At 42.9% G+C, this 1031691-nt stretch overlaps 3 protein-coding genes and 2 pseudogenes across 4 annotated transcripts; 2 read left to right on the top strand and 3 right to left on the bottom strand.

Moving 5' to 3' along the window:
• Positions 1-58427: 58427 nt before the first annotated feature.
• LOC126237208 (allergen Cr-PI-like) lies at positions 58428-208196 on the bottom strand. The gene is made up of 10 exons (XM_049947087.1): positions 207999-208196; positions 178014-178138; positions 177761-177919; positions 157592-157769; positions 141686-141987; positions 130594-130743; positions 108929-109093; positions 108722-108847; positions 93380-93680; positions 58428-58932 (listed from the first exon to the last, which is right to left on the bottom strand). The coding sequence occupies exons 1-10, from the start codon at positions 208081-208083 to the stop codon at positions 58508-58510; spliced, it is 2016 nt and encodes a 671-aa protein (XP_049803044.1). The 5' UTR covers positions 208084-208196; the 3' UTR covers positions 58428-58507.
• LOC126237209 (uncharacterized) lies at positions 77768-85617 on the bottom strand. Its single transcript, XM_049947088.1, has 2 exons — positions 85199-85617; positions 77768-78596 (listed from the first exon to the last, which is right to left on the bottom strand). Exons 1-2 carry the CDS (start codon positions 85374-85376, stop codon positions 78082-78084), a joined length of 693 nt encoding a protein of 230 aa, XP_049803045.1. The 5' UTR covers positions 85377-85617; the 3' UTR covers positions 77768-78081.
• A 65096-nt stretch (positions 208197-273292) lies between the features above and the next one.
• On the top strand, positions 273293-784820 carry LOC126234697 (chromosome transmission fidelity protein 18 homolog). Of its 2 annotated transcripts, none has more exons than XM_049943438.1 (20): positions 273293-273645; positions 298064-298206; positions 320068-320197; positions 320296-320428; positions 320542-320668; positions 321557-321640; positions 341343-341522; positions 344687-344804; positions 348833-348979; positions 360756-360907; positions 366726-366916; positions 371621-371869; positions 371961-372059; positions 375169-375286; positions 376022-376192; positions 459376-459525; positions 469714-469844; positions 495023-495296; positions 755573-755630; positions 784566-784820. In XM_049943438.1, the coding sequence occupies exons 1-20, from the start codon at positions 273567-273569 to the stop codon at positions 784667-784669; spliced, it is 2838 nt and encodes a 945-aa protein (XP_049799395.1). In that variant the 5' UTR covers positions 273293-273566; the 3' UTR covers positions 784670-784820. The 2 variants fall into 2 exon arrangements, with proteins under 2 accessions (XP_049799395.1, XP_049799394.1); XM_049943437.1 differs by having other exon boundaries at positions 320065-320197.
• A 59260-nt stretch (positions 784821-844080) lies between these two features.
• Positions 844081-844198, bottom strand: LOC126237809 (5S ribosomal RNA; annotated as a pseudogene).
• Positions 844199-876560: 32362 nt separating this feature from the next.
• Positions 876561-876678, top strand: LOC126237559 (5S ribosomal RNA; annotated as a pseudogene).
• Positions 876679-1031691: the final 155013 nt, after the last annotated feature.

Raw genomic sequence — 1031691 nt, 5'->3', positions numbered from 1 at the left:
AATACAGTCACATCCACAACAAATTCCCTACAAGCTGGTCGTAATTTCAAGTATCTAAGAAATCGTAACAGTGGGCTTATTATTTAAGTCAAAGATTCTACACAAGCGCCGAGCGCTACAGTCAAATATTATCGCTGCGCGTAATTATTACTCGGGAGTTTCATGTCAATAATTTGATGGAATTTTAAATCACAAATGCACGACTTGGCACGAGAGGGTGCTTTATTGTACAATATCAGTCACTTCTTAACCGAGCCTTGAGAAGAAAAATTTCCCAGGTTTTGGGGGGATTTAAATTTATGCTTCGGACCTATCACTGAAGTTCCATAAACCACTGGCTATTATGAATAAAAAGTGTCTATCAGTGTTCGTTGCCTAAATCACTGTCTAAGTAATGTTTAGTTCAATTATCTAGTTAAAAGTTCACTTTATTCTAGTAGGTAAAAGTCCTCCGTTCGAATTCTAATGCCGTGATATTTGAAGTCAGAAGATCGTATTACTGCGTCATAATAGATCGCAATTATTCAATCTCAAAAACAATCTAAGCGCGCCTACATGTACGAGCATTCAAATATATGACCTGCTTCGGCTAACTCTCGTAACGTAGTGACAATGCATTGAATTATACTTAGTCATTACTCACGATTCCCAAAGAGTACTCACACGGAGTATTCTTTGGGATCGTTGGTTCTACTTTGCGAATGTTAATTTATGCTAATTTTGCGATTTATTATGATTTTGATTTTAATTTTACTGAAATTTAATCTTTCTTTCGTAGATTGCTAAATTGTCAAGTCTTAGATTCCTAATTTAATTACTTGTTATTGTCCTAACAATAGTGATAAATGGTACTTCGTTCGCTTATTCACTTTTCTGGGAATTTGGGACTTGGGGGGAAATCTTTGGGTTATTGGGAGCTAATTTTTGATTTTTATTTCTCGTCCGCCCCCTCAGGAGACACCGCCTTAACGAAACACTGTCCGCGTGGGCGAGGGGGTTTGTGTGATCCAATGAAGTGGAGGGCTATGCCGGCGGTGGTGTAACTACCGGCAGGGCCTCCCAAGCCGGACAGGTCTCCATAGAGGATCCAGACAAAGTGTGTCTCACAACGTCCCGTCTAGTGTCCTGTCCTATCCTATTCTGTTCTGTCCCATCCTATACATTCCCTTCAGTTCCTTTTCCTCCTTGTGATTGTGTGGCAGCAGACACAGTCTCCTAATGTGGACAGCGGAAGATCCTTGGAAACCAGAACAACGTTGATGCACATAGGCCTTACTGCGAAGGGATGGATAGCGTTCTGTAGTCGTGGTGAAGACAGGCTATCTAAGGGGTAAGGCCCTGAAATAAAACCTTGGCAGGTGTCAAGGCCATGAGGTGGCAGCCCCACCAGGACACTCGGGGGCTGTGGGCTGATAACCCGCACCACCAAAAAACACATATCACAGTAACTAAAAGGAGAAACAGCCGGATGGATCTTAAGGATATGACCTTTGGCCTGAAAAGGAAAACCCGTATCGGTTTTTGGAATGTAAGGACGTTGAGAGAGGCAGGGGGGCTAAGACAAGTTGAAAAAGAGATGGAGAACTATCGACTAGATATATTGGGACTAAGTGAAGTAAGGTGGCCAGAATCTGGGGAATTCCAAACACAAAATGGTGGGGTGTTGCTGTATGCGGGTCAGACAGGTGAGGACGCGATGCACAAGAATGGTGTAGGGCTCTTACTATCTAAAAGCAGCAAGAAGAGCTTACTGGAGTGGAAACCAGTCTCAGAACGGATAATAACCGCACGCTTTAAAACAAATGTGCGATATGTCACTGTAATTCAATGCTATGCACCTACTGAAATAGCTAAAGGAGAATTAAAAGATGCATTTTATACAGAGCTTAACGGAGTTCTTAGACAGATAAATTCTAGGGACATAAAAATTTTAATGGGTGACTTGAACGCAAAAGTTGGTTCAGAAAATGAAGGGCTTGAACATATCATGGGCGTGCATGGCATGGGGATCAGGAATGTAAATGGTGAACTGTTGATAGATACATGCGCTGAACATGACCTAGTCATTGGAGGCACATTGTTTCCACATCGTAACTGCCATAAGATAACATGGGTTTCTCCAGACCACGTTACCGAAAATCAAATAGACCACATAGTCATAAGCCGCAAGTTCCGACACTTTCTGTTAGATGTCAGAAACAGAAGAGGGGCAGACGTTGGAAGTGACCACCACCTAGTTTTGGCGGAATTCAGACTGAAGATAGTGGCAAATAGAACCAAGCTCAATCATAGGTGCAAGAAAACAGAGGTGGCAAGATTAAAAGACCAACAGATCAAAGAAACATTTGCCCTTGAACTACAAAACAGATTCCAGGTCCTCTCTGAAGAAAACTTTATGGAAGAGGGAATTGAAACATGCTGGCAAAAAATCAAGAACAGTTATTTAGATGTGGGAGAAAAAATCCTAGGATTTAAGGCACATCAAAGGAAGGAATGGATCTCCGATGCTACGTGGAATGAAATCAGCCACAGGAAAGAACTAAAACTTAAATTAAATTTTTGTAAGACAAGAGCGAAGCGCATAAAGAATACATGGAGGCAAACAAAAAAGTGAAAACATTGCTACGTCGAGATAAAAGGAAATGGATAGATGAGCAAGCAAAATTAGCAGAAGAGGCAGCAAGACAAGGAAATATGAAAGACCTCTACAACATTACCAAACGGTTGTCAATGAAGAACTTCAGACATGAAGGACCAGTTAAGAACAAGAATGGTGTGATGCTTACAACTCAACAGTCACAGCTACAGAGATGGGAGGAGCACTTCAGGGAACTGTTAAATTGTGAAGACAACCAAGAGAAACAAGTAAGAGATGTTCCAGAGGAAGTCGAAGAAGACCAAAATATAAATTTGCAGTGCCCCACAATGGACGAAATTAGGATTGCCTTGAAAACACTAAAAAATACAAAGGCTCCAGGCCAAGACAACATAGCACCGGAGCTCTTAAAAGCCGATACTGAAAGTACTGTTAAAATGCTCCATCCTTTGCTGAAGCATATTTGGCTTGAAGAGAAATCTCCAAAGGAGTGGAAAAATGGCTTGGTGGTAAAGCTCCCAAAAAAGGGAAATTTGTCAGACTGTAACAACTGGCGTGGTATTACATTGTTGTCAGTGCCCAGTAAGGTCCTCACCAGAATTATTTTAAACAGAATTAAAGAATCCCTTGAAAAGCGACTGCGTAAAGAACAGGCCGGTTTTAGGGCACAGCGCAGCTGTGTTGATCTTATTAACACTCTTAGGATCATCTTAGAGCAAAGCAAAGAATTCCAAGCAACCATGTACCTGGCATTCATTGATTTTCAAAAGGCCTTCGATTCCGTGAAACATAAAGTGCTCTGGCAGATGTTGCGGAAGTATGGCATACCACAGAAGATCTTAAACATCATAAAAGATCTATATGATAGCTACGAATGCTGCATACTCCACAAGGGAAATATGACAGAGCCCATAAAAGTAACAACTGGACTCCGGCAGGGTTGCATTTTGTCACCAACACTTTTTCTACTCATTCTAGACTCTGTTATGAGAAGAGGCACAGCAGGCAGGAGACGAGGAATCCAGTGGGGGATCCACGAACGTCTGGAGGATTTGGATTTTGCAGACGACATAGTTTTATTAGCTCCAAGGCTGACTGATATGCAAGCTAAATTAAGCTTGCTGAAAGAAGAAGCAGAGACTGCTGGCCTCAAGATAAATACAGGCAAAACAAAGGAAATGAGAGTAAATTCAGGTAACATGGAGGTGCCCCTGTTAATAGGTGAGCAGCGAGTGGAGACTGTCAACTCATTCCTGTATCTGGGTAGTATAGTGGCGGAAGATGGTGGAGCTGGAGATGACGTGAAAAACCGCATTAAAAAGGCAAATGCTGCCTTCATACAATTGTATCCAATATGGAAAAATAGAAATATCACATATAAAACAAAAATCCGTATTTTTAATACAAATGTGAAGGCTGTCTTTCTGTACGCCAGTGAAAGCTGGAAAATGGATAAAAAGATAACAACCCAGTTACAAAGCTTCATAAATAGATGTCTTCGACGCATCATGAATATCTGGTGGCCAGAAAAAATATGTAATGAGGAGCTCTGGCGAATAACAAACCAGATACCTATAGAAGACCAGATACGAGAGAGAAAGTGGGGCTGGTTGGGGCACACCTTGAGAAAACCAGATGGAGCCATCGAGAAAAAAGCATTGGAATGGAATTCCCAGGGAACAAGGAAGAGAGGAAGACCAAGGGGCACATGGAAGAGGACAGTGGAAGGGGAAGCAAAAAGAGTTGGTAAGATCTGGGCAGAATTGAGGCAAATGGCAAAAGACAGAGACGGATGGCGAGTTCTCCTGGATGCCCTATGCTCCCATAGGGGCCAAAGGAATTAAGTCAAGTCAAGTAAGTCATTTCTCGTCCGAGGAAGTGGCATTTCAAGTCGTTCATTTGACCACTACGCTTTTCGATGGTTCGCACCAATTTAGAACTGTTTATTTACATAGTTGGTGTTGGTAAGTTATGTTGATTCTTTAGCTAATGATAAAATTATTTACTCAGAAAACAAATTTCTGACAGTGAATTGTACTTGCAGGACGACAGAGTCTTAAAAAGTCTGCATACTGCTGCCTGTTGCATATTGTCCTCTCCACTGTATACTGTACACTGGCGCTTCAAAGATGATGTACATGTTACTGGATATATAGATAAAGAATTAAATGGTTTATACATAAATATGTCTTTATTTAAAAAAATATATGAAGGGGTGCACCAGAATATGGACATGTGCATAAAATCAGTTTTTGCATTGGATAATTTCATATACATAAATATGTTCTTCTTGTATTTTTGAAAAATATGAATAGGCTGCAGCAGTGGATACAAAAACAAAAGTTTAAGTGTTTAAGTACATAAACATGTTTTCCTTTTATTTAAAAAATATGAATGGGTTGCACCAGAATACGGGCAAGTGCACGATTCAATTATTATATTAATTTTTTGTATATTATAACAGGTCATACATATATCCTATAGGTCGAACTTATTGAGAAATGAATGGAAGTGCAACCCGTTTATTTTTTTAAAGAAAAACATATTTATGTAGAAACTATTTAATATTTATGTTTGTATCCAGTGCAAGCAAGCATATTTGCAACATTACATTTTTGATGTGACAGTGGAGAGGATATGCAACGGGCAGCAGTATGCAGACTTTTTACGACTCTACCGCGCCTGTAAGTACAATTCACTACAGGAAAATGATGTTTTGTGACCTCAAAAGTGTCTTTTACAAATAAACAATTTTGTTACCGTACCATCTATCTGCAAATCGTGGCGCATGCGTGATTTCCGCGTCTGCGCGTTCTTCGCACGGGTGATCTGTATTCAGGGTGTCGACGGGCGGATACCGTCAGTCGTACCTAACCACTAGCAAGGTTGAACTGCCTCAAGATGTCGGAAGTTGCTCCGAGGAAATGTTGTGGAATTTGCACAACGTCATCCGGTGGCAAACCCGTGAAGACTATTTACAATTTTATTATTAGCAAAAGATGCAACATATCTACACTATCCTTGGTATCCTCGATCTGAAGATGGTGTGAACCATCGACAGCGTATAGGTAAAATACACAGGTAACCCACACAGAAAACTGTTCTATTTGTGTTTATCAACAGTCGCAACCCTCATAATACCGTCCTTTACGGACGAAATATTCATAACAGGTTCCTACATTGGACCCGAAATCCACCGTGCTCCAAGTCGGTCATGTCCTGACTTGAAAAAAAAAAAAAAAAGACGTTAAGAGGCCGCAATCATAACTGCACTGGGCAGTACAATACCTCCACTAACATTTCCGTTTGTACTGCATAAATTTAACAGTTTTCAACTTCAAGCCACCTTCAGACTCTGTCAGATAAAAGCCTCAAACGAGAAGTAGTTATCTTACAGAGCACAAAATGTTACCTACACATACAGGGTATTTCAGATGAGATATTTTGCTCTGTAACTTACAAAATATTAAATGAAACGAATACATCTTCCTATACGGTACGTAAACGCAAGAAACGGTATTCTTTCTGCGAATTTATAATCTTGATTTATTCAGTTTTTTTCCGAAGAGTTACAGCGATGAGTTATAATTTTTTAATAGAACATTATTTTTCCTGTCTTGTCGCTGATATGAAACTAAAACGATATAAAATAAATACAAGTGACTCAGTACCTGCCGATAACGAAAATAAGGAATCTACCTGTAGCGGAAAAAGTCCATACCCTGACTGTCAAGATTTGGAAAGAAGAGACAATTGCAGAATAACAGAAAGATGTTTTAATTCACCCAGTATATATAAAAAAGAGATCCATCTATCTGCAACAACTACAAGGGAATATCATTACTCAATTCTGCGTACAAAATACTTAGGCATATAATGTTATCAAGACTACAACAATATCTCGAAGAAATTATTGATGATGTACAAGCTGGTTTTGGAAGAAATAAATCAACAGTGGATAATATTTTCACGTTACGAATCCTATTTGAAAAAGAAAATTGATATGCCCAGAACGTACAAATGCTTTTTATAGACTAAGAAAGCATTCGGTAGTATTAACAGAAAATACCTATGGACGTCTATGAAATAATTTGGAATCCCAGCCAAATTAATTCGACTGCTAAAAACATGCAGTCCACATTCAAATTGTTGAGTTGAAGTGCGAAACGGTCACTTGAAAATGCTTCAAGTTACTTCTGAAGTCAAAAAAGGAGACACTCTGTCACCTCCAGTTTGCAACGTCTTACGGAGCAGATCATCAGAAAGCTAAAACCATTGCATCTTGGAACAAAACTGGAGCACAGTCATATGCAGACGACATCATAATCTTGGGAGAAAACTAACAACAAAATGATTCTCCCACCACAGTATTCTTTAACAGTTTACTTGGAACGGGACTAGAAATTAATATCAGTTAAACCAAACACTTCATTCACAACAAATGAATTCGCAAATGCGAATAAAGACTACCATCAGTTATAGAATGGAATGAAGACAATGAAAATCTGTGCCGGACCGGGACGAGAACCCGGATTTCCCACTTATCGCAAGCGGTCTCCTTACCATTTTTTAAGTTTATTTATTTTTTATTCTTTGTTCATCTCAATTTTTTTTATTACAGAGGGTAGCTAACCCTCTGACCGAACACGCTGAGTCACGACGCCGGCGTCATTCGGCTATCCATGCCGACTCAGTGCCAGACCCATGTCATGAACCATGCGTCTACGACCTGAACTCGTACATCCATTATGTATATCCCATACATGCATGCATGTCTAAAGGAACTTTGAATCGTAATCAAAATAACATAGGCACTGCAATATTGTAAATACTTCATCGTCTCACAGATGACTAAGCCCGGTATTACACTATCAAATTTCTTTGTCAAAGAAATTTGATGGTGTAATAGAGAACTTTGGCAAAAATCGTCTGTCGTCAAATAAATTTGATCAAATCTAGGGCCTCGCTGTAGATTTGATTAAAGAAGTCGCTTGACTTCTGTTCACTGAAATGTGATGTGTTACCACATGGAGCGCTAGCATCGCTGAAGCGTTCTGTCATCTGTAGTGTTTTTATAAACATTGCCGATAAATACAGTTGGTGTGTACCGACAGCTACAAAATTAATAGAGTTGTGTGAAGCTGATGAGGCGCTTTACAACATGAGGCACCTTGAATACAAAAATAGATTAAGAAGATTGGAGACCTGACCTAACCTAACCTAACTCTCTCCTGTAGCAAGGAGTCGGAGTGTTACAGTGAGCCTGTCTTCTGCAGACAAAGCAGTTCTTAAGTGAGTATAACTGCAGACAACGGCGTCAAAGAAGAAATAGATAATAAAATACAAAAAGCTAGTAAATGTTATTTCGTATTACTAGACATATTAAAAAGAAAACATTTCAAGAAAGTCGAAGATTTCCAAATAAAAAAATTATCGTATCTGTTCTGAAATTTGCTTGTGCGACAGACGAACAGTAAAAAAATCTGGAGCGCTAATTGGACAGACTTTGGAACGATATCCCTCAGTAGGGCATGCAACATTCTATCAATCGATGCTTGCATAAGGGCCAGAGGTGGATCAACGCGTTATTTATTTGCTGAATTTTTGAAGCTCTTTCTCTTGAATAAATCATCCAACTTAGCGGAAATTGTAACCTTTTGTTTGTCTGTACATGTACACCACATCTACCGATTTCCGTCCAATTCTGATAATTCCCTCGTGGTGCGCCATTTTATTTTTTTAATGTACATAGATTGAGGCGAGATATAGGTTGGAGTTTTTTGATAAGCTGAACAGTGTTTTCAAAACCATGCTTTGAGTGTCTGAGCATGGAAGTTTACTGTGAGTACTAGCATAGCACTTTTAACTTACAGTTCGGACGAAAATCAGTCAAAAACCGTTTTGCATAGCGATCAATAGAGAGATGCGTGTTGGGTAGTACTAGAGTGACAAGAAAAGAAATAGGTCACGTAACAGATTGGAGTGGAGGACGTGAAAATGGCGTTGAAGAAAAAAAAAGTTAGGTTAGTGGGAGAACTATCAAGGCGAAAGTATGATAACCAGCAAATGGATGATCGTCGTGATGATTATGATGACGACTACGTAGAGACACAGCTGAATCCTTATTTAGGCCTCAGACAGACAATGGGCAGTCAGCTAGTATACGAAAATACTAATTCATTTTACTAAGGTTTGAAGTTCCTCTTTTCTTTCTTCCGTGTTTGCGATTTAAAAACTGGGTGGTTGTGGAAATTAGCCGTATGCAAACACAATTAGTTTATTTTTTATATTTACCCAGACATGCGAAATGTGATCTGCACAGACACTTCTGACAACACACTTCGCCACATTTTGCGTAAGTGTATGTGAGGTGAAGTAGTGAGCGGAAATTTATGATAAACTGAGGGAAAGCAATGCACTAAACAGCAGCTGATTGAGGCACCGACCAGGGACACGAAACGGGACGGAAAATTTTGCGGATGACATGCTGTCAAAAAAATCGACGAAAACGAGCACTAAAATTGATATATAATAATACAGTTCATTTAGCGATGTAATTTTAATTAATAAAATTTGACCCGCAGAAGATGACACATTGGTGTCAAAACATGTCTGGGTAAATATAAAAAATAAACTAATCGTGTTTGCGTAAGGCTGATTTCCAAAACCACCCAGTGTTTGAAAATACTAACGGCTGACAGTAAAAGATTCCTCTACTACTCCCGTCTCCATATCCTCTTCCCCCACCACCGTCCGACTGTACTCGAGTGAAGGTGGTGTTCCGACTAGAGGAAGGACATCCGGCGACGATTATGTAAATTAGCTTATTATCATTATGAACTATGTCTGCAGCTGCGGGAACATACGTAAATGGAGAAAAGCTGTGTCGATTTTCCGCAATCTACTCGTATGTTCTTTCGACAAGACGCAACAAATTATCGCAACTCAGGCAATACTCGTCCCTGCCGTCTGTAGCCAATCAGGTTAAACTTTCTAGCGGGAAACTTACCCGAACGATGTCCCGTTAGATTGATATTCAGCTAAGCTGTTTGTTGCAGATATTTCTTGAGCGTTTAAGATACTATAATCTTGTTTTCGCCTCATTAATTCTAGAAATTTCAGCACTAAATTACTTATAATATCTCTTCATATACGTACTAATTACAGATATATCCGGTGCAAATTCCGCTTTTCAAATGGAATTTTAGCAATTGCTGCTGCTAGACCCATTGTCCTAAAAAGAGAAGAATTTAATGGAATTTCACTCTTGAGAATCTGACTACTAGCTTCGTACAAAATACAATAGTTGGAACTTAGGGTTTATTTATTTTGAAACCGATTGCAGTCTTGTAAGAAAGTTCGTGGTGTCACTTGTCGACCACAACATTATTGCACCTGGCAGTGTGAGCGCTTCCGTCGGCTTATCGTGAGTTTTGTCGTGTATTTCACGAGGACACGCTGACCACTGTCTTGAAATTATTCACAATGCGATGCGTTTATTTTAGTCACTACTGTACTTGTTTACCGTAACGCCACCGCTCGTTTCCGATAACGCGTAGTATAACGGAAATGTCACAGCAGGCTTATGGAGCATTCCAACAGGATGCATTTGAGAGATCTATATACAAAAGCGGAACAGTGCAGAACATTTTCTTGCAATACATGTTTTGCAGTATCTGATGGAAGAACGTTTGGACGGAGTGAAGGGATCCCTTCGCAATCATTGCACGTGTTGCAACAACGCCATGTTTTAACCCCACGTGTGTCGTCTGACCTTGGACACGGATTTCATCTTTAGAGTTTACCCCAGAGAAGAAGTACAGAGGCGTCAAATCAGGCAACTGTGCAGGCCAACTGATAACGCCTCCACATTCTTTCCAGCGATGAGGAAAGAGGTGAGTGAGTGCTTTATCAGCTCCAAGTGAGTGGCGAGCCAGGGACCCACAGTGCCTGGACATACATCTGCGTGTTTCAGGTGGTACCGGGTGGTTGTAGTTAAATTGCAGCTACTCACAGAGGTCCATAATGTAATTATCGCATGACAGCAAAACTTGATAGATACGCTAATGCGTTAATACGGAACCGATTTACGCTGAAAAAAAAAAGTTCTAATTTCGGCCAGCAGGTGCAAATCTAACGCTGTGACTGCAAGAAACACACACAGAAATCTTTCCGTATGCTATGGATTAGGAATGGGACATGGGCAGAGAAGGGCACACAAATGAGAAAGGCATAATGTTGGTTTTATTATTAACCATCTTGGATGTAAACAGTGGTTTCCACACAGCTGCGCTCATACAAATCAGATATCACACGCTGTACGAGGAGGTCCCGATAACGTGCAGCCCTCACGGTACACCTGAAAAGCACTCTGCGTGTAATCTCTTTAAAGAAGAACGGACCGAGAATGAAGCTGCTTATGAATCCACTCCACACATTCACACATGGGGAGTGCAATGACCCTTCGTGTACAGCTCGCTGTTTGACGGTACCCCGTATTCGGCATTTCTGGGTATCCCCTGCACCCTGTAGTGTAAAATGTGTCTCGCCATTTCGTACAGTATTGCCCGGCCGCATATCACCAACTTCAACCCGTGCCAGAAATTCAGAACGTTGTTGCAGACTATGAGGTTTCAGTTGCTGCATCGTCTGGATCTTGTACGGGTACCAGTGTAGTATAGATCACAAAACTTCCCACACTGTCGACTAAAAGATGGACAATTCTCTTGATATTGAGCGAGCACCCAGGGCCCGTGTTGCATGGTTTGTTACAGCAACAGCAATCTCGTTAATAACTGTCACCAGGCTGGGACATCTTCCTCTTCGAGGTGTCACACCAAGCTGTGTATCATCTTCTTTACACCATTTAATGACATAGGGCCTCTCCTCTGACCTTTCAGATGGCGGAATACTCTCAGTGCAGTATTGTAAGTGCTGCCGTTCACACGGTCTCTCTTCTGGATAGCCATTCTGTTCACTCACGTTATGGCTTGTCAAATGACAACGTGGACGTCATACCGTCATACAAACTGTGTACAGCGCCAGATTTGCGCCTGTGGCCAAAACTGGAACTAATTTTTTTCCAGCGTAAATCGGTTCCGCATAACGCATTAGCATATCTATCAAGTTTCGCTGCCATACGACGGCTACAGACAGCACTGGACCTCAGTTTGCAGCTATAAAGCCTAGTTTACACGACGACACTAGCTTGTAGGCAACTGCGCTACCGGTCACTGCGCATGCGTGCCACGCGTTTGCGCAACTCGTCGGTGAAACTAAACACTTTCGGCGCGTTCCAAGTTTGCTGACACTAGTTGCATGAGTTTTGAGGTTATGTTTGTTCGCAGAGTGTAAACAAACTGAAATATGAAGTGGGGAACTGAGAATAATGTTCGCTTTTTGGATATCTATGCTTTGAATAGGTATTTGTCGGATTTCAGTGATGCTGATTACAAAAATAAGCAACATATTGCTGCCGATGAGACCGTCATGTGCGATCATAACCTAGATGGTCTGACAGTATCTCAGCTGCAGGGCAAAATTTATTGAGTCAGGAGCACATATACAACTGAATTAAGGAAAATACTGAGCTGCAGGGCAAAATTTATTGAGTCAGGAGCACATATACAACTGAATTAAGGAAAATACAAGCAAGTCTAATTCTAACTGTGGCAAAGCTCTCGTCTACAAGACTAAAATTCTATCGTTCGAGTTGGCCAACTCTTTGTTAAGGAATATTGTTGACAGGAGGAAGACTATGCAAAATCAAGAAGCTGCATTCTTTATGCAATATTCATCTATTTAAAACGTCGCTGCAGTGCTCCCCATACACATATGTTAGAATTTTGAAATATTGCCACTGTACAGATCTGTCTTCAATAGAGTAGTTTGCAAACCATTCTCCTCGTAATGCGGACTGCTTCGAATAATTATAGTTCCTAATGTTAATAATTATTACTGTTAATGTTACTAATTACTGGTGTTAACGAAATAGCGTCTTCACTAAATAAAACCATATCTTATAGCATACTAAGTGTTCTCAAATGGTTCAAATGGCTCTGACTACTATGAGACTCAACTGCTGAGGTCATAAGTCCCCTAGAACTTAGAACTAGTTAAACCTAAGTAACCTAAGGACATCACACACATCCCTGCCCGAGGCAGGATTCGAACCTGCGACCGTAGCGGTCGCGCGGTTCCAGACTGTAGCGCCTAGAACCGCTCGGCTACTCCGGCCGGCCGAGTGCTCTCAATTGTAATGGACGCAATATATGTAATTTTAGTTCTGGCGACAGTGCTTCATGCATTACAATACCTTTATTCCTTATCGCATACCGAGCGAGGTGGCGCAGTGGTTAGCACACTGGACTCGCATTCAGGAGGACGACGGTTCAATCCCGTCTCCAGCCATCCTGATTTAGGTTTTCCGTGATTTCCCTAAATCGCTTCAGGCAAATGCCGGGATGGTTCCTTTGAAAGGGCACGGCCGATTTCCTTCCCAATCCTTCCCTAACCCGAGCATGAGATCCGTCTCTAATGACGTCGTTGTTAACGGGACGTTAAACACTAACCACCACCACCACCACCTTATCGCATAATTAACTCTATTTACAAGAAACGAGAACAGTTCTGGTGACATTCTAAGAGTATTAAAAGAACTTCTTGGATCTTTCGTTATAAATAATTTCAGCAAGGATGCTGAGCAACCGAGTTGACGTCTTTTCTTCATCCAGGCACGAATCGAAACACGTTTCTTATTTTTTTCTTATGGAGCGATTCCACGCAACTAGCTTTAACTACATCACAACTCGTGCGACGTGGAGCTGATAAAACGTTCATTTCAGACACGAGTCAGGGACCCACAAAACGACGAAACGGAAGTGTGTTCTGGTATCGTTGTGTCTAAGTCATATATGAAACCACTTCGTGCAACTCATTCCACGCAACGAGTGGCGCAACCCAATGTCTTCGTGTAAACTAGGCTCAACAACCTGATACTTGCACTAGGAGAACTGGTAGCAATCCGGTAAGAAAGTGTACGTATCTTTTGTCCGTCAAGATGTCTTCACTGACGTAAGAACCAGTCACATAGTGTCCAATAACGCCGAAACAAACTTTCTCACTCCACTGCCTACAATTTTCATTGAGACCAAAGAAATTCGCCGATATGCATGCCGCCCGCTCACCAGGGCCGCACCACAGAAGAGCAACATTTCAAAGGCAGACAGGGCGGCCATCCGCGACGTACGTGACGATCCAGATTTGATCGTTCTTCCTGCTGACAAAGGGAACACCACAGTGTTGCTCTAGAGCTCAGAACATGAACAGAAAATTTACTGATTTATCGATGACGGAGCAACTTCGATGCGAGCACTGTCAAGAAATTTCGACCACGAGCTGCTGCTTTTCCATGACTGTATGAGCTTCCAAAGAGGGCATCCCACTGTGGCCCATAGTCAGAAGCATAAGGGCAGCAACATTCGTCTTGGCCAAACACGTGACTGCGCTGCTGAATACGTCTGTGAGGTGCGGCAGTTTGAGCTTGTGGAAACGTTGTACTGCAAATCCAAACCAGACACTGTCCACCTCGGAAACCCCAATTTGATCCTCGACATGCTATGACCCACGCGACTTGCACATATTATAATCATTCCACATTCAGGGCCGATTGACTAGCGATCTGCTGTCGTATGCACTACTCACCTTCCTGTGACTGACAGCTCGGATATTGTGTCTACGAAAACTGTGTAATCAAGTGAAAAATACGTGCAGCTATAAGAAACGGTGCTATAGGTCCAAGATACTAGCTGCAATTATTCATTACGGAACTCTGATGAGGGTAACCAGTTCTTCGTTTCTACGCTGCGCCTCTTTGTAGAGAGCTACAGGTATGGAGCAAATTGTACTAGTTTGGCGTTCCCTGCATTTCACTTCATCCATCATTACTATGAGGGACGACAGGGCGACAGCCGGTATACACTCCTGGAAATTGAAATAAGAACACCGTGAATTCATTGTCCCAGGAAGGGGAAACTTTATTGACACATTCCTGGGGTCAGATAGATCACATGATCACACTGACAGAACCACAGGCACATAGACACAGGCAACAGAGCATGCACAATGTCGGCACTAGTACAGTGTATATCCACCTTTCGCAGCAATGCAGGCTGCTATTCTCCCATGGAGACGATCGTAGAGATGCTGGATGTAGTCCTGTGGAACGGCTTGCCATGCCATTTCCACCTGGCGCCTCAGTTGGACCAGCGTTCGTGCCGGACGTGCAGACCGCGTGAGACGACGCTTCATCCAGTCCCAAACATGCTCAATGGGGGACAGATCCGGAGATCTTGCTGGCCAGGGTAGTTGACTTACACCTTCTAGAGCACGTTGGGTGGCACGGGATACATGCGGACGTGCATTGTCCTGTTGGAACAGCAAGTTCCCTTGCCGGTCTAGGAATGGTAGAACGATGGGTTCGATGACAGTTTGGATGTACCGTGCACTATTCAGTGTCCCCTCGACGATCACCAGTGGTGTACGGCCAGTGTAGGAGATCGCTCCCCACACCATGATGCCGGGTGTTGGCCCTGTGTGCCTCGGTCGTATGCAGTCCTGATTGTGGCGCTCACCTGCACGGTGCCAAACACGCATACGACCATCATTGGCACCAAGGCAGAAGCGACTCTCATCGCTGAAGACGACACGTCTCCATTCGTCCCTCCATTCACGCCTGTCGCGACACCACTGGAGGCGGGCTGCACGATGTTGGGGCGTGAGCGGAAGACGGCCTAACGGTGTGCGGGACCGTAGCCCAGCTTTATGGAGACGGTTGCGAATGGTCCTCGCCGATACCCCAGGAGCAACAGTGTCCCTAATTTGCTGGGAAGTGGCGGTGCGGTCCCCTGTAGGATCCTACGGTCTTGGCGTGCATCCGTGCGTCGCTGCGGTCCGGTCCCAGGTCGACGGGCACGTGCACCTTCCGCCGACCACTGGCGACAACATCGATGTACTGTGGAGACCTCACGCCCCACGTGTTGAGCAATTCGGCGGTACGTCCACCCGGCCTCCCGCATGCCCACTGTACGCCCTCGCTCAAAGTCCGTCAACTGCACATACGGTTCACGTCCACGCTGTCGCGGCATGCTACCAGTGTTAAAGACTGCGATGGAGCTCCGTATGCCACGGCAAACTGGCTGACACTGACGGCGGCGGTGCACAAATGCTGCGCAGCTAGCGCCATTCGACGGCCAACACCGCGGTTCCTGGTGTGTCCGCTGTGCCGTGCGTGTGATCATTGCTTGTACAGCCCTCTCGCAGTGTCCGGAGCAAGTATGGTGGGTCTGACACACCGGTGTCAATGTGTTCTTTTTTCCATTTCCAGGAGTGTAGATATATCCAGCAGTAAATAAACCAACATCAATATCTTCATCGGTCCCGGCGAGGTTCGAGTCCTTCCTCGGGCATGGGTGTGTGTGTTTGTCCTTAGGGTAATTGAGGTTAAGTAGTGTGTATGCTTAGGGACTGATGACCTTAGCAGTTAAGTCCCATAAGATTTCACACACATTTGAACAAAATTTCCATCTCTGATTTATTCCAGAGGCAACCGATTTGGGGATTTCATTATGTCATCATCAGGCCCTCTGTGGTAACGAAGTGGCTTAGCTTGTATTACAAGACAAAATATTATGAAAAAGTTGTACACTCGTAAACAATCTGAGCACAAATCATACGCTGGTGCGGATACTGGTTCGCTTTTGCTTGATACTTTGTCTGGCAGTTCAGGCTCAACCACTATGTTACCGTAGAGGGCCTGATGATGGCGTAATGGAATGCCGAAACCGGTAGCCTCTGTAATGAATTACACATGAAAATACAACTGCTGATTTGATTATTTCTGGTTATTTTCTCGATTCGTTGTATCTTCCAGTGGCATGCCGCTCCCTTTCCTTCAAATAAATTGCTTTTTTGACAGAGACACACTGCTTCTACAACTGCGCCACAACAAACTAATGAAAAGCATTCATTACAACAGCTTCATGCAAGAAAAACCTGTATCTATGTGTCAAGGAAATGCTTTAATTCGTGGGTAGAAAGAATGGTATTGACAGAATCCCATGCTATGTTTGTATTCAATGCCCTCATTCAGAATTAGTCTTGTCACATTTTTGCAATTTCTATAAACCTTGATTTTGGCCATCGTGGTTACTCTGACCATCCGCTCTCTACTGGCTCTCTGTTGGGTGTTTAGTCTGTTTGGTGGTAAAGTTCCATCAATATATACTAGATGGCACCGTGTAGTGCCTATTTTATTGCCAATAATTGGAGAACCTGTTGCGAGTTATAATTGTATACGAAAAAGTTTGTTTGAATCTAGTTCTGCAAAATCCAACGATATCATTTAACTGGAAAGCCTACATGTGTTTTCTACTGTATCAAGTATGTTGCTTGATTAATTCTGATAACAGATCACTCATTAGGTTTGAGTTCACAAGCATATATCTGGGACAGTATATTAAGATTTCTGAGGCAATGTGCATGATTTCTCTGTTTTGGGGTAACTTTGACCACTGGTTATTGTTGGGCCAGTATTACAGCTGCGCAATAAATTTGTTAAACAATGTTTATGCCAATGACAGTGTAGAATTTAGAAATACAAACATTAATCATCAGTGTATAGATGAAGGCTCATTTGTAACTGGTAATGTAATTATAACTAAGAAAAACATATGTAAGTCAAATATTGCTCAAACTGCAAGTTGTCGTGGTTCATGCAGTGATCCAGCTATGTCAAATACCTCTGGAAACAGGGAGTAAAGTTTGTTTGACCACAGGTGCTGGATATTGACTAAATAAATGAAGAACAGATGATCTTAGTTGTAACTGCACTGGATGTTTTGAAGCGAGGATATAGGTTAAAGATGGATGAAATTGAAGGTATTATGCTCAACTAAATTTCAAGCTAGGTGTGTGATACTCCATCCTAGAACATTTCATTATATTTATAATGTTGGTTATGGATCACACAGTTTGATTTATATACCATACTACTTTTATCTTTTAGGAGGCTTAATAAAGCACATAAAGAAGCTTCAGATCATTGTATTTAGTTCTGGATGGTCAAAGTTTCATTGTATTTTTGAAATATTGACCACTAACAGTTGTGTGGGAAGTATGGGCCGGTCAATGCGTCCCAAAATCCATGCTAAACTTGGCCAACTACAGTTTTTTTTATTACTTCCTCTACATTGTAGATAATGCATTAATTAGCATGTTATCAGTTCATGGTGGTGGTGGTGGTGGTTAGTGTTTAACGTCTCGTCGACAACGAGGTCATTAGAGACGGAGCGCAAGCTCGGGTTAGGGAAGTATTGGGAAGGAAATCGGCCGTGCCCTTTCAAAGGAACCATCCCGGCATTTGCCTGTAACGATTTAGGGAAATCACGGAAAACCTAAATCAGGTTGGCCGGAGACGGGATTGAACCGCCGTCCTCCCGAATGCGAGTCCAGTGTGCTAACCACTGCGCCACCTCGCTCGGTATATCAGTTCATAAAATCCCCTGTGTTCACTAACATAAATATCACAGAAGTTGAAAACAATAATGATAATCACATTTTAAACTGAAAATCAGTCAGAGTATACTGGTTTACAGTTATTCGAGTTCCGAAAAATTCCTCTTTTGCTACTCCAGTACTAAATCAGCTGATCACAGATGCTGCTCCATTCCTATAGCAAAATATGTTGTTCTTCATTACTAAATCTTACTGTCTGTTTCATTCGTAACACATTTTTGTAGAACCTTGTTTAATTTCTGCCAGTTGCTCTATGTCTGGTTTTACAGCAGACGCCCATTTTAATTCAATACCGTTAATTGTAAAATAACTATAAAAGCAGTTTAAGATATGCAATAAACAATACTGAAGTGATGAAGCTGCACGGCAAACAACTAAAGACCATGTAAAGCTCGTCAGTCGCCACTACAGCCTCGGTGCAGTGGTATTCACTCCTGTCCTGTTATCACCTTCCTCCGTTCATTGACAGCCCGGTTTTTTACGTCCAGACACATTAGGTCGCTGCAGTCGCCACAGGACAAGCATCGCCAACAGGCTGTCCGTAGAGCCGTCCACGAACCGCGCCTTATCTAGGATCAAAGAGCGAGGTCTAGCTGATAGGGCAATCTCCGCTCCTGTGTCAGCTACGGTGACGACGGCCGTAAAGGAACGGAGCGTGCTGGGGCAATCGGAACGGTTTATTACCACTCAGTTTTCAAGTCGTGCAGTATTTTTCTAGCGCTGCAGCACTTATGTCACTGGTAGTTTTACGGTGAGACACCTACTGCAACGCCTATCGTCTACACGAAGGACTTGTTTTTGTACAACGCTTGGCGAAACTTGCTATCTCAGAACATAATAACTGGCGGAGAATGAACCTGTAGCCCCAGTGAATATAAGACAACAGGTTTCTATAATCCGTAATCCGTAAGGCACCATAGGGTGTGTAGCGGAGGGTACTATGTGTGCCACAGTCACTATTCGCCCTCCTTTTTCCAATCGTGAATGGTTCGCGGAAAGAACGAGTGTCGCGAGGGTGGTTTGATGAGTCCGGTGAAGAAGCAAGAAAATAGGTTTGTTTCGTAAACAGCTCGCCTTTGTTCTCGACGTAGTCTCCTCTGAGTGATATACACTTGGTCCAGCGATCCTCCAGCTTTATCATCCCATGGGAAAAATAGGTCTGTCAGACTCTGCAAAACACTCGTTGACCTCAACTCTCACTTTTCATTTCATGAAAATTTTTCCCAGGAAGCCAAAGTTTCAAGCTAGGCGAACAGGAAGAAGTCATTTGGGGCTAATCTGGTGAACAGGATGGATGAGGAACCAGTGTAAAGCCCAGTTTATGCGATTTCCCATTGTTATCGCTGATTTGTGGGATTTTGCTTGATCCTAGTGAAAGAGAACTTTTCCGCGTGCCAACCTTGCCCTTTTTTCAGCCAACGCACGTTTCAAAAGGTTCGGCAACTAAGCATAATAGGGTCCAGCTACGATTCTGTCTTTTTCCAAGTAATCTATGAGGGCTATTCCTTGGGGATACCAAAAACAGCTGACAAAGTAGTCTCTATCTTCTTCGGTGCGCTTTCATCAGCCTTTGTCCACTGTTATGACTGCAGTTTTGAGTCTAGTGTGTAAGGATGGATCCAGGTTTCATCAACAAACTGGAGCAAAAAGTCTTTTGGATTGCGACTAAACATCGCCAGACATTGTTTTGAAATGTTGTGCCGGATGCGGTTTTGGTCGACTGTGGGAAGTCGCAGCACTCACCTTTCACACAGCTTCTTCGTAGCCATCTCTCCGTGCAGGATGTTATGCACTTGAAGTGCCTACAGTCTCAGCATCTAACAAATTTTTACACCACGTGTTGCATTACCATATCGTAAATTTTGTCAATGTTTTCCTTTGTGGCCGCCGGAGCGCCTTTTGTCTTCAGTGCTTGTCTAACCACGTTTAAATTCATTAATCCAAAAGTAAATGGTCTTCAGTGATGGTGTGGAGTCCACGTGAACTTCATCCAGTTCTGTTTTGATCTGTGCGTCACTCCAGCCCCGCAAATGAAAATGTTTATTTGCAGCACACACAATCAGTTTCCTCTTTTTCAATCGCAGACTGACCCATTTAGACGGCTGTCAAAATGAACTGTATGTTGTGTGTTGTTCACATTCCTTGGAATAATCAAGCTTACCAACCGCGAAGGCGCAACAAATATTTTCCATTCTGTCATGGAAATTTACCAGACACACCACACCACCCTCGTATGCAGGAGAAAGGATTACATCGATTACTGTTCTAGGAAGGCACGCTCTCGGAATTTTAATAGTAAACCGCACCATGGCGCAGAACGCCTGTGTTGTAGCGCCGGGCACTAAAATTGGATTAGCATATTCATGACGCATCGCGCGTACTCAGTTGAGCCTGTAACGAAAAACGCTGCTCTTCTCTAGATGTTCCAAATTTCCTCTGTCTGTCCTGTCTGGTACGAATACCAAACTGACGAGGTTCGCGAGCGTTTGGTGAGCTACCTCCTTTGTGGACGGGATTTTCCAATGAATTTCAGTCTGGCATTTGCCTTAGCTGCGATTTGTTTTTCGTGGTCGTTCCAGTTTAGATCGCTCCTAGATATTTTATGGAAGTAACTGCTTCCAGTGATTGTTCTGCAGTCGTGTAGTCATACAATACTGGATCCCTCTAACTGTGTGCCGGCCGCGGTGGTCTCGCAGTTCTAGGCGCGCAGTCCGGAACCGTGCGACTGCTACGGTCACAGGTTCGAATCCTGCCTCGGGCATGGATGTGTGTGATGTCCTTAGGTTAGTTAGGTTTAAGTAGTTCTAAGTTCTAGGGGACTAATGACCACAGCAGTTGAGTCCCATAGTGCTCAGAGCCATTTGAACCATTTGAAGCCGACCGCGGTGGTCTCGTGGTTCTAGGCGCGCAGTCCGGAACCGTGCGACTGCTACGGTCGCAGGTTCGAATCCTGCCTCGGGCATGGGTGTGTGTGATGTCCTTAGGTTAGTTAGGTTTAAGTAGTTCTAAGTTCTAGGGGACTAATGACCACAGCAGTTGAGTCCCATAGTGCTCAGAGCCATTTGAACCATTTTTGAACCATTTGAACCTCTAACTGTGTACACGCAGTATGCTACATTTGTTATGTTGACGGTTAAATGCCACTTCCTGCACCAAGCGCCGATCTTCTGCAGGTTCAAATGGTTCAAATGGTTCTGACCACTATGACACTTAACATCTGAGGTCATCAGTCCCCTAGACTTAGAACTACTTACACCTAACTAACCTAAGAACATTAAACACATCCATGCTCGAGGCAGGATTCGAACCTGCGACCGTATCGGTCGCGCGGTTCCAGACTGAAACGCCTAGAACCGCTTGGCCACAACGGCCGGCGTCTGCAGGTCTTCTGGCACTACGCAACAATTTTCTAGCGCTGCGACTTCTCTGTATACTGCAGCATCAACCGCGAAAAGTCTCAAGAAACTTCAGAAATTAACTACTAGGTAATTTATGTACATTCTGACAAAATAATGGTCGTACAACCCTTATTTGGAGTACGCCAAATATTACTTTTATGTCTGAAGATTTCTCTCCGTTGAGAATAGCGTACTGTGTTCTGTTTTCTAGCTACTCTTCAACCATTTCACATAGCGGATGTGATATGCTGTAGCCGGTATTTCGTCCATTAGGAAGCAGTACGAAACTGTACCGTAGTATGTGTCGAAATTAATGAGACTCAGCCGACGTTCAGAATGTATGTCACGTTATAAGTAAAACGTGTGCACACATAAATTCTATGTCGATACCCAGAAACCTTTTCAAACGCACAAATTAGATGTGTCAGTTTGGTGTAGAGCATGGTGCGTGAGTGCCGTCTGTGATTTTCACAAACCAGCAAAACTGCGACGTTTGACGTTGTTGACGATTGCGTCTATAACCTCCGTGCGAAGGGAATTTTGTTCTTGAAGAGATCCTCTCATTACCGCAAGGGTGTCGGTAAGAGATCTTCCGGTGGTATGATACTCTAGAAATCATCCCAGTAGAAGTAAGGACAGTAGATCAAATTGGCCATTCAAGTCGCTAAATCTAATCGTATGAAGATGGTATCTGTTCTTTCGGACATGTCCGGAAGAACAGATACCCTGACCTTCTTCTGTGCGGATGCGCACGTATTTCCCGAACTCTTACGGGACTCGGTAAGATTGTCTGCCGCCGCGAGTTATGAGTGTAATGAGCAGGGGCACTACGAATGTAGTGTGTGGACATTAACTTGGGAATGTGGGTCTCAGGGGGAGGGTGCGAGGGATACGTCCCTGCAGTCGCACTATCCTCTGTGCCCTCGGTGGCTCAGATGGATAGAGCGTCTGCCATGTAACCAGGAGGTCCTGGGTTCGAGTCCCGGTTTGGGCACACATTTTCAACTCTCCCTGTTGATGTATATCAACGCCTGTCGGCAGCGTAGGGTCTTGATTTAATTATCATTTCAAATCTAATCGTGTTGAACCTCTTAGCCCTCGAAATGACATATACGAAATCAACAGTAGTCGTCGTGTAGGATGAAATCATCGTCTCTTGTAAGGGAATTTCATCAGTACCTACGTAGTCATTTCTGTAGACTTGTGAATCAGAATACTTCTAGGACAGATATTAAGTACATTCGAACCATCCAAGATGCAGACAGTACGTTGCTCGTAGGCGGATCTTTGGTGTTTGTTAATAGGTTCCGATTGGTCGCCAAATCAATGCACATGTGGTGTTACTTGTCAGACTGAACTCCACTTAATCCGCGAAGTGAACGATGCTGAACTCCAGTGATGAAAGTAGCGCTTTTATTCAAGGGACATTTTTGTTCACTTTTTCTTTGCGTAAACTGAACTATTGAGGTAATAAATCTTTTTAATTTTCGAAGTTGCTGAGAACCCACAAGAAATATAATTTCAGTTTGCTTAGTCTAATACAAGTAGAAAGAACGGACAGTGATTCGGTTATTATTAGTTTCTAAGTGATCATTTGTCATTCTGGTAAGTATTCAGTAAACTTAGATATTTCCGTAGTTTTTCAACTTTTAGCATTGCACGGAATGAGAGTACAAGTGAAAAGGACAAATGAAAACAAGAAACGGACAGCACTTGAATAAGAAAAAGGACTCAGATGAATGAATACCGACATATTTTGACTGTAGAGAGGAGTGCACGAAATCAAGCAGAGCTTTAGTGAGTGACAAGTGTAGTCCAATATACACTACTGGCCATTAAAATTGCTACACCAAGAAGAAATGCAGATGATAAACGGGTATTCATGGGACAAATATATTATACGAGAACTGACATGTGATTACATTTTCACGCAATTTGGGTGCATAGATCCTGAGAAATCAGTACCCAGAACAACCACTTCTGGCCATAATAACGGCCTTGATACGGCTGGGCATTGAGTCAAACAGAGCTTGGATGGCATGTACAGGTACAACTGCCCATGCAGCTTCAACACGATACCACAGTTCATCAAGAGTAGTGACTGGCGTATTGTGACGAGCCAGTTGCTCGGCCACCATTGACCAGACGTTTTCAATTGGTGAGAGATCTGGAGAATGTGTTGTCCAGGGCAGCAGTCGAACATTTTCTGTATCCAGAAAGGCCCGTACAGGACCTGCAACATGCGTTCGTGCATTATCCTGCTGAAATGTAGGGTTTCGCAGGTATCAAATGAAGGGTAGAGCCACGGGTCGTAACACATCTGAAATGTAACGTCCACTGTTTAAACTGCCGTCAATGCGAACAAGAGGTGACCGAGACTTGTAACCAATGGCACCGCATACCATCACGCCGGATGGTACGCCAGTATGGCGATGACGAATACACGCTTCCAGTGTGCGTTCACCGCGATGTCGCCAAACACGGATGCGACCATCATGATGCTGTAAACAGAACCTGGATTCATCCGAAAAATGACGTTTTGCCATTCGTGCACCCAGGTTCGCCGTTGAGTACACCATCGCAGGCACTCCTGTCTGTGATGCAGCATCAAGGGTAACCGCAGACACGGTCTCCGAGCTGATAGTCCATGCTGCTGCAAACGTCGTCGAGCTGTTCGTGCAGATGGTTGTTGTCTTGCAAACGTCCTCATCTGTTGACTCAGGGATCGAGACGTGGCTGCACGATCCGTTACAGCCATGGTGATAAGATGCCTGTCATCTAGACTGCTAGTGATACGAGGCCGTTGGAATCCAGCACGGCGTTCCGTATTACCCTCCTGCACCCACAGATTCCATATTCTGCTAGCGGTCATTGGACCTCGACCAACGCGAGCAGCAATGTCGCGATACGATATACCGCAATCGCGATAGGCTACAATCCGACCTTTATCAAAGTCGGAAACGTGATGGTACGCATTTCTCCTCCTTACACGAAGCATCACAACAACGTTTCACCGGGCAATGCCGGTCAACTGCTGTTTGTGTATGAGAAATCGATTGGAAACTTTCCTAATGTCAGCATGTTGTAGGTGTCGCCACCGGCGCAACCTTATGTGAATGCTGTGAAAAGCTAATCACTTGCATATCACAGCATCTTCTTCCTGCTGGTTAAATTTCGCGTCTGTAGCACGTCATCTTCGTGGTGTAGCAATTTTAATGGCCAGTAGTGTATGTTGCTTATCGTGGCTCTCTTGGTGGAAACTTTATTAGTACGTGATTGTGGTTCATTGTGTAATTATTGTGTTGTCATATATGTGTGCATGTTTTTCGTAAGTATAGTTTGTAAATTTGTGACGACGATTCACTGTTCGTTTAAGACTTGTCGAATTTTACTTGGTTCAATCGTGTAATATCAAACTGAGGGAGCTAGAAAATGTTCATGGTTTTCTCGCGAAGTGAGTGGAAGAATAAAGGCAAGAACGAGAAAAGCAAAGACAGGAGAGAGAAAACGAAGGTTGTGAAGATAAACAAGGAAATAAAGACCGCGAGAACTTGAAAATGCACATCAAATAAATAATTACTTGAAAATTTTGAGAAACATTTGGTGGTTTAGAAAGGATATGAATGATAGTGTTAACCAACACCTAACGGAATGGATAATAAAATGGTAACATTAAATGCTTCAGTCACACAACTACTTGTCAAAGAACAAGAGGAAACAACACAACGACATTGGAAAATTATAGTAAGCTACAGAAACATTTCTTCAAGAAAGAGGTACAAACTGGGTATTAAAACAATGAGAGATTTTGATTTTCCAGTGGAGAATTTAAGTACCATGAATGTTTAGTACTGCAGCGCTATGAAAACACGGGGAGGTTACAGTGTACACCTATGAAACCCCACCACCATGTAGCGTTCGGGAATGTGGAATGAGATTAATGGGAGAATGTAGAGATGCTGGAGAGAATACAGGACTCAGTCAGGAAGGATATGGAGGTAGTGCTGATCCGGGAAGTGTGAATTTAAATGGGACTGATGGGGGGAATTTCGCTTTGAAACAAAAAAAATGTATCACACAGACATTTCCTGCTTTCTGTCCCTATCCAGTATCGTTCTTGATAAATTTTGAAGGTACTTCACCTACCTTAAGGTCTTGTAAAAGGGAAATAGGGTATGTAACTGAGCATTCACAAGCAAGCGTTTTCCAATGAAAATTATTGCATGTGGATAGATTCTGAAATGTGCGAATAATATGAGAGCGCGTGTAAAGCAAAATTTTGGCCATCAGGAACTGAGAAGCGTTTAAGGAGACCACTATTATGACTAGGGGATTGTAATGAATCGTGGAGGGTCGTTATCGAAATTTTGTAGAGTGCTAAACTGGGTAGAGGCACCAGCTTAAACATACAGAGGTTAGAGATGTGGAAGACCAGATGGTCAGTATGTTAGAAACGAGAGCGAAGGATATGTGGAATGTAGACACTGTTCGTCAGGGCTCAAGAATGATGTATAAAAATGGAAGTACGATAAATTCGAGAGAACCGGTTGCTCATATTTTCAGTACTGTCTAAAATCAAGTAAACAATATTATACCCAGGGAGAGAAAAGAAACAGTTTACCAATCTGCGTCAGGAGAGAGAAGGACGGCTATTAATTGATAGCATACTGGAGAAAAGGGCGATAGAGAATAAAACTGAATCGTGACCTGTGACCTATTGTCGAAGGGAAAACTGGCGACGAACCGGGGATTTTGTTAGTTGATTCTGCGTATGACGTATGTTTAATAGACAGAACTTGGTGAAAAAAAGCAAAAGACTGGAAGTTAAAGGAGTCCAATGACGAGAGATAGCTGTAAACAGGAGAAAAAAAGACAGAAGAAGAAGCTATCGTGAAATTTTTCATGGAAGATATGGATTTTCAACATCCAATGTATGCAATGCTCAATCTACGAGTACGAATTTTGTCAATCCTAGATTAGTTGAAAAGACACAATTCAGTCTGTTAATTATACCAACATTTCGTTGGATAATGTGGAAATTGTCTGCGAGTTAGTGGCAGAAAATCAAATTTCATAACAATTGTTTCTGGAACAACCGGAGGCTCAAAAATGGTTCATATGGGACTTAACTTCTGAGGTCATCAGTCACCTAGAACTTAGAACTACTTAAACCCAACTAACCCAAGGATATCACACACATCCATGCCCGAGGCAGGATTCGAACATGCGCCCGTAGCGGTCGCGCGGGTCCAGACTGTAGCGCCTAGAAACCGCTAACTGGCCCACTGGAGGCAACTGTGAAAATATCGGAGGCGAATCTCTTAGTAACGTACATACTGTAGCCATGTCACGTATGGCAAAATAAAGTGGCCATTTAAGTGCAAGGTGAAGATACAAGTGAATCATTATGAGCGAAGAAAACACAGTTTACTGAACCAGATGTTTGTGAAAGTAAAACACAAAGAAAAGTAGTAGCATCAGGTGAAACAACATTGGAGGGTAAAAGTTGTAACCATTTAACGTGTGATGAAACTTTCGACGATCTCGTGGAGAGTTGGCTTGGAAATGAAACTTTGATTTCAACACAGTTACTTTCTGGCCAGACGCAAGAGGTATAGTAGTAAGTCATTTAGAGGCAGAAGTTGTACTTCGCCCTACAGAGCGTCCATAATTGAAGTCCCAGTTTCAAAACGCTGTAGAAAGAGAAACACTGCTCAGAATGTCGTCAAATTTCAACAATATAGTATTGACGCAGGGGGAAACGACGTAAAAAAAAAAAACTGAAAAATCCTCAGTTTGCGTCCGAGACGCCCAACATGACTCAGTCCATGTGGGATCGCGCAGTGCTGGTAAAGCTCTTTTACGAGCACAGTGACTGTGCGCCAGTAGCTTCTCAGAAGTTCCGGACACTCAGAGGTATGAAAAAAGGCATTGGTCCGATGTCTGCTAAGGGTCTGGAGTAAAGTAGTACAAAATTCAAAAAGACAGGTTCTCTTGTAGTCCAATGCGGCAAAGGAAGAAAGCAGTTGATCCGACGTCTGTCGAAGATATGGCCACGGCATTGCATGAGGGGGTGAGAGGTGGTGTGCGACCATGCAGCGCAAAGGGAACTGCCCGAACTTTGGACAAGCCTGTTAGCGCAGTGCATAAAATTCTACGAAACATCCTGCATTGCTATCCATGCAAACTACCCTGTGTTCAGGAGTTCTTTCCCGCTGACCTGCCATAAAGACAAACTTTCGTTGTGCAATTTCTTGCTCGCGTGGAAGTGGACAATGAATGGCCATGGGACATTCTGAGGACAGACAAAGCCCATTTCCACCACCAACGACACGTCAATACTCAGAACTGTAGAATATAGGGAACGGAAAATCCGCAAGAACATAATCGGTACTTTATTCTGCAAAGGTGACTGTGTGGTGTGAAGTCTGCAGGCTTTCGTATTTGTTTTACCAACGAGATGTCTCAGTTTGCCAGATAAATGACGTGCTAAAAAATAAGTCGACGAGTTAATCCCACTGACTATAGGCCTCAAAGGAACCGATTCTTTATGTATTTTTCGGCAGTCCGTACATTCTGGGTGAGACAGGCATTCGAGGTGTTAGATTCTTTGTAATAGAGCTGTCCGGTCTGGAGTCTGATATCAGGTTTTTCACTTTCCGAACGATTCTGTTTGTCGGATCGCTTTTTAACTTGCGGTACGCAGGATCATCTAGTAGTTGTTCCATCTTCCTGTGATAATCGCCGGCCGAAGTGGCCGTGCGGTTAAAGGCGCTGCAGTCTGGAACCGCAAGACCGCTACGGTCGCAGGTTCGAATCCTGCCTCGGGCATGGATGTTTGTGATGTCCTTAGGTTAGTTAGGTTTAACTAGTTCTAAGTTCTAGGGGACTAATGACCTCAGAAGTTGAGTCCCATAGTGCTCAGAGCCATTTGAACCATTTTTTTGTGATAATCCACAGCGTCCAAAACAACAGTAGCATTCCCCTTATCAGATTTTGTTACAACGATGCTATCGTTTCTCATGAGTTCAATACGAGTTGAGGTTACCGTTCGTTTCTGGCGTCAGTGACCGTATAAGCAGAATTTTAAAGAAAAATGGTATTCAGACAGCTTTGTTTAGTCAAAACAAAATAAAAGACTTTTTACGACGTAAAACGGATGCACCTGATTACCTCCACAATGCAGGCGTCTATCAAGTGTCATGCGGCTGCGGCAAAGTGTATATAGGCGAAACGGGAAGAACTGTTAAAGAACGCACTAAGGAACACGAACGGCACTTACGGCTAAAACAAAGTTCAAAATCGGCAGTAGCGGAACATCAAGAGAACTGTGGCTCTGACATCGATTTTAATAACGTACGTGTACTGGCTAAAGAAACAAACATTCATAGAAGAAAGGTCCGAGAAGCGGTTGAAATTTCTAAGAATGCATCTAATTTCAATAGAGAGGACGGATATAGGCTTCCGGCATCGTGGCTCCCCGCCATCAAGGAAGTAAATACGCGGACGCGGTATGTAAGCGGCATAAACAACGCGCTGCAAGTCACCTCGGCGGACAATAATATTTTGGGTAAACATTCCCTCTCTCTTGCTCTGTCCGTTTCGAATCTAGCCACTGATGACGACCAACCAACAGTGGTAGCAGGCATTTCAACCAATAACCCTCCTCCAGAATAAGTGTGGAATAGTGCCTTTCCAGCCAATGACGATGACCGCCAATGGCATCCACAGGAGATGAGCTACGAACGCCCCTTCTTCTGTATTAGCCTATGACTATGGCCCACCAATGGTAGCCATATGAATTTTAACCAATATCATCACATTTCCAGCACGAACGCCAAAAAATTCCCCCTTTATAAGTGGACGCGACACTCGTCTCTGACAGTGTTCTAGCAGTAGTGGACACCAAAAGATCCTGAGGAAGATCCCAGCAGAGGGGTCGAAACGTCGAACATTTTAGAAGAAACATGACGCGGCCTAATAACCCAGAAGATTTTAACTTCTGTGTGGTGTGTGTGAACAGCATCGTCTATCGAAGGAAGGGATTTTTTCGAGGAGATGAGTCCTGCGTGTTTTGTTGCCTGTACCGCCACTAGAAAACGCTGAAGAGACTTTTGTACACCAACGTCATTCCAAGCGGTCAACACCGTGGATGTGTATTTAGGAATATTTTCGCATGATGGTGCTTATCCGCACATTGTACAGCGAGTGAAGCGGCTTCTGCAGAGGCATTATGGAAACGCTAGAATTGTCAGCCTCCATTTCCCTACAGCCTAGCCGTCCAGATCACCAGATCTTAATCCGCGCTACTTCTGGATGTGGGATTATCTGAACACTATTGTGTTCAGTGTTCCACTTACGAACATAGATGAACTAAAGGCACGCACTGAGCAACGCATTCTGAACTTCACCCCCAAGACACTCCGGTCTGTAGTGGAACATGCTGTGTCTCGTTTTCAACTTGTGGCAGAAAACAGTTAACTGCATACTGAACATGTCTTCCGTCAGTTCACGACAAGTAGAAACAAATGTCACTGTACATTTTATGTGGTTTTTGCCGCAGGACAATTAAAAACCCATGATTTTTCAATTTTTATGCTGTATTTGGCACCAGGGCAATTAAAAACCATGTCATCATACGACGAAATTGCAAAAAACCGATTTTTCCCCTCCGATGTGGTGCGACCTTGCCGTGGTGGATGCGCTTGTCTAACTAACAGTGCTACCACTGTTCACTGCCGAACTTGTGCAGTCATGCACATTGGAAATATGTAAGGTGTATCGTGCAGCTAAACCATAGCCATCATATTGCGATTCATGTCATTTGTAACCGATCCATTTTACGTTAAGCCGCTTAGAGCGCCATCTACTGGTAAAATTATAGTCCTTTCTTTTTTTTTTTTTTTTAAATTTGCTGTTGAAATTTGACGTCATTCTGAACAGTTGTTCTATATCTACAGTGTTTTGAAACTGGATTTTAGTTATGAACACCCTGTATAATCGAGGAAAGAAGGAGCAGTATGGAAACTAACGTAATGCTGGCATCGGTTATTATTTGCTCTATAATTCAAGAGAAAGTCTGGAACAGTATTGGGGGACAAAATGGACTGTTTCATCCAGTAATGGACTTCCATATACGAGGAGTGGATGGGAGGAGTAGTACTTTATATACGAAAGTGGCATTCATTTATTTCAGTTTTAATGAAATGCTTTTCAATCAGTTAAAGTTGCTGTTACCAAAATGAATAGGAGTATCTTATTAGGTTTATATGGGCTACTCAGTCAAGAGAAGAGTTAAACTTTGCTGAATGAAGACTGGAGATACTATATGTAGAAACTGAATAGGAAGCATTCTTCTGTGGTATGACTATCACTGAAACAAATAGTATATAAATAGAGGAAATGACGGAGGTCAGTGAGAGAAAATAATAGAAGAGAGCTGCTTTTCTATGATAAGAAATAAAAAGTTACTTTTTATTTACTGGAAATAAAATTATAGTAGGTTCATAGCAAAAATAAGGGACAACTCTGCTTCTGTTTTTAGAGCTGCGGTTTTAATCTATCTGGAAGTTTGGAATTATATAGGATAATAAAGCACTCCGTCTTCAGGCCACAAGTGGCCCATCGGGACCATCCGACCGCCGTGTCATCCTCAGTTGAGGATGCGGATAGGAGGGGCATGTGGTCAGCACACCGCTCTTCCGGTCGTTTTGATGGTATTCTTGACCGAAGCCGCTACTATTCGGTCGAGTAGCTCCTCAATTGGCATCACGAGGCTGAGTGCACCCCGATATAGGATAATGGTATAACAAAATTAAGCAGGCGAACATACAAAACTAGATATCGTAGAATAATAGAGTATAAGGTTATTCCGAAAAACTTAGTTAATAATGATACAGAACTTGTTAAGGAGAGGAAAGAGAATATGAAAATTAAGAATTAACTTGTAGATAGTATTGCTCTGGGGATGAGAGTCCATGCATTTAAAATGTTTTATTAATTAAACAGGAATTACTTTACATTTTTAAGAGGAATATTCAGGTAAAAAGCGGTCAGCAGTTAATTATATCTTGTATTAAAGATTCAGGGAGGAAAGAGCCTGCCGCTGTGGCCGAGCGGTTATAGGCTTTTCAGTCCGGAACCACGCGGCTTCTACGGTCGCAGGTTCGAATCCTGCCTCTAGCATGGATGTGTGTGATGTCCTTAGGTTAGTTAGGTTTAAGTAGTTCTAAGTCTAGGGGACTGATCACCTCAGATGTTAAGTCCCATAGTGCTCAGAGTCATTTGAACTATTTTGAACCATTTCGTGCTACGTTGCCTAGTATGTTTGATGGTAACTGGAAAAGGAGGATTCATTTAGCTTTTGATGTAATGACTTATGTATCTATGTACGTATATTAGGTTAACGAAAGTACATACATTCTGTAAAGAGTCGCGTTATCGTCTCGCGTGAAATGGATGTTTATTTCAACATTTTCGGTGACAAAGTATCCCCCTTTGTATACACTCTAAGAAAAAAAAAAAAAACGACGCACCACGAAAGAGGTATGCATTTGGTCAGAAACTGATATCCATACAGATATCGACGGAAAATGGAAAATTGTAAGCTTTGGGGGCCGATGGACGAATGTGTCGCGCTGCAGCGCAATTTGACCGCGCAGCTGGCAAGGATAGTAAACAGGGGACGTGACGGTACCAGGGCAAAAAATCTTTCCGAATTTCATTCAGTGTACTCAGTCGGACAGAAACTATGCCTCGCAGACAGGCGCCTGAACAGCATACGCAGATGTCAGCATTTGAGAGAGCGCGTGTAGCTGGGCTCAAGAAGCCGGCTGGAATAATCGGCGAGTCGCTCGACATTTGAATAGGATCGATGCCACTAATCGACGATGTTGGCAGGAATGGGCGAACCATAGCCGAACACAGTGTCAGGAAGGAAGTGGTCGTCTTAGAGAGACGACAGAACGAGAGAATGCAGCAACCGTCATAGACGCACTCAGTCCACCGGATGCATCATTATCATCGATCTGACGTGCAACTGGCGTTTCAGTGAACACAGGGACCATTAATAGGCGGCTCACAAACGGGGGGCCGAGCTGACGGCGCCCCTTACGCCGACTACCATTGAAGAGTGATTTCAGGTGTGCCACAGGGGAGTCTCGTAGGACCGTTGCTGTTCACAATATACAGGGTGATTCAAAAAGAATACCACAACTTTAAAAATGTGTATTTAATGAAAGAAACATAATATAACCTTCTGTAATACATCATTACAAAGAGTATTTAAAAAGGTTTTTTTTCACTCAAAGACAAGTTCAGAGATGTTCAATATGGCCCCCTCCAGACACTCGAGCAATATCAACCCGATACTCCAACTCGTTCCACACTCTCTGTAGCATATTAGGCGTAACAGTTTGGATAGCTGCTGTTATTTCTCGTTTCAAATCATCAATGGTGGCTGGGAGAGGTGGCCGAAACACCATATCCTTAACATACCCCCATAAGAAAAAATCGCAGGGGGTAAGATCAGGGCTTCTTGGAGGCCAGTGATGAAGTGCTCTGTCACGGGCTGCCTGGCGGCCGATCCATCGCCTCGGGTAGTTGACGTTCAGGTAGTTACGGACAGATAAGTGCCAATGTGGTGGCGCTCCATCCTGCTGAAATATGAATTGTTGTGCTTCTTGTTCGAGCTGAGGGAACAGCCAATTCTCTAACATCTCCAGATACTGTAGTCCAGTTACAGTAGCACCTTCGAAGAAAACGGGACCAAAAACATTATTGGCTGAAATGGCACAGAAAACGTTCACCTTAGGCGAGTCACGTTCATACTGAGTTCTTTCCCGCGGATTCTCAGTGCCCCATATACAGACATTGTGACGGTTGACTTTCCCGTTAGTGTGGAAAGTTGCTTCATCACTAAACACAATCTTTGAAACGAAAGATTCACCTGTTTCCATTTGAGCAAGGATAAAATCACAGAAATCGATTCTTTTAATCTTATCAGCTGCAGACAGTGCTTGAACCAATTTCAGACGATAAGGTTTCATAACTAACCTTTTTCGTAGGACTCTCCATACAGTTGATTGTGGAATTTGCAGCTCTCTGCTAGCTCTGTGAGTCGATTTTCCTGGGCTGCGAACAAATGTTTGCTGGATGCGTGCTACATTTTCATCACTCGTTCTCGGCCGTTCAGAACTTTTCCCTTTGCACAAACACCCATTCTCTGTAAACTGTTTATACCAACGTTTAATACACCACCTATCAGGAGGTTTAACACCATACTTCGTTCGAAATGCACGCTGAACAACTGTCGTCGATTCACTTCTGCCGTACTCAATAACACAAAAAGCTTTCTGTTGAGCGGTCGCCATCTTAGCATCAACTGACGCTGACGCCTAGTCAACAGCGCCTCAAGCGAACAAATGTACAACTAAATGAAACTTTATAGCTCCCTTAATTCGCCGACAGATAGTGCTTAGCTCTGCCTTTTGTCGTTTCAGGGTTTTAAATTCCTAAAGTTGTGGTATTCTTTTTGAATCACCCTGTATATAAATGACCTTGTGGATATCATCGGAGGTTCACTGAGGCTTTTTGCGGACGATGCTGTAGTATATCGTGAGGTTGTAACAATGGAAATTGTACTGAAATGCAGGAGGATCTGCAACGAATTGACGCATGGTGCAAGGGAATGGCAATTGAATCTCAATGTAGACAAGTGTAATGTGCTGCGAATACATAGAAAGATCCTTTATCAATTAGCTACAATATAGCAGGCCAGCAACTGGAAGCAGTTAATTCCATAAATTATGTGGGAGTACGCATTAGGAGTGATTTAAAATGGAATGCACTCCGTCTTCGGGCCACGAGTGGCCTACCGGGACCATCCGACCGCCGCGTCATCCTCGGTGGACGATGCGGATAGGAGGGGCGTGGGGGTCAGCATACCACTCTCCCTGTCGTAAGATGGTATTCTTGACCGGAGCCGCTACTATTCGGTCGAGTAGCTCCTCAATTGGCATCACGAGGCTGAGTGCACCCCGAAAAATGGCAACAGCGTATGGTGGCCTGGATGGTCACCCATCAAAGTGCCGACCACGCCCGACAGCTCTTAGCTTCGGTGATCTCACGGGAACAGGTGTATCCACTGCTGCAAGGCCGTTGCCTTAAAATGGAATGACCATATAAAATTAACTGTCGGTAAAGCAGATGCCAGACTGAGATTCAATGGAAGAATCCTAAGGAAATGCAATCCGAAAACAAAGGAAGTAGATTACACTACACTTGTTCGCCCACTACTTGAATACTGCTCACAGTGTGGGATCCGTACCAGACAGGGTTGATAGAAGGGATAGAGAAAATCCAACGGAGAGCAGCGCTCATTTAGTAATCGTGGAAGCGTTACTGAGATGATAGATAAACTCCAGTGGAAGACTCTCCAAGAGAGACGCTCAGTAGCTCGGTACGGGCTTTTGTTGAAGTTTCGTGAACATACCTTCACCGAGGAGTCAAGCAGTATATTGCTCCCTCCTACGTGTATCTCGCGAAGAAATCATGAGGATAAAATGAGAGAGATTAGAGCCCAGACAGAGGCATACCGACAATCTTTCTTTCCACTAACAATACGAGACTGCAACAGAAGGGAGAACCGATAGAGGTACTCAAAGTACCCTCCGCCACACACCGTCAGGTGGCTTGCGGAGTATGGATGTAGATGTAGACCTCTGTACACCAACAAGCCTGTTTGCAGTGATGACGGGCACATTCGGCCTGGAATATAATTCACTGGAGTAGAATTGTCTTCAGTGATGAGTCCCACTTCGGACTGGCCTCCCGTGACCATTGAAGACGTGTTTGGAGACGCCCTGAACAGCGATGGGATACCACCTGACTGTCGCCCGCCATACGGCCCGACAACCAACAGTGATGGTCTGGGGTCTCATTTCTTTTCGTGGCAGTACATCGTTGGTTTCCACGGCACCTTTACAGTACAGCGTGCGTCGACGATATTCTACGCCCCGTTTTGTTGCCCTTCATGGCCAGCCGTCCTGGGCTTGCATTTCAGCAAGATAATGCTCGTCCGCACGCGGCGAGAGTTTCTGCTGCTCGTCTTTGTGCGTGCTAAACCCTACCTTGGCCAGAAACGTCGCCGGATCTCTCTCCAATCGAGAACGTTTGAGGAGTTGTTTGTAGTCCCCTCCAACCAGCTCGTGACTTTGGCGATCTAACGCGCCAATTGAACAGAATTCTGCACGATATTCCTGTATATCTCTATACTGCAAGCCGAATAATTGCTTTCGTAAGTTAACCAAAGCGTTTTTGACTTGATCAATTTGTGAAGCTCTTTCTCTTGGACAAATCATACAATTTTCCTGAAACTGTACCGATAGTTTTTTTTTTTTTTTTTTTTTCTTGCCTTAGATTGTATCTTCCTGACGAGATGGATAACCCCGTCTTCCGATTTGACAACAGTCGTGTTCCCTGTCGCTGCAAACATGCGTTTCTGGTTTGACGAGCGCTCAGCACCTCGACTAGCTCGCTACAACTCCGGATCATAAAGCCGTAGAAAATGTCTATGACTATATGGAACAGTGGGTGAAACGTAGCAGCCAATTTCCCCATAATTTGATAGCTCTTTAGGATCTAGTCATCAGTGAGTGTTTTCAGCTAGGTACGGTTCACCTGAGGAAACTTGTGGACACTATTCCTCGCCGAAATAAGCTCATTATGAAGAAAGGCTAGAGACGGTGTTTTGCGATATTAGCTTCATGTCTCCAAGCGTGCCTCATTTTTTGTCCGGTGTGGTTATATTCACATCTTCACCGCTTCCAGTACATCAGCCCGCTTAACCAAGAGCGCAGAACAGTAAGTAGGAAGCTACCGGCAGAAACTGGACTCTTTCCTGCAGACAAACTTACCTAACGGAAGTTTTGCAGTTGCTGTACTTAATTGCCGCAAAGATAAAGTGGCCTTCTTTAATTGGCGGAACTATAGCGTCACGGAATAGATAGAGATGGGACAGAAAGATGAAACTGTACCATGACAACCCGTACACACGCAGTGATCTACGAACAGTACACTTCTCCAACTGCAGAATAATGACGGACACTCCTATCAAAATGTATGTGATGGCATATTACTGAACTCGTTGCTCTTTTCATAAAGCCTAAATAGATTCTGACCAATCGATCAATTCCAGATAGAATTTGCTTTAGTTCTTGTAGATCCATCACACGGACGTAGATACGGGACTCGGTTTATCAATAACTCGTAGAAAAAGCATACTAACAGCCATAATTCTTCCTAAACATATTTATTATTTAAGCAACCAGTTTCGATGCTTCATTGGCGTGAACTTCAGTCCCTTATGCGAAAAAATAGTGGAGGCATCCAAACACTGGCGAAAACAGAATGGGTACCATATTCACCAAACTGGACTTCCGTTTATTCGAAGTGCACACGTTTTTATGTTTGTAAATGTATAAAAAAATTAATCGAGATTTAATACAAGAATTTATGTGTTCTTATTTGTTACCTTACCAGGCATGGTTTGGTTTCTTTGGCATCCAGTCATGTTGCAGATCCCTCACACAGCTACAAAGTGCTTGCAGGAGCACCTCTTCTTCTCCCTCCAAATGTCTTCCCGGGAAAACTTATGTAATCACACTACGACAACTACCGACGTAAGCCCTTATATACACTAAAACACATGGATTGTGGTGGAGGCGGAGTTCGTTACGTTGTTAGTTGGCTCATCATAGGTGAGTTTGCTGACTTTAACTATCTTAAGATGATTCTTACAAAATCTCGCTCCATGACCGTCTAACAAAGGTGACACCCATTTTACTTTCTCATATATGTTCATAACACAAAATACTGAGCAACTGTTGCTGCCAGTATTGCAAAGATCCAAGATGTATGTAACAGATGAAAATAAAGTTCCAGGAACCGGATTGTTCAGTTGCAAACGTCTATGATAACTGCACTGTTTTAAATATATGTATGCATGTGTATGTTTCGTGGCTGCTACTGGATACTTCCCGCAGGTAACGTGTGTGAATCCAGCTCTGAACCCTACCAGGAGAACTGGTGGACGCACCTCTGAACCTGTTACCCACACACCTGTTGGCCTAAATACAAGCTCACTCGTATTATGTTAGGACACACTAGTTCAGCCAATGAGATATTTATTTAATGACTTTAAATGTGGCAATGGCTAACAGCTTACGCATATAGACGAGGGACAGTCCTAAATTCTTTTCGACCTTGGCTAACCAATATCCAATGAACTGACTCTCTTTCCAAGGTAAATATAGTGGATAAGCCAGCAAGTTTAATAAGGTGTGGGATCGTGAACATTTCTGAGAGATTCCACAAAAGATTTATTAAACAATAATAGAATGGGTAACGCCTCCCATAAAGCATAGTACATATTAGCAGAAGCTAAATTGTTCCCCACGTGGAATAAAATAATCAGTTGTTCAGTAACATTCAGAGCTTGAACCTCCCAGTTTTACATACTTACTCCGAGCACAGCGCAGTATCAGGGACCTTAGGGTAGGTACTGTTGCTGACAGAATTAGAGCGACCCCTTGCCTGCTCATTATGCTCAACTGCAAAGCTAGGAAACACAATGCTACCAACGTACTGTCAATGTGTAACTAGTGTGTTTTACACGAAACGAAAGCTGAGAGGAAAACACTTATCTACGAGCATCACAGTTAGTAGTAACAAATTGCCCCCTTTTTTCTGCGACATGACGTGGATGTCGCAAATGGATTTTCAAAGTACTTTGCATTTTCTTTCCCACAGTATTTTAAGCTATTCACGACTAAAACATTATTTTCTAAATACCTTTTATCGTAGTATCAGTGAACGAAGACACCAATAATAATTGAAATTGGTTTGGTAACATTATGAAGATGTTTCTGGCACATTATAAAGGAAAATGTGCTTACATAAGATAAAATTCCGTGAATCAGATGACGGGAAACAAATTATCGACAGTAGCTAGTACGTAACGTAACTTTGATCATACCAGATCGAGTCGGCAGACCTTTGGTGGATGTTACACCGACACATGTACAGGACCCACGCAACAATATGTATTTGTTGAAAGGCCAGAAAAAAGGGGTCCTATCCTACACCCTTTGCTACGGATTGGTGGAACGCGATGTTCGAACAGCCCGTGTGACGGTTTCTGCTCACTGGATCCGTCAGCCGCTAGAAAGGCGACAACTATCTGGCGAGGCGAATCGCTAGTGGTTTTCTTGAGACTTCATTGTAACTGGCGTCTCCACTGGTTTTAACATTTTCTGTTGACGTTGCAACTCAAATGTTAATGCAAATTTAAACAGATACTGTCTTTGTAACCACTAATGACAGTTCCTTAAATGTATACGTTACTAATATAATACGCTTCCGGGTGTCGTGAATCGATCTTAGAATAAGAGTTCCAACGGCATCCCCCCCCCCCCCCCTAAAAAAAACAAAGAAAGAAAGAAAGGAACCATCGAGTTTCACGGTGCAGTGGTTATTACTTGTATTAATAGCTTGTAAGTGCACACGTAATCGAGAAACGAATCCTGTAATTTCCTCAAATAAAAGTGGGAAACTTAAGGCCATTTCTTGTTTAATAGACAAAACTAAAAATGTTGACAATCGATTGTGAATCTTCACAGCTAACTGATCCAAAGTCTGCATCTTACCAAAATAATTAGTGATAAGCATTGGATAGCTTACTGGTGTCTAAAGCTAACACATACGATTGTTTGATACGAAAACTCAGGGAAAAGAACTTTGTTAAAGGATATGCTTAGTTATTAAGTCTCACTAGCTGACATGCCACTGGTCAGAAAACGACGGCTCGAGTACTGTCTTTTTCACAATGTTCTTGAATGTTTACACATTTCTCATTAAGTTTTTCTTGTCACAGAAACAATCACATACAAAATTTCAGTAACAATGAGTGTCAAAAACAGTGTAGTAAAATTATTGTTCTCATTCAGAGTCTCGTTCCATAACCTGGTAACAAAATGGACATTAAGGAAGAAAACTTGTACAACAGAGAACTGTGTGTACCAATCGAATTTCTGGAAGTCATCGCATGCAGACAGGTAATGATGTTTTTATTTCTTACTGTTCAATAATGACACAAAAACTACATTTTGTGAGTAAACAGCATATTGAATTTCAAGTGGCTGCGACATCCGCCTATGCTATGGTCTAATCTAATCCTATTCTACTCCAGTCAGTAGTGTGAGCGCATCAGGTGTGACGAGAATTCCAAATAACGGAGGGCTCGGGATTCTTCACTTGGTATTGCCAGAAGTGAAGGAGGTCCTTTGGTGCGAGTGTAGGTTTTTGTCGTGGGTGAGCATCGGACACAAGACCTTTCACATACTAAGCAAAAACCAACACGCCGGACCATCCGCACGCAACATTGCATTGGGCAGAATGCAGACTTCTCGACTTTCGTCTTATACTGAACTCGGACATCTTTTCCAAGAAGGTGGCATTGATTTGATGCTGTGAACAGGGAACCAAAGATGTTGAGCAACTTGTGAAAAGTAAAATTTCGTACCTAAGATTCGAATTTTTCCCTATCTTCTTCACAGCAGCCGTAGTACCGTGTGAAAAGAACAAAACCGAAAAAAAAGTCATAGAGTTAAATGCTTCGTATGCTGAGCTCTTCAATTTAGCATCCGAGCTTTTTCTGGTACGGACTCGGTGGTGGGTCTCAATTTGCACACAGAAATCAAAACCACCGTTCCTCGTCAGTAATCAGTGGGTGAGTTGTTTCCGGATGGCGTCAGTCACTTTTGCAGTAACAGTATGTTCCTAGAGAAGATCAAAAGTAGGAACGCTAAGTTATATGTCATTCTTCCCGTAGAAGAGGGGATGAAATTTCTCTCGCCCGTTCAATGCCTCACTACCTAGACTTAAAACAGACTGAAGCACAAAATTCCATTTTGGGCCAATCTCAAGAAAATCGTATTGAAAAACTATCGATGCTCTTCGTAATACGTAATATGTTCATATTATATATGGGGATTCGTGGCTCAGGAATAAACGTATTGACGCATAAAACTAGATCCTAGGATCAAGACCATTTTCCAACAGGTTGATCTTTTAATGTGCATTCGTTTGCGTAAGTAAAAAATTTACAGCCCATATAATTGATATTCAGAAATACGCGTCCATTAACCAAGGGAATATAATATCTGGACTGTCGATTCAACCTGTTTATGCCACATTTTAAGGGAAAATAACTTGTAAAAATTTGGTCAACTCAATCCTTTCATTGATGACTCGCGTAATCGCTATGAGAGCTATTGGATGATTAACGAAAAAGGAATGTTTAGTCGACAGATGAGTTTGCGTTCTTACTTCACTCCCCGTTACCAATGGAAAGTCGATTAGCTTGCAGATGTACCTCAGTAGCCGGAAATTATGTTGCTTCAATGACGTGCTGTTTCTTTCGCCAAGTGATGCAACTGCAGTAAAGGCAAGCGCGGCATCGCTACAGCTATGCAAGAATTTGGCAAAGGATAGTTTCGAGTACAGAATGGCATGCAATAGCTTAAACATTTCATGTTATGTAATACTACCGACATGCCCTAGCTTCGCACAGGTAACGCCAACTATCTACGGTGGAACGCCTTGTCTGGCTGTGCAGAAATTTTGTTTATGGGTCTCTGTGTAGAGATACGATTAAAATTCAGAGAACAATATTAGGTATCTGAATATCATTAATTTCATAGAACTTAAACTATTTAAGCAATGCATGCCAGGAAAGTTCGATGAAGGCATGAACGTTATCTGTTCCATATTTAATTGGCATTACGGCAAGTTGAAAATGAGGGAAAGGGAAAGAGGGAGATATATACGTGTGTATGATAAACCCCTTCCCTCAAAAATTTCTCTCCTTCACACCTCCTCTGAATTACCACAGATGACTTGTCACTGATCTCAGTTGTACTAAGATTGCAGTACACGCGAAATGCCTGTTTGCTTCCACCACCCTGAGTGGAATGCATAAGTTCTAATTAATGTTCACCAACCTGTAATCTTCTATAGTTGTTTTCCCTTGCATAGAAAACAGCACGTAGGTTGTGAATCCGTTATCTTGAGGCTGTAATAAAATCTTAGCGAGGACTGATATTTTATAAAAATTAAATTTCCAATGAGTTTGTGTATATGGGATGCCACTCGCTTTCTATTAGCAGAATACGAGAAACTGCACAACTACATTCCACTTTATGAATCACAAATAATCTTCAATCTTCACACTCTCATAAAAACAAGACAAAGAACTGCGTATTTGCGAAATTACTACCAAACTGTTCTCAGTTACATATACACATAAGCAGTAATTGCTAATAAAGTCTTAACTGACACCGACCGTGACAGGCAAGTCTGTCCTCCAAGACTGTCGAACCACCTCATCTTACGGTCCAACCACTTCGCCCGCCATCCAAGTTAGGCGCGACTGAAGATCTCCAAAGTGCTGCCTTTTCATTTACCAATTGTTTATTATTCTTCTAGTAACTAAGACTTTTGAGAGATGCTTTAATATGAAATGCAGATATATTCGCTGTTTAGTTTTTCTAATATTGATACCAGAAGGCTATAATTTTGGTGCGCAACTTCCGAACGCAGCAGCCAATCACGGAGGACCACAATTTAGGCAGTCTCACCATACCCGTACCGAATAAACCATCTGTCTCCGGCACCATATTGCGTCATCCTGCCATTGCTGTTTTCTGAGCTACTCTAAGAAGAGCTTCTTGTACCTGAATATGATGGCTGCAAAGCTAAAAATATTACAGCACTGCCGCGCGGTCTATGGCGTCTTGGCACGTTCCGTGCGCGGCTCCCCCCCCCCCCCCCCTCCTCCCCACCGACCGTTGGAGGTTTGTTGGGTGGGTGTGTGTCGTCCTTCTTAGAGTATGTTAGTTTAAGTGAGATTTAGTAGTGTGTAAGCTTAGGGACCGATGACCTGAGCAGTTTGGTCCCATAAGACTTTACCACAAATTTCCAATTTTATTACAGCACTTCTAGTGAGATCTCACGGCAGTGATTGGAGCTAGGAATACCGCTCTTTCTTGTCCCCCTGCAGCTCCGTTTCAGTGTAGACGACTGCCATTTGTTGGCGCTGGAAAGGTCAGTGCTATCTCTGCCGGAGTACTGGCTATTCTTCGAGTTTTCCTGACCCTGTCAATACGTATTGATTAAATGAACGTCGCAAGACACTAATTAGGGTTCGCTCTATCGAATGGTCACGTAAAACACCGCTTTAAAAACTTTTTGTTTTTAATGGGTGTAGCGTCGATAGTTACGATGCCACAATGTAGGTGCACGCTCTCGTAAGTTGGCACTACGAGAGAAGACTAACTACGCCGACCACAGCGCCTTCTGGCCGACGCTGTGGAGCTCAGCGAGTGCCTTCTTGATATCGGCCCCATTACATCAAGAGCAGACGGCCTGGAAATATCGCTTCTACTACCGAATGGTCTAGCTTGCTATTCTATTAGTTACGTTCAATTAAAGTTTGGACAGCAAAGAGTATTTGTTAGTTTTGAGATTATACAGAACAGTCATCCTAACTTCACAGGAGTAGACATGGACTACTGCTTCATACATACAGGGTGTTTCAAAAATGACAGGTATATTTGAAACGGCAATAAAAACTAAACGAGCAGCGATAGAAATACACCGTTTGTTGCAATATGCTTGGGACAATAGTACATTTTCAGGCAGACAAACTTTCGAAATTACAGTAGTTACAATTTTCAACAACAGATGGCGCTGCGGTCTGGGAAACTCTATAGTACGATATTTTCCACATATCCACCATGCGTAGCAATAATATGGCGTAGTCTCTGAATGAAATTACCCGAAACCTTTGACAACGTGTCTGGTGGAATGGCTTCACATGCAGATGAGATGTACTGCTTCAGCTGTTCAATTGTTTCTGGATTCTGGCGGTACACCTGGTCTTTCAAGTGTCCCCACAGAAAGAAGTCACAGGGGTTCATGTCTGGTGAATAGGGAGGCCAATCCACGCCGCCTCCTGTATGTTTCGGATAGCCCAAAGCAATCACACGATCATCGAAATATTCATTCAGGAAATTAAAGACGTCGGCCGTGCGATGTGGCCGGGCACCATCTTGCACAAACCACGAGGTGTTCGCAGTGTCGTCTAAGGCAGTTTGTACCGCAACAAATTCACGAAGAATGTCCAGATAGCGTGATGCAGTAATCGTTTCGGATCTGAAAAATGGGCCAATGATTCCTTTGGAAGAAATGGCGGCCCAGACCAGTACTTTTTGAGGATGCAGGGACGATGGGACTGCAACACGGGGCTTTTCGGTTCCCCATATGCGCCAGTTCTGTTTATTGACGAAGCCGTCCAGGTAAAAATAAGCTTCGTCAGTAAACCAAATGCTGCCCACATGCATATCGCCGTCATCAATCCTGTGCACTATATCGTTAGCGAATGTCTCTCGTGCAGCAATGGTAGCGGCGCTGAGGGGTTGCCGCGTTTGAATTTTGTATGGATAGAGGTGTAAACTCTGGCGCATGAGACGATACGTGGACGTTGGCGTCATTTGGACCGCAGCTGCAACATGGCGAACGGAAACCCGAGGCCGCTGTTGGATCACCTGCTGCACTAGCTGCGCGTTGCCCTCTGTGGTTCCCGTACGCGGTCGCCCTACCTTTCCAGCACGTTCATCCGTCACGTTCCCAGTCCGTTGAAATTTTTCAAACAGATCCTTTATTGTATCGCTTTTCGGTCCTTTGGTTACATTAAACCTCGGTTGAAAACTTCGTCTTGTTGCAACAAAACTGTGTTCTAGGCGGTGGAATTCCAACACCAGACAAATCCTCTGTTCTAAGGAATAAACCATGTTGTCTACAGCACACTTGCACGTTGTGAACAGCACACGCTTACAGCAGAAAGACGAGGTACAGAATGGCGCACCCACAGACTGCGTTGTCTTCTATATCTTTCACATCACTTGCAGCGCCATCTGTTTTTGAAAATGGTAACTACTGTAATTTCGAAAGTTTGTCCGCCTGAAAATGTACTGTTGTCCCAAGCATATTGCAACAAACGGTGTATTTCTATCGCTGCTCGTTTAGTTTTTATTGCCGTTTCAAATATACCGGTCATTTTTGAAACACCCTGTACGTGTTCATCCTAGCCAAAGTTATGTATGCATTTGATATTTACTTGTGTTTTTGACTCTATTAAAAATGTAAAAGCTACATGCAGTACCGAAGTGCTTCTCCTGTCCTGCTCCTACTCGCTTCCTTCACTCTCAGCCTATATTACAAAAGCAGTTCACAGAAGCAGACCCACGCACCGCCTATCCAGGCGGGACACAAAAATGGGAAACAAACTGATGCTTTCAGTCGACAACGGGCGTCGCACAACAGACATGACCGGTACTTATTTGAGGTGACTCCAGCTACACATAGCAAAAACGAAATTGTAGGTACCCCCCGAAAATCAACAAAATGCACCTGACGACTCCTAGAAGGGACTCCTATATACTGTATCAAGGACTATGGGCCTTCTCAAGTCAACGGTTGGGTAGGCAGATTGGAGAAAAGAAAGAGGGCGGTAATCTGAGCAAATGGCCTCAATCTATAGCTAAACACAAAATAATAGCAGCTCAGTGTCGGCAGGTATACAGTTCCTGGGTAAACTATCCATTCTTCAATGTACGAGAAATTCAGCCAGCTTTCAGCCTCGCTTTTAGCAGCGGGTCTTCCATTCGTCGTCTAAGGCAAAAATGGACTGAGCGTAAGAACTTCTGCTGGAGACGAGTGGTTTTCACTGACGAAGATCTTTTCATTATAGCATCGACAAAAAAGTAATTGTTTACCGGCAAAGAGGTGCTAAAATAATCCAGAATATATATATATATATATATATATATATATATATATATATATATATATATATATATATATATATAACGTTGTGGGCATGGATATCGTCCGACGGAGTAAGCTCCTGTGGTAAGTGGAAATAAAACTTGAGGTGCGCAAGTACAATACAGATTTGGAGAACGTGAAGTGTTACGTTCTGTTAGATTTCGCGATGATCAGGCTATTTTTCAACATGAAAAATGGCTCTGAGCACTATGGGACTTAACTTCTGAGGTCATCGGTCCCCTAGAACTTAGAACTACTTAAACCTAACTAACCTAAGGACAACACACACGTCCATGCCCTAGGCAGGATTCGAACTTACAACCTTTCCTTGATTGCTCACTGACGTCTTTGGATACTGTGTTTCTTATACTGACAGTTTGCCTTATGAGGACTGGTTTTTCTGCTAACGGTATAAAAACGGACTCTACTCCTAGTCTTTATTATTGTGCAGTGGACCTTTTGCATCGAATTAAACCGTTAGTGACCATGTTTCGGGATAATGCTTTCTTTCGTTGCTAAACGACAAGTTTAGAATACCTCTACAACTTCGTAACATCAGTAACAAGTTCTGATGCTTTGAAAATGTTGTGTATGGCGCACTAAAATTGAGTTCTGTCGAATGTGTAGCACATTAAACTTGGAAGCTGCGACTAGCCGCAAGTTTTAAATACAAGATTATGCAGGGTTATTCTAAATGATGGACCCATTTTCAAAAATGAGTATGTATTCAAGTACATGTCCAAAATGAAGCCGGCCGTGGTGGCCGAGCGGTTCTAGGCGCTTCACTCCGGAAACGCGCGACTGCTACGGTCGCAGGTTCGAATCCTGCCTCGGGCATGGATGTGAGTGATGTCCTTAGGTTAGTTAGGTTTAAGTAGTTCTCAGTTCTAGGGGACTGCTGATCTCAGAATTTAAGTCCCATAGCGCTCAGAGCCATTTGAACCAAAATGAACAAGCTTCATACCAATGAAAAGAGGAAGTTTCAAAGTTTTTGGCGGCCGGCGGACGGTGAGGGTTTCAGAAGCGGCCGGTAGAGTTCGCGAGGCAACAGGGCCTCATTCCATTTCATTCTCAGTTTTGAGTCGGATGGCGACTGTGGAGCACAAGGTTTTCTGCGTTCTTCAGTTCGAGAAAAGTGAGTCGCAAATTCCAGCGCAGCGGGCATTTCGTACCAAATTCAGTGTTTAACCACCAACTCGCAAAAGAATTAGCCGTTGGTTTAAGCAGTTTAAACAGACTGGGAGTGTGTGCAAAGAATAAGCACAGGCCGACCGCGTGTGTCGGCAGGAAGGGCTTCCGGCCACCCCTTTAACTAACATTGCCACATCCGATTAACCATGCCGACATTGCGTATCCGCGACAAAAAAAAAAAAAAAAAAAAAAAAAAAAAAAAAAAAAAAAAAAAAAAAAAAACCACTTATTATATGTCTGTTACATACTGGTCTGAAAGAAGGAAGGAAGATTAGGGTTTAACGTTCCTTTGCGAGCGAGGGCATTAGAGACAGAGCACAGCCTAGGACTGTGTCAAGGAAGCGGAAGGAAATTCTCGGTGCTCTCTGAAAGGAACCATCCCAGTGGATCAGAATGAGATGGAGCACAGGCTAGGGCAGTGTCAAGGAAGAGGAAGGAAATTGTCGGTGCTCTCTGAAAGGAACCATCCCAATGGATCAGGATGACTGGGCATGGATCTGAACCATAGTCCTCCACCTAACCACTGCGCCATATTTATTTGAACGTCACGGACACTTGCTCCTTTTACTATTTTTTGCTTCATTAGTTATAGTTGTACATAAACAACGTAATAGCGTAAAAGCAAGTATTGAAACAAAGGGTCATGTTATACTGATATTAATTGCAATAAGCTTCTAACTACTTGTCACTGAGTCGCTGTTTATCTGGTAAGTGGTTCACAGGTAAGTGATGCAGACGACTTCAAACAGAATATGATGGTAACGTCGTAAAAGCGCGATGATAACACGACCGGAGTTTCCGACGATTACCGTTTAATACGTCACTATACCGAAAATGTTATAGCTATACGTCAGTGCAAAGGGATTTACAGCCAGTTCCAAGAAAACATTCTTTCAAAAATTCAGAACATTCCAGTCGATACACACCGCGTTGTGGGTGATAAATAGTAGGACAGTCGATTGACTGTGGGACTGGATATATTGCGTTTGTTTGTAAAGTATCTATTCATTCAAATCACCATCGAACCAGAATAATGAAAATATATTTAACGAAGGCCATTGACAGAAATTCAGTTACCTGTTTTATGCTTTCAACCGAAAATCGGTAATTCCCTAGGTTTATAATAAAGATCTATTAAGATCTATTAAATTACCGAGAAATTATTTATGAGTACTGTCAGTACCCAAAATTTCATTTAGGTGCGATCAGCATTTTGAAGACATTTCATACATTTCTCAAAAAGAGGAAAAATGAAATTATTGAAAAATTAAGAAACGACAACTACTGCATTTAGTTGTCATGTCAAGGAACTACCGTTATAAAAATTTCATTAAATTCGAGTTTGGCCAAAAGATGATAGTCACAAATAATTCATGGTAGTTGAAAATCAAAAATCAAAATATAAATTCTGACATACTTTTTCGGAGTAGTAATAGTCGTATGGCAAGACTGTTCTCCCTCAAGAGAGGTGTTCAGCTGTCTGGTACAAGTCTTTCAATTAGAAGCATTTTCGGCGAACTGTGTGTCTACAACCCATCCTAATAATCCTACCAGGGAAATGGAACCTACAGTTTAATGTTGAATATGTGTCGTTTCTCGCAAAAACTTCACATCATTGAAATGTGGTGCCCTGGTCCGTACCGGCCAGAAGCAGAGACGCAGGCTGGGCGGGTTGAAACCAGCACGGTGCAATATTATAGTCTTAATGTCATCAGTGAGAATATAATTTAAGATAGTGCGAATACATTCCTGATCTATGTACTGTGTTTTAAAATTCTGCACTGTCACATAAACCGCACAGTTTGTTATATCCTTTACACACAATAAGGTATCAGCTTCATTTCTAGGACTGACAAAAATTTCACAAAGACTCGGAATTAAAGAAAAGTGAAATATCAGTTATGGCTTATCACCATTAACGATAGTTCTTACAGACCTTTTAAATTTTTTATGACTTTTATCATCCTTTACAGAACATCATGTTATTTTGTATAATACCTTCTTCAGTTGTACTATGACTTCTTCGGATTTTGTTCAAAATGTAAATTGCTGAACAGTGTATTCCCTGAATTAGAAATGTTCATTTATTCCTCATTTCATGTAACTTGATATTAACTGATAAAAAACACACAATAATAATATGAAATCACAGAACAGCATGTCACAAACACAAATAGAATGACAGTGGGAACGGTTTAAATCGAGTAAACTAAAAATCATGTCTTTTCTTGTGAACAACTCGTGTCATTTCAAGAGAAGTTCGGCATCTCTCAAGAAGCTTGATATGTTTCGTGTTTTGCCTATGGCGGAAAAACTATGAGTTTAATGAAACAGCATTGCTTAGCCGTTACAAATTAAACCCTCGGAAAAACAAAGGAAACATCTTCGCTAACGCTGTGCGGAATCGCCTTTGCCTTCCATGATTGCCCGAGGTCTTTTGGACGTTGAACTCACAACTCTAGCCATGTGCCTTGGACATTCAAGCACCTTTTCCAAGCGTCACGAATTTCATCAGAACGCATGCGGCAAGTAGACAGTCAGTGTCCTTCTTTCCTTATTATTCTATCAGTTTCAACCAAAATATACTCGATCGTATTTATGTCAGCTCCTACAGGTTACCATTCCAATCAGTAACATTCCTGTGTGGTCGTTGACTCACCTCTTAATCACATCTGATTAACGAATAGACGAGCGGTCATGTTGAAAAAGCCGGCCGGGGTGGCCGAGCGGTTCTAGCCGCTACAGTCTGGAACCGCGCGACCGCTACGGTCGCAGGTTCGAATCCTGCCTCGGGCATGGATGTGTGTGATGTCCTTAGGTTAGTTAGGCTTAAGTAATTCTATGTTCTAGGGGACTGATGACCACAGCAGTTAAGTCCCACAGTGCTCAGAGCCATTTGAACCATTTTGAACATTGGTGTCTTCAGCGAAAGTGAGGAATAATTACAGGATCTGTTAAATGGAAGAAACTGCATAATGAACATACGCTACGGACTGAGAGTACACCAGAGAAAGACTTTATCCTTTTCATAATGATTGACATCTGACTTTGAGGTCATTTTCTGGTCACATTGCATTATGAACTTCGTAATGTTATGCGTTGCCGGAGTCTTGGAAATGTCTACTTTTATTTAGTGTATGAACAGTACATCTAAGATGAAATGGGGGCTACATACGTAGTGATATTTAAGAGAAACCGTGATTTTTCTAGTCTTTTTCGGCGAATGTCAACTTCAAGGACGCATAAAAATCAGATTGTAATTAGGAGAAAAATTTCCTTGGCATAGTTTAAGGATACAATTATACTCAATTTCCAAACAAATTGTCGTTGCATTCTAACTAGTCGTTTTGTCCAAATAATGGTGGGCGTAAATTGTTGCAAATCTATTGGTGATACATGTAAACAAGACGAAAAGTGTTGCTGCCTTTCACAGTTGTTATGTTTTATGCACGTAAATCTACATAAAGCACTAATGTCACATATTTAATTTACTTGCTTTTGCGTTTCTATGCGTCGTGTGGTTGCATGTGCTATGTTTTCCGGATCTCTGAAATGTATGTCCATTTCATTGTTCAGTGTTTACATCGCGGCTTCCCGTCAGATAGGAAACAATCGTGCTCCCATTCGTTGTTGTGTATTCGTGTGAGACAGTGCTCTTAACATAATTAGTTGCCTCAGCCCCGGATCTACGATATTTCCAAACCAGGGTCAAATCTTGATAGCTGCGTAACTCCCTCCCCCCCCCCCCCCCCCCCCCCGTTCGAGCTTTTGAGACAGTTGAACGTCAGAAGTTACAAAAAAAATCGATTTTTCAAAAATATGTTAATTTTGTAGTGCACATCTTTGTGATGCAGTTTGAATTACAGAACATATATGTTCGAGGAAATATAAGACATTATTTGGTCTGAACTGTGCCAAAGTGCAGTGCCACGCCTCTCTACACACCATTTCTATCTCACGTCACTATACTTCACTCTGTGGAATTCAAACGTGTGTATTTTGTAATGGAAGCTATCAAACCTATGATCTGAACAGTGGAAATTAGAATGTCCTGTGGTGCCTCTCGTGCTTCCAGTCGCCTAGTATAAGAACTCACCAGAATATTTGCACTCTTTGTTGACTATTAGCTAATAACTTTCTCTTTCGTGTGACGTAAAAGTAAATGTAGGAAGCATAAAAGCAGTAAGGACAACAGACAAGCAAGACAGTACCCACTTCTTCAACCCTTAGGTCGCAGCATTTCTTTCTCTCTAATCTTGCTACAGCTTTATTCGGCGTGCTTTCCTTTCTGTGAAAGAATCTGTTATTCGTCAAAAGTTTCGCTACATGAAAAATCAAAATGTCGTTGTCTAATACTGTTGTTAATACGATTAGTATCAAGAGTGGCGTGGCTTCTCGATTTGATTACGTCTGTTTTGTCACTGTCTGCTAGATAAAACGAAATAGGCCTTTCTAATACTGCACGCCAAGTAAGCGAGACTGTTTTGGCACAAATGGTCATTTTTATCAACATCATTTCCATAAATAACACGACAGAATGTAATTCACGAACTACCAACATCAAATTCCTATTAGGCCTACTAAAAGCAAAAAGTTTTATGTTAGGAAATAGTTTCAGATTTCATTCATATGCTCCATTTTCGCAGGCTTGAGATCGAAAAGTGGTAGTACGAAATTTTTATATAAATTTGGAATCATCATATTCTTCCATATAATCTGTGTGATGTCCGCATTTCTTCTCCTTCCTCGTTCTAACAAACAATCTTGCCATCACTAGTCTGTAACTATTCCTGCCATTGTCGAAACTTATTGTCCGATTAACTTCACTAGCCCTTCCAGAATTACCGGTTCAGTTACCACGCGTTTAGTCTACTGTTAGAAGTTATTAAGCGTTAGTACAGAGCGTATTCCCCGCTATTCCAAGAATAGATCTTAAGCAGCTGCCAACCGGGGACTGTACAACTGGCTCTTAGTAGTGTAGCCTTCTGGCAAAAATTTTCTCTCAAAATCTAATTTTCTTGGATACACCAAAAAGGTAATAATTATGTATTCTTTCTTAGCTGTTATCCCTGTTAGTCATTTGTTTCCACTCTGGTAGTCTGAATCTATGTATTTCGCAAATAATTATAACAACGATGATGATTCGCATACCCGATCAACCACGTAAACAAACAGCGATTGGCATTAACCTGTTCTGGTTTATTCGGCTCAGCTCGTGTAGTCCCGTCCCCCATTTGTCTGCAGCAAACACATCACGTACACTATGCACGCATTCAAAAATCAACTTATGATTCGTTCAGAAATCTACTTAGAATGTGTTCAGAAATGTTCAAAAACAAACTGGGGTGCGTTTCAAAATCATATGAATAATTTATAGACCAATGTGGGCAGAAGCAGCGCGGGATTAGCCAAGCGGTCTAAGGCGCTGCAGTCATGGACTGTGCGGGTGGTCCCGGCGGAGGTTCGAGTCCTCCCTCGGGCATGGGTGTGTGTGTTTGTCCTTAGGATAATTTAGGCTAAGTAGTGTGTAAGCTTAGGGACTGATGACCTTAGCAGTTAAGTCCCATAAGTTATCACACACATTTGAACATTTGTGGGCAGAATGCTAGCTTGAAGAATATGAATTTTGCCGCCCGGGGCAGACACCTCTGGTTCGCCCCCCCCCCCCCCCCCCACCCTCCCACCCCAGTCCGGGCCTGAGTTGCTTTGTACTTGTGTGTAAGCATGCATCATTGCATCATTTACGGAGTTGTGAAAAGCCTATGGTAATCAGTGCGCGTGCTTACCCTGAGGCCGAAAAAGAACAGAGCGCGAGCAGTTCTGTATCATAACCAGTAAGAGAACTACTGAATGTCTCGGTATTGGTGAAAGTACAATGAAGAGATTTCGAGAGAATATAGGGAAACTGTATGTCATGTATCACCAAAAAAGAGTTCTCGCAGGAGACAGAAGTTTATATTGGACAGGGAGTCATAAGAAGAAAAGTCCACGACTTCTATGTGGAAAAGGAGTGTCCAACAGTGGCAGCCGTGTTGGAAGAGTTGAACAATGAAGTGGAAGATTTTCATGATATGAGTGCAACAGCGCTTTGGCGTGCTATTCGAAAATTGGGCTTCAGATACAAAAAGTTTAACAAAATCCTGTGCTGAAGAAAAATACCCAAGTAGTAGGAAAAATAGACGAGTTCTTGCGAGAAATAAGACACTCGCACAATACTGGATAGACTTTTTATTACACTGATGAGAGTCGGTGTGGTGTAAATCATTCCATAAAGTTTGGTTGGCAGGAACAAATAATGCCTCATTCATCAGAAAGTGTATACGATTATCACAGAGGAACTGTTCAAGAGTAGAATGGCAGGGAAGGAGGAACTCAAACACCGTACGGTTCTGGAAAAAGGGTTGTAATGTGCCACATTGGGAACGAAGATGGGTTGTTGCAAAAAGCTGGTTTATGTCTTATTTGGCAAAAATGATACGCAGAGTATCATTCTGAATGAATGCCAGAAACTACGAAGAGTGGTTTGGGAGTGGTCTCGAAAAATTACCAAACAGATGTGCGATTGTTTTAGATCAGACTCCACATCACATGATGGTAAATCCAGTGTCAGAAATCCATCTACGAAATGGAGCAAGGATTATATTATAGAATAGATGGAAAGCAATAATGTAGAGCTTCCATCTAACGCCACATCATATGAGGAATGTACGAAAGCTGGCATACTGGAACACGCGCGATCGCACTACAGGGAGCAGGATCATCTTTTTGAAAGTGTATTGCGATCAGTGGGCAAGGCAATTAAACTTCTGTGGTTTCCTGTAGTGCACTGCGAATTAAAGCCATTGAATTTATTTTGAATTTTTGTCAAGAACAATGTAGTGAAAGAGAACAAGAATTTTCAAATAAATGATACTTTGCAGTTGTGTCACTCCGCTCTGGAAAGTGTCTGGAGGAATTCAGTGAGTCACGTATACAAACTTGAGAGCAGTTATGCACAAACAGCCCACTGTCTTGACACAGCAACAGAACCGTTGCTGTTGTCAAGAACACGACTGCAATTGCAACAGCGAGACCTCAGCCAGTAGCGAAATCGATTAAGGCATGTGTTATTTCAATCATCATTCTTTACTGCAAAATTTATTCGAGCCAATCGACGTTTCCATTTGCTGTTGAAATGTGCTATACAAATGTTCACTTATTGTGCGCTGCTTGCTTAAGGAGCATTTATTTGCAAATGGTTCAAATGGCTCTGAGCACTATGGGACTCAACTGCTGAGGTCATTAGTCCCCTAGAACTTAGAACTAGTTAAACCTAACTAACCTAAGGACATCACAAACATCCATGCCCGAGGCAGGATTCGAACCTGCGACCGTAGCGGTCTTGCGGTTCCAGACTGCAGCGCCTTTAACCGCACGGCCACTTCGGCCGGCATTTATTTGCAATTGGCCATATTATTTTCCTTTACTCGCAATGAAAACTGAACGCGGCAGTGCTGTACTGGGGTGCGACTGCGAAGCTGCCGTTCTTCGCAGATGAATAGGCGCTTATGGCGCATTACAACAGTGGTGGCGCGGTGGTGTGCCAACTACGCTCCACCACAGCCATGCGTATATTACAGCTACAAACACAATCGCTTTACAAATTACTAACTAACAAACATGAAGAGTATTCATTAGAAAAGACATACGATGTAACCAACAAAAGTTGTGTCTTCTCCGTCGCAGTAGCTACAAAAGTAAGCTCAATCACAGCGTCTTGCGTTTGACATTACGAGGTGTGGCTAGAAAAAAACCGGACTAGTACTGGTGAAACAATAAAACGAATGCAATAAGGCTGAAAGTCGCGTGGCCTGTCACGTGACTCTCGCTCCGCCTACTGCTCGAGTTTCATCTGCCTCCTGCACTCAGTCTGCCCGTGGCGTCTGTTTTAAGTAGCTGACGTTTTGTCTGTGCATCGGAAAATGTTGAGTGTACAGAAAGAACAGCGTGTTAACATCAACATCGACAAGATCGCCGTTTAACAATCAGAGCAGTGTCTGAGTTAACAGAAGTTAACAAGGAAAGTGTCGAACAAGTTTACCGATTTTTTCAATGTTTGCATCAGTTTTTGCTGACAATGGTCTGACAGTGCGAGTGTCATCACTGGTGTCTTCGCGGCCATCTTTAAATCGTTTAAACCACTCAAACACTTGTGTTCGCGATAAACAATCATCGCCGTACACTTGTTGTAACATTACAAGCGTTTCACTTGCAGATTTTCCTAGTTTGAAACAAAATTTGATGTTAACACGCTGTTCTTTCTGTACACTCAACATTTTCCGACGCACAGACAAAACGTCAACTACTTAAAACAGACGCCACGGGCAGACTGAGTGCAGGAGGCAGATGAAACTCGAGCAGTAGGCGGAGCGAGAGTCACGTGACAGGCCACGCGACTTTCAGCCTTATTGCATTCGTTTTATTGTTTCACCAGTACTAGTCCGGTTTTTTTCTGGCCACACCTCGCATAGCGATGAAACGAGTAATCAGAAAATAACGAAAATCCGCCTGTAAATAGAACAAGGTTGTGTCTTTAAACTATGCAAAGGGAATTTTTCTCCTAAAGCGATCTTATTTTTACGTGTACTTTAAGTTGACACTCGCCGAAAAAACTAGAAAAAGCGCGAGTTCTGTTAAGTATTACGACCTATGTTGCTCCATTTCAGCTAAGATGTAATATTCATACACTAAATAAAAGTAGACATTTCCACGATTCCGGTAAGGTGTAACATAACACTGCTCGTAATGCAATGTGACCAGAATATGAACTCAAAGTCAGGGGCAATCACTATGAAATGGATTAATAGTAATAAAGCAGTAGCAGAAATGAGATTAGCGATAAAGAAGGGAAACGAAACGTTTGAGATGGTAACATGCTCCAAATTGTCTTCAACAGAATGGGTATAGGTTAGGAACTGGATTCCTCGTGGAGAGGGGATGGGTTGTGTCACGCTCCCGACCCTAACCTCACCTGCAAGTCACAAATGAAAAATATATCAGTAGTACAGCAGAATACAAGAATATGACAGCTAACATCTGGTGACTGTTATAAAGGAAAATCTTGAACTCCCTAAGGATGCGTTTAGAAGGCTGGAACCGACAAAAATAACAAGGCAGTGAAGGACTTTGCGATGTCGCTGTTCGGGACTGCTCTTCTGTCCACGTACTTTACCCTGGAAGGAACACACATCAAGGATTTACTGAATGATTAATTTGTGTGTGGGAAATGATGATGAGGAACCTCAGGCTGCATAAGAAGAAAATGTGCATGCTAAACTGCCACCAGTTGAAGATGACAGTGGAGGTGCTAAATGTGTGCTACTGCTAAAGACTGCGTATCATTCCTCATTCTTTGAATGCTGTAATTTATGACTGCAATTATCTGCCACCTTATTTATGTCATTTCATGGTAAGCTAGCCATTTTTGTTACTGTTTTTGTGGAATAATAAAAAAGTTAAAGAAAAGATGTGATGCTGTAAAAAGACGTTGAAAATTACATCTTCTATTAAGAGAAGATAAGACATGAACTGGCGACGAAAGGAATATGTAGAAAACACTGATAGGAACGAAGGACAGTAATATTGGGTTTGTGCTAAGAGATTAAGATATCAGGGAATAAATTCCAGGGTCCTTACAGAACTGTGGGGGTGGGGGGAGGGGGTAAAAATTTTGGCTACGGTAAGCCGCCTGCTTCAGGGTGCAGCGGTGGCGGAGAATCTGGCGCGTCGAATGGGACACTCGCATATTCGCCCCGTAAATCAACATGTGGCCGTTCCTTCAGCAGGTTCCGAGCAAACAGATGTGGCCGGGGGTTTGCTAGTTATCGGGAAGAGGAAGAGGAGGAAGAGATTAGTGTTTAACGTCCCGTCGCCAACGAGATCATTAGAAACTGATCACAAGCTCGGGTCAGGGAAAGATGGGGAAGGAAGGCGACCGTGCCCTTTCCAAGGAATATCCCGGCATTTGCCTGAAGCGATTTAGGGATATCACGGAAAACCTAAAGCAGGATGGCCGGACGCGGGTTTGAACCGTTGTACTCCTGAATACAAGTCCAGAGTGCTATCCACTGCGTCACCTCGCTTGCTGCTAGTTATCGGGACCTCCAGTCCTCTTACAATCTTACCGGTACTGGAATGGGAAGACACTTAAGATGTGGCGAAATGAAAAGCAACCACTGCCATATTTCCAATACTGGCCATTAAAATTGCTACACCAAGAAGAAATTCAGATGATAAACGGGTATTCATTGGACTAATATATTATACTAGAACTGACATGTGATTACATTTTCACGCAATTTGAGTGCATAGATCCTGAGAAAACAGTACCCAGAAAAACCACCTCTTGCCGTAATAACGGCCTTGATACGCCTGGGCATTGAGTCAAACAGAGCATGGATGGCGTGTACAGGCACAGCTGCCCATGCAGCTTCAACACGATACCACAGTTCATCAAGAGCAGTGACTGGCATACTGTGACGAGCCAGTTGCGCGACCACCATTGATCAGACGTTTTCAATTGGTGAGAGATCCGGAGAATGTGCTGGCCAGGGCTTTAGTCGAACATTTTCTGTATCCAGAAAGGCCCGTACAGGCCTGCAACATGCGGTCGTGCATTATCCTGCTGAAATGTAGGGTTTCACGGGGATCGAATGAAGGGTATAGCCACGGGTCGTAACACATCTGAAATGTAAGGTCCACTGTTCCACGTGCCGTCAATGCGAACAAGAGGTGACCGAGACGTGTAACCAATAGCACCCCATACCATCACGCCGGGTGATACGCCAGTATGGCGATGGCGAATACACGCTTCCAATGTCAGTTCACCGCGATGTTGCCAAAGACGGATGCGACCATCATGATGCTGTAAACAGAACCTGGATTCATCCGAAAAAATGACGTTTTGCCATTAGTGCACCCAGCTTCGTCGTTGAGTACACCATCGCAGGCGCTCCTGTCTGCGATGCAGCGTCAAGGGTAACCGCAGCCATCGGCTCCGAGCTGATAGTCCATGCTGCTGCAAACGTCGTCGAACTGTTCGTGCAGATGGTTGTCGTCTTGCAAACGTCCCCATCTGTTGACTGAGGGATCGAGACGTGGCTGCACGATCCGTTACAGCCATGGTGATAAGATGCCTGTCATTTCGACTGCTAGTGATACGAGGCCGTTGGAATCCAGCACGGCGTTCCGTATTACCCTCCTGAACCCACCGATTCCATATGCTGCTAACAGCCATTGGATCTCGACCAACACGAGCAGCAATTTCGCGATACGATAAACCGCAATCGCGATAGGCTACAATCCGACCTTTACCAAAGTCGGAAACGTGATGGTACGCATTTCTCTTTCTTACACAAGGCTTCACAACAACGTTTCACCAGGCAACGCCGGTCAACTGCTGTTTGTGTTTGAGAAATCGGTTGGAAACTTCTCTCATGTCAGCACGTTGTAAGTGTTGCCACAGGTGCCAACCTTGTGTGAATGCTCTGAAAAGCTAACCATTTGCATATCACAGCATCTTCTTCCTGTCGGTTAAATTTCGCGTCTGTAGCACGTCATCTTCGTGATATAGCAATTTTAATGGCCAATAGTGTATACTGTTATGCTGGTAATTATAATTGTACAGATGGAAGATAAAGAACAAGTCAGATTCGCTGATGGTAACATAAAAATCGAAAGCAGCGTTTAGAAATTGGGGAAAGTCTTTTATTTGTGGTGTGTTTCTTTGGCGTACAAGGATGTAAGCACAGTGCTGTTGGAACGGCTACCCCCTATGCACAATGGTGACATCTGCGAAGCGTACATTCGGCAGATCGAACTCGCCTTCATGGGCGATAGGTCTGTCGAGAGGGAAACCCACAGGTCGTCCATCTCTGGGCGGGAAAGAGACTGCAGTTACGGTCGTATTGCTGCTGCTGTTGGCGGTAGTAGCAACAGAGGTTGTGTTGGGAGCAGAGCTGATGACGACGAACAGCGACAGAGGCAGTCCAGCCGGAGCGCGGCGACCGCGCGGCAGTGCGAGGCGCTCCACGCCGCCTAGCGGCCGCGCCAGGTCGTCCACGTACAGCCGCCAGCCGCTAGACAGCGCCGCCCTAGCCCGGCGACGTAGCGCGGACAGCGCCAGCGGTGGCCGCCCGTAGAAGCGCAGGTCCTTGTAAGTGCGGCGCAGTGTCGTCACACCGGGAGACACTGCACAGACGCACACATCAGTTTATTAAGATAGGAAATAAAGTACGTAAATGAGTCTGCCAAATTTGTGAATTTTTACGAGTACAGCCATCTCCATCACGTAATATCTTTTCGTCTATTATAATGCTTCGGCTACTGCCATCAACAAATCAAGATTTAGAACTCGTAAAACATGGTTCGGTGTCAGTTACAAGTTTTTTTTTCTTTATATATATAAAACTGAAACTGAATTTTGTTTTACTTCTTCTAAGTTTTGATCTCATAATGCAGTACTCAAACTATTGTAATAAATGAATATATGTTAATCGATGTAGACGGTTTTATTAGCAAAAACGTGCTATAGTTCCTTTGACCCCATTTTAATTGTTCCAAATGGCTCTGAGCACTATGGGACTTCACATCTATGGTCATCAGTCCCCTAGAACTTAGAACTACTTAAACCTAACTAACCTAAGGACATCACACAACACCCAGTCATCACGAGGCAAAGAAAATCCCTGACCCCGCCGGGAATCGAACCCGGGACCCCGTGCTCGGGAAGCGAGAACGCTACCGCGACACCACGAGCTGCGGACCCCATTTTAATTCAAATTATACTGTACGTCATAACCTTTTCTCGCTTGCTGCAAAAGTTTTTACTGTTACAGGAAGACATAAGCACTACAACAACAAGACGGAAATTTCACTCTTTTTCTGCTCTAGTCACAGTCTTATTTCGCCAAACTCCAGCAATACCAAGGCATTTTACATAAAGCGCATTACCAAGGGTGGCGGTACTTTATAACCACCGCAAAAAAAATAAAAAAACAAAATTTCTTTAATTGTTGCAGAAAGAACTTACTTTTCAAAGAGGTGCCGATGTGTCAATAGGATCCAGAGCTTTCAGTAACGTGTACTCTCGGCTTTATGACCATCACAGGAAATTGAGAAACTGCAAATATCGTTCATTTGTAGTTGACTTTTACTCTTACCACACTTTTTAAAGAAATATTCATGTATAAGTAAGGATCTGAACTTGGAAATACCGATACGACATTCATTGGAATAGTGACGTCTACTACTGAGACTTAAACTTTCGGGTTAATTTAAAACATATATGGAATCTGCTAGAAGAATTCATTAAAAACAATAAATATTTTTTTCAGGATTTCAAAATATAAAGTAGCCACTGACTAGGTTACAATATTTCGAAAGGTGGACACAAAAGTACCACCCTCACCCTTTGTATTGGGTTAATCGTGTGGCTGGAAACGTATATGCAACTCGCTACCGTCTGCATGTGTCGGTTATACTATGAATTCTTTATTTTTTGTAGTACTCTCTCCTTTAAAATGCAATATTTATGCTTGGTATGTCAGTTAGGTCGCCTCTGAATTGATTATACACACTATAAACGACAGAGTAAGAATGACGGCGTGCTGCCAAATCGTGTCTTGCCAAACTGATAATGGAAATAAAAAAAAGTGACTGAAGTAGTAATCGTGTGAAATTTAGCGAGGCTGTTGCAGACCTTAGCCAGTTCTACCCTAATATGGACATACATAGGATTAAAGACAAGTTCCAACTAGTGTGACAGGAGCATCGTGTTTCAGCAGAAAAAGAATCACTTCGAATAAGAACGAGAAAAATGTGAAACAGGACATTCGCTTATCGTACCATAGCTGTTAAATGTACGTCACTGGCTGTTAGCACATTATTAACTGGAAGGCCTCGTCATGAATTTTAACTTATCACATCGAAAAAATAGTTACATAATTAATTTTTATTTATTTTTAAGTGCACGTATGCATTGGAACATTCGCGCCATCGCCATTTTTTGATAACAATTGGTTTCAGAATCATGAAAGAAGGTTGTATACTTGGAATAGACCTGAAGAAACCAGAAGGTTTCAGATAAGATTACCTGACAACAAAACAGAGATTTCGAAAAAAAAATATTTTGAACAGCAAAACATTTGCAGGAGTAGATGTACACTCTGACCATCATTTATTGGTTATGAACTGCAGATCGAAACTCAAGAAATTTCAGAAAGGTAGGAAATTGAGGATATACTACCTGAATAAATTAAAAGACTGTTGAGAGTTTCAAAGATAGAATTAAGTAACAATTGGCTGAAACAAAAGAATGGAATACATATATGGTACAAATGGCTCTGAGCACTATGGGACTTAACTTCTGAGGTCATCAGTCCCCTAGAACTTAGAACTACTTAAACCTAACTAACCTAAGGACACCACACACATCCATGCCCGAGGCAGGATTCAAACGTGCAACCGTAGCGGTCGCGCGGTTCCAGACTGTAGCACCTAGAACCGCTCGGCCACTCCAGCCGGCCGAATACAATATAAGACGAATGAATAGCTTTAAGGGATGAAATACTGAAGGCAGTATATGATCAAATAGTCACAAAGACGAGGGCCGGCAGGAATCCTTGGATAACTCACGAGATACTGAATACAAACCTCTAAAAAATGAGATTGACTGGACGTGCAAAATGCAAAGCAGAAATGGCTAGAGGACAAATGCAAAGCTGCACAAGCGTACGTGACTATGGGAAAAGACAGATGCCACCAGTATGGTTATTAAAGAAACCACGGTAGAAAAGAGAAGCAGCTCTGTGAATACAAAGATTTCAGATGAAAAGACAGTACTAAGCAAAGGAAATAAGGCTGGAAGGTGGAGGTAATTTACAGAAAGACTATAGAAAGTAAAAAATCTGAGACAATATGATAGAAACGGAAGAGGAGATAGATGAAGACTAGATACGTCATATGATACTGCCAGAAGAATATGACAGAGCTCTGAAAGACTTAAGTTGAAAGAAAGCCCTCAGAATTATTAAGACCTTTGGAAGAACTAAGTATGACAAAACTACTTCGTCTGGTACGCAACAAATGTGAGACAGACAAAATTCCCTCAGACTTCAAGAAGAACATAATGACTCCAACCCGAGGAAGGTAAGTACTGGCAGGCATAAATGTAACTGAAGCAGCAGTTTAATAAGTCATTGCTCATAATACTAACAGAAAATATTTGCAGGAGAATGAAAAGATTGGATGATGCCAAGGTCAGAGAAAGCCATTTGGATTTCGGAGAAATGTTGGAAAATGAGAGACAATATGGACCCTATGACTATTGTAGAAGATATGCTGAAAAAAGGTAAACCTACGTTTATAGCATTTTGTTTGACAATGCTGACGGGAATAACCTCTTTCAAAATTCTGGGATAACGATTTAAAATACAGGAAGCAAAAGCTGCCTGCAAGTTTGCAACTTGTACAGGAATAATAGTGCACTTATCAGAGTCGAAGAATATGAAAGGGAGGTAGTAGGTGAGCAGAGACTACGAGTTGTAACGTTTCTTTCAAGTAATTCAATCCGTAGACTGCACAAGCAATAAAGTAAACCAAGGAGAAATTTGGAAACGGAACTGAAATTCCAGATGAAGAATTAAAAACTATCATGTTTGCTCATGACAGTGTAATTCTATCAGAGATGGCAAAGGGCTTAGATCACTTGAACTGAATGGACAATGTCTTGAGAAGATGTTGTAATATTAACATAAAGAAAATTAAGAGAAGTGTAATAGAATGCTGTCGAATTAAATCAGGTAATGATAAGGAAATAAGATTAGTAAATGAGACATTAACAGTATTAGATGAGATGCGCTATTTGGGTAGCAAAATAACTGACAGTAGCCCAAGTAGTGAGGATATAAAATAGAACGTGGCAATAGGATGGAAAGTATTTCTCAAAGACAGAAATTTCTTAACATTTAACACGAATTTAAGTCTTTTCTGAAAATAATTGTGTGACGTGTGAATTGTGGATGACAGATGTTACAGACAAGAGAGTAGTATTTTTTCCAACGTGATACCACAGAAGAATGCTGAAGATTAGATGAGATGATCAGGTAACGGTGGTACTGTTCTGCGGACTCTGGAACACCTTGTTTACAAAGGACATTCTGCGGCACTTTCTTTATATCATGTGAGTGAGGTCATAGACCTAGTGACATAGCCAATGTCATCATAACACTTATCAGCGATGCCATCATCCTCATCTACATCTACATCTACATTTATACTCCGCAAGCCACCCAACGGTGTGTGGGTGGCGGAGGGCACTTTACGTGCCACTGTCATTACCTCCCTTTCCTGTTCCAGTACGTATGGTTCGCGGGAAGAACGACTGCCGGAAAGCCTCCGTGCGCGCTCGAATCCCTCTAATTTTACATTCGTGATCTCCTCGGGAGGTATAAGTAGGGAGAAGCAATATATTCGATACCTCATCCAGAAACGCACCCTCTCGAAACCTGGACAGCAAGCTACACCGCGATGCAGAGCGCCTCTCTTGCAGAGTCTGCCACTTGAGTTTGATAAACATCTCCGTAACACTATTACGCTTACCAAATAACCCTGTGGCGAAACGCGCCGCTCTTCTTTGGATCTTCTCTATGTCCTGCGTCAACCCGACCTGGTACGGATCCCACACTGATGAGCAATATTCAAATATAGGTCGAACGAGTGTTGATGGACTACATTTTCTAAGGACTCTCCCAACGAATCTCAACCTGGCACCCGCCTTACCAACAATTAATTTTATATGATCATTCCACTTCAAATCGTTCCTTACCATTCCACTTCAAATCGTTCCTCACGAATAGTCCCACATTTTTTACAGAAGTAACTGCTACCAGTGTTTATTCTGCTGTCATATAATCATACAATAAAGGATCCTTCTATGTATTCTCAATACATTACATTTGTCTATGTTAAGGGGCAGTTTCCACTCCCTGCACCAAGTGCCTATCCGCTGCAGATCTTCCTGCATTTCGCTACAATTTTCTAATGCTGCAACTTCTCTGTATACTACAGCATCATCCGCGAAAACCTGCATGGAACTTCCGACACTATCTACTAGGTCATTTATATATATTGTGAAAAGCAATGGTCCCATAACACTCCCCTGTGGCACGCCAGAGGTTACTTTAAAGTCTGTAGACGTCTCTCCATTGAGAACAACATGCTGTGTTCTGTTTGCTAAAAACTCTTCAATCCAGCCACACAGCTAGTCTGATATTCCGTAGGCTCTTACTTTGTTAGTCAGGCGACAGTGTGGAACAGTATCGAACGCCTTCCGGAAGTCAGGGAAAATGGCATCTACCTGGGAGCCTGTATCTAGTATTTTCTAGGTCTCATGAACAAATAAAGCAAGTTGGGTCTCACATGATCGCTGTTTCCGGAATCCGGATTCCTACAGAGGAGATTCTGGGTTTCCAGAAATGACATGATACGCGAGCAAAAAGCATGTTCTAGAATTCTACAACAGATCGATGTCAGAGATATAGGCCTATAGTTTTGCGCATCTGCTCGACGACCCTTCTTGAAAACTGGGACTACTGTGCTCTTTTCCAATCATTTGGAACCTTCCGTTCCTCTAGAGACTTGCGGTACACGGCTGATAGAAGGGGGTCAAGTTCTTTCGCGTACACTGTGTGGAATCGAATTGGTATCCCGTCAGGTCCAGTGGACTTTCCTCTGTTGAGTGATTCCAGTTGCTTTTCTATTCCTTGGACACTTATTTCGATGTCAGCCATTTTTTCGTTTGTGCGAGGATTTAGAGAAGGAACTGCAGTGCGGTCTTCCTCTGTGAAACAGCTTTGGAAAAAGGTGTTTAGTATTTCAGCTTTACGCGTGTCATCCTCTGTTTCAATGCCATCATCATCCCAGAGTGCCTGGATATGCTGTTTCGATCCACTTACTGATTTTACGTAAGACCAGAACTTCCTAGGATTTTCTGTCTCATCACCGACGTCGACACTCCTTTCATCTCCTATCCCTCCCTACCTCCAGAAAATTGCAGCGAAGTATGAAAAGATTGAAAGAGTCAAACAAAAATCCATGATTTAGCGTATAGTCCAGTTGTGCTAATAGGAAAGTAAAAATACTCAGCTCATACTCCTCACCCCTATTTATCTCCAGTCAGTAGCAGTGTAGTTTTAAAAAGACATGAAAAATCTAAGTTGCAGAAATAGTTTAGTTTTACTTTAAGGCCCATTCCCCTCCTCTTTCAAGCCAGTCACAGTAAAGTATTGAAAATGAAACAGCTAATCAGAAGCCAAAGATGGAATATCTCAATCGTGCTTTATACGAGTACCATAATCCCCTCCTCTCTCCAAACGTTCAAAGTGTTGTATTAAAGTGATATGTTAAAATGGTACCAGAAATGAAGTAAAAAATTACATAACCCTCAGTTTAGAGTCAAAGATATGCAATATTTCTGTGAAAGTCACACACCACCGACGTAATATTAAAGTGATCCCAAGGTCGAAGTTATGCATTATTCACACACAAAACATACCTCTGGCGTAATATTCAAAAGTCTCGATGTCAAAGGTATGTGTTATACATGGTGTTCGGAAATTTTAGACTTACAGGACTTGTAGAGCGGAATGAGTACATTTTATTTTGAATAGAAAACCATGTCCATAAATGTACCGTTTCCGTTCTACGACGGTTTCAGTTCAGTTGTGTAATGCGGCCACGTCTGCTGAGGGAAACAGAAAAATCTCAGAGTTGCTTGTTCTGATATGCATTAAGGTAGACAGGATGACGTGTACTACTTCTTGCAGGGTCGTATGCCAAGTTTAATTTACGAGACTCGTGTAGAGACAGAGGCAGATGTGCTGGTACGACTGCTGGCCGCTGCACTAAAGACTGAAGAGACACCAGGTGGGGTGAAGAGTGAGTATCAGAACGTTCTTCGTAGGTATAATGTCTGTAACTACGTTGGTGGTCGCCACATCGAGCCGCTGTCGTAATACATCAGTACTGTTCTGTACGAACAGCGCCGGCCGCGGTGGTCTAGCGGTTGTAGGCGCTCAGTCCGGAACCGCGCGACTGCTACGGTCGCAGGTTCGAATCCTGCCTCGGGCATGGATGTATGTGATGTCCTTAGGTTAGTTAGGTTTAACTAGTTCTAAGTTCAAGGGGACTAATGACCTCAGAAGTTGAGTCCCATAGTGCTCAGAGCCATTTGAACCATTTTTTTGTAAGAACAGTATGGTGAGTTCGTTTCATTTTGAAATAATGTAAACACACCGTGTTGAAGTGCTAATACGAACGAATATGCCTAAGTGATAAATGGATGTTTCGTTATGTTTCCTTCAGAATTGTTACCTAATAATTGTACTATGTCACGCCCAATTCAATTCCCCAAGCAGAAGTGGATGAGAATGGAAACGGTAAGTTACCGGACATGGTTTGTAACGGGAATTTCCGAACAGCCTATATACATAAAATAGCATGCACCATACACACACACACACACACACACACACACACACACACGTATTTCATATGTCAAATTCTGCAATCTATTTAATTCAGACTAATCATTTCCCCCTGTCTTTCTGCTCTCTCTCTCTCTCTCTCTCTCTCTCTCTCTCTCGGCACATTTGGCTTATCATTATAATATATTGCTAGCGGTACGAAAGGAAAAGTAAACAATGTATTAAGAAATTATTACAAAATAATTTTCACAGAGAACTTTCACAATTTATACTGTCACACGTAGTGAAAATCTAATAATTTAATATACGTTCTACGTCATCTTCCACAACTTTTAGAAGCTCATCTATTCCAAACAGCAGTAGCTGAAATTGATCTGGCGTTAGAATTCTAGTGTAGATCCAGTAATACCTAACGCCTAATTCTTAACTCCTGAAGCTGTGAGGGGTGGTGTAAATTGTACGTTTGCTTCTAATCGTTTGGACAGAAGGGTAGTCTCAAGAGACAGGTGTCGAAATCTCGAGGAAATATGCGCAGGAAACTGGCATTGGCGCAAAAAAGACGAGCTGGAGCTCCTGTCTCTGTAATGGAAAATGTGTTAAAACACATTTCTCAACCGAGAGATTGGGATGGCTGTTCTAAAAGAAGACAAACCAACATGAAGTCAATGAAAACAATGTATTTTATTAAAGCAGAAGGCAGAGATATTGGAGAAGAAGAAGAAGATGATGAAAATGATGTGGAAGATGGTGACGGACATGAAGAAGAGACAGAGGGTCAAATGGCAGCATTTTTTTTTTTTGTTTAACTAACAGAGAAAACCTGTGAAACAGTATACGGCATTACATTTGGAGCAACATCAAGGGTGAGGATGACTGGTTATTCACCGGTAGATGTTGATGGTGATGATTTAATAATTCATAATGTAAGGCATCTGGAGACGACAGGATTATATTATCTATTCTTTAAAATTAAACCCCCATAAAAGGGTTACACAACATGAGATCTTCAAAATTATGGTAAAATTCTCAAAGCTACAAATGTTCATTAGCACAGCTGTCTCTGTTAAGGCTGCATTAGATAAAATTGGTGGATCGTTATTAAAAGGCGATGATAAAGATATTAGCATGGGAGGGAACGCAATTTCAAACCCTAATCGAGCTGTGCCTAATGATAGATACAAATTATCTCACTAGGTTTTGACAGAGAAGAAGAAGAAGATGCAATCCAACAACCATACACTTCAAATATCCATCAGACTATTTCTCAGAGATTGGGACAGCTATTCAGAAAGGAGACAGACGAAACTGAAGATGTTAAAAACGATATATTTATGAAAGCAGAAGGCGGAGGAGGAGAAGAAGAAGTAGAAGAAGATGATTATGATGAGGAAGATGATGATTAAATAGAAGAAGAGAAAGAAGAGGATGACATCCACAATTGGCAGATACCGAGCCAAATAAATTGGTGGAGCGATTAGAATTCTTGCTAACTCGAAAAGCAGCAGACAATAATTCACACGATAATGAAATAATATCTATTGAAGAAGAACTTCGCGAAGCATCGATTATCGTCTGAGGTTGTGGAAAATAAAATGGAAGATTGGGATTTTGCATATGAGAGCATTCCACTGGTTGGGGGATACCCCCAGAAATGTTGGTTCAGAAACAGTCCACATAATTATTGATTTGAATTTTACAGCATGCTTTAAGATTATGGACATCTGCAGAATAATTGGAAATAATGGAGCCAGGTCACCTCCGAAAGCTTGGAGCGAGGAAGACAAAGCTCACCCACGGTGACAGTCTGCGAGATATAATGCCGCTGCCTTATCTCTCTCCAGGCCGTGGCGAATGTTGAGAGGGTTTGTACCACCGTGGCTTGGAAGACATGCAGTGCTGCTTCGAGTTGACACATGTGTGTATTAAAAGATTTTTTCCCGCATTTTTAAACGTAAAATTGCAGAGCAGAGTTGCGAGTTCTGCTTAGTCTGTTTTCATCCAAGAGATTCAATACACGCACATCCGCAAAGAGATAGTGTTTCTGGGAGTATCTCGTGGTGGGAAAGATTCTCTTCCTTGGTATACATGTATTGTTAACAACAAGATATGAAAAAAACTTGCGCACTAATGCTTATTAACGACAGCAGTGACGGCGTAAAGGCAGGAAGATTTGTAAAAAGCTTTCAGACAAAGCTGAACCATCAGAGAGACAACACACTGTTGTCGTCATCACAGTCGCTGTCTTCAGAAATAAATTTAATGTGAGGTAACGGGCGAGTTTTGTCATTGGAACAAAGTGGACAGTTTAACATTTAGATCTATGGAGATTAGTGCAGAAGTGTCTTCCAATAGGCAGAAGGAGAAGTTTGATCGTCTACAAGAGGGTCGACAGGAAACACCGATTCCAAACAATTCCCAAACGGTTATTAATTTATCAAAAAAGAATTGTCTAAGGAAGAACTTTCTGTTCTGTCTAAAGGAGGGAATTTTGCAATAACTCCATCCAAGATTCCTATGGAGGACATTATTGCTAATATAGAGGCAGGAATTCGTCAGTTACCATCATATTCTGCTGACGAAATTAGAATGGAAACCTCCAGGATATTACGCAAAGCTAAGCCACCCAGCAGCAATCTGTCTCAAGGGGAAAGGAAGGCATTGCGAGATATCAATGCCGACAAGAATGTTATTATAGTTGCCGCTGACAAGGGAAATGCTACTGTTTTAATGAATACTGAGGATTATCACAAGAAGATCAGTGATCACCTGGAATCCAGCACATACAAGAAGTTTAAAAAGGATCCCACAACGAATGTGCTGAACGCCACCAATCGTCTGATAAAACAGTCTTCCATTCTTACAGAAGTTAAAAAGTATCTTTGTAAAACGGAGGCTTATCCTCCGAGATTATATGGATTACCAAAGATACATAAGCCTGATGTTCCTTTGAGACCAATAGTCAGCGCAATTGGAGCCCCTACCCAAGAACTAGCCAGACACCTTGCCTCTTTGTTACAACCTTACATAGGCAAAACTGAAAGTCATATTAAAAACTCTCTACACTTCATTGAGAAATTGAGGGAAATTACTGTCGGTCCTAATGACATCCTTGTCAGTTTTGATATAGTGTCTTTGTTCACGATGGTTCCAGTTGATGAAGCTCTCTCCCATATAGCCGATATGTTCCCTACTGATGTAGTAGCCTTGTTCCAACACTGTCTATCCTCGACCTATTTTCAGTACAATGGTGAATTTTATTAACAGATCGATGGGGTAGCCATGGGAAGCCCCCTAAGTCCCGCAATTGCGAATTTATTCATGGAGTATTTTGAACATCAAGCACTGCAGTCGGCCGAAAAAAAGCCCCTCGATGTGGTATCGGTATTGGATGATACCTTTGTAATATGGAATCATGAGGAAGAAGACTTGAATGATTTCCTGGTACACTTAAATAGCATCAACCCAAAGATTAAATTTACTATGGAGAAGGAGAAGAACGGACAACTTAACTTCTTGGATGTATCATTTATCAAACAGGCGGATGGGACCTTAGGCCATAAGGTCTACAGGAAAGGTACACATACTGATCGCTACCTCCATAAGAACTCAAACCACCACCCTAGGCAAAAGAGGGGCGTCATAAAAACATTAGTGGATAGGGCCAATAATATTTGTGAACCAGGCTACTTACAAGAAGAACTAAATCATTTACGAATGGCCTTTGCGAAAAATGGTTATACGAAAAACGAGATTAACCGAGCACTTCACCCAAATAGAAAAATGCCTAAAAATAGGAGACAGCAACAACCATCAGCTGGAAAAGTATTTCTTCCGTTCATCCATAATATCACGGATCGCATTGGGAAAGTACTAGCCAAGTTTCACGTAGAGACCATTTTCAGACCTACTAAGAAAATTAGTGAATACCTAAGATCAACAAAAGATGCTCGTCACCCCCTAGCCACCCCAGGGGTATATAAAATTCCGTGCAGTTGTGGCAGGGTTTACATAGGAACTACAAAAAGAAGCATCAATACACGGTTGACGGAGCACAAAAGAAACTGTCGCTTGGGACATATCGACAAATCGGCAGTAGCGGAACATGTTTTTAAGGATGGAGATCACGAAATAAAATTTGGTGAAACAAGCGTGCTAGCGAGGACGTCGCATTATTATACACACATGTATAGAGAGGCAATTGAAATCCACAAAGGTCAATACAATTTTAATCGTAAAGAAGAAGGATTAAAATTGGATAAGATATGGCGGTCGACGTTGCATCAATCACGTGACAATCGATTGCCTGCAATCGAGAGAACAGACGATAGCCAGAGATAGCTGCACATCGACGCCACGTGACGTGCGGTGGCGCCCTCTACGATATCCATATAAGCGGCGGCCCCAGCTCCTAGCAGCCAGTCGTTGACTCACCTCCGAAGATGTTCTCCGTAGTTGAGAACGAAACGTCAGGGAGAAGAAGGTCTACTGATCGACCACGGCAACTTAGCCCGGAAGTGTTTATTGATGATTGTTTTGTGTTTAGTCTTGTGTTCTGTATGGCAGACAAGGACATATTCAGCAAAACTGTAAGTAAAAATAGCACTGAGTTTATTTAAACATACAACTCACTTAAGGTGCACACACAGCAAGATCATTCGTTCTCAACAAGGATAAGTTGCAGCGCATAATCCCATTGCCACACTCGGCAAATAAACATCATCTCATTCCACAGGAATCTGTATGGCCACCCACCAGATAATCGATGTTTTTGGAGGTTAGCCTCGATATAGCATCAGGCTGGAATGTCTGTGACGGATGGCCGGCCGCGAGAGCTCAGGAAAGTTGACAGAAAAAGGAGATTTTAAGTCAGGCTGCGCGGGCTGACTGGAGGCAGCTGGAGTTGGATCATGGTTACGCTGTGAGTGTTAACAGCTGCGGCGGCATGTGACCTCTAGTGCAGTACCGTGGCAGTGGATGTTTATATACTGACGGGAAAAAATCCCGACACCAATAAGGAAGTTGTGCAGCATAAGCGAAAGGTGGTAGGATTGTTTCTCTATCTGAAAGACGGTATCTGTTCCAATTTCGCACTAGTCGCATAGGAGTGGAGCTAATAGCGTCACTATGAGGATGCAAATCTTCTTCTCTCCGTCCGAACAGGCCTCGTAAGGTCTAACGGTACCGACCGGCCGCCGTGTCATCGTCATCCCACAGGCGTCACGGATGCGGATATGGAGGAGCATGTGGTTAGCACACCGCTCTCCCGGCCGTTGTCAGGTTTCATGACCGGAGCCGTTACTTCTGTCAGTTAGCTCCTCAATTCGCCTCACAATGTGTGAGGGCACCCAGCTAGCCAGCAGCGGTCGGCAGACACGGATGGTGATCCATCCAAGTGCTAGCCTAGCCCGACAGCGCTTAACTTCTGTGATCCGATCGCAACCGGTGTTACCACTGTGGCATGGACTTGGTCAGCATACAGTTTAGGTTTGCTTTAAATACACGGTCAAACGGTCATGAGCGTTATATACGCTACTGGTCATTAAAATTGCTACACCAATAAGAAATGCAGATGATAAACGGGTATTCATTGGACAAATATATTATACTAGAACTGACATCTGATTACATTTTGACGCAATTTGGGTGCATAGACCCTGAGAAATCAGTACCCAGAACAACCACCTCTGGCCGTAATAACGGCCTTGATACGCCTGGGCATTGAGTCAAACAGAGCTTAGATCGCGTATACAGGTACAGCTGCCCATGCAGCTTCAACACGATACCACAGTTCATCAAGAGTAGTGACTGGCGTATTGTGACGAGTCAGTTGCTTGGCCACCATTGACCAGACTTTTCAATTGGTGAGAGATCCGGAGAATGTGCTGGCCAGGGCAGCATTCGAACATTTTCAGTATCCAGAAAGGCCCGTACAGGACCTGCAACATGCGGTCGTGCATTATCTTGCTGAAATGTAGGGTTTCGCAGGGATCGAATGAAGCTTAGAGCCACGGGTCGTAACACATCACTGAGACATGTAACCAATGGCACCCCATACCATGGCGATGACGAATACACGCTTCCAATGTGCGTTCACCACGATGCCGCCAAACTCGGATGCGACCATCAAGATGCTGTAAACAGAACCTGGATTCATCCGAAAAAATGACGTTTTGCCATTCGTGCACCGAGGTTCGCCGTTGAGTATACCATCGCAGGCGCTCCTGTCTGTAATGCAGCGTCAAGGGTAACCGCAGCCATGGTCTCGAAGCTGATAGTCCATGCTGTTGCAAACGTAGTCGAATTGTTCGTGCAGATGGTTGTTGTCTTGCAAAGGTGCCCATCTGTTGACTCAGGAATCGAGACGTGGCTGCACAATCTGTTACAGCCATGGTGATAAGATGCCTGTCATCTCGACTGCTAGTGATACGAGTCCGTTGGGATCCAGCACGGAGTTCCGTATTGCCCTCCTGAACCCACAGATTCCATATTGTACTAACAGTCATTGAATCTCGATCAACGCGAGCAGCAATGTCGCGATACGGTAAACCGCAATCGCGATAGGCTACAATCCGACCTTTATCAAAGTCGGAAACGTGATGGTACGCATTTCTCCTCCTTACAAGAGGCATCACAACAACGTTTCACCAGGCGACACCGGTCAGCTGCTGTTTGTATATGAGAAATCGGTTGGAAACTTTCCTCGTGTCAGTACGTTGTACGTGTCGCCACCGGCGCCAGCCTTGTGCGAATGCTCTGAAAAGCTAATCATTTGCATATCACAGCATCTTCTTCCTGTTGGTTAAATTTCGCGTCTGTAGCACGTCATCTTCGTGGTGTAGCAATTTAATGGCCAGTAGTGTACTTTTTATACTGGATGTGGTGAGTTGATGTTAGTGAATAATGCCTGTAAGGCGACAAAGACGCCATTATAACATCTCACAGAGTTTGAACGAGGTCGTATAATAGCTCTACGAGAAGCTAGATGTTCCTTCTGCGATACTGCAGAAAGTCTCGGCACGAATATAGCCACTGTACATGACTGCTGCCAGCAGTGGTCTCTAGAAGACCGGGCACCGGACTGTCACCTGACGGATGACCATCGCGTTCAGCATTATGGTATGCACATCGTACTGCATCTGCAGCATCAGTTTGAGCAGCAGTTGGCATCACAATGAAGCAACGAAGTGTTACAAATCGCTTACTTCAAGGACAGCTGCGAGCCAGACGGCATGTAGCGTGCATTCCACCGACCGACCCCATGTTGGCTTCAGTGGTGTTAAGCGAGAGCTTATTGGAGAGCATGGTGGAGGTCTGTTGTGTTTCCAATGACAGCTGGTTCTGCCTCTGTGTCAGGATGGCTGTGTGTTGGTTAGAAGGCGGCCAGTTGAGGGCCTGCAACCAACCTGTCTGTGTGCTAGACACACAAGACTTATTCCGGGAGTTATGATTCCGAGTGTGATTTCGTGTGACTGCTGGAGCATTCACGCACCATGACTGCAAAATTGTAGGTCTTTCTGGTGATTCGATTTGTCGTGTTTCCATTCATGAACAGGACCCCAGGAGGTGTTTCCGAACTGGATAACGCTCGCCCACATACCGCTGTTGTAACCCAACATGCCCAACAGATGTCGACATGTTGCCTTGGCCTTCTACACTCATGCTCATAAATTAAGGATAATCCTGAGGCCGGCCGAAGTGGCCGTGCGGTTAAAAGGCGCTGCAGTCTGGAACCGCAAGACCGCTACGGTCGCAGGTTCGAATCCTGCCTCGGGCATGGATGTTTGTGATGTCCTTAGGTTAGTTAGGTTTAACTAGTTCTAAGTTCTAGGGGACTAATGACCTCAGCAGTTGAGTCCCATAGTGCTCAGAGCCATTTGAACCATTTTGATAATCCTGATACATGGTGAAACAATGCTCTGCTGGGCGGTTTGCGGGTTTAAATCACCTCGGGGTATGACCATGCTGTATATTTGACCTGCAGTCGTCGCACGGTGGCGCTGGGAGCAGTCCACATACGCAGAGGTGTGTTGGTACATGTCAGAGTACGATGCAGAGAGTAAGTGGGCAGACGTTTTCAGACGTGCTAATGGTGACTGTGTGTTGAAAATGGCTCAAAGAACACATATTGATGACGTTATGAGCGGTAGAATACTAGGGCGACTGGAGGCAGGTCAAACACGACGGGTCGTAGCACGGGCCCTCCGTGTGCCACAAAGTGTGATCTCAAGATTATGGCAACGATTCCAGCAGACAGGAAACTTGTCCAGACGCTACAGTACAGGATGTCCACAGTGTACGACACCACAAGAAGACCGATATCTCACCATCAGTGTCCGCAGACGGCCACGGAGAACTGCAGGTAGCCTTGCTCGGGGCCTTACCGCCGCTACTGCAACAGTTGTCTCCAGACACACAGTCTACAGACGACTGAACAGACATGGTTTATTCGCCTGGAGACCTGCAAGGTGCATTCCACTGACCCCTGGTCACAGGAGAGCTCGTAAAGCCTGGTGTCAAGAACACAGTACATGGTCATTGGAACAGTGGTCCCAGGTTATGTTCACGGACGAGTCCAGGTATAGTCTGAACAGTGATTCTCGCCGGGTTTTCATCTGGCGTGAACAAAGAACCAGACACCAACCACTTGATGTCCCTGAAAGCGACCTGTAAGGAGGTCGTGGTTTGATGGTATGGCATGGGATTATGATTGGTGCTGGTACACCCCTGCATGTCTTTGACAGAGGAACTGTAACAGGTCAGTTGTATCGGGATGTCATTTTGCACCAGTATGTCCACCTTTTCGGGGGTGCAGTGGGTCCCACCTTACTCCTGATGGATGATAACGGTAGGCCCCACCGAGCTGCCATTGAGGAGGAGTACCTTGAAACGGAAGACATCAGCCGAATGGAGTGGCTTGCCTGTTCTCCAGACCTAAACCTTATCGAGCACGTCTGGGATGCTCTCGGTCGACGTATCGCTGCACGTCTTCAAACCCCTACGACACTTCAGGAGTTCGACAGGCACTGGTGCAAGAATGGGAGGCTATACCCCAGCAGCTGCTCGACGACCTGATCCAACAGTATGCCAACCAGATGAGCGGCCTGTGTACGCGTGCATGGTGATTATATCCCATATTGATGTCGGGGTACATGCGCAGGAAACAGTGGCGTTTTGTAGCACATGTGTTTCGGGACGGTTTTCTCAACTTATCACCATTACCGTGGACTTACAGATTTGTGTCGTGTGTGTTCCCTATGCGCCTATGCTATTAGCGCCGGTTTTGTGTAGTGCCACGTTGTGTGGCACCACATTCTGCAATTATCCTTAATTTATGAGCATGTGTGTAGATCATCACACCTGTCTCCAGTTGAACACTATGGGACATCATCGCACAACAACTCCAGCGTCGTCCACATCCAGCATTAACCGTACCTCTACTGACCGATCAAGTGCCACAGGCATGGAACTCCATCCCACAAACTGACATCTGACAGCTCTACAACAGAATGCACGCACGTTTGCATGGCGCACGGTTGCGCCGGTTAGTAATATACCAACATTTTACATTTCCAGTGGATTATCTCGCACTTACATTAACTTATGCTCTTGCAATTTTAGTCACATTAGTATCTTACGGAGAGAAATGTATTCCCAAAACTTCATTGCTGTAGATGAATTATTTTTTAGTGTTGCGATTTTTTCCCGTCAGTGCACATTCGGCTGAGCAGTCCCGATGACGGAAACCGAGATTCGGAATCATGCAGCCTATTGTGGTTCTCAAGTTTGTATTAAGGTCCGTTGAGCGGATGCACCATGGATTCGTTCACGACTGCACTTCCTGGTGAGTGACAGTCCTGTGGATTTAGCCGGTTTCTAATGATTCAACGTTCTGTTTACCGGGTATCGTTATTATGTACCTTGAATACAGAAGATGCCTAGCCCTTAATGGCATTTCGTTTTAAACTGTCTTGCTGTTATAATCTGGTCCTAGTTGTGGCGAGCGATTATCTTGTGTGCATGTGTGTGTGGCGATTATACCGTTTGGGACAATCAGTTGCCAGTAGTTTTGTGTTGCTTCTTTCGTGTGCGTAATTCGTCTCGTAAGTTTCAGGCATCAAAGCCTCAACTGGCACAATTTTTACGTAGACAACTGCATTTAAAATTTTCTGTAGAGATTTTAAACGAGTGGTCTCCCTGATTGTACGTTTGCGGCTATTTGTATGTCGTGGCTGCCGCTATCTCAAAAGATGAATATTTTTGTATCATTTAGTATTATTATTAAATGTGTTTGTTGTCAACGACATTACTTGCTTGCATTTGTTTTCCTGCACCTGACTCGTTCAGATATTGTTGTGCCCTTTTCTTTTCAAAGATTGTGGACAGGAAATAAAACCTCAAATTTCTTGATTTGTGATGGCGTGGTTATCTAAAGAATTCTCACTGAGCGCGTCATTAGCAGTAATCTATTACTTTCTGGCTGTAACCCATCTTTTTCTTGCTTACGATTTTGGGTCACTTGCGTTTCTCAAATTTCAAACTGGTAGTTGGCCGTTACTGTGAAAAAAAGGGATTACGTGAACTGTTACTTGTGAGGCCTGGGCGTTGTAACAGTTAACCGTTGCCGACCGCTGTGGCCGAGCGCTTCTAGGCGCTTCAGTCTGGAACCGCGCGACCGCCACAGTCGCAGATTCGAATCCTGCCTCCGGTTAGTTAGATTTAAGTAGTTCTGAGTTCTAGGGGACTGATGATCTCCGATGTTAAGTCCCATAGTGCTCAGAGCCATTTGAACCATTTTTAGTTAACCGTTACGTGTGAGGGTTGTCTGGAATCTGACTACCTCTTAACTGAATTACTTATTTTATTATTGTATTTTATTACTGTGATATATTTGATGTACGCCGTGTCAGCAACGGTGTAGCTGTGTTTTGTCGACATTTTTTTTTCTGGCTTGTATATGAATATGAGTACTCGCCGTTGTATTGTATTTAAAACTTGTTAAAGGTCAGTCAGTTTAGAGACATAGTTGTCTGACCGTGAATTTTGGAAAAAAATGTTTCTTGAATTTGTACCTTAACATTGTAATTAACCTTTTGGCTAATTAGTTGTACAATAATTCCTTCCGAGGTTTCAATACTGATACAGGCTATATATTTATTGTTTTAAATTTTCGACCTTGATTAACCCTGAACTGTTTTGTGTCAAGTGTACTCTAATCAGTGGTGTAATAATGGGTGTTAAATTATGTTTTTTGGATTTGATGTGCCCAGCACCTTACTACTCCCGCCACCGGCTTCTTACCTGATTACTATAATCAAAATATAATGAAAACGTAAAGCACCTGATGATGGCAACAGGCTGCCGTAATGCGTCATGGCAACTGATATAGGTAAGTAGTGGATGAAGCAGAAAAATTATTTCATAAGTTCCATTAATTATTCGTTAGAATATATTATAACACAAGAAAAATTAATCATATCTTTAAACTCTGTTTTTGGGATTTTAATATTATCATTCAGGATATTTTCAAACTTTCACTAAAGACAAAGTACAGAATCATGGAAGTATACAAGCAGAACAATAAATTACTCTATTTTCCATTTACGCAAAATTAAATCACAATTATGCTAATAAATGGCTATTCCCACGAGAAATGGCCTAAAATTCGATAAATCCAGTTCCAAAATCGAGCTACTTGCGGTAGTTGATGGTGGTGTAGATGGCCGCGTCAATTCAGCTTCTGGGCTTATCAGCTCTGATAAATTCATGCCGGTAAGTAATTTGTGTATAAGTGAACTAACCTGGATTTTGCCACTCTCTGCAGTTCCTAAGTTGCATAAACTGCAACGGTAAATTTTTAACTAGTTTCACTTCTTTTTCTCTTGATGTTTTGTAACACGCTTAAAACTTCAGACTGAAATTTCAAAGTTTCAGAGTCGTCAAGTAAGGACAAGGATGGCAGAAGACTGTTGAAGAACGCCATATGCCGGCAGCCACAGTGTTCTCTACACGGCTCATTGTCCGAAAACGTCATTTGCACATCAGACTCCATCTTAATATCACTCTTTCTTTTCCTTTGTGTAGCATAATTATTTATCATTTCAGGTTTTGGAATATATTCACAAATTTTTTCGTATTGTGCAGTTTTGCTTGCTTCATTCGTCACATTTGTTGGTGTAGATTCTTGCGGAAAATAGCTGTCTTGAGAGACGGATGTCTCAATAACCTTGTTCAAAAACAACATCTGCTCGTGGTACAAATAAAGCCTCGACGGCCTGCCGGGAAATGTCGATGATTTTTGTTCATGACGTTTCTTAACAGATTTCATCCACGAGTCTCTGGTTTGTGACCATTTCTTCAAAGCCAGTTTGCCTGTAATAGAAAGTAAAGAGTTTTTCACAACATTGCTGGTCTTTAGCATCCAAAATTTCTCTAAATTTCTGTCAAATATCAAGTTTATACCTCAACTATTAGAAACTTTGAAATAGAAGGAACACGAAATGGTTCTAGGGAGTAATGTGCCTATAGATTTCATTCGTTTGCCAAATTCACTTGAGGAATAGGAGAAGATATTTGATTCGTTTTGGACAACAACAAATTTTTCCAGTTGTGTAGTGGCAGTACAGAGTAAGTACGTGCGAGTAAGAGAACCCGTGAACAGAGGCTCTATGTACTTTAACTATAGGGAGTACTCAGAATACTGCATCATATATGTATGTGTCTATTCTTAAGGGAATCGAGTGTGATTCTTCAGAGTTCAAAGCTACACTGTACTGGAAGAGTAAACAGACCGATAGGATCACACTTTTACATGTATATATAAGACTAGGCTGTTCCCTTTGCGCTTGTAGGCGATGAAATTTTACACTAACGCTACACTATCTGTTGAGCACGACTGGTAGAGCTCACAGACAAAAGTGAACAAGTATTCAGTTACGATCTCACAACAGAGGGGAGGCACGTACAGAGGGCATTTAATATTTTAGCAAACGAACAGAGTTTTTTTGTCGGAGGGCAATTTGGATCGTAAAAGCTTGTACCATACCGGATAATGTAGTCAGTTTAAAATCCATTTTCAGTATTGGGAACACTCGCCCAGATATAATATCCAATAATATGCCAAGGTAACCGTCAGGTGACGAACCATATTCGTAGTTGCAAACTGCTCGAAAAAGTCTTCCGATGACTATTTCACACCCAAAAGCGGTTTAGTTGCTTGAAAAGATGAAGACCTAGCACATTGTTTATTGCACGAAGGACTTATTATAGAAACACATGGCATGATTTTGAAACAATTGAAAATTCAAGTGTGCTTTAACCTTTTCAGGTTGCAGTGAAAGACACGTTTCGTGGATCACTATTAAATGCAAAGACAAAATCGACGCTCACGGCCTGAATGCTGGTTTGAACATCACTGTGATTTGGTAGTAACGGTCCTATTGGAGGTGATACGCTTGTGCAATCCTCCGACTTTTTAACTGATTTACCCAGACAGCTTAAGGTGGACTCTGAAGTACAACCCTGCTTATCATTTTCCACATTAAGAAAACTATGCAAGAGCTGAAATAGACAACAATCGAGAGAAATAAAACCTCTGACTGGCCGAAGAGTGCGCCTAGTAATTTCCTCTTTGTAGTCTGACACCTGCTTAGCTACCAAATGAGTAATGAACGAAACGAAACGAATGTACTTACAACAATGAGCCAAACATTATGAACACTTGTTTAATAGCTTGTTTGTCCGTCTTTGGAACGAATTACATCACTGATTCTGCGTGTCAGGGTTCAGCCAGTGTGTTGGTAGGTTTGTGGAGGTATATGGCATTAGATATCTCCGCTCAGGTGGTGTAATTCGTGTAAATAATGGGCCGCTGATTGGCGTACGCGATATTGGCGCCCTGTAGCAGCCTAGATGGATTCCATAGGACCTACATCAGGCGAATTTGGTCGCCGAGATATCAACGTGAGTTCCCTATAATGTTCCTTAAGGAGAGATTTACTATCTCTTGGTTCAAAAAATCGATTTTTTAAATTGCGTTTTTGGATCCAAAAAAGTGTTTAGAATCCACCCCTGAAACGGTTCTTCAGAATACGGAACGGAAATGTTTGTTATTCGAGGTTGAACAAAAAAATGCACCTGCCTTTTTCACGCACCAGTTTTTTTCTTTCGGAGGACGAGTTATTGTTCCGGTGCTTGGGAGGAAACAGACAAAATTGAAATGAAAGTTTGAACGCGTGTGTTTGGAAACTAGCCCCCAAGCATTTGCATTCTGGTGCGAAGACTGTGGAGATTGCGACTTTCCTGGCAGTGAGCAGCTTCAACGAAAGGTATTCAGAAATTCTGCAGACCATGACAACGATGGACGTCACCCTGGGATACTATTCGACGCAGCTCGCCAAGCATTCAGACGACCACCGGATTCAAGAGGCCGAAAAGCGCTTGTCACCGGCCGTACGAGCGGCTCTGGAGCAGCGCAGGATGGCCCAGATCGAGCAGAACGCCCTCTATGAGGATGAGGAATGACTAGTTGTTGGACCCGGAATAGCAAATTGAACGTAAGTTGCATAACATTGCATTTATATGTAGTCAAAACTTCAGACGAGTTTTTCTCGAAATGACTTTCTTTTATCGCGCGGTATGGTAACATCAAATCTACTGAACCGATTGGCATGATTCTTTGGTTACGACGAAGCTAACTAAATTGTCTAGGAGTTGTACCACTATTATTCCGATCCATCAACTATAAATATTTTTACTTGGGCGACGAAGTCGAAAAATCGATGGAAAAACCCCAGTTTTTTCAAATAGCCGCCGTTTTGTTTCCTATGGTCCAAATAACTTAAGCGAGGTTTAACTCCTAAATAACCTTATATACTTCGCTAACGTCAACTCAATTTTGACTTCAGACGAGCCGGCTGACCTGTGACATACCGCGCGTGCAGGTCTACATCGAAATTTTGTTTTGTTCCGACGGCACTTCCGCCTTTGCTCTTCGACATTTCCGGTCGAAAAAATTCCAGTTTGTAGATGAAATATTAATAAACATTTTGACCGAATTTGACACTGATATCTATAACATCCCGAGAAAATATTCTCAAAGAGCATGCTTTTTTCGGGCTGAAGATAGTGAACCCCCCCTTAATGCTCCTCAAACCACTGTTGCACGGTTCTGGCTCCGAGACACGGATAATTATACTGCTGAAAGATGACATCGCTGTCGGGGAAGACGTCAAGCATGAAGGTATGCACGTTGTTCGTAGCTGTCAGCACGTCTTCGATTACTACCGCAGGTCCCATGCAAGCGCAGCAACTGCTCCCAACAACCTATGTCCGTGGCGCGCTGCACGTTTCGAGCCGCCACTGACCTCGATGACGGCGTTTGTGGAGACGATCATCGACCTAACGTAGCAAAAATGTGATTCATCCGAAGAGCCGACACGTTTCCATTCATCGACGGTCAAATCCCGATGGTGCCATGCCCAGTGCAATCGTGGGTCAACATGTGAACATTCAGGGGTGGTCTGCTGCGGAGCTCCATGTTCAACAATGTACGATGATCGGTGTGCTCCGAAACACTAGCTCTTTCGGCAGAGATGCCATAGATCACCATCTATCCTAAATTTTCATAATAGACAAGCCTCCTAGCCCCATGTTCTGTGAAGAGCCGTACACGTCCAACCATTCAGCGCCTATTGGTAGTTCACTGTCATTCTACCTTTCTCTACACCTACATCTACATCTACAAACATACTCCGCAGTCCACCATACGGTGCGTGGCGGAGGGTACCTCGTACCACAACTAGCATCATCTCTCCCTGTTCCACTACCGCCCGCATCTCGTGGTCGTGCGGTAGCGTTCTCGCTTCCCACGCCCGGGTTCCCGGGTTCGATTCCCGGCGGGTTCAGGGATTTTCTCTGCCTCGTGATGGCTGGGTGTTGTGTGCTGTCCTTAGGTTAGTTAGGTTTAAGTAGTTCTAAGTTCTAGGGGACTTATGACCACAGCAGTTGAGTCCCATAGTGCTCAGAGCCATTTGAACCATTTTTGTTCCACTACCAAACAGAACGAGGGAAAAATAACTGCCTATATGCCTCTGTACGATCCCTAATCTCTCTTATCTTATCTTTGTGGTCTTTCCGCGAAATATAAGTTGGCGGCAGTAAAATTGTACTGCAGTCAGCCTTAAATGCTGGTTCTCTAAATTTCCTCAGTAGCGATTTACGAAAAGAACGCCTCCTTTCCTCCAGAGACCCCCACCCGAGTTCCTGAAGCATTTCCGTAACACTCGCGTGATGATCAAACCTACCAGTAACAAATCTAGCAGACCGCCTCTGAATTGCTTCTATGTCCTCCCTCAATCCGACCTGATAGGGATCCCAAACTCTCGAACAGTGCTCAAGAACAGGTCGTACTAGTGTTTTATAAGCGGTCTCCTTTACAGATGAACCACATCTTCCCAAAATTCTACCAATGAACCGAAGACGACTATCCGCCTTCCCCACAACTGCCACTACATGCTTGTCCCACTTCATATCGCTCTGCAATGTTACGCCCAAATATTTAATCGACGTGACTGAGTCAAGCGCTACATTACTAATGGAGTATTCAAACATTACGGGATTCGTTTTCCTATTCATCTGCATTACTTTACATTTATCCATATTTAGAATTAGCTGCCTTTCTTTACAAAAATGGCCCTGAGCACTATGGGACTTAACTTCTGAGGTCATCAGTCCCCTAGAGCTTAGAACTACTTAAACCTAACTAACCTAAGGACATCACACACATCCATGCCCAAGGCAGGATTCGAACCTGCGACCGTAGCGGTCACGCGGTTCCAGACTGAAGCGCCTAGAACCGCACGGCCACACCGGCCGGCTTCCCCCATTTGCAGCTCATATCTTCGCTAGGGTGATCCGAGTCTGTGTCGGCTCCGCTTACATACTTTTGTTACGGCGTGACTGGCCCGCAAAGCCACCAGGCGGCATCCGACGTCGCAATGGGCAGTGTTTATAATATTTTGGCTGAGTGGCGCATGTTGACATATTGATCGGTGGCAAAGTGTCAGGCTCTCGAAACAAAGTGCTCTGTACATTCTCGCGATTTTCATTTGTCACATAGTATGTCACTCTTTCAATTCGGGCAGTGGTTGTTAACTTAAAGAATGCTGGGTTGCGTCATTGTACGGCGTCAACGTTAGGCTGTTGGTCACCCTATAGCTGGCTGGGTAAAACAGTTAAAACGGTCAGAGGAACAACACAGACATACATATACGATGCAATGTAGTGCCAAGAAAATTAAGGATCTGTTATATGACGCACAGTTTGGCTGTAGGAAAGGTAAAGACAACATAGAGACAATTTGAATTTGCAGCTGATAATGGAAGCAAGACTTAAGAAAAATCAAGACACGCTCATAGGATATCTTTCCGGCCGCGGTGGCCGTGCGGTTCTAGGCACATCAGTCCGGTACCGTGTGACTGCTACGGTCGCAGGTTCGAATCCTGCCTCGGGCATGGATGTGTGTGATGTCCTTAGGTTAGTTAGGTTTAAGTAGTCCTAAGTTCTAGGGGACTGATGACCTCAGATGTTGAGTCCCATAGTGCTCAGAGCCATTTGAACCATAGAATCTCTTGACCTAGATACAACGTTCGACAAAGTAAAAGGGTGTAAGATATTCGAAATACTCAGGAAGATAGAAGTAAGCATAAGGAAAGATGTATAACGTGCAATATGTACAAGAATCAAGAGGGAACAATAATAATGAAAGACCAACATCGAAGTGGTCGGATTAAAAAGGTTATAAGACAGGGAAATAATCTTTCGACCTTACTAAAAAATGGCTCAAATGGCTCTGAGCACTATGGGACTTAACATCTTAGGTCATCAGTCCCCTAGAACGTAGAACTACTTAAACCTAACTAACCTAAGGACATCAGACACATCCATGCCCGAAGCAGGATTCGAACCTGCGACTGTAGCAGTCATGCTGTTCGGGACTGCAGCGCCTAGAACCGCACGGCTACCGCGGCCGGCTTTCGACCTTACTGTTCGATCAAAGGAGCAATGACGGAAATAAAAGGAAAGTTCGGCAATGGGATCAAAATTCAGTGTGAAAGGATATCAATGATAAGATTCACTGATGACATTTCTGTCCTCAATGAAAATGAAGAAGGATTACAGGATTTGTTGAATGGACTGAGCATTCTAATGAACACGCAAAATGGATTGAGAGTAAACAAAAGAGAGATGAACGTAACGAGAAGTAGAATAAATGCAATTAGCGTAAAACTTTGTATCAGAACCGGCAACCACGAAGAAAATGAACCGAAGGAATTCTGCTGCCTTTAATCAGAGTAACATTGGCGGACGAAACAAGGAGAACATAAGAAGCTCACTAGTACAGACAAAGGAAGACTCAAGTACTCTACTGGTTCAAAAATTGGCCTTACTGTATGGAATACATTTCTGAAAATGTACGTTTGGAGCACAGCAGTGTATGGTAGTGAAACATGGACTGTAGGAAAGCCGGAAAAGGGGAAAATCGCAGTGTTTGTGATGTAGTGCTGCAGAAGAATGTTGAAAATTAGGTGGACTGATAAGATGAGAAATGAGGAGGTTCTCCGCAGAATCGGTAAACGCTGACTAGAAGAAGTGAGAGGAGTACAGGACATTTCTTCAGACATCAAGGTGTAACTTCCACGGTACTCGATGGAGCTGTACAGGCAAAAACTTGTAGAATACAGAGATTGGAACATATCCAACAAATAATTAAGGATGTAAGTGCTACCCCGAGATAAAGAGGTAGACACAGAAGAGGAATTCGTAGCAGAGCTGCATCAAACCGTTCACAAGGCTGATGACTCGTAACAAATAAAATAAAGTAGTGCTATGGCTTCTGGTTGATGATAGATCCGAGATACAAATTTCACAACGTAGATGGCTGTCTAATGTCACAGGACATAAAATGGACTTACCGAATTCCTGCCGCTGCTTCTGTCCAAGCTGCTCAAAATCCTCCCTCAGAGCGGCACATACTTCCCTCCACGCCGCTTCCTTCAGCTTCCGGTCCTTGTAAGCGTAGAGAGTCTTGTCCCATATGACGGGCCTCTGCTCCACGAGCGCTATTAGCTGCTGCGTGTTTATTTCGTCCATGTCCTCCCGCTGCACACACCACTGCAGACAGACGCCGTCTCGGTCGTCATACGGCGGTAAAGCCGAGTGGAGCTGCGCCGCCTGCAAACGCTGCCTAGCAACCAACGGCGGCGCCGCCGGCGCCTGGCACGGCGATTTCGCCGGCTCGCTGCCGCCTGTACTGCGTCACGACCGTGGAGGTATAACAAGGGGCGCGGGCACTAACTACACTGTACGTTGCCTTGACGCCGGAGCCGCCTTGTGAAACTCACCAAAACAGTACCGGACTACTGTTTACGATTTATTCTTGTGCACGCAACAGAAAATATAACAGAGCTTTCGTGGCAACACAGCGTCAGAAAGGCATTTTCAGACATTTTTCTGGTCTGAAATGTGTATTTGACTCAATTCGTTTCGTTAATGTAACTTCCTATTTGTTATACGTTTCGAATAACCAAGTGGGGAAGTACCAGGTGATCAAAAAGTCAGTATAAATTTGAAAACTGGATAAATCACGGAATAATGTAGATAGAGAGGTACAAATTGACGCACATGCTTGGAATGACATGGGGTGTTATTAGAACCAAAAAAATACAAACGTTCGAAAAATGTCCGACAGATGGCGCCTCATCTGATCAGAATAGCAATAATTAACATAACAAAGTAAGACAAAGCAAAGATGATGTTCTTTACAGGAAATGCTCAATATGCCCACCATCATTCCTTAACAATATCTGTAGTCGAGGAATAATGTTGTGAACAGCACTGTAAAGCATGTCCGGAGTTATGGTGAGGCATTGGCGTCGGATGTTGTCTTGCAGCATCCGTAGAGATGTCGGTCGTTCACGATACACTTGCGACTTCAGGTAACCCCAAAGCCAATGATCACACGGACTGAGGTCTGGGGGCTTGGGAGGCCAAGCATGACGAAAGTGGCGGCTGAGCACACGATCATCACGAAACAACGCGCGCAAGAGATCTTTCACGCGTCTAGCAATATGGGGTGTTTTATTTTTTGGTTCTAATAAAATCCCATGTCGCGCCAAGCATGTGTGTCAATTTTTACCTCTCTATCTTCATTGTTCCGTGGCTTATTAAGTTTTCAAATTTATACTGACTTTTTGATCACCCGGTACATAACATGAAAGGCTGTTTTCGTAATCCAACATCATATATATCATTTTCAGTAGTGTTTTCTTGCCGGTACGCCACATCCCCCGTATTACTTAAGCAAAATTAATGATTGAGACATCTTTTGCCAGATTTTGTTCACCATCAATGACAAAAAACTTTATTTTGAATACATTTTTATAAAATCAAAGCAGAAGGTACTATCTATTGGTTCAAATGGCTCTGAGCACTATGGGACTTAACATCTGAGGTCATCAGTCCCCTAGAACTTAGAACTACTTAAACCTAACTAACCTAAGGACATCACACACTTCCATGCTCGAGGCAGGATTCGAACCTGCGACCATAGCGGTCGCGCGGTTCCAGACTGAAGCGCCTAGAACTGCTCTGCCAGTCCGGCCGGCGTACCATCTATTAACAATCTGTTTAACTTACATGCACGACAGCTGTTGCAGCTGTTTTTATTCTTTACGCAAATGTATGTAGTCTAACACGCGATTTCGATCATACATGTCGACGTAGAGAATTTAGAAGGCGCCTTCTACCGACAATCTAATTTTACTGTTATACACGACAGCGATTGGAGTTGTTTACTTTCTTTAAGCAATCTTTGTGCACTGCGCGAATAAACTAAATTACATCAACGTTCATCATCACAGGTAAGTGCCGTTCACTTCTATAACTTGAGGTGAGTGCATCAGCACAGCTAAATTCGTTGACTCCGATAAAACTGTGCTCGTACCCCATATTAACCTTCGGATCCAGCCTTGCCTTTCAAAATGAGAAGAAAACAATTCCCAATAAAAGTAGCCTTCGCTATGACCATTAATAAAGCGCGAGGTCTGACACTTCAAAGGGCAGGATCGAATTTACCAGAACCTTTTTTCCCATGGACAATCATACGTGTATTTTTCACGAGTTCACACATTCAGTGATATTTATTTATCCTAAAGACATATATAGCCAAAAAGTAAATGATGGTCACATTATAACTGCTAAGATAGTTTTAAAAGAAGTTTTGTAAAGTAAAGAAGTTTTAAAAAATATTTTTTTTCTGACAAAGACAGTGTCTGCTTTTTGTATGTTTTACAATTAACCATGTTGTATATAATTATGTCGATTCTTTTTTACTGTGAGACTGATATTTTATGTGAAGTGAAGCTGGAGGGGGGAGAAACGAAATGAAAGGGAAGGAACTAACAGTGTCCGTTGAACTGGGACTTTATGCTGAAGCACCGACGAGGAGTGAAAATACATGCAAGACGGGGACTCGAACCCGTGACCTGCTTGCTAGGCTGTTCCGTTAAGCACTGCGCCACGCAGACTGTCTAAGCACGCTATCCATCCGACCCACAAACCCATCCAGCGCCACCTATCCACAGGCCCAATCCACATCCTCCATGCTGGCTAATTTTAGATTCCTGCTGGAGACTGAACGGTAACGTGCATCCGCACTGAGGACTGTGGATTCATTGCCCGGCGAGGAGGATCAGTTATATGAATACGTGGTGTCTGTTCCTTAGGACATATCTGAAAGAACAGACGCCATGCATTCGTACAAAAGACAAATATTTGTTACTACCATTCAAAATATAATACCATTTATTAATAAATACTTCTATTTACTTATTTCTCCATTACTATTTGCCTAACGGTAATAGGGTGAATTATTTTCACGAGTCAGCTCCTGTTCCTTAGTTCTACAACGAATATACAGAGTACCGGAAGCCCTTCATGGTCTTTAAATGTTCCTGTAATTCTTGATTTGATTTCAGAGTCCCTTGCAGCATTCTTCCGACTACCCTTTGGCATCCCTCTTATCAAACCTGAGTCAAATTGTTTTTCGGGCTTCTTTGCATAATTCGGAATGTTTGAGAAAACCCCATTAAAGCATATACAGTGCTTCAGAAGACGCCTTACAATTGATTACACTTTGCATAATTCGGAATGTTTGAGAAAACCCCATTAAAGCATATACAGTGCTTCAGAAGACGCCTTACAATTGATTACACATGTTCTCTATTTCTTACTAACTTCTACATTTGTTTAGAAGCAGTAATTAATTCAACAATAACTGTAGTAGGGGCAGAGGTGCTAGCCTATTAGCAGGAGCAGCAGTAGTAGTAGCAACAGTCTTAATATAAGACAGTGCTTAATTTCTAAGATTTTAGGTGGCGGAACGCATCTCTTCATCCATGCAAGTTTCAATTTTTGAAAACTTGTGATAAAACTAACAATGAGAAATCATGTCTTACAAGATACTGTGCCGAAATTCAGGTTTTTAAAACATACTTTCTTATAATCAAAACAATGAAACCTCAAGATTTCATATAAACATCATGTGATACCGTGTCTGTTTCCATAGCAGTGTCACTTTGCTCAAATGGTTCAAATGGCTCTGACCACTATGGGACTTAACATCTGAGGTCATCAGTCCCCTAGACTTAGAACTACTTAAACCTAACTAACCTAAGGACATCACACACATCCACGTCCGAGGCAGGATTCGAACCTGCGACTGTAGCAGCAGCGCGGTTCCGGACTGAAGCGCCTAGAACCGCTCGGCCACAACTGTCGGCGCACTTTGCTCCTCAGTTCTGCTCGACACACATTGGTACAACTCTATAGTCATGTTTTCAACTGCTGCCAGCCGCAATGAGTGTCCAGTATTAACGCACTTTGCGATGAATGACGATGAAGATATTTGTGGCCCATCGGGTTCACGTTCAATTCCGACTTCCCAAAGAGTTACGAAAAACAAAACACGATGTAACATGAGACACTGAGTTAGATGTTTAGTAAATAGTATGAATGCAGTGCTCTGTTGCGTTGGTGGATGAATGTTTTGGACATGGGTTTCCATCTGCAGCTTATTTTTCTCCTGTGTATCGAAAAACAATGTAGATTTTAGAGGGTTCCAAGCGAAAAACGAACTGTGTATTGAAACCTGTGCCTGAAACCGTCATCAGCCGAAGCAGACAAAGCTTCGCATACATAGCAGACAAGGCCTTTTTATACAGCAGCCAGCTCCATCTTCCCCACTGACGATCGCGGCCATCAGCCCCATCACTGGATAACAAACAACATTGCGAGGAGTTACACATACAATCCGACGGCGTACAAAGTCACGTTTGCTGCAAGGGGTGGCCTACTGGCAGGCACCGGTGCCTGTAACTTGGACGCTCTGTAGCGTCGTCGGATGACGTTTCTGGACAAGGGTTCCTTTTTTCGATTTGTTGCTCAAGACACCCCCAACAACCCTCGAAATTTGTCGCACAATTTTGATACGCACAGTAATCGGCTATTGGGGTAGCATTAAGAAAGGAATCCATAGAGATGAGGATCCACGAGCATTTGGTCAATAGGAAATAAGGTTACCAACTTACTTCGGCATGGAATCCCGCGCAACGGCTATATGACATGAGCGCGCCCAGCACTTCACAGCACGTAAGATGCATCCGGAATTCCCCAGCTAGGGTAAACACTGAACGACTTGTCGTATTCGCTTGGGCATTTAATATACAAAATATAGACAGAAAAGAACCTGCTATTAAATGACTATGTAAATATGACAACTCACTGTTTACTTTGATTATCCTGCAGATAACATCCCAACAGGTGGTCACGTAACCCATTCCTATCCTAAAATTACATTTACACAACTCTTACAGCCGGCCGGAGTGGTCGTGCGGTTCTAGGCGCTACAGTCTGGAACCGCGAGACCGCTACGGTCGCAGGTTCGAATCCTGCCTCGGGCATGGATGTGGTGATGTCCTTAGGTTAGTTAGGTTTAAGTAGTTCTAAGTTCTAGGGGACTGATGACCTCAGAATTTAAGTCCCATAGTGCTCAGAGCCATTTGAACCATTTTGAACCAACTCTTACACACACACACACACACACACACACACACACACACACACACACACACACACGCCATACACACACACACAATCACAAATACTTTCAACCAATTTTCCACAAAAGGGAAAACTGCATAAAACTGTATTACCTTCAAGTAATAATTAGACGTCTAACTGTAAGTACCTTCCCAGTTTACTATAAAATAGTTAAGTGAACTATTTTTACTCTAAAAACCAAAATCTGAAATACAAATTCAAGTAATATATTTCAGGACAACCACGGAGAATGTCTAGTTATAAAGGCAAAACTGTTCTCGGTGTATGAATATAAATTCGCGTGCAGCATGCAAACACTCGTTTTCTTGCTCACTGTTCCAATTTATATTTGGGGTGATTCAGCTACTTCTACCGATGTTGTTTTATGCAAGCTGCAATGTTATATCTGTCGTTCAAAAACCAAGCGTGAGAGTTTCATATGCTATGGGCAAACTATTAGTCCTATAGAAAAAATTAACAGGACCTTTTCCTAGAAAATTTAATGTAGTTATATTTTGTACTGGGATACGTTTCCACTGGAATCAACGATTTTCGAATTATTCAAGAAAAACGTACGAAAGTGTTCTTCAAATGCACCTCCACCTCCACATTCATAACCCGCCAATCAGGATTTCTAGTATGTTGTTCGTGGCATTCCCTCCTACCTCTGTACAAAAATTTGCGATTAAACGAACTATTCCCGATATTCGGCCTTTCCTGATACCTATTAAATGGGCTGTTATGCCACAGAATCGACTATTTCGTTAGCATTACTAATTTAAAAGTGCCATTGAGGGTAATGAAAGAGAAAGACTTGTAAATTTTATGCAAAAACTAATTACGTTTACAGTTCTATCCAAACTTAATCCTTACAAGCACACTAGTTTCGTAGGCTGAAGGACTGGCGAATACAACGATGTAATTGTTTATTTTAGCTGTTGAAGTTCAAAAAATTGTTAGGTAAAAGTTACACAGACGTCAATTTTACAAATTACAAGTGCTCGAGTAAGTCGGTGGCTTAATAAGGCCGTCAATGAAGACCAAAAAAGGTCATATGTGGGAAATGATTCGTGCAGTCACAAATTTTCGTGCAGTGGTAGGAGGGAGTGCCATGAATAACATATTAGAGATTACGACCGGTGGGGGGTGGGGTTGCGTATGGAGGTCACTTTTACACGTTTTTTTGAATAAATCGAAAACTACGGCCTCTAGTGAAACCGTATCCCAGTACGCAGTTTAACTACATTAAATTTCCTACAAAAAGGTCCTGTGCATTTTTTTCAGTAGGTCTAATAATTTGCGCGTAGCCAGCGAAAGAAAGTGAAAATCCCGCGTGGTTTCTGAAGGCCATATATAATATTGTGATTTGCATAAAACGACAGTGGTAGGGGCAGCCGACTCACCATGTATAGCTGCTACGAAAGATGGCCAACACAAGAAACGTATTAATCGCTTTGAGCCTGTTTCGATATTCATGTGTAAGCGTATAACATGAAATTAGAAAACCAGAAAGAAAGGTAAAGGAAAATTGAATGAATGAACTGAGATATTGGCTGTGGTTTCCTCGTAGCCTTTCGTGCTGTCTCCGAAAGACATCACGACACCAGTGTTTACTGATGTGGGCCCTTACTATAATATACACCGAGGTGTCAAAAAGTCATGAGATAGTGATATGACGATATACAGATGGCGGTAGTGTCGAGTACATAAGATGTAAAAGGGCAGTGCATTGGCAGATCTACCAGTTACATTCAGGTGATTCATGTGATAAGGTTTCCGATGTGATTATGGCCGCACGACGGAAATTAATAGACTTTGAACGCGGAATGGTATTGGGGTAGACGCCTGCTACATTCCGTTTCGAGATCCACAATGTCAAGAGTGTGCTGAGAATACCAAATTTCAGGCATTACCTCTCACCACGGCAACACAGTGGCCGAGGACCTTCACTTAACAACCGAGAAGAACGGCGTTTGCGCAGAGTTGCCAGTGCCAACGGACAAGGAACACTGCGTGACATAACCACGGAAATCAATGTGAGGCTCACGACGTACGTATCCGTTAGGACAGTGTGGTGAAGCTTGGAGTTAATGGGCTATGGCAGCAGACGACCGACGCGAATGCCTCTGCTATTGGCATGACATCGCCTGCAGCACCTCTTCTTTGCTCTCTAGACGACTGGAAAATCGTAGCCTTGTCAGATGAGCCCTGTTTCAGCTGATGGTAGGGTTCGAGTGGACGCAGACCCAGGTTGTCAACAAGCCACTGTGCAAGCTGGGTGATGGCTCTATGATGATGTGGGCTGTGTTTACATGCCCTGGTCCAACTGAACCTATCACTAATTGGAAATGGCTACGCTCGACTACTTTGAGACCATTTGCAGTCATTCATGTTCCCAAACAACGATGCGCCATTTCACCGGGCCACAATTGTTCGCGCTTAGTTTGAAGACAATTCGAGGGAAAGATTTGCCCACCCAGATCGCCCGCCATAAATCTCAACGAACATTTATGTGATATAATCGAGGGGTCAGTTCGTGCGCAGATTCCTGAAGCGGCAACACTTTTGCAATTGTGGACGGTTACAGAGGCAACATGGCTTAATATTTTTGCTCGGGACTTCCAACGAATTGTTGAGTCCATGTCATGTCGAGTTGCGGCACTTCGTCAGGCAAAAACAGGTCTGACACTGTATGAGGACGCATCACATGACTTGTCACCTCAGTGTGGTACACACATGTTAAAAACATACTGTTCATGCACAATGACGAACGAATCACTTTCTTACTAAGTGACTCGTCTGCATTGCTCGCAGTCCATGATACATGGCGTTGCTGCACTACGCCGAGCGAAAATAGGTCCGACAAGACATTAGGAGGTATCCCATGACTTTTGTCATCTCAGTGTAAGGCTACACGAGGCAATGCGTGCGCCCGGATGCCGTAGCAGTGACTCAGTGACATGTGTAGGAATAAGCAATGAAGCGGCAGTGCTTACACGACGCCCGGAAGGCGTCGAACAGGACGAAGCGGTGCCTGTCGTGGTCGAGCTGGCCGGGCCGGCGGCGGGGCCCCAGGTAGACACGCAACAGGGCGTCGACGTCACTGTCGTGCTGGCTGGCGACGGCCAGCTGGTACTGGAAGGGGCGCGCCGTCAGGCGACGCTGGCGCGCCAGCAACCGAGGCCGCGACGAGTTGAGCGCCGGCAGCGCGTTATCCAGCTCAAACTCGAACTGCTCCAGGTGCGTCGACAGCGGCTTCACCAACACGCTCTCCACTCTGACGCCGGGGAACTCCAGCTGGCGAGAACCCACAAAAGAACACACGAGATAGGGATTTTTATGACGTCTTTCTTTTCAGGGCTACTGCAATGACTACTCAAAGACAGAGTGAGAGGCATGCGCATTCACAGAGGAGGATTAAAACCTGTCTACAGCTTCGTCATAATACACCTTTATAATTCTCACCCTGTCTTCTACTCATGAGCCGGCCGGAGTGGCCGTGCGGTTCTAGGCGCTACAGTCTGGAATCGCGCGACCGCTACGGTCGCAGGTTCGAATCCTGCCTCGGGCATGGATGTGTGTGATGTCCTTAGGTAAGTTAGGTTTAATTAGTTCTAAGTTCTAGGGGACTGATGACCTCAGAAGTTGAGTCCCATAGTGCTCAGAGGCATTTGAACCATTTTTCTACACATGCACGCTTACAGTTGCTACCGGGTGGTTGTAACTAAAATGTAACTATTCAAGGAGGCCCAGTGTGGGCTGTAATTATAGTATGGAAGCGAAACTTGTTAGATATGCTAATAAGTAAATGAGGTCACGATTTGCGCTGGAAAAAATTAGTTCCAATTTTAGACACAAGGCGCAAATCTGGCGCTGTATACTGTTTCTATGACGCTACGACAGCAACCCCGTCATTTGACAAGCCATAACGTGAGTGAACAGTGTGGCTATCGAGAACAGAGACTGTTAGTGAAATACACTCCTGGAAATTGAAATAAGAACACCGTGAATTCATTGTCCCAGGAAGGGGAAACTTTATTGACACATTCCTGGGGTCAGATACATCACATGATCACACTGACAGAACCACAGGCACATAGACACAGGCAACAGAGCATGCACAATGTCGGCACTAGTACAGTGTATGTCCACCTTTCGCAGCAATGCAGGCTGCTATTCTCCCATGGAGACGATCGTAGAGATGCTGGATGTAGTCCTGTGGAACGGCTTGCCATGCCATTTCCACCTGGCGCCTCAGTTGGACCAGCGTTCGCGCTGGACGTGCAGACAGCGTGAGACGACGCTTCATCCAGTCCCAAACATGCTCAGTGGGGGACAGATCCGGAGATCTTGCTGGCCAGGGTAGTTGACTTACACCTTCTAGAGCACGTTGGGTGGCACGGGATACATGCGGACGTGCATTGTCCTGTTGGAACAGCAAGTTCCCTTGCCGGTCTAGGAATGGTAGAACGATGGGTTCGATGACGGTTTGGATGTACCGTGCACTATTCAGTGTCCCCTCGACGATCACCAGTGGTGTACGGCCAGTGTAGGAGATCGCTCCCCACACCATGATGCCGGGTGTTGGCCCTGTGTGCCTCGGTCGTATGCAGTCCTGATTGTGGCGCTCACCTGCACGGCGCCAAACACGCATACGACCATCATTGGCACCAAGGCAGAAGCGACTCTCATCGCTGAAGACGACACGTCTCCATTCGTCCCTCCATTCACGCCTGTCGCGACACCACTGGAGGCGGGCTGCACGATGTTGGGGCGTGAGCGGAAGACGGCCTAACGGTGTGTGGGACCGTAGCCCAGCTTCATGGAGACGGTTGCGAATGGTCCTCGCCGATACCCCAGGAGCAACAGTGTCCCTAATTTGCTGGGAAGTGGCGGTGCGGTCCCCTACGGCACTGCGTAGGATCCTACGGTCTTGGCGTGCATCCGTGCGTCGCTGCGGTCCGGTCCCAGGTCGACGGGCACGTGCACCTTCCGCCGACCACTGGCGACAACATCGATGTACTGTGGAGACCTCACGCCCCACGTGTTGAGCAATTCGGCGGTACGTCCACCCGGCCTCCCGCATGCCCACTATACGCCCTCGCTCAAAGTCCGTCAACTGCACATACGGTTCACGTCCACGCTGTCGCGGCATGCTACCAGTGTTAAAGACTGCGATGGAGCTCCGTATGCCACGGCAAACTGGCTGACACTGACGGCGGCGGTGCACAAATGCTGCGCAGCTAGCGCCATTCGACGGCCAACACCGCGGTTCCTGGTGTGTCCGCTGTGCCGAGCGTGTGATCATTGCTTGTACAGCCCTCTCGCAGTGTCCGGAGCAAGTATGGTGGGTCTGACACACCGGTGTCAATGTGTTCTTTTTTCCATTTCCAGGAGTGTATTTTCTGTGGGTTGCAGCAATTACAGCACTGCATTCAGAGAGTAGCGCTGACTGAAAGGTCTGAGGAGAGCCCCGATGTCATTAACTGCTTTAAAGAATATGATAATGAAATTCGAAAACACGTGTGTTTCACACCTGGGACAGGAAGGCGTCCTATCCATTGGAAGTTACTGACGAGTTTGTTGTTGCTATGACTGACCATACAACACGTGAGCCGGCCGCGGTGACCGAGCGGCTCTAGGCGCTTCAGTCCGGAACCGCGCGACTGCTACGGTCGCAGGTTCGAATCCTGCCTCGGGCATGGATGTGTGTGATGTCCTTAGGTAAGTTAGGTTTAATTAGTTCTAAGTTCTAGGGGACTGATGACCTCGGAAGTTAAGTCCCATAGTGCTCAGAGCCATTTGAACTATTTTTTGAATAACACGTGACCAGGGTAGGGCTAATGCTCGTGCAGTGTCACGACAATTGCCCATCTCATGGTCAACAGTATTGAAAGTTTTGCGGTCTGTACACTGGTACCTGCGCAAGATGCAGGTGGTGGAGCAACTGAAACCTCATGGTCTGCAGCAACGTTCTGAATTTGCTCTTCGATTTCTGGCACGGATCGAAGTTGATGTATGTAGCCGGGAAATGTTCTATGAACTGATGAGGCACATTTTCCATTTCAGGATGCAGTGAATACACAGAACTGCCGAATTTGGGGTAATGTTAGAAAACAAGTTCTGCACGAAGAAGCATTGCACTACCGCATGTGACTGTGTGGTATAGATTCACAAGCAGTTTTATTCTCGGTCCGTTCTTCTTTGAAGAGAGTACGCCCAGAGGGGCTGTCAGGTGCACTGTAACGTCTGCACGCTATCGAGGCATCCTTACATAGCATATGATTCCTGATTTGGAAGAGCTCAGCTGTGTGGAAACCACTGTTTTCAAGCAAGATGTGGCAACAGCTCATGTCGCTCGCACAGTGAAACATACGCTTAATGCAACCTTAGAGGAACGTGTTATCTCGAGAAGTTTTCCCGATACCTGGCCTGCAAGATCACCTGTACTGAATCCGCGTTACTTTTGGCTCTGGAGATCTCTAAAGGAATGCGTTTACCAGGGACACGTTCAGTCTCTACTTGATGTGAAGGCCACTATATATGAGCACGTTGCTAACATTCCACTGGAACTGCAGCGAGGAACTGTTGATCACGTCGTTTTGCAGATTCAGCATTTCATCGATGTCTTCAGTGCTCGTACTGAAGGAACAGTGTAAGTTGCGCTTAGTAACAAAATTATGCCTTTCTCACGTATTTGAATTTTTTTGACGACGTTCCGTTCATAATCCATTACATATGGAAACATTTCTATACATCTTTGGTTGCATTCACAGCGCCAGATTTGCAACTGGTGGCCACAACTAGAACTAATAGTTTTTCAGCTTAAATCGGTTCCGCACTAACGCCTTTTAAATATCTACCAAGTTCCGTTGCCGTACAATAATCACAGCTCACAATGAATATCTCTGAGTAGCTGCACTGGTACCACTATAGTCATGTACACTCCATTCCACCACGGCCAATTCAGTTGCGTTCTATCAATGACAGTGTAAATATGTCCGCTCCTATACTAGCTTGCGTCAAGGAGGAACAGCGGCAGTGATTAGAGTTCTTTGGTCGGAAGGAATCAAAGAGGCTGAAATTATTCGTCGATATTCAGCATAATAGAGGGACAGTGCCGTGTCACCTAAAATTTTTTATCTGTGGATCGAGATATTTAAAAGTGGCTGGACAAGTGTGACTCATGAAGAGCGAGCAAGACCGTCGTCAATATTCACCACACTCCAAGAGATTCAGCAAGCTCAAGAGATGGTTTCAGCGGGTAGGTGAGTACACATCGATACGCTAGCTTCTTCTTAGGACGTCAGTTATTGTTCTTCCTATCAAGCTATCCACGATGAACGCGGCATCCATAAAGTTTCTGAGCGGTGGATACCACAATAGCTTACTGAAAAACTCAACGTGAAACAAGTTGACATCTGGCGACGCTTGCTAGACTGTTTCAAAAGGGAAGGCGACTCATTTTTGACCAGGATAGTCACCGGTGATGAAACATAGGTTCTCCACTGGCAACCAGGATCAAAATGCCAGAGTACAGAGTGGAAACACCCTAGATCACCAAAGGCAAAGAAGTAGGTAATAAATAATCGAAGAGTCTGACACCGGCGGGAGAGGTTGTGCTAACAATTTTCTCGGACGCAAATGGACCTGAATTCGAATAGTACACTGCAAAGGGAACAACCATAAACGAATAGTCTTATAGAGAACTGTTGGAAAACAAGCTAAGGCTAACAATTCGCAGCAGACGACGAGCTCTGTTGTCAAAGAAAGTGTTGCTGTTGCATGACAACGCACGCCCGCACACAACTCACCACGATGTTGAAACCACTAAGAAAGTTGGTTTTGGAAAAACCCATCCTATAGGTCACCGTCTTGTGACCTACAACTTTCATTGTTTGCGCCGCTCAAGACTGCTTTCCGAGGTCGTCGATTTTCCTCATATGTGGAGGTGCAGAAAGTAGGGCAAAAGTGAAAAACTTCTTCTTGGCAGAAATACACAAGCTTGCGGACCGATTGACCAAATACATTCAAAAGGATGGCGAATATGTTGAAAATAATGTACTTGCCGAACCACCACCTTTTGTAAATACTGATACATTGTAGCACTGGCTTAACAAACAGTATCCTTTTCACCTTTGCATAATTTTCTTATCACTTCATGTGACCAGTGTGACACAGACCTATTGGTGCTTAGTGCTAATTTAACTCTTGCAGCAGCCTATAATGGACCAATATTTTCGATTTGCAACTGTGGGACATCGTAGTTTCCCTAATAGAATTTGTAACTGTGAGAAATTGATAGTGTTCCCAATAAGTGACTACAAAATAGCTAAAGCGGAGCGAAGAGTCTTCATTCACTATGAATCTCATTAATTCATAAAACATTTTTAGCAAAAAACGGTTTGAAAATTATTAGATATTAATAACAACGAAAACTGTAGATAATTTTTTCTCTCCCTCCATCTACATGACTACTCAGAAATTGACTGTTAAGTGGCTGGCAGATGGTGCTTCGAACCACGTTCAGGCAATTTCTCTACCGCCCCCACGGTCTGACAGTGCGTGGGGAAAATGGACCATTACATTTTTCCTACGACGCCTTATTTCAGTTATTTTGTTACGATGATCATTTCTTCCCATGTAGGTTGGGGACATTAAAATATTTTCGCATTCAGAAAAGAAAGTGTCTGATTAAAATTTCGTGAAAAGATCTCGCCGCAACCGAAAACAACTTTGTTTTAATGATTACCATCCCAACTTATACATCAATCCATGACACTCTCTCATTTATTTCGCGATAATACAAAACGAGCTTACCCTTCTTTGGAGTTTTTCGATGTTCTCCGCCAGTCCTTCTGGTAAGTATCACATACCACATGGCAATAGGCCTACTCTATCAGAGGACGGACAAGCATAGTGTAGGCAGTCTCTTTCGTAGACCTGTTGCATCTTCTATGTGTTCTGCCTATTAAACGCTGTCTTTGATTTACCTTCCCGATAGCATTATCTATGTGATCGTTCGAATTAACTCTTCCGTAACTGTAATTCCTTGGTGTATTGACAACCTTTAGATTCATGTGATTTATCGTGTTGACGAAATTTAACAGATTTCTTATAGTACTCATGTGGATAACCTCATACTTTTCCTTTTTCAGAGAAAATTAACCGCTTTTCGCACCACGCGGATGTTTAAATTATTTTACAATTGGTTTTGATTTCTGTACACTCAACTAGACGGTAAAAGACAGGATCATCTGCAAACAATCTAATACAAGTGGCACACATTAACCATTCGTTAGTTATATAATCATTTAAATGTTTTGCACTTCGTTTCTAGTACACATTTTTACTGCACAGAAAGCGTACAGTTTTTCTTCTGTCCTTTTTACACTTGCCATGCATGTATTAAGTTCCAGGTTTTCTTATTTTCTTGCCTTGCGCCTGCAGCTGGTGTAACAGGTGTAGAAGTCCTTGGCAAGTACTTTAAGTTAGATCGTTATTTTTCCTTCGCACCAAGAGCAAGACTTTTATTTTTTTTTTTTTTAAATGTATCTTTTATCTCATTAGTATGGCCATTGCATTTGCATTTGATATTTATTTTTATTTTGTCGTATCAATACAAGATGTCTGCAGAAAGGTGAAAATTACCACCGTCACGTGATTCTGAAGGTTGTGCAGAATGATCACAACTTGGCTATCGGGTGTAACATTTCTTTTGGTACTTCCTTAATGTCTTCAGCACACAAAATTTCATGTGACCTGTCCAATAATTTATTTTTCTCTAAAGGCACACTTTATGGGATAAATATACGATATCAGCTGTTGTTGTGGTCTTCAGTCCGGAGACTGGTTTGACGCAGCTTTCCACGCTACTGTATCCTGAGCGAGCCTCTATATCTCCGAATAACTACTGCAAATTACATACTTCCGGATTATCTTTCTGTACTCATCTCTTAGTCTCCTTCTAAGATTTTTATCGCCGTAGACTTCCTTCTATTGCCAAATTAACAGTTCCTTTACACCTAAGAATGTGTCCTGTCAACCGATCCCTTCATTTAGTCAAGTTATCTCATACATTTCTTTTCTCCCCATTTAAATTCAGTGCCTCTTAATCCGTTATCCAATATACACAGTTAATCTTCGGTATTTTCTATAGCGCTACATTTCAAAAGCTTTTGATCGCTCATATTTCACTTCCACACAAGGCTACACTCTATACAAATTCTATCAGGGAAGAGCTCCTAATATTTATATTTGATTCTAACACATTTCTCTTTTTCAGAAACTCTTTTCTTGCTGTTGCTAGTCTGCGTGTTGCAACCTCAGCACTTCGGGCATTATCATACGTTTTTGTTCAAATAGCTAAACTCTTCTACTACTTTCAGAGCCTTATTTAGTAATCTAAGTCCCTGAGCACCGCCTGCTTTGATCTGCCATATTCCATTAACCTGGTTTTACTTTTCTTCATGTTCATCTTATAATCTCTTTTCATCAGACTAATCCATTTCGTTCAACTTATCTTTGTAGATTTTTGCCGACTATGACAGAACTGTAACGTCACTGTCAAACCTCAAAGCTTTTATTTCTTCTTCCTGCTCCATAAACCCGGTTATAAATTTTTCCTTGCTTTTCTCTGCTGCTTGTTCAATGTGCAGTTTGGATAATATTGGGGATAAGCTATATACCTATCTTATTCCCTTTTCAATTATATTCACTGTACACGTGCGATAACATATGCAAAATAAGAGAAACAGCTTACGCGAATGTTCTATGGTTAGCTTTGGTGATTTCTGTTTTGCAGTGTTTACCACAAATCCTTCCATCGTCGATTCTACAAAGAAGTTCCTCATCTCACAGCAATCCACTCCGTTTTCAGCATCTTTCTGTAACACCACAAAAATGGTTCAAATGGCTCTGAGCACTATGGGACTTAACATCTATGGCTATCAGTCCCCTAGAACTTAGAGCTACTTAAACCTAACTAAGCTAAGGACATCACACAACACCCAGTCATCACGAGGCAGAGAATATCCCTGACCCCGCCGGGGATCGAACCCGGAAACCCGTGCGCGGGAAGCGAGAACGCTACCGCACGACCACCCAACAGCACATTTCAAAACTTTTCGCTTTGCCGGTGGTAGTCTGCTTCTTATGTCCTCCTTGCATCGCCCTTTATGCGTTATTTTGCGTCCAAGGCGGCAGTATTCATTGGCTCCGTGGACTACGTGATTCGCAAATTTCATGTTACGGTCACTGCTAACGTCATTTCCAATTATTCTCACTTTCTTTGGTCTTCTGTCGATCCACATCTGTGCTCATTAGACGGTCAACGTGCGGCCCTGCGTTATATTGTTGAACGATAACGTTTCGCCGGCAGCTGTGGCCGAGGGGTTCTAGGCTCTTCAGTCCGGAACCGTGCTGCTGCTACGGTCGCAGGTACGAATCCTGTCTCGGGCATGGATGTGTGTGATGTCCTGAGGTTAGTTAGGTTTAAGTAGTTCTAAGTCTAGGGGACTGATCACCTCAGATGTTAAGTCCCACAGTGCTTAGAGCCATTTGAATTTTGATAACGTTACGGAGAACTCGAAGACAGGGCACGGCCATCTGCTATCGTCTCGGACGCTAGGCAAGTGGGACTGTTGAGATCCTGCGTGGTATTGAGTATGGCTGTTCTGAAGGGGCCGATTCCGCATTCGTATGGCAGTCGTGGAACACTACCCAACAACAGCATCATCGAAGAAACCACAATCTCAATACGAAATTTCAGCGCGTCTACTGTTAATAAGTACGATGCAATGCACCTTCGGACATTCATGCATGCATCGTACTTCTTCACAGGACAGTAATTTTATATGTATTGGCCGTTACCAGGCCTGCGACTTACAAATAAAATGTCTTCCCTCTCAGGGAATAACACTGATAGGTTGAACCATGAACCATGGACCTTGCCGTTGGTGGGGAGGCTTGCGTGCCTCAGCGATACAGATGGCCGTACCGTAGGTGCAACCACAACGGAGGGGTATCTGTTGACAGGCCAGACAAACATGTGGTTCCTGAAGAGGGGCAGCAGCCTTTTCAGTAGTTGCAGGGGCAACAGTCTGGATGATTGACTGATCTGGCCTTGTAACATTAACCAAAACGGCCTTGCTGTGCTGGTACTGCGAACGGCTGAAAGCAAGGGGAAACTACAGCCGTAATTTTTCCCGAGGATATGCAGCTTTACTGTATGATTAAATGACGATGAATAGTCCCCCATTCGGATCTCCGGGCGGGGACTACTCAAGAGGACGTCGTTATCAGGAGTTTAGCAGATTCAGAAGGATGTAGGCTGCAGTAGGTACTGGGAGATGAAGAAGCTTGCACAGGATAGAGTAGCACAGAGAGCTGCATCAAACCAGTCTCAGGACTGAAGACCACAACAACAACAGGTTGTATGAATCAGGTACGACACATGGACAACAAGATATGGATGTGTGTGTCTAGTTGTGGGTCGTGCACGTATAGCCGACGCAACCACTTGCATAAAGCGGGAAATCAGGGTTCGAGTCCCTGTCTAGCACAAATTTTCATTGAAACTTCCTGGCAGGTTAAAACTGAGTGCCGGACCGAGACTCGAACTCGGGACCTTTGCCATTCGCGGGCAAGTGCTCTACCATCTGAGCTACCCAAGCACGACTCACGCCCCGTCCTCAGAGCTTCACTTCTGCTAGTACCTCGCCTCCTACCTTCCAAACTTTACAGAAGCTCTCCTGCGAACCTTGCAGAACCGAGTTGGAGTCTCGGTCCGGCATACAGTTTTAATCTGCCAGGAAGTTTCATATCAGCGCACACTCCGCTGCAGAGTGAAAATTTCATTCTGGAAACATTCCCCTGGCTGTGGCTAAGCCATGTCTCCGCAATATCCTTTCTTTCAGGAGTGCTAGTTCTACAAGGTTCGCAGGAGAGCTTCTGTGAAGTTTGGAAGGTAGGAGGCGAGGTACTGGCAGAAGTGAAGCTGTGAGGACGGGGCGTGAGTCGTGCTTGGGTAGCTCAGATGGTAGGGCTCTTGCCCGCGAAAGGCAAAGGTCCCGAGTTCGAGTCTCGGTCCGGCACACAGTTTTAATCTGCCAGGAAATTTTAATTGCATCCAGTTATACAGCACATTTCAAACCAATATGATGTTTTGTTTGCATGTGGCATTCATGGTGGTGTAATTCTGTTGGCCATCAGTGTTATTTGTGTTCAGGGATACCATTCTGTTCCTGTGTGTTTACCGTGATTAATGTACTGAATAGTTGAAAAAACTACACTATCCAGTCACATTAATGTGACCGCCTTCTGTAATCGACGTCGACGTGCAATAACTGCTCACAGACAGCAAAAAAATGGTTCAGATGGCTCTGAGCACTATGGGACTTAACATCTGAGGTCATCAGTCCCCTAGACTTAGAACTACTTTAACCTAACTGACCTAAGGACATCACACACATCCGTGCCCGAGGTAGGATTCGAACCTGCGACCGTAGCAGCAGCGCGGTTCCGGACTGAAGCGAAAAGAACCGCTCGGCCACAACGGCCGGCTCACAGACAGCAGGCGGCAGCTCTAGCAGTGAACGATATTTAAAGCGTGTCGGTGGACACGAAAAATGTGGAGTCGTTGTCGTAATGCGGAAACGCAGTAATTTATCTGAGTTCAAAAGGATATGATTATTGGCTTTCGGGCCAAGAGTGGAAGCATTTCCGAAACGGCTAAGTTTGTAAATTGTTCGCGTGTCGCCACGGTTAAAGTATACCGTGCAAGACAAAATGGCGCTGAGGCAACTGTGGTCCACCACGTTCGTAGACGTCAGGGTTGAACAGCGACTTCGGAGATGAGTATGGGCGAGTAGACGTGCGACTGTTGAGCAACTGACCAAATGGCTCAAATGGCTCTGAGCACTATGGGACTTAACATCTAAGGTCATCAGTCCCCTAGAACTTAGAACTACTTAAACCTAACTAACCTAAGGTCATCACACAACACCCAGCCATCACGAGGCAGAGAAAATCCCTGACCCCTCCGGGAATCGAACCCGGGAACCCGGGCGTGGGAAGCGTGAACGCTACCGCACGACCACGAGATGCGGGCGAGCAACTGACCACCCAAATGAGCCAACACTGTCTCCTCAATGACCGTTCTGCGAACATTGATTTACATGGACCTCCGCAGCAGGCGCTTGATTCATCCACCCATACTGACTGCCATTCATTGACGACGGACGCTGGAATTTGCACGCCAATACCGCCACTAGACGTCCAATGAATGGTGAACGGTGACCTTATCAGATGAAACACGTTTCAGGTTCCATCAAACAGAGAGCCGTTGGCATGTACGGATTGAAACGTCTGAAAGCAGGCACCCTGCAACCAGGAAGGAGCGTTTTGGTGTGGGGAATGTTTTCGTGGCGTTTCCTAGGTGATCGAGCCATTTTGGAAGACACGACAGATCAACACACAATTATGCATCTATCCTTGAGGACCATGTCCGCGCCCACGCGCAGTGTATTTCTCCTCGGAATGGTGGCACCTAGTAGCAGAACAATGCGACGCTTTACACAGCTCGCAGTGTACGTGCGTGGTTTGAAGGCCACCACCATGAGTTTACCGTACTCCCTTGGCCGCAACCTTCCCATGTTAATACCCAATCTAGAATCTAGGAACCACCTCAGTCAGGCCTTTCACGTCATGGATCCTCAACGGAGAAACCTAGCGCACTGCAGACGGCATGGCTCCACATTCCGGAACATTATTGGCTCACTTCATGTACATCTCGTTCTGTAAATGGTGATTATGCATGTTAATTAATGTGACTGGACAAACTCAGGCAAGCCAAGTAGATAACTCAACCTCACGACGTATATTCACGACCTTTCTCCATATAAGAAGTGGAACAAGGTTTACACTCCCTTCAGAATGGAAAAGCAGCAGGATTAGACCGGATTTATCCGGAACTACTAAAGAAATGTGGCCCTGCTACAAAACAATGGTTGGCTTTTTTTTTTTTTTTTTTTTTTTTTTTTTTAGCATTTTGGAATCAGGGAAGTTACCCGCAATATTCAAGAAGATCAAAATCATTGCTATCTTGAAGCCAGGAAAAGATCCAAACTTACCTCAAAGTTATCGACCAATAGACTTGCTTTCTGTCACGTACAAGCTTTTGGAAAGGCTGATATTGAATAGAACAGCACCAGCAATCGAAGAGTTAATTCCAGTTGAACAAGCGGGATTCCGCCCCGGTCGTGTTTGCAGTGATCAAGTCCTTTCACTGACCGCTTTTGTGGGAGCTGGTTTTGAGAAGAAGTTGAAGAGCGTCTCTGTCTTCCTTGACCTCACGGCAGCTTACGACACCACTTGGAAGGAAGGTCTTTTATTAAAACTGATCAAGGTGGTCCCATGTGTGGAGGTATCAACTTTAATCTAAAATATGCCAAGTAACAGACTAATTCAAGTTTACTCAGAAAACAGCAGAAGCCGATTCCCGAAATTGAGTAATGGTCTACCACAAGGTTCGCTCCTCTCTCCAGCACTTTTAAATTTATATTCTCATGATCTGCCTAACGCACTCTCCCGCAAATTCATATATGCGGATGATATCAACCTCAATGTTGAACGCACTAATTCTGCAGAAGCAGAGAATGTCCTCAACCAAGACCTTGTCTCCTGGATGAATACTTTAAGAAATGGAGTTTGAAACCGAACCCTCACAAAAGTGAGGTATCTACTTTTCACCTAGACAATAGGCTCTCAAATTACCAACCAAGAGTCAATTTTAGAGGGGAAGCATTACGGTTTAAGCCCGCATCTCGTGGTCGTGCGGTAGCGTTCTCGCTTCCCACGCCCGGGTTCCCGGGTTCGATTCCCGGCGGGGTCAAGGATTTTCTCTGCCTCGTGATGGCTGGGTGTTGTGTACTGTCCTTAGGTTAGTTAGGTTTAAGTAGTTCTAAGTTCTAGGGGACTGATGACCATAGATGTTAAGTCCCATAGTGCTCAGAGCCATTTGAACCATTACGGTTTAATGGCATGCTTACATATCTGGGTATGACTTTGGAAAGGATCCTAACATATAAAGCCCAATTACGTAAATCTGTTGCAAAACTGAAGAGCCGTAATAGCCTTCTTCAGCGTCTAGCTGGTACATCATGGGGAGCTGACGCCAAACATTGAGAACATCTACTCCAGCACTCGTCTATTCCTCAGCAGAGTGCTGCTCTGCAGTATGGCTTAATAGCTGCCACACTCACCTTGTGGACATTCAACTTCGTCACACTATGCATATATCTGGAACATTACTTGCTACTCCAGTTCAATGGCTGCCGGCGTTGTGTAACATACCACCTTCTCACATCAGAAGACAAAAGCATCTTGGTCGTCTGTTGTCAAGAATACTGAATAGCTCGTCACTCGCAATTCACGAAGATGTGAGACAACTAGAATCATCCAGGTTGAAGTCCCGTAAACCGGCATGTAAAACAGCCATGGAATTGTTAAGGAGCCATTTCGACCCCAAAGACAGCTGGCGGAAAGAATGGACATCTTCTTCTCCACAGGGCATCTTGAAAGTTGAAGATCCAACAGTAAGGCTCAATGGTTTCAGCTTGCCAAGACACACTTGGAGCAGGTTTAACCGTTTCAGATGTGGTGTGGGAAGATGTTCTTCGATTCTTCATAAATGGGGTTGGGTGGACACCCCATACTGTGACTGTGCTGACGTTCCACAAACAATGAAGCATATAGCAGTGGACTGCCCCTCCGTGCCTTCCCTGGAAATCCAGTGGATTCGAATCTGGTTACTTCCGAAATGGTGGATTGGATCAATGGCTTCGATATAAAGATCTAAACTGTATTTTAATGTGTCTGTGGTACTGTATTTTATGTGTTTTTGTGATTGTTATGTATCATACGCTAAATAAAATAAACTGGACAATGTAGTTCTAAGATAAAAGAAAGTGTTTCTGGATCAAGGTCCATATAACGTAGTTTCTCTGCGTGACAGGGATGTGACCCGAAACTTTGGGTCTACCTATTTGTTACATCCTGGATTTCCCGCCGACAGTAATTCTGTATAGCATGTTGCAAATAGTTCACATTGTGTGACGTTATTTGAAATTAAAAAAATGTTTGTTACTAACGCAAACAAGGTGGCATGGGGATAAATTAACATGTCTTTTACATAGATCCGAATACAGTAGAAATATTTTGTATCAAGTTTCTATATACTTAGGGACATCAGAAAATAAGTTACACCTATTGTCCCACGCGGATCATTGCGCAACAAGAGTGGCTCATTGTCAGAGGTGGATACATGTTCCGGGTTTCCTGTACACAAAGTGCAGAGGCATTGCAATACGGATTGAAATGGCACAGCAACAGCCAACGTACTCCGAAGTGGAAGTAGGCGGTGCAGTATGATTCTTGTGGGCAAAACGTCTGAATCGTACACAGATTCACAGTGAAATTCTGGAGATATATGGACCAAATGCAATGTTGCGACCTGCCCTAGTGAAATGGTGCCAACAATTTGACCAACGCCACATAGACGTGGATGATGGTGACCGGGAATTGCAGATCTTTCATCATGCGATTTCCATGTTTTCGGCAAGCTGAAAGAACATGTGTGGGGGGGGGGGGAGGAGGGGGTGCGGAATGGAAGAGATTTTTACAGTTACGAGGAAAATCACTGGTTCTCGAATGGCTCTGTGACCAAGGAGCATACCTCTATCGTCGAGGCATTAAATTATTGGTGGAACATTACGACCGTTGTTCACAGAGACTTTGTGACTACGTTGAAAACTAGTGTCATGTATCTATGTCACTTTGAAGTGTAGTGCTGCATTCAGTAAAAGTTACTTGGTCTACCGTTATAATGTTTAACTTTGTTTTTGAAGTCCCTTCGTGCATTCCATTTCACTAACATAACCCAATAACAAATGGTATCCCCTAGCCTTTCCTTGAAAGTGCATATCTTCTCTTCTCATAATTTTTTTTTTTTTTTTTTTTTTTTTTTTTTTTTTTTTTTTTTTTTTTTGCTTGTGTGTTTCTGTTTGTATGTGTGTGTGTTGGTTGATTTGTGGGAGGTGACCAAACAGCGTGGTCATCGGTCCCATGTGATGAGAGAAGGATGGTGAGGGAAGTCGGCCGTGCCCTTTCAAAGGAATATGTGTGTGTGTGTGTGTGTGCGCGCGCGCGCGCGCGCATGAGTGCGTGAGTGCATGAAACTGTGCTGCAACGATATGCTTTTAGTTTTGTAATAAATAAACAGTGCATCCATCATAAGATTGTGACAAAAATCAATGTGACAAAAAAAAAGATCCACTCACCTCTTCTCTTTTATATGGTCCCAGGCGATCTTGAAAACGGTTGAAAACCCCCAGCAATTTCTTAACTGCTCTGTAGAATAATGGATCCCTCAGAGCTGTAGCAGGATTTTCCATGAAGGTGGGAACCTGTGTGAGCATTAATTCGTTAAAACCCTGTTTACAAATGTTCTTTGACTCCGTTGAAAGCAAAAAGAATGGCGCACTTACTTGCTTTGCTGGAAATGCGTCTTCACTTCGACTGAAAGACGTTAACAGACCACGGTAAAGCGATCCATAGAAATTCTCGTTTAAGGAATCAGCGTTGCCTTCGACTATGTTTCCGAGGATTTCAATGGCCTCTGGCCTCCTCAGGGGGTGTTCTGTGTAGTTTTTCTGAAATATAAACAGTGACTGCTTAGTATAAATCTGACACTGCTTCCAAATTTTAAATTGAAATCATTGTGGATGTAGATCTGCTCACATTAGTCGTCATCGATGTTACTATTCATGTATGCGTCTGTCGTCTAGGGAACCATACGACACACGATCTTTAGAGTTGATTGTAGTGTATCTATGTCATGGAAGCACACGATAACTGGGCCTGTGTTCATGTATAAAGCTGTATCTTTTGACTCAACTTCCACTAGTTCTAGAAGTATGTAAGAGTAACTGCGAAACATACTATAGAAATAGACAGAACCAATACGAAATCTGCTCTAGGAAGTAGTTGTCCTGGGTAATTCCCGAGCCAAGTTAATCGCATTGTGGTCACTTGGTTTCGGGGAGACATTCCACCTTCATGTGTTTAGCCGAGTTGCAAAGCATACAAGTGTGCGACTTGCACACTGTCTTGTAGCCGTGATTATTTTGCTGTCATCAAAAGTATCTTACTTGTTACACCAGGCAACTGACGCCACAAAGAAATTATTGACCAATGTTTGAGACCACGTGATCGTTTGCACGTGGCACTAATGTTAGGTTACCTCTTGCTTTCAACTGATGTGGAACCAGCGGGGCAGACTACGCCATGATTGACTGCTGGGGTACGGTTGTACGGCTTGTGTGCCAATTCTATAACATCAATACCATTTTATTAATTCAATAAGACGTCAAATAACTATTTGCAAATGAGTAAAAAGTCACTGTTCAATGAGCTCATTAGGACGTACTTTTTTTTTCTTTCGAATAACCCATTTGGAGGGTACGATGAATCAACTTTGGCTACTCTTCATTGTATTAGATTTCTTCAGTTTCCAAATTTCCTTCATCCTTTTAGAGTGTTGTTCCCTTTCTTCTTGAGTCCACTTTCGTCTAGTTATTTTCTTTCTCTCCTGAAATTCTGCCTTTTGAACTGCCTTTCTGAAATGTGTTCTGTTTTCTATTGTGTCTATTGTAACTCCAGCATTTTCAATGTCCTTTTCAGTCTCTATGAACCATGCTGGCTTGGATTTGTAGCTATTGAGTAATGTGAATATCCGCTTGGTTAGTCTGTTGTTATCCATTCTGAATATATGTCCAAAAAACTGTAGTCTCCTCTTCCTCATTTCATCAGTTAGTTTCTCCGTTTTCAGATATAGCTCTCTGTTTGGTCTTAACCTGTATTCAGCATTATCGTTTCTTTTAGCTCCCAGTATTTTCCTTAAAATTCTTCTTTCGACCTTCTCTAGTTTCTCAAGATCTCCATTTCTTGTTAGTTTAAGTGTTTCTGCCGCATAGAGAGTTTCAGGTCTGGCCACTGTTTGGTAGTGTCTTAATTTCGCGTTCCAGGACAAGGATTTTTTATTATAAACGTTTTTGGTCATATGAAACACTCTTTCCATTTTGTGCACTGTAGTACTTTACGAAATAATCTGACTATTACATTCGCAATATAAGAAAGGTTATGAACAGCCCAAGTTATTTCGTGCTTATTTAGAATGTCACGAACAATGTCCGAGAAAGTGGGGGTGCGCTCCTCCCGGCAGCAGTGAGACCGCGTGTTGAGGGGAATCTGCGACCAATGCAGACAAGTCCTTAGTAAGAAAGTGATTCGTTGCTCATTGTGCATTAATAGTATGTTTTTAACATGTGTGGATTACACTGAGGTGACAAATCATGTGATACGTCCTAATACTGTGTCAGACCTCTTTTTGCCTGACGTAATGCCGCACAAAAATGGTCCAAATGGCTCTGAGCACTATGGGACTTAACTTCTGTGGTCATCAGTCCCCTAGTACTTAGGACTACTTAAACCTAACTAACCTAAGGACATCACAAACATCCATGCCCGAGGCAGGATTCGAATCTGTGATCGCAGCGGTCGCGCGGTTCCAGACTGTAGCGCCTAAAACCGCTCGGCCACTCCGGCCGGCTCGTAATGCCGCAACTCGACATGACATGGACTCAACAAGTCGTTGGAAGTCCCGAAACACTGAGCCTTGCTGTCTCTATAGCCGTCCATAATTGCGAAAGTATTGATGGTTCAGGATTTTCTGCACAAACTGACCTCTCGATTATTTCTCACAAATGTGTGATGGGATTCATGTCGGGCGGTCTGGGTGGCAAAATTATCCAGAATGTTCTTCAAACCAATCGCGAACAATTATGGCCGGTGACATGGAGCATTGTCATCCATAAAAATTCCTTCATTGTTTGGGAACATGAATGGCTGCAAATGGTCTCCAAAAAGCGGGACATAACCATTTCCGGTCAGTGATCGGTTGAATTGGAACAGAGGATCCAGTGCATTCCATGTAAACACAGCCCACACCATCATGGGGCCACTACCAGCTTCCACAGTGCCTTGATGACAACTTCAGTCCAGGCTTCATGGGGTCTGTGACACACTCGAACCCTACCATCAGCTCTTACCAAGTGAAATCGGAAAGAGAGGCGCTGCAGGTTATGTCGTGCTGTTAGCAAAGACACTCGGTCGTCTGCTGCCATAGCCCATTAACACCAGATCTTCCACACTCTCCTAACGGAAGCGTTCGCCGTACGTCCTACTTTGATTGCTGCCGTTATTTCACGCAGTTTTGCTTGTCTATTAGCACTGACAACTCTGCGCAAACGCCTCTGCTCTCTGTCGGTAAGTGAAGGCCTAGAACGCTGCGTTGTCCGTGATGGGAGGTAATGCCTGAAATTTGGTATCTTGGCACACTCTTGACACTGTGGATCCGAAATGGAATGTCCTATGGGTCTAGATCCAACTACGATTCCGCGTTCAGAGTCTGTTAATTCTCGTCGTTCAGCCATAATCACGTCGGAAACCTGTTCACATGAATCACGAAGTGCAAATGACAGCTTTGCCAATGGTTCAAATGGTTCTAAGCACTACGGGACTTAACAACTGAGGTCATCAGTCCCCTAGACTTAGAAATACTTAAACCTAACTGACCGAAGGACAGCACACACATCCATACCCGAGGCAGGATTCGAACCTGCGACCGTAGCAGCAGCGCGGCTCCGGACTGAAACGACTAGAACTGCTCGACCACAGCGGCCGGCGCTCTGAAATAGCACTGCTTTTTTATACCTTGTGTACGGGATACGACCGCCATCTGTATGTGTGTGTTCCGTCACCTCAGTGTATTTTGCCTGTGGACTGTACTTCGTTGATTGTTTAAGCACTTGACACCGTGATTTTGGTTTTGTTGTTTTAACCAATGCCAATGTCGTAAATAAAATAACTGGCATTCCTTGTCAAATTTGACCACGTGACTTAATACACTGCTTGACAATTGCTAAGGAACAGGCACAAAGTCGGACAGGATTAATCACAGGCAGTGATGGACCACTTGAAATTCAGTACATACTTAATACAGATGGAGTGGTAGAATGAGATTTTCACCCTGCAACGGTGTGTGCTCTGATATGAAACTTCCTGGCAGATTAAAACTGTGTGCCGGACCGAGACTCGAACTCGGGACCTTTGCCATTCGCGGACAAGTGCTAGGAGTGCTAGTTCTACAAGGTTCGCAGGAGAGCTTCTGTGAAATTTAGAAATTAGGAGGCGAGGTACTGGCGAAAGTAAAGCTGTGAGGACGGGGCGTGTGTCGTGCTTGGGTAGCTCAGATGGTGGAGCACTTGCCCGCGAAAGGCGAAGGTCCCGAGTTCGAGACTCGATCCGGCACACAATCTGCCAGGAAGTTTCAGATGGAATGGTATATTTATGGTATATTTAATATAATGTACAGGTTTCGCCATATGGGAAAGCAGGATAACAGACATAAATAACGTGAATGTTTGACAGAGGTGAGACTCCAAACATTAAGCTCGATATCTGACTCTCAATTAGGAATATGCCCCCTCTCGGTCACTAATAGATATTGTTGTTGATACTAGCTACCAAACTGTTGCGGAACCCGTCCCGTTTCACGGCAGTTTTCAGTTTTTGCATGTTTCGGAGAGGAGGTGTTCGTTGAGAAAAACGTCCGCCTAAAGCATTCCATGCAGGCTCTATAGGGTTTAGATCCGGGGAGTATGTAGGCCACTCCATACTTTCCTGGGGAGTATACAGGCGAACTCATACGTTCAGTATCTTCACATTCCAATGTGTGCGGCACCTCATCGGTCCTGTGTAGGTGGGCATCCTCGTCCGTGAACAGAAAGGCGGGACCTACGGCGCCTCTAAACAGACTGACATGATTCAGAATAGTCTCCCTACAATACCGCTGTGCTGTAACGGTACCTCTCACAAAGATACGCAGCGGTGTTTCGCCATTGTGCATAATGCTTGCCCATATCGTAATGCCTACGCCATACCAATGATGTTCACCTCTCTTTCTCCACACTCTCTGGTGGCCAGAATCTCTTACCACAGTGAAGCGGGATTTGTCGGAGAACATCACTATTACCCCAATCAACATGCTCACTACACCAACGAACTCTTTGTCGATGATGATGTGGATGAAATGGGATGTACTTAACAGGCTTCCGAGCATGAAACCCAGACTGATTTAACTCCTGTGAAATGGTACTGGCAGAGACACGTGCACCGGTAGCGGTTGCAAGATCTGCAGCTAGATGCCTAGGAGTGAGATGTCTGTTCCTTTTTTGCCGCTAGGGCATCGTATTGATCCTCTTGCGGTTTGGTGATCCGTCTGTGACGACCGGTATGCTTTCGCATAGCATTTCCACCTTCAGCGGCCTTTCTGACTCTCGAGATGTCAGTTTTGAACACGTCCATTTCAGTGGCCGCAGTTTCGACACTTTTACCGGCTTCGAGCTGTCTAACTCTGCTCGTCCACGATCGTAATCACTCAAATGGCTACCGAATGGTACCTGTAGGAAGATACCCTGTACCACTACTAATCATTTCCTTTTCTGTTCCACTGGCAAACAGAGCGAGGGTAAAACGATTGCCTTAAGCATTTTAATATATTTTGTATGGGATCTAAAATTTAAAAACCTCTCTCACACCGGCCTGATTTAGCTTCACTGATCAGGATAGTAAAAACATGCGTATATTAAGGGAATTTTCATTGACAAAGCAGGCTTATCACATTCACACAATTCAATACTGTTCTATCCTGATTAAATTAAGCTTAACTTAAATTCCATAAGGCAGTGAAGATATTTCGAAGTCTCGGTGCGACGAAAATTGTCAGTCGATCTCCTGGAAACATTTGTAATAATTATTAACTTTCGGTGATCACGTGGGGAAGACCGGAGATCTGCTGGTAAGACCGTGTTAGCCTATTTATTTGAAGTAACTGGATATCTTGAGCATGCAAAACGGCAGGTTCGTCCAGTGTAAATCAGACGTTCCCCACTGATCCCGTGCAACACAGCGTAGTAAGCAGACACTGTCAATAATAATAATCCGTTAAATAATACGCGAACACACTTACTTTAGTTTAGTTCATGTATTAAATTCCTTCTCATACAGAATCTCATCAAGATGGCGACTAGCTCAACAATACATACATATACATCCTTCTTTCACGACTCATCGGCAAGAAGTCCTCTATTCTTTTTTCCAAGAGAAAACATAGATAGCAGAGAAGCTATTCCATGGAGTAAATGGACGCTCCAAGGAATAATTGGGCTTGAAACTACTTTGCCTTGATAATCGGTAAGATAAGAAGAGATATTTCGAGATATGTACTGAGTTATATGATTTATAAAATTTCTGTAAATATCGCGGAGAGACCGCTGCAAGAGACATTACAGCATTCACACGAGCCCTAATCTCTCTGATCTTATCTTTATGGTCCTACGCGAAACGTATGTTGGCGGCTGTAGAATAGCTCTGCAGTCAGCCTCAAATGCTGGTTCTCTAAATTTTCTCAATAGTGCTCCTCGAAAAGAACGCCGCCTTCCCTTCAAAGATTTCCATTTGAGTTCACAAAGCGTCTGCGTAATACTTGGGTGTTGTTCGAACCTACCGGTATCAAATCTATCAGCCCGCCTCTGGATTCCCTCGATGATTTCCTTTAATCCGACCTAATGTGGAGTCCAAACTCTCGAACAGTACTGAACAAGGGGTCATACTAGTGTTCTATATGCGATTCCATTACAAATGAACCAAGCTTTCCAAAATTCGCTTAATAAATCGAAGTTGACCATTCGACTTCCCTAATACAGTCCTTACATGGTAATTCCATTTCATTTTGGTTTGCGACGTTGTCCCTACATATTTGATCGACATGGCTGTGTCAAGCGGACCATTACTAATTAGTTATCCGAATATTATGGGCTTGTTTTTCCTAGTCCTCTGCATTAACTTACATTTTTCTACATTTAGAGCTAGCTGCCGTTCAGCACACAAACTAGAAATTTTGTCTAAGTCATCTTATATCCCCTGACAGTCACTCAACGATGATATCTTTCCATACACCACTGCGTTATCAAATGGTTCAAATGTCTCTGAGCACTATGGGACTTAACATCTTAGGTCATCAGTCCCCTAGACTTAGAAATACTTAAACCTAACCAACCTAAGGACAGCACACACATCCATGCCCGAAGCAGGATTCGAACCTGCGACCGTAGCAGCAGTGCAGTTCCGGACTGAAGCGCCTAGAACCGCACGTCCACACCGGCCGGCACTGCGTTATCAGCAAACAGCTGCAGACTGCTGTTTACCCTGTCCGGCAGATCAGTTATATGTGTAGGAATTAACAGCGGGCCCATCATACTTCCCTGGAGAACTCCTGACGAGACTCCTGTCTCTGATGAACACTCGCCGTGGAGGACAACGTACTGGGTTCTGTTACTTAAGAAGTCTTCGAGCCACTCACATACCTGGGAACCTAATCTGTATGCTTGTACTTTCATTAAGAGTCGTCAACGGAGCACCGACGGAAGTCAAGGAATATGGAATCCACTTGTTACCTTTCATCCATAGTTCGCAGGAGTTCATGTGAGAAAAGAGCAAGCTGAGTTTCACACGAGCGATGCTTTCTAAAACCGCGCTGATTTGTGGACACAGGCTTTTCCCTCTCAAGGAAATTTATTAAATTCGAATTGAGAATATGTTGAAGGATTCTGCAGCAAACTCATATTAAAGATATTGGCCTGTAATCTTGCAGGTCCGTTCTTATACTCATATACATGATTCACTTGTGTTTTTTTCCGGTCAGTTGGGACTTTGCGCTGGGCGAGAGATTCGCGATAAATGTTCCATAACAAACTTCGTCAAACATCGTTCTTCATGAAGTGTCGAATGCGTACAGAGCGTTCGTACACAGGCTCCGCTGCAGCTAACACGCCCCGCCCTCTACATTTCCATTTATTGTCATTGGTCGGGTGCTCTGTCCCAATTGTCGGTTGTTTCTTAGTTGTTGTCAGTTTTCCCTTAGCAAGTGTCAGTTGTTCCTTAGGAACTGTCAATCAGTGTGGTTTGGCTAAGCATGAGCGTTCAAGTGACGTACAGTAACAGTCAAAAAAATGGTTCGAATGGCTCTGAGCACTATGGGACTCAACAGCCGAGGTCATCAGTCGCCTAGAACTTAGAACTAATTAAACCTAACTAACCTAAGGACATCACACACATCCATGCCCGAGACAGGATTCGAACCTGCGACCGTAGTGGTCGCTCGGCTCCAGACTGTAGCGCCTAGAACCGCACCGCCACTCCGGCCGACCACCGATAATTAGCTCAGCAATGTTCTTACATGTAGAGGATAGATGTGCATTCCTGGAAAGAGTATAATTGAATTTTGTAGACTTCCTTATCCAAGAGTTTGACTCTGTCTGCCGTTCACGCATTTCTTAGACTGAACGCATGCAAAAGGTGATTTTGCACTATTTTGTGTCTTCTAAAGTGCAGGGTGTCCGGGTTAACATAAAATAACATAAAATTTAATAACTTGAGAAGTAACTGAGATATTTATTGATGGTATGAATCTACAAGTACAGTAAATCAATATGTCTTTTTACACACCCAGTTCAAGTCGATACGAGTGCCAATACACTCCTGGAAATGGAAAAAAGAACACATTGACACCGGTGTGTCAGACCCACCATACTTGCTCCGGACACTGCGAGAGGGTTGTACAAGCAATGATCACACGCACGGCACAGCGGACACACCAGGAACAGCGGTGTTGGCCGTCGAATGGCGCTAGCTGCGCAGCATTTGTGCACCGCCGCCGTCAGTGTCAGCCAGTTTGCCGTGGCATACGGAGCTCCATCGCAGTCTTTAACACTGGTAGCATGCCGCGACAGCGTGGACGTGAACCGTATGTGCAGTTGACGGACTTTGAGCGAGGGCGTATAGTGGGCATGCGGGAGGCCGGGTGGACGTACCGCCGAATTGCTCAACACGTGGGGCGTGAGGTCTCCACAGTACATCGATGTTGTCGCCAGTGGTCGGCGGAAGGTGCACGTGCCCGTCGACCTGGGACCGGACCGCAGCGACGCACGGATGCACGCCAAGACCGTAGGATCCTACGCAGTGCCGTAGGGGACCTCACCGCCACTTCCCAGCAAATTAGGGACACTGTTGCTTCTGGGGTATCGGCGAGGACCATTCGCAACTGTCTCCATGAAGCTGGGCTACGGTCCCGCACACCGTTAGGCCGTCTTCCGCTCACGCCCCAACATCGTGCAGCCCGCCTCCAGTGGTGTCGCGACAGGCGTGAATGGAGGGACGAATGGAGACGTGTCGTCTTCAGCGATGAGAGTCGCTTCTGCCTTGGTGCCAATGATGGTCGTATGCGTGTTTGGCGCCGTGCAGGTGAGCGCCACAATCAGGACTGCATACGACCGAGGCACACAGGGCCAACACCCGGCATCATGGTGTGGGGAGCGATCTCCTACACTGGCCGTACACCACTGGTGATCGTCGAGGGGACACTGAATAGTGCACGGTACATCCAAACCGTCATCGAACCCATCGTTCTACCATTCCTAGACCGGCAAGGGAACTTGCTGTTCCAACAGGACAATGCACGTCCGCATGTATCCCGTGCCACCCAACGTGCTCTAGAAGGTGTAAGTCAACTACCCTGGCCAGCAAGATCTCCGGATCTATCCCCCATTGAGCATGTTTGGGACTGGATGAAGCGTCGTCTCACGCGGTCTGCACGTCCAGCACGAACGCTGGTCCAACTGAGGTGCCAGGTGGAAATGGCATGGCAAGCCGTTCCACAGGACTACATCCAGCATCTCTACGATCGTCTCCATGGGAGAATAGCAGCCTGCATTGCTGCGAAAGGTGGATATACACTGTACTAGTGCCGACATTGTGCATGCTCTGTTGCCTGTGTCTATGTGCCTGTGGTTCTGTCAGTGTGATCATGTGATGTATCTGACCCCAGGAATGTGTCAATAAAGTTTCCCCTTCCTGGGACAATGAATTCACGGTGTTCTTATTTCAATTTCCAGGAGTGTAGTTGCGCGACAGACAAGTAATCTGTAATCCACTTCCCGCCAAGATTTTTGCAACATTGCAGGCGTAACATTTAGGATAGCTGCGCAAATGCGATGTTGTAGATCTGGCAGATCGCGAACTGGTGTCTGGACAACTTGTTTCTTGATAAACCCCCACAGAAAAGAAATCAAGCGACGTAATATCTGGGTTTCTAGGGGGTCAAGCAGTCGATCGACTACGTGTTGAGAGAGCACATCATGAGGAAGTTATGGCACAGCATACAGCTCTAATATGCCTACGTACATCGTTGGATTAACTGTAGTGTCCGCGAAGAAGAATGGCTTATAACCCTGTCCTTCAGCAATACATGCCATATTTTGAGTTACCACACTTGTAGAAGCAAACCGCCAATAAATACACTACTGGCCATTAAAATTGCTACACGAAGAAGAAATGCGATTGATAAAAGGGTATTTATTGGACAAATATATTATACTAGAACTGACATGTGATTACATTTTCACGCAATTTGGGTGCACAGATCCTGAGAAATCAGTACCCAGAACAACCACCTCTGGCCGTAATAACGGCCTTGATACGCCTGGGCATTGAGTCAAAGAGAGCTTGGATGGCGTGTACAGGTACAGCTGCCCATGCAGCTTCAACACGATATTACAGTTCATCAAGAGTAGTGACTGGCGTATTGTGACGAGCCAGTTTCTCGGCCACCATTAACCAGACGTTTTCAATTGGTGAGAGATCTGGAGAATATGCTGGCCAGGGCAGCAGTCGAACATTTTCTGTTTCCAGAAAGGCCCGTACAGGACCTGCAACATGCGGTCGTGTATTATCCTGCTGAAATGTAGGGTTTCGCAGGGATCGGATGAAGTGTACAGCCACGGGTCGTAACACAGCTGAAATGTAACGTGAATGCGAACAAGAGGTGACTGAGACGTGTAACCAATGGCACCCCATACCATCGCGCCGGGTGATACGCTAGTATGGCGATGACGAATACACGCTTCCAATGTCCGTTCACCGTGATGTCGCCAAACACGGATGCGATCATCATCATGCTGTAAACAGAACCTGGATTCATCCGGGAAAATGACGGTCTGCCATTCGTGCACCCACGTTCGTCGTTGAGTACACCATCGCATGCGCTCCTGTCTGTGATGCAGCGTCAACGGTAACCGCAGCCATGGTCTCCGAGCTGATAGTCCATGCTGCTGCAAACGTCGTCGAACTGTTCGTGCAGAAGGTTGTTGTCTTGCAACGTCCCCATCTGTTGACTCAGGGATCGAGGCGTGGCTGCACGATCCGTTACAGCCATGCGGATAAGATGCCTGTCATCTCGACTGCTAGTGATACGAAGCCGTTGGGATCCAGCACGGCGTTCCATATTACCCTCCTGAACCCATCGATTCCATATTCTGCTAACAGTCATTGGGTCTCAACCAACGCGAGCAGCAATGTCGCGATACGATAAACCGCAATCGCGATAGGCTACGATCCGACCTTTATCAAAGTCGGAAACATAATAGTACGCATTTCTGCTCCTTACACGAGTCATCACAACAACGTTTCACCAGGCAACGCCGGTCAACTGCTGTTTGGGTATGAGAAATCGCTTGGAAACTTTCCGCATGTCAGCACGTTGTAGGTGTCGCCACCGGCGCCAACCTTGTGTGAATGTTCTGAAAAGCCAATCATTTGCATATCACAGCATCTTCTTCCTGTTGGTTAAATTTCGCGTCTGTAGCACGTCATCTTCGTGGTGTAGCAATTTTAATGGCCAGTAGTGTATCTCAATTACTTCTTAAGTTAATACATTTTATATTATATGTTTAACGTAATTGCTAGAGGGGGTTGCAGGGAGAAAAGGAAGCATACCCGACCCCCATATAGACTACAATAGTTTGAGGAACCATGCGGAGGGAACAAGCCCCACCTGGCTCCTGCAGTGCAGGCACCTTAACCTGTGCTTCATCTACATCTACATCTACATCTACATCTATACTCCGTAAGCCACCTTACGGTGTTTAGTGGAGGGTACTTTTTGCTCCATTGGCACTTCCCCCTTCCCTGTACTAATCACGTACGGTTCAAGGGAAGACCTATTATTGGTACGTGTTCATGTGGGCTCGAGTCTGTCTAGTTTTATCTTCGTGGTCCTTTCGCGAGATATACGTAGGACGAAGCAATATACTGGTTGTCTCTTATAGGAATGTACCCTCCGGAACTTTAACAGTAGATCATAACGTGATGCAGGGCGCCTCTCTTGCAGTGTCTGCCTGTGGAGATGGGTGAGCAACTTTTTGCTACCTTGCAGACAGAATTCCAGCACGCAGGTGTAAAATGGAATAAATATTGTTCATAATCCAAACTGAAGTCATTGTATGTACTGACATGTTTAACAAAAATCCTAACTGAAACTTTCACAAGGAGAGGAAACCCGACTAAACAGAGTGAAGTACAAAACAGTAACACATAAAAAGTGGCTACCTTGCACCTTGGCTGCAACCAAACATAAATAATTACCGGCCGAAGCCTTCCAACTACCACCACTTCAGGCACAGAGAGCCAATCGGTCAACTTACAGTTAACATACTGCAGCTGAGCTCGTGGCCGTCGCAGTGACCTGCATTTGGTTGATGATCATTAGCCAGCACAGGTGAATAGCAAACTTCTTCCAGCAGCAATTAGGAATTAGTGCCATCTCTTACCCTCTGCAGGATGCAGTTCACTCCAATCACTTTTCTGCGATGTATGGGCCCACATAGGACATCACACAAATACATCTGCACGCGACCAGATCCAGAAACAGAATGAGCCATCGAGCTACACAACCAGCAAGAGTGTTTCACTCTGTTCATGTCTGAAAGTGGCCATTATACACAAGTCCCGGATTACGCATGATATTTATGGACTTTTGAACAAGGTCGTTGAAATTTTCCTTACACTGCAGGACAAGTGGTAATTGCGGACAAAATATTGCTCATTCCCTCAGAAGAGCATAACAGTTTCTCTGGAGCGCTATAGATTGTATCAGACTGGTACCAAATGGTGAAGATACATTCCACTGGAGATATAAGTCATGACAAAGAAGTCACGTGTGTGTACCAAATGGGTGCATGGAAACAGAGTCGATGCGAAGATACAATGGAATGGCAAGAAAGCGCTATCGTGTACAGATGTGTCCATGACCACAGTGCGAATAAAGTTGCCCAGTTGATTTGTGTATCGACGCGGACTGACCAACGTGTCTTCAAGGAAAGGTGTGCCTCTCGCAACCATGTAAAATTGGGTAAGAACCATTGTAAAAATATGATAACCGACGGGAAGCGGAAGCAAGTGTTAATATTTGTTTTAAACTCGAGGTCAATAAAACGATTCTTAGTCCTCATAGATTACGCCACAAATCCAACTTTGGGATTTCATAACATCTGGTCGCAGATTCGCTAGTGCTGGCACTGTGTTCCATGTAACAGAGTCAAAACATGTCTCCATAAATAACATTTACTATGTAAACTCACCTCACGTGCAAAGTCACAATCAACAGAGCTCGGCCTAACTTGAGTAGGCAATCATAAAAATACGGAGAGGTCCAACGACCTACCTCAACATCAAATCCCACAGAACTCCTTGAGGCGCCGCTTAAAAATCTGTATATGCGAATGCCTCTCTCTACCATCTTAAGGGATGTCAGGTCACAAAACCAACGTAGTAGGATTAAGCTGTACTACTTTAATTTACATTAGTTTTTAAACAGAGTTTGTCCTTTGCACGTTACAGTAATCATAATGTATATTAATGTTGTAGCAGCAATATCTGAGTCGACTATTGCTTCCACCTTTCATTCTGCCGTCTTAGCAAAATAGACTAACTGTAATTCATACGAAATATAAAATTACAGTGAAACGATGTGTAATATGTCTTATTTTACAGGAACTTTTGTGCTGCTTCCAAAACTGGTCTTCGATTCTGTGCGTGAGTTATTTTTCCTAATTTGCTATACCTTATAATGAACACATTGATTGAAGGGTGACATGGTTACCTTGAAGATAACCGCGATCGATTATTTAACAATATGTGAGAATCAAGGTAGTACATGATCTCAGATATTTGTTTTATTTGATCTTTATGCTCATCATCAGGTTGAACTAAGAAATAGTGTGCATATCAGTAAAAGTATTACGATAACAACAGTATCAATAATAGCGTCGATTCACATTATCTGAGAAACGTCTGACAGTCAGTATACCTGATTACATGCTAGTTCTCAAATATGTGTCTGCACCGAAGAGGCAACTATTGAATCTTTTGCAAGAAACGGAGATCTATGGGAACAAGAAACACCACCCAACAACACTTGTTAATGAGCAAAACGAATTTGCAGCGGACGCCTATTTTTTCGAAGTATACGGGCGGTTGTGCACTGAAGCGCCAAAGAAACAGGTATAGGCATGCATATTCAAATAAAACAGAGATGTACAAACAAGCAGAACCCGGCGCTGTGGTCAGTAACACCTACATAAGACAACAAGGGTCTGGCGCAGTTGTTAGATCGGTTTCCGCTGCTACAATGGCAGGTTATCAAGATTTAAGTGAGTTTGAACGTGTTGTTATAGTCGGCGCATAAGCGATGGGACACAGCATCTCTGAGGCAGCGATGAAAAAAATGGTTCAAATGGCTCTGAGCACTATGGGACTTAACATCTATGGTCATCAGTCCCCTAGAACTTAGAACTACTTAAACCTAACTAACCTAATGACGGCACACAACACCCAGTCATCACGAGGCAGAGAAAATCCCTGACCCCGCCGGGAATCGAACCCGGGAACCCGGGCGTGGGAAGCGAGAACGCTACCGCACGACCACGAGCTGCGGACAACAACGATGAAGTGGGCATTTTCCCGTATGACCATTTCACGAGTGCACTGTGAATATCAGAAATCCGGTAAAACATCAAATACCCGACATCGCTGCGGTCGGAAAAATATCCTGCAAGAACGGGACCAACGACGACTTAAGAGAATCGTTCAACGTCACAGAAGCGCAACCCGTTCGCAAATTGTTGCAGATTTCAATGATGGGCCATCAACAAGTGTCAGCGAACGAATCATTCAACGAAACATCATCGATATGGGCCGACCGGAGTGGCCAAGCGGTTCTAGGCGCTTCAGTTTGGAACCACGCGATCGCTACGGTCGCAGGTTCGAATCCTGCCTCGGGCATGGATGTGTGTGATGTCCTTAGGTTAGTTAGGTTTGAGTGGTTGTAAGTTCTAGGGGTCAGAGCATCCTCCTCTCAAAGGCGGGATACGATGCCGACCAAAGACCCAAAACGGCAAGAGCATCCTGTGGTAGCGGCAGATAAAGCTGTATATCAACCACTGCAAGAAAATACAATAACATGCTCCACTGCAAATTCCGTCATCCAAGACACCCCGGTAGTTAGGTTGCCACCTGTCGATCCGGTAAGGGTGTACCCGAATCTCGAGTACACCATGCAGCTGGCTAGGCTGGAGCAGCCGACTACCCTGACCACTGCCTTACGACATGTGGTCCGCGTAGGACATGAGAACGGACGAAGGGTAACCTTCTCGGTGATGGAGGCTGTAGACAGAATACAGCTAAAGTCGGTGAACCTCCCCACTGACTTCGGAGCACTGCGAGACCTACTTAAAAAAGTTTTCGAAAGACGAGGTGAGAAATTTGATCTAATGGAAATCTACCAACAATCAGTTATGGCAAATGGACGACTTACATATGACTGGAATAAATCCTGGCCGAATGACCATATACACACCTATTTTCCATGACGACCAAAATAACAATAGGACAACTCAATACTCATAACAGTCGACTGGTGATGCAGGAGTTTCGTAAGAAAGTGGCGGAGAGGAGACTGGATATACTCTGTTTGCAGGAGCCGTACTCTCTGGCTGGAAAAGTTGCGTTTACTGCCGCAACATAGCAAACCGTCAGCAGTGGGGATACCCCAAAAGCGGCTATTCTAGTAACCAACACCGCACTGCGTGTAACACCCTTATCACAACACTCCAACAGTCACTGCAACGTCGTCGAGATACAATCCCCTGCTGGAATCGTAATCCTCATCAATATGTACTTCCAATATGGAGACAGTATTGAGCAGCACCTAGATCATCTAACGAGAGTGGCCACGGCGTTGGGGGGACGCAAAATCATCATAACTGCTGACATAAATGCAAAATCCTCCCCTGTGATACAGTGGCACAAGGGACGAAAATGGCGGTAAAATGGTGGTAAATAGACCGGGCAATCCTCCCACCTATGTGGCGGGAGGGGGACAGGGAACAAACATTGACGTGACGCCGGTCACGCCGAATGCGGCTAACATGTTCCAAGACTGGAAAGTGATAGACAATGCCACCATTAGTGATCACAATCTAATCACTTTCATCCGAGGAGACAGAGAGTGCCACTGGGCCATGGGTTCGGAGGTGCAAATGAATTTCAGAAAAACAGATTGGGAGCGCCTAGCCAGAGAGTGCGACATTCATCCATTACCAGAAGGTGACGCACGACAAGACTTTAACGTAGACGACAGGGCTGAGGAGCTGGTGCGTGCAGTAACAAGGGCGATCAAAGCGGCCGTACCAACCAGGAGGAGGCCCATGGCAGCCTCACCGTCACCATGGTCAGCCGAGCTACAGGAATTGCGTCAGTCTGTCAGGAGACTGAGGAAGCACTACCAGCGCAGTGTCGTCTGGTGGGAGAAGCAAAGATGGCTATTGTTATACCGGGAGGCAAAAGAAAACTTTCAAAAAGAGCTACAAAAGACCAGGACGAAAAGCTGGGAAACATTCGTAACGAATCAGCTGGCCCTTTACCCTTGGGGAGTGCCCTATAAATTAGTAAGGGAAAAGATCCGTTCCGCAATGATGTTATCAACGATCAGGCACGGGGGCGGGATGACGGAATCCTGGCAGGAAACTGCTGAGGTCCTCCTCCGGTCCCTGCTGCCTGATGATGATAGGAATGACGATACTGAAGGACAGCAAGAACTACGGAATGAAGATCTTGTTAGATACGAAAATGATGGAGCGGTCCTCCCCTTCCCTGAGGAGGAGGTTGCCGCTCTCATCAAGTCACTAAAGAGAGGGAAAGCCCCCGGGCCAGACGGCATTGTGGCGGAGGTGGTGCAGTTCTTAGCCCCACGGCTAGTTGCGCCACTTACACACCTTTTCAATGAATGCCTCAGGAAGGGCAGATTTCCGAAGATCTGGAAAGTTGCTAATGTAGTGATTATTCAGAAAAGCCCTGAGAAGGACCCTGCCGAGGTCAAATCCTACAGACCCATCTATCTGTTGGATGGCTTTGGCAAACTTCTGGAGAAACTACTAGCTGACAGACGGACCGCTCACCGCATGCTGCATGGGATGAGCAACAGGCAATTCGGTTTCAGGCCTGGGCGATCGGCATCTGATGCAATCGCCTTGGCGGCCGAGGTCTGCGGCTCAGCCCCGTGTAAGTATGTTGTTGGCATCATGGTGGAGATCAGTGGAGCCTTCGACAACCTGTGGTGGCCTTCGCTTTTCTCCTGCCTCCGGGAGAAAGAGTGTCCAGGGCTGCTATATGGCTGTCTGAGGAGCTATTGTGAGGATCGGGGGGTATGGCTATCATCCCCTAGCGGAAAAGTCGGGAAAACTATCACCAAGGGATGCCCCCAGGGCTCCGTGTTGGGTCCCCTTTTCTGGGACATCCACATGGAGCCTTTCCTAGACAGTTTGCAACAGAACGAAGAGGTGCTAGAGGTGATGGCCTACGCTGATGACCTCCTCCTGTTGGTCGGCGGCCGAAGTCGCGAGGATATAGAACCTAAGATAGAGAGAGCAATAGACAAATTACAACTATGGTGCCGTAATACTAAGATGACCATTTCACCTACTAAATCGACTTATCTCTTACTTAAAGGACAGCTGGTTAGAAACCCAACCGTGAGAATTGAGGGCACGCCAGTTCTTCGGAGACGGGAGACACGTTACTTGGGAATCATCATCGACGAATGGTGGAACTTCGCAAAGCACATTGAAACCGTAACCCAGAAAGCATTACAACTATTAAATAACCTCATTTCCATTGGACATAAAAGATTTCATCTTCCGCCTCATCTGATAAAACTATATCATAATAGTATATTGACGTCAATAGTGGGTTACGGCTCGGGAGTCTGGGCTCACAGGCTCACGAGGGTGATGCCCGCTATGACAGTGAGAAGCGTACAAAGGAACATGCTACTAAGATCTGTGGGGGCTTATAGAACATCCCCAGGGGGAGCCCTGTTAGTCATAATGGGGCTCTGTCCTCTGGATACAAAAATAAGAGAGCAGGCTGCATGGTACTGGGCCAAGAAAGACAACATTACAAAAGTAGAAGAAATTATGGGAGCACCTGTTCGGGATAAGGGTGAGATAAGGAGGAGGGGTGAAGATTTATGGCAGGAGTTATGGGAGACAGGTGAAACTGGTAGAAGGAGTTTTCAGTTCCTACCAAATGTAAGGGAAAGAATGGGAATGAAATATTTTGAGCCAACTCGGGGATTGTTCCACTTCCTTACTGGTCATGGCCCCTATCCGACATATCTATGTCGGTTTGGGAAAAGGGCGACGCCTACATGTGACTGTGGCGTATCAGAGGGTACTCCTGACCATGTGGTTTACGAGTGCCCCCTTTTCGATGGTGTAGCAGCCGCACTACAACAACTGCCGAGTAACAATACTTACGACCTACTGAGACAAGAAGAAATCTTTCAAACACTGAACACGCTCGCCAACGAGGTATCACTAAAAGTACTAACAATATTCTTGAGAGACCTTCGTGACTACTTGGTAATCACCAATCGCGTCCAGCAATCCAGTTCCGTACCGCCTGTTCGTGGATAGGTCGACTATACAGCTGGAATCCGCCACGTGCAGGACTAGGGGCACTGGGGTGATCTACTTCACGGACTTGACAAATGCACCGATTATGACGTAGATTAGGTAGTAGTTTTAGTAAAATAGAATAGGACAGTAGATTAGGAACCTGCAGCGACAATTAACTTCTTGCCTGCCCTGTGCCAGGGGCATGCTCATAGGGTTTAGCTCTATGAGCCAGGCACCCAAGTATGTTTATATTAACATTAGCACATATGTAACGCTGCAGGCAGTTAACACTAATCACCTGTAGTTATTAGAAAGTATGCTAACACTAGAAGTAGTCTGCCCACTCACCCAGGTACTACTGTCTGTAGTAACGCAAATTAAATATGTATTAGCTGCTATTATAATAACATTATAGAATATTAAAAAATTCTAGGGGACTGATGACCTCAGACGTTAAGTCCCATAGTGCTCAGAGCCATTAGCCATCATCGACATGGGCTTTCGGAGCCGAGGTCTACTCGTGTACCCTTGTTGACTGCACGATACAAAGCTTTATGCCTCGCCTGCGTCTGTCTACACCGACATTCGACTATTGATAACTGGAAACATGTTGCCTGGTCGGACGAGTCTCGTGTCAAATTGTATCGAATGGATGGACGTGTACTGGTATGGAGACAACCTCATGAATCCAAGGACCCTGCACTTCAGCAGCCGACTGTTCAAGCCTGTTCTGAGTTTAAACACTTCCGCTGGCCGCCAAACTCCCGAGACATGAACATTATTGAGCATATATGAATTGCTTTGCAACTTGCTGTTCAGAAGAGGTCCTCACCCCCTCGTACTCTTACGTATTTATGGACAGCCCTGCAGGATTCATGGTTTCAGTTCCCTCCAGCACTATCTCAGGTATTAGTCGAGTCCATGCCACGTGGTGTTGCGGCACTTCTGCGTGCTCGCGGGAGAGTTTCTTTGGCTCTTCAGTGTAGTTCTTTGATATTCTGATATTCTCTGTACAGTAGTTTTATTCTCTGTACTGTAGTTTTTCTTTCCCTGGCCTTGGCCACCCACGGTTTTTTGGCTCTGTTTCCGCGAGTCCGTTGTGCCCCTGGCTCCTTTCGTGTTTCCAAATTCTGCTTCAATTAACTTCATTGTGTGACTGTATACGTTAAAGCCACCTATTTAAAAACTATCATTTATAATTTTAACTAACATTTTACTGTGAACCCATGTTTAAACTCTAGCTTTCTTTTTAATCCATCCTATTTTGTTTCGTATAAAATGTTAAACATCAATCTCTGGCCTCGTAACACTCCATTGTAAATAGTGCTTTCGGTCAGCTGCACCTCGACATCTAGTAGCCAAGTTACCTCAGCTGTTTGTGCTGCAGCCCTAAGCACTGTTTATTACAATTTTATCATGTTTGTACTCTAAGTGATGATGCCTTTCGTGGCTATAAATTTTATTTGGCTCTCTGATTAATTTCAAGGAGAGAAGTATGTTGTTCTTTTACCTGATTCTCAGATAATGTGAATCAACGCAACTCCTTATGGCGTTGTTAGCGTAATGCTCCTGCTAATTATTATACACACTCTTTTTAGATCAATCTGATGATGATCGTACTAATCGAACCTAGTCATTGAATAAAACAATCATGTACGACCATAGTCTGAGTCGGCTGTCGCATGTAATGGATACATGCCAGTTCTGCATTTATATGTGCATCACAAATCCGCAAAGGCAACTCATCTCTATGACAGCAAACAAAGCCAACTAAACTCCAAAAAGATTCTCACAATCTGCTACAGACAGCCCTCAGGCATGAAACTCTAAATACTACTCGTAGACACCAGAAAACTACAGACAACGGATTTTCCTACCTACTGACATGCAGAATTAACAGATAGACGACGAATACAACAGACTGCTTTCTTTATTCAGTGATGACTGTCTCTTAATACAACAGCCTCACAAGAAGTAATGATCACGAATCCGTCATCCTTGCCCTATCTCCTTCTCTTTCGACTCTCTCTCTCTCTCTCTCTCTCTCTCTCTCTCCCTCTCTCTTCAGGACCCTCCCTCCCTCCCACTAATCCTCATAAAGAACTCACTGTTACATGGCTGTAGGTTGCTCCGTTTGGTGTATACATAGACTAAAATTCATAAATTAAAATAAACTGATGATAGTCACCCTGTATTTTAATAAGCATGTGAAATTTCGTCTTGAATATGTAAGAATGTAAAACAAAAATTGTTAACTGTGATTCTTCTAAGTAATTTATTTATTTCATTTCGTCAATCTGTACGATCAGGAACAACAAAAAATTCAATACTTCATGACATCACTGTGACATAAACTAAATATGCGTCATTTGAGTCAGGTAGTACTGTTATGAAAATGCTGCATCGTTCAAAATGTAAGCACAAAAGTGAAAGTTTTTCACCAGTGCAAAAGACTAATGTTATGTGGCGATATGCAGGTAGTGTAATGGAAATTAATCCCTCCTGACACAGTTTTCTCCTTAAATCCAATAACTGTGTCGTTCTGTTACTGCGAGATTTAATGCCCTTTACGTACACTGTATACAGTCCTTGAAAACGGAACTGTAGCTCAGAAATACGTTGGACAATAACTCGAAAATAAAAATAGAGTAAATGAAAACAGAATATTATTAATTAATGTATTCCTAACGTAGAGGTTACAGTCAGGGATAGCTCACGACCTAATGTCTATTAATAATATTGTTACTATTTGATGAAGTTCCACACACGTTATGTTGTTGAACTCCTCTTCGAATGCTTTTTCAACTGCCACAGAAAAAAGTACATCCACTGTGTACATCAGAAAATTCACAATATTCTTAGCGATCTCCTAGCGAAAACCGCTCCTTGATGTACTTCCTCGTTCTGAACGTTTTTGGATGATGGTTTACCTTAGTTGCCTGACCCTGTGCACAGACATCGCACTTACGTTTGGTGGTGGGACCGGTCAGGATGAAAGGAGTGTTGTAACTGTTACACCATCTTATCCTTTTAAAAACATATAACTAAAATTACTACAGTTCTAAGTTACAGATAGGTTTACTTCTTTTTCTGTTTTACAGGAGATTTGGATTGCCTTGCAACGCCACGTAAGTATATGGAAACATTATAAAATGAAAATGTCACCTTTTCTTGGTACGTACATCAACTGCGTATCCGACATCAATAGCGTCACATATTCTCTCCTCGAATATCTTGAGCGCCCATACGTGAGTGGTGTCTGGTAGGAACGCTTCGCCTTCTGGAGCACACCTTAATTCACTGGCAACTCTTTCATCTGAGTGATAAGTTTCCTGAAATATAGAAATCATCAGCTGAGACTTAATCAGAAGTTGTTTATATGTGGCTAACACAGGGTAATGAGCTCTTTACTGCAAAATGAAATAGTCATTTAAAATAATATACGACAAAATAAAGGAGATGCTAGAAAATTTCAGGTGGTACAGTGTTTAAATGAGAAAGTTTTGTTTACATTCATAAGAATCTCTCGCTTGACGTTTACGCTATAATCTTTGTGCTTTGCATATCAGTGATCACTTGATTAAGTCCCTCAGTTGAGGATTCCTGTCATTGAACCTATTATCACTCACTTGCTACAGAACGCAGCTTCTTTAGCACAGTCGATCATAATTTTCTTGGGTTGGTGGGATCTCAAGGTACTTTATTTATTTTATTTATTTATTTATTTTACGTATGTCCTACCATCCTGTTCCTTCTTCTTGTAAATGTTTTTCCTATGTTCTTCCCTTCGCTGATTTTGTAGAGAACTTTCCCATTCCTTATCTTATCAGTTCATCTAATTTTCAACATCCTTTCATAGCACCACATCTCAGATGTTTCAGTTCCCTTCTGTTCCTGTTTTCCGTCAATCCATGATTCGCTACCGTACAATGCAGCGCCCCCAACGCACATTAGCAGCAATTTTTTCTCAAATAAACCTTATATTTAATACCAGAAGCGTTTTAGCCAGAAAAGCCCTCTTTCTCTATGTTAGTCTGCATTTGATGTCCTTCTTGCTTCTTCCGTCATATGTTATTTTGCTTACAAGGTAGCAGGACTAGTTTCCTTCGTATACATCGTGGCCACAATATAATTTCCCTTGTTACCTGCTATTTCGTCTTTCTTTGGTTTACTCATTAGACCATTCCCTTCAACAGATCCTGTAATTATTCCTCATTTCCACTGAGTATAGCAATGCCATCAGCGAATCATGTAACTGATATCCCCTCATTCTCAATTAATCCCATTTTATTGTTATTTTACTTCTGTCAGTACTGCTTCGATGTATAGATTGAACAGTTGAAGGGAAAGACTGCATCTCTGTCTTACATCCTTATTAATCCATGCATTTCGTTTTTGGTCTTCCAGTCTTGTAACTGTCTCTTGGTTCTTGAGCATATTGTATGTTATCCATCTTTCCCTTGGCTTACACCTATTTCTCTCACAGTTTCAAACATATTGCACTATATTAAATTGTCTAATGCTTCTTCTAAGTCGAATAATCTTTCTTAGGTCTTATTTCGATTATCAAGCGCAACGTCAGAACTGTCACTCTGGTACCTTCACCCAAAGTGATCGTTACCTCACGAATCATTTGGTCTGTAATAAAAAAAAAAAAATGTCGCACTGACCTCACCATTGGCAAAAGATTCTAGATTAGTCCCCCATCCCTCGATCTCCAAAGGGAAGACCTGCCGTGGAGGAGATGACCGTGACAAAAAGCTTGAATGACGAAAGAAAGGATAACATTCTACTAGATGCAGAGTGAAATGTCAGAAGGTTGAACGTGTTAGGGAAGCTAGAAAATCTGAAAATGGAAATTCAAAGTGTCAATCTAGGCATAGTAGGGATCAGTGAAGTGAAATGGAAAGAAGTTAACGATTTATGATCAAATCCATATGGACCAATAATTACAGCAGCAGAAATTGGTATGGCGGATTGGAACGCGCTTGTAGGGGAAGGAATATAAGACAGGGTTACGAGAGAATATAGACTTGGCAGTAAGAATGAGAGAAGATAAAGATTAATTGAGTTCTTCAATAAATTTCAGATGATAATAACGAATACTCTGTTCACAAATTTCAGGAGGGGGACGTATAATTAGGAAAGACCCAGATACAGAGAAGATTCCAGCTAGATTACATATGGTGAGACATAGATCCCAAAATCAGATACTGGATTGAAAGATGTATCCAGGAGCCGCTATAAACTCAGATCACAATTTAGCAATGATAAAGAGTAGAGTTCAAAAGAATAGTCAGGAAGAATCGACGTGGAAAGAAGTGAGATACTGAAGTACGTTTGAATTTGAATAATGCTGCAGTAACTGCGATAATGATTACACCGCAACAGTTCAACTGAAGAGGTCCCGACAGTCACAGAGGGCGGGCCTATTAGTTATAGGGAGCTCCAACGTTAGGCGGGTTATGGAGCCCCTCAGGAAAATAGCGGGTAGGTCGGGGAAGAATGCCAGTGTGCACTCGGTGTGCTTGCCGGGGGGTCTCGTCCGTAATGTGGAGGAGGCCCTTCCGGCAGCTATTGAACGCACTGGGTGTGACCGGCTGCAGATAGTAGCACATGTCGGAACGAATGACGCCTGCCGCTTGGGTTCTGAGGCCATCCTTGGTTCCTTCCGGCGGCTGGCTGATTTGGTGAAGACAACCAGCATCGCACGCGGAGTGCAAGCTGAGCTTAATATCTGCAGCATAGTGCCCAGAGTCGATCGCGGTCCTCTGGTTTGGAGCCGTGTGGAGGGTCTAAACCAGAGGCTCAGACGACTCTGCGACTATAATGGTTGCAAATTCATCGACCTCCGTTATTGGGTGGAGAACTGTAGGGCCCCCCTAGACAGGTCAGGCGTGCACTACACACCGGAAGCAGCTACTAGGGTAGCAGAGTACGTGTGGCGTGCACACGGGGGTTTTTTAGGTTAGAGGGACCCCCCCTTGGGCGAAACGATAAAATACCTGACGGCTTACCAGAGAGAACATTATCATCGTTGATAAAGAACGTCCGTCCTCAGAGACCAAAAACAGGAAAAGTTAACGTAATATTGGTAAACTGCAGGAGTATCCAGGGCAAGGTTCCTGAATTAGTATCTCTTATTGAAGGAAATAGTGCGCATATAGTATTAGGAACGGAAAGTTGGTTAAAACCGGAAGTGAACAGTAACGAAATCCTAAACACAGAATGGAATATATACCGCAAGGATAGGATAAACGCCAATGGTGGAGGAGTATTTATAGCAGTAAAGAATTCAATAATATCCAGTGAAGTTATTAGCGAATGCGAATGTGAAATAATCTGGGTTAAGTTAAGTATCAAAGGTGGGTCAGATATGATAGTCGGATGCTTCTATAGGCCACCTGCATCAGCAACCGTAGTAGTTGAGCGCCTCAGAGAGAACCTGCAGAACGTCGTGAAGAAGTTTCGTGATCATACTATTGTAATAGGGGGAGACTTCAATCTACCAGGTATAGAATGGGATAGTCACACAATCAGAACTGGAGCCAGGGACAGAGACTCTTGTGACATTATCCTGACTGCCTTGTCCGAGAATTACTTCGAGCAGATAGTTAGAGAACCAACTCGTGAAGCTAACGTTTTAGACCTCATAGCAACAAATAGACCGGAACTTTTCGACTCCGTGAATGTAGAAGAGGGTATCAGTGATCATAAGTCAGTGGTTGCATCAATGACTACAAGTGTAATAAGAAATTCCAAGAAAGGAAGGAAAATCTATTTGCTTAACAAGAGTGATAGGGCACAAATCGCAGAATATCTGAGTGACCACCATCAAACGTTCATTTCTGAGGAAGAGGATGTGGAACAAAAATGGAAAAAATTCAGAAACATCGTCCAGTACGCCTTAGATAAGTTCGTACCGACTAAGGTCCAAAGCGAGGGGAAAGATCCACCGTGGTATAACAATCATGTACGAAAGGTACTACGGAAACAAAGAAAGCTTCACCATAGGTTTAAGAGTAGTCGAATCATAGCTGATAAGGAAAAGCTGAACGAAGCGAAAAAGAGCGTAAAGAGAGCAATGAGAGAAGCATTCAACGAATTCGAACATAAAACATTGGCAAACAATCTAAACAAGAACCCTAAAAAGTTTTGGTCATATGTAAAATCGGTAAGCGGATCTAAATCCCCTATTCAGTCACTCGTTGACCACGATGGCACCGAAACAGAGGACGACCGAAGAAAGGCAGAAATACTGAATTCAGTGTTCCGAAACTGTTTCACTGCGGAAAATCGTAACACGGTCCCTGACTTCAGCCGTCGCACGGACGCCAAAATGGAAAATATTGAAATAAACGATATCGGAATTGAAAAACAACTGCTATCACTTAGTAGCGGAAAAGCATCCGGACCAGACGAGATACCCTTAAGATTCTACAGTGATTATGCTAAAGAACTTGCCCCCTTTCTATCAGCAATTTATCGTAGATCTCTGGAAGAACGTAAAGTACCTAGCGACTGGAAGAAAGCACAGGTCGTTCCCATTTTCAAGAAGGGTCATAAATCAGATGCGAATAATTATAGGCCTATTTCACTTACGTCAATCTGTTGTAGAATAATGGAACATGTTTTGTGTTCTCGTATTATGACGTTCTTAGATAATACAAATCTCCTTCATCATAACCAACATGGATTCCGCAAACAGAGATCATGTGAAACCCAGCTCGCCCTATTTGCCCAAGAAATTCACAGTGCCGTAGACACTGGCGAGCAGATTGATGCCGTATTCCTGGACTTCAGGAAGGCATTTGATACGGTTCCGCACTTACGTTTAGTGAAAAAAATACGTGCTTACGGAATATCGGACCAGGTTTGTGATTGGATTCAGGATTTCCTAGAAGAAAGAACACAACATGTCATTCTTAACGGTTCAAAATCTGCAGATGTAGAGGTAATTTCGGGAGTACCGCAAGGAAGCGTGATAGGACCTTTATTGTTTACAATATACATAAATGACTTAGTTGACAACATCGGTAGCTCCGTGAGGCTATTTGCAGATGACACGGTTGTCTACAAGAAAGTAGCAACATCAGAAGACTCGTACGTACTCCAGGAAGACCTGCAGAGGATTAATGAATGGTGCGACAGCTGGCAGCTTTCCCTAAACGTAGATAAATGTAATATAATGCGCATACATAGGGGCAGAAATCCATTCCAGTACGATTATGCCATAGGTGGTAAATCATTGGAAGCGGTAACGACCGTAAAATACTTAGGAGTTACTATCCGGAGCGATCTGAAGTGGAATGATCACATAAAACAAATAGTGGGAAAAGCAGGCGCCAGGTTGAGATTCATAGGAAGAATTCTAAGAAAATGTGACTCATCGACGAAAGAAGTAGCTTACAAAACGCTTGTTCGTCCGATTCTTGAGTATTGCTCATCAGTATGGGACCCTTACCAGGTTGGATTAATAGAAGAGATAGACATGATCCAGCGAAAAGCAGCGCGATTCGTCATGGGGACATTTAGTCAGAGCGAGAGCGTTACGGAGATGCTGAACAAGCTCCAGTGGCGGACACTTCAAGAAAGGCGTTACGCAATACGGAGAGGTTTATTATCGAAATTACGAGAGAGCACATTCCGGGAAGAGATGGGCAACATATTACTACCGCCCACATATATCTCGCGTAATGATCACAACGAAAAGATCCGAGAAATTAGAGCAAATACGGAGACTTACAAGCAGTCGTTCTTCCCACGCACAATTCGTGAATGGAACAGGGAAGGGGGGATCAGATAGTGGTACAATAAGTACCCTCCGCCACACACCGTAAGGTGGCTCGCGGAGTATAGATGTAGATGTAGATGTAGAATGAACAGCTCTGAAAAAAGCGGTCACAGAAGTTGGGTAGACAGATGTAGCTGCAAAGAATGGAATGTCGAAGAGCCCTTGGGTAACAGAAGAGATACTTCAGTTGATCGACGGAGGAAGGAAGTGACAAAACGCACTGGAAACGACGTGAATACAACAATGTATGTCACTTAGGCATAAAATAAATAGGGAGTGCAGGGCAGCTAAGACGAAACGGATGCTGGAAAATTTGAAGAAATAGAAGTGGTAGTCGGAAAGACAGATTCAGCATGTATAGAATTAAAAAAAAAAACTTTCGATGAAATTAAAAAAAAGTAAAGGGGTCAACATTAAGAGTGCAAGGGGAATCAAATTATTAAACGCAGAGGAGAGAGCGGATAGGGAAGTCGATGTGGATGACCTAGGTGATCCATTATTACAGTCAGATTTTAAGAGATCTTTAGAAGACTGAATACCTAGCATCGGACTTCCGACAAACATCATCCACACATTTGCGCGAGAAACTTCACTTCAGAGTTGGTGATCACGAAATAGGCGAAGTGAAAGCTTTCTAATACCTTGGAAGCGAAATGATCCATGTTGGACAAAGAAAAGAGGACATAAGAAAGCAGATTAAAAGAGGCAAAGAGGGCATTCCTGGAAGAAAGAAGTCTACTAGTCCACACATTGGTCTTAGGTTGACGAAGAAATTTCTTAGAATGTACTTCTGGAGGACAGCATAGTATGGGAGTGAATCATGTGTTTTGGGCGAAGAACAAGAGATTGCCGAGTGTGAGATGTGGTGCGACAGAAGGATGGTGAAAGTGGACTGATAAGGTATGTGGAGATCCTGCGCAGAATCGGCGTGGATAGAAATATGTGGAAAACATTGACAAAAAGAAGGGACAAGACGATAGGATATGTGTTAAGACATGAGAGAATGACTTCCATGGTGGTAGAGAGAGCTGTAGACGGTAAAAACCATAGGAGAAGACCAGGATTGGAATATATTTAACAAATAATTGAGGACATTAGTAGTGAGCGATACTCTGGAATGAAGAAGTTGCCAAAGGCATAGAAGTCGTGGCAGGACGCACCAAACGACGATTCAAAAAAAAAAAAATAAATAAATAAATAAATAAATAAATAAATAAATAAATAAAAATGCAGTGTTTTCCACCGCTTTCTGCTTTCTCCTACCGTTGGTCATTGCTGAATCTTACGCCTTTTAGGGCAGTTTCCCAGTCCAAGGACAAGAGCTGCCGTGAAACTCAGTTCGCTGCTCTGCCCCATTTGACAAGTCTGTTGGCAAATTGAGAATGACTCCTTGTACTGGGAGCTTTCAGTCGGCATTAGAGCTGACTTTTGCTCCAAACTTAAGCAATGGCTGGGTTCAAAGACGGAACTCAGGAGGTTTTGATTACCAGTCAAAGCCGCTACCGGTAGACCGCTGATAGTGGGGACAATATGACACGAAAAAAAATTCGGAATATGTGCGAGTCATAAAGTTTTATTTTGGCCTCAAAAAAAAATCCAACTGCGACCATAACATTTAGTGATAGTATTGATACTTGTCTACGTTTTCACCCTTCAGTGCGACACTTTTTTGCCAGCGGTGGATGACGTAATGGACACCATGGACGTAGAAGCTACTTTTTGGCTGTTCAGGATTCGTTTCACTTCAAAAGTCAACTTGCCGTCTTTCTGATAATACGTGCCACACACTGGTTTCATCATCCCAGAAAGAGGAAGAAGCAACTTGATGCCTCTCCAGAAAATACACTGTAAGGGGCGAGGGTAGCTTGATAGCCGCCGGCCGGTGTGGCCGTGCGGTTCTAGGCGCTTCAGTCTGGAACCGCGTGACCGCTACGGTCGCAGGTTCGAATCCTGCCTCGGGCATGGATGTGTGTGATGTCCTTAGGTTAGTTAGGTTTAAGTTGTTCTAAGTTCTAGGGGACTGATGACCACAGGAGTTAAGTCCCATAGTGCTCAGAGCCATTTTTTGTAGCTTGATAGCCCAAAGAAGCCGCACATGTGACTACGCCCTTTGCAGTAGGAACCGGGGCGTTGTGTGGAGTGGAACTCAAGGGGCAGCGAAGTTTGCCGTGTTCCAAATGTCATGTAAGATGTTGGAAATGTATCCATAACTGATTTTCGCTCTTTCCACTACAGTTCCGATTGTGGTACGTCAGTCTTCGAGCACCACAGCATCCACTTCTTATCGGCGGTTTTTCACAGAGAAATGGTCTGCCGCGTCGTTCTTCGTCATTCAGACCTGTGTGAGGGTTGGGTTGGGTTGTTCGGAGGAAGAGACCAAACATCGAGGTCATCGGTCTCATCGGATTAGGGAAGGACGGGGAAGGAAGTCGGCCGTGCCCTTTCAGAGGAACCATCCCGGCATTTGCCTGGAGCGATTTAGGGAAATCACGGAAAACCTAAATCAGGATGGCCGGACGCGGGATTGAACCGTCGTCCTCCCGAATGCGAGTCCAGTGTGCTAACCACTGCGCCACCTCGCTCGGTAGACCTGTGAACCACACTGTAATTGTGCGCTCCACCTCACCTCCGTGTCTTGTCACGGTGCATTGTTGCCGTACAGTTCCACCAACTAAGAATGGATATTTTTCAGGGTGCTATCCTTCAAATGCGCAAATGCAATATGACCACGCGATACACCACTTTACCAACGGCCTACGCTATTCGGTTTTGCCTGTTCTGGCGGAGTGCTACGGTAATGTGGCGCGTGAACCAGAGTGAGTACCAGAGCTGCAAACATGTAGGCCTACAAGCAAATGTACAAAAAATTATTTAACTTTATTATCTCGAGGTGGTAGTGAAAACTTCATATATGCCTCTCATATGTGGAAAAGAATTGACTGGTGGGACGCAGCTGTTGCGTACAGGATTTCACCCTAGGCAGAGAAGTGTCGAATGTAGTCTTGATTTCGGTAAGGTAGACTACAGCTGAGATAGTGGATAGATCTCAGGTCTGATTTCGCGGACTAGGAGAGGGGGTAATTGACATTGGTCTGTGGAAGCTTGTGGTGGGTTTGGAGGTCGAGGGAAGGTAGGACGTATGTTTCAAATGTGGTATCAGGCCAGTGTTCTGAAAGATGGGGAATATGATGGGGTGTTGGCATTTATCTTTGAGGAATATAGGCCCGGTGGAGATGTTACAGTTATTGGAGCTTTATGAGCGGATGCAGGATAAACAGGGGGAGATTAAGTGGACATGGAAGCTGATATAATTTGAGGAATAGAGAGCATTGCGTAATTGCCTCAGGTGGGGACTGGAGCTCGTTTGGTCCTTTTCATGTGCATGATGATCATGTGATTCAGTCCTCCTGCTTTGGGGGTTATTGGAAAATTGGAAAGTTGTGGTAATGTCTTACGGGACCAAAATGCTGAGGTCATCAGTACCTAAGCTTACACACTATTTAATCTAACTTAAAGTGACTTACGCTAAGGACGACACACACATACACGCCCGAGGGAGGCCTCGAACCTCCGACGGGTGGGGGTTATTTCCTAGTGTAAGTTTAAATTTATCCACAATACAGGATGTTACAAAAAGGTAGGGCCAAACTTTCAGGAAACATTCCTCACACACAAAGAAAGAAAATATGTTATGTGCACATGTGTCTGGAAACGCTTACTTTCCATGTTAGAGCTCATTTTATTACTTCTCTTCAAATCACATTAATCATGGAATGGAAACACACAGCAACAGAACGTACCAGCGTGACTTCAAACACTTTGTTACAGAAAATGTTGAAAATGTCCTCCGTTAGCGAGGATACATGCATCCACCCTCCGTCGCATGGAATCCCTGATGTACTGATGCAGCCCTGGAGAATGGCGTATTTTATCACAGCCGTCCACAATACGAACACGAAGAGTCTGTACATTTGGTACCGGGGTTACGTAGACAAGAGCTTTCAAATGCCCCCATAAATGAAAGTTAAGAGGGTTGAGGTCAGGAGAGCGTGGAGGCCATGGAATTGGTCCGCCTCTACCAATCCATCGGTCACCGAATCTGTTGTTGAGAAGCGTACGAACACTTCGACTGAAATGTGCAGGAGCTCCATCGTGCATGAACCACATGTTGTGTCGTACTTGTAAAGGCACATGTTCTAGCAGCACAGGTAGAGTATCCCGTATGAAATCATGATAACGTGCTCCATTGAGCGTAGGTGGAAGAAACTAAAATGAGCCCTAACATGGAAACTAAGCGTTTCCGGACACATGTCCACACAACATATTTTCTTTATTTGTGTGTGAGGAATGTTTCCTGAAAGTTTGGCCGTACCTTTTTGTAACACCCTGTGTATGGAATTGTTTGAAGTCTGTGACTGTATTATAAGTTTATGAAATAATTTTTGCTGCTTCAGTCATTTTTTCGAATATTTATTAGCACTTCGCGTTTCGGCGGCATGTTACTATCATGAGGTGCATTAGAGTTACATGTACATTACAAAATGGCTCTGAGCACTATGCGACTTAACTTCTGAGGTCATCAGTCGCCTAGAACTTAGAACTAATTAAACCTAACTAACCTAAGGACATCACACACATCCATGCCCGAGGCAGGATTCGAACCTGCGACCATAGCGGTCGCTCGGCTCCAGACTGTAGCGCCTAGAACCGCCTGGCCACTCCGGCCGGCTGTACATTACATTAACTTGAAGTATGATGAGGATTATTTGCTGCGTGTGCCAGTGAGCTTATATATCGAAATTCTACCCTGCACAGAAAGATATATGTATCTTTCTGTGCAGGGCTAAATTTCGATTCATAAGCTCTCTGGCACCCTCAGCAAGTTATTCTTAACAAACTTCAAATTAATGTAACTCTAACGCAACTGATAATGGGAACATACTGCTGAAACGTGTCGTGCTAATAAATATTAGTGAAAAGAGATTGAAGCAGTAAAAATTATTTAATAAAGTTTCAGTGTAGCGTAGAATTTTTTTTATGGTGGTTACTAGGTAATGATTCGATGTTAGTGTTTGACTGAAAGTTACTGATTGGTTCTTTTATGCTACATTTAGCAGGAATGGAAGATTTTGATTGTCGACTAGACGACAAGAACGTGGGAATCTTGTGTGATTTTTCCCATTGTTATGGGTTGATCGTGATCTGACACTAGTGGGTGAAATTGTTAATGTGGAGAGAAGGTTGGTGCAAACGGAGGATGGAACGTACTGTGAGGAAGACAGCGTACTGGTGTAGCTATATGGAAGGGCACAGGTTTTAAATGTCAGCTAGTTTGAGAGGATAAGAGTGATGACACGATAGATCCTTGAGGCATGCCCGCATTATGGTGAAAAATGCATTAGTGAATGTCTTTTTATACACTTTGGCTTCAGCCCACATTGCACATACTAAATGTAGACACGGCAGACGTGGCACCTCACCTGGTAGACGGTGGGGTACTGGAGGGGCTGGACTGGCTCCAGCCCTGCGGACAGCCTCTCCAGGTCGTAGCGCGCCGCCAGCTGCCGCAGCGCGAAGTAGAAGAGCTCTCCCCTGCGATCACAGCTGGACGCCGAAACTGCCCCAGAAAGCCAGAAGGGGCAGCGGAAATGCTTCATGGCCCAGTGTCCGTTCAGGCCGACATCCTCCCTGAAGTACGACAGCAGATCCTCTGGACAGCCCGAATGCCGCTGGTTGCTGCTGGCCAATACTGTCTGCGGCTTTGACCCATCTGCTGCTGCACCTGCCCGCAGAGGCTCTATGTGGCTTAAGACATCAATACAGAGGCTACATATCCAGTCATTCAATGATCGCCTAACCTTTCTCGACACGAATCCTTTACCAAACTTAGTGCAATTCTGTTTTGTGTAGCCAGAGAGCTTCAGGGCTCAATCTTCTACGACTTTCTTATGTAAAGGAACAAGTGTTTCTGGCCTGTCCCATTTAGCGATTGTAGCGCGGTATTAGTGAATAGAAGTGGTAGTCTATCAACAGATAGAGCTCAGACAAAATACACTACTGGCCATTAAATTTGCTACACCACGAAGATGACGTACTACAGACGCGAAATTTAACCGACAGGAAGAAGATGCTGTGATATGCAAATGATTAACTTTTCAGAGAATTCACACAAGGTTGGCGCCGGTGGCGACACCTACAACGTGCTGACACGAGGAAAGTTTCCAACCGATTTCTCATACACAAACAGCAGTTGACCAGCGTTGCCTGGTGAAACGTTGTTGTGATGCCTCGTGTAAGGAGCAGAAATGCGTAACATAACGTTTCCGACTTTGATAAAGGTCGGATTGTAGCCTATCGTGATTGCAGTTTATCGTATCGCGACATTGCTGCTCGCGTTGGTCGAGATCCAGTGACTGTTAGCGGAATATGGAATCGGTGGGTTCAGGAGGGTAACACGGAACGACGTACTGCATCCCAACGGCCTCGTATCACTAGCAGTCGAGATGACAGGCATCTTATCCGCATGGCTGTAACGGATCGTGCAGCCACGTCTCGATCCCTGAGTCAACAGATGGGGACGTTTGCAAGACAACAACCATCTGCACGAACAGTTCGACGACGTTTGCAACAGCATGGACTATCAGCTCGGAGACCATGGCTGCGGTTACCCTTGACGCTGCATCACAGACAGGAGCGCCTGCGATAGTGTACTCAACGACGAACCTGGGTGCACGAATGGCAAAACGTCATTTTTTCGGATGAATCCAGGTTCTGTTTACAGCATCATGATGGTCGCATCCGTGTTTGGCGACATAGCGGTGAACGCACATTGGAAGCGTGTAATCGTCATCGCCATACTGGCGTATCACCCGGCCTGATGGTATGGGATGCCATTGGTTACACGTCTCGGTCACCTCTTGTTCGCATTCACGGCACTTTGAACAGTGGACGTTACATTTCAGATGTGTTACGACCCGTGGCTCTACCCTTCATTCGATCCCTGCGAAAACCCTACATTTCAGCAGGATAAGGCACGACCGGATGTTGCAGGTCCTGTACGGGCCTTTCTGGAAACAGAAAATGTTCGACTGCTGCCCTGGCCAGCACATTCTCCAGATCCATCACCAACTGAAAACGTCTGAGAAGTGGTGGCCGAGCAACTGGCTCGTCACAATACGCCAGGCACTACTCTTGATGAACTGTGGTATCGTGTTGAAGCTGCATGGGCAGCTGTACCTATACACGCCATCCAAGCCCTGTTTGACTCAATGCCCAGGCGTATCAAGGCCGTTATTACGGCCAGAGGTGGTTGTTCTGGGCACTGATTTCTTAGGACCTATGCACCCAAATTGCGTGAAAATGTAATCACATATTAGTTCTAGTATAATATATTTGTCCAATGAATACTCGTTTATCATTTCTTCTTGGTGTAGCAATTTTAATGGCTAGTAGTGTAATTTGGCTCCAGTGCAAAAATGCATTCTTGTTCTCAGTGCTGAATGAATCTACCCTTTATTCCGAAGAGGTGGTCACTTCAGTTTACTGTCACCTCCTGAACGGTGTTCTTGTCTGTTAGAAGCGGCCATATCACTTGTCTGTGTGCTCCTTATCATGCTCGGTACTCTAGCCACGGGCTACTGACGTGTCCAATTATTGGTCATAGTGGCATAAACTGTTAAAATGATAGCTTCCCGACTAGTTAACTGTAGCGTAGAGGTTCCGCCTGTGAACGGGCTTCTGTTGTTGAACCGCAGCTCCCCTGCTATGATGTGGCCCCACCACTACCGTTGTGCCCTCCGCTAAGGTGCTATCTGCACATTTACGGGCCATGTTATTTTGTACGTGTTCTACAGTTGCAGGAAGTGTAGCGTTTGGATTACAAGCTGTGACTGTGTTACTTTAGCACTGCCAACAAATGTTGGCAATAAACTGTTGCAGACTTCTCCCCAGTCATCATTGCGTGTTATGTGTCGCATGCCAAACCTCACACCTTCTATCCCATGAAGAGTGCCTTTCCTTTGCAAAGCTACAGTCTGCGTGGGGACAATCAACCACTCGGTCTATGTCGAAATTTAACAGTGCTTTATTACTATGAATTATGGCCTCCTTTTTCGTTTCAAAAACTTCTTTTCCTTGAAACAGCTCTCGATACCAGGTTTGTGCCACTAGACCGAGTGGTACGATTGGGTTGAGCTGTGAGTGATTTTTGCCCCTTGCTAAAAATGTTTGTTGTTTAATGAAGCTTTAAAAAATTATTTGCCCATACATACAGTAAATTTAAATAAATTTTAAGGCAGTTACACATGCCAGAAAGAGAACCAGTTCCCCATTAAATAACAAGTAATTTTGTAGCATATTAACAGAAAAATCTACCAAAACAACCAGACACCGGCCAAATAGTTTGAAAACTTTACAATAGACGATATATGAAGTACCGACGGCGTTTCAACATTAAAATCAATCAAAATTAAATATGCAGTAACAAATAACTAATTCATTTCAAGCTTGGCAAAATAATTTTCTAAAGACAATACAAGAGCCACAGCTGAATCTGTCTGTGCAATGAATTTACAAAAGAATACCAACACAATAGCACAAGCTTAACCAAATATGGAACGGTTAAATATTTCGTAATGGTTCAAATGGCTCTGAGCACTATGGGACGTAACATCCAGGTCATCAGTCCCCTAGACTTAGAACTACTTAAACCTAACTAACCTAAGCACATCACACACTTCCATGCCCGAGGCAGGATTCGAAACTGCGACCGTAGAAGCAGTGCGGTTCCGGACTGAAGCGCCTAGAACCGCTCGGCCACAACTTGCCCACAAATGTGTCAGTAATTTTCATCAGACACGAGAACAATTGGGCTAGGAACAAATTCTACTTAAAATTTTAAAATTCAATAAACTGACATCTTAAAAGGAATGACACAATAATCTAGATAAACAACACCTGCTCACACAGGAAAATATCAAATAGACGCCCGCCAGAAACGCTGAAGCGGTCTGAACGTTTATTAATATAGACGCTGCGCTAGAAAACCTAGAAAAAAATTCAGGTGAAGCCTGGCAGTTAAAGAGCGGGTTGTTTACAAAAAGCATTAGTGAAAGCTCAAATGACATCAAAATTGAAAGTGGACCAAACGAACTGGCGACTGAGGAACTTGGATATTGCGTCTGAAAGCTCAGATACGCGGACACAAATCAAACAGCGAATTCTGTTAATATAATGTGTGCTGATCAGGCCGAATTACACACACACACACACACAGGCAAATTCGCTGTCTCCTTGTTCTGTTTACGCTATATATTCAAATGGTTCAAATGGCTCTGAGCACTATGGGACTTAACATCTGTGGTTATCAGTCCCCTAGAACTTAGAACTACTTAAACCTAACTAACCTAAGGACATCACACACATCCATGCCTGAGGCAGGATTCGAACCTGCGACCGTAGCAGTCGCGCGGTTCCGGACTGAAGCGCCTAGAGCCGCTCGGTCACTGCGGCCGGCTACGCTATAGACCAATCAGCTAACTCTGAAGCAGACTGCGCCCAGTCCCGACATCTGGTAAGTATTCGGCCGCTCCCTTCACCTTGTTTCAGCTGTTCCGCCACGGCTTGCAGTCAAATCCAGCGGCCGGTTCGTCCTAGCGCCATGGTTTGCTCCTCCATCACTGCCGCGCCGCTTGAGCGGATTTGAAACAGTCGCGGCTGCGAAACGTCTTACGTCGGCGCAAGGTTAATTATTGAACTTCAGCTGTGACAGTTTAAAGTTAGTTCTAGTTCATCTGAATGGGCACTCTTACTTTCGAAAATTCGTGAAAATAACGCCGAAATCCAACCTAGCGCCACAAAAGTCGCTAGCTTCAGCTGCGGAACGTGTTATAGTAATGATAGTGGCAATGAAATAATTTTGGTAGTTAATCAGTCGCTGCGATTCCACGGACTCTAAGCTCAAAGTTATTAAATGTGTTTCACTTTTCGATCGATTACGTAAAGCCTAGCAACAATGAAAGTTTGTCATTCCACGTACTTTAGTCTTACTCCTTACTAGAAGAGGTTTACACTGCCTTTTGGCTCCCAGCTCCTCAGATAAAAATTCGTGGTTGTTCCTTCAGTGGACTGAATTTCAGCTGACTTCTTCCGTAGTATGTACCGACCATGAGAGAATGTCTATTCGTAGCAAATTCTCCTCCACATTTCATGTTTTGTTTAGTGATTACAAGGTCGTCACCGCAGTTGAAACATTGAGTACGTTCAAGAAGAGGTTGCACATTTGTATCGAAGTTAAACGCTTGCTTCACGGAAGCTATGTTTGTTTCCTCCATATTATTCTCTGACCTTGGAATTCTACAAAGAAGATGCAATCTTGATAGAGATTAATGATATTGCGGGTTAAGGAATATTTTTTGTGGGGTTGGGGGTTGTAGACTTTGAATCAGTAAATAAGGTGGTTCATTGTACCATAAGCTGCTGTACTGTGGTTTCTTTCATACTCGTCTTCTATATTTAGGATCAACGTGATAGTTTGAGATATGCAGTTCTCTCCTCTTTTCATTGCTGCACTGAATAACTCTGTTAGTTTCAAAATTAGTATTGTAGGCTTAATTTTCAACACAGATGACATTTCATGGCTCAACTCTGTAATATGTGTCTACAAAAAAGCAATGTACACAAAAGTTTCACAGTAATATGAAGGAGATAAGAAGAAACACTTGGCCGCAAGGGGTAGCCGTGCGGTCTAGGGAACCTTGTCACAGTTCGCGCGGCTCCTCCAGCCGGAGGTTCGAGTCCTCCCTTGGGCACGGGTGTGTGTATGTTGTCCTAAGCGTAAGTTAGTTGGATTAAGTAGTGTGTAAGCCTAGGGACCGATGACCTCTGCAGTTTGGTCCCATAGAACTTAACCACAAATATCCAAGAAACACTGTGTTTGTTTGACGAAAATGTCACAGATGCACCCGCTATGGGCCCATGAAGGCTTCGACACTAGCGATGTTCAGAAGTGGTATTCAGACTGCCATCTGATGAATATTGTTTTAGAGATGTTGCCGACTTAGTCATGGATTTCTTTTTTTGAGGCTAGGTGAAGTCTTTGCTGCATGAGACTCCGACAGGCACTCCAGAAAAACAGGTTGCCCATTTAACTGAAACACCAACCAGTATTCATGAAACATTTCGCTGTGTTGAACGTCGCACACGATCATTAGCACGCAGCTGCCAGTTGTGCATTAACGTAAACGGACGGCGTTTTCAGCAGCGTCTCTAAAACAATATCCATCACACGGCAGTTTGAACATCGTCTCTGAACATCACTAGCGTCAAAACCTTCATGGCCTGCTAGCTGGGAACACACAAGCTCTCAGATACGTATTTAATGAATGTGACTGCTTCAAGTGATTGTTCGGTAATCGTACAATCATATACAGTAACGGGTCTTTCCACCTATCTACGTCCAATACATTACGTTTATTTACGTTGAACGTCAACTTTCAGCCCTTGTACCAAGAATCGATCCTCTGCAGATCTGCCTGCTTTTCGCTACAATTTTCGAGTTTTGTGTCTTCTCTACAAAGGGTAATTCAGCTGCCCCTACCGATGTCGTTTTATGCAGCCCGCAATATTACATCCAGCTTTCAAAAACCACGCGTGAGATTTTCATATTCTCTCGCCAGTTACGCGCCAACTATTAGTCCTACAGAAAAATGAACAGTACAGTTTTGTAGGAAATTTAATGTAGTTAAATGTCTCTCTGGGATACGTTTTCGCTGGAGATCACAGTTTTCGAATTACTCAAGAAAAATACAAAAGTGACCTCCAAACGCACCTCTACACTCACACTCTTTCCTCACTAGTCAGAATTTCTAGCATGTTATTCGTTGCACTCCCTCCTACCGTTGTATAAAAATTTCCGACTACACGAACTAATACCTGTAATCGACCTCTTTTTGTCTCTATAGGTTGGGCTATTACGCCACCAGCAATGTCGGGTATTTCGTTAACACTATTCATTTAAACGCGCCCTTGAGGGCAATGAAAGAAAAACGAATTTTGTAAACGTTACGTTAAAATGAATTACGTTGACAGTTCGATCCAAACTTACCCGTTACAAGCACAGTAGTTTGCAGCCAGAAGGCCTGACAAATACTACGGCGTAATTGTTTATTTACCGCTGTTAAAATTCACAAAAAGTTAAGTAAAACGTACACAAACGTCAATTCTACAATTAGTAACTCCTCGACTAAGCCGGTGGCGTAATAAAGCCAGTCAAGAAAGACAAAAAAAGGTCGAATGTGGGAAAAATTTCTGTACAGCCGTAGGAGGGAGTGTCATGAGCAACATACTAGAGATCCTACAAAAAAGTCCTGTTCACTTTTTCTATACGACCGATAGTTGGCGCGTAGTGAGCAAGATAATACAAAAATTTCGCCATGGCTTTTGAAGACCAAATACACCATTGCGGGTTGTATGAAACGACATCGATAGGGGCAACTGCATCACCTGGTATGCATCATCCCCTAATAGCCTTGTGCAGTTTCGGACGTTATCTACTAGATCACCTGTATACATTGTGCTTCTGCAACACCATGCCCGTCTAAAGATTTACCTCTGTTAAGAACGACGTGGTGTGTTCTACTGGCTGCCAACTGTTCAATCAAGTCTCAAAACTGATACGAAATAACCGTACACTTGTATTTTGTTCATTAGGCGACAGTGCGGAACAGATGCAAAGGCCTTCCAGAAGACAAGATGTAACGATTCCACCACAGATGCAGTTATGCATATTTATTTCGCAAAGATAGAATAAGATAATGAGATTTATCGTTTCTTATGCGTTTTGGATGGAGAGCACTTTTAATCAAAGTAATCAGTGTTCATGATGTTATTATACACTCCTGGAAATTGAAATAAGAACACCGTGAATTCATTGTCCCAGGAAGGGGAAACTTTATTGACACATTCCTGGGGTCAGATACATCACATGATCACACTGACAGAACCACAGGCACATAGACACAGGCAACAGAGCATGCACAATGTCGGCACTAGTACAGTGTATATCCACCTTTCGCAGCAATGCAGGCTGCTATTCTCCCATGGAGACGATCGTAGAGATGCTGGATGTAGTCCTGTGGAACGGCTTGCCATGCCATTTCCACCTGGCGCCTCAGTTGGACCAGCGTTCGTGCTGGACGTGCAGACCGCGTGAGACGACGCTTCATCCAGTCCCAAACATGCTCAATGGGGGACAGATCCGGAGATCTTGCTGGCCAGGGTAGTTGACTTACACCTTCTAGAGCACGTTGGGTGGCACGGGAGACATGCGGACGTGCATTGTCCTGTTGGAACAGCAAGTTCCCTTGCCGGTCTAGGAATGGTAGAACGATGGGTTCGATGACGATTTGGATGTACCGTGCACTATTCAGTGTCCCCTCGACGATCACGAGTGGTGTACGGCCAGTGTAGGAGATCGCTCCCCACACCATGATGCCGGGTGTTGGCCCTGTGTGCCTCGGTCGTATGCAGTCCTGATTGTGGCGCTCACCTGCACGGCGCCAAACACGCATACGACCATCATTGGCACCAAGGCAGAAGCGACTCTCATCGCTGAAGACGACACGTCTCCATTCGTCCCTCCATTCACGCCTGTCGCGACACCACTGGAGGCGGGCTGCACGATGTTGGGGCGTGAGCGGAAGACGGCCTAACGGTGTGCGGGACCGTAGCCCAGCTTCATGGAGACGGTTGCGAATGGTCCTCGCCGATACCCCAGGAGCAACAGTGTCCCTAATTTGCTGGGAAGTGGCGGTGCGGTCCCCTACGGCACTGCGTAGGATCCTACGGTCTTGGCGTGCATCCGTGCGTCGCTGCGGTCCGGTCCCAGGTCGACGGGCACGTGCACTTTCCGCCGACCACTGGCGACAACATCGATGTACTGTGGAGACCTCACGCCCCACGTGTTGAGCAATTCGGCGGTACGTCCACCCGGCCTCGCGCATGCCCACTATACGCCCTCGCTCAAAGTCCGTCAACTGCACATACGGTTCACGTCCACGCTGTCGCGGCATGCTACCAGTGTTAAAGGTTGCGATGGAGCTCCGTATGCCACTGCAAACTGGCTGACACTGACGGCGGCGGTGCACAAATGCTGCGCAGCTAGCGCCATTCGACGGCCAACACCGCGGGTCCTGGTGTGTCCGCTGTGCCGTGCGTGTGATCATTGCTTGTACAGCCCTCTCGCAGTGTCCGGAGCAAGTATGGTGGGTCTGACACACCGGTGTCAATGTGTTCTTTTTTCCATTTCCAGGAGTGTATTTGTGTAGCTGTATGCGTCGCTAGCACAAGGTTTGAGCCGTGGGGCGTACTCTTAAACGGCGAACTTCACTTGCATGCATTCACGAGGCGAGATTTAACAGCATGCATGTTTCTCGCAAGTGTGGCACTGGTGGGCTGGAGTGAGGTGAGAAGGAAAGTCTGACAACTTATGGTACTGCACATTATTGATGATTGGTTGTTTTATGGAGCAGTATTGCACTATTGTCGCCAAACTCTCCACGAAATTTCGACTTTCGATGACACAAGTGTCACGAGACTTAAAATCGATGCTTACAGTGATTAGTAATTTAAACCGTAAATGCAAGTGTCTCTTTTGAAAACATTTCCTCTATTATACGAGGTGACAAAAGTCATGGGACGCCTCCCAGTATCGAGTCGGACCTCCTTTTGCCCGACGTAGTGCGGCAACTCGACTTGGCACGGACTCAATACGTCGCTGGAAGTCCGCTGCAGAAATACTGCGCCATGCTGCTCTTATAGGCGTCCGTAATCGCGAAAGTGTTGCAGGTGCGGGATTCTATGCACGAACTGACCTCTCGATTATGTCCCATAAATGTACGATGGGATTCATGAAGGGCGATCTGGGTGGCAAAGTCATTCGCTCAAATTGTCCAGAATGTTCTTCAAACCAACTGCGAACAGTTGTGGCCCACTGGCATGGAGCATTGTTTTTTGCGAACATTAAGTCCACGAATGACTGCAAATGGTCTTCAAGTAGCCGAACACAACCATTTCCGGTCAATCTACATCTACATCTACATACATACCCCGCAATCCACCATACGGTACGTGGCGGAGGGTACCTCGTACCACAACTAGCATCTTCTCTCCCTGTTCCAATCCCAAACAAAACGAGGGAAAAATGACTGCCTATATGTCTCTGTACGAGCCCTAATCTCTGATCGGTTCAGTTGCACCAGAGGACCCAGTTCATACCATGTAAACACAACCCACACCATTATCAAGCCACCGCCGACTTGCACAGTGTCTTGTTGACTAATGGAGTCCATAGCTTCGTGGGGCGTGCGCCTCTCTCTAACCCCACCATCAATTCTCACCAACGGATGACGGGACTCATCTGACCAGGTGTAACCGCCCATTAGAGAGTGGTTACACAGAAACGAGTAATAGATTAAATTCTGTGATAAGAAATGGCCTAAGAGCCAAAAAACGGTAGTAGTATTTCGAAGAAATAGTTAGTTAAAATTTTACAAAGAGTAGATATTCGAAATAGAGCAACGCAAAGCAGTACAGAGGGAATCCAAGAAAGACATAACAGAGCTGAGTTTTGTTTTGAATGAAATATACGAGTATAAACCAATGCTCAGTATTGTTAGGTCTCTTGAGTTTTTGTTTTCAGCGGTGGCGAGTGGGTTCGGAGTTCTTCTGTGGTAGTCGGAATTTTGGGATCAGAAGCCTAATTAAATTGCATTCTTAGGACTGGATTAGACATTGGAGTGGTGGAGAATAGATTATTTTATGATAAATTCAGAGACGGAGTCAATTAGAGGTGATTAGGTGTACAAACATTGATATCCAAGTGAATGGTGATGTACCTGTTAAACGAAAAGCTACGATCGTATACTTACGATTGTGAAGAGATTTATTGACAATACGGAAACTGTTATGTTGAATTAGGACTTAATTCGCTGTATGCGAATTATTAAAGAGTATTGGGACCTAAAATAGTTTGGACGTTATTACACTAGTATCTTTGCCGCTCGTCGTGAAGGTGATTCCGCTAATAAAAGAGAAGTGAAAAATAGTGCCCGTTAAAAGATTAAACTTGTGCTGAACAGACATTGAAAGGATTCGAATCCATAATTAATATCGTGTCGTGAGAATTGAGAAATTTAGACATTTTAAGGCCCAGAGACATATTTATAATTTATCGGACATTAATGGCAAAGGACAGAGTCATGCTAAAGCATATCGTTTGTGATAGATACACGAAGGAATGTAGTACTGACTGACTGTTATCATACCAAAACAATACACACTAGGATCAACTCTCCTTTCATTGATCCCCCAGGGCCATCTCTCATTAATTTAAGAACTTTTCAGACATTCCCAGTGTTTACTAAATTCCACAATCAGCTAGTACATAGACAATTATATCTGTGAACATCCAAGGGTTATTGAAGGAAGCTGATAAACGTTTTTACAAACAGATTTAGTAGGATTCAACAAATGCATACAGACTGCTAAGGTAACTAAATCAAATTACTCAGGGAGACAAATTAGTAAAAATACACTGGAGCTCAATTGATATCTTACTCCAGAGTAATAAAAATAAAAACAAAACTGTCTTTGGACCCGTCGTGGTTGAAAGTGTATGAAATATCTTTGGAAAAACGCGATCAATTTTCAACTGCTAGTTCACACGAATAGATTCACAACGTGATTCAGACATGATTCATGCCCGACCCACACGGCAGGGAATTGTTCTTAACTAGCCGGGACAATATATACACAAACTTTTGAGACAAACACAAACTAGCCGGAGGGGGGGAGGGGCGGGAGGGGGGGGGACGGCGAAGCGATATCTGTGCAGTCTCGACGACGGTGAGTGTGCGGGCATACAGGCCACCATTTACAAGTCGTCTAAGGTCCATTCGATATGGTCCCGAGTCCAGGAGAGGCGCTGCAGGCGATGTCGTGCTGTCAGCAAAGGCACTGCCTAACGGATACGTTCATCCTACGTCCCACACTGATTTCTGCGTTTATTCCACCCATTGTTGCTTGTAGAATCGACAACTCTACGCAAATGCCACTGCTCTCAATAATTAAGTGCAGACCATCGGCCACTGCGATGACCGCAGTGAGAGGTAATGCCTGAAATTTGGTATTCTCGGCACACTCTTTGATGTGTCGGCAGCTGGGCCAACACCTTGTAGATAGAGGTGGCTTAAAGGGCACGCGAGACTAACGCAGACGGGCGTGAAGTACTGGAACAGGATACGTAATTAATGCTATGAAGAAAAGAACGGAGTTTCTCATATACTTATCTTTAATTTCTTCTTGTACATCTCTATGGTGAACACAAGTGAGACTCTAATTACAATCACTGTAAGGCTAATGGCGCCTTGCTAGTTCGTAGCCATTAGCTTAGCTGAAGGCTATTCTGTCTCTCGGCTAATGAGAGAGAAAGGCTTCGTACGTCTAGTCGCTAGCTCTGTCGTCCGTACAACTGGGTTGAGTTCGAGTCAGTCTCTCGAGACCTGCCTTGTGGTGGCGCTAGGTTTGCAATCACACAGTGGCGGCACGCGGGTCCGACATGTACTACAGGACCGCGGCCGATTTAAGCTACCACCTAGGACGTGTGGTGTCTGGCTGTGACACCACACTCTTGACATTGTGAATCTGGGAATATTGAATTCCCTAACGATGTTCCAAGTGTCTAGCTCCAACTACCATTCCGCGTTCAAAGTCTGTTAATTCCCATCGTTGCGGCCATAATCACGTCGGAAACCTTTTCACATGTATCGTCTGAATACAAATGCCAGCTCAACCAATGCACTGCCCTTTTATGCGTTGTGTGCGCGATATCACCAAAATCCATACATGTGTATATCACTGTCCCATAACTTCTGTCACCTCAGTGTAATGTTATTTAGATGTAATGTTGCGTAGACTGTGTTTTGCAGACTACATTATTGACCTGTTTGACGGCCGCTGGTTGCCGAGCGGTTCTAGGCGCTTCAGTCTGGAACCGCGTGACCGCTACGGTCGCCGGTTCGAATCCTGCCTCGGGCATGGATGTGTCTGATGTCCTTAGGTTATTTAGGTTTAAGTAGTTCTAAGTTCTAGGTGACTAATGACCTGAGATGTTAAGTCCCATAGTGCTCAGAGCCATTTGAACCATTTTATTGACCTGTTTCATTATTAGCTGGGATGGATTCCTCATTGCAAGGTTCCTATATCCATGACTGAGTATCATAAATACCTAAGATAATGTAATCGGATTACGTCTAATGTTATTCCTTTGAGAAGTTCACGAGTAAACTTAAACCAACTAACAGCGAGTTTGCGTAGAAAGAGGTTCAGTCTAACGATGTTAGATCTGAATATTATTATTTAACTTAAACTGAATTCTAGCACTAAGCAAGTTAAGTATTATAATATATTTCCTTTTGCTTCAATATTGTTGTTCTCTGATCGTTTGGTGTACAGTATTGTAGCATTGTTTCACAGTTTATATTTCGTAATGAGTTTCAGCGGCTTGAAACTTTATGTTTGTGCTGTGACCAATTCATCTAAAAATAAATTTCGTAAGGTAGGTATTAGTGTCCGGCGAGATCAATGCGTTGTCCTGTTCAAGTTCATGTCAAAGTTAAATTGACCAGACTTACACCGAAATTCTAAATTCAGTAATCGCAGAGAAAGCTGGCGTCAGTAGGTACAATACAGAATTATATAATGTACTTGTAAACAAAATTTTAGGCTACATAAGCCACTGCTATAATCAACTGCAGTTGAGTGTGTCCATTTGGACTGGGGGCCGTATTATTTCAAAATTACCAAAGTTCGTTTGAAGCAACTAAACCGTACACGCAGTGGAAGTATTTATTTCTGAAAAAGACGGTACCAACTTTAATCACTTTAGTCGTTAAAACACAGTCAGACAAAAAAAAATGGATCACCCAGAAGACGTGGAGGAAACGAAATGGAATTTCACGAGTTGAGAGGATATGTTATTTCAGTAATTACGAAAGCGAGAAGCGACTCAAATTTACAAGGAACTTGGCAGTATGAGCGCTATTATCAATACGACGTTGCATCCCCTGGGCTGGATTCATCGAATGATTCGTTTGGGAAGTGTATTATAAGCCACTGTATCCTCTCCTGAGACAATCTGGCCCACAACGTTACTGGTCCGTGATATAATGGATGCTGGCAGTGGTGTGGAGTCGACGTGCGAGCTGATCCGACACATGTTGTATCGGGAACAGATTTGGGAATGTTACTAGTCACATAAGTACGTGAGCACAACACAGGCAGTTCATAGATACATGTGTCATGCCTGGAAGAGTTGTGACCTAGTGAAAGAGACACCACAATATGGTCGCTTGAGAGGTAACGCATGAGGACGCAGGATGTCCATGACCTGTCGTGTCATCAGAGTTGATCTGAGGTCATACTCGATGGTCCGCTCACCATAACACCAGGAGTAACACCGCGCCGGCTGCTGTGGCCGAACGGTTCTAGGCGCTTCAGTCCGGAACAGCGCTGCTGCTACGGCCGCAGGTTCGAATCCTGCCTCGGGCATGGATGTGTGTGATGTGCTTAGTTCGGTTTAAGTAGTTCTAAATCTAGGGGACTGATGACCTCAGATGTTAAGTCCCATAGTGCTTAGAGCCATTTGAACCCAGTAACACCGCTGTGCCTCTGGCAAAACATTGGAAGAATCGGATCTCCTCCCAGGTCTCCGGAATACTCGTCGACGACAGTCATCCGGTGTAGTGCAAAACCGCGAATCTTCGCTAAACCTAGTGCGACACTATTCATCAGCAGCACGGCACCACTCCAAACGCGGTGTTAACGGCAGGCTAGTGAAGGGACTGTGATTTCCTAGTCTGGCTGCTGCTAGTCATCGACCAGTGTGGGATGATGCAGAATGTTGCAGGGAGTCCACTACTTGTTCTCGGGTGGTAGGAGCAGATATGAAAGGGTTAGGAAGTGTCTGGTGCACAGTACGATGGTCCTCCCCTGTGGTTGTCAGCCATGGTTGACCAGAAACTTGACGACGAGTACGCCTGCCCTCACGCTTCCATGCAATCCATCATCGGACCACTGTTGTGGTATCATCCAAAGATAGCAGTGCCACACCAAAGTCAGCAAAGCGCATCGACACCACAGATATCAGCGATGTCTCGCTGCAGTCCGCAGCGGCAAATGGGAGGCGCTCATGAAGACATGCCCCCTCTCTCTCAGCACCGCAGCGCCATAGCAGAGAGGTCGATATACAGCCGAGCGTCGACTCACTCTTCTCCAATCCGTGATCACCGATGAAGCAGTCAGGAGCATCTAGTTAGGACACTTGTGCTATTCAAGTCTCAGATGGAACTGTACTTTTGTGAATGTTGTACTTCAAGTGAAGAGTTTGTAATTGTGTGCATGAAGTGATGCTTTACTGTTCAAAGACAGTTGTAAATATTCGGCACACTCCTGCGGCAATGGATTGTGTATAATTAAGTACATCTTTGTAGCACTCTTCTAATAAAGTGAACTAATGTTTTGTATATTGTAGTTCAAACCAGCCATCTCCCAGAGCAATCAAAGAACCTGTAGTTGTGACTGGACAATTGTAGTTTCGTCAGGTCATAACAATTGTTAAATCCAAGTTCCTCACAGATCTGGGCCGCTGATTACCTCACCTTTAAGCGCCCATAGGCTCCAAACACACACACACAAATGTGAGTATTGCACAGTTCGGCCAGACAGCCATATTAAGACCCACAGTTAGGTCCCTTTCAGACTCTGTCACGTGCTGACAGCGTTGTCTCACACTACTACACAACATCCCTGTATCCTTCACAGAGACCACTCAACGTCTGACGCTATTCACGTTGCTCAGATATCCTACCAGGTCTGGTAATAACACTAAGCACTAACTACACTGATGCTCTCTAGTGGTCGTTCTATCACAGAGAATTGGAGCTCTAACTATTTACATACCCATCGATGATTTGTATCTGTGAAGTAACATTACAGCTGACCTTGCCTTCTGATTGTTTTACTTATTTTTGAGGTAGTGTAATTTAAAAATATTGTTTAGTTGAGTGAGCTGTCACTGCCATTCTTGGTGGTAAGCTGTATACGTTTCCCTATATCGATTGGGCAGTATCCGGAACCAGTGGCCTTGCTTTAGAGATTCTTAGGTACGGGACTACACTATAAAGTTGGAGGATCGAAGTGTGGGAACGTCAGAAAGGAACACGGTATATTCATTAATGAGCATTAGTTCGCTGTTTCAGAGTACTCCGCTTACGACACCGTACGCTCTGTATAAGGTTGGATGGCCTGTTGCAGCAGAACACGATACTTACCGCGCAGGCGAGCGTCGTAGGCCCGCCGCAAGACGTCAGGACCGACGAAGTACCGGGGCCACAGCTCGTAGGGCGCCGGCAGCACAACGTCGCTGGTGTCGTTTCGGCGCAGCACCGCCACCGTGAACGCGTACGAGAACAACGCCTCGCTCAGCCGCTGCTTGGCCCACGTGGCGGCCTGACAAACACGACGAGGAAACCAAGCTGCACTTAGCGGCCAACAGTAGCAACAGCGTGCCTCGATCAAACGCTTACAATTGATCCAGATCCTGATTGTTTAAGAGCCTCTTTTTTGTTTTTCTTTTTTTTTATTGAGGATTAAAAATCCTCCAAATCAAGATTATATAGGGTGGTCCATTGATAGTGACCGGGCCAAATATCTCACGAAATAAGCATCAAACGAAAAAACTACAAATAACGAAACTCGTCTAGCTTGAAGGGGCAAACCGGATGGCGCTATGGTTGGCCCGCTAGATGGCGCTGCCATAGGTCAAACGGATCTCAACTGCGTTTTTTTAAATAGGAACCCCCAATTTTATTACATATTCGTGTAGTACGTAAAGAAATTAGAATGTTTTATTTGGACCACTTTTTTCGCTTTGTGACAGATGGCGCTGTAATAGTCACAAATGTATAAGTACGTGGTATCCCGTAACATTCCGCCAGTGCGGACGGTATTTGCTTCGTGATACATTACCTGTGTCAAAATGGACGTTTACCAATTGCGGAAAATGTCGATATCGTGTTGATGTATGGCTATTGTGACCAAAATGCCCAACGGGCGTGTGCTATTTATGCTGCTCGGTATCCTGGACGATATCATCCAAGTGTCCGGAGCGTTCTCCGGATAGTTACGTTATTTAAGGAAACAGGAAGTGTTCACCCACATGTGAAACGTCAACCACGATCTGCAACAAATGATGATGCCCAAGTAAATGTTTTAGCTGCTGTCGTGGCTAATCCGCACATTAGTAGCAGACAAATTGCGCGAGAATCGGGAATCTCAAAAACGTCGGTGTTGAGAATGCTACATCAACATCGATTGCACCCTACCATATTTCTATGCACCAGGTGTGGTGTCACCGCCAGACACCACACTTGCTAGGTGGTAGCCTTTAAATCGGCCGCGGTCCGTTAGTATACGTCGGACCCGCGTGTCGCCACTATCAGTGATTGCAGACCGAGCGCCGCCACACGGCAGGACTAGAGACACTTCCTAGCACTCGCCCCAGTTGTACAGCCGACTTTGCTAGCGATGGTTCACTGACAAATTACGCTCTCATTTGCGAGACGATAGTTAGCATAGCCTTCAGCTACGTCATTTGCTACGACCTAGCAAGGCGCCATTATCATTTGCTATTTATCTTGTGATGCATGTACCGTCATACCGATGTTTACCAATTATGGATTAAAGTTAAGTATTCCCGTAGCTACGTACTTTTTTTACTAGACTCAACTCCTTTAACTGTTCCAGACCTCACGCCAGCCTGCGTGAGCTTAAACGCGTGCCTTTCGGCTATCTCCTAGTGGCTTGGCTGTCTTGCCAAGTCATAACACCAGGAATTGAACGTCGTGTACAGTTCTGCCACTGGGCACAAGAGAAATTACGGGACGATGACAGTCTTTTTGCACGCGTTCTATTTAGCGACGAAGCGTCATTCACCAACAGCGGTAACGTAAACCGGCATAATGTGCACTATTGGGCAACGGAAAATCCACGATGGCTGTGACAAGTGGAACATCAGCGACCTTGGCGGGTTAATGTATGGTGCGGCATTATGGCAGGAAGGATAATTGGCCCCCATTTTATGGATGGCAATCTAAATGGTGCAATGCATGCTGATTTCCTACGTACTGTTCTACCGATGTTACTACAAGATGTTTCACTGCATGACAGTATGGCGATGTACTTCCAACATGATGGATGTCCGGCACATAGCTCGCGTGCGGTTGAAGCGGTATTGAATGGCATATTTCATTACAGGTGGATTGGCCCGCACTTTCACCTGGTCTGACGTCCCCGGATTTCTTTCTGTGGGGAAAGTTGAAGGATATTTGCTATCGTGATCCACCGACAACGCCTGATAACATGCGTCAGCGCATTGTCAATGCATGTGCGTACATTACGGAAGGCGAACTACTCGCTGTTGAGAGGAATGTCGTTACACGTATTCCCAAATGCACTGAGGTTGACGGACTTCATTTTGAACATTTATTCCATTAATGTGGTATTTACAGGTAATCACGCTCTAACAGCATGCGTTCTCAGAAATGTTAAGTTCACAAAGGTACATGTATCACATTGGAACAACCGAAATAAAATGTTCAAACGTACCTACGTTCTGTATTTTAATTTAAAAAACCTCCCTGTTACCTACTGTTCGTCTAAAATTGTAAGGCATATGTTTGTGACTATTACAGCCCCATCTATCACAAAGCGAAAAATGTGGTCCAACGAAATGATTCATATTTCTTTACGTGCTACACGAATATGTAATAAAAATGGGGGTTCCTATTTTTAAAGACGCAGTTGATATCCGTTTGACCTATGGCAGCACCATCTACCGGGCCAATCATAGCGCCATCTGGTTTCCCCCTTCAAGCTAGACAAGTTTCGTTCTTTGTAGTTTTTTCGTTTGACGCTTATTTCGTGAGATATTTGGCCCGTTCCCGATCAATGGACCACTCTGCATATTACTTGTTTTCTATATTGATCGTCTACTGCAATACTACCTTCATATACCACGTTGCAATAACATAATGCTGTGAGACAACACAAATACTAATTAAATGAGTCAGTTACTAACCTTTAACGATATGATATCCTTGTTTTATGACCTTCGTTCCAGTTGATTGTATGTGAACGATATGCCAAATTATTCCACTTATACATTCTGTGTGAATGTTGTCACTCAAAATTTTAGGACTATGTGTTACGCCGTTATAGCAGTTACACTATTCAAGAATGTTTTTTATGCTCTGAAGATGGCTCGTGTGTAGCTGAAACTAATAATCACAATAACATTTGTTTGGATTCGTCGAGAATTTTTAACGCTAAATATATAGGATGTTCATTTTGACTGAAGACAATGAAATATCTCGGATCAAGAAAAGTTATAATTCCAATTTGTTTGGCTCGGAGGGGATATCCAAAGATAGCGCGCTCGACACTCTACCCTACCCGATGCGTGCGTGACGGGAGTCAACTTAGAAATCTTCAGTGGGAACCCCCGTTTTTTTTTTTTATTGCAGATTACGACTCTGACCGGAGTTCGAGGCGGACGCTGCTCTACTTTTCCAGTTAGAGTAAACGTTCAAACGTAGTACCGCCAACTTCCATACATATAGTGACACTATTTTCAAATGACCGTGTACAGGACAGAAGCATATATGTGACAATGCTAGAACAGCCGTTTCTGCTGGTACACCTTATCTTTTAAATATCCCCACAGATAAAATCCGGCGACCTAGCGGGCCAATTAATAGGGTCACCTCTGCCGATCCACTGACCAGTGCAAAGACGATCTAATACCTCCAGTGCCTCAGTTGCGTAATGTACTGCGCAACCGTCATGCTGAAACCACATACGTTGTGGAATGTCCATGACAACCTCTCGCTGTAGTACCGATAGTTCCTCTTCCAAAAATGTTCGATATTTACCTCCATTCATCGTGCCGTCGATAAAATACAGAACAATGAGTTTGTTCCCCATGATGCCACATCCATACGTTAACCGACCAAGGACGTTGATAGCCAACTTGACGTAACCAGTGGGAATTGTCTACCCTCCAGTAATGCATGTTATATCGGGTAACGCTACTAAGGTTTGTGAATGTAGACTCATCGGGAAATAGTACCTCGACGAAGAACCTGGGGGTCTTATTTGTTGGCGTGCTCGTTCACAAAACACTATCAGGTTATGTAAATCGGCGCCATGAAGTTCTTGATGCAGTGACACGTGGTATTGATGATACTTATGACGATGAAGTATTGTGATAATTGTACCTACGGACATAGCAGAATCGCGATGTTATTGCCGGGCGCTTATCTTTGAGTTCCGGTGCACTGTCGCTTCTGTAACACGTTTGCTTCGTTTCCTTTTGCCGGTCTGTACGCAGCCATGAGGCGTTCACAACCTTGTAAAAGAACGAACGAGAGCGATCTTTCTCTCGAAAACACTCGGCATACAAGCCAACAGCAGCTTCAGCATTTCTCCTACATTCTCCGTAAATTTTCGGTTTTTTTCTTCTGTGGTTGCAACATTCATCGTCCACTCGCACGCCTGTTCTCCAAATGATAGGTACGTATGCAAGCAATAAACACTGTGGAAGTACTGTAACGTTTAGAGCCGTTATATGTTCTACGTCTGCACGTCGCGTGAGCTCCCGTCACAGCGCTCGTAGTACTTCATTACACTGCCACGGTGGGGCGTGGAGTAGTCCCCTGTTCGATATGTCGGAGTAATACAACAATGCGAATTGGGTTTCCAATTACAAGTCATGAAATACTGGCCTGTCCTGTCCTCGCAGCATGGAGGTAGGGTTGCATGTCCCATTGGATATTCAAGGGCCTTTGAGGAGCATGTCGTTAATTACGATTGAATACCCATTTCTATTCCTCCGATTACAGCACCAGTTGTGGTGAAATGAAGAAAATGCTTCATACAAAACATATGTAGATTTTGCCATAGAATCGTAATGTGATGAGTCTAGTGTGGTATCGTTAGATGTCCCCCTCCGCGACAGACAAATTGGAATTATAACTTCTTTTGATCCGATGTGTAGTTTTCAATATATTTCAATGTCTTCAGTTAAAATGAACGTAGTATAAGAGCTACTAGTCTGTCAGTATGATATGAGACGAAGAAGTGTAAATTTCTATTCTGCAGCCAGTTAACGTCTGATATTACCGTAGGTGAACACACCTATCGTTTTCAAGGCACAATTAAAACTAGGGCTGGGCAACCATACCCGCATTCTAACTAGCTCGAGATTTCGCGATTCACCGCAGAGCTCGATATGGTATTGTTCGGACCATCATGTAACATTTGGCTTGAGTACCGTAAGTGCAAGCGATCACTAGAGACTAGGAACTAGCTCTGGTATCGTCCAGAGATAGCAGTTCCGCACCAAAATCGGCAACACATATCGATACCACACACGTTAATGAGATCTCGCTGTAATCTGCAACGACTCATGGGAGGCGCTTCGGAAGAACACGCCTTCCCTATCAGCAGTGTCCTCTCACTGCAGGTCAGTATAGAGTCGAGCGTGGAAAGCGCTCTGCCCAGTTCGAGACCTCAGTTACGGCAGTCAACATCATCATGTAAAACAGTAACAGTAAAAAGTTTCTGATGAACTTGTACTTTCACAAAGGTTGAACATTGTCTCTCAAGAGGTGAGTTTGTTAATCTGTACATCAAGTGATGTTTTCACAGTAAACGATAGTTGTAAATTATCACGCAATCCTGTGGCAAAGAACTGTGCCAAAGCTAGGTAACTCTATTCATTTATGTAGTAAAGTGAAATAATATTTGATGTGTTCTAGTTTTATGAGCCTTCTCCCAGAGCAATCAAAGAACCCACATTTATGGCGATACGAATGTAGTTCCGTCTGGTCACAACACTAAGCACAAGAACAAGCTCTAACTCTTTTTGTATTCACTGCAGCCTCTATGAAGTTGATGAATGAAGTTTATTCCAAAAATAAACAAAACGAATCGAAGTGAATTAATAGACAATATTGTACTTGACCAAACGCAAACTCGAGAGAAGCACAAATACATTATCTTACCTTATTAGAGACAATTATTGGATAAACTCCAACGTGTCCTAAAAAAATGCTAAAACTCGGATTCAGGTCGCAGAACACAATATGTCCTTCATTAGAACAATTCACAAAATTTTCTCGATCAGCAGTTTATAAACTAATATGTAAAAATTGTGAAAATATCCATATAATATCCAAAATGAGCAAACAGACCTAAGAAGCAGGAATTTTATCTAATTTTTGCAGGTATCCTCGTTCAGAGATAAAATGACCTCCTAAACTAAAAATAGCAGATATTATACAATTATATTTTTATATCTATTATTAATGAACGAAACAAAGTAATTAAATATGTCGGTTAAATCAGAGTAAACAATATACATGAACCGTTATCTCTGACGGCAAAATACAACGCTGGTATTTTAAAGCAAGTTAGCACATAACATAACGAGGACATGCTGAAAACCAGCTAAAAATAGGTAAAATCTCCAAAAACATATACAGAAATTATATGAAGGCAAAATAATAAATTATACGTTAGTAATGGGTAACTTAACGCACAACTGCCACAAGTGCAAAAGCATATAGTGTTATATTATCAGGTATCTTTTGCAGAACCGCTGAAATTGAGCGTGTAGCCCGATACCGTTTCGTCCAGAATAGAAATAAATGAGCAGCCAAACTCCTGTGGTATTTGAATAAATTTGCAATAAGAGTGCTCATGCATTGTGTGTAGTTATATGAACGGCTATGGTGAATTTTTAAGTAAAGCTAACGAAGACGGAAATGTCCTCCAAAACCATTACTCGACTCTGAACCCAATACAATATTTTATTTGTTTGTTGGAGATTATGATGATTTACCCAGTGAGTTGAAAGTGCACATTTATATTCCCGTTCACATATTAGAATAACACTTTGAAAGGTTACCAGAGGTTAATCAGCTTGAAAAGAAGGTGGTAACATCCAAATTTAGTTGCAACAGGGCCCACATCCGTAATAAACTTCTTGATAGAGATAAGTTTCTTCTAACGGTAGTTATTTACTTCCATTTTACGTTCTACGAAGTTTCAGCTGTGTTGTCATTCTCAAGTAACTGCATACATGCCACAAAACCGTAAGCAAACTGCCAGTTACAAAGCAACCATTGGTTAGAGCCACCAGAACAAAATCATATTAAAAACAGAAAAAAGTGCTCTTAACAATGTTTCACCCTTTGACTACATACGTTTTAGCTACAGGCATTTTCATTATATTCCGCTGCTGATCAGACATGGAGTAAAATAAATAAAATCAAACACTGTGCAAGCACAAGCAAAACAATAATAAGTAAGCAATAGTTGAAAATGTTATACAAAAAAAGGGTTTATCACATCATCGGGCTTGAAGACTGTAGCCAAAATAATCGTTACAGTACAAACAAAAGAACACAACATTATCCATGAAAGACGTATGTACGAAAGACGTATGCGTCGTCAGCGATGGGCGAGGCATGGCAGAGTCTCTGACCAGAGTTGTTGCTTGTCGCGAGTCGGCGTCAGTCGGCTTTAGTCTTCTGTCCGTGCTAGTAAGCAGTAGTCGGCGCGTGCGTGCGCGTGTCGGAAGTCTGCTCGGGACTCTGGTCAGGACTCTGGAGGATGAGTATTGTTGTAGAAGGTAAAGAAGCAGCCTTGCGCATATCTAATAATGTATGTTAATTGTCATTTTTAATTTGTTCAAAAAAATGCCCCAATAATAATTTTTACAATATACAGTAACCTTTTAAAGAAAAGCATTCATTTCAATTTAAAGAATATTTCCAATGCATGATCATTCCTTCTAAGAATCGGAAAAAATATACGCCAGCGTTGCACGAAGCTGTGTCGAAAAATTTCTACATAAGAGCAGATATATTTGCAGTTTCTATTGAGATAAGAATTTTTTGCTTTTTTATTCAGAATACAGGGCCGAAGGGCAGCGCTGCTGTCCTCATAAAATTCCCCAGGTTACTAATTTTTTTCTGAGGTTACAATATTAACAAATTCATTTAATTATTATTTTTGTGGGGAGTTTACGCTTGGTTCATGGTTCTTGGTCTATTTTCATTATTATACTTCTGTGGGGAGGTTACACTTGGCTCATCATTTATTTTATATTTCTGTGGGGAGGTTACACATGGCGACCCTGCCAGGATCGTATTTCTTTGTGAATCTTCTGATAAGTAGTCATATACCTGCTCTTATTTACTTAAATGTAGTTTGCATCTGGCGCAACGCATTTACTAATTTGTCACTCTTTCTTTCACAGATCATCGGCAATTTGTTGCTCTTTCTTGTAATTGTGTTTGTTGCATTGTGCATTGTCCTTGTTTCATTTTTGTGCTTAATTGTGATTTGTAAAAAATGCCGCAAAAAACTGTTAACAGTACATCGCGATGTGTAATGAGCGAAATAGCCGACTCTAATAATTTGACCGATAATGCTTCAGTTTTTGACAACGTTCCTGGTACTATGTCCGGTTTTATGTATGAATTTCAAGTTAAACAGCATGACACATTTAAAGCCAAACATTATCCCATTCCGTATATTCACAGAGAACAAGTTAAGAAAGAATTGCAAGCTATGCTTGACCAAGGAATTACTGAACCGGCAGTTAGTCCGTACATAAACCCGCTCCATATTGTTAAGAAAAAGGATGGTTCACTTCGCCTCGTACTTGATTCGCGTCACATCGATGACATTATTATTAATGAAACAGATCGCTCACAGACACTACAAGAACTTCTACAGAAATTTCATGGTACTGCTATTTATTCCACATTAGATTTGAAATCGGGATTTTGGCAAATTCAACTCCATCCGAACTGCTGAAAGTACACGGCTTTTCTCTGTTTTGGTGACTGTTATCAATTTTGTAAATTACCATTCGGTTTAACTATTTCTTCAGCAGCTTTTATTCGCGGTTTGAATACAATACTTCCGACAGAACTTAAAGACATAATCACAACGTACGTAGACGACATTCTTATTGCAGAAGCTAACTGGTCTGAACACAATCTGATTCTTGAACAACTGTTGCAAACTTTTCGTGCACAAGGACTCACAGTTAATCTCAGTAAATCGCACTTTGGTAAAACTTCTATAAAATATCTTGGACATATAATTTCAGCAGAGGGCATTACGCCTGACCCGGAAAAACTTCAAGCTTTACGTGACATAACTGTTCCTACGACGAAGAAACAACTACGCAGTTTTTTTGGGTTTAATTAACTTTTTTCGTAAATTTATTCATTACTCTGCTTTAGACACCCCTAGATTATGTCAATTGACAGGTAAAAACACTATTTGGTCCTGGGATAGGCAAGCACATTCTGAATTTGTGAACCTGAAAGAAGCCTTGTTGAATGCACCACTTTTATCGCACCCAGATCTTACCAGAAATTTTTCCATTGCCACCGACAGTTCTAACACCGCTTTAGGCGTACATATTTTTCAGGAAATTGAAGAAGATGGTTGTACAGTAATTAAAAACATCGCTTTTGCAAGTCGCATTCTGTCACCTGCTGAACGCAATTATTCTGTCACAGAACTTGAAACATTATGTGTTGTATGGGCATTTACCAGATTTAGGCATTTTCTTTACGGAAGACATACTACCGTTTACACAGACCATAGAGCGATACAGTTTTTACTTTCGGCTAAATTTACACACGACAGATTAAGCAGATGGAAACTTTATTTACAAGAATTTAATTTTACAATTGTTCACATTCCCGGTACACAAAATATTGTAGAAGACGCACTATCCCGCTCTCTTAGTAACAATCAGCAAGACATCGCAACCAACTTCTGCAAAGCAAATTTCAGCGTCATGTACATTCAACAAGTTGCATTTGAAAATTTCATTTCGTCGTCATTACAAGACATAGCACAAGGGCAGAGTAAAGACAACGTGTGGAAAGAAATTAAACACCTTTGGCAAGATAGGAATAATTTTACCATTAGAAACCATTACACTGTACGCAATAATGTTCTGTTTCGCCGCTCTCACCCTGACAGCAACAACTGGTTATTATGCATTCCTGACGAACTTGTTAACAAATTAATCTGGTATACTCATTTAAGTTACGCACATTACGGAGCCAGAAAATGTTTTCTTATACTGAGACAGAACTGTTATTTTACCAACATGGAGAAACGTATACGACGAGTTTTAGCGTCACGTAAAATCTGCCAGAAAGCTAAATCAGACACGACTTCACATATTCCTCCGTTACATCCTATTGTACCGATTAAATTGAGACATATGGCCGCTGTAGACATTTTTGGTCCGATTCCCAGAACTAATAGAGGTTTTTGCTACATCTTTGTCGCTGTTGAACTCACTTCAAAATTTGTTACCTTCACTCCGTTACGCAAAGCTACTGCTAAAACTGTTTCGAAAGCATTAGTAAAACATTTTTTATTTCATGTAGGGCATGTGTTGAAAGTAATTTCCGACAATGGATCACAGTTTCGATCTGCTATATGGACACGTATGTTGCGAGCTAGAAACATTTCTCCGATCTATATATATCCAGGTACCATGCTTCTTCGAACCCTTGTGAACGATTAATGAAAGAAATTGGTAAACTGTGTAGAATATACTGCCATAAAAAACATATTGATTGGGACACATACATACTCTCATTCCAGGATGTAATTAATTCCATACCAAATGAATCTACAATGCTATCTCCGTCTGTTATACTGAAAAATGTTGAACCACCTAACAAAATTAAAGAATTAGTAACCTTTCCTACATCTCGTCGACTACGACACCATGAAATAATTGACATTGCGCTGAACAACATCAAACGTGCCGCAGAGTGCCGGAGAAGACAGCAAAAACAGGTTTGTATACGCCGTGACTTTCACATTGGACAGAAAATATTAGTACGTACACACTATTTATCCAACAGAGGAAAGAGTAGATGCAGTAAATTTGAGCTTCTATACGCAGGTCCATATCGAATTCGCAGCATTCCTCACCCCAATGTAGTACACGTCGAAACTTTGAGAACCAGAAAAACCGAAGGGAACGACCACGTCTCCAACGTCAAACCTTTTATTGAATGAACATACTTTATGATTTATCACACTGTAATGCCATTTCCTAATTTTTTTATGACCACTTATGCAATTATATTCACATGAACACTTACTGATGATTATCGTATTTTTTCTTGGCAAGTGCCCGGCAAGGTAAGGTTAGCAGGTCGCTCTTCTTGTCGTTACACATCAGACCGTGCACATTTTTTCCAGATAAACTTACGTATCTTATGAATAATTATGCAATTCTATCTAGTGACATACTAATTTTATTAAATTCTCTCTCCATTAAAGTCTACAATTCTCGCCTCTATTAACTACACAACATACAAGCTGAAAACAAAGACGGTCACTTTTCTTGTCGTTATATATCAGACCGTGTACATTTTCCATTTTTATGTATGTATGATTGTTTTACTGTTTTGTTTGTATGCACTATGAAATATTTAAGATATAACAAACACCAGTTGACTTTGACATTTTTGCCTTATGATATCTCAACATCGTGACTATTTTACACTTTTTTTTGCTGCTACATTGTGATACTCTGTGTACATTTTTGCACCTGCACACTGTGTATGTTTTTGACATATTACGTTCTTTTGTAATGCTATGCTGTATTCTCAATTATGTTACTATAAATCAGTTTTTATTTAGTGGGTATATGATTTAAATGCAAGACATTAATCTTTGTTCATCATTTTCAGAAAGAAATAACGTGTAAAGAAATAAATTAAACAGAAATGGGAATTTCACCTTCGGAATGAACGAAAGAAGATGAAATACCTCGTGACGAAGAGTAAATGGACCAGAATTAACAAGCATTAACAAGAATATACTATACACATCGTAGAATAGCAGTCTTAACTAATTTTTTTCTTTCAGAATGCGAGGCGATTGATGCAGGCTGTCAGACAGAACTACACATCTTAGTTTTAGTGATGAAATATGCTAGAAATAAGGAATAGTTGTATAATGAACAATGAAGTGACTTTTTGCAGATGATAATGAATGGTGATGAATAATGATGAAGAATATGCTACTATGGATAATGAAGTTTTTCTTTACAGGTGATGATAATAATGGAGTTATAGTGATATGAATTATGAAGTTTTTCTTTGCAGATGAAAATAATGATGAAGTTTATATATTTACTGTTAGTTAAGAAATGCTATGTAGTTATTTAAGTATTTGTTGCAGTTCGTTTTGACAGTATGTCTTATGTCGCATGGTATGGTGACTGAAGGTTTTGGAAAGGACAGCTACAGAAAATATATATTTTATACACATTTCACTACCTGTTAATTCGAAGTACACTACTTTTCAGAATAATATGCGTTTCTTCTTTCAGTTTAATAATCCATTTTGTGTTTTTTGCAGGAGAAATTATTCATGAAATTAATGTGCTATAAGCAGTTGGTCATTAAACCTGTGTCATTCATAAATGTGATCACATATGCTCTACTTGTTTCATAACCTTGCTACAGCTGACTCATAACGAATGACGTTACACATCTTCATTTGCAGCAATAACTCAAAAGCAAATATTGTTATGCCCCAGTAATTAATTATCGATCTCAACGCAATGCATTGCTAGCACAAAAGAAAGAGAGAGAGTTCTGAGTAATGTTTTCTAGTCACAGACCTTGAATAATAGTTACAGTATGTTGCATTTTCAATATGTCCTATGTCACTGGGCATGATTAGTTCTGAGTAATACTGAATGATGCTTTGTAATAATGCATAAATACTATGCCCATAATTTCTGTAAATAATATTTTGTTATACTCTATAAATGCTATGCCAATAACTGACTCTCATTTTGAATGATAACTTTTGGATAATACTGAATAAGGTTTTATAAAAATATAAGAATACTTTGTAACTGGTCAATGAGTGCCAATAATTATTTTAAATATGTCGCATGTCACTTGAATGATGAAAAATGTTTTGTACTATTCAATACTTGCTATATGTTTTGTAACTGGCCAATGAGTGCCAATGATTACTATAACTAAGTGAATTATGTTAATACTATGCCATTCATTAGCTCCTGTTTTGAATGATGACTTCTGATGGTTTGTAACTGGCCAATAAGTGCCAATGTTCTCTGTACATAGATTACTTATGAACATTATTCTGTAATACTTCATACATGGTACAGAAATGTTCAGTAACTGGGCGATGAGTGCCACCAATTACTCAAATCAGTTGTTAGACTAGTGTAATTCTCAATGAAGACTAGTATGTGACTTAATGTCCTTCACCTTCCGACCTAATTACCAGAAATTACTGCAATATCCGTTTGTCCTGTCTATCCTCATGATCATGGAGCACTATATTTGGTTTCTGCACTAATTCTACGTTAGTGTACTTTACAAGAACGTGGTGTTGACACGACATGCTGTCCACCACCTTGAGCGATGGAGATGTTATTATGGTCCCACTGTTTGGTGTACCTCATGTACTACCAAAATGATAACATGGAATATTATTACGACATTTCAGTGTCTTAGCTACACTGATTAATACTTCAAGGAAAAGAACTCCAGATTGTCTCACTTGGTGTTGTGCTTCTGTAGAAAGATATGGACTTTCAGTGCAGCTGCGTGCAACCTAAAGTGCTACAACCATGATGCAATCCTTCCGTTTCCTAATTCGTGTAAAATGATAAAGACATATACAGTGCGTGTGCACTTCATTTCATTTGTTAACAAGATCAGTTGTCCTAAATATGCTATAGACTTTTACAGTGCATGTGCACTTTATTTCACTCCATGATATGTTATGTAAAAATGCTAAAGACTTCTACAGTGCGTGTGCACTTTATGTCATTTGTTAATATGATTTGTACTCATTACCTATACATTTTGTGATTTCCTGATATGTTCTGTACTACAGTGCGTGTGCACTTTATGTCATTTGTTAATATGATTTCTACTCATTTCCTATACTTTTGTGATTTGCTAATATGTTCTGAACTACAGTGCGTGTGCACTTTATGTCATTTGTTAACATGATTTGTACTCATTCCGTATACATTTTGTGATTTGCTGATATGTTCTGAACTACAGTGCGTGTGCACTTTTGTCATTTGTTAATATGTTTTGTACTCATTGCGTATACATTGTGTCTTTGCTTGATGTGTTCTGTACTGAGTGCATGTGCACTATATTTTATCTCATGTTCTGCATATATACACACACACACACACATATATATATATATATATATATATATATATATATATATATAGTGATTGTAAACTTATTAATTAAGAAAAATTTGTTGCTCATGGCAAGTCCAATTGACTCACCATCGCTGCCAAATTTTTGCCCCCCCAGTGGGGGGTTATGAAAGACGTATGTATGAAAGACGTATGCGTCGCCGACGATGGGCGAGGCATGGCAGAGTCTCTGACCAGAGTTGTTGCTTGTCGCGAGTGGGCGTCAGTCGGCTTTAGTCTTCTGTCCGTGCTAGTAAGCAGTAGTCGGCGCGTGCTTGCGCGTGTCGGAAGTCTGCTCGGGACTCTGGTCAGGGCCCTGGAGGATGAGTATTGTTGTAGAAGGTAAAGAAGCAGCCTTGCGCATATCTAATAATGTATGTTAATTGTCATTTTTAATTTGTTCAAAAAAAATGCCCCAATAATAATTTTTACAATATACAGTAACCTTTTAAAGAAAAGCATTCATTTCAATTTAAAGAATATTTCCAATGCATGATCATTCCTTCTAAGAATCAGAAAAAAATATACGCCAGCATTGCACGAAGCTGTGTTGAAAAATTTCTACATAAGAGCAGATATATTTGCTGTTTTTATTGAGGTAAGAATTTTTTGCTTTTTTATTCAGAATACAGGGCCGAAGGGCAGCGCTGCTGTCCTCATAAAATTCCCCAGGTTACTAATTTTGTTCTGAGGTTACAGTATTAACAAATTCATTTAATTATTATTTTTGTGGGGAGTTTACGCTTGGTTCATGGTTCTTGGTCTATTTTCATTATTATACTTCTGTGGGGAGGTTACACTTGGCTCATGATTTATTTTATATTTCTGTGGGGAGGTGACATCCATTAAAATAAAAAAAAATGTTCAAATGGCTCTGAGCACTATGGGACTTAACTGCTGAGGTCATCAGTTCCCTAGAACTTAGAACTACTTAAACCTAACTAACCTAAGGACATCACACACATCCATGCCCGAGGCAGGATTCGAACCTGCGACCGTAGCAGTCGCGCGGTTCCAGATTGTAGCGCCTAGAACCGCTCGGCCACTCCGGCCGGCCCATTTCAATTGTCAGATAGCACTGAACTGTGTGCAGCGACACTTGATGGTAAACAAGTCAAAGACAAACCTATGTGGATAGGTACACTCTACGTGTTCTTTATGCTACCTAAGAAATTAAAATAAGTGTTAAGAGGGGAAGTAGGAAACAATTATTTTCTCTTTTCAAACGACGAAACGGCAACCGCTGCGAATTTCATCATTCGAAACGTATCACCACAGCTGTAGTTGCCCATCTACATCTACATCCATACGTATACTCTGTAAATCACTGTGGCCCCCCTGCGGGTCCGGGGGTTAGAATAGGCCCGAGGTATTCCTGCCTGTCGTAGGAGGCGACTAATAGGAGTGTCACACGTTTCGGCCTTTGTGTGATGGTCCCCTGAACTGTTTGACCTCCATTTTTCAAAAATTTCCCGAAGAGCGATCCAACTCGGGAAGGGCACCTTACATGGTACAACATGTCCATTGTGCATTGAGATCTTTAGCCCACTTTCTCGTCGTCGCTTTGCAGTCCCACCCATTCCCCATCTCCGGGCGAGGACACCTTCCTGGGTGCGTTTTCCACCATGCACTATTCAGTGTCACTTTGTGCCGACGATGACCATGGACTTCTTTGCACCTCATATCCAGTACAGTATCCAGTCGATTGTGGTGGGGCCGCCATGTACCCTGATGGTTGTAGCCCCTTGACAACACAGGGGTCGCTCTGCTGATGCCTGCGCCGTTAACTCCCCACGTATGCGTTTGCTGCGGCTAGTTGGCGCCCGTGGCGAGGGCCCCTGGTCGGAGTGGGTGGCATCAGGGCGGATGACACGCCATGAAGCGTAGTACGTCATCTCTTGCTGGTGGTCTGCCGCCAGCAGTCTCTAAGTGGGCAAAGTCTAACTCCAATGCTAAGAAATATGACCCCAAGTCATTCCCTTCCCTGGCCACACCATTGGAGGAACGCCAGCCTAAGGATGGCAGTGAAGCTTATTCGCCATGGTACCTGGTATGTACTAGAGTTGATGGGGAATCTTTTATGTCCATGAAGCCTCAGTTTTTTGCGGAGCATTTGGAGGACAAGTTTGGGAAGGTGGAGGGCTTGTCCAAAATGCGCTCTGGGTCAGTTTTGATAAAAACAGCATCCTCTGCCCAGTCATGGGATTACTTGATTGTGGCAAGTTGGGGGATGTTTCTGTTCCCATCATGCCTCATAAGAGTTTAAATATGATCCAGGGTGTTATATCCCACAGAGACCTTCTTTTGCAGTCTGACGATGAGCTCCGCGCCAATTTAGAGCGGGCGAGGTGCTTATTTCGTCCGGCGCTTCCATCAGGATCCAAGGGATAACCAGGTTGCCATCGGTGCCTTCATCTTGGCCTTCGAGGGTGGCACATTGCCCGAGATGGTCAAGTTGATGGTCTTAACGATGTGATGTCAAGCCATATACCCCTCCCCTGATGCAGTGCTTTAAGTGCTGGAAGTTCGGCCATATGTCTTCCCACTGTATCGTATGACCATATGGACCAGGTGCCTCCCACCGTGATAGTGCACAGTGAACTTATGGTTACTACGCCGTCCCCCGCCGTAGAACAGTCTGCACTTCCGAGTTTCCAGTCGTTGTTGCCGGTCGGGTGCGCCGACCCGGTGGAGGTCGGCCATTGCGTTTCTCCCATAGTTGTAGAAGCTCAGACACCTCATGCACCCTGGAGTAGGTTTCCAGGCGTTTCCTGTCTCCCCTCGGTCCGAATGGCAGGGTGCTGGTGGGCATGCCTCGGCTGCAGTCAGTCAGCATTGGGTCCTCCACCCGGCTGTCGTAAGCCATATTCAACGGCCGTTCGCAGATTTACGGGGGAGGAATGTGGTATCAATGTTCGATACAACACTTGTTAGGGGCGGCAGTTATCGACCGCGGTCCGTACTAGTATCGCTGGACCCGCGAGTCGAGACTAGCGCCGCTTCGCGGCTTGCAAGTCTCTAGCGTGCGCTCGGCCACTCTCGCTCGGGACGTCAAGTAGGAAAGTAGTATAGCCTTCAGCTGATAGGAAGCAACTTCTAAAAAGGCGCTTAGTTAAAGTATGGCCTCTATAGCTCTCTGATTGTAATTATATTCCTGCTGACTATGAAGACTCCTGTAGCACCAGTTAAGTACAATATATTATTTTTTACCAACGACTTCTAATTATTTGAGTCGTTGTAGACCCAGACCATGCAGCCAGCTCCTTATCGACTTCACTGATAAACCTGCTGCATATGGAAAGTAGAGATTTGTATGTTTCTATTTAGCACTGGCCATCAGTCATTCACATTGGCGACGATTCGTTCGTCCTCATAACAGAAACATCGTGAGTTGTCGCAGTCCATACTCATGCCGAAAACGACGTTGTACCAATGTAACAGACCTTAGCTCCACGGGAGGAAGCGCACAGATCACCTTCTGCTGTGGAGTCCACGTTACTGATGCACGTTTACGTGAACAAAGCAGTTTTGCGCATGCGCACGCAATACCAACTGCTGCAGGCAAACATAGAAAACATTTTGAGTTATCATATTTGTAGTAGCACCCCGCCGACAAATATCTCAATTACATCTCAAGTTATTACATTTTATATTATATGTTTAGCCCGGACACCCTGTATATTCTTATATCCCTCACTTCATACCGTTTGTTGAAATTCTGTAAGTAGGCTTTCGCGGAGCAGTCAGCATCAGTCGTCAATGTTATATAAAGCACAAATGTACATCGCAGCTGATGCTATAGTATGAAATACTATTTTTGTGGTAGTCATTGTTCGAAAATACATAATATATCCTGACACATACACAGGTTTAGATACAATCAACAACAAAAAAACCACGTTTAGATTTAGCATAAAACGTTAAAATCTAAAATTTCGAAGCCAACGTGTCTGACATACATGATCTCACGGATTCACAAATAAAATGCCAGGATAAATCTTATATCGTAAAGAACGTGCCAACCGTAAAGAATTCGCACTTAGCTGGTTTCGTGGAAGGGTCTAGCTCAGCGTGCCAAAGGTGAATACTGTATTACCAGTTTAGCTCACCAAAAATATAGCGAAAACCATGCAACACAACAGAGATTGTCTTCAGCCTGACGATGTGATCTCGAGCATCATCCTCAGGGGCAAGATTAAGAAAGGAGTCGTTCGAAGAACACAAATAATACACATACTTGAGGGAATTACTAGAATGAAACAGCAATCAGCTGGCCATTTAGTGAGGTAAGATCTCAACACATGAATCAGTATTTCATTGGAGACCTTGTGGACGTAAAAGAGTTCCTGGGAAACCTCAGAAAATATGGCACAATAGTATCGTGAAGACCCCTGGAACACGGTGGTACCTGATGGCAGAGAAACGAGTGAGGTGGAAGAATATGGGTCCAGTTTTCTGGTGGATGTATTCATAATTGACTTCAGTAATTTTCTGTCACATAGAATTTCGTCATAATGCAACGGCATTATAAACTAGGAAAGCAGTAAAACAGATGTAACTGGAGAATAATTTTTCAACATGAACAAAGGTTTCATTGGATTGTAAGCATGAAAGCACGTTTTTATTACTTAGGAATTATGTGTCCACCCACTGTCTTACACCCCGTTTCTCTCTTCTCCTTACAGCAACTGATATAGTTTTTTCCTCATATGAATTGCCTGTTGTTCACCTTGGTGAAACGACCAACAGTAGTCTCCAATAACATTTTTATTCTACCGGTCTTTCCATTACATTAGTGTCTTGATAAAAGTACTCACCTTGTTGCTCCATCACTGAAATTGTCAGGGAAAACTCTGCTTGACTGTTCAAAAAGTGAATCTTGAGGCTCATCAAACAACCTAACTTCCTGAATTTTTGCAGCATGTTTGCTACAGCGAAAATGTTATGTGGATCCTTCTTATTGCCTAAGAACTATCCTTCAATGGGATACAAGTCTCTATCTCATTCATAGTCATTCAAAAGTAGAAATGAACATCGTTTTTCGAATTTATGTCCAACAAACACTCATTCTTTCAATTTCGCTTCTGCCAGATGAAGGAACTTCTCTCAGAGATACCGGAAATATTCTAATCTAGAAGTACCTTAATGAGTAGATATGGTAATAGAACTTTTTTCTGTCATCAAGGTTCTTGAGAACAAAAAAGAACAGCCTGTGCACTTATCATAGCAGTTAGGTTACACACAATGTGCAAATTGTAGGTTTGCTAATTTAACCGAGGAGGCTGCAGGGAATGAGGTAAGCAAGCCCTGCCCCCACATGGACCACTGCAAGGTAGCAGCCATGCCTGAAACAGCCCTGCCCCTCTCGCAGTGCTGGCACTTCAAGTTGTACTTCATGCTTCCGTGAAAGTAGAAATCACGCACGGAGTGTAAAAATTACTTAAATGTTGTTCGCAATTGAAACTCAATTTGTATTATGTATTGACATATTTAATAAATACCATAACTTCAACAATTGTATGGTTACAAAACAATAATACAGCAAACACAATGGCAGCCTCACTCAATACTGTCAGCTAGGTAACGCTGGCTCTGACTACAAACGAATGACTATCAACGGAAACCTTCTGAGTCTACCTGTCCAGGTCTAGGGAGCCGATTGGTCAACTTACAGTTAACACACTGCACTAACTAGTCAAACCACTGCCACCAGGATATCAACTTCACATTATTACTAATTGAAGATTATGTGAAATATATCGCATTATATAGCTAAAAATATATTTTTTAAATAATGAGAGCCAATTGTACAAAATGATATATATTTTTTGCAATCACTTTAGGAGTCAGCACACTAAAAACCACAAGAATGAGCTACATGCATCAAAAAAGTGTTGTAATCGTTGGCTTTTGTGATAGCTGAACAGTTATCAGTTTCACATCCTATAATACGATTAATTCCGTCAAAACTTGAGGGATAGCTTAAATTTTAACTGTGGCCAATTTTTGTGCTGTTAAGTCCTTCTCTTAACCATCACTGATCTAAACTGATAAACAAACTACTGACCCACTGGTTGGCCCTGGAAGTGATCGTCACCTTACTTACCGAATAGAAGGTGTCGAAGTCCTGTGCGCTAAGCAGTAGTTCCACCGCGGCCCTCGCCAGCTCAATATCGCCTTGATGGTGTATGGAGAAGGCCTGCCCGCGACCCGCGAGGAAGCCTCGAGAATGCATGGCAGCCAACCGCTGCGCCAGCGCCGGTTCCTAAACTGGCAGACAAACAATCTGAGACGCCAGCGCTACCAGCGGCACTCTGAGGAAGCGCATCACTGCAGGGAAGGGCGGGATGGCTTAGTACCTGGAACCTGTGTGCGTTCTCCTCCAGGCTGAAGGTTACCGTCAGATTGTCACCCTGGTCGGACTGGCCCACGTGCAACAGGAGATCCAGAACCTTCGTCTGCTTTGACAGGAACTCCCTGTCCGCTGGAAAATGACGGAGATCGATATTAATTTCTGTGCAGCCAGAGAAGGTCTACAGTTTAGCGCTGAGTTTGGTAACTGACCCTAACCGTAGACAAATGTGCTACGTTTTCTTCTTCTTCTGGAATCCCCTCTGTCCCACAATTACACTGAGGTGACAAACGTCATGAGAAATCTAATACCCTGTCGGACCTGCTATTGTTCAGCGTGTTGCACCAGCTTGGTGTTGCTGGGACTCAACAAGTTGTAAGTCCCCTGGAGAAACACTGATCCATGCTGCCTCTATAACCACTCACAATTGCGAAAGTGTTGCCGGTGCAGGATATTGCGCACAAGGTGACCTCTTGATTATGTCCCACAAATGTTCGATGAGATTCGTGTCAGGTGATCTGAGTGGCCAAATCATTCGCTCTAAGTGTCCAGAATGTTCTTCAAACCATTCGAAAATAACTGTGGCCTGATGACATAGCGCATCGTCATCATAGAAATACTATAGTTGTTTGGGAACATGAAGTCCATTAATGGCTGCAGTTGGTCTCCTAGTGGCCAAACAGAATGATTTCGAGTCAACGATCGATTCAGTTGGACCAGAGGATCCAGTTCATTCCACGTAAATACAGCGCACACTATTATGGAGTCACCACCAACTTGGATAGTGCCTTGCTGACAATTTGGGACCATGGATTCATGGGCACGGCACATTCGAACCCCTACGATCAACTCTTACCAACCGAAATCGGGATTCATCCGACGATTTTTCAGTCGTCTAGGGTCCAGCTGATATGGTGACGAGAACAGGAGAGGCGCTGCAGGCGATGTTCTGCTGTTGACAAAGGCACTCGCGCCGGTCGTCTGCTGCCATAGCCCATTAACGCCAAATTTCGTCTCACTGTCCGAAAAGATACATTCGTCATACGTCCAACATTGATTTCCGCTGTTATTTTGACGCAGTCTTGCTTGTCCGTTAGCACTGGAAACTCTACAAAAACGCCTCTACTCGCTGTCATTAAGTGAAGGCCGTCGGTCACTGCATTGACCGTGGTGAGAAGTAATGCCTGACATTTGGTATTCTCGGCACACTCTTGACACTGTGGATCCCGCAGTGTCGAATTTCCTGCCGATATACGAAATGGAGTGTGCCATGCGCCTAGCTCAAACTATCATTCCGCGTTCAAAGCCTCTTAATTCTCGACTAGCGGCCATAATCACGTCGGAAACGTTATCGCGTGAATCACTTGAGTTCAAATGATTGCTCCACCAAAGCACTGGCCTTAAGCGGTGCTACCACAATCCTTATATTTGCGTATTGCTATCGCGTAACTTTTGTGATCTGTGTATGGATCAACTATCTCTGAGGGATCGATAAATCGTCCGATATCAGTCCTGACTATATATTTTCGAAATGTCGGATTAGAGATTCATACACTGATAGGAATGCCAAGAGGTGCACCATGAACAGCTTCAGTCAAAGTTACCAATCTGATATTCTGGTATTTCCTTGCCTGTTGGATATGTTGATGAAAATTTTCTCCTTGTGTAAGTCTACTTTTAGTACACAAGGGACACATGTCTACAGATGAAGAACAGTATTAGTATTTAAAATTTTTGAAAACATTTTCAGCGATCTTTAAAATTAAAATTTAAAGATTAAAAACAGTCTTGATCGCAACTTTTTATTTTTATGGGAGTGACCAAGCCTATTTAATAACCGTTCTCTCCTTGTCGGATTAGCAGTTATTCCAGCGTCGAGAGTCGGCGCAACTTGCACCACGGAATCCACCCACTGTTCTGGGTACATTTATTTATTGGTTCTATATTTTGTTATATATACTAACTATTATAACGATCCCTCTATCTGGTAATATGTTTTTTTCAGAGGCTGAAGATGGTACTTAAATAGAATCGAAACCGGTCACTCCAATAAAAATAAAAAGTTGCGATCAAGACTGTTTTTAATCTTTTAAAAAGTATTAGTATTGACTGCTACTGGGTGCACGTAGCATTGCTGGAACTATTCAGGTATAGATTGCAACACAGCATGCACAGAGGGCGTGCATGTGCAACTTATCACCATCCGATGGACTTTGAAGAAGTTCAAACAGTGGCATGAGGGATATTGCAGATTCATAGTGCATAGCAAATAAGCAATTGGCTATAACAACATGACTACAGAAAGAGGTTTGAGGATATGGACTCAGGACAACAATATTGCAAGGAGAGTAGGCACCGGTATTTCAAGAAGGACTATATCGCGGAGATCGTAGGATTGTTCAACTGTATCTGTGGGCTAGACAGATAACAGGATCTCAGAAGCTATAAGAGATGCGTGATGCTGAGCGGCATTTTAATGTGACAGCCTGGTGACGGATATTAGTATAGAAGTATGGATTAAACACGTTGACAATTTATGAGCGTTGTGTAGAACAAGTCAGATAATAACAGCATAACCGGTCCTGTGGCCGAGCGGTTCTAGGCGCTTCAGTCCGGAACCACGCGGCTGTTAAGGCCGCAGGTTCGAATCCTGCCTCGGGTATGGATGTGTGTGATGTCCTTAGGTTAGTCAGGTTTAGGTAGTTCTAAGTGTAGCGGACTGATGACCTCAGATATTAAATCCCATAGTGCTTAGAGCCATTTGGCCCACTGAATAACAGCGTTTTCACAAATGTGATAAAGGTCAAAAGTAAGAAATGTGTAAATAGCTTATTCAAAGAAAAGTTAATGTTTCATGTTTCGCGTAATAATCTTTAAATCAATGTACATACAAAATATAAATGCGAAAGTATCTCTGTCTGTTACGCTTTCACGACCAACCTGCTGAACCGTTTTTGATTAAATTTGCTATGGAGGTACCTTAAATGCTGTAGAAGAACATAGGCAACTTTAGGAAGTGTGTCATACAAGATATTTATTGATTTGAGGAATATAGCGCGAAATATGGAACAATAATTATTCTTTAAAAAACCTGTTTACTCTTTGACTTTTGACCTTTACTTATTTGTGAAAATGCTGTTAATATTTGACATTTTCTACATAATACGATTCAGCGTAATAAATATAATGCTCATACAATTCTCGATGTGTTTAATCCGTACTACTATACTAATATCAATCACCAGGCTGATGCATTAAAATGCCGCTCAGCATCATGCATCTATTACAGCTTCTGAGACGCTTGAGAACACAACAGCAACATTTAAAGGTTGTACGAATTTTCTTCATTCGGGACTGGGTGTGTGTGTTTAGTCCTCACCCTCATTTTATCATCACCGACGCGAAGTCGCTGAAATGGCGTCAAATAAAAATACTTGCACCAAGAGGCTGAACACCCCGAACAGTGTCTCCAAACTTATAAAGCCATATGCACCTATCATTTCATTTTACAGCTGTGGTTAACAGCTAGAACACAGGGTGGTCCATTGATAGTGACCGGGCCAAATATCTCACGAAATAAGCGTCAAACGAAAAAACTAAAAAGAACGAAACTCGTCTAGCTTGAAGTGGGAAACCAGATGGCGCTATGGTTGGCCCGCTAGATGGCGCTGCCATAGGTCAAACGGATCACATCTGCGTTTTTTTAAATAGGAACCCCCATTTTTTATTACATATTCGTGTAGTACGTAAAGAAATTGCAATGTTTTATTTGGACCACTGTTTTCGCTTTGTGACAGATGGCGCTGTAATAGTCACAAATGTATAAGTACGTGGTATCCCGTAACATTCCACCAGTGCGGACGGTATTTGCTTCGTGATACATTACTTGTGTCAAAATGGACGTTTACCAATTGCGGAAAATGTTAATATCGTGTTGATGTATGGCTATTGTGATCAAAATGCGCAACGGGAGTGTGCTATTTATGCTGCTCGGTATCCTGGACGATATCATCCAAGTGTCCGGACCGTTCGCCGGATAGTTACGTTATTTAAGGAAACAGGAAGTGTTCAGCCACATGTGAAACGTCAACCACGATCTGCAACAAATGATGATGCCCAAGTAAATGTTTTAGCTGCTGTCGTGGCTAATCCGCACAATAGTAGCAGACAAATTGCGCGAGAATCGGGAATCTCAAAAACGTCGGTGTTGAGAATGCTACATCAACATCGATTGCACCCTACCATATTTCTATGCACCAGGAATTCAACGTCGTGTACAGTTCTGCCACTGGGCACAAGAGAAATTACGGGAGGATGACAGTCTTTTTGCACGCGTTCTATTTAGCGACGAAGCATCATTCACCAACAGTGGTAACGTAAACCGGCATAATATGTACTATTGGGCAACGGAAAATCCATGATGGCTGCGACAAGTGGACCATCAGCTACCTTGGCGGGTTAATGTATGGTGCGGCATTATGGGAGGAAGGATAATTGGCCCCCATTTTATCGATGGCAATCTAAATGGTGCAATGTATGCTGATTTTCTACGTAATGTTCTACCGATGTTATTGCGAGATGTTTCACTGCATGACAGAATGGCGATGTACTTCCAACATGATGGATGTCCGGCACATACCTCGCGTACGGTTGAAGAGGTATTTAATAGCATATTTCATGACAGGCGGATTGGTCGTCGAAGCACCATACCATGGCCCGCACGTTCACCGGATCTGACGTCCCCGGAATTCTTTTTGTGGGGAAAGTTGAAGGATATTTGCTATCGTGCTCCACCGACAACGCCTGATAACATGCGTCAGCGCATTGTCAATGCATGTGCGAACATTACGGAAGGCGAACTACTCGCTGTTGAGAGGAATGTCGTTACACGCATTGCAAAATGCATTGAGGTTGATGGACATCGTTTTTTTGAGCATTTATTGCATTAACGTGCTATTTACAGGTAATCACGCTCTAACAGCATGCGTTCTCAGAAATGATAAGTTCACAAAGGTACATGTATCACATTGGAACAACCGAAATAAAATGTTCAAACGTACCTACGTTCTGTATTTTAATTTTAAAAACCTACCTGTTACCAACTGTTCGTCTAAAATTGTGAGCCATATTTTTGTGTCTATTACAGCGCCATCTATCACAAAGCGAGAAAAGTGGTCCAAATAAAACATTCATATTTCTTTACGTACTACACGAATATCTAATAAAAATGGAGGAGCCTATTTTTAAAAAAAGCAGTTGATATCCGTTTGACCTATGGCAGCGCCATCTAGCGGGCCAACCATAGCGTCATCTGGTTTCCCCCTTCAAGCTAGACGAGTTTCGTTCTTTGTAGTTTTTTCGTTTGACGCTTATGTCGTGAGATATTTGGCCCGGTCACGATCAATGGGCCACCCTATATATAGAAATTGAATTATGCTCATCTACTAACCTGTAATTTATTCCAATAGTGGCAATAAGAGAGCTACATATAATTTAATGTTATATGGACAATTTAGATGTTTAAATATTTAATTTTAAATTCTCTTGTGCTTGCAAAATGTGATACAAGTCAACTTTGATCTTTAACAAGTGCTGCTCAACCTATAAATTTTATCAGTAGTAGTGCCAGTTGTAAGCAATGTTTATTTAAAAAAAATGTTATAGAATAATTTCAATATGATGGTAATGCCCATGTGTTTTGTGCTTGAAGTCTTCCATACTTTGCTGAAATGTTGAATTTTTGTTTGTGATCAAAAACTGTGTACTTGCGTATTATAATAAGAAATCTTCATGTGCGTACGCGTTTGACATATTTTTAGCAGATAACATCCAGAACACCAGATCTTTGGGAGGAGAGGAGGAGATATAAGACCTTCCCATGTCCTAACCAATTATCATATTTGAATTTCAGGACCCCTTCACCTATAAGACGATCGTAAGTGCTGCTCAAGACCTGAAGCTCCCTTGTATTTATGGCACTGTGGGCAGCTGCATGCTGAGATCAATGTTAAGATGTTGATCACTATTTTTAACTCTATACCAAAAGCCTCATCCTTGACCAAGTTTGGTATATCTATTATTCGCTGGCAAATTCTCCACCTCACAAGAACGGCAACCCCTCCGCTGCATTGGTGACAGAGAGGCAGGTCCATTCTGTGGACAGACTAGTTGTGCACTAGTTGTGCGGTCAATGACAGATGCTTCTCTGTAATGCAGGTGACATCTATAACTTTGCCAGTCTAGTAAGGATTGCTGCTGTTCTGTCTTATCATTAATTACGTTAGCATTCTAATTAAATAATCAGATGCTTCTATGCCTAAAGGCTATTATCAAAGAATGATATGACCTTTTCGACTAGGGTCATCACTTTTGTGAGCTTACCTGACATACCTCGCACCACTACCATTGCTTCTTTGCTATTTTTTGCTAAGGTTAATCCCAGAAAACATAAATCTAAGTTCTTCTAGTTTATCAGGCTACTTAGATCGCTGCCTGATCTGCTGGGGTGTTACTACTGTAGCCTGTGAACGCCAAACATGGTGGGGTTGCAGCCCCATAAACAGCAGCTGTAGGAGACTGGCAGTTTGTCAAGCACGATCCCTCCTTGATGGTAATCGCTCCAGGGGAGCCTGCTCACATCCACTATCATGCCCAGTTCAGGCCAGATATTCTAGATATTTTCCTGACAAATTGTCTACTGTGTAAGACTGCGATCACAGTTCATTGTGAACTGGATTCAGACCGCATCCCACTCGTCTATGGTATGTGCCAGTGTCGAAGACACAAACAGGAGAATGGCGACATAACATATTCTGATAACTGGGAACAATATAACACCCTAGTGGGACATCACCTGGAGCACATACTGTAAATGCAAAATGGAAGCGAGGTGGACTCAGTAATTGAATCACCAGCCAGACCACCGAACCTGGTGCTAGGGGTTTGTCCTCTGGCATGTGGGACCTGGTAGTCACTAAGTGGCGCAAGAGGAGGGGTTGGAAACGTTACCGCAATCCTGCCGATCGTTGTCTGCTTGAACGGCTGGAAGGACAGATGAAAAAGAAATTACAGGAGCTCTGGTGGAATGAAAGAGTCCGAGAAGTGGAGCAGGACATGAACCAAGGATAGATGATCATGAAAGTGTAGGAGACTACTTCCAAGGTAGACAGACCACTTCCAGAGGAAAATAGATTCGTCTGCGATGACGAGGAGAAAGAAGAGGTACTGGCGACATCAATGAAGTCTCTGTTCTGAACTCACATCATTGCAGATGATGAAAGGCAGGAGGGAGATATAGTCAGACAAGTGACTCAGTTGAAAGATATTAGGCCAGAAAGAGAGATTCAACCGGTTTCCGACAGCCTTGTGTGTGGCTACAGGGGACAGCTAGGGACTAGAAAATCCCCCAGACTCGGCAAGGTCCGTGTATCCCATCTCAAGCACCAGCCTCCTTCAGAAATCACATGCCTCACCACTATCTACAACCAATGACTTTCCCTGATCTCCTTCCCAACAATTTGGAAAACTGCTCAGATCATGTTGTTGTTGTGGTCTTCAGTCCTGAGACTGGTTTGATGCAGCTCTCCATGCTACTCTATCCTGTGCAGGCTTCTTCATCTCCCAGTACCTACTGCAACCTACATCCTTCTGAATCTGTTTAGTGTATTCATCTCTTGGTCTCCCTCTACGATTTTTACCCTCCACGCTGCCCTCCAATACTAAATTGGTGATCCCTTGATGCCTCAGAACATGTCCTACCAACCGATCCCTTCTTCTAGTCAAGTTGTGCCACAAACTTCTCTTCTCCCCAACCCTATACAAAACCTCCTCATTAGTTATGTGATCTACACATCTAATCTTCAGCATTCTTCTGTAGAACCACATTTCGAAAGCTTCTATTCTCTTCTTGTCCAAACTATTTATCGTCCATGTTTCATTTCCATACATGGCTACGCTACATACAAATACTTCCAGAAACGACTTCCTGACACTTAAATCTATACTCGATGTTAACAAATCGCTCTTCTTCAGAAACGCTTTCCTTGCCATTGTCAGTCTACATTTGATATCCTCTCTACTTCGACCAGTTATTTTGCTCCCCAAATAGCAAAACTCCTCTACTACTTTAAGTGTCTCATTTCCTAATCTAATTCCCTCAGCACCACCCGACTTAATTCGCCTACATTCCATTATCCTCGTTTTGCTTCTGTTGATGTTCATCTTATACCCTCCTTTCAAGACACTGTCCATTCCGTTCAACTGCTCTTCCAGTTCCTTTGCTATCTCTGACAGAATTACAATGTCATCGGCTAACCGCAAAGTTTTTATTTCTTCTCCATGGATTTTAATACCTACTCCGAATTTTTCTTTTGTTTCCTTCACTGCTTGCTGAATATACAGATTGAATAACATCGGGGAGTGGCTACAACCCTGTCTCACTCCCTTCCCAACCACTGCTTCCGTTTCATGTCCCTCGACTCTTATAACTGCCATCTGGTTTCTGTACAAATTGTAAATAGCCTTTCGCTCCCTGTATTTTACCCCTGCCACCTTCAGAATTTGAAAGAGAGTATTCCAGTCAACATTGTCAAAAGCTTTCTCTAAGTCTACAAATGCTAGAAACGTAGGTTTGCCTTTCCTTAATCTATTTTCTAAGATAAGTCGTAGGGTCAGTATTGCCTCACGTGTTCCAATATTTCTACGGAATCCAACCTGATCTCCCCGAGGTCGGCTTCTACCAGTTTTTCCATTCGTCTGTAAAGAATTCGCCTTAATATTTTGCATCCGTGACTTATTAAACTGATAGTTTGGTAATTTTCACATCTGTCAGCACCTGCTTTCTTTGGGATTGGAATTATTATATTCTTCTTGAACTCTGAGGGTATTTCGCCTGTGTCATACTTCTTATCATGGCCGGCTGTCTTCTTCTTCTCTTTCTATGACATTGTCCTCTTTGCTTCCCTGGTGTAGACCCTCTATATATTCCTGCCACCTTTCAGCTTTCCCCTCTTTTCTTAGAAGTGATTTGCCGGCTGAGCTCCTGATATCCATACAGCTGCTTTTCTTTTCTTCAAAGGTCTCTAATTTTCCTATAGGTGGCATCTATCTTTCCCCTACTTGTGCATGCTTTTATTTTGAATTTGTCCTCTAGCTGGTCCTGCTTAACCATTTTGCAGATTCTGTCAGTCTCATTTTTTAGACATCTGTATTCCCTTTCGCCTTCATCATCTGGTGCAAATGAAATATATTAACCTACTCATTTTCTGCTCTTCGAGCTTGCGACGACACTAAGTTCGAAGGTTCCAGAGCTCAGTTATTTAAAAAGCTCTAAAACAAGTTTCGTTCCAACTTGAATTCTTATGAATAGGTGCAGCCACAAATATTGAAGTCTCCTTTTTACTCATAAACCCTTGCCAGTACTTTGAATTTATCATTGATGCAGTAAGATCAAAGAGCAAAGTTGAGAATTCTGAATTCTTTGTGTATGAAGAGAGAGATCTTCAGCCGAAAATCGGCCAATAATCCTTTTAAAAACTTTTATACCATTTTCTCTGTTGCTGTACATCCGCATGGATTGATGACAATACAATGGACCAAAGACTGAACAACGTGTACCTAGTCTAATTATTTTCCCGGTCACAAATATCTCCTTTACCTGCATTTGCATTACGCAACACCGTATGTTTTTTAACAGCCAGTGCCTTAACTACATCGACACCACACTTGATTCGATATAGAAGTGCGCGCGAAATTATTTTACCCATGAAGAGTCCATGGATGAAATAGTAAGGGAGACATATTGTGATGACACTCTTCTTCTTATAGCAAATTGTGATTTGTGTGTAGAACTTCATTGAGGTCGGTCACGTGCACCAGACGCGTATTCCTTATTCTGGATGGGAGTAGGTTGACGTTGGACTGAACTGAACGTCTGCGGGACGGTTATACACATGCGCTTCGTCCTTTCGCTTTTACGCTCATCTTACACTGTGATGAGTGTAATATTTCTTGTTGCTGCTGACGAAAACCGGAACATTTCAGATTTTACTGTATCGCCTTAAAAATTAGTAAATGTCAGTGTGCAAATATACTTATCAGTTGTGAACATTGTGGTTGGTCAGTTCACGGTGACGTAATCTGTGATACTACTGAGGATCTCAGGGCTCTGTTGCACTAAGGTCATCGTCGAGAGTTTTGAGAAGGATGATTGATAATATCCCTGCGAGACTGCTTTCTTGGCTCCGGCCTCCGGAAAAATAGTAATTTTTACCAGATAGCCGCTGATAACTTCCCCAGCGAAGCTCGAGTGTGCCAACTTAAGTACAAAACTGTGTCTGTAATAATAATTGTAAATTGCCGCTGCTGTGAGAAAACCCGATAAAATGTCTGGTGCGGTTACTTGACAACGCCTCACTTGTCACAGCAAAGTTAAATATAAACTGAAGTGACAAAAATCATGAATAGCGATTTGCAATTACTCGTGTATAGTTTGCAGTAGTATCGCGTACATGAGGTATAAAAGGTCAGTGCACTGACGGAGCTGCCATTTATACTCAGGTGATTCATGTGAAAAGGTTTCCCACGTGACTATGGGCGCAATACGGGAATTAACAAACTTTGAAAGCGCAATGGTAGTCGGAGATGGACTCACGGGACATTCCATTTCGGAAATCGTTTGCGAATTCAATATTCCGAGATCCAGTGTCAAGAGTGTGTCAAGAATACCAAATATCAAGCCTTACCCCTCACCACGGACAACGCAGTGGCCGACGGCCTTCACTCAACGACCGAGAGCAGTGGACTTCGCGTAGAGTTGTCAGTGCTAACAGACAAGCAACACTGTGTCAAATAACGACAGAAATCAATGTGGCACGTACGACTAACATATCCGTTCAGACAGTGCAGCGAAATTTGGCGTTACTGGCCTATGGCAACAGACGACCGACGCGAGTGTCTTCGCTGACAGCACGACATCGCCTGCAGCGCCTCTCGTGGTCTCGTGACCGAACCAGTTGCACCCTAGACGACTTGAAAACCGTGGCATGGTCAAATGATTCCCGAGTTCAGTTGGGAAGGGAAGGGTTCAAGTGTGGCGCACGCCCCACGAAGCACCCAAGGTGTCAAAAGGGCACTGTGCAAGCTGGTGTGGGCTGTGTTTACATGGAATGGTCTGGCTTCTCTGGTCCAACTGAACCGACCATTGACTGGAAATTGTTGTGTTCGGCCACGTGGAGAACATTTGTAGCCATTCATGGACCTCTTGTCCCCAAACAACGAAAGTATTTTTATGGATCACAATACGCCATATCACTGGGCCACAATTGTTCACGATTGGTTTAAAGAGCATTCCGGACAGTTCGAGCAAATCATTTGGCCATCCATATCGCCGACTTGAATCCCGTAGCACATTTATGGATGTAATTGAGAGGTCAGTTCGTGTAAGAAATCTAGCACCGTCAACACTTTCGTAATTAAGGGCGGCAAACCCACGCCCGGGTTCCCGGGTTCGATTCCCGGCGGGGTCAGGGATTTTCTCTGCCTCGTGATGGCTGGGTGTTGTGTGCTGTCCTTAGGTTAGTTAAGTTTAAGTAGTTCTAAGTTCTAGGGGACTGATGACCATAGATGTTAAGTCCCATAGTGCTCAGAGCCATTTGAACCATTTGAAGGGCGGCAAAAGGAGATTCGATATGATAATATCCCATGACTTTTGTCACCTTAGTGTGTGCATAGCCAGTCGCGTTCCAATGGTTCTTGGCTTCCGCATATCACATCTTCCATGAGGCCCTGTGCACATAATACATCGCATTTATTATGATCTTCTTTCCTTATACTACACAAGGATTGTGAAATGTCGTTTGCCTAAACGGCACGTAACACTTCATACACAGGAAAATGGACTATTTCAGGACAGAGTTCTAGCTCCACTTTAACATACAAGCCAATGCCCAACCACTAACTCCACATACAAGAAGCTTATTATGTGTGCATAATGTAGCCCTTACTGCATCCTCCAACTGTTTTGACACTGTGGAGAGAAATATGACTCCTGTCCTCAGAAATCTATCAGGGTACAGCAATCAAAACCAACAAAGGTCATACCCATCTAAAAGCAAGACGGTGCTTTCTATCTACAGAGTAGTTCTTCATGGCCTACAAGAGTTCTTCAGTAAACAATTATCACAATTTTTTATAACATACTTTTACTAATACTCAAATTTGATGGTCTTTCTCCAAATAGTCTCCTTTGAAGGAGTTGCACTTGTCCCAGCGTTTCTGTCGGTCTGCTAAGACATGTCGGCCGTTGTGACCGAGCGGTTCTAGGCGCGTCCGTCCGGATCCGCGCTGCTGCTACAGTCGCAGGTTCGAATCTTACCTCGGGCATGGATGTGTGTGATGTCCTTAGGTTAGTTATGTTTAAGTAGTTCTAAGTCTAGGGGACTGATGACCTCAGATGTTAAGCCCTATAGTGCTTAAAGCCATTTGAACCATTTTGCTACAACATGCTGGAAACCATTTTTGAAAAGTTCTTCAGAATCTCCTCTGCAGCCTTCACTACTACTTCTGATGCTAGAAAAAGCCTTCAGCGAAGTTATTTCTTCAGGGTAGTGAATAGAAAAAAGACACACGGGGCTAAAGCCAGACTATAGGGAGTGTGAGGGGTGCACTTCGTACAGATTTTTGCAAGATATTCAATAACAACATTTCCAATATGCAGCCGCGAATTACCGTGGTGCTTCATCCAATCTGTTAATGTATATGTGGTCTTTCACGCCTGATATGGACTTGCAAATTTTGGGGTAATATTATCCAGTTTCGATATCTGTACAGGTACAACATGTTGAAAAACCATATCATGAATATCAAAAAATGAGATAAGTGTAACTTTCCCAGCGGAAGCAACAACTTTTGCTTTTTGGAGGTAGGTGATGAAGGAGATTTCTACACCGAGCTTCTCTGTTTGCCCTCAGAATCCAAATAATGTAGCCAAGTTTCGTCAGCAGGGATTACCTTTGAAACAAACTGTCGATAATCCTCTAACAATAACTTCAACTGTATTCAGACCTGCAAACGAATATCATTTTGTTCACGAATCAGCAGTATTGGAACCCACCGCGCACAAACAACTCCGTCATGCGTAAATTGTTTGTCATCAACTCAGGACCCAACCGGCGCAATATTTCGGCAAATGACCATGGTTGCATCGTCAGATTTGCTGACGAACTGATTGCCTAGCGTATGGATGTCTGTATATCATTCCTTAGAAGCACATCAGGGATTTGCCCGTCTGACTCCTAGCACAGCTTTGATTATGATTGAAAATGGCCGGTTTCTATGGCTCTGAATGAACGTGTTTATGTGTGATTGTTCTCTGTAATCCGTTATGTCCTGAATTGCCTGGTGAGTGCGGACATAGGTCTTTTATCTGAAGCGTCGGCGTGTTGTGTACCTAAATGATGAATGATCTGGTGAGTCGAAGTGGAAGCCTTCTGAAAGAACTTTTCTGACTTCCTTTTAAAGTAGGTGTAGATAGCTGGTTGGCCTAAGAGGTTCTCAATGTGCGTGTTTGACGTCTACCTGTCAGCGTCGATTAAGGTGCGGGGGATTCTGCGCTGTAATGATTGTAACTTGTTCAGAAGTGTTCTGCCGTCATGGATAACACCTCTGACCCACACGGCATACCTGGAAGACTCACTGTCTATAGATGCCATCCCCCCTCCACCCTTTAGGAGAGGGTTCAACTGACAGATTGGTCTTGTGAAGGTTAAGTGACTTCAGTATTTGTGGCTGCACCTATTGATAAGAATTCAAGTTGGAACGAAACTTGTTTTAGAGCTTTTTAAATAACTGAGCTCTGGAACCTTCGAACTTCGTGTCATCGCAAGCTCGAAGAGCAGAAAATGAGTAGGTTAATATATTTCATTTGCGCCAGATGATGAAGGCGAAAGGGAATACAGATGTCTAAAAAATGAGACTGACAGAATCTGCAAATTGGCTAAGCAGGACTAGCTAGAGGAAAAATTCAAAATAAAAGTATGCACAAGTAGGGGAAAGATAGATGCCACCTATAGGAAAATTAAAGAGACCTTTGAAGAAAAGAAAAGCAGCCGTATGGATATCAGGAGCTCAGCCGGCAAATCACTTCTAAGAAAAGAGGGGAAAGCTGAAAGGTGGCAGGAATATATAGAGTGTCTACACCAGGAAAGCAAAGAGGACAATGTCATAAAAAGAGAAGAAGAAGACAGCCGGCCATGATAAGAAGTATGAGACAGGCGAAACACCCTCAGACTTCAGGATGAAAGTAATAATCCCAGTTCTAAAGGAAGCAGGTGGTGTTAGGTATGAATATTACCGGACTAACTTACTCCCGAACAGGCCTCGGAAGACCCAACGGTACCGACCGACCGCCGTGTCATTCCCAGCCGACTAACGACATGTGATGCAAATACGAAAGGGCGTGGTGTAAGCACACCGCTCTCCTGGCCGTTGCCAGTTTTCGAGACCAGGAGCCGCTACTATTCGCTCAAGCAGCTCCTCAGTTGGCATCACGAGGCTGAGTGCACCCAGGTAGGCCAACAGCGCTCGGTGCACCGAACGGTCAACCATCCAAGTTCCAACCACGCCGAATGGTGCTTGTCTTCGGTGATCGGACGAAAACCAGTGTACTCACTGCGGCACGACCGTCGACGAATACTACCGAACTAATAAGTCACAGCTGCAGAATCTTGACACAAATTATTTACAGACGAATGGTTCAAACGGCTCTGAGCACTATGGGACTTGACATCTGAGGTCATCAGTCCCCTAGAACTGAGAACTACTTAAATCTAACTAACCTAAGGACATCACACACATCCATGCACGAGGCAGGATTCGAACCTGCGACCGTAGCAGCCGCGCGGTTCCGGACTGAAGCGCCTAGAACCACTCGGCCATCGCGGCCGGTCAGACGAATGAAAAAGCTAGTAGAAGCCGACCTTGGAGAAGAACATTTTAGATTCTGGAAAAATGTTGGAACATGGGAGGCTACACTACTTACCCTAGAAGACAGATTGAAGAAAGGAAAACCTGTGTTTATAGCGTTTCTAGATTTAGAGGAAGCTTTTGACAGTGTTGGTTGGACTACCTTCTTTGAAATTCTGAAGCTAGCAGGGATAAAATACAGGGTGGGAAAGGTTGTCTACAACTTGTATGTAAACCAGACTTCAGGTGTAAGAGTCAAAGGACATAAAAAGGAAGGGAGTGTGTTGGGGCTGTAGCCTATTCCCGCGTTATTCAGTCTGTACACTGGTCAAGCAGCATAAGAAACCTCGGAGAAATTTGAAAATTGAATTAAACTTCATGGAGAAAAAAATTCTTTATGGTACACCAATGACACTGTAATTTCCGGCCGCGATGGTCTAGCGGTTCTAGGCGCTCAGTCCGGAACCGCGCGACTGCTACGGTCGCAGGTTCGAATCCTGCCTCGGGCATGGATGTGTGTGATGTCCTTAGGTTAGTTAGGTTTAAGTAGTTCTAGGGGACTGATGACCACAGATGTTAAGTCCCATAGTGCTCAGAGCCATTTGAACCATTTGACACTGTAATTCTGTCTGAGTAGAAAATTACCAACCTCCTACTGCTGTATACTCAGCGCGTTTCCGCGGCGTCAAGTGTAGGCAGTCTTTCAATGACTCTACCAATGATGTCTTTGAAAATGCGGTCGTTAGAAATAACGAATTTTTGTCCTGAGTCCATCGACCGCATCTTGGTTCGCAGCCAGTTTCAGTTCGTATCTCGTTAGACTTATTGCATTTGTTTGTCGCTATGAGCGCTTCTCGTTCTGAAGAGTATAATCTGTCACTCTTAAATATGTTCCACGTGTTGTCGAAAATGTCTACACCCTCTACTTCAGGTTTCAACCATCTATCGGGTCATCCCTGTGGGCGCCCAGACCGTGACTGAGGGAAGACACGGCCTGCTGGCTCTGTCTCGTTATCAGCATGAGGCACCGACTCAGACCTCTTCGCTAGTGGTACGGCGCTAGTCTTTCTGCCTCTAGCCACGTACAGCTTCCTTGGTCCCTTTACCTTTCCTAAATGATACTGCTAGCCTGCACTACACATCCTCTGTCATACACAGTACGATGCCTCATGAGCAACAAATGTAAAGGCATAGCATACAGAATCTCACTTCGGAGATTCTGTCTACTCAGAAGAATGAAAAAGAATAGAAGATCGGAAAATAAAATTGAGGATCCGTTAGATGACGATCAGTTCGGCTTAGGAAAGAGGCTGCGCTTGATAATGAAAGCAAATCTTAAGAAAAATCAAGAGATGTTTACGAAACTTGTCGACCTAGGAAAAAACATTCGACAAAGGAAAATGGCGCAAAACGTACGAATTTCCGAGAAAAATTGGATTAAGCTATACAGGAAGACGGGTAGTATACATACATACAATCTCCTCTCTCTCTCTCTCTCTCTCTCTCTCTCTATATATATATATATATATATATATATATATATATATATATATATATATATATATATGGCCCTATCCGAGCCTCAGGTACAGGGCGGGTCGCAGGTGGCGGATAGCGAACGATCCATTAGATATGGTGGACAGCTGCGAATAAGGGGAAACCCAAATAAGCAGTCCCGGACCGAGGCGGCAGCATCACGAGGGTGTGGGAGGGTGACTTTTGGCAAGGGTCACACTCATTCAAAAACCACAGAACTCGAAGACGTTGCTGTGTCATGGCGAGTAAGTGCCGCCATTACAATAAGCACCGTCAACACCCAAATCCAGGACGCGTCTGAAGTGGGAACCATCGGCATCCTGGTCAGCGTCTGTTCACACAATGTGCGGCTGGTCATAATGCTCCAGGAACTAACAATCCCTGGTTCTAAACACCCAGTGGAAACACTGGACCAACTTGATTACAAGCAAGTATGACTCGTGCAAGTAATAACAACATTACCCCAGGTGGTAACCAATCCACCCATCAACAGATGGCAACCAGGAATTCGGATTCTGGGGAACCTGGACTTACACGATTACATCAGAGAAAGTCGGAGCTCTCTGGCAAACTTCCACTTAAAACACCTACATACATTGGAACCTTTAACATAAATACATTAATCCAACCAGGAAAGCTTCTAAACCTTACAACAGAACTTGAAAAGCAAAAGATAGTAATACTAGCTTTACAGGAGACACGTTTTACAGATGAAGAAACATCAGATTATGGCAACTATCGCATCTTTAAGAGCAAGACGGATAAACGAATCGGAAGAGGAGCCCCCCATCTCGGGATGGCGTTTATCATACACAAGAGCGTGCTCAGCTCCATCAAGGAAGTTACTCCCGTAAATAATAGGATAATGACGATGCGCTTACAATGTGCCAACAAAACATACACAATGGTTAATGTTCATGCTCCCACAAACGGAGACAACAAGAAAAACCCCATAGAAACAGAAAAGTTCTGGGAAAATTTGGAGAATATAATGGCCAAGATTCCAAAAGATGATACAAAAGTTCTACTCGGCGATTTTAATGCCCAAATTGGTAGAGAGAAAATCCACCAAAAAACCGTAGGCAAATATCCTGCACATAAATTTACCAATAAAAATGGTACAAGGCTCGTCGAACTATGTAAGCAGAATAACCTGAAGATAATGTCAACATCTCTAAGAAAATGTCCAAGAAAACAAAAGACATGGAGATCTCCTATACAAGAAATTGGCGAGTTTCAAATAGATCATGTGGCGATTTCATACCCAGTACAAAAAGAAATTTACGACGTCCAAGTACGCAGAGGAGCAAACATTGATTCAGACCATTACCTAACTAGAATTAAAATCAAGTTTACAGCACGAAGAAGTCATCAGAAGAAAACAGAAATACAGAAATATGACACCGACAAGATTAAAGAATCTAAAGTAAAAGAAGAATGGGAGAAGGAAAAGGCAAACACATGGGAAGAATTTCATTCTAAAATCACGCGAATAGCTAAGGAAACTATTCCCTTGAAAAAGATATTCAAACACCCTTGGTGGGATTCAGACTGTGAAAATGCATTGGAAAGGAGAAAAAAGGCATTTCAAGAATATAACAGTAAAAAATCACAAGAAAGTCTACATTTATTTAACGAGGTTAGAAAACAGGTTTCAAAATCTATTAGGCAAGCAAAAAGGAAGTACACAAAGGCACAACTGGATGCCATAGAAGAAAATTTCCAAAACTATAATACAAGAGACTTCTACAGAACTTTCGCAGATAAAATACGAGGATATATCCCTCAAAATTTATGTTTCAGAAAACCGGATGGTAAATTAGCCCTAACAAACCAGGAAAACTGTCAAGTATTGGCTCAATATTTTTCTAACCTACTAAATTGCCCAGAACCTAGTTTAAGGTTTCCCAAAGAAATCTGTGCCAACGCTCAACCGGATTCATTACCACCAACACAGGAAGAAATCAAATGTCACATTAAAAACTTAAAAAATAATAGAACATCTGGCGAAGATGGCATTGTTGCAGAGCTATTAAAGAGCCTAGGACCAAAGACGTTGCAAGAGCTCACAAAAATAATAACAAAAATATGGGAAACAGAAAAATTACCAGAGGAGTGGAAATGTGCCCTTATTCACCCATTACATAAAAAAGGAGACAGAACAAATGTCAATAACTACAGGGGAATCTCACTTTTACAAGTCACCTACAAAATTCTCTCAACATGCCTGCTGAAAAGAACACAAGAGCAGCTGGAATGCCAAATTGGTGACTATCAAGCAGGCTTCCGCCCCGGTCGCTCATGCATAGAACAAATATTTAATTTAAAGACAATATTAAAACACAAAGCAATTAGAAATGCCCCCATAATTTGTACATTTGTAGATTTTAAGAAAGCCTATGACTCAATTGACCGGCAATCTTTGTTTAACATTTTAGAGGAACTTGGACTTGACTCCAAAACACTAAGGCTTATCAAAGAATCACTGACAGACACTGTATCTAAAGTTAAATTCAGGGGAGAAATCTCTGAACCTTTTCTCATAAAAACTGGAGTACGTCAAGGTGACGGGCTATCTCCACTTTTGTTTAATATAGTCCTGGATAAAGTCATTAAGGAATGGGAAAAAGAATTAAAAAATCAATCCTACTGGAAACCAATCCATCTTGGTAGAACCAAAGACAACGTGGAGATATCTTGTTTAGCATTCGCGGACGACTTGGCCATACTTGCAGATGATGAAGAAATCGCCACCAAACAAATAGAGATCCTTAAGGAATGCGCGGATAAAGTAGGCTTACAAATTTCGTTTCAAAAGACAGAATTTTTCTGTACGAAATTCCATATACACAGTTTGAACACAAAATATGGAAAAATAAATAGAGTAAAACATTTTAAATACCTAGGTGAAATTTTGGAGCCAACCGGAGGAGAGAAAGTTGCACAGAAGATCAGACAACAGAAAATGAAGAGAGCATATGGTATGACACATGAAATATACAATAAAAAATGCATCTCCTCGAACACAAAAATCAGACACTACTGCGCAGTAATTAAGCCAGCAGCACTATATGCTAGTGAAACGCTCACACTCCACACAAAATGTGATTTAGAAAAAATACTAAAAGAAGAACTCAAAATTATGAGAAAGATTTTAGGTCCAAAATTAACAGAAGAAGGATACCGGATACAATCAAGAAGAACCACAGAAACTATATCAAACCTGGCAGCAGACATAAGAAGGCGAAGATTAAAATTTTATGGACATGTCACTAGACTTCCCCCCACACGACTCACCAACAGAATTCTCACTTACATAGAAAAAGTCAAATCAACAACACCTTGGATTAGCCAAGTAAAATTAGATTTACAAAAAGCAAATATTGAACTTAAAGATGTCAAAGATAGAAAAACTTTTAGAAATAAGGTGGAAAAGTGGAATGTATTGTCGGAGAAGGAAGCACTAAAGAGACCAGGAACAAAATGGACAGAAGAAAGAAAAAGAAAACATGGAGAACGAATGAAAGAAGTATGGAAGAAACGACGTCAGAAAGCTTTGCGTGATCCTTCTGGGTCCATTCGCGATAAGTAAGTAAGTAGTATATATATATATGGTGTTACAAAAAGGTACGGCCAAATTTTCAGGAAACATTCCTCACACACAAAGAAAGAAAATATGTTATGTGGACATGTGTCCGAAAACGCTTACTTTCCATGTTAGAGCTCATTTTATTACTTCTCTTCAAATCACATTAATCATGGAATGGAAACACACAGCAACAGAACATACCAGCGTGACTTCAAACACTTTGTTACAGGAAATGTTCAAAATGTCCTTCTTTAGCGAGGATACATGCATCCACCCTCCGTCGCATGGAATCCCTGATGCGCTGATGCAGCCCTGGAGAATGGCGTATTGTATCACAGTCGTCCACAATACGAGCACGAAGAGTCTCTACATTTTGTACCGGGGTTGCGTAGACAAGAGCTTTCAAATGCTCCCATAAATGAAAGTCAAGACTGCTGAGGTCAGGAGAGCGTGGAGGTCATGGAATTGGTCCGTCTCTACCAATCCATCGGTCAAGTCCCATAGTGCTCAGAGCCATTTGAACTTCGACTGAAATGTGCAGGAGCTCCATCGTGCATGAACCACCTGTTGTGTCATACTTGTAAAGGGACATGTTCTAGCAGCACAGATAGAGCATCCCGTATGAAATCATGATAACGTGCTCCATTGAGCGTAGGTGGAAGAACATGGGGCCCAATCAAGACATCACCAACAATGCCTGCCCAAACGTTCACAGAAAATCTGTGTTGATGACGTGATTACACAATTTCGTGCGGATTCTCGTCAGCCCACACATGTTGATTGTGAAAATTTACAATTTGATCACGTTGGAATGAAGCCTCATCCGTAAAGAGAACATTTGCACTGAAATGAGGATTGTCACATTGCTGGATGAACCATTCGCAGAAGTGTAGCCGTGGAGGCCATTCAGCTGCTGATAGTGCCTGCACACGCTGTACATGGTACGGAAACAACTGGTTCTCCCGTAGCACTCTCCATACAGTGACGTGGTCAACGTTACCTTGTACAGCAGCAACTTCTCTGACGCTGACATTAGGGTTATCGTCAACTGCACGAAGAATTGCCTCGTCCATTGCAGGTGTCCTCGTCGTTCTAGGTCTTCCCCAGTCGCGAGTCATAGGCTGGAATGTTCCGTGCACCCTAAGACGCCGATCAATTGCTTCGAACGTCTTCCTGTCGGGACACCTTCGTTCTGGAAATCTGTCTCGATACAAACGTACCGCGGCACGGCCATTGGCCCGTGCTAATCCATAGATCAAATGGGCATCTGCCAACTCCGCATTTGTAAACATTGCACTGACTGCAAAACCACGTCCGTGATGAACACTAACCTGTTGATGCTACGTACTGATGTGCTTGATGCTAGTACTGTAGAGCAATGAGTCGCATTTTCAAATAACTTCCGGGAATTCAGCCAGGTAACACTTTCAGCGACCGCCGATATTTCGGCGGGAGAACACCCCACCATTTTCAAGGCAAACTGCAACGGACAGGCGGCGTACATGCAAATTTAATACCTCGGTTCTCCGACAGAAGCAGGAAAGATAACACACACACACACACTGAACACTAGTGCCACCAAAGATGACCAAAGTCAGAGCTATCGATAGTGAGACTATGAATTCGCAGGTGAGGCAGCATTGACTCTGTTCCTCTGTTTTTTGACAAGGGAGATAGCCGGATTCCAAACAGAGTTTAAACAGAAACCTCCATCCCTGTTAACGAGGTTGCTCGCTAATTTAATCTCAACTGCCTCCCTAATGACACTGTCCCAATAGCTGGACGTGCATGCCAGTATCTCGGTGTTATTATATAACATGGGGTGACCAGTATCCAAGCAATGTTCGGCAATTGCAGATCTATTTGGCTGCTGTAATCGTGTGTGCCGTTTATGCTCAGTACATTTGTCCTCCACGGTCCTGATAGTTTGACCAATATATGCCATGCCGCAGCTACAAGGAATACGATATACACCCGCCTTACGCAGTCCAAGATCATCCTTAACGGAACTCAAAAGTGCTCTAATTTTAGATGGAGGTCGGAAAACACATTTCACATCGTATTTCCGTAAAATACGACCGATCTTATTGGACGTGTTTCCTACGTAAGGCAAAAAGGCAGTAGACTTAGGTGTTGACTCAGAATTATCATCAATCACCCGATGTACAGTTGGTCGATAGCGCAACGCACGTTCAATCTGTCTATCACTATAACCATTTTGACGAAATGTAACTTCAAGATGGGACAGCTCAGCTGGCAAAGTCTCAGCGTCAGAAACGACATGTGCCCTGTGTACCAAGGTACGAAGTACCCCTTCACGCTGAGCCGAATGGTGACAACTATTAGCTTGTAAGTACAAGTCGGTGTGAGTACGTTTCCTGTAGACTGCATGTCCCAATGATCCATCATCCTTCCTCCTAACCAACACGTCGAGAAAGGGAAGGCAACCATCCTCTTCCACCTCCATCGTAAAACGAATGTTAGGGTGGATCGAGTTCAGATGTTCTAGAAAGACATTCAAATTCTCCCTACCGTGAGGCCAAACAACGAAGGTATCGTCAACGTATCTAAAGAAACAGGCGGGTTTTAAAGGCGCCGACTCCAATGCACGTTCCTCGAAGCCTTCCATAAATAAATTTGCGATCACAGGAGACAACGGACTACCCATCGCAACTCCATCTGTCTTCTCGTAATACTGGTCATTAAATAAAAAGTAAGTGGATGTCAACACATGCCTAAAGAGATTAGTTAAATCAGCAGCAAACCTGGCTTCAATTAACCGCAACGAATCAGACAGAGGAACACGAGTGAAGAGAGAGACCACATCGAAACTCACTAAAATATCAGAGTCATTCAGCCTCAGTCCCTCCAAACGACGTAAAAAATCAGCTGAGTTCCTGATATGATGTTCACACCGTCCTACTTGTGGACTCAACAGAGAAGCAAGATGCTTGGATACACGATATGTAGGAGCGCCGATGTTACTCACTATAGGACGGAAAGGAACCCCTTCCTTATGAACCTTTGGAAGGCCGTATAACCTAGGGGGAACGGCACTATAGGTGTTAAGCCTCTTGATTGTGTCCTGCGACAAACCACTTTTCTTCAGGAGGCTATTGGTCTTTCTCTCAACACTTTTCGTGGAGTCAGCATCGATTCTGCGATACGCTGAATCAGATAGTAAACGTTGCATCTTTTGTACATAATCATGTTTATTTAAAACAACGGTGGCATTGCCCTTGTCTGCAGGTAAAATAACAATACTGGGATCAACTTTGAGAGAGCGTAAAGAAGCCCTCTCTGCTGCTGTTACATTACTCTTGGGTGGACGAGCCCTAGTCAAAACACGGCAAGCCTCCCTCCTAACTTCCTCTGCAGCGTCAGGAGGTAGTTTGCAAACTGCCTGTTCAATTGAACTAATAAAATCAACTACCGGCAAATTCTTCGGAGCGGGTGCAAAATTTAAACCCTTCCCTAGCACGGATAAGGTTGCGTCGTCAAAAGATTTCTCTGTGAGATTTATCACAGAACGTCGAGATATAACATCCGACTCCGCGCGATGAAAACGTTCAAACTTTGCCAAATGCCGGGCAGTAACGGAGTTGTACTCCCAGTGAGCTTGGGTCCATGAGGCACCGTCCAACCAATCCCAAGTGAAATCAGACACTTCAGATGCAACCATTAAATGAAAACGATACAATTCTTTGGAAACAGAATCCAAACGTCGACGAGTAAAACGAATCCTTTCGCGAACAAGAGCCAAGCCAGCACGTTGCTTGATACGATTGGCGGCAGGAGAATTAATATGGTGCACAACCTTAGCAAATGTTGGGACATGATTTTCATCACGACACCTCAATAAAAACGACAAAGCACATTGCAGTCTAACTCGACAGCTACTAAGTTTATCCAACTTACGTAAACACCGATACATTTCCTCCCCGTAGAGGTAAACAATGTGAGACCTGAGTTTCTCCTGGCGTATACAACTTTCAAATAACTTCCGGGAGCCGGCCGCGGTGGCTTTGCGGTTCTAGGCGCTACAGTCCGGAGCCGCGCTGCTGCTACGGTCGCAGGTTCGAATCCTGCCTCGGGCATGGGTGTGTGTGATGTTCTTAGGTTAGTTAGGTTTAAGTAGTTCTAAGTTCTAGGGGACTGATGACCACAGCAGTTGAGTCCCATAGTGCTCAGAGCCATTTGAACCATTTTTGAACTTCCGGGAATTCAGCCAGGTAACACTTTCAGCGACCGCCGATATGTGTGTTATCTTTCCTGCTTCTGTCGGAGAACCGAGGTATTAAATTTGCATGTACGCCGCCTGTCCGTTGCAGTTTGCCTTGAAAATGGCGGGGTATTCTCCCGCCGAAATATCGGCGGTCGCTGAAAGTGTTACCTGGCTGAATTCCCGGAAGTTATTTGAAAGTTGTATACGCCAGGAGAAACTCAGGTCTCACAATGAGTCGCATGTCAACACAAGCACCGAAGTCAATATTACCTTCCTTCAATTGGGCCAACTGGCGGTGAATCGAGGAAGTACAGTACATACTGACGAAACTAAAATGAGCTCTAACATGGAAATTAAGCATTTCCGGACACATGTATATATATATATATATATATATATATATATATATATATATATATATATATATATATATATATATATATGTGTGTGCGTGTGTGTGTAGGCTAATATCAGGAAACGCTGTAGGGATGGTTCAAATGGCTCTGAGCACTATGGGACTTAACATCTGTGGTCATCAGTCCCCTAGAACTTAGAACTACTTAAACCTAACTAACCTAAGGACATCACACACATCCATGCCCGAGGTAGGATTCGAACCTGTGACCGTAGCGGTCACGCGGTTCCAGACTGAAGCGCCTAGAACTGCACGGCCACACCGGCCGGCCGCTGTAGGGATTTTTATCCGGTTTTCACTAATACATACACTGATTTACGAGGGAGATTTTTGTATATAATTTATAAACATTTCGTACAAATTGTCTACCACTTAGCTAACCCGAGAGAGCAGCAATAACATGAGGTAACAGTAAGCATAATCACATTCGCGTCTTGTGAGATTGTCTCGTGCTGGAGTATTTGGCTGGAAAACGAAAGGTTGTATGGTCGAATTCGGACTAGGTCACTTTTGTTTTAGTCTGGTTTTTAACTTAGCTCTCATATTTCAATGACGTGGGGTTTCACCGGAAAAGAAGAGTAGCTCAGATTCCACGTTACACTGTAGCTCCCGTTTTCCCAGTTGGGTAAATGGTCAGGGACATGCAAGTCACCAAAGCGTAATCCAGTTGATTGAAATCGTTCCAGAACGGCTGCGTAGCCAAAAAATGTGAGTCCGAAACCTTTGGTCTTCAGTAATTTATGTATAGAGTAAGACGCAGCGTGGGATGCAGGTTTACTTCCTTTGTACGAAGAAAGTTTTGCAGCAGCTCAGCAGAAGGCTCAACTTTCAGCTCTCTGCTTTCCTTCAGTCAAGCGTTTGAGTCTTTACGTGATGGGGCGTAAGATACTACTTGTTTTAACACTTTCAAATTTTATAGAAGACTGGTGAAAGAATTTGCACTGGCGAGAAAGAGATTGAGGCCTTTTAAAGATCATGAAATACGGGCGCCATGTTCCTGAATGGGATTCAGAAATTTCTTTCGGATGAATGCATAAGATTTCGAAATAATTCTACAGATAGCTGAGGGACGCATTTAAAAATATGACGATAATTTCAGACTGCCGATTCCTGCTTCCCTCAGACTACCAGTTGCAACTCGCAGTTTTAATTCACTGCAAATTCTTCTAACAATGGACAGTCAGTTACTCAGCTTTGAAGTATCGGAATATATATGACCAATAACGAAAGATAACCACCTCATCATCAGGTTGTGATGTGTGACTTATAATTTTGAAATAATCAAAAATTTTTAACCAACAGTTTCCTTGCAGTTGTTTGAGAATAGCTGCACAGAGAAAAAAACACACGGATGCAAAATAAGTCGAGTTTTATTTTTTATGTTTCAGATGAAACATTTTCCAAAAAAATACTTCAGCAACTTTGCTTCGTTTACATACAGTACGTTCTTCCAGCAGATGACTCAACTTTCAGCTTTCTGCTTCCCGTGGACCAAAACTGCATGGGACACGATTATTTGCGTGGCACGGCGAAGAAATCTGCTATAAGAGACCACGACAAAAAATTGCGGAAATGAGTGCATCACAGTGCGTACTAAGTTTCACCACAGGAGTGCTGTAACCTGAATTAAACCTATAGATCATACGAGGGTTTTTTAAAAAAATTTCTTTTAGTTGTGCCACCTTAGCCAGCTCCGATACATACCGAATAATCACACGCCCATACCCCATGATTATTATACAGTACTTACATTGGTTATAAACATATTACTTACATCACCACGCTCTCCCACCAGTGCCGTGAAATGTTACTCCAAACGCTAATTCTATTTGAACACATAACTTTCATGCCTCCACACAACGTTCCTGGCGTACGCTTACTTCTCTGAATTTAATTAGTGGGCCCCAAATGAAATACGTTACGTCAGTCGAGTGGTTTGCGTGCTGATGCTTAATGCTACCTGCGAAGCCGGACTGGGTTTGCTTGTATATTATAAATTCAAGTCCTCCGCCGCGTCTTTATGTACATATTTTTGTGTTGATTTCAGGAACTATTGTACGTATTTCGATACAGTTTCACTAGTAGACAGACTGATTCACGAGGAAGATTTGTGTACATAGCTTATTGTTTAATTATGAGTGTGTGATACAGGTATTTTTATCTGTTCCATATTTAATTGGTGTTTGGTTCAAATGGCTCTGAGCACTATGGGACTTGACATCTGAGGTCATCAGTCCCCTACAACTTAGAACTACTTAAACCTAACTAACCCATGGACATCATACACATCCATGCCCGAGAGAGGATTCGAACCTGCGACCGTAGCGGTCGTGTGGTTCTAGACTGAAGCGCCTAGAACCGCTCGACCACGGCGGTGGGCTGGTGTTTGGTGTGACATGTCGTGATAATGAAAGGTAACTAGAGAAGAGGCGGTATCCAGTGGCAAAGGTAGTAAAGTAACAGCCACTGAGATTCCAGAGAGCAGCGGAACTTGACTAGAATCTATACATCTTATAAACTAAAGTCTCCTATCGCGAATTTCTGTCTGTATGTGAAGGCTAATCTCAGGAACTATCGTAGTGATTTTGAATCGGGTTTCACTAATCGACAAATTGGTTCATGAGGAAGGTTTGTGTATTTCACTGCATATTATAAACAAGTCGTCTGGCCGCAGACACATAGGACTACCGTGCGGCGCCGGAGGGTGTTGCTAGTACTGGGTTGATTTATGTGAAAAATTTTCCGAGGTGATTATGGCCGCACCACTGAAATTAGCAGACTCTGAACGCGGAATGAGAGTTGGACGCACTGGGCTTCTGCTTTCGGAAATCGTTAGGGAATTCAATATACTGCTATCCACGGTGTCAAGAGTGTGGTCAAAATACCAAAACTTCAGGCATTACCTCTCACCATGGTCAATGCAGTGGCCGACGGCCTTCACTTGACGACCGAGAGCAGCGGCGTTTGTGTAGAGCTGTCAGTGCTAACAGACAAGCAACACTTCGTGGAATAACCGCAGAAATCAATGTGTATACGTTAGGCCAGTGCGGTTGAATTTGGCTTTAATGGTCTACGGCAGCAGACGACCGACGCAAGTGCCTTTGCTAACAGTACGACATTGCCTGCAGTACCACTCCCGGCCGCTCTTGGCGATGTCGATTGGACCCTAGACAAGTGAGAAACCGTGGGCTGGTCAGATGAGTCCCGATTTCGGTTAGTGAGAGGTGAGGGCAAGCTTCGAGTGTGGTGCAGACCCCACGAAGTCATGGACCCAAGTTGTCGACAAGCAAACTGGCGATAGCTCCATAATGATGTGTGCTGTGTTTGCATGGAATAGACTGGGCTGTCTGAATGTTCGGCTGGTTGGAAACCATTTACAGCCATTCATGGACGTCGTGTTCCCAAACAACGAAAGATTTTTTATGAGTGACAATGTTACTGGGTCACAGTTGTTCGCGATTGGTTTGAAGAACATTTTGGACAATACGAGCGTATGGTTTGGCTACACAGGCCGCCCTCATGAATCCCAACAAACATTAGTGGGTCATAATCGAGAGGTCAGTTCATGCAAAAAATCCTGCACCGGTATCTTTTTCGCAGTTATGAATGGCTATAGAGCCAGCACGGCTCAATATTTCTCCGGGTAACGCCCAATGACTTGTTGAGTCCATATCATGTCGACTTGCGCCACTACTTCGGGCAAAAGGAGGTCTGAGACGATATTAGGAGGTATCTCGGTATCCCATGACTTTTGTCACCTGCGTATACAAGAAACAAGAAAAAAATGGCTCTGAGCACTATGGGACTCAACTGCTGAGGTCATAAGTCCCCTAGAACTTAGAACTACTTAAACCTAACTAACCTAAGGACAGCACACACATCCATGCCCGTGGCAGGATTCGAACCTGCGACCGTAGCGGTCGCGCGGTTCCAGACTGTAGCGCCTAGAAACGCTCTGCCACCAGCGGCCGGCAAAGAAGAAACAAGAAGGACGAATTAGAATGAAATACCAAGAATGAAGTGCTAAGAAGGATGCAATCTTTCGCCTATACAGTTCAATGTATACACCGAAGAAGTAATGTTGGAAGTAAAAACGACCAAGACTAGGATTAAAATTCAGGATGAAAGGATATCAATTATAAGATTTAACGATGATATTGATATCTCCAGTGTAAGTGAAGAAAAATTACAGGATTTGTTGAAAGGAATGAACAATTAGTACAGAATATGGGTTGACAGTCAACTGAATATGTCGAAAGTAATGAGCAGCAGCAGAAATTAAGTAAGCGATTGACTTAACACCAAAATTGGTGACCACAAAGTGAAAGAAATGAAGGAATTCTGAATTCTGTTACCTTGCAAGCAAAATAACACGTGACGGATGTTGCAAGGATGAAATAAAAAGCAGACTGGCACAGACGAAAAGGGCATTCCAGGTCAAGAGAAGTCTACTAGGTTCAAACTTCGGCCTTAATTATAAGATGAAATTTTCGAGGTGGTACGTTTTGAGCGTCGTATTGTATAGAAGTGAATCACAGCCTGTGACAAAATCGTAAAAGGAGAGAATCGGTGCCTTTCAGATATGGTGCTACAAAAGGATATTGAAAATTAGGATGACCGATAAGACACGAGGAGGTTGGTCACAGAATCTGCGAGGAAAACAAGAGAACCTAAAAGAAGGGGCAGGATGACAGGATGTGAGCTAAGACATCAGGGAATAACTGTAATGGTACTGGAGGGAGCTGTAGGGGGTGAAAACTGTAGGGAAGACAGAGATCTAAACGTGTCCAACAAGTGATTGACGATTTCAAGTACTACTCTGAGATGAAGAGGTTAGCGCCTGACAGGAAGTTGTGGCGGGCTGAATGAAATCAATCAGAAGGTGTTTGGGGAAAAAAGAGAGAGAGACAAAACTGTATATTCATGGGACAAGCGTTGGACAATGAGCAACGACCTAAAAAGGACTATCCTAAAAATGTTTCACTTTATCCTCGGGTGAATCGAGCCATAATATGTAATTGCAAAACAAAAAATGGTTCAAATGGCTCTGAGCACTATGGGATTTAACGTCTTAGGTCATCAGTCCCCTAGAACTACTTAAACCTAACTAACCTAAGGACATCACACACATCCATGCCCGAAGCAGGATTCGAACTACGACCGTAGCGTATGTAATTGAAGATATGGTGATTTTGACGGAAGCCGTGGAATACTGTGGGCGTGTAGCTCTAGGAATACTGGCTTAATGGTTGTTTTAAGCGCTTACCGAGTCGGTGCGGGGGTGTGGAGAAACCAGCATCAGCCAGGCCGAACAAAAAGCAGAACGCACAGAAGGTGGCTGACAGTCCCATGGCGGCGACGCGATGCCCCAGCAACCACTGCAGCCGCAGAGGACGGACGACTATCTGCAGGGCTGCGCCTGGATCGCCGACCGCGAGGTTATCTGCTCGCCGGTCCGCACCGGTCGCTCTGCTACTTGTTACTACAACTCGCCTCCCTATCCCCTCTCCGCATTACCCCTTTCCTTTTACCCCCCCCCCCCCCCGCCCCACATCGCCCCCTTTACTTTTGTTCCTCCCTTCCTCCATCCATACTCCTTATGGTCTTAGAACCCGAATATCCTATAAAAACATAAAGCTCCTACAACTACACCTAAATCTGAAATGTGCAAAACACATTACGGTGTGTGGTGGAGGCTGATTTTTGTACCGGAAGGACGCATATGGCAGCCTTCCTTATGAGATAGAATCTTTCTAAATTTACCCAAATGTTTTATCGCTACAGACATGATGAAGGAAGAGCCATAGTGATGGGTAAACATCACAATAGCAAGAAGGAGTTGTGCGACATAAATGAAAGTTGGTAGGCGTGTTTGTATACAGGGTGGTCCATTGATCGTGACCGGGCCAAATATCTCACGAAATAGGTGTCAAACGAAAAAACTACAAAGAACGAAACTTGACTAGCTTGAAGGGGGAAACAAGATGGCGCTATGATTGGCCCGCTAGATGGCGTTGCCATAGGTCAAACGGATATCAACTGCTTTTTTTAAAAATAGGAACCTCCATTTTTATTAGATATTCGTGTAGTACGAAAAGAAATATGAATGTTTTAGTTGGACCATTTTTCTCGCTTTGTGATAGATGGCGCTGTAAAAGTCACAAAAATATGGCTCACAATTTTAGACGAACAGTTGGTAACAAGTAGGTTTTTTAAATTAAAATACAGAACGTAGGTACGTTTGAACATTTTATTTCGGTTGTTTCAATGTGATACATGTACCTTTGTGAACTTATAATTTCTGAGGACGCATGCTGTTCCAGCGTGATTTCCTGTAAATAGCACGTTAATGCAATAAATGCTCAAAAAACGATGTCCATCAACCTCAATGCATTTGACAATACGTGTAACGACATTCCTCTCAACAGCGAGTAGTTCGCCTTCCGTAATGTTCGCACATGCATTGACAATGCGCTGACGCATGTTATCAGGCGTTGTCGGTGGATCACGATAGCAAATGTCCTTCAACATTCCCCACAGAAAGAAATCCGGGGACGTCAGATCCGGTGAACGTGCGGGCCAATCCGCCTGTCATGAAATATGCTATTTAGTACCGCTTCAACCGTACGCGAGGTATGTGCCGGACATCCATCATGTTGGAAGTACATCGTCATTCTGTCATGCAGTGAAACACCTTGCAGTAACATCGGCAGAACATTACGTAGGAAATCAGCATACATTGCACCATTTAGATTGCCACCGATAAAATGGGGGCCAATTATCCTTCCTCCCATAATGCCGCACCATTCATTAACCTGCCAAGGTCGCTGATGTTCCACTTCTCGCAGCCATCGTGGATTTTCCGTTGCCCAATAGTGCATATTATGCCGGTTTACGTTACCGTTGTTGGTGAATGACGCTTCGTCCCGTAATTTCTCTTGTGCCCAGTGGCAGAACTGTACACGACGTTCAAAGTCGTCGCCATGCAATTCCTGGTGCATAGAAACATGGTACGGGTGCAATCGATGTTGATGTAGCATTCTCAACACCGACGCTTTTGAGATTCTCGATTATCGCGCAATTTGTCTGCTACTAATGTGCGGATTAGCCGCGACAGCAGCTAAAACACCTACTTAGGCTTCATTATTTGTTGCAGGTCGTGGTTGACGTTTCACATGTGGCTGAACGCTTCCTGTTTTCTTAAATAACGTAACTATCCGGCGAACGGTCCGGACACTTGGATGATGTCGCCCAGGATACCGAGCAGCATAAATAGCACACGCCCGTTGGGCATTTTGATCACAATAGCCATACATCAACAAGATATCGACCTTTTCCGCAATTGGTAAACGGTCCATTTTAACACGGGTAATGTATTACAAAGCAAATGCCGTCCGCACTGGCGGAATTTTACGTGATACCACGTACTTATATGTTTGTGACTATTACAGCACAATCCATCACAAAGCGAAAAAAGTGGTCCAACTAAAACATTCATGTTTCTTTACGTACTACACGAATATGTAATAAAAATGGTGGTTCCTATTTTAAAAAACGCAGTTGATATCCGTTTGACCTATGGCAGCGCCATCTAGCGGGTCAACCATAGCGCCATCTGGTTTCCCCCTTCAAGCTAGACGAGTTTCGTCCTTTGTAAATGTTTTCGTTTGATGCTTATTTTGTGAGATATTTGGCCCGGTCATTATCAATGGACCACCCTGTATATGAAAGATGATGTCTATTCAGATTTCGTACCAGCACGTAGGAAGGCGCTAATAGCTCCACTACGAGGATGACCAGGTTGCTTTAAACACACGCTGTAACAGTCGTGAGCGTTACTTACCTTTGAGATTGGGCGTGGTGAACTGATGTTAGTCAAGAATGCCTTTAAGGCGGCAAAGACGCCATTATGAACACCTCACTGAGTTTGAACGAGGTGATGTAATACGGCTACTAGAAGCTGTATGTACCATCTGTGATGATGCAGAAAGTCTTTGCAGGAATGTCGCCATTGTACGTGATTGCTGGCAGCGGTGGCCACGAGAATGTACCGTCGCAAGATGACCGGGTTCCGGACGGGCACGTGGCTCTGCGGAAGGGGAACACCATCGTGTTTGACGTATGGTTTATGGCGCATCGTACTGCATCTGCAGCAGCACTTTGAGCAGCAGTTAGCATCACAGTGATCTAACGAACTGTTGCAAATCCGTTACTTCAAGGACGGCTCCGAGCCAGACGCCCTGTAGCGTGCTTCCACTGACCTCAAACCACCGCCAGTTGCGACTTCAGTGGTGTCAAGCGAGAGCTCGTTGGAGGGCAGGGTGGAGGTCTGTCGTGTTTTCTGATGAAAGCTGGTTCTGCATCGGTGCCAGTGAATGACGTGTGTTGATTAGGACCTGTCTACGGCTAGACACACTGAAATTACACTTGGAGTTACGGACTGGGGTGCGATTTCGTATGACAATAGGAGTTCTCTCGTTGTTATACCACGCACCCTGATTGCATATTTGTACGTCAATCTGGTGACTCGACCTGTTGTGCCGCCATTCACGAATAGCATTCGTGGCCAAGCGGTTCTAGGCGCTACAGTCTGGAACCGCGCGACCACTACGGTCGCAGGTTCGAATCCTGCCTCGGGCATGGATGTGTGTGATGTCCTTAGCTTAGTTAGGTTTAAGTATTTCTAAGTTCTAGGGGACTGATGACCTCAGAAGTTAAGTCGCATAGTCCTCAGAGCCATTTGAACCAATCATCCGTCAGTCGCACCTGATGCGGATCCCATACCGCACAGCAATACTCCAGAATAGGGCGGACAAGCGTGGTGTAAGCAGTCTCTTTAGTAGACCTGTTGCACCTTCTAAGTGTTCTGCCAATGAATCGTAGTCTTTGGTTTGCTCTATCCACAATATTATCTATGTGATCGTTCCAATTTAGGTTATTTGTAATTGTAATCCCTAAGTATTTAATTGATTTTACAGCCTTCAGATTTGTGTGACTTACCGCGTAATTGAAATTTAGCTGATTTCTTTTAGTACTCATGTGAATAACTTCACACTTTTCTTTATTCAGAGTCAATTGCCACTGATACTGACTGATTCCTCTAGGAATGTACGCTTCCGGATTTTCAACAGTAAACAACTCCGTGATGCAATATGCCTCTCGTGTAGCGTCTATCACTGGAATTGAATGAACATCACCATTGCACTTTCGCTCATACTGAACGTACCTGCGACGAAACGCGTTGCTCTTCTTTGGGTCTGCTCTATTTCCTCTATCAGCCCCCCTACCTGCCACAGGTCCCAGACTGATGAACAGTATTTTAAGTATCGATGGAACGTGGGGGGGGGGGGGGTGTTGTAAGCTCCTTCATGTGTGGATTACGTTTCTTGACGATTCTTCCAATGAATCTCTGTCTGGTATCTACCTTTCCGGGAATTGGTCTTATCTGGTCGTTACCAACGCTGCGACAGGGAAGTGCACTTTCGCCTTTATTGTTTATTATTGTTATGGATGAAATCCTACAGCAAGTATCAGATGCAATTGGAGATCATAAAATGAAAGCAGTGCTTTTTGCCGATGACCTGATGTTATGGGGAAATTGCGAGAAGGAGGTGCAAGAGCAGTTAGATGCATGGGAGGCAACGGCAGCACAATATGGAATGCATTTCTCTGCAAAGAAAAGTGAAATAATTGTCACAACAAGGAAGAAGAATAGGCCAAATGTGGATATAACTTGTGGAGGGGAAAAACTACAAGTGGTAGAGAACTTCAAGTACCTGGGAAGCGTGATTGAAAGTAAGGGGGGAAACGCAATGGAAATAAATGAAAGGTGCAGAAAAGCAGGGCAGTTCTACAAATGCATTAGGGGGCTTATTTGGAGCAAGGAGGTGCCACAGAAATCCAAGGGAATTATATACCGAACCTACTTTGTTCCCATATTGGCATACGGAAGTGAGACATGGGTAATGCACAAAAGCGACAAAAGTAGAATACAGGCTAGTGAAATTAAGTTCCAGAGGAGCAGGTTGGGTGTAACAAGGCGAGACAGATTGCGAAATGTGTATGTGAGGGAAAGACTAAAGGAGGAACCAGTACAGGACAGGATAGAAAAATCAAGACTGCAGTGGTATGGACACATGAAGAGAATGGATGAGGGAAGAATTCCAAAGAGGATGTTTGATCTGCAACTGGAGGGGAAGAGGCCCAGAGGAAGACCAAGAGATAGATGGGTGAAGGGAGTGAAGGAATGTGTGATGAGAAGAGGAGAGAACTGGACGAAGGTGGAAGAGGGGGAATGGTGGAAAGACAGAACACGATGGAGAGGCTTGTGTTCCCGACAGACCCAGCCAGTGGCTGGAAACTGTCCAAGATGATGGTCGTTACCAACGAGTTGAAATTTCATAGAGTGGCTAATACACAAATTACAGCGCTCCATGCGGCAACCAGAGTTAACTCTGCCACAGTTTTGACGGTGGTCAGAACACTGAGAGGAGTCAGTATGGAAAGTGGACTGCTTTATTTGGTGAATCGTATTTGCAGTTCGTTTAGCGAAATAAAAATTAAACGTGCCTAAATTGCATTTAGCGTTAAACTGCGCGAATCGAAGCGACAGGAGCTAATGCAGAGATGGGCAGCAATACGAGATGGGACAACTCGTTTCGAACTACAATGAGCTACATCTTCTCAAATCAATTTGAAGAGAAATATATGTACGACACTAATGATTAGCGGCGCCTTGTGTCCAAGGCAATCCCAACTGTCTTTAATTTTCCACAAGATTTACCAAAAGAAAAATGAAATAGCACAACCGGGGCCATAAAGCGATATGTGGACAATTTGGTCAATAATAATACCCTTAATGAGCCGTCAGTAGCACACAGAAAGTCTGTAATTTAATAATTCTATTGCTTTTACATACTATAAAAATACCGTTTCTATTTGCTAACCACAACGCATTTCGAAGTTTACTCGATAATCTTCAGGTGGTAACTCCTCATTTTGCATTGATTTAAGTTCATTTTGCGAGCAACAAGAATTTGTTATGGGTTGATGAAAATGTTTTGTGTCGTCTTGCAATTATATTTGCATCGACAAGTTTATCGATATTTTGACTAAATCTTCCCTTGTTGCTACATTGTACACAAAAATCAGCGCTGTTTACTGTTTCAGAAAAAATAAAGCTAGTATGAACGATTTGAAGTTAGTCAGAATCTGTTTCAAGGGGAGTGACACAGGAAACGACGCCCTTGACTACAGATAAAATGGGTATTCAGTTTGCTACAAACATGGTGGACCTATAGCCACTCTATGAAATTTAAACTCATTAATCGTTCCACTTTAAATCCCTCCATACGCAACTCCCACATATTTAATGGATGTGACTGTTTACAGTGACTGTTAGGCAATCGTGTAATTATACAACAACCGGGATCTCCGCCTACGTAGGTGCAGTATGCTACATACACTCTGTGATCAAAAGTATCCGGACATTTGGCTGAAAATGACTTACAAGTTCGTGGCGCCCTCCATCTTTAATGCTGGAATTCAATATGGTGTTGGCCCACCCTTAGCTCTGATGACAGCTTCCACTCTCGCAGGTATACGTTCAATCAGGTGCTGGAAGGTTTCTTGGGGAATGGCATCTCATTCTTCTGCATTGAGGAGAGGTATCGATGTCGGTCGGTGAGGCTTTGCACGAAGTCGGCGTTCCAAAACGCCTCAGAGGTGTTCTGTAGGATTCAGGTCAGAACTCTGTGCATGCCAGTCCATTACAGGGATGTTATTGTCGTGGAAACACTCCGCCAAAGGCCATGCATTATGAACAAGTGCTCGATCGTGTTGAAAGATGTGATTGCCGTCCTCGAATTGCTCTTCAAGATGGTACTTAAAACATCAATGTAGGCCTGTGCTGTGATAGTGTAGCGCAAAACAACAAGGGGTTCCAGCCCCCTCCATGAAAAACATGACCACATCATAACACCACCGCCTCTGAATTTAACTGTCGGCGCTACAGACGCTGGCAGATGACGTTCACCGGTCATTCGTCATACCCACTCCCTGCCATCGGATCGCCACATTATGTACCGTGATTCGTCACTCCACACAATGTTTTCCCACTGATCAATCGTCCAATGTTCACGCTCCTTACACCAAGCGAGGCGTCGTTTGGCATTTACCGGCGTGATGTGTGGCTTATGAGCAGCCGTTCGACCATGAAATCCGAGTTTTCTCACCTCCCGCCTAACTGTCATAGTACTTGCAGTGGATCCTGATGCAGTTTGGCATTCCTGTGTGATGGTCTGAATAGATGTCTGCCTGTTACACATTGCGTCCGTCTTCAACTGTCGGCGGTCTCTGTCAGTCAACAGACGAGGTCAGCCTGTACGCTATTGTGCTGTACGTGTCACATCTCATTTCCACTTCACTATCACATCGGAAACAGTGGAGATAGGGATGTTTAGGAGTGTGCAAATCTCGCGTACAGACGTATGTCACAAGCGACACCCAACCACCTGACCACGTTCGAAATCCGTGAGTTCCGCGGAGCGCCTCATTCTGCTCTCTCGCGATGTCTAATGACTACTGAGGTCGCTGATACGGAGTACGTGGCAGTAGGTGGCAGCACCATCCACCTAATATGAAAAACGTATGTCTGTACATTACTTAGAAAATTTTATATAAAAGTTGTGAAAGTCGAATGATGGGTCCTCTTAGACCGATTTCTCAATCTTTAATGCTATCATCTTGGACAGACCCCAGTTAGAATGTGCAACCTGGTGAACTGGACGTTGAAATGGAAGCTTTACCTGCCACCCTTATGCTGGAAGCTGGTCGTCATTGAAGGAGTACACCCTGAGCGCGATGGAATGGTGCGAGTGCCTTCTATTCGCACACCGAAAGTGGTTTTAAGAGATGAATATGCAAGCTAGATCTTTTACCGAGTGAAGTAACACAAAAGTGAACAGTCCATTCGTGTTTTTTTTTTAATCTTGTATGTTTTCTTTTCTTCATCCTGTGTCTACCTTGCAACACTCAGTGCAATTTGTCATTTCTGTGTTTCTCTGTACACTACTGGCATTAAAATTGCTACACCAAGAAGAAATGCAGATGATAAACGGGTGCCGGCCGAAGTGGCCGCGCGGTTCTGGCGCTGCAGTCTGGAACCGCGAGACCGCTACGGTCGCAGGTTCGAATCCTGCCTCGGGCATGGATGTGTGTGATGTCCTTAGGTTAGTTAGGTTTAACTAGTTCTAAGTTCTAGGGGACTAATGACCTCAGCAGTTGAGTCCCATAGTGCTCAGAGCCATTTTTGATAAACGGGTATTCATTGGACAAAAATATTATACTAGAACTGACATGTGATTATATGTTCACGCAATTTGGGTGCACAGATCCTGAGGAATCAGTACCCAGAACAACCACCTCTGGCCGTAATAACGCCCTTGATGCGCCTGGGCATTGAGTCAAACAGTGTACAGGCATTGAGTGTACAGGTACAGCTGCCCATGCAGCTTCAACACGATATCACAGTTCATCACGAGTAGTGATTGGCGTATTGTGACGAGCCAGTTGCTCGGCCACCATTGACCAGACGTTTTCAGTTGGTGAGAGATCTGGAGAATGTGCTGGCCAGGGCAGCAGTCGAACATTTATTGTATCCAGAAAGGCCCGTACAGGACCTGCAACATGCGGTCGTGCATTATCCTGCTGAAATGTAGGGTTTCGCAGGGATCTAATGAAGGGTAGAGCCACGGGTCGTAACAAATCTGAAATGTAACGTCCACTGTTTAAAGTGCCGTCAATGCGAACAAGAGGTGACCGAAACGTGTAACCAATGGCACCCCATACCATCACGCCGGGTGATACCCCAGAATGGCGATGACGAATACACGCTTCCAATGTGTGTTCATCGCGATGTCGCCAAACACGGATGCGACCATCATGATGCTGTAAACAGAACCTGCATTCATCCGAAAAAATGACGTTTTGCCATTCGTGCACCCAGGTTCGTCGTTGAGTACACCATCGCAGGCGCTCCTGTCTGTGATGCAGTGTCAAGGATAACCGCTGCCATGGTCTCTGAGCTGATAGTCCATGCTGTTGCAAACGTCGTCGAACTGTTCGTGCAGATGGTTGTTGTCTTGCAAACGTCCCCATCTGTTGACTCAGGGATCGAGACGTGGCTGCACGATCCGTTATAGCCATGCGGATAAGATGCCTGTCATCTCGACTGCTAGTGATTAGAGGCCGTTGTGATCCAGCACGGCGTTCCGTATGACCCTCCTGAACCCACCGATTCCATATTCTGCTAATAGTCATAGGATCTCGACCAACGCGAGTAGTAATGTCGCGATACGATAAGCCGCAATCGCGATAGGCTACAATCCGACTTTTATCAAAGTCGGAAACGTGATGGTACGTATTTCTCCTCCTTGCACGAGGCAACACAACAACGTTTCACCAGGTAACGCCGGTCAACTGCTGTTTGTGTATGAGAAATCGGTTGGAAACTTTCCTCATGTCAGCGCGTCGTAGGTGTCGCCACCGGCGCCAACCTTTTATGAATGCTCTGAAAAGCTAATCATTTGCATATCACAGCATCTTCTTCCTGTCGGTTAAATTTCGCGTCTGTAGCACGTCAACTTCGTGGTGTAGCAATTTTAATGGCCAGTAGTGTATCCTTTTTTTGTTTTTGTTTTGTTTATGTGATCGTGATTTCCACGCACCAGTTACAAATTCTATGGACAGAATACCTGATTGAAAACCGCAATAATATGTGCGTTTACTTGTGATCTTTTCCATGATTTTGCAAGATTTGTGTCACTTGTATTATTTTGGAAAGAAATTAATATTTCTTTGGCGGCCAATATGTTCGGTTACTGATGTCACTTGAGAGTGCTGTCCTCTCTGGCAGCATTTGTACCTCAGGGACAATGGTGAGGAGGCCATCCCACCGAGGACACATAACAGTACACTCGCTGTGCCGAGGTAGAGAAGAAAAGTGGTGAATGCTCTCGGTTCGTTGGTTGTCCTCAACTCATGGCCGCATACCATGTAAAACGGCAAATATGGATATTAACCAAATTGTGATTCATAAGTTATTATCTCAACTGTCGTCATTCATTACAAACCAAACGGATTCGAACCATTATGCAGTCTTCCTAAGTTCGTAGTCCTCCGGTATACAGGATTATTCTAAATGATGGACCCATTTTCAAAAATTCGTATGTATTCAAGAACAAATCAAAAATCAGCTAGCTTTATACCAACGAAAAGAGGAAGTTTCAAAGTTTTCGGCGGGCGGTAATGGATTCAGAAGCGGCCGGTAGAGTTCGCGCGGCAGTAGGCCTTGATTCCGTTTCGTTGCCAGTTGTGGGTGAGATGGCGACTGTGGAGCACAAGGTTTTCTGTGTTCTTGAATTCGCGAAAAGTGAGTCGCAAATTGCAGTGCAGTGGGCATTTCGTACCAAATTCAATGTTCAACCACAAACTCGCAAAACCATTATCCGTTGGTTTAAACAGTTTAAACAGATTGGATGAGTGTGCAAAGGAAAAATCACAGGCCGATCGCATGTGTCAGAGTATGATGTCCGACGGATTCACGAAAGTTTTGTGCGCAGTCCCGGTAAGTCTACTAACAGAGCGAGTCGAGAACTTGAAATACCCCAACCAACTGTATGGAAAATTCTGAGACGCCGTTTGCTGTACAAGCCCTACCAATTACAACTTGTGTTGGCTCTCAACCCCAATGACAAAGAGAAGCGTCTCGTATTTTGTGGTTGTGTGCTAGCAAAGATGGAAGATGTCGCATTTCTGCAGCATAAAATTTTTAACAAAAAAAATTGTAAATTTGCGGTAAGATCTTGTGGGACCAAACTGCTTAGGTCATCAGTCCCTAAGCTTACACACTACTTAATCTAACTTGAACTAACTTACGCTATGGAAAACACACACACCCATCCCCGAGGGAAGACTCGAACCTCCGAGGGGGGATTGGGGGGGGGGGGGGCAGCCGCGCGGACCGTGACAGGACGCCATAGACCGCTCGGCTTAATTTTTAGCGATGAAGCGACGTTCCTCATTAGTGGAAAAATCAACAGACTTAATGTTCACATATGGGGTTTGGAAAATCCATATTCACCATTGCAATGCGAAAGACTCACCGAAGGTCAACATGCCCTATGCCGTATCCAGTAAAAAGGTTTATGGACCAATTTTCTTTGCGGAAAGAACTGTAATGGGAATCACGCCCCTGGACATGTTGGAACAATGGTTGTTCCCTCAAGTCATGGAAGATTCCCAGGACTTCATTTTCCAACAGGATGGAGCTCCACTCCATTGACACCGTGATGTATAAGGTTTTTTGAATGACACACTTCCTCAGCGCTGGATCGGTCACCGGGGACTTGAGGACCTGCCTCTGCACTTCTGGCCACCGAGATCACCTGATCTCACACCTGCAACTATTTCTTATGGGTTTATGTGAAGGAAACTGTTTACGTCCCGCCTCTACCAACCACTCTGAATGATATGCGGGACCACATCACTGCTGCCGTGCACTCAGTAACAGCATGTACACTTCCGCATTTGTGGGACGAGTTTGGCTACCGTGTCGATGTTTGCTGTGCAGCGAACGGTGGCCACATTGAACATTTATCACAATTTTAATTATTAAGTAATTATTAAAACAAATTAATTGCAAATTATTAAAAATTATTAAATTTATTAAATAGATATCAAAAATTATGAAAAAACTTTGAAACTTCCTCTTTTCGTTGGTATAAACCTGGTTCATTTTGGATTTGTGGCTGCGCGGTTTGAGGCGTCATGTCGTGGATTGCGCGGCCCCTCCCACTGTAGGTTCGAGTCCTCCTCGGGCATGGGTATGTGTGTGTTGTTCTTAGCATAGGTTAGTTTAAGTAGTGTGTAAGTCTAGGGACCGATGACCTAAGCAGTTTGGTCCCTTAGGAATTGACACACATTTGAACATTTTTCTGATTTGTACTTGAATAAATAGGAAGATTTGAAAATGAGTCCAACATAGAATAAACCCAAATTTGCACTTTACATTTCCGTCTGCGGATACTAACATCAGTTTTCCTATTTGATGGGAAATCCAAAATCGTGGAAATTGGTTTGCTTCAGATTTATTATGCCAGAATCCAAGATGGCTGCCAGATGATGATATGATGATCTAAAATGGTGCGCTTGGAGATACTGGCACAGTCTGCCTGGTTGTCACGTTTCATGAATTTTCCCCATACCTCTGATGTCAGAATCCAAGATGGTGGACTTGGTGGATACTTGCACAGCCTTTGTGGTTCCCATATGACTTGTGCTAAGTGTAGAGTCAAAGATGATGGTCCTATTGGATACTGGTGCAGCCTGCGTGACTGCTAAGTCACCTGTGCAAAGAATATAACCCTTTCCTAAATGTAAACAGGTAGAAATCCGCTTGTGCTGTTTGTCATTTGCCATCCTAAGCTTAGAACTCAAGAGCTGATTTGCCATAAGTTTAAAAGGTGTACTGTCTAGACAGTTGCCACTCGTGGTGGGATAGATTAGGTGTGTATATGTCTTTATTTAAACAAATGTGAGAGGCTCCTTCTGCATCCACAAAGCTTGTGAGTGTGACGTTGTACCTGCTCATGCATTCCATGCAGTGATAAGCCACTTAAACCTCCTTGATAACTGGGCAAAGAGCCACCACCCTAAGCTTTGCTGTTGTGTCCCCACATGAGTATGCTGGAAGCCTAGTCACAGCTCGCAGCTGCTGTCACTGTCGCCACTGCTGTCACCAGCCACCTCACTACACTGACTGTCTGCTGAGGTAGTCAAGACACTAATGACTGTGGGAGGAGGAGTAGGCTGGACTCGTTGACTACACAATCGACAATGCCAATGTTATATACCTCACCTCAGCCTCTTGCCCTGCCGCTACTCCCCCCCCCCCCGCACCGCCCCCTACACTGCCACTGTACTTGCCAATGGTGGGTGCGCTCCCTCTTACCACAACAGTCCATGACTAGCACATGCAAAGCGATGCACCTCGTTGATATCCATGTGCACTAGCTAGCAAGCTAGGCCCTGCAAGTTTGCAGTTTTTTTCTGTTGGGACTTGTAGGTTGTTTGTGGTTTTGCCCTACACTATTTGTAGCTAACAAAGGATCCCACATAGGTGACACAAACATGTTTTTCTCCTATAACCTTAACCATCTGGCTGAAACATGTGCAGATGGTCGGAACATATTTCTCACTCAGCGAGAGTGAAATACAGGAAATCACTTAGATATGTTCAAATATGCTATTTATGCTCTACTTTCCCCTTTCTATTTACAGCTGACACATTTTCCCTAATACTATTCAACACAAAAATTCAGTCACTAGGAATGTGATGAGCGTTTGGGTTCACACACGATTGAAAAATACAGTTCCTTTAAATATTGGTGTAGCTACAAAATCTACAGTATGAAAACGTGCTATAAAGGTTCATAAAGATTAATGATCAGTATGATGCATTTCGTAAGGTAGTAGTAGTTGTAATAGTATAATTAGAGCAAGGTTCAAGCCATAGATCATCCCCCTAACTAGATGTACCACATTGATCATACACTTTTTTCCTATAAAAATCCATGTACACTAATACTCTTGAGTCATGAGTAGGTGGACGAAACACCCTCTTCAGAAGACTTCATTATAACTGATTGGTCTGAGAATACCGCAGAAAAACGGAGTAAGAAAATGGCTCACTACTGCCAGCGCTGAATGATCGATACTTGTACGTCCATCAGATAGTGACAAGACAAATTTTCTCACATCCATGCTAATGAATGCAGATGGAATTCGCTTCGAAAATGTATATGTATTTTCAAAAACATTGTTACGTCCATATAACAGCTATTTGGAGGACATACTTTCAGCATGGATGGTACTGCATACAAGACTTTCATGGAAAGAGGTAATGTTCCACCACATGGAGATACTTGTTTCGGATGTCATATGCAAGTTGACGTCTTCTACCTGAGTCATACATATTCTAAGATCTCAAAACAGCGTTTAAGGTATACTGAAAACCCTTTAGTGCTATCAAACAAGATAATTTGATTTTAAAACATATGTGTCAGGCACTTGGAGAAACCGACATGACATTCGACGAATTTGTAACTTTATGTGGAGATTTCTGGAATCATTCACAATACGGGATTTTTGGTTATCGATAAAACAATGAAATGAGTGACAGCTGATACCGACAGAACTTTCAGGCGGTCTTTAAAAGATGATGACATTTATATATAGTGAAACAACGAGAAAATTATGTTATTACACCTCGCACTATGGACAATCTGAAGCTCATCCATCCACAGCCAGCCTGACAGAGGAAGGCAGAACGTTCTTCTGTACGTTGATGAAAAATTTAGACGTGTGGCGATAGAGTCAAACACCATACTATGAGAGTTGAGGCACTCAACAACAGTATCATGAAAGCAAATACTTATTCTCAGACCACTTTGAGGTTGATCAGGGAATTGAATGCAAGGATTGATGTAACTGAAAAGTAAACAAATGAGAGAGCACATACATTGTATACTACCTCAAAGTCTGCTTTGTGTATAAATACATTAATTCGTTGAAGCTTACAGTTGCTAAGATTAGGGCATCTGGAAACTGACCAATCACTCAGAGGAGTTTTTCGATCCTTTACAGAATCTATCAAACTAATCTCAATGGTAAATGCCTCTGAAGAAGAAGGTCCTATTGTAGATATCATTAATCATCAAACTGATAGTAGCAGATAGAATATATGGAGCAGGCAGGGAAAGTCTGTATAAATTCGGTATTCAACCCATAAATTTAGCAAAGAATGCAGTACTGAAAGAATATCTAGTTTACTGTGTCTGCTACTTTTAAAAACTCGACAGATGTTCATCAAAAAATAGGAAGATCTACAGTCAGACATTACGTGTGAATGAAGCGTATAAGAAAGCCAATGGAATAGGAACACGAACACAAAACATCTAATATAACGATCCCAGCAAAATAGATGAACGAGTATGAATGTTCACAGCACTGGCCGCAGCTGCGAATAGAGCTCACTCCAATGAAATCACATTAGTAATTCAGAGCTTTGAGAAAGACATATTATTGAATAATGAAGACAGTATTTCAAGAGATCCTTAAACCAGCACACAAGACATTCCTGCGTAGGTGTGTAATATTCGAGGTTTGGATGACTTGTGGTAAACGGGTCTTGTAGGTATTAGACAATGTTCACGGGAGAAAAAAAGGTTTCAAAAATATTTTAATGGCAATTCATACAGTCTCAAAATTTGCCTGGACCTTATCTTTGAAAACAGAGACGGGGTAAGCAGTTGCACAGGTGATTCATCAGTTGGTACAAATGGGAACCATTCGCATCCCAGAGAACCTACAAACAGGCCATGCGGCGAGTTTTATAATAGATATTTCAACACAATAATGGAGCGGTATGAAAAACGCCACTGCTCAACATTCTCTCGCGTGAGTGCAAGTGTGATTGAACTTTTAAGAGTGATACAGTCACATATATGGATGGATTTTAATCTTCATAGATATCATAAATTTTCCTGCCACTCACTGACCAGTGTAACCGAACTGTGTACAAGTGTTCCGACAATTATGAAAGCTGTGCCAATATCCACCAGTCCCTGATCTTAGATTATCACATCATAGGGGAGGAGAAAACCGAGAAAACCTGACAGACATGCAGGCTTTGCCAGTATCTCAAGGCCTGCCTTCTCGGATCACAATCTAGGATTCTATATTTGGCACCAGTAACCTGGCAACCATATAGGCTGTACCAGTACCTAAAGACCGTCCACCTTGGATCGACATCTTGGACTGTGTATGATAGGGCCATGCCAGTAACTCCAGGTCAGCCATATTGGATTCTGATGTCATATTGCTGGGGAAAACCCAGAAGATTATTTGGTCATCTAGGATTTTATATTTCAGCAGAAGTGACCTCGTTGCACCATCTAGGATTTCTCACCAATACCACAATTTCCCGTCTTGGATTTTTGAATTTCCTACCAATTTATACTTTGGACAATTGGGCTAAGTCCACCACATTGGATTTTTTTTAAAAATTTCCCACCAGTTTTTGTATTTCTTGCCATTTTAATCGTAGAGCAATAGAACTGTGACTTCAGAGGGATGAGGAGAGAGGAAATTCTTACAGGTACGCTACTACTGTGGCGTGGGGATAGTAGATACTTTATCAAACAATTGGAAATACTGTGTAATGTCGTGGACTACGTAACTTACAGCTTGTTTTTCATGACTCAACAAAATGGCGCAACCTGTCTTCAGTTTTTCAATAGGCAGAGCCATTTTGTTTTGACTCCTCGACTAACGTGCGGCAGTAAACCTACTGGTTACCGTGGCATAGGGATCTCATTGCGCACTGGGACTGCAGACATGCACTTGCAAATAAAACAAGAAATAAATTAAGTAACTGTATTTTGTTGAGGTCATAACGAACACTTTATGACTACTGATTGTAATGTATCACTACCAGCTTTTAATATGCTGTACTCTTGCTTAAAAAATACTCTCGTAAGTGTACGACTATCTCTCAATCTGATTCGAAGGATGGATATCAGCACGGTCTAATGTCCTTTATTCATTTTGACCATTGCGAAATCGCAAAAATAACCAACGTATACACCTGGCACAACTGGAACTCTGCAAAGCTTTTTCAAAAGTTATTTTGAACAGGGGCTGGAGACCATACTATTTCAGAAGCATATGCTCGATATCCAGACCATCTGTAAAGTAGAGGGTGGTGTTCGCTGCCCAGAAGGATCTCAAAAGTCATTATACGAGGTGCGGCTAGAAAAAAAACCGGACTGATGCTGGAAAAAACATTTATTTACAATTATTTACAATTTCATGTTATCTCCTTCAATGTACTCTCCTCCTCGGTCTCTACACCGCTCCATACGAATTTTCCACTGTTCATAGCAATGCTGCAGATCATTTTCGGTAAGTCCATACATTACTTCCGTCGCTTTTTCTTTTACTGCTTCAACAGTCTCAAATCTAGTTCCTTTCAAAGCTGACTTGACTTTAGGAAAAAGAAAAAAGTCACAGGGGGCCAAATCAGGTGAGTAGGGTGGATGATCTAAGATGGGAATGTTGTGTTTTGCCAAAAACGTCTTCACTGACAACGCACTGTGAGCTGGGGCATTGTCTTGGTGAAGGATCCATGACTTTTTTCTCCACAAATCGTTCCGTTTTCTCCGTACTCGCTCACGTAGGGTAGCCAGGACGCTAATGTAGTAATGCTGATTCACTGTTTGTCCCTCTGGTACCCAATCAATGTGCACAATCCCTTTGATTTAAAAAAAAACAATCATCATTGCCTTGAATTTCGATTTTGACATTCGTGCTTTTTTTTGTCGTGGAGAACCAGGAGTTTTCCAATGCATCGATTGGCGTTTAGTTTCGGGATCGTAAGTAAAAAACCACGATTCATCGCAAGTAATAACATTTTGTAAGAAGGTGGGATCACTTTCAATGTTTTCCAGGATGTCAGAACAAATCATTCTTCGGCGTTCCTTCTGTTCAATTGTGAGACACTTTGGAACCATTTTTGAACACACTTTGTTCATGTTGAAACTTTCATGAAGAATCTGCCTAACACTTTCCTTGTCAACTCCTGTTAACTCAGACACTGCTCTGATTGTTAAACGGCGATCTTGTCGAACAAGTTTACCGATTTTTTCAATGTTTGCATCAGTTTTTGCTGACAATGGTCTGCCAGCGCGAGTGTCATCACTGGTGTCTTCGCGGCCATCTCTAAATCGTTTAAACCACTCAAACACTTGTGTTCGCGATAAACAATCATCGCCGTACACTTGTTGTAACATTACAAACGTTTCACTTGCAGATATTCCTAGTTTGAAACAAAATTTGATGTTAACACGCTGTTCTTTCTGTACACTCAACATTTTCCGACGCACAGACAAAACGTCAACTACTTAAAACAGACGCCACGGGCAGACTGAGTGCAGGAGGCAGTTGAAACTCGAGCAGTAGGCGGAGCGAGAGTCACGTGACAGGCCACGCGACTTTCAGCCTTATTGCATTCGTTTTATTGTTTCACCAGTACTAGTCCGGTTTTTTTCTAGCCACACCTCGTAGTGAGCCAGCGACTTGTTTCCCTTACATCATCGGAAGGCAAAGAGTTCCCAGGAGCTTGACCAGCGAACATTTCTGCATGGCTGAAATGGTGTCATGTCACCAGAGAGCTATATTATGCAAAAATACCCACATCCATGATAAAGGGGAAATCTGTACATTTGTCATCTGCCTAGTGACTCTGTACCGGTCAGATTATTGGGCAGCAACACTAGAACATGAACAAACACTGCATGGAACGGAAATGAAAATCTTCATGCCTGTGTCAAGGATGGACTGCGTGAAAAACGGTACTTGAACGAGAACGGATAGATGTGATAGCAGTAACTAACAAATTAAGAGAAACATGAAATAGGCATCAGTAACGACAACAGCTCCATGGAAAAAACCGCCCTCCAGTATAACTTACGAGGAAATCTCCCCATGGCTGTCCCAAGAAGCAATAAGGACATTCAAGTGACAGACGTCAAAGTGGTTGATCAGTTCGACAGAAAATTGTGTCGGAAAGTAACCAAGCAAGTGGACCCTGCATCAATATAGCTTACACACTGGGAAAAAAAAGATTTACAAAGACTCAATTCCTCTGTGTATAATTTATATTACGTTCCGTACAGATAATTTTGTGGTAGATAGACAGCAGATCTTCAGAACCTGTCTTTGCCTTCACAGTGATTTAAAACGAAATATATGAACCATTTAAAGGACATAGAAAGACGGTACCGAATTGGTGCGTTCAAAAACCAAGCTTTCCTAAATCAGTATGCAAAACTCATACCAATGACTTATTTTGGATCAAGGACAAGATTACAGCTAGCAATTTCCTAAGAAACCACTATATGATTTTATAGTTAAAAACCATTTTCGTCTTTATAGACACATGTTTACTGGTTACTCTTCGTACCACTAACAGAGAATAAGTTACCGCAAATTTGAAAACTATTTTTCTTCCCTGTTCTTCAAGGAAGTTAAACTGAGAATTTAGGAAAATTTTGTTTCATCTGTTTAAACTGATATGAGCGAATGTCTAGCGAAGTAGTTATGTAAGTGCAAGTGATACATTACTTCCTACAGAAAATCTGTTTCCACAAGGCTTGTTGTGTTTCCACCTTCTGAATTTCAAATTAGAAACTGACGTCTATGCAAGTATGAGTGGTAGTCAGATCTCCTTAATCATGTTTTAGCATATAGCATTATACTTCGAAATTTCCAGTAATTTGGTTGCAGTAGTCCCCGCACTGAATGATAAATACGTGAAACGTTTCCTCCTGTAGGATGAACGTTCCACAAAGGCTCACCTCATAATGAAACACCGAGCGAGGTGGCGCAGTGGTTAGACACTGGACTCGCATTCGGGAGGACGACGGTTCAATCCCGCGTCCGGCCATCCTGATTTAGGTTTTCCGTGATTTCCCTAAATCACTCCAGGCAAATGCCGGGATGGTTCCTCTGAAAGGGCACGGCCGACTTCCTTCCCTAATCCGATGAGACCGATGACCACGCTGTCTGGTCTCCTTCCCCAAACAACCAACCAACCAACCATAATGAAACAACTTTCCGGTTTATTTTAGTTATTTACTTCTCCTTTTATAATATTTGCGACAACTGTGAAAAACGTACGTATAATACACTGAAGCGCCAAAGAAACTAGAATAGGCATGCATATTCAAATACAGAGATATGTAAACAGGCAGAATACGGTCGGCAGCAACAAGTGTTTGTTAGATTGGTTACTGCTGCTACAATGGCAGATTATCAACATTTACGTGAGATATAATGTGCTGTTATAGTCGGTGCACGAGCGATGGGACACAGAATATATGAAGTGAGGATTTTCCCGTACGACCATTTCACGAGTGAATATCAGGAATCTGGTGAAACATCAGATCTTCCACATCGCTGTGAACGGAGAAAGATCCTTCAAGAACGGGACCAACAACGAATGAAGAGAAACGTTCAACGTGACCGATGTGCAACCCTTCCGCAAATTGCTGCAGATTTCAGTGCTGGGCTGTCAAAAAGTGTCACGTGCGAATCATTCAATGAAACATCATCGATATGGGCTTTCGGAGCTGAAGTCCCACTGTGTATCCTTGATGACTGCACGACACAAAGCTTTAGGCATTGCCTTGGCCCGTCAACACCGACACATTAATGACTGGAAACATGTTGCGTGGTTGGACGAATCTCGTTTCAGATTGTGTCGAGCGGATGGACGTGTACGGGTATGGAAACAACCTCATGAATATATGGACCCTGGATGTCAGCAGAGGACTGTTCAAGCTGCTGGGGGCTCTATAATGGTGTGCGGCGCGTGCAGTTGGAGTGATACGGGACCCCTGATACGTCTAGATATGACTCTAATAGGTGACACGTACGTAAGCATCCTGTCTGATCACCTGCATCCATGTCCATTGTGCATTCCGGCCGACTTGAGCAATTCCAGCAGGACAATGCGACACCCCACAAGTCCAGAATTGCTACAGAGTGATTCGAGGAACACTCTTCTGAGTTTAAACACTTCTGCTGGCCACCAAACTCCCCATACAGGAACATTATTGAGCGTAACGGAGATGCCTTGCAACGTGCTCTTTGTAAGGGATCTCCACCCCCTATTACTCTTACGGATTTATGGACAGTCATGGTTTCAGTTCCCTCCAGCACTGCTTCAGGGATTAGTCGAGTCCATACCAGGTCGTGTTGCGTCAGTTGTGCGTGCTCGCGGGGGATGTACATGATATTAGGTAGGTGTACCATTTTCTTTGGCTCTTCAGAGTACATCAGTAGGTTAGAAATAAGATACATTTTGTCTAGGACAATATGGTTACGTGCTAATAATTACATAAGTGGATTTTTACTTTAAGTCTTCATCTATAACAACATCTTATAACTGCAAACCAACCACACAAAATCTTATTTATTCATAAGTTAATTGTGAAGAAAAAGGTATTGTCAGTCAGAAATTATTTCAATTTGGATCAAAAACTTTTTATTTTGTCTGCATCTTAATGCACAGGGATTTATTTTTGTGGTTGCGTACTTTGTTCCTTTCTGTGCAGAAGTAAGGTCAATTTGTGGGCAGCAGAGACAATTCTTTTTTCTAGTATTATGTAATGAATGCTACTATCATGTTCAAATTGACCCTATTTCTTCGCAAAAAAACTGTAACATAGCAAATGTATTTCGAGGCTGTATTTTGTATGCCTACTTTATTAAAGATCGTATGTACAACATATATTATATTTCTATCGTTTGGAAGGCAACAACAGAAAAGACACGAGTTAAGCAACACTTCAACAACGCCACTGGGTCCAATGAAGTCTATAGGATGGTCACCGCATGTAGTCTAAGAACAGAAAAAGTAAGACGCACCACGAAGGAATTATCCGAATGGGACAGAAATCGGTAGATGTGATGTACATATACAGAAAGATAAATGATAATTAATTGAAACCCTCAGCTGCCTACTGGTGTTGTTGATATACCTCGATGGGGACAGCTGAAAATGTGTGCCCCGACCGGTACTCGAACCCGGAATCTCCTGCTTGCATGGCAGACGTTTAACCCATTTTTTTTTATCGTTGTGGACGTCACGTGATATCCGTTCAAGTTCGATTGTTGATCCTTCCATTCAGTTTTTTTTTTTATTACAGAGGCCAACCAGCTCTCTGACCGAACATTCTGAGCTACCATGCCGGCATGAAATTACAGTTAAATCAATACCATTAGCTCCTGATGGGAGTTGATATGCATCAACGGGGACAGTTGAAAAATGTGTGCCCCGACTGGGACTCGTGCCCGGGATCTCCTGCTTGCATGGCAGACGCTCTATCCGTCTGAGCCGCCGAGGTCACTGAGCCACCGAGGACACAGACGAATAGCGAGATTGCAGGGACTTTTATCCCTTGCATGCTTCCAGTGCAATTATAAATTATCATTTATTCTAAAGAAACTGCACGGTCATCAATGGTATCTGTTCTTTCGAGAACAGTTACTGTCTTCATATATATAGAAAGATAAATGATTGTAATTTCAGAAAAATTGAATGATTTATTCAAGAGAGCGAGCTTTGCAAATTGAGCAAGTCAATAAAGAGTTGGCCTGGAAACTCATTGAATGATGTAGAATTGTCTTCAGTGATTATTCCCGCTTCGAATTGAGCCGCGACGACCAGTAATGACGTGTCTGTAGACGCCCCAGAGAGCAGTAGGATATCAACGGGACTGTCGCCCCCATACTGCCCTACAACCAGGACTGATGATCGGGGATGCCGCTTCTTTTCATAGCAGGACCCCTTTCCTTGTCATCCGCAGCACTCTTACAGCACAGCGGTACGTCGACGATATTCTACCCCCCGTTTTGTTGCCCTTCATGGCAAGCCATCCTGGGCTTACATTTCAACAAGATAACGCCCGCCCGCACACGGCGAGAGATTCTACTGCTAGTCTTCGCGCTTGCCAAACCATACCTTGGCCAGTAAGGTCGCCGGATTTCTTCCTACTGAGAACGTTTGGAGCATTATGAGTAAGGATTCTGAAGATCTAACGCGCCAATTGGACAGAATTTGGTGCGATGTCCCTGAGGAGAACATCCAAAAACTCTATCAATCAGGACCAAGCCGAATAGCTGCTTGCATAAATGCAACAGGTAGACTAACGCGTTATTGCTTTACTCAATTTGTGAGGCTCTTTCTCTTGAATAAATCATCCATTTTTCTGAAATTGTAGTAACTTGTTTGTAAATGTACATCACATCTGCCTATTTCCGTTTCATCTGATAGTTCCTTCAAAGTAAGTCTTTTTTTTGTCTTAGAATGTATTATCCTTCGTCCCTTTACAAGGCTTGTTTATAGGAGTCTATTAATCCCAGCACGCCGTCCGAAAAGAACCAGAAGAATACTAAGATGAAGGTTGCAGGCATTTGTAAATACATTATTCATATAACTTAAGTTTACCGTAAGAAATTTAGTACACCTTTGACACCCTCCAAAAATAAATTAATTGCACTGTTAGTATTTTCATTGAGTTACACTACTGGCCATTAAAATTGCTACACCACGAAGATGACGTGCTACAGAAGCGAAATTTAACCGACAGGAAGAAGATGCTGTGATATGCAAATGATTAGCTTTTCAGAGCATTAACACAAGTTTGGCGCCGGTGGCGACACCTACAACGTGCTGACATGAGAAATGTTTCCAACCGATATCTCATACACAAACATCAGTTGACCGGCGTTGCCTGGTGAAACGTTGTTGTGACACCTCGTGCAAGGAGGAGAAATACGTACCATCACGTTTCCGACTTTTAAGGTCGCCTATCGCGATTGCGGTTCATCGTATCGCGACATTGTGGCTCGCGTTCGTCGAGATCCAATGACTGTTAGCAGAATATGGAATAGGTGGGTTCAGGAGGGTAATACGGAACGCCGTGCTCGATCCCAACGGCCTCGTATCACTAGCAGTCGAGATGACAGGCATCTTATCCGCATGGCTGTAACGGATCGTGCAGCCACGTCTCGATCCCTGAGTCAACAGATGGGGACGTTTGCAAGACAACAACCATCTGCACGAACAGCTCGACGACGTTTGCATCAGCATGGACTATCAGCTCGGAGACCATTGCTGCGGTTACCCTTGACGCTACATCACAGACAGCAGCGCCTGCGATGGTGTACTCAACGACGAACCTGAGTGCACGAATGGCAAAACGTCATTTTTTCGGATGAATCCAGGTTCTGTTTACAGCATCATGATGGTCGCATCCGTGTTTGGCGACATCGCGATGAACGCACATTGGATGCGTGTATTCGTCATCGCCATACTGGCGTATCTATCACCCGGCGTGATGGTATGGGGTGCCATTGGTTACACGTCTCAGTCACCTCTTGTTCTCATTGATTGCACTTTGAACAGTGAAACCTTACATTTCAGCAGGATAATGCACGACCGCATGTTGCAGGTCCTGTACGGGCCTTTCTGAATACAGAAAATGTTCGACTGCTGCCCTGGCCAGCACATTCTCCAGATCTCTCACCAACTGAAAACGTCTGGTCAATGGTGGCCGAGCAACTGGCTCGTCACAATACGCCAGTCACTACTCTTGATGAACTGTGGTATCGTGATGAAGCTGCATGGGCAGCTGTACATGTACACGCCATCCAAGCTCTGTTTGACTCAATGCCCAGGCGTATCAAGGCCGTTCTTACGGCCAGAGGTGGTTGTTCTGGGTACTGATTTCTCAGGATCTATGCCCCCATATTGTGTGAAAATGGAATCACATGTCAGTTCTAGTATAATATATTTGTCCAATGAATACCTGTTTATTATCTGCATTTCTTCTTGGTGTAGCCGGCCGGAGTGGCCGAGCGGTTCTAGGCGCTACAGTCCTGCCTCGGGCATGGATGTGTGTGATGTAGTTAGGTTTAAGTAGTACTAAGTTCTAGGGGATTGATGACCTCAGAAGTTAAGTCCCATAGTGCCGAGAGCCATTTGAACCAATCTTCTTGGTGTAGCAATTTTAATGGCCAGTGGTGTATATTCACGTGGCCAACGGCCTTGCCGTAGTGGTAACACCGGTTTGCCGTCAGATCACCTAAGCTAAGCGCTGTTGGGCTGGGCTAGCACTTGGATGGGTGACCATCCAGTCTGCTGAGGCTGTTGGCTAGCGTGGTGCGCTCAGCCCTTGTGAGGCAAACTGAGGAGCTACTCGACTGAGAAGTTCCGGCTCCGGTCGAGGAAACTGACATACGGCCGGGAGAGCGGTGTGCTGACCACATGCCCCTCCATATCCGCATACGGTGACGTCTATGGGCTGAGGATGACACGGCAACCGGTCGGATCCCGATGGTCCTTCATGGCCTGGTCGGAAGGAGTACCAATATTGACAAGTAATATTCCCGATCGTTGCACGCTGGAAACGAAACAACGTATTTCCAAAATTTTGCGCTCACTTTCTCTTTGCCGTTGTTAATCTTGCTTTCAGGAGCACCTATGTGTAATTGCTCACTCAGGAGTTGACAGTTTTCTGTCACTGCATGCCACTTCTCTCCCCGCTCCTTTCTCTTATGAATTTTATAATGAATAACCAGTCACAAGTAGAAATAATAGCAGCATTCATAAATATAACTCTAGAAATTAAACATAGCATCCATTACCGAAAACCTGACGTTCTCGTTTGCTCACAGAGGATCGAAGTATGCAGCTCCAAAAATATTTTGTTGCCTCTCTAGGGAATTAAACGTGCTAGCAGACAAAGAAAACAGTTTTGAAACCATGCAGAAACGATTTCTACTTGATATCTCCTTCTTCTCCACAGATGAATTTCTGAATACATTATATCTGTGCATAGTTGGTTTAGTTTATAAAATTTTAAGGTGGATGAAGATTAATGTAAAAAAAACAGTTATGTAAATGGCCACATTTTTAAGATTAATGTAAAAAAACAGTTATGTAAAAGGCCACATTTTTGCACAGAAAATGTATCTTTGTGGTAACTTACTGATGCATTCTACGTTATTGACAATAGTAAAAATACAATGCATGAAATATGCAAATAACCAACAGCTCATTCGGTGTAAGTTAATAGTGGCAATTGCGGTGGGCAGAGCGCTGCAGTTTCGTGCGCGTACCTCAACCAATAACGTAAAGCGATTTTTGTAAAAGCCTCTGTGGCAGCATCTCATTGTAGTCAAAGCTGTGTAGAGGCTACTTTTGTTGTCTGCACCTGTTAGTGCCTGGTAGTTGGAAGCTGGCAACAACGCTGTGAGTTTTCAGTGATCTTCCTACACCGTCTCAAGTACAACACATGTTTGCTTTGAACGGATTCTACATTACTGACTATAGTAAAAAATATAACCTGTGGAATATGCTAACAACCAAAAAGCTAACCAAGCCATCTTCTAACCTAAAGCAAATGAAAAGCCATATTGGCCGTCTGAATTAAGTAATTATGGTTTTGTGTTTCTTTTTACCAATATATTTTTATTTTTATGATTTTTATTTCTAAGATGCAGATCGGAAATGTATGTTGAGGTTGTTGTTGTTGTTGTTGTGTTCAGTCCGAAGAACCGTTTGATGCAGCTGTCCACGCTACTGTCTCTTGTGCAAGACTTTAAATCACTACTAACTATCACAGCCTACATCTAATTTAAACTTTTTTACTGCATTGAAGCCTTGGTATCCCCCTAAATTTTCACTCCTACACTTCCTTCTATGACTAAACTGGCAATTCCTTTATACCTCATAATGCATCCTATCGACTGATCCCTTGTATTAGTAAAGTTGTGCCATTGATTTATTTTTTCACCAGTTTCATTCAGTACCTCCCATTTAGTTCACAACATTCTTTTGTAGCAACAAATTTCAAAAGCTTCTATTCTCTTCTTGTCTTATCTTCTTGTCGTCTACGTTTCACTTGCGTACAGGGCTACACTCCAAATAAAAACTTTCAAAGAACACTTCCTTACACTTCAATTTACATTTGGTGCTAACAAATTTCTCAGTTCCAGTAACGCTTTACTTGATATTGCCGGTCTGCATTTTATATTTTCTCTATTTCGAGCATCGTCAGTTATTTTGTTGCCCAAATCGCATAACTTATCAACTACTTTTAGTGTCTCATTTGCCTATATAATTCTGTCAGCAAAATTTGATTTAAATCTATTACATTCCATTACCTTGTATTGCTTTGTCGATGTTCATCTTATGTCCTCCTTTCAAGGCACTGGCCATTCCGTTCATCTGCTCCTCCAAGTCCTTCGCTGTCTCTGACAGAATTACAATGTCATAGCCAAACCGAAAAGTTTTCAATTAGTTTCTCAGAATTTTAATTGGGTCTCCAAACTCCTCCTTGATTTCCTTTACTGCTTGCTCAACGTACAGATTGAATAACATCGGGGATGGGCTACAACCATGGCTCACTTCCTTTTCAACTACTGCTTCTCGTTCATTCCTTTTCTACTCGTATAGGTGCAGTCTGGCTTCTTACTAGTTGTAGGTAATCTCTCACTCCCTACATTTTACCTCTGGTACCTTCACAGATTCAAAGCGTTTAGTCCAGTCAACACTGTCAAAATATTTCTGTAGATCTGCAAATGCTAAAAACATAAGTTTACCTTTCTTTAACTCATCTTCTAGTATAAGTTACAGGGGCACTGTCCCCCACATTTCTCTTGAGCCCAAACCGATCTTCCTCAAAGCCAGCCTCTGCCAGTTTTTGCACTCTTCTCTACACACACTGATCGGCCAGAACATTACGACCACCGACCTACTATCGATATAAACCGTCCAGGCGATAGCAGCGTCACCTGGCGAAGAATGACTGCTAAAGTGCGCGTCATTTATGACGGCGGCCGAGTTTAGGTTCGTTCTGCGCATCTGACGTCACAAAACACAGTCAGCCAATGAACAGAGAACGACGTTGCCAGAGCTCGACTGCAGTGCAGAGCACGGACGAGTGCTTTCAGTTTTAGAAACTTTCAGTCATAAATAAAGTGACTGAACAAAAGCAGTGTCTTGATAGCAGACTTTCTTTTATATAACGTTTCGAAAAAGCATTCTTTATACCAATTGCTTCATATTCTATTAATTAATTAAACCGAACAAGCAATAAGCCTCCTAATTCAGGTGATAGCAAGGAAAGGTGTTTGTACCATTCTCACTAACCACTTTTTCGCAATAAAGAACAGCGGTAATTGTTGATCTCCTATTGTACTTCGACGAAACGTGAGTAATTCATAGTCATACCAACAGTGCTTGTCGGTGTTTTGCGTGAACTGTTAAAGTCCTCCGGCAGGCAAATTGAATCGTGAGCTGCTGTTAGCATAATGGTTATAGTGTAGGGGTGCTAAGTGAAAGGTCCTGAGTTCAAGCCTTGTTCACTGCTTAATATTTTCTTTATTTGAAAACAATATCGAATTGTCTTACTTCATAAATTTTATTCGTTTGAATGTAATTTTTTGAAATTTCTAATGGCAACTAAAATCGACCATATGGAAAGTATACGCTATGGACTTTCGCCTCTGCAAATTCTGCAATGATTTACTACATCTAATGCTGCACAATAACTGCATTCAACTTCGAAACAAAATTAAGTCATTTATGGGGGGGAAGGTATCAATCAAGAAGATGTGTAAAAATAAAATTTTTGGGCCAAATAGTTTTTGTGAAATCGAATGATACGTGTGTCAAAGCAGTCGAAACACCGTGTCTGTACAGGCTAACAGTGCAATGATGATAAAATCGCGCACATCGCGGAATGCGGGGAGCACGTCTCTGTAGCAGCGAAAGGGTTAATGTGGCCTTGGTGGCTTTACTTCATAAACTACGCGCTCCCTCCTAAACGTAAGTTTGCGAACTATACTATACTATGGCGCTGCTTCTCTTGCGGCGTACAACTGGCAACGCAGCAATCTCCCGCGTCAGGACGGGCATGCGCGAACCGCCAAGATAAAAGAATTAAACTATAGTCAGACACATGCACGGTACGTGTAATATCAGTGAGCGTGCCGTCCGTGTGTAGAATGGGGAAGGTGCGCGATCTATCTGAGTTTGACCGAGGGCAAATTGTGATGGCCTGAAGGCTTGGCACGAGCATTTTGAAAACTGCAGGACTTGTCGGGTGTTGGAGGAGTGCTGTGGTGTATGTCTGCAGCACGTGGTGAAACCAAGGTGAAATCACATGCAGACGTCGTGGGGTTGGGCGGCCACCCCCCAATACAGGTGTCAGATGTCGTAGGCTGGGCGGACTGGTAAAAGAGGACAGGCGGCGAACTGTGATGGAACTAGCATCAGATTTTAATGATGGGCAGAGTACAAGTGTGTCTGAATAAACAATGCACCGGACACTCCTAAAGATGGACCTCCACAGCCATCGACCCATGCTTGTGCCAATGTTAAAGCCACATCAGCAACTACTGAAATGGGCACGTGACCATCGGCACTGGACGTTGGCGTAGTGGAATAGCGTTGCGTGGTCTGAATAGTTCCGATACCTTCTTCGTCATGCCGATGGGAGGGCGCGAATCCGTCGTCTTCTGGGGGAAGAGTTTCTTGGCACCTGTACTGCGGGACGGAGACAAGCTGGTGGCGGCTGCATTATGCTCTGGGGAACATTCAGGTGGGCATCCATCGATACAGTAGAGCTCGTGCAAGGCAACCATGACTGCTAAGGAGTGTCGTACACTAGTTGCAGACCATGTACACCCCTTCATGACTATCGTGTTTCCTGACGGCAGGGGCATTTTTCAACAAGATAATGCGCCATGTCACAAGACCAGAAGTGTGATGGAGCGGTTTGAGGAAGACAGTGGCATGTTTCAATTTATGTGCTGCCCCCCCCCCCCCCATCTCGCCAGATCTGAACCCGATCAAAAACATCTGAGATGTGATCGAACATGGCGTCAGAGTGCAAGATCCTCTCCCCGGAATTTACAGGAATTGAGTGATTTGTGTGTGCAGATCTGGTGCCAACTCCCTCCAGCGCCCTACCAAGGCCTCACTGCTCCCATGCCACGACGAGTCGCCGCTGTTATCCGTGGTCATAATATTCTTCCAGAATGAGATTTTCACTCTGCAGAGGAGTGTGCGATGATATGAAACTTCCTGTCAGTGCTCTACCGGTGGAGCACTTGCCCGCAAAAGGCAAAGGTCCCGAGTTCGAGTCTCGGTCTGGCACACAGTTTTAATCTGACAGGAAGTTTCAAAATGGTTCAAATGGCTCTGAGCACTATGGGACTTAACATCTATGGTCATCAGTCCTCTAGAACTTAGAACTACTTAAACCTAACTAACCTAAGGACAGCACACAACACCCAGACAGGAAGTTTCATAATATTCTTGTTGATCAGCGTAATTCGTGTTAGTATTTTGCAACCATGACTTATTAAACTTTTAGGTCTATAGTATTAACACCTATCAGCATCTCCCCCTTTTGGAAATGGATTCTTCTTGAAGTCTGAGGGTATTGTGCCTTTCCCTTGTATCTTGCACATCATATGGAGTAGTTTCGTCACGACTAGCTCTCCCGAATTTCGGCTACATCAAGCGTCTTCTTTCGATTTAGGTCTACCAAAGCTCTGTCAAATGTTTTTCGTAACATATAGATGTAGATACATATCTCCCATCTCATCTTCATCTACGAGGGAATGCTGAAAAATAATGCCTACGAATTTTTATGTCAAAACTCTTAAATCTTCATAAAAAAAGTTATTAAAGGTCAACATCTTTATTCTACATGTCTACATATTTATTTCTCAAAATAGTCACCCTGGCGAGAGACCAGTTTGTTGACACCGTCACTGTAGAGTGTTTGACTTTGTTGACAAAGCCACAACCTCACCTCCGCTTGCAGTGCATCATCACTATCAAACAAAGGTCCTCGAAAGCATTCTCTAAGTTTCGGAAAGAGCTTAATATCGGATGGGGCCAAATCGAGACTATAAAACATGATCGATGACAGTGAATCCGCGGTTCTAGGCGCTTCAGTCCGGAACCACGCGGCTGCTACGGTCACAGGTTCGAATCCTGCCTCGGGCATGGATGTGTGTGATGTCGTTAGGTTGGTTATGTTTAAGTAGTTCTAAGTTTAGGGGACTGATGACCTCAGCTGTTAAGTCCCATAGTGCTTAGAGCCATTTGAACCATTTGAACAGTGAATCCAAGATGTCGGACTGGAGCACATGTCGCAGCGTTAGAGTGTGGTCTGGCATTATCATGCTGCAGAAAAGAGCGTTCCATGTAAGAAAGAACTCTTCGAAATCGAAACTCGATTACAGCACACTGTTTCTCACGCATCATATTACACGCTACAGTTCGGAGCTTCCTAGCGGCTAAGGACTGCAAATACGTAGACACGAAGAATTCAGATGTAGACTGTAAATAAACTTCGTTTTATTTAAAATTTAAGAATCTCCGAGAGTTTTCACATAAAAATTCGGAGGTGGTACTTTTCAGAACGCCCTCGTACTTTATCTTGTCTTTCTTCAAGCACGTTTCTATTGCGTTGTCCATCTATATCGTTTCAGATTTCCCTCCTGTGCATACTATTATCTTTCCAACTGAGCGGCTTGGTAGTTATACAACTGCTTCTCTTTTCTCCAAAGGCCTCTTTAATTTCGCATTAGGCGGCATCTGTTTTTCTTATAGTCATGTACTCTTCTACAGCCTTATATTTCTCACCTATTCATATCTGCTTTACAACTTTGCATTTCCTGTCAGTTTCATTTCTTAGAAGTCAACATTGCTTTTCGGCTGCTACATTTGCTGTATTTTTAGTTTCACCTTTCGGCAGTTAGTTTCAGTATGGGATGCATTGTCCAAGAACTGTTGTCTTTCTGCTTATTTTATCCTCTGTTGTCTTGACTGTTTCGTCTCTCAAGGCTACCCATTCATCTTCTATTGTGTTTGTCATCTTGCTTCAGTCAATCATTTCCTAATGCTTCCGTTGAAATTCTCAGCAATCTCTGGTACTTTCAGGTTATTCAGGTCACGTCGCCGTACTTTGCTACATTTTCTGAAATTTCTTCACTTTTAATCTGCAGTCCATATCTATCACCTAAAAATGTTTTATTGTTCAATTGTTTAAAATCTGATGATATATTTGAAACCTTGAGATGTCTCCAGATCTCCTACACGTAAACAACCAGTTTTCAAGATTCGTAAACCAAGTATTAGTCATGATTAAATTGTGCTGGCTGCTAAATTATACAGGCGGCTTCACCTTTTTTTCCTCTCCTCTAGTCCATGTTCCCCTACTAGTTCCGCTTCTCTTCCTTTTCCTACTATCAAATTAGAGTCCCCAATCTCCCTTAGTTATTTGAATAAAACATTTCATCTCATCATTCATTCTTTCAATTTCTTCATCATCAGCGAGGCTTTTTCTTTGAGTGATCAGTCTTCTGATTGGTCTGATGCAGCCCGCCACGAATTCTTCTCCTGTGCCAACTTTTTCATCTCACAGTAACAATTGGAACCTACATCCTCAATTATTCGATTCATGTATTCCACTTTCTGTCTTCGTCCACAGTTTTTGTACTCTACAGCTACCTCTAGTACCTTGGAAGATAATCCCTGATGTCTTAACAGACGTCCTATCATCCTGTCCCTTCTACCCCTCAGTGTTTTCCATATATTCTTTTCCTTGCTGATTCTGCGAAGAGCCTTCTCAGTCCATACCTTATGAGTCCACCTAACTTTCAGCATTCGTCTTTAGCACCAGGTTTCAAATTCTTCTGTTATCTCGACTATTTTCTATTCCGGTTTTCACACAGGCCATGTTTCACTACCATAAAACACTGTGCTCCAAGCGTACATTCTCAGAAACTTCTTCCTCAAGTTAAGGCCGATATTTGATACAAGTAGACTTCACATGACCAGGAATCCCCTTTTTGCAGTGCTAGCTTGCTTTTTATGTACTCCCAGCTCCGTCCATTATGGGTTATTTTGCTGCCTTTGCAGCAGAATTCCTTTATTTCGTCTACTTTGTGATCTCCAGTACTGATGTTAAGTTTCTCGGTGTTCTCATTTCTGCTATCCCTCTTTCTTCGATTTATCCTCAGTCTTATTCTGTACCCATTAGACTGTTGTTTCCACTCAGTAAATCCTGTAATTCTTCTTCACTTTCACTGAGGATAGCAATGTCATCAGCAAATATTATTATTGATATCCTTTCACCTTGAATTTTAACTCCACTATTGAACCTTTGCTTTATTTCCGTCATTGCTTTTCCGATGTATAGATTGAACAGTAGAGGCGAAAGACTACATCCGTCTATTGCACCCATTTTAATTCGAGTATTTCGTTGTTGGTCTTCCAGCCTCATAGCATATAGTACATTACCCGCCTTTTCCTATAGCTTACTCTTATTTTTCTCAGAATTTCGAACATCCTGCACCATTTGACTTTGTCGAACACTTTTTCCAGCCCGACAGATCCTATTAAAGTGTCTTGATTTTTCTTCAGTCTTCCGTTAATTATCAACCAAACATTAGAACTGCCTCCCTTCTGTCTTTACTTTTCCTAAAGCCAAACTTATCGTCATCTAACAGATCCTCAGTTTTTTCGACTCTTCTGAATATTATTCTTATCAGCAACTTGGTTGCATGAAGCTAGTGGGCATATAAACTTGAATTACTGTGTCGCGTATTGGTTTTGTACACTACATTCCATTAAAATTGCTACACCACGAATATGACTTGCTACAGACGCGAAATTTAACCGACAGCAAGAAGATGCTGTGATATGCAAATGATTAGCTTCTCAGAGCATTCACTCAAGGTTGGCGCCGGTGGCGACACCTACAACGTGCTGACATGAGGAAAGTTTCCAACCGATTTCTCATACACAAACAGCAGTTGACCGGCGTTGCCTGGTGAAACGTTGTTGTGATGACTCGTGTAAGGAGGAGAAATGCGTACCATCACGTTCCCGACTTTGATAAAGGTCAGATTGTAGACTATCGCGATTGCGGTTTATCGTATCGCGACATTGCTGCTCGCTTTTGGCGAGATCCAATGACTGTTAGCAGAATATGGAATCGGTGGGTTCAGGAGGGTAATACGTTAACGCCGTGCTGGATCCCAACGGCCTCGTATCACTAGCAGTCGAGATGACAGGCATCTTATCCGCATGGCTATAACGGATCGTGCAGCCACGTCTCGCTCCCTGAGTCAACAGATGGGGACGTTTGCAAGACAACAACCATCTGCACGAACAGTTCGACGACGTTTGCAGCAGCATGGACTATCAGCTCAGAGACCATTGCTGCGGTTACCCTTGACGCTGCATCACAGACAGGAGCGCCTGCGATGGTGTACTCACCGACGAACCTGGGTGCACGAATGGCAGGACTACATTTTGTCGAATGAATCCATGTCTGTTTACAGCATCATGATGGTCGCATCCGTGTTTTGCGACATCGCGGTGAACGCACACTGGAAGCGTGTATTCGTCATCGCCATACTAGCGTATCACCCGGCGTGATGGTATGGGGTGCCATTGGTTACACGTCTCTGTCACCTCTTGTTTGCATTGACCTCACTTTGAACAGTGGACGTTACATTTCAGAAGTGTTACGACCAGTGGCTCTACCCTTCATTCGATCCCTGCGATATCCTACATTTCAGCAGGATAATGCACGACCGCATGTTGCAGGTCCTGTACGGGCCTTTCTGGATACAGAAAATGTTCGACTGATGCCCTGACCAGCACATTCTCCAGATCTCGCACCAATTGAAAACGTCTGGTCAATGGCGGCCGAGCAACTGGCTCGTCACAATACGCCAGTCATTACTCTTGATGACTGTGTTATCGTGTTGAAGCTGCATGGGCAGCTGTACATGTATACCCCATCCAAGCTCTGTTTGACTCACTGCCCAGGAGTATCAAGGCCGTTATTACGGCCAGAGGTGGTAGTTCTGGGTACTGATTTCTCAGGATCTTTGCACCCAAATTGCGTGAAAATATTATCACATGTCAGTTCTAGTGTAATATACACTCCTGGAAATGGAAAAAAGAACACATTGACACCGGTGTGTCAGACCCACCATACTTGCTCCGGACACTGCGAGAGGGCTGTACAAGCAATGATCACACGCACGGCACAGCGGACACACCAGGAACCGCGGTGTTGGCCGTCGAATGGCGCTAGCTGCGCAGCATTTGTGCACCGCCGCCGTCAGTGTCAGCCAGTTTGCCGTGGCATACGGAGCTCCATCGCAGTCTTTAACACTGGTAGCATGCCGCGACAGCGTGGACGTGAACCGTATGTGCAGTTGACGGACTTTGAGCGAGGGCGTATAGTGGGCATGCGGGAGGCCCGGTGGACGTACCGCCGAATTGCTCAACACGTGGGGCGTGAGGTCTCCACAGTACATCGATGTTGTCGCCAGTGGTCGGCGGAAGGTGCACGTGCCCGTCGACCTGGGACCGGACCGCAGCGACGCACGGATGCACGCCAAGACCGTAGGATCCTACGCAGTGCCGTAGGGGACCGCACCGCCACTTCCCAGCAAATTAGGGACACTGTTGCTCCTGGGGTATCGGCGAGGACCATTCGCAACCGTCTCCATGAAGCTGGGCTACGGTCCCGCACACCGTTAGGCCGTCTTCCGCTCACGCCCCAACATCGTGCAGCCCGCCTCCAGTGGTGTCGCGACAGGCGTGAATGGAGGGACGAATGGAGACGTGTCGTCTTCAGCGATGAGAGTCGCTTCTGCCTTGGTGCCAATGATGGTCGTATGCGTGTTTGGCGCCGTGCAGGTGAGCGCCACAATCAGGACTGCATACGACCGAGGCACACAGGGCCAACACCCGGCATCATGGTGTGGGGAGCGATCTCCTACACTGGCCGTACACCACTGGTGATCGTCGAGGGGACACTGAATAGTGCACGGTACATCCAAACCGTCATCGAACCCATCGTTCTACCATTCCTAGACCGGCAAGGGAACTTGCTGTTCCAACAGGACAATGCACGTCCGCATGTATCCCGTGCCACCCAACGTGCTCTAGAAGGTGTAAGTCAACTACCCTGGCCAGCAAGATCTCCGGATCTGTCCCTCATTGAGCATGTTTGGGACTGGATGAAGAGTCGCCTCACGCGGTCTGCACGTCCAGCACGAACGCTGGTCCAACTGAGGCGCCAGGTGGAAATGGCATGGCAAGCCGTTCCACAGGACTACATCCAGCATCTCTACGATCGTCTCCATGGGAGAATAGCAGCCTGCATTGCTGCGAAAGGTGGATATACACTGTACTAGTGCCGACATTGTGCATGCTCTGTTGCCTGTGTCTATGTGCCTGTGGTTCTGTCAGTGTGATCATGTGATGTATCTGACCCCAGGAATGTGTCAATAGAGTTTCCCCTTCCTGGGACAATGAATTCACGGTGTTCTTATTTCAATTTCCAGGAGTGTATTTGTCCAATGGATACCCGTTTATCATCTGCATTTCTTCTTTGTGTAGCAATTTTAATGGCCAGTAGTGTATTATCTCGACTAGTATAATGCTTTCTCTATGCTGTTCATGCTAGCTTACACATTCCTATTTTGTTATTTATTAATTATTAGACCTACTCCGACACTACTACTGTTTGATTTATCTTGATAATCCTGTATTCGCGTGACGAGAAGTCCTGTTCTGCCACTGCGCTTCATTTTTTAACACTTAATCTAACTTCGGTTCATCCATTTTCTTTTTTACCTGATCAGTGAATCTGACATCGACGCTCCGTACAATGCGTTTTGTTTCTCGTGACGACGAGGCTGACTAAGTCAGGCGACTTTAACGTCACTGACTGTCCTGTGCACTCGAGGTCGTATGCTGCAGGCGAACGGACGCACCAGCGCTCGTGAAGCCGTTGACACTGGCCGCCGGATTATCGCACTAGAGCGGGTCACGAGATACAGCGAGATGCAGCTGTCCGCCTGGTAACCGACGGCTCGGGGCTCTAAAGACTGCGGGCAGATGAACCCGACGTACACACGATAAACGGCTGCCAGTATCTCTGCAGATAACCTCACACTAACTGTACAAGGAAAATGGGTGGCTTTTTTCGCCGCTGAATTCAAACGCCCGGTTTTTTCCTGGCTTTACTCGCCTCCGTGGCTGTGAAGTGACGTGTCGCTCTAAGGTAGCAGGATCAAATCCTGTTGGTGGAAGAAATTTTCACCAGCAGATATTTGCTCTGGAAGGGGCGGCGGCTGCTTGAAGTTCCCGATCACCAGAGTTCCCGCTAATGTTCAGCATTAAATTACAAACCTCTCCGCAGTACCTCATGAAGTAAGGGCTTGTGATACTTCCCTTGAATGTCACTTCCTTCCCTTCTCGCAGATATTTAATTTCTTAATTCCACAGTTATTCTCCTCTCACCATAACCGTCGCAGCGTCAAATTCTTGTCTTAATGCAGACGTTTCTGTCGAAAAGTTTTGGAGGTTGGAGTAATAAAAATCAGATAAAAGCTAAGAGGCGGTTTTAATGCTTCTGGTGTTCTACATAGGTCACCCCCACCCCCCTCACTTGAATACAGCTTACAGAAAGTTCATGCAACCAAGAGAATGTCCTTCTCTCGGATGTTGTTGAAACCGCGCGTGCAGTTTGCTTGAACGTTGGTTACGTCGTCAAAGCGTTGACCTTTCAAGTGAATTTCTGCACTTCGTCGTTTTGTGACGAGTTCGTATCGATAACATCAAGTCTCGCCACCCGTGATGATTTTACCCAGAAAAGAATTGTCCGCGATTTGTATTTCAATCAAGTGGTATCAGGTAAGCACGCCTCGTTGTTTCTGTTTGGGAGTTAAGGCGTGTGGCACCAGCTTTGTACACATTTTTCTCTTCTTCAAAACATTCTGGAACATCTGTTGAACACTTGATTTAGAGGTGTTGCTTCATTGAGTTTTGTGACACAACAACGTTCGCGCACTATGGCCACACATCCACTATTTAACACTGCCTGCTCACAACTGAATCATTGAATGCGCATGTTGTTTACATTGTTTACTGTTGGTAGTTCAAGCTTCCACCATAGTTAGTATATTCACATCGCAAAGATTCCGGGTGTCTGTTGTATACTGGAACAGCCAGCGGGCGATAAATAGCGTACAGCTCTGAACACCAGACAGACATACTGGTATCACCTTAACTCACAGCGCGTGTGTCATGTGACGACCGCATGCGTCGCACCGGCGCTTTTACCTCTGCCGAACGCATGAGTTCCCTGGAGTCAGCTGTCCATTGCATCAGACGGCTTGCGATGTTTCCATTTTGACGCGTGTCACCGTGTATAGTGCTTGACGCATAGTCAAAGCTGGAAAGATACTCTTACGAGATTTGGCAGATGTGTACTTAATATACGGTGTCGTAAGACTTGGTGGTGGTAAGTTCCTACGGGACCAAACTGCTGAGGTCATCGGTCCCTAGGCTTACACATTACTTAATCTAGCTTAAACTAAATTTTATAAGGGCAACCCATACACACATGCCCGAGGGAGGACTCGATCCTCCGTAAGACTTCATGTGCCGGTGCCATTGTAAGTAGGCTGTTTAGGTTTTTTTATTGGTAACGCCACCTCTGTATGAAAATCACTGGCTGTGCTGTGTGCAGTCTGTGGCTGCTTTGCATTGTTGTAATACTCGCCATTGTAGTGTTAGGCAGCTGGCTGTGAACAGCGCGTAGCGTTGCGCAGTTGGAGGTGAGCCGCCAGCAGTGGTGGATGTGGAGAGAGAGATGGCGGAGTTTTGAAATTTGTCATGAACTGCTATATATATTATGACTATTCAGGTAAATACATTGGTTGTTCTCTATTAAAATCTTTCATTTGCTAACTATGCCTATCAGTAGTTAGTGCCTTCAGTACTTTGAATCTTTTATTTAGCTGGCAGTAGTGGCGCTCGCTGTATTGCAGTAGCTTGAGTAGCGAAGATTTTTGTGAGGTAAGTGATTTGTGAAAGGTATAGTTTAATGTTAGTCAGGGCCATTTTTTGTAGGGATTTTTTTTGAAAGTCAGATTGCGTTGCGCTAAAAAATACTGTGTGTCAGTTTAAGCACAGTCCTGTATAATTGTTCAAAAAGGGGACGTTTCATATGTTGACCCTTAGCCTAGGATACCTCACTGGAATCTTCTGATTTTTTTCTTGTAGTTTGTGTAATTAGTGTAGCTATTGTTTATTGCTAGCCCGTAATCATAGAGGGAATTTCCTCTGTAGTTGTAGTTTTTCATTGTTGTACAGTAAAACAGTTGTGGCATGCATGTAGATTTGCACCAAGTATTTCGCAGCTGCAATTAACTAGATATTATTTTCAGTGTTATGTTAATGTGTTCTCTTATTTTTGCTCTTCAAATTGTGCTTTTCTGTGTTGTCATGTGAAATATTGTGACAATAATGGCGTGTGAAAAACGTAATACTAGGCTCCAAAGTAAACTGAGAAATGACACTGAGGACGAAAGCAGTGTGTTAGCGCCACCGAGTAATGAATTAACTGATGTTCAAAGTAGTAATTTGGTAATTGTGCATAGGGAAATGGAGCGGGCGTCAAATAATGGTGTAGACAGTGAAACAGGTAGTGAACAGGGAAGCATTATCGATCGATCGGTCGGCAACAGCTCGCCTCAGGAATCGGGAATGACACAGCACAATATTGCAAATACTGTAGACTCAGGTTTTGGGTTCTCACCGTTTTCTCAAATGAGTCAAGACACATTTTCTGCTTGTCAAAATGTGAATGTTGTCGGAGCAACTTCACTGCCTAAAAGCACTGAGGAACATGTTTCAGACACCAGTGCATTGTTATTACAATTAATGCAACAAATGGGACAAAGGCTACAAAAGTTAGACACAACGCTTGAACAAAATCAGAAACGAATGGGACAAAATCTTCAAAAGTTAGACACAGTGGAACAAAATCTTCAAAAGTTAGACACAATGGAACAAAATCAGAGACAAACACAGCAACAGTTAGACACGATGGAACAAAATCAGAGACAAACACAGCAACAGCTTCAAAAGTTAGACTCATTGGAACAAACTCTTGAACAAACACGTGAAGATTTAACTACTGAGTTACATAACATTGAATCGAAATGTCAAAAAGTCTGTAATGACGTAAAAACTCAAATTTGTGAGCACTTTCAACCTATTTTTTCGCGGCATGAAAATGCATTACAGAATCACGAAGCAGCCATAAAAGAAGTGCAAACTATTGTTCATGAAAATCATGAGACCTTGCAAGCTAAAATTGACTCAGTTGCATCTACCGATTCGGTTACGCAACTTGCAAAAACTCAGGAAAACTTAAAGGACACAGTAGATACTCTGAAACTTGGTTCAGAAAAACACACTGAGGAAATAAGTACACTATCGGATAAAGTAGCCGAACTTTCAGATCAGTTCACTAACTTATCTACAAAGGTAGATGATGATCTGAATGACACAACACCTGTAGCCTTCACTGACACTGAAGAGTATGAAGAAATTAGAAAATTCAAACAAAATCAAATCAATACACAGTACAAAAGAGAAATCCGGGAAGTGCAAGATCAGTTGGCACAAGTAGTACAAGAATTACGTATTTCAGAGGACACTCGCGCCCCAATACGGGAAGAGGGACATAGAAATACGGAACAGTCACAAAATAATAACACAGCGCATTTCGGAAATTATGAAAGAAATTGGCAATGTGCACCGAATTTTGAGATTGAACCGCCGACACGACGTAACAATGACCGACATGCGACTCGCCGACACGATGATTTTGACTATAAGCTGTTCATTACTACACGTAAATTCAAAACGTTTAAGAATTCTGGCAACGACATTCATCCACAAGCGTGGCTCCATCAATTCTCTCATTGTTTTCCTCCCAAATGGTCATTGCAGCACAGATTAGAATTTATGTATGGCTACTTGGAGAATGAACCAGCTGTAAGAATGCGATCGGTCATTCACGATTGTCACAGTGAAGGAGAATTTTATCATGCCTTCCTCTCAGCATATTGGTCTCAAGCTACACAAGACCGAGTAAAACATAGCATCATAATGATGAATCATTTCCAACAATCTGAATTTTCCAGTCTTGTGAAATATTTTGAAGACATGTTGCACAAGAATCAGTACCTGTCAAACCCATACAGCCCCTCAGAACTCATCCGCATTTGCTTAATCAAATTACCTGAACATTTACGGCATATTATTTTAGCAGGACGTTGCAAAGACGACATTGAAGCTTTTCAGGGACTGTTACAAGAACTGGAAATTGACACTGACAATCGCGGAACGCGAGAACAGGAGCACTACAATTACAGATCACATCCGTCACAATTCCGCGATGACAGAAATAATATACGAAAAGGCTATTCTTTCAACGTAAATTGTGACCGGAACAGACACCACCCATATGACAACCGTTGGCAGAGTAGTAATAATTACAGGGAAAGATCACCTCTCCGCGGTAATGACTATCACAGAGACAATCAGAGAAACAGGCAATATGGGAACCAAAATAATTATTATCAAGGGAGACAGAATAACTTTAGACGCAACGGTCCAGCGCGCAGTTACGATTCAGGGAGAAATTCTCCACCACGTGACCGACAAGAAAGAAACTATGGAATCTACCGACATGACGACACACGATATGATCATAACGACAGACCTGAATTGCATCAGAACTGGCGGGATTCAAACAGAACAGGGCCCTCTCGACAAGGCGAATTTGTAGACGTTAGGTCTCCAAATCCCAATAACGACGCGCGCCAACAAAGAGACAATAGGCAATGACTCATACCGCTGGCAGCTACAAAACGTACGTATGATACTGACGACGCAGCTGCCGTAGCTAGTAATTACGTAAAAATGGAAGACATTAGGGACATCTTACTCCAGGAACACGACGTAAAACATAACAACATTGCTTATCCTGTGATTCACATTACAGTAAATGACGTAAAATTTACGGCAGTACTTGACTCTGGCAGTCCCATTTCAGTAATTAGTGAAACAGCCTTTAGCAAATGTAACAAATCGAACGATTGCCCCACACTTCCGTTACGTAAGATTAAATTACAAGGTGCAATCTTTGGAAAAAGTGTAGATGTACGCCAACAAACCAATTTAGAATTCTTTTGTCAAAGCCACAGCTTCTCTATGAACTTTCTTATTGTTCCATTATTGTCGACGGAAATTATACTGGGAGTAGACTTTTTGAATGAATACAAAGCAATCTTAACCTTTCACGATGCTGAAATAAGTTTAGAAAAAGAAGGTAAGTCAGTAGCTTTGAAATTTGAAGACTGGCTCTCAAACCATGACGATGAAATTAATCGGCTTTACCTCCTGTTAGACAACAGTTCGGAATTTTCGATGGAACTTGACACTAACAATCACTCTGCAAGTACTGACAGGGGTGATATCGACGGCGCATTTGATACTAATGAGTTAATTCAGAATAAAATTCAAACAATTGAGAATTGTAATGACAATGATAGGCAAGACCTTTTTGAGATTTTACAAGCACATTCCACAGTTTTTACTCACAAAACAGGAACAATCAAGGGATTTCAATACCAATTTCGTGTACGTGAGCATACTAAATTTTGTGTTAGACCATACGTAATTCCGGCGCATTATAGGGACCGTGTTAGAACAGAAGTACAATCTATGCTTGACGAGGGCATTATTGAGCCTGCAGTAAGCTCATACAACAATCCATTACATGTTGTTGAGAAGAAAAATGGATCGATCAGACTTGTCTTAGATTCGAGACAAATCAATACTATCATTATTCCTGAAACAGACAGGCCGCAAACGTTGGAAGAACTTCTTCAAAATTTTAATGGTGTAAAAGTGTTGTCTTCCATTGATCTCAGATCCAGCTTTTATCAGATCGAACTTCATCCAGAATGTAGAAAATACACAGCTTTCCTTTGTTTCGGCGTTTGTTATCAGTTTCGGAAACTTCCCTTTGGTTTCAACATTTCTTCAGCAGCATTCATTCGCGGGCTAAATTCCATATTACCTGAGTTCTTAAAACGTCACATCACCTTATATGTGGACGATATTCTAATAGCAGAAGCTTCATGGGAACAACATAATCGCATCCTCAACAGTTTGTTACGTATTTTTGCAGAATCTGGAATTACAGTTAACATGGAAAAGTCTGAATTCGGTAGGTCAAAGGTGAGGTTTTTGGGACATATTATTTCTTCTGAAGGCATTCAGCCGGATCCTGAAAAGTTAGAAGCAATCAGAGCCATTCCAGTTCCATCCACAAAAAGACAAGTCCGCAGTTTTCTGGGTCTCGTAAATTTTTACCGTCGTTTTCTGAATATGCAAATTCTTGTTACACCAAAACTTTCTTCTCTCACTGGAAAAAACACTATTTGGAACTGGGATGAACAAGCACAGTTGGAATTCAATTCTTTGAAAGAATCGCTACTTAATGCGCCAATACTAGCTCATCCAGATCTGTCACAAGATTTCTGCCTTAGCACGGATTCTTCTAAAGTCGGACTTGGTGCCCATTTATTTCAAGAAGCCATAGAAAATGACACTACTGTTCAGAAAACCATTGCTTTTGCTAGCCGAGTGCTAACAAAATCTGAAAAAAATTATTCCGTTACTGAATTAGAAGCTTTAGCTATCGTTTGGGCATTTAACAAATTCCCTTTCTTTCTTTCTGGTAAGCACGTAAAAGTATACAGTGATCATCGTGCATTACAATTTCTTATGTCTTCAAAATTAAATCATGACAGGTTAAAACGTTGGGCATTGTTTCTGCAAGAATTCCGCTTCGCAATAATCTACATTCCCGGCAAGGAGAACATTGTTGCGGACGCACTGTCACGCGCACCAGCTGGGCTTGAGAAAAGTAACACGAAGGTAACCTCGAGAAAAATTTCAGTATTCTTTACATTCAGAAAGTCGCCTTTGAAAACTTCATCACCACATCTTTAAAGGACATTGCTCATGAACAAGATAAAGATCCGATTTGGAAAGACATCAAAAGCAAATGGCATGAAAAGACACACACACAGATTCGGCATTATTATCTGGTTAGAAACAACATACTGTTCAAACGCTGCACTTTTGATGACAAGCTATGGGTACTTTGCATTCCTGACGATTTTGTTAATAAGCTCATTTGGTACATTCATTTAAGCTACGCACATTTTGGTCCACGAAAATGTTATCATATTCTTCGAACGACTTGTTATTTTAACAATATGGAAAAGAGAATTCGAAGAGTCCTGTCTATTTGTAAACTTTGTCAAAAGGCGAAACCATCTACTATCTCACATCGTGCTCCGTTGTTTCCTATCATTCCTTCTAAATTAAAAGAATTTGCTGCAGTTGATCTATTGGGACCCCTTGTCAGAACATCGAATGGATTTTCGTACGTTCTAGTTGCTGTTGAACTTACTTCAAAATTTGTTTCTTTCACACCATTACGTAAAGCCACTGGACGGTCTGTATCCAACGCCTTTGTTAAAAATTTCTTACGTGAAGTTGGACACGTTAGTAAAGTCATTTCAGATAACGGACCGCAATTCAGATCTGCTGTTTGGTCACGCATGCTTCACAATCATAAAATCAAACCTGTTTTTATTTCATTGTACTCACCACATTGTAACCCATCTGAAGGGATTATGAAAGAAATCAATAAGCTTTGCAGACTTTATTGTCACAGAAAGCATCAGCATTGGGACAGATATTTACACTTATTTCAAAACGTGCTGAATGAAATGCCTCATGACTCCACTGCTTTACCACCTACTCTTGTACTGAAGAATGAAAAACCACCGAACAGAATCAGAGAGCTTGTACCTTTCCCGAATACACGTAAACTTCGACACAAAGACATAATTGATTTGGCTATTAAAAATATAAAATCTGCAGCAGACAAAAGGAGAAAACTACACGGTAAAGCAAATGCAAAGAAATTATGTATTGGTCAGAAAGTTCTCATTAAAGCTCATTCATTGTCACATAAGAAGAAACACTTGAGTCACAAATTCTTTCTAGTTTACAATGGACCTTACAGAATCCGACGTATACCACATGATAATTGCGTTGAAGTTGAAACTCTGCGTACTAGGAAGAGTAAAGGTTTACACCACATTTCACATGTAAAACCGTTTATTGAAAAATAATCTGCTTTTTAACTTTGTCTTTGCCATATAACTTTTCACTTTACATTACTAGTATGCTTTGTAAGACTTAAGAAACTGTGAACATGCAACAATGTTTGAAGTTAAATATCCAGTCAAGAACCAAGAGAACTTATTTAAACAGAAATTACGAATGCATTGTTATAGTGAACAGACGTCACAGTGTCATTGTGTGTGTATATTCTTGCGTGTTAGTTGCATGATTACGTAACGACTATAAGGCTTACATACTTAGAACATTTACCAGTACTGCTAATGAGATTTTAATGCAACATTTTGGTTTACTTGAAAATACATTCTGGATTTAAAGTACTTTCTGTGAGATACCAGATGACACAGAGGTTAGTTTATGTGACAGCTACACGATTTTATCATGACACTACTAATGAGTGACAATTTACAATGTTGCTTTTGCGGTGTATCTGTTTTATATCTGCACAGTTTTTCTGTATTATTCTGGAAAGTAAAACATGTTTTAGTAGTAACTTTTGTGGTATAGCTACAATGAGACTGCCTTTTCCGTAGCACAACAATACGTCACAGCACATTACTTTCTTCATCACGGCAATAAGCGTAATAACTAAGATATCTATACGCAAAGCATTTCACTTTTGTTTATCATGAGGTAAGTACATTGACTTCAGCAGAACTTTGCTTACAGAGGACGATAACTACGACAGTTCCACAGAATTATCTTACAGCAAGACGCACATTTAGCGCTACAGGACACGCATTTGAGTGATTAATTTTGTACTTAAAACATTTATTTTTAAAGATATTTGAAGTACAATGATACAAAGGTTTTCCGTGATACATTTCATTCCGTTGCTGTAATCTGTAACACCTGAGGGTATAATTACATTAATCCTCAGGGGGGGTACACGCTTACTTTGTGTACCATGTGTTTGGCAAGCACAAGGAGCCCTAGCTAATATGGTATTTGCTTATGCAACTTTACACATCGGTACCATATTTCTGTAACACACAAATTACACAGCTATCTTAACATTTAACTGAGAGATACAAACATTTTTTTTTACTACATCAGTGACACATGTTTACGCAATTTCACAGTTGGGTAACTTCACACTTATGAAATTGTATTTTGTCTGTACTTTGTGAACTGTTCATATTTTTTCGGAACCATTGTGATACTATGAGAGCTTTGAATGATGTATTTGGTAAGAGAGCATGATTTTAAAGTACGTTTGAGGCAGACGACACTTTTGACATGAACAGAGAATTTTTTTTAGGTTTTGACATTATTGCAGAAAGCTACGACGTTTTTGAGATTTGACTGAGGTGTTATGATGTTATTTTTACGACGACGATGTGTATTATGCTGTTGCGGTATGTTTATGATCAATAAGCTGATGCTGTATGAGTTATTTGATTATGCTAAGTATCTGTGATGATCAAATATTGAAGAAGTGTCGACGATTAAGGTAAGAAATAATGAGTAGTGGTTAGGGACGCTGATTTGTGAAAAAGGTTGTTGGAAACCAAGAATCGTACTTTAAGAGTTATGAAATGTGTGTAAATGCGTGACTGTATCACAATGCTGACGAATATTTTTTTTGGACACTTATATTTATAGGATTTTGTTTCTACAGTTTTGCAACGCTAATTCTTGACCTGTGAAATATGTTTTTATGAGACTGTAGCGGAAACTGCTGTCGTAAATATTTCCGTAAGAAAGTTAAGTGACCACCTGCACGTAATGCGTCGTGGGCACCCAGATGGGCGACAGTCGCCTGGAAAGAAGTCATTAGTGTGTGCCAGAGGTGCAGGTGGAGAAGAAAAAAAAAGGGAGGCCATTATCCTCGCTATTGACGTTCCTTTGTAGAGAGCATCGCAAAAACGACACGGTCGAACTTGAAAACATGTGATTACACTGTGGAGCACTTAATTTATGATATTTACTAAAATGCCTAATGAAACGATGAGAAACATTTCACGGCTATTGTCTTGCTAATTGAGAGAAATGCCATATGGCTTGCTTTATGTATTTATTAACTCATTTTGTTTAATATCTAGTTCCTAGCTGCACTGCAGCATTGGTAAAAATAAAATTTTATAGATGTATTAATATAAATATTTTCTGTCTACAGATCGAGTAAATAATAATTTTTTTCAAAAAAATGAGGGAGCACAAAAAGACATTTACCTTCACAGGAACTGCATTCATAATTTTCTTTTCAAGTACTTGGTAATTTCTTTTCTAGAATAAATTGTGATGTATCACTCTAGTGTTAAGATGTGACATAGGTATTAGACATGGCCATTTTTAGTGTAATACTTTTTCTGCGTGAACTTTGTCATGTTTAGGTATAAGTTATGCTGTTTGCCAGGCATAGTGCTACTGAATTTTGATTTGTGTTACTCTTCTAAGCCAGTTTACTACTGATTTATTTTTCTTGCTTGCTGCACATTGCCTTATATTAGTTGTAATATTGCAATTGCTTTGCTAATTTCTATAATGCTTCTTGCTTCGCAAATCTGCATTTTTTTATTGCTGTTTGCGTTAATTGTTTTGTGCTGCTGCATTGCCTCGTCCCTTAGTTTAGCATCTGAGCTCAGTAGATTTAAGTTAGCTTAAGAGGGGGTAGACTATAGAAGAGAATGAGTTGCGATGAATTGGAAGAAATGCATTGAGAAGTTATACGAAAAAAAGTACAGAAAGCAGGTATAGGTAGGATTTTCTTGGAAATAAATAATGAGGTAAGAAATATGTGAAATAAATACAGAAAGCATGCTTGGATAGGATTTTTTTGGTGGCAGCAAAGGTTGAAATAAGACGAAAGATCTATGGAATGAAGTTTTGGGTTGGACTGCAGTACCAAATGTTACACTGGAAACAAAACAAAAAAACCCTGTCCTTTCCTTTTATCTTATCCCACTATGTGTTTGTGTACCCTTGTGTATTTGTTTTCTTCCTGTCTCTGTGTAGTTTCATAGAATTTTTTCTTCTTCTAATACTAAGCTACATTCACTATGATGAGGAATACTGTTATCCTCAAATATAATGGGCATTAATAATATGTTATTTACCTTGTAAATATGCTTAGACATTATTTATTCTGTTTTGTTTTAATGCTCATGTGTAAAGTTGATGTTTCAAAAGTTATTCTGATCTTTTATGTATGTACTTAAGTCATTATTTTTGTAACACTGATGTATATGTTTATTTCTATTCTTTTGTAAAGCCTGTACTACAAATGTTATCTGTATTGTTATGTTCATTAATGATGCATTTTGTACCTTTGTAATTGTATTCTTATGTTATAAAATTGTAATTGACACCAGTTCATCAAATTAAGTAACTTGTAAGTTCTATTTCACTGCACACGTTTCTGTTGGTCATAGTTTCTGTTGGTAATAGTATATGGACAATATGTGAGAAGTAGGGACTGTTAGTGTTTGCACGTGTGTTAATAATTCAGCAAGGGACTGGATAACAGCATTGCTGGTTCTAAGGACATTTCAAAAAAAAAAAATTGTGAGTGCACAAGTGGTGGTTTATGGACTTGCTATATTATCCGCAAGACTCTTCAATGGTGACTGTGCACCTGCACAGTCACAACAGATGGCTGCTGGCCATCTCTACAAGGACTACAGTGGGTCTGCATCTTTGATGACCCACCAGTACCATCATCTCTACAAGGACTACAGTGGGTCTGCACCTCTGGTGGCCCACCAATACCGTAATCTCTACCAGGACTACAGTGGGTCCGCTCTGTGATGACCTACCTACCAATACTCTTCAAAATTTCGACTGACTCTGCTGTGGGTTTGCTCTGTTGTGGCCCATGACCTGTCTGCATGTCGAGAGTCAGCACTGTCTTTCCGTTGGAAGGACAACGCTACTTCTTCAAGACTGCATGGAAATCCACTACTTCCGTGTGCATTTTCTTTTACTGCTCAGACTTTGAGAAAAACACGGCAATTTTAGTGTGATCAATGATCAGGACTGTCTTTATGGACTGTGAGAAAATTTTAGCTTTTGACCAACATTGTATCAATAAGTGTGTGCATTTGATTTCTTTGTTATTGTAATTGTGAAAAAAATTTTTAACAAATATGTATTGGCCAGTGCCCAAAAAAATTTGTAAACTTTTTTGTGGGTAGCATGGGGGCTATGTAAGTAGGCTGTTTAGGTTTTTTTATTGGTAACGCCACCTCTGTATGAAAATCACTGGCTGTGCTGTGTGCAGTCTGTGGCTGCTTTGCATTGTTGTAATACTCGCCATTGTAGTGTTAGGCAGCTGGCTGTGAACAGCGCGTAGTGTTGCGCAGTTGGAGGTGAGCCGCCAGCAGTGGTGGATGTGGGGAGAGAGATGGCGGAGTTTTGAAATTTGTCATGAACTGCTATATATATTATGACTATTCAGGTAAATACATTGGTTGTTCTCTATCAAAATCTTTCGTTTGCTAACTTTGCCTATCAGTAGTTAGTGCCTTCAGTACTTTGAATCTTTTATTTAGCTGGCAGTAGTGGCGCTCGCTGTATTGCAGTAGCTTGAGTAGCGAAGATTTTTGTGAGGTAAGTGATTTGTGAAAGGTATAGTTTAATGTTAGTCAGGGCCATTTTTTTGTAGGGATTTTTTTTGAAAGTCAGATTGCGTTGCGCTAAAAAATACTGTGTGTCAGTTTAAGCACAGTCCTGTATAATTGTTCAAAAAGGGGACGTTTCACCATGCATACAGTGAGACTAGCAGTCGTCACTTTGAACATCACTATGAGCTACTTCTTTGTTTTGCGGTGTGCGCTGTGTATGCCCGTAACACAATAAATTCGCATTTCCGACCACTGGTTCCTTATCCCAATTTAATCGGTTGTGTCATCTGTTTCACTTTGACCCATACGGTTTGAGACACCCATTGTAGGAAAGCTGCAACGCCAGAAGAATTTACTGAAGTACAAAAAGGACTGCAGAATATCGACGGTGCAGCTACTGGCAGTCAACAATGAATGTATATAAACGCAACGTATTGTGCATAAGTAGGAATAGATATCCATTGCTATTCGATTACGTTACTGATGACAAATCACTGGAAACAGTAACAATCGTAAAATAACTAGGAGTAACTATCCGGAGCGAGCTAAAGTGGAATGACCACATAAAACAAATACACTGATGGGAAAAAATCGCATCTCCAAAAAATAATTAATTTAGAGTAATGAAATTTCAAGAATACATTTGTCTAGTAACATATTTAAGTAATTAACATAGCAAGATCATACGTGAGTGTAGGCTAAGCGCGAGATACGCTGTTGCAAATGTGAAATGCTGGTACATTAGTGTAACAGCCAGAATGTTGAATGGAAGCACGCCGCGCGGAGTGCTGCGCAGTTTGAGGCGCCATGCACGGATTGTGCGGCCCCTCCCGCCAAGGTTCAAGTCCTCCTCAGGCATGGGTATTTGAGTTGTTGTTCTTAGCTTAAGTTAGTTTAAGTGGTGTGTAAGTCCAGGGACCGATGACCTCAGCAGTTTGAACCCTTAGGAATTCACACACATTTGAATTTATTTTTGATTTGAATGCAAGCATGCAATCGTGCATGCATTGTGTCGTATATGTGCTGGATGTCAGTTTGTGGGATGGAGTCCATTGCCTGTGGCACTTGGTAGGTTAATACAGGGACGGTTAATACTGTATGTCGATAACGCTGAGGTTATCGTCTGATGATGTTCAACATGTGCTCAATTGGAGACTGATGTGGTGATCGAGCAGGCCCAGGCAACATGTCGGCACTCTGTTGGGCATGTTGAATTACAACAGTGGTATGCAGGTGAGCCTTACCCTGCTAGGAAACATCCCTTGGAATGCTGTTCATGAATGGCAGCGGAATAGGTCGAATCAGAAGAGTGATGTACAAATTTTCAGTCAGGGTGCATAGGATAGCCACGAGAGTGCTCCTGTTTTCAGACGAAATCGCACCCCAGACCATAACGGATCGTGCAGCCACGTCTCGATCCCTGAATCAACAGATGGGGACGTTTGCAAAACAACAACCATCTGCACGAACAGTTCGACGACGTTTGCAGCAGCATGGACTATCAGCTCGGAGACCATGACTGCGGTTACCCTTGACGCTGCATCACAGACAGGAGCGCCTGCGATGGTGTACTCAACGACTAACCTGGGTGCACATAGGCAAAACGTCATTTTTTCGGATGAATCCAGGTTCTGTTTACAGCATTATGATGGTCGCATCCGTGTTTGGCGACACTGCGGTGAACGCACATTGGAAGCGTGTATTCGTGATCGCCATACTGGAGTAGCACCCGGCGTGATGGTATTGGGTGCCATTGGTTACACGTCTCGGTCACCTCTTGTCCGCATTGACGGCACTTTGAACAGTGGACGTTACATTTCAGATGTGTTACGACCCGTGGCTCTACCCTCCACTCGATCCCTGTGAAACCCTACATTTCAGCAGGATAATGCACGACCGCATGTTGCAGGTCCTGTACGGGCCTTTCTGGATACAGAAAATGTTCGACTGCTGCCCTCGCCAGCACATTCTCCAGATCTCTTACCAATTGAAAACGTCTGGTCAATGGTGGCCGAGCAACTGGCTCGTCACAATACGCCAGTCACTACTCTTGATGAACTGTGGTATTGTGTTGAAGCTGCATGGGCAGCTGTACCTGTACACACCATCCAAGCTCTGTTGGACTCAATGCCCAGGCATATCAAGGCCGTTATTACGGCCAGAGGTGGTTGTTCTGGGTACTGATTTCTCAGGATCTATGCACCCAAATTGCGTGAAAATGTAATCACATTTCAGTTCTAGTATAATATATTTGTCCAATGAATACCCGTTTATGATCTGCATTTCTTCTTGGTGTAGCAATTTTAATGGCGAGCAGCGTAGTTTTCATTACAAATAAGAAGATGCCAATACTTAACTTTGAATTTACAATGATGTCGCAAGCGATGGGTGACATGCAAACAATCAAAGTCCTTTGCTATGTACAATGTCCCCGTAAGCAAAGGATTTGGATCACACGTCACTGCTATCGTACTGCTCTCCGAGTACTGTGTGAATACTGTGCTTGTCTCCTAGTCTCCGTCTAGTACTGTGCAGCCGACGCCGGCAGCAGCGGCGCTTATATTCTATTCGCCTAGCGCTCCTGCCGTGTGGCGGTCCTTGTCAGCGGGCTATTGGCTGACGTTGTCTCAGTGCCTTCTCTGCTCTTGCTTTCTTCGTCTTCGTGCCGGTACTTGTGCCGGAACAGATACATCAACACGTTCCTGAGAAAAACGGTTTTTAACAATCAGTCAGACAGATAGACGGATAAGGGTTCCGTTTTTATCGATTGAGGTATGGAACCATATAAAGTAGATAAACTGTTTATTATTTCAAAAGTAATAGTCATAACTATTAATACATTTATCTTGCTATGAGACAAGATGGTCAATACCTCCATGCAAAAAACTTTGCGGCCGTGCACCTCTTCAACTGAAGGAAATCAACGGTCAGGAATGTAATGTCTTGCTTCAAGGCTTCAAAAATATGGAAATTGCATTGTGAGAGATCAAGATTATATGGATGATGTGTAAGAGAGTTTCCAGCGCAGCTTCTGTAGCGTTCTCGAAATAACTTTGGCAACATGTGGGCATGCCTGAAGAAAGATTCGTGGCTATCGATTTGCTTCAGACAAAGAGGTGCACTCCTGGCACAATAATGGTTCTAGTCTAATCTTGCTCCAACTGCAGTTCTGGCTACAATACTTCTCGTTACAAGAGATTCATCGTAGTATTTTTGCAGTGGAATACTTAGCTTTGAACCGTCGAATCTTCTCCACCAATAAACTCCGTTAGGAGAGGTATATTGCAGATTTGCCTGGATTTCGGACATGATGAAAACTTGGATGTTAAAATAATATTTTCCAACACACTGATGAATCATTTTAACAGCAGATGCGTTTTCTGTAACCATTTACAAAGATGTTCACACACAAACTGTTTTCTACCAACATGACTGACAAAACTGCAACTGTTACAAACTTTGTGTGTCATTACATTGGCTAAACTGCGACTGACTTAAAGTGCTTTGCACCGCTCAGTAATATACACTATCCTAACAATGTATGTTCTTTGGCCTCTTGTCAAAAACAATACTACATTCACCGATTTATAATGAGAAGTTAATGATTTACAACATATTGCTAGTATGGTTTTAAAGACAATAAATGACGATTCATTCTGAATGCACTTCTAAATATTGTTCTTCTGACTTTTGTGTGGAAATTTGGTTATGAAGTTACAATAACAATACCTATCGAAAAACCATTAATTACTTCTTGATTTCATGATATATTTTATTCCTCACATTAACTAATGTACAGCACAAAATGTCAAAATGGAAATGCAGGATAAAGTTTGGTATGATAATTTCGTAGTATCAAAATGACTGAATATCAATAGTGTGTCCGCAGCTCGTGGTCGTGTGGTAGCGTTCTCGCTTCCCGCGCCCGGGTTCCCGGGTTCGATTCCCGGCGGGGTCAGGGATTTTCTCTCTCTCGTGATGACTGGGTGTTGTGTGATGTCCTTAGGTTAGTTAGGTTTAAGTAGTTCTAAGTTCTAGGTGACTGATGACCATAGATGTTAAGTCCCATAGTACTCAGCGCCAATATCAATAATGTTTACATCAGAATGTCCGAGAATCGTTAATGAACAAGCTAGTTACAACTGATCTACTTGGTTTTTCGTTATAGGTGTGATACATGAAGTTCACAAGTCACGTTAAATACATCAGATCAGTGATAAATATTCCAAAATCAACAGAACGAAAAACCAGTCCAAGTTACAAATATTTTATTTTTCATTCAATGACTAGTATCAGGTCGAGATCCATTTTCAGATCAACATAAATGAATTCGAAAATGGCGTTTCCAAATATGTCAAACAATGTATATTCACAGTGCATGCAGTTATCTGTATGCATTGTGAATGACATCTTTGGAAATACGATTTTCGACTTTATGTTGATTTGAAAATCGGTATCAGCTAGAACTACAAATCAAATGAAAAATAAAATGTTTGCAACTTGGACTGGTCTCTCTTTCTATTGATTAACAGAAGCTGCTGACCCAAGTCACTCCAACATGCTGGAAGTTTGTAAGTGTTCCAGAAGTCTGTTTTTTTAGGTAAGTTGAACTTCACGAATTTTGCTAATTAGATATTGGTTCAAATGGCTCTGAGCACTATGGGACTTAACTTCTGAGGTCATCAGTCCCCTAGAACCTAGAAATACTTAAACCTAACTAACCTAAGGACATCACACACATCCATGCCCGAGGCAGGATACGAACCTGCGACCATAGCTGTCGCGCAGTTCCAGACTGTAGTGCCTAGAACCGCTCAGCCACTCTGGCCAGCATTAGATATTGGTTTACTTACAACATAAATATTTCTCCTAACATTTCTATGGGAATGTAATAATGCAATCACGAGAATGTAATTATAAATTTTGACGAAATTTATGACAGATTTTAATTCACAACATAAGGTTTTCTAACTAATTAGAATGCTCTGTTAATTACTATTAAATGATCTGAAATAATGTTAATGATGTTGATTCGATATATAAGTGAACCATACAATTTTAACCTAGTGATAGAAATTAAGAATAACCATACTTTCTAACTTTTATCCATTACATATTGTACTTCAGGTAATATACAATATGCTAAACTTTTAGTGGTATCAAAGCATTCATTAACCGTACTGTAACTAGTGCTATTACAGTAGGTAACTGGAAACATTTTCCATGAAAGCATTGACTGCCCTTTCTCACAGTAGGATAAATGTATGTTCAGTTTGGCTATTACTGTTGATATAACAAACAATTTACTTACTTTTTTCCCGACTGTCTCGTTTCCGTTTCACTGCACTTATATGTTAGCTATGTCATATATGTCCCCATGTCTCAAATACTGTGAGTCTAGACTACAAAACATTGTCAGAATCGTAGTCTTCAAGACCTCTCTCCCTACACACACACACACACACACACACACACACACACACACACACACATACACACACACTTTTTACAGACGCGCTAACGTAAGTGGCTTCGTAGTGGCATTTCACAAAAATGCGTTTGATGCACTTGATATTGGGTGCATAAATTAACATTTCTTTCTTAAAACCTTGTACAGTAATTCATACAGACTATATGATACTTAATAGCAAAAACTGACAACGGTAAAAATATAAGATACACAAGTAGAAACATTCCAGGAAAAGTGGATGCACACATGCGCCGTTTGTGAGATATTTTTGAATGTGTGTTTACGAGGCACTGCGGACTTCAGTATCAAATGCTGTCCTAGTTATGCACGCATTTTAAATCTAAACTTTTCGATTAAGTAACCATTTAGTTGGGTTCAAATTTCACCCATGGCCTACCTTAACAAGAAGTACGATACTGCCTTAGAAAATTACACGATACAATTTACTGTACACTAGTGTCAGTCAAAGGAAAGGTTCCTGTAACTATACAGTGGTGGTAGCATCACATACCCAAGGTATATATATATATTAATATATATATATATATTAATATTTAATCTCTATTCTGAGAATGTCTAACAATTATTTTGACATAGAAACACTTGACACATTACTGAGTCAGACTCCCTTTACACCCCAAACCAACCAACCAACCGAGTTTGACGACAGTAATAGTAAACAGGACACAATGATGAAGTGCATTCTCTAAATGGAGATTGATTGTGAAAATACATTTACAGCAGCTTCCGAAAAAATTATGGGAATGAATGATAAGCTACACAACTCGCCAACAGCCTTTAAACACAAGTTGCCATGATACTTCCTGGCAGATTAAAACTGTGTGCCAGACCAAGACTCGAACTCAGGGCCATAGGTTCGCAGGAGAGCTTCTATGAAGTTAGAAAGGTAGGAGGATATATATATATATATATATATACACTCCTGGAAATTGAAATAAGAACACCGTGAATTCATTGTCCCAGGAAGGGGAAACTTTATTGACACATTCCTGGGGTCAGATACATCACATGACCACACTGACAGAACCACAGGCACATAGACACAGGCAACAGAGCATGCACAATGTCGGCACTAGTACAGTGTATATCCACCTTTCGCAGCAATGCAGGCTGCTATTCTCCCATGGAGACGATCGTAGAGATGCTGGATGTAGTCCTGTGGAACGGCTTGCCATGCCATTTCCACCTGGCGCCTCAGTTGGACCAGCGTTCGTGCTGGACGTGCAGACCGCGTGAGACGACGCTTCATCCAGTCCCAAACATGCTCAATGGGGGACAGATCCGGAGATCTTGCTGGCCAGGGTAGTTGACTTACACCTTCTAGAGCACGTTGGGTGGCACGGGATACATGCGGACGTGCATTGTCCTGTTGGAACAGCAAGTTCCCTTGCCGGGCTAGGAATGGTAGAACGATGGGTTCGATGATGGTTTGGATGTACCGTGCACTATTCAGTGTCCCCTCGACGATCACCAGTGGTGTACGGCCAGTGTAGGAGATCGCTCCCCACACCATGATGCCGGGTGTCGGCCCTGTGTGCCTCAGTCATATGCAGTCCTGATTGTGGCGCTCACCTGCACGGCGCCAAACACGCATACGACCATCATTGGCACCAAGGTAGAAGCGACTCTCATCGCTGAAGACGACACGTCTCCATTCGTCCCTCCATTCACGCCTGTCGCGACACCACTGGAGGTGGGCTGCACGATGTTGGGGCGTGAGCGGAAGACGGCCTAACGGTGTGCGGGACCGTAGCCCAGCTTCATGGAGACGGTTGCGAATGGTCCTCGCCGATACCCCAGGAGCAACAGTGTCCCTAATTTGCTGCGAAGTGGCGGTGCGGTCCCCTACGGCACTGCGTAGGATCCTACGGTCTTGGCGTGCATCCGTGCGTCGCTGCGGTCCGGTCCCAGGTCGACGGGCACGTGCACCTTCCGCCGACCACTGGCGACAACATCGATGTACTGTGGAGACCTCACGCCCCACGTGTTGAGCAATTCGGCGGTACGTCCACCCGGCCTCCCGCATGCCCACTATACGCCCTCGCTCAAAGTCCGTCAACTGCACATACGGTTCACGTCCACGCTGTCGCGGCATGCTACCAGTGTTAAAGACTGCGATGGAGCTCCGTATGCCACGGCAAACTGGCTGACACTGACGGCGGCGGTGCACAAATGCTGCGCAGCTAGCGCCATTCGACGGCCAACACCGCGGTTCCTGGTGTGTCCGCTGTGCCGTGCGTGTGATCATTGCTTGTACAGCCCTCTCGCAGTGTCCGGAGCAAGTATGGTGGGTCTGACACACCGGTGTCAATGTGTTCTTTTTTCCATTTCCAGGAGTGTATATATATATATATATATATATATATATATATATATATATATATACTGCCAAACAATCAGTCATTGTACTCGTATATATTAGTGGTCATGTCCAATTGTTGTTAATGTAGCAGCAATACCTTAAGTCCCCAGTTATGACAGTCTATTTGTACTTGTCAACATTCAAGCAACTAGTGTAGAATGATAAATGTTTTCGTAATCTTTTGGCTATTTATGAAAGTTCTCTCGAAACTTTCACATCAATATTGCTAAGTTCTTTAAAAAAATCGTATCTGTTTCGGAGATTTTGTGAACTATATCTCTGAATATTTGTTCCAGTATGCTTTTAAATTCTTCTGGGACATTGCTTGCACTTGTTTTGGGTTGTTCCCTTTGTGCTGGATCAACCTGACTTAGGCCTGCTTGCTTATAAACCTGGTTGATCGACTCTTACTGTTTCTGAGGCTACTCACTCTGATTCTGCATCATCCTTCTCCTGTTTCCTGTTTAATGCATGCTAATGCCACTGGTTAATATATCATATTGAAGTATTTTACTGACACCACTTGCAAAATTTCCAATGTAAATGTTTCCTGTCTTGAACACTGTTCTATGTATTCACACAGCACAGCACTTAATATAAAATTGTGTTACAGCTGTACTAGCTTGTGTTACTCGAAACAGATGTTCAGAGTTCAGGATTTTGTTTCTCACCAACAAACTTTCAAAAGAGTCCATTTGAGTTTGATGCCTACATTAGTTATGTGTACAGCCATCATTGTCCCTGTTGACAACAAAGAGTTTCAAACAAAACAAATCGGCAACAGACAACAGATTCTATTACAGTCTCCACGTAAAAATCCGGCGACATGCTACCAACTGAAACCACTGTTCAGTTTCATGTTTGATGTCAGTATCATGTCAGATTTGCACTATGTACTCCATTGGTGCAAGGTTGGCTAAATGGCTCAAGCTGAAATTTTTGTTCTTGTTTTCTTTGCATTAATCTCCTTCAATTTGATAATGTGTTGTGCTTTTTCTCAAGTCATGTGAGGCTTTGTGAAGTATATATTTAACATCTTCTGTTGTCTCTCAAATACAAACAAAGGTAATAAAATTTGTTGTCTCTCTCTCTATTTATTTATTGGTAGACTAATATCTACCCAGTGCAATACAACCGAGCGAGGTGGCGCAGTGGTTAAACACTGGACTCGCATTCGGGGGGACAACGGTTCAATCCCGCGTCCGGCCATCCTGATTTACGTTTTCTGTGATTTCCCTAAAATCACTCCAGGCAGATGCCAGGATGGTTCCCTTCAAAGGGCACGGCCGACTTCCTTCCCCGTCCTTCCCTAATCCGATGAGACCGATGACCTCGCTGTCTGGTCTCCTTCCCCAAAACAACCCAACCCCAAACACAGTTTTTTCTTCCTTTCTATCCGTACATGATCGGGTGAGTGCAATACACTGCACAACCTTCAGCAGTGTTGTGCAATAACTGACAATAAACAGCAATTTACAAACATTTTTTTTCATTGGGAAATCCTTTGTACAGGTGACTTTCACCTCAGGAGTGTCCAAGGCCTTTTACAAACTTCCAGTAACAATATAACTACTAGAACATAACTTTCTTACACTAGTCTTTATTAGAAGAAAACCATTCTTGTTTAAATTGGAACAGATGTTAACTAATTCTTTTGAATAACCTGTATGTAGTTGTATCAAAGATTAATTGTGAATATATGTCTTTACAGTTTCAGTCATTAATATAATGGGTAATTAAGCTAGTTAGAGAACTAGATGCATTCTCAACAACAGTATATTTTAAATTTGCTTTTCTTAGCGATGTAACTTTTTCAATGTAACAATATAAATAATATTTTAGTCTTAACATTGATACAGATCAGTTGTGTTTCAAAGCTGTAAATTAAGATGCAGTTTAAATCTTATCTATTTTAATAAAACCTTTAATCCAGCAAGGTAGACAAAATTTGGAATGTTTTCCGAATTCTCCATCGCCAAAGCTTTTAGTGAGATATAAATTTGTGACACAAAATTTAGTAAATTACTTACTTCATGAATTTCAGTGTTGCTTTCATTGTGTGATATTTTTGAAGAGTATTTAAGAACTTTGTTCAGTAACAGACTAGACTGAGAATCACTGTGTTTTAAACTGCCTCACCATTTGCTAATATTGTTTTATTGTTTTATTTTAACCACGGTTGTAATTTTGGGTTGTAAACAAACATTGCTAATCAGAAGAACATAATTCGATTTTTAAGCTATTAAGTACATGACTTTTTGAAAGATAGCACTTTTGGATTTGGAGCTCAACAAGAGCGAAGTTAATTGACTGATATTGTGCATAAAATGTACAAAGTGACAACCTGTCAACTTCATACCTGTTATTTTCTAATGTATTACGAAAATTACTTGACAAGGAGCTTCGCCAATGTTAAATAAATGTCCTGGTTCTGTGAAAAGTCTTCTAATTTTCACGAAAAATTACAATTAAACTTCTTTCTTTACACTTGAAAATAATAGAAACAACGAGATAAAACACCACCAGTTCCAAAACATATTACACCTTCATGTGTACTTTAGTTGAAGACATCCTTGTCTGGAAAATAAGTCTCCTAAAAAATTAGCTTGTTAATTTTCTTATATACTTCATAGTTAGCTGACACTACAACACCTAGTAATTCTTTTTCACATGTGTCAGTTTCTTCTATGTTTTTTTTTTAAATTTGAAGTGGTAGTTTGTCTAACCATATAATTAACATGTTTTGAATATTTACTCTCATATCCACATTTCATGCATAACTTGTAAACTATTGCCAGTGACAACAAACTTTGAAAGAATGCTTCTTATATGATATAATATGCAATGCTATGTAACATACTTCTATTAAATTAGTAAGAGAGGTGCCAGCATCTCTTAGAAAGGCGAAGGTGAATAAAATTGCTTTTGCAGATGGCAGGATACAAAAAAGAACTTTCAATTTCATAATCCCACGTCTGTAATCACTACACAGCAGCGATTATGCACAAATTGTGACTTTGTCCTGTATCATAGATGACCTGCAAGCTTTAAACATTGATAAGACATTACCTGACAACAAATTGTCCTAATACAGACGCCTTTTTGAGAGATCCCCAATGTGAAAGCGTTTTTAAACAGTATGTATTCATAGGACATAAGTTACAATATAAAACACACCAACTGAAATCGATGTAATACAATACGCATTTCCCAAGTTCTTCAGTCAAAGTATATCTTTGAAAGGAGCGGAGCCACCCTACCATTTGTAACATATGTATAAATATACACACATATTCCCAGTTACATAACATACATGTGAAATGTAAAAGATTCCATTTTCGGCAGTAGCACTGTTTCGTCCTGCCAGCTTTTAGCATATCTTTTCCTGTCGAGTACTGCGTCTGTCTGATAGGGAAAATTTAAGTGTTTTGGCTCATTGCCATTAGGTAGATGTGGAAGACTCCGCTTATAGGCTTTCAGGTTCAAAATGGTTCAAATGGATCTAAGCGCTATGGGACTAACATCTGAGGTCATCAGTCCCCTAGACTTAGAAATAATTAAACCCAACTAACCTAAGGACATCAAACACATCCATGGCCAAGGCAGGATTCGAACCTGCGACCGTACCAGCAGCGTGGTTCCGGACTGAAGCGCCTAGAACCGCATGGCCACAGCAGCCGGCGGTGTTAAGGTGATCGCACCAAAAATGCTAACCCTACTTCAAGACAGTTTCAATGGCGTGTCATATCTTAACATCGATTGTTTCTACTGCGCACACATTTTCGAATTTATTCTCGGTAGAATTTACTGGTTTATTCAATACTACATGGCAAACCTAACGTTGCCTAGTTATTCATTTTGCCAATTTTCTATTAGAAACGAAAACAAGAAATGAAATGAGTTTGTAGTGTAATATCGAAAAAATTTCATTTCCATGTGTTCGTGAAAACATTTTTGAAATTATGAGACATTTATACAAAGAAATATGCATTATGTACAAATGTTTGAATTGCGTATCCAATTTAAGAAATGTAGTAAGCAAAACACAAACTCCCTGTAACATTTATTTAACTTAGAACTTGATTATGAACAGCAAATGTAGTTTCATGTCGGGGAGCTGCTATGAATAAAATTACAAAGAAGTAATAAATTCAAACGTCATGCATGATGCTGCAATTTTTCACGCATCTCATTTTTATGGCGTCCGAACAATGATAGATAAGCTTTTCTTTCCCCCAAAGAGACAATTGCCAGGCAGTAATGGGTATGTACACCAAGTTTGATTGAGATCGGTTCAGTGGTTTAGGAGAAGATATGGAACATACAATATACACACATTCATTTTTATGATATGTGTGGATTACCGTACCGACTAAGTCTGATTCACAATGGACATCTACAGAATTGATGAGAACGAAAGATGACATCACTGTCAAATCTTGGTGTATTCACATTAGACGAATGTTAACATTATGTCACTTTATTTATTCTTGTACCAATAACCGAAACTGAGATTATTAGACACAATCTGTGATGCAAAAAATCGGAATGTAGAATCAGAATTAAGGGAATAGCAGTGATAAAGTTTATTAATAGCCAAATAACGGCAAGAAGCTGAAAAGTGGAACAAAAGAAAAAAGTCGTTAAAACATCACCATTTTTTTTCTTCAGAAAATATGTGCATAGCATAATCACATCCAACAACATTTAAAAAACAGTACGCTATGTATTAGTACCAAATAACGTCAGATACTACACTCAGCTACACGTGTAGCGGAGGCTGTGTGGCGTGGACTGGGCGGTTTTTTAGGTTAGAAGGCCTCGGGAAAGTACAGGGTGGGCTGCAATCTCAAAGGGTGCATAGCAAATACAGAACGTGCTTGGATCAAGGAACAGTCGGAATTGTGGTTGTAAATTGTTGTAGTTTTGCTGGGAAGGTCCCTAAACTTCAAGCGCTAATAGAAAGCAGAGAAGCTGAAATCGTTATAGGTACAGAAAGCTGGCTAAAGCCTGAAATAAGTTCTGCAGTAATTTTTACGAAGTCTCAGACGGTGTTCAGGAAAGATAGATTAGGCAGAATTGGTGGTAGAGTGTTTGTGTCTGTCAGTAGTGGTTTATCTTGTAGTGAAGTCGAAGTAGATACTCTGTGCGAATTGGTATGGGTGGCGGTTATACTTAACAGCCGAACTAAGTTAATAATTGGCTCCTTCTACCGACCCCCAGACTCCGATGATATAGTTGCTGAACAGTTCAGAGAAAATTTGTGTCTCGTAACAAATAAATACCCCACTCATATGGTTATAGTTGGTGGGGACTTCCACCTTCCCTCAATATGTTGGCAAAAATACTTGTTCAATACCGGTGGTAGGCAGAAAACATCTTCCGAGATTGACCTAAATGCTTTCTCGGAAAATTATTTCGAGTAGTTAGTCCACAAACCCACGCGAATTGTAAATGGTTGCGAAAACACACTTGACCTCTTAGCCACAAACAATCCAGAGATGATAGAGAACATCATGACTGATACAGGGATTAGTGATCACAAGGTCGTTGTAGCTAGGCTCAATACCGATTCTTCCCAATCCACCAGAAACAAACGCAAAATAATTTTATTAAAAAAAAAAAACGGATAAAGTGTCACTAGAAGCCTTCCTAAGAGACAATCTCCATTCCTTCCGAACTGACTATGCAAATGTAGACGAGATGTGGCTCAAATTCAAAGATATAGTAGCAATAGCAATTGAGAGATTCATACCTCATAAATTGGTAAGAGATGGAACTGATCCCCCATGGTACACAAAACAGGTCAGAACGCTGTTACAGAGGCAACGGAAAAAGCATGCGAAGTTCAGATGAACGCGAAATCCCGAAGATTGGCTAAAATTTACAGACGCGCGAAATTTGGCACGGACTTCAATGCGAGATGCCTTTAATAGGTTCCACAACGAAACATTGTCTCGAAATTTGGTAGAAAATCCGAAGAAATTCTGGTCGTATGTAAAGTACACAAGCGGCAAGACGCAGTCAATACCTTCGCTGCACAGTGCCGATGGTACTGTTACCGACGACTGTGCCGCTAAAGCGGAGTCATTGAACGCAGTTTTCCGAAATTCCTTCACCAGGGAAGACGAATGGAATATTCCAGAATTTGAAACACGAACAGCTGCCAGCATGAGTTTCTTGGAAGTAGATACCTTACGGGTTGCGAAGCAACTCAAATCGCTTGATACGGGCAGGTCTTCAGGTCCAGATTGTATACCGATTAGGTTCCTTTCAGATTACGCTGATACAATAGCTCCCTACTTAGCAGTCATATACAACAGCTCGCTCACCGATAGATCTGTACCTACAGATTGGAAAATTGCTCAGGCCGCACCAGTGTTTAAGAAGGGTAGTAGGAGTAACCCATCGAACTACAGACCTATATTATTGACGTCGGTTTGCAGTAGGGTTTTGGAGCATATACTGTATTCAAACATTATGAATCACCTCGAAGGGAACGATCTATTGATACGTAATCAGCATGGTTTCAGAAAACATTGTTCTTGTGCAACGCAGCTAGCTCTTTATTCGCACGAAGTAATGGCCGCTATCGACAGGGGATCTCAAGTTGATTCTGTATTTCTAGATTTCAGGAAAGCTTTTGACACCGTTCCTCACAAGCGACTTCTAACCAAGCTGTGGGCCTATGGGGTATCGTCTCAGTTGTGTGACTGGATTCGTGATTTCCTGTCAGGAAGGTCGCAGTTCGTAGTAATAGACGGCAAATCATCGAGTAAAACTGAAGTGATATCAGGTGTTCCCCAGGGAAGCGTCCTGGGACCTCTGCTCTTCCTGATCTATATAAATGACCTGGGTGACAATCTGAGCAGTTCTCTTAGGTTGTTCGCAAATGATGCTGTAATTTACCGTCTAGTAAGGTCATCCGAAGACCAGTATCAGTTGCAAAGCGATTTAGAAAAGATTGCTGTATGGTGTGGCAGGTGGCAGTTGACGCTAAATAACGAAAAGTGTGAGGTGATCCACATGAGTTCCAAAAGAAATCCGTTGGAATTCGATTACTCGATAAATAGTACAATTCTAAAGAATGTCAATTCAAATAAGTACCTGGGTGTTAAAATTACGAACAACTTCAGTTGGAAAGACCACATAGATAATATTGTGGGGGAGGCGAGCCAAAGGTTGCGTTTCATTGGCAGCACACTTAGCAGATGCAACAAGTCTACTAAAGAGACAGCTTACACTACACTCGTTCGTCCTCTGTTAGAATATTGCTGCGCGGTGTGGGATCCTTACCAGGTGGGATTGACAGAGGACATCGAAAGGGTGCAAAATAGGGCAGCTCGTTTTGTATTATCACGTAATAAGGGAGAGAGTGTGGCAGATATGATACGCGAGTTGGGATGGAAGTCATTAAAGCAAAGACGTTTTTCGTCGCGGCGAGATCTATTTACGAAGTTTCAGTTACCAACTTTCTCTTCCGAATGCGAAAATTGGTAGGAATGATCATCAAAATAAAATAAGAGAAATCAGAGCTCGAACAGAAAGGTTTAGATGTTCGTTTTTCCCGCGCGCTGTTCGGGAGTGGAATGGTAGAGAGATAGTATGACCAGACTGTGGTGTGACTGTGGTTCGATGAACCCTGTGCGAAGCACTTAAATGTGAATTGCAGAGTAGACATGTAGATGTAGACGACTGTACTGTTCGCCACAATACAGCTGACTTTTTCGTTGTTAAGGAAGATTATTTAATGAAAACTATTTGATATATTTATGCACACTGTAGGCTTTTTATTTGTCTAGATGATGCAAAGCCAAGAACCATTTTCGCTTTCAGACACATGGGCTCTTTTGTGGACGGCCACTCTAGGAAAAACATGCAGATCCTAAAATTAAGGGTAAAGAGACACATAAGGACGAAATTCAGTACTTTACGCGAGTAGCGCGGCTAGCGGGCTAGAATAATTTAACTACCAATGTTAGCAGACGATGCAGTCAGAGTCTAACGTATGTTAGAATGTGATGCAGTCGTCACTACGCCAACAACAACGTCAAAACTTTGTTTCCGCGAGACCTTAAAGTTGACTTCCCGTTCCTTTGACGAGCTTTGTAAATGCCGTCACTTGAAATTAACTGCACGATATATTGATGTTCTTTTAAATGAACTTAATACCTTAAAATTCAAAGTTGTGTTCCCTAGTTCCTGACACAGAGACATTAGTTATGAGAATCAACAAATGAAGATCAGCCGGGCCAAAGCTAATATTGCAAGTAGTCTTTTGGCGCGAAAATAGAGTGTGTGTATACTGTGTTATGATTCGATGACGAAAGGAAATAAATATGTTTACAGTTCTGCATGAAGAGAAAAACAGCTGATAGTAGTGAAGAACAAATGTGTTTTATCTGAAGCAAAGACCGTGTGATGTGTGTTTAATTCTTGTGTTACTGAAATATCCCGAAATCGCGTGTTTTACTTATGGTGGTAGTGTCAGCTGTTTAGGTGTCATGTAAAGTCCGACGTTTGTTAGTACCACAAGACACTACAAAAGAGAACATTGCTGTGCCTGTTGCCCGCCACCCACAAAAATGGAGTATCCCTATGATGAAGACGAGGAATATAATATGGCTTATGCCGATGAAATGGAACTTATGATGGAAATGGAAGGTAATTACGGTAGTTGTCGTCTGCAGGCTGTGTGTTCGGATTGTGATTTACTTGGATGCTCCACTGGGAACTGAAATATTTGTCATTGTTTCTTTCCTTGATTATTGCATGATAAGTCGAACTTCGTGATTCTTGAGAAGAAATGATGGCATTTTCTTAAAATTTGTATCCTCTTAAAAATACGCGCTATTACGTCAGTTAGTTTGGTAGTTTTATGTTCCATGGATCATTTGCACAACGAATCATAATAATATGGGACAAGTCTCAGATTATTTCGTAAATACTCCTACATGCTTGTCATTGACAAGACTTCAGTAATACCTACCCGCCACCTTTTATACATTACAGTAACAGAAGTTTTTCCATGGAGTAGGAGTAGCTGTCAAGAAGAAATTTTTGAAGTTCATTTTCATATTTTACCTTGCTGCCTGTCGGATATTGTAAATCACTGAGTAAGTGATTAAATATTTTTGTTGCAGCCTTATGCACTCCTTTTGTGCTAAAACAACTTTAATTTGGTGTAATGAATGCCATTTTTTTTCCTCTGGTACGGTATTGTAACTATGTGCATCATTGTTTCTTTTGAACTGCTGTGTGGGCACCACATATTATTGTTACAGCACGTTTTCGAACTATGAAAACTTTCTTTCTTACAGATGAGCTACTCCAGGACACTCTCCCATATGACATTATTGGAAGAAAATACACCAAAAAGTCAACTTATTTACTTGTCCCTCCCCAAAATTTGTAATCATTCTAAGTGAAAATGTGTGTGTGGGGGGGGGGGGGGTATAAGTTGTTTTAGCAGTTCCAAAATATGTTTTTTCAAATTTAAATTCTCTTTAGCATGCACTCGTGAGAGTTTTGAAGTTTTCACCCTATTTGTCATTTCCTCCACAAGTGTTACGCATGTCATTGGCATGGTACATCTGTTGAAAAAAAAAATAATAAAATTGAGACCATTCATTGAAAACCAGCCAGTTATACTTTTAAGTTCATTTTTTAGCATTTCTTCACTACTTTGGGCATTTTTGGACTGATTACAATACTAGTGCCATCTGCAAGAACAACAAAGTCTGCTTGTTGTGTATTAGATGAAAGATCGTTGCATATGTGACGAACAATAGCAGACTGTAGACTGAGGCATGCGGAACGCCATATGTGGTTTCTCCCCAATCAGAAAATATACATGGACTACATTGATATAAGTCTTGAGTTCAACTTTCTGCTCTCTTTTGTATAGCTATAATATCATCCATTGGTTGGTTGTAACATCAATCACATAAAACCTAATAATGTGATGCACACAATGAGTGGCTTAGCTAGGACATAGAAAACATCAGCTGGCACTGTTTTATTATTTAATGCTTGTAAAATTTGATGAGTGAACTTGTTAATGGCGTTCTCAGTAGGGCAACTCTTCTGAAATTTAAACTGTGATTTACTGAGAGTATTATTGTTGCTGAGTTGAGATGCTTCTCTAGAATACAACGCCTTCTCAGAAATTTGGGAAAATGATGTCAGTAGTGAAACAGATCTGTGATTATATATTGACATCTCTCTCTATTTTAGTCTTTCTGGAAAAATGCCTTAAGTTAGTTATGCATTAAGTATGTTACATACTATGGGGCTTATTATGTGGGAACAAATCTTTAGTAATGTATTGGAAACACCATCAAATATAGATGAGCTTATATTTTTCAGAGGATATATAATTTTCTTAATTTCAGGGGAAGTCTATGATACATTCATATTCAATTGAATTTTATGAGAGTTACTTTTTCAACATACTGCTGTGAGTTTTCTCTTGAACTGGTTGTTCTTATACTTTCTATTACATTTAAAAATGATAATGAATCTGTATATTGAGCAAGCAGTAAAGGAAACAAAAGAAAATTTCAGAGTAGTAATTAAAATCCATGGAGAAGAAATAAAAACTTCGAGGTTCGCCGATGACATTGTAATTCTGTAAGAGACAGCAAAGGACCTGGAAGAGCAGCTGAACGGAATGGACAGTGTCTTGAAAGGAGGATATAAGATGAACACCAACAGAAGCAAAACGAGGATAATGGAATGTAGTCGAATTAAGTCGGGTGATGCTGAGGGAATTAGATTAGGAAATGAGACACTTAAAGTAGTAAAGGGGTTCTGCTATTTGGGGAGCAAAATAACTGATGATGGTCGAAGTAGAGAGGATATAAAATGTAGACTGGTAATGGCAAGGAAAGCGTTTCTGAAGAAGAGAAATTTGTTAACATCGAGTATAGATTTAAGTGTCAGGAAGTCGTTTCTGAAAGTATTTGTACATTAGAGATTAGATTAGTACTTGTTCCATAGATCATGAATATGACACTTTGTAATGATGTGGAACGTGTCAGGTTAGTAAAAGGTGTCTATACAGGATATTACATTACACAAAATATTATATGACACTTAATATTTTAATTTTTTTGTTTTTGTTTTTTGTTTTGTGGGGGTTGGGGAAATTACCCACTTACTACATCCAAAAATTCATCTAATGAGTAGAAGGAGTTGCCATTAAGAAATTCTTTTAATTTCCTTTTAAATGCTATATGGCCATCTGTCAGACTTTTGATGCCATTAGGTAAGTGGCCAAAGACTTTTATGGCAGCATAATTTACTCCCTTCTGAGCCAAAGTTAAATTTAACCTTGAGTAGTGAAGATCATCCTTTCTCCTAGTGTTGTAGCCATGTACACTGCTATTACTTTTGAATTCGTTCAGATTGTTAATAACAAATTTCATAAGTGAATATATATATTGTGAGGCTACAGTGCAGATTTCTAGCTCTTTAAATAAGTGTCTACAGGATGATCTTGGATGAGCTCCAGCAATTATTCTGATTACACGCCTTTGTGCAATCATCACACTTTTACTCAATGATGAGTTACCCCAAAATATGATGCCATACGAAAGCAGAGAATGAAAATAGGCGTGGTAAGCTAATTTACTCAGATGTATATCACCAAAATTTGCAATGACCCAAATAGCATAAGTAGCTGAACTCAGACGTTTCAGCAGATCTTCAGTGTGTTTTTTCCAGTTCAACCCCTCATCAATGCATACTCCTAGAAATTTTGAATATTCTACCTTAGCTACCGATTTCTGATTGAAGTCTATATTAATTAATGGTGTCATTCCATTTACTGTGTGGAATTGTATATACTGTGTTTTGTCAAAGTTTAATGAGAGCCCATTTGCGGAGAACCACTTAATGATTTTCTGAAAAACATTGTTTACAGTTTCACCAGTTAATTCTTGTCTGTTGGGTGTGATAGCTATACTTGTATCATCGGCAAAAAGTACCAGCTTTGCATCTTTGTGAATATAGAATGGCAAGTCATTAATATATATTAAGAACAGCAGAGGCCCCAAGACCGAACCTTGCGGCACCCCATTCATGGTTGTTCCCCAGTTTGGGAAATCACCAGTTTATTGCATATTATGTGAACCGCTTATTTCAACTTTCTGCACTCTTCCAGTTAGGTATGATTTAAACCATTTGAGCACTGTCCCATTCATACCACAGTACTTGAGCTTATCTAGAAGTATTCCATGATTTACACAATCAAAATCCTTTGATAGATCACAAAAAATCCCAACGGGTGACTTCCGGTTACTCAGAGCATTTAATATTTCATTAGTGAAAGTATATATAGCATTTTCCGTTGAAAAACCCTTATGGAAACCAAACTGATATTTTGTTAAAACTTTATTTTTCCAAAGGTCTGAAGCTACTCTACAATACATAACTTTTTCAAAAATTTTGGATAAGGCAGTCAGAAGAGAGATTGGGCTGTAGTTGTTGACATCAGACGTATCTCCTTTTTTATGCAGTGGTATATCAATGGCATACTTCAGTCTATCTGAGAAAATACCCTGCTTCAGAGAGCTATTACATATGTGGCTAAGAATCCCACTTATTTCTTGGGAACAAGCTTTTATTATCCTGCTGGAAATGCCATCAGTTCCATGTGAGCTTTTATTCTTGAGAGAGTTTATTATCTTCCTAATTTCAGATGGAGACGTGGGTGGAATATCAGTTGTATCAAATGTCGTGGGTAAGGCCTCTTCCATTAAGTGCCTTGCTTCTTCTAATGAACCTTTAGATCCTATTTTCTCTACAACATTTAAAAAATGATTATTCAAAATGTTTTCGACTTCCGGCTTGTTGTTTATCAAGTTTCCATTCGCTTTGATGGTGATGCCATCATCCTGTACTCTTGGTTGTCCTGTCTCCCTTGTAATAGTATTCCAAATTGTTTTGATTTTGTTATCAGAGGTATTAATCTCAGACATGATACACATGCTTCTGGACTTTTTAATAACCTTTCTTAATGTAGCACAGTAGTTTTTATAATATTTGGCTGTTTCTGGGTCATTACTCTTTCTTGTTGTTAGATACAGTTCCCTTTTGTGGTTACAAGATATTTTTATTCCTTTAGTAAGCCAAGGTTTTTTGCATAGTTTCTTATAATTAGATTTAACTACTTTCTTGGGGAAACAGTTTTCAAATTCTCTTACAAGTGTATTATGAAATAAGTTATAGTTTAAATTAGCATCGGGTTCCTTGTACACCTCATCCCAGTCTAACTGCTGAAGATTTTCTCTGAAATTTCTAATTGTTGAGTCATTAATTGAACGCACAACTTTGGAGGGTAGTTTTGAATTACTGAATGGAGCTATGTCATATACTGTAACTAGCTGAGCATCATGATCAGAAAGCCCATTCTCAACAGGACAAGAATTTATGTTTTTAAACCTATCTTGGTCTATAAAAGTGTTATCTATCTATGTTCTGCTGTCCTTTACTACCCGAGTAGGAAAATTAATGACAGATGTCAAATCGAAAGAACCGAGCAAGACTTCCAGGTCATTCTTCCTATTACAGTCTTTCAGTGAGTCAACATTGAAGTCTCCACAACTAAGGCAAAGAGAGGTGGGAAGTGGCAACAGGTAGCAGAAGGAACAGGCCTAGAACTAAGTCTGACAGTTTTGTGGTGAATGTCAAAAATAAGTTTGACCTGTTGCTTCAGTTAGAAACTGATGAGCCTCAAGCAGAGGTAGGTGTAGACAGGACACAACAAACTTTCAATAGGAAATTGAAAAAGAATGTAGGAAAGTCATCGAAAAGGAAGAACGTTTTGTTGTTAGGCAGTTCTCATGCCAGAGGTGTAGGCCAACTTCTGCAGGCGGAATTAGGACCAGAATACCAGGTCACAAATTTTTTCAAACCAAGTGCTAGTCTGGATCAGGTGACAGAGGATTTAGGTTCACTCTGTAAAGGATTTACCAGGGAAGACACCGTGGTTATTGTGGGAGGGCCAGGGAACAGCATCGACAGAGATCCTGGGTACAGTATAGAGTGTGACCTGGTAAAGATTGCGTCGGCATCGAGACACACCAGTGTTGAGTTTGTATCTGTCCTGAGACGCCATGACTGGCCTCATTTGAACTCTTATGTTGGGAGAGTTAATTTGGAGTTGGAACGGCTGCTTGGGTCGGGTGCGGGGGCTCATATTGGTGTGGTTCCTGTTGATTATCTCAGTAGGTGGGACTATACCAGACACGGCCTACATCTCAACAGGAAAGGGAAGGGGAAACTGGCTGGGGTAATAGCAGGAAATTTAAGGGGGGGAGGCACTGCCATGAATGGTAAAATACCAGTGGTTACAGGTGTTGGAGCAGCACCTTTTTTAGGATAGGTAAGACAGAAAGATGTCAAGTTCTACGAGAGGTCAGGATTGAAACAAATCTTCAGTTTAGGAAAGAAATTAAACAGCACAATTCTAGCACATTGGATCACCAATCACAGCTATCAATTATAAATTTTCACCAATCACCAGAAATTTTATCTCCACCAAGTTGTATCTCAGTCCTAGGTAATTGCATTGATGAATTAAAGTCACCCAACCCAGTTGACATAATCTGCCTCTCTGAACACCGTGTGACCACTGGTATAGGAACTAGGCCTAAGCACAATGAGAAACTCAGACGGGAGAGTACTGCAAATGTTAGAATAAGGAAAGGTTCTCATAAAAGTATAATTAAAAATAATGTAAGTATATTTCATCAAAATATTGGGAGTTTAAAGAATAAAGTAGATGAGCTTCTGGTTTGTTTAGAAGATTTAGAAGCTGAGAATGAAATAGATATACTATGCCTGTCTGAGCATCACATTGTTACTGATATGGATAAGGTAAATGTAAGTGGATATAAGCTCTCTGCACATGTAATGAGAGAAAATGTGGAGAAAGGAGGAGTTTCCATATATGTCAAAAGTTATCATTGTGCAAAAAGTATAGAAACAAAAAAGTTTTGTGTAGAGAAACATATAGAAGCATGTGCCTGTGAGCTTAAATTAAATAAAGGCACATTTATAATTGTAACTGTATATAGGTCCCCATCAGGAAATTTTCATCTATTTCTGAAAAATTTGGACTCCTTGTTGTGATATCTGTCAGACGGGGGAAGCAAATTATTATTTGTGGGGACTTCAATGTAGATTCTCTGAAAGAGGGTAATAGGAAAAATGACCTTGAAGTATTACTCGGTTCTTTCAATTTGACACCCGTTATTGATTTTCCTACTCGGGTGGTAAAGGATAGCAGCTCACTGATAGATAACTTCTTTATAGACCAAGATAAGTTTAACCAGATAAATGCTCAGCCTGTTGAGAATGGTGTTTCTGATCATGGTGCACAGCTAGTTACAATAAATGACATAGCTCCATTCAGCAATACTAAACAGTCCTCCAAAGTAGTACGTTCAGTCAACGATTTAACAATTGCAAATTTCAGGGAAAGCCTACAGCAGTTAGACTGGGATGAGGTGTACCGTGAACCTGATGCCAATTTAAAATATAATTTATTTCATAACATTTTTGTAAATGCATTTGAAAACTGCTTCCCCAAGAAAATAGTTAAATATACTCGTAAGAAACCTTGTAACAAACCATGGCTTACTAAGGGTATAAAAATATCTTGTAACCGGAAAAGGGAAATGTATCTGACAGCAAGAAAGAGTAGTGACCCAGAAACTATCAAAAATTATAAAAAACTACTGTGTTATATTAAGAAAAGTTATTAAAAAATCCAGGAGTATGTGTATCATGTCTGAAATCAGCAACTCTGATAATAAAATTAAAACAATTTGGAATATTATTAAAAGAGAAACAGGTCAACCAAGAGCAGAGGAAGACAGTATTACCATCAAATTGAATGAAAACTTTACGAACAAAAAGTCAGAAGTTGAAAATATTTTTAATAATCATTTTCTAAATGTTGTGGATATAGTAGGATCCAGGTGTTCATTAGAAGATGCTAGGCTGTTAATGGAAGAGGCCATACCTATGCAATTTGATACAATTGAAATCTCACCCACTTCTCCCTCTGAAATTAGGAAAATAATAAACTTGCTTAAAAGCAAAAACTCACATGGAATTGATGGCATTTCCAGCAAAATACTAAAAGCTTGTTCTCAACAGATAAGTAAGATTCTCAGCCACCTGTGTAATAGCTCTCTGGAACAGGGCATTTTCCCTGATAGACTGAAATATGCTATTGTTATACCTTTGCATAAAAAGGAGGATAGATCTGATGTCAACAATTACCGCCCAATCTCCCTTCTAACAGCTTTATCCAAAATTTTTGAGAAAGTAATGTATTCAAGAGTAGCTTCACATATCTGTAAAAATGAAGTACTAACAAAATGTCAGTTTGGTTTCCAGAAAGGTTTTTCAACAGAAAATGCCATATATGCTTTCACCAGTCAAATTTTGAATGATCTGAATAACCGAACACCACCCATTGGGATTTTTTGTGATCTCTCAAAGGCTTTTGATTGTGTAAATCATGAAATTCTGCTAGACAAGCTCAAGTATTGTGGCATGAGTGGGACAGTGCACAAATGGTTTAATTCGTACCTAACTGGAAGAGTGCAGAAAGTAGAAATAAGTAGTTCTCGTAACATGCAAAGATGAGCACATTCCTCAAACTGGGGAACTATCAAGAATGGGATTCCACAAGGGTCAGTCTTGGGTCCTTTGTTGTTCTTATTATATATTAATGACTTGCCATTCTATATTCATGAAGAGGCAAAGTTAGTTCTCTTTGCTGATGATACAAGTATAGTAATCACACCTGACAAACAAGAATTAACTGATGAAATTGTCAATACTGTCTTTCAGAAAATTACTAAGTGGTTCCTTGTAAACGGACTCTCACTGAATTTTGATAAGACACAGTACATACAGTTCCGTACAGTGAATGGTATGACGCCATTAATTAATATAGACCTTAATCAGAAGCATATAGCTAAGGTAGAATATTGCAAATTTTTAGGTGTGTCCATTGATGAGAGATTAAATTGGAAGAAACACATTGATGATCTGCTGAAACATTTGAGTTCAGCTACTTATGCAATAAGGGTCATTGCAAATTTTGGTGATAAACATCTTAGTAAATTAGCTTACTACGCCTATTTTCACTCATTGCTTTCATATGGCATCATATTTTGGGGTAATTCATCACTGAGGAATAAAGTATTTATTGCACAAAAGCGTTAATCAGAATAATAGCTGGAGTCCACCCAAGATCATCCTGCAGACATTTATTTAAGGATCTAGGGATATTCACAATAGATTCTCAGTATATATACTCTCTTATGAAATTTGTTATTAACAACCAAACCCAATTCAAAAGTAATAGCAGTGTGCATAACTACAATACTAGGAGAAAGGATGATCTTCACTATTCAAGATTAAATCTAACTTTGGCACAGAAAGGGGTGAATTATACTGGCACTAAAGTCTTTGGTCACTTACCAAATAGTATCAAAAGTCTGACAGATAACCAACAAGTATTTAAGAAGAAATTAAAAGAATTTCTGAATGACAACTCCTTCTACTCCATAGAGGAATTTTTAGATATAAATTAAGGAAAAAAAAATTTAAAAAAATAAAAATAAAAAATAAAGAAAAACAAAAAAACACAATAAAATAAAGTTGTTATATTAACTTAAGTATGTTGTTAAATTAACCTAATTATGTCATGTATTGGAAAATTCGACTCGTTCCACATCATTACGAAATATCGTATTCATGATCCATGGAACTAGTATTAATCTAATCTAATCTAATCTAATCTAATAATTTGCTTTCCCCTGTCTGACAGATAGCACAACAAGGCATCCAGGTTTTCCAGGAATAAATGAAAGTTTCCTGAAGGGACCTATATACTGTTACAATTATAAAAGAGCCCTCCTTCAGTTAAAGTTGACAGGCACATGCTTCTATATGTTGCTCTAGACAAAACTTTTTTTGTATCTAAGCCTTCTACACAGTGATAACTTTTGACATAAGTGGCAACTCCTCCTCCCAACTTATTCTCTCTACTCATATGTGCCATGTATGGAAGTGAAACGTGGATGATAAATAGTTTGGACAAGAAGAGAATAGAAGCTTTCGAAACATGGTGCTACAGAAGAATACTGAAGATTAGATGGGTAGCTCACATAATGAATGACAAGGTATTGAATAGAATTGAAGAGCAGCGAAATTTGTGGCACAACTTGACTAGAAGAAGGGATCGGTTGGTAGGGCATATTCTGAGGCATCAAGGGATCACCAATTTAGTATTGGAGGGCAGCGTGGAGGGTAAAATTCGTAGAGGGAGACCAAGAGATGAATACACTAAACAGATTCAGAAGGATGTAGGTTGCAGTAGTTACTGGAATATGAAGCAGCTTGCACAGGATAGAGTAGCATGGAGAGCTGCATCAAACCAGTCTCTGGATTGAAGACCACAACAACAACAACAACAACAGTGAAATATATTTGCTACCTATGACTTATCGTTTGTAGTTCTTCCATTGCATTCAATAGTGATGTTATCTTGTTTAGTGGCAGGTTGTCCTGTCTCTCATTTCACTGCATTCCATATAGCATTAAGTCTGTTGTTGTAATTACTGATTTCTGATATAATATGCATGTTCCTTGATTTTTAATAACTTTTCTTTGTAATTTGGAGTAGTTTCACAGTGAGCCACTACTGCAGGATTTCTACTTATTCTTGCCAGTAGATACATTACACTTTTCTATTTCAAGGTACTTTAACCTCTCTAGTTATTCATATTTTTTTTAATTGACTGTTTAATGTCCTTTCTGATTAGTTATGCGGAATGCTGTATAAAAAAAAAATGATATTAATTCATCGTGGAGTAGAGTAAATTTTGTGTTGCAGTTTGGTTCATTGTAAATTTCATCCCGGGTTATCTCATGTTAACTATTGTTGAAAATGTATGTTCTGGAGTTATAATTATTCAAACTGATTTCCTTGAGGAGTATCAATACCATTAGCTGTTATCTTACTTATCCTCACTAAGTGTGCATCATGACCAGAAAGAGCATTTCTTACTGGATATACAGTTATGGTATGTTCTTGCTTTGAGCTTCAGGAGACAAAACAATATCCATTATTGCCCTACTGTCTTTATCCACCCGTGTTGGAAAGTTAATAACTAGGATCAAGTTGTAGGATACAAATAAGGTTTCCAGCTCATTTTCCCTGTCAGAATCCTTTAGAAAATTGGTGGCCGAGCGGTTCTAGGCGCTACAGTCTGGGACCGCGAGACCGCTATGGTTGCAGGTTCGAATCCTCCCTGGGGCATGCATGTGTGTGATGTCCTTAGGTTAGTTAGGTTTAAGTAGTTCTAAGTTCTAGGGGAATGATGACCTCAGACGTTAAGTCCCAAAGTGCTCAGAGCCATTTGAACCCTTTAGAAAATCGACTTTGAAGTCACCACAGACTATTAACTGCTTGCTGTTTTCTGACAGCATAATAAAGACTCCAGATTCCTCATAAGCATTTCAAAATTTCCCAATGGGGATCTATATACAGTTATAATTAAAAGTGAACTATTTTTCAATATCAGTTCACAACCAAACACTTCAATTTGCTGATCGCTACAAAATAAATAACTTTTGTAGCTATTGATCATGATATAGTTTTACAAGTGCTTCGATTACTTACCATTTTTTAACTGTATTTTTATTTTATCCTTCTGTATATTTTTGTCATGTACATCTTGTGCAGATACAGGACAAGTCAATACAGAATGAAACATGACATATGTTTTTGTTGTGGTCTTGAATCCAAAGACTGCTGTACTGTATTCATCTTATGTCTTGGTCCACATTTATGACATTGATGAAGGAACGCTCAGAGTATTTGCATGAAATGATTTAGGAAAAGCACAGTAAATCTAAATTGAGATGGTAGACAAGAGCACACTCAATTCTCCCAAAAATGAGGTTAATGTCTTAATAACTGCACTGACTCCTTCAGTTGGCCCCTACAGTACAAAGTTCTTTGATATACCACAATTTGTTTTAGATAACTAGTAATATAAACATAATGTTGCTGTTCGTGGCTGTATAGTTTAAGGACTCCTGCTTGTTACTTCTGAACCTTGAACTGTTTGCTACTAGTAAACTTTTTTTGGCCAGGAATGTCCTCTTTTCTTAGCTACTCTGCTTTTTATGTTGTTAGTACCACAAGATACTACAAAACAGAACATTGCTGTGCCTCTTGCCCTCCATCATGCATTATTTAGCTTCCAAGGTAGCAGAATTCCTTAACTTTGTCAACTTCGTGGTCACCAATTTTAATGTTATGTTTATTGCTAATCTCATTTCTACTACTGTCAATTAATTTCGCCTTTCTTTGGTTTGCTCTCATTCCATACATTTACCTCTACCTGTACATCTATACCCTACAAACCATTCAGAAGTGCTTTCAGAGGATACATCCCATTGCATCAGTTAGTTATTAGGATTTATTCCCATTCCATTCATGGTGATTGCCAACTAATCTTGTCCTCAAAATCCCTATGTGAGGGATTGTTGGAGTTGTAGTATATTCCTAGAATCATAATTGAAATCTGGTTCTTGGAACTGTGTAAGTAGGATAGTTTACATCTATTTTCTGGAGTCTGCCGGTTCAGTTTCTTCAGTGTCTCTGTAACACTCTTCCATGAGTCAGACAAATCTGTGACCATTCTTTAGTGGTATTTGGTACAGCAATGAGCATTATTCCAGAATGGGTCACATGAGTGATTTGTAAGCAATCCTCTTTGAAGACTGATTGCATTTTCTCAGTATTACAGCAACAAACTGAAGTCTACCACTTGCTTTATCCACAAATGAGCCTATGCGATCATTCCATTTCCTAACCCTATAAAGTGTTACACACAGTTATTTGTAGCAGTTGGTTGATTCCAGCTTTGACTTACTGATATTATAGTCATGGTATACTATGTTTTTTATGAAGTGGACAATTTTATATTTCTAAACATTTAAAGCAAGTTGCCAATCTTTGAAGCACTTTAAAATCTCTTCAAGATCTGACTGAATATTTATGTGCAGTTTCTTTCAAACAGTGCTTTATTTGAGATAACTGCATCATCTGCAAAATGTCTGAGGTTGCTATTACTATTGTCCACAGGGACATTAATACACAACATGAACAACAAGGGTTCCAACACACTTCCCTTGGGGAACACTCAAAGTTACTTTTACATCTTTTGATGACTCTCCACCCAAGATAACACGCAGCATCCTCCCTACGAAAAAATCTTCTACCCAGTCACAAATTTTGCTTAATACCCCATATGATTGTACTTTTGACAATAATTGTAGATGTCGTACTGAGCCAAACACTTTTCTGAAAGCAAGAAATACTGCATCTACGTGACTGCCTTGATCCAAAGCTTTCAGTATATCATGAGAGAGGAGTGTGAGTTGGGTTTCACTTGATTGATGTTTCCAGAACCCATGCTGATTGACATGGAGCAGGTCATTCTGTTAGAGATATCTGATTATGTTTAAGCTCAGAATATGTCCCAAGACTGTACAACAAATCGATCTGAAGGGTCTTGGATGGAAGTTTTGCAAATTGCCTCTACCGCCCTTCTTGGAAACATGTGTGACCTGTGCTTCCTTCAAATTACTGTACACGGTTTTTTGTTTGAGGGAGCTATGATAGATTACATTTATAAGAGGTGCCAACTCAACTGCAAGTTCAGTGTAGAATCAGAAAGGGATTCCATTTTTTTAAAGGGAGTGTATAATCCATCTGGAATCTTCTCATGTCTTCGGCCGTTTCCAAGTACACCTCTTCCTCTTGTGATTTTACAACAATGTATTCACTATTACTAGCTGAAATTAATTGCAGAACTCTTATTAGCATTTCTCCCCTCATATTCCTACTACCAAGCCCGTATTCTCTCGCAGCTCTGTTTTCTGTGTCTTTCTCCAGTGCAGCATTCCAATCACCCAGGATGAATATTAAATTTCCTTCTCCCTTTACATATTGAGTTACCTATCGAATGTGTGCATGTGCTTTCTCTATCTCTTCATCTTCTCCTTGTGAGATTTTCATATATGCCGAGCTATTGAATTCAGTTAGATTGTGTCCGCAGCTTGTGGTCTAGTGGCTAGCATTGCTGCATGGGGTCCCGGGTTCGATTCATCATCACCATTTGTGACAGTGGCTAAATTGGACTGAGTAAAGAAACTGGACTGTGTGAAAAATTGGGACTTCGTACGGGCGCTGATGACCGCGCAGTTGAGCGCCCAATGAAACCAATCATCATCATCAGTTAGATTGCTGTCAATTCTGAGAATAACCCTTCCACTGAATTATTCACAGTAACTAACTCTATGCCTTACCTTCCCATTCATAACAAATTCTACTCCCATTAGACATTTTGTGCTGTTGTCGATTTTACCCTTTATTTAATTGACCAGAAATCCTTATCTTCTACTCATGGTATGCCTTTAGGATTTTCATTGACCATCACTATGTCTAGTCCGAGACTTTACGTACCCCTTTTCAGATTATCTAGCTTCCCTACCACATTCAGACTTCTGAAATGTCATGCTCTGACGTATATAATATGGCCTTTTTCTGTGTTATTCAGTCTTTTTTTCGCATGACCACTTTTCTCTTGGCAATCCCCTCCCAGAGATCCAATCCAATTAGGTAACAACTTAAAATGGTGTAAACACATAGCTAAACTAATAAAGCAGCTCAGTTCAGCATATTTTTCTCTTAGAAGTTTCTCTCGTTGTGATGACTTGAGGATAAACGTTTTGGCTTATTTGGCATATTTTCAGTTCCTGTTTTATGGAAATATCATCTGGGATAGTGCAGCTTAAAAAAAATTAAAAGCATTCATTTGGCAGAAGAGGGCAGTAACAATATTATGTGAATTAGATAAAGCCTAATTGCGCTTTTTTTAATTAATGTTTTTTCAAATTTTCATACTCAGTTGCAGGAACGTTTAGGCCTGCTTTGTAATGGTTTTTCTTGCTGATAATAGAAATAAGTTTCAGCTGAACTCCGCCCAGTCACACCACAAAGCTAAAAAATATTTTTCATGTGGACTTAACCGTGTAGAAAGGTACCCAACAGTTGCCCATCCTACATAAAACAAGAAACTGGGAATTATAATTAATTCAAAACAAAATTAAACATATCACAAGATACTCACTCGACAATTTATATTTGATTATTTATATTAAAAGGTTGAAGAATCCTTTAACCTAACTGGCAAGTAGCAGTTTCCATGGTATTAATATATCAGTTTATTTGTCGAAGGGTCATTTTACAATGATGCAGTATCTGTAAGTTCTATACAAGAAAAACATAAGTAAATGTATAGACACATGAATATATGCACATCTTTAGTGAGTAGAGGACTGGTGTTCGGTCTTGGCTTTGGTGGAGGAACCATTATAGAATTTGCCTGAAATGATTTAGGAAAAACAAAAGAAAACCTGAATCAAGCTGACTGGACAGAGAATTGGCCTTCATCCTCCTGAATATGAGGTCTGTGTCCTAAGAAATGCACTTCTCATTTGGTTATACCTAATGCACAGTTTTCTTACATTTGTACATACTAGTAATAAGTTAGTTTAATAATATGAAAAATAATTATGCAGTGTTTATTTACTGATGGATAACTTCTCAGATTTCCAGCTGGATCATAGTGTTGTGATATATCATTTCAACAAATGGTCATACTAGCCAACCCTTGGTGAAGTGTGGAACTATAGTGCATGTTCCTATATTTATGAGGGAGGTAGCCATTCCCTCCACCTGGTTGTGAGTGGGTAGTGTACACTGGAAGAGCATATGTTGACACATTGTCAGTTTAATATCTCCACAATTCTCATGGCGCACACTACACATACTTGAAGATTACTTTTTAGGACCATGACTAGGTGTGAACCGTGCCTCTGTTAAATCTTTATGTCTTACATTCAGTCTGCCTTTACAACAGAGTCATCATCCCCTAATAATGAGTGAAGTGTTGGACTCTTTATACATTGTATAAGAGGTACATTCTTGACTGCCTTTTTATGCAAATGTGTTTTAGTTGGTGCTTCATCTCCTTGGGCAAATTTTGATACAGTTTAAGTATATGATAGAAAATACTATTTAGATCTGCTTATTTATTTTACTTGCTAGTTCTTGTGCTACAATTGTGTATAGAACTTTTTGTGACATACTTAACATTTGGAAGGAGAAACAGCATTGGTTGTATTTTTTTGTTTTACTATCCGCAAAATGTTTATGTGACTGCTCTAAGCTTGTTGATACCAGTGCCTACCAATTTTAATTGTATATTACAGCACTGAGGATGGTCACTAAGTGACTGAAAATCGATTTTGCGGATAATAAAACAAAAAAATACGACCAATGCTGTTTCTCCTTCCAATTATATCCATTGTCTGGTTGTGGTGCTCCATGGAGTCGCCAATCAATACTTAGCATTGTTCCTGATGTGCACAACAGATTGCTAGGTGAACTCACTTTTCGCAGAAATGATACACAATTTTTCTTAAATATTTCCTTATTATGAGCTTGAGCACTACTTTTAATTAGTATTCTTATGGCCCTTTTCCACTGATGAAAAATCTTCTCCGTACTTGGTCATTTGATCCCCTGAAAAGAAACCTGTAGCGTAGGATTGATCATACATAGGAATAGTATGTCCCACAAGGTGGTAGCTTTTCCACACTGATGAGAGGATTGTAAAGGCGTAGTGTGTTGATGACGTTCTCTTTGCCAGTATCTTTATGTGATCATTTTAAGTCTATTGACAATTCCTAAAAAGTATGATTTTGCTACATAGTCTATGCATTTTAAAGCTGCTTGAGGAGTGTTGGATATTCTGAACCAACTACATTTGCTACTAATGTAGATCACTATTTTCTTTCAAAAATTCTAATGTAATCAAGTAAATATTAAACTACTAATATCAGATGAACTTCAAATATTTAATACAACTGAAGGAACAGCAGCTGTTTACATAGTAGTGGCTTTGTCTCTAATTTAATAAGTTTCATTTAGCTGGAGCAATCACAAATGATATATTTCGACAGTCTTTGGACTGGTTTGATGCAGCCCATCAAAAATTTCTCTCTTGAGCCAACCACCTCATTTCAAGAGTAGCTCTTACACTCTACATCTTCAATTATTTGTTGGATGTATTTCAGTCTCTGTCTTCCTCTACAATTTTTACCCTCTACAGCTCCCTCTAGTATGACAGAAGTTATTCCCTTATCTTAACCCATGTTGTATCACCTTTTCTGTGGTGACTCTGTTCATTTTTTAGCTTATCAATCAATCTAATTTTCAATATTCTTCTGTGAGGTCACATCTCAAGTGCTTGAGTTCTCTTCATTTCGGGTTGTGCTCCATATGTAAATTCTTAGAAATTTGCTCCCAAATTAAGGCCTGTATTTGATACCAGTAGACTTCTTTTATCCAAGAATGCCCTCTTAGCTTGTACTAGTCTACTTTTCGTATCGTCTTGCTTCAGGCAATGTGTGTTATTTAACTTCTGAGGTTTAACCTATTTGTGATATTACTGAATCAATAATTGAAATAGTTCAGCAGCTATCAGTGATGAGCACTGGTTTGTCTGCGTAAGACATTATACAAAGGGTAGATGAAATATAGTGATGTCGCAAAATAACACTGTTTTAACAAGTACAAGTTATGCAGATTGGCTCTTCAGTTAGTTGTATCGAATATCTTTTTATTTGCTCAGTGTCGGGTTCAGTGAGTCCTGTTTTAAGAGGAGAGAACCAGATTTTTCCAGTTTTTGTATTAACATTCAAATGAGTAGTTTATGAGCTTTTTTTGTCATCATGATTTTCATTATTTGTTGCTTTAGTTAAAAGAACTTGAGTAATAGGTTACGAACTATCCTGTAAAGACAACTCATATGATTCATACGTTGGACTACCTGTTTTATAGATGTTTTCAAATAATCATCAAAGAACTGTAGTAGTAGTAGTAGTAGTAATAATAATAATAATAATAATAATAATAATTTTGGATGTCTTTTCAGAATGTATAAACATGTTTAACACAGCTTTTTAGCATTGTAATTTTCATTTTGGAATAGTTACTTTTTGCACATTTCTGTAATTGCATACATATACGTGGTGGGTTGACTGAAAAGTACTGCCTCCACCTCCGTATCTCCTCAACAGTTGGCAGCATTGGTATGCGGCAGGTACTGGCTTGTTCCGTAGCCTCTCTCTACAGCTCCAGTTGGCGGGAAGCCTTAGCATTGAACGGTTGTGTTGTTACAGAGTAAGGTATGTAACCCTGCGCCGACGGTCGGTCAATGTGATTTAAGCAACGTGCAGTCATTGAATTCTTGGAAACAGAAGGTGTCACCCCAAAGGAGATTCACCAGAGAATGAAAGAAGTTTATGGTGATTGTGATGATGAGAGTACTGTATGTTGTTGGGCGAGTGAGTTTAAAGATGTTGAGGCAGGAACATATGACCTGCATGAGAAACAAAGAGTTGGACGTCCTATGACATCATCCACTGAGTTTAACAAGCAAAATGTTGACAGATTGATTCAGGACAATCATCGTATTACTCAGAGAGAAATTGCAAGCACAATCGGCATTTCGCAAGAATGTATGGGTCACATTATTGCTTTGCCCCGGATGCTGACTCGTGAAATGAAAGCACACAGACTTGAAACTAGGCAGGAACTCCTCTCGCATTACGAGAACGAAGGTGACGACTTTCTCCATTCAATTGTGACAGGAGATGAAACGTGGGTACACCATTATGACCCGGAGATGAAATGTCAGTCTATGGAATATCGACACAAAGACTGGCCCCAGAAAAAGAAATTCAAGATGCAGCCCTCAGCTGGAAAAATCATGGCCACAGTGTTCTGAGGTGCAGGTGGTGTTATCCATGTTGATTTCCTTGATTGTGGAACAACAATAAATTCAGAGTGTTGCATCACAATGCTGCGAACTCTGAAACGACAGCTAACAAGGGTCTGAAAGGAGAAGGGAAATGTTTTCCTGCAGTATGACAGTGCCAAACCACACACTTCATGTGCCACCACAGCAGAACAGAGAGACTGAATCTCACCGCCGTACAGCATCCTCCATAGCACTGTCTGACTTCCATCTGTTCCCGATATTGAAAGACGATTTGCGGGGACATCATTATGCTTCTGATGAGGACATTGGTTGCAGAAACCGAGTGTCAACTTCTTCTGTGATGGCTTTTGAAAACTTGTTCATCATTGGCAGAAATGTATGCAATTGGCTGGTGATTATGTGGAAAAATGATGTTGGTAATTAAAGATCTCCAGGGACTGTAAAGACAAGATTAAAGTAGTTATGGCATACGTAAAGGCATTTCAGCAGTCCTTCTTTATGTGCTCCACACACAATTGGAATTCGAAGTAATCCTAACATGTGGCACCAGGCTATACCTTTTTCCTTGCACTGCACAGCAGTTTGCAGAGTGTGTATGTAGATGTAGATGGGATAAATCAAACACAATGAATAATTGAATTATGGTGCATGTATCTTAGTTGCTCCTGCATCTTTTATAATGTCATATACTAACCTTTGATTAGGTCATTGTCTCAGTTCTTTTGTGTGTTTCAGAATCTATCAAAGAACTACCTTACCAAAGAACTTCCTTGGTCCATCTCCTGTATTCCTCCCATCTACATTTCATGTTAAATAGTGTCATAATGACATCTTCCATCTTCCACATCTGCCACTTCCTTGGCCCTTTCCCCCTTCTAGTTATTCCCAATGTGTATCTCTCTATTACCTCAGTTAATGGTGTGCTTTTGGGTGTTCTGCCTAGTTGTTGTTTCAGCAGACACCTCCCCCTCTCCCCCTCCCCCCCCCCCCCCCCTTACATTGAAATTCCATGTCTCATTCTAGTAAGTCAAAAACTGGTTAATCATACTGGCAGTAAATTTTCCATTTCAGGCACATCATAAGTTTAATGATATATGTTGCATTGTTTTCTCTCGTTTATCATTTTCTGTTTCTCATGCAGACACTCACACGAGATCATATAATTTGAGTAGAAATGTGGGAAAATAGAGCCTAAAGAGGCTGTCCATCACATTACCAGTACACCCACTGCTGAAACCAGGAGGAGTGTACAGTAATTACATGCTGACTTAGTGGGACAAGGACTGGAGGAGAGAATCAGGCAGCTTCTTGCTGAATGGCTTGTTGTGACCTTCACCTGAAATGTGTTAGAGGCATCAGGATGGCTGGATGTTGATTTTGAATCTGCTCCTTGCCTCTAACTCAATCCTGCTCTCTCTCTCTCTCTCTCTCTCTCTCTCTCTCTCTCTCTCTCTCTCTCTCTCTCCCTTTTTTTTTCCAGGAGAGAAAAGCAATGCAAGGGAAAATGGAAATTCTCATTACATAATGAAAAATAAATACCTAGATGAGTATAGATCATGGTTCACAAAAGTTTTGTATATTGTGTAGCACACACTTTATTATATCAGTAAACAGGGTATAATCAAGATGAATTCATAGATTCCAGAATGCTCTTCACTGAATATGCCATCTGTCATTTCACCTAACAGATTTTTTTTTATCTAAGGCATTGAACTATCGAAACACTCAACATTCATTCAGAGAAACTTAGTTTATGGTTTTTGCAGTACAGTGGGTAAAAGGTTCAGTTCATATTTAACTGATCTAAAGCAGAACATCATATAAGAAAGCTCATGCAGCTCTCATGATGAATTTTCTTCCGAGATAGGAAAAATGACTAGTCCTGTTCAGTTCTGGGACCACTCCTGTTTTTGCTATATATAAATGACCTAGCTTACTGTGATAATGCAGAAATAGTTCTCTTTGCTGATGCAAGCATCACAGTCAAGCTCAACAGACCTAAAACAACAGAAAGAGCAATAAAGTGAAATATTCAAAAGTATTATTGATTATTTATAAAACTATTGTAATATTGTACTTATAACTCCTGCATATAATTTTGTTTATATTTTGTAATTTGATGTTGTCTATTGCTTCTGTAAGCTTAATGACAATAAAATATTATTATTATTATTATTATTATTATCATTATTGGTTCATGGTAAATGGTCTGTCACTTAATTTAGGAAAAACATAGTTCATTCAATTCTGTACAAGACGAGATACATCATTATCAATAACAATACAGCATGGGAGGAAGGAAATTTGTGGAACTAACTGGAAATTAGCTTATTTCTTGTACTCCATTTTACTGTTGAAGTCTGTTAAGACAATTCCACACACACACACACACACACACACACACACACAAAGCATTAATTGCAGAGAAATGTGCTGTAAGGATATCTGATATCTATTCTCAAACTTTATGTAGGCAACTGTTCAAAAAAATGTGCATACTGACAACATCCTGATAATACATTTATTCTCTCACTTTCATAATGAATTAAAGTTGCTGACAGATAATGGAAGTTTTAAAAACAAATTAAAATCATTTCTACTCGACATATCCTTCTGTTCCAAAGATGAATTTCTGAATCGATAATATCTGTATCTTGTTAAGTGACATTTATCAATTTTTTTTTCATTAAGAGTTAAAAATCGAGTTATGTAATTAGACCATGTTTTGTCATGTTTTCTGAGAGAAAATGTATGTGAATCTAGAAAAACTAAGCTGACAGCCAAAACCAACTCACCGGATTCAGTGAGACATACAAGTCTCTTAGAGTTCATTATGAGCCCAAGTGCTGTGCATAATGTTGTCCTCAACTGGATAATCACCAGTGCCAGTTACATCTAAATATTGTGTTCATTGAAGACTGCAGATTTCCTTCAAGTTACTTGGCAGTAATAAGCAACACAGTCGAGAGAAAGCAACAAAGAAGTGACAATATGAAAGGAAAGTTGCTACTCATCATATAGTGGAGATGCTGAGTCACAGATAGGCACAACAAAAAGACTATCACGATATAAGCTTTCAGCCAACGTGGTCTTTGTCAAAAATAGACGTGCATGCACACACGCATGTGCATGCACATGAGTGCACGCGCGCGACACACACACACACACACACACACACACACACACACACACACACACACACACACAGCATTCCATCCTGGATTTTCCGTTATTCAACAAAGAATTGAAATGGATGTGGTACTTGGTACTGGTGGCCTCTTTTATTGGAGTTGTAGATCATGGATATTTGGACTAGTTTTTTGTGTTCAAAACTGAGTACACTGGAGCTATGGCATCTATACTATGCATGTAATGTCTGCTACTGATGATCAGTCAGTCTCAGTCTCAACTGCTGGCTAAGATGGTGGATAAGTCGAAGCACTGAACAGAAGACAGGCAGTTTAAACAGATTATTCTCAGCTTATACAGAGGACTTGCTACCGGTTTTGTGTTCTGGATAAAGTTTTCCTTAAGAGAGATGAATCATTTATTTGCTGCTTAATATTCCATGTATTCAATGAGAAGTTAGTGATGAGACTGTGATCAAAATCTGGTTCACACTTGAGAGCAGTTGTGTTGATATCTTGATCTAACAATTTTTGAATAGACTCTGAATGGTATATCTAAATCATAGAGATAAAATACTCCCAGTGATTTGTTTGGCAGTTTCCCTTCAGATGGGTTGTTAAGGTGTTAATTGACAACCTAAGAGAAAATAAATACCATTTTCCATTTGAAAAAAAAAATCTTTTTTTTCCTCATTACTTCCCTCCTATCTCCCCCCTTTCAGTCGCTTGTTCCATAATTGCATTTATGTTGATTTGGTGCACTAGCAATATATATAGACTGCGTTGACAGTATAAAATTTTCATGTCAGTTACAACAAAAGTGTGAGTAGTTTTGAATAGTATGTAGCATGGCCTCTGTTTTAGTTCATCTGCCTCTGAATTAAAGGGGCTTTGGTATTCTGTAAGTTGATGGTCATTGTCACACTTCATTTACATTTTTTGTTTTAGTGAATGCATTCGAGCACACAGACAAACACTAAGTATATATTTAAATAAAAATTTGTATGAATTTAATCACCAGGCTGTTTTTGTGCTCAGATAATTATTAGTACCCACCTTGAATATTTATTTAGTTGTATATAAACAATTGTACACTTATTAAAAGGAAGGTCTCACATGAGAAACTATGCTAACATGTAAGTGACAAGTATAACAGATCCTAATGATTAGATATTAAAGCAATGGTAGCACTCCTTCAACCACTGCAAATACCAATCAAGGACCATTTCTTCAGTAATGCACATTGGTTGCAGTTAAATTTTATTATTTTACGTTGTTAATAACATATCATTTCAAGTAATTACAGGTTGCCAATAGAAATGCTCATTACTTCATTGAACTCTGTCACCAACTCTAGGTGTTTAGTGTAACTTTTTATGCTTTTATTTCAGATCTATATGTTGTCAAATTATGATACATAAAATGTGTTCAGGAAAGACAACTACTTGGAGCTGAGGTATAAAATGTCATTCATAGAATGAGATGTTCCACATCCTTGACATCCATTGGTCAACAAAATATGTTCGTGGGTTATGGTAGTTAGTAAGTAGGAAGAACCCCACTTTTGGGAGGTTTTTTGATTGATTTGTGCAGATCGGGATTGTACTGATTGTGTGCTGCCGACGTCCGCTGCAGACTGTGCTGCTGACGTTGTCCGCTGCGGACTGGCAGTTCTACTTGCTGGGTGGAGTTCTTTGACCTGTGGGGTTGTGAGGGGAGGTATGGAGTGCACATGATCTCCATGACACCACAGAAATCATCTCAGCATTGATGTTCATGTTTTATTGTACTGTTGTTCCGAGTCTCATTTGAGATGGGCATATTAGAACATCTAGCTGGGCTGTAACACATGTGTAGTTCATTCATTAAGAGAAGTTGGAGTTGTACATTATAGGGAATACATTGATTTCAACTCCTCTGGGTGTGTTTTCAAATGGAGCAAGAAAAGTCTCTTTCCATATCTTTGACATAACAGATCAAACTCCACAGGGGGGAAGGTGTGTTACATTTCAGGGATACTGAATAACAGGACCCCTGCAGCATTGGTATTGTGTGGTGACTGCAGGAAAAAGTAAGAGAAGCAAGAAAACTAGCAAGATATGGAAGTTACTACTGGGCTGTTTCAGTGTCCTATTCCAAACACCACCGTTAGGGATATAAAGACCAAAGACATTCCAGAGTCACTGTGACCAGAAACACTTTGGATTAGTGTACATCATATTTCTGTCCTGCCACCCACATTTAGGTCTTATGTGTTTTCTCTAAATTAATGCAGCTGAACACCAGGATGGTTCCTTTTGAAAGACCACAGCTGATTTCCTTCTTCATCTTTGCGTAATTCAAGCCTGTATTGATCTTATCATCAGTGACACATTAAGTTCCAATGTTCCTTTCTTCATATGATGCTAAGTCCATCCTCATTATTAAAACAGAATAAATGTAAAACTGTTTGCTGTTATGCAGCGAGAGAATCAGTAGTTGACTGAACACACATTTCTGTAATTTTGTGCACTTAGAAAGCACTTGGAAACAATGTGACCCTCTTATAAATGAATATATTGACCTCTCTAGTTAAAAATGAAAAAATATTCCACCCGTAAGTCACACTAGGTGATTAGGAATATAATACTTATTGACCATCATACTATGGGGCTGCTTACATTATTTCTTTTAAATTTTTAATACCTTTATCAGTATGTGGACTGCAATCTGAGGGGGCTTTCTCTGAACTGAACATACACAGTGCAGGCATCTAGTCCAGTCGATATGGGCTTTCAATGTAAGGCATGTGTCTAAGTCTGTATTGTTATCCTGGACATATGTTTAACCCATCACAAATATCCGTTTAATTTATGTAACTTTAGATTTACATTTGTTTGAAATTAAAATTGTTGTTTGAAAAGTCTCTGCTGTCATTCCTTATCTGTAGTACTTAGCATAAAAAAAAGTGAGATGTGTATTTAAAAAATAATAATTTATCTGTATTACATTTTACAGAAGAATGTGCGGCATCTGACCTAGGGCAAAGACCAAAATCCAAACGTAGCCTTGATTTCTCCAGTCCACCACTGAAACCTGTTCAGAAAAATGTTTCAACAGAAGTGCCAATTCTTTCGACAGCCCCGACAAATGGCGACACGGTATGTACTTACTAATTTATCGTCTGATAGAGGCACCAAAAATTGGTTCATTGAAAATAATTGTTTTGTTAAATTTTTTTGCCTATGTTGGTATTTGATATTATTATTCTGAGGTGCCCAAAACTGTGTATGAATAGTATGAGCCCTTCTCACATGCCAGTATTGACCTGGAAACCTTGAAGAAATAGTCCAAATTCTCCTTTTCTTTTCTGTAAGTGGTCACGTATGATGATAAATAAAATTATGGTTCTCACCAGGCAGAAAAGACAGTGTATTCAGATTAAGGAGGAACACTCATGACTCCAGTGCTCAGTGACTTTTTTCCCCTTCTTTCTTTCTTCCTTTGCGGAATACAGTCAGAGATGGATGGACAGAAATATAATGTGATCTTCCAGAAACTTGTCGTCCCAATACAGCAAGAGTTGCCTGTATTTTATAATGAAATAAAACCCTGTTTTATAAAAAACTACCAATTGATTAATTTTGCCAACTAGTTACACAAAAATCAGCTAAAAGCATTGGACACTGACACTTGTGTGTTCAGTTGAACTATTTGATACACTTGTATTAGATGGTACACATTTTCTGCTCAGTATCATTTTGCAATAATTTGTTCTTTTTAATAATTTGTCCCACCAAATCTATGAGTCCTTAAATGTTTGGAGACATAGAACTGTGTAGAAACTATGATGATATTGCAGTTCACTTACAATTACTTTTTATTATTATTTCTTTCCTTTCTCAGACATTATGTCTGGTTAAAAATGGAAAGTGATGCGGACTTTGATCAAGCGTGACTTCCTTTTAACTGTACGGTATATGTTACATTGCATTTAGGAACTTTCGGGTAATTGAACATGTATCAATAATTACAGATTTCTGTAGTTGTATATATACGTTTGGATGTAGTTGTATTGTGTTGATGTACTGGTGGATGTTGTGTGGTATGATTCCTGTAGTTGACAGTATAATTGGTATAATGTCAACTTTATCCTAATGCCACATGTCCTTTACTTCCTCAGCCAGTTGGATGTATTTTTCAATTTTTTTCTCCTGTTTTCTTCTGTATATTTGTTGTATTGGGTATGGATATTTCGATTAGTTGTGTTAATTTCTTCTTTTTATTGGTGAGTATGATGTCAGGTTTGTTATGTGGTGGTGTTTTATCTGTTATAATGGTTCTGTTCCAGTATAATTTGTATTTATCACTCTCCAGTACATTTTGTGGTGCATACTTGGATGTGGGAACGTGTTGTTTTATTAGTTTATGTTGTATGGCAAGTTGTTAATGTATTATTTTTGCTACTTTGTCATGTCTTTTGGGGTATTCTGTATTTGCTAGTATTGTACATCCGCTTGTGATGTGATTTACTGTTTCTATTTGTTGTTTGCAAAGTCTGCATTTATCTGTTGTGGTATTGGTATCTTTAATAATATGCTTACTGTAATATCTGGTGTTTATTGTTTGATCCTGTATTGCAATCATGAATCCTTCCGTCTCACTGTATACATTGCCTTTTGTTAGCCTTGTGTTGGATGCGTCTTGATCGATGTGTGGCTGTGTTAGATGATACGGGTGCTTGCCATGTAGTGTTTTCTTTTTCCAATTTACTTTCTTCGTATCTGTTGATGTTATGTGATCTAAAGGGTTGTAGAAGTGGTTTGAAATTGCAATGGGGTAGCCGATGTATTTATATGAGTGATTGCTTTGTGTATTTTGCTAGTTTCTGCTTGTTCTATAAAGAATTTTCTTAAATTGTCTACCTGTCCATAATGTAGGTGCTGGCAGGTTGATAGACACACAAACAAACACAAACATACACACAAAATTCGAGCTTTCGCAACCTAAGGTTGCTTCATCAGGAAAGAGGGAAGGAGAGGCACGAACACACTGAAACATCAGTGAGTCTGCATGGCATTGCCTCATCTCACTGAGATGATGGGACAGATCCAGCACAGCATAGAGTTCATGATATCTGTTCTTGGCTATGCTGCATGCAGTTACAACACAGCAAGAACCTCATTTTTCAAATCACATTTCTATTAAATATACTGGCGGGACTAGGTTTTGCTAGATCACTTTTGTCTTGAACTGGATGAGGAATCGCTTGTCAACTGCCAAAGCAATCACTTTACAAATGTCTGCTTGTGTCCGTGTATGTGCGGATGGATATGTGTGTGTGTGTGTGTGTGTGTGTGTGTGTGTGTGTGTGTGTGTGTGTGTGTGTGTGTGCGAGTGTATACCTGTCCTTTTTTCCCCCCTAAGGTAAGTCTGTCTGCTCCCGGGATTGGAATGACTCCTTACCCTCTCCCTTAAAACCCACATCCTTTCGTCTTTCCCTCTCCTTCCCTCTTTCCTGATGAAGTAACCTTAGGTTGCGATAGCTCAAATTTTGTGTGTGTGTTTGTTTGTGTTTGTTTGTGTGTCTATCAACCTGCCAGCGCTTTCGTTTGGTAAGTCACATCATCTTTGTTTTTAGATATATTTTTCCCACGTGGAATGTTTCCCACTATTATGTCCATAATTTAGGTTTTTTATGTCGATAAATCCCCTTCCTCCTTCCTTTCTGCTTAATGTGAATCTTTCTGTTGCTGAATTTATGTGATGTATTCTATATTTGTGGCATTGTGACTGTATTATTATTATTATTATTATTATTATTATTATTATTATTCTGTGACTACATATACAAGGTGGAGAAAAAATGCCACACTTGGCAGTTGGCAAGCGATTCCTCATCCAGTTCAAGACAAAAGTGATCTAGCAAAACCTAGTCCCGCCAGTATATTTAATAGAAATGTGATTTGAAAAATGAGGTTCTTGCTGTGTTGTAACTGCATGCAGCATAGCCAAGAACAGATATCATGAACTCTATGCTGTGCTGGATCTGTCCCATCATCTCAGTGAGATGAGGCAATGCCATGCAGACTCACTGATGTTTGAGTGTGTTCGTGCCAAATTTTTTTTTTCCTTTCAATTAAAGTATCAAATTATATCCAATTTACACGTCCACAATGGAGTATCTTGTGTATTTCTCTCTGTTACTGTCACCTTTATTTAAACATTAAGACATCACATGAACTTCTTACAGATGTAAACGACTAATTGGTTTTGTCCATGACACAAATAAAGCCATTAGAAAATAGTAATGGATACAGTAACATCGTCTGTTTCTAATGAGGTACAAGAAAAGCACAGGCAGGGTACACTAGATTGCACATTACGCTATGCACAATAATTCCATTCTATATATTTGATGGTCAGGATTATTGTCACAGAACCGGTACGTATACAAGCAAGCAACTTTCAGTCATGTTCAGAGCGACAACTTTGCATTTGCGAACACTTCGCCACTTACAGGATCACGTCCACCATTGCCGAAGTGGCACTCATGTGTGATATTAGATTGTGTACATCCATGGGTGGAGCTCTATAAATTAGTTTCTTTAACCCACAAATAAAAATGTAGTGGATTAAGGCCCTGGGAACATGAAGGCCAGAAGATAGGACCTCCATGACCAGTTCAAAACCTAGGGATGCACCATTTAAATAGTTACACATATTCATGCGCCACCATGGTGAAATTGTTGCCATTGTCGAACATCAAGTAGAATGTTTTCTAATACATGAGGCAAGGTCTTGCAAAGATATTTATGATACAGAGATGCATTCAACTTTTCCTGCAATAGATAAGGGCACAAAAGCATTCCTCCCATAATTTCAGCCCACAGGTTTATGCCAAAGCATGCGTGAAAGCCACATTCGTGGGTAACATGTGGACTGTGTTCCGACCAATAATGCCTGTTGTGGAGGTTCAAAACACCTTCACGAGTGAAGCTAAATTTGTCAGTCCATATTACATTATTCCTGAAATGTTCATTACCTTCTATGTGGTTCAAAAGCCATTTACAAAATTGTACTCACTGAATGTGGTCTACTGGCTGTTGGTTTTGGGTTAAGTGTAACGATATGATTGCAGTTCTTCATGGTGTGACACTTCAATAGCCACTGTTTGAGATATCTGGAACTGCTTTGCAACACCATGGGTACTTCACTGAAGTGAAGTGACTGGTGAACAACTGTTTCAAGAATCACACCACAGTTTGTGGAGTATGTGTAGACCTTGGACAACATCTGTCCATTATTTGTGGATAAAGATTACTTATTTCCCTTAGGTGTTGCTTGAGGCAATGAAAAACATTATTTTCAGGATAACGCCTTTGCACGTATCATGCAGCATACAAACCAGTACCAGCAGCAGCAACAGCTTGGCTATCAGGTGCACCCAGCACCAAAAGCATATTGACATATTCATCATTTGTGTACTTCATTGGGAAGCCGCGCTACATGAGCTTGATAGGACCAGCTATGATTGGGGACTGCGTGGATAGTAGACACATGCATGCATCTTTCAAATAACTTCCGGGAATTCAGCCAGGTAACACTTTCAGCAACCGCCGATATTTCGGCGGGAGAACACCCCGCCATTTTCAAGGCAAACTGCAACGGACAGGCGGCGTACATGCAAATTTAATACCTCGGTTCTCCGACAGAAGCAGGAAAGATAACACACACACACACACACACACACACACACACACACACACACACACACACACACACACACACACACACACACACACACACACACACACACTCTGAACACTAGTGCCACCAAAGATGACCAAAGTCAGAGCTATCGATAGTGAGACTATGAATTCGCAGGTGAGGCAGCATTGACTCTGTTCCTCTGTTTTTTGACAAGGGAGAGAGCCGGATTCCAAACAGAGTTTAAACAGAAACCTCCATCCCTGTTAACGAGGTTGCTCGCTAATTTAATCTCAACTGCCTCCCTAATGACACTATCCCAATAGCTGGACGTGCATGCCAATATCTCGGTGTTATTATATAACATGGGGTGACCAGTATCCAAGCAATGTTCGGCAATAGCAGATCTATTTGGCTGCTGTAATCGTGTGTGCCGTTTATGCTCAGTACATCTGTCCTCCACGGTCCTGATAGTTTGACCAATATATGCCATGCCGCAGCTACAAGGAATACGATATACACCCGCCTTACGCAGTCCAAGATCATCCTCAACGGAACTCAAGTGCTCTAATTTTAGATGGAGGTCGGAAAACACATTTCATATCGTATTTCCATAAAATACGACCGATCTTATTGGACGTGTTTCCTACGTAAAGCAAAAAGGCAGTAGACTTAGGTGTTGACTCAGAATTATCATCAATCACCCGATGTACAGTTGGTCGATAGCGCAACGCACGTTCAATCTGTCTATCACTATAACCATTTTGACGAAATGTAACTTCAAGATGGGACAGCTCAGCTGGCAAAGTCTCAGCATCAGAAACGACATGTGCCCTGTGTACCAAGGTACGAAGTACCCCTTCACGCTGAGCCGAATGGTGACAACTATTAGCTTGTAATCTGCTATTGCCGAACATTGCTTGGATACTGGTCACCCCATGTTATATAATAACACCGAGATATTGGCATGCACGTCCAGCTATTGGGACAGTGTCATTAGGGAGGCAGTTGAGATTAAATTAGCGAGCAACCTCGTTAACAGGGATGGAGGTTTCTGTTTAAACTCGGTTTGGAATCCGGCTCTCTCCCTTGTCAAAAAAACAGAGGAACAGAGTCAATGCTGCCTCACCTGCGAATTCATAGTCTCACTATCGATAGCTCTGACTTTGGTCATCTTTGCTTCTGTCGGAAGAACCGAGGTATTAAATTTGCATGTACGCCGCCTGTCCGTTGCAGTTTGCCTTGAAAATGGCGGGGTGTTCTCCCGCCGAAATATCGGCGGTTGCTGAAAGTGTTACCTGGCTGAATTCCCGGAAGTTATTTGAAAGTTGTATACGCCAGGAGAAACTCAGGTCTCACATGCATGCATGCTTATAAATGATGATAACTAGGGAACAGAAGTCTAAAAAATTAAAAAAAAAATTAAAAAAGGAACCTGGCGAGAATTCATACTATGGCTTCATGGTGGGTGTAGGTTTGATGTCTCAGCAGTCTATTCACTGAGCTACTACTTCTAGTATGGTAGTGTGGTATGATACATGTTCCTCTGTACATACCGACATGTTACACAATGTGATAGCATTGCCAGCTCCTTGTTGTTATTCATTTGTTTTCAAAATGCACCTGATCCGATTTTGTTAGATGAGCTTTTGTCTTGAATCTGGATGAGGGATCGCATGCTGACCTCCAAGTATGGCATTTTTCTTCACCCGTATATTGTGCCGCTTGATGGATCAATGGGTAAGTAAAGAACTCCATGTTATATTATTATGAAATTTGAAAATAAAACTTGGAAGTGCAAACGTGGCTTAAAAAACGAAGTAGACATGGAAAAAGTACCTCAGTCTAAATGCCATTAAAATGTATAAGATTTCTAGAAAGTTGTATTTGTTATTGTATTTATTTAGTAAATTATGTCTGCTCAACCTTAGTGTAAGCTTGTGACAAATGTAACATCAGATATATCATAAGTATTCATTAACTGTGTTAGTCTATATGTAGTCTTACAATTGTTAAATGACCCTTAGATTGCTATCTGTAGCGAGTGAAATGAGACGTAAGGGTGGCAGTAGATTTGTCCAACTAATTTCTTTTTTCAGGCCCTCAGCCATAGTACGAGGGTAATCCCCAAAGTAAGGCCTCCTATTTTTTTGTAAGTACATAGACCTGTTTATTTCTACAATGGTTTACATCAGTTTACAGCTTGAACATTTAGCTATTTTTTGACATAATCACCATTTCTGTTGAAGCATTTTTGTAGACACTGTGGCAGTTTTTGTATGCCCATGTCATACCAGCTCGCTGCCATGCTTCTTTCACTTTGTTGTCGGAGCTGAATCACTTTTTGGCCAAATGTTCTTTTAACCTAGGGAACAGGTGATAGTCACGGGGCGCCAAGTCAGGACTATAGGGTGGGAGGGTGATTATGTTCCACTGAAACTGTTGCAGGAGAGCAACGGTTTGCTGAGCAAAGTGTGGGCGAGCGTTTTCATGGGGAACGTGTATGCTCTTGCTCAACATTCTTCTTCTCCGGTTCTGAATTGCCCGTTTGATTTCAGAGTCTCACAGTACCTGTCAGCGTTAATTGAGGTCCCAGCGATTCAGCTCTGATGACGAGGTGAAAGAAGAGGTTCATAACTTTCTGAACAGCATGGCGGCGAGTTGATATGACACGGGCATACAAAAACTGCCACAGTGCCTACAAAAATACATCAACAGAAATGGTGATTATGTCGAAAAATAGCTAAATGTTCAAGCTGTAAATTGACATTAACCATTATAGAAATAAAGAGGTCTATGTACTTATAAAAAATAGGAGACCTTACTTTTGGGATTACCCTCGTACATCAGGAACAGCTTGGTGGAAGTGTCCAGTTGCTTCTCATACAAAACCATAGACATCCAGCATTGCTGACAGCGAAAAAGTGGTGGGGCCACATGTGGCGTCACTCGAATGCTGCTGCCAGCGATGTATCTGGCTGCGATCATGAGGACAGCATGGCGGCACAGTTGATGATGGCTGTGAACCTACTCCAGCGAAACCCCCAGGGGCTCAGCTTTCATTTGCTGAGTACGAGCTTGGCGACCCCGGGGTCCTGAGCTGGGGACTGGTCGGCGCCGCCGGTCTCCTGTCACCGTAAGCCCCGGACATGCTTCAGCGACCACCGTATGGCGCGGCGGTGGAATGTTGTGTGCTGCGGGAAATGGTAATCTTGGCTTGACTGCCTGGATTGCGAGGAAGGCCAACCTCTATAAAAACCCCTCAATCTTCCGGTGTGCTCCGCGCCTATGAGATGCATGGCTGTTGAGGTGGAACAGTCGCCAGCGGGCAACCTCTGGGGCACCTGCCACACCCCAGTTGTATAAGGCTTATCCAGGCATGCGGGGCTCTGTCTGGATGGACATCAGTTTCCCTAGCTGCTCATGGGACGACCATGGATACCACGAATTCTTCCTCTTTTCCTCCTTCTAATTTTTCGCTGGCCAGTGGGATGGGTGGACCGCTGGTAGGCACTACCGCCCAATCCAACAAGAGGGCTCAGTTAGCCAGTCCTCCTGACTCAGGCGTCAGCAAACGTACAGCAGTTCAGAGTAACAGAGCACATACTGACAATCAGAATGTGTTTTTAATAATAAAAAGGAAAGAGGGTTCCTTTGAAAAGGTTTCTCCATTCTATATCCAAAAGGGTCTAGAAGGAATAGCAGGCACTTTAAAATCAGTGAAGCGTTTACGGAATGGGACACTGCTTGTTGAAACATCAACCGCTCAGCAAGCAGTTAACCTTCAAACAGCTAAAAGCTTGGGGGAATACACGATCGATACAGAGCTTCACAGCACCCTGAACTCCAGTAAGGGTGTTGTTACCTGTAGGGATCTTGTTGACATTCCTGTAGAAGAATTAAAGAGTGAGTGGGCTCAGGAGGGAATTGTTGACGTTCAGAACATCATGAAAAGGGTGGATGGGAACCTGGTGAAATCTGACTCCTTCATTCTTACTTTCAATACCCCCAAACTCCCAGAACACGTCAAGGCAGGATTTCTTCGACTAAACGTCCGGTCGTATGTCCCAAACCCAATGCGCTGTTTTAAGTGCCAGCGTTTTGGGCATACAACTCTAGGGTGTAAAGGAGAAGCGATGTGTGGCAACTGCAGTAAGGCTGCCCATGACGGAATTAACTGTTCGTCGCCTGTCAGATGTATAAACTGTTCTGAAAGCCACCCTGTTTGGAGTAGGGACTGTAGAATCTTCCTAGAGGAACGTAAAATACAAGAAATAAAAACAACTAAGCATATCCCCTACAGTGAAGCCAAGAAGATCTTTAAGGCCATGCAGCCACCCACATTCGTTACGTCTTTTGCTTCCATTGTTCAGAAGCCGCCTCCAAAAGTCGATGCATCTACACAGACTGAGGTTGTTAGTGTTGGCACGAACACCTGCACGTGTCAGTGCACTTGCATGGCAGCAAGTGTATCAGAGCCTGTAGCCCCTCCTCGAACAGCAGAGAAAGGTACAGTAGCTAACATTGAAGAGCCCCAGGCATCTCCGATTGCTGAGGCTGTTCCAAAGCCCAGCGTGGTCATAAACACCCCTGCTCCAGTTCTAGCAAAGCCGCCTAAACAAAGGAAAGCACACATCAAGCAGCACCAACAGATTAAATCGGTTGGTAAACCCTCGGATCATGTTAATGTGGTCCCACTAGACGCTTCATCAGACTCTTCCCCAGAGCTGATGGAGTCTGAGAATATGGGGCAATCATCTCGCCCCAAGACTGAGCCTCCACCTGCTGCAGTCTCCCCACCTCGGCGGAAAGAGAGGCAGAAAATACAACCACCGTGATGGCTCCCATATTGCAATGGAACCTGCAAGGGTTCAGGACACATGTGGAGGAACTACGTCTATTGATTCAGGATAGACCTATGTGTGTATGTCTGCAAGAGACAAATTTCAGTGAAACATACACCCCTGAGCTACGTGGTTATCTCCTCCACAAAAAGGACAACCTGAGTGGACAGAGAGCTCGAGGAGGAGTAGGTATCTTTGTCAACACCGACTACCACTCCTCGCCTCTCTCCCTCACGACGAACTTACAGGCAGTTGCAATATTAGTACATGTGCGTCATATGCTAACAGTATGTTCGCTTTACCTGCCCCCACATGATGTGCTCGACGAAGAGGCTCTCAGTGATCTTCTTACACAGCTCCCCCACCCCTTCATCCTCTGTGGTGATTTTAATGCACACAATGTGCTTTGGGGCTCTGTGAGTACTTGCCCCAGGGGTAGAGCAATCGAGAGGCTTCTTCTGTCTTCCAGTGCCTATTTGCTAAATACAGGTCAAAGCACGCATTTTTGCATTGCAACTGGGTCGTTCTCTGCCATTGATCTATCGCTTTGCTCTCCAGCCATCGCCCACACTGCTGCATGGGAGGTGGTTGATGACTTACACGGCAGCGATCACTTCCCCATCTGGATTCACCTGCCACATGCAGTGGCACCGGAAAGGAAACCGCCTCGATGGGTGCTCCGTAGAGCCAACTGGGCACTGTATAGTCAACTAGCCCAGTTTGAACATCGGGTCAGTGTCCAGGAATGGGTGGATCATATTACTGAAGTGATCCACTGCGCCAGTGAAGCGTCCATCCCACAGTCCATGGGACAACCGAAGCGGCAGCCTGTCCCGTGGTGGAGCGACGAATGCCGCTCTGCAGTCAGGGCTAGGCGGGCAGCTCTGCGTAGGTTCAAATGCCGGCCAACTGTAGAGAACCTTGCAGCCTTTCGGGTGGCGAGGGCAAAGTGTCGTCGGGTTATACGAGAGAGCAAGAAGAGGTCATGGCAGCAGTTCCTGAACACCATTAATCGTTCTACACGAAGTTCCATTGTATGGGAGACCATAAGGAGGATTTCTGGGAGAGGTGGGAGGTGCCCTATGGCTGCTATAATGTGGAATAGTACTCTCCAAATGACCCCAAAAGATATTGCCCAGTCTATGGCAGCTCATTTTGCAGCTATTACTGCAACCGCCAGTCAGAATCCAGCTTTCCAGCCCCACAGAGTGGCTGCTGAGAGGAGCAGTTTTGACTTCCGCTCACCCAATACAGAAGAGTACAACTGCCCATTTTCCATGTGGGAACTGGATTCTGCATTGTGTGGGGCTCGTGATACATCCCCTGGTCAGGATAGAATCCACTATAGCATGCTGCGGCACCTCACAGGGAGAAATAAAGAAATCCTCTTCCGACTTTTTAATCTAGTTTGGATGTCTGGTCACTTCCCCGACTCGTGGCGTGAAGCAATTTTAATTCCTCTTTTAAAACCTGGGAAAGACCGCACGTGCCCGGGTAGTTACCGTAGTGTTGCCCTCACTAGCTGCGTGGGGAAGACCTTGGAGCGGATGGTCAACCGCTGCCTTGTCTGGATGTTAGAATCCAGACAACTCCTTAGTCACTTTCAGTGTGGGTTCAGGAGGTATCGCTCCACCTTTGATAACCTGGCCCTCCTGGAGGCGGCTATACAACAGGCTTTCCTGCGCCAGCATCACCTGTTGGGAATATTTTTTGACATTGAAAAGGCATACGACACTACTTGGAGGCATCTTATCATCAGGCAGCTCCACGAATGGGGTTTTCGTGGATGTCTTCCCAATTTTATTCGGTCCTTCCTGTCGCCACGTTATTTTCGGTACCGAGTCGGAGACGTACTGTCTAGTCGCTTTGAACAAGAGAACGGTGTCCCTCAAGGTAGTGTTTTAAGTGTGACGGTCTTTGGTATTGCTATTAACAGTATTACGTCTGTTGTGAAAAGTCCTGTGCAGTGTTCCGTGTTTATGGACGATTTCTCTGTATTTTGCTCTTCTTCAAGCCTTGCAACGACGACTCGTCAATTGCAACTCACTCTGCGACGTTTGGATGAATGGGCACAGAAGAGTGGTTTTAAGTTTTCAACTGATAAGTCGGTGTGTGTTCTTTTTAACTGTTCTCGTTCCATTTTTGACTTGCCTGAGTTGAGGATGAGGGACACCGTTCTGAATTTTAAAGACACGGTGAAGTTTCTGGGCCTCACTTTTGATTAAGGAACTAAAAAAACGGTCTCTTAAGGCGCTTTCTATTTTAAAATGTCTTCGTCACCACACATGGGGAGCAGACAGGACTTGTCTGCTCCGGTTTTACAGAGCCTTCGTGCGGTCCCGGCTTGATTATGGATGCACGGTGTATGGGTCTGCAAGATCCACTTATTTGAAGCTGTTGGATGTGGTGCACCATGAGGGGATTCGGTTGGCCACTGGGGCGTTCAGAACCAGCCCCATACCGAGCCTCTGTGCAGAGGCAGGTGAACCGCCACTTCACCTCTGGCGGCGTCTACTAATGGTGCGCCAGGCCTATCAAACATTATCTACACCATACACACCTGCATACCACACTGTTGCTCGGCCTCCACTGGAAAGGCTTTTTTCGCAACCGGCAACGAGCAACAAGGCCCTATGGGATTCGTGCAAAGGATTGCCTTTTAGAGATGGGTGTGGCCGGTTTTAATGTTTCACGTCGAGGTTGGAGCAGATATCCACCTTGGCTCCTCCAGAGACCCACACTGATTTTAGATTTGGCAAATTTTAAGAAAGACAGTACATCAGATTTTACTTTCAAATCTTTGTTTTTTCACATTTTAGACAGGCATCATGATTTTACAGTAGTCTACACTGATGGGTCCCAACAGGGGGATCTTCTTGGCTGCTCAGTCGTGTTCCCCGACCGTGTCATCAGGATTCGCCTTCCCCAGGAATACACTGTTTTTTCCGCAGAACTTCACGCGGTCCTGAAGGCATTGCAGCAGATACGGTTTACTCAGGGCGAACACTTCCTAATTTGCTCTGACTCACTGAGCGCATTACAGTCACTGCAGAACCTGTACCCAGCGGAGAAGTTGGAACAGCTGATTTACGACCAACTGTACATCCTCCAACGACAGGGCAAGCAAGTGTCCTTTAGCTGGGTGCCAGGGCATGTGGGCATACGGGGAAATGAACAAGCTGACAGAGCTGCCAAGGACGCCTGCAGGTTACCGGATGTGACACAATGTTCTATTCCTTTGCAAGGTGTCTTTTCTGTGCTGCGGCAGAAGTATATGCAATTGTGGGAGGAGGAATGGCTGGCGATGAGGGAAAATAAGCTGCGGTTGGTGAAACCCACCATCCAGCCTTGGTGTTCCTCCTGCCGGTCACCTAGGCGTGACGAAGTGACCCTTACACGTCTTCGCATAGGGCACTGTCCTCTTACGCATGCCTTCTTACTACGGCGAGAGGAACCCCCTCTGTGTGATGCCTGTGGCGTACGAATCACTGTACGCCACATTTTAGTTGAGTGTGATTTATATCGTTTTGTCAGGGCGGAAGTTAATATCAGTGGGGATCTGCCCTCGATTTTAGCCGATGACGAGGCGAGTGTCAAGAAAGTTTTAAGGTACTGTGATGTTTCTGGGCTTCAGCCAAAAATTTTAGGTTGGAATTTTTAGTGTGTTACCGAGTGGCTTACCACTCCTTTTTTATTCTTGTAATAGGCCAGTTCCGAAAATGCGCTATGTCTTTCATTTTACCCCTTCCCCTCTGTTCTCTTGCAGTTCTCCTCATTATGTGCTGCTTTCCTCTTTGCTACTGTTGACGTGCAAACTGCCTCTGTAGACTTTCACCTATAATTTTAATCCTATTTCTGCACTTGCTGCATTTTAGTGACACTCGTCCGTCGTTGTTTCCGTTCGGGCGCTAAAGACTACACTGTTGAGCGCCCATAACACCATTTCCATCCACTACTCCAGCGAATGGGCATCTCCCTTGTAACTCAGGACGTGCTGCCCTGTCTCGTGGTCAAACAACTGAGCTCTGACTCCATTCTGGGATATTGCTCCAGGTGTCACAGGCTCATGGTGTAGACTGTGATACAGAGATGTGAATCATTTAGCATACGAATGGCTGAGTACTTATAAGTTCCAGATAATGTTCGTTTAGGGCTTGAGGCATGTACTCTAAAGACTTCCATGGTAGCAAGTGAGGAAAAGCTTCTGTCCTTCTGCTAGCATATTGCGGCGTCGGCTGTTGGTATTGGGTGCCCAGCTAGCTCCACTTTGCAATGCCAGTCAGCTGTGTTTTGCTTTGCAATGCATAACACTCTCGCACACCTGCAGCTGCCTCTTTTCCCTCTCTGGTGTATTTTTTGACTGAATATGATTGATAAACTGCACTGCCCTCCTTTTCATCAAGACCTGGTTCCTCGGGTCAACAAAACTAGATTACCGTTCACACTAAAGTTCCTGGCTGCTGGACCTTCTGGCCCTGTTTCACCCCGTGAGAATTATTCTAACAGTTGGTTCCCTTAACCGCATGACTTAATCTTACACACTTCCACAGGACCCCTTCCCAGCTTCTTAACTCAAAACACCATGGAATGTGTTTCATGACTAGTCTTCTTGCACAATCACTTCTAACTCTCGGTTCCCAAATTACAAGCTAAAATGAATCAATTATTCTTAATATTATCCCCTTGTGCATTCAGCTTTCTTCTGCTGCTTTTATGCTTGGGTTATCCAATCCACTGGAATCTGAACAACAGCTGGGGCTGAGCTCAGCCTTGTGCTTCGTCTTCTATGTACCAAAACAACAAGTGATGCTACAGTGGCTAGTATGTCTATAGTCAATGTTGTCTGTTCCCAGTACTGATTTTCCTGATTTGAATTTACATGTTGCAATAAGGTTTTCAGGGAGACCCGTCCCTTCTGCTGGTTCAGAAGTGTGTTTTTAGACTGCTTTAATTCTGCCCATAGAGTTTGATTTAAGCAGGTTAGATCTGCAGTAAGTAGCACTTCCTTAGGCTCCTCTGGCCGATATAAATGAGGCTGCAAAATATTCAGGTGAGTTATTACTGAAATTGCAGCGGACAGATGGAAAGTAGACCTGATTATCTCACACATTCTTCCATTTAATAACAAACCACTCCCGTTTAATTCTATTTGCTAATGTAAGCTTCCCCTGCTCGAAACAACTAGCCTCTATTACCATCTTGTCAAAGCTAGAGTACAACCGATGCAACTTGATTTTCTGAAAGTACAATTATGGCTCAATCACTTCCCAATTGCATTTTATTACCTCTTTTTGTCCCATTAGCAATTTCACTGCACAGGAATCTTGCCCCTCTCTTATTACCGTATTCGGACAGTCTGTGATTTCCCCTCAGTGGCATTTTTGTAACATTGTTTCCTCTTTTTGTACATACCTCCCTTGCCCTTTGCAATTAATAGCAGTTGCAGTGTTTTTACTCTTACAAACTTCTTCAGTATACCCCACTTGACAGGATATGCATGAACTATGTAGCACTCATAATGTACTTGTTTCCCAGCTACAGGTATAGAAATGTAAATGTAAACTTTCGTTCCATCATTCTCACTGATACTATGGCTACCTTGAGGTAAAAGGGTAAGATTTTGTGCTTTTGTTTTAAAACCAACCTCAAAAACATAGTAATTCCTTCTATACTTTCCTTAGGCTCTCTAACTACTGCTCTGGTGACAACAAGTTTACCCCTAGCTGATCTCTTACAGCCTGCTACATAGCCTCTTGCAGCTCTGTTACTTTCCCTTGTGCTTCCTAAACATTATCTTCTACAGACTGCAACCATTGTGTCATTACTATTTCCATATCTATGACTTCATAGTTCCCTGATATTCTGATTAACGGCCTCTTCTGTGGCTGTGTCATATCACATTACTTCTCCACTCAGTTGTTATAGTAGTTGTGTGTTATTCAATGTGTCCTTCTCTAAACCTCAACTATGGGCAAGAATACCTATTACTTTCCTCCACCTTAATTCACTACTGCTCTGCAGCTGCTTATACTAATTACACCAAATCTATATCTAACCTAAAAAAATATTACATGACTATCTCCTAGGCCTTAATCCATACTGGTTCCTTGTTACTGTTTCATTCACAACCTCTTGTTTATCTCCCAATAACTTTCTCCTCACTTTCCCTTTCCGGTCTGCATCTCCTATTCCCGGAGTAACTTCCGGACTCCCTTGAAAAGGTTTCAGCTGTCCTACATGCATAATTATTGTTCTCATCGGCAATTGAATCTTGACATTTACTGACGATGTAGCCACTACCACTTGGTATAGCTGCCGATACTTTGCAAGAAACTTCTTTGTCTTTCCCTTTGGTGTATACAAAGTTGGTTGCATCATTCACTGACCAACCTGATACTGTGGCATTCTTGTCATATGGCTACTGCTTCTTCCTGTTTCTCCAGTGCTTGTGTATTTTCTCTGCATACACTCTTCCATAGTTCCCTAATCATGCTGGTAAATTCCTTAACATGCTCTTCAGTTTTCCCTTTCTTTGCTTTCTACATGTCGAATGGTGACAGCATCTTACAAATATATACTACTTCATATGGTGATAATCCTGTATTCATATGCTGCTTTGAGTTCTAGGCAGGTATGATGTACTTCAAATAGACATCCCAGTTGGTGTGATGTGAGGCAGCATAGGATCCAAGCATCTACCCGATTGTCGTATGCACTCCTTCAGTTCTTCCATTGGCTTGTCCCCAACTTCTCCACATTCAGTAACTTACAAAATTCCTTGAAGACATATGACATGAAGTTGGTTCCCTGGTCTGTTGTTATTGTTTCAGACACTCCAAACTTCAATATCCAGTTATTCACAAGTGCTTATGCCACTGTTTCTTCCTGCTGTTTTGGCATTGTGACCATTTTTACATATCATGAAAAATGATTTATGATTGTGAGTACATGCTTATTCTCTACAGGTGTTTTATTGAATGGACATAAAACATTGAACCCCAGAAATTCCAGCGGTACTAATGCTTCAGATAACCTCTCCAATGGTACTCTTGTTTGACACAAATCTGCTCTCTGTATGCATTGTACGCAGTTCCGCACATACTGGTATATGTCTGTCTGCCGCCAATACCTTTCTGCTACTCTTGTGTTGGTAGATCTGTGACCTCCATGACCTGCTAATATGTGATCATGAACTTCTTGTAGCACTCTACTTTTTAACTTCGCTGGTACCACTACTTGCATTCCCAACTTGGTTTCTCTGCACAGCAACCCATCCTGCACACAAAACTGTGACTGTTTACAATACTGCTTACATTCATCATCTGCTCCTTGTGGAGCTTTCCATTCCTTTTGCTCATTACCCACAATATGTAATACTCCTACTTAAATTATCCACACTTCTGTGCTTCTTCCCTGGTTTATGTGTGGCTTTGAAATCAAATTCACTTAGTTTTACTGCCCATCATATCAACCTACTGGAAGGATCCTTTAACCCAATCAGCCATTTTAATGCTGCATGATCTGTTTTTACTCTAAACTTTTTACCATGTAGGTAACATCTTAAATATGTGATTCCATAAAGAAGGCTTAACATCTCTTTTCCCATTGAGGAATTTCTTTCTGCCTTGATGTGTAAGTACCAGATGTTTTGCGCCTTCTACCTCTTGTGACAGCACACAGCCAAGAGCATGGTCTGATGCATCACATGATAAAACATATCCTGTATTAAAATCTGGAAATACAAATGTATGACTCAATGTTAAAGCTCTTTTTAGCTCCTCAAAAACCTGCTGGCACTGTTCTGACCACACAAATGTATTACCCTTTCTTAACGATTATGTCAATGGTCTGGCAATATCTGCAAAGCCTTTTACGAACCGGCAGTAACAGTTCTCGAGTCCCAAGAACTATTGCAATTCGATTACAGATTCTGGTACGGGAAATTCACATACAGCTCTAATTAATTTTGGGTCTGTCTTAACCCCATCTTTACTTATGATGTGACCTAGGTATACTACCTCTTCCATCACAAAATTACACTTTTCTGTACTCAGTGATAATTTCGCTGCTTTTAACCTTAGGAATATTTCCCTTAATCGCTGAATATGCTGGTCCATATTGCTCCCATTGGCAAATATATCTTTGAGATACACTTAGCATTGGTTTCGTTCCAAGCCTGTGAGCACTCCATCCAACAATGTGTGAAACATTGCATGTGCATTTTTTGATCGGAATGGCATTCTTATGAATTGGTAGTGTCTCCAGGGTGCCGAAAATGGTTTGTTGTGTCGTTCCTGCCATGCAACCTCTGTCTGGTGATAACCATACTCCAAATCCATTGTTTGACAATATTTGCATTGTTTGAAATGATCCATGGTTTCTGTGATGTTTGGAAAAGGGTAGGCATCTGTTATGGTTTACACATCACAACAAAACCTGCTATTCCTGTCTCTCCTACCCCCCCCCCCCCACCCTCCCTCCCTTCCTTCCTTCCCCCTGTGGAATATTGCAAATATTACTTTCTTCAATAATTTCATCTTTCAGGTGTTGATCGACAAATTCCTCCAAAATTTGGTGCAAGTATCTTGGTATTCTGTATGGTCTCCTTTTAATTAATGATTTATTTCCCAGCTGGTAATGGCCCTTTTGGAAAAAAATAAACCCTTAAATTCCAAAGGTAATTTTTCCATCTGTTCCCTATCGTTTCCCTCTAACTGCTTCACTTTTTCTCGTAATGCAGTTTCAGTGGCATCCAGCCATTGTCTATGGCTGACACCCCTCATGTGCCACCCTGTGTTGCCGAAGATCGATTATGGCAAAATGCTGATATAAGGAATCTAATCCCAGACTCATGTCATAGTCTTCACTCATGTGTGGCACAGTCTCTACACATTGTTTACATTGCACTGTATTCAGACAAAAATCTACGTCCACCAATCCTAATGATGTGACATCTTTATCCCCCTCTCCATGCTGTTTGTACTGTGGTGGGTCCCGTTGCTTATGTTTCACCAGACAGCTACTGGTGACCGATACATGTGCCCCTTTTCCAGTAATATCTTGCAACCTTTTTTTCCTTCTATTCCTCTCTCACAATCCACCTCTGCATACAATTTCATAGCATCCAACCTTACTGGGAAGGACCTTAGGTGGATCTGACATTCACATTGGTGTTAAATACCTTATTCCTCCCTGGTCCTGTACTAATAAAACTATTATTTCCTCTTATATTATTTCCTCTTATTTTATTCACTTGACTCTGAGGCTGGCGACAATGCCTCCTTACCTGCCCCATTCATCCACAACGGAAACATTTTATATTAGCTGCAAAAACTGTTTGTTTACCCCGCATTCCAGTTGACAAATCAATCTCCTCAGACTCTATAGCTAACCACATTGCTGTGTGTAAATCCGTCGGATCACCTGTTTGCACACGTCTTGAAATTTCTGCATATAACCCCCTTAAAAAGGTATCGAGTGCTCTCTGCTCAGCTCCTTGCAAAATAATTTTATTGACTGCAGCATCCTGTCCTAATTCATAGGTTCATCCATGAATTTTCCTTATCCTATCTGCAAATTGTTCCACGATTTCTGTATTTTTGTTAATTATTTCCCTATAGTGTCTGGTACTATTTTGTTTCATGTATCTCTGAATTAACCATTCTTTAAATTTTTGACATGTTGTGGCTCCCTTAAGAGCTTCTGTGTACCCCACATTAGTTTCCCCTTCTCATGTTAGTCTCAGTTTTGTGATGCTCAATAATTCCTTATCAGACCAACCTTCCATCTGAGCCAGATTTTCAAGGTCTCCCACAAAGGCCTGCACATTAAACTTGCGACTAACAAATCTACACCCTGTTGTGATGATCATGATTCTACCAACTCTCACAGAAGTGTATCATCTGCTGTTAATTGTGCTACCTTTTCTAACAATATGAACACTGCTTCTGGCTCTTTGACAGCATTCATTTTGGGAACTAGCATACACAAGACAAGAAAACAAAATACATTAACTTAATTCTTATGTCTAATGATGAGCCAGCTCGACTCCCGACATTGCCTAGTTCTATGCCCCAAATGATTACATGTATAACATTTTAACGGAGCTGATTTCGTACATGGCACTGAGTGACTCTCAAGGTTACACTGTGCACATCCAACAGGTGGTAACCAATCGTGACTTTCATTACCTCTGAAACTAGACAAATCCATTGGTTCTCTATTTGCAACCATAGGCTGTAGGTTCAGACGTTGCTGTAAGAAGACAATAACAGTTTTCTAGCACCAGCATTAAATGATCCTTAGATTATCACCAGTGAAGAGTGAAATGAGATGTCAGGATGGCATTAGATTTGTTCAGTTAATTTCATTACTCTGATCCTCGTCCGTACTACATCAGGAACAGATTGGTGGAGGCGTCCAATTGCCTCTCATGCAAAACAATAGACATCCGGGATTGGTGACAATTCAAAGAGCGGGGTTGTACATGACATCACTCAAATGCCACTACCAGGGACATCTCTGCAACCGTGATAACAGTGCAGCGGTGCAGCTGGCAATGGCCATGAACCTCCTCCAGCAAGCAGGCAGCTCCCTTATGACTTACAACAGGCTGCCCTGTCCCATGGTCAAACAGCGGACTCTATACTGAAGTCTGGGATGTCATGCCGGGTGTCACAGACTCATGGTGTAGGCTGTGACACTGAGATGAGAATAATTTAGTACATAAATGGCCGAATACGTACACACTTCAGACTGTGTTTGTTTAGGGCTTAAGGCACATACTCTAAACACTTCCATGGCAGCAAGAAAGGAAAGGCTTGCATCCTTCTGCTAGCTTACTGCAGCATCAGCAGTTGCTGTGCTCTGCCCAGCTAGCTCCACTACGCAACACCAGTCAGCTGTGTTTTGCTTTGCAACACACAACACTCATGCCCACCTGCGGCTGGCAACGCTAGTCAACTATGTTTTGCTTTGCAACACACAACACTCGTGCCCACCTGCAGCTGGCTCTGTTGCATCTGACTTCCACGTAGTTTTTGGCCGAATACAGTTGATACACTATGCAGTTGACAAATCTTCCATCTCACAATTTTTGATTGTATGAGATGTGTAATGCAACAATTTGATTGTATAACAGGCAGGTAATAGTCTTTCACTGATCAGGTGATTCTAGACAGCATCAAGTATAATGTGAAACATGGAAAAGTTTGCTTATCGTACAAAAGAAAACTGTAAATCTAGTACCTTCTGCCGTGGAAGTCGAACACGCGCCAGAACAAATGGACGTGGTCAACCCATAGAGGGCTCTGCCTCCGTGGCGGCTATTCTGTGCAGCGGCTCTCGCGCAGCGAGGGCGCAACCGCTACGCCACGTGCAGACAGCAGCCAATAGCCACTCCCTCCGGTTTCGTATATAGGGACCCGCTCTGCCCTAGTCCAGTCAATCTGGTACTCGCTCTGGATTTAGTTTCTATCTCGGCGGTACTGCGTTCTGGTTGTTGCTCGTTGTTGACATTTGCCTGGCTCTGGTTCTGAGTGGATTTACCATTGATGTTTGGTGTTGTGGTTTCCACAAGCCTCTCTTCCTTGTTGTGTCGGTCATAGTCGGTTGTTGTCAGTTGTCGTTGGTCTGTCGCCCGACTCGTCCTGTGTTTACCCGGTGGTGCGTGCTCCACTGCCGACGGCTTCCCCGCCTGGCGGCTCCGATCCGCAGCCCAAGGCGTTCCTGCAGTTGGTTTTGGTTACTACAGTAAGTAATCTTGTTTTTCAAGTCCAATGATATGCAAGTTACAGGATTCTCACATGAAAGATAACATCTCCAAAGTGGCCACGACACCAACTTCCATGGAATAGTTACAAAGTTTCCAGAATGAAGTTTCACTTTACAGCGGAATTCACTGTTTCCAATCTTCCTGGCAGATTAAAACTGTTAATTACAAAGCAGGTTTTAAGAAGCCGCTATTCTAATCAGCCTTGAAGATCAAATCAGTATCAGTCGTACATATTCCATATGTGAGAGAATGGGGAAACATTGTTTAAGAATTTGAGTGAGGATCATGTGAAAACTGTGGCATGTGAAGAATAAATTATCCAAGGTGTGTGGGGTATGGACACACAAGATGAAAATGGAATCAATGTGGTGTAGAAATTGAATAGTTACAAGATGCAAACATATCTAGAACAAATTTTTATCAATTTATGTTATTACCACTGTACGTAAAAAGCTTGCATTACTTAATGAGAGCTGTTGCATATGACAAAGAAATTGCATAAAAATGAATAATACAACTTAAAAATTAATGTATGAGAGTATATGAACAAAATTGTGACTAAATGGTGAGCCAGATAAGTTTATTTTGATGCTCAAGTTAGCGCACCTCGTAGGATAATATATTCCATGTGCATCATACTTCACATATGAAATATTACTAAATTTTAAGTAAAAGTAGTTTTATTTTTCCAGGAGGAAAGTCGGACTCTGTCAATGGAAGTTGAGGCTCAGCATTTTGAGGGACCTGACCGGAAAAGGAAAGTGGAAGAGCTCTTTGGTGATATTGATGACATTGAGGATGATGATTTGTGCAGCACTTTGAATCGTAGTTACTTGTTTTTTATAGTATACTTACCTTTTCTCTTACATCTTTTAAAATGTATTTTGGAACTGATTTGTGCTTTTTTGTTTCTCAATTTTCAGTTAAGAAAACTAAGCAGACTGAATTAAGTAATTCTGAGGAAATGATTATAGAAAAGATAACAGCTGGTAGACAAAAAGCCCAAAATGAACGTAAGACTTGCAAAATTTTGGGTAGCACTCAGAAAAGTTTATGGTGAGTATTTCAGTGCTGGATGATACTGAAATGCTGAATATTTGTTTCACATCATAATTTCTTTTGCATTTTGGTGATTATTGTTTTGTATAAATGTGGACGGTTTGTTCTAGTTCAGATGAAGTGAAACAGCCTTCAATATCAAGAAGTGTTCCAAGATGGGCATTTATAACTGTAACTACAAGTGATTCAGATCGTTTCTATGTTCGACTGAAGTCTGAAGATGCTTATAGTAAGGAGGTAAGCATTAAAGTGAAGTCCAACAATTACCATATCTGATTAGTTTGTTTGTCGTACTAAATGCTGATTGGAAAAAGAGCAAATGGTTCACGAGACACTCATTATTTTACAAATACATCATTAGTAAATACTACATGTGGTATATTATTATTTATTGAATGTGGAAAGTCTCTGGAACTTTTAGTACAATGCATATAGCTCTTGTTCTTTCATTATCATTAATTTTGACATGTAATTGATAAATGAGCAATGGTATATAAACAGTATTATCGAAGTCTAACTTAGAAAGCAACAGCTCTTTGAAATTAGCTGTTTTCTTGCAAATTTAATATGTTTATTTTAGCCTATGCAAGCACAAACAGAATGTATCAGTTTAGGAATAGTTAACTGTTAATATTTGGAGAAAATTTGTTTCCTACCACAGATTTTACCTAGATCCATTTTCCTTCATGATGGGATCTTTTTAAAACAATGAATGAACTAATCAGTGCAGTAGAATAGTTTCTGTATGTTTACGGTCTGCTTGATGAAGAATATCCTGCCCCCTTCCACTCTCCCCCCTACTTTGCCATTATTAATCCATCCCTCTTCCTCTCCCTGGTTCCCAATCCTTCCTTTCAATCCACTCACCTTTCTTAAACTAAAACAACCACTCTTTCTGCACATCTCATTATAATGTTTTAATGCCAGACCTGATATTGTTGAAGAAACAACTACTGTAGTACACCAGTATTTGTGGTTCACATATATTCATTGTGTGCCAATGCCTCTATGAACATTTAAATTCAGTTGATTCCTCAATGGGTAAGTGTTCTGTTTCTGACATAGAATAATTTGTTGATTTGCTGTACAAATATTGAGGTCTAATATGATTCACATCCTTTACAGATAGAGAGCATTGGTTGCAAAGGGCGAACTATAGGACTTCTCTCTGTGTCATTTGAGACAGTTAGGGAGCAGGCACGTCTTTATGTAAGTAATAAGTAAGCATGTTGTAAAATGATGCTGTAATTTCACATTAGTTTCCTATGCAACAATATCACTTCATTTATCGGAATTCAGTTAGCTGCTGTAGAAGTATTGTTATGAAATTCTTCTTGAAAGATAATACCAAATCAGTAATGCTACTAGATGCATTAAATCACTTCAAGACAATAATAGAATGGTGTAGCAATTAAAGCACTGTTTATTGCCTATTGTCTAGGATGCTAGACTGAATGACATAGAGATTAAAAATACTATTATTTTAGGTTAATACATATTAGAATGCACTTGTATAATAAGAGTAAGATTTACTCTATCATCTATTTGATGCTTGTTCTGTTGCCTTAGTACTGGTGTAACCTTCTTCACTCAGTCCTGTCACAGATGTTATGGTTTGTATCAGAATGGTTGTAGTAAGAGGGTACTTGCACACCTAATTACCAGAAGCAACCAGTCCGATCAAAGTAGTACTCGTCATAGCAGTGTCCAACTTATCCCAGTGATTTCGAATATGTTCCTTAGTGCAGTGTGGAAAAGCAGGAATGACTAGAATAGAATTACTTAGCTTTAGGCTATAAGAAGGGTAGATACTGTTCACAGAAAAATTAAGTAAACATTTGAAGAAAACAGAAGATGATGTATGAATAGCAAGAGCTCAGATGGCAAGTGTCGTGCTCCTACTCATAATGTAGATAAGAATGAAATCGAAGTCGGAGCTCAAAAATATTAATCATTTACTGTATCCCTATCATAATATTGTGGATCTTGCAGCAGGAAAACAATATGTAAATACTTAGTTACTTACTTGGTTAAATCAGATGTGCTGGAGACTGTTGGTTAGATTTAAATATTGTTTAAGTTTCCTGCAGTAGTTGTGAGATGAATCTTTCGATTTTTGTGTACATTCTCATCTGGTTGCGAGGTTTTAGCTTAGTGAAAAGTCTTGAAACAACTCATTTCCCTTTTTAAAGATCTTCATTTATTCACACAAACAAAGCTGAACTCAACAGCACCCTTACTGTCTGACTCACTCACTTCCTGCATTTGCAGAAGCTATCCCCTTTTAAAATTAATATGATTACAGTGATGGTTTTTTAATAAATTGTTTCCTTTTTTGATGACGAGAGTTTTCACATATAACATAATTCAATGCTTTTTCATATTTACTTTGGGTTTTCACACTCACCCACAAGAACCAGAATAACAATTAGTGTTTACATTTCTCAAATAAGCAATTTTCAAAATCACTGTCTCTTTATGAAGATCATATGAATTATGTAATGCTCAACACTTCAGTGTCTTGTATATCCATATCACTGATTCACCTGGTCAATTATTTCATCTATAGAATAATAACTGGAAGAATGGAATGGTAGAAACCAATCTAGGGGATATCACTTTGGTTTTCAGATAAATAGCTCAGAAAGTAGGTTGAAGGAAAGCAAATTGACATTTATAACATTTGTGTAGGAGAAAGCCTCTGATAATATTGACTGGAGTACACATTTTGTCATTCCAAAGTGTCAGAGATAAAAGTCTGGAGGGACATATTGTACAGCTATACTATACAGAATTACCTCCTCCATGCAAATCAGAACTGATTCCAAAACATTGATTGAAAACCAACTCACATTCTTCTCACATCCTGAAAGCCATAGACCAAGGAAGTCAAGTGGGTGCAGTACTTCTTGACTTCGGAAAAATGTTTTTGACTCAATACCACACCCATGCTTATTATTGGAAGTATGATCACATGTGGTATCAAATTAAGTTTTTGTTAGGGATGATGCAGCATGTTACTGTACATGAAATAGAATGACCACATAGACTGAGTTGTAAGTAAAGCAGGTGGCACACTTGGCACCTTTGGGAGAATACTAGGGAAATGCAATAAGTCTACAAAAGAGATTGTGTCCAGAATACTCATGGGATCCATACCAGAATTTTTCTCAAGTGCATTGGATCTATACTAAATAGGATACAAAAAGTATACAAAGAATGGCACCAACAATTGTGATAGGTTTGTTCGACTGCTGGGAGAGTATCACAGAGATGATAAAAAAGCTGAATGAGCAGATGCTTGAAGATATGTCTATAAAAGTTACCGGTTAACGCTTATACAGATATTGTTTATTGGCTAAATCAATTTCAAAATATATTCCTGAAATTCAACCTAACTGTAATTACTATAGATAGTTTGGATGAGATTTGTGCATCCACAGTGAAACAAACATTGGGAAGTGATTACTCTCTTTTTCCGAAATAATGTCTGACAGAGCTCAACTACTCAGATATATACACATCTATACCTATTACAGTTAAGTTAGATTTCAGGAATAAATTTCGATATTTGAAATTGTAGTTCATCATCATCATCATCATCATCATCATCATCATCATCATCATCATCAGCGAATTCAATCATTAGATGATGTGGCCTCTTCGAGTTGTGGATTCAGGTAGGCTTTCAGAAGTCTTCTCCAAGTGGGACGGTCTTGGGCAGTTCTCTGCCAGGTGTTACCAGCGATCTTCTTGATGTCTTTGTCCCATCTGTCTGGTGGTCTTCCTCTAGGCCTCCGGTGCTCTCTCGGACTCCACTCCAGTACTAGCTTCGTCCATCTGTTGTCTTTTCTTCTTGCAACGTGGCCAGCCCACTGCCATTTCAAGGAACCTACTCTCTCTAAGATGTCATTAACCTTCGTCCCAGACCGGATGTCATCTGCCCTTTTCCTGTCCTTTCTTGTATAGCCCAGCATTGGTCTCTCCATGGCTCTCTGCGCTGTCCTAAGTTTCCCTTTTGTGAATGAGTTCAGTGTCCATGTCTCGCAGCCATACATCATCACAGGAAGAATGCATTGATCAAATACTGCTTTCTTCAGATTTACTGGCGTTTTTGATCTGAATACTTTTGAATTCTTCCCAAATGCTTGCCAGCCAAGCTTGATGCATCGATAGATTTCTGGCCGTATGTCTCCCTTCATATTTATAATCTGGCCAAGGTAGACATATTCACTGACCTCTTCTAGTAGACTGTCCTTGACTTTTGTAGTTAATCATTAAATATAAATATAGATAATGAAATTGATGCACATACTGTAAATACATATTAATGTCAACTACTCATGACAAATGAAAATTTGTGCGGGCTGGGACTAGAACCCAGATTTCCGCTTGTCGTGAGTGGTCGCCTTAAACATTTTGTTTATCCAAGTATGCCCACAGTGCTGTCAAAACCTCTATATGTCATGAAGTCACCATCCAAATATCTGCACCTTCATGAAACTAACCACAGGAAGACTGTAGTTATTTTTCTATTGCCATGCATGATTATATCATTAATGGAAACAGCATCTGTGTTTATGCAGCAACTGCGTTTGTGGCAATACAGTGTCGTCGGACATTTATGGTTGTCTGAAGGACATTGTGTTGTAATAAATGTAGTAATGCATAAACGTAAACATTATTGCCATTAATTAAAAATATATATAAGGCAAAACATTAAAAGAATTGTCTATGACTGCCCATTGTCTTGATACTAAAAACCTAAATAGGAATGATGATTTGTGCTGGTGTGGGTAAATGAACTGATAATCTATGAGAAGATGATGACTCACAGAAGGCAGAAGTGCTGCATCACTAATAGTACACAAACAAAAGATACAGAGCTTTGCTAGCTTTTGGAATGAACTTTTTTCCAAGCTTGTAGGAGAAATGTGTACACACACATACACATGCAAACACGTGTTTCTCCCTACATTGTGCCCAGTCAACTGCCAGCACTTTTCTGGCCCACAGTGATTGTACTGGGATGTGCCAGGGCTGCAGAATGAGTTGGGGTGAGGGCTGGAGAGAGTTGGGAGGCGGTGAGGGGGTTGGGGGGAAGCATCTAGTGGCTGGCTCATGAGAGAGAGGGGAGCCACCTGTGGGCTAGCTGGAGATAGAGAGGGCAGCTGGGCACATGATTTCACAGACTAGGGCATGAGATAATAGCACACAACTATCCGACATGAGTGGGGGGGGGGGGGGGGAGGTGGTTACTGGGGATGGGATGATGAGAACACACACACACACACACACACACACACACACACACACACACACACACACACACATAAAATTGAGTGGGGGTTGGGGAACAGTGAGTTACCTTAGGTATAGGCCAGGGAGGTTACAGGAGCCAAGGATATGCTGTAAGGATAGCTTCCATCTGTACAGCTCAGAAAAGCTGGTGGTGCTGGGGAGGATCCAGATGGCACAGATTGTGAAGCAGCCATTGAAATCTCGCATGTTGACTCTGCTGCATCTTGTATCACTAGAGGGTCCACCTTGTTTTTGGCAACAGTTTGGTGGTGGCAATTCATTCTAGTTGACAGCTGGTTGGTTGTCATACCAATGTAAAACACTATGCAGTGGTTGCAGCAAAGCAGGTATATAACAAGGTTGCTTTCACAGGTGGCCCAGCCTCTGATGGCCTTGCCGCAATTGAACACTACTTATTCCAATGCCCTGCAGATTCCAAACCCACCATTTTGTTCCTTGTACACTCACCCAACTACATCCTGACCCATAACTGCTTCAAGGGAAGTTATGCAAACAAATTTGTGGCACAGCCATGGGCACCAGTATGGCACCCTTCTGTGCCAACCTCTTCATGGGCCAAGTAAAGGAACGTTCTTAGCTTCCCAAGATCCCAAACTCCTGGTCAGGTTTTGGTTTATTGCTAATATCTTTATATTCTGGACCCAAGGCCAGGACACCTTATCCTCATCTCTCCGCAACCCCAACATCTTCTCTCCCATCCACTTCACCTGGCCCTCCTCTACCCATCGTACACCTTCGCAGATGTCAATCTCCTCCTCTCAGATGGCTGGCTCCATCCACCCACACCTCGGTCCACATCAAACCCTCCAGACCTAATTCACAAACAGATCTCATATTTAAAGAAATATGTCTGCTTGTGTCTGTATATGTGTGGATGGATATGTGTGTGTGTGCGAGTGTATACCTGTCATTTTTCCCCCTAAGGTAAGTCTTTCCGCTCCCGGGATTGGAATGACTCCTTACCCTCTCCCTTAAAACCCACATCCTTTCGTCTTTCCCTCTCCTTCCCTCTTTCCTGATGAGGCAACAGTTTGTTGCGAAAGCTTGAATTTTGTGTGTATGTTTGTGTTTGTTTGTGTGTCTATCGACGTGCCAGCGCTTTCGTTTGGTAAGTCACATCATCTTTGTTTTTAGATATATTTTTCCCACGTGGAATGTTTCCCTCTCTCTCTCTATATATATATATATATATATATATATATATGATTATAATACAGAGAAACATTCCACGTAGGAAAAATATATCCAAAAACAAATATGATGTGACTTACCAAATGAAAGTGCTGGCAGGTCGACAGACACACAAACAAACACAAACATACACACAAAATTCATCAGGAAAGAGGGAAGGAGAGGGAAAGATGAAAGGATGTGGGTTTTAAGGGAGAGGGTAAGGAGTCATTCCAATCCCGGGAGCGGAAAGACTTACCTTAGGGGCAAAAAAGGACGGGTATACACTCGCACACACACACATATCCATCCACACATATACAGACACAAGCAGACATATTTAAAGACAAAGAGTTTGGACAGGGATGTCAGCTCTCCAGCAGGGATACGACTTCCTCAAATCCTGCCCTGAAATGAGATCCATCCTTCATGAAATCCTCCCCACTCCACCAAGAGTGTCTTTCCGCCGTCCACCTAACCTTCGTAACCTGTTAGTTCATCCCTATGAAATCCCCAGAGATGTCAGCTCTCCAGCAGGGATACGACTTCCTCAAATCCTGCCCTGAAATGAGATCAAGAGTGTCTTTCCGCCGTCCACCTAACCTTCGTAACCTGTTAATTCATCCCTATGAAATCCCCAAACCACCTTCCCTACCCTCTGGCTCCTATCCTTGTAACCGCCCCCGGTGTAAAACCTGTCCCATGCACCCTCCCACCACCACCTACTCCAGTCCTGTAACCCGGAAGGTGTACACGATCAAAGGCAGAGCCACGTGTGAAAGCACCCATGTGATTTACCAACTGACCTGCCTACACTGTGATGCATTCTATGTGGGAATGACCAGCAACAAACTGTCCATTCGCATGAATGGACACAGGCAGACAGTGTTTGTTGGTATGAGGATCACCCTGTGGCTAAACATACCTTGGTTCACGGCCAGCACATCTTGGCACAGTGTTACACCGTCCGGATTATCTGTATACTTCCCACCAACACCAACCTATCCAAACTCCGGAGATGGAAACTTGCTCTTCAATATATCCTCTCTTCCCGTTACCCACCAGGCTTCAATCTCCGCTAATTTCAAGTTGCCGACTGACATCTCTGTCCAAACTCTTTGTCTTTAAATATGTCTGCTTGTGTCTGTATATGTGTGTGTGTGCGAGTGTATACCTGTCCCTTTTTCCCCCTAAGGTAAGTCTTTCCGCTCCCGGGATTGGAATGACTCCTTACCCTCTCCCTTAAAATCCACATCCTTTTGTCTTTCCCTCTCCTTCCCCTCTTTCCTGATGAGGCAACAGTTTGTTGCGATAGCTTGAATTTTGTGTGTGTGTTTGTGTTCGTTTGTGTGTCTATCGACCTGCCAGCGCTTTCGTTCGTTAAGTCACATCATCTTTGTTTTTAGATATATTTTTCCCACGTGGAATGTTTCCCTCTGTTATATTGATATCAGTAATTTGAACCCAACAATTACGTTTGTTATTGTCACTGTTGCATTTCGAAATCTTTTCTGTCGTCTTATTTTCTCTTTCTGTTTTTGCCAGTAGTTTCACTTTGTATTCACCTTCTCCTTTTTACCGTAATCTGCTATACAATTTTATCCCGCCTATATATACTTAATAATACGTAACCCACTTCCAAACCATAACCAAAAAAATTTTTTTTACCGCTTTCAACACTACTGCCGCTATAAAATCCACCATTTCTAGTTCACAAACAGTTCCTTTCACCTATTAAAGAACCATTTCGGCTAGTTCTAATAACTTTTGCTTTATTTCCATTTCCGTTTTTCCCACATCACTGATAATTTTTATCCACTTCACACAGGTTTTAACGTCATTATTTCTTCGTCAGACAATTTTTAGCCTCATTTTCATAATCTGCCACCACAAAACCACTCCTTTTAATATATCACACGCAGTTTTTTCGAAATTTTCCCGAATTTCTCCGTCCTTTAACGTGTTTTGCCGGCAACACAACCACCTAACCTTTGTGCACATCGTTGTCTACCAACCCAAGTCCAACATAGCCCAGCTGTAACCCACACCTTCTCACCTTTTTTCACACCAGATCTCCAGTTACTTTCCAGTCCACCTTTATCTCTCCCCATATATTTTTATTTTCATTTTCATTTCAGCCTCATGTTACACTTTCCACCTTCTAATACCATGTCACCCTCACAACACCCCCACAACGACCCCATTAAGTTTTATTTACATTCCCTCCCCACACATGCCTTCGCCCTAGCCAGATTACGCTCCCATATTCTATTTTCTCAGGCTTGTCTGACATTTGGCATTACCCCCAAAGGCCTCACACTTAAAGTTCCCATCTCTGGCTGCAACCCTTCTTTCCATCAGTCCCTATACCAGTTCCAAACTGAACAATCCATTGCCCTCACCCACCTAATCCTTCACCTACACATCAACTCAGCCAATGAACACACCCGTCAACTCCTATCCTTAATAAAAGTCCTCAATCTTTCCTCTCCCACATCCACACTGGCTGTTCAGAGCATCCTCCTACAGGCCAACCGTAAATTAGAACAGCATGCCACCCTCCACCTCAAAAAACTATCCAATCTCCTGGTTTCCCACCTCCGGAAAGGCAACTCACTCACCCTTCACAACCTTTCCAGCAAACCTCAACCTTCTCTCATTGCACACCAACCCAGTCTCTCCCATCTACTCAATCTCCCACTTCCAGCTCCACTCCCTCCAAAACCTCAAAATTCCAATCAACACAACCTGGAACCACAACACCCTAATTCAGTAGTTAACCTTTCCTCCAAACCTCTGTCCTATCCAAAGGCCTCACCTTCAGCCCCACTCCCAGATTCAACCAAACAGCCCTCGTCAAAGATTTACTGTCCTACACTCGTATTCTCTGCTGGAAATATCACTTTGCCACGAAGAAAAATGATCCTAATCCTACTCCTAATGATCCAACTCCCCAAGACACCATCCAAATTGAACCCTGCCTGGAACTGTTCTGTCCTCCGTCGCAGCGGGACCCACCTCCTCTTCCTCAAAATCACCCTCTCCAAACCTTCCAGGAATTTCTGACTTCCAGCCTTGCATCTCAATCCTTCTTAAAAAACCTTAATCCTACTCCCAACATCACCACTGCTGAAGCCCAGGCTATCCGTGATCTGAAGGCTGACCGATCCATCGTCATTCTTCCGGCGGACAAGGGTTCCACGACCGTGGTACTTGATCGTCGGGAGTATGTGGCTGAGGGACTGCGTCAGCTTTCAGACAACACCACATGCAAAGTTTGCCAAGGTAACCCCATTCCCGATGTCCAGGCGGAGCTTCAAGGAATCCTCAGAACCTTAGGCCCCCTGCAAAACCTTTCACCTGACTCCATCAACCTCCTGACCCCACCGACACCCCGCACCCCTACCTTCTACCTTCTTCCTAAAATCCACAACCCAATCATCCCGGCCGCCCCATTGTAGCTGGTTACCAAGCCCACACAGAACGGATCCCTGCCTACGTAGATCAACACCTTCAACCCATTACATGAAGTCTCCCATCCTTCATCAAAGACACCAACCACTTTCTCGAACGCCTGGAATCCTTATCCAATCTGTTACCCCCGGAAACCATCCTTGTAACCATTGATGCCACTTCCTTATACACAAATATTCCGCACGTCCAGGGCCTCGCTGCGATGGAGCACTTCCTTTCACGCCGATCACCTGCCACCCTACCTAAAACCTCTTTCCTCATCACCTTAGCCAGCTTCATCCTGACCACAACTTCTTCACTTTTGAAGGCCAGACATACCAACAATTAAAGGGAACAGCCGTGGGTACCAGGATGGCCCCCTCGTACGCCAACCTATTCATGGGTCACTTAGAGGAAGCCTTCTTGGTTACCCAGGCCTGCCAACCCAAAGTTTGGTACAGATTTATTGATGACATCTTCATGATCTGGACTCACAGTGAAGAAGAACTTCAGAATTTCCTCTCCAACCTCAACTCCTTTGGTTCCATCAGATTCACCTGGTCCTACTCCAAATCCCATGCCACTTTCCTTGACGTTGACCTCCACCTGTCCAATGGCCAGCTTCACACGTCCGTCCACATCAAACCCACCAACAAGCAACAGTACCTGCATTATGACAGCTGCCACCCATTCCACATCAAACGGTCCCTTCCCTACAGCCTAGGTCTTCGTGGCAAACGAATCTGCTCCAGTCCGGAATCCCTGAACCATTACACCAACAACCTGACAACAGCTTTCGCATCTCGCAACTACCCTCCCGACCTGGTACAGAAGCAAATAACCAGAGCCACTTCCTCATCCCCTTGAACCCAGAATCCCCCACAGAAGAACCACAAAAGTGCCCCACTTGTGACAGGATACTTTCCGGGACTGGACCAGACTCTGAATGTGGCTCTCCAGCAGGGATACGACTTCCTCAAATCCTGCCCTGAAATGAGATCCATCCTTCATGAAATCCTCCCCACTCCACCAAGAGTGTCTTTCCGCCATCCACCTAACCTTCGTAACCTGTTAGTTCATCCCTATGAAATCCCCAAACCACCTTCCCTACCCTCTGGCTCCTATCCTTGTAACCGCCCCCGGTGTAAAACCTGTCCCATGCACCCTCCCACCACCATCTACTCCAGTCCTGTAACCCGTAAGGTGTACACGATCAAAGGCAGGGCCACATATGAAAGCACCCACATGATCTACCAACTGACCTGCCTACACTGTAATGCATTCTTTGTGGGAATGACCAGCAACAAACTGTCCATTCACATGAATGGACACAGGCAGACAGTGTTTGTTGGTAATGAGGATCACCCTGTGGCTAAACATGCCTTGGTGCACGGCCAGCACATCTTGGCACAGTGTTACACCGTCCGGATTATCTGGATACTTCCCACCAACACCAACCTATCCGAACTCCGGAGATGGGAACTTGCTCTTCAATATATCCTCTCTTCCCGTTACCCACCAGGCCTCAATCTCCGCTAATTTCAAGTTGCCGCCACTCATACCTCACCTGTCATTCAACATCATCTTTGCCTCTTCACTTCCGCCTTGACTGACATCTCTGCCCAAACTCTTTGTCTTTAAATATGTCTGCTTGTGTCTGTATATGTGTGGATGGATATGTGTGTGTGTGTGCGAGTGTATACCTGTCCTTTTTTCCCCCTAAGGTAAGTCTTTCCGCTCCCGGGATTGGAATGACTCCTTACCCTCTCCCTTAAAACCCACATCCTTTCGTCTTTCCCTCTCCTTCCCCTCTTTCCTGATGAGGCAACAGTTTGTTGCGAAAACTTGAATTTTGTGTGTGTGTTTGTGTTTGTTTGTGTGTCTATCGACCTGCCAGCGCTTTCGTTCGGTAAGTCACATCATCTTTGTATATATATATATATATATATATATATATATATATATATATATATATATATATATATATATATATATATATATATATATATATATACGCGCACACACACACTATATATATATATATATAGTGTGTGTGTGTGTGCGCGTGTGCGTGTGTGAGCATATGCATGTTTCTCCTACAAGCTTGAAAAAGGAGGCTAGCAAAGCTCTATACCTTTTGTTTGTGTACTTATCGACAACACAACACTTCTGCCTTTCAGTGAACCATCTCCTTTATTCCTAAATAATTCGTAAATCTCAACCAGAACTTTCTGTACATTATTAATCTATTAGAAGAAATAGACAGGTGTGTGACATGTGGTTGTTTGGGTTGCTTGGGTAACGTATGTGGTATGCCGACTACTTGCGATAAACGGAAAATCCAGTTTCGAATCCCAGCCAGGCACAAATTTTCAACAAATTTTAATGTGTCGCTTTATGTAGTGCATGCATACCTATTATAGTTAAGCTGAATTTCACTAATAAAATTCAATATTTGAAACTGTAGTTTCTCATCCATTCTATTCAACTCATCTTGCAAGCCTCTGCTGTATACAACAGAATTGCAATGTCATCAGAAAACCTTAAAGGTTGTGTTCTCTTTCAGTTTCTTCCTCATCCTCTAAATTTTAATAGCTTTCACAAATATCTCCTTGATTTGCTTTACTGCTTGGTCTAAGTACAGACTGCATAACGTGGGAGACAATAATACAATCTTATTTAATTCCTTTCTCACATGCCGCCTGCCTTTGATATTCATCACGTCCTAGAATTGCAGTCTCTTTTCTACATCTACATCCATATTCTGCAAGCCACCATGAAATGTGTGGCTGAGGGTACTTCCCACTGTACCATTTATTAGGACTTATTTCATGTTTTTTGCGAAGGAATAATGATGGCTTAAATGCCTCTGTGCTGTAACTAGTCTGAGTACATCTTCGCAATCCCTATGAGAGCAATATGTATAGGACTGTAGTATTTTCCTGAAGTCTTCACTTAAAGCTGTTTCTTGACTTTAGGAACAGGATTTCATGGGATGTGCGGTTTCTATCTTCATGCTTCATATTTGCCATGTTTTTGTGATATCACTTTTAATTTATTTAAGTTTTTATTTATTTTGATAATGTAGTGGCTTCAAGTGTATTTTTTGCTTGTTCCATAAGACAACTGAAAATGACTAAAGTATTGAAATTGGTTTATTTTGTATTTGATGATGAACTGCAGTTTCAAATATTGAAATTCATTCCTGAAAATCAACTTTATCTGTATTAGGTATAGACTATTTCCTAAAACCAGGACTCAAACACAGATTTCCCAGTTATTGCACATGGTCACCTTGCCACAAAGGAGATCTAAGCTTCGCACCCTCCTCCCCCCCCCCCCATGAGGTCCTTTGCCATCCCCACTCCGACACCCCTCCTGCCCAAGGTCTTTCTGTGCCGATTCTGAGCAGCAAATGTTTTTGTCAGCCACTCATAAGAAAACTGCCCGATTTCAATGCTGTGCATAGTGGTTCTAACCTCCATCAGAGAGGTGTTAAAAATAAGGGGCATTACATTTGGATAAGATGGGCTGTGAGGACCTTCCCATCATGTGACACATCTATAGTGGCACTGGACTAAATTGTGGAGAAGCTTGGTGTCAATGTGACATCATTAACCCACCTTCCACATCACATGAACTTCAGAGCTGTGGCCCTTTTTTTTCTTTGTGTATTGACATCTTACTCCTCGAAGCATCACAAAGCACAAGGGTGATGTCACAGGGTGCCATGCTTTTGCATTATCACAGAGCGAGGTTATATACAACTTTGAGACCAATTTCAAATTTAAGTGTTGCAATGGGTGGGAATTATTGGGTTTCAAAAACCTGTTCCCTTAATTCTGTTATGCAGTGCACTTCTTTTCATAGGTTATTAATTTAACTACCCACACTTGCACAACTTGTGATTCCCATGATGGTTTTTAGAATCAAAACAGTGAGAAGTTATAGAATATTGTCATTTTCATCACAGGCCCATCTTCACCTTATACATATTTATATTTGATGAGAAACTACAGTTTCTCATGACTTTCAGTTTTGTATTCAGTTATTTTGCTATGCTTGCATATATTACTGTAGTACTGTTCGGAGTTACTGTTTAGTGTTTTGTGTAATAAATGTGTGTATTTACAATTACTGTAGTGCCAGCCGTTGTGGCCGAGCAGTTCTGGGCACTTCAGTCCAGAACTGCGCGACTGCTACGGTTGCAGGTTTGAATCCTGCCTCGGGCATGGATGTGTGTGATGTCCTTAGGTTAGTTAGGTTTAAGTAGTTCTAAGTTCTAGGTGACTGATGACCTTGGATGTTAAGTTCCACAGTGCTCAGAGCCATTGGAACCATGTGAATTACTGTAGTATTCAGAGTTACTGTTTAGTGTTTTGTGCTAAAAAACGGCTGTATTTACACATTGGTATTTCAGGAATTACTGTTAGCCTGGCCACTAACCAGATAACATATTATGTAGCAATGAGAATTCAAAGAATTGTGAAGACAATCCAGAATGGCAACAACAGAACTCGTGGAGCTTATCAAAATGTCGGCACTCCAACAGTGGCAGCTTATGGAACAGCAACAAGAAACATAAAAAGAACACTGCTGAAACTGCTGCCAAAATGCAGTGCTACATCACTGGATCAAAAATAAAATCCACCAGTGTTTCCTGCACTCAACAGAATGAAGGAACAATGGAGCACATATCTGTGACTCAGATAGACATTCTGAGGCACACCTGATAACAGACAACAACCAGAAACGTGTATTTCCTATCATGGATTGGCACTGACACTGATGAAGCTCTTTGGATAGGAGGAGTCAATAAGGAAAAATATTCTGAGCAACTATTTGTCAATTTTAAAGTAAAAACATATTTACCAGTGGCCTCTTATGAGTCCCATGCACAAAAGAAGCAGCATGGGCAGACATTATCAGAATGGGTGGCTGATATACGTAATATCACAAGGGATTGCAATCTCATATACAAACATGACAACCAAAAGATTGCTTATATTGATGGATTGATCAGAGGTGTCATTATACTGCATCCATCATGATACCATATGGAATTCAGCCATACAATGCAGCAATCCTTCACTGGATGAAGTTTTAAAGATTGCTGAAGCAATGAGGCTTCTCAAAGAATGATTAAAACAAGGAAGAATGAAAATACAGGAGATTCATCTGAAATTTTTCAAATGACCATCCACCACAAATCAAAACAGCCACATTCAAGAAGTCCATCAAAAGAAAGGAACCCTAAGCAGGAAAAATCTAAATCTTACCTCATTGAATGCAAGTTCAGAAATGCAATGTGCAATATCTGCTGGAAGACTGGCCACACATCCTCCATCTGCCTGCAGAGAAATAAAAATATTTTCACTACCAAGAAGCATCAGTATTCAATCTCATCATCAGGAAAATACAGAGTGAAGCAAATGAAGTTGCATAGGCTGAAAAAATCAGCAGCGGAGAAGATGCAGGAAAAATCTGCATACCACTGGAAATCAATGAATGTCTGCACAAAGAAATTGCTGGATACTGATGCAACTTGCTCACTAACAAATCTGAATGCTTGTGAATTGTTGGTATAATCAAAATACTTCATTTCATATTCATCACTGAAAACATTCAATGGAGCCCAGATTAAACTAAAGGGAAAAAACAATGGCAATGATCAAATATAAAAAACAACCAAAGAGCTTCTGTTACTGGCTGTCAACTTGTGAAAAACAATTAATCTCTTTGGCATGAACTTGTTCAATGCCTTCAATTTAAATATTAGTTAAAATAAGTCACATATTGCAAACATGGTGGTTCATAATAGCTTTAAAGAAGCTGAGAAGAAATTATGCCAGGATCATGAATCTTTTTCCAGCAGCAAAATATACAAAGCAGTTCAGAATTTGAAGACGGGAGCAACACCAAAATTTTTCATCCACATACAAGTGCTGTTTGCTATGATGGATAAAGTTAAAGAAGGAATTGAAAGACTGGCCTAAGACTGGAAGCCAATGAAGACCAGTCAGTGGGCTACACTAATTGTGGCTGTATCAAAGCCAAATTGATCAGTAAGAATCTATGGAGATTTAAAAGTGATTGTAAATCCACCAATCGGAAATACACCAGTATCCAATACCAAGACCTAAGGAACTCTTTAAATAATCAGAAATGGCAAATATCTTACAATAATAGCTTTATCAGATGCATATCTCCAGTTGGAACTGGATGAAGAATCAAAAAAGATGACAGTTGGCAATACTCAACTTGGGCTCTTCGAATATCAGAGTTTACCTTTTGGCATAGCAAGTGCTCCTGCAATATGACAGTGATTTATTTAACAAATCACAAATACCCTACCTGGATGTTCCAGTTATTTGGATAGTGTAATTGTCACAGGCACAAATGTGAATGAGCACGTGAACAATTTGCACATGCTTTTCACATGACTGGAAGAAAATGGCGTCAGGTGCGATAGAAAAAAACGTGAATTGTAGGCCACATCACGGATGTGGGTGGAAGCTGACATTCCGAAGCTGTAGTCTGTAACATATAGTCTGTTACATTCCATCCTGGATTTTCCATTGTTCGAAGCTATAGTCTGTGAGATGAGTGAATGGTATTGAAAATTCAGGCGGGCAGACGACAATGTTACCTAACATGGCTTGAAGTGCATTCCGCACCCGGTCTCTACTTGTATGCATTCTCTAGCAGCAGAAACAAAAGAGTCGATAACATGCAGGTCATATTTGTACGCATAAATTTATTTACTGTTGCTGTTTGTAATATATGTATAATCTCAAAAAAATTGAAAAGAGCTACTTAGTATCTACTATGCTGAAATGTAAAATTATTTGTCAAACTTCACCATATAAATGAAAACTATTTTTTTTTTCATCCTTGAACATACACAGTTTTTGATTCCATTGATGAATATTAGCAATATCAATTAGTTCTACAGTGAGTGACTGAATAATTTGTGAGTATATTAACAGTTATGATCTGAAGATGGTACTCACAGTAAGATGATAGGTCGCTGGCATGCTCACTCCTTACATTCCTTGAGTGTTTTGTAGCTATGCTAATGGAAAAACACCACTCTCATTACTGTAAGATAGTCGTCCGCCCCCGGTAGCTGAGTGGTCAGCGTGACAAACTGTCAATCCTAAGGGCCCGGGTTCGATTCCCGGCTGGGTCGGAGATTTTCTCCGCTCAGGGACTGGGTGTTGTGTTGTCCTAATCATCATCATTTCATCCCCATCGACGCGCAGGTCGCCGAAGTGGCGTCAAATCGGAAGACCTGCACCAGGCGAACGGTCTACCCGACGGGAGGCCCTAGCCACACGACATTTCATTTCATTTCACTGTAAGATAGTCTTCTTTAGCGCTGCTTGAACTATCACAGCTCTCTCCCAGTTGTATAATTAAATTTACTACACATTCTTCCACAACACCTTTGTTTTTGGGTGCCTTTCTGATGATACTTGTTGTACTATTCAGTTGTACTATTCACAGTACTGGTGGACTTGTCAGATTCATCATAAGTGATGTTTTGAACCACTTTTGAAAAACCAAGCTGTTCATCTCTTTGAGGTAGTCACCTGACTTTTTTGAATGAAACATTAATAAGCAATATGGTACAAAACCAGCCAATGTACTTGCATATAAAACAGTAATTCATCCTCCTTTTCCAACAAGCACTGTCATGGTCCCCTGGGGTGTTCCATCACTCCAGCTTCCGTGCAAGGAATGACTGGCATTAACCCACATTTCATCCAGCCACACTATATTTTTGAATCTCACACCTATTACTGTGAATAGAAATCTGCACCACCATGTGACTGCCTTTGTCCTTTCCATTAGTATTGTCAAGGACACTTTTAGGGGAGGGAGGGGGGGACCAACTGAGATGGAGAGAACAAGCAAGATGCTACAATAACTGGACATCTCACTCTCTGAAATACTTCACAGCTGTCTCAGCCAAGGATCACATTGTCATTGATCAGTTCATCAAAGGAGGAAGAAAAGCCAAAGAAGGATTCAAACTTTCAGGTTGGTGATCAAGTGTATGCCAAAAATTTCTTAAACAATTTGTCAAGTGGATCTCCATGGATCATTGAAAGTGTAATCAAACAGATGGAAAATAAATACATAATAAAAGTACCTTATGGAACTCTCAAAAGGCTCCAAAACCAACCCAAAAAATGCAGCACCTTGAAGAATAATGGGCAGCACAGATCTGAAAAGGAATGGGACCTAATTCAACTGCCTCCTGAAGAAGCAGTATAACAAGATGAAACTGGAGCACTGCCTCCTGAACCAGCAATAAAACAGGGTGAAAATGAACACCAGGTTACTTCAGAGATTGAACCTGAAAACACACATATTGAGGGGACATCTACCAAACAGATGAGATCAACAAGGCTTTGTCAAATGTGGTCTGTTACAGACTATCCTCAAATTAATTGGAGAGGAAATGTTTTATTTGAACCATTACAAATTTTCATAAAATTTCTATCCATATACATAAGTGCTACGAATTTCAGTTTTGCATTCAGTTGTTGTTATTTTGCTATGCTCACTTTGGTTACAGTATTATTGTGCAGAATTGCTGCTTTGTGTATCATCAATAAATGTATGTATTTACATACCATCTACTTCAAGAATTACAATTAGCTTGGCTGCTAGCGAAATGGCATGTTAGATAATGTAGAGTAGTTGAATTAAGTAAGATGATGCCAATGGAATCACATTAGGAAATCAGAAACTAAATGTGGTAGATGAGTTTTGCTATTTGGGCAGCAAAATGACTGATGGTTCCTGAAGAAAAAAGAATGTAAAATGCCATCAGTCATGGCAAGAAAACTTTTCTTAAAAAAGAAAAGTATTGTAACACTATGAACAATATCAGCCCTTTGGCAGGTGAGTCATGCAAGTTTCATGCTTTCATAAAAGTAAGTTGTTTAGATTATGTTAATAGTTAGTTTACTACAGATTACTCTGTAAATATATCTATTACTATGTGTTTTGATTTAATATTAAAGGCTCCCCTTTTCTTTATGTATTACTCCAGAAAATCCGAAATTATTGTAAAATCAGACTATAGTTGTAGTTTTGTTTACAGCTACAATAGCTTAAGAATTATCCTATGCACCTCAGAGTTTCATAAATATGCTTGTTTTGTGACAAGTTTTTTGTTACTTTTTAATGAAAATGTGTTTAAGATTTTTTTGACATGTTACAAATCGATGAGATCATTTTGCTATTTGACTACAATAAGCAGCTTCTGTTGGTTGTAAGTTGCAGTCTCGCAGATTTGGAGAGTTCCTGCAAAAGAGAGGCTAGCATGTAGATCACATCAAATCACTGTAACAATAATAGAGAAAAAAGAAAAAAAAACAGCTCCGAGGAAAAGAATAAACCTCCCATGACAAAACCACACTTCTTGCTTAGAGAGGGTTGCAAGAGTATTGGTTCCAATGTGTGAAAACTCTTTCATATTAAAAAGTTCAAAATCATCCGTCTCTAACATCATTTACCCTTACTGTGTACTTCCCAATGAAAACAGATAAGACTGTGGATTGCTCCAATGTGAGTCAGTATGGGACTAAGCAGTGTTGACATTATTGGAGGCTGTGGGGAAGTCAACTTTCCTTGCAGCTTAGCCTGCAGAAGTGGCCTCTCCTGCACTACCTAATGTTAATATTGTCACACTTTCTCAGAAAAGTTGCTAGTCATTATTCATTGGGAAATGCTTTTGTGCTCATTTCAGAAAATGAATATGTTCGTATTCAATGAGGGCACTAATAACCATGACATTGAACACACTAAAATGCCGATGACGACTATGACCACCACCACCACCACCACCACCACCACATTACTACTTTTTTCTAAAGTGTTTCATTTTTGAACAAATATCATCCTTGTAGCATTTTTCTATTGGCGTACATCCTCAAAATGAGCGATGCAAGTTGAAACAGATGACATTCATATACAAATTTAAAGATGAGAGCTGTATTCGAATAAAATAGTTTGTAAATAACCAATTACAGTTTAGATCTTCAGATATTACACTGGTGTCCAAAATTAAAGCAACAAAACAAAATTTTTCATGGTTGCATTTATTTTGCCACAAAATATTATAATCAGGGGATAGAAAAGTAGAAACAATATAAAGAATACAGAACGTAAACAACTGCAACATGCATAATGGCAGACAAAAATTTTCTCTGTTTTTTCTGGCTTAACGGATTTACAAACCCATTCTGAAAACTGGTTAATGCGCTCAATGTGGGATGTGACCACCTCTGGCACCAACACAGGCCTGACAAATGACAGGGCGTGCTGTGAATGATGTCATCAATCTCAAGTTGAGAAAATAATGCTCATTCCTTGTGTGGTGCTGCTCACAAGTCTTGGAGAGTGGTTGGTGGATGCTGACGTGATGCAACAAGTGTCCATAGTGGATCCGAGATTAAGTCTATGGTCAAATCAAGAGAGCAAGCAGGCCACGCCATGTGTGCAATAGCTTCCATTTCCAGGAAAACATCAACTACCCGTACTCTGTGAGGTCAAGCATTCTTGTCCAGCAATAAGATGTCTGGGCCCACAGCACTTCGCAACAACTGCACATGAGGTCCCAAGATCTTGTCACAATACCTGACAGCAGTTAAACCTTTCCAATTTAACCATACAGTTTCGTGAAGAGGTATTCGAATGGATTAGACACAAGGTGGGGAAATAGTGGTTTGTTGCTTTAATTTTGGACACCAATGTATAAGTGCAAGTGTCATTGTTCACTTTAAAAAAATACATTTTTCAAGTAAGTAGTTATAACATTATTCTGCTGCCAAATTTTCATACTGATACTGAAGCCTTGGGGAGGACTTTGTATTGTTCAGTGCTCTGTAACACAACTCTTGAGGAATAATTGCATAGCAGTAATGCAAATCATTTCTCTTGCACTTAGATTCAGAAAAAATTAGACCAAGAAGAAGCAAATGAATTTGAAAGGAAGATCCGTGCTCTAGAAGATTCAGGAATGGATTCTGGTGTGGAACTAACCAGTGAAGATGAGAAAGAAGACTCTGCAGACCTGTGGGTTGAGAGGTATAAACCCAAAACCTACATTGAGCTACTGAGTGATGAGGTAAGTGCTCTCTCTCTCTCTCTCTCTCTCTCTCTCTGGGTGAAATGCTGTACCCACATTCACGAGGAAGGCGGTCTCGCTGTTTTACCATCCAGATCTAGGTTTTCTGTGCTTTCTGTAAATCACTTTAGGGAAATGACACTTTAATTCCTTTGAAAAGGACACTGACCATTCTGCCTAATATGAGCTTGTGCTTTGTCTAAAGACCTTATCATCAGTGGGGGTTGAATACTAAACTTTCTTCCTTTAATCCTTAGAGCTGAAGATGCTAATGATCCTGTACTCCAACTTTGGTTTCCTTTATATCAAAAGGCTAACATTCTGCCCAAGCTTGCCAATTACAGACTTACTTCCTTGTTCCTAAAAATACTGTCTGTATTAGTTCCAGATTATAGTTGAAGTTTGCTTGAGGGGCATAAACTTCAATTCTCTGTTACTGTTTCATCCTGTACTGTGAGTAACATAAAATATTTTTCTGGTGAGGGTTTACTTTTATTTTATTTTATTTTTTCATAAATTTGATCAGTGCCAATTCAACAGCCAAAACAGTTTTAGTTCACTATTACTATTACAGTAGTAGAGGAAATACCTTCGTATGCAGAGGGAATGAAACGTAATAATGGTTTTAATATCAGTCTCAAGCTGAAAGGAAACACACAGACAGAAAAAAAATGCAGCAGCAAAAAATAGTTAGTGTAGGGTAATGAAATTTTGGAAATACATTTGTCTTGGTAAGATATTTAAGTGATTAACGTTGCAAGATCACAGGTTAATGTAAACACAAGATAAGCCATTGCAAGTGTGAAATGCTCATACATTAATGATCTATGTTACCACAGAATGTTGAATGCAGGCATGCAAACATGCATGCATTATGTTATATGGGTGTCATATGTCAGTCTGTGGGATGGAGTTCCATGCCCGTTGCACTTGGTTGGTCAATACAGGAATGATTAATGCTGTTTGTGGATGAAACTGGAGTTGTCATATGATAATGCCCCATATGTGCTTGATTGGAGACAGATCTCTTGATCAAGCAAGCCAAGGCAACATGTCGACACACTGTAGAGCCAGATGGATTACAGTAGCAGTATGTGGGCGAGTGTTGTCCTGTTGGAAAACACCCCCTGAAATGCTATTCAGGAGTGGCTGCACGACAGGTTGAATCACCAGATTGATGTACAAATCTGCAATCAGGGTGGATGGGATAACCCCTGGAGTGCTCATGCTGTCATACGTAATCACTCTCCTGGACTGTAACTCCAGACCCAGATCCAGTATGTCTAGCATGTAGACAGGTTGCTTGCAGGCTCTCAACAGTCCTCCTACTAACCAACATGTGACAATCACTGGCAGTGAGGCAGAACCAGCTTTCATCAGAAACCAAACAGACTTCCACACTGTCCTCGAATGAGCTCTCACTTGACACCGCTAAAGTCGCAAATGGTAATGGTTTCGGGTCAGTGGAATGCATGTTACATGGCATCTGGTTCAGGGCTATCCTTGAAGTAACCATTTTGTAACAGTTCGTTGCGTCATTGTGGTGCCAGCTGCTCCTCAAATTGCTGCTACAGATGCAGTACAATCCACTAGAGCCATATGCTGAACATGTCGGCCTTCCCTTGCAGTAGTGCCACATGGCCATCTGGAGCCTGGTGTTCTTATGACTGTATATTCTCATGACCAGTGCTGCCAGCAATCATGAACTTGGTTACATTTCCTCCTAGTTTTCTTTCAATATAGCAGAAGGAACATCAAGCTTCTCATAGCTCAATTACACAAACTTAGCTAGGTGTTGATAGTGGCATCTTCGTCACCTTAAAGGCTGTCTTGACTAAGATTAGCTCACCATGTCCAATCTCGAAGGTAACTAGTGCTCACGACTGTCACAGCGTGTATTTAAAACAATTTTGATCCTTGTAGCAGCAGTGCTAGTGCCACTCTTATGTGACTGGTGCGAAATTGGAATAGACTTCATTGTTCTGAAGTAGAAACATGCCTGCCATCTTTCATTTATGTCATAACTCCTTCATGTTGTGATTTTTTTTCTATCAGTATATTTACTTAGTATATCCAGTTCTGCTTGCCAAAAGGTGAAGGAACAGAAAAGATAAGAAGTTAAAAGTACCTATGTATAAGTTATCTCTGAATTTGTGATCACATAGTCCACAGACAAAATAATATAGAGAGTGATGCATAGAATTGTAGTTGTGAATTGGTTTGTTTTACCCTGTTCCTTGGAATGTGCAGTATTGAAGAATTATTGTGTTATAGTGATAATCTAAACTGATATATTTTGTAACTAACGTATTTTGGATTTTAACGGTGACAGTTATGGGATACCTTCTTTTACTTGACAAAATGTACTGAAGATCCCAGCAGTAGCAGGAAGTACCCTTGTCACTTGGCTAGATAGAGACACTCCAGTTCAGAGTAGTGGTAGTTAAAAGTGCAACAATGGAAAGTGATCATCGAAAAAGTCTTTGTGGGCAGCAGCAGCAGCAGCTTTCTGGAAACAAAATGAGATTCATAACAGTGAGGAGGAAAAAGCAGGGAAGTGTAGACAGAGAAGGTATAAGAATTACAGTTGCCAGTGGTTTATTTAGACAAAATTTGGGTTAATACATATTATCCTCTGACTAAGTGCTGCCAAAGAGATAGTGTCCATGGAGTATTGTGTATCAAAAGTGCTGGTCTTCATTTAATTGTTGTGCCATGAACTACATTGTAGTACAGACATGTTGCATATCACAGTGCCCCTCTTGTAAGAATACCATAGTGTACACTGCTACTGTCTCTCCTCATTGCATCTCAAGTGTAAACATGAAAGTGCTTCAACCCACTCCACTGCAGTTTCTTTTACTGGGTAATAAGTATCAGATATGTACCAGACCACAGCCTATTTTAGATTCTGTCTGTAAAATTTCTTTTGTATCATATTCAAAATGCTGCAATAGTTTGTGACTCTGTGTTTAAGTATATGTGCAATTAGTATGGAACCAGTAAAATAATGCAAAAACATTATTTAATGTAAGCTTTTCTTAAGTCCTCTAGGATTTATAGCAAATACTTGTGGCAACTTTATGACATAGCTTCACTGAATTGTATTTGGAATGCCAACATTCACTTACTGAATATCTGTGTAAGGTTAATTATGTTTACAGAGCACCAACAGAACACTTCTTCATTGGTTGAAGTTATGGGATAAAGTTGTATTTAATCGTGAAACAAAAATAAAACGAAAACATAAAGAGGAAAATAAAACTAAGAAGCCTGTTTCTGGTAAGTGAAGATTTATTTATATACAAATTCTTCTTCATGATTATTGTATCAGAGATTTGTATCTAGTAAATATTATGAAGTTGGAGGTGCATAGTATTTTTTCAAATGTATTAACATGTGTGTTTTTCAAATGTATTAACATGGTCCTATTTTAAAATTGTAGAACTGCCAATATGAATTAATTCTGTCATTTTATCTTCAGCCAAACAGTAGTTTTAACATTTCAGAAACTTTCTGACAGGCTGAAAGTATGGTATTTACTATGCAAAATTTGTTGAATATGTAATTTGTAAAACACGTTTTATCTTGTTCAAATAACTTAGGGTGACATCATTGACAATCGCCTGTATTTCAACATAAAATGATTGCCAAGAACACTGCTCTTCTGTCTGTGTTTTAGAAGAAAACCTAAGGATTGTCAGGCTCCATTGATACGCTGCTGCAGAACTGCACCCGCAGGGCGTGCTGAAGCATCTGAAAAGATGAAAAGATCACTAAGGAGGCTCTTACAAATGATGTGTGAACAGTGCACCCCTTCCCCCCGTGAAGTTCACATGGCATACTTCGAATGTTCTTCTGTAATTGGTTATTATACATGAGAAATGTGGAACCATGCACTGCAATGCCAGCTAGGACTACATGGAGTAACACCTGGATTTCAACAGCACAAGTTGTAAAGTGACGATATGGGTTTATCACACCTAGGTATTAACGGAGTCTTCACACTGTCATTGACACTGGATACTCCCTCAGGATGGCAACACATTTTGGAGATCGGTGAAGATGATGCAACCAACACATCTTCACTATAGGTGGAACAGAAGTTTAGGCCTACTCAATAAACCTTTGGAAAATTTGTGCAGCGTTGCACAGCCCATAAAACACTTGAATTTCCTACAACTGTTTGTAATGGTGTTGTGATAGGTATTTTGTGTATGTCCTCTGGGGCCACTGGGATCTGGGTGTAGGCCTCAATAAGGTCCAGTTTGGATACTACTGTACAACTGCAACACACAGTCTCGAACCAACTGGCTACCTTGCCACCAAGTGCAGTGGCAGAGCTTATGTGCTTTCCAATGGTTGTGATGTGCATGCATGAACTATTGCATTGAGTTTCACATTGATGATCCGAAGTTCGTCAGAACCAAAATACCATAGTCAAGAGAAGACAATATTCAATAAATTATACGCTGTTGAGTGGCATGGGCAGTTGGGTACATCTACTGGACACAAGATTTGTGGAAATTCTGTTAATAGATGTAACAGTGGAGACAGTCCTGTGACAGAATGCACAGTTAAATCACTGCACTCAATTAGGTGGCTGGCAAATCTTACTGAAGTTGTTTGGTGCCGGATGCAACTATGTCTTACATCAAGTACAAGGTCATAAAAGAACAGAAAACCTAGATCTATAATTGGGTGGGTGACAACATTGACAATCAAGTTACACACGAAAGTTCTTCACAAGCCAAAGTTCCAATTTAATGTCATCCAGCTGTAAGTTAGTATGGGAGAAACATTTGCTGCAATAAGACTGAAATTATTGTATAGTCTCCCCTGCCACAAGATTGCCTTTGAGAACACACATATGTCTGAGCGTGTGTCAACAGAAAACTGCAGTTTGGTGGTTCTGTATGTCACCACTATGTGTTGTGATTGTTGGCTGAGATTTTGCAGACAGGCTCGCCCTTTGGCCACAGGAAGCTGACGTGTCCTACATACAGAGCATCTCTGGTGGAAATGTTCATCCTAGTCTGGTGTGGAAGGTGTGTGTTCACTTTTCCTGTGCGCTATGTTTGGCTTCTCCATCCTTTATGTGCTCCAAGAGCTACAACCTGGTGCTTGTGCTTATGTTAAATTTGCCACAGAGTGATTATATGACACACTTCACATGTGGAGTTGGAACGTCTGAAATTTTGTTTGCAGTTTCTGCAAACTTATTCAGCTCCTGTTCCTGTATCATTGACAGTATAAAGTGTGGCATGTTTCTCACAAGTGTGACAACCATACAGAGAGCAGGAATTTGCCGAGCACTTAAAAATGTGCCAGCAAACAGCCCTTGCAGGAACTGGGATGATTTTCTACCTACCAGCTCCTTGATGTATAGCAGCAATAGCATGTGTGTGAGTGATGGTCACCATACTATCTCTTCCTTCAGCTGCTTGCTTCGGTCTTTCACTGATCACACCACTCACTTTGAGGGCTGTTTGACTTCTTAACAGTGCCACAAATGCTGCCTTTGTTATGCTAACAGCAGCAGAACAGCTCTTGACATGACTGAACCATAATGCTGGGCTGCTTATCCAGAGCGGTGGTGCTCCAAAAGCTGCACAATGCACTTCTGCCCCAGGGTTCCACAAACAGGGCAGCTGCGGCTGAGTGGTATTATCGCTGCAGAAAGGAATCAGCTGACTAGAGGTTCATATTTACTGCAACTGGTGATATCTGTTTCTGCTCTTAGCATTTATTTTGTAATGCAGCTGCGTTCTCCTGGTTGAGATGCTCTTGATCCCACCGGAATTCTTGCTGCTGGTGCAGCAATTGCTGCTGCTCATGTAGATTGTGATTCTGTAGATGATACTGATGATGCAATCATTATAGCTGCACCCTCAGATGTTCCAACGCCACATCTGATGATGGCAGACCATCGACATTCAGGTCTTGTTGATCGATACTCATGTCTCGCATACTGTTGGCACTCAGACCTTGTGTGGTTTTGGTATTTGCACCCTCACAAAGCTCCAGTTCTTGAGTTAGGATCACCACTTATGGGATAAAAATATGTTTGGGTTATGAATAGTAGCAAAATATGTTTGGGTTATGAATAGTAGCGCAGAGATTTATTTGTGCAACTTTGTATGTAACATTGCTTACAAGTTACAACTAGTATCAAGTCAGATCACCGCAGAGGTACAGACTGTCCTTCCCACCACATGTAGTCTCCAATAGTACTTGGGAAATACCTGTCCTGATCTTGCTGGTTCCATGGTGTGGAAGTGAAAAGTGCTGAGCTGCCACATCTATGCTAATAGAATATGATACTAATCTGAATGTCTTGGGTTTGATCTTTTGTCAGTCACTTTTCACTTCTTTTACCTCTGGTGATGTTTTTTGAAGAGAAAAATTCTGTGTTGCACTGTGGTTTGGAATCCATATTAAACTGTAGGTCCTTCTACAACTGATTGGGTAAGTCAGTTCAGAGGACAGAGGGAGGCAATGTCATACCATCTCCAACATGTGCATGCCTTGTAAAGCACTATGGTTTACAAAACAATATTCGATTTTGATGACTATTTTTCTTAGTTATGTAGTATGGAAAGAAGTGTATGTAGAATTTTTTATATGGTCAACTAGTGGTGAAGCCCAGCATTCCCCAGGTATTTATTTATGTGCAACCACAACCTTATCACACGGCATCTGGTCTTGTGCTTAATGTCTGTGACCTCACGACCCCTAACTGTGTGTCCTGCAATGATATAATTTTACACTTACATTCAGTGGTATATGTGCATACTGTCTTTAAAATGGGTCACAAATACACTTAGTAATAAAGAAGAAATAAATTTTAATGTCATGTCTCATACTGTACTTTTACTTTGTGAACAGCTGAAAAGTAGTAAGTGATAAATAATTTTCCTTCCATCATGTTATAGGTGTTAACAGTGACAAAAAAAAAAAAAAAATTATTGCTTTGAAATTACGTTTAATGTTTGTTACAAGTCGCTAAATGCTCTTAGCCACAAATGCTGAGCAGATAAAGTCTGGAAATTCACGTGTCGTGGGTGACGCTTCTTTTTTATCCCCACCTTCACTCCTTTGATAGCTGGATGGTTCTTACTCCCGCAGCAGTTTTCACCTCACAGTAAGTTATGTGTGTACCACATTTGGTTGAAACTGGTCCAGCGGTGAGATTAGACAGGATAAAAAATGAGGGCGGTAATTAATATCTGAAAATCATGAGTTGATAAAAAGGAACTTAATTTGAATTATTTTGTCAAGATATATGTATATCTTTTTCTTCTTTTCAGAAAACAGGTTCCAGAAGAAAATAGTTCAAGAAAAAAGTTTTGATGATCTGGATGAAAATGGCTGCCCACAGTATAAAATGGCATTATTGTGTGGCCCACCAGGTCTGGGAAAAACTACACTTGCTCATATGGTAGCACGACATGCAGGTATTTAATATTTTGATAATGTAGCTTGTGGTACTATCTCAGTCATTTTATACATACTTTTTGCATTAATAATTTTTGTGGTGTTAAGGAACTTTTGACAGTATCTCCTGTTTGTATAATTTTAACTTCAAAATCATTTTATAACAAAGATAATCTTTAGATAACAGAATATGTGGTGATACTTATAATGAAAAAGAGAGACCTTTAAATGTGAACATTTTGAGTTAGGATTTACAGTGACTGTTACTGATAGTAACTGAAATTTAAGTTTACTGTTACTAGTTAATTTTTTTTTAATTGCCTCTGTGTGTTTTAGAGGTTTAAACCCCAATCATCAGTTAGATCTGTGAGAATCAATAAGATGTGTGTGTTGTGCCACCCCAAAGTCATACGCACAACACGTGTATCTTATTAATTCCTGTAAATCCACCTGGTGATGGTGGTTTAAACCTCTGAAACACTTGTTGTTGTTGTGGTCTTCAGTCCTGAGACTGGTTTGATGCAGCTCTCCATGCTACTCTATCCTGTGCAAGCTTCTTGATCTCCCAGTACCTACTGCAGCCTATATCCTTCTGAATCTGCTTAGTGTATTCATCTCTTGGTCTCCCTCTATGATTTTTACCCTCCACGCTGCCCTCCAATACTAAATTGGTGATCCCTTGATGCGTCAGGACATGTCCTACCAACCGATCCCTTCTTCTAGTCAAGTTGTGCCACAAGCTCCTCTTCTCCCCAATTCTATTCAATACCTCCTCATTAGTTATGTGATCTACCCATCTAATCTTCAGCATTATTCTGTAGCACCACATTTCGAAAGCTTATATTCTCTTATTGTCCAAACTATTTATCGTCCACGTTTCACTTCCATACATGGCTACACTCCATACAAATACTTTCAGACATGACTTCCTGACATTTAAATCTATACTCGATGTTAACAAATTTTTCTTCAGAAACGCTTTCCTTGCCATTGCCAGTCTACATTTTATATCCTCTCTACTTCGACCATCATCAGTTTTTTGCTCCCCAAATAGCAAAACTCCTTTGTACTTTAAGTGTCTCATTTCCTAATCTAATTCCCTCAGCACCACCCGACTTAATTCGACTACATTCCATTATCCTCGTTTTGCTTTTGTTGATGTTCATCTTATACCCTCTTTTCAAGGCACTGTCCATTCCGTTCAACTGCTCTTCCAAGTCCCTTGCTGTCTCTGACAGAATTACAATGTCATCAGCGAACCTCAAAGTTTTTATTTCTTCTCCATGGATTTTAATACCTACTCTGAACTTTTCTTTTGTTTCCTTTATTGCTTGCTCAATATACAGATTGAATAACATCGGGGTGAGGCTACAACCCTGTCTCACTCCCTTCCCAACCACTGCTTCCCTTTCATGCCCCTCGACTCTTATAAGTGCCATCTGGTTTCTGTACAAATTGTAAATAGCCTTTCGCTCCCTGTATTTTACCCCTGCCACCTTCAGAATTTGAAAGAGAGTATTCCAATCAACATTGTCAAAAGCTTTCTCTAAGTTTACAAATGCTAGAAACGCAGGTTTGCCATTCCTTAATCTTACTACTAAGATAAGTCATAGGGTCAGTATTGCCTCACGTGTTCCAACATTTCTATGGAATCCAAACTGATCTTCCCCGAGGTCGGCTTCTACCAGTTTTTCCATTCGTCTGTAAATAATTCGCGTTAGTATTTTGCAGCTGTGACTAATTAAACTGATAGTTCGGTAATTTTCTCATCTGTCAACACCTGCTTTATTTGGGATTGGAATTATTATATTCTTCTTGAAGTCTGAGGGTATTTTGCCTGTCTCGTACATCTTGCTCACCAGACGGTAGAGTTTTGTCAGGACTGGCTCTCCCAAGGCTATCAGTAGTTCTAATGGAATGTTGTCTACTCTGGGGGCCTTGTTTCGACTCAGGTCTTTCAGTGCTCTGTCAAACTCTTCACGCAGTATCATATCTTCCATTTCATCTTCATCTACCTCCTCTTCCATTTCCATAATATTGTCCTCAAGAACATCGGCCCTGTATAGACCCTCTATATACTCCTTCCACCTTTCTGCTTTCCCTTCTTTGCTTCGAACTGGGTTTCCATCTGAGCTCTTGATATTCATACAAGTGGTTCTCTTTTCTCCAAAAGTCTCTTTAATTTTCCTGTAGGCAGTATCTATCTTACCCCTAGTGAGATAAGCCTCTACATCCTTACATTTGTCCTCTAGCCATCCCTGCTTAGCCATTTTGCACTTCCTGTCAATATCATTTTTGAGACGTTTGTATTCCTTTTCGCCTGCTTCATTTAATTCATTTTTATATTTTCTCCTTTCATCAATTAATCAAAATAATAATAATTTATGACCGGTAACATTAAACTTGTAGTCTCAATTAAAAGAGACACTTCATGTATGGACAAAAGGAAACAAATGATCAGTTGACATGCATAGTGAAGAGAAAAGAAAATAATTAAAAGAAAAGGGCTTTATTCAAGCTGTGGCAGTGGTGAACTGATGTTCAGTCTGAATTCAGCAATTACACTGTTGGAAGATTGAAAGTCTTTTACATATTGATGTTGCTGTGAAATACTTCGTGAACACAGGCCAGAAAAGAGTTTGTAAAAATGGAAAATCCAGAGTAAAACATGCATAAATGCATTAATGAGACCATTTGCTGTTTATTTACTTTAGTAAAAACCTCTTTAATCTTTTAATTTGCAAATTTTTATGCAAAAATTGTACCAAAAATGGCAATTTTGCAATATGATGCTCCACATTGGTAGAAGGTTAATGATTATGAGAAAGGGAAGTGGTACAGCATGAGCTGCATTTACATCGAAATTTAAACAAGTATATCTTTGTCTCGCTTGTATTCGAAATCTCCAGTCCTTTTAATTCTGCGATCTGCTCTCTACATTTAGTTTCTGCTTTCTGTTTGAGCTTAAACATATGTGGGATTAACAACGGTTGCTCTTGAAGTTATGCAAGCTACACAAAAATTTTTATCAACACCCCTTTATGTTGAGCAATATCAGATATAAAATGCAAGTATGCATAATGGCTTGCATCTACTGACTACGACTGCTACCAGAAGAAGAAGAAGAAGAAGAAGAAGAAGAACTAATAACTTTCTATCTTTTTTCTCTTTTTCCCTTCCAGTCAGTGACAAATGAAAATGAGTCAGCAGCAGAGACATGGTTGCTAAAGTGAATGACTATCAAAAGAAATATGAATGAAGAAATAATAAATTAATATTGCATTACAACCATGATACGAAATGATCTGTGGTAAGTTGCAACTGCAGGAAGTGTGGCATACAACAAGTTGGATGTTAAGAAAGTGTGGAAGTAAGGAACACTACAGAGTTAGGTCTTCCATTCATTGCAACAAAATGGGTAAGGGAAAACTATCTTTATGCAGATGACAGGATTGGGGCTGCTTCCATTCTGGTGGTGTAGGCACACAGTTGACCCACCTGACTGAACTACAGGGCAGAATTTCTGTGGCAAAAGCTTTGTGCTTGCATGAAACAGTTGCAAAATGGACTCTGACAGAGATCTTTTGCATTTTGCTTTGTTACGGAAAAGAAAATACTGGCACCATTGATGTCTATGGAAGTATTGCATTTATCCAATGCTAGCAACTCATGAAAATCCTGGTTTATTATTATTATTATGAGGAATTAAATGAAAAATCATCAATTTGTTAACTACTTCAGAATTTTACTGTCATCTTTTGACAATGTATGTGTTACTTTTGTCATAGTTTCTCCCAAGCATTACATTTGATGACTTTATTTCTGTAATCCATATTTTCTGAATCCTGAACAGTAGGAAAATATTCTATATCAGCAGTAAAAACTTCTGCATAGAAAATCGTTTAGCTGTACAAAAGTACAAACTTCATAAAACAGCATAGTGAACAAATGAGATGAACTCTCAGCCCTGCAACAAAAATAAATGCAGAGCTGCATAGCAAGGCAGCAGTGTGCTTAACCCCACCCTGACGTAGCTATGTGCCTGACTTGCTTGCTCTTTATGGTCAAAAGCAGCTGAACAGCTATGGTCAGTTTCAGGGATGGGCAGATGCAAAGCTGGCCATGCTGCTAAACCACCAGTGTATAAGGAATTATGGGAACTGCTTGTTAACTGAAGAAAGTGTTTCAGCAGAGTGACCAGACTGTCAGTTCGATAGCACCCTATGATTTGGAAAGTGAACTGGGAGGTGGAAAGGCTAGCAAGGGTGCAAATAGTGCAACAGATAATACATCAAGAGTAAACAAAGGATAGGACAAATAATAAGTACATAAACTGGAATCAGAGGTAAATTAGGAAACTGAAATATTGTAATAAGTGACAGTTTGGTAGGCATGAGTATCAAAGTGTTAGAAGTGGGAGATGCAAAAAGGGGTATGGCAACCATCTTCTTCTCCCCCTTGTAATGCACAATACCACTTTTCATTCATTTCAGAAATTTCATACACCTCTAGACTGTCTGTTTTACATGGGAGATGGTTGGGCGGGTCCCCAAAGAACACTACCATATTGTATAGTAGGTCTGCTTGTTTCGGTTGCAGCAAAGCATTTGTGCCAAATGAAAGGCAAACTGTGTGTTCTGAAACAGTAATACCCATGTTTTCATCAAACTCACAGTCCATAGTATGTGTACTATTGTTCATTTTGTTTGAAAGTTTAAATTTTTCTAAATTTTCAGAGAAATATGTTGATTAAAATGTCATATAAATATTGTATTACAATTTTATAGACAGTTTTTGCTTCTTTAAAGAGCATAATAAGTTTTTTTATGTTTTATCCAACCATTTATATAGGCTGATGAATGCCAGGATGGACCCTGGGATAGATCTCATCATGACCTCTGACTTAACTGCAGAAAGTACCCAACATGTCTTTGTTAATATTTTTTGAAGAATTGAAACAATAATTTGGCCAAGAGAAGCTCTACTTTGCCATTAGAACGTAACAATAGTATACGTGCATTTTAAGAGGACTCTCGACAAGGTGACCAACTAATGTCACTGTGGCAATCGAAATCAAATGCCGGTAATTTGTATTTACTGCTTTCCAATTACTACCAACTTTAAATAGCAGACAAAACTGTGTATGATGCATCTAACATGTCAGTAAATAAGATGATTCCAAAATCAATTGCATGTAACACTTCAGGTCGTTAACTCAGTGCATTACTTCTACTCTCATATATGTAGATGCGTTAAACATACTGTCTGCTACTTCACCTTAAGAGTGATCAAAAATCAGTTAATACTAGTTGATGTCATTTGGTTTTTATAGATTCAAGCAGATCCATCAGCCACTTCACAAGAATAATCTTGTAGTGCACATTGAGTACTTGCACAGCAGACAACTTACTCTTAGGAAAGCATCTAGAACAGAGGGTGTACGCCATATTACTTAATGATTTAATGATGTCCAGTATGGGGAATTTGATTAACCCAACTGTTGGTCTATGCTTTGTAAATCAGCTTGACCATAATATGTCAATGAAGCCACAAAAAGGTAGGTTTTCCCCCCCACCATCTTTTGGTGCGTGGTAAAGCATTGAGTTCAAAAAGATAGAAGGGAGATTGACTCACAAAGGAATGAAATCCTCTCTCCATAATTGAATGGCTTGGTTTACCCTTTTTCACAACTTTGTAACTGAGAAGATGGTATTATATATATCATGAACTGAAACTTTTATAAATTAATCTTGCTTTTCTTACATTCACATTAAAAAATAGTCTATTGAAAGAATGCTGCCTTGGAATCGTGGTGCAATCTAAGCCCCATCTATGTCTACATATATGTACATACTCTGAAAACCACTCTGAAGTGCATGGCAAAGGGTACTTAACGTGGTACCACCTGCTAGGCATTCTTTCTGTTGCAGTAACATATGGAGTGTGGGAAGGATGACTGCTTAAATGCTTGTGTGAATTTTGTGGTGTAATAAGTCTAATCTTGTCTTTGTGGTGCTAGTGGGATCACTGTGTAGAAGGCTGAGGAATATCTCTAGATTCTTCACTTAATACTGATTTTTGAAATTTTGTAAGTAGACTTTCACAAGATAATTTGTGTCTATCTTCAAGAGTCCAACAGTTTAGGTTTCCAACATTTCTGTGATGCTCTCCTGTGAGTCAAACAAGCCTGTGTCCATTTTTGCCACCCTTGTTTTGTATACATACAATATTCTCTGGGACATAATAAATATTTACTGTAAAGTTGGCACATTAAGTTGCAGACAGCCACAACCAAAATGCACTTACCCTTACGCTTTCAGCCACAGCCTTCCTTGGAAATGGAAACACATGTTTAATCATGTAAGCAGGTGCACACCACCATCTTTGGAAGGTCAAACTCGAAAGCATTAGTCACATAGAGCGGAAGGAGCACCCTGGAGGGGGATGGGAAGGCAAGGGATAGCAGTGTATGGATGGGGGGAGAGAATCTTGGTGTTTGGCAGAGTGTGCAGGAACTAGACTGCCAACAGACATACAGCTTTGGGAGGTTGTGGGGCAGGGAGGTGGGAGGGGGGGAAGATGGGCCTGTGCATTGTAAGAGAGTCACACACAAAGAGGGTGGAGATGAAATTGGTGAGGAAGTTATGGAGCAGAGGAGGGGGGGCGGTGAAAACTGGGTGGAGGGTGTGGGGACAGTATATTACTGTAGGCTGAGGCCGGTATAAGATCAGGAGTAGAAAATGAAGCATAAGGGTTATTCCAATCTGCGCTATTTAGAAAAACTGATGATGGAGGGGAGGATCCAGATTGGCCGGGTAGTGAAGCAGCCATTGAAATCAAGCATGGTATGTTCAGCGGCATATTGTGTCACAGGGTGATTTACTTTGTCTTGGCCACAATTGTTGGTGGCCATTCCTTGTTGTGGACTGCTGGTTGGTAGTTATACCAATATACAAAACCATGCAGTGATTACAGCAGAGCTGGTATCATGGCTACTTTCACAGATGGCCTGGCCTCTGATGGGGTTGAATAACAGGAATGGAATAGGAAGTGTTGGGTGAGTGGATTGGGCAGGTCTTTCATCTGGATCTTCCACAGGCATATGATCCCTATGGCAGGCAGTTGGGATTGGGAGTGGCATAGGGATGGACTAATATGTTTGGAAGTTGGTTGGGCAATGGAAAATCACTTTAAGAGGGGGTGGGAAAGATGTTGGGTAGGATGTCTCTCATTTCAGGGCATGATGATAGGTAATCAAAGTCCTGGTGAACAATGTGATTCAGTTGTTCTTGTCTGGTTCATATTGTGTACGTAGATACGTAAAACGTGCAAGAGGGAAACCAATATGTGCTTATGAGAGTTGATGGCAGCAGACCGTATTATTCGTTTCGGACCTCTTGATAAGTATGGAGGTGTGATTACACATGTCAATCACATCGCGATTACGGGCAGCATGGGGTTCACGCCTGAGCCTCAGGACGTGCGCTAGCAGCGCATGTCGGGTGTTTCAAGCGTCAACTATGCGTCTTAATATCTCAGGATGTAATGGGAATATTGCGATGCAATCAACGCCATTGTGTATGTGCTTTGTCATGCTATGGATTGCTGAAGAAAAAATATAGGAGGTCCATTTAAAAAAAACATAAGTTTGTGTTAAAAAAACACATATGCTTTCGTTTTAGAATGTTTCCAAATATGTACATTCATGGGCCCCAGCCCTACATTGATACCGGTGAAAGTCGTTTTCCAATAGCTGTTATTGTTCCAGAGATATTTTGGGTGGACAAGATAGCTGGGACACCCTGTATATACTTGCTTACAAATATAACCAAATAATAGTTAGACATTCATATATACATTCGTGATCTTCACATATCGTAAGTCACCATTATTGTCTATAGCAAGGCTCATATCTCTCTCCGGTGTTCGGCACGCTTCACTGTGGCGTCATTGGCCAACCACAGGTTTTGGAAAGTGCATGGGCCAGCAAGGATGGATTGGTCGACATTTGTGTCACCATTTGTTTTCCTCCACATTGGCAGGGCTCTTCTTCGGCATATCTGCACTTGAACAGGTTATCCTTTGATCTTCCCATTTGACACCTAAGTCTATTTAGGCTCTTCTAGACTTGCCATTCCAATTGTGATCCAGCAGGAAGTTTTTCTTTAATGTTCCAATTTTCAGGCTGTCTTTATCCAATTTCTGTTTCCACATTGATTCTCTGGTTGTAGATTGACTTTCGTTTAGTGGACGTTCAACTTTTATAAAATCTTCCCTAGATTTAAGTCTTGCCACCACTGGCTGATGTGCGTACAGGGAATGTCTTCTATCTTCACACTGCCTACTTTGTTCGGCCATCACCAACATTTGCCATCTGATCTGTGTGTGTGGTGGTGGTGGTGGTGGTGGTGGTGGGGATTCCAGAACACACATAAAGAAGATCATGGTTTGTAGGCTTCAGGCATCCCGTAATTAATCAACATGAGTAATTCAGTGCTGCATCTAGCTTCTGGACATGTGTCGATCTTCTCCGTATGGGGCATGCATATTCAGCTGGAGCAAAGTTCAATGCCAAGGATGATGCACGTATAATTTCAGGATTTGCTCCCCAGTGTGAGTTGGTAAGTTTGCGGATTATACCATTCCATGTGTTGACTTTCACTCTAGTTTTTTCTACATGTTTCTAGTAAGACAATGTTCGATCTAATGTGATACCATAATAAACTGGGTTTGGGCAGTGTGTAAGTTTAACTGAGTTCCATTCCAGTTGTAATTCCCTGTTTACTTCCTTATTGTTCAGATGAAAAAAACAAGTCTGTGTCTTTGGATTTGGTCAAAGCTGGTTCCTGTTGTAATATTCAGCTAGTACTTCTAAGGCATCTATTAGGTTTCTCTCAATCTGTTTGATTGATCTGAATTGGTAGGCAATGGCTATATCATCAGCATAGATAAAACTTCTTGTCATTGGTCCAACTGGTTGGTCATTGGTATACAGATTGAAAGGTAGAGGGGACAAAAAAATACCTTGTGGAGCCCATTCTTCTGGTTCCATCAGTGACTTCTTTGCTCATGAAATTCCACATTGTATCTTCTGTTGGAGATCAGTGATCTCACAACTTCAGTTTCCCATAATTTTGAAAATTTTTCCCAGGAGGATTTTGTGCTTTATTGTGTCGTATGCTGCTGATAAGTCGACAAACACCACACCAGTTTTTTCTCCCTTCTCAAAACCGTCCTCTATGTGCTGTGTTAGGCAGAGGACCTGGCCGGTGCAAGACGTACCACGTCTGAATCCTACTTGTTGTGGAATGACTTGGCTTTCTAGTTGAGGTCCTATTTTATTCAAAATAAGACATTCATATACTTTGAAAGGGCAACACAGCAGTGGTGTTGGACAATAGTTCTTGGCATCATCTCTTGATTTACCTGGCTTTGCGGTAGCTACTACCTTGGCCTTCAGTCGTAGCTTAGGTACTGTCTTGTTACACCATCAGAAAATAGAGTTGTAATATCTGTTCATTAGCTATGGGCCCTATGCTCTGTACAAATTCATTAATGACGCAATCGGGACCTGCGGCCTTCCTGGGTTTCAAGAACTGATAGCAACTTCCAATTCTGTTGAAGTGAAATATGGCTCAGGTGGTATTTCAGCCACTTGTGGCCTCTTATATGAGGTGGCAATCTTGCTGTTCCTGGTTGGTTTACAATTCAAAAGGAGCTGATGTGCGATTTGATTAGCTGTCACGGAAACCTGATCCTTGGGGGCTGCCGAGTCACTAGACAATCGTTTTATGAGGTTCCAAGCTCTTCTGCTACTATACTTCATGTCAAGACTCTCCAACATATGTTTCCAGGTCTCTTGTCGGTCTTTGCTTATAGTTTCAATCAGCTGACCCCCAAGTTTTATTGTTTCTTCACTGAAAGGGTCCTGGCTGTACTGCTCCAGGTATTTGTTACATATTTGTTTCATGTTGTTGGAAACTCCAGGAATGTTAGAGTGTTCTATAGCCTCTGGGTGTGCCGAGTCTTGCTGATCTTTTAACAGTTTGGACGAACTTTCTGTAGTTTTCAGTGTTTGATGGTAAATTTACGATTTCCATATATAGGGTGTCCGCAAATTTTTTCCAGTTAGCCATTTTGAAGTTAAAACTTCTTTTGAAGGGTACTTTTTGTGGCACTATTATTGGTCTAAAATTTAGCACTATTGGTCTGCGTTGGGTCTTTGGGACAGGGTTGAGAACAAATTTATTGCATGACCCAAATAAGGTTTTCAAAACAAGTATACCCTCTCTTCCGTCTTGCACTGTTTGAATGATGCAGGCTATTTCTGATCATGGATGAGATTCAGCTTGTGTTCTTCTGCCCAGCTTTCCAATAATTCTCTGGTCTCATTTATGTCTTAGTAGCCCCACACTCAACTGTGACAGTTAAAGTCTCCCATTATTAGCTGTGGGTGACAGATATGTTGGATGAAAGCAAACCTTTCCCATGGTGGTTTATATATCGATGACACTGTAATGCTTCCGATAGTAACAGAAATTATATCCATGTTGTTAACGGTGTTAACTTGTATACTGGATACTTAGATTACAGGCCAAATAAATAGAGCACTTCCATATTAGTCGTGAGGGCACTCTTTCACCAAGGTCATCCCAGGAATATTTGGACGGCATTGTGATGGCCCTCTATGTCTCTCCTGGAGGCACAGGACGTCGCAGGAATGAAGCTTACATATGTTGGATATAAGTTCTTCTTTTCCCTCAATATTGAGGTATAACAACAACACCTGTCAGCAGCTGAGGTTGTCAGTTAGTCATCATCTACATATATACTCCACTTGCCACCAAGCAGTGTGTAGCAGAGGGCACAATTTGCACCAAAGTCATATTTCTCCCCCTCTGTTCCACTCGCGGATCGCGCGAGGGAAAAACGACTGTCTGAATGCTTCAGTACAAGCTCTAATTTCCATTATCTTTTAATGGTGATCATTGTGTGATTTGAAAGTTGATGGTAATAATATATGCTCTACATCATTCGTGAAGATCATATTTCAGAATTTAGTGAGCAGCCCCTTCCGTTTAGCGCGCCGTCTATCTGCAAGTGTGTCCCGCTTCAAACTTACTTTCTATGAGATTTGTAACGCTCTCACGATGGCTAAATGTACCAGTCACGAATCTTGCCACTCTTCTTTGGACCTTCTCAATCTCTTGAATCAGACCCAACTGGTACAGTGAGAAAAACTAAAAGACAATAGGAAATCCTTGCAACAGCAGTGTCTGTTGCTAAAAGTACTGCAAGGTTTTGATTTATTACATTCAGTTTGAGTCTGATTCCATTTATCACAGAAACAGATTGGAAACAGACCTATGAGAAGATCATATATACAATTTTTTGTCATTGTAAGGGAATGAGAAACAATTTTTCAGACATCAGAAAACTGAAACTTCCAGGCAGTTTAACACTGTGTACTGGATTGAGACTCAAACTCGGGACCTTTGCCCTTTGTTGGCAAGTGTTCTACTGACAGCTACCCTAGCATGATTCGTGACCCATCCTCAAAGCTTTACTTCTACCAGTCCCTCATCCTACATTCCACCAGTACCTCATATCCTACTTTCCAAACTTCAGTTCTGAATTTCATTCTTGAGCCAGCATAAAATTTTAATCCACCAGGAAATTTCATATCAGCGTACACTCTGCTTCAGAGTGAAGATAGCATTCTACATAAGAAAACTGTTTGTGTGTATTAAATGATTGGCTGATACTTAGTGTGTAAATTCTTATGACTTTATGTAGGTTACAAGGTGGTTGAGATGAATGCGAGTGACGATCGAAGTCCAGATATATTCCGAAATCAGTTGGAAGCTGCCACACAAATGCGGGCTGTCATGGGTGAAGAGCCACGTCCAAACTGCCTTGTGCTGGATGAAATAGATGGAGCGCCAGCCGTAAGCCACTCTTTTTTTTTTTTTTTGGTCATCTTTTCCTCTTTAACCTACATTGTTGTGAAGTTTGTACAGAGTATGTCTTTCTTGATGTCTTCTTGAGCTGTATTTCAACTGACAAAATTTTGAAAATTTTGGTACAGCTATGTGAAGGTTCGCCAAAAGTCACAATACCTTTGATTTTTGTTTCAGTACACTAATTATGTTCAATGTTTTCGGAACATATTCAAGCCTTTGGGCTGATATGATTTCTTCATCCATGGAAAACTGGTGTATGTGTGTGGGGGGGGGGTGGGGGAGGGGGGGGCAGGAGTCTGATATGATCTCATCATTCAATATGAATTAGCTTCCACAAAGAAATATCTTGAATTTTATGAATAGATAGCAGTTACAAGACATCATATGTATGCCATTGAGTAGATGACACAGTAGTTTGTAGCATAGTTTACCAATTTTAGTCATGATACAGTAGTGGAAGATTGGTGAGAAAGAAAATCTTCTTCGCAAAATAGGGTAACTTTCCACCAATTCTTTGTTAAATTTTTTCCAATGAAGTTCAGTAATATGCAGCTATGAATTTCGTTTAGTTTAAAAATACGTTTCATACTTACTTTTACAGCTTGTTAAATGTTTTTTGTGTTGAAAGTGAAATCTTCATGATTAGGCCATGTCACATCCCTCTTCAGCCTCTTCTGCAAACTTGATGTATCAGTCCACCTGGTGGGATCATTCTCAGCAGTCTTTCATACCTTTGTCTGTACTCTGCAATCTTGAAGCTGTGTAATTAGGCTTTTACAGGATGGTTTTGAGCCTATCTTCAGGCACTGCCATATCTGTTTTTTCAGCACCTCCAAGACACTTCCCCATTGGTCAAATAAACCTGTGACAATTCATGCTGTTATTTTCTGTATACATTCAATTTCTCTGGTGGCTGAACATTCCCAAGAAAGTTCTTAGCAGATCAGGTGAAACATAAAGTTTCAAGAAGTTGAAAAAGTGTGTGACATGGCCTAATCACCCAGAAGATGTTTACCTCTGATGACTATGTCCATGAAAGCCTGCAGCATTTTATGTTATTTGGAGCATGTTGAAGTAGGAAGTTCTGTGCTTTAATTGGTTCTTGCTCTCTGACTGAAAACAATTTGACTGAATTCCATCAACTACAAAACAGTGGTTTGAAATTTTACTTGCATTATGACTCAATATGTTCAACCACTCGTGGGGAAAGACTGTGTGAATTGCATAACTTTTACTTTCGGTAAACTCTGAGCAATTGTGTTATCCATCTTGTTAGGAGCTTACTCATAGCTAAAAGTTTGTGCATAATGTTTGCATAGTTTGTGGTATATCAGTCTTCTGCATTCCAACTTAGTTTCATGTGGTCTATCATGTGCAACCTTCAATGATGTAGCTTTCAAGGTTCAAGGGTCAGTTAAGAGCAGAAGTGCCAAACAGATCTTGTTGCTATTTTGTTCCTGTGCCATGAAGATTATGTTAATCGAAGGGGAAGTAAAAGCTCCAGTAGTACTACTACTATTTGCTATTCATAAATTATGTTGTCTACACTATTTTGCTTTTTTAGTGTGTAACATATTTTTGACAGAGTGATAACACTGAACATGTAAGTTAAGTTTGTGTTGATGTAAAACATTTGGGAACATGCAGGAAAGAGAAACAGTGAATGGGATAGGAGCTACTAAGTTAAAGGTTGAGAAAATAGTATGGGGCAAGCTGGAAGGGTCAAGACTAAGAGTAAGAGAAAGAGGTAAGGAAAGTTTGAGACAGGTGAGGTAATATGGAGGAGAAAGTAACTGAGAAACTGTAAAGTTGGCATGGGGACTGAAGAGTGGAATGGGGTGGCAACAGGACTTGTCTTAAAGGCCAGTATATGATAAGGCTCAGGAGAGACTGAGCTTAATGGGACTGTGGAATCAAATGAAAAGCTACCGGCATACTTCTCACTTACAGAATTAAGAAAAGCTGTTACTAGTGGGGTATCCAGATGGTGCAACTCATGATGCAGCTGTTGTAATAAACCACGCCATGTTGAATTGCATGCTCCACAACTGGATAGGGAAGTTAATAGATAGATTGCTTGGAATCATAACTATGTAGAAGTCTGTGCATAGGCAGCAGTGAAGTTAAAAACCAATGTGGCTGCTTACACAATTAACTGTATGTTTAATGTGGTATTAATACTGGGGCAAGGGATAAAACTGGAAAAAAAAATATTTGAGGACTGAGAAATAAAATTAATGAATTAATTATCTGCACAGATGATTTAGAGTCCTCAAACCCTGCTGACATAATCTGCCTCTCTGAACATCATGTGACCACTGTTATAGAACTTTTAACTGTTACAGGATTTAGGTTAGTGTCTCACTTTTGTAGAGCAGAAATGGAGAAAGGAGGAGTTGTCACATTCATCAGGAACTGTCATTAATTTAAGAACATAGACATTCATAAATTTTGCCCAGAACCGCATATGGAAGCATGTGCAACAGAAGTAGGATATCATAAAAGATCCTTCATAATATTAAGTGTATACCGAGCACCTGCAGGTAACTTTAATCTGTTCGTAAACCACCTTGAAGCTGTACTGGCCCATTTAACAACCAAAAACAAAGAAATAGTGATTGCAGGTGACTTCAGTGTAGATTTCCTAAAAGATTCTCCCAATAAGAACTTATTTGAGTTAGTAACACTAACATTCAACTTAATTCCCACTGTAAAGTTCCCCTTTAGGGTAGCCAATTGCTCACAAACAGCCATTGATAATATCTTTATAGAAAAGTCCAATGAACAAAATTATATTACAAAACCAATAGTCAATGACCTCTCAGACCATGACATCCAGTTCCTTCTGTTAAATGTTAATAATGAATAGTATATAAAATCTTTTAAATTTGAACTCAAGAGGGTAATCAAAAGCCAAAAATTGATTATTTTAGAACACCCCACAGAGACATTCACTGGAGTGATGTTTACAGTGATCATGGCATGAATGAAAAATATAACACTTTTGCTAATAAAGTGCTTACCTTTTTTGGACACTGCTTTCCCCCAAAACTAACCATGGTTAAAGCAAAGTCTACAAAGAAGCCATGGATTACTCGAGGAATAGAGGTATCGTGTAAAACAAAAAGAAAATTGTGTCTGTCAATCTGAAACAGTTGTGATGTTGATGCTATAGCACATTACAAGAAATACTGCAAAATATTAAGGCATGTAATATGGACATCAAAGCAGATTTATTACAAGGAAAAGATAGTCATATCAGATAACAAAATAAAGACAATATGGGGCGTGGTGAGGGAGGAGACCAGTAGAACCAGAGATGTGTATAGCGTTGCAGAACTTTTTAACAAACATTTTATAACTGTTGCTGAAAATATAGGGTTGTCAGGTTCTGTAGATGCTGCTGTGGAATACCTCAGGCCAGATATTTCAAGTAACTTCCATAATATGAATTTGACCCTCACTACCCCAGCAGAAGTAATGTCCATCATAAAATCTTTAAAATCAGAAACATCTAGTGGGTATGATGAAATATCAACAAAGTTAATTAAAGAATGTGATTCTGAGTTAAGTAGCATATTAAGCTATCTGTGTAACCAGTCGTTTATCAGTGGAATATTTCCTGAATGGTTGAAATATGCTGAAATTAAGCCAGTGTTTAAGAAGGGAGATAAAGAAATAGCATCAAACTTCTGTTCAGTTTCACTTTTGCCAGCATTCTCAAAAACTTTAGAAAAGGGAATGTTTATCCGGCTTTATCACCACCTTATCACAAATAACATACTGTCAAAGTCGCAGTTCGGATTTCTAAAGAGTTCTGATATTGAGAGGGCTATCTACATTACAGTGAAAATGTACTTAATTCGTTTGACAAAAAATCGCCGGCAACTGGTATATTTTATGATATGTCAAAGGTATTTGACTATGTAAATCACAATATCCTTTTAAGTAAATTAGAATATTATGGTGTAACAGGAAATGCTGCAAAATGGTTCAAATCTTATATCTCTGGCAGATAACAAAGGGTGTTATTAGGAAAGAGACATGTATTAAGCTATTAGGCATCATCCAACTGGGAACTAATTACATGTGGGGTCCCACAAGGTTCCATCTTAGGACCCTTACCTTTTCTTTTGTATATCAATGATCTTTCATCAGTAACATTACCAGATGACAAGTTTTTTTTTGTTTGCAGATGATACAAACATTGCAATAAATAGCAAATCAAGTGTAGTTTTATAAAGATCGGCTAATAAAATATTTGTGGACATTTATCACTGGTTCCTAGCCAATTCTTTGTCACTAAACTTTGAAAAAACACACTACATGCAGTTCAGGACTTATAAGGAGTGTCCCATGAGTATGTGCATAACAGACAATGACAAGAAGATAGAAGAAGTGGACAGTGTTAAATTCTTGGGACACAGCTTGATAATAAATCCAACTGGGAGGAGCACACCACGGAACTGCTGAAGCATCTAACAAATCTCTATTTGCTATGCAAATTGTGTCAGACATATGGGATATAAAAATGAAAAAGCTGGCATATTATGCTTACTTTCATACCATAATGTCATATGGGATGTTTTTGGGGGTAATTCATCAAGCCAAGCTAAAGTTTTCCGGGTACAAAAATGTGCAATAAGAGTTATATGTGGTGTGAACTCAAGAACATCCTGCAGAAACCTGTTTATGTAACTAGGGATACAAACTTCTGCTTCCCAATATATTTATTCATTAATGAATTTTGTCATTAAAAATATATCACTTTTTCAAACCAACAGCTCAATTCATAGAATCAATACTAGAAATAAGAATAATCTTCACAAGGACTTAAAGTCACTTACTCTTGTACAAAAAGGTGTGCATTATTCAGGAACACACATTTTCGATAATTGCCAGTAGCCATAAAAAGCTTAACAATCAATGAAATTCACTTTAAGAGAAGCCTAAAGGATTTATTGGTGGCCAACTCCTCCTACTCCATTGATGAATTTCTCAGTAGAATCAAGTGATTTTCCTGCACCATTTCAGTGCAGTAATGTGTTCATTGTAAATAAGTATTGTAGTAGTTCTACTATATGTTTATTACCTTATAAATACAAAGAAAACTTTTTTTAAAATTTTAAATTCAGTGCATTAATGCGATCTTAATAAATGTGTGTTTGTAAAATTATTATTCCATATAGTGTCCATATAAAAAAAAAAAATAATAATAAAAATAAAAAAAAGACGATAATTCCACTTGGGACCTGTGGAAGGTACATTAGCTTATTTGTTTCAGTTTTAAATATTTGTCATGTATTATTGTTGATCCTCACTACGGATCAATTGGAATGAAGGTAAATCTAATCTCTAATCTGCAAGGTGACTTGGGATGTGCTTCTGGGAAGGGCCTTGCACCTGTTTCTTTGATAGCAATGTGTGGGATGAGACAAGTAGTGGTGTAGGAACAGAAAAGGGTACTTTACATAAATTGAATGGCTGATAGAACACCATTTTTAGGGGAAGATATTCCACATTTCAAGACACAATGAGAAGCTCAAGTGTGTGTGTGTGTGGGGGGGGGGGGGGGAGGGAGAAAGAGAGAGAGAGATTCTAGTAAAAATGTACACTCAAGTTATTGAAACATTGTACTGTGCATGTATCACCTGTGATACATAGGAGTTCTGTCTTGTATTAAACTAGTATTTACTTCTGTGAACCTACCCCCTTTTGTATGATTTACTGCCATTGATACTGCATTACATATCTTTTTTTGGTTGCTTTGGGTAATATTCTTGCTTTCTTATATGACTTTAAGGCATCAATTGAAGTTTTGGTGAAATTCGCCACGGGAAAGGATGTTGGAAAGAAACGTGCAAAGAAGAAAGCTACACCAACATTTCTGAAACGCCCAATTATCTGCATATGCAATGATGTTTATGTACCAGCATTACGTCCACTCCGGCAATTAGCATTTGTTATACACTTCCCTCCAACTGCCTCTGCACGGTTTGTACTAAGAAATTTATAATTCTGTTTAAGTTTGACATTTTGTTGTGTTTTTTTTTTATATTTTCCTTCCTTTCTTTGAAGGAGTCTTCCAATTTAAATCCTGTAAGGATTCAAATATCTCAGTTTTGAAAGCCAAGAGCCTAAAATTTTTGGAAAATTATTAAATTTTCTAAATAGGTGAACATCCTGTAATTTTGCATGTCTGCATTTAGATGGTCATAAAATGCTGACCACTAACCTAGATGGGATTCATAATGTGCATTTCTGCTTTCATTTGTTTTTTACTGTTGTCTGACCAGAAATTTGTTTTATGCAGCTTTCCTCATGTCTGTCAAGTCTCCGAAATTGTGCATGTGACCTATATGTAGGGTGTAGCAGAAACAATGACATATTTATCAAGCACAGGCCTTTTTTGGAACACTATCTTCTATAGAGTTTACATTGGTACCAGTACATAGTGCAATTAAAAGCATTACTAATCAGTATGAGTCATTGGTCACATGAACATAATGTATTCACTGTTGGAATGTTTTTCAGATGTGGTGGTAGTGTCATATGAGTGCAGCATTTGTTTCAGTAACATTTTGACACTGGTTGTATTCAGAAAGTTATGGCCCAATAGTAGATTATGAGATGGGTTCAGTGGTTCAGAGCAACAGCACCTGCAGTGTATAAGTTGCCATCTAGCATACCTCAAATGGTTGGTATCCTGAACAACATTGCAATAGTGACAGTTACTTTTCTGTCCAGTGCAATCAGTTCATCAACATTCACAAGTCCTTAACATTTTGGACAGAAATGTGCAATGGATGTTGCATCTGAATATTCACTTCCATCCCTAAAAACTCCAGGTGGCACTACAGTTATTAGCCAGAGATCAGTAAGCATGTCACAAGCTCTGTACAGAGCTTCTGGATATGGTCGACACTCAATCCTTTTCTCAACAGTTTTATGCCATCTGACAAGGCCCATTTTCCGTAATTGACAGCGTGAACAAACAAAACTGTAGGTGCTGGGTGCCTACCAGTCCCAATCAAATGCATGAAAAACTACTTCAGGTGCAAAGGTTACTGTGTGGTGTGGCATGTCTGCATAAGGTGTTATTTGTTCATACTTTTTTTGAGAATGATGCAGGTGTCACTGTCATAGTGACATCAGATAGACATGTTGTTATGTTGCAACAGTCTGTAATGTAGGAAGTCCATCATAAGAATAACTATATGCAGTCACAGTGGTTCCAGCAGGATGGTGGAACTACTCACACAACCAGAATGATCATGACAGCCGTGTAAAAGATGTTTCCAGAGCATATTGATTCCCACTTTGGTGATGTCAGTTGTCCACCCCATTCGGCAGATTTTTTGCCTTGTGCCTTTTTTCTGTGGGGATTTCTGAAGTCCAAAGTGTATGCTAACAGGCCAATATCTACTAAGGACTTGAAAAACAACATTCCTGTCACAATTGAGGCAATAACAAGTTACACACTTGACTAGGTTATGGAGAGTATGCGTGTTCATGCCAAGAATTGTATCACCATCGGTGGTGGACACACAAAGGACATAATTTATAAAAAGTGACTTATCTGATAAAATAGTATAAAGTGTTCTCTTGAATGGACAATGTCCATTAATAATATATAGCTGTGTATCTTCAGGGTCAGAAAAAAATGTTTAAAATGTGAGTGCGTCAATGTTTCTGCTGCACCCTGTAGAAACATACCCCTTCTTTTAGTCAAATTGTGTCATAAAGCTCTTTTCTTCCAATTCAGTTCGGTACCTCTTCATTACTTATCCAGTCTACTTACCTAATCATCATCATTCTTCTGTAATGCCATATTTCAAGAGCTTTCTACAACTTATTGTAATTGTTTATGTTAGTAGTCTTTAAAACTGTACCTTACTTTGTTCGTGTCCTGTGTAGAGGAGGAAATTCTTGCCTCATATTCATAAAAGTCTGATGAATTTGTTTAGTGTAATATTATGTAAAAAAATTACTGCACTGAGTATTTTCATGGGGTTACTTTTGAGGAGTAAAAGTAAGAGTTGTAGCTTCACTCTTTCTGTAAACAATACAGGTTAAACAAGTGCCGGCTGGAGTGGCTGTGTAGTTCTAGGCGCTACAGTCTGGAGCCGAGCGACCGTTCCGGTCGCAGGTTCGAATCCTGTCTCGGGCATGGATGTGTGTTATGTCCTTAGGTTAGTTAGGTTTAATTAGTTCTACGTTCTAGGCGACTGATGACCTCAGAAGTTAAATCACATAGTGCTCAGAGCCATTTGTTAAACAAGTATCAGTTAAAATTGTTACTTTTTTCACATTGAAGCAATCATTCTTCTTACTGAAACAAAAGAATTACCTGCAGAAGTATGATATTGCAACATCTTCGGAAATGTGGTTCTTGATATTCTGAATTCTTTCATTAAGACTTGTAGTACATTCTCACTACTTTCTTCAGATTCTTTCAAAATATTTAGAAAGATACATAAGAAGTAATGGCAGAGATTGAAGGAGAGGAGGAAAAAGAAATACAAGTAGAGATTAACACTACTGATGGAATCACTGTGGAAAGAGAATATCTTGCAAAACTTCCAACCATTTTATACTAATACTGTATCTAGATTTATTCTACAAATCTAAGAACGTGGATTGATATCATAATTTTACTTCAAAAAATCACCGGTATTGTAGCTTTGAACTAAGATACACATAAAATTGTATTTACTGCTTGGTTACTCCAAAAATGCTTTGTATCCTACTAGTTAGTTCACTGATTCAAATCTATCATCCATCCATTCATTCATATCTTGCACTATCTTGTTGCATTAGGACCATATTTAAAGAAAACCTCCAGGAATGTAGAAAAAGTCAAGGCCTACATTAAAGAAGGAAGAGCAGCTGGCAGCTTGAATTAATTGTATTGATCCATTCTAGCCATCTTTATTTATTCTCCATCATTTCTCTTTCCACAGTGATTCCATCAGTATTTTTAATCTCTAATTGTATTTCTTTTTCCTTCTCTCCTACAATCTCTGCCATTACTCCTTATGTATCTTTGTCAGTCATTCTTATTTTTGCTTCTTTCCCTTCACCTTTTTCTTAATTCTCATTGCTTTCGTTATTGGATTAGCACCAGTGAGGAAAAGAAGCACATACATGAAAATAACATGTATCATAGCTTTTTTGATAGTATAATAGTTTCAAAGTTTTGTTTGTATTGTCATCCTTATCAATGTTTATTCACAGAATTTATGCAAAGTTTCCAGGCAAGTTTCTAACAAGGGAACCTCCCCATCGCACCCCCCTCAGATTTAGTTATAAGTTGGCACAGTGGATAGTCCTTGAAAAACTGAACACAGATCAATCGAGAAAACAGGAAGAAGTTGTGTGGAACTATGAAAAAACTAAGCAAAATATACAAACTGAGTAGTCCATGTGCAAGATAGGCAACATCAAGGACAGTGTGAACTAATGGAGCCGTGGTCCCGTGGTTAGCGTGAGCAACTGTGGAATGAGAGGTGCCTGGTTCAAATCTTCCCTAGAGTGAAAAATTTACTTTCTTTATTTTTGCAAAGTTATGATCTGTCCGTTCGTTCATTGACGTCTCTGTTCAGTGTAAAAAGTTTAGTGTCTGTGTTTTGCGACCGCACCGCAAAACCGTGCGATTAGTAGCCCAAAGGACGTGCCTGTCCAATGGAAACTGAAAACATTTGATTGCAAGGTCATAGGTCAACCGATTCCTCCACAGGAAAACACGTCTGATATATTCTCTATGACATTGGTGACGGCATGTGCGTCACATGACAGGAATATGTTGTCGACCCACCTAACTTGTACACTTGATGAATGGGTAAAAAGATTCTTCTACCTTGCCCAATTTAGGTTTTCTTGTGGATGTGATAATCACCCCCAAAAAAGTGATGAAAACATAAGAGTTTGTCACATAAACGGCAACAAATGAATGCAAGTTTCACAGTCGCACAGTTTTCCCTGTGCTCTGTCAAAACATACGTTTTTAACGTTTTCAAGTTTTTCCGTGTGTAGACTGTCAAATCCTGCATGTGTCCAAGCAAATCTGAACATGTCCTGGAATTTTGGAGAGCGAAGTTGATGTCTGAGTGCATGAACTTTGATAATTGTCTGAAAATAAAAAATTAAAATTTTCTCCCGACGTAAGACTTGAACCGAGGACCTATCTTTCCGCAGCTGCACACGCTAACCACGGGACCACAGCGCTCATGGGTTTACACCCACCTAATTGTCACCTATCTTACACATGGACTATCAGTTTGTATATTTTGCTTATTTTTTCATAGTTCCACACAACTTCTTCCTGTTTTTTCGATTGATCTGTGTTCAGTTTTTCAAGGCCTATCCACTGTACCAACTTATAACTAATTCTGAGGGGGGTGCGATGGGGAGGTTCCCTTGTAAGTATGCAAGTTTTAAAGTACAGTTTCAAGAACAGAGGTGAAAAATGTTTAATGACATGTGAGTTTTTGCTATTATATTGTGAATAGTAAAACTGCGGTTATCGTTTCATACAGTTGTGAACTTATTTGAGCCAAAGCAAATAATTGTAAATATAAAATAAAGAAATTGAGGTATTGTGAGGTAGAATTTGCTAAAGACTTGGATATAAATATGACACAACAATCCAAAATTAAATTTAGTCTTTTAATGAATACTTTGTTACTTTTTTGACAGACTAGCTCAAAGATTGCTAGAAATCTGCCGGAAGCAACGAATCAAAACAAATATGGGAGCATTAACTGCTCTTGCTGAGAAAACTAGGAATGATGTAAGGGCTTCTCTGTCTTTCCTGCACTTTTTTAAGATGGAAAAGAAAGAAATCAGACTTTCAGATGTGCAGAAATCTAATGTTGGCCTCAAGGATATGCAGAAAGGTTTATTTACTGTGTGGCAAGAAATATTTCAGATCCAGCGACCAAAAAGGTAAGCATTTAATACATTACATGCAGAGTTTCATATTACGTTTCTAATCTGTACTGCAGCTTTTAATAATCATATTTGTTGGTTGTAACAGAAAGTTTGTTGAGACTAATAAAGATGATTACAAACTGGAACCAATGCCTGAACTTACTTCACCAGAAATGAAATTTGGAGAAACCTCAAAAGCATCAAGGTAACCTTAAACTCTAAGTTCTTTTGTTGTCATCTGCTTCATCCATGTGTTTGCTTCTGCATATTGATGTTTGACATGTGCTTTCAAGGGTATTGAAACTGAAGAAAGGCTACATCAGTGTTATTCTTTGCTTAATTAGGTATAATTATTGTAAGTAACCATTATATATTTGAAGATGTTATCATCATCTTAGTAAAACTTCAGAAAAAAGTAGTGAGTCTTGGAGATAAAGTGATTGACTAACATTCTTCTATTTTCATATTTTTTGATATGATCACATGAGGATTTCACAATGCCGGTACAGTTTTGACCTGCCAGTGTCATATAAAGACTGTCAGTAGTTAAAAAGGGATAGAAAGGATCATTATCTGGATAATTAATTGGCAAATTTAACAGATTCTATAATGATTCTTTGTGTCATCGATCTACCTATTGACAGACTGAAGATGACCACTGGGTGATCAAAACCAGTAACGGCATTGTGAAATTCTCATGTGATTGTGTCGAAAAATATAAAAATAAAAGTTGGTAAAATGTATATAATGTCTTTAATGCAAAATCCTATGTATAGAAGTACCATTGTTGCCATTATCAGACAACAGTTGTATGTAGATCGATGACAAAAAAGCAAATTAGTGCCTCGTAAACAAATCTTTTGGCAAGTAAGAAACTTGTTGAAATGTGATTACTCATCTACCAGTGTACTCTGTTGATATCATGATGTGAACTTTTCAGTGAACTTTGTCAAGAAAGCCTACACTTACAAAAAGCACTTCATTACTTAAATAACTTCTGTTATATGTAATACAAAGCGAACAAAATGGTGTTGTATGGTATAATACTGTATAGAATATACATGTAAATCATTCGAGGTAGTGTGATTAATAGGATTACAAAGACAGTTATTATTCTTCCCATTTGGTGAAGGTATTGCCAGTTTAGAATCTTTATCACCTTTTACTTACCTCCTTTATTGAGGCTTCTAAATAGCATATTAGGATCGTCAGCCATTATGAGCGCTCAGAAGTTTTTTTCTCATTGGGTATTGGGAAAACTAACAACAGTCTATGTGGTGTAGGACTTTTCAGTACCATAACTAAGTAATTGTAACCTAACAGTCTGAGCTAATTCCCATTTATCTTCACAGGTTCTGTAAAGAAAGTTCATACTGTATTTTTGACAATGGCTGCTATGCGACCGAACCACCGAATCCTTCTGTCAGTAAATGGGGTATGTTCTCAACTGACTCGGTTGTTTTAATCCCCTCCCCTGACGGAATGACCCGCTTCCTAATTCCGTATGTATATCACCAATACGGACTTGTAGCTGTCACGCCTTTGCGCTTACTGCTATGTATTTAAACAGTAAATAGCTCAATCCTAATGGTAAGAGGTAGTAGTGAATTCAAGTTGTTAATATTTGAATACAGCACAGCTGCCACACACTCAGTTCACTTTTACTCCGCTACTACCCTCGCCATTGCACAACATTAACTATGCGCTACTTGGACCTTGCTAAGCTATTAAATTCACTTGCGTGTACATTTTGACCATTACTTGCCAGTATTTACCTAATGATTAAAGCACACTCCTAACCGGACTATGTCAAACTTGTACTTCACAATGCTTAATCTTACACAGATTTTCTTAATAAGTATTTTCTTAGTCACCACAAACAACTGAATATTAACGGGATTCTGGTATGTTAAATATAATGACACAGCTAGTACTACTTAGCATTCAAAAACTATTTCTGGTCCTATTTGCCACTATATTTTCAGAATCATAAGAAACTAATACAGTTGTGTCTTGCTACACTTGTAACAGGAAGGAAAGTAAAAGTGAAATTGATGATATGGCTCTTTTCTGCCCTTTGTCCCAATCTCATTTACACTGTGGTGGTAGTACACCACTGAATTATACATTGAAATACAAATAATTTGTTTTCATGTAGTAAGTAATTTTGAAGCATTTGCTGTTGGTAAACTGCACAGTAGCAAAAGGCTGTCAATACATGTAATCCTGTGCTTTGCGTGTTATCTGTTATGTCTTCCTTTGCACACACAGTGGTTCTTTAGTGGATGCAGGAGCAAGGAACAGACGTTGTTCATTAATAGAGAATTCAGATATTAATTTACTCTACATCTAATATCAAATAGTAAAAACAATAAATAACTTTGTTGCTGTAACAGCAGTGCCTTTTCAATGGTGGGCTCCATGTGGTTCCCAAGTCATGCAGCAACTGTAAACCATAAAATTACCAAATAAGCAGCAACCAGTCACAAAATCATGTTTTATTTATTCACTTTTGCAAATCGATTTCAACTGATTAACAGCCATCATCGGTGCTTTCAACCAATATGTGCCCTGAGTACTACTCAACTAATCAGTTGAAATCAATTTGCAAAAGTGAATAAATAAAACATGATTTTGCGACTGGTTGCTGCATATTTGGCAATTTTAACAATGCCTTTATCAACAGTAGATCTGAATGTAGAAATATATGGTATACTGTCAATCTTCAACACAATGCCTGTTGCGAAGGTGTCGAAACCTGGTCACTACGAAAGTCTGTAAACTTTATTCAGCTGGCAAACACACAAAATGGGATCAGTGCATGAATGTTTGAACGTAAGTACACCCATCGCTGGAACTCCAAGAGGGGATGTTTGCACCTCATTAGTGGCGGCATAATCGTTCATGGCAGCACCCTGTGCTGCAGTGGCGGATGTAAGAAACATGGTTGTGTAACTGGCAGCTTGCGTATTTGAAAGTGCAACTGCCTGGATTGCGGCTGATGCCGCTGTATCAGCCAAATTGAAAAGAAAAAAAGTAGACTGTGATGAGCTAAATGTTGATGACCAAATCCATGAAAGTTTGTTGAAAAAGTGACATGTAGAAATCATTCTTAATTTGATATTAGGTTTAAATTAGTAATGGCTATTGCATCAGCATACCTAAAGCCTACATGAACATTTATCGAAATGTTTTGTTCTACTGTATCTAAATATCAATATAGACTAGAATTTGATCATTGAATAATGCCCCCTGTTTCTCCATTTTTTCATGTTTGGCCTACATAAACTTTATTACCATTTTCATTTCTATAGGATGAGGAGTATTTTGCAGACTGTGCAGAGCCATGGTGATTATGAGAGACTTGCACAAGGTGTATTTGAAAATTACCTTAATATGAATTTAAAAGAAGGATATGCTCAATTGAAACAGGTAAGCAATTATCTTTCATGGAAGAAAATTCAAAGTGTCAATTTTTTCAATGTTATAAAAATTGTCTACAATTAACATTAAGGTTGAACACTAGCAACAGGTAGCATACTGTTGGTAACGTGCTCTGCATCTCATCAGCATTGACTTCAGTGTTTATTTCACTGTCTGCATTAATTACACCCGCACTGCAGTTGTTTGTCAAAACTGGTTCTTCAGCTGGTACTTTTCTCGTGCATACTGTTGTCAAGTGTGTGTAGTCTTCAGTCTTCGGCTGTACATTCATTTTCTTTGCATCTCATTCCTCTGTTTATTTTACCAGACATACCACGTCCCTCTCCTTATACCTCTAGTTAAATCTTATTTCTTTTAATGTGTTACTAGCTCATAGTTGAATTGATTTGTTTCCATATTGTAGTCTTAGCGTCCTGTATTTTTTTGTGTTAACTGTAATGCTTCTTGATCTTTTAAGGAAGAGATCTTTAATATTGAATCCCTCTTTATTTTATTTTTTTATTTTGTTAATACTCTTGTGACACTAGTTTTGCATTTAAGTAGTGCAACTCCTTTTACTGATACATCTTGGAGTGCTATAAATTGGAAATAGCTTTCATTTACATTAGCTCTTTCTCTGCTAAGCAGACATTATATATTAATTCCAGTTATTCCAATGTATCTGAAAGATTTTCTTTTGCTCTTAGAACTTAAATTATGGCTGAGTAACCTTTATTTTTTCAGATTACTGATAGCTTGGAGTGGTTCTGCACATTAGATGTTTTCAGTCACCACATCCATGCCACACAGAATTATGTTTTGATGAGCTATCTTCCATATGCATTTGCATTTTGGCATTTCACATTTGCATTGTCTTCATGGCCAAAGATTACGTATCCCAATGCAGGGTATGAGGTAAGAAAAAAATCTTTATACGTTATAGACGTTAATGTAATTGCATAGTTTTTAATAAGAGTAATTTGGCATCTTCAGAGTTTGCTGACAGAAGTTTATAATTTGGTAAGTGTGTAAACCTGTTTCACATACAATTATGGTGTGGGAAGTTCTGGCAGATTGTAATTAATTGAGAAGTAAAGATAATAACTCATGGAATAGTAGAGACAGTGAATTGCCACCAACAGCCACTTAAACAGAACTGAAAATGTTGCTAGCTTTCAGATGAATCCTTTTTCAAGCTAGAGTGTAAAAACGACACACACACACACACACACACACACACACACACACACACACACACACACACACACACACACACACCTGCTGTACAACTACGTTGTGCCAGATGAATACACACTGCCAAGTTTGCAGTTCTGCAGTTTGTGTCGTGGGTGGGATGAGTGGGCAAGGGAAGAAAGGAGGCAGGAACTGGAGGGGGAGGGTGGCTCTGATGGAGGCAGCAGGTATGTGGGATAGAAATGAAATACATGACCAGTGGCACTAGTGAGTTTGTTTCACGTATTTCATATATAATTGTAATCCAATTATGCTTTGCAAGAAACGGTTCCCTGTAAGCTATAAAAATGTCGAGTAACAGTGTTGGAGACAGACAGAGCATCTAAATCATGTTGTTACACTACTTTTTTCTGTTCTGAAATAAGAGTATCAAGTAATTTGCACTGTAGTGATTGCATTCTTGTGTATTAGTGCTGTGAGATCACCCACCATGTGAGTCATCTGGACACCTCTCTAACAGCAATGACACTAGCTGTATTCATGTGATGTATGTCCAAATAATGTTGTGATATAGTCAACAACAAAATATGGAGTACAATATTTAGGTGTTATTGTAGGTGGGGGAGATATCAAATGACTGGCCATACGCTACCATGAATTTTAAAATAGAATAAAGGTTTGATTAATTTGGAAGTCTCTCTTGAACATGTATACTATGTCCTTGAAATCGTTCCTGTAATGGACAAGAATGACAGTAAGCTGCATTATAATGTTGAGACATGTTCCATTTTTTGAAACATGCAAGATTATTAACTGCACTGTGTTTGCAAGAAGAATGCTATCATTATAGATACTATCCTTGGCAATGTAAGTCAGAGCCATACTGATGTGATCCTGTATCGTTATCAGAACTGCCAAAGCTGTGGATCCCGCCCCCCTCCCTCTACTCCCCCCTCTTGTAAAACTATCTTCCCGGAATTTTTTTCTACTCAGATTTAGAAAATTTTATAACTTTATAAGAACTTTTCAAAAAAATGAAGCATTATTGAAAAAGATATGACTTAAATTAACTATATTTGTGAAAAATATTGCACACAAATTTAATGTATGATTGCAGTAAATAGTTTACAAGTTGGGTACAAACTTCTGAAAAGAATTGAAACTCAAACAAAATAAGTATTGTTTTCTGCATGGCAGCTACTGCACATTGGTTTTAGTACAATCTGTAGTAAAGAATAGCTTTCTGTTTTGTCCGCACTATAACACAACAAATATTCCATGATAACCAAATTTATTTGACCTTCTGTCACTCAAACAAAACTTAAGTTCGACTACACAACACTTCGCTGCCTGTAGCGCCAAGGAGAAATCAGAGTCACTAGTAGAGAATACAAGTCCAAACCACTGCCAACCGGTCGATACCGATGCGTCGCAAGTTTCCAGCCAGGGAGGCCACAGTACGGTTCGGTTGTCGTTAATCTAGGAGCCGGGTAGTAACACAGTCATCGGCGAAGATTGAACTGGTTAAACGGACTCAGGGAGCTCGCTTAAATCCACAGGTCCGGCCAATGAGAGTGTTGGTAGATGGCGCCCTTATACGGTTTCTCACTCTGGTGGTAAGGGCAGCGCCGCCAGGGTAATTCGTATGGATAGTGGTGTGTACGCTGCCACTAACCCCGCGACAGTGCGTTCACTTACACCAGTTGTTGACATCGTGTGCGGCGCCAGCGGTACTCGTTGTGTAACTTCTGAAATTTTCCTGGAATATTTCTTCTTCTAATAATTTTAGGTGTGCAGCCAGATGACGTCAATATTCTGCTATGATATTTTGGCTCAACGACGACCGGCCATCTTCAGGTGAGTAGGCAGCTACTGAAGAGCCCAGATGCATTCATGGTATTTATGCCAAATCTTGCGCATGCGAAACGTGCTGGCATCTTTCGGAAAATGCATCAGGTGATGACGTATGGGGCAGATGACTTGTGTGTGCTGCCCTCAGTGGTGGAAGTGAGAAATGATTTAATCATTGAGTGTCGAATGACCCCATCAATTCTGTTGTGACTGGATGATTTTAGTTATAACAATATTGTGAAGACAGAATACAACACAAAGCTGCCAGAGATTGTGGTCATGCGTGTGTGAGTTGTTGTTGTTAGTGTGTATGTGTGTGTGTGTGTGTGTGTGTGTGTGTGTGTTGGTTGAATATTTTCAGTGAAAGCCTCTTTGTCTGTAAGCTCACTTTCTGACAGTCTTTCTGTGTATCTCCATTATATGGTGAGTAGCAACTATCCTCTTCATAATATTGTTACACTCCTTACTGGATTTTCCATTGTTTAATTTTAATTATAGGATTCCAGTTTTTATTGAGCTGAAAGCCATTGTCAAGATTTATAAGATTATCGGCAAGAAGTATTTCCTCCGATTCTTTGATTACTGAATTCCAAACACTAGAAACTCGAGCTAAAATTTTTGTTCTATTTTATTCCATTGAGTGTTCCATGGAAATAGAGTCTTGTTCTACTGCTGATTGTAAGGGTTGCCAAAGATGAGGGTATCTTTCATGTTCTGTACAACACTCCTGAACAGTTCATGTAATCTGACATATATATGCCGCACCACACTCACAGGGAATTTTGTAAGTGCCCACCTTTTCAGTTGTAAGTCATCTTTAACAGAGTCAACCAGGGCCAAGCTCTTCACTGGTGGATGGAAAGTTACCTTGATTTTATTTTTCCTAAGCAAGCTGCGTGCAGCATTCTCAGCATATGGAAGGAACACAGTTGATATATAGTCATCATCAATATCCTCAGTGCATTGCTTATTGTTATAGCTGTGCATGGCTTTCCTTATTTGGCATGAAGTGTAGCCATTTTCTTTAAAAACCTTCTCCAAATGTTCTAATTCTGCATGGGGGTTTTCACTATCCGATATTACTTGCACGTGGCGTATTAAGGTACTGGTGGTTTGTGAGGGGTTATGGCAGCCAAACGCCTGGAGATATAGGTCTGTGTGTGGGTTTTCTGTACACAGATTGTCCCAATGATTCATCATTCTTACAGTGTACTAGCATGTCTAGAAATGGTGAAGTCCTATTTTTCTCAATCTCCTTCATAAACTTGATGTTCTCATGTAAACAGTTTAAGTGAAAAAGGAATTTCTCCAGTTTTTTTGTGCCACAAAGGTGTACAACAAAAGTATCATCTACATAATGCCAGAAAACCGTGGGCTTTAAAACAGCAGATTAGAGTGCTTTCTCCTCAAAGTCTTCCGTAAGAAGATCAGCCACCTCAGGGGGCAAAGGACTCCTCGTGGTGACGCCTTCTGTTTGTTCAAAGGATTCATTATTAAATAAGAAGTAGATTTAGGAACGAGTATGTTCAAACAAGGCTATCAGGTCAGCTCTGAATAAGTTACCAATAAGACGTAACAAGTCCATTAAAGGCACTTTGGTAAAAAGCGAGACCACATCAAAGCTAACTACTAAATCTGAACAGCTAAGCTCAACTGTACTCAAGCGACTGATAACTGATTGAGAAAGATGAACTTCACCCTTTCTCAGCATGCTAGTATGTCGCTAGAATGATGGGTCATTGGGTCATTCTGTGTACAGAAAACGGATGCACACAGATATATATCTCCAGGCATCCAGCTGTCTTCACCATGCACAAACTGCCAGTGTTCTTAGTAGCTTGATGCATCAGGCACACATAATATCGGACAATGAAAACCTCCACGCAGAATTAGAACACTTGGAGAAGGTTTTTAAAGAGAATGGCTACACTTCATGCCGAATAAGGAAAGCCCTGCACAGTTATAATAGCAAGAAGCAATGCACTGAGGGTACTGATGCTGACAATAAATCAACTGCATTCCTTCCATATGCCAGGAGTGTGTCGTTTAAGACAGGCAGATTGCTTAGGAAAAATAAAATCAAGATTATTTTTCATTCACCAGTGAAGAATGTAGCCCTGCTTGGATCCATTAAAGGCAACTTACAACTGAAAAAAAGAGGGTATTTACAAAATTCCCTGTGAGTGTGTTGCTGCATACAGAAGCCAGATGACATGAACTGTCCAGGAGCATTGTACAGAACACAAAACATGCACCAAACCTTGGCAGCTGTTAAAATCAGCAGTAGCAGAACACTATATTCCCATGGAACGCTCAATGGAATGCAATAGAACAAAAATTTTAGCTCCGGTTTCCAGTTTTTGAATTCAGTAGTCAATGGAGGAAATATGCTTTGCTGATAATCTTATAAATTGCGACAGTGGCTATCAACTGGATAAAAATTGGAACCCTATAATTAAAATTTTTCAGTCAAAACGGAATCGATGGATTCATTCGATACTCAATGATTAGATCATCTCTCACTTCCACCACCGAGGGCAGCACACACAACTCAGCTGGCCTGTGCGTTTCATCACCTGGTGCATGCGCCAAAAGACGCCAGCACATTTTGCTTGTGTAAGACTTGGCATAAAAATCGTGAATGCACCTGGGCTCTTGAGCAGTTGCCTACTTAACTGAAGATGGCCGAACATCTCTGGGCTGAATTGTGCAGAATGTCAATGGGCTTCGGTTGCACATATGAAAATTATTAGAAGCTGTGTCATATTCTATCAATAAGATAGCTAAATTGGTCAATCTGCTTTTTGCCAATAATCAATGTTACAAAGTTTTTTGTCATCTTTAATTTCAACTGTTTGAACCAATTGTGCTGTTGCTGTGTAAACCGCATTAGCGATAGACATGTCTTTGGTAGTAGTCATTTCCTGCTGTCACTGCTTGGACAAAATAATACTGTAGAATTGGTAAGTGTGTGTTAACAGTCTTGTAGTGAAATATTATCAAGTCTGAAATGGTGTGTGCTTAGATTATGAGCACTGCTAGTCTAAAATTATGAACTGCTGCTTCTTGATTAAACATTCAGATAAACCAAAAAATTTCTCCTTGATGTGGACTCCTGCACCATTTCAACAGTTCCTGTGTTGGAGTCTGAAAGCTTTTATCTGTCTTCAACCTCTACTAAATAACAGAAAGCACTTTTTGTGAAATACATTTATATTCCTCCTTCAGCTACAGTATGGCAACACTTCATAAGATGTTTGTGTTCATACATGTGCAAAGATATTACGTACTTTGTGTATGACGTTTATGACAGATCTTGTAGATCTGACGCCTAACAAATCGTGGTGTGTCTTCCATGATGTCGGCACTTTATTCAATGGCACATCCCATTCTCTGGGTTGGGACACCAAAAGCACAGAATTACTGCCAACCCAGCGGGTACTGCAACATGTAGCAGAACTGCCATCATAGTCCCACCTTGAAGATGCACATTACCTATTTCCACCAGTGTACTTGCAAGAACGGTTAAAAATTTCCAAACGGTTTGCGAATCTAAACTAATGCGCAAATAAAAATACTTTCACTGTGCTGATCATCTCCCGTCGACTAGGTGGACATTGGGTAACACATCACTTTACCAAAGTTGTATGTTACACCACAGTAGACACAAGACAGGAAGACAAGGGCTAGGAGAACTCAGATGCCTTTCCCAAATACTTATGAATATGTCTGAAAGAACAGATGCTGTTGACTAACAACAGGTCTGTGAAATATTTTTGAAATTAATTTGCTGACTGTGAATTCCTTGACATTGGCTGTATTAGGTATAGGTCTGTTATCCAGAGACAGCGCGTGAAAGAATTACATGACATGTGGAAGTCTGGCTTTTTCCAGGGAGTGTGTATGGGTAGCCAAAGCGGTTAATGCAACCATTTGCGATAAGTGGGAAATCTGGGTTTGAGTCCCAGTGTGGTGCAGATTTTCATGTGTCATTATTGGGTAGCAGATCAGTATCTAATACAGTTGATGTCAAGGAATTTGGAGTCATCAAATGGATTTTTAAAAATATCTCTTCCTGTTAGTTCTTAAATCATCTTACTAACTTGACATTCTTTCCTCATCAGTTTAGCACCCCCTGTGTGCATGTGCCCTTGGCGGGGAGCTGGTACAGCCCAGATGTTAGCTATCATGTTGGACACTGCACGATATGTATGGAATGGTGTAAAAACAGCACATATTTTCCTGTTGCCAACCATGCAATAGGCGTTAATGTTACCACATCAGCTTACTATGAGAAATAAGTAGTTCAGTACTCCTTTCCTGGCAACACAAGTGTAAATGAGTGATGTGTGATAATCTGAGATTTGTTGTTAGGTCAGTCACTTTCGTATCAGCTGTTGCGCAGTGCTGCTTCTGTTGGTAGTACCAGTTCTAATATAGAATTTGTCTCAATTGTCACTCCATGTTCTGCACAACTTCCAGCTCATCATCTTGGTACACTTCAGTCATTCCAAATAATAAACACTAAGCAAAAACAGTGGGCCTTGTTGGTCTGCTTTCAATGTTCTTATAAATCCTACCTTTTCTTGCCGTGTTCAAACCCTCACTACTTACTGACTTACATACTGAGGGATTGCATGATGGTTGATTGCAAACATATATAGCCAGCTGGTAGGAGTTACAGACATGATAATAAAAAGTCACTTGCTAGACTGCAAGATATGTAAGTGTATCAAACCTGGACCTGATGATGTGTGTGTGATGAGTTACTGTTGTTTGGGTGCACCATCATGGCTAATACATGGATAAGTCCATATTGTACACTGAAAATCTATAGACTTGATATTATTATTTTATTAATATTGTACTGGGATACAAAAAATGGTATTGGGTTAATGAAGGTAAAATAAACCAGTTTCATCAACAGTGAAGATGTTTTTTGCATCTCATTCAAGTACTACAGCCAATGTAGACTGTAACCAGTCTGGACTCATAGTCAATGAAACTTCTCTAATTTCACTGCACAATTTTTTTAAACACATACTGCTTTTCTTAAAATATTTCAGCGAGCATGGATTTGAGAAAATTCAATACCCGTTAAGATCATCAGCTCGTGCCAGTAATAAAGGTCCTTATATATGGGAGCTTTCTGAGACCTACCTTGTTTAAGCCAAACAAGCAACATATTGTCTACATCTTTGTGTTTAGTGATTATTATCTTTTTCTCTCTGACTCAAACATATTGCACTCAAAAATCGTTAATATGATCTTGGTTTTGACTGTGTCAACAGTGCTGAGTTAGCAGTGCCCAACTCCTTAGAGATTTCCATTTTCAATATCACTTTGTCGTCAACTGCCTTAAGCAGCTGCACCTTCATTTCAAGGGCTTAGTATCGTCACCAGTGAACCTTGTAATGAAAGCAGATGAGCTTGCATAGATAGAACAGTGGAAGAGTTTAGAAACTACCCATAGAGTACACATATGTGACGTCATATGAGCAGATCTGCTGATGGAAGTGTTTATTTGCAAGCAGCAGTAAATGGAGCAGGCTAGTGCTCCTCCAGAAGTAAACTGCTGTGGGCCTAGCCTTGTGCTTTGTGCCTAGAGTTGTTGTGTAGTCAGTCATTAGTTGCCCGTGCCAGCCATGCACTGAGCATATGGCATGAGCTTATCTACATGTGTTCTGATGCTTCGCTTCCCGTAGTTCAATTTGCATGACGAGCTTGTCCCACTCATGAGACTGTGTTCCCTGACTGTTACCAAGTCACCATTGGTCTGTGAAGTAACCACACTGACCATGTTGAGTAGTGGCATTGTTATGCCTTCTGTAGAAACTAAAAAGGGAATTAGCAATTTGTCCCAATTTCTCTGCTATTGCATGAAAAAAAATTTACATAAAAAAAGCAATGTTAACCAGCTTTGATGCAAATTTCACTGATTCCAAAACACAATTCACCAGATTTGACACCCCCATCACTGAATTCGAAAACTGACTGAAGTGCTTCAACAGTGGCACTATCTAAGGATAAGGAGTAAAGTAGCAACAGAAGAATGTGTCTTTAACTTCCTTGGGACTCGCAAAAAAAAAAGTGAGACAGTGAATCTGAGAGACATAGCGAAAGCAGGAGTAAGGTATATTTTTTTCATCCAAGAAGAAATTTTTTTTTGCATTATAGAATTTTAGTTCATATTAAAAGAAAATGGATATGATGTTACAAAGTATCATTTCATGTTACCCAAATTTTCAAGTTCATGTTTTTCCCAATATTAACTTCATGAATACTTCCAGCAGAGTTCTGAGATACAGATACCTAACTGTCAGAAATTATTAAACAGAATTTGTGGCCAGTAATTAACTTCAAGAGGCAATATTTTTAATCCTACAGATGAATGCTAAAAATTTCTTCTCTTTTAGGTGATAATGAACAGTAGTCCTGTCTCATTACTTCGTGTTTTTCCAAAGATAATTTTCCTTTTCATACAGTTAACGAACTGGTATTTCGTAAGACCATGAGGTACATAGCCTTGGCCCTCCACAATCGCTCGACTGCCACTCACTCCTTATGGATATTAGTCAGAGCTGATACCAAGGCAGGCACTGGTCAGATCATCAGGATGGTTGAGGGCCAGTGTATTGAGGATACTCTGTGCAAATCTGCTCCTGCAGAACATTGACGTGGCATCAGTCATCCTTTGGAATACAATAGTAGAGAGATTCTTGTGTGCTTTTCCAGCTATTGGGATTTTGTTACTAAGGAAAAACTTGAGATTAAATTAGCAAGTGCCATTACAAAAAAAGATGGATACTTCTTTGTAAATACTGCTTGGAATCCTGCTGTCTCCCAGGGCATATAACATTATATATACAAGAGAGAGAGAGAGAGAGAGAGAGAGAGAGAGAGAGAGAGAGAGAGAGTGTGTGTGTGTGTGTGTGTGTGTGTGTGTGTGTGTGTGTGTGTGTGTGCATGTATGTGCATGTATGTGCGTACGTGGCCGCGTGCACGTGCGTGCTTGTCCGTGCGCTCGCGTCTGTTTTCCGCATTTGCCTTATTATGGCTCTTAGTCAGCGTAGCCCCACCTACTGGGATTTTAAATTCCCTTGTACAGCAATCTCTCTTTGCATTTGTAGTTTGAAAAAGACCAGATGTGCACCTGTCAAAATATCAGTGGTTGTCGAAGACATCACCCAACTACATTCCTGTCAGTAGTGAAATGTTCCCCGAACAATTCTGGAGCAATGTGGGAGTGATGGGATGTTGCATGTTTTGCTGATTCACATTTGCAGAATTGTGCAGAGGAGGGCCATTAATAACAACACAATGCAGAGCAGCGAGATTTGCCTGTTGTTACTCCAGGAAGCGAGGGCTTTGAGAGTATGTTGCTCACACTAGGAGATAAGCCATGCAGCCCCATACAGTGTATGATTGAATGCAGCATGTGGTTCACAGCTAGCCCAAGCTCAATCTGTCAGAAATAATGTTATCATAAAAGAAAGGCAGCAGTTGCAGTTTAATTTGTAATGAAAAAGTAAATCATCTTATAACCAATTTGAGGTACCAAAACATAAAGAAAATTGTCAGAAATACTGGCCAAGCATGGTCAGCATTTAGTGAAGCTGATAATTGTGAATTTAATTACAACTAGGTTATAAAATAAAAAAATAATTGCAAATAAAAAAGTGACTCAAAATAACTGCAATGGCAAACAAAATGGTGAAGCTGACCAATGATCACTATATCCATGAAAATGCTACCAGACATTGGAAAACCAAAATGCAATGAAAACCAATGAAATCAGTGCAGAATTGTTTTCTATTATTTCATTGCTTGTATGCTTTTCTTTGTGTTAGAATGTCAGTGTTGGGTATCAGTTGCTGGTACATTTTCTCCATTGCTCTTTAAACACAGTCTTTAATGAATTTGCCTTCAGAAAATGGTTTGAAATTGACAGACACTGAGTGAGGAACAGTGTAGCTGATTCTCAGAGGATGGTCTTTTCGTGGACAATTTGCATCCTGCCTTAAAGTTTTTTTTTTCTTCCAAATATGGCTTATAAGTTGCAAACTGTGACAAAATTAAAGTCAAAATTGCTCTTGAAGTGAAAATAGGTTCATCATTCTATGGTTGTTCTGGATAATATGACTGTTCCATAGCCGGCCGGTGTGGCAAAGTGGTTCTAGGCGCTTCAGTCTGGAGCCGCGTGACCGCTATGGTTGCAGGTTCGAATCCTGCCTTGGGCATGGATGTGTGTGATGTCCTTAGGTTAGTTAGGTTTAAGTAGTTCTAAGTTCTAGGGGACTGATGACCTCAGATGTTAAGCCCCATAGTGCTCAGAGCCATTTGAAATATTTTTGAACAGTTCCATAGTTGTTGTCCAGCACTGAAATTAGTGACTGCACTGCGACCAGTCAAACTACCATTACGATCTGCAATAGTTTCAGCAACTGATTCCATTGACGTATTGATATGTTGCTCCACATTAGGGACAGAGTATTGAATGAGAAGTAATATCATAAGAAAAATATAGTAGTAATCTTTTATAAGAGGTTATAATAGATACTACTGGCTCCAATCTCTTCATCTATGGTTTTAAAAAACTTTCTACAATAGGGAGAGGGGGGAGAGAGAGAGAGAGAGAGAGAGAGAGAGAGAGAGAGAGAATCAACTTTTCATAAGTTTTGAATAGAATGATGCAAGCTTTAACTTGAGTAATATTTTTGATCTTCAGTACAGATTACAATGTAATTTTTAAAAATTGTTACTTGAAGTATGAAATTACAGAACAGAGTACCAGAAAAACAGCTGTATTGTAACAAAAAGTAAATAAATTAATTCTTACCTAAATTTCATTATCATCCAGTTTATCAAAACACTACCAAGTCTCAGTTTCGGTAGCTGCCATTCTGTGTGCTGATACATTAATTCTTGCTCTTGAACTGTTTTAAAGAACAATACAAAACCAAACCAGTATGCCAAACCATGAAAACAAGGGGATTCCCAGTGAATGAAATATGAACAAAACAGTGCCAAGATTGGCAAAGTGTCCCAAATGCTCAATCACTTACATGCACACTAGTCATTTGCTGACTTGCTGGTGCTTACACATTCTGTTATTGGAAGGGTTTTAACGGAGTGATACAGCCAAAATTTTTAGAAAATGATAAAAATGTAATAAATGATTACTGTACTAGGATCGTTTGATACTATACCTACTATAAAGTACTGATACAGGGCGAGGCATAAAGGATGAACGGTTTTCAAATGAACAATACATCGTTAGGAGTACTTAAAAAAATTTTAATTACAGATTAACACTCAAATAATATTGCCATTTAACAAAATTAATGCTTGAAAAGAAAATCACCCAGGTGACAGCCGTTTTCAGTGATGCACTTCTCAAGGCGCTCTCAGAAGTTGGCTTCAACTCTCTGCAACATGCCTCTGTCTATTTGGATGATTTTCACACGAACAGCTTCCTTCAATTCTTCAAGTGTACGTCGTTTATGCACATATACACATGATTTATGGACATACATACATGATTTATGGACATACATACATGATTTGTGGACATACCCACCAGATTTGAGGTAACCTCACAAAAAGTGAGGTCAGTGGAACGAGGAGGCCAATGAATGTCCCTGAACCAGCAAATAACTCTACCACGAAAAACAGTCTTAATTGCTTCCATAGTCAATCTTGCCATGTGTGCTGCAGCTCCATCCTGCTGAAACCACACTCGCCGGATAGGAATACGTTTTCTTCTTAATTCAAGTAGGAAGAATTCAGTGATAATCTTTCTATATTGTTCAGAGGTTATGGTTGCAGTGTCCCTGTTCTCATCTTGGAAAAAAGTATGGACCAATACCATCTATACCTGTCACAGCACACCAAACAGTCACCTTGAGACTATGTAATGGTTTCTCATGCAGTAGTTTTGGGTTTTCACTGTCCCAGTATTGGCAGTTCTGCTGATTTACCATTCCATTCAAATGGAAATGAGCATCACCACTCATAAGCAAAATAATGTTGTCATTTTGCTCAAATATGGCCTCCATTTCTCGGGCAAAATTTAGCCGCTGTTCATAATCTCTTGGGTTTAATTTTTGCACAATGACCATTTTGTGGGGATGAAATTTTAGATTAGTATGCAAAATACACCTTACCGAGTAATTACTGAGGCACAGCCCAGCCGAGTGTCTTCTAGCAGATTGACCAGGACTATGGAGTATGGCTTGCTGAACTCTTTCCACATTTTCTTGTGTGTGAACTGCGTGAGGAGCTACTGGTGGTATTTTGTTCATAACTGTTCCTCGTGCTCGACATGATTCTACACCACGTAAAATGGTGTTACGAGTGGGAACACTATCATGTCTAACAAGATTGAAATGGCGAGGAAATTCATGCTGCACTGCAATGATAGACTCACTATTGCGCACAAAACTATCATAGCTAAACACATGGTGTTGCACAGTCCACAGCTCCATGACCTTTACTAAACAAAATGGCAGGAGCTACCGATCACGTTACCACATCACTCCCCCCACTCCGACCGCCTGAGCCTAAATACTAGCTGTTCTAAAAATGCCCGTCCTTACTGCCTCACCCTGTATGAGTAAAACAATCAGTATAAAAGTGTCGAGTGATTAAGTGGTGATACAGAGATGAAGGTACTCGATACCCAGTAGCATCAGTATTATTTACATGCAACTATGCCAGATCAAGATATTCACCATACATTGTTGATATGGTGGCATGTGAAAAGTCCAGTGTCTGTATGACCTTGACAGTGAAGTATGGCATTTGTCACTGTGGTCTCATGTGGAGTGAAAGCTGGATTAATTATTGTGAAACATTTTGCTATGAAGCCATTTCCTTTCTGGAGAAATGTTTCGACCTCTACATTGATGTGTCGTTGTTGCAGGCTTCAGTCTGAAGACTGGTTTGAGAGCAGCTCTCCATGCTGCTCTATCCTATGCAAGCCTCTTCATTTCAGAATGATCTATGTACAGATAATACATTTTGGAAGTATCAATTTGGTTTTCCTCCAATTCTGAATTTTCTTGTGCAAGGTTTGAAGGTTCATAATCTCCTTAAACTTAGGCGCGTGCTTCATTATTATTGCTTTCTTTTCCTTGGTGTCAATTCTTCACTGATGATTGAGATGTTGTGGTGGTTGAAGGTTGAAATGATCTACATAAAATTTTTTGTCATACGTTGCACATGATATGGAATGCCTGTCTCACTCACCAATGCCGACAGCCGCTTCTCGTGTCATTCGCTACTCACAGTTCGGCTGTCAGGTCATCTGCACCACCTGCACATGCTGAGTGCTGTGCTCCACGTATCTCTACAATGCTAGCCACATTTCCCGTAGGTTAGTTCAGGTCATGTGATATAGTGCATGCACTCCCAACAGGCAAAGATTAACATAAGCATTTATATTTTTACTGTATCAATTTACAAGTTTCTTAGATAATTTTTGGAAAATAAAATTGCGTGAAAACATAGGAAAGAATTCTAGAAAATTACAAACTGTGTGCAACAAAGGACACTTTCCAGTTGCTCTCTTGAGGGCTAGCACATAAGGCTGCACTTGCAGCTGACTGGCTGCAGAGAGCATTCCAACCAGTTAAAGAGCACATTCACAGATTGACCATACATGCTGCTAACAACAAATCAGACACAGCGTATGAGTCCACAGGTAAACTCACAAAGCACATGAAGTTGATTGAGACAAAACAGAAAGAGGAAGGCTCCCCACTAACAACAAAATAACAGAGAGACTGATATTCATCACTGTTGGTAGAAAAGACTGAAAGAAACAGAATTCCTCTCTGTTTAACACTTGTATAGCCGTAGTCTGTAGACCTGTGTTCACAGTTGTAATGATGAAGCATATAGAACACATGGTTGGATGTCAATGTAACTTTGTGCCCATGCACACTGTCAGCATATATGAAAATAATTAGAGTTGCAATTCTCTGTGGCAAGTCGAACAGCCACTAGAGTGCATTGGTGTTTAGTGTTCTTATCAGGCTGGTATGGTGTACAAAGAGGCATGAACAATGTCGGATTTTGATGATCACTTTGACGAATATGGAGGTACTGTGTACTCAAGTGAGACAGTTTTATTTGCAGCTGACAAAGTTTGAAAAGGTCCTCGTTGTGGGTCTCCATTTGGCCAGCTGCTTGAATCATGAAATATTCAGATTTGTGGAGCATTCAAATGTGGCAGTGACCCAGCATTGCACTTAATAATGAGAAAAGGCATACTCCTTATCAAGGTTCTGGTTGATTACGTCTGACCATCAAAAGAGAGGAATACAGTGTTATGGACCAAGCACATTGTAAACCTATTACATCTGTCCATGGGTGGTTTGAAAACATTTTTTTAAACTTATCAATTTCATCCCCCCCTCCACCCCCCACCCCCCCACCCCCTCACCCCCTCCTCTCTCTCACGTGACACACTTTCCCTCATACACTTTCACCTGTGTCTGTTTTTGCTACTGATATGCAGTGTTTACTAATATTGCACTTTTGTGCCCCTGTTAAAACTCTTCCTAATCAGCTGCTAGTAATTGTGATATGTCATGTATAGAAATCTTACAGTTGTATTGCTCCAGGTACCCTCCACAGCTTGGTGTCCAAAACGGTGGCTTGTGTTGCTTGGGACTTAAACTGGCCCTGCATCTTTCCTTCCATCCAAGAACAAGCAGTGGTCTCCCTGCAACATTCTATGTCATCCTGCACAGTTGGTTGGAAACTAGCAGCAGCAGCAGCGGCGGCGGCAGTGGCAGCAGCAGGACTAGGGAGTTACTGTTCCAGCCCTAGGCTGCCATTAACACATCAACACAAATGGTTACATTCGGAATGGTACCATGGCCAGGAAGCATAAACTGCTAACTGTTGGTGTCACACTGTGTTCAGCAATGTGTCATTGTTGGCACGTATTCCAACATGCGTAGAGGACCCATTCTTCCAATGTTTTGGAGAGGCATGGCAGTGTTATTACTGGTGTGATGGTTTGGTGAGCCATTGGCTATGACTTCAGATCATGAGTGGTAGTGACGATGGGAACTCTGATGTAATAATAGTACAACACATTCATCCTGTACCCTCATTTGTTACCTCTGAAGTGATATTATTGTGGTGCCATCTTCCAGCAGGGCAGTGCTGGTCCACACATGGAATATTTCTCTATGGACCATTGTGTGATGTTGAGGTGCTCCCTTGGCCAGCAAGAGCCATAGAGCTGTTGTTGATAGAATGTGGGTTCGACCAGCTTGACATTAGTGTCAGTACCTAGGATATCAAAGACTAGTTTCAATAATTGTGGACCAGCTTACCTGAGGAGAGGATACAGCAGCTTTATGGCACCCTTCCCAACCAATGCAGTGCATACATCCAGGTCAGTTAGGGCGCAGTGTCATACTGATACTTGGGTTCATACTGCCAAGTTCTTTGTGAATTTGTCTCAATATTGTAATCGCCGAAGTAACATCACATACCTGTTCAACCCGTGAAGTTATTAGGTCTACAACTTTGCTTCTCCCGTTTTGCAATAGATGGCAGTAGCAGCAAGTGTGGTTCTGGCAGTTGGTCATAGGTGCAATACAATAAGCTTAGGCATCTGTAAACATAATGCCATAAAAATATTAGTCGATTTGTGATTACATCATATGGTTATTTTTGATGAAGTACGTCAACTTACGTACCCTTTTCTCGCCATATGCGGGAAGTTTTAATTTTATGCTTTAACTTGAAGAAATCTGTGGCTGTGGCTCTTAAAATGATGGGTAAGACCAAAGGTGGGGGATTAGTGGAAGAACGTGCAGAGAATGTTTTCAACGCCTTAAGAACAGTGATTTTGATGTCGAAGACCGGCATGGCGGTGGAAGACAGAATGTTTTTGTAGGTACTGAAACAGATGAAGACAGTCACAGGACGTCATTACCGAAAGCAGTTGATGCATTCGAGCCCAGCACTGAAACACAAGTGACCAGAATACAGCGGTAGACATGTAAAGGTAATTTTGCAGCAGGTCAGTGCTCGACCCCATGTCGCAAAACCCATCAAAATATACAAGGAAACGTTGACACGATAAGTCCTGTCCCTCCTGCTGTATTCTTCATACGTTGCTCCCTCTGACTACCACCTTTTTCGATCAGTGGCATACAGTCTGGCTGACAAGCACTTCCGATCATATGAACAAGTGCAAAATTGAATCAATCCGTGGATCCCCTCAAAAGTTGCCCAGTTCTTCTGCCATGGGATTTGTACGCTATCCGAAAAACAGGAGAATGTAGTGGCCAGTGATGGGCAATACTATCAATCATAATTTTTTTGTAAGTTTTTCACAATAAAGCACTGAACTTTGAGAAGGAAAAAAAAAAAAAAAAAACGGCGGAAGCAAAGTTGTAGACCAAGTACATTTTGTTTTCTCTGCCCATTCTGGTTGCTTCACTTTTTTTGTCAGGCAGGGTACATTGTTATCCTTTAAGCTATGCCAAAGCAATACACTAAGCACTGTTTAAGCAAATAATAAAAACAATTATATCAAACATTTTATAAACAAGGAGCTGACCAGCTGTAGTACAGGAGCATAAAAGCAATTACCACTTGTCAGCCTAGAACACAAGCATTTTTTCCTTGCTCTGGGCTATTTATCCACCATGAGATGGAGAGATACTTTGATGAGCCAAAACATTATGACCATCAGCAAAATAGCATGTTTTTCCACCTTTGGAAATCATTAAGCTGCAGTTCAGCATGGCATGGGTTAACAAGCGCTTGGTAGGTTTCCATTGGTATGTGGCACCAGATGTTTCACACACAGGTTGCACAACTCTTGCAAATTAGGAGACGGTGGTTTTTGAGTTCAGAGTTGTCTCCTGTCACCACCCCTGTTGTGTTCTATCATGTTCAGATCTGGTGAATTTCATGGCAGAGACATCAACACGAGTTCATTATCTTGCTCCTCAAACCAGTTTCCACCTTGTTAAATGTGAAGTTATCATACTGGGAAATGTTTGTCATTGGGTAAAGCATGAAGCATAAAAGAATGTAATTGGTCTGCAATACAATGTTCTAATAGTTCACAGCTGTCACAGCCTTTGATTACTACCTCAGTTTCTATGGAAGCCCAGGTTAATTCCCCTCACCACCACCCCCAATAGCATAATACTGATGCCACTGGCCTGTGTCTGTAAAGGGATCCATGTTTCAAGCAGCCATTTGCCTGTATGTCATTCTAGTTTTAGCTGCAGTGTTCCTCCATTTTTTTATCCACAAAACGTCCATTGGAGTTGAAGTTGGATTCTGCTCAATGTATTGAAGGGCGATGTCAAAAGCGTTTTTTGCGTCGTTGTGTGAAATCCGGGTGGGGGGGTTCGTCTTCACCGTCCGAGCCCTCATTCACAGTTTCCTGGCTAACAGCGGCAACAATCTGGTCGTCATTGAGCTCTTCAAAAGTGTCATAGTCTTTGTCACATTCGTTGATCTACTCTTCAACTTTATTGGCAGGGACGTTCGGCTCCAGAGTTTGTAGATCTTTAACGATTTCCAGTCCGTCGTTGTATTGATAATCTTCGGTATGCTCATTTTCAGTCATAACTTGTGGCCAAAGCTAACGCCACGATTTCCGCAGTGTGCCAGGTTTCAGTTCATCCCATGCTGCAGCGATTGTGTAGGTAGCATCTTTGATGTTCAGGGATTTAATTGCCTCAAATATGTTATGACCTCCTTCAGATTTTTGCAAGATTTAGCTGATATACTTTCTGCAATATCGCCTTTTTAACCATTCGATAACACCCTGATCCATTGGTTGGATGAGGTCACATTAGGAGGCAGAAAGAGAGCTTTTATGTCCCCTTTCACCAAATGTTCGTCAGATGGATGTGATGGTGCGTTATCCAACAGCAGTAGAGCACGAACAGGCAGATTTTTTTGGATCAAGTCTTTTTCGACCGATGGCACAAACTCGTCGAAAAACCAGGATTTAAAAAGGTTGCAGTCCATCCAAGCAGATTTTTGATTGCGGTAATAAACCGGCAAGGAAGATGAGTTTATATTTTTGAATGCCCTTGGCTTCTTAGATTTGCGAATGACGAACAAGATGAGCTCGTGGATACCATCTTCGTTGCCATAAGGAATGACTGTTATTCTATCTTTTATAAGTTTCGTTCCTACCACGGATTCATTTGAAGCTGTGAGCGTTTTTGTTGGCAACATTTTAAAGTTCAGCCGTCTCGTCGATGTTATACACTTGGCAGGGTAACAGTTCATTTTCTTCTACAATTTCTTAAAACTTAACAGAAAACTCCGTAGCAGCTGCGGCATCGGCCGATAGTTTTTCACCGGAAATAGAAACAAATTGGACACCATGACGAGTTTTCCAACAATCAATCCAGCCTTCACTGGCAGCAAATTTACTTTCTGCTTCCAGTTTTTTGTGCAGAACTATCGCTTTTTCTTTGAGAATTGGCTCGGATATTGGAGTTCCTTTCCTTGACAAAACCACATCCACAATGCGTTATCAAGCAGTTCAAGTTTAGGCGTTTTTAATGTTCGCGATTCTTCAGAGTGTGTTCACCATCAATCGTAACTGTATAGGATTCAATGTCTTTCCGATTCTTCCTCCAATCCTTAATTGTCGTAACACCTACATTCAGTTCCTTTGCAATTTTTTGGAGCGATTTTCCTTCGTCCAGTCTTTGTAGGACTGCTAATTTTTCATTTAGTGAAAGAGTTATGTGTATACGTTTGAATTCAGACATGTTGAAAATCAGACAACTGTACACACAATGAATCGACAGTAATAAGTACTGTAGAGAACACGGAATAAAGTAAACAACGACGTTTTTTAATCCCAACAAAGGGTAAAACTGCACAATAACATACAGTATAACAATATGCACAGCGATAGACACCGCAGCAATGGCCCGACAGGCGTCCACTCACACGGGGAGGCCGCCAATTGTGAAATTCAGATTCGATTCAAACTGCGCATAATAAAAGCTCATGGCCAGAGGTGTAATGTGGCAAAGCACCAAGATGCACTTCTCAGCCGTTGTCGAGAAAATCGACAGTTAAAAGAAACCGCTGCGGTGAAATACTCTCTACGATTAATAATTTTCTACAGCGTCGTAGCGCAGCGGTAAGCGCTGGGGTTCGTAATCGGAAAGTCGCCGGATCGAATCTCGCGCCATGCAACCTTTTTTTTAGTATTTGTTTTTTGTAATTCAAATATATATATATATATATATATATATATATATATATATATATATATATATATATATCTCTCCCGGCAATCTGTTGCAAGAATTATGCATATAATAAGTTGTTGAAAGTCGTTTGTCGTGAAAAACTGGCGACTTCGAACACATTACGTTATCCGCAAAGTTGTATTTCATAAATGTTATTAGTTGTCCTCATAATGTTAACCACGTATAGTTAACGGAAGACGTAAAAACGATATTCCGAAACGAATACGTATAGCGTAAGTCAAACGTTCGAATTAGAATAGAGACCTCACGAACACAAATTTGCTGTTGCAGGTATGAAATATAAACTCCGTTACTCGCTCGTTCCACTTGAAGGACAGATATTGAATGGGACGAAACGAGCCGCCGCATAACAGCGTAGTTGCCTGCTAATTTCGAAAGAAGGTAGATGCGGTCCATAGCGCAACTTATAACATCGTCGAAAATCGGTGTGGACGTGAGAGCTTTGGTACACCCTGTTAAACAAACGGAAAAATGGAGGCGGTACAATTGGAGAGCGATCCCCCTTCACCAACATGCATAAGCAATTCATTAATAGTTATATATATATATATATATATATATATATATATATATATATATATATATATATATATATATATATATATATTTGAATTACAAAAAACTAATAATAAAAAAATTGCATGGCACGAGATTCGATCCGGCGACCTTCGGATTACGAACCCGAGCGCTTACCGCTGCGCCACGACGCTGTAGAAAATTATTAATCGTAGAGAGTATATCACCGCAGCGGTTTCTTTTAACTGTCGATTTTCTCGACAACGGCTGAGAAGTGCATCTTGGTGCTTTGCCACATTACACCTCTGGCCATGAGCTTTTATTATGCGCAGTATGAATCGAATCTGAATTTCACAATTGGCGGCCTCCCCTTATCAGTGACAAGTCAGCACAGGCTCGCGAGTCTGAGCATGATCGGACTAACCGGAGTGACGGACCAGCCAAGGTCGGATTAGAGGGGTTCTACTGTACGTGTGAGAATGTGCGATGAATTTTTGAAAATCGCGGAGCGTATGACTCATTAAAAACTTAAGACTTTTAGGACCAGCCAGTTAGAAAAATTTTGGACCCAGAAGACCAGCCATTTATGCCGTTATTTAAAAATTTTACGGGCGCATTCGTGTTTGATATATCTTGGAGGTAACACCTCCTAAAAAAGCTTAGCTTTTCTTGTAACTCTAGTGTATGTATATTAATTTAAAGAATTAACTTTACCTATTTGCGTGTTCACGCTACTGAACACTGATGTGGCTATGGCTGAGTGCATGACGTGTCCTGTGCTCTGAACATCATCTGTCATTGGCTGACGAGATCCGGTAACGAGAGCTCTGATTGGCAGACAAAAGCGCACTACAGCGATCGTGCTGTATTTGTCGGAATTCGTATTTATATTTTCGTAATACGAACATATGCTGTGTGCATGTTTCCGTGCATCAAAGATCGTTTTAAAACGCGTTGTTTTCTGCTGGGTTCCTTTTCCTAAACTGCCGGGAAGTTTAATGATGGGGTGTAAAACCTTTACTATTCAAGGGACTGATAGTTTGTACAGTTCTGAGGAATAGTATATTGTCGCTTAAAACGAAAGAAAAGCTCTTTCACGCGGGGGTATAATGTATTTTCATCCTAGAAAAAGTGAATTTTCGCCTGAGAAAAAGTATTTTTTAGCCGGACGATATTTGGGAATTTTTTTCTTGTCCGTATATACACATTGTGTAAAGCATATTCACCTGACACTTTCCCTGATAAGTGATGACCTTTGATCCACAACTACATCCCGGGAGTTTCAGATAAGAGTTTTTCTATCCAACTTACAAAATAAGTAAAAGGAATATTGTTTTATATAGATAAACGTAAGAAACGTGATGCTTTGTATGGGATTATGAATATAGTTAGTCTTTCACCAGACTTTTGCAGAAACATTTTTTAAATAGAACATTACTTTTTCTTTTATGTGGCTGGTGTATGTAAAGCAGCTACGTGCAAATCAATTTAAATAAAATATCTTTCATTCTTAGTTTGGGTGCAAGGCACGTTCAGTCGCAGAAGCGTATGCAACATGCTGTGCGTAACTGATTGTCTTCAGACTGATGTTTTGGTGGAGGAATGTTCATAAAAGTAAGGTGTTCAAACGAGTGACCTTTTTCCTGAACGCACATCTCAAAGTCACCCTAAACGACCTGCAGAAGCGATCTGAAATTCCGGGTGTCACTTACCGACAAACTTTCTCGCCGTATCGTCTGAAGTCACTTGGGATTGCGCCCGCAAGGTCGCTCCACGTAACACCATTAAATTTTATTTTGTGGGAAGATCTAAAGAATCGTGTTTGTCACGGAATCTATAACCCCAGATTACTTCAAACAGCACAAGTAGAAAGCCTGTCGTTCCGTGATACCAAAATTTTACATCTCGTCCGCAGGTATTTCAGAAGTAGCATGGAGTTCTGAGTCAGGAAAATGGGCCACTCGTTTGAACACAGCAGTTAAATGAACATTCCGCCACCAGAACGTCCATCTGAACACAGTTATGTGCATAAGGCTGCATACAACCGTAAGTTTCGAACTTCTCCAGTTCATTATCTAAAATCATAGATAATTGATTTTAATTGGTTTGTACACATTTTAAATACATCGTATACATAATAGCAAAAATGTCATATTTAAAAATTATAACCCGTTGCTGTAACTATCTGGAGAATGACGGAGTAAATTATGTTCACAACTTCACAGAGTGTGTAATGTTGCTTACGTTTACCTATCTGAAGAAGTATTCGTTTCACTTACTATTTTGTCAGTTACAGAGAAAATCACTTTATCTGAAACAGCTTATATAAAGCGTGCAGAAAAAATAAAAACCTGCCAGTAATACTGAGTCAGGTTAAGCGATTTCATTGTGAAATAGCCACGTATCGCTGTTTTAGTGCCAATTCCTATTCTGTCAGCATTTACTTACGACTTTCCAATGACGGAACTTTCTTGTGGACAATAGTATCATCGTTAAACAATCTGATAATGCTGCTGATAAACTTTTTATCAATGAAAATGGCCAAACATGAATAGTCTAGAAATACTGTTATCATTAATACGTTGGTGTCCAAAATTAAAGCAACAAACGGAAATTTTGCAAGGTTGCGTTTATTTTGCTACAAAAGAATGTAAAGAGGTGATAGTAAAGTATAAACAGTGTAAAGAACAGAGAACGAAAACAACTGCAACATGCATAAAGGTAGATGAAAATGATTTGCACACAGCTTCCGACAACTGGTTAATGTGCTCTGTATTGGGTGTGATCACCTCTAGCAGCAATACAGGCCTGTGGCAACACGGGGCGTACTGTGAGCGATGTCATCAGCCTCATGTTGAGGCAATAATGCCCATTCTTCCTACAGAGTTGCTCGCAAGTCTTGGAGAGTGGTTGGTGGAAGCTGACGTGATGCAACCTGTCTCCCTAGCGCATCCCAGACATGCTCTATGGTATTCAAATCGGCCGAGTGAGCAAGCCACCCTATGATGCAGTATCTTCCGTTTCCAGGAAACGGTACAGGATTATCGTCCATCAGTACGAAGTCTGGGTCCACGCCACCTCGAGACGTGCCCTTCCGTAAAGATGCGTCAGAGATACGCGTACAGAACGTGGTCGGGCCCTACCCTGGTCTTCGGGATACTGTTTCGGTCTCTATAAATGGTCGTCATATCCGAGGACCAACGGAACGATTCACATTAAACCTTCGGGACCACATCAGTTTTCGGGGTCCAGCTTCCATTCTTCTTACGGCCATCCACCTGAGAGAGTCTGGTTGGCGTCTTCTTCGTGCCATACTGCACCATCTGTGACTGTGTACACAGCGACTGTAGATGTGGGACTACTCAGCAAACACTACCCCTTTTGATAGGTGCCCTGTCGTCACCGCTGGCGTGGTTGCCCATTGACCGGCATGCCATTTTCGGTGCAGAACACGATTGTTCTGTTGATATTTTGTATGATTATACCGTGAATTAGACGCAGCACGGGGAAATAGCGATTTGTTGCTTTAATTTTGGACACCAGTGTATAAGGGGCTACGAAGTGAATACGAGACAGATGAAAAATGTAAGTAAACTGCTTATTGATGAAATTTTCTCTCTGAAGCGAAGTGTGCGCCGATAAGAAACTTCCTGGCAGATTGAAACTGTGTGCTGGACCAAAACTCGAACTCGGTACTTTTGCCTTTCGTGCACAAGTGCTCTACCGACTGAGCTACCCGAGCACTATTCACGACCCGTCCTCACTGCTGTACTTCCGCCAGTAACTCGTCGGAAGTTCTCCTGCGAACCTTCCAAGACTAGAATTGCTGGAAGAAAGTATATTGCGGAGACGTGACTTAGCCACAGGCTGATGTTTCCAGAATGAAATTTTCTTTCTTTTAGATGTGCTAGTCTTCCAAGGTTCGCAGGAGAACTTCTGTGAAGTTTGGGTGATAGGAGACGAGGTATTGTGGGAGTAAAGGTGTGAGGAGGGATCGTGAGTCGTGCTCGGGTAGCTGAGTCGGTAGAGCACGTGTCCGTGAAAGGCATAGGTAGCGAGTTCGAGCCTCGGTTCGCCACACAACTTTAATCTGCCAGAAAGTTTCAAACTATTTGTCATTTCAAAAGTAATCGCTATAAGCATTAATTCAGTTATCCAGCTGCGGGCCCACCTACATGTTGCTAAGGTTGTTTCGAGTACGCTACAAAAGTTTTCTTCGGGAGGCTCTCACGCATCCCCAATACAGCCCCGGTCTCTCCCGATGAGATTTCCATATTTTTGGAAAGATCTTGGAAAATAGAAAACCGCTTTAGCTGCATGAAAGTCCTTTTTATTGGACTCGAGACCAGTTTCGTGCCATTACAACCACATCTTCAGGTGATCCTATACCTTAGGTCATAAGTTGAGCAACACTGGAGTCGTATGGAAGACTCAAGATTCGCCGTCTATTTAAAGTGAATAAAAAGAAAGGAAAAGAAAGCCTAAAGAGGCGGTATGTCAAAAATAAAAACTTTACATAACGATCCTGTCCCTGATTAATTAGTAAAACCGAAAGATTATCTGATGGTATCACCGTCAGTTAGTTCAGAAGATAAATAGAGGATTCACAGCTGTGGTTGCCCTGACGATATTGCAATTTGCCTGTTGAAAGACAGTCGTGGTCGTCGATTTGCTTCGGGTGAAGAGGTGAACGCCTTGGTACAATCATGATTTGTAGGTAAGTGCAAACGCTTTTCCATGAAAGCACAGTGGCATAAATCTATTAACAGCTAAGGCGATTACTTTTGAAATAATAAACAGTTTAATTACTTCTTTTCCACCTGTCTCATATTCATGTGACTGCTCGTTATAAATGTGTAATTCTTCTACCAAGCAGCGACGGAAAGGTGCATTCTAAACTGACTTCAATATTCTTTGGGCTTTACAGGAATAAACACAATAAAAATAAAAGTAAAACAGTGTCATATGAACGAAGAAAATTAAAGGAAATAATTGATAACAATAAAAAATTAAATTTCTGTAGTCGTGCCTAAATTACGACAACCATACAATTTGTCTCAGCTAGTGTTTATATTATTGTACGAGTGTGAGTCAAATGAAAACCTTAAATATTTTTTAAAATATTATTTATTGGGCAGAAGTGGTACAAAGCTGTATAACTTTTCAACATAATCTCCCCCACCCTCAATGCAAGTCCTCCAGCGCTTACAAAGTGCATAAATTCCTGTAGAAGAAATTCTATTGGTAGTCCGCGCAACCACTCATGCACCGCGTGGCGTACTTCATCATAACGGAACATCTTTCCTCCCATTGCGTTTTTGAGTGGTCCAAACATATGGAAATCACTTGGGGCAAGGTCTGGTGAGTAGGTGGATGAGGAAGACACTTAAAATGCAGGTCTGTGATTGTTGCAACTGTTGTACGGGCAGTGTGGGGCCTTGCATTCTCATGTTGCAAAAGGACACCTGCTGACAGCAATCCACGTCGCTTTGATTTGATTGTAAGCCGCAGATGATTTTTTTAAGAGATCTGTGTATGATGCACTGGTGACAGTGGTTCCTCTAGGCATGTAATGCTCCAAAATGACGCCTTTTTCGTCCCAAAAGAGAGTGAGCATAACCTTCCCTGCTGATGCTTCTGTTCGAAACTTCTTTGGTTTTGGTGATGAGGAATGGCGCCATTTCTTGCTCGCTATCTTCGTTTCCGGTTGGTGGAAGTGAACCCAGGTTTCGTCCCCAGTAACGATTCTTGCAAGGAAGCCATCACCTTCTCGTTCAAAGCGCCGAAGAAGTTCTTTACAAGCATCAACACGTCGTTCTCGCATTTCAGGAGTCAGCTGCCATGGCACCCATATTGCAGACACTTTGTGAAACTGGAGCACATCATGCACGATGTTGTGTGCTGACCCATGACTAATCTGTAAACATGCTGCAATGTCATTCAGTGTCACTATGGCTTCAACTGCTGCAATGTTCTGTGGAATCACAACTCGTTGTGCCTGACCTGGACGAGGAGCATCTTCCACGACACCATTTGCGAGCGTCCTACTCCATTCGTAGACTCGCTGCTGTGACAAACATGCATCACCGTACTGAACCTTCATTCGTCGATGAATTTCAATAGGTTTCACACCTTCACTAAGCAAAAACCGAATAACAGAACGCTGTTCTTCCCTAGTGCAAGTCGCAAGTGGGGCGGCCATCTTTATACTGATACTGCGACGGTATGTGTGCATCTGCACTATGCTGCCACCTACAGGCCATTCTGCACACTGTTTGTAGCACGCTTACCAACTTACAGGATATCGACGCGAAATTTCGATTTCTTATTACAAATTTAAGGTTTTCATTTGACTCAGCCTCTTAGTAAGAACAAGTTAGGACGCTTGCTTAACACTATTTTACTTTTCTTTTACTCGGTCCAGTCTCATTAAAGTGAGTACCAGCTGTGTTCGGCGTCAACGTGCAATAACTACTTAGAGACTGCAGGTGGCAGGACTAGCATGTAGGGTATGTAAAGCGTGTCGGGTGGACGCGAAAAACAGTGCAGTCGTTGTCGTAATGCTGAAACGGAGATACTTATTTGATGTCCAAAACGGCATGATCACTAGCTTTCGGGCCAAGGGTGGAGGCATTTGGGAATCGGCTAAGTTTGAAACTTCTCAGGATTCCGTGCACGACAAAATGCACGACCCAAAACCGCAGTCAAGGCAGCCGTGGTGCACCACAGGTCATAGGTGTCAGAGGTGGATGACAGCTGCGAAGATGTGTACGGGCGAATAGACTTGCAGCTGTTTAACAAGTGCATGCCCAGATGAACCAAGGGGCTACCAATAGTCTCTCCTCAACGACCATTCAGCGAACGTTGTTGCGTATGGGCCTCCGCAGTAGACACCTGGTTCATGCACCCGTGTGAACCGCTGTTCACCAGCGACAAAAAAATGGCTCTGAGCACTATGGGACTTAACATCTGAGGTCATCAGTCCCCTAGAACTTAGAACTACTTAAACCTAACTAACCTAAGGACATCACACACATCCATGCCCGAGGCAGGATTCGAACCTGCGACCGTAGCAGTCGCGCGGTTCCGGACTGCGCGCCTAGAGCCGCTAGACCACCGCGGCCGGCACCAGCGACAAAGGCTGGAATTTGCACGCCAGTGCTGCAACTGAACGTCCACTGAGCGGCGAAAGGTGATCTTTTCAGATAATCACGTTTTATGCTCCATCGGGCAGATAGCCGTTGGTGGGTACGGCGTGAAATGTCGAAGGCAAACACCCTACAACAATCGCTGTAAAGGTCCGTGCCAGAGGAGGGTGCGTTATGATCTGGAGAATGTTTTCGTGGCATACCCTAGGTGATCTCATCATTGTGGGAGGCACAATGGATCGATAGAAGTATGCATCTACCCTTGGGCACACGTCCACCCCTACATGCACTTCCGTTTTTCCTCTCCTCGATAGCATCTACCAGCAGGATAACACAATGTGTCACACAGCTCGTTGTGTACGTGCGTGGTTCGAAGAGCATCAGTATGAGTTTACCATGCTCCCCTGGTCACCAAACTCCCCGATTTTAAATCCAATCGGGAACCCGTGTAACCACCTCGATCGGGCTGTTCGCATCATGGGTTCTCAACCGAGAAACCTAGCGGAGCTGGCCACAGCACTGGAGTCGGCATAGCTCCACATTCCTATCCGTACCATCCAGAACGTCACTGACACTGCTCCTAGCACGTCTAACCGCGGTCCGCGCTGCTAAAAGTGGTTATTTTGGTTGTTTGGGCTTCTGACAGGCTATCACATTAATGTGGCTGGACAGTGTATTTTTATTGTGTTTATTGCTGTAAAACCTAAATGGATATTTAGCTCAATTTTTAATGTGAACTCAAGTGTTTTTTTAAACAGTTGCTTATTTTAAAAGTGTAGTATTTAGTATATCAGGTAGTATAAAGTACACCATCAGTTTTAGTTGTGTTTAATTATATAGAGGTGCCAATACCATCCATCTGCAGTATTTTTGAATTGTGACTTGTACGTGGTGTTGTGTGCGATTTCGTACACAGTGGTAAGGAGAGATGGGCTAGTAAATAGTGCGGCAACTGTCGTCGTAGGACAGCTGGACAGGACCAGAAATGATTAGTGAACAAGTAACACAGCAATTTTTATTTCTCCAAACGTACCAAGACTCGGTACAAATGATGCGACAAGAAATAGAGTCCAGTTCTCAGTGTCCACAAGGAAGACTCTCTCTGTAATAAATCACGAACGATGAAGACAGAACTGCGACCAGGCGGCTTCTGCGTAGCGCCTCAAGCGAAGCGGCTCCAAACGTGAGTGGGGTGAGTCGCTGCCGTTGGCGGTCCTGTATTGCGACAGCAGAGGGTACTCGTAGCACAGAGCCGTTGGAGGTGTAGACCAGCGGGCTTGCTGCTTTGGGTCTGACGGATGCCGCACGGCCGCTTTCGGCTTTGGACGAAAACTTGCAATTCCGTGGCCAGTTGTGATGGTATCGATACGTGATACCACATATGGTCTACAGAAAAACTCGAGATAAGATAGATTTTGCTGTGGGGAAGATTCGAATGTTTGCACATTATACCTGCATTAGTCTTAGAGGCTGTGCGAGTGTGAATGGTAGAGTACTACGTTATTTGTGATGCAGTCCCTAATTGTAGTTTTTCTTGTATACACACATCAAAAAGCGTTTTGCATCACCCTGGTTCCCAGAGCTCCTGAAGACAGACACAGTCCCTTTGACTGTTGAGAGATATCACAAAGATGTAAACAACCATGCATGAGTAGCGCCTATTAAACGGACGGGGTGCAACAGCCGATCAGTTCCATTCATTCCACCAGGAAGGAGGTACACGACTCTTGTTGCCTGTAGTTCAACCATGCCTAGACGGTCATTACCGCGGTCCGATCGCGTCTGCATTGTTACTTTGCGCCAGGATGGGCTCTCAACAAGGGAAGTGTCCAGGCATCTCAGACTGAACCAAAGCGACGTTGTTCGGACATGGAGGAGATACAGAGAGACAGGAATTGTCGATGACATACCTCGCTCAGGCCACCCAAGGGCTACTACTGTAGTGGATGACCGCTACTTTCGGATTACGGCTCGGAGCAACACTGACAGCAACGTCACCATGTTGAATAATGCTTTTCGTGCCGCCACAGGACCTCGTTTTACGATTCAAACTGTGCGCAACAGGCTGCATGATGCGCAATTTCACTCCCGACGCCCATAGCGAGGTTCATCTTTGTAACTACGACACCATACAGCGTGGTACAGATGGGCCCAATAGCATGCCGAATGGACCGCCCAGGATTGGCATTACGTTCTCTTCACGTCGGAGACGTTGTTTAGACGCAACGCAGTCACGCTGAATCCCTTAGACACACTGTCCAGCGAGTGCAGCAATTTTGGAGGTCCCCTGCTGTTTTGGGGTGGCATTATGTGGGGCCGATGTACGCCGCTGGTGGTCACGGAAGGCGCCGCAATGGCTGTACGATACGTGAATACCATCCACCGACCGATAGTACAACCATATCGGCAGCATATTGGCGAGGCATTCGTCTTCATGGACGACAATTCGCGCCCCCATCGTGGGCATCTTGTGAATGACTTCCTTCAGGATAACGACATCGCTCGACTAGAGTGACCAGCATGTTCTCCAGATATGAACCCTGTCAAAATGCCTGGGATAGATTGAGCTCGTGGTCTTGCGGTAGCGGGGTTCCGGGTTCGATTCCCGGCGGGGTCAGGGATTTTACCTGCCTCGAGATGACTGGGTGTTGTTGTGTCGTCTTCATCATCATCATTCATCCCCTTACGGTCGGAGGAAGGCAATGGCAAACCACTTCCGCTAGGACCTTGCCTAATCGGCGGTGCGGGTCTCCCGCATCGTTCCCTACGCTGCTCGGAGTATGGGACCTCATCATCATCATCATCAGATTGAAAAGGACTGTTTATGGACGCTGTGATCCCGCTGAATCGCCGTTGAGGAGTGGGACAGTTTGGACCAACAGTGCCTTGATGAACTTGTGGATGGTATGCCACGACAAATACAGGTATGCATCAATGCAAGAGGACGTGCTACTGGGTATTAGAGGTACCGGTGTGTGTAGCAATCTGGTCTCTGAAGGTCTCGCTGTATGGTGGTAAACCATGCAGTGTGTGGTTTTTATGCGCAGTAAAACGGGCGGAAATGATGTTTATGTTGATCTCTATTCCAGTTTTCTGTACAGGCTCCGGAACTCTCGGAACCGAGGTGATGCAAAACTTTTTTTGATGTGTGTATTTACTGTAACAAATCTGAAATCGGCTATCGCTGAAACCCATAGTCGTAATAATTTGCGTTTGCGATGAATGTCTGAAAATAATTGCGGTAAAATATCCATTAATATTGCTGATAACATTTTCATGCGTACCGAGACCATTCCTTTGCTCTCAATGCTTCAATTCTTTCGTGCACAGGAATATGAGACAAAGTTCGATCCTTATTGCACTATACTTCTATTTGCCGAACAATTTTATAAAAACCCGGGTGAAATGTTATACAATTTCATTAGAATAATAAAATTAATCGACATGATGACGTTTTTCAAAAGATTTCTTCGAAAACAGTGTTGGTACGTGATGTGTAGTACCCACCACTTTTCACACTACATAGCAGTATTGGGTGCAGGATTTGATCGTGTAATAATAGAGGAACCTGCCATGTGTAACGCTTTAAGCAATGTGACAGGCTTGGAACCAAGGCTTGTTTTTCTTTTTCTAAGCAGAGAGATGCCTGGCACGCGCTATACATACATACATACATACATACATACAGTTCTTATCTGATTTTCCTTGGTACTGCAATTTGCACATCTTCCCCGTGCAGTTCATTTTACTAATCTACGCTGGGTTTCTGAGGCGTCAGCCTTTCTTCTTTGAAGGAGCCAGTTTAGTGTTCACAAGACTTCTGGACACTTCGTTGTTATTTCTTCAAGCTTCAGTTCCTTGTGAAACACGGAAGTATTAAAAAAAAAAAAAGATTGATCAAATGGCTCTGAGCACTATGGGACTTAACATCTGAGGTCATCAGTCCCCTAGAACTTAGAACTACTGAAACCTAACTAACCTAAGGACATCACACACATCCAAGCCCGAGGCAGGATTCGAACCTGCGACCGTAGCGATCCCGCGGTTCCAGACTGAAGCGCCTAGAACCGCTCGGCCACTCCGGCCGGCTATCAGTACGTGCCTACAGCGATTCATTATAAATTGAAATGGAAGATAACGCCTCGAATTACATCTATGGAGTTCATTTAACCTCCAATGCAATTTGACTGCACGAAATGCACAGCACTACTCAATGGAAAAGCACAGCACTACTGAATGTTCCACGCAGTATCTGACGTATTAGAGGAACGTGGATGCCTGGTGGTCCATATTTTGAACTCTGAGTTATTCATGAAATAGTCGTCCTCGTAGAATATACATAAGGACCGTAAATTCTACAGTGATGCCGGCTGTATACAAGTCATTACCTTACCTGTAATAAAGACGAATCTACAATATATCACATAAAGACGGAAACAGTTTAGCACTCGGTCGCAGTGCAGTGAAAAAAAAAATACAGCATTTTCCACGCGATGGGAAAGAACAATCGCAACAGACGCACCACATGAAGCACTGCAGCTTCTGGTCTCTCTCGGTCATAGTGGGAACTACCTCATTATTTACAACGGGTGGTTCAGGAAACATACTGTCACGCTCGACGCGTCGGGACTTTGCAATTAAGTGGTACGTTTTTCGCACCACCATACATTTAAGCAAAAACTAATTGTTGTACACATGTTGTACCAGGTACCCTGAAAGTGTTAAAAGTATTTGCAGCAGACAGTGGACACTTGATATTTGGCTGGTATCCGCGACCCAGTCGTGTGAGGGGTTGAAGCTTGGTACCCTCCGCGTTCGCCTACCGCTGTGCCGCTGCGCTGTGGAGGCGAGGCCCGCTTAATGAGCGGCCATGCATATTTGACGCGCGCCGCTGGTATCAGCTGCTGAAGATGCGCCGTTATGGCGGCTAAAGCAATTACCGCCTCCCTACAGTCGCTTGCCGAACCGCCGCGCCGGATCCGTGTGCTGCGTGTCGGGACAGCCTACTTTCCCAGGGGCTCTCACTGTGCGTCGGCGAGGCCAGTACTACACGCTGGTTTATCAACACGTAATATTTGCTAAGCAACAGCCGACGCTGAGTGACTTAAATATTTTTGTACATTTCGAGCATCACTGCTGTTATGCAGCGTGCAAATGACGCAATTATTGCCACGGCGTCTGCTGTTACCAAGTTTTTGTTCCGCTAATTAGAAGCGGTGAACAGGTGAATCGAGCTCTCTCGTTACTAGTGACCTAGAAAAGCTGCTCGCGAGTGAGGTGGCGACAGACTTGTGCTCTGAGTACAAGTTTTCATGAATGAGGCGACTCCGCCATACTCGTAGCGGAAGAAAAACCAGAAAAGCTTAATAATGAATTGACCTGCAATGAAAACTGCACGCGTGACACGTATACGTTCAGTGAATACATTATTTCACCATCATAATATTTTCATCCTACGATTTTCTTGCCCTCATGCTTACAAGTGTTATAGTATATAGTTTGTTGAGGATCTGCCCAGAAGCAAAATTTTCGACTGCTTTAGTCATACTCAGTTTATGAAAGTGTTTCAAGACTGTTCAGCGGAAGAAATTACGTTCTTTAAGATCTGATGTACATGTAACGCTTCAAGTTGTTCTCTTTGGTACTCGACGTAAAAAATTAAGAATAGTATTATTGAACATTCGTTCTATCGAATACATCTCCCAATCTCGTCCTCTTAACACCTCAGAATAATGAAGCAAATTTTTCGAAACAAGAGGGCAAGGGAAAAGCAAAGACGAAAATATTATGCTGATTATTCCCGTAAAGGTCAAAAACAAACTTGGACAGTTCCTTCGGTAAAAAAGAAATATTTTTCAAATTTTCGATGACATCAAAGGAAAGCTTTTTTCGTTTCGGCTTCAGTTTTAATTTTTCTTCACGCGACATTTGGTGAGATTCGCGGACCTTCGTCCGTGATTGAGATTTTCAGTCGTCTTATGGAATCGAGATAGTTTAAATACGGTACTGAGTGAAAGAAATGTATCAGTTTTTATAATTTTAGCATGTCGCTGTTCAAACTAGAAAAGGTGTAAAATAAACTTTGGCACTTTCATTTCAAATCGTTGTAAGAGTGAACAAGGGAAACTTATGAATACCCTTATAACATTGGCTTTCGGACCTCGTTAATCTGGCGTTAAACGGCGCAAATCTGTATAAACATAAATGTGAATGTAACTTCCTCCCAGATAAAAACTGCGTGCCGGACCGAGCCTCGAAGTTTCATATCAGCGCACACTCCACAGCAGAGTCAAAATCTCACTCTATAAATGTGAATGTTCGTTTGTTCAAAATCATAAATCTACGTAAATTCTTCACCGATTCGTTTGAAATTTTGACACAACGTTGCATTCGAATAGTATTTTTACATACCTACTAAAGCGCCAAATGGTGTAATACAATAAATAAAAATGTAATATTGGTGATCGAAAGAGGGGAGGAGGAGGAGGAGGTGGTGGTGGTGGTGGTGGACGGCTAGAGACCGGGAGGGTGGGAGAGGGGGCTAGCTGGAAGAGAGTGAAGAGGGGGCAGGAGAAGAGGGACATACAGGGTGGCGCACGAAATGTGTTACCAATTGTTTCTTTTACAATTTACGACGCACATTAGATATCCCGCTGGGATCTCTACAGCAGTACCAGCAGAGCTTGGAAAAACAAATGCGTTACGAAATGACGTGTAATTCACGATACTGCCGCTAGGAGACTAGTAAGCAGCAATGGCTGACAGTGGAAGACTGACGACACAGCAACGATCGGCAATTGTGTTACTTTTTCATAAAAAGAAAAGCCTTGTTGTGACTCAAGAGGCGTTTTCGACAACAGTTTAACACACGACGGGTCCCTTGCATGAAGACCATCCAAAGGTTGTACGATAAATTTGTACAGGAAGGAACAGTATTGGAAGCGAAGCGACCTCGGCGTAAGCCTGTTTGTTCGCCGGAGAATATTGAAGCGGTACGTGTTGCTGTGCAGAGAAGTCCAGGGAAATCGTGTAGAAAGGCAGCAGTGCAACTGGGAATATCCAGACGCTCCGTTCAATGCATTCTTCAAAGTGACCTCCATATGTACCCATACAAGATGACCTGTGCACAGAAGCTCACTGAAGAACACAAGCAGCAGAGACTACTGTTTGCTCAGTGGGCGGAGGATGGGGAAGAAACTCCCAACAACGTTTGGTTTTCAGACGAGGCGCATTTTCATTTAGATGGTGTGGTTAACAAACAAAATGTACGCTTTTGGGCCACTGAAAACCCACAAGTGCTTCATGAACGACAACATTATGCTCCGAGGATTACAGCGTGGGTAGCAATTTCCAGTCACGGACTTATTGGACACTTTTTCTTTGAAGAAACTGTGAACAGCGAGCGTTATTTGAGCATCCTGCGCAATAGCTTCATTCCACAGCTTATTGCTACTGCCTTTCCCTTCAACATGCAGTGGTTCATGCAAGATGGAGCAAGGCCACATACTGCAAACACTGTGTTGGAGTTTTTACACGAGCATTTCGACATGCGGATCATTTCACTCAGGATTCCAGGTCGCTTCAATGACGGACAAAATTGCCTCCCCCCCCCCCCCCAAATAGTCCAGACCTCAATCCATGTGACTTTTTTCTTTGGGGGTACCTAAAGAAAAAAAATTTCCCGAAACGTCCACGTGATTTAATGGAGCTCAGAAGACTTATTCTTCAAGCTTGCAGTGTACGGAAGACATGTGCCGTAGGGTAATTACTAACTTCAGTGTTCGTTTGATGGAAGTTAGGAAACGAAATGGTGGACATCTTGAGTATGTGCTGAGTTAGAACAAATTTCCATGGACGGCTCTTCATTGTAGTATACGTTCCTTTAAGATTGTACTGACAATAAAGTTTATATTCAAAAACAAAATGGTAACACATTTCGTGCGCCCCCCCTTTAGATGGGGGGGGGGGGAGGAAGTGAAGGACAGACTGAGTAGGAAAGAGAGGGGGAAGGAGGAGGAGATTGAGAAAGAGAGGTGGGGGAAGAAGATAGACACAGAGACAGTAAGGAGCAAGAGATCACGATTTGTATCCAATTCCCTTACATATTAGGAACGGGTACGTTCTATTTTCTTTCTTTCAGTTTCGCCAGATGAGCGAGGAGAAAACGGCAAGCGCCATAACCCGATTTCCCTGAAACTTCGATCAGTGGAAGAGGGGTCTAAAAAGCGAACACGTGTCTCGGCTTATCCGTAGATACTCGACCCTTTCTGAGAAGACGACGGCCAAAGTTTTCGAGGAATTTTATGTGCCTTTTAGCGTGTAAATACCGCAACCGATGTGGTGGCACTGTGGGCTTCAAGCTATTGAGCCCTGTGTTTGTAACCCGACTGTTAGTTTTATTTTTGTTTTTCGTTTTTCTACCCGAGTCTGTAGAAGATTACACGAATGTTGTCCGTTGTATGTTTAAATAATGTTCACCTTGTTTGTCAACTAACTGTATGTCTGCTGAATGAATTAAAAAAAACAATACACGATGAGAAAACTATTTCAAATTGATTTCGGTGAAATTCCTATAGTGTATCTTGATTCAGAATCAGTTGCAAGTGCCAGTTTTCGGTAAAGTGATCCGTTATGCGTGGATTGCCACGGAATTATTGGCAACGCCTGAAATTTTCAGCACTGTTCACGTTTCTTTCTCGTGTGAGAGTCCTTCGAAGAAAAGTCGCTGTGACAAACCTGCCTTCGCGCGATGTCCGTGGTGTTGGGGATCCTATATTCCGAATGCTTCTGTGGTAGGTATTACCCAAGGATATACGAATTAATTTAAGAATTGATATAAGAAGACGGTCGCAGGTTCGAATCCTGCCTCGGGCATGGTTGTGTGTGATGTCCTTAGGTTAGTTAGGTTTAAGTAGTTCTAAGTTCTAGGGGACTGATGACCACAGATGTTAAGTCCCATAGTGCTCAGAGCCATTTTTTTTTATATAAGAAGGAAATATAGGGAAATGAGAATTTGAAAAGATTGTAACTGATATATATCCCATAACTCGATAAGAAACATTCTATAGTAACCTCCTTCGGAAATGAGCAGATAAAGCATAAATAAAAACAATAATCGGGTTTCGAACGCGGGACGCTAACCACAGTGCCACCATTTCGGGTGAGGCTATCGCGCTAAAAGACATCTAAATTACGTCGAAAACTTTGACCGTCGTTTTCTCAGAAACAGTCGAATATGTACTAATAAGCCGAGACATTTGTTCGCTTATGTTGATTCCTCTTTGGCTGAGCGAGCGAAGTTTCTGGGAAATCGCATTATGGGAATTGCCGTGTTCTCCTCGTAAGCCACAGCTACGTGTGTCCGGGAACAGCTACTTTCTAATAAAATTAAACAACTAGCAGCTTGAAATTATCCCAACTGGAATTACCCCGAGTCTGTGTCTTCATAGAATATAATCTTCGTCGTCATAGCACAGTGATACGCAGCACTCGATTGCTGGAAGTAAAGACAATGTGGGAACTCGCAGGATCGCAATGTCATACGGCTATTACCGAATGCTGGCCCCATTGCAGCACTAGAATGCGACACTGCGACCACGAGCTGAAGTGACCGGCTCTACAGTTTGTACACTGCTGACAGTGAAAACTGCAATACCAGGAAAGACAGAAGATAACAAGATTTTGCTTCATTGTGCCTGTACTGTCCCGTAGGAAGAAGACATGTACTAAGTATGCGGATATCGAAAATTAGTACTCAGAGCTGCCACCACTAGTAGTTACAAGGGCTCTTATCCTGGGTATCGAGTCCTACAGAACTTGGATGATAGGTACGGAGCTACGTCATTCCACGCTGCTTCAGCTCTTATGCCAGAGTCCGTCAATCGTAGCGGCTGTCGAGTGACAGTGTGACAGACTGTCACATGTTTTCAGTGGATGAGGGGCCTGGAGAATGTGCTGACTAAGGCAACAGTCGAACATCCTCTGTCTCAAGATAGGTCAGGACAGTAGTTGAGAAGTGAGACAGGATTGTAACCAATTCTTCGATATTATTCAATCGGTACATTGAGCAAGTACTAAAGAAAACCGAGGAGAAATTTAAGAAGGGAATTAAAATTCACGGAGAAGAAGAAAAATTTTTGAAGTTTGCCGATGACATTGTAATTATGTGAGAGGCGACGAAGGACTTGCAAGAGCAGTTATGCGGAATGGTTAGTACCTTGGAAAGATCTGGTAAGAGGAACACCGACAAAAGTAAACAAGGATAATGGAATTTAGCTGAATTAAATCAAGTCATGCTAAGGAAACTACACTGAAGCTTCAAAGAAACTGGTATAGGCATGCACATTGAAATACAGAGATAAGTAAACACACAGAATACGGCGCTGCGATCGCCAACGCCTATATAAGGCAACAAGTGTCTGGCGCAGTTGTTAGATCGTTAATGCTACTACAATGGTAGGTTGTTGTTGTTGTTGTGGTCTTCAGTCCTGAGACTGGTTTGATGCAGCTCTCCATGCTACTCTATCCTGTGCAAGCTTCTTCATCTCCCAGTACCTACTGCAACCTACATCCTTCTGAATCTGCTTAGTATATTCATCTCTTGGTGTCCCTCTACGATTTTTACCCTCCACGGTGCCCACCAATGCTAAATTTGTGATCCCTCGATGCCTCAAAACATGTCCTATCAACCGATCCCTTCTTCTAGTCAAGTTGTGCCACAAACTTCTCTTCTCCCCAATCCTATTCAATACCTCCTCATTAGTTACGTGATCTACCCACCTTATCTTCAGCATTCTTCTGTAGCACCACATTTCGAAAGCTTCTGTTCTCTTCTTGTCCACACTAGTTATCGTCCATGTTTCACTTCCATACATGGCTACACTCCATACAAATACTTTCAGAAACGACTTCCTGACACTTCAATCTATACTCGATGTTAACAATGATAGGTTATCAAGATTTAAGTGAGTTTGAACGTGGTGTTATAGTCGGCGCACGAGCGATGGGACGCAGCATCTCCGAGGTAGCGATGAAGTGGAGATTTTCCCCTATGACCATTTCACCAGTATACCGTGAATATCAGGAATCCTGTAAAACATCAAATCTCCGACATCTCTGCGGCTGGAAAAAGATCCTGCAGGAACGGGCTCAACGACGGCTGAAGAGAATCTTTCAACGTGACAGAAGTGCAATCATTCGACAAATTGTTGCAGATTTCAGCGCTGGGCCTCCAACAAGTGTCAGCGTGCGAACCATTCAACGAAGCATCATCGATATGGGGTTTCGGAGCCAAGGGCCCACTCGTGTACTCTTGATGACTGCACGACACAAAGCTGTGCGCCTCGCCTGGGCCCGTCAGCACCGATATTGGGCTGTTGATGACTGGAAGCATGTTGCCTGGTCGGACGAGTTTCCTTTCATATTGTATCGAGCTGATGGAGATGTACGGGTATGAAGACAATCTCTTGAATCCATGGACCCTGCATGTCAGGAGGGGATTGTTCAAGCTGTGGAGGCTCTGGAATGGCGTGGGGCGTGTGCAGCTGTAGTGATATGGGACCCCTGATATTCCAGATACGACTCAGACAGGTGACACGTATGTTAGCATCCTGTCTGATCACCTGCACCCATTCATGTCCATTGTGCATTCCGACGGACTTGGGCAATCCCAGCAGGACAGTGCGACACCCCACATGTCAAGAATTGCTACAGAGTGGCTCCAGGAACAATCTTCTGATTATAAAATACTTCCGCTGGCCACCAAACTCCCCAGATATAAACATTATTGAGCATATCTGGGATGCTGTTCAGAAGAGATCTCTGCCCCCTCGTACTTCTACGGAATTATGGACAGCCCTGCAGGATTCATCGTGCCAATTCACTTCAGCACTACCTCAGACTTTAGTCGAGTCCACGTCGTGTTGCGTCACTTCTGCGTGCTGGCGGGGGCCCTGAACGACATTAGGCCGGTGTATCAGATTATTCGGCTCTACAGTGTAGATTAGGAAGTGAGGCACTAAAAGTAATAGAGTTTCGCGACTTGGGCAATAAAATAATTGGTGGCTGTCGAAGTACAGAAGATATGAAATGCAGACTGCATACGGCTAAAAAAGTGCTTATGATAAAGACATATGTGACAAATTTAAATTTTAGGAAGTATTCTCTCAAAGTATTTGCGCGGAATGTACCCTTGTCTGGAAGTGAAACACGGATAATGAGTTCAGACATGAAGAGGGTAGAACCTTTTGAAATTCGGTGCTACAAAAAAATATTGAATATCAGATGAGTAGACCAAATAAATAATTAAGCGGTATTGAATTAAATTGAAGAAAGAAATTTGATGGCACAATACGTCTAAAAGAAGAGTCGGTTTGTATTACACAATTTGAGACGTAAAGGAATAGTCAGTTCAGTAATGGAAGAAAGTTACGAAGCCAAAAATATTTGGAGGAAGAGCAAGGCTTGACTACGGTAGGCAGGTTCGCATGGATGTCGTAGATCAAGAGCTTACCGCAGGACAGCAAACGTGAAGACCAGCATTAAACCAGTCTTCTAACTGAAGGCCACAGTAGCCTTGTCCTGAGTAGTAAACTTTTTTCAGCTGACTCAATCATAATACCGAAGTTAAAAGTTTGAAACACTGCCTACAGAGGCCGTATATATATTAAACCTGACCAAGTGGTGAGTATGCTCTTATTCTTCTTTCCAATCACCACGTTAACCGTTATTCCAGGCTTTTCCCATGGCTCGAAGTACCGGGTAGCAGACTGACAGCTGCCTGCCGCTGCAGGCGCTGATTTACACAGTTGTCTCGAAACTCATTACAAATAATTACAGCCCACATTAAAAAGTTAAATCCGTCGTATTACATACTTATTAAGTTTGCATTGTAGTGTATGTTAACCGGGAGCCTAGAAAAGACGGAGAGGCTCCGTCCCCGCCGCAGCCGCAGTGGTCCACAAGCGCACGACGACTACCGCAGTCCACTTCACCCCTCCGCCGCCCCACACCGAAACCAGTGTTATTGTGCGGTTCGACCCCCCGGTTGACTTCCCCCCCCCCTCCCCCCCCCCCCCCCGAGGGAACGTCTCACACAAGGCGAGTGTAACCCCAATGTTTGCGTGGTAGAGTAATGGTGGTGTACGCGTACGTGGAGAACTTGTTTGCGCAGCAATCGCCGTCATAGTGTAGCTGAGGCGGAATAAGGGGAACCAGCCCACATTCGCCGTGGCAGATGGAAAACCGCCTAAAAACCATCCACAGACTGGCCGGCTCACCGGACCTCGACACAAGTCCGTCGGGCAGACTCGTGTCGGGGACCAGGCACTCCTTCCCGCCAGGAAAGCCGTGCGTAAGACCGCACGGTCAACCAGGCGGGCACTAAGTTTAGAGATCTGGAGAGAACAAAATTACGCGACACATTTCACACGATTAAGGCACACAGTAAAATTCCGCGACATACCGGTTAGGAAAGTTTGATCTTAGCTGTGCCTATAATCCGATCCACGATCGATGGCTGTCCGCGCAGATGGAGACACGGACGGGGATTGCATTGTTGCCGGTTCCAAGCGACAGTCGAGTACTCGAATACACATGCTTTGCGCTTGAGGAAAGCATGTATCCTGCAAATCGTGTCTCTCACTTGCTCGTGTAGAGTTTTTCGCTTACGACCTCGGTCACCCATGACAACTCGCAACAAATGGAATAAAGAGTCACTAAATAACTCACTTCGATCACGTTTAATGCTTGCGTTGGCTACAACATTCACACCAGGACGCTGACAACACTAGTGATTGCCCATTGGCTGTTGGAGAAAGCGTGAATTAGGTGCGCAGAACAAGCCTAAACTCGACCGCATTTGGTCGTGACTCCAACTATAGTGAAATTAGAATTAAATTAATACCGTCAGCTGCTCACGGGCGTTGATATAGATCGACGGGGACAGGTGAAAATGTGTGCCCCGACTGGGACTCGAACCCGGGATCTCCTGCTTACATGGCAGACGCTCTATCCATCTGAGCCACGGCACAGATGATAGTGCGACTGCAGGGACTATCTCGCGCACGCCTCCCGCGAGACCCACATTCTCACCTTGTATGTCCACACACTACATTCGTAGTGTCCCACCCCAGCACACTCGTTACTTGTGGAAGACATTCTTCCAAGTCCCGTAAGAGTTCGGGGAATATGTGTGTATCCGCACAGAAGAAGAAGTTCATGGCCGGTATCGCCAGAACTATATTCTTATATGGATATGGTGTCTGTTCTTTCGAACATATCCAACTATAGTGGTGAACATTGGAAATCTGACAGTGAAACATTCGACGGGAGAGAATGTTCACCTCGAAATACCTGAATGAGTTAAACATGATAGCTTTACAAACGTGGTTGAAAAACATATTGTACACTGCGAGCAAATCTAAAATTAGTAAAAGCAACTTAAAACAGGGTTGCAAAAACTAGATTATCATTAACTTAAATTTAGGTGAATACCTGTCAGACTTGGATAATGCATCCCCCTCCCACCCCCCTTTTTCCTTGACTTTTTTTTTTCTTCAAACAGAATTCGCATCCTGCTCACCCAAACACGTAGACGATCGTCTTACCATAAGTTTGAAGCGTTGAAGGCTTTCATGACTGTTTGCCTGTGTTGCTTCTGAATATTCCAGGTTGTACCGTCGTGGTCCAAGTGACCTTTTCGTTCGTAACGTGTCTTCCAGAACAGCATTGGAAATATTCAGAGGCGCTCCTGATTCCGATAAGTCGGCAAGATTAATCGAAACTGTGGTGTCACCGCCAGACACCACACTTGCAAGGTGGTAGCCTTTAAATCGGCCGCGGTCCGTTAGTATACGTCGGACCCGCGTGTCGCCACTATCAGTGATTGCAGACCGAGCGCCGCCACACGGCAGGTATAGATAGAATCCCTAGCACTCGCCCCATTTGTACAGCCGACTTTGCTAGCGATGGTTCACTGTCTACATACGCTCTCATTTGCCGAGACGACAGTTTAGCATAGCCTTCAGCTACGTCATTTGCTACGACCTAGCAAGGCGCCATGTTCAATTACTGTTCTGAACAGATAATATTGTGATTCATGTACCGTCAAGAGCGACGATCCTCATTAATGGTTTAAAGTTAAGTATCAAACTAATTATGTCCGCTTTTTGAACTCTCATTCCTTGTCATGTTCCAGACCTCACGTCAGTATAGTTCTTCCCTCCTCACGCCAGCCTGCGTGAGCTAAAACGCGTGCATTTCGGCCTCCAGTTGTAACACGGTGTTGGCTCTTCTGCCAACACAACAGAAACCAGTAATACTTCCGAAGAGGTCCAAAGCAGCTCTTTACGAAACGTCAGCATCAGAAGGTTTCATAGACCATGGCCATACAACCCGGAGGATTCACCATCAATTATGTTTGAAGAAAGCAAGACTTTTTTTTTATTATTCCAGTCTTTGATCACAATATCAATGACCGGTTTCACTCAGTAATGACCATCCTCAGATATTTTTCTACACCATGTCCTAAAGTGATAAGGCCGTGGACGATGTGGCCTATTCTACACCTTATTTTAGATTTAGGTGACGATGCTGCTCTGAATATATTTATATGTTTTGACGATGTCATTACGACCTTATCACTTTAGGATATGGTGTAGTAAAAGATCTAAGGATGGTCATTACTGACTGAAACCGGTCGTCGTCAAAAGAATTGATATTGTGATCAAAGACTGGAATAAAAAAACATTTGTCAGTATTGGATCACTGATCATATACGCGACTATGTCGCAGCTGGTGAGAAAGCAAGATCATGTAATACGTCTTGATTAGTCTAGTCTACCGAGGCCATTTGTCGTGAATATGAAAACCATTTTGTCGTTCACTGCAAAAACATCATTTGCCCATTCGATCATTTTGGTATAGACTTACTTTAGTTGCTTTGATGCTAGGATGGTTTCTTTACTAACGGAACCACTTCCAGTTCCTTCATAAGGATAGGCCAAAGACCGCAGTGTGAAGCATCGTAAATTGTCACAAGTATCGATTTATCCACAATATCCTTCACCATTAAGAAGATAAACTTCTTTGCCAAGATCACTTTATTCTCGATAACTGATTTCGGTAGACAATGTTACTATATTCAGATCTCAGCGGACAGATTATTACATTAAAATAGCAATAAAAGTACTCTTTTTCATTAATTGACAGGTACGTAATAGACCAGAAGACTGATGTGTCGGCATGCCAAAATTAAGCATTAGTCTTATAGTCTGTTACGTACCTACCTATTCACGAGAAAGAGTACTTTTAATGCTGTTTTAAGAAATACGCAGTAACCTATCCGTTGAGATCTGAAGATAGTAACACTGATTATCAAAACCGGTTATGGAGAGTACTGGCAAAGCAGCTTATTTTATCTAAAATATTATCACAGATCGCTCCCTTGCGGCTCAAAATGAGTGAATTAAAAGATATCCTTCTCCCTTCAGAATTGCCGTTGCCTTTATTGATCGCGAACGTTAAATGAAAACATTAATTATTTCAACAATGAAGACGGATATTGGGAAAAAGAGTATTACAGTTCATTCTTATTCATTCATCGTGCCGCATTTGCACGAGAGATATGTCATTGTACTGTTCCCCGTCCTGTTTTGAAAGCTGCCACCTCAACGACGTCATCTTTCATCTTCACCACCTGCTTCCACCGTTGCCTTTACACGTCCCGAGGCGCTCGAACGTACTCGCACCAACCTTTTATTACATTACGAATTCATAAACCGTTTCGAGTAACCGAGTTTGCCTATGTCCCGGTAAGCAAATTTGCCGCCCACACTCTCGCTTTTTAGCGTAGCATGCCTGCACGTGCGTGCCGGCCCTCCAAAAACTTGAGGCAGAAATGACGTATATTAATGAATTGCCTCCATTATTGGCGCCCGCGTGGGAGGGGCACCAGTGGCCGAGTTGAACCTAGCCTCCGCTGCGGCGCTCTCTTTTGTTGTCCTCTTTCTGGCTGTTTATTCGGTTACCTGGGGGACGGGTGAGGTGTGAGGTGTCGCGCTGGCAAGGAAATGGACGGCTAACGCGGTTAGCGGCCGGCTGCTGGCCCGCGAGAGCTCCCAACACCTGCGGCCCGGCGGCGCGACGGTGGCGCCGCCGGCGGAGGAGGCGGCGGCCGCCGGCAACACGCCCGCGCCACGCCGTGCCGGAGCGCGCATACTGATTGCGTCCATTACGTCGGCGAGGGCCAACGCAATTAGCAGTAGTGGCCGTGTCCGGCCCGCGCCATCTTGGGCATCGCACTGTGTTATCGGTGCGGCAAATGGGCGGCTAACGCGCCAGCAGAATCAGCGCCTAATGCCGTGGCCGTTTGTCACATGGGGCGCGTCTGCCAAAGGGGACGGCGGCGCCGGTGTTGGATTCCAGCGAGCAAACTAACTGTGGACTGCGAAAGGAGCAGCACCGACGGGGTGGCTCATCGATTGGGCTGGCGCTTCATCTCAGTCTACGACGTTCTCTTGAGTGATATAAATTCAGTTAGAATCAAACCATCCTTCAATTTTACAACATGTTCTCTACTGCTACGTAGTTTCCGCTGTTTAGACATTCCCGAGTGTCTGCAATACATATCAGATAGCGCTTAGTTGTAATTAAAATGCAGCTACTCGCGGAGATCTAGTGTCCAGTGTGGGCTGCAATTATCTGTGTCAGCGAAACTTGGTACACTACTGGCCATTACAATTGCTACACCACGAAGATGTGCTAAAGACGCGAAATTTAACCAACAGGAAGAAGATGCTGCGATATGCAAATGATTAGCTTTTCAGAGCATTCACACAAGTTCGGCGTCGGTGGCGACACCTACAACGTGCTAACATGAGGAAAGTTTCCAGCCGATTTCTCATACACAAAAAGCAGTTGACCGGCGTTGCCTGGTGAAACGTTGTTGTGATACCTCGTGTAAGGAGGAGAAATGCGTACCATCACGTTACCGACTTTGATAAAAGTCGGATTGTAGCCTATCGCGATTGCGGTTTATCGTATCGCGGCATTGCTGCTCGCGTTGGTCGAGATCCAATGACTGTTAGCAGAATATGGAATCGGTGCGTTCAGGAGGGCAATACGGAACGCCGTGCTGGATCCCAACGGCCTCGTATCACTAGCAGTTGAGATGACAGGCATCTTATCCGCATGGCTGTAACGGATCGTGCAGCCACGTCTCGATCCCTGAGTCAACAGATGGAGACGTTTGCAAGGTAAGAACCATCTGCACGAACAGTTCGACGACGTTTGCAGCAGCATGGTCTATCAGCTCGGAGACCATGGCTGCAGTTACCCTTGACGCTGCGTCACAGACAGGAGCGCCTGCGATGGTGTACTCAACGACGAACCTGGGTGCACGAATGGTTAAATATCATTTTTTCGGATGAATCCAGGTTCTGTTTACAGCATCCTGATGATCGCATCCGTGTTTGGCGACAGCGCGGTGAACGCACATTGGAAGCGTGTATTCGTCATCGCCATACTGACGTATCACCCGGTGTGATGGTATGGGGTGCCATTGGTTACACGTCTCGGTCACCTCTTGTTCGCATTGACGGCACTTTGAACAGTGGATGTAACATTTCAGATGTGTTACGACCCGTGGCTGTACCCTTCATTCGATCTCCAGCGAAACCCTACATTTCAGCAGGATAATGCACGACCGCATGTTGCAGGTCCTGTACGGGCCTTTCTGGATACAGAAAATGTTCGACTGCTGCCCTGGCCAGCACATTCTCCAGATCTCTCACCAACTGAAAACGTCTGGTCAATGGTGGCCAAGCAACTGGCTCGTCACAATACGCCAGTCACTTCTCTTGATGAACTGTGGTATCGTGTTGAAGCTGCATGGGCAGCTGTACCTGTACACGCCATCCAAGCTCTGTTTGACTCAATGCCCAGGCGTATCAAGGCCGTTATTACGGCCAGAGGTGATTGTTCTGGGTACTGATTTCTCAGGATCTATGCACCAAAATCGCGTGAAAATGTAATCACATGTCAGTTCTAGTATAATATATTTGTCCAATGAATATCCGTTTATCATCTGCATTTCTTCTTGGTGTAGCAATTTTAATGGCCAGTAGTGTATATATGCTAGTCGCAATAATGCGGAACCGATTTACGCCGGAAAAACTTTACTTCCATTTGTGCCCATCAGGTGTAAATTTGGCGCTGTACAGTGTATGACGGTATGAAATGTGTGTAAGCAGTAGGGCTATCGGGGAGAGAGGCCGTGTGTCGTTACAGTGTTGTCAGTGAATAGCAGCAATTTCAGTGCTGCATTGAGAGAGTATCGCCGACTGAAAGGTAATGAGGAGAGGCGCGATGTCATTAAATGGTTTAAAGAAGATGATAATGAAATTCGGAAATATCGTTGAGCTTGAAGACAGACCGGGAGCTGGAAGGCTTCGTATCCCGGTGGAAGTTATCGACGAGGTGGTTGTTGTGGTAACTGACCGTGCAATGCGTGCCAGCGGATAGTTGTAGTGCTCGTGCAGCATCACGAGAATTGTCCATCCCATGCTCAACAGTGCTGGAAGATTTGCTGTCTATTTTACAATGGTACTCGTACGACATCCAGACGGTGCAGCAACGGAAACATCACGATGCGCAGAAACGTTCTGAATTTGCTGTTCGGTTTCTAGCACGGATCGAAGTCGATGACCTGTGGCCGGGGAACATTCTGTGGGGTGACGAGGGACATTTTATACTAAAAGGTGCAGTGAGTACACAGAACTGCCGAATCTGAGGTACTACCCCTTGTTGTTCACAAAGAGCCAGTGCACTCGCCGCATGTGACTCTGTATTGCGGATTCGCAAGTACCTTTATTCTCAGTCTGCTATTCTTTGAAGAGAATACACGCAGAGGGCCTGTTAGATGTACCGTGACGTTTGCGCGTTATCGAGATCTTGTACAGCTTGAGGTTCCTGATTTGGAAGCGCGCAACTGTGTGGAAACCACTGTTTTCATGCAATGTGGGGCAGCACCTCATGTCGCTCCCCCACTAAAGATCTGTCTGATGCAACCTTCCACGAACATTTATGTCCAGAGTTTTTCTAGATACCTGGCCTGTAAAATCACCTGATCCGAATCCATGTAACTTTTGGCTCTGGGGACATCTAAAAGGAAGCGTTTACCTGGAAAATGTTCGGTCTCTGTCTGATCTGAAGGCCACGTACAGGAACACATTGCTCAGATTCCACCGGAACGACTGTAAGCTAATGTTGATCACGTCGTTTTATGGAAGCAGCATCTCGCCGACGTCTCCGGTGCTGATATTAAACAAATTGCGTAGGCGGCGGTTAGTAATAAAATCAACATTATGCCTTGCTCTCTTGTTTGACCTTTCCTACCCACGTTCAGTAAATAATCCACTGCGAATAAAAACATCACTGTACGCCTTTCTTGCATTCATAGTTTCAGATTTGCACGTGGTACGCAAAAATGGAACTTTTTTTTTTCAGCATAAATCGGTTCCTCAGTAATGCATTAGCATATCTACCAAATGTCGCCGACATACCATAATTACAGCCTACACTGGACCTCCGTGAATACCTTCACTTTAATAATAACTACGTGGTATAAAATAATAAAAATATGAAGCACGAAGTAACCATTGGTTGCTTATTCGACAGTATAAGGAGGGAACTTACAGACTGTAACCCACTAAACTCACTTTCTTGGGTTACATTGAGCGTACTTGTCTGTCACACAATTTCAGAAGCAGGTCGGGGTTAACCTGACTGCCAAATAAACTTTTTTTCAGGAAAGCTTTTCTTGCCATAGACAGTCATCAGTTGCCCAAATAGCAAAACTTGTTTATTAATTTTAATGTCTTAATGTGTAATCAAATCCCCTCAGCAGCCCCTGATTTAATTCGAGTACATTCCATTATCCATATTTTACTTCTGTTAATGTTAATCTTATAATTCTTTTCAAGACACAATCGATTCCATTCAACGGCTCTTCCAAGTCCTTCGCCGTCTCTGCTAGAATTACAATGTCTTTGGCAAACCTTAAGATTTTAATTTCTCGTCTCCGAACTTTCATTTCCTTGCTTACAAGATCTCTAAATGGTACCGAACCAAAAGCTTTTCGAAAATCTGGGGACACCGAATCAACTGGTCTTCTTCTGTCCATGGCAGTGAGAATACAATATGTGCAGAGCGAGAGTTGGGTATTGTTTTATATTACCATTGTCCCAAAAACTGAAGACGACGTTCGTACCTCAAAAGATGTTCCTTCGTTAAATAATTCAAGTAAGTCAACAAAATTATATGGCAGGTAGCGGTCTCTGAAAAATCTCATATTTTTAAAACAGTCACAGTCAATTAATATTCGATATGGCTTTCGAACGATTCATATTTTTGTATGCCAGTTGGTTCCCAAGGATAAGGTTATTTCGTTGTCGACCGGAGGTTAATCATAAAGCCTTCCTTCCTGTGTCAGTTATAACTTTTTGCAGGCTTGGCAGTATTTATTTCAGTCTTCTTTTGTTCGTTTGTCCTCTGTAAAGAGACTTCTCTCTGTGCTACTAACCTGTCTGGTCTATTCTGATATTCGCTCGTAACACGTTGAATTACAGGATATCCCTTAACTAATGTGCAAATTTGTCTTTGATTTGATTATTGCTTAGACTTTGTCTATAGTTATCAATTACTGTTGTCTTTTCATCTCTTCGATTTATTTTCGTCGAAATGGTTTAATAGGAATATGGTTCATGAAAGGTTCTGTTTGATAACGTTGAAACACAATCAGTGATTATTATCCAAAGATGTGTTATATGTTAAACTTATCACAGAACTTTGTACCGCGATTACCTTCCGTATTTTCACACTCAAATAGTATATTTAATCATGGTAAAGAAATGCATCTACTTCCATTCCACCCGCGTCGTTAAGCTTTTGCATTGATACTTTCACCTCGCGATAAAAAAAAAAAGAAAAGAAAAAGAATACACACGTAGAATGCCATATTTGTCCCAAAAGACTGCACATGACCTTTCGATACGTCCAGATTTTCTTCACTTTATTCTTTACCGATGATGCAGGGTGCCCTCGTTTCGTCGATTGTCGTTTCGATTGCGGAGTTTGTAAGCAACCCAAGTCTCATCCCTCGTCACTGCTTGCTTAGAAAATCACCACCATCTTTGTTGTAATGATCCACAAGATCAAGTGCGCCGTCCAGACGCTGTTTTTTGTGTTACTGTGTAAGCGTTTTTGGAACGCAGCGAGCACACAGGTTTTTCAAAAACAATAATTAGTTCTTGTAATTTGCGTAAAGTTCTTAAAAAGATCGGGTACTGTAAGTGTACGGGTTTTCTTTACGAGCTCTTCAACAACACGAACCGATTCTTTATTAATCGAACATAGACGCATAGTTTGTCCGTCACAGTGCACTATTCACGTTCTTATTCGAACTGTCCAATTCATTTCCTTACCATTGAATTATTCATCGCATTTTCTCTGTAAACCCCACACACGTCCATAAATGTCGACGGGTTTAGTGTTCTTCGCATTCAGAAAACGGATTACAGATCTAATTTCACAAGCGGCGGGATTTTTGTGAAATTCACCATTCTAAACAAGCACTGTACAGTGTAGTAAATAGTCTTCACGGGTTTTTCGCCGGATGACGTTCTGCAAATTCCACAATATTTCCTCGGAGCAACTGTGCGACAACTTCAAGTGGTTGAACCTTGCTGGTGGCTAGGTACGACTGAAGACAATTTAAAACATATCCGCCGGGAAAGCTTGAAGGGTCACATAAAGCACTATACAGCATAAACAACCCACAGATAATTCAAAATGTCATCTCCATCTCGTTGAATCAAGGAAACTACCGCGAATGATCCGAACTGTGATTATAGTGCTCTTTCCGAACGAAATACAAACCAAATTTGCTTTCTTGACTTACCTCGTTTTTAATAAATAACCATGCTTACAAGCTTATTTTTATGAGAGAAAGAAGTAATAAATCATCATTACAGTCACAGTTTTTGTACACAAATAATACTGTCAAATAATGACCATTCGCGTCTCTAGTAAAGCCCACAACGTGGTCATGGCGTACCTCCTTCCAGCCATGTCGACGTCACGTGGTCTCATTCCTCTTCTTCGTATAGGCCACCACTCTAAGTCGCATGGGTTCTGATTCCGGCGAGAGGATCCTCAAATGTATGGTGCTTGTGGCTTACAGCCAATGTGTACCACATTTTATTAGACCGTGTTTTATTTTCAGACCAGAGGGTAGCGGCAGATTTGCCGACAGTCCTGGCTTCTGCTGTAAGTGACTTTCCGAAGAATGTTGTTAGTTTTAAAGTTTTGTGAATTTTCCAAAAGTTTTCCCAAAATTTTAGGGAGATGGGCTTAATGTGTTAACAGGTGAGTAGCATACGCATGTTTTTTGTAAGTGGTTAGCCGGTCACATTTTTGCCATTGTTTTAGCTCCTCTGTCGTGTTACTTATGTTTTATTTCCTTATATACCACTTTTCACCAATCCTCCGTTATCTTAAGGCGTGTGAGACAGAGCAGTTGTGTGGGTCAGTGCGAGTGAAGTGGGCGTGATGAGTGAGCGCCATTTTGTAGGTTTCGTCCTCACTGTGTGCAACAGTTTTAGCGATTTTATCCACATTCTTTTCTTTTAGCAAGTGTCAGGGCGCTTACAGTATCGCCGTTGAGCGATCGTGAAGTCGAAACACATACAGACATACCATTAGCTTCTGCTAGGTAAAAATATCACGCCTTAACTTCAGCTGCATTGACTTGATCTCGAAAAATGTATCCCCAAAATTTTGATATTTTTAAAATGAAATAATATTTCTTTCCAAAACAAATTTCAGTGTAACGTAACGCTGCACAAGGCACTACCATTGTAATAAAGAAAAGTTCTCTGGAAATGCTAAAATAAAAAGAATAAACTTTACTTCATGTGCCACAGGCGGACAGAATACACCGGTCAGATGATCGAGAAGTTGGTTACCATGTAACGGCGTCTTGCATCACCCATCTACGGTCTAAGTGCCTGTCTGCTCTATACGATGATGGGGGAATGTGATGTGGCAAGGAAATCGAGAGAAGTTTAAACCGTGTTATGTTGTCTCAAGTGCAAAAGCAATACAAAATTCTCACAAACTGTTAGAAACGTGCCGCAGCTCTTCTGTCGTTGCGAAGCATTTTCGCCCCTCCTTTGTCGTTCCTGCCAGTTCCTCGTCCGTGTAATTTATGAAGTGCGCGGTATCGTGTTTATTTTCCTCGTCGCTGTTAATCAGGAAATCTATGGACAGTAAAACGATGAGACGCCTACTTGAAGAACGGAGGCGTAATGGCATATTTGCAGAGACGCAGATGAAATGACGGGCGAGGCGTAGCAGCTACGCCGTTACTTATTAATTAGCCCAAAATGATCTGCCTGCGGAGAAGAGGCTTATTTATGAATTACCGGCTCGTGGAATTAACATCTCGTTATGTTAAGAGAGCGGTTATCGCTCCCCGCTTTTCTCCACGTCTCCCGAGCGGTGCTTAGCCAATTCCTGCTAATTGTTTCCCTCTCTTCTCTCCTTACGCACCTACCGGTCTCTGGTATTACCGTCCTCCTTGACTTAAACGAAACCGTCCCTGCCGCTTTTAATCTCCGGAAAACGGAGAGTGAATTAGCCAAGTTAAATTCCTGGCTGCTTTAACGATGCTTCTCGTAACAAGCTTTCGTTAGCTTACACGGCGGATGAGGGACATACAAGCCACCACTTCCGAAAATTATGATTTTCTTGACGCTTTGGCGGATTCGGTGAGACAGTAGTACTTTGATAATTGGTAGGTACTGGCAGCGGGACTTGTAATGTGGAAGGTGCCGTTGTCGAACGCCATCCTGGAGTTTTCGGTTTTTACTTTCTGAGTAATTACCTGATATATTGAGGCGAGTGCTCTGCTGTTTTCACGAAGGCGCCGATCACGATATTAGTAATTTTCAGTTCTCAGTTGCGTCAACTGATCGATGGCAAAAAAACTACAGTCTCGAAACAGCTCTGGAATAGTTGTTGAGACTGACACTAGAACGCTGAAAATTCATAAGAAATCTAGAAAAATTTGTCGAATTTTTACATCTCACAACCGGAAGTTACCATTGTGGAATAATCATGAGCATTATATTTCAGTGATAAGAATTTTCACTGTCCCCCAAGTGTCAGCGGATCACTAAGAGATAAGCACGCCCAAAGAATAACGAGCATCCTGAATTTGTTTGGAAAGCATGTTTCTTCTAACACTTTTGCCTAACTTTCAAACAGATGCAACGTAAAGTCATTTGTTGGAAACTGTGTTAAATAATCGGTGTCACATATCCTGTCGAATTCCATGAAGACTAGAATTTAAATACTGTTGCTTTTTTTTATTGGGTTGCGGTCCTTATACAGAATGACTTGGGGTAGTTTGTATTGGGAGTTAACTGTTCGACTGGATTTCAGGCTGACCGCAGAGATAGAGAAAGCGTAGGAACATGCCCAACAGTTCTTTCACAGGTAGGTCAGCCCAATCAGAACGGAGAATGTTAAGCACGAGTTGTCCAATATGTGATGTATTAATCACAACATGTTTCGGGACTATTTTGTCCCAGTATCAAGTACTTTAACTAGGAAAGAAGTCAAACATCGCAGTATTATATATCTTGCAACTAAGTAAATTTTATATTGTCCCGTAGTACAACACACTTTAAAGCTTATATGCCATCAGGTTACACCAAAAGCAAAAAGCCAGCAGTTGAGTAAGATCACAGACAGCATGAGGGAATTGCACTTTGAGGATAAAGGGTGGTTGCTGTCAATTATAGAGGAAGATTTTTTTATGCTTTAACAGAGGAATGCCTCAGCGTGTTAAATGAGAAGACAGAAGTGTCCAAGGGGTATTTCTGAGCCCACTTCAGCGATCACCCCCTTGAGAAGTAGCCAGCAACGTTTTATGATTATCGGTGTTAAGTTTAATATTTTCTGTGGTCATTCTATATGAATATACACATTCAGCATAGTTGTAGTATTGGTGTTTAGATTTTGCTAGGACTCGATAAGTAATGTTCAAAGATTTTAGATAGACAGTAGCATGGTTGGGGGCTGTTGCACATGCATTATAGGGTAGTTCCATCTTTGGTAGGTGAAGGGGCTGTTCTTAGTTTACAACTGGGATTTGTGCGAGTATGACGGGCCAACATGAGATGATCAGGGAAGAGTTATATGTTTGCTGATGGGTTTTTATTTTCGACGGTGCCAAATGCCATAGAAGCTTAAAGGTACCTTATACTACAGGACGATATAAATATTTACATAGTTGCGAGCATGTGTTGTATTGCGATGTCAGTACATCCTTGCTTCCTTGTTTTATATTACTTTATATATATGGAATAACGTAGCTCCGAAACATGTTGTGGTAAATACACTGACGGAAAAAAATCAGAACACCAAGGAGTTGCGCGAAATAAACTGAAGGTGGTAGGCGTGTTTCTACATCTGAAACATTATATCTATTCACATTTCGCGCCAGTTGTATTAGAGTAGTGCTAGCAACGCCACTATGAGGGCGCAGATCAGGTTTGCCTTAAATACCCTCTGTAACGGTCGCGGGCACTAATTACCTTTCAGATTGGATGTGGTGAGTTGTTGTTAGTCAAGAATGTATTCAAGGCGACAAAGACTCCGTTATCAAAACCTCACTGAGTTTGAATGAGGTCGTGTAATAGGGCTACCAGAAGCTGGATGTTCCTTCTGCGATACTGCATAAAGACTTGGCAGGACTGTAGCCACTTTTCACGGCTGCTGGCTGCGGTGTTCCCGAGAATGTACGGTCTCAAGAAGAACAGGCTCCACACGGCCACGTGGCACTGCCGAAAGGGAAGACCATCGTACTCGGCGCATGACTGGCGCATCGTACAGAAATTTGAGCAGCAGTTGGCACCACAGTGACACAACGAAGTTTTACAAATCAGTTACTTCAAGGACAGCGGCCTGTAGCGTGCATTCCACTGACCCGAAGCCACTGCCATTTGTGACTTCAGCAGTGTCGGACCACAGCTCATCGGTGGGCGGAGTGGACGTGTTTTCTGATGAAAGCCAATTCTGCCTCGGTGTCAGTAATGACCGTATGTTGGTTAGGAGGAGTCCAGGTGAGCGTCTACCACCGACCTGTCTGCGGCCTAGAAACATTGGACGCATATCTGGAGTTATGGCCTGACGTGAGATTTCGTATAATACACTCCTGGAAATGGAAAAAAGAACACATTGACACCGGTGTGTCAGACCCACCATACTTGCTCCGGACACTGCGAGAGGGCCGTACAAGCAATGATCACACGCACGGCACAGCGGACACACCAGGAACCGCGGTGTTGGCCGTCGAATGGCGCTAGCTGCGCAGCATTTGTGCACCGCCGCCGTCAGTGTCAGCCAGTTTGCCGTGGCATACGGAGCTCCATCGCAGTCTTAAACACTGGTAGCATGCCGCGACAGCGTGGACGTGAACCGTATGTGCAGTTGACGGACTTTGAGCGAGGGCGTATAGTGGGCATGCGGGAGGCCGGGTGGACGTACCGCCGAATTGCTCAACACGTGGGGCGTGAGGTCTCCACAGTACATCGATGTTGTCGCCAGTGGTCGGCGGAAGGTGCACGTGCCCGTCGACCTGGGACCGGACCGCAGCGACGCACGGATGCACGCCAAGACCGTAGGATCCTACGCAGTGCCGTAGGGGACCGCACCGCCACTTCCCAGCAAATTAGGGACACTGTTGCTCCTGGGGTATCGGCGAGGACCATTCGCAACCGTCTCCATGAAGCTGGGCTACGGTCCCGCACACCGTTAGGCCGTCTTCCGCTCACGCCCCAACATCGTGCAGCCCGCCTCCAGTGGTGTCGCGACAGGCGTGAATGGAGGGACGAATGGAGACGTGTCGTCTTCAGCGATGAGAGTCGCTTCTGCCTTGGTGCCAATGATGGTCGTATGCGTGTTTGGCGCCGTGCAGGTGAGCGCCACAATCAGGACTGCATACGACCGAGGCACACAGGGCCAACACCCGGCATCATGGTGTGGGGAGCGATCTCCTACACTGGCCGTACACCACTGGTGATCGTCGAGGGGACACTGAATAGTGCACGGTACATCCAAACCGTCATCGAACCCATCGTTCTACCATTCCTAGACCGGCAAGGGAACTTGCTGTTCCAACAGGACAATGCACGTCCGCATGTATCCCGTGCCACCCAACGTGCTCTAGAAGGTGTAAGTCAACTACCCTGGCCAGCAAGATCTCCGGATCTGTCCCCCATTGAGCATGTTTGGGACTGGATGAAGCGTCGTCTCACGCGGTCTGCACGTCCAGCACGAACGCTGGTCCAACTGAGGCGCCAGGTGGAAATGGCATGGCAAGCCGTTCCACAGGACTACATCCAGCATCTCTACGATCGTCTCCATGGGAGAATAGCAGCCTGCATTGGTGCGAAAGGAGGATATACACTGTACTAGTGCCGACATTGTGCATGGTCTGTTGCCTGTGTCTATGTGCCTGTGGTTCTGTCAGTGTGATCATGTGATGTATCTGACCCCAGGAATGTGTCAATAAAGTTTCCCCTTCCTGGGACAATGAATTCACGGTGTTCTTATTTCAATTTCCAGGAGTGTAGAAGGAGCGCACTTGTGGTTATCACACGCACCCTGATTTGAAATTTGCGCATCAGTTTGGTGATTCGATTTGTTGTGCTGCCATTCATGAACAGCGTTCCAGGGGGTGTTTTTCAAAAGGATAACACTCGTCCACATACCGCTGTTGTAAAACAACATGCTCTACACGGCGAGGTTCGTCTTCAACGTGCTCTCAGCCATCCAAAAATGATTTGTGCCAGCAAAAAACTTGTGCTCTTGATAAGGAATGTTCTCCACAGGTCCGTTTCAACTTTTCAAACGTCACACTTGCGGATTCCCCAAGCTGAACACAAAACATGTTGGCATAAGTTTCATTTTGTTAACACACAACTTCACTAATGGCGCTGTGAAAAACCACGTGACGGCTGTACAGAGCTGAAACTCAGAACTGAGCACATGGACGGAATGAACGCATCGGTCTACCCAACACAGCGTTGCTAGATCGCTCGCAGTGTTGTAAATCTCATTACTTTCTCACGCATCTCGTGTACAGGGTGATTTTACGAAATCGAGACAAACTACAGGAAACGACCCCTTGGAGGGTATGGCCGGAAATACGTTCCCAGGGAGGCACACTGACTTGAAAGTAGAGGACAACAATCTTTTACAGTGTAGGTTTCAGTGATTGAAAAGCGCACCCATGCGAGCATCCTAGACAAGTGGGAATATTGTATCTGTACTGGTGTTATAGCTAAATGCTCTAGAGGGCAGTGATGCTACCCATGACGGAGGCGCGCTCACATATCGGTACCAAGGGACATCCGCTTCACTGCTGTTGCCGACTCACTCTGGTGTGGACGTGTGTCAGTGCAGTGCTGAGGGTCGATGGCATTGTATACTCACAAGGAACAGGCCAACAGGCCGACGTGGTCTTCACGTATGGACAGACAAATGGCAACGTACGTTTGGAATGGGCTCGACAAAGACATTTTGGATGCCAGCCGCCCATTGCCGTTCGCCTATCCGTCATCAAAGACTACGTCGTTCTGTTCCAGGTTGATATACTGGGCTGTCAGTTCTCAGCACTGCACGACACGACACATGCCCGCACCAGAGTGAGTCGGCAACAGCAGTAAAGCGGATGGCCCCTAGTATCGATGTACTACAGCACCGCCGTAGTGGATAACATAACTGCCCTTTTCAGTATGGGACTAAAACACTAGTACAGACAGAACATTCCCACTTTACTCGCGTGTTCTCATGTTTTCTTTTCAATCACTGAAACTTATATCGTTACATCTTCCTTGGAACGCATTTCTGTCCATATGTACAAGGTGTGGTCGAAAAGTTTCCGTAATTTTATAATTTCGCGGGTTGTACTGGTCCTATTCGCTCGATTTTGTATTTATGTGTTGGTAGACATGTCCGAAACATATCTGTGCACTGGAAGCCATATTGGATGTTTAATCTGTCGACATTTGTCAAGAAGGTTACACGTGTTTGCTTTGAATTGGTTTTAAAAATGGATCAAAGAATTTGCATTAAATTTTGCTATAAATGTTTGAATATTCATTGTCGTGAGTCTGCTGTGAGCAAACCAAGGATATACGACTGGTACAAGCGTTCCCAATACGGTCTTGAAGAAATTGAAGTTGACGAACGTTCTGGACGCCCAGCACATCATCCGATGAGAGTGGAAAAAAAGAAAGAAATGATTATGATTGCTCGCCAAATCACACTAGGAGAAGTTACTGATGATGATGACATATCAATTGGAACATGCCATTAAGTCTTTTCGGATGTTTTGGGTATGAAACGTTTGACAGTAAAATTTGTGCCAAAGACGTTGAACTTAGAGCAAAAACAGTGGCGAATAGAAGTTGCGCTGGAGTCGCTAAATGGTGAATAACGATTCAGAACTACTACGCGTAAGGATAAGTCTGGTTGGCAGTAAAATGTTGTATTTAGTTTGCCTGTCTAATGTTTCTAGTGATGCTGAAGTTTTTCATAGATAAAATCAGTCCGCACAGCTGTTGAAACTGCCTCACAATTCCACAGTCAGTCTAGTCCGGCGGACCTCTTGATACGCGCCATCGTTTTGTGCATTCATTTTTTTGTGATTTTTCCCGTGAATTAAACGAAATATTTTTCACTGTCCAGTGGATAGCAGGTACACCAAACCATGAGAAAATTTTCTGTATAAAAATCCTCAACTCACTGTTTAAAGCCGTGAGACCAAAAATGACGTTTTCATGTATATATGGCACATCTCAATTCCTGTTACAGTTTTGTAGGGGGTTCTAAATGGGAATTAGCACGAGGGGCGCTCAAAAAGCAGTGCAACACATTTTTGCACGTCCATTCCGAATTTGTTTTTGGGACATCGTGGAATATTCCCACTCCAGCTCCCATTGTGACGGCGCTATAAATAGTCTTAAAAATGCCGTCTGTAGCAGAGTTGCGCTCCAAGCAGAGAGCTGTCATTGAGTTTCTTTTGGCGGAAAACCAGAGCATCGCAGATATTCATAGAACCTTGCGGAATGTCTACGGAGACCGGGCAGTGAACAAAAAGCACGGTGAGTCGTTGGCGAGGCGTCTGTTGTCATCGCAACAAGGTCGCGGAAACCTTCCACGTGCCGGCCAGCCACATACAGCTGTGACTCTTGCTTGCATCGTTGGAAGGTGCGGACACACCTATTCGAAGCGATCGGTAAATCACAATCAAACACCTCGCTTCTCAACTGGACGTCTATGTTCGTAGTGCTGATACAATCGCCCGCCAGTTGGGGTACTCAAACGTGTGGGCCGCTGAGTTCTCGCCGCCAAACGGAAGACCGTTAAGTGCAACGAAGGACCATTTGTCCGGAGTTGCTTGAGCGTTAGAAGACTGATCGCGTCGAACTTCGTCACAGGCGATGAAACGTGGTTTCATCTCTTCGAACCGTAAAGAAACGGCAATCCATGGGGTGACACCACACCACCTCTCCTCCGAAGAAAAGGTTCAAAGCTGCACTCACAGCCGGTAAAGTCATGGTGACTGTCTTCTGGGACTCTGAACGCGTTATTCCGTGTGATGTCCACCCTCATGGTGCAACGATCAACTCTGAAGTGTACGGTGCTTTTTTTTTTTGTCATCAGTCTACTGACTGGTTTGATGCGGCCCGCCACGAATTCCTTTCCTGTGCTAACCTCTTCATCTCAGAGTAGCACTTGCAACCTACGTCCTCAATTATTTGCTTGACGTATTCCAATCTCTGTCTTCCTCTACAGTTTTTGCCCTCTACAGCTCCCTCTAGTACCATGGAAGTCATTCAATCATGTCTTAGCAGATGTCCTATCATCCTGTCCCTTCTCCTTATCAGTGTTTTCCACATATTCCTTTCCTCTCCGATTCTGCGTAGAACCTCCTCATTCCTTACCTTATCAGTCCACCTAATTTTCAACATTCGTCTATAGCACCACATCTCAAATGCTTCGATTCTCTTCTGTTCCGGTTTTCCCACAGTCCATGTTTCACTACCATACAATGCTGTACTCCAGACGTACATCCTAAAATTAAGGCCGGTATTTGATATTAGTAGACTTCTCTTGGCCAGAAATGCCTTTTTTGCCATAGCGAGTCTGCTTTTGATGTCCTCCTTGCTCCGTCCGTCATTGGTTATTTTACTGCCTAGGTAGCAGAATTCCTTAACTTCATTGACTTCGTGACCATCAATCCTGATGTTAAGTTTCTCGCTATTCTCATTTCTACTACTCCTCATTACCTTCGTCTTTCCCCGATTTACTCTCAAACCATACTGTGTACTCATTAGACTGTTTATTCCGTTCAGCAGATCATTTAATTCTTCTTCACTTTCACTCAGGATAGCAATGTCATCAGCGAATCGTATCATTGATACCCTTTCACCTTGTATTTTAATTCCACTCCTGAACCTTTCTTTTATTTCCCGCATTGCTTCCTCGATGTACATATTGAAGAGTAGGGGCGAAAGGCTACAGCCTTGTCTTACACCCTTCTTAACACGTTCTTGATCGTCCACTCTTATTATTCCCTCTTGGTTGTTGTATATATTGTATATGACCCGGTTCTCCCTATAGCTTACCCCTACTTTTTTCAGAATCTCGAACAGCTTGCACCATTTTATATTGCCGAACGCTTTTTCCAGGTCGACAAATCCTATGAAAGTGTCTTGATTTTTCTTTAGCCTTGTTTCCATTATTAGCTGTAACGTCAGAATTGCCTCTCTCGTCCCTTTACTTTTCCTAAAGCCAAACTGATCGTCACCTAGCGCATTCTCAATTTTCTTTTCCATTCTTCTGTATATTATTCTTGTAAGCAGCTTCGATGCATGAGCTGTTAAGCTGATTGTGCGATAATTCTCGCACTTGTCAGCTCTTGCCGTCTTCGGAATTGTGTGGATGATGCTTTTCCGAAAGTCAGATGGTATGTCGCCAGACTCATATATTCTACACACCAACGTGAATAGTCGTTTTGTTGCCACTTCCCCCAATGATTTTAGAAATTCTGATGGAATGTTATCTATCCCTTCTGCCTTATTTGACCGTAAGTCCTCCAAAGCTCTTTTAAATTCCGATGCTAATACTGGATCCCCTATCTCTTCTAAATCGACTCCTGTTTCTTCTTCTATCACATCAGACAAATCTTCACCCTCATAGAGGCTTTCAATGTATTCTTTCCACCTATCTGCTCTCTCCTCTGCGTTTAACAGTGGAATTCCCGTTGCACTCTTAATGTTACCACCGTTGCTTTTAATGTCACCAAAGGTTGTTTTGACTTTCCTGTATGCTGAGTCTGTCCTTCCGACAATCATATCTTTTTCGATGTCTTCACATTTTTCCTGCAGCCATTTCGTCTTAGCTTCCCTGCACTTCCTATTTATTTCATTCCTCAGCGACTTGTATTTCTGTATTCCTGATTTTCCCGGAACATGTTTGTACATCCTCCTTTCATCAATCAACTGAAGTATTTCTTCTGTTACCCTCAGGAAACAGAAGAAACGACTTCAGAATGTTCGTCGCCACAAAAATGGAAATGATCTTCTCTTTCTCCATGACAACGCAGGGCCTGACACAGGTCTGCCCACCCGAGAGAAGCCGCAAAACTTCATTGGACTGTTCTTCCTCATCCACCCTACAGCCTAGATCTCACAACTCCCGACTTCCTCTGTTTGGCCCAATGAAGGATACCTCCGCGAGAAGTAGTACGTGGATGACGGGGAGATTATGAATGCAGCAAGACGTTCGCTCCGACGTCGACCAGTAGAGTGGTACCATGCTGGCATACTGCGTCTCCCCGTAAGTTGGCGTAACGCCGTCACATTGAATGGAGCTCATGTTGAAAAACAGGACTTTGTAGGTAAAAGAGTGGGGAATTATAGGGTGTATTGGAATCCTGAATTAAGGTAACGTTCTTTTAGAAAAATATGTGTTGCATTACTTATTGAATACCCCTTGTAGGTAACGTTTTGATCAGAATGTAAAATAAGTTCGCTGACTGGATCATTTTCAAATCTCTCGCTTGATGACACGCAAACAGCGTAGATAATGAGCTGTGGCCTGTGTGCTGTCCAGGAGTTACCGCACGCGTAGACTCTGCTGTTGGTTGCGCAAGGTGTATCTGTAACGGATGCTTTCGTATGCACGGTCCACAAACCCTCGCGTGTGCTGAATAATTCGTGCTGCCGCCAGAACTCGTGCAAGAACATCATCTTCCGACTGTACGGCAGTATGATACATAAACATTTTCGTAAGTCCACAAGAAAAAGTGGAGATTAGCTAAATCTTGCGACCATGCTGGCCAAGGAGGTATCCATCTCGATCTATCCATCTTTCACCACACGTATGGTTGAGATGTTTACGGGCACCAAGTGCAAAACGTGCGGGTGCGCCGTCATGTTGAAACCACATTTGCCGACGAAGTGACAGTGGTAAATGTTCCAGTAACTCAACCAATACCTCTTGCATGAACTGAAGTACATGGGACCCGTAGAACGGTACGTCCATATATTGATACTGAACCGTTGCTGTGAAGTGCATGTGTGAAATTTGACACGAGCATTTTCGTCATCCGAAATGTGACTCTTTTGACAATTCAAAACAGATTCCCAGGTGAAGTGAGCTTCATCCGTAAAGAGAATGCGGCGTGGAAATTCGAGCATGTCCACACAGTGATTTACAAACTACGTACAGAAATTGACACGCAGCGGAAAATCTACTGGTCGTGCAGAACGCGCAAAACTTTATCTACGTACTCCTGTCTGCAATCCCTAGAAGCCTGTAATAGTTATTGTCGAACAACCTTAACATTAACCACCGATCGAGGTGGCGCATTGGTTAGCACACTGTACTCCCATTCCGGAGGACTTTGATTCATACCCACATCCGGCCGTCCTGATTTAGATTTTCCGTGATTTTCCTAATTCGCTAGAGGCAAATGCCGAAATAGTTCCGTTGAAAGGGCACGGCCGACATCCTTCCCCATCCTTCTTTTATCAGACAGGACTGAAGACCTCGTTTCTGCTCCCCTCCCCGGAATCAAGCAACCAACCTTTATATTAATCATTTAAATGACTGAATGTTCTATCCAGCATAATACTGAAATAAATGTTAGTGACCTGGTAGTCAGGGAGAGGCGGGATAAGGCAACGATTGTGGACGGGGCCGTAATTAGCTACCGTCGTCAACAGTAAACACATACACTTTATTTGAGGAAATGATTATCAACAATCATTTTAAAGGAATTTACTGCACTGACGGCTGAAGGCCTTAATAAGAAAGAATTCAAAATTATGTGCCGGCTAAGGCCACCTCTTCCTAGCACATTACACGGTCAGCCAGAACTTCGTCTGCTACCTCCATGAAGTCATTCTTATAGATCTAAAAGAAACATTGATGAATACCAGTTTGATCACTCAAACTGTAAAAATCAACCAAAAATGAGTAAATAAAATGCCTATTACATTCAAGTGTGTGCATAAACAGTTTTCGTAATTTTGCACATTTAAATAATCATACTACATTTACACTGTCGGCGGATATAATTTACATTAATTGAGCTGCTTTCATTTTCGAAAATATTTGTGAAAAAATATTATTTGTAATGTTTATTGTTTATTAGAAGAAGTATTTCACAGCATGTTGTTGTTGTTGTGGTCTTCAGTCCTGAGACTGGTTTGATGCAGCTCTCCATGCTAATCTATCTTGTGCAAGCTCCTTCATCTCCCAGTACCTACTGCAACCTACATCCTTCTGAATCTGCTTAGTGTATTCATATCTTGGTCTCCCTCTACGATTCTTACCCTCCACGCTGCCCTCCAATGCTAAATTTGTGATCCCTTGATGCCTCAGAACATGTCCTACCAAACAGTCCCTTCTTCTTGTCAAGTTGTGCCACAAACTCCTCCCCAATTCTATTCAATACCTCCTCATTAGTTATATGATCTACCCATCTAATCTTCAGCATTCTTCTGTAGCACCACATTTCGAAAGCTTCTATTCTCTTCTTGTCCAAACTATTTATCGTCCACGTTTCACTTCCATACATGGCTATACTAAATACAAATACTTTCAGAAACGACTTCCTGACACTTAAATCTATACTCGATGTTAACAAATTTCTCTTCTTCAGAAACGCTTTCCTTGCCATTGCCAGTCTACATTTTTTATCCTTTCCACTTCGACCATCATCAGTTATTTTGCTCCCCAAATAGCAGAACTCCTTTACTACTCTAAGTGTCTCATTTACTAATCTAATTCCCTCAGCATCACCCGACTTAATTCGACTACATTCCATTATCCTCGTTTTGCTTTTGTTGATGTTCATCTTATATCCTTCTTTCAAGACACTGTCCATTCCATTCAACTGCTCTTCCAAGTCCTTTGCTGTCTCTCACAGAATTACAATGTCATCGGCGAACTTAAAAGTTTTTATTTCTTCTCCATGGATTTCAATACCTACTCCAAATTTTTCTTTTGTTTCCTTTACTGCTTGCTCAATATACAGATTGAATAACATCGGGGAGAGGCTACAACCCTGTCTCACTCCCTTCCCAACCACTGCTTCCCTTTCATGCCCCTCGACTCTTATAACTGCCATCTGGTTTCTGTACAAATTGTAAATAGCCTTTCGCTCCCTGTATTTTACCCCTGCCAGCTTCAGAATTTGAAAGAGAGTATTACAGTCAACATTGTCAAAAACTTTCTCTAAGTCTACAAATGCTAGAAACGTAGGTTTGCCTTACCTTAATCTTTCTTCTAAGATAAGTCGTAAGGTCAGTATTGCCTCACGTGTTCCAACATTTCTACGGAGCCGGCCGCGGTGGTCTAGCGGTTCTGGCGCTGCAGTCCGGAACCGCGGGACTGCTACGGTCGCAGGTTCGAATCCTGCCTCGGGCATGGGTGTGTGTGATGTCCTTAGGTTGGTTAGGTTTAAGTAGTTCTAAGTTCTAGGGGACTTACGACCTAAGATGTTGAGTCCCATAGTGCTCAGAGCCACTTGAGCCATTTCTACGGAATCCAAACTGATCTTCCCCGAGGTCGGCTTCTACCAGTTTTTACATTCGTCTGTAAAGAATTCGCGTTAGTATTTTGCAGCTGTGACTTATTAAACTGATAGTTCGGTAATTTTCACATCTGTCAACACCTTCTTTCTTTGGGATTGGAATTATTATATTCTTCTTGAAGTCTGAGGGTATTTCGCCTGTCTCGTACATCTTGCTCACCAGATGGTAGAGTTTTGTCAGGACTGGCTCTCCCAAGGCCGTCAGTAGTTCCAATGGAATGTTGTCTACTCTGGGAGCCTTGTTTCGACTCAGGTCTTTCAGTGCTCTGTCAAACTGTTCACGCAGTATTGTATCTCCCATTTCATCTTCATCTACATCCTCTTCCATTTCCATAATATTGTCCTCAAGTACATCGCCCTTGTATAGACCCTCTATATACTCCTTCCACCTTTCTGCTTTCCCCTCTTTGCTTAGAGCTGGGTTTCCATCTGAGCTCTTGATATTCATACAAGTGGCTCTCTTTTCTCCATAGGTCTCTTTAATTTTCCTGTAGGCTGTATCTATCTTACCTCTAGTGAGATAAGCCTCCACATCCTTACATTTGTCCTCTAGCCATGCCTGCTTAGCCATTTTGCACTTCCTGTCGATCTCATTTTTGAGACGTTTGTATTCCCTTTTGCCTGCTTCATTTACTGCATTTTTTAATTTCTCCTTTCATCAATTAAATTCAATATTTCTTCTGTTACCCAAGGATTTCTACTAGCCCTCGTCTTTTTACCTACTTGATCCTCTGCTGCCTTCACTACTTCATCCCTCAGAGCTACCAATTCTTCTTCTACTGTATTTCTTTCCCCCATTCCTGTCAATTGTTCCCTTATGCTCTCCCTGAAACACTGTACAACCTCTGGTTTAGTCAGTTTATCCAGGTCCCATCTCCTTAAATTCCCACCTTTTTGCAATTTCTTCAGTTTTAATCTACAGTTCATAACCAATAGATTGTGGTTAGAGTCCACATCTGCCCCTAGATATGTCCTGCAATTTAAAACCTGGTTCCTAAATCTCTGTCTTACCATTATGTAATCTGTCTGATACCTTTTAGTATCTCCAGGATTCTTCCATGTATACAATCTTCTTTTAGGATTCTTGAACCAAGTGTTAGCTATGATTAAGTTATGCTGTGTGCAAAATTCTAACAGACGGCTTCCTCTTTCATTTCTTAGCCCCAATCCATATTCACCTACTATGTTTCCTTCTCTCCCTTTTCCTACTGTCGAATTCCAGTCACCCATGACTATTGAATTTTCGTCTCCCTTCACTACCTGAATAATTTCTTTTATCTCATCATACATTTCATCAATTTCTTCATCATCTGCAGAGCTAGTTGGCATATAAACTTGTACTACTGTAGTAGCCATGGGCTTCGTGTCTATCTTGGCCACAATAATGCGTTCACTATGCTGTTGGTAGTAGCTTACTCGCACTCCTACTTTTTTATTCATTATTAAACCTACTCCTGCTTTACCCCTATTTGATTTTGTATTTATAACCCTGTATTCACCTGACCAAAAGTCTTGTTCCTCCTGCCACCGAACTTCACTAATTCCCACTATATCCAACTTTAACCTATCCATTTCCCTTTTTAAATTTTCTAACCTACCTGCCCGATTAAGGGATCTGACGTTCCACGCTCCGATCCGTAGAATGCCAGTTTTCTTTCTCCTGATAACGACGTCCTCTTGAGTAGTCCCCGCCCGGAGATCCGAATGGGGGACTATTTTACCTCCGCAATATTTTACCAAAGAGGACGCCATCATCATTTATCCATACAGTAAAGCTGCATGCTCTCGGGAAAATTTACGGCTGTAGTTTCCCCTTGCTTTCAGCCGTTCGCAGTACCACAACAGCAAGGCCGTTTTGGATAATGTTACATGCCAGATCAGTCAATCATCACAGCATATAATCAGCAAAATTGAATGTAACTAGGAACTGAATTCACGACAGTCTATTTGCTTCCATGTTCGGCGCGGAAGAAAAATTGCTGTAGATGTACTTACAAACGACTTCCGTATCAGTTTTACACTTTGTAATGAATGAAATGTTACTGTGAAATGAACTCGCCACCGTTTGTATCAGAAGGATGAATCCACAAATGAGAAATGCTAGCTTACCACAAAGCCAGCGTTGGCTGCCTCAGAGGTCATCGGTAAAATATTCATACCATTTTATTGTATTATATGGAACTGGGGACCTAGAAACGACGGAGAGGCTTCGTCCCCACCGTAGCCTCAGTGGTACACAACAGGTTACAGCAGTCCACTCACACCTCCGCCGCCCCACACCGAGCCTAGGGGTATTGTGCGGTTCAGCCCCCAGTGGACCCCCCGACCCCTCCCTGCCCATTGCCCCCCCCCCCCTCCTGGAACGTCACACACCAGACGAGTGTAATCCCAATGTTTACGTGGTGGTGTAATGATGGTGTACGCGTGCGTGGAGGAAGTGTTTGCGCAGCAATCGCCGACGTAGTGTGACTGAGGCGGAATAAGGGGAACCAGCCCGCATTCGCCGAGGCGAATTGAAAACCGCACGGCGCACCGGACCCCGACACTAAATCCGGCGGGCGGATTCGTGCGGGAGATCGGTACACCTTCCCGCCCGGAAAGCAGTGTGTTAGACCGAACGGCAGACCGGGCGGACTTCATACCATTACTAACTTGTTATCTGAAATCTCAAGACTGCCGATTTGGAAGCATAAAAATGGTAATGATTTTTATCAGAGAAAGGATTGTGAATGTAGACTGCTTTGAAAAACTTAAGGACGAACTAGATAAAGCAATGTAACATATTAACTACTCCGTGGAACTGAATCAAAATGCTGAAGTATTTTGCTAGAGGTCTCCCAGTCGTACATAAAAAGTTGGGCGTCACATTTGGTGAGGTCAGCGTGACGGTAACGCGAAATGGTGCTGGTTTTGCAACACGAGGCAGTTGAAAGATGGGGAAAAGACAGTGTGTCTCGATCAGCGAGCAATTACGGTAAGTGTGGCGATGTTCTTCCATTGACACCCAGACATGGTTCAAAAAATGTTTTCATCACTTCCCACCGGGAGAACCGTCGGGAAACTGAGAGATGGACGAAGTAAACGCTGTGTGGCTGGTCCCGGCGGAGGTTCGAGTCCTCTCTCGGGCATGGTTGTGTGTGTTCGTCCTTAGGATAATTTAGGTTAAGTAGTGTGTAAGCTTAGGGACTGATGACCTTAGCAGGAAAGTCCGATAAGATTTAACACACATTTGAACATTTTGAAGTGTAACCTCTGTAGCACAGGAGTTCCCGTTACTCACAGCATTGTGGCTTTTGCCTTGGGAACGTATCGAAACGCAGCCACCGTGGCCCAAATGAGAGAAGATAGTCGACTACGGGTAATTACAACAGCAAATGACCGGCAAGAGGGGGCCCACGTCAAACAGCGGGTGAAATTGTAATCACATTTAACAGAACTCCAAGGGACACAATCTCGCGCCCCACAGTGGCACGTAGGCTGCATGGGCGTGGTCTGTTTGCCAGATGGCCAGTAAGTGATGTTCCATTGACACCCTGACATCCGCTTCACCGTTTACGATGGTGCCAAGAGCTTAGGGACTTGACCAATGGGACGTGGCGTCGCACGCTCCTCTCGGCTTAGAGGAGATTCAGCCTAAGTAGTGATTCTGGACGGACCCACATATGGCGAGTGGTGGGAACACGTAATGCATCCAAGAACATTGTCGGACATGGTGGAGGGGCGTTGACACTCATCAGTCAGCGTTATTGTGCCTCTGTATCCTTCCTCCTTGTGCGTATTTTCGGAGGTACATTTGGCTCCGACTTCATTTTTGTGGTTGAAAATTCACGAACACATTGAACAGCGCCAGTGGAAGAGCTCTTGGAACGAGAGAATATTCGCCGAATGGACTGGTATGCCCGTTCCCTCGACTTAAATACCGTCAAGCACGTGTGGGTTATGTTGAGGAGACAATTATAGCACGTCCGATGCACCAAAGACCGTCCAACAGTTGCCAACCGCACTGGGGGAGGGGAATGGAACGCCCTACCTCAAAAACGCCTTACCAACCTTGTGGCCAGTATGAGAGCCCGTTGCAGAGCATGTGCAGCTGTCTGTGGTGATGACGCACACTATTAAGAAGCATGTCCCGCCTTTTGTATTGTCCAGGGGATCATCATGAACTACGGTGACTTCTGTGTGATTATTGTCTTTGAACAGAAGTGTCATTTCAGTTCGTCTCATTATAACAAATAAACTAACAAACGACGGAGCTGATCCTCCTTCGTACACAAAACGGGTTAGAACAGTGTTGCAGAAACAACGAAACATATATGCCAAACTTAAACAGATGCCAAATACCCAAGACTGGCGATCCTTTACAGAAGCTCGAAATTAAACGCGGAGTTCAATGCGAGACGCCTGTAACAGTTTCCACAACGAAACTTTATCTCGAAACCTGGCAGAAAATCCAAAGAGATTCTGGTCGTATGTGAAGTATGTTAGTGGCAAGAAACAATCAATGGCTTCTCTGCGCGATAGCAATGGAAAGAGTATATCACAGTGCTGCCAAAGCAGAGTTACTAAACACAGACTTCCGAAATGCCTTCACAAAAGGAGGCGAAGTAAATATTCCAGAATTCGAATCGAGAACAGCTGCCAACATGAGTAACGCAGAAGTAAATATCCTCGGAGTAGTGAACCAACTTAAATCACTTAATAAAAGCAAGTCTTCTGGACCAGACTGTATACCAATTAGGTCCCTTTCGGAGTATGATGATGCATTTGCTCCATATTTAAAAATCATATACAACCGTTCGCTCGACGAAAGATCCGTACCCAAAGACTGGAAAGTTGCACAGATCACACCAATATTCAAGAAAGCTAGTAGGAGTAATTCACTTAATTGAAGGCCGATATGCAGCAGGATTTTAGAAAATATATTGTGTCCGAACATTATGAATTACCTCGAAGAAACGGTCTATTGACACACAGTTAACATGGGTTTAGAAAACATCGTTCCTGTGAAACACAACTAGCTCTTTATTCGCATGTAGTGTTGAGTGCTATTGACAAGGGATTTCAGATGGATTCCGTATTCCTGAATATCCAGAAGGCTTTTGACACTGTACCACACAAGCGGCTCGTAGTGAAATTGCGTGCTTATGGAATATCGTCTCAGTTATGTGACTGGATTTGCGATTTCCTGTCAGAGAGGTCACAGTTCGTAGTAATTGACGGAAAGCCATCGAGTAAAACAGAAGTGATTTCAGGCGTTGCCCAAGGTAGTATTATAGGCCCTTTGCTGTTCCTTATCCATGTAAACGATTTGGGAGACAATCTGAGCAGCCGTCTTCGGTTGTTTGCAGATGACGCTGTCGTTGATCGACTAATAAAGTCATCAGAAGATCAAAACAAACTCCAAAACGATTTAGAAAAAATATCTGAACGGTGCGAAAAGTGGCAGTTGACCCTAAATAACGAAAAGTGTGAGGTCATCCACGTGAGTGCTAAAAGGAACTCGTTAAACTTCGGTTACAGGATAGATCAGTCAAATCTAAAGACCATAAATTCAACTAAATACCTAGGAATTACAATCACGAACAACTTAAATTGGAAGGAACACGTAGAAAATGTTGTGGGGAAGGCTAACCAAAGACAGCGTTTTGTTGGCAGGACACTTACAAAATGTAACAGATCTACTAAGGACACTGCCTACACTACGCTTGTCCGTCTTCTTTCAGAATAGTGCTGCGCGATGTGGGATCCTTACCAGATAGGACTGACAGAGTACTTCGAAAAAGTTCAAAGAAATGCAGTACGTTTTGTTTTATCACGAAATATGGGAGAGATTGTCACAGAAATGATACAGGATTTGGGATGGACATCATTAAAAGAAAGGAGTTTTGCGTTTCAACGGAAGCTTCTCACGAAATTCCAGTCAGCAACTTTCTCCTCCGAATGCGAAAATATTTTGTTGACACCGACCTACATAGGGAGAAATGATCACCACGATAAAATAAGGGAAATCAGAGCTCGTACGGAAAGATAGAGGTGTCCATTGTTTCCGCGCGCTATACGAGATTGGAATAATAGAGAATTGTGAAGGTGGTTCGATGAAACCTCTGTCAGGCACTTAAATGTGATTTGCAGAATATCCATGTAGATGTAGATGTAGATTGCGTATTTATTTCATTACGCTGATCTACCAAGCATCCTGATGCGGCAGTCCCTGTTTTACACTTTTTCTTCCGTCTCCAGATTATTCCATTATTTCTAGCTATTCTCACTAATTAATGTCAAACCTGAAATATTTGTTTTGAAACCCCGCCATTTCAGGTGTTTTTTCTTCTTAATAACAACGGTCGGAATTCGCTTGCTCACTAGTCGTTTTTAACCGTTACGCGTATGGAAGTTAAAGTGAGTAGAAATCATGAATAAGCGTGCGAGCTGTACATCGATAGTTACTTGTCCTCTTTCAGGGTTTCCATTTCTATACCTTAAAATTGGCTGGTTGCTGTAACCTATGTAAGAGTCAACCTGTATTTTGTATACAGCCACGGGTTCAAAATTTCAGTTTTTGACAAAATAGCGTTTCGATTTTTGTTTTTATAGCCATTATATAGATTTGTGACGTTATAGAGAGAGACTCAAATCAGTTGTCTTGGGCTTATACGAAAACGAGCCGCGGCTTTTTGATGATTCATACCTACTGATTTTTAAAACTGAATCTCCTGATTTTTGGTTTCTGATAGTTGGCAGGTATTTACGTAAGGTTTTTTTAAATGTAAAGTCAAAGTTTGATGGAACTGCTTTAATTGGCAGTAGCACATGGTGCGAAGCGGATTTTCGTCCTTTAATTTTGGACATTTGTGTGTTAATATCAAACGTCTCATCGCAAAAACGTAGAGGTCGAAGGATCCCACACTGTGTAACCCATGATAGACAGCGATCTGTGGCAGATCTGATAACAGAGTACAGTGCTGTTGCAGTCACATGTGTTTCTGAACACACCGTTCAAAGGCCATTGTTGAACACGCCTACATGTTCAAATGGTTCTGAGCACTATGGGACTTAACATCTGAGGTCATCAGTCCCCTAGAACTTAGAACTATTTAAACCTACTAACCTAAGGACATCACACACATCCATGCTCGAGGCAGGATTCGAACCTGCGACCGTAGCAGTCGCGCGGTTCCAGACTGAAGCGCCTAGAACCGCTCGGTCACCCCGGCCGGCTCCCTACATGTTCCTGTGTTGACCCAGTGACATCGTCAGTTACGATTGCAGTGGGCACAGCGTCACTGAGTTTTCACCGTGGACCAGTAGAAACATGTCACCTGTCAAATGAATCGCTTTTCTTGTTACACTAGGTTGATGGCTGGGTCCTTACACGCCGTCATCCAGGCGAATGGTTGCACGAAACGTGCACCGCGCCACAGGCACGGGCCTTTGGGGACAGAATTATGCTATGGAGTACTTCGAGATAGACTTCCATAGGATCTTTGGTGGCAATCTGAAATCATCATCACAGCAGTGAACTACGAGAACATTATTGCGGACCACCTGCATCGCTTCATGCTTGAAGTCTGCCATGTCGGCGATGACATCTTCCAGCACGATAACAGTCTGTGCTATAAGATCAGAATCGTGCTACAGTGGTTTTAGGGGCATTATAGTGAACTCACATTGGTGTCTTGGCCAGAAAATGTGCCGGAAGTGCACCCATTGGAGCACATATCGGACGCCAGCTGCGTCTCCGTAGACCTCCATGCCGTAATTTGCGGGAATAGTTTTAGCACTGTGTAAACATCTGGTGCCCCATACTTCTGGAATCCTGACAGCCCATGCTGAACAGAATCTCTGTTGCACTGTGTTTGAAAAGTGGAAGAACATGATATTAAACATGTGGTCATAATATTTTGGCTCATCGGCGTATGTATTATTACCATGCATAGTTAGCAATTGCGAAGCATTGCTGAGTTTGCTACTAGTAAATAAAGTAACAAACACCATTTAATTCGAGTGGTATATATACACTATGTCATCAAAAGTATCCGGACACCCACAAAAACATACGTTTTTCATATCAGGTGCATTGTGCTAACACCTACTCCAGATACTCCATATCGGCGAACTCAGTAGTCATTAGACATCGTGAGAGAGCAGAATCGGGCGCTACGCGGAACTCACAGACTTCGAACGTGGCCAAGTGATTGAGTGTCACTTGTGTCATACGTCTGTACGCGAGAATTCCACACTCCTAAACATCCCTAGGTCCAGCATTTCCGATGGGACAGTGAAGTGGAAACGTGAAGGGACACGTGGAGCACAAAAGCATACAGGCCGACCTCGTCTGTTGACTGACAGAGACCGCCGGCAGTTGAAGAGGGTTGTAATGCGTAATAGGCAGACATCTATCGGCACCATGACACAGGAATTCCAAATTGCATCAGGATCACTGCAAGTACTGAGACAGCGGGAGGTGAGAAAACTTGGATTTCATGGTCAATTGACTGCTCATAAGCCGCACATCATGCCGGTAAATGCCAAACGACGTATCGCTTGGTGTAAGGAGCGTAAAAATTGGACGATTGGTGGAAAAACGTTGTGTGGATTGACGAATCACGGCACACAAAGTGGCCATCCGATGGCAGTGTGTGGGTATGGCTAATGCCCGGTGAACATCATCTGCCAGCGTGTGTAGTGCCAACAGTAAAATTCGGAGGCGGTGGTGTTATGGTGTGGTCTTGTTTCTCATGGAGTGGGCTTGCTCCCCTAGTTGTTTTGCGTGGCGCTAACGCAGCACAGGCCTACATTGATGTTTTAAGCACCTTCTTGCTTCGCACTGTTGAAGAGAAATTCGGGGATGGCCATTGCATCTGTTCATAATGCAACGGCCTGTGGCGGAGTGGTTACACGACAGTAATATCCCTGTACTGGACTGCCTTGCACGAAGTCCGTTTCTGAATCCTATAGAACACCTTTGGGATGTTTTGGACAGCCGACTTCGGGCCAGGCCTCACCGAGCGACATCGATACCTCTCCTCAGAGCAACACTCCGTGAAGGACCTGCTGCCATTCCCCAAGAAACCTTCCAGCACCTGATTGAACGTATGCCTGCGAGAGTATAAGCTGTCATCAAAGCTAAGGGTGCGCCAACACCATACTAAATTCGAGCATTACCGATGGAGGGCGCCGCTACTTGTAACTCATTTTCAGCCAGGTGTCCGGATACTTTTGATCACATAGTGTATTTACCAGTGTCACTTAAAGGATTAACAGCTGTAAATGAAATTTGGGGCATTATTTAGTGAACGACTCTTGTACATGTAAATTTCGCAGTGATTGTGTAAAGCCAACGCACCGAGTCGCTACACTCGTCGTCCCTGTAAATGCATCAAATCGAGGCAAAGCAGGCCGCACAGTAGCTGCTTCCACGGGCGGTTCCCGCAGCGCGAACCCGCCGGTGTTTAAACAGGGAGGTCCTCCCGTCGCATCACACGTGCAAGCGTGAAAGCTGTCTCGCCGCGCCGTCCGGACAAAAGCCGGTGACCCCGCGGGCAGCCCGCCTTTAGGATTGCTCCTGCAGCGCCGCGCCGGGGACTGGCGTATAAGGAGGTGGCGAAGCCGACGCCGGCGACTGGGGCGCGTCGCGACGCCGCCGCGCCCAAAACAAAGACGCCGGAACCGCATGCTGAAAGTTTCACCAGCCAGGCGCGCGCTCCGCTGCGCTAAAGAGCCGCGAGTTAATTACGGAAAGAAAGGGACTAACATTACGGGCGCGCAACGCCCCTCGCGGAACAAGGCGCCGGCTGCATAATTCACCGTCTCATTAGCCAGAAACAAAAACTCCGCCGGAAAGTAGTTGCTCTAAATGGATCGCGGCCGGGGAGAAAGAAGCGGAGGAGGAGAAGGAGGAAAAAAAAAACACAAAAACATAAAGGAGTAAGGAAAACAAGCAAGGATACAGTTTCTTCCTTTCTTCCCCCTGCCCCGCACAAAACCGTTTTCATTTCTTAAAAGGCTTTTTCAATAATTACCGCAATGACAAAAATGCATGAATTATTGCATCATTCTTCAGAGGAAATGAGGCAGCTGCTTACACGCGCGAGGCCAGTAAATACGGGCGGCCAAGTTTAAAGCAAACTGTTTCCAAAGACTGCCGCTTCTCGCGAATAGGGTGCGGCGCAAACTTTTGTAAGCGAGAAATATATAATACAGGAGCGAGTTTTCTGGAGAGGAGCGCTCCTTGGAACAGCGTTAGCTGCGGCGTGGCGGACACTGCCGCTGGCTGCGACCAAACTTGTCCTCCTCCGGAATTTGTATAATCACCTGTTACGCCGAGTCGGCAGTAATTTGTGGCGGGACGCAGGTGGTCTGTTGTTAGGGTGCAGCCCTCCTGTTCTGCGACCGCTACAACTTGCACCACCCCCCTCCTCCCCCACGCCCCATGCACGACGCAGCAACTTGTGTAGAGGGTCCGAACTGCATGGTCTCCCAATGTTCTCCTCGGTGTGTAACAGACCGCGTGACGTATTGGGCATTCAGCGAGTGCAATTACTGACAAACATAAACCTCGCGTACTATGAGTTAACTCGGCTGTTATAACTCGCCACTGTCCTCATTAGTTTCAGAGACTACACCGTCGTACTTACAAGCTTTGGTCCACCTGGGCTTCACGTGTCCTCACTTCGCTCTCCAACTATCAGAGTTACCTCGCTCCTCATTCTTCTAGATCTCTTGTGTTTAACTTTTTTGCCTTTTATTGCAGTGTTTTTCCTCCTAATTTTCAACCAAATACACTCTTGTGAATTTGGAAGTAGTGTAACAATAACTGCATGTCAGTGGGGTAGAAACGGGAGGAAGCAGCAATTTGAGTTTTGCAGACGACATAGTTCTCATAGCAACGTACGCAAGGAGTTGTACTAAATAGTGGAAGTCATAGAACTAGGAATACTGTGAAATGAAAATCAATTCAAATAAAACGAAGGTAATGGAAATAGCTGTACTGATACGTCGATTAAACATCTAAGCGTAATGTTCCAACGCCACATGAAATGGAACAAGCATGTAAGGCTGGTTGTAGGAAAGGCGAATGCTCGACATTGGTAAACTGTAGCTCACCCATAAGGGAGGTAGCGTATAAAACACTTGTGCGACCTATCCTTCAGTACTGCTAATGTGTTTCGAATCCCCACAGGTTTGATTGAAGGAAGACATCGTAGCAATTCAGACAGGTGCTGCTAGAGCTGTTACCCATAGGCGCGACAACATGCAACGATTCCAGAAACGCTTCGTGAACTCAAAGGGTAATCGATGAAGGGAAGGAGACGTTCTTTTTGCGAAACACTTTTGACAAAATTTGGAGGAATGGAATTTGCGACAGCCTACAGAATTATCCTACTGGCACCAACATAACGTGCATCTCGTGTAAGGGCCACGAAGAAAAGAGAGATTAGTATTCCTATGGAAACATATAGCCAGCGGTTTTTCCCTCGCTTCATTGCAAAGCGAATAGGATAAGGAATGACTAACGGTACTATAAGTTACTCTACACCATCGACCATATTGTGACTTGCGGAGTATAGATGTACTGTAGATGTAGCTGTAGATGTAGACGAAGATTAAATTAAAGGGCAAAGATGATGCTAAATGGGGGTACATTAGAATTTATAGAAAGCTTTAAATACTTAGGAAACATAACAGAAAGCGACGCGAAGAGCAGCATAGAAATTAAAAGCCGTGTAACAATGCCGTAAAGTGCATTTTGTTAGAAAAGGAGAGTTTTCTTTAGCTATATGGACGAAGACTTGTGAGAAAAACTGATAAAGTTTCTTGTATGGATGCCACCATGTCTGGGGCTGAAATGTAGGTAATGAAGAAAATACAGAGAGAAGGACTGGAAGCTTTTGAGATGCGGACATGGCGCGGAATGGAAAAATTAAGTTGGATAGATAGGGCGAAAGGTGAGGAGGTACTGAGAGGAGAGGGAGAGCAGAGATAATTTTTGGGTGTAACCAGATTCAGCAAAGGAAGCTGGGTAGGAGGTTTACGAGGGGCGTTTGAAATGTCCGTGCAAAAATAAAAACTACCTACGTCTTTGGGGTAAACCTTTTTATTTTTCGACATAGTCTCCTTTTAGACTTATGCCCGTTGACCAACGCTGTTCTAATTTGTTGATCCCTTCCGAATAATAGGAATTGTCCAAGTCTGCAAAATAGCTATTAGTTGCTGCAATCACCTCCTCGTTTGAATAAAATCTTTGTCCTGCCAGCGATTTCTTCAGATTGGGGAACAAATAGTAGTCCGAGAGAACCAAGTCTGGAGAATAGGGGGGATGTGAAACGAGTTTCCATTAATTTTGCGACCACAACTGCTGAGGTGTGTGCTGGTGCATTGTCGTGATGGAAAAGGACTTTTTTGCGATCGAATCACCGGCGTTTTTCTTGCTGCTCGGTTTTCAAACATTCCAGTAACGCTGAATAATATGCACCTGTCATAGTTTTACCCTTTTACAGATAGTCGATGAGGATTGTCCCTTGCGAATCCTAAAAGACAGTCGCCATAACCTTTCCGGCCGAAGGAATGGTCTTCGCCTTTTTGGTGCAGATACTCTCTTGGTAACTCATTGTTTAGATTGTTGTTTGGTCTCAGGAGTATGGTAATGTATCCATGTTTCATCCACAGTGACGAAACGACGCTTAAAGTCCTGCGGATTCTTCCTGAACAGCTGCAATCAATCCTTGCAACATTTCACACGGTTCCGTTTTTGGTCAAGCGTGAGCAATCGCGGAACTCCTCTTGCGGATAGCTTTCTCATGTCCAAATGTGTATGCAAAATGTTATGTACCCGTTCATTCGAGATGCCCACAGCACTAGCAATCTCATGCACCTTAACTCTTCTGTGATCCATCACCATATCATGGATTTTATCTATTATTTCTGGAGTTGTAACCTCCACAGGGCGTCCAGAACATTCAGCATCACTTGTGCTCATATGGCCACTCCGAAAATTTTTAAACCACTTATAAACTGTTCTAATCGAAGATGCAGAGTCACCGTAATGTTTATCAAGCTTCTCTTTAGTCTCCTGAGGCGTTTTGCCTTTCATAAAGTAATGTTTAATCACCACACGAAATTCTTTTTCGCCCATGTTTTTCGATCACTCGACTTCCTTGATTCACACGAATTCCTAACACAAAGAAATAGACCAATATGGCTGAAACTTGGTTTGCGTTCTTTCCAAAGATGCTACTAACTAAAAATGACCTCGATATGCGCCGGTGGTGCCATCTCTCGGACTTTGCACGGACTTTTCAAAAGTCCCTCGTATTACGTAAGGAGGAGGGCTTGTGAATACAGTCCTAAAAGAGTACATGAAAGGAAAGGTGAGGTGAGGAAGGAAATATTTCAGAACGTGAATGATGTGCTGGACAGAAACAGGTACAGCACATAAGAATAAAATGTACCTGTTAACATACACTAGCTGATCAAACGTATCCGGACACACTTATGTATTACGGAATTCACCCCTGGATGTCACGAGAGACGCACGCGTCAGTACAAAAGGAGGCAGTTACTGCAGGATGGGTCGGCCAGGAGAGCTCAGTGACTTTGAATGTGAAATGGTCATTGAATGTCACTTGAGTTACAAATCCATCAGGTTTGGTTCAACACTTTTAATGCCCCCCCCCCCCCCCCAGTCGAGTGTTGTGACTGTGTACGTGAAACCATAAATGAACTAAGACTAGGCAGACCTCATGTATTGACAGAAGACAGGTATCGAGCACTGCGGGGGTGATGGTAAAAATATCATATAAAATCGGTGAAAGGAATCACTCGTGAGTTGTGAAGTGCTAGCAGCAGTCCAGATAACATAATGCTGTGCATAAGGACCTAGAAAGAATAGGTGCAGTGGTTGAGCAGTTCCTCATAAACCACACATTTCTGTAGTCAGCGCTAGAAGTCGCTTGAAGTAGTGTAAAGAGAGACGCCAGGATCGTGGATTGGAAACGAGTGGTTTAGAGTGTGAATATCCTGTGGCAATCCAGTGAAACGATTTGGGTTTGGCGAATGCGTGGATAACTTTACGTGCCATTATGTATACTTAGTGCCAACAGTGAAGAATGGAGGAGGTGGTGTTATGGTAGTGATTTTTGTGGTTGGGGTATGATACCCTTATGGCGCCTAAGAAAAGCGCAAATGCAGTATATTAAGAAACGATCGCCAGTCCGTGGTGAAAATGCTCTTTCGTTGACCACGCGGTTACTTAGGGTCACTAAAACCGTGTAGATCTTCTCTACGATTTTAACAACTGTTTTCAAATGACAATAAATGGAAATAACCGTAAAAGAACAATGACTTTTTTATTTCAGCCAGTTATCACAAATTGTCATCAGACTATCGATTTCGCTCAATAATGACCATCTTCAGATACGTCAGGAGAAGGGAAATCAAATACATCTGATAGACGATGTACATCTAGCAGACAATAAACTATACAATAATGTAAAGGTACTAATTTTATATACAGTGTGCCCCAGGAGCAATGGTCAGTATTCAGGGATGTGGCAGGAATGATCATTCAAAGCAAAAAAAAATCCAGTAAACTTTGCCTCTAATATCCATACCTCAAGAGCTGTCAGCACTTTGTTCAATAGAAGAGATTTGTTTCACAGTATCAGAGATGAAGAGATGAAGTCGTCCTCATAGTTTTTAAAAACTAAACTCCTCCCGAACAAGCCATGAAGTCCCAAAGGTACCGACCGGTCGCCGTGTTATCCTCAGCCCACAGGCGTCACTGGATGCGGATATGGAGGGGCACGTGATCAGCACACCGCTCTCCCGGCCGTATGTCAGTTTCCGAGACCGGACATAGTTTTTAAGGTATGCACTTTAGAGCTCATGTTTACTAGATTTTTTTTCGAATGATCATTACTGCTACATACCTGAATATTGATCATTCCTACTGGGATAATCCGTATATAGGAAAGACGAGCTTAAAAAGTGATGAAACATACCCGATTAAAACAGAAGCAGCCTTTTATTACCCTGATGTGGTTAAGGTAAAATGGCATCCTTAGCTTGATATCGTCGAACACGTATAATTATAATACTGTGCAGGCCAGATAACAGTGCCAGGAGAGTTAGAATGTGAAAGACACGAAAAGCTCGTTTGTGGTGTAAACTCGTCAGGTATCGTTACTGTACCTGTTTCGCTGCTTGTGGAGTTTAGAGCTTGACTACACTACATCCTACGTCCACTATCTCTGGAGACCAACTCTCTACTCCCTTGACTGGTATCGTTAAATCTAGTAATTAAACTTCTTGGATCTTTGTAAACTCTCTTGGGTGGTTGGTTTCACAATACGAGCCCAATTTGTTATTACTAAATTGTATTTATTACGGATTTATACAGTGTGATTCAGTGATGAGGTTACAAACTTTCAGGGATGAGGGGGAAGGGTAAAGCATAAATTTGAGGTGAGGGACCCTGGTTTGAAAACAACCGACGGAAATCATCAACGAAAATCGTTCTGATACTTCTGACAGTGGAATACTACAAGTACCGGTGCTGTTGTTGCTAAGACTGTAGGGAGGCAACTTAAAGAGTGCCGGTATGTGCCAAACCAAAAACAAAAATTCGGTAGAAAAATATGTTTCTCAGTAACAAAGATGAACAAGTACTCGTAGGTCTTAAGATATGCATTTTAGTGCCCATGTTTACTTAACTTTTTATTTTTTTGTCCATACTACCGCCTATGAATGTTCCCTGCGCTGCAACGTAACAAGAAGACTGTCTGACATGTGGGTAACCGATTTTGATCAAGTTTTCAAGGACGATCTTAATTGAAAATAAAGAGACATGTGTGTTGGCTTTTTGCTAGACACTTCCTAGTGTTTGAAAAAAGTCAAGATGAAGGTTGATGACAGAAAATCGTATTTCAATGATATGCATAAAAAGATCGTCTAAAAACAAACATTTTTTAAAAAAGATTGGGTGCAAAGTTAATAATGTTAAAGTTATGACGTTTTCGTGTTTCCACGCTGTAGCTAGAGTACCCATCAATCTACGCATATAGTAGAGCGAGGTCGGCTACCAAACTGCTGATCCGTGTTCGATTCTTGGTGGTAGCTTTTTTCATTTGATTTTTTTCGGTTTATCTGATAATATTCTGGTATCGGCAATACCTTTCTTTTCCTTTTTAAGTAAAACATCGGGAAGTGTGATTAATAATCAAATAAGTGTGTATAATGTACTAACAGTTGTTTCCGTCGTGGTACATGACTCGCTACGATAGACCTTTCGTAGATGATGATACTCAACCGTGAAAGTGATACCACCGAAATGTGCGTCTCTTTATCAACCGTGTCATATTTGGTTTTTTTGCCGGTAGGTAAAGAATTTCCTCGCACAAGTTAAAAATCATGCAACACCGTAGTACATCAGAGAATTAGAAGATAGGGTGGATGCTATCAAAATTCATGCATTGGTCCATAAACCGGTTGTCAGCGCCTGCCTTTCAAGGTATGCTTTTATATGCTTTGTACGCATCCAAACTGATATATGATACATCTGTTTTAAACAACGTGAATCAGATATGTTTTCAACGAACAACGTACCGGAAAACAGGTCAGTGCGGCGGGATTTTATTCGCGCGTTGCGCTTGGTCGGAGAAACGTTTATTTTTTGACTATTTCTGTCGTAAGTTTCATCCCACTGATCGCGAGAACGCTCACGAATAGACGGTGAGTTGGGATTACGCAGTAATACGCTTTGGGTGTATTTTTTACTGTGTATCGTGGCAAAAAGAACTGTCAACACATTATGTATACCGTACTTACTTGATTATTAATCATACCTCCCGATGTTTTATTTTTTAAAAAAGGCGAAGGAAAGTATTCTGATTATCAGAATATTGTGGGATACTGAAACGTTATTAACTTTGGACCCCATATTATATTAATAAAAAAAAATTTATCGTCTTTCGATCCATAGCATTGAAAATAGCATTTTGCGTCATCAACTTTGACCTCGATTTTTTTAAAAATTAGTTAGTGTGTGGCAAAAAGCCGATACATATGTATCTATATTTTCGGTATAGAACGTCTTTGCAAAATTTGATCAAAATTAGTGACTCACATGTCAGACCCTCCCCTTGTTAGCAACAACAGTACTGGTACGTGTATTCCGCTGTCACAGGTATCAGAACGATTTACGTAGATAAGTTTCGACTAAGTTGTTACCCGACCAGGATTCCCTACCTCAAATTGATACATTTAACTTCACCATCAGCCCTGAAAGTAGGCGTCTTTTTATGGTTCCTGTGACTTTCCATGAGTTTTGGATTTCTAAATTGTAAACGCTTTTAAATATTATATTCATGTGTTTAGCTGTTCGGAGGCTGAGGCTGCTGCATACGGTTGCTTCTTCCAACGTACATTCCCACGTTGGCCATCTGTTAAGCCGTCGGCACGCGGACCGTGCATTCGAACGTTGGATGTGCCGAGTTTCTGACGTCATAGAGTGTTGGGGAGTTCTTCCGAACAAACAGAGCAGTGTCTAGCATGACATATTCTGAACGTGCGTTTGAACGTTAACCAGCGCTATGGAAAAACTGCGCTTACGTCACAGGCAGGCCATCTCTCTTAAGTACAGAACCGCGAGATGCCATACTGGCTTTCAGTTGACGCCCATATGTATATATGCCGTTTCTAAACATCAGCTAATAGCGGATCTTTCGAAAATCCGTCGTTAGTTGTATGGGGATCTTTCGAAAATCCGTCGTTGCTTCTTGGTTCAGTTTGTTATAGTTAAATGTCAGTTGACAACATATGTACGATTAAAGCTTTCAGAAAACGATAAGACGCAAAGTATTGTCGTTTAACGCTGTGGTCGGTGTAGCGCAATGACTAGAGTTGCAGAATTTTAAGGTATCGAGTGTTGTATTACTGGTTCGCGTCTCCCTGGATCGTAATTTTTTTTTTTTTACTAGTCTTCGCGTTTTCTAATACTTTGGGATACTTTCTTATTAGTTTATTGAAAGGATGTTCGATAATATTCGATGTTATGTAAATGTAATTGCGCTCTTCCCGAGGAGTGAGTTTGTTCGATTGGCTTAATCTACAAGACAGCTTGCACTTCTTGCACTTAAGAAATTTTGCACTTTCTTATTTTAAGTTTAGTATTTCGCATGTTGTAAGGATTCTGTTGCTTTATAGGAACAAGTAAGAGTGATCTTAGGATTTTACAGAAAAGTAGGAATGATGAAATAATTTTTATCTTATATGGAGAACCATTGTGAATTTGTATCGAACGATTTGTAATTTACCTTTTATAAGCCGATGTCCGTGTTGACTGGACATAGTACTTTCCTTTTGTCTTATGACATGCCCACGGATATTGAAATTTTTATTTATGTATACCACAGACAGAACAACATGACTAGCGTATGGACGAGGGAGCAAACGTGTGTTTTAATTGAAGTAACGTAGGAATTTTACGCCAGTCCAGTTTGTAAACAGTGTGATGTGCGAGCCAGATACAGCCGACAACTGCGGCCGGATCGCGCTGCTGTCCCGTATACCACGCAGAGAACACGTCATACGCACGAGTCGCATCGTTTTTGAGCTTTGAGCAGCATGTCGAACTCGGAACTCTCCGGATTGACGTTCGAAAGCGCTGTCCCGTGCCGACTGCTTTATCCTAGCCACTGGCCCTCGCCGCTACACTGGCGTGCGCGATTTTTTTCAGACTGGTTTGCTTGTGCTGAAGGAGACTAGACTCAGTGGGGAATTTGAACGTGTCATTTCTGACGGAAACGTCGTAGTGTGTTGGTTTCAGAAACACCGCCATGTTTGTTTTGATTGCAGGCGTCCGTGAAGGAGGCGAGGACGCGTCAACTGGTGTCCGAGATGATGCGCGGCATGGACGTGAAGGTGCGGGCCCACTACAAGGCGGACACCCTGCTCTTGGACACGCTGCCCCACCTGCTACGCATCATCGTGCCCAGGCTCAGGCCGGTGAGTGAATCAGTTTATAAAATAACGCTCTTCCAGATTCGGTAGCGCCTATTTCCCAGTTGTTATTGGCACGTCGCGGTTTCGGCTGAATTCTGTCATCATCACGTGTCTGTCACGTCACAATAGCAGCGCAAGATCTGAATTGTAGAAAAAAGATGCTTTTATGTAAGAAAGCATTGTAATATTTATTGATTTGCAATGTCGACACTTAAGAATTACGTATGAAACAAGACATACGGTAATTGGTCGTCACACCTTTCGTGGCAGAAGCGCACTCCTCTGCCGAAATTTTCTGTAATAGTTTTGTATGAATGACATGGTGTTTCTTTAATCTTCTTCAGTGCATGCATGGGACAGATTGCCTCTTCTATCGTCTTCCTACAGTTCTCCTTCCATTGCATTTATAATTTAGAGCATTTGCCAGGAATATTTCTCCACCCAGGGACTTAATAAACGTGCCTGCAGTACTCAGTCTGCCCTCGGAAACAGGACAGTGTACCGGGATACGACATGGGCAAGAAATGGGTGCAAGACAAAATGGGATAACGAAGCTTGGAAAGTTGCCACTAGGAACGTTAGGGGAACTGTTCTTAAGAAAGTAGAATTAGCTAAACCTTCGAAAGAAAAGGAAATAGGTTTCGTACCAGTTACGGAAACAAAGAAGAAAACATCTGGAACTATATGTAGACGATTATATTATGCTCTACAGCGGAGCAAAGCAGGAACAAAGAGCCAGTAAAGGTGTTCCCATCTATATTCACAGAAGATGGGAAGATAAAATACTAGACCACGAATATGTAAATGAACGCGGAGTAGCAGGAGTAAAGGTCCAAGAGGAATCCTACGAATAATAGGAAATTATGCCCCAGAAGAAGGAAAAATTCGCCAGTTCAAGGCCTTTTACAAACAACTACAAGTGATCTTAAACAGATACAGTAATAATCGGATTTTACCTATGGGAGGTCTCAGTGCTAGAATTAGAAATATACCAATCCGAAAAACATTTGTCATCTTTAGAGAAAACGTATGTATCGAAAACAGAAAAACACTTCAGCGAGCTACCTTTAATCATTTAACAATTATCAATAGTTTATTTAGGGAGAAATACATACACAAATTTTCTTGGTCAGCAATAGGATATAGATCTATTATAAATTATATAATAATAAATTATGGATTTCGTGGACACGTTAGAGATACCAGTGTTTATCGAGGAGTAGACATTGGTGTTCCGTTGATACGGTGTTCAGTTTCGGCTTTCAGTGCGTGGATGGTCGTGGGATTGGTCGCGAAAATCTGAGACTTCTGAAAAACCCACAGAAAAAACCGCATAGGTGTTAAATCTGTAGATCGTGGCGGCCAATTTCGTTGTGGTCTTCTGTCCGAAGACTGTCTTCCCCGCACAAGTCTCTTCATCTCTGCATAACTACCGATATTAGGATTTCCAGCTCCAAAAGTAAAAAAAAAAAAGCGGTCATTTCGTCCCAAGAGCCGGACAACCTATTTCAAATCGGAAAAATCAGTTGAGTGCCTTCACTCGTTTATTAATAATCAGTTAGTCAGTTTTTTGTGAGATTAATCTTAATAACAATCAATAAACAGCCTTGTTATTTGGAACTTACGATAGCAACTAAGTTGTCAGTCTTCTTGTTGCTCAGTGTTCTCGCTAAGATAATCTTATGCCAAAATAAACTAAATGTTCTTTATTAAATAAAATAAACAGTTATCAATTCTTCTGGGACGATAAACGAAGAGATATGCAGTACCTTTTTGTATTTCAGTCACATGTCTTTTCCATTAGTTTCGTAAAAACTTGACACTGACCAAAGAGTTTGTCATCCAGCTTTGTTTCCTTCTACACAAAATAGGCCTATCTGTAGTTTCTGCTGTTTGTTACCGAATAGCAACATGAGCTGATGTCATCACTGAAAGTGCTTTAATTAGATTCACATTTCCGGGTTTTTAAGTAGTTTTCGGTAATTGTGTGCATATTATTCATCTGTCCCTGAAATTCTTCCACCTGATTTTGATGTGTCTGTGATTGTCACCTTAAAATTACGAGAGCTTGTATTGGACAAAAGTTTTGTCCAGTCTTTCAGTTATGCCGCTCACTGATAAAACTTAGCGGAGGAGTAGCGCAGATTAGTACACTGCCCAGCCACATTACTCTCACCACCTGTCAAAAGCCTGGATATAACCACCCTCTGCAGCGCGGACCGCTGCAAGACATGTAGAAAAAGGGTCAGAGAGTCTAAGGTACCTACAGGGATGTAGAGTCATGCCGACTCCAGTACCGTGACCAGATGCTCCAGGTTTCTACCTTTACCTAAGGTTTGAGGATCAACGGCGCAAACAACCCGATCTAGTTGGCCCCACAGATTCGTGAGTGCGTTTGAGTACAGCAAACTCGTCCTGGTGCTCTTTTATCCACGCATGTGCATTGCGAGCTGTATGACACGTTGCATTGCCCTACTGGTAGATACCATTGTGACGAGGAAAAACTAACTGCGTCTAGTGGAGGACATGATCTTCAAGGATAGATGCCTCTTGGGTCGATCCAATGTGCTTTGCAGAATGACGAGATAACCGAGGAACGCCATGAAAACACTCTCCAGACCATAACGCTGCCTCCTAAATCCTGGACCCTTCCGATGATTGTTGCAGGGTGTTTAGTTTCAGGCGTTTCACGCCAACGACCATCTCTCCGATGGACCAAAAAACGTGATTCATCTGGAAAGACCATTTGTTCAGTTGGGGTAGTGGGGGGTAGATTTCAACTTTCGTCGCCGATGAACAGTACTGTGCACGAATTCATGAACCAGGCGCCTGCTACGTTCGCTGAACGGCGTTGAGGAGACGTTGTTGGTAACACCTTTGTTAGTCTGGGTGGCATGCCTGTTTGTCCGTACACAACTCCGGGTCGTCGTTCGCCCCTGTCATCTACGGCCCGTGATGCGCCACGGTTGCCTCGGTGCCGGTTTTTGGATAGTGCCATTCTGCCATGTACGGTATACTTTAACCACAGCGGCACGCGAACAGTTTAGAAACTTACTGATTTCGGAAATGCTTCCACCCGTGGCCCAAAGGCCAATGGATGTGCCCTTTTGGACGTCAAATAAATCGATGCGTTTCCGAGAAATCGAAATTACGACAACGAGTGCACTGTTTTCCGCGTTCCCCTGACATGCTTCGTATACCCTCCACTGCTAGTCTTGCCGCCTGCCGTCTGTGAGTGGTTACTGCACGTTGATGTCTAATACAGGCAGTGGTCACATTAACGTGACTGGATCGTGTATAATTCTCCTTTGCCCTTCTGTCTCTCAAGTCGTACAGAAGCGATGCGTGAGAGCGGTGTGGTGGAGGCGGGTTGGCATCGGCTGATCAGCATGTTCTACTTTGCCTTTGTCATCGAAAAGCCTATCAAAAGTCGGACGGGCAGGACTTGTATATATACTGCGGGAAAAAAAAAATAGTGATTTTGATCCGATGACGACATATGCCGCCTGGGGAAAGTAGAAGTGCTGATAATGGTTTCAACGTAGCGTAGTGGCACAGCTACAAGAGCGCCATCTGTGTCTCCCCTGTAAAGGGAACGCTCACAGCCAGAAGGCTCACTCTGGTGCAGACGTTTGAAGCAAGGAGGCACCATGCCACTGAGACGCACTCGTTCCTCCTACAGCCAGCTGAACTAGTTTGAAACGGGTCAAATTGTTGGCCTTCAAAGTGGCGGGGTGATTCTTTCGGGGAATTTCCACACAAATTGGACGTGTTGCGTCCGTTGTGTAACGATGCTGGTGTCAGTGGTCACGGAACGTTCGTACAAGCGTCGAGGTGGATCTCGACGTCCACGCAGCACAGGCGCTCGCCAGTGTCGTCGTATTATAAGGGTAGCAGTGGCAGATCTTGCAGCTACCACAGCACAGATGAGAGGTTTTGCGAGCCCAGACATGTCAACACGTACTGTAATGAACCAGTGGGACTACGGGCACGCACAACTCTAGCGCGTCTTCCACTCAGGCTACAGCATCGACGTGCTCGGCTCGACTGGTGCCGCCAGAGGATCACTTTGGAGGTGGAAAGGCGCGCTGTGGTCTTCAGCGATGAAAGTAAATTCTGCCTGCACGCAAGTGGTGGTCGTTTCCCCGTACGACGTAGACCTGGTGAGTCCTGTCTCTTAGAGTGAATTCATTCAGGACACACTGGCCCATCCCAGTTCTTATGGTCTGGGCGCGATAACCTACAACTCTCGTTCACTTTTAGTGTTTCTGCAGCAGACTTTAACCAGCGCTCGGTAGGTACAGAATATTGTTGGCCCCGTTATTTGGCCATTCTTTCAACAGGAGGATAATGTGTTGCTCCAACATGATAATGCTCGCCCACACACTACCCATGAAACTCAACGTGCTCTGCAAGACGCGAAGCAACTTTCTTGACCAGCACGATCTCCGGGCTTGTCTCCAAATGAGCATGTGGGAGATACGGTGGGCCGAGAATGACTCGTGTGATTCGTCAGCTAACAACTCTTACAGAACTACGTGAACAGGTCGAGCACACGTGGCATAACATATCCCAGGACGGTATTCACCATCTGCACGATTGACTGGATCCCAGAGTCAGTTTCTGAATTGCCGCCATGTACTAATATTGCTGTTTCAGCGTGATGGTACCTCAAAATCGCTTATGCTATTGATCTGTACTCCAAATGTTCTGTTGCAGCAATAAAACTTGAGTGAAGTGGAAATCTCTAAAAGGGTGTACCATTTTTATTCCGACAGTATATTTGGACGGACAAGGCCGTAAAAAGCCGGATATGTCCGGATAAAGCCGAACACTTACCAATCCTAACGGCAACCTACATCCATTTGAATCCCCATATCGAACTCATCCCTCGGTATCCCTCTACAATTTTTACTCCCTACACTTCATTCCATTATAAAGCTGATAATTATGTGTTAGGATGTGTTCTGTCAACACATCCCTTCTTTTAGTCAGGTTGTGCCATAATTTTCTTTTTTCCCCAATTCAGTTCCGCGACTCCTCACGTGTTATTCGATCTGCCCATCTAACCTTAAATTTTCTTCTACATCACCACGTTTCAAAAGCTTCTTCCTTCTTCTTCTTGTTTCAGTTGCCTATCGTCCACGTTTCACTTCCATACATGTCTACACTCCATACAAATACCATCAGAAGAGACTTCCCAACACTCAAATGGATATTAGATTGCTATTGCCAGTCTGCATTTTGTGTCCTTTCTACTTCGGCCCATCATCAGTTTTTTTACTGCCCAAATTGTGAAATTATTCTATTACTTTTAATGTATCCTTCCGTAATTTAATTTCCTCAGCATCGCCTGGTTTAATTTAACTACGATATACTACCCTTGTTTTACCTTTATTGATGTTTATCTTATAATCTCTTTTCAAGACACCATCCATTCAGTTCAGCCGCTCCTCCAAGTTCTTTGTCGCAGGCAAACCGCAGAGTTTTTGTTTCTGCTCCCTGTACATTGGTAATACGGTAACACCTTGTCTCACCTCTCAACTACTGCTTCTCTTTCCTGTTCTTTGACTCTTATGCTTGATGGCTGGTTTCTGTATAAGTTAAAAATAACATCTCACTCCCTGTACTTTATCGCTGCCACCCTCAAAATTTCAGTGTGTGGTCCAGGTTGCGGTATCAAAAGCTTTCTCCAAATCTACAAATGCTGTAAAAATAGGTTCCCCGTTCTTTAGCCCACCTTCTCAGCCAAGTCTTAGAGTCAGTACTGCTTCAGGTGTTCCTGAATCCAAACTCATCTTCCCAAGGTCGATATCTGCCAATTCTTCATTTCTTCTGTAAATAATTCTTTTCAGTATTTTGCAACCGTGCCTTATTAAACGGATGGTTCGGCAGTGTTCACAACTGTCAACATCTGCCTTCTTTGGAGTTGGAACCATTACATTCTTCTCGAAACCTGAGGGCCTTCGCCTGTCTCATATACCGTGGCAATAGGTGGAACAATTTTGTCTTGGCTGGTTGTCCCAAGGATCTCAATAATACTGAAGTGATGTTGTCTACTGCATGTTTCCTCTTAGTTGTTTCAGTGCCTTGTCGACTTCTTCTCACACTTCCTAATCCGAAAACGGCACACTCCAGGTACCTTTATTCGCCATCGTCCACACCACCTGGACATTTTAAAAGCAGCTCTTTGCTACACTTCTTCAAGAGCAATATCTTGTGATTGAGCACAAAGAACTGGGTTATCATGTTGCGATAACGTTCGCCATCAACTGTTAATGCATCCCTATCTCAATCTGAAAGAAAAATGGGTTCAAGATCCTGAACAGTGACACGTTGGGGATGTGTTTTTTTGTTCTCATGAATCATTCATGGATTTTGTGTGTTCCAAATACGATCGCTCAGACTATTAACGATGCTATCGAAGGCAAAACAGGATTTGCGATGAAGATAATTATGTCCACAAAATCGCTGTTCACCTCTTGTTCGTCAGTGATTCATTTGGTGAACTCTCTTCACTGCGCATGGTTTGCTGGCAGAAGCTGTTGAGCCAGACAGATTTTGTAAGTATGGGGATGCAAATCTTCAGTGAGAATACGGTGAAGAGTGGCCGTTGAAATGCCTAGTTCTTGTGTCAGATGGAGAACTGGACTCTCGGCCACACTCCATCGAACTACCGCTATTTTTGTTTCTGAAAAACAACGAGCTCGTTTCGGGTGTTTCCAGCAACTTCTGAACCTGTACTTCCGAAATTTTTGAGTATTCTTCTCACAGTTGATGGTTTTCGGACATTGTTTTTACTTGAAATACACTTTACGAATCGTAGCAACCAATCAGTCACCATAATATTCCATAATATTTAAAAAAAAAGGACGCGTTTTTGTATCGTGAAACGCTCCATTTTTATTAACTCCTCTCTGTCCTGTATCGACATGTCACAATTATGGACCTGTCGAATGACAGCCAGAATGGCGCAAAGTTCAGATCTTGCGTTCTTGTTGTAACACCCTAAACATCAATTGTTAATTAAAGATTCCTGTGAAGTGCGAAAACATTTTTGCCAGGTGTGCCAATGTGCTTCAGCTTTGAAATGGTGTAACCCCTGTCCTGAAGGATTAATTTATATTGGTATGCCCTATCCTCTTTAAATGCGCTACGTCATTCAGATAATCACAGGGATATCTTTTCTGACATTTTGTGTGAACTATACTCTTATCTGATACATTATCATCCGTTCATACTCTCCCACACAGTTCTTTACAGATTGGTGGGTAGAGAAAGCCAAAGATTCGACTGTATACAGTACGAGTAAAGACAGTTTTTTATAGTATATTTAAATCGTTGCACATATTACACAGTGTGATTATTGAATATTTATTAACTTATCCACTATTACTCTGCGTTTTTATGGGGCAAGCAGCCACTGTTTACCTTTAACGTCAATGGGCAACCATTACCTTAGTCTCTCTACTATTAACAGATCTGTCCTTCAATTAAGAGGGGAACGTTTAAAGAAATTTACATTGTTACAGTCGCAGACCTCAATTCCATGCAACATAGGTTAATATAATTTTACTCCTAGCTCAAGTCTGTTATTTTGTATTTAATACAGCGTGGCAACACCCTATCTCATACTGGGGTCGGTTGAGCCTATAAAAACCAGACATCTGCGATGATCGACGACACAATGATACTGTGGCGTGTGACATGGTTTTTGCGCAATCTGAGATGGTACGCAACACTGAAAATATTTATTTTGCTCCTACTTTATTTTTTGGAGTATAAATTGTAGTCTATTAGTTTGGAATGTGATAATTTGTTTGCGAGTTGGCGCAGGGTAATGTTATTAGAATAACTATAATTCGGGTTATTACGCATATTTTACGCATACTGGAGTTTTAGAACTGTTTAAAATTCGCCGCCGGCCGGAGTGGCCGTGCGGTTCTAGGCGCTGCAGTCTGGAGCCGAGCGACCGCTACGGTCGCAGGTTCGAATCCTGCCTGGGGCATGGATGTGTGTGATGTCCTTAGATTGTTAGGTTTAATTAGTTCTAAGTTCTAGGCGACTGATGATCTCAGAAGTTAAGTCGCATAGTGCTCAGAGCCATTTTCTAAAATTCGCCGTTTTGATTACGTCACGAGTCAAAATAGGCAGTTGATACACGTTCAGTATTTCCGATGTTTTTTCCCTTTACCGTCGAACTTATATGTTTGAAAAACAATGAAACGACGTTTTTAGAAAATGGTGCAGGAATGAGATGAAAATTCAGAATGAAAGGCTGCCTATGATAAGAACTTGAAAAATTTAAGGAGTTGTTGTACGAATTGAATAGTCTACTGACCTCGGCCTAAGGGCGAGGAGTAAACCACCAAAAATGCCGAAATGAAATTAGCGATACTTTTAACATCAAAATTTGTTCAGTGCCACGCAGTAGACGAAGTGGAGGAATTATGCTGCTTTGGAAGCAAAATAACACGTGGAAGATCTATGAACCAGACTAGAGCACGCAGAGTGTGCACTACTCACCAAAAGAATCTCCTAGTGTCAAACATAGGCTCTAATTTGGAAAAGAAATTTCCTACATAGTACGTATGCGACAGAGCGCATTACTGTATGGAAGTGAATCATGGAATGTGGGTAAAACCTGCAAAACAGGACGGAGATTGGAATATGAACAACAAGTAATTGAGGACGTTCGTTGTTAATGAGCTACTCTGTGCTGAAGAGATTGGGACGGGAGAGGAAGTCGTAGCAGACCGCATCAAACTAGCCAGAAGACTGATGAAGGAAAAAGTAAATTTTCAGGCATAACTGAAGGGCAATTCTGAATAGGTTCCTCTGGAAAGAACACTGTTGGTTTCCTTCTCCATCCTTGTCCAGTTTGAGCTTGTGCTCAGCCATTAATGACCTCGTAGTGGACGATTAAACTCCAACTTCCTGTTTTGCCGATATGTAATCTATTTGAAACCTTCTTGCGTCTCCAGGTCTCGTCCACATACTAAGCGTTCTTTTATGATTCTTAAACCAAGTGTTAGCAATGATTAAATTGTACTCTGTGCTAAATTGTATCAGGCGACTTTCCCTTTCATTCCTTCCCACCAGTCCATGTCCTCCTGCTATTTTGCCATCTCTACATTTTCGTAATGCGGAATGCTAGTCGCCCAGTATGATTGAATTTTCGTGTTTTTTAATACACTGAATAACTTCTTTACCATACTTTTGTTCCAGTCTCTACATTATCCGCACATTTAGAAAACAAATGTAATTTTACTAAAGCGGTAGGTGTTGGCTTTATTTCCATCTTGGCTCTGGTGATCCGTTCAATATGTTGTTTATAGTTGTTTACCCACATTACTATTTTCTTGTTTGTTACTAGAACTACTACTGCATTACCCCTACTTACGTTGTGCGTTATAAACATGTGCTCATCTGACGAGAAATCGCATTCTTCCTGCCACAAAACTTCCGTAATTCTCATTATATCTAAGTTCGATTTACTCATTCCTCTTTCCAAGTTCTCTAACCTACCCCACGATTAAAAAATGTAACATCCACGCTACGACACGTAGAACGGATCTGTTTTATCTGACAGCGACAATCTTTTGAGTAATCCCCACGTGGGGGTCCACAGGAGGAAGTATTTTACCTTCAGAATATTGTACGCAGGAAGATATAATAATAATAATAATAATAATAATAATAATAATACCGGACTAGTACCGAAGTTTCGCCTCACATACACTCACGCGATCATTTAGAAAAGCTTTTTTACACTTTCACATATAATTTACTGTAGATGGAGACAGATGGGGTACATTGATTTTCGTCATGAAGGATGAATAGCAGACTGATGATCTTAGATGCTTAATCTCCTTAAAAGACACATAATCAGCAGCAGCAGCAGCAACAACAGTAATGATTGATTACGACTAGTATTTGATTTAATGACTGTCTTATCTGCGGTCGCTGAGGCAGCAGGGATGCCGTGCAAGCACAACATTAGTGACGCTATAAGATTCAGGACACTGTCTTAAATTGGTCACATCAGTGCAACTATCACGCTAAATTTCCGAATTTTGCTCAGTGAACTGCAAACAGTAGAATTGAATTAATCCCCCCTCGACAAATTTCCGAATTTTGCTCAGTGAACTGCAAACAGTAGCAGTGAATTAATCTCCTTTTCTCCTTCAGGTCAACATCCAGCTGTACAGTAAATCGGAAAAGCAAGAGTTGGACAACGTTATTGGAATCATGATCGATTATAATCTCAACTACGTACAAGAGAGAACTCCTGTCGGCGCTTATGAATACAACTTGGATCCGTAAGTATCTTTACAGCTTTTTTCCACTATTTTTATTGGTAGTAGTCACTCATGTTGTTTTTGTGTTCAGTCCGAAGACTGATTTGAAGCAGCTCTCCAAGCTAGTCTATCTCGTGTAAGCCTCCTCTTCTCTGACTTAGAAGGGCCATACTGAAAGCCGTCAGCAACAATTTTTAAAATTCCAGTTCTAACAATGTAATAAAACTACTGTGACACCGTAATCTAAATACTTTATTTCACACATTACCATAATGTGACGTCATTAGCGCCTGTCACATGACCACAGGCAGTAATTCCAAAATGGCCGACATCAGTGTTTCGTTTCGACAGCGTTCTGTCATTTTATTCCTTGTTAAAGAGGGAAAATGTGCTGCTTAAATCCACCTCAGCCATCATCGTGCTCTTGGAGATATGTCTGCTTGGCTGATAGCAATGTTAGGAGATGGGTGTAACATTTCAAAAGTTGAAACACGATATCCAAGATGAGCGTCGTAACGATCACCACAGAACGCAACAATGTAAATGGTATCCGATTTCGATCATATATACATCATCTTCAGACCATGTCTCTGGAAGGAACAAGTAATTCTCGTTAGAGGGTAACAGGTACCAATATTATACAATTTATCTACGTAATAAAATATGCATACACAATATTCCTACCCCCCTGAACCATGGACCTTGCCGTTGGTGGGGAGGCTTGTGTGCCTCAGCGATACAGATGGCCGTACCGTAGGTGCAACCACAACGGAGGGGTATCTGTTGAGAGGCCAGACAAACGTGTGGTTCCTGAAGAGGGGCAGCAGCCTTTTCAGTAGTTGCAGGGGCAACAGTCTGGATGATTGACTGATCTGGCCTTGCATTGTAAGACATTTCCAGGGGCAGATGTGGACTCGAACCACAATCTATTGGTTATGAACTGTAGATTAAAACTGAAGAAACTGAAAAAAGGTGGGAATTTAAGGAGATGGGACCTGGATAAACTGACTATACCATAGGTTGTACAGAGTTTCAGGGAGAGCATAAGGGAACAATTGACAGGAATGGGGGAAAGAAATGCAGTAGAAGAAGAGTGGGTAGCTCTGAGGGATGTAATAGTGAAGGCAGCAGAGGATCAAGTAGGTAAAAAGACGAGAGCTAGTAGAAATCCTTGGGTAACAGAAGAAATATTGAATTTAATTGATGAAAGGAGAAAATATAAAAACGCAGTAAATGAAGCAGGCAAAAAGGAATACAAACGTCTCAAAAATGAGATCGACAGGAAGTGCAAAATGGCTAAGGAGGAATGGCTAGAGGACAAATGTAAGGATGTAGAGGCTTATCTCACGAGGGGTAAGATAGATACAGCCTACAGGAAAATTAAAGAGACCTATGGAGAAAAGAGAGCCACTTGTATAAATATCAAGAGCTCAGATAGAAACCCAGGGAAAGCAGAAAGGTGGGAGGAGTATATAGAGGGTCTATACAAGGGCGATGTACTTGAGGACAATATTATGGAAATGGAAGAGGATGTAGATGAAGATGAAATGGGAGACACAATACTGCGTGAAGAGTTTGACAGAGCACTGAAAGACCTGAGTCGAAACAAGGCCCCGGGAGTGGAGAACATTCCATTGGAACTACTGACGGCCTTGGGAGAGCCAGTCCTGACAAAACTCTACGATCTGGTGAACAAGATGTATGAGACAGGCGAAATACCCTCAGACTTCAAGAAGAATATAATAATTCCAATCCCAAAGAAAGCAGGTGTTGACAGATGTGAAAATTACCGAACAATCAGTTTAATAAGTCACAGCTGCAAAATACTAACGGGAATTATTTACAGACAAATGGAAAAACCGGTAGAAGCCGACCTCGGGGAAGATCAGTTTGGATTCCGTAGAAATGTTGGAACACGTGAGGCAATACTGACCCTACGACTTATCTTAGAAGAAAGATTAAGGAAAGGCAAACCTACATTTCTAGCATTTGTAGACTTAGAGAAAGCTTTTGACAATGTTGACTGGAATACTCTCTTTCAAATTCTAAAGGTGGCGGGAGTAAAATACAGGGAGCGAAAGGCTATTTACAATTTGTACAGAAACCAGATGGTAGTTATAAGAGGGGCATGAAAGGGAAGCAGTGATTGGGAAGCGAGTGAGACAGGGTTGTAGCCTCTCCCCGATGATATTCAATCTGTATATTGAGCAAGCGGTAAAGGAAACAAAAGAAAAATTCGGGGTAGGTATTAAAGTCCATGGAGAAGAAATAAAAACATTAAGGTTCGCCGATGACATTGTAATTCTGTCAGAGACAGCAAAGGACTTGGAAGAGCAGTTGAATGGAATGGACAGTGTCTTGAAAGGAGGATATAAGATGAACATCAACAAAAGCAAACCGAGGATAATGGAATGTAGTCGAATGAAGTCGGGTGATGCTGAGGGAATTAGATTAGGAAGTGAGACACTTAAAGTGGTAAATGAGTTTTGCTATTTGGGGAGCAAAATAACTGATGTTGGTCGAAGTAGAGAGGATATAAAATGTAGACTGGCAATGGCAAGGAAAGCGTTTCTGAAGAAGAGAAATTGTTAATATCAAGTATAGATTTAAGTGTCAGGAAGTCGTTTCTGAAAGTATTTGTATGGAGTGTAGCCATGTATGGCAGTGAAACATGGACGATAAATAGTTTGGACAAGAAGAGAATAGAAGCTTTCGAAATGTGGTGCTACAGAAGAATGCTGAAGATTAGATGGGTAGATCACATAACTAATGAGGAGGTATTGAATAGAATTGGGGAGAAGAGGAGCTTGTGGCACAACTTGACTATAAGAAGGGATCGGTTGGTAGGACATGTCCTGAGGCATCAAGGGATCACAAATTTAGCATTGGAGGGCAGCGTGGAGGGTAAGAATCGTATAAGGAGACCAAGAGATGAATACACTAAGCAGATTTAAAAGGATGTGGGTTGCAGTAAGTATTGAGAGTTGAAGAAGCTTGCACAGGGAGAGCTGCATCAAACCAGTCTCAAGATTGAAAACAACAACAACACAATATTATAAAACGGGAAGGGTTTCTGAACCATTATGTGGTGGGCAGAGACGACGAGCTGATCACTGACGAGTGTCGGAAGACACTCCCGGTAACAGCTAAATAGCGTCAAAACGCTACGCGTTATAAAGTGAAAGTTCCGTCCCTCGCCTGCTGATGATCTCATCGGGAGCCAGTAGGGCTTAATATATGATGATGCCGTATGTGAAAACGTAAAATATCACTCTAGATACAAATAATATATGATATAAATGATTACATAAATGTAAGCTGGCCGTAGTAGTAATTACTTTGCATCTGCAAAAGATAATTACAAACGTGCTTGAACAACCAATATAAAAACGCTAAACTGCCATCTACGGTCACTGCGTGAAAGTTCAAACTGAGGTATCTAAGCAAATATAAAGATAGAGACGCCATCCGTTGCCACGGAGACGGTAGCGACGAATTTCTCGATGAGTGGCGCCAGTGGCGAGGAATACGGCGCGCCAGAGACAGTGATATGTGACAATGCCTCAACGGCTGATCTAGAGGAGGATTTTTATTACTCAATCTAAGGGTGGGCGCCTGGCCTTACCTTCCTGGCCTTCACCGGACCTGCGAATTCTTATTTTTCCTCGCTCTTTTCTGATGCTATTTCTTCAATTTGATGTTCGTCGTTTCAGTACCTGTGTTTCTCTTGCCTTAGGGCTTAGGTCTTTAAGCTAACGATTTTAGTGTGTTGAAGAGTGGCTGGCTCATCCTTTTTTATGATTGCGATCAGCCAGTCTAGGCCATCTGCTATATTGTCTTAAAACGTTCCGTCTCTTTTTTTCCTTTTGGTTAATGTTTTCACTTTTGGCTTGTTTCTTTCGTTGTCTCCTTCTGTGTGGTTATACAGTTGGTTTTACGCATTTTGTTTCTTTCTCAGATTTTAGGTGATATGATTCTTTTGGGGTATGGTTTTCATCCGAGACCTGTGAGAACACGGGAAAAGAGACTGATAACCACGCTGTTTAGTCCTTTTACTCCCCAAATCCAACCAACCAACCAACCAACCAACCAGCGCCAGAGATGTAGCGGAAGAAGAACGCTATCGATCACCATGGTGGCAGGGATTGGTGAATGACGATCAGTGTCGTGACTTTGAAAGTATAAAACCTAAAACTCGATGATGAAAGTGTATAAATGACAAAGAAATGTCTCAACACACGTCAGATCGATGGCACTTAAAACGATACAAATATAATTCAATTTTTCCGTTCCAGAGACGTGGTCTGATGATGATCTAGATATGATCGAAGCCGGTTATTTTCATTAAAAGATTCACGATTAAGACATTACAGTTTCATGTTATCTAACCAGAAAAAGGCTTTTCCAATAACGTTTTCAATAATTATCAAGGAAAGGGTTGTGAGATCATAAGAGAATATGTGCGTGTCACAGTGAATGAAATCGATGGAAAACTGCTGTAGGACACAGTGCAATGAGGAAATGGTTGAAAGCTTAGGTTATCGAAAAGTTTGTGCCCATTGAGTCACACTTTTATTGACCAAAGACCACGAACTTCAGAAAACAACCGTCATCCAGAGCTATTCAACAAACCTCACAAACATTCTGTCTTGGCACCCTCCTTCTCCCATTTTTACCGTTCTGTTAAGGAACAAATACGACACCAGCGCTTTGCGATGGTGCAGGATGTTTGGCAAGCAGTACGACAACGTCTCTGAGAAGTTGGAATGGAGTTCAGTTGTAAGGGTGTTTTTAAACTAGCAGACCAATGGGGGAAAATGTGTGCAAAGACACGGAGTCTGTGTTTTGCTCATTACTCTCAGTATGGCCGTCGTACATCCATTTGAAGCCGCTTGCTGTAGTCATATCTTGGTCTCCATCTACAGTTTTTCCCTCCCTCACCCCTCCATATTCCCATTCATCACCAATTTGACTATTGTTTCAGGCCTTAGGACGTGTCCTATCAACAGATCCCTTCTTTCAGTCAGATGGCCCATAAACTTCTTTTCGCAAATCCGATTCACCAACTAAGTATTTATTAAATCTACCCACCTAATCTTCCCTTCTGAGCAGAATATTTCAGAAGCTGCTATTCTTTTCCTATCCTAAATGATAAGCGCCCACTTTTCTCTCTGTACATTCCAAACAGATACACTCCTACACGTCCTAACTCTTAAATTTATATTCAATGTTAACTTATTTCGCTTTCTCAGAAATGCTTTTCGTGCTGTAGCCAGTCTGCGTTTTATATCCTCTCTACTTCGCTCATCGTCAGTTACTTTGCTGCCCAAGTGGCGAAATGCATCTGCTCCTTTTAGTGTCTCATATCCTGAAACTAATTCCCTTATCGTTGCCTGATCTAGTCTTACTACATTCCATTACCTTTGTTTTACTGTCATTAATGCTCATCTTACAATCTCTTTTCAAGGCACCATCTATTCCATTCAACAGCTCTTCCAAGTCCTTGGTTGTCTCTGACAGAATTAGTGTCATCAGCAAACCGCAAAGCCTTTGTTTCTTCTCTCTGCATTGGCTCCTTACTTAGCTTGCATTTATCGCGAATCTCTTGCCCAACGTAAAGTCCCGAGCGACTGGAAAAAAGTGCAGGTGACGCCTGTATATAAGAAGGGTAGAAGAACGGATCCTCAAAATTACAGACCAATATGCTTAACATCGGTTGTTGCAGGATTCTCGAACATATTCTCAGTTCGAATATAATGAATTTCCTTGGACAGAGAAGTTGCTGTCCATGCATCAGCACGGCTTTAGTAAGCATCGCTCCTGCGAAACGCAACTCGCCCTTTTTTCACATGATATCTTGTGAACCATGGATGAAAGGTATCAGACGGATGCCATGTTCCTTGACTTCCGGAAAGCGTTTGACTCGGTGCCCCACTGCAGACTCCTAACTAAGGTACGAGCATATGCGATTGGTTCCCAAGTATGTGATTGGCTCGAAGACTTCTTAAGTAAGAGAACCCAGTACGTTGTCCTCGATGGTGAGTGTTCATCTTAGGTGAGGGTATCATCTGGAGTGCCCCAGGGAAGTGTGGTAGGTCCGCTGTTGTTTCCTATCTACATAAATGATCTTTTGGATTGGGTGGATAGCAATGCGCGGCTGTTTGCTGATGATGCTGTGGTGTACGGGAAGGTGAAGTCGTTGAGTGACTGTAGAAAGATACAAGATGACTTGGACAGGATTTGTGATTGGTGTAAAGAATGACAGCTAACTCTAAATATAGATAAATGTAAATTAATGCCGATGAATAGGAAAAAGAATCCCATATAATGTTTGAATACTCCATTAGTAGGGTAGCGCTTGACACAGTCACATCAATTAAATATTTGGGCGTAACATTGCACAGCGATATGAAGTGGGACAAGCATGTAATGGCAGTTGTGGGGAAGGCGGATAGTCGTCTTCGGTTCATTGGTAGAATATTGGGAAGATGTGGTTCATCTGTAAAGGAGACCCCTTATAAAACACTAATACGACCTATTCTTGAGTACTGCTCGAGCGTTTGGGATCCCTATCAAGTCGGATTGAGGGAGGACATAGAAGCAATTCAGCTAGATTTGTTACTGGTAGGTTTGATCATCACGAGAGTGTTACGGAAATGCTTCAGGAACTCGGGTGGGAGTCTGTGGAGAAAAGGAGGCGTTTATTTCGTGAATCGGTACTGAGGAAATTTAGAGAACCAGCATTTGAGGCTGACTGCATTACAATTTTACTGCCGCCAACTTACATTTCGCGGAGAGAAGACAAAGATAAGATAAGAGAGATTAGGGCTCGTACAGAGGCATATAGGCAGTCATTTTCCCTCGTTCTGTTTGGGAGAGGAACAGGGAGAGAAGATGCTAGTTGTGGTACGAGATACCCTCCGTCACGCACCGTATGGTGGATTGCGGAGTATGTATGTAGATGTAGATATGTAGATGTAATTCCTTTTCCAAATTTCTCCTTGGCTTCCTTTACTGCTTGCTCAGTGTATGATTTGAATAACATCGGAGATGCTACAACACTGCCCCACTCCCTTCACAGCAACTGCTTCTGTGCCATCAGGGGTTCAGCATTCGTTTGCTGGGTATGGGATTGGCAGTCCCGAGGACTCGTAGGCGCCATCAGTTTTCTGTCCCATAATATCTAGCCATGCTTCATCCACCACTGCGCAGCTTGGCAGTGGCACGTTGTGTATCACAAGGCACGGGGATCTTGACCACTCAGAGGATGGTAAAAACCTCTAAAAAACCTTGTGCGCAGAGGAGGTACACGACGTTTAAGGTAGAACAGTTGTTAGCGGGAAATCTCCGGGGAAACTGCCGCACCTGAGTTGTATGAGGCTTACTCAGGCAAGCAAGACTCTGAGTGGACCCCTGCTCATAGAACCGAGATGGAACCCTCGAAATTCTCTCCTTCTCCTCTTCGAGAGGACGACAGTTCAATCTTGCATCCGGACATCCTGATTTAGGTTTTCCATGACTTCCCTAAATCGCTTCGGGCAAATGCCGGGATGGTCCGTTTGAAAGGGCATGGCTAATTTCCTTCCCTATCCTTCCCTAATCCGCGCTTGTTCTCCATCTCTAATGACCTTGTTGTCGACGGGACATTAAACACTAATCTCTTCCTCCTTCGTCCTCCTCCCAGCAGTGTAGATGGACCACTGGTAGGGACCAACACCCAGTCTAACAAGAAAGGCTTGTGTAGCCATTCCTGCGGACTCAGAAATATTTCAGAATTTTAGTTTATATAGTAATAGAATGCATGGTGCTAGCTAGAACATGTTTTCATTAATTAAAAGGAAAGAGGGCCGCTTTGAAAAAGCCTCATCTTTTTGCATTCATTAGGGTTTGTAGGCATTTCAGGTAAAAGCGATTGTGCAGTGGGATGTTGTTGGCTTAAACCTCTAGTTCCCAACAAAAGATGAACCAGTAGAAAGCGTAAAGCCTTGGGGAATATGTCATTGAAATTGAGATACACACTACCCTGAACAACAGCAAAGGTATTATGACTTGCAGGGATCTGATGCATGTTCCCAAAGAAGAACTGAAAGCTGAGTGGACCAATGAAGGCACTGTTTTTGTACAAAACGTAATGAAAGGGGTGGATGGCGATATGATCAATTCAGACTCGTTTATACTGACTTCCAGCGCACATCAAAGCAGGTTGCCTTTGACTAAGCATGCGACCTTATGTTCCCAAACCAATGCACTGTTTTAAATGCCAACACTTTGGGCACACTACTCTTCATTTCAAGGGATAAGCCACTTGTGGCAAATGCGGTAAGGCCGCCCAGGAAGGAGTCGGTTGTTCATCTCCCCTGAAGTGTGTAAAATTCTCCGGGGATCAATCATCCTTTCTGGAGTAGGAATTGCAGTGTCTTCTTTGAAGATAGTAAGCTACAGGAGTTTAAAACAACAAAGTGCATTATGTATGGTGAGGCCAAAAATATCTGTGAGGGCTTGCAGCCCCCTCCCCCCCCCCCCCCCCCCCAACACATTCGCTACCTAATTTGCTAAAGGTACACAGCAGGCAGTTCAGAAAACCAGTGCTGCTGCACAGACGGAGATTACTATTAACAGCACTAGTACCCGTGTTTGTGCTGCTGCGGTTATTTTGTAGCTCATACTTCTTCCCAGAACGTCATAAAAGACTGTGCCTACATTACTGAGCTACCACAGCTGTGGTTGTGGTTCTGAAGTCTAGCCAAGCCAAAAAATCAAAGGCAAACCCTCAACAACAGATGGAATCGGGAATTAAGTAGACTGACAGTGTTGACATCATCCTATCTGACCTCTCTCATGATTATTTTTCAGAGCAGAAGAGTCTTGATGTCAGACTGGGGAAATCATCTCGCCCAAAGACTGAACCTCCACCCGATGAGGGCTCCTTTCCCCAGCTGAGTGTCAGGGTGAAAGTGCTACCCCTGTGATGGATGGCTCCCATAATACTTTGGAACATCATTGGGTTCAGGACACATGTGATGGAACTAAAGCTCTTAGCACAGGAACACTCCCTGAGCTCGTGTGTGCAGGAAACACGTTTTAAAACTTTTGATGCTCCTGTGCTGAGGGGCCATACCATTCACTGCAAGGATGCGCTGACAGGGAAAAGAGCCAAGGAAGGTAGCCCTTGTTGGTCAGTAATGTGCACCACTCCTCTGCTCTTCTTCATAGCTACTGATCTGTAAGTGGCTGCAGTTGGACTTCAAGTGTGCCAGAGAATCACTGTTTTCTCGCTGTATTTACCCCACCAAAATTCGGTAGACTCTGAGGCTCTATCAGATCTCACAGAACAACTCTCCTGACCTATTCTCCTACTGAAACAATTCTCCCAACCAATTCTCCTACTGGAAGACTTCAGTGCCCGTCATGTTTTGTGGAGCTTGACCTCTACTTGCCTTCGGGGTCGGCTTTGGAGAGTCTCATGATGTCTCACGAGCTGTGAATCCTTAACACAAGCACTCCCACTCATTTCTGTTCTGCTACTGGTTCATCCTCATCCATCGACCTCTGTTTCTGCTCACCAGCCCTCGCAGACTGTGTTCTTTGGGAATTCAATTACGATCATTTCAGTGACCACTTCCCACTCCAGATGCACCTACTGGATGGAGCTCTCCAAGTAAGCACACAGCCTTGCTGGATGATCGGCAGAGCTGACTGGACGCTGTTCAGCCAGCAGGTTGTGTTTGAATGCTGCAATGGCACCCAGGAGTGGGTGGACCCTATCACATGACTGATTCACCATGCTGCTGACGTCTCCATCCCAAAGTCTTCAGGTTATCGTTGGAGGCAGCCTGTCCATTGGCGGACTGATGAGTGTGGTTCAGTAATCTGGATCAGATGTGCAACTCTGCAATGGTTTAAATGCTGCCCAATGGCGGAAAACTTCACAGCCTTTCGAGTGGCAAGGGCCAAGGCTCCAAGGCCCGGTACCTCATTAAAGACAGCAAGAAAAGACCATACTTCGCCTTACCGTATTTTATCAATCATTACACTTGTTCTATAAAAGTATGGGAAGCTATCAGAATGATTTCAGGTAAACACAGTCGTTAACTAATTGCAGCAGTGTTTAAACAAGAGTGTCTCCAAACAATGCCCAGAGACATCATCTGGATGATTGCAGACCATTTTGCAACGACTATTGCCCATGCCAGCCAGGATCTAGCATTCTGCCACTATCCTACGACTGTAGAGAGTCTCTGGTTGGACTTCATATCTAACAATTCTGAGTCATACAGCCGACATTTCTCCACATGGGAGCGGTATTATGCACTTTCTTAGGTTCATGATACTGCACCAATAGGAGACACAGTATTCTATGGCAAATCGACCAGTGGGTCTTTCGTGACCACCTCCCCATCTTTACATGGTCCTTGCTATCTAAGTACTTCTTTAGGTCCCGAATTGGTGAAATGCTGTCGCATCATTTTGAGGAGGGGAATGATGTTTCTCAGAGCACTGTTTCACCCTCTTTCCCATAGCCATAAACAGCATCCCGTCTACAGCAGGGAGTACTATAAAGTGCCATATTTGTAGACGATTTTGCAGTTTTTTGGACCTCATTTTTGACTCCAACTTGAGGGATTAGGCTAACCAAAGGCACCACTTCCAGACTCTGTGCTGAGGCCGGGGAACTGCCACTTATCATCTGGTGGCAGCTACAGATGGTGCTTCATGCATGTAAGTTCCTCACTACTCCCAATTCACCAGCATACAATACCATTGCTCGTCCAGCTATGGAACGCCTCATCCTATGGCAAGTAGGTCGTTTGGGATCTGGGAGTCACTTGGTGCGCCGGCCGCTACGGTCGCAAGTTCGAATCCTGCCTTCGGGCATGGATGTGTGTGATGTCCTTAGGTTAGTTAGGCTTAAGTAGTTCTACGTTCTAGGGGACTGATGACCTCAGATGTTAAGTCCCATAGTGCTCAGAGCCATTTTGAACCAAGTCACTTGGTGCGAAGGAAGTTCAGTCCCAAATCCAGTGTTTTATCGGCCTGCCATTCTTATAGCTACAAGGCCCAGAGTGATTTTAGATTTAGTACAGTACAGAAGATGTTTCTCTCCTGCATATGTTCTTATCCATTGTTGTATGACATTTTAAATGAGCACCACAACTTTGTAGTTGTATGTACAGATGGGTCTAAATGGGGGGGGGGGGGGGGGCATTTCTTCGAGGAAATGCGGGAGCTGCTTTTTAAACTGTCAACGTGACGGGTGTGAGGTACGCTGATATGTTACAGAATCGCATCTCTAGCCTGGCTGATAAACATCTGCTGGAAGGTACGATTTTTATACATGATAGCGCTTCACCCCATATTGCTACATGTGTGAACAGTCTCTTGCGTATGTCGTTTGGTGAGGATCGCGTGCTGAGTAACTGCGTCCGTGATGCTGCCCCCCCTCCCCCCCCCCCCCCACCACCACCACCACCTCATATCCGTGTGGTTATTGGTGAGGGAGTTACGTAAATCCGCAAGTCTACCGTGATCGGCCGACCTCATTAGGGATACTGAAAGTCAACGTGCGATGACAATTTCTCACCGTACCTATTGATATGCTATACAACGTTGTTCCTTGACTACAGGTATTGTTGATGAATGACGGGCGGAAAGTTGAGCATTTGTTATAAAGAACATCACCTGTGCCAAAAATCAATTGTTATGGTAATTATGACTTTTGTAACATATGAAGCGCCATCTGTTGATTATTTTGTGCATGTTTTTGGTTTCAAGAAAACTCCATGGCAGTTCAAGCATGTGTGTAAATTTTTACCTCTCTACGTGCATTATCCCATGAAGTATTGAATTCTCAAAATATGTTAACGAACTTTTGGGTCCCCCTGTACATTACTTTTGACGCCCCCATAATTCTCGTGGTAGATGTATCGCATTTATGAAATTAATAATTTTCGCACTATACTGGTGAATCTCTTTAAAGTATCAACATAAACATCTTATCCTTATTTCAAACTACGTTAATGAACTCCGTGAGTCCTTCCACCAGTGTTGCAAACGCCATGTACTATGACGCATGTCGATGAGAAGTGTAAAGGGGTACATTCAAGCTTTCGTATGTAACACCACTAGCCAAAAATTGACGGGCGATACCCAGTCTGATTCTAATTGGTGTAAAGTCTTTCATGTTGGTATTGGTCTTACCAATTCTCGGACGAATTACTTTTAAAGAATATAACCGAAATCGTTTTTTAGCGTTTTGGAAAAGATGTGTGCAGTATCAGTTCACGAATTAAGCTTTCCAAAACAGTTCGCTTGCTTAGAAAAAGAAGACATTAAGGACGCCCCATTTCTCTTTTTTCCTGCATACTCTTTTTTCCTTTTGGATTGCAAATGCAAGAGCATCACACTCACTCCCCCCCTCTCTCTCTCTCTCTCTCTCTCTCTCTCTCTCTCTCTCTCTCTCTCTATCCACTTCGCGACAATAGTGTGGCACGTGTAAACACTTCTGTCCAGGAAAATATATTGCCGCAAACATTTCTAGGAAACAGTGGCCAGCAGTACATGTGGCTGCAGTATTGTCGGACAATCTTGTGTCGTGGTATTGTCGGTAATATGCAATTTTTATGCCCCCTGTAATCGTAATTGCTCTTCTGTGAAAGAATGGCTACCGAAAGTAGCCCTCCTCCCTGTAAAATGATACCTTTCTTGTAGAGTCTACAACTGAAATATACTACCCGTGTACTTAATATTAGATCTGGTGCCTTCCAAGCAACCTCATCGCAAATCAGGTAACTCTTCGATGAACATTTCCCGCCTCACTAAAGATATAGAGGGGCTCATTTTTTACAAGGCGTGGCGGGCGCCCTTGTTTCGAGGAGCTTTAGATTAAGGACATCGTATATACTTGTACGAAAAAAAAAATGTGTGAAACAAATCCTATTTACGACTGAAATCGTTAGCTTTTTTTCATAAAGAGTACATGGTTAGTACTGCAAAATTAAAGAATAATGAGCTTTCGTCACCGCTTCTTGACGCCATTCTCTATATTATAAATTTAAAATGTAACTCTCTCTAGTGCTTTCCGAAATTCCATGTTCGTAATATCGTAGCATATTTGTTATTAATTTTTGATAGGGCGCCTGGTCCTGTAGTATTACAGATTAATACGATTTTTTTTTTTTTTTTTTGCTGAAGTTTTCGTCCTCTTGCGGATTATAAATTCTGATTAAAATCCCCGTCCCTCCGATTTACTAGACTACTCGCTGTACACGAATTTCACCCTTAACGCGGGTCACAGAGAAAATAATTCCGTATTTGATCAAAATAATTTGCGTAGGGGGTGTTGGTGCGACAGTCTGATCGAACGCGCTCTGTTGACTCGGTCGTTTGTAGGCGGGAAAAGCTTTCGCGTCACCGCTGTTCAATGCACAGATAACTCCCGTTTTTTAAGAAGACATTGAACGACGAAAACTATTGTTTGAACACTGCGTCCAGGCTCTCTCCTTATTGTGTACGGCGCTAGCCGCTCGTAAAGGAATACCATTGTGACAGCACGAATGACTCACAAGAACGGTAAAACTCTGCAGTCCATCGCAGTAGTTGGCGGTAATACTGAGAAGCCATGTGAAATGGCACGAACACGTAAGAGCAATTCAAAGAAAGTAGAGTTTGGAGATTTAGATTTACTGGAATGGTTTTGGAAAAATTTAGTCCACTTGTACAGACGTCGTTATCAAGAAGGCATGGTAGCAGAAACAGAACGAATTCCCAGACGCACTGTTAGGATCGCCGCGCTTTGGTACAGACCGTGGGAGTGTATAACAGAGATGCATGGGGACTTTCCTGCAAACTTTGATAGAAATGCGACGTTGACTGAATATTCGTCGAAACCGGACAGAACATGACGATAATATTAAAAGGAAAGCACTTTCGCGATGTTCTGCAAACTATTATTTATTCGGCTTCTTGCACCAACGTCACTTTATAACTGAATGTCGCAACCATAGATAAAAGCAACGTGCGACTTAAACAGATATCAAAGGAAGATCGGGTACTATCAGGCACTTTTATCGAAATTATATTTTTTTAACGTTGAATTAGAACATTGTTAACACTAAACAGTGCCATGATACGTTATTTATAAAACTCGGTCTCATAAGAATATACATACGTTGACTTTTTTTATATTTTTTTCTACCTGTGCATTTTGGTCGTTGACACTTTTGGAGGGTTGTATCGGACATGAAATTGTAATATTAAAGAAAAAAGTCATTTTCGTTGCAAGAACTCATCTTTGTTCGAAGGCATAAGCTGGCTATCTACATTTTTACATGATCTTACGGTATTGTTTCTAGTTCATCACTCTATGTTCTTGAAAAAAAAAAAACCTTATTATTTCCTAAAGTAGGTTTCACAGTCACCACTTCGTTTTGCCGCAAGTTTCAACTTTATGACCTAATGTACTTCTTTCAACTGAATATTTCGCATTTGCTTCCTTGTCATTTCAACAAGTCTGACTTTCTCTAGATATTCCTTCATTTTATTGTTATCCCATTTATGTCCTGACACCTCGGCCTTTGCCCGTTAAAGAAAAAACCTGTAAATTTAAGTTTTTATGCTCTCTGTTTGATCCGGTAGAATCCGAAATTTCTTTGTCCGATACAACCCGAACGTACCGTTGTGTTATTTTTACATTCCCGTTGTTATTGCGTGACTAGACACGGTCACAGCTCACAATACAGAAAATAATATCATTTATATGTAAAGGCACAATAAAAATGTAATACTAGTTACTTGCAAACAAAACAAAACACTCCAAAAATTAAGTTCGTGTAGCGGAAACTCCACTAGGAACAGTTAAAGCCGCTTCATAATTAAAACCTAGTATGTTGGAAAAGTTTTGCGTGGTTGTCTCACTTTAATGTGGTTGCCTAACAGCGTACGTGGTTTCTTTTTTTTCCTGACTAGTGGTCTTGTTCTTCCCTTGTTCATACTGCAATAGCACGACAGTTACTGTCGCTAGCGGTAGAGTGAGGGGCAAGAAATGAAGGAAAAGAAGAAAGATTTAACGTCCCGTCTATATCGAAATCATTAGAGACGGACCCCAAGCTCGGATTACGAAGTATGGGGAAGGAAATGGCGTGTGCCCTTTCAAAGGAACCATCCCGGCATTTTCCTGGAGTGCGGTAGGGAAATCATGGCAAACGTAAAGCAGGAGGGTCTGACGCGAATTTAAACGGTCGTCCTCCCGAATGCGAGTCCAATGTGCTAACCACTGCGTCACTTCGCTCGGTTGCTAGAGTTTAGAAATAACTCTTCTAAACCTGCTGTCCGAAACTGCCTGACGTTCGTCTAGTGATTTGCGTGCGTGAAATGTAATTTAACAGAGACCGAAAAGGGAGACTGTGTTTCGTAATATAAAATTAAGATATCGTTCTGTATCTTATGTTTATTACTTCCAAGTATTTCCTTTTTTGTCATCTTTCTGCTTTCTGTATGCATCGTACGTCTGACACAGAACTCCATCTTAATTTTAAATAAGCAAACACAATGGTTTGTTTGCTCTTGTTAAATTACGTTTCAGTCATGTAGTAGGAGAGCAAAATAACAAATTCGATTTTGTTTTTCACCTTTTGTCAAATTTAGGGATTTCCAAAAATCTCTGCATAAGAACGACGACAGGGAGAATGAGTCAATAATTAAACCACTGAAGACTAAGGACTGTCATGGATATGATGGAGTATCTAGCAGAATACTTAAATACTGTGCTGCACATGTTAGCCCTGTATATATCTGTAATTTTTCCTTTAGGAATGGTCAGTTGCCTGAACGATTAAAGTGCTCAGTGGTAAAGTCGCTTTATGAAAAGGGAAAATCAGATAATGTAGACAATTTTAGATCAGTTTTTATGCCATCAGTTTTTGCGAAAGTTATTTAAAAGGCTATGTATGTAAGGCTAACTGATCATTTCATTTCACATAATTGGCTGTAAAATCAACTGTTTGGTTGTAGATGTGGTTTAACAAATGAAAATGCTGCATTCTCTTTTCTCTTGCTTTAAGAAGAGACAGCAAAGGATCATTCTCCACTGTGCTGAGAACAGCCATGATGTGCGGTCTAAGTGTCCGAGTGGGGCACACTTAAATTGTGGTTGCCCCAGAGATGGGTGCTGGGGCCATTCCTGTTCCTTATTTATATACATGATATGCCTTCTAGTGTTATAGGTGATTCTAAAATATTTCTGTTTGCTGATGACACTAGATGGATAGTAAATGACGTTGTGTGCAAAATTGCCACCGTTTCAAATAGTGCAGTTCAAGACATAAGTTCAGGGCGTGTGTACTCTAAATCACAGTAATACTCAGTTTTTATAGTTTCTAACACACACTGCAATAACACGTGACGTTCTAATTACACAGATTAGGCGAATGATTAGTGAGACCGAAGATTTCATATTTCTAGATGTTCAGGTAGATAGTAAACTGCCGTGGAAAACCCATGTTCAGGGTCTTGTACAAAGATTTAAATGCTGCCATTTTTATCATTAGAACAGTACCAGAAGTATGTGATAGTTCGACACGGGAAGTAGTCTACTTTGCTTATTTTCATTCGCTTATGAAGTGTGGTATTATATTTTGGGGTAACTCTTCCCATTCTTAAAGGCTATTTTTGGCTCAGAAACAGGCAGTTCGGGCAATAAGGATGTAAGTTCACAAACCCGTGTCCATTACTCGGGGCATTCTGACATTGGCCTCTCCGTCTCTCTAAATATGTATATTCTTTGATGTCGTTTCTTGTTAACAGTATCAGCTTATTCCCAGCAATTAACAGCTTTCACTCAGTTAATGCTAGGCAGAAATCCTATCCGCATTTAGAGCGCACTCCCTTGACTCCTGTGCAGAAAGGCGTGCAGTATCCATTTTCAAAAATCTGCCACAAGACTTCAAAAATCGTCCTAGTAATCCATGCACTTTCAAATCTAAACCAAAGGGTTTTCTCGTGGGTCACTCCTTCTATCGAGGTTTTCCTTGAAAAGTTAAGCAAATTCTTGTGTTAATTGTTGATTGCGTTTATATAAACTTGTCGTCTTTTTGGGATTCATAAACATTTTGTTTTATTTGTTATTACTTTTCTGTTGTAATGGGCTATCGTATACTGATACGTTCCAACACGTAGATTTGCTCCTCAATTTGTTCCCACGGAACTAGACCTGTAAAATAAAAAAAAATTAAAGAAATGAAACTAATACATTACCGTGGAGGCATAAAACGGGGAGATGGTGATACAGACTTTTGCCGTACTTTACTCTGAAGCCCGCACCGCCACGTTGAATGCCCCAGAAAGTTGCCAGACTTCAGTTTACAATTGCTTCTTGTTCTTAAATTCTGTCGTGTGCACGCGACAGCTGTTTCAAAAAGCAAATGTCACAATCCTTTCGTGAATAACACTGTTAAGAACACATTTTCAGACGTTTTTCTGGTGTCAGTTGCACATTTGATCCAGTAATAAAACGCATTTGGCCTCATTAATGTAACTTTCTTACTGTTATACATTTTGAATAAACAACAATAAAAGTATGTGCGACGAGACTGGTGTTCGATCTGTTTCCCTTTTACCTACCGGTATTGAAGGGAACATATTTCGCTATGTTTGGGCGGAAACTAGCCTTTCCTTCCCACAACGTTCTTTTTTTCGAGTTGGGGTGACAGAAAATCCGAAATCACTTGACAGAAATAAAGCTACTACTTTGAAAGTAAGCAGTGCAACCAAAACTCAAGAGTGTAAAAGAAAATATCGAGTGAATAATTTCACTTAGAATCAAACGTGATTCCTTTACCCTTCAGACTATAATGAGAACGATTAGTGCACCTACAACCTGGTGGTTTTGAACAAAACACTTCCACGAGAGGCTAATGTTTAGGGCAGCCGACATGCCGGACGCCAGATTAAAAATTGTGACGTCATAATGACTCCCTTATTATACCTAATACTCTGTATGTCAGTTTATATACAATCTGTAATCAAAAGTATTCGGACACCTGGCTGAAAATCACTTACAAGTTCGTGGCGCATTCCATGGGTAATGCTGGAATTCAGTATGGTGTTGGCCTACCCTTAGCCTTGATGACAGCTTCCACTCTCGCAGGCATACGTTCAATCAGGTGCTGGGAGGTTTCTTGGGGAGTGACAGCCCATTCTTCACGGAGTGCTGCACTGTGGAGAGGTATCGATGTCGGTCGGTGAGGCTTGGCACTAAATCGGTAGTCCAAAACAACCCTAAGGTGTTCTATAGGATTCTGGTCAGGACTCTGTTTAGGCCAGTGCATTACAGGGATGTTCTTGTATAACCACTCCGTCGCTGGCTGTGCGTTATGAACAGGTGCTCGATCGTGTTAAAAGCTACGAACGCCATCCCCGAATTGCTCTTGAACAGTGCGAAGCAAGAAGGTGCTTAAAACATCAGTGTAGGCCTGTGCTGTGTTAGTGCCACGCATAGGCCTGTGCTATGATAGTGCCATGCAAAACAAGAGGAGGAAGCACGCTCCATGAAAAACACGACCACACCCTAACATCACCGCGTCCGAATTTTACTGTTGGCACTACACACGCTGGCAGATGGTGTTCACCGGCCATTCGCCATATGCACACCCAGTCATCGGATCGCCACATTGTGTACCGTGATTCGTTACTCTACACAACGTTTTCCTACTGTCCAATCGTGCAATGTTTACGCTTCGTACAGAAATCGAGGCGTCGTTTGGCATTTACCGGCGTGATGTGTGACTTGCGAGCAGCCGTTCGACCATGAAACCCAAGTTTTCTCACCTCCCGCGTAACTGTCATAGTCCTTGCAGTGGATCCTGATGCAGTTTGGAATTCCTGTGTGATGGTCTGGATAGATGTCTGCCTATTACACATTACAAGCCTTTTCAACTGTCGGCGATCTCTGTCAGTCAACAGACGAGATCGTCCTGTACCCTTTTGTGCTGTACGTGTTGCTTCACTTTTCCACTTCATTATTTTCCACTTCACTATCACATCAGAAACAGTGGTCCTAAGACTGTTTAGGAGTGTGGAAGTCTCGCGTTCAGACGTATGACACAAGTGTCACCAATCACTTGACCACGTTCGAAGTCCGCGAGTTCTGCGGAGCGCCCCTTTCTGGTCTCTGACGATGTCTAATGATTACTGAGGTCGCTGATGTGTAGTACCTGGCAGTAGGTGGCAGCACAATGCACGTAATATGGAAAACGTATGTTTTTGTGGATAGCCGGATACTTTTGATCACATAGTGTTCCTTCTGTTTGGGTATCAGTAATATTCGTCTAAGTCGCGCGTAATTTTATCTGTGATTGCGACGTTCAGTCATCAGGTGACTGGCCTAAGACGGTCGTGATCTAATAAATAATATTTTTGCAGAACAACAAGAAATTGTTTCTCTTTTAAAGGCGACGATGTTCTCGGGGTATCATATTGAGTAAATTTAGAGAAGGGGTTTTCGAGGAAGACTGTTTGAGAATTCTGCTGTCACCGTCGTATACTTCGTGTGGGGTTCACGAGAATAAGAGGGACGCACAAAAGCATCTGAACAGTCCTTTTTTCTTCTCGCTGCATACACATACGGAGTAAGACAGAAACGCGACAATATTGGTACAAAAAACCTTCCCCCTTGCAAGCACTGTTCAGTGGTTTGTGGAGTATATAAAACCAGTAACCTCCCCCCCTCCCCCCCTCCCCCCCTCCACCGACTCTATAAAGAATTGATCTCCCATAATTATTACTTTACAAATGAGTTAAAGTGACGATATTTGACATTAAGCATGCAGAACCGTTATGGTGGAAGACACCAAATCCTAATAATGTTGGTTTCATTAGTTCCAAATTATTCATCCACAGACAAAATAAAAAGTTCAAACCAAAAGTGGAATATGGTCAGTAGTAGAAAAGTAATAAACTGAAACGTCATGCATGATGCTAAAGCATTATCACATTAACAACAGATATTTCGTAAGTGATAAACGGTTTTTCTCTCATTACTTTGTGGGGCCGCAAGCGAGAAAACAGAAAAGGTCTCCACAAGAGCGGGAAGTTAGAGATTCTGGACACTGGTGCCTGGAGCGAAGTCGACATTCTGACTCGTCCCAAAGGTGTTCCATTGGGTTCAAGTCGGAGCTCTGTGCAAGCCAGTCCTATTCATGAATGTTATTGTCCACAAACCGTTACCTCACAGATGCTGCATTATAACAGAATGCATTATCATGTACCTACAATCAATCATTGTCTTCAAGCTGTTTGTCTACTCTACGGAGTGCACTGTACTGTAACGTGTGTTACAGTGTTACGTGTATTTAGCATTTTCCTAAGCACAGTTATGGGAACGACACTCAAATCAAGAAAAATAACTCCATGCCGCATCACATTCTACTCTGTACTTCACTGTTGGCACTAAAAATGATGGCAGGTAACGTTCTACAGGCATTCGCCAAACCTACCTCCTTCCACCAGATTGACACAGGGTATACCATGATTCACCACCCGAAATCACTCGTTCCCAGTTATCCACTGTCTAACATCGTCGTTGTTTACATCGCCTGATGTATCGTTTGGCATGGACTATACAGGGCTATTACAAATGATTGAAGCGATTTCATAAATTCACTGTAGCTCCATTCATTGACATATGATCACGACACGCTACAGATACGTAGAAAAACTCATTAAGTTTTGTTCGGCTGAAGCCGCACTTCAGGTTTCTGCCTCCAGAGCGCTCGAGAGCGCAGTGAGACAAAATGGCGACAGGAGCCGAGAAAGCGTATGTCGTGCTTGAAATGCACTCACATCAGTCAGCTCACATCAAGCAGGGAGCTAAACGTACCACAGCCGACGGTTTGGAAAATCTTACGGAAAAGGCTAAAGCAGAAGCCTTACCGTTTACAATTGCTACAAGCCCTGACACCCGATGACAAAGTCAAACGCTTTGAATTTTCGGCACAGTTGCAACAGCTCATGGAAGAGGATGCGTTCAGTGCGAAACTTGTTTTCAGTGATGAAGCAACATTTTTTCTTAATGGTGAAGTGAACAGACACAATGTGCGAATCTGGGCGGTAGAGAATCCTCACGCATTCGTGCAGCAAATTCGCAATTCACCAAAAGTTAACGTGTTTTGTGCAATCTCACGGTTTAAAGTTTACGGCCCCTTTTTCTTCTGCGAAAAAAACGTTACAGGCCACGTGTATCTGGACATGCTGGAAAATTGGCTCATGCCACAACTGGAGACCGACAGCGCTGACTTCATCTTTCAACAGGATGGTGCTCCACCGCACTTCCATCATGATGTTCGGCATTTCTTAAACAGGAGATTGGAAAACCGATGGATCGGTCGTGGTAGAGATCATGATCAGCAATTCATGTCATGGCCTCCACGCTCTCCCGACTTAACCCCATGCGATTTCTTTCTGTGGGGTTATGTGAAAGGTTCAGTGTTTAAACCTCCTCTACCAAGAAACGTGCCAGAACTGCGAGCTCGCATCAACGATGCTTTCGTACTCATTGATGGGGACATGCTGCGCCGAGTGTGGGAGGAACTTGATTATCGACTTGATGTCTGCCGAATCACTAAAGGGGCACATATCGAACATTTGTGAACGCCTAAAAAAACTTTTTGAGTTTTCGTATGTGTGTGCAAAGCATTGTGAAAATATCTCAAATAATAAAGTTATTGTAGAGCTGTGAAATCGCTTCAATCATTTGTAATAACCCTGTATAAATGTATGGCTTATGAGGAGCTGCTGAACCATTGTAAACCATTCTTTTTAATGCCCTATGCATATTAATTGTGCTAGCTGGACTGCTCGCAAGAATTGGGAATTCAAGAGTGATTCCTTCCGCTGGTTTTATGTGAATTCTTACAAGCACCGTGTGCAATACCCGACAGTTTCTGTCCATCAGTACATGGGATGTGCCTGATCTTGATATAGCTGTAGTTGGTCCTTCGCGTTTCCGCTTCACAATCACATTACCAACAGTCACCTTGGGCGGGTTTAGAAAGTTTGAAACGTTCCTGTTGGATATGTTTCTCAGGTGACACCTAATCACTAGTCCACTGTCTAAGTCTGAACTCTATTGACCGATCCAGTCTACGTTTACTGCTTCTCTAGAGCCTACACAGTACTCACCAGCTTCTATTATATTCCGCGTTACGTCGCTGTGTCCGGATGCATTTGATCGGATCCTGTATACTGTAATGCGCTCTCTCTGTTTTTGGCAGCTGGTGCGTAATTTTTTTTGGGGGGGGGGGGTAGTAACACTGGCAAGTTGTGTATCTTCGCCATTTACGGTCTGCAGTGCACGGCAGGGCGTCTTGCTTTGTACTACGTGTTATGGTTTGTTCCCTGTATCTTTGCGTATGGATCGCAGGAGAATAACAGCTGAAATGCCACAGTGCACACTGAAATAATTCTAGTGTTTTCTTGGCGATCGCTACACGAAAGTTAACGTATGATTCCGTAATATGTTAGTAGATTCCTCACATAAAACTTGAAATTTTGCTAACGGGCTTTCGAAGGAAAGTTGTCGTCTATCTTGAAGTTTCCCCCATTTTAGGATTTTCATCAGCTCAGAGGCGTTCATCCCTGTTTAAACAAGCCTGTGACAGATCGTGCTGCCCTTCTTTATATACCTTTAAAGTAACCAGTTATGACTACGTGATATGCATCCACATACTTGAATAATATTCTAGAATTGGTCGCACGAGTATTTTGTAAGATGTTGCAGACTCACCGCATTTTTCCGATATCCTACCAGTGAACCGAAGTCTGCCACCAGCTTTACATACACGTAAGCTTATGTGATCGTTCCATTTCACATCCCTACAAATTCTTATACCGAATTAATTGTATTAGTTGACTGATTCCAGTTGTGACTCATTGATATTCTAGTCATTGTATACTACTTGTCTTTTTTCTGAAAATGGCGCATTCTACATAAAGCAAGTTGCCAGTCCTTGCACCACTGCGAAATTTTAGCAAGAACTTACGGATTATTTGTGAAGCCCTTTTGTGTCCGTACTTCATTATACATTCGTGAGCTAAAACATTATGACCGTATGTACTTAACAGCATCTTGATGAGTCTTTGAAATACGATACAGCAGCGACTCCACATAGCATGGATCCAATAACTCCTTGGCAGATATCTCGAGTTACGCTGCTCCAGATGTCTTTCTACAGGTCACGCAGTTCCCGTAAATTACGGACTGCCGGTTTGTAGGTAAGGAGCTGTCGCCCGGCACCATCCCAGATGTTTTCCATCTGGTCCATATGTGGCGAATTTGGTGACCAGGACATCACATAGTGCTACCTACCACGTTGCTTAACGCGCTGTAAATCGATTCAATCCTTGAGACCCCTATAGCTGTGATGCGAAATGTGCCGTCATTGTCGAGGAAGACATCGAATATGAGAGAAGGCAGATGGTCCGCAGTAATGTTCACGCAGTGCTAATCTGTCTATGGTGCTTTCGATTACAACAAAACGTCTCATGAAAGCACATGTGACTGTCTCCCAGAGAATAATATTGTCCCCATTGGCCATTGTTCGTAGTGCAGTGCATGTTGCAAGTAGCCATTCACGTGACTGATGCTGTATGTTAACACGACAAACTACATTGATGTAACAAAAAATGTGATTTTATCCGAGCGGGCGACGCGTTTCCATTGAGCCACAGTTCACTCTTGATGATTCTGTGCCCATCACAGTCACAAACGATGATGTCATTGTGTCATCACAGGAACACACAAGGGTCTGCTGTGAAGCTCCGTGTTCAAGAATGTGTCCTAAATGGTGTGCTCCGAAACATTTGCGCCTACACTTGCATTGTACTCTGTCGTCAGATCTACCACAGATTGCCGCATATCAGAGCGGTAAAGCCTCCGACCTCGACGTTCTGTGAAGACGCGTGGACGTCCAGAACCTTGTTGCTTGCTGTTTATCGTCCTTCTACCATTTTTTATGTCTGCTCATGACACTAGGATGTGAACAGGTGACCAGCTTCAACATTTCCGAGATGCTTGTTGCCATATGCCCGGCCATAACAATCTGGCCTTTATCAGACTCGCTTATTTCAGTGGATTGCACCATTTGCGGCCCGCATCGTCGATACAATGGTTCCCGATTTTTCTGTGCCCCTCTTAAGCACTTTCTTTACCATGTCATGTGCCCACATTGCGACTACCCGGCATTCAATCTCGCGGTGGACAGTGGTCATAATGTTTCAGCTCATAACTGTAGGTAACTACATCGTCTTCAAAAGCGCGAGTGTATTGTTAATATGTTATTTTGTTCGTTGTGTGCCAGGCCATTATCACACAACATAACCAGGCCCAACACACTTCCTTGGAGCATGTCTCCTGTTTTTTCATCTGTCGAAGACTTTCCAGCCAAGATAACACGTCCATTCTTCAAAGCTGTGCAAAAAATAACTTGGCCTATACCTGCTCAGACGGTATAGTAGGTAAGGGGACAATGGTAGTTTTGGGGATTGGGCTGCTTGTGGCCATCTGGAAGTGTGCACGGTAGGATAGTTGCAGTTCAGCCTGGTCTCGAGAAGAAATAAAGTTGGTGGGTCTGCAAACAATCGTATTAATAGATTATGTCGGTACCACAAACAGTTCGACAAGTCAGTAGTTCTGAGTAGAGTGACATATAAGAAAATTGGTGCATAAATAACTGAAACAGTCGCTGCTAATGGATGAAGTGCACAGTTTAGCAGGTGGCAGCAAATTGAGGCAGCCAACCCTTAGGAAGAGAGGTATGGACTCGCTCAACACAGAACAGAATGCGTTTCTACATGGGGCCACGTTATTTCGCCCGAGCTCCACAAACTAACGTGGCCGCCCCTTCGTAATCAAGGGGTCGATACCCAGCGTTGAGAACGAGAGTGCGTTTTTGCGCAGGGGCCATGTTATTTCGCCTGAATTCTACCAAGAAATCCTCAAGCCAATTATAAATTTCGCTTGCTTGACTTTGTTATCGTACTTCCGTAAATACATGTTAGTGTAGTAGTACGTCGCGTGAGTATGGGGGGGGGGGGGGGATACGGTATTAAATTGTAAGATCAAAAGCCTATGTAAGTGGGCCGCCGTGTCGGCGAGCTGACTCCTGGAAGTGACATAACGTAACGAGTGGTTGTTTCTGTCCCGGCAGCAACATGGCGGAGGTGGCGCATTTCCCGGACACGAAGCCGAGCCGCACGCTGAGCTACAACGCCAAGCAGCTGATCGCCCGCGAGCTGGAGATGGAGAAGCTGCGTCGCGCCGAAGCGAGCTTGCTGGCTGCCCAGCCTACGGACAAGGACAAAACTAAGGACAAGGACAAAGCCAAGGATAAGGACAAAGCCGTGGACAAGACGAGGGAGGCCCCAGCTGTGCCCAACCACCTGCAGAGCCTCAAGCCCAAGGCCATCTCCGAAGTCAGCAGGGTGAGTACCTACATCAGTCCTATGTTGCTATATTTGTTTATCATGAGTTCGATCCTAATGTAAACAAAAGCCCGCTCAGTGACTGATCGCCGGTTACTGTGTACCTACACGACATATTGTAATGTCAATGGAAATACACTGCAGTGTCAAAAGTCATTGATACGTCCTAATATCGTGTCGGACCATCACTTGCCGGTGTAGTGCAGCAGCTCCACGTGACTGGACTCAACAAGCCGTTGGAAATTCCCTGCAGAAGTACTCAGCCGTGCTGCCCCTTATACCCGTCGGTAATTGCGAAATTGTTGCCAGTGCAGGATTTTGTGCACAAACCTTCAATAATGCCCCAAAAATGTTCGATGGGATTCATGTCGGACGATCTGGGTAGCAAAATCATTTGCTCGAATTGTCCAGAATGTACTTCAAACGAATCACGAACAACTGTGGTCCAGTGACATGGTGCATTTTCATCCTTAAAAATTCCGTCGTTGTTTGGCTGCGAATGGTCTCCAAGTAACCGAATATAACTATTTCCAGTAAATGGACGGTTCAGTTGGCCAGATGACGTAGTCCATTCCACATAAACTCGGCCCAAACCATTATGGACCCCAACCATCTTGCACAATGCCGCCGGTCTCTGTGGCCGAGCGGTTCTAGGAGCTTCAGTTCGGAACCGCGCTGCTGATACGGTCGCATGTTCGAATCCTGCCTCGGGCATGGATGTGTGTGATGTCCTTAGGTTAGTTAGGTTTAAGTAGTCCTAAGTCTAGGGGACTGATGACCTCAGATGTTAAGTCCCATAGTGCTTAGAGCCATTTGAACCATTTGCAGAATGCCTTGTTGACAACTTGGGTACATGGCTTTGTGCGGTCTGGCCACACTCGAATCCTTCTATCAGCTCTTACCAACTGAAAACGGGACTCATCTGACCAGGCCACTGTCTTCCAGCCGTCCAGCATCGAACCGAAAGTGTTACGAGGCCAGAACAGGCGATGCAGGCGATGTCGTGCTGTTAGCAAAGGAACTCGCGTCGGTCTTCTGCTGCGATAGCCCATTAACGTCAAATTTCGCCGCACGGCTTTAACGGATAAGTTCGTCGTACGTCCCACATTGATTTCTGCCGTTATTTCATGCGGTGGTGTTTTTCTGTTAGCACTCAAAAATCAGTGCAAAAGCCGTTGCTCCCGGTCGTTAAGTGAAGGCCATCGGCCACTGCGTTGTAAGTGATGAGAAATAATGCCAGAAATTTCGTATTATCGGCACACTTTAGATCTCGGAATATCGAATTCCCTAACGATTTCCGAAATGGAATGCTCCGTACGTCTAGTTGCAACTACCATTCCTCATTCGAAGTCTGTTAATTGCCGTCTTGCGCCATAAGCACGTCGGAAACCTTTTCACATGAATCGCCTAAGTACAAATTACAGCTCCCACCATCCGTGTATGTGCAATTCGTTGTTGTTATAGCGTGAAACAAAATGCAGGAAGTTGCCCTAGGCTACTCGAGAGATACAAAGAGGGATGCCACTTCATCTGTATGGGCAGAAATTACCAGAGGGGTTGATCATTACGCCACTACTGTTCATGCTTTATATCAATGATCTGCCATTTTATTCGAAAGAGTGTGCAGAGTTTGTCCTGTTTGCAGATATACAACTACTGTTGTGAAGCCGAGCAAAGAAGCATCAACAGATAAAGTAGTAAACAATGTTATTCTGAAAGTTACTGACTGGTTTTGCACAAATAGGCCAGCTTTAGGCTTCGAAAAGAAAAAGTTTTCAGCATATTCTGTTTTTTACTGTCAAAAATATCCTAGTTCCTGTTAAAAAAAATGGCTCTGAGCACTATGGGACTCAACTGCTGAGGTCATTAGTCCCCTAGAACTTAGAACTAGTTAAACCTAACTAACCTAAGGACATCACAAACATCCATGCCCGAGGCAGGATTCGAACCTGCGACCGTAGTGGTCTTGCAGTTCCAGACTGCAGCGCCTTTAACCGCACGGCCACTTCGGCCGGCTAGTTCCTGTTAACCTGGTATTCCAAAAAAAGGTAGAAAATTTAAAGTTCTTACGTGCGCATATTTTTGAAAACTTAAAAATGGATAACCGCATAGTAGACAACCTAAAACGTTTGTTAGCACACTGGACTCGCATTCGGGAGGACGACGGTTCAATTCCGTCTCCATCCATCCTGATTTAGGTTTTCCGTGATTTCCCTAAATCGTTTCAGGCAAATGCCGGGATGGTTCCTTTGAAAGGGCACGGCCTATATCCTTCCCCATAATTCCCTAACACGAGCTTGCGCTCTGTCTCTAATGACCTCGTTGTCGACGGGACGTTAAACACTAACCTCCTCCTCCTCCTCCTCCTAAAACATTTAGAATGACTATCAAATATGTAGTGGTGATGCTGCGTCTGTAAGGTGGTTGCAACACCATAAGGCTGTAGCGAAATGCGTGAAGACCGTAGGACATGTAAAACAAGATTCAGAGTCAGTCGCAATAAAACACTTGACTGAGTGGGGCATAGGTTTTATTACAAATGACAGAACCTTGTTTTACAAGTCGTAATATTTAATCCAATAATGACGGTAGACGACACGTCGTTATAGATAAATAAAAATATTAACCGATCTGTACATCTTTATTTTTCGAAAAACATGGCCTAGTGCGAGCAGAATTCGCCCACAGGAGTCGCGTACAAATTTAATTATGTATATAGATAGACCATCCATCCCCGGTATCGAGAACTTGAATATTTTTGCCTGTTGTCGGTATGGCCGCACCCTTTAACTGCACTGACGTAGAAGCTTAAATGTTGTACACCGCCAAGGGACTGCAGACCTAAGAATGCGACATTAAATTCAACTTGATACACCTTCCCTTTCCTGAGAAAAAGGGGTCTTAACAGACGGATGGACGGACAGACAGTTCGTGTTATATAATTACAAGTTCACCATTTTTGGATACTTTTTCCTCTACTTGTACTGCGAAACCTCGTTTCTTGCCATATTTCGTGATATTTCGTCAATGGGAGGTACCCTATAGGTTTTGATGAGCGACTTTGCGACTGTCAAAATATGTGACGAAAATGTCCGTATCTTTTCTTTACACCGCCAAGTTACCGTAACCTTAGTATGTGTCTTAAATTTGAACTTGATACGTCCACCCGTTCCTGAGAAAAAGTGTTCTAGACAGACATACAGACAGACGGACGGGCGAACGGACAACAACAACAACAACTACTACTACTACTACTACTACTGAGCGATCCTATAAGGGTTCCGTTTTTACCGATTGAGGTACGAAACTCTAAATAAATCATCAGTTCTTTATCGCCAGGTTTAAAGTTACTTTTAAGTTGTTGAGTTTAAGTGATTTTAAGACATCTGCAATCTGTTCTTCTCACTAAAATGTACGCGGTTTTATTCTGCTTATCTGTTCCTGTCGCGGTACTTCCATTTACTAACATCGACATTTTCTTTAGTGTACGAACTGGAGAGAAAAGAACTTTGAAGTACGCTTCTTTATTGTCAAACAATTAATAACTTTCACATAAAATAGAAAATCTGAAAGCTATTGAGAAGTGCGTAGTAAGAGCGTCGAGTGTAATCTGAAACATTTCTGGAGAGAAGCTGGACGACACAGCGTTTTGAGAATAAATCCCCTTAAATTATTTCCCACGTGTAATTGCCACTCCCCATGCCCTGAATGAGCCTTTGTTGCGCAGATATAAGGAGAATATTGTCCGACGTTGTAAACGACGCTAAGAACTGATGCGATCCTTTTATGAGTTATTTCTATTAATAGGGGTGCTCGGAAGAGCAAACCGTATAGTGATTCCACTTATACGGCGCTCTTTGTCTCTTGATGGAGGCAGCGTGGACTCTGCATTGGCGGAAGCGAGCGTTCCGTATTTATGGGCGCAAGTCGGCGCCGCCGTATTGTGGTCTCTTAATGACACATACTTCACCGAACCGTGTTTGACTTCCGGAAGAAATAGCCATTAGCGGAACAAGCTGCCCGCCCCGCGCCGTTCCCTCGGCTTTTACAATCCACTTGATGCCTTAATCGAAGCGCTGAATAGTTGCGAAACACCGGCGGTTAACAGCCCGTGGCTTATTCATACGTTCCTTGGCGCTGCAGCCTGCGATGCGTAGATCGAATTGCCGGGAGTGAGCGCATCATCGTTCGGTTGCTTATGAAGAAGGGTCTGTGCAAAGCAGCGATGTGATGAAGCTGTTTTACGAGGGGCAGTCACAAAGTTGTAACTATCATCTAGGAAAAAAATTAGCGGATGAATCATTACGAAGGATTATGGTGTGATGGTGCAGCACAAGAAACTCAACCTGAACCAGTGGATGAGAAAGGATTAGATGAAATACAGTCTGACTGAATAGCATCTGCCGTAACATCCTTAAGAACAGGAAACGTTGGGAAGAAAATCCTGAATTTTTAAAATATGGATGAACTATGCTACACCTACGACTTTTACATCTCTTGAACGAATGCTGTAAGAATAAGATTATCCCCAAAGACTGAAAGATTGCTAGAGTAATATCAGTTTTTTTCCTCCTTTTTTTAAGGAGGGGGAGATAAAAGCCTTTGCAATAAGTGCAGAGGAATAAGTTTACTGGACTCATCAAACGAGATATATGCTAAGATTTTAAACATAAGCTTTAAAAGCATAACGTATGTAATACTGTATGAGGAGCAAATGGGTTTTAGGAAAGGACGCTTCTCGATAGATGTAGTTTTTATTTTACGCCAGATAATACAAAAACGCAGAGAATATACCAAAGAAGCACACATTGCTTTTATTGATTTGAAAAAGCTTTTGATAATGTTAGTAGGCGGAATCCTTGGAAGACAATGACGAGTCGCGGATATCCAAAGCATCAAATAAACGCCATAAAATTGGTATCAGAACCCATCAGTCTAGATCTCAAAATGACTAATGAGTAGACCGCGGATTATAGGTAAAAACCTATTTTGTTCCTGAGTTCCTATTTGCATAAAATTTTGTACTTATACTTTTCATGACTATTTGCACTTAATAGCGTTAATTCTATAGTACCTAAAAAACCCTATTTCGACGTTAGTGCCTATTTTTGCCTATTTCGGCTTTAATATCCTAAAAAGTGCCTATTTCATCATATAAGGCAGTGGCTTCAAGTTTTTCCATACTATACGACAGATGGAAAAAAAAATATATTTTCTGCCCAGTGTGCAGCAAGGTGGCTAGTTGATATGCGCTCATGCTTCGTATTTGCCTAACACTTCGGTCTTTTTTTATTTTTTTATATCGCTATCCCTGTTAATACCAAATACTCTTTATAGGTGTTGTATTATTCATATGTAAAAAATAGATCACGGATCTTTAGGTTAAATTGAAGCAAATTCTTTTAACCAATAAATCTGGTAAATCCTCTGAAAGAAACAAGTTCGGCAGTGATTTGTGTCATGCACTTGTGGCAGCAAACATCCCCTTTCGGAAACTAAAAAACCCTATTTTCAGAGGTTTTCTTGAGAAGTACTGCTATCAGTCTATTCCTGCAGAGTAAACTTAACGTAAGAATTATGTGGATTCAGCTTACAATGCTGCATTGCACAGAATCCGAGAAGATGTTGGAGAATCTTGTATATGGATTTCTGTGGATGAAACTACTGACAGTCTTGGCCGTTACATTGCAAACCTGATTATTGGCAAGCTAGATCCAAATGCTCCATCCAAGGCTCATTTGGTATACTCAAAACAGCTTGCAAAAACTAACCAACAAACAATAGCACAGTTTGTGAACAATGGGCTTAAGGTGCTATACTCAAACGGAGTGGATGAGGATAAGGTGCTTCTGGCCGTCACTGATGCTGCTGCATATATGATAGCAGTGTTTCAACTATTAAAAGTATTCTACGCATTGATGCTGCACGTAACTTGTGTAGTGCATGGGATCAACCGCATAGCAGGTCAAGTAAGGCTACAATTTCCAAAAGTAAATAAAGTAATATCTACGGCGAAGAAAATTTTTGTTAAGGCACCATCAAGAATACAGGCATTCAAAGAACAGCTTCCAGATGTCCCATTGCCGCCAGAGCCTGTTGTCACCCGCTGGGGCACGTGGCTGATAGCAGCAGAATACTATAGTACGCATCTCTCAGCTGTCCAGAAGGTGGTTGAAACTATGCCGGAGGATGCTGCATCCGTAACTGCAGCAATGGAGTTACTCAAAGATTCTTCTTTAAAACGGGACTTATCTTACACTAGGGCCCACTACACATTTATGGCAAGAATAATTTCACACTTAGAAGGCTCAGGGAGACCTATCTACGACAATATTTCTTTTCTTGAAGAAGTCAAAATGAAAATTAATGAAGCGCCATGTGAAGTAGGGGAAAAAGTACCGGCAAAAATGCAAACAGTTTTGCAGAAGAAACCTGGCCTGAAGGAGTTGTGTGCAGCTGCCGACATACTTAGTGGAAAATCCAGCACTCCTGACTGCAGCATTCCTGTCCAACATGTGCCGAAAATGAAGTACGCTCCTGTCACATCTGTTGATGTAGAACGTTCTTTTTCAGCGTATAAACTGATTCTGACTGACTAGCGCCACACTTTTTCACTAGAAAACCTAGAAAAGATTTTGGTTATTTATTGTGAAGCCAACTATGGTCATCTTTTTTACGGAGATCTTTATCTTGCAGGAACTCAAAAATATTTGGAGTTATGTTCAACATTAATGTTGTAGATTGCTGTGCTCTGTAACTATGTAAATATTCATTCTCCTTGTTTTAATGACTAACGAGATGTTCACACTGTCAACACTGTGTATTTTAATTTATTTTTATTTTCTCTGCATCATTTTTATTAGAGCCTATTTTAGGTTTTATATAACCGAAATGAACTACTGAAGGAGCCTATTTTAGGTGCCTAAAACACACTTTTTTACGACCTAAAAATCCGTGGTCTACTAATGAGACACCAACTAAAAAGTAGTACGACAAGGCTGCTACATCTCCCCAACTTAGTTCGACAGGTACTCACATGTCCGTTTGCACAGCTGGCTGGTAACGTGTTTACCTCCCATGCAGCGGGCCCGGGTTCGATTCCCGGCCGGGTTGGAGATTTTCTCCGCTCGTGGACTGGGTGTTGTGTTGTCCTCATCATCATTTCATCGTCACCGAACGCAATTCGGCCAGTGTGGCGCCCCTGAAAAAAGACTTGCAACCCGGCGGCCTCCCGACCATCAGTGCCATACTATCATTTCATTTACTCACTTGGAATAACTTGTAAGGAAAACAGCATTTCAAAACGATATACACCTAGACAGGAGTCCTCTTTTAAGCCATACGATTTTATAAAAATGTTTATTTTATCTTATTGTACACTAATGTAGACATAAATGTACAAAAAAGAAATGTATAGGTCCTAATTTAGGCATAGCAAGATGCTGTATTTACGCAACTTTGGTACTATGAGTCTTATTTCGTTCTCTAACGAAAGTTTTGAAAACAGTTGGAATGAAGATGCACATTACATTTTCTATATTTGTAAATGGTTGCATTTTTACGTAACCTACATCTTCTTCTTGCTTTGTTTTCCTCCTCTATTATTATGTGGCCTACGTAGTTATATGGAATTTCTTTCGGAAGAGAGCTTTTGGAGAGACGTCCCTAATAGCATTTTCCTGTATACTAAGGGGTTGCAGTTTCTCTATTTCCTTCATTCTCTGCTGCAGTATCTTCTGATTTCATTAAGGTCACGCATAAGTATGATCGAAACTGGAGTTGTGACATATATTCTTCATTTGCAAGATTGTATATTTTTCATGAATTGACCACTAGATTGCGTGTAAAGTTGATGAAGAGAGTCCACCACAATTTCTTGACTCTTATTCGAATTCTGTAATTAGCAGTAGCATTATCTTGTAGATCAACACTACCCATCTGTTGATTGTACTGAGATGTTACCCTGGGCTGGGACGGAGAAAGATTTTTCTTTTCTTTCCAACTGTGCCTTTTGCATTCGCTAAAGGCTGGATGGTGTTGTTGTTGGGAACTACTGTCACAGTGAATGTGTTATTCCACTATGCGGACATGATTTCAACTTTATCGTCAAAAAGAAACTCAAACACTCCCCTGCCTTTTTGCTTCATGCTGGGGTGGATTCCAAAGGGCACTGTACAGTGCAGTTCTCACGAATAGTACCAGTGGCAAAAAATTCCTTTCGTTTTAAAAATAAAATAAAGAATTAGAGGAAAAGAAATTATTAATATATATACAATGTCGAGGCGAGTCTTCAATATCTGAAAGCAAATTTATAACTTCTTGCTCACCCAAAGAAAATTCAGATGTTTCACAGCTGGCCATCGTCCCACCATAAGGAATGAATTTGTATAAGAAGCCATTTGAACTACATAAATACCACAGTTTGAAGCCAAATTTGATAGGTTTTCCTTAGATGAATATCTTGTAGGAATGTCTCCCAAAATAAAGACAGTTTCCTCGTCAATAGACAAATTATATGAAAATATTCCAAATTATAGGTATTTTTCATTGATTAAATGAAAGATTGGTCTCACTTTAGAAAACTTTTCGTTTGTAATCCGGTTTGTCATTATCAGACAAATTGATGTTTTGTTTGATTGACAGGAATTTATTAGGATTCATGCAACTTCTTACAGTTGGTAATCCTTTGTCTTCATCTTTCGACCAGCACAGTTTCGTTGCAGTGTGATATCCTGAAAGAATCATTATTCCTATAAATTGCTTCAGCAATGGAACAGTTATTTGAAATGAATGGCGATTATTATCTTGTGCATATTTATTTGCGTATTCAGTAATTTTTGAAAACACTTTTTTGTCAAAGTAAACTAAAAAAAAAAAAAACATCTGGCGATAGACCTCTACTCTATTGTTTATATTTTCTGTCTTGGTTAGCTCCTCTGTTATTGATGAAGAAGTGTACTTGGTTGAATCTCCTTCCAGTTCGAAACATCTTATCGTTACATTCACACCAATTAGTTTTCCTTTCTTAGTAGATGCACTGGATTCTGACCCTACAGCTGAATTCACTTGGTCTTGCTCACTACGTTCATGTATTTCAAATGTACCAGCGATATTAGTTGCTTCCTCTTCTTCAACAAGAAGATTTTCATCAATTTTATCTTCATCTGTGATCTGATCAACATCTGGTGGCATCATATCTGCAACCTCAATTTCTTCATCTTCATGCAGCATGGCCTTAAGTTCCACAGTAGATATGGGTTTTGTATAATAATCAGACATTCCTAGACAAGGAGAAATCCCTGTATGTACTATCTGCACTCATGTGCAGCAGAGCTGTGATAAATTACCATTCAATTCGTAATACGCTAAAGTAAATAAAATGCAAAACTTTAATAAAAGTGACTTACCAGCAGCGAATATTTGGTCTCAGTTATTGTTCCACGTGTAAACACACCCCTTATCATCAATGAAGTTCAAACTGAAACAGAAACTTAGAGGTATATAGGCTTACAAACATCTTAGCCTAGACATAAAATCGTTTTAGAATGACACACAAGTTAAAAAACACATTATTCCTCAGTCTTCCTCCTACCTATTTTCATCTAATGCGCTCTCTCTCTCTCTCTCTCTCTCTCTCTCTCTCTCTCTCTCTCTCTCTATATATATATATATATATATATATATATATATATATATATATATATATATATATATGAAGATGGCTTTAACGTAAGTCGAAACCGATATTTTAACCTACATATAGCACCAGATCGCCGTACTCCGTGGACAATGTTGTCTGAATTTATGAAAATGAAAACTTCCGCAGTGAAATACACAAATTTATTTGGAAGTCCGAAAATTCAAAGTGGTCAGCATTATGTTCAGTGATCTATTTAAAATGCCTAAACTTGTTATTTCAGATGTCCTCTTAATGTTTTAATGAAATCCGAAATTTGTGCCACTCATTTTACATAAAAAAAATTTCGAATGAAATTTTGAGTAAGCGCAACTTTTGACCTAAATGGGTTAAATATCTTACTGTATGCTGATAATGCAGTTACCCTGTCAGATAAAGAAGCGGACATTCACAAAGGAATTTACTCACCGATACAAATACGTACTAAATTTGACGTGGAGATCACAACGGAAAAAAACTAAGACAGTGGTCTTCAAGGGGAAAGAACACATTAGAACCAAAATAGTGACAGATCAGAAGATTTTAAAACAAGTAAATCAGTTCAGCTACCTAGGATCTGGGTTAGCATTCGCTCAACATAGATATAGCAAATAAGCTTAGTAAATTCTGCCGAGCATGCGGAACAATTAACAGAAAACTTAAAAACCATACTAGGAAAGGCACTCAAATTCTACAAAACTGTTGCAGTCCCCACACTGGCCTGTGGAAGTGAGACCTGGGTGATTACCAAAAAACAAGAAAGTTGTATTCAGATATAAGTGATGAAATTCCTGAGAATAGTTAAACTTTGCACAATAGAAGGCAGAGAAGAACAAGCAGTTCGTAGACTGGATGATAAAATTCTAGATTATAGTGGAGTGTCAATAGGAAGAATGGAGAGTGGAGACGCCTCTTAAAGGCTGGAAATTGTAAGTATCAACGATGCAGAGAGAGAGAGAGAGAGAGAGAGAGAGAGAGAGAGAGAGAGAGAGAGAGATACAGGTAAAGATGGTTATCGTAGCAGGCATTTTTTCATAATACCTGCGGAGGAGAAGAAGAAGGAGGAGGAGGAGGAGGAGGAGGTGGTGGTGGTGGTGGTGGTGGTCAGTCTGCGCCCGTCAAACACAAGTACATGGAGAAAATTATTCGGGCTGTCACAATGGTTCCATTGATATCAATGAAATTTAGGAGGGAAGTTACGCCCATTAGGCTATAAGTAAAATACTGAAGTAGTCAACGAAAGTTTATTAGAAAAAAAATTTATATTGCATTATAGTATTAGTTCTCTGCATAATCACCTGTCAGATTTAATCTTCTATCATATTTCTTAACGAACTGACAAATTTCCACTGCATAGAATTGTGCCGCCTGAGACTGCGATTACCCGTGACAGCATCTTCGTTAGAGACGAAGCGTTAGGAACTTGGCCACTTTCTCATGTTCATGAAGCGGAGGAAGTCACTTGGAGCGAAGTATAGGCTGTAGGGCAGATGTTCAATACCATCCCATGTGAACTGGCGCAACACTCCCTGGAGCTGCAGATAAAGTGTAACTGAGCATTGTCATGCAAAAATACGACAAAGATAGTCAAGAGCGAAAGTCACTAGTTTTCCAAGTGTATTCTCAGTTTTCTTAATGTCTTACAGTAGTCTTCAGAATTTATTGTCGTTGCTCTTTCTGTAAAAACCACAGAACACGACTCATCCGAGCCATCCGTTGAGTTCTGTGACGCTCAGAAAGTGAGGTTTTGAACCTAACGCCAAGCAAAAAAGGTCCTACAAATGTTCTCAAAGGTATCCGACAATTGGCATATAGCGCTGATATTCACGAATTGTTTCTTCAGTTTTCTGTAGCAGATAATTGCTGATTGCAGACAACAAGTGATTTCCGGATTGAAAAATGAATTATTCTTACTGATTACTTTGAAAAAGGGCTAAGCACCGCATTGTGCAATATGTGCCATGCGTGTGGGCCAACTGGATGAAAATAAACGAGAAGTAGTCCGAATGAAAAGGGAAGAATAATCCTCAACTAGGATGTTGCAGCTGGCAACAAGAGTTGTTTTCAGAATGAGATTTTCACTCTGCAGCGGAGTGTGCGCTGATAAGCAACTTCCTGCCAGATTAAAACTGTGTGCCGAACCGAGACTCGAACTCGGGACCTTTGGCTATCACGGGCAAATGCTGTACCATCTGAGCTACCCAAGCACGACTCACGCCCCATAATCACAGCTTTACTTCTGCCAATACCTCGTCTCCTACCTTCCAAACTTCACATAAAGTCTCCTGCGAACCTTGCAGAAGTAGCACTTCTGGAAGAAAGGATACTGCGGAGATATGGCTTAGCCGCAGCCTGGGGGATGTTTCCAGAATGAGATTTTCACTCTGCAGCGGAATGTGCGCTGATATGAAAGTTCCTGGCGGATTAAAACTGTGTACCGGACCGAGATTCGAACTCGGGGCCTTTGCGTTTTGCGGGCAAGTGGTCTACCATCTGAGCTACCCAAGGACGACTCACGACCCGTAATCACAGTACTTTTGCCAGTGAAAGGCAAAGGCCCCGAGTTCGAGTGTCGATCCAGCACTCAGTTTTAATCTTCCAGGAAGTTTCTATAGTTGTTTTGTTGGAACACGCTCCCTGTTCACCTGATTGAATCCTCACGTAACGAAACTCGTGGCTGAACAACGTTTTATAGACGACGAAGAAGTTACGACAGTGTAGATGGGTGTTTTGAAGACATTCCAGAATAGTCTTTCAGTGGAGGATCATAGTTTACAGTATAGTGGCCAAAAGGAGAGTATGTCGAAATATTTGTACATTTTTCGAAAAAAAATAAACGGAGTCCATCCTAGCCACTTCGAGCAATGTTCGACTTTCACTCGTAATAGGAGCAGTTTTGTACAAACCACAATCTTCTCCAAGACTGTTGATAATCAACCATCCTTCAGATGGGAAAGATGCCTCAGCAGCCTCCATGTTGTTATACGGGTGACTTGGGCTTTGTGTCGTTACCGCGTATGCCCCCCTCCTCTTTCGATTTCTTTAACAATAACAACACAAACACAACACCATACTGCGCAGTCGCTCCTTACAGTTTCCCCTTCAGCAATACTAGTCGTGTTCAACCTATCTTCTAACAAATTTCATCAAAATGGGGTTCAGCGGTTTAGACATGAAAAGACATCAGATACACACACTTTCGCATTCGTAATATTAGTATGGATAACAAAAGACTAATGCACAGTCTAGAAAAAATAACAAATTACTGAAAAAATGATACCCTACTTAAAAAAAAATACCCTACTTAAAAAAAAAAAATATTTTGTTTGTGGGACGCTGAATTGCTTGGTTATCAGAGACCATACAAATTCCCAATCCTTTCACTGTCCAGTCTCGCCATTTTCCCGAATGACGATGAAATGATGAGGACAACACAAACACCCAGTCCCCCGGGCACAGAAAATCCCCGACTCGGCCGGCAATCGCACCCGGACCCCCTGATCCAGAGGCAGCAACACTAGCTACTAGACCACGAACTGCGGACTTAAAAAAAAAAAAAAAACAATTAGGCCTTGAATTCCTCAAAGCGTGCAAAAGATTCCAGAGACCCCGACGCTCCTTCCTCCGAGCCGAACCCTTCCGACGATTGTTGCAGGCTGTTTGCTTTCAGGCATTTCATGGCTTACTCACGAACTGCCCTCTGTTCGATGGAACATAAAACGTGATTCACGTGAAAAGGCCATCTGTCACTACTCAGTGGACGCTCATTTGGGGTATTGGTGTGCAAATTCCAGTCTTCGTCGCCGATGATCAGTAGTCAGCTTGGGTGAATGAATCAGACGCCTGCTGCAGAGGCCCATATGTTCGCTAACAGTCCTTTGGGTGGCACTGTTGGTAACCCCTTGGTTCATCTGGGCGGTCAGTTCCTCAACAGTTGCACGTCTATTCGCCCGTACACATCTCCACAGCTGATGTTCATCCCTTGTCTGTGGCCCGTCGTACACCATAATCGCCTGGGCGCCGATTTTGAATAGCGCCATTTAGGCATGCACGGTATACTTTAACCACAAAGGCACGCGAACAGTTTACAAACTTAACCGTTTCGGAAATGCTTCCACCTTTGGCTCGAAGCCAGTGATCATACCCTTCTGGTCGTCAGATAAATCGCTCCCTTTCCTCATTAAGACAACGACTCCACATTTTTCGCGTCCCCCGACACGTTTTATGTACCCTCCACTGCTAGTGCTGTCACCTGTCGTCTGTAAGTAGTTGTTGCACGTTGAGGTCGAACATAAGCGGTAGTCACATTAATGAGACTGGACCGTGTATGTCTCGTTTATGAAATTCACAGTTCTCTCACTGCACTCATGAACCACATTACAATATTAACGTGCATGTTTGCTTGTTATTTGAAAATTAATGAATGTCTGATGCCAAAGGCATACCGGTGAGGAGTGTTCTTTAAAGATCTTCTTGCATGAATCACCACTAGGAAGAAACAAAAGGATCTGCTTATAAACCGATATACACCTGTTCTTATTGCAACCGAGCTAGGTGGTGCAGTGCTCAGCACACTAGACTCGCATTGGAGAGGACGACGTTTCAAAAAAATGGTTCAAATGGCTCTGAGCACATTGGGACTTAACATAGACCACAGCGGCCGGCGACAACGTTTCAAATCCGCGTCCGACCATCCTACTTTAGGTTGTCCGTGATTTAAATCGCCCCAGGCAAATGGCGGGATGGTTCCTTTGAAAGGGCACGGCCAATTTCCTTTCCCATCGTTGAAACAGTCATCTGTAATGACATCGATATCGAATTCCAATCAAGAACCACTGCCAAAACAGGGAAGGCCTGCGGTCCAGTTTGTGTACCAGTCAGGATCCTTCCAGAGTATGCTGATACAATAGCTCCCTATTTAGTAATTATATACAACCGCTCGCTCACAGAAAGTTCCATACCTAAAGACTGGAAAATTGCTCAAGTCACACCAAGAAGGGAAGTAGTAGTAATCCGCTGAATTACAGGCCTATATCACTAACGTCGATTTGCAGTAGGGTTTTGCAACATAAACTGTATTCGAACATTATGAGTTACCTCGAAGAAAACGATTTATTGACACAGTCAGCACGGTTTCAGAAAATTTCGTTCTTGTGAAACACAACTAGCTCTTTATACTCATGAAGTAATAAGTGCTATCGACAGGGGATGTCAAATTGATTTCATATTTTTAGATTTCCAGAAAGCTTCCGACACCGTTCCTCACAAGCGTCTTCTAACCAAACTGCGTGCCTACGGAGTACCGCCTCAGTTGTGCGACTGGATTCGTGATTTCCTGTCAGAAAGGTCGCAGTTCAAGTAACAGACGGAAAGTCATCGAGTAAAACGGAAGTAATATCCGGCGTTCCCCAAGGACGTATTGTAGGCCCTCTATTGTTCCTGATCTGCATTAATGACATAGGAGACAATCGGAGTAGCCCTATTAGATTGCTTGCAGATGATGCTATCATTTACCGTCTTGTAAACCGATCAGATGTCCAAAACGAACTGCAAAATGATTTAGATAAGATATCTGTATGGTGCGAAAAGTGGCAATTGACCATGAATAAAGAAAAGTGTAAAGTTATTCACATGAGTACTAAAAGAAATCCGCTAAATTTCGATTACGCGATCACACAAATGTGAGAGCTGTAAATTCAACTAGATACTTTGAGATTACAATACAAATAATCTAAATTGGAACGACCACATAGATAATGTTGTGGGTAGAGCAAACAAAAGACTGCGATTCATTGGCAGAACACTTAGAAGACGCAACAGATCTACTAAAGAGACTGTTTACACTACGCTTGTCCGCCTGATCTGGAGTATTACTGTGTGGTGTGGGATTCGCATCAGGTGGGACTGACGGATGGCATCGAAAAAGTTCAAAGAAGGGCGGTGTATTATTGCGAAAGAGGGGAGATAGTGCCACAGCAATTATACGTCAATTGGAGTGCCAATCATTAAAACAAAGGCGTTTTTCGTTGCGACAGGATCTTCTTATGAAATTTCAAAAACATGGCTCTGAGCACTATGGGACTTAACATATGGGGTCATCAGTCCCCTAGAACTGCTTAAACCTAACTAACCTAAGGGCATCAGACTCATCCATGCCCGAGGCAGGATTCGAACCTGCGACCGTAGCGGTCTTGCGGTTCCAGATTGAAGCACCTCAACCGCTCGGTCACACCGGCTGGCCCATGAAATTTCCATCACCAGTTTTCTCCTCCGACTGCGAAAACATTCTGTTGGCGCCCGCCTACATAGAGAGAAATGATCATCACGATAAAATAAAACAGGACTCGCGCAGAAAAATTTAAGTGCTCGTTTTTCCCGTGCGCTGTTCGAGAGCGGAAGGATAGAGAGACAGCTGAAGGTGGTTCATTGAACCCTCTGGTAGGTACTGTGTTGTGAATAGCAGAGTAATCACACAGATGTAGATACCGTTCCGCTCCGCCGACATGTACTATCAAGGGCGTGAAGAGCGTCTCCCAGATTAGTTCATACGTTACAGTGTTCAGCCGTACGTATCCGTGGCATTCCCGCATATTTTCTAATGTCCCGTACACGCCTTGCCATAGGTTGTCTAGCTGCACGAACAGGTCTGGAGATAGCAGCAGTAGATGCCAATTGACCGATGATGATGATTCAGAAGCTAAATAACAGATACACAGTTATACGCGTTGTTGAAACAAACATTGCGCTGAGTAGCGTTTAAATACTAAGAAGGGAAGACGGATCGTTTAGTTGAATTACTGTTTGTGTATATTTACAACAGTCCCCTAGTTTCCGTTTTCCAAACTGGAGTGTGTGCCGGCGTATTCAGCTGGCAATTGTGTAATGAAGGCTAAACGAGAGGTACAGCGATGGAAAGGCGAACAATGCGGCACTGTTACAGCTTTCGTTTGCTCGCAATGCGATACTGTATCGTTCGTCATTGTAGCAAAACATGCGCGCCACCGGGGCGCCGGTTCCGTACCAGAGTGCCACTCCTGGAACAATGGGCTCGGTTAACGCGCATGAAAGACTTTGGAGTGGCGGCTTTATTTCGCTCTGGTGCGCCGAGTGCTATGATGTGAAAGCCCTGCTCCCTCGTGAAGGGGCTGCAGCGCCGCCCTAAATATCGCCGGGGATGATGAAGTTTATTTGCGGAGAATCTTGAAGGGATCCTTTTCATAACATTGATCCATTTTCTTGTAATATCTGACTCGGTACACAAAGGCGAGCCTTAATAGTTTTTTTTTTCCCCGCCCGCTACTCCTCGTCTGTTCGCTACGTTAAAAGCAAATCACTTTAGTATGCAGTGGCCGGTAGAGGGGGGAGTATCAAGAACTGCTGCAGGCCCTCGAATGGCGGAATCATTTATCACGAGTGGGGAGAAGGCGCCAGGCCACCGCCGCTTCCTTTGTAACGCATTCAGGCGGCCATTGTGGGGGCGGGCAGTAATTACGAAGACAAAAAGGGCCGGTGGGAGGCGGGGGCGTGGGGAGAGCGAGAGGGCACGGCAGTCCGACGGCGGGGAGGAGAGGGACGGCGCCCGTGTCGCAGCCAGAGGCGGCGGGGGCGGGTAAAAGGATTTCGCCATTTGTTAAGGTGGCGTCGCGTGGCCCCTGGCAAGCGCCTTTAACTAGTTCCTGCCTCCCCTCCACCCCCTCCCTCCCTTCTCCTACGGCTGCAAATTCCTTTGGTGCGTCCCTCATTAATCACTGCAGTCGGCCCGAATTGCCGCAGTTAATAAATCCCGGGTGGTAATGTGAGAAAGACGCCACGTCCCCATTAGTGGTGCGTCGCATCCTGGATTTCGTAGTTTCTTCGCATTCGGCTAATTGCCATTACTTTGGTGGCTCTTAATGGCTGAGGAGTTTTGGCGGGGGGAATGGCTGGAATCCGAGCTGTTTGTGGGACATGCGCAGGTCATCCGGACGAGTGGTGCCGCTCCCTTAGCAAGGGTCTCCGGCGTCCACTAGTGCAATGGGACTCTAGCGGGAGGTAACTGGTTCGTATCTCGTTGGTAGAAAATATTTTCATTGCCTTTCCGTCAAGGTGATGAAAAGCTGCCTTCAAGCAGATGGTTACGCTGAAAACGACAGTGATTTACTAGGTATGGTGTAGTTCTCTCTGGACGAGCGTATCCCCGACTTCTTACTGCACATTTCTCGAGCGGGGGTATTCTACGTAACACTTTCCTGTTTTTAACAAGGCCCATACGTTTTATTTTTTAAAAAGATGTATGCATAGCGCAATCATTCATTAAACGAAATTTAGCAGCATCTCGAAGTCCTTCATCCAATACCACACAGTCTCAGGCAACATTAAACTCTTAAAAGCGACGACATCTCGGGGGAGGGAAATTTTCCAACGCAGTAATTCCAGCAGTTTTATTTTTATCTACAAGGACAACAGCGGTCGTAATCCAGTTTTGGCCATCGTAAACATCAATTATAGCAATCGCAAAATCAAATCTAATACAGCACAAAACTGCAGGATTGCGAATAATTACTGAAAGCCGTGGCTATAAAACAGTGGAGAGCGAAAGAAATTGGCACACCTTCCTAATATCGTGTAGGGCCCCCGCCAGCACGCAGGAGTGCACTAACACGACGTGGCGTGGACTTTAATAATGTAGTAAAGGAGGGAACTGACACCATCAATCCTGCACGGCTGTCCATAAATCCGTAAGTGGACGAGGTGGTGGAGATCTCTCCTGAACAGCACCTTGCAAGGCATCCCAGATATACTCAATAATGTTGAACTCTGGGGAGTTCGGTGGCCAGTGGAAGTGTGGAAACTCAGAAGACTCTTCCTGGATCCACTCTGTGGCAATTCTTGACGTGTAGGGTGTCCTGCTGGAATTGCCCGAGTTCGTCGGAATGCACAATGGACACGAATGGATGCACATGATCAGACAGGATGCTTGTGTACGTGTCACCTGTCAGAATCGTATCTAGACGTATCAGGGGTCCCATATCACGCCAACTGTACACGCCCCACACTATTACAGAGCCTCCACCATCTTTAACAGTCCCCTGCTGACATGCAGGGTCCATGGATTCATGAGGTTGTCTCCATATCCGTACACGTCCATCCGCTCGATACAATTTGAAACGAGACTCGTCCGAACAGCCAACATGTACCCAATCATCAACAGTCCAGTGTCGGTGTTGATGGGCCCAGGCGAGGCGTAAAGCTTTGTGTCGTGCAGTCATCAAGGCTCACGAGTGGGCCTTCGGCTCCTAAATCGCATATCGATGATGTTTTGTTGAATGGTTCGTATTATGACGTTTGTTGATGGCACAGCATTGAAATCTGCAGCAATTTGCGGAAGTGTTGCACTTGTGTCACGTTCAACGGTTCTCTGCAGTCGTCGTTGGTCATGTTCTTGCAGGATCTTTTTCTGGCCGCAGGGATTTCGGAGCTGTGATGTTTTGCCGTCCTGGTATTGACGGTACACTTCATCTACATCTACATTTATACTCCGCAAGCCACCCAACGGTGTGTGGCGGAGGGCACTTTACGTGCCACTGTCATTACCTCCCTTTCCTGTTCCAGTCGCGTATGGTTCGCGGGAAGAACGACTGTCTGAAAGCCTCCGTGCGCGCTCTAATCTCTCTAATTTTACATTCGTGATCTCCTCGGGAGGTATAAGTAGGGGGAAGCAATATATTCGATACCTCATCCAGAAACGCACCCTCTCGAAACCTGGCGAGCAAGCTACACCGCGATGCAGAGCGCCTCTCTTGCAGAGTCTGCCACTTGAGTTTATTAAACATCTCCGTAACGCTATCACGGTTACCAAATAACCCTGTGATGAAACGCGCCGCTCTTCTTTGGATCTTCTCTATCTCCTCCGTCAACCCGATCTGGTACGGATCCCACACTGATGAGCAATACTCAAGTATAGGTCGAACAAGTGTTTTGTAAGCCACCTCCTTTGTTGATGGACTACATTTTCTAAGCACTCTCCCAATGAATCGCAACCTGGTACCCGCCTTACCAACAATTAATTTTATATGATCATTCCACTTCAAATCGTTCCGCACGCATACTCCCAGATATTTTACAGAAGTAACTGCTACCAGTGTTTGTTCCGCTATCATATAATCATACAATAAAGGATCCTTCTTTCTATGTATTCGCAATATATTACATTTGTCTATGTTAAGGGACAGTTGCCACTCCCTGCACCAAGTGCCTATCCGCTGCAGATCTTCCTGCATTTCGCTACAATTTTCTAATGCTGCAACTTCTCTGTATACTACAGCATCATCCGCGAAAAGCCGCATGGAACTTCCGACACTATCTACTAGGTCATTTATATATATTGTGAAAAGCAATGGTCCCATAACACTCCCCTGTGGCACGCCAGAGGTTACTTTAACGTCTGTAGACGTCTCTCCATTGATAACAACATGCTGTGTTCTGTTTGCTAAAAACTCTTCAATCCAGCCACACAGCTGGTCTGATATTCCGTAGGCTCTTACTTTGTTTATCAGGCGACAGTGCGGAACTGGATCGAACGCCTTCCGGAAGTCGAGAAAAATAGCATCTACCTGGGAGCCTGTATCTAATATTTTCTGGGTCTCATGAACGAATAACGCGAGTTGGGTCTCACACGATCGCTGTTTCCGGAATCCATGTTGATTCCTACATAGTAGATTCTGGGTTTCCAAAAACGACATGATACTCGAGCAAAAAACATGTTCTAAAATTCTACAACAGATCGACGTCAGAGATATAGGTCTATAGTTTTGCGCATCTGCTCGACGACCCTTCTTGAAGACTGGGACTACCTGTGCTCTTTTCCAATCATTTGGAACCCTCCGTTCCTCTAGAGACTTGCGGTACACGGCTGTTAGAAGGGGGGCAAGTTCTTTCGCGTACACTTGTGAAATGGTCGTATGGGAAAATCCCCACTTCATCGCTACCTCAAAGATGTGTCCCATCGCTCGTACGCCGACTATAATACAACGTTCAAACTCATTTAAATCTTGATAACCTGCCATTGTAGCAGCGGTAACCGCTCTAACAACTGTGCCAGACGCTTGCTGCCTTATATAGGTGCTGGCGACAGCAGCTCCGTTTTCTGTCTGTTTACGTGTCTCTGTATTTGAATAAGCATGCCTATACCAGTTTCTTTGGCGCTTCAGTGTAATATTACTGTCAATCTCAACATCGCAAAATTTTTTATAGATGGTAGGACACCACCTATAAACACGATTAAGAGTATGGCGTGACGACATAATATCATGACTATGTGGTTACTTCTATAGCAACGCTCAAGATGAATTCAGTGAAGGTAAAAATGTAGACCGTTCGCCGGGTGCAAGTCTTTCGGTATGACGCCACTTCGGTGACTTGCGCGTCGATGGGGATGAAATGATGATGATTAGGACAACACAACACCCAGTCGCTGAGCGGAGAAAATCTCTGACCCGGGCCCTTAGGATTGACATTCTGTCGCGCTGACCACTCAGCTACCGGGGGCGGACATGCGGACATCAGTGAAGGTAGCGGACTTAGAAAGATTGGCGCAGGCTCAGTGGGGTCGTACTTCATGCTAGTGTCTGTTTCATCGTTGTAAATGAATTACTGTAGTATGGTTATCTGACTTCGTCAGCGGAGAGGGAGCTCTGAATTTCTTTTTAAAAAGTTGTCTTCTTACTACAGAAGTTTTATATGCTCAGATCGCAATAAATAGATATCATCGTCACACTATCTACATACATCAACTATTGTGTCACTCGTATGGCGTAGTGGTTGATGCACAGTGGAACCTGGTTATACCTACATTCAAAGGGCCCTGAAAAATTATGTTGTTGTAAAAGAGTGTTGCTGTAACCGAGATCGGTATTTTCAGTCTATTGTGATTTCAAATGGAAAAGAACGAATTTATTTAGCCGTGTTTTATTTTACATGCAGTATTCACTCTTAAGCTTACATGAATACAGTATATATAGCAGTATGTCGAGAACTCATCAAACTTCTTTACTTAAGAGTGAAGTAGTAAGTCATTTTAATCTGCTGTTTATTTGCCCAGTACACACTTCCTAAATTACATTCTATGTTCAGTATTTCATTTGCTGAAACTTCACTGCTCGCTCCCCTAGCTTTATAGATCATGTTCAAGATTCTAGTGGCTTCTAAAGCGTCACTCACAGTAGGGATAGGCATTTTATTTCTTCCTCTTCTTCTTGATCTCCCGCGCTCACTTCATGGTCACTGTGACCCTCATTCTTCACTTCATTTGCGTCTTCAGTTTGCCCATCGGTTGTAACAAGGGCATTATCTTTTGTTGCATACGTTTCGTAGTCGCACCGATTGAGAATATTATAGTCGATTTGTGGAAGCAATGCAGACAGTGGCAGATCATCAGTGTCACCTAACATGACTTCAGTTTCGGCGGAATTTATTTCTTCAGTTGTGATTCCTGCATGACGATAACAGTTCTTGATGGTGTGAGGTGTGACCCGGCTCCAAGCTTTGGTAGTGCATTTGCTTGGCATCCACCAGTGTAATAGAATAATCCTGCTTTTTCTCAATACTTTGCATCATTTTCAGTAATGTGAGTTTTCGATAGTGGCATGTCAGACTCCGAATTACTCCTTGGTCCATGGACTGCAATAATCTTGTCGTATTTGCAGGAAGAAAAACAAGCTTAATATTCTACAGACGAGAAAGTGCATTATGTGCTTGACAGTTGTCAACAAGAACCAGTATCTTTCTTTTCTTACTTCTAAGTTCCCGATCCCAACACCTTATTCCAGCTTCAAAGATTTCATAGCTTATCCAGGACTTTTTGTTAGAATTGTAGTGCACTGGCAGATTTTTTACATGCGTAAAACGCCTAGGATTCTTTTGATTTGCGTGTCACGAGCAATAGTTCCATCTGCGTTAGCGCAAACCAGAAGTGCTATTCGTTCCATAGTTACTCTAAAATGCGTGCAGTTCGTAACAAATTTTATGGAAACTGACATATCGTATACTGTTGACGAGTGCAGTGATTGTCACCACCATTTTAGTATGAACGCGATAGGGTAATTTGAGGTGAGTGGTCTACAATACACCTATTGTTGATGGAAGGGGAGAGAAAATAATAAGCCAGGTTGCCATATCACAACAAATTTCTTCTACAGTACACTGATTCTTGAAAAGTCTTCTTGCAAACTGAGGCTGAAAACGACTTTATATACGAGGTATACGCCTATACATTTGTCGTATTAAGCGAGGATGAGAAGTATCTTATAAAGAATATGAGCATACCACAGAAATCACGACGGGTGTTTATAAGAAAGTTCAACTGTATGTAGATGGGCTGAAGATGCCAATTTAAATTGCCGAAACTAGTAGTCAGAATATGTATTTATGGCGATCTGACAAATAAAACTTCTCTATTAAGAAGATTCAAGTTTTAAGTCCTGACAAATAAAACTTCTCTATTAAGAAGATTCAAGTTTTAAGTCCTGTAGCTTCTTTAAATGATTGAGAGATGTATCTTAATTACACGTTACAGCTGAAGGGATTCAAAACATTAAATTGTAAGATGCTTGTAGCTATAGCACCCATTAACTACCTTCTTTTTCACATCCGTTTGTAACAGAGTCTTACAACATATCAAGGGTTGAAACATTATGATATGCTTAGAAAAGCAACCATTTCAGGGGAAATCTGCATGGACCCCTCAAAACACCAACCTTGCGAAACTGAGCTCACCCTTGGCAACATTGGCCTTGATCGCATGGACTAATAGCGAATGTCAGAATACAGTACGTACAAGCTGTGGTGACAAAGTTTTAATTATCAACTCGAAAAAAATCTCTCTTCGATCATGATAAATGTTTATGGTACTATTCCTACTCTACATATTCACCCTACGAAGAACTCATTTTTCCCAACTTTGGGTGACTTAGTGGAGACCTTGGTTGTGAAGTCTGCATTGTATATGTTCAGCTAACCTTCCATTTCGAAAATCACCCAGTCATTATTCTGAGAACCGCTGAATAAAATTTAGTAGTCCAAAGAAGCAGCATGTGTGACTGTGTCCTGCGTAGATAGAGCTGAGACGTTGTCTTGGACCAAGATCACACCCTTACAGAACTTCCTGCTACGCTTCGTCTTGATAGCCTCGTGTAACCTCACCTGGAGACTACGGCACTGTGCTCCTCGGATTGTTTGCCCCAATACAGGCGTAATTCGTTGGCACCACATAACGGCCGTATCACATTTCTCAATGATGGTTGGATCTTCGCCTTTTTCGGCGGTGGTAAATCCCATTGTTGCCACTGCTTCCCTTGCTCCTTTGCACCTTCCCTGGTTCCCATTGCTTACATGTCGACTTTTTCTCGTATTCCTCTTGCTATCGCACACTCGTTCCCATGTAAAAGAATTTTCCTGCACCAATCACACATGTAAGTATTCCGTCTTTCTCCCTCAATTTTCCCGCATTTTGTCGTATTTTCACACACTTTATAAGTATTTTCCGACAGTTTTCGCAATTTTACCGATTTTGTGTCACTTCTGCTCATGTGAACATGATGAGCTCACTTCTCACCACGAGTTCTAAAATTTTGTAAATGTACAGTTGTGAACACATAGTGTTAATTCCCCCCCCCCCCAACCTCCCCCCCCCCTCTCTCTCTCTCTCTCTCTCTCTCTCTCTCTCTCTCTCTCTCTCTGTGTGTGTGTGTGTGTGTGTGTGTGTGTGTGTGTGTGTGTGTGTCACGTCTGCCCCCCTCCCCTACCCTCCCCCCCCCCCCACGCCTATGACGCATGGTCGGTTCAGCACAGAGCTCGTAGATGGATTCATGATGTGTTACGCCGGGGACAGGGTTCAAATGTGGATCCACCAACGGCCAAGATAGGGTTCGAAGGTGGATCCTCCACGCATTAATGCTGGGGTAGGATTTGGAAATTGATCAACCATGCGTCAGGGCTGGGATAGGATTCGAAGGTGAATCCACCCGAGAAATTGCTGGGATAGTGGATGAAGGTAGATTCACTCTGGCGGTAGGTCCGGGGTAGAAATATAGGCTACTTCCTGCTTAGGAGTATTAACAGCTTTGCATTCCACGCGACAAATATATTGGAAACCACTCTACTTTTACAGTGTAGCATTGTTGAACTTAACAACTATCATTTTATACAGCACCACATATAATCATATGAAATTCCCAATTGATCAATTTATTTTTTCTGATAGTGGTTTTGCAAGCACACTCCAGTCAAACCCGTGTCCTGTCCTCTGCAAATTGTTTAAGGACATAGCGCAATTGAGCTGAAATTTGAAAGTCTCATTACCATTTTCAGCTAACCCCAGTGTAGTGGATTTCTCGCCAAACGACGTAAATGTATCCACCTATAAGAGGCAAGGAAAATCCAAAAGGGGGATGATCAGGGTTTAGAAACCGGGTGATCGCGGGATTGACTACTGAATAACCCCCGAATTTTCTGCCATATATGCCAGTCCTAGTATCCACCAAAAGAAAGCAAGGAAAAACTCTCCCACACAGAGGGTATTGATTTAATTAATTAGTAATCAATTCGATTGAGTGGGGTAGTGCAAATGAATTATTTCTGAGACATCCATAGCCCAGTATTTTGGGGTAGGGCTGTGGATTTACTAGGTATCTGCTACTTTGTTCAGGACAAAACAAGGGTTAGTGTGGTTTCCGGTGACACGTGACAGATGTTCGCTTGTCAGGAAGTAACACTTCAGAGAAAGGGGGAAGCGGGAGAGGGAGAGGGAGAGGGAGAGGGAGAGGAGAGAGAGAGAGAGAGAGAGAGAGAGAGAGAGAGAGAGAGAGCGAGCGAGCGAGCATGTGTTTCGACAGGAATTTCTCAGGTATCAGTACCAAAGAGTTGCCTCCATCTGATGCTTCGTCTGACTGGATGGAGAGGGTTGAGAAAGGTGGAGATTGGAGTGAGGTGAGGTGGGAAGGTTGCTTCTCCCTGCGTCCTCTTCTGGTGGTGTTGTGAATCAGCCAGCACGGCGAGCGCATAGAGCAGCCGCTTCCACTGACCTGGTGTGGAAGTCGTGCATTCAGAACTAAACAGAAAATTAGTCTGGTATCAAATTGAAAGGAAGCCAACATCTGGTATTACGCATTCCTCCGCAGGCGATTGGCGTCTTCCAGTCCAACGCTCGGGACTCAAAGGTTTTCTGGTGGTTCATCACGTGTGATGTGGTTCGGCGCACGCAACATTGCAATTGGGTTTTGAGAGATATGCTTAGCACATTCTATAACAGTGTAATTATATGTGGTGAGTGTTTTATTCCGTGCGTGATAATCGATATATTTAAATATTTAATTACTCGTTTTCGATGTACTTTACAAGACCTGCATCTTCCAAAATTAAGTAAACTGCAATGGATGATGAGATTTACCCACCAAATAAAGACATCCAACCCCAGCAAATTGGTATGCAAATTGAATTTTATAAATAAGCAATATATTATTATGCCCTCTGGAAAGTAGTTGAATTTCCTATCGTCGGATTATTTCAGTCCGCGGGCTCAGCACAGACAGCTATTTTTCCCGCCAGTTTTTTTTTTGGGGGGGGGGGATGGGGAGGAGGGAGGCGAGAGGAGGGGGGAGTTGGAATGTTCTCTGGTGGTGACATTGTGCAGAAGTTCAGTTGATCCCTGCATGTCAAGGTGAGTGCACACACGAAAATTTTCTAACAAGACAACGCTTCCTTACATTAAATGTATTTACAATTGTGATTATGGAAACCATCAGTTGTACAATGGAACGACGACAATGAAAATTTGTGCCGGACCGGGAGTCGAACCCGGATTTCTCGCTTATTGCGAGCTGTCGCTTTACCATTTGGCTATCTGTGCACGACATACGGCCAAACTCAAACTTTACATCCGGTACGTATATTCCCGTACAAGTGAGATATGACATTGCATGTCCAAAGGAATTTGCGTCATAATTCAGAATAACGCGGGCACTGCCATATCATACAAAATTAATATTAATATTAAGATGCGACCGATTAGAAATCGCTTTCTTTTCCAGCTTCTTATCCCTCTGATTATCCATTATACCAGCGTGGCTTTTAACTCTTACAACTACTATTGTTTGATTGGGGTTTCTACATCTTGTAAGCACTCGTATTATTTTGTTAATGAAGTGTTTCTTTGTCGTGGATGGTTCCTTGATTCCAGTGCTTCCATAACAGACATACAGTCGTGTCTGCAGTAGCACTGTTGTTCCTGGGACTCGTGTAACAAACGTCAGTGCCTCTAATAATCGCAACGCTGTCGACTGTAAATGCAGAAGACTAAATTCATACGGCTAGCACTAACGACCGTGCGATTTATCTGGCGTAGCTGTAATAAATTACCCTGGTGTCCAAAATTAAAATTACCCTGGTGTCCAAAATTAAAGCAACAAATGGAAATTTTGCAAGGTTTCGTTTACTTTGCCACAAAACAGTATAAACAGGTGATAGTAAAATAGCAACAATGTAACGAATACAGAAGGTAATCAGCTGCAACAGGCATAACGGTAGACAAAAATGTTCGTTTTTTCCAACTCATCGGATATGCACACACATCGTGACAAATGGTTAATATGCTCAGTACGGGGTGTGACCACCTCTGGCACTAATACAGGCCTGACAACGACGGGACGTGCTGTGAATGACGTCATCAATATCATGTCGAGGCTATAACGCCCGTTCTCCCTGCAGAGCTGCCCACAAGTCTTGTGGAGTGGTTGGTGGATACTGACGTGATGGACCCCGCCTCACTAGTGCACCCCAGACAAGCCCCATGGGGTTCAAATAGCGAGAGCAAGTAGACCGCGCCATGCTCAATGAGGTCGAGCATTATCGTCCACGAATACGAAGTGTGGGCCCACAGCACCTCGCAACAACCGCACATGAGATCCGAAGCTCTCCTCACGGTACCTGACAGCAGTTAAATCTTGCTGATTCACCTCTACAATTTCATGAAGAGGTGTTCGATTTGTCAACATAATCCGTGCCCACACAATTAGGGATCCTCCTCGATATCGGCCTCTTTCCACAATGTCTGGGTCCCGAAATCGTGTTCCAAGTGCCCTCCAGATGCGAATCCGTCGAGAATGACTCTCCGGACCAAATCGGGATTGAAAAGAACATTGGCCCGCCGTTCGACCGTCCATGTGGCATGTTGACGGCTCTACTCTAGACGTTCCTCTTCTGTGAAGACACGCCAGACGTAAACAGACAGCAGGTCTCCAACAATAAAAACCACTCTGCTGAAGTCTTCTGTACACCGTTTGCCTCCATACAACATGTCCAGGAGATGATGCTAGGTCAAATGCCAGTCGCAGAGCAGGAATGAGGCGGTACCGTCGTGATCTTACAGCCAAATAACGGTCCAGTTTTTCTGACGTCACACGTGGTCAGCCCTGTCCTGGTCTCCGGAATACAGTTTCCGTCTCTTAGAAACTGTCGCCGCATCCGAGAAACAACAGAACTATTCACATTAAGTCATCGGGCCACATCAGTTTGCGACTCCTGATTCCATTCTTCCTATGGCCTTCCACAGCAGAGTCCTATGGCCTTCCACAGCAGAGAGTCTGTAGGTGTCTTCTCTGTACCATTCTGCACCGTTTGTGACTGTGTACGCAGCGATTGAGAATGTGGGACTGCTCTGCAAACACTACCCCATTTTATAGGTGTCCTGACGTCATTGTTGGCGTGGTCGTCCGTTGATCGCAGTGCATCTTCTTTACAGAACACGACCGTAACGACATCCGTTGACAGTTTATATGATGATATCGTGAATTAGACACATGAACGGGGAAATAGCAGTTTGTTGCTTTAATTTTGGACACCAGTGTATATAGACAAATCTTCCTCTTCAATCAGTAGGCCCTGGTATTAGCCTTCACGTATATGCAGAAAAAATACAGAGTATCACATAAAACCACCGAAAAACTTTAGGGACAGGTTCCCTGCACCAAAACTAGAAAAAATGATCTAGTAAACAAGGGTTCTAAAGCATACACCTCGAGAGATATGAACACATCGATACTATGAAACACATCTCCTGTATTGCAAGATGTTTACTTTGGATGTTTTGGGAGGAGGTTGTATGGACCGAGACAAGAAAAAAAGTCTAGTAAACACGGGCTCTACAAGGAATACCTTAAGAAGTATGAGCCCTTGTTCAGTAGAAGAAATGTTTCACACTAGCAGAGATGAACAAGTGCTCGTAGCTCTTAATGTAAGCACTTTAGGTCCCATGTTTACTATACATTTTTTGATATTTCTGAATAAGGCACCTGTCCCTAAACATTTGTTGGTGATTTTGGGGACACCATGTATAAAGGCCTACGTATAGTGTGTCGAGGAATCTGGGCCAGAAATGAATGGAAAGCAAACCGCACGTCCTACATGACTTAATTCTTTCATTTTCAATCCGCCAGTGCAGACAGCAAAAGTATCGCCACTTAATTCACAATGTTAACGAATGATTGAATATAAGAGGAGTTAACGAGGCTACTATTCGTTCTTATCATACATGCGACAACGGTTCGTTCATGACACTTCTTAACGACTGTATGGACGTGTGCCGAAGTTCGGCTTTGGCTCACCATGTACACATTGCCAACTAAAAGCTAAACTGCGCCGGGAGAGGCCATGAAGGCCCAACGGTTCCCACCGGCTGCCGTGTCATCCTCAGCCCACAGACGTCATTGGATGCAGATATGGAGGGGCATGTGGTCAGCACACCGCACAGTTTACGAGACCAGAGCCACAACTTCTCGATCAAGTACCTCCTCAGTTTGCCTCACAAGGGCTGAGTGCACCCCGCTTGCCCAGCCCGACAGCGCTACACATTGCCAACAACCTATTTATGCAGAGGTATGATGATAACTAAACATACATGTAGGTTATTTTTGTACAAAATTTAAATAAATCTTAGAAGTTTGCTTCACTTGCTGTTCATGTTTGGGCATTACAACATTCACAAAAGATAGATTTTCACGCAAACTCGCTGACCTCATAGCACTGACTCCTATCTAGAGGGAAGTACGGGGTGTTGTTAGCCGCGCGTGCCGTATGATTGTTCGCCTGCCTGGGTTACTTCACTTCAAGTGGAGTGTCCCAACATTCCACTGTTTCGTTTATCTCAGCCTGCGTCAGTAGTATCAGTGGTGTGTGTCGTTACGTGTTGACGTGAACGTTTAAGTTTAGTTCCATTGTTCGTTTGTTTCGAATTGGCGCTGTTTAAATGATAACCATTGACGAACGTGTGATTTTAGTCGAACAATTATTTAAAGCTGGCGGTAAATACACAGTTTCAGTTCGTCAAACATTTAATTCAGTCTTCCCGGAGACAACACTCCCACATCGCGATACTGTTTGATATTTGACTAACAAATTTCGAAGTACGGATTCAGTGACATGCACCGAGAAGTGTTCGTCTTAGCGTTTTGTCTGAGGATAAACTACTCGATATTTCCGATAAAATGTCCATGAGCGGTAGCTAACAGGTATAGAATTTTTAAGTAGGACGTGACACGGGGCCTGATGGCCATTAATTTATCTTTTACCGCTACTTCTCTCCGAGCTGGACAAATAGTGGAGGTGGAAATGCCTTTCGCCACTAGGATACGGACTGGGTCTTTGTAAAAAAAAACTGCTAACATTTCCTGTTTATTTCATATAATAATTTTAATCTTTGGATAGCATCCGTGAAGATGGTCCAAGACTGAAACCGGTAGAATTTGGATTTAAAATAAAAACAGCCGTTGGTTCAAAAAGGTTTTTTTACAGAACTGTATACCTCCTGCTGAAGCGTCATCGCACGAGTGTGCGTTAGTGAGCTCAGTTATGGAGGCGAGAATGGGGTAAACGTGCAGTTCTTGTAGACCAGACTGTTGGCCAGTGCTCTAGGTTACATTGCCGACGCGTCAGACGCGCCTGTTGATCGAGGCCCGTCGGATGGAATCTACACTTTGTGAACTCTTTGTGTTATCAGAGAGGATTTATATATGTAATGGCAATAGTTTTCGCTCTCTCCTTCTACTCTGGTCATCAGCTCCCCACGCTTAACTGTCATGCACGACTCTGTTCATCTCTGCGTCGCCACTATAACTTGAAACTTCTTACATTATTTATGCCTTGATCTCCCTCTACGATTCTTATCTCCCCCCCCCCCCAATTCTTCTCTCCCTTACAAACTAAATGATTTACTGATGGCCCAGGATGACTCTGATCAACCAATCCCTTCTTTTAACCAGGTTGGGTCATAAATTTTTGTTTTCACCAGTTAGGTTCAGTAATTTGCCGTGAATTACAGGATTTGTTCATTTAATCTTCTCCTCTGTAGCACCACATTTGAAAAGTTTCTGTTCTCTGCTTGTTCGAAATCATTATCGCCCACGTTTCACTCCCGTACAGGGCTACGCTCCAGACAAATAACTTCCTAAATCTCTTCCTAAAACTTATATTTATATTCTCTTTTTCAGAAATACCCTTCTTGCTACAGCCCATCTGCATTTTTCATCCTCTTTACTTTGGTGATCATCGGTGACTTTGGTGCCCAAATAGAAAACTCCATCTACTGCTTTTCGTATCTCGTTTCCTAAACCTATATCTCGCAGCGTATCACTTTAATTCGAGTACATTCCGTTACCCGTGTTTTACTTTTATTGACATACGACATATAACCTCTCTTCAAAACGGTATCCATTCAGTTCAACTGCTCTTTTAAGTCTTTTGCCGTCTCGGACAGAATTAAAATGTCATCGGCAAACCTCAAAGATTTTGTTTTTCTCCCTGAACTGTCATTCCCTTTACAAATTTTTCCTTAGCTTCCTTCACAACTTGCTCACTGTACAGCTTGAACAACTTCGGGGATAGGCTACAACCTTGTGTCATCTACTACTTCCATTGCATATCCTTCTATAACTGCAGACTGGTTTCTGTAAAAGTTGTGAAATGTCTATGACTCCCTGTATTTTGTCCCTAATTCCTTAGTAATTCTGAGAATGTAGTCCAGTCAACATTGCCAAAAGCTTACTCTAAATCTTCAGATTCTATGAATTTAAGTTTTCCTTCCTTTAACCTATCTTCTAAGATAAGTCGTTAACTCAGTATTGCCTTCAGTGTCTTTCATTTCTGCTGAACTCAAAGTGATCTTTCCGGAGATCGACCTTCTAATGTTATTCCAACTGCTGTCCTGGCTAAAGTACTTCTCATTACGACAGATTCATCGTAGTATTAAAGTGATGTAGTTTTTGCATTGGGATGCTTAGCTTTGAACCGTCGAATCTCTTCCACCAATAAAGTCCATTAGGGGATGCATATTGCAGAGTTGCCTGAATTTCGGACGTGATGAAAACTTGGATTTTAAAATAATATTTTCCAACACACTGATGAGACCTTTAAACAGCAGATCTATTTTCCGTAGGCATGTACAAAGTTGTTAATACACAAACTGTTTTCTACCAACTGTTACAGACTTTGCGTCATTACGTTGGCCAAACTACGACTAACTTCAAGTGCTTTGCACCGCTCAGTATATACCCTATTTTAAAAATATATGCTCTTTGGCCTGTTGTCAAAAACAATTACGTTCACTGATTTATAACGAAAAGTTAATGATTTACAACGAACTATTAGTGCGGCTTTAAAGACCATGAAATACGATTCATTCTGAATATATTTCTAAATATTGTTCTATCTACTTTTGTGCGGAAATTTGTTTATGAAGTTACAATAACAATACATTTCGTAAAATCATTAATTACATCTTGATTTCATTTCGGATTTTATTCGTGACATTAACTGAGGAACAGTACAAAATGCCAAACCAGAATTTCAAGTTAAAGTTTCGTATGATAATTTCGTAGTATCAAGATTACTGAAAATCAATGGCGTTTGCATCAGATTGTTCGAGAATCGTTAGTGAAAAAGTTAATTACAATTGATCTAATAGGTTTTTCGTCATTAACTTGATACATAAAGTGCACAAGTCACGTTAAATACATCAGATGATTGATAATTGTTCCCAAAATGTGTTTTTAGGCAAGTTGAAATTTACGAATTTAGCTTATTAATTTTTTTGCTTTTTTTTTTGTTTTTTTGTCTTTTGCAACATAAATCTTTCTCCTAACATTTCTGTGGGACTGTAAAAATACAATCACACAAATGAAATCATAAATTGTGCTAAGATTTACGACAGTATGTTAATTTACAACATCATGTTTTGAAACTAATTATAACTGTTAATTACAGTTAAATGATCAGAACTAATGTTAATGATGTTGATTCGGTATATAAGTGAACCATACAGTTTAATTAGTCTGACGGTACATCGCCTGGAGCCCGCATCTCGTGGTCGTGCGGTAGCGTTCTCGCTTCCCACGCCCGGGTTCCCGGGTTCGATTCCCGGCGGGGTCAGGGATTTTCTCTGCCTCGTGATGGCTGGGTGTTGTGTGCTGTCCTTAGGTTAGTTGGGTTTAAGTAGTTCTAAGTTCTAGGGGACTGATGACCATAGATGTTAAGTCCCATAGTGCTCAGAGCCATTTTTTTGGTACATCGCCTGGTTCAGATGGTTCAAATGGCTCTGAGCACTATGGGACTTAACTTCTAAGATCATCGGTCCCCAAGAACTTAGAACTACTTATACCTAACTAACCTAAGGACATCACACACATCCACGCCTGAGGCAGGATTCGAACCAGCGACCGTAGCGGTCGCGCGGTTCCAGACTGTAGCGCCTAGAACCGCTTGGCCACCCCGGCCGTCCATATGTAAGATGCATTAAAAAAAGAAACGAACCAGCCATTGCCGCAGAAGTCATCCTCGCGGTGTAGCCGCGCGGTCTGGTGCGTCTTGTCACGGTCCGTGCAGCTCCCCCCGTCGCAGGTTCGAGTCCTCCCTCAGGCATAGGTGTGTGTCTTGTCCATAGCGTAAGTTAGATTAAGTAGTGTGTAAGGCTAGGGACCGATAACCTCAGCAGTTTGGTCCCGTAAGATCTTACCACAAATTTCCAATTTCTGCAGACAGCAGGTTGAACGTCGGAATTATTCACGCCATCATTAAGGGCATACTGGAATTTCACAATGTGTGAACCCAGTCTGTTCCTCACAGTCTTCAATCAATGCATGAAGTATTTCGAATGAGACCGTCGCTTTAACATCTACAGCTCTGTGCCAAGAAAGGAATGTGTTGCTGTCACGAGTGATCACTGGGGACACTTCGAACCCGAGTAAAAACGACAAATTCTCCGGCGGAAGCATACACGTTCACCGCCAACCAAAACGCGCTGTACCCGTTTCCTCTTCGTTTGGAGTCTCCATTTCACGACGGAGTGCACTGGACGGTCGAAATGTACGCATACTCGCTCTGTAGTAACTTGGGTGCGCGGCTGTCTCATTCTAGCTCCGATTTCGGGGACTCAGCACTTTTAAGGTACCACACCTTTTTCTGCAGGCAATGACACTACGACCACTTCAGCAGTTCTCATTTTACAACCTGTGGCTCGTTTCTTCATGAATACACCTTAAATCGGGAACACTAGGCGGAATAATTTTGTCATAGGTTGCTCTGCCAAGCATCACAGTAATTCTGAGGAATGCCGGGGACTTGTTTCGACTTAGTCTACCAGTACTCAGTCAAATTCTTCCCGCAGTATCAACCTCCCATCTCTTCTTCGTTTACTTCTTGTTCCCATTCTGTAATGTTTTCTTCATTTTACCTACGCTATTCGCATTTCCCCCAAGACTGTGTACTTGTATTTATGGGAACCATTATCTGCGAATTTGGGCTGTATGACCGTATACTTCCTTTCTATGTTTGACAAAGTACATCGAAAACTTTCAAAGAAGATCGATGACTATGTAAACATGTTGTATTGAAGTAAACCTTCGGGGTGGTAATATAAAACAAATGAGGGCGGGTGGGGGAAGGGGGGGGTGCTGTTACTCATGGGGGGTAGGTTTTGGGGAAGGAGACCAGACAGCGAGGTCATCGGTCTCATCGGATTAGGGAAGGACGGGGAAGGAAGTCGGCCGTGCCCTTTGAAAGGAACCATCCCGGCATTTGCCTGGAGCGATTTAGGGAAATCACGGAAAACCTAAATCAGGATGGCCGGACGCGGGATTGAACCGTCGTCCTCCCGAATGCGAGTCCAGTGTCTAACCACTGCGCCACCTCGCTCGGTGTTACTCATGAGGGGGGGGGGGGGGGGGGCGAGAGAGAGAGAGAGAGAGAGAGAGAGGGGGGGTGAGGGAGGGAGGGAAACGGAATGAAACTTTTTCAAACTATACTCAGATACCCACTTTATGAAACATGTTTGCGAACAAGACTTAACTGATTCGAAAAATTCTTGCCAAGCCATATGAAAGTTACGAAAAGCAGGAAGTCTTGCATGAGGTCAGCAATAATGGTGCCTTAATACAATGTTTTCAGTGCATAAGCTTGTATTGTGTTGCCTCACATAAATCTTTCAGGTCACTATCCCGTTGAACTGCGCTACGTTTTCGGTTACGCTGTTGATATGTCCCATGTTGGCGGATCTGTTACTCCACATTTTAGTTTTGGTAGATATTCTGAAAAAGATTCTTGTTTTTTATTTGTATCACTTTACGAGATTTGGTGTTTCATGAATGCTAGCATGTCTAAGAATTTTTTTTTTCATGTTAATAAATCATGATGATCGATATACGTTGGCGATGTACTAAAAATTACGTGGTTGTAGGGACTCTATTCGTGCTGCTGCAGCGGCCGCAGACGCAGTTTTTTTTCCATACATTCCGATTTTAAAGCGTCTAGACGCTTAGAGGCGTAGCTGTTACGAGGCCGGCCATGAATTAAATATCGCGTCGCGAGAATGCGCTGAAAGGAAGGCTGGCTCTTATCGAATGACGCAACAGTTTATGAATTTCCTCCGAACGGCTCAGACCGTCGCGCCGCCACCGTGCTCGCGGATCGTAGCGGCTGGGGCACACGCGAGCACGATATTGATGGCTTGAATGATAAATGCGAAGTTGAAGGATATGGAGAGATGATATTACCCTGTCCATATTGCAGTAGCGGCCCGCTATTCAAATGGTAATCCGCGCGGATGGCCGGGCCGTCGGGTCTGCAGCTGCGGAGGGGACGTAGGGGTGTGTGTGTGTTTGTGTGCGCGCGCGCGCGTGTGTATGTGTGGGCACGAGAAATGGGCCGTGCTCCGGTTAATCTTTTACAGCAAGACGTATGTTTGCTTCCATACGGCCGAGCGGCAATGCTCGCAGCGGCAATGCGATGCGACGCGACGCGGCGCTGAGCGGAGGGCGGCCGCGCCGATTGGTCGGCGGCGTAGCCAATGAGAGGCCGAGGCAGGGAGCGTGGGTAGGATAAATAGCGCGGCTTATAACACTGATTGCGGATTATTAGCGGCGCGTTATTGAGGAGTCAATCAGGTACTAGCTGGCGGCGTGGCGCGCTGGTGTGCGAGCCGGCTCGATGCGCTGTGCAACCGCCGTGATTTAGCCGGCAGCCGCGTAGCTTGTCCGTGGCGTCGCAGCGCGCCGCTCGTAACGGCGCTACTGCTACTGTTGCTGCTACGTCTACGTCTCTTGCTACAAAAGGAAAAAAAGTTGTAGATGTTTTTAGACGTCCACTTTTTTTTTTTTTTTTGGGTGAAACGTCTAACACCTCTACCACAACAAAGATCAAAATTTAATAATGATTGTGGTGTTGCTCACACTGCTAAATACTGCATTTTCGGGCAACAACAAAGTTATTATGTGGCAGGTGTCATTAGAGCACAGTTAATAAAGTCATTTCATGTAATAACAAATAAACTAGGCACTCATCTTTTCGTATTTCCCACGCTGGTCTCGTTGTAAAATCATGGCTCAATCGTCGAAAATCTAGGTGGTGATGATTCCAAGCTCGGATGCAAAGAGGCCTAGGTTTTATTCTGCGATATTCAAAATTTTTGTAGATGCGCTTCACAAACCATTCTTGAAGATTACACTTTTTCAGGACAATGGTAACGTAAAAAAGTAATCAGCACTCCGAATTTAAGTTACACTCCTTTTTTATTACTTTTGCTGCAATATCACGTAACACACAAAACATCACTTCACAATACAAAACATACTTGAAAACATCTTCCTCACTGTTAAAGTTCACATTTTATAAACTGGCTACAATATGCGTCTTTCCAACATGACGTCCAAGACTTGACTTTTTTTAGGCCCGACTCATTAACTGACTAACTAACTAATAATCGCTTACGCTCCCAAAAATCAGAGTTACAAGTACATCAAAGATCATAGTGACAAAAGAAAAGAATACACATAAGAATGATATCATTGCAATCTGAATGTTGTCTCAGAAATATGTTAAGTAGTTACCAGAAACACAGTAGAATATTGCTGGTATCGAGAGGTTTAGTTGAGGTGCCGTAATGTTTACGTAATTCAAGTACCATTACAAACGTCTGGCTGAGGTTATGGCAATTACAGTCATTTCATAATGTACTGCTTCATTTGTTGTTGTACACGGTTAAATTAAAAAGGATCTGCAAAGCATTTTTATAATTTATAATATCAGCGAAAAAATGAAAATTTCTGACATAGCCGATGTTCTTTTCAATACATTGGGTCCATCGTCCATGGGTTGAAAACCATTGTCGCCACATCAGAAGTAGCTTTATTACAGATGAAGATCTCCTTAAGGCTAGTGATGATAATACACTGAGGTGACAAAAGTCATGGGATACCTCCTAATATCGTGCCGGACCTGCTTTTGCACGGTACTGCAGGAACTCAATGTGGCATTGACTCAAAAAGTCGTTGGAAGTCTCCTGGAGAAACATTAAGCCATGCTGCCTCAACAGCCGTCCATAATAGCGAAAGTGTCGTCGGTGCAGGATTTTGTGCACCAACTTCCATCTCGATTATGTCCCATAAATGTTCGATAGGATTCATGTCGAGCGATTTGGGTGTCGAAAACATTCTCTCGAATTTTGAAAATGAGTGGCCAGATCATTCGCTCGAAATGTCCAGAATGTTCTTCAAACCAGTAGGGCACAATTGTGGCACGGTGACTTAGCGAACTGTCATCCATAAACATTCCATCGTTCTTTGGGAAAATGAGGTCCATGAACGGCTGCAAATGGCCTCCAAGTAGCCGAACATAACCAGGAAACTGTCCACTCTGGAGCAGGCCGTTGTGGCCGAGCGGTTCTAGGCGCTTCAGTCCGGAACCGCGCTGCTGCTACGGTCGCAGGTTCGAATCCTGCCTCGGGCATGGATGTGTGTGATGTCCTTAGGTTAGTTAGGTTTAAGTAGCTTCTAAGTCTAGGGGACTGATGACCTCAGATGTTAAGTCCCATAGTGCTTAGAGCCATTTGTCCACTCTATGTAAACACAACTCACACCATTATGAAACCACCACCAGCTTTCACATTGCCTTCTTGGCAGCTGGGATCCACGGCTTCATGGGTCTGCACCACACTCGAACTGTACCATCAGCTCTTACGAACTCAAATCGGGACTCGTCTGATCAGGCCACGGTTTTCCAGTAGTCTAGGGTCCAACCGATGCGATCACGAGCCCAGGAGAGGCAGTGCAGGCGATGTCCTGCTGTTAGCAAAGGCACGCACGTCGGTCGTCTGCTGCCATAGCCCGACAACGCCAACTTTCGCCTCACTGCCCTAACGGATGTGTTCGTCGTACGTCCCACATTGAACTCTGCGGTTAATTCACGTACTGTTGCTTGAGTGATAGCACTGACAACTATACGCAAACGCCGCTTATGTCGATCGTCAAGTGAAGGCGTCGGCCACTGTGTTGTCCGTTGGGAGAGGTATTGCCTGAAATTTGGTATTCGCGGCACACTCTTGACACAGTGGATCCTGGAATACTGAATTCCCTAACTATTTCTGAAATGGAATGTCCCATGGGTCTAGCTCCAACTATCATTTCGCATTCAAGGTCTGTTAATTCCCGTCGTGCGGGCATAATCATATCGGACACCTTTTCACATGAATCACCTTTTCACATGAATCACCTTTTCACATGAATCGCCTTTTATACCATGTGTACGCGATACGAAGGCCGTATGTATATGTGCATATCGCTATCCCCCTGACTTTTTTCGCCTCAGTGTATGTCTCGACGGAGCGTAACTCGGGGCGCGCAAATTACCCAGTATTAATCCAGTATTTGTGAATAAGAGCACAACGACTTGCAACAAACTTTACACGTAATTGGAAACCTTGAAGAAGACAAAAAAATGGTTCAAATGGCTCTGAACACTATGGGACTCAACATCTTAGGTCATCAGTCCCCTAGAACTTAGAACTACTTAAACCTGACTAACCTAAGGACATCACACACATCCATGCCCGAGGCAGGATTCGAACCTGCGACCGTAGCGGTCGCGCGGTTCCAGACTGTAGCGCCTAGAACCACACGGCCACCGCGGCCGGCACACAGTTTAAAATGTGGTCCGTAGTTTGAAGTTCTCCGCACTCACAGAAAGGACTTTGTCATTAAGCTTTGACAGTGACGTGCATGAAATAATTAATTTTGACTTCAATTTGATTCGAGATTTTTTCTGTGTTTCTTGGGCGAAACCGAGATACCAAATAGACAATAATGATGCCACGGTATACGGGTACTATCCATAATTTTTCGTGGCCGTAATTGAAATCAATGAACAAGTTAGTAACTTTCGGCTAGAGAGCGTTTACCGTTTTAAGGGACACCTTTGCGCTAAGTTTCAGTAGTTCATCGCACATGATTACACCAGACAGGCGCCAGAGAAGCGGTTTTGGTCGTAGCATACCAATATGTCGAAAACTGTGCAAATGAGCACTCTTAAACTGGATATAAAAAGTAGAACGCTTTGCGCCGTCGGCCTCCTGGTTCTTCTTCTTTTTCTTCTTCTTCTCTCTTGTTTTTAACGAACTTTTAAATAACCTCCCCGGCATGACACATGGTGTATGAGCTGTGAATCAGCCAGTACTATAAGACCCACAACTGTGAGCTCTAAATCAGACTATTTTCCTCAGAACAGTAGCTGCTACTTCCGTTTCGCATTAAACTGTACAGTAATTTAGATGGTCCACTTGTTGTTGTTGTTGTTGTGGTCTTCAGTCCTGAGACTGGTTTGATGCAGCTCTCCATGCAACTCTATCCTGTGCAAGCTTCTTCATCTCCCAGTACTTACTGCAACATACATCCTTCTGAATCTGCTTAGTGTATTCATCTCTTGGTCTCCCTCTACGATTTTTACCCTCCACGGTGCCCTCCAATACTAAATTGGTGATCCCTCGATGTCTCAGAACATGTCCTACCAACCGATCCCTTCTTCTAGTCAAGTTGTGCCACAAACGGCTCTTCTCCCCAATTCTATTCAATACCTCCTCATTAGTTATGTGATCTAACCATCTAATCTTCAGCATTCTTCTGTAGCACCACATTTCGAAAGCCTCTATTCTCTTCTTGTCTAAATTATTTAACGTCTACGTTTCACTTCCATACATGGCTACACTCCACACAAATACTTTCAGAAACGACTTCCTGACGTTTAAATCTATACTCGATGTTAACAAATTTTGCTTCTTCAGAAACGCTTTCCTTGCCATTGCCAGTCTACATTTTATATCCTCTCTACTTCGACCATCATCAATTATTTTCCTCCCCAAATAGCAAAACTCCTTTACTACTTTAAGTGTCTCATTTCCTAATCTAATACCCTCAACATCACCCGACTTAATTCGACTACATTCCATTATCCTCGTTTTCCTTTTGTTGATGTTCATCTTATACCCTCCTTTCAAGACTTTGCCCATTCCGTTCAACTGCTCTTCCAAGTCCTTTGCTGTCTCTGATAGAATTACAATGTCCTCGGCTAACCTCAAAGTTTTTATTTCTTCTCCATAGATTTTAATTCCTACTGCGAACTTTTCTTTTGTTTCCTTTATTGCTTGCTCTATATACAGATTGAATAACATCGGGGATAGGCTACAACCCTGTCTCACTCCCTTCCCAACCACTGCTTCCCTTTCATACCCCTCGACTCTTATAACTGCCATCTGGTTTCTGTACAAATTGTAAATAGCCTTTCGCTCCATGTATTTTACCCCTGCCACCTTCAGAATTTGAAAGAGAGTATTCCAATCAACATTGTCAAAAGCTTTCTCTAAGTCTACAAATGCTAGAAACATAGGTTTGCCTTTGCTTAATCTATCTTCTAAGATAAGACGTAGGGTCAGTATTGCCTCACGTGTTCCAACATTTCTACGGAATCTAAACTGATCTTCCCTGAGGTCGGCTTCTATCAGTTTTTCCATTCGTCTGTAAAGAATTCGCGTTAGTATTTTGCAGCTGTGACTTATTAAACTGATAGTTCGGTAATTTTCACAGTTCTCAACACCTACTTTCTTGGGGATTGGAATTATTATATTCTTCTTGAAGTCTGAGGGTATTTCGCCTGTCTCATACAACTTGCTCACCAGATGGTAGCGTTTTGTCAGGACTGGCTCTCCCAAGGCTGTCAGTAGTTCAAATGGAATGTTGTTTACTCCGGGGCCCTTGTTTCGGCTTAGGTCTATCAGTGCTCTGTCAAACTCTTCACGCAGTATTGTATCTCCCATTTCATCTTCATCTACATCCTCTTCCATTTCCATAATATTGTCCTCAGGTATATCGCCGTTGTATAGACCCTCTATATACTCCTTCCACCTTTCTGCTTTCCCTTGTTTGCTTAGAACTGGGTTTCCATCAAAGCTCTTGATATTCATGCAAGTGGTTCTCCTTTCTCCAAGGGTTTCTTTAATTTTCCTGTAGGCAGTATCTATCTTACCCCTAGTGAGATAAGCCCCTACATAGGCAATCGAAAATAGGTCCCTTCTCCTTGATATAACACTTGTAGGTTCCAACATCTGTACTGGAATATATTATGAAATAGCTGTACTGACATGGTGTAAGCCAACTATGGTTTTCCAATTTTATTATAACACTGTATAAAAGATATAGTTAAAAATGCATGTATATAATCTGTTACTGATTGTAAAGTACAACATGAAGTATTTGTTAATACATCAGTATTGTTTTATTTTATAGACCGACTGACACGCCTGATTAAAGAGCCTGACATAATATTTTATAGTTTGGGCTTTGTACTGTAATATATAATATTACTGTAATATATAATATTACATGTTGGGCAACATATGACGTATGTGTTTCAATCCACTACTTTTAATAAGCTAGCAGATGTAAGAATAACGAACATAATGGTCCAATGAATATGGCGCCAGTAGCTTACTTAATGTTATCGACCATTCACAGATAGGAGTCCGAACATCTTTGGCGATACCATAACAGCTGTGCCTATATTATGATATGGCAACTTTCTTTTTTTGTCGACTAATGAACGTAATCATGTATAACATCGTGTTTTTGTGCCAAATACGCACAGAAATACAATGTATATCTGTCCACATGTACCAGCAATGTACTCAACGTGAAATAACACTGGAAGTTTAAGGTATGACAGTAACTTGTGTTATATAGTATATTTATATGCAAGAGCTTGTAGACAACTAATATATAAATCAATGACACCACTTTTAAACATGTTACAGGTGTTTGAAAATGTCCCACGGTTGAAACTGGCCAATTGCAGGGATAATAAAAAGAATACAGCCTATTTGGACCATGCTTTAATTCTCAAAACATTGTAAGACTTTTATTGGGTATTGCAACTATGCAGTGCACAGCGGAATGCCTTCTAGTGACTCGAGAACGGTCTGATACATGACCGATATCGATCGTCTTTAGTAAAAAAAAAATACAGATATGTATTATACGATGCAGTTTTTAACCTTCCTTAGAATTCTCCCTGTGAATACATTCAGTGAAGCAAGTGACGAGGTCATATCGGCCAACTGTTCGTCTGTAAACATATCCGTACTACTGTGCATCAATGTTAACGTCTAACAAACACTGCCGCAAAGACAATCCCGAGACAGAACCGAATGGTACTGAATGGAAACTAGACGGCGAAAAGTAGAGCGGGTTTTATTGTTGTCAACAGGAAGTTCTGTGAGTGAAAGGGAACAGTTTGTTACCAAACCAGGAACAGAGCGCACAGCGTCCTACTTTGTTATGATGATATGACATTTTCACTGCAATGCATATGATAAATGCGGGTAAGAAATCAAATGAAATCCAGATACTGTGTAAAGAGTCACCGCCGACCGCGGTTCCGTTACATTGGAATCCTCAGAAAATATTCATGAACAATCTCTGAAAGTTAGTCGGTAACCTTGGGGATCACGCTGTATTTACCAGCACATAAAGAAACGTTTATTTCATTGCCAAGTGTAGCTAGTTGATTTACACTATTTTGAATTAACCTACCTTTTGTATACACACCAAAAAATGTTTTGCATCACCTCGGTTCCGGGAATTCCGGACGCTGTACAGAAAACTGGAATAGAGATCAACATAAACTTCATTTCCGCCCTGTTTATTTCGCATGAAAACCATACATTGCATGTTGTACCACCATACAGCGAGCCCTTCAGAGGTGGTGGTCCAGCTTGCTGTGTACACCAATACCTCTAATACCCAGTAGTACGTTCTCTTCCATTGTGCAAACCTGTATTCGTCATTGCATACTATCCACAAGTTCATCAAGGCACTGTTGGTCCAGATTGTCCCATTCCTCAACGGCAAGTCGGCGTAGATCCCTCAGAGTGGTCGGTGGGTCACGTGGTTCATAAACAGCCGTTTTCAAACTATCCCAGGCATGTACGATAGGGTTCATGTCTGGAGAACATGCTGACCACTCTGGTCGAGCGATGTCGTTATCCTGAAGGAAGTCATTCACAAGGTGAACACGGTGAGGGCGCGAATTGTCGTCAATGAAGACGAATACCTCACCAATATTCTGCCGATATTGTTGCAGTATCGGTCGGAGAATGGCATTCACGTATCGTACAGCCGTTACGGCGCCTTCCATGACCACCAGCGGCGTACGTCCGCCCCACATAATGCCACCTCAAAATAACAGGGAGCCTCCACCATGCGGCACTCGGTGAACAGTGTCTCTAAGGCGTTCAGCCTGACCGGGTTGCCTCCAAACATGTCTCCGACAATTGCCTGGTTGAAGGCCTATGCGACACTCATCGTTGACGTGAACGTGATACCAATCCTGAGTGGTCCATTCGGCATGTTGTTGGGCCCATCTGTACCGCGCTGCATGGTATCGTGGTTGCAAAGATGGACCTCGCCATGTCGGGGAGTGAAGTTGCGCATCATGTAGCCCATTGCGCACAGTTTTAGTCGTAACACGACGTCCTGTGTGTGCACGAAAAGCATTATTCAACATGGTGGCGTTTACGTCAGGTTTTCTCCGAGCCATAATTCGTAGGTAGTGGTCATCCACTGCAGTAGTAACGCTTGGGCGGCCTGAGCGAGGTATGTCGTCGACAGTTCCTGTCTCTCTGTATCTCCCCATGTCTGAACAACATCGCTTTGTTTCACTCCGAGACGCCTGGACACTTCCCTTGTCGAGAACCGTTCCTAACACAAAGTAACAATGTAGACGCGATCGAACCGCGGTATTGACCGTCTAGGCATGGTTGAGCTACAGACAACACAAGCCGTGTACCTCCTTCCTGGTGGAATGAATTGAACTGATAGGCTGTCGCAGCCCCTCCGTCTAATAGGCGCTGTTCATGCATGGTCGGTTACGTCTTTGTGCGGTTTTAGTGACATCTCTGAACAGTCAAAAGGACTGTGTCTGTGTTACAATATCCACAGTCAATGTCTATCTTCAGGAGTTCCGGGAACCGGGGTGATGCATAACATTCTTTGATGTGTGTGATTTAACTATACGATATACATTAATGCAATAGTGTGAGATGTGACTTCTAAGACTTTATCTACATAACATTGCGAATATTTCCGCAGAAATATTAACAATATCCGTTACAGTAATACAGAAATAAGTTTAAATTACACAACATGTCAAGAGTATGACGGGGTTCATTGTAGTAAAATATCTTCACGATCGGATCCTACGTTCTTAGTCACTGGAATGTAAATTACGAGGCTGTAATTTAGTGACAGGCGCAAGTCTACCGTTAGAGCTGCGGCGTATCGTACAGGTTACATTGCTTTACACAGTTTTAGTATCTGCGAATGCGAGAACACCACATTGATCAAAGCCAATATTTTCCTATTTATACCAACTCTTATTATAAACTCTAAGAAAAAAGGGAAAAGACGTTAGTCATCGAGATTTAGTTCGAAGCGGGACTCATCACTGAAGACAGTTACTCCAGTCAATTCCAGGCCGAAGATGGGTCTGGAGACGCCCCGGACAGCTGTACGACCCAACAACCGGCAGTGATGGTCTGGAGTGCCATTTCATTTAATTTCATAGCAGTGTCGCTTTGGTTGTCATCTACGGAGTCCCTACAGGACAGCGGTACGTCGACGATATTGTACTCCACGTTTGATTGCCCTTCATAGCAAGCCATCCTGGGCTTACATTTCAGCAAAATAATTACTGCTTGCACACGGCAAGAGTGTCTACTGCTTGTCTTCGTGCTTGTCAACATCTATCATGAGCAGCAACGTTGTCCGATCTCTCCCCAATTGAGAAAACATTTGGAGCATTATGGGCAGGGCTCTCCAACCAGATCGGGATTTTGACGGTGTGACGCGTCAGTTGGACAGAATTTGGCACGATATCAGTCAGGAGGACATCGAACAACTGTCAGCCAATGGTAAACCGAATAACTTCTTGCTTAAGGGCCAGAGGTGGACCAACGTGTTATTGACGTACTCAATTTGTGAAGCTTTTTTTCTTGAATAAATCATCCAATTTTTCACAAACTGTCATCAATTGTTTGTCCGTATATGTACATCATATCTATCGATTTCCATCCCATTGGGATAATTTCATCGTGGTGATTTTCTCTTTTTCTTTTTTCTTAGAGCGTAAATTAAAGTTCCCCGCCGCGTTTTTCTGCCAGCGTCTGAAGGTTAATCACTTGAACTATTGTAGCTACTTTTATTCGGTTTTTGCTAATAGATAGACTGAGTCGCGAGGAAGATTTGTGTATGTAATTTATTAGCGCTACGCCAGACAAGTCATCTGGCCGTAGGTACCTAATAGTGCCCATGCGGAACCATGGCGGGTAAAGATCTTAATATTTCTGCAGTAAAATTTATGTTTGTGACCCATTTTATGAAAGCAGATGAAACAATTTGTCACACTGGAGATAATTGGGTTAGTTGAAATTATAAATAGGGAACGATAATACGATCTCCGTTGGATGGAAACCATTTCGACGTTTTCGGCTACCGAAGAGCGGTCATCTTGTATATTGCCGCGAAATCGGATCAGGGGAAATAATGAGCAACTGCGTCCTTCATGACACATGTGCCGCGAAATAGCGATTAAGAGATCGGAACGCATAGCTGCAAAGCGTCCCCTACCAGTGTTCCGAAATTTACTCCAATACTGCATTGGTTCGTTCTGTTAATGAGGAATTACTGCTTCAGCTGGAGCGGTGTGCAGCGACACAGTGAAATAATCCAGCATTTCTATTTAACGTACGGCGTTCCTCATGAAAGAAACAGTTCGAACATATAATGCGCGTAGTAATATAAATAGTGACTTCATATTGATCAGAATAAAGGTTATTTTTATCAGAAACGCTGTTAACACTCGCATTGTTCAATAATGGCGATATACGCATTTAGCATGACTTCAAACGTCCCCCAGGTAGTCATCTCGTACATCGCACAGTTTGCACGTACGTCTTCTCATTTCGTGGCTCCGTTTCTAACAGTGTAACTAACTGAGTACCCGGCGTTGCCCGGGTATGCATTTATTCCATTCTTCTTTTGTTCCGTCTCCTCCTTCCACCGTTTCCTGTCCATTTCCTCCTATACCCTCTCTATATTCATCTCCTCTCTCCATCCATCTTCTCCCTTTTCCTTTCTCTGTCCATCTTCTTCTCTCCCCTCCGTCCTCTCCGCCCCCCTCTCTCTCCCTCCTTCCTCCCTCCCCCATTCCTCCCCCGTCCCTCCACTCTCCCTCTCTCTCTTTCCGTCTCTTCCTCTGTCCATTTGCTCCTCAGCCCTTCTATCCATCACCTCATGTCCCCTCTTTCTGTCCTCCTCTTCCTCCTCCCTGTCTCTGGCCATCTGCTCCGCTTCCTTCCCCTGTAAATTCCCTCCGTCCCCCTCTCTGTTTGTTCAGCTTCTCCTGCCCCCTTGTCTTTCCAAGCTATCACCCCTAAACTAGTAGGAGATTGCTGGTTCTTACCCACTCAGTATTTCGTTCCAGATAGCAAGTTGTATGTGTGTCAAGGTTGGTTGAAATCGATCCAGCGGCTTAGGAGGATCTTTTTACCCGGTGCTCTGCCCGCTTACGCACATGTCACATATTTCCTACATATATTTAGAATATTTCACAGATATTTGTTCACGTAGTTCACGTGTATCTCTAGCGAATTTCGCCCTGCAGCTTCGGCTTTACACAGCTCAATATTCCTGACGTCGTAACTCCTGAACTAACGTCGTACAATGAATTCTGCAGGTGCAGTCAGTGGTATATGTGAATATTGTCTGCAAAATGTGAAGCGATGGGGCAGTTTTACTGCATGAATAACGAAAATGTATTAAGCGGTAAATGATTTCCCTTTCATCATTTTGTGGGCGTTGTTAATGAGAAAATGTTTCGTAAAAGTTTAAAATTATTTGTAAAGTTAATTGCAAGTCACTAAGCACTTCAATAAAAATATGGAATTTTAGTCTTTGATCGCTATTTTTTATTTTCAATGACCGGTTTCAGGCTAGCTGCCCATCTTCAGATCATATATTGTAGTTACAGAGTAACTTGTCAGTACAGAACTATCGGTTCCCTGTCATGACAGTGAACCGATAGTTCTGTACTGACAAGTTACTCTGTAACTGCAATATATGATCTGAAGATGGGCAGCTAGCCTGAAACCGGTCATTGAGAATAAAAAATAGCGATCAAAGACTGAAATGCCGTATTTTTATTTAAAGAACGATCGCGGAAATCCCATTAAGACAATCATGTCTAGTTTTGATACTAAACACTTCCACTCACAGATATTAGTAACACAATGGCTGGGTAATTAGCGCGTAGAATGCTACACTTCTTTTTCACTCCCACCCCGTTGATAGGTAGGTGGTTCTTACACCACAACGATTCTTTCCAGCCAGTAACGGGGATGGCCGTGTGGTTCCAGGCGCTACAGTCTGGAACCGCGCGACCGCTACGGTCGCAGGTTCGAATCCTGCCTCGGGCATGGATGTGTGTGATGTCCTTAGGTTAGTTATGTTTAAGTAGTTCTAAGTTCTAGGGTACTGATTACCTCAGCAGTTAAGTCTCGTAGTGCTCAGAGCCACTTGAACCATTTTTTTTTTTCCAGCCAGTAAACATGTTTGTACCAAGTTTGGCTGAAATCGGTCCTGAAGTTTAGGAAGAGATACGGAACATACATACATATACATTCATATATTTTTATAATATGTATGGATACAGTTCTTTCCAGGGGTTGCCTCTGCAACGTTAGTGTAGAAACCGCCAAGAAAATTAGAACATTTGTTTCGTTTTCCATCTTCAGAAGGTCATTACCTCACACCATCTTTTCTGTAAATTGTCACTTCACAACTCTAAGTACAGAACATAAGACTGCGGACATAATTCAGCTGTAAATATCATGGAGTGGCAAAGATCACATATGTAGCCTATCTGTATTACTAAGCGACTATCCGGAAACAGGGTGTGAATTGCAGGTTGCCTTCTAGCGGTTTCCAGGGGCAACAAAAACTTGATTTTTAATATTTGTTGTAATTGTTGACCGAATTTAAAAATTTTAAATGCTGTCATTATCAACTCATTAAGAAATATAATATGTTAAAAGTTTAACGCAGTAAGGCAATTAGAAATTGTGTGTTTGTCTTGAGGCAGTGTACCTACGGCGCACAAATACTCGGACTTCATTCATCCAGTATTCGAGAATCAGAGCACTTAACGACTTCCAATAAACATGAAGCATAATTTAAAATATTTTCGAAAATTTTTCTCGCTTACGTACTTAACGTCTCATATGTAATACTATAATTCATTTGCAAAATAATCAAGCGTTTGAAGCTGTTTTATACGTAGGAGTTCGATCCTTTAAGGAATCGGCGGTTTAATGTAGCTACGTTACCTGCTCACCTCTGTCGCCGAGATTGCTCTCGCGTGCTTGTGCGGTGGCGATTAGCTCGGAAGCACACGATTCGATTGTTGGTGACAAAAAACATTGGTCAACAAGAAGGATATAGATTGTGCCGTCAGATATCTGATTTGAAGACTGTTCCAGAGTTTTGGATCAAATTGCAAACCTCATGCTGACAGGAGTGTCACATGCAGCCGGTACTGATAGTATTCCTTGCATTGTATTTAAAGAAAATCTGATTTGCATCCTCATAGTGGCATTACTAACGCAAAATCTGAATACACATCATTTTTCAGATGTAGAAACGTGCATACCTACTTTCGTTTATGTCGCTCAAGTCCTTCTTAGTGTTGCAATTTTTTTCTGTCAGTGTGTTGTAGAGACAGACAATGGCTTTGACTATATTAAGCAAGTTAAAGTGGATATAGCTTGCATTAACTATGCAGGGATGAAAAGGCTTGTGTAGGCTGTGGTGTGGAGAGAATGAGAACCAGTTCTCACTCATTGTAACGAGTGGAGTAAGCATAGAAAAGCCTGTTCAGACGTGCTTTCTGTGTGCGGATGCAAGCCATGTTGGTGACACTTCGCTCTCAGCTCCAGGCTGTGATGGCTTCGGTTACAAAGCTTGAAGCTGCAGTGGATGGGCGTCACTGTTGTGGCCCGGCATTGCGGATCCAATGGACGTCCAGCACGTCTGAGCCCGCCGATCGGTCCCCAAGGCCAATTACTGCTCGCACTGAGGTTGACGAACTATCTGTGGTCGAGTGGGAGGTCGCCTCGGGGTGTGGCAGGCGACGAAAGACTTCCCAAGGGCCGCAGGTAAGGCCTCCCCAGTTAGTCTGACAAATATATTCCAGGGGCTGTCTGTGGCTGACACTGTCCCTCAGCCAGATGCAGTCACTTATGCTGTTTCAGAGGGAGCCTCTCAGCCTGCAAGATCCGGGCAATCACAGAGGGTGGAATTATAGGTAGTTGGGAGCTCGAATGTTAGGCGCATTATGGGGCCCCTTAGGGACATGGCTGCCAAGGAGGGTAAAGAATGCCAGTATGCACAACGTATGCTCAAATCTTTATAGGCACTGAAAGCTGGCTAAAGCTGGAGATAAGTTCAGCTGAATTTTTTGCGAAGAACCTAACGGTGTTCCGAAAGGATAGGCTAAACACAGTTGGCGGTGGCGTGTTTGATGCTGTTAGAAGTAGTTTATCTTGTTGTGAAACTGAAGCAGATAGTTCCTGTACGTTACTTTAGGCAGAGGTCATTCTTGGCAAGCGGAATAAAATAGTAATTGGTTCCTTTTAACAACCTCCCAACGCAGATGATACAATTGCTGAAAGGTTGAAGGAAAACTTCGAGTTTAATTTCAAAAACGTACACGACACATACAATTATAGTTGGTGGTGACATTAATTTACCCTCGATTTGTTGGCGAAAATACATGATTAAATATTTAGGTACGCATAAAAAAATCATCCGAAATTGTGCTAAACGCATTCTCTGAAAATTATTTCGAGTAGTTTGTTCATGAGCCCACGCGAATAGTAAACGGTTGTGAAAACATACCTGACCTCTTAGCAACAAATAATCCTGAGCTAATAACGAGCATCAAAACGGAGGCAGGGATTAGTGAACACAGCGTCGTCGTAGCGAGATTGAATATTCTAACCCCCCAGAGCCTCCAAAAGTAAACTAAAAATACACCTTTTCAAAAAAGCAAATAAAAAATCAGTTGACACCTTCCTGAGAGACGATCTCCACTCCCTCGAAATTAATTATGTAAGTGTAGACCAGGTGTAGCTATAATTCAAAGAAATAGCATCGACAGCAATTGAGAGATTTATACCAAATAAATTAACAAACGACGGACACAAAACCGATCAGAAGAATGCTGCAGAAACAACAAAAAAAGCATGCCAAATTTAAACAAACGCAAAATCCCCAAGATGGTCAATCTTTTACACAAGCTCGAAATTTTGCGCGGACTTAAATGCGAGATTCTTCCATAACGAAACTTTGCCTCGGAACCTGGCAGAAAATGCGAAGAGACGTAAAGTATGCTAGCAGCCGCCCCAATCAGTGTCTTCTCTATGGGATAGGAAACGCACCCTTCCGAAATTCCATCACCAAAGAAGACGAAGTAAATATTCCAGAATTCGAATGAAGAACATCTGCTAACATGAGTAACTTAGAAGTAGATATCCTCAGAATAGTGAAGCAACTTAAATCACTTAATAAAAACAAGTCTTCTGGTCCAGAGTGTATACCAATTAGGTTCCTTTCGGAGTATACTGATGCATTAGCTCCATTCTTAATAATCATACACAGTCGGTCGCTCAACGAAAAATCCGTATCCAAAGACTGGAAAGTTGCACAGGTCACACCAACATTCAAGAAAGGTAGTAGGAGTAATACACTAAATTACAAGGCCAAATCATTAACGTCGATGTGCAGCTGGATTTTGGAACATATATTCTGTTCGAACGTTATGCAGTGCCTCGAAGAGAACGATCTTTTGACACACAGTCAACACGGATTTAGAAAACATCGGTCTTGCGAAACACAATTAGCTCTTTACACACACGAAGTGCTGAGTGCTATTGACAAGGGATTTCAAATTGATTCGGTGTCTCTAGATCTCTAGGAGGCTTTTGACACCGTACCTCAGAAGCGGCTTGTAATTATATTGCGTCCTTACGGAATATCGCCTCAGTCATGCGACTGGATTCGTGGTTTCCTATCAGAGAGGTCACAGTTCGTAGTAATTGACGGCAAGTTATCGAGTAAAACGTAAGTGATTTCTGGCGTTCCACAAGGAATGTTATAGGCCCACTGCTGTTCCTTATCTTTACAAGCTATTTAGGAGGCAATCTTAGCAGCCATCGTAGGCTGTTGCAGATGGTGCTGTCGTTTATTGCTTAGTAACTCATTTGAAGATGAAAACAAATTGCAAAACTATGTAGGAAAGATATCTGAATGGTGCGAAAATTTGCAGTTTACCGTAAATAATGAAAAGTGTGAGTTCATTCACGTGAGTGCTAAAAGAAATCCGTTAAACTTCGGTTGCACGATAAATCAATAAAATCTAAAGGCCATAAAGTCAGCTAAATACTTAAGTATTACAATTACGAACAACTTAAATTGGAAAGAACACACAGAAAATATTGTGGGGAAGGCTAACCAAAGACTGCGTTTTATTGGCAGAACACTTAGAAAATGTAATAGATCTAAAGAGACTGCATACACTGCACTGGTCCATCTTTTGGAGTAGTGCTGAGCAGTGTGGGATCCTTACCAGATAGGATTAATGAAGTACATCGAGAAAGTTCAAGAAAGGGCAGAACGTTTTGTATTATCGCGAAGAAGGTGGAAGACACCATTAAAATAAAGGCGTTTTTCGTTGCGGCGGAATCTTCTCAGGAAGTTTCAATCACCAACTTTCTCCTCCGAATGCGAAAATATTTTGTTGTCGCTGACTTACATAGAGGAAATTGATCAGTATAATAAAATAAGGGAAATCAGAGCTCGCACGAAAAGATGTATGTGTTCGTTTTCTCCGCGCGCTGTTCGAGATTGGAATACTAGAGAATTACTGTGAAGGTGGTTCGATGAATCCTCGGCCAGGCACTTCAGTGTGATTTGCAGAGTATCCGTGTAGATGTAAATGCAGATGCTTTCTGGTAGCCCTCTTACATTCCCCACACTCAAAGAGGTTTGCGTGATGCGTTAAAAACAATAATATTGTATGTGGTACCAACTTAACCAACACGTATTTTTCACCGCTTTACGCGAAAATATTCTGTGAACTTTCCACATCCTACTTTGTAATATTTACAGGGACACCACCTGCAGAAAATATCTTTTAGTCGTTTAGATTTATCTTGCTCATGTAATGGATAGAAAATGTCAAATCTTTTAATGGAGTCGTAATATTCGTTCACCAGTACTATCACATTAGAATTGCTGAAATTGATTGCATCTTCATAATGAATTATGGTAGTCGTCCTAAACGAGCGCGCTAATATGAAACTATATCTGAAGGATGCCCAATTCCAATTTTCGGTAGAGGGACACCAAAGTCACTGGAGCGTTATTCTTAAGTACCTACGAGGTCTCAGAAGAAGATACAAAATATATCTAAAATGACACGTAAGTGAATAGAGCCTCTCTCCAAATTTCGATTCGTAATATGCGCCGTGGCGTAGATTCAGAGGTTCCCACTAGGGGGCAGGGGGTCATAACATGTAGACAAAACATCTGGTCTGCATGTCGCATCGAATTAAGCTGGAATTTCATGACACTTCCATTGCATTCAAGTCTGCGTCCAAAGGGAACATGTTTGAAACTGCAGGCTTGTTAACGTCGTTGAGTTTGAAGATTGATATTTACATCTACATCCATACTCGGCAAGCCACCTGACGGTGTGTGGCGGAGGGTACCTTGAGTACCTCTATCGGTTCTCCCTTCCATTCCAGTCTCGTATTGTTCGTGGATAGAAAGATTGTCGGTATGTCTCTGTGTGGGCTCTAATCTCTCTGATTTTATCCTCATGTTCTCCTCGCGAGATATACGTAGGAGGGAGCAATATACTGCTTGACTCCTCGGTGAAGGTATGTTCTCGAAACTTCAACAAAAACCCGTACCGAGCTACTGAGCGTCTCTTTTGCAGAGTCTTCCACTGGAGTTTATCAGTCATCTCCGTAACGCTTTCGCGATAACTAAATGATCCTGTAACGAAGCGCGCTGCTCTCCGTTGGATCTTCTCTCTCTCTTCTGTCAACCCCATCTAGTACGTATCCCACACTGGTAAGCAGTATTCAAGCAGTGGAAGAACAAGTGTACTGTAACCTACTTCCTTTGTTTTCGGACTGCATTTCCTTAGGATTCTTCCAATGAATCTCAGTCTGGTATCTGCTTTACCGACGATTAATTTTATATGGTCTTCCGATTATAAATCACTCCCAATGCCTACTCCCAGATAATTTATGGAGTTAATATATTTTTGTAAAGCTGCTGTTTACTCGAAACTTCTGAGAGGTTTACCTTCGTATTTATTATGCAGTTATTGTTATCTTATGCAGCTGTAAAGAAATTGCGTTATGATTATAGAGAATTATGGACTAGTGCTCGCAGGACGATGACGTAATGCCAAAAATGTTCAAATGTGTGTGAATTCCTAAGGGAGCAAACTACTGCTGAGGTCATCGGTCCCTAGACATATTCTTATGCTAAGAACAACAACAACAACAACAACAACACACACATACACACACACACACACACACACACACACACACACACACACACACACACACGCCCGAGTGAGGAACCTCGGCGGGAGGGGCTGCGCAACCAGTGACATGGAGTCTCTAACCGCGTCGCCGTAATACCAGAAGTAGGAACTGGATTCGACCCTGACTGGGAAAAATGTATGAAATCAGGGAGATGTACTCCTTGTGTGGTCCCTGTTAATAAAGGGTCCCGAAGATCCACAGGAATGTAGGAACTTCGTCCGAATGGGTGTGGCTTGTCGATCATACATGGCGGGATTCGTTTAAGTAACACGGCACTGAGGGAACGTGCTTCACAGTAGTACAACTGCAAAGATGCAAAACGGCTTTTACAGTCCTCAGCTGCTCTGACTCTTGGAGTGGCCGAGCAGTTCTGGGCGCTACAGTCTGGAACCGTGAGACCGCTACGGTCGCGGGTTCGAGTCCTGCCTCTGGCGTGGATGTGTGTGATGTCCTTGGGTTGGTTGGGTTTGAGAGTTCTAAGTTCTAGGGGACTGATGATCTCAGTTGTTAAGTCCCATAGTGCTCAGATCCATTTTTATTTTTTATTTAATTTTTTTTTTCTCTGGCTCTTGTGGATATTCGCTCAACACTATCCTTCCTTGCATGCTGGAATAACACAAGAGACGCAATTAAATCAAACACACATGGTACTTTCACCAATTAGGTGATACGGCCACGTATCGAAAGTAAAATTGTATACAAATTTACACAACACATATAAACTGAGAGTTAAACATTTGTAGACGTTCTTTGTTATGGTACACAGCATATCTAGAAGATGCTATAGACTCCTTTCCTTGCTGTATGCCTCAATAAACATGCTTATACGTTCTTTGTTCATTACATTTCTACAATAATAAGCTATCGTTAAGTATACAGGTCTTCTCTACGGCAATAAAAAGAAAGAATTTTCACATGGTTTATTACCATATTTATGAAAAAAAAATTACTCACCGAAAAATGTGTAGAATACCTCGCACAGTAATCAAGAACTTCCACCAGGTCTTATATTTCTCGTCTGCTGACTATAAGTGAACACAATAACACGCAGAAAGCCATCTCGAAATGCTCCGTTTTGCGCATACGCGCCTACACCTCTTACACTGCGCATGTTCGAATCCACTGCAGAACGGAGCGGTTCCTATTTCTCTCCGGCGAATAAATAGTTTGCTGAAGCCGCGGCTTCACCCGTACTGCCGCTATGTGGCAGGCCGTCTACACTTGGCTTGTTCGCGTTAAATGTGTCGTGTAATCCCGGCTTTAATTTGCTCCAGCAGATAGAGAACCCAGTGAACAGATTTCCAAAGCGGACTACTGTCGCGCCTTCGAGGGCATTTCGTGTCAGCGACTTATATGAGTTGCACGCACTTCTCGACACCTGCCGCGTCACAACGGTGCCCTTATTGCGCACGTTAAAAACTTGGAGGTATGCTTTACCCGTTGTCGCGTGTCTGGTTTATGTGTATGTTATAGTTTTAACACAGTCGTCTTCCGAAAACCCAGAGGTTGGTTCAAATGACTCTGAGCACTATGGGACTTAACATCTGTGGTCATCAGTCCCCTAGAACTTAGAGCTACTTAAACCTAACCAACCTAAGGACATCACACACATCCATGCCCGAGGCAGGATTCGAACCTGCGACCGTAGCAGTCGCGCGGTTCCGGACTGAGCGCAGAGAACCGCTAGACCACCGCGGCCGGCAAAACCCAGAGGAACTTACTCATAACCGTGTGTGAAGGAGGGCTCTCGTCGTTGGTGAAACCAAATCATTTGTGAGGTTCTTGGTATGTTTTGAATTACGTAACGGACGAGTAGTTTCTTGGTAGCTGCTGACCGAGTGAGGTGATGCAGTGCTAAAACACTGACCTTATATTCGGGAAGAGTAAGTTAGTGATACCCCAAAGCTGCTAATTCAAATTTCGAAATGATTCCTTTGCTCTGTTTCTGATGAACTTGTCGTTGGCGACACCGTTATCACGATCCCTTCCTTCTTTCCTCCGTCCCCAGTGACCTCGTTGTCAACGGGACGTAGAACTCCAGTCTTCCTTCTTTCCTTTCTTCCGGAAGAGTGATTTTGTGAACCACGTACGCAGATTTGAACAAGCGGCCAAAGTTTGACCCATATGCAGTATCATCTCTGCAAGTGGACAGCAACTAAGGTTTTTTGAAGACCAGTTACCAGAGGTTGACTTAGACAATAAATTTTTAGACGATATGTAGTGTTATTCTCAGATGCTTAAATGAAACGTGAGGATTTTGAGGGTTTAAGTATAATAACTTCGAATGTGAGAGAATTTGCTGTTTTGCACATCTAGATGTGAAGGGGTGGTTGTAGCCGATTATCGATGGCAATGGCATCATACCTGAAAAGTTGTTACCAGCGATACGACAGTAAGTATGTAATTCTATAAGAAAGTGTTAAAAAGCTTATTAAATAGAATCTCAAGAGTTTGCTCGACAACGCCAAGGGACATTCGACAGCTGTGAATCGTCCGATGCATGCTGGAAGAAAAAAAAAGTTTTACTATAAGTCCTATACATTAGATTTGTCATTTCCTCTCGCAAAAACTCAAAACCATATTCAAGTGTTCAAGACTCGACGCGACTGAGAAAATGCAGAAGACTGCAACCGTTTATTTCAAGACGACTCGTACTTCGCAATGTTGCACGTCGAAGTGACCGTTTTTGCGTAAATAATTAAAATTCTTATTCCTTTGACTTTGCATTTCTTTATTGCCGTAAGCCGGGAACTATCGGATTACTTTATATAAATTCAAGTTCAGTTGGCTGCGCTAAATGGGCTGTGGAAATAATGATGCATGAGTTTCCATAATGTAAGCAATCCTCAATGAATTTGTAGAAAGTCTCTTCTGAATATCACGTTCAGCAGCTAAACTACACTGTGTAACAAAGTGAAGCACCCAAAACAAATGGTCGGATCCCTATTTAACTTCATGCACGTGCATACCATCGGTGGATATGTAGATTATTAGTGTTGCAGTTCTCTGTGACAGGCAGAACGGCCACCAAGTGCACTAGTATTGTTCGTGTTCAGTGTTGTTACCAGGCCTGGTAGGGTACGTAAGCGGCGCGAACAGTGTCAAATGTTGAGTAATCACTGTGAAGGACACGAAGATGACGCGTACTCGTGTGAGACCGCGTTATCAGCATCACTAACATTTTGAAATGATCGACATTCTGGGTTTCCATTTGGCCGGCTGCTCGAAACTTGTAATATTCAGATTTGTGAGGCATTCGGGTGTGACAGTGGCCTGGACTGTATGCACACGTTAGGGCAGGCATAGTTGTCAAGGTTCCTTTCGACTACGTCTGATCACACCAATGGAGGATCTACGTACTGTGCAGCAAGCGCTTTGTAAATCTTCACATCTGCACCTGCCTCCCGAGACCAAGTAGTAGACTCCATGCAACGAAGTCTAGCAGAAGCCACACTAGAGAATTACCGTCGCAGCCGGAAGCTGAAAACAAACGGCTGAGTTTGGAGTGGTAGCAAAATCGGGAAACATAGGCTGCTCATGAATGACGTCGCATTGTGTTGAGCGATGAATCATGGGTCTGCTCTGCCCCGAATGAACATCGCTAGCGAATATGGTGGCGACGTGGTGAGAGGTCCCACTCCTCTAATGTTTGTGAGAGGCACAGTGATGTTACCCCTGGCATCAGGTCGCGGCTGGTGGAGTTAGTGATTGAGAGAAGTCTGAAGGGTCAGCAGTACATCACGGACATCCTGCGTCCTGATGTGTTACCTCCGATGCGACACTATCGTGGTCAGTAGTTGAAGCAGTAGTGGGTTAGCTTGCCTCAGGAGAGGATACAGTTGCTTTGTGACACCCTTCCCAACCGCATCATCCAGGGCATAGAGGGCGCAACGTCATAGTAATAAGTGGGCGCGTACTGCCACATTCTTACTAAATTTGACTCGATTTTGTAATCACTCAAATAACATCACATACCATCTCAACCCCTGAAGCTTCATGTCGTTCCCTCCTCGCCTTCTCGATGCATCGCTTTTTAGTCACATCTTGTTTTTTACTTTCTTACTTTGCTTACGCCCTTCTGTACAATTGTCCTGATAATGTAGCTAGTCTTTCGCCAAGAAATAAGACGTAGATTAAAGCTATATGCCGGGACTCGAACCCAGTACCTTGCCTCACTACTCGCCCCCCGCAGTTTCATTGCTGTCAGTACTCATAAGTCCTAATTCTGCTAAGTATTCAGGAGAATTTCAGTGAAAATCAAGAAAGTATGAAACAGATATTGCCAGAAGTGAAGTTGTGGTTAGTGCTGGATATCTCAGTCGATAAGAGGCAAAGTTCTAGTTCCAGTTCGAGTTCCGGCCCGGCACACAGCTTTGATCTTCCAGGTATGAATACTGCTAGAAACAATAATGGAAGAACAGCATTTTACAGCAGTGCTGTGATGCGTCCAGTCACAAATCTGCTAAAGTCACATTTTGCGCCAGCGCCAGACCTCACTACCCGCGCCATTATCGCCGCAAACTGGCCCTCCGCCACGTTCATTTCATCCTCCATCAGCTCCTTCCATACATGCCAATCATTCCGTAGTAATGAAGCCATGCGGTATTGACGTATGGAATGCGAAGCGTGTGCATGTGTGTGCTATTTTAGACCAGATAACAATGAGATTGGTTCATCTTGCTTGTTGTGTACAGAAACGTGCATTTCGTTGATAAGTTTGCTCTCACTGCTGTCGGCCCAAAGCTGTTTGCCGCGTACGTATTCTGAATCATCAGCAAGCGATACACAACCAGGCGTTGTCATCAACTCTGAGCTCTTTCGTTCGAGGCTTTTCATGATAGCGAAACGTGCTTTACGTAGCGATAGGTTAATATTTTTGTGCTGATGACAGCGTAGCGAGGCTTTTCATGATAGCGAAACGTGCTTTACGTAGCGATAGGTTAATATTTTTGTGCTGATGACGGCGTAGCATACGTTAGGCGAGGCTGCAGCGGTACAGGTCCTTAAATAACTTTATTGTGTAGCTTTTCCTAAAAATGGCTTTTATTTGCAGCTCGCGTAACAAAAGAGAGACCACGTCAGTGTCATGCGAAACAGCCCTTCTTCCTTTTTCCGCCACTTGTTGTTGTGTCTAGACAAGACAGCCTAGACACAATGAGAGGAAGCCGAAAGGCACGCGCTTAAACTCACACAGGCTGGCGTGAGGTCTGAAACAGGATACGTAATGAATGCTATAAAGAAAAGTACGTAGCTTCTGGAATACTTAACTTTAATCCACATTTGTAGAACATCGCTCTTGATGATACATTAAAAGAATCTCAATATCAATTGAATACGGCGCCTTGCTAGGTCGTAGCAAATGTAGCTGAAGGCTATGCTAACTATCGTCTCGGCAAATGAGAGCTTAGTTGTCAGTGAACCATTGCTATGAACGTCGGCTGTACAACTGGGGCGAGTGCCAGGACGTCTCTCTAGACCTGCCGTGTGGTGGCGCTCGGTCTGCAATTACTGACAGTGGCGACACGCGGGTCCGGCTTATACTAATGGACCGCGGCCGATTTAAAGGCTACCACCTAGCAAGTGTGGTGTCTGGCGGTGACACCACACTTGTATTACGAAAACTTGGTATTCTGCAGTGCAGGGAGACACTTTTGTTTCTATTCCCCTCTGATAAGCTAACTGTTGTTCGCAGTTAACTGTGATCAGGACGTGCTGTGGCCTGCAGTATCACTGTTACGCATTGTACAAGAAGACAGAAACTGTGTAAAATTATCCCCTTCGAAATATACGCACAAAAACATAAACAAATAAGACAGAAATTTACTGAAACAACTTGTCAAAACACTATTTCAATAAGCACAAGTATTCGCAACGCTGGTTCACAACATCGATTCGCACGCGGCGCAGTAATGTCTCAGAGAAAGAAACATTCACTCTTACGTTCGCGTTAGTACAAATACACGTCAGTAACATGCTCGCAGTCAGAATTGAACACACAAAACGGTAATCATAACTTAAGAACGCAAAGCACGTAAGTGCAGTATAGTGGCGTAAAATAAATCTTACTTTCAAACATAACCTGCAAGGTGTAATGCAGCATTATACTGATAAAAATTTTTGAGCTACCAAACGTGAAAAATTTCTAATATCTAACTCTTTAGATACGCACTTCCACGGCAGAGGCTCGTACGTTTTTTATCATCTTGGACAAAGAAGAGAATTTCAGGCAAGGACAGAATAACTCACACGGAATCACAAAATTAATGTTCTATGCAGTCACTGATCTCCAAATCTTTGAACACGGTACACTTAGCGGGCAACGTTATTCTGACACTGTACTTCTTCCCCATGTGCGTCTTTTGAGGGGTACCTTCGGCTCTGCCTTCATTTTTATGGATGACAATGCGAGATCGCTTCGGACAGCGCAGTCGGAGGAGCATTTGGAACAGGAGGATAATCAGCGAATGGACTGGCCAGCCTCTTCCCCGATCCCCCCCCCCCCACTCCCCCGCAGGTCTCCTCCCTAATCCCACCTGACGTAAGTCACATCGAGCACGTGTGGAACGGGTTGGCGAGACCTAGTGCAACACGGTCAGATGCATCAAACGACCATGCAGCAGTTAACCGCGCTGGCGAAGGAATAAAACGCACTACCGCAAGAACTCTTTACTAACCATGTGGCCAGCATGGGAGCACATTGCTGTCATCAAGGCTAAGGGTGGGCCAAGATCATACTGAATTCCAACATTACAGATAGAGGGCGACACGAACTTGTAAGTCACTTTCAGCCTGGTGTCCGGATACTTTTGATCACATAGTGTATGTTGTGACAATGGTGGTGCAATATTCTTATTAAGATATAGTGAATAGGGTGCTATTTGGGTGCACAGACATCCTCATTCTTTTCTGTATATTTGTGGAAGTAGTTGCATCTTAGTTTGTGACGCTGGAGGCGAATTCGATTTTAAATTTGAATACACATTTCTTTTAATCTGCCGAGAGCAGACTGTTACTCTTTAAAGCTACCACATAGCTTCAACAAGAAAAAGAGCGAAACGCGTCAGAAAATGTACCAGGTTCACTGATAATTCCAGAGTAGAATTTAATACTATCCATCAGCAAACTCGCTTTATTCGTCATTGCTACCCTCGTGACAGGATTTCAATAAAATTTATTTGAAACGTTACTTCGTTCGTTTCACGGACAAAGTCCGAGTCACGGAGTTTACATTGTATAATTAGAACTGACCTAGAAGCACGACAGCCTTACATAAACAGTGTAACTGCTATGCACCGACAGATCAATCCGGATATTGTTGGTCAACGTCAGTACCGCAACTGGTTATCACAGGCTGTCTAAGATGGAGAAGCTGATTCTGAAATGGTCTTTTTTCTGGTGGAGCGTTGCTGCGTTTTTTAGGGTACGTGAACTACAGAGCAATCAATGTTGGAAGTCTCAAAATCATCAGTTACATCAACAGTCTCTGCATAACGTGAAAATAGAAACGTAGTGTACAATTACTGCCACATGAATTACTGGGGCCCGCATCTCGTGGTCGTGCGGTAGCGTTCTCGCTTCCCACGCCCGGGTTCCCGGGTTCGATTCCCGGCGGGGTCAGGGATTTTCTCTGCCTCGTGATGGCTGGGTGTTGTGTGCTGTCCTTAGGTTAGTTAGGTTTAAGTAGTTCTAAGTTCTAGGGGACTGATGACCATATATGTTAAGTCCCATAGTGCTCAGAGCCATTTGAACCATTTTGAACCATGAATTACTGGGCCCATCTTTTTCCACCAAGCAGTAACTTCTGGCAGGTATGAGAACAATCTACTGCAATCTTCTTTTTTCAATGTAGCTAACGACTAACGAAAGACAGTTGCTTCAAGTAGGACAATACAAAAGCACACACCGTTAATGTTTCTACTATAATCTTACGACGTGTCTTTGACAACAGAAACTCGGAAGAGCACATATTGTCAATGGAACATTGTTATTGTAAAAAACCGCTCAATTGTCAGTTACCTCCTGGAATACAGGTACTGTGAAAAAATTCTTACAAATATCACTCTAGCAACGAAACGCCATTGTGAATATCTTGTATTTCTATCAGATGAATTTCTGAATACCTGAGAAGTTGATGTTTCCGATCGTCGAACGTGTATGTTACCTTCTATTAATAATACGCCTCATACCATCAGGAAACTACATAATATGGACGACAAGCTAAGTTTTTTATCCATCAACACGAATTATTATTTGACATAGATACACTGGTGTACCGAAGTGAAGACCGAAAGTAGCTTTCGCATGATGTGTCTCTGCCAAGCAGCGCAGCTCCATGAAACCTGGACTACACACAGGAAGAACTTCCACAGTATAGTACAGAAGGGAACTGAAAGCTATGAGACGAACAGATATGACACTTTTACCGGTAGAGGTCGCATTAACTATACGAGGATTATAATTAAATTTTCAATACTTGAGCCTGTGTAGACGGAAAACTCTTTCCTTGGGGGTGGCCAACTTGATAGCAATTATGTTTAGACTGCGCGCTTCAGGATTTGTGCGATTACTAGGGTTAGTTTAAAGACTTGCCGTTAGGCGCCGGTACGGCGATGTAGGGTTGAGGAAATTTGTGGGGAGGTCTTACTGGACCAAACTGCTGAGATCATCGCTCCCTAAGCTTACACACCACGTTATCTAACTTAAGGTAACTTACGCGAAGCATAACACACACCCACTCCTGCCAGAGGGAGGACTTGAACCTCCGAATGGGGAGTCGCGCGAAGAACCGTGAGAAGACGCCCCTGACCGCGCGGCTACGCAGCGCGGCAGGTTGAGGCAACCGTCAACGTGCACTACACTTGCAGACAGTCAACATGGGTCTGGACAAGCTGAGCAGGGCTTTACTCGTAAAGCTGTTTTATCAAAACAGCAGCAATGGCACTGCTGCTCTGCGCGAGTATCGACGCATTAAAGAAATACAGATAGGTCCTCTCTCCGTGCCTGGGTTGAGGAACATGGTTCGGAAGTTCGAATTAACTGGCGATTTGGGAATTGCTCCTGGGGACAATTACGCCATGAATTTTTGTAGAAGTTACTGCCGCCATCGCTGAGAATGCTGGACGCAATGTTTGCTCTTCAAGCAGTGGTCCGCCGCTTGAAACGTGCTGCAAATGGCTCAAATGGCTCTAAGCAGTCCCCTAGACTTAGAACTACTTAAACCTAACTAACCTAAGGACATCACACATATCCATGCCCGAGGCAGGATTCGAACCTGCAACCGTAGCGGCAGCGCGGTTCCGGACTGAAGCGCCTAGAACCGCTCGGCCACAGCGGCCGGCTGTGCTGGGAATAATTTTGAAATGGTGTCTTTAGCGCGGATCCAGGCTGTCGCGGATGCAGACGGTCGTCACGTTGAGCAACGTTTGCAACCTGGAATGTAAACATCGTACGCAATTAAGAATTGTTATCCTCAAATATGGAAATTAAAACGTCTCTCTTTCAACGGTTTAACTTAGCCGTTATTTATCTTCCGCCTGTTCTTACAAAATTGTCTTACGATCATCGTTTTTAATAGGGGATCTCTTAAGTAGCAAAAGTTTCATTATAACCACCCTGCACTTCGGTTATCCGCGCACATTCCCAGCACCGATCCAAAGGACCGACCTAAACTTCTGTAAGTCACACTGTCCCGGTCTGGCAGAAATTTTCTTATGTCACTGTTGGGTAGTAGTCAAGGAATTCGCAGTCAGCGAATAAATTTCGATGTATTTCGTACAGCTGTGAATCGGCAAGAGTGCCTGTTCTTCCAGACACACACGTAAGTATTACAAGGCTAGGCGTACACATTAAAATACCTTCACTGGTCTCGATTCCTCGTTGTGTCATTCTCCCCGTTACGGCAGTCCTAGTAATTTTGTGAGCATTAGGTGATGAATTTAGTTGGACTACGACATAAGGATGTAGACAGTGTGACATATGGAAGTTTTGGTCAGTCGGGAGAGCGTGCACGGATAGCCGAAGCAATGACGCTTTTATTAAGGGCAATAATTACACTGAACACAACGCGATTTATGTTGATCCCCTGTTGATTCTTGCTTAAGCTGTGTGGTGGCTTTACAGAGTACTAGTCTGCTCTCGGCAGATTAAAAAAATATGTATTCAAATTTAAAATCGAATTCACCTCCAGGGTCACAAACTAAGATGCAACTACTTCCACAAATATACAGAAAAGAATGAGGATGTCTGTGTTAACAGAAAGCACTCAAATAGCACCCTATTCCCTATATCTTAATAAGAATATTGCACCACCATTGTCACAACATACACTATGTGATCGAAAGTATCCGGACACCAGGCTGAAAGTGACTTAAAAGTTCGTGGCGCCCTCTGTCGGTAATGCTGGAATTCAGTATGATCTTGGCCCATCCTTAGCCTTGATGACAGCTTCCACTCTCGCAGGTGCTGGAAGGTTTCTTGGGGAATGGCAGCCCATTCTTCACAGAGTGCTGCACAGAGGTCAAATATCGATGTCGGTCGTTGAGGCCTGGCACGAAGTCGGCGTTCCGAAACATCCCAAAGGTGTTCTATAGGATTCAAGTCAGGACTCTGTGCAGGCCGGTCCTTTACAGAGATGTTATTGTCTGTAACCACTCTGCCACAGGTCGTTCATTATGACCAGGTGCTCGATAGTGTTGAAAGATGCATTCGCTCTTCAGCAGTGGGAAGCAAGAAGGTGCTTAAAACATCCATGTAGGCCTGTGCTGTGATAGTGCCACGCTAAACAACAAGGGGTGCAAGCCCCCTCCAAGAAAAACACGACCACACCATAACATCACCGCCTCTGAATTTTACTGTTGGCACTAGACACGCTGGCAGATGACGTTCACCGGACATTTACCACACCCACACACTGCCATCGGATGGCCACACGGTGTACCGTGATTCTTCACTCCACACAACCTTTTTTCACTGTCCAATCGTCCAATGTTTACGCTCCCTACACCAAGTGAGGCGTTGTTTGACATTTACTGGCTTGATGTGTGGCTTATGAGCAGCCGCTCGACCATGAAATCCAAGTTTTCTCACCTCCCACCTAACTGTCATAGTACTTGCAGTGGGTCCTGATGCAGTTTGGAATTCCTGTGTGATGGTCTGCCTATTATACATTACGACACTCTTCAAATGTCGGCGGCCTCTGTCGGGCAACAGACGAGATCGGCCTGTACGCTTTTGTGCAGTACGTGTCCCTTCACCTTTCCACTTCATTGTCACATCGGAAACAGTGGACTTAGGGAGGTTAAGGAGTGTGGAAATCTCGCGTATAGATGTATGACACAAGTGACACCCAATCACCTGACGCATTTCGAAGTCCGTGAGTTCCGCGGAGCACCCCATTCTGCTCTCTCTCTCGATGTCTAATGACTACTGAGTTAGCTGATATGAAGTACCTGGCAGTGAGTGGCAGCACAATGCACCTAATATGAAAAACGTGTGTCTTTGGGGGTGTCTTGATACATTTGATCACATAATGTAGGTTATTTTTCCGGTACGTGAAAAACTGCGTCAGGCTACGCTACCATCTGAAAAAGAAAGTCACAGTGGCGCCCATGGAAGTGCAGTATGGTGGTCCAACTCGAAATTAATTACGCCCAAACAATTTTTCAGTTTATATCACTTTTCACCACCACAGTAGTATTGTTCATTGTGATACCTTTACATCAAAGAACGCTATACATTTTTATAACATCGCTGTAAATGCATAATTAAACTGTCGCTGATTCTCATCTCACTGTTTCAAGTTCCCATCGCTCATGGCCAGATGACACTCGCGTCATTTTGTCCGATTCTCTTACATTGAGGATACAACTGAAGTTTTTCTAGCGCTAGGAAAACAAAATAATTATTTAAATAAAAACTTTTTAGTGTCACACATTTGTAAAACTGACTGAAAGTGTAAAATAATTTCTCCTAGCGCCATAAATATTCTTAACACTGTAAAGGCGGCACTGAAAATTTGTGCTTGTTTATATCTAATAACTAAGACAGTACAGGGCTATTACAAATGATTGAAGCGATTTCATAAATTCACTGTAGCTCCATTCATTGACATATGGTCACGACACACTACAGATACGTAGAAAAACTCATAAAGTTTTGTTCGGCTGAAGCCGCACTTCAGGTTTCTGCCGCCAGACCGCTCGAGAGTGCAGTGAGACAAAATGGCGACAGGAGCCGAGAAAGCGTATGTCGTGCTTGAAATGCACTCACATCAGTCAGTCATAACAGCGCAACGATACTTCAGGACGAAGTTCAACAAAGATCCACCAACTGCTAACTTCATTCGGCGATGGTATGCGCAGTTTAAAGCTTCTGGATGCCTCTGTAAGGGGAAATCAACGGGTTGGCGTGCAGTGAGCGAAGAAACGGTTGAACGCGTGCGTGCAAGTTTCACGTGTAACATGCTGGAAAATTGGCTCATGCCACAACTGGAGACCGACAGCGCCGACTTCATCTTTCAACAGGATGGTGCTCCACCGCACTTCCATCATGATGTTCGGCATATTTTAAACAGGAGATTGGAAAACCGATGGATCGGTCGTGGTGGAGATCATGATCAGCAATTCATGTCATGGCCTCCACGCTCTCCCGACTTAACCCCATGCGATTTCTTTCTGTGGGGTTATGTGAAAGATTCAGTGTTTAAACCTCCTCTACCAAGAAACGTGCCAGAACTGCGAGCTCGCATCAACGATGCTTTCCAACTCATTGATGGGGACATGCTGCGCCGAGTGTGGGAGGAACTTGATTATCGGCTTGATGTCTGCCGAATCACTAAAGGGGCACTTATCGAACATTTGTGAATGCCTAAAAAAACTTTTTGAGTTTTTGTAGGTGTGTGCAAAGCATTGTGAAAATATCTCAAATAATATATTGTAGAGCTGTGAAATCGCTTCAATCATTTGTAATAACCCTGTACCTGTAAAACTTAAAACGAAAAAATGGTGCGCATGCAATAGATAATTTATGTATGAATAATTCACCTAAATCAGTAATAATTTTTTGCAATGCAATTGATATGAACCATTGTGTGATTTTTCTCAACGATAGCTACTCTCAACAATCCTTACAATTAATACTGCGTGCGCCGGTCGGTGTGGCCGTGCGGTTCTAGGCGCTTCAATCTGGACCCGCGTGACCGCTACGGTCGCAGGTTCGAATCCTGCCTCGGGCATGGATGTGTGTGATGCCCTTAGGTTAGTTAGGTTTAAGTAATTCTAAGTTCTAGGGGACTAATGACCACAGATGTTAAGTCCCATAGTGCTCAGAGCCATTTGAACTACTGCGTGCGTCTCAAGTTTTTCATTTTAATTATTACAAGCATTGCCATAGCTATTAAAAATTCACAAGCGCAAATTTTCAGGACCGTGTACAAGGGGTTAGGAATTTGTGTGAGGCTAGGAGAGAGGTGTTGTTTAAATAATTATTTCCTGCTTGTTAGTTTTGTATGTGTCAAATTTTATAGTCAGTTTCAGACATTTTGATGAGATTACAACAGACACACTTGTTAAACTTAAGCTATTTCACTTTTACTCAACCGAGTCAACCAGTGTACTTCATCCTCCTACTCATATCTCGCGAAAATACTATGGAGGAACAAATTGGAGAGATTCGAGCACACTGGAGGCTTACTAGCAGTCTTTCTTACCGCGAAACATTCGCGACTGGAACAGTAAAAGGGGAGAATATAAATGGTACACAAAGTGTTCTCCTCCACACACGAAAGCGATTTAAAGTTTAAAGGCTGTAACCCATTGGAAAGTAAGTTTAAAATCAACTGTAAAATACTTACCGAACGGACAGACAAGAAAGCGACCTAATAAAAAAGTATGAAAAAAGACAGTTATTAACTTCAACTCCCTTTTTCCTTATTTATCTTAAATTATAGTATGTTTTGTGTGCTGAAAAAATATATCTATCTCTTATGGCAGAATGCACGCAGATTACTACTGAACTGGGAAATCATCGCTAGCCTTGCAAAGCTACAGTTTGTTAGAATAGACGATGCTACTGATACACCAGTGTTAATTGCTAAATGATGCAAAGATCAATTCAAACTTCTCTCCAAGGCGGTATCTAGGGCAAAATGATGCCTCACGTGCCAATGTCCAAGCAACAGACGGACGCCTATGGGAGCGGTCTGAACCTGATTTCTTGGTACTGCTTTCGCGGAACCCTGGGTACAGCGCTAGAATCGTATCCGAAACGCCCTATACTTACTTTAGTATACAAAATAAATTGTAAAAGCGTTTCGGTGCAGTATAAAAAGTTCGCCGAGAATCGTACGCGGGCTCGCTGCGTGGCAGACACACAAGTTACCACTCAGCTAAGCAGGCTGACTTCGGTACGGTAGTTATTCTCCAGACGACGCCTAGTCATAGCGCCGTTTGTATGAACGTCACTGACGGATCAGTTTTAACGTTCACAAATTGAACTCTGTTCAGAACTCCACTCGACTTATAACACTAACCATTCATACACCGAAGGAGGTTCTGCGTTGATCAAAGTTAGTACAAAACATGCTTGACAGTACTTCTAAACTCGGCTATCGACACAATTATTGCACTTCGAACGCAGATATTAATCGTACATCGTAGATATTTCTGGTTTCTTTTACTTGGTTTCAGCAGATACTACCTCGACGTTATGTGCTGTCAACCTCAGTTCTGACCGCTGCACAATATTTATAATCGAAGGGTTGTGTTATAATGATGGAGGAAAGTAAAACAGTAAATGAAACGATCTTCAAACCTCTCCCCATACAGAAAATATTTGTGGCCGGCCGAAGTGGCCGTGCGGTTCTGGGCGCTGCAGTCTGGAACCGCGGGACCGCTACGGTCGCGGGTTCGAAGCCTGCCTCGGGCATGGATGTGTGTGATGTCCTTAGGTTAGTTAGGTTTAACTAGTTCTAAGTTCTAGGGGACTAATGACCTGAAAAGTTGAGTCCCATAGTGCTCAGAGCCTCAGAAAATATTTGTTGCTGGAAATCATACTGGGCCAACATAAAGGCACAATAGAATGTAAGAAAAAGCTGACAAAGCTACTACAGCCATAAAGAAAGAGGCGTAACTGTTCTCACGTAAAGACGTTGTTAATAAATTCCGCACTTATTGCCTTGTGACTCGTGTTACCTTCATTTTCTGGAATTTCTCCGTAGACAGGTTTTTGTTCCGAAGTTATATGCGGTGACTTGCTCACATTATCAGCGCTCTAAAGAAGTGCTGCTTCTGGAATTGCTTGAACGTTTAGCAAAGACTATCCGTGACGATTCCTGAACGTCTCTGCACCTTGGCAACCTGCAGATTTCATAGGCTAAGGGTACTGTCAATAGCGTCTAAACTAGGTCAACGCGCTACCGGTATTTGATAAAATCACACTGGGTTTTGTCACGTAATTTCGATGAATTCTTCCTTCGGTGACGCAGTGCAGGTCGATAACGTGTGCACAGCTCTGTCAGCTGTTGCCACATCTGTTTTGAACAAACTGCCAACCACCATCTGAAAGCTTCCTTTCCCATAAAATCGTAATGTTAAAAATTACCACGCATATAAGAGTCACAGGCTGGCTTCTTTCACTTGGTTTCAGCAGATACTACCTCGACGTTATGTGCTGTCAACTTCAGCTCTAACCGCTGCACAATAGTTTTTTCCAAGCGAAATCTCACCTTTAATGATTTCTTGTTTAATTCCGAAAATGGGTTCGTCCTTTGTCGTCGTCGTCGTCGGCTGGCACATTGGAATAGTCAGATACGTATAAAGTAAACGGAAGGAAATGATGTGATTCACATCACGTAAACACACGGAATGCTCCTGCCCAACACAGTGGCCCGAACGTTCGGAAAACGGAGAGTGTATTACTTTTGCAAAACAGAGTGTTGTTATAATTATCCTTATTATCAGTACACTAGAGAAAGTAGTATCAAATAGAAAAAATTCAAATAACTGACATAGGTTCGAACTTATGACCCACCGTACCCCCCGAGCTGCCGAAACAATAACATAATAAGCAGCTGAAACACGGTGCTAAGGAACTTGGAATGGAAATGAAATACCATGCTTCTTGACAGAGCGTAGGGGAACGAAGCGAGAGACCCGCACCGCCGTACTAAGCAAGGACCGCCGGAGTGGCCGAGTGGTTCTAGGCGCTACACTCTTGAACCGCGCGACCGCTACGGTCGCAGGTTCGAATCTTGCCTCGGGCATGGATGTGTGTGATGTCCTGAGGTTAGTTAGGTTTAAGTAGTTCTAAGTTCTAGGGGACTGATGACCTCAGAAGTTATGTCCCATAGTGCTCAGAGCCATTTGAACTAAGCAAGGTCCTAATGGAGGTGGTTTGCCCTTGTCTTCCTCCGACCGTAGTGGGGATGAATGATGATGATGAAGACGACACAACAACACCCAGTCATCTCGAGGCAGGTGAAAGCCCCTGACCCCGCCGGGCATCGAACCCGGGACCAGCGAGAACGCTACCGCGAGACCAAGAGCTGCGGACACTAAGGAACTTAGTTACAGGTTACTATCGTATGCGTTTTCCATCAACGAGCGCGCAGTTGTCATACAGTTTACGAACATAATAATAATAATAATAATACGAGGGTCGGTCAAAAAGTAATGCCTCCCATTTTTTTTCTACTTAAAGAAATTAAGTTAAGTGAAAAATTTGAATTTGGCGCCATTCCTCAAACCTTCTTCTGCAATCCACTGCAGTAGTAACTTTCTGTGTCAACAGGTGGCAGCACAGCAGAAGTTTGTAAGATGGCCGACATCGATGTTCGTTTGAGACAGCGTTGTGTGATTGAATTCTTGAATGCAGAAGGTGAAACGCCCATACGCATTCATGAAAGACTGAAGAAGGTGTATGGTGTTGTGACAGTGGATGTCAGCACTGTTAGACGATGGGTTCGTCGTTGTAAGGAAGCTGAAGGGCAAACACCGTTGACTGACGAAAAGCGGAGCGGCAGGCCGGTGAGTGCAGTGACTCCACACAACATTCAGCAAGTTGATGACATCATTCACGATTATTAAACAATTGGGGTACTCAAAAGTTTGTGCACGGTGGGTTCCAAGAATGTTAACCGATCAGAATAAAGAGGCAAGGAAAACAATAGCCTCCCAACACTTGCAGCGCTTCCGTTTGGAGGGAGATGAGTTTCTGAAAAAAATTGTGACCGGGGACGAAACATGGGTGCATTTTTTTGAACCCGAATCAAAGAGGCAGTCAATGGAGTGGCGTCACACAAGCTCGCCGAGGAAGAAAAAATTCAAAACTGTGCGATCGGCAGGGAAAGTTATGGCAACAGTTTTCTGGGATACAGAGGGTGTGATTCTGGTTGATTTTTTGGAGCAGGGATGCACAATAAATTCTGTTCAATACGTCACAACCCTCAAAAAACTTAAAGCACGTCTTCAGCGAGTTCGCCCAACAAAATCAATGGCAGATGTTCTTCTTTTGCATGACAATGCAAGACCACACACCAGTCGTCACACCTCTGACGAGATTGTCAAAATTGGATGGGACGTTTTGCCTCATCCCCCATACAGCCCTGACCTGGCACCATCAGACTTCCATCTGTTCGGGCCACTAAAAGAAGCTCATCGTGGGATTCATTTTGAAGATGAGGAGGCCGTCAAAACATCCGTGCGTCAATGGCTTAGGAAGCAGAGCTGTGATTTTTACCGTGCTGGGATACATGCCCGTGTTCAAAGATGGACCAAAACTGTAGAGATGGGCGGAGATTACATTCAAAAATGACAAAATGATCCTCAATGTTGTGGTTTTCAACCTATGTAATTGCATTTAAATTTCCTGACAATTAAACGTAGAAAAAAAAATAGGAGGCATTACTTTTTGACTGACCCTCGTAATACGCATTGTATTTTACTCAAGCTGATCTCTCATTTAAGAGACTTCAGTCATTATTGACTGTTATCAAAACCAACATAAATAACTGCTCACGGTAAATATTTCCAGGTTTGCTTTCTTTCTCCAGGTATTGTTATGAGATCAATTATTATATGCGTCCATTACGTACATAGCTTATTATTTTCTTAACCTAACCTTAGATATCGAAAAATATATTTCGAGGTTGAGCAGTATGGGAGTGGTGGACTCACCTATTTAAATACTAATAAAAATTTCTTTTATTATTTCAGGTTGTATTTACATAAAACAAAAGCGTTGTTTTGTGATGTAACACTAAATTGTAAACCGACGATTACATTTAAACCCGACTTTGATCCGCAAATTTTCACCAGTCAAAGTTGATCCTACTTCATGACGATATAATCTAGGACTGACGTTTTTACAATGCAAATTTCCGAGCTAAGCGTGATCTGAGATCATTTCTGGGTTAATCTAAGGTCAAATGCATTATATAATGTGCCCTTAAAGTTTTAATTATCGCTTTAAAAAAATGCTGGACTATAAAACGTGGTGATGGTGTTAGCGTTGTCCAAATTTTCCTCCAACAATACGACAGAATTTATTTATTTATTGATTTATTTTTACGAACGGACGATCACTTGGTGGAGATCTTGGTTTAAGCAGTTTGCATTTTGGCTGTTCGGGAAACGTTCCACCTCGGAACCCGCCTCTTCGTCGTTATGGAAATGGCTGCCAAGCAATGCTTTTTTCATCCGATGAAAAAGGACGCAGTCACATGGCAGCACGTCAGGGGGATAAGGCGGTGAAGTAAAATTTGATGGCCCAGAGAAGCAACATGTGTGACACAGTCCAGTGTACAATGAAGTGATACTTTGTAGACATGAAGACACCCTTTGACAACTTCCCACGATGCTTCGTGTTAACATGTCCCTGAAACCTCATGAGTATGCTCCCGTGACGATTTGCCCCTTATGATCATAATCTGTTGGCACCACACCCAGGCAGTTACAAAAAACACTTATAATCACGTCGCCAGATGATGTTTGAGGCTTCGCCTTTTTCGGCGAATCAATATGCGTGATTTGCTTTTCTGTCTCGGGTTGATGTGGATTACCACCACTGATTCAGGGTGATAGGAAGTCGTCTAGACTGGTCCGACACACCTGAAACATTTCCGCTTCCGTATCGGATCAGTGGACTTTTTGAATGAATGTGAGCAGTCGAGAAACCAAGCATACGGACCTACCTTTATCAAGTTGAAAATGTCGTGAAAGAAGTTGAAAACTGATCCAAGACAGATTTTCGCTTTTGCACTATCACCTCAGTTGTGATACGTCTGTCTTCGATGCTCCAGAGCCTCGCCTTCTCTTGCCATTCCCGGTTCTTCACTGGAAGATGGTCTGACACTTAATTTCTCTTCATTCAGACAACGCCTGACCGCACTGGAGGCGTATACAACACCTAATCAGTGTCATATGGTGATGTATTGTTGCCGTACAATTCCACCAACTCAGCATGGATTGTTGCAGTGCTGTTCCCCTTCAAAGAAAGAAAACGAATTTCCTCACGATACTGTTCATCAGTGATATGTGCCACTTGTTTTGGCCCCTCTAACGGCGTGCTGTGGTGCTGTAGAAAGGGCATATCTATATCTGGATCAACATCCACACTTTTCAAACCACTGTGAAGTGAATGGAACGCGGAAAGGATAGTTGCCTGAAAGCATCTGCGTGCACTGTAATTAGTGTAATCTTGTCTTCGCGGTCAGTACGGGAGCGACGTGTAGACGGGGCAGAGAATATTCCAAGATTCCTAACTTTAAACTGGTTCTTAAAACTTTCTAAGCAGGCTTTCTTGTGCTAGTTACTCCTATTCGGTACAGGCCCCACACACTTGAGCAACGTTCTGGTATGGGTCACACGAGTGTTTTGTAAGCAATTTCCCTTGATGACTGATCGCAATTTCGCCGGCCGGAGTGGCCGAGCGGTTCTAGGCGCTACAGTCTGGAACCGCGCGACCGCTACGGTCGCAGGCTCGAATCCTGCCTCGGACATGGATGTGTGTGATGTCCTTAGGTTAGTTAGGTTTAAGTAGTTCTATGTTCTAGGGGACATGACCTTAGAAGTTAAGTCTCATAGTGCTCAGAGCCATTTGAACCATTTTGATCGCATTTTCGTAGTATTCTATGATTGAAGTTTGCCACCTCCTTTTCCTATGGCTGAGCCTATGTGATCGATCTATTTAATATTACCAAAGAGAGAGAGAGAGAGAGAGAGAGTGTGTGTGTGTGTGTGTGTGTGTGTGTGTGTGTGTGTGTGTGTGTGTGTGTGTGTGTGTTATGACCCGATTCCAGCTGCGACCCGCTGGCAGGGTACTACATTTTTTCGTTTTGTGAAGTACACAGTTCTACACTTCTGAACGTTTACAGCAACCTGGCAATTCTTGCACCATTTGGAATCTTATCGAGATCCGACTGAAAATTTATGCATCTTTTTTTCAGGCCGTGCTTCAATGTAACAGAGCTATTTCCGCCCCCCCCCCCCCCATTGTCCGATTGGTCACGAAATTAAAACCACTGTGTAAAGATGGTATCTGTTCCCGATAGAACAGATACCATTGATGACCGTGCAGCTTCTCTAGAATGAAATGATAATTAAATTAGCTGCCGACAGGTGTTGTTGATGTACATCAATGGGGCAGCTGAAAATGTGTGCCCCCAGGACTCGAACCCGGGATCTCCTGCTTACATGGCAGACGCTCTATCCATCTGAGACACCGAGGGCAGAGAGGATAGCGCGACTGCGGGGACTTATCCCTTGCATGCTTCCCTTGAGACCCGGTCGGGGCACACATTTTCAGCTGTCCTAATTGATGTATATCAACAACACCTGTCGGCAGCTAAGGGTTTCGATTTAATTATCATTTCATTCTAGAGAAGCTGTATGGTCATCAATGGTATCTGTTCTTTCGAGAACAGATACCATCTTCATATAGTTAAAGGCTACCCGGCCATTGACCTCCTCCTGTGCGAGTGCGCACGCTTTGCCCGAACTCTTACGGGACTCGTCAGCTTAGTCTGGCGCGAGTAATGAGTGAATGGGCAGATATCTACGAGGGCCGTTCAGAAAGTAACCTCCGGTTGATTTAAAAAAATACACCAAGTTAAATAAAAATATTTTAATATATACATCTTACAACTACATCTTTGCACTATTTTTCTACATAGTCTCCATAGCGATTGAGGCACTTATCGTATCTCTTCACAAGCTTTGAAATTCCTTCTGCATAAAAATCACCCGCTTGTGCCTGGAGCCAGCCTGTGACCGCATCTTTGAGCTCTTCGTCGTCATCAAACCGCTGTGACCCGAGCCATTTCTTCAAATGCATGAAGAGGTGATAATCACTTGGCGCCACGTCTGGGCTGTAAGGTGGATGGTTGATAACGTCCCACTTGAAGGACTCAAGAAGGGCCGTTGTTCTGCGAGCAGAGTTAGGACGGGCGTTATCGTGCAAAAAAACGATGCCGGAAGTCAGCATACCACGGCGTTTGTTCTGTATAGCCCGTCGTAACTTTTTTATTGTTTCACAGTACACGTCTTGATTAATGGTCGTACCACGTTCCATGAATTCAACCAACAACACCCCTTTGGCATCCCAAAACACCGTTGCCATCAGTTTTCTGGCAGAAAAATCTTGCGAGGCTTTTCTTGGTTTGGTAGGCGAATTTGAATGTGCCCACATCTTTGATTGTTCTTTTGTCTCAGGGTTCACGTACTTAATCCAGGTTTCGTCACCGGTCACGATTCTGTTTAACAATGGTTCTCCTTCGTCCTCATAACGTGACAGAAAGTCTAATGCAGAGGCCATTCTTTGAGTTTTGTGGTGGTCGGTAAGAATTTTGGGCACCCATCGTGCACAGAACTTACGGTAACCCAATCTTGCTGTCACTATCTCGTACAAGAGAGTCTTAGAAATCTGTGGAAAACCAGTAGACAACTCCGACATTGAGAAACGTCGATTTTCACGAACTTTTGCATCAACTGTCTGAACGAGTTCGTCAGTCACCAATGATGGTCTACCACTCCTCTCTTCATCATGAACGTTTTCTCGTCCACTTTTAAATAAACGTACCCATTCACGGACAACTCCTTCACTCATAACTCTTGGTCCGTACACGGCACAAAGCTCACGATGAATAGCTGCTGCAGAATATCCTTTGGCTGTAAAAAACCTTATGACAGCACGCACTTCACATTTGGCGGGGTTTTCTATTGCAGCACACATTTCAAACTGCCACAAAAACTAAACTAGCGCAGGTACGACGTTCACTCCACCACGGCTTGATGCCGACTGACCTGTTGAGTGCGTGAACGCATAGATGGCGTCGCTACTCCCCCCACAACCCGCACTGTGACCAATCGGAGGTTACTTTCTGAACCGCCCTCGTATTATGAACACTACGAATGTAGGTTGTGGACAGTTGGGAATGTGGGTCTCACGGGAAGCGTGAAAGGGATAAGTCCTTGCAGTCGCACTATCCTCTGTGCCCTCGGTGGCTCAGATGAATAGAACGTCTGCCATGTAAGCAGGAGACCCCGGTTTCGAGTCCCGGTCGGGGCACATATTTTCAACTGTCCCCATTGATGTCTATCGACATCACCTGTCAGCAGCTAATGGTTTCGATTTAATTATCATTAAAACCACTGAATATCCGATGAAGCTTTGTGCATATGTGTTTTGCAGTGTCTGTGGTATGCCCACCGAACGTTACGTTACACTTTTCAGTTCTGGCCGCACATTGAGCACATGAAGATGTATAAAACAATATTGTCCTCCGCCAAGTGTGAAGTGCGTGCTGTCATTCGGTTTCTTCATGCTGAAGTTTTCTGCTGACTTCGTGCAGCACACATAATGTAACTGTTATGCGTGACAGCAAAGTGCGGCAATCGTGCAGGGACTTCGAAGTAGGAGACAGAGGAATTACAGGCATTAGTCGCTAGTGGTCAGTGATGTAAATCAGTTGAAAATTTTAGCCACACCGTGATCCAACCCTGGGTCTTCTGCTTACGAGCCAGGTGCGCTGACCGCCTTCCGGGCACAGTGGTCGTCGCAAGTACTCAGACTGCCCCAGCACGCATCCCGTCAGGCCCAAATTCTTAGCTTATCGACACACTACTGATGTAGTGCCCCTTCCCTATTATCCTCTTTACTCGTGATATTTCACCGTGGTGTGCATCTGCACTGAAGTGATCAACTGGTCGTCCTCACCTTAATTGGACATGTGGTGTCTCTTCTTTCGGACGTATCCGAAACAACAGACACCAATATTTACTTTGGAGGAAGGCATGCAGGCTTACGCGATGCAGACGGTCATACAAGGAAGCTAGATTTAGCTGACGATCTTGTTCAGCGAATGGATCAGGCTATTTGAGAAAGTGGTCTACGAAGGGCAGTTCAGACCAAGCGAAGAGAAATGTCATCAGGCATTGTCCTTCTTCATGACAATGTTCGGCTGCACACTGCAGCTACAACGACGACGCTCCTGCAGCGTTTGCGATGAGAAGTGTTTGATCAGCCACCATACAACCTGGACTTGCCTTCCTGTGATTTTCATCTCTCTTCTCGCATGATCTAATAGCTGTGATGGCAGCATTTTGGCACAGACCTGGGCTGCAGACCACCGTAGAGAATTGACGGGAAGCACAGACAGTTGCCATGTATGACAAGGGTATCGGAAAATTGATACAACACCACGATAGATGTCTTTGAGTCGGATCGACAACTGTGTTGGGAAGTTGCTGGAAGGTGTAGCTAACTGCGCAAGTAAAACATTTTTGATGGCTTGCATTTCGCGACCGATCGAACAACAGGAGTCCCGACACACGCCTGAAGCTACCTCTGCATTTGTGGATGACTCTCCATTCAAGATAATAAGGTGCGTCCTCTTAAGACATCCTCAACGCAGTCACAGACTTTGCTTGATAACCCATAGAATCGTATTTCGACAATAGTCATAGGTGTTCGACTAAGCCAAATACTTTTCGTAAGTCAAGACATACTGGATCTATCTGACTGCCTTGATGCGTGGCTTGCAGGATGTAGTGTGAGAAAACGGTGATTTTGCTTCGCTTGATCGATGTTTTCGGAATTTATGTTGGGTGGCGTGAATGTGGTCATTCCTTTCGAGATATCTGATTAGAGTTCATAAGATTATGTTCTAGCATTGTACAACGAATGGGCGTCAAGAATGTTGGACGATAGTTTTGTGGATCACTTCTGCTACACTTCAAGTAGACAGGTGTGGCGTGTACTTCCTTCAAACTACTGGGCACCGTTTTTTACTGTCTGTAAGACTGGTAACAAGTACATGCACACAAACAAAAAAATAATTACCTAACTTTAATTTTTCGAGTGATAGGAAAAACTTCGCCTACCCTTCGAAGGATCACTGGGTACTGATGACATTAAAAAAGGAAAAAATGGCTCTCGTGTTTGTTGACAGGATGGAGCACGAGATTTTATTTCCGTTCCTTTTGAGATGTGTTATAAAGTAGCGGAGTGTGGGCGCCTGAAGACTGTTGACTATAGTGTTTGGTGTAGGCTAGGCGCGACTGGCTGGGCTCCCCGACTGCCACTGCGTGGGGAAGCAGCCAGGGCCCTGGAAAATGCAGCGCCAGACGTGAATAAGTGAGCACCGCTTCGCTCGCAGCCTTCCCAGGCGTGGAGAAATGTATTTACCCTTGCTCAAATTACTTCCGCTCTTTTCGTATTTTAAATCCCCACTTGAAGCGCTCGCTTCCGCTTTCTGAAGAAAGTGAAATTCTCGTCTGCTGCCCCCCGCTGCTCCCGCTCCTTTTTTTTTCGCCCTGCCCCGCGCCCCGTTTTGCTACATTATGTTTTTAACATGTCGGGAGGCGCCGGCAGTTTTTATCGCCTTACGCATCGCCATTTCCTGCGCAAAACGCCAGCACGGCCAGATTATGGCCCCCGGGGCACAGTGACGGCTCGCGCAAACACAGCGAGCGGCGCCATTTGCATTCGCGCGCGTCTCTGCCGCCGGTAATCGCATCTCGCTCCGCGTGTCCGCCCGCCAAAAGTGGCAGACCGTAATCGCCAGTTTCACGGCGCGACAAACGCGATTAATGCTGGCTTGTCTCCGGAAGAGACAACCCGCACGCCATTACACGTCTCACGGTCATTACGCCTCTGTAATTAATGGCTCGGTTAACCGTAATACCGAGACCCGGAAAAGGTAGCGGAGAAGCTCGGGCTTGGAGCACTTGGGCCAAGTGGCGCTTGTGCTAAGCCCGGGGCTCTATCTGGGATATGCGGTTTCTCGCAGGCGGTTCTGGTGACTGACAGATGTGTAGCTTGCACGAGGTCCAGGTTAGGTTGAAAAGTGACAGCTTGCTTGAGATTTGGCGAATACCACGAATGTGAAAGCAAAAAACTAACTGAAGTGTCTGGGGCTCCACCGAAGTATCAACACGTTCCAACGCCGCACAACTGTCACAAATTGTCAGTTGTAAACAATGACACCCGTACTAAATGACGCTTGGACGGAGATAGAATATGTTGATTTTTCTACGGTGCCCAAACCACTTCAGATATTTTTATGCTTTCACATTCGTTAGCTTCACCAACTCACAACCAAACTGCAATATTCCAACTGGACGCAGACCTCAGGCTAAGCTAAAAATCAGTCTGTCGCCAGAACCAGGTCCTTTGGGTTACCATTCATTGCCTTCGCCAGTTCACAACCAAACTATCACATTCCAACCTAGCCTAGAGCTCAGCTAAGCTATAGGTCAACCTGGGTCTACAACCAGCTTTCTTGTTTTCATATTCTTTGGCTTCGACAACTCACAAACAAACTCGCCGTCCTACCTAATCTGGACCTCTGTCTCCACAACTATCTGTGAAAAGCCACTTTCCCAGTCAGAGCCCCAGGCCCCGTGGAAGTGTCACTCCGCACAACTGTTCCACCCAACTGTGGAGAGCCTCGCACACAGGTGTGGCAGTGGATTCGTTTTGGTTCAAATTCCCTTCCGTTCATCCTGACTGGCTGTACTCTATTTTGCCCCAGAGTCACTTCATGTGAATGCTTGGGTAATTCCTCCGGATCCAGTTCCCGCACTTCCCCCATATGAGCTAGTGGACAGTCCCTCATGACCTCGATACTGACGAGCCATTAGATACTAAACCATCCGTTCGTACAACAACGCCGTCTTGGTATGGGTCCGAATCCTTATGTAGCATGTTCAACTTTTAATCTCTTGTCATCCTCAGCTGCGTATAATATTATTTTTGTATACGTTTATGTCCAATTTACTTCCCCGCACACACAAATATTTATCAAAAACACACATTCGACAGTTGGCAACAACATTCAATAGTTGGCAATGACATTCAAAACAGAACATGAAGGAAACTTATGTTCTTATACTCATTGCTGTTCTAGTCCAATTCGATAGACTGGAAGCATAAAACAGCTTTAAAATCAGCAAAGCAAGTCCACATGTAGAGGCACTTCAACGAATTTTCTGAGTAAAAATTGGGACATTCATTACACTACAGAAAGTCAGAAAGTGCCAGGACTGTTTCTAACCTGTAATTACAGCATTTAGTATGTAAACCAAAATAGTATACGCCTAAATACGTATATCAGACCATTGATACACCTTAAAGAAAATTAAAGGCGAAACACTTATGGCAATATAAAATTGGTTTTATTCAGCTAGTCATAAACAGAACTAATCTGAAATTTATCAACGTAATCTTACATATATAGTCAGTTTTTTTCTGGTATATGTTGGCGACGTGCGACGTCAGGTTGTAATATAGAACAACATTTCAGCCGTTCATGTGACATTTAGCAGGATGATCTATGCACACCTGCCATGAAATTTGCTATCCAGAGGAGACAGCGCCGCTAGTATCGATAAACAGAAGTGATACCTGGCTTTCCATAAGGAAGGCCATCTATATAAACGATTCAGGAGACAATCTGAGCAGCCCCCTTAGATTGTTTGCAGATGATGTTGTCATTTACTGTATAGTAAAGTCATCAGAAGATCAAAACCAGTTGCAAAATGATATAGACAAGTTACGTCTGTGATGCGAAAAGTGGCAATTGACTCTAAATAATGGAAAGTGTGGAGTCAGCTACGTGATTACTGTAAGGAATCCGGTAAATTTCGGTTACATGATAATTTACAAAAATTCAAATGCTGTCAGTTCAACCAAATAATTAGGGATTACGATTAAGAATAACTTAAAATGGGACGACCACATATGTGATGTTGGGAACGTTAACCAAAGACTCCGTTCTATTTGCAGAAAACGCAGAAGGTGCAACAGGTCTACTAAAGAGATTGCTTACGCTACGCTTGTCCGTCCTCTTCTGGAGTATTTCTGGGCTGTGAAGGGTCAGCATCAGATAGGGTTGATAGAAGACACTGAAAAAATCCAGAGAAGGGCAGTTCGTTTTGTACTATCGCGAAGTACGGGGTACAGTGCCACGGATATGATACGCGAGTTGGGGTGACAATAATTAAAACAACGGCGTTTTTCGTTCCGGCAGTATCTTATCACTAAAAGTAGGGTAAATCTGAATGTCGGTGTTGTTTGTTGCAGGAATGCAGTACGAGTTGTTTACGAGATATCGTATTGTGAAAAGTTTCCGCATCGACACTTTTTTGTGCCGTTCAACGTGCGTAGTTGGTAGGTATAACATTGTTGCATTTGGTTACACCGTACTTGTGTGTTCCTTGAGTGCACTGCGACTTTGTGGTAAGTCAGTGATTGACAGTCCAAGCAGCAAATCGTGAGTGGGCGATGGGATTCACCAGCGCAGAAAAAGCCGGGAAGCTCATGGTATATGGATAGTGCGCCGTTCTTGTACGGTGCATGCGGCGAGACACCCCAATAAACGTCAACTATCTTCGCAATTTTTTATCAGCCTCTTCAACCAGTTGCGTAAAAGTGGTAGTGTAACACCTAGCCAACGTAACAAAAGGAAGCAAGTGACGACACACGAGGGAGAAATTAATGTTCTTACTGCTGTTGCAGTTGATCCGCACGTGAGCTCCCGCGCAATCGCACGAGGAAGTGGCATGAATAAGGCAAGTGTCCCGCGCGTCGGCATAGGTTCCATCCCTGTCTCATCTCTCTCCGTCAAGAGCAGCGTGCAAACGATTATGATAATCGTGTCAACTTCTGTCCACGGGCGTTAGCACAGGATACTCCAGATGTATCATGTAACTTGTTTAGTGATCGAGCCACATTTGCAAATCATGGTCAGGTAAACTGCCGAAAGATGTACTGTCGGTCTGTTGACAATCCCCGTTGACTTCGTCGTGGAACGTCAGCATCCATTGAGTGTAAACGTGTGCTGTGAGCTCGTGGGCCCGTTTTTCGTAGCCGGAGCACTGAACGCGCAAAAGTATCGCAGCCATCTATCAGACCATCTTTCACGGACGCTACAAAACGTTCGTCTGAAGACTAGGAAGAACCTGTGTTAACAGCGCGATGGCTGTCCAGCTCGTAGTGCGCGAAGTACTACTGCACGTCTTCACGAATTGTTTCCAAATCGTTGGATTGGACGCAGAGCACCTGTAATTAGGCCAGCCGGTTCCCCGTTTTTGACGCCTGTAGACTTTTGTCTGTGGGGAAACCTGAATGACGCTATCTACGAGGGCACACCAACTACACCCGATGATATGCAACGACGTATTACTGCAGCCTGATCGGTCCGCTGAAATGCTAGCACATGTGAAGCAGTCGTTCCATACTTGACTGGAAGCGTGTATTGTCGCTGGCGGTGGTCGTTTTGAACACAGCCTGTGATGCTGAATTATCTCGTTACTGGTCAGAATCCGCATAACTAGTCTATGCACTTGTGTCGTACGGGGTGTTCAAAAAGTCTCTCGGCAGTGCCGTATGATTGTTACCCGCGCGTGCCGTATGCAGCAGTGAATATACCGACATGAAACTCAGTGAAATACAAGTTATTCATTTACTGAATATTCATTTTCACTTACAAATTTTCACATTCAATGTTGAAAGTGTCCCCCCTGTTGATGAATAAACAATTCAATTCGTCTAATCATGTTTCCAAACACAAGCTGTAACATTTCTTGTGTAACACAAGCATTAAAAATGGATATCGTAGTTTTCAATTCATCGATGGATTTTGGACGGTTTTTAGAGACAGTTGCTTTCGCTGCACTCCAGAAGAAAAAGTCAGTTGGTGTTAGGTCAGGCGATCGTGGAGGCCAAAGTCCCTGTGAAATTATCCGACCACCAAAAACATCAGCAAGTAGTGAGATTGAAACGCGAGCTGTATGCGCGATAGCACCAACTTGTTGAAAATAACCCTTCAGTATTTAACTTAACACAAGTTCTCCTATGAATGGGTACAGAATATCACTGCAGTATCGTTGTGCGTTTATTGTTTCGTTGAAGAATATGGGAACCACAATCCGACGTCTAGAAATTGCATTCCAAACTCCTATTTTCACAGAATGAAGTGGTTCCTCATGAATACACAATGGATTTGCAGTACTCCACATACGAGAATTTTGCGAGTTCATGTACCCGGATAAATGAAACCATGCCTCATCAGTGAAAAACGTTTCGTTAAGAATATCCCTTCCATTTTGTTGAACGAAATTTTTGAACTATTGACAATAATGCAGTCTCTTGCCATGATCAGTATTTTTCGGTTCTTGTACAACTGTCACTTTGTATGGGTTGTTGTTGTTGTGGTCTTCAGTCCTGAGACTGGTTTGATGCAGCTCTCCATGTTACTCTATCCTGTGCAAGCTTCTTCATCTCCCAGTACCTACTGCAACCTACATCCTTCTGAATCTGCTTAGTGTATTGATCTCTTGGTCTCCCTCTACGATTTTTACCCTCCACGCTGCCCTCCAATGCTAAATTTGTGATCCCTTGATGCCTTAAAACATGTCCTACCAACCGATCCCTTCTTCTAGTCAAGTTGTGCCACAAACTTCTCTTCTCCCCAATCCTATTCAATACCTCCTCATTAGTTACGTGATCTACCCACCTTATCTTCAGCATTCTTCTGTAGCACCACATTTCGAAAGCTTCTATTCTCTTCTTGTCCAAACTGGTTATCGTCCATGTTTCACTTCCATACATGGCTACGCTCCACACAAATATTTTTAGAAACGACTTCCTGACACTTAAATCAATACTCGATGTTAACAAATTTCTCTTCTTCAGAAACGATTTCCTTGCCATTGCCAGTCTACATTTTATATCCTCTCTACTTCGACCATCATCAGTTATTTTACTCCCTAAATAGCAAAACTCCTTTACTACTTTAAGTGTCTCATTTCCTAATCTAATCCCCTCAGCATCACCCCTTTGTATGGGAAAAGTTTTAATTTTTTCCTTACACCTGTGTAGACCGTTCCGACACTAACATCGATTTCCTGGGCGAGTTTTCTTAGTGAATTGTTCGGACTCTTGGACATTTTATCGGAAATATCGAGTAGTTTATCCTCAGACAAAACACTAGGACGACCACTTCTCGGTGCATCTGTCACTGAACCCGTACTTCGAAATTTGTTAATCAGATCTCGCACAGTATTGCGATGTTTCCGGGAAAACTGAATTAAATGTTTGACGAACTGAAACTGTGTATTTACCGCCAGCTTTGAACATTTGTTCGACTAAAAACACACGTTCTCCAATGGCGAGCAAAAACGAAACAAACGAACAATAGGAACTAAACTTAAACGTTCACGTCAACACGTAACGACACACACCAACGATACTACTGACGCTGGCTGAGATAAACGAATCAGTGGAATGTTGGGAGAGTCCACTTGAAGGGAAGTAACCCAAGTAGGCGGCGAACAATCAATCGGCACTGCGGAGAGACTTTTTAAACACCCCGTACTTTAAAGTGTTATATCACAGGTATTGTTATTAATTTCGGTGCGGGAACATTTCAAAATATCTCGTAAACGACTCGCAATGGAATCCTGCACCACTGGCATTTTAATTTACCATACTTTTAGTTGTCCGCAGCTCGTGGTCGTGCGGTAGCGTTCTCGCTTCCCGCGCCCGGGTTCCCGGGTTCGATTCCCTGCGGGGTCAGGGATTTTCTCTGCCTCGTGATGACTGGGTGTTGTGTGCTGTCCTTAGGTTAGTTAGGTTTAAGTAGTTCTAAGTTCTAGGGGACTGATGACCATAGATGTTAAGTCCCATAATGCTCAGAGCCATTTGAACCATTTTTTTACTTTTAGTTTGTTAATTTCAAAAGGCTTTGTACAATTTAAAAAAGTGTATGTTTGTACAAAAAGTACGAGCCCCTGACTACCGATCCGTTCTGTGAAAACTGCACTTCAACAGCACTTTCCATTTTCGCAATATTTGCGGCGCAAGTTTTAGGTGATTCGCCTTGTATACTTAATGCGCCACATGCCTGCAACGCCGCCAGGAGGCTATCAGTCTTGCGGTGAGCAGTGCTCAAAATGTTTCGATTCATCGTCGTGTGTGAGGCAATCACTAATTTTAACAGAGGGAGAAGTGAAAAAAATCAGTAGGATTGATACATGTTAGAGGCCTGAGAAGATAGCCTTAGACCCTGCTAGCTCTAAGAAACATTTTAACTTTTTTATAGAATACCTATAGCGTGCGCTATGTTATATAAATAATTGCATTGAATGAAAAGAAGAGACAATGTGACGGGAATTGAATTTACAAGATGAATGAAGAGCATCACTGTTCATATGCAAATAGACAGTGCAAGAAAATGACCAGAAATTTTTTTAAGACTATCATGGTGCAGTACCTGACAACCGAGTGCAGAGTCTTGCAAGGATTAGTAAACCACTGTCAAAGCCATTGAAATAGTATGACGGGAAGAATAGGAATCAAGGTAGAGAACTACTCGTGAAATGACTAATTGGGGAACAGGCAGCAAATGGAGAAAGTGGTACCATTGAATCTATGAGAATGTTGATGGAAAGAATGATAGTGAGTCGTATGTATATTTTGGAAATTGGGGAAAAGCTTTTGATCGGAATATATAAGAATAGACTAGAAGGACAGGAGACTAATAAGGGAACAAGTCATAAGACAGAGAGAAGTGCTGAGAATGCGGCAGGAAGAAACGGTTAAAATAGCCGTTAAGAGAGCGAGGAGACAAAGTTATTGCATGCCTCCAGCCCTGTTTGTTATCTTAGTGGACGTATTTGTAGATGAACCCCATAATAATACAGGAAAAATAAAATTTTTAGGGGATACAGTGAAACTTATTAGATGATCAAGCATTCCTAACACAAAATGTTGAAGGAAATTCAGAAAATTATTTAGGCCATGGAAAAATTAGGCAAAATTTGGATTAAATATAATTATTTTCAAGTTATGTGAACAAGCTACATGCACCCGAACCTTGCACAACAAAACACAAGAATACACACACAAAACAAAATGGCATATACTCACCTACAATAAAGGCAACATTTAAAAGAAACAGGGATTGAAATAGGCTACAGAACAGACTACATAACATAGAAACAACTCAGAATACAGGAAATATCAACAGATAGAATATCAGGCATATACGAACTTACATGCAACTCTTGTCAGTCGTTATATGTAGGGCAAACATGCAGGAGCTTTAAAACAAGATACTCAAAACACCTCGGCGTTCTAAAAAGAAACAGCTCCCACAGCACATTTGCTGACCGCTTAACGGCCCACAACCATCAACCAACTAAAATACAAACGGATTTAGAAATTCTGAAATCCTGCCACAGCATATACTATAAACTTACAGTAGAAGGGAACTTGCACGTGTAGAAGGCATTAGCAGAAAGAAAACATATTACAAATAATTAGGCTGCTCCTCGCAGTGGCACACTAGCTACTACGTTAAAGCAGCTGTACTGTAAAGACAACACAAACAGCTCTCTCTCTCTCTCTATCTCGGAAAACGATGAGAATACGGCATGTATCCATATAAAGATTTTTGTTCAGAATCAGTATCACCTCTCAAACCATGCACCTTTCCTCCTGACTCACTCTGTGTAGTTTTTATTATGGGTGATCGAAAACTTTTGACCAGTAGTGTACTTATTAATTACTGCAAATGGACGTTGTGCCGGAGAAGTGAGAAAAAGGAAAATATTTAGAAAAGAAGCATTCAAGGAAATGAAGATTGTTGAGAAGAGAGACAGTAGAAGTAGATCTGAGAAAGAGATGTGCAAAATGATATTTCGAAAGGTTTGAAATGCGGCTGTGGTGAAGAATGGAGGAAATTAAGCGAGTAGACAGCCTATGGAATGTTAAATTTTTGAGAAAGTGCTGTAGTATATTAGAAAGAAGAGAGGACACAACCTAACAAAAAGATACTTTGCAGAAAATTATCATTGAAGATAAAATAGAGGGAAAAAGCAGCAGAGACAGAGGAAGATAGTCATATCGAAAAATCTAACGGAAACAGTAAGAAATACAAATCACGAAGGATAAAATTCAGTTTCATCCTGTCTTTTGACATACTGATGCGTCGCCTTTATGCGTTTTACGTTGTTACACTGTCTGTCGAACCATTCCTACCTCCACTCTTCTGCCTCCACAAATAATAACGTGAGCTGATAGATCTGAAAAAGAAACTGATGTACCACATTCGACAGTAGCATCTGTGTTACTGAACGGCCAACCCGGTTCATGGCACTTGCTGCAAGTTGCCTACGTAACGGCTTCCAGGGCAACAAAATATGATATACGGTGTTTCGTATAATTTTTGAGCGAATTAAAAAATTAACGATACTGTCATAATCTGCTTATTAAGAGATAGAATCGTGAGTTACAAATTTAACACAGTAAGACACGTTTACAGTCAGCAATAGTGCAAATCACACAAGGCAGCGTAACTCATCGCGTGCAAATACCCAGACTACATTCATCCAGTATTTGGGAATGAGAGCACTTATCGACTACCAGCAAACTTCACACATAATTTCCAATCTTTTCCAAACTTATTCTCACTGACATCCCCTCAAAAAATAGAAAGGAAAAGAAAATATAGCTTACTACGTTTTTGCTTTTCGTGCAATCAGACTTCAGCAACAGGCATGACGTTTTAACTTATTACTTCTTTAGTTACTAACTCTGTTCGGAACACATTTGTCAGACAGTGTCCACATATACCATTAAACGTACCTGTAAAATTATATCATTGTACGGCATATTGTTCAGGATGTAAGGTGTCATAAACATCGAGATTAGTGGAAAACTAGTTTTAGCATAAAACGGAAAATAACCCAGAGAATATTCATGCATTGTTTGATAATGAGAACATGTACCGACTTCAAAAAAACTTTGAGCATACTTTGCAGCTTTTTCTCGCTTACTTGTTACTGTCAAATGTTCAACACATTAACTCACCTGTAAAGTGCCCGCCCGGCTAGGCTAGCCGACACAAATCCGCTCGGCAGATTAGTGTCGAGGTCCGGTGTGCGGGCCAACCTGTGGATGGTTTTTAAGGCGGTTTTCCATCTGCCTCGGCGAATGCGGGCTGCTTCCCCTTATTCCACCTCATTTACACTATGTCGGCAATTGCTGCGCAAACACTGTCTCCACGTACGTGTACACCATAATTACTCTACCATGCAAACATTTGGGGTTACACTCGTCTGGTATGAGACGTTCCCCGGGGGGGAGATCCACTGGGGGCCGAACCGCACAATAACCCTGGGTTCGGTGTGGGGCGGCGGAGGGGCGAGTAAACTGCTGTAGCTTGTTGTGGGGTTGTGAACCACTGAGGGCTACGGCGGGGACGAAGCCTCTCCGTCGTTTCTAGGTCCCCGGTTCAATACACAATACACACACCTGTAAAGTAATCAGACGTTTGAAGCTATTTTATACAAGAGCGTTCGAGTCTTTGAAGAATCGGGGTTCTGTAGTAAAGCACAGTGGGTTTCAAAGCAGTCTTCCGGCTGATGTCAGCGTATCTAACCTTTGTTAAGCAGCTTCGTTAAGATTAAGTCAGGTAGTAGCAGTAATAGTAGTATTGATCCGAAGATCTCTGTACTAGGATGTTAGACATATCACGGTATTACAGTTTAACAACAACCAAAATAATGTAATTCACATATAAGATATTTACAGACTTCCAAGTCTGGAATGACAAGAATGTGTGAGGTTGTCGGCCGTGACCTTAGAGGGAGAACCGTCCCGGTATTTGCCTGAAATAATTTAGATAAACCACGGAAAACCTAAATCAAGATGGATTGATTAGTATTGTTGAATAAAGGCCACTCTGTTTAAAACAGTTCTACCTCATTCTGTTTACCTGTAGTGACTTCTGAGGTCATCAGTCCCCTAGACTTAGAAGTACGTAAACCTAACTAAGCTAAGGACTTCACACACATCCATGCCCGAGGCAGGATTCGAACCTGCGACCGTAGCAGCAGCGCGGTTCCGGACTGAAGCGCCTAGAACCGCTCGGCCACAACGGCCGATCCACCTGTAGTGCAAAGTACTGTCTTACGTATAAGTTATTTAGTCATGATAAAAGACTAACGCTACGTTGTTCACTCATTTCTCACTCCCCCACTGCACACATTACACACATTGCACACAACACTACACACACTATACGCTGATATCAGAAACATTGTATGCAATGCAACTCCCCGTATGCTTGCCTGAAAAATGAGGCCGCGTTTCTTTACAATGATAGAGATGTTGAGCTCATGAGGAGAATAAGGTGTTAATATCATGCATTCCATGTCTTTAGGTGTAAGTTTCTCCAGAAAGGAGAAAGAAAGGAGAAAGCAGCGTGAAACAGTTATGTGGAATGTTATATGTTTTATTGCCGTTATTATTATTATTATTAATTTGTGTTACATTTCTTACCAAACCCCTATTCCGTGCTATCTATGTAACCCTTCAGTGTATGGAATGTGTTGCTCAACACATCCATTTTAAACGCCTTTTTAAATAAGTTTGTTTTAGCAATGTCTTTAAACTCGGGTAATTTATTGTACAGTATTATTCCTTGTTAGAAAATGATTTTTTGAGTTTTATGGTTATTGTTTCTTCTTAAATGTAAGTTCAGTCTAGATGTTCCATGGTCATGGACAGGGCTGTTGTCCAGTAATTATCAGTGGTATTTTTTATGTGGACAGCTGTGGTAAATGTATTCACACAGTGCAGTTAAAATCCGCAGTCTTTTGAGCAGATCGTTACAGTGAGCTCTACTACTAGTTTTTGGTTATTATTCTTATAGCCCTTTTCTGGAGTGTGAAAATTGTATTCATATTTTGTGCATTTTATCAGCAAAAAATAATGCCATAGCTAAGAATTGACTGTACGTATGCACAGTATGTAAAAAACCGAATAGTATGTAACTAAAAGAAACACGCTGTTACACCGTGACTCTAAGGACTCTAAGGGCATTTCGCGACATAAATCGTCAGCAAAACACTATTCATGGACCTACGACATATTCATTTACAAGAATTTTAAGACTCACTTTTGTCGTTAACAAATCATTTTTTTTTCATATTACTATTAGAATATGACTGACTCTTAGCGCAAAAAACCTTTCAGACTCTGTGGGTTACTCATGGAGCACTGGCGAGATGTATATCGGGAATTACAAGAGAGACAATAAAATAAATAAATGGGTCGGAAAACAAACTGGAGTGGAATACCTAATTATGCGTAAACTGAAAATTAAATGGAAATGTATAGGACATATATCCAGGCGAATGAGTAGTAGATGAGTCAAGAAAGTCTGCAGTTTAATTCCAGTAGATAAGTAAAGACTGAGACGGTGTCCTAATGGTAAGCAGATAGACGACATAAGAAAACACGCAGAGTGCATGATGATTGCGCTTCGCTGGACACATTAACGCATAGAACAACCTAGTGACCTCTATCCATCAGTAGCTAGATCGGATGAGGATTTTGACAGGGTGATAATTTGCTCATATAGGAGTAGAATGTCTCCCCAAGCTCGACACACACACACACACACACACACACACACACACACACACACAGTGCTCTAACAATCTCTTGTCGATGAAAATATGCCTGGTCAACAGGACAGTGAAATTAATAATCTAATACGTTCTGTAAAATAACCACCATCACTGCAATAACACAACGACCGTAGCGCTCTGATGACGAACATTAGCGCGTCACAAACATACGTTCCTACACATAGGTGATTCCATTACTTTGATTACCGCGTCTCTCATCCTAGTAATGGACATTTCGACAGTGCGATTGATTTTAATATCGCAGTGCATAACTAACTTGGCGGTTACGTTTACTGGCGGAAAGGATACTCACGTTATGCGGTTTTCCTTTAGTTTCTAGTTGATGCAGAAATCAAGCGCTCTTTGTGAGTGCTATCTACGCCGAAAATTAGTAGTTAGGTTCTCCATGCAACGGCTAGCTTTTAACAGTGAACAGCAATAGTACGGGCGCAAATTACTAATATGCTAACGTTTCACAGATTAATGCGCACGTCAGACCTTGTAATACAGGGTGACACAGGAAACTGGAACATTTCCACAATCCAATAAAACTAGAAGTGATGAAGGAAAGAAATTGCATTCATAGTAACTGAAATCTTACAACTTTGCCACTCACGAAACATTGGTGGCATTTATCATTTTTTTTAAAATTATGTCCTTTATTTAGATTGCGTCCTCCTGTACGAATACATTCGTGAAATCTGCTGTTGAGATTCACTGACCGCTGCAACATCTCACTGGGATACTGTGAATTGCATCCCGAATTGTCTGTTTTTACTCATCTAGGGATCTTCGTCGAGTCGTGTAGACTTTGCTCTTGAGGTAGCCCTACAAGAAAAAACCACAAACGGATAAATCTGGCGAACTAGGGGTCCAGGGAATGTTACCGAAACGTGAGATCACACGGTTGACAAGCAATTGTCGCACGTATACCATTGAGTGCCGTGCTGTGTGTGATGTGGCTCCGTCCTGTTGAAACCAGGCTTCTTGAACGTTTGGAAAGTTGTTCAGTACAGGTAAAATGAAAGTTCGAACATCTCCACATAACGATCGGCATTGACAGTTATTGTGTTTCCCTGTTCATTTGCGAAATAATACTGTCCGATAATCCCATTTGATGAAACACCACACCATACTGTCACTTTACTAGTGTGTAAAGGGCGCTCATGAACGTTTTCAGGATTTTTGTTTACCCAGTAACGGTAGTTCTGTTTATTCACATAACCTGAGAGATGAAAATGTGCCTCAGCTGAAATCTTGTTTAGAAATCCATCGTCATTGTTTATTTTTGTTATCGTTTATTGACAGAATCCTAATCGTAACCGGTAATCGTTGTCCTTCAGTTGTTGCACCATTTGAAGTTTGTACGGATGAAATTTTAAATCAAGATGAAGAATTTTGTGAACACTCTCCCGGGACGTCCCAACCAATGCTGCTTGCTTACAGATTGAACGCCGTGGGCTCCGTAAGACAGACTCGAGTACATCATTAATGTACGCTGGAGAACGCACACTTCTTGGTCGTCCTGTCGGTTTCTTCTTGAGGGCAGGTCCAGTCCCTTCAAAGTTATTAATCCAACATTTTATCGCGTGTTTCTACGGAACGGCATCATGACGTCCTAAATTATAAAAACGTCGAAACTCCCTTTACGCCGCTTCCAAACTACCATTATTTTTATAAAACATTTTTATGGCTAACGCACGCTGCTGTCCGTTCCACTGATCGATGATTACTGAAATGGCGGACTGTTTAGTCGCTAACTGTCACGAACCCTCAATGCTGCCAGATGCCCATGGTTGCCACTGCTCATTTCAAACATTCCCGTTATTCTGTGTCACCCTGCATTATGTGGAAAACACTCAGACACCTTTAAAACACTAAAAAGAGATCGAGCAACGTAGCATATGATAAATTTATATTGTAAAGGAAGCGGCAATACTTCTTTCAGAAGTTTCAAGGGGTGATACATCAAAACAAACTACCTTAGATGAGAGTTGTGGTGTAGGTTATACTTAATGACTTCTCCAGGGACCTGGAAGGTTGTTGCCTGTAAAGCACCACATTTGACACTAGGAAACCACATTGTGTGGAACTCTGTAAATAATTTCGTATGTTACTAAAACAGGAAAACTTTCGTCTTTTCTATAAATATTATTTATTTGATCATAAATCATCTTTTGCCTTACTGCATCAAATTCCTCTCACAGCTGAATGTCACAGAAAGAGGTAAAATGATTTCCGACTTACACTGGTATTACCGATGCCTTAATAACACGTCGCATGTCATTTTGTTACTGTTGGTGACATTCTGTTATCACCTGATGATGGCACAAGAAACCTAAAGCAGGTTCATGATCTCTACATCTACATCCATACTCCGCAAGCCACCCGACAATGTGTGGCGGAGGGTGCCTTGAGTACCTCTATCGGTTCTCCCTTCTATTCCAGTCTCGTATTGTTCGTGGAAAGAAAGATTGTCGGTATGCCTCTGTGTGGGCTCTAATCTCTCTGATTTTATCCTCATGGTCTCTTCGCGAGATATACGTAGGAGGGAGCAATATTCTGCTTGCCTCCTCGGTGAAGGTATGTTCTCGAAACTTTAACAAAAGCCCGTACCGAGCTACTGAGCGCCTCTCTTGCGGAGTCTTCCACTGGAGTTTATCTATCATCTCCGTTAAGCGATTACTAAATGATCCTGTAACGAAGCGCGCTGCTCTCCGTTGGATCTTCTCTCTCTCTTCTATCAACCCTGTCTGGTACGGATCCCACACTGGTGAGCAGTATTCAAGCAGTGGGCGAACAGGTGTTCTGTAACTTACTTCCTTTGTTTTCGGACTGCATTTCCTTAGGATTCTTCCACTGGCATCTGCTTTACCGACGATTAATTTTACATGGGCACTCCTAATGCCTACTCCCAGATAATTTATGGAAATAACAGCTTCCAGTTGCTGACCTGCTATATTGTAGCTAAATGATAAAGGATCTTTCTTTCTATGAATTCGCAGCACATTACACTTGTCTACATTGATATTCAGTTGCCATTCCCTGCACCATGCGTCCATTCGTTACAGATCCTCCTACATTTCAGTACAATTTTCCATTGTTACAACCTCTCAACATACTACGGCATCATCCGCAAAAAGCCTCAGTGAACTTCCGGTGTTAGCCACAAGGTCATTTATGTATATTGTGAATTGCAACGGTCCTACAACACTCCCTGCGGCACACCTGAAATCACTTTTACTTCGGAAGATCAAACAAATAATAATTCCAGAAAGTAGGAAACCGTTTCTTTTTTAATATTATTGTCTTGTTGTGTCAAGCACCAACGGAGAATTCAGTTAATGTTATTTGGTGTATTTCTGATTTATAGATGCAATGTATGATCTCGTGGGTTCAGTGGTTGTCGAAGCTGACAGCCATATATGAGGAATCTTCGACAATCAGTTCTCCATCTATCTGTTACAATGCTAACCGTCGAAATATCGAAAAAGTCCCCCTTTTTAACAGCGTGAATGATAAACAGGAGTCAAAATTAAGGGCTGGTGTTATTTATTACACATTCTCGTACAATTCTACCAATATGATATTTAATTCACTAGAGACAGAACAGTTCTTTCAGTTATACAGGATGCTCAGAAATAGTCTGAGGAGCTTGTGAGGTTTTTGCAGGGGAGATTGTGCTGAGAAATGAATGTTAAGAAAAAAAATTCGATACGTTCCGCTGTTTCCGAGTTATTTAGCATTAAAGTTAGCCAATCAAGTCGTTGCGCGCGCGAAGTCAAGCACTTGCACTGTCTCACAGCCATTGTTTTTAATCCATTCTTTTTTCCTCTCATTGCCACTGTCTGTTTCTTTCTCGCTTAACAGTGTACTGTGTTTCTCTTCGACCACCGTAGTATCCACTCCACACATGTCCTTGTGGATGGTTTGCTCGAGGCTTAAAGATCTAGACTGGAAACTTTTTTTTAAACGCCTGTCGGGGTGGGAGGACGGCCGGTGGGAGGGAGGGGGGGATCGAACAAGCAGCAGATACCTATACGCCTCTGTATAGCCTTTTTCATTACCACTGTTTCCTCTCTTTTTTTCTTTCCGTTCTACTACCATCGCCCATCTCTCTTTCTCTTTAACTGCTACTCTCTCGCTCACCATCACTATCTCCTCTCTCTTTGGCTGCCACTATATTGTCTTCCTCCATCTCTCTTTCTCCTTCACTGCCAATCTCTCTTTCTATCCCACTGGCATTCTCTCCTCTCTTCCGATGTTACTTTCTCTCTCCTACTCTTCTCTTTCAGCACAGAAAAGCGCGAATATATTCGCATGCCAAAATTTGTGGTGGAAAAGGGAGAATGACGATTGACACAGCCGTTTCCCCACTTTTTTGTCCAAGTCTTTCAAAAAGGAGCGTAGCCGCCTTCTTTGTGCTCTGACGGGAGCGTTTTTCAGCTGCTTCCCTTGTTTTCCCTGATATAGCATGGTGTGCTGATTATATAAAACGAATTCTATAGTTCTTTAGTTTGCACGGTATGTTTATGTATACATTGGCTCGTTTGCATATTTTGTGACATGTAAACAGCATAAAGCGCGCATAATAAGGTTAAAACTGTATCGTATTCCGACCAACACAAGTTCACTTTTCATTAAAAAATGCATGTTTTTAGGCTACACTTACACTATACCAAAAAAAGCGTTGTATGACTTGCAAGTAAAAAAAATTCGTATGACAAAATATTTTTTGTAATGTGCTTACGCCGCCATGTAGAACACTCAAATAAATTTTAGCTCGGGGCAGCCTGTATAGGCGTCGACTACCCATTATACAGTGGCAGCACGTAATAGTGTTTTAGTGATGAAAAAATGGCGACTAAAAACATATATTTGTAACCTCACAACACCAGGATCCTCGTCATGTGTTTAGTACATCAGTTAAAACTACATCTACATCTCAGACCGGATATTACGTGCCTATTTTACGTACTTAGGTAAGTTTGAATCTCTGGATCTCTGTTTCGGATAATGATACAGAAAAAGTTTCGAAGCTCCTCAAGAACATCATCTTAAGAACATATAGTAAAAATTTCAATGATTTGCCATGAGTAGAAATTATATAAGCTGTCATCCTTACAATTGGTGCTTTTGATATCCATAAATCATGGTTATTCAGAGTTTTCGTAGGAACCACCCGTAAAAAAATGGTGCTTTTATTAGCTGTGAAAGGCCCACCCTAGGTCACAACTAAACCAAAAAGAACAAACCGATTTGCTCAATTTGCCTGGGCTGGAGGAAGTGTCTGATGTTCTAAGTTTTGACCGTGTACTGTAGGATATCTACAATGTGCCCATTCTTCCGGTAGGTGTACGAAGGGTAGACCAAGGGTTAGCCCAAATACTTGACCCTTTATCTCTGTACACCCGAGATATGACCACCTGAAAAATCGCATTTTCGCACCCGGCTTTTTGAAATATATTGGTATCATTCACTATCGTGCACGGACCGATAAAAATGCAGCACAAATGCTCGTAGAACTTAAATTAGAGTTTGGAAGCAAGACGACTATACGGCCATTACTCTTAGGATTCCTGGAAATAAGAGACTGGGGTGCGTAGGGTGGCATATAGACATTTTCCCCCTCGCTAAATGCGTGAGTGGAACAGGAAAGGAAATCGATTACATTGGCACGATATACTTGAGGAGCAGAAGGAAAGAAACCTGTTTCATCTATCGCCTTTTCCTCGCTGCTCTCGTGCAGAAGAATGGCTATTTACCCCATGACAATGTGCGTAGAGCTACAGTGTTGTTAGCAAAGACTGTGACGCCAGCGATTAGATATAGGCTCACAACAAAACTGAACCTGCAGAAGCGTATACCATTGACGTGACCCTCGAAGGGCCGTTTTGACGCGGAATCGAATGAGCTGTCATAGAGGAATCGAGGCCAGTTTCACCGCTTTGCACTGACAACCGTGTCGGATTTGTTTGCTGGGTCGCTCACGCACGTCTTTCCAAACGGCTGGTCGGGTAAGCCGTTTTGTATTTTGTGCCGTGTGATCGCCATAATGCCTGTATTGACGGCACCCAGCCCTCATTCTGCTTTGATTCGTTGGATTTGTGTGTGGAAAGCTGTATGACGACGACACGTGTTGTGACGTTCTGATGCCGCTTCGCAGCCCTTTCGTTTCGTATTTGACGCTTGTCCCAGCCTGTGTGCTCTTAATGCCCTGGAAAGGCCTAGAATGACCTTAATTTTAAACGTTTTCCTGAAGAATAGGAATCGCAGAAACAAAACTTTCAACATTGTTAAAAATTATGTGTGTGCTGAGTGAAACATGAATAGGACGAACAAAAGAAAATAGCAAACACACTGAAGAGACAAGCGTTGATTTGTGGATCTGACAATTATACCTGGCACACTAAAAAGAAAAATGATCGCTGCTGTCACAGAAGATAATCCAGCTTTTAAAATTTTTATCTCACTTTGCTGCACTATCCAGACTGAACCATACTTACACAGGATGCTCGGAAACAACTTTTGTAAGGGTGCTGCAGCGGAGATAGTGCTGAGATACCTTGGGCTGTTTCAGCGTTATTTACCAATGAAGTTAGCCAACCAGGTCGCGGCGCGCGCAAATTCAAGCAGCCTGCCAGAGGCTATGTCCCCAGACTTGTTCTTTCAACAAACGGAACAAACTTAGCTCTTGTTGACTCAGCTTAAATTTATCATTTACGAAAAAGGCATATTTTAATTCGCAATGAGCGTTTCAGTAAATGGTAACTCACGGACCCACAGATGTCCGTGCATTACTGATTTTAGCGCGTTGAAGCGCATGAATTTGCGCGTGTAACGACCTGATTAGCTATCTTAAATGCTAAATAACTCGGAAACAGCAAAAACTCCCCTACAACACCCTAAAAACTATTCAGGCTGTTTCTGACCATCCTATACTAGAAGCAACTGAAATGTTTCCTATAATCTCTGGGACGTTCCGTATATTTGTATTTATATTCTGCAAACCATATTACAGAGTATGGCCGTGGGCACTTCGTACCAGTAGTAGCGAATTTAGCAGGTATTCCATCTGCATAATGAACTAGGGAAAAATGACTGTATGCCACGGACCTATTCATGGAACGATGAGTTATTGTAAGAGAAAAATGATGCTTAATTTTTAAAATATTGTGGAGTTTAATAGTTTTTGGATGATACTATTTATCACTTTGTTAGTATATACAGAGTGAAAAGTTGGCTCTGAGCACTATGGGACTCAACTGCTGAGGTCATTAGTCCCCTAGAACTTAGAACTACTTAAACCTAACTAACCTAAGGACATCACACACATCCATGCCCGAGGCAGGATTCGAACCTGCGACCGTAGCGGTCTCGCGGTTCCAGACTGCAGCGCCAGAACCGCGCGGCCACTTCGGCCGGCGCAGATTGAAAAGTATTTAAACCGACAAACTCTGGGAGGTTGTAGGGGACATCAAAACAAATATTTTTCCCTAATGATATTTTTTCCTATGAGGAGTATTTAAACCGGTAAAGGAAGATTTCTCTGGCTGCAAATTAGTTAAACCAACTAACACTTTTCCATTTTTTTATGACCAAGACACAACACATTAACACAGCCTAATTTCAATTACAGTAGATTTTCAAAAATGACTCCATTGACACGTAAACAAAGGTTACACCGTCGGAATATGTTCTGTCTGACACGGGCAAAAACGTCAGGAGTATTCTGAATTGACCCTGCTGCTACTACTATCCGAGCAACCAGATCCTCTTCTATGCAAGAGGAGTTGCGTAAACAAGGCTGTGCATCTCTCCCCACACAAAAAAGTCCAGAGGGGACATATCTGGGGATCGAGCAGGCCATGGTACAGGACCACCTCTGCAAATCCACGTTTCTGGGAACCGTCGGTCCAGGAATCGACGCACACGACGACTGAAATGTGCCGGCGCCCCGTCATGTTGGAACCACATGCGTTGTCTTGTAGGGAACGGGACGTCTTCCATCAATTCTGGCAATGCTCTGGCGAGAAAATTGTAATAGTGCTTGCCATTTAATGGCCTAGGTAGCAGATACGGCCCAATTAAATAGTCCCCAACAACACCGACCCACATATTAACGAAGAACCGCACTTGATGAGCGCTAGTAACTGTGGCATGTGGGTTATCTTCACTCCAACCATGCGAATTGTGCATGTTGAAGACTCCATCATCCCCGAACGTTGCTTCATCGGTAAACAACACAGAGGATGGAAATGAAGGATGCATTTCACACTGTTCCAGGTACCACTGCGAAAACTGTGCTCTGGGTGGATAAACATCTGGTTCCAAGCTGTGGACACACTGTAAGTGAAATGGACGTAACAATTGCTCTCGAAGGACTGTTCTTACATTCGTCTGATTCGTCCGCATGTTACGTGCAATTGCACGAGTGCTGACTGAAGGATCCCGCTCCACATGCTGCAAGACAGCTTCCTCAAATTGCAGCGTTCTTACCGTGCGACGGTGTTCCTGTCCAGATTATCTGCTAAATGACCCGGTCTCACGCAGACGGCCGGCCGAAGTGGCCGCGCGGTTCTGGCGCTGCAGTCTGGAACCGCGAGACCGCTACGGTCGCAGGTTCGAATCCTGCCTCGGGCATGGATGTGTGTGATATCCTTAGGTTAGTTAGGTTTAACTAGTTCTAAGTTCTAGGGGACTAATGACCTCAGCAGTTGAGTCCCATAGTGCTCAGAGCCATTTGAACCATTTTTTTTTTTCACGCAGAAGCAGCAAAGGTCGTATGAGGCGGGATACGGCGATTAGGATATTGTTGTTGATAAACCCGCTGTGCAGCTTGTCCGTTGTGGTGCCCTACGTAGTACGCACCACCATATCCGTGTACTCCAGATGTATCGCTCGATTAGTAAACAGAGACAATGCACTAGTACACTGGTGGACAGCAGGTGCCTAAAACTGAAGAGTGTAATACGCCCTCTAACAACTGAAGAGCGTAATACGGCCTCCACCGGTTTAAATAATCCTCATAGGAAAAATGACATTAGGGAAAAGTATTTGTTTTATGTCCCCTACAACCTCCCCGAGTTTGTCGGCTTAAATACTTTTCACCCTGTATACTACGTCGTCTGCCGCGAGGTAGGAATCGCTGGTTGGAGAGGGTATTAACTCCAGCAAATGTGTCGTTTTGTTAGTATTCACGTGACCTGCTCTTGTCTGTTAATATAAACAATTTCTTTTCTCGTAAGCGTCGAGTTGAAAAACCGAGGATGACGCGAAATCTGCTCACTGAATCGTTCAATATCATGTGCCTCTGATGTTACGGTCCAAGTCCAGTAACATTGTCCATTCCATTTTTGTTCAATCGTCTAGTGTAAAATGAAAATCACTGCTTCATAGGAGTATATCGGTGGGAAGTAGATGCCGCACCATTTTCACCAGTTGGTCTGCATCTTCGTTGCCTTTCATACCAGCACATCCAGGTATCCGTTATAGATTGGCCATTTGACGCAGCTCCTTTACTCTATTGAGATTTCGTAGTATATCGTGTGTCACGGCATTTACAGTTTTCTCTTCGGCTGCCCTCGTAAGAGATAGTAGGGTATTTATCGACTGATTACATACATCAGAACTTCGTCGACTTGTATATCGACCATGTGAATAATAGCTTGATGAATGGTAAACAAATCCATGGTTAAAATCGACGCTTCAGTAGATAGGTAGAAAGGTTGTGCCCACCCTGTCTAGCCATCACAATCAGCTGCTCATGCAGAGACATTTTGGAAGAATGTGTGTACAATTTGTACCACTCATGTCAGTTACGATCCAGTTCTGGCTCACTATCCCGGATGGTGCGGAGTTACTGGAACGCAATACTCGAACTACTAGTCCTGCCGTATGCCCGTTGCATGCTATCGTTTCTGTGGGCAACTTGCAGCCGGCCGGTGTGGCCGAGCGGTTCTAGGCGCTTCAGTCTGGAAACGCGCGACCGCTACGGTCGTAGGTTCGAATCCTGCCTCGGGCATGGATGTGTGTGATGTCCTTAGGTTAGTTAGGTTTAAGTAGTTCTAAGTTCTAGGGGACTGATGACCTCAGATGTTGAGTCCCATAGTGCTCAGAGCCATTTGAACAATTTTTGACAACGTGCTTTTGGTGAACTACTGTAATCAATGGTAGCGGTATAGGCCCGTCACAGATGATATGTCGATAGTTCAGTGAAACTCTTCGAGGATAACTGCAGTTGTATATGGGAAAGTCACAACGCCAGAAAGTCGTAACAGAATGGAGGAAGGTTAGAAAATCGAGACTTAATGCTGCGACAGACAGTTGCCCATAAGCGAAAGAAAATGTAACTTGTTGTATGTAAGTATGTGAAAAGAACCAATATTGTTCAACTAGAGCAACGATCACAACAGCAAAATATCTGGGAATAGGTGCGTTCGGAAAGTGATGCAAATTTTTTAATAAATAGATTTATCGTATACATCGTTAAAAAAGCTTTAATATTCATCAAAGTAACTCTCTTGGTTATCTACACACTTTCACAACGGTGAGTGTCCTTGAGGGCTTCAGTGGTGTCGTCGGCGAGAGCCCTTGTCAAGGCGCTTGGGACGGTTGCAATCGATCCAAAACGGTTTCCTTTCAGACCGGTCTTGATCCTCGGTAGAGAGAGTTTGGCTGGAGCCATGTCGGAAGTGTAGGGCGTTACGGTAGCGTTGCCAAGTTACGCTCCGTCGGGTACTCAAAGATGCGCAGAGCGGTGTGACTTGGAGCGTTGTCATGGTGGAGCTCCCAGGTAGTGGCGATCTCCTTTGTCATTCGGACGACCCATTTCGCAGTTTTTCCAGCATATCAACACAGTAGGTAACGTTCACGGTTTGGCCTTGACGAATGAACACTCTGTGGACCATACCTTTGACGTCGAAAAAGATAATCGTTTTCGATTTAGACTTACTCATTCTCGACATTTTCGGCTTTAGGGATCCTGAGGTATGCGACTTGCAACTTTGGCGTTTGTTTTCTGTGTTGTGCTCGAAACACCATGTTTCATTCCTGGTAATGATATTGTCGAAGAAATAAGGTTCAATTTCAATCGTTTTCGATTTAGACTTACTCATTCTCGACTTTTTCGTCTTTAGGGATCCTGAGGTATGCGACTTGCAACTTTGGCGTTTGTTTTCTGTGCTGTGCTCGAAACACCATGTTTCATTCCTGGTAATGATATTGTCGAAGAAATAAGGTTCAATTTCAACGCATTCGAGTGGTTCAGTCGCGACAGTCATCCTCTGATTCTTGTGATTGTCCGACAAAAGCTTGGGAACAAGCTTGGCACACACCTTCCCCACGTGCAGTTTATCGGTCACCAGTTCGTGTACAATTGTTTTGGAAATCTTGAGAGTTGTTGCAAGCATCTGGATACCAACCGATGGTCAGAATTTAACAGACCGCGCGCAGGGGCCAAATTGTCGTTGGTTACGCTGGTTGACGGCTGTCCAGCGCGTGGTTCGTCGACCACCTGTTCCTTAAACGCTTTCAGCCACCACGAAACTTGTGAATACGAAAGAGAACGGGCCCCGTATGCATACACGATCAGTTTGTGGGTTTCTGCTGAAGGAGAAGACGGAGATTGGAGAACGTTTAAGAAATAATCGAAGATGTTGGGTGTGTGCTACTCTGAGATGAAGCGACTGGCACAGCAGAGGAAGTTGTGGCGGGCAGAATCAAAACCAGACTGGCAAGAAATTCTTTGTCTCACCGGAATAAACTCCACACATCCCACTGCCTGATCTATGATGGCACACAAAGTTACTTAGCCAAGAAAATCTGTGATAAACTGTGCGTGCATGTGTCCATAGACAACAGCATACACAGGGTTTTCAAAAAATCAGTGCCCAAACTAACAGTGACATTGACTGATTCAAAAACAAATATATTTCGTAAAGCAACCAAATGTCACAAACGCATATTTTTCGAGTACTGAGTATGCATGAGGTTAGGGTGTGTGGTTGAGAGTGAAATGTTAAATTTTTTCACGGTTTTATTGTACTAATCACTCTTACATTACAGTAAATGTTCAAAATGAGCCCCATTAACCTCAGTGCAGAGCAGGTATCGACGTAGCAGGTTGTCCCGTGTTCACTGGAAAATGGGTGGTGTGTCCTGCATTTCCGTGGGTGCTGCAAGAATTCTTGCAACTAGTTCCGCCTCAGAGTCAACAGGGGTAGCATACACCTCGGTTTTCATGTATCCCATGAGAAGTACGTCTAATGGGGCCTTCTGCTGCACTGTAAACAAAATGCATGTCTGGCAGTTCACCTCATGTATAGCTCTCCATTTTGACACACCAGCTATCATGTAGGCGCCAGTGCTACCCGCTGTTTACTTATCAATGTCGAAGAGCATGACATCACAACGAACTACGTATCTCAAACTGACATGTGGTGTAACAACGTTAGACACAACGACTTTCATCTGCTTCACTCGTGTATTACCTACGCATGCTCAGTGCTCCCGCAATATGGATTTCCGACACATGATTGCTTTACGCAATATATTTGTTTTTGTCTCCCGGCTGTCAGTGTGGGAACTTAATTTCAGACCATCCTAAATATTTTGTAGTAGGCGTAAGTTCATTACTTCTCGGAATAAGGTCCTCAAATAGTTGAAGTAAGGAAATGTTGGATATTCTCCGAAAAACTGGTTCCAAATCTATACTCTCCTTTGATTGGCCATTTCAGCTAATGGCCAATACGAGCTGTACATGTTCTCATATATCTAAGAAAATCCGTTATCTGACGAGTCGAAACTGTTAAATTTAAATCTTTGTTAACTCGCAAAATATTATCTATGCATTGTCAGATGAACTTCTGATAACCATATCTTTACTCGCCTTATGAACTGCCGTAAAGATCTTGCTCCTCCGTTATAATTACTAGCTCTTTTTACGTTTTCCTTTCCCTTGGATCATGTAACTGAATTCACCATTCCAGAAGGTTATTTCACATAACAGGACAATATTAGTTCTCAGAAATTCAAGATTCTTTTTTACCGTACACTTTCCATGCGATCCACGCACATTCCAATAATATGAAGACTGTATTTTTTTACCTAACGAAACTTTTTTTTGTTTTAAAGAAATTTCTGTAACTCCAAAACGTAGAAAACAGTTGCCCTAAAATTTATATGCTAAAGTCACTACTTCCTTGTAATTGCTAAGTACCTAATTTCACTAACATTGATTCATGGAAACTGATAACAGTGCAATCTCAGCCTGGTATACGATTTAGTTTTCTCAGGACACGCTGCAGCACTCCAGATGCGGCACTACTTAATGTGGGAAACCCGTCACCCGGGTCTCTCTCTCCAAATAGCATCGGTGGACCTACAAAACTGCCTCTAAGAGTGAACTAGACGTTGCTGTGTGACAACTGATGATGCACCAAACATAGCGTAGTTTCCATGGACACACTACAGTTAAATGTTTGTATTTCCTAGGTGCAAAACATAAAAATACGTTACAATTATAACAAAACAAGTCTATTTTTAAAAGACTTGGTCATAAGTATGTGCAGTGTTTCTTCCCATTTCTGCTAAATACTAGTATGATGGTCTTGAGATAACGTGCTTTTATCGGACTTTCGGCTTCCAGAATTTACATTAAAATTACGGTACAGTCTTGCACAGAAAGATTACAGTGATCAGCCAGAACATTATGACCACCGACCAGCGATATAATCCCGTGGAAGCTGTAGCAGCGTCACCTGGCGAGGAATGACTGCTTTAATAGTCAGACACACACACGGTGCCTGGAGTATCAGTGAGCGTGCTGCCCGTGTGTAGAATGGGGAAGGCGCGTGATTTATCTGTGTGCAAGATTGCGATGGCCCGAAGGCACGGCACGAGCATTTAGGAAACTGTACGACTTGTCGGGTGTTCGAGAAGTGCCGTTGAACGTATCTTCATCACGTGGCGAAACCAAGGTGAAACAATGTCCAGACGTCGTGGGGTTGGGCGGCAACCCCTCAATACAGATGTCGGACGTCGTTGGCTGGGCAGACTGGTAAAAGAGGGCAGGCGGCGAACTGTGGTGGAACTAACATCAGGCTTTAATGCTGGGCAGAGTAACATGTGTGTCTGAACTCGTAGTGCTCCGAACTCTCCTAAAAATAGGCCCCCATAGCCGACGTCTCCATGTGCCAATGTTAACATCACGACATCGGCAAGAACGACTGGAATGGGCACGTGACAATCGGCACTGGACGTTGGCGCAGTGGGAGAACGTAGCACGGTCTGATGAATCCCGATAACTTCATCACGTCGATGGGAGGGCGTGAATCCGTTGTCTTCCAGGGGGAAAGCTCCCGGACGCCAGTACTATGGGACAGAGGCTCGATTATACTCTGGGGAACATTCACGCGGGCAACCATGGGTCCAGTGGAGTTCGTGCAAGGCACCATGGCGGCCACGGAGTGGTTGAGGAACATGCACACCACTTCATGACGATCATGTTTCCTGTCGGCAGCGGCATTTTCAACAGGATAATGCACGATGTAACAAGGCCAGGAGTGTGATGGAGTGGTTGGAGGAACACAGTGGCGAGTTCCAATTAATGTGCTAGCCCCCCCCCCCCTCAACTCGCCAGATCTGAACCCAGTCGAACACATCTGTGATGTGATAATTTAACGTGGCGTCAGAGCTCATTCCTACCCCCCCCCCCTCCCCCACCTGAATTTACAGGATTCTGGGGACTTTTTTATTCAGATGTGATGCCAACTCTCTCCAGCGATCTAAAAGGCCTCATGACTTCTATGCCACGCCGCGTCGCCGCTGTTTTCCACTCCGGTGGTAGACACACCGGCCACTAGGTTGTGGCTGATCAGTGTTTAATCGTGTCTTGTGTTTAGGTAAGTATTTATCAGTCTTATTGACTTTAAGTTTTCATGTATCTAGGTAATTTCTCAGTGTATGTATACGACGGGCGTTCAATAAGCAATGCAATCCGCTCTTTTCTGAAAGCAGGTTGGTTTTATTCAGGATTCCAATACATCATACTATTCCCCACTGTTAGAGGTACAGATGCCTATTTTTCAACGTTATCTCCGTTCAGTGAGACGGTCTTACGCCACCTTGCTCTGGTAGCCAACGCCTTGTGCATCAATAACCTCCCATCATCGATGTACTACTTCCCGCAGAGTGCACACTTAATTAGGCCAAACGGATGGAAGTCTGAAGGTGCGAGATCCACTCTGTAGAGTGGATGACTAGCAACAGTGCAGTTACGTTTTGTGAGCTGCTCTCGGGTGTCGTTTACATTTTTGCCGTTTCCATTTGTGCGGCAACGAACACGCTGCAGTCCTTTTTTCAATTTCTGAGGGTAGCACAATAAAGTTCAGAGTTTATCGTTGCACCGAAGGCAGGAAATGAAACCGGATAACCCCTTCAGTGTTCCAGAAGGCCGTCGCCATTACTCTTTCGTCTGAGCACTACCAACAGAGACGTCCAGTTGAACAGCGAGCTGTTTGTCTGCGACCCCTCGGTCACCTCGAGTGAGAGTGTCTGCACGTTCCAACATCACGTGTGAAAGTTGTGTGCGGCAGCCGGCCGCGGGAGATCGGACAGGTTTACGCGACGTTTTTGCGATGATGACAGATACTTCGCCCAACGACTCGCCGTGCTTTTGTTCACTGCCAGGTCTCTCTACACGTTCTGCATGCGTCGCCAATATCGGAACTTCATGGAACTGTAGGTGCTGATGCGGGAATACTCCACAATGTCCTACAACCTGTTCCGTATTTTTTCAACCGCAACTGGCCGAGAAAGTAATGTGTCGGATTACTTATTGAACGCCCTCTTATATATCCGCGAAGGTGAATTTTTCTCTCTCTGTTCCTTTGCTGAGGAAATAGTTATTCTTTACTTCCCTATACAAACGAATTTAAAAATTTCTCCAAAGATATGTAATTTAGTTATGTAGAATGAGCGTGCAGTATGACAATTGTATTGCCAGTTGTATGTCCAGATTCTGATTGATCGACGCTTTTAGACTGCGTGCTGGAGTAGCGTCCACGCATCGTTGAGAGTATGGAGCCAGTGGCCGGCCTCTGGTGGTAGAGCTGATGAGCAGCAAGGCGCGCTTCCGCGGTAAAATTCCTCACCCGCAGCCTTCATGGGGAGGTCCTTGCTTATTCATGACTCGCAACGAAAGCTTTTTGCAGCAATTTCCGGCGAAGAAGCACGTTTCTACTATTTATGGTTTCTTAATAGCTTTATACATATAATTTCTGAGTGGAGCAGCTATATTAAAACGAGGCTTAGCCTTTCCACCAGTTCTAAAATCCCCGCCTCTTCGTAATCATCTTCATAGGTTTTTGTATTCCTTATGCCGTGTTACGTCCGACGATAAATATTTGTGTATGTGGTCCTGCGGCCACTGTGAATCCAGACAAGAAGGAATTAACGACATTAGCTGCTAGTGGACATTAATTTAAATCAGTGGGAAACATTTCGGAAAGAACAGACACCACATATGTTCATGGTTCATATGGCTCTGAGCACTATGGGACTTAACAGCTGAGGTCATCAGTCCCCTAGAACTTAGAACTACTTAAACCTGACTAACCTAAGGACATCACACACATCCATGCCCGAGGCAGGATTCGAATCTGCGACCGTAGCGGTCTCGCGGTTCCAGACTGAAGCGCCTAGAACACCACATATGTAATTAAGGCGAAGACAGCTAATGATCACTTCAGTGCAGGTGCACACGACACTCGAACTCTTACGGGAATCGCAAAATGCCGCGAGTAATGAGGATGATGGGCAAGGGGTACTATATCAGTGGATAAACTGAAGATTTGGGTATGACGGGAGGCGTGTCCGGATGGCACAGTGGTCAGAGCATCTGCCTAGTAAACAGGAGACCCGGATTCTAATCCTAGTCAGGGACAAATATTCAACTTTCCCTATTGATTTAAATCAGTGCCCACTGGTGGCTAATGTCATTAATTCCTTTGAGTTTTGAAAGTAAGTTGGGTCGGCGCGCACATATCACATCAACATGGGGTTGTATTAAAGCGCCAAGAAAATTATGGAGCCGCCTTAAACATATCAGAAACAGGTGTGGAAAAGGCAAAGCATCGCTTTATAAAGTGAAGGATTGTACACTGCCCAGAATGTGATTATTGCAGAATGAAGGAAACGGTAGAAAACCCTATTAGCAAGTCAGCAACATTAACCAGTTAGAAAATCTTGTATTTCGTTGTTAGACGACATCGTCACTGTATAAATTAAGTGTGATTGGTGACATAATAGTATCGCCTGTGGTCGAAATTCCACCAGTTACCTCGATCTCATAAAAATATAACTGCGCGTGACGTGGTGAGCGACCATACGCAGACGCCATTGGACATTACCTATGAAAAAAATGGCGGTATCTTAAAGTGATAGACTCTGCGTAAAACTGTGTATGAAATTTCAGCCTCAGCACTGGCCATACTAGATGCGACATTGTAGCTACGAATGTTGTTGAAATAATTCTTGGATTTAACTTTAACTGTTCGATCATTTTAAGCGACTCCTTTATACACTGCCTTGAAACAGAAATTTCGTGTAAACGGTGGCAAATTAGCGTTTCCCATATGACAGCACAATATGAACAACAAATAGAACTAACACTATCAATGTGAACATTATTGGTATTACTTTATCGGCGCAAAAATTCTCTAGCTCTTCTTCTTTCAATCAGACCCGTTAATGTTTTTCTTCAAGGCATAGCCTAAAAGAAATAAAATTACTATATAATGAGAAAATGAGAAACTTAATTCAAATTTTGTGCTAACGGCGAAAAATAAACCGTTAGTTCCGTTTACTGCTAGCCAAAGTGAGCGAAAGAAGGACGCCAGTAGCGAAGTTTATGTACAGTCTTTGTGTTGCCCATGAAGGCTTCGTTACTACGATGTTTTTTTCCCCTGCTGACGTCAGTGACCTAGCAGTTTCGGCGTCGTAGCTGCCCGGTAAGCGTGTGTTACTGAAAATAACCATCTTCAATATCTAACCATGAACGTCCCTAGAATGCAGTTTCACGAAACGTTGTTATTATCGTGTCCCATTTCTACTATAGCACCAGATCGGTACGCGGGGTGGAAGTGGCAGGAGTGTGACAGACAGGGGAAAACTTTTCTCACTTTCATTTCCTTTTACCTCTATTAATGTTTACGTACGCACATCGCTTTTTGTTGTACATCTATGTTAAAGTATCTTTCTAATTATGTAAGACACACTGTAATTCGTATTAATAATCGATACTCCGACTTTCGATGTCCACGTAATAATATTATGAGAACACCCTTGGTGTTCAGCCGTGCTAATGCATTCTTAAAAGATTTCTTATCCACTCTTCTTGACACATAACCGCATTGCACAAACAATTAGTGACCACCATCAGACATCTCTCAAATATAGTGTAATGCCACTTCTAGCCTTGCTGATGGTCTGAATTCGGCGAGAAAGAGGCTCGGAAAGTTTCCTCATGTATCCAGCTGGCGCCACTCATTGATGCTTATACTGAGGTGACAAAAGTCACGGGATACCTCGTAATATCGTGTCGAACTTCCTTTTGCCCGGCGTAGTGCAGCAAGACGACATGGCATAGACTCGACAAGTCGTTGAAAATCCCTTGCAGAAATAGTGAGCCATGCTGCCTATATAACGGCCCACAGATGAGGAAGAGTTGTCGGTGCAGGATGAAGTGCACCAACTGAACTGCCGGTTATCTCCCATAAATCGTCATGTCGGACGAGCAGGGTGACCAAACCATTCACTCGAACTGTCCATAATGTTCTTCGAACCAATCGCGGACGGTTGTGGCCCTGTGACATGGTGTATCGAGACCCATAAAAATTTCATCGTTGTCTGACTGCAAACGGTCTCCAGGTAGCTGAATATAACAATTTCCAGTAAACTATCGGTTCAGTTGGACCAGAGGACCCAGTCCACTCCACTTAAACACAGCCCACCCCATCACGGAGCGACCACCAGCGTGCGCAGGGCGCTGTTGACAAGTTGGGTCTATGGCTTCATAGGGTATGCGCCACATTCGAACCCTACCCTGAGCTCTTACTAGCTGAAATCGGGACTCATATGAACAGGCCACGGTTTTGCAGCCGTCTAGGGTCCAACCGATATGGTAGATGTAAATGTCGTGTGACTAGAGCCTCCCGTCGGGTAGACCGTTCGACGGGTGCAAGTCTTTCGATTTGACGCCACTTCGGCGACTTGCGCGTCGATGGATGAAATAATGATGATTAGGACAAACAACACCCATTCTCTGAGCGGCGAAAATGTCCGACCCAACCGGGAATCGAACTCGGGCCCTTAGGATTGATACTCTGTCGCGCTGACCACTCAGCTACCGGGGGCGGACATGGTCTGGGGTGCCATTTCATTTCATAGAGGACCCCTTTGGTGGTCATCAGCAATGCTCGCCCGCACAAGACGAGAGTTTCTACTGGTTTTCTTCGTTCTTGCCAAACTCCACATTGACCAGCAAGATCGACGGATCTCTCGCCAGTTGAGTATGTTTGGAGCATTATGGGCAGGGCCTTACAACCAGCTCGGGATTTTGATGATTTAACGGGCCAATTGGAGGAATTTGGCACTAAATCCCTTTGGACGAAAACCAGAAACTCTATTTATCAATGGCTGGCCGTATAACTGTTAGCATCAGAGCTAGTGATGGTCCAACGCTTCATTGAGTTGCTCAGGTTGCTGAGGTCTTTCTCCTGAATAAGGCATCCAGTTTTTCAGAAATTTTAATCATTTGTTTGTCTGCAAGTGTACATCACTTATACCGATTCATGCCCCATTCGGGTAATTCCTTCGTGTTCCGTCGTTTTTTTTTTCGTCTAAGAGTGTGTTTTCTGCTCCAGTTTTATTTTGCCTACCCTGTAGATGGTTGTGGATAGTACGGGTGAAGGATCAGCAGTTTGTATCCCATAACTTACATTTCAAATCGACACTTGGAGGAATGTAGTGTGGAGAGTAGTGGGGAACAGATATCACACTTCCTATCACAAACAACATGTGGGAGCAATGAGGCAGAGTTCAGTTATGTGAGTGGATTATATAGTAAGGTTTGCTGTTTTCGTTTTTAGCAAGTGCTGTTTGCGTAAGTTGTTTCTGTAAAGTGTACATTATTTAAGGAAAATAAAACTAAATTCTGTTTCGTTATACAATTCAGTCGCAGGTCGCACAAACGGTATCTTTTTAAGTGTGAGCGTATTACCAACCATTATAGACGATGTCGTTAAAAAGAAAGAAAAAGGGGTGTAGTAACACACGCAGAAACTAAATCGTAATAAATCAAACAAACTTATATAGACATCTATACGTACTTGTTTACGTTATGTATTAAACTCGTCAACTGATGAGGCCTGGAGAGACAATCATGATGGAAACGTATCTGCACATTGATTGATGTAAGCGAATCCTACATTTAAATAGTCGGTAAGTCTTAATTCGTAAATATAAGATTAAAATATTCACTGTATAAAACTGATTGGGAGAGAAAGCCTTAACAAAATGAAAAACGGTAAAAATGTAACGTAACTGAAACTTCCTGGCAGATTAAAACTGTGTGCCAGACCGAGACTCGAACTCGGGACCTTTGCCTTCCGAGGGCAAGTGCTCTACCATAACTTGTAACATAACTGCTGGTGTAGATAAGCTAGATGTGCAATAGAAGTAGGAAAGATGAACCCCGCTTGCAGACGCAATCCACGGGTAACACAACAGTAACTAGAGGTCGCAAGTCGACAATAGATATATGAGGTAACATTCGGAATGAAAGTGTTACAAAATCAGACTAATAGTGTACAACCCCAAGCCAACAAGTAAAACAAACCAACAAAGCTAAATACATAAAACTGGGAGGCGAGACATAATAACATATCGTGAAACACTTCGAAAAAGGTTGTTCATGAAATTGCATTGTTAATTCAAAAACTGTTCTTTTTTTAGTTAGTACGAGGGTGAGTCAAATGAAACCCATAAATTTGTAATAACAAATCGAAATTTCGCGCCGTTATCATGTAAGTTGGTAAGCGTGCTGCAAACAGCGTGCAGAATGGCCTGTAGGTGGCAGCGTGGTGTAGATGCACACATACCGTCGCAGTATCAGTATAAAGATAGCCGCCCCACTTGCGACTTCTACCAGGGAAGAACAGCGTTCTGTTATTCAGTTTTTGCGTAGTGAAGGTGCGAAATCTATTGAAATTCGTCGACGAATGAAGGTTCAGTACGCTGATGCATGTTTGTCACAGCAGCAAGTCTACGAAAGGAGTAGGAAGTTCGCAAATGGTGTGGCTTCAGTGGAAGATGCTCCTCGTCCAGATCAGGCACAACGAGTTGTGACTCCACAGAACATTGCAGCAGTTGAAGCCATAGTGAAGGAAAACCGCCGAGTGACACTGAATGACATTGCAGCATGTTTACAGATTAGTCATGGATCAGCACACCACATTGTGGTTGATGTGCTCCAGTTTCACAAAGTGTCTGCAAGATGGGTGCCACGGCAGCTGACTCCTGAAATGAGAGAACCACGTGTTGCTGCTTGTGAAGAACTTCTTCGGCGCTTTGAACGAGAAGATGATGGCTTCCTTGCAAGAATCGTTTCTGGAGACGACACCTGGGTTCACTTCCGCCAACCGGAAACGAAGAGAGCGATAAACCCAGAACTTGCCCCCAAGTGATTTCCTTATGTTTGTACCACTCAAAGACCCAATGGGAGGAAAGAAATTCCGTTCTGATGAAGAGGTACGCCACGCGGGGCATTAGTGGTTGCGCGGACTACCAAAAGAATTATTTTTCTAAAGGAATTTTTGCACTTTGTAAGCGCTGGAAGACTTGTATTGATGGTGGTGGACATTATGTTGAAAAGTGATACAGCTTTGTACCACTTCTGCCCAATAAATAATATTTAAAAAAATATTTAAGGTTTTCATTTCACTCACCCACGTAAAAAAATATTTCAAGCTTTTCAAATGTATCAAATTGGCTTCTGTCTCTTTTTCCTGTTTACTGCCTCTTCCTTCATTCGGGTTCCTGCCGGATCGCATGTACAGGGTATCAACTACTGGATGGCTGTAACTGAATTCCAGCTACTCATGCAGGTCCAGTGCGGGCCGCAATTATCGTACGGCAGCAAAACTTGGTAGATATGCTAATGCGCTAACGTGGAATCTTTTTATGCTGGAAATAATTATTGCCAATTTTGGCCACCAGGTACAAATCCGACGCGGTGCAGTATCTCGTCGACGTCTCCGTTGCTCATATTAAACAAACTGTGTAAGCGTCGGTAAATAATAAAAAATTTTCATTATGACTTTCTCACTTGTTTTGATCTTTGTGCCCACTCCCCGTTCTTAAACCATTATTTATGGAAACATTTTTATACGTCTTTGTCGCATTCACTGCGCCAGTTTTGGACCTGGTGGCCAACATTAGAACTAATTCTTTTCAGCGTAAATCGGACCCGAATTAACGCATTGAAATCTCTACCAAGTTTCTCTTGCCATACGATAATTACAGCCCACAATGGATCTCTGTGAGTAACTGCATGTCAATTATACGCCCCCAATATTCAAGGTACAAACGAAATGAGCAAGTAGAGGACAACGAAACGAGCAAATAATGCTAACAAACTTGGGTTAGGAAACTAATGGTTTCCCCAGTATGACATGTTACGATTAAGTAAATGAATACTTTGTAACAGACTTCACGACGACATAGGCTGCAGGTATTTTGGTTTGATTTATTGTTCATTTAGACACCTGTTGCCTTACATTTTATAACAGATCGATCATTTTACAGCTTTTCATGTAGATTACAAAACATATTCCATCTTACAAACAGCAATTATTGTTTTCAGCAATTATAATGGAAATAATAAAAAATTATAAATACATTAGATACTGAAAGAAAAGAAACACACAAAAAATATTCAGATTCTAAGAGGATATGATAGATGATAGGAAAGACTTGGATAGACTGGCCTGAAAGCCTCAGAACTACCGGTACCTGGAGCCTTGCAGTCCCAGATCGCTACAGTTTAATTTACGGATTAATATTTCTAAACACTATATTCGAAATCGCTAGTACTATTATGTACATTGTGTAAAGTGCAGTATGTTATCTCTTGGACTTATTAATTAAACTTCAGTTCGTATTTTATGTATCTTGAATTTTAGCTATTATGTTGCTTACATACTAAGTGTTCAGTTACAAGCGTTACATCCTAACAGCGGTATAATGACCGCAAGATGGATACGCCTGCTGTTTTTACTTAAGGTAGAACAGTTTTATAGGGATGATAGCGTTACACTTTTTATTCTAAAACAGTTTAATTATTCTAGATGTTGTGTAAGGTTGTCTGCAGTACGTATTGGTGAAAGTGTTCGCTGTCTGTGTGTGTGTGTGTGTGTGTGTGTGTGTGTGTGTTTGTTTGTTTGTTTGTTTGGTGCTGCTGCCTGTGTTGGTGCACGAATTGAAACTGCTATCTTACGTGCTTCGTGTGTGTTTCAGTGTTCTGTTATATGTCCGTTTCTGTCTTTATTCGTCGTGTTGTCTCCTTGAGGCGTCATCAGTGATTTTATTTATTATTTCCCACTCGTCTTTGTCCCTTATTGCCAGTATCATGTCTGCGTTGGTCTCTGGTATGCTGCTCTGTATCGGTGACAGTGAAAAAGTATGTGTTCTGGGGGATTCACGTTCTCCACGTGTACAAGTACCACTCTGGCTGCGGCCTATGCGGTGCAAGTGCACAGGGTAAGGGCTGTAACCGATCAGAAAGTGAACCATACCCCGTCTGGGATTGATATGACTCAGTCTCAGACGTTCTCCAATGTCCGGGAATAAATGATGTACCCTACGGTCCGTACCGCTTAATTCCGATTCAAAAAAAAATGTACAAATGTGTGTGAAGTCTTATGGGACTTAACTGCTAAGGTCATCAGTCCCTAAGCTTACACACTACTTAACCTAAATTAGCCTAAGGACTAACACACATACCCATGCCCGAGGGAGGACTCGAACCTCCGCCGGGACCAGCCGCACAGTCCATGACTGCAGTGCCTAGATCGCTCGGTTAATTCCGCGCGGCAATTCCGATTCCCTTTGCTGCGTATCCACCCGCCGTTTAACGAGTCGGCTCTTCGCGGTGATGTACTGTCTGGTAATATCGATTACCTTATCCTGTCTCCCCCTTTTCAGCCAGCACATTGCAGCCCGAAACCGAATAGTTATGTCGATAGGGAAGAATCCAAGTACCACGCAGAGTGATTACACTGACGAGGTGTTGAAAACTGACATATTCGGTGGGCCCCGCAAAACAGACCACACTCAAAGAGCGCACAATGGTAAGTTCTCAATGTCTGTAAGGTTACCCTGAAGTGTGTTATGTTCAGTCTGGCCAGCTTGTGCATGACGTTGGCAGCCCTGTGAGTCGTTGTTCTGATGTGTCCGTCAAAGGACAGTCGTTCGTCGGGTTGTAAATCAAGATATCGTGTTTTCCGTTGTCAGCGTATGCTAATGTCGTGTAGTTTTATGGTTGGATTACTTCGCAGTGTTTTGAGTAGTATATAAACTGTTTTGCGTAGAGCCATCTCAAGTTTATTATGTTTGCACCACTGGCTGATGCTTGTGAGTAGCTGTGTTGACCGATGTTCGACTTGCACTATTGAGTCCGCGGATACCGCTATATGAGGTCATCTGTGTATGCTATCGCCCCGTTCACATGGTTTTCCCCATCCATTTGATGTAGGCGGGGTCCAAAGAAGATATCCCAAAATACGGGGCCACAGATTGATCCTGCACTTCAGGACAAACTTTACTATGAGCGTTCCATATGGCCATCGTTCGAGAGAAGGAAGGTTTCAATACTTCTCACTGATTCCCGTATACGATCGGAGATGCGAGGCGTGTTCCGAATACATTGAAAATAATACGGAATGCGTTCCAGGAGATCATCAATACTATCCAAAGGGTTGAAATACACCAAAACTTACAAATACCCCAACACAAATGAATCCAACAGGTTCTAGTCATTGGACATAGGAGGCGGTGGCATTAGCGAGCCACGACCGAAACATTTGTTGTCGAAGACTCACGCTCGGTCACATGTTACCGAACAGCCATAAGGAATCTTATCGAAAGAATCTATTATAAGGTATTTTTGTAATCAGTAGTAATACGTCGTTTCTGGAAAAACATTGGTTTCCGAACGGTTGTTTGAATTTGTGCCTGTAATACGCAAACACCTTGTAAAATAAGGTTGTGGAATTCTACGAAACTCGCAATGAAGTCGATGCTGACGCATTGAAGTGAATAAATGTAGTAAAAAAAGACCTGAAGGATGGTGAAGTAACAAATCTTATGTGCTAGACAGAACAAAATTCAGATGGAAAATTCACTGGACAATTAGAGTAGAAGAAAAGCAGAAGTAGACCGGATCTAATGACAGAAAAAGTGCGCGTTCTGAGAGAAAGAAAGTAGTATGGAGACAAAGAAAAGCTAAAGCAAAATGTGAAAATTCCTTTTATTTTACATCGTCGGTCCATCAGGACCCGGATCGAACATAAGTAAAACTCAAGGTACCCATTTTAGGAACGTCTACCATCTGTAGTATTTTGACCCGTCTTGACTTTAGACGTCGTTTATAGACTGAGAAAGTATGAATACATCGTACATCTGGTGCGCGATTCGTCATGAGCCACGAGTAAATTTCACTTTATTTATTGTAATCAAAGCACGGAAGATTGCTGCATTTTGTTTCTAATTGTGCAAACAAATGGTCGAGTAATCACCTATAACAGCGCATTATAATATTTTCAGCGTGAACCAACACGGGGTTTTCAGGCCTGCGGAAAACATTTACCGAAAAAATGCGGAACCGTTTATTGTCCGAGCCGCGCAGATCGGAAAATCCGCACCTCCAATTGATATTAAAACGTCGGCTCGCGCGAGCGCGGGGAGGTATAACGGGCGTGTAATTGACAACGGATTTTGTTGACAGTGGTTTAGCTCGTGTTAGTTTTGCATTATTTATCGGGCAAACTTCCGAAACGCGGTCAGGAGCAAACTCCGCAACACAGAGGCCGTGGGATGGGCGGGTGGTGGTGGTGGGGAGTGTAAAAAAAATGGGATGCAACAAATAAATTGGCAGCAGTCGATAATGGCTCTGTTGTCATGGCGGGGGATGTTCATTAACAAAGTACATATTGTTGTTACAAAGAGCAAATGCGATATGGGCGGCGCGGTTTATGCGCCCCGTGCGCGCCCATTAAGCGGACGCAGCAAGTAATTCTGGGCGGAGCCATCTGTTTAAATGCGCTCGCCGGGCCGGGTCGCCTTTTTCCCTCTCGTGCGACTCGGAACGGGTCCCGGACGGCCGCGCCGTCTGTGTATGATGAAGCATTCGCTCGAAAAATTACCCCCGCTCGGTGCGCCCGCGGCTGCGGTTCAATTTCATGTGCGCTAAACAAACACTCGCCCATATAGGCGCGCCGGCGCTATTCTTAACCCGTGCAGACCGCGAGCAGACGCGACTCGCTTTTTTAACCCCCTTCCACCCCCATTTTTTTTTTAAAAAAAGAAGAAGCTTCCGCCTCCCGCACGCTGCGGAGCTCTAGAGATTTTTAAACTACTTTTTTTTTTGACAAGTGACAGTCTGCGTATTACCGAAGAATCGGTTTCGCGGCGCCACTGACTCGGCACAACTGCTGTTCTTTCGATAAGTACGGCGACATTTCATCCCGGAATCCCATCACGGAATGCCTTCGAGAGGGAGGAAGGGGGGGGGGGAACTGTTACGGCAGATACGAGGCTCGCGGCCTTCGTTTTAGCGGGGAAATCATCGGCTCCATTGTGCTGATACTTTTATAAATTGCCGACCCCCTGCGACGCAGCTCACGCTGCGTTTGCTCCGCTCGCGCCAGATGAAACGAAAATTTCTGAGACCTCTTCCGCCGATGTCGTTCGTGAAACGCGGCGATTCTTCAATTGTATTCGTTGGCACTAATACAGGACGGAGGTAATTTGAAACCAACCCCTTTTCTGAAACCGACATTGCGTTCTGTTTAAAATCGGGTACTTTGGATTGGCTGATTTTTAAGCTCTACTCTTGAAAATAATAAATGCTTTTTTAGTTGCTGAGATCTCACATATCGTATTGACTATTTACTTATCCACTTAAAGACGGGGGCAAATCAAAGTAAGCATGCATAAATGTGTACACTTATTTTAATTTTTCTGTCTTAATGAAAGCATGATGATTAGACATAACAGATGTTCATATCTTCTGAATTTGCAGGTCTTCGCTACAAGTTTCTTATGCCTTATTTATTAGAATAGAAAGACAGATGCATATGACGACCCGCCAGGTTAGCCGAGACCGCTGATGCGCTGCTTCCTGGACTCGGGTAGACGCGCCAGCCCCGGATGGTACCCGCCCGCCGGATTAACGACGGGGGCCAGTATTTTGGCCAGCCTGGATGTGGTTTTTAGGCGGTTTTCCACATCCCTCTAGGTGAATACCGGGCTGGTCCCCACGTCCGCCTCAGTTACACGACTCGCAGACATTTGAAACACATCCGCACTCTTCCATGATTTACACTAGATGCAGACAGTTGGGGTACTCTGATTCCGTCCTGGGGGGTACGGGGTGACGGCAGGAAGGGCATCCGGCGACTCCTTCCAATTAACATGCCAATTCCGATTTAACCACGCCAACCCTGGACGAATGCGGGACAAAGGCTCAAGCGATAGAAAAGACAAATGCATATGACGACGATCACATAGATAGAAACCGTTCATAAAATAAATAAAATACAGTTTCGAACACAATAGAAAATGAAAAAATAAATAATATTCGCAGCTATATAATTCAATGGAAACCAAAGGAAAATTTGTGCCTGATTGGGACTCGAATCCGGATCCCCCATTTTACGCGAGCGATAGCCTTAACCACTTCGGCCGGCGTGAGTGGCCGAGCAGTTCTAGGCGCTGCAGTCTGGAACCGCGCGACCGCTGCGGTCGCAGGTTCGAATCCTGCCTCGGGCATGGATGTGTGTGATGTCCTTAGGTTAGTTAGGTTTAAGTAGTTCTAAGTTCTACGGGACTGATGAACTCAGAAGTTAAGTCCCATAGTGCTCAGAGCCATTTGAACCATTTTTTAACCACTTCGGCTGCCCCAGCACGCTTCACAGACAGATCCAAATTTCCATATGTTACACTGTCTGCTTCCCATAACGCTCGCGCAATTAGATTCGCGTACAGGGAGAGACGTATTTCAGTTTTCTCGTCAGATCGCCTTGACTTTGGCGCGTCTGTATTTCAAAGTGTCCGTGAAGTTCGAGTAATATTCCTTTAGAGACGCATGCATGTCGGAAGCTACAGACACTGCTGACGATTTGTAGCCTTATTAAATCGTCAAATCTCTTTACAAACTGCGAATACCGTACGACCACATCTATACTCGTGTTTACTGGAAACAAATGAAAAGTTGCGCCGGACCGGGCTTCGAACCTAGATTTCCGGCGTTACACGAGCGGTCGCCGTAACAGCTTTGTCTATCCGAACACACTCGACAGGCAGACCCAAATTTCCATATATCCCGGTCTCTCCTTGCCATACTGCTCACCCGCACAGGGAACGACTCATTTTAGTTTTCTCGTAAAATTGCGTTGGCTTTGTCATGAAATACAGATCATTGCATCGAACTTTATGGACTCTGGGTCGAAGAGCTAAGGCTGATAGGCAATGAAATTTCGTAATAAGCAGTGCCAATGCATTAATACGCACTATCATTGATCATTATTGTTGTGCTCTTCTTCTGAAGGCTGGTTTGTGGCAGCTCTCCGTGCTAATCTTCCTGTGCAAGTCTCTTCATCTGTGCGTAACCACCGCAAACTACACCCATTTTAACTTGCTCACTTTACTCAAACCTTAGTCTCCCTTTGCAATTTATTCACCCCACACGTCCTTCCATTACGTATTTGACAGTCCCTTCGTGCCTCAGAATGTGTTATATTAACCGATCCCTTCTTTTAGTCAAGCTGTGTAATGGATGTCGCTTTCCTCCAAATAGATTGAGTATCTCCTTATATGCTATTCAATCTACACTTTTGATCTTCTGCGTTGTTCTGTAGCACCACATTTCAAAAGCTTTTAGTCTCTTGTTTGAACTGATTATCGCCCACCTTTCACTCGATTTCAATGCGACAAATATCTTCAGGAAAGACTTTCTAAGACACAAATTGATATTAGATCTTAACAGATTCCCTTTTTTCAGAAATTCTTTTCTTGCTATTTCTAGTCTGCATTTTACGCCCTCTCTACTCCCACGAACGTCAATAACAAAACTCATTTCCTACTTTGTGTTATATTTCCTAATCTAATTCTGACTTAATCCGATTATTGCCCTTGTTTTACTTCTGTTGATGTTCATCTTAGAATCTCTTTTTCAGAACACTACCCATTCGGTTCAGCTGTTCTTCCAAGTCCTTTTCCGTCTCTGACAAATACAATGTCATCTGTTAAACTCAATTTTTCTCCTTGGTTTTCTTCCCAGTTTGTTCTGTGTAGTTTTTCCACTCTTCTGTAAATAATTCATCTTCATATTCTTTGCAGGTATTAGGCAGGATTTGCCTGTTACGGTACCCATCTCCGTCGCGGTCTTCCTCTGTCTCTTCTCCAACGGCACTTACAATTTCTTGCCTTTAAGGGAAGTCTCTCTCTCTCTCTCTCTCTCTCTCTCTCTCTCTCTCTCTCTCTCCATTCTTTGTAGATGTTCATTCCATTTTCTTCTGTAACCTAGAATTTTATCATTGAGGCTAAAGATTTGCAGTTCTTCTCTAATAGTAAATAATTCATATCAGTATTTTGCAACCATGACTAGCTAAACTGATGATCCGTTAACATTCACATCTATCGGCATCTGCCTTCTTTGGAATTGGCTGTATTACAGTCTTCCTGAAATACACTCCTGGAAATTGAAATAAGAACACCGTGAATTCATTGTCCCAGGAAGGGGAAACTTTATTGACACATTCCTGGGGTCAGATACATCACATGATCACACTGACAGAACCACAGGCACATAGACACAGGCAACAGAGCATGCACAATGTCGGCACTAGTACAGTGTATATCCACCTTTCGCAGCAATGTAGGCTGCTATTCTCCCATGGAGACGATCGTAGAGATTCTGGATGTAGTCCTGTGGAACTGCTTGCCATGCCATTTCCACCTGGCGCCTCAGTTGGACCAGCGTTCGTGCTGGACGTGCAGACCGCGTGAGACGACGCTTCATCCAGTCCCAAACATGCTCAATGGGGGACAGATCCGGAGATCTTGCTGGCCAGGGTAGTTGACTTACACCTTCTAGAGCACGTTGGGTGGCACGGGATACATGCGGACGTGCATTGTCCTGTTGGAACAGCAAGTTCCCTTGCCGGTCTAGGAATGGTAGAACGATGGGTTCGATGACGGTTTGGATGTACCGTGCACTATTCAGTGTCCCCTCGACGATCACCAGTGGTGTACGGCCAGTGTAGGAGATCGCTCCCCACACCATGATGCCGGGTGTTGGCCCTGTGTGCCTCGGTCGTATGCAGTCCTGATTGTGGCGCTCACCTGCACGGCGCCAAACACGCATACGACCATCATTGGCACCAAGGCAGAAGCGACTCTCATCGCTGAAGACGACACGTCTCCATTCGTCCCTCCATTCACGCCTGTCGCGACACCACTGGAGGCGGGCTGCACGATGTTGGGGCGTGAGCGGAAGACGGCCTAACGGTGTGCGGGACCGTAGCCCAGCTTCATGGGGACGGTTGCGAATGGTCCTCGCCGATACCCCAGGAGCAATAGTGTCCCTAATTTGCTGGGAAGTGGCGGTGCGGTCCCCTACGGCACTGCGTAGGATCCTACGGTCTTGGCGTGCATCCGTGCGTCGCTGCGGTCCGGTCCCAGGTCGACGGGCACGTGCACCTTCCGCCGACCACTGGCGACAACATCGATGTACTGTGGAGACCTCACGCCCCACGTGTTGAGCAATTCGGCGGTACGTCCACCCGGCCTCCCGCATGCCCACTATACGCCCTCGCTCAAAGTCCGTCAACTGCACATACGGTTCACGTCCACGCTGTCGCGGCATGCTACCAGTGTTAAAGACTGCGATGGAGCTCCGTATGCCACGGCAAACTGGCTGACACTGACGGCGGCGGTGCACAAATGCTGCGCAGCTAGCGCCATTCGACGGCCAACACCGCGGTTCCTGGTGTGTCCGCTGTGCCGTGCGTGTGATCATTGCTTGTACAGCCCTCTCGCAGTGTCCGGAGCAAGTATGGTGGGTCTGACACACCGGTGTCAATGTGTTCTTTTTTCCATTTCCAGGAGTGTATGAAGGTATTTGCCTTTCCCATAATTCTTGCACATCAGGTGGAACGACTTTGTAATGGCTGACTCTCCCAAGGATTTCAATGATTCTTACGGATTGTCGTCTACTCCAGCTGTCTTGTTTCCACTTAGATCTTCCAGCACTCTGTGTAATTCTTATCGCAATATCATATTATTTATCTCATCTCCACCTACCTCCTCTTCTCTTTCCGTAATTGTTAATTATCGTTTTATTTAAATAAGTAATATTTTTTAATTTTTGTTCTAATTTCCTCTTAGTAGTCAAGGTAACTACTTACATTAACTTAATTTTTCATCACTTTAGTGTTCTTGTAAGCTACTACATAAAAGTGTTTTTCTGGAACAACTTACTCTATTCAAAACCAGAAAATAAAATCTAAAGCTTAATAAGAACATTAATGAGACACGAATGGAACGAGCCACCATAAAGAATCGTGGAACAGGAGGCCAAAAAGCAGACCTGCGCATGCAGAGTTTCGTGCAGTTCGGAGAAAGAACTTTCATATTCTTTCTGGCAGTTGCAAATGTCCTTCAGTAGTTTTGTGTCGCCGCTTGAACAGTATGCTGTTCAGGGAGAAATTGTTAGCAGTAGTTGGCGAAGTTGCTCAAACGCAGTGTGCATGCGCTTGAGAATTTCGGACTGCTGCTCGAGCATACAAACTGCGGATGGTTAAGGAAAAGAATTCGAAGTGTAATTTTAATATACTGGACAGTATCAGTGTCGCAGGTCTTCAGTTATTAATAAAATATTTTTAATTGCAGCAGTATCGCCAGGCGACTGTCTGGGATATGGTAATTTATTCACACTATTGTTGTCGTACATTTCAGCCATTTTAAAGTGGTTTTTAAGTGCCTTAACGCATGTCACAGTTAAAGTGGAACAAACGATTGTCTATCTTCATGGTTATATACAGGACATCAAATGGGCCGTCTAAGTCTTCTTGACTATTAAAAAGTGGTTCAAATGGCTCAGAGCACAATGGGACTTAACTGCTGAGGTCATCAGTCCCCTAGAACTTAGAACTACTTAAACCTAACTAACCTAAGGGCATCACACACATCCATGCCCGAGGCAGGATTCGAACCTGCGACCGTAGCGGTAGCGCGGCTCCAGACTGTAGCGCCTAGAACCGCTCGGCCACTTCGGCCGGCCTTGTTGACTATTGACTTCAAGTAATGACTTCATGCAAGACTCTTTCCTCGTGGCTTATGCAGTGCCAAAGAAAGACGCATAAGTTTTTTCTACATTTGTCGATTTTATTGTATTAAATTCAGTTGTATTGTCGTTTGTTCTGCTACGGTCGCAGGTTCGAATCCTGCCTCGGGCATGGATGTGTGTGATGTCCTTAGGTTAGTTAGGTTTAAGTAGTTCTAAGTTCTAGGGGACTGATGACCTAAGATGTTAAGTCCCATAGCGCTCAGAGCCATTTGAACCATTTTTTGTCGTTTGTTGACGCACTGCTTCACTGGACTTCAACTTATCCGCCTTTATTTGCTTCACATGGATGAAAATTAACGGATTAAAAACCACTATTTCCGAAATTTAACATCTACATGGCAACTCCGCAAGATTAGATTAGATTGGATTAGATTAGATTAATACTAGTTCCATGGATCATGAATACGATATTTCGTAATGATGTGGAACGAGTCGAATTTTCCAATACATGACATAATTAGGTTAATTTAACAGCATACTTAAGTTAATATAACAACTTTATTTTTTTGTGTTTTTTGTTTTTCTTTATTTTTTATTTTTATTTTTTTAATATTTTTTTTCTTTTTTTTCTTAATTTATATCTAAAAATTCCTCTATGGAGTAGAAGGAGTTGTCATTCAGAAATTCTTTTAATTTCTTCTTAAATACTTGTTGGTTATCTGTCAGACTTTTGATACTATTTGGTAAGTGACCAAAGACTTTAGTGCCAGTATAATTCACCCCTTTCTGTGCCAAAGTTAGATTTAATCTTGAATAGTGAAGATCATCCTTTCTCCTAGTATTGTAGTTATGCACACTGCTATTACTTTTGAATTGGGTTTGGTTGGTAATAACAAATTTCATAAGAGAGTATATATACTGAGAAGCTACTGTGAATATCCCTAGATCCTTAAATAAATGTCTGCAGGATGATCTTGGGTGGACTCCAGCTATTATTCTGATTACACGCTTTTGTGCAATAAATACTTTATTCCTCAGTGATGAATTACCCCAAAATATGATGCCATATGAAAGCAATGAGTGAAAATAGGCGTAGTAAGCTAATTTACTAAGATGTTTATCACCAAAATTTGCAATGACCCTTATTGCATAAGTAGCTGAACTCAAACGTTTCAGCAGATCATCAATGTGTTTCTTCCAATTTAATCTCTCATCAATGGACACACCTAAAAATTTGGAATATTCTACCTTAGCTATATGCTTCTGATTAAGGTCTATATTTATTAATGGCGTCATACCATTCACTGTACGGAACTGTATGTACTGTGTCTTATCAAAATTCAGTGAGAGTCCGTTTACAAGGAACCACTTAGTAATTTTCTGAAAGACAGTATTGACAATTTCATCAGTTAATTCTTGTTTGTCAGGTGTGATTACTATACTTGTATCATCAGCAAAGAGAACTAACTTTGCCTCTTCATGAATATAGAATGGCAAGTCATTAATATATAATAAGAACAACAAAGGACCCAAGACTGACCCTTGTGGAACCCCATTCTTGATAGTTCCCCAGTTTGAGGAATGTGCTGATCTTTGCATGTTACGAGAACTACTTATTTCAACTTTCTGCAGTCTTCCAGTTAGGTACGAATTAAACCATTTGTGCACTGTCCCACTCATGCCACAATACTTGAGCTTGTCTAGCAGAATTTCATGATTTACACAATCAAAAGCCTTTGAGAGATCACAAAAAATCCCAATGGGTGGTGTTCGGTTATTCAGATCATTCAAAATTTTACTGGTGAAAGCATATATGGCATTTTCTGTTGAAAAACCTTTCTGAAAAGCAAACTGACATTTTGTTAGTACTTCATTTTTACAGATATGTGAAGCTACTCTTGAATACATTACTTTCTCAAAAATTTTGGATAAAGCTGTTAGAAGGGAGATTGGACGGTAATTGTTGACATCAGATCTATCCCCCTTTTTATGCAAAGGTATAACAATAGCATATTTCAGTCTATCAGGGAAAATGCCCTGTTCCAGAGAGCTATTACACAGGTGGCTGAGAATCTTACTTATCTGTTGAGAACAAGCTTTTAGTATTTTGCTGGAAATGCCATCAATTCCATGTGAGTTTTTGCTTTTAAGCAAGTTTATTATTTTCCTAATTTCAAAGGGAGAAGTGGGTGAGATTTCAATTGTATCAAATTGCATAGGTATGGCCTCTTCCATTAACAGCCTAGCATCTTCTAATGAACACCTGGATCCTACTATATCCACAACATTTAGAAAATGATTATTAAAAATATTTTCAAGTTCTGACTTTTTGTTCGTAAAGTTTTCATTCAATTTGATGGTAATACTGTCTTCCTCTGCTCTTGGTTGACCTGTTTCTCTTTTAATAATATTCCAAATTGTTTTAATTTTATTATCAGAGTTGCTGATTTCAGACATGATACACATACTCCTGGATTTTTTAATAACTTTTCTTAATATAACACAGTACTTTTTATAATTTTTGATAGTTTCTGGGTCACTACTCTTTCTTGCTGTCAGATACATTTCCCTTTTGCGGTTACAAGATATTTTTATACCCTTAGTAAGCCATGGTTTCTTACAAGGTTTCTTACGAGTATATTTAACTATTTTCTTAGGGAAGCAGTTTTCAAATGCATTTACAAAAATGTCATGAAATAAATTATATTTTAAATTGGCATCAGGTTCACGGTACACCTCATCCCAGTCTAACTGTTGTAGGCTTTCCCTGAAATTTGCAATTGTTAAATCGTTGACTGAACGTACCACTTTGGAGGACTGTTTAGTATTGCTGAATGGAGCTATGTCATATATTGTAACTAGCTGTGCACCATGATCAGAAAGACCATTCTCAACAGGCTGAGCATTTATCTGGTTAAACTTATCTTGGTCTATAAAGAAGTTATCTATCAGTGAGCTGCTATCCTTTACCACCCGAGTAGGAAAATCAATAACGGGTGTCAAATTGAAAGAACCGAGTAATACTTCAAGGTCATTTTTCCTATTACCCTCTTTCAGAGAATCTACATTGAAGTCCCCACAAATAATAATTTGCTTCCCCCTGTCTGACAGATAGCACAACAAGGAGTCCAAATTTTTCAGAAATAGATGAAAATTTCCTGATGAGGACCTATATACAGTTACAATTATAAATGTGCCTTTATTTAATTTAAGCTCACAGGCACATGCTTCTATATGTTTCTCTACACAAAACTTTTTTGTTTCTATACTTTTTGCACAATGATAACTTTTGACATATATGGCAACTCCTCCTTTCTCCATATTTTCTCTCATTACATGTGCAGAGAGCTTATATCCACTTACATTTACCTTATCCATATCAGTAACAATGTGATGCTCAGACAGGCATAGTATATCTATTTCATTCTCAGCTTCTAAATCTTCTAAACAAACCAGAAGCTCATCTACTTTATTCTTTAAACTCCCAATATTTTGATGAAATATACTTACATTATTTTTAATTATACCTTTATGAGAACCTTTCCTTATTCTAACATTTGCAGTACTCTCCTGTCTGAGTTTCTCATTGTGCTTAGGCCTAGTTCCTATACCAGTGGTCACACGGTGTTCAGAGATGCAGATTATGTCAACTGGGTTGGGTGACTTTAATTCATCAATGCAATTACCTAGGACTGAGCTACAACTTGGTGGAAATAAAATTTCTGGTGATTGGTGAAAATTTATAATTGATAGCAGTGATTGGTGATCCAATGTGCTAGAATTGTGCTGTTTAATTTCTTTCCTAAACTGAAGATTTGTTTCAATCCTGACCTCTCGTAGAACTTGACATCTTTCTGTCTTACCTATCCTAAAAAAGGTGCTGCTCCAACACCTGTAACCACTGGTATTTTACCATTCATGGCAGTGCCTCCCCCCCTTAAATTTCCTGCTATTACCCCAGCCAGTTTCCCCTTCCCTTTCCTGTTGAGATGTAGGCCGTGCCTGGTATAGTCCCACCTACTGAGATAATCACACTTAAGTGCCTGGCAGGGTTCCTCGAACTACCTTTACAATAATTCTCTGTTATTTCACTCTCGAACAGCGCATGGGAAAAACGAACAACTATATCTTTCCGTGCGAACTATGATTTCCCTTATTTTGTTATAAAGATCGTTTCTCCCTATGTAGGTCGGCCTCAACAAAACGTTTTCGCATTCGGAGGAGAAAGTTGGTGATTGTAATTTCGTGAGAAGATCGCACCACAACGAGAAACGGCTTTGTTTTGATCATGTCCACCCCAAATGCTGTATCATGTCTATGACACTCTCTCAGATACTTTTGGATAACACAAAACGTGCTCCCCTTCTTTGAACTTTCCCGGTATGTTCCGTTAATCCAATCTGGTAAAGGTCCCACGCCGCGCGGCAGTACTTTAGTAGATCTGTTGCATCTTCTAACTGTTCTGCCAATAAAATACATTTTTGGTATGCTATCCCCACAACATTTTCTATGTGTTCTTTCCAATTTAAGTTACTCTTAATTTTAATTTCTAGGTATTTCGTTGAGTTTATGGCCTTTAGATTTGACTGATTTATCGTGTAACCGGAGTTTGATTCCTTTTAGCTCTCATAAGGATGACCTCACCCTTCTCACTATTTAGGGTCAATTGCAAATTTTCGTACCGCACAAATACCTTACCTAAATCGCTTTGCAATTGGTTTTGATCTTCTGGTGACTTTTCTGTGCAATCAACAACAGTATCATCTGCAGACTACTAAGACGGCTGCTGAGATTGTCTCCTAAATCGATTATATAGATGAGGAACAGCAGCGGTCTTATAACACTACCTTGGCAAACGGCAGAAATCACTTGTTTTACTCAGTGGCTTTCCGACAGTTACTACGAACTGTGACCCCTCTGACAAGAAATCTCCAATCCAGTCGCCCAATTGATACGATATTCCAAAAGCACGCAATTTGATTACAAGCCGCTTGTGAGGCACGGTGCCAAAGGCTTTGTGGAAATGTAGAAATACGGAATCAATTTGAAATCATTTTTCGATAGTACTCAACACCTCGTGTGAGTAAAGAGCTATTTGTTTCACAAGAACGATGTTTTCTAAATCCGTGTTGACTGTGTGTCAATATACCGCTCTGTTCGAGGTAATTCAGAATATTTAAGCACAGTATATGTTCCAAAATCCTCCTGCATATCAACAACAGTGATATGGGCCTGTAATTTAGTGGATAACTCCTATTGGTTTTCTTGAATATTGGAGTGACCTGTGCAACTTTCCAGTCTTTGGGTGTGGATCTCTAGTCGCGCGAGCGGTTGTATACGATTGTTAAGTATGAGCTGTTGCATCAGCATACTCCGAAAGGAACCTAATTGGTATACAGTGTGGACCGGAACACTGCTTTTATTAAGTGATTTAAGTTGCTTCACTACTCCGAAGGTATCTTCTTCCAAGTTACTCATGTTGCTGCTGTTCTTGATTCAAATTCTGAAATAGTTAGGATTTTCTGCCAGATTTTGAGACAAAGTTTCGTCGTGGAAACTATTATAAGCATCTCGCACTGATATCCATGCTCAATTTCGGGTTCTGTTAAAAGATTGCCAATCTTGCGGGTTCTACGTTCGTTTAAATTTGGGATGCTTTTTTCGTTGTTTCCACAACAGCGTTCTCGCCTGTTTTGTATACCAAGGGGAATCAGCTCCGTCGTTTGTTAATTTATTTGGTGTAAGTCTCTCAATTTCTGTCGATACTCTATCCTTGAATTCAAGCCACATCTGGTCTGCACTTACACTGTTAATTTGGAAGGAGTGGAAATTGTCTCCTGGGTAGGCGAAAAGCGAATTTTTATTTTCTTTTATATATATATATATATATATATATATATATATATATATATATATATATATATATAATTTATTTTTGGTGGATTTGGGAGTTGCTGTATTCAATCTCGCTACGACAACCCTGTGTTCACTAATCCCTGTATCCGTTTTGATGCTCTTTATTACCTCAGAATTATGTGTTCCTAAGGCGTCAGGTATATTTCCATAACTGTTTGCTATTCGAGTGGCCTTATAACTAATTTCTCAAAATAATTTTCAGTAAATGCGTTTAGTGCAATTACGGATGATGTTTCATGCATACCTCCGAATGTAAACATGTATTTTCCCTAACACATCGAGAGTAAATTGAAGTCACCACAAACTACAATTGTATGAGTATGGTACGTGTTTGACAATAGATTTAAGTTTTCTTTGAACCTTGTATCATCTGCGTTGGGAGGTCGGTAAAAGGATACAATTATTATTAAGATAAACTACTTCGAACAGCAACAAACACGGCACCTCCAATTGTATTTACCGTAACTTATCTCCAGCTTTAGCCAGCTTACAGTGCCTATAACGATTTGAGCAGCAGTGCTTTCTACACACTGTAAAAAAAAGTTATGCCTCACCCCAGTGCCCAGAACTCCTGAAGATAGACGTTGACTGTGGATATTGTTATCACAGGCACAGTCCCTTTGACTGTTCAGAGATGTCACTAAACCCGCCCAATGATGTAAACAACCATGCATGAGCAGCGCGTATTAGACAGAGGGGGTCCGACAGCCGATCAGTTCCAGTCATCCCACCAGGAAGGAGGTACACGGCTCGTGTTGTCTGTAATTCTACCATGCCCAGACGGTCAATACCGCGGTTCGATCGCGTCCGCATTGTTACATTGTACCAGGAAGGGCCCTCAAAAAGGGAAGTGTCCAGGCGTCTCGGAGTGAACCAGAGCGATGTTGTTCGGTCAAGGAGGAGATACAGAGAGACAGGAACTGTCGATCACATGCATCGCTTAGGCCACCCAAGGGCTATTACTACGGATTATGGCTCGGAGGAACCCTGACAGCAGCGCCACCATGTTGAATAATGCTTTCCGTGCAGCCACAGGACTGCGCGCAATAGGCTGCATGATGCGCAACTTCACTCACGACGTCCACGGCTAGCTCCATATTTGCAACCACGACACCATGCAGCGCGGTGTAGAAGGACCCAACAGCATGCCGAATGGACAGCTCAAGATTGGAATCACGTTCTCTTCACCGATGAGTGTCGCATATGCCTTCAACCAGACAATCGTCGGAGACGTGTTTGGAGGCAACGCGGTCAGGCTGAACGCCTTAGACACATTGCCCAGCGAGTGAAGCAAGGTGGAGGTTTCCTGCTGTTTTGGGGTGACAATATGTGGGGCCGACGTACGCCGCGGTGGTCATGGAAGACATCGTGACGGCTGTACGATACGCGAATGCCATCCTCCGACCGAAAGTGCAAGCATATCGGCAGCAAATTGGCGAGGCACTCGTCTTCATGGACGACAATTCGCGCCCCCATCGTGGACATCATGGGAATGATTTCCTTCACGATAACGACATCGCTCGAGTAGAGTGGCCAGCATGTTCTTCAGACATGAACCCTAATGAACATAACTGGGATAGATTGAAAAGGGCTATTTATGGACGACGTGACCCACCAACCACTCTGAGGGATCTACGCGGAATGGCCGTTGAGGAGTGGGACAATCTGGACCAAGAGTGCCTTGATGAACTTGTGGATAGTACGCCACGACGAATACAGGCATGCATCAATGCAAGAGAACGTGCTACTGGGTATTAGAGTTACCCGTTTGTACAGCAATCTGGACCACCACCTCTGAAGTTCTCGCTGTGTGGTGGTACAACATGCAATGTGTGGTTTTCATGAGTAATAAAAAGGGTAGAAATGATGTTTATGTTGATCTCTATTCCAATTTTCTGTACAGATTTCCGGAACTCTCGGAACCGAGGTGATGCAAAACTTTTTCAGGTGTATGTATTAGCGCTTGGAGCTGTGTTACTTTCCGAACACAGATATGATAATTTACAACTTTTATGATTCCTAGATCTACATTCTTCCTGTGTTCCAACTGCACCCTTTGAGACAGAGCGAGGTGGCGCAGTGGTTAGCACACTGGACTCGTTCGGGAGGACGACGGTTCAATCCCGCGTCCGGCCATCCTGATTTAGGTTTTCCGGATTTCCCTAAATCGCTCCAGGCGAATGCCGGGATGGTTCCTTTGAAAGGGCATGGCCGACTTCCTTCCCCAGCCTTCCCAAAACCGATGAGACGGATGACCTCGCAATTTGCTCTCTTCCCCCAAAACCCTTTGAGACTGAATCCCTTTTTGATGTCACTTCAGTAAGTTTTATTTTGATCAACGTGCCTATACCGTTGTGTACATGAAATCAGCTGTATTTTATCTCAATGTCATCTACTGTGTAATCGCCGTAATTGAGTCTATTACCAGGTGTTATCAAAAGTGAAAGTAGTGCTACAGTAAAGAAAGAGAGATGAAACAAACAAAACCCACTTTGTCCTCTACACTCTTCATTCGTTTCCGTAAATTGATAAACTTGAAGAATAGTACAAAAATGCATTCACATATCCCGAAAATAGGACCGTCATCCTCTGGACCAAAGCACCAGTTCACACTTGTGAAATTGACACAGCTAGAAATGATTAATGGCGCATATCAGGTGATGACTCTTGGACGGTGTCCTCCCGTTTTGGTCACTTGCTCGTTGTTACTGCATTCTCTTCGCAGGATGAGTCGCACGCTTGGGTTGGAAATAATTAATTCATAAGAAATATTAGAAACAAACTCACTTATTCTCATAGCTCTTGGACGTTCAAATTAGAGCTTTTTCGATGTGGTATAGTGAGCATAAAGCAGATTGGATATAAGTGGTGCATTACACTGTATTGATCGTGTTATGAGACCCCGCGAACAGAGATTCCTGGGGCGTGGAAAGAGGTCAAGGGCGTATGTATCATTCAAGCGTAATACTATGTTCATTTGAATTGCTGTCTTCCGGAATAGCTGTTATACATCAGTTAATATTTACCGTAGACGTACTGCAACTTAAGAGATTGGGAGACTCTTTTATTGCAGTACGCTTAAGAAAGGAAAAAAAATAATTTACAGTGAAATGATTTTACATTATGAACTATTAATGAATTACAAAATAACCTAAAACATTAATTTCAGGAGTTTGTCTGCAGATCATCTTCACTGGCACTTTAAGCCAGTCTTGACCTCCATTACATTACTCATAAAACGTGTGATAGGCTGTGGCGGGTTCTTGAATACATGTTTTACCACATATCTGACCATTTTTGTGCTAAGGTTATTTTTATTCTTCGTAATCTGTTTGTGATTTGCTAAAACCCATACGAAAAAAAGAACGTGCAAAGTTCGTGTAAGAAATGGACCTAGACTCTATAATCCGAAAATTCATGTACAAGCGTCATGCTCTGTGCCTCTAGTGCAACTGCGCCACCGTGTTGACTTAAACTGGACGCCTGATGTATCCGCGAGAGCTTACATGTTTCAGTAACAGATGGTACTGTTGAGCGCCAGTGCCCCTCCCCCTCCCTCCTCACCCGGGAAACCCAACCTCCTATACCCCACTGGAGAAGACTCAGGTTAAACATGTGCTGGCCGCTGGCTGTTGACAGACTGACAGCCATTGTTTCCACCCCACCCTACGCTCGTGGCAGCTCGTCCCACTCACCAACCGATAAACCAACAGGGCTGCACCGCAATTTGTATAGCGATTATCGTGAATAGGACTTCGTTTCCCCTCTGAGTCAATTCAATTTTCACCTCAACGGCCTTATAAGTGTTCAACAACGAGTTTCCGTGGCAAACCCTACGAAGATATTGGAGAGAATGAAAACACAGATACTATATAGAATCAATGGCTAAGTCCTGGTTCACAGCGAAGACGGCATAGAGATACGATAGACACGTTTATCCGCTAGCACTCCATCGTAGCAGAAGACTGCTGTTTGACTCCAATAAGCTGTTCCCACTTATCGCGACTATGAGCGTATTTTCAACAAGACGGAGCAAGCTTGACACGAGTGGATGAGGTGTCTGGTCGGTGGGGAGAGGACACTCAGCAGAGGCAGTGCAATCCGGCTAGCTCGATCGCTCGATCTCTCTCCATGTGACTTGTATCTGTGGGGGAGATTGAAGGGCCAGTTGTACTCAAATAATCCTAACACTATGGAAAAGCTGCGTCGGCTCATTGAAATGCTATTGCTATTATCACTCAGGACCAGCTGCTACATGTCCCTTAACAAGGGTCAGTCACCCATCAGCCTTACTGCAAATATTTTCCGGACCATTTGCTTTTTTTTTATTCATCAAATAAATATACGATTCATGATAACTCATCACCTTACACATTAGTGGGTCTCAGTTTAATAAGTCACAGCTGCAAAATACTAACGCGAATTCTTTACAGACGAATGGAAAAACTGATATAAGCCGACCTCGGGGAAGATCAGTTTCGATTCCGTAGAAATGTTGGAACACGTGAGGCAATACTGACCCTACGACTTATCTTAGAAGAAAGATTAAGGAAAGGCAAACGTACGTTTCTAGCATTTGTAGACTTAGAGAAAGCTTTTGACAATGTTGACTGGAATACTCTCTTTAAAATTCTGAAGGTGGCAGGGGTAAAATACAGGGAACGAAAGGCTATTTACAATTTGTACAGAAATCAGATGGCAGTCATACGAGTCGGGGGGTATGAAAGGGAAGCAGTGGTTGGAAAGGGAGTGAGACAGGGTTGTAGCCACTCTCTGATGTTATTCAATCTGTATATTGAGCAAGCAATAAAGGAAACAAAAGTAAAGTTCGGAGTAGGTATTAAAATCCATGGAGAAGAAATAAAAACTTTGAGATTCGCCGATGACATTGTAATTCTGTCAGAGATAGCAAAGGACTTGGAAGAGCAGTTGAACGGAATGGACAGTGTCTTAAAAGGAGGGTATAAGATGAACATCAACAAAAGCAAAACGAGGATAATGGAATGTAGTCGAATTAAGTCGGGTGATGCTGAGGGAATTAGATTAGGAAATGAGACACTTAAAGTAGTAAAGGAGTTTTGCTATTTGGGGAGTAAAATTACTGATGATGGTCGAAGTAGAGAGGATATAAAATGTAGACTGGCAATGGCAAGGAAAGCGTTTCTGAAGAAGAAAAATTTGTTAACTTCGTGTATAGATTTAAATGACAGGAAGTCGTTTCTGAAAGTATTTGTATGGAGTGTAGCCATGTATGGAAGTGAAACGTGGACGATAAATAGACAAGAAGATAATAGAAGCTTTCGAAATGTGGTGCTACAAAAGAATGCTTAAGATTAGATGGGTAGATCACATAACTAATGAATAGAATTGGGGAAAAGAGGAGCCTGTGGCACAACTTGACTAGAAGAAGGGATCGGTTGGTAGGTCATGTTCTGAGACATCGAAGAATCACCAATTTAGTTATGGAGGGCAGCGTGGAGGGTAAAAATCGTAGTGGGAGACCAAGAGATGAATACACTAAGCAGATTCAGAAGGATGTAGGCTGCAGTAGGTACTGGGAGATGAAGAAGCTTGCACATAATAGAGTAGCATGGAGAGCTGCATCAAACCAGTCTCAGGACTGAAGACCACAACAACAACAATAATTGTTTTCTTAGCAACATTTGTTCTATTCTAGATTTGCTACGTAATACAGAATACGAGGATTTAAGTTACGCTATGGGCAAGTGTTACTGTCTACTGAAATACTGTTCTTCCTATCCTAGCAAGCTAACTCCTGCAGCGTTACAAGCGTGCCATCAAATCTATAAACCTACTGTTTTTGTCCGTGCCCAACGAGCTAACCCCAGTGGGCGTCCCCCTGGCACTGGGCTGGCCTTAACTGGAAGTCACTGCAGGTAGACTACTGTTAGTGATTGTTCAAAAAACTACATTCTACTTAAAACTACCTTACTACTACTAGTCGTCATTAGTGTGCTATAAGTCAAGTTCGGTATGTCTTCGCATCTTCCCCCTGTTCCAGGATGTGGTGGATTCCGACCGTCACGGCGATCGGCCAGTCCACGCCCCGGCGGGATGGGATAGGTGCGGGGAATGTCACTTTACGTTTTACAAATCATTGATTCTCTATAGGGTATTTTGCTGATACCCCGCTGGCAAGACTGTCGATGATTCTGAATGTGGATGGATTTCTGATTAGGTGATAAGTGTCTCTATTTGGTAATTGACGTCTTAATTCGGTGGCAATGTCATCGAAAAGGGGACACTCGTAGATCACGAGGTCCGGAGTGCCTATTTCAGCACCACAGTCACACGATGGGGTAGCCCAATTCCCGACCCCGCAAAGATATTCCGGGTACGGTCCATGCCCCGTAAGGAAGTGCAGCAATCCTTTACTTGGTTGGAAGTATGAAGTTGGAGCCGTTCCTTGATGTTTGTCAGCAGCTGGTTACTCCTTCTTCCCGTCTCTTCTTTATCCCAAAGTTCTTGCCACAATTCTTCCCCCCTTCTTCTGATTGCAAATTTGTCCGCTACCCCCCCCCCCCCCCATATTTTCTGTCTTTTCAATTCCTCCTCTTTTGACCCAATACCAAGCTGCCTGTTCCCTGATTTTTATGTCTAAGGGACACAGCCCCGTGAGACTCAGTAGTGCCGCCCCCCCCCCCCCCCCCCCATGAACCATGAACCTTGCCGTTGGTGGGAAGGCTTGCGTGCCTCAGCGATACAGATAGCCGTACCGTAGGTGCAACCACAACGGAGGGGTATCTGTTGAGAGGCCAGACAAACATGTGGTTCCTGAAGAGGGGCAGCAGCCTTTTCAGTAGTTGCAGGGGCAACAGTCTGGATGATTGACTGATCTGGCCTTGTAACATTAACCAAAACGGCCTTGCTGTGCTCGTACTGCGAACGGCTGAAAGCAAGGGGGAACTACAGCCGTAAATTTTTCCGAGAACATGCAGCTTTACTGTATGATTAAATGATGATGGCGTCCTCTTGGGTAAAATATTCCGGAGGTAAAATAGTCCCCCATCCGGATCTCCGGGCGGGGACTACTCAAGAGGACGTCGTTATCAGGAGAAAGATAACTGGCATTCTACGGATCGGAGCGTGGAATGTCAGATCCCTTAATCGGGCAGGTAGGTTAGAAAATTTAAAAAGGGAAATGGATAGGTTAAAGTTAGATATAGTGGGAATTAGTGAAGTTCGGTGGCAGGAGGAACAAGACTTTTGGTCAGGTGATTACAGGGTTATAAATACAAAATCAAATAGGGGTAATGCAGGAGTAGGTTTAATAATGAATAAAAAAAATAGGAGTGCGGGTTAGCTACTACTAACAGCATAGTGAACGCATTATTGTGGCCAAGATAGACACGAAGCCCACGCCTACTACAGTACTACAAGTTTATATGCCAACTAGCTCTGCAGATGATGAAGAAATTGATGAAATGTATGACGAGACAAAAGAAATTATTCAGGTAGTGAAGGGAGACGAAAATTTAATAGTCATGGGTGACTGGAATTCGTCAGTAGGAAAAGGGAGAGAAGGAAACATAGTAGGTGAATATGGATTGGGGGGGGAAGAAATGAAAGAGGAAGCCGCCTTGTAGAATTTTGCACAGAGCATAACTTAATCAAAGCTAACACTTGGTTCAAGAATCATAAAAGAAGGTTGTATACCTGGAAGAATCCTGGAGATACTAAAAGGTATCAGATAGATTATATAATGGTAAGACAGAGATTTAGGAACCAGGTTTTAAATTGTAAGACATTTCCAGGGGCAGATGTGGATTCTGACCACAATCTATTGGTTATGAACTGCAGATTGAAACTGAAGAAACTGCAAAAAGGTGGGAATTTAAGGAGATGGGACCTGGATAAACTGAAAAAACCAGAGGTTGTAGAGAGTTTCAGGAAGAGCATAAGGAAACAATTGACAGGAATGGGGGAAAGAAATATAGTAGAAGAAGAATGGGTAGCTCTGAGGGATGAAGTAGTGAAGGCAGCAGAGGATCAAGTAAGTAAAAAGACGAGGGCTAATAGAAATCCTTGGGTAACAGAAGAAATATTGAATTTAACTGATGAAAGGAGAAAATATAAAAATGCAGTAAATGAAGCAGGCAAAAAGGAATACAAACGTCTCAAAAATGAGATCTACAGGAAGTGCAAAATGGCTAAGCAGGGATGGCTAGAGGACAAATGTAAGGGTGTAGAGGCTTGTCTCACTAGGAGTAAGATAGATACTGCCTAAAGGAAAATTAAAGAGACCTTTGGAGAGAAGAGAACCACTTGTATGAGTATCAAGAGCTCAGATGGCAACCCAGTTCTAAGCAAAGAAGGGAAGGCAGAAAGGTGGAAGGAGTATATAGAGGGTTTATACAAGGGCGATGTACTTGAGGACAATATTATGGAAATGGAAGAGGATGTAGATGAAGATGAAATGGGAGATAAGATACTGCGTGAAGAGTTTGACAGAGCACTGAAAGACCTGAGTCGAAACAAGGCCCCGGGAGTAGACAAGATTCCATTAGAACTACTGATGGCCTTGGGAGAACCAGTCATGACAAAACTCTACCATCTGGTGAGCAAGATGTATGAGACAGGCGAAATACCCACAGACTTCAAGAAGAATATAATAATTCCAATCCCAAAGAAAGCAGGTGTTGACAGATGTGAAAATTACCGAACTATCAGTTTAATAAGTCACAGCTGCAAAATACTAACGCGAATTATTTACAGACGAATGGAAAAACTGGTAGAAGTGGACCTCGGGGAAGATCAGTTTGGATTCCGTAGAAATGTTGGAACACCTGAGGCAATACTAACCTTACGACTTATCTTAGAAGAAAGATTAAGAAAAGGCAAACCTACGTTTCTAGCATTTGTAGACTTAGAGAAAGCTTTTGACAACGTTAACTGGAATACTCTCTTTCAAATTCTGAAGGTGGCAGGGGTAAAATACAGGGAGCGAAAGGCTATATACAATTTGTACAGAAACCAGATGGCAGTTATAAGAGTCGAGGGGCATGAAAGGGAAGCAGTGGTTGGGAAAGGAGTGAGACAGGGTTGTAGCCTCTCCCCGATGTTTTTCAATCTGTATATTGAGCAAGCAGTAAAGGAAACAAAAGAAAAATTCGGAGTAGGTATTAAAATCCATGGAGAAGAAATAAAAATTTTGAGGTTCGCCGATGACATTGTAATTCTGTCAGAGACAGCAAAGGACTTGGAAGAGCAGTTGAACGAAATGGACAGTGTCTTGAAACGAGGATATAAGATGAACATCAACAAAAGCAAAACGAGGATAATGGAATGTAGTCAAATTAAATCGGGCGAAGCTGATGGGATTAGATTAGGAAATGAGACACTTAAAGTAGTAAAGGAGTTTTGCTATTTAGGGAGTAAAATAACTGATGATGGTCGAAGTAGAGAGGATATAAAATGTAGACTGGCAACGGCAAGGAAATCGTTTCTGAAGAAGAGAAATTTGTTAACATCGAGCATAGATTTAAGTGTCAGTAAGTCGTTTCTGAAAGTATGGAAGTGAAACATGGACGATAACCAGTTTGGACAAGAAGAGAATAGAAGCTTTCGAAATGTGGTGCTACAGAAGAATGCTTAAGATAAGGTGGGTAGATCACGTAACTAATGAGGAGGTATTGAATAGGATTGGGGAGAAGAGAAGTTTGTGGCACAACTTGACTAGAAGAAGGGATCGGTTGGTTGGACATGTTCTGAGGCATCGAGGGATCACCAATTTAGTACTGGAGGGCAGCGTGGAGTGTAAAAATCGTAGAGGGAGACCAAGAAATGAATACACTAAGCAGATTCAGAAGGATGTAGGCTCCAGTAGGTACTGGGAGATGAGGAGGTTTGCACAGGATAGAGTAGCAAGGAGAGCTGCATCAAACCAGTCTCAGGACTGAATACCACAACAACAACATGTGGTTGGAACTGCGCCGGAAGGATACTCTGATCCGTGGAAGGATACGGAAGAGCCTGAAGGCCAGGCAGCTAGGTGTCGTAAAAATACATTAACCCATTGGCTGCCATGTGTGTCAAATTGATACACAACGTGACTTCCCTGGCAAGCCATATGCATCAAACTGAAACACACATTTCAGGCCGTGCATACAACCCGTGTACTCAGCTACACTGGATCCAAATGGTTATACAGTTTCCCAGGCCTATTGGAGAGGCCATATACTTTCGGTTCCGAAATTCGTTGACCGACCTCCATATTTGCCATGTGATTACTGACAGCCTCTTCCGAAGCTAGCAGCTATGTGTAACGGTTGTCCAAATGAAAACTTCATGTCATCGGACTGTCTTTTCAACACTCATGCTTATAAAGTGCAGCATACAACCTATTAATTAATTCATATGTGTTGTTACATCTACTGTGAATTTGTAAACCAACTTGTTGAAGTATCACAAATTCAGCTTTTGTATTATTTTTGCTCTGTTCTTCCAAAAAATAAACTTCATTCGTATGAAATGCTGAAATGATTTGTTATTAAAGGTTGTGCATAATTCCTATTCACTTGGCCCAGCAGAACTGATATTGAAGAAATTTCATAGCCCATATGTCCAACAATTATACACTCCTGAAACAGGACACGGCGTGCTAGATAACTTTTGGTGATTCAGATCTGGCAGTCATTGTGTTAAATGTTGTACGGCAATCGTACCGGCGTATTTTAAGTGCCAGTTGTGTCGTGGACATCGATTTTTAACAGTTACATTGAGTCGGATCTTTACATAATTTTAATTGGATGTGATCAGTTGTGGCACTCTTGAGCATTTTCGTTACGTGCTATGAAAACCGCCTGGCGTCACACACACATTTCGGACATTTTATACCGTTTGTATTTTAAGGCGAGCAATCATCTTTTCCTCCTTCCACTGTTGGGAGTTAAGACCTTTGATAGATTTATATTGTGTTGTTTCGCGTAAGTATTGATGCATTTTCTAGAATAAAATATGAACTATTCGATCATAAATTGTTTTTCCCACTACAAGTCTGCGTCATTATCCACGTTATTTTCAATAAATTTTTGTGTATGCATGGATGTTCCGGCTGGGCAGTGTTTTCCGTTTCTTTCTATTCTCTTGTCGTAAGACAGGCAGCATCCGAGTACGTCGCATGTTTGTGGGGAGTTGCAGAGGAACGGGAGTAAATAAACATTTAATAATAATATTAATTATAACTACATTCTCCGTCAGTGCTCTATTTATTGCGTGCAATTCGTTTCTTCGTCTGTGGGTTAGTACTGCAATGCCCCTCCGCTCGGCATCCTGGCCTACATGCTGTAATTATCACACCGCCAACTTACGATACATTTTCCTTCCACATTCCATCACGGCTACCGCCGACACTCTCTCTCCTTTCATCTTCTCAACGTCAGTAAATTTTATGACTGACTGCAAGCCGACGCGGCTCTCACAAAGGTACCTTCGTGATGGATTTTTCATACTGCAGTAAGCTGTAGTTACACCAGTAAAACAAACAACTTACAATGGAACCTCCCCATCGCCCCCCCTCCCCCGCCCCCCTCAGATTTAGTTATAAGTCGGCACAGTGGATAGGCCTTGAAAAACTGAACACAGATCAATCGAGAAAAGAGGAAGAAGTTCTGTGGAACTATGAAAAAATAAGCAAAATATACAAACTGAGTAGTCCATGTGCAAGATAGGCAACATCAACAATAGTGTGAGCTGAGGAGCGCCGTGGTCCCATGGTTCGCATGCGCAGCTGCGGAACGAGAGGTCCTTGGTTCAAGTCTTCCCTTAAGTGAAAAGTTTAATTTTTTATTTTCAGACAATTATGAAAGTTCAGGCACTCACACATAGTCAACTTCGCTCTCCAAAATTCCAGGACATGTTCAGATTTGCTTGGACATATGCAGTATTTGACGGTCTACACACGGAAAAATTTGAAAACGTTAAAAACATATGTTTTGACAGAGCACAGGCAAAACTGTGCGACTGTGAGACTGTTGTATTCATTTGTTGCAGTTTATGTGACAAACTCTTATGCTTTCATCACTTTTTTGGGAGTGATTAGCCCGCATCTCGTGGTCGTGCGGTAGCATTCTCGCTTCCCACGCCCGGGTTCCCGGGTTCGATTCCCGGCGGGGTCAGGGATTTTCTCTGCCTCGTGATGGCTGGGTGTTGTGTGCTGTCCTTAGGTTAGTTAGGTTTAAGTAGTTCTAAGTTCTAGGGGACTTATGACCACAGCAGTTGAGTCCCATAGTGCTCAGAGCCATTTTTTTGGGAGTGATTATCACATCCACAAGAAAACCTAAATCGGGCAAGGTAGAAGAATCTTTTTACCCATTCGTCAAGTGAACGAGTTAGGTGGGTCGACAACATATTCCTGTCATGAGACGCACATGCCGTCACCAGTGTCGTATAGAATATATCAGACGTGTTTTCCTGTGGAGGAATCGGTTGACCTATGACCTTTCGATTAAATGTTTTCGGTTCCGATTGGAGAGGCACGTCCTTTCCTCTACTAATCGCACGGTTTTGCGGTGCGGTCGCAAAACACAGACACTAAACTTATTACAGTGAACACAGACGTCAATGAACGAACGGACAGATCATAACTTTGCGAAAATAAAGAAAGTAAAATTTTCACTCGAGGGGAAGGCTTGAACCAGGGACATCTCGCTCCGCAGCTGCTCACGCTGACGACGGGACCACGGCGCTCCTCAGCTCACATTATCCTTCATGTTGCTTATATTGCGCATCGACTACTCAGTTTGTGTATTTTGCTTGGTTTTTTTTGTAGTTCCACATAACTTCCTGTTTTCCCGATTGATCTGTGTTCAGTTTTTCAAGGCCTATCCACTGTGCCAACTTATAACTAAATTTGAGGGGGGTGCGATGGGGAGGTTCCCTTGTTAGATTTAAACCGTATGTATTCGGTAGTATCGAACCATCTACCTGTTACAAAATATTCGCTAAACTTTACTATTCACGTCCACTTGGAAAAATGAACTGATGATAGGTACAAACAAATCCAACTGGGGAAAATTCTGGATCGCCCGTGAGCACAGTTTAATAGCACAACGTAGTACGTTTTCTGCACTGTTCTATTGTGACTCATGGGTAAACGCTGGAGTTTCGTAGATGGAAACCCAGTTCGAAGCAAAGAGGGGAAAGCAGAAAGGTGGAAGGAGTATATAGAGGGTCTATACAAGGGCGATGTACTTGAGGACAATATTATGGAAATGGAAGAGGATGTAGGTGAAGATGAAATGGGAGATACGATACTGCGTGAAGAGTTTGACAGAGCACTGAAAGACCTGAGTCAAAACAAGGTCCCAGGAGTACACAACATTCCATTAGAACTACTGACGGCCTTGGGAGAGCCAGTCCTGACAAAACTCTACCGTCTGGTGAGCAAGATGTACGAGACAGGCGAAATACCCTCAGACTTCAAGAAGAATATAATAATTCCAATCCCAAAGAAAGCAGGTGTTGACAGATGTGAAAATTACCGAACTATCAGTTTATAATAAGTCACAGCTGCAAAATACTAAAGCGAATTATTTACAGACTTATCTTAGAAGTAAGATTAAGGAAAGGCAAACGTACGTTTCTAGCATGTGTAGACTTAGAGAAAGCTTTTGACAACGTTGACTGGAATACTCTCTTTAAAATTCTGAAGGTGGCAGGGGTAAAATACAGGGAGCGAAAGGCTATATACAATTTGTACAGAAACCAGATGGCAGTTATGAGTCGAGGGGCATGAAAGGGAAGCAGTGGTTGGGAAGGAAGTGAGACAAGGTTGTAGCCTCTCCGATGTTATTCAATCTGTATATTGAGCAAGCAGTAAAGGAAACAAAAGAAAAATTCAGAGTAGGTATTAAAATCCATGGAGAGGAAATATAAACTTTGAGGTTCGCCGATGACATTGTAATTCTGTCAGAGACAGCAAAGGACCTGGAAGAGCAGCTGAACGGAATGGACAGAGTCATGAAAGGAGCATATAAGATGAACATCAACAAAAGCAAAACGAGGATAATGGAATGTAGTCGAATTAAGTCGGGCGATGCTGAGTGAATTAGATTAGGAAATGAGACACTTAAAGTAGTAAAGGAGTTTTGCTATTTGGGAGCACAATAACTGATGATGGTTGAAGTAGAGCAGATATAAAATGTAGACTGGTAGTGGCAAGGAGGGAAATGAAACATGGACGATAAGTAGTTTGGACAAGAAGAGAATAGAAGCTTTCGAAATGTGGTGCTACAGAAGAATGCTGAAGATTACATGTATAGACCACATAACTAAAGAGGAGGTATTGAATGGAATTGGGGAGAAGAGAAATTTGTGGCACAACTTGACTAGAAGAAGGGATCGGTTGGTAGCATATGTTCTGAGGCATCAAGGGATCACTAATTCAGTATTGGAAGGCAGCGTGGAGGCTAAAAATCGTAGAGGGAGATCTAGAGATGAATACATTAAGCATATTCAGGAGGATGTAGGTTGCAGTAGGTACAGGGAGATGAAGAAGCTTGTACATGATAAAGTAGCATGGAGAGCTGCATCAAACCAGTCTCAGGACTGAAGACCTCAACAACAACAACAACAACAACTTAAAACTTTTCATTTAGTATCCGTCAGAATGTAATGTGTCAGTATAATTAATACTGTATCCCAGTACAAAATTTAACTACATTAAATTTCCTACAAAAAGGTCCTGTTCGTGTATTCTTTAGGACTAATAGTTTGCATATAGGAAGCGAGAGAAAATGAAAATCTCACTCATAGTTTTTGAAGGTGTTGCAGGTTGGATAAAACTTATCAATAGGAGCTGCTGAATCACTCTGTATCGACGAGTTATTTTCAGTTTATTAAGTGAAATATTTTTTGCATTTCTTAAGTGAGCTATCATGTAAAAAAAGCTCTACAGCTGCAGCTCTCAGCTGTTTACAAGATTGAAGAGCTGGTACAAAGTATGGCAGAATGTTTTCGACAATTTTGATTTCATTGCCTGCACTATCAATGGCTGGAATACTGTTCGCAACTTGGAGGGGGTATCATCTGCGTCAGCCCAACCTCATCTCTGCCAGCGTCGGAAGAGATCCACAGGCTTACATTGGCTCCCCCTGTAACAGAAGTAGACTACCTAGGTAATATGAATCTCCAGATATTTCATCATAATTCGACCACTGTATTACATTACAGCATATTGATATTATAGATTTGAACGTAATAAGTTGTGTTCCATCCGACATGTTGACACCCAGCCTGTAAGATATATTTTGGACGTGTGCTGAATGTGTGCACTCAGTGCAGCCTACTTCACGGCCCACTCCACAAGTGCCAGCAACTGCTGGATGGGAGAGCACTATGCAGTCTAGCAGTAACACGATTAAGGTTATGAGAAGAGCAGTAACTTTCTGGTCGTTCATTAATTCACCATCAAGTAAGTACAACTCAATTAAGCGGCCTTACAATACTCTGTCGACGACAAACAGCAGTTATATGCCACATTTACCAATCATTTCTTTTACTCGCCAAAACTACGTAGGTCACTGACAACATCACACTTACGAATTAAGCATTCCACAGCCCTGTTCATACAAATACATTTTACATAAGAGCTCACGTAAAAACTGCCAATAAGTACTTAGTGAACTGAAGTTACTCCACTATACGAGGTGCGGCTAGAAAAAAACCGGACTGATGCTGGAAAAAACATTTATTTACAATTATTTACAATTTCATGTTATCTCCTTCAATGTACTCTCCTCCTCGGTCTCTACACCGCTCCATACGAATTTTCCACTGTTCATAGCAACGCTGCAGATCATTTTCGGTAAGTCCATACATTACTTCCGTCGCTTTTTCTTTTACTGCTTCAACAGTCTCAAATCTAGTTCCTTTCAAAGCTGACTTGACTTTAGGGAAAAGAAAAAAGTCACAGGGGGCCAAATCAGGTGAGTAGGGTGGATGATCTAAGATGGGAATGTTGTGTTTTGCCAAAAACGTCTTCACTGACAACGCACTGTGAGCTGGGGCATTGTCTTGGTGAAGGATCCATGACTTTTTTCTCCACAAATCGTTCCGTTTTCTCCGTACTCGCTCACGTAGGGTAGCCAGGACGCTAATGTAGTAATGCTGATTCACTGTTTGTCCCTCTGGTACCCAATCAATGTGCACAATCCCTTTGATGTCAGTTTTTGCTGACAATGGTCTGCCAGTGCGAGTGTCATCACTGGTGTCTTCGCGGCCATCTTTAAATCGTTTAAACCACTCAAACACTTGTGTTCGCGATAAACAATCATCGCCGTACACTTGTAACATTACAAACGTTTCACTTGCAGATTTTCCTAGTTTGAAACAAAATTTGATGTTAACACGCTGTTCTTTCTGTACACTCAACATTTTCCGACGCACAGACAAAACGTCAACTACTTAAAACAGACGCCACGGGCAGACTGAGTGCAGGAGGCAGGTGAAAGTCGAGCAGTAGGCGGAGCGAGAGTCACGTGACAGGCCACGCGACTTTCAGCCTTATTGCATTCGTTTTATTGTTTCACCAGTACTAGTCCGGTTTTTTTCTAGCCACACCTCGTATACGGTGTTAGAGTGTAAGTGCGGTATGATTCAACTGCAGTCACTTGGCGTCCATATAATTGACGTAACAGGTAGAAATTTATAACGTATAGTAAATCACAGCAATCCGCTGAACTAAATAAAGATTGACCAACGTTGGAGAGCCAGAGAAAAACTGAGAATAAATTTTTTCAAGGTGCAAATCCGTTTTACGTAGGGAATCTTTTATCTGGTCTAGACCCTAAGAAAGATTCTAAAAATCAAAGTAAGTTAAAGTACCTATTATTTATGTGTAAGAAAGTAGTGTATATGAAGAAAGTAGTGTATATGACTTTTGTAAAAGAAAAGAAAAGGCTACGTTCGAAATAAAGGCAACTGTTTACAGCTTATGATTGCTTTTCAGTTTTTTTACCGGAACTGCGACCATAACCAGTTGTATCCCGACGACCTCCTCCTGGCATTCAAGTACCAAACGATGCAGGATTGGATGAGTTAGCTTTAATCTTTTATGGAAGTAAAATAAATGTGTCGCAGCAGTACTTGTGTTGGAAGAATTATGGTTTAATAAACCAGACTGCGACGCGCTAATAAGACAATCTACAGACTATTACAGAAATTATGCATACATGCGCTGAGGGTGTTAGGTTCGCATACAGATACTATGATTTCAGATTAGGGCATTACGGACAGTTGTGGTGTGTTAATAACTATCAAAGCCGCAATGAATAAAGAGATGTTCTCTGACACACAGCGAAGCAAGCCTAGAAAATGACCTCGTGGGTAAGGAGGCCTCCTTATCAGAGTGAAATGTATAGGCTGACGAATAAGCTGAATAAGCAGGGAAAACGTGATATTCGATTGTAAATATTATTTCTGTTTACGTCATTATTACCTTAATATGTACCCACTTAAGTGTGTGTCCTCTTTTTCCCTACGCGTCACGTAATTTACTATTGATACTTATCGCAAGGGCGTAACTGCACCACTAAGTGGACTATGTCTGTCTGTATAGACCAACAGGTCTATATGTACCCACTTAAGTGTGTGTCCTTTTTTTCCCTACGCGTCACGTAATTTACTACCTGATACTTTTCGCAAGGGCGTAACTGCACCACTAAGTGGACTATGTCTGTCTGTATAGACAAACAGTTTTGGGTCTACACTCAGCACTTGAACTGCTACCTATGCGTCACGTAATTTACTACCTGGTACTTTTCGCAAGGTCGTAACTGCACCACTAAGTGGACTATGTCTGTCTGTATAGACCAAAGGTTTTGGGTCCACACTCAGCACTTGACCTGCTACCCAGGGGAAATAGGCATAAATGGCTTGCTCTTGCTACGTGTACTTCCAGGTACTAACCAGCCTAAAAACATAGTATTCCTAATAGCTATGATTATTATTAGTTTGCTAATTCAATAAATACAGATGTAATTTTGTTCAGTGAACTGCCCTCAGTTTACAATAAAAATATCTGCACTTATCCTGCTGACAGCCGGTATAAACATGAGCTCAGCAAATTTATTCTGCCAGCTTACGTAAGATAACTGGACGGTAAATGCTACGGAGGTATAGCCTTTCTGTAAATTGAAAAGCGAGAAGCGCTCGTGATGAAGGAAGTCACCTTTTCATGAAGAATGCTACAACAGCCGTGCAGGGTGACTAAAAATCAGTTTCCACTCTAGCAGTGTAGAATAGTGCACAGAGATTGCGTAGAATCTGTCCATAGGCTTTAGTTGTGTTACTGTTATTAGTAATTCATTCAATGTTTTGTTAACACACTGACACATGTAATGAGAAACAAACACCCCCCCTTCAGAGTGTCCGCGCACTGTGTCGCCAGTGGTTCATAAGGCGGGTAAGGACTATGGGACCAAACTGCTGAGGTCATCGGTCCTTAGGCTTACACACTAATTAAGCCAGCTTACTTACGCTAAGGAACACACACACACACACACACACACACACACACACACACACACACACACACACACACGCGCGCGCGCGCGGGAGGGCAGCCGCGCGAACCGTGACAAGACGCCTGAGACCACACGGCTACCCCGCGTGGCCCACAGTCCTGCGACCTGCCTCTCTTCACCCCTCTAACCTTCATCCTCCCCCTCCCCCCGCCTTCCCCCCCTCAGAGCACAGTACATCCCTTAACATTATTCTACTGCAGATAAATGTGCACACATATAACATTTGTTCTTAACGCTCTTCTTCTACGAATAAACACTCATTTTGTAGCATTAAAATACTAGTTTTATTTCGGTTTCTGAGTTAGGTGAATGAAGTTTGGCCCTGCACTGCTTTACAAGATGTTTTCAACTACACTACTGGCCATTAAAATTGCTAAACCACGAAGATGACGTGCTACAGACGCGAAATTTAACCGACAGGAAGAAGATGCTGTGATATGCAAAGATTAGCTTTTCAGAGCATTCACACAAGTTTGGCGCCGGTGGCGACACTACAACGTGCTAACATGAGGAAAGTTTCCAACCAATTTCTCATACACAAACTGCAGTTGACCAGCGTTGCCTCGTGAAACGTTGTTGTGATACCTCGTGTAAGGAGGAGAAATGCGTACCATCACGTTTCCGACTTTGATAAAGGTCGGATTGTAGCCTATCGCGATTGCGGTTTATCGTATCGCGACATTGCTGCACGCGTTGGTCGAGATCCAATGACTGTTAGCAGAATATGGAAACGGTGGGTTCAGGAGGGAAATGAGGAACGCCGTGCTGGATCCCAACGGTCTCGTATCACTAGCAGTCGATATGACAGGCATCTTGTCCGCATGGCTGTAACAAATCGTGCAGACGTTTGCAACACAACCATCTGCACGAACAGTTCGACGACGTTTGCAGCAGCATGAACTATCAGCTCGGAGACCGTGTCTGCGGTTACCCTTTACGCTGCATCACAGACAGGAGCGCCTGCGATGGTGTACACAACGACGAACCTGGGTGCACGAATGGCAAAACGTCATTTTTTCGGATGAATCTTGGTTCTGTTTACAGCATCATGATGGTCGCATCCGTGTTTGGCGACATCTCGGTGAACTCACATTGGAAGCGTGTATTCGTCATCGCCATATTGGCGTATCACCCGGCGTGATGGTATGGGGCGCCATTGGTTACATGTCTCGGTCACCTCTTCTTCGCACTGACGGCACTTTGAACAGTGGACGTTACATTTCAGATGTGTTACGACCCGTGGCTCTACCCTTCATTCGATCCATGCGAAACCCTACATTTCAGTAGGATAATGCACGACGTCATGTCGCAGGTCCTGTACGGGTCTTTCTGGATACAGAAAATGTTCGACTGCTGCCCTGGCCAGCACATTCTCCAGATCTGTTACCAATTGAAAACGTCTGGTTAATGGTGGCCGAGCAACTGGCTCGTCACAATACGCCAGTCACTACTCTTCATGAACTGTAGTATCGTGTTGAAGCTGCATGGGCAGCTGTACCTGTACACGCCATCCAAGCTCTGTTTGACTCAATGCCGAAGCTTATCAAGGCCGATATTACGGCCAGAGGTGGTTGTTCTGGGTACTGATTTCTCAGGATCTATGCACCCAAATTGCGTGAAAATGTAATCTCATGTCGGTTCTAGTATAATACAATTGTCCAATGAATGCCCGTTTATCATCTGCATTTCTTCTTGGTGTAGCAATTTTAATGGCCAGTAGTGTATTTAGGTTTCTCAGTTAGGTGAATGAAGTTGAGCCCTGCACTGCTTTACAAGATGTTTTCAACTAGAATGAACAGTCACGTGACCGTCGTAATGTATGTTCTTTCATGGGTTATTGAATGATTTGATAATGAGCTTGGGGTCGAAACTACTCATCGGGTAATCTGCGATTCTCCTATCCTCTGGAACGGGAAACTGTTAGTCCTGGAGAAAAATGAATACGACCTTTTTTGTAGGAAATTTGGGGTTTATTTTATACTGGAATAAATTTTCGCTAGAAACAGCGGGTTTCGAGATATTCGAAAACGACCTTTACTCAAAAAAATGGTTCAAATGGCTCTGTGGACTATGGGACTTAACATCTATGGTCATCAGTCCCCTAGAACTTAGAACTACTTAAACCTAAGGACATCACACAACACCCAGTCATCACGAGGCAGAGAAAATCCCTGATCCCGCAGGGAATCGAACCCGGGAACCCGGGCGCGGGAAGCGAGAACGCTACCGCACGACCACGGGCTGCGGACACCTTTACTCACCCCCGCCCCACCGCCACCCCCACGGTCACAACCAACTGTCAGGATTTCGAGTATGTTGTTCATTACATCCCCCACCTCCACACTGTACAAAAGTGTGCGACTAGACAAATGTTTTCCCCCAGTCGGCCGTTTTTGGTCTTCGTTGACTGGGCTACTACTTGTTCTGGGCGTGTGTACAGTAGTTGGTTAGCCAGTTTCAGGAGGGCGGGGGCGGCGAGCAGAAGGGACGCCAGGGCACTCGCGTGCATTTGCTCACGGACCTGCTGGCCGCTCCCGCGCCGCGCCGGGATCGCGTTCTGAGTTCAAAGGGAAGCGCGCGCCGCTGCGCCGGTCTTAATCGCGTTAGACATCCATCAACTAATTATTAGTTAATTCCCGTTCATCAAATTTTCTTTTGTATATACGTTACAAGGGAGGAGGAGCGGCGAGGGCAGAGTAGACATCGGCTAGGAAAGGCGCGGCGTACCGGCCCCGCTCATACGCACACACACGCACGCGCGCGCGCGCGCGCGTTCCGACACCGTTTAAAAATGGAACGACGACCCTTTTAAAACGTCATTTCAAATTTGGCCGAGGTAAAGGTGAAAAAAAGGAGGCGGCGCGAGAGTTAGACTGCAGGGGGCGGTGCGGGGCGGGGCGGTGCGAACGGGCCGGACCCTCTGCCTAGTAATCCGGGGCGCTAATCCGACAACAGAAAATAAACGCGATTACCACGGCGCGTGATTAGAGTCGTCCTTATCTGCCGCGCCACTTCATAAAATAGAGTGCCGCGGCCGCCTGAATCATTGATTCGTCACGTCGCCGCGACACTGTGTCCCCATCCCATCCCCTCTCCTCTGTGGCACCTGGCCCATGCGTCTCCTGCCCTTTAACCACCCTCACACATACTGAACACTCAACGATCGCTACTGGTCCAGCCACAGCCTCGCGTAGCGCCCGAGTAGCCTTGTTGCCTGAGGAATAGTAGTCGCTCTCGACTACACATTTGCGAATTGTTTTTGCTGGTGGTAGTAGCAGCAGAAGTAGTAATGCATTCGTCCTAGCCGAGTTGCGATGTATTCGGGTCGAGACCCATTTCGTCGAAGGACTGGGACAGCTAGGTCTCATTCATTTCGACTGAGGGTAGAGGTACGAAAATGAGGGTTTACGAGACATCGGAGTATTTTCGCTTTATGTTGAGATGTTGATGATGTTGGTTATTAGGGAAGGACGGGTATAATCCGGTAGTTAAGGGAGAAAGCAGCATAAGAGTGACGATTTTCATTGTTGTGACTTCAAATTTATTTCATTGAAAGATGAACATGGCATTAACAGCATATGTAAAGTATTCACGGTAAATAACAGCCAAACAGTTGCAGGATAAAGGTTTACTAAAATTCTCGACCACGGTTTCGGTATATCTAAATATCTAAAAATAGGGAAAACGTATGTAAAAAATGTTCAAATGTGTGTGAAATCTTATGGGACTTAACTGCTAAGGTCATCAGTCCCTAAGCTTACACACTACTTAACCTAAATTATCCTAAGGACAAACACACACACATGCCCGAGGGAGGACTCGAACCTCCGCCGGAACCAGCCGCACTGTCCATGACTGCAGCGCCCCAGACCGCTCGGCTAATCCCGCGATGCGAAAACGTATATAATTCCACGTTTGCTGAACATCTATGGCTCTTACAGCATACGCCACGTAAACTGGATGACATAGAATTGCTTCACGAAGCGAGTAAGGGTTACAAACTGGACCTGCTCGAAGAATTAGAAATTTTCAAGCATCTGTCTCAAAAAGATGAACAGGTGCAGCTTAGAAACAAAAAAGTTTTTAGATAGTTTCAAACCGCTCCTTGCTCTAATGTAATATAGTCTGGATTACTAGAAGTTAATTTTCTTGACTGTTGATGCTGGTGAGATGCGCTTTTCCTGTCTTGTTGGGATTTTACGTTTTTTTGATGTTTGCTGTTTGTGGCTTTCGATGTGTATGTGTGGTTAAATGATCCTGTTATGTTTTTATTCACAACGACAGATGGCTTCGGTTTACTTTAACAATTTGGTTGTTTTCGGTAGTATGTATTTTACCTTTTAAGTTACGCGAGATTCTCGCGCACAACACTAGTGCCCCTCTCTCGTTAGATGTGTTCCGTAGCGCAAGCTTCATCTGCTTGACACTAGGACACAGGTAAAATTGGTTTCATATTTTCTATTTTACGTAGATGTTTTTAAATGGTTCTGATACGTTCTCTTTATTAAGATAGAAGGTTTGAATTAGCACAACTTTTAATAATTTTGATGTGCATGTGTATGCATCCATGGGTTTTAATGTGCGCGAGTGTCTCGCGCGTACCACAAGTGCTCTCTCTCGGTGAAACTGTCTGCCCTAGGGCTTTCGCACCCTCTTCACGTTAGTTCACAGGCGAGGCAATGATGCTATGCTGTGTTCGCATAAACCCTCTGTCCATAATTATATTGTATAAATGGAGATGATGTTTTAACTACTGATGTCGCCTTTGGCACAATTGTTTTATGTATTTCCACTACAGGATGTGATTTTAGTAAGTGATTAAAAGTTTTTGTGCTTATAATACTCTGGTAATTTTACAGTTACTTAAGCTATAGTGTTGTTTCTTTCTCAGTTCCGATGCAAAGTTTTTGCTAATGAAGGTGTCTCCTGTTCAGGTGTATTTTACTTCTGATGAAGGTATATTTAGATATACCGAAACCGTGGTCAAGATTGTTAATAAATCTTTATCCTGCAACTGTTTGGCTGTTATCATTTACCGTGAAGAATTTCAACAGTTGCTGTTTCAGCCAAGTTTAAAATCTTGAAATATGTAAACTATGAGGATTTACTTTTAATGCTTTACATTACATTTAATGCAACTCAGCACTGTGCAATATGGCTATACTCCATACGTTGCGACTCAAACCAGCGAGGTTACATTTGGCATATGAGGCACGAGGTGCACAGATACCTATGCAAGTTATCGCCAGTCCAACCTGTACATTCCTCATGGGCCCACTCCTCACACTTGAAATGCTTTACTCAATCATCTGATTTTGTTGTTGACGGATAGGTGTCCTTGCAAACAAGGCAAGGCGTTTCATTCTCATCTTCGCCGGCTGCTGTGGCTGAGGGGTTCTAGGCTCTTCAGTCCAGAACCGCGCTGCTGCTACGGTCGCAGGTTCGAAAACTGCCTTGGGCATGGATGTGTGTGATGTTCTTAGTTTAGTTAGGTTTAGGTAATTCTAAGTTTAGGGGACTGATGAACTCAGATGTTAAGTCCCATAGTGCTCAGAGCCATTTGGACCATTCTCATCTTCAGAAGAGCTGTTTGCCTCGCACTTCTTCAGATTTTTCTGACTCTACTCTCGTATTTTATGCTCTGGACCCTGAGTGCTTCAAAAGTTTCTTTTAACCCACAACAAACGCACTATTTTTTTTCTCTCTCAGAAGAATATTTGTTTGCAGATTACACGTACTACAAAGTAAACAGGATTTCAGTTTCAGCAGTATTCAACAATTTTTCGTTAAGAAAATAGCACCAGATGGGTGCTCATTTGATGACGATTGACTTTGAAGAAATTGTGTATAAAGCCTTCAAACCATTTTCATTAACAAGGAAACAATGCTCAGGTGCAGAATTCGCAGATGTGACTTCTCTATATGAACTTCGTGTAACGAGGATGTAATATTCGGAGAATGTGTGAAATTTACAAAACCTCTCTAAAAAAGGAAAAAGAGGAGAATTTTTTTTAGGTGAAATCTGATGATAAGTGGATCAGATTTTTTTGTCATTATGAAAACTGTAAAAACCTTTCCAAAGTTGCCTGCTTCGTGTTTTCTGTACCTCATTCCAATGCTGTTCCAGCAATAATTTTCAGCCTCATGAGGAACACTTGACTAGGTATGAGAACCGTTTCTCAATGGCTTCATTATAAGCAGAATTATTGGTGAAGATGAATGACTGATATACGTGCCTGCAGTTTCGTCATTTTCTCGGCGGGGAAGAAGGGAATATCCTACAGAGTTTGTTTTGAATTTTAGGCCTGTGTGTGTTTTGTCAAGGATTTTTAAAAAATCCCAATTTTGTGAAGGACCTGGCAACCTTTATTCAAACCATTCTTCATCGGTAGGAATTACTTCTCTCTGTACTGAAAATAAGCTCATATAAGGATGAAACTTTAATTTACATATACCACAGGAATGGAGATGCTGAAAATAAGTGTAATTAAAAGAGTGGGCGCCGGCCGAAGTGGCCGTGCGGTTAAAGGCGCTGCAGTCTGGAACCGCAAGACCGCTACGGTCGCAGGTTCGAATCCTGCCTCGGGCATGGATGTTTGTGATGTCCTTAGGTTAGTTAGGTTTAACTAGTTCTAAGTTCTAGGGGACTAATGACCTCAGCAGTTGAGTCCCATAGTGCTCAGAGCCATTTGAACCATTTAAAAGAGTGGTCGTCAACAAGCCTATTAAAAATATTCGCTAAATTTCTATTACGCGATAGATACAACAAATTTAAAGGCTGCTGCTGGAACTGAATACTTCGGATTACTCTTTCAGACGACTTAAACTTGAACCATCACAAAGAAAATATGCTGTGGAAGGCTAAGCGCCGGCCGGTGTGGCCGAGCGGCTCTAGGCGCTTCAGTCTGGAACCGCACGACCGCTACGTCGCAGGTTCGAATCTGCCTCGGACATGAGTGTATGTGATGTCCTTATGTTAGTGAAGTTTAAGTAGTTCTACCCCCCATGAACCATGGACCTTGCCGTTGGTGAGGAGGCTTGCGTGCCTCAGCGATACAGATAGCCGTACCGTAGGTACAACCACAACGGAGGGGTATCTGTTGAGAGGCCAGACAAACGTGTGGTTCCTGAAGAGGGGCAGCAGCCGTTTCAGTAGTTGCAGGGGCAACAGTCTGGATGACTGACTGATCTGGCCTTCTAACATTAACCAAAACGGCCTTGCTGTGCTGGTACTGCGAACGGCTAAAAGCAAGGGGAAACTACGGCCGTAATTTTTCCCGAGGACATGCAGCTTTACTGTATGGTTAAATGATGATGGCGTCCTCTTGAGTAAAATATTCCGGAGGTAAAATAGTCCCCCATTCGGATCTCCGGGCGGGGACTACTCTAAGAGGACGTTATTATCAGGAAAAAGAAACTGGCGTTCTACGGATCGGAGCTTGGAATGTCAGATCCCTTAATCGGGCAGGTAGGTTAGAAAATTTAAAAAGGGAAATGGATAGGTTAAAGTTGGATATAGTGGGAATTAGTGAAGTTCGGTGGCAGGAGGAACAAGACTTCTGGTCAGGTGACTACAGGGTTATAAACACAAAATCAAATAGGGGTAATGCAGGAGTAGGTTTAATAATGAATAGGAAAATAGGAATGCGGGTAAGCTACTACAAACAGCATAGTGAACGCATTATTGTGGCCAATATAGATACGAAGCCCACGCCTACCACAGTAGTACAAGTTTATATGCCGACTAGCTCTGCAGATGACGAAGAAATTGAAGAAATGTATGATGAGATAAAAGAAATTATTCAGATAGTGAAGGGAGACGAAAATTTAATAGTCATGGGTGACTGGAATTCGTCAGTAGGAAAAGGGAGAGAAGAAAACATAGTAGCTGAATATGGATTGGGGCTAAGAAATGAAAGAGGAAGGCGTCTGGTAGAATTTTGCACAGAGCATAACTTAATCATAGCTAACACTTGGTTCAAGAATCATAAAAGGAGGTTGTATACATGGAAGAAGCCTGGAGATACTGACAGGTTTCAGATAGATTATATAATGGTAAGACAGAGATTTAGGAACCAGGTTTTAAATTGTAAGACATTTTCAGGGGCAGATGTGGACTCTGACCACAATCTATTGGAAGTGCAAAATGGCTAAGCAGGGATGGCTTATCTCACTAGGGGTAAGATAGATACTGCCTACAGGAAAATTAGACACACCTTTGGAGAAAAGAGAACCACTTGTATGAATATCAAGAGCTCAGCTGGAAACCCAGTTCTAAGCAAACAAGGGAAAGCAGAAAGGTGGAAGGAGGATATAGAGAGCCAGTTCTGCAAAACTCTACCATCTGGTGAGCAAGATGTATGAGACAGGCGAAATACCCTCAGACTTCAAAAAGAATATAATAATTCCAATCCCAAAGAAAGCAGGTGTTGACAGATGTGAAAATTACCGAAGTATCAGTTTAATAAGTCACAGCTGCAAAATACTAACGCGAATTATTTACAGACGAATGGAAAAACTGATAGAAGCCGACCTCGGGGAAGATCAGTTTCGATTCCGTAGAAATGTTGGAACACGTGAGGCAATACTAACCTTACGACTTATCTTAGAAGAAAGATTAAGAAAAGGCAAACCTACGTTTCTAGCATTTGTAGACTTAGAGAAAGCTTTTGACAATGTTGACTGGAATACTCTCTTTCAAATTCTGAAGGTGGCAGGGCTAAAATACAGGGAGCGAAAGGCTATTTACAATTTGTACAGAACCAGGTGGCAGTTTTAAGAGCCGAGAGACATGAAAGGGAAGCAGTGGTTGGGAAGGGAGTGAGACAGGGTTGTAGCCTCTCCCCGATGTTATTCAATCTGTATATTGAGCAAGCAGTAAAGGAAACAAAAGAAAAGTTCAGAGTAAGTATTAAAATCCATGGAGAAGAAATAAAAACTTTGAGATTCGCCGATGACATTGTAATTCTGTCAGAGACAGCAAAGGACTTGGAATACAGTTGAACGGAATGGACCGTGTCTTGAAAGGAGGGTATAAGATGAACATCAACAAAAGCAAAACGAGGATAATGGAATGTAGTCGAATTAAGTCGGTTGATGCTGAGGGAATTAGATTAGGAAATGAGACACTTAAAGTAGTAAAGGAGTTTTGCTATTTGGGGAGCAAAATAACTGATGATGGTCGAAGTAGAGAGGATATAAAATGTAGACTGGCAATGGCAAGGAAAGTATTTCTGAAGAAGAAAAATTTGTTAACATCGAGTATAGATTTAAGTGTCAGGAAGTCGTTTCTGAAAGTATTTGTATGGAGTGTAGCCATGTATGGAAGTGAAACATGGACGTTAAATAGTTTGGACAAGAAGAGAATAGAATCTTTCGAAATGTAGTGCTACAGAAGAATGCTTAAGATTACATGGGTAGATCACATAACTAATGAGGAAGTACTGAACAGGATTGGGGAGAAGATAAGTTTGTGGCACAACTTGACTAGAAGAAGGGATCGGTTGGTAGGACATGTTCTGAGGCATCAAGGGATCACCAATTAGGTATTGGAGGGCAGCGTGGAGGGTAAAAATCGTAGTGGGAACACAAGAGATGAGTACACTAAGCAGATTCAGAAGGATGTAGGTTGCAGTAGGTACTGGGAGATGAAGAAGCTTGCACAGGATAGAGTAGCATGGAGGGCTGCATCAAACCAGTCTCAGGACTGAAGACCACAACTGCAGCAACAACAACAAGTAGTTCTAAGTTCTAGGGGACTAATGACCTCAGATGCAGGCTAATCAGAACACTTAGAAAACGCAAAAAAATTTACTAGACTCCATTTGTCCGCTCTACTCTGGATTACTGACGCGTGATACGGTTCCTTACGAGATAGGTAGATTAGCGGAAATGACCATCGTCATAAAATAACAGAAATCAAGAGTTCACACGGAAATATTTAAGCGTTCCTTTTTCTCACGTGCTATTCGAGACTGAAACAGTCGAGAGAATAGTCTGAAAATAAATAAAGGAAACGAACCATCACAGCTGTATCATCAAAGAAATTTATTTTAAACGACTAGTTTCCGCGCATCGCTTAACGATATCGTCAGGCCCACTATAACTTATTCATTGTGTAACCCTACCTGTTTCAATCAGTATAATAATATGATGAGAGACAGAAAGAAAGAGAGAGAGAGAGAGAGAGAGAGAGACTGTTTGTGTGTGTAATTTTCGTAATGTGCTCGCAAGTGGCTACTGGGAGAGAACGGGTTCACCGTCAGAAAATCAAGGGTACATATTATGCAACATCAGTGGGGATTGTATTTACTAAAATTTAATTGAGATAGAAAGTGCTATGGCCAGAAGTCCTTGCAAGTACACTGGAAGAATATGTCTGCTAATGGCACAGGAGCAGAATTACGCTAAGCGATATTCAGGTCGCCTATAAGGTTGCTGAATCTGTACCTGCGTTTTATTAGGCGATACATGCATGACAGTAGCAGAATTGTAGCCAGGTTTTTATATCTACCTGTTGTCACTTTGACCTCGCACCTCAGGATCATGGCGACCGTAACAGGACACCTATCCATAATGTTTGAGACTTGAAGTATCCGGCGCGCCCTTGTCTTGCGCTCGGCAGTGTTTTGTTCTGAGTGAGGCGAGGGGTCAGAGGCTCGCGTTAGTACACACGGGCTGGTGAAGAGAGCGTTGACGCGGAGCTGAGTACCTCGGCGGCGGGCGGCGGGCGGCGAGGGGTTCGGGGGCCGCCCTGCGGAAGCCATTGCCGAGTGTCTTATACCTTCCGGCCAGCGCAGGGCCCAGATTCAATGGCACAATTTCCGAGCCATTAAGCACGCACTCGGGGCGGCCCCGCGGGCGCGTGTGCCACGCGGCAAGCGGCGCGCAGGGCAGCGCCAGGGGACGCCTCCGTGGTGGGCCGCAAGTTCGAAGCTCGCTAGCTGTACAGCCAGTCCACCGGACTAGTTTCAATCCACTGTGAGGTATCCAATCAGGGACGTATTTAGGATGTAAAGACCTGAACTTGTAGTGCGACGTCTAATAGGAGAATTACACTGAGGTGACGTTTGTCATGGGGTAGCGATACGCGTATATCCAGATGGCAGTAGTATTGCGTACTCTCTCTCTCTCTCTCTCTCTCTCTCTCTCTCTCTCTTCTCAGCGATCACAGGCCCTGTAGACCAGGCGCTGCATCAACGATCTGCTTCCACCGCCTTCTATCTCTCGCAGCCTCTCTCCCCCCTGCGGAAATTCCTAATGCTACGATCTCCTTCTCTATGCTATCTTTCCAGCTTTTACGACGTCGGCCCAATGGTCTGGTTGCCTGGAGAGTTCCTTCAAATGCTTTCTTGATTCTGTTGTTTTCCTTTCTGGCCACATGTCCAGCCCATTGCAGTCTCCTACTTTTTAATTTCTGGATGATAGTGGGTTGCTTCATTAACTGTTAAATTTCAATGGTCTTTCGAATTCTCCATACGCCATTCTCCAACACAGGTCCCCAGATTTTTCTCATTACTTTTCTTTCGAAAACATTCGTTTTTCTCTTTCATTCTTTGTAAGCGTCCAGCTTTCTGAACCGTACAGTACTATGGGGCAGATAATAGTGTTGCATATCTTCATCTTTGTGGTGACTGAGTGGGTTGCTTAGTGAGTACAGACATCTTGACCCTGAGGCTATTCTTTCATTTATTCCTATTGTTATGATATTTTTACTGTTGAAACGTGATCCAAGGTATTTAAACTAGAGAACTTTTCTGAATTTAGAATGTTGGTCAATTTCAAATTAAGGATTTAGGTTTATGACTCGACCTATTTCCATATATTCGCTTTTCTCTCGGTTAATCAAAAGCCCGATTTTGCTGGCACTGTGCCTGAGAGATCTGTACGTCTTTCAGTTCTTCTTCAGTTTTACTCAGCAACACTATATCACCTGCGTAAGTCAGGAGGTTTACTTCACTGTGTTCGAATCGGAGACCATTGTATAGATGTAAATTACTTTCACGAACCACTTTCTCTAATGCAAGGTTGAAGAGGACACATGAAAGAGCGTCTCCCTGTCGTACGCCTGTTTTGATTGGAAAAGTTGGGGATATGGATCCTCAGAATTTCACTGCTGCCTGGGAGCCATCTTAGCACAGTTGTATCATCCTAATGATTTTACTGGGTATTCTAAACTCTCGTAATGTGTTGTAGAGGCTACTTTTGTGGATGCTGCCTTAGGTTCGCTGGAAGTCAATGAAGAGACAGTGGATGTTTTGTTAAATTCCCATTATTTCTCAAAGATCTGTCGTATAGTAATCAAATTATCAGTTGTGGAACGCTTTGTTCGAAATCCAGCCTAGTAATCTTGAGTCATGTTTTCTGCGTAAGGTTTAAGTTTTTCTAGAATGGTCATTGACAGGATTTTATATGTTATGTTCAGCAAACTGATTCCTCTGTGATTTCAACATTCCATTCTACTTCCTTTCTTTTGTATGAGACAAATTATTGCAGTTTTCCAATCTTCAGGCAGTTTTTCAGTTTTCCTGATCATTGTGATAAGGTTATAAATTTCTTTGTGTAGCTTGCTTCCGCCCTCTTTTAACATCTCTGCTGATATCTGGTCCTCGCCTGCTGCCTTGTTGTTTTTGAGCTTTTGAATGGAGTGAATCACTTCCTGTTCTGTGATTCTACGTTCGTCATTATTAATGCTGTCAGTCTCAGACATTGCGTAATTGTAGGTTATGTGCGGATCAGTGCAATTTAACATTTCTGAGAAATTCTCTTTCCATCATTCTAGGATACCTTCCAGCTGCGTTAGCATATTTTGATTTTTATCTTTTATGAATTGGTTTTCACTTTGATAACCTCTCTTACTTTTCTTTGTATACTGAAACAACTTCTTTGAGTTTCCATTCCTGCTTTCAACTTCTATAGATTCTAGGACTCCGGCGTGCTTATAGCCTCACGACGGGAACAGGCTTTGGACGCGGAATGGTAATAGATGTACACTTGGGACATTCCATTTCGTAAATCGTTACGAAATTCAGTATGTCGACATCCACGGTGTCAAGAGTGTGCCGAGAGTACCAGATTTCAGGCATTACCTCTCACTACAGACAACGCACTGGCCGACGGGGTTTCGCTTAACTACCGAAAGCAGAGGCGTGTGTGCAGAGTTGTCAGTGCTAACTGACAAGCAACGATGCGTGAAATACCCGCAGAAATTAACTTGGGTTGTACGACGAACGTATCCGTGTGAACAGTACGGCCAAATTTGGCGTTAATGGGCTGTGGCAGCAGACCACCGATGCACGTGCCTTTACCAACAGCACGACGTTGTCTGCAACTCTTCTCCTCGGCTCGTGATCATATCGGTTCGACCCTAGACGACTGGAAAACCATGACGTGATCAGATGAGCCCCTATATCAGCTGGTTGGAGCTGATGATTGGGTTAGTGTGTGGCGCAGACGCCACGAAGCTATGGACCCAAGTTGTCACCAAGGCACTGTGCAAGCTGGTTTTGGCTCCATAATGGTGCGGGCTGTATTTACGTGGATGGACTGTGTTCAGCTACTTACAGACTATTTGCAGACATTCATGGCACGTTCCCAAACAACGAAAGAATTATTATGGATGACAATGCATCAGATCACAGGGCCACAGTTGTTCGCGACTGGTTTGAAGAACATTCTGATTAGTTCGAGCGAATGGTTTGCCCACTCAGATTGCCCTACATTAATCCCGTCGAACATTTACGAGACATAGTCGAAAAGTGTGTACGTGCACGAATTTCTGCGCCGGCAACAATTTCGCAATTATGTGTTGCTATAGAGGCAGCGTGGCTCAGTATTTCTACAGAGGACTTCCAGTGCCTTGTGTCTGTGCCACGTCGAGTTGCTGCAGTATGGCCTGCAAAAGGAAGTCCGACACGAAATTAGGAGGTATCCCATGACTTTTACCACCCCAGCGTATAACTAAGGCGCAATAACTAGAGCAATTTTCGAATTAAAAACCTACTACAAAGCAGTAGAGATTCATTATTGAATACAGTTTTGTTACACAAATTGTCATTTAATGAACTGATACAATTAAAAAATAAAAGGAATTTATATGATTAAAGTATTCAAACGAAAAAAATAACAAAGTTCGGTTCATGTCCATGCGAAAATCAGCATGTCAATTTTAAGGGTAACGGATCCGTAATACTAAACGTCTGAATCGGTACAGGAGTCCAGTTTCAGGTAGCCTGTCTAACAACTTATACGGTAATAAAATATTATTTTCAATATTTCGTATAATTATTGACCGAATTTAAAATGTTATGATAATCTAGTAATAACGTAGGATAATCTGACATTAAAGATATAACACAGTACGTCAGGTGTTAAAGTTAGAAACTGTATATACAGGGTGTCCCAAAAAAGAATGACCCTATTTTAAATAGAATTATTTATTAGAAAGAAGGGCTTAACACCAACAAATTGCATACTAAATTAATCAGAAAAGACCGAAATTTATAAAAATCCATCAAAAATGTTCATGATGTCCTCCATTGGCTGCACAGAAGACATCTAGCCGATAGCCGAATTCATCCCAAACTGGGCGTAAGTTGTCTTTTGTCACTGAAGTTACAGCAGCTGATATTATGGTTTTTAGTTCATCAATGTCACGAGGTAAGGGAGGAACGTAAACACATTGTTTAACATATCCCCACAGGAAGAAATCACATGGTGTTAAGTCAGGGGACCTAGGAGGCCAAGAGCGTAAAGCCTGGTCTCACGGTCCTGTACGCCCTATCCAACTTCGAGGCACGTTGACATTGAGGAAACTGCACACGTTGTTGTGCCAGTGCGGTGGAGCTCCATCTTGCTCATAGATGAAATTGTCATAGTCAAGTTGTGGGGATACCCAGTTCCGTAGCATTGCAAGATATGATTGTCCTGTTATGGTTTCTTCCTCAAAAAAGTAGGGTCCATAAACCTTGCTTTGCGAAACAGCATAAAAAACATTCACTTTTGGCGAATCACGTTCGTGTTCAATTGTTTCATGAGGATTTACGAGCCCCCATATATGCACATTATGACGGTGAACCTTACCGCTAATATGGAAAGCTGCCTCATCGCTGAATATCAACCGTGAAATAAAAGTGTCATCTTCCATGCCCTCTAGAATAGCATTGCTAAAGTTCACTCGCCTCAATTTGTCAGTAACCCGAAGAGCTTGTACCAATTGTAATAGGTATGGTTTGCGGGCTAAACGACGCCGAACACACGCCACACTGTCATGCGTGGTAACGCAAGTTCTCATTTAGCACGACGCGTAGACTTGCCGGGGCTCCGCTTAAATGCTCGTCGGATTTGTTCCACTATTTGTTCAGGAACGCGTGGCCGGCCAGGACTTTTGCCTTTACAGAGGCACCCTGTTTCTTCAAACTGTTCATACGATCGTCGAATGATCTTTGGTGATGGTGGTTTAGCACGAAATCGAATATGAAACGCTCGGTGAACTGCGATCACTGATTGAGTACGACTAAATTCAATAACACAATACGCCTTCTGTTGCGCGGACGCCATATTGTTCGAGACTGGCTGCACGCTCCAGGTCAGCGCTAGTAGCTAATTCTAGCGAATTTTTTCTGAAACTCTAGACCATGCCGATTACATCTAACGCTGTTTCAGTTACCTAGTGACATTTGTCTCAATATTATTACAAGTTAAAATCGGGTCATTCTTTATGGGACACCCAGTATATCTAGAGATAGTGTAAGTTACAGTGCGCAAATTATCCAGATTATATTCATCCATTATTTGAGAATGAGTGCACTTGGCGGCTTCCAGCGCACTTCAGGCATAGTTTAAACCATTTCTCAACTTTTCCATGCTTACAGTCCCACACAATAATGAAAGGAAAACAGTTCATGAGGTAAAATTAGGGCTTTACATCTTCAACCACTACGTCAAATATTTAACACATTCAATTATTTGTAAAGTAATCGTAAGTTTGAAGATGTTCTATACAGCAGTCGCCGTGCTCAGAGAGGCGATACCACATTCGACACGATAGGTGATGAGACTCGCGATACGACGCAGAAGGTTCCCACGTCGATGGAGCGCGTGGAAACGTAGCTGAAGCGACTTAACTGGTTAGCACTGGGACGACAGCAATACGACACTGATACAATTATTTGTCGTGTGTCTCCGTGTAGCATGGAGTGTTGTTTGCCCCTGCCACTGTATCATATGATGCATTGGGAGGAAAATTTTAAGTCGTCTGATATGCCCCAAAAAAATTATTTTATATTTGGTCAGTTTCTCACAGGGGAACCCCACCCCCCTCAGATTTATTGATAAGATCGCCCAGCGGGTAGCCCGTGAAAAACTGAACACAGATCAAACATAAAAACAGGGAGGTGGACTGAAATGTGGAAAAAAGCTATATAGAAACAGCGAATGGTCCAAGATTAATAAATGCAAAATTGAGCGCAAGGCAGAAGCTGCGGCGTCGTGGTTAAGTGTTCAGGGTGTTGGACTGCATCACGGACGACCCGCGTTCAAAACTCTTTCGTGCCGTTTATTTTTACTTTATTTTTTTGACAAAATTATGAACTGTACGTCCGGTCATTGAAATGTTTGTTCTCTTTCTGTAGTCGTGGCAGTTAGCATACTATACATTGATTGTAGAATATGGGTCATGTGGTAATAATACATTACCGTCGCAAGTAAATATGGTGAATAGTGAGAGCAGCGAGATAGCACGTAGACATCTCACTGAAATGATAACAAAAATAAACGAGTGCGAACTATGTTACAACAAAGGAATTCAAGAGTCAAAACGTCCGAAATGGAACGCAACTCCTAATATATTAGAAACATATATTTTGATAGAGCACAAGGAGAACTGTGTATCGTGGAATTGTTGCGCTCATTTGTTCATTTGTTGCAGCTTACGTGACGAACTGCTATGTTTTCATCTTTTACTTGGGAGTGATCACGTTCACATTCATACGAACTCCTAAATCGGGCAAGGAGGCATGCCTTACGAGACTTACAAGTTAGGTCCGTCGATAAGAGATTTCTATTACACATGACACACGCGGTGCCACTTACGCCGTGTATGACTCATCAGACGTGTTTTCCGGTGGACGATTCGGTAGCACCTGTTGTTCTTGGACCGTTCACTGTTTCTATTTTGCTTCTTTCTTTCACAGTTCAGACACCTTATTTCTGTTTTCATGCTTGATCTGTCTTCAGTTTTTGACGGTCTGTCAATTGGGCCTCGTGCCCCTAAATACGAGAGGGTGCGATGAGGAATTTTCCTTGTCAGTAAAACTTTTGCATTTTGTGTAAAAAATTATAAAAATCGCTGATTTGGGATTCGCGCGTGTTCGCCAGTATGCAAACTTCCTCACTCGATTTTGCGAAAGCTATTTGATAAAAAAATAGTTTTTTTGGGTCTTTTGCGTAATAATATAGTTTGATAATCAGGTTTGTTGCATTTTAGACATACAGTGTTGCGTGCAAAATGTAGCTAACATATCGAAATTGTTATTAACGTTGGGACTAGAGCCATACCTCTATCCAGTCTCGGGTAAATATGCCACATATTTTGGAAGTTGTCCTTGATTAGGCTATCGCCACTTGCTGTGTTCTGTTGCCTGTTGTATCGTTGTTGTGGGAACACGAATATCACACGGATAACAATCGCATCTTCTTTCAGGAGTGCTAGTTCTGCAAGGTTCGCAGGAGAGCTTCTGTAAAGTTTGGAAGGTAGGAGACGAGATACTGGCAGAAGTAAAGCTGTGAGGCCGGGCGTGAGTCGTGCTTCGGTAGCTCAGATGGTAGAGCACTTGCCCGCGAAAGGCAAAGGTCCCGAGTTCGAGTCTCGGTCGGGCACACAGTTTTAATCTGCCAGGAAGTTTCATATCAGCGCACACTCCGCTGCAGAGTGAAAATCTCATTCTGGAAACATCCCCCAGGCTGTGGCTAAGCCATGTCTCCGCAATATCCTTTCTTTCAGGAGTGCTAGTTCTGCAAGGTTCGCAGGAGAGCTTCTGTAAAGTTTGGAAGGTAGGAGACGAGATACTGGCAGAAGTAAAGCTGTGAGGCCGGGCGTGAGTCGTGCTTCGGTAGCTCAGATGGTAGAGCACTTGCCCGCGAAAGGCAAAGGTCCCGAGTTCGAGTCTCGGTCGGGCACACAGTTTTAATCTGCCAGGAAGTTTCATATCAGCGCACACTCCGCTGCAGAGTGAAAATCTCATTCTGGAATCTACGTTAAAATGAATGCTTCACATAATTTCACTGTTTGTTTTGTGTCTATAATTCATACTAATGAAGCTACTTATAATGTAACTTTAGACTGCCACAATTGCGTTAATCATTCTTTTAAAAGTCTTAACGATTATGCCAGCTGAAGTGCCTTGCGTTACACAAGACGTCACTATGAACTTCACGCAAAGGTGCGGTGGGGGGGGGGGGGAGGGAGGGGTTTGAGGTCAATCCTAATTGAAGTCGTCTGTCCACTAAAAAGTTCAGTCGAAAAAATCCTAAAAAATAATTCCGTCTACTTCTAGAATTATATGGGGGCGTGACCCGCAGCATTAAAACAAATACTTTTTAATTTTAAATTTTTGTGGTGCAGACCCCAAGGCTGCAGGTCTAGATAGCTTCCACACAAATGCAGGCCTGTGTGCAGCAACACTTCCCCACTAGGGCGCCGTGCCTAAGGCAGCCACTACACTATTTCGAAACCTGCCTGTTACAGGCCCCTTTACGAAATTAAAATGTAGTCCATCAACCCTTTCATGACTTTTGCTAACCTGTATGTATGTTACCTACATTAGCCTGAATATGGTATAAGTATGTTCGTGTAGCACATACTGTGTACGAAATTGTCACCATATCCTACCATAGCTATTACCAGCTTAAAAATCTGAAAACAACTTACAAATGAAATTAGGGTTCATTAGCTCCACATATTAAAGGAGTGTTGTAATATTTCACATTACACATTATTTCTACAGCCATATCCAGTTTTCACGTTACATTACTAGGTCAGTTGTGGGCATTTGAAATGATCTTGACCTCTGACCTTGATAACACTACTTCCAGTGTCAGTGTCTGGTTATAGCTTAGGAAATTTGGCATACGGTATGAGCTTGACTGTGAGAGAGGATGTCATGTCACAGCAGAGATATTGGGCGAGATATATTTGTATCGGTAATAAAGGAGGATTACCATACTTTCAGCTACCTAGTTTCGTCTACTTTTCAGATCACCCAACCATCTAGTTCGCAGACACGTAAATCTTCGTACTCACAGCAGATAGAAGAATTTTTTAGTATTTGTGGCAGGGTAGAGAATAAGAAAGAAATATTTTTGCAAAAAAATCTTGATTAATTTCTATATACACATTTACACACAGAGAAAAACCTTTCTCTTATATTTGTTTCGTGTAGTTTTAAAAACATCCAACTTAATTTTTAACTTTCAGATCAAATCTACATCTGATTCTTGTATTTTTTTTCTCCAGTGAAAAATTTGATAAATGTAAAGGATACATATTTTCAAATTCTAATACATATCTAATTTTTCCTGTAAACTATCTCTTTTGTGGCTTTAACAATTAGCTATGTTCATCCCTGCATTTCATATAACCGAGTGCATCGGTGATTTTAAGTTTTTCCCTTAGTTCCTGCATAATACTTTTATTAAAACACTCTGCATCTTGATGGGTGCACAATGGCAACTCTGCGCCACATTCTTGCGGAATATACGTATATAACAAAACTTTACAATTTTTGGAAATGAATTACCATTAAATGTTGCTGTCCCATCAATTTTAAACTCCGCAAGATGTTGTTCTGTTTGTAGGTGCGTAACATCCGGTCTTCACATTCAGATAGAATGTAACTATCCTTTTGAACCAGATCCAAATTGGAATGGACGTTTATAAAATTATTTTCATGTGTCCTTTAATGTAGTAAACGTTCTTGATTTCAACATTTTATCCGGTACGCCAACACTAATATACACTACTGGCCATTAAAATTGCCACACCAAGAAGAGATGCAGATGATAAACGGGCATTCATTGGACAAATATATTATATTATAAATGACATGTGATAACATTTTCACGCAATTTGGGTGCATAGATCTTAAGAAAACAGTACCCAGAACAACCACCTCTGGCCATAATAACGGCCTTGATACGCCTGGGCATCGAGTCAAACAGAGCTTGGATGGCGTGTACAGGTACAGCTGCCCATGCAGCTTCAACACGATACCACAGTTCATCAAGAGAAGTGACTGGCGTATTGTGACGAGCCAGTTGCTCGGCCACCATTGACCAGACGTTTTCAGTTGGTGAGAGATCTGGAGAATGTGCTGGCCAGAGCAGCAGTCGAACATTTTCTGTGTCCAGAAAGGCCCGTACAGGACCTGCAACATGCGGCCGTGCATTATGCTGCTGAAATGTAGGGTTTAGCAGGGATCGAATGAAGGGTAAATCCACGGGTCGTAACACATCTGAAAGGTAACGTCGACTGTTCAAAGTACTGTCAATGCGAACAAGAGGTGACAGAGACGAGTAACCAGTAACACCCCATACCATCACGACGGGTGATACGCCAGTATGGCGATGACGAATACACGCTTCCAATGTGCATTCACTGCGATGTCGCCAAACACGGATGCGACCATCATGATGCTGTAAACAGAACCTGGGTTCATCGGAAAAAATGACGTTTTGCCATTCGTGCACCCAGGTTCGTCGTTGAGTTCATCATCGCAGGCGGTCCTGTCTGTGATGCAGCGTCAAGTGTAACCGCAGCAATTAGTCTCAGAGCTGATAGTCCATGCTGCTGCAGACGTCGTCGAACTGTTCGTGCAAATGGTCGTTGTCTTGCGAACGTCCCCATCTGTTGACTCAGGGATAGAGACGTGGCTGCACGATCCGTTACAGCCATGCGGATCAGATGCCTGTCATCTCGACTGCTAGTGATACGAGGCCTTTGGGATCCATCACGGCGTTCCGCATTACCCTCCTGAACCCATCGATTCCATATTCTGCTAACAGTCATTGGAAGCAAGTTGGGCTCCGTGAAGAAAATGTGAAGCGCTGCAGGCCCATAAACTGTAGGGAGTTAGTCTCCCACCCCATTCACAGAATAGCCGGTCATCTCCATGCGAAGAGACCCGCCAAATAGGTATTGGAGTCGGGCAGGGTTGTGTTTTGAGAGGCGACTGCCCTGGCCTCAACCGTCCAAAGTGATACAATGGACATTTTATCTCCAGGGTTTGCGGGGACAACAGAGATGGTTTTTAGCGCACTTTGTCATCACGAAATGCGTGCACCTTACCAGCAGCCCCGCGGAAGAGCTACCATTGTGGAGAGAAACAGCAGACAGTCAAATTACGCTGGAAAACACAGGCTGTTAATACAAAATCTTAGAAAGTGGAATAGGAATAAGAAGTTCAGGGCCTCTTTGAAGACTGTGGAACACCGACACCTCGCCCAGGTACCACAAAACGAAACGCGCTGATTGAAAAAAAAAAAAAAAATTGATGCAGAGTAATGAAGTCTTGCGAATACATCTGCTTAGGTAACATATTTAAATGATCAACATTGCAGGATCACAGTTCAATGTAAGTACGAGATAAGCCATTGCAATGTGAAATGCTGGTACGTTAATAACTGAATTAAGCGTCAGAATTTGGAATCCAAGCATGTATTGTGTTGTACAGGTACCGGATGTCAGTTTGTTCCATGCCTGTCGCGCTTCGTCGGTTAATAAAGGGAGCGTTAAGGCTGTTTGTAGATGACGCTGGAGTTGTCGTCCGATGATGTCGGAAAAAAAAGGTTCAAATGGCTCTGAGCACTATGGGACTTAACTTCTAAGGTCATCAGTCCCCTAGACCTTAGAACTACTGAAACCTAACTAACCTAAGGACATCACACACATCCATGCCCGATACTGGATTCGAACCTGCGAGCGTAGCGGTCGCGCGGCTGCAGACTGTAGCGCCTAGAACCGCTCGGCCACCGCGGCCGGCAAAGGTTCAAATAGCTCTAAGCTCTATGGGACTTAACATCAGCCCGCATCTCGTGGTCGTGCGGTAGCGTTCTCGCTTCCCACGCCCGGGTTCCCGGGTTCGATTCCCGGCGGGGTCAGGGATTTTCTCTGCCTCGTGATGGCTGGGTGTTGTGTGCTGTCCTTAGGTTAGTTAGGTTTAAGTAGTTCTAAGTTCTAGGGGACTTATGACCACAGCAGTTGGGTCCCATAGTGCTCCGAGCCATTTGAACCAATTTTTTTTGGACTTAACATCTGATGTCATCAGTCCCCTAGATTTAGAACTACTTGAACTTAACCAACCTAAGGACAGCATACACATCCATGCCCGAGGCAGGATTCGAACCTGCGACCGTAGCAGTAGCGTGGTTCCGGACTGAGGCGCCTAGAACCGCTCGGCTACAGCGGCTAGCCCGATGATGTCCCTTAAATGCTCGATTGGAGACAGATTTGGTGATCGAGTAGGCAAAGACACCATGTCGACACATTGTAGAGCGCGTTGGGCTATAACGGCGGTACGTTGGCGATCGTTATACAGTTTGGAAACACCCCGTGGAATGCTATTCAGGGTGCGCGGGATAACTACGAGTGTGCTACCGCTGTCACACGAAATCGAACCCCAATTCGTAACTGCAGTTGTAGGTCCAGTGCGTCTAGCACGCAGACAGGTTGGTTGCACGCCCTCAACTTGCCTGATTCTAAGCAACACACGGTCAACACTAACGCCGAGGCAGACACAGCTTTCATCAGAAAACTCAACAGATCGGCACCCTGCCCTCCAATGAGCTCTCGCTTGACACCACTGAAATCGGAAACGACGGTGGTTTGGAGTGAGTGGAACGTTTGTGCCAAAATGCTGTCCTCGTACACAGAGGCTCGTGTCAGCAAGAGATTAAAATCAGGGAGTGCCAAGTATGGCGAGTGGTCAAACACTTCGCATCGAGAATCCTGCAGAAGCGTCTTCGTTGCAGCTGCTGTGTGCGGCTGAGTATTGTCCTTCAGAAGAACAATGCCTGATCACGTTCTTCTTCGCTTGTTCTGAACTGCCCTTCGTAGACGATTTTCTCGAATCGCCTAATCCATTGAACGAGCTAACCGGCTGACATTCCCTTCCTTCCCTGACCGTCTGCATCATGAATGTCGATGCGTCCTGCTTCAAAATTCAAGCACCGTTGCCGCAGTTTGGTGTCACTTCAGATAATTACGTTATGTGGTCTGCATGAAATCAGCGCAACACCTCAGCGTGAAGAAATCGAATGACAAACATGCACTTCACGCTTGGTGAAAGACTCCATTGTTCTAGGCATCTATACGTGCTCACTGTGCGCTCAGAACTGAAAAGTGCGAGATGATGCGATTGTCGGGCATGCTAGACACATTATGCAATACATGTGCGCAAAACGTCATCGGATTTACACTGTGGTTCTAATTTCGTGGCGGAACAGAACTCTCTCTCTCTCTTTTTAAATGCTCTCATGTGGCACACACTTCAAATATCAAATTTCTTATTTGTCCTCGACTTTTCTCATTACTCGGGGTCAGCTTTTGAGAGGAACTTTTAGTCGACAAGTTCATGAGGTATTTGTGGTAATTGATCATACCATCTCAGCCTGGATTGTGATTGGTGTGTTTATGGCGAGGACTTTAAAACTGTCTCTTATGAATTCATTACGCACGTTGTCTTTAATGTTACTCCCCTCCCCCTACTCATCGTAATATGTGCGTTTCTGTTGCATGGAACTATTCGTGAGTCCAGTTTGATGTCCATCTTCTCTACAATAAACTAGTACCGGTCCTAAAGGTGTTTATAAATTTTGCTTTTGGTTGTTACGTTGCTTCAGTTAATCCATTCTCGAAGTTACCAGATACTTCAAAATTTTTAATAATTGAAATTATTACGTTATCTAACTTAGATAGCTGTAGTTTGTGTGGCACCTAGGACGGAGTTGCACACCACTAACTCGGTCATTGGGCACTCCTCTAGATTCTCTTGAATTTCTTGCATATTATCAGATATAGTGGCTACGCCAGCATCCAAAAGATTCCACAGTTTTGGTTTCTGTACCTTTGCGTTTAGCTAATTCAGTACAATATTAAACAGTAAGGGACGTAGAGCCGTATGCCGATGGACACCAGTACTGAGGTGGGCACTGCCATTAACGTCTAAGCTCTGCGATATGCCTGCGGGGCTTTTGCCGCAAGTTTGGACGTTGCTGTACATGTCTGCGCTAACTCGTGTATAGTACTCAGGAACATGATGAACTTTCAGAGCTTGTCATATTATTGTTCTTGGTTCTCGTTCGAAAGCCTTCCTTAGATCTATCAAGATCAATCAAAGATTTTGTTTGTTTTCCCGAAATTTTTCCATCACTAGTATCGTTACACGAATAGCAGCTCTGGTTGCCTTTGCAGCTGTGAATCAAATCTGGTTTTCTACTGTGAAGTTGGTGCTCTTGAAAGACTCTCTCTCAGATTTTAAGGATATGAGTGTTGTATGAGTGATATACCCATAAAGTTTCTATAGTCATTTTCGTCTCCATTGTTGTAGAAAGGGATTAGAACACTCCTCCACATGTCGGAATTTCTAGCTTTTTTACAGGATATTTTTAAAAAATTCTGGAAGCCACATCTCGCAAAGCTGTTAAAATATTAACCTGTTACAAATAAGTTAAATATCAGGCAGAAGTAGTATTTCTCGTTTTCCGAAAAGCATTTGTCTCAGTACCATATCTACATATCTACGTTATTTAATCAAAAGTATTATAATATGTATTGTAAAACGAAATTTGTGACTGGATTGAGAAATGTTCGGTACGAAGGACGTGGCATGTAATGTTGGATGGAGAGTTATCGACAAATGTAGAAGTACCTTCGAGTGTGCCACAGGGAAATGGGTGTTGCTGTTCATGTAGTATATTAATGACTTTCCATACTGTTAATAGTAACCGCAGACTTTTCGCAGATGGTAAAGTTGTGTATAACGGTGTACTGTCGGAAGAAAGAAAGGTGCACAAATATTCGGTGAGATCTTGATAACAATTCAGAGTGGTGCAAAGAACGGCAGCTTGCTTTAAAAGTACGAAGGTGTAAAATTGTGCACTCCTCAAAACGAAAAAACGTATGCATGATTCTGACACCAGTGAGTCACAACTGGAACAGGCCAACTCACACAAATACTTGAGCGTAACACTTTGTAGGGGTATGAAATGGGCAATCTTTCTACAAAAGTAGTTTCTTACAAATCTCTCGTGCGGTCAATCCTGAAATATTGGTGACTGTGTGAGACCATACCAAACAGGACTGAAAGCGGACACTGAACATATACAGAGAAGGGCAGCACGAATGGTCACAGGTTTTTTTCGCCCATGGGAAAGTGTCACGCAGATGCTGAAAAAACTGAACTGGCAAACACTCGAAGGTAGACGCAATTTTTCGCGAGGAAAGTTCAATAACTGGCTTTAAAGCATTACTCCAAGGAATATACACATACGAGGGGCGTTCGATAAGTAATACAACAATCTTTTCTGAGAGCAGGTTGGTTTTACTCAGGATCCGAATACACCATATTATTCTCCACTCTTTTGGCTACAATACCTCATTTTTCACTGCAATCTCCGTTTATTGTGACGGCCTTACGCCACCTTAGTGGGAGGACGTGTATGCCCGCATGATATCACTCTAGTGTTCGACGTCGGACCTAACGCCTTGCTGCATCCATGTACTGCTTTCCACGGTGTGCTTCCTGCATTGCGCCAAACGTTGGAAGTCGGAGGGTGCGGGATCCGGCTATACGGTGTACGGTAGGTGAGGAAGAACAGTCTAATGAAATTTTGTGAGCCCCTCTCGGGTGCACAGACTTGCGTGAGGTCTTGCGTTGTCAAGGAGGAGGAGAAATTTGTTTACATTTTTGTGGCGACGAACACGCTGAAGTCGTTTCTTCAGCCTCCTGAGGGTAACACAGTACACTTCAGAGTTGCACCATGAGGGAGGAAATCGAACATAATAACCCCTTCAGGTTCGCGATGACTTTACCTGCTGAGGGCGCTGGTTTGAACTTTTACTTCGGAGGAGAGGTTATAACATTAACTGCCTGCACGTGTACTATCATTAACCAAATTTGGGTTAGTACGCACTATGCCCCAACAGAGCAAATAGTCCTGCCACGGGAAAAGCCACGTATAACACTATACACTGCACCGTTTGTGTACTGATACTATATTTGTAATCAATTATGGTATTTAGACGCAGTATAATATGCTACCCTCTGTAAGGATTTTTGCAGAATTGACCGTGAAATGCCTAAAGGGTTCTGCTTATCGGACATGAAACTGAAGTTACGTAAACACACTGAAGATAACTGATCCAATTTAGAAACTGTTTTAACTAATCAAACTTGCTCAAATGAAATAGAATACGGCCGCTAGCCTAATTAGGCATAGAAATGTGTAACATTTCTTTTAAAGAAATAAGTAAACGTTTTAGCGGAAAAACACAGCCTATACTTCTTTCCTACGAAAGTGCAATGAACCGAATCACAAGCAAAAACTGGTAAAGGGGGTATTAAGAGTTATTGTAAAACATGCCTGTCCTCACAAACACAAAAGACACTGTTACACTCATCATTTTTCAACACTTTGTCAAACCTGAGTAACTTCATCAACACAACAAATGCAAGCCAATACTAAACTGGCAATTGGGCATGGGTCTAGTCTGACTTTGTCAGATATTTTCTACACAGCAAAAATTCAATTAAATTTCACTTTCATAAATATTCACACTTTCCTTTAAAAACAAGTAACTTTACCTTCAGTGAGACTAAAACAGTAAGTGGGTGGTCATAAACTGATATTACACTTTTTGGCACACAATGTGCACAAAACCCAACATAAATATCAAGAGCAGTGACAATATTCATTAATCCAGTAACTTTATGTATTTTTAGCAACTTTCAATGGGAGGCCCTTAATCTTGACCACTGTTGTAAAACAAACTGACACACTTTAATGAATAATTTAAAGAATGCCAACTTTTGGAATTCTCATTTTGAAATATTGACTCACCTTGTATGCATTTTTATAACAGATTTTACAGTAAATATGTTAACCGGGTATTGCATTTCAAACCAATTTTTAAGAACAATTACTTTAAAGCTAACCTCAAAATGGATTGTTGTCTATTAGTTATAATGATAGTTCTTTGCTTTTTAAACCAGAAGTTAAGCAAGTAATTTTAAAAGTACACAAAACTTTAATAGCCGGCCGGGGTGGCCGAGCGGTTCTAGACGCTACAACCTCGAACCGCGCAATCGCTACGGTCGCAGGTTCGAATCCTGCCTCGGGCATGGTTGTGTGTGATGTCCTTAGGTTAGTTAGGTTTAAGTAGTTCTAAGTTGTAGGGACTGATGACCTCAGAAGTTAAGTCCTATAGTGCTCAGAGCCATTTGAACAAAACTTTAATATGAATTAGTTCAATCACTGGGGGGCTTTCACAAAAGCTACACTCACTTCCTCCTCAACTTTACCAAAATCCACAGTAAGTTTTTATAGCCTTTTTTCACTCAATTTCAAACAAAATCAATCAAAAATTGTCTTTCTTTTGATTATCATTTCTCACAATGTGGACACTCGGAAATCATTGCTCGGACGGAGAGGACCGTGAGAGTTATTTTGATGAGGAACAAATCAAGCTAGGAACATAAATTTCTGTATGAGTTACCGTATATTTGCACATACTAAATGTGCTGATCCATCACTTTACAAACTATGATTGCTCCTCTCTGATACAGTGACTGCGCAATATTGGTGGTGAGTATATGATGGCAGATGCCGTTGGAATCGAAATGCTCTGTTAGTTTCTTGATGGCGACGATCATCAGATTTTATAATACTTTCAGGACACAGAGCATGGTATTAAATCCATTCAAAAAAATGTTCAAATGTGTGTGAAATCTTATGGGACTTAACTGCTAAGGTCATCAGTCCCTAAGCTTACACACTACTTAACCTAAATTATCCTAAGAACAAACACACACACCCATGCCCGAGGGAGGACTCGAACCTCCGCCGGGACCAGCCGCACAGCCCATGACTGCAGCGCCCTTAGACCGGAAATCCATTCATCCAACCGAGGCTTTGACGTAATAAATCCAAGCACTAAAAGCCTCACTCGGCACCTGCACAATGCACTTTCCAATCGCTAACTGCCAACTGTTTCAAAGAGTGCATATTAAAGAAAATACACTTTATGAAAAGCATAATTAATCAGAAAAAATTTACGTAATGTCTTACTATCGTGTTATAAGATGGTGTCGGGCCATTCCATGGATTGACGTTTTGTTTCCGATTCGAAGTGATGAACCCATGTTTCACTGCCTGTGACAACGTTCGACAAAAAATTGTAACGATCAGCCTCATAGCGCGCAAGCAGTTCCGCGCAGATGGTCGTTCGTTGCTGTTTATGGTCTTCTGTTAGGCGGTGAGGGACGTAGCGGGCACACACCTTTAGTACCCCAATTGGTGGACGATTATGTCAGCACTACCAGCAGAGACGTCCAGTTGTGCAGCTAGGTGTTTGATTGTCATCCGACGATCACCTCGAATGAGAGTGAGAGTGTCCGCACGTCTCAAAATTGCAGGAGTCACACCTGTGTGCGGCCGGCCTTCACGCAGGAGATCGAACATTTCACGCGATCTTGTCGCGATGATGACAGACGCCTCAACCAACGACCCACAATGCTTTTGTTCTCCGTAATGTTCTGCGAGCGCCTATGAATATTTGTGATGCTCTGGTTTTCTGCTAAAAGAAACCCAATGACAGCTCTCTGCTTGGAACGCACCTCCGTTACAACCGCCATTTTGAAGGCTACATATAGCGCCGCCACACATCGTAACTTCAAGAAACTTTAGGGGCTGAAGCGGGAATATTCCAAGCGGCACGATGTCCCACATCAAATTCCGCATTTTTTCACTGAAACTGGTCGAGAGAAAGAAAAGTGATGCATAACGTATTGAATGCCCCTTGTACAACAACCACCAATGTATCTGAAGGGTTCATGAGGAGAAGATTAAGTTAATTACAGCGTGCTTTTAAAGAATCATTCTTGCCGCGCAACATACGTGAATGGAACGGGAAGAAGCCCCAATAACCGGTAGAAGGGTAAGTACCGTTTGCCACGCGCTTCGTAGTCGTGTTGCAGAGCGTGGATGTATATAGGGTGGTCCATTGATAGTGACCAGGCCAAATATCTCAAGAAATAAGCATCAAACGAAATAACTACAAAGAACGAAACTCGTCTAGCTTGAAGGGGAAAACCACATGGCGCTATGATTGGCCCGCTAGATGGCGCTGCCAAAGGTCAAACTGATATAAACTGCGTTTTTTTTTAAAAAATAGGAACCCCCATTTTTACTACACATTCGTGTAGTACGTAAAGAAATATGGATGTTTTAGTTGGACCACTTTTTTTCGCTTTGTGATATATGGAGCCGTAATAGTCACAAACTTATAAGTACGTGGTATCACGTAACATTCCCCCAGTGCGGACGGTATTTGCTTCTTGATACATTACCCGTGTTAAAATGGACCGTTTACCAATTGCGGAAAAGGTCGATATCGTGTTGATATATGGCTATTGTGATCAAAATGCCCAACGGGCGTGTGCTATGTATGCTGCTCGGTATCCGAACACATCATCCAAGTGTCCGGACCGTTTGCCGGATAGTTACGTTATTTAAGGAAACAGGAAGTGTTCATCCACATGTGAAACGTCAACCACGACCTGCAACAAATGATGATGCCCAAGTAGGTGTTTTAGCTGCTGTCGCGGCTAATCCGCACATCAGTACCAGACAAATTGCGCGAGAATCGGGACTCTCAAAAACGTTGGTGTTGAGAATGCTACATCAACATCGATTGCACCCGTACCATATTTATATGCACCAGGAATTGCATGGCGACGACTTTGAACGTCGTGTACAGTTCTGCCACTAGGCACAAGAGAAATTACGGGACGATAACAGATTTTTTGCACGCGTTCTATTTAGCGGCGAAACATCATTCACCAACAGCGGTAACGTAAACCGGCATAATATCCACTATTGGGCAATGGAAAATCCACGATGGCTGCGACAAGTGGAACATCAGCGACCTTGGCGGGTTAATGTACGGTGCGGCATTACGGGAGGAAGGATAATTGGCCCAAATTTTATCGATGGCAATCTAAATGGCGCAATGTATGCAGATTTCCTACGTAATGTTCTACCGATGTTACTACAAGATGTTTCACTGCATGACAGAATGGCAATGTACTTCCAACATGATGGATATCCGGCACATAGCTCGCGTGCGGTTGAAGCGGTATTGAATAGCATACTTAGTGACAGGTGGATTGGTCGTCGAAGCACCATACCATGGCCCGCACGTTCACCGGATCTGACGTCCCCGTATTTCTTTCTGTGGGGAAAGTTGAAGGATATTTGCTACCGTGATCCACCGACAACACCTGACAACATGCGTCAGCGCATTGTCGATGCATGTGCGAACATTACGGAAGGCGAACTACTTGCTGTTGGGAGGAATGTCGTTACACGTATTGCCAAATGCATTGAGGTTGACGGACATCATTTTGAGCATTTATTGCGTTAATGTGGTATTTACATGTAATGACGCTGTAACAGCATGCGTTCTCAGAAATGATAAGTTCGGAAAGGTACATGTATCGCATTGGAGCAACCTAAGTAAAATGTTCAAACGTACCTACGTTTTGTATTTTAACTTAAAAAACATACCTGTTACCAACTGTTCGTCTAAAATTGTGAGCCATATGTTTGTGACTATTACAGCGCCATCTACCACAAAGCGAAAAAAGTGGTGCAACTAAAACATTCACATTTCTTGACGTACTACACGAATATGTAATAAAAATGGGGGTTCCTATTAAAAAAAAAAGCAGTTGATATCCGTTTGACCTGTGGCAGCGCCACATCTAGCGGGCCAACCATAGCGCCATCTGGTTTCCCGCTTCAAGCTAGACAAGTTTCGTTCTTTGTAGTTTTTTCGTTTGACGTCTATTTCGTGAGATATTTGGCCCGGTCATGATCAATGGACCACCCTGTATTTACACCATAATATTAGATTGGGGAGAGGGCTGTGTGCATATTATGATCGAAATTGGAGAATCTGTACGTCTGGAAAAGCTGTTCAGTACAAGGCGTGAAATATTCCATCGGCCGTGACGAGGCGGCGATATGCAAGCAGGGCCTTTGTTTTCTTAATGCTATCGCTCCCGCATTACGAGATCTGCCGTTACGCATCGGTGAGCGCGCGTTCGCTCCGTCGGTCGCCTGTCTCCACAGACGCGAAAATGCGCTCTCTCTTGAATAAAAAATAAGACAGCTCGGCTGCCTTCTCGCTAATTGGTGATTCCGTAATGGCACAATCTCAGTTAAGCATCGGCCGTGGTGTCAGCGCCGCCAGGCGACGCGGCCCGGCCCGGCGCCTTTTGAATCCGTGAACATTTTGGCAATTGCGTGAAGTGGTTTAAATGTTCGTGATGAAATGTTGTCTGCAGCGAGCCGCTTTTACTCGGATTGGCTGATAATGCGGCATTAGCGTATTTGTTTATGACGGGCGGCGTATTTCTCCCTGCTGCGGCCTCTTGCCTGCTGCGTAAATCTCCGGAGTGTTGGCGGGTCGGCGCCTGCGCTGCCGAAATGCGCTCCAATCTACGTCAGCGCGATACGTTCTCGTCAGCGCCGCCAGCGGCCAGCCGTTACACTGTAGTCTTTCTGTCCGCATACAGTACAGTCGCCGTAATGGCGCCCACAACATCTGTCCAATATGTAAGTACATTGTTACACACTGAGGTGACGGAAGTCATGGGATAGCGATATGCACATATATATATAGATGGCTCTAGTATCGCGTACACAATGTATTAAAAGGGCAGTGAATTGGCTAAACTGTCATTTGTACTCAGTTGACTCATGTGAAAAGGTCTTCGACTTTATTACGGCCACTAGACGGGAATTAACAAACTTTGAACGCGGAATGGTAACGAGCTAGACGCATGGGACATTCCATTTCGAAAATCCCTAGGGAATTCAATATTCCGAGATCTACACTATCAAGAGCGTGCCGAGAGTACCAGATTTCAGGCATTACTTCTCATCGCGGGCACCGCAGTGGCTGACGGCCTTCACTTGACGACCAAGAGCAGCGGCGTTGCTTAGAGTTGTCACTGCTAACAGACTAGCAACACTGCGTGAAAGAAACGCAGAAATCAATACGGGGCATTTGACGAACGTATCCGTTAGGATAGTGCGGCGAAATTTGACGTTAACCCTTAATTGCATGATTTTTTATTTCAAGCTGTAAAAATTACCAGTTTTAGTTTATAGTGCCTACATTACGAAAAAAATAGTGATATAATTTTTTAATTAAATTAACTAAGCATTATTGTTGACAATGTGTGCAAGTACAAAAACAGAACTAATTTCAAATCTACCGTAAAGACACTGGAATTAACTGTCTATACCATATCTACTTAAGTTTTCAAAATAAAAAAATAATTTTCAAACCCACAAATCACTGCACAAACACCAAAAAGAGTCTCTACTTTCCGCCAAAACACACGCACGGCAGTACATCCACACAGCTGATTGCCGAACTGGTTTAGTTCATCCTGCCATTTACGATCACTATGAAGAACTACTAGCAGCTTAGCAACTGCAGTAGAGTGTATACACTTAACTACATAGAGAATTTGTTACAAAACTTTGCTCAGTATAGGATACATTGAAGAAATGAAGTCTGTAGTTGATCAGCTACACTATGATGAGATTTTCACTCTGCAGCGGAGTGTGCGCTGATATGAAACTTCCTGGCAGATTAAAACTTTGTGCCGGACCGAGACTCGAACTCGGGACCTTTGCCTTTCGCGGGCAAGCGCTCTACCAACTGAGCAACCCAAGCAGGACTCACGCCCCGTGCTCACAGCTTTACTTCTGCCAGTACCTCGTCTCTTACCTTCGAGTCTCGGTTCGGCATACAGTTTTAATCTGCCAGGAAGTTTCAGCTACACTACGCATTAAAGGGTGGGCTATGGCAGCAGATGACCAGCGCGAGTACCTCTCCTAACAGCACGACAATGCTGCAGCGCCTCTCCTGGGCTCAAGACTTTATCGATTGGACTCTCGACGACTGGAAAACCGTGGCCTGATTGGATGAGTGTCGATTTTAATTGGTAAGAGCTGACGGAGGTTTCAAGTGTGGCGCAGACCCCACGAAGCCGTGGATCCAAGCTGTCAAAAAGACGGTATGCATGTCGGTGGTGGCTCCATAATGGTGTGGGCTGTGTTGACATGGAATGGACTCGGTCCTGTGGTCCAACTGCACCGATCATTGACTGAAAATCTTGGAGATCATTTTCAGCCAGACAACGATGGAATTTTTATGGATGAAAATGCGCCACATCACCTGGTCATAATTGTCCGCGATTTGTTTGAAGAACGTTCTGGAGACTTCGAGCGAATGAGTTAACCACTCACGTCGCCCTACGTGCATCCCATCGAACATTTACGGGACATAATCGAGAGGTCAACTCGTGTACACAAAATCCTGCACCGGATACACTTCGAAAATTATGGACGGCTGTAGAGACAACACGACTCAATATTTCTGCAGGAGGCTTCCATCGACCTGTTGAGAACATACCACGTCGAGCTGCTGCAGTACGTCGTGCAAAAGGAGGTCCGACACGATATTAGAAGGTCTCCCATGACCTTTGCCACCTCAGTGTAAGCGGTAGGTGGAGTGCTGTCACATGGCTCATCATTCCTACGTTGATATAAACAGAAAAACTCTTAACAGTCTTGGCAGGGGCCTGTAACGCGGTGCTGGAGAATTGATTGAAGTTTCATATCAACGCACATTCCGCTGCAGAGTGAAAATCTCATTCTGGAAACATCCCCCAGGCTGTGGCTAAGCCATGTCTCCGCAATATCCTTTCTTTCAGGAGTGCTAGTTGTGCAGGGTTCGCAGGAGAGCGTCTGTAAAGTTTGGAAGGTGGGAGACTAGGTACTGGCAGAAGTAAAGCTGTGCGGACGGGGCGTGAGTCGTGCTTGGGTAGCTCAGATGGTAGAGCACTTGCCCGCGAAAGTCAAATTTCCCGAGTTCGAGTCTCGGTCCGGTACACAGTTTTAATCTGCCAGGAAGTTTCAGTTGATTGATAAGTTTGAAAGGTGAGATTGTTAGTAAAAGTTTCTATTGATCACTTGAATTTCCTCTGAACTCAATGCATTATGCCCATTCACTCGGAAACGACTGTTGGAGCAGTCCTTACTGTCCCCCACATCTACATGTGTACTCCATAAGCCGCCAGACGTTGTGTGGCATAGGGTTCATCTGGTGCCACTAAGTGATCCCTACCTCCCCTGTTGCATTTGCGATTGTCGCATGGGAAGAATTATTGTTGCATTACTTTCAGATTCGTTCCCATCAGGAACAGCGTGCTCCACGACCGTGTTAATGAGGTCCCAGATAGGAGGAAGAGCAGCGTCGGTCGTAAATTTTTAATCTGTATATTGCAGATCTATTTCAGCTACTGTGTGGCGATTTTCAGTGCTACGTCAATAAAAGAACATAATGAGAATTAGGTATTAAAATATAAATGAAAGCAAGATCAGAGATATACAACCTTGTAAACCGTAAATTTACATACCAGTTGTATCCAAGTCATGAAGACTCATCGTAAATGAAGTCGCACATGGTACCACTTGACATTACAGATGAGGAACAGTTTGACTGAGCTCGCTGCTTAACATTTTCATGCAGCTAAACCCTGCACGTGACGTCAGTAGTAAGTAGCTTCCTCTTCATTAAAGTCATTCATAGTGTACATTTTTTAAAATTATTTTCATAGTAACATGTAACAGCCCGACATAAAATTAAGTTGAAATCCTTAGACACTAAAATGCATTCAGTAATTATGTTAAAACCAGGAGGAGGAATCCACATATAGGTGGCGCAAATTGAAATACTAGCATTTGTTTTTCATAAAAACTAAAATCAGTACTAACATTACAAAAACATGTTATACATTATGAATACATATCGCACTCTGAGTGCGTAATTATCTTTTCCACCGTGGTTTATATTACGAAAAGTAATTTACATGGTTGAGCAGTATGAACCAGAGTTACGATGTCAAGGAAGTGCAACATACAACTTGACCCACATACTGAATTTAGTTGCGTGAAAATGTTGCAGCAGTCTCAGTTTAACTCTTCGTTTTCTTTAGTGTCAGGTGGTACCATGTGCGATATTATTTATGATGAGTCACCATGACTTTGATATAATTGGCATGTAAATTTACAGTTTAAAATTGTTCAAATGGCTCTGAGCACTCTGGGTCTTAAAAGCAGTGGTCGTCCATCCCCTAGAACTTAGAACTACTTAAACCTAACTAACCTAAGGACTTCACACACATCCATGCCCGAAGCAGGATTGGACCTTGCGACCGTAGCGGTCGCGCCGTTCCAGACTGAAGCGCAACGGGCATCTCCATCCTACCCATTCTGGACTATATGGCCTCCGAGCTGAACATTTTTTATCTCCTCTTATATACTGCGAGGAAACGGCATAGACACAGCCGGGGGGGGGGGAGAGATTGTTTCCAGGATAAATCATTACTCTGCAATGGAGTGTATGCTGCAGTGAAACAACCTGCCACATCAGGAGCGTGTGCTAGACCGGGGCTCGAACCAAGACCTTTGCAATACTGTTAGTGACTGAGCTACGAAAGCACGACTCACAGTCCGTCCTCACAGATTGCTTGCGCTAGTCAGTCTCTCTCTCTCTCTCTCTCTCTCTCTCTCTCTCTCTTTCCCCCCTCTCCCCCCTCCCTCCCTCCCTTCCTCCCTCCCCCTATTTTCCTGTCGGAAGTGAAGCTGTAAGGGCAGATTGTGAGACGTGGCTACATAGCTAACAGCATTGCCAGCGAAAGGCAAAGTTGTGGATTTCCAAGTCCCGTTGCGGCATACAGGTTTGATGTGCCAGAAAGTTCCAAAAACGTCCAAAGTCCGTTGCAGAGTGAAAGATTCAGTCTTTATACGTATTTTGTTGTTTGGTAAGACGATCGTGTTACGAATTCCAATTTTTGTGGTATATCTAATCTTCCCACGGTGTCGGTAGTTGATTTGTTTGAGATTTTATTCTGTTTTTGCAATTGTAGAAGGGTTAGCTGAATCTGTTTGTATTATTTTTACAATGAATGGCCATCCAGACAATTTTCACAAGAATGTTTTGATCCTTCGCTAATAGTGTGACACTTGTGTACCACGATAAGTTATCAGAGACCCATTACGATGTTGCAGCTTGTTACTGCTTTGTGTCAGTATACCACTGGTAAAGGGAAGCCTGTTAATGGTTTGTAGATTTCTTATAATTGAAGCTTGGTACCTCGAAGTTGACAGTCTTCAAGTTTGATTGTTAGCTCTCTGCTCCGTTCCACTCCACTCCGTATTATCGCATCGAATCACTTTGAGCCTCCAGGTAGGCAAACCATTGAACAGATTTGCAAAGCGGGCTGCTTTCATGCCTTCCTAGACAATTGGTATCAATTAATTGGACGCACATACTGACGCCAGTACATCACAAACAGTGTCGTATTGAGCACTCGTAATGTGAGCTAAAAACTTGAAGAGATACTCTGTCCACCGATACGAGTGACGCGCGTAGTAGCCGCGCGGTCTTGGGCGTCTTGCCACGGTTCGCACGGCTCTCCCCGTCGGAGGTTCGAGTCTTCCCTCAGGCATGGGTGTCAGTGTATTGTATATGCGTAAGTTAGTTTAAGTTGTTAGATTAAGTAGTGTGTAAGCTTAGGGACTGATGACCTCAGCAGTTCGGTCGCATAAGATCTTACCACCAATTTCCAATTTCCGATATGTGTGTCCTTTCTCTATGTCTCGTAGTTTTTGTGCAGTCATCTTTTGAAACCTCAGAGGGTCACATGAATAACCTCGTATGTCCCATCTCTCCCCACGTTGGAAAACGAAATGGAGGGAAATATTTTTCTGGATATTGCTACTTCTAAGGCTTTAATTGAAAAGTAATTGGTAGTTGAAAGGTTAACCTGAGTTCTTACACGTTAATTGTTCAACGAGAAGAACCAAAAACGTTTACGTATCACATCATTTATTTTTAATGAGGCCGAAAGCTTTGAGGTGTGGCTGGAATTGACAACCAAAATTTGAACTAACTACTTCAAGATATATAATTAATTTAACGAAATCATCATCGTAATTGTATTCTTCAGCATAAGTTACTTCTTTTTTAACTGCCAAGTGCCAGTTTTTAATCTCTCTCCGTGTTATAAGACCATGGCTTTTATCAGCACTTGAGTTCGCATCCAGAAAGACTAACATGCCCAGAATTTCATTGCGGCCGCATTATCTTATTCCGACGGAACAACAGAACGATCGTCTTCATTGTATCGGGAAAATAAATGTCTTTTTAAAACCGATGGGAGTTCGTGTGTGGAAGAGCGTTCTCAGCCATTTGCGCCGACGGAAATTGCCAGTGTAGCGTGACGCTTCTTTTCAACTGGGGATTTTATCGCGGCTCTTGTCGCCGTTCCAAAAGTTCGGCGCTTAAGTTGCCAAGTTCTGGCATGAAAGTCGCATTGTCCCGCGTAATATTCCCTTTGTGTCTGGGCCGGGCGCTCGCGCCCATTCCGTAACTCGGTTAGGCTGGCGCGGGTCGCGCCACGCCGCGTCTCCGTGGCGCACTCATTTGGGGGAATCCCCTCAGCGGGATTTCCCGGGGAGTCGCAGCGGGGGCTTTCTGGGTCGACGCGCCCTCTGCACCTGCCAACTGCCCGCTGCTGGCTGCTCGCTCCTCCATGTCGTATCCGCTCGCGTCGCGCCTGCATTGTAATTCGCGTCACCCCTGTTTGCTGTCCTGAAAAGGTAATGAATGGCTACTTTGCCCAGCACTCGGGCGTCACCCGTATAAAGCAGACCTGTGAAAGGGCTTTCGTATCACTATTCCATAGCGTGAGGTGCGTATGTCCTGACTGTACAAGCGGTAGTTAAGCAGTTAATTATCACCTCGAAAAAGTATTGAACTGTTGCGTAAGTTCGTAGAGTTTTTTCATAAGTGTAATAAACATAACAGATATACTTAACAGAGACTTTAGTCATCAATAATGTCTTCTCCTTCACTGTGTACAACAGTCTGCCAACGCTGGGGAACTTTTCGACCCTGCGACTGTAGAACTCGCGTGGTTTTGAGGCGAAGAACTCGTCGAGCCATGTTTGGAGCACATTTTCATTCGGACAGGAAGTTCCTTGGAGGCTGTTCGGTTGAAAGCGGAAAAGATGAAAATATGAGGGCGCAAGATCATGTGGGTGGGTGCGGAATGACTTCTCAACTTAACTGCAGTACAATATGGTTCAAATGGCTCTAAGCATTATGGGACTTAACATCTGAGGTCACCAGTCCCCTAGACTTAGAACTACTTAAACCTAACTAACCTAAGGACATCACACACTTCCATGCCCGAGGCAGGATTCGAACATGCGACCGTCGCAGCAGCGGGGTTCCGGACTGAAGCTCCTAGAACCGCTCGGCCACAAAGACCGGCGGCATTGTGCAAGATGGTTGGGGTCCATAATGGTTTGGGCCGAGTTTATGTGGACTGGACTACGTCAGCAGCGGGGTTCCGGACTGAAGTTTCTTGTCAGTCTAGCAGAACACGGGCGGGCGGCCGCGCGGGATTAGCCGAGCGGTCTGTGCGCTGCAGTCATGGACTGTGCGGCTGGTCCCGGCGGAGGCTCGAGTCCTCCCTCGGGCATGGATGTGTGTGTTTGTCCTTTGGATAATTTAGGTTAAGTAGTGTGTAAGCTTAGGGACTGATGACCTTAGCAGTTAAATCCCATTAGATTTCACACAACGGGCGGGCGTTATGGTGGAGTAGCACTTCGCGCAGTCTTCCTTGTCTTTGTTCTTGGACTGCGTCTGGAAGGCGTCTCAGTTGTTGACAATAAATGTCAGCAGTAGTGGTTACACCTCAGGGAAGCAATTCGTAGTACGCCACATCATCGTTCTTCATTAGGTGGATAACATTACCTTTTCTGGATCCGCGCAGGTCTTTCTATGGGGAGTTGCTGCTTTCTTTGGGCTCAAACATTGCTTTCTTTTCCTTACGCTAGCGTAAAGACTGTATTTCTCGTCAGCACTAACTACACTACTGGCTATTAAAACTGCTACACCTCGGAGATGACGTGCTACAGACGCGAAATTTAACCGACAGGAAAAAGATGCTGTGATACGCAAATGTTTAGCTTTCCAGAGCATTCACATAAGTTTGGCGCCGGTGGCGACACCTACTACGTGGTGACATGAGGAAAGTTTCCAACCGATTTCTCATACATAAACAGCAGTTGACCGGCGTTGCCTGGTGAAACGTTGGTGTGATGCCTCGTGTAAGGAGGAGAAATGCGTACCATCACGTTTCCGACTTTGATAAAGGTCGGATTGTAGCCTATCGCGGTTACGGTTTATCGTATCGCGACATTGCTGGTCGCATTGGTCGAGATCCAATGACTGTTAGCAGAATATGGAATAGGTGGGTTCAGGAGGGTAATACGGAACGCCGTGCTGGTTCCCAACGGCCAAGTATCACTAGCAGTCGAGATGACAGGCATCTTATCCGCATGGCTGTAACGGATCGTGCAGCCACGTCTCGATCCCTGAGTCGTTTGCATGACAACAACCATCTGCACGAACAGTCCGACGACGTTTGCATCAGCATGGACTATCAGCTGGGAGACCATGGGTGCGGTTACCATTGACGCTGCATCACAGACAGGAGCGCCTGCGATGGTGTTCTCAACGACGAACCTGGGTGCACGAATGGCAAAACGTCATTTTTTCGGATGAATCCTGGTTCTGTTTACAGCATCATGATGGTCGCATCCGTGTTTGACGACATCGCGGTGAACGCACATCGGAAGCGTGTATTCGTCATCGCCATACTGGCGTATCACCCGGCGTGATGGTATGGGATGCCATTGATTACACGTCTCGGTCACCTCCTGTTCTCATTGACGACACTTTGAACAGTGGGCGTTACATTTCAGATGTGTTACGACCCGTGGCTCTACCCTTCATTCGATCCATGCGAAACCCTACATTTCAGCAGGATAATGCACGACCGCATGTTGCAGGTCCAGAACGGGCCTTTCTCGATACAGAAAATGTTCGACTGTTGCCCTGGCCAGCACATTCTCCAGATCTCTCACCAATTGAAAACATATGGTGACCGGGGAACTGGCTCTTCACAATAAGCCAGTCACTACTGTTGATGATCTGTGGTATCGTGTTTGAAGCTGCATGGGCAGCGGTGCCTGTACACGCCATCCAAGCTCTGTTGACTCAACGCTCAGGCGTATCAAGGCCATTATTACGGCCAGAGGTGGTTTTTCTGGGTTCTTATTTCTCACGATCTATGCATCCAAATTGTATGAAAATGTAATCACATGTCAGTTCTAGTATAATATATTTGTCCAATGAATACCCGTTTATCATCTGCATTTCTTCTTGGTGTAGCAATTTTAATGGCCAGTAGTGTATGAGGGCGCAAGATCGTGTGAATAAGGTGGACGCGGAATGACTTCCTAACCTAACTCCTGTACAGTATTTATTGTCAGTCTAGCAGAACACGCGCGGGCGCTATCGTGGAGTAGCACTTCGCGCAGTCTTCCTGCTCGTTGTTTGTGGACTGCGTCTGGAAAGCGCCTCAATTGTTGACAATAAATGTGAGCAGTGGTGGTTACACCTCAGGGAAGCAATTCGTAGTACACCACATCATCGTTGTTCATTACGTGCATTACATTACCTTTTGTGGATGCGCGCAGGTCTTTGTATGGGGAGTTGCTGCTTTGTTTGGGCTCAAACATTCCTTTCTTTTCCTTACGCTAGCGTAAAGACTCTCTTTCTCGTCACCACTAACTATACAGGGTAGGAATGGTCGGTGTTGTTCACCAGATAATCGATAACGAGCAAGCAGAGATGCATATATGGCCACCCACTGGTTTTTATGATTTTGGCTTAGAGCATGCAGTTAAACCCGATTTTCGAATCTTCTCCATTGCATAAAAATGTCGCACGTCGGTGGAATAATCACAGTTCATTAGATTTGCCAGTTCTCCTGTCCTCTGACGTAATTATTGTTTATTAGTGCGTCTAAACGACCTTTATCAAACTCCGAAGGACTTCCTGAACGTGCAGAGTCACTAATGTCAGAATAACGTCCTTAAATCGAGAAATCCGTTTTCTTGCTGTGCTCTGTCCAGTTGCATTATCCCCATTCACGGGTCAAATGTTTCTGGGTGCCTCCGCTGCTGTCACCTCCATATTTAACTCAAACAGAAGAATGTCAGAAGTGTTCCGATTTCTCCTCTTTTAACACTCCATTTTCGAGCATCCACAGCTCCACTCGCTATCTCCGAATGGCAAAATGACAATATGTTTACTTGAACAGCAATAGTGAACGACAGATAATAAATGACCGTAGATAAACAAAGCCATAGCAATCGGAATATCATCATGCAAAACAAAAACGCTCCTGGCTGTGCACCAACATAATACAGTTACATAACTAACCTTACATTTCTTTCCAAGAACATGTCTACAGTCGTGGAAAACATTGAAATGCCCGGAACTCAGTACTGTCACAGACCGGTAGAGGAGACAAAATAAAATGGCGCAGCCCATTGACGTAGTGGAGTATTGTGTAACAATACGTCTTCTGAATTTGAAGTGAAACGGCGGCGTCTGGTGTAGCCAAACAAGGCTGAATGACGAAGGACGCATTGATCATGTGTCTGCGTGGACCCAAGGATCGCAATGGAAGTGGAGGCTCTGGGGCTCGGAACCGGGAGTGTCACAATCGAGACGATAATGGAAAAAGTCAAATACAGTATGTTAGTGCATTGTCTGTACCCACTGAGGTGACAAACGTCATGGGATAGAGATATATATACATATACAGATCGCGATTGTGTCGCGTATACAAGGTATGAAAGGGCAGTGCATTGGCAGAGCTGTCATTTGTACTCGGGTGATTCATGTGAAACGTTTTCCGAGGCGATTACAGCTCCATAATGGGAGTTAACAGACCCTGAATCACGAATGGCAGTTGGAGCTTGACTTATGAGGCATTCCATATCCACCGAGAGCAGCGCTGTTTGCGCAGAGTTGTCAATGCTAACAGACAAGAAACACTACGCGAAATAACCACAGAAATCAATTTGGGGCGTACGACGAACGCATCACTTAGGACAGTGCGCCGAAATTTGGCGTTAGTGGGCTATGCCAACTGACGATCGACGCGAGTGCCTTTGCTAAGAGCGCGACATAGCTGGCAGTGCCTTTTCTGGGCTCTGATTGTATGGGTTAGACTCTAGATGTCTGGAAAACTGTAGCCTGTTTAGATGAGTGCCAATTTCAGTTGATAAGACCTGACGGTAGGGTTCGAGTTTGACGCCACGGTCCCAAGCTAGAAAGAAGGCACTGGGGAAGCCGGTTGTGCCTCCATAATGGTGCCGGTTGTGCTTAAATGGAATGGCCTGGGTCCTCTAGTCCAACTGAACCGATCATTGACAGGATTTCATGTTCTCAAACAGCGATGGAATCCTTATGGACGGCAATGCGCCGTGTTACCGGGCCACAGTTGTTCGCGGTTGGTTTCAAGAACGTTCTGAACAATTCGAGCGAATGATTGGTCCACTCAGATCGCTCGACATGAATCCCATAGAACATTTTCTGTAGAGCTTACGAGGTCAGTTCGTGCATAAAATCCTACACTCGCAACAATTTCGCAATTATGTCGGCTACCGAGGCAGCATGGCCAAATATTTCTGCAGGTGACTTCCAACGACTTGCTGAGTCCATGCCACATCAAGTTGGATGCCCTACGCTGGGGGAAATGAGGCCCGACACGCTATTCGGATGTATTCCATGACTTCTTTCACCTCAGTATATTAAGATGCAATGCTTTCAGGACAAACTCAGGTCTTCATATGTCCCAGTATCTGCTTCACATAGTGCTCGCACCAAGGGGAAGTCAAGGTTCGAGTCGCGATTTGCGCATACATTTCATGAAAACTTCAGCCATGGATCAGTTTTCAAAAAAAAAGTCCGCTGAATCGAAGCATCAGATCAAATGTTGCACTTGTGTGAGCACAATCCATATGACTTAGTTAGCTATCTAATGACCATACACTTCTGTTGGCAGTATCTCTCTCTGCCCAAGTCAAGTAAGCAAAGCACGCAGTGGAAAACTTGTAGGTTTTCCATCGCCGAAAGAAGCTAAAACCCAATTATCACTGGACAACATGGTGCCTAATTTTTAAAAATGACGGAGGGGCCGGAGGGGACTGGCATGGTGTGGTACTAACAGATTACACTCGTAAGGAGCACACCATCACAGGAAATCTGCTCACAAAGTTACGGAAGATTATATTGCGAGGCATCGCAGTGTTTTATTTCTGGCTTTAGCAACCATCATATTAGCTCCATGATTCGTTATCAGAGCAGTAGTGATTGTAGCGCTATGCACATCAGGTAATCAGTGCTGGGAGGCGCCAGTAGCAGATGGTACTTTTCTCGTGGGTTGGTCAAATTAACGTGACTCTATGCATTTCACTCAGGACGGTGGAAGAAACTAGGTACCTCACGTGTAATGCATTCATAGACGAAATGTATCAGTAACACATTGCGAGTGATAACACAGAAAGGTTGGTACGTTGTCGCTAATCATATTATACTGACGGAAAAAAATCCTAACCCCAAGAAGGAGTTGTGCGCCTTAACGAAAGTTGGTAGCCGTGTTTCTACATCTAGAAGGTAAATAAATAAATGTCGTGTGACTAGAGCCTCCCGTCGGGTAGACCGTTCGCCGGGTGGAAGTCTTTCGATTTGACGCCACTTCGGCGACTTGCGCGTCGAATCTGGAAGATGATGTCTTCAAATCTCGCGCCAGTCGCCTAAGAGTGGCGCTAGTAACGCCACTGTGAGGATGCAAATCGGGGTTGCTTTAAATACGCCCTAGGGCGGTCGTGAGCGTTAGTTAACTGCGAGATTGGCCTTCGTGGGTTGATGTTAGTCAAGAATGCCTTTAAGACGATAAAGACGACATTATCAACAACTCACTGAGTTTGAACGAGGTTGTGTAATAGGGCTGCGATTAGCTGCAAGTTCCTTCTGCGATACTGCCGAAAGACTGTGCACGAATGTAGCCCCACTGTACATGATTCCTGGCAGCGATTGTCCCGAGATGCGATCGTAAGAAGACCGAGCTTCGGACGGCTAAGTGAAACCATCGTGTTCAGCGTATGTCTCTGGCACATCGCACTGCACGTGCAGCAGTAATTTGAGCAGCAGTTGGCACTACATTGACACAACGGACTGTTATAAATCGGTTATTTCACGGACAGCTTTGAGCCAGACGCCCTGTGGCGTGCATTAAACTGACCTGAAACCGCCATCATTTGCGACGTCAGTGATATGAAGCGAGAGCTCAATGGAGGACAGGGTAGAGGTTTACTGTTGTTGCTGATGAAAGCTGTTTCTGCCTCGGTGCCAGAGACGGTCGTCTGTTAGAACGAGGTCAGTTGGGACCTGCACCCCTACCCGTCTGCGTGCTACACACACTGGACTTACAACTGGAAATATGGTCTGGGGTTCGATTTCGTATGACAGCGGGATCACTCTAGTGGTTATTCCGCGCACCCTGATTGCAAAATTGTTCGTCAGTCGGGTGATTCGACCTGTCGTGCTGCCATTAGTGAACAGCATTCCAAGGGGTTTTTACCAATAGGATAACGCTCGCCCAAATGCCGCATTGTAATCGAATATGCTCTACAGTTGTCTCGACATTTTGCCTTGGTCTACTCGATCACCAGATCTGTCTCCAATCGAGCACATATAGGACATCATCGGAGGACAACTCTCCAGCGTCATCCACAAACAGCATTAACCGTCCCTGTATTGACCAATCAAGTTCAACCGGCGTGGAGCTCCATCCCACAAACACATACGGCACCTGTACAAGAGAATACATATACGTCTGCATGCTTGCATTCAACACTGTGGCGGATACAACCGTTGTCAATGCACCAGCATTTAACTGCTGCAGTGGCTTATCTCTCGCTTACGTTAACGTGTGATCTTGTAACGTTAATCAAGTAATCATGTTACCCAAAAAAATGTATTCCCGAAATTTCATTTCTCTAAATTAATTATATTTTCGCGTAGCGTTTTTTCCGTCAGTGTATTTTACGCCGTAGCAGGAAGTTGAGTCAAACGGACTTAATTTCCTCTATAACAACACTGCATTTCAATCTGCTCAGGTAGCAGTCACACTTAAGCATATATGTGCTACCAGATTTCGCCTCCCCCGAGCGTATCCTCGTGAGATGGGACCCAATGGCTTTTTGCTTTTTGCTCAGATGAAAAGCCACTGCGCAGCATGACCTGCCAGAACGACTTCTACAACCGAAGTTTCCTCCAAGTCATTCATCTTTGTGAATAACGGGTCGCACTGGGAGGTAAATATAGAGAAAAGGACTAACTTCATTACCAAATGTCATAGTCGCACCTAGTTTGTTTCTGGGTGACAGTGAATCTATTCTTTTCAGTGGACCGCAAGAAAACAGATTTCTTTTCTGAATAAAACAGCTCTGGAAAAATAAAACAAAAAATATTTTTGGAAGCCAAAATACTGCAGATGAAATTAAGGTATTTTGGGTATATCGTGAGACTTGAACGAGCTTGAGAGCTCGGACGAAAAGGAGGTCAAAGACCAAGGAGAAGGTTGATAAGAGGATATCAGGAAATGCACTGGAACGACCCTGAAACAATTAAGAACCAAAACAATGTCTAGGAGTGCTCGAAAGGACATCGTTCATCGTACCTCCCGGGGTCGGAGACGACTTGATGGATCACAACAATAACACAAAGTTTAAACTTTCCCTTTACCTGTTGTATTTCCTAAAGCTGCCCTCCATCGAGAAACGTGGCGCAGTAGTGGTAAGATTTGCTTTCGGAAGGTCGGCGATTCAAATCCACATCTGGGCATCCAGGTTTAAGTTTTTCGTTGTAGCTGAAGACAAATGCGACCGACTTACTTTCTCGTCCTTAACCTATACGAGTTTATGCTGCGTCCCTAAGACCGTGTCGTCGATGAGATGCTTATTTTCATTTTTCGTCATATACGCATTGCACTCTTGTTTTTCGGGGCAGTGAATGTTAAGCATAGTAAATTAGTGAATGTTAAGCATAGTAAATTATTTGGCGAATGTCGCAGAAATTAACGCATATAATCGAAACTCACATGGTAATTAATTCATAAAAAACTGACAGACTGCTTTTTCTTTATTGTGATGTAGTAATTAAGCTGCCTACAACCACATGCTCTCAGAGCCCTGAACCAGGATTACCAAGTTACTAAAGTGAAATTCTGCAAATCTGTTCAGCTTTATCACATCTACAGCTGCTAAACTAAAGTGTTGCGATCTGTGCTTTGAGTTCTTAGAGGCGGTCGAGCGGGGTGGCGAAAAACCGGGTCGATGAGCTCATACTCTGAAGGAGCAACTTCAAATCTCCTTCCAGGTATCCATGTTTAGGTTTTCGATTATTTTTCTGAAGCTCATGAGGTAAATGTTGTGGTTCGTTAAACGAGACCACTGTCTACATTTTCCTGTATTCTAGTCCGATTGGGACATTGAGCCATCCCCAATAATTCCAACGTCAACAGCACGTCTGATTGTAACAGTCAGTCCGTTTCATGTTTTTTTCATTTCATGTCTCACATTTTTCTCTTAACCCAATGTCCTTCAGGAGGTGTTCTCACAGATACAGCTTCAGAAACGCCTTACTTCCACGATGTTGAAAGGGTCCTGGTTTTGTGTTTCGATATCTGCTTCAGCCATCTGTTGATATACATTTTACCTAAATGATATCACCAAATGATCGCCTTGTTTATGTGGTGCCAGTTGTCTCTCGGACCCGCATAATTTCTGTTGTTATGTTTTTTTTCCTTAGTTCATACTAGAAACACCACAGCTTCAATTATTATTCTTTTTCTCTCCTTACGTGTAAAAATGGCTCTGAGCACTATGGGACTCAACTGCTGTGGTCATTAGTCCCCTAGAACTTAGAACTACTTAAACCTAACTAACCTAAGGACATCACACACATCCATGCCCGAGGCAGGATTCGAACCTGCGACCGTAGCAGTCGCACGGTTCCGGACTGCGCGCCTAGAACCGCGACACCACCGCGGCCGCCTTTACGTGTACTGCAATCACAACTTGACAATTGACTCTTCAGCTATCGATGTGCACTTGAAGTGTGAGTACAATGATTGCGACTCTTGGATATTCGAAAATGTGCTCAAGAAGGTTACACGAATGCTCACAACAGACTTCAAGATTCAAAGAATTGTTCGAGCAATTTGAGACCACTCGACATGCCTTTCTGTCACATTCGTTATAGGTGAGGAATGAAGTCTGGGCAATATATGTAAGATAAAGAAAAAATTCAAGGCAGCTCCCTCTACCAGCAAAGTCATGGTGGCAGTCCTTTAGGGATAGTGATCGGCCGTTGTCGTGGATTTGTTGCCAAAAGGTTCAACTGTTAATTCAGAGACGTATGTAAAGACTCGAAATAAACTCGAGAACCGTTTCCAACATTTTCAGTCTGACAAGAATCCAAAATAAATCTTGCTTCAAAATGAAAATGAGCGCCCAAAAACGTCTCTGACCCTGGGAATAAAACATCAAAAATTGAGTTACACGACATTGTCTCATCCACCCTATAGCTCAGATCTGGCGCTCTCGGACTACCACCCGTTCGGCAAGTTAAGGATTCTCTACGCGTGATACACTTCGAAGATGATGAGAGCGTGATACAAGTATTGGATACACGGCTCCGAGTACAGGACGAGAGCTTTTTACAACAGGGAGTACGTGATCGTATACAACGCTGGATAGGGCCATAGAACATGTTGGAGTCTATGTAGAAAAATAGTAAAAAGAAATGTTGACTGATATTGTCACCATATTTATGTTCCAAAATCTGAAAGATATGAGAAATACTTTTTGTTGACTACAGTTCTACTAGTCAAAAACCTAATGTTGTATTTCTGTACATGTATTGTCAGAAATAAATAATAGAGCCTCAGTATTGATAGCACTTGAAACAAAAACTTTCTTACCGCTATTTTGTCGAAAACTGACATTTTTGAGACCATCGCTGAGTACAAAATTCAAAGTTGATTGCTGCAAAGAGGAAAACAGCAACTAGCCACTGTTAACAACGCTGTTTATTTACACAAATAGCGCTGTTACCGGTTTCGAGCCGATAGGGTCATATATAGGAAGGTGTTCACGTTTATATTTCATTTGTTGTTGTTTACGTTAGTTTTTCTTCTTTACAAATTTAAAAACTTTCTTACTGGCACTTAGAACCAGTCAGTTTTCCGTTACAGCACATAGAACTTTCGTAATAAAGTATTTGTTTTATATAATTTGTCTCAATATTTTTTATTTATTTATTTATTTTTGCGGTGATGTATTGGACATCTTAATTCCGTGTTATCAGAGTACCTTCTCAGTTATGTTGGACACAAATCAAGTATTTACAAAAAGAGATACATTGTTTTTTAATTCTTCTAGTTAGTGCCCGATTTCGCATTTAGAACTTTTTGCATTTACACTTTCATATATTGAAAGACCTTTGTAACATTAAACGGAAATCGATATTGCTAGTTTGTTATTAAGGAGTGTTAAGAGTAGAATGCACACAATCTCAGGAAAAATCTATTTACATGATGAAATCGACCGTTAAGGAATTTCTTTCTTTCCTGATTGTTGAGAATGAAAACGAATATATTATCGAAGAGGCTCAGGTTTGCTTTTTCGTCAGCCTTATGTACAAATAGTTATACGATTGCTTTTGTTCAGTTCGGTACCCCGCTTGGTTTACGGGAATGACACTATTCACCTTGCAGAGCTGTTGATGCTCTTTGCTGTAATATGGCGGCAGAGAGCTCAACGATATTATGTGCGCTTGCTTGCTGTCTTGTTCGAGAATACTAATTGTGCCTCTCAGTACGGAAGATTGTAGAATTGTGCTCTACCAAAACTACTGTTCGATAGTTTTGGTACACTACTTAAATGACGTAGTATATCGTAGGATTACCGATAGTATTGGTACATTTGGTAGGGGAAGAAACATAAATTTTGTACAAGTGAGAAAATGGGGGCTGAAGATACCTCTTTGCTTTTCTTTTGTTTGTTTGGTTGTTTTGCACATAATTCGAACTGCATATCCATACGGATTATTAATTGAATTTCATAAGTAATAAAAATTATTCACTTAACTTTTATGTAACCATAGGGAGACGATTATTAGGGAAAACCTGGAATTCACAGGGATTACATTTTACGTGGAAAAACCACGGAAATCACAGGAAGTTTCAGAAATTTCATAAAATCTCAGGGAATTCTCCTTTTTTAATCTAGCATTGACACTGAATTTTATTGAGTCTCATAAATCAAAAATTTTAAAATACGTAATATCTCAAAGTGTGTTAATCATATGAATATTATCCCATATAAATTATCGACATTTAAAAACTGTTGTTGAACTACTCCCTACGGCAGGTATACAGCTCAGCAGAGAGGAAGGAAAAGTCATTATTGGGGTGCGCTGCCCTCTCGTCAGGTATCCTTTGCTATTGATTGCGTTCTTACTTGAGCAATTGTATCTCCTCCGCTGTGACAGAATAAATGAACAACGGGACAGACAGACCTAATTTGCCTTCTCCTAGGGTGATGTCGAACTTAGAAAATGTGAGCGCGCCTCCCTTAGCGTTTGCTAACGCATTGTCTTTAATGAATAGTGCGTCTGAAAACTTAGTGACGTGGACTCCACTAACTAATAACATTATCAATTATTTTTACACTTAGTTATTAGAAGGACGCTGAAAGAGAGCGTATCCAACAAAGCAACCAGAAGATTTCTTCTGACAGTCGCATGAATCTAATATGACATCCCCCATTCTGCGGAGAACCATCACATTCCTTATCAGTTCATTTGATTTTCAATATCCTTCCGTAACACCGTATCGAAGACCCTTCGGTTCTCTTCTTTTCGTGAGTGCGTTTCCATACGATGCTGTACTTCAGACGTACATTCTCGTAATATATTTCTCGTATTGAGGCCCATATTTGAGCTATTAGACTTCGTTTAGCGAGGAATCCTCTCCTTGCCTGTGCTATCAGTAATTCTTACGACGTCCTTGCCTCGTGCGTTGTGGAATATTTTGCTTCCAAGGTAGCAGAATTTATTCACTTTGGCTACTCCGTGGCCCCAGTTGTTCACATTAGGGTTGTCGCTGACCTCGTTTCTGCTACTGATTCCTTCGTCCTTCTTTGGCTTACTCTGCACTTAGTACTCGTTGGAGCGATACTTCCCTCAGTTGGTTCAATATTATTGTCTCACATTTCATAGAGGTTAGAAATGTCACCAGGGAATCTTGTCACTGGTATGCCTTCATGTTGAATTTTAATCACTCTTCAGATAATTTCTTTTACTTCCGTCATTGCTTCTTCAGTGTACGTACTGAACAGTATGGGAAAAAGACTACGTCCCTCCCTGCCTTATGCCCTTCTTAATTCCAGTTTCTCTTGGTTTTCTGTAGTTATTGTTTCCCCTTTCTTGGAAATATAGTACATTACCTCACTTTGTCTGTAGCTTGACCTATTTTAATGAGAATATCAAATGTATTACGCCATTTTACTTTGTAGAACGCTGTTTCTACGTCAACACATGCTATGAAAATGTAGACTACGATTTTTCTGAAATTTTGCCTCCATTACCATGCATAACGTCAGAAATGCCTTTTGTATATAACATAATTCTGTTACAAATATATGTATTTTGAAACAGGTTTTTTATGTTATCTTGCAGAGAGTGTAACTTGCTTAATATTTTGCGAGAAAACATAGACCGTGAAGAGATGTTAAAAATTGCAACTGTATTGTAAGAATATTTTCGTTTTCTTCGTGTTTACAGCTTACTAATCATTCGTAACTATCCTCACATCACGGAGCATTTAGTTTAAAAACTGTTGTCCGATTTTTGCGAATGATCAGTGTAGAGGGTTTTGGTACATCTGTAATTGATATTAATGTACATCTAATGAACTAAGATGGTTTTCTACTCTCAGATAGTGCGTTACGTCGAACTGAGAGGGGACAAAAAATAACGTGTTATAGTATTTCCATCTGTTACGACCAGACAACAAAGCTCAACTGACGAGAGAAAAATGGTGAGGGTGTGAATATAGACCAGTCAACAAAACTCAACTGACGAGAGAAAAACGGTGAGTGGACGAGTATAGACCCTTACGTTACAAGGTTTTTTTATTACGAATGTCATTTTTTCATGTAAGCGTCGGCCAAAGCTGCTTCTATTAATTTCCTTATATTTATTTCAATTTTTTGACGGAACATTTTCGGGAATTAGCGCCCATAAATTCCGTCTAGAAAGCAAAATACAAAAAAAATTTTGTAACGCTGCACCACATGCATTCGAATTGCTACGAATTCTGAAGTACAGTTGGCGTGACTGCACAATAACGTAAGAAACTGTAGAGACGAAAACAGCCTTGGTTCAGATTTATGCTGCACGAAGTCGACTCCACAAGCCACTTTGAGGTTGGGTTTTGAACTATTTTCCACACCCATTTATTCGCTTGTTGGAGCTGGGGGTTGCACTTTAGCGAACCACCCAAGCAAATGCACTTTTCAAAACACATTTCGTTCAACTTTAGCTACTCCGATCAACATTGAAAAATAGAAAACATGAGATTCGTGAACATGATGAGAGGCGATGTTTTATAAAAAACCAAGGCTTGTAGATGTCATCAGAAAACAATAAGCGATTTGGTAACTTTATTCCCTCGTTCTCCACTTCGAGAAACATTAATTTGTCATTTTTGGTTGGTTCAAAAATGACTCTGAGCTCTATGGGACTTAACATCTGAGATCATCAATCCTCTAGAATTTAGAACTACTTATACCTAACCAACCTAAGGACATCACACACATCCATGCCCGAAGCAGGATTCGAACCTGCGAGCGTAGCGGTCGCGCGGTTCCAAACTGAAGCGCCTAGAACTGCTCGGCTTCAGCGCCGGCTTTTGGTTGGTTATTTTTGTCGACGACCAGTAAGGTACCCTTAGTTGTTGTGACTTGTTTATATTTCCAATTTTCAGTACCAACGTAACATTATTGGAATATGAATAAAAATTTTGTGAATATTTTCTTGCTACATTCCATAATTCGTTAAAAACCCTGGATTTAATCATATCACGATATAATTTTAGGTTGTTGTATCAAAAAGATGGCATCCATATATCTGCATATAGTGTTCAAATAATGATTACCGTTTAAATCTAAAAATTAATCCATTTATAAAGTCCTAAATGGATAACAATCAGTCAGGTGCAGTACGTTTTGTATAATGCCGTCTTTTAAGTTGTGGTATGACTTACTGACATTGGAAAATGGAGTCACTTCTTGGTACCGAGTACTTTCATGTCAGTACCGCTACTTACATACTCTATACTTTTCAGTTAATACTTATTACCTCATATCAGTAATTTAAAGCAGGCATCGTATAGATCCTAGTAATGATTTACTATATTTTTATTGTTAAGTCAAATTTTTTGCCCCATACCTCGTTTCAAACACATTCAACAATTGAAAGTACCAGCACCAATAGGCCAACAACTGTGAGAGCCATGTGCACATGTGCAACAGAGGATACACGAATGCATTTGCGAATCTTCGTGGCGTTGAGAACGTTTCGTTCACAGTTCGTTCATTTGGAATCCCTTGTTTTCACGATTCGACTAATTTGTTTCTTTTTGTGTAGTCGTTTAAATCAGTTTAAGTGCAAGAATTCCTTACTTAGCAGACAGAATGACGCTTACCGGAAGTGAAACGCAGCAGTATTTTCGTCCTATATTCATAATCTCCGTCTTCATAGCATATTACTATACAATTCACAATGACCTGTTTCGGCTTCATAGATGTATTCTGACAAACATAATTTGTACACACAGTTACGTACGTGAGCAAGTAACAAATGTGATCTCAATTTTATTTCTTCAATTGATAGTATTTTGATAAACGATAACAATGAAAACGAGGTGCAAAATCAGTTTAAAAAATTTGGAGTTTGGGAAATGCCAGTACGTCACACTTGAAAAAGCATTTAAAACACCACCTCTCTGCAACACAAAGGTAAAATTATTTGTTTAAAAAAGGAATAAGGGAGTGAATAGTACTTTACACATTTTTTTTATAAATATATGACATGGATGGAAGAAGGATGTAAATCAGAAAGTGTACTTTTGAGATAACAGACCTGCAAGAACTACCGTCATAGAATGCTGCCATAATAAATCACACCGTAGCAGTGTAATCTGTCATGATAAGCTTGATTCGCTGGGAAGAACGTAATGCATATTGAAAGTAAAAACGTTGCTTGATTCATCGCTTATTTGAATCCACACTCTAAGGAGAGAAAAAAAAGGGCACCGTGAAGGAATTATCCGAGTGGGATAGAAATCGGTAGGCGTGATGTACACGTACAGGCAAACAAATAATTACAATTTCAGCAAAATTGGATGATTTATTCAAGAGAGAGGGATTCACAAATGGAGTCAATAAGGCATTGGTCCACGGCTGGCCCTTATACCAGCAGTTATTAGGGATGGCATTGATTGACAGAGATGTTGGATGTCATCCTGAGGGATATAGTGCCAAATTCTGTCCAGTTGGCGCGATATATCGTCAACATCCAGAGCTGGCTGGAGGACCCTGCCCATAATGCTCCAAACTTTCTCTATTTTGGAGAGATCCGGCGACCTTGATGGCCAAGGGCGGGCTTGGCAAGCACGAAGACTTGCAGTAGAAGCTCGCGCCGTATGAAGGTTGGCATTATCTTGTTGAAATGCAAGCCCAGGATGGCCGTACAAATTCCCAATTTTTGCTCAGTCCAATCTCGCCACTTTGATGAATGATGATGAAATGATGAGGACAGCACAAACACCCAGTCATCTCGAGGCATCTTCATGGATGAGTCCCGCTTCCCAACTGACGCCGAGGGCCAGCGAAGATGAGTGTGGAGCCGCACCAGACAGCAGTAGGGTACCACCAACCTGATCGTCGCCCGCCATAAGGACGGAGAACCAAGAGTGGTGACCTGGGGTACCATTTCTTTTCATAGCAAGACCCCTTTGGTTCTCCTCCGCGGCACAGAGGTACGTCGACGATATTCTACGCCGTGTTTTATTGCCCTTCACGGGAAGCCAAGGTGGGTTTACGTGCAGCAAGATAATGCCCGCCCGTACGTGGCGAGAGTTTCTACTACTTCGTGCTTGCCACACCCTACCTCGGCCAACAAGATGACGGGATCTCTCCCCAATTGAGAACGTTTGGAGCATTATAGGCAAGGCCCACCAATCTCTGGATTTTGACGATCGCCGCGCCCAATGGACAGAATTTGGCACGATATCCTTTAGGAGGACATCTAACAACTCTTATCAATCAATCCCAAGCCGAATAACTGCTTGTATAAGGGTCAGAGGCGGACCAACGTGTTACTGAGTTGTTCAATTTGTGAAGCTCTTTCTCCTGAATAAATAAATCATTCAAATTTTTCAGAAGGTGTATTGATTTGTTTTGTCTGTAGATATACGTCTACCAATTACGGTCCCATTCAGATAATTATTTCGTTTCGCCTCTGCTTTTCTTTAAAATTTACTGTCATTTTTTGTTTTATTTTCATATTGGCCGACCTACGTCATGTAACCTTTTCAGTTACTGTTGTTTCTTCGTTTTCTATTTTTCCAGTATGCTTTTATCTTCACCCCATGTTTGTCGTTTCCTTTCTTCTACCTTGAAAGCGTTGTAAATTTAGTAGTTTTTCGACAAATTGTGTTTTTTTTTTTTTTGTTATTTCAGCTCCTCTGTTGAAGTTTGGTACTAGTTCTTCTCTTATTTCTGTAATCCATGCTACTGTCGATTTATTTTTCGAGAAATACAGGAATATTTGTTTTGTTAGCTTCACGTCATTCATTCGGTAGATGTCTCCAAAGAAAACTAACCTTCCCTTTGCCATTACTTTTGATATTCGCTCAATATATTTGTAGATCTCCGCATTACTCATTTTCCAATCCACTGTAGTTTATTGTACCCATTACTTTTCCAATAATCCGTGTTTCTAGTACGTGTGTTCTATCCAACTTACAGTTCATCGTTATCATTGACATGGATGTAAACGTCCTGGTATTATGAATGTTTTACAGTGTTTTAGTTTTAAAATGTGAATACGTATTCCTTACTGTAGATTTTTTTGTCAAGGCATATGCCCTTTTCCATTTTACTACCTCTTACATCTATTGCAAATTTTTCTAGTCAATTTCTTGTATAATTTCTTCAAGATATTTAAATTTACTATCTCGCTCTTTTTTGTTACCTTGAGTTCAGTTTGATGTCTTTTTTGTATTTTTTTGTATTGAAGTTATTTTTTCTGCTGAAATTTTGAAACCTGTCCTATGTGCTACTTCCTCTAGAATTTTTTTGTGTATCTGCTACTCTCAGATTGTTTGATATTATCGCGAAATCGTTTGGAAAACGAAAGTAGTTTACCTTGTTCCATTTGCTTTCCTTCCCCTGAACTACTGGTTGAATTTTGTGTTGTTCTTTTTTTTAAGTCCAAATTCCAGATCCTTACATTTTCTTTAAAAAACACAGTTAAGCAACAAAGGTGATGAACCGTCCCCACGTCTAACGTCAGTTTTTATTTCAAAATTCTGAGGCACTTTTCTCATGCATTTGACGTCGTATATTTTATCTGCAAGAGTTTCAAGAATTACATTTATTAATTTTGCTTTAAGACCAAATTCTCTCTAATTATGTTATGTGTCGTTTCTCTGTCGAATAAAATGCCTTTTTTTAAATAAATAATAGTATCATAGATTTTCTGGTTAATATACTTTGGCGAATTTTGATTTTAAGTAAAAAATATTATTGATTTTAAATTTTAAAAAATCTGTCTTAATTATTGACCAATGACCTTGGCGCTGTGATAACACCGGTTCCCGTCAGATCACCGAAGTTAAGCGCTGTCGGTGTTGGCTAGCCCGTGGATGGGTCACCGTCCAGGTCTGCCGAGTGCTGTTGGCAAGTGGGGTGCACTCAGCCCATGTGAGGCCAATTGAGGATCTACTTGATGGAGAAGTAGCTACACCGGTCACGAAAACTGAAAACGGCCGGGAGAGCAGTGTGCTGACCACATGCCTCTCCGTATCCGCATCCTGTGATACCTAAAGGCTGAGAATGACACGGCGGCCGGTCGGTACGGTTCGGCCTTCACTGCCAGTTCGGACGTTGTTTGTTCGTTTGTTTGTTTTGTCTTAATTTAGATTTGAGAAACAGAGATGGAGAGGCTGGAACCGACAGAGGCAATTTTTTTTTATTAAATACGGCTATCGGTACGTCGACGTATCGACCATTTCCTTTCGATAATTTTTCTTGGTATTTTTCCGTCGCTAGTTTCCTATGTACAGAATTTCTCTCGACGCTTTTCTATCGATATTTTCATGAGTGCGAAACTAATGTTACGAATCGGTACTACTTATGAGTGAAGTATCGATGCTGTTCGCTCGACAGCCAGAGTCTAAGTAGGAGACGTCAAACTCATCTATTTAATTGTATCAGAAATGGCGATTTTAGAATATCGCCCTCACTCGGATAAATTTCTGCGGACGGTCACGAGGCGGTGCTTAGCGAGGCTGCGCCCTCTCTAGTTTCGTTTTCTCGCCGCCCCCCGCAGCTCCCGAGCCCTCCTCCGCTACTACTTTGCGGCCGGCGGCGTAACCTAAACAACATTACTCGCGGGCGGATTGCGCTAAATAACGCACGATCGCGCGACTCGCTCTGCGGCGGGCGGAAAGTAATTATCGCTCTGCCGGGCTGGTGCGGGCCGGCGCAGCCCGCGCGGTACGCGCAGTCTCCGGGCGCGGTGCCGCTGCGACGCGTACCGTACCGTATTACCGCCGGCACTTTCCGCATAATGCATCAAAAGCGGCGTCGGGGCGGGGGTATTTACGGCTGCGGCTAAAGAGGTAAGTGTAATGGTGTTAATTTAGCACGCAAGACGGCGCCCCTCCTCCCCTTTCCTCCTTCCCGGCGGCGCTCGCCTCCAGCTAATGTATTTCATCTTACCCCAGGGAGGAGCAGCAGCAGCAGCCGCCGCCACCGCCGCTGCCGCCGAGCGCCCTAATGGCTGCGTTTTAATTAGCCTAATGGACTCTAAAATCTCGGCGGTTTACACAAACGGAATTTGAACAATGCCGCGGCTCGGCTCGGCGCTATCTGCTCTGGCGTGCGGTGCGGCTGCCGTGTGCCAGCGCAGCTCCTGCTGCTAATAATTAACTGCGCTTATAGATAGGTGGAGCGAGGCGCCGCGCCCTGTTACCAGGGTACCGCTGCACAGTAGCTGCGCTGTCGCCTCCTGCCTGACTGCCTTACCGTGGACGCGACTCCCCTCCCTCCACCAACCAAGTCCATATAAAAACAAAGGACGGGCTAAAGTCTAAATCGGGCCCAACCTTCGACCATAGATACAAGTCTGTCGGTAAAGTGAAGAGCGAGCGAGTCCCTACTCTGCCTACCCACCTACGTCACAGGGCGCTTCTGCAGGCTGTTTCACAACGTAGTACCGGCCCTGTCGTGGCGCGCGCTTTAATTCTGTGACGACGCCGTGTACAGATACGTCTCGGCTGCGTTCATTTTTAGACAAATGCATTAAGACCATAAGGAATACAAAAAACGATACCTTCTTCCGAAACACAACATTATAGAGTAAATATTATTAACATTAGAACGGAAGTCAGAATTCTACTACAAACATAGAACCGAATGCCTGTTCATGTGAATGTATGTTCCTCTATTGCTATTCATAAAACGAACCCCATATAATGCAATCAGTCTGTAGAATTTAAGGTTTGTTCTTATTTTGTGTTTATACTAAAAGGTAGAAGTTTCCTTTGAAGGACTGCATTGAAAATTAACAATTCTTGCAACACGAAGAGTGTTTAAAAAGTAAGCAGAAGTTTATAATTTTGTATGTAGTATTAGTCCGATTTTCACTACTTTTTTGTCACTGTCTTTTTAAACATGCCTAAAAAGTATGTGTACAATGTTATGCATATTAGGTATTTACTCTGTTGTCAGCTGTCAGAAAGGTTACATGTGTTTTGGTAACATCAACGATTATTTGTTTTGTATAAAAATAAATTAGAGAATCTTTATTAAATTTTGTTATAAGAATGGAATAAAGTGTACGAAATTTTTAGAAATGGTAAATATTGCTTTCGGTGAGCCTGTTATTAGTAAACCAAGGGCAGACAAGTGGTATAAACATTTCAAAGCAGGCCTTAAAGAACAGCGGTTTTACAAGCATGGGTGAGATTAAAAATGCTCAGTTAAGAGACGTATAAACTGTCCCGAAGAAACAGCTCCTAAAGAGTTTCGGGAAAGGTGTATGGTATGTATTGGGGAATATTTTGAAGAGGATAACATTGCTGTAGATTAACAAATAAAATTCTTACCAAAAAATAAAAGTGAATATGTGAACGCACCTCGAATGACAATCTTTTTGCTTAGAAGTCCAGAATCGCTGTACATGTTTCGAAGGAAATTTCAGCAGTGTTTAGAGTAGCTATTGCGCACATGTTTTAAACAATGTCTTAGAATCAGGTGAGTAGTGACCGAGATACATATTTAGTGTTCCATAAGCATCAAAGTTTTTGCGTGATTTTGAAACTATCTATAAGGATGGGTTTCCTCCCAAAATTATTAGTTTTCCTTCGTGGCGATTCAAGCAAACCGTGCGACGTATTTTTCCGTTCCTTACTTATGTGTCCTATTGGGTGAGGCTGACGTTTGCATAGATTGCAGTCCTTTAATTGGGGCTGGTAATATTAGCCAACAATTCTTTTTGGGTCGCCTCTTTAATACGTGCTGTAATAACATTAGAGACGATCGAACGCTCGTTACTCCGCAAATACCTACACTTCTTCGTAACCTGCATATTGTCTTGCAATGCTAGACGGTTATCCATCACTTCCGGATATCGAAGTGTGTCAGTAAGTATATAAAGTTAACTCACTGATCCCACGAATAGAAACGACGTATATCACTGCACGCCGATCTACACCGCTAGACCGATAACAGGCAACAGATTTTGGGTGCCCCTGTAGGCCGGTGACAGCGTTCTTCCGGGAAATGCACTTCCTCCACCAAAAGCGCTGCTCGCTCTTGAGTTTACAGACAGACTATACTAGTAGACTGGCCTTGCTGTGCAGAAGCTATAGGGCTGGTGTGGCTCCACGTGACTGTTGGCAAAACGTGGCGGGATTTCAAATCAGCGGTCTGCCATCCTATGTTTGTATCGTATTTTACCCACATTCCTCAGTTGACTGCCAAACGCTTCCAACAAAAATTAACTTTTTTATTTGCGAAAAATTATGTCATAACTACATTTGACCTGGATTTGTTCACAGTACCATTAAAGGAAACAAAAGAAAAGCTCGGAGTAGGTATTAAAATCCATGGAGAATAAAAACTTTGAGGTTCGCCGATGACATTGTAATTCTGTCAGAGACAGTAAAGGACTAAGAAGAGCAGTTGAACGGAATGGACAGTGTCTTGAAAGGGGGTATGAGATGAACATCAACAAAAGCAAAAAGGAGATAATGGAATGTGGTCGAATTAAGTCGGGTGATGCTGAGGGAATTAGATTAGGAAATGAGACACTTAAAGTAGTAAAGGAGTTTTGCTACTTGGGGAGCAAAATAACTGATGGTCGAAGTAGAGAGGCAATGGCAAGGAAAGCATTTCTGAAGAAGAGAAATTGGTTAACATCGAGTATAGATTTAAATGTCAGGAAGTCGTTTCTGAAAGTATTTGTATGGAGTGTAGCCATGTATGGAAGTGAAACGTGGACGATAAATAGTTTAAACAAGAAGAGAATAGAAGCTTTTGAAATGTGGTGCTACAGAAGAATGCTGAAGATTAGATGGGTAGATCACATAACTAATGAGGAGGTATTGAATAGAATTGGGGAGAAGAGGAGCTTGTGGCACAACTTGACTAGAAGAAGGGATCGGTTGGTAGGACATGTTCTGAGACATCGAGGGATCACCAATTTAGTATTGAAGGGCAGCGTGGAGGGTAAAAATCGTAGAGAGAGACCAAGAGATGAATACACTAAGCAGATTCAGAAGGATGTAGGCTGCAGTAGGTACTTGGAGATGAAGAAGCTTGCACAGAATAGAGTAGCATGGAGAGCTGCATCAAACCAGTCTCAGGACTGAAGACCACCACAACAACAACAACAACCATTTATAAAATATAACAAATACATCTAACGCCCCTCTGGTGGGCAGCGGGACGAAATTACTATAAACTATCAATTAAAGTAAAATGTCGTTAAAATTATTTTAAACAGTAAGAGTGGGCTCGTGTCAAAACTTTAAACATTGGATTCGCCGCGTTTTGAGCTCTAGTCACTTATGAAAGAAAATGGGATTTGGGAATAGTTTCAGAAAATAATTTTGGGGCCTACATTTATTTAATAGTATTAGAAGGTAGAAAAAAATTCTCTTCATGTGTCGACTATAGGTGCTCTTACCTTATTATAATTTCACTTGTATATACAAAAAGGCGCGTATGTGCAGATGGCTTAAAGTTTTTCCATTTCCAAAGCTGCCTTCGGTTTTCATCCTTAGGGAAGCTATGAGTAGGAACGAGAAACAGTTATACTTACTTCTGTAATCGAATTATCACAGATACTTTCCAAAATGTAATATGAGTCTGACTTTACAGGCATCGCTTTCAACACTTTAATTTACGTGATACTCCATTTCAAGTGTAAAAAAACATATAAAAGTCACGTCAGCAGGACGGCACAGCGGGTAGGATCAACACCGACTCAAAGGAAGGCCTCGGCGGTTGTTGGTGACGTCACGTCAGCTAGGCACGGCGAACGCCAGGTCTGTTGCAGGTAGAAATGCCCGGGCGTGCTTATCACTATAAATCTCTTATTTTTGGACAAAATGTTTGGTATTGTTTTGGATTCTGCAGCTTCATTTAGATGACAGATTTTCTTACTATCGTAATGCTACAAATGAAGATCATAGTTCTGTATTACTGAATCCTGTCGAAACAAATGTAGATCAACATGAGAAGATGCTTTGCCCCATTGCAAGCTTCGGAAATTTTACATTCAAGTAACTATATTTACAATGAACTCTTTTCTTTTATTTATTTATTTATTTTCGTTTTGCATCGTCACTGGATATGTGAACTAATTTACATGTATAAATGTCCAACTGTTGCCAGCCATTAGATTACAGTCGTTTTCAACGAAAGGAATTCTAAACAGGAAACAAAATAGCTTCATACATCGAAAATACTGCTGAGCTTAAACCTTTGTAAATATGCACATTAGAAAAGATAAATATTCCCCTCTTGCAACTGAAAGGAGAAACTTTATAAGATAAAAAAATTTTATTTGATAAAACAAGTATCTCTCTTTTGCCGTTTCTTCTGTCCCCTACCCCCTCCCCCAACGTGTACAATCGCAAGATATTTCATTAACATTCAGTGCTCCTCAGCCCCATAGTCAACCAAGAAACCGAAAGAAGAGCACCAATATGTTCACAGTTTCTTGTAAAAGCAACCCAGTACAAACGTCACTTCCTCAGATTTACAAATAAGGTAAAGAAGCACGAATTCTGTTGCTGCTGGACCATGAAGTTGTTTTTGTATGTCAATCCTTAAAACAGGTGGAAATCTAAGTTCAGGAGTACACTATTTGTTAAGAGGTGTAATTAATTGCACAATTAATTGATTGCAGAAATCTCTCAGAACAATGTGTGTTGGTCAACTACCGCCAATAGTTTCACATTTTCCTGTGTCAGAGAGGGAGACACCACAATTATGAGTATGCCTGCAACAGACCTGGCGTTCGCCGTGCCTAACTGACGTGACGTCACGAACAAGCGTTGAGGCCTTCCTTTGAGTCGGTGTTGGTAGGACGCCATAGTTGAGCCGGACACAGTACGTAGAGGTTGATACAAAATTTCTTGTGTTTGGAGTTTTTGCGACAGCGGTGTTAAGATAATATCTCAGCTTAAAGGTGAGTGGATACTGCTGCACTCTTTTATTGTTGGTATTTGTGACGGTATTACCTATAATTACTGACAATTAGGTTCATTTTCCAACGAACGTTGTTAGCAAGTGCGTGATTCTTTGTGTAAGATGGCAAAATTCCCAATATGCGATAGTATGGGGATCCAAATACGCGACAGTGTCGCATATTACGATACCTATCGCATACTGGGGGAACTCGTTCTCTCACGATTTGCTATATGCAATTTACGCAATACTATCATGAGATAACAATATTTTATAATTTATTGTAGTAAAATTTTGCCAACTGCCTTTATTTTAATTCGATTAAATTACCATAAACAGGGGTTACTTTGACTAGTCTTAAGATCAGAAATTGGAATGTTTTCTGGAACTTTCTTTCGTGACAGTATTTTGCTTAGAAGTTGATCAATATTACTCCAAATTCAACGTACTCCCTTCACAGTACTTATAAAAAATAATCTAACAATAATAGAAGTTGAAGTCCTTTAAGAAGTATGTCTGATTATTGTATTCATTCTTTGTAGATGGCATTGCCACCTAAAAGGAAAACGTGGGATAAAGACGCCATGGTTCGTGCCATTACATGTGTGAGAAATGGCGAGATGGGGTACTTAAAAGCCTCAAAAGTCTTTGCTCTACCAAAACGTAGTTTGTAAAGGTATGTGAATGATAAAATTCGTACACCCGAGAAGCTGGTTGGTGTTAATCGTGGCAGAAGGCCTGTTCTCTCATCTCAACTGGAAGATGAACTAGTGAAATACTGCCTTGCGATGGAAGAGCGATTTTATGCTCTTAAATGTAAGGACATACGAAGCATGGCCTTCCAGTTAGCTGTCAAGAATAGGCTGAAGAATCCCTTCAATTCAGAAAAGGCTTCAGCAGGAAAGAAATGGCTCCGAGCTTTTCTTAAGATACACCCATTTTATCAATGAGAACTCCTCAGGGTCTTGCAGCAGCAAGAGTGGAAGCTTTCACTCCAGAAAATGAGAGGAGATTTTTTGATATTTACGAATCTGTGCTATCTAAAGCCAACCATAACCCTCATCGAGTCTTCGATGTTGGCGGAACTGGGGTGACATCTGTGCAGCACAAACACAGCAAGGTTATTGCTATGAAAGTGAAGGGACAAGTTGCTGCCGTGACTTCAGCAGAAAGGGGAAATCTCATCACAGTTGTAACGTGTATGAACGCAGCTGGCTCTTATGTTCCACCACTAATCGTCTTCCCAAGGAAGAATATGAAGCAGGAATTGATGGACGGGACACCTGCAGGATCAATATCAGCTTGTCATCCAAGTGGCTGGATACAAACTCACATTTTTACTCAGTGGTTTGATCATTTTGTGAGTCATGTAAAGCCATCTTCAAATGACCCTGTCATTTTGATTCTTGACGGGCATTATTCCCGATGTGTTAGATAAAGCACGTGAAAACAATGTTCATATTGTATGTTTGCCACCTCACTCAACGCTTAAAATGCAGCCACTTATCGTTGGATTTATGGGGCCTTTATGTCCAAGAGATGTAAACGTGGTTGGCAAGTAACCCAGGTCGTATTATCACCCCATTATTAATAGCCAGGTTTTTTGCGGCAGCTTACAACCGCGCAGCAACAATGGAAACATCTGTAATGCCTTCAGAAAAACAGGTCTCATCCCTTGCAACAGAAACATCTTTAGGGAACATGAATTTTCAATTCATCGCCATGCCTACGCTCTTCAAGAAAGAGATGCTAAAAACCAAAATGAAACTACTGATGGTGATGGTCAAGTTGTCAGCCCGGCAGACATCAGACCTCTCCCACACATCGCAAAACCACCTGGAGATAGTCAAATCGCGTTCGTGCTCTGCTGCGTTCCCAACTTCAACTCCTTAGGGGAAGCAATTACAAGAATCTAAACAGAAGAAATCAGAGACTGAAGCTAAGAAAGCAGCCAGAAAGTTGTTTGGGGAGAAGAATGGAAAATCTTCAAATCGTAGACGTAAAGCGGAAGAAGTGACTCGGCAACCGATATCCATCTCGATGACAGTGGGGATTCAGACAGCAGTAATGACGATGACGCAGAGTGTCTGTTGTGTACTGGGCGCTTTTCTGAAGACAAACACGGGGAGGAATGGGCACAGTGCAAAAAATGATATCACTGGGTTCATGAAGATTGCGGTGTCACAGAAGACAATTTTGTTTGCCCCGGATGTAAATATAAACCTAAGTAGTGTGAAATAAGTGAAGGATAACAGAAATGAACGAACATGTAAAAATTATATATTCATATGTCATTATTACTGTCTCATATTAAGAAACCTCGATCTCATTTCTACGAAATGCCTTGTTTGTTAAGATTTAATAACTAGTCTGAAAGATTGTTTATTATTGCAAATACGACAATTGTATGATAAAATTAAATAATGCACGATACTATTACCATCATAAAAAATACAATTGCACTTTTGGGTCTTTCAAATGGGTTTACAAAAGTGTATCTCACGTTAGGCACCTTTCCTCTACTACTAAAATATGTTATAGATTGTAATGATTTCCTTCCTAAGTACGCAGTAAATCTGTCTACGAATAATTTCGTCACCACAGCTTACTAAAGGCGCGTTTACACCGCGTTCGAAACACGTTCTCCAACATTGTTCGCGGCTGGTACTGGACTGCATGTGTTCGCAACATGTAATCAACATCTTGTCTGTGTCGGAATCACGTATTACGCTCTGTCGGAAAGATACCCCTTGGCATGTAAGCTCCTGCAACAATCGTCGGAAGGGTCCAGACCGAAGGAGGGAGCGTTGTGGTCTGGGCAATATTTTCGTGGCATTCGTTGGGTGATCTCGTCATTCTGGAAGGCACAATGCATCAACACAAGTATGCGTGTATCCTTGGGGACCGTCTCGAGCCCCACGTGTAGTATTTTTTTCCCCTTCCCCCATACAATGGCATCCACCGGCTGGACAGTGCAATGTGTCACACAGCTCACTGTGCGCAAGCGTGGTTCGAAGAGCACGAGGATAAGTTTACCGTAATCCTCTGGCCACCAAACTCCTCGGATTCAAACCAAGTAGAGGATGTGTGCGACCACATCAATCGGGCTTTCGCGCCATGGATCCTCAACTGAAAAACCTAACGCAGATGGCGGTGCCACAGGAGTTGACATGGCTCCACAACCCTCTCGGTATCCTTCACATCCTCACTTGACACTCTTCCTCCACGTCTGCACTGCAAAAGGTGGTTATTCAATATTCTGGCAGGTGGTCATGTTACTAGACCGTTTACTTGCCTTTGGTATCTTAGGAATTGTGTGCATGACTGATAGTGTGTTTCAAGACTCGTAGATCATACAAACCAGCTTGTATAGTTGTTCGGTTGCCACTTCCTCCAGTGATGAGTTGCTTACAAGTGCCAGATACTGGAACATTAATGTGATTGTGTGTGAGTAGCACCCCTTGCACACATGGATGTGTATATTTCCTGGTTTCGTGTCTTTGTGTGTGTAAGGGTACGGGAGTGGGGGCGGGGGAGAAAGGAGGAGGAGGGGAGGTAGCTGTGTTTGGGCCGTAAAACGTAAGCGCAGCTCCGAGCGGGAGTGGCCGAAGCTGCGGCTTGGTGTGGTGTGGTGTGGTGTGTGTTGTCGGGTTTGCAGACGGCAGGCAGCAGCCAGCGGAAATGCGGCGCTGGCCGGCGTAACGGGCGCTGATAAAGTGGGGGCGGCAAAGTGGCTGTGTCTTCTCGCAAGAAAGCGATGGCCATTTCCTTCCTGCGCGCGCCGCGCCGCGCCTCGCCTCGCCGTACCTCGCGATAGCTCTTGCGGGGGCGGGGCGGCGCGGAGGGGCAGACCTGCCCGCCCTCCTGCCCGTACAGTCGCGTCCCGCCTCTCTAGACCTCCTCTCACTGTGGCTCCAATTGATACGCTCAATGCAAGTTTAGTTGCGGATTGTGGATAAAAAGGCGTCTGTTTCGGTTTCTTTCTTGTTAAACAAGCTGACTCAACTCGCAGAATAATAAAAACACCGGTGCTGGGTTCAAATTCCAGCCTTGCGCTCCAGACTTAGGTAGGCCGTGATTTTCCTAAACGACGATGATTAACCAGACGGTACCCAGCCTAAGGCGTCATCAATTAACTCTTTAAGGGGCTCTAGAAGGGTAGGAAAATCCCTATGTTAAACAATGTAGAATTCATTATAAAAAAGGTACCTTTTCGCACAAACTGTTGGAATACAAATTAAAAAAAAATACTTTAACAGAGGGATTTCTGAAGTATTGATTAGTTTTAGGATAATAATTATTTTTCTAAAAAGTGGATATAAACAAAAAATATCGTCTACCCTTTTCTGCACATGTGAGGCTCTAACTTCTTTGGGATTTATAAAATAAGAAAAACCCTTTGTTAAAAAATGCACAATACTCTAGTGAGTATACACTGTAATTTTGAACAAATTCTGACTACTAGAAACTGAGAAAAGTACAGTTTATTCTTTTTTTTTTAAAAAAAAAGAAAAGAGGATGCAACTTACAGGAAGCAGCCATTAAAGTTGTCAATGCATCCCAGCTTCAAACATGGTGGGCTGTCTGCGTCCTCTTCCATCTCGTAATATCCTTTTTCCTGCTTGTCTACACTGTCTCGCTATTGTTTCAATGTTTTTTTTAACAGTTCTCTCTCATACCATAAGCTTTTTTTTTTTTTTTTTTGTTAATTTCACACTTGTTTCACTGTGAAACGACCAACAGTTTGTAGCAGTCTTTTCAGGTCTTCACATAGTGCTACATTTTCCTTTATTGAACGTTGTCACTGCCGCGTGGTTTGAGGCGCCATGTAATGGATTGCGTGGTCCTTCACGCCGGAGGTTCGAGTCCTCCTTCGGGTATGGGTGTGTGTGGTGTTATTAGCTTAAGTCAGTCAAGTCTGGCTTTAGCTGTCGCAGCGGTCGCACGCTCCTCGAGTTTGCTCCGTGAACGTTCAGTGTTTACGCCAGTGTTTTCGAGTTTCGTGCTCGTTTATTGACGTTTTGCACGTGAATTAAGCGTTATCAATTGAGCATTTTGTCTTCGTCGTGTCATCTTTCTACGTAGTGCTGTTGGGATTTCGGCGTTTCCGAGATTTCTTCGCTGCAGAACACCATGGCAAACTCCGTGAGAAAAAACACCGTGATTTTCACCTTCGACAAGTACACCCGTCGAGTACAGCCCTCTGCACTTGAAATACACGACTGGATTACCGAGGTAATTGGCCTTCATTCTGAATCTGTTCATACCATGCAGCTAGACTCTGATGAATACTGCATTTTTGTAAAGTTTAACGATTCCGTGAGTGTAGACCGCTTTCTGGCAAAGCAAAATTTGGTTATGAAACGGAATTTATACACCGTGATGGTACTAAAAGTACTGTAAAACTCCGGAATTCCGAGTCTGTAATTAGGAATGTTAGGGTTTTGAATATTCCCATAGAAGTAGACAACTCGAAAATTAAAGATGTCCTTTCAAAGTATGGGGTTGTCAGGCAAATAGTCAACGAAAGGTGGGCTTCGCATTTCAAGCTGCAGTGCTTTAACGGCATTCGCTCCGTGGAGATAGAAGTGAAGGCAAACATTCCCTCCCACATCTTTGTTGACGGGCACAAGGCGCATGTTATGTACTCAGGGCAAACCCCTACATGTCATGTATGTAACGAGTCTGGTCACCTCCGTCAGGACTGCCCTCGCCGTGTTTTTGTGCTAACAAATAACCTTACGCAACGCCGGAAATTAACACTCAACGATTTGTTGCCAGCCAGTAATACAATAGAGCCGGCGGCTGTCGTGGATCCTGTTACTACCTCTGAAAATGTTGCACTTAATGTTAATTACTTTCCGTCTTTAAAACCTGCATTAACTGCTGAAATTCCGTCCCGTGACAGCGAGATTCCCACTAAAAAGCGTCCTCTAGAGGACACTGAAAAAAATGTTGATGAGGACTCTTCCTGTGAAACACCCGTTGCCAGGAGGCCGAAGCCCAGTCCTGAAGATCTGTTGGAAGTGGAAAAAGGAGATTGAATGCAGGTAGATGTGGCTCCCACTTCCGCACAAGGACTTATACCGCCACGAACAAATAGTGACGCAGCTGGTAGCGACCTTTCACGGAAATGTGACCCTGAGGTCACGACTGAAATAACCGCATCAAGTGCACAGCCCATACAGTGCGAACAGTACGAGGAAGTACCAGGTAAACAACCTGCTGACTCCGAAGCGCAACGCCGCGCCGAAGGAGGAAATAAACAAGCATCACCGCCTAGCCAGCAAGACAGCACAACAGACACCACGCCAGAACCAAATATTGACGACTCGCAAGCCACGGCCGTTGCCCCATTCAGCCACCGCCGGCGGCAGCGACCGACACCGGGTCTTGCTGTCACACGTTATCAAGCGAAAGCCACACCAGAGAAGAAAGACATAAAGAAAAAGAATATTAAATATGAAGTCATCAGGGCCAACACTGACGAGGAGAAAGAGAATGGCCACAGTGACTTATAGCAATGCATTGTCAGGATTTCAGGATACTTTTCTTCTCAAGCTCTTTGTTTAAAAGCAGTGCAAATTTTTCTAGGAATTTAGTACATGTAATGGGCACACAGCTTGTAAAGATCGTGCCTTGTAGGGAAGCACGTTGCTGCTATAATCATACCGATCCTCATCCCAAATAGCTTCTTCTGGTACGTCTGTGATGCAAGCTTATAGCATTACTACTATTAACATTAATAAAATACAGTCACCCTTGAAATTGGCAGCACTAAAAGAATTCTTGTACCAGTCCGGGACAGATATCGCGTTGCTACAAGAAGTTGCGATAACGGAATTTCGGATCCCAGGATTTTTTGAAATTGTTGATGTTTCTACGGAAGCCAATATTGGTACAGCCATTCTTATAAGGGAAGGCATTCCGGTGACTGAAATCGAACAACTAGAATCAGGAAGAGCCATAGGCATAAAAATTTTCGATGTGACAGTGCTTAACCTTTACGCCCCATCAGGAAATTCCCACAAATTGGATCGTGCGAAGTTTTTTCAAGATGAACTGATTTATTTATTGAGGAAAAATCCGTGTTCTCTTATACTAGGTGGAAATTTAACCTGTGTTTTAAACCAGAAAGATCAACAACCCAACTTCAACTACTCGCCACAGTTAAAAAAGTTAGTAAGTGATCTACACCTTAAGGATGTGTGGGAACTTCAGCACCCGACGTCAGTCGGGTTCACGTATATAACCAGCCACTCCCGCAGCAGACTAGATAGAATTTACATGTCACCAAATTTGCAAAATTATTTATTAAACGTTGAAACTATTCCCGTGTATTTTAGCGATCACAGTACACTTTTAACTTGCTTTAATTTAAGTGTACAGCCAACCCGTCGATTCAGAGGCCAATGGAATTTAAATATCTCTGTTTTAGCTGACGAAGAACTGGAACAGGAAATAAGAGTAGCGTGGACTATGTGCCTCCGCACAGTAGACAAGCACCCAACAGTCATTGACTGGTGGACTAGGAGGGCTAAACCAAGGCTGCGGAAAGTTGTCATGCAGTATAGTGCAGCGAGGCACAGGGAGTTGAGGAATACAATGGAGTTTTATTATAAAGTTTTAAGAGACTTATATCAACAGGCCCATGATGACGTAATTCGTCTGAATGATATCAAAAAAATAAAAGCCAAGTTATTAAGCATTAAACGGCAACAGATGGAGGGACTCAAAATTAAATCGAAAGCCACATCAGTCGTAGCAGATGAAACAGCTTCTCTGTATCACTTGGTGCGGCATGCTAAAAACAGACGTCTCACTTTAATTGATGAAGTCCAGACGCATACTGGTAAGAGGCTCACATGCCAGAAACAAATACTGGACGAAGTCCACAGGTACTATGAAACCTTATATGCCCCTACCACAGTGGAAGATGCAGCTCTTGAGGACTTTCTCACTATTTTAGGTCCACAATTGTCGGGAACAGACAACGCTGACATCCTGTCACCTATTACTAAAGATGAAGTGCATGAGGCAGTGCGCAACTCACCTCTCAAAAAATCTCCGGGACTTGATGGCCTCCCTGTGGAGTTTTATGCCCGCTACTGGTCTATAATTGGGGACAAGATCACTTCCATGGCAAATGAGGTCCTGAACGGAAAACCGGTCCGTGCAGAGTTTAAGGAAAGTAAAATAGTACTGATTCCTAAGAGTAAAGGCAAAACCAACTTAAACAATTTTCGGCCTCTTTCGCTACTAAATTCTGATTACAAAATAATTTCGCGTATTATCAACAAAAGACACTCTGCCTTTTCCAACAAAATATTGAGTCATCATCAATCTTGTTCTCCGACGAGAACGATATTCGAAAGTCTATCTGCATACAGAGACGTCATTGCAATTACCTCAGTGACAAGTATAAAATGTGCGTTAATCTTTATAGATTTCAACAAAGCTTTTGACTGCGTTAGTCATAGATACCTCTTTGCGACGCTGTCAAGAATGGCTTTCCACCCCCAGATTGTGAACATGCTAAGGAATATTGCAACAGGTATAAATGCGAAAATAGCAATCAATGGCCAAACATCTAAACCCATACAGATAAGGCGAGGGGTTCCACAGGGCAGTCCCTTATCTATGTTTTTATTTTCCGTATCTTTAGAGCCCTTCCTCCGCACTGTCCACGCAAGATTAACAGGCATAACATTGAGTTGTGAGAAAACTGTCATACGAGCTTATGCTGATGACGTGGGCGTTGTAATAAGAAATGAGAAGGAGACAGTTACACTGGAAAGAGAAATCCAAAGGTATTGTCTAGCGTCGGGAGCGACAGCAAATGAAAACAAAAGTCAAATATTAAATCTACGGGGCCTAGCTCACCTTCGACTGGCATGGGCAAAACAAGACAACAAACATAAAACTTTGGGAATAACCTTAATGGCATGTCCGATGAGGATGGCTGCTTTTAACTGGACGGAAACTAGGAGGAAAGTTCATGGTGCTGTAATGGAGAACATCCATCGAACTATGGACCTGGTGCAAAAAGTCAGATTCATCAACTCCTGCGTTTTGTCTAAAGCGTATTTCACTGCGCAGGTATTTCCAATCCCTAAACTAGTAGCGAAAGGGATCATGTCCACTGTTACCAATTATTTATGGCGAGGAGACATATTCAGGGTTGGTGCGACTACCGTTATACTGGATGTCAGAAACGGGGGCCTCGGTTTGGTGTATATTCGCAATAAAGCGTCTGCTCTGTTCCTCAAACGGACTTTCCATATACTCAGAGAACTTCCACAATGTATAACCGCAAAGCTCTTTGAGGCTGTGACATCCCATAGCCTGCAATCACCGATTGATGTGCGAAGGATTGATGCCCGTCTGCAGTATGTGAGGAACTTTTTCCTCGAAGCAAGTTATCTTAGTGACGAAATCAGAAGCAAGACACGTATCACAGCGCGCGACATCATACTTGCAAGGAAGTTAAATGAGGGTAGAAACAAAATTGAAACGAAATTCCCAAATTGTGACTGGAAAGCTGTATGGCGGAACATCAACTATGCCGGGCTATCTACAGACGCTATTTCCGCATGGTACAAAACAGTTAATAATGTCATCAGCACCAACGAGAGACTATATGGGATCGGTTTAAACCACACACACCTTTGTGGAAAATGCAATCTGGTGGATACACTCAGCCACAGATTCACCTGTGGTGGCAATGTGCATAACTGGAATTGGATCAGGCAACAAATCGCTTTTCTCACCAGATCCTCTACGGAATATATAACGCCATTGCTCCTCCTGAGACCAAACATGACATACTTTCCGAAATTAAAAACCAACGCCATTAGCTGGTTACTGGGAAAATATGTTAGTTATGTCATCCACACACTTGGGTCGGACAACGAGATAGAATTCCGCGTTTACATGAAGGGTGAATATGCAAAAATCAGCACGTATCGCAACCACAAGAAGCACTACGGCAACATGCTGAAGATCATTTTTGAAAGAATGGGTGTTGGTTAAATATGTGGAACCACTGCAACACCTTGAACGAGAACGAACAGAAGAAAATTAAAAGTCACTTGGTATCTTATTATTATTTACTATTACCTTGCTTCCGGAACATATTTTTTTTTCAAAACATTTTGTTCGAAATTACTCGTGTTCGACTTCCAGAGTATTTGTGTGATTCGAGAAGAATTGTTAAGTTTTTTTTTTTTTATTAGTGTTCAGTTTCTACTCAGAGAAGAGGTTTCTTTGTCTTTCTTACATCGGAGAATGGAAATATTGTGTTAAGATTTCTGCACACTTAGTGCTATGACCCAACAGGGAACATGAAAAAGGGGTGGGAGGGGTTTGGGCCTCGACGCACTGGCAGTGCCGTGAACAGACCCCACTGCTAGTGCGGCGTGTACCACGCACTGACCATCCTAAAAATACAAAAAAATAAATAAATAATAAAAAATAAAAATAAAATGAAAGTGGTTGATAAAAATTGGATTGCTGGAAAAAAGGATGGATAAAAAAGTGGATAGAGAAAAAAGATGGAAAAAAGTGGAAAAAAAGTGGTAAAAAAAGTGGTCAGCGTGACAGAATGTAAATCCTAAGGGCCCGGGTTCGATTCCCGGCTGGGTCGAAAATTTTCTCCGCTCAGGGACTGGGTGTTGTGTTGTCCTAATCATAATCATTTCATCCTCATAGACGCGCAAGTCGCCGAAGTGACGTCACATCGAAAGACTTGCACCAGGCGAACGGTCTGCCTGACGGGTGGCCCTAGTCACACGACATTATTATTATAGCTTAAGTTAGATTAGTAGAGTGTAAATCTAGCGATCGATGAACTCAGCAGTTTGGTCCCTTAGGTATTCACACACATTTGAACGTTGTCACTGCATCAAAGACACCGATATGCAATGTACTGATTGCCACAAACACTATCCTTGGCAGTTGTAGCCCAGATTATGCTCTTGATGGACTTGTTAGGATTGTGGGCGTGGCCACGAAGACATTTCCTTAATAGACGTACACCTGACAAACCTTTGAAAGTTTCTATCTGAACGTCCGCCATGGCAAAAGGGATAGTTGGTTCGTGAATAAATTTCTTACCATTTTGCTGTACTGTATTGTACAAGCCGTGTGATGCAAACTGCCCATACAGCTTTTCTCATATCTTCTACGCTACTTACAGTTCGCTTGATGGTCATACTGTAATAATTTTGAATTATTTCTCCGACAGATCATGTTAGTCTGTTCTTACTATCTAATCCTCTGCCATATCCAATTTCTTTCCATTTTTAGTCGTCGCAGCCTCGTATCCATTCGCTTTTGCATATGACCTATGTACTTCTGCTTAGCGACAGTTACATTTTCTCCATATTGCTTCTCTTTCTCATCTGCTTTGAAAGTTTTTCAATCCCGATCTTCTAAATAATTGCCGTCTGTGACGTGGCATTGAAACAATCAAATTTCATTCTGAGAACTTTCAAATGTTTGTAGTCACGCTCGCACAACATTTTGTTTTAATGAATGTATAAACTATAAATAACGCAGTAATATATATCTTACATGTATCATTGGAAAAGTGAAAATAAATTGATTATATCGATTAAAAGAATGAAAAATTTCAAGTTTCAACCAGTCCGGAGCCCCTTAAATCATCAGTTAAATCAGTGAAACGATTATGTCAGTCCGTGGCCTGCTCGTTCTCAATGGTTTCGACAGACATATCCGTCTGCAGCGCTATGTGGCTTGTATCTAATGAGAATGAGGTGTTTGAGGCCGGCGGCTATATCGTTTTTCTTTGTATATAGCGGTAACGAGATTGTCTTTACCCTGAAATGAAATTCTTAATTTGTTTTAAAGCTTGCTGATGATTTTCTCAGAAACCGTTATTGTCATGGATGGGTCCGCCTTTTTGCAAGTACACAGTTATTTTCTGCAAGCCTGTGAACTGAGTCCAAAAGTCCTTGACATTTGGTACACTAGCCCAGGTGAACTATAAGTTATAATTTAAGAAACTGCAAAGGCACGAAATTAAGGATACAGAACCTGGATAAGTTTACAGAACTAGAGATTTTTGAGTGTTTCAGGGAGCAGTAGGCAATATTTGACAAACAGGGAAAGGAATACAGTAGCAGACGACTGGGCAGCTTGACAGATGAAGCAGTGAAGGCAACAGATGATGAAATAGGTAAAAAGACAATACCTAGTACACTTTCTTCAATAACCGAAGAAAGCAGAAAATATAAAAATGTAGAAAATTATGCAGGCGGAAGGAAATACAGACGCCTAGAACCAGAAATTGACAGTAAGTGCAAAATCTAAGCAGGCTCCAGGCACCGGCTCCCAGGTTGATGCCATATTTCTCTACTTTCGAAAGGCGTTCGACTCAGTTCCGCACTGTCGCTTGCTTCAAGAAGTGCGCGCTTATGGTCTATCCGACGACATATGCGGTTGGATAGAAAGTTTTCTAACAGACAGGGAGCAGTATATCGTCCTGAATGGGGTGACTTTAACAGAAACAAGCGTAACTTCAGGTGTGCCCCAGGGCAGCGTAATAGGTCCGCTGCTTTTTACGATTTACATAAACGATCTGGTTGATGGTATTGACAGCGGCATTAGACTGTTTGCCGATGATGCTGTAGTCTACAGGAAAGTAGTGTCACACGAAAGTTGTGAACAAATCAATGAGGATTTGCAGAAAATAAATGCATGGTGTAATGACTGGCATTTATTTCTCAATATTAGTATTTTTTTTTTGGTGATATGTTACAATACAACATCACCGGTCTATTGCGGTCTAACTGTGTTGGTGAGGCAGTAAATTTCCACAGGGCAGTGACTGCGTCACTGCAATTCACTTTGGAGGTGTGGCGGTGGGACTTGTAGTCCCGTACCATCCTCTGACGGTGACAGTACTACATGAGTCAGGCAGAAAAATTTAGCCTAACGTGAACAGGTATGATTGGAAAGTATTGGACGTAGAATGGGGGCTAGTCCCGCCAAAGGATGCGTCCGTGGTGGGCGTGCCAGACCTATCGTTAGACATGGTCGGAATCCGATTCCTCTAGGATGGTTAGGGGAACCGGATGTCGATGCCAGCGGCGTGGAAGTATGGTCCCAACGTGGCGTAACCCATGGACAGTGTCCCGCAAGGCATCCACTTTCTCATAGAGCCGCCGCGCGTTGTTGCGTATGGTCGTCTTTAGGGGGACGATATCCGCTTCCTCGTGGAGAGTGACAATTCTCGTGAGTGGCGGGGCGTGCAGGCTCCACCTGAGCACCTTGTTCTGCACGCGCTGCAATGTCCGCATCCCGGTGACACTAATCGTGGCCCATGCAGCAGATCCATACGTGAGGGCAGGCAGGATAACTGTTCGGTAAATGCGGAGCTTGGTATGCAGGTTACGTTCCCTACTGCGAAAGAGCGGGTACAAAGCCCTGGTTAGCTTTTGCCCCTTGTTGGTGACATACTCCGCATGACAGTGGGAGAGCAACTTGTGGTCCATCTGGACCCCGAGATAGGTGGTTGTCGGGGACCGGGGCACCTGCACACCTGCAATCGAGATATTGCGGCGGAGGACTGGGCGCCGTTTCGTGAAGTAAACTGCCGTAGTTTTGGCGGCATTGAGAGCTATTTTGTTTGTCCGGCACCAGGTGATAGTGGCGTCCACCTGTCGCTGGAGGCGGGCGACGACGGCGTCAGTAATGCGGCCAGTGGTGTATAGCGCTGTGTCGTCAGCGTATTGTGCAAGGTGGCACTCGGGGATGACCGGCATATCATTGGCATAGATATTAAAAAGGATGGGAGATAGCACCGATCCTTGCGGAGTGCCTGCCGACAATTGGCGAATGCCAGAACGCATTCCCCATTGAGCCACTAGGAAAGTCCTACCACGGAGGAAGTCATCCACGATATTGACATAAATATCCGGTATAGGGGTCTGTGTCAGCATCTTGTGTACGAGGTTGTCTTGCCAGATCTTGTCGTAGGCGTTTTGCAAGTCCAGAAAAACGGCAGCTGTCGACTTGGCAGTGTTGAAGCCTTTGCTGATGTGTTCAGTGATCCGTAGGACCTGAAGTTCAGCAGAGAGGTGCGAAGTGAATCCAAACTGTTCAGGACGGATCGTCCCAGTTGCTGCAAGAGGTTGGGAAAGTCGGTGAAGGATCACAGATTCAAGGACCTTCGCCATAGTGTTTAGGAGGCTGATGGACCTGTTGTTGGTGGGGACTGTAGGGTCTTTGAACCTCTTGGGGATCGCAGTCAGCTTGGCTTGTTTCCACTGAGGGGGGAAAAGGCCAGATGTGAGACAATAGTTTAAAATCTTAGTGAACAAGATGAGTGGTGTGCGGGGAAGGTGGCAAAGATGTTCATTTAAAATTCCGTCCAATCCAGGGGCCGACAGGCCACGTTTCCGTCGAAGGATGCGCTGTATTTGTGCCATGGACGTAAGAAGGGGAGCAGGCAGACTGGGGTGGGCGGTTGCGGAAAGCATCAACAGCTGTCAGGACTTAATGTTCTTCCTGTAGTTCGTTCGGAGAAAGGTCCTGGACCAGAGGGCGGTTTTGGGCTTCGAACGCATCTGCCAGCGTTTCCACAATTTGCAGGGTATCATATGACAAGCCCGCTGCTGTGCGGATAGGATGGGCAGTCGCTGGCTTAGAACGCCGCAGGGTGCGAATGACAGCCCAGTCAGATTTTTGGTGGAGTAGGAAAGTGGACATCCTGTCCTCCCACTGTTCAGACCTCCATTCGGCGAGCCGGTGGCTGAAATCGCGTTGGAGGCGTCTCATTTGGCGTTTGTCCTGAGGGTCACGAAACTGCTTCCACCTCCGGCGGTAGCGGTTCTTTTGCACCTTCAGCTCTCGTAACAGAGGGGGCAAGTCGTCCAGGGGTGTTAAATTTCGAGGTGCAGTGGAGGTGGAGAGTTTCACTGCTTTCTGTATTTTGGCGGTAAGGTAATCCACAGCACGGACTATATTGGCCGGTGTTGTCAAATCGAGGGTTTTCGCTTTGTTATACGCAGTAGGTTACACTTACTTTTTATTAGTAAGTGTAACCTACTGCGTATAACAAAGCGAAAACTTCCATTAATGTACAAGTACAAAATAAATGCCCAGTCTCTGGCAGCGATAACATCCGTCATGTATCTGGGTGTGACTATTCGAAATGATCTCAAATGGAATGATCAGACTACACAAGTAACGGGCAAGGCGAACCCTAGGTTGCGGTTCATTGGTAGAATTCTGAAGTGATGCAGTCCTTCAACAAAGGAAATTGCTTACAATACGTTAGTTCGTCCAGTCTTAGAGTATTGTTCGTCTATATGGGACCCTTACCAATTGCGTCTGATTCAAGCGATTGAGAATGTCCAAAGAAGAGTGGCAAGATTCATGACTGGTACATTTAGCCATCGCCCGCGTTACAAATCTCATAGAAAGTTTGAAGTGGGACACACTACACTTGCAGATAGACGACGCGCTAAACGGAAGGGGCTGCTCACTAAATTCCGAAATCCGATTTTCGCCGAGAATGTAGAACATATATTATTACCACCAACTTTCAGATCGCGTAATTATCACCATTCAAAGATAAGGGAAATTAGAGCTCGTACTGAGGCGTTCAGTCAGTCGTTTTTCCCTCGCGCGATCCGCGAGTGGAACAGGGGAAAGGGGGGTGGGGGGGGGGTGTATGACTTTGGCGCGAATTGTGCCCTCTGCCACACAGCACTTGGTGGCTAGCGGAGTATATAGGTAGATGTAGACTACAAATGCAATGCTGTAGGAATATTTTGGGGAAAATAGGTACCGCCTATAGGAAGATTAAAGATACCTACGAGAAAAGAGAAGCAACTGATATATACAGGGTGAGTCAGGAGGAAAGGTACATGCTTTGAGGGGTGATAGTACTAGTGATTCTGAACAAAAAACTTCATATGGACGTATGCCCTTTTCCGAATGATTTCCGAGATAGAACACATTTAATATCACTTTTGTACGTTTTTCTTGAATACCACGAGAACCACACCCTCCAGCGAAAACGTGTCGCAGTACAAAATTATACTATATTAAATTTCCTACAAAAAGGGTCGTATTGATTTTTTCTCTAGAAAAAAAGGTTTGTGTGAAGAGAGCGCGAGAATGTTAATAAAATTCGCCCGACGCGCTTGCGCTGTAGCCTACGTAGTTACAAGCTGAGACGAACAGTTTAATACTGGACACTTTTGGTCTATCAAGTCGGGAAACTACCTCAAATTGCCCTACAAAAGCTACGTAAGCTACAGCGCATGCATGTTGAGCTAGTTTTTCAACATTCTCGCGCTCTCTTCGCACTAACCATTAGTTCTAGAGAAAAAAATGAAAAGGACCTTTTTTTGCAGGAAATTTAATAAGTTTAATTTCGTGCTGCGAAACGTTTTCGCTGGAGGGTGCGGTTTACGAGTTACTCAAGAAAAACGTACAAAAGTGATACTAAATGTGTTCTACCTCGGAAACCATTCCGAATAGGGCATAGGTCCATAAGAAGTTTTTGTTCAGAATCACTAATACTATCAGACCCTTATGTACCTTTCCTGATAACTCACCCTGTATACACGCAGTGCAAGGGACATGAACTCGAAGACGACATTGTAGAAAGGAAGGAGGAAGTAGACGAAGATGAGATGGGAGACATGATACTGCAAGAAGAATTTGGCTGATGAGATACTAAAAGTAGTAGATGAGTTTTGCTATTTGAACAGCAAAATTAATGGATTATAGCCGAAGTAGACTGAACATAAAATGCAGACAGGCAAGAGCAAGAAAAGTACTTCTGAAAACAGAATTTTGTTAACATCGAACTTAAATTTAAGGGCTAGGAAGTCTTCTCTGAAGGTATTTGTCTGGAGTGTAGCTTTGTACAGAAATGAAACGTGGGCAATAAGCAATTCAGATAAGTAGAAAATAAAAGCTTTTGAAATTTGGTGCTGTAAAAGAATATTGAAGACTGTGTGTATAGATCTCGTAGCTAACTGAGGTGGTACTGAGTTTAATTTGGAAAGACAGCAAATTTGTGGCACGACTTGACTACAAGAAGGGATCTGTTGATAGACCACATTCTGAGGCATCAAGGACCTGCCAGTTTTTTTGTTGGAGGGAAGTGTTGATTAAAGCTGTTGTGGGAGACCAAGGTATGATTACAGTAAGCAGGTCAAAATGGATATACTTTGGGGTTCATGCAGATGTTAATGACACACCAGTTAGAAATGTTAGCCTAGCCATTATCTCAGACATACACTGCCGTTTGTGGAAATTGCAACACCAGGAAGGAAACGCATGAATTCAATTAATTTAATACCAGAGGTTAGGTACATGACAAGTAACAAATGATTACCTTTTCAAGTCTGTACATGTCCTTTGAGTCCTACTATTCAGTATGTCGTGTGGCCACCATGCGCTGCAATTAGAGCTGCTGTAAATCGTGGCATTGAATCAATAAGGTTCTGAATACATTCCTGAGGGATTTCCCTCCACGCAGTTTGCATCCGAGCCCACAAATCCGTGACACCAGTTACTGGAGAACCGTGACGCACCAGGTGCCGACCAACCATATCCCAGACGTGTTCTATGGGTGACATGTCGGGCGAACGTCGCTCTTTGAAGAAGGCCTGTACATTCCTCGCAATATGTGGCCAGGCATTGTCCTGTTGAAATGTGGCCTGTGGAGATGCCTGAAGCAGGGGGAGTACCTCCGTTAGGTACCGTTTGGTGTTCAACGCGCCCGCAATACGTACGAGGCGAGATCGGTTGTTGTAACCAATGGCGCCCCAAACCATCACACTTTGTGTTTTGTGCGCTGTGCCGCTCCACAGTGCAGCCCTCCATGTTGTGCTCACCACGGTACCGCCGGACACGTATGCGGCCATCACTGTAGGACACTTTTAAGCGGGACTCATCCGAAAAGATTACGGGTTGCCACTCAGCACCCCAGTGACGGTATTCACGTCTCCATTGCAGTCGGAGGAGCTAGTGGTTTCTGGACAATGGAAGCCGACGTAATGGCATGCGTGCAACCAGTCCAGCCAGCAGCAGACGGCGACGAACCGTCGATGCAGACAACTTCACACCTGTTGCAGTGCTCCAGCGACGAGCCAACTCTGTGGATGACGCTGTACGGTTCGTAATAGTCATGCGGACAAGATGTCGGTCATCCCGTACTGTGGTCATGTTCCGTGGTCCAGTTCCCGCTCGTCGCTGCGTACGATCTTCCTCTATGCACTGCTTCCACACACGCATCACTGTCGTAGCAGCATGCCCTTTTCTAGCCGAAATGTCACGGCATGACAACTCCATTTTCCGGAGACCGATCATTCTGCCCCGTGCGAACTCGCTCACATGCCGATATGGCCCCCTTTGACGTCGACGATGCATACCGGCACTGACTGTATTGTTTCCACCTTGTGTGACAGCTGTGCACCGACTACACTAGGCGCAACACCGACCTTGTCGGACCGACACGAGAGGGCTCTGCTCGGCCTATGTGTACCCCATCTCGCTGCAAAACGTACCACGTATTGCTTGCATACCCGTCGCCACTTCCATCAAGTGTGGCACCATTCGGGTAACAGCGTTGCACTTTTCACGAACGGCAGTGTATTTCCTAGACCACTCCCGAGGCATCTAGTCTCTTCTCAGAAAAAAACAGATTCGCCTCCTACAGTCTGAGCAACGGGCCAGAGCGACATGCAGTACTAGCTGCTTGCGTACTGGGCACTAATTACTAAGCCACGGCAGTGACATCACTATATCGTACTAAAACACGCTCTTTATACCGAATATGTTACATTGTCTGTTGCTTGAACATTATTATAGATGTGTTCCACACTTCTTCTTTATGACGACTCGAACTCTACTGGGGACACTTTCAGTGATGTGACTGAATGTCTGTAGAGGGATGGGATCCCACTGTTCCTCAAGAGCCGAAATCCGAGAGGGTAGTGATCTTGGACGGTAGGATCTGGAACGAAGTCGACGTTCTAGCGCTTGCCGAAGGTGTAACAGTGGGTTCAGGTCGTGACTCTGAGCATGTCAGTCCATTTGAGGAATGTTATTGTCCACAAACCGTGTCCTCACATATGTTGCTTTGTGACATACAGCATTTTCATGCTGATACAGTCAATCATCGTCTCCGAATTGTGTGCATTATACAGTGGCGTGAAATGTGTTCATTACTCCTGCATTTACCGTTTTCGTAAGAACAGTATGAGGACGACAGCGTACCCACGGATAACACCCTCGTACCGTAACAACACATTCACCGCACTTCACCGTTGGCATCACACGTAACGGCAGGTAACGTTCACCAGACATTCACCAAAACCATCCTGCTCCATCAAATTTTCACAGCGTATGGCGTGAGTCATTACTGCAGGTCACTAGTTTGAAGTCATCCAGTGTCCACCACCTTCAGCGTCAGCTAGCACCGACTACAGAAACGAGGAATTGCTCATCATTTTTCTAAAACAGTCCTGGTCTAACTTCTAAAACTGTCTTTCACGAATCCAACACAGCTGGATTAGTTAAGAGAATTTTTACGTATTTCAACAAGTTCGAAATGTGTCGATGAAAACCAGAATACGTTCTACTATAGTTGACTAAGATAACCAAACGCGGTACTCTACCTTCACTGATTATAATGCACTAGTAGTAACAGTTCGGTGTACCGCTGCAAATACTGAGTCCACTGATTACCAACGAGGTCTTATTTGAATTGTTCTAACTAAAATTATCTCAAAGTTCCACGTCCCCTTTAGTCAGATTCTGCTTAACGCAGGTTACTTCAGTGCTAAGTGAACAAAGCTGAGGAATCTGCTTCTGGCTAACTTTGCTTTTACTTGGCTTATGATGGGCAAAGTAACATTCTCGCATGCACTCTTACAAAATAACATGTGCCAATATTTTTACATACAAGGTGTACCAGGAGGAATTTCTGCATTCAGGCATATGGCAGGAGCGATCATTCGAAGCAGAAAACTCCAGTAAACATGGACTCAAACGCGTACCTCAAAGAGCTATGAGCACTTGTTTCAGAGTAGCGAAGATGAATAAGTCCTCATAGCTATTAACGCATGCTCTTTAGTTGACATGTTTAATGGACATTTTTTTCTTTGTTTGGTCCATACTATCAACTGAATGTGGAGAGCAAAGAACTTGCAGCAGAAGAGTTTTCTTTCACAGCATTTAAGATAGAAAATGCTTATAACTCTAAAGACGTGCATTTTAGAACCCATGTTTACTAGACCTTTTTGCTTCGAATGATCGTTCCTGTCATGTCCGTGAACATAGATTACTCCTCCTTGATGTGTTGGCAGAAGAGCCAACACCGTGTTGCTAGAGGAGGCCGAAATGCACGCGTTCAGCTCACGCAGACTGGCGTGAGGTCTGGAACAGTTAAGGGAATTTATAGTAGCAAATAAAGTACGTAGTTGATGTGATACTTAACTTTAATCCATAATTGGAGAACATCGCTCTTGTTGATACATTAATAACAATCTCAATATAAACTGGTAATGGCGCCTTGCTAGGTCGTAGCAAATGACGTAGCTGAAGGCTATGCTAACTATCGTCTCGGCAAATGAGAGCGTATTTGTCAGTGTAGCATCGCTAGCAAAGTCTGCTGTACAACTGGGGCGAGTGCTAGGAAGTCTCTCTAGACCTGCCGTGTGGCGGCGCTCGGTCTGCAATCACTGACAGTGGCGACACGCGGGTCCGACGTATACTAACGGACCGCGGCCGATTCAAAGGCTACCACCTAGCAAGTGTGGTGTCTGGCGGTGACACCACACTCCTAGGTCAAATTGTACATGCAGTCTGTACCAGAATGTCTGGAGTAACTAACTACAAGGTGTAAAAATTTGCTTTCGCCGTTTTTTCGCTAACATTTGACGATTTAATGAAACAAATTGGTTACACCTGTATCATTCTAAGTATCGCTGGCCAATACTTTCACCCATCTTTCGGGCAGTGTACGAATCCCGCGTCGAAAAATATGTTCATCTTTTGAAGCGATCCACGAATATCCAATTTGTGACTTCTTCATGAGATCGGAATTGTTGGTCACCCAGGCCATGCGCCATTGATCTAAACTGGTGATATTCAGAGGGAGCAATGTCTGGAGAATACGGCGGGTGGGGTAGAACTTCCCATTTTAACGTTTCCAAGTACGTTTTGACCTCTTTTTGCAACTGAGGTCGAGCGTTGTCGTTCTGCAAAATCACTTTATCGTGCCTCTCGCTGTATTGCGGCCGTTTGTCTTTTAATGCTCTGCTCAAACGCATTAATTGCGTTCGATAACGAGCACCTGTGATTGTTTCACTTGGTCTTAACCCCTCATAGTACACGACGCCGAGCTGGTCCCACCGAATGCAGAGAATGATTTTGGAGCCGTGAATATTCGGTTTGGCCGTCGACGTGGAAGCATGGCAGGGATATCCCCATGATTTTTTGCGTTTAGGGTTATCGTAATGAAACCATTTTTCGTCCCCGTCACAATGCGATGCAGAAATCCCTTTCGTTTTTGCCTCTGAAGCAACTGTTCACAAACACACAAACACCGTTCAACGTCTCTTCGTTTCAGCTTACAAGGGACCCAATTTCCTTCTTTCTGAATCATGTCCATAGCCTTGAGACCTTTTGAAATGGCTTGCTGTGTCACTCCCACTAATCGTGCCAATTCTTCTTGAGTTTGGCGCGAGTCTTCACTCGGCAATGTCTCCAATTCTGCATCTTCGAAAACATCCTCTCTTCCACCATATGCCGGTCTACGACATTAAAATCACCGTTCTTGAAGCGTTGAAACCACTCACGACACTTTCTTTCACAAATAGCGTCCTTACCATATGTACTTAAGAGCATTGTATGAGACTCAGCCGCTCCTCTCTTCATACTGAGACAAAACAGTAACACCTCCTGCAAATGACGAGAATTAGGCTCGTAAACTGACATTTTCAATCAAGAACAACTTTATGATGCAGACACAAATCGACTAATGTTTGAATGAGGTTATGTTGACCGATGTCAAAGCTAACTGCCTGACGTCTGCGATCTGTTTCGACCGCTACTTACCGTTGTCGCCATCCATCGGCAAATGGCGGAAGCAAAATGGTACACCTTATACGTAAAAGACCATCTGTTCGATATCGAAGAAATGTGTGTGGATAAGACGAATGATTACGTGATCTATATGCTGAACTAAGAACGGGTAAATCATAAGAATTAGCAGTGTAAACTGAGCGACCGGAACTTCGTAATAGATTCTGACTGAACTATGTAGTAAACATTGGTGGATACAGTACGTGTTGTGCATAAAAACACAAAGCTTGACATGAACTGAATGATCATAGCATCTGTAGACACTTCTATCAATAACTGATAAAAGCATTTCAGCATAATATTTGAGGTTGAAAAGAAGATGGAAAGTGAACGTTTGTTGTAAGTTACGTCGTATTACACATCCAGTCTGCTACGCATAAATCAATTTGGTACTTTCTCTACTAAACAGAAAAATGTTCGCAAACTAATACTACCGTAATGAGACTGTTATTCATTGGGTGAAATTTTATTTTATGCATGATACTTAATGTTCACACTGTTCCTGTTATACGGCACGATGGCAAATTGTAGCTGTGAGAGAGTTTTACACTGATTATGAAACGATCTGCAGTTCTTATGACTTTATAAACGTCTGCATAAAAGTTAATTGACATGTTGTTTCTAGACATGAAACGAAGTTGATCGCTGTGTAGATTCCTGGAAGATTCATCTGGCGCCGTACTCGCCGCGTTGGATGCTCTTTGATGCCGGTGTGCTGCATCCTTTCTGGCGATTGTTGGACCACAGTAAGAAGGCAATTGCTATCTTGTCATAGGAAACGTAATTCATAGAAGGGTGATAAAATTTTCGCTGCTGCTCCGGCGCGTCGGCTCGTGGCTGAACGCGTGCTGTAAATTATGTGAATACTTCGTGTCTCTTCTTTAGGAATCCGCTGCTGTGATACATATTATGTAATTTGAAAGTGGAGGGGGAGAAAGGGAGGAACCCATGAACTCAGCTGCATCGGGACTGCACGCGGAGTCAGCGGCGGCGAGTGAAAATGTGTGCCAGACCGGAAATCGAACCCGGGATCTCCTGCTTACAAGGCAGTTGCGTTAACCATTGCGCCACCCAGACACAGTGTTTATCGCAATTGCGCGGACTATCTCGGTACGGAAGAACTGACACCACGTATTCATATACTTGTGTCGCCTCGATGGGCTATGAATCCATCACCTTCACTGCGAATGCACAATCATGTTCAACCTCCTGTGAGAATCTCAAAGTAGAGATAACATGAAAGAACATGTCATTGTACTACTAAGAGATACCACGGTGCTTTTGCGTTCTCTTGGTGAGAGTGGATTTGGTTTTATGCAGCTCGATGTATTCTTCTGCGCTGCTTCACAACTTCCTATGTGCTGAATCTTGAAAAATCGTCTATGTAATTCTTGGTTCTAGTTTCTCTTATTCTCTTCTTTTCTTCATGGTCTTCACTTCTTGCGATTTCATATTCTGCGTCAAATTTCAAAATTAGTTTTCCTCTCCAGATTCGCTGGGCTATTGCAACAATTGCAAAGCAATCGCGTTCTAAAAATTGCTGTGCGCTTCTCGCCACCTCACGTTATTAGTGCGTTCTCCCTCTCCGCACCGTGTCTCTTATTCGCTTTCAACCGCCATTAAAACTGCTCTGCCTCTCATGAGATAATTAATTTTTCACTAATTAACTCTTCGCTCGCATCCGACCTTCGATGCACATCCGAGTTTCGACCAGGACTGACTACATTTCAAAACTTCGCGTTCTTTTCTTTATACTAGTCCGTCCTTCCATTCATCATCATCATCATCATCATCATCATCAGTTATCTGCTATATTAGCAGGTCCTTTGCCTCTCCATTTTCTGCGATCCATTGCTTCCTTCTTAAGGCTGCTGTATGTTGTACCGTCCATCATGTCATCCAGTATCTGAAATCTCTTCCTTCCTCGCTTCCTTCTTCCTTCTAAAACTGTTTTTATCAGTCCGTCATTCTTACTAAATATATGCCCAATCCAATTTCTTTTTATTACATCTAGTAACTGTTCCGCCATGTCCACATCTCAAAAGCCTCCAGCCTTTCTCTTCCTCAAAATCCATGTTTCAGCGTCATACAGAAGAACACTCCATACAAAACATTTTATGAGTCTTTTCCTCTGTTCTCTGTCCAGACTGCTGCAGAAAATTCTCCTTTTCTTATAAAATGCCTCTTTTGCCATTGCTATCCTTGTTGAAATTTCTGTGCTGCACTTCCAGTCGGTGTCTATCCTGCTTCCAAGATACTTACAATTTTGCACCTCTTCTAATACTTTTCCATTCAGCATAATTTTTATTCCTTTATTTCCTCCTAGTGCCAATACTTTTGTTTTGTCTGTGTTAATTTTCATTCCATAATTTTTTCCTTTAGCTTTAATGGTATCCACTAAATCCTGTAATTCTTTTTCCCCTGTGGCCAGAAGGACCATGTCATCAGCAAACCTCAAACACCCTAGTCTTCTTCTTTCAATTTCTACTCCTTTGTCATCTAATGAGCATTGGTCAATCATATTTTCCAAGTAGAGGTTGAAAAGGATAGGTGATAGCAACCTCGTGTTACTCCTTTTCCTAGTCCGATCCAGTTTGTACTTTCTCCGCTCACTTTAACTGAGGCTTTTTGATTCAGATATAATTACAGGTCTTCTGGTTTTGCAGTCCACTCTCTTTTCCCTCATTATAGTCGCCAGCTTGTCCCAAGCCACATTGTCAAATGCCTTTTCTCGATCAATGACGCACATATAGAGGTCTCTTCCTTTTTCAATAAACCTTTCTCCCAAGATTCGTACCCTTCATTACAGGACAAAAAACCTCCCTCTTACAAAATATAACAAACTTTCTGCTAATAATCACACATGCTACCTATGTCCATCTTAACACTTCCGAGTCCCATCTTCGAACATTTCACATATTTCTTCCCACTTAACATTTTTTTTTTCATAGATTAAACGTTCCCTGCTGGAGCAAATCTTCAGAATAAACGGAAGTTGTATGTAGTTGCATCGACAAAATAATCCGACAACTTCATACAGCCTTTTTCCTTACATTTTCATTTACACCAAGTACCAACAGTCGACTTGGGCAGCTTTAGAAGAGTTGAAATATCTCTTATGGATTTGTTACTCAGGTGATTAACAATGACTAGACAAGAAATAGGAAAAGTAAATTAAAGTAATTGACTATTACTGTACACGCCTGCTAAATTTTAGAATGGCGAAATGCTGTTACGTGATCGAAGAAGGGGCTGAAAATATTCGCGTTACACTATTCCCTTCTTTCTAACTCCCTGCTCACAGTCCTTGCAGAGGTGTACACATTCCGCTTTGCATCCGCTCATGCTTGCCTAATAGCCAGGCGGACCAGCTGCCGCACGTTATCAGCAGAACGAGCACGCTCTTTACTACCATCCAAGCCAAGCTATGCCAAACCGAAGCAGGTTAAAGGAGTCTTGCTTGGCTGCCCGTCTTCCCACTGTGCAGCTTTTCGGAAGTTGAAGAAAAGTCCTTCTCTACGCGGATATCATAGAACGTGGCCCTATATACTAGATATCCGTTTTGGGTCATTATAGTCCAGAAAATGGCTGATTTCATTTGTTCTTTTCTTCCTTTTTGACGTTTTTGAGCTTATTTATGTATTTTTAGATATCAGCGGTTTTCTCTGCAACTTCACCTTCGTCGGCCGAAGTGGTCGTGCGGTTCTAGGCGCTGCAGTCTGGAATCGCGAGACCGCTACGGTCGCAGGTTCGAATCCTGCCTCGGACATGGATGTGTGTGCTGTCCTTAGGTTAGTTAGGTTTAAGTAGTTCTAAGTTCTAGGGGACTAATGACCTCAGAAGTTGAGTCCCATAGTGCTCAGAGCCATTTGAACCATTTTTGAACTTCACCTTCTTTCGACTAGTTCTCAATTCGAACAATCATCAGGTCTCCTCCAATACATGTTCTCTGTAATAAACACAGACCTCTCTGAAAATAAAGGTACTTTGCACCTAAGAACCTGAGGACGACTGTTACACTGCAATGCCAGCCAAACTAATGTTTTGCAAGTCTGGTTTCTGTAGCAGTATGTTTCAGCCAAAATGACCCACTGTCATTGCTTTTTCCAGAATGTGTATTGCGGGTTCGCTGAATTCGTTCTAAGTTGTTAAAATAGTTCATGGTAAATTCCTCAGATGCATTTCAACAAACACGAAGTTCATTTTTCATATTATGTTAATCTAAAAAATATTCGCCAGGAAGAAGCAGCTTTTCATTATATTAGGCTTTCGTCGTATTTTCCATGCTTTAGGTCTTTATAGTAACATTTCAAATTCTTTTCATAATTATTTTTAGGCACATTATATGTCTTTAGCGTCTAAAACCTAGGTACGAGGGTCCTATTAATATATACAAATGCAGGATTGCAGTTACTTTCCGGAATGTACATGGGACTAAACACAAAATATTGTTTATTTAACCAACTTATGTTCTGTATGCCTTAATCGATAGCAAATCAATACTGTGTTTTGCAGAGCAGATTTAAACATTCACAAAATATCCCTCAGTTGCCCAAAATGATTTATTTCAGCCCATCCAGATCCTCCTAAAAATATTTCCCTAATTTACCAAAGGCAAGCAATTGAAAATTGTTTCTAAACAATAATAAATGTCATTTCAGAGGATCAAAATTAAAAAGATTATAATCTCAAACAAAAGTGAATTGTGTCTACAGGGTGCTCGGAAATTCCCGTTAGATACTTGTAGGACTTGTAGAGGAGAGTAAGGACATGCCGGCCGCGGTGGCCGAGGGTTCTAGGCGCTTCAGTCCGGAACCGCGCGACTGCTACGGTGGCAGGTTCGAATCCTGCCTCGGGCATGGGTGTGTGTGATATCCTTAGCTTAGGTAGGTTTAAGTAGTTCTAAGTTCTCTGGGACTGATGACCTCAGATGTTAAGTCCCATAGTGCTCAGAGCCAGCAAGGACATAATATTTTGAATAGGAACCCCTGCCGGGAAACGTACGCTTTCCGTGCTAACAGCCGTGTGAAAATATGTTTGCTAGGTTTGTATGCAAGAGGGTAGTCATTGTGGGGGAATGGTTACGTCTATCCTACCTCTCTGACTTAGTTCGAGCCTCATTCACGTGTCTGTGAGTGTCAAAGCAAGATCACTGAATACACGTTTGCAGAATACACCGACATGATCCTTCTGAATGGCGAACCTCACGGTAACGGAAGAGCTGTTAGTCGCCTTTATCAAGATCGTTCTCCACAATGTCCGACTCCGTTGTTTACCCTTTTCGCCACAATTACGCAACGCCTTCTATAAAGGCACGACTTTGGTGCTCCAAGGAGACGCCGCACACAGAACTGGAAGAGGCCCTATTGCATCACGTTGAAATGAACCCGTCAACGTGTATGTGTGCAATTTCGTTGACTATTAATAAATGGAATTGTAAAACAAGTGATTTACTGGGTCACGCCTAATCAGTTAATTGTAAAAGTGGTCGAGTTAGTAACACGTTTTCAAATTGTTTTAGCACGGAAATAGTACGTCTCCAGACACTGGTTCCAGTTCAAAATATTATCTACTCAGTCCCCTATATAAGTCCTAGAAGTCTGTAACGGGACTTTCCGAACAATCTGCATAATATAATTTCCTGTCTCTCAAATCCTCTCCGCCGGCCGCAGTGGTCGAGCGGTTCTAGGCGCTTCAGTCTGGAACCGCGCGACCGCTACGGTGGCAGGTTCGAGTCCTGCCTCGGGCATGGATGTGTGTGATGTCCTTAGGTTAGTTAGGTTTAAGTAGTTCTAAGTCTATAGGACTGATGACCTCAGATGTTAAGTCCCATAGTGCTCAGAGTCATATGAACCATTTGAAATCCTCTCCGAGAAAGCCCAACAAATAAAACTGCATACTTAAATACAAAATTTTAACTCATTTTTTCCCATTTGCTGTTTATGGTTTTTAATTCTGATGCGTTATAGCTGACTGTATTCTTAATGTGTGTCCTGAGTAGTGTTTGAGTGAGTTAACGACGGGATCGTTAAGTCCTTCTGCATGAAGACTTGATCGTTTTCACTAATTAAGCTAAAGACGCCCTCGATGGAGGAAATCGTGGTAGGTATTTAATATTTTTCTTACCACTCAAGCAAGCCGAAGAAGCCTTTGAGAGTTATTTTTCCACTCATATAGTTTTCTTGTAAGTATCTACTAACTAGGAGAAGAAAATCTTTTGCCCAGTTCTCAAACTTCGTCTTCTTACAATGTCGCCAATTGCTTCTTGGCTGCTGTGACTAGGTACTTCCACTGAAAATATATGTGCTCCTATTAATATTTTCAGAATGGTGTTGGGATTCTACTTACCTAACCCGCACGTGGTTAAAATATGTAATAATATCCACATAACCTTTGAAATTTACCTTCACCACATCTCTGTCGTCCCTCTTGGTAACGCACAATTTTTCATTGTTCGTTAGCTTCCGTAATGTATGGTACTTAGGCACCACAAACTTTACAGTACTGACGTCCATTTTCTGCTCTAGCAAGATTTCAGCTACAGGTAGCATCAGACATATGCGAGCAGCCCGTAGTGACTTGCTTTCCACGCGTTCTTCTTTAAGCATTTTCGCTTAATGTTTATATTATGCGTAACGTGTAAGTACTGCTTCTTTTTGTACTGTTAATCACTTTTCAGTCTTCAAACTGTATTTCTATGCTTTTACATAAGCAAAAAGTTACCATGTCTGCTCTTGTCAAATAAAACTTTGCCTGTTAGTTCATGTATTAAGTACTGTTCCTTTTAACATTCAGCTGTCTATATTTTAAATGTTAAGCAGCCTACTTATATTCACTGCTACTAGATGGCACTCTTGGTGTAATGTTCATCCCCGCACTTTCTAACGCGAGCGCCTCAGCCTCTTACTTCTTGTGGCTTTATAGGTATGAGCAGCCCATAGTGGCTCGCATTTCATGTATTCTTTTTAAACATTTTGTGACTAAAGCCTGTCTGGCTTGATATTTATTTCATACATGACTTGTAAGTACAGTTTCTTTCATGTACTGTTAGTCCGTACTTACACTTCTCTATAAAAAAGAATTTTTCCTATAAATTTGTACTTATATTATAGACCAATTTGAAATATTTAATTTCTGATGAATGCACTCACAGAAGTGTTGAAACCTGGTCAAAAGACTAAAAATTCTGACCGAGGGCTTATTTGGTTTAACTTTACGTTTATATATGTCATAAGTCTTAACAGTATTACTGACCTTGTCTGTGACAAACGTAATTTTGGCAGCAGTGTCTTCTCTGGAAACTCCTGCAGTTCGTAATCGATCTTCCACTTCACTTCGTATGTTTGTTCCAGTTTTTGGGAAATCGGGAAACGCCGAGAACATTAATACATATTTATTCAAATGCCAATCTGAATTTATATAGCGCGTTTTGACAGACTTGTAATGTACCACTTTGTCATTGCCTGTCCATGAATCAATTTTACATTCACATATACCAGAGTTAATTGCTTGCGCTGTGTCGGGTAGTATTTTGCTGCGCACTTTATCAGCTGGGTTTGGATTTTCGTAGCTACTGTCACTCGAGAAGGCATAAGATTTTTAATATCCATTGAGCCATATTTTTTCTTATTTCAGTCAGTATTTGCCCTAAATTTAGAAAGTGTTCTCCTTCTACACTTCTAAATGACATCAAATCGTTACCACATATTTCACTCTTTTGTCAGCCACCAAGTCTTTGTCATCTTTAAAAATTTTTGTGGAGTGTGGAAACTCTGATCAAATTTGCAAACATGGCGTGACACCTACGGATTTATTTGAAGCTGCCTCATAAACACACGAAAACTTTTCCTGCGCTGGACTTGATCTCTGTTTCGTGACTAGTTGATATTCCCCAATTCTTAATTTCTCGCCAATCTCCTGTAAGTTCTGTTTGTTCAGTTTGCTGCCCCCACCGTTACAATAACTGAACTGCAGTGAAATTCGCTATGCAAACTTACACGTGGCTATTTTATTTTAAGAAAGAACATGTTTCGTAAAACAAGCGTTAAGGAACGTATATACGGTCTATTTCGCCGCTATGCTGTGTCCCACGTACGCTTTTCTGGCTCAGAAATGTATTGCCATGCAGCTCTGGCTAGCAATGTTGCCGGACGCGTGGCGGTCATTAAGGTAGCCGCCAGCGGTGTTGCCAACTCAGCGATACTGAAAGTTCGCATAATCCATTAAAAAGTCGCCGTTTTTAATCAAAATACCCCAACATTAAAAAAGTGTAGAAATAAATACAAATCATACTTCGCTTAAAATGTATTGTAATATTTAAACGAAATTGATAACGACAATCAGATACTACCTAAACGAAAATGTTGTTTTTTTTTCTTTTTTAACTTACATTTACGTTCCATATTCCTCCATTCTTGAAGGTTACTCGCTACGTTCGGCTGCTCCACTGTCAGGAGCGGACTGTTTGGTGTAACGTGACATTGTACGTATCAACTTTAACGTGAAGTCAGGTAGATCAGATGAACACTCCCTATATTTGACTGAAATTCTTCACTTCTGCATTTGAATGGGGGAGACTTAACATTTTAACTGCGAGACAACATAACTTTTGAAAGGATTTCACGCCTGTGAAATCTTTGTAAGTAACTGCTTCAGCCCAAAACGACACTGTATTACTAGCGTTACACCACTTTATGAAATTAATATTCCGCCACTGACTAATGATCGATTCAGTTTAGTCGGGATTACTACAACGAAGTATTTCAGCTAATTCAGTAATCGATTCTTTAATAGACTTGAGAAACTCGTTCACAGAGAATATGTTAATTTTTTTCAGGATGTGAATGTTATTAGGAAGCCTATTTCTTAGTTCTTTAGTGAGTTTTATTGTGAAATCTATGCACCGTTTACAAAGGATATTTTCTGTTTCACGACTGAGTTTAGTTTCTTAGATCTGAAAATCTGAAAGTGAAGCTTCATTTCTTCCCACTGTAATAATATTCCTGTGACAAATGGCTCAATAGAAAGCCATCGCGTCTCATACGCAGCTGGAATTTTCAAATGTTCCTCCCCTTCATATGTTTTATAACTGTCCCTGTACATTGGTAGAGGAATGCGAAAACCAGTTGTAGGTTTTTCGAGGTAAAAAGTCGATATTTCTTGGCAATGTCTGCTCTGTTACATGAGGGACTGCTAACTGCAATGAGTGACATACATAGCGCATCGTAATCAGGTGTTGTAAGTTTAAACCTCGTTTCAGCCTCTCATATACACCATTGTTTATTCCTGTGTTTACGGAAACAGTGTCAACCCCGACCCCAATCGTATTTTCTGGCTTAAGTTTATGACACACCAACAAAGTTTTGATTGAATTAACAATGACTTCAGTTGTGCCAAAATTCTAATTCCACCAAACCCAAGAACACGCGTACAATTTTTTGCATTGAGACGCTGAATGCTGTATGCAAACGGAGGGAGTAATTTTGTAACGGTTATATCTGTTGATTCATCTAAAATTAAGCAGAATCCATTTTCATCAGTATCTTAACGGACAATTTCTCTGCCCTTCGTTCTGTGGAACTGGACTTTTCTCTCACGTTTGCCACCTGAAAATTGTTTTTTACGTGATCCCGACAATTGATCACACGAAAGAAATGAACATGCAGATTCCTGCTTCCGACAATTTATTGTCATTTGTTTTACTCTCGCTTTTAATCGGGAGCTTCCGTTGTCGAGAACTTTAGGAAGGATCCGAAGATTTGCTGTGTTTCTGTGTTTTAACATGCTTTTTGTGCAAGTCAACGCAACAATGCAAGCAGACTGTGTAACAGAGTGCGAGACTCGTTGTTACAACTTGTTTATTTGTTTTGCTCTTTAGATTAGAACGAGGGAGTTCACAGCGCAAGTTGCTCTTGCTTCATAGATGGTGCAATACAGGAAGGAATCATGTTCATGCATTTAGCAAAGCTCTTACTGATTATTGTAAAACGAGTGCTAGCGTCAGTAGTACGCTGAAATAACGCTTGCTCACCTCTTACAATGGAAAAGAAGTTCTGTCTTTCCCCTCTCACACTAAAGAACCCACAATCGCAAGAGAAGTATTTGGTGTACATATTTTTTTTTCCGTACGCCTCCCTACGTTGTTGCAAAAGTGTTACAGAAGTATCGAGTATAGAATATAATCTAGAATTATGATAGTGAAAAGTCTACAAATTTTCCATAATATATCCAAGCAGACCCCAAAAAGTTCACTAATCCCAAACACGATTTTTAGTCAAATACCCTATATTTAATTACTTGTTCCCTATATTAGCAACACTGGCCAGCAGTATTGCTGAGCTGTATTGTTGACAATACACAGTTTCTGTGGGCTGTATATTGTCTGCAGCTGAGAAGAATGCGGGCGGCAGAAATGCAGTTGCGGTTATGGTGACGTGTTCTAAATGAAATAGTATATAATGTTCTAAAACCATTTTGCGGTTACATGAACTCTATAACTGTGACTGACGTGAAGAGGTTTGTTTGCTCGACGTAAATATATTAAATCTTCTCACCTCTTCAGTGTTTCCTACTTCCAGAATAATGTACGTCAAATTCTCCCTTCGTTTTTATCGAGACCTCATTTCCAAAAAAGTCGTTATTTTTTCATTGTAGTTTGAATCGTAAATATTAAGCCGGAAATGCCTGAAGACTATATGTATATTATATTATATAACTTAATTTGTTGAGTTATTACTGTGTCATGACCCGTTGCCGAACATTTGAGTTAGATGCTTTTGTGACGCAACTGGAAACAGCTGCTCCAGCCTTCCACTGAGACAGTCGGGCTGCACGATACTGCTGCCCCTGGTGCCAATCTGTGACTGCCATTATTTGCGCTGCGGGTGGGCAGAAATCGGTGTTTCATCTGTCTGCAATAAGATTGCTAATTCCGACAGTGATGTGATTGAATACTGATTGAACACAAACTCAGTTGCAGCGTAGTATGCGCCGGAGCGCGATTGCCACTAATTTGGTTTTTCGTGTCGGTTGTTTCCCCACCGCCTAAACCGAATTTTTCCCTTATTCACGCATTCGTTTGGACACAATAACCGCATGGAATCTGCTACACATATTGCGCTACATGATGTAAAAAAATAGCACTCACCAAAGAACCTGTTATTGTCGGATGTAACGCTATTTTCACGTCGTATGTCCAGAAAGGTTGATGCGTATTGTGGCAAATAACACAAAAAGTCGTAGAATTCTCCAAAGACCGTATTATTCTTGATTGATATGACGTTTTCACGTTGTCCATCAGTAAGCATAAATTTTTGACACTGCTTATTGAATTTCGTTTCGTTAATCAATAACAGATAATTACTTTGGCGAATGTTCTGTGCTGCGTACAAGGTTTGGTGAGTAGCGCCAGCAGCTGAGGATAGCAGATGGATACTGTTTTGTCTCTTATGTACGGTATCAGTTATGGAACAAAGACTTTTGAATATTTATTGTTTCTCTGGAAATAGACTAGCGACAAAAGCATTATTGATTCTGTCGCCGGCCCGAGTGGCCGAGCGGTTCTAGGCGGTACAGTCTGGAACCGCGCGACCGCCACGGTCGCAGGTTCGAATCCTGCCTCGGGCATGGATGTGTGTGATGTCCTTAGGTTTAAGTAGTTCTAAGTTCTAGGGGACTGATGACCTCAGAAGTTAAGTCCCATAGTGCTCAGAGCCATTATTGATTTTGTGAAGTGTCTAGCAATCTCAGCGGCTGCTCCTGCTTTACTAGGGTCATTGCATTCGTTCAACGATTTGCGTTCGAGCAACTCTGCCACCGTGACAGAGTTATACAGAACGTAGTAATACATGTTAAGCAGTATCTCAGGGGGAGAATTAATGATTACTTTGAAGACAAATTGTGCTCTTGACTTCGAAGCTGGAATCACTGAACAGAAACTTTTCTAATGACGACTTTATGACTAGAATCACTCATTTATTTTATAATTTATTTGCTGATATTAATATTACACTTCACATTTCAGTTAGGAATCACTGAACAGAAACTTTTCTAATGACGACTCTATGACTAGAATCACTCATTTATTTTATAATTTATTTGCTGATATTAATATTACACTTCACATTTCAGTTACACTTCATTTTCTATTGTCTTATTCTCTGCACCCTTTTTATACCAAGTTAAGACTTCTAAGCTAGACAACTGATTGCTGAATTCCGTTTATTACTCGTATAACGCATTCGACACAACGAAATTTACGTAACATTTCCTTTTTAAGTATTCATTCAGCGAGAGGTAATGATTTTCATTTTTGCTTTCGTGGTTAGTAACAAGATCATTTTGAGGAACATGGAATATGAGACATTACAGTTAGTGTTGAAAAGAATTCTGAAATACTCTCTTAAAAAGGTAAAATTAAGAAACGACGCACAACGAAGGAGTTATCCAAATCGGTCACTAATAGATAAAAGACGTCGACGGAAAATGCAAAATCGTAACGTTTGGCGACCGGTGGGTGAATATGTCTGGTTGAAACTTACCGACGCGGGACCACCAGGACTTCAACATACGTAAACAGGGAGACGCAACTCTCAACCGTTTTCGTGAAAATCGAGTTCAAACATTTTAAGGCTGTTCATATACTTTTTATGACTTCTCGCGTCCAGTGAGTCCACAATTGAACGAGTAAGCGTTAGTTTCACAAGCGCAAGATGCCTAGATCGAATCTGGATACCGGTACGTTTTTTGTTCCCACGCCAGCGTACAGTACTAAAGTAAATCCTCCCAAACATATTCCGTAGACGTGGATGCAGGCGAAGAACCCTATCAAACGACTATTAAATTGCTCTAACTGCAGAATATAGGTAGTTTTTAGAGAAGATAGCTTAACAACTGAACCTGACGTATACCACCAGTCTGTACCAATATTCGGTGATTTGCTTCGGAATCCTGCTGAAACGTGTGATGGCCGAGTACCGTTTATGAGTATAAACCAAACGTGTTTCGCAACAGACATATTCAAACCTCATGCACATGCAAAAATTCGGCGTTCATCACACGGCCTGTATGCCACAATAATTGTTTTCCATGTCCCTACCATAAGTATGATCCTGATTCGTGCAGCGCTCCATAGGTTACCAAACAATGAAGAGCCAAAGAAACTGGTACACCTGCCTAATATCGTGTACGGCCCCCGCTAGCCCGCAGAAACGCCGCAACACGACGTGATACGAACTCGACTAATGTCTGAAGTAGTGCTCAAGGGAACTGACACCGTGAATCGTGGAGGGCTATCCATAAATCGTAACAGTATGGGGGGCGGGGGGGGGGGGGGAGAGATCTCTTCTGAACAGAACGATGCATGGCATCGCAGATATGCTCAATAATGTTCACGTCTGGGGAGTTTGGTGGACAGCGGAAGTGTTGAAACTGAGAAGAGTGTTCCTGAAGCCACTCTGTAGCAATTCTGGACGTGTGGGGTGTCGAATTGTCCTGCTGGAATTGCCCAAGTCCGTCGGAATGCACAATGGACATAAATTGATGCAGGTGATCAGACAGGATGCTTACGTTCGTGTCACCTGTCAGTGTCGTATCTAGACGTCTCAGGGGTCCCACATCACTCCAACTGCACACGCCCCACACCATTACAGACGCCCACCAGCTTGAACAGTCCCCTGCTGACATGTAGGGTCTGTGGATAAATGATGTTGTATCCATACCCGTACACGTCCATCCGCTCGATGCAATTGAAACGAGACTCGTCCGACCAAGCAACATGTTTCCAGTCATCAACAGTCGATTGTCGAGCGTTGACGGGCCCAGGCGAGGCGTAAAGCTTTGTGTTGCGCAGTCATCAAGGGTACACCAGTGGACCTTCTGCTCCGAAAGCCCATATCGATGTTTCGTTGAATGATTCGCACGCTGACACTTGTTGATGACCCAGCAATTTGCGGAAGGGTTGCACTTCTGTCACGTTGAACGAGTCTCTTCAGTCGTCGTTGGTCCCGTTCTTGCAGGATCTTTTTCCGGCCGCAGCGATGTCGGAGATGTTTTTACCGGATTCCTGATATTCACGGTACACCCGTGAAACGGTTGTGCGGGAAAACCCCACTTCATCGCTACCTCGGAGATGCTGTGTCTCAAATCGCTCATGCGCCGACTGTAACACCACGTTGAAACTCACTTAATTCTTGATAACCTGCCATTGTAGCAGCAGTAACCGATATAATAACTGCGCCACATTCTTGTGGTCTTATTTAGGCGCTGCCGACCGCAGCGCCGTATTCTGCCAGTTTTCATCTTTCTGTATTTGAATACGCATGCCTATACCAGTTTCTTTGGCGCCTTAGTGTATTATACTTGTGACAACTGTAGATTCAGTAGTATGAATGAAATGACTGTTCTGGTTTGACTGAAAGCTCTCGTGTATAATTTTTTTTATTTTCCTGTCTCCTCTTTCAGCGTAAATGTTATGTAAATAACAAAAGAATCATTAAAGGTTGATAATTTACAGAGTCATAGTAAATCTGTTGACAGAAAGTACCGGTAGGCAGATCTGATCCAAGGACCACGCGCTTGTGAAGCTACGCGCTTTCTCGCTGGGTTGCGGACTGCTTGAATATTTGCTACTATGCAAAGTATAAAAACAAGCCTAAAATTTTCAAAATCGACCTTCTCGAAACGTTTGAGAGTTGTGGCTTCCTGTTCACGTATGTTGAAGCCCTGTGCTTTGCACATTCTGTCAGAATGAATCAAATAAGTGACGAGAAGTTTCTTTGGTCCCTTTGTCAGTTGGGACAATAACTGTGCCTCGCAGACAGGCGCGTGAACAATAGACGCAGATGCGAGCATTTGAGAGAGGCCGTGAAGTTACTCTCAAAGAAGCTAGTCAGAGTAGTTGGCAAATCGCTCGGCATAATAGGAGCGATACCACTATTCGATGCTGTTGGCAGGAATGGGCGAACCATGTTCGAACAGAGCGTCAAGAAGGAAGCGGTCGACCTAGAGAGACGACAGAACGGGAGGATAGAGCCCCAGATTCATCATTGTCATCGCCGACCAGCAACTGGTGCTTCAGTGACCACAAGGACCATCAATAGGCCGCTCGTAAGAAGGGGACTGAGCTGACGCCGCCCCTTGAGCCGACTACCTCTGTACACCAACAAGCCCGTTTGTAATGGTATCGGGCACATTCAGCGTGGAATCTCATTGAATGGAGTACAATTGTCCTCAGTGGTGGGTTCCGCTTCGCACTGAGCCCCTATGATGAGCGAAGGCGTGTCTGCAGACGCCCCAGACGTCGGTTGGGTACTGACTGTCGCCTCCTTACGTCTCCGACAACCAACAGTGATGTTCTGGGGTGACAATACTTTTCATAGCAGTACACCGTTAGTTATCATTCGCGGCACCCCTACATCACTTCAGTACATCGACAATATTCTCCTCCCCGTTTCATTGCTCTTCATGGCAAGCCATCGTGGGCTTACATTTCAGCAATATAATGCTGCCCAGTACACTGCGAGAGTTTCTAACGCGTTTCTTCGTGCTTGCCTAACACTACCGTAGCCAAAAGGATCATCCTATGTCTCCGCAGTGGAAGACGTTTAGAACATTATGGGTAAGACCCTCCAACCAGTTCGGGATTTTGACAATCTGACGCTGCAATTGGACACAATTTGGCACGATATGCCTCAGGGACATCCAACACCTCTGTCACTCATTGCCAAGTCGAATAATTTTTTACACAAGGACCAGAAATGGATCAACGCGTTATTGACTAACTCATTTTGTGAAACTCTTTGTCCTGAATAAATCTTCCAATTTTTCTGAAATCGTACTCATTTGTTTGTCTGTACATGTATATGAAATCTATCGATTTCCGTCCCATTCGGGTAATTCCTTCTAGTGCACCTTTTGTTTTAAGATTGTATTTTATGCGAAGTGCATCAAATACTCAAGCAGAGTAAATTACTATCTACTGAAAAAGAATTTTCAAGGAATTAATTTTGTTTCCCTTGCTTACCTCTTCATGTTGCGAATTGTTCGCTGGAAGAACGTTGGTATGTCTCCGTGTGAGCTCGAATTTCTGTAATTTTACCTTCTTCGTCTTTTTACAATGTAAACGTAAGACGAAGCACGACATTCACTGAATCTTCTAAGCACTTAAACTCTCCGAAGTTTAACAGTAAACCACACCTTAATGCAGAAGGCATCTATTGGACCGTCTGCCACAGGAGTTGCCTGAGCATTTCTTTGACGCTTTCGCGCATGTTAAATGACCCTGTAACGAAACGCGCTGCTCATCTGTAGACCTTCCGTATTTCCTGTATCGCTCCTATATTGTGGCCTACGGATCCCAGACTGGCGAGGAATATTCAAGTATTGGTCAAAAGAAGTTTTTGTAAGCTACCTCCATTGTGGTTGGGCATCATTTCCTGAGCATTTTTCCAATCAATCTGTGGCTACCATCTGCCTTTCGTGCGACTAGTATTAAAGTAGCTCAGCACGCATGCCCCTAAATATTTTATGGATGTGACTGCTTCTAATGATTGTTCTGCTATGGCATGACCATACAACAATGGACCTATTTGCCTACGGAAACCTAAGCAAAGTATGCTATGAAAAATCGAAGCAGAATGCGCTGTGAACATTGGTTGTACATCTCATGCAGCATAGCACGACGACATGCGCTAGCGAGCAGAACCTGGAAACAGTGGCCGTCTGGCGAGGCTTCCATTTTCTGCATAATGGGGGCACTCATCGGAAGCTTGGAATTGCATCGGAATTTGAAGCGGCAAGTTAACCGAGAAATTTTTAACCAACAAAAAAATGGTTCAAATGGCTCTGAGCACTATGGGACTCAACATCTGTGGTCATAAGTCCCCTAGAACATAGAACTACTTAAACGTAACTAACCTAAGGACATCACACACATCCATGCCCGAGGCAGGATTCGAACCTGCGACCGTAGCAGTCGCGCGGTTCCTGACTGAGCGCCTAGAACCGCTAGACCACCGCGGCCGGCTTTTAACCAACATCTCCGCTGCAAATAACTTCTTAGCCAAATTTTTCCATCGGTTGATAAATATTGGGAGATCGATGATGAAAGTCATTGTCAAAATTCACCATACTGATAGGAGCTAAGACATTAAAGCTGAAAATCAGGATGTTGCAATTGCCTTCTCATTATTACATGATACAAGCGCGCTGCTCCTTAACCCATTATGGGGAAATCAACCAATCTGTGGAGCAGGGTAAAACCCGTGGCAATAGCTACGCGACTGCCGTCAGACAGCGAAAACCACAGTGGTGCTGTCTGTCCATCAGTACTGCAACTGCAGGCGTAATATAGTCTGTAAGAAGACGGACGTCGTCGTCATTAGTACAGCAACAGCAGCTGACTTTTCCGATCCTCACTATTTTCTTCTATACTCATCCATCTTAGTCCTGCATGTATTCTTATGACGTTTTCCCCACCTTTCCTTACGTCATCGTCGCCGTCTTCCGTTATCTCTTGGAAGCCAGCAGAGAATTTGGTTAGCCTACGCATCATCCAATGCGTGGCTTCACGTCCCGCCCACTCTCATTTATTCTCCTTTCATACATAGTCTCGCCTTGCACAGCAGTGGGTTCCGTCGTCAATTAGTTCGTTCCTTTTTCTCTGTCTCCTAGTTATTTCTCTATGAGCAGCCATCAGTTCTTTGTATGGCACTAAACCTTCGTCTTACTACCGTCAGTCGAAATAGGAATGTACACTGCTGGTAAACGTTATTTCTAGGACACGTCAGAAGTGTTGTTGTGAAAATCCTGTTCAGTTTATCTGAAGTTCGTCAGCCATTTTTATTATTATATAGAAATATAGAAAACTGCAACAAGTCACTTTTTTGAAATATTCTTTTATGCCTATAAACTAATTTTCTAAACTTAGCAGGCTCATCTTCAGATGGGGCTCGTGGAAGTTACATATTTGATTTCTGTAGTGTTAGGTTTGGTACTAGTTACGTGACAAAAAATAGATAAAAAATGTCTGTAATGAGTCGCCATTAGCAATGGTTATATGGCGAGTTGTTTAGAAATTCAAAATCTATTACTTACTGACACAGTATGGGCGACTTTGTACATAGTTGGTTTCCACCTGACAGCTTCCATCGTGACAGCAAGTTGACGACAGAGTACAATTTTTCCACTATGAATGTGACTATATACAGGTTGTAACGATAAATTTGCGAGCGTCCGTACGCTGTGCGATTAGTGCACGTTACGATAACCGTCCCACAAAGATATGACATTTCGCTGAGAGATGATTGTTTGTTTTCTTGTGCATATAATTTAATCGACGTGTGACCAAATACTTTCATCTAAACTACTGTAAACGCTAATGCCGAAAAGTAGTGTTACAATAATTACAGGTTCATGGAATTACAGCTGTTTATATACTGCATGTACATGAACATTAAATTTATGGAACAAAACTTCAAAACGGTGTACTTTCTTACTATTCATATGTTAACATGGTCTAGAATCCTGGCTTATGGTAACAAACGGCTCTGAGCACTATGCGACTTAACTTCTGAGGTCATCAGTCGCCTAGAACTTAGAACTAATTAAACCTAACTAACCTAAGAACATCACACACATCCATGCCCGAGGCAGGATTCGAACCTGCGACCGTAGCGGTCGCTCGGTTCCAGACTGTAGCGCCTAGAACCGCACGGCCACTCCGGCCGGCTACGGTAACACAGATTCAGTTTTTTATAGCTGGCATGATAAGCACATGAGTGTTTTTTACACTGAAACAGGACTTAGTTATTTAGCTAAGTAGGATTCCCTGGTAGGCTACTGTCTCTTAATATAGAAGTAATTTCTGTTACGTCGTAAGGGGATGGAGAGAAGGTGCGTTGGTTTCGGGCGTGTGTCTGGGGGGGGGGGGGGGGGATTTGGCTGATTAGTGGTTAGCTGTTCTTGACTAGAAAGTCTAGATACCTCTATAGAAAACATCTTTCCCAGTGATCACTGAGAAGACGATTTCGCACTATATGTGTGATGGTAATGATTACCTTTGTTTCTTTTCCTGTTCATCTATAAGTTGGCATTAAAAACTTAACTCCGCCCGAACAGGCCGTAAAGGCCCAACGGTACCCACCGACCGCCGTGTCATCCTCAGCCCACAGGCGTCACTGGATGCGGATATAGAGGGGCGTGTGGTCAGCACATTGCTGTACCGACCGTATGTCGGTTTACGAGGCTGGATTCCTTGGCATTAGCTGCCCAAAATATAAAATCTACATGATTTTATGTTGATATGTATACAACCCAGAGATAAAAAGACTTTTTCTTAAATAAAGTGAAAAGCACAGCTAGCAGCTCAGTTGGCAACGCAATGCATACTGTCACGCGTTTAGCCAGGAGATAGTACACAAACACTAGCAATGTAATTCTTTGTCTCGTTTCTCCTCCCGGATGTGTGTAGTGCAGCAAGCCATGTGCAAGTAGGCTGAAATAATCAGTGCCAAGCCCTGGAAAATGACTACACTTCCAGATGTAAAGTGATTCAGACAAACACGTTCTGCATGAAAATTATACACTTATACATGAATTTTTAGTAGTAGCTCATACGCATTCCAATCCTTTCAATAAATTTATTTTACTGGTAATATACATGATATTCCTTCTTTTGTGACTGCAATAAAAGTTTTCTTTAGAATGTTACAACAGTAGCAAAAGAAGGTGTATAACGTTTACAGCTTGCGTTACTACGACTGCGGAAACACGGCTTAAGTACAAAAAAGACATGGCATTTCACTTTGTCGTGACTAGATATCCTGGCTGTGACCCTAGCCTCCGTCGTGCTTCCAGAATCATCTTCCTCTTAAATGTTGATAAAAACCACCACAGCTGTATTTTTGGTACGTTTGTTATGCCACAACCAGTTTCGTAATGGGTGGACATCTTCAGATGGCCAAAAACTAACCAAGGACCTTCGTGAATAACTTTTACATAAATCTTTAATCAATTTTTGAGTCATGGTACCGAAACATTTTTGCCACTTGATTAGAATTACTTTCAAAGACTGTGGCTGAATCTACGGTCAGCTGAAGATGTTCATGTACGACGAAACCGGTTGTGACGCACAGCTGTGAAGGCATTAAATGATCAAAAGTAAATCCCGATACTGTGTCCCTGTTTCGTGTGCTGAAGCGGCACGCCGCTGTTTGAGCTGCCACAGAACCGCTGGGGTCGCGGACGGCGGCCGCTCCGGCCCGGACTGTACCGTGAAAGTGGGGGAGGGGTCGGCCCAGAGAGGGGGGAGGGGTTAGCAGTCTATGCCATTACCTCAACAAATCCAGGCCGGACGTTAAGGGTACAAAATAAACCCTACTTAGATGGAATTTAACGATGTTCCAGCTCGTGAAATAAAAGAGTTTTTCCTGGACAGAGTAAATGGAATCGCTGCAGGCCCGGCCGGAGGGAGAAAGCCTCTTATTTTTCTTTGCCCGCCATCCGCTCCTTGTGGCCTCCTTGCTAGCAGCCAGCCCGCCGCCGCTTCCTCCGCCCCTACCGCCTCCCCACCCCCGCCCGCACTCCCGCGGTCCGCCCACGCGTGCACACGAGATGTACGGCTCCCAGCTCTGGCTGGCTCTACCCCGCGCTGCCCGGCGCCGTGGTCCCTGCTGCGTGCCGGCCACACGGTGCTCATTCCGACTCCGGGCCCGTCCGTGACGACTTACACTTGAACTTGCCCTCTGCATCGGTGTATACACTTTACTCGAGGGCGAGTCAGCAACACAGACAGTTAACAGTAGAACATACACGTTTGGACAAATTATAGAAATTGAATCTCACTGAAATTATGTGGAGCATGGAGCTGGGAGTGGTAAGGTGCTAAGCCGAAAATGAGAAAGAATCTTTAACAACCATTATTTGCCTCAACGCCACTCAGAAGACTATTAACAGTTATTTTGCCTACTAGGAAACAGGCATTACAATAGCCACCCTAGCCGCGCGGGATTAGCCGAGCGGTCTGAGGCGCTGCAGTCAGGGAGTGTGAGGCTGGTCCCGGCGGAGGTTCGAGTCCTCCCTCGCTCATGGGTGTGTGGGTTTGTCCTTAAGATAATTTAGGTTAAGTAGTGTGTAAGCTTAGGGACTGATGACCTTAGCAGTTAAGTCCCATAAGATTTCACACACATTTGAACATTTTTGAATAGCCACCCTAAGGCATTTAATAAGTCAAACAGTCATCCTGAGGTGACAAAACTCATGGGACAGCGATATGTACATTAGGGATGGCGGTAGTATCGGATACAAAGGTGTAAAAGGGCAGTGCATTGATGGAGCTATCATTTGCACTCTTGTACTCAGGTGATTCATGCAAAAGGGTTTCCGACTTGGTCGTGGCCACACGACGCGAATTAACAGACTTTGAACGCGGAATTGTAACTGGAGCTACACGCATGGGACTTTCCATTTCGGAAATCTTTAGGGAATTAAGTATACCGTGGATCCATAGCGTGGTCAGACGAGTCCCCATATCAGTTGCTAAGAGCTGATGGTAGAGTTCGAGTGTGACGCAGACCCCATGAAGCCTTGGACAACAAGGCACTGTGCAAGCTGGTGATGATGGGTCCATAATGGTGTGGGCTGTGTTTACATGGAATGGACTGGATCCTTTGGTCCAGCTGGACCGATCACTGACTGGAAATGGTTATGTTCGGCTACTTGGAGACCATTTAGAGTCATTCATGGACTTCAGGATACCAAACAACGATGGATTTGTTATGGATAACAGTTGTTTGCTATTGGTTTGAAGAACATTCTGGATAATTGCAGCGAATTATCTGGCCGCCCACATCGCCCGATATGAATCCCCTTCCAACAGTTATGGGACATAATCGAGAGGTCAGTTCGTGCACAAAATCCTGCACCGGCAATACTTTCGCAATTACGAAAGGATACAGACTCCGTACAGTCATAAAAAAAAGTATTGATACAACGTTGTTCTTGTAAAATAACTGTGTTTATCCGAACGAAACATCACAACCAGAGCTGTTGTTTGTTAAGCTAACAGTATGTGGTTTCCTTCCTGGCCGGCCGGTGTGGCTGAGCGGTTCTAGGCGCTTCAGTCTGGATCCGCGCGACCGCTACAGTCGCAGGTTCGAATCCTGCCTCGGGCATGGATGTGTGTGATGTCCTTAGGTTAGTTAGGTTTAAGTAGTCCTAAGTTCTAGGGGACTGATGACCTCAAATGTTAAGTCTCATAGTGCTCAGAGCCATTTGAACCAACCATTTTTTGCTGCGTCCGTCGGCAAATAGGTTAACAAACATAGCAGATAGGTACATAACGTTTATTTACACAACATTGTTTGTTGTATACTATAGTATCTCGATGACCACAAACGAATATCATGACATGTGTACAACTGTTGTACTGTTTCTTTGCTTTCTCAACCGTACCCACGGTATTAAGACCTTATCTACAGAGAACTAGATGTCATTTGGTGGGTGTATTGAAATTAATGAGCGGTAGTGTACTGTTGTACCATAAGGGTGAAATGGCAAGATCGGCGCGCTAACAAGTTCTGGAAGAAGCACTCTACTAGCACTGAAGGCATGATCATCAAGCTTCAACTCCATTGGACGGGCCACATTGTTTGTACGCCTGAATCCCGTCTACCAAACAAAATTATGTATCCTCAGCTAGAGGATGGTCAAAGAAAAGTAGGATGACCACAGAAACGATACAAAGATGTATTAAAAGACAAAATGAAAAGATGTCAAATTGAAGCTGGTAATTGAGAAGCTACTGCACTTAGTCGTCTAGTATGACGTCGCGTGGTTGGAAAGGAGTTCAGCCTTCTTAGCAACTGACGCTGAAAGCAGAGACTGACACGCGCAATGCTAGGAACCAACGGTAACTCCTGAAGACAAGGATTGCTACGCTACGCAGCCAGTCCCCACCCGAACAAACGTGTGTGTACAGTATGGAAAAATCTGCAACTACAGGATTGGCCTCTACAGTCACTTGGTACCCCATAGAAACTGAGTTTCGAAGAAGACAATCATACCCGTCAGAGAGTGATAGCCCATGAAGTAAGACGAAAGAATATACATAAGTCAGCCAGTATATCGCTTCCTCCTACGTACATCGCGCACAAAAACCATGGAGGTAAAATGAGAGAAATTCGAGCTCACGCGGAGGCATACAAACAGTCGCTCTTCCTGCAGACGTTCGCATTTGGGACAGGAAAAGAGAGAAATGACATTTTTACACAAAGTACCCTCTTCCACCCACCTTAAGCTGGTTTTGCGGGGTATTGACATAGATGCAGATTAGCTACAAAGTTCAATCACGCTCTTTCATTGGTCATAACGACGTTGCTTAAAACAACGCTTTCTGTTTTGTAATAGCTTTCTCCAAGGATTTTTTCAGTAAGTCTATATCAGACCTCAGTTTTCTTCTGTGACAGTAAGTTTCGTGACAGTGTGAGCTATAAACCAGAAAACTGGCAAATGGTTTGCAACTGGAATGAAAAGTACGTAACTGCCTTTTTCAATATGAGCAAAGGGTGAAGTATAAACTTGATCTGTTTATTGCATACCACTTCTGCGTCCGTTGAATTATATTGCTGTTCTCTCTTATCCTTAAAGAATATAATGTAGCTTTCTCTCCGATGAACTGCCTCGGTGAAGAGACCAGCGGCGCGTTAGGTGCCCACCATATTGCTGTATGTGAGACGCCCTGAAACTGACTGTCCGTATCTTTGGTGTGTTGTTGAAAGCGATTACCTTGTTGCTCACGGACATCGCCCAAATTTTTAGGGAGAACAACAAGGTGGCTGTTGAAAAAGTGAATCCCAAGGCTCATCAAACAGCCTAAATACTTGTCCATTCAACGCTGGAGTCCAACACATTTCGAATGTCAGGTTCTACTAACCTTCGTTAGTGATAGATGACGAGACTTCTCGTAGAAATACTTGAAAAACCATTTCATTAGACCCAACTTAATGTATTGAGGTGGAAAGAGACATTTTTCAGAGCCACGAGGTTCTTGTTCATGGAAAGAGCCGAGAAGGGTGTCCTAGGAGGTAATGTAACAGTCCTAGTCATCTAAAAGGTTTCGAGGTATGATAGTACCGATAGGGGCTGATAACACTAGTGTCGTTTTAATCTATGTGGATATTGAGGCTGCAATGAAATTTACCCGAAATTACACAGGACGTTTTCTAAATATTGACACAAAGACATTTTGCAGTATGCTTACTCTCCTTCGCAATGCAGTGTTTCCGCCATTATTGTTTACAAAATAAATAATAAAGCTTACCGCTTGACGAGACACTGAAGATCATTTACATCTGTATACAGTTTTCTCCCACATGACACACCAACACTGGGACGATAAGTGGAGAAAGAACAACTAGTGAACACACGTGTCCGACAATGGGGACGTACACAGTTTTCGTGCATCGTGAAGTTAGGACTGTTACGAGAAAGAGTGGCCGACTTAGATTATTGCAACGCGCGTATGCTCTGTCTTACCACTCTTTCCCCCTCGCATATTCGTATGCAGGCGCACAGAAGCACCGAAAAGCTCCCTCCTCATCTCTTGATTTTATCAAATTCAGTTGCATTGGCGTTTTTTGTCTTCGTACAGGGGAAAAAGTAAAGAGATACTATAACACAGTCATCTGTACAGAGCGTCTTTATAGGTCAAAAACACACCCTTTAAACAGAAAGAGAAACATTGAAGAAGTCCAAAAGAGAGAACGAGAAGTAATCAGGAAAATTAGGTTCAAATTATTCTGTAGGAGGAACGTACAGACTAAGAACAAATAAAAAAAATTGAAAACCATCTCAACATTCATTTGGACATGAAAGAGCATAGGCTAAATTTTTATGGTGATATTAAAAGTACGAACCAAATTAACTACAGGTTGTGGAATTCTACGAACATCCAGCAGCAGAGTGTGGGTAGCGAGTGTAGGCAGTGTGCGAACTCTACTTGTGTGCTGAAAGAGACACATAAACGGACACTTACTGGTTTGAATTCTCCCTGACACGTACACACATCGATAAGGTGGTGATGGCGAGGGGAAGTAGGAACGATCGAGCCTAATTCAGACGCTGGTTTTTAACGTTTAATAGAAAGAGACTGTATACGGTCGCGTATCATAGAAGGAAAAACACCTCTCAGCTGCCGGTTTCAGACAAGAAATATTTGATGAAATCAATGCTGCATAAAAAGCAACAATGGTAATGTTTTATTGATACAATGTGGGAGGATCCTTCAAGGCCCCCTGTTCAGAGTGGCGCGCGGGACGCAGCCGTGTAGGTATTACTTCCTTTCCTTTCTCTGCGTCGTTTTTACATCCCCCTACAGCCTTTTAAAAAGAAGAAGTGGCTCATAAATCCCCCCAGGGAGAAACAGACGCGACCTCTGCCTCGGTAACAGACCGGTGGCCGGTCACAGCCGAGAATATTGTGACGGAGAGTGCTCCCATTTTGTTCTCAACGAGTTATTACCAAAGTATTACCAAAGCACATTACCGAGACATCTATAAACATCCACATGTCAGCTATCAGCCGAAAATCAATTACTTTATTTTACAAGCCGGAAAATGAAGTAGCTGCCATTTCTCCGAAAACGGCTACGCTATGAGGGTTGTCCAGAAAGTACGTTCCGATCGGTCGCGAAATGGAAATTATAGTGAATATCAGAAATGTTTTATTTGCACCCGTTAGCTACACCTTCCATCTACTTCTCTATATAATCGCCGCTCCGACGTTAAGACATTTATCGTAGCGTTGTATTAACTTTCCACGACGCTGGTCATCATGCTTTCCGCCAGTTTCCTGCACTGGTCTGCAGCTCGCCGCCAATTTCCTGCACTGGTCTGCAGCTCTTTGTCTATGCCAAAACGTTGTCTTCGTAGCCAGCGGCTCATGTGAGCAGAGATGAAAATCAGAGGGAGCCACATTCGCGCCATGTGGTGGATGATCAAACACTTCCCATCGAAAACGCTGCACGAGCGTCTTCATTGCCCCTGCATTGTGCCGCCGAGAATTGTCATGAAGAAGGAAATGCACGACAGTGACGTTATGAGGGGTTAAATGAAATCGGGCAAAATATTTCGAAACGCACTCATATTTGGCGGGAGACATTATTTTCTAGGCGCTCTATGTGCTCACGGTGCGCTCAAAACTAGAAAGAGCGACGTGACGCGAGCGACGGGCATACTAGAGACACTGTCCAACACATTTGCGCAAAACTTCTTCGGATTTTCACTGTTGTTTCCATTTCGCAACCGATCGGAGCTTACTTTCTGGGCACTCCCCCGTACCACCGTGGATTTGCCTGTATATGGCATCGCACTAGGCATTTTGGAATCCGTGCGCCACACGAAAATCTCTGCAATGGTACATTGGCAGACTGGCTGACATTTAAGCGTTTTGGCAAAATTGCCTTGTATCGGGGTTAACTTGGCGTTCGGACGACAAGAAGTTCCGTCGGTTTCTGAAAAGAATGGAACATCATGTATGGGTCTGCACCGATTCTAGGAAGGAGAAAACCAGCAATAACTTAAATGCCAGTCGGTTACAAGAGTCATACTGGGCTAAGGGATCAGTACCACAGTATGTAAAAAAATTATAAAGCCTGTGCGTCTGAGGGATGTGATCTTACACCACAGGGAGACTTGCGATAATAGATCACACAACGTCAGAGTGTATCGACACGATAAGGCTGCAAAAGCTGCGATACTCACGTTCCAAAAACAAAACATCAATTAACATGATCGGTCTCACGATTACTTGCATAATTCACAATCGACCAACGGTATTCAACGATTATTACTCATGCACAGAATTGGATCATCAAACAATAAGATTCTGTAAGAGCTACGCACAATTATTTGCTAATGAGCAAAACATAAATTACTATGGAAAATAGACAGTGGTGTCACCTTCCCTATTCTGTAGAAAGCAGTGAATTTCGAATCTCTCTTTCTGCAGCTCCTTGGCTGCTACAAGCAGTCTGCAGATTGTTTTTCTGAATGTACGGATAAATCCAAATTTTTCTTCGTTTTATCAATCGTTTGTTAGAACAATAGAGTGCAATATGTTACATGCATGAATCTATGCTCGACATGCCGAGTTTAACAAAAAGATGCTTGGGTGTAATAAACAATACTCCCTCTTACCCACGCTTTAACGCCCCCACGTTACCTTTCCATATCAAATGATAGTTACGGTTTTTTTTTTCCTTAAAATGTAGGTTCCTTTTGTATACACTCTTCTGACGTGTTATGTTATTACTTTAGAGTTTATTTGGTTCTCTTTATTGCCACTATTCCCGTACACTAGTATGTGAGTTGCGAAGTAGACCTATTCATACATATTTTCCAAGTAATGACACATTTCTTTGTTTCAGGTTGTGAAGGATTTCTTTGGACGAGAGGTGGAGCAAGTGGCGTCTTCCGGAGGAGCAGGTCAGTTACCCGTTCTTTCATTTTTAATAACAACGTATTCTAAGACGCCTTCGTGCTAATGTAGCTAGTCAAAGGTAAAGCGTTTGTGTTTAGACTTTTACTACGATTCAGATCTGGACTGAATGATACTCACCATTCTATTGCTTACCATTTCTAAGATACGAAGGGCGTTCAGAAAGTAATGCAAAACATTTTTTTCTGAAACTATCTAGGTTTTATTCAGGATTCCAGGGTGACATATTATTCCTCAGTCTTTTGGCTACAGACTCATATTTTTCAACATAACCACTGTTCAGTGCAACAGCATTACGCCACCTTACTGGGAGAGCCTGTATGGTCGCGGATCCAACGTCTTGTTGCTTCAATAACCTCCCCATTATCCACGTTCTGCTTCCCGCGGAGTGCATCCTTGATTGAACCTGGCAGATGGAAGTCGGAAGGTGCGAGATCCGGAGAGTAGGGTGGACGAGGAAAAATAGTCCAGTGAAGTTTTGTGAACTCCTCTCGGGTGCGCAGACTTGCGTGAGGCCTTGCCTTGTCATGGAGAAGTGCGTTTTGTGGGAACGAACACGCTGAAGACGTTTCTTCAGTTTCCTGAGCTGGGACAATACACTTCTGAGTTGATCATTACCGCCATGAGTTTACTGGCTGAGGGTGCAGCCTTGAACTTTACCTTCTGAGGAGAGGTGATGTGGGGCCGCTCCATGGACTGCCGTTTTGTTTCAGGTTCGAAAGTGATGCACCCATGTGATAATGTTCGACAAAAAATTGTCATGAGCAGCCACGTAACGCGCTAGCAATCCCGCATAGATGGTCCTTCTTTCCTCTTTGTGGTCTTCTGTTAGTCCGTGAGTAACTCAGCGGGCGCACACCTTTGAGGACCCAACTAGTGGACGAGTATGACAGCATTGCCAAGAGAGATATCCAGTTGAGCACCGAAGTGTTTGATTGTGATCCGTCGACCATCTCGAATGAGTGTGTCCCCACGTTCGAACATTGCAGGAGTCACAGTTCTGTACCGTCGGCCGGCAGACTGGATCGTACAGGTTTGCACAACCTCGCCCAACGACTCACCGTGCTTTTATTCACTGCCAGGTCTCCGTAAACATTCTACGAGTGCCTATCAATATCTGCGATACTGTGGTTCTTCGCAAAAGAAACTCAATGACAACTCTCTATATGGCACGCTCCTCCGTTAGAGACGCCATTTTGAATTCTACGTATTGCACCACCACCTGTCGTGACTTCATGAAACTTTAGGGGTTGAAGCGGGAATGTTTCACGATGTCCCACCAGATATTTCACATTTTTTTTTCAGTTGAAACTCACCAACAAAAAACGTGTTTTATATTACTTGTTGAACGTCCCTCGTATTTCAAGTTGTTTTTTATTCTCTTTCTTCTTCTTCTTCCTTCCACTTCGGCCATCTCTACATCTACACCTACATCCATACTCCGCAAGCTACCTGACGGTGTGTGGCGGAGGTTACTTTGAGTACCTCTATTGGTTCTCCGTTCTATTCCAGTCTGGATTGTTCGTGGAAAGAAAGATTGTCGGTATGCCTCTGTGTGGGTTCTAATCTCTCTGATTTTATCCTCATGGTCTCTTCGCGAGATATTTGTAGGAGGAAGCAATATACTGCTTGACTCCTCGGTGAAGGTATGTTCTCGAAACTTCAACAAAAGCCCGTACCGAGCTACTGAACGTCTCTCTTGCAGAGTCTTCCACTGGAGTTTGTGTGTCATATCCGTAATGCTTTCGCGATTACTAAATGATCCTGTAACGAAGCGCGCTGCTCTCCGTTGGATCATCTCTATCTCTTCTGTCAACCCTATCTGGTACGGATCCCACACCGGTGAGCAATATTCAAGCAGTGGGAGAGCAAGTGTACTGTAATCTACTTCCTTTGTTTTCGGACTGCATTTCCTTAGGATTCTTCCTTCCAATGGAATCTCAGTCTGGCATCTGCTTTACCGACGATTAATATTATATGGTCATTCCATTTTAAATCACTCCTAATGCCTATTCCCAGATAATTTATGGAATTAACTGCTTCCAGTTACTGACCTGCTATATTGTAGCTAAATGATAAAGGATCTTTCTTTCTATGTATTCGCAGCACATTACACTTGTCTACATTGAGATTCAACTGCCATTCCCTGCACCATGCGTCAAATCATTTCAGATCCTCCTGCATTTCAGTACAATTTTCCGTCGTTACAACCTCTCAATATACTACAGCATCATCCGCAAAAAGCCTCAGTGAACTTCCGATGTTATCCACAAGGTTATATATATATATATATATATATATATATATATATATATATATATATATATTGTATATTGTATATATATTTTGTGAATAGCAACGGTCCTCCGACACTCCCCTGCGGCACACTTGAAATCACTCCTACTTCGGAAGACTTCTCTCCATTGAGAATGACATGCTGCGTTCTGTTATCTAGGAACTCGTCAATCCAATTACACAATTGGTCTGTTATTCCATATGCTCTTACTTTGTTCATTAAACTACTGTGGGGAACTGTATCAAACGCCTTGCGGAAGTCAAGAAACACGGCGTCTACCGGGGAACCCGTGTTTATGGCCCTCTGAGTCTCGTGAACGAATAGCGCGAGCTGGGTTTCACAAGATCGTCTCTTTCGAACCCCATGCTGATTCCTACAGAGTAGATTTCTAGTCTCCAGAAAGGTCATTATACTCGAACATAATACGTGTTCAAAATTCTACAACTGATCGACGTTAGAGATATAGGTCATCAATGGACCACGTGGGGTAACTTCCTCATGATGTTCCCTTCTTTCCTTATTTTCGGTCTTACTGAAACTTCTCCATTCTTTCACCGTGTTCTTTGCTTCTTTCATCTATTCACACTGTGATGATTCTTTCTGTCTTTTTCCTGAACTTCCACTAACTTCCTAATCTTTTTTCGAAAAGATGGCGTGGCTAGAATTTCCTTTCGTGAAATCAATTTCTGCTAAGTCTCTCTTCACTTACTTGAACCATGTGATTTGCGTTTTGAGAATTTTTTTCTAAATACTCAAAACTTTCTTTTAGGCAGTCTTTCCTGTTTCGTTCGAACCGAGCGACCATGAAATCAGCCTCAGGTATTTTTTCGGTCTGGGTGTAGATTTCTTCAATACTGCTTGTCATCTACGTCCTCCCAACTTTGTGTGGACCTAGTATTTTCCGCAGTACTTTCCTTTCCTCTTTTTGCAACTGTTCAATTTCTTCATTTTTGTTGAGAGCTAAACTTTTCGCTGCATAAAGGAACTCCAGTTTTATGACAATGTTCTAGTGTTGGATTTTTCTTTTTACTGAGAGTCATTTTTAATTGAAAATGCCCTTCGTAAATTGATAGTTCATTTCCGTTTTTCTGGGCATTGTTTTTGTTTGCTGTATTATTTTCTCGAGGTATTTAAATTTATTCACTCTGTTGATTCTACCGTGTCTTGTGCAGAAACTTCGGAGTATTTTTAATTTTCGTTATGAACTCTGTCTTCCCGCAAGAAAATTGTAATCCATGCTTTACCGCCTTCTCTTTCAATATGCTGACGTGCTCAGTTGCTCTTTCGATGTTTTCGGAAAATATTGCCAGGATCATCTGCAGGGGCTACACGGTTGATCTCGACGTTCGAGTATTCTTTATTTAGAGATTTTGTCTTTCCTCTCAAGTTACTCGAAAGGTGAGTCGACGAAGACACGAGGCCATCTTTCAGTTTCTTCGAAAAGAATGAAACAGTTATTTATAAAAATCGTCTAACATTGGCACCTCAGGAACGTGGTTCTGAGATGGTTCAACAGCTTCTTCTGATGAAAATCCTTGTTGTTTGACATAACGGAAGAAAATAAGCTCGTTGGGTGATTAATCATTCGAATGCGGGCAACGAGGCATTAATTGGACGTTTTTCACCATCAAATAATCCATGTTTTACATGCTGTTGGCTTAATCAAAACCGTGTATTTTTGCTAACACGCAACCCTGTAATTAGAATTTAAGTAAAGGATGTCCTGTTTTTGTTTCAAATTTAGAGAAATGAGAAATATCTATTGAAGAGAACATGAAAATATCGTATCATTTGGTTATAATTTTTCTTAAATGGCCTCTTATAATGTAAGAAAAGTGTAGAACACAGCAATGTATTTTAAAAGTATGGTTCAGATGTTCAAACATATAATAGGCTAACCCGAATTTTAAATTCCTTTATACTGAAACTCCTGATCCTCCAGTTCTCGCTTCTCTCTCCTTCCTTTCTTTGTGGCTAGTGTTTGAAAATCGGACAGTTCTTCGTCAACTTTTTTGATCCTGCTCCAATTGATGGTGTAAATGCTTTTGCAGAAAACACACCCGAATTCGCACCTTTTTTCCTCCAGCGCTTAAATTCGGTATGATTTTTCCCTCATTCAACAGTCGTTTTTGGACATCTCATCCAAATTAAATGCTTAAGGCTTTCATTTACATTCTGCATTTTCCTATGAAGACAGGGCTTGCAAGAAACCTGATTGTGTGTTTAACGGCATTCATAACGGGTTCTGGTAGTGAGCGCTTATGTGTTTCATTGCTTGTGCTTCTCTGTTGCAGTGGCGTTTGGTCGGTGGGTAGCTTATGAAAATAAGTTCCCAACACAGCACGGGTTAGTGTTTCTGTTTTTTCTAATTTCCTTACGTGTATCTGCCTCGTCATCCAAATGATTTTCTATCCTCAAACAGTTCTAGCAAGCGACGAAGCCTACCACCAAATCTATTTTGGATGTAACAAACATGTTACAGTTTTTTTTTTGTATTAGTGATTAATACGTCATATGTGATTTTTTTTTTTAATTCCTCGAAGTGCAACATTTGTTCCGAACATTAATGACGGGGTGTGAAATCTGCAGCCATCGAAATTGATAATGATCAGCATGAACAAAACCAGCAGTAATGACTTAATTATTGTACTCCTCGAAGTTGCCTTTCGTGTAGAGCGAAACATCTGTACCACAGGATGACTTATTGACCTAAACTTTCACATAAATACTAGCGAAAAAAAAATAGAGAAACTGGAATACGGTCGCTCCTTACGTACACCGGCACAAAAGACCACTCTGTTCATCGGGAGAAAGTAGGGACTCATATACACCGATTTCTGTGTACATTCCTCGTACATAAACTCGATGTGTGATATTACATTGAACGTGGAATCGTAGACTTGTTGGGAGAGATCTGACAAATTACAGTACTCCTATTAAGGAAACAGCTTACAAGACATTATTGCGATCTACTCGAGAGCTCGACTGCATTAGTTGGAATCTTCATCAAGCTGGCTTGATAGCTGTTGACGTATCGCGTACAAATTGATGGATTTAGGGATAGAAACAGTTCGGTATAGCCCATGGAAAACAGAAATGACCAGTTAATTTAAAAAGAGAGAAATGTGGAAGAAAAACAATGTAGTTCTCGCCAAACGCTATTGTGTAAATTTATTTTACCGATATCCCAAGAAACCCCATCGACTATTTTGCTGCATCCATTGTAAACGTCGAGCTGAGATCAGTCGAATAACATAAAACACGTCATGCACCGAGAATGCAAACACTTCTCCTCTCGCTCCATACGCGAATGCAGTACGACAGAAAATTGACACCTCAAGTAGAGAGTACCATCCGCCACACACTGTACAGTGGCAAGCGGAGTGATGTGTGTCGGTGTTCACCTGATACAATGGAAAGGCTTTTGTGAATGCAGTTTGATGTAGTCCACTCCTTGTGCTGTTATTTCGGTCACTGCCTAACACAACTGAAGAATATCATTGAAATATCTCAGGTTTCTCTGCGTGATTGATTAGTTATTTTTTCGAAATGTTGTGCATAAAATGGAAACAACAACTTAGCTGAACACCCGTAAGCACACCATCGATATTATTCTAGCGTGTACTCAGTGCCCTGTTCTGGGCAAGCATCAGAATGGAAAAATATAGAAGATCGATGGTCAGTCCCCATTCGGACCTACATTTTTTTCGATCACGACTGGCAGTGACTTGTATAGGTCACAAATGCCTACTTGCTCCTTGCTTTGGAGTCCACGGTAAACTGTAAATCGTCTTGTGAGTACCTGGCTACATCAGTTCAAAGGTTCAAAGATAGGATAAAAACAACGGCATGCCACTTCTGTCTAATTCACAGCTTTTAATATGCGGTGTAAAGTATAATTAGCTTCATTCTTTACCAAAGTGCAGTCAGTGTCTTAAAAGTGCAGTCAGTGCATAAATTTGTAAATAGCCGATACACGCGTAATATGTGCAAGGTGTGATCGAAAAGTAAAGGGAATTTAATTTCGCGGCCTTTATACGTCAGATTTTTAATTTTTTAATCTAGTTAGTACCCACATTCCTGGTATGTGTTTGCATTTTCAGGTGTTTTGAATATTTATTTTATTGTTGACAGTCGAAAAAGTTACACGTGTTTTCGAATGCTCGGCGAACTTTTACTTTCGAAAAAGATAGCTCAAAGAATTTTCATTACATTTTGCTTGAAAAATGAAATAAAGTGCAGCACAGGATTCGAAACGTGGCTTTTGGCATATCTACTATGAGTTGGGGAAGAGTTACGAGTGGTATAGATGTTTCAAAGAGGATCGAGAAGAAGACGACGGCCGCTCTGGACGCCATCAATTACTGACGACAGTGTGGAAGAAGTAAAAGAATATACACTACTGGCCATTAAAATTGCTACACCATGAAGAAATGCAGATGATAAACGGGTATTCATTGGACAAATATATTATACTAGAACTGACATGTGATTACATTTTCACGCAATTTGGGTGCATAGATCCTCAGAAATCAGTACCCAGAACAACCACCTCTGACCGTAATATCGACCTTGATACGCCTGGGCATTGAGTCAAACAGAGCTTGGATGGCGTGTACAGGTACAGCTGCCCATGAAGCTTCAACAAGATACCACAGTTCATCAAGAGTAGTGCCTGGCGTATTGTGACGAGCCAGTTGCTCGGCCACCATTGACCAGACGTTTTCAGTTGGTGAGAGATCTGGAGAATGTGCTGGCCAGGGCAGCAGTCTAAGATTTTCTGTATCCAGAAAAGCCCGTACAGGACCTACAACATGCGGTGGTGCATTATCCTGCTGAAATGTAGGGTTTCGCAGGGTTCGAATGAAGGGTAGAGCCACGGGTCGCAACACATCTGAAGTGTAACGTCCACTGTTCAAAGTGCCGTCAATGCGAACAAGAGGTGACCGAGACGTGTGACCAATGACACCCCATACCATCAAGCCGGGTGATACGCCAGTATGGCGATGACAAATACACGCTTCCAATGTGCGTTCACCGCGATGTCGCCAAACACGGATGCGACCATCATGATGCTGTAAACAAAACCTGGATTCATCCGAAAAAATGACGTTTTGCCATTCGTGCAGCCAGGTTCGACGTTGAGTACACCATCGCAGGCGCTCCTGTCTGTGATGTAGCGTCAATGGTAACCGCAGCCATGGTCTCCGAGCTCATAGTCCATGCTGCTGCAAACGTCGTCGAAGTGTTCGTGCAGATGGTTGTTGTCTTGCAAACGTCCCCATCTGTTGACTCAGGGATCGAGATGTGGCTGCACGATCCGTTACAGCCATGCGGATAAGATGCCTGTCATCTCGACTGCTTGTGATACGAGGCTGTTGGGATCCAGCACGGCGTTCCGTATTACCCTCCTGAACCCTCCGATTCCATATTCTGCTAACAGTCATTGGATCTCTACCAACGCGAACAGCAATGTCTCGATACGATGAACCGCAATTGCGACAGGCTACAATCCGACCTTTATCAAAGTCGTAAACGTGATGGTACGCATTTCTCCTCCTTACACGAGGCATCACAACAACGTTTCACCAGGCATCGCCGTTCAACTGCTGTTTGTGTATGATAAATCGGTTGGATACTTTCCTCATGTCAGCACGTTGTAGGTGTCGCCACCGGCGCCAACCTTGTGTGAATGCTCTGAAAAGCTAATCATTTGCATATCACAGCATCTTCTTCCTGTAGGTTAAATTTCGCGTCTGTAGCACGTCATCTTCGTGGTGTAGCAATTTTAGTGGCCAGTAGTGTATACATAAAATTAAAGAAAATGGTTGTGGAATATGAGAGAGGTTGCTGCTGACGCCGGCATATCCTTTGGCTCATGCCAAACAACTTATTCCTATATTTTGGGCTTGAAATGTGTAGCACCAAAGTTTTTTCGGGAATTGTGGAAATTTGACAGAAACGACGTCGCGTAGTCATTTCTTAGAAATTGCTGAACGAACTCGACAACGTTCCAGAACTTCTAAAGGAGGTTATGACAGATGACAAAACTTGGTTGTATGGGTATGAAACAAAATGCAAGGCCTGAAGAGCCAAGACCGAAAAATATTCGGGAAGTTCGATCGAATGTGAAAGTTCTTCTCAATGTTTTCTTCGATTACAATGGGATATTAAATCATGACTTCCTGCTTTACGGTCATACGGTACTACCTAGAAGTTAGCACCGTTTGCGTGAAACTATCCGAAGGAAACATCCTGAATTGCGACAAAATATCTCTTATAAATTGGATCACGATACTGATCCCGCTCACGCTTCAGTGCTTCAATCCTTGTTCATGATTTTCTGACAAAAAACAAAACCGCAGTGCGTTCTCAGCCACCGTATTCGCACTACATTGCCCCCTGTGACTTCTATTCCCGAGGCGGAAGAGAATTATGAATGGATATCATTTTGCCACCATTAATGACATAAAAACAGAATCGCTGCAGCAAGTGAACGCCATAACGAAAAGTGAGTTCCAGAAGTGCTTCCAAGATTGGGACAAGCGCTCGGATAAGTTACTATATTCGTGGGGGATTACTTTGAAGGGGATAATGTTGATGTTGATGAATAAAGATTCTATAATAAAAACAAAAATTCCCTTTACTTTTTGATGACACCTCGTAATCGTGTATTCTCCGAACGACGTAAGGAATTTCTCCATGGACTACCAGTGAACCATATTCTCGCAACACGCAGGTACAACAGCTTCGTCGTGACATGGCAAAAACCTCAAGTGAGGTCGGAAGCTCTGACGAATTGAGTTTTCGCTCCAAAATATCTAACGAACATTAAAGGCTACAATACACGAAATACAGTCGAGAGACTCCTATTGAGTTGAAATTTCTCGTAATTGGAGATTGGAAACAGCAATCGGTATTTGTTTTGAAGAAACCTTTAATAGCCAAGATCACATTGAATGCTATTTATTACTGATGATCAGATTCAATAGTTTTCCATCTTCAGATCTATAAAGTGACTGATAAATGTAGAGTACATCTACAATCATTATTTCTACTTGTTGTTACAAAAGAAGAAATCGAAATTCTAGCTTTTAATATCTTCAAAGACTTGTTATACTTTCTGTTCCATTATTTCTGTATCACGTAGCCCATATAGTGTATAGAATGTAGGACATTCCACACAACGTGCTTTTTAACTGTGTAGTATTTGTTAGTAATTAACTGGTTTTTATTTGTAACGAATCTGTGGAATGTGCTACATACTATACACTATAATGTCAACATGACATGTGTGTTACAGTCACAATGAGTCAGGACGTATAACAACAACGTTTTTTTGAAATTCAGTATTGAAAATGTAGAGTTTACATTGCCTTGTTTGTAATGGCAAATGTAAGTGATTATTGTAAATTTTAGTCTATGTAAATGCGTCACTTTACAGATCAGAAGATGACAAACTGTTTATACAGATCATCAGTTATCAATAGTATTGAATGCGATCTTGGCAATTAAGAGTTACTTCAAATGAATTCTATTCACAAAATATATCTACATCCAAATGACTACTCTGCAGTTCATACTTAAATGTCTGGCAGAATTTTCGTCGAACAAGTTTTAGACTATTTGTCTACCGTTCCAACCTCGAAAAGCGCACGGAAAAAAAAACCATCTTTCAGTGCTAGCTCTGATTTCTTTTATATTATTACTATAACCATTTCTCTCTATGTAATTGGGCGGCAACAAAAGTTGTTGGAGAAAGTTGGTGAAATTACGTGGAAAGATATCTCGCAACAAAAAATGGCTTTGTTTTAATGATTACCATCCAACCTCACGTATCGTATCCGTGACACACACTCCCCCGTTTCATTGTCGTTCTTTGAGCTTTTTCGATGTCGTCCGTCAATCCTATCAGGCAAGAATCCCATACCGCACAGAGTTCGAACAAGTGTAGTGTAGCCAGTCTCTTTGGTAGAGCTCTTGCATCTTCTGAGTGTTGAGCCAGTAAAACACAGTCTTCTGTTCGCCTTCCCCACAACATAATTAGTGTGACCGTTTCAGTTTAAGTTGTTTGTAATTGCAATCCCTAGGTATTTAGTAGAATTGGCAACCTTTTGATTTTTGTGTAACCGTAAGTAATAGATTCGATTTAGAACTCATGTGGATGACCCGACACTTTTCATTGTTTGGAATCAATTACCCCTTATCGCATCGTACAGATATGTCGTCTAAATCATTTTGCAGTTGGGGAGCCCCACTTACCTTGACCATCTCAAATAAGTTTCCGTCCAAAAGCAAAATAAAAATATAGACAGCAGTACGTCCAGTACGTCTTTCGTAAATAGCACCCTATGTTTGTTATTCCGTAACCTACTTTCTCTCCTCGAGACGTGTTCAAAAACGTACCACAGTGCACAGTTGACGTAAAAATGATGCTATTTAAAGCGTAACAGAGAACTGAATCTCACTCTCCCACGTACTAGCACGCAGTGCACGTATCTGGGGTAACGAACCCACTTGCTGGAGATGACAATAAACAAATGGAAACCCCCAAGAGTAATGCACAGTTCGGTTGAAGGTTTGTAGAAGTACAAAGTTCACCAACGAATAGGACGTAGAAATGCTACTCATCTACATTGCCAGAATAAAAATTAGAAGTTTCCAGTTCACTCATGATGTATTGTTGCACAGTGCATATGGAGTACATGAAATGATTACATTTACAGATCAATAGCACAAGCTGTGCTGAGGTACCAGCCGTCGGCCCAAGCCGAAACACCCATACTAGTACGCGGTATAACATCCACGAGCGGCAATGCAGGCACTGATCTGGCATGTAGTTGATCTTACAGATGAGATACGTTATGCCACGCCTGCTCAACTTGTTCACGTAGTTCTGTAAGAGTTGTTTGTTGACGAGTCGCATCCCTCAATTGCTCGATAGGTGACAGGTCTGGAGATCGTGCTGGCCAGGAAAGTTGCTGCACGGTTAGTTTCACGGGCAGTGTGTGGGCAAGCATTAGCCTACTGGCACAATACGAACCTTCCTGTTGCACGAACGGCGAAAGACAACATTTTGGACGTACCGAGCGCCGTTTAGCGTCCCCTTCAGAAACACCAAAGGTGAACGAGAGTTGTAGTTTACTGCACCCCAGACTATAACTCCTGCAATAGTGCCAGTTATCTTGGACGAATGCATTCTACGTGACAGCACTCACAAGGTCAACGTAGGTACGCGTAAACGACCATCACTTGCGTGCAGGTAGAATCTGCATTCGTCGCTAAAGACCACGGCGGACCATTCCATCTTCCAAGTGATCCTCTGACAGCACCAGTCGAGCCGTGCACGTCGATGCTGTGGCTTGCGTGGAAGATGGGCTAGAGGTGTGTATGCGCCCGTAGTCCTACTGTTAATAACCGGTTGGCAACATTTCATGTTGGCACGTCTGGGGTCACGAGCCCTCTTATCTGTGCTCTGTCACTGCTGCGATACGACGATCCTGGCGGACGTTTGTGGACGTCCAGGACCTCGTCTACGGGCGTGAGAGTGTTCACGTGACCACTCGTATCAAGGTGGTTGCACGACTGACGCTGCGCGTGAAACTTGTGTGGCAGTTCGCCGAAAGGACCATCCCGTCACTCAGGCCACAATTTGACCCCTCTGAAACTCGCTCATTTGATTCTGGAAAGCGCAAGTGCGTCTCTGTGGCATGGTTGCCTTCTTGAATGACACTCAGCCTTCTGGCTTTAAAATGAGCATTCCGTATTAAAGAGTGACAGAGATGCCGCTCTGGTAGCTATGCCACTGCGCTGTAGGTTGGCGGAAGACACTGAACCATTGTCAGTATACCTACTATCCCTCAAGTGGCAGTGCCGTCATGGGATCGAAATCGACGTCGTCTTTCCAAGCGTACTAATTTTCTTCCGGCAAAGTATACGTCAGAAATGCCTGCTTCCTCCTCGGTTCGGACTCCACGTTAAACTCAGATCCTCTTCTAAATGGCTGGCTACACCAGTTCAAAGATAGTATAAAAAGAAGGGCATACCACCTCTATCTAATTCACAGATTTTAATACGCCATTTGAAGAATAATGAGTTTCATTCTTTACCAGAGTTTACAGTATCTTAAAACTGCAGTCCATGGATAGAATTGAAATAGCCGATACAGGCGTGGTATGTATTCGCGTATATTTCGAACGACGTAAGGAATTTCGCCACGGACCGCCAGAGAAGCATATTTTGGCAACAGGCAGCTATAACGGCTTCACCAGGAGAAGGTGGAAAGCCTCAAGTGGGCTTGGAAGATCTTACGAATGGAGCTGTCGCTCAGAAATGCCTATGGAAATAAAAAAGTTAAAAAACATGACATGCAGTCGACGGACGTCTATTCATACATGACTACTATGCAATTCACATTTCAGTGTGTGGCAGGGAGTTTATCGGACCACACCTTCAGACTATTTCTCTACCGTTCCACTCTCCGCATTCACGAATCAAACCCACGTCCGACCATCCTAATTTAGGCTTCAAGCAAATGCCGTGATGGTTCCTTTGAAAGGGCCGATTTTTTTCCCCATCCTTCCCTAATCGGAACAATGACGTCGTTGTCAGCGGGGAGTTAACCACTAATCTCCTCCTCCTTTCTAATTTAAGTTCCTCGTAATTGCAATCCCAAGGTATTTCATTGAATTTGCAGCCTTTAGATTCCTGTGATTCATCGGGTAACCAAAATGTAATGGTTCCTTTTGGAACTCATTTGGATGATCCGACACTTTTCATTATTTAGAGTCAGTTGCGACTTTTAGCACCGTACAGGTGCCTTGTCTAAATCATTCTGGAATTTGCTGTGCCGCACCTATTTTGACCATCCCAAAAAACTTTTCGTTTAAAAGCAAATTTAAAAAAGTATCAAGCTACGAGGGGATATCAACCAGCATGATTGCCTTTCTTGTACCGTTGTTAGTTACGAAGATATGGACACAGTAGGTCTTTCGTGAATAGCGCTCGATATTTTTTATTCCGTAATCCACCTTCTCTCCTCAAGGCGTATTCAAAAACGCACCACAGTGCACGGTTGACGTAAACATGACGGCGTTAAAAACTGTAAGAAGGAAGTGAGTTTGACTCTCCCCCGTACTAGCTACAGTCTAGATACCCAAGGTAACGCAACTCGTCCTCTTGCTGGACGTGACAGTAGACAAATGGAAACACAAGGAAAATACATACTTGAGTTGAAAGTTTGTGGGAGTACAGTTTACACCAATAAAAAAGAGGTAGAAATGCTACTCATCTAAGTGTTTGTGTACAAGTTCGTAGCGTATTTCCATAAGTTTAATAAGCACAACAGATACACGTAACAGATATTTTAATCATGAGTAATATACTCTCCTTCACTATTTACAACAGTCTGCCAACGGTGTGGTGAGTTTTCGATTTCACAATTGTAGAAATCATCTGATACTGAGGCGAAGAACTCGTCGAGCCATGTTCGGAGCGCATTTTCATCTGGAAACGAACTTCCTTCAAGGCTGTTCGATAGAGGGCAAAAAGGACACTACAGACGAGAGACCTGAACCTGCACTCTCAGATTTTAACAGTCTCAGAGCGCTGGGTCAGGTGAATAAGGTGAGTGCGGAACGACTTCCCAACACCACACGTCTATAGTGTCTTTTGTCAGTCTAGCGGAATGCTGACAGTCGGTATCGTGAAGTAGCATCGCTTCATGCAGTCTTCTTGGTCGTCGTTCGTCGATACCGTCTTCAGGACGCCTAGTTGTAGACAGTAAATGTCAGATGTGGTGGTTACACCTCGGAGAAGCAGTTGGTAGTTCACGACACCGTCGCTGTTTCACCAGACATTATTTTTCGTCGATGCGCGCAGGACTCTGCTCGGGGAGTTGTAACATTGTTTGGGCTCAGCCATTCGTTTATTTTACTTACGTTAGCATACAGACACCGTTTCTCATCAGCAATAACGATACAGTATAGGAATGGCCGTTGTTGTTTTGGAGCCAATTGACAAGCAAGCAGAGATGCACGTGTGGCCAACTGCTGACGTTTGTGATATTGGCTTAGAGCATGCGGTACCCATACACCCAATTTTTGAACCTTCCCCGTTGAATACAAATGTCGCACGATGGTAGAATGATCACTGTTCATCACATTTGCAAGTTCTCGAGTACATTGACGTGAATCATTGTGGATTAATGCGTTTGAACGATCTTCATCAAACCACGAAGGTCTTCCTAAACGTGGTGAGTCACTAATGTCAAAACGATCCTCCTTAAAACGAGAAAACTAATTTTTTGCTTTGCTCTGTCCAATGATAATAAGTCCATACACGGCGCAAGTGTTTCTGGCTGCCACGTCTGCTGTCACACCTCTATTTGAACTCAAACAGAAGATAGTGTCGGAAATGTTCGGTTTCTCCACTTGGTACTCCATTTTATAGCGTCCACAGCTCCGCTCACTATCTCCAAATGATAATATGTAATCTCAGATAGCAACAGTGTATTACAAATGAAAAATGACACTCCATAAATAAAGACAAGGCAATCAGAATACCAACATCAGAACAATAACGCTACAATGTTGTACACCAACCTAGTAACGCAAACCTGCTACTGAAGACGATGGACTCAACGGCCACTGTACATTTTACTTGTGTTTCTGTTTCTTTACTGTTGACCACAGCAAGAGGACAGGTTACGTTACCCGAGGTAACTCCGTTGTGTCCTTTTACGAGGGAGTCACAGTAAATCTGTCAGCAGCTCGTGGTCTAGTGGCTAGCGTTGCTGCCTCTGGATCACGGGTTCCCGGGTTCGATTCCCGGCCGGCTTGGGGATTTTCTCTGCTCAGGGACTGGGTGTTTGTGTTGTCCTCATCGTTTCATCATCATCATCATTCGTAACTGTGGCTAAATTCGACAGTGTAAAAAAAATTGGACTGTGTAAGAAAAATTGGACTGTGTAAAAAATGGGACTTTGTACGGGCGCTGATGTCCCCACAGTTGAGCGCCCCACAATCCAAACATAAACATCATCATGATACACTACTGGCCATTAAAATTGCTACACCAAGAAGAAATGCAAATGATAAATTGATATTCATTGGACAAATATATTATACTAGAACTGACATGTGATTACATTTTCACGCAATTTGGGTGCATAGATCCTGAGAAATCAGTACCCCGAACAACCACCTCTAACCGTAATAGCGGCCTTGATACGCCTGGGCATTGAGTCAAACAGAGCTTGGATGGCGTGTACAGGTACAGCTGCCCATGCAGCTTCAACAAGATACCACAGTTCGTCAAGGGTAGTGACTGGCGTATTGAGACGAGCCAGTTGCTCGGCCACCATTGACCAGACGTTTTCAGTTTGTGAGAGATTTGGAGAATGTGCTGGCTAGGGCAGCAGTCGAACATTTTCTGTATCCAGAAAGGCCTGTACAGGACCTGCAACATGCGGTCGTGGATTATCCTGCTTAAATGTAGGGTTTCGCAGGGATCGAATGAAGGGTAGAGCCACGGGTCGTAACACATCTGAAGTGTAACGTCCACTGTTCAAAGTGCCGTCAATGCGAACAAGAGGTGACCGAGACGTGTAACCAATGGCATCCCGTACCATCACGCCGGGTGATACGCCAGTATGGCGATGACGAATACACGCTTCCAATGTGCGTTCACCGCGATGTCGCCAAACACGCATGCGACCATCGTGATACTGTATACAGAACCTGGATTCATCCGAAAACATGACGTTTTACCATTCGTGCACCCGGGTTCGTCGTTGAGTATACCATCGCAGGCGCTCCTGTCTGTGATGCAGCGTCAAGGGTAACCGCAGCCATGGTATCCGAGCTCATAGTCCATGCTGCTGCAAACGTCGTCGAAGTGTTCGTGCAGATGGTTGTTGTCTTGTAAACGTCCCCATCTGTTGATTGAGGGATCGAGACGTGGCTGCACGATCCGTTACAGACATGCGGATAAGATGCCTGTCATCTCGACTGCTAGTGATACGAGGCCTTTGGGATTCAGCACGGCGTTCCGTATTACCCTCCTGAACCCACAGATTCCTTCTGCTAACAGTCATTGGATTTCGAACAACGCGAGTAACAATATCGCGATACGATAAACCGCTATCGCGATAGGCTACAGTCCGACCTTTATCAAAGTCCTAAATGTGATGGTAAGCATTTCTCCTCCTTACACGATGCTTCACAACAACGTTCCACCAGGCAACGCCGGTCAACTGCTGTTTGTGCATGAGAAATCGGCTGGAATCTTTCCTCATGTCAGCACATTGTACGAGGTGCATTCAAGTTCTAAGGCCTCCGATTTTTTTTCAAATTAACTACTCACCCGAAATCGATGAAACTGGCGTTACTTCTCGACGTAATCGTCCTGCAGACGTACACATGATTCCATGGCAGCGGCGAAGGCTTCTTTAGGAGTCTGTTTTGACCACTGGAAAATCGCTGAGGCAATAGCAGCACGGCTAGTGAATGTGCGGCCACGGAGAGTGTCTTTCATTGTTGGAAACAGCCAAAAGTCACTAGGAGCCAGGTCAGGTGAGTAGGGAGCATGAGGAATCACTTCAAAGTTGTTATCACGAAGAAACTGTTGTGTAACGATAGCTCGATGTGCGGGTGCGTTGTCTTGGTGAAACAGCACACGCGCAGCCCTTCCCGGACGTTTTTGTTGCAGTGCAGGAAGAAATTTGTTCTTCAAAACATTTTCGTAGGATGCACCTGTTACCGTAGTGCCTTTTGGAAAGCAATGGGTAAGGATTATGCCCTCGCTGTCCCAGAACATGGACACCATCATTTTTTCAGCACTGGCGGTTACCCGAAATTTTTTTGGTGGCGGTGAATCTGTGTGCTTCCATTGAGCTGACTGGCGCTTTGTTTCTGGATTGAAAAATGGCATCCACGTCTCATCCATTGTCACAACCGACGAAAAGAAAGTCCCATTCATGCTGTCGTTGCGCGTCAACATTGCTTGGCAACATGCCACACGGACAGCCATGTGGTCGTTAGTCAGCATTCGTGGCACCCACCTGGATGACACTTTTCGCACTTTCAGTTCGTCATGCAGGATTGTGTGCACAGAACCCACAGAAATGCCAACTCTGGAGGCGATCTGTTCAACAGTCATTCGGCGATCCCCCAAAACAATTCTCTACTTTCTCGATCATGTCGTCAGACCGGCTTGTGCGAGCCCGAGGTTGTTTCGGTTTGTTGTCACACGATGTTCTGCCTTCATTAAACTGTCGTACCCACGAACGCACTTTCGACACATCCATAACTGCATCACCACATGTCTCCTTCAACTGTCGATGAATTTCAATTGGTTTCGCACCACGCAAATTCAGAAAACGAATGATTGCACACTGTTCAAGTAAGGAAAACGTCGCCATTTTAAGTATTTAAAACAGTTCTCATACTCGCCGCTGGCGGTAAAATTCGATCTGCCGTACGGTGCTGCCATGTCTGGGACGTATTGACAATGAACGCGGCCTCATTTTAAAACAATGCACATGTTTCTATCTCTTTCCAGTCCGGAGACACCTCTTAGGTGTCGTCACCGGCGCCAACCTTGTGTGAATGCTATGTAAAACTAATCATTTGCATATCACAGCATCTTCTACCTGTCGGTTAAATTTCGCGTCTGTAGCACGTCATCTTCGTGGTGTAGCAATTTTATTGGCCAGTAGTGTAGTAAGTTATGTGTTGCGTTTTAATATAGACATGTATAAGTGAATATTTTACTGTAATAATTTTTGAACAGGTCTTGGAGAGAGGAAATGGATTAAAAGACATTCTGATGTTCATATCTGTCTCTGTCTGCGACGTGAAACCATTACGAAATAGTTACACTATTTACGATACGAAGTCAGTTGTACAAATTTAGTCTTCCCATGCACCATCCACGAATGCAATAAAAATGGGGTAATGTTTTGAGGGTAAAAATTATTACAGGCCGTACGACTGCTTTCACATTACAGAAGTAGCTGTGCGTTTAGTAACTCCTGTTGTTTGGCGTGCCAGTGGCCACCTCGCAAGTATAACATATTACGGCGGCCTTATTAAGGGACCTAGTTGAAACTGCAGTCGCAGCTAATTCCGGTGCACGTCTGCGGAAGGACGGCTAATAGGTCCTGCCCCTCAGAGTCGGAATGTAAACGCAGGCGGGCCGCGGTTAAACCGAGAGCTCCTCTTCTTTCCGCCGTCAGTTACAGTTGGGGAGCTCCGTAAAACTGATTATACTTTCCCTGCGAGCTCTGCGCCCGGCGCATTTGTCTAATTTAGTGGTGCTGTTTGTCTAGCGTCACCAGCCGTTATTGTATTTCCTTTGCGTCCGTTTGTTCAGCTAATGAGATTCGTATGCCCGCGGTCGTGCGCCCTGATAGGATTGTCATGCGTAATTACACCGAATAATTACTCTGCTAAGTTGAGCGCGCTCTCGCGGTCTGAGTAAACCAATCAGCGATTAAGAGAGAGGGCGAGATAACGCCCTGCTCTGCCTAATTCGCTCCCCGCGTTCGTTCGTTCGTTCGCTCGCTCACTGGTTCGCTCTGTGCGCGCTGCGAACTGCGATCCCCTGGGACCGGAACCGACCGACGCCAGAGAATGACAGTCGTGTTTCTGCGGCGCATACATGTTTGCCGTGCAGATATGGCATTGGTGAAGCTACCCTCGCCTGAATGTGGACGTGGTTTTCAACGTGGTACGCTACTCGTCCGCACGTAGTGCCGACCTGTGCAATGTGCGCGGCGCCTGGTACAGAGTTGACGCCTTGACGCTCCAAATTTTTTTTTTTTTGTGTTTTAACTGAAACTTTATCATCTTTGACAATTTTACTCTTTGTGCGTAAGGTAGGGTAGAATCTTTCATTTCTCTTTTGAGTCAGGGCCTGGGAACTCGTATGACTCCTCTTCCTCGTATTCCTCGTATTTTGTTAATTTTATTGGGCTATGGTAGTTTGGATAAACGGTCAATGAACATGGTGGATGCACCAGTTTCTGTCAGATTATTAATGTTATGTACCGTCGGGCGTGGTTGGCACTTAGATGAGTGACCTTATGGGCCGCCATCTGCTGTTGATCTACCGGTGCGCAGTCATCCTCGTAATGACAGTTGACGAGCTGCTTGACTAAGTCGTAGTGGCTTCGGGTCACGAAACGTGACAACGGCGAGTAGAGCGATGTGCTGACCCCGCGCCACTCCATATCCACGTCCAATGATGCCAGTCTGCTGAGGATGACACGGCGGTCGGTCGGCACCGTTAGGTCTTCCGAAGCCCATTCGGGCACAGTTTAGTTAATATTGAGTTTGAGTGGATGACTCATTGTTAGATATGTTCTTTATAACTGAACTATCGCTCGTGGTACTCTGCTTTTATGCCATCTCTGTAGTTGAATAGTCCCTACTGTTACAAATTGTCTAAAAAATGCCACGTAAGTCTTCGATTTTGTGCCTCGTCTTGTGTTTTCCGTTGGAGGCATTTTTCTTGCAGCTCTTCGTGGAATTCCGCAGTGAGTATTCACTAACGGGCTCCTAATGCCCATAGCAAACACGTGTTTTGTAGGACTTGGAGATTCTTAGAATTAACTCCAAAGGGTTTTTAACCCGGAGTTGGAGCGTATAACGCGCTTTGTTCTACCGTTATCCGTAGAGTTGAATATTTTGTTTTAACGTTCAGTTCCTTATTTTTAAAGGAGGGTATCACTGGTTTCATCATTTTCATTCCCTCATTTCTCTTCTCGGTGACAAGGTGTGTGTGTGTGTGTGTGTGTGTGTGTGTGTGTGTGTGTGCGCGCATAGTCTTTTTTTCCAAATGGTCGCACGGGATGAGTCCTCGTTTCGTAAAGAGTACTGAGGCGCGCGTCCAGAGCAAGTACAAAGTAACTTCTGCAAGCACTTGCTAAGGTGTTTACATTAGAACAAAAGCTAGCGGAAGATTACTTCTGCAAGCCGCTTGGGCAAGTTAATTTCAGGGACTTTCTACACAAGTACTGGTAGAAGTGTTTCCACAAGAGTTGCGCCGTGAGAGAGGAAAGTAGAAGTTTGTAGTGTCGTGCTTAAAAACCAGAGCAGCCACCACAATTGTTGCGTTATTATTATTATTATTATTACTCAAGAACGATCGTGACAGAAAACGAAGCTAGAGAAAAATAAATATTTGGATCAATATATGAATATAGAGGCGTACGCATTTTAGGTATTAAAATGCCCTGTTGAATGAACCAAAATCAGAAGACTTCGCTCAGATGAAAATATTTCTGAGAACGTCGTATGCAAATTTCGAACACATGTCGTATATTGTACAACAAATATTCGAAAACCGAATACTAAAATGTGGCATTCTGTATCAACAAGAGATCAACTTTCAATTACTCGTCGATTTTTGCAAACAGTACTTATTACTTTTATTACAAATGTAATACATTTATGTTCATGCTAACATTTAAAAATCAGCTAAAATTCAAAGACGTCTGTATGAGATTCAACTTCCCCGTCTGGAGAATAAAGCAATCAGTAAATTCATTCGACGCCACTGGGCGAGGTTGCGCAGTGGTTAGCACACTGGACTCGCATTCAGGAGAAAGACGGTTCAAACTCGCGTCCGGTCATCGTGATTTAGGTTTCCCGTGATCTCTCTAAACCGCTTCAGGCAAGTGCCGGCATTGTTCCTTTGAAAGGGCACGGCCAACTTCCTTCCCCATCCTTCCCTAATCCTATGGGACTGATGACCTCGCTGTTTGGTCCACTCCCCCAAAGGCACTAACCAACCATTCCGCGCTTATTCGCTGACGGTGGCTAATTATATGTAGATACTTTTAGGATTCCAGTGGTACATTTGTTTCGGCGCATCTGTCTTCGCGCCATTCTCCTTATGGCACTGACATTTTCATGTCGCTATTGCAGACACGAAACATCTGCAAGTTTGAGTAGACAAGTTAGGCAAGTACTTGCAGCAAGGTGGAAATTGCAAGAAACTGTTTCCACAGACTTGCGGAAGTTGGTTCTGGAAGACGGCGAAACTTGCGGAAGTCGACGTGATGGGGATATTTCCAAGCCAGACAACTTGCATAAATTGCATCTGGAAGCGACTTGCGGAAGCTTGCTTGATTGTGGACACACATCTTTCCCATGGTCTTGATGAGGTTGATAGTTATCTTGTTTAAATTGGCCCACTATTCCATGAGGCCCAGTTGATGCTGCATTCTGGAAATGATTTCTTCCAGGTTTCCGTCACTTGCGAGAAACGCTCCGACTGCGGATCGGCGATATTTCAAATAGCTCCCGTAAAATAACATATCACCGGCGCAGAAACGTATTCTCGTGGTGAGCGGGTGGCGAGTCCATCACGTTGTTCCAAAGGGGTGGCCGTCTCAAATGACTATCGCCACCCAAACTGCACACTTGTCGAGTGTTTTCTTTGCTATCTCTTTACTACCTTCCATGGCACCATAGCATTCATGCACAATACGTGCAGAGAAAGTTCTTGATAATAAGGCATATGTGACTACACGGGGTGTCCGGAAATTCCCGTTACAAACTTCTAGAACTTGTAGAGGGGAGTGAGTAGATAATATTTTGGATTGGAACTCATGTCCAGAAGCATAAAGTTTCCATGCTATAATCATTTGAAAGCATTTTACAAATTGTTGATCAGGCGTGACCGAGTACATCACCTGTTTTACAAATCCGCTCATTAAAAGCCAAGGAAATTGTTCGCGTACTCGTTGACGGGTTCTCTTCAACGTGATGCAGTACAGTCTGTTACAGTTCATTATGTGGCGTGTCCTTGGAACAGGACAGTCACGCTCGTTGACGGTGAAGGTACCGTTTCTCGAAACTGTTGCGTAATTGTGGCGAAAAGGGTAAGCGATGGAGTCGGGAGTTGTAGAGAACGATATTGATCAAGGAGACAAGTGGCTCTTCCTTTACCGGTCAGAAGGATTATTTCTGTGTATTCTACAAACTTGTACGCAACCATGTTGCTCTAACACTCACAGGCACGTGAATGAGGCTCGAACCAAGTCATAGTTGTAGTATATACATCAAATGACATAGGCAAACATGTTTTCAAACGGCTGTGGAACGGAAACGGTATGTTTCCGGACATGGGAGCCTGCTGGAAAACATTAAGTACTCACTGCCCTCTTACAAGCCCTGTAAGTTGTAATTTTTTTGTTGTAAGAGGCTCGAAAGGAAGCAAACATCGCATTAAAAATTATGCTTGAGAGGGTGTACAATTTACTTAATTCTATATGATCGTCAATCCTGCTAAACCGTTACTGATGCTACGATTCAATACGTTGGGAAATATGCTTAAATTAAATAACAAATTAATACTGTGTAGTGTGTGATGTAACAGTACTAGTGCTTTATTGCAGACTGGCCGTCAGTTTCCGGAGACACCTTCTTATAGATGTTATGGTTCCATTTCGTGTCATAAGTCACCACCTAAAGTTTGTCCTCTTGCATAATATTCTCCATGAGTATGTTGGTCGTTTTATGGATGTAGGTCAGTGCCTGGGTGAGTTCAATCTCCAATCGGGCCTACAATTTTTTGTGTTATTTAACTGTTCTTTCACCTCTGGGAATGATATTTAAATTTGAAAAATGCCAAATTGCACCGTGGTTCGGAGTCTACGGTGACCCCTTGCTCCACGTATATGGTTCAAATGGCTCTGAGCACTATGGGACTCAACTGCTGTGGTCATAAGTCCCCTAGAACTTAGAACTACTTAAACTTAACTAACCTAAGGACAGCACACAACACCCAGCCATCACAAGGCAGAGAAAATCCCTGACCCCGCCGGGAATCGAACCCGGGAACCCGGGCGTGGGAAGCGAGAACGCTACCGCACGACCACGAGATGCGGGCGCTCCACGTATAAACGGCTGGGATGGGTCAGTTCATAGGCCGGAGGAAGGCAGGCCCATACCAACTCCAATATGATGTCTTGTAAAGCACTGCGGAGTTCAAACCAATCGACGAGTTGAGGACAGCTTGTGGTTGATCTATTCTTCTTCTTCTTCTGTTGCGCCACAGCCGATGGGCCACAGCCGATGGTGAGCCTTGGCTTCGTCAATTACGAACGGTGTTCAATACGTAATGGACCACACTTTCTTCGCACCCATTTCGGTTGAAAAATGCGGAATTTGTTGTGAGACGTCGTGGAATATCCCCGCTTCAGCCCTTCTAGTTTTATGAAGTTCAGATTAGTGGCCGCGCTATCCATAGCCTTCAATATGACGTCTGTAACGGGAGTGCGTTGCCATTGAGTTTCTTCCGGAGGAAAACTAGAGCATCGCAGATATTCATAGGCCCTTGCGGAATGTCTGCGGGGGCCTGGCAGTGAAGAGAAACATCGTGAGTGGTTGGGCGAAGCATCTGTCATCGTAGCACGAAGACCGCGCATACCTGTCCGTCTCACGCGTGCCGCCCAGCCGCGCATAGCTGTGACGCCTGCAGTGTTGGAGCGTGCTGAGGCTTCAGCATGTTCGTCACCGCAGAAATGCAAACGAACTTCTCCTTCTCTGTGACACCGCAAGCCATCACACAAGTCTGCACACCCGAGAGAAGCGCACCAAATTTAATTAGGCTGTTCTTCTTCATCCACCCTACAACCCGGATCTCGCACCTTCCGACTTTCATCTGTGTGGTCCAGTGAAGGATCACTCCACGTGAAGTAGTACGTGCGTGATGAGGTTATTGGTGCAGCTCCGACGTCGAGCAGTGTAGTGGCACCATACGGACTTAGGAAGCCCTCCCACTAAGGTGACGTAAGGCCATGGTAGTGAACGTAGATTATGGCGAAAAATTGGGTTTTGTAGACAAAAGATTCGGGAATAGTATGTGTATCGGAATCCTGAATTTAACTAACTTCCTTTCAGAAAAAAAAAAACTTGTTGCATTACTTATGAACGGGACTCGTATTTGAAACCATGTTTCTCAATTTATTTTGCAGGTCTTTTCCAACCCCGGACTTTATTACATCATCAGTCTGCTTTCTTTTAGATCTTCTTTTTCGTCTTACAGCATCGATCACACGTTTCAACATTTTCTTTTGTATTCTATCCTCCAGCATTCTCTTCGCGTGTCATGACCATTATATTCGGTGTGATGCGATAAATTTTACTATACCTCTTCCTTGTATTAAGGCTTGTAGCTCGATGTTATGCTTATCCTCCAGCCTTCTTCGTGTCTTATTGGGCCATAAATTTCGCGTAGTAGTTTTCGTTCAAATGTTTCTGAAGCATTTTTGTCATTTTTTGTTGAGCGTCCATACCCTTACCCATATGTGACAACTGGGCTAACTAGGCAGTTTCGTTCTTCTGGTGACAGGGTTGTTTCTGAAGAGTTATAGCTGTACAAAGTAAACTCTGTTCTCTTCTTGTATCCTTTCCCTTTTATTAGCCGTTCCAGTGCTGTTACCATCATACTAAGGATCATAGCTAGCTAAACAAGCACGATCTTTGGAAACATTTCCGATGTATATTTAGATATTTAGGGATTCTTCTGGCCTCAAGTTTTACAATATCATATATTTCGTTTTATTTTAGTTTACTATGAGGCCGATTTTTAATGCCGTTGCCGGCCGGTGTGGCCGTGCGGTTCTCGGCACTTCAGTCTGGAACCGCGTGACCGCTACGGTCGCAGGTTCGAATCCTGCCTCGGGCATGGATGTGTGTGATGTCCTTAGGTTAGTTAGGTTTAAGTAGTTCTAAGTCTAGGGGATTGATTATCTCAGATGTTAAGTCCCATAGTGCTCAGAGCCATTTGAACCATTTTAATGCCGTTCGTTCCATCGCCAGGTATGTTTCTTAAGTGTATTGGAATTTCGCCCAACTATTGCCATGCCATCAACAAATGCACAAATGTGGCTAGTTTTCATAAAAAAATATACTGCCTCCTTCATTGATTTGATTTAGTACGGTATGCAGGGCTATATTGAATAATATAATGGAGAGACAATCACCTTGTTCACGTCTTTAAACACAAAGCTTTCACTTGTCCTTTTAACTATATTGTTGCTCCTGTCTCTGTCATTGTTATTCTCATTAGGTTTATTTGTTTAGGACGTATACCAACTTCTCTCAACACTCTGTATAATTCTTGCTGATTTATGGCGTCAAAAACGTGTTTGAAATCGATGAATAAGAAGTGCAGATCTGTATGATGTTCATGGAACTTTTTCATTATTTGTTTTATCGCAGATGTTTGATCAGTTGTTCATCTGGTCATAAACCACACTGATTTTCTCAAGTATGCCATCTGCGCAGTTTTGTGTCTTTTATCTTGCATACTTGTGAAAATCTTGTAAGTTGTACTTAGTGGTGTTGTACCTCTGTAGTTTACACATGCTGGGATGAATTATTACATCAGATAAAAAATATGTATGTGACCACTTCGCTGTACACTATCAAAGTTACCCAACATTGCGGTCTTTTGAATTATCTGGCGTAGCGTTCACAGTATGCCTTCAGTGATTCGTCGTGGATCACGATTATTAATCAGAGGTGACGGTATTATAATAAAATAGGGATTTTTCAGTTTTTGATTACGTTCTTGTCGGAGCACTCCAATGATGCTACGTAGATTCAATAGGGAGACAAGTTTTTCTGCGAGCCCATCGGCTGCGGCATGGCCAAATCTGTCGGATAAATAACATTTTGCAAATCGGTAAATTGAGAAGGTGTATATGTATTCACCGGTTGATAATTGTGAGATTTGCAACTCGAATCGAGTAACTAATAACATTACAAAAGCCGTGCAATGCATATGATAGTACTAAGCCCAACGCATTATTCAAATGGGTTTCGCTATTCCTCCATATGGCATCGCTCTAAAATAAATTAAATTTTTTTCCTGTACTGATATTGACTTTTTCTGCTTTTAGTTCTCTATTCCACAGTCTTTTTCTCAATTGAATTTGTCGTTTATTCTGTGTGGTCATTTCTTTACCATCACTTTTCCACTTTTAAGTCAAATGTAACCATGAGGAAATGGTAAACATACGCATGAATTCAGTGTTTGTAAGCTGTAATCGCGGTGCTGGTAGCTAATCGAATTCTTGCACAGGCGATTTCTACACTACGTCGACTAGCTTTTTTAAATCTTGTCCATTGTGGTTTTTGTTAGGAGACATGGCTGGAAAAAAAAATAAAGGGGAAAGGTCAAACGCCTTCAGTCACAATCGTTTTTCTGTTATAAGCCATATCATACACCAAACATTAACACCCCGAACGTGTAGCAAGTTGAAGTACAGATTACAGTGCAACAATTACCTGAGTTTTACTCTGGAAAAATATTAAGAACTTTCCAAATACCGGTACGTCGCAAAGAGCACGCTGGGGGTTTAGGTTCAACCACTGCGAAAAATGCACAGTGGCTAACCCCATGTACCAAAACAGAAACATACAAATCATCATCCGGGATAGACTGAAGTTCATGCAGAAACTAAAGGGAAGACACTATATCTGTTCCAACCATCTGAAATATTTTTGTGCACAATGAAAATTTTTCCAAAAACATAATAAATGAATAAATAGATTTCTTCAGTAATTTGACAGACTTTTTTCTTCTTACCACACACAGCAGACAAATCACCTCTGTAATCTACAGGGAGCTGTCATGTTAACTTTAGATACGTTTTATAGTAAAAAGAAAACACACACAGAAAACTGGTATACCGTTATTCTGTATGATGTCTGTACTTTTGTGACGTACACAGGCATTGGAAATGTTAACATAAGCGGCCGCGGTGGTCTAGCGGTTCTAGGCGCTCAGTCCGGAACCGCGCGACTGCTACGGTCGCAGGTTCGAATCCTGCCTCGGACATGGATGTGTGTGATGTCCTTAGGTTACTTAGGTTTAAGTAGTTCTAAGTTCTAGGGGACTGCTGACCACAGATGTTAAGTCCCATAGTGCTCAGAGCCATTTTGTTAACATAAGCAAACCGGTGTAACGCACAAAATGTATGTTTGACAACGTTATCCACGCTTGAGGTCCGTACATTTGATAACACAAGCACTAAATACCCTGAGGTGTCAAATGTCAGGAATAGTGATATGCACATATACAGATGGCGGTAGTGTTGCGAACACGAGGTATAAAAGGACGCTGCATTGACGGAGCTCTCGTTTGCAATAAGGTGGTTCATGTGAAAAAGTATCCGTTGTGACTGTGGCATGTGTCGGCAATTACGAGACTTTGAACGCAGAATAGTAGCCCGAGCTAGACGAATGGGACATTCCATTTCGGGAATCGTTAGGGAATTTAATATTCCGAGATCCACAGTGACAAGAGTGTGCCGAGAATACATTTCACCTCTTACCACAGACAGCGCCGTGGCAGACGGCCTTCTCTTAACCACCGAGGGCAGCGGGGTTTCCATAGAGTTGTCAGTGCTAACAGACAAGCAACACTGTATGAAATAACCACAGAATTCAATGTGGTTCATACGACGAACGTATCCGGCAGGGCAGTGCGGCGAAATCTGGCGTTAGTGGACTGTGACAGCAGAGGACCGACGCGAGTGCGTTAGCTAATGGCCGTGTCGATTGGACCCTAGACGTCTGGAGAATCGTGGCCTGATCAAACGAGGCCCGATTTCAGTTCGTAAGAGCTGATAGGGCAGACGCCTTGAAGCCATTGACCCAAATTGCCGGCTGCGGTGGTCTAGCGGTTCTAGGCGCGCAGTCCGGAACCGCGCGACTGCTACGGTCGCAGGTTCGAATCCTGCCTCGGGCATGGATGTGTGTGATGTCCTTAGGTTAGTTAGGTTTAAGTAGTTCTACGTTCTAGGGGACTGATGACCGCAGAAGTTAAGTCCCATAGTGCTCAGAACCATTTGAATCATTTTTGACCCAAATTGTCAACAAAGGCACTGTGTAACTTCGTGATGGCGCCATAATGGTGAGGGTTGTGTTAACATGGAATTTTCCCAAACAACAATGGAATGTTTGTGGAGGACAAAGCGCCATATCACCTTTCCACAGTTTTTCGCGGTTGGTTTGAAGAACGTTCTGGCCAATTCAAGCGAATGCTTTGGCCACCCAGTTCGCCTGACATGAATCTAATCGAACATTTACGACACACAACCGAGAGGTCGTTTCGTGCACAAAATCCTGCACCGGCAACACTTTCGCAATTATGGACGGCTATAGTGGCAGCATGGCTCAGTATTTGTGCAGGTGACTTCCAACAAGTTGTTGAGTCCAAGCCACGTCATGCTGCTGCACTACGTCTGGTAAAAAAAGGTCCGACACAATGTTAGGATGTGTCCCATGACTTTCGTCACCTCAGTGTAATATTTGTACAAATTTGTACTTTAGTCAATCTTATTTCATCACGCAACTGGTCTAACAGGGCCAGCGGGAATCTTAATTTACAACAATTGATTGCATAGTGATAAGCACCTGAAGATGAGCCTGCAGCATTTGAAATACATTTTTCTTTTTAATAGCAATAGTGAACTATTTGTAATTTTCACCGAATGTTTTTTCCTTTCATTATCCACATTTTGTTTGTCTCGTCGCGATGTGAGTGTTAAATAAACATGCAATATTTTTTTAAGTGAACTAAATGATTTTTTTTATTGCAGGTCGCCGTATCGATGAGATTGTGAAGAGTGACATATGGTTCCATTTCAAGGAGGGCTTCAGTAATGCTGTCAGGAAGCCCATCAAGATGAAGGACCTTGCATAGACAGCAAAGAAGCTTTCTAGTTCGTCTGACGCACGAGCAGAGTATTGTCTAACGAGATCCTTCGTGTACAGAATACGGTTTTTAATTACGTGTTGTTAATAAATGTGTGTCAATTGATTATTGCAAAATAAAATTTTTATATATATTTTTAGCTTGCTTTTTCTTTGTGGTGTTTCTTGTTTGAAATGTTATTTAGAAAGTTTCAATCTCAATTTAAAGTTATTATTTGCTATAGCTTTACCAACTGAATGTATGCGATATAATCTGTTTTACAGTCTTGGCAAACTAGTAACTGACATTACGCCCGTCTTCGGCGACGTTATAAAAAATTAATCAGATTAAGTCGATTTTACTGTGTAAAAATCCGGATAAGAGCGGGTAGGCTTCGCGCACGGAGAGTTCCGTACAAACTTATGTAGGTAGCTCATCCATTTCGGAAATCGAGAATCTTGACGCTGAAACGTCCCCTTTTGAAAATTATAAATGACTGATAAACCTCTTACGTTATTTGATTTTCAAACAGCTCAGCAAAACTGAAAGTGCTCAGACATTTCTCTCTTATTCTGATCATCACTAAACTGACACACAATTTTATTTATTTATTTATTTATTTCGCAACGCAATCTGACTTTCAATAATCCCTACAAAAGAATGCATGACATCCAGTCTTACACATTTCCTTTTTCTGACGGACACACGTCCAGATCGTCCGCTCTCAAAACTCCGCCATGTCTCTCCCCACATCCACCACTGCTGGCGGCTCACCTCCAACTGCGCAACGCTATGTGCTGTTCACATCCAACTGCCCAACACTACAATAGTGAATATTCCATTAATGCCAACCAGCCTCAGACTGCACACAGCACAGTCAGTGATTTTCATACTGAGCGCTACTTGGCGTTACCAACATAAATATCTAAACAGCCTACTTACATATCCCCCATGCTCCCCATAAAAAATTTTACAAAATGTTTTGGGCAATACCCAATAATTATTTGTTTTTTTTATATTAACGATAACAAATATATCAAATGCACACACTTATTGATAAAATGTTGGTCAAAAGCAAAAATTGTTCTCATAAAGACAGTCGTGATCCTTCATCACAGTAGTAATTGCAGTTTTTTTCTCAAAATCTGAGCAGTAAAAGAAAATGCACACGGAAGTAATGGATTTCCATGCAGTCTTGAAGAAATAGTATTGTCCTTCCAACGGAAAGACAGTGCTGACTCTTGACATGCAGACAGGTAATCGGTCACAACGGAGCAAACCCACAGCAGAGTCAGTCGAAGTTTTGAAGAATATTGGTAGGTAGGTCGTCACAGAACAGACCCACTGTATTTCTTGCAGAGATGATGGTATTGGTGTGCCATCAAAGGTGCAGACCCACTGTAGTCCTTGTAGAGATGGCCAGCAGCCATCTGCTACGACGGTACGGCTGCACATCACCAGCGAAGAGTCTTGCGGATAATATAACAAGTCCATAAACCACCACTTGTGCACTCACAAACTTTTTGGGATGTCCTTAGAACCAGCAATGCTGTTAACCAGTCCCTTGCTGAATTATCAACACATGCGCAAATCCTAACAGTCCCCTTTTTTTTAACTTCTCACACATTATGCATATACTATGACGAACAGAAACGTGTGCAGTGAAATGAAACTTAATTTGAAGAACTGGTGTCTATACAATTACAAATCTACAACGTAAGAATACAATTACAAAGGTACAAAATACATCATTAAAGAACATAAAAATACAGATAACATTTGTAGTAATACAAACTTTACAAAAGAATAGAAATAAACATATACATCAGTGTTACAGGAATTATGACATAAGTAAATACATAAAAGATCAGAATAGCTTTCGAAACATCAACTTCACACATGAAACTTAAAACAAAACAGAATAAATAATGTCTAAACATCTTTACAAAGTAAATATCATAGTAGTAGAAAAATTCTGCAACATAACTCTTATCAGATAAACACACAAATACAGGAAGAACACAAATACACAAGGGTACACAAACACATAGAAGAATAACACAAAAGGAAAGGACAGGGTTTGTTTTCAGTGCGACATTTGGTCCTGCAGTATTTATCGTATTAGATTTACAAACAAACCTTCCTTTACTTCTTGCAGATCTCCCTTAGTTAATCATTATTTCCAAAAAGTCCTATCTATACCTGCTTTCTGTATTCTATTCATATCCTCTTTCAAAATAATTATTCTTCATTGTGCACTAATTTTTTTCTGTCAAACCTTTTTTTTTATATAACATCTCAATGCATTTCTTCCAGTTCATCGCAACTCATTCTCTTATATAGTCTACCCCCTCTTAAGCTAACTTATATCTACTGAGCTCAGATACATATACTATGGGGGGATGCAATGCAGCAGCACAAAACAATTAACAAAAACAGCAATGACAAAAAAACGCAAATTGGCAAAGCAAGCAGCAGTATATCTAAATTATCAAAGCAAATGCAACATTGCAACTAATATGAGCCAATGTGCAGCAACAAGAAAAATAAATAGTACTAAAAGTGGCTTAATACAACGTAAAATTCAGTAGAACTGTGATTGGCAAACAGCAGCAGCAAATGCAATAACTTATATCTAAACATGAAAAAGCTCAAGCAGAAAGAATATTACAGTAAAGATAGGAAATGTCTAATACCTATATCAGATCTTAACACTAGTGTGATGCATCACAATAACTCACTCTACTAAAAAAGTTACCAAATCGTTGAAAAATTATGTATGCAATTCCTGTGACGGGAAATGTCTATTTGTGCTCTTTTTTTTTTTAAGAAAGTAGATCATATATAGATCACAAAACTATTATTTAATGGATCTGTAGACATAAAATAGTGATATTAGTACATCTATTAAATTTTATTTCAACCATTGCTGCAGTGCAACTAGAAACTAGATATTAAACAAAATAGGCAAATATATACATAAAGCAAGGCATGAAATGTCATTCAGTAGCCATATGGCATCTCCTAAGGCAGTAAAGAAATCTCTCAACTAGAAAGACAATAGATGTGAAATGTTTCTCATCATTTCATTAGAAATTTCAGTAAATATCAGAAATTACGAGCTCCAAAGTGTAACCATATGTTTTCAAGTATGAGTGTCGTATTTGCGATGCTTTCTACAAACAAATGTCAATAGCAAGGTTAATGGCCTCTCCTTTTTTTTTTTGTTTTGTGCCTCTGAAAGGCACGCTGTTCATGACATCCAGTCTTACAAATTTCCTTTTCCTGACGACACACGCCCAGATCGTCCGCTCTCAAAGATCTCTGCCATCTCTCTCCCCACATCCACCACTGCTGGCGGCTTACCTCCAACTGCGCAACGCTATGCGCTGTTCGCATCCAACTGCCCAACACTACTATAGTGAATATTCCAACAATGCCAACCAGCCATACTGCACACAGCACAGTCAGTGATTTTCATACAGAGAGCTACGTGGCGTTACCAACATAAAAACCTAAACAGCCTACTTACAACGCTTTTTATCGGTGATAGATATCGATACAGACAAGATGTACGTCCACCCATTCCTGAGAAAAAGGAGTCTTAACGCGAGGACATATAGATAGTCTGACAACAAAAGGACAAAAAATTTTTTCGTGTGATATAATTACAGGTGTCCAAATTTCGGATTTTTTTTTCCTTTCCTTTCATTGTACTGGGAACCTCGCTCATCGCTAAATATCATGATCCTAGGTCAACGGGATGTACCCTATGGGTTTGGATGAGTCAGTTGGCTAGTATCAAAATGCGTGACATAAGCAGACGAGTCTCTTCAGTACATTGACTTAGACGCTTAAGGTTTGTACACCGCCAAGGGGCCACAGACCTCAGTATATGAAATAAATTTCAGCTGGATGCGTTTACTGTTGCCGAGAAAAAGGTTTTCTTAACTGTCAGACAGATAGACAGTGGGATAACGAAAGAAAAAAATTGTTATTCAGTTATAAATAAACAGTTTTAGGATTATTTCCTTTACTTGTAATGTGAAACCTTGCTTCATGTTATTTATCAGGATTCTATGTCAATGGGATGTACCCTATATTGTCATGAGTGAGTACGCAAGTATGAATATACGTGACATAAATACCCGTATCTTGTGAGTGCATTGACAATGAAGCTTCAATTTTTACACCACCAGTTGACCGTAGACCTTACTATATGACAGAAATTTGAACTTAATTCGTCTACCCATTCCTGACAAAAAGGGTTTTTAACAGAGCGACAGAAAGACAGACAGGCAACAAAATGATCCTATATTGATTCCATTTACACCAATTAACGTATGGAACCCTAAAAATGACATCATTCAACATTTTCAAGCTGGTGAGTGCCAAAGTCGTTTTTTTTTTAAAAAACAGTTTCTCTGTCGTTGCTGTTTCGAAGCCTATTCCATCTACATGAAAGTTCACTCATAGTAATTTATTTATCATGTTCTGAGGACCATACAAGCCACAGCTCTTGATCACAGAACGAGCCAATACTTCGTTTATAGAATGATGATTAGAATATTTTGTAAACAAAAATTAATAAACCACAATGAAATGGGGAGTAAAGAAATAAATTACACATTACAGAATAAAGGTAACAACTACTGCCAGGAACTGTTGTGCAGAGTAGGAGTGTGTCACAGAGAAAGCTTCTGACTTGGAACTGAATACTTGGGGTTTATTACTCAAGTGGTTTTTAGTTCTGCTGGAAGCATATTGAAAATTAAACCTGCTGAATAGTGCATTACTTAAGGAAGTCTTACCAAGGTGCATACCTTTTTTGTGTCTAGTATTCACCGAATGAATGATCCAGTTTCTTGTAAATGAGCTAGTATTATCAGCAACAAATTTTATAGTGAATTATATGTACAGTGATGGCAGAGTTAGAATTCTGAAGCACCTGGACAAGAGCGCACATGAAGTTTGTGAATTGACACCACATAACAGTCTGGCGGCGTGTTTAGGGGCCAGTATTGCTCCCAGCAAGTGTACATAGTTCCTCCAAAACATATGAAGTAACATAACAGAATGAAAGTAAGCAGTGGAGATCATTCTTACAGCAGAGATAGTAGCATTCAGATTTTCCATCTACCCTCAGTCCTAAGAATTTAAATGGCTGATTTCACTGACTGTCTGATCACTTCCTGTCACTAAAATTTTGCTTTTATGCATGTTACAGTTAAGTATTAATCAGGTCCCTGATAGCCACATGTTGATGGTACTGTCTAACCTATCATCTACATCATTTATATTATGATAAAATTTTCTCTGGCTTCCAGCCATGTCAAGCTGTTTAAAATACAAAAACTTGCAGCTGAGTGCTCCTTGGCTATGGTCAAGTGGTGACAGCAGCAGCAATCATTTGACAGTCACTAATTGACAATGGCTAAGGAGCATGCACTCCACCTAAAGCTCGTGGAGTTTAAACTACTTGATGTGGCTGGAAGCTGGAGAGAATTTTATCAGTATATATCATCACAAAACTATGCATTCGTATCATTCATGTTACGTTCCACGTATCTCACAATAACACTTATGACATCTGCAAAGAGAATCATTTTTGTGCCATCTGTCATTGATTATATCAAGAAAAGCAACAGACTCAGAGTAGAACCCTGTGGCATCCCCTACTTGACATGACCCAGTTATATTCAAACCTCTTCCCCCTATGTTGACACTGGGGACAACCTTCTGCTTCCTACTTTCCAGATATGAAGTAAATCATTGTTGAGCTTTCTACCTAATGCCATAGTGATCCAAATTATGTGAAATTATTGTATAGTCCATACAATAAAATTCTTATGTTAAATCACTCTATTCAATCGATCATTTAGCCTTGCTAAGTGTCTCAGACACACAAGAATACCATTTCCTCTCGATGCTCCGTTCCTGAAGCCAAACAGGATCTGACAGAAATTATGTGTATTCACATCTGGCAATATCTTTTTCACCCTTTTTACAAGGTGATTTAACGTGCCAATATTTCGTTCTGTCAGAAACTGACCACACTTGAAAGACACATTGCACTGGTGACTAAATGCAGAACTAATGGATGGTGCACGGATTTCCATAATCCTACTTGAAATTTCACCATACCCATGTGGGTATTTACTCTGTAATGATGTAACAATTCAACCAGTTTCTTGTTTGCTTACTTCCTGTAGCTGTGTGATGTAGTTGTCTTGGAATCCCAGCTTTCAGGAGTTTTATATATTTATATGTACTAATAAAATTTTGATTTAACGTTTTGACTGTTTGCAAGACATGGTTATTAAATATGTGCATGGCTCTGATGGATCACTAACAGTTCTATTCTCTCACAAAAGAGATGTAGTACATTAAGCACACCCATTCTGTCCTAATACTTCTTTTATAATTGACCACATAGTTTTAATTTTGATCTGAGAGCTTCCTAGCCTCTTAGTGTAATGCATTGTTTCAGCCAGTCTGGTAACATTCCTCAGCACTTTTCAGTATTGACTGTAATAAAATTCTGTTACTGGGCTGTGTATGTCCTTCGTACTACCTTATGGTTCCCATTCCCTCCTACACAATATTCTAATGCCATTCAAATTTGATACTTATTAGTACTGCATAAGTAACTGCACTTTCTTAAATGGGAAAAAGCCTTTTTTTTGCATCATCAGTCTTCTGACTGGTTCGACATGGCCCACCGTCAAATACTTTCCTGTGCCAGCCACTATATCTCAGAGTAGCACTTGCAACTGACATTCTCAACTTTTGCTGTATGTATTCCTGTCTCTGTCTTCCCCTACAGTTTTGCCCTCTGCACCTCCCTCTGCTACCATGGAAGTTATTCACCGATGTCTTAACAGGTCTCCTATCTTCCTATCCCTTCTTATTGTCAGTTAAGTTATTAAAGCGATAAAGGTTCAAAGAAACGTATTATATTTGTCGTTCAGGTCTTTGATATTGTACATATCTTACCAAGTTTGCTTTTCAAGATTTACTTTAAATGCTGAAATGCAAGAGGACTTGCATCTCTAAAAATATTTTTGTTAACTATTTTGGGGACTTTGTCTTGTTCCTTTCAGTATTACTACTTGTGTGTCATGGTCTGACAGTCCATTAGTACACTACTGGCCATTAAAACTGCTACACCACGAAGATGACGTGCTACAGACGCGAAATTTACCCGACACGAAGAAGATGCTGTGATATGCAAATGATTAGTTTTACATAGCATTCACACAAGGTTGGCGCCGGTGGCGACACCTACAACGTGCTGACATGAGGAAAGATTCCAGCCGATTTCTCATGCACAAACAGCAGTTGACCGGCGTTGCCTGGTGAAACGTTGTTGTAATGCCTCGTGTAAGGAGGAGAAATGCGTACCATCACGTTTACGACTTTGATAAAGGTCGGATTGTAACCTATCGCGATTGCGGTTTATCGTATCACGATATTGCTGCTCGCGTTGTTCGAAATCCAATGGCTGTTAGCAGAAGGAATCTGTGGGTTCAAGAGGGTAATACAAAACGCCGTGCTGGATCCCAAAGGCCTCGTATCACTAGCAGTCGAGATGACAGGTATCTTATCCGCATGGCTGCTACGGATCGTGCAGCCACGTCTCGATCCCTGAGTCAACAGATGGGGACGTTTGCGAGACAACAACCATCTGCACGAACACTTCGACGACGTTTGCAGCAGCATGGACTTTCAGTTCGGAGACCATGGCTGTGTTTACCCATGACGCTGGATCACAGATAGGAGCGCCTGCGATGGTGTACTCAACGACGAATCTGGGTGCACGAACGACAAAACGTAATTTTTTTCGGATGAATCCTGGTACTGTTTACAGAATCATGATGGTCGCATCCGTGTTTGGCGACATCGCGGTGAACTCACATTGGAAGCGTGTATTCGTCATCGCCATACTGGCGTATCACCCGGCCTTATGGTATGGGGTGCCATTGTTTACACGCCTGGGTCACCTCTTGTTCGCATTGACGTACTTTGAACAGTGAACGTTACATTTCAGATGAGTTACGACCCGTGGCTCTACCCTTCATTCGATCCCTGCGAAACCCTAAATTTCAGCAGGATAATGCACGACCGCATGTTGTAGGTCCTGTACGGGCCTTTCTGGTTACAGAAAATGTTCGACTGCTGCCCTGGCCAGCACATTCTCCAGATCTCTCACGAATTGAAAACGTCTGGTCAATGGTGGCCGAGCACCTGGTTCGTCACAATACGCCACTCTTGATGAACTGTGGTATCGTGTTGAAGCTGCATGGGAAGCTGTACCTCTAAACGCCATCCCAGCTCTGTTTGACTCAATGCCCAGACCGTTATTACGGCCAGAGGTGTTTGTTCTGGGTACTGATTTCTCAGGATCTATGCACCCAAATTGCGTAAAAATGTAATCACATGTCAGTTCTAGTATAATATATTTGTCCAATGAATACCTGTTTATCACATATATGTCTTCTTGGTGTAGCAATCTTAATGGCAAGTAGTGTAAGTTTTCCCATGGTGTGCCCATCAGCTAGGGTAGAAGATGTTGTCTATGATTGTAACAGTGTTTTCCTGAATTCTGGTTGAAAAGTACCCTGTCTCTATCTGTTTGTAAGATACACGTAAATCCTTTAATGTTATTTTCTCTGGAGAATCAGTCAAAAAGTCTGTAGTGATATCCACAAACAAAATCATTGTTATATATTTCTTAAGAGCCTGGTGGTATCTAGAAGCCTATAATGGAAAGTTTTTTTCCTTGAAAATGCAGTCTGCCCAGCACAAAAATTAAATATTTGGTCTTTTCAGCATTTTGATATGTCAGCTATTTTGAATGAAGTATTACCTTTGGTAGCCTGAAGGGCACCTATTCTCACTTCCTGCTCCACTATTGATGTGTTCCTACTACATGTTCTGCAGCTCCAGGAGAGGGTCTTGCTGCATTTCTCCATTAGATTCCCCACTACATTCACCCCGATGAAAACACCTGCTGTACATTTCAAAACATACCCCACAACTCACCATGCTATGACAGTTCGTGCACTCCTCACTCATGGCCACATTTTACAATTTCTTTCCACACATACAATGAAACAATAGAAACTACACTCACAAAAAACCACGCTATAAACTACCAGTAAGCTATATATCGGTTCTTACTAAAAGCACAAACATTTTATAGGAGACTGTAGTTACAGGAATACAAATGTTACTTGCTTGAATGCTAGTTATCCCACCTGCGTACAAAGAAATAGCTATATCTACTTGCAGCTTGTCGATAGATAAATACTGTTTTACGTGTTCGGTAGTTTCTGTCAGTACAACCCATTCTCAGAAGCCTTTTCATCTGAATTTTTCTACTTGGGAGATTAACATTGAGAAGCGAAAAAAAAAATATTTTTGCACTGTTAGTCTACCAAGTAGCAAAATTGAAATTAAGGACCTTCAGAGACTGACTTGTACTGCAAGAAATTACTTGACACTATTAAGTAACAGTTGGGAGCTCCAACGTTAGGCGCCGTACAGGACGCCTTAGGGACATGGCTGCCAAGAAGGGAAAGAAAACCAATGTGCACTCCGTGAGCATAAAAGGTGGAGTCGTTCCAAATGTGGAACGGGTCCTCCCGGGTGCCATGAAGAGCACCGGATGCAGCCAGTCTGCAGGTGGTTGTTCACGTCGGTATCAGCGATATGTGTCACTTTGGATCAGAAGAGATTCTCTCTGGTTTCAAGCGGCTAACAGAAGTGGTAAAGGCTGCCAGTCTTGCTTGCAAGATGAAACCACAGCTGACCATTTGGAGCATAGTCGATAGGACCGATTGCGGACCTCTGGTACAGAGCCGAGTGGAGGGTCTGAATCAGAGGCTCCATCGGTTCTGCGTCCGTGTAGGCTGCAGGTTCCTCGACTTGCGCCAAAGGGTGGTTGGGTTTCGGGTTCCGCTGAATACGGCAGGTGTCCTCTTACACGCAGGAGGCGGCTACACGGGTAGCAGGGGCTGTGTGGCGCGGATTGGACGGTTTTTTAGGTTAGAGGGTCTCGGGAAAACACAAGAAGGGCTACAGTCACAAAGGGTGCAAGCTCGAACACAGGAAGAGCGTAGATACAGGAACCATCGGTATAACGGTTGTAAATTGTCGTAGCTGAGTTGGGAAAGTACCACAGTTCCAAGAGCTAATAGAAAGCACTGATGCTCAAATCGTTATAGGCACTGAAAGCTGGCTAAAGCCGGATATAAGCTCAGCCGAAATTTTTGCGAAGGACCTAACGGTGTTTCGAAAGGAAGGCTAAACACGGTTGGCGGTGAAGTGTTTGTTGCTGTTAGAAGTAGTTTATCTTGTCGCGAAATTGAAGTAGATCTTTCCTGTGAGTTAGTATGGGCAGAGGTGATTGTTGGCAACCGGAATAAAATAATAATTGGATCCTTTTAACGTCCTCGCTGTTCAGATGATACAGTTGCTTAAAGGTTCAAAGTAAGCTTGAGTTTGATTTCAAACATGTACCCGACTCGTACTATTATAGTTGGTGGTGACTTTAATTTACCCTCGATATGTTTCATTCCGAAGATACGCGTAAAACATCATCCGAAATTTTGCTAAATGCAGTCTCTGAAAATTATTTCGAGCAGTTAGTCTATGAGCCCACGCGAATAGTAAACGGTTTTGAAAACGCACTTGGCCTCTTAGCAAGAAATAATCCTTGAGTTAATAACGAGCATCAAAACGATACAGGGCATAGTGAACACAGTGTTCTCGTAGCGAGACTGGATATTGTAACACCCAAAGCCTCCAAAAACAAACGAAAAATATACCTATTCATAAAAGCAGGTAAAAATTCACTTGACGCCTTCCAGAGAGACAATCTCCTCTCCTTCCAAATTAATAATATAAGTGTAGACCAGATGCGGCTTGAATTCAAAGAAATAGTATCGGCAGCAATTGAGAGATTTATGCCAAATAAATTAACAAATGACGGAGCTGACCCTCCTTGGTACACAAACGGGTCAGAAAACTGTTGCAGAAACAAGCAATGCCTTCTCTGCGCGATAGCAGTGGAGATACTATGGAAGACTGTACTGCCAAAGCAGAGTTACTAAACACAGCCTTCCGAAATGACTTCATAAAAGAAGACAAAATAAATATTCCAGAATTCGAGAACAGCTGTCAACATGAGTAACGTAGAAGTAAATATCCTCGGAGTAGCGAAGCAACTTAAATCACTTAATAAAAGCAAGTCTTATGGACCAGACTGTACACCAATTAGGTTACTTTCAGAGTACGCTGATGCAGTAGCTCCATACTTAACAATTACACACAACCGCTCCCTCGACAAAAGATCCGTGCCCAAAGACCGGAAAGCTTCACGGGTCACACCAATATTCAAGAAAGGTAGTAGGAGTAATCCACTTAATTACAGGCCGATATGCAGCAGAGTTTTGGAACATACACTACTGGCCATTAAAATTGGTACACCAAGAAGAAGTGCAGATCATAAACTGGTATTCAGTAGACAAATATATTATACTAGAACTGACATGTGATTACATTTTCACGCAGTTTGGGTGCATAGATCCTGAGAAATCAGTACCCACAATAACCACCTCTGGCCGTAATAACGGCCTTGATGCGCCTGGGCATTGAGTCAAACAGAGCTTGGATGGCGTGTAGAGGTACACCTTCCCATGCAGCTTCAACACCATACCACAGTTCATCACGAGTGGTTTATTGTGACGAGCCAGTTGCTGGGTCACCATTGACCAGACGTTTTCAGTTGGTGAGAGATCTGGAGAATGTGCTGGCCAGGGCAGCAGTCGAACATATTCTGTATCCACAAAGGCCCGTACGGGACCTGCAACATGCGGTCGTGCATTATCCTGCTGAAATGTAGGGTTTCGCAGGGATCGAATGAAGGGTAAAGCCACGGGTCGTAACATATCTGAAATGTAACGTCCACTGTTCAGAGCGCCGTCAATGCGAACGAGAGGTCACCGAGACGTGTAATCAATGGCATCCCATACCATCACGCCGGGTGATACGCCAGTATGGCGATGACGAATACACGCTTCCAATGGGCGTTGACCGCGATATCGCCAAACATGGATGAGACCATCATGATGCTGTAAACAGAACCTGGATTCGTCGAAAAAATGACGTTTTGCCATTCGTGCACCCAGGTTCGTCGTTGAGTACACCATCGCAGGCGCTCCTGTCTGTGATGCAACGTCAAGGGTAACCACAGCCATGGTTTCCGAACTGATAGTCCATGCTGCTGCAAACGTCGTCGAACTGTTCGTGCAGATGGTTGTTGTCTTGCGAACGTCCCCATCTGTTGACTCAGGGATCGAGACGTGGCTGCACGATCCGTTACGTCCATGCGGATAAGATGCCTGTCATCTCGACTGCTAGTGATACGAGGCCTTTGGGATCCCGCACGACGTTCCGTATTACCCCCCTGAACCCACCGATTCCATATTCTGTTAACAGTCGTTGGATCTGAACCAATGCGAGCAGCAATGTCACGATACTATAAACCGCAATAACGATAGGCTACAATCCGACCTTTCTCAAAGTCGGAAACGTGATGGTATGCATTTATCCTCCTTACACGAGGCTTCCAGAAAGCTTTTGACACTGTACCACACAAGTGGCTTGTAGTGAAATTGTGTGCTTATGGAATATCGTCTAAGTTATGTGACTGGATCGGTGATTTCCTGTCAGAGAGGTCATAGTTCGTAGTAATTGACGGAAAGTTATCGAGTGAAACAGAAGTGATTTATGGAGTTCCCCAAGGTAGTGTTATAGGCCTTTTGCTGTTCCTTATCTATATAAACGATTTGGGAGACAATCTGAGCAGCCGTCTTAGGTTGTTTGCAGATGGCGCTGTCGTTTATCGACTAATAAAGTCATCATAAGACCAAAACAAATGGCAAAACGATTTACAAAAGATATCTGAATGGAGTGAAAATTGGTAGTTGACCCTAAATAACGAAAAGTGTGAGGTCATCCACATGAGTGCTAAAAGGAATTCGTTAAACTTCGGTTACACGAAAAATCAGTCACAGCTAAAGGCCGTAAATTCAACTAAATACCTAGGAATTACAATTACGAACAACTTAAATGGGAAGGAACACACAGAAAATGTTGTGGGGAAGGCTAATCAAAGACTGCGTTTTGTTGGCAGTACACTTAGAAAATGTAACAGATCTACTAAGGAGACTGTCTACATTACGCTTGTCCGTCCTCTTTTAGAATACTGCTGCGCGGTGTGGGATCCTTACAAGATAGGACTAACGGAGTACATCGAAAAAGCTCACGTTTTGTATTATCGCGAAATACGGGAGAGTGTCACCGAAGTGATACAGGATTTGGGCTGGACATCATTAAAAGAAAGGCTTTTTCGTTGCGACGGAATCTTCTCACGAAATTTGTCATCAAGTTTCTCCTCCGAATGCGCAAATATTTTGTTGACACCGACCTACCTTAGGGAGAAACGATTACCACGATAAAATAAGGGAAATCACAGCTCGTACGGAAAGATATAGGTGTTCTTTTCGCGCTCTATACGAGATGGGATTAGTAGAGAATTGTGAAGGACGTCCGACGAACCCTCTGCCAGGCACTTAAATGTGATTTGCAGAGTATCCATGTAGATGTAGATGTATTTATCTACTCACGGGCTGCACTGGTCTACAGGCAGCAGCAAAGACACACACAGTGAGAGAGAGAGAGAGAGAGAGAGGTGAAGTCATATAGATACAATGAAAAAGAACTAACACAGTGAGTGGATATATATGAAGTTACCAATGATCACAATATTTTCTCTTATACGCCTTAGCCGGCCGGGGTGGCCGAGCGGTTCTGGGCACTACAGTCTGGAACCGCGAGACCGCTACGGTCGCAGGTTCTAATCCTGCCTCGGGCATGGATGTGTGTGATGTCCTTAGGTTAGTTAGGTTTAAGTAGTTCTAAGTTCTAGGGGACTGATGACCTCAGAAGTCCCATAGTGCTCAGAGCCATTTGAACCATTTATACGCCTTACAGTGCACTTCACGTAGTTTTTATTTCACAGAAGATGCAAATTGTATTAAAACCAAATACTACAATACTATTAGTAGCAGTTTCAAACACAAACTGAATTGTTGTTGCTGTTGTGGTCTTCAGTCCTGAGACTGGTTTGATGCAGCTCTCCATGCTACTCTATTCTGTGCAAGCTTCTTCATCTCCCAGTACCTACTGCTACCTACATCCTTCTGAATCTGCTTAGTGTATTGATCTCTTGGTCTCCCTCTACGATTTTTACCCTCCACGCTGCCCTCCAATGCTAAATTTGTGATCCCTTGATGCCTCAAAACATGTCCTACCAACCGATCCCTTCTTCTAGTCAAGTTGTGCCACAAACTTCTCTTCTCCCCAATCCTATTCAATACCTCCTCATTAGTTACGTGATCTACCCACCTTATCTTCAGCATTCTTCTTTAGCACCACATTTCGAAAGCTTCTATTCTCTTCTTGTCCAAACTGGTTATCGTCCATGTTTCACATCCATACATGGCTACACTCCATACAAATACTTTCAGAAACGACTTCCTGACACTTAAATCTATACTCGATGTTAACAAATTTCTCTTCTTCAGAAACGATTTCCTTGCCATTGCCAGTCTACATTTTATATCCTCTCTATTTCGACCACAAACTGAATAACACAAGCAAAATATTACAATTAATCAAAAATAACAGGAGAGTTCTGAAGAGAGAACAGCAGCAGGTGATGTTACTTTGACAATTATTTCCGTCGCTGTATGTTTCTCTGACAACCATTACTTTTACACTGAAGAGCCAAATGAACTGGAACACCTGCCTCATATCGTGTAGCGCCCCCGCGAGTACGCAGAAGTGCGGCAACACGATGTGGCATGGACTCGACTAATGTATGAAGTAGTGCTGGAGGGAATTGGCGCCATGAATGCTGCAGGGCTGTCCATAAATCCATAAGAGTACGAGGGGGTGGAGATCTTTTCTGAATACCACGTTGCAAGGCATCCCAGACACGCTCAATAATGTTCATGTCTGGGGAGTTCGGTGGCCAACGAAAGTGTTTAAACTCAGAAAAGTGTTCTTGGAGCCACTCTATGACAATTCTGGACTTGTGATGTGCCGCATTCTTGTGTTGGAATTGCCCAAGTCCTTCGGAATGCACAATGGACATCAATGGATGCCGGTCATCAGACACATACGTGTCTCGTGTCAGAGTCGTATCTAGACGTATCAGTGGTCTCGTATCACTCCAGATGCACGCCCCCCCCCCCCCCACCCATTACAGAGCCTCCACCAGCTTGAACAGACCCTTCTGACATACAGTGTCCATGGATTCATAAGGTTGTCATACTTGTAGACGTCCATCCGCTAGATACAATTTGAAACGAGAGTCATCCGACATGGCAACATGTTTCCAATTTCCAGTCATCAACAGTCCAATGTCGGTGTTGACGGGCCCAGCCGAGGCGTAAAGCTTTGTGTCGTGCAGTCATCAGGTGTACACGAATGGGCCTTCGGCTCCGAAAGCCTATATCGATGATGTTTCGTTGGATGGCTCGCACGTTCACACTTGTTGATGGCCCAGTATTGAAATCTGCAGCAATTTGCTGAAGTGTTGCACTTCTGTCACGTTGAACGCATATCTTCAGCCGTCGTTGGTTCCGTTCTTGCAGGATCTTTTTCCGGCCACAGCAATGTCGGAGATTTGATGTTGTACCGGATTCCTGATATTCACAGTACACTCGTTAAATGGTCGTACGGGAAAATCCCAACTTCATCGCTGCTTTGGAGATGCTGTGTCCCATCGCTCGTGCGCCGACTGTAACACCACGTTGAGACTCACTTAAACCTTGATAACCTCCCATTGTAGCAGCAGTAACCGATCTAACAACTGCGACAGACACTTGTTGTGTTATATAGGTGTTGCCGACCGCAGAGCCGTATTCTGCCTGTTTATATATCTCTGTATTTGAATACGCATGCGTATACCAGATTCTCTGGCCCTTCAGTGTGAATAGTAATTGAATTTTGCATTGTTGTATGCTTGAACATGATGATAAACGCCAATGTGTACCATTTCACAAGCACTGCACGTGAGTCACGTACCACACTGAACATTTAATTTTGGAGTGTATGGATCTTTATGTGGAAATACTTGTCCAGAATACCTGTACTGATGCAAGTTGATAGTTAAATAGTCTTTAACAATCAAAAGCCAGAGTTAACTAATTTTAAAATGGAGCCGGAGGCTCTTTCATAAATTCCTACTAACTAAATTAAGATACTCGCACACACACACACACACACACACACACACAGTCATAAATGATATGAATAAAACCAACAGTTAATAAAATCTTACTGCCTGTAAACTACCAGCACCCATCAATTCAAATATGCAATTTCCCACTCCACTGTACATCGTTTCTTTTCACTTCCTTTAACTGATCCGGTCCTTTAAACATAGCTGCAGGCGATGAGTCACCTCACCTAGAGCTGTAGCTCTGACGTGAATGATAAAAATTCTACACAAAAAATTAATATTATATTCTTCTTGGGTCCCGGTGAACACGTGCTCTACCCCGCATGTTGTCAAAATTTCACTCTTCCAAAACGTTAAAATCCCATAATTGTAGGCCTGCGTTTGCCTATAAAACTTACCTCGGAAGTTACTCAACATTAAAGACAGTCGACTCTTGTACGTGAAGGTCAAACAAGCACAGTTGTGACTGTCAGATTGTCTGAACAAGCAAGAAACGGAAGACTACAAAAGCCAGATTCAACATGTGGCGAGCATCTTGTATTGAAAACCCACCCAAGTGACGTGCAATGTGACCTCCTTTGTACTGGTAAGGAAGGTAAACTAATTACGTTACTGGATATAATACAAACCATTAATCATATGCCACACAACATTAGCATACTCTGAACTCAATTTAAATATTTTCTCTCTCTTAAACATGTTTATGTAAGAAACTCCATAGTTTCAACAGTAAGGTCAACTTAATTTTACATATGTAACTATTTCATTGCTGAGAGATTTGTATGTACAATCAACTTACCAAATTTAATGGCTTTGTCTGTCTCACGTTATCTTGTCTGCAATTGTGGCACTCAGTCCTCATCCCTCAATAACCTAAGAAGCTGAAAAATACAGAGCATTATACTACGAAAATATTTCTTTTTGTTGTTACCTCAATTTTATATTATCTTACGCAGGAAGAACGCTCATACTCAAGCGCTGTAAAATTTACCATAGCATTTGTCGATCTAAAAAAAGCATTCTAGAACGTAAAATGGTGGAAGATCTTCGAAATTTTGAGAAAAATAGGAGTAAGCAATAGGAAAAGGAGGGTAATGTACAGTATGTACGAGAACCAACAGGGATCAATAAGACTGGAAGATCAACAACGAAGTGCGTCTGATTAAAGATAGTGTAAGACGGGAATGCCGTCTTACAGCCCCGTTGTTCAGTCTATATATCGAGGAAGCAATGACGGTAATACAAGAAATGTTCAAGAAAGGGCGTAAAATACACGATGAAAGAAAATCTTCCCGTTCTAAAGTTCGCTGATGACACTGCTGTCCTCAGTGAATGTGATAAATGATTACAGCATCTGTTGGATGGAACGAACAGTCTGATGAGTACAGAATGTGAATTGAGAGTAAACGGGAAAAAGAGGAAGGTAACGAGATATAGCAGAAATGAAAATATCGAAAAACTGAATATCAAAATTAGGGATCACGAAGCTAAGAAATTCTGATATCTTGGAAGCAAAATTACCCATGATGGACGAAGCAAGGAGGACAAAGAAATCAGACTAGCACAGTTAGGAAAAGCAGAAGAGAAGAGAATCGAAGGATTTGCCAAGGGAATGGTCGAATCTGATGTGTCGAAACCTGCCATGAAATTTTTTGGCAGGAAGAATACGCCGAAAGAAACACAATTTCAGAAATTTAGCTGCTAAGACACACTGAAAGTATTTTAAAAAAAAAACTTTTGAAGAATTCAAAATTTTTAGTTCACCAGGCACGTGGAGAAATGTATACCCCTGACGTATCTGTAATAGCGCATGCGCAACGCACAGCGGGCAAACATCCTTGAGTGACGGCTCATTGGTAAACAGTTAACACGGCACAACGCGATCTTAATTAATAAAGCGAATTTCAGTTTCTGTTGATAGTTTCTGTAAGACACTTGTTCATAGTCACTATTCGCTCGAATTTGCAACTCATTTAATGTCTATTACAATTAGTAGCAGCCTTTGCGGTATCGCTAAGTGTTAACAGTGCAGGAAAAACTGAATTTTCTTTGTGATTTCTTCGGTTCTAGAGTAGTTTCACAGTGGAATCCAAATAATGTTTTCAATCTTGCAAAGATAAAATATGAAGAATGTGGCGTGCAAAAATGAATCACCTACTTCTGAAGACCTACAAGTGTTATTTATTAGTTAATTCCTTGGACATACTTTCGAATGATGTTGACATTTTGTTAGAAATTGTGGAAACATTAGAATAAACAGGAAATACCTCAGACGATTCTGTGAACTGTGGTTAGAACGATGATTGCTACGCTAATTAAAGTTCAGGGAAAAATAGGGTACTTTCCAAGCTCGGACAAAACATTAACAGTAATAGCTTTCAGTAACAAAGAAAAGGCTGTAAATTATATTTGATTAACGAAGGAGAGATAAAACGCTTAAACGCAATCTGTGTGAAAAGGTGGTTTCGTTTTATAAAACCTGAACATGAGCTGTATATAAGGAAAGTACGAAATATGTACCAAAATGAAAGTCGCAGAAGTATGACAGAAAAACTATTCGAAAGATTTAGAACGCTCGTGAGCGTCAATACACCGTTACCGAAGGAAATCTGCAAGACTGGACACTCTGAATTCCAGCTGAGATAAACATTTCTTCTTCAGAAAATTTTACGGAAAAAGAAGTCGAAAAATTACGACGTTTTCCTTAAGTAAACATAAAGAGGAGATGTCAAATGACTCTGAGCACTATGGGACTTATCTTCTGAAGTCATCAGTCCCCTAGAACTTAGAACTACTTAAACCTAACTAACCTAAGGACATCACACACACCCATGCCCGAGGCAGGATTCGAACCTGCGACCGTAACCATCGCGCGCTTCCAGACTGTAGCGCCTAGAACCGCTCGGTCACTCCGGCCAGCGGAGATGTCATTAATAAGTAATTCTACAGAGTAATTCGTACATAACACGAAGACAAATGCTGTGTAGAAAGTCAGTCAGGTTTCGTGCAAGAACAGCGTGAAAACCGCAGATGAGCATTTCGAGTGATAAGAAAGCAGAGTCGCTCGTGTAGTCTATGAATGCTATGGCACATGCGTATACACCAGTACTAGTGATAACTGTCAGTGGATTACTGTTTTCGCAGCTTTGTATCGGTCTTCGGGAAAATCAAGGACAATTTGGACCAAAAATTTAGAAAAAATGAACTGTGTAGTTGCAAAAATCTTGTAATCGACGTAACAAAATCTGGAAAAAAGTTACATCTGATACGTCATCTTACAGTTTGCAGAAAATAATTGTTTTGATTCGACTCTTTGCCTGGACATTCTTTAGGAGGACGACGAAAACGATTAAGATAATTTGGTTTCCACCCATAACTAATACTGTGATTCAGCCTCTCAATAAAACAAAATTACAACTATGTAACGAATTTTTCAGAAAAGTGGTGGACAATGTAATATCCGACAGCTCTTATTCATTCCAAGTTCATCAACGGAACAGTTTTGTTAAACTCCAGTCATTTCTGCATTGTCAGTTTTGCGCGCTACATGTGACGTATTTGAACAAGTATGCCTGGAACGCAGCACAACATGCAGAACATGGGCCACGTCCAGTTTTCTTTCTCCATTGCATTTCTTCCTGAGTAAAACTGGTGGTTACTGTGAAGTGCCTGAATGCATTAATATTTCTTTTATGAAGTATGCCTCGTGTAAGAAAAAAGGTTGTTTGTCTCATCCAATAGACACTTCGCATTTTTGTGACGACTACAAGGGCCGGCCAGTGTGGCCGTGCGGTTCTAGGCGCTTCAGTCTGGAACCGCGTGACTGCTACGGTCGCAGGTTCGAATCGTGCCTCAGGCATGGATGTATGTGATGTCCTTAGGTTAGTTAAGTTTAAGTAGTTCTCAGTTTTAGGGGACTGATGACCTCAGATGTTAAGTCCCATAGTGCTCAGAGCAATTTGAACCATTTTTGAACGACTACAAGGAAATCATTGGGGGAAGTGGCAACAAAACGACTATTCACGTTGGTGTGTAGAATATATGAGTCTGGCGACATACCATCTGACTTTCGGAAAAGCATCATCCACACAATTCCGAAGACGGCAAGAGCTGACAAGTGCGAGAATTATCGTACAATCAGCTTAACAGCTCATGCATCGAAGCTGCTTACAAGAATAATATACAGAAGAATGGAAAAGAAAATTGAGAATGCGCTAGGTGACGATCAGTTTGGCTTTAGGAAAAGTAAAGGGATGAGAGAGGCAATTCTAACGTTACGTCTAATAATGGAAGCAAGGCTAAGGAAAAATCAAGACACTTTCATAGGATTTGTCGACCTGTAAAAAGCGTTCGACAATATAAAATGGTGCAAGCTGTTCGAGATTCTGAAAAAAGTAGGGGTAAGCTATAGGGAGAGACGGGTCATATACAATATGTACAACAACCAAGAGGGAATAATAAGAGTGGACGATCAAGAACGAAGTGCTCGTATTAAGAAGGCTGTAAGACAAGGCTGTAGCCTTTCGCCCCTACTCTTCAATCTGTACATCGAGGAAACAATGATGGAAATAAAAGAAAGGTTCAGGAGTGGAATTAAAATACAAGGTGAAAGGATATCAATGATACGATTCGCTGATGACATTGCTATCCTGAGTGAAAGTGAAGAAGAATTAAATGATCTGCTGAACGGAATGAACAGTCTAATGAGTACACAGTATGGTTTGAGAGTAAATCGGAGAAAGACGAAGGTAATGAGGAGTAGTAGAAATGAGAACAGCGAGAAACTTAACATCACGATTGATGGTCACGAAGTCAATGAAGTTAAGGAATTCTGCTACCTAGGCAGTAAAATAATCAATGACGGACGGAGCAAGGAGGACATCAAAAGCAGACTCGCTATGGCAAAAAAGGCATTTCTGGCCAAGAGAAGTCTACTAATATCCAATACCGGCCTTAATTTGAGGAAGAAATTTCTGAGGATGTACGTCTGGAGTACAGCATTGTATGGTAGTGAAACATGGACTGTGGGAAAACCGGAACAGAAGAGAATCGAAGCATTTGAGATGTAGTGCTATAGACGAATGTTGAAAATTAGGTGGACTGATAAGGTAAGGAATGAGGAGGTTCTACGCAGAATCGGAGAGGAAAGGAATATGTGGAAAACACTGATAAGGAGAAGGGACAGGATGATAGGACATCTGCTAAGACATGATGGAATGACTTCCATACTTCCATGGTACTAGAGGGAGCTGTAGAGGGCAAAAACTGTAGAGGAAGACAGAGATTGGAATACGTCAAGCAAATAATTGAGGACGTAGGTTGCAAGTGCTACTCTGAGATGAAAAGGTTAGCACAGGAAAGGAATTCGTGGCGGGCCGCATCAAACCAGTCAGTAGACTGATGACCAAAAAGAAAAAAAGGAATAAACAAGGAACTGTTTCATTCTCAGTAAAATATACATTACACAAAAGTTATCATGGAACTGTGCTACAGGAGTTGTTATAAAATATTTAATGTCAATAAATTCCGCAGAAGCAGATCCACATTAGATCATCTTTTCACTTTAAGACAGATAACTGAAAAGGCGTGGGAGTTCAATGTAGATGTGCACACGTTATTTGTAGATTTCAGTAAGGCCTACGATTGCATACATCGACAGACACTATTGAGGGAATTTTAAATACCATCAAAGTTAATCAGATTAATTAAAATTTGTACAGGTGAAACTTTATGTCGTATCGAGATACCTGTAGGAGAAACAGAAAATTTTAAGGTGTTCACTGGACTGAGACAAGGAGATGCCATTTCACCTATTTTATTTAAACTCGTTTTAGAGAAGATCGGTAGAGTATTTAGTAAGTCTAATCCACAAGAAATCCAAATGTAGGAGATAAACATTACTAGACTTGCCCACGCAGATGACGTAGCATTAATAAGTACTTCCGAAACAGAATTAATCAAAATGATGCAAAACTATTACAAAATTGCTGAGAAAGCAGGATAACATGATAACAAAGAAAAGACAGAATATCTGGTCTTAAGTAAGAAAAACCAAAGAAATGCACCTTCGGTTGTAGATGGATTCACTTTTAAAACAGTTGACCGCTTCAAGTACTTAGGGAGTCTGTTTAGTAACAATAACGGAATGGATATAGAAGTAGATGCACGTCTAGCAACAGCGAAAAAAATCTTACAGAAAAGATTACTTAGTACTAACTTCAAAATCCACTTGTATAAGTCTACCATTATACCAGTAACATTATACGGAAGTGAAGTATTAATATTGAGAAAGAAAGATGAAGAAAAACTGTTAATATTTGAAAGAAAAACACTAAAAAAAATTTTTGGTCCCGTATATGATGCAGATAACATGGAATGGAGGGTAAGAAAAAATGAAGAATTAAGAGAGCTCTACAAAGACTGTAACATCATAGATGTGCTAAAGAAGAGAAGGTTGAACTGGGCAGGCCATATAGCAAGAATGGCAGAACGCAGACTACCTAAAATAGCGTTCGGAAGGGTAATAGATAAAACGAGAGGAAGAGGAAGACCGAGAAGTAGTTGGAGAGATAACATCCGGGACGACACAAGTAGGACGAACACGAACACTGAATGGACAAACAGTGCACTCAACAGAAGGAAATGGAAGAGGCTTATACAGCAGGCGTACGGTCGATAAGGCCCTTTCCACTTGTAAATAAACAATAAATAAAGTCCCGATTGATGGAAGTCGTTCGTTATGTAGCATCATACACTGCCTTGATTTTCTTTCTTCTGCTATTCGCTTGCGTAACAATTACACCTGCAACAATTTAGCTGTCGGCAAGTTATTCAAAAAATTAAAGATTTTTAGAGTTTTGGAATAGTTTAAGTGCTTAAATTTTGCATCTGTGTACTTTGTACTTCCTCCATCTCTTGTCGTGGCTGCGTATGCTTATTTACCGACTCGCGCGCTAGGCAGGAAGCGCTGTACAAACCGCTGTTATAAGCGGCTCTTCGTGCAACAAAAATGAGTAACTTTAACATTAAAAAAATACTTGTAGTGCGCCTTAGCAGCTAAAATGTTGGCATTGCATTTCTTTCCGTGTATTCTTCGTGTGTGAAAAAATTCATGGTAGGTTCAAATGGTTCAAATGGCTCTGAGCACTATGCGACTTAACGTCTGAGGTCATCAGTCGCCTAGAACTTAGAACTACTTAAACCTAAATAACCTAAGGACATCACACACATCCATGCCCGAGGCAGGATTCGAACCTGCGACCGTAGCGGTGGCTCGGTTCCAGACTGTAGCGCCTAGAAATTCATGGTAGGTTTCGACATGTTACTCCCTGTGAGATGTGGTGCTATAGAAGAACGTTCAGAATTAGATGGATTAACAAGATAAGGCATGAGGATGTTCTCCGTAGAATCGGCGAAGGAAAGAATATATGGAATATACTGAGAAGAAAAGGGACATAGTGATAGGACGTGTGTTAAGGCATCAGAGAATAACTTCAGCGAAGCTAGAAGGAACCGTAAATGATAAAAACTGTAGGGAAAGACAGAAGATTTACCATTAAGGATAGAATGGGGCCCGGTAATGGAAGATGGAAACGGATTCCCTGTTCTTCTTAACGGAGATATACCTTTAGACGTAACAGTAACTTTGGGTGTATCCCAAGGGAGTGCTACAGCACCATTACTTTTCACGTATATGTACACACTAAGGTGACCAAAGTTGTGGGACACCACCTAATATTGTGCTGGACGTACTTTTGCCCGGCATAGTGCAAGCAACTCGACCTAGTACGGACTCAACGAGCCGTTGGATATTCCGTGCAGAAATATGGTGCCACGGTGCCTGTATAACCGTCCATAATTGCGAAAGTGTTGCCGGTATAGCCTTTTATGCACGAGCTGATCTATCGATTTTCGATAGGATTCATGTTAGGCGATGTGGGTAGCCAAATCATTCGCTCAAATTCTCTAGAATGTTCTTCCAACCAATCGCGATTAACTGTGGACCGGTTATGTGTTAGGGAACATGATGTCTACGAATGGTGGCAAATGGTATCCAAGAACGCCAGCATAACCATTTCCAGCCAATGATCGGTTCAGTTCAGTTGTTTCTATGTAAACACAGCTCACACCGTTTTGGAGCCACCACCTGCTTGCACAATGCCTTGTTAACAACTTGGGTCAATTTCTTCGTGGGGTCTGCGCCACGCTTGAACCCTACCATCAGCTCTTACCAGCTGAAATCGAGTGTCTATGACCAGGCCACGGTTTTCCAGATGTCTAGGGTCCAACTAATATAGCCACCAGCCCAGGAGATAAGCTGCAGGTGAAGTCGTGCTGTTAACAAAGGCACTCGCGTCAGTTGTCTGCTGCCATACCCTATAACGCCAAATGTCACCGCACTCTCGTAACGCATCAGTTCGTCGTACGTTTCACGTTGATTTCTGCAGTTATCTCACGCAGTCTTGTTTGTCTGCCAGCACTGACTACTCAACGCAAACGCCGCTGCTCTCGATCTGTAACTGAAGGCCGTGGGCTACTGCGATGTCCGCAGTGAGAGGGAACGCCTGAAATTTGGTATGCGTCTAGCTCCAACTACCATTCCGCATTCAAAGTCTTTTATTTCCCGTCGTGCGGCCCTAATCACGTCGGGAATCTTTTCACATGACTCACCTAAGTACAGATGAGAGCTCCATCAATGTAGTGCTCTTTTATATCTTGTATACGCCATACAACCACCATCTGTATACGTCAGTATCGCTATCCAATTACTTTTGTCACCTCATTGTATATACAGGGTGTTTCAAAAATGACCGGTATATTTGAAACGGCAATAAAAACTAAACGAGCAGCGATAGAAATACACCGTTTGTTGCAATATGCTTGGAACAACAGTACATTTTCAGGCAGACAAACTTTCGAAATTACAGTAGTTACAATTTTCAACAACAGATGGCGCTGCGGTCTGGGAAACTCTATAGTACGATATTTTCCACATATCCACCATGCGTAGCAATAATATGGCGTAGTCTCTGAATGAAATTACCCGAAACCTTTGACAACGTGTCTGGCGGAATGGCTTCACATGCAGATGAGATGTACTGCTTAAGCTGTTCAATTGTTTCTGGATTCTGGCGGTACACCTGGTCTTTCAAGTGTCCCCACAGAAAGAAGTCACAGGGGTTCATGTCTGGCGAATAGGGAGGCCAATCCACGCCGCCTCCTGTATGTTTCGGATAGCCCAAAGCAATCACACGATCATCGAAATATTCATTCAGGAAATTAAAGACGTCGGCCGTGCGATGTGGCCGGGCACCATCTTGCATAAACCACGAGGTGTTCGCAGTGTCGTCTAAGGCAGTTTGTACCGCCACAAATTCACGAAGAATGTCCAGATAGCGTGATGCAGTAATCGTTTCGGATCTGAAAAATGGGCCAATGATTCCTTTGGAAGAAATGGCGGCCCAGACCAGTACTTTTTGAGGATGCAGGGACGATGGGACTGCAACATGGGGCTTTTCGGTTCCCCATATGCGCCAGTTCTGTTTATTGACGAAGCCGTCCAGGTAAAAATAAGCTTCGTCAGTAAACCAAATGCTGCCCACATGCATATCGCCGTCATCAATCCTGTGCACTATATCGTTAGCAAATGTCTCTCGTGCAGCAATGGTAGCGGCGCTGAGGGGTTGCCGCGTTTGAATTTTGTATGGATAGAGGTGTAAACTCTGGCGCATGAGACGATACGTGGACGTTGGCGTCATTTGGACCGTAGCTGCAACACGGCGAACGGAAACCCGAGGCCGCTGTTGGATCACCTGCTGCACTAGCTGCGCATTGCCCTCTGTGGTTGCCGTACGCGGTCGCCCTACCTTTCCAGCACGTTCATCCGTCACGCTCCCAGTCCGTTGAAATTTTTCAAACAGATCCTTTATTGTATCGCTTTTCGGTCCTTTGGTTACATTAAACCTCCGTTGAAAACTTCGTCTTGTTGCAACAACACTGTGTTCTAGGCGGTGGAATTCCAACACCAGAAAAATCCTCTGTTCTAAGGAATAAACCATGTTGTCTGCAGCACACTTGCACGTTGTGAACAGCACACGCTTACAGCAGAAAGACGACGTACAGAATGGCGCACCCACAGACTTTCACATCACTTGCAGCGCCATCTGTTGTTGAAAATTGTAACTACTGTAATTTCGAAAGTTTGTCCGCCTGAAAATGTACTGTTGTCCCAAGCATATTGCAACAAACGGTGTATTTCTATCGCTGCTCGTTTAGTTTTTATTGCCGTTTCAAATATACCGGTCATTTTTGAAACACCCTGTATAAATAATGTAGAATATAACGTTGGAAGTTCCATGAGGCTTTTCGCGGATGATTCTGTTGTATACAGGGAACTCGCAATGCTGGAAAATTGTAGTGAAATGCGGGAAAACCTGCAGGGATTAGCAGGTCACCTGCGCTTACGTAAATGTAACATTGCGCACGGATCGACTGAAAGAGCCATTATTGTATGGCTACAGGATTGTAGGACAATTAGAGGGAGGAGTTACATCTATAAACTTCCTAGGAGTATGCGTACGGAGCGGTTTAAAGTGGAACGACCACATAAAATTAACACGATTAAGGCAGATGCCAAACACATTCACTGGAAAAAATGTTCAGGAAATACATCGCATCGACAATGGAAGTAGCTTGCAAAACCCTCGTTCGAACATGACTTCAATGTTATTCGTCAGTCTGGGATCCTTATCAGACAGGATTGACAGAGGAAATAATCCAAAAAAGACCGGCGTGTTTCGCTACACGTTTATGTAGTAAGCGCAAAAGCGTCAGGAATATGCTCAACCAACGCCACTAGCAAACGCTACAAGAGAGGCGCTCTGCATCACTGTGGGCTTTGTGATAAATTTCCGAAAGCGTCCGTTCGTAGAATTGTCGATCAATATATTGCTTCTTCACACGCGTTTCTGACGAAAAACTAGGGAGATTAGAGCCTACAACGTTCTTCCCACGCACCATTCGCGACTGGAACATGAAGGGCAGGAAATTGAAAGAGGTACACGAAATACCCTCCGATATACACCATTAGATGGCTTGTTGACTACAGATATACAGGGTTTCCCACGTAACTATACCGCCTCATATATTTTCAAAAAGAAACAAAATGTGAAAAATGCAATTGGCCAGGGACCCACCTATGTCAGGGCTGCAACGCACAATCCACAAATGTAAACAGACATCACTTTCAACACAAAGATTTTTTTTTTAAATGACTCATGGACGCCCGTTTTTTCATCGGAAATGAAACCTAGAGGTAGAATTAGTGACGACAGACTTGTTTTGACCGCTCTAAACGTAGACTTTAATGGATGGCAACGGGCCGGCAGTGGTGACCGAACGGTTCTAGGCTCTACAGTCTGGAACCGTGCGACCGCTACGGTCGCAGGTTCGAACCCTGCCTTGGGCATGGATGTGTGTGATGTTCTTAGGTTAGTTAGGTTTAAGTAGTTCTACGTTCTAGGGGACTGATGACCTCAGAAGTTAAGTTCCATAGTGCTCAGAGCCATTTGAACCATTTTTTTGATGGCAACGGCGCCACTATTTTTCTGGTGTAGCGCAGAGCATGGGTTGCCTAAAGCACACTTGAGGACAGTGCAGGCAACCAGCATTACGGCAGAAACTGTGGCATCGTTTCCGTCTACATCTACATCTACATCCATACTACGCAAGCCACATGACGGTGTGTGGCGGAGGGTACCTTGAGTACCTCTATCGGTTCTCCCTTCTATTATAGTCTCGTATTGTCGGTATGCCTCTGTGTGGGCTCTAATCTCTGATTTAATCATCATGATCGCTTCGCGAGATATACATAGGAGGGAGCAATATGCTGCTTGACTCCGAGGTGAAGGTATGTTCTCGAAACTTCAACAAAAGCCCGTACCGAGCTACTGAGTGTCTTTCTTGCCGAGTCTTCCACTGGAGTTTATCTATCGTCTCCGTAACGCTTTCGCGATTACTAAATGATCCTGTAACGAAGCGCGCTACTCTCCGTTGGATCATCTCTATCTCTTCTGTCAACCCTATCTGGTACGGATCCCACACCGGTGAGCAATATTCAAGCAGTGGGAGAACAAGTGTACTGTAACCTACTTCCTTTGTTTTCGGACTGCATTTCCTTAGGATTCTTCCAATGGAATCTCATGGAATCTCAGTTGATTAATTTTATATGGTCATTCCATTTTAAATCACTCCTAATTCCTATTCCCAGATAATTTATGGAATTAACTGCTTCCAGTTACTGACCTGCTATATTGTAGCTAAATGATAAAGGATCTTTCTTTCTATGTATTCGCAGCACATTACACTTGTCTACATTGAGATTCAACTGCCATTCCCTGCACCATGCGTCAAATCATTTCAGATCCTCCTGCATTTCAGTACAATTTTCCGTCGTTACAACCTCTCGATATACTACAGCATCATCCGCAAAAAGCCTCAGTGAACTTCCGATGTTATCCACAAGTTCATTTATATATATATTGTGAATAGCAACGGTCCTACGACACTCCCCTGCGGCACACCTGAAATCACTCTTACTTCGGAAGACTTCTCTCCATTGAGAATGACATGCTGCGTCATATAAAGTCGAAGTATTCCAGAAAGTACAGCGTGTACACAAAGTCCGGGAACACATTCAATTACTTATTGAACAAGAACCAAACATTGTACAGATATCATACATATGTCGTTTTGAAGAGAAACCATGAAAGTATTTTTTCATGTATACCGCTTCAGCATAGTTTGGTAATTTGCCGATAGCGCTAGTCGAAAACATGGCGAGTTCAGGTGCGAAGCGAGCTTTCCTTGTTTTGGAGTTCGACAAAAACAAGTGTGCTAGAGCTGTTCAACGGATGTTGAGAATCAAGTACGATAAGAAGCCACCAACACGGAGGGCCATTTACCACTGGCGTTACGACGGATTGCTTGTACCCGGCAAAGAGAAGCGGACGATTGATCGCATCGATGGATCGCAGCACTATGGGACTTAACAAAAAAAAATGGCTCTGAGCACTATGGGACTTAACTTCTGAGGTCATCAGTCACCTAGAACTTAGAACTACTTAAACCTAACTAACCTAAGGACATCACACACATCCATGCCCGAGGCAGGATTCGAACCTGTGACCGTAGCAGTCGCGCGATTCCGGACTGAAGCACCAAGAACCGTTCGGTCACAGCGGCCGGCTACAGAGGGGAACAGCTGTTTCATGAAATGGCCTCCCCGATCATCAGATCTCACTCCGTTTGACTTTTTTCTGTGGGGACACATTAAAGATCTGGTGTATGTACCGCCACTACCACGTGATGTAGCAGAGCTCCGGGAGAGAGTACGGGAAGCGACTGCCACAGTCGACGATGCCATACCGGCAAGAATTCGATTACCGTATTGACGTCTGCCGGGTCACTCATGGTTCGCATATCGAATGTTTGCAAAAAAAAAAAAAAAAAAAAAAAAAACCTTTCAGAGTTTCTCTTCAAAATGCAATATGTGTGACATCTGTACAATGTTTAGTTCTTGTGCAATAAATAATTGAAGGTGTTTCCGGACTTTATGTGCACCCTGTATAAGCTTAGAGCAGTGTAACCAAGTCTGCTATCGCTAACTGTACTGCTATTTTTCATTTCCGTAGAAAAAACATACATACGACATTTTAAAAACGTAACTTTGTGTAGAGATTGATATTTGTTTACGTTTATCAATTTTGTGAGCCTCTGACATAGGTGCACCCCTGGCCAACTGAATTTTGTTTAATTTCGGGAAAACATGAGGTGGTTAATTTAGGGAGGACATCGCGTATATGTAGACGTAGACGATTCAACGTAGTTTCATGGTGGTGTTGCAGAAGAAGAGGCTGCCTATACCCTCTGCGTCATTTTCGTTAAGCACTTAGTGTGTGTTCAAACTGAAAAATAAACACGTACTTCTGAAAATAGCGTATTTGACTGAGAAGATAACTAACTACGTTTGCCTTTTCCTCTATTCACACCTGCCGTTGTCGGCAAGTGGAGAGGCAATTTTATCGGCTTTTTAAATCCTTCTCACGGCGTTTTAACCAAACGAGATACCCTCGTTTCGGACAATGCGGAAAAGTAGGAAGTAGCCCCCACCAAAAAATGGCCCGTAATCACGGGAGCATTATTTCGGAGTTCCCCCTAGTTGTTTACGGCCAGCTTTTGTCTACGGTAGCGGGCGAGAGAAAGTCGTCGAGTAGAGTGTAGCCGCACAGGACGGCTAAGCGGGCTTCTGGGATGAACCCATAGTAAATTTCCGCTATTAAGTTTCATATGCTCGCCGCCGCTGCCGCTGTCCGCTCGGACGGCCAGTTTGATGCTAACTTTCCTGAGTCAATTTCGGGTTTTATTTTTACGGCGCGCGAGGCCTGTTTCATCTCGGGAGTCTGGCGCGGCCGGTGCTCCGCTATCGAGCTTTTTATTCATTTATGTAGCGAGCCACTTTGTAACTGCCGTCGTTGATGCCCACTAAAAGAGTAACGCGCCAAGGCCCGGCCGCTCGCTAGGCCGTCGCGCGTCGGCCCTCAAAGTACCTATAAAAAGATGGCCACACACACACACACACACACACACACACACACACACACACACACACACGGTCGTACACGCGGCAGCTCCATTAGGTACAACAGACGGCGGCGCGGCACGGCGCGGGCCGGCCCCTGTGTTCTGCTGCAGCCTCCATGTTGGCAAAGTGAGTTAGCTCGGCGGGCGCGTGTTTTCTGGAAACTCAATCCTCGGCCCAAATTAACCGAGGCAAACGCGATTACAGTATCGAAACCTGCCCTGCCGTGCGGGCCCGCTGCGCCTGCTAGGGCGGCCACCCGCGATGCAGGCGGAGCCACGTCTGACACGGCCCTAGTAGACGGCTCCAAAACTGCGATTTTTACACAAAAATAAAACGGCTAGGTGTGAGTAGCACTCGCACGCTGAGGGTTCTGTACAAACTTAATTATGTGCATATTATGTGCCTCCCAGGAATCGAGAATGTCGACGATTTTTGCCAGTTATCTACATTCATACTGGCAATATATTGGCGCCGGGAATTGCAAAACTTTCGAGAATGTTTTAATTTTAAGTTTAAACTCGGATAAAAAATGACAAAACTTTTTTTGGCTCGTCTTTTGACTGGTTTGATGCGGTCCGTCACGAATTCCAATTTCTACATCACAGAGTGGCACTTCACTCTCAAGTCCTCAATTATTTGCTGGATATATTCCAATATCTCTCACTACTATTTTTACCCTCTACACGTCTTTCTAATACCATGAAAGTTATTCCGTGATGTGGCCGGCCGGGGTGGTCGAGCTGTTCTAGGCGCTGCAGTCTGGAACCGCGCGACCGCTACGGTCGCAGGTTCGAATCCTGCCTCGGGCATGGATGTGTGTGATGTTCTTAGGTTAGTTAGGTTTAAGTAGTTCTAGGGGACTGATGACCTCAGAAGTAAAGTCCCATAGTGCTCAGAGCCATTTGAACCACTTTATTCCGTGATGTCCTTCCGGTCTCTCCCTGCGATCCTGTATCTTCTTCTTGTCAATGTTTTCCATATATTTCATTCCTCGCCGATTCTCCGATTCTCCGGAGAACCACCTCATACCTTATTTTATCAGTCCACCCAATTTTCAACATCCTTCTGCAGCCCCTCATCTCAAATGCTTTGATTCTCTTCTTTTCTGGTTTTCCCACAGTCCATGCTTCACTGCTATACAATGCAATGTTCCAAACTACATTCTCCGAAATTTCTTCCTCAAACTAAAGCCCATGCTTGACACTAGTAGACTTCCCTTTACAAGGAATGCCATTTTTGCTAGTGCTAGTCTGCTTTTTAGGTCCTCCTTGCTCCGTCCGTCGTGGGCTATTTTGTTGCCTAGGTAGCAGAATTTCTTAACTTCATCTACATCGTGTCCGCCCCCGGTAGCTGAGTGGTCAACGCGATATAATGTCAATCCTAAGGGCCCGGGTTCGATTCCCGGCTGGGTTGGAGATTTTCTCCGCTCAGGGACTGGGTGTTGTATTGTCCTAATCATCATCATTTCATTCCCATCGACGCGCAAGTCGCCGAAGTGACGTCAAATCGAAAGACTTGCACCGGCGAACGGTCTACCCGACGGGAGGCCCTAGTCACACGACATTTATTTTTTCTACATCGTGACCACCAATGCTGATGTTAAGTTTCTCACTGTCCTAATTTCTGCTACTTTTCATTACTTTCGTCTTTCTACGATTTACTTCCAATCCATATTCTGTACTCATTAGTCTCTTCATTCCATTCAGCAAATTCTTCTCCACTTTCACTGAGGATAGCAAAATCATCAGATAATCTTATCACTCATAATCTTTCACCTTAATTCCACACTCGAACCTTTCTTTTATTTCCTTCATTGCTTCATCGATGTATGGATTGAACAGTAGGAACGAAAAACTACATCCCTGTCTTACACTCTTTTTAATCTGAGCACTTCGTTCTTGCTCTTCCACTGTTATTCTTCCCTCTTGGTTCTTGTATACTGCACTTTGTATAGTAAACGTCTTTCCCTAATTATTTCAGAATTTGGAACATCTTGCAGTATTTGAAGCTGTCGAACATTTTTTTCCAGGCCGACAAAACCTATTAATGTCTTGATTTTTCTTTAGTGTTGCTTCCATTGTCAACTGCAACGTCAGGGTTGCCTCTCTGGTGTCTTTGTTTTTCCTGTAGCCAAACTGATCATCATCTAACACATCCTCAATTTTCTTACCCATTCTTCTGTATATTTGGTTGTATGGGTGAATAAGCTGACTATGCGATATAATTAGAACATTAACAGTTTTCTGATTTTTTTCCCTTTACTTGTACCGTGAAACTTTGTTTCCTTCAAATTTAATGATTCTAGGTCAACGGGAAGTACCCTACAGGTTTTAATGAGTGAATTCGCGAATATCAAACTATGCGATATAAATAGTCGTATAGTTTAATTTCACTGACTTTGGAGTTTAACATTTTTACTCCACCTAGCGATCATAGACCTTAGTATGTGACATAAATTTCAACTCGACGTTCCTAAGAGTTCCTGAGAAAAAAGGGTATTTAACAATCAGACAGACTGACAGACGGACAACAAAGTGACGCTATAAAGATTCCGTTTTTACCGATTGAGATACGGAATCAACAAGAGACTAAAAACAAGTATGAGGCGTGGCTTAGCTCATCTCTCACATTTTTCTCTATATCTGCATTGTCATTCTTGGGAGAGCCACCTATGACAAAACTATTCCACTTGGTGGGCAAGATGTACTATATGAGACAGGGGAAATAACCTCAGACTTGAAGAAGAGTGTAATATTTCCAGTAGCAAAAAAACCGGTGCTGGCAAGTGTAAATAATACCGAACTGTAAGTTTAATAAGTTACGTTTTAAGATGAACATCAAAAAAATAAATAAATAAAACATGGGAATGGAAAGTATGCAGATCAAATCAGACAATGCTGAGAGAATTAGACGGGGAAATGAGACGCTACGAGTTGCAGATTAGGTCTGCTATTTGAGCAAGAAAATAGCTGGTGATGGCCGAAGTAGAGAGGCTATAAAATGTAGACAGGCTGTAACAAGGAAACGTATTTAAAAAATAGGCATTTGTTAATATTTAATATCAATTTAAGTGTTAAGAATTATTTCTGAATGTATTTTTCTGTGTATTCTTCTACGGAAGAGAAACATGGCATATAAGCTGTTCAGCCCGCATCTCGTGGTCGTGCGGTAGCGTTCTCGCTTCCCACGCCCGGGTTCCCGGGTTCGATTCCCGGCGGGGTCAGGGATTTTCTCTGCCTCGTGATGGCTGGGTGTTGTGTGCTGTCCTTAGGTTAGTTAGGTTTAAGTAGTTCTAAGTTCTAGGGGACTTATGACCACAGCAGTTGAGTCCCATAGTGCTCAGAGCCATTTGAACCATATAAGCTGTTCAGAAAAGAAGAGAAAAGAAATCTGATGCTACAGACGAATGTTGAAGATGGGTGGGGTGAGTAGCTCATGAAGAGGAAGAAAATAAATTATGGCACTACTGGATTAAAAGAAGGTTTCGGTTCAGAGGACAAATTCTGGCAGTGTGTGTGTGTGTGTGTGTGTGTGTGTGTGTGTGTTCGGGCCGGGGGAGGGAGACAGTATCTAAAAATTGTTGAGACAGATCACTGATTAACATCAAAACTGGAGACCACGAAGAAAACGAAATTAAGGAATTCTGATACTTTGGGAGCAAAATTACCCATGAAGGACGAAGCAAGAAGGACATTAAAAGCAGAATAGCTCGGGCAAAGAGGGCATTCCTGGCCAAGAGAAGTCTACTAGTATCAAATATTGACCTTAATTTGAGGAATAAAGTTGTGAGAATATACGTTTGGAGCATAGCATTGTGTGGTACTGCATCATAGGCAGTGGGCAAACCAGAACAGAAGAGAATCGATGCGTTCGAGATGTGGTGCTGCAGAAGAATTTTGAAAAATCAGCTGGGCTGATAAGATAAAGAAATTAGGTGGTCCTCTGCAGAATCGGCGAAGGAAGAAACATAAGAAAAAGAGTGACAAGAAGAAGGTATCATGGGACGTGTGCTTAGCATTGCGGAACCGCAGAGATTAAAATCTGTAGGGTAGGACAGAGATTTGAAAACACCCAACAAATAACTGAGGGAGCAGGGTGCAAGTGCTACTCTGAGATGAAGAGATTAGCGTAGGAGAGGAATTCGTGGCGGGATGCATCAAACCACTCAGAAGACTGATGATTCAAAAATTGGCGGCAAGTTCCGTATGTGGTTGTCTTGTCACTTATTTACCACCTTGTCTGAATGTTTTTCCTGAGTTCTGGAACCTTCCACCCTAGGTTACACCAACGCCAGAATCCGGGTGGCTCGCTACCAATTGTGTGATTCAGAGACCTCCAGACCAGCGTTACATACTTACGGTCGCCCCGGCGAAATCGTGTACGTAAGTGATGTCTCTTTGTTCTCGGCATGTTTACTCCGCCAGGTCTGTTTCCATATCCATTGATGGTGCGTTGGCGGGCCGGAGTGGCCGAACGGTTCTAGGCGCTACAGTCTGGAACCGCGCGACCGCTACGGTGTCTGATGTTTGTGTGTGGGTTTGACTTGCGGGCTGTGGAATTTTTAATGTATCCTTGTGTTAGGGGTAGTGTGAAAAGTGGGATAGTATATTCAGTCATCTAGAAGACCTAGAATATCAAAATGATGGGTTCAGGTAGGTGGACTAAGGTAGGGAATGTGATCCTAGAGTAAGTGCCATGGTTAAAAAGGGTTTGTGAGAAGACAGTTCAAAACGTGACAGCTGTGTTATATGTGGAGGGGTGGGACATTCCCCGAGAGATTGCTGGCAGTAGAAGAAGAACAGGGCAATAATAGTTAACGATGTCCCAGGGATGCAGCAAAGCGTGTAAGTTCTGTCATTATCCTAGTAGTAATAAAGGCCGGGTTTGAACATCAGCAGCATAGAACATCTATTGTCTGCTGTGAAATGACGAGATGAAATGATATGTAGACTGATATGTGAACTGCTAGATACTAGAAGCTCATTTATTCGAGTAAGTGATAACTGGTTCTGGCCAGCTGTGGTGGCCGAGCGGTTCTAGACGCTTCAGTCCGGAACCATGCGACTGCTACGGTCGCAGGTTCGAATCCTGCCTCGGACATGGATGTGTGTGATATCCTTAGGTTAATTAGGTTTAAGTAGTTCTAAGTTCTAGGGGACTGATGACCTCAGCAGTTAAGTCCCATAGTGCTCAGAGCCATTTTTTGATGGTGTGTTGTCTCAAGTGTTCGTGCACACTAATCAAACAGCCATGACACTTAATACATTAAGCAAACTTGTTGACAGCCATGATAGGTCGCTGACTGCTCCAATGGATACAGTACTTGAACACAATCTCCAAGCACATCAAGGTAACGTTCGACATGCATTGTGTCCTTAGTTAGATATGGACCCACAACTTTCGTGGGTATGATGCCGCACTTAACAGTGACCTCAGGGAGTTGTTGACTGTTTCGGCAAACACCGGATCCTCTACAGCGCAGTAATAACAACAGTGCCAGTCAACAAACCGCAAACATGAAATACAGCTTCATTTGACTGGAGGATATTATAGAAGCTATCGGACCAGTTTTCACACCATATTCCAACCGACGATCACAGTCTTTTGACTATAATTCCTGGCGTAAAATGGCTCAGTGGACGAAAATTTAACTCGTTCTTCAGAAGAGTTCGAACTGTGTGTCGAGTTAAACCACTTCCGTGAGGTGCCTGTTTTTGTGACTTCTGAGGACTTCGAGTGTACATTCGCTGAAGCACTTCCACATTTTTCACCGTCCAGGATGTCAAGGGAGTGCGCACTTCCTCATTTCTGATACAGAGCCTGTGTCCATTAGCTCCCAGTGGTAATTCTTGTGGTCCTCGCATCTGCCGACGCGTGAGGCTGAGACATTTCTGCCTCTGAGAGCCATAAGCTTTATTCCCACATCCCACACCTCAGTTGAGCGAAGGTGCAGTAGCTGACGTATGGCATCATAAAGTGAGGTGGGAACAAGAGATGGTACTACAAGCGTACCTGTCGTGAGAAAATGCACCAGCTGAATAGTCCTGTATTCTGGTTAGTTGCTGTGATAGATGGAGGGATTACCCTCAGGACAGCGGGCCAAAACTCATATGTCACTAATTAATTATTACTGAGATATAATTAACATTTTTGGTAAAATAAATGGAGAAGCTCTTAATATTAAGCTACCACCACGCAGTTGAAACTTCTTTTTACAAGGGGAGTACAATAAGTAATGCAACACACATTTTTCTCAAAGCAGATTGGTTTTGTACAGGATCTCAATAAACAATATTATTCCCCACTCTTTTGACTACAAAACCCTGTTTTTCAACATAATCTCCGTTCAGTGCGAAGTCCTCACGCTAGATTTGTGGGAGGGCTTGTATGCCCTTATGGTATCACTATACAAGTCGAAGTTGGAGCCAAAGTATTGCTGCACCAGTGATCTCCTGATCTCCCCATCATCGTCGTACTGCTTCCCACGGAGTACATTGTTCATTGTGGAAGTCGGAAGTTGCGATATCTGCGCCGTAGGTTGCATGAGGAGGAACAGTCCAATGAAGTTCTGTGAACTCCTCTCGAGTGCGCAGGTTTGTATCAGGCTTTGCGTTTGCATTTTTGTGGCGACGAGCATGCTGAAGTCATTTGTTCAGTTTTCTGAGGGTAGAACTGTACACTTCCGAGTTGGTCCTTGTACCGTTAGGAACGACATCAAATAGAATAAACCCTTTGAGTCTTAGAAGGCCCCGCCATGACTTCACCTACTGAGTGTGCGACTTTGAAATTTTTTTTCGGAGGAGAGGGGTTGTAGTGTCACTCCGTTGATTGCCGTTTTGTTTCTGGATCGAGGTGATCAACGTATGTTTCATCGCCTGTGACGATGTTCGACAAAATTGCCACGATCAGCTTTGTAACGCGGCAAGCATTTCCGCACAGATGGCCCTTCGTTAGACGTCCAGCTGTGCAGCGAGGTGTTTGATCGTGATCCGCCGATCACCTCGAATGAACGTGTCCACAATTTCCAACATTGCAAAAGTCGCAGCTGCGTGCGGTCGGGCGGAACGCGGGATATAGGACAGGTTTGCGCGTCCTTATTGCGATGATAACAGACGCCTAACCCAACGACTCACATTAATTTTGTTCACTTCTAGGTCTCTCTAGTCTCCTATGAATCTCTGATGATCTCTGGTCGTCTGCCAAAAGAAACTCAATCTCAGCTCTTTTCTTGGAACGCACCTCCCTTACAAGACGCCAATTTGGAGGCTTCATACAGCACCCCCACCCATCAGAACATCGTGAACCTATAGTGGCTGAAGCGGGATTATTCAGTGATATCCCACAACAAATTCCGCATTTTTTCAACCTAAATTGGCCGAGAAAAAAGATGTCTTGCATTACTTATTGAACGCCCCTTGTAGAATCAATATTTGGAGAATATTTCAGTAACGAGAAAGAGCCGATTCACTTCGCGTCTAATCGTATTTGGCATTGCGCGTCCAAGAACACGACTTCGCGAGCAAGGCAAAGTAGAAACAAGTTTAGGGAATGTTACTTGATTTCTAAAATATTTATGACATTTTCTAGCACGTTTAACAATGTGCTACGTTTACTATTAGTGAATAATAAAGATGATTTGGAACTTAACTTGCGACACTTGCAGGCGTATGTTAAACTTCAGAACTTATAATTTCAGTAATAGTGAGCCAGTTAATTTGTACTTCCATTACAGTGTCACAGGATGAGCACCTGACTGACCAGCTACGTGCTGCCTGTGTGCTGGGACAAAAAACTGTGTTAAATCTTATGCGACTTAACTGCTAAGGCCATCAGTCCCTAAGCTTACACACTACTTAACCTAAATTATACTAAGGACAAACACACACACCCATGCCCGATGGAGGACTCGAACCTCCGCCGGGATGAGCCGCACAGTCCATGACTGCAGCACCTGAGACCGCTCGGCTAATCCCGCGCGGCGTGCCGGGACATCGACATTACTTGAAGACAACAGGTTGGTGAGCATTTTAGAAATTCTGTGTTTTGCTTTGATGCGGAAATGCCTTACACGTCCTGTTACTCCAGGCAAAATGGGGACAATTTCCATCCATCTGTTGTGATACAGAGAAGGGAACCACAAACATCGTCGCTCGGATGACTGACTCACGTCACATTCAATAGAGACGACGGGATATATTTAATACGCATTACCCAGGAACGCCGAAAGATCTTCGCATTCTTTACCATTCTGTCTGTACTTGCACCACGGACAGCCATACGTGATACTGGTTGAGTTGAGACTGTTCACTCAAGATTAGGTGTTATGCCATGGTCCGCCACCGATACCTACAATGACGTAAGTGACATATTTTGCAGTAAATTCTACCACTGTCATGAACAAAATGCTTTTTGTTCCATGAAAACTGGTTTAGATTTAATAAAGCTATAAACAGTTTTCAATAGGGAGTTATTTAGCACCCAATAAAACGGTCATAATGCGAGACCCTAAAACGTGTTTTGATATTGTACAGCAGAGAGTTGTCACCGATAAAAGCGTATAATTACACTAAAAGATCAAAAGTATCCGCACACCTCTACATAATGGGGAACTGACCACTAGACGTTACGAGAGGCTGACTCGCCAATATAAAATAAGGCAAGCAGTACTGTGTTATAAGTAGAGAAGCAGTAAGAGCAGAATGGGTTGGTCAGGAGAGCTCACTCTGAACGTGTAGTTGTCATCGGGTGTCACGTGGGTAACAAATCGATCAGGCAAACCTGCAATAGTCGAATATTGGTGGACGACGGTTGTAAGAAATCGCACGAAATCAGCGGAAGGAATCACTCGTGAGTTCCGGAGTGCTACCAGCAGTCCATGTAGCACAATGGCTGTGTGTGGGCAGTCTAAGGCCGCGGTGGCCGTGCGGTTCTGGCGCTGCAGTCTGGAACCGCGGGACTGCTACGGTCGCAGGTTCGAATCTTGCCTCGGGCATGGGTGTGTGTGATGTCTTTAGGTTAGTTAGGTTTAAGTAGTTCTAAGTTCTAGGGGACTTATGACCTAAGATGTTGAGTCCCATAGTGCTCAGAGCCATTTGAACCATTTTTTTTTTTTTTGGGCAGTCTAAAAGAATGGTCGAGCAGACCCTCATAAACCACACACTATTTCTTTAGTCACTGTAAAGCGATGCTTGAGATGGCGAAAAGAGCTTCGTCAGTGCGCAGTGGATGACTGGAAACGATTGATGTAGTCCGCCCGTATAGCCTACAGCGTTAACGCGCCGCTTCCATGATACTGGTAGGAGAGCGTGACGAGGATCGAATCCGCCTCGCGGATTAACGGGGACGGTTAGAGAGCAGGCCGGCCTGGATGTGGTTTTTAAAGCTATTTGCCACATCCCACTAGATAAATACCGGGCTGGTACGCACGAACCACCTGAGGTATACGCTACACAAACGTTCAGAAAACGTTCAGAAAATATTCTCACACTTTGGCATAGGAATTACTCTAGGCACTGACACATATGGACCGCGCGGGATTAGCCGAGCGGTTTAAGGCGCTGCAGTCATGGACTGTGCGGCTGGTCCCGGCGGAGGTTCGAGTCCTCCCTCGGGCATGGGTGTGAGTGTTTGTCCTTAGGATAATTTAGGTTAAGTAGTGTGTAAGCTTAGGGACTGATGACCTTAGCAGCTAAGTCCCATAAGATTTCACACACATCTGAAAATTTTGACACATGGGGTACACAGATTTCATCCTGGGCCACGAATAAAAGATGACCACAGCTGGACAAGCCATATCGTCATAATGACCATCATCAAGGAGTGATATGATGTGACGAATCACTCTATATCCTGGGGCAATCTGATGTACGGGTTTGGCGAACGTCTCAAAAAGGTTACCTGCCATCCTGTGTAGTGCCAAGACTGAAGTCCCGAAGAGTGTGGAATCATGGTATAGGAGTGCTTTTCTTGAATGAGATTTTCACTCTGCAGCGGAGTGTGCGCTGATATGAAACTTCCTGGCAGATTAAAACTGTGTGCCCGACCGAGACTCGAACTCGGGACCTTTGCCTTTCGCGGGCAAGTGCTCTACCATCTGAGCTACCGAAGCACGACTCACGCCCGGTCCTCACAGCTTTACTTCTGCCAGTATCTCGTCTCCTACCTTCCAAACTTTACAGAAGCTCTCCTGCGAACCTGCCGAACTAGCACTCCTGAAAGAAAGGATACTGCGGAGACATGGCTTAGCGACAGCCTGGGGGATGTTTCCAGAATGAGGTTTTCACTCTGCAGCTGTCATAATGCAGCAAATGTGATGCGATGGTTTGCTCATTGAACCCAACGGAATCCTTTTAGGATGTGGACACTTCGTTTCAGACCACAGCCTGGCCTGCTCGGAGTCCCGGATGAACCCAACGGAATACCTTTGGGACGAGCTGGAAAGTCGACTTCACTCCTAACCCCAGCTTGGCCTGCTCAGAGTCCCAAATTGAACCCAATGGAACACTTTTGGTATGAGTTGGAAAGTTAACTTCGCTCCATAGCCACACCTGCTCAAAGTACCAAATTGAACACAATGGAACACTTTTTGGATGAGAGGGAACGTCGACTTCGATCCAGACCCCAGCCTAGCCTGCTCAGAATCCCAAATTGAACCCAATGGATTTATTTGGGGTGAGCTGAAATGCTAACTTCGCTCCAGACCCCACCCTGGCCTGCTCAGAGACCGAAAGTGAACCCAGTGGAAACCTTTAGGATGAGCTGCAACGTTAACCCATTGATTTCTATGGTCTTAGCTGTTGAGGAAGAATGGTCTGCCATTCCTCCTCAAGCATTCAGGCACCTCACTGGAAGTGTCCCCATCAGTGTTCAAGCCGTCCTAGAGGTGTAGGGTGGAAATACCCCACACTAAGTCCAGTAACACACGTCCGACTCTTTTGATCAGATGTGAGTACATCTGTAGGACGGGCTCTCCTTTAAACGGAAATGACCTACGCCTTTCTGTCCAATCGCCCGACCAATCCCTTGCACAAAAATGCCTCGAGGAAGGTGTCTGACGACGAGACTGCGCCCGCGGCGCAGCGCCGGCTGCGAGCACAGCTCAGCCCAGCCCAGCCCAGCACAGCGCGCCAGACTGCGCGCCGCCGCTCCACGCGACGCCACGGCGACGCCGCAGCCACGCGGCCGCCGCTCCTGCCTGCCTGCCTGCGGGGATCATACATAGTGCAGGCGCGCGCCGCGGCGCCGGCTCCGGGAAAGAGAATGGCTGATGAGCGCGCCGCCGCGGCCCGGGCACAAATCATATTTCCATCACACTGCGCGCCGCGGCGCCCTAATGTCGTCAACAATGAGAGCGCAGACGCCGACGCCGACGCCGGCGCCGGCGGCGACGCCTCGCCGGACCCCGGCGACGTCGCGGCGCGGCCGCCCGCCTCCCGGAAATCCGTTTGAGCGGCCCGCGTCTGTGTTGGTTGTAATCGCGCAAAAGTGGGTAAGTGTGTTTGCATGCGCGAGGAGCTGGCGGGGGAACGGGGGTGCGGCTCCGTGTGTGTGTGTGTGTGTGTGTGTGTGTGTGTGTGCGTGTATGCGTGCGGCGTGTGCGGGCGGCGCGTGCCCAGACTGGCGAATGCCTGTGCGCCGCTGAATGCCTGTCCTAACACACACGGTCCACCAACTCCACTCTACAGAATGTAATGGGTATAGGTGCAGATATTTCTATTCGTGACTGAGGACATTGTATTGAACAAAAATACAATAGTACTTACGTAGTTTACGTCGTTTACAGACTAATACACTACTCGCCATTAGAATTGCTACACCACGAAAATGATGTGCTACAGACGCGAAATTTAACCAACAGGAAGAAGATTTTGTGATATGCAAATGATTAGCTTTTCAGAGCATTCACACAAGGTTGGCGCCGGTGGCGACACCTACAACGTGCTGACATGAGGAGAGTTTCCAACCGATTTCTCATACACAAACAGCAGTTGACCGGCGTTGCCTGGTGAAACGTTGTTGTGATGCCTGGTATAAGGAGGAGAAATGCGTACCATCACGTTTCCGCTTTTGATAAAGGTCGGATGGTAGCCCATCGCGATTGCGGTTTATCGTATCGCGACATTGCTGCTGCTTGCGTTTGTCGAGATCCAATGACTGTTAGCAGAATATGGGATCGGTGCGTTCAGGAGGGTAATACGGAACGCCGTGCTGGATCCCAACGGCCTCCAATCATTATCAGTCCAGATGACAGGCATCTTATCCGCATGGCTGTAACGGATCGTGCAGCCACGTCTCGATCATTCAGTCAACAAATGGGGACGTTAGTAAGACAACAACCATCTGCACGAACAGTTCGCCGACGTTTGTAGCAGCGGGGCTATCAGCTCGGAGACCATGGCTGCGGTTACCCTTGACTCTGCATCACCGACAGGAGCGCCTGCGATGGTGTACTCAACGACGAACCTGTGTGCACGAATGGCAAAACATCATTTTTTCGGATTAATCCAGGTTCTGTTTACAGCATCATGATGGTCGCATCCGTGTTTGGCGACATCGCGGTGAACGCACATTGGAAGCGAGTATTCATCATCGTCATACTGGCGTATCACCCGGCGTGATGGTATGGGGGCCATTGGTTACACGTCTCGGTCACCTCTTGTTCGCATTGACGGCACTTTGAACAGAGGACGTTACATTTCAGATGTGTTACGACCCGTGGCTTTACCCATCATTCAATCCCTGCGAAACCCTATATTTCAGCAGGATAATGCACGACCGCGTGTTACAGGTCCTGTACGGGCCTTTCTTAACACAGAAAATGTTCGACTACTGCCCTGGCCAGCACATTCTCCAGATCTCTCACCAATTGAAAACATCTGGTCAATGGTGGCCGAGCAGCTGGGTCGTCACAATACGCCAGTCACTTCTCTTGATAAACTGTGGTATCTTGTTGAAGCTGCATGGGCAGCTGTACCTGTACGCGCCATCGAAGCTCTGTTTGACTCTATGCCCAGGCGTATCAAGGCCGTCATTACGGCCAGAGGTGTTTGTTCTGGGTACTGATTTCTCAGGATCTATGCACCGAAATTGCGTGAAAATGTAATCACATGTCAGTTATAGTATAATATATTTGTCCAATGAGTACCCGTTTATCATCTGCATTTCTTCTTGGTGTAGCAATTTTAATGGCCAGTAGTGTAATTATAGCCGTTACAGGAAATATGTTTTTAGGTTGGTTAGTACCTCCCAAGTACATGTGGCAAGAGCAAGGCTATTTTCCCCTGAGGAGCAGGTCAGGTGCTGAAGTATGAAAGCATGGACGCAAAACTGATGATCTATGCTGACAGGCATAGTCCACTTAGTGGTGCAGTTACGGCCATCCAGAAAACTCCAGGTCGCAAATTGTGTGACATGTTTGGGGGACGCAGAGAAGAAACAGCCAACGCACTGAGGGGTGTACATATGCGGTTCAAAAATGGCTCGGAGCACTATGGGACTCAATTGCTGAGGTCATTAGTCCCCTAGACCTTAGAACTAGTTAAACCTAACTAACCTAAGGACATCACAAACATCCATGCCCGAGGCAGGATTCGAACCTGCGACCGTAGCGGTCTTGCGGTTCCAGACTGCAGCGCCTTTAACCGCACGGCCACTTCGGCCGGCTTACATATGCGTACCACAAATAAAAATATCTGCACTCTTACTCGTTTCACCCAGTGTAGCGGCATCATGTCTACTACTGACTTGCTACTTTTGTATTTGATTAGAATGTTCCATTACACAATTTGATTTTTTCTGCCACCTATCTAAGTCATTTGACTGTATGAACTACATTATCCTCCTACATAAACTGGGGTTTTATACACCTTATGCTATAGCCACTCAATGGATAATGACATATCTAGGGAAAAGGATGCCAAGGTTATACTTGCCATGTAAGCAGGGGAGATTCTTCTGACTACAGTGAAATCGATTATGGGGTAAACTATCGTGGCAAAAGTCATGAGATAGCTCACAATATCGTGTCGTACCTCTTATTGCTCGAAGTAGTGCAGCAACTCGATGTGGCATCGACCCAAGACGGCACTGGAAGCCCCTGCAGAAATATTGAGCCATGCTGCCTGTTTAGTCGTCCGTAATCGCGAATGTGTTACAAGAGCAGGATTTTGTCCACGAACGGACCTTTCGATTACGCCTCATAAATATTCGATGGGGGTCATGTTGGGCGACTCGGATAGCAAAATCATTTGCTCGAACTGTTCAGAATGTTCTTGAAGCCAATCGCGAACAGTTGTGGTTCAGAGACACAAATGGCTGCAAATGGTTTCCTAGAACTGTGTTGAATGGACTACACAGTCTAAACCTTTCTCTATATCTAAAAATGAAATAAACGTAAGTTTCCCTTTCTTTAATATTTCTTCCAGAATGTGTCGTAGGGTCAGTATCACCTCACGCGTTTCTACATTTCTCCGGAACGGACACATCGTCCCAAAGGTCAGGCTCTACCTGTCTTTCCATTCGTCTGACAATAATTCGTGTCAATGTTCTGCAACCACATCATATTTTAAGGATAGCGGGAAATTAATACAGGGTCGGTAAGGTTATTTGCAACTTGCACAGAAACCTAATACGTTTGTTTGTGTGGCCATCGTCCGCAGCAGCTGTTAACATCTGGTTTTATAGGTTTTCTATCTTGAGATGACTACTATCTTGCAGTAAACTTAAGACAGATGACTTATAAAAACAGATGCACAGAAACCAGTCCAGAGTTAAGTCTGTCTGTTTACATACAGGGCGTCCGAATATTCCCTTTATAGATTTCTAGGTCTTGTAGAGGGGAGTGAGTACATAATATTTTGAATAGAGACCCATATCGGGAAACGTACCGTTTCCGAGCTGCGAGCTGTTTGAAAACATGTTTGCTAGTGAGGTATGCTACAGGATAGTCATGAGGAAGGGGGGGGGGGGGGGGGAAATTACGGAATGGCTTCGAGAAAGCGTAACTTCACCGTCAACAGACGTGACTGTGGTGCTCGAAGGAGACGCCGCATCCTCTAACTGGAAGAGGCCGCACTGCATCACGTTGAAGAGAACCCGTCAACGAGTATGTGAGCAATTTCTTTGACTATTAATGAGTGGAATTGTAAAACAAGTGATGTACTGCGTCACGCCTAATCAATTTCTTGTAGAAGTAGTCACATGCCAACAAGTTTGGTTGTAACACGGGAATGACACGTTTCCGGACGTGGGTTCCAATGTAGAATGTTATCTACTCGCTCCCCTCTACAGATCTTAAAACTATGTAACAATAATTCCAGAACACCTTGTATGTTGCAGTCCTACTTGTATCCTACACACCATGTCAATATGATTCACATCAGGTCTAAAATTTTTGGTGCTGGGGAAAGCACCTCTTCAACCATACAACCCCTACCTCCACATCCCCCAGGCATAAAAATCAAAAGTTTCGATATCTGAAAACCACCATGTGATGAAACTTACAATGAGAAATCATTTTTTCACAAAATACTGTTGAGATATTCAGGTTTTAGAAACATAATTTCTTATAATCAGAACAATAAAATCACAAGATTTAATATGAACAACAGGTGCTACCGTCTTTCCCCATAGGAGCGTCACTTTGGTCCCAGTTCTACTTGACACTTATCGGCCCAGGTCGGTAGTCTTCGTGACTATGACGCCATGTCAATTGCAGCCAGCTTTAATGTTCAGACAGTTTCTTTCTAACTGCTCCGTGAACTTGTATCCAGTATTAATTAATACAGCCTTTAGTGATCAATGACGTTGAAGACAATCCTGGCCCATCGGAGTCACGTACAACTCCGATTACCCGAAGAGCTAGAAAAACAAACACGATGTCACATGAGACACGGAGTTGGATGTTTAGCATATGATTTAAATGTTAATCTCCAATGCCGACTTGTTCCAATGAGGTCAACTTCCCTGGGAGGTGCCGTAAAGCCGTTCCAGGCGAAATTAAGCGCCGTTCTGAAGACTATGGCTATCTTTCTTTTAGTGTTCAACCCTGAGGTTGGATTGCAGCAGAGCGCCATTCCTCTCTTCTGTCTGCCTTCCTCTTCATTTCTACGTATGTTTTACATCCAACGGCATTCATGATGTGTTGCATGTATGATATCCTTGGTCGCCCCCCGCCTATTCCTTCCCTCAATAGCTCCTTCTGCTATTGTTCCAATGATGTTGTTGTGTCGTAGTAAGTGCCCTACAAGTTTGTCTCTTCTTCTTTGGATGTGCCTCCACAGAGATCTGGTTTCCTTTACTCTTCTAAGCACTTCTCCATTTGTTAGTTTGTCTCTCCAGCTGATCTTCATCATCCTTCTATAGCACCACATCTCCAGGGCCTCTAGTCGTCTTCTCTTACAATTGTCCAAGTTTCACATCCGTATAGGGCCACACTCCAAACAAAACCTTTCATGATACGTTTCCTTATTTTCAGGCTGATGTTGTTGCTGGTGAGTAAGTTCCTTCTCCGATTAAATGCAATTTTGGCCTTTTGTATTCTGCTCGCCATTTCTTTCCGGCTTCTACCATCCCTTGTGATTTTGCTTCCCAGGTAGGTACATTCCTCTGTCACTCCCAGCTCCTCTCTTCCAATTCTCATTCTCAGAGGTTCGTATTCTGCTCCTGTACTGCATACCATCACTTTAGTCTTTTTCTTGTTTATTCTCATTCCATACTGATTGCATAGAATTTTTTCCATTGTTCTCAGGACTTCCTCTTCTTTTGTCTCCGTGACTATAGCAATATCATCTGCGTAACGCAGCATGTCTATCTTCTGCCCATTAATTTTTGTCCCCACCTCAGTAGTTTCTCGAACTTGGTCTATAGCTTCCTGGATGTAAGCATTGAATATAAGAGGAGAGAGAGCACATCCTTGCCTTACCCCTTTTCTAATATTTGATTCTTGTTCCTGGTGACAGTTCCCAATCACTGCCACCTCATTCTTATAGAAACTGAGTTTCACACGGATGTCTTTGTACTGTATTCCTCTTTTCCTCAGCACTCTGAACATCTCTTGCCAGACAACGTTATCAAATGGCTTTTCCATATCTACAAAGGCAGTATAAGTTGTTTTATTTTTCTGTTATTGCTTTTCGATAACGAGTCTCAGTGCCAGAATCGCCTCTCTCGTTCCCAATCCCCTTCTGAAACCAAACTGATCTTCATTCAGCATATCATCCACCTTCTCTTCAATTCTCTTCGGAAATATTTTTATGAGAATTTTTGATGAATGTGCTATGGCTATACTGTGGCTATACCAATCTGTAAATGATGAATGATGCTCGTTTCAATCGTTCCAGCCTACATGTGGGAAGGCAGTCTTTCTGTTGTTTTACCTCTTAATGAAGGATCTTAGCGTCTCTGTCTTCCCTTACTCACTTTCTGTGCTTTGCCATGAGCCGTGTCGGATTTGTTGATTCCAGTTGGTACGATCAGCGTGGGAATATGCAACTTTACCTGGCTACTGGGTTACCAGGCAGGTGTGTAGCTTGTAATTTATCGAATTCCTTCCCATTTTCGTGACACTTACTTTCAGTGTTTTGCTAGTTCTACGAACCGTGTCGGGTTTGTTGATGCCAGCAGGCAGAATCAGCGTAAAGCGTGCGTCTTTACCTGGCTACAGGGTCGCCAGTCAGGTACGTAACCTGTAATTTATAGATTTCCTTGGCATTTTTGTGACCCTTACTTCCTATGCTTTGCCATTTCTACGAACAGTGTTGGATTTGTTGATGCCAGCAGGCGCGATCATCGTGGGAATGTGCGTCTTTACCTAGCTGCAATATTATCAGTCACGTATGTACCTAGTAACATACAAAACTCCCTCCCGTTTTCGTGACCCTCACTCTTCGTGCTACTTTATTCACCGAAAGTTGGCTGTGGAATTTGGAAGTTGGTGCAAGTAAAGATATAAACGCTTCTGCTGAAGTGAGTTTTGGGGGGAGTCATGTCCGAATGACCCTTCCCCTCCTCACCACCTTGTCCTGGATCCACGATTGAGGCTACGTCAACTAAGAAACGAAAGACAGCCTATACAGAAGGGCTACAAGCACTGTGAAGAAATGTAGCACCGTCACACAGGCGAAGGAAACCAACGTCAGTCACCATCGATAGTCAAGTACTAATTACCAGCTGGCGAGGAAGTGTGCGAATTCTGTCTCTCTGTTGTTTGACCATAGAGAGAGAGAGAGAGAGCAAGCTTTCAGGTAGAATTTAAGCAAAATGTGCCGTCTAGTTATTAGGTCACTTGCTAGTTTAATCTCTGCTGTTTGCTAAATTACACTATCTCAGTTAGTGGAGGTGCACGCCAGAATCCGTGTGTTGTTATACTCCATTGGAAGAATGGTGCGAGCGGAATGTTCTTCAGTCGCAATCGGCTGCTTAAGCCTCTGTGCCGTTGTGGGAAAACATGTATTGCGAGACTATTCACGACAGCTGCGTTGACTACCACAGTCACAAACGAATTCTGTAAGCTGAGAAATCTGCCGTAGCGGAGCACTGTCTAAAGAACCATGTGTGGTGAGACAGAAATACGTGTTCCTGCGTCTTCCTATGGGACGGTGTCTTAAAAGAATGGACTAAAATTAGACTGGCAGATAATATTACATATAGAAACAATGGCTACTGTTTCAGCGAAATGCGGTTTTTTTAATCTGAAATTAGAAAAATACTTTGTTTTTGACACGACCGACAGAGACACACCCTCCTTAGCGATCCATGGTTCCTGCCGGCTTCTACCTCGGGGGCGCTGTACATCAATTTAGTGACAGAGCAGCAGCGACGATTTCTCTCGCTGGTGTTTAGTTCAGTGTATTGTATATAAGCCACCGTCTTCGGATAGTGGTGTGTATATAATTGGCATGTATTAATCCTTTAACGTAGGAGATCAAACTCTTGCTGAAAGGTGGTTATACAGAAGTTGACTGTAATGTTTGGTTGTTCAAATCAGTGAGCAAATATTGTCCATTTCGATACTGCAGCCTTGAAATCGGCTGTGTACACTGGAGAATGTGATCGCGTTGCTGTGTTCATTTTGTGCTATGAACTGTAGCAACTTCATTTGGTTCAAATGGCTCCGAGCACTGTGGGACTTATCATCATTGGTCAAAAGTCCCCTAGAACTTAGAACTACTTAAACCTAACTAACCTAAGGACATCACACAACACCCAGTCATCAAGAGGCAGAGAAAATCCCTGACCCCGCGGGGAATCGAACCCGGGCGTGGGAAGCGAGAACGCTACCGCACGACCACGAGCTGCGGACAACTTCATTTGGATTTGGCATACGTGGATGGGAAAAACCTACTGATCCTAGTATTTTAGTTCTGAACAATCGGTAGTTGTTTGGTCTCGGTTATAACAGGTGTTTATTTTTTACTAATAATTATTTAAAAAATCGAAATATCACTTACCGTAGCAGCTGTGCTAAAATTTTTGATTTTTAAATAAACCTTTCTTAAAGAACGAGTAATTTTTATTCTTAAAATTTGCATTACTTACACATATTGCGTTATAGAAAATGCAAAAAGTTACCAGTTTTATTTTAATAATAATGCCGTAAGAAAAGAGCAACAAACACATATGTCCGCAGCTCGTGGTCGTGCGATAGCGTTCTCGCTTCCCACGCCCGGGTTCGATTCCCGGCGGGATCAGGGATTTTCTCTGCCTCGTGATGACTGGGTGTTGTGTGATGTCGTTAGGTTTAAGTAGTTCTAAGTTCTAGGGGACTGATGACCACATAGTGCTCAGAGCCATTTGAACAAACACATGGCGTAAGAACTGCTGAGACAATAATATACCAGTTACAACGTGGTGTGACCTATGGGGTAGTAGCATGTATATGCAGTGTGCAAGATTTGCCTCATCTGGTCTGTATGGTAGTTTGTCGCTGTCGTGGAGGTACAGAATAGTAACATCCCTAGTCTGGAAGTAATTTACGAGATGCGGATCATGAAGTACAATGCTCCAGTTCTTTTAAAAATTAAAGACGGAAGGAGCCACAACAGACTTGTGACATAATATGAGGAGAACACGTAAAATTTAACAGTTGTTTCATAGTTTACAAGTAAAATAGAAAGCAGCTGATCTGTTGCGTGTGTCTACACAACGTGCCTTTACCTGCTTTTATTTATTTGTTTTATTTAACCTGATCTAATTAGGGCCATCAGGCCCTCTCTTACATCGGACCAGGGTTTCACACATACAGTATGTATTACATCATAGTTAACCAAGAATATCACAATTTTAGATTGACAGCTAGTATTAAAACGATTTGAATGTCTGCAGTGGCAGTGTGAGTAGATTATACTGACTATGAAGTAAGAAAGTTAATACTGGCATTACTTGTCCTACTGTAGCTGCAGCCACCAGTAAATAATAATAATAATAATCACTGTAATTGTGACACTAATAACAATAATGACAGTGGTAAATAAAATAATTTACAGGCATACAAAATACACTCCTGGAAATTGAAATAAGAACACCGTGAATTCATTGTCCCAGGAAGGGGAAACTTTATTGACACATTCCTGGGGTCAGATACATCACATGATCACACTGACAGAACCACAGGCACATAGGCACAGGCAACAGAGCATGCACAATCTCGGCACTAGTACAGTGCATAACCACCTTTCGCAGCAATGCAAGCTGCTATTCTCCCATGGAGACGATCGTAGAGAAGATGCTGGATGTAGTCCTGTGGAACGGCTTGCCATGTCATTTCCACCTGGCGCCTCAGTTGGACCAGCGTTCGTGCTGGACGTGCAGACCGCGTGAGACGACGCTTCATCCAGTCCCAAACATGCTCAATGGGGGACAGATCCGGAGATCTTGCTGGCCAGGGTAGTTGACTTACAACTTCTAGAGCACGTTGGGTGGCACGGGATACATGCGGACGTGCATTGTCCTGTTGGAACAGCAAGTTCCCTTGCCGGTCTAGGAATGGTAGAACGATGGGTTCGATGACGGTTTGGATGTACCGTGCACTATTCAGTGTCCCCTCGACGATCACCAGTGGTGTACGGCCAGTGTAGGAGATCGCTCCCCACACCATGATGCCGGGTGTTGGCCCTGTGTGCCTCGGTCGTATGCAGTCCTGATTGTGGCGCTCACCTGCACGGCGCCAAACACGCATACGACCATCATTGGCACCAAGGCAGAAGCGACTCTCATCGCTGAAGACGACACGTCTCCATTCGTCCCTCCATTCACGCCTGTCGCGACACCACTGGAGGCGGGCTGCACGATGTTGGGGCGTGAGCGGAAGACGGCCTAACGGTGTGCGGGACCGTAGCCCAGCTTCATGGAGACGGTTGCGAATGGTCCTCGCCGATACCCCAGGAGCAACAGTGTCCCTAATTTGCTGGGAAGTGGCGGTGCGGTCCCCTACGGCACTGCGTAGGATCCTACGGTCTTGGCGTGCATCCGTGCGTCGCTGCGGTCCGGTCCCAGGTCGACGGGCACGTGCACCTTCCGCCGACCACTGGCGACAACATCGATGTACTGTGGAGACCTCACGCCCCACGGTTTGAGCAATTCGGCGGTACGTCCACCCGGCCTCCCGCATGCCCACTATACGCCCTCGCTCAAAGTCCGTCAACTGCACATACGGTTCACGTCCACGCTGTCGCGGCATGCTACCAGTGTTAAAGACTGCGATGGAGCTCCGTATGCCACGGCAAACTGGCTGACACTGACGGCGGCGGTGCACAAATGCTGCGCAGCTAGCGCCATTCGACGGCCAACACCGCGGTTCCTGGTGTGTCCGCTGTGCCGTGCGTGTGATCATTGCTTGTACAGCCCTCTCGCAGTGTCCGGAGCAAGTATGGTGGGTCTGACACACCGGTGTCAATGTGTTCTTTTTTCCATTTCCAGGAGTGTAGATGGTTTCTTACATAGCGAGTTTTGGGAAAACGAAATTTAAGGAGGCTGCATCGACTAAGAATACTGGGATATGAGGAAGATCAGGTTGGAAAGAGAGATGTACAAGGGTAACGAGATCGTACAGGGACAGTGGTCATCTTATTGTTACTTCATGGCTATGTCATTACCCCTCTACTGAAGCTGGAGATGTTATTCAGTTCGGGCCGGCCGAAGTGGCCGTGCGGTTAAAGGCGCTGCAGTCTGGAACCGCAAGACCGCTACGGTCGCAGGTTCGAATCCTGCCTCGGGCATGGATGTTTGTGATGTCCTTAGGTTAGTTAGGTTTAACTAGTTCTAAGTTCTAGGGGACTAATGACCTCAGCAGTTGAGTCCCATAGTGCTCAGAGCCATTTGAACCATTTTTTTTTTATTCAGTTCGGCTATTCGGAAAGTAAAGAACGATAGGTCGCGAAATGGAAATCACAGTGAAAATCAAAACTGTTTTATTTGCAACAGTTAGATACAACTTCCAGCTACTTATCTCCATAGTCGCCGACCCGAGTTAGACGTTTGTCGTAGCGTTGTACTAACTTTCCAACACCCTCGTTATAGAAGGCAGCCGCCAGTGCTTTCCGCCAATTCTCTAAGCTAGCCTACAGCTCGGTGTCTGTGCCAAAATGTTGTCTTCATAGCCAGCGGTTCATGTGAGCAGAGATGAAACTCAGAGGGAGACAATTACGGCCTGTATTGTGGGTAATCAAACATTTCCAATTAAAAACAATGCAGGAGCATCTTCATTGCTCCTGCAGAATGCGGCTGAGAGTTGTCTTGAAGAAGAAAACGTACGACAGTTATGTAATGTTGGCTGCCTAGCTTCAGGCGAAATTTATCACCCGGCCCTCGTACTTAGAGGGAGACACTATTATTGTAGGTATCTTTATGTGCTCCTTGTGTGCTCAGAACCAAAAAGAAGGACGTAACGCGATCGACGGGCATACTAGAGGCACTGCCCAACACACCTGTGCAAAACTTCATCGGATTTACACTGCGGTTTCCATTTCGCGACCGATCGTTCCTTACTTTCCGAATAACCCTCGTATTGCGGGAGCTTGTTACACAGCTGAGAAGGACTTCGAGAAGGTAGCTGAACGATGGAGTGGGCCAGGAAGGATTTTGCTCTGATGGGAACGGGTGTTCCTTTCGTGTTGCTCAGACAAGGGCGTTAAGGTCGAGGAGAGAAATGAAGGACAGTGTTCATTGATAAGACAGTAGAGAAGGCAGAGGGTATGGAAATCTCTGCTCTTGTGTACACGCAGCCAGGATAGCTGTGCGTATGATGAAGTGCGATCGAAGAGTCGAACATCAGAGATGTAATGAACCTGGCATACATTCCTAACCAGTTCCAGGCGAAGCGAGCTTTCCTGAGAAAGTCGCTGAAGGATGACATCGCTGTAATCAATAACTGGAAGTACAAGTTCTTGTACAAGTTTCTTTTTCAGGTCAAGAAGGAAGAGCTTTTTATATTTTTGTAGGGCACTGAGAAATGCTGATGCGTTTTTGCACGTTATAGTTACGTGCTCAGACAAATTTAGCTTCTCATCTGTATGCTCCTAGACTCTTTACTGAAGGAGAGACGTTAATGTATGTCCATTTTAGGGTTAAAGATGGTAGCGATTCCCAATATTTCCGGCTAATGAGCGTTCTACGGATCGGAACGTGGAATGTCAGATCCCTTAGTTGGACAGGTAGGTTAGAAAATTTAAAAAGGGAAATGGATAGGTTAAAGTTAGATATAGTGGGAATTAGTGAAGTTCAGTGGCAGGAGGAACAAGACAGTTGGTCAGGTGAATACAGGGTTATCAATACAAAATCAAATTGGGGTAATGCAGGAGTAGGTTTAATAATGAATAAAAAAAATAAGAGTGCAGGTAAGCTACTACAAACAGCATAGTGAACGCATTATTGTGGCTAAGATAGACACGAAGCCCATGCCTACTACAGTAGTACAAGTTTAAATGCCAACTAGCTCTGCGGATGATGAAGAAATTGATGAAATGTATGATGAGATAAGAGAAATTATTCAGGTAGTGAAGGGAGACGAAAATTTAATAGTCATGGGTGACTGGAATTCAACGGTAGGAAAAGGAAGAGAAGGAAACGCAGTAGGAGAATATGGATTAGGGCTAAGAAATGAAAGACGAAGCCGCCTGGTAGAATTTTGCACAGAGCATAACTTAATCATAGCTAACACTTGGTTCAAGAATCAAGAAAGAAGGTTGTATACATGGAAGAACCCTGGAGATACTAGAAGGTTTCAGATAGATTATATAATAGTAAGACAGAGATTTAGGAACCAGGTTTTAAATTTTAAGACATTTCCAGGGGCAGATGTGGACTCTGACCACACTCTATTGGTTATGAACTATAGATTAAAACTGAAGAAATTGCAAAAAGGTGGGAATTTAATGAGATGGGACCTGGATAAACTGAAAGAACCAGAGGTTGTACAGAGTTTCAGGAAGAGCATAAGGGAACAATTGACAGCAATGGGGAAAAGAAATACAGTAGAAGAACAATGGGTAGCATTGAGGGATGAAATAGTGAAGGTAGCAGAGGGTCAAATAAGTAAAAAGACGAGGGCTAGTAGAAATCATTGGGTAACAGAAGAGATACTGAATTTAACTGATGAAAGGAGAAAATACAAAAATACAGAAAATGAAGCACTCAAAAAGGAATACAAACGTCTCAAAAATGAGATCGACAGGAAGTGCAAAATGGCTAAGCAGTCATGGCTATAGGACAAATGTAAGGAGGGGTAAGATAGATACTGCCTACAGGAGAATTAAAGAGACCTTTGGAGAAAAGACAACCACTTGCATGAATATCAAGAGCTCAGATGGAAACCCAGTTCTAAGCAAAGAAGGGAAAGCAGAAAGGTGGAAGGAGTATATAAAGGGTCTATACAGGGGCTATGTTCTTGATGAAAAAATTATGGAAATGGAAAAGGATGTAGATGAAGATGAAATGGGAGATACGATACTGCGTGAAGAGTTTGATAGAGCACTGAAAGACCTAAGTTGAAACAAGGTCCAGGGAGTGGACAACATTCCTTTAGAACTACTGACAACCTTGGGAGAGCCAGTCCTGACAAAACTCTATCATCTGGTGTGGAAGATGTGTGAGACAGGCGAAATTTCCTTAGACTGCAAGAAGAATATAATAATTCCAATACCGAAGAAAGCAGGTGTTGACACACGCGAAAATTACCGAACTATCAGTTTAATAAGTCACAGGTGCAAAATACTAACGCGAATTCTTTACGGACGAATGGAAAAACTGGTAGAAGCCGACCCCGAGTAAGATCAGTTTGGATTTCGTAGAAATGTTGGAACACGTGAAGCAATACTGACCCTACGACTTATCTTAGAAGAAAGATTAAGGAAAGGCAAACCTACGGTTCTAGCATTTGTAGACTTAGAGAAAGCTTTTGACAATGTTGACTGGAATACTCTCTTTCAAATTCTGAAGGTGGCAGGGGTAAAATACAGGGAGCGAACGGCTATTTACATTTTGTACAGAAACCAGATGGCAGTTATAAGAGTCGAGGGGCATGAAAGGGAAGCAGTGGTTGGGAAGGGAGTGAGATAGAGTTGTAGCCTCTCTCCGATGTTATTCAATCTGTATATTGAGCAAGCAGTAGAGCAAACAAAATAAAAATTTGGAGTTGGAATTAAAATCCATGGAGAAGAAATAAAAAATTTGAGGTTCGTCGATGACATTGTAATTCTGTCAGAGACAGCAAAAGACTTGCAAGAGCAGTTGAACATAATGGACAGTGTCTTGAAAGGAGGGTATATGACGAACATCAACAAAAGCAAAACGAGGATAATGGAATGTAGTCGAATTAAGTTGGGTGATGCTAAGGGAATTGGATTAGAAAATGAGACACTTAAAGTAGTAAAGGAGTTTTGCTATTTGGGGAGCAAAATAACTGATGATGGTCGAGGTAGAGAGGATATAAAATGTAGACTGGCAATGGCAAGGAAAGCGTTTCTGAAGAAGAGAAACTTGTTAACATCGAGTATAGATTTAAGTGTCAGGAAGTCGTTTCTGAAAGTATTTGTATGGAGTGTAGCCATGTATGGAAGTGAAAAATGGACGATAACTAGTTTAGACAAGAAGAGAATAGAAGCTTTCGAAATGTGGTGCTACAGAAGAATGCTGAAGATTAGATGGGTAGATCACATAACTAATGAGGAGGTATTTAATAGAACTGGAAAGAAGAGGAGTTTGTGGCACAACTTGATTAGAAGAAGGGATCGGTTGGTAGGACACGTTCTGAGGCATCAAGGGATCACCAATTTAGATTCGAATGGGTGACCTTTTTACCTCCGGAGTGTTTTACCCAAGAGGACATCATCATCCTTTAACCATACAGTAGAGCTGCAATTTCCCCTGTCTTTCAGCTGTTCGCAATATTAGTACAGTACGTTTCGATTGATGTTACGATGCCAGATCAGTCAGTAATACAGGCTGTTGCCCCTGCAACTACTGGAAAGGCTGCAGCCCATCTTCAGGAACCATACGCCTGTCTGGCCTCTCGACATAACGCCCCCCCGTCCCCCCCCCCGTCCCACACCTACCTACCCATTCATTGTTGGTTCACCTTCGCTGCGACAGTTTGTACCGCTGAGGCACGCAAGCCGACCCACGGTCGGAAGGTCCATGGTTCATGAAAAGAATGTAGGACCTAATACCGAACCCTGGGGGACGCCTGATACTACGTGCCTCAATTGTGATTTTATGGTGCCAGACATGGCGCATTGCTGGCGGGATGTTTGGCATCGCATTGCACTTTGCGAAAAAAGTAGACTGCTAAGTTTGGCAAGTAAAGTATCATAAACGACAGTGTCAGAGGCTTTGCTGAAATCTAAGAAGCACATGATAGTTGCCTCTTGTGCATCCTTGGCAAGCTTCTGGTCATCTGTTATCTTTATTATGGCACATGTTATGCTGTGATGTTTACGGAAGCCTGACTGGTATTACTCAAGCAGGTTGTTTGTAGTTAGGTAGTTTGTTAGCAGCTGGTTGTGGATTAAATATTCTAAGGCCACGCACAGCGCAGGAAGAATGCTAATAGGTTGGTAACCAGAAGGTGCTGTGGGCATTTTGGTAATGGTTTAACTACTTCCTGATTCCAGAACTCAGGGAAAACACTTGTAGTTAAGGAGTGATTGAAGATGTCTGTTATGGTGGGTAGTAATGGGTTAATAATAAGCTTCATCATTCGGACTGTGATGCCACCATGTCCAGTAGATGCTGATCTGATGTGCATGATGGCTTTTCTTGACGGTGTTACAAGTAACATGGTTTAGGCAAAAATTTTCGTGTCTATAATTGTTTACCCCAGTGAAGCAATCAATGAGTCATTGTTTCGTTTGTGGTTCTTTTGTCGTTGTAAGTAATGTGAAGTACCGGTTCAGTTCACCGGCTGGTATAATGGAATCAGCTGCAGCTTTTACTTTGTCTGTACCAAGACCAAGAAGGTTTTGCTATAGGACAGCTAGTCTATTTCTGTTGTCGGTAAATGTATGGGCATGCCTGAGTTATGCATTTATCACGTCTTGACTGCCTCTGTTACGCTTCTGTTTGTACGTAACGCGATTTTTAGTAGTGGGTCGCTGTTTGTATGCCCGATGTGCTGCGTCACTGAGATTCATGAGCTGTTTTAGTTCTTCAATTAGCCAAGGTGCAGGTTTCCTTCTTACTTTCGCGGTCTTTAATGGGCAATATTTGTCATGTAGTTGAGTAAGTTTCTTAATAAACCCATGAAGTTTATTGTTTATGTCCGAGAATGGAACGGAAGACGTCCCACAAGCTATTTTTTTTTTTTTTGCCCCTCAGTTGCAAGTTCATACACAGTAGATTAATACGGTTGAAGTCTCGGTATGTGGTCAACTGCGGCTTCTTTCTGTCACATTCTAGCGAGTACGTCATGAAAATTGTCATGGATGGACATGGCAAGTGCAGACATTTGGGAATTGCGCATTACTGTGTTAAGGGATTTCGCTGCAAACGTCTTTTAGTCCTTGAGAACGGACAAATTACACGAAAAATAGAGTTCAACCTCACTTCTTACGCTTTAGTACTGTCTATTTGTAATGTCCAAATAGTGGTATTATCCCATATTATAAGATGATTTCGAAATTAAAATCAATAGGAGAAAACTGATGATTTTTTGTAATGTTCAACCACCTATCTCTTTTCAAGAAAAGTGGAAAATGATGGACATCCTGTTTTCTTTTATTTGCCTATTTAACTTAAAATTTTGAGTCTGTTTATCTTGAAAAAAAAAAGCAAAAGCACTCCGTCATCAGGCCATATGTGGCCCACCGGGACCATCCGCCCGCCGTGTCATCCTCAGTTGAGGATAGGAGGGGCGTGTGGTCAGCACACCGCTCTCCCGGTCGTTATGATGGTTTTCTGTGACCGGAGCCGCTACTATTCGGTCGAGTACCTCCTCAATTGGCATCACGAGGCTGAGTGTACCCCGAAAAACGGCAATAGCGCATGGCGGACCGGATGGTCACCCATCCAAGTGCCGGCCACGCCCAACAGCGCTTAACTTCGGTGATCTGACGGGAACCGGTGTATCCACTGCGGCAAGGCCGTTGCCTATTTATCTTGAAAATGGAGTGAAAATGTTTCAATCATTATTCGATTTCTACGTTTATTACACGTAACAACAGTAATAAAAACTGAAAATCGGTTATTTCAGAATCCCGTGATTTTGAGCGGTTTTAACAGTCCGGTTAAACTGGCGTTGGAAAAACGATATAACAAAAAATCGTTTGTTTTCAGCGATAGTCGGCATCCCTAGTGTTGCGTGAAGAACGGGCGGTCAGTGAGAAAGTGGACGCAAGAGAGCATCGGGTACTTGTCCGTACGGCCAGGCAGTTGGATTTTTTTTTTGTTTTTTCTTTTTTTTTCGTAATGTGATGTGTTCGTGGTGGGTCTGCCGTAGCGCCTTCTTCGGCGCTTGGCTAGCTGGAGAGTCAAGCTGGCGGATTCTACGTGGGCGATCTCTCACTCCAGGCCTTGCTATTGCTTCTGCGTTTACTACTTGTGGCTCTGTTCAATGTGTATTTTAGGAAGTGCCTTTTGAGCCTTTATGTGAGGTTCGAGCCTCAATGTATTTTTTGTAACCTCTTTTGAAAAAAAAGAAAAAGAAAAAAATTCCAGCTGATTTCCTAGTGAGTGCTATTTGCGGACCCTGTTGAGCAGGCATAAGCTTGATCTTGACAAGGAAGCAGCTATTTCTATGATACTGAGAGTAAAATGTGTGCTACCATTTTTCTTTTTTTTCTAATATTAAAACTTAAGCGTGCTTTAGTTGTTTTCCTTGGATTGCTACTAACAAGGGAACCTCCCCATCGCACCCCCCTCAGATTTAGTTATAAGTTGGCACAGTGGATAGGCCTTGAAAAACTGAACACAGATCAATCGAGAAAACAGGAAGAAGTTGTGTGGAACTATGAAAAAAGAAGCAAAATATACAAACTGGGTAGTCCATGTCTAACATAGGCAACATCAAGCACAGTGTGATCTCGGGAGCGCCGTGGTGCCGTGGTTAGCGTCAGCAGCTGCGGAACGAGAGGTCGTTGGTTCAAGTCTTCCCTCAAGTGAAAATTTTAATTTCTTTATTTTCGCAAAGTTATGATCTGTCCTTTCATTCATTGACGTCTCTGTTCACTGTAATAAGTTTAGTGTCTGTGTTTTGCGACCGCACCGCAAAACCGTGCGATTAGTAGACGAAAGGACGTGCCTCTCCAATGGGAACCGAAAACATTTGATCGCAAGGTCATAGGTCAACCGATTTCTCCACAGGAAAACACGTCTGATATATTCTATACGACACTGGTGACGGCATGTGCTCCACATGACAGGAATATGTTGTCGACCCACCTAACTTGTACACTTGGCGAATGGGTAAAAAGATTCTTCTGCCTTTCCCGATTTAGGTTTTCTTGTGGATGTGATAATCACTCCCAAAAAAGTGATGAAAACATAAGGGTTTGTCACATAAACTGCAACAAATGAATGCAACAGTTTCACAGTCGTACAGTTTTCCCTGTGCTCTGTCAAAACATATGTTTTTAACGTTTTCAAATTTTTCCGTGTGTAGACCGTCAAATCCTGCATATGGCCAAGCAAATCTGAACATGTCCTGGAATTTTGGAGAGCGAAGTTGATTATGTGTGAGTGCCTGAACTTTGATAATTGTGTGAAAATAAAATATTAAACTTTTGACTCGAGGGTAGACTTGAACCAAGGACCTCTCGTTCCGCAAGTGCTCACGCTAACCATGGGACCACGGCGCTCCTGACCTCACACTTTCCTTGATGTTGCTTATCTTTCGCATGGACTACTCAGTTTTTATATTTTGCTTTTTTTTTCGTAGTTCCACACAACTTCTTCCTGTTTTCTCGATTGATCTGTGTTCAGTTTTTCAAGGCCTATCCACTGTGCCAACTTATAACTAAATCTGAGGGGGGTGCGATGGGGAGGTTCCCTTGTAAGAGTCGTTGGGTCTATGGCACGGTCCGATTGGCGGCCTATGTTTGTTTGTAGCCGCTCGTGTGCTGGGTGAAGGAAAGAACGTTGAAAACTGTAAGTAATTAAAAATAGCACACGTCTGTGTGCCTTTGGCTATTTAAATGCCGCTTATTTCAGTTTCACTTTTGAGCTCCTCTGAAGGCTAATGATAGTTCGTAGCGATAATATGATTATAGGTGTGTGTTTTGAGAACCTAACTTTTGATTAGCAAGCCTTCACAGGATGCATGATTATCTGTTATATGAAATTGCTCTCGTTGCTTTATTGTGTCGCTAAGACAGCACATTTTTAAAGTGCGCCTGCTGTTATGTATATTATCTGCTGATAAGTATCACTAACAGTTGACTCACCAAGCGAAGTGGCGCAGTGGTTGGCACACCGGACTCGCATTCTGGGGGACGACCGTTCAAAACCCGCGTCCAAGCATTCTGATGGTTCCTCTGAAATTGGCACGGCCGAATTCCTTCCCCATCCTTACCTAATGCGATGACCTCATTGTTTCGTCCCCTCCCTCAAATCAACCAACCAACCAATAGCTGACGCAAGGTGCAGCTTGTAACTACTCCAACCCTGATTGATACATTTCCTCTTGACTCGGCCAAAAAATGTCGTTAGCGAAATATTGTCACAGTAATGATTAACGTTAAGGAGCAAATTCTAATGCTGATTTAGTTTCATTACTTGTAGCTTGCCTTAATTGAAACTTGCCCATTCTGCCCTCTATTTCCTATCGGATCTGGTGCTGAAAGTAGTAGAGCAACCTTTGTACCATCCCACTTTCCATTATTGCCAAATTTATTCAAGATAGCGGCGATGACGTCATCCAAGATGGCGGCATGTAGAATAGGCAACAGCGCATGACGTCATCCAAGATGGAGGCTTTTGGCGGGAAAATAGGCCAATTGGGCTACATCCACTAACGTAAGCCTCCAGAAGAAATTGGCGCCAAATTCAAATTCCAACAAGATAATGCATGCAAAATCTTACTTTTCTTTATTATTATTCATTATCATTCATTAACATTTATTATCATTCATTATCATTCATTATCATTTATTATTACTGGCCTACCTACACAAGAAAAATCACGCCAAATGCAAATTCCAAAACGTTAATGGCTGCAAAACCATACTTGTCTTCATTATTATTCATTATCATTATTTATTATCATTTATTACTTATTCTTATTTATTATCATTTATTATTATTTATAATTACTGACCTACCTCCACTAACATAGAAAATCGCGCCATGTTCAAATTCACACTCCATAATCTCTGGAAAACCGTACCTCTATATATTATTATCATTTACTATTATTTATTAGCATTTATTATGATTTATTATTATTTATTCAAGATGGTCGATTTTTGCTGCAAGAAAGCCAATTCCCTTACATCCGTAACAAAAAATCTCTCACAAATTCAAATTCAAACACGATAATCTGTCACACCTACGAAAAAAAAAGAGACCAATTGGGCCGTGTGCACTATCCTAAATCCATCTCATCCTACGAAGTTTGAATTTTTCGCCGTCACTTATTGTTTCACTCCTAAGCTATGAAAATCGCGTCAAATAGTAATAAAGTGCACTTTTACTAACGTAAGTCACCTCCTGTGAATTCGTGGGAAAAGGACTGAAGTCTTTATTTCAAACAGTACCGTCATCACTTGTTCTCCAACAGAGTTAGTACACATCTTAGAGATCGCAGTCCAGTCGCTACAAGGCCTCCAGTCCAATTGAATTAGTTCGTATGGTCACCGCCGACCCGCGCCGGACCGCGCGCCACCAGCAAGCGAGTGGTCGCCTCACGTGACAGGCGTCGGATGCGTCCGCGCCCGCTGCCGGTCCAGTGGCGGTTCACGTCACGCAGCCTACTGGCGCAGACTCGCGTCGCAGGCCCGCGCTGGTCCAGCGATGTAATCATGTTTCCGTGGACAGTCGAGTCCGCCCCCACCGAGCAGTTGGCGCCAAAGCTGTTCGCTGGACAAGTTGGAACCTGCCGACTTCATAACGATAGGTCGGTTGATCCAGCACCTGGTTGATAAAGAACACCCTGCCGCACGTTTGGCGCCAAAGTTTTCTCGAGAGTGGAATCCGCCATGACGTCACAACAGGTTGTCCAGCACATGTGCTGGCCACGATGTCCCTCGCTAAGTTAATCGATCACCCTACTCTCATTATTCAATCCACATTCTCCGCTTACCTAATCCTAGATCGTCGCGAAAACACACGTCCGTACACATGAGCCATCGCTCACGCCTAGCTCAGTACCTCCACAAGTGAATGTAACAAAGTTCGCATGGCTACTTAATTAAATTGATCAATTAATTAACCTCTGATGCGGAAAGGTGCCACGTCCACCTAGACTTGGAATCAATTTTTGCCACTGCCACGCCCACCTGGACTTGAAATGAAATAGTTAAAGTCCCTACCGACCACCACGTCCCCTTACCGACCCATGTTCATTGGCTAACATGTACTAATGTGTACTTCCGTTTACCAACGTGCACTAACATGTACTACCCTACATTAACTTATATCACATTTTGTCTGTACAAATAAGCCAAGTTTGAATTCTGATGGTCAGTTCGTGTTTCGCTACCAACACAAGAAAATTGTGGCAAACGAAGCCACTAACCTAAGTCACCTGTGATGACTCAAAATCGTCTGCTTTGCCTCTCTCATACACCACGAGCGCGAGACCGCCCACATCACAGTCTGGACCTTTATACTCGCGTCAGACATACTCCTCTGTAAATATTCTAGCCAAACTATGGCCCGAATACTGTTGTTCAATCCACACGGTCTAGGACATGGCCAGAGCACAGCCCCAGTACCTAAGCCGAGAACATCGCTCGCCCCACCTGTAGTTAACTGCTGAGAGACGGAGATATGCTGCAATCACATCCCTCGCGCTCTCGTAGCTACTTGCCTCAGCAATTCCGTCTAACAAAACCTCCAAAATAAGAACCAACTCGAACTCTCTCATATTCTATATCGTCCCACAAATACTTAACGTACATTTTATTTAGGCATCGAGTATATCTATTATTCTCATACAAGAAACGCTCGCCCTGATGTACCTTGGGGTCATGTTTCACATTCGGCAGACACGCAAACAGCTCCTAATTTCAGTGCACAATATCAAACTGCTCCTAAATAATGCAGTACACATAACTGTAAACACCATCAGTACTCGTAATCTGTCCAAATAACGCATAGCAAAATAACTCAACAGACGCTCGCAATCAACCTGTCCCACACTAAGTCACACGTCCGACAGCTCTCAATTCGCTCAAAGGTCTCTGTTCGACCCCTCAAACATTCACGCCTACCACCTGAGAAATTCATATCACCTACACGCCGAATATGACTATCCAAGCCAGAAAAAAATAAGAGCCCAGTCAACCTCTCCGAAATTGTATAGTGCCCCAATAAATAGTTAACGCTCCCTTTCGTGTTTTCTCAGCTTATTTGTAAATTCAAATTCTTACCCTAACAGAACTTGTTCACGAAAATAATACTGAATGCGCTCCTAACCTCCTACCTTTCCAGCTCTCAACATACGCAAATGTTCTCAACCCTCCTATATCCCAGAACAACCGATTAATCATTCTTATTCCTTCTTATCGAATTTACTGGTCTAATTTCCTAAGGACCCATTATCGAAGTACCATACTGCTTTTGTTTCTGAGGCTTTCTCTGCTTACTTTTACAGAATCGCTAAATTACCTCCACAGCCTCCTCAATCTATACATACATACACGCACACACACACACACACACACACACACACACACAGATGGTCATCCTCTCTACTCATCCCATAACATAAGCAATAGTAACTTTACAATCCATTATATACAAACCCTACACAATGTAAGCCACAGTAACTTTATAATACCGACTACATGCCTCAAATCTCTCCATTCCTAAGGAAGCACAGTGAACCTGCTCTTTCTTTCTACACGCGCGACACTCAGCGTTAATCAGCCCTTCTACATCAACGGACGGAATTCCCTCTCAGAACTGTTGCACAAATTCGACGATCGCTTCCCCTCAGCACAAATGCGTTACTTCCTCTTCTTCTTCCTTGCCTGCTCGATTTTTTTCTACAAACATCTCCAGACTCATAGACTACAAGAACACACCAAAATTTTTCTAAGTACAGCATCCTGTAAACCACTGAGTAACTAGAAACAAAGAGACCCAAAAATGATATTTGCACTCTCGAATACCGAAGTCGTTGATGTCACTATACTTACAGTTAAATCTTACGATCACGGTCTCAATTGATTGGCATTCCACAATGAGCTAAGTATCGGAAATAAACTCTCTTGACCGCTGTTACTCTGGAAATATCTCTACCGTCCTTACTACTTCCTCTCTACTCATCACATAACATAAACAATATCAACTTTACAATGCAATATATACAAACGCTACACAATGTAAACCACAATAACTTTACAATACAGTATATACAGATTTGACACAAAACAGTCCACTTATCCAGTATATCTCTACAGCATGCGAAAAAAAAAAATCCTATTCCTAAAAGCGTCTATATACAGCAATGCTCTCCAATCCTCGGAAAGCACCGTCAAACTGCTCTTACTCTCTACAGACCCGACACTCAGAGCTAATCTTCCCTCTTACATCAGCAGACCTCCGAACTCTTTTTACAAATTCGGTATCGTCCCCCCCGCAGCTCAAACGCCTCATTCTCCTTCCTTATCTGTTCGCCTCAGACTCATAGACTGCAAGAATGCATGTACTTTCTCCATAATATTACACCATTTTAGCTGTACTTCTCAATATCATGCACTAGGCTACACACTACCGATCACTAGTTCATCATAATTCCCAAGATATAGACTTCAAATTAATTCACTAGAAACGCCGAAGTTTATCTATGTGCAGCTTGCTGTAAACCACTGACTAACTACAAACAAACATACACAAAATGATATTTCCACTCTCGAATACCGGTCTCAGTCATGTAACATATTCGAGATCTTGGCTATAATTTACACGTCAACTAAGGTCTGTCCCTAGTCTAGAGAACAGACAAGCGTGTATCCAACACACCACAATCGATCTTCACTCAACTAAATAAAGGAAGTAAATGTGCAGAAGTAGTCAACCAATCTACATCCCATCGAATAACACTCCAATCCAAATCAATCATCTTCTCAAATTCTGACTTGATCACCAAAGCCGTCCAACACATATTATTACTTCGCTATTTTGTCATCTAGAGGACATCAAAGTTAACTCTTACAGATCGATACACTCCAACAGGTCTTTGCATTCGGACAGCTGCTCCAGTTATTTATTATTATTTATTATCAAAAAAATGGTTCAAATGGCTCTGAGCACTATGGGACTCAACTGCTGAGGTCATTAGTCCCCTAGAACTTAGAACTAGTTAAACCTAACTAACCTAAGGACATCACACACATCCATGCCCGAGACAGGATTCGAACCTGCGACCGTAGCGGTCTCGCGGTTCCAGACTGCAGCGCCAGAACCGCGCGGCCACTTCGGCCGGATTTATTATCATTTATGATCATTTATTATTATTTATTATAATTTATTATTTATTATTATTTATATCATGCACATGTGTTCGCCACGAGGTCCGGAGTCCAACTGGGTTAGTACACATCGCCACAAGCAGAGGGCCTCATTCAATATGTCCGATTTTGGTAGGGAGTTTGAATTTTGGCAGAAGATCATACGATTCGTTTACCTAACAAAAATGGCTCCAAGTTCAACTGTGTTTAGCTCCTATCATAACCACCAGAGCGCCCTGTCATCACGTCAGTTGATTATGCAATTACCATTATTCAAGATGGCTGCACCCAGTGTGAAACGTGTCACCTTTCCCGAACCTGCATGCTACAGTAAAATTCGAACTTGGCTTTAGTCACACTCTACACATCGTTCAGCTGATCCCATTTCCAGATCTTTACGCATCTGATATCTGCAATTTAAGTCGGAGAAAGACATATCCATTACCTTCTGCAGCCTGTCCAGAAACAGAACGACCTCAGTTACTGCAACAGGACCTTGTCTTGACCATTCGCCGGAAATGCGAGCGCCGGCGGCGGCATGTCAAAGCCATCTAAACAGCCATCCACTCAGCCTCAGGACCAGCATGCCGAAGTGGGCTCTCTCTATACCTGCTCTCCAGCTATTGTCTAACGACGTACACTGCACAAATGGATTCCTGAATAACGCAGATATCTATCCTCCCCTGCATCTCCAACTCGGCATGTAAACAGTGTGTCCCCCAGCCAGCGAACCCGACATCAATCACACTCCGCTGACAATTTCCACTCACAAATCTTAAATACTCTCACATATAAAAGCCTATTCACTCCTATCAAAACTCACTTAATAATAAAAAAGTATTCTCCCTTTCTATGCATAGATGAGTATGCATTTAGAACAAATAGACAAATATAATTCCAAGCAGAAGTCATACATATGATTAAAAAGAAAAAAATTACCTCAATTTAGATTATCCAACATTTATTTACATGTCCTAATGATACAGTTGTAGATGAGTCGTGTCATCCACTCGCTCACTCCTTCAACACACGCTTTCACAGAACTTGTTCTACTTATATGCCACCCACCCTGTTATAATAATAATTTTGTACAAGCATTTACGCCCCCACATACAACCCATCTCAATAGAACATAATAATTCCTTTTTCCACAGATATTCATTTTTGGTGAACAATTAAACTTACTAAATTACGCATGCATGTAGTCAAATAAGCAAATACTTTTACCGACATACACACCCCTCTCACTGAGGATAGGGCATTTAATATTATATACTTGAACACAGATCAATGATAACAATATTCCGACGCGCACCTTGTCCTTTTAATAAAGATAGAATTCATTTTCCTATACCGTACAAAATCACCATTTTACACCAGAGCACCCTCAGTCGACCCAAGTCGCTCTCAGGACGTTTCTGATCAGAGCCTGCTCCCGTTTTTTACAGACATCTCCAGACTCACGTATTAGAAGCCCAAAAATATTTTTAATATAATATTATAAAATTCACCTCGTACTCGTCGATATTAAGCACAGTCCTAGTACTTTAGCGTGCCATAGACCTCTGACTAACTAGAATTCCTGCCCTGCACAGACATTAACACGGACTGATGCATGGCCTCTTACAGGAAACTATAACTTGCACCTTGTAAATCATATTTTTACAGTCGATAGCAGAACATTGAATGATTTTAAATAAAGGACAGCCACAACACAAGCAAACTAGAAGAGCCTGGTGGCGTTGTGGCGACTTTCCAAACTACCCCCCGAAATATCAACCAAAATTTGTTCCCCAACTCATACAAGCATTGTCATAAATCATTATGTGGTACCCAATGCACTGCTGGTATGGGTAATACATCACGGATCTACTGTAATATTAACCATCACAACTGATATCGCGAAAAATTTTACAGCAAGTCCAAGACTGGCCAGTCATGTGACAGCATGTTTTCCTAATTTCAGTATCATAGCTAAACCATACCTCCTCTACTTCGCAAGTATCATTGCGAGCATTGATAGATGACTGCTCAGTATGTCCATTCACACTTAATTCTCGAACACATAAAAACGGCCGGCCGGAGTGGCCGAGCGGTTCTAGGCGCTACAGTCTGGAACCGCGCGACCACTACGGTCGCAGGTTCGAATCCTGTCTCGGGCATGGATGTGTGTGATGTCCTTAGGTTAGTTAGGTTTAAGCAGTTCTAAGTTCTAGGGGACTGATGACCTGAGAAGTTTAGTCCCATAGTGCTCAGAGCCATTTGAACCATTTTTGAACATAAAAACGATCAAAGTATACCAGACAACGATATACACATTTCTAAGACCTCGCGCATAGTACTCGATCAATCTCTCTGCGTATGGCGGTCACAGAGCAATCTCGCCCTCTTACGTTAAAAGACCATCCTCACTTCGGCATTGACCAGCCTACCCTGCAACATCGCTATCTAGTTAATCCTCAACCGAGCAGACGAATATAGCTACACTTCATCTCTCTTGACTGAATAGAACTTTCCTAGTCCTAACCCCTCCAAGTGCACCACATTTATCGAGATGTAACCAAGTATTGGAGCTTAGCACACCATATCGATCTATAGTAACAGATCTCAAAATGCCTTAATTTAATATCATACAGCTAAGAAGAACAAGAACGGAGTGATATTTATACGCAACGTAGTTCGACATATTTTTACGTAAATCATCCAACCTATCATGTGTAATGTACTGTAGCTGCATACGACTAAAAGGCAGGCTATATCACGTGACTAAAGCATCCAGATAGAACACTACAAAAAAAATGACCTTCAGCAACTTGTCCTGCTCTAGAATAAATGAGTCAACGTTTAAATCGTACCTAGTTACAGCTCTATCTCAATCGATCATCCCGTACACTCTCTGTTATCATTTAACACAGATGTGAGTAAGTTTAGACGTGAATGATTCTCTGTCCTCCTGAAAAGCATCAGATACAGTATTCAACTCACGTGTATCACTGCTACCTCAGTAGACATACACTACAATTCGAAGTCAACTCTGTCCTCCTGAACAGCATCAAATACGGTATTCAACTCGCGTGTATCACTGCTACCTCGGTAGACATACACTGTAATTCGAACTCAACGAGAAAAAAGTTGACTACCTTCCTGATTCCGCTCGCTTCGATGTCATCGTTTTCCTACATTTCTCTTGTTGCCACATACTTGACTCCATGTACAAATTGTTCCCTGCGAACCAGAAGATAAGCAAGCACGTCCTCATTTTCACCGCATTTCGGTGTATATTAGGTTAGTTTATACGTATGCGCTAGTCAGTTTTCGCATTTCTTTCGATTTTATGTCAGATCTATCCATGCGACCGCGACGTAACATATCGTTCTGTGTTCCAAAATTACCTGTAAATGTAACCCAGGCGTATCCGGTCACCTACACATTCGGAGAGCGCTTGTGTACATGCACAACATGTATTGTTAAATTTGAACAAAGTAGCTCACTACTTCCCAATCAGGACTCACAGATTTCTACCTCCTGATAGAGTATTTGCTACCATTAAAAAGGTAGGTACTTTATGGGACCCTCTATTTTTTCAAAGAGTTTTAACAGTTTTAATAGTTTCACACATTACGCCATTTACGTCTTCCAGTAGTATCCAATTTATGTTGTCAATTGCAAATACTTCACTTTGTAATCTAGTGTGCACCTGATTCCTAGTATTTCTCTCACACTCTGAGTGCACTTTAGAGCTTCTGCGTGTGCATGACTTGCTATTGGCCCATCATATGTTTCCTCGTTAGTTAACAGTCACACTCCACTTGTCTGATCCACTGGTATATGGTATGGTTTTCCCATTTTTCTGTTTTTTTTTTGTCCCCCCCCCCGCATCGTACTTTAACGGGTTATTTATACTAGTTTTTATGTCTGATTATTGGGCCCCCTTTTACGAGGGGCGTTCGTTGAGTAATGCAACACATTTTTTTTTTCTAAAAGTAGGTTGGTATTATTCAGGATTTCAATAAACCAATAACTGCAATACCCTATTTTTCAACATAGTCCTCGCTGAGTGCGACGGCCTTACGCTACGTTATTGGGAGGGCTTGCATGCCCACGTGATACCACTCTACCAATCGACGTCGGATCCAACGTCTTGCTGCATCAATAACCAACCGAAGCAGCTTCGTAACACACAAGCAGTTCCGCACGGGTGGTCCTTTCTTGCTCATTATGGTCTTCTGATAGGGACCCAGGGGATACACACCTTTGAGTACGAGTGTGTCAGCACTACCAACATAGACGTCCAGTTGAGCAGCGAGGTGTTTGATTGTGATCCGTCGATCAACTCGAATGAGAGTGTCCGCACACTCCAACACTGCAGGAGTCACCGGTGTGTGTGGCCAGCCGACATGCGGGAGATCGGACAGGTTAGCGCCTCCTTGTTACAATTATGACAGATGCCTCGCCCAACGACTCACCGTGCTTTTTTTCACTGCCAGGTCACTGTAGATATTCTGAAAGTACCTACGGATATTTATGATGCTCTGGTTTTCCGCTAAAAGAAACTCAATAACAGCTCTCTGTTTGAAACGCACCTTCATTAAGACGCCATTTTGAAGGCTATGTTTAGCACCATCACGTGTTGGAACTTTATGAAACTATACGGACTGAAGCACGAATATGCCACGATGTCCAACAACAAATTACGCATTTTTCCAACAGAAATTGATCGAGAAAAAAATATTCAAGAAAGGTAGTAGGAGTAATCCACTACATTACAGGCCCAAAAATGGTTCAAATGGCTCTGAGCGCAATGGGACTTATCTTCTAAGGTCATCAGTCCCCTAGAACTTAGAACTACTTAAACCTAACAAACCTAAGGACATGACACACATCCGCGCCCGACGCAGGATTCGAACCTGCAACCGTAGCGGTCGCGCGGTTTCAGGCTGTACCGCCTAGAACCGCTCGGCCACTCCGAACGCCTTACAGGCCCATATCGTTTACGTTGATATGAAGCAGGATTCTGGAACATACATTGTGTTCGAACATTATGAATTACCTCGGAGAAAACGGTCTATTGACACACATACAACACGAATTTAGAAAACATCGTTCTTGTGAAATACAACTAGCCCTTTACTCACACGAATTGTTGAGTGCTATTGACAAAGGATTTTAAATTGATTCCGTATATCTCGTTTTCCGGAAGGCTTTTGACACTGTACCACACAAGCGGCTTGTAGTGAAAATGCGTGCTTATGGAATATCGTGTCAGCTATATGACTGAGTTCGTCATTTCCTGTCAGAATGGTCACAATTCGAAATAACTGACAGAAGTCATCGAGTAAAACAGAAGTGATTTCTGGCGTTCCCCAAAGTAGTGTTATAGGCCCTTCGCTGTTCCTTATCTGTATAAACGATTTGGGAGACAATCTGAGCAGCCGCCTTCGGTTGTTTGCAGATGATGCTGTCGTATACCGACCAGTAAAGTCATCAGAAGATCAAAACAAATTGCAAAATGATTTTAAAAAATATCTGTATGGTACAAAAATTGACAATTGACCCTAAATAACGAAAAGTGTGAGGTCATCCACATGAGTGCTAAAATGAATCCGTTAAACTCCGGTTACACGATAAATCAGTCTAATCTAAAGGCAGTAAATTCAATCACATACCTAGGAATTACAATTACGAACAACCTAAATTGGAAGGAACACATAGAAAATGTTGTGGCGATGGCTAACCAAACACTGCGTCTTATTGGCAGCACACTTAGAAGATCTATCAGGTCTACTAAGGAGACTGCCTACGCTACGCTTGTCCGTCCTCTTTCAGAATAATGTTGCGCCGTGTGGGATCCTTACCAGATAGGATTGACGGAGTACTTCGAAAAAGTTCAAAGAAGGGTAGCGCGTTTTGTACTTCGCGAAATATGGGAGAGAGTGTCACTGAAATGATACAGGATTTGGGCTGGACATCATTGAAATAAAAGGCGCTTTCGTTGCGGAGGAATCCTCTCACGAAATTCCAGTCACCAACTTTCTCCTCTGAATGCGTAAATATTTTGTTGACGCCTACCTACACAGGGAGAAACTATCACCATGATAGAATAAGGGAAATCAGAGCTCGCAAGGAAGGATGTAGGTTTTCGTTCTTTGTGCGCGTATACGAGATCGGAATAATAGAGAATTGTGAAGGTGGTTCGGCGAACCCTCTGCCAGGCACTTAAATGCGATTTGCATAATATCCATGGAGATGTAGATGTAGATGGAGATCTACTCATTGAACGCCCTGCTAAATCAGTCCTTCGTGGGCTGTGATATGATTTTTAGAATGTAATGAAATTTTAGGAGCTCGGAGAAAGTCTGATGTCAGTTGTACTCCAGTATCACGTTGTAACTCCTGGCTACTGGCCATTGCCACATTATATATTACTTGCATTTAGGCACTTTTGGCAATGATGTGATGTTCTTTTTGTTCAATGTTGTCACTTCCTGGTATTATTTTCCGATTTCTTTCTACTGAGGACTTCACCTGATGATGTAACTAACGTTACGAAACCGGTTGTGCTTTTTAAATAAAGTGACTATACAGCTGCATAGGTGTTTTTTACTCAACGATAGGTTCTTAGACAGCTAAAATGCAGATTTTTACAACGAAGGTTACTGTCAAGTCATCCGTCGTTGAGGAAAACTTTTCGCACTGGAGGGTGAACATGTAGAGAAGCAACAGCATCGCCGCGCGGAGTGGCCTTCGCTGTTTGAGGCGTCCTGTCACGGACTGCGTGGCCGCTTCCGCCGGAGGTTCCAGGCCTCCCTTAGGTGTGCGTGTGTGTGTGTGTGTGTGTGTGTGTGTGTGTGTGTGTGTGTGTGGTGTGTGTGTGTGTGTGTGCTGCTATTAACATAAGTTAGTTTAAGTAGTGTGTAAGTCTATGGACCGATGACCTAAGCAGTTTGGACTCTTAGGAATTCACACACATTTGAACATTTGAACAACAGCATCATGAGCAGTGAAAACCTTCTGAATAACCGTCATAGGTACAGGCGTAATGCTAAAAGACACCATGAAGAGCGCCAGGCGGAATCCATATACCCAGATTTTCGGAAACATTTCACACCGAGCCACCCTGCTGATCGCTAACGAAGATGCGAGCATAGGGAATAAGTTCTGAGATATGTCGCGAAGATTTTTTAAGCAAGAGAACCCAACACGTTTTGCTGTATGTCGAATGCTCCAGGGAAGTGTGATAGGATCGTTCCAGTTCTCCACATACATAAACATCCTGACGCTTGGGGTTGGCATCAACCTGCTGAGTCTGCTGATGACGCCGTACTGCTGGGGCAAGAGCCATTGTCGAGCCTCCAGAACTGTAGGAGGACGCTGGATATGTTAGACAGAATTTCCATTTGGTGTAATGAATAGCAGCTTTCTCTAAATGTGGAGAAATGTAAATTAACGCATATGAGTAGAAAAAACAATCCTACAATTTTCGAATAAAACTGTTAGTCATCTGCTGCTTGACACAGTCACGTCTGTTAAACATCTAGGCGTAATGTTACAAAGTGAAATGAATTCGAATGAGCACGTTATGTATGTAGTAGGGAGCGGCGAATGGTCGATAGCAGTTTATTGCAAGAATTCTAGGGAAGCGTAGCTCATCTATAAAGGAGACCGCGTATACAGAACAATAGTGCGATCCACCATTGAGTACTGGTCGAGTGTTTGCGTCTACACCAGGTCGGAATGAAGCAGGACATCGAAGCAATTTAGAGGCATGCTGCTAGATTTGGTACTGGTCAATTAGATTAGTGTACGAGGATTGCGAAAATGCTCCCTGAACTCAAATGGGAATCCGTGACCGAAAATTAAGTTTGTTTTCTTTTTTCTTCGCGAAACGCTACTAACAATAATGACGTGTGACTAGGGCCTCGGCCGGAGTGGCCGTGCGGTTCTAGGCGCTACAGTCTGGCGCCGAGCGACCGCTACGGTCGCAGGTTCGAATCCTGCCTCGGGCATGGATGCGTGTGATGTCCTTAGGTTAGTTAGGTTTAATTAGTTCTAAGTTCTAGGCGACTGATGACCTCAGAAGTTAAGTGGCATACTGCTCAGAGCCATTTTTGAACTAGGGCCTCCTGTAGACCGTTCGCCGGGTGCAAGTGTTTCGATTTGACGCCACTTCGTCGACTGGCGCGTCGATGGGGATGAAATGATGATGATTAGGACAACACAATACCCAGTCCCTGAGCGGAGAAAATCTCCGACCCAGCCGGGAATCGGACCCGGGCTCTTAGGATTGATATTCTGTCGCGCTGACCACTCACTACTGAGAAAGTTTAAAGAACCGACATGTGCGACCGAGTGAGGTGGCGCAGTGGTTAGCACACTGTACTCGCATTCGGGAGGACGACGGTTCAATCCCGCGTCCGGCCATCCTGATTTAAGTTTTCCATTTGATTTGATCCATTATAAATGGTTTGTGAAAGCCTGCGACTGTAGATACAATAGGTTTGTTTATAATTAAATAAATCTTCTGCTACCAGTCACGATTTTCCTTTACTTTATTATTCGCACGACGCGTTTCGAGAAATAATTCTCATTCTCAAAAGAAATGGCTTAACACACATCAAAAAAACGCACTTGAAAATGAGAATTATTTCTCGAAACGCGTCGTGCGAATAATAAAATAAAAGAAAATCGTGACTGGTAGCAGAAGATTCATTTAATTATAAACAAACCTATTTAATTATAAGTTTTCCATGATTTCCCTAAATCGCTGCAGGCAAATGCCAGTATGGCACGGCCCACTTTCTTCCTCAGCCTTCCCTAATCCGATGAGACCAATGACGTCGCTCTTTGGTCTCTTCGACCATATCGGCCCAGCCCGATATGTGCGACTGACTGCCGAACGTCCCTACTGCGCGAACACTGTAAAGCATCCCAATTCCATCGAAGTCCTTTCAAGATTTCCTTCGCTCGGTTTGCAACATCTTGCTTGGCAGTGTGATGAAGCAGAATTGCGGGTGTGCATCTTTAAGTGCACGTAATTGTGTTTAGTAACGTTCAGCATTTGCCGTAGCAGCTCATGGTACGCCACACAGGCTAGGACGCATTTTGGCACTCACCTCAAAATCGTCTTTGAATCTAAATCAGTCTCTGCATGTTGTTTCCGACAGAGCATGTTCTCCATACGCTTCCACTAGCAAACGATTATTTCCGCAGCAGATGTCTTAAGATGAAAGCAGAAGAGTAACATTTCTCGCCAGTGCTGTTTTGTAGGTACAAAACCCGCCACGTTCAAGTCACTAAATAGGTATGTCTTTTTCACTTCACTCGAAATTCACACACAAATATGAAAGCCCAATATTTCTGCTGCTAAATACGCCTCGTGTGGCTGCGTGCTATGCTGTACTAGTGTAACTGCTGTCTTCTCTTCGTCAACAGCGAGAATTAATTTAAGCTCCCATTACATGTGGAAGAAATAGGGAAAACAAAAAACGCAACACGTTACCCTGCCTGACAGGGTGTAGGAAACCAATGGCATTCAAAATAGCTTCCAGTCGTCTCGAAATGGACAAATACAGCTCCCGAATGGTTCTGGAGGAAATCTTATAGCATTCTTCCTGCAAAGTAGTGACAAGTTCAGGTAACGCTGATGCAGCTAGATAGCGATACGCACCTTTCCCTCCAAAGTAAACCACATAGGCTCACTAATAAAGAGATCTGGCGACTCTGATAGCAGCCAGAGATGTGACAATTCATCCTCGTGTTGACAAAACCAGTCGTGGACGACACGAGGTGTGTAAATATGGGTCTTGTGATCTCGGAACTCAAGATCCCCATTGGGGAGCAAACATTGTACCGTGGGATCGACCTGATCAGCCAAAATGGTCGTATAATCCTTGGCAGTAACGGTATGTTGAAGAGTAACCAGGCGACTTACGGAACATCACGATCTGGTTGCCCGAATCATCATTAAACTCCCGTCATGTTTCACTCTTGAGACGTAAAATAGGCCAGAAATTGGAAATAGTGTACAGCAAGATTCATCCGACCAAATGACTTCCTTCCATTGCTCAACAGTCCAGGATTTATGGTTTCGGCACGTTTTTATATTACGGGCACAAATGACCTGAGTGGTTTTTAGATTCCAGCTTTCCTTGAAATTCCCTGGTTATGGAGCTCCCTTAGTGTTGTTTTGGTGCTGAAAGACTCGCGAGTGCGACATTTAGTCCTGCAGTGACTTTTGCAGCAGCCATCCTCTCATTTTTCGTCACAATCCTCTTCAACGATCGCCTGCCTCGATAAATAAACACACACACTTTGGTCCGCGTTGTGACTTGGTCGATAATGATTTCCAGTTTTCCCGTATGCGGTATAAGTCTAGCACGGAAGCACTCAACATTCGAACACCAACAGTTCGGTCACGTTCGAATCCACATAGCTCCGTCATAATGCTCTCACAACTTCATAGAACACTGTTATGACCACGAACGACACCTGCAACGTATTGAGGACATTACACAGACGCTGTTTGTGGTGAAATACAACAGCGCAACCTGCAGATTTGGCTAGCATCTGCATAAACAGAGTATTTCGTAGTTCATGTTACAGACTTCAAGAGGTTATAGAGGGGAGTTAGTAGACAAAATTGTGCATAGGAACTCATGTCCGGAAATGTTTCGTTTCCATCACCAGATGTTTCTTACGCAGTTCGCCTTCGCTACCGGCGTTCGTGATTGGTATAACGACGCGATATCACGTAATGCACTCTGTTTCCACCTGCCTTGTTTTCATGTATCCTGGTGATGCGTCAATTGGCATTACGGTGACTAGTACTGCAGTAACTGGATGCCTCAGTGCACGTTCACAGATACACCGATAAGTTGTTAATTTACGGTAAAGCTCGCCGCAGTGGAAGACAAGACCAACCAACATCTGTACCACAAATACTTTCCAAATCGAGTGATTCCATCTCCTCCCATGTTTCTCTGAGAAGAACAACGGCCGCGGGAAAGTGGAAAATTCGCATGTGATAGAGTAAACTATGGTGCTCCATGAAGGCGGTGCAGTGATGTATTGGAAGAGACATGCTTCATCAAGTTGAAGAGAACCCATCGACAAGTACTCGAGCCACTGCATGTGACATGCTTGTGTCTCATTCGTGTGTCTGGTGTATTTTGCATTAACAGCAAATCCATCTATATCACTCTCAGAAGGTAAACGCCATGCTCCAGGCTGATTTTGTACCACGTGTCAATTTCTATATTTTTACACCGTTGTGTGGATTTTCCTCAATTTCCAAGGCGAATTTTGTTCACTGACGTCACATTTCAATGTGGAAGGTGTTTTAAGCGCTCTAAATAGCCACGGTTTGGGCCAAGAAAACCCCCAAAGCCATGTGTACACGAAGATTTCAGCACATCTTCGTGTCAATGATGGACCGTCTGTGTTCTGTGGTTGCAGACTTAATTTCAGTATCGATCAGAAACGTTTGACACACCTGTACCACCTCGTATAATAGCTACAGTTAACCAGCCATTACCATGTGAAAATGTGTCATTCAGATCGATACTGAAATTAAGTCTGCAACCACAGAACACAGACGGTCCATCTAGCAATGCGTGTGCGGCAACAGATTTAATTGTGTTCTTCTTCTTGTCAGCGGCAGATGTTGACATTTCTACATCTTCTATTGTCTTATATATGGTCTGTCTTGCACGACGTCGCCGCCTTCTATAGGCGACGCGTAGCGGCTCATTCGCGCTGCTGCTGTCGCACAGGCAACTGCATTGAACGCTGCGAAGATGCGCTATAGAAGGCTACGACGTCGTGTAAGACAGACAATATATAAGACAATAGAAGAGGTAGAAATGACAACATCTGCCGCCGACAAGAAGAAGAACACAATGAAATCTGTTGCCGCACACGCATTGCTAGATGGACCGTCTGTGTTCTGTGGTTGCAGACTTAATTTCAGCATTGATCTGAATGACACATTTTCACATGGTAATGGCTGGTTAACTGTAGCTATTGTACGAGGTGGTACAGGTATCTGCGATGGTCGTGTGATGGGGCCGCACACCTTTCCTCCCCACCTAACTGGTGCCAGGTGCGTGACATTCCTGCAACAAGTGCTGGAGGAATTTTTGGAAGATCTGCTGTTGGTCATTCGGCACGATTTGCGATTCCGGCATGATGGCATGGCAGTACATTTTGTAGATCGCGTCCGAAATCATCTCAATGCAGTCTACGGGGACAGGTGGATCAATCACGGTGGGCCACATGCTTGGCTACCAAGATCCCCAAATTTAACCCCTTTGGACTTTTTTCTCGTGGGGCTATATGAAGAGTTGTTTACGAGAATTCAATCCAATCCAGTCAGAGGAAGATCTCGTTGCACTTTGCATGTTGGACAGAATTTATGCGAACTTAATGCGCAGAATACTGTGTGCACCGAACTTGGTGGTCGTCATATCGAACAGCTTTAACAATATCACAGTAAATAGAAATGAAGTCTGTACATCCCGTTTTCCTTGTAGCATGGAAACAAACCGCTTCTGGACTTCGGTTCCTATGTAAAACTTGATCTGCTAACTTCCCTGTACAACCTCTAGTAGTGTGTAAGATGAACTGGGAAACACACTGCATATTTAAGCATCCATTTGTCGCAGTGGTTCCATACACTATATGATCAAAAGTATCCGAACACCCCACAAAAACATACGTTTTTCGTATTAAGTGCATTGTGCTGCCACCTACTGCCAGGTACCCCATATCAGCGGCCTCAGTAGTCGTTAGACATCGTGAGAGAGAAGAATGGGGCGCTCAGCGGAACTCACGGACTTCGAACGTGGTAGGGTGATTGGGTGTCACTTGTGTAAGACGTCTGTACGCGAGATTTCCACACTCCTAAACATCCCTAGGTCCACCGTTTCCGATGTGATAGTGAAATGGAAAAGTGAAGGGACACTACAGCACAAAAGCGTACAGGCCGACCTTGTCTGTTGACTGACAGAGAGCGCCAACAGTTGAAGAGGGTCGTAATGTGTAATAGGCAAACGTCTATCCACACAATCACACAGGAATTCCAAACTGCTTCAGGATCAACTGCAAGTACTATGACAGTTAGGCCGGAGGTAAGAAAACTTGGATTCCATAGACGAGCAGCTGCTCATAAGCCACACATCACGCCGGCAAATGCGAAACGACGCTTCACTTGGTGTAAGGAGCGTAAACATTGTACGATTGAAGAGTGGAAAAACGTTGTGTGGAGTGGTGAATCACGGTACACAATGTGGCAGTGTGTGGGTGTGGTTATGCCCGGTGAACGTCATATGCCAGCGTCCGTAGTGCCAACAATAAAATTCGAAGTCGGTGGTGTTATGGTGTGGTGTGTTTTCATAGACGGGGCATGCACCAATTGTTGTTTTGCGTGGCACTATCACAGCACCTTCTTGCTTCTCACTGTTGAAGAGCAATTCGGGGATGGCGATTGCATCTTTCAACATGATCGAGCACCTATTCATAATGCACAGCCATTGGCGGAGTGGTTACACGACAATAACATCCCTGTGATGGACTGGCCTGCACAGAGTCCTGACCTGAATCCTATAGAACACCTTTGAGGTGTTTCGGAACTCCAGCTTCGTGCCTGGCCACATCGACCGACATCGATACCTCCCTGAGAGCAGCACTCTGTGAAGGACCTGCTGCCATTCTGCAAGAAACCTTCCAGCGCCTGATTGAACGTATGCCTGCGAGAGTGGAAACTGTCATCAAGGGTAAGGGTGAGGCAACACCATACTGAATTCCATCATTACCGATGGAGGGCGCCACGAACTTGTAAGTCATTTTCAGCCAGGTGTCCGGTTACTTTTGAACAAGTGGTGTGTTTTTGTCCACCTCCTGTTAATGTAGCTGTGGGTGGATCAAGTGCTCCTTTCAAATAATGATGAGTAGGTGTTCCTTTCAAATAGTGATGAGTAGGCGACGATCTTCATTCGGGGGCTCATTTGGAGCTGTTGTAGAGGGGCACGAGGGAAAAAAACGTTGTCGACATTTAATCTTTTAATCGCACTGCACGTTTTAATCGAGTTCTTTCGTGCTGAAGTCGTTAGGCCGCAGCGCACAGAATTCATACGCGCCGCATTAGAGCGGCAATTAAACAATCAGAGGAGGGCCGCCGGCCAAGAGCGGCCATCGCCGCGGAAATAAACGAGTAAACATGAATACAAATTAGAGTCGCACAAAGTTAGCCCCTCCCTGCCCATATAAATTATCATTACCGCCTCCCCGCCGCTCTTCTCCTCCCCCTCTAGCCCACGGCCATGTTAGTAAAATATCACTTTATATATTACGATGTCGGGCTCGGCGCGAGGGTACTTTAACATCACAGATGCGCGTTACCGCAAAGTTGGTAATTCGATTTGGCAAACAGCCCGGATGCCACGCAACCGCTCTCGCTGCGCGTGCGCTCGCGTACGTGTGCACGTGTGTGCACGCGCGCGCGTGCGTGGGCGGAGTGGGGCGGCGCGTTTGAGCGGCTGCGCAGCCAAATGACGCTGATCATCACATAATTGCGCCAATTCGCCGTCAATGACTGCCGACGCCAGAAGTTGCAACGCCGCCGCCCGGCGAAATAATTACGAGATAACTGCAGTTCCCTCCCCCCTACACTTCTCATTTTGTGCGTACATATGTGGAGCGCGTGCGAGGCGGCGCCAGAACAGTACAGTCATTATTAATGAGAATCCGGCAACATGGCGCAATCTGAGACAGCGCTTGCATCCCGAGCGAAATGTACTCTAATGCGCTGTCGGACTCTGAAAACAGCGCAACTTTGTGACGGCGTCGCAGGCTCGGATCCAGAGGGGGCGTCATGCGGGTCATACCCCTCTCCCCCTCCCCTAAAAGAGGTATGAGGAACAACTTCTTAAAATGCATAATGCTGGCTGATGAATTTGAGTTGGATATGGAATTGTAAGTGGGCTGTTTAGGTTTTTATGTTGGTAACGCCACGTAGCGCTCTGTATTAAAATCACTGGCTGTGCTGTGTGCAGTCTGTGGCTGGTTGGCATTGTTGGAATATTCGCTGCTGTAGTGTTGGGCAGTTGGATGTGAACAGCGCGTAGCGTTGCGCAGTTGCAGGTGAGCCGCCAGCAGTGGTGGATGTGGGAAGACAGACGGCAGAGTTTTGAGAGCGGACGATCTGGACGTGTGTCCCTCAGAAAAACGAAATTTGTAAGACTGGATGTCATGAACTGATGATTTTTGAACACTATTAAGGTAAATACATTGTTTGTTCTCTATCAGAATCTTTCATTTGCTAACTATGCCTATCAGTAGTTAGTGCCTTCAGTAGTTAGAATCTTTTATTTAGCTGGCAGTATTGGCCCTCGCCGTATTGCAGTAGTTTGAGTAACGAAGATTTTTGTGAGGTAAGTGATTCATGAAAGGTATAGGTTATAGTTAGTCAGGGCCATTCTTTTGTAGGGATTATTGAAAGTCAGATTGCGTTGCGCTAAACATATTGTGTGTCAGTTTAGTGATGATCAGAATAAGTATAGAGAGAAATGTCTGAGTACGTTCAGTTTTGCTCAGCTGTTTGAAAATCAAATAACGTAAGAGGTTTACCAGCACAGTAATTCATAAATTTTTCTAAGGGGATGTTTCAGAATCACGTATTTTCTGACCCACTGTACACTCTCCTACAATCAGATCCCATCAAAACGCAGTTTAAAAACATTAAAAATGATATATGAAAAGTAGCAAATACAACAAATACATGTTGTCCTCTAGTATGAATGAATGAAACATCATAAAGTCCATCAGTTTATTTTGTGTTACTAAGCGACGTTGGTTGCAATGTAACAGTGGTGGATTGAAGTGAAACTTGTTAACTGGCCACGAATGTTCAATTTGACCATCTGGTTTTCAGTTTTTAAATTTATTTTTTATTTTTTTTTCAGTCTGACTTTGAAGGTATAATAGCGAGTGGATGCGTGTTTTCGTTCATTTTTGTCTTTTTTCGTTAGAACGGAATTTCCAGAGCTTGCGACTGAAGTACTTTCGTGCTTTCAAATTCTGTGACACTCCATTTAGCTGCTAACTGGGTTTTTGGTCAAGAAGAAAGTAATGTTGAATCCAAATACGAAGAATTCATGTGGACGAAACAAAGATTTTGGGGAAAGTTGGGGAACTATTTCATTGCAATGAACTACGTAAAATTTTGAAGCCTATTGATGGGATCAGTGATCTGAGAAGGATTCATTTGAAGAAATGCTTCCTAGGTGGAGGGTAACTGATGCGAAAACGAAAACTCGAGTCAACTACTTTTATGGTGATTCTTCAAAGTACTTTTTGCCATTACGCAGACGCGAATACAGCTTTAGCAAAGTAGCAAATAGATACAAAGGGTCATCTCCGAACAGGATTAAACAAGGAAAGAAAAACAATGTAGTAAAACGACTTAGCCTCAGATTTCGTAAAAAATGGAGAGACAATGAAGTACTTAAGTTTTTCATCGAGATTATCAGCCTTCCATGTATAGAACTATTGTACACTATCACTGAAATGAAGAACATTTATGCTTTTGTTTCTCCATCTGGTGTGTTCTATTAATATTAAAAGTGAAAGTTCCAAGAAACAATGAAATATATTTACCAGTTCTACGTTAGTAAAATCTAATCAAAATTCGTTATCTCCTCAACAGCTTACATCAAAAGGCATAATGCCCAATAGACCACAACAAGCTGCATTTAATCCATCACAAAAGTCGTCATATGTTGCAAGTAAAACAAATATATATATATATATATATATATATATATATATATATATATATATATATATATATATATATATATATTGTAATAATCACGTTTTTACCAGTATCCCTATGTAAGAATTTTGTGTAAAATTCGAAAAAATTACTTAAGTACCTTTCTTGGTACAAGCTTTTCGCTCCTCCTGAAAATTTTACTTCTCACATGTCAGTAGAATCGTTTGTACAGCGTGTCTAAGCAGGAATAGCAAGTATTTTAAGTGGTGGATTTCTTTTCGTGAAATTCTTTTTTTCCTTTAATGCAGTTCATATTCACATTTTATGAAAGGTGCCACGTCCATCATCAGATACTGTACACAGATGTAAATACTGAGTGCGCTACAGTTATGCTCTGACGCCACAGAGGAGACTGGTAATAGGGACTCTACCCTGCTTCCGCCTAACGTCAGGAAATATTTCGCAAACAAATATTCATCCGGCGGTAGCAGCCACTTGTAGGCGTTGTACAGCAGTCGCCTGTTACCGGCAGCCATCGGACAGTTCTCACGTGGCTGCAGTCGCCGCAGTAACGGTCGAGTGCTGCCGTGTCCAGTTATTAACAGAGCCTACACTTATATACCGTCACAAGCAGACTAAAATTTCTGTTAGATTAGTTAGTAACTGTTCGCTGTGTTAAGTTTAGACTAACTAAAATCTGTACCATGCCTTATCAACGTCAAACGAAAGCTGAGGATTTGTGATAAATGATTGTTGTTACTCATTGTGTTGCCAACATTATTTCTAAGTTGCACTGGAACAACACAGTTGTTCAAGCGAGCCATCTGAACATAGCAACTACTTTTTGTGGCAGGGGTTTCGTTTCCGGCTACTTTTACATTGGACGCCAAACTTATTTGGTGAATATAACGAAGCGGAACCAGCTTTGAACACTGCGTAACTTCAGATGTAGTAGACTAGGAAACAATTCTGCAGCTAGCCCAACAGCCAAATGAAAACGAATCGTATGTGCCCAGCTGCAAAATATCGACCACTGCTAAAATGTAAACTTGCGACAAGGTGGTATAGCATAACGTGCATCGTGCTGTCTTGTGTGTGAGCGATGTGAGCCAGAGCCGTATCGAATTACGTGTCAACGATACGACTGTGTGCTGGTACACCAGCCACGCTGACAAGGCGGCCCCACGCGAATTGGATAGTTGTAATTCTTTATATTTATGGTACGTGAAGGACAGGACTCAAAACATACCTCTCTGAAAGCGGTTCGGTATAGTTCTAAAAAATACTCGAGAAAATCGACTTTGAAGTATTCTGACCATTCTTTAATATACTAAACGGCGGTGGTATTCTTTCGACGAGCGGCGCGGCTATGTGATACAGCGCTCACCTGACGAATGGGGTGGCGCGGGCTTGAATTAAAAACCTGGCAAAACCAAATTTTTAAATAAAGGTGCATGTGCTTGAGCATTTACGTGAAGCGCAATATACAAAACAATAGAAAAAACTTAATTTGTTTTTTAACAATCGAAACTTGATTAACAATCTTTTATAAAAGATCGTAATCCAGAAGTTTTGTTCGCAGTGAAAACTGCATTTTTGTTTGCACTATCTAATTAGAAATAAGAAGTTTATTTTTCATAAAAATGACAATTAGATGTACTAATTGACATATATTTAATAATTTTTATATATATATGTGACGTAGTTCTTCAGACAAAACTAATGACCGAAACGGGACACGTCCTAGCGCTTACAGTTTCGAGCGCCTTGTGTACTCTACGTTTCATGGAAATATTCGTAGAAAATGCACCTTTGTTTAAAAATATGATTGCACCTGGAATCTAACTCAGGCCCCCACACAGCGAGCGAGCATCGCACCACAGAGCCGTGCCGCTCGTCGAAAAATATTCACCTCATTTTAGTATACTAAACATGGCTGGAAAACTTAAAAGTCGATTTTCTCGAGTATTTTTGACTGTTGCAACAAACTTATTTGGGAGAGGTATGAATTCCGGACTTCACGCATCGTATATATAAAAAATTACAGAAATCCGATTGCGTTGTGTTCCATTTGTGAGTACGGCTTCTAGGCGTTTTCCCACACTCGTTTAGGCAAGTGCTCGGTTGGCTCACAAATTCCGCCTCCACCCAGCGGACGTGCCAGCACAAGCAGTGGTTTTGTCTATTATTATTATTATTATTATTATTATTATTATTATTATTGTTGTTATGTAGTATCCTGCCTAGTGGAAGGTCCGAGTTTCCATACGGAGAATTTCTGAGGCGAGTGTGCCCTGTCTTCAGTAACTTCCTTCAGTCTGCTGTACCTCCTATCTTTCAAGTCATCCAGACGTTGAATTCTTCTTCGTCCTCGTCCCTCCAATACAGTTGACCTTCCTCTGAAGAATAGTATTCAAAACAGATTTTTCTCTCCTACGCTTCTCAGTACATCGTCGTTTGTCACCCGATTTGTCTACTTGATCTTCCCTATTATTCTCCAACACCACATTTCAAATCTTTTTCTCACTTTTTCTCATGAGCCAGGTCCCTGCCCCTTACAGTGCTATGAGACAGATGTAGCACTTCACCAGTTTTTTCCTTAAATCCAGCCTCAACTTTCTGGTCAACATAGTCCTCTTCTTGTTGAATTTGGCTTTTGGCATGGCGATTCTTGTTCGGATTTCATTCGTGCAGTAACCATCGTTCGACAGCAAATTTCGCAAGTACTTGAACTGTATCACATTTTCCAGTTGTCCACTGCGACAGTTATCCTCAGAGTTTCTCCCACTTTGTATCCGCATCACTTTCGAATTCTCGACGTTGATTTCCTTATTTCCTTCCAGTTTCCACCAATAGGCTGATCATGTGTTGAAGCTGTCTTTGATTTTTGGCGACAACTGCCAGGTCATCTGCATACCAGATCGTGGTGATGAGTCGTCCTCTTGTGCTGAAATTTCCGCATTCTTTCAAAGCTCCTTTCACCAGCCATTCTCCATACAGGTTAAAGATACTCCGTGGTAGACAACACCCGCTTCTGATTCCTTTTCCTGTTTCTACGTTGCTTGTTTCTCCTTAGTTCAGTCGTACCTTTATTCTTTGTCCCAGATACAATTTATCGAGTTGATTGTCGAACGGCGTGTGCCAGTCGATAGAACAAGCGCAGACTTCGTTAACAGCCAAAATTCTCTGCGACAAAATCCTTATCATGCCAATGGCGTCTCGGGTTCCATTTCCTTTCCTAAATCCAAACTGTCCCTCTCTCATTTCTTCTTCAATTGCGTGTTCCAGCCGTCTCTTGAGTATTCTTGCAATATTCATCGCCACGTGTGAGATCAGACTAATTGTTCTGTAATCACTACATTTCTTGAATTTTTTTGTTTGTTTCTTCTAAGAAGCAACCATTATTGCAGCAAATAAGTTCTCAGCCCACTCTCCAGTTTCTAAGACTTTGTAGCCGGCCGCTGTGACCGAGCGGTTCTAGGCACTTCAGTCTGGAACCGCAGGACCGCTACGGTCGCAGTTTCGAATCCTGCCTCGGGCATGGATGTGTGTGATGTCCTTCGGTTCGTTAGGTGTAGGTAGTTCTAGGTTCTAGGGGACTGATGACCTCCGATGTTAAGTCTCATAGTGCCCAGAGCCATTTCTAAGACTTCGTTTATGAGTTGCGTCAGCACTTTCAAACCTCCTTTTCTGATTTCTTTCAGCAAATCCACCAGTATGTCGTCGTCTACCGTACCTTTCCTCCTGTACATGTCCTTAATCGCCTTTTTGTTTACACGTGATTTAGTTAATCGTTTGTCTCATGTGCTTCTGTCAAGAAATGAGTTATATCTGGTTATTTTACTGTGTTGACTAGTATGTAATAACTCACAGTAAGTTTTTGCGTAAACTTCAGTGCATTTGATTTTGAGTAGCTGCGGTCTAGTGTACCTTCACCCCGCCATAAGCGCTACTGTCGCTAATTCAGTTACAATCTCGTGACTTGTGTACAGTGCTCGCATACTCAGTACAGTCGCAGCCCTGGAACCAAGCGGATGCGCTATCAACAACTGTTTCTTTTTATACACTGAAGCGCTAAAGACACTTGTATAGGCACGCGTATTCAAATACAGAGATACGTAAATAGGCAGAACACAGCGCTCCAGTCGGCAACGCCTATATAAGACAACAAGTGTCTGGCGCAGTTGTTAGATCGGTTACTGCTGCTACACTGGCAGGTTATCAAGATTTAAGTGAGTGTGAACGTTGTAATATAGCCGGCTCACGAGCGATGGGACGCAGCATCTCCGAGGCAGCGATGAAGTGGGGATTTTCCCTTACGACTACCATACGAGTGTACCGTGCATATCAGGAATCCGGTAAAATATCAAATCTCTGACATCGTTGCGGCCGGAAAGAGATCCTGCAAGAACGGAACCAACGACGACTAAAGAGAACCGTGCAATGTGGCAGAAGTGCAAGCCATCCGCAAATTGCTGCAGATTTCAATGGTGGGCCATCAACGAGTGTCAGCGTACGAACCATTCAACGAAACATAATCGATATGGGCTTTCGGAGCCGAAGGCCCACTCGTGTATCCTTAATGACTGCACGACACAAATCTTTACGCCTGGACTCGTCAACACCGACATTAACTGTTGATGACTGGAAACATGTTTCCTGGTCGGACGAGTCTCTTTTCAAATTGTATCGAGCGGATGGACGTGTACGGGTATGAAGACAACCTCATGAATCCATGGACCCTGCATGTCAGCAGGGTTCTGTTCAAGCTGGTGGAGGCTCTGTAATGGTAAGGAGCGTGTGCAGTTGAAGTGATGTGGGACCTCTGATACTTCTGGACACGAATCTGACATGTGACATGTACGTAAGCATCCTGTCTGCCCACCTTCATCCATTCATCTCCACTGTGTATTCCGACGGACTTGGGCAGTTCTAGCAGGACAATGCGACATTCCACACGTCCGAATTGCTACAGAGTGGCTCCAAGAAAACTCTTCTGAGTTTAAACGCTTCCGCTGTCCAGCAAACTCCACAAGCACGAACGTTGCTGAGCATATCTGGTTTGCCTTGCAACGTGCTGTTCAGAAGAGATCTCCACCCCGCCGTACTCTTACGGATTTATGGACAGCTCTGCAGAATTCACTGTGTGAACTCCCTACTTCAGACATTAGTCGAGTCCATGCCACGTCGTGTTGCGGCACTTCCGCGTGCTCGCGGGTGCCCTACACCATATTAGGTAGGTGTACCAGTTTCTTTGGCTCTTCAGTGTACAAGGGATTTCGTTTAGTTTTTACTTATCTGATTTTGCGATGAAGCGAACTGTATCTGTGTATTTTGCTGTATTCACCAGCGTGTACTAATTTATTCAATGTCTTCTAAGTTTTTGTAAATTTTAGGGCCTTGGCATTCCCTGACCTGACTTTAAGGTGCAGTAAAAGGTAGAAGTAGAGCAGCAATGGTATCTAGATTGCGTCCATCGGCTGCTTGGGTCAGTGGCATATTCTGTGGTATTGTGCCGCTTTGCGACAAATTCGGATGGTCATGAGGTTCCTTGGCTCAGTACGGTGGCGCCATATGTAAGCTGCTGCCGTGAAAAGAGCCCCAAGTGCCTGGGTCGGGTAACCTGTTGTGAGTCTACAGCCAGGAAGGTGCACGCTACTGCTTGTAAACTTCCAATTGAGGTTAGCTGAGGGAGTAGTTGCTGTCCATGCATCAGCACGGCTTTAGAAAGCATCGCTCCTTCGAAACGCAACTCGTCCTTTTTTCACATGATATCTTGCGAACCATGGATGAAGGCTATCAGACGGATGCCATATTCCTTGACTTCCGGAAAGCGTTTGACTCGGTGCCCCACTGCAGACTCATAACTAAGGTACGAGCATATGGGATTGGTTCCCAAATATGTGAGTGGCTCGAATACTTCTTAAGTAATAGAACTCAGTACGTTGTCCTCGATGGTGAGTGTTCATCTTAGGTGAGGGTATCATCTGGAGTGCCCCAGGGAAGTGTGGTAGGTCCGCTGTTGTTTTCTATCTACATAAATGATCTTTTGGATAGGGGGGGATAGCAATGTGCGGCTGTTTGCTGATGATGCTGTGGTGTACGGGAAGGTGCCGTCGTTGAGTGACTGTAGGAGGATACAAGATGACTTGGACAGGATTTGTGACTGGTGTAAAGAATGGCAGCTAACTCTAAATATAGATAAATGTAAATTAATGCAGATGAATAGGAAAAAGAGTCCCGTAATGTTTGAATACTCCATTAATAGTGTTCCGCTTGACACAGTCACGTCGATTAAATATTTGGGCGTAACATTGCAGAGCGATATGAATTGGGACAAGCATGTAATGGCAGTTCTGGGGTAGGCGGATAGTGGTCTTCGGTTCATTGGTAGAATTTTGGGAAGATGTGGTTCATCTGTAAAGGAAGCCGCTTATAAAACACTAATACGACCTATTCTTGAGTACTGCTCGATTGTTTGGGATCCCTATCAGGTCGGATTGAGGGAGGACATAGAAGCAATTCAGAGGCGGGCTGCTAGATTTGTTACTGGTAGGTTTGATCATCACGCGAGTGTTACGGAAATGCTTCAGGAACTCGGGTGGGAGTCTCTGGAGGAAAGGAGGCGTTCTTTTCGTGAATCGCTACTGAGGAAATTTAGAGAACCAGCATTTGAGGCTGACTGCAGTACAATTTTACTGCCGCCAACTTATATTTCCGGAAAGACCACAAAGATAAAAGAGATAAGGACTCGTACAGAGGCATATAGGCAGTCATTTTTCCCTCGTTCTGTTTGGGAGAGGAACAGGGAGAGAAGATTCTAGTTGTGGTACGAGGTACCCTCCGCCACGCACCGTATGGTGGATTGCGGAGTATGTATGTAGATGTAGATGTAGAGTAGAGGTAAAAGTTCCGTGATAGTGGTCTGACCATTGGCCTCGCTTCCTGCGGCGCGTTGTCGGGTTGCATTTGTACAGGAATGCAGATTAGCACCCATCACTGTACGACACGTAGTTATCTGCGACCGAAGACAAGTGAAATTCCATAAGGGTAAACATTAACTCTGTGGTACGCCGTGTCCACTGCAGTGGGCAGCTCTCATCGGTCGTTTTTGTGGTGTTTGGAATCAGCCTCAAGTCTCCAAACGCAAACAGTACATTGTAATGGATATGCCCGACTTGTACTGCTTCCTGCTGAACCCCTAAGACTTACAAAGGCCCGGAAAACAGTGTTAGCTACGATGGCGAGCATGAACCGAAAACAAGCGGCAGCATCCACTACTACTCGTGCCGGCTTCTGTGGCCGTTCATCAAGATTTGTAAATAATTTTACACTTGCTGGCTAGTGGCATTGCTTCGCAGTTATCGAGCCTTTATACGGCTAAACATATTTTTATGGCTTTTCTAAGGCAATATACATCTCTCCACTCAAGTGACGTTGTGCATTACAGGTCTTACTTGAATCTGGTCGTCATGTGACACTTTCTGATCAAAGACGCAACTCACAACATGATTAACTGCACGTTGTTGATTACTGAAAAAATTTAGTGGTTGTCATTGCGTATTTCGAGTGAGAGATTGAAATGTTCCTCTTCGTCCGCCGCCTCGGAGTTTCTGCAGCGTCTGGTGAAGTCAGCTAGCGGCTGTGGCCACTGTCCAGAGTCCACGAACTGGCCGGCCGCGGTGGTCGTGCGGTTGTAGGCGCTGCAGTCCGGAACCGCGGGACTGCTACGGTCGCAGGTTCGAATCCTGCTTCGGGCATGGATGATTGTGATGTCCTTAGGTTAGTTAGGTTTAAGTAGTTCTAAGTTTAGGGGACTGATGACCTAAGATGTTAAGTCCCATAGTGCTCAGAGCCATTTGAACCATTTCCACGAACTGTTACAGTCGTGCGGTGCTCGAGACAAATCACGTGACGCGTTGCTCCTCAGGCTTCCTCCGAAACGTATGTTGACGGACCCGTATAATTTCTATCCCCTGCTACACATATGGTATCAAGCCAACCAAGGATCACCAGCCTCACTATGACCCTTGGCGGAAGGTTAAATTAGTTACTTCCACTACACCACTGCCGACGGCCTTGCCGCAGTGGTAACACCTGTTCCCGTCAGATCACCGAAGTGAAGCGCTGTCGGGCTGGGCTAGCACTTGGATGGGTGACCGTCCGGTCTGCCGAGCGCTGTTGGCAAGCGGTGTGCACTCAGCCCTTGTGAGGCAAACTGAGGAGCTACTCGATTGAAAAGTAGCGCCTTCGGTCACGAAAACTGACAACGGCCGGGAGAGAGATGTGCTGACCACATGCCCCTCCGTATCCGCATCCAGCGACGCCCCTGGGCTGAGAGGATGACACGGCGGCCAGTCGGTGCCTTCGGTCCTTCCGAGGCCTGTTCGGACGGAGAGAGTTTTACTAAACCACTACTTCATGCTTTCTAGCAGCCCAATTACTTTCAAAAGACTGACAAACTGCCTATTGGCTTCCGTCTCGGGTTCTTCGGCCGACGTTCATCTAATGATTTTTCTGACGTTTCGCCAGCACGAGTGGCTGGCATTGTCAAAGCTTCACCCTCCATTGCCGGCGGTGAACTGGAGCCGAGCTTGCGGCCGCAGACTATATGTACCGGGCGCGCCAACGTCCGAGGGCCTCTCCGCGGTCAATTCCGGTGCGGTTCTCCTCCTGATACCTGCGACGGTCGTTCGCTGCAGTACTGGCAGCCAGGATCCGTTTACCTTAAGGTTTTCCTCTTTCTTGTTCAAACTGTTCGCGTGTTTTTGTATTTCTACAGCTTCTCTGAACAAGCGCGTGTGATAGTGCTTCTCTACAGCCAGAACTTCCGTGTCGGCGAATTTTATTACGCTACCTGCGACGGTCGTTCGCCGCACCGGAAATGACCGCGGAGAAGCCCTCGGACGTTGGCGCGCCCGGTACATATAGTCTGCGGCCGCGAGCTCGGCTCCAGTTCACCACCGGCAATGGAGGGTGAAGCTTTGACAATACCAGCCACTCGTGCTGGCGAAACGTCAGAAAAATCATTAGATGAACGTGGGCCGAAGAACCCGAGACAGAAGCCAATAGGCAGTTTGTCAACAAGTGGCCACGAAAGCCTTAACAATTTTGTGTCTCAAAAGACTCCTCAGTCCGACTACTGCACTAGATAACAAACAATACAAACAGTCACTGTACTGCCACCAACCGGTTTTTTCACCCCTGTAAACTAGACAGTACCATAGTCTACAGCTAAGGAGGATAAGTTCAGTTCAAATTTGTATTGAAGCGAAGCACAATTTATTCTAGAACGAATTTTTCACTCTGCAGCAGAATGTGCGCTCATGTGAAACTTCTTGACACATCAGAAGTGTCTGCCGGACCGCTAATCGAAGTCGGGAACTTGCTTTTCACGGGCAAGCGCTGCACCGACTGAGCTACCGAACTACGACTCACGACCCGTCCTCGCAGATTTACTTCCGCCAGAGCCTGATCGTCACCCCTTCCAAACTTCGCAGTTCTTCGGTGACGTTTACGGAACTAGTACTTACATATAACTGGCGGCCATTAATATACGATCACAAAGTCCCTTGCACATTTATGCTCGTGTCTTTGATTGGACGGGTTAGCTACAGACAACTGTACCTCTCAAAGTACAGAAATAAGATACGTGTTTAGATTAACCTCTCAGCTCAAAAGAGAGCATACAACAGTTTCTTAAATGTTTATACGTATTTTCTACCGAAACGCATCGTATATTTTCGCAGAAAGGTCCATTTTCAGAAAACACTAGCGCTGGCCGCAGAGTACCGTGGCGTCATGTAATTTTTCGGAGCTCTACGTTCCCCTCCTGAGTAGTATGGCTCTTGCGGTCGCCGCCCTGAATAATACTCCGCTGGGTTCGCCGCGTCATGGCGGCATACCCGTTTACACGCGCTGAAACATGCATGGCGTTCTTTTATTACCTTGACACTTGGCTCTAAATGCTGTGTTTAGGACACCACTAAATTTCAGGTCCGCAGTAAAAGTTGCGTCGGCGGCGAGTTATCCTACAGGACAGCGGCCAAGTTTTTAGACAAGTAACGACCGCGTGTGTGCAGAGGAGAGCGACGAGTGGTTACACCAAAGTTGGGCTGCTGCTTTATGTCCGGTGATAACACTCGTGCGTGTACCACATTAATGGCATTTCGGTCTGTCAACCTGCCGTCATAAAGTGCTTTTACTGCCATACCGATCGTTACCTTGTATAAAAAACGTTATCCACCACAAACAACGCTGATAGTATTTTCTAGTAGTATGAAAAATATGCACAGTAATATAGTAAGCACTGAAGGAAGGTCGTTTCTGGTGACGGCATCTTTATACAGGGTTTAGTTGGAAGTCTGAATGAACAGACATTAATGACGATTGACAGCAGTGCGAAATTAATTCGAAATAGATTCGCTGAATGCGAATATCCTGGCATCAGCTGCGTTAGATGGAGATGTACTACCTTGTAGTGGGAAATGAAAATTTGTACGTGACCAGGATTCGAAATCGGATTTCCAGCTTATCGACAGCTGTCGCCTTAACCACTTCGGCTATCCGTGCACGCTCACCAGCCTGACCCAAAGTCTCTTTACCATAGTCCTCTACATTTCCCTGTTCATCCAGACATGCAAGTAGCTACAGAGTCCGTTTACTGATACTGAATATGAAGGGGCGATCTGTGTTTACTTTCTTAGGAGAAGAAAAACTTCTTAGCCAAGGTCGCAATAAAACACTGTATTGTGGATAACAGGTTTCGGTAAAACAACGTTACAAAGAACATAGTTTTACCGAAACCGGTTATCCACAATACAGTGTTTTATTGCGACCTTGGCTAAGAAATTTTTCTTCCACGATAGATACACAGTGATTCATAAAGACAGAACCGATTTCACTTGTTTATTTACAGACAAACCACGAAAGATAGAAACATATTGCGCATGTCACTAGAAGGAGGAAAGTTCAAAGTTTTATGTTCGTACAGCCGCTCTACCACACGCTCAACATGAGCACCATGCGTTGCTCGAGAAATATCGAAACGGTAGTGCATTTCATTCAACACACGAATCAATAGGTTCCTGCTGATTGACTCAACAGCTTCTGCAGTTCACCTTCTCAGCTCCTGAAGAGTAGCTGCCGTAGATGGGACAAAGACTGTCTTTCACGAATCCCCACAGAAAAAAATCGCAAAGTTTGGGGTCTAATGACCTGGGAGGCCAAAAGCAATGAACAAGATCTTGTTGTCGATCTCGTCCAACCCAAAGCTATGGGATGATGTTACTAAGATACACCTTAAGGCGAATGAGAGGCAGGGCGCCGTCTTGCATAAAAATGAAATCATTGGAATATTTTTGAAGCTGAGGAAACAACCAGTTTTGCAGCATGTCCAGGAATGACATTCCCGTCACCGTTTCCTCCGCAAAAAAAGAAAGATCCATAAACTTTGTGAGCAGAAACGGCGTAAATCACATTCAGTTTCGGTGAGTCTCTTTCATGTTCGACGACGATGCCAGGACCTTCTGACCATCAAATTCTTACATTATGGCTGTTTACTTTACCCGACAGATGAAACGGCGATTCGTCCGAAAAGATGAGTCGCTCGGAAAAAGTGTCCTCAGCCACATTCTGAAGGACTGAAATGCAAAATTCGTACCTTCTGTTATGGTCGCTGGGGTGCAATTGCTGCCGTAACAGCAGTTTGTAACGCTCCATAAGCAGACCTCGTTTGAGAGCACACAGCACCTTTGTTTGAGGAAGTTGAAGATCCAGGTCTGCCCGTCATGCGGACTTCCGAGGACTCTGTGTGAACGCATCTCGGATACGCTCGACACATCACACGTGTGTGGCCGACCAGTGCTCTTCTCTTTGCATGTGCAACCAGCTTTCAAGAATTTTGTATACCAGTCGTAAATTTGCTTCTGCAGAGGCGGTATCTTGCTGAATCGAAGGCGGAATGCAATTTGCACTTGAACAATGGCTTGAGTTCTTGCAGATTCCAACATACAAAATGATTTTTCTTGTGGTGTAGTCACCAGGTTTGTTATAAACGACCAACAGTGGAGCTGTGTCAAAACTTTGAACCTTCGTCTATCCAGTGACATGCGCAATGTGTTTCTGTCTTTTATAGTTTGTAATAAACAACTGAAATCTGTTCTTTCTTTCTGAATCACTAGGTTTGACATGCCTAGGCGAGCACAAAACAATAACATCATCGCTTTCGATTCCTCATAGTCTCGCTCTCCCTGGTGCGGGAGTTCAGAGTAAGACTGTGAACATTAAGTGATGAATGCAGGGGGCTATAGTATTGGGATGTAGACTGTGTGACATGTGGAAGTTTGGATCGGTCTTTGGAGCGTTCACGGGTAGCCGAAGTGGTTATGGTGACCGCTTGCGTTAAGCGGGAAGGCCGGGTTCGAGTCCGAGTCCGGTACAAATTTTTATATGCCACCAATAGGTGCTACATCTACACCACACAGTTGAAGGCAAGATATTCCCTTTCAGCGAATTTATTTCGACTTTACTGCGTGTTTGGTTATAAGAGGTAGAAACGAAAATGGCTAGTAGAGGACAATGAAACGAGCAAATAACCCAAGCAAATGAAGGTCCGGAAGGGGATGGTCTCCCCGATATGACGTATGCACAAGTGCGTCATACCTGTGTTACAACGTATCGAAGGCTAGATTTTGGATGATGTTCCTTAGAGTGATTGGATGTGGTTATGATACATGCATGATGGTGCACCAACACCTTCCATGTGGTTATTCGGCAGTACGTAGCACGAATCTTCGATATGTGTACCGGTCGTGGCCTCTGAAACTGAAATGACGAGACGAAAAACATTTGCCTTATCGGCATTCGAACCCGCCACCTACCACCGCCTTTTCCTACCCACGAAAAGGCAATAAATATCCGTTCATTTCACCATTCGCAAGACGCGCACATGAATGAACTGCAGACACCGTGACGGAAAATTCTCTACTGACTTGGAGTCAAACACCGCACATATCATCGTCGTTGACTACAAACGAAGAGACAAAACTATCGAATCTTGGAGTTTGCTGTGCGCATGCCACAGCTTAAAATGACATGATGAAAATTTTTATACCGGACCAGTATTCAAATCCAGACGTGCGCCTTTGCCGGTCGCGGTGGTCTAGCGGTTCTAGGCGCACAGTCCGGAACCGCGCGACTGCTACGGTCGCAGGTTCGAATCCTGCCTCGGGCATGGATGTGTGTGATGTCCTTAGGTTAGTTAGGTTTAAGTAATTCTAAGTTCTAGGGGACTGATGACCACAGATGTTAAGTCCCATAGTGCTCAGAGCCATTTGAACATGCGCCTTGAGGAGTTTAGAATCTTGAAGAACAATGAAATAACAGAACTGTATCGCCCAAAGGGTCAAAGGGAAGATCTGAGTTCAGATCCCAGCCCAGAACCAATATTTTCAACATCTCAAGTTCAAATGCAATAAGAAATAATTTATCTGTGCTCTTACATGAAGACTGGTTCATTAATAAAACATTTCTGATGTAAGAAAGCTTACTGATGGCAGTTTTTACCTACCGCGACTTCCGCTTCTGTCATATCCCTATCTACACCAACTCTCCTCATGTAGGTAGCAGCTCTCACTGCTGCACACTGGAAGAGAATTGACCCCCTGGAGGTGGATTACAGTCTCTTCAAAACATTCATTTCCATGTTCATCCCCATCAATTTTCATTCATCAGCTGCCTCGGCTATCCAATTGGTACTTTCGACTGTCATAATGGCCATCTGCACGAACTGGAAACGTGGTGTGATGTGGAAATTTCTGAAGGATGTACTGCATTGCTCTGGAGTTGGTGTGGTGTTGTATGTTCAGGCACAGAAAACAAAACTTTGTGTAGAGGCTTGCTTATATATTCATATGCAACGTGTCCAGAACGAAAAACCAAAATAATGAAGACTTCTGTAACGATAGAATCGCCCGTTTCCCTTGTGGGGTTTTTCTCAGTACTTCTGAGCAACGTCAGTACATAGAGGCCCCTTGCTACGATGCAGGCTTGAATCCGTCGTGGCATACAGTCCATGAAATCATCAGGCAGTCCTGGTCGAAATTGTCCCACTTGATAATGGCTATTCTGCGTAAGCCGTGCTTAGCACATAATCCTTGTCAGCATCCAAAAACAGATCGTTTCAATCAATCCCACACATTATCTATTGTGTTCATGTCCGGGAAACAGGCACCTAGCATGCTGGAGGAACGTGTTCACGACAACAGCACCACGATCGCGCCAGTTATCGTCCATCAAGCACAAATTGTCACCAACATGTTAGTGATGTAGTCCCATTATTGGTTGCAGAATCTCGTCCCCGTACTGCAGAGCAGTTAGATTACCCTCAACAACCATGGAAAGTGGCTACTGTAATGCCACCCCACATCATCACTCCTCCACAACCACCACCTTCTTTGCACATGTGGAACACAGTGTTGGAGGCCTTAGATAAGACCAGGTTGTCTTCAAACACGTCCTCGATTACCGGCGTACGAACGGATCCGAGTTTCGTCTGTAAACGCCACTCGACACTATTCCTGGTGAGTGCACGCTGCATGATTTCTTGCCCATGTGTAAAAATATCGATGGTGTTGCGCTGTTCGACATTGTGCTCGTCACGGTCGTCGGGAATGGAGATAAGTAGTTTGATGCGATGCATTACGTCCTGTAGCCTCTTCGAGCGCCTAATTCAGTTCTGGAACACTCCGCTCACGGTTGCTTTGACTCAGAAGTCGTATATATTGACGGTCCTTTGCACCTGTCGGACGTGGACGGCCTCTGAAATGTAAGTCCTCAGCACAAGCTGTCAATTGAAACCGACTGCATATCCGCACCATATTACCTTGACTCAGGTGTACACGCCGAGCAGCTTCCCTACCCCTCCTCACGTATCGTGATGATGCAGACTCCATTATAGGTTGCGATTGTTCTTCATCGCGTAGTGCATGTTCACTCCACTATCAGAGGGGCGTCTGTAAAACTTCTCTACTAGAATTGTGAAACTATCGTAGGCTACTGTAGACTATAGTAAGTAAGTGTAGACTGTGATAGTTTCCCTAGTAACCTTGGTCAGTTAAGATCGCAACCGCGTTACCTGTGCGTTAGCTGAGTTGCATACCTAGCAAGCGTTACCCCATTTCGATCCCTTTATTTGCATAAGTGATCAGTGTCTTATGAGAGTCCTCTAAGAAACGGAAGTGGTGAGCCGGCCGCTGTGGGCGAGCGGTTCTAGGTGCTTCAGTCCGGAACCGCGCTGCTGCTACGGTCGCAGGTTCGAATCCTGCCTCGGGCATGGATGTGTATGATGTCCTTAGGTTAGTTAGGCTTAAGCAGTTCTAAGTCTAGAGGACTGATGACCTCAGATGTTAAGTCCCATAGTGCTTAATGCTATTTGAACCATTTGATAATGTATTTGGCGTTTCATCACCCAGGCTGCCATACCTACATTTATCAATCGTCATTCTTTATTTGTGTTCGTAGAAGCGTTTTTGCGGTGAGTTAATGGTTGTGGCGTAGTTGAGGGTTAAGAAGAACGTTATTCAAACGTTAAAATGTGACACTTTGTGGGGTTTGTTCTGTCTGGATTTAATAGAGATTGCAGGCAGCGGTTGCAACTGGAAACATTTGTGCCATGTGTCAAGTCAGAAAATGGTTTTGGCATTTTAAAAAGGAACGTTTCGACGTGAATTATTTGCTACATTCAAGTAGGCAAACGGGCTCTGATGGACGTTTTTACGGTTTACCGTTATGGTTCACCTACTTAATGGTAAATGTGATGAACTGCAACGACTAATTAGTGGGCAATGTTAGGGAAGACAGACAGGAAGGAAGATTAGCGTTAAAAGCTCCATCGACGAAAGTATCATGAGAGACAAACCAAAATCTAGGACTGGGAGGAATGGGGAATGAAATCAACTGCACCCTTTTAAGGGAAAGATCCCTGAATTTGCCTTAATCGATTTAATGCAATGTCGGCCAGACGGGGATTTGAACCACCTTGTGTAAACTTCAGAAAAAGAAAATAATTGTTCACTCTAATAAAAAAATATTTGAAGCAAAGGCCAGTGTGATTCTTCAAAATATATCGTTGTATATCTAGTGGCACTAGGGAGGCATTTTGTGTTACGAACTGCATCCCAGGGGTATGTCTGTTGCAGATGGCATCTGTTCTGGACAACTGGGTCACCTTGCTGTCGTCATAGAAGAAAAACGACCATGCAAACTGCATCAAAAGCAGTTACTGTGCAAAAACGCCCGTCTGCACTCTGCTGATTTAACAAAAGAACCTATACAGCACCTTGTCTAGAAAGCCATCCGTACTGCACTCCTAATCTTGTGGCCTCAAAAATTTGCCTTCTTCAATCCTTATCGAACAAACGCGAAAAAAATTCTTTGTAATCGAAAATACGCTTTATCTTCGAACCAGTAGCTTCCTAGAGGCGTGGACTCCAAAAACTGCCAGAGCACCATCAGGCTGTTTGAATTAATCTGAGGGAATTTATTATTGATGATTAATCTCCCTCTTATGTGCAATAAACAACACGCACTGCTAATACAAATGAAATATATCTTTTCTTGATAACAAACTATTTTATATTCCGGGCACAGTGCCATTCTCAGCCCACTGCCCAGAAAACTGTATCTTTCGGCTCAAACTTTACCGTTTTTGAACCTCCAAGTGACTGTAAAAATGGAAATATAGGCTTCGATATTTACCGAAAGCAAACCACGACAGATCTTGTTACCGTACGCACAGGCAGACATGTACCCAATGAAATATAAATCTGAGGCACTCCGAGCCATGTTAAATTCTATGTACTAACTCAAGTGGTTGAATATGAACTTATACAATACATAGCGTATCAAAACGGTTACGATCCAGAATTTGTTAATGCAGTTAATAGAAGTATATTGAAAAAGAAAAATATTCCTCGCATATCGGATCGGAGACAGATTTTATAACGCTTAGACCAGCCGCGCACACGACAGAACGCTCTATGTTTTGTAGAATACCATATTTGGGTGCATTATCCGAAGAACTGCAGACGTGTGAGACCTAAAAACATTATTCCACCGTATTTTAGATTTTCGAATCCAGGCAGAAAACTCAGGCACAAGGAGAAAGCAGTGGTAAATAAGTACAAAGAAGTGTGGGTATACTGCATTACAAGCAATGATTGCCCCAAAAAATATGTAAGACAAACCGATAGGTTATTTCGAATAAAATTTCAGGAACATCTTAACTTAAACAACCCACGATCTGAATTAACAGCTCTCTTACGCGAAGAGGGGCACAGCATCACAAGCCCTTTAGAAAATTTTAAAATAACTATATAAAAAAAGAAGAAAACCCATATTTTGAATATATTAGAGGAAGGAGAAGTTTTTAGATACAAAAACGGGAATTCACATTTCACGTTGATTAAAAATTAGAATAAAAGCATTGTTTATACGATTAGGTATTAATACGTAGTAAAATTCTGTATTATTCTCGCTTGTAAAGGCAGCGACAGAGGGCTCCTATTCATGAGTGTATGACACAATACTGTCCTCACGGATAGCTTCCGTACCGCTTGCCAGTTAGTCTCCCTTTGCCGTTCGTATGGTCCGCTTTTACTTTGCACAGCACCGAGTTGCCCTGCTGTCACATCAGTAAGACACTGCCACCTGACACGTTCCACATAGTAATTTGCATACTGTCGCGTCTAACCATGTCAGCAGCGATAATTTTTTATCGTCAATCCGGATTCTTTTTAAAAACTTTTAGTGTCCTGTCGATAAAATATTTTTCTCTTTTCTTTTTAGATGCAGGGAAATTTTCAAGAATGGAGCACGACTTCGTTATGTTTCGCTCGCCATGGTATTGACGATATTCACTGAATAGTAAATTTTGACAGAAAGAGATAGGTATGCCTATGATCTTTTAACATTGTGAGTATATTTTAGACATTCCTTTATTATAAATCCCCAGATTTTAATATCCAAAAATGTGGTGACACTGTAGTTTGGCCGCGCGAGAAGAGCCGACCGGTCTAGGGCGTTGCAATCATGGACTGTGCGGCTGGTCCCGGCGGAGGTTCGAGTCCTCCCTCGAGCATGGCGGTGTGTGCTTGTCCTTAGGATAATTTAGGTTAAGTAGTGTGTAAGCTTAGGGACTGATGACCTTAGCAGTTAAGTCCCATAAGGCTTCACACACATTTTTGAACTGTACTTTGTCTTTTACCATGTAGGTTGCACCTGATGATGCGGCTGTAGAACGCGAAACCGGTTGTGTTTTAATAAACAACAATTTTACCAGTTGTTAGCGGAGTTCTTCTTAACATCACCCTTTTCATGATAACTTTATGACTAATGTTTAATATAAGTACCCATAATACAAGTCTGCCTGAAACTTCACCCACTTTTGACATTGTTGGCTGTGTCTGTGTGAAGTCCTGGGTCCTAGCCAAGCATTTCAGGACTACCACAGAGGTATGTCAAACTAGCTGTGAGAATAGACTCAATAAGAAACCAGTTAACAAATTATACAGTGCCACACATAAACCAATCATATTGTGTACTCGCAAAAAACTAAGAAGGAGATCGCTATTAGCAGGAAAATTTGTGGTTTAATGAGATGGGAATGTGGCAGCTTCTTAAATTTTTCACCTCTGGATCAAGAGTGTACTAAATCGAGGTCGTGAGAAAATTTAACATGAACAAATTCAATTTCTCGTATCGACTTTCAGTCTAAAAGCTTGTAATTCGGCAAGTCAAGAAGTAAAAAACTGAAAAATTGTCTAGGTCTCCAGCGAGATTGGAACCAGAGCTAATGCATTTTCGTCTTCACAGTATCCACGTCATCACTAAGGTAACGAGCCCACATTACTCGGTGTGTGCGCTCTCATTGCCGTAGTGATAGATAACATAGGTAATTCGCAAAGTAAGATTACGATTAGCTGTAGATTCTGCATGGAACTAACTTCTTGAGATCAAATCAGATTTGATAAAACAGTGTTGTACCTCAAGCGAGAATCATACACATTATTTATTGAAAATGACAAGAAAATGTTATGTGAATATGGTAGAATAATTGCGAACCACACTACAAAGTAAACTGACAGTCATATTGTTGCCAAACATATTCTATAATGTTGCCACTTCTCCATGAGACTAATGACAGGAAGAACACGATTTCTTAGCAAATTTATTTCCTGATCTTGCTACCGGCTAGGATGATCACAGTGCGAAGACGCAGCACTGATTGTGAGTTGACTGGGAGACGAAATATTTAAAGTATAGGACAATGAGTTTTATTCGCAGTTCTGTAACTATGATTTGGGTCTAAAGCGTAATTGCTATTAATATCAAGATGTACAGACTGCAACTCGAACATCATAAATAGAGGGTGGAGGGAATTATTTGTGCAGCCCTCAGCCTGAGTGGCTGTCGTAAATGAAATAGTAAGTGTAGGAATAAAATTTCGTGACAAACCGATGGAGACGTCGCTAAGAGTTTAGCGAATGCCGGCTACGCAGTGGTGTCGTAACCAAATGTCAACACGGGAGGCCTGAAGTAAAGACTGGGAGCTCGTTTCATCAGCCTTTGCAAGATGGAAGCCAAGATTCACCACTATGACAGCATTGCAGAGCAGACAGAGCGCTCTGCTATAATGATACTAAATGCAGTAAGTTCACGCAGAGATGTCGTAAGAAAGCCCTTCAGTGTGCAAACTTCGCATTAAGGAATGCTCTGGGCACCCTTAAGTAAAACACCAGGGCAGCTGAGAGTGCTGACAAGCTCACAAGACGAGAACACGTCCGGCCACCGTTGTGGGGGGGATCACTCCACTCTATGGACACCGATGGAAGACCAGCTCTATAAACGTGCAAGAGGCTCTGGTCAATTCAACAACGTTGTGCAGCCTGCCGCCAGCTTAGAATTCACTGCTGCAAACCCACAACTGTATGGCCGTGGAGGAGACTAGTGATCTAGTCCTGTCTCTCAAAATGGTGACTGACGGAGGATGGAGGCCAGACCGATCTTCTGAGCGTGAAGGGATCGGCTCGTCTGATAACTGTCCAACCTGGGCTCTGGGCGCCTGTGTCGCCGCTACTGCCCCACTACCACTACGGTCTTAACGAGCTGTACGCTACGATCGCCACTCGGACTCTCCTTTGGTGTGGCTGCTGGGTCTTCCACCTGCACACCATCTCGACAACCGACAACAGGGGCATGGAGGTTTCTGGGGCCAAGCCTAAGCGCAGTTTCGCCCATTGAGAGCGCTGATGCTCTGACGGACTTTCACAGCCATGTCAGGCTGCGGGCACACACGGCCGCCAACTCCTCCTGCGACGGGGCCAGAGCAATGACCACAGGCAACGCCAAGACCTGTGCTCATCAAGCTCCTCGCGGGCACTGACGCGTCACCTCGCGTTTTCAACCAGTGGAGACCCAGCACGGTCGCTGCTAGGCAGCGTTGGGCAGAAGACGGACTGATCGTTAAAACTCTCACCAATAATTTCATTAGCGGCCTGGCGCTTTACAGGATCACTCATCCCGGCTTTCCGCTCGACCTCCTGATAGCAACGCGACTTTACTTCGAATCGTAACATTATACAGGGTGTTACAAAAAGGTACTGCCGAACTTTCAGGAAACATTCCTCACACACAAAGAAAGAAAATATGTTATGTGGACATGTGTCCGGAAACGCTTACTTTCCATCTTAGAGCTCATTTTATTACTTCTCTTCAAATCTTATTAATCACGGAATGGAAACACACAGCAACAGAACCTACCAGCGTGACTTCAAACACTTTGTTACAGGAAATGTTCAAAATGTCCTCCGTTACCGAGGATACATGCATCCACCCTCCGTCGCATGGAATCCCTGATGCGCTGATACAGCCCTGGAGAATGGCGTACTGTATCACAGCCGTCCACAATACGAGCACGAAGAGTGTCTACATTTGATACCGGGGTTGCGTAGACAAGAGCTTTCAAATGCCCCCATAAATGAAATTCAAGAGGGTTGAGGTCAGGAGAGCGTGGAGGCCACGGAATTGGTCCGCCTCTACCAATCCATCGGTCACCGAATCTGTTGTTGAGAAGCCTACGAACACTTCGACTGAAATGTGCAAGAGCTCCATCGTGCATGAACCACATGTTGTGTCGTACTTGTAAACGCACATGTTCTAGCAGCACAGGTAGAGTATCCCGTATGAATTCATGATAACGTGCTCCATTGAACGTAGGTGGAAGAATATGGGGCCCAATCAAGACCTCACCAACAATGCCTGCCCAAACGTTCACAGAAAATCTGTGTTGATGACGTGATTGCACAATTTCGTGCGGCTTCTCGTCAGCCCACACTTGTTGATTGTGAAAATTTACAATTTGATCACGTTGGAATGAAGCCTCATTCGTAAAGAGAACAATTGCACTGAAATGAGGATTGACACATTGTTGGATGAACCATTCGCAGAACTGTACCCGTGGAGGCCAATCCGCTGCTGATAGTGCCTGCACACACTGTACATGGTACGGAAACAACTGGTTCTTCCGTAGCACTCTCCATACAGTGACGTGGTCAACGTTACCTTGTACAGCAGCAACTTCTCTGACGCTGACATTAGGGTTATCGTCAACTACACGAAAAATTGCCTCGTCTATTGCAGGTGTCCTCGTCGTTCTAGGTCTTCCCCAGTCGCGAGTCATAGGCTGTAATGTTCCGTGCTCCCTAAGACGCCGATCAATTGCTTCGAACGTCTTCCTGTCGGGACACCTTCGTTCTGGAAATCTGTCTCGATAAAAACGTACCGCGGCACGGCTATTGCCCCGTGCTAATCCATACATCAAATGGGCACCTGCCAACTCCGCATTTGTAAACATTGCGCTGACTGCAAAACCACGTTCGTGATGAACACTAACCTGTTGATGCTACGTACTGATGTGCTTGATGCTAGTACTGTAGAGCAATGGGTCGCATGTCAACACAAGCACCGAAGTCAACATTACCTTCCTTCAATTGGGCCAACTGGCGGTGAATCGAGGAAGTACAGTACACACTGACGAAACTAAAATGAGCTCTAACATGGAAATTAAGCGTTTCCGGACACATGTCCACTTGACATTTTTTCTTTATTTGTGTGTGAGGAATGTTTCCTGAAAGTTTGGCCGTACGTTTTTGTAACACCCTGTATTTATTTTTCTGTACTAAGCATACTACAAACCGAAGAAATTGTTCATCGGAAGCGATTCTCTTTAATAAAATCACCAAACGCTATTAACGAACATCTACAAAGAAACTCCATAAGCTGCGAATAACACATGGTTTCAAATCAGAAAAGCAAACTATGCAAGTTAATCTTGCAAAATGATCTAAAAATTGGATTCAAAAAGCTATGAACGAAATGAAGCAAGTGAATGAGTGCAATATAAGTTTAATTCCAGCTTCCGATAACGTGAAAGAAAAATCATGGAAAAGAAACGGAGGACGATTCAGGACAGGCCGAAATACTGAACATGTTTCTCCAAAACTGTTTCATAGATGAAGATCGCGCTGTTGTACCCCTTTAAATTAATCTCATGAACGATAAAAAGACTGATATCGAAATGAGATAGAAAAGCAACTGAATCCCTCAATAGAGGGTCGGCTCCTGACCTGACGGATACTAATACGATTCTATACAGATTATGCGAAAAAACGAACCCTTCTTCTAGCAGCAGCGTGCCGTACGTTTCTGGAGGAGCGAAGCGCAGCTCATTTCCGTTTAGAAGGGTCGTCGAACAGACGCACAAAATTATAGGCCCACATCTCTGACGTCGGAACGTGTCTTATGTTCGTTTATCGCGACATTTCTACAACCGAAATTTTGCTGTGTGACAATCGACATGGGTTCCGGAAACGATGATCGTTTTAAGCCCAGCTCACTCTGTTCGTCCACGAGACCCAGAAGCTGGAAGATACGGGTGGCTGGGTAGATACCGTGTTCCTTGAGTTCCGGGGGTGTGACTGGAGTAAGAGTTTTTTAGCAAACGGATCGCAACCTATCATTCTCAAGCAGGTCTAAAAGTAACATCGTATATACCACAAGGCAATGTTGTAGGTCCATTATGTTTCACAAAATAATTGACGTAATAGACAACATCGAAAGCTCCACGAGGCTTTTCGCTCATGATGCTGTTTTATACAGAGAAGTCGCAACGCTAGAATGTTGTAGCGAAATGCAGAGGAACGACGCTTGGAGCATGGAGAGGCAATTGATACTCAACATAAACAAATGTAACGTATTGCATATACGTAGAGAGATTGTCCATTACTTTCTAAAACGTTGCTGGAGAAAGACAGCGAACAAAATACATTATTTGAACTCAACCATGAAACCATGTAGATCGCAAAGGCGCATTTGTTTCAACGTGACTGGTTTCGATCACCACATGGTCCTCTTCAGATTTTCAAAATTGTAATATGAGACAGGATATAAATTAGAGGGATACATATAAAGAACTTAAAATTAGCTATAAAATTACAAATACTGATATATCCCTATTGGTGTACAACGGTTGTACGCTGAGTGGAAGGGCTGTATGACGACAGTCAACTGCTGGAAAGAGCAGGGCAGCTTTTTCTTTAATAGTGGAGTCTCCACCTACAGTTGTTACCATGATGTCAGCGGTAGCCAATCAGTTATATATCGAAAGAATTATGTGTAAAAAGATGTGTTTACTAATAAATAGAATGTCAGAATACCTTAGAATAATCTTATAATCAAGACGAAAGAGCTTGTTAACACAGCTATTGTCAAATAAATATACTGAGACCTCTAAGAAGGAAACAAATAACCATTGCATTCATTGTGTATAGGTGATGGTGGATGCCATTCCAAAGATGTAGCAGCAGGGCGATTTCTAAAGAGATGGCAGTGAGTATCGATAGGTGATGTCCAGTAGACAACATCCCATACATAAACAAAGCGGTTGGTTATTATGGAGATGATAGACGCTGATCTCTGGCGGTTTCCATTGAAGTGGCTACAAACATCCATAAATGAAGCTAAGTAGAGAACACTCCATAGATGCACTCACAGGGTATAAATAAGTGATATCCGTTCATCCATGTATCAATGTATAGTAAACAGTTGTTGAATGTAATATGCTTTTTTTTTAATTGTCAGTCTTCTGACTGGTTTGATGAAACCCACCACGAATTCCTCCTCTGTGCCAGTCTCTTTATCTCAAAGTAACAATTGCAACCTACATTATCAATCATGCTAGCAGATAAAACAGAAGTGTTATGACAGACTAGCAATATTAAAGAAAAATAAATACCCATATTTTTAAAATATATAATGTGATAAGAAGTGAAAAAATAGGTAATGTCAAAAATTAATCAATTAAGTTACTTCCATTATAAGGAAGTATATAGATAAAAGTGCAGTGCTATGTCAGACTTAATGTGACGATTATTTGTACAATGTAATAACAATATGTAAATATAAAAGAAAATAATATGAAATTAAAGAAAAATATCATAAGCCAATATATTTAAATAAAATAACATGGAGCAAATAATATGAGTTACAATAAAAAGAGTGTGAAGAAGGATACAAAATAAATCTGCACCATTACAAAAAGAAGACAGTAGAGTCAGCATTCTAGAACAGATCGCCAAAAAGTCCAAAGAAGTGGTTGTCTTTGAAGTCTAGATGCTCATTTATAATGAATATAGGTTTACTTTTGTAATGTGAATAAATTTCGATTTCATCTAATGTATTAAGGAACAGTCATTTAAGTGCATTGTTAGAAATGTAACCTCCAGAGTGATTATGTTCTTCAAGATAATTTGGTACATGCAGTACGATTAGTATGCTCTCTGAAATGTATCAAAAAGTTATGGCCAGTTTGCCTGATGTATCGTTTATTGCAGTCCTTGCACTGTATTTTGTAAATGCCAGAATTTTGGTATTTGTTACATTCTCAAATCGTATGTTTCAGTATTTTTGTGGTAGGTTGTTAGTTGTCAAGGCTATCATCAGATTTATTTTTTAAATAATTTATTTATTTTGTCTGAAATAAGTCTCATATGAGTCATTTTAGTAAATCTCTTATTGAAATTTGTGACAGTCATTTCTATGTTTTAATTTTTTATATAAAAAGTCGACTTGACTAGCCCTAAAGTTATTGGCAATATAAATTTGTTTTAAAGTATGAGTTTCTTTTTGGGCTGCATCAGGTTGAAAAGGTAATTTTAATAACTTACATATCACTGGTTTGAAGAATGCTTTTTTTATATATTTTGTGGGATGGCACTCATTATTATTAATTATAAAAATCTGTTGATGCTGGTTTCCTATAAATAGAGATACAATGTTTTCCATTTTGATTTGAAATTGTAAGATTTAAAAAGTTAATACCTTTTTCGTTTTAATGCTCCACTGTGTAAGAAAGATTAGGATGTGCATTATTTAAGCTGGTGAGAAGCTCAGTTTCTTCCTTTGAGCCTTTGTATAATAACAAGACATCATCAATATATCTTTTATAATAAATAATTTTATTGGTTATTTCTAAATTATTTTTGAAAAATAGCAGTTTTGATGTAATTTACAAAGATATTGGCTAAAGTGCTGACAAGTGAATTCTCCATAACAAGTCCACTATTCTGATTATAGATTCTGTTTAAAATGAAAAATAGTTGAAAGCTAGAATATTTTCTAGTAGTACAATAAACATAAATATCTCTTCAGTGCTTATCATGTTATGATTTAGTAAGTTGTTTATAATGATGTTGGCAGTCTCATAAAGCTTATAAGAGAATCATTTAATATTATTTACAATTGGGTAAAGTGGTAAGTTTGGCTTATTAATGTAATTTGTGATGTCAGACTAGGTAATGTAGGATTCATAGATGTTTCTCTCCTTAGGCAAAAATAAAAAAAAATATTTTCATCAACTACATTTTTAATTTTGGTTTGAAATTTTGTAGTAGGGTGTTTGTTAACCACAGTAATTCCACTGGCATTAAAAATTGTCATGTGCAAGATATGTATTTATCTTCATTAACAATGAAATGCTATTATATTTACCTGCCTGAATTGTGATTGATTTATTACTTATTAGTTTTTAATCCTCTTCTTAATTAATTTTCATTCATTGCTATATTTATTTTATTTTCTTCTTTTATTATAATATTCTTAGTTTTAAGTGCAATATCACAAATTTAGATTGTTTAAGCAGTGAATGTTTTACAGGAGTCTTTACACTGGCAGCCACATATTTAATGTAATGCTATCCTGAAGTTAAATTGTGTTTAAGATTTTTGTTTAAAAGAGAATCTATGCTGGGACTGAAAATAATATTACCCAAGTTAGTTCATCTAAAAAAGGTTATGTACATTTGGTGAAGCATCTTGTGAAAGAACAGTCTATTGACTAACAAGGACTGAAATTTTCTTATTATGTCTGTTGGAAATAGTTTCTTATAAGAGATTAATTTTCTTTTCTGTAGATGCAAGTAACTGTTGGAGTATTAGTAGTGACAACTAATAGCTAATGCACAAATACAAGTTCCATATTTTTAAGATTTGATATGTCTTTTTTCATATAGGCACCATTAATGTCAGATTCTTTTGTAAATATTGTGTTACTTTTGATATTGTATTAAAGTTAACTTTTATGTAATTAGGTATCAGATGATTTGTTAGGCATTGTTTGTTAAAATACATATGGAATTGAGCTTCAAACTTTTAGTTCTTATTCCCTTAAATTGTTTATAGTCTCCAACAACAAATTATTTAAATCTGACGATATCTTCCACAGCTCACAACCTGCTACAAAAAACTGAGTCATACTATTGGCGAATGTAAAAAATACAAAAATTCTGGCACCTACAAAATACAGTACAATGACTGTGATAAACAATATAGTGGGCAAGTTCAATGTAACTTTCAGTATGTTTCATAGAGCATGGTACAGGTACTGCAAGTATCAAATCATTGTTTTATCAAAATTTATTCAGATTACAAAAACATGCCATTATCTGTTATAAATGCACCAGTAGACCTCAAAGACAAACATTTCTTTGAGTCTTGATCTGCTTTAGAGTGCTTGCTCTGATGGCTTAATTTTATAGCTGTACAAATCTGTTTTATATCCTTTTCATACTCTTTTCATTGTGACTCATATTAGTGTGTTTCATGTTATTTCATTTAAATATAATGGCTTATGATTTTTTAATATCATATTATTTTATTATATATTTATGAAATGTTACTACAGTGTTAGGTCAGATATAAAACTACATATTTAACTTTATATTTGTTCATTATGGTATTATTCTAATAAATTAATTTTTGACATAACTTACTTTTTCACTACTTATAGCATTATGTATTTTATAAATATGGGCTCATATTTTTCTTTAATATTGGTAACCCCTTATAACACTTTTGTTATTATTTGCTAGCATACTACAGTCAACAACTATTTAAAAGAGATTGAAAATACATGAACAAATGCTGCTTATTTATATGTTGTGGCTGCATGTATGGAGTGTTCTGTGCTAAGCTTCATTTATCGATGTTAGCGGCCACTTCATTGGACCACCCGAGATCAGCGTCCATAGTAACCATCTACTTCGTACATCTGTAGAATATGGTCTGCTGGACATTACATATCGATACTCACCACCCTCTCTTCAGAAACTGCCCTGCTGTTACATATTTGGAATGGCGTCAATATCTCTATAGAAACCAGCAACATCGTAATTATTTTTCTAGCATGCTCTTAGAGGGCAACCTATACTATATGAATGCGATGTTTCTTTGTTTGCATTTTAAAGATTTTAGTCTATTTATTTAACAATAGCTGTGTTTACAAGCTGTTTCTTTTTTGTTACAAATTTATTCTACGTGATTTTGATGTTCTATTTACTAATAAGTACATTTTTTGCACATAATTCTTTCGACATACAACTGATTGGCTACCGCTGACATCAAGGTGTCAACTGTATGTGGGGACCCCCTCTTGAAGGAATAGCTGCGCTGCTATCGTCATTGAGCAGTTCCTGCTCTGGTTGCAACCATTTTCCATCAATATGGGTGTATCTAAGTCTTGTAATTTTACAGCTAATCTTAAGTCCTTTGTATGTATTGCTCTAATTTTTACTTGGTATCATATTACAGTTCTTAAAATCTGAAGATGATCATGTGATGGGCCAAACCAATTATCTTGTAATAAATGTGCCTTTGCAATCTAAGCTGTTTTGTAATTAATTCAGAAACACCCGTTATTCTATCATTTCAAGATTGCAAAACAAACACTGGAACCATTTACTCCCCTAACTCACCCATAGTTCAGTTGACGTGAGTTGATCCCAAACAGTTACAACGGGCTTGGCACGACAGTATCGCGCGCCTACCTCAGCAAATCACGTAATGTGGTTTGTAAACGTCCCTATAGCTACACCTCATTGTTATTACAGCTCTATAGTCAGCAGGTATTATCGACTGCAGTCGTTAGCGCTTTCCTGTTGGAAACTAGCAAAAACACCGTGTGCTGTCGTGGTTCTTCTTACGGTCTATGGACTATAGGAGTAGGTGCTCGGAATGATTTAAAGTAGAACGACCTCATGAAGCTAACTGCAGGAAAGGCGGATGCCAGACAGATTCATTTTAAGAATCCTCAGGAAATGTAGAGTGTCAGCACAGAAAAGGATCTTGCAAAACACTCGTTCGAAGAATAGGTGAATGTTGTTCGTCAGTGTAAACTCCGTACCAGATAGGATTGGTAGAGGAAATACAGAAGATCAAAAGAAAAGCAGAACATTTCATTGCAGATTCATACAGTAAAGGCGAAAGCGACTCGGAGAAGATCAACGAACTACAGGGGTGGATGCTGCAAGAGAGGTATTCTACATCATCGTGTGGTTCACTGTTGAATTTCCGAGAGAGTACATTCCTAGAAGAGTCAAGAAATATGTTACTTGCTCCTGCGTATATCGCACGGAAAGCCCATGAAGGTAAAGTTAGAGAGACTCGAGCCCACACGGAGGCTTACCGACAATCGTTCTCCATGCGGATCATCCACGACTGGATCAAGAAAGGGAGTCTGTGACTGTGGTACACAACATACCCCCGCCACAACATGCAAATTGGCTTCCGGAGTATACATGTAGATGCATATGTAGATGTAAATCAATGAACTGGGAGAAAGTGACACGTCATATCATGAACTATTGAACCAAAGTACGGAAGATCCAAGAGGTGCAAAGGAATCAGGAGGAAATGGAAAACCAGGAGATAGATATTTTAAACTGTATTTTTGATCAGAAATTGAGGCTACAATAGGTACACAGGACAGAATTAGACACAGTGCAAAAACAGCATGGACAGGAAATAACGAAGAAGGTTGCAAAATTCGAGAATGAAAAGTAATTGACAAGAATGTAGACCAGAATAGAAGCTAATCCAAATTAAAGTGATCCTTATACAGCCAAACCGAAAAAAAGACAAATTGGTTTGTTTCAGTGATTATGTTTTCCAAAGAGGCGCTTTTTCCTTTATGAAATTGTCTCCATACCGTGTAAGTCGGTTCGTCTTTGGTTTACCTTCAGCAATCTATAGCTCGGTAGGACAGAAGAGTTACAACGTTATTGTTTTCAGAAGTTTAGGAGGAATGAACAAAGGACACCACTATAAAGAAACGTAATAAGTAATTTTATATTCTCTAAATGTGGCCAAAGCCGAAAATGAAAAATTCGAGAGGAATAAATGGTTTCAAGATGTAGTTGAATTACATTCCTGCAGCTGGTACACTAAATCCTTTAATTTTGTTGTTCGAAATGCTGCACTAAAGCGTATTAGTTTAGTCTGACTTCATCTCACTTTCTATACTTACATATACTATCTGTTAATGAGAAACGAAATTTGCGTTAAGTTAGCTTCGCAAGCTTTCACCTTTGTGAACGTTCGTTGACCATCAAAGACCTTACTGTTAGACATCATTGGATTCGTCTCGATAACCGCTATCAGAAAATAAGTACCAAAATATAGCATACCATTTAAAAAAAACGAAGTTGACCTTCATATCTCTGAAGCGACCCCACCCAGCAACAAAAAACCAACGTCATATTATGGCCCCCGTTGTCCCATGCAACTTTTGTCCCACGAACTTTTCAGCTCCTATCATACTTTCAGAGTTATTCTTGGTGGTAATAGTTAGTGACTCACCCTGTAGTTTACACTCTCATGACTTTGTTGATCCCACTTGTATCAACTACTGGAACTACATTTCTCACTTCCGGGCAATAGCTACGTGTCTTGCACATAAGCTAACGGTGATTATCATTAAGACTTTGGGTACTTTCCAACTAACACACCAGCCACATTTATCGATACTACTATATAGAGACAAGTCATAATTTAAACGTTCTTTGCAAAAATCTCGGAAAGTTGTCCATCGCTTTATTACATATTTTTACGCGAGACACTTATGGTATTCCACGTACTGCAGAGCGGGCTGTATACATTGCAGGACACTGAAACATCGTAGGTATGTTGATTAATAGGTGTGCTCGTGGAGAATTCTGAAAAAAATAGTTTCAGTTATTGCCATAAAGTGAAAATTTATAACTGTAAACAATCAGAATGTGAAATATTCCCTGTTTTGACGTCAGTATGCTGTTTGTTGCTTGATGGTGCATTTTGATTTCTTTTCTGAAGTGACAGTGAAGGGTTAAGAAAGTTGAAGTTTTCCGTGCGAAACGCAATGCCTATTGAGAAGAAAGACCGTGCACCGCTGGTAAAGTTGTTTTATCAGAATGGCAGCAACAGCAACCATGCATTGTGGGAATAGCGCCGACAGAAACAACTGCGAAAAGGCCCCGTACAAATCGGCTAAAGGACATGAACAAGAAATTTGAAGAAACATATGAATTAGACACTGCAGTAGAGAGAGAAAGGGGCGATTCATTCCTATGGCAGTTGTTGATGAAGTTGCTGTAGCTATAAGCGACTGTGCGGCACATGTCTCAAATTCTGCAGCCAGTGCTCGAGCTGTCATTGAAAATGTCTCCTCTGGTCAACAGTTCAAAAGATTTTTATGTATTACTGACATCGTCAGTCTGAGGGCGATCTGCAATGTGATATGACTGGAAACTTCGCAAGCCAAGATCGCTAAAAAGCATATTATTGGATGATGGTTTCGACAGCGGTATCTAGCATCATCCCCCCCATGAACCATCGACCTTGCCGTTGGTCGGGAGGCTTGCGTGCCTCAGCGATACAGATGGCCGTGCCGTAGGTCCAACCACAACGAAGGGGTATCTGTTGAGAGGCCAGACAAACGTGCGGTTCCTGAAGAGGGGCAGCAGCCTTTTCAGTAGTTGCAGGGGCAACAGTCTGGAAGATTGACTGATCTGGCCTTGTAACACTAACCAAAACGACCTTGCTATGCTTGTACTGCGAACGGCTGAAAGCAAGGGGAAACTACAGCCGTAATTTTTCCCGAGGGCATGCAGCTTTACTGTATGGTTAAATGATGATGGCGTCCTCTTGGGTAAAATATTCCGGAGGTAAAATAGTCCTCCAACCGGATCTCCGGGCGGGGACTACTCAAGAGGACGGCGTTTTACGGATCAGAGCGTGGAATGTCAGATCCCTTAATCGGGCAGGTAGGTTAGAAAACTTAAAAAGGGAAATGGACAGGCTCAAGTTAGATATAGTGGGAATTAGTGAAGTTCGGTGGCAGGAGGAATAAGACAGTTGGTCAGGTGAATACAGGGTTATAAATACAAAATCAAATAGGGGTAATGCAGGAGTAGGTTTAATAGTGAATAGGAAAATAGGAGTGCGGGTAAGCTACTACAAACAGCATAGTGAACGCATTATTGTGGCCAAGATAGACACGAAGCCCACACCTACTACAGTAGTTCAAGTTTATATGCCAACTAGCTCTGCAGATGATAAAGAAATTGATGAAATGTATGACGAGATAAAAGAAATTATTCAGGTAGTGAAGCAAGACGAAAATTTAATAGTCGTGGGTGACTGGAATTAGAGAGTAGGAAAAGGGAGAGAAGGAAACATAGTAGGTGAATATGGGATGGGGGAAAGAAAGGAATGAGGAAGCCGTCTGGTAGAATTTTGCACAGAGCATAACTTAATCATACCTAATACTTGGTTCAAGAATCATAAAAGAAGGTTGTACACATGGAAGAATCCTGGAAATACTAGAAGGTATCAGATAGATTATATAATGGTAAGATGGAGATTTAGGAACCAGGTTTTAAATTGTAAGACATTTCCAGGGGCAGATGTGGACTCTGACCACAATCTATTGGTTATGAACTGTAGATTAAAACTGAAGAAACTGCAAAAAGGTGGGAATTTAAGGAGATGGGACTTGGACAAACTGATAAAACCAGAGGTTGTACAGAGTTTCAGGGAGAGCATAAGGGAACAATTGACAGAAATGGGGGGAAAAAATACAGTAGAAGAAGAATGGGTAGCTCTGAGGGATGAAGTAGTGAAGGCAGCAGAGGATCAAGTAGGTAAAAAGACGAGGGCTAGTAGAAATCCTTGGGTAACAGAAGAGATACTGAATTTAATTGATGAAAGGAGAAAATACAAAAATGCAGAAAATAGAGCACTCAAAAAGGAATACAAACGTCTCAAGATTGAGATCGACGGGAAGTGCAAAATGGCTAAGCAGGGATGGCTAGAGGACAAATGTAAGTATGTAGAGGCTTATCTCCCGAGGGTTAAGATAGATACTGCCTACAGGAGAATTAGAGAGACCTTTGGAGAGAAGACAACCACTTGCATGAATATCAAGAGCTCAGATGGAAACCCAGTTCTAGGCAAAGAAGGGAAAGCAGAAAGGCGGAAGGAGTGTATAGAGGGTCTATACAGGGGCTATGTTCTTGATGACAATATTATGGAAATGGAAAAGGATGTAGATGAAGATGAAATGGGAGTTATGATACTGCGTGAAGAGTTTGACAGAGCACTGAAAGACCTAAGCCGAAACAAGGCCTGGGAGTAGACAACAATCCATTAGAACTACTGACAGGCTTGGGAGAGCCAGTCCTGACAAAACTTTATCATCTGGTTTGGAAGATGTATGAGAGAGGCGACAGGTGAAGTACCCTCAGACTTCAAGAAGAATATAATAATTCCAATCCTAAAGAAAGCAGGTGTTGACAGACGTGAAAATTACCGAACTATCAGTTTAATAAGTCACAGCTGCAAAATACTAACACGAATTCTATACGGACGAATGGAAAAACTGGTAGAAGCCGACCCCGGGGAAGATCAGTTTGGATTCCGTAGAAATGTTGGAACACGTGAAGCAATACTAACCCTACGACTTATCTTAGAAGAAAGATTAAGGAAAGGCAAACGTACGTTTCTAGCATTTGTAGACTTAGAGAAAGCTTTTGGCAGTGTTGACTGGAATACTCTCTTTCAAATTCTAAAGGTGGCAGGGGTAAAATACAGGGAGCGAAACGCTATTTACAATTTGTACAGAAACCAGATGGCAGTTATAAGAGTTGAGTGACATGAAAGGGAAGCAGGGAAGGGAGTGAGGCAGGGTTGTAGCCTCTCCCCGATGTTATTCAATCTGTATATTGAGCAAGCAGTAATGGAAACAAATGAAAAATTCGGAGTAGGTATTAAAATCCATGGAGAAGAAATAAAAACTTTGAGGTTCGCCGATGACATTGTAATTCTGTCAGAGACTGCAAAGGACTTGGAAGAGCAGCTGAACGGAATGGACAGTGTCTTGAAAGGAGGATATAAGATGAACATCAACAAAAGCAAAACGAGGATAATGGAATGTAGTCGAATTAAGTCGGGTGATGCTGAGGGAAGTAGAGAGGATATAAAATGTAGACGGCAATGGCAAGGAAAGCGTTTCTGAGGAAGAGAAATTTGTTAACATCAAGTATAGATTTAAGTGTCAGGAAGTCGTTTCTGAAAGTATTTGTATGGAGTGTAGCCATGTATGGAAGTGAAACATGGACGATACATAGTTTGGTCAAGAAGAGAATAGAAGCTTTCGAAATGTGGTGCTACAGAAGAACGCTGAAGATTAGATGGGTAGATCACATAAGTAATGAGGAGGTATTGAATAGAATTGGGGAGAAGAGGAATTTGTGGCACAACTTGACAGGAAGAAGGGACCGGTTGGTAGGACATGTTCTGAGGCATCAAGGGATCACAAATTTAGCATTGGAGGGCAGCGTGGAGGGTAAAAATCGTAGAGGGAGACCAAGAGATGAATACATTAAGCAGATTCAGAAGGATGTTGGTTGCAGTAAGTACTGGGAGATGAAGAAGCTTGCACAGTATAGAGTAGCATGGAGAGCTGCATCAAACCAGTCTCAGGACTGAAGACCACAACAACAACAACAACAACATCTATCATCATACGATCGGATGATGAGAGCATTGCTCCGTCGAAACCGGTCATCCAATAATATGCTTTTTTAGTGTTATTGGCTTGCGAAGTTTTCTTCCATTATCAGTTCAAAAGGAAAAGGTCTTGCACGTAAGCTCACTGTGATTATCATTAAGATTGTGGATATAAGGGGTCTCCCGCCTTCCCAACTAACATACCAGCCACATTTATCTATGCTACTATATAAAGGGAAGTCATCATTTAAATGCTCTTTGCAAAAATCTTTCTAGCCATCAGCGAAAAGTGTGCCGTCACCCATCGTGTTGATATCACATTCTGTTCCTCGTTCCTAAAGGTATTTCTTCCAGTAACAGACCTATTGTTTCTTGCAAGAATGTGGTGTACTTCCTACCATTAAGATTTTACACTGCTATCCCTACAAGATTCAGAATGTGCACCAAATGAAACCCCAAGACAGGCCTCAAAGCCGTGACATTGCCCTTCATGTTTGGCATCCATGCAAATACATAGCATGCGGCCGGACAATATTCTTTGGACGGGCGAGGCACATTTTACTCTGCAAGGTACTCTGCGTGTAACTGTCGCGTATGGGGTTCTGCTCTGCCCAATGTTGCGCAGAACATCCACTGCACTCACCTTATGTGACTGTGTAGAGCGGTTTCAAATGGTCGTTATTCACTGTCCGTATTTATTCGAGTAGATGACTCCTCGCAGGCTTTTTAGGAGTACAATGACATATGCACGTTACTCCAGCTTTGCAAGAACGTAACTGTGCCCACCAGACTATTTCCTGCAAGATGGGGCGACATCGCATGTCAAAAGCCAGATGCAAGATTCGCTTCGAGAAGTTCTTGGTAATAACCACATCATTCAAAGCAATTTCAAGATTTGTGGCCTTCCGTGGCTACCGACCTAAATTTATCTGACTTCTGGTTTTGGGGCTATCTGGAAGATCGTGTCTATTACGGCTGTATCCGAATTGTTCCTGATCTGAAGGATAGAATACAACGACATACCGGATATACTGCGTGCAAATAACGACCATGCCTTGTTACGGATTCAGCATGTTGCTGAGTAGGTAGACCATACTGAACACGTGTTGTAACTTACGACTATGTCCTAATAAACATGTCAGAACTACCTGTCTCAAGTGTTTGATCGTTCCTTCCCTTTTCCTGCAGTCACACCATGTTGTGGCTGGTTTAAGTGCAATATATTCACCTGGTGGATGGAAGTCAAATTATTAGTTTTTCCAACATACTCCGCGAGCTCGCCGGTTTATGAAGATACCTACGATTTTCAGTGTCCTGAGATATATACAGCTCACACTGCAGCACTCGAAATACCGTAAGTTTAATTATACACATCCAAGAAATGGTATATAAACAGTTATGTATCCTCTTCCTTCTTCCTAGACTAAAGCTTGTATCCCGCAGCACCCCTCAGTCTACCAGTTTACCAGGCGGTGATTTATTTCTTACAATTTTCAAAATTTTCTTTTCATCCACCCTGTCTATGTGTTCGTTCCATTCATATTTTCTCTTACGTACCTGCTCGTTAATGGAGTCCATCTTACATTCTTTTCTAATGCTTTCACTTCTCTATCTCTCAGTGTCTTCCCTGTAATCCTTCACAAAATTTTTACTTCTGTGATTTCTAAAAGTCTCATCGTTTTTGATGTTACCGCTCTTGTCTTAGCTGTGCATGTCATAATTTGTCTCACTATTATTTTGTAAATTCTTGCTTTTGCATCTCTTTCTACATGCATATTTTTTCAAACAGTATCATTTAAACACCCTGCCACTTTGTTTGCTTTTACTACTTGTTTCGTAACGTCCTTTTCGACATTTTCGCTGCAAAACAGCTCAACACCAAGATATTTAAATGTCATAACCCGTTGAATATTTTTTCCATCTACTCACTGTTTGCATGTAACTGGTTCCAGAGTTGCTGTCACACATTTGCGCTTTGAGCGTATGTGACCATACTTTGGTTTTTATTTGCCACGTTAAATATATCTATTAGTTTCTGAAGGTTATCCTCAGTCTTTGCCAGCAGAACTGCATTGTCAGCATAGCAACTGATTTTTATTGCTTCGTCTACCATTCTGTAACCACTACCAGCCAACCCTTCTTTATTATCTCGTCCATGACTAAAGCTGTGGGCTCAAAGAGTCACCTTGCCTAATACTACTATTAACTGCTATACAACCAGTTAACCTGGCACTAATTTTCGCCTGGGTGTATTTGTTGGAATAAACAAACGTCTTCAATTGTTTTTATTAAGCTGTAAGGAATCCCCCGATTGTTGAGCGGGTTTACCTCATCTGTTGATTGAATCTTATAGAAGGCCTTCTGTAAATCAATAAAACAAAGATAAGCTGCTCTGATGTATTCAGTGGGCTTCCCTACGACTTGTCTAAGTGTGAATACTGCATCTGTGCATGACCAACCGGATCTAAAAACATACTGTTCCTCTGCAAGGGTTGTAAGGCTTTTCATTTTATTTCCTATTACTTTTGTTGTGAGTTTAAGAACTGAACTAAGTAGAATTATCCTTCTGTAATTGGATAGGTCTTTCTTGTCTCCTATTATGTACATGAACATTGTAATATTAGTACTCCTTTCATTTTGAATATTATTACCAACTATAACATTGTTAATCAACTTGGTTAATCGTTCAGCTAGTAAAAATCCTCCATGCTTTAATAATTCATTGGGAATCCTATCTTTTACTGGAGACTTCTTATTTTTTTAACAGACTTACAGTTTCTTCTACATCTGCATTTGAAACAACCAGATCATCATTTACTTGTAAATTGATCTCTGATCTCTCTTCGTTTTCTCGTCATTTTTTTACCTTTATAAAACCCTGTTGAATATTTAACCCATGATTCGTCATTTATTGTCGTTCACTTTCAGAATTTCGTTTAATTCTTTCGTTTGCTGTCGTATTATTTTCCATATTTGTTTCAACTGCAGGTAGAGGTCATGTTCTAAATTTTTAGAAAAAATTTCAGTGTGTCCTTGTTTAAAATCGTTTACTCTTGATTTTGTCTCGTTACGAGTTCTTTTGAAATCTTTAAAAGACTCGTGTTTTAAGTGTTTTATATTTCAAATAGGCACTTTTTTGCGCATTTCTGTACCCTCTTTGCTAAACCACGGTGTTCTGTTACATATATGACAGGGAAACGTTGTTAGAAAAAGTCTAGACAAGTTCTTGACTGATTTACTTAATATTTTTACCCAGTACTCTAATAAATATCCAGACGGGCGTAGGCTATACATTTTTTGAACAACAGTTTTGTGGTAAAACCGACTACCGGTACATGAAAGAAAATTTTGTGCTGCACCGTTCTGTGAAAATGTGCGGTTTCAGTTTCTTTCCTGCAGTCAGTTTTAATTACGATAACAGGAACTGAAACTTTAGACAAATTATTGCTCTCAAGCACATTCTTTCTCTTGATATGATGCATAACAAATATTGTATATACAACCATGTACTGTTTTGTTTTCCTCCACGCAGTCAGTTTTAATAGGTTATAATATTTATGTCTTACTGGCTTATGACTAGAATACTACCACGGAACCAAAATCGCCTGAAACTTTGTAATCCTACCCGTTCGCAGAGCATTGAAACTTATGTCCTCACTGATGCAACATCAAGGGATGTCTGACTTACCCCACATACGATTTACCTATTTATTTTGAGCGACTTCAATTCCCTGTCATGGTTCATTGGCAACAATGAACAAAGCTCAAGGTCAGAGAGAATGGAAAAGAGGAGCTGGGTGAGTGAAGAGAAAATGGATAGAGAGTGAGGGAAGGAGGAAATGAACAGAGAGAGTTGAAGAAGGTGATGGAGAAAGGTCGGGGAAGGAGGAGATGGACAGAGAGGGTAGGAGGTGATGGAAGGAGATTGGGGGAGGGGGCTGGAGGATGAGATGGACAAAGAGAGGAGGGAAGGTAGATGGAGCGAAAGAGAGAAGATGGAGATTAGGGCGTATATACAAGTTTAGCTATTGTGAAGCTTTGCTGGGTTCACTAGTATCCACATAAAAACATTTATTAAGAAATTTAGTACTGAGCACTTTGAAAGGATAAATCAGCATACCAGAAAAACGTATAATAGTGAAGGGATGAGCACCAAGGTAGGTGAAAAAGGGCGCCTTGATTTGAGATAAAACATAACTGAATCACACACACACACAGCAAGTGTTGCTTCAGAGCAAATAGCCGTATACTATACTTGTAACATGTCGTCTCTGAGCCCTGCCTGTGTGCTCGTTTCGTGATTTTGTTCTCCGGCCCGGAGTTGATGGGCAGATTTTTGCCTAACCCTCCTAAACGGGTTGCAGTTGGGGCCTACATGGCTGGTTTGAGTGATTTCCAAAGCAAGGCCGGTGTTGCCTAGTACCCAATGGGAAACAAACTTGTGGAAGTGTTGACAGGGAGCAGCTCAAGAACTATGAGCGTCAACAGGAAGCGATGACTTTAATTGCCTGCTTTACGGCCTGGAGACTGATTGGCCAAAAGTCTGATTGTGAAAATAATTTCGTGAAAGTCTGTCGGTAACTGTCGTGAGGGGTGGAACAGAGGTCATGGGTCCTATGGGGCGCAGTTGTGGTTCTAACTGTGGTGCGTGTGATAGGTACTGAGTGAATGACCCTTAAAGACCAGTATAATTGTTTTCCGTTTTTTTTTTAGAAGGGTATATGGTAAATGAGGGAGGTTTGCTAGGTGTACACAAATCCTATATTAGAACGTAGAGGCATCGACTAGCTGTAGGATGCGTTTGACAACAAAGAGGCGGACTCAGCGAGTTCTCATAGAAAATTAAATTCAGATTATTCCAGTGGAAACTTGTAGTGTTTTTGTGAGTGTCCTTTAACATTGGACTGTTATCCAGTTTTGTTTATGAATGAGATTCTGCAAACCGGTTGGAGACTGTGTAGTGAATTTTTTCGGTATGCTTTTTCTAATCCTGTGGTCGAATCTGAGATTATTTTCAAAGTAGTTGGGTTACCATAGGGAATTGATTTATAGTGTAGCAGAAGTGACTATTTTACCCCATCTCGCGAGTCAAAGCTAGACTGGTGACCCTTATTTAGAGTGAGTAACAGTGCATAGAAATAATCTGGGTCTGCCAAGATACGACTACGTTACGGGGGAAGTCTGCGGAGCGATACGTCGCGCGATTTGTCTCCCGCACCGCACGGCGCTTACCACAGGGGTGTGTTGAGTGTGGCCGCGGCTGCAAGGGGCACCTTGCTGGACGCTACGGAAGCTCCGAGGCGGCAGACGACAAGAAACGTCCCACACTCTCGCACAGGAGGCGTGACACGAGGTTAGGAAGTGGAGTATGCCTCAGAGTAGAAGATAGTGACGCACTTCGCTTGTTGTTATTGGGTCGTTAACCGCTGCAACAGGCAGAGTGAATGTACTCTTCACATCGCAGTGCTAGAAGCGCACATGCTAGCAGCCTTGCGGCTCGACAGAACTACTGTTGGCGACCAAAAGAGTGAAATACCTGCACGATTGAGAATGATCGGGGACAATCGTTCCTCGCCGGCTATGTAGCCACACTGCTCTAATCTCCCACAGAGTGTCTCTACCACCGCTCGACACCGTTTACCAACATAAATGGGCGTATCCAGAATTAAATGGCCTTAATGTTAGCTACGTAGTGCAGCTACCACTTTATGGGCAAATTTTCGGGAATGTGGTGGTGAAGTATTTCAGCAGCCACTCGCTTCCGGCGAGTGCAGTTAACAGAGCTGTTGATTTATTGCGAGACGCCCCCCTTCGCGCTCGGTTTAGTGAAACCTACGAGCACAGCCGTAAACATGGGTGTCACTACCCCGGGAGGAGGGGGAGGACGTCTCCCCCCCCCCCTCCAGAATGTTTTAGAAAGTAGTTTCAATTTTTTTAGTCTTAGTTGACGATAAATAACACTACAAAATTGTTAAGGCTTTCGTGGCCACTTGTTGACAAACTGCCTATTGGCTTCTGTCTCGGGTTCTTCGGCCGACGTTCATCTAATGATTTTTCTGACGTTTCGCCAGCACGAGTGGCTGGCATTGTCAAAGCTTCACCCTCCATTGCCGGTGGTGAACTGGAGGCGAGCTCGCGGCCGCAGACTATATGTACCTGGCGCGCCAACGTCCGAGGGCTTCTCCGCGGTCATTTCCGGTGCGGTTCTCCTCTTGCTACCTGCGACGGTCGTTCGCTGCAGTACGGGAAGCCAGGATCCGTTTACCTTAAGGCTTTCCTCTTTCTTGTTGAAACTGTTCGCGTGTTTTTGGATTTCTACAGCTTCTCTGAACAAGCGCGTGTGATAGTGCTTCTCTACAGCCAGAACTTCCGTGTCGGCGAATTTTATTACGTGGTCGGTCTCATTCAGTGCGTGCTCCGCCACGGCCGATTTCTCCACCTGCCCCAACCTGCAATGTCGCTTATGCTCTTTGATCCTGGTGTTAATGGATCGTCCAGTCATTCCGACATAAACTTTTCCGCATGTGCAAGGTATACGGTATATTCCCGACATTGCAAGTGGGTCTCTTTTCTCCTTCGCCGATCTAAGACACTCTTTGATCTTCCTTGTCGGTTTGAAAATCGTCTTTACGCCGTGTTTGCGCAATATACGGCCGATTCTGTCCGTCACTCTGGAAATGTATGGCAGAAAGGCCGTACCCGACATTTCTTTTTCTGGTTCCTTACTTCGCCGAGTGTTTGGCTCTGTTACACCTGCACAAACTGTCAAACCACCACCCGAGCCAGAAAAGAGGCATGATTAGTACGCTCGTAACGAGAGCAGGACGAATATGTGAGCCTCAACACCTCAAACGAGAAATGCAACACCTGGAAACTGTTCTGAGGAACAATGGGTACTCCACAAATTACATTAGAAGTGTAACAGAGCCAAACACTCGGCGAAGTAAGGAACCAGAAAAAGAAATGTCGGGTACGGCCTTTCTGCCATACATTTCCAGAGTGACGGACAGAATCGGCCGTATATTGCGCAAACACGGCGTAAAGACGATTTTCAAACCGACAAGGAAGATCAAAGAGTGTCTTAGATCGGCGAAGGAGAAAAGAGACCCACTTGCAATGTCGGGAATATACCGTATACCTTGCACATGCGGAAAAGTTTATGTCGGAATGACTGGACGATCCATTAACACCAGGATCAAAGAGCATAAGCGACATTGCAGGTTGGGGCAGGTGGAGAAATCGGCCGTGGCGGAGCACGCACTGAATGAGACCGACCACGTAATAAAATTCGCCGACACGGAAGTTCTGGCTGTAGAGAAGCACTATCACACGCGCTTGTTCAGAGAAGCTGTAGAAATCCAAAAACACGCGAACAGTTTCAACAAGAAAGAGGAAAGCCTTAAGGTAAACGGATCCTGGCTTCCCGTACTGCAGCGAACGACCGTCGCAGGTAGCAAGAGGAGAACCGCACCGGAAATGACCGCGGAGAAGCCCTCGGACGTTGGTGCGCCAGGTACATATAGTCTGCGGCCGCGAGCTCGCCTCCAGTTCACCACCGGCAATGGAGGGTGAAGCTTTGACAATGCCAGCCACTCGTGCTGGCGAAACGTCAGAAAAATCATTAGATGAACGTCGGCCGAAGAACCCGAGATAGAAGCCAATAGGCAGTTTGTCATAAATAACACTGTTGAACGAATACAAATAAACTTCACTAATTTCCCATACCAAAAGCTATCGTACAGTAATTAATCGTCTGCAGGATTTACTAACGTATCAGTAAAAGGAAATGGGAATGCCGTGTGGTTAGGGCCTCCCGCCAGGTAAACCGTTCCCCTGGTGCAAGTCTTCCAAGTTGACGCCACTACGGCGACTTGCGTGTCGATGGGGATGAAATGATGATGATAAGGATAACACAACACCCAGTCCCTGAGTGGAGAAAATCTCTGACCCAGCCGGGAATCGAACCCGGGCCGTTAGGTATGACATTCCTTCACACTGACCACTCAGCTACCAGGGGCGGACTATCCACTTATATTATTTACTAAAAAGACGAGATTCTAAGTTCTAATGAATTGTGTTGGTATGACTGCGAGTGCAGTAGGAGTGTGGTAGATAAGCACAAATCTGCTTAGTATTGCTGTAAGTTGTTAGAGGGGTGGCCAGGAGGCAGACGACTAACAATTGAACGCCACGCGACAGTTACTTAGAGTCCGGTGTTGGTATAAGAATACAGTTACAGTCAGTGTATGCGTCAAGAGAAATTGCTATGCAGAGAGCTCTAGGCAATTAATCAATATTGTTCTTCTAAAAGGCAAAGGAATGATGGTAAGTAAGTATTTATTACTAGTTGTATTCCATTTTACTCACTGTTACCGCTACATTCTAGTAGAACATCTAGTCTATAAGAATTTATCAACTGTTTTTTTAAACTGGTCTAATTAGAGGGTACTGCGTATAACGTTCTATACATATTATTTTTCGTTGATTCTTTCCCACAGAAACCTTTATAAGAAACAAGCAATTAACCCCTCGCGGCGTCTCCCACGTTACTCAGTAAAAGAAATCTACGCAACGTTAGTTTTTTGAGGGTCCCATTGTAAAGTAATAAGTTTCCAGCATTCATGCAAAATTTCGGCTCAGCCGGTTGAGTAAAGCAATAAAAGACAAGGACCTCCACATCTTTAAATACTAACAAAGTATTTAAAGATTTGTAGGTCCTTGTCTTTTACTGCTTTACTCAACCGACTAAGCCGAAATTTTGCATGAACGAAGCTTTTATACGTGGGCTGTTGTGTTGCGAAATGGAAAACATAGTGAAAATCAAACATGTTTTACGTGCAACAGTTTGTTACACCTTCCAGCTACTTTTCTACATAGTCACCGTTCCGACTGAGAAATTTGTCATAGCACTGTACCAACTTTACAATACCCTTGCCACAGAAGGCAGCTGCCTATGCTTTCTGCCAGTTGTCTACGCTGATTTATAGCTTGTTGTCTGTGCCAAAATGTTGTCTTCTTAGCCACCGGTTCATGTGAGCAGAGATAAAAATCAGAGGGAGCCAAATTTGGGCTGTACAGTGGATGACGAAACACTTCCCATAGAAAGCACAGCAGGAGCTTCCCCACTGCCCCTGCTGTGGCTGACAATTGTTTTGAAGAAGGAAGTGCCTGAGAGTTACATAAGCGGGTTGTATAAAATGTGGCGAAATTTCACGGCAGGCACACGTACTTGGCGGGAGGCGCTATTAACTAGGAAACCTTACCTGGTCACTGCGCGTTCAGAACTGGGAAGAGCGACGTGACACGTTCGTTGGGCATACTAGAGGCACTGTCCAACACATCTATGCAAATCTTCATAGGATTTTCTCTATGGTTTCCATTTCACGATCCATCAGACCTTACTCCCAAATAGCCTTCGTACATGGAATAAACTTGGGAATATTGCCATCCCTTTTGGACGTAATACATAGTCATCATAGACACACTATCAATAAATTTAAATGTTAATATTATATAACTTTTTTACGCTTAATAATCGCAAAGTAGGTCAACCCACGCTTACACTGGCACGCTTTACGAGTTTCAAGTGCCATGAAAAATACTATCTGAGGCATCCACAATGTTTCGAATGTTGGTTTTAGTTCCAAATTTTTTCAACTTTTTTCACTGGGATCTCCCATTTAGCCCCTATGGTGATCTGTATCCTATATGTTGAGGCTTCCCTCCCGGATAATTTAGTGCTGGTGATGTCGATGGTCGATGGATGTAAGGCACAGTTCTTGCAGTAGAGACTAGGGGATTTCTCCAGTGAGAGGCTTCAGTTGTGTCGCTCAGAACCCGACTAGAAGCAGCGCATTGGCATAACAAGACACTCTTATCCTGTACAAATGTCATTTTGATAGCAGATTCATTCGCACGCCCCCAGGGTACGGGATCTAAGCCAGATGAACGTAAGTTCCTATGGGACCAAACTTCAACAAACTTACGCTAATGACAACACACACACCCACGCCCGAGGAACAACTCGAACCTAGGCCGGGGAGAGCCGCGTGAACCGTGGCAAGGCGCCCGACACCGCGCGGCTACCCCGCGTGGCCCAGACGAGGGGACGGTAGAGATCAGCCAGCCGCAGTGAATAGTTTGTGTACCCGTGACGTCACGGTACCTGCCTCTTGCATCCAGTCCACCTGCTAGACAGTGCCACGGTACACGTGGCTACCCCACGTGGCCCAGGCGCGGTGACGGTAGGGATCAACCAGCTGCAGTGACGAGTTTGTGTCCCCGTGACATCACGGTACCTGCCTCTTGCAGCCAGTCCATCTGCTAGATAGTGCCACGGTACAGCAGTGCTATCCCAGGCCTACTGCATTTGCTATCCGGATTCCTGCCCAGGGCAGCATGTCGTGTCCTGCGCACGGTGGTTGCCTTCCAAGATCGCAGTACGGGCCTTGCCATGCCACACGCCTACAGCCATTGGCACGCAGTCATTCACTGTAGAGCTAGCTACCGCTACAAGTTTCCTGACTGTCTTCTAACGCCGCTGACGCAGTATGTTTGTGGCACAACTCACACAATTGAATCGCTTGCCGCATACTAAGCACTATCAGCCAAACTGGGCTGCGTTTGTTGCATCCAGCCGGCTGGGCGCTAGTTGTCTTCTAGCAGCCCACACAGTTCTCTCAAATAAAGTGTTTTATTTCACAGCCGAGTGTCTGTGAGCCACCACCAGCTTTCAACCCCACACCAACCTCTGCCACCTGCAAACCTGCACCAACCCTAGGGTTGGCTACTCTTGGGATCAGGTTCAGTTCACAAACATTTTTCCACGCAAGCTACCTATCATTTGGCGCATCCCTCCCTCCCTCCCTCCCTCTCCTTTTCCCTTGTACACTTTCACCCGTTTAAGTTTTCGCTGCTAATCGTGACACGATCTAGAGGTGGGCTAACTCGTTCATTCTTGAGAACTAGTTCACTGGTGATCGCTCTTTTTTGGGAACCGTTCATTTTTACCCGTTCACCGTTCACTTGTGCTTGGAATAGTGTTCTTATGAAAAACTGAAAATTAGTAGTATAGGTGAATGAAGAGGGAAGGTGCCGAGAGGGGGCACTTGCCTCCACCCTGGAGTACAGAGTTTTTATTCATAACAGAATTCTCACGCAATTATAATTTTCGTGATTCTGCAAAACCCCTTGTTTAGCCAAGTGTAGCGTTATGTGGCTGATCGCAGTGAAATAATACTCACTGCCACGAAAAAGTGGCGCTGAGTACAGACTGATCACCAGTTACGCACGATTTGTTGACCGCTACGAGCAGAATAGATAAACATGTAATAATTAGGCAGTGAAGAAATAACAAATAAGCTAATGCAAACAACTTCGAAACAACTGATGACGATTGATAGGTGACAATGAGCAGTCTAGCACTCGGGGCCGATTTTTCGTCTGCCACCCCGTCTGTACCACTGAAATAATATTGCAGGAGTTATCATATTCTCTTTATAAAATGTGACACCATGCATTCTGTCATGGAACGCGGACTTCATTCGGTTGCAAGTCCAAACAATGAACATGCTCTTTTATCTTGGATCAAAAAAAGACGGAAAATGGCCACTCGTATGTGCCGTGCCTACTTCCTTTGCATGTGTAATAAAAAAATCTTGCCATTTTACAAATATTTCTTCTGCTGTTTATCGAAATAGTGAAGTAAGCTGATATACTGTTTTGTTGCCTGAAAAGATGGATGTATTACATACCACGTAATTTTATGTCATTTATGTAATTATAAAATACCTTTTAATTACCTGTTATGGGCGCTGAATAGAATACGAAGAGAACCAGAAGTTCAGAGTTCAAAAAAGGTTTGAAACAGATCTAGAATGTGCTCACGCAGGGAACGAAACGAAAAACAACTTGATATTGAACTAACTATGATCAGGCGGCAGTGGAACTGCGACGAGTGGCCATGCTAAAAATAAAGCCGTCGGCACACGGGCCGTGCATTCCAACGTTGAGCGTTGAGCGTGCCGAGTCCACCGTGCTGCTGAACGCTCAGGAACGATGCAACTTGTGCACACGGTACGCGCGTCCCAGCGTGCTCACATGCGACGGCAGCGCGCTCTAGCGGCAGTTGTTGGCTACAGTTGGAGCGCGCGAGCCAAATAGCATATAGACAAGTGTTTACGAAATGAAGAAGCGTAAAATGGCTGCTTTAGCTTTACCATCAATTATCGATGACGAGAGGAGAGGAAAGCGAAGGAGACAGTGGACAAGAGAGTGGATTCAACGACGCAATGCTGGGACAGTAGAGTTGCATATGCTCCACAAAGAGCTGAGGTACGTAAACATAGCTAGTTTGTTCGTAGTTCTGTTCCTATCTCCCAACATACTTTCGGTTTAACCGGTTTACTGAATATTCTTCAAGCATTTCATATACTGTAGTTTTAGATTTTGTAATTTACATACGATATTCTTGATATTGAATTTGTTGCTCTGAAGTAATCTACTTTGTCATGTTGTAGGTTTCAAGATCCAGTTTCATTTAGGAATTTCACGCGAATGGATGCGGACGTTTTCACGATATTGCTGACTTTAATTGAAAATGATATCCGTAGGCAAGATACGAACATGTGGTAGTCGATAAAACTTAAGAGATAGGTATGTGTCTTACACACTGAGTATTATAGCAGCAAAAAGTTTGCATATGTAACTGCTACTTCCTTCTTTTATAGACTCGCTGTCACCTTAAGGTTTCTTGCCACTAGTGAAACTTTCCAGTCGCTGTCGTATGCTACCAGAATAGCACCAAATACTCTATCACAGATAATTCCGGACACCCTTCAAGCAATATTAAACAATTTGGAGGATACTTGTATAAAGGTATGTGTACCTATTTGGTATTTATACATCCACATATTCAGACTGTCTGTGTAATCTTATTATGCAGCTTTCACTAACAGCTGGAGAACTCATGAAATAGGATATAGTACAACCAGAGATCCACTATCACACTCTAGCACCATCATAATTTAAGTGAAACAGCATTCATAACATTTAGTTTAAGCAAAAATTACTCTACAAATCTGAGTAATATGATACTCACATTGCATTTCATGTGTAAGTGATTTTGCACTCATTGCAATAAGATGCTGAGTAGCAACACAGAATCTTTTTTTTGCACAGTGTAGTACCCAGAAATATTTCCTTCATGCTAAGAATTATAACTTTAAATGAGAGTACCTCTCATGTGATCCAAACCTTTAGTTTTGCAACATAAAATTGGTTATAGACTATTTCAAGAAAAACATTTTGTTTCACAGAAACTGTTCCAAATACATCTCATTGTATTCAAATATGAAAGTTAGCAACTGCATTTGTACTGCCATCTTGTTTCAGGTTCCAGCCTCTGCTAGTGGGTGGAAAACCATTTCTCATTCATTTAAAGTGCCCTGGCAATTCCCTCATTGCATTGGTGCTATTGATGTAAAAAGATACCTTCAGAGCACCAAGATCTGAAGGTGCATACCTCAGAGACTACAGAGAAAACAACAGCATTGTTCTTCTCGCAATTGTTGATGCACACTATAAATACGTATATGTAAATATTGGTGCAAATGGGAGGGTGAATGATGGGGCAAGTTTCAATAACAGTAAATTGGCTGAAGCCTTGATTAATAAAAACTGAATTTGCCAGCACCAGAGAAGATAGAGTGTTTCAGTGATGTGGAACTGCGTTATGTGTTTGTTGCTGACGATGCAATCGCATTGAAAGAGTATATGATGAAGGGGTATACTGAAAGATACCTCTCAAAGGAAAAAAATGGTGTTCAATTATAGACTGAGCACGGCTCGAAGAGTCGTTGAAAATGCATTTGGCACGATGTCAAATAAATTTGGGGTTCTGCTCAATCCTATTCGACTTTCAGCAAAGAAGGTGGATATTGTTACAAGAGTTTGTTGTGTGCTGCACAATTTTATTTTAGAACAGAAATCCCAATGCTATATTCCACCTGAAATTGGCAACAGCACATTCGCATCTACTATGGAAGGCATTCAGCAACAAAATGGATGGAATCCTACAGTAAATGCATTGAGGATTAGGGACCAATTCAGAAACTACTTCAACACTGTAGGTTCTGTGCCATGGCAACAGGTGCGTGTTGATGCAGGAAGGTGGTAGATAAATGTTAAAGCTCAATAAAAGCTCATGGGTTGTAATGAAATACTTGTTACAATAAAATTATTGTATACCAAATTAATTTTTTGATTACATTGTCTATATCCTTTTGAGACCAGATGTACCTGAGTTCTACCCCAAACAGATATGTGTTGTATTATGTATGTTGCTGCTTACTACAAAAACCATTTTATTTATCTGTAAAGAAATCTTATTGAACTGCACAGCGACTGCTAGTCAGTACTACTGTTTTCATGAACATTGCTTTTATTGTGCAGCTGAGTGCAAATCTAATATTTGTCTCTCAAGCATCCAAACTTTCACAAATGTAATTTACACTGGCTCACAAAAACTGCTGCTCTCTAGGTTATGTTTAATAACATAGGTAAAGTTAATTAGCTGTGTGTCCTATTAATAACATTTACAATAAACATTATGATGAGGAACTTGTGAATTGAGCAAACATCAGACACACTTAAAAACAAAGTAAAAAACATAGATGGGTACATGCTGGTTGTTTATAGGCTTCTTTTTCAGTACGAATGCCTATTTCTGTTCGATAATTTCTTTAATTTTAGGTGGCTTTATTAAGGAGAAACATCTTGAACTTACATTTGAAAACACTTATGACATTGCAGACATTTTAATGCCAAGTGTAGATTGTCGGAGTTATAAGCTCCACATTACATTCATTTCTGTGCAACAGATTCTTTGAAGAGTAATGGAGATAATTTTTCCTTCTACTGTGATCCTGTTGAACATCTCTATTACTCTAAAACTCAAGTTGTTGATAACAAACAATGTAAGTGAATGAAATAATGCACCTTGAGGCTGTGGTTAATAATTCCAGCTGCTTAAAGATATGTCCACAAGATGTATGTGCATGAACCCCACACAAAGGCCTAATTATTTTCTTTTGTCCAATAAATAATTTTGCCTAAGAGATGAGATACCCCAAAGTATTATCCTGTAATAAGTAATCAATGAATGAAAAATATTAACTTACTGAATTTTATATCCACATTTTTGACAGTTATTATTGTGACGAAAGTAGCTAAACCTGATTGTTCCTAAAATAGGGTTAGCCAACTGATAACAGCTTACATGTGATTTTCTATCCTTCTGATTGTAAGGCATTTGGGCAGACAACTGACATCAGTTCCTTTCCAACTACTAGGATCTTCCAGATCAAATTAGCTGCCCACTTATTTTGACGTGTATCCCCTAATTCCTGGTGGAGGAAGTTAATTCCCCTTTCCCTCTATTCTTGTTATATCAACTATATCAACTGGGAGTCCTTGTCAACTTGATTTCCTTTAACAATATAAGTCTAAATTTGACCTAAAGCAAGTGTAGCACTTTGTAACAGATACCACATAATGTACTAGTGAACCACCTGATGTTTTCTGTTGCATTTGGTAACTACACTGGTGCAATTTACCAAAAGACCTCTAGTCAAATGAGTACAATATACACTCACACTGTGCTGCTTGACTCACATCGGCAACCTTTTGGGGTCTCATTGGGAAAACTGTACAGGGAGCTCTCACCTTGAAATGTATGTTGCTAACACCTGTCACAATTTATAATGGTGAGTTTCATATGGCCAACAGCTAGATCCAGAGAGACAGTGAATAGTGTAGCGATGTGGAGGATGAGGTTTATGAATGGTATTTTTACCTGCAATAGTGCTGGACTGAAATGAAAATCATGACGTATGTTCTGTCAGATATCTTTCAATACCATGATTTGGTAACAAGTTAGTTGTTTTAATTACATTATCAACACCATTTTGAGTCCTCATGCACCTCACTTATATCCCAAAATTGTTGTTATATATGTTGCTGCTTATGTATAATCGATTTATTTAAATGTAGATAAATCTTGTGGTCCACAGCAATTATCAATGAATGCCAATTTGAGAATTGCATTCAGTGTACAACCTTATTGGGAATTTAGCTTTTGTGTGTGTACCAAGCATCCAAATTTAGATGACATATATAATTGCCATAGTGCTAAAGAGTACTAACAAATTACACCATGAGACCTTCCTTGTACATTCACCTCCTCCCACTTAAAATCCCTGCGCAGTTATCTTGGACTTTTGTTTATAACGTCAAAAAAAATCTGCTAGCAAGTGAATGATTTGTAGAGTATAATGAAAAAAACCAGGCCTCGTCTATTCATTTGTATCTGGATTCAGCTCCAACAAGAGCAGCTGGCCCAATACTATCATCTATTGAACTATTTTTTCTATTTTTCCTGCCTACAATTCTGCAGCTTTACCAGAAAACACAGCACGTCAATACCAACGAAAAATCATTCCCATAGAAGCAAATTACATTACTTTGTTCTGTATACATTTGAGAGATTATATAATGTACTTGTACCTCTCTTTATCCAAAATTAATTATTTATTCTGTATATTACTGGCTCAATGTTTCTACTACTTGGTGAGTTTTCTTTACTCCTACATTATTTAGAAACTGACAAAACTTTCTATGCCAGTTTGTGTACTGGAACATGTAATCAGTCTTTGCAAACACAACACATAAGCTTACTACAGTAAACTGCTGCCCTTAACATTGTAATTATCGTTTGCAAACTGACATAACACGACTATACCACTGAAGGAAGCAAGAAGCTCAACAAGAATACTGAGGAACAGAGTGCATAATTTGGGAAAAAAATAGATATTAAGAAAAGGGATAGTACACTGATTCGAAATTACAAAGAAAGTCATAACAGATAAAGTGAAATTAAACATACTGCAAAAAAAAAATGTGACTGGAAAATTGATTAGGTGGGAAGGATTATAGAACTATAGCTCCAAAATGGTGAAATAAACATGTATCAATAGGTGAACTTACACACTAGTTAATAGCAACAGGAGGATAGGAAATGTGACAATACCAGTTAAAAAAACTGAAAATGCCCAGTATATTATACACTCCTGGAAATTGAAATAAGAACACCGTGAATTCATTGTCCCAGGAAGGGGAAACTTTGTTGACACATTCCTGGGGTCAGACACATCACATGATCACACTGACAGAACCACAGGCACATAGACACAGGCAACAGAGCATGCACAATGTCGGCACTAGTACAGTGTATATCCACCTTTCGCAGCAATGCAGGCTGCTATTCTCCCATGGAGACGATCGTAGAGATGCTGGATGTAGTCCTGTGGAACGGCTTGCCATGCCATTTCCACCTGGCGCCTCAGTTGGACCAGCGTTCGTGCTGGACGTGCAGACCGCGTGAGACGACGCTTCATCCAGTCCCAAACATGCTCAATGGGGGACAGATCCGGAGATCTTGCTGGCCAGGGTAGTTGACTTACACCTTCTAGAGCACGTTGGGTGGCACGGGATACATGTGGACGTGCATTGTCCTGTTGGAACAGCAAGTTCCCTTGCCGGTCTAGGAATGGTAGAACGATGGGTTCGATGACGGTTTGGATGTACCGTGCACTATTCAGTGTCCCCTCGACGATCACCAGTGGTGTACGGCCAGTGTAGCAGATCGCTCCCCACACCATGATGCCGGGTGTTGGCCCTGTGTGCCTCGGTCGTATGCAGTCCTGATTGTGGCGCTCACCTGCACGGCGCCAAACACGCATACGACCATCATTGGCACCAAGGTAGAAGCGACTCTCATCGCTGAAGACGACACGTCTCCATTCGTCCCTCCATTCACGCCTGTCGCGACACCACTGGAGGCGGGCTGCACGATGTTGGGGCGTGAGCGGAAGACGGCCTAACGGTGTGCGGGACCGTAGCCCAGCTTCATGGAGACGGTTGCGAATGGTCCTCGCCGATACCCCAGGAGCAACAGTGTCCCTAATTTGCTGGGAAGTGGCGGTGCGGTCCCCTACGGCACTGCGTAGGATCCTACGGTCTTGGCGTGCATCCGTGCGTCGCTGCGGTCCGGTCCCAGGTCGACGGGCACGTGCACCTTCCGCCGACCACTGGCGACAACATCGATGTACTGTGGAGACCTCACGCCCCACGTGTTGAGCAATTCGGCGGTACGTCCACCCGGCCTCCCGCATGCCCACTATACGCCCTCGCTCAAAGTCCGTCAACTGCACATACGGTTCACGTCCACGCTGTCGCGGCATGCTACCAGTGTTAAAGACTGCGATGGAGCTCCGTATGCCACGGCAAACTGGCTGACACTGACGGCGGCGGTGCACAAATGCTGCGCAGCTAGCGCCATTCGACGGCCAACACCGCGGTTCCTAGTGTGTCCGCTGTGCCGTGCGTGTGATCATTGCTTGTACAGCCCTCTCGCAGTGTCCGGAGCAAGTATGGTGGGTCTGACACACCGGTGTCAATGTGTTCTTTTTTCCATTTCCAGGAGTGTATATATGTAGGACTCACTGCCAAATTCCCTTTTATTTAGCTGAATAGAGAACTGCGCTCATATTTTTGCCAAAGTTACACAGCATGTTGCATTCACATAAACAATGACATTTTAAATGGAAATACATGAAATGTTACCCTTTAATCGTGTAGATGATTGAACTTATCATTTCACACTGTCAATGAAATAGGTACTAAAAAAAAGAGCCGGTAAGTTTCACCTCACTGAAAGCATGTTGTCATACAAAACCAAAGTACAGAAACATGGGAACTACCAGTATTATATAATGTTGCTATTAACCTTGAATTTAATTCTACCAAAATTAGGTTCTTATAATGTGATGTTTCACTTGCTCCTATAATATGGTTCACATTGGATGGCTGAATTACTTAAACTGATCATTGTGCACAAGAATAATGATACAGCGGTCTGTTCTCCATTTGATCAGATTTAGAGAGATTTGCTGCACACTGTTAATTATTTACAACTGCTTGTGAATAAATGCATTCACGTTGATCATATGAAGGAACACTGCCTGGAGACACAAATGGCCCCATATTACTCTCTCTCTCTCTCTCTCTCTCTCTCTCTCTCTCTCTCTCTCTCTCTCTCTCTCTCGCTCTCAGAAGGTAATGTTAGGATACAGGTAGTGGGACAGGCACAGAATATAATTCCTTAGTCCAGAAGCATATTACATTTCAAAATTAAATTTATTCGTCTAATGCTTCATACAGTACTCTCATTAGCTCTAATCTTACACGTCTTTTCTTTTTTTCACATTTAATTTTTTTAATTTCTGCTCCCAGAAATTTTACAATCAGATCTGTTTCATCACTATCATCATCTTCCTGGAGAGCCTTTGCAATCAGGTGAACCGCAGACCCATATTCTTCATTTCCCTTTCTTTTCTTAGTTGAGGATGTAGGTGTGGACATTTGAATATCTACTGACTCCTGAACTGTCTGAGAGGATGCCTGATCATTTGGTACAAATATACTGATGCTGCTGTTACTGTTACTGCAGACATCCTCAATGTTGTTAGTTGCAGGGTCCACCTCCAGTTCACAATATGGTGGAGCTGGATCACTATCCTTGGAGGTGCCACCATCATCTACCTGAAACATAAAATAAAGTTGTACACAAAACACCCAGGTTGATTGTAGTGAAGACTGTATAGAAATTATTCACTGAAAATTGCAATGAACATAAATAAAACTTTATGACAGTTAACTTTTGTTTGTTGATCTGGCTGTCTGACCAATCTCAACTGTAGTTTCTTCTGCATTTATTCATTATATTACAAAAGTACCACAAGCAATAATTGGAAAATAAACATTAATATATATTTATGCTATCTGAACTGTCCCAATAAAATTAAAGTGAAATGTCGTTGGAAATAAGGGCTTTACATATAAAACCAACAAACACATCTCGCTCCAAAAATACAATCAAACTAACGGGACCAGAGCGTGAAATTGGGTGTTTTTGCGTGAGGACAAACTAAATATAAATACATACACGCACCACGATCCCAAATTCCGCTACACTTACAATATCGACAGGAATCGGTCACTTCCCTTCACCTACATAGCTCAACCGCATTTCTCCGTACCACGAAGTAAAAACCAACTAGTCCAAAAATTATAATCACACCGCAACTATAGATACCACAAAAGCAACACCTAAAACAACAAAATCTGGAATCGGACACTTCCCTTGACCTATATAGGTCAAAAACAGCTCACGATACCAAAACACACATAGCTACGACGACAAATTGGAATGGGACACTTTCCGTAATCTATATAGCTCAAATACTACTGACGATACAAAAAAAAAAAATTGAAATCGAGTACTTCCCCTAAGATACACAAGTGAACCGCAAGAGCCGATACCAAAACATCAAGCAGCAACACATGCAGTAAATAACACTCACCCAACAACACACAAAAACCCCACCGAACATCATAACACAGGAACAATAGACCCAAAAAAGCGACTACTTACCACAAAAAAAGTTCCGGCGCTACACACAAGGTCAGCCATCCCAATCACACAGAGTAATAAGAAGGGTGTAAGACAAGGCTGTAGCCTTTCGCCCCTACTCTTCAATCTGTACATCGAGGAAGCAATGATGGAAATAAAAGAAAGGTTCAGGAGTGGAATGAAAATACAAGGTGAAAGGATATCAATGATACGATTCGCTGATGACATTGCTATCCTGAGTGAAAGTGAAGAAGAATTAAATGATCTGCTGAACGGAATGAACAGTCTAATGAGTACACAGTATGGTTTGAGAGTAAATTCGGAGAAAGACGAAGGTAATGAGGAGTAGTAGAAATGAGAACAGCGAGAAACTTAACATCAGGATTGATGGTCACGAAGTCAATGAAGTTAAGGGATTCTGCTACCTACGCAGTAAAATAACCAATGACGGACGGAGCAAGGAGGACATCAAAAGCAGACTCACTATGGCAAAAAAGGCATTTCTGGCCAAGAGGAGTCTACTAATATCAAATACCGGCCTTAATTTGAGGAAGAAATTTCTGAGGATGTACGTCTGGAGTACAGCATTGTATGGTAGTGAAACATGGACTGTGGGAAAACCGGAACAGAAGAGAATCGAAGCATTTGAGATGTGGTGCTATAGACGAATGTTGAAAATTAGGTGGACTGATAAGGTAAGGAATGAGGAGGTTCTATGCAGAATCGGAAAGGAATATGTGGAAAACACTGATAAGGAGAAGGGACGGGATGATAGGACATCTGCTAAGACATGAGGGAATGACTTCCATGGTACTAGAGCGAGCTGTAGAGGGCAAAAACTGTAGAGGAAGACAGAGATTGGAATACGTCAAGCAAATAATTGAGGACGTAGGTTGCAAGTGCTACTCTGAGATGAAGAGGTTAGCACAGGAAAGGAATTCGTGGCGGGCCGCATCAAACCAGTCAGTAGACTGATGACCAAAAAAAAAAAAAAAAAAAAACCGTGAACGACCCATCCCTAATACGCACGGTGGACAAACCTTGCACTTGGGTGCCCCTTTCATCTTGACGCCCCCAGTGGCCGCTGATAATTGTGGTACATACCCTGTATGGAAATCTTACAGTGATGCCGCCTCTGTTACTTGAGTTTTAAACCGGCCCTACCTGGGATGGCAGAACGCAGCAACGTAGTGATCGAGACTCTTGCGGAAATACGTGCAAGCTGGCAAGGTATGATTTCTTAATTAAATTAGATTGAACCTAAAGGTGACGTTATCAGTCACAAATTTTATGGAATGCCTGTCAAGGTAGAGGCAAATCTAGACAGTTTACATGTTTTCCTGATTATGAGCCATAATCGTACTGGAAATGGCTCCACTTGAAGATTACGTATCTAATGATTTCTAGGGGCAACAAAAATTTAATTATCAGTAAGTACTGAATTTAATTAATGACCAAACTCAAAAATTTAAAATGCTGTCATATACCACTCATTAAGAGAGATAATCTTACCTTAAATGTTTGACACAATAAGTCGAGTATTAGAGGTAGAAAGTATTTATCTGTTTTGAAGCGGCGTAACCCATGACCAGTAGATTAACCAGACCATATTCCTCCAATATTTGAGAAAGAAACAGTTTAGTGACAACCAAAAAAATAGTCTGGGTGAAGTTAAGCAAAAAATGTAGATAAAAAATGGTAATTGGATTGTTTTATAGTCCGCCTGCGCCAGAACAAACTTACGGAATCACGTGAGTAAGTTTCAGTATCACACTATTGCAATTGAGGGAGAGTCCAACTGCCAGGTGCAGAATGGGAGAGTAATGCTATGCAGACAGAAACACGGATTCGTGTAACATTGTTCTTAAAGTCCCCGTCTGTAAATTATTTCGATGAGATAGAGAAGCAAACTCCTGAGGGTAACGTCTTAGACCTCCTAGCAACAGACCTGAACTTTGCGAAGCAGTTAAGGTTCGGGGAGGGTGGGATCAGTGATCATAAGCCTGCGATACCATCAATAACTAGCAAAAGGGGCAGTATACAAATTACTGAATTTCTGAATAGTCAGCATCAAAAAGTCATTGCTGGGACGAGGATGATGAGCACAAATGGATAGCCGGTCGGAGTGGCCGTGCGGTTCTAGGCGCTACAGTCTGGAGCCGAGCGACCGCTACGGTCGCAGGTTCGAATCCTGCCTCGGGCATGGATGTGTGTGATGTCCTTAGGTTAGTTCGGTTTAATTAGTTCTAAGTTCTAGGGGACTGATGACCTCAGAAGTTAAGTCGCATAGTGCTCAGAGCCATATGAACCATTTGAACCACAAATGGATAAAATTCAAACCACCGTTCAATACCCGTTGGACAAGTATCTTCCAAGCAACGTTTTAAGGGATGGGAAAGACCCACTGTGGTTTCATGGCCATGTTAGATAACCGCTACGAAAACAAAAACAGCTTATACTATGTAGATAATTATTACTTTGGGGCCGTGTAATCACAACTCACTAAAACACAATTTTTGTGGCATACGCGTTTCGCCATTATTCTTTGCAAGACGATTTCAGTGGCCTGGAGTATGTACATATTTTTGTTTATACTATTTAGTTTACGTTTTAGGACGTTGTATGTCTAGGTTATAAACAGTTCTGGCACTTTTTGCGTTTCTGTGATGTCAATTCTACTTACGGATTTCGTGAATGCTTAACAATATGTGTTCTTGTCCATTTGATATTTCGTTTTCACACTTCACAGCACTAGGAATTTCAAATGGCAGTTATCAGATAAGGAACTCCTGTAGCAGAGGAACAAGAATACGTATAGAACAGCATCCACGAAATCTGTTGCTACGGTCGCTGGTTCGAATCCTGCCTCGGGCATGGATGTGTTGAAAGGTGACTACACTGAGTCACAGCGCCAGAGATTGCGCCAAAGAGTATTTTTCCGCCGCCTCCACTGGGCAATAGTAGTTCAGAAGTTGCCGTGGGCAGTAGTAGTTCTGAGGTTGCCGTGGGCAGTGCTTGTTGAGAGGATGTCGATAGCAGTACTGGTTGAAGGTATGTCGTGTGCAGTTGTTCTGTTGGACGAGACAGCATATGTTGTGAATATATGGTGAATATACACTCCTGGAAATGGAAAAAAGAACACATTGACACCGGTGTGTCAGACCCACCATACTTGCTCCGGACACTGCGAGAGGGCTGTACAAGCAATGATCACACGCACGGCACAGCGGACACACCAGGAACCGCGGTGTTGGCCGTCGAATGGCGCTAGCTGCGCAGCATTTGTGCACCGCCGCCGTCAGTGTCAGCCAGTTTGCCGTGGCATACGGAGCTCCATCGCAGTCTTTAACACTGGTAGCATGCCGCGACAGCGTGGACGTGAACCGTATGTGCAGTTGACGGACTTTGAGCGAGGGCGTATAGTGGGCATGCGGGAGGCCGGGTGGACGTACCGCCGAATTGCTCAACACGTGGGGCGTGAGGTCTCCACAGTACATCGATGTTGTCGCCAGTGGTCGGCGGAAGGTGCACGTGCCCGTCGACCTGGGACCGGACCGCAGCGACGCACGGATGCACGCCAAGACCGTAGGATCCTACGCAGTGCCGTAGGGGACCGCACCGCCACTTCCCAGCAAATTAGGGACACTGTTGCTCCTGGGGTATCGGCGAGGACCATTCGCAACCGTCTCCATGAAGCTGGGCTACGGTCCCGCACACCGTTAGGCCGTCTTCCGCTCACGCCCCAACATCGTGCAGCCCGCCTCCAGTGGTGTCGCGACAGGCGTGAATGGAGGGACGAATGGAGACGTGTCGTCTTCAGCGATGAGAGTCGCTTCTACCTTGGTGCCAATGATGGTCGTATGCGTGTTTGGCGCCGTGCAGGTGAGCGCCACAATCAGGACTGCATACGACCGAGGCACACAGGGCCAACACCCGGCAACATGTTGTGGGGAGCGATCTGCTACACTGGCCGTACACCACTGGTGATCGTCGAGGGGACACTGAATAGTGCACGGTACATCCAAACCGTCATCGAACCCATCGTTCTACCATTCCTAGACCGGCAAGGGGACTTGCTGTTCCAACAGGACAATGCACGTCCGCATGTATCCCGTGCCACCCAACGTGCTCTAGAAGGTGTAAGTCAACTACCCTGGCCAGCAAGATCTCCGGATCTGTCCCCCATTGAGCATGTTTGGGACTGGATGAAGCGTCGTCTCACGCGGTCTGCACGTCCAGCACGAACGCTGGTCCAACTGAGGCGCCAGGTGGAAATGGCATGGCAAGCCGTTCCACAGGACTACATCCAGCATCTCTACGATCGTCTCCATGGGAGAATAGCAGCCTGCATTGCTGCGAAAGGTGGATATACACTGTACTAGTGCCGACATTGTGCATGCTCTGTTGCCTGTGTCTATGTGCCTGTGGTTCTGTCAGTGTGATCATGTGATGTATCTGACCCCAGGAATGTGTCAATAAAGTTTCCCCTTCCTGGGACAATGAATTCACGGTGTTCTTATTTCAATTTCCAGGAGTGTATATGAAGTTAACAAAAAAATTTTTATTTCAAATCTCCTAAATAACAATGCCTCTTGGTCACAGGTTCAGTCAACAAAGCATCTGGCTTGTGTTCATGTATTAGACTGTAATTCTGGTTTCTATGTGCAAGTATAGTATTTCTGGGTTTTTTAATTACTTCATTGTAAATGGTGTTTAAAATATCTTGTCGTATTGAGGAAGAACCGTGCCAGATGTGTACGTTGACTCACACTTCCACATACAGAACAGTTACACTCGTGCTTTGTTGTTTCGTAGGTTTTATAGTTGCTGGCGACTTAATTAATTGATTGTGTTAACGGAAATTTCCTTTCATTCTTTGTTGTTATTCTGTGCAGTCAGATTGCGTACTAACACTACTCAGGACCAACCGGTTACGAGACTTCGTAAGCGGACATACAGCTAATACAACTAAAAAATATTTTCATTTAAAAATAATTAAGCCCCCATGCAGTCTGTGATGTCTTTAGGTTAGTTAGGTTTAAGTAGTTCTAAGTTGTAGGGGACTGATGTCCTCATATGTTAAGTCCCGTAGCGCTCAGAGCCATTTGAACCACTATTGAACGAAATCTGTAAGCACAACTTTAAATAGCTACTTCATCATACAAAAGCAAAAAAGTGCAATTACTGTTTATAAACTATGTATGGAACGTCCTAAAATGTAAATTAAAGAGCACAAACAAAAAAGAAGTGCATATTCCAGGTCACTGGAGATGTCTTGCAAAGAATAAAGGTGAAACGCATATGGCACAAAAATTGTGTATAATTCACTTGTTATTAGATGGTCCCAAAGTAATAATTATTTACATACCATAACATTATACGCAGCTGAGGACGAGAAGACTACCAAAGTTGAGAAGACAAAACACCTAGCTGTAAAAGCTGAACGAAGAAAAAATGAGCATAAGGAGAGCAATGAGAGAAAAGTTCAGTGACACTGAAAGTAAAATTTTGCCGATGAATCTGCATGAGAACCCCAAGAGGCCTTGTTCTTATGTAAAATCTATAAACGGACCGAAATCATTTACTCAGTCACTTAGGCATACTGGCATCGAAACGGAAGATAACAGAAAGCGGAAATACTAAATTCGGCCTTCCGAAATTGTTTTACCACGGAAAATCGGGATATGGTTCGCTCTCTCAATCATTGTACGAACGCCGAACAGGTAGATACTGAGATACGCGACCGCGGAGCAGTAAAGCAACTACAGTCGCTTAGTAGAGGAAAGTCATATGAGCGAGATGAGGTACATGTAATATTCTCCACAGATTATGCAAAATAACTCGCTCCCCTTACAGCAGCAGTTTGTCTCATTCTCTGGAGCGACGAACAAAACTTAGCGACTGAAAAAAAGCGCCGTTATTCCAGTTTCCAATAAGGGTCGTAGCCAGATACACATAATCATTGGCCTATGTCGCTAACGTCAATCTGTTGTAAAGTATGGAACATGTTTCATGATCACATTTATAGAGAACGGAAACCTCATCTTTTAAGCATAAGCACATTAAGAATGAGACCGCAGCTTCACTCTCTCGAACCACGCCTCGGACACGATGTGCTCTGTTAATTCGTTACTCCTGTAATGAATCAGTGCTGGCGTTATGTCTCCGACATAGCGCAGTGAGCCGGTATCTTTTATTTATTTTATTTATTTATTGTTCCGTGGGACCAAATTAAGGAGAAGTGTCCATGGTCATGGAACGAGTCAATACATGAAATTATAGCACGATAGTAGAAACAGATAAAATGAAATACAAGTAACGTATTCAGGCGACAATTCTTAAGTTTAAATAAAGAAAATCAACAATGGGACACTGGAATTTGCTTCATTTTTCAGCTCTTCCAGGAGCTCCTCGGCAGAATAGAAGGAGTGAGCCATGAGGAAACTCTTCAGTTTGGACTTAAAAGCGTTTGGGCTACTGCTAAGATTTTTGAGTTCTTGTGGTAGCTTATTGAAAATGGATGCAGCAGAATAGTGCACTCCTTTCTGCACAAGAGTCAAGCAAGTGCATTCCACATGCAGATTTGATTTCTGCCTAGTATTAACTGAGTGAGAGCTGCTAACTCTTGGGAATAAGCTAATATTGCTAACAACAAACGACATTAAAGGAAATATATACTGTGAGGGCAATGTCAGAATTTCCAGACTATTGAACAGGGGTCGACAAGGGGTTCTCGAACTCACACCACATACAGCTCGAACAGCCCGTTGTGCCAAAAATACCCTTTTTGAATCATAAGAATTACCCCAAAAAATAATACCATATGACATAAGCGTATGAAAATATGCGAAGTAGTCTACTTTTCGTGTTGAACTGTCACTTATTTCAGATACTGTTCTAATGGTAAATAAATCAGCATTTAGTTTCTGAACAAGATCCTGAACATGGGCTTTCCACAACAGCTTACTATCTATCCGAACGCCTACGAACTTGAACTGTTCCGTCTCGCTTATAATATGCCCATTCTGTCTGATCAAAATATCAGTTCTTGCTGAATTGTGAGTTAGAAACTGTAAAAACTGAGTCTTTCTGTGATTTAGCATCAAATTATTTTCCACAAGCCACGAACTTATTTCATGAACTACATTATTTGATAATGTTTCAATATTACACACAAGATCCTTCACTAACAACCTGGTGTCATCAGCAAACAGAAATATTATTGAATCACCTGTAATACTAGAGGGCATATCATTTATATAAATAAGAAACAGCAGTGGCCCCAGCACCGACCCTGGGGAACGCCCCACTTAACAGTGCCCCATTGGGACTGAACATCACTACCACTCTCAATATTGCGGAGAATTACCTTTTGCTTTCTATTCTTAAAGTCTGAGGCGAACCAATTGTAAGCTACTGCCTTACTCCATAATGGTCCAACTTCTGCAGTAATATTTTGTGGTCAACACAGTCAAAACCCTTCGTTAAATCAAAGAAAACACCTAGCGTTCGCAATCTTTTATTTAATCCGTCCAAAACCTCACAGAGAAAAGAGGATATACCATTTTCAGTTGTTACACCAATTCTATAACCAAACTGTACATTTGACAGCAAATTATGTGAATTTAAATGCTCCAGTAACCTTGTATACAAAACCTTCTCGATAACTTTAGCAAACACCGATTGCATAGAAATAGGTCTATAATTGTCAACATTATCCCTGTCTCCCTTTTTATAAAGTGGCTTCACTACCGAGTACTTTAATCGCTCAGGAAACCGACCACTCCTAAAGGAAAAGTTACAGATATGGGTAAGTACTGGGCTAACATACATAGAACAATACTTCAGTATTCTGCTAGATACCCCGTCATGTCCATGTATCGTGGACGAAAAAAAAAAATGTGTCAGGTGGTCCAGGCTGGAGAACCACGACAGAGGAAGGCGGGGGTGGGGCTTCTCTTCTGCTGCGCCCCTCCGCCCCCCCCACCCACTCTGGCCGGCATCGACCTGCGCCGCCCCCGCCGCCAGCGCCTGCTGCCCCGCGGGAGTCGGCGCTTGTTTGTCAAAGCAAATGGCGGGAAATGCATCTCGCGCGCACCCGGCCCGCATCACAAGCAGAGCAGGGCAGACCGGCACACCGCCCAGATACCCACGTACTGGCTGAGCGGCGGACACAGCCGTTATTCTGCGCGGGTCTACGGTACAGAGCAGGCGCCCTCCAACATGTGCACTAGGAATCCGCGATGGCGGTTAGCGCTGAAACAGTCGGTTTTCCGTTACACCGTTTCTATCTCCAGTTTCACTTGGCTAAAAACCAGTCTAAATAACCGGTTTCTGATTTAACCGATTTTCGTATTTTTGGTTACTATTAATTCTAGAAGTAAAGACAGACATCCAACAGACTGAAAAATTCTAAGACTCCCTCAGGCTTTTGCTTTTATACCTTTCAAGATACCTACAATCAAAATCTCAAATATCTACACTACTGGCCATTAAAATTGCTACACCAAGAAGAAATGCAGATGATAAACGGTTATTCATTGGACAAATATATTATACTAGAACTAACATGTGATTACATTTTCACGCAATTTGGGTGCATAGATCCCGAGAAATCAGTACCCAGAACAACCACCTCTGGGCGTAATAACGGCCTTGATACGCTTGGGCATTGAGTCAAACTGAGCTTGGATGGCGTGTACAGGTACAGCTGCCCATGCAGTTTCAACACGATACCACAGTTTATCAAGAGTAGTGACTGGCGTATTGTGACGAGCGTATTGCTCGGCCACCATTGACCAGCCGTTTTCAATTGGTGAGAGATCTAGAGAATGTGCTGGCCAGGGCAGCAGTCGAACATTTTCTGTATCCAGAAACGCCCGTACAGGACCTGCAACATGCGGTCGTGCATTATCCTGCTGAGATGTAGAGTTTCGCAGGGATCGAATGAAGGGAAGAGCCACGGGTCGCAACACATCTGAAATGCAGCGGCCACTGTTCAAAGTGCCGTCAGTGCGACAAGAGGTGACCGTGACGTTTAACCCCTGGCACCCCACACCATCACGCCGGGTGATACGTCAGTACGGCAATGACGAATACACGCTTCCAATGTGCGTTCACCGCGATGTCGCCAAACACGGATGCGACCATCATGATGCTGTAAACAGAACCTGGATTCATCCGAAAAAATGACGTTTTGCCAGTCGTGCACCCAGGTTCGTCGTTGAGTATACCATCGCAGGCTCTCCTGTCTGTGATGCAGCGTCAAGGGAAACCGCAGCTATAGTCTCCGAGCTGATAGTCCATGCTGCTGCAAACGTCGTCGAACTGTTCGTGCAGATGGTTGTTGTCTTGCAAACGTCCCCATCTGTCGACTCAGGGATCGAGACGTGGCTGCACGATCCGTTACAGCCAAGCGGATAAGATGCCTGTCATCTCGACTGCTAGTGATACGAGGCCGTTGGGATCCAGCACGGCGTTCCGTATTACCCTCCTGAACCCACCGATTCCATATACTGCTAACAGTCGAGAAACGCGAGCAACAATGTCGCGATACGATAACCCGCAATCACGATATGCTACAATCCGACCTTTATCAAAGTGGGAAACGTGATGGTACGCATTTCTCCTTCTTACACGAGGCATCACAACAACGTTTCACCAGGCAACGCCGGTCAATTGCTGTTTGTGTATGAGAACTCGGTTGGAAACTTTGCTATGTCAGCACGTTGTAGGTGTCGCCACCGGCGCCAACCTTGTGTGAATACCCTGAAAAGCTAATCATTTGCACATCACAGCATCTTCTTCCTCTCGGTTAAATTTCGCGTCTGTAGCACGTCATATTCGTGATGTAGCAATTTTAATGGCCAGTAGTGTATATAAATAACAATGTAAATGCTCGTTTGTTAAAAATCTTATGGCTCCGAAAGTTCTTCACTGATTGCTTCGAAATTCTGATGTAACGTTGCATTCGAATATGCGCGTGTGTTTATATACCTACTGAAGCGCTACGTACAATATATAAGTATGTATGAAGATAGTAACTGTTCTCGAAAGAACTGATACCATTGATGACCGTGCAGCTTCACTTGAATAAATGAAAATTAACTGAAACCCTCAGCTGCCGACGGGTGTTGCTGATATACTTCGATGGGGACAGCTGAAAATGTGAACCTCGACCGGGACCTGAACCCGGGATCTCCTGCTTCCACGACAGACGCTCTATCCATCTGAGCCACCGAGGAGGTATATCAACCACACCTGTCGGCAGCTGAAGGTTTCAGTTAATTATCATTTATTCTAAAGAAGCTGCACGGTCATCAATGGTATCTATTCTTTCGAGAACAGTTACTACCTTCATATATACGTAAAGGCTACCCGGCCATTGACCTTCGTGTGTGCGAATGCGCACAGGTTGCCCGAACTCTTACGGGAATCGTCACCTTAGTTGGCGAGAGTAATGAGTGGATGGGCAAATACCTGTCGCGCTATTCATCTGTGTCCTCGGTGGCTCTAATGGATAGAGCATCTGCCATGTAAGCAGGAGATTCCGGATTCGGGTCCCGGTCGGGGCACACATTTTCAGCTGTCCCCATCGAGGTATATCAACAACACCTGTCGGCAGCTGAGGGTTTCAGTAAACTATCATTTATATAAATATGTACGTATCAATTATAGGGGAAATGTGCATAAAAATTTAAATGTTCGTTTGTTTACAATCTTAAATCTCCGAAAGTGTTTCATAGATTCATTCGATATTTTAACATAACGTTTCATTTTAATACTCGTGTATTTTCATGTACCTATTTTTTAAATACATGTAAAATATAAATAAATGTGTAATATATGAAGGGGAACAGTTGTAACGAATAATCTCGACAAATTCTTGACCGATTTACTACAAATTTTTACACAATACTCTAATGAACATTGGGGCCGACACAGGTCATACACATTAAAATATATAAATATATTGTTACCAAAAATCTCAAAAAGTGCTCGGCCGATTTACTTCAGTTTTTACAGGATACTGCAATAGACGTTTCACGCATATATGTTATGTATATTTTAATATTTGTGTTATCTATTATATATATGTATATAAAATACATAATAGTTAAATGCTGTTAGCAAATGAGAAAGTTGTATTTGTAGCTTATGATTAAAATACTCCTACAAAAGAGGAGATGGACAGAGGGCTGGAAGGAAATGGACATAGGAAACGGTAAGGAGCGGACGGAAGGAGCAGGAAAAGGAGGGAGGGGAGAGGTTACGGGCTGAGAGAAGAGGGAAGAGGAGGAGATGGACAATACCTCGGAACTAAGTGAATTCGAACGTGAGCAAATTGTTGGTGCTCGTTTGGCGCCTGCTTCCCCAACCAAAGCAGCCGAAGTGTTTGGTATCAAGGGGCACGTTACAGAAATTTACCTCGCATAAAGAAACGGAAAAATATCATTCGCTAAGTCACAACGCGGGAAAAACTGTGTGTTGGGTGATCGTGACAAACGGTGATCGAAGAGATTTGTGAGAACAAATAGGAGGACAGCAGTTGCAACAGAATGTCGCACCCGCAAACCCTGTCAGGACCAAAACAAAGCGAAGGGAGCTCTTGCAGCAGGGAATTGAGTGGTAAGATGTAATTCCAAAAACACTCATGAGTGACGCAAATACCCGCAATGAGAGCTATAAAACCTGGACTAAGGCGCAGTGGAAGAATGTTATTTGATCGGATATGTCTCGTATCCTACCGCTTCAACTTCTGTATGAGTTTACTTCCCAAGAGTGAAACACGGCGGGGATTCGGCCATGAGATGGACAACCTAGTCCTGGTATTCCATGCATGCCATTGTTACTCTGCAAGGTGGTGTTACTGCCAAGGATTATGTGATCGTTTTGACTTATCAGGTCCGTCCCGTGGTGCAGTGTTTGTTCTCCAGTGGTGATGCTGTGTCCCGAGACGGCAGCACCCCTGTTCACACAGCTCGCGTCGTTCATGACTCGTTTTGTGAGCACTAAGATGAATTCTCGTATCTCTCCTGGCCACCACAGTACCAGATCCCAGTATTATCGAGCCTTTGTGGTCCACTTTGGAGAGAAGGGTGCTTGATCGCTTTCCACCTCCATGATCGTCACTTGAACTTCCCGTTATATTTCAGGAAGAATGGTATAAACTCCCGTCGAAAACTGTACAGGGACTTACATTTATCAATTCTGAGACGACTGGAAGCTGTTTGAATGTCAATGGGTTCCACACCGTATTAGGTACGATAATGTATTTTTGGCGTTTCCATATTTTTGTCCACCTCCGGTACTTAAAAGAAGCTTACACACGAAGCGATATAGTCCCTCCAGTCGCACTATCTTCTGTACGCTTGGTGGTTCAGATGGATAGAGCGTCTGCCATGTAAGTAGGCGATCCCGGGTTCGAGTCCCGGTCGGGGCACACAATTTCACCTGTCCCCGTTGATGTATATCAACTTCCGTCAGCAGCTGAAGGTATTAATATATAATTCTAATTTCGTTCTAGATGGCTGCAGGTCATCAATGGCGTTTGTTCTTTTGGACATGTCCGAAAGAACAGACACCATATCCATATAAATATATAGCTCATTTTGGCGATAAGTTGGTCCACGCAGTGTGATTTACTGGGGACGTATGTCGGTGCGGTAGCTTAGCGTCGGAAAGCTTAGAAATAAGGACGGGTTCTCGCCTAATAGATGGATCATCACCGACTCTGCTCAACTTGGATTTCGTGGTCAAACAGTGGGGATATGTATACAAAACCACGTCCGTTCAAGATATACAAATTTCATACAAATTACAGCGCAACGCCACAGTGGACTGCCTAGATTATAATAAACAAGAAAGAAAAAGTCACTGAAAAATATTTCTGAAATTAGAGTGAAATCAGGCTTCAAGACATGACTGAAGTATTTTAATGCAGGCGCCTGACTAAATGTCAACCTACAGTAGAACGTTCGCTCGCCCTTAGGTGAATTCTTCTGCAGTACACACGCCTACCCTGAAACAACGATTAGTGTTACTCTGTTAGGAAAAGCTGTTATAAAAGTAGCCGCATCAAACGTGTCAACATGGTGCAAGAATGGTCTCAAGGCCCTCGTGAGCACATCGCAAGAAGACTGTCACGCCACAAGACGAAAGTGAGTGCTTGTTTTATAACAATTTTCATGTGAACAACAAACCAACATGTAAAGTGACAGCCGGCCGGTGTGGCCGAGCGATTCTAGGCGCTTCAGTCTGGAACCGTGCGACCGCTACGGTCGCAGGTTCGAATCCTGCCTAGGGCATGATGTCCTTAGGTTAGTTAGGTTTACGTAGTTCTAAGTTCTAGGGGACTGATGACCTCAGATGTTAAGTCCCATAGTGCTCAGGGCCATTTGAACCATTTATAAAGTGACATCGCCTCTTACTAGGCTATCCTTCTTTCTCGCCACAGGGTGATCATAGCAGCCATGTAAAGAAAATTTAATATCTGCATAACTTATGTTAAATCTTTTTGAAATGCCACTATAGCCTCGTTGTTGTTGTTGTTGGTGTCCTCAGTCCTGAGACTGGTTTGATGCAGCTCTGCATGCTACTCTATCCTGTGCAAGCTTCTTCATCTCCCAGTACCTACTGCAACCTACATCCTTCTGAATCTGCTTAGTGTATTGATCTCTTGGTCTCCCTCTACGATTTTTACCCTCCACGCTGCCCTCCAATGCTAAATTTGTGATCTCTTGATGCCTAAAAACATGTCCTACCAACCGATCCCTTCTTCTAGTCAAGTTGTGCCACAAACTTCTCTTCTCCCCAATCCTATTCAATACCTCCTCATTAGTTACGTGATCTACCCACCTTATCTTCAGCATTCTTCTGTAGCACCACATTTCGAAAGCTTCTATTCTCTTCTTGTCCAAACTGGTTATCGTCCATGTTTCACTTCCATACATGGCTACACTCCATACAAATACTTTCAGAAACGACTTCCTGACACTTAAATCTATACTAGATGTTAACAAATTTCTCTTCTTCAGAAACGATTTCCTTGCCATTACCAGTCTACATTTTATATCCTCTCTACTTCGACCATCATCAGTTATTTTACTCCCTAAATAGCAAAACTCCTTTACTACTTTAAGTGTCTCATTTCCTAATTCCTAATTCCTAATTCCTGCCTATAGCCTCATGACGAGCTATCTCCTCGAAACACATCGCTAAACAAATGATTTAGTAGTCAACAAATATTGTGACTGGTAGCGGTATTTGAAAATTAGTGGTCAATATGGCTTCAAATTATGGTAAAAAGTTACTGATTCATGAACGCTCTAAATTCTGTGTTTTATGTAATTTTGCCTGTCTCCAAAAGTACTGTAGATTAGAAGCTGAAATTGGTATAGACGTTAGCAATCATCTTAACAAAATATTGTACGAAGTTTCATCTACTGGATTTAATTCAGTTTATAGAATAAGCGTAGAAAAATTCGTCGCTTGGACGGTTAGTTATTTCCTAATTCCTAATTCCTGCCTATAGCCTCATGACGAGCTATCTCCTCGAAACACATCGCTAAACAAATGATTTAGTAGTCAACAAATTTTGTGACTGGTAGCGGTATTTGAAAATCGCTGAAGCTTCTGCGGGCGCACCACCGTCTCACGCGTTGTAGCCGTGACTAATTGCCTGTATGAAACTGTCCATCGTAATCTCTATGTACAAAAGGCAGTGTCCCGACTGACTGACCCACTCATTGCCCACCCCAAACCGCTAAGGATAGAAACTTGAAATTTGGAGAGGCTGCTGATTTTATGCTGTAGGAGTCGTTAGAGAAAGAACTTCACCCCTAATGGGGTGAAATACGGAATGAAAGGTTTTTTGAAAATATGTCGCTATCAAGGTAGTTTTGAAGCTAGAACTACTGAATTTCGTGTTTGGCTTCCATTCAGAAATACAGAAATACGTCGCTCAGCATTTTCGGAAATTTAACCCGTATGGGGTTGAAATAGTGAGTGGAAGTTTTTTTGCAAATAAATCACTATTAAATAAGTACTAAACTATTTTTGAAGTTACATCTATGAAAACTGGTGTTGGACTGCTCTGTTACAAATGAAAATTTATGTGTTTTTGGAAAACACCGGTTCCCGTCAGATTACCGAAGTTAAGCGCTTTCGAGCTGGGCTAGCACTTGAATGGGTGACCATCCGGTCTGCCGAGCGCTGTTGGCAAGCGGGGTGCACTCAGCCCTTGTTAGGCAAACTGAGGAGCTACTTCATTGAGAAGTAGCGACTCCGCTCTCAGAAACTGACATACGGACGGGGAAGCGGGGTGCCGAACACATGCCCCTCCATATCCGCATCCAGTGAAGCTTATGGACTGAGGATGACATGGCGGCCCGTCAGTACCGTTGGGCCCTCATGGCCTGTTCGGGAGGAGTTAAGTTTTTCTTTAGTCCATAAGGCGGTGAAGTAGGTGATGAAATGGTTTATGAAAATATCTCATTATGAAAGCATTTTAAAACCTAAATCTAAGAAAGCACTACAGCACTCGTTTTACAGTTCCACTCAATAATAGCCAAAGAAATTGCTCGTGTACTCGTTAACGGGTCTCTTCGTCGTCGTGCAGTACGACCTCTTCCAATGCGGGTGTGCGGCGTCTCCTTGGAGCACGACAGTCACGCCTGCTGACGTTGAAGGTATCCTCTCTCGAAGCCGTTGCGTAATTGTGGTGAAAAGGGGGAGTCGGACGTTGTGGGGAACGATCTTGATAAAGGCGACGAGTAGCCCTTCCATTTCCGTGAACTGCGCCATTCAGAACGATCATGTCGTGTACTCAGCCATGTTGCTCCAACACTCACAGGCACAACTGAGACTCGAACCAAGTCAGAGAGGTAAGACAGACGTCTAACGACATCAGCCGGTCCCACGTAACCTCACCCCCACTTTAAGAACCCTGTTGCACACCTACCTAGCAAACATATTTTCAAACTGCTCTAGCCCAGAAACACTACGTTTCCAGACATGGGTTCCTATTCAAAATACGATGTACTCATTCCCCTCTATAAGTCCTAGAAGTTTGTAACGGGAATTACCGAGAAGGTGAGTTGTGGACGAAAAAGAACACAGTAGACGGAAGGAGGAAGATACGTTTTGACTTCCCGTCCACGACGAGGTCATTAAGGGCGCATCAAAAGCTACGATTTTGGAAGGTTACGGAAGGAAATCAGCTGTTGTCTTTCAATGGAACCATCCCAGCATTTTCCTTAAGCGATTTACGGAAATCTTGGAAAACCTAAATCTTGATGCCTGAACGGTAGCATAATACACTACTGGCCACTAAAATTGCTACACCAAGAAGAAATGCAGATGATAAACGGCTATTCAGTGGAGAAATATATTATACTAGAACTGACATGTGAGTACATTTTCACGCAATTGGGTGCATAGATCCTGAGTAATCGGTACCCAGAACAACCACCTCTGCCCGTAATAACGGCATTGATACGCCTGGGCATTGAGTCAAACAGAGCTTGCATGGCGAGCACAGGTACAGCTGCCCATGCAGCTTCAACACGATACCACAGTTCATCAAGAGTAGTGACTGGCGTATTGTGACGAGCCAGTTGCTCGGCCACCATTGACCAGACGTTTTCAGTTGGTGAGAGATATGGGGAATGTGCTGGCCAGGGCAGCAGTCGAACATTTCCTGTATCCAGAAACGCCCGTACAGGACTTGCAACATGCGGTCGTGCATTATCCTGCTGAAATATAGGGTTTCGCAGGGATCGAATGAAGGGTAGAGCCACGGGTCGTAACACATCTGAAATGTAACGTCCACTGTTCAAAGCACCGTCAGTGCGAACAAGAGGTGACCAAGACGTGTAACCAATGGCACCCCATACCATAACGCCGGGTCATACGCCAGTATGGCGATGACGAATACACGCTTCCAATGTGCGTTCACCGCGATGTCGCCAAACGCGGATGCCACCATCATGATGCTGTAAACAGAACCTGGATTCATCCGAAAATATGACTTTTGCCATTCGTGCACCAGGTTCGTCGTTGAGTACACCATCGCAGGCGCTCTTGTATGTGATGCAGCGTCAAGGGTAACCGCAGCCATGGTCTCCGAGCTGATAGTCCATGCTGCTGCAAACGCCTTCGAACTGTTCGTGCAGATGGTTGTTGTCTTGCAAACGTCCCCATCTGTTGACTCAGGGATCGAGACGTGGCTGCACGATCCGTTACAGCCATGTGGATAAGATGCCTGTCATTCGACTGCTAGTGATACGAGGCCGTTGGGATCCAGCACGGCGTTCCGTATTACCCTCCTGAACCCACCGATTCCATACTCTGCTAACAGTCATTGGATCGCGACCAACGCGAGCAGCAATGTCGCGATACGATCAACCGCAATCGCGATAGGCTACAATCCGACCTTTATCAAAGTCGGAAACGTGATGGTAGGCATTTCTCCTCCTTACACGAGTCATCACAACATCGTTTCACCAGGCAACACCGTCAACTGCTGTTTGTGTATGAGAAATCGGTTGGAATCGTTCCTCATGTGAGCACGTTGTAGGTGTCACCACCGACGGCAATGTTGTATGAATGCTCTGAAAAGCTAATCATTTGCATATCACACGATATTCTTTCTGTCGGTTAAATTTCGCGTCTGTAGCACGTCATCTTCGTGATGTAGCAGTTTTAATGGCCAGTAGTGTACACAGAATATAAATACTGCAAGAACTATGATACGTGGCAAAGATTATACTCAACTCAATAGACCTCCATCAAAGTGTGACCTCCTCTTATGTCTTGTTCTACCATTTCAAGGAATTGTTGTTGGCTCGTTTCGAAATCAAAGGAATTTAACTTAACTGTAATCTCGATCTCTTCGTTGGTCGTCCTTATCGCGTCTTCCAGTTTGGTTAAAATATAATGCTTGCTGCGGAACAGTAGCTGTTAAAGCGCGTCCGGCCAAAATTGGGCTCGTGCGCTCCACTGTCTCAGCGGTATTTTATAATAACATCCATCTAACAACTACCAGCCAAATCAAAAATGTCAACTAACGTTAAGAGCTTCTTAAGAGTGTGGTTTTCCTACTCAGTAGCCAAAAAGATTCATACAGAGACATTAATACTTTAAGACATGGGCAGGGGTAACTAACGTGGCCACTGAAAGGTTATAAGACGTTTTATTTTTTGTTAGTTTACTCATGTTGAGTTCGAAGGGGCGATCTGCAGTGATTAGTTAGGAGAAGAAGAACTTTTTAGCCGAGATCGCTATAAAAAACTTTATTGTAGATAATCGGTTTCCGTAAAACTAAGTTACCATCTTCAGATCTTCATAAAGATTATTACAACCATCTTGTGTCAGCCACTCACAAAATCATTCCATTGAATTTCCAGCTACATAAAGCATGAAATGGGCAATGCGTTGGCACGTCGAAAGTAAATTAACTATGTACATCATAATGCGCCAAAACATTGCTCCCATAACATAACACAACACAACATGCCTACCTGGGCGCCATAAGACTGTCAATAGCAAATGCCTGTCTTTGTCTTCCAGTACTGGCAACACAAGTGTGTGACACACACCGATCGCCTGCAGTGGTATAAATTTAGACACCGAAGTAACAGGACCGAGCGAGGTGGCGCAGTGGTTGGCACACTGGAATCGCAGTCAGGAAGAAGACGGTTGAAACCCGCGCCCGCTCATCCTGATTTAGGTTTTTCGTGATTTCCCTAAATCCCCTCAGGCAAATGCCGTGATGGTTTCTTTTAAAAAGCACGGCCGCCTTCCTTCCCCATCTTTCCCTAATCCGATGGGACCGATGACCTCGCTGTTCTGTCCTCTCCCCCCAAATCAACTAAGCAAGCAACAGGGCTTCGTGAATACACATTAAGAGACATTCATCTTCAAATGTGCTACATATCTGCAACAAAGTATATGTAATTATATTGAGGTGGTTGTAACAGAACGCAATAAGTAAAAGAAAAATTGACATTTAATAACCGTTTGTGATCGTGCCTCACATTGCACAATGCATTTAAATTGAAGGACAATTACTGTTATTAATGTGTTAATCATCCCCCTCACACAGGCAATATAAAAACACTTCGTCAGGCAACTACAGTGCCACAACTTTGGGGTCACCGGGGGTGGCAGCAGAATGAACCAGAGAACAATCTACGCGAAGTGTTCAGAATGGTACCGACTTTTAACGATCAGTACTTAGAGGCCGGCGGCCAACATTCGCGCCTCTAATATAATTAGTCTATTAGTTATTCATAACATGCTGGTTAATGTAGGTTATCAGGTAATAATAGCCGTAGCTTGCAGTTTCGCAAACGATCATTAATCCGGAGTAAGGAAAATCAGATGTTCTTCATATGAACCTACTTATATCAGCAGATGCCTCCAAATCGTGAGGACTGCTGACGTCCCAGTATTGTGAGGTATAATGCAATTTCTTGTCTAGATAAACCGACGAAGACTATAATGGCAGCGAAAGCGGAGAGGAAGCCTTTAAGTACGGTGGAGCTGGAAGAAGTGGCAACATTTGGAAGGTATGACTGGTCTCTTAAGTCTAGAAAGACAACCAATATAAGGGAAGGACTCACCGACAGAAAATCACCTGGTCCCCCAGGTTCAGGGTTGAGGCAATCTGTCCGCAGCCCATCACTCTTTAAAAACCACAAAACGAAAAATTCCTCAACAACGCCTAGGGAATAGACTGTCAAGAAAGTGAACGAAAATTGTCATGCACCAGACGTTACGATTAGGAACGTGAAATATTCAAGGGATATTAATTTTTTTTTGAGCTATCAGTCTTGTGATTGGTTTGATGTGGCACGCCACGAATTCCTCTCCTGCGCTAACCTCTTCATCTCAGAGTAGCACCTGCACCCTACGTCCTCAAATATTTATTGCATGTATTCAAATCTCTGTCTTCCTCTACAGTTTTTACCCCCTACAGTTCCCTGTAGTACCATGGAGGTTATTCCCCTAAGCCTTAACACATGTCCTGTTATTCTGTCCCTTCTTCTTGTCAGTGTTAACCATATGCTCCATTCTTCGCCAAATCTACGGAGAACCACCTCATGCCTGATCTTATCACTCCATCTGATTTTCAACATTCTTCTGTAGTACCACATCTCAAATGCTTTGATATTCTACTGTACCGGTTTTTCTGCAGTCCATGATTGTTAGTTACCATTTAACGCTGTTTTCCAATGCTCCAAAAGTACGTTCTCGTCTTCCTCAATTTAAGGCCTATGTTTAATACTAACACATTTCTCTTGGCCTGGAATGCCCTCTTTATCAGTGTAAGTCTAATTTTGATGTCCTCCTTGCTCCGTCCATAACTTATTTTGCTGCCTAGGTAACAGAATTTCTTAACTTCGTCTACTTTTTGATCGCCAATTCTAATGTAAAGTTTCCTGCTGTTTTCATTTCTTCTACTTCTCATTAGTTACACCTTGCTTCGATTTACTCTCAGTCCATATTTTGTATCAGCAGACTGTTCATTCCATTCGGCACGTTCTTCATTTTCACTGAAAACAGCAATGTCAGCAGCGAATTTCATCATTCATATAAGCCGCGCGGGATTAGCCGAGCGGTCTGGCGCCGCAGTCATGGACTGTGCGGCTAGTCACGGCGGAGGTTCGAGTCCTCCCTCGGGCATGGGTGTGTGTGTTTGTTCTTAGGATAGTTTAGGTTAAGTAGTGTGTAAGCTTTGGGACTGATGACCTTAGCAGTTAGGTCCCATAAGATTTCACACACATTTGAACATTGTTATAATTTCATACCGATTTTTAATCCCACTCTCGAACCTTTCTTTTATTTCCGCCATTACTTTTTCGATACATAGACTGAACAGTTGGGGTGAAAGACTGCCTCCCTGCCTCACACCCTTTTGAACCCGAGCACTTCGTTCTTTCTTTTTCAGTCTTATTGTTCCCTCTTTGTTCTTGTTCGTATTGTATATTATCCATCTTTCCCCGTAGCTTACTCAGATTTTTCTCAGAATTTCAATCATCTTGCACCATTTTACATAGTCGAAAACTTTTTCTAAGTCGACAAACTCCATATGCTTGTCTTGATTTTACTTCAAACTTGCTTACATTATCAAGTGGCTCTCCAGTGCCTTTACCTTACCTAAAGCCAAACTGATCCCTGTCTAGCTGATCCTCAGTTTTCTTTTCCATATTATTCCTATAATCAACATGGATGCGTGAGCTGCTAAGCTGCTGGTGCGATAGTTTTCGCACTTTTCTGCCTTGTTAACTTCGGAACTGTATGGATAATATTTTTCCGAACGTCTGACGGAACGTCGCCAGTGTCATATATTCCAAACATCAACTTTAATAATCGTTTGGTTGCCACTTCCCTCAATGATTTTAAAAATTCCTATGGAACTTTATCTATCCCTTCTACATTATTTGATCCGAAGTCTTCCAAATCCCTTTTAAATTATGTCATCTCTATCGACTCCAATTTATTGTTCTAACCCGTCATCAGACAAATCCTCCTCCTCACAGAGGCCTTCAATGTACTCTTTCTATCTATCTCCTCTCTCTCTCTCTTCTGTGTTTAACAGTGGAATTCCCATTGCACTCTTAATGTTACCATCAGTCCTCCAGCCGATTTCTTTTTTTCGATAGCTTCACATTCTTCACATAGCCACTTCGCCTTAGCTTCCCTGCCCTTCCTATTTATTTCATATACTTGTATTTCTGTATTCCTGAATTTCTCAGGAAAGTTTTGTATTCCTTCTTTCGTAAATCAACCCTAGGTTTCTTCGCAGTTACCTTCCTTGTATCTATGTTTGACTGTCCAACATCTGTGATTGCCCTTTTTATATGTATCTACTCATTTTCAATTGAACTGCATGTTTCAATATTCCTTACCGCAATACTCACATCCTTAGTGAGTTTCAAACGCGTCTCATCATTCCTCAGTAATTCAGTATCCCACTTCCACACTGATTCTTCCGTACGATTCTCTTAAACTTCGATCTGCTTTCAATCATTACTAAATTGTGATCTGAGTCTATATCTGCAACTGGGTACGCGGTACAATCCAATATCTGCTTTCGGAATCCATTCTGACCATGATGTAATCCAACTGTATCCTTCCCGTGTCTTCCTGTTCTTTACAAGTATACTTTTTCCTCTTGTGAGTCTTCAACAGTGTATTATCTTTCACCATCTGAAATTTATAGCCGAACTCAATCAGTCTTTCTCCTCTCTCATTCCTACTGCCAAGCCCATATTCTCCCGTAACCCATTCTTCTATTCCTTCCCCTACAACTGCGTTCCCATCTTCCATGACTATTACATCCTCATCTCCCTTTACATACTAAATTACCGCCGCGCGGAGTGGCCGCGCGGTTTGAGGCGCCATGTCACGGATTGCGCGGTCCCTCCCGCCGTAGGTTCGGGTCCTCCCTCGGGCATGTGCGTGTCTGTTGTTCTTAGCATCAGTTAGTTTAAATTAGTTTAAGTAGTCTGTACTTTCAGCGACCGATGAAGCCAGCAGTTTGATCCGTTAGGAATTCACACACATTTAAACATAGTGAAATACCCTTTCAACATCCTCGTATACATTCTCTGTCTTTTCATCCACAATACCGTTACGGACGTTGGTTTGTGTCGAATCTGATGTGGATTACCTTATCACTGAACTGTTCACAATAGCTCACTCTCTGCTCTAACTTCCTATTCATAACGAATCGTACTCCCGTTGTACAATTTTCTGTTGCTGTTGGTATTATCCTATACTCGCCTTAGCAGAAATCCTTATCTTCTTTCCATTTCACTTCACTGACCCCCACTATATCTAGATTGAGGCCTTGCATTTCTCTTTTCAGATTTTCTAGCTTCCCTGCTACGTTCCATGCTCCGATTCATAGACTGTTATACCTTCGTTATTTATTCCATCCTTTTCTCATGGTCAACTCCCTCTTGGCAGTCCCCTCCCAGAGATCCGAAATGCGGACTAGTCCGGAATCTTTTCCCAATGGAGAGATCATGATGATACTTTTTCAGTTACAGGCCACATGTCCTGCGGATAGTATTATGTCCTCATACCGTTGATCATTGCTGATTCTTCCGCCATTTAGCTTCAGTTTTCCACACCAAGGGCGAGAGAGTGCCCTGAACCTCTGTCCTCTCCTCCACCATCTTTGACAAGGCCGCTCGCAGAACGAGGGGAAATTTTTATGCGAGAAGTCTTCAGCCGCCATTGCTGATGATCTGTATTCAAAATTTAAGCAGTGGCTGAGTTAGAACCATTGACTCAGGACGTTTAGATTAGTAGTCAAAGATGCCACCCCACCCCCATTTTATTATTAATTCTTCGTCATTGTTCTTGTCGTTTGGTCCAGACGGTCGTCACAGGACACCACTTCAAGTTCATCGTTGAACACCGTACTGAGTTTTTTTTTGTTACAGAGGGGCAGGTGGGGGGGGGGGGCAGCGAGCCCTCTGACCGAAGACGCTCAGCTACCGTACCGGCTCCTAGACCAGGAGAAACATTTAAAGAATTAAGAATTAGAACGGTTGACAGGGACATATTAGATTTCACAGAGAGCAAGGAAAAAGGGAAGGGAACGGAGGAAAGAGATTTATATAGTGGAGGAAACAGATTTATATAGTGGTGGCAAAAAGAAAAAAACCAGTCGGGTGAGGAGTAACCCTAGCAGTCACAAAGAATGTTTAAAATCCTGGACCCAAAAAAGTCACAGACTTTTACAAATGGATAACGATGTGAGAAATAGTTCCTTAGTAATCAGGGCAGGATATGTCCCAACAGTCGATGCCGCAACTACTGAGAACAATTTCTCTTTTGACCTGATGATAACTTTGGAAAAGTTTGGATTCAAATGGCTCTGAGCACTATGGGTCTTAACATCTGAGGTCATCAGGCCCCCAGAACTGACAACTACTTAAACCTAACTAACCTAAGGACATCACACACATCCATGCCCGAGGAAGGATTCGAACCTGTGACCGTAGCGGTCGCGCGGTTCCAGACTGAAGTGCCTAGAACCGCTCGGCCACTGCGGCCGGCAAAAGTTTGGGAATCGGAAGGTGTTTATAATTGGTGACGTAAATGACAGAACGGGTTCCGAATTAAATGACCCGGTAGCAGGAAGCTAAGGAGAATCTGTTTTAAATAATAATTGGGAAGATCATTTATGTGAGCAACGGAAACTAAAAATTGCTAATGGATCGTTTCTGTACAAAAATATCCACAAATGTATTTGGACGCATCCCACGCGTAACCTTATTGTCAGACAAATAACTGAGCTGAAAATCTCAGAAAATAGAGCCACGCGTGGCCCAGAATGTGACTCACATCATTTCTTAGCCGTAGCAAAGACCTTTTTTCCCTACAAACAAGACTTACATCGCAAACCGCCAGCTGATAACATCAAGTACAATATTGAATCAAACAATGGAATGTACTAGATGAGCTTAGCTACGAAGTTGGACAGGATAACAGAAGGATCAGCAAACGAACCTGAAAACACTCACACATGAAAGTGGAAATGGAACCCTCGGAGAGGAAATAGTCCCTGAAAGGTATAGGGAAGATACACAATGGAGGAATGTAGAGATAGAAGAGGCTGTTGATGAGAAAGGAGTTGGTTATGAGAAATGTTTTTCTACACAAGACACTGAAGATAGACTAAATTATAATGACGAGAGGAGAAGTAACAAAGTCTAAATACTGGTAAGAGACATCTCAAGATAAACTAGTAGCAGGCAACATAAAAGTAAATAAAACGTGGAAAGGTATGCAAACGCAGCATACAGATGTAGCAGGAATGAGTCTTATTTCTATTGAGGAGTGGAGAAACTGTTACAGAAATCTTGTAATGGAACTCTGAGCAGAATTCACAGGCGATCATGAAAACCATTCTGCTAACTCAGCACAAGCCAAACAAGACACCCTCGTAGACTCAGGAGACGTAAGAAAAGCTCTCCAAGAAATGAAAAATGAAAAACGTGTAGCACTGGGAAATGTCCAGGGTGGTTATACTCGTAATTAAACTTTCCCTACTTGAGAGGCACCCCGTGAGAAACAGTGATCGTAGGACAATAAAACTTTGTGGAAACATTTGTAATCGCATGCGAAAGAGAAATAACGCATAAACCATTAAAGAAACACATTTTAATTTCCACATGAGAGGGCAAAACGTGCTAATTGCATACCACGTTTATGCTCCAGGTTACAAACGTTGCTCACTGTGACGACCATCTACATCCACGACAGCCTGGAACCACTTTAGAGATACCGTTGCACAATTCTTTGCAGCACTTTGCAAACGCTCGACCATGGGATGTTATGCTGTCGTGGCACAGCTCGTGCGCTGCTGAAAGATTACACATTGCCTCCATCACTATCATCCTTGACCACAGTAACTTCTTCAACAATCTGTGGGGCAGCTGGCCGTCGGCGCCTCCCAGGAGCAATTCCCAAAGCGCTATTTAATTTGAACTTTCGAATCATTTCGTGAGCCCCGGTGCGCAAAGAGGACTTCTCCGTATTCCTTTAATGTGTCGATACTTGCGAAGAGCAACAGCACTAAATTTGTTATTTGGATGAAACAGCTTCACGAGTAAGGCCGTGCCACCTTGTCCAGACCCTTCTTGACTGTCTGCAACTGGAATGCACACTGACGCTCGTGTTACAAACCTACGTCGCCGTACCAGTACCGGCGCCTAACAGCAAGTCATGACACAACCACAACACTTCTAACAATGCAAATCCTGCAGCGCAAAGCCTGAACGTCATTTCTATAAAGCTGGATACCCATATGGTAAATAGTTTTCTGTCTAGACTGGCTCAAGTAGCGAAAGTTTAGTTATAACCACCGCGAAAGACAGTCCTCTCAGCAGTTTTTGAAATTCTGACTGAAATATTTAATAAATGTTTAAACGGTAAGCAACCCCCAAATGAATCGGAAAAGCAATGGTTTCATCCATATTTAAAAAAGGAAACCGATGCGATTATGGAAATTATACATAAATTAGTGTTATTTGTACAATAGCCCGATCTTACGAAGAAATAAATTAAGCTGAAAATAAGAGCACAAATAAAGGAGTTGGAGGACCAAATGGTTTTAGAAAGGGACGTTCATGTACAGGTGGTATTTTCGCTCTTGAACATCTCACTGAAATGAGTCTAGAAAGGGAAATTACAGTTCACTTAACACCTGTTCATCTACAGATCCACTAAGTAAGTTGTGGGTAGCAATGCAGAACTTTGGTATCGACAATAAGTATGTCCAGGCAATAACAATCTTACATGATGGTTGCAACAGTATTGCTAAAGCACTTAACAAAATTTCCCAAGGTTAAAGGTCTAAGACAAACGTGCTCATTCGCTCCGACTTTATTTAAAGTACAGATCGCTATAAATACATACTCGTATATAGGCGACTGGGTGAGGCAGTTTAAACTGCCGAAACTAGTCTTCCATAAGTTTATATTTTGCGATTTGGTGAAATAAAATTCTCTAGTAAGATTACATTTTTCAAATCCAGAACTCGCTCTCCCGCTGGCAATATCGATCTTTGGTTTGTGAAGCGCTGAACTGCACGCTCATCAGCGCCCGTACAAAGTCCCAATTTTTACACAGTCCAATTTTTTACATCGCCCAATCTAGCCATTGTCACGAATGATGATGATGAGAGGGAGGAGGAGGATAATAAAACAACCAGTCTCCAGGCAGAGAAAATCCCCAACCCGGGCGGGAATCGAACCCGAGAGTCTGTGATCCAGAGGCAGCAACGCTAGCCACTTTTTTTTTCATTTTGTTCGTTGTTGATCGTTGTGTTTGGTCGTTGCAGACGTCACATGACATCCGTTAAAGTTCGTCTGTTGTTCCTTCCACTCAGTTTTTTTATTACAGAGGTCAACCAGCTCTCTGACCGAACACGCTGAGCTACCGTGCCGGCAGCCACTAGACCAGGAGCTGCGAACGTTGGCAGTGTCAAGTAATCATTACTCATAAGAATTTTTCCAGAATTGGAAGAGGAAATGTCGTGGACTGGGAATAAGTGTAGGCCAAGAAACACTGTACACTTTGCCCTTCGTCGATGACCAGGCCCTGATCGCGAGAGACATGTCCAGCAAATTGCACGAATAATACTCAAAATTCGGCCTGACAAAAAAAAAGTTCGAAGTAGTGGGTGTAGATCACCGAGAAGATCTGGATGCAGGACGCTGCATGTTTAAAAATGTCTGTACATTTAAATACTTGGGCGTCACTTTTACAAAAAATGGAAGGAGCACACAAGACATGACAAACAAAATCGGGCAAGAAAAAAGAGTAATTGGCCAACTTAACTACTTGCTATAGGCTGACACTATTACAAAGAGAACAAAGGTTTTCCCGTGCATTTCCATCATAGAGAGTATTAACAAATAGGGCGCTGACATATGGGAGTTAACCAAAAAGGAGAAAAATTAATTGATGCCTCTTGAGATAGATTTTTGGCAAAGAAGTTGTCGCATGTCTAGAATAGCACACATCAGACAGCAGCGAAGAAAACGCGAAACACCACCTAGAAGGCGGATCAAGATGTTAAAGACGCAATGTATTCAAGGGACTTTCAGGAAGAAGACATATAGCCAACTGTGAAAGCTGAGATGCAGAAGACAACGACCGTCGCAAAAAATTAATTAATAACAAGTTCGATACACATGCGGCCAAAGGTGCCCTTCTACAATGTGAGTATTGCGTCTTGAGCAATAAAGTTTGGAGACCACTGCCAAGGCATGCTCTCAGATGGCATCACTTCGATGCAGTCATACCATTTCTTCCTTTTTTTATAGCTCCTAATCTCTTCTGTCACTGTTGTTTTCACGTCTAATTACTACCGTATGTCGTCGCTCCATAGTCTGTCTCTTGGCGTTAATCCAAGAAGTGACCTCAGAAACCTCATTTCAGATGCTTCAAGTTTTTGTTCCTCTCTTTTCTATAAATACCAGTTTTCACTGCCATACATAAGAGCAGGCTTAGCTACCACGTTGTGTAACCTTAGTGTTATTTCTTTCCTCACATTTCTTCCAAGTTACCTCCGTGTACAACCATTTATATTTCTGTATATTATAAACCACAGTTGAATTACTTTTGATGTTAGGATATTGATATCTTTGTCTCGAGATAGTTAAATGAATTTACCTGTTCTATTATCTTCTTGTTTATCACCATTTTTGTTCTTACGTGTTACCCTTCCATTACCATTAATTTTACTTTGTTTTACAGATATAGCAGTTCGATAAGTTTGTAAAACTTAATTCAAATCAAACACATTTTCTTCTAAAGCGGCTTCACTGTCTGATAGGAGAACCCTGTCGTCTGCAAATAGTGCCAGTAAATTTGTTCATTCACAGGTGCTTCTTGAGGTTTTTACAGATACATTCTTCCAAAACTTCGTTGATATGTACGAGGGTGTGCAGGAAAGTAATGTTTCCGAATTTTTAAAGGTTTTAAAGGTTTTTTAAATAGTTTTCACACAAAAAATCCGGAGGCATTAGTTTTCAGCACTACTCGTATATCAAGAAGCATTGGTGAGAGACCACATCCTTGTTTTAGACACTGGTTTACAGTCAACAACTCCTTATACTAATTTTAGTATTAGCGTATAGTAATTTAATGACATTCATCAAATTTAGAGGTGCAGTGTAGTCAGTGAGTATTCCCCATAATTTCCGCCTTTTTACCTTAGCGTAAGCCTCCTCGTAGTCCAAGGAGAGCAGAGATGTGTAGATTGTTGAACTCTCTTCTCTTTTCTGTTAGTAGTTTAAAAACGAGTGTTGCTTTTGAACAGCACCTCCGTTTGCGAAAGTCGCATTGCTCCTGTCGTAAAAACGCCTCTGGTGTTGGCTAGAGTTTTACTTTTAATGATATATGAATAAATTTTGTAAGCAGCATTTAAAGTGGATACAGTCCTGTAAGTTGAGCGTTGTATTTTATATATTTCTTGTAAATTAAATTATTGTTACCTTCCGTTCCTCTGGAATTTTCCCCAAGCATCAAATATCACTCAGCAACAGCACAAATAACTTTTTCTTTGTAATATTGCCATATTTTTCAGTTTTCCTTCTATAAGTGTACCCTTCCTGTTCCCGGCCTCCTTTAAAATACTTCGTAAGTCTGTCGTTTTTGCACTGTATTCGCCTACATTGCCAGTACTTGTTTATCAGCGATTCATTATCTTCCTTGACTAAAAGCTCTTTATATGGCGACAACCAGGAATACTGCGTTACACGCAACAAAGAAGACCATCTAGGCCAAGAGCGACTTTATCTGGCTGGATGATAAGGAGTGACAGATTTTGATACACAAGCAGAACACAGAATCAACAAGATGAAGTTTGTGATGCAGATATCACGACAGAGCTATGTGGCAATGTAGAGAGAATTTCAAGCAGGTTGAAGAATAGCAGACTGAGATTTACACGGCACATGGTACGTCCTGAGGATGGACGACAGCATGTTGACCTTAAAATATCGAACGTAGCATTTTTAACAATGAACAATTGGATAAAAGAAGTCACGGAGAAGTGAAAATAAACTGGAATAAGGGAAAGAGTCCATATGCAATAGTGCAGGATACAAGAAATCAGTGGACTATAATAAAAGGTCTGGTACCAGATGATAATTAAGAACACAGAAGTTGAGAGAACCAAAAGCTACAAGATAATGAAGAGATAGTGGGAAGAAAGAAGACTTGCAGAACAACCCACTACAGAAATGGTCGATTGAAAGAAAGTGAATAAACGGACGAATAACAGTGACGTCAAACATTTGAATTTCCTTCGAGGATCTGCCATTTGTCGTTTTTGGACCTTGCCTGGCTACTCTATACTTATACATGATCTCTGTAATCGTCTCTGTGTTTATTTTCTTGTCTGGTGTCGGTATTTTTCTTCTGTTTTCCAACGTAAGGGAGAAATCTTTTTTCAGAAGACTCGCACCGTTGGAGCTGGTCATCCCTTTGAGAATAGCTTCCGTTTTGCTACAGTAATAACCTCAGGTCAACGACTTCAACAATTTAACCCTCACAATACCAAGTCGAGCGGGGAGTACTTCCTGCATATCTTTTGAAAAAATTGCAGTCGAGTCAGTTACTTTATACACGCATAAAAAAAAAAAGTTTTCCATCACCCCGGTTTCCAGAACTCCTCAAGATAGACGTTTTGACTGTGAATATTGTATCACAGACCAAGTCCCTTTGACTGTTCAGAGATGCCACTAAAACCGCCCAATATGTAATCAACTATGCATGAACAGTGCCCATTACACGGAGGGGGTCCGATAGCCGATCAGTTCCCCACCAGGAAGGAAGTACGCAGCTCATGTTGTCTGTAGTTCTACCATGCCTAGACGGACAATACCGCGGTTCGATCGCGTCCGCCAGGAAGGGCACTCAACAAGGGAAGTGTGCAGGCGATGTTGTCCGGACATGGAGCAGATACAGAGACGGGAACTTTCGATGACATGTCTCCCTCAGCCAGCCCAAAGGCTACTACTGCAGTGGATGACCGCTACCTACGGATTATGGCTCGGAGAAACCCTGACAGCAACGCCACCTTGTTGAATAATGCTTTTTGTGCAGCCACAGGACCTCGTGTTGCGACTCAAACTGTGCTGCATGATGCGCAACTTCACTCCCGACGTCCATGGCGAGGTCCATCTTTGCAACCACGACACCATGCAGCGCGGTACAGATGGGCCCAACAACATGCCGAATTGACCGCTCAGGATTGGCATCACGTTCTCTTCATCGATGAGTGTCGCATTTGTCTTCAACCAGAGAATCGTCGGAGACGTGTTTGGAGGCAACCTGGTCAGGCTGAACGCCTTAGACACATTTTCCAGCGAGTGCAGCAAGGTGGAGCTTCCCTTCTCTTTTGGGGTGGCATTATGTGGGATCGACGTACGCCGCTGGTGGTAGTGGAAGGCGCCGTAACGGCTGTACGGTACGTGAATGCTATCCTCCGACCGATAGTGCAACCATATCGGCAGCATATTTGTAAGTAGGCTGTTTATGTTTTCTTATTGGTAACGTTACGTAGCGCTCTGTGTGAAAATCACTGGCTGTGCTGTGTGCAGTCTGTGGCTAGTTTGCATTGTTGTCTGCCATTGTAGTGTTGGGCAGCTGGATGCGAACAGCGCGTAGCGTTGCGCAGTTGGAGGTGAGCCGCCAGCAGTGGTGGATGTGGGGAGAGAAATGGTGGAATCTTGAAATTTGTAAGACGGGATGTCATGAACTGCTATATATATGACCTTTGATGACTAATAAGGTGAATACATTTTTTTTTCTCTATTAAAATCTTTCATTTGCTAACTATGCCTGTCAGTAGTTAGTGCCTTCCGTAGTTTGAATCTTTTATTTAGCTGGCAGTAGTGGCGCTCGCTGTATTGCTGTAGTTCGAGTAACGAAGATTTTTGTGAGGTAAGTGATTTGTGAAAGGTATAGGTTAATGTTAGTCAGGGCCATTCTTTTGTACGGATTATTGAAAGTCAGATTGCGTTGCGCTAAAAATATTGTGTGTCAGTTTAAGCACAGTCTTGTATAATTGTTCAAAGGGGACGTTTCATATTCACGAGGCATTCGTCTTCATGGACGACAATTCGCGCCTCCATCGTGTACATCTTGTGAATGACTTGCTTCAGGATAACGTCATCAATCGACCAGAGTGGCCAGCATGTTCTCCAGACATGAATTCTATCGAACATGCCTGGGATAGATTGAAAAGGGCTGTTTATGGACGACGTTACCCACCAACCACTCTGTGGGATCTATGCCGAATCGCCATTGAGAAGTGGAACAGTCTGGACCAACAGTACCTTGATAAACTTTTGGATAGTACGTCACGACGAATACAGGTATGCAGCAATGCAAAAGTACATGCTACTGCGAATTAGAGGTACCGGTGTGTACAACAGTCTGGACCACCACCTCTGGTCTCGCTGTATGGTGGTACAACATGCAATGTGAGGTTTTCATGGGCAATAAAAAGGGTGGAAATGATGTTTATGTTGATCTCTATTCCAATTTTCTGTACAGATTCCGGAACTCGCTGAACCGAGGTTATGCAAAACTTTTTTTGATGTGTGTGTTTTAGAATTTTGAAGAAAATAATTATTGTTTTTAATAGTTCTTCTACCAAATTCCATATACGTTTAAAATTTTTCAGTTACTCTTAATCCAAGTAATGTGAGTCACCGTAGCAGATGGAACTTCCCCCAATTAGTGTCGTATTCCATATTTCGAGGTTCATGGCCTTACTTTCACATAAAGATGTCTTTCAAAAGTGTGTTGAGAGCAAAAGGCGACAACAGTTAACGGAATTAGCGTTTTTAAATTTTCTCTTGTAGTCACGAAGTCGATGGAACACGATAGTGCAAATGCTTTGATATTGCTAAGAGCGTGCTGAAAGATATTTTCAGGTCTTGGGCCCTACTTACACGTCACTGTCTCTAGACATATGTTGTTAATATAATTCAACAACGAATAACGAATTTAGTTTTTTTTAATATTTTTACGGGTGGGCGTAAAATACTCTTGGTAACGAGCGTTATGGTATATGCCATTGTATTGCTAGGGTTAAGCAATGTTTCCATTACAGCATTGTTTTACAATGTTCAACAGAAATGCCGATATGTGTGGAGCTTCATTTCAGCATTCTCCACTTGTACATGTTCAAAATGATATGCTAGAAGCTTAAATTCATCCGTTTGTCCAAAACACTGTGCGTTTCTAAAGAGTTTGCCTGTTACATGACGTGACATAAGTTTCACTTACTGAAACTATCGTACCATATTTAGCAACTACGGTAGTTATTTATGCGCCACTCTATTTGATGATGTGATAACGATCCAGTAATACATTTTTTAAATCGTTAAAGGTGAAAGCATTGTTCATTGTACTCACCCGTTTTTTTTTGTTTTTTTTTTTAAGCACGTCAAAGAAAAGAGAAATGTACGTTAAAGTGAACACCCTTGTCTAATTCCATGGTAAAGATTTAAAGTAGTTGTTCTACTTCTCAAAGTGTGAACTTCTAGCGCATTATCCACATACACGGACTGAATTTTCCAGTGTTTCCCATTGTCGACATAAATTCATTCTTAAGGTAATTAATTTACTGTTCATAATAAGAACATGTCTGAGTTACAAACGTCTAGTTCTGTTGTAATAGGTGAGTAGATACAACAACAGCAAGAGTGAATGCAGTAATTATTATTATTCTACTTCCCTCTCAAATAAACTTTTTATTTATTGCGGTAGTTTCCGGTAATTTCGAAAGACGAAAGTGTTAAAGATTATGGTTTCACGTTGGGTCGTGAACATAAGTTCCCCTTCAGAGAAACCATTGCGTCATTTACCTTAAGTGATCTACGAAAACGTCGGAAAATCTAAACCTGGTCGGTGGGACGAAGATTTGAAGCGACGTCCTCCCAAATGTGATTCACTGCACCACCTCCACCTCGCAGGGTTGTTTCTCGCTTCCATAAACCAGGGCGAATGAGCATAATTCTCAGCGGATATTCGTGTTTTTCCACCATGCTTTTCAATTACTGCTGCGAAAACGATCAAAGAACATAAGAATAGCATTTTACTGTTAACAGACATCACGACATTTCCCATTAATAAATTATAATTCAATGCGTGAATCCAGTGCGCGCTCTGTCCTTTAGTGATCTTCTTTTCACCTTATTTTGCGTAATTGAGGTAGATAATGGTCAGTTTTTACTGTAATTCATGTAATAAAAGTGCAATGATGACAGCTCTTCACAATATTTCTTCTTTTATCTGTTTGTAATATATAAGACGTGCGGGAAAACAAATTTTAAAGGATATGGGGAAACTATTTCAGGCTTAAATAAAAAGCATGTCTCAGGTTTTCTTATCATTTATTAAATAAACGTTTAGCTGTTTTATAGTGATATAAATCCGGCGTAACATAATCACATCTACAAATTTACATTTTACGCTTAACAGTACATGTGCAACCTGTATTGATCATAGTGAACTAATGGTACAGATCTCGAATACTACCAGAGACGCGTTCGAGAGATTATCAGCTTGAATTCGTTACAAAAATTCTCGGGCTATTCTCTTTCACAAACGCCTATGACTTTTGCGCTACAGAAATCTAATAGTAAATATTTATCTTGCGGTTATTGTTACAGCTTCAATATGAGTCACGTTAAGTCTCTTCTTCTAACCATATTTGACCATACCTCTGCTGGTTGGGTTTGAAGAAAAACTAGTGTTTCATAGACGGTAACATCTGCAGAGTTTATTTACAGACAGTAAGTTGCATTTACACAACAATGAAATAATTTTCCTAAATAATAAAGCTATTTTATATGACGACAGATTAACATGGTAACAGTAATGGATTTAAAGACAACTTCAAGTTCATGAGACGATGAATTCTTTTGACATCCGGTAAACAATAATGTGCGAGTTAAAAAAATGTGTGGATTTGTGTTATATTACAGTAACTCCACATAGCAGCAATTTTGGAACTTGTTGAGCCTTCCACTAAAAATAGGTTTGAGTATCTCCAAGGGTCAATTTTTGAAAGAGATTTTAACATACTCTTTTAAAAACTGTCTTTCTCCTTTTTTCTCTAAACTCGGTAGTGGAATATGTGGCACTTTATTTGTCAGTAAAAATAGTTTCCAGTAGGTAGGATACAGATTCAAGAAATTTTATGCAACAACACGACATAACATGTATTATTTAACTGCCCTTAACAGCCAACAGCACTGCTGTATTAAGAGGGTATTCAATTACAACGCAATCATGTGTCAGTGAAGAACATGTCCATTTTTGAGCTACTGGCGTGTAAGATGTTCAAGGTGTCTATAATTTTAATTCTGCTGTTTTGTCATTTGAGCGTGTGATGAAATCGGCGCTAATAATAATAGTAATAATAATTGTAATTTTGTATGTTCCTTCTCTGAGAGGAAATGTAACACAAAATATAAATAGCCGTATTTAATGATTTGTTTTCCGATTCTCCAGAGAACACAAAAATATCCCCGTGTTGTTTCCTACGAAGTATGGTACCACACAACGCTTACTTCATCGTTGTACACACACTCTGCTTGGTCCAGCTGTAAGAACTCTTTGTTGTTGTTGTGAGTTTTTAAATGCAGTTTTCTACTATGATTTATAAAATAAAATTGGTAGAAAAACAAATTCAAAAATCAACAGGCTTTAAACATTAGATTTTTCATGTCTTGTCAGCATAACATACCAGAAACCTGTTGATGGTATCACACTAAATTTAAGTTGACCATTCCCTGAGGTATAATGACACGATCCTGTGAGAAGCGAATCAGTGTTTTCTGGGATTCACTATAAACACATTTTCAATACGTTACAACTGATTAGGTAGATGTAGACACAACATTTCTAGCTAGGTTTCGATGTTGTCACTTTGCACTGAGTTATGCATCTGATGAACGGCTATTAGATTTTGCAGTGGTTAATGAAAGTGATTTGAATTGATTATACAAGACATTTATTAATGGTACATCCACACTGAACGAAACACTGATAGGATGTCGAAACTGTTAACAGTAGGGCCATGCTGCTAAGATTTATCACATGATATCGGGTTATGTGTGTTACACTTGAAAAGAAGGCAAATTACGAATTAGCAATAACTAAGCAGGCTTTCATAATTTGACAATTCATACTATATATGTATCACTGTGAAGCAGGCACTTCCAAGACGTCTGTAGCAGGTATTTTATTTAAATCTAAATGGTTCCAGTCATTTGTGTAAGAACATCTACAGTTTTTGAGAGCGTCGCCTGTCTGAAAATTTGTCCTTATTGAATCATACGGTATGCACAAAAACTTTTCCTTGTCTAACATTTATCACATTTCTAATAGTTATGTATTAACAATTCTGCCGCGGTATCACAGGGTCTTGTATTTATCTTTGTTTGAAAGAGAATACACAGCGGTTCCATAACAAGTGATGCAAGTGCACTGGTTCTATCTCCAAAGAATAATCAGGTTCTCTTTATCTGGTATTAATATATTTTGAGTCAAATTTTTGCGATGTGTGGGTGAAATCACAGCAGATACAGGCCATTCACAGGTTGTTTCATGTAACTTCCAATGTCAACAGCAAACGCTGTTTCTCACTGAAGACAAAATGTTGTCAGACGTGTACTATTATGTGCACAGTCGACAGAGCAAACTTTTACCTTGTCATGATTTTTAACTCAAGATTAACTTCGTAGACAAGAACACGTGCTTTCCAGCTTATGGGGAACCTAGGAACTAAAAACTCTTTCCTAAAATAAAATGGAGAGAGGAAAATGTGGGTAGTACAGTAAAACGCAACGAATTTTTCCGGAAGTCCAGTAAAGAGTGAGTAAGGCTGCTGCGTTGTACCGCACTGAATCACAGAGACGTAATATTTACGAACTGTGTCGCAGATTGTTCTGTGTACTGAGCAAAATAAAGTTTCTGTTTATGTATGCGTTTAAAAATTGGTTACTTTCCGGTACTTACGATTAAAAAAAAACTACAGATGTCAGCCATCCCCTGCCCCCCCCCCCCCCCCCCCAAGAAAATAGCGGCCATATTTTTATAAGTTGAAAGTGCGCTCTAAATTATTCTGAAAATTTAATTTTTAACGCACTGGCATGCAGCCGTACTACTTTAACGTAATTATTTTCATGTGTAACACAAAATACGGTAGTTTCAGAAATGTTAGTGTTATTTGTTAGGTTATCTTGTCGGAAAAACTTATGAACGAAATTTTAAATTTTGTTTAAATACGCTAGTATATGTGGAAATGACACGACGCCTCTGATTCACATATACATTCACGTACATATGTAACTTTTATGAAAATGTTTGGATGAGAATAAGTGCATCCTTCTTATGAAATGACATCAATGTACGTTTTGACGTAGACTGTATCGCTTCACTGTTGAGTTCTAACTTATTTCGTGGTTGTCTGTCTTGTTGATTTGAAGATTATTGTTGATACCATATGTGATTGTAGAGGAGAAAGAAACTATTTTCTATAGCATTTCAACTGTCACTGACGCCTCCACCATGACCGAAGTGTTCTTCCCGTATACATGTTTTGTTTGTAGTGGAATGGCCTTTCCTGTGTCGATATTCTTAATTTTTTACCCCCATGTACAGTGGGCCATTCCAATAACGACCCACTGAGGAATCAGTCACTTTTGAGGTAAATACTAAGCGAGCTGGTTGCGGGGCATATGGCCTCACAATTGGGTAAAATAATCAAATTATTATGGTTCTAGTAAAACAATTTATTTTATTGTTAGCATCATTAAATCCTAGGTATCTGTGGCTTATTGACCGTGGGGGTGATTGAAACTTTAATAAGTGTGTGTGTGTGTGTGTGTGTGTGTGTGTGTGTGTGTGTGTGTTTGTGAGTGAGTGAGTGAGGGCGTGGAGAGAGGGGCAGAAGAGAGAGACCTCTCTCAGAAACAAACTCTTGATGGTTTCGGGAGGGGGGGGGGGGGGTGTTGAAGTTCCAGTGTACGCATTACGAACAAGAAAGGGAAACCTCGCAATAACCTTGGTCAGAAATGGAGGACGGGAAGTGTTTTTAATTTATTTCTGGAACAGTATACCCCTGACAAAATACATGAAAGGCTAGTATAAGTACAGGTCTATTTATTTGTGAGTATAAACAGTAACGCCGATAACTTGATAGGTCGATGTCGGCATGAAACACCCCACGAGCAGTTTTTCTTTGGAATGAATTAACAAAGCTGGAAATATCATGCGAAACACCAGAGAAATGACATCTGAGCACTCGTTTGAAGGACACGTGGTAGATAGAATCGGCACACTCGTTAGGGCAGCCGCAATTGTGCGGACCCGATCTGGTGGAGACGAGCACTGGAGAGTCGATGCAGCGACGCTGCGGAGCCCGAGTGTCGTCACTCAGTGTCCAGGAGGCAGCCCAACAGAGACCAGTAGGGGGCCTCAGTTTCAGGGGGTCGCCCGATCGGAGCCGGCCGGCGGCACGGACAGCGGGCTGCCGGGGGCGGCAGGCGACTCAGAGCGACGCGACGCCGGGGGCGGCGGCGCGGGGGCGGGCGGCGGCGGAGGCGGCACGGGCGGCGGCGCCAGGTGGTGCAGGCCGAAGCCGACGGGCAGCCCGGAGGCGGCTTGGAAAGACGCCAGCGACTGCAGCAGCGCGGCCGAGTGCTCCTGCGCCTTGCGCCGCAGCTCCGCCACGCTCGACGAACGCTGGTCGCCGCCGCCGCCGCCCCCGCCGCCTCCTCCGCCTCCAGAGGACGAACCACCGCCCCCCACTGGTGACGAGGCGCCCGGCTGCTGCGGCTGCAGGAGTCCCATCGGCTTCATGGGGCAGCACGAGCACAGCCCGGGGAATGCTGCAACATGAACGTCAACCAACGCGTTCAGACAGGCGTCTCTCTCCATCTCGATTCTCTTACAGAAGTTGTTGCGTTTATTAACACATTTTTAGTGGGTTGCTTTCTTGTCTGTCTGGATTGCTGTTGATTTTAAACTAACTTCCCAATGCGCTAGAGACTTTGAATAGTAGCTCAGAACTGGCTGTCAGTGCAAATTAACTGGCTTCCTTAGCGGTCTGTTCGGTATGTGTGGAAGTGGAAATTGAATTATTTGATGACACCTGACATTTAGGCTGCCCTGCTGCACTTTCGTGTTGTGCAGGTAGCACCAGAATGTTTCCAGGTGGTATGTGAGAGGAAGGGCACGGCAGAGCAGTGAAAGGGGGAAGACGAGATGGACTGAATGAGGGGGAGAAGAAGATGTTTGAGGTGTATTTGACATACGCAGTGCTTTTTTTCTAAAAAAAAAAAAAGTTTGAGGGTACTCCAACATTGAATATAATGGAGCGAAAATTACTTATAACTGAAGCATGGGATACCACCCGTCTGCTTTTAGCCATGACGTGACGGTAGCGGGACCGTAGAGACATCAATCTGTAGCTCGGCGTTTGAGCGTACGCATATCCGTTCAGCACTACCATCGCCCACTATTAGCGGACAAGGGCACTGCATGCTTGTTGAACTGGCTGCCAGCGATTCAGTTGTCGAGAACGGTTGCCGCAGCTTCGAAGTGCTTGAAACAGTCAATGGAATCGCTTTTTCCACCAAAAACTGCACTGGTATCGTTCGTATTGCGATTACCAACACGAAAAAAGGGAAATAAAAAATTTACGTCCTTGAAATAAATCTTTGGCACTCTTCTCAACATCGTAAAAAAATTACTTTGTCGACGAAAAAGTTTAGGGGTACGCATCCCCCAGCGTTCCTCCAGAAAAACAGCACTGGACATTCGGATACACAGAAAAAGCCAAAGGTAAAAAGCTAGAATATAGCTTAGCGTCCACCGCTTTGCTCTGTTAGACTATATGGTCTGCACAAATTTTTTTCTGTAATTGTATTTTTATGTTGTTCACAAATTGTAACACTATCTAAACTTTTCATGCTAATTGAGGCCCATAGAAACATGGTCTTTTCCGAATATATTGCTGAACAAAAAGCGCTTCTGTTCGCTAGAGTCCGAGGTTTCCGTTAATCAGTGAATTGTAAAGACACCCAGAATGTGTAAAAGCCCTTGGCCCTGTTACGAGCGCTGGGCAGGTTTAGCTTGCTGATAGCGCTGCCACATCACGTATTCCAAGCCTGTTGAGTAATATTTCGGATTACCATTCCTAGGCAGATTGTCATTCCCGGGCTACGAGCTCTGCCTGCTCTGAAGAAGTGTCTTCTGCCTCTTATGCCTTTGAGATGTTATATAACACACGCTACCGCTGCCTGAGCTGTTGACTACCTGTTCAACAAAGAATGAAAATGAAAAACACCCTCGGGCGTCGCAATACCGTCGGGGTTGAAAAAGCAAGAGTTTGGACAAGAGAGGCCATTAGGGAAGAAATCAGAAGATGTGTGACACAAGTAAGTGGAAGCAATGCCAGAAATAGCAAAAGTCCATGTGGTTGCCACCCATAATCTACCAAGCAGGAAGACCCCTAGGAGAACTATTCATTATCTGGTCTCTCACCAGCCCTTGGTCTGAGATGGGTGAGCCTACCAGGAGCAGAGCACCCGCCAGCATAGTTCTGTGGATGATTGAGACCCACAAACCTCCTCACCAACGTTAAGGCGGTAGTCACATGAGGTGGCGTTCGACAGTTTGAATTAAAAATGATTGTTAGTGAGCCGACAAAGGGCTCCAAATTGTATGTTGTAGCCAACATGCTTGCTGAGCCTTATCGTTGAATTTTTGAATAGTCGCCATGATGTCTTTCCTGTAAATTTGGTTATGTCTGCGATAAGAAGGTGATTCATCTATTCAAGACATCAAAGTGATGTAAAGAGCCGGCCTTTGTGGCCGAGCGGTTCTAGGCGGTTCAGTCCGGAACCGCGCGACCGCTACCTCGGGCATGGATGTGTGTGTTGTCCTTAGAACTACTTAAAACTAACTAATCTAAGTTATAGGGGACTGATGACCTCAAATGTTAAGTCCCATAGTGGTCAGAGCATTTGAACCTTTTTTTTATGTAAAGACCGGAGGGTGCTCTATGGTTGGTCACTTCACTGAGACCTACGAGAGGAAATTCATCGGAGAACTGCGGTAATAGATGATTAAGGGAGGAGAGAGAGAGAGAGACTGAGAGAGAGAGAGAGAGAAAGGAAATGTAAGCAAATGGACGCATCATTTCTGTCTAACAAAAGAGGTGTCTTCATATTTATACTTCAATAAAACATTTTCCATATTTAAGAATTACTTTTCTTTTCAGTCCAGTTACACGTGTTCTGCCGATTATCAAGTTTATAATGAAGTTACACTGTGCAAAACTGCATATGGGAGAAAAAAAGAAACTCAGGTCAGATATGGATTGGTTCAAAATGGTTCAAATGGCTCTGAGCACTATGGGACTCAACTGCTGTGGTCATAAGTCCCCTAGAACTTAGAACTACTTAAACCTAACTAACCTAAGGACATCACACACATCCATGCCCGAGGCAGGATTGGAACCTGCGACCGTAGCGGTCGTGCGGTTCCAGACTGTAGCGCCTTTAACCGCTCGGCCACTCCGGCCGGCTCAGATATGGATTCAGTGCCAATAAAAACGTATTATCTAATAAAAAGTAGGCAGTATTATTTTTTTACTGCCCTGTGTAATAAGCGCAGACAAGTTGGCAACGTAATCGCTATTCATTTTCGTCTAAAAAAGCCGCTGACACAGATAAATGCCAACTTGGCAAGTACGCAAGCGTAAGTTTATTGTACTAGGTAAACACCGCAGTAGAGTCTGAAATTTACAAGTGTCATCGACACATGAACGAACTGCCCCAGTAAAATAAACATTTGTATGAAAAGTTTGTAAAGGATTCAAACACAATAAAGGAAAGGAGGCTGTGATCCTACGGACAAAATAAAGGCTACCAAGAGACACGAAATTACGTTGCGTTATTACCTGAAACATTTCGTTACTCGCATGTTTTCTTCCCTGCACGTAGTTCGCGCATGAATCGGGTCGACACGACTTGATTTCTGCAGTTCGTTACCTCGGATGACTCACAGTGATGGGAATGTTCTTATTGGCGTGTCTTCTTCCTCGTACATAGTTCATGTCTACCTGGTAGTTTTCGAGTTCCTTTAATTTCTTTCTTTCAGTGGACCATGTCAGTACTGACACGGAGTACCAAATACTTTCAATCACTCGCCTTGTTCCCTTTCCCACACGCAGCTCGATTCCCGCTAGGGCCGAGCCAGCAGTTTTCGTAAGCCTCAAATTCCGTCCTCCCAGATACGTTTAACGCCCTGTTCTGTTTCACTCGCAACGATTCCCTCCGCACGGCAAATCACCGTCTTTTACATTGACCAGGGTGTTAAAAGTGGTTTCTCACACGTTATGGCGAGTGGCCGGAACCCAGCAACTGACGTCCCATTAACATATGGAGCCGTTACTTGCCACTGCAGAGTCGGTCGCTTTCTCTCATTTTGTAGTGCAACTACAAAATGACAAGCAAATTGTGTGATTTTTTTTTTCAGAAAAGAGACAAGAAGTAAAGCAAAGTGTGATATGTGTCGGTGATCATTTTTCAGTCAGAAGAGTTTCCGGAGCAAATAATTAAAATAAATAAAAAGAGCTGGTCGTACGCGAGTAGGACTTAATACGTATACAGACAGTTCATTCATTTCCGGAATCGAGAGTCACGGCGATTATTGTCTGTTATCGACATTTATACTGGCTCAAGATATCGGTCCAAGACTTTCGACAACATTTTAAATTCAAGTTTGAAGTCAGATAACAAATAACAAAAGAAATATTTTGTGTGTGATATAGTTCCAAGTTAACAATTCTCTGTTTTTTTCCTTTACTTGTACTATGAGACATTTCTTCTTGACAAATTTCATGACACTACGTCAAGGGGAAGTATCGTCTAGGTTTTAACGAGTGAGGTTGCGAGTATCAAATACACTCCTGGAAATTGAAATAAGAACACCGTGAATTCATTGTCCCAGGAAGGGGAAACTTTATTGACACATTCCTGGGGTCAGATACATCACATGATCACACTGACAGAACCACAGGCACATAGACACAGGCAACAGAGCATGCACAATGTCGGCACTAGTACAGTGTATATCCACCTTTCGCAGCAATGCAGGCTGCTATTCTCCCACGGAGACGATCGTAGAGATGCTGGATGTAGTCCTGTGGAACGGCTTGCCATGCCATTTCCACCTGGCGCCTCAGTTCGACCAGCGTTCGTGCTGGACGTGCAGACCGCGTGAGACGACGCTTCATCCAGTCCCAAACATGCTCAATGGGGGACAGATCCGGAGATCTTGCTGGCCAGGGTAGTTGACTTACACCTTCTAGAGCACGTTGGGTGGCACGGGATACATGCGGACGTGCATTGTCCTGTTGGAACAGCAAGTTCCCTTGCCGGTCTAGGAATGGTAGAACGATGGGTTCGATGACGGTTTGGATGTACCGTGCACTATTCAGTGTCCCCTCGACGATCACCAGTGGTGTACGGCCAGTGTAGGAGATCGCTCCCCACACCATGATGCCGGGTGTTGGCCCTGTGTGCCTCGGTCGTATGCAGTCCTGATTGTGGCGCTCACCTGCACGGCGCCAAACACGCATACGACCATCATTGGCACCAAGGCAGAAGCGACTCTCATCGCTGAAGACGACACGTCTCCATTCGTCCCTCCATTCACGCCTGTCGCGACACCACTGGAGGCGGGCTGCACGATGTTGGGGCGTGAGCGGAAGACGGCCTAACGGTGTGCGGGACCGTAGCCCAGCTTCATGGAGACGGTTGCGAATGGTCCTCGCCGATACCCCAGGAGCAACAGTGTCCCTAATTTGCTGGGAAGTGGCGGTGCGGTCCCCTACGGCACTGCGTAGGATCCTACGGTCTTGGCGTGCATCCGTGCGTCGCTGCGGTCCGGTCCCAGGTCGACGGGCACGTGCACCTTCCGCCGACCACTGGCGACAACATCGATGTACTGTGGAGACCTCACGCCCCACGTGTTGAGCAATTCGGCGGTACGTCCACCCGGCCTCCCGCATGCCCACTATACGCCCTCGCTCAAAGTCCGTCAACTGCACATACGGTTCACGTCCACGCTGTCGCGGCATGCTACCAGTGTTAAAGACTGCGATGGAGCTCCGTATGCCACGGCAAACTGGCTGACACTGACGGCGGCGGTACACAAATGCTGCGCAGCTAGCGCCATTCGACGGCCAACACCGCGGTTCCTGGTGTGTCCGCTGTGCCGTGCGTGTGATCATTGCTTGTACAGCCCTCTCGCAGTGTCCGGAGCAAGTATGGTGGGTCTGACACACCGGTGTCAATGTGTTCTGTTTTCCATTTCCAGGAGTGTATGTGACATACATGGTCGTGTCTTTTGATTGCATTGACTTGGAAGTTAAAGTTGATTATATCACCAAGATTCCATAGACCTTAGTATACAACACAAATTTCAACTTGGTATGTTGACCTGTTCCGCCGGCAGCGGTGGTCTCGCGGTTCTAGGCGCGCATTTCGGAACCGTGCGACTGCTACGGTCGCAGGTTCGAATCCTGCTTCGGGCATGGATGTGTGTGATGTCCTTAGGTTAGTTAGGTTCAAGTAGTTCTAAGTTCTAGGGGACTAATGACCACAGAAGTTGAGTCCCATAGTGCTCAGAGCCATTTTGTTGACCTGTTCCACAAAAAAAGGCGGTTTTAACAGACAGACTGACAGACAGACAGACAGCCTGATAACAAATGACACAAAATTTCTTTTTCGTATGATATAATTACAAATTAACAATTTTAGTTTTTTCCTTTGATTGTAGCTTGAAACCCTGCTTTTTGGCAAATATCATGATTCTACGTCAACGGGAAGTACCTGTAGGTTTTGCTGAGTGAGTTTGCGCGTATCAAAATATGTGACATAAATAGCCGTATCTTTTGACTGGATTGACATAGAAGCTTCACTCTTTTACATCACCAATGGATCGTACATCTTACTAAGTAGGATAAATTTCAACTTGTTACGTCTACCCATTCCTGAGAAAACAGATTTTGAAAAGATGCACAGACAGACAGCCGGACAACGAAGTGATCGTATAAGTGTTCCTTTTTCTGATTGAGGAACGAAACCCTAAAACTAATGGCATTCATTGACGAAAGTAACGACTAATAGTTTGTAACGGGTATGTGTCTCGACAATACCGAATCCGCACGGTACAAGATTTATCCGTTACTTTCATAGCCCTAGCTGTCTCACTTGTGCATCAAGGACTCTTCAATGGGACATCCCAGTAGGAAGTGGTCGTGTATAGTAGTGGCTATGCTGTGCTGAAACTCTAAGCTCATCCTACCCCTGCCCGAGGTTAGTCGCATTCGATGATCCAGTGAAATATCTGTTCGGAGCACACGCAATGTAATATCGCTGTGTACTTTACACTGTCGAAAATTGCCGCGCAAAGCTAGCAGCACGTCTGCGATCGCCGGGCGCCTTGGCTGGCACATGTGCTGCCCCATCGCCTGTGTGCAAATGGAATTGCCTCTGGCTGAGCTGTCGCGCAGGAGGGAGCACCCCCTTCCCCCCCCCCTCCCCTTCCCCGCACCTGGCACCGGCATGGCGCGCGATCAGTTTGCCCGCGTTGCCCGCAAATTGGATAATGGCTTTAAAGTTGATAAGGTACGGCGCCGAGCACAGGTGCGAATTCAGTCCGCTAAATCGATTCCGGCCGGTAACCCTGTTAGGCCAAGTAACAACTTTGGTCCCGTGCCGCGAAAATAGCGTTGTTCGGGGGTGCGAGAACGCACGGCCGCACGCGTTCGTACGCGGCCCTAGTTTCTGCTGTCTGGTCGCCGCACACAACGCTCACGTCTCCAACATGCTCACGACCCGCCGCCACCACCATTTTACAGTTATAATTATATTTGGCATTTTATACTGTTTCCTACAAATTTAGTTATTCGGTTTCCAGTTTTTCTAGTTTCAGTTTTTTACTTCATATTACGCATCACCAAGAAGAATGGAAGGCCAGGAGATAAGTGCTTGGATTTAAAAGGGCTTACGGGAGAGAGATGTACCTGGAGGATAATGTACATACGAACACATTATGTTACCTGCCGGTGTTTCAATCTAATGACCAGTTTTAGAATCACGTGAAGGAATGTCCATTAGAGATCGTCATTAGCGGTTTCCAGCGTCTTCTACCATTTGTGTTGTGAGACATGAGGTTTTATTTTGTGCAGCGTTTATTAATCACCAAAGTAACCACCGTCAGGCTTGGCTAGGACTTGGATGGGTCGCCGTCCAGGTCTGTTGAGTGCTGTTGGCAAGCGGGGTGCACTCAGCCCTTGTGAGGTTAATTGAGGAACTGCTTGACTGAGAAGTAGCAACACTGGTCTCGAAAACTGACAATGGCTGGGAGGGCAGTGTGCTGACCACATTCTGCTCTATATCCGCACCCAATCACGCCTAAGGGCTGGGGATGACACTGCGGCTATTCGGTACCCTTGGACCTTTAAAGCTTTTTTGGACGGTGTTGTTGTTTTTGTAGAATTATGGGAGAATCTGTAAATACAGGATGTCACAGGTATAAGTGTAGATATTTTTATATGTGATACCTTAACATGTGCTGGCTGTTTTTCCTCTCCATCAGTCTTCCCACAAACGTGTCACATAATATACTACCTGATGTTTTCTGCACAATCTAAACTGTAACAGTAGGTGGACTGTAACTGTCAGTACAGGCTAAATGTTTTGAGTCCACGTCTCTACACATCGACACCTGATGTGCTTCCCAGATGAATACAAACATTAATGGCTCGCTCTTTCCACATGTACCTGGAGATAATAACCAACCTAAAAACAAACAACTTGTAATATTTATAATTATTAGGCTGCAAATGAAGTTAATACTGATGTAATTGTGTTCAGTACACCGTCATCAGTCGCTAGTTCAAATATCTCCACTTATACCAGTTAGCCGAGCGGGATTAGCCGAGCGGTCTAGGCGCTGCAGTCATGGACTGTGCGGCTGGTCCCGGCGGAGGTTCGAGTCCTCCCTCGGGCATGGATGTGCGTGTTTGTCCTTAGGATAATTTAGGTCAAGTAGTGTGTAAGCTTAGGGACTGATGACCTTAGCAGTTAACTCCCATAAGATTTCACACACATTTAAACAATTCTATACCAATTACACCATGTATAGGCGTTGTAGTGACTTACAGATTGTGGAAAATTGGAAGTAGTTTTACTCATGGAATTTTCAATGTTGTATTGTGTAGAATGTCATACGAATTAATAACATATTATACAGTTACACGTCTAAAATACGTTGAGAAACAAATCGGTCGCAGCCATTCGTAACGAAAACAACAGTATCGGATTGTGGGTTCACTTTGTTGGAAAACACTTTTCTTATTTGTTTATTTATTCCCCCAAACTAGTTTCAGCGACAAATATCGCCATCAGCAGTGGGTTCATTGATTCTAAAACATGCAGAAATATTGTAATTGATTCTAAAACATGCAGAAACATTGGAATATTGTATGTCTATTGTTACATGTAACAATGTTTTATAAGTATGCTATTTCTGCATGTTTTAGAATCAAAGAACCCGCTGATGATGGCCATATTTGTCGCTGAAACTGTTTGGGAGAGTAAATAAATAAGAAAAATGTTTTGCATGAAGGAGGACCCAAAATTCCATATTATTGTTTTTGTAAACAAACACGGACCAGTGGATGAATTTCGAGATAAAATTATTGTTTCATAACTATTTCATAACAGACAGAGGTCGGTTTAAATCCCTGCATGCCTAGTACGTGGACTTTGCGAACAACCGCCTCTGACTGTGAGACTGGTCACAAAGTAATTAGGGATGTGACTGACCTTTGAGTCCCGGGAAGAGCGGTGGCGTGAACTGTGAGCTGAGGTGTGACGTCAAGTGCGGCGGGAAGAACAGAGGAGGCGCTCCTCGCGAAGGTCCCGAGTCCAGAACGGGCCGGAAGCCGCCCCTGTAACAACATCACAGATCCCGTCACCACTCTGTTGACATTCAGTTTAGCTTACAAAGGGCTTGCCCTGTTCGAGGGGCAAACTGTTGGTTCATTTTCCTATAGAGACAGTAATTTACGGTTAAACAACAGCTACTCAAACTTTTGGAGAGTCTGAATACTGTACGAAAACAATCATCAGTACAAATTTAAGTTACTCAACGAAAGTAAAGTAGCTCTCTTCCTATTTGTACACTGGATATTAATCAAACACAAGTCTTCAATAGTCGATATGTTACGCCACAGAGGTTCTCAGTACAAGCAATGTGATCATTGGTTGTCAGTAGCATTGTCGTGACCTGTGTCATTCACTAAGAAGTAAGTGAAGGAGTCGGGTATTGGTTACACTGCTGAGTGGTCTGGAAGCAACTAGCAGAACAACAGAGATGCAAATGCAGAGGGTGTTTTCTGGAAATATGATTTTGTAAAGACTGATTTCAGTATGGTGAAAATCTTCAGGTAATGTTTGTCACTGTATTGCTTTCTCGCGCGTAATTTATATGAGTCTGTGAAAGTAAAATTTTCGGTGATTTTCTCTTTATTGGTTTGGGTCACTCAAGAGTTACAGTTTCACTACTCATTCACAATGTCAGTAGTGTGTTGTATGGTAGAGTCATAATTTATTTATAAGGAGTGATTTTTTGTAAGGATGGTTGTAATTGCTAAGGAATCAGAGTTTCGCAATGCAGCTTTTGAATGCTACGCTCTTTCAATCATTTAAAAACTCGAGTTTCTACCAATGTCTCTTCACGAAAATTTTGTTTTGTAATTGTGTATCGCCGCATTGCGCTTAGGGAAACACAGTTGCTCAAAAAGTAAAGCACGATGTGCTTAGCATAGATGCTTTTCTTTGCAATGCACTGGGAAAGGTTTATTTTCTTGAGCTGGTTTGTTGCTGAACGGCATTTTTATTATTTCAACACTTTCGAGGAATACCGAATTCCCGTTGCCACAAGGTAAGTTATGAACATTTGTTAGGACCAGTTTAACATTACGGTCAGGACACAGTGAGATCATTTACTGTTAAGTTTTGCATTTCAAAATTGTTACAAGGTTCAGTTTAGGTAAAGTTCAGTTTAGATTTCATTTATTTCATTGGACAGTCTTATTCTTACAGTGCAATGTTACATTCGCTTGTGCATCAATTAATGTTTGGAAATTTATTTCGTCAGTTTGCTTACTTAAATTTATAGCGTATTTTAATAAAAGCATTCTGGACATTTATTCTTTCAAAATCCGTTTTGTAATTTTATGCAGAACTTTTATTCTGTTAGTTTTGCGTAATGGAACTCCAAGTCGCTTACTGTGATGTCACGAATTGTAGCAATTTCTCTGCACTGCGCTACACATCATTTCACATGACAGCTTATTTAATGTACAGTTTTACGTTTTCTAATTATTTTTGATAAAAGTTATTTGCAATACAGTTATACAGTTTCACTAGTATTTGGCGATTCTCTTAATAGGGTTGCGTTTACGTAATCACACCACTTGCATTGCTCTGGTCCACATTCAACACAGACGCACATGAAAGCTTAAGAATAGGAAATCAGTTTAGTTTACAACTACATACAAGAACAATATAATAGTTACAACTGTCGCCACTAGGCGTCTCTAAGTGTCTTTCTACTGCCAGTCGCCACGTGGCATCATTGTGCGCGCGTCGGACAGAACGTTATTGCTAATTTCTTTACGAACTGTTTATCTACTGTGTGTGAAAATTTCGAAATGGCTAACTCAAAGGAACAAACGATCTTCATTAAGTATTTTTTTAAGCTCCACAAAACTACAATCGAAACCCGCAGCATGTTAAACGAGGCTTTTGGTGAGGAAGCTTTGAGCCAAGAAAGAACGTTCGCTTAATTTAAGCGATTTAAAGATGCCCGAGAGTCTGTGAAGAATGATAAAAACTCGGACCAACAGTCATCATGCACAACACCGGAAACGTTAGACAAAGTGTGTTAAGTGATTCACAAGGACAGAAGACAGGCAATCCATGAAGTTTGCGAAATCGATGCAATTTTGTATGGAGCTTGCCAATGCAATCTAGCCGACGAACGGTTATGGAAATACGGTTCTATTTTGAGCAAACACAGTTTGTGTTAGAAAGCGCAGTTTTCTTATCGTGAAGACGTATGAAAATGCGGAATAAAAAAAAATGACAGACTGGAGTAAAATATCAGCAGCACTGCGAATCTCCGACAGCCACATAAACATCAGTATGTGATACTAAGAAAATAAATGAAGCCACTGGCGATGGTGAAACTTGACAGAAACACGTTTGGAGTTAAACCCGCTTTTTACACGGTCCAATTTCTTGCTTTAATTGACTACTCGAGATAAGTGAGCCGGCTGCAGAGCCCCCGGCGTTTTATTCCTGTTCTGAATCTCGCCTGTATTGAATGGTCATTCTCGTTTACACGTCAACGCCGAAACAGCGTCTGGTGTGACAACTGCCTGGTGTGCTGAACGGTGAAAGAGAGACTATGAAGCACCAACCATTCTAAGAAAAAAACTGAAATATTGTAAGAAAATATACGAAGAAGCATTGATGATAAAGTTTATTAGAGACCAAAGCAAAATTCGTAGTGGATGTTGTTGTCAGAGGCCGTGTGGTAAATTCTCTACACCAACTAAAAGAATAGCAAAAGCGTCGTCCAAACATTTCGAAAGACATATTTACTCGACAAATTATAGACGTACAAAAACGTTAAGCAGTATCTCGAAATAAGCAAACAACCGCTTTTTTACTTTATCCTTTATATTTTGTTTTCTTGCTAAGTGCTAAATAAAATCAAAAATTATTTTTCTCGTCAAATAATACATTAAAACACGTTTATCTGTTTACGTCCCCGTTTATACATTGTGTACGCTTTTTCTCTGTACAACGTAAATACCCTTTTCCTTTCAGACATAACATCTCTCGTTTAAGAGGATACTAAAAAGAAAAATAACGTAACCTCGTGTAATCTCTTCAAGGTACCATGAAAACAAAGCAAATAACACAAAGATTACGAAGAAAGGAAACCACAAAATCGATTTCTACAATAGGAATAAGCTCGGCGACAATAGGTTAACTTCCGATGTTAGCAGACGTCTCCACAGTCCTCTGTTAAATCAAACTATAATACTACTGTTGGTTAGAATATGTTGGTTTATGGCACGATATGCGTTAAAGGTTATGATTTGTCATGTCATGATGTCACAGTATAACTGAGGGTAGACCGAGTCTGATAGAAAGAGGTTGTTTAATAAAGTGACAATATAACTGTGAACAAACCATGATTTTCCATAAGCGCTTTTAGTACAATATCCCCTCCCCCCCGTCATGTCCCACCTCCGCTACATTCGTTGGCTCCTCGTCTGTGTGCTGTTAACTCTGAGAATACTGAAATTTTATTTCATACAGCGCTGTTCCCAGTAACTAAGAAATGTACGCGTTGAATATTGAGAATATGGCAGAAGGTGTTGTCTGCTTAGCCCCTCTCCCCCACCTGCCTTGGATTTTCCTTCGCACTCTGGAGACTGCACGTCCCCCTGCATCTAATCTGACGTCCCGCACGTCTGCAGACGTCCTTCCGAATCTCGACAAGGTCTACGTTCCGATATGCGGGATTACTGCCCCCGGTTCTGACACCTGTCGTCAGGCTCCTCCAGTGAAGTCCGCTATCAACCGCTTAGTCATCTTTACACGCTCGTGCTCTTTCGTAGCATGTTTCTTTTTGCTTCACTTACACAGTGTGCATTTGGCAATGTCCAGCGAGGCAACACTGACCCTACGACTTATCTTACCACAGAGGATGGAGAAAGACAAATTCACATCTTTAGCGTTTACTGTTCAGACGAAACTACCCGCCCGGATATCGGAGAGTGCCAACGCGCCCGCTTCCGGGACACAGGGAGGCAAGCTTCCCTCTATCGGATCTTCCCGTCGGGTTACCGACGAAGGCTGGAGAGCTGGCCAGCCTGTATGTGCTTTTCCGGCGGTTTTCCACATATAGCTAGTTACATTACGGGCTGTTGCCCACGTTCTGCCTTACATACACACTACACAAATATACGTTACGCCAAAAAATAACAACACGTTATGTAGGTGTAATTCTAATGAGACGGAAATCAGTAGAAGCGAAGTGCATGTACAGACAAAAAAGAAAAAAAATGATTACAACTTCAGAAAAATCGGATGGTTAACTTAAGAGAAAGAGCTTCACAAATTGAGCAGGGCAATAACGCGTTGGTCCACCTCTGGCCCTTATGCAAGCAGTTATCCGGCGTGGCATTGATCGGTAGAGTTATTGGATGTATAGAGTTGTGGGATGTCCTCCTGAGGGATATCGATCAAAATTTTGTCCAGTTGGCCCTTGAGATCGACAAAATCCCGAGCTAGTTGAAGGGACCTGTCCTTAAAGCTCCAAGCGTTCTCAATTGGGAAGACATCCGTCGACCTTTCTGGCCAAGGTAGGGTTTGGTAGGGACGAAGACCAGCAGCAGACTGTGTGCGTGGACGTCATCTTGCTGAAGTGTACGCTCAGGATGGCTTGCCGTGAAGGGTAAGAAAACGGGACGTATAATATCGTTCAGTATCGTTGAGTACAGCTGTACTGTAAGAGTGCCTTGGATAACAACCAAAGGGGTCCTCTGGCCGATAAGTTGGTATTGAATTGCTGTCCAGGGTGTCCTCGCGGTCATTGGGTCTCAGTTCGAAGCGGGGTTCATCACTGAACACAGTTCAACTCCAGTCAATGAGATTCCAGGCCGAATGTGCCCGACACCACTGAAAACGGGCTTGTTGGTGTACAGAGGTCAATGGCAGTCGGCGGAAGGGCTCATTAATGGCCCTTGTAGTCACTGCAGAACCAGTTGCTCGTCAGACATATGATAACGATGAATCTGGGGCTCTGACAATTCCTTGGTCCTGGCGTTCCATCAGCTCTGAGCCCAAAAAATACGCCCTACAAGGTACTGATGTCAGTAAGTAGTACTATCAACATGTTCTGCGTCGCCTTCATGAAGCAGTGAGACGCAAATGGTCGGACTTGTGGGCAGAAGGCAGTTGGTACCTACGCAACGATAACGCACCCGTTCATTATTCTCGGTTGATTCTTATTTTTTTGACCAAACAACACAGCTGTGGTTTATCAGTCTCTCTATTCCCCTGACCTACTTCTGGAGTTTCCATAAACTGGAAAAAGACTCAGATTTCAAAACAGGTAAAACGTTATGTAGAATTCGACGGAGTGGCTGCGCACCATTCCAAAAGAGGCTTTCCAGCAAAGCTTTCAGCAGTGACAGCAGCTTTGGAAGAGTTATGTAGAAGCTGAAGGTGACAGCTTTGAAGGTGACTAGTGTCAAAGAATTGCATCTGAATAAAGATTGGTTCTATAAATAAAAGACGGATAGTTTTTGAACAGCCCTAGGACTAACCGGGACAATATTTCACACTGAAGTCCGAGGCAGATCGTAACGACGCATTCGTAGTTATTTCGCAAACGGGTCAACTGCGAACACATATTTACTGGCACATTTTTGCTTCTGTTCTCGTACACTTTCACCAGTGTCACTCTTCGCTATTAATTCTGATACAATGTGATTCTTGAGTTTCTCCCGGTGTATTTTATAATCAAAATATCCACAAATGTACCGCCGTTCTACAGTGTCCAATGGGCACAATATTTCGACGATCATACATGTCGCCATCATCAGGTGAACTGACGGACTGAGCTCCTGTGAACGTGCCGGCACGGAGATCCGTACGCTATGGCTGCTCAGAGAGAACTTGGTTCGGTCGCGGCGGCGGCCGATTTAAATACCCTCCGCCCGCGGCGCGCTCCCTCCGCCGTCCGCGCCCCGCGCCACGGTCGCGCGGTGGAATAGATTGCGACGGCGTCTGAGATGACGTCGGAGTGATGGCTCTGTTCGCCGTGGTCGTCACAACTATACGTTTCCTCGATTTACTCTCGATTAACCCAATCGCTGGTTCCCAAGCCTTGCTAAGATTATAGCCACAGTCACGGTTTATGAGGTCGTCATTGGTGCGAATGTCGATGTCCTCTGTAACAACGCTGTCCCAGTATCTCGCGTCTGTACCAGAATGCTCGTGCGTTCATACTCCATAGCGTGATTTTCCGACAAACAATGTTCAGCGACCGCCGACTTGCTCGGATACATCACTCCGACGTCATCTCAGACGCCGTCGCAATCTGTTCCACCGTGGTGCGGGGCGCGGACAGCGGAGGGAGCGCGCCGCGGGCGGAGGGTATTTAAATCGGCCGCCGCCGCGACCGAACCCAGTTCCCCCTGAGCAACCATAGCGTACGGATCTCCGTGCCGGCACGTTCACAGGAGCTCAGTCCGTCAGTTCACCTGATGATGGCGACATGTATGATCGCCGAAATATTGTGCCCGTTGGACACTGTAGACCGGCAGTACACCCGTGGATATTTTAATTCTGATACACTTTGTAAAACAGAGGGGAACACGTGTTTTCAGGCGGTGCTTTCTATTAATAAATACCTACTGCAGCAGTGGAGCGAAATATAAGAAATCTGATGTCGAAGACTCCACCCGACCTGTCCCGGTTTATCATCTCCCCGAAGAGGTTACGCTTTATACAAGCTTTTGCACCAGTGTTGTCTCTTAACGACGCTGGATCCACAGAAGAACGGCTCGCCAGAGTGAATTATGGAAGACGCACTCGTACATCCTCTTTGTCTGAAGAGAGCCAGAGCTCCGCCAGGGATGAGCTTCAGCGGCGCAGACAGTCGCAAACCCTATTCGTTTTTACTGGCTTCGGCTCAACAGAATTTGACGTCCGCATATCAGATTTTTGCGAGGGGCGGCGTACTCGGGAGACGGGATCTTCTGCAAGGGGCGGCATAGCGAGTAGACAGGAGGGGTTGGGAGGGGGGGATAGCGCTCCGGGGATGGAGGAGAGCCGTCGATCTCTGCTTGCTGGTGCGGTCTGTTCCACGTCCAAAGCCACCATGAATGTGCCTATATGCAGCAGATCGTCAAATATACGACTTCGGTGAATATACTTGTCTGTTGATTAAATTCTAGATGAAAATGCAAAATGAAAACCAGAAAGGCAGCTCGTATAGCTGGCATTAGCAGCGAATTATTAAAATACGGCGAAATTCTTCTTAAACTAACATTTTTACGTATAGTAAATTTACGCTGTGAGAAAGCGAGTCAATCGGAAATCTGGTCAACAGATGGTGTGTATTAAATTTTTAAGAAAGGAGATCGACGGTGGATGGTAACTAAATTGTAATCCATTGTATACCGGTGGTGCACAGCGACCGTTGAATAATTAGATGTAAAGTACAACAGTCACTCGCAGAATGCGTAATTTACTGCTGTACTTCTTTACATTTCAACAGTGGATAATATTCGCTTTGAAGATATCGATAAATAATACAACATAATTAAATAACACATACATAGATTTTGTCGACTATGTCCTGGCGTTAAACAGGACAGAACTCTGCCCATTATTAGGAGAACATGGAATTCCGCGACACTTGATATGGGGCGTAAAAACATTATACAGGGTGTAAATTTTAAGTTGACAAACAAGAATAACTCGAGAAATAACCTTCACACGAAAAAATGTGTAGAATCCCAAGTTGATTATTTTCGAGGGGGACGTCTGCTGTTGCTGAAATTAGCCAACTTCAAAATTTCAAATGGGAATCCCCATTTTTTATTGCAGAATCAGATTCTACATAAAAAACTACGTACATTTTGTCTTAAACATTTATTCTTGTTTTTGGTAGTTGGCACTGTAATTCAAGAAAACCCATGTTCTCATTTTTGCGTGGAAAATGGTTACGGATAAATAAAAAATACTTATTTACTTCGTAAATTTTGATTCGCTAGAACTAAAACTCTCCCTCTCTCCGCATATGGTAGGGTTTGAGAGAGGGGAATTAGAATTTTACAAATTTTGACCCAAATATTATTTTTTTCAGCAGATTCGGATAAGTTTTGTTTGTGTCGTGGTCATGAGACCACACAAGTTTTAACTATCAAACAAATCATCTAACTAGCTAACTAACTAACCAAAAATCCTACTTACTAACGAGTGAACTCATTAACTCACAGAGTAAACAAAGTAAAAGACTAACTGAGGAAAAAACAAACCCACTCACTAACTAGAGATGAACATTTGGGTCAACATTTGTAAAACTCTAATTCCCCTCTCTCAAACCCCACCATATGCAGAGAGAGTGAGAGTTTTAGCTTTAGCGAGTCAAAATTTTCGAAGTAAATAAGTATTTTTTATTTATCCGTAACCATTTTCCACGCAAAAATGAGAACATGGATTTACTTGAATTACAGCGCCAACTACCAAGAATCAAAACAAATGTTTCAGACAAAATGTACGTACTTTTGTATGTAGAATCTGATTTTGCAATAAAAAACAGAGGTTCCCATTTGAAATTTTAAAGTTGCCTCCCCCCACCCACCCCCAAGGATCTGGGGTGGCAGGCTAATTTTAGCACCAGCAGATGTCCCCCTCGAAAACAATCAACCTTGGATTCTACTGGCTGTCTCAATGATATTTTACGAATATGAGGCTGGGATAGCAAACAAGGAACACATAAATCGAATAAGCCGGCGGGGGTGGCCGAGCGGTTCTAGGTGCTACAGTCTGGATCCGCGCGACCGTTACGGTCGCAGGTTCGAATCCTGCCTCGAGCATGGATGTGTGAGATGTCCTTAGGTTAGTTAGGTTTAGGTAGTTCTAAGTTCTAGGCGATTGATGACTTCGGAAGTTAAGTCCCATAGTGCTCAGAGACATTTGAACCATAAATCGAATAATGATGCCAGAAACGAAATTTCTCAGATTAGTTAAAGGATGTAAACTAAAAGGCAGATTAAGACACGAAGGTATTAAAAATGAGCATAAAATATTTACAATAACAGGAAAAATGGACACACATAAGCAGAAATGGAAGCAACATGTCAACAGACTACAATAAGGCAGATGTCCAAGGATGTTTAGCAATATATACCCAAAGCGGTAAGGGTCAGGAAATGATGGAGCTAAGAAGCTGGAGCCGGAACAGATTCCACGAAACTGATCCAATCCTTGAACGTAGATGATGATGATGATTAAGAGGATGGATGTCTGAACTCCTCCACAGGATGCAGCTATATTAATGGAAAAACTGAAAATAGTGAAAGCATGTGACAATAGAAGCAAAGACTTCCCAGTAGACATGGATCGGCAGAAGAGCCGTTTCTGAGATCATTGCGAATGTGTCCTATTTAGGCCAAATGTTCTCTACTGTAGACGTTTCTACTGCTCCAAACTAACTGGAATTGAAGTATCACCCGTCCATGCATGACGGCGCCACGCCTCACTTTCACCTTGAGGTGCAGCGTTAACTTAACAACACCATCCCACAACATTGGACTGGAAGAGGTGGACAACAAGGTCTTGTTCTTTGCTTTTGACCTCCCATCTCATCAGATATCACAACTAGCGATCTTTTCTGTTTGGCGTACATAAAAAATAGAGTCTTTGTCCCACTTACGTCAGGTACTTTTCAAGAGCCCAGACATCGAATTGCTGCAACTGTCGACTGAAAAAACAGGGACCTGTTGATTCGTGTGTTGAATGAAATGGACTACCGTTTAGATCTCTCTCGAGTACTATATGGTGCTCCTGTTGAGTGTATAGTATAGTGTCTGTTCGAAGATAAAACTCTGAACCTTCGCCTATCCAGTGACATGCGCAATACGTTTCTATCTTTCATAGTTTGTCTCTAATAAACAACTGAAATCCGTTCTTTCTTTTTCAATCGCACTGTGTATGGAAATATTTTTTATACGTTTTTCTTGCATTCACAGCACCTGGTGGCCAAAATTGGAACTAATTTTTTCCAGCGTAAATCAGTTCCGCATTAACGCATTAGAATATTTATCAAGTTCCATATTTACTGTTGACATACAGTAAGAACATACCTAACGTAGACGCCTGATGATGAACAGCGAGAACGTATTTCGCGGCAAACTTTTTTCCTTTTCTTATTTTATAAGAGCTGTTAGCGAGATAGCGCTCCTAAAAGGTTTGGAATTGTGTGTAAAGTTTGTTGGAATTCTACCAAATTGTGCAATGAGTTGCAGAGGCCTTTGAAGTTGCAACATTGATTTTCTTTTGTGGATGATTTGTCAATGAGCTTAGGTTTGAAACTAGTTATCAAGTAATAAAGAAAATTAACACTGCAACTTCGACAGCTCTTTGTAATATACTGCATGATTTGGGAAACCATACAGTTGCTGACGTCATGTCTTTCAGAATCTTGGAATTAGGAAATTTGTCGTACGTCGCTAAGTGCTCTCATTTTCAAAAACTGGCTAACTATAGCCTGGGTTATTTGTACTGCGAGTACCCCGGCAAAAGACGTATGTACAGTCTCCTACTTTAACATTTTTCTTATTGTCCTAAACATTTAGACTAAAATTATACCTTTTTTGAACAGATGATGCCAGCATTTCGATTTTTTAATTCGACCAACAGTTACATGAAATAGTGAAAATCAAATTTTTGTTGCCCCTGGAAGCTAGGCAACCTGCAGTTGGTGAATGATAACCGTTTCCGTCGTTAGTAATACAGATGTTCACTAGCGATAGCTTCCGACGTTGATTATATCTGGTGGTTTGGTGCAGCCAATTGTTTACCCCCGCAATGCCTTCAAATACCATGCACAAATTTTCGTATTTTCTTGCCTGCTACGTGCAGGCTATTAGTCCTACAGAAAACGTAAAGGACTTTTTATTGGAAATTTAATGGCGTTAAATTTTGTACTGGGATACGTTTCTGCTAGAGGTTATAGTTTTAAAATTAATCGAGAGAAATGCACAAAAGTAACCTTCAAATTCGAATTCCGTGGCCTCCTCCGAAAACAAATTCCTGAACAGAATTTAACTACATTCAATTTTCTACAAAAGTCTCACTCACTTTTTTTGTAGGGCTAAAAGTTTGCATGTAGCGAGGAAGAGAATGTAAAAATGTGCGTGTATTTTGAAGGCGTTGCGGGTTGCATAAAACCCATTGGTAGGGGCAGCTGAATCATCCTGTGTATGTATGATGTATTGTGTTTGAGTGTAAATTTCCTTATATAGCGGTCTCTCGTTGCATTTGTACCTTTACGTGTCAAAATATTGGCGTTAGTCGAAGACGTCACCTGGCTGCATTCCCTAAAGTTGTTTGAAGATCTGACAAAATTTCTAAAACTGTTACCTTGTGCTATAAAAGGAATGTGACCACAGTCCTCCGAGTTAAGGTCGCTGCGTAATAGGATGAAAACCTGATCGGCTACGCAGCCTCCGGGATTGTGGCCTCGCCGCAGTTCCTTGGCTGACGTTAATCGGTCGAATCAGCCGGCTGCCGGAATCGCTAATTCAATAACGAGTCTCCTGACGGACGAGACCGACGCTAATGCGACCCTGGCACCACACACACACACACACACACACACACACACACACACACCTGGTCTCCGTGCTAAGGCGCCACACGTCTGCGAGACAAGGAGCAATCCACCGTAACGATGTTACGCCTGAAGAACCGGTGGTCACGCAAATCATTGCATCAGGCAACTCAGTGTGTTAAATTAATAGACAATCACGTTATAATAGCTAAGTATTCGGCGTTGTCCGGCTATCTATTTATTCCAGTCTTCCATTAGTCCCTCTCTTCCTTCCCCCTCACTCTGTCGATTTTCTTCTTCCCTCATCTCCGTCCATGTCCTCCTGTGCCTCTCTCTGTCCCGCTCTTCCAGCCTACCTTCTCTTTCCTTTCTCCTCTCCCTTCTTTGTATCCATTTCCTTCTCTTCCCTTTCTCTGTCCATTTGCTCCCCCCTCTCTATGTGCATATCCTCCTTCCGCTCTCTGTGCGCATCTGTTCATCCCCCTGTCTCTGTCTATCTCCTCTTGTTTCCTTTCTCTGTCGATCTCCTCCTTCTCCTGTCCCTCTCTGTCCTCCTCCCTCCATCTCTGGCTGTCCGTCTCCTCCCCGCTTCCGCTCGTCCTGTCTCCTAATTAGCATCTCCACTCTAATAGGTGTCTTCTGCTTCTTCTTCCCATAGTATTTCTTTCCAGATAGTAAGTAATATGTGTACCATATGAGGTTGAAATCGATCTAGCGGTTTAGGTGGAGTCTTTACCCGTGGCTTTGCCCGCGTACGGACATGTCACATATATTTCAGATGTTTTTAACATATTTCACACATATTTGCACGTATATTTCACTTGTATTTCTTGTGAATTTTGCCCTGTCGTTTAATTTCCACGCAGCTCAATGTTTATGACATCATATCTCCTGTACTATGTCGTATGATGATATAATTTTGCACGTACATTCAGTAGTATATGTGAATACTGTCCTCAAAATTTGCCGTAAAGAAGAAATAAATTAAGACGTTATGCCTTATGCCTCTAATAGTCATGGGGGACTGGAATATATTTGTAGGGGAAGGAGTAGAAGAAAAAGTTACAGGAGAATATGGGCTTGGGACAAGGAATGAGAGAAGAGGAAGATTAATTGAGTTCTGTAATAAATTTCAGCTGGTAATAGCGAATATTCTGTCCAGAAATCACAAGAGGAGGTGGTATATTTGGAAACGCCGGGTGATACGGGAAGAATTCGCTTAGCTTACATCATGGTCAGACAGAGATTCCGAAATCAGATACTGGATTATAAGGCGTACCCAGGAGCAGAGATGGACTCAGATTACAATGCAGAAGTGATGACGAGTAGGTTGAAGTTTTATAGATTAGTCAGGTAGAATCAATATGCAAAGAAGTGGGATATGGAGGTACTAAGGAATGACTTGATACGCTTGAAGTTCTCTAAGGCTATAGATACAGCAATAAGGACTAGCTCAGTAGGCAGCACAGTTGAAGAGGAACGGACATCTCTAAAAAGAGCGATCACAGAAGATGGAAAGGAGAACATAGGTACAAAGAAGGTAACTGCAAAGAAACCGAGGATTCATAAGAAATACGTCAACTGATCGATGAAAGAAGGAAGTACTAGAATGTTTAGGGGAATTCAGCAATACAGAAACACAGGTTGCTGAGGAGTGAAATAAATAGGAAGGGCAGCGCAGCTAAGACGAAATGGCTGCATCAAAAATGTGAAGAAATTGAAAAAGAAATGATTGTCGGAAGGAGTAACCCAGCATATAGAAAAGTCAAAAAAACCTTCGGTGAAATTAAAAGCAATGTGGTAACTTTAAAAACGCAACGGGAATTCCACTGTTAAATGCAGAGGAGATAGCGGAAAGGTGGAAAGAGTATACTGAAGGACTCTATGACAGGGAAGATTTGTCTGATGTGATAGAGAAAGAAACAGGAGTCGATTTAGAAGAGAACATCTGCTCGTACTTGCTGGTTATGTAAATTTACAACACCATCTCTTGTGAACCCTGCCTCATCGGTAAATAGAATCTTGGATGTGAATAAGGGATCTGCGGCACACTTCTACAACAGCTATTGACGGAACAGCCGTCTGCCACGATGATCCTATGGCCTTAAGGCCTCAACGCGCTGTAGATGATATGGATACAGCAATTGTTCATGAAGTACCCCCTCTCCCCCCTCCCCCCTCCCCCCCTCCCCCAATAAGAGAGTGAGACACGTCTTCTGATGCTGCTAATCGTCGCACACTGGTCCCAGCGGTTTCTTCCATCGAACGTGGCACACGCTCCTCCATGTCAGGAGTGCGGACTGTCTTCCAAGGTACAAGGGTAGCTGCGTCCCTCAGACGCTGGAAAAGTCTGCCGAACGGCTTATCAGACGGCACTCTGCGCTATAGATTTTTTCAGCGTAAAGGGCACGGGCTCCGAGGCTACGTCCATTTGTTAAACCACAGCAGAACATCATATCCGCCATTTCACTTGTCGAGTAAAGGGCTTCCACTGTCAACAAGTGGTGGACGAGAGAAACGTAAATGTACTACATCATATGTACGTACAACAGCTCAATAACAGTAAACACATAAGTGAGTCCGCGTTTGGAAGAAGGTAAAACACCATGCTAGATTCCCAGGATAGACAGTACTGTACAGTAAGACACACATACACGACGAAAACTAACGTAGCCTACGACACGACTCGAACCATACAAATAACTGCAGGCCACCTAATGGTAGGTACAGTACTGTGAGTAAGACATCATAATACGCTGCCGACACACCTGAAGGAGCGCCAATGCAACGACTGTGCTGATATCCGAAACCAAGCGTCGCTCAGCCCTTGCTATAAACATGTGTTTATCTCGGAAAGTATGCGTGTCCGACGAACACGCCGTCGAGGACAACATGCTGGGTTACGTTACTTCAGAAAAAAAATGTTCAAATGTGTGTGAAATCTTATAGGACTTAACTGCTAAGGTCATCAGTCCCTACGCTTACACACTACTTAGCCTAAACTATCCTAAGGACAAACATACACACCCATGACCGAGGGAGGACTCGAACCTCCGCTGGGATCAGCCGCACAGTCCATGACTGCAGCGCCTAAGACCGCTCGGCTAATCCCGCGCGGCGTTACTTCAGAAGTCTTCGAGCTACTCTCATGTCTGGGAACCTATTCCATATGCTCGTTCGTACTTTAACAGCCTGCAACGGGGCACCGTATCAAATGCTTTCCGAAAATCGAGGAAAATGGAATCTGCCTGTTGCCCTTCATCCACAGTTTGCAGTATATTGTGTGAGAAAAGAGCAAGGTGGTTTTCGCACAATCGACGCTTTCTAAGACCATGCTGATTCGTGAACATAACCTTCTCGGTCTCGAGAAAATTTATTGTACTGAAAATATGTTGAAGGATTCTGCAGAAAACCGATGTTAGAGGTACTGGTCTGTAAGATACGGTGTAGCCGCGCCGCATTTGCGAGGCGACAGTGTTGCGCGTCCTAATTCCCGTGTAGGAAGGGAAGGCGAGGCGAGGCGAGAAGTGGTTAGGGAAAGAAGCCAGCCAGCGAGGTAGCGGGTGGCTAGGCGGCCAGACACGGGCACGGGCAGGTGGTGGCGTGGGAGGGCGGGTGGGTGGATGCGGGGGCGGCCGGGTAATGCAATTTGCGGCTCCTTGAGGGCGCCGTCCTCCACATGCTAATTGCCAGTGCTGCACTTTGAAATGCAAGTGTGTGGCCGGCTCCTAATTACGGGGCTAACTCCGCCCTAATGAACCACCGGCGCCACCGCCGCCCCCGGGGCTTCCCCGAACCGTGCCTCTGTCCGCGCCACCAGCCTGCGGCTATTAAATACGAGGAATTCGATACCACTCGAGTTAAATTTTTTTGCAGTGCGTAACACTCGGAGCGAAAGGACAACAGTGATAAGATTTGCTAGGAACTGTCGAATGGAATGAACACTACTGTAAATGGAATATATGAGAAGGAGACGCAAAGTTTTAATTGCCAAAATTGAATTAAAACACGGTAACCATCCATAATGAGATTTTCACTCTGCAGCAGAGTGTGCGCTGATATGAAAATTCCTGGCAGATTAAAACTGCGTGCCGAACCGAGACTCGAACTCGGGACCCTTGCCTTTCGCGGTCAAATAATCTACTAACTGAGCTACCCAAGCACAACTGACGCCCCGTCCTCACAACTTTACTTCCTCCAGTACCTTGTCTCCTACCTTCCAAACCTTACAGAAGCTCTGAAAACATGGGTCCTGCTATGAAAAGGAGTGGTACCCTAGACCATGACTCCTGGTTGTCGGGCCGTATGACGAGCGAGAGTCAGGTTGCTATCCCACCGCTGCCCGGGGCTTCTCCAGACACGTCTTCGAACTGGAGTATCGTTGACTGGAGCAGAATTGACTTCAGTGACGAGTCCCGCATCGAACTGAGCCCAAATGCTTCCATTTTTCTCTATATTAATACTTCTTGATATTGTTTCCAACTTTTCTCCTCTAGTCTTCACACCTTTCTTATAATCTTATCCAGCCATCCTTTCTGGGTTGTTCTATTGGTCTTTTGTCCAGCACTGTTATGTCCAAGTATTGTTCTGGCATGTAGTGATTTCATGCTCTTCACATCACCAGACAACTTCACCCTTGTGATCCTCAGTCTCTCAGCCAATGACAGACCCACATCTCGCCCCTAATGTCTCCATTCCTAATTATCTCTTCGAGTCTCCTGCAACACTGATCACAGAAACTTCATGGCGCATGCTTTCAAATTCTTCAAATCTGCCTCGTTAAATACACAGCTCTCCGAGCTGCCATAGGCCACAGGAGATAAACAAGGTCTGTTGGGCTCTGAAAGGAACTCTCTTTCCCAGACTAGGTTCCACCTCGAAAAAAATTAGATCCCTTTCTTACTCTGTTCTGTACTTTCAGTTTGGCTGTTCCATTCCTTGATAATGTTCTTCTAAGGTAATTCGAAGCTTCCACACGCTCTGCACCTAGCGTCAGGATTCGCTGGGTGGATTTCCTGCTGACAATTATTGCAACATTTTGCTTTTGCTTTCTGTCATCTGGTGCCACTCATCCAATCTCCCTTGTACCTCTAGTTCTGTTTCTCAATTGTCTCTGGGCAGTAACTGCGGATTTGGATTCATGAAAACATAAACAACAGTGCGCACACACTGCCCCGTTATACGACTCCATGATGGCCGTGGGAATAACTCATTCGAGCATGCCACCTAGCGGGAACTCGGGAATTAATGTGAGGCGAGAATAAATCGATAGCGTATACTGCATGCTGTGCTGTACCAAACATTTCTATAAGTTATTTACCCTTTTCAGAATTAAAAGTTACTTTTGTATTACTAATTTCTAACTGTCCGGAAACCATTCGGGACAGGGCAAATGTCCATATGAAGTTGTAGTGGCCTATTTCTGACAATGTGAAGCCTACGTTTTCAAAGCATTGGCTACGTTATTAGGTACGAAACGCATACGCACCACGGCATACCACCCCGCATCAAATGGCATGGTTGAGCGTCTTCATCGACAGTTAAAGGCAGCACTGAGATGTCACGCAACACCGAATTGGACAGAGACACTACCCATCGTACTTTTGGGTCTACGAACGTCATTCAAAAGTGATGTGAAAGCAACAGTAGCAGAACTGGTGTATGGACAAACGTTACGCCTACCTGGAGAATTTCTGCACAGCATGGCAGATGATAAAATCACAGCCTCAGAATTCGCCACAAGATTAAGAGAGCATATACGCCAATTGAGACCAACAATGCCCAGTAACCAGCTTGGAAGACATTCGTTCGTTTTTGCGGGGCTAGACAAGAGCACGCGTGTATTCTTACGCAGTGATACTGTGCGTAAACCACTGCAGCCACCATATGACGGACCATATCTGGTAGCCAGTAGGGATACCAATACTTTCCGCATAATGATTAACGGTACACCCACCACAGTTGCAGTGGACCGTATCAAGCCTGCATTTCTGGCCGCAACAGACACCACAGCTACCACTGAACACAAACCAGAGAAGACAGGAGAAGCTACAAGATGTGTTCCTGTACCCCATGAACACCACAACGCTCAGCGAACACCAGTCACTGCAACACCAAGACCGACGTCGAGGACTACTGCACCACTCCCTGACACAACCACTGACACACGTGACGCACTGCCCGGTTTCAAGAAAGAAGTAGTTACAAGAGCTGGACGGCGTGTGAAATTTAATCTGCGGTATCGTTAGCATTAAAGGGGGGAGTCATGTAGTGAACTATTTCTGACAATCGATCCCTACAAGTGTACAGTGCTTCATAAACATTCCGTGAAGTGTTAATTTACGTGCAGTGATATAGTTATTCTTTGACTTAGCTGTAGTTAGTTATTCCGTGCTGTTCATGTCTACACAATTCATTCATGTGTGTAGTGTTCAGTTATTGCTTAATGTATGTGGGAATAAAGGAATTGTTTTCTCCAACACCCACATTTGGTGTCCCCGACGAACTACGTAACATCCGCGTCGGCTTCTGCGTTTAACGAAGTTCCGCAACGTTCACGTTTGCAACTGTCCGCGCCAGCCGCGTCGCGCTCGTTTCAGTACGATAATGACCGATTCGCCAGTCTCAATTCAACCTGAAGCCAGCAGTGCAATTAACAGGGTGACGATAAAACCTCCACCATTCTGGTTACAAAGTCCTCTATTGTGGTTTGCCCAGTTAGAAAGCCAGTTCGTCCTCGCACAAATATCGGCGAACGAAACTAAGTACAGCAACGGTCGACAGGTTAATTGAAATGCATCCCACATCAAGTGTCTCAACATTAACGCCACAACAAGAAAATTCGCCCACAGTGACGTTAGTCTCCCTACAATCACAACTGGCAGAGTTGACCGTACAGGTAGCTGCATTACAAACAACGCACAACCGCCAACGGCCACGCCGCCGACGGTCACGAAGTCGCAATCGATCACCATCACTACAGAACTTATGCTGGTACCACAAGACATTTGGTAATGATGCATCGAAAGTGTACGCCACGTTGCAAGTGGAAACATGAGGCAGACACCGTAGCAGCGATAACTTCCAGTGCAAACAGACTTTTTGTGACAGACCGCGAAACAAAACTACAGTTTCTCGTCGATACAGGCGCAGAAGTGTCCGTATATCCAGCAAACCGCCTATCACGCCGGAGCTGCGACGACTGTTCTCTATACGCCGCCAATGACTCCAAAATTAGAACATACGGTCGAGTAACATTATTCCTTAACTTGGGGCTACGCCGTGTGTTTGAATGGCAATTTACAGTGGCAGATATATCACAGCCTATTATCGGAGCAGATTTTTTGTCTTTCTACGACTTACTGCCAGATCTGCGACGTCAGCGACTGATAGATTTGACTACTAGTCTGCGTACAACAGGAAAAGTCCGTTGTATCACACCACTAGAGGTACGCACAGTCACAGGCGACACACCATATATACGATTACTGAAAGGATACCCCGAGATCACACAGCAATCGCCTACTCTCCAACCAGTCAAGCATACAACCGTCCACCACATTTTGACCACGCCAGGGCCGCCAACTCACGCTCGGCCTAGACGTTTAACGGCCGAAAAGCTAAAAGTGGTAAAGTAGGAATTTCGCAGCATGCTGTCACAAGGTATCTGCAGAGCTTCTAGTAGCAGTTGGGCATTCCCAATTCACATCGTGCCTAAAAAGAAGAATAGATGGCGCCCCTGCGGTGACTATCGCCAACTCAATGCAAGGACCATTCCAGACCGTTACCCAGTTCCACATATAGAAGACTTTTCTGCAAATGTTCACGGTAAGATTATATTTTCTACCATTGATCTAGTTCGAGCTTACTATCATATCCCTATAGCTGCAGAAGACATTCCTAAAACAGCGGTGACAACACCATTCGGTCTATTTGAATTCACCCGAATGCCATTCGGACTATGTAATGCCGCCCAGACCTTCCAACGTTTTATGGATGAGGTTACAAGAGATTTAGATTTTTGCTATGTGTATATAGATGATTTATTGGTGATGTCTGCATCAGAAGAGGAGCACTTACAGCATTTGGCACAAGTGTTTGACCGCCTACGCACACATGGACTAGTAATTAATCCTGCCAAGTGTGTTTTTGGTGAGAAAGAGGTCCACTTTCTAGGATATTTGGTGAATGCACAGGGTATTCGACCGCCTCATAGTAAAGTAGAGGCCATAAACAAATACCCCCGCCCTGTCAGTCAGAGAATTACGACGATTCATTGGAGTAGTGAATTTCTACCAACGCTTCATTCGCAATCATGCACTGATAACTGCGCCATTGAATGAACTACTTAAAGGCGGACCTAAACCTAACCACAGTGTGCATTGGACTATCGAGGCGGGACGCCGCGTTTTACGCTAAAAAAAAAAAAAAAAAAAAAAAAAGGCTATAGCAGAGGCCGCGCAATTAGCACACCCGGTCGCGAATGCTCCACTCGCTCTCATGGTTGATGCTTCGTCCACTGCCATTGGTGCCGTACTTCAGCAACAAATTGATCAGTTATGGCAGCCCATTGCATTTTATAGTAATAAGTTGCCACCATCTCAGCAACGTTGGGCAACATATGACCGTGAGATGTACGCAGCTTATGCGGCAGTAAAAAAATTCAGACTCGCATTAGAAGGACGACAGTTCACGATTTACACAGATCATAAACCGCTTACCTATGCCATTAAGGTAAAGCCAGAGAAACCATCGCCGAGGCAGCTGCGACACTTAGATTATATCAGCCAGTTCACGACCAGCATTGTGTATGTGGAAGGGAAGCTAAATGTTCCAGCTGATGCACTTTCTCGCATAGAAGCAGTGTCCACAGTAGCAGATGACATCGCACAGGTGGAAGCAGTGTCAAAGGTCATTGATTACGACGCCCTCGCGCATGCGCAACAATGTGATAGTGAGTTGCGTGATCCATTGCAACAAGAGAAAGGATTGAAGCTACAGCTCGTGACATTTCCTGAAGCAAGCATTGAGTTGTACTGTGACGTAGCAAGAGGAAAGATACGTCCATTTCTGCCACAGCAATTCAGAACACAGGCAATTGCATCAATGCACAATCTGTCACACCCAGGAGTAAGAGCCACACTCAGATTGGTCAAACAAAAATTTGTATGGCCATGTATGCACACAGACTGTAAAGCATTTGTGTAGCAATGCTTGGCGTGCCAGAGGAATAAAATCACACAGCACGTCAGGGCACCATTAGGCGCATTTCTTCCGCCAAATCAGCGTTTTGACCATGTGCATGTTGACATCATCGGCCCACTCTCGGCATCGGAAGGCTACAGTTATTGCCTCACCGTGATTGACAGATTTACTAGGTGGCCTGAGGCATTTCCAATGAAGGACATCACTGCAGAAACTATAGCTCAAACATTTTTTCGTGGTTGGATTGCCCGGTTTGGAGTTCCACTGAGAATTACAACTGATCAAGGACGACAATTTGAAGCCTACATTTTCAAAGCATTGGCTACGTTATTAGGTACGAAACGCATACGCACCACGGCATACCACCCCGCATCAAATGGCATGGTTGAGCGTCTTCATCGACAGTTAAAGGCAGCACTGAGATGTCACGCAACACCGAATTGGACAGAGACACTACCTATCGTACTTTTGGGTCTACGAACGTCATTCAAAAGTGATGTGAAAGCAACAGTAGCAGAACTGGTGTATGGACAAACGTTACGCCTACCTGGAGAATTTCTGCACAGCATGGCAGATGATACAATCACAGCCTCAGAATTCGCCACAAGATTAAGAGAGCATATACGCCAATTGAGACCAACAATGCCCAGAAACCAGCTTGGAAGACACTCGTTCGTTTTTGCGGAGCTAGACAAGTGCACGCATGTATTCTTAGGCAATGATACTGTGCGTAAACCACTGCAGCCACCATATGACGGACCATATCTGGTAGTCAGTAGGGATACCAATACTTTCCGCATAATGATTAACGGTACACCCACCACAGTTGCAGTGGACCGTATCAAGCCTGCATTTCTGGCCGCAACAGACACCACAGCTACCACTGAACACAAACCAGAGAAGACAGGAGAAGCTACAAGATGTGTTCCTGTACCCCATGAACACCACAACGCTCAGCGAACACCAGTCACTGCAACACCAAGACCGACGTCGAGGACTACTGCACCACTCCCTGACACAACCACTGACACACGTGACGCACTGCCCGGTTTCAAGAAAGAAGTAGTTACAAGAGCTGGACGGTGTGTGAAATTTAATCTGCGGTATCGTTAACATAAAAGGGGGGAGTCATGTAGTGACCTATTTCTGACAATCGATCCCTACAAGTGTACAGTGCTTCATAAACAGTCCGTGAAGTGTTAATTTACGTGCAGTGATATAGTTATTCTTTGACTTAGCTTTAGTTAGTTATTCCGTGTTGTTCATGTCTACACAATTCATTCACGTGTGTAGTGTTCAGTTATTGCTAAATGTATGTGGGAATAAAGAAATTGTTTTCTCCAACACCCACATTTGGTGACCCCGACGAACTACGTAACATCCGCGTCGGCTTCTGCGTTTAACGAAGTTCCGCAACGTTCACGTTTGCAACTGTCCGCGCCAGCCGCGTCGCGCTCGTTTCAGTACGATAATGACCGATTCGCCAGTCTCAATTCAACCTGAAGCCAGCAGTGCAATTAACAGGGTGACGATAAAACCTCCACCATTCTGGTTACATAGTCCTCTATTGTGGGTTGCCCAATTAGAAAGCCAGTTCGTCCTCGCACAAATATCGGCGAACGAAACTAAGTACAGCAACGGTCGACAGGTTAATTGAAATGCATCCCACATCAAGTGTCTCAACATTAACGCCACAACAAGAAAATTCGCCCACAGTGACGTTAGTCTCCCTACAATCACAACTGGCAGAGTTGACCGCACTGGTAGCTGCATTACAAACAACGCACAACCGCCAACGGCCACGCCGCCGACGGTCACGAAGTCGCAATCGATCACCATCACTACAGAACTTATGCTGGTACCACAAGACATTTGGTAATGATGCATCGAAAGTGTACGCCACGTTGCAAGTGGAAACATGAGGCAGACACCGTAGCAGCGATAACTTCCAGTGCAAACAGACTTTTTGTGACAGACCGCGAAACAAAACTACAGTTTCTCGTCGATACAGGCGCAGAAGTGTCCGTATATCCAGCAAACCGCCTATCACGCCGGAGCTGCGACGACTGTTCTCTATACGCCGCCAATGACTCCAAAATTAGAACATACGGTCGAGTAACATTATTCCTTAACTTGGGGCTACGCCGTGTGTTTGAATGGCAATTTACAGTGGCAGATATATCACAGCCTATTATCGGAGCAGATTTTTTGTCTTTCTACGACTTACTGCCAGATCTGCGACGTCAGCGACTGATAGATTTGACTACTAGTCTGCGTACAACAGGAAAAGTCCGTTGTATCACACCACTAGAGGTACGCACAGTCACAGGCGACACACCATATATACGATTACTGAAAGGATACCCCGAGATCACACAGCAATCGCATACTCTCCCACCAGTCAAGCATACAACCGTCCTCCACATTTTGACCACGCCAGGGCCGCCAACTCACGCTCGGCCTAGACGTTTAACGGCCGAAAAGCTAAAAGTGGTAAAACAGGAATTTCGCAGCATGCTGTCACAAGGTATCTGCAGTTTCTAGTAGCAGTTGGGCATCCCCAATTCACATCGTGCCTAAAAAGAAGAATGGATGGCGCCCCTGCGGTGACTATCGCCAACTCAATGCAAGGACCATTCCAGACCGTTACCCAGTTCCACATATAGAAGACTTTTCTGCAAATGTTCACGGTAAGACTATATTTTCTACCATTGATCTAGTTCGAGATTACTATCAGATCCCTATAGCTGCAGAAGACATTCCTAAAACAGCGGTGACAACACCATTCGGTCTATTTGAATTCACCCGAATGCCATTCGGACTATGTAATGCCGCCCAGACCTTCCAACGTTTTATGGATGAGGTTACAAGAGATTTAGATTTTTGCTATGTGTATATAGATGATTTATTGGTGATGTCTGCATCAGAAGAGGAGCACTTACAGCATTTGGCACAAGTGTTTGACCGCCTACGCACACATGGACTAGTAATTAATCCTGCCAAGTGTGTTTTTGGTGAGAAAGAGGTCCACTTTCTAGGATATTTGGTGAATGCACAGGATATTCTACCGCCTCATAGTAAAGTAGAGGCCATAAACAAATACCCCCGCCCTGTCACAATCAGAGAATTACGACGATTCATTGGAGTAGTGAATTTCTACCAACGCTTCATTCGCAATCATGCACTGATAACTGCGCCATTGAATGAACTACTTAAAGGCGCACCTAAACCTAACCACAGTGTGCATTGGACTATCGAGGCGGACACCGCGTTTCACGCTAAAAAAAAAAAGCTATAGCAGAGGCCGCGCAATTAGCACACCCGGTCGCGCATGCTCCACTCGCTCTCATGGTTGATGCTTCGTCCACTGCCATTGGTGCTGTACTTCAGCAACAAATTGATCAGTTATGGCAGCCCATTACATTTTATAGTCATAAGTTGTCACCATCTCAGCAACGTTTGGCAACATATGACCGTGAGCTGTACGCAGCTTATTCGGCAGTAAAAAAATTCAGACACGCTTTAGAAGGGCGACAGTTCACGATTTACACAGATCATAAACCGCTTACCTATGCCATTAAGGTAAAGCCAGAGAAAGCATCGCCCAGGCAGCTGCGACACTTAGATTATATCAGCCAGTTCACGACCAGCATTGTGTATGTGGAAGGGAAGCTAAATGTTCCAGCTGATGCACTTTCTCCCATAGAAGCAGTGTCCACAGTAGCAGATGACATCGCACAGGTGGAAGCAGTGACAAAGGCCATTGATTACGACGCCCTCGCGCATGCGCAACAATGTGATATGAGTTGCGTGATCTATTGCAACAAGAGAAAGGATTGAAGCTACAGCTCGTGACATTTCCTGAAGCAAGCATTGAGTTGTACTGTGACGTAGCAAGAGGAAAGATACGTCCATTTCTGCCACAGCAATTCAGAACACAGGCAATTGCATCAATGCACAATCTGTCACACCCAGGAGTAACAGCCACACTCAGATTGGTCAAACAAAAATTTGTATGGCCATGTATGCACACAGACTGTAAAGCATTTGTGAAGCAATGCTTGGCGTGCCAGAGGAATAAAATCACACAGCACGTCAGGGCACCATTAGGCGCATTTCTTCCGCCAAATCAGCGTTTTGACTATGTGCATGTTGACATCATCGGCCCACTCTCGGCATCGGAAGGCTACAGTTATTGCCTCACGGTGATTGATAGATTTACTAGGTGGCCTGAGGCATTTCCAATGAAGGACATCACTACAGAAACTATAGCTCAAACATTTTTTCGCGGTTGGATTGCCCGGTTTGGAATTCCACTGAGAATTACAACTGATCAAGGACGACAATTTGAAGCCTACATTTTCAAAGCATTGGCTACGTTATTAGGTACGAAACGCATACGCACCACGGCATACCACCCCGCATCAAATGGCATGGTTGAGCGTCTTCATCGACAATTAAAGGCAGCACTGAGATGTCACGCAACACCGAATTGGACAGAGACACTACCTATCGTGCTTTTGGGTCTACGAACGTCATTCAAAAGTGATGTGAAAGCAACAGTAGCAGAACTGGTGTATGGACAAACGGTACGCCTACCTGGAGAATTTCTGCACAGCATGGCAGATGATACAATCACAGCCTCAGAATTCGCCACAAGATTAAGAGAGCATATACGCCAATTGAGACCAACAATGCCCAGAAACCAGCTTGGAAGACACTCGTTCGTTTTTGCGGAGCTAGACAAGAGCACGCGTGTATTCTTACGCAGTGATACTGTGCGTAAACCACTGCAGCCACCATATGACGGACCATATCTGGTAGTCAGTAGGGATACCAATACTTTCCGCATAATGATTAACGGTACACCCACCACAGTTGCAGTGGACCGTATCAAGCCTGCATTTCTGGCCGCAACAGACACCACAGCTACCACTGAACACAAACCAGAGAAGACAGGAGATGTGTTCCTGTACCCCATGAACACCACAACGCTCAGCGAACACCAGTCACTGCAACACCAAGACCGACGTCGAGGACTACTGCACCACTCCCTGACACAACCACTGACACACGTGACGCACTGCCCGGTTTCAAGAAAGAAGTAGTTACAAGAGCTGGACGGCGTGTGAAATTTAATCTGCGGTATCGTTAGCATTAAAGGGGGGAGTCATGTAGTGAACTATTTCTGACAATCGATCCCTACAAGTGTACAGTGCTTCATAAACATTCCGTGAAGTGTTAATTTACGTGCAGTGATATAGTTATTCTTTGACTTAGCTTTAGTTAGTTATTCCGTGCTGTTCATGTCTACAAAGTTCATTCATGTGTGTAGTGTTCAGTTATTGCTAAATGTATGTGGGAATAAAGGAATTGTTTTCTCCAACACCCACAAAGTTTTTGTTTCAAATGATCATTCCAGTCATATCCCTGAATACTGACCATTACTTCTGGGACACCTTGTATAAATGCTACTCATATGTTCTTTTTCTTGGAGGGGGGGGGGGGGCGGCTCGGCTTCCATGAACCATACGACCCTCCCCCCTCTTCCCTCTCATCATCCTTACTGCAAAAGTCCCTCTGCTCAAACAGGATTTCGGTGTTCCAGTTGTATGTAGAAGCTTTCCGTACCACTGTGATTAGGGTGGAGGAAGCAGTCGATTGTGTTACTCCTAGTTTGCACACAATCGGACATCTAACATTTTTATGTACATGAGATTTAACAAGAAAATGAATGAAACAATATGAAGAATCACAATAGGCACAATTGAGAATCACTTTCTTGCGCTGCAAAATGATATGCCACGTGAATTACATTCATGAATTTAGCAACATCTGCGTGAATATTGTACCCAGTCGTTTGCCAGGAATACTGAAGCATAGGCTGATACACTGGAGTAGACAGCAGCTGGTTATGAATAATAGAATGCATTTTCATTATGAAAATTCTGTTTCCTAATTTTGTGTCGAAGTCATTGCAGAGTGGCCTTATAGAGTCTGTTTATCCTCCTTGCATGTATATATTTTGTACTGCCGGAAGAAATATACATGGAAAAGCTGCACGATTTTTTTTTTCTTTTTTTTGCGGAAAGATCATGCATTCAATGTCTTTATCCGCAAATGAATCACTTACTATTACCGTGTCCTTTTGAGCACCCCAAGGATCACAAAGTAGAATACACATCTGCTTATTTGTGAAATTATCATTAACAACATTCAAGAAAAAGTATTTTAAATGAAAATGTATGCTTGGTTGAAGATTGTTATAAGTAGCCTTTTTAACTTTCGGGCCGAACGTTTTTTCCAGAAGGTGTCCACTCACTGACAGTCCAGTATCTATTGTATAACTATGAGTTGCATTGTGTGCAGCCTGGTCTAGGCAGCTGTTGATTTTTCCCCTTTGTTAGATGGTGTCGCCCTATAAGTTTGTTCATAATTAAATCGACTTTGATCAGTGTTCCAAATGTAGTGTGGCTGTAACTGGAAACTTGCAGTTTTCTAGTTTAGCTGTTCAGCAGAACGGGGTGCAGAAAGGTGAATATCTTTATCTTCCTGTACATCTCTGGCTATCAAGGAAGTAGTGATGTGTCAATTGCACATTTTGCGTTCTTTCTTGAGACGTGCTATGAAAGCCGTAGAACATTTAAACTTGGCCTGTCCAATTTCTCTTGCTTTTTGCATTGTCCAAAATTTCTGGTGCCAGTAATGGACACATTTTCCTTCATTTCTTGCTATGTCAGGTTGGAATAGTGTGTCTTATTTTACCTCCAGTTCTTTGATTGTCTTGTTACCTCGAAATGGATGTCCATGACCTCTTTTTTACTCCTCATAATCAAATATTACTTTGTCGTTCGATGTGCTTTTTGTAGATGGATGTGTCTTCAATAACGAGCAGCATGTCGCAACTTTACGGGAGATGTATGGTAATCATCATAAATATGGCTCAAGACGTACGTAAATCCATAAAACTGCAACCAGTCACTTTTTTGAATAGTTACTTATTATTCCATGAACTGGTTTTCAAACCTTTTCAGCTTCATCATCAGATGGTAGATCACTTCACACGCTTTCACACAATCTGTGTTTATTTACACAGTGTAAATAAATACAGATGTGTGAAGTGATATATCAACTGGTCATCAAAATAGAAGCAGACAGATGGACACTAACGAAAAAAGCCGCCCATACTTTCGCAGTAAGTAAAATAACTAAATTTTGCATCTATGTCGACAGATAAGCGCCGCGCGGAATAGCCGCGCGGTTAGAGGCGCCATGTCACTAATCGTGCGGCCCCTCCCGCCGGAGGTTCGAGTCCTCCCTTGGGCATGGGTGTGAGGGTTGTCCGTAGCGTTAAGTTAGTTTAAGTAGTGTCTAAGTCTAGCAACCGATGACCTCGGCAGTTTGGGCCCTTAGGAATTCACTCACATTTGAACAATTTTTTTTTTGACAAATAAACAATACTCATGGCGATATTTTAAAGCGTGTTCCATCTTCTTGTCACAGAGCCAGTAATCAGCATTATGCTAGAAATAGTGATGTAACTTCCAGAAAACCATCTGATGATGAACCTGAAAAGGCTCGAAAACTGGTTCATGGGATAATAAATAACTAATCAAAAAAGTGACTGTTGCAGTTTTATGTATTTACATTCAATCAACAGCCACGGGTTCTAAAATATCCGTAATGGAAAGCTAAATCGGTTCAAGAGGTTCTCCCAAAATTTTTGTTGAGATATTAACAGTGTTGGATTTCTTTTTTGCAGAAGGTTCATAGTCACAAGAATTGGTTAGCTCATCTCTGAGGTGTACTGTTTCCGCCATTGCCACTAGCACTACAATCTTGACTACTATTAATCGCGTTATCGTCTATAATGTCATTTTCTTCATCCACTGTCCTATCAAACGTAACATCATTTGAGCAGGTAAATTCATATTCATTTTTCTGTATAATCAGATCCACCAGAAACACTGTGAAACGGCCATTATCCTGTGCTACATCGTCTTCTGTTGTATAACGCCTTCTTAACATTGATGCTACAGTATTTAAAACGTCCAAAATATTAATGATTTCGTTGATTTTTCTTGCACATGTATGACAATACTGACCCACGTATACTAAACACGTCAACTACTTGCTCAGGTAACTGACTGATTGGTGTATTAACCCCTCCCCCCTTCCCCAAGACTGCAAGCGCTGTTGCGTACTGTAGTGGACTGACAAGGCAGCCAGTCCACAGTGACGGGTAGCCGAAAGGGCACACGTGCACACACGCCGACTGGCGCGAAGTCTGGAACAGGATTCGTAATGAATGTGATAAAGAAAAGAACGTAGCTACTAGAACACTTAACTTTTATATCGTCCTTTGGTATACAGCATTCTTGATGATACAAGTGAGACTATCTTGAGATACATGCAATGGTACAAATGGCGCCTTGCTAGGTCGTAGCCATGGACTTAGCTGAAGTCTATTCTAACTGTCTCTCGGCAAATGAGAGAAAGGCTTCGTACGTGTAGTCGCTAGCAATGTCGTCCGTACAACTGGGGCGAGTGCTAGTACGTCTCTCGAGACCTGCCGTGTGGTGGCGCTCGATCTGCGATCCTGACAGTGGCGACACGCGGGTCCGACATGTACTAATGGACCGCGGCCGATTTAAGCTACCACCTAGCAAGTGTGGTGTCTGGCGGTGACACCACACGTACAAATCAAAAGCATCACAATTATACGCAGTCGCAAGCGTGGTTACAAATATGAGATGGGTCTGTGTACAAATGTTTCAATATAAAACTCCTGTTCGAGCCGAGAGGCGTCCGTAGTTAGATCCGCGCCTGTTACCGAGCCAACGCACTCTGCTCCACAGCAGGGCAGTCTGGCCCCTACTGTCGGAGGGTCGGTCAACCAGCCAGTGGTGATTTTGCCAACAGCCGGTGGCGGACGTACGCTGCGTTGCGTTGGAGCAAAGTCAGCCGCGTCCGCAACGCCGGCTTTCCTTCTGTTCTGAGCCTCCGAGCTGTGCCGGCTCGCCCTTTTTTTAAATAATACGCCGCGGGAGTTCGTCTCTAATAGCCTTAAAAAGGTTCGTTCGAGGGGAAAAGATCCCCGCGCTTTACCTTGGCAAACACTAATTTGCTAAGAGGATTGCAAGTTCTTTCATGCCTGACTGCTGCTCTTTACTTAAAGCATTTTTCCCGGAGGAAAAAAAGAACGTAAAACATCGTTACGGAGTTTAAAGGAACACGAAATTAAATTACCTCGAGTATAATTTTTAAAACTAGCAGTAATAAAGTTGTTAAGATTTAAAATTCTTACGCGCGTTTATAAGCGCATAATTGATGGCCTCTCGCGTCTGACTAAAATGAGTGCGCAGATTTCGTTTTAATGAGCAGAGTAAGTATTAGCGCCGACGTCCGAAATGAGGCAGGCATTCGGAAATAGTAAAAGTAGATTAAGGTGATTTTTGAGTGCAGGGAGTGGCAGTTCTGCCTTACGGCGTTTACGAGGAGAGGGAACCTTGCTGCACTGAATAGCTACCTGACCTCTTATACTTCGAAATGATGAATCTAAATGAAACTACACAACCATCTGTTCAATTACAGCCATAGTGTTGCAGATTTGTTGCTTACTGACATGCAACGGAATACTTGATTGCTCTGCTGCTCTTTTATTTTTATTTTGGTTAGGTTTATTGAATCATACTACCAACATGTCGGGACAAATATAGAATCATATCTACGAGGTCCGCTCAAATTCCAGAACTTCGTCCATAAAACTTTTCTACGCTCACTCTTTACTTATTGGGCATTGTCTCATCCGAAATATTCTCCTCCAAAATCGATACACCGCTTCCAAGGCCGTTTCCACTTCTGGCAGCAGTCTTGGTACGCCTTTTGCTGTATCGTGCGAAGCGTAGTCTGCAAATTTTCTTTTATCTCGGCTATCGTTGCAAATTTTCGTCCTTTCGACGGGTTTTTCAACTTTATAAAAAAAAAAAAAAGCAAGGGCATTTCTGGAGAGTATGGAGGATGAGGTAACACAGTGATTTCGTTTTTCGACAAAAACTCACGCACCAATATGGATGAATGTGCGGGTGCGTTGTCGTGATACAGGAGCTATGAATTGTCTCGCCACATTTCAGGCCATTTCCTACTCACATTTTCTCGCAGGCGTCCAGATAATGCCATCGATTGACAGTTTGTCCCTGTGACACGAATACATGATGAGTAATCCTTCAAAGTCAAAGAGAACATTCAATGTTGCTTTGACATTTGATGTAACCTGACGATCCTTTTTTGGTCCTGGAGAACCTTTCCCGACCCATTGTGAAGAACCTCGGTCTCAATATCATAATCGTAAACCCACGCTCATCACCACTTATGTCCGCCCGTGGTCGCTGAGTGGTCAGCGCGAAGGATGTCATACCTAACGGCCCGGGTTCGATTCCCGGCTGGGTCGGAGATTTTCTCCGCTCAGGGACTGTCCTTATCATCATCATTTCATCCCCATCGACACGCAAGTCGCCGAAGTGGCGTCAACTCGGAAGACTTGCACCAGGCGAACGGTCTACCCGACGGGAGGCCCTAGCCACACGGCATTTCCATCTCCATCACCAGTTATGACTCTCTTAAGGAAGATCTCGTTCTCATTTGCGCGATTCAAAAGCTCTTCACAGATTGCGAGGCGAGGATCTCATGAGCCGTGGACGAACTTAGCGGCAAGGCGATGCATTCCAAGATGCAGTGTCAGGATTTGATAACGTGATCCAACTGAAATATTTCATTCTATTGCAATCTCTCGGGCAGTCAGTCTTCGACTAGCACGTTCAATTTCGTTGCCGGTCCTGACATGAGCTTCCCGGTAGACATTGAAGGGCGTCCTAAACGAGCATCATCTTTACATCCCGTCCAGGAATATCTAACCCGTGTGATCTATTCGTAACAACACGTACACCTTAAGCACTCGTACACTTCCTGCATCATTTGGCGCGTCTCTGTAAAGGTTTTCTTGCGTTTCACGCAAAAGTTAATGCAGACGCGTTGCTCCTGCAATTCTGCCATCTCGAGATTCGCAAACTGTGCGACACAACATTCTGCGCAATACTGCACTGAACAATAACTAAGAGACATACAACAGTGAATCTTCTGGTAGGCACACATTAAACAGTGGCGTGTGCATGGATTCCAACTGCATTTCGCTCCAACTTACTATTAGCGCGAAATTACGAGTGTGGAATTTTTTGAACAGACCTTGTACGGAGTAATCACGATATAAATAGTCTAAACAATGATTTAAATTTATTCTACAGTATCCCCTTAGGCAGAATACTTACAGCTGAGGAATCCTGGCATATTATCTATAGACAAAATTGTCCTTTCTTACTCAAGAGCCGAAACCAGAGAAGATAGTGGTGTTGGGTGCTGGGGTCTGGAGCGACGTTAACCTTCTGACGTATCCTGAATGTGCTCCACTGGCTTCAGGTCGGGACTCTCAGCAGGGCAGACCATTTCAGGAACTTTACTGTCCATAAATTATTGCCTCACACAAGCTGCACTATGACAGGCTGCATTGTCGTACTGATAGAACCATCGTCTCCCGACTGTTACTCTACCGTACGCAGTACACAATGTTGTAAATTTGAGTTCATGTTCCTGCATTTAGCGACTTTTTAAATGGAAATAGGGGACCAACCGTAACCGCGAAAAACACCTACATATTGGAACACCAATACCGTATGTCAGTGGTGGCGTTACACACGTGTTCGCCAAACCCAATCCCTTCCAATGGACTGCCACATGGTACAGCCTCAGGGTTTAACTTCGGCTGGAACGACACCGGAGATTTAAAATACGAGGTGCATTCAAGTTCTAAGGCCTCCGATTTTTTTTCTCCGGACTGGAAAGAGATAGAAACATGCGCATTGTTTTAAAATGAGGCCGCGTTCATTGTCAATACGTCCCAGAGATGGCAGCACCGTACGGCAGATGGAATTTTACCGCCAGCGGCGAGAATGAGAACTGTTTTAAATACTTAAAATGGCGACGTTTTCCTTACTTGAACAACGTGCAATCATTCGTTTTCTGAATTTGCGTGGTGTGAAACCAATTGAAATTCATCGACAGTTGAAGGAGACATGTGGTGATGGAGTTATGGATGTGTCGAAAGTGCGTTCGTGGGTACGACAGTTTAATGAAGGCAGAACATCGTGTGACAACAAACTGAAACAACCTCGGGCTCGCACAAGCCGGTCTGATGACATGATCGAGAAAGTGGAGAGAATTGTTTTGGGGGATCGCCGAATGACTGTTGAACAGATCGCCTCCAGAGTTGGCATTTCTGTGGGTTCTGTGCACACAACCCTGCATGACGACCTGAAAATGCGAAAAGTGTCATCCAGGTGGGTGCCACGAATGCTGACGGACGACCACATGGCTGCCCGTGTGGCATGTTGCCAAGCAATGTTGACGCGCAACGACAGCATGAATGGGACTTTCTTTTCGTCGGTTGTGACAATGGATGAGACGTGGATGCCATTTTTCAATCCAGAAACAAAGCGCCAGTCAGCTCAATGGAAGCACACACATTCATCGCCACCAAAAAAATTTCGGGTAACCGCCAGTGCTGAAAAAATGATGGTGTCCATGTTCTGGGACAGCGACGGCGTAATCCTTACCCATTGCGTTCCAAAGGGCACTACGGTAACAGGTGCATCCTACGATAATCTTTTGAAGAATAAATTCCTTCCTGCACTGCAACAAAAACGTCCGGGAAGGGCTGCGCGTGTGCTGTTTCACCAAGACAACGCACCCGCACATCGAGCTAACATTACGTAACAGTTTCTTCGTGATAACAACTTTGAAGTGATTCCTCATGCTCCCTACTCACGTGGCCTGGCTCCTAGTGACTTTTGGCTTTTTCCAACATTGAAAGACATTCTCCGTGGCCGCACATTCACCAGCCGTGCTGCTATTGCCTCAGCGATTTTCCAGTGGTCAAAACAGACACCTAAAGAAGCCTTCGCCGCTGCCATGGAATCATGGCGTGCAGCGTTGTGAAAAATGTGTACGTCTGCAGGGCGATTACGTCGAGAAGTAACGCTAGTTTCATCGATTTCGGGTGAGTAGTTAATTAGAAAAAAAATCGGAGGCCTTAGAACTTGAATGCACCTCGTACTACACGTGTTGGTGAAAGATTGGACATGGATAAAATAACATATATTACAAGTGTCTTAAATTGCAACGTGACTACAATTTGCGGCTGCGGCTGCGCCTGCAGTACAGAACGTGACAATGGGTGACCAAAATGATGCGATAGGGGAACGGGGATGGGGGCGAGATAGTGTGTGTATGCGCGCGCGCGCTCGCGCGCGTGTGTGTGAACAGTATAAAGAAATTGAGCTTCGTTCCAAACTTGGATTGATATATATCGCCTTTTGATTATGACTGTCAACAATCTCAGCGACCTAGTAGGACGACGACGTGTCGTGTTATGTGTGTCAATGATCAGAAGACAAATTGCATTTAAAGCACTTACTAACCATGTAACTCCATGTCTCATGTCACATCGTGATTTCGTTTTCCTAACTCTTCTGGAAGGGGGAATTTTACGTGATCTCGATGGGCCAGGTACATCTTCATCGCCATTCTTCGCTAAATGCTTTATTAATTAATGCTGGACACGCGTTCTGCAGTACAACTGCTTGAATGTGCGGCTGCCAGCAGTTGAAAACGTGACGTCATAGTCATGGACACTACCGATTTGTGGCGATATGTATCTGGCAGAACTAGGGAACAAAGTGGCACGCTAACACCTGTTGTTTATATTAAATATCGGGGTTTTATTGTTTTTATTATAGGAAATTATGTTTTCCAAGTCTGAGTTCCAGAGCTATATTTTGTAAAAAAAAGAAAAAAATTTTCCTCATTGCAAGTTTTATCAAAAGCTTTCAAAAATCGAAATTTGTGATTTTTTTATGGGAGGGACGGTTGTATGATTAAAAAGGTGCGTTCCAGCACCTAAAATTAAGCACTGCGTAGCGTGATTCATTACTCCAAATTTCTCGTATCCAGTTATCCACTGTCCCGGGTGCTGTATGCGACTTCTTAGACAATGGTAAGAATAGATGAGCCACAGAGTGGCACTGTAGTCGTAGGAAAGCTGGGCACGAGTAGAAATAATTCTCTAATAAGTTAACATAGCAACCAGAAGATTTACTTAACAGATATTTCTCCAGCGCATGAAAACTCATTGCAAATAATGCACCACAGTCTCGAACCGCGCGACCGCTACGGTCGCAGGTTCGAATCCTGCCTCGGGCATGGATGTGTGTGACGTCCTTAGGTTAGTTAGGTTTAAGTAGTTCTGAGTTATAGGGGACTGATGACCTCAGAAGTTAAGTCCCATAGTGCTCAGAGCCATATAATGGCAGCTAGGATGAGGCTCTCCGAATTAAAGTGTCGGAGCCGCGACTAGGAGGCGTCTGCGTAGCGAAGAGCCCCAAGCGCGAGTGGTCTGTCTGGCTGCCGCCGGTAGTCCATGTTGCGGTGGCAGGGGCGCCTGTAGTACGGAGCCGCTGGAGGCGTGGCTCAGTGGGTGTGCTCCATTGGATCCGCCCAATCCTGCACTACCGCTATCGGCATCTGACGGAAACTTGCAGTTTCATTGCCACCTTTCATGTCCATGGGATGGTATCGATACGTGATACCACACAGTAGCGTTGTTCTTTACACCACCTCAAGAGACGTTTGGCATTGATTAAAGAAAATGTGGTTTACGAAACGCTGTTTGATCATTCACCCCACTCTCTTCGACTCCCAACGCACAGTCATTATGCTACCTCGACCGCAGATAACACTTTGGAAATCACTGCTGTTTCCCTTCGCAGATTTAATGCGATTTTTCACAACCCTCCACAATGCTCGACGCTCCATGTCCATCGGCCTATGCGATCTACCTTGTCTTGGTTTAGCTGCAGTTTTACTTCCGCTTTGTCATTCAGATTAACGTCACCAACATCCGACGTGGGCTGCTTTCGAAGTATTGAAATGTCCAGTACTGATCTGTAATTTAGGTGAAATCCAGTGACTAGTTGATGGGCAAAGGCCCTACTCATTCTGCTGTTACTGCACTTCTTCTGACAACACTACACGCCCCACCTCCTTTTATAACGGCGGTTCCGTTTCTCGTGACATCTGCTGGTCAATCCCGCATTACATAGGTGAGTCCAGATAGCATTGGTCAGATAGGGTAACTGAGGGTAATGCTGTTTCTTCTGATTTTATCGACTGGTCTTCAAGAATTCAGTCTCTATTATTTTCTTTTTCAGTTGATGCTCTTTCCCATTCTGTCTGCTGTTACTGAACTTATTGCGGTTTGTTGGTTCTACCTGCGGAGTCACGAACAGTGTCGGACTTATTGACAGCAGCTATAATCTATAGTCATCCGATGAAAGCACATTTCCTTGGTTGCAACGTTACTGGCAGGCCGCAAACTCATCCACGTGGGCTGGTCCACTTGTAAGCAACTGGAAAGTATCCTGTGAAGGGGACCTGGTCGTGAGCGTGTCTCTTATGGCTGACCACTAACGTCGGTACACATTACTCAAAACTATTTGTTCTAATCAAAACAAATTAGAAACTTGCATAAGCTGTGTTATCTTCTTCAAAGTACATCACTTATATGACAACAGCATTGTTATCAAAGTAGAAATCCACACGAAAGAATGTGACCTAAAAAAATTCCATTAAAAATAATATCTGAATATTTGACACACCTTTCATTTGAGTGCCATAATTCTAGTATATACACTCCTGGAAATTGAAACAAGAACACCGTGAATTCATTGTCCCAGGAAGGGGAAACTTTATTGACACATTCCTGGGGTCAGATACATCATATGATCACACTGACAGAACCACAGACACATAGAAACAGGCAACAGAGCATGCACAATGTCGGCACTAGTACAGTGTATATCCACCTTTCGCAGCAATGCAGGCTGCTATTCTCCCATGGAGACGATCGTAGAGATGCTGGATGTAGTCCTGTGGAACGGCTTGCCATGCCATTTCCACCTGGCGCCTCAGTTGGACCAGCGTTCGTGCCGGACGTGCAGACCGCGTGAGACGACGCTTCATCCAGTCCCAAACATGCTCAATGGGGGACGGATCCGGAGATCTTGCTGGCCAGGGTAGTTGACTTACACCTTCTAGAGCACGTTGGGTGGCACGGGATACATGCGGACGTGCATTGTCCTGTTGGAACAGCAAGTTCCCTTGCCGGTCTAGGAATGGTAGAACGATGGGTTCGATGACGGTTTGGATGTACCGTGCACTATTCAGTGTCCCCTCGACGATCACCAGTGGTGTACGGCCAGTGTAGGAGATCGCTCCCCGCACCATAATGCCGGGTGTTGGCCCTGTGTGCCTCGGTCGTATGCAGTCCTGATTGTGGCGCTCACCTGCACGGCGCCAAACACGCATACGACCATCATTGGCACCAAGGCAGAAGCGACTCTCATCGCTGAAGACGACACGTCTCCATTCGTCCCTCCATTCACGCCTGTCGCGACACCACTGGAGGCGGGCTGCACGATGTTGGGGCGTGAGCGGAAGACGGCCTAACGGTGTGCGGGACCGTAGCCCAGCTTCATGGAGACGGTTGCGAATGGTCCTCGCCGATACCCCAGGAGCAACAGTGTCCCTAATTTGCTGGGAAGTGGCGGTGCGGTCCCCTACGGCACTGCGTAGGATCCTACGGTCTTGGCGTGCATCCGTGCGTCGCTGCGGTCCGGTCCCAGGTCGACGGGCACGTGCACCTTCCGCCGACCACTGGCGACAACATCGATGTACTGTGGAGACCTCACGCCCCACGTGTTGAGCAATTCGGCGGTACGTCCACCCGGCCTCCCGCATGCCCACTATACGCCCTCGCTCAAAGTCCGTCAACTGCACATACGGTTCACGTCCACGCTGTCGCGGCATGCTACCAGTGTTAAAGACTGCGATGGAGCTCCGTATGCCACGGCAAACTGGCTGACACTGACGGCGGCGGTGCACAAATGCTGCGCAGCTAGCGCCATTCGACGGCCAACACCGCGGTTCCTGGTGTGTCCGCTGTGCCGTGCGTGTGATCATTGCTTGTACAGCCCTCTCGCAGTGTCCGGAGCAAGTATGGTGGGTCTGACACACCGGTGTCAATGTGTTCTTTTTTTCATTTCCAGGAGTGTATTTGATGAAAGTGATGCAATTAATTTCTGTACCAAGTTTCAAAGACATAGATGTATCAGATTCAGAGGAAATTGTACTTAAAGCTAAAAATTTGAAGTGTTCGGGAAAATGCATTTAAAGTTTTTGACATGGTCAGATCAACCTACATTCCAAAAAAAAAAGAAAAAAAAAAAGGTTCAAATGGCTCTGAGCACTATGGGACTCAACTGCTGAGGTCATTAGTCCCCTAGAACTTAGAACTACTTAAACCTAGCTAACCTAAGGACATCACACACATCCATGCCCGAGGCAGGATTCGAACCTGCGACCGTAGCGGTCTCGCGGTTCCAGACTGCAGCGCCAGAACCGCGCGGCCACTTCGGCCGGCCTACATTCCAAGTTAAAATTCTGCACGTCCATAGCTGTCATCACTGCGGGTTTCTATAATCCAGCTTACGTTTGGCGGACCCTCTTTTGAGTTCTGGTTCCCGCACCCTCAGCTGGTCAACTGAGAGAAGCGCGTTCTTCATGTCCACCCCATGTTCTATGCCCACATCACTCCAGACTTACTGACCGTTGACTGATTCATCGTTGAAACACGACGCTGCTTCCGTGACACCAGTTTTTAGGGTTCTGAGATCCACAAATACTGTTTTAGGTAAACATTCCCACGCACAGATATTGAAACTTTCGTTGGATTTTGAATTCTCCCACGGATTCATTTAACATGCAGGTTTTTAGTAGTTGGGTCTCCACCAATAGACTTTATAGCATCTGCTGTTGATGTTGATAAGCATCACCAGCTCCACTACCTCTGATATTTACGCCAAGACTTGGAGGCCTTTGGACAGAGAGAATGGATGATGATGATGATGATGATGATGATGATGATGATTGGTTTGTGGGGCGCTCAACTGCGCGGTTATCAGCGCCCGTACAAATTCCCAACCTTTACTCAGTCCAATCTCGCCACTTCCATGAATTATGATGAAACGATGAGGACAACACAAACACCCAGTCATTTCGAGGCAGGTGAATATCTCTGACCCCGCCGGGAATCGAACCCCGGACCCCGTGCTCGGGAAGCGAGAACGCGACCGCGAGACCACGAGCTGCGGACGACACACAGAATAACAGGGCCTTCGCCTGTAGCAATTCTGTAAAAGAACATGGCCCTTCTAAATCATTAGTATTTCACCGTATTACCCTGCACATGCTTACGATCTATACAGATTAAGTACAACTAAACCCGGTAAGATTACCCCTTCAAATCACTACATCTATTAAAACGTAAATAGAACGCTGAACTGATGTTCAGTTGTTACCTACACTCACGTACCAAGGGGTGACGAAACTGAAAAGCAGTGGTCAAAGAATAAAGAGAGTAAAGACAGAGAGAGTTTACTGTAGCCGAGCACTCTTCGCACGGCCTCGTGCGGGACTTCGCGTGATGTGAGGAGCAAAACGAGAAAAAAGGACTAGGGACGCTACTTTGGTAGTGTGTGACAAATGGGAATATAGACTGCGGAAGGAGGCGTGGTTGGACAACCCGTGCAGTTGTATTGTAACCACTGTGCCAAGGTGGTGTAGACGATTAACACATCCGTCTAGTAAACAAGACACACGGGTTCGAATCCCGGTCTTGCTACAAATTTTTATTTGTCGCCAATGAACTCTTTCATTACCCGAGTGCGACAGATTTGTGGTAAGGTTCTATGGGACCAAACTGCTTGGTCATCGTTCCCTAGGCTTACACACCAATTAAACTAACTTAAACTAGCTTACGTTAAGGAGGGGTGGAGGGAGAAGCCGTGAGAATGCGGCAGAGATAGGAAGGTCTCTTTCCCGAACAATAATATTCTTCTTCAGGCAGGACTAGGGTACGCCTTAGGAATGAAAAAAAAATTGTGTAAAAGGAATTTCGCTTCCTGTTTTCCTTAAACGTACCTTGTAATTTCTAGACTATCGTGCCATTTCCGACACTATTGGTTTTCGTGCTACTTCATGGACCGAAAATTAGCTGTGGAATTTACGAGCTGATATATGTAAAAATACAAATCATACTTTACAAATGTTTATTTGAGGGATATTGGGGGGGGGGGGGGTGTAGATCACTTGACAATCCACGCCTCCCACCGCCCTCCCACCCCGTGGATCTGCATGTTCCTTGGGAACACTGGCCTCTGATTGGATTCAGCGTGGTTCCTAGAAGAAATGCTCGAGTCAACTAGTGCCCTGTCATACCGGTACAGCACCACGTGTGGCACCTGCCACCCTATTGGCGGAACGTGTTAAGGTAGCTGCACACACACACACACACACACACACACACACACACACACACACACACACACGCGCGCGCGCGCGCGCGCCGATCCCCGTGATGCGAGGTCCGTAGCCGCCAGCAGACGCAACCCCCGCCTCGCCTCAGCCACCGCCGATAATTTATTTAAACTCCCCTCCCCTCGCCATAAATACGAGCATCAGTTATTCATGACGGCCCAGGCTGGAGGGTAGGGCGGCTTCTTCGGTTTAATCTCTCAGCCATCGCAGCCGGTTTTAAAGGCGCGTCCTCTGTGGCGGGCCCGCCAAACAATAGCTGATGCGCGCCCCACTTGGCGCGCGCGCCGCCGCTCGGCTAATTCAATAGAGCGGGACAAACCCGCACGAGCCACTTGCTGCGCAGTCGCTACTGTTTGCCGGCCGGTGCCTCGCCACGCGATCGCCCCACCTCGGGGGTGTAAACAGCCCCTTCTGCAGGGGGTGCCATCGAGCACCGGTCATCATGTGTCTATTTGCATCGCAACCCGCCCCCGTCGCTGAGGTCGCTAACTCAAACTAGTCTGCGGTCCAGGGATGGGCTAAAATGTTGCTTTCCGATAACACCGACTGCGGTTGACGTTACTTTTCGGTAATGATGCTCTAGCATACAGAGAAGTTGCAGCATTAGAAAATTGCAGCGAAATGCAGGAAGATATGCAGCGGATAGGCACTTGGTGCAGGGAGTGGCAACTGATCCTTAACGTAGACAAATGTAATGTAGTGCGAATACATAGAAATAACGATCCTTTATTGAATGATTATATGATAGCGGAACAAACACTGGTAGCAGTTACTTCTGTAAAATGTCTGGGAGTATGCGTGCGGAACAATTTGAAGTGGAATGATCATATAAAATTAATTGTTGGTAAGGCGGGTACCAGGTTGAGATTCATTGGGAGACTCCTTAGAAAATGTAGTCCATCAACAAAGGAGGTGGCTTACAAAACACTCGTTCGACCTATACTTCAGTATTGCTCATCAGTGTGGTATCCGTACCAGGTCGGGTTGATAGAGGAGATAAAGGAGATCCAAAGAAGAGCGGCACTTTCGTCACAGGGTTATTTGGTAAGCGTGATAGCGTTACGGAGATGTTTAACAAACTCAAGTGGCAGACTCTGCAAGAGAGGCGCTCTGCATCGTCGTGTAGCTTGCTGTCCAGGTTTCGAGAGGGTGCGTTTCTGGATGAGGTATCGAATATATTGCTTCCCCCTACTTATACCTCCCGAGGAGGTCACGAATGTAAAATTAGAGAGATTCGAGCGCTCGCGGAGGCTTTCCGGCAGTCGTTCTTCCCGCGAACCATACGCGACTGGAACAGGAAAGGGAGGTAATGACAGTGGCATAAAAAGTGCCCTCCGCCACACACTGTTGGGTGGCTTGCGGAGTATAAATGTAGATGTAGCTTTAGAACTTATCTTTGTTGTGATTTATAACTGCGTTAAACTATATTTTACGATTTATCAACCCGGATCATTGCATAGTTCTTATAACCAACAATGTAACTATACCTGCTGTTATTTATCACTGTAGCTGTTCGACTGTGATGTTTGTAATATTTTATTCACATAAATGAAAAAGTTCTAGGGGACTGATGACCAAAGATGTTAAGTCCCATAGTGCTCAGAGCCATTTGAACCATTTGAACATAAATGAAATGAGAAGTTGTTGTCTTTATTACAACTGACGCAATACTGTATAAATATTCTAGCTGCAAATGCTCCATTGACATCGGGAATGACTGGCAAAGGGTTTCCCCTAGTCGATCATGTGACGTGAGAGCTTGCACGTTGACAACGGATGTGGCGAACGTTCATGTTTGACTCTCGTCAGCCACCACGCGCCACTGCCAACTTCACAGCGGTGTGTACAACTCAAGTACCAGCGGCGACGGCAATCTTTCGTCCACATTAGCCGGATGGTAGGTGTAGGACTTACATACTCAGATGCGCCAGAGAGAAAATAGAAAAAAAGGAAATCCTTGCCTCAACTGTAAATGTTCCAGACTGACTTTTTAAACATACTGCCTAGTACGCTGTTTTTCGATATTACTGCAAGTGCCTTGAAAGACAGTACAGAAACAAAAAATAATTACGTATGCCATAAAACACACAATTATTGCGCCACAAAGTCCACAGATACTGATGTCGCCTTTGTCGCAAACTTCGCCAAAGTGTGCGATCTTTCAAAGTGGTTCTTTGTGCTTACCGAACATGAAGTGTACTACTTTTTCCGTGTAAACTCCATTTCCCTTACTCTCTATCAAGAAATGCGAATTTCACAACTATCTCATCCGTGATCGCTTTTTGTGAGCAGAAACAATAAGTAAACCCTCGAAGAACAGAAGAAGAAATAGATGAAATATTTGAAACTCTTTTTGTCTGTGAATTTTGAAATATCTCGGGAAATCCAGAATGACGTACAGGAAATCCGTTGATTCACGGCCGCTTATAATAAAGCCTTGCGGAGTTCATTTCGTCATCCATAGGTAGGATATACGTTGATAGCATGAGACCCAAGACTCTTTGAAGTACGAACTTCGGCCATCAGATGGCAAACAGCGTTGGATGTTAGTCTGCTAGTTTTACCTATAATCTGTATATGAGAACAGCCTAAAAACCATTATAAAAGTTACTTCAATGACAGTAAGACGCCGTACGCCAGATGGTGGGCAGTCATTAATATTGTGCACTTCGAACCGGAAGTAGCTAGGTGAGCAGCAATCTGCGACTGTTTGCTGATGACCCTATAGTGTATACGAAAAGTGTCGTTGGGTGATTGTAGGAGCACAAGTGATGAATTTATGAATTAGAACAGAATTTCTATTTGATGTAGTTAATGGCAGCCGTGAATCAACGCACTGGCTATACGTCACTCGGGATTTCCCGAGATATTTCAAAATTCAGAGACTCAAAAAGAGTTTCAAACAGGGAAAAATGTAAATTAACGCAGATGGTTACGAAAAACAACCGTAAAGTCTTGCTGCCACTATGCAGCACAATGTGAGAACTGTATGTTTCTAATGATTTTACCTTTCGCTGACAACAGAACTGTCCTCCACAATGCCTGAAACTACATTGCATCCGGAGCCTCGGGCAATATTGTAATCCTGAACCGCATTCAACTGGGTCGTGGACGATGTGCAGACATCTCCACAAAATGGTTCAAATGGCTCTGAGCACTGTGGGACTTAACTGCTGTGGTCATTAGTCCCCTACAACTTAGAACTACGTAAACCTAACTAACCTAAGGAGATCACACACATCCATGCCCGAGGCAGGATTCGAACCTGCGACCGTAGTGGTCGCGCGGTTCCAGACTGTAGCGCCTAGAACCGCTCGGCCACTACGGCCGGCCATCTCCACAAGTGGGGCAAATCTTCATCGCCATCTTGTGGCTCTGGTGCGGAAAGACAGACGTTACTCATGTTGTATCAACATACCCCCGCACGTGCCTATAAGGGTCCTTTCCAAGATTCAGACAGCGTTGAGTGGTCTGATGTAATACGTAAAAGAACTTGATAGACGTGTACAGCTGTTGTCATTTGTGCTACCTGATGGTGGAGAGCTGTGTTTACATGTTGTCGTGTAGCTCCTTTATAACCTTCGCATATGTATTGCCATACGATAAATAAATAAATTTTCCAAACAGAAACTGATCGTCATCTAACAGATCGTTAACTTTGCTATCCATTCTTGAGCTGGTAGGTGTTCCGAATGGTCCATATCACGAACGGGTGATAATGCCGAACGCGTCTGGGAAAGCGTCACCCGCTGCGCGTTGGCGTAGAGCAGAAAACGCTGCCGGCAGTGGGGGAGCACCTGGCAACGCAGAAACCACGGGCGGGGGGCGGTGAGCCGGTGTCCGCAAGCACTCCACCCCAGGCCGGGGTGCGCCCGCCGTAAGCCTATTAGGCCCAGACCGGGCGTGCGCGCGCCACCAGACGCGGCCGCCACATTACCGATGAAAATTAGCAGCGGGGCCCGCGCTGCAGCGCTAATATGCAGAGTCGCGCGGCCGCAGATGGCCAAGAAAGTAGGCAGCGGCAGCGGGCCCGGGCCGCTTTGATGTGGCGATAACCGCGTTAGCGGCCGGCCCGCGGCCGTCCTCGCCCCGTGCTGTTCTGTGCCGTGTCGTGGCGTGCCGTTGCCCCGCAGACCTCGCCCACCAAGGAGGCCGTCTCCCGCCGTCGCGGAACCAGAAGTGTCACCCGTCATGGCCTCGGTTGTGGCGCCAGGCCCAACTGTAGCGTAGCCCGACGCCTACAGTCCGATTTAAACTAGGTGTCATTTCGCAGCTCTTACACGGGAACCTCCCCATCGCTACCCCCTCAGATTTAGTTATAAGTTGGCACAGTGTATGGGCCTTGAAAAACTGAACACAGATAAATCGAGAAAACAGGAAGAAGTTGTGTGGAACTATGAAAAAAAATAAGCAAAATATACAAACTGATTACTCCATGCGCAAGATAGGCAACATCAAGGATAGTGTAAGCTCAGGAGCGCCGTGGTCTCGTGGTTAGCGTCAGCATCTGCGGAACGCGAGGTCCTTGGTTCAAGTCTTCCTTCGAGCGAAAAGTTTACTTTCTTTATTTTCGCAAAGTTATGATCTGTCCGTTCACTCATTGACGTCTGTGTTCACTGTAATAAGTTCAGAGTCTGTGTTTTGCGACCGCACCGCAAAACCGCGCTATTAGTAGACGAAAGGACGTGCCTCTCCAATGGGAACCGACAACATTTGATCGCAAGGTCATAGGTCAACCGATTCTTCCACAGGAAAACACGTCTGATATATTCTATACGACACTGGTGGCGGCATGTGCGTCACATGACAGGAATATGTTGTCGACCCACCTAACTTGTACACTTGGCGAATGGGTAAAAAGATTCTTCTACCTTGCCCGATTTAGGTTCTTGTGAATGTGATAATCACTCCCATAAAAGTGATGAAAACATAAGAGTTTGTCACATAAACTGCAACAAATGAATGCAACAGTTTCACAGTTGCACAGTTTTCCCTGTGCTCTGTCAAAAACATACGTTTTTAACGTTTTCAAATTTTTCCGTGTGTAGACCGTCAAATCCTGCATATGTCCAAGCAAATCTGAAGATGTCCTGGAATTTTGGAGAGCGAAGTTGATTACGTGTGAGTGCCTAAACTTTGATAATTGTCTGAAAATAAAAAATTAAACTTTTCACTCGAGGGAAGACTTGAACCAAGGACCTCTCTTGCCGCAGCTCCTCACGCTAACCACGGGACCACGGCGCTCCTGAGCTCATACTGTCCTTGATGTCGCATATCTTGCGTATGGACTAATCAGTTTGTATATTTTGCTTATTTTTTTCATAGACCCACACAACTTCTTCCTGTTTTCTCGATTGATCTGTGTTCAGTTTTTCAAGGCCAATCCACTGTGCCAACTTATAACTAAATCTGATGGGGGTGCGATGGAAAGGTTCCCTAGTTAGAATGAACCGCTCCCGCCACCAGTAAGTCAACTGCGGCACGGCATGTCGGCCAGGTGCGCGGCCATGGTGAGGCTCTCGAAGGTGTCACACTCCCTTACTGTCACTTCCATCCCCTCCAGTAAGTCAACTGCGGCACGGCATGTCGGCCAGGTGCGCAGCCATGGTGACGCTCTCGAAGGTGTCACACTCCCTTACTGTCACCTCCATCCCCTCCCCCTGCCCCGCTACCCCATAAATCTACCTTACGCAGTCCTCACTTATGTCACATATGACTACGATTTTAATACACATGTTGTTGTTGTTGTTGTGGTGGTCTTCAGTCCTGAGACTGGTTTGATGCAGCTCTCCATGCTACTCTATCCTGTGCAACCTTCTTCATCTCCCAGTACCTACTATCTTACCCCTAGTGAGACAAGCCTCTACATCCTTACATTTCTCCTCTAGCCATCACTGCTTAGCCATTTTGCACTTTCTGTCGATCTCATTTTTGAGACGTTTGTATTCCATTTTGCCTGCTTCATTTACTGCATTTTTATATTTTCTCCTTTCATCAATTAAATTCAATATTTCTTCTGTTACCCAAGGATTTCTATTAGACCTCGTCTTTTTACCTACTTGATCCTCTGCTGCCTTCACTACTTCATCCCTCAGAGCTACCCATTCTTCTTCTACTGTATTTCTTTCCCCCATTCCTGTCAATTGTTCCCTTATGCTCTCCCTGAAACTCTCTACAACCTCTGGTTCCTTCAGTTTATCCAGGTCCCATCTCCGTAAATTCCCACCTTTTTGCAGTTTCTTCAGTTTCAATCTGCAGTTCATAACCAATAGATTGTGGTCAGAATCCACATCTGCCCCTGGAAATGTCTTACAATTTAAAACCTGGTTCCTAAATCTCTGTCTTACCATTATATAATCTATCTGATACCTATTAGTATCTCCAGGATTCTTCCAGGTATACAACCTTCTTTTATGATTCTTGAACCAAATGTTAGCTATGATTAAGTTATGCTCTGTGCAAAATTCTACAAGGCGGCTTCCTCTTTCATTTCTTCCCCCAATCCATATTCACCTACTATGTTTCCTTCTCTCCCTTTTCCTACTGACGAATTCCAGTCACCCATGACTATTAAATTTTCGTCTCCCTTCACTACCTGAATAATTTCTTTTATCTCGTCATACATTTCATCAATTTCTTCATCATCTGCAGAGCTAGTTGGCATATAAACTTGTACTACTGTAGTAGGCATGGGCTTTGTGTCTATCTTGGCCACAATAATGCGTTCACTATGCTGTTTGTAGTAGCTAACCCGCATTCCTATTTTTTTATTCATTATTAAACCTACTCGTGCATTACCCCTATTTGATTTTGTATTTATAACCCTGTAATCACCTGATCAAAAGTCTTGTTCCTCCTGCCACCGAACTTCACTAATTCCCACTATATCTAACTTTAACCTATCCATTTCCCTTTTTAAATTTTCTAACCTACCTGCCCGATTAAGGGATCTGACATTCCACGCTCCGATCCCTAGAACGCCAGTTTTCTTTCTCCAGATAACGACGTCCTCTTGAGTAGTCCCCGCCCGGAGATCCGAATGGGGGACTATTTTACCTCCGGAATATTTTACCCAAGAGGACGCCATCATCATTTAATCATACAGTAAAGCTGCATGTCCTCGGGAAAAATTACGGCTGTAGTTTCCCCTTGCTTTCAGCCGTTCGCAGTACCAGCACAGCAAGGTCGTTTTGGTCAATGTTACAAGGCCAGATCAGTCAATCATCCAGACTGTTGCCCCTGCAACTACTGAAAAGGCTGCTGCCCCTCTTCAGGAACCACATGTTTGTCTGGTCTCTCAACAGATACCCTTCCGTTGTAGTTGCACCTGTTGTCGTATGCCTATTAAAAGGTTATAAGTAATGGTAGTCTGGTTGGGAATTTGGTAAGCTAGACTGGATACCTGGTGAAACAGGTAATGCAAGGTTAACTTCCTCACACAGCTCACAGCTTTTAACCCGCTTTTATTGTCTATCAGTACCGCTTTCATAGCAAACTAAAGCAACAACATTACAACATCATAAGCACACACGCATTATTCCGAATGGTTTCCGAGATAGAACACTTTTCATGTTAGTTGTGTACGCTTTTCTTGAATAAATCCAGAGCTGCAGCTTCTAGCGTACAGGTGGCACAGTACAAAATTAAACTACTTCGTACAAAAACAATCCTATTCATTTCTTTGTCTAGGCCTAGCAGGTTGCGCGAAAAGAGCGAGATAATATTGGAAATGCTACGCGACGCACATGCACTGTAGTTTAGGTACTTTTTCCCAGTTTGACGTAGTTCCCGACTTCATAGACCATGAGTATCTTATACTAAACGGTTCGTCTCTAATTCCTGTACTTTACTGTATTACGTTGTAAACAATAACAACATACTGAATAACACAGAAAATAAATACCAATGTACGTTAAGCGTGTTGTATCTCGGAAACCACTCGGAATAGCGCTTATGTCCATATGAAGTATTTTGTTCAGAATCACCAATACCATCACTCCTTGAAGTTTGTACCGTTCCTCCTGACTCATCCTGTACATTCCAAGAGGCTGTCAACTGCCGTTGAGCCGGTCGCTGTGGTCGAGCGGTTCTAGGTGCTTCAGTCCGAAACCGCGCTGCTGCTACGGTCGCAGATGCGAATCCTGCCTCAGGCGAACTGATGACCTCAGATGTTAAGTCCCATAGTGCTTAGAGCCATTTGAACACCTTCACGTAGAAAGGCACCTTACTTTGGTGTCGTAAGTGTACCTATGTGCATACTTGACTGAAGTGTACGGTGTACAGTGTGGTGTCAAAATTGTGTTGTTTGACAACGAGAGAGGGGTTAGGGTGAAACCAGGTGACGGCACATAACTGAACTCTGGCGAATAGCACCAACACGACCGCCGAGTCTACCGTCCTCATCTGACAGACAGATCACCATCAGCAGCGTCACATGGCCTCACTCCGGGAGACAGTGGGGAAAGACTTGGAATTTAAAACAGCACACTGACAAAAATACATTTGTCGAAAACTGCTTCCACCGCCAGGAATGGAACCGGCTTCCACGAGTAAAATTAAAAAAGAGAAATTCGTGTGGTCCGATTGCCCCTAGATTCCCCCAAGAGGTATGTTCGGTCGCCTGGTCTAGGACATCCAACTGGACGCCTATTCGCCGTCTTGCATTCCCATGTATCACGTAGAACAAAGGACCGGGTTCGACTGCCGTGAAGTTCTAACATGTCGCACCACTTCGCTTTAGAATGAGGGATTACGTCTGGAGCCCTCCCCCACTGGAGAACTGGGAGGGGGCGGCCTGGTGCCTCTCGGTGTTGCGGGAGGGGCGTCTGTGAGGCGGTGGGAGTATCGACCGCGCCGCCGCGAGCACAGCCACCAGCTGCCTGGAGCCTAGAGCCTAGGCGGGCAAAACTCTGGCGCCGCCAATTAGCGACTGCACCCCCTAATCGTCTGCGCCGCCACCCTTCCCGTATCGGGTACATAAAATAAACACGACGGCGACGCGCCGCTAATTACAGCCAATTACAATGTTAATGAAATTACCGCCTGCAATAATTAATTAACCGATGCGGGGCGACGGATGCCTGCGAGTGGGGGGGGGGGGGGGGGGGTGAACGCCAGCCTGCACCTCTCCAGCGCCGGACTCGAGTATCGTCATGTCTTTTACGTCCGAAGGCGAGGTGCTAACTTGCACCTTTAGACTACCGCTATCGGCGTGGACAAAATCACAGTATCTTTCTTGACGGGAGCAGAATACATTGGCTGCTTTGTTTTCGTAGCAGCCTGCTGTACCTCCCGGATATTGGGATATCGTAAGGAAAATAAACAATTCTTGGCTTCTCTATTTCGAAGATCGAAAGTTCTCGGTCAACTTGCTGCGTCAAAAGGGGCTAAGTGTGACTCGTGTGAAACCTGTTCGTTTTTTTTTTTTTTTTTTTTTTTTTTTTTCCTTTCATTCTCTAGTTTGAGATCCAGCTGATTAGATACACGGATAAACCAGGGCGTACGATACTTACTACAGCTTTCACTAATGACGTCATACCTCCCTCCCCCCCCACCCCCTCTGAAGATACCACACACAAAAGACGTCAAGGTAACGAGCAGTACTCGTAACGGTTTCCAGTGGCGCCTGAATATAATCGCGAAATTTTTTATTTATAATTATAGAAATTAAAGGGCCAAGCTTGGGAAAGTAAGCATCTTGGACGGGGAGAAACTAACAGCAAACATAACAACCGCAATATCATATAATTAGAAAAATATAAAAACGCGTAACCGAGAAAAACTACGAACACTAACAACAGGATCTATCGACAATTTGAGCTGTGTTATACAGCTGACCTTGAAAGGCGAATACCAAAGCAGAAATCCCACAAAAAAAAGCAGCACTATACATCCAGCGCAAAAGATCACCAAACGTAACGAAACGCCTTATCGGTGTCCTAAGTTGATCTACAGTATACAACTGACCTTGGCACAATGACAACAAAAGATAAATTCTAAAAGAAAACCCACTAGACGCCTAACGAAAAATCGCTAAAACTAACAAAACGTCGTATCGACAAAATGAGTTGTGCTATATAATGCAACTTAAAACATCAACACCAAAACAGAGAAACAACTTTCAGAGGAAAAAACCACATTCACTTTAAAAATCTAACTTACGTGACACGAAATTCCAGATCTATGGCAGATCGAGAGTCATGCACACAACCACACAAAAGACAAAACAGAAACAATGGACAATATAAAAATAAAACATTTCGCGAATCATTTTATAAACACGCATATACTTAAAACACACTAAAATTAACAGGAAATAGTGGCATACATGAAGCACTCCCCACCCTAAGAGACCTCCCCCTCCCAACCCCACAAATTATTGTTCAGGCACTGCCACATGAAGCCGTTAGAAGATCGTGAAAAGGGCACCTTGGCCAATCGTTCAGTGAACGAGACGGCTTTACTTTCCATCCGCCGTTTCAGGGTGCAAATTGCTGGGGGATAATTCGCTGACACGGAGGCTCGAGCGTAGTGCTCAGAAAAGTATTCGGCAGATAACACGCCATTGATGTTAATGCCAGTAACATCTGTCGGGGTCTGGTACCCACTAACATGTCTGATCTTCATCCAGACTTGGGAAGGTGACGTATGGAACCCAATGGTCGAGACGCACCTCTCCCAACACCGCTTGTTTCCGTCTTTTTATAAGCTGGCGATGGCGGGCACGGAGCCGTTTAAAGGCTGTTACGTGCTCTAGCGAAGGGTGCCGCTTATGTCGCTGTAGAGCTCGCCGACGCTCTTTAATGGCCTCAGCGATTTCTGGCGACCACCAAGGTACTGACTTTCGCCGGGAGCACCCTAAAGAACAAAGGATCGTTTTTTCAGCCACAGAAACGATAGTTCTAGCGACCTGCTCTACCACCACATTGATGGTACCATGTAGGGGAGATTCAACGGTAACAGCAGAGGTGAAAGCTTCCCAGTCCGCCTTGTTTAAAGCCCATCTTGGTAGACGTCCGGGAATGGCGCTGAGGGAGTGACAGAAAGATGGGAAAGAGGTCACTACCACACAGATCATCGTGGGCTCCCAGTGGACAGATGGTAGAAGTCCTGGGCTGCAGAGGGATAAATCAATGACCGTGAAATGCGCCGGAGCCCCAGTGTTTAAGAGGCAGAGATCGAGTTGAGACAGGAAAGTTTCGACATCTCTACCTTGGCTAGGAAGCACAGTGCCACCCCACAGGGGGTTATGGGCGTTAAAATCTCCCAAAAGTATGAAAGGTTTAGGGAGTTGATAAATCAGTGCAGCCAATGCATTCAGGGGTACTGCACCATCTGGAGGAAGATATATTTTGCAGACAGTTATTTCCTGTGTCACCGTTATCCTGACAGCCAGAGCTTCAAGAGGGGTTTGAAGGGGCACAGGTTCACTGCATACTGAATTCAGGACATAGACACAGACTCCACCTGACACTCTATTATATTCGCTACAGTTCTTGTAATATCCCCTATAGCCATGAAGGACAGGGACCGCATTGCTGGGAACCAGGTCTCCTGGAGGGCAACGCAGAAAGCAGGTGTAAAGCTTAACAGTTGCCGTAGCTCAGCCAGGTGGTGGAAAAAACCGCAGTAATTCCACTGGAGGATGACATAATCGTAGGGCTGGGAAGGCATGAAGCATGCAAGGAGGCAGCTTACGCCGCAGGGTCACCTGCTGCCATCCCTATTGTGGATGAGGCAACAGTGAGATCCAGGTCCTCAGGAGACGCTGAGATCTCCACCTCATCTGCAGGTGCAGGATTGGTAGGGAGCAGTGGTGTTGGGTACACCGGAGGTTCTTTTCCTTAGCAGACTTCTTTGTTTGCTGGCCCTCTCGCTTCCCTTTAGGGGCTTGCTTGGAGGACTTCTCTGAAGTCGCTTCAGGCATGGAGGAAGACCGTGAAGCTCTTTGTCCAGTAGCTTTTGGCTCCTTTAGCCACTGGCGAGTGTCTGCTTGGCATTAGTGGAGACCTAGGGAGAGAGGGTTCCAAGGGACCCCTTCCACACGAGAGGAGCCAGAGGAGGCTGTTGCTTCTCCAGCTGGGGGGAGAGGACCGATATCTCCTGCATTTGGGGAGGGGGGGGTTGCTCCCAAAGTAGGTACTTGAATGCAACAGAAGGAGATTTTCCCCCTACCACCAAGTGAGCAGATGTATTCTGGAGGCCTCGAGGGCCCACTGTTCGTGGCACAGAGTGTGGTAGGACTGGTACTTGTGATGGCGATCTTAATGTAGCTGCAGTGTATGTGGACGTCAACTGAACGGGGTGTAATCGTTTAAATTTACGTTTAGGCTCTTGGTAAGTCAACTGGTCCAGGGTCTTGGACTCCATCATCTGCTCCTTTTGGAGTACTGTGCAGTCTGGCGAGAAGAGGGAGTGCTGCTCTCCGCAGTTGATACAAGTGGGAGGCGGCGCACAGGGAGTATCTGGATGCAGTGGACGTCCGCAGTCTCGACATGTGGCGTTGGAAGTGCAGCGGGAAGACATGTGCCCGAATTTCCAACACTTAAAGCACGGCACAGGGGGAGGGACGTATGGTTTAACGTCCAAGAGGTAAACCATCACCTTGACCTTTTCAGGCAATAAATCACCCTCAAAGGCCAAGATGAAGGCACTGGTAGAAACCCTGTTGTCTTTGGGTCCCCTTTAAATGCGCCAAATGAAATGAACACCCCATCGTTCTAGACTGGCGCGGATCTCGTCGTCAGAATGTAAGAGGAGGTCGCAACGGACAATAATCCCCTGTACCATGTTGAGGCTTTTATGGGGAGTGATGGAAACAGGAACACCACCCAGCCAGTCACAAGCGATTAACGCCCAGGATTGGGCTGGGGTTGCTGTCTGAATCAAGACTGCACCGCTTCTCATCCTGGACAGAGCTGTCACTTCCCCAAACTTATCCTCATGATGTTCAACAACAAAATAAGGCTTCATAGGTAGAAATTAATCCCTGTCCATTCTGTTACAGACTAAATACCGAGGCGAATATGGCTCTCTTCTTTCTGTAGCCCTACGTTCCCCGCAAGGTGTAGCGAGGAAGGCAAACGATTTAGGGTCATATCTGTCAGCATTGTACTCGATCTTGCCCTTCTTAGAGACTACTGGCACCGTACAGTCACCAGCAAAAGATGATTTAGTCCGCTTCATTGCGGGTCATCCGCCCTCATGCCACCCACTCCGGTCAGGGGCTCTCCCCACAGGTGCCACCCAGCCACAGCAAAGGCCACCTGGCATGATGGCCGTTGCCGGGAACCCTGATGCCCCAGGAAGACAGGCATTTACTCTTTGGCATACGTGGGGAGTTTACAGCTCAGGCATCAGCAGTGCAATCCCTGTGTTGTAAGGGGGCTACCACCAAATGGTTACATGACGGCCCCACCACAACGGACTGGCTACTGTGCTGGATATTAGGCGCAGAGAGATCCAATACTGTCACGGGCGCGAAAGAGGACAGGAGACAACAGAAGAAGATGACATACCTCGGAAAGTTTCCTCACCCAAATAGTTGAATTATAGGTGGAGATGCAAAGCCATGACAAGAGGTTCAGGACATGGTATTTGAGGGCACTATGGATAACTCATGCACCACATAAGGCGACCTTCCCCATAAGGCTCGCACTTTGTAGAATTTGGAAAGTGGCAGCTCAAACCATACAATGGGACCTGAACTTATAGGACCGAAAAGTGTGAGACTCCTTTTAGTCACCTCGTACGACACGCAGGGATACCTCGGGCCTATTCCAAGCCCCAGACCACCAGGGGGAGGTGGTGTTATGGTTTGGTCGCGTTTTTCATGGAGGAGGCTTGCACCCCTTGTTATTTTGCATGGCACTGTCACAACACGGCCTACATTGATGTTTTAAGCACCTTCTTGCTTCCCACTGTTGAAGAGCAATTTGGGGTTGGCGACTGCATCTTTCAACGTGATCGTGCACCTGTTCATAACTCACAGCCGGTGGCGGAGTGGTTACTCGACAATAACATCCCTGTAATTGACTGGCCTGCACAGAGTCCTGACCTGAATACTATAGTACACATTGGGATGTTTTGGAACGCCGACTTCGTGTCAGGCCTCAACGACCGACATCGATCTCTCTCTTCAGTGCAACAATTCGTGTAGAATGGGCTGCCATTCCACAAGAAACCTTCCAGACCTGACTGAACTTATGCCTGCGAGAGTAGGAGCCGTCATCAAGGCTAAGGGTGGGCCAACATCATATTGAATTCCAGCAGTTCAGCAGTTCAGATGGAGGGCGTCACGAACTTGTAAGTCATATTCAGCCAGGTGTCCGGATACTTTTGATCCCATAGTGTGTTTTCATCCGTTTCTAGATCTGAAAGATCACCTTCGACGATAGTGATGAAGCGGAGGAAGCAGAGTTGAGATTGTGGCTCCGTCAACAAAGTCAAACATTCTGCAATGATGGTATCAAGAAGATGACTCTCGTTGGGAGAAACGTGTTCGTCGCTAGTGCGACTATGTTGACAAATAAATATGTAGACATGAAGAATATAGGTGTAGCACGTTAATAAAGTTTGTTTTTAATACGCTTTAAGGGTTTTCACATAAAAAATTGGGAGGCATCTCTTTTCAGCACGGCCCCGTATAGTGCTGCATTTGTCCCGAGATACTGAAACGAATTTACCTGTTCTATTACCTTATTGTTTATCACTGTCTTCGCTATGCTTACGTGTTTCCCTGCAATTGCCGGTAGTCCGCAAATAAGAATCTGTTCTTCTAAAACTTTGCTGATATATACAGGGTGGACCAGATGTCACTACCGAATGTAACTCATTGGAAACATTAAGGTAATCTTTTATGTGATAATTATAGATACAAATATCAGAGTGGACTGCTGTATTGTTTTCAGATCATTACTGATACATGCTCGAGGGCACAGTGCTGTTAAATCAAACGTTACTGATATTGCTCATTTCTTATTCTAACCTGACGTGAAGATATTTTATAATGAAGAAAGAGATTTTGGAGAGACGAGGCAACTTTCAAATTATCGGGTCATGTCAACAGATACAACTGTACGTATACTGGTATGCAGAGAGCAATAAAATTGTTTTTGGGAGGCAGTGAAATCAACTTTGTGTTACTGCTTGGAGTGTTAACTCATGTCTTTGAGTTAAGGGGTCTTGGCTGTTATTGGAACTGGTAATGTTGACAGTCCATGTCACTCTGAGACTACAAATAACCTAAGACCCAAATTCACTTTACTTTCAACGCGATGAAGCGCCTCCGTATTACGCGACAGCTGGGCGAAACTACATGGATGAGGTGTTTGGTAGAAGAGTCACTGGACGACGAGGGGCAATAGAAATACCACCCAGATCTCCTGACCTTACGCTAACGGATTTCTTCTAAAGTGTGTGCTACAAAACCGCAAACAATTGAGGACTTGAAAGGAGCTATTTACAATGCTTTTAAAGATATTGATTCTAATAAACGATTGGGTAAACAAGTATACTCAAGCGTCCCAGATCGTCTGACGAAATGTATCAACGAAGATGGAAAGCAATTCGAGAAAGAATGAAGTAAATAATCCTGTAATTTCAACACAGGGTTCAGTTATTTCAGAATTCAAACTGTTTGTTTTGTATTCAATTAGGTTGCGATGGATAGTGACTTTTGGCCCACCCTGTACATCCAAAAGGATTGGTGAGAGACCACACCCTTGTTTGAGTCCCTGTTTTACGGCCAATACAAAAATAATTAATAGACTAATTAAAAAATTAATTAGTATTCATCATCAACTGTCCGGTACAACCTTAATTTATGTTGCAAGGGGAAATAAATTAAAAATAACTGAAAGGGAGAATATTCCCTGCTATGAAATTTCTACCATAATATTCTCAAACAGTGGCCAGGCGACCAGTGTCAAAGGCTTATGTAAAAGGCAGTGGAGGAGCGTTTTTGTGGTATTTCGAATGGTTACATATCGTTTTCCTCTGCAAGAGACCAAAACATTCCGAACACTACTGCAAAGCACTGCGGGAGCCATCAGGGTGTGCACCTGGGAGCATGGAAGGGCAAACACATGGCGTAAACTCCATAGACGTATTTCGCTCAAGAACGATAGGCTGGTATCAGGCCGAATTCTTTTACTCCATGCGACGTGTCCTTTGCACCGACTGTATGGCGGTGTTGGATATATCGACACGACTCTGAGGCAAAGGAGAAAGCGGAACGAACACGTGAATATCACCACTGCCGAAATCGGCGAAGACCCACTCATCAGGCAAGGCGGTGCTGAATATTTCTTGGGATTGCCGTAGTGTGGAGCTGACACATTATCCCCATAAGGGGCAAACCATTACACGAGCATACTAGAGAAATTTCCAGGCGAGGCTGCTGGAGACTGTCTCGAAGTTTCAAGAGCTGTCCAAAAGAGGTGTTGTTGCTCCATGACTACGTTCCAGATCATTCTGCACAGGAGACAGGTCCACGTGATTTAACTTCGGGCTACCAAAGCTTGCCTCACTCGCCCCCCCCCCCCCTACCATCCTCCCTATCTGAGTTTTCTCCAGACGTGGCACCCAGTGACTTTTCCTCTTTCCTCGCATGATGAAGCCATTGCGTGGAAGGCATTTTCAGACTGACTACAAAGTGACTTTGTAAGTGGAACCTTTTCCTGGACCGCCAAAAATCCGAGGTCTCCATCAAGACATCCATCGCCAGCAAGAAGGTGTAGCAGTCTATAGCGAATATGTAGAGAAGCATTACTATTATTATTACATATTATTGATTGTGCCTCTGTTGTGAGAGAGACACACCACATCACGTACTCCTGTACTATGACAGTTCGCAGGAAAGACGACTCAAACGCGCGTACGACATCGTAATAATATCACTTAAAGATCAAATCCTGTGCTCTGATCTAAACGACTATGCAGACAGAACATTTACAACGGTGCACAAATAGTAGTTACAGCGACAGACGACAAACGACATATAGGACAGCTCACGTTGGTGTACAGGGTAACGTAACCTTGGTGCAGAATCACGCCATCTGAGAGGAGAAGCTTAAAGTATTGCTGAGGTCACCGCCGTCGGATGGCGGGTAGTAGTAGATCGGGTGTTGGCTGGTTGGGAGCGAGAGAGTGTCTTTCTGAGGTACTCTCTCCTGGATAGCATCGGTTGTGGCAGTCTATAAATCTAAACTCCTTCCTATCGTCTTAATACACAAATTGTTAACTTTAAGCATATCTGTTTCCTGATTAGTTTAAGCTGCCCTATCTTGGTAACTAGGCAACAGCAGATAAAATAATGTAACACGCTTTTAAGTCGGATTAAAAGGTATAAAATAATTCCTCCTAGTCCCACACAAATTCCTAACCCATGAAAATTTGTCATCAGCTTTTAATAGCTTTGACAATACCTGTATGATTTATAGGCAAAAATGGGGGCACATAGAGTGCACAAGTGATGCGTAAGTAGTTCACCTCCTAACTAGAATCTATCACATGTGCCCCACATTTCCGTAGTACATCTTACAACAACTGTTATAGCCATTAAAAATTCACAAGCACAAATTTTCAGGTGATAGAAATCTGTATGGGGCTAACAGAAATTTTTTATACTTTTTAGTCCAATGTAGATATGTGTTGTATTAAAAATTTATTTTTATTTAATTAATTATTTTCCCGCTTTTGAGTGTGAAATTTCTCAGTCGATTTTAAACATTTTGCTGAGATTATGTTTTTTATTTAAATAATTATTTATAATGTATGGGAGAACGCGTGGACGCGTGAAATCTACAACAGGAAATGTATGTCCATTCATGCAAAAATCGAACACTATAATACAGTCATAAAACTTGAAGTGCTGTACGCGAGCGAAACCTTGGTACTTAATAGGAAAGGCGATCTGGAGAACATCTTGAAGGAGGAAAGAAAGATCATTAGGAAAATGCTGGGACCAGATAAAACAGAAGAGGGTTATAGACTCAAATCGCGCAAAGCAACAGAAGAACTGTCCAACCATGCCGCAGATATCAGGAAACGAAGGCTGAAATTCTACGGACACATTCATAGACTCCCATCTTCAAGGCTAACTCACAAGATTTCGGCATACACTGCAAAACAGAAGAACATTCCATGAATATGACTTGGAACAGTCAGAGATAGGAACATCGGACATACTAGACAGGAAAGTTTACCGTTGCCGAAACGAGCGCAAGCACTTTAACAGTGTGCTGTCTCACACTTCTGAAATGTTCAAATGTGTGTGAAAGCTTATGGGTCATGAGTCCCTAAGCTTACACACTACTTAACCTAAATTATCGTAAGGACAAACACACACACCCATGCCCGAGGGAGGACTCTAACCTCCGCCGGGACCAGCCGCACATCCATGACTGCAGCGCCTTAGACCGCTCGGCACACTTCTGAACTTCGTTCAATATTTCAGATCTCTAGCTCAATGGGAAGTTAATTTAACATAAATTACAAAATCTGTATTGAACAGACAGACAGACAGAAAACGATCTACACTGAAGCGCCATAGAAACTGGTATAGACATGTCAATTCAAATACAGAGATATGTAAACACGCAGAATACGGCGCTGCGGTCGGCAACGCCTATATAAGACAGCAATTGTCTGGTGCAGTTGTTACATCGGTTATTGCTGCTACATTGGCTGGTTATAAAGATTTAAGTGAGTTTGAACTTGGTGTTGCAGTCGGCGCACGAGCGATGGCACACAGCATCTCCGAGGCAGCGATGAAGCGGGTATTTTCCCGTAAGACCATTTCACGAGTGCACCGTGAACATCAGGAAGCCGGTAAAACATCAAATCTCCGACATCGCAGCGGCCGGAACAAGATCCTGCAAGAACAGGACCAACGTCGACTGAAGAGAATCGTTCAACGTGACAGAAGTGCAACCCTTCTGCAAATTGCTGCAGATTTCAATGCTGGACCATCAACAAGTGTCAGCGTATGAATCGTTCAACGAAACATCATCGATATGGGTGTTCGGAGGAGGCCCACTCGTGTACCCCTGCTGACTGCACGACACAAAACGTTACGCCTCGCCTGAGACCGTTAACAGCCGGCTGCTGTGACCGAGAGGTTCTAGGCAGTTCAGTCCGGATCCGCGCTGCTGCTACGGTCGCAGGATCGAATCCTGCCTGGGACATGGATGTGTGTGATGGCTTTAAGTTAGTTAGGTTTAAATAGTTCTAAGTCTAGGGGACTGATGACATCAGATGTTAAGTCCCATACTGTTTAGAGCCATTTGAACGATTTAGACCGTCAACATCGACATTGGACGGTTGATGTCTGGAAACATGTCGCCTGGTCGGACGAGTCTCTTTTCAAATTGTATCGAGCGGATGGACGTGTATGGGTATGGAGACAACGCCATGAACCTATGTACCCTGCATGTCAGTAGGGGATTGTTCAAGCTGGTGAAGGCTCTGTAGTGGTGTGCGGCGCATGCAGTTGGGGTGATATGGGACCACTGATACGTCTAGATATGACTCTAACAAGTGACACTTACGTAAGCATGCTGCCTAATCGCCTGCATCAATTCATGTCCATTGTGAATTCCGACGGACTTGGGCAATTGCAGCAGGACAATGCGACACCCCACACGTCCAAATCTCGTACAGAGCGGTTCCAGGAACACACTTCTAACTTAAATACTTCCGCTGGCCACCAAACTCCCAAACATGAACATTACTGACAAGGGAACCTCCCCACCGCACCCCCTTCAGATTTAGTTATAAGTTGGTACAGTGGATAGGTCTTGAAAAACTGAACACAGATCAATCGAGAAAACAGGAAGAAGTTGTGTGGAACTATGAAAAAGTAACCAAAATGTACAAACTGAGTAGTCCATGCGCAAGATAGGCAACATCAAGGATAGTGTAAGGCCAGGAGCGCTGTGGTCCCGTCGTTAGCGTGAGCAGCTGCGGAACAAGAGGTCCTTGGTTCAAGTCTTCCCTCGAGTGAAAAGTTTACTTTCTTTATTTTGGCAAAGTTATGATCTGTCCGTTCGTTCATTGACGTCTCTGTTCACTGTAATAAGTTCAGAGTCTGTGCTTTGCGACCTCACCGCAAAACCGTGCGATTAGTAGACGAAAGGACGTGCCTCTCCAATGGGAACCGAAAACATTTGATCGCAAGGTCATAGGTCAACCGATTCGATCCCTTAAGGAACTTTCCGATTCCTTACAGTTCGGAAAATATTCATTGACCTTGTTATTGAAGTCGCGAGCTATATTTGCTGGATTTATATTGCCCAAGGAATACATCTCACGTATTTGATGCACTCTCGTCCAAAGTAGCGAACAGTGAACTGCCAGCCAGGGAGCCTCGTTAGCAGGAATACTCTCTCTTCCGTGCGCTGTAGTCGACTG

The sequence above is a fragment of the Schistocerca nitens genome, chromosome 2, assembly GCF_023898315.1.
Source record: "Schistocerca nitens isolate TAMUIC-IGC-003100 chromosome 2, iqSchNite1.1, whole genome shotgun sequence".
In the NCBI taxonomy this organism is placed as follows: Eukaryota; Metazoa; Arthropoda; class Insecta; order Orthoptera; family Acrididae; genus Schistocerca; species Schistocerca nitens.
The sequence above is the reverse complement of the archived record's forward strand: the minus strand, read 5'-3'. Positions and strand labels throughout refer to the sequence as shown.

Bases quoted from the DNA above. Each gene is read 5' to 3' on its own strand.
- LOC126234697 (XM_049943437.1), top strand. From the start codon at position 273,567: ATGGAGTATCCCTATGATGAAGACGAGGAATATAATATGGCTTATGCC. The intron at 298,207-320,064 runs GTATGTACTTAC...TTATTTTTCCAG, and splicing joins CCCCGACAAATGGCGACACG to GAGGAAAGTCGGACTCTGTC. The intron at 360,908-366,725 runs GTAAGCCACTCT...TATGACTTTAAG, and splicing joins AAATAGATGGAGCGCCAGCC to GCATCAATTGAAGTTTTGGT.
- LOC126237208 (XM_049947087.1), bottom strand. From the start codon at position 208,083: ATGGGACTGTCAGCCACCTTCTGTGCGTTCTGCTTTTTGTTCGGCCTG. The intron at 157,770-177,760 runs GTAAGTAAGGTG...CGTGTTTGTCAG, and splicing joins ACTTCGACACCTTCTATTCG to GCCGCCACGTGGGCCAAGCA. The intron at 108,848-108,928 runs GTAAGTGCGCCA...ATGCTCACACAG, and splicing joins ACGCATTTCCAGCAAAGCAA to GTTCCCACCTTCATGGAAAA.
- LOC126237209 (XM_049947088.1), bottom strand. From the start codon at position 85,376: ATGGACGAAATAAACACGCAGCAGCTAATAGCGCTCGTGGAGCAGAGG. The intron at 78,597-85,198 runs GTAAGTCCATTT...TTTCTATTACAG, and splicing joins GAAGCAGCGGCAGGAATTCG to GCAAACTGGCTTTGAAGAAA.